General features: G+C 46.2%; 10 protein-coding genes, 2 long non-coding RNA genes, 2 other non-coding genes and 1 pseudogene across 54 annotated transcripts in view; 8 read left to right on the forward strand and 7 right to left on the reverse strand.

The window, feature by feature from the left end:
* Nucleotides 1–201: 201 nt before the first annotated feature.
* Nucleotides 202–94,688, forward strand: CUEDC1 (CUE domain containing 1). Of its 8 annotated transcripts, none has more exons than XM_021929079.2 (11): nucleotides 202–389; nucleotides 70,494–71,152; nucleotides 76,251–76,378; nucleotides 82,311–82,437; nucleotides 83,173–83,365; nucleotides 84,667–84,750; nucleotides 86,849–86,920; nucleotides 87,799–87,892; nucleotides 88,628–88,686; nucleotides 89,502–89,572; nucleotides 93,025–94,688. In XM_021929079.2, exons 2-10 carry the CDS (start codon nucleotides 70,811–70,813, stop codon nucleotides 89,567–89,569), a joined length of 1,167 nt encoding a protein of 388 aa, XP_021784771.1. In that variant the 5' UTR covers nucleotides 202–389; nucleotides 70,494–70,810; the 3' UTR covers nucleotides 89,570–89,572; nucleotides 93,025–94,688. The 8 variants fall into 8 exon arrangements, with proteins under 8 accessions (XP_021784771.1, XP_021784769.1, XP_021784770.1 ...); XM_021929077.2 differs by having other exon boundaries at nucleotides 334–389; nucleotides 88,628–88,705; nucleotides 92,952–94,688; XM_021929078.2 differs by having other exon boundaries at nucleotides 334–389; nucleotides 88,628–88,705.
* An 11,327-nt stretch (nucleotides 94,689–106,015) lies between these two features.
* On the forward strand, nucleotides 106,016–116,592 carry MRPS23 (mitochondrial ribosomal protein S23). The gene is made up of 5 exons (XM_003912796.3): nucleotides 106,016–106,145; nucleotides 106,682–106,852; nucleotides 115,120–115,197; nucleotides 115,330–115,456; nucleotides 116,145–116,592. The coding sequence occupies exons 1-5, from the start codon at nucleotides 106,102–106,104 to the stop codon at nucleotides 116,295–116,297; spliced, it is 573 nt and encodes a 190-aa protein (XP_003912845.1). The 5' UTR covers nucleotides 106,016–106,101; the 3' UTR covers nucleotides 116,298–116,592.
* An 87,689-nt stretch (nucleotides 116,593–204,281) lies between these two features.
* On the forward strand, nucleotides 204,282–204,957 carry CCDC182 (coiled-coil domain containing 182). Its single transcript, XM_031657528.1, has one exon. The coding sequence runs from the start codon at nucleotides 204,335–204,337 to the stop codon at nucleotides 204,794–204,796; it is 462 nt and encodes a 153-aa protein (XP_031513388.1). The 5' UTR covers nucleotides 204,282–204,334; the 3' UTR covers nucleotides 204,797–204,957.
* Nucleotides 204,958–208,080: 3,123 nt separating this feature from the next.
* On the reverse strand, nucleotides 208,081–211,106 carry LOC110741615. Its single transcript, XR_002518113.2, has 2 exons — nucleotides 209,304–211,106; nucleotides 208,081–208,418 (listed from the first exon to the last, which is right to left on the reverse strand). It is a non-coding gene; the product is annotated as an uncharacterized LOC110741615 (long non-coding RNA).
* Nucleotides 211,107–230,429: 19,323 nt separating this feature from the next.
* MSI2 (musashi RNA binding protein 2) lies at nucleotides 230,430–699,016 on the reverse strand. Of its 14 annotated transcripts, XR_002517858.2 has the most exons (16): nucleotides 698,735–698,889; nucleotides 698,400–698,440; nucleotides 697,996–698,077; nucleotides 697,187–697,271; nucleotides 693,340–693,381; nucleotides 553,971–554,063; nucleotides 426,649–426,697; nucleotides 358,840–358,922; nucleotides 337,673–337,787; nucleotides 326,444–326,518; nucleotides 301,878–301,901; nucleotides 300,387–300,449; nucleotides 296,803–296,852; nucleotides 277,432–277,586; nucleotides 275,461–275,533; nucleotides 267,814–272,940 (listed from the first exon to the last, which is right to left on the reverse strand). XR_002517858.2 is itself a non-coding variant. In XM_021928226.2 (15 exons), exons 1-14 carry the CDS (start codon nucleotides 698,794–698,796, stop codon nucleotides 275,492–275,494), a joined length of 1,011 nt encoding a protein of 336 aa, XP_021783918.1. In that variant the 5' UTR covers nucleotides 698,797–698,889; the 3' UTR covers nucleotides 267,814–272,940; nucleotides 275,461–275,491. The 14 variants fall into 14 exon arrangements, 11 of the variants coding, with proteins under 11 accessions (XP_031512911.1, XP_021783918.1, XP_021783915.1 ...); XR_002517859.2 differs by lacking the exon at nucleotides 301,878–301,901; XM_021928226.2 differs by lacking the exon at nucleotides 296,803–296,852.
* On the forward strand, nucleotides 266,900–266,964 carry LOC116271113. Its single transcript, XR_004179554.1, has one exon. It is a non-coding gene; the product is annotated as a U7 small nuclear RNA (small nuclear RNA).
* Nucleotides 699,017–699,351: 335 nt separating the features above from the next.
* On the forward strand, nucleotides 699,352–718,768 carry LOC103878787. Of its 2 annotated transcripts, none has more exons than XR_002517857.2 (3): nucleotides 699,352–699,737; nucleotides 700,499–700,677; nucleotides 716,817–718,768. It is a non-coding gene; the product is annotated as an uncharacterized LOC103878787 (long non-coding RNA). The 2 variants fall into 2 exon arrangements; XR_639122.4 differs by lacking the exon at nucleotides 716,817–718,768 and adding an exon at nucleotides 701,512–705,013.
* Nucleotides 718,769–832,662: 113,894 nt separating this feature from the next.
* Nucleotides 832,663–868,182, reverse strand: AKAP1 (A-kinase anchoring protein 1). Of its 5 annotated transcripts, none has more exons than XM_009190320.3 (12): nucleotides 867,328–867,741; nucleotides 866,866–867,030; nucleotides 846,823–848,575; nucleotides 843,855–843,988; nucleotides 842,096–842,222; nucleotides 841,401–841,528; nucleotides 839,394–839,571; nucleotides 837,772–837,922; nucleotides 837,107–837,174; nucleotides 835,579–835,652; nucleotides 834,994–835,056; nucleotides 832,663–833,783 (listed from the first exon to the last, which is right to left on the reverse strand). In XM_009190320.3, exons 3-12 carry the CDS (start codon nucleotides 848,549–848,551, stop codon nucleotides 833,709–833,711), a joined length of 2,727 nt encoding a protein of 908 aa, XP_009188584.1. In that variant the 5' UTR covers nucleotides 848,552–848,575; nucleotides 866,866–867,030; nucleotides 867,328–867,741; the 3' UTR covers nucleotides 832,663–833,708. The 5 variants fall into 5 exon arrangements, 4 of the variants coding, with proteins under 4 accessions (XP_009188584.1, XP_009188582.1, XP_009188583.1 ...); XM_009190318.4 differs by lacking the exons at nucleotides 866,866–867,030; nucleotides 867,328–867,741 and adding exons at nucleotides 857,344–857,516; nucleotides 858,149–858,665; XM_009190319.3 differs by lacking the exons at nucleotides 866,866–867,030; nucleotides 867,328–867,741 and adding an exon at nucleotides 867,987–868,182.
* Nucleotides 868,183–908,888: 40,706 nt separating this feature from the next.
* Nucleotides 908,889–910,380, reverse strand: LOC110741559 (annotated as a pseudogene). The gene has a single exon (XR_002517922.2). The product of XR_002517922.2 is annotated as an E3 ubiquitin-protein ligase RNF126-like (transcript).
* Nucleotides 910,381–953,726: 43,346 nt separating this feature from the next.
* SCPEP1 (serine carboxypeptidase 1) lies at nucleotides 953,727–984,059 on the reverse strand. 3 transcript variants are annotated; one of them, XM_003912789.5, is made up of 13 exons: nucleotides 983,928–984,059; nucleotides 980,307–980,455; nucleotides 975,075–975,164; nucleotides 973,025–973,180; nucleotides 972,585–972,659; nucleotides 969,425–969,497; nucleotides 965,570–965,607; nucleotides 964,953–965,081; nucleotides 963,540–963,633; nucleotides 962,112–962,225; nucleotides 959,382–959,519; nucleotides 958,191–958,354; nucleotides 953,727–954,337 (listed from the first exon to the last, which is right to left on the reverse strand). In XM_003912789.5, the coding sequence occupies exons 1-13, from the start codon at nucleotides 984,001–984,003 to the stop codon at nucleotides 954,275–954,277; spliced, it is 1,359 nt and encodes a 452-aa protein (XP_003912838.1). In that variant the 5' UTR covers nucleotides 984,004–984,059; the 3' UTR covers nucleotides 953,727–954,274. The 3 variants fall into 3 exon arrangements, with proteins under 3 accessions (XP_003912838.1, XP_021784768.1, XP_009188581.1); XM_021929076.2 differs by lacking the exon at nucleotides 962,112–962,225; XM_009190317.4 differs by lacking the exons at nucleotides 975,075–975,164; nucleotides 980,307–980,455; nucleotides 983,928–984,059 and adding an exon at nucleotides 973,550–974,038.
* A 24,216-nt stretch (nucleotides 984,060–1,008,275) lies between these two features.
* Nucleotides 1,008,276–1,030,475, forward strand: COIL (coilin). Its single transcript, XM_003912788.5, is given in 13 exon segments — nucleotides 1,008,276–1,008,566; nucleotides 1,017,497–1,017,552; nucleotides 1,017,555–1,017,581; nucleotides 1,017,584–1,017,828; nucleotides 1,017,830–1,018,016; nucleotides 1,018,019–1,018,129; nucleotides 1,018,132–1,018,601; nucleotides 1,018,723–1,018,809; nucleotides 1,019,057–1,019,104; nucleotides 1,022,295–1,022,364; nucleotides 1,026,421–1,026,509; nucleotides 1,029,535–1,029,578; nucleotides 1,029,580–1,030,475. Coding segments are annotated over 13 exon segments (1,707 nt in total). The 5' UTR covers nucleotides 1,008,276–1,008,321; the 3' UTR covers nucleotides 1,029,608–1,030,475.
* A 25,066-nt stretch (nucleotides 1,030,476–1,055,541) lies between these two features.
* TRIM25 (tripartite motif containing 25) lies at nucleotides 1,055,542–1,082,550 on the forward strand. The gene is made up of 9 exons (XM_003912787.5): nucleotides 1,055,542–1,056,218; nucleotides 1,061,045–1,061,140; nucleotides 1,065,568–1,065,801; nucleotides 1,068,513–1,068,672; nucleotides 1,070,901–1,070,966; nucleotides 1,074,274–1,074,300; nucleotides 1,074,621–1,074,704; nucleotides 1,074,784–1,074,882; nucleotides 1,078,230–1,082,550. The coding sequence occupies exons 1-9, from the start codon at nucleotides 1,055,622–1,055,624 to the stop codon at nucleotides 1,078,757–1,078,759; spliced, it is 1,893 nt and encodes a 630-aa protein (XP_003912836.1). The 5' UTR covers nucleotides 1,055,542–1,055,621; the 3' UTR covers nucleotides 1,078,760–1,082,550.
* Nucleotides 1,082,551–1,098,497: 15,947 nt separating this feature from the next.
* On the reverse strand, nucleotides 1,098,498–1,098,604 carry LOC116271194. The gene has a single exon (XR_004179617.1). It is a non-coding gene; the product is annotated as a U6 spliceosomal RNA (small nuclear RNA).
* Nucleotides 1,098,605–1,105,478: 6,874 nt separating this feature from the next.
* On the reverse strand, nucleotides 1,105,479–1,135,806 carry DGKE (diacylglycerol kinase epsilon). Of its 2 annotated transcripts, XM_021929071.2 has the most exons (12): nucleotides 1,135,649–1,135,806; nucleotides 1,134,666–1,135,147; nucleotides 1,125,650–1,125,809; nucleotides 1,124,012–1,124,131; nucleotides 1,121,721–1,121,864; nucleotides 1,120,947–1,121,104; nucleotides 1,120,565–1,120,616; nucleotides 1,113,292–1,113,405; nucleotides 1,111,290–1,111,361; nucleotides 1,108,249–1,108,376; nucleotides 1,107,914–1,108,025; nucleotides 1,105,479–1,107,553 (listed from the first exon to the last, which is right to left on the reverse strand). In XM_021929071.2, exons 2-12 carry the CDS (start codon nucleotides 1,135,127–1,135,129, stop codon nucleotides 1,107,374–1,107,376), a joined length of 1,704 nt encoding a protein of 567 aa, XP_021784763.2. In that variant the 5' UTR covers nucleotides 1,135,130–1,135,147; nucleotides 1,135,649–1,135,806; the 3' UTR covers nucleotides 1,105,479–1,107,373. The 2 variants fall into 2 exon arrangements, with proteins under 2 accessions (XP_021784763.2, XP_031513389.1); XM_031657529.1 differs by lacking the exon at nucleotides 1,121,721–1,121,864.
* Nucleotides 1,135,807–1,135,990: 184 nt separating this feature from the next.
* Nucleotides 1,135,991–1,153,433, forward strand: part of C17H17orf67 (chromosome 17 C17orf67 homolog) — a 236,672-nt gene continuing 219,229 nt past the window's right edge. For 5 of the 12 annotated variants that reach the window (XR_004179417.1, XR_002518106.2, XR_002518107.2 and 2 more), the window contains exon 1: nucleotides 1,152,495–1,153,433. This exon is cut by the window's right edge and continues 203 nt beyond it. The gene's annotated coding sequence lies outside the window, so the exon portion shown is untranslated. The other 7 variants (XR_002518110.2, XR_004179418.1, XR_004179419.1 and 4 more) reach the window with 7 other exon arrangements.

Here is a 1,153,433-nt window from a genome sequence, read left to right on the forward strand (position 1 = left end):
TCACCAGGTGCTCCCCTCTCCACCCCCCGCAACAGTGTAGGTTTCCGGACCCCCAGGTCCGCTTCCCTCCTCGCTGGAAAGGGGTCGGCCATCCGGAAAGGGCCCGGGGGCGCCGCAGCCTGGCCCCCACCCCGCCCGCAGCCCCGCTCCTCCCCGCGCGGCCCCACTTGTGGCCCTGCCGGCAGCCGCGCAGGGACAGCTGCATTTCTCGCCGCCCGCCGCTAGGAAGCCGGCCTCGCCTCGCTTTCTCCGCCTCCCCGCGCCCCAGCCGCGCCGCCGCCGCCTAGCCCGGCCCCGCCGCCGCCGCTGCGGATTGCAGCCCCTCCCCCGCCCGGCCCGCGGCCCGGCCCCTGCGGCCCGCGCGGAGCGGACGCGCGTGGCGCTGCCCGGTAAGACCCCCGCGCTCCCGCAGCTCCCGCCCGGCCCTGGGCGCGGTCCTCGCCGGCGCCCCGCGCGCAATCCCGGCCCCGGCCCGGCGGCCCCACCTTCTCCGGACCCGTTGCCCAGGCGCCGCCGGGAGGGCCGGGCCGTCGCGAGTTTGATTCCCGGGACTGTCGGCGCGGCTCCCCGGGAGCTCCGCGTGCGGCAGGTCCCCGCCCGCCCTTCCTTTCCGAGCCCCCACCTCATCCCGGGCCCCGGGCGCGGGGGGCGTGCGGGCATCTGGGGGGCCGGGAGCGGGGCGCGCGATTAGACTGGGGGGCGCGGGCCGGCGGCGCAGGGAAGGGAGACGAGGCCTCCCGGAGCCGGCGCCGCCCGAGTCCCCTCTCCCGCGGCTCCCTCTTTTGTGTGGGCGCCCCTCCCCGCAGTGCCCGGGCCTGGGGGCGCAGGCTGGGCGGCGACGGCAGGCGGGGGCGCCTGATGGGAGCTGAGCGCCTTTCAAGGGGAGTGGAGCTTCGCTTCCTGCCCCCGCCGATGTCACAGGTCGGCTCAGCCTTTTTTGGTCCCTCCGGGTCCCCTGGGAGCTGTATCTCCCGTCAGCTCGGCCAGAGAAAGTTGGGAATGCGCTGTCCCCGCCCCTGCTCCCCCGCCCCGCCGGCTCCTGTGCCCCGGGCTCTGAGCTCCAAGGGGCTGGTGTCGGCGTTTATTCATTCCGCCCTCTTCCTTTTGTCGGTCGCATGGTCGCCTTACACCCAGCACTGCCCTGCCCATTTCTTTTCCCCTTAAAAAAAGTTTTAGCTCCGAGAAACGTGCACTGAAATGAAATTCCTGAGAAGGAATGTGTTTTAAGGGGAGACAGGGTTTAGATTTTCCTTTTTTTGGTGGGGCAGAAGGTGAGGGGACTCCCTGGGAGTTTAGAAACAGGATGTCCTAGAGGCGATAGATGCAAGAAGACCATCCACCGTGCTCCCCACCTGATCAGCAGGCAGCGTCTTGTAGCCAGAGGAATGAACCTTCCCTGGGTGATCCCGGAGCACCTGAGCCACCTGGCCCAGGAGAAAGGACTCAGGGAGATGTTCTGGGCCTCTCACCCCTTTTCTTTATAGCCAGCTGTGCCTAAAGGAGGTGAGGGGCCCCAGGAATTCTCTCATGGAGGAAGTCATGTCACCATGCGGTTGGGCCCCTGCTGGATCAAGTGTGAAGCTGGGTCCTCTCTGTTGTTGGGGGTCAGTCCCACTGGTACCTCAATTTGAATGGAGGGTGCCATCTCTGGGATGGAGACGTGCTGCAGGGAGAAACCTGGCTCGGGCCTCCAGGAAGCTGGAGCTTGTGCAGGAGGGCTGGATGTGAAACCTCCCTGTCCACTTTCTGCATCTGGAAGGGTCAGGACAAAGGAAACAGGATACTGCTACCGACCTGGGCACATCCTTGAATAGAAGAGAGACCCTGGACAGCAAGGATGGCCCAGGGATGTTTATATGACTAGAGATGTATCCCCAGCTCCTGGGTCAGGCCAACTAGGGCCAGAGGTTGGAGTCATGGGCCCCTTTGAGAATCTGGTGAAAGCTCTAACTCCTCTCCCTCCAAAATGCACGTGTGTAGGGAAACACTTGTATTCAATACGAGACAGTTAATATACCCCCTTGGAACTAGGACCTCCATTGAGACCCCTGCCCTAGAGTTACTGGCCTGACTTCGGCTATCAGGAACAGTTGTCACCTTTTTGGCTGGTCAGTGAATAATCCCAAGGTTCAAAGAGCAGACTGCTTCTAAGGTCTTTTCTCATGACCTCCCTATGCAACTCTGGGCTTGTGGCCATGGAGACCTGGAGTGTCTGGATGGATCCCAGCTCCCTACAGCTAGCTAGAGGATGGGGGCAGATGAGGTAGCCCTTTTCCCAGGGCTCATTTTGCTGTCTGTGTGGTGGCAAGGCCCTGGGCGCTGGGCTAGGACCATTGAATTAGAGGTAAATGGATTTGGGTGGAGGTGGATATTCTGGTGTTTCAGCTGGGTGTGAGATCCAGGCCTTTAAGAGCTCCAGCTTGTTCTTGGGGAAATGGGGTTGAGGTGCTTTAGTAGAGAGTGTTAAGTGTGAAAGATGCCTCTTAAGGAGGTCTTGGGGCAGAATTGTCCAAGGCTATGATCTGAGTATTGTCGGTTCCTTAGATCCCTTCGGACTCTTGAAGGCAAGTGGGGCCAGAGGGCTGCTGTCACTATCCCCAGTGCAGCCCAGAGGAGGCCTGGCCTGCTTTTCCTTTCTTGGCTCACTAGGCCCTGGGCTGCTGCATAGGTATTTGTGGCATCTACGCTTGCTAGGGATCTGGAAGAGCTTTAGGAGGATCTGCCATTTGTGACTTCTCTACCTTGGGATTCAGAAGACTTCCTTAGGCTCAAGTTCCCCACAGAGACCTGTAGGGGATTTTTCTTTGTTTAAGTAGAGAGCACAGTGTTTGGCATATGGCACCACTCACACTGGTATTCTTCCTTTCGTGATTCCTACATTTGCTCTGGTAATAAGCAACAGAGGCAGGAGCATTCTAGAGCCTTGGGCACAGGAAGCTGGGTGTCTGACAGGGGTCACCTCTGACTATCCAAGGTGAGCTGGAGGAGGTGGTGCTTCCGTTTTACTAGCTCTTGCACTTACAGGAAGTAAGAGCTATAAAAGGCATAGGAGGCCCGGAAGTAAGAGCTATAAAAGGCATTGGAGGCCGGACGCAGTGGCTCACGCCTGTAATCCCACCACTTTGGGAGGCTGAGGCGGGTGGATCACGTGAGGTCAGGAGTTCCAGACCAGCCTGGCCAACATGATGAAACCCCGTCTCTACTAGAAATACAAAAATTTGCTGGGTGTGTTGGCGTGTGCCTGTAATCCCAGCTACGCAGGAGGCTGAGGCAGGAGAATCGCTTGAACCTGGGAGGCAGAGGTTGCAGTGAGCCGAAATTGTGCCATTGCACTCCAGCCTGGATGACAAGAGCAAAACTCCATCTCCTAAATAAATAAATAAATAAAACAAAACAAAATAAAATAAAATAAAATGAAGGGCATTGGAGACCCTAAAGGGTTGTGGTCCAGTGATCCTTGACTTGGGAATTGGAAGTCTCTTGGTGGCATGCAAAGATCCTTGTTGCAGTGTCTGAGGATTCACCTTCCCCAGTGGCCATGACTTCTCAGTCATGCTGTGGCCCTGGCCACCATGGGTTGGCGAGTTCAGGATGCTAGCTGTGTTGGCTCACTCAGTACTCCTCTGATCCCCTTGGCTTCCAGGCTCCCAGAACCTCTGATGTGTCAGAGCATTATCACAGACTCTTGATGATGCAACTAAATGTCTTATCTTTAAAGCAGGTCATAAATGATAAATGTGATAACAGTCCTTGTAAACATAAACTCCCTTCTTATAAATGTGACCATTTCATTTCCATTGTGGCAGCACCAAGGGTCTTTGAGGAATTCTTGGTAGGATAAAAATGTTTAGGCTGGGCATGGTGGCTCCTGCCTGTAATCCCAGCACTTTGGGAGGCTGAGGCAGGTGGATCACCCGAAGTCAGGAGTTCAAGACCAGCCTGGCCAACATGGTGAAACCTGTCTCTACTAAAAATACAAAAAATTAGCCAGGCATGGTGGTGCGTACCTGTAACCCCAGCTACTCGGGAGGCTGAGGCAGGAGAATCACTTGAGCTCGGGAGGCGGAGGTTGCAGTGAGCTGAGATTGTGCCATTGGACTCCAGCCTGAACAACAGAGTGAGACTCTGTCTCAAAAAATAAAAAATAAAAATAAATTTTAAAAGTTCCAACTCCATTGGCCTAACTTCCACCCCCAGGAAGCAACTGAGTTATTTTTGCACATTTTCATCATAGCTTAGTTGTTTAGAGTGTAAGATCTGAAGTTAGGCATCCCCAGGTAGAATCCCAGCTCTCCATCTTACTCTAAGACTTTGCAAGTGCCTGAGTTTCCTATATTTAGAAAGAGTTAAAAGAGATCTCACATGTATGCCAGACAAAGAGGAAGTGTTCATTACATTGAAGCTATTATTATTATTATCATTTCTGCACAGGGGTACACAAATTCTGAGGCTCATTATTAAGGAAATCTTTGGTAAAAACTGTAGGGGCTGAGGATGGTTTTTGGAAGAGTGGGAGGGGTTGGGGTAAGCGCTTGAATGATGAGCAGAGAGGGCCGCACACTGGAGGCGGGGGTGGGGAGACTGAAATGTCATGGGTGACAGCTAAGCATATTTGGGGGCAGAATGACTTAGCATCTGTAGCCCTGCTGTGGAACCAACTCTTCTCCCTTTTCTTTGGAAAATTTGCCCTAAAAGCTGGGGGCAGGGGTGAGGAGGCATAACCAGTGAGGAGGGTTGAATGGCATAAAGTTAATGCTAACATTGGTCCAGAGGAACAGGGCAGAGTTCCCTGGAGGAAGGGAACCTAGTGAGGGGATGGGGGCAGGCCCAATAGACAGTCAAGAGTGCAAGCTGGCAGGCGTGGTGAAACTCCATGCCTGTAATCTAGCACTTTGGGAGGCCGAGGTGGGTGGATCACCTGAGGTCAGGAGTTCCAGACCAGCCCACAGCCAGCATGATGAAACCCGTCTCTACCTAAAAATACAAAATTAGGCTGGCGTGGTGGCTCAAGCCTGTAATCCCAGCACTTTGGGGAGGGGCCGAGACAGAGCGGATCACGAGGTCAGGAGATCCCGAGAACCATCCTGGCTAACGGTGAAACCCGTCTCTACTAAAAATACAAAAACTAGCCTTGAGGCCCAGTGGCAGGCTGTAGTCCCAGCTACTCGGGAGGCTGGGGCAGGAGAATGGGCGGGGAACCAGGCCGGGGCTTGCAGTGAGCTGAATCTGGCCACTGCACTCCAGCCTGGAAACAGAAGCTGAGACTCCATCTCAAAAAAAAAAATTAGCTAGAGTGGTGGTGGGTGCCTGTAATCCCAGCTACCCAGGAGAGCTGAGGCAGGAGAATGCAGCTTGACCCCAGGAGGTGGAGCTTGCAGTGAGCCGAGATCAACCATTACACTCCAGCCTGGGCAGAGCAAGACTCCGTCTCAAAAAAGAAAAAAAAAGATGCACAGGCACAGTCGGCTCACATTTGTGATCCTAGCACTTTAGGAGGCCAAGGCAGGAGGATTACCCGAACTGAGGAGTTAGTTCAAGACCAGCCTGGGCAACACGGTGAAACCCCCATCTCTATTAAAGTACAAAAAATTATCCAGGTATGGCGGCAGGTGCCTGTAGTCCCAGCTACTTGGGAGGCTGAGGCAGGAGAATCACTTGAACCCAGGAGGTGGAGGTTGCAGTGAGCCACGATTGCACCATTGCACTCCAGCCTGGGTGACAGAGTGAGACTCCATCTCAAAAAAAAAAAAAAAAGGTGGAAGCTGTGGGGGCCAAGGGTTTCTGTGAAGGAATAGGCTTGGGAAATAACCATTGCGGCACTCACAGAGGGGTCGGACCCTTTCCAAATGCTTCACATGGATCAGCTCGTTCAATCCTCGCAGGACCTATGAGATATTATACCAATTTTTCAGGTGAAGAAATAGAGACATAAGAGACATCAAGAGTTTAAATAACTTGCCCAAGATCACATGGCTAGCAAGTGGCTGACCCAGGATTTGAATTCAGGAAGTCTGGCTGCAGGCCCACACCCTTAGAGAAACTGTCAGAGACAGCTGGGTGTGGTAGTTCATGCCTGTAATCCTAGCACTTTGAGAGACTGAGGCTGGTAGATCACTTGAGCTCAGGAGTTCTAAACCAGCCTGGGCAACATGGTGAAACCTCATCTCTACAAAAATTAGCTGGGTGTGGTGGCATGCATCTGTAGTCCCAGCTACTCAGGAGGCTGAGGTGGGAGGATCGCTTGAGCTTGGGAGGCCGAGGTTGCAGCGAGCTGAAATTGCACCACTGCACTCCAGCCTGGGTGTCAGAGCCAGACCCTGCCTCAAAAAAAAAAAAAAAAAAATGTCAGAGAGACCCCTACTGAGCTCATGGGGTGGTCGTGGTCGGGGAGGGTGGAGATAGGGGGTTGTGGGGTTTGTGTCCTGCTTGAAGGGCTGCTAGTGCAATGTCCAGCCATCACTGGAACATGCCTGGAGGGTTCAGCTTAACAGAGTCTGCTAAGAACCACAGGCCAAGTGCCAGATACTCTGCTGGGGCCCATCCTGGAGCACAAAGATCACCAAGCCGTGGGCCCTGCCTTCAAGATGCCTCCTGTCTAGTAAGAGAGACAAACATGTTAGCCTGGAATTTCAGTTGCTGTGGCAAGTGCTGCGATAAGACAAAGCACTGAGGAAGGGGGCACTTTGCCAGCCAGAGGAGGAGTTAGGGCAGGGAAGGCTTCCTGGAGGAGGGGCCGTTTGAGCTGAGTGAGGACAAGATAAAGTGGCTGCTGCCTCCTGGGCTTTTGATCTGGCATGGGAGCACATTGTTCTCCCCCTTGGTGAACTCTGAGTAGAGCTAAGTGGCCAGCGTGTGGGTTTCAGAGAAGGGTCAGGTTTTCTGGATTCCGTAGCACTATTGCCAGGGTGAGGCAGGAACTGGGCAGTGTGGTCAGCTTTCCTGATGCCTTTGTGGTTTTTAATAGCTGAGAAACACTGCCACCTCTTGTAATGCCTGCAGTGAACATGGTGAAGAAGACATAAAAGTCTCTTAAGAGTCGTTGCCCAGAACGCAGTGATTCAGTCTTGTCTCTCTGCGCTTAGAAACAGAACCAGAGGCAAATGAATTTAAACTACGGAGGGAGGATTCAAGTAAGGTATGAGGAAGACATTCCAGATAGGATGTGAGATGTAAGAAAAGTGACTCATAGGCAGAGAGGGGAATGGCCTCCCCGAAGGTCTTCAGAAATGGGAACAAGTTTCATTTGTCTTTGTGGTTTAAGAGGTTTCGTCTGGAGACAGGAAGATGAAGTAGAGGCCCCTAGAGGTCCATGTCAACTTGGTGATCGGAGGATAAAAGGAGCTGGAATTTTTGAGCTAGAAGATTACTTAAATCTGGCCTAACCTCTCCTTTGACTGTTGCAGTGATTGAAGAATGCCTGATAACACTGAGCAGCTCATCCATTAATAAGTGAGCCAAGGCACAAACAGAGTCTGCCCAACAGCTGGGACCCTTGCCTGCAGTGTTCCCGGTCAGCGTCAGCGGGGGTGCTCACTGGGAGGGACCTACAGCTCTACGGGATGGAGTCCAAGCCTTGTGAGGAGAGCTCAGGAAACCTGGAAGTAGTGGAGCATTTGTCTTGGTATTGGAATACAGAAAGCATCAGCCCCCATATACACCGTGTTTCTGAGAGTGGCACTCTCAGTTGGAGCTAGTGGGTTATCTCCTAGATGCACCTAGAAGAGTTTTAGACATATATATGGGGCCCTCAGTAAACTTTGTTGGATGAATGAGTAAATAACAGATAATCCAAGACTTAATCTCTCTTTGACCATACCATGCCCTTGTTGGACCAGTGCACTTAACCCTTCTTATTCTGTTTTACTTAAGCTGACATTAGGCTTTTTTCGTAATACTGCCCAGTCATAAAGAAAGGTGCCCACAAGTATGCTGGGGGCAAGGGTAAGAAGAGAAAACACAGGTTAGGATCCTTCTCAATATTTATACTTCTTTGAAGGATCATCAAGACCTGACATTATGTTCAGTCATAATGGCTTTTGCTTTTTTCTTTTTTATTGTTTCAAGCGCAAAAGTGTTTTTATTTTTTATTATTTATATATTTATGAGACAGGGTCTCGCTCTTTCACCCAGGCTGGGGTACAGTGTGGTGTGATCTCAGCTCACTGCAACCTCTGCCTCCCAGGTTCAAATGATTCTTGTGTCTCAGCCTCCTGAGTAGCTGGGATTACAGACATACACCGCCACACACAGCTAATTTTTTTGTTTTTAGTAAAGACGGGGTTTTAACATGTTGCCCTGGCTAGTCTCGAATTCCTGAGCTCAAGAGATCTGCCCGCCTTAGCCTCCCAAAGTACTGGGATACAGGTGTGAGCCACCGTGCCTGGCCCAAGCACAAAAGTAAAAGCCTTCATTTTTCAAATTTAGGAAAAACATATAGTATAACAGTCTCAGCCACATTAGAGCACGATGGTTACAGGGATCTCAGAAGAGAACAAAGCTTGCTCTTGGAAGATAATCTGATTAAGAGTGAACCAAATATGAACGGATGCTGGACAATGAGTTTAAAAATAATACCGGGTGGTGAACTTTAGCTCATGGGGGGAACTGAAATAGACTTGTGCAAATAAGAAGTAGCAGCAGCAAACATGATGGCAAGAACTTTTGCTTCCCCTTGAATCCCATGATTCCCTATTCATTAAGAAAGTATTTGGTGTTAGGAGGGCACTGCAAAGTGTTTTTTTTTTTTCTCCTGGTGACCAGCAAGCTGGATTTGGAGCTCTGTTAAGGGGAAGCCTGTCTGTGGTCATGTAGGGTGATCAGGCTCCTGAAATGATTTCACTTTGCTCTGGTCTGAGATTAGTTTCGGTTTCAGGCTGTACCCACAGCTGGGAGAGAGCTAGTGAGCTCCAGGGAGGGTCAACTGGGGGAGTTTCAGCGTTGGCTGTGTCAGCCGATGGCAAGGTACGTGAACAGGGAACTCCTGTGCCGAGCAGAGAGAGGAAGAAGATGCGTCTGAGATGGAATTTGGGAAGGCAGCACTTGTGTGTTCGTGTGTCCAGAGACCGGGCCGGTGATGATGAGGAGGAGGGAGTGTATGAAGTATCAGATGTGCAAAGGACAAAACCCCCACCCATATAGGACCACTGAGCCTCGGGCTAGGGAAGTCTTAAAACAGATTGCCTGGGCTGGGTGGATTTTCCCTGAGCCGGTGTACCCCTGAGAGGAAAGCAAGTGTAAGCATGCCACAGAGTCAACATACATCTTGTACTGGCATCCTTAAGATCAGCCTCTACGGTGCAGCATTTTCTTGCATATGAGTTTCCTCAAAAAAAAAAAAAAAAAAAAAGTCAAATTAAAGTTTGAGAACTGATAGTTGTGAACTTGCAGACCGTTGCATGTTGGTGGATTCTCTAAGAACTTCAAGTTGTCATTTTTCCTGAGACGGCTTGAGGCCAGTCTGGTTGGTTCACAGGGCATCATTACCCTAGAAAATCAGCAGTTTTCCTCCCCTGACTGGTTCTGGGTGAGGCATACACAGATGGTTCCTTCCCTCTTAGCAGTACTAGAGCATCATTACATTTTATTTCTCAAAGTTATAAATTCATTTGATTTTGAAAAGAGAGAATCACTGAATTTTACAGCCGGAAAGGATTCTGAAGACTGCTTGCTTGGTTGCCTTCTGGAGGAATCTGAGGTTCTGGGTCGTTAAGTGCTTTGAAAAGACCGATGGTATGTAATTAAGAATACTGAATCAGAATGCCTGTGCTTCATCCCAGCCTCTGCTAGTTGCTGCCGCGTTCTTGGGGCAAGTTACTCAATCTCTCTGAGTCTTAGTTTCCTGATCGACACAGTGGGAGTGATAATATTACCAAATGGTTTCTTGGTTGGTGGTTTTTTTGTTTTTTGTTTTTTTTTTTTAATTTTTGAGATGGAGTCTTGCTCTGTCGCCCACAGCTTCCACTCCCCGGGTTCAAGTAATTCTCCTGTCTCAGCCTCCTGAGTAGCTGGGATTACAGGCACCCACTACCATGCCAAGCTCAGCTAATTTTTGTATTTTTAGTAGAGACAGGGTTTCACCATGTTGGCCAGGCTGGTCTTGAACTCCTGACCTCAACTGATCTGCCCGCCTCAGCCTCCCAACGTGCTGGGATTATAGGTATGAGCCACCATGCATGGCCAAAATATTACATAATGGTTGTTAATTAGTACCAAATACTTGTTAAGCCCCTAGCACAGTGTTTTGCATATTGTAAGTCCTCATTAAATGTTAGCTGCTACTGTTATTGTTATTATTTTCATTTTGTGAAATCACACAGCTACTTAGCGGTAAAGCCAGGGCTACAATGTTAAATTCTTTTTATTCCAATTCTTTTCAGCATGGCCATAAGATTTCATCACAATCTTGAAATATGAGAAGACCTTTACGAAAATGTTTATGCAGATGTCTTCTAATGAATGTTCATAATAGAGCTAGAAGAAACGGGCTTAACCTATTTATTAGATGTAGTTAGACTTTGGGCATGAGGGCATATGTCTACCAAATAATTTGTTTCCACAAATATTATTCACTCGTGTTTAAAGGTTTCCTGAATGCCAGATTTGTTGCCTCTGCTGGAAGATTGGGGTGTTTTTAGATGTTTTCATTGAAGAGTTCTTCTCAAGTTGGAAACATCCATGTCAATGAGTTGTGGTGGCAAAGCGGGCTTTTGTGTGTAAGGGAAATATTTCTGTAGCCTGGCTGCTATTTATCAAGGGTGAAGACAGTGCAGATGTTTTGAAAAAATATATGGGCTTGGCAGAAGTCCATGTGTCTTAGGCCATGCCTACACAAATCCGTTCCCAAATGATCTGTCCTGACCTTTGGCAAATCGCTGACAGCCTCGGAGCCTCCCAAGGGAGCCGTTTTTGTCTGAAACATTGTTGAGGCCAGTGTGACCGCTGGCCTTGCATGGTCCTTGACACCTCTGACGGGGTGTCACCCTCTCCCTAAGGCAGCTTTGGTGTGTTTTCTTGGAATATGAAGACGAATGGAAATGAATTTTGTTTGGTGAATCCTGAAATACTTCCTGGAGATACTGTCGCTCTCTAGAGATTATGGAATTGAAATCTGGTTTTGATGCTGATCCGTGGGACTTCTCAAATTTCCATGCCTGAAGGAGACAGTGTGTTAAAGTGTGAAATGTGTGAGTGTGCAAATTGGAATTGACGACTGGAGTTCCAGTCTTAGCTCTGCTGTGTGTGGGCTGTGTCATTCTGAGCAGGTCACTTAGCTTCTTTATTTGTAGTTTTCTTGAGGCCAATCTATTATTATACTCCACAACAACACATGGCTATTGACTACATATGTTAAATAGAGCTGGTAAGAATAATCTCTGTGGCACAGGATTCTCGCAATAGTCTAATAATAGCTAATGGCCAGGCGCAGTGGCTCACGCCTGTAATCCCAGCACTTTGGGAGGCCAAGGCAGGTGGATTGCCTGAGGTCAGGAGTTTGAGACCAGCCTGGTCAACATGGTGAAACCCCGTCTCTACTAAAATTACAAAAATTAGCCGGGCGTGGTGGTGGGCGCCTGTGATCCCAGCTACTCGGGAGGCTGAAGCAGGAGAATCACTTGAACCCGGGAGGCAGAGGTGGCAATGAGATCATACCACTGCACTCCAGCCTGGGTGACAGAGTGAGAGTCTGTCTCAAAAAAAAAAAAAATAATAATAATAATAAATAAATAAATAATAGGCTGGGCATGGTAGCTCATGCCTGTAATCCCAGCACTTTCGGAGGCCAAGGCGGGCGGATCACCTGAGGTTGGAAATTCGAGACCAGCGTGACCAACATGGAGAAACCCCGTTTATACTAAAAATACAAAATTAACCAGGCATGGTGGTACATGCCTATAATCCCAGCTACTTGGGAGGCTGAGGCAGGAGAATCACTTGAATCTGGGAGGCGGAGATTGCAGTGAGCCGAGATTGCACCGTTGCACTCCAGCCTGTGCAACAAGAGCGAAACTCCGTCTCAAAAAAATAAATAATAATAATAGCTAACATTTATTGCATGCTTACTGCATGCCAGTAAGCTTTCTAAGCATCTTGGGAATATTAATATATGTAATCAATCCTAGATGAGAGGGTAGTATCATCACTTTATGCAGGAGGAGACCTAGGCACAGAGAGGTTAAGTTAACTTGCATAAGATCACACTGCTGGTTAGCTGAGGAGGCAGGATGTGAGCTCCAAAGCCAGGAGGCTGAGTCCATAGATGTATTTACAAAAGTGCTTTATAACTTTGTAGTGTTAGGATTCTTATTATTTGACTGTTACTGTTCTTATTTGACAATCCCAGGGAGGGATAAACTGAGCCTAGAGGTAGATTAAGTGTACAGATCACAGTGTTGGAAAGAATGAGGAATGGAGCATATGAGAGTTTTTTTTTGGAGTTTTGGGGAAACAGCTGTTTCTAAGTGTGGGGCAGAGCTGAGGAGATCTGGCAGAGACAGAGAAGGATCTTTTTTGGATGGTATTTTACTTTCTGCTTTGAGGGTTGCATGTATGTGGATTTAAGAGCCATGCGACTCTTGCCCCTCCTATCCTATTTTATTTGGGAACTTATCTTTAAATTCCAACTCACCTCTCCTCCCTGGCAGCCTTAGAAACTTAGAAAACTGCCATGGATGGTGAATTCTTGAGACATGAAAGGAAAGGTGAAGGGTGGGGTTCTTAGTGGAATTTCTTCCTTGTGGTAGCATTTCTATTAAGTGCATTTGGGGAATGGGCCATGGGGTGGCTTACGTTTGGCGGAGAGAGGTATGGGAACTCTGGTGACTTCCCTTTTTCTCATGAGCTGATTTAATAAGAGAATGAATCATCCTAATAGCTTTAATTCTGGAAAAGAAAGAAAGGAGAGGCAAATGAGTGAGATGGCATTTGACTGAAGCCAGAAGCTTTCCACGTCAGTCTCCTGGGGCGGGCACTAGGCTGACACCCAGGGCCCTGGCAGTTTGTGCCAGTGGTGAGTTCCCTCCAAGGGCTTTGGGAAGGGCACCCAACTTCTGGTCACTGCCACTGTCACCGTCAGCCCTCTCATACTTGTGAGGCTCTGGAACCTAAGGCCTTGAAGGGAAATGAATAGGGAGGCATGTCAAAAATAGACTACTGGTAAAATTCACATATAGTAGTGATCATTTTGAAGATGTTAACATAAAAATTCATCTCATAAACCTAGACAATTTGGCTGGGTGCGGTGGCTCACGCCAGTAATACCAGCACTTTGGGAGGCTGAGGCGGATGGATCACCTGAGGTCAGGAGTTCAAGACGAGCCTGGCCAATATGGTGAAAGCCCATCTCTAGTAAAAATACAAATATTAGCTGGGTGTGGTGGTGCATGCTTGTAGTCCCAGCTATTTGGGAGGCTGAGGCAGGAGAATCACCTGAACCCAGGAGGCGGAGGTTGCAGTGAGCTGAGAGCACACCATTGCACTCCAGCCTGGGTGACAGAGCAAGACTCTGTCTCAAAAACCAAATCAAACCAACCCCTCAAAAAAAAAAAAAAGCAAAAAATTAGATAATTCAAAAATAGTTTTTGACCTATGGGGATGTGAGTGGGTCATTCGCACCCCATGGAGGTGGCAGGTGTCTTCTCTGTGCTAATGGCTGACCTCCTGGAACATCTTAGGAAAAGTCCTGTTCTCTTTTAGGACTTCAGATGTGAGCACTCCCAGGCCAGCCAGCCCCACCTCCCAGCTGCCTGGTCCTTCTCTGAGTTTGCTGGGAGGCTGGGAGCACATCCTTTTCTAAGCCACTCTGTGGCCTTTCTGTGGATCACTGACCTTAATTTGGATTCTGAGCCGAGCCTGGGGTCCCCAGGGAAGTGTAAAGGCTGCCAACGAAGAAGGGGTTGCATGAGAACTCCTTCAGACCAGGCCTGCCCCCCAAACTCAATTTAGGAACATGAATAGGGTGGTCGTATTTTCGGACTCTGACTTCTCGGCACACATTTCCCAAAGGCTTGCTTTTTTAGACAATGTCCCTCTGTCCCCATTCACCTCGTTTTCCTTCCTGGCCCCAGCCATCAGCAGTGGCTACTGTTGATAGTTCCCATTTGTAAGAGGACTTGCTCCATGTCAAACATGCTACTTATGTAATTTAATTTAGTCCTTATGCTGACCCTAGGAGCCAGGGATTATTGTCTTTTTGGATGTGGGAACTGCGGCTGAGGGTTAAGTAACCTGACCAAGTAACACACCCACTCACTTGGTGGGGTGTTTATTTGGTTTTGGTTTTAACCTTTTACTGTGACAAATGTCAAAAATCTACAAAAGTAGAGAGGTTAGTATAGTAACTTCCCTTTGCTGTTATGGAGAAGCCCTGCCTCCAGTTCTTCTGTGGCATACAGCAGACACCTTTGGGTGAATTAGAAGAAGGTGCCCTTCCTCTAGGGCGCACAACTTGGTAAGCAGAGTGTAGGCTGGATTCCAGCTCCTTTTGCCCCTTTGGATGGGTGCGTTGTAGTGAACAGCTTGCATAGCTGTATATGGCAACCCTGTCTATCTAACTTCTTATCTAGCTTTTGGCGTAAAGAAAGGAGTCTAGGCCGGGCGCGGTGGCTCAAGCCTGTAATCCCAGCACTTTGGGAGGCCGAGACGGGCGGATCACGAGGTCAGGAGATCGAGACCATCCTGGTTAATACGGTGAAACCCCGTCTCTACTAAAAAGTACAAAAAACTAGCCGGGCGAGGTGGCGGGCGCCTGTAGTCCCAGCTACTTGGGAGGCTGAGGCAGGAGAATGGCGTGAACCCGGGAGGCGGAGCTTGCAGTGAGCTGAGATCTGGCCACTGCACTCCAGCCTGGGCGACAGAGCGAGACTCCATCTCAAAAAAAAAAAAAAAAAAAAAAAAAAAAGAAAGGAGTCTATACCCAGACACCAGTTCCTGACGGAGTAATGACTTCTCTGCTCAGTCCTCAGCTATGTGGGGTAGGGGGAGAAAAACTCAATCATGGGGGACTTTTCTAGTTAAAATGAAACAGGGACATGATTCCCAGAGGAGACATTTCTGCTGCAGAGGAGGGTGGGGAAGATGAGCGGTGTCGTTTGCTGCTTCTGTTTTCCATCAGCCACCTGCTCTCTTGACGACTCCTCCTTGATGCCCGCTCCCCTCTGTGTGTGCCCAGAGCAGGGGAAGCACTTGTAGAGTTGGTAGAGCCTTGGGTGTGAAAGCCTGGTGTGAACTCACTCTTGGCTGCCACCCTCCTGGAGTCACTACGACAAGCTGTCTTTGCCTCCTGGCAGCTTAGCTTCTATGGGGCTCAGGTTAGCCAGGGGCTGCGTGGGCGTTCTGCTTTGCACCTGTAGAACTGTTTCTTTTAGTCCCAAGTGGGGCTTATGAGTCACCAGATAGGGTGCTTCTTAAGGGTAGCTATTGTATTTTTTAAAAAACGACTGTGCCCTTGATTATACCCATGACAGCACCTGGCACTGGCGCTCCAGAAATATTTGTTAAACAGATGAATGTTAAACAAATGAATGCAGCATCCTGCTGAAGGACCCAGGCTGAAAAATTCCTGTGCTTCAGTCAGGAGAGGCTGGATTATGCTGCAGGAATAATCAAATCCTGACATCCCAGGGGCTTGACACCATCTAGGTTTATTTTTTGCTCATGGAAAGTCTTGTGGGTTGGGCAGTCCACCTCCATCTGTAGCCACATCATCTGGAATATAGGGCCTTCAGGGCTACTGCGGGAGGGGAGGAGAGAGATGGAGGAAACTGACACCTGTTACTTCCATTCACATTGCCCAGAGCTGGTCATGTGGGGCCGACCTCACTGCAAGGAAGGTTGGGAAATGCAGAGGAGAGAAGAGCTGTCTTTGCAGTTCTAAAGAAGAGGATTTTGAATTTCTTGTTTCCACCTTCAGTCCATTGGAGTGCCTCTGGCTGAATGGCTTACTGTGCCACCATTTTTTTTTTTTTCCTTTTTGTGGAGAACAGGGTCTCACTATGTTACCCAGGCAGGTCGCGAACTCCTGGGCTCAAGCTATCCTCCCGCCTCTGCCTCCCTGAGAGCTGGGATTACAGGTGTGACACCATTTTTTTTTTAAACACTGACAGAAAGGGAATACCTGCCACTCCCTTTAATCCAGGGAAGGAGGCATGGGATGGCACTGAAGGAGAGTCACATGGCAGGGTTTTTAACGGTTCCTTTATTACATGTTGACTATATGACGTTCATTAGTCACCTCTAGAGCCTCTTTCCTCATCTGTACAGGGAGGATAGTAATGCCAGCTTGTCTCTCAGTTCAGACTCTACTGAAGGCAAGTAACAGAAACCAGCTTGAGCTATTTGAAGCCATGGGGGAATTGAAGACTCAAAGGAGGAAGTGCCTGGTCTCCCAAGTGCCGGGGGTGTGTGTGGGGGTGGTGGGGGTGGCTGGCGCAGCTGTTCTCAGTGAGTCTGCATGGTGCACCTGCAGGACGCCGCTGCTGCTGTGGACATGCACCAGGTGGTGTGGCCCCTCAGCTCCCAAATACACCTGTCCGCTTTCCAGTAACCCTCAGAGACTGAATAGCGTCTGAACCTTGATGTGAAATCCTCAGGAGTCTGATGGGCTCGTGTGGATCAGCTGTCTACCACTGGGCCAGTCAGCTGGGACCAGGAGGGCATGATCACACAGCACCATGGGGTAGGAGCTTTCCCCTGTGAATGGGAGTGGCGGCGGTCCTCACAGGAGGGATATAAGCTGGTCAGACACCTCCAAAAGCTGTTCAAGGCAGGCGAAATGGTTCGCCTGTAATCTCAGCACTCTGTGGGGCCAAAGCGGGAGGATCACTTGAGGTCAGGAGTTCGAGACCAGCCTGGGCAACATAGTGAGACCCCATCTCTACACATAATTTGAAAAATTAGCTGGACAGGCATGGTGGTGTGTGCATGTAGTCCCAGCTACTTGGGAGGCTGAGGTGGGAGAATCACCTGAGCCCAGGAGTTCAAGGCTGTGGTGAGCTGGGATTGCTCCACTGCACTCCAGTCTTCACCCAGACTGAGATCTTGTCTCAAAAAAATAAAAAGCTAGACAGGGCATGGTGGCTCACGCCTGCAATTCTAGCACTTTGAGGGGCCAAGGCAGGCAGATCACTTGAGGTCAGGAGTTCAAGACCAGCCTAGACAACAAGGTGAAAGCCTGTCTCTACTAAAATACAAAAATTAGCCAGGCGTGGTGACACACTCCTGTAGTCCCAGCTGTTCTGGAGGCTGAGACAGGAGAATCGCTTGAACCCAGAAGGTGGAGGTTGCAGTGAGCCAAGGTCATGCCACTGCACTCCTGCTTGGGTGACAGAGCGAGACTCCCCCTTAAAAAAAAAAAAAAAAAAAAAAAGCCCAGGCACGGTGACTGATGTCTGTAATCCCAGCATTTTGGGAGGCTGAGGCGGGCAGATCACCTGAGGTCAGGAGTTCGAGACCAGCCTGACCAACATGGAGAAACCCCATCTCTACTAAAAATACAAAATTAGCTGGGCGTGGTGGTGCATGCCTATAATACCAGCTACTCAGGAGGCTGAGGCAGGAGAATTGTTTGAACCCCGGAGGCGGAGGTTGTGCTGAGCTGAGATCGTACCATTGCATTCCAGCCTGGGCAGCAAGAGCGAAACTCTGTCTTAAAATAAATAAATAATAATAAATAAAATTAAAAAACAAAATAAAAAGCTGTCGTCCGTGTTTAGCTGGTTCAAGGTTGCTGAGCTGGCTGGGTAATGTCTGTAAGAACACTGAGAACTGTCAGGTATTGCGTACATGTGCTCTGGTATGGTGGTGCCAGGTCTCTCATTAGGAATCATGGAGATTGCACCGCCCTGAAGGTGCATGGGAAGGATTATAACTCTGTGAGGGAGAATTTAAAAGTCTTGGTGGAGGCAGGTGAGCTGTTTGTTGGAAGGCCATGGAGCAGGGATGGGAGGGAGTGATCAGGGCCAGGGCCAGCACAGGGCATTGCTGGGGTTAAGCTAGGTTTATAGGGTGTTAGGCCATGACATCATAAACCAGAGAGTAAATGTGTATTTATCACCTGTGTAAGTACAGATGCTTCTACACTTGAAACTGTGTAATGGAGAAAGGATGTTAGTCCGGATATGGCACTTTGGTCCCTAGACCAAAGTCCATGTCCCCAGACTGTCTCAACTGGCTGTGTGCCTGTGAGCAAGTTACCTCATCTCTCTGGGCTTGAGGATCCTGTGTGTGCAGCCTGTGTCCATATAGCATGCGGGTTAAGGCCTGAAGACTGGGATTAGGCAGCTGGCTTTGAGTCTTATTCTTCACTCTCTGTGTGATCTAGGCAGATTATAACAAATTTTTTATTACAATTATTTTATTTTATTTTTTGGCTTCTCATGCTTATTTCCTACCGAGGCAGATTTTTAGATTTATTTTTTAGTTTTTCTTGAGACAGGGTCTCTCTCTGTCATCCCAGCTGGAGTGCAGTAGCACCACCGCAGCTCACTGCAGCCTGGATCCCCTGGGCTCAAGGGATTTTCCCACCTCAGCTTCCCTGAGTAGCTGGGACTACAGGCACTCACCACCATGCCTGGCTAATTTTAAAAATTATTTGTAGAGACAGGGTCTTGCTATGTTGCCCAGGCTGGTCTTGAACTCCTAGGCTCAAGGGATCCTACCAACCTCCTAAAGTGTTGAGATTACAGGAGTGAGCCACTGTGCCCAGCTTCTAGGCAGATTTCTTTTCTTTTCTGTGTTTTTGAGACAGGGTCTCACTTTGTCACCCAGGCTGGAGTGCAGTGGCACAATCTCGCTTACAGCAACCTAGACCTCCCAGGTTCAAGCATCCTTCTACCTCAGCCTCCTGAGTAGCTGGGGCTACAGGTGCATGCTGCCACACCTCACTAATTTTTGTATTTTTTGTAGAGATGGGATTTCACCATATTGCCCAGGCTGGTCTTGAACTCCTGGACTCAAGCGATCCTCCCACCTCGGCTTCCCAAAGTGTTGGGATGACAGGTGTGAGCTACTGCACCAGGTCTCTGGGCAGATTTCTAAACCTCCCTGAGTTTCAGTTTCCTCATTTGTGAAATGAGGATATTCATAGTACCTGCTTTGTGTGGTTATTGTGAGGATTACATGAAATGAATGTGCAATCAAATATTAACTAATATTATTAATAGAAGCTGAGGCCAGGCTGATTCCAGGGACCCATGGCAGGGTGCCCAGGCCCTTTAAGAGTATGAATGAGGCCCGGACGCAGTGGCTCACGCCTGTAATCACAGCACTTTGAGAGGCTGAGGTGGGCGGATCACAAGGTCAAAAGATGGAGACCATCCTGGCCAATGCGGTGAAACCCCGTCTCTACTAAAAATACAATACAAAAATTAGCTGGGCGTGGTGGCACGTGCCTACAGTCCCAGGTACTTGGGAGGCTGAGGCAGGAGAATCACTTGAACCCAGGAGGCGGAGGTTGCAGTGAGCCGAGATCACGCCACTGCACTCCAGCTTGGTGACAGAGTGAGACTCCGTCTCAAAAAAAAAAAAAAAACGAGTGTGAATAAACACGGAGGGCTGTGTGGCGGCAGGATGGGCTGGGGGTGCAGGAAGAAGCCCTGAGAAAGGATAGACAGGAAGCTGGAGTGGCAGTGGGCAGGAGAGTGGAGCTGCTGACAGAGGTGGGTCTGAGCCTCACCCAGGTTGTGGCTCAGGTCTTTCTATTAATCCAATTCTGCCAGCGCAGTAGTGCCATGCTCTGTGGAAACAGCCCTGGAGCCAGTACTGCCTCCTCTCCTCCCACTGCCCATCTGCGTACCAGCCACTGTCCCTGAGGCCTCAAGATATGTTGAACCATAGGGACGAGTCTGCAGAGTCCTAGAAGTTGGGTGCCTCCTTCTCTGCCATCCTGGGCCGGGGGCTTGAGAGGCACCTGGTTGTGAGGGCTGGGATTAAAGTGCTTCCATTGCGAAACTGTGGAGCCTGGAGAGTGAAAAAATAAATGAAGAAGCTCTGACCACAGAGCAATTTGAGGGCTGAATTATTTAGAGCCTCTGCTCCCTCTGGCTTCTCCTGGGGAAGGGCCAAAGGAGGAATGTGGAGCCGGGGAGGGCTGAGCTTCCCTGGCCAGGCTTGTGCTCTCTGGGGCCCTGGGAGTCCACACTGTCCCGCTGTGTCCTCAGCTGCCTCTGTCCTTGGGTCACAAGGCCCCTGTGGTTTCCCGCAGCCCACAGGGCCTGACAGGTTCAGGTTGAGGCTGAGAGGAGAGACCCCCGCTTTCCTCTTTGCCCCACCCCCGGTCTGGCCTCCCCTGATGCTGCTTGGCTCCAGGATATAGCGATAATGAATGACATAAATAAGTCATTCTCATTAGCAGCGGGTGGGTCACTGGCCCAGGAGACAGGACAGCAGCAGCGGAGGTGGATGTGGGCAGGGCTGGTCAAGTCCCCTGGTCTTTCTCTCAGGAGCCCCAGAGGGAGGCTTAATCCTCTTTCCATCTCTCCAGGATTATGTTTTCAGCTTGGGGGACTTGATGAAAATCCATGCTTCCAGCAGTCAAGGGGGCCTGGGAGAGGGGTGCCAGTAGGGTCCCCCAGGAAGGAGTTGGGGTGGGACGGCCAGGCGCTGAAGCTGCTCTAGGCAGGCCTGGCCCGCCAAGGTGGACCGTGGCCATGGCAACCCCTGGCTGCACCCGGGGTAAACACAGGCTTTCAAAGGGGGCCTTGTTTTGTTCCCTGTGGAAGCCTTTCAGTTCCAGCCTGCTGGGGCTTTTCAAACCTCGGGAGGAAAGGGAGGGCAGCGGGGATGGGGCGGGCCTGACTGTGAGGAAATGTCACTCCTGGACCCCCTTCACCCCGGCCCCAGGCGTATTTCCTGGAGGCCCCAGTTTCTAAAGCTCCTGCTTCTGGAAAATGAAAAGAAGAGTAAGCACCAGGAATGTGTCCAGTCTCTAGGCAACAGGGTGTGTGTGTGTGTGTGTGTGTGTGTGCACGCGCGCATGTGTGTGTGTGTGTCTAATGGAAGGGAGGGAAGCTTAAAAAAAAAATCTCTGTCACGCTGGTCACTCAGGATGGAAGGCTTCAGTGCTCTACACTGATTTCAGCAAGCTAGCCGGGGCCGCCTGAAGCAGATCTTTAAGGATTGCTCATCCTGTTGGCATGGAATATCAAATAAGTAAAATCTCAGAGAAAATGCTAAACCATTCATTAAATGTAAGGTAAACACATTGGCAATTTGCATTCTTGTGTATTAGCCAGTGAGTTTTAGTAAGAAAGCCGATCGCGGGTACTTGAATAGCCTTTGCTGTCTTGGGGAGCTTGGTCCCTGGATTCTATCCCCATCATTTTGTCTGTAAGCTTAACCCAAGTATAAAAATCGGGAATGGGCTGGGCGCAGTGGCTCATGACTATAATCCCAGGACTTCGGGAGGCTGAGGCAGGCAGATCACCTGAGCTCAGGAGTTTGAGACCAGCCTGGCCAACATGGCGAAACCCTGTCTCTACTAAAAATACAAAAATTAGCCAGGCATGGTGGGGCATGCCTGTAATCCCAGCTACTCGGGAGGCTGAGGCAGAAGAATTGTGTGAATCTGGGAGGCGGAGGCTGCAGTGAGCCGAGATCGTGCCACTGCATGCCAGCCTGGACAACAGAGTGAGATTCTGTCTCAAAAAAATAATCGGGAAGGATGGCATGTCTGCCCCCTAAGGTATTCTCTATGTATCTGTTAAAAAATGAGATGACAAATGCACTTCCACTTCTTAAAAAAGATAGGGGTTCATATCCATATCTTTCTTTCCTTTTTTTTTTTTTTTTTTAGAGAGACAGGGTCTTGCTATATTGCCCAGGCTGGAGTACAGTGTCACAATAATGACTCACTATAACCTGGAATTCGTGGGCTCAAGCAGTACGCCCGCCTCAGCCTCCCAAGTAGCTGATACTACAGGTGTGCACCACCATGCCCAGCTATTTTTATTTTTATTTATTTATTTATTTTTGAGACGGAGTCTCGCTCTGTTTCCCAGCCTGGAATGCAGTGGCGTGATCTCGGCTCACTGCAAGCTCCAACTCCTGGGTTCAAGCCATTCTCCTGCCTCAGCCTCCTGAGTAGCTGGGATTATAGGCACGTGCCACCACGCCCAGCTAATTTTTGTATTTTTAGTAGAGATGGAGTTTCACCATACTAGCCAGGCTGGTCTTGAACTCCTGACCTCATGATCTGCCTGCCTCAGCCTCCCAAAGTGTTGGGATTACAGGTGTGAGCCACCGCACCTGACCTTTATTTTTATATTGTAGAGAAGAGGTCTCGCTATGTTGCCCAGCCCAGGCTGGTCTCAAACTCCTGGGCTCAAGCAGTCCTCCAACCTTGGCTTTAAATATTCTTTCTTGACACTGCATTCCTCTTTGCCTTGTCTGAAGAGGTGGTGAGCAGGATGGGGAGAGGAGCAGGAGGCAGACATGACTACATTTGTTAACATTGGGTTGGCCTCTCTCAGCCAGGTCCCCAGATGCTCTTAGGGATTCTTGAAGGTGTGGGGATAAAGATCCCAGCCCGTAAGTCAGGCTCCAAATAGAGCTGTTCTGGGCCTGCGTTCATTTGTTCTCGAGTCACTGTCGGGCTGGGGAATGCAGCATCCGATCTGGTAGATGGGAGTTTACTGCTGAAGATCCCAGCCTCATGCTTTCCAGTCTGGCCAGGAGAGGTGGGGCTCAGGAAGTATGAGTATACCTAGCCCAGCATCCCGGCAGCTCAGCAAGATTTCCCCACAGCTGGAAGGCCAGATCAGGTGGCTGGGTCCTCCTGGATTCCCATCTCTTCTGTCCCTTCCTCCCTTTGCAAATTCTCCCTTGTCATATGCTGTTGAACTAGGAGAGATGAAAGTGGCTTCTTCATCTGAGGTTGGGGTGGAGGGGGGCTCATGAACTTGCCCAGCTTTTTTGATTGGTATAAAATAAGAGGCACTGCAGACAGCTTTGTGGAGGCAGGGAAAAACAAGATATGGTTCCTGCTTCTGGAGAGATTTGGTCTAATGGAGGGACCGACCAACACATTAGAACATCAAAGCTATATAAAGTTATAGATGTTGTTTACTTGTAGAATCTTAGACCGGCTAACAGGTCCAAAATGTCCAGAGCAGCTCTGTTCAGTGGTTCTCCACCTTGCTGCCTGTGAGGCTGTCTGATTCTGCTAGTGCTGGGTGGGGCCCAGGCATCGGTAAGTTTTATACGTTGCCCAGGTGTTTCTGTTGGGCAGCCAGGGTTGAGAACCATCTATCTAGTGCAGTGGTTCACAAGTGGGGATGATTTTGCCCCCAAGGAGACATTGTCAGTGTTACAACAGGGGGTGATGTTACTATTGGCATTTGTGGGTAGAGGCCAGGGATGCTGCTAAACATCTTGCAGTATACAGGACAGCCCCTTACTCTCTATTACTCTCTAGCCCCAAATGTCAGTTGTGCCTAAGGTTGAGAACCCTTGCTCTAGCGCCTGGACCAGACTTTGTTTTTTTTATTGTTTGTTTTTTGTTTTTTTTTTTTTAAATAACAGAGTTTCGCTCTTGTTGCCCAGGCCAGAGTGCAGTGGCACAATCTCAACTCACTGCAACCTCTGCCTCCTGGGTTCAAGCGATTCTCCTGGCTCAGCCTCCCAAGTAGCTGGGATTACAGGAGCTCACCACCATGCCCAGCTAATTTTTTTTTTTTTTTTTTTTTTTTGAGACGGAGTCTCGCTGTGTTGCCCAGGCTGGAGTGCAGTGGCGCAATCTCGGCTCACTGCAAGCTCCGCCTCCCGGGTTCACGCCATTCTCCCGCCTCAGCCTCCGAGTAGCTGGGACTACAGGCGCCCACCACCACGCCCGGCTAGTTTTTTGTATTTTTAGTAGAGACGGGGTTTCACCATGTTAGCCAGGATGGTCTCGATCTCCTGACCTCGTGATCCACCCGCCTCGGCCTCCCAAAGTGCTGGGATTACAGGCTTGAGCCACCGCGCCCGGCCTCGCCCAGCTAATTTTTGTATTTTTAGTAGAGATGGGGTTTCACCATGTTGGCCAGGCTGGTCTGGAATCCTGACCTCAAATGATCTGCCCACCTTGGCCTCCCAACAGACTTTTTTGTTTTTTTTCAGACAGAGTCTCGCTGTCGCCCAGGCTGGAGTGTAGTGCTGTGATCTCAGCTCACTGCAAGCTCCGCCTCCCGGGTTCACACCATTCTCCTGCCTCAGCCTCCTGAGTAGCTGGGACTACAGGTGCCCACCACCATGCCCAGCTAATTTTTTTTGTATTTTTAGTAGAGATGGGGTTTCACCGTGTTAGCCAGGATGGTCTCAATCTCCTGACCTCGTGATCCAGCCATCTCGGTCTCCTAAAGTGCTGGGGTTACAGGCGTGAGCCACTGTGCCTGGCCTTTTTTTTTTTTTTTTTTCCAGATACAGTGTCACTTTGTTGCCCAGGCTGGAGTGCTGTCGTGCGATCTTGGCTCACTGCAACCTCCACCTCCCGGGTTCAAGAGATTCTCGTGCCTCAGCCTCCCAAGTAGCTGGGATTACAGGCATGCACTACAACACCCAACTATTTGTGTGTGTGTGTGTGTGTGTGTGTTTAGTGGAGACAGGATTTCACCACGTTGGCCAGGCTGGTCTCGAACTCCTAACCTCAGGCAATGCACCTGCCTCGGCCTGCCAAAGTGCTGGGATTACAGGCATTAGTCACCGCTCCCAGCCTAGAGATATGTTTTAAGCAGAATTCTGAAAGAGGGAAGGACACAACTGGGTGAGAGGAGCAGGGTTGGGGGCATTGTGTAGGGAAGCAGCACATGGCAGGGTTTGGAGGTAGGAGAATACGATTTGATATTTGCAAAGGAGAAAGAGGCTCGTGGTTTCATGGGGGTCCTCTGCAATCCAGAGGAGGCTTTTCAGCTGGATCCTCCCTGGATTCGCGATTGTGTCTTGTTGAGACACCTTTGGTCAGGACATGAAGCCCCTCTGACTGTGTTCCTTTGTGTGTTACTAACCCTCAGGCCTTTCTTGGCCCTCTGTGAGTAAAGTGAAGGAGATCTGTCAGCCACCATCAACTTCAATACCCAGTCCCACCCTGGGGCAGGCTTTCCCTGAGTCTATGCATATGTGAGAGCTTCTGCCCAGCAACTCACTTCCCCCCGCCCCGCCCCCCCAACCCCTCCGCCACTGCCAGAACAGCAGTGCCCTTTGACTTAGTTAACGGCCTCATGACCCGTTTATTGCTTATTCCCCACTTCTTTAGAGGAGGGTAAGGAGAAGGCCCCAGCCTGTGCCTCTATGCCCGCTTCCTGACAGTGCCCGGCATGTGGCAGTGGCTTCATCAGTGTTTTTGAATGAATGAGCGACTGCCCTGAATGAATGGGAGATCTGGGGTTTTTCCTGTGAATTGCACCTCTCCCGCTTTTTTTGTTTCTTTTCTTTTTTAAACAGGATCTTGCTTAGTCACCCAGGCTGGAGTGTGAACACAGCTCACTGCAGCCTTGACTTCCCAGGCTCAGGTGATCCCACACTTCAGCCCCCAAGTAGCTGAGATTATAGGTGTGTGCCACCACCTCCAGCTAATTTTTGTATTTTTTGTAGAGACATGGTTTTGCCATGTTGCCCAGGCTGGTCTCAAATTCCTGAGCTCAAGTAATCTGCCTATCTCGGCTTCCTAAAGTGCTGGGATTACAGACATAAGCCACCGCACCCAGCCAGCCCCTTTAATAAGTCCTTCAGTCCTTGTACCAGAAATGGAACTAGGAGAGACTGAGGTTGGCACTAACGAAGGTTTTTAGTGTCAAGAATTTCCAGGGAGTAGAGCAGGTCATGGGAAGGTTACCTGCAGGAAGTGGGGACCGTTCCCCCTTTGGAGTTGGACTGTTGGTGGCTCTTTCTGGCTACAGGAGTGGTCACAGACGGGTCATTTCTGCCCTCCCGTGTTGACCACAGCACATCCCTTCCTCTGAGGCTTCCAGCTTTTAATTAGATTTCTCAGCTCTCACGATAGATGTGGATATCTTCTTCTTTTTAGGAAGTAGAAAGTGCTGTCCAAACACATGTGTGATTTTCCCAGGCCATCACTGTCTGAGACCCAGCTTCAGTCTGGCTTGAGCAGAACCAAAGAAGTGGGCACAGTTTTCTCAGAATGCTCCCTCCTCTTGGCTGTGGTTGTGGGTAGCGTTCCTCACAATGTTTGCAAAGGCTTCTGAGCTGCTTTTCTCTGCCTTCTGTTAAACCCCTGGGACTGAAAGGGCTTTGGTTTCTGACTCAGGATAAAAGGGCCCCTGGTCATCCCAGACGCAGCCTGGAGTTGGGGAAAGGTATTTGTGAGGACCACCTTCTGGCCTCCTCACAGCCGGTGCTAACTGGTGAGCCTTTGCTGGAGTCCGACTTGTTTGCCAGGTGAAGTTCGCAGCATCAGCCTCGTTGGCTCCGGTCTGCTTGTACAGTTGGAGACTTGCTACCCAAAGTCAGGTCCCCAGACCAGCAGCGCTGACATCACCTGGTTAGAAATGGAGAATTGCGGGCCCCACCTTGAACTTCCTGAATCTATCTACATTTTAAGAAGGTCCCCAGTGTTCGTGTGCACATGACAGTCTGAGAAGTGACCGGGCGCAGTGGCTTACGCCTGTAATCCCAGCACTTTGGGAGGCCAAGGCGGTGGATCACCTGAGGCCAGGAGTTCGATACCAGCCCCACAAACATGGTGAAACCCTGTCTCTACTAAATACAAAAAAAATTTGCTGGGCGTGGTGGCGCCTGCCTGTAATCCCAACTACTCGGGAGGCTGAGGCAGGAGAATCGCTTGAACCCAGGAGGTGGAGATTGCAGTGAGCTGAGATTGTGCCACTGCACTCCAGCCTGGGCAACAAGAGCAAAACTCCATCTCAATAAAGAAAGAAAGAGAAAGAGAGAGAAAGAAAGAGAAAGAAGAAAGAAAGAAAAGAGAAAAGAAAAGAAAAGAAAGGAAAGAAAGAAAGAGAAAGAAAGAAAGAGAGAGAGAAAGAAAGTAAGTCTGAGAAGTGCTGGGCTACAAGACTTTGGATGCTGCAGGGACAGCTGGGGACGTGCTGAACCTTGTTTGAGTGTCTTCTATGCCCCGTCTTTGCAGTGCTTTAAAACAGTGCTTCTCAAAGTATCTGAGGTGAAGGACAACGTGTTCTATTCCTTAGTTCAGGGACCGATGAGCATGACGAGTCTGAGCCAGTCTGAGAACATCCAGACTGGTCTATACCCTGTTCTAAGAGGGAAGTCCACAGATCACATGCTTGGATATTGTACTAATGTCAGATTGCTATAAACATTTTAAAATCCTTCCTTCCTTTCTTTTTCTGTACTATTTGGTAAGGACCCACAACTTAACAGTTTGCAGGTGGTCTGTGGACATACTCTTAGGGGCCCTGGTCTAGAGCCCTGTCTTTCGGGTCAGATAGATCAGGTTTGAATCCTGGCACTGTCGCTGACTTGCGGTGTGTTCTTGGGCAGCTGTTTAACCTCTCTGGGGCTTAATTTTGTCATCTCTGAACTGGAGATGATAATGCCCCTGCCTCATAGGACTGGAGTGAGGATTAAATGAGATAAATTTGGGTAAAGCTTATCATTAAGAGCCCAGCACACAGAATTTGGGCTTGATAATATTGGGTGTCAAATGTTGGCAGCAGCATCATTGTCATTGTTTGCTGTCTTGGAGCATCTGGAAATGAGGACAATGGCCTCAGTTAAGGAACACCCTTGTTTTTAGACAGACGGTGGCCTTTAAAACTGTAGCAAATTAGTATGGAATGGAAACTTTTTTCCCCGCCTGCTAATTTCTGATAGTTTGGGGCTGCCGTAATGAATTATTTTTCTCAGTGTGGATCCAAGTAAAACCCAGGATCAGAATTGGGACAATGTTGAAACTTGTTTTTAAGTGATGGAAAGAAGTCATAAACACAGTGTAGGAAATCTTTTAATCCCGCAGGACCTGACTGTTAACCCTTTCCCTCCCGCTCCCCACCCCGAGTACACATCCTGGATACTCTCTCCCAGTCAGGCTGGGTGGACTGCCAGTGCCAGGTGACTCTAATTCTCGAATGCCAGTCTATTCTCCATTTCTGGAGAAACTCAAGTTGCCCTCTTCGCTATTACTTGATAGCAAAGAGGTGGCCTGAAAAAGTAGAGGACTCAAATCGGAAGATCTGTGTTCTAGAATGGACTTCACAAGGCATCGGAGTGGAGTGTTGCTACCTTATTGGTCCTAGGTTCTTAAGCTTTTGTCTGGTCCCAGATTCCACGGATAATCTAAAGAGAACTTTGACACCCTCCCAAAAAGCATAGGCACACACAAACACATTAAATTGTGCATTCGATTTTGGGGATGAGGGGTTCCGTAGACCTCACAGAAACCTCACAGAGCCTTTGCTAAGAACCTTGTGCCAGGCTGTAAGCTTCACAAGGCGTGTTTCTACTGCCCAGTGACTATCTGAGTGCCCTGTGGCATAGAATAGGGGTTACATACACAGGCTTTGGAGTCAGGATGCCAGGGTTTGAATCCCTCCTTTGCTACTTGTGGGCTTGTTGACCTTGGGTACAGCTATTTATCCTCTCTAAGCCTCAGTTTCCCCATCTGTAAAGTGGAGGAAAGAATAGTACCTACCTCACAGGGTAGTTGTGAGGTGAGATGGGACAATATTTTTAAAGGCTTACATTGCATGAATTGTTTTGCCTACAGAATGTCCGTTGCCATCCGAAGGAGTCTCATGTTGGTAGCAAGAACTTGTACTGTCTTTGTTGCAGAGCAACAGGTTATTGGGCTGTAGGTTAATGTGAGGCTTTCTTTGGATGGGTGGGGTTGGGGGGCAGACCCCCAGACATACCTCTTGGAAATATGAGGGGTTGGGAGCTTTGGAGCAAGGCTCCTAGAAGCCTGCTAGACCCAGCTGCTCCTGTTCAGTAATTTCCATGTGCTGTTGTTGATTTTGGCTTTAGGCATGGAGAGCCCTGCCTTGGGAGCTTCCTTGAAACTGGATGCCCCAACCCAGAGGGTGTGGGCAGGAGGGAAGCCTCAGTGAACACTGGAGAAGCAGACTTTTTTTCTCTCTCTAATTAACGCTGGCATTTTTTTTTTTTTTTCCTCTCTGGGCTTTCTGCAGCAGCCCCAGCAATTACCAGGAGTGTTAACTGGGGTCAGGGCAGTGGCAGGGCTTTGGGAGACTCCCGGGGGCAGTGGGGAGGAGGAGGAAGTGCCTCTCAGGCACCCTGGAATGAGGGCTTCACCTCCTGCTGCCCAGGCCCGCCTGCCCCTGAATGCCCTTTTAACTGAGCTGCCCAGAAACCCGTTGGCACCATCCATAACAGCCCCACTCTGTGTCCCAGGCGTTCTGTGAGAATGGCAGGGAGTTAAAGGACTCTCAACATCGGCCCCCACCAAGCCCTTAATTACATTAACACACAAAGCAGCAGGGCCGGCCATCCCTGTGAACAATTGCCGGCCTGTTTCCCCCAGCTGCGCCTCCCTTTCATCTGGGCCTCTTTCCCAGAGATGCCGGGTTCCAACCTCCCTACTTTTCCTCCTGTTTCATTGGTTTTGTCTCTTCCTTTCCCTCTCTGAGTCATTCCTTTCCCGCTTTGGTCCAAGAGGCCTGGTGTGGCACCAGCCGCTGAGCCCCATTTCCTATGTTCCAGAAGCAGCCCCATAACTCTGTTTTACAGTGGGTACATGAGTGGTCTGAAAAGAAAAACAATGCAGTTATTTTTTTTTTTTGCCTCTAATTTGCATATTGTCCTGAAAGAGAAGCAAAATGCCTTCACTTTATAATGACTTCCCATGCATCTTAATCACACTTTCCATTTGTTTAGATTTTAACAGCTTTACATTTATTTTTTATTTTAAAATTTGTAAATAGAGACAGGGTCTTGCTATATTGTCCAGGTCGGTCTTGAACTCTTGGCCTCAAGTGATCCACTCACCTCAGCCTCCCAAATCGCTGGCATTACACAGGTGTGAGTCACTGCACCCGGCCAGAATTTGGTTGTTTTTAGAAGTCCCATCTCATACATTTCTCACCGATCTGTAAATGTTTTGATGTAGTGTCTAGGATGGGTATCACACCTATTTCAGGGGGTGAAGGGGCTTGAATGGGGACAAGATCTGGCTAGTCTGACTGCTAGGCCAGTGCTCTTTCCTCCTGCCCACCTTTTGGCTTGGTGTGGGCCTCTTTGGGTCCTCTCCAGTGTCTCAGCAAAATGCCAGCAACAGGAGGCCATGCAGAGGCACCTTTGGTGATGGTGAACTTGAGCTCCTTGCTATGAGTGGCAGGTGAGGGACCCCTGGAGAATGGGCGTTTTTCACCTCTGCACTTGACTGTGCCCCTCCCGCAACTTCAAGGGATGAATACTTCACTTTTTTCCGTTCCAGTGTTGGTGGGTCTCTAACATTTCCAGAGAAGGAAGTTCTCTAGTTATCCCCAAGTTCCAGGGTCTCCTGGCACAGGGCCCCTGACCCTAGGATGAGGACATCCCAGTAAGCTGGGCTTGGGGCCCCCCCACCCAGCTTGGGGAGCCATCGGGCCTGCAGTCCCAGCCAGACCACCCTTGCCACCTCTGGGCCAACCACAGGCGGCAGAGAACAGGCAGTCGAGGACAGGCAGCCCAGGACAGGTGGCCAGGTGAACGCTGAGCTTGAGAGCATCTTTGCTGGCAGTACCAGGCCTGGCTAAGGCAGGACGGCCCTGTAATTAGTGTTCTTTTAGAGACAGCTGCTGCAGCTCCTTCTCTTTTGACCCTCTTCCTCCTTCACATTTGCACATGGCTTGGGGACCTGCCATTCTCCCTCATTCGGGCAGGCATTCCCAGGAGGTTCCTGCGCCCCAGATGGTGAAGCTTATCTCTTTTATATCCTCATGCTTGGGAGTGGCAGCGCTGGCAGGGATCCTCATTGGCTGGGGGTCTCTAAGGGACACTGGACCCTGCAGTGGCAGCTGTCTTCTGTCTCTTTGCCTGGGGCAGAGCACCTGAGCAGGCTGTGTTTCACTGCAGCGTCTTTGCCAAACTCCTTTAGAGTACTCTAAGGGCTAACGGGCTTTTGGTTATGTTCCCTGGAGAATTTCTGCCCCTGGGGAAGGGTAACCCACTGGCTTGCTTGTTTAGGTGTGACCACAGCAGAGCCCTGAGGGCCTCCAGATTATAGTTGTGCCTGTCCCATCTCATTGCTGTGGGCTGCCTGGAGGGGTTTATGCCATCCCAGCAGCTCTTCATCCTGACTTCTCAGACACACGGATTTTAGTCGGAATGTGTTCCCCTTGCCCTCTGGGTAGTTTACGTGCTCGTTAAAGGAAAACTGGAAAATGTTTAATTTCCAGTAAAATCGATCATTCAGATAATTTCAGTACTACTGCTGAAAACATTTGGTTTTATTTCCCTCTGTGTTTTTTTTTTTTTTTAATGTGCACAGGTTTTAAAAACTAGTTGTGATCTTACTGATTTACATACCTTTGAATCTAGCTTTTTGGTGTAACACTACATAATGAGAATTTTTAATGGAACGGTGTGGTTTTAAGACACTCTTTTAAGTGGCTGTACAGTGTTTCATCCTGTGGCTGTACCATTGCTGACTATTGTCGACACCCCCTCCCCTCCAAACTCATCTTTATTTTAAGCCTCAGAACTTTATGGAGCGTGAAAGTCAGGAGCCATTTGTTTGGGTTCTCTTGGTGTAATATTAATCCAGAGTTGGGGCCTCTGCCAATGCCCCTGCTTGCCAAAGTGCTAGCAGGAGGGACCTGGCTGTGGTACAGGTCTGGGGCCTTGATGGGACAGCGGCTTCTAGCATGGCCTCTTTAGCCCTCGGCTCCATAGAAGTGGGATGCTCATTTGCGCGCCCTTTGACAGCTTCAGGAAGCTTCTTGTGGCTTATACAGGGGTGGGGTGATGGGACCCAGGCTCAGGTTGGCTCTCGGTCATTCATAGAGTCTCATTTCCAGCCCTGGGCCTGGGGCTGGGTGCCTTGTTTAGCCACGCAACACATGGGATAGACACCACTTCCAGTTCTATTGATTTACACACTTTCCCCTTTCTTCTCTGCCCCAAATGAAAGGGTAAAATGAGTCGCAGAGGTTTTTAAGAGTTTTGAGCAGCAACGTAAAGAAGCAGGAAGAGGCCAGGCACAGTGGCTCATGCCTATAATCCTAGCACTTTGGGAGGCCGAGGCGGGCGGATCATGAGGTCAAGAGATCAAGACCATCCTGGCCAACATGGTGAAACCTTGTCTCTACTAAAAATACAAAAGTTAGCTGGGCATGGTGGCGTCCGCCTGTAGTCCCAGCTACTCGGGAGACTGAGGCATAAAAATCACTTGAACCTGGGAGGCAGAGGTTGCAGTGAGCTGAGATCACGCCACTGCACTCCAGCCTGGCAACAGAGCGAGATGCTGTCTCAAAAAAAAAATTAAAAAAAAAAAGCAGCAGCAGCAGCAGGAAGAATTGGAGCACAGTGGTGTATGCCTGTAGTACCAGATACTTGGGAGGCTGAGGCAGGAGGATTGATTGAGCCCAGGAGCCCAGCCTGAGCAACACAGCAAGACCTCATCTCAAAAAAAAAAGTAGAAGTAGGAAGTATTGGACAGGCTTGAGTTTCATTTCTGGCTCTGTCCTGTGTAAGTTCCATTGTTACTTATCTGTCGAGCCTGTTTCCTCAGGTGTACAATGAAGATGATGGTGCCCGCCTTGCAAAGTTGATGTGATTGTCAGATGAAAATATTTATGTAGCATTGTCTGGCACATAGTAGGTGTCCAGTCAGTATTGTTTTGTTGATATTCAGGCTCACAAAATGCACCAACCTCAAAGCCAGAGGGGCCTGCCACCCAGCTCCCCACCAGCTCTTGTTTCACGGGAGCCCATCAACTGTGCCTTTACTTTGCCATCTCCTGGTGGGAAGCTTTCTTGGTTGGCTGATCAGAGGAGTCTGGTTGACCAGAGTGGCCATTGTTTCAGCTCCTTCTGGCTGGGACATCCAGCCAAGGCAGGCCATGCTCTCCTATACCCTGCTTATCTGAGTGAAAATGACCAGGGCCCTTGTCTTCTGACTCTCCCTTGGATGATCTTGAGACGGTAACTCTACGTGAATGCAGGGTGTGGCACCATGATTAATTTGCTAGTGCATCTTTGTGGCCACACTTGTCTGCAGCTCTTGGTAGAACCCAAAAAGCCAACAGGAAACCAAAGAGAGAGAGAGAGTCACCTGGGGTCAAGCTTTGGTTCTGAGTCTTCGTGCCCCAATCATATAGTTGACTGTCTGCTTCCAGGAGGTAGTGCAGTCTAGCCTGGCTGGACAGAGGTGGCCTTTGAGACTGTCCAGGGATGAAGATTCATACAGCCTTTCCAGGCATCTGCCCAAGATGTTGAGTCTTGGGTGCCATGGACCAGTGGCATTGGCATCACCTGGGAGCTAGTTGGAAATTGGTAAACAAAAAATAAAATTCACAGCCAGATGCCGAGGCTCATGCCTGTCATCCTAGCACCTCAGCAGAGGCCGAGGTGGATGGATTGCTTGAGCTCAGGAGTTTGAGACCAGCCTGGGCAACATGGCAAGACCCCGTCTCTACAAAAATTCAAAAAATGAGGTGGGAAAATCGCTTGAGTCAAGGCTGCAGTGAGCTATGTTCGTTCCACTGCACTCCAGCCTGGGCAACAGAGCAAGACCCTATTAAAAAAAAAAAAAAAAAAAAAGAGGGAGAGGGAGAGGGAGAAATTCCCTAGGTGATTCTAATGTGCAGCTGGATTGGAGAACTGATTTAGACCCCTGTCTTTGGGATGGATGGTCTGGAATGACAGTGATCATGATGGTAATAGTTGCTGTTTATTGAGCTCTTACTATGTACGAAGAGCTTTATCCTTATTTGTAATCTTCCTTTTAAACTGAAAAGTGGTAGCACTCTTCCTGTCTTGCATATGAGAAAACTGGAGGCTCAGAGAAGTGAATCAAGTCACCTAAGGCCACTGAAATAGTGAGTCTGGAATTGTCTGCCCTGAGGCTTCTTTTGCCATTACTTTACCGTAATGAAAGCTCATACTGGTTTAGACAGGTCTGGTTCTCCATGGAAAATCTGGCTGGGGATTCTCTTCTGGGTCAGTTTCAATGATACTTTCAGACTATGTGGTTTTAGGATTGTTCTGTTTGAGGAAAAGCACAGCAACTTTTAATCCTCGGATTCATGTCTCCTAGAATGAACAGAGGGGTGAGGTCAGTGACAGACAAGTTGCAAATGAATGATAGACAAGTCTTAAGGAAAGGAGGTTATTTCCAAAGGTCATAGAGGAAGCAAGGATAAAGAAGCCTGGACTTTGGGGCCAGCGAACCCCACCCAACTCTGTTTGTTTTAAGCCGGCTGTATGAGTTTGAGCAAGTCACTTTATCCCTCCATATTCAAACTCCACACCCTCCAGATGAGCGAGGGGTAGCATTTGCTGCTCTTTCTGCAGATCTGATTTCTTTTTGTGTTTTGAGACGGAGTCTCTCTATCCCCCAGGCTGTAGTGCAGTGGTGCGATCTCGCTCACTGCAACCTCCACCTCCTGGGTTCAAGTGATTTGCCTGCCTCAGCCTCCCGAATAGCTGGAACTACAGGCACATGCCACCACGCCTGGCTAATTTCTGTATCTTTAGTAGAGACTGGTTTCACCACGTTGGCCAGGCTGGTTTTGAACTCCTGACCTCAAGTGATATGCCCATCTTGGCCTCCTAAAGTGCTGGGATTACAGGTGTGAGCCACTGCGCCTGGCCAAGTCTGACTTCTAAGATAAAAAGTGGAAAACAGAGGCAGCGGTGAGAACTGAGCCGAACCACAGACCCCAAGTCTTTTGCTCTAAGAGCAACTGAGAGGCAGCACTGGAGACAGGTGCTGGTAGAAAGCCATGAAAGCAAAGGAGAGGGCAGCCAGTGTGCCCAGACAGGAAGCACACAGAACACTGGAACAGAAGCTCCCCAGACTCATGAGCCTGCAGAGAAACCGGGAGAGAAGCACAAAGCAAATGGGCCAGACATTGAGAAATAGCCCTTTCTTTTCATGTTTTGAACCATGTCCAAGCCTAACTTCTAAGTTCGAATAAGGATTTGAAAATCAGCCTGAGGCTCCCACGGAATCTAAATCCAGGTTACTCTGTATATCTTCCTTATAAAGTCATGGGATATCTGTATTTGGGGAATGGAATGAGTGAGGGTGAATGTTTCACTGCTTTCTTTTTTTCATCTCTTTTCTTTTCAAGAAAACACTTGGCCCTTGCATTGCCAAGCACCTTGCAGTTCACGAGGAACTTTTATGCCTTTCACTGCACTGTAGGTCCCTAAAAGGGGAAGGGGATTCCCCCCATTTTATAGCAGAGGAAACACAGGCCCATGAAGGAGAGCCTCACGATTGCACAGCAAATCAGGGGCAGAGCCTGGAGTGGAGTCTTCCAGCTCCAAGCACAGCACTCCTTTTGTTCCACCAGTACCTCCCTACTAACTCCCTACCTTGGCTTTCCACAGTCTGAGGCTGGATAGCTGACAATAACCTTGGATAGACGGAGCTCATAAAATACAGCTAATTCCCAGTGATCTGTACATGTGTTTTAAAACATGCTTTCCTTTTAAATTATATAACCTATTTACAACTATACCCTGTTTATTAAACATTTCAGCTGGGCATGGTGGCTCACGCCTGTAATCCCAACACTTTGGGAGGCTGAGGTGGGCAGATCACCTGAGGTCAGGAGTTCAAGAACGACCTGGCCAACATGGCAAAACCCTGTTCTCTACTAAACAAACATGCATAACTTTGCATGGTGGTGGTGGGCTTCTGTAATTCCAGCTACTAAGGGAGGCTGAGGCAGGAGAATCACTCAAACCTGGGAGGTGGAGTTTGCAATGAGCCGAGATCGCACCACTACACTCCAACCTGGGTGACAGAGCAAGACTCCATATCAAAAAAAAAAAAAAAAAGAGAAAAGAAAAGAAAATTTAGATAATAAAAAGCCGCCTTTGGCTCCTCCTAATCCCCCCATCGCATCCCATTTCTCAGAGGTAACCACTGATGACAGTTTGATGTGGATCCTCTTAGCCCTTTTTTAAAAATGCATTTTGCATGTGTTGCTGATGGATTATTATAATCCCTGACCATCTTGCTTGCTTTAATTGCCAGCTGTGTATGTGTGTGTGCATGGAGAAAGCAAACATTACAGTACCTTCAGCAAGATAAAACCAGGATGGTAAAATCAGCCAGACTAGAGATTTAGAGCAGTGATGATTCTCAAACTTGGATGTGCATATGAATCCCTCATAGATTTTGCTAAAATGCAGATACCGATTCAGCATGTTTGGAGTAGCTCCTGGGATCCTGCGTTGCTCATAAGGTACCAGTCTCTGTTGATGCTGCTGGTCTCAGGCTGCACTTTGAGTAGGGAGGGTTTTTAGAGCACAGTCACTGGAATCAAAAAGACCTACTGGGCCCTTAATTGCTGAGTGAGTTGAGCAAGTCTTTAAGCTTTCCATGCCTGTGGATCAGGAGTAAGAATGGTACCTTTCCTGCAGGGTTGTTGTGAAAACAAAATGAGCCAGGGCCTGTGAAGCACTTAGTCCAGTGCCTGGCATGTAGTGAGCGCTCGATAGATGTTAGTTATTAATATTGTCTAGAGACAAATACCAAGTTGTCCAAGCCAAACAGAAAACGCCTGCTGGTTGGCTATTACTGGGAGCTGTTTGTGCTGATGCCCTTTCTCTTGTTCATTTAATGTCCTCCTCGTCATCAGGATTTTGAATATACCTTGTATGGTATTATCTCCATGTACTTAGGGAGAAACTGAGGCTTAAGGAAGATGGGTGACTTAACCTTCTGAGCCACACAGCTAAGAAGTGGCAGAAATAAAGTTATACCCAGGTTTCAGGTCTAGTGCTTGTTGTATACACTGCAGCTACTTTCTCTTGAGAACTTACTATGTATATGGCTTAGTGGGTCTGTTGGTATGGGAGCTTAAGCCTTTGATCATGGCTCCAGGGAAGGAAAGCAACAGGCTTCAAACTTCTTTCACTCCTACACCTCAAAAGAATTTTGAACAACTGTGTATCCCCTCATATATTAAAAAATTGGCATATATTGGTGGGCACACGCCTTAATCCCAGCACTTTGGGAGGCCAGGGAGGGAAGATCACTTGAAATCACGAGTTCAAGACCAGCTTGGCCTACGTGGTGAAACCCTCTCTCTACTAAAAATACAAAAATTAGCTGGGCATGGTGGTACATGCCTATAATCCCAGCTACTTGGGAGGCTGAGGCAGGAGAATTGCTTGAACCCGGGAGGCGGAGGTTGCAGTGAGCCGAGATCACGCCATTTCACTCCAGCCTGGGTGACAAGAGCAGAACTCTGTTTCACAAAATAAAAATTAATTAAGAAAAAAAAATTGACATATATTTGCTGGATGCAGTGGCTCACGCCTGTAATCTCAGCAGTTTGGGAGGCCAGAGCAGGAGGATCATTTGGGGTCAGGAGTTCAAGACCAGCCTGGCCAACACGGAGAAACCCTATCTCTACTAAAATACAAAAATTAGCCAGGCGGGGTGGCGGACACCTGTAATCCTAGCTACTGGGGAGGCTGAGGCAGGAGAATCGTTTCATCCCGGGAGGTGGAGGCTGCAGTGAGCCGAGATCACACTACTGCACTCCAGCCTGGGTGACAGAGCGAGACTCCGTCTCAAAAAAATAAAAATAAAAATTTACATATAAAATGTTTTATCATAACTTTAAGTGGAATGTATTTCCAGGCCTATTGTATGCCATATACTTGCTTCAAATTTATTTTTGTCAAAGCCTTAGAACGGCAAACCCAGCCCAGGCATTTGTGGAAAACGTCCACCATAATTCCTAATTGCCCAGGCTGGATCTTGTGGTTAGACCAGCCAGCCAAATCATACTTTGTGTCGGAAAAACTCTGACTCCTCTTTTTAATTCAAATATTTATTAAACAGGTTAAACAGGTGTCCCTGTGTCAGCTTCCTAATTCTAATCCTAAAATAAACAGATGGGTAGGTAAGATAGATAAGGCCCCCTTCTCAACGTCTTAAGGAAGTTCTTTGTCCTGCTGGAACTCCTCCCATGAGGGCTGCATTCTTCCGTTGTCTCTTTGTTTGGTGGCTTCTATAACCCAGGGCAGGATACCAGGTTTGGGAAGAGTTTATGAGGGCCTTGGTGAAGAGAGAACTGGCAGACACAGAGGGTTCCCAGCTGATCAGTTTTAGGAAGAAGCACAGGAAGTGGAGCTTTTAGAAGTTGATTCGCTGGAAGGCATCCATGTCTGAATATCCCTGGGAAGTCCCCAGGTTCCCTGAGGGTTTTGCACATGTACTCTGGTGGGAAGACTGTTGAGTAGCGGCCTGGAGATGCTACCTAGGGTTTTGCTCTGTGGACATTACAGAGCTTGTGGATCTTTGTGACTGAGCCTGCTTCTCCTACCAGCTCGCTGGTAACACCTTGAATGCACACCCCGTGTTTCTTCTCAGCTCCTCTCCGTGAGACAGCAGGGGCTCACACTCTTAATGATGCCACCTTGTTGCAGGGGGTAAACTGAGATCCAGAACAGGAAAGTGACTACACAGAGAAGTCCACATACACCACCAAGAAAGCCAGCTGGCATTCCTAGAGGAGGCCTCACAAGGCAAAAAAAGCCTTGGGGTGGGTCAGGAGAACTGGTCTTCAGAGTTCAGCCTCTGCCTCAGTGCATGTCACCTGCCTTCTCTCAGCCTCACTGTCTCCACCTGTTAAATGAGGCTGATGTGGCAGGTGTTGAGCCTGCTGTTCACAGGCTCTGAAGTTGGGCAGACCTATTTTTGAATCCTAGCTTTGCCAGTTACTCGCTGTGTGACCTTGGGCGAGTTATTTACCTCTCTGTGCCTGTCTCCACATCAGTCAATGGTGAAAAGAAAGGCTTCTCTCTCATGGGAGGTTGAGAGGATCAATGAGACAAGTGTTAGCGTCAGGCCCACACGGCATGCTCAGTAAATGTTATTGTTATCCTTGGTTTTGTTCCCTGTAAGAATTATAGTCAGGAAGAGACTCAGTGGAGTGAAGGCCTGGTTGAGACTCTCCAACGGCAGGGCTGTGTTGGTGCGTGGCCTTGCCTCTTTGTCCCAGGATGACCACGTGTGCTAAGTGGCACTTAGTATGTGTCACCTGATGAACGGTGAGTGCCAGTCAAGAGGCCCTTATGACAGCCTCTGAGCCCCGGCCATCTGCTGGGCCTCCTGTTGGCATCTTCCTCCAGCCTTCACGGGGAGGCATCAAGCCACTGGCCTTCTCATCGCCCTGGGGGAGATTAGGCTGACCCCACATTTCCTCATAGCCCGGTGGCTTTGAGAGCGCCTGTGTGCCCTGGTGGCAACCTCAGGGACCTAGTGGGACACTTGTTGCCGCCCAGCCTTCTCTGCTGTTCATGTTCCCATGTCCTCCCTATTGGATGGGCCTCAGGCGCTCAGCCTGCTCACCTTTCTCTTCTAAAGCTGCCACGTCTCCATTTTCTTGTGGGCCTCTCCTAGGAGATGTTTTATGAACAGAGTCCAGTCCCTACCCCTCCATCCCCTCATCTCTTCTCACAAACTTTCCCCTGGAAGTTACTCCCTTGGCCCCCTCCTCCTCCTGTGCAGAGAAGTGAATACTGAAACAAAACAGACAGTGCACTCCAGGTGGGATTTTGCTGCTTGGAGGAATCCCTTAGTCAAGCAAGGAATCCTTTTGTAAAGTAAGTGCTCGCTGTGGATTTCCGTCCGGGACTTTTTGCTTGGACTGGTTCTCGAGAGTGGCGCCCAGGCGAGTTTGCGGCTGGGGGTGGGGGAGGCTGCTGGCGTCCTCTCTGTGGCCTGAAAGGGCTCCCAGTGTGGCTTCTAGATCCACTGATTACCTTTCATCCTTCCGCTGTCTTCCTGTCAGGGCTCTGGTCCGCCAGCATCGATCACACTGGCCTGGAAGGTGGTGACGGGTTTGTGTTTCTCCCTGTTTTGTTCCCTTGCTTCCCCGTTGCATCTCCATGGAAACAGGCGCAGCCTTTGTGTTGCCTTTGCTTTGGGCAAATCGATGCCAAGTGGGGACTTCTCTGGACTCTCCAACCCCTCCCCTCTTTGAGATCAAAGCCAGAGGAGGGGGCAGTGCAGGGCCTGACAGGAAGCCTTTTGGGGGCCTGGAGGGCCTGGGGTGGGAGACCCTGCTGCATGGCTCCTGTCCTGGCCTGCCCTCATGCCACAGGCATCACAAGGCCATCGGGATGGAGCAAGAGTGCTGTGATTTATAAACACTCTCAGCCCCCCTCGGCCTTCTGCGTTCTCAGAGGCAGCTGCTGGCCACCTGCGGCGGGTTGCTGGGTAGGAGTCGGAGAGCTGGCACCAGCTCGGATTCTTTGGTGGGACCTTGAGGGCGAGGCCTTTAACCTTTCCGGGCCTTGGTTTCTCCTGAGAGGGTGGAGAGGTTTTGAACTCGTGAGAAGATGAGGCTTCAGTAACATGACTCCTCTTTTACTTTAAGGAAAACCTACATCTGGGTAAACTCTGCAAAGTTTTTTTCATATGGTTGTTCTATGGTGAATAGTAAATTCTGTGTTTGATGCAAACTGGTGAGTTGCTTGGCAGAAAATGAAACCTTCAGCTTGGGAGCGTGTCTTTAGACAGCCTCCTGGGGCCCCTCCTCCCTGCCCAGCTTGTTCCGCCTTCCCAGGCTTATAACAACCTATTAGGGAGCCTTCTGTTCCAGGCCAGAGCTCAAGTGTTGGCCCAAACAGCCGGGGGCAGCGGCAGCCCTGCCTTGAGTCCCCAAGGTCCTACCAGCATTTTAGCTGTGGCATGTGGGCGAGGGTGCCCAGGCAGGACAGGGCTCCCTAAGGCCAGGCGCCAGTTTTCTGCCTGAGCTGTTGCTCAGTCCCTGCTGGTTTGATAAACTGCATCATCCAACACTCCTGTGCTAACTTTAACGTAGCCACAGTAACCTCATTGATGACACTGGTAAACTCCAAACCCTGCCCATTCATTAAAAGAAGACTTCATTTTAATATCTGAACTCTATGCCTGTCTCTTTGTTAAATTTAGCAAAGGATGTGTTTGACTTTGGATTTTGCATTGTCCACAAGCCTCACTTGAGATGGGAGCTAGAGCCCAGTCACCTGAGGGGACCCCTGAGCATGCCTGTGGTGGTAAATGTCAAATTGTCCAGTCTCCTGCCTGCAGAATGGGCATTTGATGTGGTTACATCTTTCAGGGATCTGTCCTAGGAAATGAACTTTCTAATACCTCTTTACAGTCAGGAAGTTTTTCTTGGAATCCAACCTAAATCCCATTTTATTTCGTTCTGTCTTTAAGAAAGATAGCAAATGAAGAGTAAGAATCCTTAATGCTTTACTTGAAGACCCTTAAATCTCTACTTGGCCTTGGCCAAACACCCCCAGGTTTTGAGGGTTGCCTCCTGACCTTCTCTCCTTCCAGCAGAACAATGCCTGAGTTTCCTGTTGGTAAAACAAGGAGAATAGTAGCTGCCTCGTTGGGTTGGTGTGAAAATTAAATCAAGACTGTGGGGACGCACCTTGCCAAGTGCCTGGCATATGGTTCATTTTCAATTACACTAGCTGACTCTGAATACATTTTATTTCCTGCCTACTTTAATGCCACTCACAGTTCCTGCTTTTCTTCACAGTCTCCCTTGAGTAATGCACCCAGGATTAGTGGGCCTCCTCCTGCCTGGCCTGATCCTGGATCCAGAGAGGCCAGGTGGGGCAGGTGCAGGCCACACCCCTCTGCTTCTCTCAAACCATCAGGCTAGGAGACTTGGAAGCCTTCTCTCTCCCCTGGGAGTCTGGACATGGGAAAGAAAAGCCCTTTCATGCTAAGGCCCCAGATAGCATTATCCTGTCCCTTTTCTAAATCGAGCTCCAGGAGCTCCCAGTTGGGACTGCTGACTCCCAGACCCTCCCAAATGGATGCAACAGGATCCCTGGTACCTCACTAAGAGAGACTTCCTGCAGAGATAAATTGCTCCTGTCCCTGTACACAGCAACCTGAACCTCTGCTTTATCCAAAGGGTGAAGTTATAGAGTCACTGTGACCTCTAAGGCACAGGGAGCAAGGACTTCAGAGGTAGCTCCTCCTGACCCCCCAAGGTATAACTCTTTTTCTCTTTGAAGCAGAGATACCCTGTGGACTATTTACCCCCTGTGTCTCAGGCTTCTCTCTCTGGCACACAGGACATGCTAATATAAGTATTTGCTATAATTTTCTGAAAAATGTGCCTAGGAGAACTGTTTGATTTAAAATCTCCTCCTCTCCCTTTCTTCTGATCAGCATAAATAGACATATTCCTTGCCTGCTCTATGCTGGGCACTGAGCAAGGTGTTGGGGACCGAGAACTGAATGAGATCCCAAAAATCCCGCCTTCCAGGTGGGCACCATCTGTTGGGGCCGCCAACGGGCACAGTGGCAATCATGAGAACATGTGACTCGTGCTGCCACATTGATGCTGGAGGAGAGAGAGGGTTCAACAGGCTAAAGCCACGTGGGAGTGAGCCAAGAAGAGCATGTGAGAGGACTTTCTGAAGGAGGAGATCTACAACCTGAATCCTTGAAATAGAGAGTTGCAGTTGGCCAGGGTGAGGCTTCTGGGACCAAGGAGTTAGAACCCAGGGCCAGGGAAATATGCTGGGGTGGGGTGCTGGCCAGTGGTGGCCAGAAGGAAGAGTGGCCCAGGACTCAGCCATGCATTGGATGAATCAGTAGGTCCCTGGAGGACTGGTCAGTTCAGATAAGGAGGATGATATTTCCTCTCTAGAAATCCCTGGATGGGAGGCAGAAAGGAGGGGTTCTTTAATGTTGACCTCTCCTCCCCAGAGTCCCTGGGCCCTGTCCCTGCTTTACAGCTCCTGCAGCCTCTGCTCCTCCCTGCACTCCTCTTTGACTTGCTTGGGGTCTTGGGGATGGCGTTTGGGTGCACCTCAGGAAATTCTGATTCAGTAGAACTGACAAAGACACCTGGGGCTTTTTCTTTGAAAAGCTCCCCAGAGGCTGGCACAGTGGTTCATGCCTGTAATCCTAGTACTTTGGGAGGCTGAGGCAGGAGTACTTGAACCCGGGAGATGAAGATCAGTCTGGGCAACACAGTGAGACCCAGTTTCTTTTATCTTTTTTTTTTTTTTTTTGAGATGGAGTCTTGTTCTTGTCGTCCAGGCTGGAGTGCAGTGGCGTGATCTCGGCTCACTGCAACCTCCACCTCCCGGGTTCAAGTGATTCTCCTGCCTCAGCCTCCCAAGTAGCTGGGATTACAGGCAGCTGCCACCACACCCAGCTAATTTTTTTTGTATTTTTAGTAGAGGTGGGGTTTCACCATGTTGGCCAGGCTGGTCTCGAACCCCTGACCTCAGGTAGTCTACCCACCTCGGCCTCCCAAAGTGCTGGGATTACAGGTGTGAGCCACCGTGCCTGGAGACACCCAGTTTCTACAAAAAAAATTGTTTAAAGTTAGCAGCTGGACCTGGTGGTGTGTGCCTGTAGTCCTAGCTACTCTGGAGGCTGAGGTGGGAGGATCGCTTTTGAGCCCAGGAGGTCAAGGCTACCATAAGCTATGACCACACCACTGCACTACATACAGCTTAGGTGACAGAGTGAGACCCTGTCTCTGAAAAAAGCAAGAAAGTAAAAGGCTCCCCGGAGATTCTGATGCACCCATCCAGTTGAGAATCAGTGCGCCAGGGAGGCCTTTATTCTTCTAAACGGTGTCTGTTGTCTTGTGTGTGTGTGTGTGTGTGTGTGTGTGTGTGTTTTGGCTTTACTACCTCTTTTTGAGTAGTAAATATTAGTACGTAGTGAAACTGAGGCACAAAGAAGTTAAAAGTTGTCCAAGATCACAGAGAAACCAACATCTACCTTCCAGAATCTATGATCTCTTCAGCCTGCTCCAAATGTCTTGCCTGGCAGAGGGCGTAAGTGTCCGGAACCCCAGATGTTTGAAGAAATGGAACAGGAGTCTGTTCCTCCGACATTTACCGCCTATTAATTAGGAAGTAGTGTCTTCTTGACTCCCTCCAGCGGGTCCCAGGCCCGCCTGCCCAAACATCTGTTCTCCTAACAATGTCTGCCCATAAATCCTGTCCCTGAGTCCAGGGTGGCTTAGCTGGGGAACAATGGAGCCTATGATGGCAGCCAAATCCTCACCATGGTTACATGAGGGTGTGACTGCAACTGTGTGTGCTTGTTGGCAGGCATCAGCACCTGCAACTGGGGCCAAGGTTGTGTGTGTGTAGCGGTCTCCAGGGCCAGGGGTGGGGGCGTTGGACTGCATTTGGGAGGGATCCTCACAGAGCACCTTCTGTAGGCTTCTGCTGCCACTCATGCTATTGTAATTCTTGGCCTCTGTGAAGAAAAGAGGTTTTTATTTTGCATATCCTGACATACAGTAGGTGCTCAGTAAGTGTTTTTTTGGACTGCCAGTGAATGAGCGAGTGAATAATTAGAAGTCTGTTTGTGAATATCACTGGGGTGCCTGAGAATGAGACAGATTCAGTTCACCTGGGACATGAGGAATGCCTCCTGGGTAATGAGGAGTCACTAAAGAAATGTCTGTCCCAGTCTGCCCTTAAGAGCTGATAGGGGCGGGCACGGTGGCTCATGTCTGTCATCCCAGCACTTTGGGAGGCCGCGGAGGGCGGATCACTTGAGGTCAGGAGATCAGTTGAATTAGGCCTGGCCAACATGGTGAAATCCCGTCTCTACTGAAAATACAAAAATTAGCCAGCTGTGGTGGTGCGCGCTTGTAATCCCAGCTACTCTGGACGTTGAGGCAGGAGAATTGCTTGAACCCGGGAGGCAGAGCTTGCAGTGAGCCGAGATCTACCACTGCACTCCAGCCTGGGCGACAGAGCAAGACCCTGTCTCAAAAAAAAAAAAAAAAGAAAGAAAGAAAGGAAGAAAAGAAAAAGAAAGAGAACTGATAGGATGAAGGAGAGCCAGCCACACAAGACAGCAGGTGTTGAAGTGCTACACTGCCCCTGATTATGGCCGCTAAGTGCTCTCCCCATTTACCAAACCACCCTTAAGAGGAACAGGTGTTCTGGGAGGGCAGAGAGAGATCAATATTGGCTGAAGTTCTCAGAGATTGCCTCATGGGACAGGGGAACTTGAGCGAGGTCTTGAAGGATGGACAGGGCTTGTTTAGGGAGAACAGGTGTGGTCCCTAGACCAGTGGCGTCAGCATCACCTAACAGCTTGTTAGATAGCAGATTCTTGGACCTCACCCCAGACCCAGGGAATCAGGAACTCTGGGGGTAGAGGCCAGCGATGTGTGTGTAACCAGCCCTCCAGGTGACAGTGATGCTCACTGAGCATGAGGACTGCTGACGCAGAGGGAGGGATGTGATTTTTTGTGGGTTTTTTTTGTTTTGTTTTGTTTTGTTTTTGAGACAGAGTCTCGCTGTCTCCCAGGCTGGAGTGCAGTGGTGCGATTTCAGCTCACTGCAAGCTCTGCCTCCCAGGTTCACACCATTCTCCTGCCTCAGCCTCCCAAGTAGCTGGGACTACAGGCACCCGCCACCATGCCCGGCTAATTTTTTGTATTTTTAGTAGAGACAGCGTTTCACCATGTCAGCCAGGGTGGTCTCGATCTCCTGACTTCGTGATCCGCCCACCTCGGCCTCCCAAAGTGTTGGGATTACAGACGTGAGCTACCGCGCCTGGCCTGGATGTAATCTTTACATAAGAGACCGAGAAGTTCGGAAGGGACCTGGCCTGCTCTTCCGTTGGTGGCGTAGAGAGAAAATGGGAGGGAGATGGCAAGAGGAGCTTGAAGGCATCAGGGAAGCAGGCTTGCGAGGCTGAGGGTCTCAGCTGGATTGGTGGTAGCCATGGTAACAGAGCAAAGCCACGGGGTACTGTGAAGGCCTGGTGATACACTGGATCTCATGCCATACTTTAAGGGCACTCTTCTTTGAAATGTTTTAAAGAGAACTTGTCACCTCATGATCACATTATGATATGCCAATTGTGGAAAAATAAAGGAAGAAAAAGGGGGTGCTCACAAAATTGCACCATCCAGGACAGTTATTGATATATTTGGCATATTTATTTTCTTTTTTCTTTTTTCTTTTTCCTTTCCTTTCTTTCCCTTTCCCTTTTCCTTTGCTTTCCTTTTTTTTTTGTTTGAGACGGAGTCTTGCTCTGTCTCCCAGGCTGGAGTGCAGTGGTGTGATTTCGGCTCACTGCAAGCTCTGCCTCCCAGGTTCACACCATTCTCCTGCCTCAGCCTCCCGAGTAGGTGGGACTACAGGTGCGCGCCACCATGCCCAGTTAGTTTTTTTGTATTTTTAGTACAGATAGGGATTCACCGTGTTAGCCAGGATGATCTCGATCTCCTGACCTCGTGATCTGCCCGCCTTGGCATCCCAAAGTGCTAGGATTACAGGCGTGAGTCACCGCACCCGGCCTGCTTTCCTTTTTATAAGAGACAGGCTCTCACCATGTTGCCCAGGGTGGTCTCAGACACCTGGGCTCCAGCGATCCTCCTGCCCTGGCCTCCTAAAGTGCTGGGATTACAGGTGTGAACCACTGTGCCCCACCCTAGGCATAGATCTTTTTGATCTTTTTCTCTATGCATTTTTTTCTGTAGTTGAAAACATAACATATATATGTTAATTTGCATTCTGTGCTCATTTGCTTCTTGTGTTCTTTGCTTAAACTACCCTAAGCATTTCCCTATGTGCTTTCAGGTGTATTTTTTATTTTTATTGTCACAGGAGCCCCATGGGTTGAGCAGAGGAGGTCACTGAAGTTTAGCAAGAAAAAAAAAAAAACAACACTTACTCCATGAACTCCAGTCTGTGGGGAAGGCTAACATTGAATGGCCTGTGTTCTTTAACACAGAAATTGTAAGGAAAAGAAAGGGATGGAGGGAGCTAGGCATGGTGGCATGTGCCTGAGATCCCAGCTACTCGAGAGGCTGAGGCAGGAGGATTGCCTGAGCCCAGGAGTTTGAGGCTGCAGTGAGCTATGGTCCTGCAACTGCACTCCAGCCTGGGCAACAGAAGAGAGAGACCTCATCTCTAAAACAAAACAAAACAAAACAAAACAAAACCAGAATCAAACACCCAGTCATTGTGTTGCTAGAACCTCTTTCGGTTATTTCCTTAGCCTGACCATTGGATTCTCTTTAATGTGCACTTACCTGCTCTCTACCCTCACACACATACATATCCCCGCCTCAGCTGCCCTTTTTCTCTAACTCCTTCCCATTGCTCTGGAGAAGCCCAAGAAAGCAGTTTTGCATTTGCACATCCAGGACAGGGAACAGGGGAGGAGCCTAGGGATGCTAAGACATTCTTCCCCTTGGTGAGGCAAACTGGGAGAGCCTTTCTGAGCCTGGTCCTCTGAGGCCGGGGGCCTGCTAGTGTGGACATCAGAATTTAGGCTCCCAGCTGGACCCCTGCTTCTCTCTGCCTGGGTGTCAAGTTTCACAGGAAACAGCCAGTGCTTTGATCTTGGATGAGGCTGAGGACTCAGTGATGAGAGGACACAGAGCTCACCCCAGCCGTGTCTGCCCAGGAGATATGGAGGGCTCCTCTGCCGGGGATTGACCATCCATAGTCCTTGGTCTACCCCAGAAAGTCATAATAAAGCCCTTCCAGTTACAGTGAATCAGGGCTTATGTTCTAAAATACGTCCTGTTCAATATCATGGCCATTAACCATAATGGCTGATGAACACTTGAAATGTGATGGGATGACCAAAGAACTGCATTTTACATTTTATTTAATTTCAGGCCAGGCACGGTGGCTCACGCCTGTAATCCCAGCACTTTGGGAGTCTGAGGCAGGCGGATTGAGGTCAGGAGTTTGAGACCAGCCTGGCCAACATGGTGAAAACCCATCTTGCCATAACAGAATGAGATTTATTCCAAAAAAAAAAAAATTAGTAAATATATTTTAATTAATTTTAATTAAAATTAAAATTTTTATTGTCACACATGACCAGCGGCTACCTTATTAGACAGTAAGTTCTAGAAGAAGTAGGTCTCTGAGACAGCCATAGTGGCTAAATTATGATCTTTCTTTTTTTTCTGAGACAGAGTCTCACTCTGTCACCCAGGCTGGAGTGAGGTGGCACCATCTCGGCTCACTGCAACTTCTGCCTCCTGGGTTCAAGGGATTCTCTTGCCTCAGCCTCCTGAGTAGCTGGGACTAGAGGTGCCCACCACCACGCCCAGTTGATTTTTTCTATTTCTAGTAGAGACGGGTTTCACCGTGTTAGCCAGGTTGGTCTTGATCTCCTGACCTTGTGATCCACCCGCCTCGGCCTCCCAAAGTGCTGGGATTACAGGTGGGAGCCACCAGGCCCAGTCACATTATGATCTTTCAAAACTGCCTGTCTTCTTTCTAATGCGTGTACACACACAAATGCATACATGTAGAGACAAATAATACCTGGCATGTTTCAGAGAGCCCCTGGATACAACATCCTTTTGTTTAAAAATCTACTCTTTAAATATCCTTATCTCAAGTGAGGCAGAGCTGCCGCTGACCACAAATGTGCTCCACGCAAGGCTTCTCTTAGTCCTTGTGTGATTGGAGATAAGTGGCTAAACCTCAGGAAACCATGCCCCTGGGAAACCTGTCTTGGCATCACAGTTCTCAGCATGCGGGGCCCTACTTGGGTGTGCCCAAGCTCCTCTGTGCTTCTCTCCTTCAAGAGGAACCTGATGGCCAGGAGTGGTGGCTCACACCTGTAATCTCAGTACTTTGGGAGGCCTAGGCAGGTGGATCACCTGAGGTCAGGAGTTCGAGACCAGCCTGGCCAACATGGCAAAATCTCGTCTCTACCAAATATGCAAAAATTTGCCAGGTGTGGTGGCGAGCACTTGTAGTCCCAGCTGCTCAGGAGGCTGAGGCAGAAGAATCACTTGAACCTGGGAGGTGGAGGTTGCAGTGAGCTGAGATCACGTCACTGCACTCCAGCCTGGGAAATAGAGCAAGATTTCATCTCAAAAAGAACCTGATGCCTGGTGGCTGGCCAGTGGGCACGCGTGTGTGAACAAGGTCCAGTCACAGTGGTGTTCAGCTCACCCTGGTAGTTTTCATCTTATTCCCTATTCTGGATCCTATGGCTTGGCCTCAAATCACAGGAATTTGGGCCTTCTGCAAGAATAGGGGGGTGGGGTGCACTGGCAACTTTTTTATTCTCATTTTAGATAGGTACCATATATATATATATATATTTTTATTTTTTATTTATTTATTTTTTTTGAGACAGAGTCTCACTCTGTTGCCCAGGCTGGAGTGCAGTGGCATGATCTCAGCTCACTGCAAGCTTCACCTCCAGGGTTCAAGCAATTTTCCTGCTTCAGCCTCCTGAGTAGCTGGGATTACAGGCGCCTGCCACCACGCCCAGCTAATTTTTGTATTTTTAGTAGAGACAGGGTTTAGCCATGTTGGCCATGCTGGTATCGAACTCCTGACCTCAAGTGATCTGCCTGCCTTGGCCTCCCAAAGTTCTGGGATTACAGGCATAAGCCACTGTGCCCGGCCCAGTATGTACTTTTGAACAAGATTTGTGGGGATACTGAAGACGTACAGAGGTATTTACCAGATGTAAATAGGGTCCTCTTATCCCTTACCCCCACTTTCCCACTACCCTGAACCTGGGAGCGTGCTCTTGTCTGTGGAGTGAATGATCCAGCCTGGCTGAGGGCCCTCTAGGACAGACTGTCTGCTGATGCTCTTTTCCCAGCCTCTCCTGCCCGCTTCCTCCAGCATCTCTCTTCCCTAGTCCCCTCTTGTCCAAGGTTCCCTGATGCATGCTTTGTTTTCCAGCACACTAACCTTTTAAAATAACTGTTTCCTAGCGTATCATAACCCAAGGATTTCAAATGTCTGGAAAGTATCCCTGCAGTGCCGTCTCCCCCAGCCTTGTGGCATGCGTGACTCTGCAGGCCATCTGAACAGCCCTCATCAACAGGGGTGTCATTGTCTTCCAGCCCACTCCATGCAGATGGGGACAGAGCCCCTCTGTGCAGGCCAGGATTTCCTGTGTGCTGGCTGCCCTCTCTCTAAGTAGCCCAAGTAGTGCCCTCTTCTGCCTGGTGATGGTGATTCATGATGTTGTCTTCTTCTTCTTTTTTTTTTTTTTTGAGAAGGAGTTTCATTCTTATTGCCCAGGCTGAAGTGCAACGGCACAATCTCGGCTCATTGCAACCTCCACCTCCTATGTTCAAGCGATTCTCCTGCCTCAGCCTCCTGAGTAGCTGGGATTACAGGCACCTGCCATCATGCCCGACTAATTTTTATATTTTTAGTAGAGATGAGGTTTCACTATGTTGGCCAGGCTGGTCTCGGAACTCCCTACCTCAGGTGATCCACCCGCCTTGGCCTCCCAAAGTTCTGGGATTACAGGCATGAGCCACTGCGCCCGGCCTGACTCATAGTGTCTTCTACAACCTGGTGCCTTATTTGTCTTTCTCTCTTGGTGGTAAAACATACTAAATGTAAAACTTACCATTGTCACCATTTTTAAGCGTATTATTCAGTGGCATTTAGTACATTCACATTATTGTGCCACCATCACCACTATCCATTTCCAGAACTTGTTTATCATCCCAAACAGAAACTCTATGCCCATTAAATAATAACTCCCCAATTCTCCCCCTTCCCTCAGTCCTTGGAAACCTCTATTCTACTTTCTGTCTCCATGAATTTACCTATTCTAGGTTCCTTATATAAGTGGAATTATACAATATTTGTACTTTTATGTCTGGCTTCTGTCACTTAGTATAATGTTTTCAAGGTTCATCCACATTGTAGCCTATGTCAGCATTTCATTCCTTTTTGTGGCTGAGTAATATTCCATTGTTCTAAGTATGTAAAGTACATTTTATTTATCCATTTATCTATTGATGGACAGTTGAGTTGTTTCCAGCTGTGGACTATTGTGAATAACGCCACTATGAACATTGGTGTACAATGACCTATTTGAGTCCTGTTTCCAATTCGTTGGGGTATATACCCATGAATGGAATCACTGGAGCATATGGTAATTCTGTGTTTAACTTTGAGGAACCACCAAACTGTGGTTTTTCACTGTGTTTCACTATCTTTTTCACAGTGGCTGTACCATTTCACATTACCACCAACAATGAACTTTATTTTGTTTAATATCTTATTTTAGACTGCAGAAATAATGCATATTTCTTGTAAGAACACCAAAGGTTGCAGAGGTACATGAAGCAAAGAGAAGTTGCCCCCATGCAACCCTTCCTCTTAGGTGCATATCCACCCAGACGTCTTCCTGTGTGTACCCAAGTATACACATGGACATCCAGACATTTGAACAAAAATGGTATAGTGTACACATGGCCTGGCCACTTGGTTTATTTCATGCGATCCTATTTGGCACTGGAAGGTGTCGGCTGCATGTGGTCATGCCCTGTGTTGTTTATTGCATATAGGGTATTGAGAGACAAGTGGGTGGTTCCCCATTTTAGCTCTGCATTTATGGCTTTGCACATTTGGGCCTACCTTTCACCAGATCACAGCCTGTTTGGGGAATGTGAGCTGAGCACGCACTGGGGAGGCCCTCCAGCCCAGAACCACCTTCCCCACCAGCCTCAGTCTTTCCCAAGTTGCTTGCCACCCCCAGTGCAGCTAAACTGAGCTGAGCTGTGAGCTTCCTTATGAAGGAGGGCCACCCACCTGGCCTCAGCATGCAGGCAGCACAGCCAGGCATCCCCTCCCCTCTGGGAATACTGGAGTGACTTAGAGCTGGGTGGAGAGTTGAGCAGCAGGCTGGAGTGTGTGTGTGTGTGTGTGTGTGTGTCAGACAGAGAGAAGCCGTCGCCATTAGCCTGCTGGTCTCTAGTGGTACCGGTGGCACTGTTCTTCGTGGTGACTTGTAGGGCCCTCGAGGCGTACAGCCCCCTCGCTCACTCAGGAAGGCCCAGTTAGGCCTGGCAAAAGGCCACCTGTAAAGCCAGGGACCAGCCGGGCTTTCTCCAGCACCTTTTTCTGCAGAGCCCCGGGCAGCTGTTGGGAGAGTACAAAGAGGCCTGGAAATTCCATACACTGCATAATCAGCCCCTGCATCTTGGCCGCTTGACTCTGTTTATTGCTTCCTGTCCCCAAAAGCCCTTTACAAAAAGAGCCGCTTTGGTGAGGGGGTGAGTTGGACCTGGTGGGTGGCCTGCCCCTGTGGTCCCAGCACGGCAGGCAGCTTCCCTAAACAAGCCACCTCTGCTGCAGCCACCCTGCAGAGCCGAGGAAGGGTGGGAATGAGGTCGCCCCCCACCGCCCCCCTGCCACAGTAGCGAGATCCACCGCCACGCCGGGCCCCTAGGGCCATTTACTTTGTAATTGCCAAAGGACAGGGTTCTTGTTTCTCCTAATTTCCTCGAAGGCCTCAAGGTTAAGCTCTCATGAAGTGCAGGAGGGGAGCAGAGTGAAATCTTAGCCTCTTGATGACCCCTGTGAAATGGGACAGGAAGCAAGGGCCCATTCCCCAGGAACGAAGGACAGGCCTGGGCCCCAGGGCTTATGAGGCTTGCTCAAAGCCTGTTTTTTTTGTTGTTTGCATTATGTTTTTAGAATCAGATTTTTCCTTGTTGACTGACTTTTTTCCTCTGGTGACCATATTCCCTTCCTTCCCTCCCACTTCCCCAGCCTTCATCCCTCTTCTCCAGAATTCAGCCTTTCCCACCACTCCTGGTGGCTGACGTGTGACTTTTTAAGGGAACAGCTGCAGCTCTGAAAAGTTGCCCGAGACACAGTGTTTCAGGGTTGCTAGGTGCCCGTGAGGACAGTTATGGGTGTTTTCCTCGCCTAGGAGATGCGGTGGGGTTGGGGGGCCAGGACACCTGCATGGTTGGAGGAGAGGTACCATCTTTTGGCAAGGGGGTGTAGGAAGGCAGCCTTCGTAGAGCTGGGGCTGCCCCCTGCCAGCTGGGGCGAGGGGGTGTCTTTCATCTCTCCCAGACACAGGGCTCCCACTGGGGTCTGGCTGCACAGAGTCCCATCCTTCCCTCTGTGGCCAGCCTTGTGTCTCCTTTACTTGGTCTCCTTGACTTGGAACACCTTTGACCACAAAACCCTGATTTTTATCCCTGTTGGAAATCCTCTCTGATTTCTGTTTTTGAAACAGGGTCTCTCTCTGTCACCCAGGCTGGAGTGCAGTGGAGCCATCATAGCTCACTGTAGCCTTGAACCCTGGGCTCAAGTACTCCTCCCATCTCACCTTCCTGAATAGCCGGAACTACAGGTGCGCACCACCATGCCTGGCTAATTTTTCCTTTTGTATAGAGAAAGGTGCTCAAGCTGGTCTCAAGCTCCTGGCCTCAAGTGGTCCTCTCACCTCAGCCTCCCAAAGCACTGGGATTATATAGGTTTTCATATACTGTGCCCAGTCTCTGATTTAAAAGACAGTGGAGATGAGTTGGCCTGTACTTTCTCTGTGGACCTGCTATATGGGGCCGTGGGTTGGCCTGCACTTTTCTGCAGGTGGCCTGTCTAAGCTGACTTCCACCTGGGACCTGTCTGTGTTTGAGCCTGTGCTTTGATTGTGCAATTCTGAGCCTGCCCCACCCTCCTAGCTCCTTCCTGAAAGTGAAATGCTACAGTCTTTGCTCAAGAACAAAGGCCTCAAGCTCAGCCCTGCATGTTAATAATTTTCAAGTGTGGTCACTTCCTCTTGCCTGGCCTGACTCACCCTGGCTGCTGCCCGTTGTGGCTGCCATGGAAATACAACTCGATGAGAGCCCAGACCAGGACAGGGAGGCCATGCTGTGGGTGGCAGTGGAGCCTGGCAAGGTGCCCTCCTGGCCTGGGACTGCTGTGGCAGAGGAAGCATGTGGTGGTGCCTCACCTGCCCAGCTCAGAGCTGAGGTGCCCCGTTGCTTTTTTACCTGCCTGCTGCCTGGCTGGCCCGCTGCACCTACACACTCAATGCAGCGGCTTCGCTCCTGCTCCTGGATGGCTGGAGGTGGGATCATTGCCAGGATGGCCTCACATGTGCCCAGGTCTCCTGGAAGACTCAGTTTCCCTCTTTGTCCCATGCAGAGGCGCAGAGGTTCATTATTGTAAGTGGGGTGACAGCGTGGTGAGGGGTTGAAGTGTGGGCTCTAGGGTGGAATCCTGACCTGGTTACTCCTGGCTGCGAGGCTTGGGGCAAGGTATTTAACTCCTCTGTACCTCAATCCCCTCCTCTGCAAAATAACAGTCCCTGCTTCATAGGATTGTTGTGAGGATGGCATGGCACCCAGGCCAGCTCTCTGCTATAGGGTTTGTACCCAGCCTGGAGCCTGGCTGAATGCAAAGGGTTTGGGGACTTTCCCGCAGCATCGTAAGCTGTTGAGTGCTGTTCACACATAAAGCACAATCATTGTGGATAGTCAGTGTGGTCAGAGTGAGAGGATGATCTCTCTTGGAATTCTCAAATGGCTAGGATCAGCAGATCCTGGCTACAGTTCACAGATGCTTCCCCTGTGGAAGCTGGGTTTTCATCCTTGCCTTTCCTGTTCATCCTTCCTTTTTAGTTATTTTGCACATGCACACAGGTTCACCATACACAAAGGTAGCATGAATCTCAATTCACCCCGTGTCCAGGCTGTGGGTCTGATAATCCCCACAACTCTACTGTTAGGGATTCACAGACCTTGAAGAATGAGGCAGTCATATGTTTGCCACCAGCAAGCAGTGTTCAAGCCCTACCTGAATGCATCATGGTCTTCTTTTTGAGACGGAGTCTTGCTCTGTTGCCCAGGCTGGAGTGCAGTGGTGTGATCTCAGCTCACTGCAGCCTGCGCCTCCCGGGTTCAAGCACTGAATGCATCATGTTTTTTTTTTTTTGTTTTTTTTTTTTTGAGGTAGAGTCTCGCTCTTGTCTCCCAGGCTGGAGTGCAATGGCGCAATCTCAGCTCACTGCAACCGCTGCCTCCCTGCAACCTCTGCCTCCCGGGTTCAAGCAATTCTCCTGCCTCAGCCTCCCGAGTAGCTGGGATTACAGGTGCCTGCCACCATGCGTGGTTAATTTTTGTATTTTTAGAGATGGGGTTTCACTGTGTTTCACTGTGTTGGCCAGGCTGATCTTGAACTCCTGACCTCAGGGGGTTAGCCCGCCTCTGCCTCCCAAAGTGCTGGGATTACAGGTGTGAGCCACCACGCCTGGCCAATGCATCATGTTTTAATGATGATCATCAAAGGAGCCAAGGGACTGAGAAATGTCTAGCTGCTTCTGGAAGATTCTAGCAACTGCTGGCTGCTTCTCATGCTGTTTTCTCACATCCCTTAAGTCTGATTAAACTTGTAACCCATTTGTAGGCTGGGGCCATTTCGGCTACATCCTCTATACAGCCCAGTCCCTCATGCCCATTCTGTGCTGGGAGAGGGGGAGCACACCATTCACACCTCCCAGGTGGCTGCTTCCCTGTGACAAACAGAGTAGGTGCAAGTTTGGGCTTGTGAGGTGATTTGGCAGTGCCTTTGTTTGATGACTGTTGACTAAGCCCAGGTGTGCACACTCAATGTTTACAGAGTCCTGGTTGGCTCACGGCTGGGGCTGGAATGAAGAAAATAAATATTCAGGGGAGGGGTAGGTGGCATGGATGATCCAGAAGTCATCTGTTTAGGGCCTAGAGCCAGAGGTAAGGTATTTTTGCAGGTTTCCTTAAGTCAACCAGACAGGAACTTTTTGTCATGAGTATCTACAGTGTGTGCTGGCTGCTATAGGGACCGAGCAGTCCGTGAAACTCAGTTTATATACCTGTGGACCAGCTGGGAACCTAGAGTGGACACAGAGGATGTTGGAGGTGAAAGGAGTCTTGGAGATTATTTAGTCCCACCCTCCCATTTTCCAGGTGGAAACCTGGAGGCCCAGGAGGTAAAATGATTTGTCCGAGGTCACTTGGCCAATTAGTGATGGGACCAAAACTGGCATCCAGGTCCTGAACTGCATCACCTTGCAAGAGAGTGGTCCTCACACTTTCCTGTGCATGGGAATGACCCAGGGAGCTTGTTAGAAAGCAAATCCCCAGGCCATGTCCTCAGAGATTCTGATTTAATAGTGGGTTAGAGAACATGGGGAGTCTGAGGAAGGTGGTCGCCACCACCCTCTGAGATACACTGCTATAGTGCAAAGAGCATTTGACTTCTTAGACTGATGGAAAAGCTCATTGCATTTCCTGAAGCCTCATCAGTAGCAGTGAGCGGAACAGGCAGAGATGCAAACAACTTGAGAGATGGGAGCATGAGGGATTAAACCCAGGCTTTAAAATGCATTGCAAGTAACTGGTATGTCAGGAGACTTCACATGTACATGCAATTTAAATGTGGCGCAGTCCTGGACAATCTCTAGGTCACACACGACTCGGTGTATCTATCTATAAAATGGTCATGATGATAGTGGAAGGTAATAACCTACATTGTCACGAGGATTAAACGATGTGATGCATGAGAAGCACTTTGCCTAGCACTCGCTAAATGGCAGCTTCTCTGATTATGCATAATTGCTGGGGGTGGATGAGGGCAGGTTTCTGTTTAATGCCTTTACATAATGGACTTCTGCTGAGGGTTTCATTTGAAGAAAGGGGTTCTGGTTCTGTAGCTAAAGAAAGTGTACAGACCCTTCCATCCCTGGGGGACTAGGATGCAGCAGGCTGTTTCTGCAGAGGACTCATCCCAGTTTGCACCTTTCTCTGGTCCTGACCTACTCCGCCAGCCCCCACCTATATATCCCTGGAAGATTTCAATGATCAGACCAAACAGGGACTGTTTCTCTCCGTTTTCTAGAAGTAGAGATTGAGGCCCTCGGGAGGCAAAGGAGGCTGGTTATGGGACCCCTAAGAGCTCTTGTTCCCTTCCCCTGATTGTTAGATTTGGGGCCGAGGCTACCAGCCCCAGCTGGCCTGAAGTCCTTCCCTGCGCTGCCTTCTAGGAGCTGGGCCTGCAGGGAACCAGGAAGCTGGTGTCTTGGCCAGGGTGTGCCACTTCCTGGTTCTGGCCAGTTTTGCTGCCAGTCAGGTCAGCCTGACCTTACCAATGCTGTGAAATCCATTCTGGGTGCAGATGGGGGAAGAGAGGGATCCCAAGGCCTCATCTGGCCCTGCTATCAGCTTAATGAAGGGGGTGGCTTGGAGGGTGGGCTGTGGGAGGGCTGAGGGTGCTGTCAGTGCACACTAGTGAGTGCGTATAGAAGAGTGACTGTAATTTTAGCTTCAGAGTTGGGCGAAGAGGGGAGTAGTACATTGAGTGCCTGGGCTGTGTGGGATGGTTCAAGAAAAATCCTAAAGCGGTGTCTGTGTCCTATGGCTGCGAGGGCCTGGGAGGAGCGTGTGGCACTGTGCAAGTGAATGGGGTTGAGTGAGCTGGTGTGTGTGGCAATGAGTGGGAGCCTGTGAGCACATGCAGGCATGTGAGCTGTGTGCTGGCATGTGTTGCTGTGTGTGCCCATACAAGGAGAGAGCACTGGCCAGGAGTCTCACGATCTGGGTTCGAATCCCAGTGCTGCAGCCACTGGGCTCTGTGACCTTTGGCAACATGCACCATCTGGAAGTGAGAACATGAGGTTTCTCCTGCCTCCCTAACTGTGGCAGCTCCAGAGTATATGTGTGGGCATGTGGGTGTGCGGATGGGCAGGAGAGGGGACCTAGGCAGCTGGCATCTGGGCGCTCCTGACTGTGCAAGGGGAGCTCTGCTGCTACACAGGCAGAGCAGGGGCCGAGGCCGGGCGGAGGGAGCAGTCTGTGGTTGGGGGGTGTAGTTGGCCCAGCAGTAAGTGGCTCTAAACTATCCCATCTGCTGTCTGGGCTGGGCCCTTCTCACTCTGGGTGGAATTTCTGATGGTGTCCCGGCTGCCTGAGGCGGGTGGCCTCCCAGCCGCAGCTGCTGCCTGCTCTTCTGAAGCTCAGCCCTGGGCCAGCCACCCCTCCCTCCCAGCTTCTGTTCCTCTGCCCTGGGCCTGCATTCCTCAGCTGCCAGAGAAGGCATTTCTGAGAGGGCCACTCTGCCTGTGCTCCTGCTGCCCAGGGCCCATGGAGCCCCTCCCCTGGGGGGCAGTCCCAAGCCACCTCCTTCCCCTGGGTAGGAGTGGGCAGCCTGCATTATTCCAATCACTTCTCCTACCCTTGGAAGCTTAGCTGGAGGGCAGGGTATTGGCTGCTGGCCCAGCTCCCTGATCTTCCTTTAGGGTCCCTGAGCTCTCCCAGCCTGAGGTCGTAGAGGTCCCTGAGTAGGGAGGCCTTTACACTGCACATTCGCTCCCTTCAGGGCTGGATTCAAGGTCATATTCCCAGGCCAGATGTCTGGGCCAGACTCGAGACTCAGCCCTTTGGAACTATATGGCCTTGGGGTGCTATGGCCCGTGCTCCTAGAGTCTTACCAATAGCTGCCCCTGACTGACAGCTTCCCTTGTGGGGTGCTGTGCATGCCACCACAGTGAATCCCCTGCAGGAGCTCCATCTGAGAAGGTATAGGTATCCCCATATTACAGATAAGGAAGTATGCTCAGAGCAATCCTGCTTGCCCAATAAGCTGCAGGATCAGGAGGTAAACAGAGGACTGCCCAACTCCTGACCACTCAGGCTAAAGCCCCACTCCTCACCACTCAGCTCCATGGCTTCCTACCCCAGACATAGCACCAGTAAACATCAACTTGTGGTTTCCCCTCCACCAGGAGTTTCCTGGCCAGACCCCCAGCCCTGCTGTGCCCCAACAGTCCCTCCACACCATGGTTCTACCTCTGAAACAGCTATGCTATGAGCCAGCACTTTGCCCACTCAACCCTCATTCCTTCCCTGCATCCCCAGCAGGAGGCAGGTGGGTTCCTGACCAAGGTTGGAGGGTGCCCCACGGGGGTGCGGTGACTGGAGAAAGCCTGCCTAAATGATTAGAGCAGGAAGGATTGGGTTGGGATTCTTAGGATTGAAAAGGTTTAAAGCCCTGGAGCCTCTGGGGTTTGCTTCCTTAAGATTTTTTCTACCATAATTCAGTTTTTTTTTTTTTTTTAGACCTAGTCTTGCACTGTCGCCCAGGCTGGAGTGCAGTGGTACAATCTCGGCTCATTGCAACCTCTGCCTCCTGGATTTGAGTGATTCTCCTGCTTCAGCCTCCCAAGTAGCTGGGATTACAGGCCCCTGCCACCACACCCAGCTAATTTTTTGTATTTTTAGTAGAGATGGGGTTTCACAACATTGGCCAGGCTGGTCTCGAACTCCTGACCTCGTGATCCACCTGCCTCAGCTTCTCAAAGTGCTGGGGTTACAGGTGTGTGAGCTACTGCACCTGGCCATAATTCAGGCTTTTAAAAATTTTGTTTTAATTAGAGAGTAAAGACATTCTAGAAAAACTTTTAATTAGAGACACTATAGGTTGGAAGTTAAGCAGATCGTGGACTCCGGGGCCAGACTGTTTGGATTCCAAATCTGGCTCTGCCACTGACTGTGTGACCTTGTGTAAGTTATTTAGTCTCTCTGAGCCTTAGTTTTCTTTTCTGTGGAGTGGATGCATTCATTGCTGTACTGTAGGGATTCGATGAGATAATGCATGCTAAGTGTATAGAAAATACATGCACCTAGCAAGTGCTCACAGATGTTTGCTGTAATTATTATTAAATAGTAACTTATGTCTGTTGTAGATAATAGAATATGCAAAAGACATGGCTGGGTGTGGTGGCTCACACCTGTAATCCCAGCACTTTGGGAGGCCTAGGCAGGTGGATCATCTGAGATCAGGAGTTCGAGACTAGCCTGGCCAACATGGTGAAACCCCATCTTTACTAAAAATACAAAAAATTAGTTTGGCATGGTGGCACGTGCCTGTAGTCTCAGTTACTCTGGAGGCTGAGGCAGGAGAATCACTTGAACCTAGGAGGCAGAGGTTGCAGTGAGCTGAGATCACGCCACTGCACTCCAGCCTGGATGACAGAGAGAGACTCCATATCAAAAAAAAAAAAAAAAGCAAAAGATATAAAAATCACTGGCAATGCTATTAATGTTCTCAGTAATCCAATAATGGATTATTTGCATATTTTATTTTTAAATTAATAAATGAGTATCAATCAAAATTTTAAAGGTATACAGGAATCTATAGTGGAAAAGTTTCCCTGATCTATCTCTTATGACCCAGTTCTCCCCAGGGGAAACATGTAAGTTTCTTGTGAATCCTTTCAGAGTTTATACACACACACACACACATACACACACATACACACCCCATAATGCACTATAGTAGAGTGACTATACTCATTGTTTTGTACCTCGCATTGTTCCCTTAGGTCTTGGGCTAAGGAGACATATTGAAATCCCTCATTTTTGTTTGTTATTGAATAGCATTATATATAGAGAGGAGGATGCTGATAATGTATCATATTTTCATCAGCCTGCTACTGGGTAGACTTGTAGAGTGTTTCCAGTCTTCTGCTGTTACACTTACAAGGAATATCCTTATGCACATACACAGTTGCAAACATATCATCTGTAGGTAAATTTCATAGAAGTGGAATTCCTGAATCAGTAGGGTAGGTGCAAAGTGTGCCTTAGTGTGGAGGGTAGGGGCAGGGGTTGGGAGTTCTGTTTGCAGGACCCTCCTCTGCCCATCCCGAGCGCTCCTTTCTAATCATGGGTTCCTTGGCCTGGATTACCTGGGCATGTTCAGGTGCTAAATTGGGCATTGATTGCTGCCTGTCCCGGGGGCCCAGAGGTGTGTCCTGCTGCTGTCCAGACCTCAGAACTCAGCCTGTTGGAGGGCTTCAGCCTGACTGCCTATAGCTGAAGCCCAGGGAGGAGCAGCTGACCCCTTTTCCCAAGAAGCTGGGCCTGGTCCAGTATGAGCTCATGCCTGGAGCCAGCCCAGCTTCCTTGGCCGTGCACCTGAGTTACTGGTGGCCTCCTTCCTCCAGCATGGGCCCTTTGACTTGGTAGCATGAACGCGCGTGTTCCTGCCAGCCCAGTGGGGTCCCCTAGAGCTGTGGCACCTGCGGGGGGGGCAGGGGGGACAGTAACCCCCCTCATCCACTGAGGTTTGATCTCCTCCCAGGCACCTGAGTCGAATATCTTGGCTGAGCTGGTGGCTTTTGTTTATGGAGAGAGGGACTGTTGTGGAGATAGTCCCCAGCCAGCCCAGGTTGTGGTGGAAAACAGTTGGTTGCTCAGGCAACTTGACAACTTCAGTAGGGTGGGAAAAAGTGTTTGTGAGGAAACTGCCACAGTGTTGTCTTCTCCCTTGCTTCCTGGACATAAGCACCATCCCTTATACCTCCAGCGGCACCCAGGCACCCCCAGCCTCTCCAGGGGCAGCCCTGCCCTTTAGAATTCAATTTAACTCCCAGTTATTGGGTTCTTGCTGTGTGCCCAGCTCTGTGCTTGGCTCTAGGGAGTATGGAATGGTGATCAAGCCCAGTGGATACAGAGTGTGAAATCTGGAATCGGACCTTCTGGGTTCAAATTTCAGCTTGGCCGCTTAGCTGTGTGACCTTGAACAAGTTACTCAACTCTTCTATGCCTCATTTTTCTACTATAAAGTGGAAACAGCAGTAGTAATATGCACCTCATAGAGCTGTAGAGAGGATGAAGAGAGTTAACATGCAATAAGGCACTTCGAGTCGTGGCTAGCATATAAGGAAGCAGGCAATAAGTGTTATCTATTCTCATTATGACTGTTATGACCATTATCTTGCTAAGATGAACCAAACAAATGACATGTTTCTTTGCTGAGGAGCCTCATCTTGGATCTTTTTCACTGGAAGGCAGTGTTGGCTTCTTGATGGTGCCTTTTGTGGCAGCCACACCTGATATTTGAGCCTCAGGAGCAGAGATGAATGATGATATCCTTAGGACTGAGGCTCTGGGACCAATTTGTCCATGAGGGACCTCATTCACCTCCTCTGGAACCTCTTGCCCTCGTCCCTGCCCCACATCTCCCATTGGCTACAGACATGGCCACAAGTGTTGAGGCAGGAGAGAGAAAAATTAGAAAAGAAAAGGTCTTTTTTTAATCTTTTTTTTTTTTTTTTTTTTTTTTTTGAGACAGAGTCTCACTCTATTGCCCAGGATGGAGTACAGTGGTGTGACCTTGGCTCACTGCAACCTCCGCCTCCTGGTTCAAGTGATTCTTGTGCCTCAGCCTCCCAAGTAGCTGGGGTTACAGGTACGCACCACCACACCAGGCTAATTTTTGTATTTTCAGTAGAGACGGGGTTTTACCATGTTGGCCAGGCTGGTCTCGAACTCCTGACCTCAGATGATCTGCCCACCTCGGCCTCTCAAAGTGCTGGAATGACAGGCATAAGCCACCAAGCCTGGCCTTTCTTCTGATTTTTAAAGGTTAAAAACAAATTTTAAAGGAATGCCCCACCCTTACAGATCTAAGTGATAGGGGTGGGGGTGGCCAAGGCGTCATGCCATGCCCAGCCTGCACAGCTCATGGGGTAGCCTTTGGAAGGCAGGGGCTGCCCCTAGCCTCACCCCTGCCGGCAGCCCTGCTGGGTGGGCATAGAAACCAGGTGTCCTGTTTCTCTGGGTGACAGTGGGGCTTCTTGCTGGCAAAGAGCTTGAGGAGTCCTTTCATCAAATCCTCATGGTTTTGTTTTGTTTTGTTTTTGAGACGGAGTCTTGCTCTGTCACCCAGGCTAGAGTGCAGTGGCATGATCTTGGCTCACTGCAACCTCCACCTCCTGGGTTCAAGCAGTTCTCTGCCTCAGCCTCCCAAGTAGCTGGAATCACAGGTGCCCAGCACCATGCCTGGCTAATTTTTGTATTTTTAGTAGAGATGGTGTTTCACCATTTTGGCCAGGCTGGTCTTGAACTCCTGATCTCCTGATTCACCTGCCTTGGCCTCCCAAAGTGCTGGGATTACAGGCATGAGCCACCACACTGCCAAATTCTCATGTTTTACAGATGTAGAAGAGATCAGTGGTCCAGAGAAGTACCCAAGGTCACACAGCAGCGCATGACAGCATTGTCTGTCTCCCCTGCCCTCCTCCTCCTCCCCTAAGGTCCAGCAGTCTCTTTTCTCCAATGGCTGTGCCCGAGGGTCCTCTTTGCCCTTCCTGGCTGCCTGGGGGCGGGCACAGGTGTGGCTGCCCAGCAGCTCTGGGGGCCTCGGGAATGAGGCTGGCTTTGTTGCAGCCCCAGCAGCTGTGGCCATTTGGGTCGAGTTTCCATTAAGCCTTTTCTGAGCCTTGGGCAGGAGCAGGAGGCTCAGCGTTTAAAGGTCACCCGGCTTTTGAAGCTGCAGCGACATTAATAGCTTGGGAAGAAAACAAGCCTGTGCAGGGGCAGGAGGACAAGGTGTCTCTGTCAGGGCTGCCTGTCTCTCTCACACACACACACACACACACACACACACACACACACACTGAGAGCCTCTATCTGTCTCTTGCTCTCCTCTCCCCTTCCTTTCACCCCCTTTTGGGGCCTCTTCAGCTCTGAAGCCAAGAAGCTCAGGCAGATTTCCCTGCACCCCACCCGCTCTGAGGTGACAATTGGCCGAGGATGCAGCTGCCCCAGCCCAGCAGCCTCTGCCATTACCCACTTGAGGTTTCCGCAGGACTCAACCATGGTTACACAAGCCTCCCAGGGTCATATGACCTCATTCTGGCCCCACTGGCTTTTGCAGCCTGGATTCCTAATGAGACAGTGAGCCTGGGCTGCGTCTCCCCATACGGGAAATGAGAGCGCTGGCAAGTGGGTTGTCTTTCATGCCAATTCTAATCACTTGGTCGTGGCTTGCGCAGAGGCCGTGTTGCAGAGGGTTCTGAGGTTGTGTGGGTTCTGTAGGACAGTAATACCTGGATGGATTAGTGATGTCTGCCAAGGACGAGGGCTAGAAGGTGGTGGCACATGTGCCACAGATCTCCCACCTAGGACTAAACGATTTGACAACTCTGCAGGTCTTGGGTACTAAGACCCCTGAGGCAATTGGGTGGTTCTTCTCCCTTTTAATCAGTCCAAGTGTGGGGGTGGGGCACATTCTTGGGTTCTGAGAGAAAAGCCACTCTGGCCCTTTCCCTGGGAGCTGCCCAGGCCTGAGCTCTGGGACACCACCTAGTGGCCTGGCTTGGCAGTGCCACTGGGCTGGGCCCAGATCTTAGGCAAGAAGCAAATCCCTCTGCAGGTAGGCATCACGACAATCACAGATGGACGCAGGGTCTGCTCCTTGGTGATTTTCAGAGGAGGGAGGCTGGGGTGTGCAGAGACAGAGCTGGTCTGAGGAGTCCTACCCTCCTTCCAGAAGAGTGACCTCTGGGTGGGGCACAGGAAGGTGCTGGCCGTTGGGACCTGTGGCTTCCTGTTCTAACTCCCACCTTTCAGGGTTGGGCCCTGATCCTCTTTGGGGGCAGAATGGAAGGTCAAGTCAGATCTAGGAGGGGGTTGACCTCCTGCCCCCGGTGCTGGCATTGGCTTGGAAAGGGGCAGCCTGCCATCAGCCTTGTGTCCATATCACTGGGCTGCCTTGGCCTCAGACCCCTTGTCTCTGAAGTGAGATAATAACACATTTCCTTATATATCTTATAGGTTTGTTGTGAGGAGTAAATGAGTGTGTGGGGGAGAGAGGGCTTTGGAAACTGAAAAGCCCCCCACCCACCATTGCTGTGAGCCAGAGGAGGAAGGGAAGGGAGGGAAATGCAGTTACTGCACTCCTCCATCTTTCCTTCCCTTCTTTACTCATTCACCTAATAAATACCTATTGACCATGCCAGGCACCGATTCGGGCACTGGGGATACCACAGTGAGTATGGCAAAGCCCCTGCCCTCATGGAGCTTACATTCTAATGGAGAAGATATCAGTGACAAATGTATAATATCCATGGTGGTCTGTTTCATGAACAGGACAGGTAAGCCTAAAGGGTTAGGAACACTGGGATGTTGGGGGGTGGACTTGCCTCTTTGGTCCCCACTCAAGGTGATGGTTGAGTAGGGACCAGAAGGAAGCGAGCTGTGTAGATATGTGGGAGCAGAACATAGCAGGTGGTGGAAAAAGTAAGTTCAGAGGCCCCTGGGTGGGAGTGTGCCTGGCTCATTGGTGGACTAGCAATGATCCAGGTAACTGCCAAGAGTGAGGCTCTCTCCGTATGTGTGCATGCATATTTGACAGCAAGGTCAAAAGGTGTCATGGGCAGGACCATGTGGGTTGGCCACAGTAAAACTCTGGGTATTCTGGGAACATGGGAACCACTGGGAGGTGTGGAGCAGAGGAAGGGCATGACCCCTGCGATGAGGGGTCTCTAGGCTGGCAAGTGGGAGGCAGGGAGCTAGGGAGGGCGTGGTAGCTGTGGAGGTGGTGAGGAGTGGCCAGATTCAGAAATCATTTGGAAGACGGGGAAGACAGGCTTTGCCATAGATTGGACACAGAGTGTAAGAGAATGAGAGCACTCCAAGATGGCTCCAAAGGTTTTGGCCGAAGCCAGGGAGAGTTGCCATTAACAGAGATGGAGAAGGCAGGGGAGGAACAGGTTGGGGTTGGAGGGAATCCCAGGTCGGATGGATCCATGTCGTTGGAGCTGCTGTTGGGTGTCCAAGTGGAGGCAGCAGGAAGGTTGTATGAGTGTGGGGTTGAGGGGAGTGCCCACAGGAGAGGCTAGAGCACATGAGAGCCAGTGTTCAGTATGCACATGGTATTCCAAGCTGTGGGGCTGGATGAGATTGCTCAGAGAGTGAGTCTACCCCGGGAAAAGGTCCCAGGCCTATGCCCGAAGCCACAGCAGCCTGTCTCATTGGGTGCTTATTATGCTCCAGGTACCCGTGTACGTTCTATTAATACTCCTTCCAAGGAGGTGCTATCCCTATGTCTACAAATGAGGGAGCTGAGGTTCAAAGAAATGAAACAATTTCCCCAAGTCACACAGCCTTACTAGGGTCAGAAAGTGCACCCAGGGCTCTGGCTCCCCGGCTCTCACAGCCCCCATGCAGACCGTCGCTGGCCTTGATGCACCAGGCAGGAGGCTGGCTGGGATGACCTTGGGCAAGGCCAGATGAACTGCACTGGGGCAGCTTGCCCACCTCCGTGGGCCAAGCCGGGAGTGACTCAGGCCTTGGCTGCGTGCTCATGCTAGGAGAGGAGGTTGGCTATTTGCCGCCCCTGCCAGGCCTGGATTCCTTTACAGGGGAGGTGGAGAACCACTCTGATTCTGGCTCCCTGGGACCTGGAGGAGGACAGGTGTGGGGTTTCTGCTTCCCAGGCCCCAGGTCATCCACAACCATGAGTTCAGGGGAGCCTCTGAGTCAGCTTCCGAGAGGTCTGATAAGCCCAGTGGGTTGTTTGCTTCCTTTTTCAGAAGCCAGTCAGGGGTTATCTCCCTTTGTTTCCCTACCAGTGCTCAGCAGCTGGGGTTCTGAGAGGTGGTATGGTTTCTCCAAGGTCACAGATCCAGCTCTGGAGCAGAGCCAAGAGACCTTGCTACCATGCTGTCTGGGTCATGTTTCCTCTGCCGAAGTGTCCTCTGGGCTATGCCCAGTCTCCTGAACCTGGGGCACACATGGCTGAATTTCTTATGCTCCTTGGCTCATAGCCCTGTGAGCCTTACTTGACATTTTTTGCCTCTTAGGAAGTGGGTTCCTAATTCTGGCTTCTCCACGTACTGGCTGTGTGACTTTGGGCAATTTACCTAACCTCTCTGAAATGGTTCCCACAGCTATGAAATGGAGGCAGCAACACCTGTCTCATGGAGTTGTAGTAAAGATTAAATGTGAAAGCACGTGGCAAAAGCTCATAAACCTGTCGCCTACTTGCCTCAATCCTTTCAGGTATTTTAAACTGCTTTTCATTTGAGCAGTGCTAGTTACAAAAGGCAGCCTGGCAGGGACAACTCTGACCCTGCTCCCAGGCACACCACAGCCAGGGCCTCAGACTCTGCCCTGAACTTAGCCAGGGGGAGAAAGGGAAAGTGCTCTGAGAATTGGGAATCTCTATAGTCCACCTGGTTCTATAGGCAGCCTGGGAGTCTCAGACCTTATAAAGTCTTGTGGAAATGGTGCTTCTGTAAATCAAAATGTTTCCCATTACTGTTTCTGAGCCACTCTCCTCATCTACAGAACCACCCTTTAATAGAAAAGTCTAGACTTTGCCTTTACTCACTGTGTGTCCTCAGGCAACTCCGTCCTAGACTTGGGTCTCAGGCTCTTCACCTGTAATGTGAAGCGGGGTGTGGGCCTGGGCTGGAGTTGTCAGTCCTTTACATTTTGTGGTCCCCACAAGGATGCTTTCAATGCTTTGCACCTGGGCCAAATGGAAGCTGCTGCATGAGCTGCTGTGTCTCCAGTTGCCCAGGCCAGCCCAGCCTACCCCGGGGCTGTGAGGATCGATATTTCCTTCCAGAGGCCTGAAAGAGTTCCAGGGATTGACATCCAGGTGCTGGGGAAAACTCCCCTAGAATTTCCCTACCCCATCCCCCTGCGGGGGCAGCTTGGCCAGTTTACCCACTGCTCCTGGCTCTCTACCAGCCTCCTGGGGCAGTGATAACTCGAATGCCACCTTCTAGGCAGTGTGCTGAGGATTATCTTATTTCATTCCCATTGAAACCCCCTAAGGGGTGCATCGAGATGAGGACATAGGGCCATGGAGAGGATGGGAGACTTGCCTGAGGCCCCACGGCTGGGGAATGTGGAGGGGGAACTGCAGCCCTGTCTGAACTGGTGCGCGCTTCCTATAAGTGGCTTCTGGAGCTTCTCAACACTCAGAGAGGCCCAGAACCCGAGGGAGCTGTCCAGAGGGCTGCTAATGGGGAAAATGTAGGTCTTGCCATCTTCCTTCTTCCTCCCCTGGGGGTGGCCCAGGTCATCTTTCTCTGAGGGATTGCCTTTGGCAGAGTGAGAGCCGGGTCCCTCCATCTCTCTTAGTAAATTACCGGAGGGGCAGGGAGATGATTGATGGCTTTACTCTAGAAGGCCTTAACACAAGTCACTGACCCCTGTGTGTGATGACACTAGGGCAGCAGACAGTAGCCCAAGGCATCAGCTTCTGGGGCCTCCTGGCCCTGAGGTCTGTGTTAGAGACTTGAGGGCAGGTCCCCAGAGCCCAGGACAAAGGCGGTTGTCAGGGTGGAGCCCTGCCTCGGAGGGCATTTTGGCTGAGGCGAAGCTGCATACTCTTCTGTAGGAGATGTGGGTGTGGGGGTGTTGGGGTGTCTAAAGCCAGCTATGGGAAACCATGTCATACTTGGCTACCTTCCTGTGTTCCTTCTCACAGAAAAACTCTCTTGGACTGATCTTTTGAGGTGTCTCCTTGTGAAATGGCTTTGGCCCCTCTGGGCTCTGACTTGCTCATGTGGGAAGAGATGGGATAGAGGGAGTTAGATAATAAATCATGCTTCACTCAGTCAACAGAATACTATTCAGACACTAAAAATGATGGCGTAGCCCTACATATTCTGACATGGGAAGATGGCCACAATATCTTATGTGGAAAACACTAGTTGCATAGAATTTATGGTTTGATTACATTAGTAAAATAAATTCATTTATGGTGGTATATGCAAAGAAAAAATAATGCCAGGCGCAGTGGCTCATGCCTGTAATCCCAGCACTTTGGGAGGCCGAGGCAGGTGGATCACTTGAGGCCAGGAGGTTGAGACCAGCGTGGCCAACATGGTGAAACCCCATCTCCATTAAAAATACAAAAATTAGCCCCAGGCGTGGTGGCACATGCCTGTAGTCCCAGCTACTCAGGAGGCTGAGGTGGGAGAATTGCTTGAACCTTGAAGGTGGAGGTTGCGGTGAGCCAAGATCACGCCACTGCACTCCGGCCTGGGCTGGAGCCAGACTCCATCTCAAAAAAAAAGAAAAAATGAAAAATTGAGATGTAGACACACCGGAGTGTGAGCAGGTTTTCTCAGGGTTTTGATGTGCTTACAAAAACATCTTGGCCAGGCGTTGAGGCTCATGCCTGTAATCCCAGCACTTTGGGAGACCAAGGTGGGCAGATCACCTCAGGTCAGGAGTTTGAGAACAGCCTGACCAACATGGCAAAACCCCATTTCTATTAAAAATACACACACACACACACACACACAAAAGGCTGGGTGTGGTGGCGTGCACTTGTAGTCCTAGCTACTTGAGAGTTTGAGACAGGAGAATTTCTTGAACCTGGGAGGCAGAGGTTGCAGTGAACCAAGATTGCACCACTGCAGTCCAGCCTGGGCGACAAAGGGAGACTAAAAAAAAAAAAAAAAAAAAAAAAAAAAAAAAAGGAACATTTCTATATCAGCTGTTAAGATTGTGACTCCAAGTCCTAGAAAAGTGAAAACAGGTTTGCACCTGTTTCATCAAACTCAAGAATATTATTTGATGGAATGGTCTCTTAAAATCTGCCACTTTTCTACAATTAATGAAATTACTGTAAGGCTTGGAGTAGGCATGAAAAAGTCAGAGGTGGTGTTTTTAGGCACACTCCCTTCTCAGTGGTCTGTGCTAACAGAAATGCAACCTTGGCGGTGGTTTACATGCGTAGGTTTGAGTGGGCCAGGCAGTTTTCTGTGGCAGATTTAGGTCCCTCATTGTGCTTGCTATTCAGTTCCACCCATACATGTTGTCAGGACACTGTGCTGACCCTGGAGGCTGAGGGACACACATTGGCTGGGGCAGGGGAACTGGGCGTGGTGGGGATAATAACAGAATTTATGATGTATATGGTTTCTCAAGACAACTTTGAGAAAAAACTTCTGGGATTTTAAAAAATATTTAGGGACACTGAGTGTTCCACAAGAACAAACGTGTCTGTGATATAAATAAAGCATGTCGGCCTGACATTGGGGTGAGGATAATGAATTCCAGGAGTTGACAATGGCCTTGCATCTCTCTCTCTGCATCTCTCTGTTGGGCTGGTGCTTCTCAGGGGAGCAGACTGAGTTATAGAGCCTGACATGAGTTTACCAAGAGTGGGAAATGGGCCTCCCCATCAGCCCGAGGCTCTGCAAGGATGGAGCTCTGTTTCCTCTCTCAGGCCAGAAGCTCCCGGTGACACTGGAGGGTCCCGTTTCTCATCACTGCTGTCCCTGGGGTTTGGTGGAGCTCTGCACAAGATGCCTGCCCTGGTGGTGGGACCACGACGTTGGGGCAGTGATGTGAGAAGATGAGAACAGGGACTAGAGATCAGAGAGGCAGGACATCTTTAAGAGCCCCTCCTGCCTCAGTCAGCTCTTCAGGGGTCCTTAGCAGTATGTGTAATGGTAGAGACCAGTGGCTTGGGGGCCATATGTCCCAGATTCAAATCCTGACTCCTCCACTAACTCAGCATCTATACCTCACTTTTTCCATCTGCAGCATGGGGATACTAGTACCTACCTTACAGTACTGTCATGAGTTGGCCCCCATAGAACGCTTAGGATGGTACCTGGGTCGGAGGAAGCTCTTGCTAACTGATAGCTGTCCTGTGCTAGTAAAGAACTGCAGGGATTTCATTATTGAAGCTGGGGAGAAAGCAGGAGGAAGAAGCAAGTCTCCCTTGAGCATGGTAGGGGTCGCGCCTCCCTGCCCTCATTTCTTAATAGCCCTTGGCCTGAGCTCATGTTTTGCTAGTCTCGGCCCTGACTCCATCTCCCTCGGTTTCAGGTGGGACCATCCGTGAAGCTGGTGCCAGGATGCCCCGGGGGTGTGGATGACCGGCCGCCCAGCCCCAGCACGGCCCGGTCCCGCATGCCACCGCCCCGCGAGGACCACTCTCCGAGGGCCGCCTGGGGCCCCGCGCACCCGTAGTCTCCTAACCCGGAGCCCTCGGCAGCCCATTCCTGCCTGGCCACCCGGGGCGGAGGAGGCGCTGGAGTGAGCTGCCCGAGGCCGCAGAGCAAGCAAGCGGCTGACCGCGGAAAGACCCCGGGGAAGGGGCTTTGCGGCCGGCTAGAAACATTTTCTCCAAGCGGCTCCGCAAAATGACCAGCTTGTTCCGCCGGAGCAGCAGTGGCAGCGGCGGGGGTGGCACAGCCGGGGCGCGCGGGGGCGGGGGAGCCGCGGCCTCCCCCCAGGAGCTCAACAACAGCCGGCCGGCCCGCCAGGTGCGCCGCCTGGAGTTCAACCAGGCCATGGATGACTTCAAGACCATGTTCCCCAACATGGATTACGACATCATCGAATGCGTGCTGCGCGCCAACAGCGGTGCTGTAGACGCCACCATCGACCAGCTGCTGCAGATGAACCTGGAGGGCGGTGGCGGCGGCGGCGGCGGCGGTGTCTATGAGGACAGCTCCGACTCGGAGGACAGCATCCCTCCGGAGGTAGGGGCGCGGCCCAGGTAATTCCAACCACCGTTGGAACCTCTAAGAAGACCTGGGTTACTCCGCTGTCTGGGTTCTAATTAGCAAGCAGCCTTACTTCCCCTAGGGAAAAGTACCATCCGTCGTCAGTGACCTTATTTTATGGGCAGAAATCATGCAGTCATTCAACAAACACTGAGCACCCACTCAGTGGTGTGTGAGACGTGGCACTAGACCCTGAGTCAGGAGGCATCACAATCAAGGTGCTTGTTACAAATGCAGGTGCCTGGGCCCCACCCCAACATACTGAACTCCACTTCCAGGCCTAGAGTTCGCTAGTGGCCAAGTTAGACCAGATTTCTGCCGTCCTGGAGCTCAGAGTCCAGTGTGGACTAGAAGCGGGAGTCCCGTACTGACGGCCAGAGTGGTAAGTGCTCGATGGAGACGTGGAAGCAGCAGAAAGGGGTGGCTTCCCAGAGGAAGCGATGGCTAAGCCCAAACCCTAAGCGGAGACCCAAAGGAAGAGTGAAGCCAGGGGAAGGGTGTGTAGGCAAAGGGAACAGCTTGTGCATAGGCTAGGAGGTGAAATAGTGTCTGACTGGCTAGGGAACTGGCAGCGGGACCATCTGTCAGGGTCCTAGAGTGAGAGGAGATCAGTGAGGTTGACAAAGCCCTGACGCTGAGAAAAAAGAGTGTGGCTGTATCCTGGGAGCATAGCCATGGAAAGGTAGTGAGGAATCAGACTTGCCAGTTAAATCCCTCTGACTGTGGCCTGATGGAAGCAGTAGTGAGCCATAGCCAAGCAGTCTCTCCAGAGAAGTGACTGGAGAGAGGGGACCTGCGTACTGCATCAGTACCCATCTGCTGGAGTTTGTGAGTCCCTCCCAGTCCCACCCGAGTTCAGTGGACATCTGGCCTCCTAGTATCAGCAGAGCCTGAGGTGCTTGGTGCAGAAGGGTGAGGCACACAGAGCCTGTTAATCAGAGGGGTGCTGTCCACAGGGCCATCTGGGACTTGCAGCCATGGACAAGACCAGGACCCAGCAGGTGGGATTTAACTCCACTCTTTATTGAGTCCCAACTCATGCCAGGCATCGTCCTAAGTGCTTTAGAGGTATCATCTCTACTTTTTTTGGGGGGGTGGCAGGAGACAGAGTCTTGCTCTGTCACCCAGGCTGGAGTGCAATGGTGCAATCTCAGCTCACTGCAACCTCCACCTCCCAGGTTCAAGCGATTCTCCTGCCTCAGCCTCCCGAGTAGCTGGGACTACAGGCATGTGCCACCACACTCGGCTAATTTTGTAGTTTTAGTAGAGACAGGGTTTCACCATGTTGGCCAGGCTGGTCTTGAACTCCTGACCTCAGGTGATCTGCCCGCCTCGGCCTCCCAACGTGTTGGAATTACAGGCATGAGCCGCTGCACCCGTCCCGATGTGTCATCTCTTCTAATCCTCACAAACTTTGTGCTGTGGCGTTATTATTACCCTCGTCCCTGTTCTCCATCAGTCATCCTGCAAGGCGAAGTCTCCTTGCTTTTCCTCCTTAGTGTGTGCTGCTGAGACTTCTCCTGGGGGTGGAGAAGCTCTGTTGGCAAAGACATCTGGCTTATCCCTGTGTCATCTGCAGCACCCAGGACAATCCAGGCACATAGCAAGCACTTGGGGAGTGTTTGTTGAATGAATAAATGCTGCTGCTGTCTTTGTACAGTTTTCTATTGTCTCTCTCCTTGGGAGACCACTCCTTCGATCTACTTGGAGTAGGTGGTGGAAGGAGTATTGGAAAATATGGATCCTCTTTGTAGAAAGAAGGAGAGAGAGAGTGAGAGTGTGCGTGTGTATGTGTGTTGTCTGCAGATACAATTGACCATTGAACAATGCAGCTGTTAGGGGCAATGAATCCCCCCATGCAGTCAAAAATTCACTTTTTAATATAACTTTTGATTTCCCCAGAAATTGACTACTAAGAGCCTATTGTTGACCTCAAGTCTTACTGTTAACAGAAACAGTTGATTAACATATATTTTGTATGTCATATGTATCATATACTGTATTCCTACAATAAAGTAAGCTAGAGAAAAGAAAATGTTAAGAAAATCATAAGCAAGACAAAATATATTTTCTATTCATTAAGTAGAAGTAGATCATCGTAAAGGGCTTCATCCTCATCGTCTCACATTGAGTGGGCTGAGGAGGAGTGAGAGGAGAGGAGGGGTTGGTCCTGCTGTCTCAGGGGTGGTGGAGGTGGAAGAAAATCTGCCTGTAAGTGCACCCATGCAGTTCAAACTCATGTTATTCGAGAGTCAACTGTGTACGCTTTAAGTGTGAACTGGAAAGAAAGCTCTCTGCAAGCTCTGACCCTTTCTGCAGTCTGATTTGCCCTGACAGTCTGGCAGGTAGGGTAGTATTTCCTCCTTTGTCCAAGGCCCCCACAGCCCTATAAACCTCTGCAAGGCTTCACCACCCCCTAAGTAGGCCCTTGCTGTATGTGCACTTCTGTTTTTCTAAGAATCTTGCTTTCCAAATTGAGCCCCCTCCCCTCCCTTGGCAGTCTCCCCAACCCCCCACCTTTGGAACTCTGCCTGGGCCCATAGGCAGGCAGCTCCTGAGCCAGCGGAAAGTGCTTCGGAAAATTTATGAGCCACAGCTGGAATGACAATAACTGCTGAATGGAAAAAAAAACCTTTCTGGGGGCTGATGGATGGTGGGCTGGCCCGAGGGGTATCCTTGCCATGGAGAAATATCTCCTGTCAGATAAATGGCCTACACCCTGCCCCCCTGGAGCACCTGGCAGGCATCCATCACCCACAATGAGTTAAGCCAGGAGGCTGAAAAGCCCAAAACTTCAGCACCTTTAGAGCCAGAAGAACAACCTCTTTGTGGCTGGTGGCAGTGGGAGGGAGAGGCCAGGGAGACCAGCAGCGCTGCTGGGGTTACTCTCCTTGGGCCTCAAGCCCTGCATTCTGGAGCTTGCCTGGCCGGCCATCTGCCTTCTCTGTGTTTCCCAAGTCCTCTCCAGGAGGCTCTGATGAACGTCTGTCTGGGCTTGCTGCCCTGGGAGGCTGCACGGAGGAGCTGTGTTGGGGGGCCTCCTGGTGTGGCTGGGGAGGCCTGATTGCCCTAAGTCTAGGGGGCTGACTGCTGCTGGCCACGGTCAGAGGAAACCCCAAGCAGCTTCCTTTAGGGGACAGTTTCTACTAAGCTCTCCTCCCCTCCTCAGCCACCTCACTCTGACCCACATCAGTGGGAACAGCCCAGGCCAGCCACCCAGACCCACCACTGCTAGCCTCAGGCCACAGCCCAGAGCCCTATCCCTCAGAGCAGAGGGGTCTGGGAAACAGGGTGTCGGGGCTGGGGGACAGCAGCAGTAAGTTCTCTGAATGAGCCACGTACTTGCGGGGCCACTGTCCTGTGCCAGGCACCAAAGATTCGCCAGGGAACAGGAGCAGCGCTTACAGTGTTCTCTTTTTTCCTTTCTTGTGGAAATTTAGGGTAAGCAGAGCAGTGGCCTGCCAAGTGCTACATTCTTCCTTTCCTGCAAAAGCATCTGTTTAAATACTTTCGGCCTCAAAGGAAAGAACGTTAGTGCATTCCAGGGCGCAAGGCCTCCTTGGGTTGAGCTAGCTGTGTATGCGCAGAGCACTGCAGAGAGCACGTGTGCATGTGTGTGCATGTGCGTGTGTGTGGGTATGTGTGTGTAGGTGTGCTCACACGCACAGGCTCACCTCCCTACCCACCAGGTGCCCCTGGCTGGTCTCAGAGCAGAGATGTACCAGTGCAGCCTGGCCCAGCCCAGGCTTATACAGGCAGCATGATTATGGTGACTTCTGCAAACTCACTTGAGGTCTGGGGGCTCTGGGGCACCTGAGAGTCAGAGCCTCTCTGAGCTCCTCCCATGTTCTTTGATCTTGGAGGAGATGGGAACAGAGTTGTGGGGAGTGAGCGGGAGGTGAAGGTGTAGGCCAGGTTGGGCTGTGTGGTGAAGGATCTCCCAGTCAGGGGCCGCCTCCTGTGGTGGATTACTTGAGGTCAGGAGTTCAAGACCAGCCTGGTCAACATGGTGAAACCCCGCCTCTACTGAAAATACAAAGATTAGCCAGGGGTGATGGTGCACGCCTGTAATTCCATCTACTTGGGAGGCTGAGGCAGGAGAACATATACTTTGATGTCTGTGGAGTGTGCCAGAACTGGAGGGTCAGAGGTAGCCATGTGTTTAGCTGCCCCAAACTCCTCTCTGGGCCTCTGGGGAAGAATCTAAGTTGGTCAGTGGAGCAGGACCCCAGACTTTGCCCAGTCCTTGGCCTCTCCCTGGCCCTCTTCTTGGCTCCTGGAGAAGACAAGAGCTTGGAAAGGAGAGCAGGCATCCCAGGCACTCCCCTTGCTACTCTCCGCCCTGAGAGTCCAACCTGAGTGTGCGGCCAGTGTGCCTGAGGGAGGGATCCTTGTGGTCCAAGTTGAAGACTCTGTTCTAAAAAGCATGTGGCTTTTGCCATGTCACTTAGCCTAGGCCTGAGTTTCCTTCTGTGTCAAATGGGGTAATGAGCCATATCCTACAGCACCAGGTTGTTCGAGGTTAAGGTGACATCAGAGACGTGGAGGTACTTTGAGAAAGGGTATGAATGATGTTATCATCAAAGAATAGCGTGGGTACAGGAGCACATGAGTCACACGCGTGCAGCTCAGTGGAGTTTCACAGCGTGAATAAAACACATTATCAGCACCAGCTCAAGAGCCATCATCCCCAGAACCTGGAGTGCCCCTGGTGTCCATTCCCGCCCTTACCCGCCCCACAGAGGGCACATCGCCCTGACCCTTACCACTGTGTGTTTGTTTCTGCCTGTGTTTGAACTGCACATGGAGGGAGAATGCTGCTGTGAACATTCTTTTGGGGACATATACTTTGATGTCTGTGGAGTGTGCCAGAACTAGAGGGTCAGAGGTAGCTATGTTTAGCTTTTTCAAAAAGGCAGTTTCCTAAAGTGGTGATTGTATCGATTTACACTCCCACTAGCAACACACAGAGTTCCTTTATTATACCTGCCCTCCCACACTTGATTTTGTCTAAATGGTATTTAAATTCAAGGAGGGATGATTAATATTTCTTTCTCTGTTGCCTCTGATTTAGATCTTGGAAAGGACTTTGGAACCCGATAGCTCGGATGAAGAGCCACCGCCTGTGTACTCCCCGCCAGCCTACCACATGCACATGTTTGACCGGCCCTACCCTCTGGCTCCCCCGACTCCGCCTCCCCGGTGAGAATCTGTCATGTCTCAGAGCACAGGGTGGTAGGGAAGAGGATCAGTGGCTGGGGCTGTGTACAAACAACAGGAAACTTGGCTGGACCCCTCAGTATATTCTCCAAGAACAGGCTTCTACTGCAGCAAGAGACATTTTAGCTAGATACCAAGGAGAACTTGCAAAAGGTAAGGATTGCAAGCGCAAACATTTCCTAAATTCCTACTGTAGGCTAGGCGGTGTGTCTCGTACCATATGGGACACAGAGTTAAGTAAAGCTCAGCCTCTGCTTTCTGGGAGCTTATAGTCAAGGGAGATGCCAGAGTAGGAATGACAAACAGGGAATGTGTACTGACACTTCCCCTCCCAAGCCCACAGCAAACATGACTGATTCATCACTGTGCTCTTTCCTGCTGAGTCAAGACAGAGCCTCAGATCCTCCTGAACACAGAACACAGCATTCCCAGCCAGTCATCAGTAATTGATGGAATGGCTAGCTGCCATCCTTGGGCTAGGGATGTTGTGGGGATTTTTAAGCAGTGAGAGCAAGTCTCTTTCATTAAGGTAGTTTGATAACTGGAGGCAGGGAGGTAGACTGCAAGGTCCCTGGAAACTTCTTCCAGGTTAGAGACTGTAATTTGGAAGCTTAAAATGAAGCTAGGCTGGGCACAGTGGCTTACGTCTGTAATCCCAGCACTTTGGGAAGCCAAGATAGGTGGATCACTTGAGGTCAGGAGTTCAAGACCAGCCTGGGCAACATGGTGAAACCCCATCTCTACTAAAAATGCAAAGATTAGCCGGGGGTGGTGGCGCACGCCTGTAATTCCATCTACTTGGGAGGCTGAGGCAGGAGAACCGCTTGAACCCGGGAGGCAGAGGTTGCAGTGAGCCAAGATGGCGCCACTGCACTCCAGCCTGGGCAGCAGGGTGAGACTCTGTCTCAATAAATAAATAAATAAATACATAAATAAATAAATAAGCAAGCTAGTTGCCAACAAGGTCCCACGGGTCTCTGGGGTGCTTGTTTTTCTGGGCTCCACGTTTGTGCTGGGGCTGCTGGAGCTGGGGTGTGGCCTCTTTGCCCTAGAGCTGCTGTTTCTTAGAATGGCTCAGGCCTGGAGTGGTGAGGGGGTGCGGAGATGATGGGACAGGGCGCCTGCCCCAGTTGGATCTTCCTTTCTCCCCAGAACAGCCCTAGAGCAGTGGTGAACTCTGTTATCACACAAGTATAGCTAGCATTGACTAAGCACCCTTCCAATGCCAGAAGCAGAGCAGGTTCTTTACCTACACCATTACATTTAATGCAGAGGTGGGCACTGTTGTCATCACCCCTATTTATGGATGAGGAAACTGAGCCTTGAGAGATTCCGTAACTTCCCCAAGACTAAGAGCTGGAGTTTGAATCCAGGTCATTCTGACTTAAAGCTAATCACTCTTCACTGCTGTGTCCTGTCACCTCCCGAATGAGAAAAATCTCTGTGATTGCAGCTTAGGGAGCTCATAGAGTCAGTCCTAGAAAGTTACTGAGGGAGGAGGGAGGGAAGTGTTTTGAGTCAGGGACAGGAACAGAGCTGGGATCTTTATCACGAATGGTACCAGGAGCTGGCAGGCTGTACTGGAGTGGGAGGTGGGGAGTGAGTGAGTGGGTCTGGGTGAGACATAGGCAGGACTTGCAGCCTGGGATGGATCACAGAGCCCTGGGCTAAATGATTTTCCTTTCTTTGACTTTTTGTTTTTTTGAGTCGGTGTCTCACTCTATCATCCAGGCTGGAGTGCATTGGCATGATCTCTGCTCACTGCAACCTCCGCCTCCCAGGTTCAAGTGATTCTCCTGCCTCAGCCTCCTGGGTAGCTGTGATTACAGATGTGTACCACCATGCCTGGCTAACTTTTGTATTTTTAGTAGAAGGGGTTTCACCATGTTGCCAGGCTGGTCTCGAACTCCTGATCTCAGGTGATTCGCCCACCTCGGTCTCCCAAAGTGCTGGGATTACAGATGTAAGCCATTGGACCTGCCCCGACCCCCACCTTTTTTTTTTTTTTTTTTTAAATATTCCAAGATACTTTTGCAAAAAGTTCAGTTTCTACTAGGCAGAGAGGTTCCACCTATTTTTCAGAAGGGAAAACTGAGGCCATAAGAGAAAGGAGTTTTTTTTCTTTAAATAGAAACAGGGTCTCACTATGTTGCCCATGGTGAATTTGAACTCCTGGCCTCTAGCGGTCCTCCCGCCTCAGCCTCCCGAATAGCTGGGACTACAGGGCATACCATCATGCTTGGCTGAAAATCCCAGTATAAATGTGGTATGGATATCCACGCCACATCCTCCCTCCCTACTCTGGCTGGGGGGCTGTTCAGCCTGCTGTGGGGGCGGGGGGGGCCAGGGTGGTGCAGTTCAGTGATGGGAGTCCCACTTGGGGGCAAGGTAACCTCAGCACTAGACCAAGGCTCAGGAGACCCTGTGGGCTTTCGACAAGTTACTGCTTTTGCTTGAGGTTCTGGAGCCTGACTCAGGAAATGAAGGCTTTGCTGGGTTGGGAGTGGATGCACTGAGGAGAACTTGACTAGTGGAGTCAGACAGAAGCAGTCTGTTTTCCCCACCCCTTCCTTCACCTGCCTAGCTTAGAATTCTCCAGGCACCTTTGCAATGTGGCCTTTGGCTCATTGCTTGACCTCTCTGAGCTTTGTTTGCCTCCCCTGAAATGGGAATAGTAATTTCCATGTTAGCACTGAGGAGGACTGAATGAGATGTGTGTGGAGCACTTAGCACAGTCCCAGTTATAGACCAGATCTATAATCAGTGGTTTACTGCTCCCTCCTGTGCCCCAGCTACACTGGCTGGCCTCTGAGTTTAGCTCTAACATTGAACATTGAGACCAGAGACGAGGCTTCCCCCAGAGGCCAGTGTTCAGTAGAGGCACGGGTCCCTTTGCCCCAGGATGGCTCTGCTAGACCTGGGCCTCTAGGCCATCTCCAGTGCCTTGTCCAGTCCCTCTATCCAAGACATTCATTTCCAGCATTGACTGAATTGCCTGCTGTGTATGCAGGTGCTGAGCCGTGTGTGTGATGAGGTGGTGAGGACAGCACTCCTGAACCATGTGTGTGAACCATGTGCTGAGCCATGTGTGTGATGTGGAGGTGAATACGGTGCTGCCTGTTTCCCCACACACTGCCAAGGAGATCAGGGTCTAGGGAAGCCCAAGACACAGGGGCAGGGAAGGCTGCCAGGAGAAACTGATATCCAGGCTGTGACCTGAAGGTCACATTGGCAGTAATGTGGAGAAGCAGAGGACAGGGAGGCGCTCAGGCAAAGAGGGAGCATGTGCAGAGGCCTGGAGGCAGGAAAGAGGGCCCATCTGGGGGCCTCCTGGAAGTATCTACCGGTGGGTAAGGCTGGAGAGGTAAGCAGATCAAGAGCCCTGTGGCCTTCCAGGGAGCTTCCATGTTCTCTTGCAGCCAGCCGGGGAGCCATTCAAGGGCCTTAACCTGGAGAGCGACACAATCAGGTTCATGTTTTAGGATTCTTCCTCTGGCTGCTGAGGGAGATCAAATTTGAGTGGGGGAATGGCCTGGCCCCCTTCTGCTACCTCCAGTCACTGGGGTGCCGAGAACCTGCAGATGGGGCAGAGTTTGGGAGCGTGGGCATTGGCCTGCTAGGGCAAGAGAGGCAGGGCCACCCCCGGGAGCATGCTTCAAATGTCACGATCCCTGGGTCCAGGTTTTGCCTGGATGATGTGTGTGTCCTGGGACATGGCTTGAACCACCACCTCTGGACTTCAATGTCCAGTTTTTACCAAAAATTTTACCTGGAAGGCCTGTCTCTGAAATCCCTTTCCATCAGGTCTGATGTTCCATAGGTAAACCTAGGGGTCCGATGGGGCTTGAAGTTGTAGTTTTGGGGTCCAGAGTCAGAGACTCTGGGCTGGGAAATCCTCCCACCTCTCTCCTTCCCCTCCCCCAGCCTGTCCTTCCCTCCATCTGTCTGAAAGAAAGACAGTCTCTGAAACCCAGGGGACCCATCCACACAGGCCGCCTGCTGTTTTTCCGTTAAAATTACAGCCTTGGAAGTTTTTTTTTTTTATTTGCGTCTCAGCTCATTTCTGACATTCCTTTCCGACCACAATGGAGTTGCCTGGGCTGCCTGTGCTCAGGGCCCCCTGGCTCACGCAGCTGTGGGCTGACCTCATCTCTACCAGTGCCAGGCAAGGGGCCGGGAGGGGGCTGGGCCTGGCCTTCCTTCAGGACCACAGGCCCAGCAGCAAGGAAACTTAGCTGAGAACAGGGGCCTCCTCCACCTTGTCCCCTTCTGCACTTGGAGTCCTCATGGCTAGAGGAATCCAGATGCACCTCTGAGGTTCTCCCTCCGCTGCTTTCCTGGGTGGCTCCGAGGTGTGGTTAAGTTGGGGGTGGGCACCCGTGTCCCAGATGAAGACCCTGAGACCCCAAGAACGGGTAATACCCCTGGCGAGGGTCCCTCCCTGCTGTAGCCTGGGGTGGTCTGCGAGTCCCTGAGAGATGGGGCTTCCTCTCTCCCCATCTCTGGCCTTTGGAGAAAAATGAAGCCTCCAACAGTGGCAGAAGGTGGCAGTGATGTAGAAAAAAATTGGCCTAGGAATGGGAGTCCTGGGTTGTGATGCAAGCTCCTCTCCAGACCATTCCCTCTCCCCTTGTGTCTGTGCAGCCAGAGGGTGGACGAGGCGTGCTGGGGTTCCCTTGGCTCCAGTCTGCAAGAGCTGAGCTCCCACCAGGCACTTAGCAGCTGGTTATCCCGTCTGCTGCCGCCCCCGCCCCTTCCCCTCGCCCCCGCCGCCGGCCACCCGCCCAAAATAGAAAAGGAAAGGAAGTTATTTCCATAGTCAGCTGCAGCCCGGAAAAGCTCCTCTCCAGTGAGGGGGCGGGCGGGATTCCTAGAGCTGGAGACCAAATCAAAGCCAGGCCCGAGAGAGCGAGAGCGGCCCCCACCGCCCGGCCCTCGGCTGCCTTCTCAGTGTGCCGTTTCCCTGACTCAGCGGAACACGTGTCCTGCGGTTGCCACGCTGCAGGCTGCCATGGAGCTGTGGGGAGCTCCTGGCTGGGCTCCGAGCTGCCCTCAGGCCCAGGGCGGTAGGGCGGGAGCCTGGGGGTCAGGGAGGGTGTGTGTGCCACCCCCTCTTCCTCTACTGCCTTGCCCAGCTGTTGGCTCTGCCATGGCACGGAGCTCCTGCCACACACACACCAGGCCTGGAAAGAGTGGTCCCGGAGCACCCTGAGAGCGAGATCCCTTCCACACTCACCTCTCCACACACTTTTCAGAACACTGCTCAGGACATGGCCTCCTGAGAGGCTCCCCAGCACCTGGGCAGGGAGGCAGCAGTTTCTAGCTAAGGAAACCGAATCCGAGAGGGGAACAGGGGCCCACCTAAGACTACCCCGCCGGCTGGTGGTTGAGCCAGAACTGGAGCTCGGATCTGCTTTACCCTCTGTACGGATCCTGGCGTCCCCATATGCCCCCTCTTCAGCAAACCAACATGCAGCAGGCTGTGCTGTTGGTGGCTTATGTGTCTGTTCCTTTGGACCATACCTGTCACTCAGCACCGTGAGCCTGGCACTGTGTAGGTGCTAGCATAGAAGCATGAAAGGATACAATCCCTGCTGTTTTTAGGGCACATTTGTAAACATCTATAGCTAAATCCACAGAGTTCCACATGTGCACCATGGACAGACAGCGCTGAAGGTCTAGAGACCTGGGCGGGCATGTGACTGGACAGCATGAATGGCTGGGGAGTTCGCTGAGGCCGGTGGAGACATCTCCAGTGATGACACAAAGTGACGGGCCTTTGTTCTGGGGGCAGTGGAGGCCATGGGAATCTCTGAGCAGGATCTGACCTGCCTGAGGACCTGGTGTGATGGGGCCAGGAGACCTGGGGTTGGGCTTAATGACTCCCTCTTCCCTGTCACCTCCCATCCCCTAGTATCGACGTGCTGGGCTCTGCAGCCCCTACAAGCCAGAGACGCTATCGGAACTGGAACCCACCACTACTGGGCAACCTCCCGGATGACTTTCTCCGCATCCTCCCCCAGCAGCTGGACAGCATACAGGTAACAGGGGCCGCCCCCGCCTTCCACTCCCACCTGCCTGTCCAGCATCTCTCTTTGCCCACACAATTTGTGCCAGCCAGTTTTACTTCCTGATGTTTAAACCCAGGCTGAGCTATTTCTGTTGCCCTGGGTTCGTAGGGAAGGAATGCTGAACTGAAAGCCTCACTTCCTGCCTGGGTCTGGAGGTTTCCTGTTCTATCCAGGGAAGGTGACAGCCTAAGGAGGCTGTCTGCTGCAGCAGTCACCTCGGGCTGGAGAGAGGTGGGCATGGGGTGGCCAATGGTGGAGGGCCAGAGCACCCACCTTCCTCCCTCGGGAAAGGGCCAGAGGCAGCTTCTCGATAGATGTTGGCATGCCCCAAGGTGCCCCACAGCGGGGCAGGTCCACCCTGAGGCTGCTGGTGCCAGGAGAGGGTTGAGTTTGGGAATCCACGTATAGGCTGTTCCACAGTTTGCAGATTTCTTTTCAGGACTGTTCAGGTTGTAGATGAAGGTATGAGGTGGTCCGTGGCGTGGAGGAAAAATAGTTTTTAGGCTACTGCTGTGTCCCCTGCAGTGAGGGCTCTGACCTGTCCGTTGGATTTTGGCTTGCCACTAGGTTCCATTAGGAGGTGTGAGCCTCAGGTGAGGGCTAGAGGATGTTGGACAGGGCGTGTGTGCAACCAGAGGGATGTGGATGTTTGTGCAACATGTATCCTTGTGTGTACACGTTCAACATGCTCGCCCCCCTCCTCAGGGTAATGCTGGGGGCCCCAAGCCTGGGAGTGGAGACGGAGGTCCGCCTGCCATGACTGGGCCAGGGCCCCGAGACCAGGAGAGCCGCTGGAAGCAGTACCTGGAAGATGAGAGGATCGCGCTTTTCCTACAGAACGAGGAGTTCATGAAGGAGCTGCAACGAAACCGCGACTTCCTCCTTGCCCTGGAGAGAGGTGAGCAGTGCCTGCAGCCACTTCTCCCTGGCTGAAGAAGGGAGGTGATGCTGGCTTTAGCCTTGGGGCTCAGGAAAGCACTGAGCTGGGGGCTGAGGGGCCAGGTGCTTTCTGTCCTACTGAGCCTTGACTCCCACCAAGTTATCCCATGGGAGCCTCAGAATTCTGCCTATGGGGACCTGGGTCACTAACCCACCCCTTTCTCCCTCGGGACTCAGAGGAAGAAGGGTGTGCACTCTTAGGCCTTCTTCCCTTTGCACACCTGCTCTGTGCCAGGAACTGGCCTTGGCACAGGGCAGCAGGGAGAAGAGCACTGCCCCTCCTCACAGAGCCCCAGCCCCAAGGCAGGCGTGATGTGTCTGGAGCTCCGGGAACAGAATGACTGGGTTCGTGAATGCCAGGGTTGGGGAGGCTCTTGAGTGGAAGACCTTAGAGCAGGGGCTCTGGAACTTTGCAGGTATTTGGGTTGTCTCTGGGTTGGAGACCCTGCTCCCCAGCCTGGCTACCTTTCCCCTGCAGGGTGGGAGTGCGTTTGGGATAGAGGAAATGAGAGGGCAGTGGAGCTCTGTCCCTGTGATGGCCACAGTGTGAGAGCTTGTGTGTGTAACTGATGGTGTGTTGGTGGGGGAGGAGCAAGTTGTGCAGGGAGAAGGCTGGGCTGAGGCCCAAGGTTAGCCCCAGCTCTGCAGCAAAGGTGCTGGAAGGCTCAAGGCCTTTCCGTTTATTTTTTATTTATTTATTTTTTTGAGACAGAATCTCCCTCTTGTCGCCCAGGTTGAAATGCAGTGGCTCAATCTCGGCTCACTGCAATCTCCGCCTCCCAGGTTCAAGTGTTTCTCCTGCCTCAGCCTTTCAAGTAGGTGGGATTATAGGCACACACCACTGCACCTGGCTGATTTTTGTACTTTTGGTAGAGATGGGGTTTCACCATGTTGGCCAGGCTGGTCTCAAACTCCTGACCTCAGGTGGTCTGCCCGCCTTAGCCTCCCAAAGTGCTGGAATTACAGGCGTGAGCCACCACCCCTGGCCACGCCTTTCCTTTTAAATGAGAGTTTGGACTCTACAATCTCTCCGAGTCTTTTAATTCTGACATTTGAGATGGCTGTCAGGCAGTAGTTTCTCTTACTGCTGGTTCTTTGAGAGCTGGTAGATGTTGTGTGCACTCATATTTTGGGTGCCCGTGTGTGCTCATGTGCGATTCTGGGGACTTAGCCTCTAGCAAACTACCGTATCCCAGCCCAGCCTGTCCCTGGGAGCCCAGGAGCTAACCTCCCTGACCTATGAATGTGGTCCTTTTCCAGATCGATTGAAATACGAATCCCAGAAATCTAAATCCAGCAGCGTGGCTGTCGGAAACGACTTTGGCTTTCCGTCTCCTGTCCCAGGTAACTTTGCCTTCTGGGGAAGAAAACCTAGAGGCATGGGGGGGCTCATACCCAACTTTGCTTTGCATATTTGGAGTTTGGGAGTAGGGTGAAAAAACAGATTGTAGGAGGGGGCGTGGGCCTCCTTAGCAGGCTGGTGGGGCCGCTTCTCCCCCGACCTCCATATCCACTCCATTTAGCTGCTCTGGGGTCTTTCCAATCCAGCCACTGCTGGGCTTCTGAGCCCCCATTTGTGATCAAATAACATAGGCTGGCTGAACTCTCAACCTATGCCTTGAGTATAGGCTAGTCAAGGACACATGGCCAGGTGCAGTGGCTCACACCTGTAATCCCAACACTTTGAGAGGCCGAGGCAGATGGATTGCTTGAGTCCAGGAGTTCAAGACCAGCTTGGGCAACAAAGTAAGTCCCCCTGTCTCTACCAAAAAAGTACCAAAATTAGCTGGGCATATTGGCATGTGCTTGTAGTCCCAGCTACTCAGGAGGCTGAGGTGGGAGGATCACTTGAGCCCAGGAAGTTGAGGCTGCAGTGAGCTGTGATTATGCCACTGCACTCCAGCTTGGGTGACAGAGTGAGACCCTATCTCCAAAAAAAAAAAAAAGAAAAGAAAAGAAAAGAAAAGGACTCCAAACTGCCTTATGGTGGGACTCAGAGACTGATAACTCTTGGTCTGTTTCCTGAGGAAGTTTATGGTCTTGTAAGGAGAAATGCCCAGAAAACAGGTAGAACAAACTAGCAAAGCTGAGGACTTATTGATTTTAGCAAATGCATGGAAGAAAAGGAGGGCAGGATTAATCTGGGGAGTTGACTCATTCATTCATGACGTAGCTGGAGAATATCTCCCATCTGTTGGGCCCTGCCCTAGGTGTTGGAGGAAGAGGAATTTCTAGCTTTGTGTACAAGGTGGTGGGAAGTAAGAATTGCTGGTAAAGAGGGCCAGGCTCTTCTGCTCAGAAGCTCTAATGGCTGAAGGAGGGTTGGATGGGGGTGAGAGGTAGCAGTGCTCCTGGGATGCACAGACTACTGGGTTGAGCCACAGCTGGGAATGACGACCTGGTGCCTGTGTGTGAACAGTGGCCCCTCGTCAGTCAGTGCCCCCTGCCCCATGCATACACAAGCCGCCCGCCTCGGAGAAAGGCTCTTGCCTGGAATAGACCTTGCATCATGCAGTAGAGTTGGGGGTGGAGGAGCAGAGGGATGGGGAGCTGAGCTGACCCCAGCTTGAAGGGAGAAAATCCTGTGGAACTGACTCATAAGCAGCAGGCTGGGCGCTTAGGCCTCAGCAGATGTGCAGCTGGGAGTTTTAAGCAGGAGCCTCTTGTCCTTGATCCTGAATTAACTAGAGATACCGGGGCTGCTGAGATGGATCAGAATGACTCAAAGGGGACTTAGCAGGCAAGGTGACTGGGGATTAACCAAGTGGCAGAACAGAGAGCAGGGGTTTCAGAAAGGCAGCAAAAGACCCAAGCGGATGCCGAGCGAGCCCAGGAGACCGCGTGGCCGGCAGGGTTCTGACTCCAGGACTAGTCCCATTCTATTCCTACTCATTGTCTAATAGCCAGAAACCCTGTGGCTGGGAGGGAGCAGTGGATGGGCTTACCCTGGCAGGAAGGACAAGGGACTTGCTACAGGTGAATGCCGGCTCTGAACCAGCACCTCATTTGACTGTCACATGAATGTCGGGGTGCAGGAGGCCCCTTGTGTGCTGGTGAATGTTTCACAGCCAACTCTGGGTGCAGCAGGAGCCTGATATGTAGTGCTTGGTGACCTCCATGGTGGAAATACTCCCAAGCTACCACGGTGATGTCATGAAACATGGAGTTGGTCAGAGCGTGAACAGCTGGGAGCAGACACAAGCCGGCTCTCCGCACACACAGTAGACCACTAAACCCTCCCCATTTTTACAGAGGAGGAAACAAAGTCCACAAGGGGAAAGAGGAGCTCCTGGAACTCCACATCCTCCTTGCTTTAAACTCCCTCCTGGTCAGGGAAGAATCCTGCTTGCTCTTTGCATTTGTCCTCAGATGGGTGGGTATGGCTGGGACAGCGGCCATGGCTGGCCACACTGGCCGGCCTTCAGCAGGTGTCTCCTTCCAGGAACTGGCGACGCCAACCCCGCTGTGTCTGAAGATGCCTTATTCAGGGACAAGCTGAAACACATGGGAAAATGTGAGTCCCGCTCAGGCCCCGCTTCTCTCCCCAGCTTTTCTGAGACAGGCCCTGTGGCCTCCCAGGAGTAAGGGAGCCCTCCAGAATGTGTAATGCAGCTGACTCTTGGTGAACCAGTGACATTTTCATCACAGGCTGGCTCCCTCAGCCTTCCTACCTCACTTCCCTCTACAGCTGAGTCTAGAAACAAATTAAGTTTTAAATCCTCTTGAGCCAGATGTCTACAGAAAAATAACGTGCCGCACATGCCCTCACCACAGTCCTCATGTTCACGTTCTCTGTGACTTGAGGAGGCTTGGCCGGAGCTGACTGCACAGAGAGGCCCTTGCTAAGCCTCTGTGGGGGTGGAGGACCTCTTTCCACAAAGTCCTAGCAGCCTTGAATGCCCCCTTCCCTCCCCCTCACCTCCCCGCCACATAGACCCACAGCCATGTGTGAATGAGGCTTCGATCCTCTCAGGCTCCATTTCAGGGAAAATCTCGGATTAGTCATGGAAATCCCAGAACCAACTTTGGAGGTGGCTAGGGGAGGGGCGGGAAGGCGGTGGCGGTGGGAAAGCGAGCCAAGATGCGTTGCAGTGTGTTGCAGCTGGGGAGGGAATACTCGGATCTTGAGCCGCCTGCAGTCCCTGGGCCTGGCTCAGGGTGTCCTGTGCTGCCCCTGCAGGCTGACCCAGGATGCAGTCTCTCACTCCTGGGGTGGTATCCTCAGGGATCTGTGATTCCTGTCACCTCTCCCTCCCCAGCTCTCACCCTTGCCTGCCCCCTGCTCCCACTCCAAGGGGTCTGGGTCCTCCCCTGGCCTTGCCCACACCTGGGAGGAGGCCATCTGGTGTGCTGGCTGCCAAGAGAATGACTCACAGGTCTCTCTGCCCCCAGCCACCCGGAGGAAGCTGTTTGAACTTGCCCGAGCCTTCTCAGAGAAGACCAAAATGAGGAAGTCAAAGAGGAAACACTTGTTGAAGCATCAGTCGTATCCTTTCCAGCCTGGCACTGGTGGGGGTGGTGGAAGCCAAGGGCTACGAAGCAAGACCCCTGCTGAATGAACTCCCTGCAGCTGTGCCCTCCCCTGGGAGTGGGACGAGGCTCTGTGGCCTTCCCTTCCTCCTCCCCTTCCCTCCATGAGCTTGGCCACCAGTCCACTGCCCATCTCTCGTTGCCAACCAGGGACCAGACCTAAGGACTAGGGTAGCAGCTCCTATCTCCCTTCTGTAGGCCCAGAAGTTGTCCTATAACTTTTTTTGGTCTGAGGTCATGTACTTCTTGGGAGAAAAAGTGGTTCTTCCGTCAAAATCAAACCTTCCCCTCATTTCTCTAGTTGAACTAGTGCACGAGTCCTCCTCACTCCAAGCATGTTGGCCCTGCCTTCCTCGAGTAGAAATACGGCTTTGCACATTTTTACCCGAACTCCTATTCACGCTTCTCAAACAGGGCCTAGGATAGCAGAGACTCAGCAGCCAGAGGGAAACAGGAAGGAAGCTTTTTCTCCATCCCCAGAGATGTAAGCGGGGTGAGAGTGTCAGGGCCTGGCCACACCACTGACCTCAGGAAAAGGAGCCCGGGGGACAGTACTAGGGGTGTGGGGGGTCAGGTGGCTGTGTCAGATACCTCCAGAGCCTTGAGGGGTGGGGCAGAGAGTGGGTGGGACTGGGGGGACTAGGGCAGTGTCCTCTCATCCCTGGGACGGTTTTCCTGAATGGTCTGGCAGGCTGGGGGCTGCAGCGTCCACAGCCAACCTCCTGGATGATGTGGAGGGCCATGCGTGTGGTGAGGCTGGAGGGGAGTCGTAAGCTCCAACTTCTCTATGATCGGTGATCTCCCAGCGGAGTTCCTGGGTGTTTCATGGGAGCACCCACCCTGTCCCTTGGAGGAGACACTGCGGGTTGGTGGGCAGGTGACCCAAAGAAATGGATCCCCCCGACTTGGTCGACATCGCCTCTCCCTTCCTGCAACCCCCGAAAGGGGACCCTCCCCTACTTCCATCTAGATGTGTGCCTGTAGCATGAAGTGCCAGGCACTGTTTCTGGGGAGTATTCTCTTGGCTGTGAAGTGGCAGACAGGCCTACCCCCTTGGGGGACCCTCGGCCTGTCTGAACCAAGAATCAAGCACCGGGCAGCTTCCGTCTGTGGGCCCAGAGGCTTCTCAACTTTCACCCAGTCCCTTCCAAAGGCCACGTGGGCCAGAAGACTGCCTCAGACCCTACTGGGCCCGCAGCGGATCCTTGATCCTCATGCCACATTCGAGGGTCGAGAGGCATCCAGAAACAAGGACCGGAAGGACCTTGGAGGTCATCTAGATAGTCCAGCTTTTCCATCCCTTTTATAGATGAGGAAATTGAGGCTCAGAGACGAGGGGAGAACTTGTCCAAGGTCTCAGAGCTCAGTGGTGGACCCTGGCCAGCACCTGAGTGTCCTGCTGCCTCTCTCCCTGGACCCATGCATCATCCACCTGGGGGGGATCTTCATGGGCCCCAAATGAAGGGGGCAGAGAGAGTCGGGTCAGCTGTCTTGGCCAGTCTGGGGCCGTGGCTGAGCGAGGTCCTGCGGGGTAGAGGATGAGGCAGCTTCCCTCTCCTTTTCAGACGAAGACTTCCGGGGAAGGCGTCAGGAGGCACCCAAGGTGGAGGAAGGCCTGCGAGAAGGACAGTAAAAGGTAAGGCCTGGAGCCATAGCTACCCAGGGACTGCCCAAGGCCAGGGCCCCCCACACTGTGCACCCCTTGTGTCCTCCCAGGTGTCCAGAGGCGCTGGGTTCAGGCAACTGGGTAGTACAGGCCCCACGTGTCTTCCCTCATAGTTGCGGCAGGGACACGGGAGTGGGAACTAGTCCATTGCATGTCTTTTTTGGTTATTTATTCATTTGACAAAAGATAAGCACACCTGCCTATAACAGATGCTGAGAACAGGAAAACAAAATCAGCTTTGACCTTGAAGAGTTTACAGTCCAGTTGAGAAGACAGTCCAGGACACACACAGCACACTGAGAGGACAATTTAAGAAAAACTGGCTGGGCACGGTGTCTCATGCCTGTAATCCCAGCACTTTGGGAGGCCGAGGTGGGTGGATCACCTGAAGTCAGGAGTTCGAGACCAGCCTGGCCAGTATGGTGAAACCCTGTCTTTGCTAAAAAATACAAAAGTTAGCCTGGCGTGGTGGCACGCACCTGTAATCCCAGCTACTTGGGAGGCTGAGGCAGGAGAATCACTTGAATCTGGGAGGCGGAGGTTGCAGTGAGCCCCGAGATCACGCCATTGCATGCCAGCCTGGGTGACAAGAGTGAAACTTCATCTCAAAACAACAACAACAAAAAAACAAAACAAAAGAAAAACTGAGGTGGTCTCAACCCGGCTATGCACACACAGAGCTCTTTCCAGCCCCCTGCTTGGGTTGGGTGGGCTGCGATCTGCCACACCAGGATGAGGAAACCCCTCCTGAGGCAGCGGTTTCTGGCTGAAGCCCCGGGCCTCCAAGCCACTTCTTCTCCTCTCTTCCTGTGCACCCTCTTGGGGAGAAAGAGAAAATGCCAAGGCCTCCTCCAGGACTTGGCCAGGACAGCTGTCCCTCTTCCAGCCCCCCTTTCCCATGGGAGAGGGGAAGCTGCCTGGCCTTCCCCAGCCACTGGTCTGGTCCCAGTGAGCAGCATCTACAAGGCTTTCTTGAGTTGATGGCGTGGCAGGCATGGCCCTGTGGCAGACCGTGGAGAAATACTCGCCTGCCTCAGGATAGTCACAATGGAGGGAAACCAGGAACAAGTAAATACAAGTGTCCTTTCCCCTCTGCCTGGGCAGCTGGCCCCCACACCTGTTCCACCTGACTCCCTACCACATCTACCAGGCACTGCAGCCCCTTCCATTCCCCTCAGGCTTTCCTCAAACACAGAGCTGCAGCCCACTTCCCACTGTCCTGGAATGCCCAGATAGAGCCTGCCAGGGAAACGCCTCCACTGTCACCCCACGCTGCTACTGTCTCCACATCCTTCTCCTTCCTGCTGGTCCCCAGGGAAAACAGGTCCTGTCCAAACCACACCTACATCAGAACCTTGCTCATCATTCATTCATTCATTCATTCATTCATTTATTTTGAGATGGAGTCTCCTTCTGTGGCCCTGGCTGGAGTGCAGTGGCGCAATCTTGGCTCACTGCAAGCTCCGCCTCCCGGGTTCACGCCATTCTCCTGCCTCAGCCTCCTGAGTAGCTGGGACTACAGGCGCCCACCACCATGCCCGGCTAATATTTTGTATTTTTTTAGTAGAGACGGGGTTTCACCATGTTAGCCAGGATGGTCTTGGTCTCCTGACCTCCTAATCTGCCCACCTCGGCCTCCCGAAGTGCTGGGATTACAGGAGTGAGCCACCATGCCCGGTTATTTATTTATTTATTTTGAGACAGAGTCTCACTCTGTTGCCCAGGCTGGAGTGCAGTGGCGCAGTCTCAGCTCATTGCAACCTCCGCCTCTAAGGTTCAAGCAATTCTCCTGCCTCAGCCTCCTGGATAGCTGGGATTATAGGCACCCACTATCGTGCCTGGCTAATTTGTTTTTGTATTTTTAGTAGAGAAGGATTTTCGCCATGTTGGCCAGGCTGGTTTCGAACATCTGACCCCAGGTGATCCGCCCACCTGGACCTTCCAAAGTGCTAGGATTACAGGTGTGAGCCACTGCACCCGGCCTCATCATTTATTTCTGTCCTAGGACTTCCAGCTTGTCCCTTTCCAGCTCGTTCGACAAGTTGACATCCTCTTCCTCCTCCCCTTAAATACCAGGGGTCTTTGAGTCTCCCTTGCTATCCTTCATCCTCTACAGGCTAACAGCCCCTCCCATCATCCAGATTGACTCAGAGGTTACCCAGCAGCTCAGGGCCTTAGCCTATTCTGCATTCTTCTGGTGCTCTTCCACACACACTCCCCTGATCTTTCCCGAAACTGCCTTCCCTTGGCTCCTGTGACCCCGCGAAGCCTGGTTCTCCTCCCTCTGACTGGCTCTCCTTGTTGCTCTGCCCTTGACCCTCTTTGAAGTCTTCTCACTGCCCACTCTGGCAGTGCCTCCGCCCTCTTTTATAGCACCAGCAACACTTCTGTGCATCTGGCTCCTACATCTGAATCTCCATCGCAGTTAGGCTTCCAGAGCTGCTTCGTGTCCCCAGCTGCACCCAACATTTTCTTTTCAGTCTTGGGTGGCAACTCAGTCTCTCCTGCTGACTGCCCCCTTTCATTCTCTTTTCTATTCCTTCTATAACCACCCTGATAGATGCTCATCACCTAGGTCACAGCCCTGTTCTCTTCACTGCCCCTAGCTACTCTGATTATCCCACCATCAAAATACCACTTTAGTTCCATTTCTCCTATGCTCTTTGAATAAATCTTTTTTTTCCCTATTTTTTTTGGGGGGGATGGAGTCTTGCTATGTTGCCCAGGCTGGAGTGTGGTGACGCAATCTCTGCTCCCTGCAACCTCCCCCTCCCAAGTTCAAGCCATTCTCCTGCCTCAGCCTCTTGAGTAGCTGGGATTACAGGCACCCGCCACCACACCCGGCTAATTTTTGTATTTTTAGTAGAGACGGGGTTTCACCATGCTGGTCAGGCTGGTCTGGAACCCCTGACCTCATGATCCGTCTGCCTTGGCCTCCCAAAGTGCTGAGATTACAGACGTGAGCCACCGTGCCCAGCCTGAATGAGTCTTCTGAGTAAAGTCTTAGGATCTCTTCAGCTTGGTGTCTGAGGCCTACCAGGTTCTGCCCCCAGTTTACTTTTTTCCACCTACAGATCTCTGTGGCCTAGCTCTCTTGAGCTATGACATATTAGAATGGGCCAGGTACCCTCCCACCTTGAAGCCCTCCCCTATAGCTGCTTCCCCCCAGGATTCCATTCCTCCGCTCCATCTCCTGCTGCCAGAGTCCCTGCAGCTCCGCAAGCTGGAATGGTTCTAGGAATTCGAATGGCGGGGATGACCCAGGCAGAGTTCTACAGTTGACCTCGAGTCCCTGGAGAAAGGGGAGGGCTTAGGTCTTTGGTAACTTCTCCCAAAACTGTCTCTCCAGGAACCAGTGACCAGGAAAGACCATTGGGCTCCTTTGAAAAAGACTCCTCCCATCCCCTTTTTCCCCCTGCCAGATGCCAGCAGCTCTTCCTTGCCAGAGATGATCTGAACCGGTGGGGGCAGCTGGAAAGCAACACTGGCCCCCAGCTGAAGGGCCCAGCTGCAGCCGGACAGATGGTGCTTGAGAACCGAGGCCCAGTGATCCTCCAGCCACAGTCCAGCCCAACCACTGCCACTTTCCATGGGACTTAGAACTTCCGAGTTGCTGCCTTGCAATTGGAGGAAGGACCTGGGGCCCCTAGAGGCAGCAGCCAATTACAGCTCCTTTTGTAGCCAGGCGTTCCTATGGTCAATGAGTGGAAATGCAGGAACCAACCTCCCTTGAAAAAAAAAAAAAATCCAGAAAGCAGATAAAAATTGGAATATGGAAAAGGGCAAGATGACCCCACCAGAGGCTCTTTGGCCAGGAGGTGGAGTCCCTGCCTCCCTCCGTTCCCTATCTGTCCTGTCACAGACTCTGCCTGACCCCCTGTCCCCTTCCTCAGCTCCCTCCAGGCACTTGGGTCCCTCCCTTCCAGGGCCTCCCATATCTCAGCCTTCCCCCAGGGCTGCTGGCCCAGCACACAAGCCCTGCACCTACCCTGGGTGGGAGGTCCCCGGCCAGTCCCCCAGGCACTCTGAGGTGCTATGGGCTGCTGCAGAGAGCATCTCGTGACTGCCCCATCTGGCCTCATCAGGCTGCTGCTGTTGGGGATGGGCTCACTCCCAGCAGCTCCCCATCATACAGCAGGGGTGGGGAGGGTGGCCACCCCAGGGTGGCAGGGTCTTTAATTTGGCAGCAGACAAAAGCCAGTTCTGGAGTCACACCACAGTCGGGGCTCACAGGGGCTCTGACTCCCCAGCTGGACTGGAAGCCCAGCTGTCCGAGGGTGGACAGCAGTGGGCCCTGGAGTGACCCCTTTGAGCAGGTGGCAGGGCTGAAGAGCAAGGTGGAAAGGCCGCCAGCCTGGGTGGGAGCGCCTAGGGCAGAAGGGCTTGCTGGGTGCCCCTGAGACGGGCTGGTGATCTGAGGAGGAGAACGCTGATTCTAGGAAGGCTTACACGGCACCCACCACTGTCACGGGGAGGGAGGCTGCCCAGCCCGTGGCCCCGCCCTGGACATGGGAGCGCGCAGACCTTCTGGAGAGCCGGGAAGCCTGGGCAGGCACGAGGCTTCGGCGCGGCTTCGGGAGGTTGGGAGTGGGATCCGATCCTTGGCGCGGCCCTGGTGGCCTCAGTGACCCCAAGATCACAAGGGCGTAGCGAAGGCGAGCCGGCGATTGCACCTCGTCCCACCCACCCTGCCCGGACTCCCGACGCCGAATTTCCCCTCTCTGGGGAGGGCCGGGACGCGCCGCCGCCGCCGAGCGTGACCAAGTTTGGAAACGCGCACGGGGCCGGGACGCTGGCTCGGGGGCCCTGCCGAGGAGCGGCCGCCCCCTCCACTGCTCCTCGCGCCAGGCCTGGGGTCCTGGAGGGAGGGGAAGGTCTCCGAGGAGTGCCTCGGGTCCCCAGCTCGAGTTCCCGACGGGTCTCTGAGCCTTCCCCGCGCCAGGACGGGCGCACTGCGGGGGAAGCCCCAGCCCCACGTCTGTGAGTGTTGCTTGTTATTTTTTTTCCTCCTATGTGTGGGTTTTTTCTTGGAGCTGTTTCATAGGAATTCCTGTAATAAAGAGTTGGTGTTCTCTTGGTGCTCTGATGTGGCCAGCGGCGTGGGCTGGATCCTCCTGATCCCTCCTCCCTCCCCGCCTGGGGCAGGGTTTGTCCCCTGGAGCCCCGCGTCGCATTCCTAGGGTACCCCTGCCTTGCCTCGCCCATTCACCCGCAGCGCTCTCCGACTGCACTCTCGAGGTGACACCTGCGGCACCGCTGCACCGCTGCACCGCATCCTTGCGGACTGGCCGGCTATGTCTAGCGCTGTCGCCTTCCTGTTTGGCCCAGGACAGTAAACCGCTTGCTGATAGGCAAGGGAAACACCCCTATGGGGAAAGCCAGTCTGTTGCGAAAGCTCCAGACGGCCACCTCCCTAAATAAACAGCTTCTGGATTAAAGGCAGACTGGAGGCTGCAGGGAAGTGCAGTTGCAGACTTCAAAGGGAACTCAGAGATTGCCCAGTTGATACATCTCTCCTTCCTCCTCCTCTCCAGCTCAGCTGGACTACCCCTCATCCTCCACCACAGGGACAGGGCCCTCGCTGCCAGAAGAGGAAGCTGGTGCCGTTTCCAGACAGGGCAGTTCTCAAGGTCAAAGTTTTTCCTTGTGTTGAGCCAACGGCCTTCTAGGGCTTCCAACCACACGTCTTCCTCCTGGGCTCTGGGTCACCGTTGCCAAGGCTGCCTCTCTTGCCCCTGATGCCATGTTTCAGCTCAGTGACCTCACCCTCTCTCTTCCCTGACAACTCATGTGCTTCCTGCACTCCCTGCGGGGGCCTCCCCACCCATCAGGGTCTGGCCCCACCCCCAGTCAGACCCAGGGGGCTTGTAAAGTGGCACACCTGGGACAGGGTGATGCTCCACATGAGCTGTCCTGAGCAAACCAGGATTATCCTCTAGCCCTGGTTCTCTGCATCATATTCATTGCCTGGGAAGCTGTTCCAAATGCCAATTCTCAGTCCCATCCGAGACCTACTGAGTCGGAAACTCTGGGGGTGCAGCCCAGCAACCTGTGATTCTGATGCACACCACAGTTTGGGAATCATGGTACCAGGCCAGTACCTAGCACTGGCTGTACAGAATTACTTGAGTAGCTTTAAAAAAAATCCAGGCCAAGACCAGGCTCAGTGGCCACACTTACAATCCCAGCACTTTGACAGGTTGAGGCAGCAGGATCGCTTGAGCCCAGGAATTCAAGACCAACCCGGGCAACAAAGTGAGACCCACCCCCGCAAATCCCCGCATCTCTACAAAAGAAAAAAATAGCTGGGTTGGCGGTACACACATGTAATCCCAGCTACATGGGAGGCTAAGGTGGGAGGATCGCTTGAGCCCAGGAGGTCGAGGCTGCAGTGAGCTGTGATCATGCCACTGTATTCCAGGCTGGGTGACAGAGCAAGACCCTGTCTCAATTAAAAAAAATAGATCCTGGCCAGCCCTTGTGGTTCATGCCTGTAATCGCAGCACCTTGGGAGGCCAAAGTGGGAGGATTGTTTGAGGTCAGGAATTTGACGTTACAGTGAGCTATAATTGAGCCACCGCACTCCAGCCTGGGTGACAGAGCAAGACCTCATCTCTATTAAAGAAAAAAAATCCTGATGTTCAGTACCCTAGACCAATTAAATCAACTATGGGTTTTTTTGTTTTTTGTTTTTTTAAAGCTCCCAAGGTAATTAAATTTGCCATCAAGTTTGAGGACCAGCCCACTTGGCAATCTGTTAGGTGTTTTTTATTAGCCCATTTGATCTTGCCCAGTAATGATCACTTTACAGATAGTATAATTACAGTTCAGAGACATTAAGTAACTTACCCAAGATCACAGAGCTAGAATGTCATGAGGCCAGAAAAGGAGGCCGAGGGCTGCCTGACTCCAAAACTTGTGTTGCCTCCTCTGCACCCCTGCTGCTGAAAGTGTGCTCTGTGGGCCAGCAGCACCACCATCCCCTGGGAGCTTGTTAGGAATGCATATTATCAGGCCCCATTCCAGATCTGAATCTGAAACGGGCGTGCATTTTAACAAGCCCTTCGGATCATTCTGATACATGCTTAAGTTTAAGAACCACAGCTCCACAATCTGACTACTCACAGCTTGGTCTATGGACCAGCAACATTCTTTATTACCTGGGAGCTTATTAGAAACAGAATCTCAGGCTCTGCCCCAGCCTTACTGGATCAGAATTTGCATTTTAACAAGCTCTTCAGGTGACTTCTATGCACATTAAAGCTAGAGAAACACTGCTCTAGAACACTGGTCCTCAAACTTGCTGTACATTAGAATCATTTCTGATGTGTGGGTCTCATTCCCAGAAATTCTGATTTAATTGGTTTGGGATTTAGCCTGAGAATCAGATTGTAAAATCCCAGGTGCTTCTAATATGCAGCAAGTTTGAGACCCTTACACCATTTTGCCTGTTAGTGTAGATGACACTGGAGATGACTATAATCAGAGAGAGAAAGAGAGGGAGAATGCTTACCAGGTCTACCAAGGAGTGCAGGAGATGAAGCCTCTGCCGGAGCCCCTGACTCCTGGTTAAAGATGGCTATGGGTCTGGGGATAGAGACAGGCTGGACCAGATGACTGCCTTAGCCACCTACCCTCACGCTGCTTGCTCATCTGCAAGTGCTGAGCTCCTGGTATCCACAAGGTGATACCTGCAGATTTATCCTCTGCAAAAATGCAGAGCCGGACTATCTGAAGTCTGCTCCAGCCAGGGCCCCTTCCCCATCTTGATGATGCTTTGATGTCCTCAGGGATCAACCCCAACTTGAAAAGCGATCATGGGTCTGGAAAATGCTGTGCCCACAAGAATTGGCCTGGTTATTACCAGGCTGGGGTCCCAACCCTCCCTCTGTTTTCTTGAAGCAACTGTTTGGAGATAGGGCCTGGGGGAAAAACAGGAGAATTTGCTCTGAAGAATGAAGGAGGCAGGCAAGGTATGGTATGATGAAGATGGTAGCTCTTTATCGAGGGTTTATTGTGTGCCAGACACTCTCCTAGGGTACTTTACATGCATTATTTCACCGAATCCTTCACAACAATTATATGAAATCAGTATTACTACTTGTGTTTCACACAGAGATGTTAAAGGCCTTGCTCAACATCTACCCTCAGTAAGAGGTGGTAGGACCTGCATATGAACCCAGGCAGCTGAGCTCCCGAGATGATACCTAAACACTAAGCATGGTGGGGTCAGGTTGGGATGCAGGGGGATGGGGTTAAGATGCAGCACCCCTGCACAGATGCAATCTGTGGAGCACAGAAAGGGCCCACTTGCTCAAAAACGTCACCACAGTGATCCATGATCCAACAGAGTGCCTGGAACGCCTCCATTAGCATTCTTTATCTAGTTTTAAAAACAATCTCTTAGCATTTCCATTAAATGGCAAATATGCTATTGAGAGAGAAGCACATGAACTCCTTATGCCCATTATCACAGCATAGATTAATTTGTTGGATTAATGGGCTGCACCGGCTGGAGGAAGAGTTGGAAATTTCTGGAGGTGGCCAGGTGGGAGAGGGCGGGCATGTGAAAGGGGCTGTGTGAATCGACTGCCACCTGGTGGTCATCTTGCAGAAGTGGCAGTCACTGGCCACTGAGACACCCAGAACGATTTTCCCAGAAGGAAGATGTGACCACCTGTTTGACCTTAGGCCAAAGAGACAGAGGGAAATGTACTCTGTTCACATGGTCATATGTTTTGTAAAATTTGCAAAACAAGGATATTTTCTTTTTCTTTTCTTCTTTTTTTTTTTTTTTTTTTTTTTTTGAGATGGAGTTTCGCTCTTATTGCCCAGGCTGGAGTGCAATGGCATGATCTCAGCTCACTGCAACCCCCGCCTTCCGGGTTCAAGCGATTCTCCTGTCTCAGCGTCCTGAGTAGCTGGGATTACAGGCCCCCTGCCACCACGCCCGGCTAAATTTTTGTATTTTTAGTAGAGACGGGATTTTGCCATATTGGCCAGGCTGGTCTCGAACTCCTGACCTCAGGTGATCCACTCACCTCAGCCTCCCAAAGTGCTGGGATTATAGGCTGTGAGCCACCGCGCCTGGCCAGATTTTTTCTTTTTTTTTTCTTTTTTTTTTTTTTGAGACAGAGTCTCGCTCTGTGGCCCAGGCTGGAGTGCAGTGGCCGGATCTCAGCTCACTGCAAGCTCCGCCTCCCGGGTTTACACCATTCTCCTGCCTCAGCCTCCTGAGTAGCTGGGACTACAGGCGCCTGCCACCTCGCCCGGCTAGTTTTTTGTATTTTTTAGTAGAGACGGGGTTTCACCGTGTTAGCCAGGATGGTCTCGATCTCCTGACCTCGTGATCCGCCCGTCTCGGCCTCCCAAAGTGCTGGGATTACAGGCTTGAGCCACCGCGCCTGGCCAGATTTTTTCTTAAGAGAGCCACTAAGATTAGATAAGCTTCAGGCCCCACAAAACCAGCATCTACCCTGAAGAGCTGAGGCTTGGAGTCAGGTGTCCTTTCCAGAGAGTAAAGGGTCACAATTCTTTATCAGGACAAGAGGATTATTCCAGGGACTCCAGTAGGAGGAATTGTGAAGCTCAGTACAAACAGCACGTGCTTCTTTGCTCTGACCTTGCCTTTCAAAATGTGGTCTGTGGATACAGCGACCAACTGTCCTAGTTTCCCTGGATGCAGAACTTTCAGTGCCAAAACTGGGAAAGTCGTGGGCATACTTGGGTGGGTTGGTTATCCCAACTGCAGATTTGCAGCATTGGCATCAACCTGGAAGGTTGCTAGAAATGCAGACCTAGACCTACTGAGTCACACTGCATTTTCCAAGATCTGCAGCAAATTCATGTGCATATTAAAGACTGAGTTGCTGTGACTTCCCCAGGAAGAGAAGGGCCCACATTGGCCCTGAAATGTATGCCTTCAAGGGGTTTGGTGGGCTGCAAAACCCCACAGAGTGATTCCAACTGGCTTTGAATTCCAACAATAAAAGGCCAGCTTCTTGCTCCAGGCCAAGCTGGCCCCTTTTCCCCTGGTCACAGTGACATAGGCCCCCCAGGGCGTAAAGTTCTTATTTCTCTTCCTGAATTGGATTCTTCCCGGAGGCAAGCCCAGGTTTGGTGAAGAAAAGAGTGGGTAGCTAAATGAAAATAGTTTGTAGGCCGGGGGCACGATGGCTTACACCTGTAAATCCTAGCACTTTGGGAGGTCGAGGTGGGTGGATCATCTGAGGTCAGGAATTCGAGACCAGCCTGGCCAACATGGTGAAACCTGGTCTCTACTAAAAATACAAAAATTAGCTGGGCGTGGTGGCGCACGCCTGTAATCCCAGCTACTCAAGAGGTTGAGGCAGGAGAATCACTTGAACCCAGGAGGTGGAGGTTGCAGTGAGCCGAGATTGTGCCGCTGCACTCCAGCTTGGGTGACAGAGCAAGATTCCATCTGAAAAAAAAAGGAAAGGAAGGAGGAAAGGAAAATAGCTTGTATGTTGTTAGGTGAGTTATTTTCTTTTCTTTTCTTTTTTTTTTTTTTTTTTGAGAGAGTCTCAGCTCTGTCACCCAGGCTGAAGTGCAGTGCCACAATCATAGCTCACTGCAGCCTTGACTTCTGGGGCTCAAGTGATCCTCCCACCTTAGCCTCCCGAGGAGCTGGGACCACAGGCTCCTACTACTACGCCTGGCTAATTTTTTGATTTTTAATAGAGACAAGGTCTCTCTGTATTGCTCAGGCTGCTCTCAAACTCCTGGACTCAATTGATCCTCCCACCTCGGCCTCCCAAAGTGCTGGATTACAGGCATGAGTCATGGCAGCCAGTCTCAGGTGAGATTTAATTCAAGAACATTGTTGCTCTTAAGCGTAGTCGGAAATTACCATCACTCACATTTATTGAGTAGTTACCATACACCGGGTACTGTTTTAAGCACTTAGCAGGTATGAACCCACTGGTGCCTCACTACAAATCCTCTGCTAGGTGCTATCATTATCCCCACTTTACAAATGAAGCTGAGGCCCAGGGGACTGTAAAAGAGAACTACCTGTCAGTGAGGCACACAGGACAGTCAGACCGGAAATGCTCACGATGTGCAGTGAATGGTGAGGTAGGGGATTATTTCCGTTCATCCACAGCTCTCTCCCTATCTGTGTATCTGGGGAAGGCCTCAAAGGAAAGCTGGGCTTGGGAGGGAGGGAGGGAGGGCTGGGTGTGGACAGGCAGTGAAAGGAAGGCGGAGATGACAGCATCCTCATTTGTCCTAATTTGGCTTTATTTATCCACGAGGTTCACTAGAAAACTCTAAGTAAGAGCTGTGGGCCAAGCACCAGGCCTGGTGTGGAGAGGCAGAGCTAAAAGTCCTAGTTCCTGCCCTCAAAAAGGCCCCTGTAGCCAGACTCAGACAGGTAAACAGACTTCCAACACATACAGAGCCCTCAAAGAGATAAGCATAGGGAGGGAGGGAGCAGGTCTGGGCACTCACGCGATCTTACTGAGTGTGTGCTGGGGGCCAAAAGCTTTCCCACCTGAACTTGACAGTTCCTTGAAGCCTAGGAATGGGGTCTGAAGGGGAACTCTCAGAATAGGGGCACAAGCCCCGCAGCCAGAAGCAAAGAGAAGGCACTCTGCCTCCTTTTTTTTTTTTTTTTTTTTTTTTTGAGATGGAGTCTTGCTCTGTCACCCCGACTGGAATGCAGGGGCGCGACTTCAGTTCACTGCAACCTCCACCTCCCAGGTTCAAGCAATTCTCTTGGCTCAGCCTCCCAAGTAGCTAGGATTGCAGGCACCCACCACCATGCCTGGCTAACTTTTTGTATTTGTAGTAGAGACGGGGTTTCATGATGTTGGCCAGGCTGGTCTCAAACTCCTGGCCTCAAGTGATCCTCCCACCTCGGCCTCCTAAAGTGCTGGGATTACAGACATGATCCTCCACAGCTGGCCTGATATAATTCTTAAACCGCGTATTGAATATACTGTATTGCTTTTCTCCCTTTAAAGCTAATTGCTCCCTGATTTTAGCTGTCTGCCATAGATGAGTAGCAGCATTCATGATTTCATCAATATGCTGGGAGTTTCACAAAGCTGTTCCACTATTGGGGATGATGCTCTTCCTCATTTTGTCTGACAAATTCCCACACACTATTTATTTATTTATTTTTGAGATGGAGTCTTGCTGTGTTACCCAGGGTGGAGTGCAGTGGTGCAATCTTAGCTCACTGCAACCTCTGCTTCCTGGGTTCAAGTGATTCTCCTGCCTCAGCCTGCCAATTAGCTGGGATTACAGGTGTGTGCCATGACACCCGCCTAATTTTATTTATTTATTTATTTATTTATTATTATTTTTATTTTTAGTAGAGATGGGGTTTCGCCATGTTGGCCACGCTGGTCTCAAACTCCTGACCTCAAGTGATCCACCCACCTCGGCCTCCCAAAGTACTGGGATTACAGGCATGTGCTACCATGCCTGACCTCCACGCACTATTTAAATAAGGGCATTGTCACAAAGATGCAGGCAGAGTGATGGGAAGCCACAAGGGATGGCCTAGACCCCATGGTTAATAACAGAGGGGCACAGCTTGCCAACTATGTCTAGGCTTGAAGGGGCAGGAGAGGGACAGTGGCTGGAACCTGGTGAGAGAGCTGTGATTTTGTGTTCTAGAACTTTATGTTCCAGGAGGGAGCCAGTTGGCAGTACCAACTGGAATCCAGCCAGAAGCAGAGGGCAAGGAGCTGGTGGATGCAGGCCACAGAAGCCAGCCTCCCGAGGCGCAGAGCAGGGTGAAGGACAGCAGAGAGTGGGTGTGGAACTGCTTGGGCAAATGGGAACTATTCAGCACTTACCGATCAATGTTAGGGGCTGAGTTGTGTCTCCCTGGAAATCGTACGTTGAGGTCCTAACTCTCAGTACCTCAGAATGTGACTATAATAGGAGGTAGTCTTTGAAGAGGTAATTAAGTTAAAAATGAAGTCAGTAGGGTGGGCCCTAATCCAATAAGACTGGTGTCCTCATAAGAAGAGATTAGGACAAAACCTTCCCACAAAGAAGAAAGACCATGTGAAGACGCAGGAGAAGAAAGCTGTCTCCAAGGCAAGGAGAAACTAGCCATGTGCACAATAAACTAAACTTGCAGACACCTTGATCTTGGACTTCTGGCCTCCAGAACAGGGAGAAAATTTGTGTTTAAGCCACCCACTCTGTGTGCAAGTGGTGTTAGGGCAGGCCTAGCAAGCTTCATACAATCAACAAGCTATTCAGCACATAACTTAATATGTATGTATTTGCCTCTGTCTTCCCTACTGGACAGTTGGATTCTCTAAGACTCAGAATAGTCAAGGAGGTGTTTACATGCTTCTGGAATGAATGGATCATCTAACAAGAAAGTAAAACAGTAAGGCAATCTATGAAATATTATCAAAATGCTGCAGTCCAGGTGGCAATGGGTGGATGACACAGCACAACAGCAATAGCGATGCCATTACAGTCACCAGGCGTGTCGCTGCTCACAGGCACTCACTATGTCCCAGGTGCTGTGAATAGTGCTTTACATGAATGATCTCTTTTACTTTTGCCACAAGCCACGAAGATAGTTGATACTGCCATCCATATTATTATTATTACTATTTTTGAGACAGGGTCTCAGTTCTGTTGACCAGGCTGGAGTGCAGTGGTGTGATCATGGCTCACTGCAAACTTGAACTCCTGGGCTCAAGCCATCCTCCCACCTCAGTCCCCTGAGTAGCTGGGACTACAGGCATACACCACCACACCTGGCTAATTTTGCCCAGGCTGGTTTTGAACTCCTGGTTTAAGCAATCCTCCCACATTGGCCTCCCAAAATGTTGGGATTACAAGCACGAGCCACTGAGCCCAGCTCCACATTTTAACTGTTGGAGAAACAGAGGCTTGAAAAGTTACGTAGCTTGCCCAGAGTGATGCAATTAGTGGGCACATCTACAATGAGACAGTGGGATTAATATGAGGCTGAGTGGTGTTGTAGTGGAAGGAACATGGCCTTTGTGAGAGTTTACAAGCACCACTTCCTTATCTGTAAAATTATCAGGACATTATGTATGGCAGCAGGTGGTTGAACGACTGAATGAGACACTTGAGGTTCCTTGGTACCTCCTGCAGCACGGTAGTGCATGGTGTAAGTGCCCCAGCCCCTCACAGCCTTGGGTGGCTGTGGTCCCTACTCTAGAAGACAGTCTCAGATGTCCATTCTGCCTGCCCCCTGCTGCCCAACAACTCCCTCCTGTATTATGAATGAATGCTTGTGGGTGTGTACTTCTCGTGCAGCCTCGGAAGGCTGTTATCCCAAAAGTACCTACAGTCTGCCCACCAATATTCTGCTCTCAGTCACAGAAGCAGGCTGGAAAGGCAAACTTCAAAGGCTTGGAAAAGGAAGGGACCACCCCAAGATTAGAGAGAACATTTCTGCCTTGCAGTTCTTCCCCTATTGAGGGTTTGTGTCTTTGTTCCCCCTCCTTGTTCTTAGAATAAACCCTTTAACTCTTTAGCTGCAGTGACTGCACTAACCTACAGTAGCAGTTCCTGGTGGGAGAAGAGAAGTGTGCCTGTAATCTGGGCTGGCAGATAGTGCTGGCTGGGACAGAATTAGAAAGTTGTTAGGAGGCCTGGGAAGACTATATTTAGCTGGGAGCATGTTTACTCTCCCCAGAGCATGGCCTTTTAGACCTCCTGAGGGCTGGGAGACTACAGCCTTTACACTTGGCCTGGGGCCAGAGCTGTGCTGTCTCTTCTCTGTTACAGAGGATCTGGAGGCAGCAGTGAAATCCACTACAGGTTAGCCCTGGGCCTCAAATCACTGGATTCCTGCTGTGTGTGTGTGTGTTGTGGGGAGGGGGGCGGGGGAGCGGCCTTCTGCTGGACTCTTGAGCCTACCAGCCCCCAGCTTTAGGCATAGCTTAGGCAGCAGTGTGAGGTCCTGGAAAGGGCCCTGTCTGCCCCGCCCCCACAGGCTGGCTCTATCAGTTGCTTATCAGACAAGTTTAACTTCCTGAGGCCTTGCTTTCTCATCTATAATGAGGATGTTAATAGCTACCTTATGGGAAGGTATGTAGATTCAGTAAGATAACACACACAAGTAGTAAGTACTCATCAAACAGTCCCTTCTTCCCCCTCACCAGCCTCTGAGTGGGAGGACTCTAGCATGACTTGACTAGGTTCCCAGGAGACATTGTGTGTGATTCAAAACATTCATTGGATTAAAAGTTCAAATATGAATACCATCTCTTTACAAGTCAAACTCTGAAGCACGTATAAAGGAAGAAAAAATTCTCCCTTCCCTGCCTGCAATTTCACTCCGAGATACCCCATGTTCACAGCCTTGGGTGTCCTTCTGCAGAATTTCTATCCTCAAACACAAACATATATAGAGGTGTTTCTTTTTCTTTTTTTTTTCCTAACACGTTGAGATTCCATTAAACATGTTTCTTTGCCACTTCGTCTTTCATTTAAACATGTCATGTACGTTAACCTAGGTAAATACATATGGATCTAGCTCATTCATTTTAATAGCTGCATAGGGTTTCAAAGAGTATGAACAATAACTTTCCAGCCATTTCTCATCTGATAGATTTTTTTTCCCACTACAAACAATGCTGCAACGATGATCCTTAAGCAAACATCCTCATGAATTGACGTTTTAATTTCTACGAGATTCTTTCCCCGAAATATGATTACTGGGTCAAAGGGTATACGCTACACACAGTTTATATTTTTTTACAGTTTAACACTGAGAGATGACTTTCTGCAGATTTTTTCGTTTCCTTCTCGGCGTTTGTTTGTTCCGGACACTTTCACTTTTCGAGTTCCAAGGAGGAGGTAGCCCGCGACGCCGGCCGCGGGAAACACGAGTTGCAGCCAGCATCCCAGTTAGCGTGGATGCAGGTGGCACTCCGGGGACGAGGGGCTTAGTGGGAGCACTACACAGCCAGAGGCGGAGGCCCGAAATCTAGCACGACGCTGGGCAAGTGACGGCCCCTCTCCGGCCTTCGTTTTCTTCTGCGTAGTCTGTGACTCTGAACAACATTAGGCTCAGCGTGGGCCTAGAGCTGGTGACCTCAAATCTCGGCCTTTGTTGGCTTCCCCAGGACCGTAGGCTGCGCCTCACCCCCACTCTGCCCCACTACGTCTCCTCCGCGTGGCTCCACCTTTTCAGAGGAGTTGGCTCAACAAGGCGACAGAGAGTAAAGCAACCACCATAATGAATCCCTCCCCCAGCTCGGTCATTTATTATTTCTGTCCGGCTTTGGCTCGCTCCCTCCCTTTTGGCTCTGCTATCGAGTGCTCCTGCCTGAAACTGGCAAGTAACCTCGGAGCGCGCCCGTTCGGCCTATCACTTGCTTTTGCCTGCGCCGCTCTCCCGCAGGGGCTGTGGTGAAAGCACAGTGATCCTCGGCTCGGCCAGCAACTTATGCGCCCTTTATCTGGAGCAGCCGCTTCCGGTTCCGGTAGCAGCTAGTCACGCTAGATCCCAGGCGCAGATCATGGCAGGCAGCCGGCTGGAAACCGTAGGGAGCGTCTTCTCGAGGTGTGTGCTCCGAGCCGCGGTGGGCTGAGGGTGCTTCCCCCAGGCTGGGGTTCTCAGCTGGTCACGCTCTTCCTTGGGGCGGACCTGAGCAGGGCGAGGCGTTCTGCAGGGTGCGGGGGCTGAGCTGGGTGAGACGCCCATGTTTTCTTCTGGCTTCGAATAGTTGTGCCTGAGGATGCCTCTCCTTGCGTTTATGTGTCATGTTAAAGATTATTGCAGCCGCCTCTCCCCGAGTGGAGGTCTCTGGGAAGAGGAAGGGAGGAAGAGCCCGATGGGCCTGACTAGACCGCTCTTGAATTTTTCCGTGACGGAACGTGGGTGGGACGCACAAAAGAAGATAGAGGGATTTAACCCCTGAGCGTTGTTAGTTTGGTTTGGGATGTGGACAGACCTTCCCTGTAGGTGGGGAGCAGTCCTCCCCCGATCTGTGTTGCAAACCGCGTAATACCTTTAATGTCCCAAGCTGTGCTAGACTGATTCAGGGGCTTTGGCAGGCTACTGCAAATGACCCGGTTTCGTTCTGTTCCCTCTCTAAGGACTCGGAACCTGATTCGGGCCGGGGTGCTGAAGGAGAAACCTCTGTGGTTGGACATATATAACGCCTTTCCCCCGCTGAGGGAGCCCGTCTTCCAAAGACCCCGATTGCGATATGGCAAAGCCAAAGCTTCCATCCAGGACATCTGGTACCACGAGGATCAGATTAGAGCGTGAGTGCTCAGCCCTATAGTGGACAGGAGGCAACAGAACTTAAGAAGGGGAGGTTTCGGTAGCAGTCTGGGAATTCAAATATGAAATTGAGTCAGGGGCTTGCCTGTGGAGAAGACTTATCTAGCCAAATTAGGGAGTCAGCACCCCTTCCCCATAGTGAAACTGAAGTTCTGAAAACTGGAATCTGGAGCCCAGCAACTGAAAGATCATTGCAATTATAGCTGCCTGTTTCTGGGCATCTGCTTTGGGCCAGGAACTGTACTAAGCTCTTTGCAAGCATTATCTCATTCTCTAAAGGCCTTACTCTAACTTACAAGGAAGTATTGTTTCCGTTTTATTCAAGGAGACTGCGAAGCTCCGGGAAATTAGCTAACTTCTATTAATTACTAAATACATAGGAGGGTGCCAGATCTGAGAATCACATCTCTGACTCCAAGCTTATGGTGATCATTATGCCTGCCTTCTCCAGGAGTAGAGATAGGAGGAACGTGGTCTATGGATCTAGTAGTCCGGATCTTTGAAGCCACTCAGATGAAAGGATGCTTAAAAGTCTAAGAGAGGCCGGGCGTGGTGGCTCACGCCTGTAATCCCAACACTTTGGGAGGCCAAGGCGGGCGGATCACCTGAGGTCAGGAGTTTGAGATGAATCAGACCAATATGGTGAAACCCCGTCTCTACTAAAAATACAAAAATTAGCCGGGCATGGTGGTGGGTGCCTGTAGTCCCAGCTACTCGGGAGGCTGAGACAGGAGAGTTGCTTGAACCTGGGAGGTGGAGGTTGCAGTGAGCCGAGATTGCACCACTGCACTCCAGCCTCGGCGACAGAGTGAGACAAATCACTAGGAATTTAAAGGAAAATCATGTGTTCTTTGCTTATTTTTTTTTAGCATCCCTTTTCTCTTTTTTTCTTAAGCTCAGTGGCAAGAGTATTTCCTCTTTTTTTCTAAAAGCAACACATGCTACTTGTAGAAAATTTAGATACACGAGGAAAGCATAAAGAAGAAATCACAGGCTGAATGTGGTAGCTTGTGCCTGTAATCCCAGTGCTCTGGGAGGCGTAGGCGAGGATAGCTTGTGCCCAGGAGTTTGAGACCAGCCTGGGCAACATAGCAGGACTTGTCTCTACCGAAAAAAAAAAAAAAAGGAGTTGTCTTAGTTTACACTCTGATTAGCAGTTTCTGAGAGTTCTTACTTTATCCTTGTCAGTATTGGTAATGATTATTTAAGATTTTTTTTTTTCTGAGCCCGGTATGGTGGCCCATGCCTGTAATCCTAGCACTTTGGGAGGCTGAGGCGGGCAGATTGCCTGAGTTCAGGAGTTCGAGACCACTTTGGGCAACATGGTGAAACCCTGTCTTGACTAAAATACCAAAAATTAGCCGGGCATGGTGGTGGGTGCCTGTAGTCCCAGCTACTCTGGAGGCTGAGGTGGGAGAATTGCTTGAACCTAGAAGGTGGAGGTTGCAGTGAGCTGAGATTGCACCACTGCACTCCAGCCTGGGCAACAGAGGGAGACCCTGTCTCTAAAAGAGACAGGATCCTGATCTAGGTAGTTTTTTTTTTTTTTTTTTTTTTTTTTTTGAATCGGAGTCTCACTCTGTCTCCCAGGCTGGCGTGCAGTGGCACGATCTTGGCTCACTGTAAGCTCTGCCTTCCGGGTTCACGCCATTCTCCTGCCTCAGCCTCCCGAGTAGCTGGGACTATAGGCGACTGCCACCACGCCTGGCTAATTTGTGTATTTTTAGTAGAGACGGTGTTTCACCGTGTTAGCCAGGATGGTCTTGATCTCCTGACCTCATGATCCGCCTGCCTTGGCCTCCCAAAGTGCTGGGATTATAGGCATGAGCCACTGCACCTGGCTGATCTAGGTAGTTTTAAAATAATAACCCCAGCACTTTGGGAAGCCTAGGCAGGCGGATCACGAGATCAGGAGTTCGAAACCAACCTGGCCAACATGATGAAACCCCGTCTCTACTAAAAATTAAAAAATTAGCTGGGTGTGGTGGCCCGGGCATGTAATCCCAGCTGCTTGGGAGGCTGAGGCAGGAGAATAGCTTGAACCTTGGTGGCGGAGGTTGCAGTGAGCTGAGATGACGCCACTGCACTCCAGCCTGGGCGACAGAGCAAGACTCTGTCTTGGGAAAAGAAAACCAGTAATTGTGTCTAGAGATTTTAATTTCTGTTTCTTTGACAAGTTTCTCTACTTTCATGATTATTGGCCATTTGAATTTATTTTTGAAATATCTGTCCTCTTTACCTATTTTAATAATTGTTATTATTGATCAGTAAGAATTCTTTATTGAATTGAAGATACTAAGTCTTTGACATACACTCCAGACATTTATTTATATGTTATTTATTATTAATAATGCTTGTTTAATTTATAGAAGCTGGTTATTTCATTCCACTAATTTTTTTGGTGCCTTCTATGTGTTAAGCATTGTGCTAAACATTGTGCTAGGCACTGAAGTATTTTATGTATTCAAATCTACCCACTTTTTCTTTTTGCTGGCTTCATTGCCTTTAGGCTTAGCGGGTTTGGGAAAGTCTTTTTCAGTAAACTCAACTCTCTTTTTCTGAGTTATCTTTCAAAGTGCAAATGAGGGATTGAAACTAGTAGAAATATTCATTCTTTAATCTTCTTTCCTCCTTCACTCTCCTTTTCCCAAAACTTAGTCACAGAAAATGTGCTTCTAATGGTTTCCTAGCAACATTCTTTGTTGTTGTTGTTGTTGTTTTTGAGATGGAGTCTCGCTCTATCACCCAGGCTGGAGTGCAGTGGTGTAATTTTGGCTCACTGCAACCTCCACCTCCCGGGTCCAAGCAGTTCTCCTGCCTCAGCCTCCTAAGTAGCTGGAATTACAAGTGCACGCCACCACGCCTGGTTAATTTTTGTATTTTTAGTAGAGATGGGGTTTTACCATGTTGGTCAGGCTGGTCTTGAACTCCTGACCTTGTGATCCGCCCACGTCGGCTTCCTAAAGTGTTGGGATTACAGGTATGAGCCACCCTGCCCGGCCTCCTAGCAACATTCTTAAAAATATCTTTAAAGTTCTCTATTTTTTTCATACTAAAAAAAAAAGAAAATAGATGTCACAACTCTTTTGGGACTACTTTTCTGCTGCCAGTCAGTTTTCATGTTTCCCCTCTCGCATGCCCTGAGAGCTTTGTTCATACTGCCCCTGTTGTGGCCTTAGCTTGTCTTTAATAGCTCTACATTACAAATGCCCTGTCTTTATTCAGTAACAAACATTCATTAAGCACTGTCATGGGCCAGGCATTGTCACATTCGTTCCTGTAACTTCAGTGCCTAGCCCAATGTGTGGCATGTAAGTTGCTTATTAATTGTCTCTTGAATGAAGAAGCTAATGGATTAATGAACAGATGAACTACGAGGCTGGTAGAGAGAAATGCAAGAAAATTCCTTGGAGAGGAATGGTGGAGGGCCGGAATTGGGACTGTTTGGAGAATGGCCATCAGAATTTTATTAGTTTTCTGAAACAATTTCAGCAACAGTAGGCTAGAAACCACTTCTATGGCCACATTTAGCATCCCTATACATTTATCTGAATCTAAATAAGTGGTAAATCTCTCACTAGGAGTTTAGTGACAAAGCCCCTCCCCTTGAATACTGATGTTAGTTAGCTTTTAGTACCTAGAATTTGTCTAGTTCCTTTTTCTCTTAAATATTTAGACCAATGAATGTGCCTAATTGACTTTGATAATACACATCCATTATTCTTACTGTTATTTCAGGATGCTAGAAAATGGAATTTATAAGGTCATTCTGTTCTGAATTGGAGCCCGGGCTTCCCCCTGGGACCCCTAACCCCAGCACTCTTTTAAAGTAGCAGAACAAGTATGTTCTTGCTCTACTTGGAAATTTTCGGCATAGGACATGAGATCTTTAAGGAGATTAAATGCTTTTTCAGCACCTTTCTTCTCAGACCCATTGCATGCACTTTGTGGTTCATTGATACATTAAAATCATTTGTGCTTTGCTCTCAGGTATAATCCTGGCACTTTAGGAGGCTGAGGCGGGTGGATCACTTCAGGTCAGGAGTTCAAAAGCAGCCTGGGCAACATGGTGAAACCCCATCTCTACTAAAAATGCAAAAATCAGCCAGACGTGGTGGCGTGCACGTGTAGTCCCAGCTAATCTGGAGGCTGAAGTGGGAGGATCGCTTTAACCCAGGAGGCGGAGGTTGCAGGGAGCCGAGTTTGCACCACTGCACTCCAGCCTGGGCGACAGAGCGAGACTCCGTCTCAAAAATAAAGAAATAAAAAAAAAATTAAAAAAAAATCATTTGTGCTTCTGCTGTAGATAACATTGGAACTGGGTGATAAATGATTGGAGAATGTGGAATAGTTTACTGGTCCCTCTTGTTAAATACTACCTTTTTTTTTTTTTTTTTTGTGACAGAGTGTTGCGCTCTCTCTCTCCCAGGCTGGAGTGCAGTGGCTCAATCTCAGCTCACTGCAACCTTCACCTCCCAGGTTCAAGTGATTCTCCTCCTCGGCCTCCCAAGTAGCTGGAATCACAAGCATGTGTCACCACGCCTGGCTAATTTTTTTTTTGTTTTTTTAGGGAGACGGGGTTTCACCATGTTGGCCAGGCTGGTCTTGAACTCCTGACCTCTAGTGATCCACCCACCTCGGCCTCCCAAAGTGCTGGGATTACAGGCATGAGCCACCATGCCCAGCCTGTTAAATATTATTTCTTTAAATTCTTTTTTTATTCTTAAATTTTTTACTATTATCAGAACATATAAAAATTATTTCTATTAATGCCAAAATATTATCTTGTATTTATATAATTTATTGAAGCTCTTTGTGGCCCTCTTTTTTTTTTTGGTGTTTTGATATTTAAAAAAGCTTATAGAGTGGTTGTACATGCCAGTAGTTCCAGCTACTTGGGAGGCTGAGGAAGGAGGACCATTGGAGTCTAGGAGTTCAAGGTTGTAGTACACTATGATTGTACCTGTGAATAGCCACTGCACTCAGAACAGCCTGGCAACATGGCAAGACCCCATCTCTTAAAAAAAAAAAAAAAAAAAAGAAGGCACTTACAACAAAATAAATAAAACAAAAAGATGTATTAAAACCTAAGTGTAAAAAGTGAGATCATAACAGTACTGGAAGAAAACATGGGAGAATTAAAAAATCATCTGAGTGATAAAGGTCTTTTTAAGCATGATATAAAACTCCGAAGCCATAAAAGAAAATATTGGCCAGGCACGGTGGCTCAAGCCTGTAATCCCAGCACTTTGGGAGGCCGAGACGGGCGGATCACAAGGTCAGGAGATCGAGACCATCCTGGCTAACACGGTGAAATCCTGTCTCTACTAAAAAATACAAAAAACTAGCCGGGCGAGGTGGCGGGCGCGGGCGCCTGTAGTCCCAGCTACTCGGGAGGCTGAGGCAGGAGAATGGTGTAAACCTGGGAGGCGGAGCTTGCAGTGAGCTGAGATCCAGCCACTGCACTCCAGCCTGGGCGACAGAGTGAGACTCCCTCTCAAAAAAAAAAAAAAAAGAAAATATTAAAATTTTCTGTATAAAAAAGTACCATAAGCAAAATCAAAAGACAGCCAACAAACTGGGAAAGATCTTTGCAATGGACTTTTGCAATATGACAAAGGACTAATTTTCTATGTATGTGGCTACAAAGTTTGCTTAGAAATCATTAAGAAAGAGACCACTGTCATAGTTTGGGCTGCTATAACAAATTACCCTAGACCAGGTGGCTTATAAACAAACGAAATTTCTTTCTCATAGTTCCAGATGCTGGGAAGTCTGAGATCAGGGTGCCAGTAGGGTCAGGTTCTGGGTAGGACTGTCTTCCTGATTCCTCACATTGAGAGGAGCAGAGAGTGGAAGCAAGCTCTCCTATCTCTTATCGGGGCACTCATCGCGTCATGAGGGCTGATTACCATGACCTGATTATCTCCGAAAGTCTCCATCTCTAAATATCATCACATTGGGGATTAGGATTTCAACATACTAATTTTGGTGGGACACATTTAGTCCATAGCAGCCATCAAATCAAAAAGTGGACAAAGAACTTGGACAGTTCACAGTAAAGGAAATTCAGTTTGCTCTTAAACTCGAAAAGATGTCCAGTCTCTTTCAAAAGAAAAGCAAATTAAAACTATAAAGAGTTCTGGTTTCTTACCTATCAGGTTGGCTAAGATCAAAAAGTTGGAGAACGTGTGTGCGTGTGTATGTGTGTATGTGTGTGTGTGTGTGTTTGTGTATTTTTTTTTTTTTTTTTTGAGACAGGATCTCACCCAGGGTGGGATGCAGTGGCACCTATCATGGCTCACTGCAGCCTTGACCTCCTGGTCTCAAGTGATCCTCCCACCTCAGCCTCCTGAGTAGCTGGGACTACAGGTGTATGCCACCATTCCTGGCTAATTTTTAATTTTTTTGTAGAGATGGGGTCCCACTATATTGCCCAGGCTGGTCTTGAACTCCTGGCCTAAAGTGATCCTCCTGCCTTGGCTTCCCAAAGTGCTGGAATTACAGGCATCAGTCACCACACCTGGTCTAAATATATATATATTTTTTCACTGGGATTACAGGTGTGAGCCACTGCACCTGGCTCGTGTGTGTGTGTATATATTTTTTTGTTTTGTTTTGTTTTGTTTCTTTTTCTTTTAGAGACAGGGTCTCAGGTCTCACCATATTGCCCAAGCTGGTGGTGAGCTTCTGGCCTCAAAAGATCCTCCTGCCTCAGCTTCCCAAGCAGGTGGGATTATATGTATGAGCCTCTATGCTCAGCTGGAGAATGTCATTTGGTCAGGGTGTGCGGAGATAGGCACTCATGTATTACCGACGTGAATGTAAATTGGTGCGGCCACTTTGGAAAGCATTTTGGCAATTTGGAAGGCTTAATTACAAAGGCACGTACCTTGATCCAGTAATACCACATTTGTGAATTTATGCCACAGACTTATTTACGTGGTGCGCTAAAATTATAAATAGAGATAATGATTGCAGGACGGTTTAGAGTAGCAAAGGACTGGAAACAATCTCCATGCACTGATAAGGCAAGATGTAGGGAGGAGAAATGGGGAGTGACTGCTCAGATACAGTGCCTCCTTTGGGGGTGATGACAGTGTTTTGGAACTAGATAGAGGTGTTAGTTGCACAGCTTTGTGAGTTTTCTACATGTCACTTAATTGCACACTGAAAAATGTTAAATTTGGGCTGGGGACAGTGGCTCATACCTGTAAGCCCAGGATTTTTGGAAGCCAAGGTGAGAGGATCTCTTGAGGCTAGCAGTTCAAGACCAGCCTGGGCAACATAGTGAGACTGTATCTCTACAAAAAAATTTAAAACTTAGCCAGGCATGGTGGTGCTGCGAACCTGTAGTTCCAGCTACTCAGGAGGCTGAGGCAGGAGGATTGCTTGAGCCCAGGAGTTTGAGGCTGCAGTGAGCTATGATCACAGCACTGCTACCTGCCTGGGTGACACAGTGAGACCCTGTCTCTTTGGGCGGGGGGGGGGGGGGTTAATTTTATGATGTGTGAATTTTATCTCAGTTTTTATTATTTATTTTTATTTTGTTATTATTTTTTGCGACAGAGTCTTGTTCTGTCGCCCAGGCTGGAGTGCAGTGGTGCGATCTCCACTTACTGCAACCTCCGCCTCCTGGATTCAAGCGATTCTCCCACCTAACCCTCCCAAGTAGCTGTGACTACAGGCATATGCCACCATGCCTGCTAATTTCTTTGTATTTTTAGTAGAGATGGGGTTTCACCATGTTGAACTCCTGGTCTCAAGTAATCTGCCTGCCTCAGCCTCCCAAACTGCTGGGATTATAGGCGTGAGCCACTGTGCATAGCCATACCTCAGTTTTTAAAAAGGCAAGATATAGAGCAAGGTTTACTATTCTTTGGGTTAAAAATGTGGCTGGGGACAGGGAATGATAGTGCATATGTGCTAGTATATTAGTGGAATATTTCTGGATGGATATACAAGAAATTGGTTAGTATTGCTTCCTGGGAAGGGAACTGGGGGGCTGGGGTGCAGAAATGGGAGGGAGTGTTACTTTTCACTGGCCACCCTTTTGTGCTATTTGATGTATTTACCATGTGCATGTGTGCCTTACTTATCTAAAAAAACAAAACTGTTCAGCTTAGGCTTTGTGGGTTGTACTGTACTTAACTCTTCAGGAACTAGCACTTATTCTTTATTTCTTTTATTCCATTCTCATTCACAGTCTATAATCAGAGATTTATATTATGTTGTTTGCATATTCTAGGAAGTTTTATTCAGTGTATGGGCCTGGTCAAAGAGCTTTTGATCTGTTCAATCCAAACTTCAAGTCTACCTGTCAACGGTAAGCCATTTTATAAGTCCTAGGCTATTCATATTATTTTTTAAGGATTTCGTTATCCATTTGATACTGTGTAACAGCGTGTCTTAACAACGCTTACAAACAGACCTAAAATGTGACTGCTTGGAATTACAGGTTTGTGGAGAAGTACACTGAGCTGCAGAAACTTGGAGAAACAGATGAAGAGAAGTTATTTGTGGAAACAGGGAAGGCTTTATTGGCAGAAGGTGTCATTTTAAGACGAGTTGGCGAAGCAAGGACTGTGAGTAGTTCATTGTTAAAATTGTTACTGGGTTTATAGTTGTCCCTCAGTATGCACAGGGGTTTGGTACTAGGGCCCCTGCGGATACCAAAATTCACGGATGCTCAAATTCCTTTTATAAAGTGCTGTAGGTTTTGCATATAACCTACATATATCCTCCCATATACTTTAATCATATCTAAATCACTTACATAACACAATGTAAATGCTATATAAGTAGTTATACTCTATTTTTAAAAATTTATATTTTTTATTGTTTTTTTTTATTTATTTACTGCTAAAATATTTTTGATCTGTGGTTTGTTGAATCTGCATATGTAGAACCTGCAGATGCAGAGGGTTGACCAGAGTTGCCAATCTGATGGAAGTTAAAGAGAGACTTAGTTTTCTTTCCCTAACCTTGGTTTATGTTCTTAAACTCCAGGTCAAATACTGTTACACTGAATATACTAGAATTTTGTGGTAATGAGTGCTACTTGAAACAAGTGAGTCGTCATTAGGGCTTTTGAAATTGTGGTTCTATAGACTTTTTAAAATCATGTTTACTATTTGTTATAGTAGAATTGGATCTGAGATATTAGTGCTAAATTTTTCACTCAGTGATAGAATATGCCTAGTTATATATCTTTAGCCAATTAATTGAGTGAAAATATAACACCTGTGTGATACTTACATCTGGTCTTTTAAGCAACATGAAGGTAGTCACGATTCCTGGAAATCCGAACACTTGAGTGTCAGACCACAGACTGCGGTGGAAGAGAACGAGACTCAGAAAGAAGTTCCACAGGACCAGCATTTGGAGGCACCTGCAGACCAGTTGAAAGGTCTCTCGCCTCCCTGAAGGACCTGTATACTGTGTATGCTGGCATTCACGCTACTCACTGGCTGAATGTTGAGCTATTTTTAAACAGTTGAACTGTGTAAATGTTTCCTGATCTCTAAGGTATTATGTTTGCCTTCTCTTAGTTATTTCTGGGTTGTCATAAAGCTCGGTATCATAGTTTGACAGAAGCAGTTATGCGAACTTTTATGTTAGGACATTACTAAATAAAGAATTCCCTAGCTGCTTATAAAGTAAATTTACTTTGAATTGTAAATAACATGAAGAAACCTTTATAAAGATTGTTCAAATGGGACTCAGTCTGACTAGGCTTGCTTTGATGTTTGTTAGTATGTGGACTGGCTACATTTGATTCCCTGGTACATATTTCTTCTGATCCATCAAACTTCTACATGTACACATGGTGTGATCCCTTGGCTAACTGGTTTTGTCTGCAGAGAATCTTTGTACTTCTTGCTATAGAATGATTATCTCTCCACTTGAGAGGCCAAGCTGACTTGCGCTTTGTGGTAAGAGTGAGGACCTGTCATTGCTAATGCACAAAGGCCAAAACTGTAACTTTAATGTCATGGATTGAGTGTGCTGGAGACAGTTAACATAGGTCTGCACAGACTAGGCTGTTCAGTAAATACTTGCTGAATGAATAAGTGAATGAATGGTTATATCCAGCTAAAGACTGGATTCATATGGTGTAGATAACAGGATTGCCAAGAAAGGAGGTAGCTAATTTAGGTGATGCTCTCCACCAGCATCCACCTGCCTCCCTGGGGCCAAGGTGCACCTACAAGTCTTTATCAACTGCCCTGCCTTCCTCATTTCCCTAGGTTTTACTAAATACATGAAATATCCCTCTGAGATTGCAGCCTTTGTATATGTGGTCAAGCCAGTGGTTTTCAGCTGTCAGTAGTAAGCTGCTTCAGAAATTCCCTATTTTAAAACTCATGTAGCTTTTCTATCCAGTGGTTCTTTGTGTGTGGTCTCGTCTCTCCTGGTACGCTGTGAGGCAGGTCCACATCTCACAGTCTGGACATGGTACACATCCATGCACGTGGGTGCTCAGTTATGCAGGTGAATGAATACATGAGGCAAAAGCAGCTCTCAGCCGTGCTGCTTCCCCCTCGACCTTTATCACTGTTTCACAATTGCTTGCATTTGGAGAATGCTTTGCTTTTTGGTAGGGAAGTAAATTTCATCCATTCAAAGACATTACACAACCATTGAGACCAAACATCGGGCCAGACCTTGGGAAGAGGACTTAAAAAGCAGATGAAAGACACAGTCTGTTCTCAGAGGAACAAAGAATTGAGGGGTCACTCATCTCTTTAAACCTTAGGTTTCTGGGTTTTTAAGGGCAGGGTTTTTTTTGCCACAATGATGAAGACTTAAAAAAATTTTTTTCCTTCATGTCTGGGTTGATGTCCCATTTTTGTTTGTTTTCCTCCTCTTGTAGATTTTTAATTTTTTTTTTTTTTTTTTTTTTAGCGATGGAGTATCACTCTGTTTCCCAGGCTGGAGTACAGTGGAGCCATCTTGGCTCACTGCAACCTCCGCCTCCTGGGTTCGAGCAGTTCTCCTGCCTCAGCCTCCCGAGTAGCTGGGATTACAGGTGTATGCCATGAAGCCTGGCTAATTTTTGTATGTTTAGTAGAGACAGGTTTTACCATGTTGCCCAGGCTGATCTCAAACTGCTGGCCTCAAGTGATCCACCCGTCTCAACCTCCCAAAATGCTGGGATTACAGGCGTGAGCCACCATGCCTGGCCTTACATTTTTAAAAAATTTTAGGAGATGGGGGTCTCACTGGGTCACCCAGGCTGGGTGCAGTGGCGCATATGCCGCTGCAGTCTTAAACTCCTGGGCCGAAGCCATCCTGGCCCACCTCCCGAATAGCTGGGACCACAGGCATGTGCCACCACGCCTGGCTCTTTAACCTTTTTTTTTTTTTTTTTTTTTGTAGAGATGGAATCTTGCTCTGTTGCCCAGGCTGGCCTGATCTCAAACTCCTGGCCTCAAGCGATCCTCCTGCCTCAGCCTCCCGAAGTGCTGGGATTACAGGCCTGAGCCACTGTACTGGGGCTGAAGACTTTTAAAGAAGTTATTTGTTGCATAATTCTTTAAAAAAATTATACATGCACATGGTTCAAAACTTAACAGTAAAAAGCTAGTCTACCACCCCTGTTCACCAGCCACCCTTTTTCCCTTCCCTGAGGCCACCACTGTTACCATTTCCTTGTGTGTTCTTCCAGAAATATTTTGGGCATGGATGGGACACTATGCATACTGTTCTGTACCTTGCTTTTCTAGTTAATATGTCTCAGAGATCCACTGTGATTTAATCAGTGCCCGACTGAAGAAAGTGTTCTTTGTTTTACTGTGTTGCAAATGGGCTGCTAGAGTTACGGGATGCTGGATCAAGGAGTAGATCATTTTGAGTTTGCAAATCTTCGTCCATAGAAATTGTGCTTAACTAGACTCTCATAGCAATGTATGAGAATGCATTTCCCTACACATTCTGATCTTGTTAAACCAGACTGGGACTCTGGACCAGAAGGGAAAGACCATCCCTGTATAGCAAATTTCTGGATGGGGAAAAAAGCTGCTGTCACTCATTGACTTCTTTAGGTTGAGTCTCAGTGATCAAAACATAGTGAAAGGTGTGAAGCTCACTCTGGAAACTCAGAACTATTCCCACAGTTTGGGCAAAAGCCATCATCAGATCCCCATCACGTTTTGGAGAGAATGGAAGCATGACTGCATTCTTGGCTTTAAAGAGCTTAAAATCAGGCCGGGCTCCGTGGCTCACGCCTGTAATCCCAGCACTTTGGGAGGCCAAGGCGGGCGGATCACCTGAGGTCAGGAGTTTGAGACCAGCCTGGCCAACATAGTGAAACCCCATCTTTACTAAAAATACAAAAAAATTAGCTGGGCGTGGTGGCGTGTGCCTATAATACCAGCTACCTAGGAGGCTGAGGCAGGAGAATTGCTGGAACCCAGGAGGCAGAAACTGCAGTTGAGCTGAAATCGTGCCACTGCACTCCAGCTTGGGCGACAGAGCAAGACCCTGTCTCAAAAACAACAACAACAACAACAAAAGCTTAAAATCGAGTTGGGACCACAGGAGTGACTTGTGAAACAGCAAGATGAACAGGAATCCTTTTAAACTCTGATATAAAAGTACAGTAGAGGTTCAGGGGCAAGGAATCAGTTCTGGATTTGTCTAGGAATACTGCATGAGACCCTGGAAAGGCAGTGGGATGGACATGTACATGCAGTTTCTTTGGCCAGGAACACCGTCCCTTCCACCATGGTCTGTGGGAATTGAACCTTCCGTGCCCTTTTCAAATGGTGTCTGTGCTCAGAAACTACATAATATCAAGTCCCTTACTGAACCCCCTACAGATTGTATTCATAAGGTGCTTCACTGCTGTTGGTCTACCTGGTCTACTGTTTGTACTCCTGCCTCATTTACTGTGGCCTTCATTCAAGTAGTAATGATTCTCTACCTATTAAGAGTATAGGGTGGGTGTGGTGGCTCATGCCTGTAATCCTAGCACTTTGGGAAGCCAAAATGGGCAGATCACCTGAGGTCAGGAGTTTGAGACCAGCCTGGGCAACATGATGAAACCCTGTCTCTACTAAAAATACAAAAATTAGCCAGGTGTGGTGGCAGGCACCTGTAATCCCAGCTACTTGGCAGGCTGAGGCAGGAGAATCGCTTGAACCCAGGAGGCGGAGATTACAGTGAGCTGAGATCATGCTACAGCACCCCAGCCTGGGCAACAGAGGAGACGCCTTCTCGGGGGGGGGGAAAGTAGTATAAAAGAGGGCAGATATTCCTTTTTTTTTTTTTTTTTTTTTGAGATGGAGTCTCGCTCTGTCACCCAGGTTGGAGAGCAGTGGTGCGATCTCACCTCACTGCAAGCTCTGCCTCCTGAGTTCACGCCATTCTCCTGCCTCGGCCTCCTGAGTAGCTGGGACTACAGGCGCCCACTACCACGCCCGGCCAATTTTTTGTATTTTTAGTAGAGACGGGGTTTCACCGTGTTAGCCAGATGGTCTCAATCTCCTGACCTCATGATCAGCTCGCCTCGGCCTCCCAAAGTGCTGGGATTACAGGTGTGAGCCAGCGCGCCCAGTCAGGAGGGCAGAAATTCTTATTCTTTTAACCCATTGAAACATTAAACAGCCTTTCAGGAGCAGACCTTCCTACGGGTTTGCTGAATCCAAGGCGCGAGGAAGGCATATATCCAGGTTACAGCGAAGTTTGCACCAGACAAGTAAAGAAGATTTGGGTTCTAGATCTAGATACTCCAGGCAGTTTTTACTGTGTGACCCTGTGCCTGTCACAGTATTTCAGCCTGTAAAATATGGACACTCTTTGCCTTTTTGGCTTCCAGTTAGTGCTGTGAGGATTAATTGAGATATTGAGTGCAAAGCTCATTTGTAATGTGTGGCAGGTGGTTTTATTGCTATTTTGAGCAGTGGTGGAAAAGCCCATTTGAACAGATAGGATGAGATAAGAGCACGGTGGCCTTGACAACTACCTGGAGGAGCCAGTTGGGTATGGGGAGGTTTGAGCAGGGAAAGAATGTAGTGAAAGCAGTGTCAGGTCAAAGAAAGGTTTGCCTAGGAGTGATATAAAGAATGGGATGGAGGAGTGGGCAGGGAAGGAGGAAAGAGGAGACATGTCAGAGGGACCAAAAAGGAGGCAGCAAGTCCAAGGTCACAAACCTGAGTGATTAGAAAACTTAGCAGCATCACTTAACACCCAGTTGGTGACGTGGAACTGGTGCTCTCCGGGGAGAGAGCTTCAATTCTCAACCAACTAAGTTGAAGGTGATGGTACCATGTAAGTGGCAGACAGAGATAAGGGATAGGTGTCTACAGGGGTAAGATTTGGAGCCAGGAGAATAAATGAGCTTTCCAAGGGTAGTGGAGAGAGACCCAGGATGTGGGGGGCTGGCAGGTAAATGCTTTAAGTGATAGGAGGAATGAGAAAGCTAGCAAGAGAAATTCACATCCCACATCTTCCATCACTTACATGTCCAGACTTGTTGAAGTGGTCCCGGATTCACCAAATTTTATAGAGCTCTGCCTTTGCTTTTATTGGGTAGGCCTGATTTTTGATGGTGTCCTTAAAAGGCTAGCCCGATTCTTCTTGTAGTTTTGTAGAACACTTTGTATCGAGAGTTCTCTGATAACGAAAGTGGTATTACAGAATAATCTGCCCCCGAAGGATTCCTGATTTTGTTAAAGTGATACCTTTCTCTGTAAATAAATGATGGTGTGCCACTTAAAAACCTTCAGCAGATTTCTTTTTTTAAGCAAAGCCACTCGAGTGAGACAGTAAGATTTTCTCTGAGGCTGGCACTGGTGCCTGCCTCTGCTCCGGGGAATCCAGACGTGGCACACCGGAGTTGGGCCTCATCCATCCTCAGTTTTCATCTGCGACCAAGCCTGACTCAGAATGGGCTGGCAGTTTTCCTGAGTACATGGGAGTCAGGGCAGAGAACACGATGTGGTGCTGATAGTCAACGCAAACTGGCACAGCCTCAGCCAGAAGACTGGAGCTCGGAGCAAGCAAAGGCGAGTGGAGGAGGGGATGGGGAAGGCCGAGGCTGTTTTCTTCCTGGTCTCTATGTTCCTGAGCTCAATTCCAGAACAGCCGAAAGGTGGGAGCCTGACTCGGGCTAAGTTAGTCATGCGTTCTGAGCCTTTGACCATGCTGGGTAAGATGAGGGATGGCTGAGCAGGTTCAGTGAGCAACTTGGTCGAGGTCACCTTGGCTGGCAGAGGAAGGGCACCTGCCCTCCTGTGGAAAAGACAGGAAATGGCTTTCATGTCACTCCTAGGGTAGCGCTCAATGTGGCAGGCGGGTCCCTGATTGGATGAGCCCAGCCCGGAAGCAGTTTCTGTGGTGATGCTGAACCAGACAAGTGGTTATTGCTGCAGCACGAAAAAGAAAAGGTTGCTAGGGGAAGGCAGAGGAGGCAGGAAGTTAAGTGTTACGTTCCCTACAAAATGTTGCCACTGCCAGCCACCACCACCACCACCACCACCCTCCATCCATGCAGATTACAGATGGGGTTTCTGGGGAATACTGGCTGACAACGAAAATGCATTTCAAGTATCATTTTACCCTCAACAAACGCTTTTCCTGGACTGCAACTGAAATAAATGTCAGTCACCTGACCTTCTAGCTGCTCAGTTCTTTTAATTAAAAGATAGTTCTAAGCAAGATCCAATAGTGGTCTATTTATTATTTATCAAGCGTTTTCCTTCCAGCAGTTAGTGAAAGGTCAGTGGCTTCAACTGAGCTTTGTTTTTGGTGAGCAGCTTGGATGAGAGATACACAATCAATCTCTCCTGTTTGCTCATGGGCAGGACACTGTTGAATAGTCATTGTGGCATTTAGGATCGCAGGCCTCTGAAACATGCAGAAAAGTGCATGTGCCCTTGCTGCTGAACATTTCTCCAAAAGTAAACATCAGGTTGTGATTATGGTTAATAATGAGATATTGATTGTTTGAAAATGTCACCGCCTGGGACCTGTTGGTTTCAGCACCACTAGATGGCGCTGCACTCTCATGCTGTTCAACTACAGTCATGTCATTTCCTTGCCTGGGGTACCTTGCCTTTCAAGGTTGACGAGTGTCCTTGTAAAATAATGTTCTGGCTGAAATGTAGGAAGCTGAGGTCCTGGGGTGCTATTGGGATGGGGTAGAGATGGAGGGGACAGGCCACGGGACAAATGACAAAGGCCTGCCGGGGACAGCAGCACTGTTTGTACCATAATAGGAGCTGGAGAAGAAGGAGCTTACTGCGCTGAGCCCCTGGAGACTCTGCCCAGAGCAGTGTTTCCTAACCTTCTCCAGTCAATGACACATCTGCGAATTGGCTGTGGAGGACAGCGGGAGAGAGAACAGTGCAGGCAGGGAGGCGGAGCAGCGGAAAAAACCCAGGCCTTGGAGAACAGACCTGGATTTGAAACCCTGATCTGTTGCTTTGTCTGGTGACATTAGGGGAGTTAGTAAACAGTCTGAACCTCAATTTCCTTATCTGTAAAACAAGGGTAATAACGTCTACCTCACTGAGTTGGCTGTGAGGACTGAATGAGAACGTGAACAAAGTTCTTGCCGAGTACTGTCTTTGCTGTCAATGCCTAGAAGGCTTTCAGCCACTGTCTTGGGCCGGGAGGGATTAACATGTGCTAGGTTAACACAGAGAAGAAACAAGAAGGGGTATTGTGTCCCCTTTCACCAGCCACTCGTCTAAACACAGCTTTCTGTGTCCCTCATCCCCAGTAGTTACTCTGTCCTTTATCTCCTTCCAAACTTCTAGCACCAAGTAAATGAATCAAATTTAAAAAACACCACCACCACCAACAAAGGAGGAAACTAGAGAACATCTTGGGAACTATCCACTTTTGGAACTTATCCCATGCTGGTAGGTTTCACTGGAAAATGTGCATTTATTTAGTAACTTCTTGGATTGTGTATGCGCGTGGGCAAGCGTGTGTGTGGAAACTAGCATTTTAAATGACACTCAATGACACTCGTTCTGTTTCTTCTTTCCTGCTTCCTTTTTTAAAAAATAGGGACAAAGTCTCGCTCTGTCACTCAGCCTGGGGTGCAGTGGTGCAATCATAGCTCACCTCAGCCTGAACCTCCTGGGCTCAAGCGGTCCTCCTGCCTCAGCCTCCCAAGTAGCTAGGGCTACAGATTCATGCCACTATGCCAAGCTAATTTTTAATTTTTATTTTTTTTGTAGAGATAGGGTCTCTATCCTATGTCGCTCAGGCTGGTCTCAAATTCCTGGCCTCAAGTGACTCTCCCACCTTGGCCTCCCAAAATGCTGGGATTACAGGCGTGAGCCACCATGCCCGGCCCTTTTCTGCCTCCTTGCTGCCCCGCTGCACTCCCCCCCACTGCCTTCCTTTCAAACACACTTTTCTTCTTTCTTCCTCCACCCTCTTTGCCCCAGATTATGGAGGAAAGCCAGAGGGTCACTACCTAGAGGCCTGGCCAGGGAAAATGGGTCCAACGTCAGAGATGATGTTTTGGGGATGTGGGGCTAGTCAGCAATTAGGGAGGAGTTTCTGAAACTCTTTCTGGAGCTTCTCCCTATGAAGGGCATGGGGAGGCAGTGGGTGCCAGGGCAGAAATGATGGGCAGGGTGGGGCTGAGGCCTGGAGGACCAGAAAGATCTATCCATGACCTTTCTGCCCTTCCTACTGTCTCATACTCTCCCACTCTATTTTGCTCTGGTGGTCTGCAGGTGTATGGTGAGCCCCTCTGCCTTGGATTACCTGGGTTGTGAGGCCAGAGGAGCACAGAGCTAAGGGTGCCACCCAGGTGGGTTACAGGGGAAGGGCTCTGACCTTTTTCCTCTCTCAGTCAAAAGGACTGGGTTCAAACCAGTCCTTTGTGGCCATGGCTTTGGAGAAATCACTTGACCATTTTGAGCCACATCCAGCCCCAGGAGAGGATCTGGAACCTAATAGATTTTTGGAAGTACATTTGTCAAGTGAACAAATGAATGATTTCTCTGTTTTTGACACGGGGAAAATAATATTAGCATCAAGTATGTTTTGGGGTGCAAAACCCAAACAAGATGCTGGCCGTGCAGAACTCTGTAAACTCTATGGCCTTCTACTGTTACACAAAATAACAATTCAGAAAAGAAGAACATGGCTGTGGGGCGGGTGGTGATGCTACTGGCCTTCAACCCAGAAGCAGTGTAGATTCCAAGATGAGGGCCTCCGGAGAGGGAGTGTGGCAGGATGAGGGACAACTAGTGGAAAAGTTCAGCTTTCTAGTCTCTGCCTCCTAGAAAATTCTGCAGGAAATGCAGGATTGTTCTGCAAAGCCTCTCCTCTCCCAGGTGCTCAGTGGAAACCCTAGGTGTGCTCAGGGTTATCTCTGGAACATTCAGTGCATACGAGGAGGTCCTGAGCTTTATCATCAGCCCCCACTGGCTCCCGCCCAGTGGGGTGAAATGGCCCTGCCCCTTCTCTGCAGCTCAGGTGACCTCCTCTGCCCTCCCGGAGCCCATTGCCTTCTCGGGTCTGGCTTCCCTCTGAGAACCAGGCTGGTACAGATGTCACTTGACTGGCTCCTCAAGGCTTCCAGCCCCCTTGAGTGTGACGTTAGGGACAAGAGGCTGGCTTTGCCACTACTGCCAGCAGCCACAGGCTGACTCCCATAGCATGGGCAGGGGCTCCATTTTCAGATGGGAAAAGGGAAGGCTCAGTGCCCGGGATCCAGGTCACCTTGGTGAGTGTGCCTGAGCCACATCTGGTTTCTCTGCCTATCCACTCTCCTAGGGCCCCCAAGGTTAGAACAAGAGGTAGTGGGCTTAATCCCAGAAAAATTCCAATTTAAATATAAGAGGTAAAGCCTGTCTTTGGCAACTTTGCCCCATCCCCAACTTTCCTACTTTTGTATGTGAGAGAAGGCAAAAGCGCCGTGGGAGATGGGCCAGATAAGGAGGAGGGTCTGGCAACCCAAGCTCCAGGCAGACAGAAGGCAGCAGAATGTCCCACAGTCCTGTAGCATTCTGACCAGGCCCCTTCTGGCTTATTGGGCAACCTAACCTCTGATACTTGGGACTGTTTATTTCTTCCCTTTTGATTATTGAAATGGGCCTAGACTGGCTTTTTTTTTTTTAATTTAAATTTAAATTTTAATTTTTTTAGACGGAGTTTCAATCTTGTCACCCAGGATGGAGTGCAGTGGTGCGATCTCCAGTCACTGCAACCTCTGCCTCCTGGGTTCAAGTGATTCTCCAGCCTCAGCCTCCCCAGTAGCTGGGATTACAGGCATCCACCACCACACCAGCTAATATTTGTATTTTTAGTAGAGACAGGGTTTCACCATGTTGGTCAGGCTGGTCTCGAACTCCCGACCTCAGTTGATCTGCCAGCCTCGGTCTCCTAAAGTGCTGGGGTTACAGGCGTGAGCCACTGCCCCCGGGCTTTTTTTTTTTTTTTTTTTTTTGAGATGGAGCCTTGCTCTGCAGCAGCCCAGGCTGGACTGCAGTGGCGTGATCTTGGCTCACTGCAACCTCCGCCTCCTGGGCTCATGTGATTCTCCTGCCTCAGCCTTCTGAGTAGCTGGGACTACAGGCATGTGCCATTACACCCAACTAATTTTTGTATTTTTAGTAGAGATGGGGGTTTCATTGTGTTGGCCAGGCTGGTCTCGAACTCCTGACCTCAAGTGATCCACCCTCCTTGGTCTCCCAAACTGCTGGGATTACAGGTGTAAGCTACTGTGCCCGGCCATAGACTGGCTTCTTAACCACTTTAAACACCTGTGAAGTCTAAGAAGGTCAAATTTAGGAAAATCTCATCTGCAGGACTGAGGTCCCCTGAGCCATTGGCCACTTGTAATTAATATTAATGAGCTCTAGATGACAGATGTTTATTGCTCGACTGACACATGCTTTGCCAACCCCCAAAGGAGTGCCTCTAAGATCTAAAGGACTTGAATATACCTCACTGTTATGTTGAAGAGAATAAAACTTTCAGGGTATAGTCAGGGTTTGTTTTTTATGTATGAGATCCCAGTGACCCATGGGCAATGTCTGCCTTAAGAAAAAAAGAACTGAGCGTACTCCGGTTGCTTATTGACATTTAAAAATAGCTCCTTTTGTCCAAAAATGAGGCAGACGTGAGACTGTAGACAGGACACTGGGTAAGGCTCCTGGAGACCCCAGCCTGGCCCCAGCTTATCCACTTGTTGGCTGTATGACTTTGGTAAGTCTTTCAAACCTTTTTAGCCATTGGTAAGATGAGGGGGTTGAGCTACAGGATCCCTGAAGTCCTGTTCTTTGGGTTCATAGGTCCAAGTGGAGCTCCAAGATGAATAGAATCAGCACCTTCCAAGATTTATTAAATACTTATTTAAAATCTTTTCAGACTGGGCATTGGTGACTCACACATGTAATCCCAACACTTTGGGATACCAAGGTAGGCAGATCACTTGAGGCCAGGCGTTCAGGACTAGCCTGGGTATCATAGTGAGACCCCATTTCTACAAAAAAATTTTTTAAAAATTAGCCAGGCATGTGGGGTAGTGTGTGCCTGTAGTTCCAGATACTCCAGAGGCTGAAGTGGGAGGATCCCCTGAGCCCAGGAGTTTGAGGTTTCAGTGAAACCTCGATCTGTGATCATGCCACTGCACCCCAGGCTAAGGGACAGAGCAAGACCCTGTCTCAAACCAAACCAAACCAAAACAAAACAAAACAAGCCCATTTTAAAAATTTGATTATGGAAGCATTCATAAAAGTAGAGAGAATTGGCTGGGTGTGGTGGCTTACACCTGTAATCCCAGCACTTTGGGAGGCCGAGGCAGGTGGACTGCCTGAGCTCAGGAGTTCGAGACCAGCCTGGGCAATATGGTGAAACCCCGTCTCTACTAAAATACAAAAAGTTAGCCAGGCATGGCAGCATGCACCTGTAATCCCACCTACTCGGGAGGCTGAGACCAGAGAATTGCTTGAACCTGGGAGGTGGAGGTTGCAGTGAGCTGAGATTGCACCTCTGCACTCCAGCCTGGGCGACAGAGCAAGACTCCATCTCAAAAAAAAAAAAAAAAAAAAAGAATCATATAAAGATCCTCCATATGTTTATCATGTAGACTAAGCCATTATTAATATTTTGCTATTTTTGCTCATCTATATTTTTTCTGAAGTGTTTTTTGTTATTTTTTGTTTGTTTTTTGAGTCAGGGTTTTGCTCTATCACTCAGGCGAGAGTACAAGTGGTGCAATCATGGCTCATTGCAGCCTCAACCTCCTGGGCTCAAGGGATCTGCCCGCCTTATTTTTTGATTTTTTGTAGAGACAGGATCTCACCAGGTTGTTCAGGCTGGTCTCGAACTCCTGGACTCAAGCAATCCCTCCAGTTTGGCTTCCCAAAGTGCTGGGATTACAGGCATGAGCGATAGCTTCCAGCTTTTCTAAGGTATTTTAAAGCAAGTTCCCGCAAAACCTCTCTCACCCAAGGCTTCAGCCTACTTCTCTGGAAAATAAGACCCTTTCTTGTATCAATACCATACCATTATCAAACCCAACAACATGGTATTGAACAGCCAGTTTTTGAAGATTTCCTCATACTCAGTCCATTTTCAAATTTCTCCACAATTTTCTGAACAGGCTCTCCACCCCTCCGACCCCAGGCCTGTTCTTGGGGCCAACTAGTTTTAACCATTTCTGTTTTTAGTGCGTCTGGTGGGTACCTTTACATTTCTAAATAATCAGCTTTTTTTTTTTTGTTTGAGACAGAGTTTCACTTTTGTTGCCCAGTCTGGAGTGCAATGGCACGATCCCAGCTCACTGGAACCTCCGCCTCCTGGGTTCAAGCGATTCTCCTGCCTCAGCCTCCCACATAGCTGGGATAATAGGCATGTGCCACCAAGCCTGGCTAATTTTGTATATTTAGTAGAGATGGGTTGGTCAGGCTGGTCTCGAACTCCCAACCTCAGGTGATCTGCCTGCCTTGGCCTCCCAAAGTGCTGGGATTACAGGTGTGAACCACCGCGCCTAGCTGGCTCCCTCCTTTGTAAGATGATGGTAAGAGCCAACGGTTTCAACAGACAGCTGGATGGACTCAGGGTCCAAGATTTCTGAGTGATCACGAGAAGAACTAAACAAAGGGTGAATGCTTTCAGATCCCAGGACTGTAGGATATCCTGATGACTTGTCTGCAGCTATGGGTCCCAGGCCCCTGAGCAGGAGTCTGAAGGAGGGTCCTTCCCAGAGTTAAGGCTGTGTCAGTCCCCAGGCTACCGTGGCCAAGTCGGCCCGCTTCCCTCTTTCTCACAAAGGTCTGTTCTCTCTGGAAATATCCCAGAAGCTGGCAATAAAGACAGTTTCCCTTATAGAGCAGCTTCTTCTTTTTAAAAATTTAATTATTTTTATTTTTTATTTTGGAAACAGGGTCTCGCTGTGTCACCCAGGCTTGAGTGCAGGGGCATGATCAAAGCTCACTGTAGCCTCAACTTCCCAGGCTCAAGTTATCCTCCTGCCTCAGCCTCCTGAATAGCTGGGACTACAGGTGTATGAGACCCTGTCTCATTTTTCAATTTTTTTTGTGTGTGTGTGTAGATAGGGTCTTTCTTTGTTGCCCAGCCTGGTCTTGAACTCCTGGGCTCAAGCGATCCTCCTGCCTTGACTTCCCAAAGTGCTGGGATTACAGGTCTGAGCCACCTCGCCCGGCTGAGCTGCTTCTTCTGAACGCTGCTTTGGCATTAAGCCATTACAATGCATCGAGGGATGCTAGGAAATGGTTGTATGAGGCAGACTTTTGTTTTTTTCTGTAGGAATGTTATTGCCCATTTTTTCCTCTATGAAGGCCCATGGGAGAAATATCTTTCACGTTTTAGCTTAAGAAAACCAAAAACTGTGTTGCTTTTGAACAACTGGGGTGGTTTGCTTCTGTGGTCTTGGCAAATTTGGTGTCTTAGTTTCCCTCTTAGCTTTGGCTGTGAGGAAATTCAGAGCTTAATTTACAGTTACATGCAGCTCTGGAATAGGAGATGGCACTGCTTTTGATTATTATGAAATACTTCAGGCATTCAAAAATTACAGAGACTATACAACAAATATCCACGTACCCATCACCCAGGTTAAGACATGAGCCTCTTGTATCCATTCCTGATCTCTTTCTTCTTATCCCTACTCTTGTGGTGGATGTTTTCCTGGACTTTTCCCACTTAAAAAATAGTATTTTTTTTCCTACAAACATATGCATCTATAACAAACATACAATATTGTTTTACACATTTTAAAATATTATAAAAGTGGCTTTATACTGCCTGTATCCCTCTGTAATTTGATCTTTTTACTCAAGAGTTTTCTTTTGAAACTCACCTGTTTTGCCACATGTAACTCTAGTTAATTCATTTTCACTGCTGTATAGTAATCTATTCTAAGACTAGTGTATGAATACGTAGGGTTTAAGAGTACGGCTCTGGGGCCAGGCTGCCTTGGTTCAAACCCCAGCCCCGTCACTTACTAGTTCTGTGACTTGGGCACATGACTTAACCTCCTCTTCTTGTGTCTGTTTCTTCATCTGTAAAATGGGGCTGTTGATACCACCTGTCTAACAGAGGTGAAAATAAATGATTCAATAGGTGAAAAGCATTTAAAGTATTCCCGGTATGTAGTGTAAGACTTGGTCTCATAAGCACTAATGGAACATTCTTTTAAGAAATGCCATAACCGGGTGCCTGTAGTCCCAGCTACTCGGGAGGCTGAGGCAGGAGAATGCCGTAAACCCGGGAGGCGGAGCTTGCAGTGAGCCGAGATCTGGCCACTGCACTCCAGCCTGGGTGACAGAGCAAGACTCCGTCTCAAAAAAAAAAAACAAAAAAAAACAAAAAAAGAAATGCCATATCACTAATGTCCTTCATAGAACAGAACAGGAAGGTATGTAGAAAAGCGCAGACATCAATGACACGGAGTCCGAAAGGGATTCATACATGTCAGACTGAACAGGAAGATGTTTTAAGACCACATTAATAAACTTAATTCACCTGTAGCTTCTATTTTTATATATGTAGTAGAAAGGAAAACACTATGTAAATAAATTAAAAAGAGTATGTAAATAAATTAAAAAGAGTTCATAATTAAAAAATAAACATTAGAAGTAATTTTTGGCTGAGCATGGTGTCTCACACCTGTAATCCCAGCACTTTGGGAGGCCAAGGCGGGGGGATCACCTGAGGTCAGGAGTTTGAGACCAGCCTGGCTAACATGGCGAAACCTCATCTCTACTAAAAATACAAAAATTAGGCCGGTATGGTGGCGCATGCCTGTAATCCCAGCTACGTGGGAGGCTGAGGCAGGAGAATCACGTGAACTCAGGAGGTGGAGGTTTTGGTGAGCCGAGATTGCGCCATTGCACTCCAGCCTGGGCAACAAGAGCGAAACTCTGTCTTAAAAAACAAACAAACAAACAAACAAACAAATAAATAAATAAAAACAATAACAACAACAAAACGATTAGCCTGGCTTGGTGGTAGACACCTGTAGCCTCAGCTACTTGGGAACATCCCTTGAACTGTAGTGAGTTATGATTGTGTCACCGCACTCCAGACTGGGCGACAGAGCTGAGACCCTGTCTCAAAAAAAAAATTGATTTTTTAAAAAGAGAGTTGGTTATTATTGTTATATATTTATTTTCGTCTTGGTGGAGGTTTAAGTTGTTTATTTATTTATTTATTTATTTTTTTTAATTTTTTTTTTTTTTTTTGAGACCAAGTCTCGCTCTGTCACCAGGCTGGAGTACAGCGGCGGGATATCGGCTCACTGCAACCTCTGACTCCTGGGTTCAAGCGATTCTCCTGCCTCAGCCTTCCAAGTAGCTGGGATTACAGACATATGCAAGCATGCCCAGCTAATTTTTGTATTTTTAGAAGAGATAGGGTTTTACCATGTTGGCCAGGATGGTCTTGATCTCCTGACCTCGTGATTTGGCTGCCTCAGCCTCCCAAAGTGCTGGGATTACAGGCGTGAGCCATCGCACCTGGCCCCATAAGCACCTTTTTATCTACTCTCCCCCTTTTTTCTTTTGAATGAAGCAGCATATAAATACATAAAAATTAGACAGCATCCCCCAGAATGAAGAACACAATCTCTAGGGGCAGCCTGCTACCCTAGGCCTGGACCTAAAGGCTTCCTGGCACTCAGCATTGTGAAGGTAGCTATTAGAAGAGGCTAACATTTGCTGCGTGTTTATTACATGATAAGTGCTCTACAAACATTACCTTATTTAATCTCACAGCAACTCCATGAAATAGGACTGTTATTCCAGGAATTTTGATTCAAACAAGGCAGAATGATGCCAGAGTCTATGCTTTTAACCATAGGTCTTCCTACAGGGCTGCCATGTGGGGTGACTCAGGCCGCACATTGCACAATTCCAGGGGGCACCATTTGTGCAGACTACAATGTGAATGGCACCCTCTGGGGGTGTGCGTCGCAGTGGTCCTGGCCTTCTACTGAGTAGGAGCTTAAAATGCTTAGAAATGACAGGCTTAGAAGAGTAAGCCCCACTACACACTGAGGGGCCTTTCTGCTCTGGATTTATGGTGCTTTCTGAAGGTCATGGTTCTTCATGTTTTAAAAGCCTATTGGCATGAGAGCCCTCCCACCTATATAAACATTTGTTTAGGAGGGGAGAGCCCAGCGCGGGTCCTGTGCTCTGACACCAGCTGTGTAAGGGCACAGACTCGGCCACTGGTCGTGGCTTTCTCCCTTGGCCACTGCAGACTTATTGAGCAATATATTATGAGTGTGCCTCACTCTGATGATGTGTTATGGATAAATCATTAAGGAGGCAGCTCACCGCGGTGATGTATTGGTGTAATAGATCATCAGAGTGAAGTCTTCTACCGACATACGGGCTGGCTCAAAGGGTGGTGTCATTCAGGGAAGAATTAGCCCAGCAGCAGATCTGGCTTAATTACAGGATAAAAGGTTTGTGAATGATAGGCTGAAGTCTGCAGCACCAGCATTTTGATTCTTGATGTAAAAATATAATTGGGCTTCCTGAGGGAATTTTTGATTATTTTCAAACAGCCTTCCGCTTTATCATAACAGCACAACTTGCCACGTGGCTGCAGGGGGACCTTTTATCCGGGGGGATCTCCAGGCCCTTTCCCCATCTGAATTATTGTCCTCCTTTCAATTTGTAGGTCACAGAATGAGTTAAGGGAGATAAAACTCAGGAGACCTGCCTTTCAGGCCTTCAGAATAATGTCTTTAGCAAATGGACCATTGGAATCCAGTGATTTATTCAAATCATCATTAACTAAGGCAGTGGTTTCCAACTACTGAACTAAGACTGCGAGCATCTGCAGGGGAGAGGGAATGGTCTGGTGAGTATATGTCTCAGGCCATCAGCACCTTAGGGATAATAATAATACATGTTTTCCCAACACTTAACAGGTGTTGTTGTGCTAAACATTGAGCTAAAGGCTTTGCATGTATCATTTAATTTCATTCAATCCACATGACAACATTGTGAGACAGGCATCATGATTTTTTTCTTTTTTTTTTTTTGAAACAGTCTCTCTCTGTTGCCCAGACTGGAGTGCGGTGGTGCAATTTCGGCTCACTGCAACCTCTGCCTCCCAGGTTCAAGCGATTCTCCTGCCTTAGCCTCCTGAGTAGCTGGGATTACAGGCGCCTGCCACCACACCCGGCTAATTTTTGTATTTTGTATTTTTAGTAGAGACAGAGTTTCACCATGTTGGCCAGGCTGGTCTCGAACTCCTGGCCTCAGGTGATCTGCCCACCTTGGCGTCTAAAGTCCTGGGATTACAGGTTGTGAGCCACCGTGCCTGGCCTATGATTTTTATTATTCCCATTTTCCAGATGAAAAAACCAGCCAAGAGCTGGCCTTATTGGCCAAGGTTGTACAACTGCTCAGTAACAGAGCCGGTGCACCTGAGGCTGTGGGTGATTCGTATGCACTTCCCTTCCCACCCCCAATGCCCCCCTTCCTTTGAAGACCCTAAAGCAGTGCTTCTGGAACTACAGGCCTCAGTAAGCAGAAAGATGTGTTTGTGAAAACTCAATTATTTTGTTTTAAAACACATACATCAACTTTAGGTCTTTCTTAACACCTATTAGTAGGGTCCCCAGTTTGGCCTGAGTTGGTTATTTCTTGAGAAGCCTATAGGGTGAGACTTCCTAGCAATGGTAGACTAAACTATGTGGACCAACTCTCCCACTGAAGACAAATAACAAAGCTACATAAACTATTTTTAGAAATCTTCAGTAGTATGAAATTGCTGACAAGATAGAAATGACTAGGTCAGGTAGGGCGCGGTGGCTCACGCCTGTAATCCCAGCACTTTGGGAGGCCGAGGCAGGCAGATCATGAGGTCAGGGGATCGAGACCATCCTGGCTAACACGGTGAAACCCCATCTCTACTAAAAATAATAAATAAATAAATAAATAAATAGATAGATAAATAAATAAAAATTAGCCGGGCGTGATGGCGGGCGCCTGTAGTCCCAGTTACTCCGGAGGCTGAGGCAGGAGAATGGCGTGAACCGGGGAGGCGGAGCTTGCAGTGAGCCGAGATCGCGCCACTGCACTCCAGCCTGAGTGACAGAAGGAGACTCCGTCTCAAAAAAAGAAAAAAAAAAAAAAAAAAAAAGGAAAGAAATGACTAGGGCAACAGGGAAGAGAGAGGGAAGAGAGAGAATAGGAACCAGAGAGGTGAAGGAGCACCAAAGCTGTTTTTGCCCGGCAGGTATTTGGTGGTCCTCTGTGGGGAACTTCCCAGGATGGGCTGCAGTCTGGCTGGAAATGGAAGCCAGGAGCCAGCCAAGGAGGGGCGGCCCTCCTACAGTACACTGGGACTTCCCAGGGTATATCCTGAGCGGGGAGGGTGGCTAGAAGTGGAGCAGCCCTCTTGAAGAATCATAACTCAGGTTCCAATTATTCAGATTGTCCAGGTCCAGGAAATCTCAGGCCTTGGATTTGGCTTAAGGTGGTCCCAGACTGATATGACCCCAACACGTTACAGAAGCAGATCATCTCTGGGTATACCTACACCCAGAGGCCTCATGTTATTCCTATACATGTTTAAAATACTAGAATATGGTCAAAGATAACCAGGTACACAAGGAAACCAGATAGAATAGAAGCAGATCTATAAAGATGTAAGCTATTGAGATTATCGAACTACAGACAATAGGTGACTTTTCTTGCTCATTATGTTTAAATAAATAAAAGATAAACTTGAAGATATCTTCAGAGAACAAAAAAAATTTTTAAATTTATTATGGGACAAATATGTCACTAACAATCTTGTTCTTACCTCCCACTCTACCTCCCCAAGGCAGAATAAAATTCTGGACAGAAAATGTATGTATGTATGTATGTATTTATTTTTATTTATTTTTGAGACGGAATCTCACTCTGTCGCTCAGACTGGAGTGCTGTGGCATGATCTTGGCTCACTGCAACCTCTGCCTCCTGGGTTCAAACGATTCTCCTACCTCAGCCTCCTGAGTAGCTGGAATTACAGGCGCCCACTACCACGCCCAGCTGATTTTTGTATTTTTAATAGAGACTGGGTTTTACCATGTTGGCCAGGCTTGTCTCGAACTCCTGACCTCAAGTGATCTACCTACCTCGGCCTCCCAAAGTGCTGAGATTACAGGCGTGAGCCTCCGTGCCCAGACTGAACAGCAAAATTTAATATGAAAATCTCACTTGGCTCAGTATTAGGCAAACTACAGAAGACATTGTCCTGTCCTCAGTATATATATTTTTAACAAAGAAGGTCAAACATAGAACTTCCTTTTGGCTTTTACTTGTGACTCTAAAAAATTAGAATTTGAAGCTGGGTGTGGTGTCTCATGCCTGTAATCCCAGCACTTTGGGAGGCCAAGGGGGGCGGATCACTTGAGGTCAGGGGTTTGAGACCAGTCTGGGCAACATGGTGAAAACCCGTTCCCAGCTACTTGGCAAGCTGAGGCAGGAGAATCACTTGAACCTGGGAGGTGGAGGTTGCAGTGAGCCCAGATCACTGCACTGCAGCCTGGGCGACAAAGTTAGACTCCATCTCAAAAAAATAAAAAAAAAATTAGAATTCGCATTTTATTATTAATATGGAAGTAAGAAATACCTTTCAATAAATTGACTAAAAAGTCTTGAGAAAATACAATGGACAATATACTATACTCCCACTCCCCAAAAAGCAGGGAGGAAATACAACCTGAAAATTTTAAATCATTGTAGAAAATATTCAATTTGATATATAAGTGTTGAAGTATGAAACGTCAGTGGATGTGATGTTATGATGTATAGATGACATGGCCAAAAATACTTAGGATATTGGAGTATAACGTCATAGTTTAAGAACACAGGCTCCACATCAGACACACCAGGTTGGGGTCCAGCTCTGACACATTTTTGAATCTTGGGCAAGTTATTTAACTTCTGAGAGCTTCAGTTTGGGTATCTGCAATATGGAGATAATAAGAGCATTGCCCCTGCTTCTCGGAGTTGTAAGGAGTCAAAAGAGATTCTGGATGTTAAGAATTCGGCATTCTGCCAACATGAAACTTGCCACTGTGACTTTAGTTTCTTGGAGAAGCATTCCTGCATCCAGATGAAAGTGGCATTTGCATTTTGCTTGCACTTCAAATCCAGGAAAGTTTTATGTAAAGAGAGTGATTGCCTATGTGTAACTAGTCACAAAAACTCTCTTACCATAAAAAGTTGATGAAATTTGGTTCCTGAGGACTGACTCAGGGCTGCTCAACTTGGACATTGACAGTGAGCCTTTTGACAAAGAAGGCACTTATTCTGGCTTCTAAAATCAAGGCCACCTCCTTGTGAAGGGTAGAAATCCAGGTGAGATAAGATTGATAATCCTGTATTACAGAATTTATTGAAGATGTCCAGATTAAAAATTGGGTTGTCTGTCAGTCTATCAGCCTGTTTTCTACATTTTTCTCTGTCATTTACAAAAACTATTCCTGTATAACACTGAATTCCCTGTGGACCTCATCAATGCTAATAGCCCTTCCTCTTTCATTCAGAAGGACAAGCTTAGTCATGTTTCCTAGCAGAGGTCCCTGGGTTTGTCCTTGCCTTGCTGAAGGCTTCGCTATTACTATTTAAAGTTTTTTCAGTTATTTGGTTTCAAGTGGGGAAGGAGGGCACATGAATGGACATGACCATTGAAGTGTGGTATAGGCGGGATTCTTTTTCTTTTGGGTAATTTCCTTGAATCTCAGTGAGAGGGTACAGGTTGGAAACAACCAATCTGAAGACCAGTTAAAGGCTCAACTGTTGATTGGCAGATCACTGTGTAACTGTTTGGGTCCCTTGAGTCAGGGGACTGAGTCAGTATCATTTGTGTTTCCCAGTATCTCAGCCTGAGTTTGGGAGATGCCTGAGGTTGGGTTCCCTGGAAACAGACTCTGAGATAGAGAGCTGCATGCAGAACATTAATTAGGAGTGTTCTTGGGAGATGTACATGTAGGGGGGCAAGGGAGGCAAGACGGGGCAGAGGGAGAAGCTGCCCCACAATGTGCTGCCCATGGAGACCTCAGTTAATTCTACAGGGAGCTCTGGAGCTGGGATGGCCCTCCAGAGTTGTCCTACTGTGGGAGAGCTGGGCCTTTGCATCCCCCATCAGCCAGTCATTGACTAAGGCTTTCCCCCAGGAGGGGATGTGCCTTGGGTCATGCATTTCCCAATGAGGGATGAACCTCTGAGCCATTAGCAGCCCCTATTCTCAGTAGCTAGGGGATGGGTGTGTGGGCCCTGAAAAGGGACCTGGGTGGGCAGTGTCTCTGACAGATGACCCTTCAATGAGTGGCTCTTTTCTTCCTTCCTTCCTGTCTGTCTTTCGGGAAGGTGGACACTAGAGAAAGGTGTCACCTGTCACTACTGCCAAAAAAGGCAAAATACCTTTCCTATCCCATCAGTTATTCGATGACTTTATTTTTCTGAGCCCCATGGTCATCTTTGTGTTATGGAATGAAGTCAAAGGAAGGAGTTTAAGCTAGAAAATTTTGAAATTTCCTTCTGTTATTATGGCATCGAAGATATTATCTAATCCTGATCCTACTGGCCAGCTTCCGTGGGTAGAACCAGCCTGGAAGCATCAGGTCTCACTGGTATGAGGGGGTGGATTACACAATGGCCAAAAAAGAGAAGACCAGCCATGCCATTCTGGGAGAGGAGGAGATGATTTGAAGGCTAGAGACACATAACTCATAGGCAAGTAGGAATTAGAATTAGAGCTTGTTATGGTCTGAATGTTTGTGTCTCACCAAAATTTATTTGTTGAAACCTAACCCCTGAGGTGATGGTATTAAGAGATAGGGCCTTTGGGAGGTGATTAGGTCATGAGGGCAGCATGAATGGCGTTAGTCCTTTATAAACGAGGTGGAGTGGCTGGGTGTGGTGGTTCATGTCTGTCATCCCAGCACTTTGGAAGGCTGAGGTGGGTGGTCAGGAGTTCAAGACCAGTCTGGCCAACATGGCGAAACCCTGTTTCTACTAAAAAATACAAAAATTAGCCAGGCATGGTGACGGGTGCCTGTAATCCCAGCTACTCGAAACGCTGAGGCAAAAGAATCACTTGAACCCGTGAGGCATAGGTTGCAGTGAGCTGAGATCATGCCATTGCACTCCAGCCTGAGTGACAAGAGTGAAACTCTGCCTCAAAAATAAAATAAAATAAAATCAAAATAAATAGAAGAGGTGGAGCCTGTTTGCCCCTTCTGCTGTGTAAGGATGTAGCAAGAGGTGCCATCTATGAAGAATGGGCCCCCACCAGGCACTGCATCTGCTGGTGCCTTAATCATGAACTTCCCAGCCTCCAGCACTGTGAGCAATAAATTTCTGTTGTTTACAAATTACTCAGTCTAAGGTATTTTGCTGTAGCAGCCCAAATGTACAAAGACAGAACCCAATGGGAAGAGAGAACAGGAGTTGAATACAGAGCAGGCTGAGTGAAGTAAGACATGAGTGTGGGGCTGGATCATTCCTAGACTGGCCCTGAGCACACTGAATTCTGGTCACGGCATCCAGAGTATGTGTGGGCATCCATGGATAGTTTTGTCTTTCAGGATCTTGGACCACCTTTCCCAACTTAATACATACAACTGAAACATTTCTAATCAGTTTTCTCATTGCAGTTTTTACTTTTAACTTAACAATTTGATAATAAAGTTTAACTGGAAGGATAAAATTAGCCAAAATAAAACTTTGAAATATAAGCATACAATATTATATATATAATACTAGCTATCAAATGTGTTATAAAGCAACAACCATGAAAACAGCATGGTACATGTATAGGAATAGGCAATTAGACCAGGGGAATATGTACAACAGGGAGTCTAGAAAAAAATATGTGTGTATATGATAATTAAATATATGACAAAAATAGCATTTCACATCAGTGAGAAAAGGATGGTTTATTACAGAAACAGTGTTAGGGGTAGGTTGTGAATTTCAGAGAAAATTTAAATTTGGTTCCTGTGCCCATTTTCTGGTTCCATACCTGAAATAAATCTGAAGTGGATTAAAGGTCTAAAAATAAAAATTAAAAAGATAAAAGTGCTAGAAAAAAATACAGGTCCTTTTTGAGCATGACACTAAAACCAGAAGACAGCAGGAAAAGAACAACAGTCCTAACTACATAAACAAACAAACAACAATAACAACTTCTGTATGGTGAAAAATGCCACAGACAAGTTAAAGAGTGGAAGAAAATATTTTAAACATACGTAACTGATAAAAGTGTAACATCCATAATATACAAAAATGTCCTACAAATCAGTGAGAAAAAGAAATATAATAGATAAATGAACACAGGTGACATCAGGGCAATTCACCAAAGAAGAAACACATGTGGCATAGAAAGCATGAAATGATACTCTAAATTAGCAACAAAATACAAAACAACACAACTAAAACCAAAAGAAGATGTAGTTTCCCTATCAAAATTAGCCAAAATTAAACAGATTGCTAGTACTCAGTGTTTGGAAGGATACAGATAAAAAGGCATCCATAGCTGACAAAACTACAACTTGCCATAACATTTTTGATGAAGAGTCTGGCAGTTGCAGTCAAATTTAAAATACATTTTCCCACTGAGCCAGAAATTATGCTTTTAGGAATGTATCATACGGAAACCTTCTTCAAGAAAGAAGAGATGTATGCTTAAAATATGTTTACTTAGCATTCTTTGTTATAGAAAAACACTGCAAATAATTCTTCAGGGTAACAGAGGTTGGATAAGTTGTAGAAAATCCGTACAATGGAAAACTATTAGAAAGAACAGCTGTGCAGACATGGAGCTATGTGCACAATAAGTTGTTAGTTTTTTTAAGAGTAAACTGATGAATAGCACATAAAGCAAAATTCCATTTTTTAAAAGTTAAAAAAGGTAAAACAGTAGTTAAAAATGTAAGCTACGATTGTAGTTTTTGTTTGTTTGTTTGTTGAGACAGAGTCTCTCTCTGTCGGCTAGGCTGGAATTCAGTGATGTAGTCAGGGCTCACTGCAGCCCTGAACTCCTGGGCTCAAGCAATCCTCCTACCTCAGCCTCCTCAGTAGCTGGGACTACAGGTGCTCACTACCATGCCGGGCTAACTCAAATTTTGTTTTTCTTTTGTAGAGACGGGGATCTTACTATGTTGACCAGGTCAATTTTGAATTCCTGACCTCAAGGGATCCTCCTGCCTTGACCTCCAAGTGTTGGGATAATAGGCATGAGCCACTGTACTTGGTGTATTGTAGTTTTTTTTTTTTTTTTTTGAGAAGGTCTCATTTTGTCACCCAGGCTGAAATGCAGTGGTGAGATCCCGGCTCACTGCAGCTTCCACTCCCAGGTTCAAGCAATTCTTCTGCCTCTGCCACCCCAGTAGCTGGGACTACGGGCATGAGCCAACACGGCCGGCTAATGTTTGTATTTTTTGTAGAGATGGGGTTTTGCCATGTTGCTCAGGCTGGTCTTGAACTCCTGACCTCAAGCAATCTGCCCTTCTCGGCCTCCCAAAGTGCAAGGATTATAGACGTGAGCCACCGCCTGCAGCATTTTAAAAACACATTAAAAGTAAAGAGTATAGTATATGAAACTCCATATCTCATCACCTGGTTGCAAATGTATATACGTGTGTGTGTGTGTGTGTGTGTGTGTGTGTGTATATATATTTTTTTGTTTGTTTGTTTTGAGACGGAGCCTCACTCTGTCACCCAGGCTGGAGTGTAGTGGTACGATCTTGGCTCACTGCAACCTCTGCCTCCCAGGTTCAAGCAATTCTCCTGCCTCAACCTCCCGAGTAGCTGGTATTACAGGCGTGTACCACCACGCTCAGCTAATTTTTGTACTATTTTTAGTAGAGACAGAGTTTCACCATGTTGGCCAGGCTGGTCTTGAACTGCTGACCTCAAATGATCCACACCTTAGGCCTCCTAAAGTGCAGGGATTACAGGCGTGAGCCACCGCGCCCGGCTGGTTGCAACAATTTTAAGCTCTTGGCTATTATTTTTCCATCCCATTCATTGCCTCCTTTACCCATGGATTAATGTGAAGCAAATCCCATATACCCTAACATTGTACCTGTAAATAACCTTGGGGCCATTTTCACATTTAAAGGATGGCTCAGGCAGAGAAGAAAGGCTCAGAGGATACACACCAATTTGATGTTAGTGATCATCATTGGGGAGTAGGATTGAGGAGTATGAGTTTTTATTTTAAACACTTTAGATTACTAAATATATAATTTATTTTTGCATTTCTTTGTTTTTTAAAAATTGAGATTTATAAGCACGAAAGTGAGAGGCTGGGTGAGGTGACTCACACCTGCAATCCCAGCACTTTGGGAGGCCAAGACAGGTGCATTGTTTGAACCTAGGAATTCGAGACCAGCCTGGGCAACATGGTGAAACCCTGTCTCTACAAAAAAATACAAAAGTTAACCAGGTGTGGTGGTGCGCATCCATAGTCCCAGCTACTTGGGAGCCTGAGGTGGGAGGATCACTTGAGTCCAGGAATTCGAGGCTGCAGTGAGCTACGATTGCACCACTGCACTGCAGCCCAGGTGACAGCAAGAGTCTGTCAAAAAAAGAAAAAAAGAAAAAAAAAAAAAAAAGAGAGACCTCAACAACTATCCTTCTTATCTATATAGAAACCCCTTTTAAACTTTAAAAACAGCAAACAGAATTATTCTTACTTGAGTTTTTCAAAAGCCACCTCAAATCTTTTATGGAATGGTTTGGGAATTCATCAGTAAATATATTAAAACTTGAATACACAATCAATACCTAGAATATCCCGTTTAGGTCAAGTTTTTGACAGTTGAGTTGCAGCCTTTATATGTGCATGTCCTGTATGTATATTATAATATTGGGAAGTGCTTATACATCAATCTGTACGTGTATGACCGTTTTGTAGAAATAGCTCAGTGGCTCACCTGCAAAGTTTCCAGAGGAAGAATTTGATTGGCCCACTTTGGGTCAGCTGTTCACCCCTGTCCCAATCAGCTGTGACCAGGGGCCAAGGAAGGCGGGGCATCTGCAGACTGAGCGGACTTCTCACTTCTTCTACTACTTCCTGTACATGCCTAGCACCAAGTAGCCCCTAAGCTCCTCTTTATCATCACGTGTGAGCCTGGGCTCCTCATTCGTTCAAGGACGTGCTCCACACATACAGTGTGGAGGCCTGGAGTTGCCACAGCACGGGCCCTGTCACTGCAGACCATGGGCGAGGGCCTCCTCCTTTGCCTCCATTTCCCTACTCTGCTCCTCCTTTGCCTCCATTCCCCGGCCCAGCAAGCACTGTTTTCACTACAGGGCTCCTCCGCGCTTCCCCTTGACCTTGGAGTTCAGCCCCCCGGGTGCTTCCTTACAGGCCTCGCCTTCCTGCTCAGGCCGATCTCCCCTCACCACAGGCCTCTCCACAAACCCACTCGGATATGAGCTAATGCCATTATCTTCCTGAAATTAAAATCAAGCCTCAACCTATAATGTTTCACAGAGAGGGAATTGGGGTTGTATATTCCTGCGCTGAGCGGTATTCTATTTCAGTCATAGCATTTAATTACGATTGGTATGTTAGTGCCCATCGGAGCATAACAAATTGTCATTATGTTATTCTGCTGAGTCTAATTTAATTGGCAAGTTGTCACAAAAGCAATTATCCATCATTTATTTTGTTGCCATAACCACATCTCGAAGAGCACCTGCTGTCTGCGAGGAGAAATGCGCCACAGTCTCTCAGCCCTGGATCCAGGCCACGTATCTGACACAAAGACATTGCTTCCCCCTTCTGATTTAAAAATATGTTCCTCATTTCCTGCTGCGGTTTCATGAATCCTCCTGGGGGAGCCTCAAAGTGCCAAAGGAAATTCATGGTCTGGGAAGTTGCCCGAGAGGTCTGCCCTGCCCTGTCAGGGGTGGGTGGGAGGCAGCGGGAGGACGCAGACCCCCGTGGAGGGCCCGGGACCCGACTGGGTCAGGCTTCGCTCCGTCAGCTGTTTCAGCTGCCACCTCAGTGATGGATTTATAAATATTTGTTGCTCTTTTCTCCCCGGGCACGCCGCGTGCTCGCTCCCTGGGAGGCGGGATTGTTCGGTCATTTCACAGAGAGAGAACCCGAGGCCCAGAAAACTGAAGGCCCCGGGTCGTGAGGGAAGCCTGGAGAGCGGCCAGGACCCCAGCGAAGACCTACGGAGTCCAAAGGCTTTTTCCATTCTTTGGATCAAACATGTGCAGGCAAAAGCTAGTTACTTTAGGCCTGCCAGAGTTCCAGACTGTGCCTCTGGGTGCAGGGGGGACCTTTCTCTGTCGTCCTAGGTCTAGATCTCATTGGCCCCATTTCCCATGGAAGCATCAGGCTGGGAGCTCATGATAGCACGTGGGACAGCGACTGCCCAATCTCCCTGGAGCCTCTGAGCCTAAATCTCTGGGAGGCCGTTTTATCCTGCTCCTACTTGGGTGCCTCTCCGTGCCTGGACCGTAACCCCCACACCCACACGCAAGCCAAGGCAAGCAACATTGTCATATGATTTTTTTTTTTTTCCCCTGAAGCAGGGAAGATAGTCAGTCCTAGGGGAAGATAAAGCCTGCAGGTCTGTCTCTGTTCTGGAGGCTGGAAGTGGGTGAAAAAATTATCGATGTTCTTGCTTCCATGATGGTTTTTTTTTAGTATAGTCACCAAAGAACTCGTTAAAAACAAAAACAAAACAACAACAAAAAAAACACACCACCAATAAAACAAACCAAAAACCTACCACTGCATTGCAAAGGGGAAAAAGGAACCAGACTTTTAAATAAACCAGTTTTTTCTTTTGGGTCAGTCAGGTACAATTTCCAGGCTTTCTATTTGAGGGCAGTGGAAGATGACCAGCTCCTTGAACAGGCAGATCATCTCTTGCAACTCCAAACAAACAAACAAACAAACAAAACCCTCTCATTGCAATTGCCGATAAAATAAACTAGGGATGTTCAGACTCCTCCCTCCCGGACCAGCATTATCTCTAAATAATATTCCTTGTGGCTACAGAGAAATCACTTTTTCTACCACAACACAATGTTTAGGATCTCTGCTTACTGCGGAGGGCCCCACTTGAGCCTGAAGTTATACAGTCGATATTGGAGCAGGAAAAAGTTGAATGTGCAAGGAGGGGACTGGGCATGTGTCCCCTGCTGGGCGCAGTTGTGGCAGAAGGTAGTGCTTTCCCACATCATGAGTGAGTGTGTAGATTCGTGCAAACTCTGTGGAAAGTAAGCTGGCTAAATGGGTGAAGAGCCATACAACATGTGCGTCATTTTTGACTCATTAATTTCATTTAGGATAAACAAATTTCTTTTTTTTTTTTTTTTTTTTGAGACGGAGTCTCGCGCTGTGTCACCCAGGCTGGAGTGCAGTGGCGCGATCTCGGCTCACTGCAAGCTCCGCCTCCCAGGTTCACGCCATTCTCCTGCCTCAGCCTCCGAGTAGCTGGGACTACAGGCGCCCGCCACCACGCCCGGCTAGTTTTTTTTTGTATTTTTAGTAGAGACGGGGTTTCACCATGTTAGCCCGGATGGTCTCGATCTCCTGACCTCGTGATCCACCCGCCTCGGCCTCCCAAAGTGCTGGGATTACAGGCTTGAGCCACCGCGCCCGGCCAGGATAAACAAATTTCATCAAAAACAGAAGAAAGATGCTTGCTCTAGTGTTATTTATTTATGTATTTATTTATTTATTTTTGAAATGGAATCTCACTGTGTTGCCCAGGCTGGAGTGCAGTGGTGTGATCTCAGCTCACTGCAACCTCCACCTCCCAGGTTCAAGTGATTCTCCTGCCTCAGCCTGCTGAGTAACTGGGATTACAGGCGCCCACCACTGTGCCCGGCTAATTTTTGTACTGTTAGTAGAGACGGGGTTCCCCCATGTTGGCCAGGCTGATCTCAAACTCCAGACCTCTAATGATCCACCGCCTTGGCCTCCCAAAGTGCTGGGATTACGGGTGTGAGTCACCGAGCCTGGCTGGCTCTAGTGTTATTTATAATAGCAAAATCAAAGTCTGTGCTAAAGAGCAAACTGACTTGGAGCACACGGCTACAAGCAATGGGTGTAGATGGAGTTCGGTTTTTGTTTTCTAGGAGAGATGTTGAAACAAGAAGAATTCTTTTTTAAAAAATAATTTCAACTTTTATTTTATATTAAGGGGATACATGTGCAGATTTGTTACCTGGGCATATTGTGTGATGTGGAGATTTGGGTATGATTGATTCCTGTCACTCAGGTAGTGGGCACTGAAGCCAATAGTTAGTTTTTCAGCCCTTGCCTCCCTCCCCTTCTCCCCATTCTAGTAGTCCCCAGTGTCTATTGTTATCATCTTTATGTCCATGAATACTCAAGGGTTAGCTCCCACTTATAAGTGAGGGCACATGGTATTTGGTTTTCTGTTCCTGCATTAATTGGTTTAGGATAATGGCCTCCAGCTGCATCCATGTTGTTGCAAAGAACATGATTTCATTCCTTTTTAGTGATTCATAGTATTTCTTGGTGTATATGTACACCATTTTCTTTGTCCAATCCACCATTGATGGACACCTAGGTTGATTCCATGCCTTTGCTACTGTAAATAATACTGTGATGAAAATAATTTATTTTTGAGGCAGGGTCTCTTCCCTCTGTCACTCAGGCTGAAACTCAGTGGCAAGATCATGGCTCACTGCAGCTGTCAACCTCGTGGGCTCAAGAGATCCTCCTGCCTCAGCCTCCCATGTAACTGGGACAACAGGCATGCACCACGATGTCTGACCAAATTTTTTATTTTTAATAGAGATAAAGTCTTGCTATGTTGCCCAAGCTGGTCTTGATACTCCTGGGCTCAAGCAATCCTCCTGTCTTGGCCTCCCAAAGTGCTGGGATTACAGGCATGAGCCACCGCGCCTGACCAAAAGGAATTCTTTATGTAATTTCATAAAGTAAGCATTTACTGAACACCTCAATTTATTGTAGCCAGGTTATGCATGTATGTAAATACAGATGAGACATATACACATATAGGTCCCTCCTATATTAGTTTCCCATTGCTGTTGTAACAAATTACCTTCCATTTAGTGCCTTAAACCAGTAGTCCCCAACCTTTTTGCCACCAGGGACTGGTTTTGTGGAAGATAGTTTTTCCATGGATGGGGGTGGGGTGGGGGGAGATGGTTTGTGGATGAAACTGTTCCACCTCAGATCATCAAGCATTCGATTCTAATAAAGCATGTGCAACCTAAATCCCTCGCATGCGCAGTTCACAATACAGTTCACTCTCCTATGAGAATCGAATGCCACCACTGATCTGACAGGAGGCAGAGCCCGGGCAGTAATGCTTGCTCACCTGCCGCTCACCTCTTGCTATGCGGCCCGGTTCCTAACAGGTCACTGACTGGTACTGGTCCACTGCCTGGGGACTGGGGCCTCCCTACCTTAACCAATAGCAATTGTCTTGTGGTTTTCTGGGTTGGAAGTCCGAAATGGGTCTCCTGGGCTAAAATCAAGATGTTGGCAGGGTCATGTTCCTTTCTGGAGGCTCTGGGGGGAGCCTATCTCCTTGCCTTTTCCAGCCTCTAGAGCCCCCAACATTCCTTGACTTCTTGCCTCCTTCATCCATTCTCTTTTTTGTGTTTTTGAGACAGAGTTTCACTGTTGCCAAGGCTGGAGTGCAATGGTGCAATCTCGGCTCACTGCAACCTCTGCCTCCCAGGTTCAAGCAATTCTCCTGCCTCAGCCTCCTATGTAGCTGGGTTTACAGGTGCACACCACCACGCCTAGCTAATTTTTGTACTTTTAGTAGAGATGGGGTTTCACCATGTTGCCCAGGCTTGTCTGGAACTCCTGATCTCAGGTAATCCGCCTGCCTCGGCCTCCCAAACTGCTGGGATTGCAGGTGTGAGCCATGGCGCCCAGCCTTCCTCCATTCTCAAAGCCAGCAATGTTGAGCCAAATCCTTCCCACTGTGTCACCCTGACCTTCTGTAAGCACATTTCCCTCTGACTCTCTGCTTCTGTTCCACTTTGAAGGATCCATGTGATTACATTGGGCTCACTCCAATCACCCAGATCATCTCCCTGTTTTAAAGTCAGTTGGTTAGTGACCTTAATTCCAGCTGCTAGCTTAATTCGTTTTTGCCATGTAAGGAAACATATTCACAGGTTCCAGGCATTAGGTTGTGGACATCTTTGTGTGGGGGTAGGGGGTGGGGGGGAGTGGCATTATTCTGCCAATCACACTCCAGACCGACCAGAAGCCCTCAATTGAGTGGGAGAAACACGTGAACACATCTTTGGCGTACATGGCAGAGCGCCATAATCAGCTCTTGGAATCTGGGAGGCAATATGCATATTTATACATAATTCAGAAATTCCTTGCCGGGAGGCTAGATGCTGTCCAACTCAGTTTTCCTCCTCTTCCCAGCACAAATTCTCAGTTCTGGTCACTTCAGTCCCTCCACTGTTTCTAGTACTTAAATATTATAGAATATTATGGAGGTACTGAAGAATTCTAGCTACGGAGGAGGCTGATGCGGGAGGATCACTTGAGTCCAGGAGTTTGAGATTTCAGTGAACCATGATAGTACCATTGCACTCCAGCCTGGATGATGGGGCGAGACCCTGTCTTTAAAAATAACACCCATACTTTTGCCCATTTCCCTCTTACCAGCTGCCTTCACCTCCTCTTACCCTCTGTCCAAATCCCACCCACCCTTAAGTCCCACATTCAGACTTTGCCCACATTCAAGATCCAAATCAAGTCCCACATTCTCCATGATCCTTTCCTGTGCCCCCCTCACATACAGCCAAGGCCTTCTGGAACACATGCATTCTCAATGACATAATAGTCTACTTCAATGTAATTGCTTTCACAGGCTGTTGTTTCAATGTCAGTGTGTTCTTATATCTCAGCTAGTTTTTGATCTGAGATCAGGGGTCATGTGCTATAGTCCATCTGTCACCTCCACAGCACCTGGCACAGTGCTGCTGAAGAACAATTTGCTAAATTTGTTCAAGTCCTTTTTTGAACACTCTCAGAGGGGCTAGACCCTGAGGGTGGCACTGTGCTCCAGGGGGTGTCCTGCTCTAAAGAAGCACTCAGTCTGAAAGGGAGACCGACAAGAAACTGGCGGGTCAGGGTGTGATGTGACAAGTGCTAGAATAGAATTACGCACAGAGGGGTCTTCAGGTCAGCTTGTGGGTGGATCAAAGGTAGCTTTTCAGAGGCAGTGATGTTTGAGCTGGGTTTTGAAGGATGAGTAGGAGTGAGCTGGATAAAGGGATGTGGGAGAAGGGTTCTATTTGCTTAAGAGGAGGTCCATTTAAAGCAGAACAAAGAGATTGACTGAATTCTGGAAAAGCTACTTACCTCTCTCTATCAGCTGTGAGTATTATAGGCCAAGCACGATGGATAAGCTCTAGAGATCTACTGTACAACATTGTAACTGTAGTGAACAATAAGGCATTGTATACTTAAAACCTTGCTCAGAGGGCAGATCTCATGTTAAGTGTTCTTACCATAATAAAATAATAAAATAATTGAACAGAAGAAAAGACAAAGAGTAGTATAGATGCCAAATCCTGTCCAACTTGGTTTTCCCAGCCTCCTGGAGCAAACTCTTCTCTGAATACTTCAGCCTCCTCTGTATTCTATGGTCGTGGCCTGCCTCTTCCCAGTCCCATATCTTTGCCTGTTAAATTAGAAAAAATGGTGAAAGTTGACATTCACAAGTGAAGCTGAGAGGGAAGGGACAAAAATCATCCAGTCACTCTGAGTCAAAAGATTAATGACAATACATATGACAGACAAGAAACAATATTCCTAATATGTAACCTGATAAGAAGAAAAGACAAAGCTTTTTAAAAAAATGGACAAAGAACATGAACAAACTTTTTCTTTTTCTTTTTTTTTTTTTTTTTTTTTTGAGATGGAGTCTTGCTCTGTCGCCTAGGCTGGAGTGCAATAGCACAATCTTGGCTCACTGCAACCTCTACCTCCCAGATTCAAACAATTTTTATGCCTCAGCCTCCCGAGTAGCTGGGATTACAGGCATGTGCCACCACACCTGGCTAATTTTTGTATTTTTAGTAGAGATAGAGTTTCACCATGTTGCCCAGGCTGGTCTTGAACTCCTGACCTCAGGTGATCCGCCCGCCTTGACCCCACAAAGTGCTGGGATTACGGGCGTGAGCTACTGTGCTTGGCCTATGAACAAACATTTTACAGATGAGAGAATACAAATAGCTGATAAGTACATGAAAAGACACTCAACTATATTTGTAGTAAGGGAAATGCAAGATAAAACAACAATTAATACCATTTTCACTCATCAGATTGGCAAAAACTAAAGATTGATAACATCCCATGTTGTCAAGGGTTTGAGTAAACAGGGACTCTGGTACATTGTTAATGGATATATGAATTGCTAAATCCTTTCGAGAAAGCAATCACAAAGTGACTGTTAGAATTAAAAATGAACACATCCTAGCTGTTGGCATACATCTGTAGTCCTAGCTACTTGGGAGGCTGAAGTGGGAGGATTTCTTCAGGCCAGGAGTCTGAGACCAGCCTGGACAACATAGAGCGACCTCGTCTCTACAAAAAAAAAATTTTAAATTAGTCAGGCTTGGTGGTGTGTGCTTATAGATCTAGCTACTTGGGAGGTTGGGGTGGGAGGAACACTTGAATTCAGGAGTTTGTGTTACAGTGAGCTCTGATCATGCCACTGCACTTCAGCCTGGGCAATGGAGTGAGACTCTCCTTGTCTAAAAAAAAAGAAAAAGAAAAAATCCTTTGGCGCAGAAATCTCAATTTGAGAATGTATTTTAAGGAGATATATACATATAATATTTATTGCAAGGTTGTTTCTAGTAGCAAAAACTGGATAGAATCTGAATTTCCATTAATAGGGGAATTTTAGGTAAATTATAGTACTTAAATATTATAGAATATTATAGAAATATTGAAGAGTGCATTAAACCCATACATGTTGACCTGGAGGAATCCCCATGCTACCATGATATAATGTTAAGTAGTGAAAGCAAAAAGCAATCAGCAAGGACAGTGTCATAGTGCGCGAGGCGGGAGGTAGAGACATATGGGGAATGGCTGTGTACTATTAAATGATCTCAAAGAAAGATATAGAAGACTGCATACTCTAGGACGTTAACAGTCATTACCTGAAGTGACAGAAATGGGAGCTAAGGAAGGGAAGACATTAACTTTAAAAGTCTGTGTTGGTCCAGGTGCAGTAGCTCAGTGCTTTGGGAAGGTAAGTCAGAAGGAGTCTGAACCCAGGAGTTCAAGGTTACAGTGAGCCATGATTGCACCACTGCACTCTAGCATGGGTGACAGCATGAGAGCCTTTTGCTAAAAAGTTAATTTGTAATGACAAATATTGGCCGGGTGCAGTGGCTCATGACTGTAATCCCAGCATTTTGGGAGGCTGAGGTGGGTGGATCACAAGGTCAGGAGTTTGAGACCAGCCTAGCCAACATGGTGAAACCTCGTCTCTACTAAAAATACAAAAAAAACCTAGCCAGGCATTGTGGTGGGCACCTGTAGTCCCAGCTACTCAGGAGGCTGAGGCAGGAGAATGGCGTGAACCCAAAAAAAAAAAAAAAAAAAAAAAAAAAAAAAGATAAATATTAATAACATGGAAAAAAAAGTACTGAAAAAAGAAATAATTGAGTGAGGTCTCAATGTTCAGGGGTGGGCAAGTTCCTGAGTTCAGGGCTATTTACCCCTCCCTGGCTTCTCTCCTATTCAACTATTCAAATAAGCTAATTCAACAAAAGTGAGGTAGTTTGCATTTTCTTGGTTAAATGGGTTTAGATGCTGGGGTAAAAACAGCCTCATTTACATATGTAGTTTGACCCTCTGTGGATATCAGTGAGCTCCAATAATGAATTAGAGCCAGTCAGTCCCAACTGCCTCCCTGAGGGTGACTTTCTTTTGGTGCAGGCATCTGTCTGAACTAGGATCAGGGCGAGTGTATTGTTAACGCCTCTACCCATGAGTAGCAGGGTGGGCCCAGAGTCAGTTGTGCTGCATCTGAAGATGGTCCAACACTTTCCCCCCAAAACACCTCGACATAAACTCATTAAACATCTGCCCACTGACTGAAGAGAATGCCATTTGTCTCTCTGTTCCCTGCTTCTCAGCCACCCTGGGGAAAATCCTTTCTTCTGAGCCTGAGCTACCCTGGAGGTCATAGTCCCACAGTCACCATGGCAACTCCCTTCAGGGTATGATGGAGGGAGCTGAGGAAAAGAGTCAGAAACTTACCAGGAGGCCCCAAGAGAAAGCCACTTTCACAGAGAAAAATTTCAAAGTCTCAATGATTGGGTTGGTATACGGGGCACTGCCTCGTATGGGATATATTATTTCTGGAAAGTTGCCCTATGTCATTCTTTGGGGTAAAATTTTGTAATGTTACTTTAAACATACACTAGAGTTCCCTATATTGGGAACCTTGTGAATTCTTTTGCAAAGTGAATAAAAACCCTCATTATTCTTTGAATGCAAGCATAGATATTCAGATGTCAACTGGTTTTGCAGTTCAGCACACCAGTGCTTTTGGATTTGGAAGGTGTTGGCTAGTAAGAGTGTGAGTGGGGCCTGGGAAGGAATCTACTCTGAGTGATGCTTTGGGTGTTATCTGGATGCTGTCTTAAAGTTAGTTACTACCAAAAGAAAAGCCTGGGCCGAGAAGTCCAGTGTAGGTGATTTATAAAGGAACTGCTCTCAGGAGAAATCTGTAGGATGGGAGAAACAGGATAGGGAAAGAAAAGAATCCAGGCAAAGGTCAGATATCAGGTCCCAGACTCAGCCTGATCCCATGGGGAGTTTTGGGGTGAATTACACCCCAGCATTTACCACCTTGAATCAAAGGAGCTTGGGCTTCATACTCTCGAATTAGTCAATTATTGCTTATAGGTTTCCCAGGATAAAGTGTAAAATTTTCAGAGGGAAGCAGCTTTGGTGCCCCTGGTCAGTCTTCTGAAAGTCATCAGTGCAAGCTGTTAGCAACAAAGAACACAGAGGTGGAGAGTGGGCATGTGGAGCTGGTGATAGGGATTTCAGGGGATCTGGGAGGGCTTCAACAGAGTCTACTATAGGTGCCAAATATGGTACATAAATGACTCTCCAAGAGCTCGACCTTAACAACAAAAAATCAGTGAAATTAATTAGCTTCCCACAACACAGTATTTAGAACCATGTTTTAGAAGAAAGATAATAGTATATGTAGGCAGATACAGAATTGGTTGAGTGAATATTTCTGAATAATATGGCAGGAATGGCTGTCGATTGGGTAGATAGCTCTAAAAGTATAACACAGGACTCCACCTAGGGCGTGTATTGTGAAATATTTATATCTACATCTTAGAGCAGATGGAGAGCTCTTGCCAAGTATATCTGTGGATTCTCCTAAACTGAGAGGAAAGCTAATGGAACAAATGACAAAAGAGTTGAAAGGAAGATTCCAATGAATGAATAACTGTAAGATTAACATTAAAGAAATAAATGTAAATGTAATATGAAGTTAATTTCATTATGATCATCCACGTAATGGAATATTATATAGCCACTCTATTAGTCTGTTCTCGCATTGCTATAAAGAAATACCTGAGACTGGGTAATTTATAGAGAAAAGAGGTTTAATTGACTCACAGCTCTGCAGGCTGTACAGAAGGCATGGCAGCATCTGCTTAGCTTCTGGGGAGGCCTCAATAAACTTACAATCATGGCAGAAGGTGAAAGGGGAGCTGACATTTCACATTGCTGGAGCAGGAGGAAAAGAGAGAGTGAGGAGGTACTACACACTTGTAAACAACCAGATCTCATGAGAAATCACTATCCCCATTCAGTCCTTCTAGGCCTCAAGGCCTGTGATGGGTGGGGCTTCCAGGAAGGCCTCTGAAATGCCTTCCAGTCCTTTTCCCTATTTTCTTGGCTGTTCATAGTTGGCTCCTTCTTTTCACTTATGCAAATTTCTGCAGCCTGTTTGAATTCCTCCGCTGAAAATGGGATTTTCTTTTGTACCACATGGTCAGGCTGCAGATTTTTCCAACTTTTGTGCTCTGCTTTTCTTTTTAAATATAAGTTCCAGTTTTAGATTATTTCTTTGCTCATGCACATGAGCACAGGCTGTTAGAAGCAGCCAGACCACCTCTTCCACATCTTGAACGCTTTGCTGGTTAGGTATCGTAAATCATCACTCTCAAGTTCAAAGTTTCACAGATTCCTAAAGCAGGGATGTAATGTAGCTAGGCTTTTTGCTGAAGTGTAGCAAAAGTGACCTTTACTCCAGTTCCCAGTAAGTTCCTCATTTCCATCTGAGACCTCCCTAGCCTGGACTTCATTTTCCATATCACTATCAGCATTTTGGTCAAAGCCACCCAATAAGTCTCTAAGAAGTTTCAAACTTTCCCTTATCTTCCTTCTTTTCTGCCCCTTACACTCTTCAAACCTCTGCCTGTTGCCCAGTTCCAAAACTGCTTCCACATTTTCAGATATTTTTATAGCAATGCCCCACTCCTCAGTACCAATTTTCCATATTAGTCCATTCTTCCACTGCTGTAAAGAAATACCTGAGACGAGGTAATATATAGAGAAAAGAGGTTTAATTGTCTCGTGGTTCTGCAGGCTGTACAGGAAACATAGTGGCTTCTGCTTCTGGGGAGGCCTCAGGAAGCTTCCAATCATGGCAGAAGGTAAAGGGAGAGGGAGGCACTTCACATTGCCAGAGCAGGAGGAAGAGAGAGAGAGAGAGAGAGAGAGAGAGAGAGAGAGAGAGAGAGAAGGTTCTACACAGTTCTAAACTAGCAGATCTCATCAGAACTCATTATTGTGATGACAACACCAAGGAGGATGGTGCTAAACCATTCATGAGAAACTGTCTCTGTGATCCAATCACCTCACACCAGGCCCCACCTCCAGCATTGGGGATTACATTTCAATATGAGATTTGGGCTGGGACACAGATCCAAACCATATCAGCTGCTAAAAATAATGTCGAAAAATAATAATGACATGGAAAAATATTCATAATTATTTGGTTATAAAAGGCCATCACAATGTGCATGGAAAACATTTTCAAAGACATATTCTAAAATGATGTGATTCTGCAGGTGGAATATAATTGATTTTTGCTCTCTCATTTTGCTCACCTCTATTTATATATTTTTAAAGATTATAAATCGTGAAAAAACCAAGTAGCAGTTGTTTTTGGTTGTTTTTTGTTTTGCTATATGGGGAAAATATAACTAAAATCAAAAGACATAATTCTAAATCTGAATGCATTCATTAACAGAGCTTCAAAATGCATGAAGCAAAATTTATAGAGCAATGATCAATAATTAATAGAAGGCCAGGCGCGGTGGCTCACGCCTGTAATCCCAGCACTTTGGGAGGCTGAGTCGGGCAGATCATGAGGTCAGGAGATCTAGACCATCCTGGCTAACACGGTGAAACCTCATCTCTACTAAAAATACAAAAAATTAGCCGGGCGTAGTGGCGGGCGCCTGTTGTCCCAGCTACTCAGGAGGCTGAGGCAGGAGAATGGCGTGAACCGGGGAGGCGGAGCTTGCAGTGAGCTGAGATTTCACCACTGCACTCCAGCCTGGGCAACAGAGCAAGACTCTGTCTCAATAATAATAATAATTAATAGAAAAACTAGACAGAAAATCAGTAAGGCTATAGAAAACTTGAACACCATCAACCAAACCAACCTAGTTGACATTTGTAGAACCTCTTCTCACGACCAACACCTCCTCTTACTCCTCTGCCTCAGCCTACTCAATGTGAAGATGATAAGGATGAAGACCTTTAGAATGATCTGCTTCCACTTAATGAATAGCAAATATATTTTCTTTTCTTTATTTTGTTTTTAACATTTTTTTTTCTCTAGCTTATGTCACAGTAAGACTACAGTATATAATACGTATAACACACAAAATATGTGTTAATCGATTGTTAATGTTAGCGTTAAGGCTTCTAGTCAAGAAGGCTATTAGTACTTAAGTTCTGACTGGGGGAGTCAAAAGTTATACACAGATTTTTTAACTGTGTGTGTGTATCAGTACTCCTAACCCTACATTGTTCAAGAGTGAATTGTATAGAACAACATTCCTCATGAACATCGATGTAAAAATTCTTAACAAAATATTATGAAATCAAACACAGAAGTATATAAAAAGGATAATGCATCATGACCTAGTGGATTTTATACCAGGAATTCATGATTGGTTTAATATTTGAAAACCAATGAGGCCAGGTGTGGTGGCTCACGCCTGTAATCCCGGCACTTTGGGAGGCTGAGGCAGGCAGATCACCTGAGGTCAGGAGTTCAAGACCAACCTGGCCAACAAGGTGAAACCCTGTCTCTGCTAAAATGAGAATTATACCAAAGGAAAATCTGCATTTACATAAAAGAATGAAGAACACCAGAAATAGTAGTAAATATGTGGAGAAATATAAAAGACTTCTTTTCTTTTCTTTTTTTTTTTTTGAGATAGAGTCTCCCTCTGTCACCCAGGCTGGAGTGCAGTGGCATGATCTCGGCTCACTGCAAGCTCCGCCTCCTAGGTTCACGCCATTCTCCTGCCTCAGCCTCCTGAGGAGCTGGGACTACAGGCGCCTGCCACCATGCCTGGCTAATTTTTTGTATTTTTTTTTTTAGTAGAGACGGGGTTTCACCGTGTTATCCAGGATGGTCTCGATCTCCTGATCTCGTGATCCACCTGCCTCAGCCTCCCAAAGTGCTAGGATTACAAGCGTGAGCCACCACGCCCAGCCAAAAGACTTATTTTCTTATTACTTAAGCCACCTTAAGAGGTAATTGATGGTTTAAAGCAAAAGTAACCTGGCATGGTGGATTTTCTAATCCATGTAGAAGTAAAACGTATGACAACTATAGCACAAAGGCCAGAAGAGGAGAAAGGAAAGTACAGTGTTGTAAGGTTCTTATACTGTACGTGAAGTGTTATAATATTTCTTGAAGGTATATGTGATAAGTTAATGTGCATTATAAATCCTAAAGCCATCACTAAAAGAACAAAACAAAGCAGTTTAGCTAATAAGTCAATAAAGGTGATAAAATAAAATCATAAAAAGAATACTCAATACAAAAGAAAGCAGTAAAAGAGGAAAAAGGAACAAAAACTAGATGGCAGAAACAGAAAACAAATAGTAAAATGGTACACTGAAATCCAACCACATTGGCTGGCCGTGGTGGCTCACACCTGTAATCCCAGAACTTTGGTAAACTGAGGTGGGTGGATCACCTAAGGTCAGGAGTCCGAGACCAGCCTGACCAACATGGTGAAGCCCTGTCTCTACTAAAAGTACAAAAAAAATTAACTGGGCATGGTGGTGCACGCCTGTAATTCCAGCTACTCGGGAGGCTGAGGCAGGAGAATCGCTTGAACCCGGGAGGTGGAGGCTGCAGTGAAAGACTTTCTCAGTGTATAGAATTTTATGGTTTGTTTCCCTCTAGTACCTTAAAGATGTCACTCCATTATCGTCTCATTTTTTTTTTTTATTTTTTAAATGAGACGCAGTCTCACTCTGTCTCCCAGGCTGGTGTGCAGGGGTGTGATTTTGGCCCACTGCAACCTCTGCCTCCCGAATTCAGGTGATTCTCGTGCCTCAGCCATCCAAGTAGCTGGGATTACATGCGTGCGCCATCATGCCTGGCTAATTTTTGTATTTTTAGTAGAGATGAGGTTCCGCCATGTTGGTGGAAAAATAAATTTTTATTTATTTATTTATTTACTGAGGCGGAGTCTTGCTTTGTCACCCAGGCTGGAGTGCAGTGGCGTGATTCCAGCTCACCACAGCCTCCACTTCCTGGGTTCAAGAGATTCTCCTGCCTCAGCCTCCCAAGTAGCTGGGATTACAGGTGCATGCCATCACGCCCAGCTAACTTTTTCTATTTAGTAGAAACAGGGGTTTTACCATGTTGGCCAGGCTGGTCTCGAACTCCTGACCACTAGGCTCAGCCTCCCAAAGTGCTGGGATTACAGGCATGAGCCACCATGCCCGACCGAGAATGCTTGTAAAAATACTTCATCTTTTAGATTTATATATAGTGAACTCTTTATGAATAAAATAATGTAATGTTTGACATTTACTCCCAAATAATTGGTGGGGAAGAAGGAAGTGGGTGGGAATGCCGATGAAACAAGATTGGCCATGAGTTGATAATTACTGAATCTGGGACAAGGGTATATGGGGTTTATTATACTCTTAAATTTTCCTTATAAAAGTGAAAAAATTGTTTAGCTCTTTGATTGGCTGAACAAAAGATAAATGGCCAGGAGTGAGATGGGTGTTCAGGATGGGGAAGGGTGTGGAAGAGAAGGAAGTTAGAGGTTTCAAAGATGCAGGACCCTCCAAGAAGTTGCCTGGAGGCTACCAAACCAGAGCTGTCTCTGACAAAATGAGGGGGCTTCTGACAGTGGTCCTTTTGTTTGTTTCCTTATGCATTTATCTACCAATCTCTTTCCGTTTCACAAAAAGAATAGTCACAATTAAAAGGTGAGTCTAACAGGCTCTCAAGCAGTATGCAAAAAAAAAAAAAAAAAAAAAACCAAAAAACCAAAAAACAACAAAAATAACGCCCACCCCCTACCTAGCTCCTAGCTCACTCACTCTGGAGCTCCCTGGAGACCTGCCAATTCTGCCTTTACAGGGGGTGTCAGCCCTTTGGGACAGAGGTGCAGGTGGTGCTGCTTGGGCTTCCTGCCTGGTATCCACCCAGGTATTCCCTGAAGTAGTTCTGTGTCTTTAGGATTCAGGATGCTGCACACAGGTCACTGTGATTAGTTGTTTCTCCTCTTTTCAGGGGTTGCTGGGGGTGGGTGGGGAGGACTTTTGCGTGGCCCTGGCTCATTCCACAGTTCACAGCACACGGGTTCTGGACTGTTTCGGCAGGCCTGAAGGAAATGGGTTCGCACACTCACACTCTTCTTCCTCCTCCATTTCTGGGGTCCTCTCATATCTGTGTCTGCAACACAAAAGACGGGTATTCCCGAAAGATCTGCCTGGGACTGCCCATAAAGAGATGCAGTATTTTAGGTAAATCAGGTCATCTGGTGCAAGGCTTTATCCTAACTTTCTTGGGGTGTTCCTGTGTAAACAGCAGTCTATAGTTGGCCGTATATACCATAATTGCTTCTGCCCCGACTCAACATCCCTCCTGTTTGGAGACAAAAGCTCAGAAAGCATGGGTATTTTCAGGGAGCAAAGATGTGTTAATACACTTCCAGTGGCAGAACCTGAGAGCTTGTTTGGAGGTTCTAGCAGGGGAGCGCAGCTACTCATATGTCCTGACCGAAGATTGGTCCTCCTCTATCGGGGATGGTCATCCTCTTCAGCCTCAGGAGGGTCGCACGTGGAGTGGTGAGGGAGGAAGGGAACACCCACCTAGCCAGCCAGATCCGCCGAATCAACCCTTATGATCAATGGAGTGACAGATGTTGCAGCCAGATCGCCCTCACACCCAGAACTTGCAAGCCAATAGACTTTTCAGTGGAATGAAAGAAATTCTGGAAAAATGACTTCCATGAAAAACTTTTCATTTTGAGGTTAGAACAAAAACTTTTGATGGATTTTCTAATTTGAAGAGACCCATACTTATTTTCCACTTTAAAAGTAAAACACCTCATCAAAGACCTCTTGAAAAATACAAAAGAAGGGGAAAAAAGAAAAAAAAATCTAGCCATAGTTCCGGATAAATCCATTTTTATCTATTTCATTCTGTTCGTTTTCTTTTGAAGTGCACTGTCTCCACCATCTCCAGCCAATGGTTGAAATTCTAGCACACAAATGTTAGTGTAACTGTTGTTTCCAGCCTTGTTACAAAATGTCTCCATGTTTTCATGTACTCTTCGTAAGAGACATGTTGCCAGATGGTTTCTCAAGGAGCTCCTCCTGATTTTTTTCACCCTTCCCCTGTAAATGGGCAGATGGGATGTTTCCATTTTTGCCCCATAGCAGATATATTTTTCTGTATTTGGAGTGATTTCCTTAGGATTGCATGCAGAAGTGAGAGTTCTGAGTCAAAGATAACAGATATTTTTATGACTCTTGACTCATTTGGCCAATTTGCTTTTCACAGATTTTGCATAAACTTACACTCCCACGAGAGTTCGGATTTGAGTCTTTAAATTTTGAACATTGTTCCATGTACCACACCTTCTGTAGTAAATATTTTCCTGCTCAGATACAAACTTTAAAGTTTCTGACACCAGAGACAGTATCCTCTCCTATGTAAAGCCTTCAGCTCTTTTTGAAAGATGCTGTAAAGCAGGCTTGTGGTGGAGGACATGCTTAGAGTCTGTCCTTGTTCTCCGATTTCTCACCTTAGACCATTGGTGTTTATTCCTGCCTTTTCCTCCTGGGAACAGTTCCCTAATCGGAATGTCCTGTAGCAATTCAGAAACCAATTCTCCCAGCTAGACCCTACCTGGTGCCTACTAGTCTGTGGTCATGTTGGCCACTCCCTGGTTCGGGGTCCTTCTAATGCTTCTCAAAGTCCTAGTGGAGGTGGAGGGATTAATGCTAAGGGGTTAAGAGCTCAAATTCTCTGGTCAAGGAATGCAACATTCTTAGCCCCTTTCGATATGCAATAAAGTTGTTGGCAGGTTTTGCCAATTTAAACTCCACCCAGGAGAAAAAGATACTCCCTGCTTCTTTTGATATTAGGAGAGAGAGAAAAAAGAGAGATTAACATATTTACAAGTAGCCAATCATTCCCCCCTCTTTTGGAAGTCAAGTATTAGAGGAAAACAGACAGACATCTGTGAGCATTTAGAGAGTGGAAAAAGAAACAAGCAGGTTTCAACTGGAGCCAGGCAGGTGGTTGGCAGCGCCCACCCAGGGCATGGAGTTTCTGTCCTGATTATATTGTTTCATTTGGCTATGGATGCAGCAGAAGCGGAGTGCTGGGGGTGCCGAGGGAGCCATCTCCATGTTTAATTCAGCTTACTTTGAGAGTAAGTTAAAGTTTTGCAGCAAAGAGTTCCTCCACAGCAGAAATTTGGGAATCTAAAAAATGCCATAAAAATAAAGCTTGGAAAGATGTGAGACTGTGTATAGACCTAGAGCAGAGGAGCCAAGAACACACGGATAGCTCCTTGAGGTGGGAAAGAAGCACAGTGGTTCAGGATGGACGGTTGGGAAGAAATGATGACCATAATGACAATGACCATAGCTAACATTTCTTGAGTGCTTATTATGTCTCAAGTACTATCCAAAACACTTTACACATATTAACTGTTTATTCCTCACTGCTAACTTACGTGGAAACGACTATTATTGCTTCCATTTATGGATGAGGAAACTGAGTCACAGAGAGGGTGTGTGATGAGACTGGTAGGTTGGAGCGGTGAGTATACTGGGGACAATTACACGGGCTGGATCCTGAAGATAAGGAAGAGAAAGGAAAAAGGGGTGGCAAACAGTCTTTCTGGGGATGTGGATGTCTAGTTATCTGCACCCAAAAGCTGGGAGTATCCCTGGACTTGCCCCTCTCCCTCTTCTCCGTTACTCCTGTAATTTCCCTGGTTTGGTCTATCCCCAGCACCGTCCCCACCACTCACAGCTGCTCTGCCAGTGTCTTGCCTGGGCTACTGCAGTGACTTCCCAACTGGTGAGCCACCTTCAGCCCCCAACCCTAATCCATCTTCTAGATTCTTTCCCCACCCAGTAATCTTCCTCTAGGATTCCTTGGCACCTTATGAATATCTCTATTTAGTATTTAGCACACTAGTGGTAACTGAATTTATATCAGTTTATCCAGTCCAAGTATTTGTTGAATGAAAGAATGAGGTCATATTCAAGGAGAGGAATTAACATTTGAAGGCTGAGGGGTAAACTTTGGACCCATAGAGAAGGGACTTTGCATTCCCAGGGCCCAAGAGCACCAAGAAGAAGTGAATCAGACCTTAGACTGAAAAAGGGTGAACTAGCATGGGAGGCTAGGGATAGAACCAAGTGGATCAGGGGGTTGCTGGAAGATGTCAGTGCTTTGCACCTATGCCCATAGATATTAATAATACAAGACATGATTCTGATAAGTTAAAAGTACCATGAATATCAGAAGCAGGATCTTCTGCATGGTGGCAGCTCAAGGTACTCCATAATAAACAGAAGTGGGAGCCAGTTGAAACAGCTTTTATTTATTTGGAGATGTCTCACTTACCCAAAGGCATCCCCATCTAGGCAAAATGAACACAGGAAAGTGATATTGCATGTGGCTGGGAAGTTGATAGACTCTGGGAGGGTGCAATTTGTGGAAAAGCGCGGATTTCTAAGCCACTCTCCTTCTGTCAATTTTTGAGTATATTCTTGGTCTTTCTTGCAGTGCACACAATTCTACAGTTGATCTTTAGGTGAAATAGTTGGGAGATTTAGATTTAGAAGCATTGACCCTCTTTCTCCCGAAGATGCTACAAGGTCAGGTGCATTTCTGCTTTTATTTAAGAGTGTGATTAGAAACAGCCAGGGCCATCCCGGACCCAGCTGGCATTTCCCTGAATGTTCATTATTTTGAATGTATCACTAGGACAATGAGTGATAGAAGTGATGACGTGATGTAACAGAGAGAAAATCTGGGGTGAATTATTTCACAAGTTTGTCTCTGCTCCTGTGATGGGAAAAAATGAAATCTGATTGTCCAGCTCAGAAGTGGAAGATATCATGTTATCTCACAACCTTTAAAGGTTTTACATAATATTTTTGAGACCGAGAAGGCTAAGGCATTATTGCTCATGTTCTAGTTATAGGCCTATCTAGTGGGCTATTGGTGAAAGACAAAGCACAGAGTCATGAATATGTCTCTGAAGTCAGTGCTGGGGCTGCCCTTGGATCTTTTGCCTCCTAACCAGGCAGTGGGGGATTGCCAGTATGGACTAACTCATTCCTGTAGTCACACTTTTTTTTTTTTTTTTTGATCAGAGTCTCACTTTGTTGCTCAGGCTGGAGTGCAATGGCACAATCTTGGCTCACTGCACTCTCCACCTCCCAGGTTCAAGCAATTATCCTGCCTCAGCCTCCCGAGTAGCTGGGATTACAGGCATGCACCATCACACCCGGCTAATGTTTATATTTTTAGTAGAGACTAGGTTTCACCGTGTTGCCCAGGTTGGTCTTGAACTTCTGACCTCAGGTGATCCAACCACCACGGCCTCCCAAAGTGCTGGGATTACAGGCATGAGCCACTGTGCCTGGCCAGTCAACACATATTTATTGAGCAGCTGCTATGTGCCAGGCACTGTACTAGGAACTGGGGATACAGCAGTGAATACAACAAAGTTCCTGTTCTCATGGAGCTTACAATCTAGTTGGGTGAGACAAAAAATAACTATTAAACTTATACTATGTCAAGTGATGATACATGCTATGAAGAAAAACTACACATAGTAAGGGGAAAGGGTGGGGTTTCTATCTTACAGAGAGTGGTCAGGGAAGGCCTTGCTACTGCAATGAGCACAGATTGAATGGAGTGAGGGAAGGAGCCTTGTGGTTGTCTGGGATCAGAGTGTTACAGGAAAAGAGAGTAGTAAGGACAAAGGCCTCGGGCGGAATCATGCTCGGCACACTCCACCAATGGCAAGGAGGCCAATGTGGCCAGAGTGACGTGAGCACGGAGAGGGTACGAGATGAGGTTGGAGAAGAAGCCCGGGGCAAGACCACATGTGGCCCTGGAGTCCGTGCAAGGACCCTGCATCCTCTTCTCTTAGTGAGAAGAGAAAGCTTTGGAGAGTTTAAACCAAGGAGTGACACAATTCGGCTGTTGTCATAAAAGATTCTTCTCTGCTGTTATGTGGAAATGTCCACAGAGGAACAGGGTGAAACCTGGGAGCCCAGCCAGGAGATGGCCATGGCTGGGACTGAGTGTAGCAGTGGAGATTTCAAGAAGTGGGCAGATTCTAGACACATCTTGAAGGTGAAACTGATTGGATTTGCTGATAGATTAGTGGAAGGTGTGAAAGAGAGACAAATAAAGATAAGCACTCTGTTTGACCTGAGCAACTGGAACTGTGAAGTTACCTACATTAGGATGGGAAAGATTTCTCAGGAGAAACCAGTGAAGAAAAAAAAAAACGATGGGAAAGACAGGGAGGAGAGAGGAATCAAGAGCTCTGTCTGGATATGTTAAGTTAGATGTCTATGTTAGATGTCTATGGGGCACCCAAGTGCAGATGGCGAAGGCGCTGCGGGATATGCACGTGTGGAGTTCACGAGAGGTGCTCAGCTAGAGATACGCATGTGGGCAGCGTCGGTGTGCAGCAGTTAAGGCATAAGGCTGAGAGGACGAACAGATACAGCAGAGGCTGGACACTGAGCCAGAGTGTCCTGACGTTTGGGGGTTGAGAAGAGGAGCTTAGAGTCAAAGGTGACAGAGAAGGACTGGCCAGAGAGGTAGGAGGAGAACCAGGGGTGAGTGGAAGGAAGAAGTGCTTCAAGGTGGAGGAAGGAGCTGCCCATCAACTACGTCAATATCACTGATGGGTGGAGGGAGGAGGCCTGAGAATGGGCCACGTAATGAGTGGTGTGGGGTCATGGTGTTTTTGACAAGGGCAGGGAAGGTGAAGTGGGCACAGACAGTTGATTAAGTGGGTTCAAGAGCTAACAGGACAGGAAGGGAGTCACTGAACATGTTTCAAGAAATTTGGCCCTCTCGGGGAGGAAAGAAATCTGGTGTAAGGGGCTAGCTGGAGGGAGATATGGTGCAAGGGAGTTTTTTTGTTTGTTTGCTTTCTTACATGGGAGATGTTTCAGCATGTTTGTAGTTAATAGACATCCAGTAAAAGGAGGGAAGATTTGAGAATGCAGGGCCAAACTGCCCTAAACATAACTTTCTTCCCTTTTCTTTATTGTACAGCTTAGAGCATTGATCAATGTGTTCTGTAATTGTTTGTGGTTGATGTTTCCGCGAATATCTCTGGCATTTATTTCCCCTTTAGGCAAAGTTGCTTCCCTCAAATATGCCCATGCGACCAGATCAGATCCATTTAATGATGAAAATGCTTTGAAAAAACAAATCTCCTGACTTTTGTCCACCAGACCCTTTCAGTTGTTCTCTTATCGCTTAGTTGTAGAGGTGTCAGCTGAATCAGTAATAATGTTACTATTACTGAAAGTTTAGGATGTGCTTTACATGAATTATCTCTGTAAAACATCAATGTGATGCGGGTACAACTGATGATCTCAATTTAATGATGAAGAAACGAAAGCTTCAGAGGTTAAACCATATGTCCATAGTGGGGCAGGCAGTGCATTGGTAAAGCCAGGTTCCCAACCAGCCCCCATTGACTTAAGCGAGACGCCCTAGAGAACTGCCCCCCAACAGGGGCTGCTGCAAGCCTTGGCCACTGCAGGCAGACGTCGGTACCGAGAGACTGCATCCTCTTCCCGCCTTGCTGGGAAAGCAGCTCCGCCCCCTCCCCATCCTGGCTGTGCGACACTACCCGGGCTCGGGCAGCAGGGGGCGCTCTGCTGTCACGAGAGGCGGACCCAACGCGCCGAGAGCCTGGCTCCTGGACTGCGACGACTCCCTCCTCCGCCACCCAAACCACCGGGCTCTCCCCTTACCCATTCTGCATCTGAGTTTGCTGCTGCTGCTGCTAGCAAAGCCATCTCTATGGAGATTTGTGAAAAACCTCTGCTCCGGTGAAAGGGTCCTGGGGTAGGGGCGGGGTAGTGGTGAGGGGTCCTGGCCCATGGTTTCAGGGTGTTGGTGTTAAAATAGTGGAGACCCGGTGGGGACAGCAGGCTAAGGCCCTCTGCTATGCCCTGGGTCTGGCTGGTAGTAGGTGTCTCGCTCAGCTCCTGGAACAGGTAGATCCGCTGCGGGGCAGGCACTCAAACATCGATTTGTTTCCTAAGTTCTTTCTGAGCAGGCTTCTTTCTAAGGTCCCAAGCACTAGAACCGCTGAATTACAAATTCCTAGTTGGGAAAATCAGATTCCCGTATCTGCAACAAAGAAGGGCAGCAGTGTCCTGTAGCTTTGAAATGCATGTCACATGAAGCAGGGCGAGGAGGGAAGCAGGTGGCGTTAGTCCTTCCCCACCCTCCTCTGCCCCTTCTCTGAGGACACCACTGGCCATTTGCTGCCCTGGTAGCGGGGGAGGCACAGCTGGCCAGGGAGGGCCCAAATCAAAAGGAAGCCATGTCGGCCGGGTGCGATGGCTCAGGTCTGTAATCCCAGCACTTCGGGAGGTCCAGGTGGGCGGATCACGAGGTCAGGATTTCGAGACCAGCCTGGCCAACGTGGTGAAACCCTGTCTCTACTAAAAATACAAAAAATAGCCAGGTGTGGTGGCGGGCGCCTGTAGTCCCAGCTACTTGGGAGGCTGAGGCAGGAGAATCGCTTGAGCCTGGGAGGTGGAGGTTGCAGTGAGCTGAGATCGCGCCATCGCACTCCAGCCTGGGTGACAGTGAGACTCTGTCTCAAAAAAAAAAAAAAAGGAAGCCATGTGGTGGGTGCCTGAGCCTGACGCTACCACAGCTGATGGCTGCATATGACAGCTCTGGTCCTGACCAGAGGGCCTCAGGTCGCAGGGGAAGGAGTGGGTGGGCACACAGCTGCTCCCACCAGGAGCATGGCACTCCTTAGCCCAAGCTGGTACCCACAAGCCCAGACCAGAAGCAGAGATGTGAGGGAGGAGGGGCCGGATGTTCCCTCTTTCCAAAAGATTCCAGAATTGGCTTGGCTGCGTGGCCCCTTGCCCCTGCTGGCAGCCCCCACACTTCCTGATTAAGTCTGGCTTCCCCAGGTGGCTGCTGCCCAGGACTCCCAGATGCAGCTGTGGGTGGCAGGAAGCAACCAGTGTCCTGGCATCACCCCAGACACAAACCTAGTCCCTGATTTGACAGCACCGCGCTGATGTGGTTAGAGCCACACACTGAGCGGCACAGAAAGTCCCCTCCTGCTGCGAGTTCTTTGCATTCTGCCTTTCCCCCTTGGAAGCTGCCAGTCTCAGAGCTGTCCTGATCTGTTTAGAACTACAGCTCTTCCACCCTGCGCCTGCCAACTGTAGCTGTACTTCGTGTGGACTAGATCTAAACAAACACAAAAATTCAATGTGCAACAAGTATCAATCACCTACTGAATGCCAAAAGTAAAGGAAGCACCTCACCCTCAAGGGACTTGTAATCTAGTTGAAGAGATGAGACCCAAATACACGGGGAGTTCAGTATCTGGGAACAGTGAACATATCAGTTTCGACTACAGAAGAAGAGATGTCACAGGTCCCTTTGTGATTAATTATCAAATGAGTGGTTCTGACAGTGAGTGCTCTCCTTGTCTAGGGGAGAGAGGGCGTGCTTCAGGCTTTCGTGGTCAGGAGCACTGCACTGGGGCAGGGGGCAGTGATGGTGCTGATGGGAGGGAGGCCTGGGTTTGAGTTGCTTCTTGAAGGCTAAATGCATCAGATCCTATTAATAGAACTCATGATTCTTTTTGCTTTGGAAAACATACAGACTAACCATCCTTTCTAGATTAGTGCCTGATTCCAGTTTACTGCCCTCCCATCATCAGGGTGCTCGGAAAATGTAATTCGATAAGTAAAAATGACCTTTGATGAGCACCTACAATGTGCCAATGATTGCACAGTGCACATTACAAATATTATTTCTGGTATTTTTCAGCAACACTTATTGGATGGCCATCCCCTACCCTCAACTACAAATGAAGCAAATGGGGCTCAGAGAATGTAGGTGTCTTTCCTGAGGTCACACATCCGAGTCAGGCATGGTGAAGCTAGAATTCAAGGCCTGTTCTTTCCTACCCCGAAGCCGTGGGGCTGAGATTTGCAGAAGGGTCTGTAGCTGTTTTCCAAGGGGTTTCCCATATAGATGCCAAATGTCCCGCCTTCAGGCAGACCTGGTCTCTTGGAGCCTTCCTAACATACTGTGTGGATGGAGGACCCAGCTTTGATATTATTTCTTGCCTTTTTTTTTTTTTTTTAGGATAAAGGAAGAGAAGCCCAAACAAATAGTGTTGCTGCAGATTTCAGAATTGAACTGAAGGTCTGAACCAGAGGAAACTTTTCAGAAGGCAGGGATCCCAGTGGTTCAAAAGTCCCTTGAGAGAAAATGGATGCCTCCCCCCTCCCCCCGTTCAGCCTTCTTTTTTGTAAGACAGAGTCTCACAAGACTGGAGTGCAGTGACACTATCTTGGCTCACTGCAACATCTGCCTTCTGGGTTTAAGTGATTCTCCTACCTCAGCATCCCGAGTAGCTGGAATTACAGGCACCCGCCACCACACCCAGCTAATTTTTGTATTTTTAGTATTTTTAGTAGAGGCAGAGTTTCACCATATTGGGAGGCTGGTCTCAAACTCCTGACCTCAAGTGATCCGCCCACCTCAGCCTCCCAAAGTGCTGGCATTACAGGCATAAGCCACTGTGCCTGGCCCCTGTTCATCCTTGACCCTCTCTCTCCCTCTCTGTTGATGAGCTAGACCACCCTGCTCCCGGAAGAAGCTGAAACCTCAGTCTGTGGAGTGGGGAGAGGCTGGCCCTTTAAGCCCCTACCCACCAGGCTCTCAGCAGTGGAGGATGGAGCAGGGTGAAGGAGTATGTGGTGAGGCTGTATCCACAGAGCACGCTTCTGGCCTGTCAGTTTGGTGGAATGGAGTGTAAATCTCTCCCTTCCCTCTATTTGCTTTCCTGACCCTATAGAAATGAGGTGATTAACACCCACCTTCTCTTTTCTATTTTCACAGAATCTCTGATCAACTTGGCACCTGTCTTAGTCTGTTTGGGCTGCTGTACCTTAGATTGGGTGGTTTATAAACAACAGAAATTTATTTCTCACAGTTCTGGAGGCTGGGAAGTTCAAGATCAAGGCCCTGGCAGATTTGGTGTCTCATGAAGGTCGGCTTCCTGGTTGAGCGATGGCCATGTTCTCACTGAGTCATCATGTGGAGGAAAGATGATGGAAGTCTCTGGGACCTCTTTCTAAGGGCACTAATCCCATTCATGAGAGCTCTACCCTCATGACCTCAGCAACTCCTAAAGGCCCCACCTCCTGATACCATCACACTGGAGGTTAGGATTTCAACATAGGAACATTCAGTTTATGACAGCACTCTTCGAAAACCCCTAGAATTCAAGATGACATGCAGGTTCCCCCTCATGAAAATAAAACCAAAATGTTCTAGAACAAAAAATGTATATGAGTATAAAAAAGAAAACCAAATCATACACTCCTCTGAAGATAACTATTGTGCTATTGTGACATTTGGGTATCCTCTGGTTGTAATATTTCTTTTTAATACAACTGTGATGAAACTACATATGATTTTGTATCCTATTTATTCACTTAGCATTTCCCCAAATTATTTATAAACTCTTTGTGAATATCATTTTAGTTACTGTATGTCATATGGAAGTATCATAATTTGTTTCTATTTTATTTCAGTTTTTGAGATAGAGTCTCACTGTCTTGTCTATGCTGGAGTGCAGTGGGACAAACTCGGCTCACTACAATCTCCACCTCCTGGGCTCAATCATCCTTCCATCTCAGCCTCCTGAGTAGCTGGGACTTACAGGCATGTGCTACCATGCCTGGCTGATTTTTTTTTTTTTTTTCGTAAAGATGGGGTTTTGCCATTTTGACCAGGCTGGTCTCAAACTCCTGGGCTTAAGCAATCCACCTACTTTGGCCTCCAAAAGTGCTGGGCTTATAGGCATGAGCCACTGCACATGGCCTCATAATTTATTTAACTTCTATATAACTAACCATCTAAGTGGTTCTAGCTTTTTGCTACTAGCAGTCATATCATTTTGATATATTTGTGCATAAAGATTTTTGACATTTTAGTTTATAACCTTAGGATGGATTCCCAGAAGTGAAATTAGGGGCCAGGAGTAGGAACATGTTTAAGGCTCTTGATACATTTTTCCAAATTGCTTTCCAAAAGGGTTAGATTAATTTATGCTTTATTAGGAATCTATAAGAGTGTTAAACATGTCACACTCTTTCCAACCATCAATATACTCTTTTAAAAATTAGTTTTTAACTACCTAAGTCTACTATCCTTATAAAACAAAGCATAACAGATCAGGCCAAGGTTGGCTTTGCCCATTCCTCATTCTGTTCCACTCCTCTTCTCTCTGTACATACCCACTGCTAGCTGTCGCTTTCAGTTCTTCCAGGCTCTTCACTTTACCTTTACATACGTCATCCAGTCTACTGTTTGATTATGTTCCCCTGTTGATGTTTTTAAACATGTGTTCTTTTTCTCCTCCTAGAACATAAATTGGCAGACTTTCTTTGTGAAGAGCCAGAGAGTAAGAATTTTGGCTTTGTGGGCCGTGTCTGCTGCAGTACAAAACTCTGCTGCTGTAGTGTAACAGCAGCCACAGACAATATATAAACAATTGAGTGTGACCATTTTCTACTAAAACTTTATCTGCAAAAATAGCTATCAGGCTAGATTTTGCCAGCAGGCTATAGTTTATGGATCCCTGTTCTAGATTGTAACTTCCTTGGGGCAAGGACCAAGTGGATTCCCCAAGCCCCTGGACCAGGGTTATGCACAGTTATCCTTGGCAATGACTACAGTAAGAGGGCTGGCATTTTTTTTTTCTTTTTTTTAAGGGACGGTGTCTCACTATGTTGCCCAGGCTGGTCTCAAATTCCTGGACTCAAGCAATCCTCCCGCCTCAGCTGGGATTACAGGTTTGAGCCATCACACCCGGCCTGGCATTTTCAATACGAACTTGGAGCTTGAGATGGATAAAAAGGACACGGAGACATCATTCTGCATCACCTCCTCTGTCCTCTCTTCTCCTTGTCCCTCTGGTGGGAAAAGGGAGAGGAAAAAAGAAGGAACATTCCAAAGTGACTTGAGTCCTTTAGGCCCTGGGAGTGGGAAATTAAAGAGATGCACTGTAACCTTTCTTCCCCACTCCCTTAGTTGAGCCCAAATGCAATTCTGCCTTTGGGCAAGGGTGTGTACCAGGCAGGGTAACAGTTGAGAGCATCAATAATGCCACTATAGGCAGAGGAATGACAAAAACTAGCATTTGTCAAGCACTTACCAGAGCACTGTAGCTTCCTATATAATCCATCGAATAATCAAACAACAATAGTATTGCTGACAATGAGGTCAGTACTGTGGTTACTCCGAGTATAAAGATGAGGACATAGAAAAACAGAGAGATTAAGTAACTCATCCAAACTCTCCCACCTAGTGATTAGTGGAGCAGAGGATGGCATCTTGTTCTAGTGCTTCTAACTCCTCCTCACCACTCTGATTGCCTCTGCGGCAAACACTCTCAGTTGCTTTCCTGATATCCATTATACTTTTCTTCCTTCGTGTCAGGACCTTGGACAACATGCCCAGGTGACAAACTAGTTTCCAGTCTCCTTTGCCATTAGATGTAGTCAATTAAGTGGTAGCTCTTTGGCTGCTTCTCTTTCCTCCTGCTTGGAATATAAGCATGATGACTGGAGCTCTAGCAGCCACTGTGAAGCCATGGTGTGGATGGAAGCCGCGTGCCAAGGATGGTGGAACAGAGGCAAAAAGGATCCTGGGAGCTCTCAGATCAGCTCTGGGCTGCCTTATTCTGGACTGGACTCTTTCTTTTTTTTCTATAACACAAGAGAGAAATAAATCTCTATCCTGTTTAGGCCACATCGATCAGATCTCTCTTACAGGAAGATAAATGTAATTCCTAAGTGTTAAAGCCTTGAAGAAGAAACCAGAGCTGCTCTTATAACACGCAAGAGATTTGTGAAGAGGAGTCCATCTGGCAGATTCAAACGCATATCTCATTCCCCATCCCTAAGTTCAGAGTCATCAAATGCAATGGGAAAAAAATGACTCAGATTTGTCCCAGGGAGTGAACAGAAGTGGAACCCAAAGGGAGGGGAGGAAGTGGGCTAAAAGGAGAAGAAAAAGCCCCAAGACAGGAGGAAAGGGTTTTTCTTACCAACTTTGAGAGGGGTGGCCACATGGAGCCAAGAGCTGAGGCTGAAGGCCTTGTGTCCTTTGAGGAGAGGGACCCCAAATTATCTGTGGCTTCTGAACAGATAAGACAATACAACGTGGACCTCAAACAAGTAATTGTTGTTTATGGTCTGGATCTATGTGGGTCGACCATCAGTCAGGCTGCGTGACAAGGACCTGCACTCTCCTTCCTTTCCACTGGCCAGTGCCCGAGTGGTGAAGTTACTCATCAAGAGGCTATGGTTTGGTGGGAGTGAAGACAGCTGGCAGCCCAATATCCACGCACTTTCCCAGGGAGTGAGCCGTATGCAAAGTCCATCCATCGCCAAAGCTGAGGGGGCTTAGGGTTATTCAGTAAGGCCTGCCACTCAGAGATTTGGTTTCAGATCCAGCAATCCTATTTAAAAATAACAGATTTTCACCTGCCATCCTCCCCACGTTCTGATCTCCAGGAGGGGGAACAATGTAGTCAAAGGAGAGATTCTCTGATTTGAGAGCCTCAGGATTCCAGGTAGCAAAGATGGAACTTTTCTCTCAAACTTAGGTTGTTGGGTTCTGCTGGGAGCTCTCTACTGATACTTGCAGTAATCTGCAAATGGCACATTGGTGTCACAGGTAGGAAGCCTGGGGGTCAGGGATTCACGGGTCAAGGTGATCTGTGGCCAGGTGAGGGGGTGTGGTGAGGAGTAAACCTATTCCGTGGGAGGACAAAGATACAGAGGAAGATCTCTTTCTGAACTGAAACAAAGAGGGGGAGAATCCTTACAAAAGCCTCTGGAAGAGGCTTGCACCATGCGGTTAACCTTGAAAGAAAGTCACTGACTGAGGTTTCACACTTCATCCTTGTCCTGACAAGTCCAGCGTTTCCAAGTTTTCCCTCAGATGACTCCCTATCAAGACAATCTGTAGATTTTTTTTTTCCAGTTGGCATATTGGCTAAAAAGATAATGTAGGTATTTTCAGTCAGCCCGGAGCAGGAGAGATAAGAGGGGAGAGAGCCAGGGAGAACTTGATTGAGTGACCAAGATAAATTTACTATACCACAGGAAATCGAAATGCAAAAATAAGGATTGGGAGCAACTGAAATATTTAAAAAGATAGAGAAGGGACTGGCAGTCTAAGGAACAGCCTTACCCCTTCATTGCCTGAGCTCCTGAATATTGCAAAAGAGAATAGGGTTGAAAAAGGACCAGAATAGAAACTAGCCATTAAGCGAGACAGAATGAAGAGTTTGGCTTACAAATGGGATTATAATTAAGAAAGGAGGAGAAATTAGAAGGGTTTGGGGTTTGTCTTCTTGGCCTCTGGTCTCACCTAGGTGATGCCTCAGACAGAATGCTTCTCTATATTGTGGTTTCTACTTCCAAGAAACCTTTCTCTTGCCCTCCCTCCCTGGGGTGAGAACTGCTGCCTTCTTGGTTGGGAGGCAGTGGGGGTGTTGGTAAGAAGACAGGCTTGGCTGCTGTAACCAAGAGACCCAATAGTAATTAAGTAGCTTATGTAGACAGTTTACATCTCTGTTGGGTAACGGTTTGAGGTGTGTTCCACAGAGTCCTTGAGGGGCTCAAGTTCCTTCCATCAGGCCTTGGTTTTGTCTATAGGTTGAGGCTTAGTTGCTGTGGTTCCAGCCACTGGGAAGGGAGAGAACGTAGAGAAGGCTCAGGCTTGGATGTGACACCCTTCATTTCCACTCACATTTCTTTGAGGACATCTTAGTTATATGGCTGCCACCTAACTGCAAGGGAAGCTGGGAGATGTAGTTTCACCATGTGCTCAGGAAGAAGGGAGAGCCATCTTGGGGGACAAGCAGTGTTCAAGGCCACAAAGAACTAGTGGAAGGAGGAACAGGAGAGGCTGAGGTGCTGATAGGTAGCAGACTGTGATGAGGGCTTGATAAATAAGAGAGCCACCCCATCAATCAGGGGCCTAGATGTCCTCCTGCTGGCGGGCACATCACAACCAACAAGCTGACCACATTCCACTCTCAGTGCAAGCGGTCTTTGGCAGCAGATGTGCTTCTCAGTGAAGGTGTGGTGATATCTCTCCACATCTCCTTGCAAATGATCAGCTCTCACCTCCACCATGGCACCAACCTGGGCTGCAGGAAGCTGAAAGGCATGTTGCCCCTTATCATGAATGGAAGCATCATCTTTGCAGAAGGTCTCCCTTCTTTATCCTTGCAAATTGAGAGTACAATCCAGGATGGAAGGAGACCACATTCAACCATCAGCATCTAGCGAGGGAATGAGGCCTCCTGAATTGAGCACTGGGCTCAGAAGGGGCCTGAAGGTCCACAAAGCACAGACCACGCTTTGCAATGAACAGCAAGGTGGGTGTCTCTTTCACAGGTGGAATGGGGTGGGGTGTTTCCATCCAGAGGGCCCCAATCAGCTCAAACCCAGCCGGCTCTTCTCAGATGGACTTGGGTTCCATGGGTGCCAATTATCAGGTACTGGCAACCTCTCCAGGGCCGGTAGCTTTGGATCAGTATTCACATCTTTTTCCCAGGGCCTCCACAATCAATAGGCAGACATCATCTGGGGCTGGCCACTGGGCAATCCAGATCTGATGTTTCAGCCCTTCCAAACATAACCTAATTCCCCTCTCTATTTTTAAGGATAAAAATCTATGCATAAAGCACCTGAATGATTCAAAGGGCATGGTGTAGCTTATCCATTTTCTTCCCCTCATATCTTCAGCTTGGCATTTCTTTAAAACAATGAAACTATTTTTTTTTTTAGACATGAAACATGGCCTCAGAGACCCCGACTTGAAGTCAGAAGATCTAGAATCTCTTGAGGTCTCTGTAAAGAGCTCACCCAGGCTGTGAACAATTCTCTCGCCGAGGTCACTCCCCTGTGTGACCTGAGAGCAGGTTGAGTGTTCATTTCTCAGGAATTTGCAAGAAAGAAAGTGTTTATGCTAGAAGAAGCCTTTCATATTCTAAAATTGCCAGCTATGCCAGTCTAAAATTGCCAGACTATGTTTTCTGAGGCAAGGTAGCTGGATCGCACTGTTGTTCAGGGTGGCTAATGTACTTCGGAGCTTGCTATTTAACTTGTTTTTGCTGAAGTCTGTAGTCTTATTTAGACACAAAACCTTGAAGAAACCTACTTCCCGATTCCCAGGCATATGCCTCATTTCCTTCCTCTCCTGGTCAACCCAGACTCTTATCAGGACGCTGTCTCATCAATCTTAAAACTTTGAAATGTAGAGTGCAAAGCTCTTTTCTTCTCTTTTAAAAATAGAGTTTATTTTTCATTCTCTCTGTAAGTCATGTCAGTTTAATATAAAGAATGGAAAATATAAAGTAACCAGGTAAATGAATGAGTTGGGCTGGCTTGGTGGGGTGCAGGCAGAAAGCAACTCTGCTTTTCCCTGGACTTGCCCTGCACACTGGCTCTGTGGATTCATTTTTCCTTTGTCTTGCTTTTTGGATACTCCCAGGTATTAGTTAAGAGTCTTGTTCCTTCAGGTAATAAGATGTCAAGTCCCAGTCTCCTATCAAACTTTCATGCAGTTTATAACTTCTCCCCTTGCTGAGCTTGGCCTGTGGGCACAGGCATGTATGTGGTCGCCACTTCTCTGTTGTCTCCCTTGCGCCCCCTCTCGGTAGTAGGCTTCTGCCGCCTGGGCCAGTGTGGGAGGAAGATGGGGGAGAGGCTTAGGGGGCCAGCAAAGTCTTGGTTGACTGGAACAGCTGTAACCTGGTATCCCGAGGGTGTGTTTCTCCTGTTTGTGCTCTTTAGGGTTCTTCGGAGACACCATCTCCCCGCTGGCTGAGGATTTTCCTGGACGGTGCTTCCTCTAGCTGTCTCCATACAATCGCTAATTTACAGCAGTCAGCTCCTCTGTTGTGGTCCCCTCACTTCTCCAGCAGGGAGCACTCGCTTCTAGGGGATCCATATCTGACCCATAGGCAGGCATTTTTCTCAGAGGAAGTCCATGTCTGGTCCATGGGAAGCGCACCTGTATCCTCGCACCACCAAACCTTACAAGTGCAGCACTTCCCACCCGTGCCCTGCCTCTTGGCTGCCCATCCATGCAGGCCATCCCAGCTGGCCCTCTGTCTTTGATTTTGGAGCATGACTCAGGTTGCATTCCTGCATCCTTCAAATTCTAGGGGCATAGAAAAAATTCTTTGAGTGGTTCTAAGTGACCCCGCCTTTGCATTTAACAACTAACTCTCTCTCTCTCTCTTTAAAGAAATCTTTACTCTCAATCTCTTCACCTTGACTCATGCATTCACAGTCTTCTCTTAAAACAGTCAATGATGTTTAAGTGCTGACTGAACTGCAGATCCTGCCATGCTGGCCCAGCATCCTGCTTCACTCTGCACCCATTATTTTCTACTTTCAGGCCTCAGAAATGCCGAGACAAGAATCCCATTTTAACATCTAGCACAGTAGTTGTAGTAGGTTTTTTATGGCTCCGGATTCATTTCAATCCAGGATTATGACCCTTTGCAATACAGCTTTGCAACACCTCCCATCCAGAGGAGAAGTCTGCTTGTCTACGCCTTGCAATTTGGTTGGCTTTGAGACCAGCTTTGTCCACATAGAAAGGGGCAGAAAGCAAAGCTAGGCAACTTCTGAGGCTAGGCCTTATGAGTCATTGCTGCTTCCACCTTTGCTCTCCTCTAGGAACATTGCCCTGAGACTGACATCCATGAAGAAGCCTGAGATGAAAGACCACATGGAGAGAAAGGCCCACCATCCCTCTGCACCAACTACCAATGGCATAAGGGAGGTCGACTTGGATCTCTGACCCCAGTTAACTCTCCAGCTGAGAGCAACTGCCTGAGTGAGCCCAGACAAAACCTGCTGAGGAACCTCCCTACTAGCAAAGGGAATCAGGAGAAATAATAAAGGGTTCTGTTGTTTTAAGTCACCAGCTCACAAACAGAGTATAAGAAATAATCAATGGATGCAGTTTTAAGTCTCTGGATGGTGGGATGGTTTGATATAACAATAGGTAACTGAAAGAGTAGAATATTAGAAAGAGAAAAAATAATTACCCATAATCCCATCACATCATCACATAAAGATGACGGTTTTTTTTTTTTTTTTGAGATGAAGTCTTACTCTGTTGCCCAGGCTGGAGTGCAGTGGCACAGTCTCGGCTCACTGTAATCTCCGCTTCCTGGGATCAAGTGATTCTCCTGCCTCAGCCTCTGGAGTAGCTGGGACTGAAGGCATGTGCCACCATGCCTGGCTAATTTTTTTTTATTATTATTTTTTATTTTTAGTAAAGATGGGTTTTCACTATGTTGGCCAGGCTGGTCTCGAACTGTTGACCTCAGGCGATCCAACTGCCTCAGCCTCCCAAAGTGCTGAGATTACAGGCGTGAACCATCACGCCTGGCCAAAGATGACTGTTCTTAACATCTGTAAGCTTTTCCTTTCACTCTTTTTTTTTTCTACACATATTTTTCAACATTTTATTCTGAAAATTTTCAAACACATAAAGTGAACATTCCATACCCACTACTTAGATTCTACAATTATCTTATTTTTAGTGCATTTCAAAGCAATGAACATCAGTACCCTTCACCTATAAGCACTTTAGCATTCTGAATATGATATTTTAAGTAGTTGTAATAATAAAATGCCTAATATATAATGTTATATCCTGCTTCATTCAATTATTTTGATATTATTAATACACTTGAATGTTAACAAACTTTTTGTGAAACTTATTTTTAATGACTGATAATGTAAAATGAAGCAAGTATACCATCATTTGTTTTTTTCAATTTCCGACTGTTGGATAGCTATGATTTTTCTACCTTTGTATCTGTTAATGTAAGCTATACTTCAAATACTCTCATTTCCAGGTACAGAAAAGAGGCCAGTGGGGTTACATGACTCATCTGATTTGCTCTGGGATAAAAGACAGTGTGTTAAATCTTGGTAAGTAAAATATTTTCTCTGGTGGGAGAACATGTGTTTTGGCATCAAAGAGAGCTAGTTCCATCACTTTTCGATTTTGTGACCTTGATCAAATTCCACAGCCTCTTTAATCTTACTTTTCCTCATCTATGAAATGGGAGTAGTAATTGTAGGTACCTCAGCTAAAGAATCAGAATGAGATAATTCACATAAAACTCCTAGGACAGTACCTGACACGTCTTCTTTATCACCCTTAATATCCATATCCACGAAGTTTTAGAAACAAAGGTATTTGCACATACCAGTGTATTGTAAGTGGAAGTAAAATTAAACAAAACTTAATTCACAAACAATGCAAAAGCCAAATGTAATCAAGAAAGTTCATGAACAGTACACTTTGATAGAACCCAAAACAATGCCTTCCTATTGATATCCAGACAACCAGGGCAGACATTTGACTGGCATGCAAGGGCACAGTTATTCTGGTTGTTTGCAACAGGTGTCCATTCTGGTTGGTCAGTGACTCTGCTTTTCTAGTTGTTACAGTTTTTGGGCCCCACCTACCAATAAAACCAAAAGCAGACAGAGAGCTAGCTCTTAGTCCTTGCTAACATTTATTTTGAAGAGGAAAATGATGCCAACGTTGAAGTTCTCCATAGGAGTTGCCTCCGACACTAGGGAGAAGACCTGAGCAAGGCTTATGGGTTGAGTCCCAGAGCCAATGTCAGATCACATCTAAGGAATCACCTCACTGGCCAAAGCTGGCAGTCTGTGTGCAAGAACGATCATCACAAAAGGGGTCGTAGGTAGGGAGACAAGGTGATTGGCAAGTCTGGGAACAGGCTAAGGAGATGGGGTCTCAGTCAACATGGGAGATTGTTTCTGTTGAGCCAAGGCTAGAGGTGGATCACATGGGCAGAAAAGCTCCTCTTAAGGGGCCAGGCTGGAAAGGACTGCTGCATGTTGCTTTCCTCAGGCCCACTGGACTCTAATGATAAATCTTGACAATCTCATCAAGGTCATGGTCTTCATTATAGTCATGATCATCATTATCATCATGAACAACAGCATCATAAAATGAGGGAGAACAATGAGGTTCTTTGAAGGACTAGGAGACCCTTGGGGGCAATCTTACCACCTGGATTACATTTGGCTATTTCCTTACCCTCTTCTTCTTTCTCCTAAGGAAAGAAACATTCTGGCCCCAATAGCTCTGCTGAGTTTTTTCCTTAGAGAGTGGTAGAAAGCCTCTTTCCAATTAGTCCACTAAGATGAGAATTATCTCCCACCACTTCTCCATCCCCTTTGTCCTATAAAAAAGGGAGAGAAGCAACACAAGAGCCATGAACTCAAGATGGGATCCATGTACAAGACTAACACACATTTTGCTCATTGTTAAAAAGGCAGAAATGCTTCCCATCTTTCATGGTCTTCTCAAATTTTTTGACTCACTTGATCAAGTCTGTTACGATTCCCAGAGCTTTGGGGCTTACGTAGCAAGAAACCCCAAACTTTCCAGAGATATTTACAGCTCTCAATTCAGAATTTTTATTTCTTTTCACCCAGATTATTCAGGGAACAGAGTGGGGGTGGGTTAGGAAAGAGAGAGATCAATGTAAGTGTTGAGGCTGATGGCTAATGGCCTTTAGATTGCAAAGATTGGGTAAACAGATTTAGCACACTGATTCAACATATTAATTGTTTGTTAACCTTTGCATAACCTTTAGGAAGCCTCTGAATGTGTGGATTTAAAACCCAAAGTACACTAGAGGTATTCCCACAGCACAACCCACTTTTACAAGGTGTTAAAACTCATTAATTTTCTGTTGAAGCAGGGCAGGAAAGGGGGGTTTGGGGGAACAAAGCACACTAAATAGAGAACTAATCAAGCAAATTAATGTATGCAGAAGGCTCTCTCCCAGGCTTGCAGAAATATCCATTTGTTACCTATATAAACTATAATTACATAAAATGCAAGTGATAGCGAGATAGAGTGTGATTTAAGGGTTGAGAGAGCAAACATAATAACAATAGTGTAATCCTAATAGCCATCATCCCTCTAATAATGTCGGCCCTTGGCTAACGCCCTCGCTTAGGGATCTCCGGGCATGTTAGCAACATTAATTAATCCTCTCGCTGTATGGCTGTGAGGGTTGCTCAGGGCATTACCCCCTCACACCTCGGGTAAGAGAGAGGGCATCAGAGCTGGGAAGCTGGGAAGAGGTTGTGGAATCCTATTCCCCACCCCACTCTCCTGCCCCTGTGCTGAAGCAAGCTCCAAGCTGAAAGCCAGCTCTAGACTGGAAGGTCATGGCCTTGGTTCTATGACGCTTGAACAAGAAGAATGGATAGCCCATGCTATCCATTTAGTAAATGAACCATTCAAACAAATACTCTTTTGGTAGGGAGAAACCCTTAGAGGCCATCTTGTCCACCTCAAGGTCTGAAACCTTCAAACTCCTTCCAAAGACCATTGTCTACCCTGTCCTTCAAGCCCTGGAGAAACAGATTGCTGATTCTTTGGGTCCCCTGGGCTTCTCCCTTGTGATGTCTGGGACTGATGTTCTCTCTTTCAATTAAGTCCCACGGACTGTAACCCCAACTGACTTGAGGCTGTAAGTTCTCCCCCGAAGGAAGAGAGTCATTTTAACACTTCACACTGTCTCACACCAGTCTCTCCAAAGCTATAGAATTAGCAATCATCAGATTCTTTTTACTGAAGATGGGCCTTTGGAGTCTCCCCTAAATGATCTAGCCCCAGAATATGAGTGATCTTGCTCTGTAAATTGTCTCTGCAATCTTCCCTAATCGGCCATTTATCTTCATGTCAATTCACTTTTTGGAATGAACTGAACAAGGGCTTGGGCCTCTTTTCCTGTGCAGACATCCTGAGCAGTCCCCGAAGTCCCTTTCCTGCAGAAGCGTTCCCTGTCAATCCCTTTCTTTCTTGCCCTGGGGCCCTGTTTCTTCCTTTCTTCTCCTCTGCCCACTACCTTCTCTAATCAGTTGCATAAAACCCAGCTCAACCACTCTAGCTGTGTGACTTTGAGAATTATTTCTCAGCCTCTTTCTGCCTCAGTTTCATCTCCTGCAAAACAAAATGTTTGGACAAGATGACTTCCCAGGTTGCTTCCAGCACACAGAGTAAGAGGTGAGATTCAATCTTGCATCCTGGCCCCACTGGGGATGGCTGTGGAAATGAGAACCCTGCCCTCCTCTGTACAGGGTGGTAGGAAGAGGTGGGGCTTCCGATCCCTTATACAGTCCTCAAAAGATGCAGCTGCTCTCTAGGCCTCCCGAACCTGGGGTGAGTCAGTCCAGCCCGGCATCCGACAAACCTCCCCACCCACAGCCCGTCTTTCCCCCTCTTTCCATCAAGTGGACCCTCTCCCCTCACACACCTGACCCTCATCACTCTGTGCTTTCTCTACAGTCTTGGCTTTTGAGCTGCTCAGCCCACACCTAGGTTTTCAGGAGGATGACTTGGACCAACGGAAGTGATGGGAAGACATCAGCTTCTTAAAGTTCTGCCTTACCTCTTGGTTAGAAGCACAAACAAACAGCAACAACGAAAGCCAAAACAAAAAACAGAGAGAGAGAGAGAGAGAGAGAGAGCAATAGAGAGAAATAGAGAGAAAGAGAGAGAGAGAGACGGAGAGAGAGACAGAGAGAGAGAGAAAAGAGAAAGTAAAAAGAATCTCATCTTTCAAACTTATCAGAAATGTCTTCAACCTAGGCATGGAACAAGCCCTAGAGTGGGAACCCTGAAGCCGGGTTGTAGCTGTGGGGCCCTGGCAAGGCACTAGGCCTCCCTTCTTTCTGTTTCTCAGTGAGATGACTGGAAGGACTACCTCCTGCTCCAGCAACAGATGAGATGTGCAGGAAACTGTACTGCCTGTGTGTAGCGGCACAAGTGCACATGGAGCCCTTTTCTGTGTGGAGTGCTGTTTCCCCCAACATTCCCAGCGACCCTGTGAGGTCGGCAATAGGGTTGGCACCATTCGCCTCTCCCCTTTGTAGCTGGGAAAACTGAAGCTCAGAGAGTAACTTTCCCTAAGTCACATGCTAGTAAGTGTCCTGGCAGAGATTTGTACCCAGGATCACTGATGCCCAATCTTGATGAGGTGGTTGTCTCCTAAATGTCATTACAGTTTGCGTTGCTGTCTCAAGCTTGCATTGTTCGCTTTGGGTTGGGGTAAAGAAAGATTCATGCCGTAGGTGGTGCCTAGAAACAGGAACAGCAGCAAGCACAGCAGTGTCCTTCTTGGCAAAGCTCCCTGGGCTCACAGAGCTGGGTCCTCTGGCTGAAGAAGAGTTTCCTTGCTAGAGTTTGGGGGCTGCCCCTGCCCAGTGAGCTGGCCAGGCCTTCTCTGGGGCTCACACAACCTCAACCATCATGGAATTGTTACTCCTGCCCCACCCCGCCTGAGTTTTTTCTGTCCTGGATGTGGCTGCAGCTCTTGGTTGACTCATTCTCATCAATTTCTAAAGCTCAGTTCTGTCCTATCCCACCCGGTGCCTAGCCTGGCCTCCTGCTGCTGGGTCTCTTTACAAATGTGCCTTGTACCTACCAAATCTTGAATTTCTTTCCTGTGCCTCCCAGTTTGCACCCACCCATCCCAGCCCCAACACACATGCACCCTGGCATTGCAACTAGACACCTGAAGGAAACTGACTTGGCTAGGAGCCTAGAACTGCAGCACTAGCTGTTAGCTAGCCAGTACTTGCAATGTGCCTGGTCCTTGTTGAGATGTGCTGGAAGAATGAAATACACAGCAGAGTTTCAAAGACTTAGTATAAAACACAAAGATGGAAAATCTGTCTCTCTCTCTCCCTCTCTCTCTCTCTCCGTCTCTTGATAGCATCTCACTTGGTTGCCCAGGCTCTAGTGCAGTGGGTGCCATCATAGCTCACTGTAACCTCAAACTCCTGGGCTCAATAGTGGCTGAGGCTGACGGAGCACACCACCACACTGGCTAATTTTATTTATTTATTTTTACATTTTTCTTTCTTTTTTTATTTTTATTTTTTCCACATCAACTAAAGCAAAAAAATTTTTTTTTAGAGACAGGATCTCACTATGTTGCCCAGGCTGATCTTGAACTCCCAGCCTCAAGCATGAGCCACCATTCCCAGCCTATATATATATATAAATATATATATATATAAATTATATATATATATATAAAAATATATATATATATATATATATATTTTTTTTTGAGACGGAGTCTCACTCTGTCGCCCAGGCTGGAGTGCAGTGGCCGGATCTCAGCTCACTGCGAGCTCCGCCTCCCAGGTTTACGCCATTCTCCTGCCTCAGCCTCCCGAGTAGCTGGGACTACAGGCGCCCGCCACCTTGCCCGGCTAGTTTTTTGTATTTTTTAGTAGAGACGGGGTTTCACCGTGCTAGCCAGGATGGTCTCAATCTCCTGACCTCGTGATCCACCCGTCTCGGCCTCCCAAAGTGCTGGGATTACAGGCGTGAACCACCGTACCCCGCTGAAGCACATTTGTTTTTAGCGTTGGAGTTTAGTTTATCTGTGTTTTTTTTTTTTTTTTGTGCTTTGGTGTCATACCCAAGAAATCATTGCCTAATCCAAGGTTATAAATGTTTACACTTCTGTTTTCTTTTTTTTTTTTTTTTTAGCCTCTCGCTCTGTCGCCCAGGCTGGAGTGCAGTGGCCGGATCTCAGCTCACTGCAAGCTCCGCCTCCCAGGTTCACGCCCTTCTCCTGCCTCAGCCTCCTGAGTAGCTGGGACTACAGGCGCCCGCCACCTTGCCCGGCTAGTTTTTTGTATTTTTTAGTAGAGACGGGGTTTCACCATGTTAGCCAGGATGGTCTCGATCTCCTGACCTCGTGATCCGCCCCTCTCGGCCTCCCAAAGTGCTGGGATTACAGGCTTGAGCCACAGTGCCCGGCCTGCCTATATGTTTAATATAGATTGTATGTTAAATAGTATTTTAGATATATTACATAAATATAATGTTACAATTTATTTTACCTGTCTCATTTTCTTTTCTGATATGGCTATGCCATGAGTTTGAAACACATATATGGCTCTTTTTGTATGTCTCTTGAACAGCACTGATCTAGAAACTCAAGATCAGATTCCACCTGGGCCATTCACTTGCTGGGTATCTCTAGAAGAACTCTCACCTTTTCTGGCTTCAGTTTCCTCAGAATAAAATAGACACCCAAACGGCTGCCATGCACATCTCTTCCAGTTCGCTCTGAGTGGCCCTTCTGAGAGGACATCCAGGGACACGCCTGGCTTTCTTAGGGGGTGAATCTCTTTTCTTTGTCTTTTTCTATTTTTTGCTCATTCCTTTAACATGTATTTAATAAGCTCAAACAATGTGAGTCAACCCCCTCTGCCTTCTCAGTTGATAGCTTTGGTGATCACTTTTCTAACCTAACAAACATTCTTTTGGGGACAGGAAGTCATTCTAAATGAGAGCAAATCCCCTTGATGGCCAAGGACCCTAGAAGCCACAACCAGGGAGACAGCTCTTGGAAAAAGATGCGTCCTGTGTTTTTGTCATTACCTAGGGGTGACGGGACCCCTCATTTGACACTGGTCTGCGGGCCCAGAATTCAAACTTCTGTCTCTGTTACCTGAATTCACAAGGCAGGGAAGTAACGAGAATCCACCCAGACCTGTTGGTCCAAGAGACAAAGAGGAAGTTACACTAGTCAGTGAGTTCCTTTATGTCCTCAGTTTACAGATCATCCCAGGACCTTGGATATTTTTGAGACTTTTGCTCATTGGGTAATTTGGGCTCCTCTGTTGCTCTCCCTCCTTCCTTTCCCACTCCTGAGAGACACTTAGAGGCACTCGGTCTATAATACATCAAATGGTGCTATTTACTGAGCACTGAGGGTATATCAGGCACTGAGCTTTTTTTTTTTTTTTTTTTTTTTTTTTTTGACAAGGAGTCCCCCGCGGCCGCCCCCCCTGGAGTGGCTCGTGGCCTCGGCTCCCCAGCTCACGGCCGCGCACCCCCCCCCGGGTTCACGCCATTCTCCGGCCTCAGCCTCCCAAGTAGCTGGGACTACAGGCGCTGCCACCTCGCCCGGCTATTTTTTGTATTTCTTAGTAGAGACGGGGTTTCACCGTGTTAGCCAGGATGGTCTCGATCTCCTGACCTCGTGATCCGCCCATCTCGGCCTCCCAAAGTGCTGGGATTACAGGCTTGAGCCACCGCGCCCGGCCGGCACTGAGCTTTTATGTGCATATCTCATCTAAATCTTTCAATAACCTTGTGGGGTAAATACTATTACTACTTCTGGCCTACAGTGGGGGAAACCAAAGCTCAGAGACACACAACATGGTTCTATTACAAACCATGCTGCCATGAAACACAAGCTCAGAGGACTTTGCCTGAAATCATAACCAAGAGAGAGATGAAGCCAGGACTCATGGCCTGATCAGACTTCAAGTTCATGCTTAAAACACTTTGATGTTTGTTGAATGTGTATTTTAATTTTTAAATTATGAATCTTGCAGATTCTCTGTCTGTCTGTCTGTCTGTCTGTCTCTCTTGTTGCCCAGACTGGAGTGAAGTGGTACGATCTCGGCTCACCGCAACCTCCGCCTCCCTCCTGGCTTCAAGAGATTCTCCTGCCTCAGCCTCCTGAGTAGCTGGGATTACAGGTACATGCCACCACACCTGACTAATTTTTATATTTTTAGTAGATATGAAGTTTTACCATGTTGGCCAGGCTGGTCTCGAACTCCTGACCTCAAGTGATCCACCTGCCTCAGCCTCTCAAAGTGCTGGGATTACAGGTGTGAGTCACTGCACCCAGCTGACATTTTCATTATAAAAATTTACAAGTAAAATGTTAAAGAGCTCCTTCACAAGCTTCTTCCTACCATCTCTTTTACCTAAACCCTCCAAAGGTAGCCACTGCCTGTGTATTTATGTATACAGATTTGCTGATGCACCCACATTTAGATATTGAGGTGGGATTTTTTTTTACATAGTGTTATCATATTGTATGCATTGTTTTTTGACTAGTTTTTTTTTTCTCTTAACAAGCTGTCTTAAAAGTCTTTCTACATCAGTAGGTGTAGTCACTTCATTGTGTTTTAGTAACTGCAGAGTATTCTATCTTATGTAAGTACCACCAGTTTCCCTAATGAGGAATAGCGAAGGTTGTTTCTCTCTCTTTATTATGAACCATGTTGCCACGAACACCCTTATGTCTACAACTTTGCATACATCTGTGCTACTGCTGTAGGGTGGATTCCTGAGATTGCAGGGTGAAAGGGTGTGTACATTTACATTTTTTTCTTTTTGAGACAGAGACTCTGTTTCTCAGGCTGGAGTGCAGTGGCGCGATCTCGGCTCACTGCATCTTCCATCTCCCAGGTTCAAGCCATGCTCCCACTTCAGCCTCCCAAGCAGCTGCGCCTAAAGGTGCACATCACCACGCCTGGCGAATTTTTGTATTTTTTGCAGAGGCGGGATTTCACTATGTTGCCCAGGCTGGCCTCGAACTCCTGGGCTCAAGCAATCCACCCACCTCAGCCTTTCAGAGTGCTGGGATTACAGGCAAGAGCCACTGTGCCTGGCCATTTACATTTTAATCACGATTGATACGTTATTTTTGGAAAAGCCTTTACTCCTTCTCCTCTACCATGATCTGAGAGTGCCTGTTTCCCCACATCCTCACCAGAACTATGCATCTTCTGGCTTTATCATTTTTGTCTAAGAGGCTCTTTGTAATATCCACTAACCCTCCTGCCCCATTTCCCTGCCTCAGAACCCCTAACCCATCATGCCTTAAGTTTCGTGCTATATAGCCATAGTGACCACACCATAGTCCCAGTGTGGAGTCATCCCCTGGGTGACAATTTGTCTCCTACGGTGACATCTGGAGACATCACTACCATCCGCTGTTTAATATTTATTGGGAACCTGCTGTGTGCTGGGCCTACACAGCAACCAGGACCTTTGGGAAGAAAACATGCAGTGATCTGAAAGGCAGAGATTGCTTAATAAAAAGCGACAGCCCCATCAGAGGCCACGGGGGACCACTGTTTCCCTGGGCTTCTGTGTGCTCCTGGTGAAGCAGGTCGGGGTGTGTTCCCCTCTGAGAAGCCACATTAATACGGCAGCTGGTCTCCTACAGGATGTCTGTGCAATTCGATGGAGCTCATCACTTTTCGGTATATGAGCAATTAAATTGTACCAGGAAGCCCTGTATCTTTATATCATCCCCTAATGACTTGGGGTGGGGAGAAAAGTGTGGACACAAACAGCCCACATCCTTGGGTAATTGGCAAAGTTATCACATTTCTTCCAAGGCCAAATGTCCAGTGTATTTCCAATTCCTCTACCCCTGCCAAGACCAGAAAACAACTGGCTTTGTCCCTGGCGTGCACCTCTGGAATTAAATGTCATTTGCAAAGCCCATAATTGCTCAACGAGACAGCCACTTCTTTTTGTCTTTCTCAGGCTCTGATACCTTTAACCCAGCCCACTCCCGCTCCCCGCTCTGCAGACTTTTGTTTCTCTGAGTCCCATCCCAGGGCCTGTCAGATTACATTTTTTATTGCATCGAGACAAAAAGCCATCTGGAGCTCCTGGTCTCCACTGTCAGTGGGCTGCCATTCCCAGGCTCTCTTGCCAGGCCCCTGATTAGGAGTCGAACCCCCCCAGCCCTCAGTCTTTATGTTTCACCCCTCGCTCTGCCTCTCCTCGGCTGTGCTGCCTTTGTCCCCCTGCTGCTCTCGCCCTATCACTGGGCTGCAGCGTACCTTGTCGTGGCAGAACAATGCAGGCTGTCAGCTCTTATTAAGTGTGTGGGGTGGGGAAAGTGCCACAATTTCAGGTGGCTGAAAGCTTACAAATTCTTCATTTGGTTCTACGAGCCCCGAGTTTCTCTCCTGGTTGCCAATAATACTTATTTTAGGCTGCAGCTATTCTTCTTTTCTTTTCTTCTTGCCCCTTAAACCTAAATAGCACTTCCAGTGAGAGCCTTTGTAAGGTCATCGAAGCCAAGGACACAGCCCTGGAAGTGGGTGGAAGACAAACTTGTCCCGCCTTAGCTCCAACAGCCCAGCAGGGAGCAGATCGGTGGATGCCGGTGTAGGGGGCTGGGGGTGGAGGGGTTGTGAGGATAAAGAGAGGCCACTGCCCCTCCCCTGCAGGCTGGGCAGGGTACTAGGAATTCTACTTGTGGTTTTGTATTTGTGTGCATGCGTGTGTGTGTGTGTGCGTGTGCATGTGTGTGCATGAGTGTGTGTCTGTATTGCAGGGTTAAACCCCAGGCCCAGGTAACCTCTGGAGTCCCAGTGTGCAGAGAAAGGACCCCTGGTGGAAAGTGTAGGCCCCTGCCTATCATGTGTCTTTTCCAAGCAGAAGGGGAGTTTTGCCCTAAGGTGGGATGAGGTGCAGGTGTGGCTGCTGGGATTCTCTTGTGGGAGCACTGAAGGAATCAATGTGTTTGGGGAAACTGTGTGACCAGCAGGTAAGGATGTGGGCGTCACTCGTACATAGCTCCCACTCTGCTCGGTGAGAGCCACGTGGCTTTTGGGCAACAGGTGTAACTTCTCAGTATTTTCAGTTATGACAGTAATCATATCTACCTCATAGGACTGATAGGAAGCTTGGATGCAATACAGGGTTTAAAGCTTCAAGCATCGGCCAGGTGCAGTGGCTCACGCCTATAATCCCAGCACTTTGGGAGGCCAAGCCGGGTGGATTACCTGAGGTCACGAGTTCAAGACTAGCCTTACCAATATGGCAAAACCTCGTCTGTACTAAAAATATAAAAATTAGCGGGCTGTGATGGTGCGTACCTGTAATCCCAGCTACTCAGGAGGCTGAGGCAGGAGAATTGCTTAAACCCGGGAAGCAGAGTTTGTGGTAAGCCCGGATTGTAGCACTGCATTCCAGCCTGAGCAACAGAGACTCCATCTCAAAAAAAAAAAAAAAAAGAAAAGAAAAGAAAAAAGAAAGCTTCAAGCCTCGTGCTTAGCTCAGAGTGAAAGCTCAATGAATGTTGGCTGTCATCGTTAGCTCTAGTTCAGGCTTCAGACTCCAGGCCCCCTACTCCCTCAGTTTTTATTTGGCAGTGGTGTCATTCACTTTGAACACCCAAGGTAGGTAGTCATCCACCCTTGGGGAACTTCCCGAGAGCTGAAGGATAGGCCAGAGGTCTCCTGCATGGGATGTGCCTTCTCAATATCCTCTCAGGGCCAGTACCTCACCCCACAATGGTGCTCAGGGAGATACCTCACAATTCTTCTCTCAGATTGCTTCAGGATGGTGAAAGGTTGCAGAAAGGCCAGTAAATCAAAAATAGTGTGCTTAAACTGAAACTCAGCCAGGACTCTGACTTCAGATGCCACATCATCTCCAAAGAGGGTGCAGACTCTTATTTAAATAACTCAACAATTGGTCTTTAGATCAGAAGCCTAAACAGAAGCATAAAGCATGATGTGTTCATTGTTCTCCCCTCTCATTTGACATCAACCTAAATTTGGCTTTGAGCTGATTCATCCCAGCAGTTAGCAAGGGGCTCCGTACAAGAGCCCCACGGTGAATGCCCGTCCACAGATGAACACTCGCCTCATCTTTCTAGAGGGGATGCGGCGGGCTGGGAGGGATGTCACATTTCCTGAGCACATACGTTTTTTCTTTGTGTTTAATTCTCACAAAGTCTATGAAGCAGGTTTATTACCCCATTTCCCACACAAATAAATGGAGACCCAGAGAGTTTAAGAAACTAGCCCAAGGCCTTAAAGCCAAGTAAGGAGTCAGGATCTATCCCCAAATCTATCTATCACCAAATCTAGGCTTTTCACACAGTGCCACCACCTCCAGCAGCCTTTAATTAATCTCCTAATAAAGGCAGACATGATACCTGTCAAGGTTTGTCAACAGTTAACATGTTCAAGTGTTCAATTTTCACAAATGATCAACTGGTTTGACCTTAATGCATCAAGCCAGTATGGAAAGACATACAGCATCTTTCTCAAAACATCGAAATTGCTTTGAGGCTCAGCCTTTCACTAATGATCACAAACTACCTTGGGGAACGATGATTTTTGAAAATGAAGCTGGTCATACATTTGCAGTGGACAAATACAGCCCTGAGTCATCTCACAAATCTTTCTTTAATGAGCACAGCAGTGGACGTTATGCAGTGTTGGCTATGCTGACATTGCTGGAATATTTGGGAGTCTGAAGGCTTGTATGGCTTTGCTTTTAAATATATTTGTAGTAGAAACTTTCCTTATTTCCAATGGGGTTATGGCAGGAAAACAAAATGGTTGGCATAGGGCTATGCAAATGGTTAAAAGTGAACTATCGCCTGTAATTCCAGCACTTTGGAAGGCTGAGGCGGGCAGATTGTCTGAGCTCAGGAGTTCGAGACCACCCTGGTCAACATGGTGAAACCCCGTCTCTACTAAAATACAAAAAATTAGCCAGGGGTGGTGGCGCACCTGTAGTCCAAGCTACTCGGGAGGCTGAGGCATGAGAATCGCTTGAGCTTGGGAGGCGGAGGTTGTGTGCAGTGAGCCGAGATCGTGCCACTGCACTCCATCTTGGGCTACAGAGTGAGACTCTGTTTCAAAAAAAAAAAAGTGAACTGTCTTTGTAGGAATGCAGAGATTTTCACATGTGCCTGCTACAGAAATTAAACTATTTTGTATCTTGGGACCACGGCTTTTCTTTTTTTTTCCTCTCCTGAATAATCAAACTAGGAATGGTTTCTGAGGTTCCTCCCAGACTCAGCTTCCTATAATGTTGTGTCTCAAAAACCAGGCACTTTTGAAGATGGTATAATACATGATTATATTATATAACAACAATAATTTATAGAACACTTGCCCTGGGACAGGCTCTGTTTTATGCTACTTTTATTTATTATTATTTTTTTAGAGATGGGATCTTGCTCTGTTGTCCAGGCTAGAGTACAATGGCACAATCACAACTTACTCGTTCTATGCTACTTTTAATCTTCAGAACAATCTTCTGAGGTAGATATTATTATCCCCATTTCTGAAATGAGAAAACTAAAGCCCAGAGAAGTTGAGTAACTTGTCTGAAGTCACATAGCTACTAAGTGGCAGAGAGTGGATTTGAAAAGGTAGTTTGGCTCCCCAGCTCCAGTGTTTGGCTATGGCCAAGTGGGTAACACACCTCTACAGAGCCGGCAGCCCACAGCATAACTGGAGGGCCACAGAGCAGCCCTTCCTGTCCGCCTGCCCCAGGCCGCTATAGCACCCACATAGAGAAGCACCCAGGGCTAGTTTTTTTTAGGTAGAAAAATTAAATGCTTATGATATCAAAGGTACAGCAATAATCACTCGGGTCTTGTCCAATTTAGTCTCTTCTCTGCTTTCACAGTGAAGGTGTGAAATCAAGGTTCTTCTCTTCATTCTTAGCCCTTTTGTTGCCCTCCAATGAGCTTATCTATTCATAATAATTGGTGGCATATGTGCTTCCATATTCAGATCTGGAGCAGAGAGCACTAGGCTGGGAGTCTAAATCAGGCTCTTGCACTGGCCCTGCCAGATGTGTGATCTTTGCAGTTACCAGCCTCTCTGGGCCTCCTGGTCCTTACTGGCACCAAGGCAGGTGGATTCCAACAGGCACCAATCCCAGGCCTGGGGCCGAACTGGACCTGCCTATGGGTTTTATTTAGTATGCCCAGTGATTTAAAAAAAATTTTTTTTGAATATGTTGCCAATGATTAAAATACAGAATTTTTTTTTTTTTTTTGAGACGGAGTCTCACTCTGTCGCCCAGGCTGGAGTGCAATGGCACAATTTCGTCTCACTGCAACCTCCGCCTTCCAGGTTCAAGCCACTCCCCTGCCTCAGCCTCCTGAGTAGCTGGGATTACAGGTGCCCGCCACCATGCCCGGGTAATCTTTTGCATTTTTAGTAGAGACGGGGTTTCACTGTGTTGGGCAGGCTGGTCTCAAACTCCTGAGCTCGTGATCCACCCTCCTCTGCCTCCCAAAGTGCTGGGATTACAGGTGTGAGCCACTGCGCCCGGCCTAAAATACAGAGTATTAACATAAAAACCTGAGTCTCCGGAATCTCATGGAACTGGAAAGATCTGGGGGATTGGAGCTCCCCTTCCCACAGTGTGGTGAGAGGGAACGGGGTCATTGCACCCCTGCAGGCAGGCTTGTGCGGAGCACTCTCTTGCTGGACTCCTCACTGCTCCCAGCGGGTTTCCCACAGCCCGCTTCCCTGGTTTACATTCCTTCCTGGGCCCTTGAGGCATCTCCATTTGTAGCCCCGGAGACCACGGTCTCCAAGGCCCTGGTCCCATCTAAGTTGACTTAGGCGTTTCATGTGCTCCCCGTGGTCTCTACACTTCAAAGGAATTAGAAGTGTCCCTTTCACTTACGACCCCCACAGGGCCTCTACTGGTGGGCTCGGTACCTGATGGGTGACTGTCTGAGTCTGTCACACAATCCGGAGACCCGGAGGGCTGAGGTCTTTGCGCTGCTCTGTCCTGGTGTTTTTTCGTTCCGTTCTGTTTTGTTGTTGCTGCAGCTGTTGACACTGGTTGGTAGAGAGTGAGGGGGAAGCTCGGAAGGTCGGTCTCTCATGCTTTTGCAGCCCCAGGTCTCCACCGCACTCCACTCTGGAAGAGGGATGGGCGCACAGGGAATGGACAGATCCCCGTTGTGTGGATCCCCAGAACCCGCTTTGGACACATTTCTGTCTGTTCCTTTGTACAAAGCCCCTGCTTTTCAGAGATTAATTGTTGTCAAATGCAACTTATTTTCCAATGCTTTCAGGCCCCATTTAAAACCTTCTGCTTTATTTTACCTTTTTTGATAGAGTCACCGAGGGTTTTTTTTTTTTTTTTTATGGATTTGCCAGTGATTGTCCAGTTTGACAAATTGGATTCTTAAAGCTGATCCTTTGAAGAAAAGGATGCAGTGTGACAAGACAAGAAACAGCTCATCCTCAAATCAGGAGGATATATTAAAAAAAATAAAAGCAACTCCAATCTCCAGCTTTCCTGTGACTCAAAGGGTGTCTCAGTTGTCACTGATAATCTAATCTTTCTATGATAGGTGAGGAGCAGGACAATGGCGACCCAGCCAGGCTGTGGGTACGATAGGCCTCTGATTAATAGGACTGTCCAATAAGCCCCCAGCCCCCAGGAAGAAGATTAATGACATTTGATGTGAACTCTGACCTCCCCTGGCAAGAGCAGAGGGAGAAAAGGGAGCCGCTCAGACAGAATGGTGCATGCTGCAGCCATTGATTGATTCCTGAAGGCTTTGTTACCCCGAGGTGGTGTATTTGGGGAGGGAGCCTGAGCATCTCGCTGCCTGCTCGTGGGCTTTGACCGGAACCCTAGCCTAGCAGGGTTTTGCAGTTGACACCTCTCCCAAAGACCAGCCTTTTATTTGCCCCCAGGAACACTGTGTCTGAAAAGTAACAACCTCCGGAGCCTTGGCCAACCTCTGCTGACCTGTCATCCTCAACCGGTGGGATCACTTTGACCCCTCCCCAATCCCAGTGCTAGGAATCAAATGAAGCAGGCTTTAAAAGCCAGACTTGGCTGGGCGCAGTGGCTCACGCCTGTAATCCCAGCATTTTGGGAGGCCAAGGTGGGCGGATCACCTGAGGTCAGGAGTTTGAGACCAGCCTGACCAACATGAAGAAACCCCGTCTCTACTAAAAATACAAAGTTAGCCAAGCATGGTGGCACATGCTTATAATCCCAGCTACTCCGGAGGCTGAGGCAAGAGAATCGCTTGAATCTGGGAGGCAGAGGTTGCTGTGAGCTGAGATCGCACCATTGCACTCTGGCCTGGGCAACAAGAGCGAAACTCTGTCTCAAAAAAAAAAACCAAAAAAACAAGAAAAAAAACCCAGGCTCACAAGCCCTCCTTGGGGCTTTTTACCTCATTCTCTGGGTCTAGGATCAGGGGAAGTAACTGACTTTATGGCAAAAAACTGTTTCTGTAGCAGGAAGCAGCTGAAACCAGAGGGAAAAGGGCATGAGGTGGGCATCTACCTGGCTACCAGAGGACATTCAGGGGGTGGGAGGAGAGAAGGAGACAGCCTGCTTGCCTCCCACAGCTTGGATGCAAAGCCGAAGTCAGGCTCGGCAGTGGTTGGGTCTTTTTGCCTTGCTCTGAGGCTGACTCTCCAAATTGCCTGCCCTTAACAGTATGGCCATCGCATAGCCTTAAATGTTGTTGTTTTTTTTTTTTTCCCATGTAATGCCCTTTTCTGACTTTACTGCTTATCTCAACTATTGTATGAGAGGGACCATTTGGCATCCAGGCCTTGATTATAACAATGACCACATGATGATGGCCAAGAAAAGTATGAATCATGAGTTAGATCGACCACTGGAGTGTGTAGGCCAGTGACCACCCAGGAGCTGGAAGTATGTCTGCCTGTGAGTGTGAGCAAGACCCGACCATCGGGGGGCCCTGCTCCTGGAAGCAGCCTTGCTTGTTGGTAGACTGTAAACAAGGGTGGCTGGAGGGAGCCCTCTGAAAGGTGCGCCCAAGACAAGACTCATGGCAGTGGAAGCCAGAGATCCACAGACCCCCTGACTAGAGAGGCAAGGCAGAACTTTGGTACAACCCTCACTTTCTGATAACACACTTCAAAACCATTGAAAGCTGAATTCACTTTTTCAGAACCTTAGCAGATGGACCGCCCTCTCAGCTACCCAGGGGCTCTGCAGGCCAGTGGGTCCTTGTTGGCAGTCTTGCCAGCTTGCACCACACAACAGAAGTGGGGCAAGTGTTTGAATATTTTATGGCATTTGGCTTTATTTGATACATTTGAGTGGGAGATGGGCAACATAAAGCTGCTATGATACGACTCATAAACCTCATTTCACCCGGACAAAGGTGAGCCTTGGCGGGCGTGCCTGGGCTGGTGACTCTTGACTTCAAAACATGATGCATATGGAGTCCCTGTGTCTGGCACATAGAAAATGCTTTAAGGGTGATAATTTATATTTTTTAAAAAATAAATGATTATTCACAATGTGATGCTCATTGGACGATCCTTTGACAGCGTGCTCAGTTGTAAAGAGGAAGATTCAGAAGCATATGTGAAATACCGAAAATTATTTTTGAAGAAATATTCCAAAGAAGAGGTGTAATTAGGGATTTTATCATTTCCTTTTTTTTTTTTTGAGATGGAGTTTTGTTCTTGTTGCCCAGGTAGGAGTGCAATGGTGCGATCTTGGCTCACTACAACCTCTGCCTCCTGAGTTCCAGCAATTTTCCTGCCTCGGCCTCCCTAGTAGCTGGAATTATAGGCATGAACCACCACACCTGGCTAATTTTTTGTATTTTCAGTAGAGGCAGGATTTCTCCATGTTGGTTAGTCTGGTCTCGAGCTTCTAACCTCAGGTGATCCACCCGCGTTGGCCTCCCAAAGTGTTGGGATTACAGGCGTGAGCAGCCACTGAGTCTGGCCTGTAACTTCCTTTTTTAATGAACTGAGAATGGATCCCCCTTGCAACATGGAGTCTGTTTTTCAGTTTTTGCCTTTAGACTACTACCGGGGTTTGGAGTAACTCATTATGTTGAAAAGTAGGGGACTGCCTGAAGTATAAAAGGCCAGCCAAGGCAAGGCTTCCCTAGGAAGGAAGAGAAGGAGCTGCCTGGGCCTCCCCTCTTCTCCTCCCAGGCTGGCTGCCATGTAATGCAATGTCTGATGAATTGGTGAAGGGTATAAACACTCACCCAGAATTACTGGGCCAGGGGCATTGCCATGCACTCTCCTTAACTGTTGGGTTGACCAAGTTTACCTCCTGCCCTGGCCAGGCCTGACTGCAGAGAACTGCCTCCCTCCCCTGTCACTACATGCTGTTAAATAACACGGGCCAGGAAATCTGGTCAAAGCATCCAACTAATGCAAGATTACCTGGGGAGGAAGGAGAAAAATCACAGAAGGTGAGAAGACATCCTGCTTTATTTCCCAAGCAATATAAAGAAGCAACTGAGACCTGGATTAAGATGAAAAGTTCTATCCAGAAGTTTCTCAGGTCTGATATTATTCAGAGTCTCAGGTATTGATTAGCTCAATGATTCTTAAACTTTGGCAATTATCAGAATCCTCTGGAGGGCTTGTTAAAATACAGACTGATGGGCTCTGGAAACTCCCAGAGTTTCTAATTCAGAAGGTCTAAGAGGGGCCTGAGAATGTGCATTTCCAGCAAGTTCCCAGGGGATGCTGATGCTGCATGTCTGAAGACCATATTTTGAGAATCAATGGATTAGCTAGATCGATGGAGGGCATCAGAATGATTTTGGGGATCTCATTAAAAATACTGATTTCTAGGCCCTTTGTATTAATCATGATGTATATGGCAGAAAATTGACAGAATATCAGACAACAGTTGTTTGATGAAGAAAGACATTTAATCACATATCAATTCTATTGGAGGTAGGTAATTTCAGGTTTGGTATAGAGTATCAATGATATTATTAAACAGTGGAGGTTCTTTTTATCTTTCTAGTTGTTTGTCCTTAGCCCAACTGAATTTTCATCCTTAGGTTTTCCTCATGATTGCAAAATGGCTGCCACAGTTCCAATCATCATGTTGTCACACAACTGCATCCAAGGCAGAAGAAAGAGCAGGCATCTCTCCTTCTCCCTCCCTCCCTCTCTGTCCCACTTCTAAACTTCAGTATCCTTTCCATAAGTTTTCTTTTTACAACTTATTGGCCAGAAGTGAATCACAGGCCTACCTTAAGTAAACCAATAGCAAAAGGGAATGGAAATACTGAATGCACCCAGGTTTACCACCTGGGTCTGGGTGAAGGCTCACCTTCCCTAAGCATGTTACTGCCTCATCAAAATTGAGATTCTATAATTCAAGGAAGAAAGGAATGCCACTGGGCAGGGATGAACAGTGTCTGCCCTAGCTAGGGTGACCAACCTGTCCAGTTTTCCTGGGACCGTCCCAGTTTTAAAATGGAAAGTCTCATATCTGGGAAAATATGTTAATTCTGGGTAAATCAAGACGGTTGATCAGCTAGGTGCAGTGGCTCACCCCTGTAATCCTAGCACTTTGAGAGGCCGAAGCATGAGGATTGTTTGAGCCCAGGAGCTCGAGACCAGCCTGGGTAATGTAGTGAGACCCTGTCTATTAAAAAAAAAAAAGATGGTTGATCACCCTAATTTCAGTCTCCCAAGGCCTTCTGAATTAGAAACTCTTGGGAGTGGGGCTGAGAACTTAAAAATGATATTTTAACACTCTCCCAAGGTGATTCTAATGCATGTCAAAGTTTGAGACTCAATGGGCTTTAGTTACCATGAAGCCAAAAGGGGGACTCAAGGTTGACGTATTTCCAGCAGACATCAGAGCAGGAGGAAATCCCAGATGAAGTGATGCAGGTACAGCTTGAGACTGGGGATTCTCACAGGCTCACATAGCTTGGAAGGACCTAGGCCTAGGATCCCAGCCTAGAAGGACCCAGAATATTTGAATTCCATCCCATCCTGCTCCCATCCTCACTGCCAGAAGGAAGGGACACTCTAATTTAGAACCCCTCCTCTGGGCCATCTTAACTCCCTGTAGCCAAGTCTGTCAGGCTCCTTATCACAGAGTCTTGTGATGCTGGACTTGCAGGTTATCTCCATGTGAGATGGCAAATCTCCTCAGTATAGGAGCCTCATTTGAGTGTCTTCTATCCTAAGCATTCAGCACTATGCCTGGCTTATCTTAGTCATTCAATAAATGTGTGTTGAATTCGTGAATGAGTGAATGAATGAATGAATGAACAAATAAGGAGGCTGAATTCTTGAATTTAAAGATAAATTCTGGCCTCTAGACCCCAGATCAACCCTTGGAACAGACAAGTGCCCAGAGCTTAGAATCTTCCCTGCTTTATCAACAAGCTGGCAAGACTCTGGGTGGGGCTGGGGTGGGCATGGGAGTCGGGGTCAAACTCTGTCTTAGGATACTAGATGACTGTGCACTGGCTCCCCAGCCTAGGCTTCTGTGGAAGCTGTGCATGTCCCCAGCGCATGGTGCTGGGTAACTTTCCGATGGTTTGAGCTCATTACTCATCATTAGGAGGCCTGGTGTCTGGAGTTTTCCAGGTGATCAAAGCTTCTCTGTCTGGAGCAGCCAGGCAGGCCCTGGTGTCTGTCACCAGTAATCTCCCAGCCTTGCCAGGCAGACAGTTAAGTAACCCAGGAAGGAGGGGATTTGGTTTTTAAGCTCACGTAATTCAGCCTGACACCCCCACATGCAGAGAGTGGCTCTGGCTCTGCCCTGTGGAAGTTGTCCCTGGTTGGAGGGGTGCAGGCTGATGGGAGCAGTAGCTTGTCTGTGTGCAGGTTTATTTTAGAGCCTGTGGGCATCTCTCCTCACCCTGCTGTGCTTTGGAGGGCTGGGAGTGGAGGGAGAATTGGTACCCATCGCCTCCTGCAGCAATGCCTCTTCTCCCCACTGAGACGGGCTTCCAAATAGCCCCCCGACCCCTTGCCCTACCAGAACCAGGAACTCCTAATGGGGCTCTTTGTCCCCGGTCTCTGGTTGGGCTCAGAGTCCAATTTGCCTCCCCAACTCCAAATCCCTCAGCACTACACACAATCTATGTCATTGGCCAGAAAATGTGCTGCAGGCCCAAAGTGCAGAGTCAGACTGCAGCATACTATACCTCTTCAGGTTCTGATGTTTCAATAACAATCACAAAGTCCTTCAATCATTGGGGGAAAAAAATTAAAGGATGCTTAAAACAATTTTTAAATATTGCATCTCGTGATTTTTAAAAGTTGGATTGAAAAAATTGGCCTAGACGTTTTCTTCTGATTTTGCGCAAACCGTGCAAAAAAGTTGCACACCCTTGCCCTCAACAATGCAGCCGCTGCCACTCTTCCTCTCAACATAGAAAGCAAAGTCTGAACAAAGAGTGAACTTGGGGAGTTGATTCGTCTGGAAAATGGAAATGGATTTGCTAAAGAGTTTGTGTAAATGTCCAGGTATCAGCGTCACAATGTGTCCTTTAGAAAATTGAGAGTGGGAATAGAACATTCCAACCCCTAAGACTGACAACTGGTGTGATGCCAAGTCCTTCCCAACATACTCTTAGGGTCACCGTGCTGGCCCGGGGACCTGGTGTGGCTTTCTTTCAAGCAAATGTTCTTGCCCTGGCTAAGTTCTGTGCTCAGTGGAGTGGCTGCTGGTGCATTTTAGACACCACCACTCCCCCAGACTGCTTCGGAGGGCCTTGCTGGCACAGCCCTAGCCCTCCCAGGCTGGAGAAGGGCCAGCTTCTGTCCAAGGCCTGCTCCTGTGTCTTCAGCTCCACTCCCACCAGGATGTTTTACATATTTTAATTAAAGTGCCGCCCTGGGCTGGCAGGGCCTCTGATGGATGGCTCTAATCCGAGTTGCAGAGTTGCAGAGTGTGAAACATGGCATCCAGCGATGCGCTCCTCCTGCTCTCGAGGAAGCTTTGGCTCCCACCTCTGGAGGCGGTCCGCTCGGTTCCAGGAGGAGCGGCGAACCGGCAGGCGGTGGCAGGTGGCAGGCACATTGGCTGGGCTCAGGGATGGGAGGAGAGCGAAGGTAGGACAGCGCCATGGATGGTTTCCGAGGACCAGCTGGCTAGTGGGCTGCGGATGAGTCCGATTCTTGCAGACACACAGCCCTGTGGACACTCCTTAGCAGTGTCAAATTATGACAAATGGCGTGGGTAAAAGTTGCTGGGTGGCAGCTGCCGCATCTCAGAGGGAAGCAGGTATTTTTAGCACCGCGCCTCGGGGCTCTGGTGCTGGGTTAATTAATCATAGAGAACAGCACCATGTTTTGTTCTTGACCCTGGTCCCCACCCCCCATCCCAGACTTGTCCCCATTCCCCTGACTGGAATACCAGCTGCAGAGGTGGAAACTGTGCACAGCTGGAGCAGCCCTGGATAGCCCTCATAACACTGGGGATACCACTCCTGCCTCCCCCAGCTAGGTTGCTGCACGGTCCAGCCCCTCCTGACCTCCTCTCACTGCTTCCCATTGCCACCAGCCACACAGGCCTCTTCTGGGCTCTTCGAGCCTCTTCCTGCCCCAGGCCTTTCCACTTGCACTTCCTTCCTGAATATTATCCTCAGGTCTCCTCCTCCTTCCTGTCTTGCCCCAAATGCTGCCCACTCCCTAACCCCGACAAAGGCACTCCCTGAGCCCACCCCCACCCGACAGGCTATCACCTTCCACTGCTTATTTCCTTCAGAGATTTGGCACCAACCCAAATCATCTTATTTGTTGATTGCTTACTTTACTGGTCTCCTTCCATCAAAATGCTGCCTGCTTGAGAGCAGGAGTTTTTTCTGTCTTGTTTGTTCTCTTGAATTTCAGTTGCGTGGCTCTGTCTACACAGGGTAGGTACTCAATGATTATCATTGAATGAGTGGATGGATGGTTGGATGGATGAATGAATGGACAGGTGGAAGCCTGGCTGGATGGATAGATGGATGGAAGGCGGGATGGATAGCTGGATAGATGGGTGAATGGATGGATGAATGAATGGACAGGTGGAAGGCTGGCTGGTTGAATAGATGGATAGATGGATGGAAGCCTGGCTGGATAGCTGGATAGATGGGTGGATGAATGGAATAATGGATGGATGGATGAATGAATGGAAGGATGAATGGAAGACATTTTATGGGGGCATCTGAGAAGACACTGATTGTATCGCAGTATCCTTGCCCAGGCCATAGGAGGCACCAGGTCAAGGGATTCTGGGAAAAGAGTGACTAAATAGGGCCAACAGCTGTCCTCTCTCTTTTAGAAATATCCAATCACATGTTCTTTGGGGTTTGGACAGATTGCTCTGAGTTCTGAGTTCCGTTTTTTTTGTTTGTTTGTTTGTTTTTTTAATGATTTTTTTTTTTTTTTCTTGGGGATGGGGAGAGATAGACCAGTGTTTTTTTTTGTTTTGTTTTGGTTTTTTTTTTGAGATGGAGTCTCACTCTCTCGTCCAGGCTGGAGCGCAGTGGCGCAATCTCGGCTCACTGCAAGCTCCACCTCCCGGGTTCATGCCATTCTCCTGCCTCAGCTGCCCGAGTAGCTGGGACTACAGGTGCGCCACCACGCCCGGCTAATTTTTTGTATTTTTAGTAGAGGCGGGGTTTCACCGTGTTAGCCAGCATGGTCTTGATCTCCTGACCTCGTGATCTGCCCACCTTCGCCGCTCAAAGTGCTGGGATTACAGGCGTGAGCCACCGCGCCTGGCCTAGATAAACCACTTTTAAGAGACTCCCAGAAGACTGCTTCCCACTCTGCCTGGAAGCTCCCATTAGTAGTTCATTTCAGAGGATTTTGCATGGTTCTTTCACCGAGTCTTTTTAGGTCTAATTACTCTTGGTGGAAGACACAGTTGGTTGCCCATCCTCTTCCTCTGCCTTTCTTGCTTGAGAACAGAACCCCAATTTGGTTCTGATATGGGAGGCTTGTGTTTCAGGGAGGCCTGACCCAGCCCCAGTCCCAGGAAGGGGCCTGTGATTGGCCTCAGCCAACTGTGGAAGCCCCACGCCTCTAGTCAGTGATGCAGTTAGAAGGGGCCCAGGAATGTGGCTCTAACTCATGGGATGTGAGGAGCTTCTAGCTTCTGAGCATTTTCCTCCCTTTAAAAAAGGTACATGAAGAAGGAGGGCCTCTATGTCATGTCCTTTTTCCCAGTCCCCAAAAGGACCAAGGCTTATTTCATTTGCAGAGACAGATGAAGGCATATGATGGGGTGGGGTCCTGGGGAAACCATCTGGCTCTCACTGGCAAGCCATGGGCAGGGTCCCACAGGAATGGTGCTCAGACCCAGTGATGCCCAACCTGGGGAACTATTAGAACATGCCCACTATTGAGTCCCATCCCCTTCAGGTTTAATCTGATTCTCAAGGGCGGGACTGGGATCTCTGCGGGGCTGAGGTGCCCCTCTTGTCCCCCCATCATCCTGAGACATGAGGAGGCTGTAACCACTGAAATAGGCCAGGGACAGAGAAACCCATCTGACAGTGGGTTCAAGGCCCGGAGACGTTAGAACTCCTTTTCCTTGAGAACTTTAAGCGAACAAAATGATTGGCTTCTTAGTTTCCTAGTTTATATGGAAGGAAATTTTGTGAGAAAGGCATAGTCCTTGACTATGAAATTTCTAGGAGAACGTTCAGGAGAATGTGTATATCAAGTTGCCCTGTTGAGGATGCTGCCCTGAAGGCTCGGGAGGCCACCAAGCCTGGGGTCTTCTCCTGACAGCACTCACTCACTTCTAGCTTCAGCTGTGCTCTTGTGGAAATACCGTCCTCCCCTCTGGTTCTGAGAAGCAAACTGCAATGTCATTTAAAAATAAACACCAGGCAAGTGGAGAAAATGCTATTCCACACGCCTTTTACTACTTTTCTTTCACAGATCTGGTTACGACTTCCACCATTCCCCGTGGGAGGCACAGAAAAAGAGGCAGAAAATAAAAGAGAGAGAGAGAAACAGAAAAGCACTCAGAGAATGATAGAGACTGCCCTTTTGCTGATTCAAAAAATATTTATTGAGAATCTATTATGTGCCCAACATGCACATACTCCCTTAATTAAATACACCACAAGATCACATGCTGTTTTTATCAGCTCCTCAATCCCCATCTAGCTCTCTTAGGTAGTGGAATCAAGAGGTTGCTGTTTTTGCTAAGACCAGTAGGTGTCATCATGTCAGCGGGAAAGCCAGGGGTGCCCGGGATTTGACAGCCACCTGTGAAAATAAGTTTTATTTCATCTAGTTCTCTGAGTGCCAGTATATGCAGGGCACCAGGCAGGATGCTTGAGGGTACACAGGGTAAGAAACTCATGATCCCTGGCCTCATGGAGTTTACTGTGCCATCAGGGACCTGGAAAGACAAAGTCCTAAGTCACAAAAAGAGGGAGAAGATTGTAAGTGCCTCAAGAGAGGTTTAACTGAAGGACTATGTGGATTCTTCAAACATCAGAGATGTCAGAACAGCCAAATCCTGCCTTCTCACATTATGGTGGAAGGAATAGGTTCCGAGAGGGAAGGTGATTGACCTAGGGTCACACAGCAATTCCAGTCTCCAGATCTCCTGACTCCTAGAAAAATGCTCTTTCCACCATTCTGTCTCAATAATCGAAGTTGCTTTTTTCATCTTGCCATTTAAAATTTCACCTTATTGCTTGATACTTTATTATGCTACAAAAGCCCCACAAAATCCCCCAGAAAATTTCACCTTAGTTTAGCCTTGAACCTCCCTGCAAAATGCCCTCTCTGATGCCTACTGCAAGGCTCCCTGGATAGGTTAATGTGCATCTCAGAGGAGGCAGCTGCCCTCATCACAGGCCCTGTGGTGCAAGAGTCAGCTTGCAGAGGCTCATGAGAGCTGATTTTGTGCATCTCTTCCCAGTGACATCATGTTGGTAGCTTGAAATTGGCCATGGTGGGAGTATTTATGCCATGGAAATTGGCAACAGCTATTAATAGATATCAGAGTTTTATTCACTTTTCCCCATAGAACTGCACACCACTAAATTAGTATTCCTACTTTATAGATAAGAAGATTGAGGCTCAGGGAGATGGGGTAATCTGCCAAAGATAGGTAGCTTATAAGTGGAGCTGGGACTCCAACCCAGGTGGTTTGATGCTAGAGTGCTTGGCAATAGTAGATTGAATAGGACTTAGGGCCACTTTGACATGGAAGGGTCTAGGTTGAGCCTAGGTTTCTTAGTCTATTGTGTGCTGCTATAGTAAAATATTGGAGGCTGGGTAATTTATAAAGAACAGAAATGTATTTCCTTACAGTTCTGGAGGCTAGGAAGTCTGAAATCAAAATGCTGGCATCTGGCAAGGGCCTTCTTGCTGTGTCATTCCACAGCAGAAGACACCACATGGTAGAAGGGCAAAGAGAGGGTGAGAGAGAGACATAAAGGGGCTGAACTTATCCACTTATAAGAAACCTGCTCCCAAGATAACAGCATTAATCCATTTATCTCTTAAAGGGTAGCCTAATCATCTCTTAAAGATCCTTCCTCGTAATCCTGTTACAATGGCAATTAAATTGCAACATGAGTTTGGGAGGGGACAAATTTTAGCATCACAGCACCAGTTGTCTTATGTGGGCTCTGGTGTGGGTGCTGTTCTGGGTTGCTGTCATTAATCTGACAGCAACACTGGAACAGGAACTGGTTTGGGTGAAGAGATCACCGATTCAGTTTTGGATGGTTTGAATTGGAGGCCCATTGTTGGGGAGACATTTAGATTTGGAGCCCAGGAGAAAGGTCTAAGCAAGAGACTGAGATGTGCAAGATGAAGGTTTGTTCCTGACTAAACCAAAACCAAATGTAGATTAGCTGAAGTATTTTCCTTTGTTCTAATTATCAGGTAAAAAGGACAAGAATTACCTTTCTACGTGTTTTTTCTCATATTTGTCAACATTCAGGTATGTTGGAGGACCATACACTCACTTGCTCCCTGATCCTAGTGTGTAGTGAGCACTTAGTATTTATTGGATAAATATGACTAACTCATTTTTACCCTGCATCTACTGAATCAGCCATTGCTGTGGACCACACATCAAAATCTAAGTACATTTCTCACAATTTCTAAGATTATCTGGAATTCTGGCATCATTATAGGAGTATGGATTTGGAATAAGAGATTACTTTTTTTAGCATTTTAGAGCTACAAGTGGGATTAGGTATCATTTCTTACAATGTCTTTGTTTTACTAGTAAGGTACTAAAGCCCAGAGACCAGTCCAAGACCATGCAGGTCCCTTGCCAGTGTGGGAGACTACCCAGTCCTGGCAGCCAGTGAGCCTGGCCTGGCTTGCCTTGCTCTGGCCAATGTACTTCCCTGCTCTGGGACTTGGTTTGTTCCTCAGGTTAAAGAAGAACCTGAGTTCTGGTTCTGGAAGGGTGATGAGTTAAGGATCCGTATCTCAGGAAGGCAACTTGGTCAGATAAACAGACAAAGCTCTAGGTAACCAAACAAGGAAGCTACAATATGCAAATGAATGGATTGTGGCTTTCTTTCTGGTTGGTTGAAGGGGCCCTGATGTCACAATTCTAGGGTTTCTCCACTCCGAATGATCGTGTCTCTAGCCAAAAATATTTATTGACCTGGCTGGTCTCTTGGCTTCCTCTCTTTGTCCAACGTAGAAGAGAGACAATGGAATCCCTCTACCAGGCTGGGTCCATTCTCATGACGGTGAATACTTTACAGGGGAAGAAAATGGTAGAGAGTGGCCTCCAGTCTGGAGACTTTTCCCTGTCCCAGTCATGGCCCTCCTGCCTCCCGCCACCTGCCGACTTGGAGATCCTGCAGCAGAAGGTGGCCGGGGTGCAACGGGAGCTGGAAGACTTTAAGAAAGAGACATTGAAGTCCATCCATTACCTTGAGGACTCCTTCTGCGAGATGAATGGTGCCCTGGTGCAGCAGGAGGAGCAGGCGGCTCGTGTGAGGCAGCGGCTAAGGGAGGAGGAGGACCGTGGCATCGTGCGCAACAAGGTTCTCACTTTCCTGCTGCCGCGGGAGAAACAGCTCCGGGAGCATTGCAAGCGGCTGGAGGACCTGCTGCTGGACAGGGGCCGCGACGCCCTGCGTGCCACTAAGAAGAGCCAGGCTGACTGAGCCTTGTGGGTAGAACTAGCCAAGCACCAAGTAGATGATTTTTTTTTTTTTTTAAATGGAAGGACAAACCCCAAGTCCCTACCCGCTTGCTTTCCTTTTCTCATTTCCATTGCTTCCCTTCTACCTAAATAACACCTTGCTGAGAGGCAAAAAGACTTCAATATGTTTTTTTGGTGAAATTCCATTTATCCAGCACTCTCAAGGAAGGAGGCACCCCACTACTAAGTCAGGCCCCTGTAACTTTCACTTGAACTGTTTTCCTGTTTGTAATGGTACTATTGCTCAATGTATACTTTTTTTTTTGTACAGTATATTCTTAAACTGATTGTGCTGAACAGATTCACCTTTTTTTTTTTTTTTTTTTGAATGATTCAAGGCTCTCATAATTTGAGACTTAATGTGTGGTCAACTGATACCATGTCATGTAACTCATGATCTCCCCAGAGGGTTCAGACTGCTTGCCCGTGCACTAACACTACCCCAGATTGCTCTGCTTTTAGTATTCTAACCCTTGCCTGTATGGTCTTTCTGTCTCCCTTCACTGTTAGACTGTCACATCTCACTTTTCTTTGCTGTGTCTTTCTACCTCTACTTCCTTTCCTGCAGACTGGCCAATCAGAATGACAGAGCTTATTAGGACTGTGTGGGTGGAACTCGCTGAGCTTTAGTGACCGATAATGCAACACCTCTGAGATGGGACTAGGAAGTGGGGAAACTGATTTCTGTGTTTGATCCGTGGAGCAGGAATTGTTGTCACAATGCCTGGCCATTTATCAGGCAATACAGACATACCATCCCACTTACTTCCATAGGCACTCATTGGAGGTGAATGTTGATTTTGCATGGTTCACACTGGGAGACTGGCCACAGGAAGGCAAGTCCAGTACCCAAGGTCTGCACCCCAGTAAGTGGCAGGGCCATGGTTTAAGTCCAGGTCAGCTGTGCTCATTTGCCTCCTGCTGCACCCCTCTCTGCTCCCCAGTTTTGGAACCACTTTAGGCTGTTCATGGACGTGTTCTGGAAGGCTGAGGCTATCACATGGGTGATTTGGGAGTTCATTAGCTGACACTATACCTTTTATTTCCAATTAGTCTTCTATTTCATCAATTCATATATCTTCTCTCTGGCGGCCCAAATGCTGTCATGCAGCAGGGATTCTCCTCTAAACAGCAGAAGTGAGGTGCCTGGAGACGAGAGCCAGTCCCTGAACAGAGTCAGGTCTATCTTTCCAGCTCTGAGCTTACAGCAGATTCCATATCATCTGATCTTCTGTGGCAGTCTCATCCTCCCTCTTTCTTCTGTCATAGAATCTCCCCAGCTAAGATTTGAACATCTGGAACTTCTAAGCTGCACTTCCCAAAAGGACCCTGTGACCCGTGGTTAATTGTAATACCCATCCAATAGCCATCTACCACGAAGGGTTGCATCCCTACTCTAACTTTAGGCAGTTTTTTTTTGTTGTTGTTGTTGTTTGTTTGTTTGTTTGAGATGGAGTCTCTCTCTGTCACCCAGCCTGGAGCGCTGGAGTGCAATGGCGTGATCTTGGCTCACTGCAAGCTTCACCTCCCAGGTTCAAGCAATTCTCCTGTCTCAACCTCCCGAGTAGCTGGGACTACAGGCACATGCCACCATGCCCAGCTAATTTTTGTATTTTTAGTAGAGTTGGAGTTTCACCATATTGGTCAGGCTGGTCTCAAACTCCTGACCTCAGGTGATCACCCACCTCGGGCTCCCAAAGTACTGGGATTACAGGAATGAGCCACTGCTCCCAGCTGCTGTTTTGTTTTGTTTTGTTTTTGTTTTTTGTTTTTTGTTTTTTTGAAGAGAGTCTTACTCTGTTGCCCAGGCTGGAGTGCAATGGTGTAATATCAGTTCACTGCAACCCGGCTTTCAAGTGATTCTCCTGCCTCAGCCTCCCGAGTAGCTGGGATTACAGGTGCGCACCACCACGACTGGCTAATTTTTGTATTTTTAGTAGCGATGGGGTTTCACTTTGTTGGCCAGGCTGGTCTCAAGCTCCTGACCTCAAGTGATCCTCCCACCTTGGCCTCCCAAAGTGCTAGCATTACAGGCATGAGCCACTGTGCCCAGCCTTTAGGCAGTTTCTTTGGAGGATTCAGCTAAGTATTAATAATGGTAATACTAACAATATGAATATTATCACTAATATAAGAGCTTAGTGTTATCAAGAATATAATATAGTCCAGCCACCATGGTTGGCCCTTTGAAGGTAAGTACTGCTGTGGTTTGAATGTCCCTTCCAAAACTCATGTTGAAGTTTTTTTTTTTTTGTTTTTTGTTTTTTGTTTTTTGAGAGGGACTCTCTCTCTGTCACCCAGGATGGAGTGCACTGGCACGTTCTTAGCTCACTGCAGCCTCTGCCTACCAGGTTCAAGCGATTCTCCTGCCTCAGCTTCCCAGTTAGCTGGGATTACAGGCGCCCACCACCACACTGGGCTAATTTTTGTATTTTTAGTAGAGACAGGGTTTTGCCATGTTGGCCAGGCTGGTCTCAACTCCTGACCTCAGGTGATCCACCCGCCTTGGCCTCCCAAAGTGGGATTGCAGGCATGAGCCACCGTGCCCGGCCTCTCATGTTGAAATTTAATTCCAAATGTAACAGTGTTGGGAGGTGGGGCCTTTATGTGGTAATAGATTAACGCTATTATCACAGGAGCTTGGTTAGTTATCTCAGGAATAGGCTCCTCATAAACGGATGAGTTTGGCTCCATCATATTTCCACTGACGTCGACATTTCTTTGGCCATATCTGGGTTGCTTGCCCACCCTAAACCAATTATGAAAAGAGGAGAGCAATTGCCACAACTCTGCTCCTGGGCCTGGACACTTCAGTTACCCAATATCCAAAGAAAATCAAGGTTCCATTAATGAGGCTGGTGGTAACCAACCCCAGCTGCCACATCCTCAGTCTTATTTTTTCTGTACCATGGATACTGAGGGCCAGGAAGAAGACAGCTCTGGGAGATGGCACTGGCTGGGCAGTGTTGTGCAGTGTGGGTGGCTGTTGCATGGCTGCAGGGAGCATGGAGTTAGGTCTGGGAATCGGGGAGATGGGCTGGGTCTAGGTGCAGGTGCACCTCAGTGCTGTGGGTACAGGCCCACTGTCTTCAGTTGCTTCACCTTCATCTGCCTGATACCCAGCCTTCACCCTTAAAGTCAGAGGCTTGAGATGACCCAAAAGGTGCCAGGGAAACTTTGCGACCCCTTGGTCGTTAAAACAGGCAGCCACTCTTAGAGATGCAATCAGTTAACACCACCACCCAGGGCAACCAACTTGTTCCAGTTTAATTGGGATTTTTCTAGTTTTAAAACAGAAAGTCCCTCAGGCCAAGATCTCTCAGTCCTGGGCAAGCAGGGATGGTTGGTCACCTGCACTAAACATAAACATACCGTGGGGTGATCCAGGCGAGGTTGTGGGTGGGGCAAATCACAGGAGCTCAAGGCAGGAAACAAGGATGGTAGAGGCCATACAAGCCAGGTCAGTGCATCTCTGCTGTCATTTTTAGCCAGAGGAGGCTGGCCTGTTCATTCTGCAGCTGGAAGAGCTTGTCTTTGTGTCCATTTCTCCTCCCCACTCTCAGATCCTTGCCTTCCACCTCAATCTGGCAAGAAAATTTGAGAGTGAGGCCTTTTCCGAGCAACTTTTGAGATCCTTCTGGGGACCCCTGAGATTCCTCATTAGGCCACAACTCACAGCTGCACCCTTAGTCCTGGAGGACAGAGGAAACCCATGGTGGATTAAAGAGCCAAGGAGAGGCTGGGTGTGGTGACTTATGCCTGTAATCCCAGTGTTTTGGAAGGCCAAGGCGAGAGGCTCACTGGAGGCCAGGAGTTTGAGGCCAGCCTGGGCAACATAGTGAGACCCTCACTCCACAAAAATAAAAGAAATTAGCTGGGTGTGGTGGTGCATGTCTGTAGTCCTAGCTACTTGGGAGGCTGAGGCAGGAGGATCACTTGAGTCCAGGAGTTCAAAGCTAGAGCGAGCTGTCATCATGCCACTGCACTCCAGCCTGACCAATAGAGGAAGACTTTGTCTCAAAAAAAAATACAAAATACAAAATAAATAAAGCCAAGAGGAGATAATTTTGCATTGTAGCTTTGGAAACTGGAGTGCCTCATTTCAACTCTTCTGCTCCCAACTGTGAACAATAAAGTTGAGCAGCCCAACTGCTCACTTTCCCTGAAATTCTAAGACAAATAGAAGACAAAAATAACAGATGGTTTTCTCCATGCCAATAGCCGTTGTTCTCAAAGGTTTTCTATAAGCTGCAAGGCTCTACTTGCTCCCCCTCCGCATCCACAGCAGTCAGAGCGCTGCTGAGATCCTAGACATATGGCTCCATCTTATGAAAACCACTGGTAGACAAGGGAGTCCTCCCTGGGACCCCAAGTCCTGTGTCCACTGCAAGCTGGGATGCTGGGGTGAGCAGCAAGGTGGCTGAGATGCAGGAAAGCAAACATGTGTGTGGCTAGGGCAGGGAACTCACCTAGTTGGCACAACTTCAGCCTTGTCTATTTAATTGATACGCCGTGCTGGGAAGAAGAAAGCACTCAGGGAGGAGCATGGCTAGGCAGAGTTGTGCAGTGTGGCTGGGAAGCAAGGGTTTGGATCTGGGCGTTGGCTCCATTCCATATGCAGAACTTTGCCTCTTGATCTGACCCAATCCTTTTAGTAATCCGCCCAGTGCTAAGAGCAGTGAGCCTTGGGCATGTTTTTTTGACACTCACCAGGTGTCAGTCTAGAGTGACTTTCACTGGATCCAGATGTATTGGGTGTGGCTCATGCAGCAGACATAGCAACTCTTCCAGAGTTAGAGGTGAGAAGGCAAAGAGGAACGCAGGGGTTTGTCCATCTCCTCTCCTATTCTCCTCCTTTTGGCTGCTTCAGAAGTGAATGTAGCTCACAATGAATGCCCAGCAAGGAGTAGCTGCTCAGGAAACATATGAATAGAATAGGAAGTGGTGGCATCATCTGTGCCTGTTTGTGTGAGTGGTGTTTATCAATATGACCTTTGAGAGCAGCTGACAGGAAATCTCTGGGCAAAGGCAGCATTTTGTGGCAGAGCACTGAGCCAGTGGTCAGAAGTTCCGCATTCAGATTCTAACTCCGCAGCTTCTTCGGTTTCTATTTAAGACATGATCCTTTATCTAACAAACATTATCTCTGTCATACCAAGACCTCTGTTTCCCCATTTGCAAATTGGGATTTGTGGGGCCAACTTCCCAGGCTTGTTTAAGAGGTAATTGAGATAAGGCATGTACAACAGTGCTAAAAGGAAATACATTAAATTATAAGAGATGGCAATCTTCTACTCCTAGTCATCTAAGAGAGCCAGCCCAATTTCTAGACTTTTTTGATGCAGAACTAAAGAGGGGAAGCTAAGGATCTTGCTTCAGAAAGGGCTGAGTTTATTCATGGGAAAGAAAAAATAGACATAACTAGAAGGAAACAAGGAGAAGGATAAAAGTAAGAAAGAAAACCTGGCAGGCTCAGATTTTCAGAGAGAAGTCTTTTCAGTGTGTAGTTGAGAATGAGTCCTGAGAATGAGGTTGGACAGCAGAGGTATAGGAGAGATGAGGGGAGGCCAATGGGTTAGGGGAAGGAAGGCATTAAGAAGTGATGTGTATAAGAGCCAGAATCATAAAATCTTAGAAGAAAGTATAGGAGCAAATCTTAGATATGACATAAAAGGAACAAGCAAGTAAAGAAAAAGTAGATAAATGGGACTTCATCAAGATTAAAAACTTTTGTTCTGCAAATGGTACCATTAAGAAAGTAAAAAAGGCAATCCACAGAATGGAAGAAGATATTTACAAATCATTTATCTGGCAAGAGACTTGTATCCTTAAAAAGGAGAAATAACTTTTACAACTTAATAAAAAGATAACTCAACTGAAAAGCTAGCAAAGGATCTGAATAGACATTTCTCCCAAGAAAATAGACAAATGATCAGCAGGCACACAAAAAGATATTCAGTAGCCTTAGACACTAGGGAAATGTAAGTCAAAACCACAATGTGATACATTTCCCCCCACTAATATGGCTACTGTCAAAAGACTAGACAATAACAAGTGTTGGCAATGATATAGAGAAATGGGAGCTCATTGCTGATGGGAATGGGAAGTAAAATGGTGCAGACATCTTGGAGAACAGTTGGGCAGTTTCTCAACATGTTAAACGCAGAGTTATCCTATGATCCAGCAATTCCACTCGTAGGTATATACCCAATACAAATAATAACACATCTCCACATAAAAACTTGTATGTGAATGTTCATGGCAGCATAATTCATAATAGCCTAAAAGTGAAAACAACTCAAATGTCCATCAACTGACGAATAGACAAAATGTGGTATGTTTATATAATGGAATATTATTTGGCAATAAAAAGAACAACGTAGTGGCCAGGTGCGGTAGTTCACGCCTGTAATCCCAGCACTTTGGGAGGCTGAGATGGGTGGATCACCTGAGGCTGGGAGTTTGAGACCAGCCTGAGCAATGTGGTGAAACCCCATCCCTACTAAAAACACAAAAAAATTAGCTGAGCATGGTGGTGCTCACCTGTAATCCCAACTGCTTGGGGGGCTAAGGCCCACGAATTACTTGAACTCTGCAGGTGGAGGCTGCAGTGAGCTGAGATGGCACCACTGCACTCCAGCCTGGATGGCAGAGCAAGATTCTGTTTCAGAAAACAAAAACAAAAACAAAACAAAAATGTTTATAAAATGAAGTGTAAATTCAAATATACAGTGAGAAAAATAAATGATACTATGATTTATCATTCAAATCCCATTTAATATTGAGAGATACAAATACAGACTGGGATTATTTTTAGTTGTTTTTAGTTTTTAGTTTACGGACATTCGGGAGCCACATGGGCTCCAAAAACTATCTAGGTTACACATGTAAAAAGTGCCTGAATTAGATACTAGGCCATAGAAGGCATGTCATAAATGGTAAATGGATCAAAACTGGAGATCAATGACCTTGATTGACCTTCACCATCTCCAGGAGGTCTCAGGAGCGTGGCAGGATGTACAAGGCATTCTTTTGTACCCAAATGTGTGCTTGACTCCCCTTCATCAGGGAGATAGGAGATAGAACTGCCACAGGGAGATCAAACCCCAAACCCCTCCAGGGCTGGAAGAGATGTCTGATGGAGCAAACTGCAGCATCATGACCAGGCGCTGGTGACAGCTGTCACGTGACCAGGAGGTGGTCAAAAGGTCTTAAGCTTTTCAGATGTGCCCTCCAAAAAGCTTCACTCTAAGAGTGAGATTTCTTTGTTGACCTCTTGACCATCTCAACCCTTTCTTTTTGGATTCCTTTCAACATCAGAAAAGAGTAGCGGATAGACAAACTGGCCTAGCTGAAGTACCAGCTCTGCTACTCGGTTTCTGCATGGCACAGGGCTGTTACTCTACCCTTCACGGTGCTGTCCGATAGGGCATTCTGCAATGATACAAATGTTCTGTCATTCTGCATGGTCAATTCAGTCGCCACCAGGCATGTGTGGCTACTGAACATTTGAAATGTAGCTAGTGGGATTTAGAAACTGAATTTTAAGTTTTATTTCATTTTATTGGCCATATGTGGTCAGTGGCTACAAACTTGGAGCCTCAATTTCCCCATATTCCTCATGGGGATAAAGACACTACCGGCCTCATAGGACACTTGGGTGAATTAACAGAGGGAATGCAGGTAGGGGAGGATAATTTGCTGAGATTTTAAATTATAATTCGGTTCCCTAACCCAAGAAGGAAGGCTATGTTCCTGGCCTCGGGGATTCTTATTTGCTAGGCCTCAAACAGATGTTGCCAGAGACCCAGAAGGGAACTTCGGCATTTGTGCTTGGAAGCCTGGATCATGGAGTGAAATTACGCTGGATCAACTCAGAGTGTAGGGTGATGGAAGCAGGTGATTCTGTGTGCAAGAGGCGGAGGAGGCCAGATCCAAAGGCAAGGCTGGATCAGGACCTCAAATCTTTCAATCCACTCTGTGTGCTGAGCTGGCTGTGTGGGACATAAGGGTCCTTCTCCCCAGGTTGGAGCAGGTCCAATCTCCTTCTGTGTCTCTCTCGCTTCTCTTTTGAGTCTAATAAGCGCAAACAGGAGACAGCCAACGCATTGTCAATCAGAAAGGCAATGAAGCCAAAGCTCATCAGGGCTGAGGTTTAGAACCAGGATCCCTGTTCCTGGGCCAGAATCAGGACTTGAGGGAGGAGTTGCAGAGTCTGAAGGTTGGAACTTGGTCATGAGAGCCCCAGAAACAGAGCTTGTTGGCAGCAAGCAGAAGAGGTTTCTGGGGTTTCCCATTGTGGGCCAACAGGCCTTGGGGTGGCAGATGGAGAGCCTAGCCTGGCCGGCACAGAGTGGGCACCTTGACTTTCAGAAAAGCAGCCTCCTGGGAAAGGTTTTCAGAGAGGTTCCACTAGTCTTGGGCGAGAGGGCTGCCTGTGTGAGAGCAGAAGGCAGGCCCTGTCCCTGAGACTCTGAGAGTGGAACGCCGCTGGTTCTGGTGCCCTTGGCTTGTCTGTCACTATCCTCAATGGTTACTGCTTTGGGAGGGGTGTGGCCCCATTTTTGAGTTTGACCGTTCTGGTGGAGTCAAACATGTCTCTACTAAATAAATTAGATCTCTCCAGGGCAGATCAATATTTAATGTGGGGCTTAAAAAGACCGACTCAGGAAATGAGTTTAAAAGTGGAGAATTTGCCTTAGGTAGCAATTTCTAAAATACAGTGGTATCAGGGGACAGGTTATTCAAACCCAAGCCTTGGATAATATAAAAACAGTTGAACGAGCCAAGTTCTTCTTCTGGTCCATCGGTGACTCTGAATCCCCTGGTTTTCCGTGTGCTACTCGCAGGGGATTAGTTCAAGTAAGACACCTTAGAGAACATCTACCCCAGGGATGGCAAAGGCCACGTGCACTGCCTGCAGCCCTCGCAGGCGGCAGACATCAGTCATCCATCCCAACACTCTTCCTTCTTGAGTCAGAGGGAGACTCATATTTTTTTCTAAACATCTCACTCCCAGGTAGCCACTATCTATATTGGTCAGAGTGGCACTTGAGGTGACATTTATTTCTCATATTCATCAAGTCCAAATTTCTCATTTAGCAGAGGAGACGTTCAAGGTTACATAGTGATTAGTGGCTGATACAGGACCAGTGCCCTGTCTTCTTGCTCCTAAAATAGACTTTCCCCCCAACAGGAAGGCATTAGAGGTTAGGGTTCCATCAGAGAGATTTTACTGACCCCTCTGTGGGCAACATAGGGCTTTCCCTGAGCGACATTTGTCTTTTTTTCTAGAGATAAAATTAGAGCATTTCAGAGCTAGAAAGCAGCTTAGAGATCTTCTCCTTCTACTCTCTCCATCACAGGGAAATGAAAACTCAGAGAGGCCCAAGTGATTTGCTTAGAAACACATAACGGGTGGTTCTTTCCTCTGCAGCAACAACATGCATTTCATTCCTGGAGTTCTCATTTCAAGGCCTTATGCAAATTCCACAGATTTTCGGACTTCCATTTTCTGGTTAGAATCTCAGTAATTAAGACTTGCAAAAGGTGCGTGTTTTAAGAAGTGCATAGCCATCTACCGTTGATATATTTTGATGTTTACAATACACTCCCGGATTTACTTTCTAATTATATTTTGTTTGGTTGGTACAAAAAATTGGTTTGTAGTCCCTAAACAAATAGTAGCTAGGAATCGAGATTTGTGCTGGGTCACAGAGGGAGGAGTTGATTTTGCACAGAAATCTTTTTAATGATTTGTGTGTGTGTGTGTGTGTGTATGTGTGTGTATGCATGTGTGAGCAGAAAATGACAGTTTCTAATACAGGGAAGACATTTTTTCTTTCTGGGGTGGAGGGGCAGGTAGGTGGCGTTTCAGTCCTGGGTTTCAGACCACTTATGTGGCCTCTATTTCCTCATCTATAAAATGGCGATAATGATACCTGTCCTCCCAACCTCAGAGGCAGGTTGTAAAGGTTGAATGGAATAACGTCTGCGAAGGAGTTTTAAAGAGTAAGGGATTATTGAGACTGGGCGTGGTGGCTCACGCCTGCAATCCCAACAGTTTGGAGGGCTGAGGCAGCGGATCACCTGAGATCAGGAGTTCGAGAGCAGCCTGACCAACATGGAGAAACCCTGTCTTTACTAAAAGTACAAAAATTAGCTGGGCGTGGTGGCACACATGTAATCCCAGCTAATCAGGAGGCTGAGGGAGGAGAATTGCTTGAATCCAAGAGGCGGAGGTTGCAGTGAGCCGAACTCGTGCCATTGCACTCCAGCCAGGGTGACAGAGAGAGACTCTGTCTCAAAAAAAAAAAAGAAAAGAAAAAAGAAAGAAAGAAAAGTAAGGGGTTATTGAGACAGGCAAAGGGGATGGAGCTAGTAGATTGTAGAGAGGGCAGTTCTCAGGAGTGGGGTAGTGGGGGGTGCAGGGGAAGTAGATGTCGCCTTGACAATGGGATGCTGGCAAGAATTTCCATGCCCTCATTACACGAGGTGCTCCTGTCAGATTTAAACCAAGCCCTGCTTTACTGCTTGAGATGCTGTGATATTTTAGGAATGGCAGCCCAAAGACATTCTGTGTTTTTAAAAGGTCTCTTTCCTGAATTTGCCACTGGGTATTATTTTTATGCCACTGTTCTGTTATCTGACTTCAAAATATACATCATATTTATATTGCCTCTGCTAAGCATATATTTTTATTTTATTGCTTACCATGTGGGTGACATTTGGTTATTGAATGTCTGGAGAATTGGACCCGGTTGTTGTTTTTTATTCTTCCTTTCGTAAGTGCTTGCTCTGATGTATTAATCTTTACAAAAGCAATGAGACAGGGACACATGAGCATTCGCACTCACACACACACTAATCACATTGCCATTTTATCTCACTTTGCGGGTGTGTGGCTACATTTATAAGAGCCGACAGATCTGAAATAGGTGGTCTGAACTGATTCAGGTGGGGAGCAATGAAGCCAGCCACCTCCTGGGGACTCAGTTAGGGAGGGAGAGAGAGAGAGCCTTTTGTCTTCTGTTTGTGAAGGACACACCAGGCGAGAACCAAGGAGGGAACCATTGTAAGTCTGAGCTGGAAGGGACCCTGGGGATATATTTATATGTGTATAAAAATATAGGCATATGTTTTATAGATATTTTATATCATCTATATCCACGTATCTATCTAGCATCTCACATAATTCCTGATCCTGGGCTCAATAAATGGTTATTGAATGAAGGAACAAAAGAATAGTTATATACACCCTTTATTGAAGTCGTACTCTGTGCAAGACACTTCACACGCACTCTCGAAGCCTCTCAGCATGTCCGCAAAGTAATCCATTTTGAAAATAAGGGAAACTGAGTTCCTCAAAATGTTATATGTAAAATTGTCATATGACCCAGCAATTCTACTCTTTTGGGGGGAATAGACCCAAAGGAATTGAAAACTGTTACTCAAACAAATATTTGTACATTAATGTTATCACAGCATCATTTGCAATAACCACAGCATGAAAACACCCCAAATATCCAGCAATAAATGAATAAATCAGCAAATTGTGCCATGTTCATACAAAGGAATATTATTATGCCATAAAAAGGAATGAAGTGCTCATATATGCTACAACATGGATAAAACTCAAAAATATTATGTTAAGTCAAAGAAGCCAGACACTGTTCACATATTCTATTTATATGAAATATCCAGAATAAGTAAATCGATAGAGACAGTGAACAGTTTTGTGGTTGTCAGGGGCTGGAGAGGACAGAGGGGGAGATGAGGAGTATCTGCTTAGTACTGTGAGGTTTTGTTTTATGGTAACTAAAATGTTGGAAACTTAGATAAAGGTAATGATTGCATAACATTGTGAATGTACCAAATATCACTGAATTGTGCACCTTAAAATGGTTAATTTGGTCGGGCACTGTGGCTCATGCCTGTAATCCCAGCACTTTGGGAGGCCGAGGTGGGTGGATCACCTGAGGTCAGTAGTTCGAGACCAGCCTGGCCAACATGGTGAAACCCTGTCTCTACTAAAAATACAAAAATTATCCGGGTGTGGTCGTGGGTGCCTGTAATCGCAGCTACTTGGGAGGTAAGGCATGAGAATTGCTTGAACCCAGGAGGTGGAGGCTGCAGTAAGCCAAGATGGCACCATTGCATTCCAGCCTAGGTGACAGACTGAGACTCTGTGTCAAAAAAAAAAAAAAAAAAAAAAGGTTAAGTTTATGTTATGTGAATTTCACCTCAATTAAAAGAAAATAAGGAAACTGAGCTTAAAGGGTGTGGTAGATTGATTACACTGACAACACTTATTACTTGCCTCCCTGTGATCCCGCCATTTGCCCTGTAACTTTACAGGCCTCTTCCATTCTGACTCCAGGTTCAGTCAAATGACTCTTTGGCCAATGGGATGGCAGAAAACTTAATGCAGGCATAGGCTTGAAAAAGCCCAGGTGTGTTTCCACTCACTCTCTTGGAAATAAACACCATTATGAGAACAAGCCTGGGCTCTCCTGGAGGATGAGAGACCATGTGGAGCAGAGCCAAGTTATCCTAGCCAAGGCCATCCTAGACCAGCCAGCCCCCAGCTGATCTGCCAGCTGACTGTAGATGCATGAGTGACCTCAGCCAAGATCAGTCAAGTCTGGCTCACATCAGCAGAACCACCCAGGCTACTCATAGACTCATGAGAAATAATAACCGATTGTTGTTTTAAGCCATTAAGTTTTAAAGTAGCTTGTTTTTCTTAATCACTAACTGACCTAGAGTGGTTGAATCACTTGTCTGAGGTCTCACATCTAGTAAGAAAAGGTAGAACAGGTTCCAAAGTCTGGTTCTAAAGGATTGTTCTATGCAGTTGTCACCTTCATTTCACAAGTGAGGAAAATGAGATTCAGAAAAATTGGGGATGAGTGTAGAAAGATGAAACAAGAACATCGTGTGTGTGTGTGTGTGTGTGTGTGTGTGTGTGTGTGTGCGAGTCCTCCTTCTCTGTCCTAGGTAATGAAGGAATGTCACTTGTAAACCCTCCCAGCCTTCCCCAAACCCTAACTCAATACTATAGAAAGGTATTAAAATGCTGGCACTGACTTCCAATTTGAGTTTCCAGTGGCATCTCTGCAGCTTTCCATCAGTTCTGGTCAAGGTTGCTGTCCTGCACTGCACTGCCATGGGTACTGCCTTGCTAATGGACAGGTAAGAAAGATAACTCGTCAATGTATTGTTCTTTTCTCCTAGAGCTTTGAGTATTAGCATGCCTCTTTAGCAGATTTTAATTCTGTGAAGCAGTGAGTTGCTAGGATAATGGTTGCCTTAAGCAGCTGTGGAAAGAGTCTCAGGGAGAACATGCAGCTCATATAGGCCACACAGTTTAGTGAACCAGGACCCAAGATTCTCAAATGTGGTGCTATTCCCTGACATTCCTTTTCTACAAAGAAGATCCTGAAATCGCCATCCTACCCCCAGCCCCTATAAAAAAAATGATTCCTTCTTGTGGGCAGAAAGGCCAAGTTATTCTACATCTTAAAGTGCTGGATGAGGTAGGAAGAGCAGAGGAGAATTTCATGAACTGGGAGCCAGGAGGAGCTTTTTCAGGGGGTTGAGGAGAGTTACACCCAAGCAGCTGCAAGGAAAGAAGGAAGTAGAATGAATGAGATTTTAATAAATGTTGTTGGAGTCCATGGATCTGAGTCTCCTTTAGTGGTGCTAAGACAGAGAGTAAGGAATGGCATTGCATTGTGCTTCTTGGTCATAATAATTCTCAATGAGCCACATGAGTCCAGATTTTAGCAGGGTTACATCAGGCATGGGGCTGAGCCCATTGTGAACTGGAGAAGATAAATAGGAATTCTATTTTCAATTCAATGTTTTATCTACAATGTTCTGCCCATCAACTGACCATCTGAGTTTGGGAAGAGACTTAAGAATATAGGCTTTCCCCATTCACTGCCTACGTATAGGCAGTGGGGTCTTGACCATTTATAGGACTCTGTCCTCTCCTTGTTGGCATTCCTGAAGCTGAGCTCCCAGGTTACAGGGCTCTCAGTAGCTGAGAAAATGAAGAAAGTCTAGTTTTACTTTGATGGGGAGTGCTGAGCCCAAGCTCTCCCTTCCTGGGATGGCTGCTGCATCACTTTCAGGATGGGACTCCTTGGGTCTTAGTCTGTGAATCTTACTGCATGAGTGAAGGTGCCTACAGAACCCAGGCTGAGCAGAGAAGCCAGAAGTGGGAATGAGAGGGGCTAAATCTCTTTCCTTCCTCGTGTCACAGATCACTCACCTCATATGTAACACCACACGCAAATGACCCCATACCTCACACCCTTTCACACACTGTGATCACACACATCATATCCCAGGCCACATGCATGACACATATCACATATATGCCACACGTGCTATAGAAACATACCACACACCACATAACAAATATACATCACATCATCTGCAAATCATACATACAGCAAAACCACACTTCAATGCACTACACAAAAATTACTCCCAGACATGTGCCCCTCATGAGACACACCCATCACACCATATACACATACATCACACCCATGCACACACTTTGTATGCCTGCCACCCCATGTCCCATACCCATACCCATACCCACACATCTCTCCTCTGCATGCCTCATAGCACACACATCTGCTGTGCCCCATGTCACACCCCCCTGCCAGGTTCCTTCTCACTCTAACCAGGGCAGAAACCTAAAAATGTCTTACTGATCATCTTCATGGCACAAGGCCCCATAGGCAAGGGGGAAACAGTGTGGATGGAGTGGCTGCATGCAAGCAATTGCATTCTTTGGGCATCAAATAGGCATCTGGGTACAACAGAGCATTTTTCAAGCTGGTGGAATTTTTTTGAAATTTATTTAAGTCAGATGATCCTTTTCTCCTCCCTAAAAAGTAAGACCATAGGTGCTACCTTGAGGGGCTCACCATATGGTGGGTGTGACTGACAAGTAAGCAGGTTATAACAAAACCTTTCCAGAGCCCTGGGGGCCCAGAGCTCACCTGCCTCGAGCGTGTACCTGGGGAGACCTTGTGGAGACACAGGGGACACAGAGTGCCCTGTGTCTGCTCTGGAACTTGCAGGCTAACTCAGTGACTGGCATGGAAAGGCTGAGAATGCTGGAAGATCAACCTGCCAAGGAAGTGCAAGTTCATGGAGGTTGAAGACATGGGAGGTCCAAGGTAGTGATGGAGAGGTGGTCTCCATGACAGTTAAGGGCTAGGCGTTGGTGCCATAGGCACCTAGGTGTGAGTTCTGCTCCTGCTGCTCAGTAGTGCCAGGGCCTTGGGCTTATATGATTTAATACTTAACCTCCCTGGAACTCAGTTTCTTTTTCTGAAATGAGGGACAATGATAGTACCTATAGTAAAGGGTTGTTCTGAGGACAAAATCCAAATGAGAACATTCATATGCCTGGTACAGATTAAGCGCTCCATGAATACTGGCTGGTATTATTCTTACGACTATTAGTATCGTTGTTTTCTTTGGAGTGTGGTTCCCCAGGTGATGGGAGGAGATGAGATCCAGGGCTTAGCAGAGGGGTCAGTCTTGGAGAAGAGGAGAAGGAACAGGTGGAAGGAGCGAGCCAGTGGGAGAGATAGAAGTTGTGAGATTAGAGGAAGAAGATGTAATAAGAAAGATGGAATCTGAGTTGGTTGGTATGGACTGGTGGTTCTCAGCCTGAGCTGCCTGATGGAGTCACCTAGGGAGCTTTTAAAAATGCCCATGCTTGGGACCCACCCTGAGAACCCATTTAACTGGTTTGGGGAGAGCCCAGGTGTCGCTATTGAGGAGAACAACCCTGATGATCACAGTGTGCAGCCAGGGTGGGAAGCGCCAGGAGCAGGTGAATGCCAGCCCTCAGGTGGTCATCTCCAACAAAACCCCGGTGGGCCTTCACCATGCTTTTGGGGGGTATAACTTTTGGCAGTGCCCTGGCCACGTATCTTTCCCCTGGATCTAAAGGGCCCCATGGAGCAGATGCTAGCTACAGGCTCTTCCCCTCCTTGGGAGTTCTGTGGCCTGAAGTGAGGAGGAGATTTTGTGGATGGACTGACTGAGGGGCCGTGGGTGGGAGACAGACGAGCTGCATAGACTTGGCCTATAGGGCCTGGGAGTGACATTGGATAGGGCTACATGACAGGTCCCTTGGGGTCCCTCTGGCAGCACATAGCCAGGAAAGGAACAGCACCCATGGAAGGGGAAGGGACCACAGAAGATGGGCCCAGTAGGGACCAGGCTCTGATCACCATGCTGCCCTTTGCCCTGGAAGCTCATCTGAGCTCTGCAGCCCTGGCTCCAGCTGCCTCCCCAGCCTCTCCTTCTGAGCTTGACAACACCACCCTCCTCTAATCCTCCAAGCACCACATGCTCTTTCCCAGCTCTGTGTCTAGGCCCAGTGCTGCTTTTGCCTTCTGCCTTAGGTCACACCACTCAGACCAGCTAACTCCTCCCTGTCCTCTCAGACTCAGCTCTTGCAGGAAGCCTCCTGCCCTGACCCTCCTTTCTGGCTAAATGCCCTGTATTTCCATAATACCTTTGCTTACCGGCATCTTGGCCTTTTAAACCCCATGTTGCAGTCACCTGTTTGCAGTCACCTGCATCATCAGACTATAAGCCCTTTGGAAGAAGTTTCTGAGTTACAGTCACATCCTACTATCCCCAGACCTGGTACACGGAAGACATTCAGCTGAATCTGGGAACAGGTGTGTAAGAGCTGGAAGATGGTTCTTGTTTCCCCAGAGTGCGTTCCCTTTATCCACCGTGTGTGTGCACAATCTTCCGGAGTGAGAGAGTGGCTTAGCTCCAGGAGAGGCTCTGCTGGACCTCAGGGACAGCTGGGGGCATCAAGTGTCTGAGGCTGCAGGGAGCTGTGAGGCCTCTGCTGGCCAGTCCCGGAGGAGGTGTCTTCTTGCCTTCTGCCCAAGATGGAGGAACACTCCTAGCTCTGTCTAGGCCTTTCCAACCCTGTGCCTCTTGGGACATCTTGGAAAGCAATGTGGCATCTCAATGAGTTTATTCTTCCAGTATGTGCTGAATATGGAAATCCGTCCCGGTGTGCTGTAGGTCAATAAGCCTGCTCTTCCATCTCAGTGTCCCCTGAGTCTCCTGGCACGGACTGCCCTCCTCCTGCCCTTCCCTCCTCCCTCCTTCCTTCCCTGCAGCACCTCTCAGCCCTGGAGCAGCAATGACCAGGGTGTAGACATGTGAGAACCTGAAACAGGGGCTTGCTGCAAGGTGGCCAAGAGGACAGACTGTCAGAGGCCTCGGTCTCCCTGCTGAAGGCCAAGGTTAATTCAGCTGCTCACCCTGGCGAGGGGTGCTGTTCTTTTCCTCACTGTCCTGATGGCCAAGGATAGTGGTTGATCCCATTCTCTCTTGCCACCTCATCTGGGAGTCAAGAGGTGGGTCAGGTCTTGGCTCTGCCAAGTGTCTTTGTGTGCCCTTGGGCAAGTCCCTCCTCGTCTGTTGAACAACAAGGTGGGTCCAATGGTCTGAGATATTGCGACTTTCCCAGGAACGGGGGATAAATGTAGCCCTGCTGCCTGTAGGTGGCTCAAACATCGTGGCTGCCTTGCTCAGGGTCTGAACTTTACCTCACAGTGAATCACATGGAAGCGGGGGGAGCTGAGTGGCACACTCTATTGCCACATTGGGACAATCTGGATGTGGGAACAGTGAACCCCTAAGACTACCCTCCTTCATCCTACCCTTCATTTCCTGGGGCTTGCTCCCTTGCCACTTGGTGTGGGAGGTTCTGCTTAGAAACAGACTAAGCTGCCCCTTTCTTTGCCTCTGACCCTGAAGGCAGAGCAGCCCCCTTCTGAAGCCTCTGGCGAGTGGCCTCAGAGCAGATGCTCCTCTGTGTCCCCGCCTCCTCCAAGGCCAAGAGGGCGCATCACTGCCCCAAACCCCAGGCTCGGGAGACCCTGCTTCCCTACCATGTTGACCCCGCCAGCTCCCCCCAGCATCTGTGGCACTCCTCAAGGCACTCTTGCTTTGGGACAAAGAGCCGGCACTTCCTTTGGTCCAGCCAAGCCGAGGGTGGCAGAGACAGGTGGCAGTCCTCCTCCTGCCTCAAACAAATGCAATCAAGCCATCAAGCTGCCTTTTTCTTTTCTAATCAATTCCCATGACAAATGGGTCTGTGAAGGAGGGCAGCCTGCCCCAGGCATTCTGTACTTCAATCAGGACAACAGAAGGAGCTGGATTCATAAAACTATAATGCACCGTTTGAGCGTATTTCCCAGGAACCGGACCTAGACATAAGGGGGCTGCCAGCACCCTCCCTCCCATGACGCGAGGCAGCTTAACCCTTCACCCGAGCACAGATGGAGTGCTCCACAGCCTCCTCATGGGACCAGGGGTGGGTCTGTGTGCTTGGCTGATCAGAGGGCATTTGCGGGGAGAGGGACCGAACCGTTAAGAGTGAGCAGCAGCACATGATCAGCGTGGGGACGTGTGGGCTTTGGAGTCGTGCAAACCTTCACCCCCGCAGCTGCATGACTTAACTTCTCTGGTCCTCAGTTTTTCTTGTCTGTAAAGTGAAGTTTGTAACACCTTTCCTTCTGGGAGGTGAGGAATAGCAAGACGAAGAACACAGACCTTGAGTCAATGCCAGCACAAAGAGGGCACTGAATGAATGAACTGAGTCCACTGGACTCAACACATCACACAAGCCTTTTCCACAGACACGCACCAAGAAGGCGTTCAGAAGCCACCACTGCATCGTAATCACACGTAGAAAACTGGACAAACTGGAAACCGAGTCTTCTTATATCCACCACAGAATTGAGGCCACCGGGCAAACCACTGCACCCCAAATTGTAAAGACAGACAGGTGGATACAGAGAATCACAACTTATTGGAGCAGAAACTTCTGTGGGAACCAGTTCCGGGGTAAAACATACCCTGTAGTTGACAAATTCCTAGAGGCTTTGCACGGGCAAACCTGAGAAAGAAGAGCCTCGGGGGAACCCAGTCACCAGGCCCCCACGGCCCACCTGGTCATCACAGTGAATAGCACAGAAAAATCTGGTGGTGGGGAGGGGAAAAGAAAACATTCTGAAATACTCAGAGCATTCTATTCTTACCAAGTCCTGCCCTCAGGAGCCTAGCCTGCTGGAGATTTTTTGTTCTTGTTGTTGTTGTTGAGATGGAGTTTTGCTTTTGTAGCCCAGGCTGGAGTGCAATGGCGTGATCTCAGCTCACTGCAACCTCTGCCTCCTCGATTCCAGTGATTCTTCTGCCTCAGCCTCCCAAGTAGCTGGGATTACAGACCTGTGCCACTACACACGGCTAATTTTGTGTTTTTAGTAGAGATGGGTTTTCTCCATGTTGGTCAGGCTGATCTCGAACTCCTGACCTCTGGTGATCTGCCCACAGCCTCCCAAAGTGGTGGGATTACAGGCGTGAGCCACTGTGCTCGGTGTGGTTTTTAAAAATATATATATATGTATATTTTGGACAAGGTCTCACTCTGTTGCCCATGCTGGAGTGCAGTGGTGCGATCGTAGCTTGCTGCAGCCTCTACCTGTTCCCAGACCAAACTGAGGATTGGGCTGCTATTTCTTGTGGCCCAATAACGAGATGTAGATGAACTGGGGAGGAAGAGAGTTTTTATTTCTGCAACTGATGACAGGGAGAAGGCCTGGAAGTTATTGCCAGAACAACTCCAAATTATAGAGTTTTCCAGAGCTGATACACCTTCTAAGCTATATGTCTATGCACAAGTGTGCATTCATCTAAACACATAAGTGATTAATTTCTTTTAATCTATAACCAAGGTCCGAGTCCTGAAGACCTTCCACTGGAGCCTCAGTAAATTTACTTCATCCAAATGGGTCCAGGTGTTGGGGTAATTACCCTTATCTTGTCTCCTGCTAAATCACTGAAGTTTGGGGAGTTCCTTCAGACCTCCAATAAACTTATTTGTGGAGCCCTGGGGAGTTTCTTCAGACCCACAATAAAACTTGTTTAATCCTAAATGGGTCCTGTTAAGAATTCCTTCGTTATTTTATCATGCTTTAAGGCCCAGGAAAGGCCTACACAAAACTCTTGATGGGCTTTTGTTACATTCCAGCCGTTGTATAAGGGCACCAGCTTTTCATATTTAACTTAACCAAATAAAAATGTGAATTTTTATACTTAACCACTCAGTCAGTACTGACACAGTTGTTATGGAGGCCCGCATTAGTGAGACCTGGCCTGCCACATCCCTGCAAGGTTTAAGTGATCCTCCCGCCTTAGCCTTCTGAGTAGCTGGTACCACAAGCACGCACCACCACACGTGGCTAATTTAAAAAAAAAATCTTTTGTAGAGGTTGGGTTTCACTATGTTGCCCAGGCTGGTCTCGAACTCCTGGGCTAAAGTAATCCTCCCACCTTGGCCTCTCAAAGTGCTGGGATCACAGAAGTGAGGCACTGTGCCCAGCCCCTGCTGGAATTTTATCAGAGCCTAACCTACCTAGAGGAAGAAAAACACCCAACTCAAGCCCCTGTCTTCTAGCCTTCCTGTTCCACCTAAGGGGCTGAAAAAATTGAGGAGTGTTGTGAAGCCCAGGGGCACAGGCCCAATAAAGGACTGAGACCTAATCATGGGGCCAAATGCCTCCCCTCCCATCACATTACTAAAGGCCTATATCCATGGAAGCCAAGGCTCACAGGGGTTCAGGGACCTGCTGAAAGCCCCACAACTAGCAAGATGGGAACCAGGATTTGGATCAGGTCCTCTCACTTCTAGACCACAAGCCCAACAAAGATGCTCTGCCCTTCCCCATTGGCACTGTACTTGATTTTTCTTGTCCTGGAGTGTCTTAAGGCTGAAATTCCTCTTTTCCCAAAGCAGGTGGAAACCTTGGTGATTTAGGTAATCCAAAGCAGCTTATTCCTGGGTGGCCCAGGGAGATTGCCAGCAGGGAGACTAGTGGTCTCTGGGCCCTGTTGCTTGCAAGGGGTCTGTGTGGCATGCCCCATGCTCCTCTGGGTCACACTGGCCCTAAGTTGCTGATGTCCTGTTTTAAGCCTAACCCTAGTCCATTCTAGATGTCCCACTCAAGACTCAGGGGCTGAGGGATGTGAAACTGCCCAGTGAGAGCACAGATCTCATGGTTGAGCTGCCGGGAGCCAGGCCTGAGCCACAGCTCCCCTCCCTGCTACCAGCACTGCAGCAGGCCAACCTGAGGACCAGATGCAAGGACACCCCCCCTCTACCCCTGACACTCACAGCCGACCCTGCCAGAGCTCAAGGACAGTCTGTCTCCGTCATGTGGGGGATGCCCTTTGTTGAATGCTTCCAGAAACAATCTGTGTCCCTTGGCAGAAGGGAATGGCTAGAACTCCAGGTTTGCCACCTCCTTATCTAGGTCCAAGTGTAAGGACAAGTATGGGCTTAGGAGCACAGGCTCTGTTGTTGGGCAACCTGGGTTTAAGGCCTGGTTCTAGCTGTGTGACCTTGAACAAACTCTCTAGTCTTGAATTTTGTCCATGAAAAGTGAGGATAATAATTACAAACCAATTCAATCCTGCCGAGAGGATTAAGTGAGATGGTTTACACAAAGCCTTAGCTCCTGGCAGCCAGAGAGGATCATAAACCGTTCCTATTATCATGGCTGGGGCCTGCCCTTCTGGGATGCTGAAGAATCAGAAAAGAACCTACAATGCTATGCTCACAGCAATGCAGTGCTCGCAGCTCTCCGTGCTCCACCAACTGTCTGCTGGGTGACCTTGCGTCAGTCACTTTGCCTGGCTGGGATAGGGTGAGGAATGGCGTCTGGCAGCAGCTGTCCCACCCCAGCAAGGAGTGACTCATTGGTGGGGCCTGGACTGGGAGGCAGGGACTGGGTGGGGGAGGCACTGCTCTGCCACAATTCAGGATATTATTGTTTGTGAGTTTGAAATTTCCTGACAGACAGAATGAGCCATCTGAAGCGAGAGTTTCATTTCCTTTGCCATCCCGCTCAGCCATCTCCCGGGGATGGTGCATGAGTGACAAGCTATAATTAAAGCCTCAGCGTAAGTCCTAGTCAGAGAAGGACGGTCTTGTAGTCAAGTGCACACAGCTGAGGACAGACCTTTCCGTCTGTGAGTCTTTAGGGATCCTCTCCCCGGTTGCTCTGTCTGTCTGCTGGAGCAGGCCGCCTCTCTGTCCTCGTGACCTTTACTAGCTTGGTGGGGGTTCCCCACACTCTCAGGCTTCAGCCTGCCTGCCCTTTCCCTGAGAAACCCTGTGGATCCATTCTGGGGCTCTGCAGAGATCTTTGTGCTGAGGTTCCAGGAAGCCACCTGCCTGTGGAAGAGGTGCTGGGGCAGAGGCCACCCGGGAGCTCAGGCCTGCTGTGGTGGGGATGGTGAGGCTGGGGTCTGGTGACAGGATTGCGTCTCTCTGGTTCCAGTCTGCCTGCAGCTCTGCAGCACGCATGTGGCAAGGCGGGAGCCACTAGACCGAGGACTCCTGCCTCCACTGTGACCTCTCTGGCTATTCCTTGGCAAGGAAGCAATATTCCTAGTTTACACCGAGGACAATGAGGCATAGTGAGGGGAGGTGGGAAGGTGTCCCTGACCACCCTGCCTTCTGCTAACCACAAGCACATGCCTTTCCTGCACACTGATTTCTTTGCTGCACGTATCAACGTGGTTCTGCTTTCCAGGCATCTGTGGGCTCCTTGTGAAACTACAGGTTTCCAAAGGGTGGAAACTGTCCTTTCCATGTCTTTAGAGTCCCTTCCTCAACAGGCATGTTGGTGGGGCATGAGCTCAGGACATGTGCTGGGAGGTCTCCAGTGGCTCTCCCAGGCCTCTCCCCACCCTCCCAACCTATTCTTAGACCCAGGGTGCAAACTGCATGACCCTTACTCTGCAAACTGCATCACCCTCACCCTGTTGCCCACTGGCTCCCCGTTAGGTTTGACTGATGGGGGACATGAGGGGAGACTTTGCAGGAGGAAAGCAGAGAGGGGTCAGGGCATTTGTTTGCTCAGCTTCCTCCTCAAGGGATGGTGACTGGCAGTAGCAGGGTCACCCCTCCTGTCAGGCAGCCCCACTTCTGTGAATTCTGCTCTCCCTGGACTGCTACAACATGCTCCCTTGAGGCCTAGGGGTGCCCACTGTTGCCAACCTCAGTGTATTAGTTTCCTAAGGCTGCAGTAAGAAAGCCCCACAGTCTGGGTGGCTTAAGGGAACAGAGATGTATTCTCTCGCAGTTCTGGAGGCTAGATCTAAGCCTTGGTTTCTTCACCTCTAAAGTGGACATAATATTCCTCTCTGTTCTACCTCCTTTGCTGTGTTGCTGAGGCCCCAAATGAATGCATGAGCCAGGTCGTGCTCCCTCCAACTCTGTAGAGGACACTTCCTTGCCTCTTCCCAGCTTCCGGTGGTTGCTGGTGTCCTTGGAGATCCTCACTGGCAGCTGTACCACTTCAGTCCCTGCCTCCATCTCACATGGCCTTCTCCCCTCGGGTGTCTGCCTCGGTGTCTCTTCTCTTTTCATAAGGACACCAATCATACTGCCCAAGGCCCACCCTACTCCAGTGTGACCTCATCTTCACCAATTACATCTGCATCAACCCCATTTCCAAATAAGGTTACATCTGAGATACTGGGGGTTAGGATTGCAACATGTCTTCTTTGGGGGACAGAATTCAACCCATAACCTTGAGGGTGCTTCTCCGTTCATTGTTGGTTCCCTTGGCCCTGTCCACGGCTCTTTAAAGAATGTCTTCATTGAACGCTTGAGTGTGCTGTTTGTTTGCTGCTCTGAAAGAGATCCCTGCTCTGACCTTCCTAGCTGTGTGAACTTGGACAAGGCACTTAACCTGAGCCTTGGTTTCCTCACCTCTAAAGTGGGAATAATATTCAAACTTGTTTTATTTCCTTCCCTGTGCTGCTGAAAGCTCTTTGTAAACCAGAAAGGCCCATAGCAATGGCTGAATCCTTACATTTCTTTGTGTGTTGCAAGGTGCCATTGGAGAACGGCTGTGTCTACGTTATTCTCTGGATCTGGATCTGAACTGAATCTAGTACCATGTGCCAATACATGCTGAATAAATGCTTTTTGATATTGCTGATGATGGTCTTGCATTCATTCTGGCTGGATATCGAGCTGCTTCCTGGAATACAATTCACCCAGGGCTAGTTTCTTGGGGTCCTTTTGGTTTGGCCTCCAGCTGAGTCCTGACATCACAGACTCCTTTATCACTGGTCTTCTTGAGATATTTTAAGATGACTGTGTCAGCTGGGGTCAACTTCCGCTCGGCTATCGCTCGTGCTGTCAGGAGGAAAGAGGTTTCAGCTGTCCAGCGGGAGCCCATCAGTCACTCCCGACAGCCCTTAATCAGACAAAGGAGCCCTCACCATGGCGTTTCAGAGAGGGAAAGACTGTATTATTGTTCATGCTCAACAAATAATTTTCAACAGGAGATTTAAGCCTGTGAATAAGATCCCTTGTATCTTCCAAGCATTTAGATCCCTAAGGTAGCGGACATCCTTCTTCTCAGGTTTGAGGTCTCCCACCTTTTTTTCTGGCATAACTCTTTCCTTTCCCAAAGATATTTTCATTCATTCATTCGTTCATTCATTCATTCATTCACAAACACTTGTTGGGCCACTTTGATATACCTGGCCTCTGCCAGTGCTAGGGACGCAGCACCCTGAGAAACCCATGCTCTTATAGAAGTGACAGGCTTATGAACAAATAATTCCAATGTCATATGAGAAGCACTTGAGCTAAGGTGGGTACATAGAGTGGGGGAGCCCAGAAGGAGTGACCAACTCTCTCCCAGGGAAAGCTGGGGGCAAAGGCTTCACAAGGAGGAGACTCTGCTGGGCTCTAAGGCCTTCAGCAGGCGGACGAGGCGAATGAGGGCATTCCAGGATGAGACACCAGCAAGTGCGAAGTGACAGAAGTGGGAAAGAACATTCGGGAATTTTGAGTGGTTTAGCGGGTGGAGAGTGGGAGAATTTGAGGCTGGCAGGATAGGGCTAGATCACAAAGCACTGAGAACTTGGGAGAGAATAAGCTCCACAAAGATAAGCATCTTGACTGCCTTGCTCACCACTGTCTGCCCTGCTCGCCACTGTCTGCCCTACACCTAGGACAGTGTCTGGACATGGTAGACATTCAATAAATATTCATTGAGTAAGTGAAGGAATCATGAGTGCCTGGCAAGGAGGCTGGTGCTGAATCAATCCCTCTGTCACCCACCTTGATTTCATTGTTTTCCAGCATAAACATTCTTCAAATTCCCATCAGCCTTTCAATAAAATTCATATTCTCTGCTGCTATTCAAGGCTTTACTTAATCTATAGTATCTCCCACCACCTTCTCCAACTGCATGTTCTGAGTCAGGAATTGGCAAATTACAGACAGTGGCCAAATCTGGCCCACCATTTGCTTCTGTAAATACAGTAGTCCCTCCTTATCCACAGTTTCAATTTTCGCGGTTCTAGTTACCTGTGGTACAGTACAGTAAGGTATTTTGAGAGAGAGAGAGACCACATTTAAGTAAGTTTTATGACAGTAGAGTGTGATAATTATTCTACTTTCTTATGAGTTGTTAACCACTTATTGTACCTAATTTATAAATTAAACTTTATCATAGGTATCTATGTATAGGAGAAAACATAGCATGCAGAGGGTTTGGTACCTTCCATGGCTTCAGCATCCACTGGAGGTCTTGGAACTTATCCCCTGTGGATAAAGGGGAACAGCTGTAATTTTTATTGGAATACAGCCAAGCCCGCTTTTAACAAACATATTGTCTATTGCTGCTTTTGTTCTATAAGGCAGAGCTGAGTAATTGCAACAGAGATCATATGGCCCACAAAGCGGAAAATATTTACTACCTGGCCCGTAATGGAAAAAGTTTCCCAACCCTTGTGCTAAGTCTTTGGACAGAGCACTTAACATAGTAGATGCTCAATCCATATAGTATTCAACATATAGTTGTTGAATGAACGCATAAACAAGTGTGTGAACGACAAGTTAAATGAGTGAATGGAGCCCAAGTCTCACCTGTACACATTCCCCTTGTTTTCTGGCTCACACCTTGCCCTACATGCTGTTATCATCTCTCAGGCCTGGGCAAAGCACTGCCTGGTGATCTTTCAACAAGACAGAGCAGAGGACAGGGCTGGACATCCTCCATCCCCACCCCCAGCCCACACACAGGGCCAAGCAAGGTAGACCCCAGCAAGCTTGGGCCCTGGGAACAGAGGTAGGTCTGAGACTGCAGAGCTAAAGCAACCCATGGGCCCAGCTGTATGTGGATATGTACGGGACTCCAAATGCGGCCTTGCCAGGGCTGGCAGAGGTGACTCGCCCAGCCTTGGGTATTAGTCAGGATACATACAGGTAGAGTCTGACAGAAAACCCAAGAAGAAGGGGTTTGAACAATCAGGAAAATGGATCGTCTCCCAAGGAGAAGCCCTGGGTGGCCTTGGTTAGTTCAGTGCCTCTCCACCCCATATCCTCCACATCTGGCTGGTCATCTAATGCCAGATTCCTCGAGGTGCCCAAATGGCTCCTGCAGTTCCAGATCCTACATGCTGACAACACTTAGAGGCGGAGGAGAGGCAGGGACAGATGCTTCTTGGGCTTATTTTTAAGAAAGTAGAAAACTTTACTGGAAACTCCACCACCATATTTATCTCCATGTCTCATTGACAAGAGGTAAATGATGACCCATTTTGAAAACCATTACTGGCGAGGAGAAAGGAATCATTGTGATGAACACAGATTAATCAAGATTTACTCCCCGAAGCAGGGGAAGGATAGAGTCTTAGCTCTGGAGACAGGAAAACGTGAGTTCCAATTCTGTCTCTACCACTTTGTAGCTTAACATGAATCACTGAATAGCTTGATGTGAATCATTTAATCAGCTAATGATATAATCGAGTCTCAGCTTCCCATCTGTAAAATGGGCTCAGTGATAATGTCTGGCCCATAGACATGGTGTGCAATAATTTAAAGCAAATAAGCCTGGCAACATAACAAGATGGCATCTCTACAAATAAGACATAAAAAAGTTAGCTGGAAGCCAGGTGCAGTGGCTCACACCTGCAAACTCAGCACTTTGGAAGGTTGAGGTTCAAAACCAGCCTGGGCAAACTGGGTAGAGTGCTGGGAGTTCAGTCCCAGCACTTTAGAAGGCTTGAGCCTAGGAATTCAGGACCAGCCTGGGCAACATAGAGGGACTGATCTCATTTCTACAAAAAATGAAAAAATTAGCCATGTGTGGTGGTGTGCACCTGTAGTCCTGGTTACTTGGGAGGCTAAGGTAGGTAGGTCTCTTGAACCCAGGAGGTTGAGGCTGCAGTGAGCTATGATTGCACCACTGCACTCCAGCCGGGGAGACAGAAAGATACTCTGTCTCAGATAAATAAAAAAGCATCTAGTACAGTTTCTGATACACTTAGCAAATATTCTTTTCTTTTCTTTCTCCCTTCCCTTGATCTGCACACTAACCATGCCCCACTGGCTCCTTCCTAGCTGTCTTTTCTGCTTTAAGCCTTCTTTTTCATGTCTGATGTTTATTAAAAAATTTTTTTTAAAACCTAAATGCAGGAATTTACATTTATCCCTTTTACATGTTTTCAGCCTATTATTTCAACCTGTCAAGATGCTTTTGAATCTTGATTCTGCCATCCTTTCTGTTAACAATCCCTCTGGCTTTGTGTCAACTGCAAATTTGATAAGCACATCTTCCCTTCGACTTCAGGCAAGTTGCTGAGAAAAGGGTTGAGGTGGACAAGGTCAAGGGCTGAGCCTTGGGGTATTGTTGGAGATGCCTGCTGAGCTGACATCGTGGCCCCACCTGCTTCCCCGGCACCTGAACCATTAGGTAGGCAACACTTCACCTTCTAATTCAGGGACCAAGCGGCTTTGACACTCGAATGGCCACACTGTGCCTTTTGCCAAAGGCACCCACTCATCCCTCCTCTCTTAGTTGTCCCTCCAGGATGGGAATCCAGTTGGGCACAGCTTAGCCTTGGTGAACTCATGCTGGCTTCTAGAGATTGTTGCTTTCCCTTCTGTAAGTCCTCATGCTTAGAAATTCACCAGAGATTGTTATCAAACTTGCCAGCCTGTTGTTACTGGGATTTAATGTTTTGTTTTCTTTTAAAAATCAGAGTATGGGCTGTCAATAATTCAGCATCTCTTCACTTGCTATCATCCCTCAAAGATGCCTGCCTGCCAGGCGTTCTGTACTTGCTTCTGAGCTTCTTGCCCTGGGACCTTGTGTCTGGAGAATTGAACTCAGAAGACCAGAGTTTCTTGGGCTTTACATGTGTTGAGTCCAATTCCCTTCTCTTCCCTCCCCTTCTTTCTTCCTTCCTGCCCTTTCTGCCTTTCTCTCTCTCTCCCTCCTTTCCTTTCTCTTTCTTTCTCTACTGAAATAAAACTTTTGAGATTTTTTTTCCCCCATGTAACACAATAAAGACATATTCTCTGTAGAAAATTTAGGAAATATCTACCTCTGAGACATTACCTGATTTACAATTTAGTGTACCCTCCACCTATTTTCTAGGTGTAGTCTGTGTTAGACTGTTGAGACATATGATAATACAATTTAAATATATCTTATAAAGATTTTCAAAATATTTTATACCACAGTTTTTCTCACACAAAGGTAATAAAATAAAAAGTAGTACATGCTCATAATAGAATGTGAACTGTCTAAGCAAATTTACATCCTGTTATTTAATAATTTATGTATGTTTGTATTTATTTGAGACGGAGTCTCGCTCTGTCACCTAGGCTGGAGTGTAGTGACACCATCTTGGCTCACTGTAACCTCCACCTCCCAGGTTCAAGTGATTCTCCTGCTTCAGCCTCTTGAGTAGCTGGGATTACAGGTGTACACCAACATGCCTGGCTAATTTTTTTTTTTTAATTTTTAGTAGAGCTGGGGGTTCACCATGTTGGCCAGGCTGGTCTTGAACTCCTGACCCTCAGGTGATCTGCCTACCTCATTCTCCCAAAGTTGCTGGGATTCCAGGCGTGAGCCATCATGCCTGGCCTATTTATTTATTTATTTATTTATTTATGTATTTTTTGAGACGGAGTCTTGCTCTGTCACCCAGGCTGGAGTGCAGTGGCACGATCTCGGCTCACTGCAAGCTCTGCCTCCTGGGTTCACGTCATTCTCCTGCCTCAGCCTCCCCAGCAGCTGGGACTACAGGTGCATGCCGCCACAGTTTTTTTGTATTTTTAGTAGAGATGGGGTTTCACCGTGTTAGCCAGGATGGTCTCAATCTCCTGACCTCGTGGTCCCCCTGCTTCGGCCTCCCAAAGTGCTGGGATCACAGGCGGGAGCCACCACGCTCCGCCTTTATTTATTTTTTACTTAACATGCCAGCATGCAGTTTCCAAGCTCTTACAGAGTCTGGAGGCGTTTTGATGGCTTTGTGAGAGTCCGTAGACTGGACGTTCCGCAGATTGTTTAAATTGTCTCTTGTTTGGGGCCCTCCTTTTGTTTCTGGTTTTTCATTAAACAACACTGTAATAATTTGTGCATGCCTTTTTTCTCTACTGAAGGTTCCTTCCTTTAGACAGAATTCCAGGAATGGATCAATTATCTCTTAACTGTGTTTGATTGACACTTTTGGGTTTGAAGACCCTCCTCCGTGACAGAGACATTTGGAGCTCAGTGAAGAGGTGAGGTGTTTCTGCTTCCTCCCTACCACCCCGTCCCATGCCACCATCCGCTCCAGCTGGCAGATTCTTCTTGCTCCCAAGACAGATCAGAAGCCCTTCGGGTTGCGAACAACATGGCTATTGTGTGTTTTTTCAATCTCTCCTGACTTGAGTCTGGGTTCACCCTCTTCTGATGATTTTTCTCTTCCACGAAGACTTGTTTAACTAGTTCTTGTGAAGGCAGACTCTATTCTTTTCCACTTCATTCCCAAAACTCTTTTGTCAAAGAAAATAAAGATCTCGCCAAGGGTTTCCAGAGAAAGCTTGGGAGATGAAAAATAATTGAAGGCCTCTCTAGCTCCTGTCCCCTTTCTTAATGATTTTATCACCACAGGGTAAGTTTAGGCCTTTCTGCCATTCCTTTGACACTGACACCTCTGATACCTTAGCTAGGGTCCAGCCACTGCCATCTTCATCAAGAAAAGGCTAAAATTATTTGCTCCTTAGCTTCTGGGTGGAATCAGAGGACTGTGAAGGGTGGTGGGGAGAACCCTCCTGGCTGAGCTGACCCAGACCACCTTGATGATGGTGAAGATGTGAACTTAGCTCATCTGTGTGGGCAGGTATGGAGCAAGAGTTTTGTCCATAGGCTGGGGCAACCTGTCCCCAGTGAACGGGGCTCCCCTGATGCTAAGCACCACGGGGATGATGTCTGTGCTATCCACCAAGTTTTATGTTCTTCCTGCCAGACTCTTCTTCCTCTAACAGCACCTACCATTGGGTTTGTCCTTCTAGCACCAGGCACCTCACAGGCCAGGTCTAGTTCTACCATACCACATAGTCTGTGTTGTGCTCCTATGAGCTGTGCCAGGCATAAAAAGAAAAGGCACCTCCAAGAAAAGGCGCCTCCTAGACTGTCACTTTTAAGGAGTAATGAGGGAATTGAATGGGAAGAAGGGGTTTGGGGGCCTTTGAGTAAATGATCTGGAAAACTAGGGAGCCATTCAGTTCCCAGAATATAGGTCAACTGTTGGTTGGCAAAGACGGGACTCACCACATGCCCCTGTCTAAGGCAGTTTGGCATGGTGGGAGAAGACTCCCAAGAGGGGGTTAGAATGCCCGGTTCCTGAGCTTAGTAGCTGTGTAATTTTAGGCAAGTCACTTATTCTCTCTGACCTTCAAAAAAAGAGAGAACTTGACCTAGATAGGTGGTTCTCAGTGTTTAGAGTTTCAAGACTCTGGTGATGACTTATTCTGTTTTTATTATTCATTGCTTGAGAAGAAATGTCTGTGACTTTGGGAATGCTGCAGGTGTAAGCTTTGCTGGAAGGCATCCCTCATGCTGGTATCCTAGAGGTGTCTGAAGCAAGGTTCAGGGTCTGCAAGAACTCCAGGAAGCCTCTCTTCTCCTGCTTCCCCTTGTATTCTCCTCCAAAGACTATAAGTAAAAGGGGACAAGGGACTGGGGGGATGGGAGATAGGGGATGAAGGGATAGGGGAGGATGGGGTAGGAAGATGAGAGGATGAAAGAATGGGGGATGAGGGGAAGGGAATAAGGAGCTGGAGGATGGGATTGGGGGATGAGGAGCATGGCTATGTAAGCGATAAGATGGTGTTGCCTGTCCTCTTTATCATCTTCCTTTTCTCATGTCCTTGCTTCATGGGATACGCTATTTTTGGTATAATCCTTCAAAGCAATGCTATGCAAGGTGGCCAGAAAGGTTGTTGTCTTGTAGCTGTTCCCCTTTAAGAAGAGAGGGTCCAGTAGCACCCATACCCACCACACCTACCCCAGATGGAAATCAGGAGAATATCTCCCCAGTCTCAAACTCCAGGAGAAAATCTCAAAGACCAGATGGAGCTGGTTTCCTAGGGGCAGGAAGAAAGGAGAAAGGAAAAGGCGAAGTAGAAGAAACTCTCAGGCCCCCACCCGAGGCTGCCTGTCACCCAGCCTGATGGCTCCTCCATATGCCAGGGCTCAGAAGACACTGCAGAGTCCCTGCTGAAGACTGTCCATGTGCTGACAGATCAGGCACCAACAAGGCTGCGGCAGCCAGGAAGCACACAGATAGCCCAGATAGGCCTCCAGACAGGGCAGAGGGGCAGCAATTCCTTGGAAAATGGAGAAGCAGGGAAGGCAAACAAGTCTTGGTGGGGTTGTAGTGTAAAGAAAAGACAGGTAGAGGGGCAGATAAAAGGGAAGTAGGGGACACAGACAGGGGTCCTTAGTAGAACCTGGGCAGAAAACTCCCGACCATGAGGACTGCCAACCCACGAGCAGGGGTGGATGGGCAGCCATGCCTCCTGCCTGGATTCTAACCTGGGCTCCTGGAGTCGCCCTCTGCTCAACTTCAGGCATATCCGTCCATTCTCTGAGCCTCAGTTTCCTCACCTGTGCAATGAGGAGGGGCAGAGATGAGGAGGTAGAGTCACCAGTCTGCAAAGCTCCCTTCAGCTCCATCTCAGGTTCTCCCATGCCTGGTGGCCCCCTCTCTGTGTGGCCCCTGGGGAGGCCCCCAGCCCCAGCAGGCTTGCAGCAGCCTAGGGACTAGCGCCCCATTTCCTAGATGTAACTACCCATTACATGGAGCCAATCTCTACCAAGCTGGGGCTCTGGCAGCTTTATTATAAGTTTATTACATGCTAATTCAAGCAAATAAATTTGCCCCAGCTGTGAAGCAGAGGAGATTAATAACCTCAAAGATTACTTTGCTGCTTTGATGAGTTTCTTGAGCAGAGTATATTTAGGAAGAGCAACTAGATTAGTCAAAACCCCCTTTAATTATTAGTGACACTGTGCAAACGACTCTATATGACTGGAATACCAACTACTTAACTCCCTGACCTTCATATTCAAATAAACACATTTTATTATAGCAACATGCCTTCTGAGTCCACACACCATGGCAACTGCCGGCCTGAGGACCTGGCAATGGGACAGCTGGCATGTGGACTCCATTAAGGGTTGGATGATGGCCTTGAAGGTGTATGTCCCGCTTTCCCCGTCTTCATCCCTGGACTGGCTCAGGGCCAGAGGATGCTCTGGATGTCCTGGAGCTAGAAGAATCAATTCTCAAATGAGGGGAAATGACTTGCCTAAAGTCATGCAGTGAATCAGCCATATGGCCTCTATGGCTCTGCCACCTGGATCTTCCACTCCAAAATCAGTTTTGCAGCAAAACGTTGGGTCTGCCTCCTGTAGAAACTATGAAGGTGATGAAGTTCAATTCCAGCTTCCTCTTAACACTCACCCCTACGCAGGTATAGGAAGCTTTTGTGTGGCTCCATTTTAGCACTCTTCCTCCATGAAGCCTTGAGCTGTTTGGAAATCCCACCTACTCAGGCTCAGAGAATGAAGCGTAGAGGAGTCGTTTCACCAGGCCTGCTGGTATCTCCTGCCAGGGAAGGAGTGTCCCGTATGTTAATCCACTGCTACACCAGAAACCCAGCAGAAGATTCTTACCCAGGTCCCATCTCTGAATTCGTTGTTTTTTTGTTTTTTATTTTTTTTTAAGAATCTTAAAATTAGTTTATTTATTTTGAGACTGGGTTATGAGACTGGCTAATTTTTGTATTTTTGATAGAGATGGGGTTTTGCCATGTTGTCCAGGCTAGTCTTGAACTCCTGGGCTCAAGCAATCCACCCACCTTGGCTTCCCAAAGTGCTGGAATTACAGGTGGGAGTCACCGTGCCTGGCTCCCTTCCCTGAATTCTAACAAGCCGATGAAGGAGGCACTACCACTGTATTTTCTAGGTGAAGAAACTAGGGCTCAGAGGATGTAAGCAATGTGCCCTGAAAAGCTCTTCCCTCATATGTCTACCTGGAAAATACCCCTGGTCTTTCCTGGTTCAAGTGTGACTTCCTTTGTGACGTTTGTCTGTGTGCTGTTCCCTCCACACTATCCCGGCATGGAGTCTATTCAGTGGTGCTGACTTACTTATGATTTACCTCCCTGATTCTATGGCCCCTTGAAAGCAAGAACTGGGTGGGTCTTTTTTATCTTCATCTCTTTAAATGCTGGCCGGAAGCCTGGTTTGTATAAGTGCTCAACCGCCATTGACAAAAACTTGAAATCGTTCTAGACAATCTTGACCATCTGGGTGTGCGATGCAAGGCCACCTGTCCCAAGTCTGACCCTGCTGATTGGCAATTTGGAAGAAAAAACAACAGCCCTAGTTCCCTGATACTACTCAACAAAAATTTTACATGTAAAAGGAAAATATGATATGAAAAGAACTGTAGAAAATAAAGTTGAACATGTATCTCAACTCAACTGGAAAATGCCTTTTTCAGTGTAGAAACCAAGGCAGAATTCATAAGAGATAGATTTGGCTATCAGTGGGATAGAAATGGAAGTTGTGTGTGCAACTTCTAGGTCCTGCCCTTCCAGAGAGTTGGACTTCCTGTCCCCTTTTCTCCTTGCTGGCTGGTGTGGGGCTGGGAGGGCAGAATCGGGCGCAGCTGTGTAGATTACAGGATGAACACCATGTGTTGAGAGTACTGGAGAAAGAAGATCCGTTTGGAGCCATCACATCAGCTCTAGAGGGCTTATACTTGAAATATTAAGTGAGAATTCTATCTTATTGCTATTTTTGGGTCTTTGTTACCGTACAAAGCCCGTATTTGAATTATATCATATCTTCATATTGATATGAAGAACTGAGAATTGGCTAGAGTGTTGATATTGCAGAACATTAAGATTCCGGTGCCTACAATACTCTGGGCATGTTTAGAAACTGTTCAAATTCTAATAGAGGGAATTTGAAGGTCTCTTTTAAGATATCTTGTTTTGTAGATGCCACTGGAACCATGCAAAAACAAATATCCTTACAGTTGTAAAATAAAATTATTTTTATAAAGTAATCCATAAATGTTTTTCTAAGAAGTCTAAATCATGAAAGCAAAATGAAAAAGAGAAACCTATGTATTAATTGGTACTATAGCGTAATTACACAGAAATAACTATTTCAAGTGATTTAAAGACAAAGTAATTTGATTATCATCCCAAGTTGATATAGCTTAATAAAAATATCTGTGAAAAATTCTAGAACTGTTTATCAATATATGCACATTGGTGATGACAGTGCTGGTATTGTTAATCTGAGACTACTGGATATATAGTGTGATCAAGGAAGTGAATAATTATGTTGCTTTCATTGGGAATTGTGACTTTCAGTGTGAAAGAAAGGATATACAGATGTAAGACTGATGAAGCTAAGGATAAGCTCTGTAATCCTGAATCTAAATTGGTAGTATCAATATGAATTCAAGAGATATGTCATTATTTTCTAGTTCTGCCCATGGTCTGATTATTTTTTATTCCATCAAAAAGACTACGGAACAATAGCCAACCCAGTAACAATGAACACCAGCTTATGGCCTCTAACTACTGTTACCGCCTAAATGGGGATTTGGGCTTTTTGGAGAAATGACAGTTTCCAGTTTGGGGGTACAACACATACAAGATGAGCCTAGAACATCTTGTTATATCAGAAGCCATCAAAGATTACTAGGGAGTAGCAAGTTGAAGAGGCTCCTACTGGCCAAAGATAAGACAATTTGATCATCAGTAAAAATAAATGCACTGGACTGAAACACATCAAATATGTTTCAATCCATGAATTCATAATATTTTTTAAGAGGCAAAAGAAAAATCACTCATTGATCATTCCTGGGAGATGTTAGGGAACCTATTCATAATTTTGAAAACTAGAAAATAAGGAGAAAGAATCAAGCACCTGCTTTTCCTACATGAACCACAAAGTAAATGAATGGTTGATGAGAAGGAGGATCTCTTCATATGAAGAATGAGAAATAGAGTAACATCATTTTACAACTCTTAATGAAATGATGGATAATTGGTTATCATGTACTATCTGGTGGAAGAACACGGCACTACCTATGAAGTTTTATTGCCAAGAAACTGAATCTGAATGTTATGAAACCTCTAGGTTTAACTATCAATTTCTTGTGAAGGAGAAGGAAAAACATTTAAGGACACTGTGGAGATGCAGTCCACAAAATCCCAGCTGTGAAAAGCCTAAAAAACTAAGAACCCCACCTTTTCGATGAGCAAAGTAGATGTCTATGTTGGGGTAGGCTGGGGAGGCAGTGGCATGGGTGGCATCAGTCCAGCCTAGGATGTCAGAGACTGAGAGAAGAATGGTGTCCCTATGGGGGGCAGGTGGCAGCAACCTAGGGTGGCTGTCAGAGCCCAGGGTAAAGAGAGGATTTACAAGCGTCTACATGGTGTGGCACAGGGGGTTAGAGTCCAAGGAATGTGAGGAGTGTGTCCACATGCGAGAAGCATCCTGGTGAGGGGATGCAGTGGAGCATAATGTGCTAGAGCTGGAGAGAGCTAAAGGGAGCATCTACTTGGGAGGGGTGGTGACAACTGTGGCCTTATGTGGAATTTTACAGTCAAAGCAGGGTAAGGAGAGTGTCCATGTGAGGGTCCCCAAAGGTGATGGGAGATGGGTTACACATTTAGGTTTATTCTATAAGCAAATATGTTGAGGATAATGGGAGCCAGGACTCTCACTGTCTGAGAAGGAGTTACAAATATGGAAAAAAGGAACATAGGAATGAATTCTGTGGTGTTGGATTGGAATTAGAGGTGTTAAGTTGAATTTATAATTTTCTATACATGTTTATATATACATGGATGTAAAGGTGGGTATAAATGTGTATAAATACGTATCTAGGTAGTGTATGTGTGAGAGGGAGAGAATGTTGTGCATGTGTGTATTTTTTAGCTCTGTCCATTGAGAGGGCCTAAGAGAAGTGATATCCCAATACCAATGAGCACATCTAGTACCCATATCTTCATTTCTAAAAGCCATTCTCCACTAAAAAGAAGCCAAAACCAGGCGCCTGTAGTCCCAGCTACTCGGGAGGCTGAGGCAGGAGAATGGCGTGAACTCGGGAGGCGGAGCTTGCAGTGAGCTGAGATTGCACCATTGCACTGCAGCCTGGGTGACAGAGCGAGACTCCATCTCCAAAAAAAAAAAAAAAAAAAAAAAGGCAAGCCAAAACTCCTTGGAGAAATGGATGACTTTGGACCCTGGGCAGACAAAGAATAAGAGGAGCTTAGAATATCTTGTGCCAGAAGAAAAGTACTCAAGAACTGATGAGGATGTGTTGAAGGGACACAGAAGCCACCTTGAGGGGCTCCCACTGGCTAAATCAGGGAATATTTAAATATAAAAATAAATAGTGAAAATAACCAATTATAATTCTTTAATAATTCCCAAATCCACACTAATATAAAAAATAAATTTCCCTTAGAATAAAATAACAACTAATAAGTGTAGAAGAAAAGATGCAACTAGAAAATCACCATTTAGCTACCATGATAGTGATAATTCAGCTAGGGAGTATTCATTGATGCTAAACTTGGTCAGTGAAAGTTTGATGAGGAGTGGATATTTGTATACATAGTCTCAAAGTATCTCCCCAAAATATATTTATTAACCACAAGGAAAAAAAGAGTAAATTTGTCCTGATACAGCCTAGCATATTTAAGTGATCAAAGTGAAAATCACTAGTAACAGGACAAATAGAAATTGTGTATCACCTAGTAAGACCAATGAGAAGAACACAGCCTCTCTTCTGTAATACTCCTGCTAAAAGGCACGGACTGATTCCGATCATGATGAAACATCAGAAAACCCAAGTTCAGGGACTGTGTTAGTCCATTTTCATACTGCTATGAAGAAATACCCAAGCCTGGGTAATTTATAAACCAAGGAGGTTTAATTGACTCACAGTTCAGCATGGCTGGGAGGCCTCAGGAAACTTACAATCATGGTGGTAGGGGAAACAAACACATCCTTCTTCAAATGGCAGCAGGAAGGAGAAGTGCCAACCAAAAGTGGAAAAGCCCCTCATAAAACCATGAGATCTCGTGAGAACTCACTCACTATCACAAGAACAGCATGAGGGTAACCACCCCCATGATTCAATTACCTCCCATCTAGTCCCTCTCCGACACATGGGGATTATGAGAACTACAATTGAAGATGAGACTTGGGTGGGGACACAGCCAAACCATATCAGGGACTTTGAAAAATAATATGCCTATAATCTTCCAAAGTGCTAAGTCATGAAAGTCAGTGAGGGTGATGAACTATTCCAGATTGAGGGTCACTAATGAGACATGACAATAAGATGTAATGCATGATCCTAGCTTGCATCTTTTGCTCTAAAGGACATCATTGAGACAACTGATGAAACTTGAATGGGTCCATGGATTATCCAGAAGGAATGAGTCAATGTTAATTTCCTAATTTCATGGTTGTATTATGATTATGTAGGAGAGTACACACAAGTATTATTTGCATGTTTGCGTGTACCTGGAGTTGCCAGTGGTGATGGGACATCATGCCAGCCATTCACTCTCAAATGGTTAAAGGAAAAAAGTCCTTTGTTACTATTCTTACAAAATTTGTTTGTAAATTTGAAATTATTTTAAAATAAAAAATATATTAGCATTAAAAAAGCAAGTTGTTCATAATGACCAAAAAGTAGAAACAGCCGAAAAGTACATCAACAGGTGAGTGGATAAATAAAATGTGGAATATTATTTGGCAATAAAAAGAATGAAGTACTGATCCATGCTACAAGATGAATGACCCTTGAAAACATTATATACAAGTAAAAGAAGCCAGTCACAAAAAAACACATATTGCATGATTTCATTTACATGAAATGTCCAGAACAGATATATCTACGGAGACCAGAAAATAGATGAGTGATTACCAGGGAATGGGGGAAGGGGGTAAATGGAGAATGAATGCTGATGGGTATGAGTTTCTTTTTGAGGAGATGAATATGTTCTAAACTTGATTGTGGTTATAATTACACAAGTCTGTGAATATACAAACAACATTGAATTGTATACTTTAAATTAAATGGGTGAATTATATGGTTATAGAAATTCAATCTCAGTAAATCCACTACCAAAAAAAAACTAGATACACATGATTCAGCAATATATATATTCCTGTGTAATCCTAATCTGTGAGATCTGGGGGGAAAATGAACCTTCTACCGAATTTAGTTAAATTCAGTATGTATTTGTTGAGCACCTTTTTTTTCCCACCATGTTCTGTGCTAGGAGCTTGAGATTCAGAACTAGGAAGCACATGGCATCTTTGCCCTCCAGGAGCTCAGGCAGTTCCACTGCTGTGGGATCGCTGCTGTCACAGAAGGAAGCACAGGGGCTGTGGGGGCCCAGGAGGAGACACTCCATCTGACTGCAGCATCCTGGTAAGCTTCCCCAGGGGATATGACTTAGAGCTGAGCCAAGAGAGTGAGGAGGTGTCTGCTGGGTGGAAGAGGCTATTGCAGGGAAAGGATATTGCAGGCAGAGAAAGCAGCATGAACCACAGGATAGACACCAGGCACTGCACGATGTATTTGGGAAATGGCAAGTGGTTAGGTTGGAGGGGTGGGGCAGGTGGGCAGGTGCCCCAGGATGGAGGCCATTGTGTGCCAAGGTAAAGGGAGGCCCTGATGGGCAGAATCCACCCTGTGGTCAGGAAAACAGCAACAGAAGGTCATTTTCAGCTTCCTGAATGCTAATAGTAGCAGGGAATTATGAGACAATTGACGGTGCCCATTGGAGCAGAGCAGAGGCCACAGTCCTGAGACTGTCTGTTCCTCTGTGGGTTAACTGGCCCTGCCCCTGGTGCCCTGCTGAGCTATCCAGGCCAAAGCCTCTTCTGTCACTATGGATCACCCCCCAGAATTTGGTCTCGCTAGCTCGGTTCCCTGGAGTCTGGCTGTCACTTGATTCCCCTGGAAGCCAGCTGCTGTGCTGTGGAGGAGGCGGGGAGCAGGGTTTCAGGGACGGATCTTCTTTGTGCAGAGCTCACATCCTGCTCCTGGCTCCAGATGGAAGTGTCAGCTCCCTCCCTAGCCAGAAGACGGGCTCTGAAGCTGTCAGGCCAAGCTGGCTCACCTCAGAGGCTCCTGGGAGGAGGGGAGGGGAAGAAGGGAGGCAAATATAGAGCCCCTCTGATTCTCTGCAGGAGCACAGCTCAAGGTGTCCCAGGTCAGGAGTGGGGTGGCGGGGAGGCTGCAGCAGGGCAGGAGGAGTTTGTATCTCAGGGTTGTTCGGCAGAAGATTTTGAAGAATATTTACCTTCTTATGCCTCTTCTTCCTCATGGCAAAGCCTGAGGGATTCTTAGAAAACCTACCCAGTCTCTGGTATAGTTGGCATTATAATTCTCATTTCACAGAAGCAGCAGCTGAGCTGGTACAGATAGGTAAAGGTCAATAACCTGGCTTTAGACCCCAAGGGCAGCTGATTCCAAAGCCCGCATAGTGCAGGATACAGGACAGAAGAGATTTGAAGATCCTCCCAACTGAGGAGAACCAAGAGAAAGGTCACAGGAATTCTGAAAGCCATCAGCAGACCCTGAAGGTGCCCAGAAATGCTTCATGGTGGGTAAGCTGGGGTTCTACCACCAAGAGTGGGCTAAAGAATGGCTAGATGGTGCATTCATTCATCCATTGCGTACATTTTTATTTAGGGCCTGCTATGTACCAGGAACTCTTCTCTGCTAGCCCGCAGCCTTGCAGGGTTCCAGGTGCCAGAGATACAAACTTGAATAAGCTACTGTGTGTACTTGCCTGGAGGCTGGGAGGGAAAGGGGCAGGTAACCCCAAACCACAGTCCTGTGTTAGAAACTGCAGAAGTAGATGCAAGCACTATATTCAATGGGCAAGTGAGGGTGAAGGCTCCCCAGGGGAGGCAGGCAGGGAGCTCAGGTAGGTACTCACTGCATTCTAGAATGTATCCCCATTCTGGGCTTGGTCACACTTGATTTTGTCAGCACCCTGAGAGTAGATCCTTCTCTGCTCACTTATTGAGCACAGAAAATGGAGGGGCAACTCCAGAGGGCCGGCTCGTTGACATCATCCAGATCTACCTGGCAGGCCAGATTATAACCAGAAGGCTGCTTGGCACGTTTTCAATCAGAACAAGGGGAGCTGGATGGAGTAAATGTTTAACTGCATCAACGAAGGTCGGCGGGTGCATCTGCCTCCCAATAGGGAAGGTCTGAGCACAGGACAAGAATACTAGAAATCCATCAGCCGAGCCCTGCTTCTGTCTCCACGTTGCACACGCCCAGCCGACTGGCCGTGACACCTGAAGTTCATTGTTTAAGACTCCTCTCCCCAGGAGATGAACGCTGGCCTGGAGCCTCTCCTTTGATCTTGCTTTCATGGCTAAATGACACTCCTCTCTGCCTACCTCCCATTTTATAGTTTGATTCCTCAAGAGAGATCTTGATCCTTCATTTGCAAGCACTTTTAGGAAAGCCTCACAGTAACTAACCCTCCTATCAACACACCCAATAACCAATTCATCAAACGACCCACTCCACCAAAGTTACCAAATTTGAACTCGCACATGCGCACACAAACCCCCCCAACATCCCCCCTCACACACACAACTTGTTTCTTTTAGCTATGGGCTCTACTGCAATTCTTTGCAAGAGAAAATTGTCCCACACCTTGTCTGTGACAGAACGGAGAATTGTTTTGCATGACATGATCTATAGCCCTTGGGGGAGGTTAGATTTTTCCAGCACTGTTCCCTCGGTGCCTTTTCACCACACATTCCTTCATCACACCTGATCTAACAGTGTGGTTTAGACACCCTTCTCCTGCTTCTGATGTCTCTACCACAGAAGAAATCTCAGAACTGGCTTTCATGGAAGTAGCTCTTTTAATTGGCAAGTTTGAGATACAACTCTGACAAGTGGTTGCAACCAACTCATCTGAGAAGTTGCTTTATCATCTCACGGGGTGGCAGAGCAGGCTCGGCAGGGCTGTGGGGACCTGGGGCTCCAGCATTCTGGAGCCTTCAGACTCCTCTCACCCATCATTCTCCCCAGTTTCTGCCTCCAGCCTCCCCATCCACCCCCTAATTTCCACCGCATGTGCCTTTAGTCCCACTACCACGCTGAGCTGTGTTCTGATCTGAAGCTGTCTTTCCTTAGCAGAGAGTCCCTATTTCTTCCCAGCAACCTCCATCTGTTGTGAGGAAGCCAAAAAAAAAAATAAATGAAAAGCACATGACTACAACTCCACAGAAATCTTTCAAGGCTATTAAAATTGTTTCATTCAACACAGATAGCTGAAAACTTTTTAAATGATCATAAAAAGCAAGATTCTAGTGAACTCGTTCCTTTTGGCAGATTGGACATTTGGATGACTGGTCATTTGGTATAGTGGCCTGCCGCCACATGAAGTTGACAGACAGACCCTGGATGGACATAGTGGGCAGGTGGGTGGGGAAGGCAGCCCAGAAAAGGGGCTGCTTGAGCTGAAGGAAGAGGAGCACCTGTATCTTGAGGCCACCTGGACTCAAGCTTTTTAACATATGGTGTGCCTCTCTGTTGTGTCCCCAAATGTAAGGTGGTTTGTTGTGAAGAAGAGTTCAGGTACCAAACTGTATCATACCCATTTTACACATACACTATCACGGACATCATATGTGCCATACCTATACACTATCACGTATATCACATATACGACACCTATGCATATCCACTATCATGCGTATTATTATTTTATTATTTTTTTTGAGATGGAGTTTTGCTCTTGTTGCCCAGGCTGGAGTGCAATGGTGTAATCTTGGCTCTCTGCAACCTCCGCCTCCAGGGTTCAAGTGATTTTCCTGCCTCAGCACCTCTGGTAGCTGGGATTACAGGCAGGCACCACCATGCCCAGCTAATTTTGTATTTTTTGTAGAGACGGGGTTTCTCCGTGTTGGTCAGGCTGGTCTTGAACTCCCAACCTCAGGTGATCCGCCTGCCTCAGCCTCCCAAAGTGCTGGGATTACAGGTGTGAGCCACCGTGCCCGGCCTATCATGTGTAATATATGCACTATACCTCTATGCTGTCATATGTATCATACACGTATACTACAAGCTATCCTATGTGTCATGTACTATATCTGTACATGATTATATGTATCATATGTATCATATCAGGAGCAGCACTGTCATTCACTTGTTTTCCCCTGTGCCTTCCTGGGAGACTCAGCTGTGGAGTTCCAGCTCACAGAGGTGACTGGGTCCCAAGGTCAGGTGGGTGATGCCAACCTGTCCTTCTCTTGTGGGTGCTTTGTGTGAGGCGTAATAAAGGGTGAGTATGGGGGTTTTAGGTGGCTTGAGGCAGGAAGGTCAGCCAGTCGCACAGATGGTGAGACCTGTGCTGTATCCGTGGCACGGTTTGTACTGGAGAAGCTGGAGTTCAAGATGCCAGGCTGGAGAGGTGGCAGGCAATGAGGCTGGAGTGCAGACAGGGCTGGATCAGAAGGATCTGGAAGCCTTCCTAGGGAGACTGGCAGTAGCCTGTGAGCCTATGTTTCTCAACTTTATCAGACCCACCACTCCCTTTATATAAAAACAGGATGAAATGCCCCCTTTTCTATCTTGAAAGAAAATCCACAAATAACATAACTTATGTATACATGTATTTTCAAAAAAACTGTATAATTCTTCTTAATATAAAGGGGAAATGTAAATTATTTAATAAAATAATATGGTTTTTTGTTTTGTTTTTTGAGTTAGGGTCTCATGCTGTTGCCCAGGCTGGAGTGCAGTGGCATGATCACGGCTCACTGCAATCTCTGCCTCCTGGGCTCAAGCGATCCTCCCACCTCAGCCTCCTGAGTAGCTGAGGTGGGACCACAGGTGTGCTCCACCATGCCCAGCTCATTTTTGTATTCTTTGTGGAGACAGGGTTTCACTGTGTTGCCCAGGCTGGTCTCAGACTCCTGGGCTCAAGCGTTCTACCTGCCTCGACTTCCCAAAGTGCTGGGATTATAAGCATGAGCCACTGCACCTGGCCTAATAAAAAATATGTATTTTAATATGTAAATATTTGGGAATGACCGTGCTAGAGGACATAATAAAGTAGTCAGACGCCTGCTCCTACATGTGCAGTCACAGTGCATGTGGCATTCTAAGTGCACACGGATACCAAGGGCCATTTGCTGTTGATGACTTGATTTTCTGAAATGGCAAATAACTGTTGGTGATATTCTGAACAAAATAGAGCATGCTTTTAATTTATGTGGTCGTTACACTCCTGCTAAAGTCGCTGTATACTGAAATTATGCAAAAAATATTTTGAGTTGATTGTCAAATAAAATTGGGCAAAAGGCCCAGGTGATTATAGATTGATTTTTCATCTCCATGGATATTGTGTGGGTCCCTTGAAGGGTACAAGGGACCCAGGACAAGTTGTCTCCATGTGGGATTGGCCCACACATTTTGGGCAGCCTCATCTCTGGCCCTGCCCCCTAAATGATGGCAGGGGTCTCCCATCATTGTGACCATCAACATGCCCCCAGAAACTTCCAAATGCCAGTGTTGAGAACCTCTTTGTGGGTATGGGGAGCTAATAAAGGGCTCGAGGGGCAATGTCATGGTTGAGCTGGTAGTGCAGAATGCCCACTCTGGCAGTGGTGGAGGGATGAGTGGGGCTGGGGAGGACATTAGTGGCTATTGTGTCACTTGAGAGTTCAGCAGAGGGAGGGCACAGGGGTAGGCCCCCAATCCGCAGCAGAGCCCTTCAAGAGTCCCCCACGATATCCATGTAGAGAAGAAACCAGTCTATAATCATCTGGGCCTTTTGCCTAATTTTATTTGACAGCCAATTCAAAGTGTTTTTTTGTGGTTGGGCATGGTAGCTCACGCCTATAATCCTGGCCGAGGCTGGAGGATCACTTGAGGCCAAGAGCTTGAGACCAGCCTGGGCAACATGTGAGACCCCGTCTCTAAAATAAACATTAAAAATATTTTTAAAAGTATTTTTGCATAATTTCAGTACACAGTGACTTTTTCAAGAGTGTAACTGCCACATAAATGCAGGGAAGAGCCTCTGGGTTTCTCAAATCCTCAGACAGATGGGCCCTGGATAAGTATGGGATGAGGGGCAGTCAAGGATGGGGTAGGGGTAGAATTTGGGCAGGGGCAAACAGAGATAGTCACTTTGGCTTGCAATGCCACAGAGCCAGGACCACTGGGTCCTTTGATAATGGAGCCTTTGGCCCTTTCTTTCTTTTTCATTTTCTTTTTTGAGATGGAGTCTCGCTCTGTCACCCAGGCTGCAGTGGAGTAGCACCATCCGGCTGACTGCAATCTCCACCTCCCAGGTTCAAGCGATTCTCCTGCCTTAGTCTCCCAAGTAGCTGGGATTACAGGCACCTGCCACCACTCCTGGCTAATTTTTGTATTTTTAGTAGAGATGGGGTTTCACCATGTTGGCCAGGCTGGTCTCAACCTCCTGACTTCAAGTGATCCTCCCGCCTTGGCCTCCCAAAGTGCTGGGATTATAGGCGTGAGCCACCGTGCCCACCTGCCTTTGATCCTTTCCCTAGGTCTCTGCCCTGGCTGACTCGGGACAACCCTACCCCCATCCCGCCTTCTATCCCTAGTTCCAATGCACAACCTCCTTCCCAGCCTTCTGCCTCCTGGGGAGGGGAAAGGGGATGTGCAGTGGCGGTAGGCTGGGCTATACAGCTGCCCCTGTAACTCATTTTTTATGTCTCAGTGCTGGAGGAGCTGCCCTGTGGTCCCGCTAATGTCCGAATGTTTGGGCATCTCCATTTCTTCTAGTTGGCTAGGTTGGCAGGGAGTGAGGGCAGAGGTGCTAGCCTCAGGTGGTTCTCAGGCAGACTTTCCAGGCTGGCCAGCACCATCTGCTTGATCTGGCTGCTGGGAACCACTTCTGGGGCATACCCAGAAGGGAGAGTCTCTGGCCTGAATGGTACTATTCTAACAGACAGCCCTTCTTGTTCCTGACTTACTGCCCCACTTCCACATGGTGGTGTATTCAAAGAGATTTCTACAGTCAAATATTATTGAAAGGTAATTTATGTATTTATTTTTATTTTTGAGATGGAGTCTTGCGCTGTTGCCCAGGCTGGAGTACAGTGGTGCAATCTTGGCTCACTACAACCTCCACTTCCCGGATACCAGTGATTCTTGTGCCTCAGCCTCCCGAGTAGCTGGAATTACGGGTACCCACCACCATGGCCTGGCTAATTTTTTGCATTTTTAATAGAGTCAGGGTTTCACCACATTGTCCAGGCTGGTCTTGAACTCCTGACCTCAGGTGATCCACCCACCTTGGCCTCCCAAACTGCTGGAATTAGAGGCATGAGCCACTGCGCCTGGCCCTTGAAAGGCAATTAAGTATTTCCCAAAGTGATTCAAAACATTTCAATTGGTGATTCTATCAAAATTTTCTCTCACCAGAGAGCTAGTGAGAGAGAAGGAGAGAGCAAGCATGTGTTTGTTTCTTCAGACTGCTAAACCAGAACACCACAGACCGGGGGGCTTAAACAACAGACATTTATTTCTCACAGTTCTGGAGGCTGGGAAATTCAAGATCAAGGCACCAGCGGGCTCAGTGTCTGCTGAGCACCCACTTCCTGGTTCACAGACAGCACTTTCTCACTGTATTCTCACACGGCAGAAAAGGGGCAAGGCAGCTTGTTGGAATTTCTTTTATAAGGGCATTCTTCCCATTCATGAGGGCTCCACTCTCATGACCTAATTACCTCCCAAAGTCCCCACCTTCAAATACCATCAAATTGGGGGTTTAGGCTTCAGCATATGAATTCGGGAGGGTATGCAAACATTCAGTCCACAGCAAAGCATATGGGCTTCTTAGATCTCATAACAACCTAATGGGGAAGATGCCATTATTCCCGCTTCATGTGCACGTACACATGTATATTTATAACTGTGGCAGCTGCCTCCTAACACTCTACTTCCTTGTTCTAAACCCAGCTCTGGTCTCTCCTGACCACCTTACATATCTGTTCATTTCTCTTTTACCTATTAAAGGGGATTCTGTCTTGGGCTTTTGGGCCTTTTCTGGGGAGGACAATTCTCCTCTTTACTCTTCACTTCAAATCTGCTCCACTGAGGCCCAAGTTAGCAAAGACCAAAATCTCCTTGGGAGGTGTGGGAGCAGGCTTTTTTTTTTTTTTTGAGACAGAGTTTCACTCTCGTTGCCCAGGCTGGAGTGCAGTGGGTATGATCTCGGCTCACTGCAACCTCCGCCTCTCAGGTTCAAGCAATTCTCCTGCTTCAGCCTCCCAAGCAGCTGGGATTACAGGCACCTGCCACCACGCCCAGCTATTTTTGTATTTTTAGTAGAGATGGAGTTTCACCACATTGGCCAGGCTGATCTTGAACTCCTGACCTCAGGTGATTTGCCTGCCTTGCCCTCCCAAAGTGCTGGGATTACAGACATGAGCCACCACACCTGGCCCAGGCTGACTTTTTGACAGGGTCATTCATTGCTTGTGGTGAGGTCAGCACTATCCCAATTAGACCTCCTATCACACCTGGCTTCCACTGACACACGTGGTCATACCTGCACTCTCACGGAAGCATCCACTTATGCTGTTTCCTACCATTTCCATCACTTAATTCTTTGATGAGCACTTTTATGGTTCTTCAATATCAAGTTCTGATATTCATAACCATGACTCTGATTAGTGTGAGACTTCAAAGCACCTATTGAATCATTAAAGAAAAATTAAATTATGTTCAGAATAGCTGAGCTAATTCAGATTCTCTGAAAATTGGCAATACAATACATTTCTACTTTACACAAGCTAGCATATTCAGATTAAATCCACGTAAAAGCACAGCTGAGCTATACCACTTTGAATAGGCTGTGAGTCCACAGGAGCCCATAAACACACAGGCACATCTGGGAATGAAGCAAAAAGCCAGAGTCCCATCCAGCCAAATGCTGTCACTACCCCGTAAATCTCCCAGAAATTCGAACAGCCGTTAACGTTTGCCGACATTGTGAGTGATGCTTTCATAATCACTCCCATTTATCTGGGCTTGGCCATGGACGGGGTCATTTGGTTAATGCAGGATTCCATCTTCATTGCTTTGTAACTAGTTTTTAATCAGTGATGATTGCTGAGCTGGGATGCTGTGGGCTGGCCCGCCTGCTCCTTCCTCAGAGACTGCCCACTGATGTGTCCTGGCAATTAACCAGAGACCTGCGGGAGGGGTGGCGAGGGTGGCGAGGGCAGCAGGACAGCCAGGCTGGCTGATGTGGCCATGTGCCCCGTCCCCTGTTCCATGTGGGGGGGGAGGGTGGCTCCTTGGCCCTTATCCACCTTTGGAGGGTTGGCAAAGGACATCAGCAGACACAGGGATGCCCTCACAGAGGCATCCATTTGGACTATTGCTTTTGACTTGCCCAACAATTTAATCTCCCGGGGGGTAGAGAAAATGACCAGTGGATCAGCCACTCTGAAATCAATTCTGACCATCAAAGAACTGACCGGCCAACTGGAAGTGATAAGAATCTTGAGGGAAAGGGTATAATATTATACCCTTTATAACACTGCACGGAGGCTTAGCACGTGGAAGTATCTCTTAGACTTGAGGGAGGCAGAGTGCAAGACATTCAGAAAATAATATATAGTTATTCCTTCACATGACAAGATTCTGAAAGGGAGGATGGCGTAAGAAGGTGAGAAAGGTCTTACCAATGCACTTCTGATTGGGCCACTCTCAAATGACCCTAGTGAGGAAGAGGCGGAGAGTGTCCCTCACGGTTCCAGTGATGGCTGAATGAGCTTACATACACATACACATACACACACACACACACACACACACACACACTCTCTCTCTCTCTCTCTCTCTCTCTCTCTCCCTCTCAATCTCTCTCTCTTCCTGCCTCTTCCTCATTAGGGTCATTTGAGAGTGGCCCAATCAGAAGTGCATTGGTAAGACCTTTCTCACCTTCACACACACACACACACACACACACACACACACACACACACAGTTCCTTGTATCTAGTTCTAGAATCTTTTACAAGAAACTGAAGAGAACAATTGCCTCTGAGGAGAGGAACTATGCTGCTGAGGGACGGAGAGAGAAGGGAACTTTACTCCTTGTATCTTTTGAATTTTGAAACACATGACTTGACTGTATTACCCATTCAACTGAATACATAAAAAGGCAATAAGGAGTATTGATAGGAGATGGAAAGAGGGCCACAAACTCAAGAGAGCATGTAAGAGGGCAGCCTAGACTCATAAGAATAAACCCAAGATGGCGGAAGGCCCAGCAAGCAGTCATGGAAGGTGCACCCTGCACTTCACACAAAAGGCTTTTGTAGGGATATTCAGAGCAAGACAGAGATCAAAGGAAAAACAGGCCTGCTACTGGGGTCATGTTATCAGATGACACTGGAGGTGTCTTGGGAGCTGAGGGAAGGCAGAAATGAAGAGAGGGAGGTTCAGCCTCACACAGCAGAGGCAGGGATGGGCTAGGGAGTCACTGAGGAAAGGTGCTCCCTATTGGAACACCCACAGCATGTGGGTAGGGAAAGCGAGCAAGGGAGGGAGGAGGGTCCTTGACAGTGGATGGGACATGTCTGCCTTCTTTGCTGCTGTACATTGTCCTTTTTTCACACCCAACCAGGAGCAGGCAGAGCTGTCCTGCTCAGAGGGTGGGTGGAGACAGCAAGTTCCTGGTCTGTCCTCAGCCTAAGAGGCTGGTCCAGTGTCTGTCGATTTGCTGAGTGAGGAAGAGAGCCCTGAAGAAGAGCAGGATGACAGGAATGTGGGAGGGCAGAATCCTGCTGAGCGGTTGTCTGTGGGAGAGTGTGGCAATGTGTGATAACAGTGAGCAAGTGTGACAGCCTGAGTGTGGGAGGCAGTGAGGGAGGGAGTGAAGGCGTGTGGGTGGGTGTGATTCAAAGTGGGCATGAGGGAGGGGTGCAGGTGCCTGAGTGATATGGTTTGGCTGTGTCCCTACCCAAATCTCATCTTGAATTTGTAGCTCTCATGATTCCCACGTGTTGTTGGAGGGACCCAGTGGGAGATAATTGAATCATGGGGGCGGTTTCCCCCGTACTTTTCTCATGGTAGTGAATAAGTCTCAGGAGATCTGATGTTTTTATAAGGGAAACCCCTTTTGCTTAGCTCTCATTCTCCCTTGTCAGCTACCATGTAAGATGTGCCTTTCACCTTCCACCATGATTGTGAGGCCTCCCCAGCTACGTGAAACTGTGAGTCCATTAAAACTTTTTCTTTGTAAGTTACCCAGTCTTGGGTATGTCTTTATCAGCAGCGTGAAAATGGACTAATACAGCGAGTGACTGAGTGATGGGTAGGACGACTTCAAGGGGGTGGGAGTGTGAGGGAAGCAGTGGGAATGTGGGAATGGCAGGGTAAATGTGAGAGCAAGAGTGTGAGAGAGTGAGTGTCTGTGAGTGAGTGGGAGAGAGCGTGGGCGAAGACTGAGCAGGAGTGCGTGAAGCTGTGAGAACGTGGGAGTGGGAGTGGCCATGGGTGTGAGTGAGAGGGCTGAGTGGGAGTAAAGTAAGTGTGCATAGGGCCAAGTGAGTGTGTAGAGTGTGTGAGGGGTGTGAGTCTCAGAGGGTGAGTGTGAGACTGTGAGGGCACAAGGGAGTGTGGGTGTGAGTGTGGGAGTGTACAAATGAGAGGATTTGACTGTGCATGTGTGAGGACTGTGTGTGTGCATGCGTGTGTGTGTGTGTCCTGCTGGCGAAGATGAAGACAGGCTGTTGATGGGGTGGGTCTGACCAGGCACTTCCCATCTCACTCTCACCACATCCCCTAAGGACCTTCCATGGTCTAAACCCGACAAACCCTCCCTGGCTGACAGTGAAGCTGCAGAGATAGCTCTGGTCCCATGGAATATTCTCCTAAGCTCATCATGCTGCGTATTAAATTGCTAATGTATATCAAATGAGCAGAGAAGGTATGCAGTGTAAAAGAGGAGAGTCTGGGGTGTGCCAACAGTTTGGGGAAGAAGGATGGGTAGGACTGGGTAAAGGAAGAAAGGACAGCTGATCACATCACCCCTTTACTCAAATCCATATTACCCCAGTGTCCACTGACCAAATGCTGAATTCTTTATTTATTTTTAAAATTGTTTGTTTTTTAGAGATAAGGTCTTGCTCTGTGGCCCAGGCTGCAGTGCAGTGGCGCCATTGTAGCTCACCGCAGCCTTGAACTCCTGGGCTCAAGTGATCCTCTTGCCTCAGCCTCCCAAGTAGCTGGAACTACAGGCACCTGCCTGCATGCCTGGTTAATTTTTAATTTTTTTGTAGAGATAGGGGTCTTGCTATGTTGCCCAGGCAGCCTGGAACTCCTCAAGCGATCCTCCTGCCTTGGCCTCCCAAAACATTGGAATTACTAGCATGAATCACTGAGGCCATCCCTAATTCTAAAACCTTTAATATGACTTTCAAGATTTTAGGTAATCCTGGGGAGTGAATGTGACTTTTACTATCTTACATAATAAGTACTCAATAAATGTTTGATTGCTCTGGTTCCATGGTCTGTCTTAGCTGGAGAGGGTTCCTCTCAGCTCCACACTCAGCCTTCCACACTCTGCCGTGACATTGCCACTTTGCCAGCTGGATCCATGCCAGGCTCTCCCAACATGGCAGGAGGACAGAGGAAGGACATCCTTCTTCTGTCTACTTACTGCTCCAGGCAGCATGCCTCAGCAGTGGGTCTTCACCTAGTAGCGATAATAGGTTCCAGTCTCCAGCTTTTTTAGGGGGTGTTAGGAACTGAATGTTCATGTCTCCCCAAATTCCTGTGTTGAAACCCTAACCCCCAGTGTGGCTGTATTTGGAGGTGAAGCCTCCAAGGAAGAAGCTAAGGTTAATGAGGTCGTAAGGGTGGGACCCTGATCCAATAAGATTAGTGTTCCTATAAGACACCAGAGAGCTCTCTCTCTCTCATCACACACACACACAGTGAGGAGAGGCCATGTGAGGAAACAGTGGAAAAGGTGCTCATCTACAAGCCAGGAAGACAGCCCTCACCAGAAGCCAGATCAGTCAGCGCCCTGATCTTGGACTTCCATTTTCTAGAACTATGAGAAAATAACTGTGTGTTGTTTAGGCCACCCAGGGTATGGTATTTTGTTATGGCAACCACAACAGACTAACATAGGGGGTATCCTTAGAATCACCCTGGTGATGCCCCTCAGAGGTTTTTAATCAAGTCCTTATGTTAATTTATCTCTGTTCACAGAGAGCTCTGCTTCTGGTTTTCTGATAAGACCCTGACTGATCCAGAAGCTATGGGAAAGACAGGAAGAGATGGTGCCTATACTAGTCAAGGGCAGGAACCTCCAGGCTGAGGAGCTGGACTCTGTACCTGTTTTCTTTGCCTCACTGCATCGGGCTGTGCCCTGAGCCTCATCTTCAGAAAATGGAGGGAAGCAAGTCCTGGGTGACTGCAGGATCCCTGTAGCACAGCTCCCCCAAGGTCTTAATGAAGTGCCATTACACCTCTCAGCTAATATAGTTCCCAGGAAAGGGGCGGGGCAGATAGATGGCAGAGAGGGAGACTGAGTCACACTCACTAGCTAGGCCACACAGTTAGTTAGAAATAGAAGCAGGCCTGGGACTCTTCCTCCCAATACGCCACCCCCTTCCACAAAGACCCACAGGCTCCCTGCCTCCTCCCTACTTCTAATTTGAAAGGTAATCCTTCCCACATTATTAACTTGCTGTGTGACCTTTCTCATGTTACTTTTCTCTGAGCCTTGATTATCTCATTGGTTAAGTGAAGCGGGTAAACTAGATGTTCTCAAGGGGTTTTTTCAGTTATGACATGCTGTGATTTGATGATTTTTCCTCAATGAAACCAAAGGGTTCAATTTATCTCCCCAAAGATTTTCTATGTTCTATGCTCAGCTTTTGATTTGACATAATTATAGCACTTACGTTTAGTGCAAATTCACATACTCATTGCATGAGTTATTAATTATTCTTAAACATTGGCATAGTACTCGCTGAACCTGAGGATGTATACATTGGTTAGGACCAGGGATGGGTTAAGCAACTAGATGTCTGGGACAGCAGTTAACCTATCAAGCCAGGAAGTTCATGGAACTTAAGTCTGGTTAAACCAAAAAGGGGCCAGGGATTCTAAGGCCATGTTGTGTACTGATGAGCTACTTTAGTCTGCCTACTCCTACAGAGTGTTGTACAGATCTTTGATAGGTTTAGCATGAACATACTTTCAATGTATGTCTTAATTTCATTTGCACTTAGCCTTCTAAAAAAAAAGGTATTTTGCCAAAAAGTGGCAAAACTGTTAATTACCCCCTTCCCCAAAGCCTGGAAAAACATGGAACTTACAATGGGTTTTGTCCTCCATGTAACAAAAGCCTTAGCTTTCAGGAGGAGGGAAGGAAACCATCTGGGACCAGACTAAGAGGAATCTCCTTCTGCTGGGAGAGGGGCAGATCATAACACCCAGGGACAGGACTAAGGCACAGGCACACAAGGAATACCTAAGGCTAAGAGTGAAGCAGAAACACTGAGAAAAACCCTCTGGCAACTCAGCCTCCACCTTAAGAATAAGAAAATGCTAGAGGAATTTAAAGCTGGTGGGGCACTGAAGATAAACCCAAACCTAGAGCAGCAAAACCCAAATCCAAGTCAACTTCTGACTAAATCGACTCAACCACCCATATCAAGAGGCAAACTTTGTCTACAAAGGACCAGTATACATCAAATATTTTAGGTGTTGTGGACCATGTGGGCCCTGTTGCAACTACTCAACTCTGCTGCTGAAGCATGAAAGCAGCCATAGACAATATGTAAATGAACGAACACAGTTATGTTCCAATAAATCTTTATTTATAGACACTGAAATTTGAGTTTTATATAATTGTCTTAAGTTGCATAATTACTATTCTTCTTTTGATATCCATTTGACATATTTAAAAATATAAAAACCATTCTTAACTCATAGGCCATACAAAAATAGGCCACAGGTCTGATTTGGCCCAAGGACCATAGTTTGCAGATCCCTTGCCCGGCAGAAAAAGAGGCATGCATATTTAATACAGCCTTTACTGTTCTAAAGATGTTTTGCTTTCAATCAAAAGTCATGAGACACCAAACACAAGACAAACAACCCACTGTCAAGAAACAAAGCAGTCAACAAACCCAGATTCAAATATGACCCAGATGTTGAAGCCATCACATAGGAAACTTAGAGTAACTATGCTTACTGTATTGAAGGCTAGAGTGGAAAAGATGAACAACATACATGAATAGACGTAGAATTTTAGCAGAGAGAGGGAAACTACAAGAAAGAGTCAAACAGAAATGCTAGGAGAAAAAAGTGACAGAGACAAATACTTTTTTTTTTTTTTTTGAGGCGGAGTCTTGCTCTGTCGCCCAGGCTGGAATGCGGTGGTAGCGATCTGACTCACCAAGCTCCGCCTCCCGGGTTCCACGCCATTCTCACCACCTCAGCCTCCCGAGCAGCTGGGACTACAGAGCCGCCACCTGCGCCCGGCTAGTTTTGTGTTTTTTAGTAAGGCAGGGGTTTCACCGCGTTAGCCAGGATGGTCTCGATCTCCTGACCTCGTGATCCGCCCGTCTCGGCCTCCCAAAGTGCTGGGATTACAGGCTTGAGCCACCGCGCCCGGCCGACAAATACTTTTAACTAGCTGATCCGTAAACTTGATACAATTTAAGAAGGAATCAGTGAACTTGAAAATAGGTGAATAGACTTTGGGAGGCAGAGGCAGGTGGGCCAGGAGTGTGAGACCAGCCTGGCCAACATGGTGAAATCCCATCTCTACTAAAAATACAAAATTTAGCCAGGCGTGGTGCACACGCTTGCAATCCCAGCTACTTGGCAGGCTGAGGTGGGATGATCTCTTGAACCCAGGAGGTGGAGGTTGCAGTGAGCCAAGATTACGCCACTGCACTCCGGCTTGGTCAACAGTGAGACTCTGTCTCAAAAAGAAAAGAAAAAAGAAAATAGGACAGTAGAAATTGAACAAATTAAATACAAGGAGAAAAAAAGAGTTAAAAAAAGAGTACCCAAGAGGTGTGGAAGAATACCAAATGGTCCAACATTGTGTAATTGAAATCCCAGAAAGAGAAGAGAAAGAGAATGGGACAGAGGAAATATTTGAAGAAATAATGGATGAGAATGTCTCCAAAATAACGAAAGACATGAAACCACAGAAAGAAGTTCAAAGAATCTCAAGCAGAATAAACTAAACAAAGAGACAAAACAAAGAGAAAAAAAAAAAAAAACCCATGCATACATCTAGACACATCATAATCAAACTGTTGAAAAGCAAAGATAGGATAAAGAGAGATAGAGGTAAAATTAAGAAAAAAATAACAGTAGATTTAGCATCAAAATTATGTGAGCCAGAAGACAATGGAGTGACATCTTTAAAGTACTGAAAGGAAACAAAACAAAACAAAACCTGTCAAGACAAAATCCTATCCCGAGCAAAAGTATCTTCCAAAAGTGAAAGAGAAACGAATAGTTTTTCAGACAAATAAAAACCAAAAATTCATTACCAGCAGATTTGCGTTACAAAAAGTGTTAAAGGAAGTTCTTCAGGTGGAAAAAATAAGATACCCAAAGAAAACTTGGATTTACACAAAGAAATGAAGATGACTGAAAATGATTAAAAGAAAGGTACGTATGAAAGGGTGTTCCCCTTATTTTCATTCCCTCTAAAACATAATTGATTGTCTAATATGAATTACTATTGGGCCGAAGGAAGAAATAATACTAATTCTATATAAACTTTTTTAAAAATAGAAGAGAAAGAACTATTTCCCAACTCATTTTATGTGGCCATCACTACTCTGATACCAAATAAATTAAAAGAAAATAACAGTACAAATTAACATACACACAAACATCCTTAAGAAAATATTACCAAATGGAATCTAGTAATATGTAAAAAGGATAATATATCATGACCCAGAGGGCTTATATTGGGAATGCAAGGCTGGTTCAACATTTAAAACTTAGTTAATATAATCATAATATCAGCAGATTAAAGTATAAAAACAGTATGACCATTTCAATATATGCAAATAACATTTGACAAAATTAAACATCCATTTATGCTGCATACACGCTCTCAGCATCCATACATGCTCTTAGTAAACTAGGAATAGGATGGAACTCCTTAACTCAATAAAAGATATTGACAAAAACTTACAGCTAACATCATACTTAATGATAAAAGACTGTCCACTTACCTCTAAGATAGGGAATGAGTCAGGGATATTTGCTGTTGACATTCTTGTTCAATATTGTACTAGAGCTCCTAGCCAGTGAATAAGGCAAGAAAAATAAATAAAAGACAGCTTAACAAAACACAGAAATGAAACTATTTTCAGACAGTATGATTATCTACATAGAAAGTCCCAGTGAATCTACAAAAAAGTTGCCAGAATTAATGAGGGAGTTTAACAAGGCTGAAGGTCAAAATATAAAGTTCAACTGTATTTCTATACATGAGCAATGAACAATTGGAATTTAAAAAAAATTAAGTACCCTTTAGACTTGCACAGAAAAACATGAATTATGTCCAGCAAATTATGTTCAAGGTCTACATGCTGAAAACTACAAAACATTGATGACATAAAGTTAAACAGAAAAATGTCCCTTGTGTATAGATTATAAAACTCCATCTTGCTAAAATGTCAATTATCTTAAATTTGATCCATAGATTTAACACAATTACAATTAAAACCCTAGCCACATTATCTTGTAAAAATCAACAAGCTCATTCCAAAATGTATATGGAAAACAAATGAACTACAGTAGCCAAAAACAACACTGACAAAGACCAAAGTTGGTGGGTTCACTCTACCTGATCGCAATACTTAGTATAAAGATACAACCAAGACAGTGTGGTATGGCAATATAGATAGATAGATAGGTATAGATAGATAGATAGATAGATAGATAGATAGATAGATAGATAGATAGATAAGAGAGAGAGAGAGAGAGAGAGAAATAGATTAGTGGTACAGAACAGAGAATTTAGAAAGACCCATGCAAAGAGTCAACTGGTTTTTGACAAAGGTACAACAAAACTCAATTTAATAGAAAAAGGATATTCTTTTCAACAAATGGTGCTAGAACAATTGGAGTTCAATATGTGGAATAAAAGAAAAACCATAACCCATACCTCCCACCATACATAAATGTTAACTCAAAATGGACCACAGACCTAAAAGAAAAATGCAAAACTATAAAACTTGTGGAAGAGAATATAGGATAAAATTGTTGTGTCTTGAGTTAGACAAAGATTTCTTAGATATGACACTAAAAGAACAATCCATTTTAAAAGATTGATAAATTGGATTTCATAAAAATTAAGAACTTTTGCTATTTGAAAAACATTAAGAGAATAAAGAGAAAAGCCAAAGACTAGGAAAAATCTTTGGAAGCACATATTTGATAAAGAACTTGTATTCAGAATATATACTCTTAAAACTTAATATGTAAACAAGCAGTCCAATCAAAAAAATGTAGAGAGACAGGGTCTTGCTCTGTCACCTAGGTGGGAGTGCAGTCGTACAATCTTGGCATACGGCAGACTTAGCCTCCTGGGTTCAAGTTATCCTCCCACCTCAGCCTCCTGAGTAGCTGGGACTACAGGCGCACACTGCAATGACCAGCTAATTTTTGTATTTTGTTTGTAGAGATAGGGTCTCATTATGTTTCTCAGGCTGATCTTGAACTCCTGGCCTCAAGTGATCCTCCTGCCTTGGCCTCCGAAAGTGCTGAGATTACAGGCATGAGCCACCATGCCCACCCTACCCAATTTTAAATTTGGGCAAAAGATTTGAGCAAATACTTCATCAAAGAAGATAACCAAATGTTGATAACATGCAAAAAGATGCCCAACATCATAACTCATTAGAGAAATACAAATTAAAATCACCATAAGATACTACTACGAATTCATTAGAATGACTAGAAAAACAAAAATCTAACAATATCAAGTGCTAACAAGAACACAAAGTAACCGGAACTCTGAAAAATGTCTAGTGGGAATGCAAAATATTGCAGTCACTTTGGAAAACAGGTTGGCTAAAGTTAAATATATGCTCGTCATATGACCCAATGTCTTCGTCCTATTTACCCAAGAGAAATGAAAAATTATATTCACCAAAAACCTGTCCATGAATGTTTATAGTGGCTTTATATATAATTGCCAAAAGCTGGAAACAAATTGGGTATATCTATATAATGGGAAACTAACTCAGCAATAAAAATAAGTACTTGACACACAAAACATTGATGAATCTGAAAACGCATGCTGAGCAAAAGAAACCAGACACAAAGAATCCATCCTGTTTGATTCAAGTTATATGAAACTCTAGAATAGGCAAAACTAAGCTATAGTGACTAAAAGTAGGTCAGTTATTGTCTGGGATCAGGGATGCCAGTAAGGAGCTCAAGAGAATTTTTGAAGTGATGGAAAGGTTCTCTATTTTGACTATGCAGGGAGTTAAACAGGTGTATAGTATACATTTGTCAAAACTCATGGCATTGTGCACTTAAAATGGATGCACTGCATTATATGTAATTTTATACCTCAATGTATCTGATTTAAAAAATGCATTATTGTCTTTGGAAGGTAGGAAGGATTGTGGCCGTGAACCTATTGTATTTAGTGCTTACATGAAACCAGGTTCTCCCAGAGGGATATCACTGCCCCTGCAGCTTCCTGACCACAGGACTCTTTTGGCATGCTCCTAGCTACCTTTCGCTCCTTCTATCAAAATCATTGCTTACCCTTTTCTTTTTTTACTCAGTTCATATTTTATTATTTAAAAAATGGAAATACTTTGTAAATGAAAAAGTGATACATATTTTTTCTTTTAAAATCTAGAGAGAGAGAACGTACTATTAACAAGCACATGTACCCTGGAACTTAAAGTATAATAAAAAAAAAAAAAGAGAAAACCCACATATCACTGCATACAATTGATTCTCTCTTCCCAGACGTTCTTGTATTCCCTTTTTTAGACAGCTAATTTTAAAGTTAATTTTATCTCAACTGAATATACAAATTCACACTTCTTTTGAAAAATTAAAAAGGACAGGAAAAGCCAGAATTCTCTTTGACCACTTACCTCTTCCCCATTTCACCAGTCAAGATGTAATTATTATTACTGGAATGTGGATCCCAGCTCTTTTAAAAATACTTTTGTTTTAAAATTTTATTTTCATATAGTCACACTTAAAAATTTTTTTAAATTTTATCTTATAGAATTTTCAGTGAAATCTTAAAACATGTATTTTTCGGCATGTCACCTCTTCCTATTCCCCTCTCCCACTTGTCTTATTTCTCAGCCCCACATCCCAGGAGCCCATGTAAACAACCTGGAGTGTACCCTTTTCTTTGTGCCCATGTCATCATACATGTGATGTATATACACATATGTATCTTCACATATATACATATGTAGGAGTTTTAATTTGTGTATGTGTACATTTATACATACACATACATATATATGTATTTTTCAAAGATATTTTACCTTATTCAACTGTGCTTCATAAATTTCTTCAAGCCACTTGTTAGACTCTGGGGTTACCTGTTCCAATGGCAGCCTAATTTTCTATGATATGATGTATATTGATACGTTAGTCCATAATTTTCCTAGTGATGGGGAATTCAACCATTATTATAATGCATATACCTCTCTTATAAAGTTTATCCTTAAATATTTTTTTCCTATTTCCATTACTAAGTGCTTATTACTGGAGAGGAGGAGGCCTAGTGGTTTTTGTATATTTATCTTACATCCAGCCATCCTGCCAAAGTTTTCATGAATTTTAGTAGCAATTTTTCTGTATTCATTTTCTTTTACTGCAGTCTTTTGAAATTTCTAGAAATAAAATCATCTTTGTCTTTTCCTCCCAATGTTTATGTCTTTTGTTACCTTATTTTTTAGAAGGTTTAAGGTAATAATAGTGACAGCAGCACCACTACAACAAGTTCCTTATTTTAACAGAAATAGGTTTTGTGTTTCACAATTTAGAATAATTAATGTTGGTTTGGCAAATATTAACAGTCTTTTGGTAAACAGTGTTTTCTGTTTCAACTTTCCATGGTGTTATTAGAAAAAGCTGCCATATTTTTCAAATACTTTATCAGCATGTATTATTATGGCCATATGGTTTTCCTCCTTTAGTTTGCTAGTAAAACAGATGTTGACAGATTTCCTGATGTTGAAGTGTCCTTGAATTCTTGAAAGAAGTCCTGCTTGGCCATATTAAATTACACTCTTGATATACTGTAGAATTCTACTAGCTAAAATCATATTTCAAAATTTTACATCTGAGCTCCTAAGTCTGTAGATACATTTTTTGTTTTATTACTGTATTGGGTTTTGACATCAAAGCCATGTGTTTTATAAAACGGGAGAGCTTTCTTTCCATACTTCTCTATCATCTGGAATAGTTTAAATGGTACTGGAATTATTAGTTAGATAAAACTAATTTGGATCCAGTCTATTTTTCAGTATATCTTTATTTATCATTTCAGTATCTTTTATGATAATAAGTTTATCCTGGTTTTCCACTTCTTACTAGTTTTTGTAATTTATATTTGCTAGGAAATTTTCTGATTCCCCTGAATTTTTTGGTTTGTTGCCAATATTCATGCTTTTCTCTGTTATCTCCTTTCATATTCTTCATATTGTATATTTTTGCTCATTTCTCCTTTATTCAGAGGAGTTTGTCTATTTTATTACTGTTTATAAACATACAGCTTTTGGACTTATGTTTTCTATTCTATCGCTTTCAACTTCTATTTATCAATTTATTTTTCTAGTATTTTTTTTTTGGTTGCTATTTGCTACCTTATTAAGGAGAATAAGTAATATATTCCTTCACCAAAAAAAAAAAAAATTCCATCTGAAGGCATTTCAAGTTTACATTTTTCCTCTGAGTACAGCTTTGGCTATATGCTATCAAGTTTGGGTATAATGTGTGTTTTCTGTTGCTTTTTGGCAGTTTGTAATCTTCTTTAACTTTTCTCTCTGATCCAACAGAATGTTTCTTAATTTTTACACAGTTACAATATTTATAGTCACATGTTAATTATTCGTTTCTAAAATTTTTTTTGGGTGGGGGTGCTGCTGGCCAAAATTTATTTGATTTTTATGTTCCATGAATATTAACCAAAAAAAATGTGCAACCTCTATTCAAAGAGCCATCAGATCAGGTTATATAGAGCCATCACATCAGGTTTACTAGTTGCATTATTCAATTCTTCTATGTCTTTGTTTTTTGTCTATTGATTATATCTAGTTCTAAGAGAGGTATATTAATTTCTCTAGTTGTATTTTTACTTTTTATCAAGTTCCCTGCATTTCTAGTGGCTTTTGATTTAAAGTATTCAGTTCCTCTGATAATTGGGACATAGAGTTTACTGCCACTATATCTTCTTAATAGATTGTGTCTTTTGTCATTACATAATATGCTGTGGAGTATTTTTAACCTTAAATTCCACTCTGATACTGACATTTCAATTCTCGCCCTTGTTTTTTGTATTTGCCTATTTTCTCTTTGTCACCCCTTTATTGTTAGCCATTTTCATCACTTTAAGTGTGTTTCTATACCTAGCACATAACTGGGTTTTGTTTTTTCTAAACACATCTATTTTGTAATGATAGAAAATTCAACCCATTCATATTTAGATAATGGTAGATTCAATTGATCTCATTCCTTCTATCCTACTTTGTGTATTATTTATTTTACATTGTTGTTTCTTCTTTTTCCTTCTAGTTTTTGCTGATTTGTTTTCTATTTTTTTTTTTTTTTCCTCCATGAAACATTAAAACAGGAAAGTTTGTTGTTCTCTAGCTTGGTATTGTCCTGCCTTTTTTTGGTGCATTTTGTTGACTCAGGTAGGCACTTAGGTTAGAAGCCTCACTCCCACCCTCCCAGGCACACTCAACACTGATGCTGATATTTGTCACCAGGCTTGAACCCGGGGCAGCAGGATGTATTGGAGATAGGGTTCCATTCTGCCACTCTGCAGTTGTACAACCATGGGCAAATTATCCACCTTATTTGACCGTTAGAATGTAGATAGTCATGTGGCACATGTGGGACTAACCAGGGCACATGTATGATCCACTTGGCATACAGTTGGTGCTCCTGTTCCCTGCTCTGTCTCTCCTTAGGCTCCTGGGCTGGGTTTGGGCCTCCCCCTTCTTTGAGCTGAGCAATCAGGATGAGGAAGATGGCCACAATGGCCGGCCTCATGTGTCTGGCTCACTTCTCTCAGAATTCCTAAAAGGGATTTCTCACGTCAGCTCCCATTGGTCTTTCATTTCTGTGGGGCAGCAGGGATTATACTCTTCTCTCCGGCCCTTAAACAGTGTAACGAGACACTGTGGAGGGCTGTCTGTGGACACACAGGAGGTGGGCCTGGAACCCAGTGCTCCTGCCTCCAGCTCCAGATAAAGGAATGCATCTTCTACTGTCTCCTCTAGGACCCCAGTGTAGCGGGAATACCTTAACATTGTTAGTGTTTCAGCCTTTTTAAAGAATCTTGTCTAGCTGGTTTTCTGGTTTTCACTGGAAAGCCCATTTTACAAAAAAGATAAATTTGTTATATGCAGGAGACAGGAAGTTGGAGGAGGGACCCAAGAAGGCCATGTCCTGGAGACTACAGCTTTTCTGGGGGCCTTGAGGAAGCAGCTAAGGGACACTGGCAGGCATTGTCCTTCATCCACGCTTCATCCCTTGCACACCTCTTGGCCTGGTGTTTCTCTCCAGGGCTTCGAAGCTGAGGAATCCACTGATTCAGAGCATGCTGTAGCTGTCATCATCAGGTCTTGGGACTTGCCCTCAATGTACTGGGTGTCAATTCTTTTGTATCCTCTCATTTGTTTGGTAGAGAGAGGGGTGGAAAGTATTGCAGATGATCTATCTCTACATCTTTAGTTTTGTGATTCTGCTGATTTCCAGTAGGCAAAACTTTAACCTCCTTGAGGGCAGAGGTCTGATACCTGTTCAGATCTCTACTCAAGGGTTGTGGAATGTGGTTTGGCGCCTTCTCCCACGTGCTGTTGATAACTGAGGACAGCACCCAGGAAAGCCCCTTAGCTCCTTCCACCATCTGGGTCCTCTGATCTGCAGGACCTTTGGGGTTTATTCCCTGTCCACCTATGGGTTCTGTGTGCCTTCTGCTGTTAATCTACGCCACTCTCCCATCTGCTCTTCCATCTTAGTGCTCTCTTGCCACTTCATAAAAATGGTGCCACAAGCTCCCTGGGGACAAGGCAGGGGCTTCTTCCCTGCTGGAGGCCCGTGGCCAACATTCACGCTGAGGGGTAAGGGTGGCAGGTGCTATTTGATGAGATCCTCTCCCGCTCAAGCAAAACAACAGGTCTCCCGGAGCCCAGCCCTCCTCTGCAAGTGAAAGAATACCAAACAATTCTGTTCAAAACAGTTTATTTTATTTTATTTTATTTTTTTGTCAGACAAACACATTGATTTCTGGACCACAGTAGAGGATGGAAACCTTTCACAAACTTATTTATTTGAAAATACAAATATAAAATTATACTTTCCACATCTGTGATGTGAGAGACTGCCATCCACATAGTAATTTTTTACAACAGGGCTTTAAGAAAGCCACACACAAAGACCTGAAAGATGCTTGAGATATATATATAGATAGATACATATATATGTATATATATAAAAAAAATACTCACTACCAAAGTTCTCATCAGTTTCATACTAAAGTATAAAAGTAAGGGTGAGGTCAGCCACAGTGCTAGGGAAAGTTTCATTTAGATACATTTATGTCCACATGAAACGCTTAGACTTGCATCCTATTACATATGGAATTCGGAGTTTACAATACACCATGAACGGCAGATTGGCTAGCCCACGCTACTTAAGAGGACACTCACAGATTCCACACGGGATGGTACATTATGTACAGAATACAGTAGTAGAGAACCTTCGAGGGAGGTTCTGGAACTTTTGTCTCTCAGCCTCCAGCCCCCTCCCCCATCATGCCCCTGCCTCCCGGAACTGAAATCCTGTCTGAGACAATACATTCTGATTATTTGATAGCCAGGTGTTTGGATTAAGGTTGCCCCCCCAGCCCCCGACAAGAGGGGTGGATTTTATTTATATGTTTTTGTGTTTTAGTTTACTTACTTTTTTTTGGTGGAAAAAAAAAAAAGAAAAAGAAAACAAACATATTACAGTATTAAAGTATTGCTTAACTTCCAGCGTCTCCTTGTGTAGTGTCTGTGCCCAGGACGGGGCTGAGCTGACGTCTGCTAGTTGTCTGCTTTGGGGTGAGGGTGGGGAAACCCGCCAGTGTCTTTCTTCAATGTGCTTGCCTGCAGTCAGTCCCTCTGCTCTACCCACTGTCTGCCTCCCTTGGAAGATAGCCTGGCTTGTGAAGCACATTCAAGAAAAAAAAAAAAAAAACTCCCTTCCCCCACCAGCCCCCCACTCTCCCTCTGTCCCTGCGTGCCACTTGCAACCGATAAAGAGAAGTATGAGTTAGTGTTTCTTTTGTAAACAATTTCATATGCAATATAATACAGAAAGCATGGCTGACCTTCAATAAAAAATGTAGTAAACGATATTGCTTTATTCTTGAATATGCTGCAGTGAGTGAATGGCAGAATGAAGCAGTGTGGAGGTGGTGGAGGAGGCTAAGTCCCTAGCCCTCGTTTGCACTAAAGATCAAAATAGGTTTTGTTTTTCTATTTGGAACCAAAAATAAAATTTTTTCCCCCAAAATCCCCAAATGAAAAAGAACAACAAGCAAAACCCACCCCCAAGAAATCAAAAACAAAACAAAACCAAGAACAAAAACTGAACACCTTTCAGGTCATTAGAACCAACAATTACCCAATGATTTTTATACTAGTCTAGCAAGATGTGTGTAACATTCACTGGCTGTGATTGCTGTGCAGTGAAACAGTAAATTGACAGCAATAGAGCCATGCTACCTTAAAGTCCAAGCTACAAGTTCAAATTAAGATGAAGGTTATGAAGGATAAAAACGCAAAGGCCTGTTGGGGCTTCGTTTGAATCAAGCTAATGGGCGACTGGGATAGAGCGCGAGGCTGTTTGGTTTTCCCAATGGATATGAGGAAGGCCACGAGCCAAGTCTGTGGAAGCTGCTAGAGAGCAGACCAAGGCTTGGTCATATCCGTCAGCCCCATGCCCAGCTAGAACCGGGAATGGGTCCGGGAGCTAATGCCACTCACTCGCCTCTGCTTGGGAGGAGAGGAGTTCGGGGGTCTCAGGCAGATGGATCTGGAAGCCAGAAAGTCACCCGGTGGCTGTTTGATAATTCCGGGGAAAAGCCATCAGCCAAGAGAGTTTCTCCCCCAGGGAAGGCGAAAGGTGGTTCCCATGTTCGCCATTGAGCTTAACTGAAACAAAGACAAGGCTGAACATCAGTGCTAAAAGAATTTACAAAAATCTTTCAAAATGGACTTCTAGATGGATGGGGGGACTAACGTGAACCTTAAACCTAGGTAGCCACATTAAAACATATCGGATTTCCACAAGATTTGTGCTATGGGCTACTGGGTCTCTTCAAAAGGTATATAAACATCTAAAACATATTCACACAGATTATCAATTTCTTCTGAGCATTCTTAAAAAAATATTTTTCTCTTAGTAAAATCATTTTAATATACCATGCCTCCCTCTTTTAAAAAATAAATTAAAAAAATCCAGTTTTGCATATCTAGCATTAGCATTTAAGGTAGTATGGCACCCCTTCACAGTGGGGGGGGGGGGGGAATCTACAAAACGCCGTAGAGTCCGCCGGCATTTTAACATGGTGAGACCTTGGGTTAGTTGAAACCACATCAGATCAGCTAAAATAAAATTAAACTTGAAATTGAAAAAAATAATTAAAGGAAAAAACTGCCCCAAAATTATTAGCTTTTTTTTTTTCATAAATAAGAGAAAGTTCTATCCTTACTGGTCCTAAATCTGAATAACTATGTCTAATTTTTTTAAACCTTAATTATGTTATACCTATCAATATGTACTAGAAGAAAGAGGAGAAAAAAAGTCGCTACACTAGTACCAGGACAGCACGCTTACAAGATAGCCATTTTATACATTATTAACATACAATGATCAACAAAGAGTCTTCTATGAGGTGATGGGGGATGCAGAGAAAAGGAAGGGAAGTACAGTACATCACCAACATGGACAAAATAGGAATTAAATTCCCTCGTCTAAACACTGAATTTCTGGGAATTTACTATTTTTTCTTTCTTTTTTTTTTTTTTTTTTTAAATAAAACTTCTGTTTTGTTGTTTTATGACTTGAACAAGTTTTGATATTTTAAAAGCGCTCAGCATTTAATCTGGTTGTTTGGGGGAAAAGAAAAGAAACAAAGAAAGGAAAAAAGCAATAAAAAAACCTCACCAAACAACCTAACATTTTATTAGAAAAACAAAGAACATGATTTTTTTTTTAATTAAAAAAAAATGTTGTTGCTGTTTCATTAGAATTGAAAAAGGCTTTTTTCTTTCTTTCTGAGTTAGCATTTTGGAGTCTTTAGTTTGAAGATGCTTTTGCCCTACCATGTCTGTGAATGTCTACATTAGTCTACTTTGTTAGTAAAATTTATAAAAATAGGAGTGCAGCAGCTCTTTATAATAAATGTCGCATTCAGTGTCTCATACTGGCTGTGCCTTAAGTACCAAATTTATAAACGTAACAATTTAAAAAATATTAATAAAACGTCAATATCACATTTTAAAAAAGAAAAAATATATATCCACACTACAATATGTTTTAATGCCATCTATTGAGTTGTACTTCTATAGTTGCTGTTGCCGACCTATTACCAATATTTAAAAAAAAGTTAAATTAAAAAATATCCTTCATCATAAGTATCTTTCCCCAACCGAGGACCATATATTATAACAGCCAAATGTTAAACATGTGCAAAGAGGAAACTGTCAGTTTTTCCCACCAGTCACAGTGCAGTGATGTTTATACTTTTTATTTTTAAAATTCTGTTTACATCTACAATAAATTAAAAAAAAAATTCTTCCATAGCCTCTCTGGTGATACTTGCAGCACTGAGGTATTAAAAAAAATATATAAACCAAAAGGTTGCTTTCCTAATTTGTAAATAGAAAGTGAATGGAGAAAGGTTGTATTAATGCAGGCTTATCCACTCCTGGCCCATGGGCCCCCAAATCTGGGAGCGGGGTGGGGAGCAGGGGGAGAAGAGAGGCAAAGTGTCCTAGGAACCTTTGGAGGTGCTGAAATGATTGGACAATAGAAAATGATCAAATATTTAAAAATTAAGACTGAAAAAGAATATCCCCCCCACCCCACCCCCACCCAAGCCAAACAGGTGTGCTTTGAAACTTTAAATATGTTAAATATTAAAATTGTAGCTTTGTTTTTAAAAAACGTCTTGGGAAAAGCAGTTTTTCATATTTTAAATAAAAATCTAACTAGACGGTAACATTTGAAGCTGTGCACAGACAAGAGGTTAATAGGCTGGTACAACACTAATACAGTTCTTAGGTCTATCACACAGACAAAGGAGCTAAACAGTGCTCTAACTTGTCCTGGGGTGGTCCTGGCAGCTGGGCAATCTTCATCTCAGTAACTGACTTGGCCAACGTTCCCTTCCCGCCTCCTTCCACAGAGCATCAAACTGCCTGGGACCGACTCCCTCACAAAAATATTTTTGATTCTCTCTTTCTTAATAGTTTCTATGTAGTTAATGGAATTGTATTTACAACATTTCTTTTTTAGAATTCACAATTTCAAAAAACCTTATAATATCACCTCTTTCAACAGAAAAAAAAGCACTTATAGAAAAGGAGGACACCCAAAACACTGTCGTCCTTACCTTATTGCCGAAAATAGATAGACTCAGATTAACAAAGAGACATCACAAAAAGAACTGCTAGAGAGTCTGTTAATTAGCTTACTACATCTCACTTCTTCTACAACGCAAAATAGAAAGCTCATGCCCACCTCCCGCCCCGTACTTCACAACTTTGCTTCAGTGTGTGCTCAAGTTCCACCTGAAAATTCATACAGTCTCAGAATTGGTACCAAAATAGGGAGAGTAATATTACCATCTCAGCATCCTTTAAAAGTGAGAACAGAACCAAAACAAGCAAAAAAAAAATTTTTAAGAAAAAATAACTCCTTAATATAACAATTATACTATGGTTAGCTTTGAACTAGATATTAAAGCTATGTGACTACTGGACTAAGTCAAAATCACTACCAAATGTGATTCAAAGAGATTTAAAAGGAGAATGGGAAGAGAGGAAGGGAGAGGGAAACCATCAAGAAAAACAAAACAAAACAAACTGAAATCATGGGTTATATACACATTTAAAAGCTGTTGTCTTATATTACAGCAGATTTGTGAGATGATGAGATGTAGTCAACCCTCGATCCGAAGTGAGCCATCTCTGGTTGGGATGGGGAGTGAGGCTGGTGGGGGTCCAGGTCTGAGGACATCACCTAAACAAAGGGCCACTCAGAAACTTCGCCCAGTCTTGCCTGGACATCCAGGTATGCTCTGCAGGGTGGGGAAGGCCAGGATGTCCAGAAGAAAACATAAAATGGAGGGGAGAGGGGAGGAGAAAGAAGTGTCAGACAAGTATGAGATTTCCTCCACTGTTTTAACTAGAGTTTCAAAGATGGACTTCATTGCACTACTGAACATGTATGAAAATCACCTGGCTAGAAGCCTACTGAGATCACAGCTTTGGAAATCTGACACCTAAACCACGCCTGATACTGGGGAGAGGACAAGGTTACAACTCTTCTTGCTGATTTGATACAGTACCATAGGGTTCTTGAGGTAATGGTGGGAAATGTGGTCACAGGGGTTGCAGCCAGATGGGCCAACTGCCCATTGACCGGAGATACCTTTTTTCTGTTTAAACTTGTTTCCAAAGCTAAATGTTAAAAACAAACAAACAAAAAAAACCCCGCAAACTTTTGCCTTTATTAGATACCCATCAATAACTTTTAAATGCAAACTTACGCTAAAAGATCATACCACATACCAAAAACTAAAGGTCATGACACTAAAAATATACAACAAATAACCAGCTTTGGTTACAGGAAACAAAAACAGGCCCAGGATTCACAGATGTGTTAATTGAGTCTCCCTGAATTGACTGCGGGTGGAGGGTGGGGGGTGGGGGGCGGGGAGCGGGGCCTGGGCTCCTCTTTTGTGGATGGCGCTAAATGTCAGAGGGTCACCTCTGTTGGGGACAATGTGTATGTCTGACCAGTCCTTCCTAACTGCTGCGGTGCAGCCATGTGGCTCTATGAGTTCACCTAATCCATTTTGGAAGGGGGTGAGTTGCTATCACACTCTTGGCTACTTCGTCCTTCTCTGGAAATTGAGTCCTAGACTTAGATGAGGGAGGATGGGCTGGTAGCAGCCTCCCCCATCCCATTCTATCCCGCCTCACCCCTATGGAAAGGCTTTAGTGGCCTTGGGGGTACATGGAGCTGTGGGCAGGAAGCCCTACACCACTCCTTCTCTTCCAAGGGAGGTAAGGAGGGAGCACAGGCAGCCCCAGTGCCTGGCCTTTCAAGGGTCTGCTGTGCCTGGTAGTTGTTTAACCCCCTCTTCATGTGACTTCACAAAGGGCTGGAGCCATCTTCAGTCTCCGGAGTTCTTGGTGATATCAGTTGTCTCTGCTCCCAGAGAAACCTTACTTCCTCTGGGCCCCCAAACCCAGCTTAATTAGTAGCGAGTAGCTTTCCTTCAAACTGTTAGTGGCCTCTGGCTCTGGCCAGCAATGGCTGGGTCAGTGGTCAAGGGGAAGTGGAGGCGAGGGGTGGGGGAATTCACACACATGGTTTATTTGGTTAACAGAGGCAGTTGCGTTAGTTGAGGTGATCCCTTAGCAGCAACATTAGAGAAATCCAAGAGATTTATGGAGCTCAACTCAACCCAGTTCTCCACCTGGTCTGACTCAGGAGCCAGGAGCAATCCCTCTCTAGGAGAGAGGCATCCAATGAAGTGTAAGCCTGAAGTGGCCAGTTCATCTCCAGCCTTGTTTCTCCTACATCCCAACTCCAAGAGTGAAAGGCTCTGGTGCCCCTGTGGGATTTTCCTAGTGGAATACATTCCCTGGCCTCAGCTGTCACTCTCTCTTTTCCAGAGACAGATCCATGTTCCAACCTCACAAACTTCATGTGCTAACACAGTACACACCTAGTGCTTTCACAAGGACAACCCCTCTCCCTTGCTGGTGTTCTTCCCAAGAAGGACAGATACTCACTTCCACAGGAGTGTGTGGCACGGGGCTTCCTCACTGCCCCAACCTCCCTCTCCTCTCTTCCATCCCCTCCATATCCCCATCAAAGTGATTGAAAAAATGTTTAATTAACTTGAGCTCAGTTTAAAAGGTTAGGAAACTGGCAGGGATCCAAATCCATGTTACACAGGTGATGTCGTTAATTTAATTTGCTTTTCGTGCAGTAATCTGGATAATTACTCAGTAGTTACTGGCAAAAATGTTTTCTTTTCACTAAAAGATGGAGTCTGACTGTTTGACTGCATGAACCCCATTGGCTGAGCCCCAGCAAGGCCTGGGGAGCTGAAGGGGCCCAGCAACTCACAGGGCCAGCTCAAAGGACCTCCAGGAGTGGGTGGCCCTGGCCCCCATCCCTGCTTCCAGGCCTAGCAGAAGCCCAATGCTTCCCTGCCTCTATCCCCCTGGGACGGGCGCAGCACGAGATCTCCTTCCAGTTTCCCACACTCTTGATTGTATTTCAAGACAGAGAAAGATGAAGGGTGGGGAAGATACAGAAAAAGAATCCAAAGAACCAAATTAAGAAAAAAAAGAGAGAGAGTCAAAAAGGTGGGGGTCATGATTAAAAGCTAGAGGAAGGGATGACAGATTAAAAGACTGGATTTGTTTTTGCCCCCACCCTCCTGAAAAGGGGTCCAGAAAGAGGAGAGAGAGAGATGTGGATGTGATGAGACAGGGGCACGCACGTACATGTATGACCCGTGGACATACATGTACGGACACACCAGCAGGGCGGAGACACATGGCAGAGACGGTAATACCTCAGAGTGAGATGGCAACGAAAGCACCTGCTCAATGGTATCCATTTGTAAAGGCCGTTGCAATCAAAGGTCCCTAAAATTGCACAATTGTTAAGGTCATCAGTGTGCTATACATGGGAACAGATTGTCACATTCTGGGAAAGGAAATTATCTCTAGGACTAGTTCTGTGGTTGCCAGCATGAATATGTAATTCTGAGACACCGTGCCATGAGGGGCCAGGATGACATCCTCCTTAGCTCCAAACCCCTAGTCCCCACTCCCTCCGCCCCTACCAAGCCTATCTGCTTACCCAGGGAAAAACCAAAAGCCAGATTCAGAGGCGTGGGTGGGTGGTGGGAAACGGGGGTTTGTGCCCCCAGTGATGGGCACGGCTGCCTTGAACCCCAGAGTGCAAAGATAAGTCTCTGTCCACAGTCCCAGCGGCTCTAGCTGGGGAGAAGAAATCCCGGTGCAGACAGACTGGGATGCTTTCTGGTTATTTCAGAAAAACATCACAGCCCACAGGTCAAAAGACCCCGGTTTTCAAGAACAAATTGAGCCTGTGTTTCTGGATGCTGAATATGGAAATGAGTTGTGTTCTAAGTAGTGATAGATGGTCCCCTAAACTGAGCAGCTCTTAGGTGAATAATAATATTCTGGATTTGGTACCACAGTTGATCCGAGGGGATTAGAATCATTAAACTACTGACTTAAGTGATACTGGCTTGGGAGCAGAACTGAACAAGGACCCACCCTGCACCAGTAAGGCTGGCAGGTGTGTGTGCATGTGTGCGTGTGCATGTGTGCGTCCGTGTGTGCGTGCATGCATGTGTGTGCGTGCATGGATGTGTGCGCGTGCGTGTGTGCATGTGCGTGTGTGCGTGCGTGTGCGCGTGTGTGTATGAGGGAGGAGCTCCCAATGCCAGGGGGCATGAATGAGGCCACCTGGGTGCCCTAGACTGTCTGCACGTGTTTTGTTCTCCGCAGCGTGGCCCCCAAGGCAGGGCTTGCCAGCTGTTGCTCAGAAGCAGAGTCTGACAGGAACGTGGCCTGGGACTGCAGACGCGCCCATCTTAGCTCAAAACCAAGCTGCCTCCAAAATGCTGAGGCTGGCTAGGGCAAAGGTTGGCCAATTTTCTGTTTCCAAAATGGAAGGGACAGCGAGCAAGTGGGCTCAGGCACATTCATGCTCACACACACCGGGAGGGAGAAGAACAATACAATCTGAAAACAGCATGCAAATCTGTTAAGCAAATCTCCATTGCCTGGATTAGTCAGATTATAGAACCACAGAGCATTACAAATATCAAATGCATCTGGCCTTCAAGGGGTGGGGGCTGCAGCTAAAGAATGCAAATGGGAACTTACTTGGAACCTGGAAACTGTAAGAAACATTAGCAAAGGAAACTGCCTGGGAGAGGGCTTGGACCCCCACACCACCTCCCAGGCTCCAGCACTGCTACTGGACTTTAGATCAGGGGCTCTGTTGACTAAGGCTCCTACTCTGGTGGGGAACTGGGACATTTCCCAGCTTTCAGGTCCCAGCCCACATGACAGTGTCCAGAAAGCGGGGATCAAGGAAGGTGGCCACTACTGAGGCCCTATTACGTGCCAGTGCGTGACATTATTTCGAATAATCCTCCCACACTCTTTGAGGAAAGTACAGAGATGCTGGTTTTGCAGTTGGGGAAATGAGGTTCAGGCGGGTCATCGAAGTGGCTCAAGGATGCACTGTGTGAAGGTGATGGAGTGGTGAGATCTGAACTGGACCTGCCCACGCTCCTTCCGCTCCATCACACAGCCACACGAGAGGCACTCAGGACACGTCTAAGACGACGGAGGCTTTAGCCCTCAGGAGCTGGTGTGATGTTGATGGGGACCCTCTGTCCTCTCCTCTGCCCCCGATTTTGGGCTTTCCTGGCACACCCACAGGCCACAAGGAGCTGGTCAGGAAGGAGGAGGCAGGAGGGCAAGGGAAGGCAGGTACTTACAGCTATGCCGTGGCCGAAGCCCGAGCCCGGCTGTGGGCTGGCCGCACTTATGTAATTCCCCACTCCGGAGTCCTGGCTGGCAGGGCCATAGAGATCGGCGACAGGTCCTGGGCTGTTGGCCCCCGGGAAGCCTCCGGGCCGCGCCGGGTTGGAGCCTGCCGGGGAAGCGGGCGCGCCAAAATTCGGTTGAGCACTGTAGCTATTCAGGACTGGTGTGCAGAGAATAGAGCTGGGTATGAGGCCAGAAGCCAGGCATGCACCGGTCATTACAAGCCAAACACTTGAGAAAAACAGCTGAGGCCCAACTTCTAACACTCAACCAAGGCCATGCGAAAACATCAGCAGGGACTCAAGAATACTCAGCCCAGGCTACTACTAAGAAGCTTGGAGCTCCAAAAATATAGAGAATAAAAAAACAATCATTCAACACACTACGGCAACCAACCGGAGGTGCTTCACTGCCCACCAAATTATCACAATAGAAATAGAGATATATATGGAAGAAAGAGAGAGAGAGAGAAAGAGTTTTTTTTTTTTCACATCTGAATTGATGCTCATGCAGTCTTCTAGATCTGGGCACGTTGAGACAGCATTCACATCCCATGCAAACTACAAAGGAACTAGTTTTAGACTACACATTGTGTTAATATTGATATTAAAACGTGACAGGAAACAAAGCAATTTGTGTCCAGGAAAAAAAAAATCTTTGCGGAGGGGATTTTTGATCTTTTCTTGTATGTGTGTTTCACTTTTTCTTTTTGGATCCATTAAATGACAAATTTGTTTTGTTTTGTTTTTTTTTAAAAAAGACAAAAAAGATTTCCATTCTCCATCCCACCCCCACCACTCCCCCCTCCCCACTGGCTACTCCCTCCCTTCCCACCCTTCCCACTCATAACCCTGAATGAAAGTCATCAATACTGAACGTGGTCGGAGGATGGGATATGTCATGGAGAGTTTGGGCATCTTGACATAACAGTAATGATGGCGGCAGAGAGTTTCCTTTTGGGGTGGAGAGAAGGGGATGGAGGGAGGGATGGGGGGGAATGGTAAACCTGGAGGCTGGGGCCAGAGCTGGGGTGGAAGCCAGTGGTTCTACAGGACACCCACACACTCACCTCCTGCAGGAGAAGGAAAGGGGGGATTTAAACTTTTTTTTCCTTTTGTTTAAAAAAAAAAAGACAAAGAAGTATGAATGCAGAACATACCGCCTGAACCAATTCATAGCTAAACCATAGCTGATCAAAATGCCTGCTTTCTCTTGGTTATCCTGCAATGTCAACTCCAGACTGAGAACAGCAAGCTCAGGATGTATACAGAGAGGGGACTTGACACGCACAAATCCAGAGAGTGGTGGGGCTGCAGATCGGGGGGCAGCGGAAGGTGACACTGCCTCGGCCCCCCACCAATCTCATCATTCTGACCCTAATGAGGGCCGCAGCCTGTCAACCAGTTAACTAGGTTAATTTTGTTCACCTTTATTTCCCCTTAGTAGTTTAAACTTTATTTTCTTTTCCAAAATGGAAAACAATATTTTTTTTTAATTGTAAAAGGAAGTTCTTATTGATTTTTAAGCCTCAAGGTGAGTCTGGGCTGGCCAACTTTGGTCTACGGCTAACCAGTATTAAAGAACCAGACATTCTGAGAGTCACATTTTTAGATCTTCGGCTCCAAAGGGCTGCTCCTGGCAACAATCACTTCTCCCTTCTGCCTCCCTTGGCCTCTCCCCCTCTTCCCTGTGACCAGTTGCCTTCAATGGCAGAGGCAAAGAACATCCATGCAGGTGGGGTCACTCCTGGCTTTGGCCCCTCCCTTGCCCAGAGACCTGTGGTTTGAGGCCCTCAGTTCTGGTGGGCCTGGAAGAGCCAGAAGTGGATTGATTTTCACCCACTTGTCACAGGGATGGGAAGAGATTGATGAGGCACCCAAGGCACACTGGCAGGAGACTGAGACAGAGACACAAAGATACACGAGAGACCAAATCAAGCTGGGCCTGTCTCCTGACTCAGCAGAGAAAACAGAACTGTAGCCGCCGGATGCCCTTGGGGTGGGAAGCCCGAAGGTGAGCCCCTTTGAAGCTGTAGCTGAAAAATGAATAAACTGGCCAATGGAAAGAGCAGGTTAAAGAGAAAAAGAAAAAAAATAAATTACAGAGGCTGAGAGCAAGTGAACGGCTGATCTGGGAATGCGCTCGCAGACAAAAGGATCAGAGATTTTTGAATACAGAAGATTCAACTTGCAGATAACACTTGGCCCTCTCACTCATGGAGGCAAATATCAAGCCGAGATATTCAAAAGGCGGTATTATCTTAGTCTAACACATTTTTTTCTTCTGAGCTCAGGAAAACAGAAGAAGCTTGGACAGTGGACTCCTGGTTTTATCCAGGCAGCTGAAATCCCTCCCTATACAAATGAATTAATTAGCCTGTTCCATTTTAGGCTAATAGGATGGGGTGGGCATGAGGAGGCGCAGTGGTTGATGGAAAGAAAGTTTTTTTGGCTTCTTTCTTGTCTGGCCGGATGTGAACCCCGGAAGGTGTTGGGCAGGCTCACCTAACTAGTGGGTGGGGAGAAGCAGGTTTAGATTTCCGTTTCTTCCAACAGAAGAGCCACTTAGAGACTAACCTAGCCAGCAGAAGCAGTCTCGGAGACAGGATGTAGCGTGCCCACAGAAGGGTGATGTCCAGAAATGCCCCCTTCTGCAGGCTTAGAAGACAGAAGGGCTGTTGGTGTTATGCCCATCCCTGGCAACCTCTCCCATTCCTGTGTGCGGGGAGGCCTGTGGCTTCTGAGTTGGCCTGAAGGGAATTTCACAATAAGCAGCTCATCTTAGGTCTATATCACCCCTCCTTGCTCAGTCATCCTCCATCAAATGACACTAAAATCACCGTGGAGAAGACACTGTATTAGAATGCAGCTTTCAAATCCCAAGTCCTGTTTTATTATGCACTTGCTCATCACAATGCCGGAGCCTCAGCTCAAAGGTCACCTTGCAGATGTCCCCCAGCCAGGGGTGAAAGACAGGGCTGCTGGGTCCCCACTAGAGGGCGCAGCCGGCAGGCAATGAGCGCCCAGTTCTGGGCTGGTCCCCTGTCTCCAGCTAGGCTTCTGGGCAGTGGAACCCGCACCCCTGAGGGCCGGGCACACGGAAGAGAGGAGCCTCTATTTTCCACAGTCAACACTTGTGTGTGTCTGTCTCTGTGAGCAGAAGACCCAGGCTCCAGAAAGCATGTTAAAGTCCCCGAACAAGCCATCTGGAAACTCATGCATCTTTGAGAAGACTCATAAAAAGCAACGGCTCTGGCTGCTTAGGAGAGAATGGGGACTGCCACTTGGCACATAAACTTGTCAGTAGCTGTTCCTGCTGTCTGACATGGGAAGACATTAGGGACAAAGTAATTTTCTTCTTTCGCGAAGTCAGCGTAACTCCACATACTGAACACTGGCTGGCTACACAGGAAAGGGGCTCATCTGAGAACGCTGTCTCCCTCTAAGAGGAGACGTAGAGAGTGGGGTTGCAAGGGGTGGGGGGGAAGGCATGAAGCCAAATCTCTGACCTGAGGGTGCTTTCTGTGGAAGTCATTCTCCAGTCGATTCTCAGTGATCTTTCTAAGTGAAGGGTGCCTTTTCCCCAGGCACGGAGACTTATTTTGGGGGGCCAGAATAGGTCCCATATACCAGGATCAGCTCGGGAAGAGAAGATGGGACGTGGCTCTTAGTGGACAAGGGCACCTTGTCTACTGCTCAGCTAGGGTGTGCGTGTGTGTCGGGGGGGAGGGGCAGGGAGTACACTTTGTTGAATAAATAAACAGTGCTGAGATTTATAAATTGGATATTATGACTCCTGTCCCAGAAGAGGACAATGTCTTGCAAACGTCTTGGCATTTTTGCAGCAGGAGCTATGAGCGTTAAGTGGCTTGGGATAAGCCCTGCTCTAGGATGGCAGTTTGGGGGCTCATTGTGGTGATCAGGTTCATTTCATTAGCAGCATCCATGGAAGCATTTTAATCCCAGGCAGGTTTCTCTTTGCCCTTCATCCTCACTCCCCAATATCCTCTGGGCTTTCCCAGTCAAGGTGGCACCCACAGAGAGGCAGCAATGATGTAGAGAAAGGGAGCACTGGACTCGGAGGCAGAAGACCTGACTGTGACCCCAGCTCTGTTCTTACAGTCAGGTGCCTTGGGCTAAGAAGCCACTCACAAACCCAAGTCCTCATCTGTAGCAAGTGAGTGATGCTTTCCTTATTCAATCTGACTCACGGGGCTGCTTCAGGAATGAAAAAGAGAAAGTGTTCTGTAACTTGTCAAGTTTAAAACAAATACACCCTATTTCTGAAATAGTTATGTATGCAGAGCCCAATAAGGCAGGTACCACCTGTGGATTCAGGAAAATCTGATATAGGAAAATGCAATTCACTATCCATATGAATCAGGAGGTGACTTACAAAAATCCCAATTTATCCATTTGGTGCATTTAATCATCTTGGGCCTGAAGAAAGAACTCCTGGGAATGGGGGTCAGAAAAGCGAGGACACCGAATCTCACCGAGGGTGGCAAGAGGAGATGCACTTGAATGAAAGTTGGTGGCATTTCACATGGGATAAAAGCAGAAACTTCCTGCCCATCAATAAAATACTCTGATGGCTGACCTGGGAAAGTCCGAGAATCTTATCCTGGAGATCCTAACAGAGACGGATGCTGCAGGCTTAAGACTCTCACCTGCAAGGGTTGGACCCAAAGCTACCGAGCATCTTTCCCTTAGGGTTCTAAAACGAGATGGGAGAGATGCCTGCTGTCTGGCCAGCATGTGACTCTGCCCAACTGTGGTGAGAAGGGACTGGCCTGAGAGTGGAATTAGGCATGGAGGGTAGGGAAGTGGCAGGAGTCAGAACAGCCTCATTGTAGGTCTAGAAAAGGTATGGAAGTCTAGTCCAATAATTCTTGCGTTGTCCCTAAGTGATGCCACTGGACCCGAGGCAAAAAGCTAGAGCCAGGACAATGAGGGGGGCACCTCTCAGAGGGCACCTCTGGCTCTAAGGCCTGAAAATTGGATTATTACTGATCCAGAGAAAGGAACTGTTTACAAAATATTTTCCAGATGAGCTCAGTTCATATATTTGGGACAAGCCAGGGGCCCACCAAGTTTCAGCCCTAGACCCAGCTCCTAGTTCGGTGGGTCTCACATTTCCGCAAAAGCCAGGGCCAGCCCTCAAGACAATTTCAGTCATCTGCTTTGTGAATTATCCGCTGCTGCCAGGTTTCATTTCAGGCCGAAGACCACAGTGGCCCCGGCACATTTCCGGGAGAAAGACCCTCCCCTGCCCAGCTCGTGCATGTGGCTCGGGTAAGGCAAATGCAATGGAGGGCCCACCCTTGCCAAGGCCAATTCAGAAGGGATTTGGGCTGACTGGTGTCACGGCCTCCATTCCCAACCCCCAGTCCTGACAGGATGGAGGACTGAGAACAGGAGAGGTCATAAGCCTGTGTAATAGTCTATGAGGGCAGAGGCTGTGTTAATTCATCACGCTGAATTTTTAGGAGTTTTTGTTTTAGAGAAATTTAAAGAAACTAAATAAAGTTATCACACTCTCCAACACTCACCTCTACCTTCACCTTGTCTATATCATGCTTGTATCTGCCTTAATTTAAAACTCCACAGTCATAGGACTCTATCTCCCTTATTAGCAAGAAATTCCTCCAGGCAGGTGGGGAACTCTCAGGATTCTCAGGGAGCCCTATGTTCCCGATCAGAGAGCATACTCTCCAAAGAGCAATAGCAACCTTCTGCCATTCCTTAGTGGACACTGGCTCCACAATGCCAGTTGACTGTCAACAGTGAGGGCCTGCATGAGTCTCTCTGAACAGCCAGCTACTCTTTATTGGAGGGCTCTGAATTTCGGCAACTGGGCAGCCAGAGGCCTTCCTGGGGAACAGAATTGGGGATCCCATTCTGCAGTTTCCTTCCTGTGTCCTCTGAAAACAGTGCCCACTGTAAATAATTGCAGATGGTCAAATGCGAAAGGTAAGCATGAAAAGACAAAATCTATTTCTGATAATGGAAGGAGAATACTCGGTTATGAATTGGCATGTCTCGAGCAGAGCAAGGTAGGATTACACTCCAGGAGTCTGCCCGGCCAGCTATGTCCCAGCAATCCTTGGCTCAAGCTTTCCTTCTAGAGCTTAGCCTGAAGGTAGGAGAGACTGGTAGAGAAGATCAGCAACGATGTCCAACCCGGGAAAATTGTATGACATGCTAAATTAAAAGCAAATCAGTTCAGGCACCCAGATGCAGGGACAGTCAATTTTATACACAATATAGTTTTTAAAGCTCTGCTGAAATTCAGGCTATTTCAGAAGGGAAATACTTTAAAACTGGGGGAGGATTAACAGAGCAATGTGATGGGATTTCTTTTTCACTGTCTGCATATACAAAGAGATATATGACTGAGAGGTACACACTCAGCCTGGTGTCAACATCATGCTAGTCTTGATGTATCTGGAGTCGCCTGGCTCCTCTTACATGCTGCACGGGACACATGGTGAGTGTCTGGGCACGCACTGGGCTGATAGGACAGCCAGCATCACACAGACATTCCAAATGTCAGTGACAATGGCGCCAGTCTTATGATAAGTTGTAGTTTCTGCTCATTCTCAAAACTTAACCTGATTCAGACCACTGAGGTTGGTGCTGATAATGTCTACTGGTTAATGTTGGCCTGTCTCAAGTAGCGAACTGATGGACATGAGCACTTAACACTTGTGAATTATTTTGTTGAAAGATCTTGGCTTCTGGTCAAGTCACACTCCCCTAAAACCCTCAGGAGATAGTATCATTATTAGCCCGTTCTAAAACTCTCCTATAACATGTGAGTGGTAAAGCTGGGGAAGCACACTACCATTCAGATCAGTGTAGGGAGAAAGTTCCAAACACCCAGAACCAACCCATCTGAGAAAGGCTTTCTGGCTAGGACCATGCATTTTCTGTTGAGATATAATCTCAACAGTGCAGTGGTGCACTCTTGACTCACTGCAACCTCTGCCTCCTGGGTTCAAGTGGTTTTCCTGCCTCAGCCTTCTGAGTAACTGGGATTACAGGTGTATGCCACCAAACCTGGCTAATTTTTGTATTTTTTGTAGAGACAGCGTTTCACCATGTTGGCCAGGCTGGTCTCGAACTCCTGACCTCAGGTGATCCACCTGCCTCAGCCTCCCAAAGTGCTAGGATTACAGGCGTGAGCCACCATGCCCGGCCCTCCTGATACGTTTTTATTATCAGCCCTGATTTGATTCTGTAAGTGTATCTCAAGCTCCAAAAGGGCCAGGCCGGGTGGGTTCTAGGCTGGTGGGTTGGGAAGGTGGGTGAGGGAGGATGGTTGTTAGTGGTTGACTGCTGTCTGCCCATGGTGCAAATTCTGGGGATGGAGCAGCCTTGAATGGGCTGTGGCCTTGTGGCCAGAGAAACTAGGCTTTTGTCATGAGGCCAAGGAAAGAACTTTCTGGAGTTGAGGTCAGTTCCCATTTCTCTCAACCCCTAAGGGCCCTGAGGGACTGAGTTTGTTTGCAGGTTTCCAGGAGGCAAGCACAGAGGGCCCTGGGAAGGGAAAGGCCATGAGGCAGTCACTGGGGCCCTGTGCGGTGACCAGATGTCACTCCTGCCTGGCATTGGCACAGGGCTTGTCCTGCTTGTGTGAACTATCTGCCAGGCTTCACCAGACCAGGCTTCAAGCCTCAAACGCAGGATGGTGTTCCCGATCCCTCTCCACCGTGAACGGATGTTTCAACAACACCTTACCCTGAGCCTCTAAAGCGCTTCAGAAGAGGAGGGAAAACCAACCCGGGAGACACATGTTACGGTTTGGCTGAAGCAGGCGGTGTCTTAACACTAACATCCTGCTGCCTCTTCCTTAAATTAATTGGCTTCAGACTCCAGGCCCACACAGGTTAGAATTTGCAAGGACTAACAGACAAGGAGGCTCCTCGGAACCTGCAGCACCCATGCCATGCTGCACTGAGCCACCCAGCAGCTGGGCACGTAGCTGTGGGGAGGCGAGATGCCACCATCACCACTCAGCAGAGAAAAGGCAGAGAGGTGGCCCCTGTTGGGTGATACCAGAGCCCTTGCTTCCTCATCCAGCCCTCCCAGGTCTGAGACTCCAAAGGAAATAGACAGGGAGTTTGCTGCCCGGAGACAACTCCCTATTCTCTCTTACAGTTTGGTGGCTCCAAGTTTCTACTAGTTCAGTCCTGAAAATGTCCCTTGCATTGCTTTGCTTTGATCCAGTGACTGCCTCTGTCCTTGAAGCACATTCATCTCTTTTTTCAAAAAAGAAGCCAGTTTGGCTTTTCCCCACATCTCCAGCCACCCTCTCATGTTGCTGCTCTGTGGTGTGCTTGGGCACCAATTTCCAACCTGAAAACCACCTTCCTGCCTGCCTCTGGCCAGGAGGCTCAGATCCTTCCTTGTGTCTTATAAGTAATTCCACTCACTGCAGGCCCAGTTTCTGCACGACAGACTACTGCTAACAGAAAACACTATGAAATCCAAGGCTAGGACCACAGACTTATGAGGCAGCCTAACGTGGTCCTCTCAATCATGATGAGAAGCTGTGTAAGAATTAGATGTCACTCTGCCCCGTTAGGCCTGATACTAGCAGGGACAAAACAGGGCCTGGAGGTGAAAACCAATGAGGCAAGAAGCACAAAGTTCTAGAAGCTGCGGCTTCTGCAGGTGTGAGGCTGGAAAGGGAACCCATACTTATGAGACCCTACCGTGTTGCTAGGCATGTTGGTAGGTGTTTCACACCATCTTTTTTCATGCTCCGAACATCTTGTAAGAGCAGCTTTGTAACCCCCATTACAGATAAGGAGACCAAGGGTTTGAGCAGCTAGGAAATGTGTCCAATGCCACACAGTGTCTCAGATAGGACCAAATCTGGCTCTAACTTGAAGGCACATGCTTTTTGAATTATGCTGCTCAGGTATCCCTTCTGGAATCATACTTTGACAAGGTTTCCTCTGTTTACTTGGATCTTTCTTTGCCCCAGAGAAATTGCAAATTCAAGGACACAGAACAGATTCTCCAACCTTGGAGTAGAAGCTCCTGAGGGATGGACCCTGTTGCCCTTTCCAAATTGGGAGCTCCCTGGCAGTGGAAACATCTCTTCCATCAGGGTGGGGGTTCCCTGAGGTCAGGATCTGACTGCCCCAAGAGATACAGGACTGCCTCTCTCCTGATGACTAGGTCACTCTCCCCTATGCCACAGACCAAAGAACAAGCAGACTTGCAGTACTGGTGGGGTCAGGCTGGAAGCAGAGAGGGCACTGCCAGAGCGAAAGTAAGCCCTGGTCAACCCTGGGCCCTCCGCTAGAACTCCCCTCCCCAACCCCAGGAAGGTGCCTGGACCCAGGGGGCCACCCAGAGAGCTGATCTCAATCCTAAAAGACCACTCCATTCTGCTGAGAGCCAAGGCCTTTGGGGAGCTCGCATGCCCTAGGGCTGAACGGTATTTATTGCCCAATCATATCTAATAGAAAACTCACTGCTGGGGTTCTAGCAGGCAGGGGGCAGGGTGGGGTGGGGAAAGTATCCCAGGGGCAGCCCCTTGAGGACCCACACAAAAGACTTTCCACTTGAGTAGCTCCTCTTTAATGATTATAAAGGCACAGGAGTCTAATCCATTTTTGATGTAAGCACTAATAGTTCTGTGTCCTTGAAGTTCAAAGCAAGCGCATACATGTCACTAATTAGCCAAGCACAGAGCCATTCAGCTCCCTCTCATGTTTCTAATTAGGTCTTTAATAACAAACAAACTCCGACCTTACCAAAAGGCCCCCATTGGTCAGTCAAGGAGGGTGGCTGCTTCTCTGTTTACGGTTGCTGCAGGCTGCTAGTTTTATTTGTACATGCCCTTAATCTCAGCCAGGACTGGCCTGTCCTCGAGAGAGACAGGAGGGTCCCTCTATGAGGACAAAAACCCCTTGGTCCACCCTGGAGGGTGGCCTTCCTGACCCTGCTGGGAAGACCAATGGAGGCAGGAGAGCTGTGGGCTCCACAGCAGCAGGCTAGAGATCCCAGCCCCACCTCCCCACCTCCCAGTTAGAGGAGGCTGGGGTACCAGTGACAGCCACAGAGATGTTATGGAGCTTTACATCCAGCAAGAACATGAGATACTTGGGCCCAGTGTTACACACTGCACCTGCCTGAGGCTCAGCCTGCTAGATTCTGGTTTGATGGGTCTGTGATGCAGCCTGGCCACTGCACAGTTTAAAAACTCCCCAGGTGATCCTAACAGAGAGTAACGTTCAAGAGCCACAGCATTGGCCTCAGTCTCTGGGTTGATTTGCTCATTGACAGCAGCTATTTACAGGTCCACTATTATTCATGAATACCATCCACACAGAATCAAACCCTAAGAGATTTAATCAACCACACCCAAGGATGGAAGTCTGAGGACAGATGTGTAAAATGATACACAGTTCTGGAACGGCTTCTGTCCCTCCCATTGCCTTCATACATTAAACAATTCATGGCTGACTGTTTTCAAATTCCCACCAAGTTTTCTATCACCTGGAACCTCTTGGCTTTCTCTCCACTCACTTCTCCTCAGATCTTTTTTCTTTTTTTTCCCCCCCCTTTTTTGAGAGGGAGTCTTGCTATCTCACCCAGGCTGGAGTACAGTGGCACAATCTTGGCTCACTGCAACCTAGGCCTCCCGGGTTCATGTAATTCTCCTGCCTGTCTCCCAGGTAGCTGAGACTACAGGCACACACCACCACACCTGGCTCATTTTCGTATTTTTAGGAGAGATGGGGTTTCACCATGTTGCCCAGGCTGGTCTCAAACTGCTGACCTCAAGTGATCAGCCGCCTGGGCCTCCCAAAGTGCTGGGATTACAGGTGTGAGTCACTGTGCCTGGCCTGTTTTCTCAGATCTTAAGGCACTGTCACTGTCACTGTTCCTATCTCCAAGGAAAAGGGATTTCGAGCTTTGGAAACAGCAGCAAAACAGAGCTGTAGAACTGAAATGGCCCCCAAGGACCCTTTATCTGAAATCCTCATTTCAGACAAAGGTGGAAGCAGGCCTGAAACCAAGTCTTCTGATTCCCTACTCTGCCTTCTATGCTGTTATGCTGCCTCTATTTTTTTTTAAGCTGTTAATCATCCTCACTGGAGTAATCAACAAGGCAACCTCTCCCCCTAGGAGGCAGAAGGGATAGAAAGCAAGCCTCTCAGCTGCTTTAACTTCGAAGGCCAGGGCATGCGGAGCCACGGGGACAACCCTGAACAGTGTAAACCTCCAGCAGATCATTTCCAAGCCTGAACCGAATGTGTCCTTTAAGCCAGACGGGAGGGGAGTCACTGGAGTCTTGGGGGCTACCTCCATTGAAGACTTAAAGACTATTTTACACACCTGGAGCTGATCAATCAAAGCCAGAAAACACAGAAGGACACAGCAAAACTGGACTAGGGGTCTTCTCTGACACTGGTCCATGGTGTCTGCTTTGCTGCTGTGCGTCTGTCTTTCCTCTGAAGGATGGTGACGCTGCCGCCACCTTTCCACCCGAGTCAGGGACTGACCCCGACTCCAGGGCATCCTGGATCCCACGTCTGTCATGCTGAGCCCCTCCTCTTCTCTCCAAGGTCAGAAGCCCACCCTCTCCAGGATACAGTCAGAAATAACTTTCCGAAAGAGAGGCAAGAGGGGCTGGGCTGCCTTTCCCGGCTATATAGCCTCTGCCACAGGCACCCAGGCATCAAATGTTTACCACAGACCTGGGCAGACCATTTTATTAATATTAATAAGTAACCAGGAACAAAGGGCCCCTTTATTTTTAGCTTTCTCTAATTGTGTAGTAATTACTCATCTACAAAACAAATGAGGCCCTGCTCGCGGTTGCCATGGTACCGGGGGCCCAGCCTCCCTGCAGGATGGTTGGCCAAGAAGCCCGCGGCTCCCGCCTTGGCCCCGCCCCTCCCCCCGCCACTGGCTCAGAGCAAAGCCCCAGCAACTGGGCAGCCAATCACCTCCCAGTCGTAAGGCCGGGCGGGGCTTCCCAGCGACCTTCCAGATGCGGTCCTCGCAGCCCACAGGAAAGAATGTTGACTCATCCCTACAGAGGACGTCTGTCTTCCCAGAGAAGCCCGCCCGTGCTCCATCGCCTAGTTTCTTCTGGGCATTGGCTAACTTCCCTCAGCCTTGTTTCAGCTAAAGGTTTCCTTCCAATAATTCTCTTCAGGCTGGCTTCCTCTTACCCGACCACGCCTCCTCGCGGCCTCCTTTGTCTGACATTGGTCTGAGTGCATTCAGGGACCAGAAACCTGATCAGAAATCTCAGCCAAAGCCAGGCAGTGTCTGCAACAGCAGGAGCAGGTGCAAAAAAATACTTATACTGCCTCCTGAGGCCACTCGTAAATGATTTGGGGTTATCTCCTCCCCCAAGGATAATGGAGAATTGAGTTAAGAGCAGCTGTGGTTTTTTTCTTGAGTGTCTGTTTTAAGGTTGTAGAGCCTGGCTCAGCCATCGCAGGGCTGGTGCGATGGAGCGTCCGCTGATAGTGGCTTATCCGAGGACAGAATGACGACAGGCTTAGGCTCAAATCCTGTCTCTGCCACTTCAGATAAGCTACTATCCTTTCCAAACTACAGTGTTTAAATCTTTAAAATGGGAATGAGAATGATTAGTGCTCACTTCATAGGGTTATGAGAATTAAATAGGGTAAGGCTGGTGGACTTGACACGATACTTGGCTCACTCATAATACATGTGAGCTAGCATTATTAACATCTATTATCATTATTGTATTAAAATTGGCTAGGATGTGTCTCTAGCATTCTATTGACCACTTACAAGATACCTTTCCCTTCAACCCTTTTAGCCTATACCATGGAGTGGCTGCCATCGTGGTGTTCTCATTCCCTGACAGATCTAATTTCAACAGCCCATCACAGCTGTTCAAAAGCATTATTTGTCTGCTTCCTGTTCTGTAGGATCCCAAGCTGGGAAGGGAGACCTGTTTTAAAAAATTAATATTAATAAGCAACCAGGAACAAAGGGCCCCTTTATTTTCTGTATTTTCTAATTGCATAGTAATTACTCATCCATATGAAGAATGAGGACTAGGTTGACTTTGCCGCCGGGAGGCCTGATGGTTTGCATTGTTGGGGAAAGCAGGTGCCACCCACGGATATATGCAAAATATCTTCCAAGGACCCATAATCCCACCTTTCATTCAGGAGAGCTCACCGATGAGGAAGAGGACTGAGGACATGGAGCAGAGGAGGAGGTGCCCCAGGTAGGGTGAATCCGGTATGGCTTCCTGGCACTTGGAGCCGAATTTTGACAGAGAGGGCAAAGACAAGGACAGAGGGAAGTGGAGTGGCAGAAAGAAAGGGGACAGTGGCCACCTCAAGGGCAAAGGAATGGGAAGCAATAGCCCCAAGCAGGGAATAAATAACAACTTGTTGGCAGAAGCAAAGGAAAACAGGGGAACAAAGGCAGAGATTTGCCATGGAATGCCCTCCTGTGTCTGCTTTCTCAATGCTTCTCATTCCACACCCCTTGCTCCAGGTCACAAGCCCAGCCCCAGACCCCAGGATTAGGGGTCAGACTGTTCTTTGTGGAGCTACAGCCAGGCTTATCTTCTTTAGATGGCTCTGTCCTTGCTGAGCTTCACTTCCACGAAGAATACGAACCTCCCTCTCCTATGACTATATCAACATGGCTTTCAAGATCTCCCAGAACCTTGACTATCTCTATCTCTTCAAGCCCATATTCCCTGCCTAGCAGACAGCTCCCACTCCAAATTCTCCAAGGCCTGTGTCATGTCTTGCCTCCTCCACCAAGCTTCCTGCCTGCTTGGTACTCTCTGACCATGTAGGAATCTATCCTTATTAAAGGCTAGCTCTCACATCGGTTGTATACTTTTGTCTTCTCCAGAAGCCTGAAAGTTGGCTGAAGGCAAGGACCATGCCATGGAATTATTCTGCATCCCACCCCAGCCCCTAGCGTGATCCAGAGTTAATCATCTTATGGATAAGAGCAAAAGGCCTACTGCTTCTTGAGCAGCTATATATTAACATCTATGGAGTGTTTAGAATGCACATGAATTATCTGTAACTCGTCCTCCCACCTCAGTCCTGCGTCTTGAATCCATCCTGGACAATGTTGTCAAAGCTTGTCAAACGTACAAATCTGATGTCAGTTCCTAGTTTCAGGCCTCCCATGGTCTCACGGGCCCTGCCCATGTAAATCCAGTCTTCTTAGCTTAGTACCAAGGGTTCCCTGCTCTGATTCTGCCGAGCTCTCTAGCTTTACCTACAGTTACTCCCCTGTTGCATTTTATTCTCCAGCCGGAATAAAGCATCTGTAGGGCCTCCACCTCACTCCACTGTCCTGGGGTCTGGTGGCTTTGCCCATGATGTTCCCTGGCCCCCTGGGGAGCTCCTATTTGTCCTTTAAAAGTGGAAACATTCACTCCCCTGTGAAACGTTCCCTGACTTCCCAGGCAAAGCTAACCACTTCCTCCTCTGTGCTACTTCTGTATGTTGGATAGGCTTCTGTTACCCGGCTTACAGCATCCTATTGTAATTACCCATTAGTTTCCACACTAGGTTGGGAGATCTTCAAGGGCATAGAGACTCTTAGTATTTATCCAGGAACTTCCAGGGCTGTAGTGGGCATCCACTGGTTGTCTCTCCAGCATCATTCTTCCATTTCCCCTCTTATCAGCACGCAGGTTTTCCTTTGGGAATCCATCCTTACCCCACTGTGTAAAGAGCCATTCCACTTAGAGGGTGATGGATCCCACCCTCAGTGACTGGTTTTGTAACCCAAGCCTTAGCCAAGCAGCACAAAGCTCTGGACTTTCCTAGAATTCTGGACCATCTGACTCCCCTCTTCTGGACAGGATGGTACGATGCCAGAAACTGTTGCAATCATTTTGCCACTATGAGGAAAACCAATATAAAGACAGTATTGAAATGAGAAGGAGGACAGAGCTAAGAGAATTGCAGAAAAAAGATCCCCGAACAATCCAGGCATGAACCCCACTCTTCTATGGAGCTTCCAGGATGTCAGCCAATAAATCCCCCATAATATTTAATTCCCTGTAACATTAACCTATAGTGTTTAATCAGTGTTGGCAGGTTTCTGATACAGTGAAAAGCACCCTTGAATCAGGCTTAGGACAGTACCTACCACACCTACCACATATAACAATAATTACTACTGTTACACACTTAATAGATATCTGCCACATTCAACTCCATGGCAGATGTCCCCTAGGTCCAGTTCTGAAATCTACATCTGAAAGATCAGACTATGAGGTTTTAGGCCAGAGCCTGAGTGCTTGGCCTATATAGAGCTGGAAGCTGAGGCTACTTGGGCTATCCCTACACGGTCTTTATTCCTGCTTGTGCCCGGTGTCCTGGGGGGCAGGTGTGTCCCTCATAAAAAACACGGCTTCTCCAGAGGGCTACTTAAGGGGGCCAAAGACCTGGGTTCAAGTCCAGGATTCTTCACCTTTGACCAAAGCCTGGCTCCCCAGGTAACCAGGTGTGTGATTTAAAATAAGTCACGTAGCCATTCTGTAGCCCAGCTTTCTCACAAAAACATGCTTGTAAACCAGGCCACAAACTTCTGCCTTCCTGACTGTCTCACAGGGTGGCTATGGTAATATACATCATGGTATATATCTGAACGTCAAAACTCTGCAGAGGCCAGGCACAGTGGCTCACACTTGTAATTCCAGTGCTTTGGGAGGTCAAGGTGGGAGGATCATTTCAGGCCAGGAGTTTTGAGATCAGCTTGAACAATATAGTGAGACCCTGTCTCTACCAAAACCAAAAACAAACAAACAAGCAAAAGACCAAAAAACAAACAAACAAAAAAACCAAAGCCGGGCACGGTAGTATGAACCTACAGTTCCAACTACTTGGGAGGCTGAGGAAAGAGGTTCACTTGAGCTCAGGAGTTCAAGACTGTACTTCACTCCAGCCTGGGAAACATGTGAGAGTCTGTCTCAAAACAACAACAAACCAACCAACCAACCATCCAAATAAAAAAACCTCAGCAAAACACAAGCAACCATGAATGATACACCTGGGCACATGCTCCCTGGATGATTCTCACCAACCCACAGGTTGACCAGCTTTAGGGGCTTCCTCGACCCTGCAGTACCCCCACCCAGCCCAGGGTGCAAGGAGCGGGTCTCTAGGCCCCTCTCTGTTGTGCTCTACATGCCCTTATGGAGCTACCAAGGACACCACCACACTTTCCACCCCTGCTCCAGACAGCTGGGCCTGAGGTACTGAGCTGACACAAGAGCAACGACCAACCAGCTCAGGGGGCAGGCAGAGATGTGTCAACCACTGAAAATAATTCCACTGATTTAAAAGACCATTAACATTCCCCCACTCCATTCACTTTAGGATTAACTTATACTTAGGTCTGGGCTTCAAGGCTAGTCACTAATTGCACTAGAGTTGATTTATCAAGTGCACAGTATTTCTATTACAAAATTATTGATTAGAGCTGATGTATTTTATCCTCAACAGGGTTGGTCTGAAAGCCCTTGGAAAATGAATGAAGCTGAGGTCAGCAGCGGGCAGCTCTGAGCATTATTATAAATTCACTGGGGTTACTGAAATCCAATGCTGGACTCTTTATGGTGAAAAGTCCTGGCTGTCCCAGAAATGTAACATTTTAATGACAAACTGGGAAACGAGGTGTCCATCCCCAGAACACACAGCAGTGGACTGAGAGATGTGTGTTCAGGTAAGATCCTTTGGTAAGTCTGGCTGGTTGTGGTGGTTGGCCCTAATGGGTCAGAGATTTGTTCTCCCTCTGGGCCACTACTGGCTCGATTCCATGGCCACAGATGTGGCTTTATCTTAGCACAAGGTTGTCCCCATGACCTTACCCACAGATGGACCATCTTGGGGTCACAGCCCCCAGAGGATGCTTGCTGCTAGCACAGGGAGGCTGGGTGAGAAAGCAGAGATGGCTGCACTGCATCCCCCACTTCGCCGCCCCCCTCCATGAATCTTGCTCATGGAAGCACAGGAAAGCCCTCTTCAGAAATGAAGGCACACATTGATCCATTTTCCTTTTTTAAATGAAGCTGACAGTGGTCATTCTCAGGCCAGAAACAGTGCATTGTGGGAAACACGGACTTTCAGAGGACAGGACTAGAGTCTCAGGCCACCGAAGGCTACAAGTGCCATCTGCCTTTATATTCCTTGGTGCTTGGCACAAAACAAATCCTTAATACATGTTGCAAGCAATACCTGGGAACCCTAAAGCTTATGGTGCAACTGACCCAAATAGCTCCAGGATCCCTCCAGCAAGTGGAAGAGTATATGTCGGATACTATCTTTCATGTCCCCCAGCCCCTAACATATATAAGGCAGAGGCTTGCAGCGGGAACACAGAAAACATCTTGAAGGGAGATTGGGATGGGCATGACTACTTCTTGAGATCTATTCTCCTCCCTAAAGCAATTTCTTTTCTGGTTCAAGTTAAACTATTTATTCCATCCCCTGACTTGCATTTTACTTTTGCTCATTTTACCAACTGGAACTGGAGCTCTTAGAATTTCCAGCCACAGGGCAGCAAAGCCATTTTCCTAGCAGAACCAGACCTGGGATTTAGGCCAGTGGGAGGGGATTTTCTGCTCTCCCTGCCTTCTGTCCCTACCCTCTTCTCTTACTCCCCAGCCTCAGGTCAATTTGCAGCTTCAGCAGCCCTGAAGCCTGACAGTTCCAGCCATCTCCCTGTGCACCTCCCCCACCCGCACCCCCATGCAGGCCAAGCTAGAAGAACAGCTCCTTCCAGATTTATCTTCCTGGGCCTTGGTGCCCTCATTCTGTTTGGGGGCAGACTGGCCTAACTCACATTCAATCCTTGTTCATTCCGATTCTGCCACCAATTTCCACAACTTGGTAGATTCTTTCCACAGCACTACCATTTTGCTTTATCTCTACGCATTCTCTCAGGGGACTTTATGGACTCTGACATTTTCCTGGGCTTCTGTCTCCCACAGTAGATAACCTGCACCCTGAAGGTTCAGATCCCACCTGTGTTCCATCAATGCTCTTGCAGCATTGGGCAGAGCCACCACACCCTGACTGAAAGAGCAGGTTCCAGGAGGCAGGCACTACTCACTCGGCATCAACATGTAAGGGGTGGGGACACCTCCAAAAGCTCTGAGAGACCTCTGGCACTCCCTTATGGCTTGTCACCACAAATGTAGGGAAGATAGTGTGTCCAAACTGGCTGCATGTGCTCCTGTTCTAAGGGCACAGGCTGCAGGACTGCTCCTTTCCCCTTTAGGGAGCCTTCCTGGGGAGTTGGAGGAAACTGGGGGTGGTTCCTCTTGGATGTTCCAAGCACACCTCCCTTCCTGTCTCCATGAAACTGTGCCAGTCACCTCCATGCTAAGAATGTCACCACTCTTACCCTACTTGAACTTCACCAACCTTAAAAACAAATGGCAGTGATTCACTAGGACCAAGTGCATTCCCTGTCTGCAGACCAAGGATCTCAAGATCTCAATCCCTTCCTTACCGTGTCTCATTTCCCCTCCACCCCCCAAGAAGTAATCCATAGAGACAGGGCTGCCACATAGACCCGTATCCCTGAAGGGCTGGTTGTGACCTGCCAAAGGACTCAAGGAGTAGAGGGGCTCGAAGGAGTCTTGCTGGTAGGCCTTAAGAAATGAAAAAAGATCTGCTCTGTTCAAGAATAGTATGAGAAAGACAAGAACAAGGAAGACCTTTAAGACTCCTTCCAATCCTGGTTCCATTTTTGCACTATAATTGGACAATATCAACAGAGATCTCAGTGGGGAAGGCTAGAGCTGAGGGTGGTGACCCAGTTCTGGACCGGGGGAGCGGGGAGTGTGAGGGGAGGTGGTGGTGGCTGATGGTGAGAACATGGATCCAAGCCCCTTGGAAACATTGAAAATATGGAGCCCCTTCTCTTCCTGGTCCCCGCACTATCCTTCAGACGGCCGTGCTGTGCCGAGCCGTCAAAGACCCTGTAATATCAACTCAACAATGCATGTACTACAACTACAGCTACGGCTACCAGTACATCTACTACAGTGCATGCATTTAGTTCAGTCCCACAGATACATACAATCTAAGAACAGGCAGGGGAGGTGTGAAATGTTTTACTGGACAACAGGTGTTTTGGAGTTGTAACTAATAAAAAAAAAATCAAAAACGAAAGTGTACAAAAAAAGACATTTCTTGAGAGTTGGATATGAGTTTGTTTCTTGAACTGTTTCATCTGAACAAGCAAAAACATGCAAACCAGCTGGTACTAACAGGAAGCTGGACACTGAGAGAGGATTAATAGGTGTGGACAAACCTTCCCGCTGAGCGTGCTCAGAAGAGTGTTTGAGAGGAGGTGTGCAGATCCTAGCGTAAGAGAGGCGGGAAAGTATGCCTCAGAGACACTCTCACCGCAGCCCCAACCAAGCAAGAGAAAAGACAACAGAAATATGACTGCTCACACTCACCACCACCATCAGGAGCTCATGTTACTAGATTGGAATAAAGCTGGCAAGTATAAAGTACAGTAAGGGGTCCTGGCTGGGGCTGGGTGGGTGGGGAGAGGTGGGACGGGGTGGTACCAGGGGCTCAGAAGCTCTAAGATTGATACACGGACCCACCCATAATGTCACCCCAAACTAAAATACCCTGAATATCCAAACCACTTCCCTCAACTGTCGGGGGAGGCTTCTGTCGAACTGAATTGAGGTTTGGGTGGGACAGGATGGGGCCACTGGAACTGAATGAATACGATCAAAATAAACAAACAAACTCTCGACTGAGCACAAGAAAAGATGACATTTCAAACTACCAGGTGAAGGGAAAAAGAAAAGTGACCACTGATAGTGAAGTTATCTAGGAGTCGGCAGGGACCTCACCTGGTGGGGTCGCCTGAGCCCTGCTCACCTCAGGTCCTGGGGGAATTAGGAACAGGGGGGCAGGCTGGCCCAGAGGAGTTGGCTGAGGTGGGCACAGACCTCAAGGCTCCAAACCCAGACCTCCTACCCTGACACCATAGCCCTGACGGTTCCAAGTTGCTACCCTGAGCAAAAACGAAGCTGCCTCCACCCCACGGCCCTCAGCAAGTGCTTCTCACCTCAGGAAGCTCCCCCTATAAGTCATAATAGAAGGAAAAAAAAAAAAAAAACCTCAAACATTGGAGCTAGACAAAAATCAAAGACAAAAAAAGGGCCCTCCATAGGATGATGTCTGATCCCTGAACAAAGCCTGAGAACCCCTGGGGAGCGGAGGCCACGTCTCCTACTGTTTGGAGTTGCCTGCTGGGTTTAGCATGGTACCAAGTTCAGGGTAGGTACTCAACAGACCCTCCCTGAATGTCTCCCTGTGTTTCCCTATAAGGGAATGCAGTTGAGCTCGTGCCGACCTGCAGTAGTTGAGGCTGCAGGAGCATCCGTTTCCCCTGGGGAGGAACTGGGGTGGGTAAGGCAGGGCTTCAGGAGCTAGGGAAGGTGAAACTAGGCCATCAACACCCAGTAAGCCCTCTGTGGCCCAGACTGATGCATACACCCAAGTGAGTCTGTGTGGTCCCTTGAAATTCAGAGCAAAGAGCTTTTGCCACTGAGAGGCCACTCACAGGTAAATAATTGGCCCTCCCATTAGGCTTGGCTTCCCGAGCATTTTCTAGAGGGTGTGAGGTAACAGTCCCCTTACTGGCAGAATGCGTTAAAAGAAAGAAAGGCAGAGTGCTTCCTTTCCCAAACCTGTAACCCTGTTTCAGGTCCAAAGTGGGGCTGAGGAACTAGGGTAACCTGGCTACAAACAGGCAGGTGTCTTCCTGCCTAGGCAGTGCTCTCACTATGGTGGATACAGTCTAGTCATTGCCCTTGGGCACATCCCAAGCCCCTGACACCCGTGCCCGGCAGCACTGTGGGGTTGCCCTGTAGCTTCTAGGCTGACCCTGCACCCTGTGGGGCGGGGCAGGCACCTCGGAGTTGAGGATTTACTCCTTGCGCTAACCCAGGCTGGTGTGGGCAGGTGGTCTGGGAGCACACTCCTGAATACAGTTCACTAACAGTGCAGCGATGAGCATGGCTGACCTAGAATGGGCTGGGAGAGACTTTGCTCCCGATGGAAATGGCTACAAATCAAACACCATTGATCCTGAAAAAAAAAAAATGTGTGGCTGGAGATGACCTTGGGGGTTAGGGGTTAGAGGGATGGGTGGGACTCCCGCCTGGCTCTGGGGGTCCATGAGAGGGTGGGGTGGCAGAAGGGGGCACAGACCGTGGGAGACGACTACGGCTCTCAGATTCATAAAGAACCCCATGCTGCCCTTTAAACTTGCCATGAAGTCAACGAGAACGGGGTGGGGTGGGGAGAGAGGCAGGGTTAATTTCGGGTTAAAGTTTAGTTTCATAATCCAAGTTATAAAAAGAAAGAAACTGAACGGAGAAAACAACAACCAACAACACTCAAAAATCTCAAGAGTTTTCTTTTATCTTTTCCCCAACCCCAGGCACAGGTAGGGCCAAGGCTTGTTTATAATGATACCAAAAAGCACTCAAGTTAAAAAACTAAATGGCACAGGGAGACACGAGGCAGCTGTGCACCCCGCCCCCAGGGCCCAGGGCTGGGGGGACTGAGGGACACTGGCCAGAGGGCAGGTGGGGCCTTTGGACACTGGCTGTGGTGAGCAGAAGCTCAGGCAGGGGGCCCCACTCTCTGGACCTGCCTGCCAGTCTGCCCACTTGCCAGCTCTCTGGCAAACTGCCCCTCGGCAACCCCTGAGAACTCCCTAGCCCCCTCCAAACAAAACCCCAGTGGATGATTCGGGGGAGTGGGTCCTTTGTAGCTTGAGGCAGTGCCAGTTTGCATGGAACGGATTTTTACTGAAGTTTTCTAATGGGCCTCACTGTGCCAACTTTTCATCACCCAGGGTGTGGTTTCTTGGCATTTGCCCTCTGGGCTTTTAATGCTCTATTTCCTGGTACCTTCACCAGCCCCCCACCCTGCCCAGCCCCACCCTCCTCAGAGCCCTGTGACATCAAACTAGGCGCTTCCTGGGTGCTCCAGAGCCCTGTCCGTGGGGCGTAGGGGGCAAGAGCTGCAAACCATGACCACTCAGTTCAGGGAGCAGGGGTACGGAGGGAGCCCAGTGCACAGCGGAAGCCCTGCTCGCCTGGAAAGGCAGAAAGCATTTTGGGGAGAGGGACAAAAGGGACCCCGGACATCCTGGACATGTCCCAGCTCTGGCCTGACCCCATGGTAATGCTGGGATAGTGTTCCCATGTCACTTGAGGGGTTCCAGGCATCTAAAAGGTGGGCTTTGGAGACCGAAGGACTGGAGCAACCTCACGGGACAGAAGGCCCAATTCCCTTGGCAGCTGGAGCTGAGGAGTCTGGCTAAGAAGAGTCTGGGAGGCACAGCGGCTCCGGAAACAGCAGCTTCATTTACTGAGGCTCAGTGCTGGCCCTATGGCTGCTTTCAGGGGCTCTGGGGGTTTAGCCAGCATCCAGCAAGCCCACCTGCCAGTGCAGCAGGGACCCAGGGGACAGCCTAGCATTTCTCTGGCTGGCTCAGGGACCCAAGGAAGGGAGCCTATTGAATTAGCAAAAGCCAAGGAGGGAAATGACCACAGGTACCTGAAGCTAGTTGTCAGGTGACGGGACGGTCAAAGTCAAAAAGAAACTCAGGTTTTTTTTTTTTCTAACAGAGAATAATAATCTGCCTTTGGTTTGCAGTCCCATGACTGTGACTGACCCCACTACAAGCGCCCTGGGTGGCCAGGCCTTGCCCGCGCCCCCCTGCCCACCCCCTCCCCGGGGCTGTGGTGAGAGTGGTGTTGGACAGATGCAGCCACACAGATCCGACAGGGCCTTGACCTCCCCCTGCACACTGGGGGCATGCCTGGGAGTCGCCTGTCCCATACACCTTCCTACCTGATCCTCTTGCTGCCGCCACCGCCGCTGCTGCCACTGGTCCGTAAGCCGCTGCTGGGAAGCCTGGCCAGGAGAGAGAGGAGCCTGTGTCACGGAGGAATCCTTGAAAGGGCCAGGCACAGACCTAGGTCATGGGCCACACAACCCCCGCCCTCCACACAAAGACAGGAGTGGGAAGGGATTTTCACAGGGCATCTTTTGAGAGGGACACAGAGTAGTGGCTGTCAGGCTTCTAGAAGGCACAACATCTTTAGGTGCATTTGATTCTCACCCATTTGTCACCCCAGAAGCTGGTTCTAGAAGGCCTACAACAATAATTCAAGAATTGTAGGAGGAATTTTTTTCTTGAGAAGCGGGGTTGAGCTCCCTGTTGACCCTGCATTGACACACGGTGGCTCCCCTGGCGTTGTCTTCAGTAGCACTGAGCATGGCTGGGCTGGCCCACCGCTCCTTGCAGAGATCGTGGCAGAGTGGTCAGCCCCGTGCCACAGGCAGGAGGCACTTGGGACGGCCTCTTGACAGAGCAGGCACCTTGGCCAGGAGCTGGCTTAATTCCAGCTGTTCTCTGAAGGCTCTGCAGGTTAGCGTGGCCTTTTTAACTCCAGACTTTTGTCAAAACATCAAGTCAGCAGCATCACAATCCCAGGCCCAAGGGTGAAGCATTTGGGGGTCCCAGGTGATTGCATACACATGGAGCCAGACGGGAAAGGGAGCGCGGGGCTGCAGGGGTCTATGTGGAGTGAGCCCTGTGGCTTTATTTGATCTCTCAGTGTTTCAACCTCCTGAGGCAATTGTGGGAATTTAGATGTGGCTCTTTGGTCTGAGCCCCATGGACCAGATGAAACTGGCACTAGAGGGTTTCCTAGGGGTCCCTGGAGTTCTTCTTGATCAAGGCTTTATGCTATCTAAAAATGTACCAGGCAGCAAGGCTGTCCCAGCAATGGGAACAATAGTCAGAAGGGCCAAGGTAACTTCTTGTAGCTGCAGATTCCAGATGAAGTATGCCAAGTCCCCGCCTCCCGGGCTTCTCTCAGCCACCAGCACGTGCACACACAGCCTCGCGCTGGGACACACACAGATACACTCCCATACATATAAAGACAAACATCCTCTGCCATCCAGGCAGATGCTTGGAGGCCTGACCCCAAGACCCATTTCCAATGACTGTGGTTTTAAATGATGTGCCAGAAGCCAGCCGCAAACTGAATCAACAGCCCCCAGCAGGGCTGCTCAACTTTAGCCACTGAGCCTTTTAAACAAGGAATTTCTACAGGACGAGAGGAAGACATGCACCGTCAAGGGCAGGGAGCAGAGGAGGGAAGAAAGCAGAGACAAAGCTCCCCCAAACAGAGCGAACTAGAAGCCCACTAAACTCTAAGACTATTGTCCTAGCTACACGGTACTACTGAAGGGAAAGAAGTTCAAAGGGGAACATGCTACTCTAAAAAGGTCAGGCTAAGCTACTTAAAATGTCAATGAAAAGAGACATACTTGCATTTAAATATGGTAATAGGGCTGTTGAAGGGGGAAAAAGAAAGATCCAGGTGAAATAAATGTACGGTTGTCCCTGGCTGCAGGTCTCCAAGCGCCCATGGAGACCATGCATGGTGACTGGAGGCCCTCCCTTCCCCAGAAGGCAGCAATGAACCCAGAGGGAGACCAAGGAAGGGACCCCCAACCAAGTCCTCTCCCCATTTCTTCCAGGCAGGATCTAGATTTCTGAAGATGAGGGTCCTGGCAGAAATTGCTGAAGAAAAATAAGGAAGAAGTCAAGTTATTTCTCTCTGTCCCAACCCCCAGGACACCGAGGCTTCTGCTGCTGTAAGAGCAAGGCCCAGGGGACGCTGGAGGGAGAAGATGCAGGCGAGTCATTCCTTTGCACTCCTTACCGTGCACTTAAAACAGCAGGTTTCCTCTGAAGCACGGAAAGACTTGGGGGAGGGGGAAGGAGGAACGAAGTGGGGAGGGGAGTGTAGTCAATAAAAAGACTTGTTAAAAAAAGGTCCATTTTCTGGAATTGAGTGCATTTTGGACAAAAAGTCTGAAAGAGGAAGAAAAAAAATACTTATCCAAGAAAGGAAATCCATTATCCTTAATCTCAGATAAAGGCTCCTGCTGGAGGTGGAGCATCAGACGTTGCTGAGGGCTGGAATTTTATCTCCACCCTGGAGACGGAGGGTGTGAGAAGAGGGGCTGAAGAAGCAGGGCTGCCTGGTCTGTCCCTCACACAGCACGGGCAGCAGCTCCATAGTCACCACCCCCACTGCCTCTGTGCCCTCCATCTGAAACACCAGGGCCATGCCGACACCTGGCCTAGCCCCTTGGGAGCCTCTTGGTGGGGAGGGGACGGAGCTTGCACCAGCATCCTGTACAGCGGTCCTCCTGGCCCCCTTCACCTGCTCCTCATCATCCCCTTCCTGTTCTATTAGGCCGTCCAGCCTCACCAGTCAACCCTCACCTGCCAAATATGTTTTCCATATGACCTGGCAGACAGGCCCCTGATACTGAGTTCCCACGGTCAGGTCTCTTCTTGGTGGCTGGGCTTGTGGGAGATGGGCAAGCACAGATACAAGGGGTGTGTGTGTTGGGTGTGTATGTGTTAAGTGTATGTGTGTCAGGTGTGTGTGTAATGTGTGTTTGTTGGCGCATGCGCAATTGGCACGTGGATCGGCACGTCGAGCGCACGTACGCACTGATCGCAACGTCAAGGGCGGCTCGCACAGGCAATACCGTCATGTACGGACGTGCGCAATCGATACCATCCGCCATGTCATGCGGTCATGCCATCACGTGTCATACATCCGTACGTACGCCGATATTACTGCACGCTCAGGTCAGGTCTGTCGATTACTTACGTACTGCGCAACACGTGCTGGGCGTACGCGGATCGCGTCGATACGCGTCATGCGCGGTTCCGCCTGAGCGCACGCATCGCGCACCACCGCGTCAAGTGCAATGCGGACGCGCGTCACATACGTACGTAACCGGCGCGCGCGGTCGGTGCGGCCTCGATGTACGCATTAGCGCGCGTTCGTGGCGCCTGAACGCACAGGCAACACGCGGCTCAATGATGATCGCGGCCGATGTACGCGTGCGTAATTGGCGGCACAGGCCTGATGCGAATGCACTGCGTACCACCGCGTCATATTACCGCGGATCGGTCGATGTAATGTGAGAACAGGCGGCAGGTTTGATGCAATGCACCGGCACGCACACGCGTCTGGGCGTGCGGATCGCAAGGTCGATAGTACATCATATCGATAATGCACTGCGCAACATGCTCAGATAAAGATCAAGGCAACGAGCGCAGGCGCGACCAGGCGTCAGATGCAATGTAACCTGCGTGACAACGCTGTCATGCAATGGACGCGCGTTCGATGGGCACGCACGCACCAGGTCATACCGATACGCACCAGGCAACACGTACTGGCGCATGCGGACGCATTGATGTACCGGTACGCACTGGCGGCACCAGGCAATCGATAATCCTGACTGCGGGCAATACCGCATCATGCACGCAGATCGGGTACAGCTCGAATCATCACGTGCGCCACGTAACAGGCATACCGCGTCGGCGCATGCGGACGGCAATACGCACGCACGCACGCGTCATGGCATTTCAGGTCTTATCCAGGCTACACGACCAGCACCACGCGTCATGCAATGGAATGTGTATGAGTGGCTGCAAATATTATTGGTGTGTGTTGTGTTGAGTGCATGCATGGCCATGCAGGTGGCCAGGTTGAGTGTATGTGGATGTGTGTTAAGTGTATGTATGTATTGTGTATATGTTGCATGTTGAGTGTGTGTATTGTGTACATGTGTTGGGTGCATGTAGATGTGTGTGTTGAGTACACGTGTGTTGTGCATGTGTTGGGTGGACTAGGGCCACCCCAGCTGGGGCTGCTGGAGAACAAAGAAGCATCCTGGTGGCCTGAGTCTAAGGCTGTGGTGACAGAGGGCATAGGCAGTCTCCAGGACAGGCCCTTCGTAGGACACAGGAGGCACCTGAGGACCGGGCGGTCCCTGGTGGATACGACCCTCTGGGGCTGGACCTGGGAGGGCTGGGAAGTACAGGGGAGAGAAGCCTGGCAGAGTGGCCTCGTGGCCCTGTCTTCGGCATTTCTCCTCAGGCTCTGAGGAGGCAGGGGTCACCTGGGACAGGCTACTTCCTTGGGAAACCAGGGGCTGGGTTATCAAGTAGGGGACTGTCTCAGCAGAGGGTGCTGGTGGGAAGACTACAGCGAACCAGGCAGGTGTCCTGGCAGGGCTCAAGGCTTCTTCACAGGGCCTCGGGCCAAGCAAAGACGTGGCAGAGCTCCTTGTTCCACAGGTGCCCACAGCTGCCCAGCACCCCACTGCTCAGAGTGGGAAATGATCACCCCTCCACTGCTGGAAATGTAGCGAAGGGGGGCGTCCCTCCTCAACATAGCTTCCCTGGCCAATGTGTGAAGGGGCCACCAGACTCCTCCTCCTGAGGCAGGGCAGCACAGCAAACAGCAGAGCACACAGACTTGGAGCCTGTCTGGGTTCGATGTCTGGCTCAGTCACTTACTAGCTGTGTGACTTTGGGCAAGATGCTTATGCTCTCTTTGCCTTGATGTCCCCAACTGTAAAGGAGATGACCATTTTAGTGCAGGATTAATATATGCAAAGTGCTTAGATGAATGCCTGGCAGTGAGTAAGCCTAATTGGTGAGAGCGTGGTGGCTCATGCCTGTAATCCCAGCACTTTGGGAGGCCAAGGTGGGCGGATAACTTGAGGTCAGGAGTTCGAGACCAGCCTGGCCAACATGGTAAAACCCTGTCACTACAAAAAATAAAATAAAATAAAATACAAAAATTAGTCAGACGTGGTGGCACATGCTTATAAATCCCAGCTTCTTGGGAGGCTGAGGCATGAATCGCTTGAACCTGGGAGGTGGAGGTTGCAGTGAGCCGAGATCGCGCCACTGCACTCCAGCCTGGGTGACAGAGCAAGACTCTCTCTCTCTCAAACAAACAAACAAACACTCTTTGGCCAGGTGCAGTGGCTCACGCCTGTAATCCTAGCACTTTGGGAGCCCGAGGTGGGCAGATCACCCAAGGCTGGGAGTTCAAGACCAGCCTGGCCAACATAGTGAAACCCCATCTCTACTAAAAATACAAAAATTAGCCGGGCATGGTGGCACATGTCTGTAATTCCAGCTATTTGGGAGGCAGAGGCACGAGAATCGCTTGAACCTGGCAGAGGTTACAGTGAGCCAAGACTGCACCACTGCACTCCAGCCTGGGCAACAGAGCAAGACTCCATCTCAAAGAGAAAAAAAAATAGGTGACAGCCGCCATTGTGATGAGGCCTACCAGGTCTCTGTCCAGCCATCAGCCCTGTCTTCAAGACAGGACTCTTCTCCAGGCAGGGGTGTTCCACTGTCTCCATGGTAGGAGCCATGGTCAGCTGGTAGTAAGCACACAGGGGGTCTGAATTTCTTTCTTTTTGCTTTACTTTTTTTTTTTTTTTTGAGACAGTCTCACTCTGTTGTTCAGGCTGGAGTGCAGTGGTGCAATCTTGGCTTGCTGCAACCTCCGCCTCCAGGGTTCAAGTAATTCTCATGTCTCAGCCTCCCAAGTAGCTGGGATGACAGGTGTGTGCCACCACTCCTGGCTATTTTTTTTTCTTCGTATTTTTAGTAGAGTCGAGGTTTCACCATGTTGGCCAGGTTGGTCTTGAACTCCTGACCTCAGGTGATCTGCTCACCTTGGCCTCCCAAAGTGCTAGGATTACAGGTATGAGCCACCATGCCTGGCCTGAATTTCTTATCGATAACAGTGGTCTGGTATCCTTCATAACGTCCCAACTTCATAGCATCATTTTAGTGGAGCTAACATAGCTCAAAATTAGAATACACATTCTGTTTAGCTCTAACAATGACAAGTGGGTCAAGGGGTCAGGCATGACCCTGGTGGCTTAATACCTACCATATGTTAGTAAATCCAGCAGAAAAGAGAAAATCATTTTGCTGATCAAATCTCAGAGGGCCTGAGAGCTATAGGTTGGCCACTTGGAACTTAGGTACTAGGAATGTATTATGCTCTTCCTGTCTGGGAACCTTATATTCAAGAAGAGGATGCCTGGGTAAAAAAGAAATTGCACTAATGGTGGAATTCCAGGCATGAACAAGCGCCACAGCTCGTAGAACTGTCATGTTTAATGGGAGTCAGACTCGAAGACCCATTCTTGCTAGAATGGAGTTCCTCTGCCCTTCAAGTGGGATAACAGAAGAATCACCTGGCTTGGCCTCAAAGCCCAGTTTTCAGCCCTGGCTGTCCCTGCTTTTCTGTGCAGTTGGACGTGACACTTCACTTCTTTGGGACCTGTGTAACTTTTCTCTGTTGCAAGGAGGTTGCAACAGATGACCTCTAGATGACCTCTAAAGTCCCTTCATCTCAGACCCTGCTTGAGCCTGTCTGTGGGGAGGAGGATGATAAACCCAAGTCCTCTGAGGTTGGTACTAACACAGCTCTGGGGTTGGTGACTCATCTAAGTGAAAGATGCCACCCACCGGCTGACAGTGGGGAGACACTTCGCTGGGCTTTTGGGAGTTGTGAAGATCTAGTGTAAGTGAGAAGTCAACGGTGCTTTTGGGTTTTGGGGGTTTTGTGACGATTATATGATACCACACTCACTTTTTATTGCTTCTCTGGCATTTACCAGCTTCTTCCTTACCTAAGCACAGTTATTTTTGTGTGCATATCTTATTTCTCTTGCCGGGTGACAAACTCTTCTAGGGCAGGGACTCAATCACATGTCCCACTTAGGACCTAAGCCCAGAGTCTTCCCCACAGAAGGCTGTCAATGAGCATCAGTTGATGATGGTCAGGATGCTCTGATGCAGTGGATGAGGGTATGGGCTGGGAGTCACTGCTCTGGGTACACTGCAGCTGAAAGGCAGCACTGCCTACAAGCAGCAGCCTCCCTAGCCCCACGATCCTCCACCCCAGTGGGGGCACATTCAATGCCCCTGGAGGGGTCCAGAAGCATGATTCATCCAGCAGATGGGACACAACTATGGCAAATTGGAGCGCCCTGCTCTGTATGGGTGCTGATTCTCAACCTTGGTTGCTCACTGGACCCACCTGGGAAGCTTTAACAAATGCTGAGTTTTGGGTTCCACCCCTGCGATTCTGCAGAGCAGCCTTGGCACCTGGACCTTTAAAAGCTTCCCAGGGCCAGGTGTGGTGTCTCATGCCTTAAGAGACTGAGATGGGAGGACTACCTGAGGTCAGGAGTTCAAGACTAGCCTGGCTAACCTGGTGAAACCCTGTCTCTACTAAAAATAAAAACAAGCTAGCCAGGCGTGGTAGCGGGTGCCTGCAATCCCAGCTGCTGAGGAGACTGAGGCAATCACTTGAACCCAGAAGGCGGAGGTTGCAGTGAGCCAACGTTGTGCCACTGGACTCCAGACTGGGTGACAGAGCCAGATTCTGTCTCAAAACAAACAAACAAACCAACAAAAAACTTCCCAGATGACACCAGTGTACAGCCCAAGGTTGTAAAAAAGTAAAATTGTGGCACACATCTTCAGTCTGCCAGCCCCTCCACTTTGCAGAAGCAAAGGCGCTCCTGAGAATACAGGGGTGGTGCTAACTCTTGTGGCCGGTCCCCTGTGAGAGCCAATGCGATGTCTCCACTCAGTGCAGTGGTCTCCGTCCAGCCTGGAGGAGCTTTAACCTTGGCCCCAACCCCGCCCACAGAATCGGGTGGGACCTGGGTCTCTGCTCTTTTAAAGGCCTTCCAGATGATTCTGATGCACAGTGTAGGCAGAGAACCCTTGATTTAGCGAAAGCTTTGGGGTCTTTGTTTTTAGTTACCACTGAAAGGGAACTGCCCTCTGTCCCATGGGCTGGGGAGTATTACGTCATGAACCCTTTTCTTTGCCTCCCATTGCCTTCTTGGTCTGAGAAGACACTGGTCTGGGAGTGGACTGCCTGGGGAATGGTTCTGGTCCAGTTGCTACTTATTTCTGTGATCTTGGATGAGTCAGTGGCCCCTCTGTGCCTCTCTCCAAGGAGGAGACGAGAGAATTCTGGCTCCAACAGGTGTGATTAAGGGGAATCTTTATAAAAGACTCTCTCGTAATATGCATCACCGGCCCTGAATGGTCCATTACGAAACAATTTTTCCTATGTTGTGCTTGCTTAAAGCACTCTCCACCCCCTTCCCCAGCACGCCCGCATCTCCCCAGCAGCAATTTCTATAGATGGTTCAAACATTCTTGGCTAAACCCAATGTTGCTTCACCGAATCCAAACACGAAAAAATAAGCAACCAAAAGAAGAAACTGTCACCCAGAATGTAGGAAACATGTCCTACGAGAGTTTGGAAACACCGCCATCTGTCATCCTGGCTGGCCCAGGATGCTCCCACCTCCCAGGCAGACCAGCCTGATGCGACAGGGCTGGTTCTTTCCAAGGAAATCCATAGCCCTGACTTCCGCGCAGAGAAAGACAGTGGCTGGAGGCTGCAAAGGGGCGAGAGTGGAAAAAAGGTGGATGGCACATGTCTGGAATGGGAGGACCAAGGGACTCAGATCAGAACAGAGGGTATAAAGAGGAGGAACAATTGATAACCAAAGGGACACATTTACATGATCAGATTGTCATATTTTGGTTTGAAAGAAGATGTATTTCCATTTGGAAAAAAAAAACCAAAAACTTACCCTGGCGTCCTTGGCATTTAAAATAGGAATCTGTTTTAAACACATATTTTTGGGAGAAAGTCTGACATTCCCAAGGGTACCAACCCATCACTCCTGCGGGGACCCCCGGACAGAGGAGAAGGTTGGGGCTGCTGGTTGGGGAAGGGGGTGCTGGGGAGTGAGTGTATGGCCTGGAAATGCCTCGCCCTCAGCTATAGCTGGGAAAATGACAGGCATGTGGAACCTGTCATCTGTCCCTCTGGAGAGGGGCCAAATGTGAAGGCCAGGCCTGTCTGCTGGGAAGGGTGAGAGGTTGGCAGCTCAGGTTGGTCCTGTTGCCTAAAGGAGAGAGGTCCCGCAGTCAAGAGCCCTAAGGGTGTTAGTTCCTAAAACACAGGGATGGCACAAAACTGCCCCAGATAATTTTTAATGCAACTGCTGTTTAGCTTAATTTTTAAAAAGATATGTATGTAACTCTTCACACTGATAGGACTAAAAGGAAGGTGCACTGCAATGTCAAACCTTCGTGAGGTTTCAGAAAGTGTTTCTGTCTGGGCACTTCTGATCGGATGAATGGGTTTGTGGAAGCATAAAATAGAAGTTAGGCAGCACCCGTGGGAAGCAACAAAGAAATCCTCAGAAAAGGCAAGAGCGGAACCGGGGGCCCAGCCAGGAGCGGAAGGTGTATGTCTGTCCACAGGTTCCCTGCGACTGGGAAGCACTCAGGAAGCGGAGTGGAGCACCTGTCCCACCCCCCGGACCCAGCAGAGGACCAGGAGTAGGGAGAGACCTTTCCCTGGCTGCCCACAGTGGGGCCTTTTGCCACGTTGGATCTTGTTTTTGGCAAACAGATTCTGCAGCTTGAGAATGGGCTTTGGTCTCAACCTCAACCTGTCTCCAGCACAACGTGGAGTCGTGGGCTGTGGAGGGAGAGCTCATGCCTGTCCCCAGTCTCTCTGAGAGGGGGCATTTTCATCCCACCCCTAGGGGGTGCTCCAGGCTCACAGCCGAATTCCACAGCAATTCCTCCTGCCTCCCCTCTTCCAGTAGGGTACCTTTCCCACCTGGGCTGCACATAGAAATCCCCTGCGGAGCCTGAAAAATACAACCTGGGCCCTACCTCCAGAGATTCTGATATAATCTGTCTGGGGTGCAACCAGGGCAACAGAAACTGCCAAAGCGCTCCCAGGAATTCCAGCTTGCAGCTGGAGCTGAGAACACTGCAGTAGGTAGTTTGTGTCCTGCGACTCTCTCGGGAGGCAGGAAGCAGAAAGCTCTATCTAGGGACTTTGGCCCAGTATCCTTCTCCCTGGGCCCGTTCTACCCCTGAATCACTAAATCCCTCCCCAAAGAGGGCTGGGGCCTAGCATTCAGTACCTGCACTCACCCAGAACTTCCGCAGTGAGCCGCAGCAGAACTGATAACTCAAGACCCATTCTCAGCCCTGTGCCCTCTCAGTAAATACTGAATGCCTACTACAGGCCAAGCTCGGTTATAAGCACTGGAATCATAGCAGTGAACAACACACACACAGTCTCTGCCCTCATGGAGCTTAGAGTTGCTAGCAGTGGACAGCAAAGGGGCTCTATTTATGGGACTGGGGTCCCAGGACAGGCTGCACACAGATCAACTGCCCAAGGAGAGACAACTGGCTAATGGTAAGCTGGGCCTGGGCTAAAGGAGGCCGTGGCTCACTCTTCCAGGAAGAAGGTGGGGGACCTGTGCCTTGGACCCCTCTAGCTTGGAACCAGGCATTGGCTGTGTCTGCTCTAGGGTCTTCTAGCTGAGCTCAAGGACCTAGGTGTGGCTACACCAAAGGCCACTTGAAGACAGAGGGAGCACTTGGAAGACTCAGTCCTCAGGGACGAGAGTATAGGAGTGGCCATTCCAATGAATCCTTTTCTCCAAGATCAACTGGCAAGAAAGAAAGAAAATGGAGGTATTCCCATAGCTATGATCTTGACCTACCCCCAAAGGTCTCACCACTTTGATTCAATTCAGTTAAAAAAAACTACTGAGTTGGTCCCTGGATACATGACCAAGACACAGGTAATTCTTTCCAGTTACTACCCACTGAGATGAGGGCAGGGGACAGATCCCTGACTTCAGAGGCCCTGGAGAGTTCCAGCCTCAGGCATCATTGGCCTGACCATCCAGGGCCTTGGGGATGATGTGGGTTTCGCTGCAATGCTGGCCAGATGGCTAGCATCAGGAATGGCTGACACATTACAAGGGCTCTGACGCCAGCTCCTGGCCCTACAAGGACACTTGGTTCAGTATCATTCTCTGGCCAGCAGGACTTCAAGGGAGAGAATGTCCACATGGAGTTCATTCCAAAGCCAGGGACCCTTGCTACCCTGTGCCAGCAGCCTGTGGTTCCTCGATAGGCCAGAGACACCCACTTCCCCACAGAACAAACATCTATCTGCCTGTCTTTCTGAGACCCAGACCGAGACCTTCAAGGTGAAGGGATTCCAGCTTCTAAAGAGGCATCAACAAACTATCTGGAGAGTTCTTCTTTCCCATCACACCTTCCTCTTCCCTAACTTCTCATAACAATGGCAATTTCTACTTTTCAGCCACTCTCTCATCTACCACCAATGGCTGTCAGGACAAACTGCGAATGTTCTGACCATTGATCCTTCCAGAGTTCCCTGTTCTGATGCTTTTTACACTTCTCCCTGTACCCGAAACTTCAGACACCCAATTGCCAGAGAGAGTCACAGTTTTGCTTCCTTCCAACAGGGTGTCTTGCTGAGACCCTGAAATCTCTCTTTGGGTTCCTTCTCCATGCCTGCTTTCTCCCCAGCTTCGTGCCACACGCGCTTTTTCAATGAATCCGCCATAGCAGGATCCTAGACCCCCGTCCAATGGCCCTCACCTCTGCCGACCAGGACAGCAAACGCTCAAGTCTCGAGCACTCTGACTTTTGCAGGGAAAGGTCTGAGGCCAGCCCCACAGTTCTCTTAGTGGTACCTGCTTAGGGATTCTACAGGCTTTCTCCTGACCCCCAGGACCAGCTTTGAAGGTGCTCGGATTCAGGTAAGGCCAGGAGCACCTCTTCCCATCCCTCTGTGTCTATCCTGCCTCCTCCACCCATCCATCTCTCCATCCTTCCTTTAGGCGTTTAGCATATAGTCACCAAGCACTATGCCACAGGCCCTGCCCTGGATGCAGTTTCCTACTTTGGTCCCATCACTAGCTCCGTGAGTAGATGAACATCTGTGATCTTAAATTCCCTCCCCTAGATGTTCCACCACTTTTGTCTCCTGAGTGACGATGTTTCAGATGTTGAAGGGCAGACACCGCCATGCTGGGTACCAATCCTTTTACTGGTAGACTGTGGAGCAGTCAGGGAGTCTTAGGGGAAAGCCCAGCATGGTGGGGAGGCACTTTGGCTCAGGGCAGAAGCCATTTACCAGCTAGTGTAGAAATATCTACAAACGTCAACAGCCAGTAGTTTATACCACTACCCTCCAGCCCTTGTTGAAAAGGTGGATGGGAGGACAGTCTTCTCTATTCCTTACTTTCCTCACCTGTAAAATGGAAGGGCTCGGCTTTGATGATGAGAAAATAGTCATTACACTAATGATAACGCAACAGCAGCCACCATCTGAGCACTTTTCATCGCCATGGAGCATCCCTGCATCACCTCAGTCAGTCCTTGCTACAACACTACAAGGAAGACATTACTATTCCCATGTAATAGATGAAGAATTGTAGGTCCAGAGAGGTTAAAGAAAACAGTACACAATGGTGGTTAAATCCCATTTCCCACACTGACTAGTTGTCGGACCGAAGATCAGTTACTTAACTTCCCTCTCTGCCTCCTTTTCCTCCTCTGTAAACCCAGTTACCGATACCTCCTCCTAGGGCTGCAGTGAACATCAGTGATTCGGTGAGATGATGGCGTTGGGCGCTCAGGACAGTTAGCTGCTGCTCGGTAAGTGGAATAATAACATTTATTTCTATTTTTATTATTATTGCCCAAGGTAATAACTGTAGCGGAGCTGAGAAATCCCTTTGGTGCCTTCCTATTCTAAAACCCTATTAATTTACATGGCATTTCGCATCCAAAGGGCTTTAATAGATAGCATTGATAATTCGCTTGTGAGTGATGGGGTATGTCTTATCTGAAGTGCAGGCTTGACTCTGCTGGGTTAATCTGACAGCAGGGGGTGAGGGCTTGCGGGGGCCAGGGAGGAGCAGCTGGTGTGGCCATCGCCCCGTGAGGTGGTCACCACAGGCATGAATGTGGAGCCCAGAGCCCCAGTGCTTGCGCTGGTCAGCTGGACTGATGGTTCCCAGTGCCCTCCTGCCCTGATGTGCTGCTCTCGAAACAGGGTCTTGCCCAGCTCCCTCCACCTCCTCTGGACCAGAGGAGCCTTCCTGGGTCCTTCCACCAGAGTGGAATCCTGTTTGCTGCTCTGTCCCCAACGAGCAGGCGGGGGTCCACGTCTCATTTACCACTGTGTCCCCCGCATCCAGGGCAGGGCCTGTGACACAGTGCTTGGTGACTATATGCTAAACACCTAAAGGAAGACTGGAGAGATGGATGGGTGGAGGAGGCAGGATAGACACAGAGGGATGGGGAGAGGTGCTCCTGGCCTTACCTGAATCCCAGCACCTTCAAAGCTGGTCCTGGGGGTCAGGAGAATCCCTAAGCAGGTACCACTAAGAGAACTGTGGGGCTGGCCTCAGACCTTTCCCTGCAAAACCAGGCATGCCCTGGGGGCAGCCAAGCACCTGCTCAGACTCGGGTGGGGCAGCAGGGCCTCAGTGGGAGGAATAGGAGGCTACACTTGCCTCTTCCTTTCCCACCTCAAAGGCAGCCAGCCCTGGCCAGCTGGCATCCAGAGCCCAGCGGGGCTGCACAGTCATATGCACAAAGGCTCCAGTAGGGGAACAGCCTCCTATGGCAAAGGTGGGGTCAGCATTCCAGGCTCACAAAGTGTATGTCCGGGATTCCCTGGGTCTGGGAAGAGTGGCACTGGCTTCCCAATGCCAAAACCTGTGGTCCGGCTGTTTCAGCCCAAGTACTAGGACAGCCTCTCCCCCGATGGGAAATCCATGGAGGCAGGAATGCGAGGGAGGGAAGACACACCGTGTTTGGGCCTCCTGCTGGTCCTCGAGGTGGAACACCCTCTCCTCCTCATCTGCCTAGCGAACTTCTATGTGTGCTCCAAAACTCGGCTTGGATGTTGCCCGCTATGGTCTGAATGCTCATGTCCCTGCCAAAATTTATATGTTGACATCCTCACCCTCAAGGTGATGATATTAGGAGGTGGGGCCTTTGGAAGGTGATTAGGTCATGAGGGTGGAGTTCTCATGATTGGGATTAGCGCCCTTATAAAAGAGACCCCAGAGACCATGTAAGGACAGAGCAAGAAAATGGCAGTCTACGAACCAGGAAGTGGCCCTCACCAGATGTCCAATCTGCTGGTACCTTGATCTTAGACTTCTCAGCCTCCAGAACTGTGAGAAATAAAATTTTTATATATATATATATTTTTTTTGAGACAGGGTCTCATTCTGTCACCCAGGCTGGAATGCAGTGGCACAATCACAGCTTACTATAACCCTGAACTCTCGCCTCAGCCTCCCAAGTAGCTGGGATTACAGGTGTGTGCCCCCATGCCTGGCTAATTTTTAAAATATTTTGCTGAGACAGAGTCTCACTATGTTGCCCAGGCTGGTCTCAAACTCCTGGCCTCAAGCAAACCTCCTGCCTTGGCCTCACAATGTGTTGGGATCATAGGAGTGAACCATTGTGCCTGGCCAATTTATGTTGTTTATAAGCAACTCAGTCTATGGTGCTCTACTACAGTCACCAGAATGGACTAAGTTCTTGTCCCTTCCTGAAGGCTGTTCAGCAGCAGAGTCAATGGCTCCCTCTGCATCCTGTGCAGCTGCTCCAATCACTCAGGAACACATCTGGCCGCATGTGGGATGCTCCTCCAGGCTCTGAATTCCCTGCACCCTTGCTTAGCATACTTGTGCCCCAGGAGGCCCTGTCTCAGGTCGGGTGCTGATGACCGTCTCCAGCTCTCTGCAGACAATGTGCCTTTGCCCCAACTGAAGAGACAGAGAGCAGAGGCAGTGACCCAGTTGGCTGGGGTCTCTCAGGGGCAGGGGATCCAAGCTGACCAGGGCTCTGCAAAAAAGTCTCTGTGCAGGATTCCTTTCAGCCTGGAGAGGAGCGGGTGATGGACACACCTTTGCCTTCTGCTTTGTTCTTGGCTGTCAGAAGGCACCAGCTGCCCAGACCTCAGGCCTGGCACTGCCCTTTGCCTAGAATTTCACATGCTGAGTAATTTATAGTTTTTTGTTGTTGCTTTGTTTTCTAAGTTGCAGCCTTTCACTTGCTTTTTGCTGATGGAAATGAAAACTGAAGGGCTTGAAGAAAGGTGATTAAGTTCCTGCTAGCAGACTTAATGGGGACTTTGTAAGGCTGGTGGTACAGGGACCTAAGCAGGTGGGGGGTGGGGGAAAATGAGATCTGGTGGGCACGAGGCCTCAGTCCACAGAGGACGAGGTGTGGGGTCACCTGCAGCCTCCCTCACTGCAACTGCTGCCATCCTGTCTAGCTGGTGGGGCCCTCTGCTCCTTGGGCCAGGCTGCCTTCCTTGGTCATGACACTAACCTTTTCTAAAGCACTAGATCATTCCCAGTCCCATGAACCCTCTCAACAATATGTAAGGAAGGATCAATAGCCCCATTTGACAGATGGGGAAACTGAGGTCTAGAGATGGCCTTATTTTCCTGGCAAGCTAAGGGCAAGAACTCAGTCTCCTGACTTCCCGCCTGAGGACACGGGGCTCTGGGCTGTGCCATGGGGAGCTGAGCGCTCACTTAGTCACAATTCCCTTTATTTATGCAGAGGAGCTTCAAGAGGCACAGAAAGCTGATCGAAAGTGAAACCCACAATTCTCGTCAATTCAGATTGCTCCAATTCATTTCTGCAAACGTTTATTAAGTGCCTATTAGGCACTGTGCTCTGCTTTCATCTGGGAATAGAGTCAACTCCTGATTTTCCACGCCGAGGGAAGAACATGGCAACATATTCACAGCCCTGACGAGCTTCGTGCCGCGGCCGGTCTGGGTTTGGGGTGTGCCACTGAATTTTACTTCTCCGTCTTCTTTTAAAGCAGCAGACATGCTTTCCTGACTAAGCTTGCCTTTAATATTCAAATGAGAGGATAAGCCCCAAGTATACACAGGGCCAGGTGGTGCAGGAGTGGGCTGGCCACGAGGGAGCTGGCTTGTGATTTGAAATCTGGCTGTGGATCTAATCTGGGAAGGGGTAATCCCTAGAGACATGGCTCGAGGGCTGAAGGGATGTTCAGATTAGAGGGCTGGTGATGAGACAGATGTGTGGGGGCCGCTGTGTCAGGAGGGCTTTCCTTGACAGGGAGCATTTCTGTTTACAGTGCTGCAACATCTAGCTGGGGTCCCTGGATGCACAAGTCCGTGCTTATGGCAGCCTACCTGGGAAACCGACTAGCCTGTCTTGATATTTCAAGATCTGTTTCCCTACTAGCAAGAAACCAGCCATTGCTCACTGGTTGGGCTCCATTCTGGAAGCCAACCAGAAGCATGCACCAGGCAGAGCCTGAGGGTCTGTCAGGGGTACCAGTGAGGGCATTTCTGGGGCAGGAGATGAGGAAAGAGCCCCTTAAAAACTGAAGCAGCAGGAAACAGGGAGTTTCAACTTACAGGAAAATGAGGGGCCATCCAGGCAAGCCTGGAATCGCCTCCCCAGATAAGACTGCAGAGCCTGGGGAGGGGGCTCTGTGCTCTCACTGAACTAGGCCAGAAAGAGCAGGACACAGAAGACACCAAGGAAGGAAGCAGCTCCCTGAGCGCACCCAGGGGTCTTGCCTCTCCTGAGTGGGGACTGACCACAGAGGTCTCTGCCACTTGGGTGGGCTAGAGGAGCGGGTGGATGAAAGGGCTCTGAAGTTGCCTCCCCTCGTGGCCCAGGTTACCATTCCCAGCCGGGGTCGAGCATGGCAGCTGCAGCATTTTTGAATGTTTTGCAAAATGTCAATGACCGGACAGATCTGGCAGGTGGGTGACAGCAGGTTCAGGATGCAGCCCCTTGCCTATGGCCAAGGCTTCTCTCTTGGTCACCTTGCTTATGCCAGCTCCTCCACCTCCTGAGAACTTGGGTTCCCTTCACTCTGATTTCCACATCCAAGCTCTATCCCTCAGGCTAAGACAGACCACTAAGCCTCTGCCTTTGCTCAAAGACCCAACGACTTCACTGAAGCTTACCTTGCAAGCTGCCCTACAGACAATGGACTACAGCGGCTTCCCCCCAGAGGAACAGGATATCCCTGAGCTAGCATATCTCTGTCCTCAGACACCAACCCTCCCCACTCCCCCGCGTATCTTTTAGAGTGATTGAAAATCACCTGGCACCAAAGAACCATCAATGGACAGGAATACAGAAGGCAAGCTATATGACAGACAGGCCGTGAGTTCTTCCTGGTGCAGCAACTGGCCGCATCGCTAATCACAGCTGTCCTTTCTGCTGAGCTAGGACTTGGCCTCACTATCATTCTGAAGCCAGTGCTCCAGGAAGCCAGTACTCATCAGTCAGCATCAGCACCTGAGAGCAAACCTGTTTTCCGTTGCTGAAGAGGTAGGAGCACAAACTGGCACTTTGAGAACCAGAGTTCAAGTTCAGCAGCCTGGGGAAGGGTCTCCCTGCCTGGGGACCTGCGCTGCCCCTGCAGTTTGCACACAGTATCCCGGGAGGGAGGCTTGAGCACCAAGCCATGAGATGTTAGCTTGGCCTCCTGGCCACGCCGAGTGCTCTGTGGCTGAGGCGACTGTTGGTTGTCAAAATATTGGCCCAGAGGCCTTTTGGCAGTTAGGGCCATATTAACTCTGCTCTCCCCAGTAGAACTGCAGGGCTCAAAGAACCCCGAGCTAGCCCCAGGCAGGGAGCTAGGGATGGAGCCAAGAGAGGATGAGGCGGAGAGGAGGTGGGGTGCGGAGAGGAGAGGAGGTGGGGTGCAGAAAGAAGGGACAATCCTCCAGACTCACCCTCATGGCCCCTCACTTCTCCAAACTCCTCTGACTCACTATGGAAGTTCGACCACATCACTTCTGTATGTGAAATCATCTCTAAGCATTTCATATTCTTTGGGGATCAAATTTAACTTCCTAAACTTGACTCAGCAGGCCCACCATGGCTCCAGCCTTGTAGCTCTCCTCCCACCCAAGATGCTTCTGCAAGCTCCCTGTGCACTGAACTACTCACAATCCTTGGGACCTGCAATGCTTCCTCTCTCAGGTGTGTAGCAGAAATTGCTAAGTGTCTACTAGTAGCCGTTCCACTCTTCTTTCTTAGTACCAAAATCCTTTATTTTTAGCTGAGCACATGGCTACCTGGAAAAAAAAGACACTTCTGAGGTTTCCAGGCAGCTGAAACTGGTCATGTGACCAAGTTCTGACCAATGGGATCTAAGCAAAATGTCCTGCATGACTTCTAAGAAGCATTACTAAAGGGAAGAGATGTATTCCTCTGGGATGCATATGTGATGGCTGGAGTTTGAGCAGCCTTCTTAAGAGTATGAGGTGGAGTCTTATGCTGAAGAGAATAGAATGAGATTAGAGAAGAAACCCAGACCATGAGTATTATGGAGTCACATCCAGGCTTCTTTTACATGAGAGACAAATGAATTCTGATTTTGTTTAGTCCATTATTATTTTGTGTTTTATTACTTTTGTGTTTCTCTTCTTTCTTAAAACTATCTGATTCAATGTCTAAGCATGTCATTTCTCCGTTTCCTCCATTTCTTCCTTTCCTTCTTTACCTGGTTAATTCTATTTGGCTTTTTGAGACCCAGTTCTGGTGTCACCTTCTCTAGAAGGCACTCTGGGCAAGCAGAGTGCCTTGCACCCTTACAGCATAGAGAGCTTCTCTCTCTCTCTCTCTCTTTTTTTGAGACAGAGTCTCACTGTCACCCAGGCTGGAGTGCAGTAGCGCAATCTCGGCTAACTGCAATCTCTGCCTCCCAGGCTCAAGCGATTCTCCTGCCTCAGCCTCCCAAGTAGCTAGGACTACAGGTGCCCGCCACCACACCTGGCTATTTTTTGTAGTTTTAGTAGAGATGGGGTTTCACCTTGTTAGCTAGGCTGGCCTTGAACTCCTGACCTCAGGCAATCCACCCGCCTCGACCTCCCCAAAGTGTTGGGATTATAGGTATGAGCCACTATGCCTAGCCAGACCTTCCTTCTCTCTAGCGAAGTGCCCGTCTTATGATGTTCAATTGGTCTTATCACTGCTTCTCTCGCCCTTGGCTAGCCCAAGAGCATCTGAAGGAGTCAAGCTTATTCATGTCCAGATGCCTGGTACCTATTTCAGTACCTGGTGATCAGCAAAATGGGGAAGGAGGGAAGAGAAAGGATGGGGCGTGAGGGTGGGCAGGAAGTCCTAGCAAGTCTCTAGCTTCACGTAGGAATCCTGTATCATTCCTTTCACTGATGACAGATCCATCATGGGGGATAAAAATGGGAAAACCACTGTGGAGAGCTGACTTAGTAAGAACATCAACGCCCACTATTTCTAAAACTTCCAATTTTATAGCACTTCCCAACTTACAAGGCACATTCATGCACATGTTATCCCTTAATTGTAACAACTCAACTAACTAGGCACTTTCATTATCTCCAGGGCTTGGAGGGGTACCTGACTTGCTCAAGGCCACATGGCTACTAAGTGGCCAAGTGGGACCTGGACACCAGGTCCTCCGGCTTCATAGCTAAGAACATTCCCACTGTACACTGGTGCCTCTTCCACCTGCAGTGCTCTGGGGAGTCAGGAAAGCAGGCCACGTGCACCACCACACGCGGGCCCGTGTGCGCGAGGGCAAGGGTGCGCACACACCTAGTGCACAGACAGATGTGAGGGGCTCCAGATGCGTGTGGCATTTTCACTCGAGAGGGGAGCCATGGCAGAGGAAGGAGCATCGGGGCGATACCGTGCAGCTGGTGCATGCAGATGCTCTGCCGCTCTGCTCAAGGGCAGACCACCTCAAGCAAGTACAGGGGACGCCAGGAAGCGGGGAGGGCTGGGAACAGGCGGCAGCCAGGGGGAGTCTGCATGCTTTTAGAAACTGCACTAGGGCTGTCATCGGTGCTGGTTATTCCGTGCATTCACCTCCCCCGGAGCGAGAACAGGACACTGTCAGGCTAAGAGACGGCAGCACACAGCATGTCCGTGGTAAACAATTTATTTTTCTACCTCGGTTGCTTACAGGGGGAAAAAATAAAACGTCATCAGGGAGAAGCACAGATGAACTATATACAGAGATGAAGAAAATTCACAATGGCTAAAACGTTTGTGAGGCAAGCATACTAGGACAAGTTCACCAAAGCGAAGCAATTCATAGCAAAACAAAATATGGGAGGGGAGGGGGAAAGCCATACAGATTTGTTCTTTGAAAAAAAATAATACTCATGAAAAGCCTGTGGGAAAATAAAAGGAAACTAACCAATTATTACATCAAGCATCTTTAATGAGATGAGCCACACTGCACATGTAGGGTCTCGAGGACAATGACATTCAAAGGTATGGATTCACTCACATCAAATGCATCAAATGGAAGCGTGCGCGCAGGTCACTTCTCACAAACTACCAGCACAAACAACACGGTGACTCTTGAGGGTCCAACTGAGCGGTATGTCATTAATCCAAGAGAGTGGGTGTATTTCAGTCAGGGAAATGGTGGGAGTCAGGCATGGGAAAAGATCCTTCCAAGGGTGATGGGCAGGAGTGCCAGCCTTGAGATGGGGCCTGATCAGGATGGGCCCCCTGTGTTTCACCCCCTCCCACCCCAATGGTGCCAGCAGGCAAGGCCAGGCCAGCATGGGCAGGGAGGCAAGCTGGGGAAGGCGGGGCCCACTGTGGATCGGTGCCCACCGTGCCTGCCATGTGGTAGCACCTGGGTGACTCCACTGTCCCTTCTCGAAGACAGACAGGCTTGTGATTATGGCAACAGCCACTGCCCCAAAAGACAAAGATAGTCAGATAGTGTTTCTATAGCTCCTCTTCCAGATTAGGTTTTTCACATTCTTAAGAGAATAGTCTGTCTCTGTGTGTTCACCTTTATCACTGTCCATCGTAAGACACAGGCGCTCCAAGTCACGTATTTGCAACCCCTCTGGACCACTAGCACTTCAAAGCTCACCCCATGAAATGTCCCCAGTAAGCCTGTTTGGTCATGACTTAAAAAAATTTGATGTCTTCTTCCTAGCTTCCCCTGAGGAGGCTCTACGACGTTTGTGAGAAGTTTCCCTCTGGCCCCGTTACATTCTGGGGAAGTGGGGTTGGTCACAATGCACACGAGAAGCAAAGTGGGAGGGGACTGGAGAATATTTTCTCTTTTTAATTGAGTGAAGAAATGAGGACACGAGTCTTTTCCAAGAATTAAAAATGAGAAAAAGAACATTCATTCGAACAGGCAGTTAGGACAGACTTTCAGTGAGCACTGACGGGAGCGGGGGCGGCCCAGGCCAGGACTGTGTCCTCTCTAGAAATGGTCGCAAACCCCACTTTGCTATGCCTCTCTTAAGAGCTAGTTGATAAAAATTATGTCTTGTGAAATCGGCAAATAGTCTGCAAAGTGAAATAAGAACAGAAATTAACAGATTAAACTGAAATGAGAAGTTCAGAGCAGGGAAAAGAGAGGAAGCAGGGGAGATCCCTGATCACAACCCATAATAATTCAAGACGGGATCCTGAGCCGAATTCCGGGCTGGGGTGGACACCCGGATGTGGGAAGCAGGAGCTGTTCCCAGAGTGGCTGGTCACCATCCAGCCTTTCTAGAAAAGAACTACTCCCCACTCTAAAAACTATCCAGTGTCTAGCCTTCTCTAGGAACATTACATTTATTCTCACAGAATTCTGAAGATGGGCACAGCCAGGTGCCACTTGCCACCAGCTGTGTGGCCCAGGAAGGTCCCTGCAGCCCCATGTCACATGGCCAGAATGAGGCTCTACTAAGAGTGCTATCTGCACCCCCAGCCAGATGAGATGATGTTCATAGAAAGGGTAAATCCAGGTGGAAAGGAGGACCGTTTATAAAGGGGATCAGACTGCATCTTCCTGAAAGGGGACCCAGGCTACCTGGTTTATGAGTGAGAACAGCCAGGATGAAGAGTCTCGGAGCTCTCTAGGACCTGGGCGTGCTTTCATTTCTCCCAGTTAGCTGTCCTGCATGGCCCTGCTAGGGGCACTCAGAAAGGGGCTGGGAGAGGTTTGGGATCCACGCACAGCATGAGGGGGGCCGGAGGTGGGAAGTGGGTCAAGTGGGCATACAGTGAGGACACTGAAAAGAAAGACCACAAAGAAAACATCAGGACAGTTGGGAGGTGACATGACTGCTGTGCGATGTCACGACGTCACAGGATCCCCAGGGTGTGGCAGGGGTCCGCAGAATCTACCTGATGGGGATGAGGAGAGGGCAGAGGGCTGGGCTGCCCCATTTCTGGGTCTCCGTTCTGTACCCCAGCCGCCTTGGCCAGATCCACCAGAAACCTTCCTTGTTGGCATGAGGTGACAGATGGAAGTCAGGGCATCCCAGAGCTTCTCTGTAGCCCTGGCCCTGAGGCTGTGACTCCAGCAGGCATCAAGTTTGGTTCTAGAGGGGCTCAGCTACTCCTTGCACTCTTGACTGGAACAACACATGGACCTACCTAGGCTTTGTGTCTGGAAACACTTGGCTACTTGGGAGGCATCTGGGATAAGCACAGACACAACAGTCCATAAGAAGCATCTCCTTTGGGAGGGGGTCAGGAGGGGAATAGACTCCGACCCCAGCTTGGCTCCTCAGATGAGTGGGGTGGGCAGTCCCAGCCACGGGGCCACCCTTCCCAGTTCAGGGCCACTCCACTCTTACCCTTTCTGAGAGCAGGCAGCCTTACTCTTGTGGCCACTGGTGGCCCCTTTCTGGCCATTAGTTAAAAGAACCAAGAGGCTTCCATAATGAGTGGGAAGGTGGGAAGGATGGAAAAACAAAAGTTTGATGGTTAAGAGAGAACAGGGCAGCTAACTCCCAAAGGTCAGGAAGCTGCTGTCTGTACACTGTAATGCCTGATTTCTGTCCCATTCAAACCTAGCTGATTGTATTAAGCTGCAGGGGCTGTGGCCATGACAGATGGGTCCTGAGCATAAACACTCCAACCCCACTCTATCCTCCTTCCCCCAGCTCAAACCTCCCAATTCCCAAAGCCTTGGCTTTGGTGAAGGGCTGGCACCCAGGGGACCCTATCTCACTCTGCCCAGCCTCAATTTGGTCACTGCTGCATCCGTCTGCCTGGGGCAGGCCCAGGGATGCAGGCCATGGAGGCAGAGTTGTACTCTGAGCCAACTCATGGGGGCCCTGGGGCAGGCCCTCTGATGAGACAGGTGCCTTAGCATGGGATCCACATTGATGCCCTCCCCCAATTATTCCATGTTAAGATCCCTCAATTCTAACCTCCTGGGACTAGCATCACACTCGGGGCAATGGTAGCCTGATTAAGGAGGGGAGCAGGTTGTGCAGGCTGAGTGCACAGATCAGTGCTGCACTTGGAGGCCCGAGATGTGTGAGCCTTTGTGCCTGTCATCCCCTGGAGGGGAAGCCAGGGGAGGAAGTGAGAGGAAAAGCTCCCCTTGAACCTGCCACCAGCTTCTGGGCTGAGCAGGACAGGCAGAGAATGAAGCACAGGGGTGCTGGCCCCACGGGTCTCTCTGGGGAGGAGTGGTGTGCATGTTTAAGTGCGTGGACCATGCATCCCCCAATAACAGCCCTCTTCCTTTAAGCACTGGAACAGTACCGGCCCATAAGAAATTTCCGCAGTGACCGTTCTACATTCTGTGCTGGCAATAGCCACTTGCCATACAGGGCTACTGAGTCACTGAAATGCGGCCAGTGTTTCTAAAGGAACTGAAATTTTCCTTTTACTTCTTCTTCTTCTATTATTATTTTTGAGACAGAGTCTCACTCTGTCACCTAGGTTGGAGGATAGTGGTACAATCTTGGCTCACTGCAACCTCTGCCTCCTGGGTTCAAGTGATTCTCTTGCCTCAGCCTCCTGAGTAGCTGGGATTATAGACGCCTGGCACCACGCCTGGCTCGTTTTTATATTTTTAGTAGAGATGAGGTTTCGCCATGTTGGCCAGGTGGGTCTCGAACTCCTGACCTCAAGTGATCCTCCTACCTCGGCCTCCCAAAGTGCTGGGATTACAAGTGTTGCCAACTTTAATTTAAACCTAAGTTTTAGTAGCTACTTGTGGCTAGTATTATTGTACCAGACAAATGGACGCTAGGGAGATAGCGGAAGGTGGCGGTTAAGGCCCAGACTGCCTGGTCCAAATGCAGGTCCTGCCCCTTGCATACTGTGACCCCTTCAGAAGGAGTTTCTACCTCTGTGCCTGTGCCTGGTGGGGGTATCTGCCTGGAAACGGGAAAGTTAATGACAGTGACTGGTTGAGTGCTGGCCTCTCTTGTGGTGGTCCTTCTTGCCTGTGCCCTTCCTTCCTTCAGGTCTGGGAACCTGTGGCCATCCTGAAGCAGCCTGCTGCTGTGGGGCATCTTTGGGGATGGCTTCCTCAGTGCAGGCCGAGGAGCCTTGCTGAGGCCCCTCCTAGATGGGGGAACCGCCCCAGCCCCAGGGGACACTGGTCGGGGAGCCCCCTGCACTCAAACTCCTCTATCTTGAACTTCTGCTTCTGTGGCTGCCTTCCCTGCACCCTCTGACCCACACAATCAGAGCGGGGCACAGACCCCAAAGACCATTCCTCACAGACCCCCTTTTCCAAAAGAGAGAAGTAAGGCCCGAGAAGCTGAGTGACCTGCCCACGGCCACTTGGCCAGGTGGTGTCGGAGCCAGGACAAGAGCTTGGGGCTTCCACTGCTGGTTGAGGGATCTGTCTGCCATAAAGCACGGCTCTAGGTGCCCCCAAATGCCTCCTGACCTGCCCGCCTGCACCTTTCCCGCCCCAATGCTTGCTCTGAGGCAAAGACCAGGCCAAGTCCTCACCCTGCCCTCCTGTCATCAGTGTCAGGGCGCCATCTTCCAGCGACACATCTTCACTCCCTTTGCTTCCTAATTAATCTCAGACCCTGACACTCCCAGACCTCCAGGTCTAGGCATGGCTACAAGGCAGGGGGGAAACTCCGTCTGCAGCTCAGCTCCCCATGGAGCCTCCTCCCTCAGCAGAGAACCCACAGGGGACAAGACTGTCCCTAACACCTCCTCTGGAATCTGTCCTTTGCACATGGACACCCCCAAACACCCCAATATATTCTTTTTTTTTTTTTGAGACAGAGTCTCGCTCTGTCACCCAGGCTGGAGTGCAATGGCGTGATCTCTGCTCACTGCAAGCTCCATCTTCCAGGTTCATGCCATTCTCCTGCCTTAGCCTCCCAAGTAGCTGGGATTACAGGCGCCTGCCATCATGCCCAGCCAATTTATTTTTTGTATATTTAGTAGAGATGGGATTTTAACATGTTAGCCAGGATGGTCTCCATTTCCTGACCTCGTGATCCACCCGCCTCAGCCTCCCAAAGTGCTGGGATTCCAGGCATGAGCCACCGTGCCCAGCCACACTCCAATATATTCTTATCTGTGCTCCAGATTTGAGAAAGGCTGGGGAAAAGCACACCCTGTAAAACATGGCTTCCTTCATTGTCCCTCCCCCATCCCTACAAGACCATGTGTCTCCTCACTGCTTCTTCCAGGTGAGCTCCCAGGCCTGCCAGCTACCTGGAGCTGGAGCTGGAGCAGCGGGTATCACCACGGGCTCTGCCTCAAGTCTTGATACCCACGCAGAGGGAAAGGAGAATCTAAACAGCCCACCCAGATGGATGGCAGCCCAACCCCCAGCAGCTCAACATCAACACAGCCCAGAAGGGCGCCGAAGCCACAGCAGTCAGGACCGAGCGGGAGGAGGAGAAGTGGAGGAAAGGAAGGAAGGGCGGGGAGACGTCAAACACTGGGCAGGCGAGGGAGGCCGGCAAGGGTGGTAGAGGGTGAAAGAAAGCCCCGGGCCTAGAGTTCAGTCCCCAGTGAGAAAAAACCTGGAAGAGGCTTCAGAAAAAGGAGGTGAGCACAGACAGAGGCCTCTTGCTTTAGTTCTCCTGCTTTCCCTTTAAAAGCTGCCATCCTCAAATACCCAGCACCAGTGAGTTATACTTGAGTTAATCAGAAACTCTGAGCTGCACCCTGGCCTTGAACTTCAATGGGTTTGAAATTTATCACGTATAGGTCATTTTCAAGTGGATGCATGTATGAAATGCATTCTTTTAGGGGTCCTCTCACCTCCCCCCAAATGCAGCCCACCTCTTGTGCTTCCAAAGCCCTGGGAGCCCAAGCCACTCACCTGGGAACTGATAGCCATAGCTAGGAGCAAATCCGGGGTAGCCGCGGCCATAGGTCGCCACGAAGTTGGGGTATCCTTGAACACAAAGAGAAAGATCAGAGTCCTGTTAGTACAGCCGCCTCAGGTCTGGGGTAAAATCTCACGGAGGGTGGCAATGAGGAACAGCCTGAGTTATTTTCCTTCACAGAATAATTTGTCTCCCATGAGGGTTTTTTTTTTATCAAGGGCCTGGGTCACCTCTCTCCCATGGCCGGAGGCGCTGCTGTCAGCTGTTGCTAATTAACCCGTATTTGGGCAGCCAGACCTTGCAAAGCCCATCTACTTTCCTGAACCTTCAGAGTAAATGCCATGCATCAGCACCAAACACAAGGCCTGCGCCTGGCTCTGACATTTGGAGAGCTTACCCTGCATGTACTTTACCTTAAAGCTATTGACAGTAGGAGATTAAAGTCCTTGTGATGCCTCCTCCCAAGGCAGTGGACAACAGAGCCAGCACCAGACAGAACATGGGAACTCAGGAGTCACAGTTTAGCAGCCAAACTCAGGGCTCACCCTGGGCCTCTGGAAAACGCTGGGCCTGATGAGCCACGGCCCACATTGCAGTTTTGACACTCCACGGAGGTGCCAGGATCTTTGGAGAACGGTGAGGGGCTGGGTGTGTTAAGATGCAAACCACAAAGTGTAGCTCAAACTCAGGAGCCCCGTGCGGTGTGACTGGATGGGCATTTCACAGCAAGCGTATTATTTCTAGACCCCTGTCTCAGCAGACAAGCTAGGGGGTGAGTGGTTCACTGAAAGACGCTTGCAGAAACTGCCACTGGGCTGGCCATTGGGCACACAAGAAACTCAGCTGGCAAGTCCAGGAGCCGGTGTGACCATCTCAGATCTGTCACTAACCCCCAGTGATGTGAGGTGTCATTTAGCTCATTGTGGCCGCTCAGGCCACTTCGTTCTTCACGTCCCTGCCTGATTCAGGCTAAATGAAGGCCACATGGGCCAGGCTCACTCTACCTCCCTCCACTCAGTATATGTGTAACCTCAGTGCATTTATGCTCTTAAGATGCCACCACGGCCACCCAACCACTGAGAACAAGACTTTCGCTTTGACCTTGGAGGTGAATGTCTGTGGTCGTTTTTTGGCTGCCCAGCCCCTGAGCCTCTCCCTGTGTGTGAGTCTTGGAGAGAGGCCCACCCCCCATCACAGAAGCTGAGAGGGCCTCCCTCCCGCTCTTCCTGGGGTTGGAGGCTGAGAGGCAGGCCCGTGAACCTGGGCTCGACAGATGGAAGCCCTCCTTGGGATCTGCCTCTGGAGCTGGTAGGGCAGAGGAGGAGGGACTGGCTTTGAATTTATTCTGGTGTCAGCAGCAGAATCTGGCATCCAGTGTTGGCAACAGTGGCCCCCTGACCAGGTCATTCCTGAGTTGTCCCGTTGACTAGGGCTGGGGCTCTGACCACCCACCTCCCCCGGTTCCTGCCTGTTTTGAGTCCTGTTCTCCAGCCATCTGTCAATTCTCCAGCACTGCCCAAGCTCCTTCTAATAATCTCCTTGCTGCTTACAGCAGCCAGGGTTGTTTCTGTTGCTTGTGATCAAAACACTGGCAAACAATGACTTTGATGGCTAGACTTATGGCAGCCTCCACGCTCTCCGGCAATTGAGGGCAGCAGTGACACTTTCCACGGCTGTCTCTGCCCTTCTACACACCCCCTTTAAAAACATCCCTACAAACAGCTCTGGGGTCTTACCTGCTCAGTGGCTTCTCACACATCACACTGACCACTTTGTGACCCTGCAAGTGAGGGCTAACGGAAAAGGATCACTTACTAAATTCCACTTTGCCTGCACTCGGCAACAGGAGTCACAGTCTGCTTGTCATCCTGCTGCCTACTCAGAACTTTTGTGCCTCGGAGATGGGCTCCACCGTCCCTCACTTCCTGGTGGATGTTGGTGTTGTAGCCTCTGCCCTAGGATCTGTGGATCTGCCACCAGACCTAGAGCAGAAACTCGCGGGTCTGAAGTCAGGAGACCTGGGTTCTAGTCCTGCGTCTGGCCCACAACCATGCCCTTGGGGGTTGTTATGATTTGATGTTTGTGTTTGCCCCCAATTTCTTTGTTGAAATCTTAACCCCCAAGGTTAAGGCCTTAGGAGGTGGGGCCTTTGGGGTGTGATGAGGCCATGAGGTGGAGCCCTCATGAATGTGCCCTTAACAAAGATGCCACAGAGAGACCCTCACCCCTTCCAACACGTGAGGACATGGTTAGAAGGGGCCATATATGAGGAAGCGGGCCCTCACCATACATGGAATCAGCCAGCGCCTTGATCGTTACTTCCCAGCCTCCAGAACTGTGAGAAATAAACGTTTGCTGTTCATAAGCCACCCAGTCTATGGTAATCTGTGACAGCAACACGACTTAACATAGGAGTCTTCCTTTTTCTCTTGGAGCTTAAGTCTTGTTACCTGTAGAAAGTCTTGCAACAGTGATGTGCCCAAATTCTCAAGTGAGATCAGCTGTGGCTCCTTTCTCTTGCTTCCCCCAGAACCTTCCCAAATTTGCAGTCACAGCTCACTCACTGGCCAATGGAACTGTCTCTGCCTCCACAGGCTCTTGCTCCCTGCTCCTCCCCATGCGCTTATTTCCCAGCGCTTGGTGACTCACTGGCAGAAGCCTGCCCAAGCGAGGCAGAAGGACCCAGCAGCTCTGCACTGGCTGCTAGCTAACGAGCAGGGGCCCAGTGGGATGCTGAGCTCAGGAACCCGATGGGGAAAGAAGGAAGGAAGAACGGCAAAGGCCAGGGCTCAGATGCCTTAAATGGACACATGCATACTGGCGCCTTCCTTCGTATTTATTTCGTGGCTGGGCAGCTCAGTTCTCCTCCAAATTAATCACCTGCTAGCAAATCAGATCTCATACTAGATTTCTTATACCATGATTTCAACAATATTGATAAACGGATTATATGCAAACAGCCAAGTCATGGCTGCCTAGGGGCTTTTCTGATGAAAAATGGCTCCTTTGCTTCTAACTTCAGAGCTGGGGGTCTTAAATATTTTAGTGTTAATCTGACAGCAAAAGCATAAGCCCATGTGTCACCTTCCCTCAGGAAGGTGGGAAGTGGCAGAACAGCCAGTTTCTCCCTGCACTTAAGTGACCAATACAATGCTATGACACCTGCTTTCTTCCCGGCTTTCCCACAAGGCTCCAACAAGAAAGAAGAAAAGCATGGTCAGGTTCACCCCAACTTTGGGTCTCACCCCACTCTTCCTGGACACATCAATACTACAGTCTTCCAAACCACAAAGATGAGAATTCGGCATCTGCCAGAGTGGGGGATCTTATCTCCACCCCCCATCACCGAACATCCTCTAGGTCAGGCAGATGAAATCATAAATTTATAATACGACATTACTTCAATTTTCCTCTTCATTTACTGCTGTGCAGCCCAGCTCTGCTCGAATGGTTCACAGCCCCAGCCACACGGGGGAAATTGGCTGGCTGCATATCAATAGCACATTACAGCAGACCCGTGCAGACGCTCCATCAAGCCACATTACAGCGGGATGACCCAGCCACCACTTCCATTAGCAGCCAGGCCCCTCCCGCACTGGCCACTGCACAATTTATTTGCTCCAATACTCTGGACGCCTGATCAATCCCACAGTAATTATCTCTTGTCACTAAAGTCAAAAAAAAAATCAAGGCTTCTGCCGGGGTGACCACCTCTCTCGCATATCGGCTTTCCATTGTAGAAGCAAAATACAGAAATCAACAATAGAATTTGGATTTGCCAGTGAGCTCATTTTGAGTCCCCATTTTGGGGATGCTGACAAAGTTCTCAAAACTGTGGTTCTGGTTCTAGATCTTTGCTGCAACCCTAGAGATGTTTCCCTTCTAGACAGGTCCATGACTCATCCTCTCCTGGGCTCTGTTACTCAGCTACTCAGAGTCATGGAAAACGGCTCCCACCAGGCCCCAGACTTGAAAGAGACAAGAGACAGGGCTGTTTATCCAGGGAACTGCCAGAGTGTGACAGATCTGCTGCGATGTTTAGAGCACTGCCTGGGGCACCACATCGGCTCCATGAGGTCTGCAAACAGACTAAACACCAAGTGCCAAGAGTCCTTCCTAGGCAAGGATGTGAAGGCTAAAGTCTACAAAGATGCTTTGCCCCCAGAATCACTCTGAGTTGCAGGGGCTCCTCCAGACCTGCGCTGTCCAATTTAAATTTAATTAAAATTATCTAAAATGAAAGCTTCAACTCCTCAGTTGCAAAAGCCGCAACTCAAGGGCTCAGCAGCTACCGTGCACAGGCGGGCAGTGATATTGGCCAGTGCAGACAGGACCCTCCCTCCCTTGCAGGAAGTTCTATTGGGCTGCACGGCTCTACAGGGACAATGAAGAGCTGAATTCTGAGTTTCCTCTGTCCCTCAGGAAGCGGCTAAACAAAGGAACACTTCCTTGAGAATAACCTCAACAGATATTTTTGGGAAAGCCAGATCCCAGTCGAAATTGAGTCTAGATGTGTGGTTTTAAGTTGCAGCCAATCTCCAATCTTTTGATCTGTTAGTGAACGCCAGCAGATCACAGCTTCCTAGTCCCTGTTCTCAATGATACTTTATTCATTTTTTGCCCGCATTTCAGAGGGGCTTAATGTCAGGGAACACTGAGTCAGGACTTCACGGGGGGCTTCTCAGTACGACTGCACCTAAGAATGCTTTTGGCTAATGTGCTTTAGCTGATCATCAGCATCTCTCTGTTTCTGAGCTGACAGGGTGAAGCTTTTCTTTAAGGGCTCAGCAATGTGCTATTTCTCTAACACTCGTATCAGCATGTTAAATAAACAGCATGTGCCCGATGAGGCCAAGAAAGTTAAAGGCAGTGGGATTATGTGGCTGAGGGCAGAGAAGGCTCAGAGAAATCAAATATATCAACAATCATCATGTGTTTGCTTTTATTAAGTTCACCTTCATTAAGAAAAATGAAAGAGATTCTATCACATTGAGCTGGGTAACTGTGGGCACCTCTTGGTGCTGCAAGACTGTGCCACAAAGTCAGAGGGGCTGCAAAAGACCTTTTCTGTTTGTTTGTTTGTTTGTTTGTTTTTGAGATGGAATCTTGCACTGTCACCCAGGCTGGAGTGCAGTGGCATGATCTTGGCTCACTGCAAACTCTGCCTCCGGGTTCAAGCGATTCTTCTGCCTCAGCCTCCCGAGTAGCTGGGACTACAGGTGTGCGCCACCACGCCCGGCTAATTTTTGTACTTTTAGTAGAGATGAGGTTTCACTATGTTGGCCAGGCTGGTCTCGAACTCCTGAACTCAGGTGCCTTGGCCTCCTGGGATTATAGGCATGAGCCACTGCGCCAGCCTGCAAAGGACCTTTTCTAAGAATCTTAGGTGACTCTGCTTTTGTCCGGCTCAAAGGTGGGAGACCTGGCCTAAGGATAACGCCTCCTCTTCTCTTCTACATTCCTTTTAAGGAATTCCCATCAGGTTGATTATTCTGTGATTCTGTCAAATGCTGTAAAAGCTAAAACCAAAACAGATGTAGGTTTTCCCCAAGGATGTCTGTAGCCATATCAACAGAGACCAAGATAGAATAACTGTGCAACTATATGCTTATCAGTCTCCCTCTGATGAGACCACCCAGAGTATGGAGAAAATCTTAAAGGATATTTAAAAATTAGTTCCACAGAGTCCAAGTCATTTACAGACCACTGTGCTGGTTGTCTCAGACTCCTCACTAGAATGTCAGCTCCCTGAAATCAGAGACTTAGTTTTCTGCTGCATTTTTAGCATCTAGAACGGTGCCTGGCACTTAGTAGGTACTCATTTAATAAATATTTGTTGAATGAATGAATTTTAATGTTTTAATGGTTTATAATCTCGTTTCTAAAAAATCCCTAGAAGTGCCATTTAATTTTTCCACTCTTTCAATGATAAAGGTTTAAATCATGGAAACCTCATCTAATTGCATTGGTTAGTTAACTTTAAGAAAATGAAAATGTTTTTCTGCATGAGTCAAGTTCATCAGCCAAACTGCTGTTGGTGAGGACGGGTAGTGCTTCCAGGATGAATGCGCAGGCATAGTGTACAGTGGAGATGGTGACCCATGTGAGTGATGGGGTCACGTCAGGCCACCCTACCAAAAGATTCGACTCTGCCTGGTGCCACACTACCACTTTTGAGGGAAGAGGCAAGAAGAAAGAGAAACAGTCTTTGATCACAGAGTCAAGGGCTTCCATCACAGCACGGCAAATGGCAGTCTCCTCACTCAGAGAGTTCATAGACCCAGAGTGCCAAGCTGCACCAATGGGCAAAACAGAGGGCAGCCCAGGGAGTTCCCAGTGGGTGCATTACAGAGGGCTCAGGAGGAGGCTCTGTGCTGGCTGGGGAGGCCTGTATCTCCTCAGATACAGCTTGACACTGTATCTGATTCATCCCTTCTGCCTGGACCTCTGGCTGAGCTGGTTCCTGGCTGGGGGACATATTTTGGGACCTTTTAGGAGGCCCTGCTCAGTGCATATGGATGGCCTCACCACAGTCACTGGGAAATTCAGGAGGGCCCAGGGCTGATGAGACCTGGAATCCAGCACATAGATCTTTGTCAGAAGGTGGTTACTCAAGAATAATCCAAACTCCTTGGGCTGGGAGTCCACAAGGAGAAAGAGGCTGCAGTTGCCACAGCACAGGTCACATCCGTGGGTCTAGCTAGGTTCTCAGCCATGGGTGGTAAGTAAGTCCAAGTGGTAGGGCTTCCTAGTGCCTTGTTAATAACAACTCCCAGCTTGAGTACATACTACGATACCTTGTTGATTTGAAGACACACATCTTCTCCACACTTCAACTTCTGTGAAAGTGGGATCTATCTTGCAGCCAATGTGATAAGAAAGCATTATGTAGTTTAATTAATAGCATATTTTTTCTTTCTGAAGAGTAAATGAACATATATCTTACTAGCTATAACATCTCAGATTAGACTACAGTATTTACCAGGCAAGATACAGTTTCATTTATCCTCCAACAACCCCATGAAGTAAGATTATTACCCCATGGGTAGGATAAATGAAGAACAGAGAAGCTAAGCCACTTGCTCCAAATCACACAGCGGATAGAGTGAAGAGTCCAGGTCTGCTGATTCCAAAGTTCCAAGCTCTTGCCTCTGGACCACATGGCCTCCCTTGGTGGAGCCCTGCTCTGGCTACGGCTGACCCCATCCATTTCATCCAAAGGGTTCTCTGCTTCGTTAGAAGAGGACTAGTGCCTCTGTGACCTGGGGTTGGGCTGGATAGGGTCTGGGGTTAGGCACAACCACAGCTACAGCAGGCAAAAGGCAAAGGCCTTCAGCAGCAGGGTGGGGCTGGGAAGATTGTAACTCAAAAACAATAGGCTCTGAACTGCAACAGTATCTTCACCTAACAGCTCCTTCTTTACTGTGGCTTGGGGAAGTCATAACTTGAACTGTGAGTAGATGAGGGAAGAGCTGGGCAGATGAGCAAGCTCCTGGCAGCCATCACATATCCGTCCCCCAGCGAGCAGGCGCCGTTCAGATGCTGTCCAGACAAGCACAGGGACCAGTGCTGTCTCCTACCACCCCAGTAGGTGCGCTCAGGAAGGGGCCACTCGGGTCTGCCCACAAGCTACAGGCAAAGCCAACCCTGGAGCCCCTTGGCCTGTCTCTCCCCCTCTTCCCACACACACATGGCCAGGCCGGTTGGCTCTCAAGCTCCCACAGTAGGGTCCTCGTGTTCCAAGGCTGTTTCTTCCAAATGGAAGGCCCCTGGCTTACTCACCCTTCTCATTTCTGCTGAAATGCCACTTCCCTGATTCCTAAGACTGGCTTCCACTCCTCATGACGTGCTTTTCAATCACCCCCAGACTCTATGATGATCATTAGGCATCTGTGCAATGCACTGTTACACATTGGGCTCTCTGTATAGACCACAAGCTCGCTGAGGGCAGGAACCACATCTGCTTGTGAAGCACCATGTCCCAAGGCTAGCTCAGGGCTGGTCATGCAGTAGGTGCTCTTGACCCACGCCTCCTGCCCTGCTTCCTCACCTGGGTTCCCATGATGAAACATTAGGTGCCCTTCTGTGCCGGGATCCAAGCTTGGGTGATTATGGAGATGTGGGCCTGAGCCTTTGCTTGAAGTCTGGGAGGCTGAGCACTCTTTGTTCTTTGTCAACTGACAGGAGCTGAGCTGGCTCTGCTTCACACCTCTGCTTCTCCCAGATGAAAACCAGTTCCCTCTTCCCAGCATCTAACCAAGTTAGACTCAGAAAGGTGGGAAATTTCCTGAAGATTTGGATCCTAAAGGTCTTCCATTTTATGCCGTAGGGCCTTTATGCTCATTTTAAATTCAAGACTCTAAAACCTAGTAGGTGGTAATAGGCTCAACTCTTTCTTATTTAATTTTTATTTTGCTTTTTTTTTTTTTTAAAGAGATGGGGTCGCCGGGCGCAGTGGCTCAAGCCTGTAATCCCAGCACTTTGGGAGGCCGAGGTGGGTGGATCACAAGGTCAAGAGATCGAGAACATCCTGGCCAAAATGGTGAAACCCCGTCTCTGGCTAAAAATACAAAAATTAACTGGGTGTGGTGGCGCGCACCTGTAATCCCAGCTACTCAGGAGGCTGAGGCAGGAGAATTGCTTGAACCTGGGAGGTGGAGGTTGCAGTGAGCTGAGATCGTGCCATGGCACTCCAGCCTGGAGACAGAGCGAGAGACTCCATCTCAAAAGAAAAAAGAGAGAGAGAGAGAGAGAGAGAGAGAGAGAGACAGGGTCTCACCATGTTGCTCAGGTTGGTCTCGAACTCCTGGGCTCAGGCAATCCTCGGCTTCCCAAAGTGGTAGAATTATGGGCATGGGCCACCGTGCCTGGCCCCCAACTCTTTCTTATTTTATATTTTTTCAGAAACAGATCTTTCTATGCTCTGTGCTGTCCCGGCTGTGGTGCAGTAGGTTCTCACAGGCACGATCCCACTCTGATCAGCACAGAGTTTTGAGATGCTTCATTTCCAACCTGGTTCTGTTCACTCCTCCTTAGACAACCTGATGTTCCTCCACTACCAGGAGGTCACCATCCTGATGCTAAATTTAGTGGGGACACCGAATCTGCACAGCCCAGAGTTCCTGGGCTCAAGCTTTCCTCCTGCATCAGCCTCCTGAGTAGCTGGGGCCACATGTGCACGCCACCACACCCCACTAATGCTTATTATTATTATTATTATTATTTTGAGATGGAATCTCACTCTGTCACCTAGGCTGGAGTGCAGTGGCGCAATCTTGGCTCACTGCAACCTCTGCCTCCTGGGTTCAAGCGATTCTCCTGCTTTAGCCTCCCGAGTAGCTGGGATTACAGGCACGTGCTGCAGTGCCCAGCTGATTTTTGTATTTTTAGTAGAGACGGGGTTTCACCATGTTGCCCGCGCTGGTCTTGAATTCCTGACCTCAGGTGATCCACCTGCCTCGGCCTCCCAAAGTGCTGGGATTACAGGCGTGAGCCACCGTGCCCAGTCTAATGTTTATTATTTTTTGTAGAGGGTGTCTCACTATGTTTCCCAGGCTGGCTCATAAACTCCTGGCCTCAAGCGATCCTCGTGCTTCAGCCTCCCGATTGCAGGCGAGCACCACTGTACTCAGCTCAACTCTCCTTCTTTCAGGTTTGATTTCACCATTTAAAAATACCAGCTTGGAGTTTCTTTTGATATAAAACAAAGACCTAATAAGAATTATTTTTTTAAAGGAGGAGCTAAGTAATTATCTTGTAGTCAACCAGGAAATAATTATCACTGATTTTTAAAAACACACTCTTAAATATAGATATATTTAGTTTAGACTTTTTACCTTTTTCTATCAACTGGTGCATTCCCATGTACCATACTGTTTTAGTTACTGTAGCTTTGTGTTACGCTCTCACTGTTGGTCTTTTCTCATTCCTCTTTTTAAAAACATTTTCTCATCTATTCTCACTTGTTTCTTCTTCCAGAGGTAAGTTTTAGAAACATCTGGCCAATTTTAAAAAATTACAATAGGATTTATCTTTGAAACTCTGTTAAGCCTAAAAAATTCATTTGAGGAGAATTAACGTCATGGCCATTTTTAATATTCTCCTGGCATCTTTTTCTGTTTCATAAAGTTCTTCAAAACAGTTTTACTTGCCCTTGTTATTTCCTCAGACAAGTAGATACAATTCTTTGTCAGACCACAAAAAGTTTTATAAATTTAAAATTAAGCCAGAAGTGATTTAAACGGCAGCAAATCTGAAAATGTAGAAAGGGCTTATCAAACAATATAGAAGTGGGACTCTTAGCCAAACCAAATGAAAACCCATTAACACTAGACAGCTCATGTGCCTGAATGGAATTTTACCATTAACTACCATTTATCCCATTTAATTAGTATTTTCCTGACACACAATAACTTGCACTAAAATACCGTTCTCTCGCCTTTAAATTTCTAATTATTGTTGCGATCTACACCATTACGCATCTCCACTGCTTTCTCCATCTTTCATGCCATTTAAGCGGTAAGATTTTCAATTATCTACGCAGGACGGACAGAGATACCTTTAAGGAAAGGGGCATAATATGCAACTCAATTTCTCTAAAAGCCAGGAGAAATCATTTTTAGTCAGAACAAACACACTTTGTCTTTCATCATTTTTTTTTTTTTTTGGCAAATAAAGAGTAAAACAGGCTATTTAAAACATCCATTTAAATGCAAATTTTGATATCCCAAGAGAAAAATGTTAATCATTTAAATAGACAGGATTATCGCCCACCCTTACCACTTCCCTCCTCTCCCAAGTTTTAGAAAATGTAGCCTCAGCCCACACAAGTTAAGTCAGCCAGGAGTCCTTACATCTTAAGAACTCCCACTCAGATGAGAGGGCTGAGGCAGACAGAGGGGGACTTTTCCTTCTTTTGAGGAAGGAGATGGAAAAGAGAGAAAATAGTCTAACATATCCTATAAGCCAGGCATGGGGCAAAATTATAAATACAAACACACACACACACCCCCACACACACGCACGCACGCACACATACCTACACACACACTCAATCATCACAACTGTCTTGGAGTGGGGAATTATCATCCTCATCTATACACAAGGAAACTGAGGCTCAGAAAGGTGAAGCAGTTTGCCCCACTGGTAGGTGACCCAATTGGGAGTAGAGGCCTCCATAGCCCTCCCAGTCCACGGTGACCTGCGGTCCTGTCTAGACTCACCCAGCATCCCCATGCCCAGCATGAACGCGTCCATGGTGTAAGGCAGTCCCCGGGCCCGGCCTCTTGTCCCAGGTGGGAACATGACTTCTTTCGGCTGAGCTTTCTTACATTCTACCTGTTAAACAGAAAGGCGAACAAATGAGATGCAAATGAATTCCACGTAAATGTCAAATGCAGAACTGATCTGGTTACGAGCTAAGTTATTTTTAGCCTTGCTCCTTACCCACTGTAAAAACAGCCGTGCCGAGTAAATGGCCTGCAAAATAAATACTTAAGAAAACACGCCACTTGTGCAAATCCTACTTCGGAAAAACCTACAAGGATGAAATTGGGTTCTGGAGGGGTGGCGAGGACGTAAGCCGAAGATACACACACAGATTGAAGCTCAGGTTGACGCTCGTGCAGAAAGCATGACAGATAAGGAGGCAGACAACGGCTGTTGGATGTGTCTGTGAATAATAACAACAATAGCAATAATAATAACCCCTCAGGATTTTCAGCCTTTACACGTTTACAAATGTCCCTGACATTCCCTCAGGCCAGTGATTCTTCATGCCAGGCCATCTGATTCAAACTCTTATTAAATAGACAGACCACTTAGCCTTAGCCCCAGTTCGCAGATGAGAAAACAGAGCATCAGAAGTTTTGTGTTGGCCGGGTATGGGGGATCATGTCTGTAATCCCAGCACTTTGGGAGGTGGAGGCAGGTGAATCAGCTTGAGCCCAGGAGTTTGAGATCAGCCTGGGCAACATGGTGAAACCCCATCTGTACTAAAAAAAGTATAAAAAACTAGGCAGGTGTGGTAGCACACACCTGTAGTCCCAGCTACCTAGGAGGCTGAGGTAGGGGGATCACCTGGGTCTGGGAGGACAAGGATGCAGTGAGCCATGATCATGCCACTGCACTCCAGCCTGGGTGACACGGCGAGACCCTGTCTTAAAAATAAAAATTATTGTGTAACATGCTGAAAGCCCTCCCCAACAGGTTCAGGCCTACAAACCAGATCTTTAGAATTTCTAGGTCAGCAATGCCACATTTCCACAAAACCTACACCACTACCACACTCCTGAGGGAAGTAATAAGATTAAATACTGATTCTGTTCATCTGGATTACTAGTTTCTCATTTGCAGCTACATTTTCAAGTGGTTGCTAATCTCCCCTTTCTGTTTCTCTTCCGACTCTAAAATTTCTTCATGCTAATCTGCTTGTATACCCAGAGGTCACTTATTTAATAACCTTAACTATGCCAAATACAAACCTCAGGGAGTAAGTAAAACTGGCCCTTGGAAGTTCCTTCACTGTTTTATCAGAGCACCTTAGGCCTGTGCTTATGAGCACTTATTTGCTTTTTGTTTACAGAGAAATTTAAGAAGCATTGTTAGCCAGTAATCAATCCCACTGCTGATGAAGATGGGATGTTGCAGGGTAAAGCACGGATGCTTTTAACAGCCAAAAGGAACAGCATGACAGCCTGATAGTGATGGAGAAAAGACAAGAATCAGGTATCTTATTTAAAGAGCAGTCTGGGCCATATGGTATAGGAGCAAAAGCTCTACATAGTTCAACAGCTGCTGAGGTATCACTGTAACACAGAAAATTACTATTGTTCACAGTGTGCCTGAGATATCAAGAAAAAGTTAAACTGTGTGCAATATACGTTGTTTAAATAGACACCTCTAGGCCGGACAAAGTGGCTCACACTTGTAATCCCAGCACTTAGGGAGGCTAAGGCAGGCAGACTGCTTGAGCCCAAGAGTTTGAGACCAGCCTGGCCATCATGGCAAACCCTGTCTCTACTAAAAATACAAAAAAATTAGCCAGGCGTGGTGGCACGCTCCTGTAATCCCAGCTACTTGGGAGACTAAGGCAGAAGAATTGCTTGAACCCGTGAGGTGGAGGTTGTAGTGAGCCGAGATTGCACCACTGCACTCTAGCCTGGGCGACAGAGCGAGACTCTGTCTCAAAAACATAAATAAATAAAATAAAAATAAAAAGGGACCTCTATGGGTTATCTGTTTTAGAGATAGTCTCATCTCAAATACTTCAATCAAAAAATATTTTAGTGCTCAACGTTAGGGGGATGCTATAATTACCTAAGATATAAGTCCCCTTTCTTCAAAGACACCCGATAACAGGTATTACTCTTGCTCTTTCAAGAATAACCACAAATGCCTTAAAAAATGGACAAAATGGTTCAACATTCATGACTAATATGCTTAATACAAAGAGTTCTACAGATTAAAAGAGATGAGCATCCCAAAAGAGCCATGGGTAAAAGACATGAGTAGACAATTCACAGACGGCTAATAAAGAACACATTCCCCAAGATAAAGTATATTTTTTGCCCACAGATTGACAGTGATGAAAGCATTGTTTGATATAAGGGTTTCTGAGGGTATGGTGCGGTGGGGTGGAAATTGGCACGTATTTTTCTGGAGGGCAACCTGACACTATATCAAAAGCCATAAATTTATACATACACCTAGTAATCTTACCTCTAGGAATTTGCCCTACAGGAATTAGATTATTATTATTTTTTTTAATAAAAGGAAATAACTGAAATACAGAAGAACAGGGAATTAGCTGAGTCTGGTTTATCCACACTGATTGAATGCTATGAAGCTATGAAAAAGTGTGTTGATAATAATTATGCACTGGTTCTGGGAAACCCCTCAGTCCCAGGCAAACCAGGATGACAGGTCACTCTAACTGCAGGAGGGAAAAAAGCAAATGTCACTGACTTTTTGAAAAATAAACAAGTGCATATATCATATAGGGAAAAATACTGAAAAGACATACTAAAATTGTCTTAGAGTTACTTTGTTTTTAAATTTTAATCGGGCATTTTGCTATTTATTTTCCAAGCTTTCTGCTAAGCAACAGGGAGCAGGTTTTTGTAAGATAATGCAACAGACTGTCACTGATAGGGCTATTAGAATGTTGTCATTGCAGGTAGGGGGGAAAAGGTGATTGAAAACAACAAACTCATCCAAATTGGCTCTCCTAAGCCCAGGGTTGAAAACTGACTTCGGGACGCCAGAGGAGCAGGCTGAGAAATCTCATTTGCATGAACCTGCCCCAAGCCTGGGGAGATGGGTGTGTCTTGCACAGGCAGACAGATAATTACCCAAAGCCAATACCAGCAAGGGGAATAATATCGCTAACCAGCTCAGTTCCTAATAGCCCTATCGGTGACAATCTACTGCATTGTCTTATGAAAACCTGCTGCCTGTTCCTAGGCAACCTGATCAACGGAAATCTCAGGTTTATACAATTTTCATTTAGGGAACATAAAGGTTAACTGACTGTAATGGGAGTGTTTTAAACAAACCCACCTACTCTTCCTCTCACTGAACAGGGCTGATAGCTCGGTTTAATTCTGCTCTGTCTTTGCTGCTGGTGGTTTGGGCAGCAATGACTGTTTGAGTGTCAACCACCCGCTGGGTCAACGGTGAGTGTTCCCCAAGGCCAGGGGCCATGGCACACGCACTCTCGGGGGGACCCCGCCTGTCCTGGGCATCTGAACGACAGGGGAAGGCAGCAGGTAACAGTTACCAGCAGGGAACCTGGCCTGCCTGCCCTGAAGGCCTCTTGAAAGACTTCTCAGGACCAGGAAGCCTGTCCAGTCCCCTCCACCCCCGAGACTCAGCCACTTAATTCAATGACGTGGATGCAGAGGAACTCAACACGCCAGGCAAGTGCTAGGCTTTGGGGACCCAAAGATAAATAAAGAAAGCCTCTACCTCTCTGAGAGCTCTCACTGTGTTGAAAAAGAAGAGGCTCTGACTGCCTTGTTCTCCTAAGATGAATGCAAGTACTCACACATCAACCTGCCCCTCGCTGCTTCTGCACTTGTCAGCCTCCCGAGCCTCTTGAGTTAGCACACATCGGGTCACCTTCCCCTGCTGTCCTCCCCCAGGCCCTGCATAAGCCAGAGAGCTTGGCATGAACAACCCGGGTTACGGTCAGAACCCAAACAGGATAAAAAGCAGGCTATCTTTTCGGTTCTAGTCATGTACTTAGGCTATCTGACCACACACTCTGTTCCAGGTATCTACTGCTGAGCAACAAACTGCCCCCAAACTTAATGGCTTTGAGCAACAATTTAACCATCCTTCCTCAGGGTTCTGTGGGGTGACCGGCTCAGCTGGGCTCTTGCTGGTGGTCTCATGGCACTGTGGTCAGGTGGTGACTGGGGCTGAAGCCAGAGGAGGCCTCAATGAGGCCGGAGGCCCAAGATGGCTCCTCGCTCCCATGGTAGGCAGCCACGCTGGTTCGGCTGGCCTGCTGACGAGACGTCCACCATGGCTCCTCCACGGCGCCTGGTCTTGCCACAATATGGCGGCTGAGTCCCAAGAGGAAGTGTCCCAAGCACAAGCATTCCAAGAGACTCAAGCAGAAGCTGCAAGATTTCTTCTAACCTAGCCTTGGGACTCACAGTGCTTCCTCCAACACATTCTACTGGTGACACTGGGCCAGCCTAGAGTCCGTGTGGGAGGGGGCTCTAGGGATAATCTTTGGAAACCAACAACCACATGAGGTCAGTGAAGGGCAGTGAGCTGACAAGGCAGCAGGAGGCACTCCCCACACTCTGGCTCTTGGCTGGCTGGGTCCTTGGAGCAGTGGGCACGTAGGGCTGCTCTCACCACAGGGCAGAGGGCAGGGCACGGGGCTCCCTTCCCACTGCAGCCCCACAGAGGCCTGCCTGGCTCCCCATGGTCCTCTAAAACAAAACAAAGGTGGTGCTCACGGGGACCAGGCCTCTTGCTGCAGGTGTTTTGGCCTCACCTCCTAAGACTTCCCCTTGGGGAAGGGCCACCTCCCAGTCTCAGTCCTTGAGACTCCTGCACCAACAGCTTCTCACAGTGGCTGCTGCTGCTATTGTTTCAAATAGCAACTGACCAGAGCAGTCTATTCAAGGGGCAAGAAATGCAGTGAGATGTTCCATCTGACTGAGCACTTGTAAGAAGCCTCAGAGGCCACTGATGACCGAAACACCAGGTCTCTGTTTTCAAGGTGCACAGCTGGCAATGCCACAAAACACTCCCAATACCAGGGATGTGCCAACACCCCCCACCCCAACAAAATTGATGGGAGTGGTTTTGAAATTTTCTTTTCCCAATATGCTGCTTTGTTCGACAAACTGGCCTTGGAAGACAGGGTGTGGCTTCCTCATAGTCCCCATGGTAATGGGTTCAGAATAATGACCTAGTCCCTGGACGCCTAGGGCAGCAGCATATTCCTTTAGAGAACAAAACCAAGGCCTGATGGGAGCATGGCCACTGTGGTCACTAACACTCTTATCCTTGCTGCCCACTGGGTTGGGTGCCTCCTCCCATCAGCATCCACAGCACCTCAGTAAGGAGGTTTGCAGTTTCCAACTCCTTACTCAGGAATCATTTCAAATTTACAGAAAAGTTGCAAGGATGGTATCCTTTACCAGAAATCACCTACTGCTAACATTTTGTTACTTTTGCCTTATCATTTGCACACACTCCTGAGCCCTCTATATCTATATGTAGAATTTTTTTTTTTTTTTTTTTTTTTTAGATGGAGTCTCGCTGTGTCACTCAGGTTGGAGTGCAGTGGCGCGACCTCGGCTCACTGCAACCTCCGCCTCCTGGGTTCAAGCGATTCTCCTGCCTCAGCCTCTCGAGTAGCTGGAACTACAGGTGCGTGCCATCACACCCTGCTAATTTTTGTATTTTTAGTATAGATGGGGTTTCACCATACTGGCCAGGCTGGTCTTGAACTCCTGACCTTGTGATCTGCCTGCCTCGGCCTCCCAAAGTGCTGGGATTACAGGCGTGAGCCACCGCACCCGGCCGGGATTTTTTTTTTTTTTTTTCCATTTGAGTGTAAGTTGGTTTGCATTTCCTAAACATGAGGGCATTTTCTTACATAATCATAGCACAGTTATCAGTCTCAGTATGTTTAACATTAATAAAATACTTTACCTTCCATATGCTTGTTTTGTCAGTGGACCCGATAATGTCCTTTATAGCTATATATCCATCCCACAGAGCAGGAAACTGAGGCTCAGACTCAGACATCTAACCTGTGGTCCAGACCCAGTACCTGTGTGCAGGGCTGGGACGTTAATCCCGATCTGCCTATAGCCCCAGCCCAAGCCAGGAGAGTGGGTGCTGTGGCCCTGTGTTACACCGTCTCCCTAGTGGGGAATGCTTAGCACTGGCTTTCAGAGGAGGTGCTGGAGCTTCTGCAAGAACGCCTTCCCTGCAGCTACTATGAGTGGCCACTCCTCCCCAATGGATCCGAAGTCCTTGCAAAGGTAAGCTCACTGCCCTGGCGTCTTTGGGGATGGTGGCTGGCAGTCTGAGAAGTACGCCAAGCTTTGGGAAGTAAGGGGCTTTTGTTTTTCCCTGGTCTCTGTACAAAAGAACCCAGTCAGCACGCAGCCTCAGGGCCCAGAGGGAAATCCAAGCCCTGGACCTGTGGCCTTGATGTACCATCCAGGACAAGGAAAGCCTGTTTGGCCTGAAGAGGCCAGTGTCTGCAGTTTCATTTCTCACTCCAAACAGGTCGTGTCTGAGACTGTTTAGTCCTCCGGGGGAGAGGCCTATTTCAATGGATAAAATTCCCCAGTGCTCAGGTATCAACCTTGACCGTCTGACTGTCTGGCTAACAGAAAGGGGAGGGGAACAGAGGGAAGAAAGGGCTCAGGAGGAGAGAATGTCCTGCAGTTTCTAGGGTGGGTACCTGTCCTCCCATGGCGTTTCCTAATAGATGTAAGAGATCTGACCTGGTCTTGCCCCCGATCTGCTTGACCTCTTCCCCAGCTAGGTTCTGGTGGGTTCAAGGCCAACATTGTTTCTCTGAAGCCCCAAGCTGACCCTCTCCTCTGGCCATTAGGCCCTGAGCCCTGCTCAGGGAGATGGTGAAGAGGAGGGGAGATGCTACTCAAGTGTTAAGTGTCTTGCCTAGAGCCTGACAGCTACACACATCTTGCTACTGAGGCAGGAGGGGGTGAGCCTGGCCTCCAGACACTACACGTCACACACACCTCCCCACACAGCCCTCCTTTGCCATCCAGTGGCCACAGCCTTTCTTCCTGGTCGCTGCTCTCTTGCCCCCTCTGCCAATCACAAGTCTTTTCTGGAGACCCCACAAAAAGCAGGACATTTTGTAAGGCTCTTGCAGGTTTATAATCAAGATTCGGGGAGACCCAACCTCAAGGAACTTGCAAAGCAAGGAAGATAAACACAAAGCAAGCCCTTGATCGGGGTTCAACTCTCCTACTGTGTACCTGCACGGCACCTCGCCCTGAGTCAGCCTCATAGCAGAACGAACAGGGTCCATGGCCAAAAGACGATGAGGGGTCCTTTGTCCAACAATGACTAGGATTTTGCAAGACGGCAACAAAGAGCAGAGCATTAGACCAGTGTGGGCGCCTTCTGAGGGCAGGGCCAAGCCGTGGCTCAGGTCTCATACCCAGGAAGCTGGTGCTGCTGAGAGAGCTCTTGAATGAGTTGGAGAAAGAGGCTATGATGTAACAAGGAGAGGGGGTGGAACCCACCTAGGGGAGGTGGAGTGGCCCAGGGAGGGAAACGCAGGAACCTTGGCTCCCCTTCCATGTGCAGCTCCCACTTGAGATGGGCGTGTCACCATCACTCCCTGTATGACCTTCAGAGAGCCAGGTCACCTCTACTGAGTTTTAACATCTGGTCCAGGGTTTCAGTTCCATCCAGTAGCTTTCTTGCCCAGGGCCAGAGGCAAGATGGATTCCTGACTAGTGTGAGTATGTGGCCGGGTGAGGGCAAGGCCTTAAGAAGCCATTAAGGGGCTGGGGAGTTGGTGAGGCAGCAACTGCATCCCTGGAAATCCTGACAGCTGTGCTGGGAAGCCCTGGTCCTTCAATCTGGCAGGGGAAGGGCCCCTAACCACTCTGCAGTCCTTTTCCCTCACTGGTACGAGCCCTTCTGCCCTCTGCACACTCAGGTGGTCATATAGTTTGGATATTTGTCTCCACCCAAATCTCATGTTGAAATGTACTCCCCAGTGTTGGAAGTGGGGCCTGGTGGGAAGTGTCTGGATCATGAGGGTGGATCCCTTGTGAATGGCTTGGGCCACCTGCTTGGTGATGAGTGAGCTCTTACTTGGAGTTGCTTAAAAATGTGTGGCACTGGCCGGGCACGGTGGCTCAAGCCTGTAATCCCAGCACTTTGGGAGGCCGAGACGGGCGGATCACGAGGTCAGGAGATCGAGACCATCTTGGCTAACACGGTGAAACCCCGTCTCTACTAAAAAAAACCCAAAAAAACTAGCCGGGCGAGGTGGCGGGCACCTGTAGTCCCAGCTACTTGGGAGGCTGAGGCAGGAGAATGCCGTGAACCCGGGAGGCGGAGCTTGCAGTCAGCAGAGATCCAGCCGCTGCACTCCAGCCTGGGCGACAGAGCAAGACTCCGTCTCAAAAAAAAAAAAAGTGTGGCACCTCCCTGCACTCTCTCTCTTGCTTGTACCTGCTTTCGCCATGCGATGTGCCTGCTCCTACTTTGCCTCCCCCCATGAGTCAAAGCTCCCTGAGGCCCCCGCAGAAGCCCAGCGATGCTGGCACCATGCCTGTACAACCTGCCGAACTGTAAGCCAACTAAACTTCTTTCTCAAATAAATTCCCCAGTCTCAGGTATTTCTTTATAGCAACGCAAGAACGGCCTAACACAGAGAGGCTTCCCGGCTGGTCACTGTGGATACTGGAAAGTGAGCGGAAGAGACCCTCCCTTCTCCCTTCCCCAGACATCATCATCAGGCACTGTCCTTGTGGACAGGGACCAGTGTGTGGTCAAGCACCAGGAGACCTACTTGTACATGGTAACTTTTCTTGTTCTACTGCAAAAAGGTCCTCAGGGATGTGGGACCCGCCCATGCAGTCTACAGAGGAAAGGGTTACTATGCAAACGGAAATGGAGCTGCCAGCTTCGGCACGGGAAGGCAGGCAGCAGGAACGTCTACTTTCCAGGACACATGCATGTTATAAATGGCCCAGACCTGTTTGCAAAAGGCATTGAGAGACCTATTAGATTTATAATCTTGACTCAGTAGGGTTACTCTGGGGAGGAAGGCATGCACTGTTTATTGAGTGCTATCCATAACTAGGCACAGCCACAACATCCTCATGTGTGTGTGTAATTTTCATATATTACATAACATATATACATAATGGATATAAAGTACAGTGCCTGGCACACAGAAGTCCTCAAAGAAAGTCCACGGTTGTCAATTCCCTCACTGCATGGAGCCTCGTTTCCTCTGTGCGATGGCCTTATCTGCCTCATAGTCACAGCAGAAAAGGACACAGAGGTTCCGAGGAATGACTCGCCCAAGGTCACAAAGCATAGCCAGAATTCAATCGTAGACCCCCAGCTTCAAAACCTCTGCTCCGTCCTCTAGGTCTCTGGCTGCCAGCCCCACCCCACCCCACCGCACACAGCCTTTCCCCACACCCTCCACCCAACCCTCAAGGCCTATCTGGGTCTAGTTCACAAAGCCTTTCCCGATGCTAGCTTCCACAACTGATCTCCTCACCACTTCCAGAACTAATTTCATCCACCATTTCCTCTGCTCAGTGTTTTAATTACAATCAGTGATGGCAAAGTGAAATAGGTCATAAACCAAAACTAAACATTAAGCATCTACTATTTACCGAGCAGGGGCTGGGTGTGGACACAGAAATGAATGCGGCTGAGATGTGGCTCTTCCCTCAGAGGTCCTCAGAATCTAGGCAATGGGTAGAGAGGAGCTGGTCCCCAGTATCACCTGAGATGCACTCCAATAACTGCAGTCCCTGCCCTGCCCAGATCTGAGAGAGGGTGCCTAGTCTGTTTTTTTTTTTTTTTTTTTTCTGCTTTTTTTTTTTTTTATTTTTTTTTATTTTTTATTTTTTTGAATTTATTTATTATTATTGTACTGTAAGTTGTAGGGTACATGTGTATAGCGATGCAGGTTTGTTACATATGTATACTTGTGCCTTGTTGGTGTGCTGCACCATAAGCACAAATCATTTACATCAAATTATAACTCCCAATGCAATCCCTCCCCTCCCCACACTACATGATAGGCCCGATTGTGTGATGTTCCCCTTCCGAATTCCAAGTCATCTCATTGTTCAGTTCCCACTACATAGTGAGAACATGCGGTGTTTGGTTTCTGTTGTGTTGGTTTGCTAAGGTGTTGGTTTCCAGCTGCATCCATGTCCCTACAAAGGGCTGGCTGTCCTTTTTGTAAACATGAGTATTCCATGAATTGTACATTTCTTAATCAATCTAGCCACTGAGGACATTTGGGTTGATTCCAAGTCTTTGCTATTGTGAATAGTGCTGCAATAAACATCGTGTGCATGTCTTTTATAGCAGCATAATTTATAATCCTTTGGGGCCTCCCCAGTAATGGGATGGGTAACAGACAAACAGAGAGCCAAATCATGAATGAACTTCCATTCACAATTGCTGAAGAATCTGACCACCTAGGAATCCAACTACAAAGGGATGTACAAAGGGACCTCTTCAAGGAGAACTACAAACCACTGCTCAGTGTGAAGATAAGAGAGGACACAAAAACAAATGGAAAAGAACTATGCACCATATACATGGATAGGAAGAATCAATGTCATTGAAAATGGCCATACTGCCCAAGGGTAATTTATAGATTCAGTATACATCAAGCTACCAATGAGTTTCTTCACAGAATTGGAAAAAAACTGCTTTAAAGTTCATATAGGAACCAAAAAGAGCCATATCTCAAGACAATCTAGTCAAAGAGGCTGGAGGCATCCGCTACCTGACTTCAAACTATACTACAAGGCTACAGTAGCAAAAACAGCATGGTACTGGTACCAAAACAGAGATATAGACCAATGGAACAGAACAGAAGTCCTCAGAAATAATACCACACATCTACAGCCATCTGATCTTTGACAAACCTGAGAGAAATGAGAAATGGGGAAAAGGATTCCTATTTAATAAATAGTGCTGAGAGGAAAATTGGCTAGCCATAAGTAGAAAGCGACTGGATCCCTTTCCTTACTCCTTATCTGAAAAATTAATTCAAGATGGATTAGAGACTTAAATGTTAGACCTAATACCATATAAAAATCTAGAGGAAAACCTAGGTAGTACCATTCAGGACTTAGGCAAAGACTTCATGTCTAAAACACCAAAGCAATGGCCTTAAAAGCCAAAATTGACAATGGGATCTCATTAAACTAAAGAGCTTCTGCACAACCAAAAGAAACTACCATCAGAGTGAACAGGCAACCTACAGAATGGGAGAAAATTTTTAAATCACTCATTCTGACAAAGGGAATATCCAGAACCTACAAGAACTCAAACAAATTTGAAAAAAACCAACAACCCCATCAAAAGTGGGCAAAGGATGAATAGACATTTCTCAAAAGAAACTTCATACAGCCAACAAACACATGAAAAATGCTCATCATCACTGGCCATCAGAGAAATGCAAATCAAAACCACAATGAGATACCATCTCACACCAGTTAGAATGGCGATCATTCAAAAGTCAGGAAACAACAGGTGCTGGAGAGGATGTGGAGAAATAGGAACACTTTTACACTGTTGGTGGGATTGTAAACTAGTTCAACCATTATGGAAAACAGTATGGCGATTCCTCAAGGATCTAGAACTAGATGTACCATATGGCCTAGTCTGTTATACAGCAGTCTAGCCTAGGGCTAGGGCTAGGGCTCCTGGCTTTAAATCTCTGTTCCACTTGCTGGCTCTCTGAGCTGAGACCAGCTGACTAACTTCTTCGCACCCCCATGTTCTCATCTCTAAAACAGTGACAGCTGTGCCTACCCCATAGGGCTCTCAGAGCTAATCCTATAAAGTGCTTGCACTGGATAAAGTTGGTTGAGTCACACCTTGCCCTCTCCACATGGAGCCTAGGTGAGTGCCTTTGAAGGTGATGAAGTCAGTTCACATCTGTGTTCACTGAAATCCCATACTGGGGAGTGAAGAGGAAGAAAGAGAGCAGCAGCCTCCCCAGCACAGCAGATTCTTAGCACACAGTCATTGCCCTTCTCCCTAACCCTCCCCGCACCTGTCAGCCAGGTAGGTCCCATCTCCCTGCTTTCATCAGCAGGATGTGTAGAGAGAGCTTCCCAGGCTGCACTATTTGGGGAAAAAGCTGATGGTGGCAGCAGCAGCTGTCCTCCTTTTCATTTCTGGGAACCTGCAAGGGCATTTCAAAGTGGAAAGAAACCTCAACCTCCAGCAGGTGCTCAGGTTCCGCCACAAGGCTGGAGGAGTGCTTACCCCAGTGCACGGTGGGCTGGGCCAGAGGCCCTGCACGGGGCCTAACTTCATTTATTTAAGAAAGGGAGAAAATAAAAGGTATGGCTTGAGCCTTCTTTTCTCAGCAGAGCAGCTGAAAGAAGAGGGCAAAGGAAGAACCAGGGACAGAACTCCCAGGCCCTGGGGAAACTAGAGTGAAACTAGAAGAGAAATTGGCAAGAGTCCAGGCAAGAGACACGCTACTCTGGGCTTGGTCTCTGCAGCTGCATACGGGCGCAGACTGTTCACGCCCTGCCTTCTGCGCGGGGAAAAGGCAGAAGAGAAGGGGGAGCAGCCCCTCCTAGTGGTCTCCATGCTCCCCTCTCATGACCCTGCGCCCTGGGGGTGAAGTAGGGGGACGCTGGTGGCAGCACGTTCAGAAAAGCCCAGAGGCACTGGGTGCTGAGACACTGAGGAGACAGACCCCTGCCCTTTCTGGCCCAGCCCACACTGACATCACTAGAGGACAGATGGAGGGCAAGCGAACCACTCAGGCAACTGGGAGGCCACTCCCTGCAGGCCAAATTACTTCTGCCTAAAGAGCAACAAACATTTACCACCGAACCACCCGGCCTCCCCCAACACACTAATCACTCTGCTCTCGTTAACACAGCCTGTACACAAACAGCATGTGCACGCGCTCGCCTGTGTGATGCGTGGGGGGCAGGATCTCTCCCTCTCCCACGTAAACACCAGATTCATTTATTAAATGCCTCTCTGGCATTTCCTTTTTTGCCTTCATCCTGCTTGTTTAATATTGCATTTGACATTCTCATTTTATAAATGGCAACAGAAGCAGAATGGATGGCTAAAATTAGCTTACGAGTGAGAATGATGCTACAAATAGGATCGTGAATACAGAAACCTAGTTAATTCCACCCACATTACCCGCCCCCCTCCCCACACACAAATACACCCACCACTTTGGAGCTGTCTTCAGGGCTGAGGAGGAGCAGCTGGAGGGAGTGGGGGTGAGCCCAATCACTGGGCACCCTGCCAGGTGGCAGGGCCCAGAAGCCGACCCTAGCCTGGGGCTGGCCTCCATGGATGGGCTGGTCACAGCACCGCAGCCCTGAGTCCAAGAGGACACTTAAGGACTCTCCTCCCTTCTTATCCTTCTGCCCTTTCTTCCCTAGAATCCCCGGTTCCAAGTCAATCCTCCAGGTATGCCCTGGGCTGAAGGGTAGCAGGCCTGAGATCTCACTAGGCTTTGCTCTTAGAAGTGGATTTTTTTTGGAACCTTCCTAAAGAATGAGTCAGGTGAAGAGTAGGACTCAGCTTTTCCGGAGCCTAGACAATCACATCCCTGGGCTCCTCCTGCTTTGGGAGGTGCACCACCTCCTCTCCTAGGACCGTCCCCAGAGGCACTGAGAGTGCCTACCTCATACTCTCCATCCCTGCCCCGTAGACTTGGGACCCAGTCCTGCCCAGGTCCTGCACACTTGCATTTTACTGACTTACAATCTGCTGAGGACCTCCTTACCTGCTAACTCCATATTTCCTTGGTAAAATAATTCTAAGAATGATGACGACGATGACAGTGGTGATATCACTCTGATAGAGCGTGCTATGGCCTGGCTCTGTTCCAAACCCTTATAAGTCTTAAGTGACAGCGCTCTCTGAGGTAGGCACTACCACAACCTGTTTTACAGAAAGGGGAACCACAGAGCCAAAACACGTAAGTAACTTGTTCAAGGCCACAAAGCTGGGAAGTGGAAGGGGGTTCAGCACTGAGGACTTGAGGCACCCTCTACCAGGAAGGCCTCCCTGGTTGACAGCACCCTGTTCTGACCATTGTGTAACTCCCCACCCAGGGGCTCCCCCAAAGAATGAAGGCACTGACACTTTCCATAGGCTGCTATACCCAAACTCTGTGCCTGTTTGGGGCACCCCCTTTCTACTCCAACCCTAAAAATGTGTGCTTAATAGTGAAACTGGCTGACCATTTGGCTAAATGCCTTTCATTGGACCCCTGTAGACAAGGAGCACCCTGAGTGGACCTGCTCTGAGCTAGATTAGTTTAGTCCAGGAGTCAACAAACTGTGGCCAGCAGGCCAAACCCAGCTGCCATGCGTTTTTGTAAATAAGCTTTATGTGAACACAGCCATGCCCCTTCATTTACATATTGCCTATGTGTGTGCTACAATGGCAGGGCTGAATAGATGTGACAGAGACTCTCTGGCCCTTTATAGAAAATTTGCTGGCCCCTGGCTTAGGCCCAATGGGGGAAACTTGAAGTTATCAAGGGCTGATGCCTTCAAGGCTACCCAATTACATACCCTACAACAGAACAGGCTGAGACCTCCAGGTATCAAATCAGGGCTTTACATAAGCTGCAAAAGGCAGCCATCCTCAACCTTCTGATTTCCCCGAGGAGCAAACTGGTGCAGACAGGTAGGGCACTCGCCTGTGGTCACAGAAACACCAGCCGTGGACCTGGGATTCAGGCTCAGGTTCCAAAGCTCTCTTGGTGCCTCTAAGTGACCCAGCAGGTCCCGACTTGGGGACAAGGGCAAGTGCACCTCACTCAGGAGAATCGAGCCCTTTACCCTAACAGATGCATGCCTCATGTGTCTTCTGCAAGCAATGTTCCAAGGCCTGCACCCAAAGGGAAAGGGCATGGTGAGGGGCGGGAGCAGTCCCTGGCACTGAGAGCTTCCTCCGGGAGATCTTCGGAAATCTGGTCTCTGTTTGACCACAGAGGGAGTATGGAGTGGTGCCAAGAGCACCAGACTGGCCTGGGGGCCCAGGTGCCAGGCCCAGCTTGGCCCTATTTGGCCTGGCTCCATGCTCCCTTCATTCCTAAGTCCCTTCCTTCTGATGATGGCTGGTCTATTTATTACCCACAACTCCCACATTATCTGTCATTAGCAGTGGCCCTTGCCTGGTGCTTCTCAGACTTTAATGTGCACACCAATCACTGGGGATTTGTCAGCATGCAGATTCTGACTCTGTAGGTCTAGGGTGGGACCTGGGACTCTGCATTCCTAACCAGCTCCTAGGGACTGCCGAGGCTGCTGGTACATGGACCACACTTTGACTACCAGCATCCAGACCTCTCATTCCAAGACAAGGGACAACCAAAGTAGCTGTATCCATGAATTACTTAGCAAATTTCTATAAATCCTATCACCTTAAAGGAGTGAGAAAAAGGACTATTTAAAGCAGGGGTGTAGCCAGGTGCAGTGGCTGACACCTGTAATCCCAGCACTTTGGGAGGCAGAGGCAAGGGGATCACTTGAGGCCAGGAGTTCTAGACCACCTGGCCAACATGGCGAAACCCTATCTCTACTAAAAACACACAAAAAATTAGCTGGGCGTGGTGGCGCATGCCTATAATCCCAGGTACTCAGGAGGCTGAGGCATGAGAATCACTCAAACCTGGGAGGCAGAGGTTGCAGTAAGCCAAGATCGTGTCACTGCACTCTAGCCTGGGTGACAGAACGAGACCCTGTCTCCAAAAAAAAAAAAAAAAAAAAACCCGCAGGGGTGTCCAATCTTTTGGCTTCCTTGGGCCACATTGTGGAAGAATTGTCTTCAGTCACACATGAAATACACTAACACTAAAGATCGCTGATGAGCTTTTAAAAAAAAAAAAATCTGCAAAAAAATCGTAATGTTCTAAGAAAGTTTATGAATTTGCATTGGGCTACATTCAAAGCCATCCTGGGCCACATATGGCCCGTGGGTCATGGGTTGGACAAAGTTGATGGAAAGTAATCCTGTAGTAGTATTTGTATGAAGCAAATAAAAACTCTTCTTGATATTCACCCATCATATAAATCCATATTTTTCAAATACTAGGTTTGCCTAAATGGGTAGCAAGGTATAATGAGAAGAACAGAGGGTTCGGAGCCAGAATGATACAGGTTCAAATCCCAGCTCTGCCCCTTAGAACTGTCCCACCACAGGAGATCCACTGCTACTGAGCTCTAGTGAACCTCTCTGTAAAATGAGATGAGGACCCCAGCTCAGGATGTTGTGAAGACAAAAGGAGAGAGTGCGCACGTAAAGCATGGTCCCAGTGCCTATAAGCACCGATTCCTTCCTGTTGAATCAGGTGTGAGGAAATGCTCTACTCAAGATGCCCTCGTCCCAAGCATCTTTCAGGCTGTACCCACGCTCTCACCCAACGAGGGTGGTGATGGCTCCCCAACATCATTTCAAGTTCTAGGCTGTACTAGGCCTCTGCGGATGCTGGAGGTGGCTCTTGTCAATTCTCACCTCCCTTCCTGCTGCTGCCCGGCTCGTCAGGAGGCCGCTTGAAGGCTGGGCTCTGGCGACTCATCAAGCAAGTGTTGCTGCTGCTCAGGGGCTGCTTCAATCAGGGGGGCGCTACGGGAGGCATCATTAGCTGCACCCGCACTGGGGCACACAGAGTAGCCAGGGAGGAGCCCCTCTCTAGCGGGTCACGAGGCGGCTCTGTGCATGCATTTGTGTGTGTTTATTGATAAAGAGCCACATTTGCATTTCACTCTGGCTTGGAGAGCTTGTGGGTTTGGCCCTGAGCTTGGATGGCAGTCAACTCCTGGCCCATGCTTGTCACTTATCTGTGCTTGTGGCAGTGGAGGAAGAGGCATGGAGATCTGGGACCTGTAAAACCCAAGCGTGGTTCTTCTCCCTAGCTGGGAATCTGGCTTGTCTCCTCCGCTCTTCTACTAGGATAACGTGGAACCGCATAGGCCACAACAGAGCTGACTGGGCCCAGCCAGAGAGCCTTGAAAGTCCCTTTTGGCCTGAAAAGGGCACACAGCCTGATAGGTACAAACATGAGCTCTGGAGTATAGCTTTCTGGGCTTGAATTCTGGGGCTGCCATTTGCTGACCATGTGACCTTGGGCAAACTGCTTAACTTCTCTCTGCCTCGCCTTGCCAATCTGTAAATGCGTATAATGATTGAAGAGTAAGTGAAAATCAAATGAAATAAGATGCATGATGCATAAAGTGTTTAGCAGAGTATGTAGTTTGTACCACGCAATGTCAGCTACTTGTGGGATCTTTATGTGCGAAAGGGTGTCATGTGGGGTCTTTCTGGGCATCCTCCTGCCGCCGCCTCTGGAGATGACCTCCTTAAGGCAGGGCCTACATGGGGAATGAAGGGAAGGGTTCCTGTGATCCCCACTTCCCAAAGACTGTTATCCTGGTCCCCTGCAGAGTAGAACGACTCATTCCCACTCCTGGCCCTTCTGCATGGTAGAGAAGGACCTCCATTTAAAAAAATGCCCAGGAAGCGACTCCCCAACCCAATTAGATGGGAGATGGCTTTAGGAACTATAAAGTGCCTCACAGACATGTGGTCCTTCAGTGAATCCTTTATTTAGTCCACAATTATTTATACAGGGTCTCCTAAGTGCCAGGCACAGAGACTGAATCAGAAGACCTGGACTCCAGTCCTATGTCTGTGACTAATCTGCACTAAGACCTTTCCTATCTGTGAATATCAAAAACTCATGGCTCCAGTATGTACCGGGGGGGCAGCTATCTGCCACTTTCTGCCAAATGCCCAGAAAGATCGCGAGGGTTTGAGGAGATGGGTCTGTGGTTTCACAGCACAGTCCTGTTTATGAAACACTCCTATACACGTTCTAACAATCATCTGTGTTCCTGCTTGGCAGTCTTCGAGTTTTCAGTTTTTCCGGATATCTCATTTGAATTCTGTCCATAGACCAGTTTAAACTCATTTCCCTTTCTTTGGGCCTCAGAAGTAGAAACCAGTATCACAAAAACCAAAACAATTCAGGATTCAGGCTTCTCTTCCAACACCCTTTAAATTCCATCCTTCTTCAGAGGAGGGGAACTGGCTGGAGAAATACCTCTCAATGACAGCACATGAATGATGGCAAGGATGATGGCAAGAGCTAACACGGATCAAGCTTGCACCCTGTGCAGACACTGTGCTAAGCCCTTTGCTCATGGTATGTCACCCAGTCTCTAACAACCCAGTGAGGCAATATCATTACCAGCCCTGTCTTACTGGAGCTCAGCAAGGCCCAGAGTTCTCCTCCAAAGTCCTCTCCCAGGGCCTCTAAACTCCCCACCTTGGAGCTCACAACTGTTGGGCTGTGCTGGGAACCCAGCCCAACACCTCCAAAGCCTGTGATCCTAATCACTCTGCCCCCACTTCTTCCTCTTGTCTACTTCCATCTTTACTCATTCTCCTGAAGAACAAGTACTAGCCCCAGATTCAAAGGCAAACACAAACCCTTGCACTAAAAACCCGGTTACGTGCACCTGACATAGTCAACCTCCACCTGGGTGGGAGAGAAGGCGATAAACATGAAATGGGAAAATGGCTGCAAACTTCTTTGGCTTCAAGCCAGCCCCCATGGGTTCTTTTTCTGGGGCAGAAGCTCTACTTCCTGATTGCTGCCCGGGTCATCTGGGGATTCACCCTCCCACCCCCAAGCTCCAACAACTGTCTATACAGTTCCTTTGGCACCAGTAAGCTCAAGACCTATGCTCCTTCACTCTCTGGGTAGCCTGGGACCTATCCCCTGAGGCTCAGTTTCCCAAGATAAAACCTTTCCCCATCTGTGTCTCAGGTTCATTTCAAAGCCTGTCAACAGTGAAGGGCTACACATACGCATTCAAGGTGACACACGGAGCAACGTCTTTCTGGTCTACATCTGGCCTCTCCTGATGAACCCTTAAGCCTTGGCAGGACAGGAACGGCATCTGCTGCCTCTTCTATTCCCCACTGCCCACTGCCCAGCAGCCTTAGTGGAGCCTGCCAATGGCGCGCTCTGGCTAGGATAAACAAGGTATCCGGGACTGGATGCAAGTTTCATTTAAGTCCTCTGTCTCTCTCATTTTAAAAACAGCTAATACTGGTTAGGCGCAGTGGCTTATGCCTGTAATCCCAGCACTTTGGGAGGCCGAGGCAGGTGGATCACTTGATGTCAGGAGTTTGAGGTCAGCCTGGCCAACACAGTGAAACCCCGTCTACCAGAAATACAAAAATTAGCTGGGTATGGTGGTGCACACCTGTAATCCCAGCTACTTGGGAGGCTGAGGCAGGAGAATTGCTTGAGCCCAGGAGGCAGAGGTTAAAGTGAGCCGAGATCACACCACTGCACTCCAGCCAGGACAACAGAGCAAGACTCTGTCTCAATTAAAAAAATAAAAAGAAAAATACCAAGTGGTAGCCTACCAAGATAAAAGTACCAACTGTAAACTTGCGCTGACAGTTGGGGAGCAGAGAAAGCCTATGAGGGGACCTGTGTTATTCCTACACACTTATCTCCCTCCTACCATTTTAATGTCTGAGCTGATGCCTCCAACATACAGTATGCAAAAAAAGAGTATTTTCATTTCAGATGCATATGATGGCAAGGAACAATATGAACAATATTATTTTAGTGCCCTGGGAAAAAATTAGCAAGTCAAATATTGAATCAGGCCTGTAGCACCACATGCTAAGCAGATTGCTTTGATCTTATCCACACTAAAAGCTCTATTATTGAATTTAAAGTTGGTGAACACATATCAGACCAATATACAATGCATGTCTGAATGCATGTTTCAGAAGCAAGAAATGTTTTGACAAAAGGAAGAAAATATTAAAGTTACAGCGGCAATTGAAACACAAATTTGCCCTCCCTCTTCTCTGGAGGCTGGAGGCTCTCATAGCCAACCAAAATGTTTTTGCTCCGAAGGACCTGCTGATGGTTCCAGAAACACCTGCTGAGCTTCTGTTTTTCTGGAGCCAACAAAGAAGGGAATTTTCACCCCCCACTCAATCTGAAGAAAGGAGTTTGAGACTTTGAGTGCGCAAATGCTATGCATGATATGGCACCCTCTGGTGGCCACTGATCTGGGAGGCCTACATGACTTCCCAAACTTCCAGTAATCCAACCTTCCTTTCTTTTGAGGCTGCTGTGGCAGAAAAAAGAACTTTAAAGAGCCAAAGAGAGGGAATGAAGCAGCTGATCAAGAGGGCAGAAATTAATTGATGGCAAGGGAGGGAATGTTAATTTTCTAGCAGGACCCAAAGAGAAAAACAGTTTGGTGCAGTAAACTTCCTATCTAGGATATACCCCTCAAAAGTTGCACAGCAAAAGAATATCCTAAGCCAGGTGTCAGCAAGTTACGACTCATAGGTCAAATCCAGCCCCTCTGCCTGTTTTTGTAAAGTCCAAGAATTAAGAATGGTTTTTAACTTTTTATTTTATTTTTATTTTTTTGAGACAGGGTTTCGCTTTGTTGCCCAGGTTGGAGTGCAGTGGTGTGATCATGGCTCGCTGCAGCCTCAACCTCCCAGGGTCAGGTGATCCTCCCACGTCAGCCTCCCGAGTAGGTGGGGCTACAGGCACACTGCGGCCCACTAATTTTTTTTTTTTTTTTTTTAAGAGATGAGGTCTGGCTATGTTTCCCAGGCTGGTCTTGAACTCCTGGCCTCAAGTGATTTTCCTGCCTTGGCCTTCTAAAGTGCAGAAACTATAGGTGTGAGCCACCATGCTTGGCCTGGTTTTTACATTTTAAGTGGTTAAAAAATTAATATTTTGTGACCTGTGAAAAGTATATAAAGTTCAAATTTTGGTGTCCATAAACAAAGCTTTATTGAAACACAGCCCCACTCCTTCATGTATGCATTGCCTATGGACTCTACTCAGCAGAACCGGGTAGTTGCAGTCAGCTGTATGGCCTGCAAAGATGAAAATATTCATGACTTGGCCCTTTATAGAGTTTGTCCACCTCAGTATGAAACAACTGCTACTGTTCACAGGACCAGACCCCGAGCATCTAGCCCCTCCCCACCCCTGCCCAGCCCAGCCCGATGATGGGCTGGAGCAGTCTGCAAGAAGGGGTGTGTACGTAGAGGAAGGGGGCGTTCCATTTCAGCACAACCCCTACACACTTACCATTTTATTATTGATTTCATGGAAATGAATCTCACAGACTTTCTCCACAACATCTTCATTCTCAAAAGTGACAAAGCCAAACCCTAAAGGAAAAGAGAGAGAAGAAAAAACAAAGAGAGGTGGGGTGAGTTCAGTTCTGGCAGGCCCACGTTTTTCTCTGACATCCTGAGGTCTTGACAGCCTCCCGGTCTAGGGGTAGGTGGGCGGATCCTTGGGAGGGCCTTGAGGTTGGAGGCAATGATTTCTAATTTGTACGGAGCACCCTTCCGACAGCGAGGAAAAGTTAATGATTTCACCCACAAGCTGCGGGCACTGTGTGGTTTACATTTGCCCCGAAGCAAACAAGAAATTTACTTGTCTGTTATTTACAAGGGTCAGAGCCCCGCGGCTCTGTGCACCGCAGCAGGCGGGTGGGCTAACGAGAGCCTCGTGGATCACTGCGGGGCCACGCTTGCCCTTTCCGCGAGCAGCCCTGGCCAGCCCTCAGGTCGGCCTCCAGACGGAGGCGGTTATTTGTCCTTTTCTTCCTGAATTACTTCCTCTAATACCTCATCAGGACATCCTGAGGCCTGGAAGAAACTATTAAAAGTTTCAGGCCTCTGTTCCGCACAGGCATCCTTTTTCTACTGCTGCTTCAAAAGCGCCGTGGATTTGGGGCAGTTTAAGACTGTTTGATGCCTGCTGTCAGCCCGTCAGCTATCCACTGTATTTACTCGGCTGGAGACTGGCTTTGCTAGACAAGCTGCACTGAAGAATTTTGGCAGGCGACTGCTGCTCAGTATCCTCAGTTCCTCTCCCTACCCTCCTGCCCCTTTCTTTCTTCTCCTCCTGCCTCCGACAGCATTTCCAGCATGTGGCCCCATCTGTGACCCCACTCAGTAAGTGCTGCTTTACCACGTGGCCCCACGCAGGGTTGCACCCTCCTTGGATGGGATGCAGCTGCCACGTGGTAGCACTAACATGGCGAGGGAGCATAGGCAGTGGGGGCAGACACACCGATGGGGAGACTGAGACCTGGCTTCCAGTTCTCACTGTGCATCTACTTTAGGTTTAGTCTGGGGAAGCCCCTTCCCCTCTCTGAGCCTCAACTTTTGCATCTGCAAATGAAGGTGGTAGAACTGGACCCTGGGTTTCACACCTCCTGTCACAACCCAAATCAGGATTCGCAAGGCTGTCTGCTGCCATCTGAATGTCTGTGGCCACCCCCCACTGCCCCCCACATCCCCCACCCAGATTCATGTTGAAATCCAAACTCCCAATGTGATGGTATTAAGAGTTTGGGCCTTTGGGAGGTGATGAGATTGTGAGGATGGGGCCCTCATAAATGGAATTAGTGCCCTTACAGAAAGACACTAGAAAGTTTGTTTTTTCTCTCTACCATGCGAGGATGCAATAGGAAGGCAGCTGTCTGTACACAGGAAGGGGGCCCCTCCCAGAACTGACCGGGCTGGCACTCTGCTCTTAGACGGCCAGCTTCCAGAACTGTGAGAAATACACTGTTTTTCATAGACCTTGGTACTTCCTTATAGCCGCCCCAACTAAGACACTCTTCTCCCGAAAGGTACGAACCTGGCTGAACACTAAGCTAGACACAACAAGCAGGAAGACAAAAACTGAATGGCTGTTCTATCACAATTATATTATGATAATTGTGTTTCCAGTCAATGAGTAAAATACAGATGCTTCCTTTTCAAGCTCTCTGTCTATTTTGGGTCTCTGCAACACAGGACGGAGAGGGAATTTCTCGGGTCCCTTCTGACTTTCCTGCATCCAACTCTAACACCACCTTCTTCTAAGGAACACCAGGAAACGGGGAGCTGATAGGTGGAGCTCCTTTGGCATAGCTCCTGCAGGGACTAGCAGATTCTTCGGTACAAAAATAAAAAAGGCTACTCTCTGCTCTCAAACCATTTCCAGTAAAACAGAAGGCTAGGACCACGAAACACAGCAATCGCGATCTTTATTATGCCATTTGCTACCACCACACACCAAATAGTGGGCCAATGCTCCCAGCATACACAGTCCACTGTTGTATGTATACACAGTCCCAGCATACATAAGGCAGCATCAGACATACCATGAAGTGGACATGAGTGTCTGCTGGAGAGGCTCAAAGATGGCAAGTTTCTCCCAGTGTCACCCAGTAAAAGCTAGGTTCTCAGTCACCTCAGAGGCCTGAAGCAGACATCCGACATGATACGTTGTTTGAAATGCCGTCCAACAAAAAAACCTTTGACCAGCCCTGCCCGCTAAACCAGGTCCTTTGAGAGAAAGCTACTGGGAACACTATCCTATACCCTCTCTTTGGGCATCTCCTTCTCCTTGGCCTTTGGTCCCACTGATCATTGCAGAGCTGGAGAAGAGCCGCAGCAACACCGTCCCCACGCCACTTCTCTTTGGGCTTTGGCGTATTTGTTCCCCAAGTGCTGCTTTAAGTGCTTTCAGTTTCCTGCGGGCGTTCAGCTCACCCTACCGGGGTACGTGTCAGGAATTCTGGGTTGGGAGGAGCCTTAAAAACATCAGGTTAAAACTCCCACCCAGTCAAGGACCCCTGGAGCACTCAGCCAGGGACTTAATCTTTTTGGTTAATCCCCTTCACCCACCCCCACCCTCCTAGGGCCCAGATCCCAACCGGCCCCAGGAGAATGGATTAAGAGCCAGCGCCCTCCTGAAATTCCACAGGGAGGGAGGGGCGGCACTGCAGAGGCCGCGGAATTTGGCCAGCGTGACTTCAAGCCAGAGCACCCTGCAGGAGGGTGACGCTGGGGTCTTGTTCTCTGAGGGTCCTCAGGACGGAACAGGGTCCCTAACACACACTAAGCGCTGAGTGAGTGACTGAATGAGCCTTTTCTGCTCCTCCAGGTTCTGAGCATCTTGCTGATCCACTTGAGTCACTGCTTTGCCTCAAGACTGATTCCGCTCTTCGTTCTGCATTTACCAGCTGCCACCTGTGCTAGGCATTGTGAAGGACGCCGAGATCAACAAGGCAATGGCCCTCTGCTTGCACAATTCACAAACAGGCACGAGTCAGAGGATCTCACGCAGGGAGAGCCTCTCCCTCCCATTCCTCACTTCCAGCCTGCAGGGCACTCTGGGTCTCATCTGTCTTTGAAGGTCACCCGTCTGCTCCAGCCCCCACGTCCAGGCACCTTGCAAATAAAACAAGCCAGCATAGGCCAGTTTTCAAGGAACCTCACTGCTAATTAGGACAAGTGTAGCAGGTTGAACAGTGGCCCTCCAAACATACATCCATGTCCTAATCCCTGGAATTTATGAATGTGACCTTATTTGGAAAAAGAGCTTTTGCAAATGTAATTTAATTAAGAATCTTGAGAAGAGATTATCCTGGATTTAGGGTGGACCCTAAATCCAATGACAGGTGTCCTTAAAAGACAAACAGGGGATATTTGAGACACAGAGAAAGAGAAGAAGGCCATGTGAAGACAGAGGTAGGCTGAGAATGGAGTGGTACCGCCACAAACCAGGAACACCTGGAGCCTTGAGAAGCTGGTCTTCCAGAAGGCAAGGAACGACTGTCTCCCAGAACCTTTGGAGGGAGTGCAGCGCTGGCTTCCAGAACTGTGAGACAAGAAGTTTCTGTTGTTTTAAGCCACCAGGTTTGTGGTAATTTGTTATGGCAGCCACACAAAACGAATACAGCAAAGTTCTAGGTTTCAGCCACCCCCATATCCCACACAGGGGGGCCGCACACGACCTCCTCCTGCCAGGCCTGCTTACTTGGCCAATCATGCTGCTCTGGACTGAAGGCAGGAGAGAGTGGTTGAATGAGAAAAACCCGTTCTGGCTATGGGGAAAGAGCATGAAGTCAGTGCCACCAGTGAAGGGCACCGCTCCACGAGCCAGAGGACAGCCTGGTTTAAGGCCACCTTGCAGCTAAGCAAACACACTTGATCCTAGAATACAGGCCAGAGTAAGTCAAGTCACCATGGCAGGCCATGGCTGAGTTCCCTGCCATGGGAGCTGCTTTCCTGCTGCAAACCAACTCCTTCCTGGGCCACTGCACAAATCACCTCCATACCATTCCGGACTCTCTGATGCCCCAGTTTCCCACTCTGAGATGGGAAGAAGGGCGACTGAGCTAGGAGACAGGAATTAAAATGCAGACTGTTGCACCGGGAAGGGTCGGGGCAAGACTCGGGGCATCATTTCAAATTCTGACTCTGATATTCTCCCTGCTGGTCCTTTTCCTAACCCCACAGGACTCAAAATTCAAGTATCACAAAAATGATTTTCCTGATTAGAGGAGATAGCCTGGATTTCAAGCCTGTGTACCCTGAATGCATAACAATTCAGCGATGCCAAGACTCATTTGCCGTATTTTAAAGACCTATATCATTTCAACATCTCTGTCTGTTTGGCCCGAGCACAGAAAACAAACTTGATTATGTCTAAAATATTTATTTATTCCATTTGGGGAAAGCAAAGAAGCAACAGAACACTTAATTATCAATAAGTGTTATTCCTTAACATATAATCATTTTTATTTTACAGATGCATTAGCATTTACAACAAATTAGTAACTTAGTGGTGAATAACCCCCAAAATGAATTAAAATGAGCAGTGGAGGACAAAAACAATGGGGTCAGAAATTTGGGATAGAGTGATGGGTGGGAAAAATCCTTTTGAAATAAGTATTTTACTGTGGTAAAAATATACCTAACATAAAATTTACCATCTTAGCCTTTTTTTTTTTTTTTTTTTGAGACAGAGTCTTGCTCTGTCACCCAGGTTGTAGTGCAGCGGTGCGATCTCAGCTCACTGAAACCTCCACCTCCCGGGCTTGTGCGATTCTCCTGCCTCAGCCTCCCAAGTAGCTGGGACTACAGGTGCACGCCACCACACCCAGCTAATTTCGTATTTATAGTAGAGACGGTATTTCACCATGTTGGCTAGGCTGGTCTCGAGCTCCTGACCTCAGGTGATTGCCTGCCTCAGCCTCCCAAAGCGCTGGGATTATAGGCGTGAGCCAATGTGCTCGGCCATTGTAGCCATTTTTAATCACACAATTCAGTGGCATTAAGTACACTTAAAATGCTGTGCAGTCATCACCAGTATCCACCTCCTGACCTTTTCTGTACCCATTAAATAACTTCCCATTTCCCCCTCCCCCAGCCTTAGTCACCTCTATTTTACCTTTTTTTTTTTTTTTGAGACAGGGTCTCAGTCCTCTGTCACTTAGGCTAGAGTGAAGTAGAACAATCTTGGCTTATTGCAGTCTCAATCTCCCAAGCTTAAGCAATCCTCTTATCTCAGGCTGTCAGGTAGCTGAGACTACAGGTGTGTGCCACCATGCCTGGCTAACATTTTGCAATTTTTTTTGTAGAGATGGGGTTTCACCATGTTACCCAGGCTGGTCTCGAAACTCCTGGGCTCAAGTGATCCTCCTGCCTCAGCCTCCCAAAGTGTTGGGATTACAGGCATGAGCTACCACACTGGCCTATATTTTACCTGTTATGACTATGAATTTTCCCATACAAGTGGCATCATATACTATATGTCCTGTACTGTTGTGCCTGGCTTGTTTTGACATAGGTTTTCAAGGCATCATAGTCTTTTGAACAGTCTACTGGCTGTACAGGGGATTGGGGAGAGCTGGAGGACAGGGAGTCGTGATTATTTCCTTCTCATTGTCCTAAAAGAGGGTCCCACAGAGAGTCAGAAATGGAGCCTCATGAAGGCCCATCAAACTGAGGTGTAGCAATCGGGTAAAAGATACACACAACTATCTTCACTCAGCAAGGGGCCAGATAAGCTGTGTGCCCCCAGAGAGTCCCTTTGCCTCTCTGGACCTCTAAAAGAAGCAGGCAGAAGCAGGGGTCCTGCTCCAGCCCCTGGCAGGATGAGGGCTCTAGTCCACAGTGAGTCTGTGAGGGCTGGCACTGCATCGGGGCCCTCTGGGTTACCCCTGTGAACATCCACTGCTCCCTTGGTCGTAAGAACCAGAGAACTCCTCCCCGGGTATTTAAACTCACTCAAGCCCCCACCAAGAATGGCGAGGAGATCCAGGGACTGACAACCAGGGGAGGTGGGGGAAACAAAGGGCCAGAACTTGGGGGACAAGAGACTAGTTCACCAAATTGGCATCAGCAAAGTGGCACCTGCCCCCCCTCTCCTAAAGCCCCCACCTTAACACTGCACCCTACACTTCCAAGGGGCTCCAGAAGTCAGCAAAGCTGGGACAAAGAAGGTGATGGGAAGGTTAACCTTAAACACCAGTGGTTTAAAAATGGGTATTAATAGGGTAGCAGTTGACAGGGAGCATTTAAAAATGAAATTCTAGCATTCTCTTGAATGAAGCTATTATTAGAAACTAACAAGTGCGTGCTATTTAAGAGATAAGCATTTAACAGTCAAACCTTTTCCTCCTCTTTTATCCAAATGAACAAAACTAAATATTCATCTGAATAATACAAGGCTACAAAAAAAAAAAACAAAAAAAAAAACACATACACAGAAGAAGAAGATCGAAATCTGAAAACGAGATACCTCAAAATTAAAATGACCTGCTCCAAATGCAGTCACCGAGGAACATCGACAGTTAACTTACAAGAGAATTTTTTTTTAGGTCAGAGAGAGAAAGATGGGAACAGCCTCCTCCTAGCCTCAAAAATAATTTTCTTCTCTTATCATATAGGTCAATGAACACCAATAGGCAATCATGTAGTATCTAACGCATCTTCAGTGAAAATCAATGCAAGTCATGAGTTAACACACTTGGTTAATGGAGAAAAAAAATGAGGGAAGAAAAAACCCTAGATTGTCAAATTTATTCTGAGTATCCCATGAGAAATTAAAGGTATGTGTACTTAAGAATATTTATAACTCATGCAACTTCCCTCTCTTGCTAATAACCCAGTATTTGGGGAAAGCAATATTCATGGTTTGCTTCCAGCACACACGAATCCCTTGGGTTTGGGTGTGGGGAGCACTTTCTGGTTTGAAAATCCTTTTCATCCATCATCCTACCTGGTCCTCAAGGCAACTCTGCGAGAGGCAGGGCAGGCTCTGCTACTGTCATTGTGCTCAGTTGCGCTGCACAGTTCAGTGACTCATCCATCGTGACATGGCCACTAAACCATGTTTAGCAGGAGCTGAACCCAGGAGTGGTACCCCAAGTTACTGTCATACTCCCCGCTACTTTTCTGGAGCAGACTGTCAGGGTCTTCTTTGGATCAGTAAGTGTTCAGGGCTGGATTTGGTGGCCATATGGCTCAGAGACTGTGAGAGGGGCCGACCTGGCAAGGAGGCATGGTGGTCTGCTTGCATCGTCACAAGTCAAGTCCCAGTTGGCTGTGTGTCCATTGGCAACCCCACGCCTCAGGCTGTCCCCAGCCCCAACGTGGAACATTTCTAGGTCACCTCCACGACCTGTGACAGGTTTGGCAAGTCAGCTGTCCTGCAACCCTAAACTTGGAAGGTCTGAGGCCCCACCTGGAAGCACGGAAGAGATAAGTAGTGTGCACAGATGCACGGCAGGCATGGGTAGGTGGCATCACATGGCTTGGCTTTGCTTGAAGAAAAATATAACTCAGAAAATCAATATGTTCCAAGGAAAAAAACAAGCTACCTTTTCAAAAGCAGCAGCATGTTTCTGATTACTGGCTGCCATGTTGGGAAATCACTGCACGACAGCTTGGTTTCAGTGAGAGCCAGTTGGGGTTGCCATTAGAGGTTCCTGGGCATTTTCAGACACTAGGTATTGGGAAAGGGTGGGTGACGATCAGGCTGTGTGTGCTTTCACACCCAGGTGCCAATGTGGACTCTATAAGGTGGGAAGGGCTAGGATTCCTTCCATTACAACTCACATCTGTTTCCCAAAGGTGGTTATTGAGGATCAGTCCACATTCTAATAATAACGTTAAAAAGAGAAAGCTCATCTGCCCTTACCGAGCAGCCACTCTGTAACTCAATCTTCATCCCCAGCCCCACCCTGGGGAGCATGAATAGAAATGATCGTTCCCACTTTACAGATGAAGAACTGAGGCCCCGGCGGGACCCTGTGTTCTCTCCCCTGCAGCCCACCTTCTTCATATGAAGGCAGACTGTTCCATACTCATCAACTCCTACCTTGTCCAACAACTGCATCCCTGAACCCTGTCCCTGCCATGTTTCCCTGTAAGAACATCTATGAAATAGGCAAAAGCCCTCGGTCCTCACAACCCAGCAGACGGAGGGCAAGGAGAGAGTGGGGAAAGATGCGGTCATCCACTCCAGCTCTCTGTTGGCTTCCCCTGCACCCTGAAGTATCTGATTTCTTAAACGTAAGAGCAGGGAAGGAGGCACTGGGGATTTTCAGAGATACACAGCAAAGAAGACCTTCACACAGAAAAACAGCTAGACCATCTCCTAAGCCAGTCTAACTAGGATGAGCACAGCAGAGTGACTTCTCTGAACCTTTCCAGACCCCCAACCGCAAATGTACCTGAAGTAGGACCGGGATGCCAGACTCGATGCTAGAGGTCTCTTTGCAGCAAACTGGCTCTCAAATGAGTCAGCTGCCCTGGAGGGATGGACAGAGAAGTGCTCACTTCCCTAGCCTTATTAAGAAGAAAGAAAAGGGGCAGGTAGGCTGACCTGAGCTGCACACAGCACCCAGCCTCGGGGATGGTTAAGAACAAAGACTTCAGGTCAGGAGGCCATCAGAGGCAGATACTTGAGACTGCCCTCCTGGTGGCCAGTAAACAAGCCCATGATGGATTCGAGGGGTCTGCGGGCATGCCCTCTTAGCACAGCCCTCCCTCCTCCCCCATATCCTTCTTCCTCCCTCACCCCAGAATAAGCAGCCTCCCTTTGGGGTCCCTTCTGAACTGGCCCTCCTTCATGTCCCCATCCCCTCCAGGGTGGCATCGCAGCCCCTCCACTGTGGCATCCTTCATGCACCTGCTTCCTCGTTTACACCAGTAGTTTGGCAGCTGGTTGCTGTAAACTATAATAAAATGCCTTTCCAAAAAATGAAGGAATGTGACCAGACACGCCAGACATCATGATATTAAAGCCGTGTCAATTAATTTCTCCCCCTGCTTGATAAACGAGCCCCATTCCATCTCTTAATAATGAGGAGAGAAACAAGAAAAGTTGACACTTAGTTTAATTTATTTTCTCAACTTGCCTGGTCATATTTCTTTCTGCCTTGCAGAGCTGGCTGGGGCTGCGGGGAATTACAAGTGGCTCGAGCACAGGCAAGGCAGAGATCGGCGTGAGTCGACACGGGTCTCCTTTATTCCCCAACACGCTTAATCAGGAGGGGGAAAGTGACTTAGTGAGCCAGCTCACACCTGCGCCTCTGCAGCCACCTTTGGGGCTGGGAGGAGTTGGGTGGGGGGCGGGGAGTGATCTCAGGTGTGTGAGGAATCAGATAACAGAAATGGCACTATCAGATTTCCAATCTAGTTCCATGGAACTGCACAAGACTGCATTCCCTAAATTAATATTAAGCTACATTGGCGGCTTTTGCCAGAGGGGAGCCAATTTCTCAACTGGAAAGGTGCTTTTCTTTCTTTTCAGCTCAGGGATGTGCTGGCCAACCCTTGACCTTGAAATGTGAGGAGAACCCTTCTAAAAGTCAGATGCCAACCATGAACCACCAAGTGTTTCATTAGGCTTTAGTTACAAAGAGTTTTTTCAGTTGGCCACCATAGCCTGGCGACCATTTATTTATGGACACTCCTAGACAATATATCAAGGTGGGGGTGAAGGCCAAGTGTGCTCCTAGACCAATGTTTCTGGGTGTGGTCCTGCAGCAGAATCTCTCATGGGGGAAGGGCTTGTCAAAAATGCAGATCCCTGGGCTCTGCCGGCTCCTAACATGGTCTCAGTGGGTGTCGCCCAGGAACCGCGTTTTTACCCAGGTCTCTGGCAATTCTGATGCTGATGCAAGCCTGACTCTGCCCTATGCTTCCCAATTCAGGACAAGCTAAGTGGAGACCATATGGTAAAAGAGAATCCAGAACTCTCTACAGGAAAGAGAATTTTGAGGACCTCTTACATGAAGTGGGAAACTTTTTTTTTTTTTTTTAAGAGATGGGATTTTGCCATGTTACCAGGCTGCTTTGGAACTCCTGGCCTCAAGTGATCTTCCCATTTTGGCCTCCCCGAGGGCTGGGATCACAGGCATGAGCCACCGTGCCCCTCAATAACGCTGTCGTTAAGAAGCCTCTGAAATCCAAGGCAGACCAGGGAAAGACAAAGCTGTTTTCTCCCAGGTTCAGGAACCTGTTCACACTAAAGTGTAAATGACAGATCCTGCTTCCACTCCCAGAGGTATGGGCAGGTTGCCCGAATCAAATCCTTATGCGAAAGCAATTAAGTTCCACTTTAGAATTTCAAACAGGCATCAGGCACTAGGAGATTTTTTTTTAACTGATGGGTGCACCTCCCTGAGCTTGTGAAATTAGACAAATGTTAACAGAGCTGCATTTTATAAGGACAGACGGGGTGGGGGTATCCTAAAAAGAACCACCCAGGAGGGAAGAAAGGGAGGTTAGAAGGGAAAAGAGAGAGAGAGAGAGAGAGAGAGACCTCTAACCATCCTCAAACCATTTTTCTAAGAGAGAAATCTCTCATGAATACTGATAGTGTGATTTGAAAGTGCCTGCGGCTGCAGGGAAAGGGTGTCTCATCCCAGACTCTTGTTAACTGAGTGGGAAAAAGCACCTGTGATCCAGGCCAGACAACCCCAACCTCATTTAATTCCGAGTGCGCTCTATAGCAGTGATTCTGTGAATGACACTTGTCAGGGCAGCAGATTAGTTCACAAACCTATTTTTTGTGCGTGGTGTTCCATCTTGGTCGGGAAAATAGTCAGTTCTTGGCGAGAGAGAAACATATTACTGCTGTTAAGTGCCAATATAAACTCTGGGACGCAGTGGTAAATTCACCAAATTAAATCGCTAGACAACTGGCTCAGATCAGGACCCCGGCAGAAGGTGCCAGGACTGCAGCTCGCGCCCAGCGGGGCAGAGGAGGCTGAGGTCGTGCGCGCAGCTGGAGCAAGGGCACGAGGACGTGCCGCCTCCACGTCTGCTCTGGAAACCACAGAGCCTGAGGCGGCTTTGGCGAGCTCCAACTGCAGGAGTGTGGCCTTCAAGGATTCTCAACTCAGGGCTTTCTGAGCTCAGGGGAGATGGGGTACCAGCTGGAAGTTCTTCCCTCTAGAGGTGGGTATTTGGGTTGGTATCCCCAGCCACTCCACCAAAGAGTGGGTTTCAAATCTGTTGCCTTCTCTCACATTCATCCTCCAGCCTCATCCATGCAGCGAGCAACACACACACTAAGAGGGAGTTTCAATCTACTTAATGTCCCCACTGAGGTGGGGGGAAAAGGGCTTAGACTTTGGAGCTGGGTAGATCTGGGCTCAAATTCTGGCTCTAGCACAACCGGCTGCATGACTCTGAGCAGGTTATTCAACCACTCTGACCCTCAGTATCCTCCTCTGTGAGACAAATGATCCACCTCACCAGCCAGGATTGCTTAAAAACACCTGCACCTCTGAGACGATAACTAGCCCCTCCTATCAGTCACACCAGCCTTGTTATTTCTCTTCTAGCCCAATCTCTATCTCCACACATGCTTACTTTTGTCTCTGTATAGCCTCACTTGTTAAAATCCACTTGACATGTCTGTAAGGTAGATGTTCATGGTGCTTTACCAACTGTCATGATGGGATAAGATTCAGGACAGGAAGAGGTAAAATGAGTCATACAGTGAATTCCTAGGTCACCTTGTTACTTTTAGAAGACCCTAAGAGGGCTGGGTGTGGTGGTGGCTCATGCCTGTAATCCGAGCACTTTGGGAGGCCAAGGCAGGTGGATCACTTGAGGTCAGGAATTCAAGACCAGTCTGGTCAACATGGTGAAACCCCGTCTCTCCTAAAAATACAAAAATTAGCCAGGAGTGGTGGCACACACCTGTAATCCCAGCTACTCAGGAGGCTGAGTAGAATCACTTAAACCTGGGAGGCAGAGGTTACAGTGAGCCGAGATCACGCCACTGCATTCTAGCCTGCGCGACAGAGCGAGACTCCAACCCAAAAAAAAGACCCTAAGGTGCATTCATTTAGGTTAAAAAAAAATCATCCATTAATCTTTGAGTGTCACCCTGTGCTGGCTGCAGAGGGTGTGGGCATGCTGGTCCCCGCCCTGTTGCATTCAGCTTCCCCAGCAGTCTTCTCAAGATGCCCACTCGCCTTTCTCCAACAAGTTCTCAGGGAATGGTTACCAACCGCAGATAAGGTTCCAAAGCTCCATCAAGAAACCACTACTTAGAAGCAGGTTTTCAGCGCTGCCACAAATTATATGACTTTTATTATGAGGTATGGTTTCAGAACAGTCCCACTGACAGAGCCCTGGCTGGGTGCCCACTGTTCCCTCCGCACCCCCCACAGAGGGGTCATTCCTGCCAGCATCTCCAATGACCCCACCCGGCTGCGCTGCCAGCAAACCTGCCTGGAGTCTGTGGGCAGGCAGATGACCATCGGGTGCCTCTGACGAGTGGTTCACACGAGACACACATACTTATGCACTATGGGGTGGGGTCTGGCCTATTTTATTATATTCTTCCAGCTGTTAAGGAACTGTTCTTAACATCTGGAAGCCAGATTTCTCTGAGAAGCTGTGACCAGCAGCCCAGGCAGCGGGACTGGCATGGCGGCTCTGCCAGGAGGGAGCAGAGACTGCTCCCTGACTCTTCGGCAAAGGCCTGGGATGGCGAGAGGGAGGAAGGAGGTGAGGAGGCTACCGGAGACAGGGGGCGGCACAGTCTGGAGCTCATTATTTAGGGTGTTCTACCCATCAGCACATCCACACCACCAGAGAGCTGGTTGGAAATGCAGTCTCAGGCCCCATCCTGGACCCACTGAACCTGAATCTGCATTTTAACAGGTGGTTTTATGCAAATTAAAATGTAAGATGCATCAGTCTAGAACACTGCTTCTCAATAGTGAGTCTTCCATCAGAGCCACTCAGGGAACAATTTTAAAATGCTGATGTCCAGGTCCCATCCTCAGAACTGCGTTAGGTCTGGGGTAGCACCCCAGCGTCTGCATGTTTTAAAATCTCCCAAGTGATTCAGTTAGGGTTAAGAAACTTTGGGAGGTTGGGTTTGGTGGCTCATGTCTGTGATCCCAGCACTTTGGGAGACCAAGGCGGGCAGACTGCTGTAGCTCAGAAGCTTGAGACCAGTCTGGGGAGCAGAGTGAAACCACATCTCTACAAAAAATAAAATAAAATAAATTAGCCTGACGTGGCGGCACGTGCCTGTGGTCTCAGCTACTTGGGAAGCTGAGGGAGAGGACTGCTTGAGCTCAGGAGGTCAAGGCTGCAGTAAGCCAAGATCATGCCACTGTGGCCTGGACAAAAGAGTGAGACCCTGTCTCAAAAAAAAAAAAAAAAAAATTGGGAGAAGGAAAAAAGTACAATGCCTAATTTTTGTCACCTAGAAGTAATTCCAGCTTCACTAACATTTAACATATGACTGAATAATCCCAGTGCCTTCACATGTCCTTACGTCAGCAAGACACTTGTCCTTATTTTATAAGTCACTTATGGAAAAGAGGAAATGCTTCCATGAGGGTGAGGCTAGAGTGGCTCCTCGTTTACTCACCCGAGCACAGTTGGTACCTTGTGCTGTTTACAGGTAACCAGTAAATGGAGGTATAGATTATGCGATGTGGCTCAGCACTTTGTGAGGCTGAGGCGGGCGGATCACGAGGTCAGAGATCGAGACCACCCTGGCTAACATGGTGAAACCCCGTATCTTCTAAAAATACAAAAAATTAGCCAGGTGTGGTGGCGGGCACTGTAATCCCAGCACTTTGGGAGGCTGAGGCGGGTGGATCACGAGGTCAGAGATTGAGACCATCCCGGCTAATATGGTGAAACCCTGTCTCTTCTAAAAATACAAAAAATTAGCCAGGCATGGTGGTGGGCGCCTGTAGTCCCAGCTACTTGGGAGGCTGAGGCAGGAGAATGGTGTGAACCTGGGAGGCGGAGCTTGCAGTGAGCAGAGATTGTGCCTCTGTACTCCAGCCTGGGTGACAGAGCAAGACCCAGTCTCAAAAAAAGGAAAAAAAAAAAAAAGGAAAACCAACTCTTACAAAGTAGGTAACTGCAAAGAAAACACGGATTGGAGATAATACTAATGATACAAGCATATGCCACCAAAAAGAAAATGGTCAGCCAACCCTTTCCATACCCTTAGGCAAGACACCTAACCAGCCACATCTAACCCCCAAAACATGTCTTGACCAGATGGAACAAGTTGCAGCCAAGTGAGTGAGGAAGAACCTGATTTTCAACAGAAACTGGTACGGTAGAGAAAGTGCTTTGAAAACAAATGTTTGGAAAATATTTCTATTGTTTTGTATTTTTGTTGCTAAAAATGATGTAACTAGGTCATCTACAAAAGCTCTCATATCTGCAGACTTTTAAAATCCAGAAACAGAACTGTAAAGACTCATTTGGAAAAAAAAAAAAAAAATGAACATTTCAGTGGATTTTGAACCCATTTGTTAAAAATATAAAAATGCAACACTTGATTAGTTTGCATGAAAAACTGATTGACATCAGGGAAGATGGAAATTTACAAGCTGAATTTCAACAAAATCCTTTGCATAATTGGAGGATGGGATTGAAAAATTAGTATCATGATTTAGCCAGCACAGTGAATCGTGCTTCCTCCGCTGGGATCTGTTTATCTTGTGAGGTATATTTTTCAGTTTTGCCAGGCATTAAAACCAAGTATCAAAATAAACTAAACTTAGAATCCGACCTTTAGAGTTGGATCATGAAGTGTTAAATCAAGAATTCTTTTTTAAAACCAGCATATTCAACGATATTGCTCTCTAAAGTAATAAAAATATTACTTTAATTATTAATAAATAAAATCCTTAATGTATCCTATTAGATTCCTATTTGTATAGGTTTTATAATATACATGAATATTAACATAGCGGTACATGCATATAAATTAAAAATTAGGTAAGATATATTGGGGGGCTGCATGCTCATTTTTTTTCTGCACAATTAAAAAATTTTGGAGACTCTCTAGGAGAAGGTGAGATGGTACTTCATGGTCTCTGGTTCTGAAGTTGCCCCTTATTCACAGAGATTGCTAGAAGTCTGGAGGTAGGGTGGGAACAGGGACCTTCAGTGACTGCCAGTGGGTGTGGACCCCTCCCCACACCCACGATGAGATCTTTGCCTGAGAAATTCACAGGAGTCAAGAACCAGTCAATTTCAGGATCTCCTGGGTCCTCCTGGCTGAGCAGCACACAGTGCTGAGAGGCACTGGGGAGGTTCACCCTTCAAACTGAGACTCTTGCCTCCTGCATGTTAACGGCAGCCATACCTGAACTCGTCTCAATAAATTTTTCATAGCATCGTATCTTCATTAAAATTTTATTCTATTAGCATTCTGAATCCAAACCACTAAGTACATAATTGCTAAAACATGTGTTAAGCGACGACTTACGAAATGCTGGTTTTATCATATTGTTAATTAACAGAAAGTAGGATTAATACATTCACAGATCATTAGGAGCATTTGGTTCAATTTCACCAGCTCTTCAGCAGGGTGGGGGGCAGTTGTCAGTGGGCAGCCCTGGGGATCTGGAGCAAGAACACAAGTGTTCTTCGGGGTTCACCCTCAGCCCCTCTGCATGTTCTAAGACTGTGTCTGGGAGAAGCCCAGGAGACAGCGACTCAAGGTCTATTTTTGCTAAAGAAAATTGTTCTCAGATGTCACTCAGTGTAGCCTACTCAAAAGAACCTACATAGAAAGGTTTGGGTGAGGAAGAGGAGAAAACAACACATTCTTTTAAGACAGACCAGTGAGATTCCATGGACTGGGAGGATTTGAATCTCGGATCTGAGGACATGGTAGAAATCCTGGTTGTTTACTAGCTGTGTGATGTGGGGCAAGCCATCAACCTCCCTGATCCTGTGTCCCCACCTGTAAAGTAGGAATAAAGATGCTGACTTCGGCTGGGTGCAGTGGCTCACACCTGTAATCCTAGCACTTTGGGAAGCAGAGGCTGGGGGATCACCTGAGGCCAGGAGTTCAAGACCAGCCTTGCCAAGATGGTGAAACCCCGTCTCTACTAAAAATACAAAAATTAGCCGAGTTGATGGCGTGTGCCTGTAATCCCAGCTACTCGGGAGGCTGAGGCAGGAGAATCACTTGAACCTGGAAGGTGGAGGTTGCAGTGAGCAGAGATCAGAGATCGTGCCAGTATGCTCCAGCCTGGGTGACAAAGTGAGACTCTATCTCAAAAAAAAAAAAAAAAAAAAAGGTGCTGACCTCATGGGGCTGGCATGGGGATTAAATGAGATAATGCTAGTTCTGGTTATGCCTGCACAAGTCTGTAGTTTTTATATAAAGATTTTGTACCCAATATTGCTTGGAATGAATGGGCTACCAGTTGAGACTTGAAAATACTTTAGCTATTAATAAATGTTGACTGTGTTGATAAGAGCTTTAGCGGGGTCAACCCTGAGGTACCAAAGCCGAGCGATTTGGAAGTGTATTGGAACTCACCTTATTGTTCATCTCCAGTGCAAACTGGTCACAAGATTCCTAGGCCAAAGGGGTTCATTGAAACCTTTTCCCAGCCTGTCCCGGGAATTACAGAGGTATCCAGGCATGAAATGGACTAAATGTCTTCTCTTTTCCCAGCCGTCCAAATTGCTTTAGCCTGGCCTGATGGTGGCACTCCCAATTTTTTACGCTTAATAATGAAGCCGTCCGCCTGGCAGGGCAGCTAGCAAGACCAGCACTGGAAGCCAGGACTGGAAGAGCCACAGAAGGCTGGGGTGGAAGGAAGGGGCCAGGCCTAAGTGGAGGATGTGGGAGGCAGGCCTCACCTGGGGTTTCCCATAAGCTGGGGGCCAAGGCAAGCCCTGAAGTCAAATGCCAGGGATCAAGGTAAAGCCAGGGTCAGAAATACAAAAGCAGTCAGTCAGGAAATGCAAACAGATGCTGCCTCAGCCTTCATCCATAAACTTCTGACGGGGGCAGGAGCCCTTCCCCGAGGAAGATGAGTTCTGAACCAAGGCAAACTGTTAGGATGTGATGATAAATGGGTTCACCTTGCTAGAGCTGGATACAAAAATCAGTGCTAAGGGAAAACCCCAGGAATTTGAAGGCAGATCAGCCCCTGCCAGGCCCAAGTGGGAATAGAGAGGAGAGAGTTGGTCACCTGTTTCTATTTTTTAAAATTTTTTCTAGAACATTCTTTCAAGGCCCCAGGTACCTGGTAAAGGTTTCCAGTTTCCTGTGGTGAGGCCTTTTGAATATGTGGGTCATTATTTGTGGACTATGAATGGAAAGAGCCTCTGGATTTGTAGAAAAGGTTGTAAGTGGAAGGAACCTGGGCTTTGGGTTCAGACACGGGTTATAATCTCCGTTCCACAACTGATTGGCTGTGTCTCAGCTTTCTCATCCTTCAAATAGGGACAGCAGCATTATAGGGTTATAGAGGGTTTAAGGAGAGAGTACACGGAAGCCTGGCACAGTTCCTAGCCCCCATCAGATGCTGACGCACTCATGCCTCTCTAGAGGACCATTCTCCTTACTTATATTGACTTGCTGTGATGACTTAATAATTTGGCCCTGTAGGATGAGGGTTCCAGAAGACAGCTGCCTCCGAGGGGCAGCTGCTTAGGGTCCTTGCATTTATAGCAACAGCTTCCCATTGACCAAATGGGAACAAAGAGGGCTGGAGATGAGCTGAGGGGTGACTGTCTAGGGAAGAGGGGTCCTCAGATGTCCTGATGACTGGCACAAGGCCGCCCTTGACCGGAGGCAGATGCGTCCACTACCCAGAGCAAGCCACAGGGCACACCTCGAGGCCAGGCAAGGAGGCAAGGCCTGGGTCTCCAACGGGAGCCACCGCCTCTCCCACCACCCAGCATGGGGGCCAGACCATCCCTGCATCCTCCAGAGAAGGCAACTGAGCGACAGCAGAGCTTTCCCTAACTTGAAAATCACCGTGCACAGATGTTACGGTGTTATGTTATGGCCATTCTGCCACTTGGCTGCAGAGACCAGTAACTTCAATTTATTTGTATCTGGGGCCTTAAGGAACCTCAGCTGTCATCCTTTCCTTAGTTTATTACCAAATTTCTAAAATATTACATCCTTTATTATATCCAAATTCACTTTATTGCACTTGACAATACAGATAATCACATACCATATGCTCTAATGTTTTGAAACCAATGCATGTTGACAGCGGTTTTTATTCATGATGCATAATTCCATCCCAGCTCACAATGAGGCATCTGAGCACCCAGCCTGGTGTTAAGACTCTTGCCTAATAACAGATTAACAATACAGCAAGTTTCCGAGACACACTCCCTCCCATGCCGTTTTCTATTTACAATGGGAAAAATGTACCTGGGCTGAAAAGATGGGCTTATCAAAGAGGAGGGGTGGCGGGCGGGGACAACAACCCCACATCACCACACACCCACCAGTCCCAGAGGGTTTATAATGATTTGTTATTGTTCCACGCTGATGAAACTTGATATTGAAAAGAGGAACTGGTCTTGCGCCAACTAGCAAGGCAACTGATCACACCAACCCACACTGCTGGCCCCTGAGAACTGAAAGCACAAACTGCCCCAAAGCTCTCATTAGGAGTCTCTCTTGTTTTTACTCTTGTTTTGCTATAAGCAAATATTTGTCACTCCTCTACCTTGGTGAGACCATCCTTCTCCCGTCCCCTTCCCCTCATCCCCTGGGCATCCTTCTGTTCCCAATTAGCCCCAAGCTTCCTGGTGAAATGAACACAGCTGGGGATGCATCCTTCCCCCAGCGTCCTGGCACCTCTCAAGCAGAAAGGCCAGGCCAGTAGGAACTGTCTTTGCAGCTCCTTCGGCGGCAGAGCCCCTTGTTCTGTGGGGTGGCTGAAGAGAAAGGGTGGATAATTTAAAGATGATCCCCCAGCTTTGCTGTAGTGCCCGGAACAAACAATGCCATTTCACACGTCCCCTAACTAAGCGCTTTCATTTGCTTCAGAGAAGCACTCAAACAACTGTAAACCCATTAGATCATGTCAAACGTGGTGGGAAAGAGCTTGGGCTGTCACCAGCAGAGAATCAACTCAGATTTATAGATTCTTAAAGCTTTAATATATAGATATTCGTCTTCCCCCTGCAGATAGACAAGGGGACCAGGGTAGGGGCGGAGGAGGCAAGAACAGCCCCCAGCTCAGTGGCAGACAGATTGGAGTTTCCCAATCATTCTCCCGGATAATGGGATTTCTCAACAAGGGGAGGAGGGGGGAGGAAGAAAAGCCAGGCCTTCACTTTGCTGAACACTTGGCTGTTTTTCCAAAGCTTTGCTTGGGGGTGGTGTGGGGGAGGAAAGAGATGTTATTATCAACAATGCCTCTGGAGTACCCGGTGACCTGCTGTGAACAAAAGCAAGTGGCGACCAAAGAAGGGCTGGAGTCCGAGGATGCAGAAACACTTACTCAGCCACCTACAAAGGAGGCCAAATGAATTAAGAGGCATCTTACTCCAAGTAATTGCTGTGCTTCTGAACAGCTTAAGTTATAACCTTTTTTCATAAATAAAAACCTACTTTCCCTTTGGGCTTACATCATGACTCCAAGAAAAGCTTTCTCTTTATTTCTTAATCATCTTCAGCAAGTAGGGGGCTCTTCCTACTGCCTCAAAGGGTTTGGAATTTTCTTTTTAATTTTTTTTTTCATTTTATCCTTTTCTCTTGCTTGTCTATCATCTATTGAGTATGGCAATAAGTAACTGGTAATTAAACCAGTATCTACTAGAGGCCAGGGCTTAAAGATATAATTTTATAAAGAATCCTCCTGAAATATTACCAATTGGTCTCTATGGGTCTGGAAATGAGACGGTTTAGACCAGACTGGACTTTCGTAATGCAGGACCCACCAGTGGTTTGCAAAGCGGTCCCTGGCCCCAACTTGCTGCTTCATCAATTCTAGTCTCTGTTTGAGTATTTCTGGGGAAAGGGGTATCACCCTTCAGTACTTGATAAAGACAGCTTGTTCGAGCCGGGCATCTTGAGGTATTGCTAAATTCTTCTGCCCAAGGATCAGCCTTTCTCTTGGTAACTTCACACATGGCCACCCATGGTTGGGGAAGCAGCCTGGCCCCCCTTCCCAGGGGTAATCCTTCAAGATCTAGCGTGGCCACCTCATTTCTCCTTTTTCAAGTCTCCTTGATTCCTCTGGAATTTCTCCCATAATACTGTCCTGGTCCCCATCAGACCTCTGATGTGGTCTATCTTGTCAATGCCCCTCTTAAAATAAATGCCTGGAATGGAATATTCCACATGGGGTCTGAGCAGCACAAAATACCAGATACTGGACTGGACTTCCCTTTATGGTGGTGTTCTTAGCAGCTCCATCACCTGTTGCCTCAAAGAAAACTTACAGTCAACTAAAAAACCCCAGGCATCCTATAAACCATGTCAAAATCTCAGCCTGCCCAACCTTCGTTTTTTCTTTTTTCTTTTTCTTTTTTTTTTTTTCTGAGACAGAGTCTCACTCTTGTCACCCAGGCTAGAGTATAGCGGTGAATATCGGCTCACTGTAACCTCCACCTCTAAAGTTCAAGCGATTCTTGTGCCTCAGACTTCTAAGTAGCTGGGATTACAGGTATGCACCACCATGCCCAACTAATTTTTGTATTTTTAGTAGAGACAGGGTTTTACCATATTGGCCAGCATGGTCTCGAACTCCTGACTTCAGGTGATCCACCTGCCTTGGCCTCCCAAAGTGCCGGGATTACAAGTGTGGGCCACTGCGCCCGGCCAATATGGATTATAGTCTTCTGATTATAAAAGTAACATTTATTTTAGAGTCCTAGGAAATACAGAAAACATTTATTCCTACAATAAACATTCATTAGATACCTACTATATGAAAGAAACTCAGCTGGGCCTTTAGGATACAGTGGAGAGTAGGACCCAGCCCCTGCCTTCAAGGCTGTGAGAAGCACACAACCCACATTCCCCATGGCTAGAAGGCATGCAAGGAATGGAGTTGTTGAGGGTGAGCTCCAGGACTGCTGCTGGTTTTGTTCACCACCATATCCTCAGCCCCTGATGGGTGCCCAGCACAGAGCCAGCATTCAGCAAATAATTAGTACAGGAATCAATGGCTTTAAAGGATGGCCTTCCCACAGTGTCTGTCTTACAAATGATTCCTAAGGACTAAATCAGTTCTGACCAGAGGCAGTCAGTTCCAGACCAAGTTGTAAGTAAGAAAAATATGCCAGGGCTTCTTCTTCAATCCACCAGAGGCACCTTTTCCAATTTCCACCCAGAGCCTGGGCCAGGGGAAGTGGAATCTGCTTAGCTGAAGGTTTTAGGTGCAGAGGAGTAAGTGGACAGTGAGAAGAGAGAGCAGAAAGGAAGTCAATCCTGGGATCACCAGGCCTGGCCAAACAAAGCCATATTCCTTGTCTGGAAAAGCTCATTTGCAAAGGCTTTGGTGAAAGTTCACATTTCTCCAGGCAGCAGCAGCCTGGGAGAGCCATGCAGCGACTGAAAGGTTAAACTGGAGATACGCAGCACTCCACTCCCATTGAACCGCCACCGAGAGCAGTGTCAAATTTGGTTTTGCCACTTCCACCGACAAGATAGGACGTTTGAGCATCCAGGGCAAATGGTGCCACAGAAACTATAAGCCAGGCAAAGCCCTGGATCCCCCAATCACTTTCTCTCCAGGATTAAGCCTCAGTGTCCATGGGCTGCTGTGGGCGGGATGGGACCAGCCAGGACAGGGATCTACTCCAGCTGGGGGGTGGTGGGGGGTATCTAAAAAAGAGAATGCGGCCAGGCACGGTGGCTCACGCCTGTAATCCCAGCACTTTGGGAGGCCGAGGCGGGCAGATCACGAGGTCAGGAGATTGAGACCATCCTGGCTAACACGGTGAAACCCCATCTCTACTAAAAACACAAAAAATTAGTCGGGCATGGTGGCGGGTGCCTGTAGTCCCAGCTACTCAGAAGGCTGAGGCAGGAGAATGGCATGAACCTGGGAGGTGGAGGTGGCAGTGAGCTGAGATCGTGCCACTGCACTCCAGCCTGGGCGACAGAGCGAGACTCCGTCTCAAAAAAAAAAAAGAAAAAAAAAGAGAGAGAACGCAGAATTTGTGTCTTTGAAGGCTGGCAGAGCCATCTGCCCTGCTCATCTCTTAAGACTGATGAACCAGAAGCTCCACGGTACTTGGTAGAAGATAGACGTCAAAAGCTAGGACAGAACCCACACTCAGAGAGAGACCCTTACCCTACAAAGGGTCATCTACTGCTGCGCCTGAAGGCTGTGCCCCATATGACACATCCAGCCTGGCACACATGCCAGCCTGACACATCCAGGCTGGAAGCCTTCTAGGAGAGACTGGGGGTGGCCACCAGAGGCTGAACCATGGGAAGACAGGACCTAGAATCGCATTCTTGACCTGGGCTCTGTGGACTGGCCCATGGGCTGGCTTCTCTGCCCTGCCCCGCCCATGCACCATCCTTTTGAAGGAAGACATCCCCATCCAATGGCCTGTGCTACAGACTCATGAGGGCCTTGCACTCTGGTTCTTAGCTCCTGGTTTTCTGCCAACCAGAGGTATAATGGACCCTCTTATTTGATTTCATTGGCTTGTAAAGGGACATAACCAAATAGTGACAAGAAAGAAGCTGGCAGTGGTGGAGGCCTCAGCAGAGGCTGGAGAAAAGCCAGGAGTTAAGTAATGCCTTGGCCATTAGCTCTCCCCAGAGGAGCAACGGCATTGCTGGGGCTGGGATGGAGGATATGAGGGGTGAGGCTGGGGAGACACAGATGTGCAGGGGCTGGAGTTCCTTTCCCAACCTGGGACTGACAAATCCTAGCCCACGGAAGGAAGGGCAGAGCTACCTCCTGAGTTGTTCTCCTCTAGGATGAGCCATATTCCTTTCCCCGCCTGGCTTTTCCTTGTTATTAGGTTGTCATCATTATCGTCACAACCACCACCATTTACTTGTCTTAGAAGTTCTACTCAACCCCTTCATATACATGATATCTAATCCTTCCAGCCTGTGCTCAAGGCAAGTAACGTTATCCCAGTTAGACAAATGAGGAATCAGATGCTCAGCAAAGTCACTGTCTGTGCCCTCCTTCCATTAGAGAGTCGCTGAGCTGGGATGTAAGCCCGGGTCTGTCTGTCCCTGAAGCCTGTCACTCTCCATTGGCCCCTGGAAGGGCAACCAAAATAAATGGAAGGCTTAGTGTTAACACAACCCTGGATAAGCTGCCATAGAATAGAGGCCAAATGGCTGGCTGGTTATCCTTGCTGATAAGTGCGGTGGCCCAGGAACTCAGAGGGTCTGGAGTGATGGGGGTTGACCCCCAGCCTCACGCTATGGGCTCTATCACCCTGAGCAACTCAGGTGACCTCCACAGGCTCAGCTTCCTCATTGAGAGCAGAGATTTCAGCCTGGGTAGTTCACTGCTGAATTCCCTGTGCCGAGAACTTGCTCTCAATACAAATTTGTCAAATGAATGAATGAACCTGAAAAATGGAAATCCCAGTAACGGCCTCCCTATCCGGCTTATTAATGAGGTAATATAGGAGGGCACTTGCATGGAGCATGACACATCCTAAGGGATCAATAAGCAGAAGTTGCTGGTCATTAATACTATTATTACATATTATTATAATGCTATTATTGCTTTTCAAGGTCATTATAGGGATCAATGCATTTGGGAAATATAAATGTAAGGCAGTATCTTTACAATAACTAGTAACCAATGCTGACAAATAAGGGCAGACACTGACAGGTGGTCCCCATGAATACAGTACCGCCCAGCACAGAGGACATGTGCATCTGGACTCTACGAGGGGGCGCTCCTGCTCCATCCTAGGTCACTGTGCCCATGTGGGATCCTCAGAGTTGTCGGCCACGTCCACACTTGCACGTCCACGTCCAGTGGGAATGCATCCTGTTACCTCTGCGTTGGTCACCTCATGCCCACAAGTTACAGCCATCTCAGCCTGATCTCCGCTCGGTTTAGTTAAAAATAGAGTTTACAACAGAAACCTGAATCCAGGCTCCTCTAAATCAGGGCAGCGGGGGAGCAGGTGCTACCCAAATGTGGCGCCATGCTGACGAATGGAGGTCGGCCGAGCTCGGCTCTCTGACCTGAGCTGGTGGGTGGCAGCCTCCATAGCAGAGATGCCAGCTCTGGCGAAAGGAGGGCTCTTTACACTGAAGGCAACACATTCCCTCCAACGTGCTAGCCTCCTTTGATGCAATCAATATTGGTTTAGCACCTGCTTATGTGCCAGGGGGTACCTGAGGCTGCAGCCATGCCTCAAGGTAACAAAATGGACAGAGACAAGCAGACACAGAATATCTCGAATTCAGGACAGATTGCCTTAAGGAGAAAGGTAAACAGATTGGACTTTTAAAAGCAAATCGTCAGAAGCTAGAGTTCCGAGACCATGTCCCACAAAAATTACTGGCCACCAGCCTTGGGCTCTGAGGCTCTGCAAATTCCTCTAATCCCAGAGGCTTCTATGGCAAGTCCTCACTCTTTTCCAGGTTGCTGCTGCCAAATACCATCTTGCTTAGCGAACCCAACATTTCTGGAACAGGGTGAAGCTCAAAATAATTCTCACAGTTAGACTCACTGGGACCTAAATAGCTTTGCTGATTAAACCTCTGAATCCTTATCCAAACCTGCAACATTCCTCCTTGGTGATGCCAAATCCTTCATGCTTCCCAGCAAGCTCTGGCTTGAGGATCTGATTCTGCTGCACACACCTGTCAGGGTCACCTGTCCTGACTTGGCTACGATCCACCGATTTACTCTTTGGAACGGCTGCTCAGCTTTCTAGCTCCCCCACCACACCTACTGAAGCGCAGATGAACAATTAGTTGGCCTAATGATGAAGTACCCTTCCTTAGGGGTCTGGAGAACTAGGGTAGGCGTAGGTGGGATTGAGAGGACATGAGGGAAGTGGGCATTTGCAGAGAGGGAGGGTTTGGGACCCTCTCCTGGTGTGGGCGGGGGAGGTAGAGGCATGCAGTCAGCTGTAGAAAGTATTGGCTTTCCCATTTGGTGTAAGCTGCTCACCTGCCCAGCTGGGAACAGAGAGGAAAAAACTGAGGAGTGTCTGGATGTGCTCTCAAGGTGACATTATTATCATTATTATTACTTTCCCACTGTCTTTCCAAACCCATTCCTGCAGGTTATTTCACTTTATCCTTACTATCATTCAATGAAGCATCTCAAAAGGGATTATTACTCCATTTTAACCCAAAAGGAAACTGGAGCATAGACCGGGTGACCCTTGTTGTTGGCCACACCATGAATCCAAGAGGAGAATATTCAGAGAGGACAAGAACCAGAGGAGAATATTCAGAATTCAGAGGTACGTGAGGTAAAGGCAAGGTAAAACACCACCAGGTCTCCCAGAAACCCATCTCCTGGGAGAAGGCAGGCTCCTTGGGGCCTGGTGGGGGCTGCCACATTCCCTCAGAGCATCTCCCCTTCCTGCATCCTCTCCTCTTATGGCTCTGAGGTGGCGAGGTCAGGCCCCTCAGCCTGAATTGCGGAGAGAGAAGACTGAACAAGTGACAAAAGCAAGTTGTGGACTGATTCTCCCCTTCCCAGGGCGGCCTGCCCCTCCTTTCAACAGTGACAGGCAGTAAAAGGTTAGTGGCATGCTTCCTGACTCTGGTTCCTTGGAGCTAAATGATCAAATGATGTCAGGACTGGGCAAAAGCTCGATTCCTAGTTAGAGCCGCCACAGCTCCGGAGATGAAACTCGGCACAGCGTCTTTCTGCTCAGAGGATCTTCACTGGACCCCATACATCAACAAGGCGGCCCATTATGGCTGAGTGCATGCTCCCGCCCTGGTCTTCACCCTGGCCCCACCTGTGACTCAGGCTTTGCTCAGATCTGCAGGGGGAGGAGCCTCAGAGGCTGTCACTGCTGCCCTGACTGCCTTCTTCCCATGCTGGTCTTTCTCCCACATGTCCTGGGAGGAAAGCCAACCCAGCCAAGACTCACACACCTGCCTGCCAGACCAGCCTGCCAGGAGCCCCCGTATTAGAGAAGGTCCAGCACGCTTCTGCATACCGTGCATCCCAAGCTGCCGGACTCTGGTGACCCTATGAACTCAGGTCACAGCCATATGAGCAATGGCAGTGGGCGCCACGCTGGGCCTCCCCCTTTGTCTCATATAGGTTGTTTTTGGTTGTTGGCTTTTCTGATAAACAATCTGAATAGGCGCAATGGCCTCATCACCAAGAGCATGAAAATAAATCCCCAAATTAACAGAATCCCAAGGACTGGGGACAAGAAGGCAGGGAAGAGGGTTGCAGAGAAGACACTCGACTTGGGTCTCCAGCACTGTCCATTTTTTACCTGCTGGAAGAGGCCCCCGTTCTCATCATAACTCCTATGCTCCGTGCAAAACCTTGGATAACTCACAAATAATTAAGGCACAGACTTCAACCCACCCCATAACTCCTCTACCAGAGAAAATCACTGGTGAAAGTGTGGAGAATTTCTTTCCTTCCATGAACAGTGCTTTACTGCAATCACTCTCAACCCAGCCTGTGCATCATAATTGCCAGGGGGGATTTAAAAGACAGGGATGTCCAGGCCCCACCCTCAGAGCCTCTGATTTACTTGTTCTGGGGTGGGGCCTGGGAGTTGGTCTTCTCTAAGATCCCCCCAGGTGATTCTAATTCTAATATGATTCACAGTGTATATAAATTTTATAGCTTTTTTTTGTGCAATATTATGTCATCGGCATTTCCACGTCATTTAAAAACTCTCTGTAAACATCACTTTAATGGATGTGTAATCATCTATCATATGAGCGTCCCATAATTTCCTTTCAGTTTGCTTTGTAAGTGTTCTCCTGAGTGTGTGTCAGCCGTGGCTCATGTCTACACTGTCAACCTCCCTGCAACTCCCAAGGCAGATCTCACACCCTTCCCCGCTGACGGCAGATGTACTCAGGCCCAGGGAGTGGCCTCCTGTATGCCATCTTAGGATCCCGCACTGCACCCTAAAATTCTTGAGAAACTGGTCATTTCAGCCAGGAAGATAATTTTGGTTCCACATACCTAGAGCAAAAGCTTGTGTGGTTAGGTGAGTTCCATGTTAATTCATTCAGGGTCCAGTTTTCCCTGTGAGATCCTCATGGAATTCCACAAGGCTCACTGGTTTAGGGTAGTCACCACCTTAAAAAGTATTTTTAATCTTTTCACTTTGGACCAGAAATTAGGTCAGGAGCTGATTCTTCATCTTCCTCTTGCTTCTTCCTTTTAACATCTTGAAAAATCTGCATCTCTCCAGAAATAGGTGCCTTATTAGCCCAGGCTTGCAAGGTGCCCTGTTTTGGAGCCTCAGGCTCAGTCCCGGAAGTTTAAACTCTGAGGTGAACTCCTGCAAATGGAGGGCTCATTTCAGAAGATTCTCATGACTCTCCTCATGACCACAATGTCCAGCTTTCAGAGCTCCATCAGCAAGACAGCTGCCCGCAAAACTCTAGGCTGGGGCAGAGATGCCTCTTCTACCATCCTCTTTCCAGATGTTCTAGGAAGGAGCAAACACCTGGCAGCAAACTGGAGCCCATTTCCAATTTGAAGCTACCAGTTTCCATCAGGGAAGTATCAGGCAAGGCCCCTCCATTTCCCATTCTGGGAACATCTGGCGAGTAGATGATTAGAAGCACATGCTGGCAGCTACTAACATGCTTCCCAGCTAAATCTAAGCTTAGTCCCAGGGGCCCTATCTCCCCTCCTCTCTCTAATCCACCGTCCCACCCCATTCACCTCCCCACCCTAGCCTTGCCGAGCTTTACTGCAAAAGGGATGTTGCACCTGACCCAAGGTCTCCCAGGCACACAGCCAAAAGAATTTTTAAGAGGCTGCAACAGGAAACAATCTCCCGAAGTCCAAGATAGGTCAGGACGTTTCTCCCTCTGTCCCTGCTTCTCCCCGGTACCAGCCAGGCCCAGGTGTGCTCACTTCTACCTGCCAACCTTTCCTCTCTCGCCAATAAACACCATCACAGCGCTCCAGCCCCCCAGAGGCCCACCTTGGTGTAAAGCTTGTCATTTCCACTCAGCAGGCATTATGATAACCAGGCCACAGGTACTCCCCACTTGGTTGAGAGTCTATGGCAATTTTAACATGAAGGAATGTGCTGAAAAGCACCCTCTAGGAGCTTAATAACACTCATTTGCAGTAAACTGGCTTAGTGTGAAGGCCTCTATCAGGAAAAAGAATCAACAGGGAAGAAGGGGATTAGAGGTGGAGGCTAGGTGTTAAATGTTAGGACTTGAGACATTAATCACCAAGAAAGTTCTAGAATAAGAGTGATCTCACCACCTCCTGCTGTGAGGCCCTTTGGGGGTTGACCACCTTCTGTAGGCTTCATATCCTAAGGCGCCAGAGGCAAGAGAGTCTTTGTTCTTGATTGGGGCAAGATCTGGGGACTGGGACAGGATTATGCCACTGGATTATGCCATGGCCAGTATTTTCCCTAGGCTTCTCACGATCCCAATCTTGAGTCACTGTCTTATATTTTGTGCCCACCTTATAGATTATCCCAACTCACACCGAAATGTCCAAAGCAGTGGAAATATGGTTAAATATAATTTGGCGAAAAACTAAAGCATCTTTCATTTTCTATGTGGCATCCTTGTGTGGACCGAGAGGCATTCTCCCAGCAACAGGAAGGTTCATGGTCTCACTTCCCCGCTCGGACAGCAGTAACTTCACGCCATTCTCCTGCACCTAGCTCCCCCAGCTTTTATTTCAGTTTGTTTCCCAGTTGCAGAAATGCTGAAAGAACATAGATCTTGGAGTCAGATCAACTCAGGTCCCAATCTCAGAGCCACCACTTATGGGATGTCATCAAATTCTGTTGTGCCTTAATATGTCCATCTATCAAATGGAGACAGTAATACTCCTCTAGCAAAGGTTATTGTAAGGATTCAGTAAAGGTATTTATTGTAAGCTGGGTGCACTGCAAGGTGCTTAAGACTTCTGCCTCCTCCCTTCCCCTTTCCATAATCTGTCATAACTGTAGACAGAGAAGCCTGCTAGGCCAAGCAAATGAAGAAGGATAAATACATTCCACCCTTCCATGGGGACAGGTAATCAGATCATCTCTGAGGCAGTGGCCCCATCCACCAGGAAGACCCCGACTTCCCAATGCCTGGGCAAGCACTGAGAGGAGGCCGGCCACTCTGCCGTCTTTGGGGCACAGGCTGGTTGCGAGAGGCACGCACACCCCTCTCCAGAGAGAGACTGGCAGTCGCCGGTTAACTGCCGGTTAAGGCAGCTGCACTTTACAGTAACCCAGCATGGACAATATTATGAATGACACTCGCAAGCTGCCAGCCCAGGGACTCATTACAGTCAAGGTACAACATGGCGGCCTGCCAAGCCCCCGGCTTTCACACTCGCTATGCCAGAACATCCACACACAATTTAATTGCATTATAATTTCAAAAGTGCTTTTCAAACTGGAAAAAGGCATTCACTGATTAACCAGCGAAGAGCAAAATTGTTTATGAAATTGAATACAAAAAGCTACAGAAATGTAATTGGGTCGTTCTAGCACCTAATTTTCAGGCCATTTTCCCCACTTATTTAATCACGAGATACAAAAGGAGCGACTGAATTGACTTCATACTAATTAGATTACTCCCTGCGATACTCTGGGCCTATATTCCAACTGGTTGATAGCAATGTTTTAAATGGAAACAAAAATGGTGCAGCAGCTTGTCTGCGGGACAGAATGGATTGTCTGGAATAGACCCTTCCATCCGTTAATAAGAATGAGCATTTGTCCCCCAAACCTCCCAAGCTCCCTGCTACATGGAAGCATCCTTGGAGAAACATCACCCTCCAGGGCATGGATAGGAAGACTCATCGGGTCCTTCTCCTACACTCCCTGGAAGAATGGGTTTGAACATGCCCCTTCTATTAAATCCTGCCACCTCCCCAGCGGGCACGGCTGCTTCACAGGCAGGCAGAGAAAGCCACGCAGCGACTCTCCTAATTGGCTGTACGAGGCCCTTGGTGCGCCTCTGAACACTTTTCCTTTCATTGTTTCATAAATTGACTGGTGGCCCCAACCAGATTGGTGGCAGTCTCTCGGGCAAGCCCAGCTCTGTTGAGTTCTTTTCTCAGTTCTGCCTTGAGCTTCCAGAGACGAGCCAAATCCTCAATCTCTCAGTTACTGAGTGAATAAAACCACGTTCATCCCAGAAAGCAACGCTGCGCTGTATTCTGTGCCTTGAAATGATACCTCACTCTGCACCTGCCCTCTGCCAACACAAATCTAGTAAGCTATGGTGACTTCTGCACAGGTAAACACAGGAACACCAACATGTGACTCAGGGGGCCAGGGCTTCCTTACACTCATCTGGAGACCTTCTTTTGATACGTGGTACAGTCCTCTCATGGCTTTTTTAGCTCATTTTAAATTTTATTAGGAGAAACATAATTGATTATATAATCAAATGTAAAATGTACATTATCAAGATATCGCAGCACTTCACAGACCATTTAATCAAGATATCTGGAGCTGTGCCAAAAGGAATTAACTTACATTAAGCCTCAAGTATTTATTACTCTGCCGTATTTGTTTCCACGTTTAAGATGGGTCTTGCTCCCTAAGATCGGGAGCACATCCTTCAAGGACTGTGCCGTACACAAGCTCTGGGTCTGAAGGTCCTCCGTGCCACTTCTCGATTTCTCCAAATGAGGAGAAAACCCAAAAGGCTGCTCTACCTCGAACTCTATCTGCAGATGTGACATCTTCACACAGCCCCCGATTTCTCTTGTCTGTGAGGATGTCTTTGGGGGTCTGCCCAAGTGCCCCAGCAATACACAGCCGGCCCAAAGAAGAAAAGGGGTTTTCGCTTCTATTTGCTCATCGTAAATCGCTACTCTCCCTGGGAAAGTAAACAGATGTTATTTAGGAGGCAACAGGGGTGTCTCATGTCTACAGCCAATTGTCACCAAACCCAGGGAGCCCGAGAAAGAGGAGAATAGCAAGAAGGGGGCATCTGCCTGAAATGCCTTTCCTTCCTCTGCTTTCAAAGCCTAGGCGGATACAGCTTCAACTGCTCCACAGAGCTGCTCCAACGAATGCATTCACTCAGTTACCGTCTGCTGAGCCCGGCTGATGTGCCAGGTATGGTGCTAGTCGAGGGGGTATAAGATAAAACATGTCTTCGTCTTCAGAGAGTACCCTGTCATTAGCAGGAGAGGGACAGGCAAACAATCCCAGCACCAAACTGGTAAGGCTGTGATGGAGCAGGACAAAAGGAAGGAGGACTGTCTGCAAGAATGTAGGAAGGCTTCCAGGCAGGTGCCATCCACCTATTCTACATGGAAGATGAGGCTTCCAGGCACCAAAGGGGCAGGGACAGACATTCCAGGTGGAGACAAGGGCAGGTGCAAAGTCAGGGAAGCCTCCGGGAGCACTGAATGCACTGAGAAATTACAGGCAGGATCAGGTGACTCAAGATCAGGGAATGGTACAGCGCGAGGCTGGGAAGGCCGGCTGGAACCGAATTCAGATGCTGTGCTTATCCTACAGAAAAATGGGACATCCATCATGATCCCTTCCTTCTCGAGAAGCATCAGTGCTATCCAGGCACAGTGCCAGGCACTGTGGATTGTACAAAAAAATCCTTAGAAGCAGAGCAGGGTGGCACAGCCGAATACCAGGCACCCTGGCTCTCAAGTCAGACCACCTTTGATGCATATTCTGTGCCTTCAGCAAGTAACCATGTCTCTGAGTCTCAGTTTCCTCATCTATCAAAGAGGAACTCTGTGAGGATTAAATAAGGCAACATATGTAAGGTACTCAGGACAGCATCTAGCACTGTTAGGTGCCCCATAAACGGCTGTTGTTAATGAAGGTGGTGAAACAGATAAACATACAGAATGGTAACCAACAACCCAAGGCATCACGACTGCGCCAAGAGGTACCGTCCAATGGATAATAGGCCGTATGTAAGCGCCAGTGAGTAGACAAAAGAGTGCAGCAGGGGTTCATAACTGCATTACTCAGTACCTACTATGTGCTCGCACCATTTATTGAATGAATGAGCAAAGGAAATACCATACAATTTAGCATTAACCACATACTTGATGAGACTCCCAATTCCGAAGGTCACTTTATACATCTGCGCACCATGCTGGACACAGGCTGCAAGCTCCATAAATGCCCTAAATAGTCTCCTATTAGGGCTGGACCTCCCCCCCACAGCAGCACGGTCTCCAGAACCCTGCCCAGGACTCAGACTGCAATACAGACTTTGAGTAGCCACGAGATGGGTAGAATGGCCTCATCATCATCATCCCCCCAACCTCGTGTGCTTACTGGTGGTTTCCAGGCCACCTCACATGGACCCACGGAGGCCCAGAAACATCAGAGCTTCCCCCAAAGCAGAGGAAGGACCCAAATACATTCAGAAATGTCCCCAGTTAAAAGAAAACCCTCTAAGGGCACAAGGCAGAGGATGCAAGCCACGGCCAGACCACTGACAACTGGCTCCTCGGAGTCACGCGATGCCTGGTTACAAGGCGACCTTCTGGGCTGTCCTGGGCCAGTGCTCATAAATATGTTAGCTCCTGGGCAATTCTTAATTACTGCTGCACTCAAACCCAGCCATCTGTGCCCTGTTCCAGCAAGAAATCCACAAACACACGGCACGCCCTTCACACAGGCAGAGAGGATGGGAAGCCAGGGACACGGGGGCCTTTGTGTCTTGAGCACAACAGTATCGGCTGCACAGAGAGAAACACGTGCAGGGGGCCGGCCATAAAGGACGTCCTATTCATCAGGCTGCACTTGGGAAACATGACACGCCTCAGAGGAGGCGCCCAGGCCCATTCTGGCTCAGGTGGGCTGTTCAGCAGAGCATGTAACAGGCCAAACAATGGGATCTTCCAGAACCCCTTCACCATAGCATCTTTAGGGAGGGCGGCAGGCCTGGGGACTCAGAGGTGAGGGACGAAAGGAAAATGCAAACTCTCCATTTTAGAGGCAGGGTCCATCTGTACAGAGGTCTCTGTGTGTGTATGTGTGTGTGTGTGAGAGAGAGACAGCCAGCCACTAAAATGGGGCCATTATGGGTATGTTAAATGCTGGAAGGCGAGAGTCCACGTTAGGAAGGACTGGAGATTACTGACATGGATTGTGCTTTATCCAACGTCATTCACTATTTTGGGGATAGAACGGAAATGGGCCTTTGGGTTCTGAAGCTGGGTCCAGAGCCCACTTCCCAGCGTGGTGCTAGCTTGCCTGGGATCTTGGGCAGTGGCCTACCTGCTCTCAAGTTTTTCCATCTGTACAAGGGTCCCTATCTCACAATCTTACAGGGCTGTGGGAAAGCCTGAGTGAGTATAAATGGTGCCCAAGTGTAGGGCTGGAGAGAAATAGAACTTTCCATAGGAACCAACAGGAGAAATAACTAAATCACTAAAGAGAGCAAGCCTCTAAGGTGTGCAGCCATGGGTATGAAAAATAGTCCACATGGATGGGGTAGGTGATGAGAAATGACTTAACGGGTATGATGTATGTTGTTTAGGTGATGGATATCCACAAAACCCTGTTAGACCACTATGCAGTCTATGCATGTAGCAAAACTGTACATAGACCCCACAAATCTGTGCATTTTTTTTTTTTTTTTTTTTTTTGAGACGGAGTTTTGCTGTGTCACCCAGGCTGGAGTGCAGTGGCATAATCTCTGCTCACTGCATCCTCCACCTCCTGGATTCAAGTGATTCTCCTGTTTCAGCCTCCTAAGTAGCTGGGATTACAGGCACACGCCACCACACCTGGCTAATTTTTGTATTTTTAGTAGGGACGGGGTTTCGTCATGTTGGTCAGGCTGGTCTCGAACTCCTGACCTCAGGTGATCCGCCTACCTCAGCCTTCCAAAGTGTTGGGATTATAGGCGTGAGCCATTGCACCTGGCCTGTACACACTTTTTAAAAAGGAAAAAAAAAAGTCCATGTGCAATTCATACACGAAGACTTATCTCTCCATTAGTACAGTCCCTGAGGATCTGATTTGTTAGCCACCAGTTTGCCTGTCAGTGTTTGCAGTGACTACATTACGGTGGTGAAATAAAAACAGAAGTATTTTTTTTCCCAACATAGTATTTTTAAAAGATGGCTCTCCTCCACCCTCCAGAAAGCTGGCCAACAGCATGTGCAGCAGTGGGTGCGTTCTGCTGGAGAGCTGGGACCCACTGTCGCCTGCTGAAAGCACAGATCTGAGGAGGGCTGTGTTATGCAGTTCTGAACTTCCAGTTACCTAGGAGAGCGAGATCCCTGGTTTCAGGCCACAGGCAACACGACTGCCCAGGGTAGGAGTTGCTTGGGACCGCAGGCAATGCCTTTGCTAAGAGAAGAATGCTTCCTCTGTGTATGAAAGCACCATGAGAAGAGGCCTGGATAGTATGGCCTTAGAGATGTCTCTAGACACATCAGCTTCTTGGCCAGGATCCATTTCTGAACATCTTGGGAAGCCACAGCACTTGGCTTACCAATCACTGTTAACGGGATGTGCGGATGGGTGAAGGGCTATAACGATGGATGAATGGGCAGATGGATGGGGATGGATGGATGAATGGGCAGATGGAGGGATAAATGGAAAACAACAGCTGCTATTTATTGGACACTCCTATATATCAGGCTCTTTATATATGTTCTCTCATTTAATCTATAGCAATCACATCTGAAGAAGTGTTCTGATCCCTGTTTTACAGATGAGGAAACTCAGAGAGGGTCAGAGAGGTTAAGTAGCTTACCCACATACTAAGTAGAAAGAACCAGAATTTGAATCCAGGCCTGTTGGGCTCCAAAGCTGCAAATTCGAATAATGTCTGAACCAATCCTCTCTGGGTGTCATTTCCCTCATCTTTAAAATGGAGCCACTGCCATCTGTCATTGCTTAGGTAGGCACCTTCCAAGGTCTCTAAAGTTCCTCATTAAACATGCAGCTGATCCCCTCTGGATAAAGGGGTGCTGCTTCAAGAGGGGCAGCAGAGACTGCTCTCGGGCACATGCTACTGCTTTTTGGAGCACCTGGCTGCGGGTTTCCTACCTGTCGTCCTCACAGCTCCCCTGCCTGTGGACTTCTGGCCCATGTTTCCTCACTAGCACAGCCACCTACCCCAAAAGGGGCCCAGAAGATCAAAGCAGCAACTGGGCAAACAGTTCTTATTGCTTCCTGTTTGCAGTCTGGATGAAAGGTCAGGTGGGGGTGGAGGTGGGAGACAGTCTCTGACCCGCTAGTTCAAGCACAATTCACACAGGATTTCTCAGAATAAATTGCACAGAAATGGATATGCTGGGGTTGGAAAACAGCAAGACGGGGGAGCAAGAGCGGGGATTTTTGTGATATCTGGGGCCTGTCTGGGGCTAACAGGCCTCAGGGACTGAGATGTGGGTGATGCAACTGCAAATACAGTGTGTTCCAGGCAGATGGACAAAAATATCAAATGCTCCCACCCTCCACCTAGGCAGAGCTCTGTCCAAAGCTCCCAGACCCACCCACACCATCTCCCCATCTCAGGGCTGTGGTTTCATCACTTCGCTTGGTTTCTTCTGGGTCGTGAGGTCTCTTCATCATTGCTCAAGAACAGACAGTGCAAGAACAAGAGGTTTCCATACTTGACTCCCTAAATGTGCACGTCAGCCTGTGCAGAGGGCACCGACCTCATCGCCATTTGCTTCATCAGCTAGGTGGGCTCCGGAACGTCACCATTCCCCCAAAGCAGGGAGTAGCTCCTTCGGAGTTGGGAGGATGGTGGGCTTTCCACCCTTCCATCTCTGCTCCTGCCCCAGTCCCACTGGGGCGAAACTGGCTTGCCTCCTTTCCTGAGATGCTCACAGAACAGAAACCCACAATGCATTACTTGGCAAATATTAAATAACCAAAACCAACCTGCAAGGCATGCTTGTGCTGGTGGCAACCACCAGCTTTACTGAGCTCTGAGGAACCATACAGGCATTGCCCTAATGACTCCTCTCTATACCGGCAGTAATCGTTAATAATAGCAGCATTATTATACTGCTCAGAAACAGCAACATCAGTAATAAATAATAGCAGGCACGTGTTACTGTTACCCCATCTTGCAGATAACGAGTCAGAGGCTCTGAGGATTATGTAACTGGCCTAAGGTTGCTCAGCTGGTAGGTGGTTAAAATCTGGGATTTCTAAAAGGCAGGCTGATATCTGAGTCCTTGTTTCCCAGCCACTCTTCTAAAACATGGTGATCTGGAGGTAGTGGGAGGAAGTAGCACAGAGAAGAGTTTTGAAAATGTCCGTGAAGCAGACCTTGTAATTCCCTGTGGAATTGGGTGGACGTGTCCCCACCAACCCCCTCCAGGGCTCCTTGGGGGGGCACAGGTTACTGCAAGTCCCCCATCCCAGGAGTTTTGGTCAAGGGGCTTAGCGCCCCCAAACTCTCCCCCTCCACCACCCAAGAAAATATTTTAAAAGAACAAAACCTCCCCTCAGAGACTGTGAGAAAAGTCAGCTAGCAGGGCAAGTTATGAAGTTGTCATTACGCAATGAACCGCTTCCGTGGACCATAATAGGTTTTTACATTTGCTACTGTACTACGAGAGATACCAAACAGCAATTTTAAACAGTCTCCTCCATTGCCCCATCTCCAGCCTTCCAGAATCACATGTGTTTCTACTTTAAAACCTGTTAACATGGTATAATATGTTTGGAGCACAAATCCAGACGGCCACGGGCCTCAGAAAACCCGCAGCATCCTGCTGAAGAACTGATCTTACAACTCCACCAACCAATAGCAGTGAAGGAGTTACCTGCACAGGTGGCCCGGCCCAGGTCTGAGCTGCCTGCTCCTGCTTCATGAAGCCCTACCTCTGCAGGGCCGTGGGGCAGCCTGTGGAGGCATCCACCACTTGGCTATTGTGGCCAGACTCTCTCCAGACGTCCAGTGGCCTTGGCCCTTCAGCAGACACTGGCTGTCTCTGAGCAGAAGCTGGAGAAATGCACTGGATTTGGCTGCCTGGGGAGCAGGTGCAGGAACAAAGCCAGGGTGCAGGGGCAGGCATCCCTTGGGTGGCAGGCTGTCATCGGCAGAGCTGGTCCCACACAGTCCCCTCACTTTCCCTCACCCCAGTGCCTGCCTGGTCGGTGGCTCTCAGGGGCGTTGCATGTTCACCACTAGGATTCTATAGGGCTAGGGACAGGGCTGAGACAAGCACTCGATGCAGGAGACAAAGTCACTCTGTCGCCCATGTGTCATCTTCCGCCAAGACCCACACCGTCTAGCGAACCCCAGCTAGGGAAGCTGGTGTTGCCAGTGGGGCTGCAGCTGGTCTGGAAAGGAGTCCAGGGAAACCACACTGTCCTCAAGCAGGGAGCGGATGAGACAGGAGAGGAGAGAGGGGGGGAACTGATAAAAAGGACATCGGGGCTTGTCCTCTTTTTACTCCCATCCTTCTCATTTCCTTAGCATTAACTTTCCAAATGCTGTCCTCTTGTTTCAGCCCAAAGTCTCCCTCTCAGGTGGGGAGACGGGGTTCCATCTCACTTTGTGCTTCTGTTGATGTCTGGGTCTATTTTGGGTGTAGGTAATGCTGCTTTTGTGGTTCTGATTTGGAGAAGGTATGAATTAAAATGATGTCAAAGAACTTCTGATTTCTTTTCTTTTTTTTTTTTTAGATGGAGTCTCACTCTTGTAATCCAGGCCGGAGTACAGTGGTGCCATCTTGGCTCACTGCAACCTCCACCTCCTGGGTTCAAGTGATTCTCCCGCCTCAGCCACCCGAGTAGTCTGGTTACAGGCTCCCGCTACCACACCTGGCTAATTTTTTTGTATTTTTAGTAGAGACAGGGTTCCACCATGTTGGCCAGGCTGGTCTCGAACTCCTGACCTCAGGTGATCTGCCTGTCTTGGCCTCCCAAAGTGCTGGAATTACAGGCGTGAGCCATCGCGCCCAGCCGAACCTCTGAGTTCTTGATACATGGGAGGCAAACAGATGAACTGGGAGGTTCTGTGATTCAGGAACTCCACGAAGAGACAGCGGGATCCAGCAGGGCTGTCTTTTGCTCTTGGCAGGGCTGGTGCTTTATAACTGGCAGAAGGGCTGGTCTGGGCTTAAGAGAGGTCGGAGGACTGGGGCAAGTGACTTAGAGTCATGGCTTTCTGTTGTTGTGCCACCAGGGGGGATGTGTCTCCAAAAACACACAGTGAGTGGCAGTTCAGCCAGCCAGGGTCTCATCCGCACCTCCAGGCAACAGGCTGGGTCTCATCAGGCCTCAAACTCTAGGGGAGGTACAAACCCTCCTGACCCCACTCACTCACTCCAGGATGCGGGGCCTCAACAGCAGAGGCCGAAAGGGGAACTGACCCTCTTTGTTATTTGTTGGAAAGACACTATTTATAGCTCCAGATCGTTAACTGCCTTTTTAAAAAGACTGTTCTCGGGGCCATTTTTAGAGCATCCGTCTTCCCTCGGATGGCTGCTTGGTGACTAGAAATGGCAGTGCTGAATAGGTGCAATTACAGAGGCGCCTAATACGCCGAGACCATAACTGCGTGGAATTTCTCTTTGTAATCTAAGCATGTCCTTTTCCCCCAGAGCCTTTATTTAAATATTTTGTCAGCTCCCCACGCCAGCAGCAGGCAAGCTCCGTCTTGAGCACTCTCAGAAGATGGGAGGGGGCTGTTATGAGAGATGCCACTCCTGACCCCTCATTCTTCTTGACAAAATAAATCATGAAAGCCAAGAAGAAGGGTGTGTGAGGGCAGAGTCAGCTGCAGCCCCGGAGGTCCTCAGCACCCAAGGAGATGGCGTTTCTTTCTGGAATGCTGACAATTCGCTGACTTAGCTGCCTTGGTTATTGACCTGAACATCTAGAAGAAATATTCAGCACCCAAGAAAACAGTTCTGCTCTTTTAACCCATTAACTCAGACCCAAACTGGGACTGCTTCTCATCAATGGCATTTCAGAAATTAGGGACTGTGCACTCCCAAGAGACGCTCAATGAAACCTCTGCTCCCCATTCCCACCGGGAAGCGAATGTACACCTGCCAGACTTCCACGTAGAAAGGCTTGCCTTGGTATGGGCAGACGGGGGAACACCCCAGCCCAGGGCTGTGGGGGACCAGCCAACAGCCCAGAGAACCTGTCCCTGGCCACACACCCTTCAAGGCAGGGTTCTCCCTGGGTAATCCACACCTTCCACAGTCCACAGCAAACAGAAAGTAACTGAGAAGTGAGCTGGGTGGTGATGGCATTACCAAATTAATTCCAAACTCGTTATTCATGAGAGTCAGGAAGGAGCGGGAAAGGGCGGTTGGCCCCGTGGGCAGACCCTGAAGACTCCATCATGATGTCTTGGGAAAAGCCTCCAGGTCCTGAGTGACTCCTGTGCTTTTTTTTTTGTGGAACATTCCTGGACTCATCTTGTGTAAAAAGAGGTAGCAAGATGCTTCCCTGGCTGTCCCATGTAAGTCAGCCCACCTGGCTGCGTATGATTGAGGAATTCTCATGCAGGCGGCCTGCCCCTCATCGTAACATTTCTTAAGAAGGTGATATTTCCATGTACCATCTGCCATGCCTTTGGCTTACCCCTCAGCCCGTTCACTCCTCAGGCAGGGATGAGGAACGCTATTATCGGGCATTTTGATGATCCCAACAGTGGGCTCCATACTCCATCCCCTGAACCATCTTGGACAAGTCCCTTCTCCATTTTAGGCCTCAGTCAATCCATCTGTGAAACAGGGAGATCCCACACCCGGGGTTTCCACTGAGAAGGCAGCCATGACAGCATACATCACCAAACACTGAATAAGGCCAGACGTTATATGTATATTAATTTGGGAGGGTAAACATAGATGCTAATTCAATTTCTCCTTTCTTTTATTAGTACTGTTGGGAGGATCTCAAGCTGTCACTGAGTGGGTAAAAGTACTTTGTAGATGGTTTGACCTCAAAGATATTAGCTAAAGAAACAAAAAGCTCTGAACATCAAGTGTGAACCTCGTCATAGTGCCACATGCCTCTGCAAAGCCTCTCTCCCAGTAGCGAGGGCCTCATAAAGTCACTTAATGGCAAAGGCCCAACCAGCCAATCAGTCCACTTGGAAAACAATCCTATGAGCTTGCCTCGGGAACCCACATGGGCTCTGAGTCCTGTGACAGGAGGCTGTGATGTCACTGGACGCCCTGACCTCCCTCCCACCCCAAAGACTGATGGCAGCACAGACGCGTTCTGCCTCACAGACTCCCATCCCTCGTGTGCCCGCCTCAAGGAAGAAGTATTCTTACATTTCTAACTGATGTCTCAGGGAAATAATTAGATGTCACTACTCTAACATTACATTACAACTTCCCTGCAGATCCTGGAGGAAGGGGAAATGAGTTACAACAAGCAAACCAAGCTAAATACAGTTGGTAATTGAAAAAGTGGCCAAGGAAATCAGGAGGGGAGAAGCAAGCAAGCCAGACCTAAACGGATTATCAATCATTTCCTTTTAGGGCAAGCTTCACTGCAACTTAATCAATTGCCATTGCTTCCCAAATTCAATAAGAAAACTGATACTGTGGGGAAGAAGGAGAAAAAAACATTAAATGTTCACCATTACATTCTTGATAGACACTGGACAATGTCCCCCACTCAATTCCAATCCAGTTCTAAGCTTATCGCATAAAAGAAATGTACAAGCAACAAAACTCAGATAATGTGTCACCATTACCACTAACAGTGTAAAGTGCCTGAGGCATGGTCTCCAGGCATCATTGGGACATGGGGTTTAATAGTCACAACAAGTGGTGGTTCTGAGGCTGGGCAGCCTGTCCTGGCTGTAGGGAGAGGAGGATGCCAGGTGGGGCTCCAGGAAGGTAGCTGTGTGACCTTTGGACCTCCAAGGTCTCAAGTCACTTGGCCTCGAGGGGCTGCAGCATCTGTTGCCATAGCAACCTGGTGAGGATAAACGCCATCACTCTTCTGGTTAATAAGCATATATCAAGTACCTATTATGTCCCAGGTACTGGGGACACCAAGAGGAACACAATATGGTCTCCTGCAGTTAAGATCCTCATAGTAACTGGGGGAGTCAGTGTAGGGAAATAATGATGGAGGCATGCTCAGGGGGTTCAGGAGGGAGGAAGGGGCACCCATCTGGGGACCCTCAGGAGTTTGTCAAAGGAAAGGTGGGTAGGGGTTAATATGTGCAAAAGTTGACAGGGAACCTGGTTGGTTAAGGAGCTGCTGGGGTCCCAGCTGCACTGAGCGGGGAATCCTGGCTGACAGGGAATGGAGAGGTAGGCTCCATCACGTCCAACCTGGAGGTCACACTGAGGTGCCTGAGCAGGCAGCCACCAAACTTGGCATGACCAGAATCACATTTCAGAAAGATCCCTCTAAATGGATCAGAGAGGCACAGGCCTGGAGGCAGGAGTCCCCGGAGAGCTGCTGCTCTGCCAGGGACAGATGGGACAGGTCCCTGAAGCAGAGCATGGCGGTAGGTGCAGAGGACAGGGTGACCCAGAGCTGGCAGGGCAGAGGCTGGCCAGATGTGTGGGAGATGGGGCCCAGGCTGAAGCCTCAGGTATGGCTTGAGCAACCGGGCACCATTACCCAGGAAGGGACACGGGTCAGTGGGGCGGCCTGGGATTTAGCCTAGCAGCCCCGCCTACTCACACTGCCCTACTTCTCACCCACAGGAAGCAGAAATCTTTCCAAGGAGCTCAGCCTAGTGCCCAAACACAAGGGAGGAAAGGAGTAGGAGAGCAGAGTCCCAGGCTCCCTCAGAAGTCTCAACAGGTTTGAGCAAAAGATCCCAGCAGGGGCTGCAGGCACTGCTCATGCCTCAAGAACGAAAATTCGAGCAGCAGGAAGGGAGGGTTGTGAGTAAGTCTGTAAAGATATGGCCCACGGGTCAAAGCCCAGGCTTTATAGCCACACCTGTTCAGATCCTAGCTCTGTCACTGGCTGTGTGCCCATGGACAGGTTCCTTAACCCTTCTGTTTCTTCATCAGAAAAAATGGGCCTAATAACAGCTGGGTCAGCCTGAAGGTGAAATGAGATAAAGCAAAGGAAGTGCTCAGCCCAGTACACAGGCTTAGGGAGTGCTTAGCTACCGTCTTATCAACCTTGTTAAAAACAGTATCATCATCCCGGATAGAAGGCAGGTGTAGAACATTCCCTCATATCTTTCAACACCAAGGAGGCAGGAAATAGAGCTTTTTAACGCTTCCCAAACAAGCGCGGGTGCACGCATTGACTACTTGCTGAGGAGGAGACGGGGGAAGGTGTCTCAGGACGCAACACCCCAGCCTCACTGGAGCAACGGGCGGCAGATGCTGGCGGCTCTTAGCTGTTCCTTCTACTTGATGGAGGGTGACTTTGCAAGTAACAAGGCTCTCTAGTAATGCTCCATAAAACTATGAATTCACTTTGAGAGCACCAAGTCTAATTACCTTGCCAAGACTCTCTGCATTTTTAAGAACCATTCCCCCTCCCCCGCCCCAAACTCTTGATCCTAAGGACTCTTGTTAGCAATACTTGGTGTCGTTCTTGTTTCGCCTGTTGCCGTGGCAACAAAGCAGTGTTTACCAGCCTTTCCAAGCTGGTACATCTTTATTAGCACCCGGATCCCATGAGGAGCAGGAAGCAGTGCAGAGGTTTAAAGAGCATTAATCCCCTTAAGCTTTGCAAACCTCTCTAGTTAGGGAGCCCATAAAGGGGCAGGGAGGGAGAGGAGAATTGAGGTCTCTGCCATTTTCAGGGCCCTCCTAGAATCGTTAAGCCTACATGAAGGACCAGACTGAAAAAACTTATCTCTCTGGAGCTTCGCTTTAAATTTCTTCTCCTCTTGAAAGAGACAAACTTGTGGGCTGCTTTTGCTTCACAAGAGAAGTCGGCTACCCATCCATCACAGAAGGGCTGCCGGCTCTTTCCTCACCGCCTCTCTGACCACACTGCTCTCTCGCGATAAACACAGGACTTTCAAAAACAACCGGTTATCTCTTGGCCAGGAGGAGCGATGGCCACAAAGGCACACGAGCTGGGCTGCCCGTGCACCCTCCTCTCTGCCCCTCTGAGATGAGAATCGAAGGATGATTCTGAGCCGAGATAGATTTCCAGTCTATTTCAAAAGAAAAAAACCGACCTCAGAAAGCTGCTCAAGAAAGCAACCCCATCTCCTTAGCCTCAGCCTGTCTTGGAAGATTTTTCAAAGTCAACACCAGGGCAGAAGTGGGAAAGGAGGGAGACGAACGGGATTCTTAACATCATTTAAAAGCAGTTCAATGTCCCAATCCCCCTCCCACCAAATAAACGTGTCTTTCATCTTTCATCCCAGCCTAGAAAATCAAAACCTGGCTAGGGGTCCAGGAAGACCTGTGGCTGAATTTTGAAAAACTGCATGAGTGAAAGATGATACTAACATTCATTCTGCCTTCTCAAACAGCTTTCAGTTTGGGGTGATTTTGCACTGGTCGAGCCTTGGCATCCATCATGGTCCCTAGTCTAGGGCTCTGTGCCCATGAGCCTAGTCCAATTAGGACTACTCAACTGAAGCACTGAGCCCTTAAGAGTCTGGCCTTGGGGGGCTCATGCTCTTAGCTGCGGGGATGGACAACCAAAGGCTGCATTTCCAACACTGCGGTTTCTGATCTCACTTTTGAATAGGCCAGGCAGGCCAGGCGCGGTGGCTCAAGCCTGTAATCCCAGCACTTTGGGAGGCCGAGATGGGCGGATCACGAGATCAGGAGATCGAGACCATCCTGGCTAACACGGTGAAACCCCGTCTCTACTAAAAAATACAAAAAACTAGCCGGGCGAGGTGGCTGGCGCCTGTAGTCCCAGCTACTCGGGAGGCTGAGGCAGGAGAATGGCGTGAACCCGGGAGGCGGAGCTTGCAGTGAGCTGAGATCCGGCCACTGCACTCCCGCCTGGGTGACAGAGCGAGACTCCGTCTTAAACAAAACAAAACAATGAATAGGCCAGGCATCTCTCATTATTCCCAGTGGTGCCAACATTCCCAAAACAACAACAAAAAATTCTGAAGTCACTGGAACCCTTTTTCTTCTTTTGGTGGGGTAAAGAGTTCATTCAAAGACCAGTATCAGCCTCTCAGAAGTCTCCCAGCCCACGCCACGTCAGCCCTACAAAGCTTGGTTCTTCCACTCTGTGAATTCTAGGGGCAGTGATTTCTGGGTGGTTTATGTTTATGTCCCCACTTATTTTCTAAAAATACTGAGGTGTCTTATAAAGCTTAAGTACATATAAAACTGGACATTAAGAACATGAATCAAAGCTGTAAAAGACGACCAGTCGCAGAAAGAAGAGCCCAATGGTCCCCCACGCTGGGGCTCAGAGAGGGTTGGGTGAAGCTCAGAAGCCAGAGAATCACCTTCCAGTTGTGGAAAAACTTCAAACGTAAGTTTGAACCAGAGGAAACTTGCCAGACTGTCTCTAACCAAGCAAGCCGTTGCTGGGCAATAGGGATTAAAAAAGACACTCAGGAATCAAGAAAGCCCATGAGCCAAGACCTCCGACGGCGGCAGGGCGGGGACGGCGACACCTAGCGTCTGACCCTGCTACTTCAGGCCTAGGCTAGAGCGTGCCAGGAGGTGGAAGACCCAGGGGCTGGATGCAGCAGGGCAGTGGGTGGGGGGCTGGGTTGGGGAGTGCTGGCTGGTCTCCATGCTCGGAGACAAGAAGCAGGCAGAAAGCCAAGCTCAGTTCCCAGGACTCTCTCAGGAAGGGAGTCAGGAATTACAGACCAGTGAACATCACTCTGAACTTTAATTAGACCGAGGCAACTCCCCCTGGGTTATGTGGGTTACCCTGTCCCGTTAGCAGTAAAAACCCCTCGACCAGATGGCCTGAGGGTCTAGTGAGGAAGTGGTGGGACAGCGCCCAGGTGTGTGGTCAGTCCTGGGGCAGTAGCAGGAGAGACCTGCTGAAGGTCACATGAGCTGGGTCCTTGAGCCCCAGGACAAGGGGCTCTAGGTCCAGGGCATTCTCTGTTCCAGAAAACCGCTCTGTACAGCAAGTGGAGTAGGAGGCAACCCTTTGGAGCTGAGGGATCCAGGGAAGCTGGGCTATTGGTCTGGAGCGAGTGGTCCAGCCAGGGGGAGACAGGTTGGGTGGGCACAGGCAGGGCATGGCGTCTTCCTAAGCTGCTTTTCCTACAGGAGCGGTCAGCATATAAAATCACCTCTAGTCAATCCTTACCCCAAGCAAAGGACACCACTGTTTCCAGCTTTCATGCCCGTGATCTTTTTAAATCCCTTCCTTCCCACCTTTAGAACCCAGTGAGAAGCCTCATAAGCAAATGGCCAACTGGGATACATCTTGTTATTAACCTCAACACCTGCATCTGAAAGCTAAGACTTCAGCAGCAGGTGGGGGAAGGGCGGTGGGGCATGGCAGGGCAGGAAGAGGGGGGTGTGAGAACACCAGTGTGTGTACATGCATGACCCCATGGGTGCACCTGGGGCTCGGCAGATGTCATGCAGCAACTGGCACATGTCAGGCACCTGATTCTACTTTTGCCTGAACGGCAATTTCCAATCCAATAGCGACCTCATCCCAGACGGCGGTCTGTGTGCCTTCTCCACCTACCTGAACCTACCTCTCCACCTACAGACCTCTGCCCTCCCTCCCAGCAGCAATCCCTGAGGCTCACACCAAGCCAGGAGTCTGTGGCCAAGCTGATTCTCCAGCCCAGGTGAGTCCAGTGAGGACCTACCCGCACAGGAAGAATTCAGGATGGAGTCGGGGCAGGTTCAGCCCCTGATCTGGAAACCTTATTTAGTCCGAGACATAATATTGCTCCTTTTGTCCCCTATCCATTTACCTCCCGGCACTGAAATAAGGGGACTTTGATTCCCTCCCAGTTCATGGCTTCATTCAGGAAGCTCCACAGAAGTAGGCCATTATGCGAGTTCTAAGCCACTTTGAATAAACCAACACAATTCCTTTCAAAAAAGCACCGGGGGAAGGTCATTCATGTGAATAATAACCATTCTTTCTCTTTAATCATTAAAATAAATAAATTCAAATTGCATCTTCAAAGAGCACCCCATCCCCCCATCAATTCCTACTCTTGAGTTTAATAGAAAAATGGCTCCTGAAAAATTCTCCTGTGAACTGAGGCTGGGGCGGAAGACGCCAGCACAGTGCTCTCATTCAGAACACTCTCGAAAGCGGACTGAATCAGGCCCTAGACGGAGGGTTACATGTGTGCCTATGTGTGTTGGTCTTGGATGTGTAAACTGTCTAACCCTGCTCTGAGTTTCCCTAGGAAAAGGAAAAATGTCCTGAACCTCGACTCTTCCCCAGGCTGAAAATCTCCAACATTTTCCAGCCCGGCTTCAAAGCTGACAGAAAAAGACAAGGGGAAACGGGTATTAAGAAAACGGAGAGCTCATTTGGATTTTTGCTTCACTTTTGATTCTGTCCCAAAAATTACTTTCGGAAAAGAAAAGGTAAAAAGAGGCAAAACAAAAACAAAAGGAAAAGAGACATCGTGTTCCCTCCCTGTGACCCCCCAAATCCCAACCTTGCTATTTTAAACAATGAAAAGCACAGTGTGTGAGGAACAGCTTGCATACAGCTGAAGCTGGCATTATTTACTCCAGGCTTCCTATACTAACTCAACTTTTACTTCTTAAGCACTTTTGTTAACAAAGGAGAAGAACAAGGCCCAAACGGGGGTGCCTGTCAAGGAGATCTGTGCTTGCAGCGATCCTGAAGGTCGCCTGGGATGCTGTCCTCCCCAGGCTAGCTGCAATAACGCCTTGCCAACCACTGCTTCCTGCTGTCAGCCGGAGCCACCAAACCCAAGCTCTAAGAACAGTTCTGCAAGCCCCCACTCCCGTGCACTGATAGCACTTAAAAGGAGCGTTTGTCTTCGGCAGCTATTCTCAATCCTATTGAGATTTCTAATTGGCTTAGAAAAGACCGCATTCACTGACAACTGAGGAGGGGATGGGGTGGTGGGAGGAGGCAGGCAGGCTGGCTTCCCCCAGTTCAGGAGAGACCACAGCCCGTGAAGATGCTGCTCCTGCTCCAGCATCAACCCTCCTCCAAATGCTTGGATGCCAGTCCAGGGTCTCAACTGACCTCCCTGCAGCCAGAGGTTGCTCCAAAAAGGGCCCATCTCCAAGCCTCTCTTGAACTCCTTTCTCTACTCAGCAAGGCCTTGGGCATCAAGCTAAGATCTCTGCCAACTGCTGATGCCTTGCCCCTGAGTACAAACACAGGAGCCCACGTAGGGGTCAAGGAGCTATCGTCAAACAGGATTCCTGGGTTTATATCCCAATCTCCACCTCCTACTGCTTGTGTGACCTTGGTCAAGTTACTTAACCTCTCTGAGTATCAATCACCCATTAGGTAAATGGAGTGGCTAGATTGTAAACATTAAATGTGAGGATGGATGAAAAAGCCTCAGCAGTGCCTACAATGACTATGCTCATCATTCATCCATTCACTCAAAACATTAGATTCACCCAGGTTCTAATTTTCAAAGCTGAATGGTATTATAGCTGAGGATAGGGTGAAGGTGAGGTAGAAAGGACAGCAAAGAGCTCTCACAACAACAGGGTCACGGTAGTGAGCAACTACCAGAAACGGAGGGAAAACAGCATCCCTCCTCCACTCAACCACAACTTTAGTTGCCGGACAGCAGCCCATTTGTTGCAACTAAACCCATTTGTTGCCAAAAAAAAAAAAAAAAAAAAAAAAAGGCAGTGGGGAGGTGGGCTTGTTTTCCCAAAGCATAAACTCCTCTAGGGCAGGCACCAAGCCCACATAACTGACCAAGTCTTAGATGGCGCCATGCACAATTAGATGCTTAATATATACTCATTAACAACTCTGTCGGCCGGGGCCCTGGTGGCTCACACCTGTAATCCTAGCACTTTGGGAGGCCCAGGTGGGAGAATTACTTAAGCCCAGGTGTTCAAGACCAGCCTGGGCAACATAGTGAGACTGAGCCTTTTAAAAAACAAACAAACAAATACATAAAACAATTCTGTCTTTGGAAAAGTCAAAAGTTTGGTGTCTATGTGTGCAGGCAATGTCCAGGGCTTGAGAGAATAACTACTGTAAAGTCCAAAGAGCTTTTCAGTGGGGAAGGGGTAAAGAAACAGTGAGAAGTAAGGGGTGAAGAGGCAAACACACACAAAAATTGCCGAGTGTCAAAACGCCGCTCATTAAAAGCACTTCTTCCCTGGGGTTATCCGGGCTGACTCCGAGTGGCCATCTGACCCAGGAAACTCCAGGACTTTGCTTCATGAAGTGGAGTTTGAGAGCAAACCCTCTCCCTCTGCACGCCCCCCCCACCCGCTCCCAGCCCCCACAACAAACTTATCCAGCCCTAGTGTTTACAGCTCACTACACCACAAATCTTTATTTCCTGTCACCCACTGGCCCGAGCTGTCCCTACTCCCTGTTTCTCCCAGACAAGTTAATAAGACGGAAGGCTCCCTAGAGGCCCGGAGCCGGGGAACATTATCACTTGGAAGCAAGGCAGAAATCCTGACACATCGGAAATGACTTCAAGCCTATTAATTACCCTTTCTTCTTTGGCAGATCTTTTGAAAGAAAGCTTGACAAATTGAAAGGAAGGCTATCACTGCCTCTCCGCCCCAATTAAGCCCCCACTCCCATCCCAACAACACAAATCTGACTTCTGTTTTTTTTTTTTTTTAAACCAATTAATATGTCAGAGCTGCACCCACCCCAGGAAGGCCCACCTATAATCTGCATGGACAGGGATACAAAGGGTAAGCCCCTCTGTTACAGGTTGAGCCCTTGAAATCTGAGAGACCCAGGGGGCTGTAAGAAGAAGGGAGTGGTCAGGGCTTTGGACCCCAGAGTTGGTCTTCCTAGGACATTCACAGTGAGCCCAAACCCCTCTACACACACTGGGAGGAGGATGCCACGATGGGTACTAAAGAGCGTCCACATCTATGGGATCTCTCTTCCCTGTTGGGGTGGATGCAATGATGCTTTGATTCTTGGATGCAACATCATTCACAAAACCACAACAGAAAAGCACAGGGGACCCTGAATGCTAGAAAAACTGGAGTGTTTAGGGACCAAACAACCACCCTTTCTCCAAGTTGCATTGTCTACCACACTGACAATAAAATCTACTCAGGGTTCCCCTGAAACAACCCTTTCCTTAGAGAGGTTTATGCAAAAACAATTGGGTAGGTTATGTTAATTCTCCAGAGACATGTTTGTGTGTGTGTGTGTACTTTTTGTCTATGCAACTACTAAACATCACCAAAACCAAATGGATCCCAATGGGAATTTCAAACAGAACAACTGATTTTCTTCTTAAAATGTGTTCCTTCCACCAAAGCAGCCCCCATACTATTGAATAGCACTACCATCCCTCAAGAGCTCAACCCAAGAACCTAGAGTTCACTCTAATTTTTCTCTCTCCCCTCACCTCATAACCCATTTCCAATCCATCAGAATCTACCATATCTTATCTCCAAATATATATTTTAAATCCCACTGCCTCTCCCCACCTCCACTGTACAACCCTTACCCAAGACGCCATCAGCTCTCCCCTGAACTTCTGCAACAAACTTCGACCGGCCACCCTACTTTCAAACATGCATTCCTGTCCTTCCTTAATTCAGGAGCCAGTGGGATCTTTCTAGAGCATCAGTCATATGCCTCTGCCCTTCTGACCTTCTTCTGAGCGTTCCTATTTGCCTTGCCTGGCTCACAAATCATTCACCATGCAGCCCTTGTCTACCTCTCTCAGTCATCTCTACCACTGTCTCTCTTGGAGACCCCAGGCCTCCACCTGTCCCACCAACACATCAGTTCCTTCCCATGCCAGGTCCTGGGCACTTGCTGTTGTTTGCTCCTTGGAATGCCTTTCTCACAGTTCTCTGCCTCCCAATTCCAATGCCTACTCCTCAGGGAGGCCACTCCCAGCTACCCACCTAAACAGAGTAGGCCCAGGCCCCCTCGCCAACAGCTCCCTATTTTCTCTTCTTCTTAGCCCTCAGCAGTACCTGAAATCGTGTGATGTATGTTCCTTCTTCCCGCAGAACATGAGCTCGGGAGGGCTGGGATTTGGCCTGCCTTGTTTCCTGCAGTACTGCCAGAACTAGCATTGCGCCTGGAACATGGAAGGGCCCAGGACACAGTGGCTGTGGGGTGAGAGCATGAAGCCCCAGAGGCTCAAGCACAGATGTACCTCTCCTGAGGAAGGGGGGGTTCACTCTGCCCCACAGCGGGAGGCTGCAGCCTGGCCACCCTGGGAAACCCAAAGGGAACACATGGACGGATCAGCACCCACTCCCAGAAATGCCAACCACTTCAAGCTGGCATCCACCCACAGCCTGACCAGCCCTGGCAACCCAGGAGAGGCCGTTATCACCATGCCATGCAGCCTTCCAAGGGCATTCTTAGATTTGAATCTCCATGCCTAGGTTTGATAAAGGCAAGGCCACCCACCAGAGCCCTATTTTTCTGGTGTAGTTTTTACCCTATCTCATTTTAAACTCAAACAAAATCTTTACGCCATTACCCAGGAAATCATCATTAAATCATTTGTTCGTTTTTTATTAGCGTCACAGTAATTAAAGAGAATCATATTTCAGAAATCTTCAGCTGCACTTATCAAAACCCACCCTCCAACCAATCAATTAGTATTACAATAACCGCCGTCCCTTGTTGCCGCTGCTATTAGCATTTTGATTGAATGTCTGTTGAAAAGTGACTGGTGACAGAAGATTGTGTTCAGAAAGTAATGTTTCTTTATTCGTTACCACCGAACCTTGTCTGGTTGTCTCCAGTCTCGGCTCAAAAGAGACAAGACAGTTTCCAAAAGCAGTCATTTTGGTGGTGGATTATATTTTCATGAGGTGCGTGATAAATTGGGCATAATTGCCCCGGCATCGCCAGTTACACACAGCGGCCTCCCGCTGACTGTGGCCTTCGCACCCAGCAGCTGCCCCTCGGCTGTCGAGCCCTGACGGGATGATAAGTGTCCCTTCTGCTGCCTCCCCCTCCCCCACCCCCATAATCTAGGACAATAAATACCAGGTCTTCACAAATGGCACTTCAGGCGACTCAGATGTAATAACGCCTGTGCCAGATAAGCCGGTGGCCGCTGTTATTCCCACGAAAGATCATCATCATTATGCACCCCCTTCTCTGCCAGGCACTCGGGAAACCTGTTATTCTAACATTCAGACTTATGTTCTCCAGTCGTCATAATAATAATAAAAGCACCAGTCAGTGCAGAGATGGGTTAACAAGCTCCATTATGGGGAGAGAATGGCTGTCTTCTCCAAGTCATAGGAATTAAAGACAAGAGTTCATTAAGTCACAATACTAGAATTTCAACAACCTGCTACTTCAGACAGCTCTCTTTACTGATCCCCCCTCCACCCATCAGTGATGCCCTTTGTGGATAAAGGGAGATCTCTAGACAAACAAACACACGGAAGTTTCCATCTTTGGTCAGTCGACTGCCACAGCTGCTGCAACTAAAGGGGGTTCTGCTAGATGTGTCTGGAACAGAACAAGGTGGGATACAGGGGTGGGGATGTCTGGAGTTGAGAAGGGCATGTGCTCCTAGCTATAAATATGGTAGCCGGTTCACTGCTATCCATCTGTCTGGTCCATCCATCCATCCAGTTCCAATCCATAGCAAAGGACATGTGGGAGTTTCATCTTCAGTGCAGATAACCTTTGCCCAAAGAATCTTTGTCTGTTCAATTCACTCACCGCCCACCCCACGGTCCACTAGGCAATAGTGAAGAGGCACTTACGAGGTTGCATTACGAGGTTGCATTAACGCTCTACTTTAAAAAAAAAAGGGGGGGGGGGTTCCAGAATTCAGAGGGGGGAAAAATGTGCTAAACAGTTCCTTTGAAAATCTTTCCTTTCTCTAAACTCAGTCTCCTTCTCTGCCCCAACCTCCCCCACCAAACGTGCTTGTTTCTCCACTGGCTGCCAGCCAAGATTTTATAATAGTGTCAGGTAGCAATTTCATTTTTAAAATGCTCTTATCAAGGATTTAAGGTGAAAGATAAGAACAGCACAGTAAATCATCATAAAGGAGTGTAGTATGAGGCATAGTATTTTACAAATCAAAACAGTTAACAAAATGAAAAGGCAAGGACAGGAAAACAAAGTGAGTTTAAGCATCCTTTGAAAGGGGGAGGGTAGAGGCCAAATTAAATAGAAAGATCATCCTTCAGATTTCCAAGCTCCCTTTGGTAATGGTCTCGGCATATTTGCTAAGAATTGCATGAACAGTCCAATTTCCATTTTAAAATAGGATGTTTTTAGAAGGCATATATATTGTCAAACCATTACACACACTTAACTGGGGGTTTTCACCGAAGTCATCTGACCTGCAAGCATGTGTTGCTAATATCACTGCTTTATTATTTATCAAATCAATCTCTTCATGGAATGACTAATAACACAACCCCAGCTGCTCTCCTCTTCCCACCCCAGCTGCTACTGCCCTGGCAGCAGCAAGATTCGCTGGGCTACCTGCAGCGCCCTACCCCCTGCATTTTGCTAAAGAACCTTATAAAGGAAAGAAAAAAGGGGATGAACCCAGGAGGTGCCATTTCTGATTCAAACCACTTTGTTTCTGGAAGCCACTTATCCTACCCAGGAAAAGTGAACAACGCTGCTAATGACCAGGCCAGGGTACTAGGCCTTATCAGGGGATTTTAATTAGTCCCATACTAAAGAGGCCATAAACCTAAAATAAAGCAAAATAAAACAGGGGCAGGTGTTTACTTTCCTATTTTGATTCTTTATAGTGTTTTTGATTCCAGTTTATTTTTTGAAATCAACCGAGGGCCGGCTGGGCGCAGTGGCTCACGCCTGTAATCCCAGCACTTTGGGAGGCCGAGGTGGGTGAATCACGAGGTCAGGAGATGAGACCATCCTGGCTAACACGGTGAAACCCTATCTCTACTAAAAATACAAAAAATTAGCCTGGCGTGGTGGCGGCCGCCTGTAGTCCCAGCTACTCGGGAGGCTGAGGCAGGAGAATGGTGTGAACCCGGGAGGCAGAGCTTGCAGTGAGCCGAGATCATGCCACTGCACTCCAGCCTGGGCGACAGAGCGAGACTCTGGCTCAAAAAAAAAAAAAAAGAAACCAACCGAGGGCCACGTCCAATTCAAATGTGCCTTGCACCCTCCTACCTACACACAAACACACTCACAGGCACACACACTCTGCAAGCAATGCTCACACGCACATACACACAACACACACAGAGCTGGGATGCGACCCCAAAGTGACAACATAGCTTTTCACTCCTGAAAATAGTCATTAAGATGCTGTTTATTCTAACTTTTTATATATGCTCACCAGTCTCTCTGGGGCCTACCTGCAAATTCGCAATAAATAAAAACATGTAATTAGATGATTTCCTCTTTGCCAAGGAATGATTCAATTGTCCATTAAAAGCTAGAGTTCTAAAAATTACATAAAGGGAAATTATTAGGTATTGTTGATACACATATCTCTGCTGTAAAACATATGGGCAAAATACAAAGCTTCTTTTGTAAATCTTACCCATTTTTTAAAAAGTAAGACAGCGTGGGGGAGGGAGCAAATTAAACCATAATTTTCAAACTATGTTTCCTCATTGTCACTCAGAAAAATTGCCAGGTGTTTCCAGAGTAGTTTATACATAAATATACTAGCTGAATCAGGAAAACTCTTTCCAGAGCAAATGAATCAACTTAATTAAAAGAAGACTTAAGATGCCAAAACTAGCGATTTTGGAAGTGGGGAAGAAATTTAGAACTCGATCTGTAAGCGCACACCTCTCTCTATCTGGCCTCTGGGGGAGAAGTGCGTAGACACTTTAAACACTGCCGCAGACCCCTGGCTAAAGCATGCCCTCCCTCCAGCCCTCCAGGGCAGCGACCAGGCAGCATGGGTCCCAAGAGGACTGATGCTTTAGATTCAAACCAATACTTTCAGTCCTTCTTCTAAATCAGCTGTTAAGAACAGCTATGACAACACTAAAGGCACTTTTCCCCCCTCTTAAGCCAGCAAGAAAAAACTCTCATTAGTTTGCTGGGTTCTTTCCTTGGGTGCCGGAAAAACAGTGTTCCCAAATCATCTCTTTAGGTCTCCGAGGCCCTCTTCAGAAGACAGGTGTAGCTCCTACCTGCCCCTCCAGACAGGGCTTCCGCATCTCTGTTTTGTGAGAGCAAAGGAAGTTGAGATGGGAAGTGTGAGTAGGAACCATTTTCAGTTTTCAGGCAAATGAAGACAGAGACCAAGGTGAGTGCCCACCTTCTTGTCACAGATTAATGGTATTTGCTGGGCAAAGGGGACATAGGAGGAGAGTGGAAGACACAGATAAGAATCAAATAATCAAGCAAATAACAATCATTAAGAACTCAGAAGTGCCACAAAGGAAAATTACAAGTCATGGGCACAGGCAACGGATGGAGCTGGCCTAGTCACCCACGAAGGGCCCCACATGAAGGAGGCATCCCCCCTCCCAGGGCTTAACACCAGGACACGTGCCAGACTGCCCAGACACAGATCAGGCTCAAAGACCTGGTCCAAGTCAGCAGCACTGCCTTTTTAAAGGGTTTTAAAGCTGGAAGGCTCCTTGAAGGTCATGTGACCCAGGGGTGCCCAGCCCTGACTACACATTAGCATCAGCTGGAAAAATATTAAAAATAACCAACGCCCGGGCTCCATCTTTGAGTCTCACTTAATTGGTCTGGGGTGGGACTGAGGCATCAGGACATCTTAAAAACTCCCCAGGGGATTTTAATGTACAGCCAGGGTGGAAACCATCAATCTAATTCCAACATCTAACGTGACATCAATCAGTCATCATACAGAGTGTCCAATGCTAGACTGTGGGATAAATGATCTCAGCCAGACTTTCCTAACCAACCCTGTCTCTACATGAGAAAATCAAAGTTGACCACAGAGTTAAGCAGCTCTTTGGTTGTCAGTGAAATCTACATTCCAACTAGAAGAACATAAGGGAAGAGATGAACTTTGGGGAAGGTCCCGTCTCTGCTTTATTGTGCAACGGTGTTGAAACACATTTATGACCTTCTACTAAGGAGATATTTCCGACAGGCTCCTTGGGTCACCACCATTCCCACTCAGTGAACACCAAGCAGTGGGGTGGCAAGTGGGAGGGAGCCCAGGGCTGGTGAGAGAGACACAAAACACGGCCCACTGTTGCTCCTGTGTCTATTCTGGGTCCCGAATAGATGATGTCACCTCCAGCGGCAGTGGAAAGCAGAGTCATGAATCATCCATGAGCCAGCCCAGCCCTCCAAGATAATAAATCGGATGTCAGCATTGCGTACGCACATTGCAGATTTGGTGCAGAGGCGCCGGCACTGCCTAGGGTGCTAGAACATAGGCACCAATGCTGGACACGTTCAAGGGGAAGAAGGCGCTTTCAATTATTTCCTGATACCAAGATGGGTGGCAAGTTGAGGGAAAAATTTCAAATGCGTAGGGAGTGCTCAAAGGTGTACAACTTTGATCACTTTAAAATCATGGCAGCGATTTTTATACACTACTGGGTTTGCCAACCATACCAGAGGATTAAGAGAAGCACATCCACATGAGTGCTATAATGATCAATTACTGCTGTGCCCACCGGCATCCTTACAACTGGAGACCCGTAGGTGTTGCCATTTTGACCTCCAACTGCATTAATTTAGCTTAAAAATTCACTCCAGGATTGAATTTGGCAAATGATCCTGCCTGAAAGGGCTTCTGGGACAACATAAAGAAATTAAGAAGTCTGTTTGGCAGCTTTTGAAGTTCAGTGTTGTCTTGCTGTTTTTTTTTTTTTTTCAGGATAGAAAGGGAGTCAGGTATATAGGGATGCCAGGGTGCATGTTGTCATACACATGAGCTCTCCTGATTTCCTTCTTTTTCTTCCTTCCTTTCTTTTTCTGGATTATTTCCCTGAATTGCCAAGTTGAACGAGCCAGCTAGAAACACCGTTCTAATGAGTATAGTTTGTTATACTCTGGAGCTGGGAATTCTGACAACTCATAACTGTACTGGTTATTCCTTGGCTTATAAAGAAATGACTGAGCCCTGGAGGCCACTAAATTAAAATTTAAACTTCAGACTTCTTCAAGTGTCTCTCTCTGTCTACCAAAATATATCTTTAACATCCTAAGGTCAATTTCAAGGTCTTTGGTAAATTAGACACGGGCAAGGTGTGAACCAAGTCAGGCTTTGGGGGCTGTGTTCTCAGTTGCAATGAAAGGTCTTTTCCCTAACTTGTCTTGCACATCATTTTGCTGAGGGGGGGTCGTGACTAGGAAGGCACAGAGCGAGAAGGATAAGTCTGACCACCAGGACTGCAGGCCAGTAGTGAGCAAGGGGATATACTGGGCAGGAAGCTCTGCTTTGCCCTATTATTTTCCTAGGGCTGCTGTAACAAGCTACCACAAATGGGAGTGCTTAAAACAACAGAAACTTATTCTCAGTTTTGAAAGCGAGAAATCTGAAATTCAGGTGTTGGCAAGGCCACGTCCTCTTGAAAGCTCAGGGGAAAATCTGTTTCAGGCTCTTCTCTTAGCTTCTGGTATGGTCAGCAATCCTTGGCTTGCAGCCACACTGCCCCTGTCCCTGCCTCTGAGGTCATGTGGCCATCTCCCTGTGTCTCTCTCTTCACATGTTCCTTCTTATAAGGACTGTGGTCAGATCAGTTCACTCCACTAAGACCTCCTCTTAACCCGATTACACCTCCAAAGACCCTCTTTCTAAATAAGGTCATATTCTGAGGTACTTCAACTTATCTTTTTGGGGTTAGGACTTCTTTTGGGGTATCTTTTAGGGATAAGGACTTCAATTTATGTTTTTGGAGGACAAAATTCAGCCCGTAACACCCTTCAAGGTGGAAAACTTGACAGCACCTGCCAGCAGCCATCTAGGATGTTAACACTCTCTCCAATCAGCAAGCCTGAGCCTTCATTCCCAAAGTAATGACAGTCACAGTATTCTTAGTAGTAAAATAACAGTAATTAATATGATAATGATGAAGTTAACATTTACAGATAGCCTTCCAAGCATCAGATGTTTCACACAGATAAACTATCTCACTTAAACTTCCCAAGTCCATGGGTTAATAACATTAACACCATTTAATAGATGAGAAAACTGAGGTTCAGAGAGATTTAGTAACTTGTCCAGGGTCACACAGCAATTGATTAGTGGTTGCTCTGGAAAGTGAGTCCTGCAGTTTGAATCTAGACCTAAGCTCTTATCCCTTTGCCACACGGCCCAGACACTTCACAAGCATCATTAACCAGGTGTTGCCTTGACTCCTAAGCTATAAACAATGGGAATGCAGAGGAAGATTCTGCATTTGTCACGCTGTGTAAGGTCCCTACATGTTTACTAGTCATAACTTGGGGTAGAAAAAATGCTTTTAACTTTTTAAAAACTTGAATTATGAAGCGCTTTGAACTCCTGGGATGGAGGACCTCCCTGTTCTGGCCCTCCTCCCCTCTGGTCTTGGATGAACTGGTGCAAACCAGGCTCCTTTTCAGACCAGGGTCAGTCTGGCTATTCTAATAATAGCACGTTGTCTGGGAAGAGCAGAAACTACTAAGAAAATCCTCATCTATCCATCAGATCATCTGTTTATGGAAACAAAAAGACAGAGGAGACTCAGAGGTGAAGGATGCTGAGCTGCATTGAATCACATCTTGCTGGTTTGGAACTCCTGGGTGTCCCTGGCGGGACAGAAAACTCAGATGAGGCAGCACCCACACCTCGCTCAACAAATATTAACCCCACAGTTACAACCAACTTTAAAAACATTTTATGTGCATGCCAGGAAGAAGGCAAACAATAGTTATTGTGGTAGGGTGCTAGGATGGAGTAATTTTTTTTTTTTTTTTGAGTGTCCCACTCTGTCACCCAGGCTAGAGTGCAGTGGCATGATCTCAGCTCACTGCAACCTCTGCCTCTGGATTCAAGCGATTCTCCTGCCTCAGCCTCCCGAGTAGCTGGGATCACAGGCACGTGCCATCATGCCTGGCTAATTTTTGTATTTTCAGTAGAGATGGGGTTTCACCATGTTGGCCAGGCTCGTCTTGAACTCCTGGCCTCAAGTGATCCACCCGCCTTGGCCTCCCAAAGTGCTGGGATTACAGGTGTGAGCCACTGCGCCCGGCTGGTAAATTTTTTTCTTTCAAAAAGTCTCTTTCATGTTGTTCTATTACTGTATTGACAGTTTAAATTGGAATAAATTTTAAAAGCTCACACTAAAGAAGTAAATGAATAGGTAATAAGTACATAAGGTACAAAAATTCAAAATGTAAATGAGTATATAATAGAAAGATTCCCTCCAAGTCTCTATCTCAGGTCACTTAATTCTCTTCCCCATAAAAAAGGAGCAAACACTTTTTCATGTATGTACATCTGCATATGATACGCACAAGTGCATAAAACATATTTGAGTGTTTACTCTGGCCAGAGACTGTTCCAAACCCTTTATTCTCATTAAATTGCGTAAGCCTCAGGCTAACCCAATGTCCTATTTTATAGATAAGGAATCTGAGTCACAGAGAGGATAAGTAAGTTGCCCAAGATCACACAGCTATTACGTCACAGAGTTTAGATCTGTCTTGCTTCAGAGCGTGTGATCTTAACCAATATGAACTTCTAACTCCTTGTTACCAATTTTGCAGGTATCCTTTCAAAGATATTCCATGCACATGCGAGCATATGTGTGTGTGCAAAGCAGAGGAAAAAACAACCACAAAAGGGTTTTATTTTTCAAGACTGGGATCCCCAAAACTCAAACACAGATTTTAGTTTGCCTAAAGAAGTTAAGCAGGTGATTTCACTTAAGGGGGAAGGGGAAGAACCCAGGCTGCCCCGCACTCTCCACGTGCGGTGGGCACTATGCAAGTGGAATCATTTAACTCCTACAGAGCGGGTATGTTACCTTAGCAAGGGAGCAAAACATCTGTAACTTGCCTGATATCACGCCCAAGGGAAAGCTGGGATCTGAAACCGAGTATGACCAACTCTAAAACTCAAGCTCTTTGCAGCATACCACGCTGATATACAGATACAGACGGGATAGCGTGTACCCTCTGATCCACAAACTGAAAACAGAAGCTCAAGTCCGGAGGTACATAATAACCGGGACCCCTCTAGGAATCTTAAGTCCCAACGGGGAGGCAGCCCTCTCCAGCCCACCCAGGGCTTGCAACGACCCCTGGCCCAGCCCTCTCCAGCCACTGGCAGTGCCGTGATGCTAAGAAAGGGGGTGCTTTTAATCAAGCTGCCATGTTAAAGACTCCCTTCTCTTCAGACCTCCACACTCTGCCCTCACCGAGATCTTAAACCATGTTGTGAGAGTCAAAGCCTGGGCCTCTATGGGAACAGGACCAAACAAAAGATTCATTGTCCCTCTCTACAAAAAAACCACTTCTGGGTCAATGAAGTTGCTGACCCTGAGCCCACTCCCTTACTGCTTCCGTGGGCCATAGCAGGGGGAGGCAGGAAGACCTATTAGGTCACCACCCTTTTGGTGCCAGGGCTTTTATTCCAAAGGAAAGAAGTTTAAGATTTATATTTTGGCCAAAAAAGCACAGCTCATCCCGGTACCAAATTCCCACTGGCTTTGCAAGTTCCCTCTTGCCCCGGGCACCCTGTCCCCCAGCCCTGTTGCTAGGAAGTTGAGGGCTTTGTATTACTCCGTGTCTCCAAAGAAAAGCAGGTGAACAGAAACCAAGCTACTGTGTTGATTAATATCTCAAGAGACAGCGCCGGAATGGGCGCTTCCGGAATTGAGTTAGCTCAGGGAAAAAAAAAAAAAAAAAATTAAAGCACACTCCTTGCTTTCCTGTCAGAAATAAAATTAAGGTCTCGGATCGATGTTGCCAGATTCTACAGGAATCTTTAATGGCCTCCTCTACATGTTTTCAAATTCACATTCCCCTTCAACCCTACCCTTTTAATTGGTTATTTGCGAGGTCATGTTTGCACCAATTTCTCAGGAAGGCTAATGGTGTTTATTTAACGAGAAAATAAAATGTGCAGACAGCTCCAGGGCTGGTCTCTGAAAGATGGCAAAGGGTGGGCTGACTATCCCACCCCCTTCCTTTGCCCTCCGTTGCTGCAAGGTTACAGGGCCTGGGGATACAGCCCTGCAAGGGAGTGAAGAGGCGGGTGTGCCCCTCACGGTGGGCACGCAGCATCCCCACCCCCTCACACAGTCCCAGCTTTAGAATGAGCCCAGCTGGAGGCACAGAACCTTGGGTTCGGAGAATCTGGCAGAGAGGCAATGGCTGTCCTCTTATTGTCACTGTCGGACTGGGCGATTCTTCCTTGTTCTAACTCAAGTGTGCCCAACTTCGAGGCTACACAGAACTCTTTTCCAGCAGAATCTCTTTAAGTACCCAAAGCCAGCAATGCATGACCACATCACAGCTCTCTGCTCCCCTCAAGGCCTCTTTACCCAAGCTGGACCAGAGGAGACTCAATCATATTGAGTTTCTACCCCATTCTCACCATTCTCTCCTAGACTCCTGTTGGTCAATGTCTTTCTTAAACAGTTGCCCCCCTACCCCACCCTCCGCCACCCGACAATGGTCCACTCTGGAAAGAGAACTGGATTTCATCTAACCCCATCACACTACGGACTAAACTGAAAGCTCTGGGCGGCCAGGAACCCTGCCTGTTGGTGGTGGTCTATGACAGACTGTCCGCTTTCTTGTCAAGTGGCTTCTAATCCTGGTGCAGAAATAGGATCAATACCAATACTGACCAACCATTGGTTTACAGGCTTCCCATAAACCCCTTAACACATCTCAGACTTGGGGGAGGGTTTGATGGGTCCTTAGCACCATCAGCAATTAGTAAAAAGATAACAGCAGATTTGAGAGGTGGGGAAAATACTACTGGTAAAATTCCAGTAGGGAAGACAAGCAGCAAATCCTGCTCCAGATTCCAACCGAGGGCAGCGTGGGAGCCAATCTTTTGCAGGCTGCCCTCCTGTCACATCAGCGAAAGTGTCATCACCAGCTGTGATTCTACACATCCTTATCATACTTTCGACTCCCTCCAACAACCCTTCTCTTAGACTGTGCGCTTTCCGGCCAGAGGGTCTGATCGTTTTTGTCAAACACACTTCTTTCTCCATCCTACAAAGGCACATCTACAGCTTATACAGTCCCAACATTCTTCCCTAGGTAAATAAAGTCAGAATGTTAGACTCTCATTAGGAAGGACATGCATACATTATGTCTGACATGCCACACCTACAAGTGAAGCAATGCTTTAAATTATTTTAAAATGTAACCTATACCTTTGTGAAACTCTTTTTCTATGCCCCCCCCTTTTTTTTTTGAGAAATAGACACCAATAAACAAATAATTACAGTGCAATTCTTAAGCATCTTTATATATCGTACATAAAAGAGTCAATCTGGACTTCAGAGGTCATTTCAAAAGTGAGTGTCTGGCAGGTATTCAAGACATTAAGGGCTGTTTTTCCTCCTTAGGAAAGCATTATCTTCTATCACAGCTTAAGTTACATCTTACTGGCACCATTTAAATAAATAAACTGATTACGCAAATTACAAAGACCTTAAACTTCGGCCAACTGCTTTTTGGGACAGAGACTGAGCAAGCGCCTGGAAGAACCCAAGCTCTCAGGCCACCTGCCTGGATGCTCCTCCCTCTGGCTGGTTCCCCTACCACTGCGCCTTTCCAGCCCAGGAACTGGGATAAACCGCAGCCACTCTGGGAAAGGACCCTCTCAGTCCAAGAGGCCTGACACTGATGGTGCTCGCTGGGGCGCACAAAACCATCCCACCGGCTTCCAGGGGGTCTCAGGGCTGTTACTCCTCTCCAAAGACATTAGCATTGCATTTAATAAGCAACTGCTAACTGCTGGGAGAAGAGTCATCCATCACACGAAGCTTTATTTCTCTCCCAGTGTCTCCTGTTCCTTTGCCTCTGGCAATGTCCCAGGGCAAGCAGGCCTGCTGGGTAATGAAGGCCACAGGGATGTCCTCTGCCAGAAACCACTCTCTCACCAGGCTATGGGATTAGCTTCAGAGACTCCTCACCTGCTTTCAACTAGGCCTCAACCATTCCGATCTTCCCTGGAGGAACCCAGCTGTGCAGGGCTCAGGAACCCAGGGTCCTGAAATTGGAGGGAAGGACAGCTAAGGTTCCTCTACAGTGACCCTCACAATGGGGAACGCTCCCTTCCCCCATAAGGAAGTGAGTGTGAGATTATTTCAGCAAGCAACATGCCCGCATTCCACTTTCTCCATCAGGGCTGAGGTTGTGGGGACACTGGAGAGACAGCTGGCCACTGCACCCTTCCCCCCTCCCTCCTGCTGGCTGTCTACGGCCTCCTGCCAACAACAGAACAAACTGGAAGGACAGCACCTTGTTGCCTCTGCCCTCCCTGTCCCTCCCCTCCAGCCCCACCTTGGGATCAATACTTAATGCCTTGAGTCCAAGATCTTATCTGACTTTTACAAGGATAAAGCAACAAACTTCCCCCTCCTAATGATTAAATCCATTGACGATCAGCCCAGTGTTTTCCAGACCACCTCTAACAACTTTCAGAGAGCAAATGAAGTGACTGAGAAAACTGGAAAGCCACCATTCTCCTCTCCCCCAGGCACAGATCATTGTATGGAAGGCCAGGAAATGAAGTGAGGGCCAGGAAATGAAGTGAGGGACAGGGCCAAGGGAGGCATCCAGGTTTTTGTTTTATTTTTCATGAGACAGAGTTTCACTCTTGTTGCCCAGGCTGGAGGGCAATGGCGCAATCTTGGCTCGCTGCAACCTCCGCCTCCTGGATTCAAGTGATTCTCCGGCCTCAGCCTCCTGGGTAGCTGGGATTTCAGGAGGCATCCACTACCACACCTGGCTAATTTTTGTATTTTTAGTAGAGACGGGGTTTCACCATGTTGGCCAGGCTGGTCTCGAATTCCTGACCTCAGGTGATCCACCCGCCTCGGCCTCCCAAAGTGCTGGGATTACAGGTGTGAGCCACTGCACCGGCTGGCATCCAGGTTTTAACTATAGCTCTGCTCCTTATCTGGCTGCAGGAATCTGCTGTGCAATATTTCAAACTTACGTGCCTTAGTTTCTCCAAGTGGAAATGGAGGAGCATGGTCATCCAGCAAGAAGGCTGGTGTGGAGAAGGACACAAAATGGGGAAATACTAAACCCTTAAAATGACCAACTCCTCTGCTTTAACCAGTTGCCTTGCTCAATGCTGCAGAGTGTAAGAGCCTGAGCTCCGAGTCAGACAGGCTGGGTTTATGTCCAAGCTCTGCTTTGACCAGTGTGTGACTCTGGGCAGCTCGGTTCACCTATGGCTGTTTGTCATCAAGATTCAATGGTAGGTGCCAGCACTGTGCTAAGCACTTGGTGTGTAAGTGCTCAGAAAGTGTTGGCTGTTTCTATCAAGATTGCTAACATGGCCTGCTTAGAAAGCAACAGAACTCCCCACACCATCACAGTGGGTGCTGCGTCAGGATGCTTAGATCCCCTTCAGGAATGAAGGACCTCTTTCCCAGCTGCTGGGAGTGCTGCTGGAAGGCAGTCCCCAGCTGGAAGTCCCCTCCAGGATTTCCCCAGGGAAAGCCCAGGTCACATCAGCCTCACAGGGTGAGCTGTACCCGATGACAGGCCAGTGTGCAGGCATCAAAGATGCCACTCCCACCCCCAGCTGGCGACCCCTGAAGGACCACCCCATTGCAGAAGGGCATCTCAAGTCAGCTTCTGCCTCTGCCCTCTCCTGATCAAGAGCACTTCTGGATAAGCCTCCCACTTGCTAATCCCTTCCTAGAGTTGCTTCCCAGGGAACCCAAGCTGCAACAACTGCTCGCTCCCTCCCTACTCACACAAATAGCAAAGGAATTCATCTTGAACATTCTCACAGTTAAAAAGCTAAAGGCCAGAAACATACTTCAGGTCCTGGGGCTCATCAATCCCAGGTCTCTTATTTTTTAGAGGAAGAACCTGAGATGCTCAGAGAGTTAGGGAATGTGCCCCAGGAAAAATGTCATGGGAGCAGCAGAAGCTGGAGGAAGCCCTGCCTGTAAGGAGAAAGGTGAGAGCCCCCACATCTCCAGGGTTCCACCCACTGGGAGTCACAGACTGAACGCGGGACCCTCTTCCTGCCTGCACGGTGGAAGACATACATTGCAGGAGGCTCATTCTCTCCTAGGTCCCGGGTTCTCTCCCATGGCGCTAGTGAGGCCCAGGCTGGTGCTCCTGTGGATGGGAGATACAAGCTGCCGCCGTGCAGATGGAACTGAGGGCATCCCTGCCCCAACAGAGACCAACAGGGAGCAGGGACAGGAGGTGACCAGTGGGAGCAAAGAGTGCAAATTCTGCTCTGACCTGTGGCTCCTAACAGCAAGTGGAGACTGAATGGGGCCTGGGAGCCTGGCCCACCTGACGCTCATCAGATGTTAAGCCCAGTTCCCTGTGGTTATCCCTGAGCAGCAAATGTCACACAGCTCATGTCACACAGCTCCAAGGACACACAGGTAGCTGTCAAAATTCCTGGGGTGAGGATGAGTTGAGGCCCCAGGCCGCCCCACAGGGCTGGGCTAGGAGTCTGAGGACAAGTGCCAAGCATGTGCTGTGACAACAACTCTGGGTTGATTGTCTGGGTCTCTTTAAGAAGAGAGCAGGAGGCGGCACCAGCCAGGGAGATGTCCTCAACTTCTGCCACTACAGCACTTTCCTCTTGATAAGATCATGGACAGCAGGAACCGAGGAGGTGAAGGTAAGGTTGGGGCAAGGTGGCTGCATGAGGATTTTATTTCCTTGTGCTTATCACCTGATTCCAAATGCACACTCCATCAGGCCACAGATGTGCGGCTGGCTCACTCCACATACATGATCTGTGCCTCTGCTGTGATATGTTCTTCTTTTTAAAAAACAATTTTTTTTTCACTGCGTTAAATGTTCTAAATGCAGTGAAGTATTACACCAGCTTTAGCACCCAGTTCAAAGAGAAATGCCTCCTCAGGTATCTTGAGGGGGTGGGACATGGGTATGGGCCGGTGCTCCCAACCACACAGAAACAGCAACGCGGAGTGGGAGGGCGCTGGATGAGAGGGAGGGCAGTGGGATGGCGGCTCTCTCCTGCTGAGGTTTCCTGGCATGTATCCCCCCTCCACAGGCTGCAGCCCCTCAGGCCAGCTTCTCAATCATCTTTGAATAGGAGGCCCTGCCTTTCCTCTAGTTCTGGGCACCACACATTTTAGAGTTGGTCCTGCCCCCACTGCAGGCATCTTCAGCTCTGGCAGGTCCGAGGGTGCTCACAGAGGTCCTGGCTTGGTTGGGGGCAGGAGTGTGCATGCACCAAGGCCCTGCCCATGCTCCTTCCTGCCAGTGCCCACCAGGACTCCTGGAGAGCCAACCATGACGTCCCAAAGCCACTCTGAGCAGCGGGCCCTCCAACAGACCGTCCTCCACCTCACAACGGCAACACACTCTTCCCGTGCCCATCCCAGACGAACCGCCACCCCATCATCTCTGCGGCCCAGCACCTTCTTTTCTCCCTTTTGGAAAAAGGGAAGAGGCTTCACCCACAGCAACAGGGATCTGGTTAAAAATAGAGAACTTTTCCTGGCACATCCTCTGGGCCTCCACCCAGAAGTCCAAAGTCCTGCGTTTCAAACCCACCTCTACCATGACCAGTCCTCTCCCTGCCCAGCTCTGAGAGTTAATGAGACGATACCAGTGTGAGCCCCCATCACAGGGCTTGACACACAGCAGATCAAAAAATACTTTCATTGATTTGCAAACTAAAAGGACAACAGTAGCACCTGGGGGCAACTCTGGAATCTCCCAGGATTATGAATTCTAACACTGAACACCAGGTGCCAAATTCAAATGGGCATCACCCACCAGAAAATAAACAGCCAGCAGTGCTCCTTTTAACAAACGCAATACTATCTGGACACAGCAGAGAAAGCAGAATTTGAAATCAACAGTCCTGAGACCCTGCTCAGCTCTGGGTCTCTCAGTTGCCTCCTCTGAGCCTTGGTTATTTTGCCAACCAGATGGAGGTGATGATAATGCTAATAATAAGAGGTAAGATTTATGCACAACTGACTAGATGCTTGGCATTACACTCTCCAAGCAATCCTGTGAGGAGTTTCTATGATTACCCCCATCCTACAGATGAATAAACTGAGGCATAAAGAAGTTAAGTGATTTTTCCCAATGTCACAACAACCCTCCAGGGGCTGCTGCGAAGGTCACATTAGGAGATGCATCTGCAAGTCGGGCTTGGAAACCATAAAGCTAGATCGACAGAAAGTGGATGACGATGGAGGATAACCCTGAATTACCCACCACAGGCACCAACTCCATCTCACTCTCTGGGCCCTCACTCCCCAGCAATGCAGTGGACAAAGCCGATCATTCCACACCTGCAAGCCCCTCCTTTCTCTCCCTGCTTCTCCACTGCTCCCCACCCTCCACCCCCTGCCATCTCTTCCCTCCATAAATACCACTTGACACCACTGTTATGCACCCAACGCTCAACTCTCCCATTCTGAGGATGCTGTAGAGGGACGCATTCGAAGCCAGATTACCAGGCGCACTCAGGATATCCCCCTCCTTCTCCCAGCCCCTCCAGCAACGATTCCCACTCCACTCGTTCTTGCCTTTCACTCACTCTGCCTTCTCCAAACAGGAAAGACATACAGTCAGCGCTGGGTAACTGCTTCTAATCACAGGTGACAGCAGGAATGTAAACAACACAGGAAACATCTAAATGCAATCCAAGTGGCAAGGAAACGCTGCTCACTCGCAGGCTCCCTCCCTCAAGGGCACCAGCACACCACTTCCTGCCACCCCCTTAGGAAGCTCTGCTCATTAACACCCTGTTAATAGGAACCCCAGAAACCTGAGCTTCCGGAGAACAGAACGCTAAGTCATCACCTCCTTTGACTCTGCTACCTCCAGGGAGGACTTTTCTAGATGCCTCCAACTTTTCTGTTTAAAGCAATAAATTTAATGTGTTCTTTTTGGAGAAGGAAGAGACTAAGGGCAGGGCCGGAGACCCTTTTGAGAATTTGTCCAAACCCAGGGATCTTCACCCAAGAAAAGTATAAACATACAACATTTTGCACGTCATTTCAGAGGTTCATAGACTCCAGGTCAAGATCCGTTTTTTGTAAAGTGGACAGGACAGAAGCAGCACAGGGAAAAATACAATTAAGTGCAGATGCCCTCTACACATTCCAGAGGCCCCACGGGGCATTCCCAAGGCTGTAATCACTACGTACCCAACGAACCTACAAAGTTTTATTTTGATTTTTTGGCTCTTTAGATTGACAGTCTGCTCCTAAAGAACCTCCTTCAATGCAAATTGATAACTCAATTGAGTCACTGCTGTGAATAATTTCCCCTTGGATTGCTTAGTGCCAAGGTTAGCCAGGGACCAAGAAAGGCGGGATTAGAGAGGTATATCTGAATGTGTGTGCTGGGGATGGCTGCATAACCAAACAGGAGTTCCCAAGCCAGAAGGAAATGGTTTTCCAACTATCCAGTTCTGGAACTCTTCGTGCTACTGGAACCCTCTGTGAATAAAGATCTTCAAAGGATGGTCACCTCTACCTGCTTGACTCCGGACTCTCACTGGATCTTTTGTCAGTGGGACTGGGGATGACAGAGAGAGAGGCCAGGAGAGGGTGAACTCAACCCTCTTACACTGGGGTAATCTTACCTCTGTGCCTGTTAGTAGTTTTATCAAACATCAGCATTGCATCTTCCACCTGCAAAACAAATATAGAATAAAGGTTGCTTTAGGAATTTTAAGAAAGTACACAAAACATTATATGCATGGGGGAGGGGTGAGGGGGTAGTTTCCATTATAGAAGTAATAGTTGCTTATCAAAAAATATCTGAAAATGCAAAAAAGTAGAAAGAAAAAAAAATTGGTGGCCTTTCCACCCCACACAATTACAGTTAATATCTTATATAGTTCCCTTCAGGGTCCGCTTTTTATTTTTGGAGACAGGGTCTCACTCTGTCACCCAGGCTAGAGTGCAGTGGCACCATCATGGCTCACTGTAGCCTCGACCACCTGAGCTCAAGTGATCCTCCTGCCTCAGCCTCCTGAGCAGCTGGAACTACAACATGCCCAGCTATTTTTATTTTTATTATTTTTATTGTAATTATTTATTTTTAGAGACAGGGTCCCACTGTGTTGCTCAGGCTGGTCTTGAACTCCTGGGCTCAAGTGATCCTCCTGCCACAGCCTCTCAAAGTGCTGAGATTAGAGGTGTGAGCCACTGCTCTGGGCCTAGAGTTGTTTTTTTCTTTTTTAAGAAAGAAAAAACTACACCTATTTCAATATAGTTTAAATCATACAGTATATGGAATTTTTCCTTTTGTTAACCCGTGACATTACAACATGGCAAACAATTCCCAGGTCAGTATATCATGTATACTATCTTGACCGATGCATATTTCCCAGTGTAAGAAGCCATAGCTTTCTTAATTATTGCCCTTCTAATGGATATACGAATTGTTTTTAGTGATACACAATGAAGCTTGAACATCCTGACTGTTATGGGCTCAACTATCTCCCAAAATTCATAGTTGAAGTTCTAACCCGTATGACCTCAAAATGTGACTGTATTTGGAGAGAGGTTCTTCAAAGAAGTAATTAATTTAAAATGAGATCATTAGGGTGGGCCCTGATCCAATATGACTGATGTCCTTATCAGAAGAGATTAGGACACAAACACAAACAGGGAAGACCATGTGCTGACGCAGGGAGAAGACGGGCCATCTGCGAGCCAAGGAGAGAGGCCTCAGAAGAAAGCAACCCCGCCACACCTTGATCTTGAACTTCTAGCCTCCAGAACTGTGAGAAAACACGTTTCTGTTGTTTTAGCCCTCCAATCTGCGTTACTTTATTATGGCAGTACTAGCAAACAAATATATTGATGCTAGGACCTTTTTAAAAACATCAAAGAGAAGAACATAATAAAATACCAAAGGCATCCTCTGTCTCTCTTGCTAATCCCTTCCAGACCCCTCCCACGCATCCTGTAACCCCTTCTGGATATTTCTGGCAATAAGATTTCAGGGTCCACACTCAACTCCCACATAGAGCTCAAGGAACTCACACTGAATGAACCAGATTCCGCTCTGGAATGCACTCCTTTTATGAGTATTTATGACCCACTCCTTTATCCCACAGAGTACACATCTTTAGCACAGGCGTTTGTCCTCACCCTTCAGCTGCTCACCGGGGGAGGGCACCTGGTCTGACCAGCGTGCAGCCTACTCTCTTCATTCACTCTGTGCTCAAGGTTGACGGTAAAAACACAACCCAACCCGTGTGGCTGTGGGTGGGTAAAACTGTTAACGGGGGGCCCTGTCCTCAGAGCAATTTCACTGTGTGCCTGTGGCTGAGAAGGACCGAGCACCGTTGATGTGCACTCAAAGGCTCACAAATGAGCTTGGGGGCCGGCGCTAATCCCTTTGAGAAAAGCAGTCGTGGGCTATTCATGCCTCACTCCTCCCAGACTACAATCTCCAATGGAGGGGAAGACACTGGGCAAAGCAATAAACCGAGGTTTAAAATGGTGCCTGCAGACAAATCAAATGTATTTTTCTAGATGCGATCAAATATAATAGGGGGATGAGCAAAGTCAAGGTAAGAATGGAAGATGGGGGTAGGCAAGCCGGTCATAAACCTCAAAGGGAATGGCCTGGCTTAAAAATCTCTTCTCAAGTCAGGGCCCCCTTTTGTTGCTAGGCAACCAAGCCTGAACAAACAGGCTCCCGGGGCCTTCCCCTTCTGCTCCCCATTTCTGAAGTCAGTTACTGGGAGGCAAATGGCCTGGCATGGTGGCTCCTCCAGCAGGGAGCTGCCCTCTCTCTCCCAGGCACCAGGATGGTGGGAGTGGGCAATGCTAGTTTGGAGATCCCTTAAAACAGGTGTTCCTTCACCACCCTGTCCCCATGCCCATCCAAGGCAGGACAAACTCCTTTTGGGCGGGCTTCAAGAGCCCCCCACAGGTACCTGCTGGGGCCACATACACAACAGCCGTTCCGCCTCCCATGCACCACACACGCAAAATCACCATAAGATCAACTGGTGTGTTTGTACACAGAGCAGTCACACTCGAGCATATGGTATCTCAGACTCAGACCCTGGGACTCGATAGGAATGCGAACGCCTGGGGTGTGGGTGGGTGGGGGGTGAGGCCTGCCGGGTATCACGCAGGTAAATGTGACATCTGTTTTGCACCCATCTCCATATTTTCCAAGACGTTTGCCAAATCCTTATTTTGAACTGAAAATGCCTAACAGTAAGGAAAACAGCCACCCTTCTGTGCTGGCCACGTTTTGGTACTGGGACTCGGAGTCCCTTAGGAAATAAATGTTTGGGATTTTTTTTTTTTTTTTTAATGTATTTTCAAAACCTCCTTTCAACAGTGCATAATTGGCTCCCCTTTTCCTTCCTAAGTTTGGACGTTTTCTAATACTGCCCTCTCAACATTCGCTCCACCCTGGTGAGCGTGGGGGAGGATCTGTATATGTTTTTAGGGCAACCATTGTCGTAAAGAATAGAGCTCTTTCCTCTGTAGTCCCGCTGTACAATGGGGCTCGCAAAGACCTCCTGAATAGATAAAGTGTCAGGGCGAACGAAAAATTCTATTAACACGTTACAAAATACAACGTCTAAGAAGGAGCTAGAGAGGAAAGAGAAAGGGAAAAAAAATCAATATGGATAAGTCCCAGTGCTTGGGGGTAGAAAACTTTTCAGCAATTGCAAAACACTTATTAATTCAGAGAAGCCATCAATGCGATGGAAATCTGGCAGAACAGCAAGAGCTGAAACTAGAAGAATTTGAATATACAAAGACTGAATAGAATGAAAAACACAGCCTCACATACGAGACTGTTTCTCACGGTTCTATGTGAATCAAACAGAAGCGGCTTGTGTGAGTCAAGGGAAAATAAGGGGCACAGTTAAGGTAACTGGTATTCAACCCAGAGCCAGCAAGCTGATAACTCTCGTGGTCTCGGTCTTTGTCTCTGTCTCCCTCTCTCTCTCTGTCTCTCTCTGTCTCTCTCTCTCTCTGTCTCTCTCTCTCTCACACACACACACACACACACACACACACACAACCCAGGTAGATTAGGGGGCTGTGAAGACTCATCAACATGAACACACAGGCCAGGCCTCATTCAAGATGCTAGGAGAGCCCAAAAGCTTAGGGGAAGCTGGGAATAGGAGTTTTTCTTTTTTCTTTCTTTTTCTTTTTCTTTCTTTCTTTCTTTTTTGGAGACAGAGTCTCGTTCTGTCACCCAGGCTGGAGTGCAATGGCGTGATTTTGGCTCACTGCAACCCCTGCCTCCCGGGTTCAAGCGATTTCTCCTGCCTCAGCCTCCTAAGTAGCTGGGATTACAGGCACGTGCCACCATGCCCAGCTAATTTTTGTATTTTTAGTAGAGAGGAGGTTTCACCATGTTGGTCAGGCTGGTCTTGAACTCCTGACCTTGTGATCCGCCCACTCTGGCCTCCCAAAGTGCTGGGATTACAGGCGTGAGCCACCGTGCCCGGCCAGGAACAGGAGTTTCTCTAACCCCTTATGAAACACCCCCTCTAGGGACACCACCCTCATCCTTATGATTAACACTGGTACTTACTTCACATTGACAATGTGCTCACCTGCCTTACAAAGTTCTTTGTACCTAAAATGGGCACCTGCAGGCCTAGTGGCTCCCCCGAGGGAGAGAGAAGGACAAGAGGTATCTGATCCTCAGCATGATTTGTCCCATGTCCTGGCAGAACCCCGGTCTGTTTTGGGAAAAGGAGCTTATTCCAACCTTGAGATGTGCCTTGTAATAACTTGGGGCAGGTTTGAGATAATGGCCCTGGCATCTTTAGTGGTGTATCTTTGTGAATGAAAAAACAAAATAGGCTGTATATGGTGGATCATGTCTAGTAATCCCAGCACTTTAGGAGGCTGAGGTGGGAAAACTGCTTGAGGCCAGGAGTTTGAGACCAGCCTGGGCAATATAGCAAGACCTCATCTCTACAAAAAAATACTAAAAACTTAGCCAGGCATTGTGGCGCACACCAGTGGTCCCAGCTACTCAGATGGCTAAGGTGGTAAGATCGCTTGAGCCTGGGAGATTGAGGCTGTAGTGAACCATGACTGAACTCTAGCCCGAGCTAGAGTGAGACCCTGTCTCAAAAAACAACTCCCCACCCCGGCCCTTGCCAAAAAAATAGAAAGCAAAGTAACATTTAGGTGAGCTGGTGGGGAATGGGATGCCTCTGTCTTTGTCCTGACACCAGAAGGTACTGAACACACTTCTGACTACTGCACGGTTCAGACTATGCTGTAATATCCTCAGAAGTGTGTGAAAGTCAACAAAGGGGACCTAATCTGTTAGTTTCTATGGCTGCTGGAGTTGGGGCAGGGATTCTCAAACATCATCCACATCAGAATCATCATCAGAGGGACTGTTAAGCCACGGATCTCCCGGGGTCTCACAGCCAGAGTGACTGATTCAGTAGTATTTGCATTTCTAACAAGTTCCCAGGTGATGCTGATGCAGCTGCTGGCCCAGAGACCCCTCTTTCCATGAGCTACTCTAAGGGTAAGAAGCAAGAGCAAAGGTTAAAGACACCAGGCAGAGGTTGCTTCTTCCTCTTTAACATACACTCAGTGGTCAATACATGAAACAAAATTTCCCATCTAGGAGCAATGGATCCACTTCAGTGTGGAAAGTTCTCCCTCTCTTTGTTCCCCTTCTCTCAGACGTTTATATTCTAAAATCCTAAAAATGATGATGGTTAGATCCCACGATGGAAAAGATGATAAGAAGAGGGACAACCAAATTGCCCTGCACCCAGTGCAAGAAAAGTCCAGATTCTACTAGGATGACACAAACTTTCCTTCTAACAGATAAACTCTTATTCACAGATAAACTCATGTCGAGATCTACCTAACAGATAAACTCATGTCTAGATCACGCAGCCAATCCAATCTTGAATAGAAAACTTAGCAGATGGTAACTTTATTTACTTTTATGCAACATACGTGTATGAGGCATTCACTATTGGCAAACCATCAGCCAAAGTACAAATAAAAGACAACTCACACAGGTCTATGGTGGACTGACGATATGAATGATCTCACACCCTTTCCTCAGTGAGTTTGCTGTCCTTCTCCCAAAGAGGTGGAGTTTACTTCCATCCCTTGAATCTGGGCTTAATTTGTTAGGGCTAATAAAATGCAGTGGGGGGAAGAGTATGCCTGTTTTGGGCCTAGCCTTAAGAGGATTTGCAAGTTCCTGCTTGTTCTCTCTTGCACCTCTGCCATCACCATGACAAGGGCATGCCCAGGCTAGCCTGATGAAGAATGGGTGGCACAAGGAGCAGGGCCAACTCCCCTGTGCTGAGGCCAGCCTAGATAGGTGGACAGCCAGTCACCCTCAAAGCATGCAAGTGAGACCAGCCAAGATCAGCAGAACCACTCCAAGTGTACTCCAAACACGTGAGATAAACAGTTACTGTCTGCCCCTGAAGTTCTGTGGTTAGTTACACAGCATTCTTGTGGCCATAGCTAACTCATACATGGTCCTTATTCTAAAAAATGCCCCCAAAACAACAAAGAAAGCTTACAATCAGAAGACAGACAGTCTAAAATAATACCAGAAAGTAAGCAAAGCAAAGCAAAGGGGCAGAAGAAGGGAAAGTGCTAAATGTGGCAGAGAATTAAACTATCAGGTTCCACATTCCACATGGAGCACGCTCTTCATGGAACATTCCACAAGGAACACAGGTATTAAGGTGTGGAAGGACCTCTTCTAAATCTCACCCCATCAGCAAGGTTGGAGACAGAGATCCTAGAAGCGCCAAGAGAAATTGGCAACTTGTTCCTCACTAAATGAGCACCACGAAAATCAGCAATAATTACCACTCAAGTCAGTGGGTGATGCCTCTCTAATCCTAATTCATTTAATGAATGAGTGAACTCTCTTTCTAATGAGTCAAAAGATTTATTGTGAGCCAGGCATTCTTGCTGGGTGATTTTAGAAGTAGCCAGATGGTGTTGACCACATCCAGGGGTTAGACTTGAGACAGCCCAGCTCACGTGTTGGCTGAATAGGGAACCTTTAAAGACACAATGCAGGCTGGGCGTGGTGGCTCACACCTGTAATCCCAACACTTTGGGAGGCCGAGGCAGGCAGGTCACTTGAGGTCAGGAGTTCGAGACCAGCCTGGCCAACATAGTGAAACTCCATCTCTACTAAAAGTACAAAAAATTAGCTGGGCATGGTGATGTGCGCCTATAATCCCAGCTACTCAGGAGGCTGAGGCAGGAGAATTGCTTGAACCTGGGAGGTGGAAGTTGCAGTGAACTGGGATCACGCCATTGCATTCCAGCCTAAATGACAGAGTGAGACTCCATCTCAAAAAAAACAAAGACACAATGCAATGATGCACAGAGGGAGGTCAAAAATGCTATTGTCCAGTTAGCTGGCTAACGGGTGGGACCCTACAGTATGTCCCCTGGACCACTGCCTCTTCTGCCGAAGGTTTTACAGTTTTGGCTCCCCAAGTATATAGTAGGTGAGTGAAGCTGAACTGATTTGAGGACACAAAAAACTTGTTCCCAGGAGACAGCTAAAGAGAAAAGTGTTGCTCGTATGTAACTCAGCAGGTGCTGGGAGACAGCTGGGTGTGGTGGGGAGTGCCCGCACCAAGCATGTAGGGAGTCCAGGTTCTAATCCCAGCCCCACCAGGATCTCACTGAGGACCAGTCACCTCCTTCCTCTATCCTCAGTTTTTCTTCTGTGAAAGGAGGAAATTCTATGAGACGGCTCCTAAGATCCATGCATAAAGACTCTGCCTGGAATGCGAACATGGACTCCAAAGGCAGCTGGGACGATGCTCTGGAAGCACCGACTTGGCCACTGGGCTTCTGCAAACTCCCTGTGCTGTGAGGCTACTCCAGAGCTTTGCTGTGGCCGATGCACGCCCTGAGAAATGTCCTACTCCTCTGGGGATATAAATACACACACCCACACGCCACACATATCAAGAACAAAGCAGGAAACGGCACTTCAAATGATTCTTAAATTATCTGGTCAAATGCAAGAAGAAACCCAGCTCTCCAAACTCCCCCAGAACAAATGCCCTTGAATTTCTCTTCCTGCTCCCACTCAAACGCTCCAAGTGTTAGTCTAAATAAACACCCTCAAATGCAATACCATCATACTATAGTGTGTCAGGCTTAACAGGCCTTATTTATGCTCTGTAAACTCAAGGAGCTAAAGCTACAAGAGTGAGACTCGGCTGAGGTGGCAGGACTGCCCAGGCCACAGGTGCCTGGGGCCGGTGATGGAGACAGTCGCTGCCTGGGTCCAGGATTACGCAGAACATGGGAAGGCACTGTCTCCACCTCTCTCCCTGCCAGCTTGGGCAAAACCCAAATCGGTTCCTTCCATAAAGCTCAGGAATAACGTGTAGTTTATTGAAATAGGACTTTTCCGTATGCTCTGGCCTTGCAAAGGGTGGGGTTGGTCTATCTTTAATCGTTCTCCAAAGAGGAAGGATGGAGAAGAAGGAGCAGACTGGAAAATCCCATTGGTTTATACTGAAATCAACATCAGTGGTTTTCAGCCATGACTGCTCACCAAGGCCACACCCCAACCTATTAAATCAGTACTCTGGAGCCGGCAGCCCAAAAGAGGATTTTTAAAAGCTCCCCAGTGATCCAGGGTGCAGCCAAGGCTGAGACCCACCGTTCTAAATGGCTAAACAGAGCTGAGTTGAGCCTTAACACGGCATATGTGTGTGTAGACAGGCTCTGAGTAAATGAGTATTAATGGGTCTTCTGCTGCCTAAAGATGAGACGTTCATCCCCTGCCAGAGGTCAGGAGCAGGCACTCCTTGCCTCATCCTACCTTCTTAGGACCCTCCTTAAGCTTAACTCAGTCTTAGTACAAGAAAGCCAAAGTTCTATACTAGAAGTAGCTCGGAAGGGCAAAAACTGAACAGAGGGCTTTAAAAAAACCTAACAAAACCATTTTTTTTTCCCATCACCACCAATATTTTCACAGGTATGATTATTATTTTGGTGCTCACAATAACCCCATGAGAAAGGGAGTATTACAAATTCTCTAAGACTCAGTTTTCCTAGTGGTTTGTCCTAGAGCTGGCGGGGCCGGGCCTGGGGCTCAGATGCTGGGCTTTTGAGTCTAAGCCTCAGCCTGCCAGCTGCTGCCTTCCTGCCCATCTCAGGTTCTTGGCCTCCCCTTTCTCAGCCAGCCTTTCTGTCCCTGTGTGTTTACCCCTGGAAGACTGCAGTGATGGAGGCACGCTTGGAGTTTCTATCCCAGCTGCTGCTGCCAGGCACGTATTCCCTTCATTCCAAATGTCAAAAAATGCTAGTTTGCATCCATCTGAAAGCCTGTTTATTTTAATTTGAACCCAGGCCTTTACTAACAAGAGAAAAAGTCCACAAAATTTCTTCTCAACTAGGGCTGGGTGCAGTGGCTCATGCCTGTAATTCCAGCACTTTGGGAGGCCGAGGTGGGCAGATCACTTGAGGTCACGAGTTCGAGACCAGCCTGGCTAACATGGTGAAACTCCATCTCTACTAAAAATACAAAAAAAAAAAAAAAAAAAAATTAGTTGGGTGTCATGGTGCATGACTGCAATCCCAGCTACTCTGGAGGCAGAGGCAGGAGAATTGCTTGAATCCAGGAGGCGGAGGTTGCAGTGAGCTGAGCTCATGGTACTGTACTCCAGCCTGGGCAACAGAGCAAGACTGTCTCAAAAATAAAATATCTCCTAAACTGTTCTTAATTGTGGCAAAAAAATATATAAAATAAAATTTATCGTTTTGACCATTTTTGGGGTCTACAGTTCAGTGGCATTGGGAACATTTCTTGAACTCTTCACAGAAGCCTCCCACACCTTACAATGGCCAGAATATTCTGTCCCCATTAGGAAGACCTTTATCAGCCCTTAATTTTTTCCTACACTTACTTCTTTGATTCTTGTGGGATCATTCTATTTTCCCATTTAGCTTACAAGAAAAAACCCACAATGTTTATCAGATAGCAGTTATGAATTCAACAAAGGGACACCTGCCCATGGGAACTGAAAGATGCGGGGTCTTCAGACAATTCAATCCAGGAGATGTAGACATTTTATCTACCTAAGGCAAAGCCTCCCGCTCAGAGATTTTGATTCCACAAGTCTGTATCAGACTCTAAGTTACAAAATGTCTATCCTCCTGAAATAATGATTGTTATAATAACTACCATTTACTGGAGCGTAATAGGCAATTTGCAAACCTCATTTAATTACTGTAACAGCTTTGAGGTAGATCTTATCATACCCATTTCATGCACCCATTTTTTTTCTCTTTTTAAAATTTAAAAATTTTTATCTTTCTTTGTAGGGATGGGGTCTTGATTTGTTTGCCCAGGCTGGTCTCAAACTCCTGGGCTCCAGCGATCCTCCCGACTCAGCCTCCTGAGTAGCTTGGGATTACAGGCATGTGCCAGCACACGTGGCATCATACACCCATTTTATAGGTGAGGAAATTGTGGTTCACTGACAGTAAGTGACGTGCCTAGGATCACACAGGTGGTAAATGGTGGAGCCAGTAGTTAAAATCAGATGTGTCCCTAAGTCTTCTGTTCTCCCTTACCTGTGTTCTGTTTTTTGAATCCCTAAGAGCTTTACACAGTACCTCTGTCTGCTGGATGAACAACAAACACTGCTTTAAAATCCTACCAAAAAGTGAAGAGAGGTGATTAGGTAACCTCAAGGAAATGGAGGTATATTGCCCCAGTAGGCTCAGGAGAGGAGGAATGATTGGAAAGGTAAAGGAAAATATTGGGGTCTCTTCCTTTTAGATAAGTGAATTCCAAAAGCTTGAGATCACTGGGCTCCTCCACAGTTGTGGAGCAAGCCTCCAGCAGAGCTGGAACTGCCAGAGGGCTCTGGAACGCAGTCCAGGCTCAGCCATGCGCGTCCCCCCGTGCAGTGATGCTAAGGATACTCAGTGTGTCTTGCTTCCTGGAGTTGTTAGGAAGGCTCATGTGGTAGCCAGTGAGTGCCTACCACACAGAAAATGCTCATCATAACAGACACTGGCCCAATTCACTGCCCCATCCTGGCAATCCCCTCGCCCCCATGCACACACCCGTAATGCTCCACGCAGTTAAGTCGGGAGCCACACCCAATGCTTTGAGTTTTCTTATTGTGAATGGACTATGCCAAGGGAAGGCCATTAACAGAACCAGTGTGCCCTTGGGGGAGCAGTCCCAGGAGGCCCTATCTCAACACTAAGCCAGGGAAGGCAGAGTCTCCTGGTGAGAGGTAGGACTGGTTGGCAGCTTCATTCTGGCTGAGCTTGCAAAGCTGTGGGCCCGAGCACTACCCTGGAGGGTGGGGCAGCAGGCTTTCACTGGGGATATCTGAGATGGGGTGTAGAGAGGAGTCGATGAGGGAAGGGGAGAGAGACACCGAGAGACAGAGCTGTTTGAGGAACAGCAGTTGGATCCGGCAGGCTTGACAGCTGTCACATGGAAATGGCATCTGGCCTAACGGCCTCTTGTGTGAGGCTCCTTCAAGTGGCGGCTGCTGTGCTCTGGAAATCCAGGCCCGTGTTCAGCACTGGTTGTGAGTGCGTGCGTGCATGCATGCTAGTGTGCTGGGGGAGGGGATCGGCAGGCAGGCTGCTGAACTGCTGGACGCTCCCTTCTCCCCCTCTCCAACCTCTCCCCATCAGGCCTCACCTACCGTGAAAAAGGCCCAAGCCTGCCAGCTCCAGAGGAGAGAGGCAAATCATTAGGGGAGCACTGATGTGCCGGAACACTCTCTCACATTCCCATTAAACAAATACTAAACTGCTAATTGCCAAAATGGATCTCCACGACTCTGACCGAACAGGGGAAGGGTTTATAATTACCAAGTGTGAAAATGCACAGCCTGTAAATAACCACCTCATCTGTCCTAATACGGGCTGATATTGATGGGCATGAAATAAACATCAGGACAAATGGAAAAATCATCCACATCTCCTGTGGCCAATGCAATCTCGGATGGTGACAAGCGTAGCTGCAGCCATACGCCTGGGGAGGGGAGGGAAAGAGGAGAAAGGAGTTTTGTAGGCTTGGAGAATCTCGGTTCCAATCCCAATTTTAATCCCATGGGCCATCTGCACCTTCTTTCTGTCTGAAAAACAGGGAGGGTAAATAACAAGGCTTGATAATGGGATGAAGGGCTTGGCTACATGTCATAAAGGCCGGGGCCCCCAGGGCAGGGACTTCTGAGTACATCAGCTTCCAGGACAGGCTTCAGACATCTTCCACCCTGCTCTCTTTAAGGCTGGCTGATGAAAAAAGAAGAACGAGGGAGAGGGAGAGCTCTACCAAGGTGACACATTTATTCATTAAACTAATATTTATTAAAGCTCTTTTGTCTGACCAACATGCAGAGTTGGTTGCAGAGCACAGATGAAACAATGTGTGTTTAGAATGACCTTTGGGCTCTCTGACACCCCTGTGCCATGGTGCCTCCCCATCCCCCACCATCTCTTTCTGCCACTCTGATGGGAGGTGGACTCTGGTCTGTTGGGTCCCAGAGCCCATCACTTTTCTTGGCCACAACAGGGGAGGGGCAGGGGGATAAGCCAGAGGTCACGGGGTAGCTGCAGATTTCCCAAGCCCGAGGCCCTTTTCTCTCCACCAGCCCTTTGAAGGCACAAGCCTTTGATTCCGATGAACTCAGCCAGATCTTGGAGTGAATACTGGTAACTGAGGGAGAGAGGAAGTTCCATTTGCCTCAGAATCACAGACTCAGGAGTTAGAAGTGACCCAAAGGTCACCTTTCCACTTCCCACCCAGTACAGGAATCCCTTCTCCAAGGCTCCTTTGAACCCTTCGTGGAGCTTCAAAAGCTTAGAGCATCTCTGCCCCGCCCTCTCGGACGAGCTGCTCAGGCCTGAATTCAGCAGCAGTAGCACTTAGATGCCTGAAATAGCAGCCTCCTCTGATCCCCAGCGATTCTGGCACAAGGCAGAATTCTGCGAACTGTATAGCATCAGGCACCCAAATCAGCGCACTCAGCACCACTCAGCCCCAGAGTTTCTTCATGGGGCTTTGATGACATCCAAGTAAGTCCCTCCTTCCCCTATGGGCTGCCTGACAGCCAGTCTCCCCAATCCCCTTGTCCCTAAAGTCATCCCTAGAGTCCCACAGGTTTCTCAGTCCTAGTCCTGACCCAAAGACCCTGTTGAAAATTAGTTAAATGAAGGAAGGTCTGAACTACATACAGACTGTTTTTAGAGGAATTCTAATTTGTTACTTTTGAATTCCCAAACTGTCTTCAAATAATGGCTAAGAAAATGCTGCTGAGAACAAAGTTCAAGTGCAGCAACAGGCTGAGAGATGCAGTCACTTGGCAAAGTTATCTCTTGTTCAGAGAGGATCATAACTCTTCAAGGCAGAGAGGATAAAAAGGATATGAGTCCAGTCCACTCATTTTCTAGAGAAGCAAACTGGCTATAAGCAATTAAGTGGGTACGGTCGAAGCCATAATGACAGAATAAAAGAAACGTGGCATGCCATCACACGTCCTGGGTTCAAATCCCACTCCACCACTTCCACTTACGCATGATCTTGGGCATGGCTTTCCAAGGCAGCTCAGCTTCCTTGTGTGTAAAAGGAACACATGATCACTGTTAACCTTCACCCCAGCCTTGGGAAGTAGAAACTATTGATACAACACGCAGGAAAGCATTTGGCCTGTGGCAAATGACTACCCTATGTATTACCAGAATGAATCCCAGCCCCGGCACACACAGATGCTCAAGAAATATCTGTTGGATGAGGACTGCATAATGGGATAACAGACTTTGTATTGATGAGTACAAAGTCGTGAAATCATTACGGATGAGTGAGTGTGCCTGGCTTGATGTACTGTGGTGCAATGAATCGTATGCAAAGAAATCATCTTTTAGAAACAGGGGGAATGGACAAACAAACCATTCCAGTACGTTCCTACAAGGGAATACAGCTGGTACACAGCTGGTGCACAACTGACCAGAGGGGTCATACCAAGTGAAAAAGTCAGTATCAAGGCTCTATTACATACTATACGACAAAATTATTGTGATGAGGAACAGATCAGTGGTTGCCGGGAGTCAGGAGTGGGGCCAGGGTGTGACTATTAAGGAGAAACACAAGGAGTTTCTTTGTGGTGACGGAAGACTTCTATTATATATCCTGACTGTAGTGATGGTTACTCAAATCTCCGGGTAGTAAAAATTTAAATAATTACACACAAATACACATGAAAACTGATAGGGTACCAACACTGGTTTCCTGGCTTTAATAAAGTACTGTGGTTATGGAAGATACTATCATTGTGGGAAGCTGGGTGAAGGTTTCACAAGAGCTCTTTGTCCTATTTTTACAACTTCTTGCGAGTCCTACACTATTTTAAAATAAAAATGTATAATAATAATAAAAAGAAACCACAAGGGGGCTCATTATTTCAAGAAACCCCATGGCAGATCTGTTTGTAATACAAACAATTATGCCCTCATTTCAGTTGATTTGGATAAAGTAGGTGTAAATAAGGTAGGCATACAGTAGAAAGATCTATCCCTTATCTGTTTCTTGTATTTGGCACTGGCATACACAACTCTGAAATCTTATTTTGTCACATGAATACGTGAATTGGTGGTCCACACTCCCCCATCACTTCCCTCTCCCTAGTCCTCAGGAAATTTCATATACGGCTCTGCATTCCCTACCTAATGGCCACTAGAGGGATTAATACAAAAATAAGCATCCAATAAGTACGTACTGTTGAGTTTCAGGAAGATTTTGGAGGATAAAGAAAAAAACTCAGATAAGACCAGGTGCAGTGGCTCACGCCTGTAACCCCAGCACTTTGGGAGGCCAAGGCGGATGGATCACCTGAGGTCAGGAGTTCAAGACCAGCCTGACCAACTGGCAAAACCCCATCTCCACTAAAAGATACAAAAATTAGCCGGGTGTGGTGAGGGGTGCCTGTAATCCCAGTTACTCGGGAGGTTGAAGCAGGAGAATTGCTTAAACCCGGGAGGCGGAGGTTGCAGTGAGCCAAGATCGCACCATTGCACTCCAATCTGGGCAACAGAGGGACACTCTGTCTCAAAACAAAACAAACAAAACAAACTCAGATAAAAAAGAGCATCAAATCCAGTGGTTTCTAATCTTTCTATTTTAAGCCATCAGGCCTGTCTTTCATTTAATTTTTGAAACACAGATCTTAAATGTTTTGAGATATTTCATATACCAAACAAACTACACTTACTTTTGAAGTATGGGAAATCATTTATCAATATTCATCCTGATCATCACCAGGGCTTTTTGGCAGCATGAAGTGACTGGGACAGGGTGCGTTGGGGTGCTCTGTGTAAAGCAAGCACACCTGACATTTTAGTTGGCCCACATGTGGTTTGGGGTGGGGTACCCGTGGTGCCTGACAGATTTTTTGAGGTAAGGAAGTCAACCTGAGGACTCGGCGTTCCTTCTGTTGACCCTGAGAGGTTGGAAATTTCTGGTCTACTCCTTACACCCAAATCACGACTCAGATCTTTGCAAATGAGTATTGACAGAATAACCAACCCTCCTACTTAATCCCTGAGCCACACAACACCCTAAGGGGGAAAAAAAGAAGGGAGAGGGAAAAACCCACATCTTCCCTTAAAAAAAAAAAAAAAAAGTATCAATTCAAGCTGCTTCAAGACCCAACAAGCATGTTTTTCTTTCATTTATTTCTACATCAACACTCTGAAGGATAAAGATCTTTCTCATTTCAAGAGCTGTCAATTTGCTTTAGTGCCATGTTTTCATCTGTTTGAGGTAAAGAGGAATTACAAAGCAGGCAAATGAAATAATGCACTGCAATCTAACATATTTTGGCAATTCAAATTGGGACCGGGAAAAAGGAAATTAAACAAGAATGACAGGCCCACAGCACACCTGTGCTGTATCCCACTGGTCCACCCCTGCCTTCCCTCCACTTGCTAACTTTATAACTTGATGAAGTCTTCAGTGCTTTGCTGAACACTGTACTATTTGCTGCACCCTAATTCTTCAAATCATTTCTACATTTTGCACAACTCATACAATATTTTGCTTTCTGAAGCAGAAAAAAATGTTTCAGCTGCTGGAAAATTGTCAGGCGCTATTACTCTCAAGACCCCCTTGAAACAGCACAGGGTCCACCGTCCTGTTCCCGGCAGATTTACTACACTTCCCTATATAAATTAACAAAGACAAATGCTTGTTGAAATCAGACTGTGTGAGGCATCCTTATCCTCTCCAGCCTAAGGGTTCCATTACAATGGAACTTAAAAATAAATAAAAGGAAATCTTAATCTCCTCTTAGGGTCCTCCTCTGCCAATAATGACGCCCCATGAAGATTTTTGCCTAATTCATTTACATTTCTTTTTTTGTTGTTTTTAATTAAACTGCTTCTCAACTACCCAGCTCTATAATTTTTCCTACTTTAGCTCCAGAACTAGAGATTTTGTAAGAATAGGAATTTCCAAGGTCAAGATGTCTCTGTAGATCTCGGGAACTGTGTGGTACTCAAGAAACTGCCCTTCATCACCGCAGGAGAAGCACAGGGAGCCGGTCAGAGGGTTTGAGAGCCCGGGGGAGTGGGGAGTGAGGCTCCCTGAGGGACTGCAGTAAAGTCCCCAGGGACTCCTCAGGGAGTAAAGGGACTCCACCCCGACTCCTATCAATTTAAAATCAAATGATGACAAATGTGGTCATGGGCATACAGTCCTGTCTTTTGCAGAATCCCATCTGCTTGGTGACACTGTCGAATTCTAGATTTCTAAAAAGCATTGCAGTTCTTCTGCCAATGACCCACGTGTCCACAAACAGTGCTTGCTAGGGCATCTAGGCCCAGGTCCCAGCTGACCAGTACAGACTAGTGGGAGAGGCCAGAAACTCTAGAGCTAGACTCCCTGGGCTTGGATTCTGGCTCTAGTATTTATTAGCTGTGTGATATTAGGCAGATTACTCAACCTTTCTGTGCCTCTGTTACTTCACTTCAAGTTGGTACCTATCTCATAGTGCTGTTATGAGCATTAAGAAAAGCTAATTCAGTCTAGCTCGGTGGCTCATGCCTGTAATCCCAGCACTTTGGGAGGCTGAGGCGGGTGGATCACCTGAGGTCAGGAGTTTGAGACCATCCTGGCCAACATGGTGAAACCCTGTCTCTACTAAAAATACAAAACTTAGCCAGGAGTGGTGGCGAGCACCTATAATTGCAGCTACTCAGGAGGCTAGGCAGGAGAATCACTTGAACCCGGGAAGTGGAGGTTGCAGTAAGCCAAGATCACGCCACTGCACTCCAGCCTGGGTGACAGAGTGAGACTCTGTCTCAGAAGAAGAAGAAAAAAAAAGAAGCTAATTCATGTACAATATCCTGGCACATATGAAGAACTAAACAGCTGCCATCCATTATTATTACATCCTCAGCGAGCTGGTCAGAAGATCTAGTATTGTTCATGCCTGAGGCCCTCCCTCTTTCTACAGTTAGGATGCTGATGCTAAGGGAAATTAAAATTAGTGGCGATGCTGGCTTTACCTGAGCGAGCAGTGCCAAGGATGAGACACAATGGCCACATTCTCTAACATCTATCTGTCCAGCCCATGTTGCCCATATGGGAGGCGGCCGTGTCCCGCCAGGAGGCTGCAGAAGCGTGGAAAACCAGGCAACAAAAAGAGACAGACAGGCTTGTGCTGGCATGAGATGGTTTCTGTGATTTACAACCAAGTCTTAACTGAGACTCTGTGGCCTCTAAGTTCTGTTCAACGAGGAAATTAACTCACTGAGGCCAACCTCTATTCCAGTAAGGACCCCCTGTGCCATCCTGCATAGAAAAGAGATTCAGCCCTTACCTGAGAAGGCTGTTCTGGTCAAACGGCAACAGGTGACAGCAGCCTCAGAGCTATCACCCTAAGCCCAGTTAATGCCCTAACAACTGGGCTGAATGAGCTCCTTCTGTTCAGCAAATGGGCAGCCCTTAACTTAAAAAGAAGTTTGTCAGAGGCAGTGGTGCTACCTTTAAAATCCATTCATTCATCTGACCAAAAAAATAAATAAATAAATAAATAAATTCATATTTACCATATTAGGCCCAAAGACTTTTTAAATGAGGAAGACTTGATTCCTGTCCTTTGAGGTTCATGCGGGCAGAGGTGCCATCAGTGCAGGACACATAAGTGCTCTAAGCTGTGCAGGCCCATGCAGCGCACATACAGGCACTCTGTCAAGGCCCAGTTTTCAGTCATTCATTCATGCACTCAAAGGCTCTGAAAATGACACTAACTTAACTGGGGGAGACGGTTCATCACAAAAATGGCAGGAGGTGGTTTCTAGGCAAAGGGGCACCAGGGACCTGGTCATGGGGCAGCAGGTATGCATGTGTGGGGTGGAATGTAAGCCACGGGAGCAGGGTAGGGAAATCGCAGAAAGCAGAGCTGTCTGTGCGGGCCTGGCCTGTGTGAGCTACGGAACGGCTGGGTCTGCACCCTGAAGGTAAGGTTCTGGCTTTTGAGAAAAAAACTGGAGGGGACAAAATGATGTCAGAGAGACCACACTCAGTCTTTACTGAAACCAATACTCCACTGCCAAATAGACCGGGAGGACATCTAACAGTGCCAACTGAGGCCAAGGGCTCAGGGGCTTAATCCTCTGCTGTCCACAGTTACACAGCAGGCCAGAGGCAGAGCTGGGGTTAGTACACTGCCCCAACCCCAGGAAACAGCCTCCCCAGGGCAACACCCCACTCCAGGAGCAAATGAGAGGTGTTCTGAGCCAGCAGGACTTGAGCCCGGATGGCCTGGAACACCGAGGAGCCCCAGTCTCAGGCATGCAGGCAGGAAAGATGACTCTTCCAGCTTAATGAACCTTCTCTCCGTCTCTGGGTAAGTGTGGGGTGGGTGGCGGTAAGGGGAGGGAGAGGCTACTCAATACATTTGAGCGGGTGGATCACCACTCCACCTTTTATTCCATTCACTTCACATTTGGAGTTTATTAACGCGCCTTCCTTTGTTCCACTCTGACGTCTGCATGACCACGGTAAGTTCCTGCCAGAGCATCGGCTCCCTGAGGGCAGCGCCCGTGTCTTCTCCATCCTTCAGGCTGCACCTGGGACCCCGCTCTGGGGACTCAGTGTGCCATGCTGGCTGACCCCCTCTGGTGTTAGAACAGGAATCTGGAAAAGCACAAATGGCTCTGTTCCAGCCTGGATGTGGTGGTGACCTCCTCCAAAGGGTCAGGGCTGATCGATACTCCTGGAGTTTCTGATCACCAAACAAAGCTGGGATTCCAGGGACAGAAGCATCTGCTTGGTGGATGCATGGCAGGTACAGCTCCCTCCCACCTCCAGAGAGTGGGATGCAGAGAGGCAGAGGCAGGACAAGAGCCAGCCCTGGTGATTTAAATGCCTGTTCCCAACCCCAGTTTACGTGTCACAGACGAAAGCCAGAGAAACACAAAAATGTGCCATAAGCCTATTTTTTAAGAGGTGTTTCCAGACGAGTGTCCTGCCTTGGCCAGCTCCAGTAGACTTTAGAACTTACATGGCTTTTAAAACCAAGAGGAGGCCGGGTACGATGGCTCACGCCTGTAATCCCAGCACTTTGGGAGGCCGAGGTGGGTGGATCACCTGAGGTCAGGAGTTTGAGACCAACCTGGCCAACATGGTGAAATATCATCACCACTAAAAATACAAAAATTATCCAGGCATGGTGGCAGGTGCGGGTAATCCCAGCTACTCAGGAGGCTGAGGCAGGAGAGTCACTTGAACCCGGGAGGCGGAGGTTGTAGTGAGCCAAGATCACACCATTGCACTCTAGCCTGGGCGACAAAGAGTGAAACTCTGTCTCAAAAACAAAACAAAACAAAAAAAGCAAGCAACCAAGATGCCCCCAGACTAGTGAGGCGGACTCAGTATTCTTCCATTTGCGGGCGGCATAACGCACACAAATTCTCCCTGGATAAATTCTCCCTCACTCTCCCCCTCACTCCTTTCCACTTGAGAGAAAAATATTTAAGAGAAACGCTCTCTAGACGGCTGAAATTTCCCCCTCACTAGCTCAATTTAGTTATTTATCAGAACACTTCGGCGCAGTTATTTTCAGACTTCCACATGAAATAGTAATACTTAGCACTTCCAATTCATCTCCCAAGCAGTTTTGAAATGTCAGCTCATTAATCCTCAACACCCTTGAGAGGCAGCACTTTGCCCCATCTCTCAGACTGGGAAGACGGAGGCAGGGCTGCCCGAGGATCCCTGTGGGTTTCTGCAATGACTCGAGGCTGATCTGACTCAGGGATCCTCTCACTTGGACCACAGAAAGCATTTTTCACTGAAGATGACACGGTACTTTAGGACTTGAGGACTCTATTCTAATGAATGGATCCTGGAACAGCCTCGTGGCCTCTGACCACGGGTACATGAACATGTGCAAGAACACGTTCCTTCAGCACTTTGTCCAGCCAGGTGCAAGCCTCTCAGCACAGCCCACTGTCTGCCATCAGCAGATGCCCTACATCTCCCAGGTCCTATCTCCCCTTGGCCAGGCCTGCCGGGCTCACGCACGTATCTGTGAGCTGCACTCTGCGCAGATCTGGGAGCTGCACTCTGTTTCCCATGTCTTGCCAATCCCACACATCTGATGGCATCTGAACCAAAACATCACTTTCTGGGGGCAAACTACAGGCTTTGGAGGAGGCGTTCCAAAGAGGGGCTTATGTCCCGTGGTGTGGCTTTTCTTTGCTCTCTGAAAGAAACACTTCCAGACTTCTTCCCAGCCAGCATCAAACCTTTTAAGCTATTTGGAGCACCCCGAACTTCAGCCTTCAAATGCATTTTGTATTTATCACTTTAAAATGAGATTTAAGGTTCCTGTCATTTGAGTCTTCACTTTATTAGTGAAGAAAATGGGTTAATTTTCCTGTGGGCAGGACAGGGAAAGAAAGGGCTGTCAGTGTAGATGCCTCAAATTCTGTGCCCGGTGGGGACTGGAGGTCTGGGAAGTCTGTGCTGGATGGCGGCAGCAGAGGTAGGAGTAGTACGGTTGCAGTGTGTGGCATCGAGGTGGGGGTCTCAGATCAATGCAGAATGGCCTGTCCAGAGCTGCCAGAGAATAGCTGGCCACAGGCAAGGGAATGGGTGACGAAGCACTCAGGATGGCTTTCCCCTGTCCTGGCCCCGAGCTCCCAGACACAGCTGCCGCTGACCAGCAGGAGTTTTAAAAGGGTAATGCCTACTTCTGCTGTGCTCTGAAGTAAGTCTTCACTAAACACTAACTCATAAACAACCCTGGCCCTTTATCTAGCATCAGCTGGCTTGGTCCCACATCTAATGCACAGCAAGGATTAAAAAGAAAATGCAGCAAGCCGGGCATGGCGGCTCACACCTATCATCCCAGGACTTTGGGAGGCTGAGGTGGGAGGACTGCTTGAGGCCAGGAGATCAAGACCAGTCTGGGCAATACAGCAAAACCCATCTCTACAAATTTAAAAGAAGAAATAAATACACCCTCTGTTTTGTTGTTGGATAGACGAATACACCAGAGTGGACTTGATAGGGTCATCATCCCCTTCAAAGAAGTCACCATGGAAGGCCCTGTCTTTATTCACTGAGACTTGAAATATTTCCTTGAAACTGTGGTGGGGGTGGGGGGGGGGGGGGGGGGGTGGGGAATTCCCTTCTAGTCAGTTCCCAACTCATGCAAAACAACTAGTCATTATTTTATAGTCCTACTGCCTTTTGGTCCAAAAACAGCATAATCAATCTTGGCCACAAGTCATTTGGAACCAAGACTGGCAATGGTTTCCAAAAATCACATCCACTTTCAAAGGCCAAAGATTTATCACCAGTGAGGATATTCAGAAGAAAATGCTAGAGTCTGAATATGAGTTCACAGTGAACACTTTGAAACTGCGCAGAGCAAAGGCAGGATCTTTGGAAGAAGTACACAGACTCCCACTTTGAAGAAGACACACTGCATCTGTAGGAAAAAGCCCGGTTCTCAATGCTTCTTAGTCATTGGCGGGGTTGGGGAGGGAGACACACACACACACAGACACACACACACACACACACACGGAGACAAAAACCAACGGGGAGGATTGACACCCTCCCCCTTACACACACACACACACACACACACACACACACACACACACACAGAAACAGAGATCGATTGAGAAAAACAAATTCTTCATTTAAAAAATCTTGGAGGTAAAATAAAATGGAGGGAAATAAGAAAGGATTTTTTATAGCTTCATACCAAATACATTATGGATTCAATGCTAGGAAAACATTCACCATGTCAATGTACAACAAAATTAGCATCTTTAAGATATGTTTACCAAGCAGCAGGGAGGTTTGTGAGTCTGGGCTGGGCTTGCACTGGCTTGAAAATCGCCCTACAGATCCTCCGTGACCCCAACATACACGCCATTTCCAGGCAATTCTTAACTGTCAGAAATCTGTCTTCATGAGATTTAAGTCCTTCCCCTCCCAAGGTGCCCTGTCTAACCCTCGCTGTCCCCAAAATCTGTACATGGAGGAAGACACAGGAAGGTTTGCCCTTCAACAGGCACAAAAAGCAAGCTCCAGATTTGCTCAACTCGAATCAAACGGGCTAAACACATCCAGATGTTCGAATGGTTCTGGAAGACGAGGCAGAGCCCCTGCACTCCCATGGCCTCCTCCGACAGAAGCCTTCTCCCCACTCCCTCGGAAGGCCAGGGAAGACCTGCCAAGGCAAAATGGCTGTTCTCAGGGACAGAGAGATGACTGCGAACGTTCCCAGGGAACATGGCATCAGGAGCACACCAGAAAGAGCAGACCCACAGCCAGAGAAAGAAGCGATGTTTATCCACTTGTGAGACATCTGGAAAATGAAAGAGGCTACAAGCCATCTTTATCACATCTCTGTGCATACAAATACACCACGGAAAATTACAGATCCCTCTCATCTACCAAATGAGCCATAATAACCTCACAGGTTTTCCCCGAGTCCTTCAGACGCCCCGCCTTACACTGTTTATCATGAGGGAGACAAGTGGAGAACCTTGGAAATGTAAAGGAAGATGAGCCCATGCCTTTCAAAGAGAAAGGGCCGGAGCAGGGAAACTCCGATCATGGCTAATTGGCCCGTCAGGGTCCCGTCCTGGACAGACCTAGGTAAGGACGTCTCTAAAGAAAACGTCGCACCTCCGCTTGCCACGGAGATTTCTAAGGTTTGCCCACTGTCCTTTTGTAAGTGCCTGCTGGGCAAGTGTGGAGATAAGACGAGCATTACATTATGATGCTTCCTCATGCATGAAAGTCTATTTTAAAGAGAGTCTGGAGGGGGCCATCAGGAAAGAAGAGCCTGAGCAGTGGAGGTAGAAGGAAGGCTGCTTTATTTAGAGAAGTCTCAGCTACAGAATAAAACTGTGCTTTACCTGCAAAGGAAAACTCATTAAAGTTTCTCTTTGGTTCCAGAGAAAGAAATCTACAGCCACAGAATTTCAGAGAAACTGATTTTATTGCCCATACGCTTTTCACTTTGTCCTCCGACTCCACCCCGACTTACATACTAACTTGAATATATATGTAACCCCCCGCACCCCAAACCAAGATGCCACTCGGTCATACCAAATAACCATTGGCATGGCTTTAACCTGAAATTTCATTCTCTCTAGGTTTTTACTCCCCTGGCAAAAGAGTGAATAGCCTACCAAGTTGTACACATTTCTGCTTAAGCAACTCTGGCGAGGCATTCTTTTTAAAAGCAAGGAATACTTGAATATGTTAGGCATGGGAGTTTTCCTTGTTAATTTGTTCAGTAAGTCTGGAAGGCCCCACCCCTTTTTATTAAATAGGAAAACACGTCAAGGAAAATGTTAAGAATATACCAAAACTCCCAACCTTCCCTTATGTCCATTCTTGCTCTGGGGGTTTCTAGGCCCCAGGTTCTCTATCCCCCTCTCTGTAACTCTCTCTGGCTCCCTTTTCTTCTCCCACCCCATAAATCTCGAGGGCGTCATTCACCCTACCTGATCCATGGCCCCCACCCTCTCCATCTGAGCTCTCTCCCGTATGCAAGAAGGTGACAAGAAAAGTCACGGCCTCTCTGTGCTCTGCTGCCAGGCCTGTCCCCAGAGCACCAGCCTCGCTTCTCTGCTGTTGGTTTCCCATGATGTGGATATTCTGGGACCTCCAACCCCAGTACATCTTAACAATGACATACACACCTTCCCCTAGACTCCATTTCCACCAGTGACCCCAACCTCCCGCAGCTGCAAGCTTTACACTCTTGCTCGGTCCTCCCTCTTCCAAGCTACCCCATCCCATTCTATCATTTCTTCCTTTGATGGGACCCCCATTCTCCCCTTTCCTTACTTTCTCTTTTTTTAGATGGAGTTTCACTCTTGTTGCTCAGGCTGGAGTGCAATGGCGTGATCTTGGCTCACTGCAACCTCCACCTCCTGGATTCAAGCAATTCTCTTGCCTCAGACTCCCTAATAGTTGGGATTACAGGCGCCCGCCACCTGCCTGGCTAATTTTTTGTATTTTTAGTAGAGTCAGGGTTTCACCATGTTGGCCAGGCTGGTCTCGAATTCCTGACCTCAGCTGATCCACCTGCCTTGGCCTCCCAAAGTTCAGGGATTACAGGCGTGAACCATCATGCCTGGCCACTTTTTCTACAACTCTGTTTGCTTCAGAACCTTAAGTTGTGACCTAACACAAGATGGCCTCCTTCCTGGCATCACTGACTGTGACCTGGTTACTTTTCCTGATGGATCACTGCAAACCTTTCATGTCTCCAACTGCCCACAGGGAAACATGCAAGTACTCATGGTTCGAGGCAAGTTACCCTGCCTTCCAACATCACATCTAGGTCCCCTCGGACGCACACCCCCAGTTGAGTCCACCGGTCAGTCATTCCACTGAATTCTCTCCAGCCCCTTTACTTAGGAAGAACATGCCTTTGCCCGTGTTCCACAGAAGGGAAAACTGCAGGAAAGGCATGAGGAGATTCCCGGGGGGCTGTGTTGAGAGGTCATAATGGGAAGGTACACAGCCTCAAGAGCTAGCAACAAGGAGGCTGGATGGGAGACCACGGGAAGGGAGGGTGTCCTGCAGGAAGAGGCAGAACCGAGAGGGCAATGCCCTGGCACCGGCCACCTTCACGGCATCATGAAGGAGGAGGATCCATGGAGGAGAAACCAAAGTCTGGGGAATTCGAGAGGTCAGAGCCATGGTCAGGGAGAAAGTTTCTGTCAAAAACCTCTCTCCTGGCCGGGTGCGGTGGCTCACGCCTGTAATCCCAGCACTCTGGGAGGCTGAGGGGGTGGATCATGAGGTCAGGAGTTCAAGACCAGCCTGACCAACATGGTGAAACCCCGTCTCTAGTAAAAATACAAAAATTAGCTGGGCATGGTGGCGCACGCCTGTAGTCCCAGCTACTCGGGAGGTTGAGGCAGAAGAATCGCTTGAACCTGGGAGGCGGAGGTTGTCGTGAGCCGAGATTGCGCCACTGTACTCCAGCCTGGACAACAGTGAGACTGTCTCAACAACAACAACTAAAAAGTTGGTGCGGTGGCTCACGCTTGTAATCCCAGCACTCTGGGAGGCCGAGGTGGGTGGATCACCTGAGGTCGGGAGTTCGAGATCAGCCTGACTAACATGGAGAAACTCTGTCTCTACTAAAAGAAAAAATTAAAATTAAAATTAAAAAAATACAAAATTAGCCAGTTGTGATGGTGCATGTCTGTAATCCCGGCTACTCGGGAGGCTGAGGCAGGAGAATCGCTTGAAACCAGGAGACAGGTTGCAGTGAGCCAAGATTGTGCCATTGCACTCCAGCCTGGGCAAGAAGAGCAAAACTCTGTCTCAAAACAAAAAACAAAACAAAAAACAAGTCTCTTCCTAAATCATAAGCGCCTGTGAATACGAACCGCATCTTATGCCTTCTCTGCCCCTCACCCCAGACCCAAGACTCAGTGACTACGTTTTGACTGATTGACGGACGAACGGCAGCTCTGGGGACTGAGCAATTGCTCTGGGACTTTAAAGACCTGGAGTCTTTTGCTGATGTGTGCAGTGGCCTTGGGCTAGCTGACAAATGTGCTGTTTCTGTTATAAGGGAGGGCTTGCAAAACCTCTTATTTTTTAATACATGTATTATATATACATGGCAGAAACTGCCTATGAGCAAAGAGAAGAAAATACAAATCACCCACTGTTAACATTTCAGTGTTTATTTTTCAGACCTTTTCCTAGCAAAATGTATATGTGTGTGTAATGATACTTTTAATTAAAAAAAAGTACATGCAGAAGATATAGTAAAGAACACTTACTAAAGTAATTTGCCAACTCCTTGTGCCCTGATTTATTGAGACTTCATCCTTAAGTATGTATCACTATTGCATAGCTGAATATAACAAAACTCCCCATCAGCTCTCTTTCATTCCTTGGACTCACATCAGTCTCTAAGTCACCCCTGAACTGTGATTTATATGATAGCTTGGGAAAAGCCAATTGGGGACAATCAATGGAACAGACGGAGATAGGCCTGGAGAATGTGCATGAATTAAAAGGAAAACTCCATTGTAATAGGAACAAGATTCTAATCACTACACCTAATTACAAAAAGGAGTAAATCACTGAAAAAAAAATTAAGTGTCTCATACAGAACAAACAAAGCAATTAGTCATAAACAGAAGCTCAGGGCTTGGTAAGCAAGCCAGAGCCCAGACCCAATCTACCAGCTGTGCATCTGCTCCCAAGACCACTTTGGGGTCATGGAGGGTGGGCTGTAAGGTGAGAGTAGGGCTTGGGTATGTAACGGTGCTGGGGAAGGGAGGGTGGCCGGCTCCCAATACATGCGCCTCTACACGCACACACGCACACAGCCTCATCAGGACCTCTGATCACAGTAGTGACCCAGCATTAGAGGCTAGAAGGCTTAAGTCTACAGCCCAGACCTTCCTGCATGGCAGAATGATAAGTGGTGATTTAATATATCTCAGAGTCACCTTCTTCATTCCCTGTCTGTATCCCTCAAACAACAACAATAATAATAGCAGCTAATTCTTATACTAAATTACTGTAGATCTGACACTATGCCGGGCATTTCACAAAGCTATCTAGTTCAATTCACACATTAGACCTTCAAAGGAGGCACTATTATCATCATCTCCATGTACCAATGAGGAAACTGAAATCCAGAGGGCTGAGCAATTTGGCTAAATTCATCCTGCTTATGAGGAGAAGAACCTGGATTTAAACCCAACAGTGGACCCCAGAGCCCGTGCTCTTAAACTCTGCACCACGTCACCTGTAAGATGAGAAAAGTTAAACCCATCTTTTAATGTGGTAAAGAACCAGGTGTCAAGTGTGAAATGCCAGGTGCAAGTGGACTATTTCATAAATGTTGACATGATTCTTAGCCCTTTTCCTATTGGTTGCCCCAACTCATTCTCTCTCCCCTGGGGTCTCCTTCCTAAAAGACCCTTGGAGAGCCCCATATTGCTGGTGGGCCCTTCTGAACCTTGTACTGTGTACCTGCCTATACCCCAGGAGTGGAGGATGAGGGGAATCTCCTGCTCTTGAAACCCAGGACCCTCCTAGAAACTGGCTATGCAACCCGGAGGTGAGCTCTGAGGGCTTGAACTTAGCAACTGTCTCTATTATAAGTTTCAAAAATTGCAATAGACCTGTAATAAATCGTTGTCCTGCAGGGCTACACAGTGACTGGAGTTATCTTAAATATATCATCTGACACAGAAAATCTAAATCTTCCTGAAAAACCCAAGACACGTAATGACTGTGTCTATAAGGGCAGGCTCTCCTGAAGGGTCTGTGAATAAAATCTCCAGGAGCGGGGGCTATTCTAGGTCTGTCTCATTGCCAGTGGCTGAACTTGGTTTCACCCTGACAGTAGTGAGGGGAGATGAATCAGCACACGTTGTTCATTTGGTCATTCTAAAGAACTTCCCTGAGCATGCCAGAATCTGTTTTAGGCACTGAGAGAGATGACTTGGAAAAATCAATCTAACAATATTCTGTGCACAGACCTACAGAGCTGGGGTGGGGGCAGCCTGGAGGCAGGACCACCCTTGAGGGCTAAGCTGCCTTCTTAAGAGCTAACAGGGCCTGGCCCAGGGCTGTGGGATGAAGAGTGAGTCAGGTCCTTATTGATGAAGCCTCTTCCCCTCAGTCTAAAGCAGATGATAAAACAGGAGCTTCTGGCTGAGCGTGTGAGGCAGTAAACACACAAAAGCATTTGTTTTGACACGTCTGGCAGAGGGGCTCAGCTCAACACAGCAAACTCTCTTGCAGATGTCCTTAGTCAAGCCGTTCCTCTAGACTAAGGCCCTGCAGTGCTCAGCTTGGACCCTACCAGGGCAGTTGAGGGCTCGGGCCCCAGGGCCACAGAGACTCAGCTTCACACCTTACACTCAGGAACCACACAGCGATCTTGGGCAAGTGGTAGAACAAGTTACCCTCTGAACCCCAGTTAACAGAATGTTCTTTATGGGGGAATGAAATGAGGTGAAATGAGATGGTGTGACAGAGCATTTACACACATGGAAACACACAGGAAATACAGGCTGTTGATGCTGCTATTATTATTATTAATCATATTGGCGATTTTTTTTTCTGTTTTTTGAGACAGGGTCTCACTTTGTCACCCAGGCTGTACTGCAGTGGCACAGTCATAACTCACTGCAGCCTTGACCTCCTGGACTCAAATGATCCTCCCACCTCAGCCTCCCAAGTAGCTGGGACTACAGGCACACGCCACCATGCCCCAAATGTTTTTGGTAGAGACAGGGTGGCCTCAAACTCCTGAGCTCAAACAATTGGCCTGGCTCAGCCTCCCAAAACGCTGTGATAACAGGTGTGAGCCACCGCACCTGGCTAGTCTTCTAATTTAAAGGCCACAGTTGGACTTGTCCTTCATTGAGTGCCCTCGTCTTCAGAAGAGACAGGACAGTGCTCTGGGTAAAGCCTGGTCAACACACACAACCTACAGACCCGGGTGGCCCTTCCTCTCCTGACAGTGGTTGTAAAAAATCAGCTGCTCGACCAAGCGGGCAACTGTCCACCGTCTTCCTCCAGAGCTCGCTCCTCCTCTTACCAGTCCACTCCACCTGGCTCTTGCCTCCCTGCACCCAAGAGTCTATATGAAAGAGAGAGAGAGAGAGAGAAAAACACAACTCATTTCATACAGCGCCAAAGAGAGCCACCAAGTCCCACCTGCCCCCAAATGTCACCTGGACAAGCTAATTGGTGCTGCCTTCTTTCCCCTTTTCTCACATCCCTCAGGATATGAGTTCTAATATCCACTTAGGATCTGAGTGACCGCAGGCGAATTACTTCGCCTCTCTGGCTTTGAGTTTCCAGTTTGTAAAATGGGGATAATAAGACCGCCTACCCCTCCTGAGCGTGTCTGAGAGTGACCACATGCGGCAGACTGCATTCTCCTAAGATATTTCCATAATATCTCCCCGATGCCACATGCTATCTATGATAGGAGCTCAATACGCCTCCAATCCAGAGGTGAGCTCTATGTCCCCTCCCCTTCATTCTAGTTGAGAATTTGAGACTCACTTGTGTTGTTTGACCTTTGAGGTTAGGTAAAAAGAAAAAAAAAGTGAACACGCTTCTGCCTTGTCTGTGGAAACATTGGTGCTCCAGCCCTAAGCTGCTGTATAAGGAGTCTGACTGCCTGAGGCAGCCATGATGTAAAGAAGCTCAAACCAGCTCATGCAGAAACACCATGGGGAGAAGTCCTGAGATCCCTTGGAGAGAGATGCTTGGTCAGCCCCTGTTGTGCTAGTTACAGCCACTAGAACTGCAACCTCATGTCTGACTGCAACCTCATGAGATGCTCCCAGCCTGAACCACTCAGCTGAGTCCCGCCCAAATTCCTGCTCCATAGAAACCACGAGAAATAACATAATGATTGCCGTTGTTGTAAGCCAACAAGTTTTTGGGTGATTTGTTATGCATCAATAGATAACTGGAACACCACATATATAAAAACATGCTGTAAACTGATGGGTAAATATTAAGAACTCCAAATGCTATCGTAACTTTTATGATTATTTCCTTTTCAAGTCTGCCCTTGATTTTGTCTTTAGAAAAGTATGTGTGTTGTGGGTGGGGTGAGAAGAATGCATACAGAATTGCCCTTAGCTGCCTTTCTTTTATTTTTTTAAGACAGAGTCTCACTCTGTTGCCCAGGTTGGAGTGCAGTGGCACAATCTCAGCTTACTGCAACCGCCACCTCCTGGGTTCAAGCAATTCTCCTGCCTCAGCCTCCCGAGTTGCTGGGATCACAGGCATGCACCACCATACCTGGCTAATTTTTGTATTTTTAGTATAGAGGGGGTTGTGCCTTGTTGGCCAGGCTGATCTCGAACTCCTGACCTCAGGTGATCCACCCACCTTGGCCTCCCAAAGTGCTGGGATTACAGGCATTAGCCACTGTGTCTGGCTTTGCCCTTAGCTTGAGGGAAAAAAGCCAATTGTCACCAAATGGATGGTGTCAATATGTAAAATGACTTCTCAATTCACTTGGTGGCATCTTTTAGAAATAAAGGTTCCATGAACTAATTAAAAAGTGAATTGCAACTAGGGGATTTCCCCCAACAAAGCCAAGCTAATTCTACCCAACGATCCTCAAAACACGCTGGGTACTGCAGAGAAACTGAGTTCCCTGCACAGCACCGGAAGAAGCCACTTCAGCTGCCCACGGGGAAAGAAGCGATGTGTTCCAAGCATAAGAATGTGGACATGAAGCCTGGCCTTCCATCCCACCTTTTGGTACTGGGATTGGGGAGACGATCTCCACCGACCACAAAATGCGCGTGCCTGGGGTAGCCAGGTGCCTCATAGTTCAAAACAACAACTTTCGCGTTCTCATCTCTGTAGTTCCTGGGAGCAAACTGAGATGGTAAAGCCGTCAGCAGCCTAGGTCCTCATCATCTTGACAGATACTTAGCTATTCATTTAAAAACAAGCAAGAGAACAAGCGTCAGCTGTATTTTGTAATTACTCCTGGATAGGACTGGGAATGCTTTGGCATAATTGGGGTATTGAGATTTTTTTCCCCCGTTTGAAGGCCTTGTTGCAGCAAGAAAAATACCACGTTTATTCTAATTAAAACCAACTCTTCTTTTAAATCATCACAGCAATAAGAAGGCAATTGGTGATGGATATTTACTTTTTAAGGGTAGCTGGGGTAACAGCTACTAGGCCCAGATCTGCTGTGTTGAACGTATGTCCTTCAGCACGGAATTCTCTCACTTGCAGGCTCAGTTCTCTCATTTATTAAATGGGAGATATGAAGAAAATCCCACATGTTCCCTTTGGCTCTCATTTAATTTGAGGTCATTCCTCCCACTTTCTGTTACCCCAGCCCAGTAGGGTATAATGTACCAAGGACCAGCTCTCTTGGTATGAAGAGTATTTGGGGACATGTGGTGTTCAAACGAATCCCTAGGCCTCCATGGGAACACCAGGGCTGGAGCCGTTGTCAGCTTGTCCGGACAGTGCAGTGGCCCCCAACTACCTGCGTGTGCATCCGTCACACCTGGTGACTTGTTAAATGCCCAGCCCAAGCTGCTTGCCCCTTCAGCAAGCGTGTTTCAGTCATTCTGGGGTGGGGCCCAGGAATCTTCATTTTGGATAAGGGTCCAAAGTCATCTCTGATGAAGTATTTAGAAGACCATACTTTAAAAAAAGTACAGGTCTAGCTGAAAAGCATGGCCTTCAGACGTAGAAATACGTAGTTGTCTTTTTGATTTTCCAGCCACATAAACCTGACAAAGACCCGACGTTCCTGAATCTCTCTGTTCCCAAACAAGTGCAGCTCCCTAGCAGTGCTGGAGAGTGGGAGGAGACCACACCCAGCACCTTCCCGGTTCACTTCCTGCCACACACAGCTGCCTGCCAAAGACCTGTTCCCTTTCCTCGCTTTACACTCAGAGTAGCTCTTCAAAAAGCACCAGCGCAATGACCTCTCAGAAAACAAGTTTGGCAGAAAAAGCCACATTTAAAAGGGTCCAATAGGCTGGGTGCGGTGGCTCATGCCTGTAATCCGAGCACTTTGGGAGGCCGAGGCAGGTGGATCACCTGAGGTCAGGGGTTGAGACTAGCCTGGCCAACGTGGTGAAACCCTGACTCTACTAAAAATACAAAAATTAGCTGGGCATGGTGGCAGGCACCTTTAATCCCAGCTACTCGGGAGGCGAAGCAGGAGAATCGCTTGAACTCGGGAGGCAGAGGTTGCAGTGAGCTGAGATTGCACCATTGCACTCCAGACTGGGCAACAAGAGTGAAACTCCATCTCAAAAAAAAAAAAGTTAAAGGGTCCAATAGAAACACTTTGGCCATTTAAAATGGCCATACCTCTCTTGGTTAACAGTAAGGCGAGGAGGACAGCTGAATTTAGCCACCAACAAAACAAGTTGTGATTGTACACCTGGCAGGTGGATAATGAAAAATGATAATAAAAATAGTAAGAAGAGGATGATGGTCCCTATAAATCTAACAGCATTTCTAAAAGCCTTTGGATGCCCTGCCCTGTTCAGGTGCTGAACTGTCTTGTTTCCATCCTTCACCCTTGGACTTGACTGGGAGTAGGGAGGAGAATGAGCGCGCTGGAGCCAGGGATGGGGAAGGGCTGCGTGCAGCACTCCCGCCTCCTACGCGATCTGTCCTCCCGGAGCACAGGGGGATGTGGTTTACCTGAGTGCACCTATTTGCAACCAGACACCTGGCTTTGACCAAATGTGACCAAATGGCTGACAGAGCACATTAGCTTGCCTCCTCCGCTTGTCAAAACAATTAGGCTCTGAAAGGTGGTGGTGGCCTCACCGGGCTGAGAAAATGCCATCAGTGTATGAGACCGTTCATCAGCCTCCTGGAAGGTTCGACGGGGCCAAGAGGGCAAATGACCTAAATGGGGAGAGGGGGACTAGGCTGGAGGTAGGACAGGGGAGTCATTAAAACATTAAAAAACCTGAAAGTACCACGTAGCCACAGATGACCAAAGAGATCCATTCCCATGGCTCCACAGGGCACACGGCCAGCGTGGTGCTAAGCGTAAGGGGTGGGAGTCCTGGCATCCACCGGGTGATTGACAGGCTGGCCCTCCCGCACTTCTGCTCTGCTCTGGTAACTACCCGTATTATGCCGAAATGACACAAGCGACAATAATTAAGCCCCAGATCTCTGTGGATCATTCGCAGTGATAATTCCACCTTTGTAATTCAGCTTCAGATAAACCCCTTTTGTTCTGCCTTATAACACAGATTCTAGTATCATTCAAGTATATTAACTGTAGCCTATTACTGTCACAAAAAATGCTCCCTGAGCCATAGCAAAAGACTCCCTAGACAAAACTTTATGTCATGTTAATCCAAGCTTTAATAACTATGAGGATATATAACTGTATTCTAATTGTGCTCTGCGTTCCCGCATACAAAAACAGAAGATATCAAAAATGACAGCAGCCGATCTCTTCAAATAAAAAAGCATTAATTCCTCACTCAGGGTGCTGGGATGCTGGGGTGAAGAGATGTATGTTTATCTGAAGAGAGAAGACATATGGGACTTTTGAGGACAGAGAAGGTTTAGGGGCTAGGGTGGGACCACCAGGAATCAATGCCACAAGGGTTGAAGGCTGCGGAAGAGGCTGGAAGGCAGACATGGAGACTTGGACACGGAGACTGACTTATCAAGAGAGCCAGGTCAGAGATGTTCAGGGGATAGAGAGAAGCCAAGTAAAGCTTTCTTTTTTGTTTTTTGTTTTGTTTTGTTTTGTTTTGTTTTTTGAGACAGAGTCTCCCTCTGTCACCCAGGCTGGAGTGCAGTGGTGCAATCTCGGCTCACTACAACCCCCACCTGCTGGGTTCAAGTGATTCTCCTGCCTCAGCCTCCTGAGAAGCTGGGATTACAGGCGTGCGCCACCACGCCCAGGTAATTTTTGTATTTTTAGTAGAAACAGGGTTTTGCCATGTTGGTCAGGCTGGTCTTGAACTCCTGACCTCAGGTTATCCGCCTGCCCCAGCCTCCCAAAATGCTGGGATTATGGGCGTGAACCACCATGCCTGGCCCATGTGAAGCTTTCTAAGGCAGCTGTGAGGATCCCTCAGTTCTTGACCCGGTTTGGACATTAACTCGGTGGGTAACCTTGGCCAAGTCATTCCCACTTGCTGGGCCTCCCTTTCTTTCTGAGGAGACAGCGTCAGGTCAGACATCTTGTAGGGCTCACTCCCTCACCTCCTCCAAGCCCTTTCCCTGCGGCCCAGCCTGGCCAGCTGATGTAAAATTACAACCCACTCCAGGTACTTCCTAATCTCCTTTACACTGTGTTTCACTGTTGTTTTATTTAAGTGGCTCCTACTATTTTCTAATTGTGCTATGTAATTTTCTTTTTTGGTATATTTGCTGTTTATCCTATGTCTCTCCACTTGAGTTGAGTTCTGTCATGACCGGGATTTGTTTCTGTTCTGTTCACTGATTTATCCCTGGTGCCCGGCATGGTACCTGGCACACAGCATGTGTTCAGCGTTTGCTGAATGACCACGTGGCATGGCCATGGACCACGTGTGTGGTCCGGGACAAGTTTCTTCAACTCACCGAGCCTCAGTTCCTCAACTGAGGAAAAAAGAGGCAGATACCTACTTCCTAGCATTGCTGAGAGGATTAAATTAAAGAGCAGATGCAAAAGCAACTGGAATGGTGCCCAGCACAACAGAGGTGCTCAAAGCAGGTTATTTTATGGACGAAAACAACGTTCCCTATAAGGCTAAAGATGCAATTTTCACTGCTAAGACCAAACGCAGGTCCTTATGTAGTTATTGGTCTTATTACCACCACAATATACCCCTCTGCTAGAAACTCCACCTCCTCTACTTCTCCAGCCCCCAAACCCACTCCAGGTCCATAGTCTGTCTCCTGGCACCAAAAAAGAATCAAAACACTAGGCTCTTGTGGGACACTTCTGCATCATGGAGGCTGCTGGGCATGGGAGTCCAGAAGCCCACAGTGAACTTGGATAAATCACAAACCTCCTGGCCTTAATGTTACCTTCTCTTTAAAAATCAGGATACTATATTTTAATGTGTCTCCCGTACCGCAGAGGGTGGGAATGAAATACAACAAAATGAATTGTCCAACAAGAGGAATTAGGACTCTGTTGTTTAACCTCTCTGAGCCTTGTTTCCTTATCTGTGAAAAGGGGTATCGTCATAACCCTCACTGCCTTATCGCACCCAGTGGTTGTGAAGACAAAAGAGCCATTGGAGCTTCTGCTATGTAGAGAGTGACCAGAGGCAGAACCCCGAGGGGCCAAGAGCACTTCGTCTGTAGCAGGTAGACTTGTCCTGCAGTGCCAGCTCCCAGGCTCATGCAAACCACTTAACTTCCGCACAGGGCCAGTTTTTTCATCTGTATAATGGGAATTAAAACTTTACTTGCTCTGCCTACCTCAGTGTTGGGTGATGCTGGGACAGATACTTCACAGCCTGTCAATCATTTTCACGCCCACATGAAAATGGCCCCAAGAGGAGGAAGAGCAGGGCGTACCTCCTACTGCGGTTTGGGCCGCTGAAGAAGGTTTTAGTAATAATGACCACAGGCAGATGAGATGATCCGATCTCTAACACTCCTTCTTGTGACTAGGAGACAAGATCAACCCGCAGCTCAAGACGGTTTCCCGCCTCCCCTGCGATCTGGAATGCCTTCATCTAGTTGGAGGGGCTCAGAGGGCAACTGAATAGAATTTCCTTAAAACATTATGACCCACAGGCAATGCAACGGTGCCCGTGTGGGCTGGATCTCCACCGGGCAAGGACTATCCCATGGCAAGTGTTCACTGACTGGGACCAGAATGGCCAGCCTCTTTATTGATATTTTCACCACACTTAAAAACCAAAGAATAAAAGGATGGGGAGGTGGCAGGTGAGGACAGCAATTTCATTAATCACTTCCTCTTTTGCTGAAGATCAACTATGCAACCAGATTTTATCATGAGACAGATCAGAAATCCCTAGTGTAACAGCAATCGCTCCTTTTACCTTTCTTCAGACAATGCAAAGGACATAAAAGGCCCTGAAGCTCCCATTCCCAAAACTGCTGAAAAGCAACCACAGGTAGAATATGAAGCAAAGATGGTTGCTCCTCAGGTCTCCAAGGTGCCTACCTGACCTTTAGAGCCCGCTGGCCAGAACTCAGAATTCTAGTGGCACAGTTGAGCAGTGTCTGGAAAGTCACCTTGGATTTTCTCCTTTTACCTAGGAGCCTGAGGTTTCTCAGTACCCACAGAGTTTACAGTGGCCTTCATTTCCCTACCCCATCCTACGCTGGCTCACTCTGTTTTAATGAATTCTCATCTCCCCAAAGTGGAAAACCGATGGAAACTGGAGGAAGAACAAAGATATTCCACAAAAGACTGAGAACCCAGGCTGGATGTGGTGACTCACGCCTATAATCCCAACACTTTGGGAGGCAAAGTCAGGTGGATCACCTGAGGTCAGGAGTTTGAGACCAGCCTGGCCAACATGGTGAAACACCGTCTCTACTAAAAATACAAAAATCAATTGGGTGTGGTGGCGGGTGCCTGTAATCCCAGCTACTCGGGAGGCTGAGGCAGAAGAATCGCTTGAACCCGGGAGGCGGCGGTTGAGATCGTGCCATTGCACTCCAGCCTGGGCAACAAGAGCAAAACTCCATCTCAAAAACCAACAACAACAAAAACTGAGAATCCAAATGGAGGTCCCTCACTCCTCCCCAGACTGGCACACCGCACATCAGACACATGGGAAAGAGGCCCCATGTAATCAGCGGCTGCTGAAATTTCTGCAATAGCTATCAAAAACTATGTTTTTCCCTTGCCCATCCAGCATCAGCTGCCAAAGACTTCGATATCTATTTGAGAACCCTCAGTATTGATCAGGTCAAATGCTACAAGGTTTTTATCTCCTGATTTCTTGACCTTAAAGTGACCCAGAGGACTTACCAATATAGTAATGTCACAGTGAAAATAATTGTGGGGAAGAAAGATACTGAGTAATTTACGTTGTCCTGATTTTTACTTGTCCATCACCTTCAGTACTCATGTAGAATGTCTCACAAATCCTTCCCCCGTTTTTCATGGGGATTACTGAGACCCCGACAACAGAATGATGCCTCGCTTTACTAGAGGAATACTGTTGAGAATTACAAATGAAAGACTTAAGCAATTCAGTACATTATAAGTCAGACACTATCTTTTTCATCTTTGTTAATATGTGAACTCCAGGCAGCAAATCTGTTTTGTTTTTTTTTTAAACAAAAAAAGGTAGAAAAGCTTTAATCACAAACGATTTAGGTGGTATCAGGAGCAAATTACAACACTAATACAGAACTCAGAGAAAGAAAATAAGTTTTAAAAGTACAAAATGATGACTTGCAGAGTAATGTTCATCTTCCTTCTGGCCAGACTTGTGGATTCATCATCCAGGGAGGAAAACTGAGGCAAAGCTGCCAGGCTAGAAAGGTTGAATGAAGAGCAGGAAGGAGGCAAACTGTGGCTTCATATGCCTGTCATTAGAGCAGTCATGAAGGCTTTGAAAAAATCATCATCATCATCATTATAGCGTTGGCCATCCTCCTGCAGGAAGGCGCAATGATTCCTGAATTGGAAGTGAGGATTGGCAGGAACTGGAAGTGAGGATTGGCAGCCATTGGTCTCTGCCCCAACTCTCCACATTTTCTCTGATGGACTCGGGCCCAAGTTCACCCCCATCTGACCCCAGGCCCTCCCAAAGAGGACCCCCAAAGGTCAAGACCCCCTGGCTGCAGGAACTCTGCATCCGGAGATGTAACATGTCTATATTCTATTTATCCGAGGTCTATTATCAGCCACAAATGCTGAACTCCAGGCTGGCTGCCTCTGCCCCAAGTGTCCTCCTGGGCTGCTTTCCAGGACCTCAGCTAGTCTGAAAAGTATTCTAGCTGCCAGGGTCAATGTTCTACTGAATTGCAGCTATGTAGGATCTGGGTATTCCAAGAGTTAACACCCCAGAATCTCAGAGTTCCTTCGCTCATTCACTCCATGACCTGTCTACTTCAACGCCTCTGCCGGGCTCTGCGCCTGACTGCACTCTCAGAGAGGCCTCTAGCCAGGTCTTGTAATAGAAAACAGACATAGGAAGAAGCAGGTAACTCCCCACCACGGGAGAATCCGAATCAACTGACCAATGCGAGCGCTTGGCAGAAACACTCCTGAGGTCTCAAGGATAAGCCCTTTTATCCCAGTGCCAGGACAGCTGCAAGCTGTGAGGCAATGGCCCACGAGGGGCAGTGTGACACCTCCCATCCGTCCTGCCCACCCCGGAACCCTGGCCAGGTGCTTGGCAGAAACTGCCAGCATGCCCCTTGGCTCCAAGGAGTCTGAGCCATTCTAAGTGGCAGGTTCCAAGTACTAAGCTGCTGCCCCTGGCTAAAAAAGAAAAAAACAGAGAGGAAGAAAGAGAGGTAGAGGAAGCGGAGAATGCAAAATTTCCCCCCAGAAGGCATGTCAGCTACTCAGAAAATCTGGAAGATTGGAGCTGGGAAATGAGGAGCAGGCCAAAATGTTTAACCCAAGTTCTTTTATGATGTGCCCCCACAGAAACAAAACATCAGGGCATCTCACGAAGATCATGGTCGCTTCTGGGCCTATGATATCTTGAAACATGAGCCACGGTATTTTATTCCAAATATTTCTCCTTTGGCAAGGATAGTCCCTTTACTTCGGGAGCTAGGACACACAAGTGAACCCAACCCAACTGCTGTCCCATCCATGCTTTACATGACCTCTTGTAAAGGCATGCACAAGCCCTTCCTGGACAACAGAGGGCCGCTTTCAAAGCAGAGGTCTACCTTCAGTGGGACTAATCATTTAAGTAGCCCCCAAACTCTGATTAGAGGATGTCTGCAGAACTCTTGCCAGAGAAGATTTGAGAAACTGAAACATGGTACCTGCCAAGGACAAGCCTTTTGGCACTGTAGCCACCTCAAGACACTTGGCAAATTCCATCAGGTGTCAACAATAGATCTAAACACATTAGACTTAAGAGAACAAAGGAGAGGTCTCTATGGGGCCTAAAAGGAAGCCTGTTGCTAAATAAGCAAGAGAAAGGAGAATTAGCATCTACTGGGTGGCAGGCATCATACATCCACGATTTCACCTGCATCTCTAGTGCAACCCTTCCAGATAGGCTTGATGATCCCCATTTTATAGATGAGGGAATTCAGGATCAGGGAGACTAAAGAGCTTGCCCTGGGAGAGAGCCACGGTCTGTGATCTTTTGTCCACTGCCTGCTACCATTAGGTACATTCTTAGTTTTGAGTCTCCTATGAGAATTTAAAGCAAACATAAGTCGTTCATAGAGCCCAACATCTGTACTTTTCTTTTTTTTTTTTTTTTTTTTGAGACGGAGTCTGGCTCTGTCGCCCGGGCTGGAGTGCAGTGGCCGGATCTCAGCTCACTGCAAGCTCCGCCTCCCGGGTTTACGCCATTCTCCTGCCTCAGCCTCCCGAGTAGCTGGGACTACAGGCGCCCGCCACCTTGCCCGGCTAGTTTTTTGTATTTTTTAGTAGAGACGGGGTTTCACCGTGTTAGCCAGGATGGTCTCGATCTTCTGACCTCGTGATCCGCCCGTCTCGGCCTCCCAAAGTGCTAGGATTACAGGCTTGAGCCACCGCGCCCGGCCACATCTGTACTTTTCAACCACCCTCTCTTCACCCTCCTGCTCACCCTAATTCCTCTTCCTTCAAATAACAAAAACATTAGTTTGCAGTGTCCACAGAGTTACAACACCTAGAGATACTTGGACTTAGAAATAACCCACTTTGTTGCTTTTCTTCTTTCTCCCCAAGTCCTGTTTCTTAGCAAAGTCTTTATCATCTGCGGAGTGGAAGGGTCACAGGGCAGAGGTAAAAGCCTTCAGGGTCCTCACTCCAGCTGGGTTATGACCTCCCCTTCTCCAAGAACCCGAAGGTAAACACGCATTAGAAGGGCGGCAGGTGGTGGGGGTGGCCAGAATGCATAGCACATGATAGCTGGGTCGCCAGTGTCTGGGTCACCAGTGTCCGGCACTGTGCCTGGCACACAGTGGGCTAATATGGATGCTGCTACTGATAAATAATTGAGAAGGAACTGCATGTGCCAGGGAGGAGTTAAGATGGAGATGCTTCTGAGGACAGAAGAAGAGGAGCCAGTGCTGGTTGAGTCCTCCCAGGCATGCAACCCACAGAGGTTCTGGGAAAGCTGCTGGGCTGTACCAGCTGGCCCCACCGGGCTCTGTCCATTGAGGGACTGGCTGTGCCAGGAACCTCCTGGCCACTCTGGAATTCCAAAGCTCATGGTCAGAACCCCAGGGCCATTTGGCTGCTTCTTCCTTGCTTTCAGACCTGCTCTTCTCTTCAGTGTCTCCCTCTCTTCCTCTCTTGCCACAAGCAGCTGGGAGCACCTGCTCCTGGACCCCCAAAGTCTCCAGCCCTCACTCCCCTTCCATCCCTCCCCGGCAGCTACATGCCTCTTTAGGGGCATGTTCTCCCTTGAGAAGTTCCATCAGACCCCACGACCAACACCACATCCCTGCATCTTTCATAAACTCATGGAACTGGGAAGCAGGAGAGACTCTTGGAGATTTCATCTGACTCCCTTCTTTGGCAGATGAGGGCTACCTGGGTCCCAGAAACCATGTGGCTTGCGGAAGTCTACTCAGCCAGTTGGCAACAGAGCTGCGACCAGAACCAAAGGCTCTTAATGACCCTTAATGACTCTGATGACACATAAATTAGCATGAGGGGGCTGCATCTCTGGGCATGGGCTGAGAGTGAAGGCCTTGGGACACTGCCTGGCTCCTGGCAGTGTGTTTCCTCTCCAACCGAGAGGCACTCATGGGAAGGGTACTTTGGAGCTCTCTGCCCGCACATCTGATCTTCCCTCTTACCGCGTCTACACACCACCAGCTCTAATATGCTGTCATTTTGCAGGATCTGAACACATTTTTTTTTATATGGAGTTTCGCTCTTGTCGCCCAAGCTGGAGTGCAATGGCGCAATCTTGGCTCACTGCAACCTCTGCCTCCTCGGTTCAAGCGATTCTCCTGCCTCAGCCTCCCAAGCAGCTGAGATTACAGGTGCACGCCACCACGTCCAGCTAATTTTTTGTATTTTTTGTAGAAACGGGGTTTCACCATATTAGCCAGGCTGGTCTCGAACTCCTGACCGCAGGTGATACGCCCACCTTGGCCTCCCAAAGTGCTGGGACTACAGGTGTGAGCCACTGCACCTGGCCAGGATCTGAACACATTTTTAAGCTGCGTTTCTGGCTCTGAAAAGTGAGAGGTCCTCACCACTGTACCCCCCAAACTAAGGGGAAGAACAAGTCTCCTAGTTCATAAACACTTGGCCCAAAAGGTAGGTGGGGTTAAATATGTCTATGTATTTAAATACGTAATATAGTAGGAAAAAAAGACCTGCCCAAGGATAGGAAATTTCAACCATTGCTGATTATCTTTCATTATTCAAGCAAGCTTCCGCAGATGCTGAAAGGAGGCGGATATTTAGGAGGTATGGAAATATCATTTCCTCCTGGGACGAGGAGAAGGGAGCTGGTGTCGTTATATACCAACGAGCTTCCCCCTGGTTGTTTTCTCCAGTAATCTTAGTACCGCCCTCTGGAGGAATGAGGCCAACTCTGGGACCAGCATGATCGTCGGGACAAATGAAGGTGGCTTGGGCTGCTGCCCTGGGTTCCAAATGGGTTTTCCTCCCTCCAGCTCTCTCCTTCTAATCCCTCCCACACACATTTCCTGGGGTCCTATCATGAGCCTGGCACAGAGCTAGGCACTGGGAGGAGTTCACCTTCTAGTGACATGATGGACAGGCAGGCAAAAAGTAACCATAAAGCACCGGGCTGTGTGCACAGAGCGGGCACCAAGCACTATGAGAATAGAGGGAGGGAGGCGCAACCCAACAGACTGGGTCAGGGAGGGAGGGAGCTGGCATGTGCGCAGATGTCTGTTGGCCGAGGGATGGCTATGGGAGTTCACAAAGGGAGAGTTTCAAGCAGAAGACACAGTCCTTTTAAAGAGCCGAGAGAGAGGAAGAGCATCCAGTCTGGTGTGGTTAAAGCCAAGTGCGTGAGAAGGCAGAGGCATGGAGAGCGCACCTGCACCTGGGAGGGCCTCATCAGCCTCACCAAGGAGCTCAGGCTTTCCTGGGGAGACGACAGGGCTGCTGCCAGGTATTGAGCAGGGGAACAACATGGCCAGCGCAGCTTAAAACCATCCCTCTGGCAGCATGGAAAGGGTAGACCAGAGGAGGCCAAGACTGAAGGTTAAGAGAAGAGTTTTGTCACTTGAGGGATGAGTGATGAGGGAACGGGGGCCACATACAACTAGGGAGAGAGGCAAGCGGTATTTTTAGGGTGAAATAGAAAGATTGATAACTGGAAATATGGGGACAGAAAAAAGAGAGGCATGGAGATGACAACTCCCAGGTACCACTAGGATGGAGCACACAGGAACAGGATCTGACCAGGCCACTCACCTGTGTGGAACACATGGCTGGCTCTCAACAGCGCAGGCAGAATTCCCAGCCTGGCATCAAAGCTGCTATTATCTTTGCGGTCTCATGAGCTGGCCCCACAGAGCACAGTACTGGTCTTCTCTCTCAATGAGCCTCCTCCCTCACCCCGTGATCTGAAGTCCCCTGCACTTCCCACTTCTGTACTTCACTTGCTCAGGCCATATTGCCTGCCTCTGCCTGCTGAAATGCCTAGTCTTCAAGTGAAGCTCAAATGGCAGCTCTTCCCCTCCCTACTTGGCTGGGTTTTTTCTCTTTCTCTTTTACAATCCCAAAGCACTTTGCATGCACCCAGTACTTACTTGCCTTGTATTATGGTATCTGTCACTCTCTCACCCACAAGACTCTGTGATCCCTGCCAGCAAGGACATGGACAGCTTGGTTCATCTTTGCAGCCCTCGAGGAGCTTTGGACAAACTAAGTTCTCGGTAAGTCTGACAATACACTAAAATATCCGAAAAGACACTAAAAAGTCTAGGAAGTGGAGATAAAAGAGCTCTTGCAAACTGATTCTCCTTCCCACACTCAGGATGGACCACCACTTATATCCTCCCAGCTCGGAATTAACAACAGACTTCAGAATTTATTGTCTAAAAGGCAACCTATCCGGAAGAAAAACAAAAAGCCTGATCACCGATGAATAAGCTTTCCAAACACACATACAAGGAAGATGAGTTTGACAAAGTGGGTAATACAAATCCCATATATTATTTGCATAAAACATAAGGAAATCACTTGCAAGTTCTCTGCAAGAGAGAGGTTATATAAACACCATTTCTTTCATGATTCCAATGACCCAAACTATTTTCGGAGCCCCAGTTTAGCAGTAAGAAAGCCTTGTTTTTGCTGGGTTAGGTTTTTGTTTTGTTTTGCCCTTCCCTATAGAAAGGAGACTCAGCTCATTTGGATTAACTCAAGTGAAAAAAAAGCAATATCTCTGCTCTAATTCCACAAGGCTAGGAGAGAGCCCCTTGTAAATTCATTTCTGGTTCTCAGACAAACGCTTGTGAACCTGTTGATTAGAGGGAGGGTATTGTCTGCATTTGCTAGGGGTAAAAATAACCCTGTGATGTTCCTCCTTCACCAACCAGGCAGCCAAAACACCGCTTCTACTCACATGGGTGTTCAAAGTCAGAGAGCAATTTGCATGAGTGGAGAAAACTCATTTCAGAAGCTGTTATTCTGACACTGCATCCTTGGGAGGTGACTGAGGGAATGAGCCTGGTTGGAGAAACAGACCCCCTCCCTGCAACACCCCAAAGGCTTTCCCTGGAGAGGCAGAGGAGCTGCGTCTGTTGTGTTGGTGTGGTGTGGGCAGTCTTGGCCTGCAAGAGTGGAGTGGCCTCAGAACACAGGTGCAGATTTGTTCCTGTCCTTCACCTAGTAATGCCCTCCCCTCCATGGCCAGAGCAGGGGGTCACTGGCTCATCCTCAGCCTGAACTCCTGCTTCCTTTATCCCTTTGACTCTCACAGTCTTTATGGCAACTTTTCTCGAAGCACATTCCAAGGAATACTGGTCCCACGGAACCACACTCCTGTGGTCAAATTAACCTCATCTGAGGAACTCAGCATGCAGATGGAGATTCAGGAAGCTCATCACTTCATATCAAAGGCTTTGTGAAGGTCTGCAGGAAGGGAGCCTGTTGAATGCACGTTTCCCCAACTGTCTGAATCACGGGCCCTTCCTTCCCGAGCAGCTCCATATCTCGCAAGGAAGATGCATTAGGGAGATCAGTATTCCTTCTCTTCCATGCTTAGCTCCCATCTGCACAATCTTTTGTTTCTATCTGTGCAAATGAATCTGTTTTTTCTAGATACACAGGCAAATGAGAAACATTAAATGACAGACCAACACAGACCCAAGAAAGCTTCAAATGTTAACCAGGCGATCTTTAGAAATAAAAGGATTTAAAACTCTCAATGTAGTAGACATGAAAGTAACCCAACAGAGATAACTGAGGGCAACGTCCCTGTCCCTCGCTGTGAAACGTGTGCTGAAAGCAACAGTGTGGCCTGTGGCTTCACACCTAGACCACCCTTCCTAAGACTAGACTAGTCCAGGTCAACCTGTGTGAGGCTGGACAGGAAGACTGTTCTTAAATGGGAAACAAAATCCACTCTGGGAACACACGTTTGAACTGGAAACACTCAGCTATGCAGTGAGCTGGCACTAAGGGACGGGCCTTGCGCGAGGCACCCTGGGAAATTCAGACACAGAGAAGACATGAATCTGCTCAAACGCTCAGCCTCCAGGGGGCAGAGGGACTTGCCTGTGCAGGAGTGGCACAGATAAAACCCAGAGGAGTTTATAGAAAGGTGAGACCATGTTTCCCCGGGAGAGAAGCAGGGAAGGCTGCATGGAGCAAGTGGCATTGGAATTGGGTCTTCGAGCACAGGTAAGAGTTCTGATGGGGTGGAAATGGTGGCATTGCTGACATGAGAGTGATAAGAACAACCATGGGTGGTCTGAGAGAGGATGGAAGAAGCCAGGGCCATGAGTAGCCCAGTAGGGCTGGAGAAGCTGGAACTATCTAGGGAAAGGACACAGGGCATGCTTCACAGAGGGTCCAAGCACTCAGCAATAAAGACACGTGCTTTCTGAGAACTCTCAGCTTTCTTCGGAGGCCACGGGGAAGCAGAGGAATGACATGAACACAGTTGTTTTTAAGGCACACTTCTCTAGTCGCAGTTTACTGGATAAACTGGGTAGAGGAGAAGTGTACAAAGAAGGCTGTGGTAACTACCAAGCCAGTCTAATGAAAAACAGATTTAGAATCTGAAATAATCAGAAGAAAGGAAGCTATTGAGGCTGATAGTACTGAGTTCTGAGGGGGAAGAAATATTTGAGGAATCTACAGAACATTCCAGGTGAAATGTCCAGGAAATCACTGGTCTTCCAAGCTTGGCATTTCCCCAGAAGGAGCCAAGGGTGGAGGTACAGACATGGACCGACTCACCTAAAGGTGATGCTAGGGGTGGAGGTGGAGGGAGAAGATGCAGGGCATGAAGCCCTAAGGGCATCCGCCTGAGGAGCAGGGAAGGAGAAGCAACTGCTAACGGAGGCCAACAACAGTCGCAGCGAGGAAGGAGAGCCAGAGAGAACAGCCTGTCAGCCAACAGCCTAAGGCGGGGTTAAACAAGGGCTCTGCAGCCAAACTACCCAGGTTCAGATTCCATCCCTGCCACCCAGTATGAGAGACCTTGGGAAAGTACCTCCATTTCTCCATTTGTAAAACCAGCTCTCAGTTTCAAACCCACCCTTTTATACTTATTCTCCACTAGACCTGGGACCCTGCAAACCACATACATTTTTGATTTGCCCCTAACTCCCTGGTAAGCTCTGCCAACAGCGTGTGCTAGGGGGAGACCCTAAGGCTGGAGGAGGAAGAGGATCTTGCTCCCTCCCATCTGCTGCCTGGGGGCTTCCTATCAGCTTGTGGTTCCTGTGAGCATCACCCCAGCAATGCTTCTTCATCCCGGCAGTAAAGGTGCCTTCCCGTACCAGCAGCTGAATCCAGCCTGTAGTTTCTCCCAACACTTGTAACCAGCAACACAGCACCCAGCCCCTCAGAGACACAAGCAGCAAGGGCCCAGATCCCTCCTCAAAGGCCTTGGGTTCCTCCTCCAAACATCTAAGTTTTAGTCTTTCCCTCATCAGCCCTAGGTAGGGTAAGGGTGGTGGCTTCCTGTAGTTGCTACCTCCATAGTACCTGACAGCAGTGGTTCTCAAAGCGTGGCCCCCCCAAAACAGCTGCATCAGCATCACTCAAAAATGTATTCGAAATGTGAATTTGGGGGGCGCCAGTCATTTGTGTTTGAACAAGCCCCACAGGTGATTCGGATGCACCCTAATATTGAAGAACCAATTCCTTCATTTTCTTTTTATTCTTTCAGTTAGTTAATTTTACATCCCCATGAACACTTTCTTAGTTTAACACTGCGTACAAACAACTAGCATATTTTCTTTCTTTCTTTTTTTTTTAAAGCAAGTTTATTTAAAAAGTAAAGGAATAAAGAATGGCAACTCTATAAGCAGAACAGCTCAACTAGCATGGTTTCTATACTCTAACTAGACTCCAATCAATGCAAGAGGGGTAATAGCACCTACCTCCTAATACAACACTAATACTTATTATCATTACTATATTAGGCTACAGAAGCCAAAAGCAGAAATTAAGAAATGTTATGGCCAGTAGAATCAAATATACAAGGATATTGGATTAGGTTATTGTTATTGGCCTTTCAGAGCAAAGTTTTAAAATCGGATTTGAGAAAAATCTCCCAGCATGCACACACAGCCGGACTCTCAGAAAATGCTTCCTTTTTAGTCAGTTCCTACATGGATGCCATGCGAAACCACTCCATCTATCAAGCTGTCGGAATGAACTGCTAAATTCTTAATAGTCTCACTCACACAAAATGTCCCCACAGTCCAGCGCATCTGGGGGGTCTAGCCTTGACTTGCTAAATGCAGGCACATTCAGATAGCCTTCAGAGGTCCCCATAACAGCACTGCTGTCTACAAACAGGGAATCTATACATGTGAGAGGCACAGAGTCTCTGGAAGTTAAAGAATGAAGGGACCACCCCAAACTCCTCATACTTCAGATGAAGACGCTGAGACCCAAGAGATGAAGGAACTTGTCCAAGGTCACACTGTCACCGAAGTCACAGCCAACACTAGCATCAAGCTTCCTAACTCCTCTGGCATCCAAACTCCCTTCCACACCATGTACATGAATGACAGACTTGGCCATGGCAATATATTTTGTAAGTACAATAATTTAACAAGCAGCAAGAAATCAAATTGTACATGGGTAGAGAAGGACTACAAAAGTAAGTCTGGGAAGAGCTTAGGAAGGTGCACGGCTGTCGGCAGGCAGTTTTCTTTGCCCATCAAAATAATAAATGAAGTCAGGCATTTACTGTAGCGTGAACGCCAAAGCAACTGTGAGCCGACGGTGTTTCCAACAATCTCGGGAGACAGGCAAGCCACTCCAAGACAATGCATTCTTAATGCCTTCTTAAACAGATTCTGACTCAAACCCTGAGACGGTTGGGTCTCTTCCAAGAAGTGTTAGCCACTGTGAGATATCTCTTTCAGTTCTTTCCAGCAGATCTCCTTGGAATTTGCCAGATAAACAGGCAATTTATCATGTGGCCGAAGGTTGTACGTAATGCATTATCTGCCTTCCACCAGGATTTGTGCATCTGTGTAAGGCCCCTGGTTGGGCCAGTGGACCCACTCGCCTCCATCTTGAGGTGCCATAGCAACATGAAATCAACAAGGAGTGAACTGTTAAATGAATAATTTACTGATTTCATAAGAAGCTGTCTTGCAATTTATAGTTCTATTATCTTTCCTACCCGTGTCTTAACTCCTTTGTATAAAAGCTGCAATCAAGCTGAATAACATTTGAGAATCTAATAAGCATATACCACCCTGTACTCAAGCCGATAGCTATGGATTGATTCTGACAGCAGTTATGTTCCTTTGAGGCCGAGTCTTACCACTGTTGCCTTTTCCTTGCCCCTTCTGCAAAGGGGTAAAAGTTAGGGAGCAAATGACCTCCAATAAGCTTCACATTTTCAAATGAAACATTTTTCTTCTTTGGGATATTTGGAGCCAGTCAAGGAGGAGTTGAGTGGCATTCAGAAGTATTATGTGGAAGAAATATCATCGACTACAATCTACCAATTGTCACTTTAAAAATTCCCAAAGAGACCTAGTTACTAGCAAAGGAGAAGGGGGGAGAAAAAGCAAAGTATAGTTTCAATGACAATTGTGGTATTTTAAAGGCTCTTTCAATATCATCAGTGATACCATTTTAGTGGCAGAAGCACATCTTGTCACTCAGCCTCAATTTAAAGGATATTTATGGAGAAGACAATACAATGAAAGCAGACGTATTTGCTGACTTATTTATTTGGGTGGAATAGGTTACAGATTATTTTGGTTCCATGCTTTTCAGCAGAATGGATATATCCTTTTGAAAGACATTACTTGCCGGCTGCTACTCTTCAGTCTCTTCAAGGAAATCAAGCTAAGAAGCAGCAACTACTAACAACAGGGAAATGCAGGTTTTAATACTTTGTCACTGAAAACCCAGATTTCCTTGCACCTAGAATGGTTAACAGCCTGGGGACATTACTAAAGGCATTTGTAATTACCATGAACCCAGAGGAAATGGGTCTTTCTCCAGTGCCTTGTGTATACCATCCTGTACTATGAGTCACTGAAATCCTACCTCTCCAGTCTTCACATCCTAATGGTCACTGGCAATACCAACCCACTCCTTTCACTGTATGCCACTAAGGAAGAAGTTCTCTGACTGTATTCCTCATATTTGGGGCCAAGGCTAAAGTCACCTTCTTGTCAATGCTCACCTAATATCAAGGAACCATGGTGCTGTGACTGGGGTATGGGCTGGCATGAAAACTAACTCATGCCAAGTTACCTAGGCAAACATCATGGCTTCAACGCTAGCACAGCTTGCCCCAAAAGGTAGAAGGTGGCAATTCTGAGAACACAGGATTTTTGTGCTAAATCTCTTTCCCTCGTCTATTTATAGTGCCTCGTCTCTGCGGCTGAGGTCTGAAACCCAGCCAAGCTCAGGCAGAGGTAGGCCTGTTAAGTCCTGCTCACATGATCCAATCTCGAAATTCTGAATGTATTACTCAAGGGCTTAGGGTAAGGCAGATACTCTGATGAAGGTGACAAGAAATCTCTTCTCCAGCTTCAAAACTCTCCTGCTGCTGGTTGGAGCCTGAACTTCAGTTAATGTCAACACAAATCCTGTTTATTGGCCTAAGAAATATTAAGAAAGTTATAGCTTTTGGGGGGTTTTGTTTTTGTTTTTAAGGGTTACATTGATATCTAACATGCCAACATTAATTCTTCATATTTTAACTTTGCTAGGCTGATATTTAAAAACAGCTTTTTCTCCTGACAAAAGAGCCTTCGTGGCCGGGCGTGGTGGCTCACGTGTGTAACCCCAGCACTTTGGGAGGCCGAGGAGGGCGGATAACTTGGGGTCAGGAATTCGAGAGCAGCCTGGCCAATGTGGTGAAACTCCATCTCTACAAAAATGTTAATACAAAAATTAAAACGAGCATGGTGGTGGGCACCTGCAATCCTAGCTACTCAGGAGGCTGAGGCAGGAGAATCGTTTGAACCCGGGGAGGCAGAGTGAGCTGAGACTGCGCAACTGCACTCCAGCTTGGGTGACAGAGCAAGACTCAGACTCAAAAAAAAAAAAAAAAAAAAAAAAAAAAAAAAATGGACCTTCGTGAGTTGGTAATGTGAAGTAGAAGGATAACGCATTTCAGTTATTCTGACCTGGGTTTGAATGCTGGCAGAACGTTGGATATATTACTCAATCTCCACAAGCTGCAGTCTCCCCATGTGTAAAAATTAAATTCCCACTTCTCATACCTATCAATGAGGATCAGATGGATCACGTGGGAAAGTGCCTGTCTAGCCCACGGTAGGTCTCGGGATGGCAGCTCAGATGTGGCCATGAGAACCTTGCTGTCCAGCTGACAGCCCACCATGAAGAACAAACAAAAATACAAAGTTCAGTGGCTCCAATTAGTGCAGATGTGACTGAGTCTGTCACCGCTGCTTCGCTTGACTTGAGAGCCAGAATTTCTAATCCTGATTCTATTGATGTGTCCTTCCTGCTCTTCATTGAAAGAAATGGTGAATTTCTCATAATTCAATATAATTATCGTTTACGATTAAACCTTAAATATAAAAATGGAGTATCTGGGCTGTTTTACCCAGAGCAGGGTTGGGAAAACAACCCATTCTGAGAACGATACAATCGGGAACACTGAGTCCGGAGAAGACAGTGAAGACCCAAAGGCCAGGGCTTATTGTCCAGGAATATGATGACATATGGAGGAACCTATGCTCCAGGTCAAGCTAACCTTTCCCATCTCCAAATCCTCCATGCCCCAATATACAAGGCAAAAGGGGCTGCCTCTCCCTCAACCCCAACACTCAAAGCCCCATTCCCCAAAAACGGCTTGAAACGGTGGAGCTGGTCTCAGAGTGTCCTTCATCCCGATTGCTGTCAGTCCTCCCAACCCCCCCGCAGCTCAAGGCTCTCCATCATTTGTAAGGCTCTATTGGCCAGAAGGTGCCACCCTGCCAAAGCGCTCCCACCCCTTCCTTCTAGTCCTGTTCCTTATCTGTTATCCCCCTGGGGCACACACAGTCTTCCACTTGTTTGGCCGGCAGCCCTTTGCCAGAATTAAGCTCCATGAAAGCTGGAGTTCTGTTTTCCACCCCAACGCACGGGAAGACATTAGCACACAGCACACACTCACTGACTATTTAAATGAATGAATGAATGAACAAATGCAGTAGCAAAGCGACAAAGTAGCGACTCTCTCAAAGGTTAAACAGTTCAGTCTTGCTTGTTTCCTAGAGAGAAGAAATCAGTATTTCAGCAATGGTGGGGGAACAAAAGCAATGAATGAATGGCTTGGCCTCTTGCCCATGGCCAAAACCAAGGCTGCTTTGCGCTAAAATCTAGAACAGGATCCCTGAATTCCTTCCGACTCTGAGAACCACTGTGTGCTTCTCCCAGGGCAGTCTGAGACCTCACAGTGGCCTTCATCATATCTCTGGCTCAACATGAGAATTCAGAAACCCAGTGACATCAGTGCTGGCCTTGGATGTAACAGGGAGACGTCAGTGGTAATCTGTCTATCCCATTTGGTTTTGTCGGGGAGATAGTAGTACAATGCGTGCTTCAGGGGCCTGTGAACTTTCCTTTCTTGAGAAAAGAAACTAAAATATCTGGCAGTGCATCCTAAACGCTTCAAGTTCTGTAATTTGAAACAAAGCACAAGAATTAAGTAACAAATAAAGGCTTCTCTAGTGCTTCTGCACTGGAAAAGTATCTTTAAAGATGTACATCAGAGCCAGCAGGGCACCCGGGATTCTTGAATCTGGGGCCCACTAGGCGCCATCCATTCTGACTTGCAGATTCTGCCAAATGGCTTCTTCTCATCAGCAGAGGCCAAGCTCCGCCAGAGCTAAAGAGGGGGCCCCTGGATGAACTGTCTACTGGCTTTTGGCCTGCAGCCAGTGGGCCCGCCATCAATGTGCCCAGTGTGGCATACCGTCTGCTGAGAGACTACAGAGCACATGAGGAGATGACCCGAGAGCTTCTCTGGGTGGGCGAGTCTTCGCAGGAGCAGGCCGGGCAGAGGCTCCGTGCTCTCTACATGCTTAATCTACCCTCTGAGCTGCAGCCAGCATCCTAGCAGCGGGGGAGAAGAGAGAATAGCTGTGGCTCTCTCCCCACTCCTGGAGGTGCAGAAGGGGCTGGTTACGTGGACTAAACCAAGGCTTTGATAGTCTCTTGCTTCAAATGCCTTCCACTCATGACTGCCACTTGTTCCTGACCTTTCTGCCAGGAATCACCCAGGAGGGACAGGGAGGTCAAATCCCCAACATCTAAGAAGAGAAAGCTTTCTCCCAGAGCCCTCGAGCCTTCAGAAGCGGTTCCTTTTGCCAACCTCTCCACCCCCAGCACCCAGCATCCAGCCTTCTCTTGGGGCCCTCCCTGGCTTAGTCTAGTCCCCATGGGTGCATTTTGCATCAATGTATAAGCAAAAGTCACTTTCAGAGCACTCAGTAGGCTTTGTACAAATGTGTACAGTCTTTGCAGGGCTAGGGGGTGAGGGCCCATTCTAATTTTCCCCTGCTGACATCAACATCACTTTGCTTGCGGGAGGTGGGGAAGGAGGAGAATTCTAGGAGATGGGTTTTGGTTAACTACAACTCTGTTGTTTGATCAAGACCATTTCCGGAGCAGCGCAGGGTGTCAAAAGGAAACCCATTTGTGATCAGCAGTGTCAAGGGTTTCGAGCTGCCAGGCTCATTGGCAGTCAGCTTTTGGTGAAACTGCCAGATGCTGAATCCATTAACAGGCAGTTGTGCCAGCTTGTCAAGAGATTCCTTCTGTGGGGCCCACCTGCTGTGTTTACCTCTCCAGAGTTCAGATAAACAGCTCCCTGGTTCCTCACCCTCCAACACACACACGCACGCACGCACACACACACACACACACACACGCATACACAACACAAGTGAATGGTCTAGAATTCATCTTCTGACCCTACCTTGCCTTTCCACAGTTAAGGCCAGGCTCAGTGTGGTGGAATTTTTCTGTCCCCACTGTGAGAAAGTCCCTGTCTCAAAGACTTGCTAAGTGTGAGACAGCTGGTCACATGGGGGTGAGGGCTTGGAAAAAGAAGAACCTTGTTTTGCAAGCTTTAAATGGGGAAGAGAGTGAGAACAGACAGGTCTAGATGGGTTGGGGCATGGGGATTGGGAGGAGAACCAGATATTTCCTTAGTTGGCTCCGGAAAACCCATGACATTCCCATGTGATCCTCAACAAATGATGGAGCCTCTGTGAATCTCAATGTTCTCACCTGTCAAATGAAAACACTGTCATCTTCTAAGAGCTGTTGTAAGGGTTAAATGAGGTAATATATCCAAAGTGCTTAGTTTGGTGCCCAACCCTCAGCCACGCTGAGGTCCTAAGGGATGGCAAAGCTGTAAGACGGAAGGAACCTGGATCCTTCAATCAACCGGTATCCTCGAATCACTGCACGGAAGAAAAGGCAACCAGGAACCTCTGTACTGAACTGTTAAGTGGGCAAGAAACAGACTTCTGTTGTGTTAAGCACTGAAATTTTGGGGTTCAGTTATACCAGCAGCTAGCACTACCCAACTAATACAGGTAGCAAGAACAGCTTGTTTGGGATTTGCACCCCAGTAGGCCACTCTAGACAAAACAGTTGGATAGTTGAAGGCTCCCACCTATGTGAGGGACCCATTCTGCTCACCCCCAACCTCCACCCAGGCTCAGGGGAAGGTGCCTGGAGGTTCCTAATGGGTTGCAGTGCAGTGTGGATGCAGAGGAGGGGAGGGAAGCCTCAGCTTTCCTTGACTTCTGCTCAGAGACCCTCAGGAAATATACAAGGCTATTAACTAGAGGGAGCCGCTGATGTAAATCAGCTTGGATAGCCCTATATGTTGTGAGTGGCAGGCACTAACCGTTTGCATGACAAACCTCCTACAAGATGCCGGCTAAACTGCCCTTTTGTGCCAATTAAAGATTCTCCAGAACACAAAGATTACACACCATTCTGCAGCGCTGACAACAATAAAACAATTTTAAAGGCTATTCAGATCTTCAGTTCACAGCTGACATTGTCGGGAGGGGGAGATTGTCTGTGGCTTTGTTCTTTGTTGTTGTTGTTGAGTCTAAAGACTTAACCAAGGATTTCTAGGGGAGGATGGGAGATTGGCAGACAGGAGTTTCAAATGCTTCTTGGAGTTTTTAAAGGAGAAAAGGAACAACTGATGTTCTTTTCGTGTATGTATGTGTGTGTGTGTGTGTGTGTACACAAGCATGCATCCACACATACACACACAGATAACATTCTTTTCTCACTAGCTCCTATCTGGGGCTCCTCAGAAGGGACTCCCAAGGAATCCTAGTCTCCCCAGGGTTCTGAAACCCTGAGCTATGGGGTTATGGGTGGCACTAGCAGATATTTTTGGTACCAATTAATTGAAACTATAAGAGCAAAGGCCTGGAAGCCTTTCTTCATATATTTGTTTTAAAGGCAAATTTTCAAAAGCAATAAGAGATTTGAAAAAAAAAAGTCTTCAGGTTTTCAGAAATGCGAAATGCATGCAGGCCCTCAGACGAAGCAAGGGGGAGGTTTATTTTTGGTGACAGTACAGTACACTACCTATCAGGTCCTGATAAGGAATGACCAGAAGTCCCACAGATACCACTTGGGCTTTATTCTTTCCTCTCTTGTGTGCACACATGTGTCCTTGGGGCACACATGGACACTCACCCACGTTCCCATCTGCCATCCAAGAACCAAAAGTGAGCATCTGTTACTCAGCAAGACTGTGAGTGTCCCACTCAACTGGGACCTCTGTGAGAACAGGGAGCCCACCTTAGTAGTTTTGGTAAATCCTTCAGCTCCTGAGCACAGCAATAAGCTCCTGCCTGGGGTTTCACTCTTAGTCCCCACACCTTACAGTGCCTTGCACACCACAGATGCTCAATACACAGTTACTGCGTATTTGTTGAATATGTGTTGGCAACACTGGATCAAGCACCTCAGATGTCCACTGATCACCTTAGTATTCAAAAGTAGACAGAGGCCAGGCACGGCGGCTCATGCCTGTAATCCCAGCACTTTGGGAGGCTGAGGCGGGCAGATCACTTGAGGTCAGGCATATGGAGATCAGCCTGATCAACATGGTGAAACCCCATCTCTACTAAAAATACAAGAAAATTAGCCAGGTGTGGTGGTGCACGCCTGTAATCCCAGCTACTCGGGATGCTGGGGCAGGAGAATTGCTTGAACTCAGGAGGCGGAGGTTGCAGTGAGCTGAGATCGCGCCACCGCACTTCAGCCTGGGAGAGAGAGCGAGACTGTCTCCAAAAAAAAAAAAAAAAACTACACAAAGTCATATTCCCACATAGAGTAACAGCATGGGGCAGGCACTGGGCAGAAGAAAGGACTTAGGTTTCAGCTAGTGATTCTCAACCAGGGGCAATTTTGCTTCCCAGGGGACCTTGGCAATGTCTGAAGACATTTTTGATTGCCATGACTGGGGGTGGGGCACTGCTACTGGCATGTAATGGGTAAAGGCCAGAGATGCTGTGAAACTTCCTACAATGCACAGGACGGTGTCCACGACAAAGAATCATCTGGCCCCCAAGGTCAGTAGTGCTGAGGTGGAGGAGCCCTGGCTGGGAGCCTGGTCTGCCTGAGTTGAACAGCTCTGCCACTTACGAGCTCTGTCATTTTGTGGGGGATGTTCAACTTCACAGGGACTCAGCTTCCAGATGGGTACAATGGAAATTGTTATAACTACCTTGCAGAAGGATGAAATGAGATGCTGAATAAATGAGCACGTCTAGACCCAACTGCTGTGAATACCAGTGCACATCTAGAGGCCCCAGGAAACGGTACTGGTGGCCCATTTCTAAGGGGAGAGAGGGAGGAAAAAGCCTTGGATGCTGCAGGTCAGCAAACACCCCCAACTTCGCGTGAGAGTTCCTATATCCCCTCATCTGCCTCCGTCCTGAACTCTGTCCCCTGAAGCAAATTCATTCAAGAAACATCTTCCCCATAAAGAAGAGGAGGGAGAAGGAAAAACAAAACCAAAAAAACAGCAAAATCATAATAAGTCTGGGTCAGCTCCCATCAGCTGGTTGTGATCAAAACCACATTCATATTCAGTCTGCTGGGGCTAAGCGGAAGGCTGCAGACCATCTCAGGAATGTGAGTTCCCAGCCACTGGCCACCTTCCCCTGCAAACTTTACAATGAGCGACTTGCAGAGGGCCAGGGAGCAGGCATTCTCCCCTCACCATCACTGGGCACCTGTCCAGACAAGGTGGGTAGTAGCTGGATTCCAGGGGCACCCAGAACACCCTCTGTTCTCAAAGGGCCCCTTCCTCCTGCACTTCAGTGGTGAGAGGAAGGTTCCAGAAGAGAGGCTAGTACATAGCTTCTGCCCATACCCTCCCCACAGAAACAATTAAGGAGCTCAGGCTGTGGCTGCCAAGTTCCTCTGTCCAATTTGGTAGATATTTTAATAGAGGAGGAGAATTCCCAGAGGCCCCCCAACGGAAATGCCCCGTGTCAGGGAATGTTTGTTTTCATTTCCTTTTGCCGTCAATGAATTCTACTCATGGCAAAGGCTCCGGGCTGGATCAGATCCACACAGAAGCTAACCAGAAGCATTTGTGCCTTGAAATAAATCTTCCTTTGGGGAATGAGTTATATATACATCCGTGTGGAGGGACCTATGTGCACATACTCACACACGCATATATATTATGCATTACAGACAAAATACACAGGCAAATCCCCAAGCAGGCAGCCCTGAGCTTCTGGGAGGGAAGGCGATCCGCCCATTAGCTTCAAAGGACATTTAAAGAAAAGTGGAAGGCCGGGCGCCGTGGCTCACGCCTGTAATCCCACTTTGGGAGGCCGAGGCGGGCGAATTGCCTGAGGTCAGAAGTTCAAGACCAGCCTGGCCAACATGGTGAAACCCTGTCTCTACTAAAAATACAAAAATTAGCTGGACGTGGTGGCATGCGCCTGTAATCCCAGCTACTCGGGAGGCTGAGGCAAGAGAATCACTTGAACTCGGGAGGCAGAGGTTGCAGTGAGCCGAGATGGCACCACTGCACTCCAGCCTGGGCGACAAGAGCGAGACTCCGTCTAAGAAAAAAAAAAAAGAAAAGAAAAGTGGCTTGATGGGAAAATTCAATGATGGATAGTGTGCCCTGTGAGTAGGGAAAAGGTTCAGGAAAGCAGAACTTGCTGCAGGGTAGAAGGCAGTTCCGTGTGACGGGACAAACAACAGCCACCACCACATAGTGTTTACGACGTACCAGGATCCACGCTGAGTGTTTCACACCCATGGCCTCCTGTCAACCTCACAACAACTCAATAACAACAGTTATTATTATTACCACTAGTACCATTCCCATATTACATACGAGCAAAATAAAGCTCAGAAACATTACGGGGCTTGCTAGAGGTCATGAGGCCAGTTGGCAGCAGAGCTAGGATTCAAGCCCAGATGGGGCTGGCCCCAAAGGAAGTCTCCAGTCTCTAGGACACTGGCCCCCTCCCTTCCCATCACCTTCAATTAGGGGTCAGAAGGCATTGCCCCTCCCCGCCTACTATGGCTAGGCTTTTTGTCTTCTGGAACCCCTCAATCTCTACTCCTTCACTAACGGGATCTGACCTGCAGGGCTCTTGCCTAGAACTGCCCTTAGGGAAAGCAGGCAGGGCCGCAGCCCCCAAGCTCGTCCTGCCCCCGCCACAAGGAGGTGGGTCCCTGGACTGAGCATAGGTGCGCCTGCCAGGCAGTCCATGAACCATCTCTCACTCAAAGTGTTCATGAGTTTATATTAGAAGACTTCTTTTGTGAGATGATAATCCCCTCCTAATTTGTCTTGCATAGGCATCCATCATTTCGGCTCTCAACCTTGCTTAAAGCAAGGTCCACTCACAGGCAGGAACTGGAAGCTACTCCAACACCCTGCTGAGTCTCTCACCCACGCCCCCTGTGTCAGCCAGGGCACGCCCACCCACAGCAAGAGAAGCTGCATCTCAGCTCTGCGGTCCTTAGCCCCTCTGCTCCTCCTCAAAATCTAGAGGACAAGCTCCTCAGGCAGGAAGCCTCTGAGTGAGAAAGGGGCCAGGCATTTTGTAGCTGAAGACATTTCCCCTCTCTTCTCCTCCTCTCCCCTCCTCTCCCCTCCTCTCCCCTTCCCTCTCGTCTCCTCTCCTCCAGATGCTGATGGTTTCCAGAAAGCTGGTGCTCTGGGGCAGGAGTGGACCTTGAAGTCTACTGCGGAGTCAAGGGCTGAGAGGGTACTTGTCTGGAGGAGGAAAACAAAAATGTTCAACAGCAGGGCCCCAGGCTGGGGGCGGCACGGGGGTGGGGCGGGGGCTTACAGCTGCACGGTCTCCTGCAGCTGCATGCCTTCAGCTACTCTGGGGCTCAACTTCTTCATCTGGAGAAAACAAGAGTAATACCAGCCTGGCCTACCTCACGGGATTAGGGAGCAGCTCAAATGTACTCTTTAAGGCATTTATGACCAACAGGTCACCTGTGAGTACCATGCTTGTACACAGAAAGTGCTCCATAAAGTTCAAGACCAGCCTGGCCAACCCTGCCTCTACTAAAAATACAAAAACTAGCCGGGCACGGTGGCAGGTGCCTGTAATCCCAGCTACTCAGGAGGCTGAGGCAGGAGAATCGCTTGAACCTGGGGGGCGGAGGTTGCAGTGAGCTGAGATTGTACCAGTGCAATCCAGCTTGGGCGACAGACCAAGACTCCAGCTCAAAAAAAAAAAAAATGTGCTCCATAAATGCCACAGGTTGATGGCTGAGTCTGTTAGCAGAGCCAGCTTGATTCGAGAAGCCTTGGACAGAGCTAAAGGTCAATACAGAAGGCACAAACTCAAGCGCCTCAGAGGCCAAGCAGGGGGCATAAACAAGAGAATAAGGGATAGGGTGTGAGGTGAGCAGCCACCACCCCCAGGGTTACGTGCCACATGGGGTCCCCAACCTCTGCTCTAAGCAAGGTCTTCAGATGGGCCAGAAGCAAGCTTGGGCAGAGCTAAGAGAGCAGAAGCATCATAAAGAGAATGCCAATAGCCATCCCTCCTAGGGTGGTCACTCCAGACCAGGCACTGCTCGCTTTACTGGCAAGTCACTTAACCTCCATAAGCGCCCTATGACGTAGCTACTGTTATTAACCTCATTTTGCAGATAAGGGAACTGAGGCACAGAGAGTTTAAGTGACTCACCCAAGTGACAGTGGTGGGGCTGGGATTCGAACTCAGGCAGTCTCGCTTCAGGGTCCGCCTTCACTTTACTGCTTTACCACCCTCTACCAGCAGGAGCTGCTGGCTGCCAGGAGCACTGCTGTCTCCATCCCTGCTGTGGACAGCAAGGCTGATGCTGCCCCAGTGCACACAGTCAACTATTCTTTTACCCTACTCTGCCAGCTAGGTCTGGGGGAAGCTTTTGGGGGACTCATCTATTCATTTTATATTCAGTGTGGGCCAGGCAAGGTGGCTCATGCCTGTAATCTCAGCACTTTGGGAGGCCGAGGAGGGCAGATCACCTGAGGTCAGGAGTTCGAGACAAGCTTGGCCAACATGATGAAACCCCATCTCTACTAAAAATACAAAAATTATCCAGGCATGGTGGTGCACACCTGTAGTCCCAGCTACTTGGGAAGCTGAGGCAGGAGAATCACTTGAACCTAGGAGGTGGAGGTTGCAGTGAGCTGAGATCACACCATCGTACTCCAGCCTGGGTGACAGAGCAAGACTCCATCTCAAAAAAATAAAAATTTCAATGTGAAGGTACTATATGTCAGTCAAAGCTGTGGCAAGGCATAGGGAGTACTAAGTTGGTGAGGATAGAGAGGCTGCCCTCAAGGAGCTTATACTTTACTGGAGAAGATAGATCAGGGGTTATAATACAGAGGAGTGTGTGCTAGAAGAGGGGAACCGCAGGGCAGCACCTGACAGGCCTGTAGCCAGCCTGAGGGCAGGGAAGGGCTTCCTGGGGGAGGCAGCACCTGAGCTGGGTCCTGGAGGATGAAAAGGCATTAAGCCAGAGAAATGGGAAGAATATTCTGGGCAAAGAGCTTGATGCAACATGGCATCATCAGGGGTTCACAAGAGGGTTAGTGCTGGAAAAGCAAAGAAGTCCAGGTGGGTACCACAGGACAAGGGCCCAAGGGCCATACAGCTGTCTGGATTTTATCCCAGGGCTACAAGCAGTGGAATGCAAAATCAGATGTGCACTTCAGAAGCTCCAAAAGCAGAACCATCTGGAAGAGGGGAGACTCTGGAGATGAGGACACTGGAGATGTGCCCTCTCCCACTAGTTGAAAGAAACTTTCAGCTCCTGCCCTTCTCACCTTAATCCTAGTCTCCCACCAACCCTTCTCTCTCCCCAAGTCTCCCTGCTCTGGATAGAGGAGGTTCACAAGCCAGGGCCTGAAGATTAACAGAGCTTTGAAGCCAGAGGTGACCCCTGGGTAAGAACCCAAATCCCCTGTAAGCCTTAACCCTTTCCTCACCTCCTACCACAGTCACGCGCTCCCCATCAACTAAAACCTGCTTGGGAGACCATCGACTCGGCACCCTCATCATCTGTGTCTAAGTGTAATGGAAAAAATTGACTGTTTGCTTGGTGCAATAGGGCATGACACTGTTTACACAGAAATAATAGCCCAACTGTGATGGGTTCTAAATCTCCATTACAGTGAAAGATTTGAAGGACTAAAGCAGTTAGAAAAATAATTGGTTTTCTTGTTTAGTTTAAAAATCCTTTATGCTTACAGACCGTGGACTTCACACCTCCCTTCTTAAGGGCTTTAAAATAGAAAAGAACAGGAGCTAAGAGATGAGGTAGAAGTCGAGGACTTCTGTTTTTCTGGAAGGCTCCTCTGAGCCGACAAGGCCAGGGCTATTCTGGATTTCAGAGCACAAAGAGGCTCTTAGAGCCAGCCATGGTCTCCTGAGGCTTTTACCAACTTGAAAGCAGCCTTTCTCCAGGGCAGAAACGAAGGTGAGAGCTGGTCTCGGGCAGCCCGTGTTGGAGTTTATGCCCAGGGGAACATGCATACTGACAGCTGGAGGAGACTCAGGGCCTCTGCTTTCAAGGGAGGAGAAACTGTCAGAGGGTCAGTTGCAAGAACAAAAGGAGAAGGGAAAAGATTCTGTCTCAAGGAGAGAGAGGTGAGCTAATGATTCCTCTCAGGCCCCTTACAGCATCTCCCCAGCGCTCGCCGTCCTCAGCTGCTCTTTACAATGGGGCACACAGGATGCCCGGATGAGGCCCAAGAGACCCGCGTTCTGGGCAGCCACTCTACCACACCGACTGCGTCCCCCGGCATTGATGACAGCTCAAGACCTCAGCAAGACGTGTGCTGTGTGCCCGAACGTCATCTCAGAAGCCAGGATTCTTCCTATCTCTTCCTCAAGAGATGTCAGTCCCACTACCTTCAGTAGCAACAACAATAAACTCCACATGTATTGCATTCGGGTGTAATGTTCCAGCCACTGCTTGTTTCTTTTTATTTTTTCTCAGAGTCTCACTCTGTCACCCAGGCCGGAGTGCAGTGGCATGATCTCGGCTCACTGCAACCTCCGCCTCCCGGGTTCACGCCATTCTCCTGCCTCAGCCTCCCGAGTAGCTGGGACTACAGGCGCCTGCCACCACGCCTGGATAATTTTTTTTTTTTTTTTTTGTATTTTTGGTAGAGACGGGGTTTCACTGTGTTAGCCAGGATGGTCTCGATCTCCTGACCTCATGATCCGTCCGCCTCGGCCTCCCAAAGTGCTGGGATTACAGGCTTGAGCCACCGCGCCCGGCCGCCACGGCTTGTTTCTAAGGACTCTGTGTGCATTGTCTCACTGCATTCTCACAACACCCTTAGGTAGAGACTCTTTCCTCCATTTTATGGATGCGGAAACTAAGGCCTTAAGAGGTTACATAAGAGACAGTAAATGGTGGCACCAGGGGTTCAAATGCAGCCCCATCTGCCTCTAGAGCCTGAGCTCTTATCCACCACGCTCGACGTTGCCGGGTTTGAGGCAACGACTTTAGTTGACAGACCACACTGCCAAGGAGGTGACCTTTGTTGGCTGGACCCAGAGAGGACACACCTGGCTCTTTGACAGGGAACTACCAGATCCCTAAAAATGGTCCAGGGAGTGTCAATGTGCAGGTCCCTCAGAGAGAGAGGGGGAATGCCAGAAGGGGTGCGGGGTGGGCCGTATAAGTGCAACACTATGCTTTTAAAAGGAAAGGGTGCTATGAGAATGGCCTTCCTGGAGGGTCAGTCAATAGAGGCATTTGTAAGTGTTCACGGAAGACGGTCGGGATACCCTGGGGCCAGTGTCCTAGGGGTCCTGGATCACCCTCTCCACCTTCTAGGGGCAGGCCCAGGGAATGCCCTCTGGTTGGGTACAGCACGAGGGAACGAATACGAATACTAAAGGGGAAACCAGGTGCCTGCCATCCCTCTTTCCTTCCTTCCATCTACCCATCTGTCCATCCATCCACCCATCTAGCCATCTTTCATCAGTTCTTCCTTCCTTTCATCCATCCATCTACCCATCCATCCTTCATCTGCCCTTCTACCTGTCCATCCATGCATCCATCTATCATCTGTCCATCTATCCATCCATCTGCCATTCCTTTCATTCGTCTAACTTCATATCCAGCCTTCATCTATCTTTCTATCCGTGCATCTGTCCTTCCTCTTTTCCCTTTATTCATCCATTCATGCTTCTTCCTTTTTTCCATCCATCCAATGCTTTTCAAGAATGCACCATATCCCAGGTACAATCATCTCCACATGGCCAGTCAGATTCCTGGCCTCAGGACTGCTGGGGGCGGAAATACATACCCACCTGACAGTTCTTCCAGGAGGGGCAATGCCTGTCTTCAGGGACAGAGACTTGGTCAATAAGAGGTATGTTTATTTTTTCCCAATCCGTGCACCCTCATCTTAGTCTAAGCTTCTGGCTACCCAGAGACCTTCTCAAGGTGAGTAGGGAGGGATGATTAAGTTTCTCTAAGAAGAAACACAGTGACTCCACATACAAGACATCACTCCCTTCTGCTCACAAGATAAGGATCCCTTTGAAAAGAGTTAATAGGATGAAAAATCACAGCAGCCAAGATTCCCTCCACTCTCTCATTAAACTAAAGAGCAGGGGGCACAGAATTCAGATGAATGAAACAGACCTTAAGTTGGTCTGACTTAAGACCAGTATCTGAAATATGATTTTCATTTGAAAGTTGGACCTAAATGTTGCCGACAGCAACCTTAAAAAAAATCAATAAAGAAAAGAGGGGATGAGAGTATAGTGAGAAAAATGCAGACACTTACGAGTTCAAGACCCTGTGGGACACTCCTGAATATTTTAAATATCTTGGGGAAAAAAAAATGAAAATAGTTTCTCTCAACTTAAACCAGAGAAGGGAGTCTCTTTCTAGTCTGCAAATCCTTTGAGGCAATTCTTTAAATTATTTACCAGCTTTTTGATTATATTTTATGGTGGGGTGGGTGGCAGGGGGAGGAAGAGAGGAAAAAAGAGCTGGGCAAGAAGTAAGTGGGAGAAACCCGCTGCTGACATTTTCAATATCTGTCTGGAATATTTTAAAAGCCCGTGTCTGTTTGAAATTGCACAGTCTTGGGCAACAATGGACTGCCGCCTCCCGTACAGCTTTAGGTCATATTTGCATACAAAAGACCAGCTGCTGAGCAGCTATTATGCCAGGGAGCCACAGCGGGCCTGGGAGAGGCCAGGTTACCAGCAAGTGTAAAGAACCCACAGAGACCCCATTAATTTTTCAGGAATTCTCAGGCCCTGGCCTTTGAAAGGCCAGTGGGGGAGAAATTCCAGTCAGAAGCCTCCCCACAGTCACTGCCACTAAATGTTGGGTCCAAATCGAGAAATGAAGCGTGACAGGGCCTCTCCCCTAATTACGGGGGATTCTGGTTCCTGAAGGCTGCGGTGAAAACACCCTTCACAGAGCGTGGTGTGCACCAAGCCGGGGAGAGGCCGCCTCGTGTGCACCCGAGTCTCCCTCTGAGGTCCAATTTCAGGAAATTTATTCCAGTTGTAAGCCATTAGGTGCCAATTTTTCAAATCAACCTTATGATTCCAAAGCCATGAAAGCATTTACCGCCTAATAGACTTTGGAAACCCTTCTACGGGGCTCAGAGCTGAGCTAACGTTCTCTAAAAGCATGGCAATAAAGCTTCATGTTCTTCAGCGTTCTTGGGCCTGTAAAAAACTGATGTGCTGCTAAGTAGAGTTTGGGTTTCTGGGCTGTTCCAATTCCGCCAAGGTGGGTGGAGAGAAGGGTGGAATTCAGGAGAGCATGGCCACTCAGGCTAAGAGCACAGAACATTACCAGCCACAGAGACCAGGCCTCTGAAAAGGGAAGGCCAATACCCACCCTCCTATGGGCTTTTGGTAAGGCCCAAATTAAGGACATAGAACTATTAGCATAATGCCTGGCATGCAACGGGCTCCTTTCTCCCCTTTCTCATCCTCCACTCCACTCCAGAACCACCAAGATCAACAGTTTGACACCAAGGGCACTTATTTCATGGCGAAAAAACAAACAAACAAACAAAAAACCACAAAGCAGCTTCTGCAAAATCCCAGGCAGGGATCTACCTCATTTTCCCTGATTAGGGAAAGGGCCCCAGGAAGACCTTTGCCTTTGAAAGAGGTGTCTGCAATGTGATGTCAGCTGACTCTCATCTCAACAAAATGCCTCCTCTGTGTTTTTTTTTTTTTTCTTTAAGTAGAGATGGGGTTTTGCCATGTTGTCCAGGCTGATCTCGAACTCCTAGACTCAAGTGATCCACCTGCCTTGACTTCCCAAAGTACTGGGATTATAGGCCTGAGCCAGCACCCGGCCTGTGCTGTAATTTAGGTTTTCAGAACCAGTCATCTAATCATGTTAAATAGAAACATGACAGTAATGAAAAGGATAATAATATCACATGCTTAAACTATTCTTGATGGTTCCATCAAAAAAAATTTTTTTTTCTGCCTTTGAGAAACATTTATGTGGCCCAAAACGAGGGCATTTCCCAGGGCAGGTATAAGATGAGTGCTGTTAGCAGGAAGCAAGGAAGCCGCACCACTTAATAGGGAGGCTAGTGCAGGCTTTCACGACAGTATCTCATGCCAGGTGGGCGCCGCTCACAGGGCTCTGTCATATCTGACGATGGAAAGGGACAGTTTTCAACTCAGAACCAAGGACTTTTTGGCAAGATCAGACGTCTTCTGGCCAAGCTGAAGCCAGAGGCTCTGCAGGCCGTATGCTGGACCAATCTCAGAGAAAAGAGGAAGGGACAGGAACAGAGTGGCCTACCAGGAACTCCCAGGCCTCCAAAGAGTGTCCCACCGGGCAGTAGCGTGGGAGGATGCCCTGCCTCTCCCCATTTCCTCCTTCCAGCTGAAGAGGCTGGCCCACACCCACACCCCATAAATGAGGCAGCAGTCTTCTTGCTTGTAGCCATCCTCAGAGAAATGGATCTAACCATGTTCTCCCCTATCTGACCTCCTACTTGAGATCTGTCCAACCCCTTCCAGAAAGGTGGCCTGTTCCTCTAGTCCACTTCTGCTTCTAAGACACCTCTGCTTTTCCTTTTTGTTTTTTGAAATGGGGTCTTGCTCTGTTGTCCAGGCTGGAGTGCAGTGGCGCGATCATGGCTCACTGCAGCCTTGACCTCCCAGGCTCAAGTGATCCTCCTGCCTCAGCCTCCTCAGTAGCCAAGATTATAGGCACATGCCACCACGCCTGACTAATTTTTGTTTTTTTTTTTCTGTAGAGAGAGGGTTTTGCCATGTTGCTCAGGCTGGTCCCAAACTCCTGGGCTCAAGTGATCCATCTGCCTCAGCCTCCCAAAGTGCTGGAATTACAAGCGTAAGCCACCACCCTGGCCAACTCTTTTTCTACCCTTTCCTTCCTTCCTTCCTCAACTCCCCACCTCATCTCCCAAAATATCAACCAAGGAGACAGAACCATTGTGAGTCCAGAAAATATTCTTGAAAACACACACACACACACACACACTCATTAAACTGAACCAAACTAAATGTGAAAGTAGACAAGGTAGAGACACTTTAGGGGTGACAGAATTCAGGAAAACTCTCCAGTCTGAAGTGTTCCAGTCTAAGGATCCAGAAAGTGTCGAACAAATGACAAAGAAGAGGGTGATGCTGGTTGGATAATATAGAGAATGAATGCACAGAACTGGTGTTGGAGGGCAGGTCTAAACTAGTTAGAGAGGGGGAGCGCTCTGGACTGGGCACAGCAGGTGTGCTGTCCAGGGCCAGGGGCAGGGCAGGGGGCTGGGGCAGTGGGTTCACACTGCTGAATGGATGAAGCTGAGGTTGTGACTGGATGGGACAGGGAAGGTAAGAGCACACCCTGGAGATTCTGACTGAGGCACCCCCATGTGAAGGCAGTGCTCATGAGGAGGCAGAGGCAGCCCAGCGCTGTTGGGGAGGAGATCCAGCCAGCTGGGAGGGCGGGGCAAAGCCTTAGAGGGTGGGTGACTAGGGTCTGGACAGGAGGTAGTCTCAGTGGGGCCATGGGGAGGGAGGCTGTAGAGACAGAAACGGTGACTGGCTTGACAGGGGGTGGCTTTCTCAAAACTCTGAGAAGTCTCTAGATTTTACTCATGCTGGAAATTCCCCAAGATCAAATTTTTTTCAAGTCATTTCAAAACTATTGGTCCTAGTCAGACAAGGTCCTACTCACCCTGCCCACCACCCCCGCTCCTACATACACAATGCTGGAGGGTCCAGCCCCATGCTTTCCCTCTCCATGCAGGCTTGACACTCCAGACGGAAAACACGCCACCCTTGGCGAACTGAGCAGGCCAGGGTCCCAGCAGAAGGGAGAAGGCACAGGGACCCAGGTATCTGTCTATATCCCTCCCAGAGCCCAGGCCTGGGGTCCTCTAAGCTGTAAGCACAGAAAGGGGCACTCGTTGCTATGAAAACTGCTGCTCCTTAATCCTGAGACCTGTGGTGGAAGGGTTCCCATGGCCTCCACTGACATCCAAGCGGGAGTCTCCCGGCTATCACTAGCCTCTGTTATGGACACAGGTGCCCAAGGAAGAGGGCAACACTAGGAGAATGTCTGAGCACTTGTGTGTATGACAAAGAGTGTAATAGGAAGGTGCCGGCACAGCAGCCCTTGCAGTTCACAAGGAAGGAAGGAACTCTGGCTACCCAGAGGCCTCTGCAACATTACAGACTTAATGGCCCATAATGCTTTGGGGGCCAACATTCCCCTCTTGATGAATTTCAACTCAGCTGTCTCTGCACATCGCCTAAATAGATTGTCTTTGAGGAGGAAATGCTTTAAGTGATAAGGCTTATTCAGGAGAATGTACTGCTCTATGCTGGAATATTTTGATCAATAGAAGGAAATTCTCCAAGTATGCAGACTCACATAGATACTCTTTTTCTTGTCCACATTCACATACCCCTGCTGGGAACTGCAGCCTACACAGGGGAGTTCGTCAATGTTCCAGAAGAAAAGTTTTGTCAGAGAAGGGCAGGGGAATCTAGAAGCTGCCAGGTGAGATGTCAGGGCTCACGTGGTCACAACACCCACCTATGGAGAGGCAAAGAAAGGAGTCCTGGCAGGGTCTGGCAGCCAGGGGGACATCCGTCCATCTCTGATGGATGGATGGGACCTACAGAGTAAGGTGAACCATGACGGGCCAGGCAGGGGAGGTGGCACCAGAGAGACACAGAACAAGAGAAAGTCGGAGAGAACCCTAATCCAGTACGACTGGTGTTCTTACAAAAAGGGGACATTTAGACCCAGGCATGCGCACATGGAGAAGGTCATGTAAAGATGAAGGTAGAGATTGGAGTGATGCGTCTATAAGCCAAGTAATGCCAAAGACTGCCCGCAAGCCACCAGAGGCAAGGGGAGAGGCCTGGGACAGACTGTCCCTCAGAGCCCTCAGCAGGAACCAACCCTGCCCGCACCTTTATCTTGGACTTCTGGCCTCCCAAACTGTGGGACGACGCACTTCTGTAGCTGAGGCACCCAGTTTGTGGTACTTTGTTATGGCAGCCCTAGGAAACTAATACAGAAAGAGAGAAGGACAAGAGGAAGGAAACGGGGTCATGGAAAAGGAAGCATAAGAGAGAAAGTTTGTATAGAGCTGCCATGTCCTTCTTAAAACCCAAGGGTTCTAGCTCACGTCCGTAATCCCAGTACTTTGGGAGGCCGAGGCAAGCAGATCGCTTGAGGTCAGGAGTTCGAGACCAGTCTGGCCAACATGGTTAAACCCTGCCCTCTATTAAAAATACAAAAATGAGCCAGTGTGGTGGCTCACGCTTGTAATCCCAGCTACTTGGAAGGATGAGGCAGGAGAATCGCTTGAACCTGGGAGGCGGAGGTTGCTGTCAGCTGAGATCGCTCCACTGCACACCAGCCTGGGTGACAGGGCAAGGGACTTTGTTTAAAAAAAAAAAAAAATTCCAAGAGTTGGGGCTCTGCTCCACTGTTCCCGGCAGCAGCCCAGGCCCCAGAAGGAGAAAGTTCCTGCTTCCCTGCACATTCCCTCTGTTTTCCTTCATTCCAAACCCTCTGCTGAGGCTACCTCTTAGGAGGATTAATTTTTAATAAATCAGCACTCTGTTTTTCCGTACTTATTAAAATTTAAGACAATGAGTCATTGAACCTGCAAGACTTGGGTTGACTAATTACCACTGAACAGCTGCCTGGGATGACCGTGTGGCCCTCGGGGAGCAGGCCAAATGCTGTCTGTGTGTGGAGCCCAGAGAAGAGTGGGTGACAACACTGCACAGTGTGATCTGTGCAGTCCACTCTGCGGCTAGGTCAAGGGCAGGGAGCAGCCGGCAGGCCCCATGGGCACATGCTCGAGTGTCATGAAGTATGTTACCAATGCCCACTCTTCCGAGGAAACGAGGCACTGAGACAAGGGGAAACTGTGGCCCTTGCCACAGGCCCATAGGACAATCAAATTTAACTTTCCACCAAAGCACCCACAAAGACGGGTGCAGCCTCTGCAAGGAGGGATTCTGAGCATTGACCATGGTGAGTGAGCGCGGTATGGAAGACACACAGCTCCCGCCTCACGTCTCTCCTTTGCCCGGGACAAATGCACCACCCACAGCCTGCCACCCTCCCCAGAACACACTCTGCCATTTCACTCAACCATGCTTTCTGCCTAGAAAACTCCTCTCCTTTCTTAGCTCAATGGTGACCTCCTCTTGAAGCCTATAGAAGCCACAGCTCCCCTGCCTATGGATAAAGTACAAGTTTCCTAGCACCACTGAGACCTGCCCCGCCCATACCCACCCCACTGCCATGGTTCTTCACCTCCCTTTGTTCCTTCTGGCATTGCAAACTGCTGTAGTTCTCCAAACACACAGGCTGGGTGCCTCATGTCCCACTGGTACTCTTCCCAGCTGAACCCATCCAGCATTTCACGATTCCTCTGCCTCCTACCTGCTTTCATCTTGACACACATCAAATCTTTTTTTCTTCTCTTTCTCTCTTTTTCCTTTCCTTTCCTTTTCCTCTTTCCCTCCCTACCTTCCTCCCTTCTTTCCTTCCCAAGACAGGGTTTGGCTCTGTCACCTGGGCTGGAGTGCAGTAATGCAAGCACAGCTCACTGCAGCCTCATCCTCCCAGGCTCAAGTGATCCTCCTGCCTCAGCTTCCCAAGTAGCTGAGACTACAGGTATGTGTCACCATGCCCAACTGATTTCTTAATTTTTTTTGTTTGTTTTTTTTTAGACAGAGTCTCACTCTGTTGCCCAAGATGGAGTGCAGTGGCGTGATCTTGGCTCACTGCAACCTCCACCTCCTGGATTCAGGCAGTTCTCCTGCATCAGCATCCCAAGTAGCTGAGATTACAGGCACCTGCCATCGCACCCAGCTAATTTTTATATTTTTAGTAGAGACAGTGCTCCACCATGTTGGTCAGGCTGGTCTCTAACTCCTGACCTCAGGTGATCTGCCCACCTCAGCCTCCCAAAGTGCTGAGATTACAGGCATGAGCCACGGTGCCCAGTTAATTTTTTAATTTTTTGTAGAGATGAAGTCTTGCTGTGTTGCCCAGGCTGGTCTTGAATTCCTGGGTTCAAACAATCCTCCTGCCTCACCCTCCTAAAGTGCTAGGATTGGAGGCGTGAGTCACCACACTCAGCCAAGCCATACTTTCATTATTCGTTCTGCATGACTCTACCTTATCATGAGGCCATGAGTAAAGGCTGTGCCTCCTATCTCCAGGACCTACCACTGGTCAGATCCAACTGGTGCCTGAATAAACAAAAACATGACAGTGGTGACTAAAAGCTGCTCTAATCAAACATCAGGGTTCCCCTCTAACAAGTTATCCCTTTCCTGGGAACCTTGGGACACTTATGGACCTGGAGCCAGAGGTCAAAGGTTCAGGGCCTCCTACCATTCTGATGTCAGAAGAGAAAAAGCCATAGCAGATGATTCAAATCTCTCCCTTCCTGTCTCCAGGCTGCGTGATGCCTTTTTCTAGAAAGTTCGACTGAGGACAATGCCCCCGTGCGGCATCCCATGTTCTGCCTCACCTTCTCTCACCTCGTTCCTTTCCCACTCCTGCCCCCAAAATAAAGCAGGGAGCACTTCAGAAGAAAGTTGACGGGGACCCAAGTTTAACACGAAGGCAGTCATTACCATGTCATGAGGATGCGTGTGAGAAACACTTAGCCCAAGTTGCAAAACACCACAAATGGTTTACCTTTTGTGCCACATAAACACCCTAAACTCAAGTTTTACTCAACACTCATTAAATGGGAAGAAAAACATTAAAGAGCATTGGCCTGCCTCTGCTAAGCTCCCATCCATCCAGCTCTTACAAAGAGACAGGCATTCTTCCGAGCGACGCAGCAAAACAACTACTGCTGAGGCTGAGCTGAAGTTATTTGGTGGCAATTAAAAGGAGCTGCCATAGTTACCCAAAGCAAACAACCCAACGCTCTCCCCAGGTGCCCGGCAACCACAGAGCAGGGACAGGCAAGGGAATTCTCAAATTATCCTCCCACGGCCTGCACAGGGCACCGTCCCACACCAAGCCTGGTTCAAGACACCGTATCAGTAGCAATTAAGAGGCCAATTATTTTCTGGAGTTTATATGCTAACTGATCTGAGTTATGGGCTGAGCAGCTGGGCTTCTTGCTGATAACCCAGAGGTATGGAACATAGAGAGCATTAGAGCTGGAGAGGGGCTCTCCATCCATGTAGCCAGCAGCTCCCAGTCAGAGACGTTGTGCTCCTGAAGAAGATATCAGCAATGAGGCTGTCAGCTTCCAAAAGCCAACCAGAAATTGCACAGTGACCCAGAGTTCTTTCCTTCTGACTAAAGCATGGTAACACTGGTTGACTTAAATCTCTGATGGCCATTGAGAAATTAAAATATATACACACACACACATATATATTAAAAACATGTGGCCGGGCGCAGTGGCTCACACCTGTAATCCCAGTACTTTGGGAGGCCAAGGTGAGCGGATCACGAGGTCAGGAGACCGAGACCATCCTGGCTAACATGGTGAAACTCTGTCTCTACTAAAAATACAAAAAATTAGCCAGGCATGGTGGCGGGCACCTGCAGTCCCAGCTACTTAGGAGGCTGAGGCAGGAGAATGGCATGAACCCAAAGGCGGAGCTTGCAGTGAGCCGAGATCGTGCCACCGCACTTCAGCCTAGGCGACAGCGAGACTCCGTTCAAAAAAAAAAAAAATGTATATATAGTTTATTAAGATATGTATGTATATATATGCAATATGGTATCTGATATCTATTTTTATATATGTATATGCCCAGTTGATAAAAATATCTCTCTCTGACTTCATTTTATCAAGTCAGAATTCATCTGACTTCTTAGTTTTATTTTATTTTATTTCTTATTTTAAAGACGAAGTCTCACTTTGTCTCCTAGGCTGGAGTGCAGGAATGCAATCAAAACTCACTGCATTCTTGAACTCCTGGACTCAAGTGATCCTCCCGCCTCAGCCTCTTGAGTAGCTAAGACTACCGGCATACGGTACCATGCCTAGTTAATTTATTTTATTTTATTTGTAGAGACAGGTTTTTGCTATGTTGCCCAGGCTGGTCTCAAACTCCTGGACTCAAGTGATCCTCCCACTTCAGCCTCCCCAGCTGCTGGGATTATAGTCATGAGTGATTGTGCCTGGCCTAACTTCTCAATATTTATTAATTGGTTTCTAAGTCAGAAACATATTTTTCAAGACATACGGTCTTCTAGGAGAAAAATAATTTTAAAATAATTTAAAGACTAAAGATAATTTAGTCTCCTTAAAATAAGTTCATTGGCCAAATAAGGAATCATTACCTACCTTAACCAGTTCTTAGAAAATCAGACCACTTATTAGCAGAGTAAATGCTCTGAGAAGTCCTGCATTTAGGGAATGTTAAATTTAGGAGTTGCTACATGTAAGGCCACCGAGCCCTTGTGTCTCCCAACACCTCTCAATGCCCTGGGGAAACATGGCTCTAGGGGAAAATGTCCCGTCCTCCATCTAGAGTCCAATTCTCTCCAGAGAAATGGTGAATTTGTTGAAACTTTCTAAAATCTCTTCCCCCTTTAGGGGTTCAGGTTTCCTAGTTGTGAAGTGATAAGAGTTATTAGAGTATTCTCTAACATCTCCACCCCTTCTTTTAAAGTTATTTTCATCCTAGAGACCCTATGTCCTGAAAGAACACGTTCCCCTCTTGAAAACCAATTAATCAATAAACAGTCTGACCACACATTAAAACTCTAGGCCTTGGAACAGGATGCTGCCAAACTTCTCCTTCCTTTCTCCTCCCAAAAGCCAACAACTTTCCAAATGAAGTGCCAATGAAACCACAGGACCCGGGTGCACGGAGATTGGGTGGGAAAATATGCCTTGCTCCCAACTCAAAGAGTCTTGGCCCATTCAGATAAGTTCTCCTGCCAAGGATACTTAAATGGTTGAGAATGACCTAGAACGCAATCATCTGCCTAAAATAAACTCCAAGATGATGCAGTCCTGGAAACTACATCAACATCTGCAATGAAGATTTACGGACCCAAAGGCAGCAGGCCTTGGAATTTAGCCCCAGTTGTGCCCTGAGCACAACCCTTGGTAGAGCCCTTGACAAAGTCTGCACAGCCATCTCCAACACAGTGCAAGTCAATTGCGGTGTTCCTTTTCTTTTCTTTTTTTTTTTTTTTGGAGACAGAGTCTCACTCTGTCGCCCAGGCTGGAGTGCAGTGGTGCGATCTCAGCTCACTGCAACCTCTGCCTCCCAGGTTCAAGCAATTCTCTGCCTCAGCCTCCTGAGTAGCTGGGATTACAGGCGCCTGCCACCACGCCCCACTAATTTTTGTATTTTTCGCAGAGAAGGGGTTTCACCATCTTGACCAGGCTGGTCTTGAACTCCTGACCTCGTGATCCACTCGCCTTGGCCTCCCAAAGTGCTGGGACTACAGGCGTGAGCCACCATGCCCAGCCAAAGCTGTGGTGTTCTTCGCTCCCTCATAGAGATGTTAGGCTAAGAGGAGGTACAGACATACAAGTGCCCTGGACTCGTCCCTTCTTGTCTGTCTTCCCCTCTGCACCCTGAGTTCCCTGCCAACTGCAGGAACTGCTCTTCAACATCTTTGCATCCACAGAGGTAAGTTCAGAAAGATCGTTTCTTGCTCCTGTTAAACCATAGTGGTTGTTCAATGTTCTTGTTCTGCTGCCCGGAGGTCCCTCACCTCAGTAGCATCTCCTTTAGGTGAGAGTTCCAAGCGGGCTGTCTCTGTGGGGCATCTGGTCCATCTTCACACGCAGTGATAAGGCCCATAATAGAAAGCTTCCTGGTGATGTTTCTACCACACTTCTTTCCCAGTTCATCTCCAGAGCTTTGTCCAAAGAGTTTGTGCCTAACACCCACACACGGACACCAGCTGGGATGGGAACGTGTGTGTGCCTGCGCCTGTGTGCATGCCGCAGAGGAGCAAAGCCAACGTTTTCCCAAGGTGACGCAGCAAATCAGCATGAGCAGGTTCCGCTGGGCACTCCACGCGGCCCTGCTTCTCTGAGCATGTAGACAGGAGGTCAACAACTCAAAACTGCAGTCCCCAGCTCTCCCCCACTGTCCCTCTGCTGCCCTCGCTCTCCTGCTGTCTCGGCCCCTGCTCCCCACATCTCTCAAGAACATCTCTGTTTGTTTTGGACTCGCTATACACAAAAACTTCTCCACTCAGGGGGCACGAGGAGAGAGAACTGCGCTTGTTTAAAGACGATCTCTTTTTAACGGCTGCAATCTTTAATTCATAACGGTCCTAGGAACCAGCGGTGGACAAGGGCTGAGAGCTGGCCCCCCTTTTTCAGGGTTTTAAAACACAAGCGGCTGCACAGGAAGTTGGTTTTCACAAAGGCAAAAGAGAGAAAAACATACTAATTCACAAGCAATGGCTTCAAGCCCCCCATTTCAAGTCTTGTGATAGCTGCCAAGTGGTCCGACTGTGACCACAGCTCCCTATGTGTGAGTTGGGGGGGCAGGGGCTTCGCTGCATTATTCAGAGGCTGACCACAAAACCATCTTTTGTGCAAAGTTACCACAGAGAGAGACCGTTTCATATACAAGCTGCAATAGACAGCTGGCTGTACTCTAAAAGAAAGGGAAGCTCTAAGACAAGCCCCAGAGCCACATGAAGAGGCGTGAGGAGGGAACTCGAAGTCTCTGAGCATCTCCCACGCACCTGAATGAGAGCTAGGCGCGCTGTAAGAACTTCCTAAGGTGGGTGGGAAAATCAGGCTCTCAGACGTTACTGAACAGCCTCAAGGTCATGGCAGGAATAAGGTTTCAGTCAGGTCTTCCACGCCTGCGACAGCAGCAGCAGCAGACAGGGCTGGCATGCAGAGGTGAGTCGAAGCCCCAGATGGAGCGATGCTAGTGGCACCCCTCTTCCCTAGCCAGAGGGGCTGCACTGTTACCTCTATTGGCTTTAATCTAGTGAAGACCTCAAGCACCACATGGCCTACTTGCCTATGAAGAACTCTAGTCCACGGCAAAGGTCCAAAGCCACAGACCCAGGTCAAAGGAGATCTCGAAAACACATGCTGTGGCTCACGCCTATAATTCCAGCACTTTGGGAGGCCAAGGCCGGCAGATCACCAGGTCAGGAGATTGAGACCATGCTGGCCAACATGGTGAAACCCCATCTCTACTAAAAACATAAAAATTTGCCAGGCGTGGTTGCGGGCGCCTGTAATCCCAGCTACTCAGGAGGCTGAGGCAGGAGAATCGCTTGAACCAAGGAGTCAGAGGTTGCAGTGAGCCGAGATCGTGCCACTGTACTCCAGCCTGGACGACAGAGCAAGACTCTGTCTCAAAAAAAAAAAAAAGAAAAAGAAAGAGAGAGAGAGACAGAAAAAAAAAGAAAGAAGGGAAGGGAAGGGAAGGGGAGGGGAGGGGAGGGGAGGGGAAAGAAAGAAAACACATGCCTTCAGCAGCTACAGGGAAGATGAGGAGGGCTGGAACCACTCACGACTGCCCTTGAGAATAGTAAATGGAAGCACACGGCCATTGGACACCAGCACCATTGTGGCGACACCGGATGGTGGGCCTCTCACTATCCACAGTTCCTGGTGTAGTTTTGGGGGCTGCCAAAGGCACATATTAATTAATCATCACTCTGCCCCGAGCTCCATCATTTCAATAACATACTGAGCCAACGTGCTCAAGATCTGCACAGAGCTCCTGGAGCAAGCCAGTCCTCTCCACTCAGCCCTTGGGTGGCTGTTTATTTCACTGAGCCTTCTGCCCTGTGAATGAGGGCTCTCAGCCAGGTATCAGCCTTGGCTGCTAATGGGTGGGTAATAGCACAAAGGGTCACGCAGCCCTCTCTTCCCATCCAACCAGTGGTTTTTGATGAGAAAGATAAAGGCATGAGCTCTGGGATCAGGCAGTTTGGAACCTGGCTCTGCCAATTCCCAGCTTTTTGATCTCAAACAAATTACTGTAGCCCGATCCCTCATGTGTAGAGTGGGAATGATAACAGTACCCATCCCGAGGATGGTGTTGAGAATTAACCCATTTATGCCACAGGTTGCAAATTTTTTGTGTGAAAAATCAGACCTTGGTGATGACCTTGAGCAGTGGGATATAAATAACTCCCACAAGCTTAGCGTTCTGATAATGGAACACTAGGCAGAGATGGGTTAAAGGAGGTAAGAGAAAAGCATGCCCGGCACAGGGTATATGCTGTACACAGGCAAATGCTTGCGTCTGCTTGAGCGGCTATTCTGATGTTGGCATTAAACTTCTTGCTTTGTCCCTCTACTACGCCAAAATGAGACACAAAACCAAGTGTCCCATGACACTGTTGACTTCTCACCACATAGGAAGTTCTAGGGATATGGCTCAACCCTGAATCATCAGTTTATAAGGCCTGTGGTGCTCATCACCTGGGCAGCAAAAGAAGGGAGAGCAAGCCTCAGTCACTGTCACAAGATGCTCCGAAAATCAAGACGGCAGCATTGCAGGGAAGTGACCACAAGCAAAAGCAAGAAGCCCCTCAGGCCAGGCTTGGTGGCTCACGCCTGTAGTCCTAGCACTTCGGGAGGCTGAGGTGGGCAGACTGCTTGAGGTCAGGAGTTCAAGACCAGCCTGACCAACCTAATGAAACCCCATCTCCACTAAAAATACAAAAATTAGCCAGGTGTGGTGGCACACACCCATAATCTCAGCTAATCGGGAGGCTGAGGCAGAATTGCTTGAACCCGGGAGGTGGAGGTTGCAGTGAGCCAAGATTGTACCACTGTACTCATCTGGGCGACAAAGCAAGACACCGTCTTAAAAAAAAAAAAAAGTCCCTCAACCAGAAACAAGCCCTCAGCCAGCACTGGCCTGGCAGGTCTGTTCCCTATCTGCCATGCAGAATCCTTCCCCAATCTGAGCTTAGAACCCGCATCCAAATCCCAGCTCCCCACCTCTCAGCTGTGACACTGCAGGTAGAACCTCAACCTCTCTGGGTCCTCACCTGTAAGACAAGGGTGATGACAGAACCAATGAGCTGGTAAGAGGAACACGTAAGATGAAGTACAAAACACACTTTGCTCAGCTCCTGGCCTGTTCTAGGTATTAAAGTATTTATTATAATAATAACTGCAAAAATGAGAGAATTCAGGCCTTCTCTCTTCAAATTTGAACCATCTTAGGGAGCAATCTTTTCAAGTACAAGGTCTTCCCTCCCACTTTTATTTGTAAATCCAGAAAACACAGTCCACATTTAATGATCCTAATGTACAGAGTGGAAGCAAGCAGATGGATTGCTAAGACTGCTGCAACAATTTGGCTGCCCCTCACAAGTCCAGGACCCGCTAACAGGCCTCTGGCCTGGCATGGGACGCACCAACCAGCAGGCAAAAGGCCTGACTTCTAGTCCTGGCTCTGCCACTGGCATGCTTGCAGACAAGGTGGCCTGGGGAAGTTGCTTCCCCTCTGTGAGGATGGACAGGGGTTCCATCCTTCTGGCTGATTGCAGTCAACTGCTCCCCCTCTGGAGGAGGCTCCCTGCTGTCCTGGTGGAGAAGAGAAGAGGGCTGCAAGATGCATTGCCCGGAGAGTCACAGGAAAGAAGGCCAGAACCCGCCTCCCAGACACCAGCTGGCTGAACCTCCATTTCCTGTCTAGGGAAGCCGGCCAAACAGGTTAACCATTGCCATGTCTTCTCACTGGAGCCTGAGGGATGAGGGCGTGGTCACAGGTGCCCACCTTGGGAAAGCTGGATTTGAGGACATGGGAGAGCTACTCCTCACTAAAGAAAGAGAAGAGGACATCCCCCTTGAGAATGGTCAGCAAAGCTTGGAGGGGTCAGGGCTTCTTGCCTGCACAACTTCCTCATGCCCTGATCCTCCTCTTCCCCAAGGCTTCATTATGGAACTGGCTAGCCAGCTGATGAGGTGACAGACTGCCCTGTCCCTTCCCTCTTTCTGAAAGGACCAAACTGCCTCTACTGGACAGCAGTTGTGAAGAGTTTTAAAGACTAGAGCTTCACAAGGATGTGAGGAGGAAGGCTGGTCAGGGCAGCTCTGCTGGTCTCGCTGCTATCCCTGAATCGCAGTGTGGCTTTCTCAAAATCTGCAGCTCCAACTTCCCACCTTAAATCTCAGACAGCAGCAAAGCACCGGAGCAATTTTCTCAGCTGGCCTCAGAGCAGAAGTAGAAGCAGGTGAGAATGAGATTAAGGACCCATTTTCTATGAAGATCCAGCAACAGCCACGAGACTTCTGCTCTCAGAAAAAGGATGGAGAGTCTCACTGTCCAGAGATGCCACACCCAGGCTGGCACCTGAAGCTGCAGAAATGTCACAGGACAGCTGGGAGCCCACGATGGGCTGATCTCAGCATGTTGCTTCCGAAACAACCGGTTCTTTGAAGGTGCCTTCCTTCAACATCGTCACTTACATCTGCTGACTTATTTAGCGAAGGATCTCTATTGTGCATTTCAGGATAAAGGAGGGGGTGGCTTCTCCGAGAAATCCTCCTTAAATGTGCACCCACGTGCATGCACACACCCACATCCTCACACATTCACATGCTCAAAACCCCGCAATGGGCACAGACGTCTCACAGAGAGTTCACCCTACATTCCTAGTTCAGAGAGGTGTCGGGGTACAGCTAAAGGCACAGGAAGCTCAAGTCGGTCACAGTATCTGGTACTCAATCAACCCCCAACCCGTAGCTCCTCTGGATGCTTACCTGTACCCTCCAACTCTCCATCTTCTCAATCTTAACCCAGATTATGAGCAATCGAGGAAGCTTCACAAAGCCCAAGGAGAACGAAGAGAAGAAGGTGCAAACGCCACCACTACCCGCTGGACCATCCAACCCCACATTAAAAAAAACTTGTCCATCAACTGTTCTCTCCCCTCTTCCTCCAGCTAAGTCTCAGGAAAGGATAGAGGAAAAGGTGAAAAGTTTTGGGAGGGTGGACAGTCTGAGAAAACAATACAATATTATTTTCTCTGAGTATACAGAAGAGTATAAACGTACAGAGTATATAAATGCACAGAAAAAGCTCTGTTATAAATATGCAAATAAGACCAAGGGTGGTGGCAGGGGCAGGCGCAGAATTGTACAAAGGGACTTTACTCACTTTTTTTTTTTTTTTTTCCTGAGATGCAGTCTTGCTCTGTCACCCAGGATGAAGTGCAGTGGTGTGATCTTGGCTCACTGCAGCCTCTACCTCCTGGGTTCAAGTGAATTCTCCTGCCTCAGCCTCCAGAGTAACTGGGATAACAGGCATGCGCCACCATTCTTGGCTAATTTTCATATTTTTATGGGGTTTCGCCATGTTAGCCAGGCTGGTCTCAAACTCCTGGCCTCAAGTGATCTGCCCGCCGTGGCCTCCCAAAGTGCTGGGCAGGCATAAGCCACAACACCCAGCCAACTTTCGCCTTTTCTATGAGGTTTAAATTTTTTTCTAAGGAAAGTGACTTCTTATATCACTTTATGTAATTTAACAAACGTTTTTTTCTCTTTCTTTCTCTCTCTCTCTCTCTCTCTCTCTCTCTCTCTCTCTCCCTCCCTCTCTCTTTCTTTCTTTCTGCTGGGGAATACCATACCCAGTTGCTAAAGGAAATAAATATTTTTTCTCCCTCTCATTTTTCATTTTAAAGAAAGGAAAGAAAACCCTATTCCCCTCCAATGTTGAATTTGCTGAAGGTCAAATTCTAGTGCCTATAAACTTTGATGATGTCCTATAATTTACTATTTTTTACAGGTGCTACAGCTTTTTTTTTTTTTTTTTTTTTTTGAGACAGAGTCTCACTCTGTCGCCAGGTTAGAGTGCAATAGTACTATCTTACTTCAACCTCCGACTTCCTGGTTCAAGTGATTCTCCTGCCTCAGCCTCCCTAGTAGCTGGGATTACAGTCACGTGCCACCACGCCCAGCTAATTTTTGTACGTTTAGTAGAGACGGGGTTTCACCATGTTGGCCAGAATGGTCTTGATCTCCTGACTTCGTGATCTGCCCACCTGGGCCTCCCAAAGTGCTGGTGCTCACAGGCATGAGCCACCATGCCTGGCCAGTGCTACAGCTTTTAATAGCAAAAGTAATTTTTCATTGTTCATTTACAGCATGGAAAGGGAAAAATATCTGTTGGGTCTGACATGTCTACGCTAAAACACTTTATTTTCCTTTCTAGTCAATAAGTGAACTAAAATTTACTTCTTGAAAATAGATGCATATGTCTATAATGGACACATAACCTACGTGTCTACGATCAAGCCTTGGGGAAAAGCAATAAAATAAAGATAAATACCCAGAGAGTGGCCAATACCATCTGCTAACAGAGCCTGACTTTATTAAATATATCTACATTTGAGAAACCACTGGTCCACAAGGTCAAAGATTTCTTGGGTCACCAACCAATAAAAAGAAACAAATTCTAGCAATCCCAGTCCTCCACACATGTGAAGAAAATTCCAGAGTGTGGAAGATCTGTCACTTTGGGGCTATGAACCATGACAGGGGTGGAGAAGGAGTGGGGATAGAGATGAGACCAGGAGGAAGCTAGGCAGCTCCATCCTTCTAAAGAGGGGCCTCACCCAAGCCTCAAGCAGGCTGAGTGAGTGCATCCTAGCGCTGACACAGGACATAATGTTGGCATTCCTGTAAAACAATGGCGGTGGAGGGAGGATGCAAGGGTAAGTGGGTAGGTACTGGCACGTCATGAAAAGTGCACTGGCCTTGGAGTTTGATATGTGGGTGCCAACCCTAGCTTGGCTTTCAGCCAACAACACGATAATGATGCCCTTCACGATAACGAAGAATATTAAACATTTGAGCATTTACGACATATCTGCCAGGCATCATGCTAGGCCCTCGGCATGCATGACCTTGTGTGATCCTCGCTGCAATCCTCCACTTGTTCCTAACGATTATCCCCATTTTGCAGAGGAGGAAGCTGAGGCTCAGGCTGGTTACATAGAGAGGCAAAGGTCCAAGCTAGTAAGTAGCTGGTGACATCATGACAGTGCCACCTTAACCTCTCTAGGCTTTCCTTGCTGCCCCTCACCTGGTTTCGAGGCTCCTAGAGCCAACACAAACAATAAAAGTCCAATAACCCAGTTGTTACCCAACATGCTCCTGCTCCTGGAGGGGAGGCCCAGGAACCAGCATACCTGGATCCCAAGGAAGGTAGAGCAGAACAGCCAGACCTGGGAGTCCTCCCCTGACATTCACACATCTCCCTGGCTTCACCAAACAGGGAACCAGCATGGAATGTGTGTTACTAACAGTCTGGACCCCGCTGCTGTGTGGCTCTGATGGGGGTGAGGGCAGTGAGAAGAGAAACCTGTTCCATACACCCATGGGCAGGCTCCCTGCCAAAACCCGCCACACACCGTCTTCCTGTTCATTTTGCCTCATGGATGATTTTTAAAGCTTTTTAATTGTCCTTAATAAATTACCTACATGTGCATGATTGTTACAATAGTTTCATTAATTTTTCTCCAAGCATCTAAGCTGTTTATCACAGAAGTGTTAATGGAAAAGAAAAACATGTCAGGCAGGCACTTTCTCACACACTCTGGGCTTGGGCAAATTAAGGCTTATGGGATTGCTTTCCCACACCACAAACAATTAGGGACGTCTTTATTTCATCCGGGCAAATCGTCTTTCAGCAAGGCTAGAAGGAGGATGCCCACCAGAGAGCCCTGCAACTGCCCACTGTGGAAGCAGCACACAGATGCCTGCCTGCCTCCCGTTCAGTAACTTGTAAATGTATTTCCACTCCTTTGGCTCAAACCTAAACTGATAGTCCTCAGCGCTCACAACTTGCTCCAAACCAACTAGGAGAGACACGTCAGTGATATTTCAGATGAAGGGCTTCTTGGTATCTGAGGCTTCCACAGATACCAAGAATTATCCTGGTCTCATCTCTATCCCCACTCCTTCTCCACCCCTGTCATGGTTGACAGACCCAAAGACAGAAGTAAATTGTCAGTGTCCGTGGGGGCTGGGGAAAGATAAGAGGAAGACAGTGATGACCAAATGTGTCATTCCAGAAGTCAAGCAGGTGGTTCCAGAGTGACAATGGCACAGAATGCAGGCACTGGGTCATGCAGTCCTCAGGGGACAGATCGTCTGGACTTCCAGTTGTCGGAGAGGGGAAAGGGGCTTCTGGGAGATTGGGTATAAAACCTGAGACCCACCCCCCCGCCACCCGCCGATGCCACTACACATATTTATCATCCAATCCTGGGCTTGACTGCACAGCTGTGTCAGCTGGGCTGTACTCATGTGACAGGAGGATCAGGACTCAGATAAAACATGGAACAGGTCCTCCACAACTGGTCCCTGCTATCCGGGGGCCGCCCTTCCAGAGAAGGGTGATTTAAAATTTAAAACTTAAGCTGGGCACAGTGGCTTGCTCCTGTAAACCCAGTTACTCGGGAGGCTGAGGCAGGAGGATTTCTTGAGACCAGGAGTTCAAGACCAGCCCAGGCAACATAGGGAGATACTATATCTACAAAAAATAAATAAATGACAAAACAAAACAAAAAAAACTAGCAGAGCATGGCAGCACACAGCACACACCTATAGCCCTAGCTACTTGGGAGGCTGAGGTGGGAGGATCACTTGAGCCCAGGAGTTGAGGCTGTAGTGAGCTATGATCGCGCCACTGCATTTCAGCCTGGGTGATACAGTGAGACCCTATCTCTAAATAAGTAAATAAATACTTTGAACAATTTTCTAAACTTGTACTGTGTCAGTTGAGATGCTTCAGCTTTGTTGTCAAGGGTGACGGTCAATCTCTTTGCAGCACATGGATTTTTGGAGCCAACTTTTACATAGCAACCTTGCATCAAAGCATATGTGAGTGCAGCTATACAATAAAGTCCAAAGCTTCAAGGTGTGCCCCAACCTGACCCCAGCTCTTCTTCCCAAAAGGTTAATTTCTTGCCACACCAGATGATTTGGTGTTCCTCTAACACACTGTGCCTTTTGTCCGTGTGGGTTCCTTCTGTTGCAAAGTTCTTCCCATTTTCATCTGTTCTATCCAACTCCCACTCATCCTTCGGAGCCCCTGCTTTTTATTCCCAGATGGAGCCATTCAGTCAATGATGTTCCTACAGCATGTGAGTGCATCTCTTTGACAGCTTAGTGGCACTGTAAGAACATTCCTAGAGTTGAACGGATGCTTGACCTTTTCTCCAACTGGTGTCCCTCAAGGTATCGACGGTCGAGCACTTCTGCTGGTGCCTAAACAGGGAAAGGCCCTATTCTACATGCCTGGCATCTTCAACATTGAGACCAAGTGGCGGAGAGCCCCAAAGGGGGCCATCTGTGCAGGGACAGAACATCCCACTGTTTTCCCTGCAGTAGGTCCTTCACTTTGAGCTTCTTAGGGTGCTGCGAATTCTTCCTTCTGATCGTCCCCTGGCAGAGCCCCATGATCTGGTCCTGCCACGTCACCAACCTCATCTCCCCTCACTTGCTCACTGTCGCCAGCTCCCCTCCTTCTTTCTGTTCCCTGAAGTCACAAAACTCCTTCTTGCCTTGGAGACTGCATGGGCTGTGCATTCTCCCTGTCCATGGACTGTCACGTGCCACAGAGATGCCTCTCTGAAGGCTATGCCTAAATCAACACCCTCACACACACTCCCACCCCACTCCCCAGTCCCTCTGCAGCCTAACACTTTCTTCCCTTTCCTCTGCACCAACTGGTATCAGTAAGGAGTGTGTTCACGTATTTGTCTTCTCATTTCCAGTCTGACTCCCCATTAGATTACAAACTTCATGAGAGCAAAGAGCTTGCCGTCTTACTCACTTCTGTATCCCCAATACCCAAAACAGTGCCTGGCAGAGATGGGGCACTCCTAAACATTTGTCTCATGAGTCAATGAAACTCATACCGTCATAGAACAAGGTTTGCTCTCCTAAGCCCCTAGAATAGCATTCATATTCTGAAAAATGGCCTGGTCCTGCTGAAGGAAGCCCAGGAAGCACGCAGATTGGGGCACACTTCGGAATTCGGGGAGACACCTCCAGGGAGCACTGGTAAGAACTCGGTATGAATTCACAAAAACTAGTTGCATGTTAATATATGCTGCCTCCTCCTTAAACAGCTTATAAACACTATAATTTTCTTCACTAAAACACTGTCTAATAGAACCAACTCCCCTAATTACAGATGTTTGTATGCATTATAATCTTTATACAATTAAACCTACTAAAAAGAATAAATGATTAAATGCACCCCCCCACCGCCCTGTCACTAACCCATCCCTCCCCAACCACCAAAAAAACAAACGACACAACAAAAAACCCCAAAGGTGCTGAGGATACCACGTTGAGCTATAGATAGACAAAAGTCCCAGGAAATTGAAATTCAGGCTGACACAGAACTTTGTCACTACAGGAGGTAAAGTCAACTTTCAACTTCAAACCCCAGCATCTGACAGCTCAGCATCTGACTTCAATGTCACATAAAAGGCTTGTGTGTATTGTACAAAATGTCTCATTTCAGGAGCGAACATCTTCCTTCACACACTTCATCTCCAGACACAAACACGCGGCTTGGTGACCGAAGGAAGCTTTTCTGGGATCATCTCCTAAAAATTTCACAAACGCATTCCTGGCTCGGGGGTATTTACCAGGAAGTCTGCGGCGACTCCTCTGGAGCCAGGCAGGTTTAACTGATAAGTCCCTCTTTGGGACACTGGCAGTGCATCCTGGGGAAAACATCCATCATGGAATTTCTATGAAAAACGCCCGGATATCAGCTACTCTTCCTATGCTAACGTTCCATTTTTTAAAAATTCAGCATTGTGAGGAGGAAAGGGGAACTATGCCCCGTGAATGCCAGGAGCTGAGACAGGTCCTCCTGTTTGCATCCTGAAAGGGTCCTCAGCACAAAGCCATGTTATCTAAACCCCTGAAAAGCCAGTGGTTGAAAAGGAAGAGCAGGCAGACAGGCTTAATTACAGTCACAGAGCGGACACCCCCCCACCCCCTGCCAACCACGGGCTTTCCTCTGGATGTGCCCTGAAAGGTCCCTTTTCCTACCTGGGCCACTGGGCCCTGGCAACCAGAATAATCATTTCTGCCCTTCCAGGGACAAAGCTCCCCAGCAACAAAACAGGATGGCCTAGTGGAAAGATCTGTGTCACCTCATGGGCCCACAGTGAAGGGCTCTGGGCATCTTCTCAGTGCTGTGTTTTTTTGGTTTTTTTTGGTTTTGGTTTTTTTTTTTTTTGAGACGGAGTCTTGCTCTCTCGCCCAGGCTGGAGTGTAGTGGCACACTCTCAGCTCACTGCAACCTCTGCCTCCCGGGTTCAAGCAATTCTCCTGCCTCAGCTTCCCAAGTAGCTGGGATTACAGGTGCCCGCCACCACACCCAGCTAATTTTTGTATTCTTAGTACAGAAGGGGGTTTCACTATGTTGTTCAGGCTGCTCTTTAACTCCTGACCTCGTGATCCACCTGCCTCGGCCTCCCAAAGTGCTGGGATTACAGGCGTGAGCTACTGTGCCTGGCCCGTGCTGTGTTCTTGCCTGTAAACTAGAGCAGATGACAGAATCTGCCTCCTAAGGCTGCTGATGGTGCACTGTAGATGCTGTGTGAGCAGCGGCTGTGATGATCAGACACAGGATGCCTTGCCATGTGCAGGAATTCTGCAGGGTCACTCAGGCCTTGGTAATCTTGGCCCTAAAAGGCCTCTCGAGTCCTTTCTAAAAAAGGGTTTGAGGCGAGGGGAATGGGGCAGAAGTCAGCAAGCACTTAGCTTCTCCCGTTTCTTGTCTTCTTCCCCGGCTCTTCCCCATCCACCCTAAACCAGAGATGATCAGATGTCAGCTGCAATTCCTGAGAACCCGTTAGGGCATCTGACACAGACACCACTGGACTCATGGGGAGAGAGGCATCCGCCCAGTTTTTGGTAAGGAAGAAAGCAAAGTGGCATCTGCTGAGGTTTACTGTCCCAGGCACGTTGCCCTGGGTGCTCACCCTGTCCTCACAAGCCTCTAAGGTAGGGACAATGATGATCCCTTTGCCTCTGGAGGAACTGCGGTACAGAGAGGTGAAAAGCTTTGCCCAAGGACACAGCTAGTGAGTGACACAGTCCAGGCTGACCCCCTGACAAGCCTGCCGCACACGAGCAGAGTAGCCACATTCAGGGAGCACGGAGGAGATGGGATTTTACGTGTCGGCTCAGCCCCTAACTTGTTCTTCGACCTGAGAGACCCCTCCTAGGTACCGAGTGCTCCCCTCTGCAGAATGGAGTTGGCCCTTCCAACTGTGTTCTACGGATCTGTGAGTCACCAAGTTCTAGGGCTTTCCCATTCAAGTAGCCTCTCTCAGCCCCTTTTCCAGGCCTTTCTTCAGTGGTTGGGGTACAGATTGGGCAGCCGAGGAGAGGCAGTTCCTGCTGGTGCCACGTGTGGCCGGCACAGCTGCCAGGAAGTCCTATTAGTCAGCACCAACAGCTGCTGCCACAAACACGCGGTGCAAACGGAGGAGACGCGCCCAAGACTCTGCTAAACCTTGGGGGTGGTTGGAGAATGAGAAGAGCCAAGGAAAAGCAGGAGTCCAGACCTTCCAGAGGGCTCGACACATGGCCCCTCCTCTTACCCAAGACCGAAGCCACAAAGTCACCTGAAGCCAAAAGGCCCCACTCAGCCCCAGCCAGCCGGCTTGGCTGGATTTTGCTGTCCTAAGTGGACCCTAAGCTGTAGACAGGCACAGACGTAGGCCAGGCAGACAGGCTGCAAGAGGTAGCTGTCCCCAGAGCCCCGAAGCCCCCAGCCGTCAGCTTCCCTGTTCCCTCAGAGCAGGGAAGGTGCTGGCAGGTGGGAAGTAACCCCTAACTCCTTCAAGGTGGGTTTGTAAGTATAGGGTCTCCCCCATTAGCGCTTTTCTTCACCCCTTCAAACTTTAATAAGGGTGATTTCTGTAAGCATTCTCAGGCTCTCCTGTTTCAAGGAGCATTAAATTTCCAGCACTGTCTGCCAGAGATATCCCAGGCCCCCAGCGAGCCGGCAGGAGATGCCATTCTACACACCTGTCAGGAAGAAAGGAAGAGTAAGATGGCCCCAGGCCAGCGCCGCCTTCCTCGCTCCCACCACTCTGCTCTCTGGGCATTCCAGGGTCTTGTCAGCATCCCCTCTTGATTTTCATCCAGTCTCATCTTGGGCAACAGAACCTGGGGTTGTGGGGTTTTTCCCAGAAGAAGAAACACGTGAGGAGAGGCTAGTGGAGAACAAAACACCCATTTCTTCCGGGAGAAGGGGAGGGGAGATGGCTAACTGCTGGTCAGGCTGCACAAAACCCTACAGAATCCAACAAACCTCGTGCTGTTTAAGAAAACTAAACGCCCAAACAAAAACCTCTCCAAGTTCCGAATCTTACAGCAACTCCCCTTTATGAAAGTGAGGTTGTTTATGCTTGAAAACCAAGAAAGCAAATGTTTCTAGAAGGTTTATAAAAATCAGCTCTGTTGGCCGGGTGCAGTGGCTCACGCCTGTAATCCCAGCACTTCGGGAGGCTGAGGCAGGTAGATCACGAGGTCAAGAGATCGAGACCATCCTGGCCAACATAGTGAAACCCTGTCTCAACTAAAAATACAAAAATTAGTTGGGCGTGGTGGCAGGCGCCTGTAGTCCCAGCTACTTGGGAGGCTGAGGCAGGAGAATCGCTTGAACCCGGGAGGTGGAGGACCCAGTGAGCAGAGATCGCGCCACTGCACTCCAGCCTGGAGACAGAGCAAGACTCTGTCTCAAAAAAAAAAAAAAAAAAAATTAGCTGTGTTGATGTACAGGACCATGAACCCACGCAGAGGCCAGTTTAAATGTAGAGCTAGCAAGGGAGGTCTCCAGGGTGAAGGGAGGAATGTCTCCCTGGGATCCTTTCACCCTTCTGTCCTCCCCATGAAGCTACAATTATGAAATAAATAGTGAAATAATAATAAAAGAGACCCCTGCAGGTATCACCTTTGCCCAAAACAGACAACTATAAAAACAATGACTACTATTGCTACATACACACCTACTGTGTGCCAGGCAACATGCTCAAGTACTTCCCATATGGCAATTAATCTACATAATGTCCCTTATGAGGCTGAAATTACATGCATAAGCTTAAACAACAAAAAGGAAGGAAGGAAGAACAGAATCAGGCTGAGAGAAGAGGGAAAAGAAAGTGACCCTGATGAGAGATGGCCCCTGCGCTGGACTTTACAGAGGGACTTTGTCGTATAGGGTCCTCTCTTCCTAAAACAAAGTCTCCAAGAAGTTCAGAGATTTACAACATTACTGAGTCCTGAAGCTGAGATTCAAAACCCAGTTCCAGCTGAGTGCAGAGGTCTGTCTATATGCCAATGATACTTTCATACTTCTTGAAAAAAAGTCTACCTCCCAGCAGTGAAAACCAGCCAGCCCAGCTGGTTGCAGAGTGGTGAGGTGACAGAGCAGGCAGTGTGTAGGGCATGGGGACACCTCCCAAAGGATTTAGGAGAGGCAAGGGGCAGGGGGTGACCAGAGTTCATATAAGCTACTCAAGAGCCTCAGGGCGGCAATTTAGCACCAAATGCATGAAAAAGAGTCAGCCCTGGGCCTTGGAGGGAGTGGAACCCCTCCCTCTCCTTGGTCAGCCATCTTGTCCTCATGAGTCACCAGGCCCAGGCAAGGGTGTGGGTGGTTCTGCAAACCCGTCCCCGTCAATGGAAACAGAATACAAAGACTTCATCCTCACATTAGTGGGTTACCAGCGTCACTGACTCCTACAACGCGCTGCCTGAAAACATCCGTCTCCAGCACGACCAGCTCCCTGCAACCCCGGGAGAGCGGCAGGGGGCAGTGTTGACAGGAGCAAGCTGGCCAGAGCCACAGCTCCCACCTGGGATGGCCCCTGACCCGAGGCCTCCTCTGAGCCCCCGGGAACCCCTCTGGCCTTGTTTCCTCAGGAGTAAAAAGAGATTGTCCAGGTCTCAGAAACCTGTGTTTCTGCGGCTTAAAATACAAGAAACACCAACATCCCAGGCATAAATAAGGGTAGCTGTGGCCTCTTGGGGGACCAGAGGACCGAGGTAAAGCCCGCTTCCCCACCTCCTCAGTCCTTACCCTGCACGCCAGGAAATCACGTCCACACCCATGCACAGGGGCACATAAATGAACAAACCCACGCTCAGACCCAGTACACAGAGTGTGTGAGCCTGCACAGACTGCCATTCATTCAAGTCCCATGGCAGCCTGCCAAATTATAAATAGCCCAGCTCGTTTTTCAGATGACCAGCGATTCAGCAAAGTCCTCTGGCCTTCAGCAGTATATGAGCCTCCTCTTAACCTCTTTCAGCTAGATGCTCAGCAAGGAATCCAGTCTGACCCAGCCACGCTAGCTAACCTTAGGAGTGCACAGACACACAGACACACACACACACACACACACACACACACACACACACACACACACGGATAACAAACCCCAGGTAAGACTGTCTGACAAACAGCGTCTGACTGATGCTAAGCCCACAGATACGGGGTCCAAAGGGGTATGCAAGTCACAAGAATGACAAACACAAAGCTATTTCAAAGGGAATGAGGGGCACGCTTCCCGTCCCCCAGCAAGCTCTCAGCAGTCGGACCCAGCTGGCCACCCAGTTCACTTCTCAGACCTCTATTAGAGCATGGGGCACCCATCGCTACCTCTTCAGCTCGCAATTCAGAATGAGCCCTGGCTCCCCACCCTTTCAAGCACAGTTCAAACTGCCTTGCGTGGCTTCTAGGTCAAAACACCACAAGTGACCGGTGGTTTGAAATAAACACCTAACTCTGGGAGACCAAACAGTGAAGATAGATCACTTACCCTTACCCTAAGCTATAATCAAAGAGATAACCACTGGTATTGAATCTTAGCTAGAACAGATCCCCCCTCTTATCCCACCCCAAGTATCACAGACACAAGTTTACAATGAGGTTCTAATTACCTCCAATTTCTCTTCATTGTTTCAATTTCCCCCTCTGGCCCTCACACACTATCCCAAGACTTCAGTCCATCGCTAAGAAGGTAAGAATCCTGGAAATGTATTCACTTATCAGATTCTTAGGAAATAGTCCAAAGTCTGAGCTTTCTCCTATGCTGTGAGCTCCTTCTCTACAAATTAGCTGGACATGGTGGCGCATGCCTGTAATCCCAGCTACTCGGGAGGCTGAGGCAGGAGAATCACATGAAACCGGGAGGCAGAGGTTGCAGTGAGCCGAGATCGCGCCACTGCACTCCAGCCTGAGCGACAGAGTGAGAGGCTCCATCAAAAAAAAAAAAAAAAAAAAAAGACAAAGCACATCTCCCCAGTGCCTGGCACAGGACCTGCAATGCCACCCTCCATCTGATGAATGAAAGTCACCTCAAGGGAGGTTCCTGTGGGATGTTGATGAAGGCTTGGGTTAACCCAACTCTCTCCCTGCAAATATCTAATCTCTACCATCAGCCAAGGAAGTGCTTTCTGCAGAGTCCTCCTTGTCCTCTAAATCAAGTGAGGCCATAGTTTGACAAGGACATGCCACAACCAGGTTCAGTGCAAATCCTCATCCAGACCTACAAATACCTCTCAGCCTCCAACCTGTAAATCCCATGAATCACAGAGGCTTGATCGGAGCAAACAAAAACTGCTAGAAGCCAACGCTTCCCCAGCATCAACCAGAGGGAAGGAGAACTGTGCCTTAATCATGCCTCGGGAAACAGACACCTAATGAAAGTGGTCCCCTGCTGCAACAAGTCCCGAGCAACTCAACTCAACAGACACACAACAAAATTCCTAGGCTGGGCAGGGTGGCTTATGCCTGTGTGGATCACCCAAGGTCAGGAGTTCAAGACCAGCCTGGCCAACATGGTGAAACCCCATTTCCACTAAAAATACAAAACAAATGGCCGGGCGTGGTGGCAGGTGCCTGTAATCCTAACTACTTGGGAGACTGAGGCAGGACAATCGCTTGAACCCGGGAGGCGGGGGTTGCAGTGAGCAACCTGCGCCATTGCACTCCAGCCTGGGCAACAAGAATGAAACAAACTCGGTCTCAAAAACAAAAACAATAAAAAAATTCCTATGGGAGAGCTGCAGCCCTCAGGCCCCAGGCTCCGGTCAGACTGGGATTGCCATGGGTCTGCTCTGCTCCTCCGACTAAACCCCTCATCTTGACCCACTTCCATTTTTCCCCTCCTAAAATACTATATTTTTTTGAAAAATTCCTTACAAGGAGTGTTTTATTTTCTTAACTGAACTGTGGCTTTCAAAACAGGCCTGACCTTCCTGCTCACCACCCCTCCTTGTCACGGAGCAACAGAAATTAAATTGATTTTCCCTATCAGCGCTCTGCATCTCAGTGATCATGCCCAGCCTCCAGAAAGTCTGCTTTCTGCTCCATCTCACGACACGAACAGAAGCCCTGTTGCTAAATCTAACCCCACTGGCTCAGGAAGGAGGGGATAGAGGAAGAAGGGGTAACCGAAGGGCACAGGTAACAATTTATGGCCCCCTTGTCACTGTGGTCTTATCTCTGCGGCCAGTCCCTTCTGAGAAATGGTACCCGTTACTAAACTCCCTCTGGGGGAAAGCTATTCCCCGGGGCCTGACTGTTGGCGACAGGTGGCCCAGCCAGGGAGAGGAAAGCTTGCTGTGGGGACCCCATCCTGCCTTCCCCACAAACTACTCCTCTGGGCACGTCCCCAGTCAGGCACCCCAGCTCAGGCTAAACCACCTGCCCCACCCCACCTCTACTGGTGCACTGTCTCTGAGGAGCACGGAGGTGGAGGCTGCTGCAAAGACAGGAAGGCCAAACACGCTCAGAGGGGGCCCTCCATAACCACCCAACCCAAATAAGGTCCCGTTCTCTCTCGTAGGACACACTGTGCTTTCTTTTCACAGCACCTGTGGCACTTAGTAATTACACGGGTGCATGTGCATGTCTTTCTGCGTGCATCTCTAATGTTGGTCTGTCACACCACATTAGGTCCCATGAAGATGAGACCATTGTCGCCTTCTTCTCTATAGTATTAAGCACTTAATATTTATTGACTAAGTAAGTAGAAAAAAGATGCACTTTATTACAGGTTATTAGAAGCAGGATACTAACTTATTTGGGGTTAGACCTCTTTGGGAATTGTTTGGTCCACACAGAATGCAGGGCATAGAATACATGAACTTGTAGGGTTCTCTGTTTACCTTTTCTCATCCCTCTCCTTATTTTTGTCTTGTTAACGAGCCACCAAAAATGCATCCCTGTCCCATAAGGAAGAAAAGAGGGCCAAGGACAAACGTGTGAAGAAAAGTTCATTGCAGTGAACATTGGAATTCTACCTGGCAACCCACGGAAAACATTCTTTCCCTCCTCTCCCCGGTCCCTCCAGGCATGGCCCCATAATTCAACCCCCAATCATTCTATTGCCAACCATCATCCCCAGGAATGACAGTCCCACTGTGTCAAGTCCCTCCTGCAATTGGAATTCGAGTTCTGACCTGACCCAAGTTCATTATTGGCATCAAAGAACTCTGGCTCTTTGAGTCATCTTTCCAATGATCTGGAAGCAAAAGCCAAGAGACTTCATTTCTTTATTTCTACTTCATTCTGTTCCAAAGGGATTGGAGGTGTCTTACAAAAATAGGTACAACGCAACAAAAATAGATGAATAAATGAGTTAGGATGGGGAATAAAATAAATCCAAAAGTAAGGTTACTGCCCAGAAATATGCATCACGATTGATAAAGGCAATCCCAAGAAATGAGACGCCAAAATGTTCTTTCTGAAATTCCCTCCTCGTCAGGAAGATGGAAAATATTTCTGCTGATATTCAACAGACACTTGACCTACCATCCAAGCCTCGGCTCAACCTTGGGGATTCATCAACAATGCACACACCAGGCTCCGGGCTGTTAAGTGTCTCTGATGTCCTTGAATCCAATGTCAAGTGCTTCTCAGCTGGGGAGAGGTGAGTTGCTGGAGTCAACCCAGGAGAAGGGACAGGAAGGGTGGGAGCAATGTTTTCTCTAAAACCCGAGTACTGTCAGTACTCATCTCTGCTTGCAAAATAACCCTGTCTGACCTTGGGCAGAACCAGATGCTCTCCTCAGTCCCTCCAATTCTAAAACTTTTATGATATTATGATTAACCGCTGTCATATTCAGGGGAGTGGTTTCACTGGAATGCCCAAAGCAAGCGGCATCTTTCAATTCCACTCAACTCTCCAATTCTGCCTGCTCTCACCCCCCTGCCTTCTCGGTGGGCATGGGCTGCCCAGACCCAGGGGCTCCTCTGCCTCAGGTTCTTGAACCTCTCAACTTCCATTTCCCATGCCTTCTAACACTCATCTTAGCAGAGCAAGGCCCACGCCGGATCTCTCTCCCCACATCCACCCAGCCGAGCATCAGTTTTCTTTAGTCCACACTTTTTGGAGAACCCAGTAGCCAGAACACAAGTACAACTGGTTTTTCCACACATTTGTGAACACACATTCCTCCTTCCGTAATCTGTTCCCAGTTCCAGTCTATCTTCAATAGAAGATATTTACTGGGTGCATATTCTGTGCCACAAACTCTACTAAGCCCCTTTTGTGAATTTTCTCATTTAACCCTCACTGCCCCCCATGTGAGGTAGTTACTTTATTATTCTTCCCATCTTACAGAGCAGCATATTGAGAGACTCAGTGAGGTCAAGTCACTTGCCCAAGGCCATGCCTGGATTCAACCCCAGGTTCATCTCATTCCCAAGCTCTGAACCACTACACCGTATAGTGACACCCGCTTCCACAGGCCATTTGGAAGCTTCCTGATTTTAACTGCTTCATCACTCAGTTATGGATTTTTCAGGCATGCATTCATTCCAAGAGCTCACCCTCCACCTCCAGCATGGAAGTTGTGGGTTTCGTGGTCCAGCAGACCTGAGCTCTGACCTTTATTCAAGGCCCCACAACCTCTCAGAGCTTCCGTTTCCCACGTGTATAGTAGAGCGAATCCCCCAAGCCTCCTATAGCCGTAAGAGTGTGGCAGTTCCTGGATGGGTAAAACTTTTTCTAGGAGGGATGGACTTACCCCCTACCCCTCCAACAATTTCACATAAAACATGAATCCATCACTCAGTCCCATTGGAAGGGCAATGAATCCATCCCCAAGAACTGAGGTGCATTCCAAAGGAGACTTACGTGAGACGGCACAGCCCTGAGGCCCTCCCTGGCTGGGGAGGTCTCTTTAATGTGCAGAAACGATTTTCTAATTAAGTGGTGAGCATGCTGTATTGACTTTAAGTGCACGAGTAGCTCAGGGGAGGAAGACAGTGGATTAGAGGTGTACGGCAGAAGAACTGAGCTGGGCACTAAAGCCAGATCACCTTTGGTGCTCCTAGCTCCCCACTATCCGGTCTCTACAGAACAATCAGAGAGACCTTTAAAAACACTGATCTTGTCACCTGTCTGCTTAAAACCTTCCAAAGGCTTTCCATGGCACTTGGAACACAATTCAGACTTCTTACCCTGGTTCACAAGGCTCTGCGTGGCCCATCTGCCTCTTCCCCCACACACCAGGTGCCATCACACCTGTCTTCTGTCTGAGTCTTGAACTACCAAATTCTGTCCCGTCACAGGGCCTTTGCACTGCCTGCTCCCTCTGTGGGAATGACTGTCTCCTATATCTGCACACAGCTGGCCTCTTCCTTCATTCAGGGCTTAGCTTCAAAACCAGCTTCTGAGAGAGCTTGCCTTACCACCCCTATCAAAAGCAGCCCCAAGTTGCAACTCAAGGGAAGATCAACAAAAAATAATAACAATAAAATAATAAAAAAGAAAGAAGCCCCAAGCAGTCTCTCCTACATTAGTGGAAATTTTCTTCATAGTAAAGAGAACTCTCTGCTATGTTTGTTATTTGCTTGCCATCTGAGTGTTTTCCCCTCAACCCTCCACTGAAATGTATGTTTCATGAAAGTGAGAGTCTTGTCCATCTTATATCCCCCAGTGCCTAACATAGCACCTGACATGTTGAAGACACTCAGTCAAAACTGGCTGGCCTTATGTTTACTGCAGCACTGTTCACAATAACCACGACATGGAAACAACTTAAGTGCCCATCAATGGGTAAATGGATAAAAAAAAATTGGCGCATACACACACACACACACACACACACACACACACACACACACACACACACTACTCAGCCTTAAAAAGTGAAATTATATCCTTTGAAACAACATGGATGAACCTAGAGGACATTATGCTAAGTGAAATAAGGCAGGTACAGAAAGACAAATATTATATGATCTCACTTATATGTGGACTCTTTAAAAGTCTAACTCATAGAAACAGAGAGTATTAGTAGAATGGGGGTTACCAGAGGATGGGGGTGCATGGGGAAGGAGGGAGATGTTGGTCAAAGCGTTTGCTGGTCAAAGGGAGATGCCGGACAACGTTTCAGTTAGACAGGAGGAGTAAGTTCCAGTGATCTATAGAACAGCATGGTGGCTATAGTTAATCGTCAGGTAATGTATATTTCAAAATCATTAAAATGTGCCTGGAATGGCGGCTCATGCCTATAATCCTAGCACTTTGGGAGGCCCAGGTGGACGGATTGCCTGAGCTCAGGAGTTCAAGCTCATGCCACTGCACTCCAGCCCGGGCAACAGAGCAAGACTCCGTCTCCAAAAAAAATAAATCGTTAAAATGTTCTTACTACAAAGAAATGGTAAGTATGTGAAATGATGGATGTATTAATTCACCGGCTTTAATCACTCCACAATGTATACATGTATCGAAACAAACATCACATTGTACCCCATAAATATAAACCATTACTATTCATCAATTAAAAATAACATTTAAAAAAATTTAAACATCACATTGTACTTCCCCACCAAAAATTAAATTTAAATTTAAAATATTCGTGTCATACAAAAAACACTGGTTAGGAACGGAGAAGGAGGGGACCACAGGAACACGCAACAGTACAACCACAACCCGCACAAGCGATGCTTGAGGAAGGGGCGCATCTCCGGGGCTGATCCACTCCGAAGACAGTGGGCAATCACCAATTAACAAAGCGAGGGTCCGCGTTAGGAAGTCTGGGAGGCCAGGCAGGGGTGGCAGCTGTGTACAGTGAGAACAACCCTGCACTCAGAATTTGTGGCTTCAAAATACGGCTTCCCTATTGTCTTGGTTTCCTAGGGCTGCTGTAACAAAGTCCTGCAACCAGGTGGCTTAAACACCAGGAATTTACGTCTCACAGTTCTAGAGGCTGGAAGTCTGAAATCAAGGTGTCATACGGCTGGTTCCTTCTGAAGCTCTGGGGAGAGTCTATCCATGCCCCGCTCTTGCCTTCTAGGGGCTCCCAGCAATCCTCGGTGTCCCATGGCTTGTGGATACATCACTCTGATCCCTGTCTCCATGTTCATGGGGTCTTCTCCCCATGTGTGTCCTGGATTCGACTTCAGATCTTCTTATAAGGATGCCAGTAACTGCATTAGCACCCTCCTCCCAACAGCATGACCTCGTGTTACCTAATTATATCTGCAAAGACCCTGTTTACAAATAAGGTCACATTCTGAGGTTCCAGGTGAACGTGAATTCGGGAGAGAACGCCATTCAACCCAGTACACCCAACAATTCGGCATGTCATCTTAGAGAAGCCACCTGCAATGTCTGAGCCTCCCTTTCCTAGTTGTTCTATCACAGGTCTCAAATCCTTTCCCTAAAGGGAGGTGGCAGCACCGATCATGGTGCCTGTCACTCTGGAAGGGCCCATGGACATGAACTGAGTTGAGAGGACTGTAGATTCACTGTGGCGGGAAGTAGGGAGCCACTGCAAGCTGGGAACGGAGGATCGTCCACTGAAAACAGGATTTCAGGAAGACACATCTGGTAGCAAAGGGCAACACAGGTTGGGGCAGGAGGGACTGTGACAAGGAATCACATCAGGAAGCAGAAGGGGTTCAGTCTCGCTTGCGATGGGGACAGCAGACAGAAGAGAGAAGGAGTGAACACAGGAACCGCTTAGCAGATAAGCATCAGTCTCAACGAGTGAGTCAGGAAGAGCCGTCAGAAATGCCATTCTTCTCCCACACAGGGACTCAGGGCAGGAGAACAGACTGGAGTCAGTGAGGTCAGTGTGAGGAGGGTGAAGGTGAGAGGAGCCTGGAACATTCAAATGGAAATGCCCAGCAGAAAGGGAGTGGGGGAGTCAGGCAGGGAGAGGGCTGGGCTGCCAGCGGAAACCAGGAGGAAGAGGGAGAGCGGCCAAGGCCATGAGCATAAACATCTCTGAGGAAGAAGCCAAAGGGCCAGCGAGCATCTCATCCCAAGGACAGACTGCCTGATTCCAGAGAGGGCAGCCCTTCAAATGCCCGCATGTGACTGTGTCCACCTAAAAACCCAACCCCAATGTTGGGAACCACTAGAGAAACACACACTACAGAAACCGGAGAATGGCTATGAGCCCAGGAATACAGCCTCCTCCGTAAGGAGGCAGTGGGGCAAGGCATGGAAAGAGGGACGCCAGCTCCAGTCTCTTCTGGGCCACCGACCCTGAGCAAGTCTCCTGGCTCCTCGGGGCCTCGCATACCCTCTATGTCACAGACGAGGAAACTAAGATCCCTTCCGAAGCCGAAATTCCATGCTTCTCATCCACCAGAGCCACATTAAGTGCCTGGTAATTCAATAATTCAATTAAGAAAGCTCAATGTTTTTCAAGCTTAATATTTAATGGAAGGGTTACGAAGTGCGACACAACTCGGCGTGATTAATAGTTACAATTAAAGACCGAACGTGTTGAGGGGAGAGAGGCACAGATTAGTGGGAACACATTTATGCTGCAAAGGGACAGAGCGAGTTGTACCTACAGACTGGGAAGCCTTCTCTTCATATTCCACACCACCGCCAAGTGCCCGGCGGAGTCTGTGCTGCAAGAGGCTGTTCTGTCTACAGAACCAACGGACTGACTTGCCCAAGTGCAGGTGGACGTGACTAGGGGCAGAGAGTGAAGTGGGGTCCCTCCCAGCCTCCCCAACAAATCAGAGCTTGTTTGCTGCAAAGCTGGAACAAGGCCCACCCTGGTGGGGCCTATCTTCTTGCCACCACAATCAAGTCTTCCAGAAGGCAAACAGGTAAGAGGAAGAATGCAATCTGCCAGACAGGAAGATGCAGTGGCTGAGCTTGGACAAACAGCTCCAGGGGTGGCAGGGACTTGTTTTGACATCTGTCTTCTCATGTCAGAGAGATCCTCATTCCAAGACCACAGGTGCCTCTGGCCTCCAGTAACCCACATGCAGGTTATATAGAAGACATTCCGTACTGACCATGCTACAACACAGCTGGCCTTGGGACCCTACACGGTGGCCATTCTGAACCACGGGGCCCTGATTTCTGTGCTCAGGAGGAGCCTGGTTCTGAGCATCAGGGAAGAAGAGAGGGCCGATGCCTGGAGTGCAGCCTGCCTGGGCTCCCACCTGTGAGTCTGTGCCAGTTATGGAAAAACTGGGCCTGGGGGGATCGATTCTTCAAGACAAGGAGGGTCACAATGAATGGGCAGGAGATACCATCTGACACGGAATGGGTTTCAGCAACTGAGGGCATTTCACCCAATTGTGGAATAAAACACCTGGTCCTCAACTAAAAGCTTTACAGCTAAAGAGATAGCAAATGGAGTCTGTTTGTTTCTAATTCTTGGAGGAGTCTTCTCCATGCTCCTAAAAGCATAACCAGTGCCAAATTCAGGAGGAAGAGGTGGGTAGGACAGCCAATGCACATTCTATAAACAGTGAAAATTCCTTCATCTTCATGGCTAGAGGACCCCCTATGCTCTGATTCCTCCACCCAACCACCACCACAGCCTTGCCTCCTCCTACCACCTCTGCCAACTTGGGCTGCCATCCTTGGGTTAGAGGGCAAGCTAAGTCTAGAAACTCAGGGCCGCCAGCACATGGGCCAGGGAAAAGTGGGTGCTCAGAGATCTTCAGCCTTGAAAAGAAGACAGACAGACAGAATCTGTTAAGTGCAGCCCTGGAGCCTCTTATATGGGAAAATTGAGAGGTAAAGAGCAAGAACAAGAAAAATAAATCCAATGAAAATAAGGCCATTACTTTAGAGACATGCGTATTAACGAGGACTTTTGAGGGAATGAAGGAACAGCTGGGCTGCAGCACCAGCACTTCCTGAGCCCCCATGTGCCAGACCGGGAGTGGGGCAGAGGGTACAAAGAAGAAACTGCCATTCCTGCCCTCAAGGAACTTGCCCCAGGGGCAGTGTGGACACTCATTACCAACACCAGACAACCACACGAGAAGAGAAAGAAGGTGGACTTAGATTTGGCTGAAAAAAAAAATGTTTTTACTAATTAATTACAGTCACTGATGTGAACTGTTTGCCATTCGTGCCTAATTACTGTGCAGCAAAACGATGGTGTTTACCATCAAAAGAGCATCACTTCACTTTAAGGTGAGTTTTCTTTGGGGCTCCAGAATTTCCAATGAATGGGCACTGTGTAGTAGCATTCACGGTCATATGCTGACAACCTCAAGACATTGGAGGGAGTCCCATCCTTATAAATAATAAGGCACATATGATTCAAATAAATGTTGGATTGAGCATTCACTGTGTGTGAGGTCCTCTGCTAAGGACTTCCATGCATCTGTCTCCCTTAAGACTCCCAATCCTATAAAATACTTTCTACTTTATCACCATTTTACAGATGAACTTGCCCAAGGTCACACACTTGGGAAATGGTGGGGGCAAGAATGGCAGCCAGGCCTGCCTGCCCCCAGTGTCCACGTTCATCACCAGTGTGACCACTGCAGAGCGAATGCGCTGGAGGACACACAGCAAAATGCTGGTTTTCCAGGATGAAACCAGAAATTCTCCCTTTTGCTTAGCTATTTTAATTGTTTTTTTTTTTAATTATCTAATCGATGTGAAAGACCTGAGGGTTTGTCATTTCTATGGTTTGTTTGTTACAGACTAGAGCTCCACTAGCTATGACTCCCCGCAACCAGGAAGCCTAATCAGGGGTGGGGAGGTGGGAGTCCAGGCACGCAGGGCAGGAAAAGCCCTTGCTGGTCATCCAGGCCAACAACCTTCAACGTGCTGCAAACGTCCTTGCTATCTGGTCCCTAACAGATGGTCCTCACTTCATCGCAGCCTCCCTGGATGCTGGATGAGTAGATGGAAGCTCCAAAAACATCCAGGCAGGAAGGACAGCGGCAGCAGGAGTCACAGGCAGCAGGAGTCACCGGATGGTCATGACAAACATCGCCCTTTGCCCAGTGTCTGGCAGCACACGATCAGCCTCTCCTTTTCTCACTGGGAGAGCAAAACTACTGAAGATAATCTTTTAGACACATACAAAAACCCAAAGTTTCCAAAACTGGGGCCAACCTTTTCTCCCCCAGGCACCTTAGAGCAATGGTGCTATTTGGTGGCTGTGTGGGATCAGCATGAAATGCAGGGGTAAGTCATCATAGCCCAGGTGCCATCTAGAAAGCCCTACCCACATGAAGGGAGATCTATAGGGGGTTAGACTGAGGACACGCAGACCAGGAAGGACCACTCACTCTCCATGTTATGAAGAGCCAGATATGTTGGGAAAGGTCTTGAGGGCACTAAGGATAAGGACTATGTCAAATGCACTATATTTAAGCGTCGGGGATCTTTTCCTCCAGACACTCTGGAGTCCCAATGCCTAGCCCTGTACCTGGCCCATAGAATGCATCACAAATGTATACTGATCATAAATATATGGTGGGTGGTAAATATATTATTACTAGGAGAGCAGAGGGCACCCAAATCACAGAGTAAAAAGAACTGAAAGAACTGGGCGTGTTTACCTTGGAAAACAGACAATACGGTGAGGGCGGGAGGCAAGGGAGTAATTGTGCTTACACAATTCAGCTTCATGGTAAAGTAGACAAAACATGATATTTGACATTAGAAGACCTTGGTTTGAGACACAGCTTTTTGCTACTCAGCTAACTTTGTGTGCCTCTAGAAGGATTACCTTCATTCTAAATATGAAAACATGTAATGAATGTTTCACAATTGTAGCTGTATATTAGGACATTTTTTAAAAAGATGCTCAGCCAGAAACAGTGGTGCACAACTATAAGCCTGGGTTCTTAGGAGACTGAGGTGGGGGGATCACTTGGGCCCAGGTATTTGAGGCTGCAGTGAGCCATGATCAGGCCACTACACTCCAGCCTGAGTCCAGCTTGGGCGACAGAGCAAGTCCACATCTCTTTTAAAAAATAAAATAAAATAAAATAAAGGCCAGGTGGGGTGGCTCATGCCTGTAATCCCAACACTTAGGGAGGCTGAGGTGGGAGAATCACTTGGGCCCAGAGATGGGGGCTTCAGTGAGCCATGATCATGCCACTGCACACCAGTCTGGGTGACAGAGTGAGACCCTGTCTCATAAAAACAAACAAAGATGTTCAGATTTTACCACAGTCCTACCATCTAATCTCCAAAGATGGTTCCATGAATTTATATTTCTAAAAAGCTCTTTAGATCATCCTAATATATAGCCAAATTTGAGAACCACTAACATGTACATCAAAGCACTGATATAATATGTATCTTTTATATGTTCTATATAGCTAATCCGTATAATATTTAGTAATATCTATGTCAATATATATTAAAGAATTATTCAAAATATGTGGGAAAGGGAAGGAGTTGTCCCACTGCAGAGCTCACAAAGCCAAAATAAGGAACTATGTGCTCTTTAAGCAGGGAAGCAGATTTTTACCCCTGAAATGTTCTTAAACCATTGAAAGCCGATCAAATATGAAAGATTAAAAGAGATTCCTAACAAATCAAATTTGTCAGAAATATTGCAGATGAGATTCCCATATGGATTGGATGGAGAGGTTGGATTAAATAATTTGTAATTCAACATATTAATAATTAATGACATGGCAACATTTATTAACCCCCATATGTAAAGTGTGTCTGGCACAACGTATGTGCCCTCATTTCAGCCTTAGAACCAAATAATGAGGAAGGTGGTTTTATACATTTCATTCATCAACGGGAGAGAAGTAGGGTCCTACTCATACCCTCAACTGCAACCAGGCTGGTTTCCCCACATCCTGTGAGGTCCCTGTACACATTCCTGCCTTTACTTTTTTTTTTTTTCCTCTCTTTTTTTTTGAGACAGAGTCTTGCTCTGTCATCCAGACTGGAGCGCCAGTGGTGCGATCTCCGCTCACTGCAACCTCCGCCTCCCAGGTTCATGTAATTCTCCTGCCTCAGCCTCCCAAGTAGCTGGGATTATAGGCATGTATCACCACACCCAGCTAATTTTTGTATTTTTATTAGAGACAGGGTTTCACCATGTTGGTCAGGTTGGTCTTGAACTCCAGACCTCAGGTGACCCACCCACCTTGGCCTCCCAAAGTGCTGGGATTACAGGTGTGAGCCACTGCGCCACGCCTGGCCTCTCTGCCTTTACTCACGCCAGTCCCAACTAGGAGAAACCCCAAGCTTCTCTCAATCAGAAACTTTCAAAGCAATTCAACAGTACCTTTTGTGGGGGGACCGCCAGCTTCGGCCTAGTGAAGAAGTGATTTTAAAATTCAGAAGCCCTGGGTCCAATGGACACCCACATCTCCCATTTCCCCAAGAGATGGAAAGAGTTTGCCTCCATTTAATCTCTTCCTCAAACACTTCTCTGTCAGGCCATGCTTCATGAAAACCTTCACTCTAAAGCTGAACAGTGCAGACCTCTATTGAAATAAAGGTTCTGTGAACTCCAAGCCTTTCTCTGGAGAAGGTTTTTACCAAATGCAGATGTAAAAGGTAACAATAGGAGAGGAAAAAGGCCTGTGTCCCAGGCCCGTGCACTTCCAAGGCTGTATGGACACCCATTCATCACCTGCACGAGGATGTGGACACTGTCACGGCACAATTACCTCAGCACCTGGTACATCAAAAGCACTCAACAACCACTTACTACTGAATGAAAAAAATAAATTAAAATGTATAAAAGATCAAAACTATGTCTACAATGGGGGAAAAGTTGACTCTCAGAGAGCTCCTAATGCTAAAAGTTTATAATTGGAGAAAAATCCCAAAATGGGTACTGGGTGACTACTGAGTGTAGGGCACTGCCCCACATGCCATGAGGATGCACACAAGAGCAGCAGGAGGGAAAAGATAAACAAGTAACAAGCTGAACATTATCTTAAAAGAGCAATACAAAATTTAAATAACAATGGTAATGCTTTCATAAGGCAAGATGTAATTGTCAAATGTATTAGATGAAGGAAAAAAGTCACTATTTGTCTTCAGCTATATCCTTTCTAGGACAAAACCGGTATGCAGCTAGGAACAATAATCAAAAACCCATTAAAGATCACGACTAAACACATCCACTTGAAAACATTTTATTTGCCACCATTTTTGTTTCAAGATGACAATCTGAAACAGAAACACAACCCCCAGTCTATCCTGAAACTCTCCTGCATGTATCTCACTCAGTCAAAACCATTCAAGACTTCACGGATTATCAGAGAACAGAGAGGCAGTGTAACAAGCATTTAAAAGTCAAGGTATAACAGATTCCTCACTCTTCAATATTAAAAAAAAAATGTTTCATATGACAAATTTCAGAGGAATGTAAATTTTAGAAAGACTCGGGCACAAAAATCCTACGACCAAAAGCTCAAGCTCACTATTATGCTGCCTTAACTGGTAGAAATGTAAATTAGTACAACCTCCCTGTGGGGCAGTTTGGCAATAAATAGCAAATTGTAAAACGTATTATTATCTCCTTATTGTAAATTCCTAGAAGTGGAATTGCTAGGTCAAAAGTATTGCAGGAGCAGGAGAGAAATGCATGCACAAGGGCGGTCCTGCCAGAACTGGCTATAATACCAAACAATGATCATAATGATACTGCAAACAACCTAAATGATCCTAACTAAGGGTTTGCGTAAGTCAATCATAGTGCATCGATATCACAGAAACAATGAAGGCGACAAATATGACCATGTAGGATACAATCACATGGAAAAATGCCTCTGACATACTGTTGAACAGAAAAAGCCGTCTGGCAAACACCACATATGATCCCATTTATATAAAAGTGTACACAACCATATGTTTATATATGTGCAGACAGACCTCTGGAAGGCTGCACCAAAATGTTACTGTGAGTTATCTCATAGTGATGAGATGAAAGGATTTGTTAGTTCTCTGTTTACTTATGTATTTAATTTTTTCTAGTATGCCTTTTCATTTTTAAACAAAATCATAATGCTGTTAAAACTAAACTTCCTTCATTTACAGATCACTCAATTCTGTGCAAAATGTGGGACTTTCTTCACCACTGATCCCAGCAGCTGAGTCCCAACTGTAGTTGTGGAATATTCCAGAATACCTCCATGCAACTCGCCTACAACCCTGGCCCTCCCTTCTTCAGGATACCGGGCAGGATTAAATGTGAGAGTAGTGCACTCCGCCACCCTGGCAAGAAAGGCTTGTATAGCCCATGATTTCCAGGCCATTCCAAGTGCTTCCTGAGTCCTGCCCCACAGCCTGCAGAGCTGGATGACTAACCCTGCCCCAGGAAGGAAATGAGGCCTCGCTGAGGATCAGAAGTTGGACCTCATAAAATTGCAAAGCAGATCACGTGTCCAACTCCCAAGCACAGCCTCCAATAAATCCCAGGAGGGTCTGCTGGGCCAAGCTCCTCCCTCTTGGTTCTAAGCCACCTCATCTGCAAGCAAAGGGACGACACTGGCTGCCCTGGAGTCATCAGACCCCTGCCCTGGAGTCATCAGGTGCAGAGGCCACAGACACCCCAAGAAGGCAGACAGAGGCCCAGCAACCCCCATGGGAAGCACTTCCATCCACCTGGCAGGTCCATGCAGCCTCTGGAAAATAATATGGAAGCCATCCTTGAAGCATCAAGAGACGTCCAGAGCCAGCAGCTGTGACACTAGATAGTCATGTGTAATGGCTCCCAAGCCTCACACCACACAGACTCCAGGAAGCCAGGCAACAGCTCTGTCTTCCAACTTCTGGAGCTATGAGAAAACTTTCAAAAGATCTCCAGAAGAAGAAGAAAGGGACTGAAATAGGGAGCCTGCAAGTCAGAATTCCCACTCTGAGCCAGGCACAGGCTCTTCTGTGCCTCTGTAAGCCCCAAGGCAGACAGAACGCTCATCTCCCATTTAGGAAACAAATACTCAGAGAAGCTAAGAGACTGGCTCAAGGGAACAGAGCTACTAGGCAGAAGAACTTCAAATGTATGTCTGATTTTTTGCTCCTCATCCCACAAGGCTACCTTGGAGTATGAGAAAGACTGCATTTTTCTCTTCTTGACTCATTTAGTCCGTTGTTCTTTCATCTGAAGAGCTTAACAGAAGACAGCTCCTACACACGGCTCTCTTTCCAGGTAATAACAAGCTCTGAGAACACCCAGAGAGTTCAGGGTTCACGCTGCCCCAAAGGATCTCCGAGAAGAACCAGCCGTCCACACAACCAGCTGGAACATCACAGTGATTGCCCCTGCAGGAGATGTATATAATAAAAATTGAATGCTGCAGCATGAACTTCATACATACTTGTCCTCTTGGTTTATTCATCAGAAATAATTATCTGTGCTTGCTTTCACAAGAGCACATATTTTATAGGGTACATTAAAATTTAATGGATTTTTAATAATATTGTAACTACTGCAAGAGAAAAACTGGAAAAAGCTGAGCCACATCTCTTTGTGGCATTTTGGTGGTTTGGCTCCAGCTTCGCAAAGAAAGAACTCATTTGGTGAGGAGGGGCAGGCAGGTGAGAGTGAAGAGCCCACGCAAAACGCTGGGTGGGTATGAAAAATGTTATATTTGACTACTGGCATGAGAGATCTGTGCTGAGGGAGGGAAGTCAAGAAGGAAAGATGCCAAATCAACAGGCATACTTTACCAAATGGTAAATTACACTGTACTTAACCTGACTTTAGGCAACTTGGGATCTAGTTCAGAACAGAAGGAGGACAGCGATGGTGATCCATGCGACACTTCAATTGTGGAAAGGCAAGAGTAGGTGCTGGCCAACGGAATAGAATGCAACTACAGGGCTGGAAGAGATCTGAAATCTCATCCAATGTCTACAAAGCCGAAATTTATAGAAAAGATAGCCAAGGCCCAGAGAAGTAAGATGAGGCCCAAGATCACAAAGGAAATTAGCAGGTCTTTATACTTCTGTTGGGCTTCTTCTATTACTGTGTGTGGCCCAGGTGAAAAGCATATACTTAAATCTAACCTGAATGGCAAAGATAATGTTTTCATGTCTTTAATAAACTGCCAGGTTGCAAGCTGCACATTTTTAGCCATTTCTGGGAATCATTAACTTTCATAAGCCATCCCATGGTTTTTATTTTGATATGCATCACAAAAGATCACTCTATTTTAACTTTTTGGGAAAAGTTTTTTCTCTCCCTACGGGACTCGAACCCACATATCTGAAGGACTCATTAAACAACAGAGTCCTATCTAGAGGCCAAGATGAGGTGGCTCCTTTGGTTCCTCACAGAAGGCTACTATACACGCACCCAGTACAGTCATCTGGGGCCTCCTGAAGTGTCACCAGCCCAGAGACCAGTGTCTATTTCTGGACAAAGAAAGAAACCCATGGTGCCCTGCCACCAATGATGCATCCACAGCCAGGCTGACTCACCCATTCGTAAGTGCACTGCCAAAAATAACACCTTGCCAAAATTACGTTGCCTAATCTTGGACAAAGTAATATCCAAATTAAAATGAAAAAAAAAAAAAAGGGCTTAAATGTCAAGTGATGATGGTGATTTATGTTGTACTGATTTATATAATGCGCCACATCTCAGATGGGCAGATTTTTCCATGACATCAAAGCAGGCCATGAGCAGGGTTAGCGGTGACAATGATGGCTGGAGAATGAGCATGGGTCTGGAGTTTGCTAGCCCTGGATTGAGCGCTCTCTCTGTCCCTTGGCAGCTTTGTGTCACTGGGCATGTACCTTCCTGTCCTGGACCCTCATTTTTCTCACCTGTGACAAGGGACACAAGAATACCTACCTCACAGGGAGACTGTAAGAATTACCCATTTATTTTATTTTATTTATTTATTTTTTGAGACTGAGTCTTGCTCTGTCGCCTAGGCTGGAGTGCAGTGGTGCGATCTTGGCTCACTGCAACGTCCGCTGCCCGGGTTCAAGCAATTCTTCTGCCTCAGCCTCCCAAGTAGCTGAGACTACAGGCGCCTGCCACCACGCCCAGGTACTTTTTGTACTTTTAGTAGAGATGGGGTCTCACCATATTGGCCAGGCTAGTCTCGAACTCGCTGGTGATCCGCCCACCCCAGTCTCCCAAAGTGTTGGGATTACGGGCGTGAGTCACCGTGCCCGGCCACATTTATCTGTTAATAAAAGCAGCTCGCGTAGTACCTAGCACACAGTGGAGATGCAATTAATGAGAGTTATTATTAAAAATATCTGGTATTTACTATCACTAAATATGATTTTAATGGATTGACGGTTCCTTTCAATTTTCACATGTAGAACTATAATTGTAAAGCTGTGTAACATTTGATAGTATTAAATATTAAACCACTGTGTAATATTAAAGCCCAAAATGTCAAACACTACAGCATAAACTACCTGACTGGCCTCCAAATGCCCTTTCCCCAAGGTGTGATTTCTATTTGTTTTGCTTTGTTGTTATTTTTGTGGTTTTGAGATGAAGCCTCACTCTGCTGCCCAGGCTGGAGTGCAGTGGTGCGATCATAACTCACTGCAGCCTCGAACTCCTGGGCTCAAGTGACCCTCCTGCTTTTGCCTCCCAAGTAGCTAGGACTACAGGCACATTTTTTGTACAGATGGGTTCTCACTATGTTACCCACACTGGTCTCAAACTTCTGGCCTCAAGCGATCCTCCCCACCTCAGCCTTCCAAAGTGCTGGGATTACAGGCCTGAGCCACTGCACCAGGACTATTTATTTTGTCTCAGTAAAAGTATACTGTGCCTGAGGAGGAGGAGGAGGAGGAGGAAGAGGAGAATGAATGGAGAGGAGGAAGAGAGGCAGAGAGGAAGTCCACCAGTAGTCTAGAAGGTTCTACATTCCAGGCTTTGTCTCTTACTGTTGCCGCCTTCAGGAGAAACCTCTCCTTCCGATCTTCCGTCCTGTGTACGCATCAGGCCTCCCACACGCCCCATGTTCACGCCCGACATACACACACAAGCTGTAACTATCTGCAGCTGGAGCTACTCCGTCAAAGTAATCACACGACCTCTCAGTGTCAACATGCGCTTCCACAGAGGGTGAGGGGACTGCCACGGGGCCATTAAGTGTGGACATTAAAAACGCTGATGGAGCTACAACACATTAACCTGTGGAGGAAGCCAGGCTATCAGCTGCAGCTCCACCGACATCATAAAAAGTAAAGAGGCCTCAGTAAGGGAACCAATATTACAGCCATTGATATAAATTATACCTCAGAACAGGGGAGAAGGGGGTGGGGTATAAAAATGGAACAAGTTCAAACTTCTTTTATTGTAATAGTCTCCAGTCGAGCATAATCACCAAAGCTATAGTGCAATACGATTGCCAAAACTAGACAAACATCTGTGAGATGGATTCATCTCAGAGGGGAGGCCAACAGCTTGTTATCATTAAAGCGGCGATGCTCGCTCTGCGCCTGAACTGCAGGCCGCCTTGTTACTGCGTTTGCGGAGGCAATTGTACCAGATGTTGGCAACTATCTTCAGATAGATGACAGGCACCTGCTGTTGAGGAAATGAAGCTCCTCACTGGCCTCTCTGATTTGGGGGTGGGGAGGATGGAGCAAGAAAAAGTGACCCTTCCAGATATCCCATGGGACCGGCACTAACCCAAGAGGGTGGGCGGAGCTTGCCAGATGGGCAGGCCAGCTCAGCTCCTGGTGCCAAAGACCCAAGAAGCGCCCATGGGGTGCTGGTGGAAAGATGGAGAAGTTTGGGAGGAATCTAATTCAGGCTGGGGAAGTAAGGAGCTCTGCGCCGACTCCCTCGGCAGGTTGCTGTTGGTAACGGTCTCGGAGACTCTTCAAGAGATCCTAAATTTGAAACATGGCTATGGACATTAATCATCATTAAAAGCCAAACAGGCAATTTTCAAACCATGTCATGCTGACTCAGATGGAGACAAAGGCTCCAAAAGCGGAGGAGAGCAAGGACAAGAGAGATAAATACCACCCATGCCACCATGGACAAATAGAAATCATGAGAGCCCATAATTCATTTTTCAGAGCGCCCCGAACGTCAGCCGCTAGTTATTTGACAGAAATGATTCATTCCAATGTTGGCAGGGCTGACCCACGTCTACCTTGCTGGGGGGTGGGCCTATGAGAAAGATGCTGATAAAATGCAACCACCTGCGTCCTGGACGCCGGAGGTGCAGCCTGACTCCTTTTCAGCAGAGGGCGGACAACAGAGCTACCCCAGGACCAAGCAGATGGGTTCAGTCCCGGAGCACTGGTGATCTCCTGACAAGGTCGTCAGATCATCTTGGCCTTCCATTATTTCTGGACAAGTAGTGATTCTCCTTCCTCTCAGATTATCAAATTCGAACCAGGATACCCCAAACTTGATTCATTCTTACTACGATTACTGACACAGTCTGACACCAACACCGACAACTGTCCTCAAAGAGAGGCAGCAGTGGGGACTCAGGGGCAGAAGCAGGCCCAGCCAGGGCCCACGGTGTCCTGACCAAAGACACCAAGGTCAGAATGTTATTCTTGAGTCACAGTTTTCTCATCTGTAAAAGGGTCTGCAAAGTCCCTACTAAGTCTACACAGCTAACAGCCCTAAACTGTTCTCATCACAACCAAAGAAATCAGATGGCTTGGTGCAGCTAGTAGAGAAATGTAATATAGCTGGCTGGCGCACTGGCTCACGCCTGTAATCCCTGCACTTTGGGAGGCCAATCCGGGTGGATCACCTGAGGTCAGAAGTTCGAGATCAGCCTGGCCAACATGTTGAAACCCCCTTCTCTACTAAAAATACAAAAAAAAAAAAAAAATTACCCAGGCGTGCTGACGAGCACCTGTAGTCCCAGCTACTTGGGAGGCTGAGGCAGGAGAATCGCTTGAACCTGGGAGGCGGAGGTTGCAGTGAGCCAAGACTGAGCCACTGCACTCCAGCCTGGGTGACAGAGCAAGACTTCATCTCAAAAAAAAAAAAGAAAAATGTAATAGTTGCGTTAAAGCCCAAGTTTTCTACCTCTACTGGAAGACCAATTTGGAGTCACTCTAATATTTAGCCACAAAACAAAATGAAACATGCCTTTTTAGCCTGTAATTAAGGTTGTTTCATGTCCTTAACCAGTAAGAACTTCTCTGCTCTATTAAAAAAAAAAAAAAAAAAAAAAAAAAAAAAAAAAAAACTCCATACTTCAAAGTTCCTAGGACAGAAATGACGAATTTTCAGAGAAACACTTACTAGAGAATACAGAAATCAAGGCATCAATTTAATTTCACACTCTACCTGCCTTGGACTAATTTGTGTAAATTACATTTCATACTAAGAACCTCAGCCCACGTGACCACAATGGAGAAACAAGCAGCTTGCATCAAATTGAGTTTTTCAGGTATAAATATATAGCTCTTTTTAGTGTGTGAATGTTTAGCTGAATTTTCAATAAAGGTTTTATATAAAAATTTCCAAGTGTTAATTTCCACCATTTTCATTGACATGTCAATGTCACTGGATTTTTACAGACCTAAAGGGTACGGATTAATCCATGTGGATCCATTTCTTCCTCTTTTAGAAAAATGATTACAAACAAATTCTCAGCTCATAGATGTGAGTGAGCAGAGTCAAGGACCCATTGCATGAAGCTGCGTAAAAGTTCCCACTCTGGCCTTCCATTTTCAGGAATGTGGCCAAACAAGTGTTCCATGACGAGCAAGCCTTCACACACATGTTTGTGGCTATGATCCTCTAGCTTGTGGCTACCACGGCCACACAGAGCACCTGTCCTTGAGCAACAGCACCCCACAGCCCAAGAAAAAAGCAAGACCCCAAAATGATCACTCCTTGCCTATTCACTGTAACAGACCTTATGTGACTGGCAGGGGCTTATGCCTGCTCTTAACTCTCCCTTAGTCCTTATTATTTGTAGCTATTTATTCTAAAACATTTTTCCAAATGTCTTGGAGGGATGGCATCAGACAACACAATGAACCTTTCTGACGCGTGTCTACATTAAAAGGATGACTATTTCAAGTGAGCATAGCCATGCCCCTAAAGTTTATTACCGATCCTGAAAATATCTTCAGTTCTATGAAATCGCTGCTTTCTTTGAGACGTCAAGTTGAGGACTGGGACTATCTATAGCAAGGGATAGCAACTTACGGCCCACAGGCCTGCTGCCTGTTTTTGTAAATAAAAGTGGAATTGGAACATAGCCACGCTCATTCATTTACATATTGTCTATGGCTGCTTTTGTGCTACAACAGCAGAACTGAGTAGCAGGGACAGAAACCGTATGGCCCACAGAGTCTAAAATATTTGGTATCTGACCCTTTACAGACAAAGTTTGTCAACCCCTGCTCTCTATGAACCTGGAGCTACAAATGAGAGGAGGAATAATAACAAGGACTCTGTAATTCCTAGACACTGGGAGGATGCAACAATCGTGAAAATAAATGGTATTTCTTTTTATTGCCTCTTTACAAAAAGGCATCTAGAATCAATACATTTGATTTGGGACACCTGATACAGACTTTCAACCGGTGGTTAAGTTATGGGTTTAGCAGAAAACCACTGACTTCAGTTGTCATTCTGTCCTAGGTGCACCTGATCCATCATCTCTGTCCATTTCCTTGGGTCGCCAAACCCCTTCATGAGCAGATCCCGGGTTAATCACATCCAGGAAGCAATAATGAGACTGAATTATAACTGAGACACCCTGACTAATGTTCCCTGAGGTTCTTTAACATAGAAAAGATCACATCTACTGTTCCACTCATGGGTCAAACAAGCAGACCTGCCTTGTGGCTTCTTGGGGGTTGAGGGGTAAGATCTCAGGGAGGAGACTGAACATGGCAAGAAAGGGAGCATCTGTAAAGCCCCGGGGAGCACCCTCAGCAGTCAGCATCTCTGGGCAAGGTGACTGCAGGCATCCAGATGTAAACTGCCTCCCTCCTTGCTCTGCAGCTGATGACAAAGTCAATCTCACCATTTTCAAGCCCTCTCCATTTGGTTCTTTCCAAAATGGGCAGGGGCAGGACTGTGATATCCAGCAGTGTGTGGGGCAAGTCATACTCTGGGCTTCCTCCTCTCCTCCACCTACCATGGCAACAGTGGTCCTTTATGGAGCCCAGAATAAATGTCTGTCAAGCACCTTTCCAGGTCAATGCTCAGGCTGGCGTTGAAGCACATGAAGACATGACCTGCCTTCAAGGGCAACCACAGGGAACAGGCGAGTCAGCTGAGGGAAAGGATGGGAGGCCTGGGAGAGGAGCTCCACAGCAGCAACCACCGTCCCCACCTCGCAGTGATGCTGGCAGGCTCTCCATTTGCTACACCACACTGCAATTCTGCTTACCACTATCTCTGCTCCTTGAACACATGCCCCACATGGATGGGTACCCCACTTCACCCATCTCTGTGGCCCCAGCATGGTGCTTAATACCTAGATTGGGTTCCTGAATGCAAGGATGGTTGGACAAGCACAACCACCTTAGGGCCTTTCAACAGCAGCTCATAGAGACCTTCTTCCTCCCCCTCCAGCTGTTCCCATGATCACCAGCATTCTTAGAGCTCCTGAATGTATTGTTCAGCCCCCACACCACCCCAGGAACTCCCCCAACTAACCTGAAGGTCTCCCTGAGTGTAGGCTGTGAGGCAGATCCGCCACACTCAGGTGTCTAAGAGAAACCAGCATAAGCACCCACAAAAGGACAACAACAAAGTGAGACGCTCTTTGAGGGAGTGGTGCACCGTAAAATATGGGCAGACACACCGTTGTCAAGAAGGGATGTTACAGACAGTACTAGAAAAATCCCAGTCCATGAGAAGGCAGCAATTTCTATCAGAATAGGCCTTTTGCAATAACTTGCAAGTGAATTACTGCGGCTGCTTCCTATGGGAGGGAAAATTATTTCAGGCGGCTTCCAGCCCCATGTGCCTCCTTTAATTCAAGTCATATGCAAGACATATTTATTGAGGGTGGAAGTCTCCCCATAGGTGTGTTTTAAGATCAGGCCACACTGGAGCACTCCAGTTAGCTTTTTAAAGCTGCCTTAAAAGAACATTTTTAATGCACCGTCTCCTTTGCTTTGAACTGATTTCTCATTGCAAACAAACAACCCCCTACAAATATCTGCTTTCCTCTGCTTCTCCTCTGGTCTCGGCTGCCAGGCAAGCACTGAGTGCTTGGGGACGCCACCATTAAGATGGTGGTTTTCAATAGAAACTTGGCATTTATCATAGTGAGAGTATTATCTTCTCAACAGAAGCTGACAATTTGTCCTATTCCTCCCTTGAGAGAATCCAGTGAGATCACATTTGCTTCCCCTGCATGCTGTTTCTCCTACTACAACATTTCTTTGCCTGGAAAGAAAATATTGTGACTCCTTGCCATATTCACTTCATTAGCATAAGAGGAAAAAAAGCCAAATCCTCCACTTAGCCTCCCCCAACACTAACTCCAGCTGGGTTAAATCTAGGAGGAGCTCAGAATGAAGACTTCCATGGTTCCGGATTTGTCAGAGGGATAGTTGTGGAGGGATGGGGGCAGAGACTGGGAGCAACTAGGAAACTGGCCCCAAAACCGTCCATTTGGCATACAGAGAGGGTTCTGTGCAGATTAACGGAGGGAGTTTATCAGAGGGAGTGAACCTGGTGGAAGTCAGCAATTTGGGGGTTCAGAAACACGGGATGTTGAGGGGAATGGGGGAGCAGAAAGGGAATGCAGGCAGGGGAGACTATCATTAAATACCCCTGTGCCAGACCCTAGGCAAATGTGAATCTTTTCATTCTTACAGCCCCATTGTAAATGAAATTGTATGCCCACTTAACAGATGAGAAACTAGGCTTGGGAGACAGTAGAATCAATAGCCCAGGTCACAATGCTAATAGCAAATGATCTGGATTCAAACTCAGGTCTGCCCAATTCCAAAGTTGAGAATTGTTCAACTTCACCCCATATAATCCCCCCATAACCCCACATAACTCCCAAGAGTCTGGCAGTAAATGCCAACAGCATCTTCGGTTCATTCAAGAGTCAAAAATGTACCCACAAACACATTCTCCGTGTCCACAGCCAGATTTCTCAACATCAGGGAGGACTGTGCTGTGCCTTAATGATGTTGGACCCATTTTCATTCCCCAGCCTGGCTGATCACAAGACGGCAAGCCTGGGACAGACACTGCCCAATGCCCGTCCAAGTACCCTCGTCCCTGGTGCCCAGAGGATCCATAACACCTATAAGCCTAGATGAGTCAATGCTCTCACCAGCTTTTCAAAGTTACTGACCTCCCCTGGTACCTCCCAATCAGCAGGTCTACTGCTTTTCTTAGACCAAAGACAAAAAGAAGAGAAGGAGAGAAGATGAAACAGAGATGCATATCCCAATTTTTACCCTCCTGACATCCTTCCCTCCTCTGTGTCTACCCTCTATGCCAAAACCTGCCTGAGAATCTACCGACTCTGAAAAGGGCACTACTGACCAGCTCACCCTGCCCAGATATTCCCTTAGTTCTATTAAGCTTTTGCTGTGGGTTGGAAATAGCTAAGGGATCCTGGGATGCAGGGAAATAATGGGTTTCACATAAGGAAATACTCCAAATAATGGAATATACTCTCTTAATGCCCCATTTTAAAAAGAAAAGATCCTTGCTGAGCATGGTGGCTCCTGCCTGTAATCCTAGCATTTTGGGAGGCCAAGGTGGGCAGATCCTCGCCTCCTTTTAAAGCCAGGAGTTTGAGACCGGCCTGGCCAACGTGGCAAAACATCATCTCTACTAAAAATACAAAAAATTAGCCAAGCATGGTGGCAGGTGCCTGTAATCCCAGCTACTTGGGAGGATGAGGCAGGAGAGTTGCTTGAACCTGGGAGGCAGAGGCTGCAGTGAGCCAAGACTGCGCCACTGCACTCCAGCTTGGGCAACAAGAGTGAAACTCTGTCTCAAAAAAAAAAAAAAAAAATCCTAATTTTACCCCTTGAAACTCCTTCTCCAATGACTGGAACTTCCCTGCCCTCCGATACAGAGGATCCATTCATTCCACCACTGTTTACTGAGCACCAACTACTGCTCAGGCCATAGGCCAGTCCTGGTGCTACAGGGTGAGTAAACAGACCCAGCCCCACTTGGTGGAATTTACAGTCAGGTCAAGGCAAAGAGGCTACACATATCTGACTTCTTGATAAGCCAAGATTCCCTCTTCCGTATTCCCATTATGGATTCTCTCAGCTCCTGGTTTCTTTCCTTGATGACACAATCTGTAATTATTTTTATTATTTCCTTGCTTGCTTTTGGCTGGTTCTCCGCCACCCACACCCCATGCTTGTTAAGCTACAAGTAAGCAAGGATCTTGTCTGTTCCACTCACCAAGGTGCTCCCGGCTCCTAGCTCAGTGCCTGGTATTCAAGGTAATCAAGGTCTGCTGAATGAATCAATGAACAAATGAATGATGCGTGAGGCTGTAGATGTAACGCCTTCTGGGCCTAATGAGGAAGGATGACTGTTTTCCTGCACTAAACAGGCCTACAATGCAGAGCTTTTCAAGATCGAAACCTCTTTGTTTTTATAGGTTTTCTCCCTCTTGCTTTACACTGAGTTTATTAACATCTTTCCGCCCCTTAATATTTGCTATAAATTTAAAAGAAGCCAGAAAACCAAGCTTATTAGAATCATATGTAAAGGAAAAGGAAAGAAAAACTTAAATGAGGATCTGAAAAGCTCTCCCAGGAGGCAAAATAAATGCAATAAACAGATTAGTGGATCAATATATATAAATATATTTTAACAAACATCAGCCAAATGATACTGGGACAATTTCCAGGCAGTATCCATTATCAAAAAAAGTTTAATTATTCGAGAAAGAAATGTAAAGAGTTCATCAGAGGATCCACCCAGAAGAACTCTCTTTGGGCCCACATCGGTTCAACTCTTTTATCAAAGCCAGGGCAACCGGCAAGTCAGTTCCACAAACTGGAAGCAGCGGGGTAGCTGGATGGAACTCGAGGTACATCCCATCAAAAATTACACAAAACTGAATCGTCGTCTTTATGCTGAGAAGATGCAGGAAAGGCTTTTCAGTTTGCATCATCGCCAGGGTGGGTAGAAGAAGTGAGCGGTAAGCTCCCCCACAGAACAGATGGAAAAGATGACGAGAGAGAGAGTATGTGTGTGTGTATAAAGGCTGTTGCACTAGCAAGCCTACGGCTAGACAGGACTAGAGTGGAAACTCCAGAGTCTCAGAGGACCTGAGTCTTCAACCTCTAAAATAACAACACCAGCTCATGTTTCTAAGGTTAAGTGCTCACTTTGTTTCTTAGCAGGATGCTAACAACTATATGTGTATTAGCTCGTTTAATCCTCATGACAACCCTGTGGGTTAAGGACCATCATTATCCCCATTTTACAGATAAAGAAAGTGAGGTGGGAAGAAGTTAAATGACCTGCCTAAGGTTACCAAACTAGTAAACAGATAAGCTGGGTCTGATACCAGACAGACTGAGTGTAAACAACCCACGCTCTTATTAGCAGGCAATATGCTCAGCCAGAGGGGTATGAAAACCATACAGCCTGAGGGCCAAAACCGGCAGCCTCCTGATTTTTGTAAATAAAGTTTTACTGGAATATAGCCACGACCATTCATTTTCATATTGTCTTTGGCTGTCATTGTGATAGCATGGCAGAACTGAATGGTTCTAGGAGACCATCTGGGCCACAAAACTAAAAATAGTTATTATCTGGCCTTTTGCAGAAAAAGTTTGCCAGCCCCTATGCTAAGCAGTAAACAAAGAGATTCTCAACTTTCCACCCATGTACTCCTCCTAAAGGCCAAGTACATTAAGGGACAGCCCAGAATGAACAGGAACTAATGCAGCCCGAAGCTATCCTGAAGTGTCTGGAAGTATCACAGTGTTTCAAAAAAGAATTATGCAAATATTGCATTCTGTACCATAATATTTGTTCTAATATAAAATCTTTGAAACAAACTGGCCAGGCGCAGTGGCTCACGCCTGTAATCCCAGCACTTTGGGAGGCTGAGGTGAGCAGATCACGTGAGGCCAGGAGTTTGAGACCAGCCTGGCTAACATGGCAAAACCCCGTCTCTACTAAAAATACAAAAATTATTCAGGCATGGTGGTGCACGCCTGTATTCCCAGCTACATGGGAGGCTGAGGCAGGAGAATTGCTTGAACCTGGGAAGCGGAGGTTGCAGCGAGCCGAGGTCGCGCCACTGTACTCTAGCCTGGGTGACAGAGAAAGACTCCAATAAAAAAAAGAAAAACAACCAACCAACCAACCATAAAGTCAGAGTGACCTGCCTCAAAGATGTACTAGTAATTCTTCCCCCCGCTGTCCCACCACCAGACGGAGTCTTGCTCTGTCGCCCAGGCTGGTGTGCAGTGGTGCAATCTTGGCCCACTGCAACCTCCGCCTCCCAGGTTCAAGCAATTCTCCTGCCTCAGCCTTCTGAGTAACTGGGATTACAGGCGCCCGCCAACACGCCCTGCTAATTTTTGTATTTTTAGTTAGAGACAGGGTTTCACCATGTTGGCCAGGCTGGTCTCGAACTCCTAACCTCACGATCCACCCACCTCAGCCTCCCAAAGTGCTGGGATTACAGCTGTGAGCCATCGTGCCCTGCCATACCATAGTAATTCTACAGCACTACAAACAACTGGTCAGGGCCACCCCAAAGGAGATCACCTCAGGATAAACAGCTTAACAACAAACCCAGAATACTCACCCAGAAAGTCTAGATTTGAACCCTGGGCCCCACTGCTGTCTGACTGAGGGGTCTTACATGTAATTTATGCTCTCCTAGTCTTCCTTACCTAACTTTAAAAAAGGATAATTATCCTACCTCACAGGGCTGTTGGGACAATTACAAGGTCAAAGATATATGAACAGTTCAGGCAAACAGGAGTCCCTAAATCTGAATACAAATGCCAACTAAGCTGGAATGGAAAGCACTGATATCAATACGTCCTCCCTTTTTGCTAAGAAAACAAGTCTGTTGATAAAAGAAATGGGGTGCTCTTATTAAAGAATAAAAATCAGCCAAGTGCGGTGGTTCACGCCTGTGAGGCTGAGGCAGGAGGATCACTTGAGTCCAGGAGTTTGAGACCAGCCTCGGCAACATGGTGAAACCCTGTCTCTACTAAAAATACAAAAAAATTAGCCAGGCATGGTGGTGCGTGCCTGTAGTCCTAGCTACTTGGGAGGCTGAGGTTGGGGAATCACCTGAGCCCCAGAGGCTGAGGTTACAGTGAGCCGAAATCGCGCTGCTGCACTCCAGGCTGGGCAACCATAGTAGACCCTGTCTCTAAATAAATAAGTAAAATTAAAAAAACAAAACAAAACAAAACAAAACACTGTTTCCCTATCAGAGAATCTGCAAGCTCCCCTGCAAACTACTCCAGCATTTCATCTCCCTGTTGCTTTCCATACCCTTGTCATTCCATAAGAAAGCTGAGAATAAGATCAGGAAGCCCATCTCTGATCATTCCATACGCTCACTTACTGTTGCTTAAGTGAAAAACACCTAAAATTGTTTTTTCAATACTAACACTCCATAAGCAAATCTGAAAATATGTACCTCTGCTGCCAATTATAAAAGACGGTTAGCGACCTCGACAACCCAAAATCTCTAATTTACAACTAATCTACTTTCACATAACAGACTAATCTACTTTCTATAACAGACCACCTAAAAACGACTTCCTGTAAACAAACCACTCTGTTGGGGTTTCTTTCTTTTTTTTTTTTCTATTTAATTAAATCCTTATTTTGCTCTTTTACTACAAGAAGCTCACTTTTCACTACATTGGGGCAGAATTTTTTTTTTCAAGAGACACAGAAATAATCCCCAAATAGAAGCCCAGAGGGGTGCACCAACAGACAGACTGTGGGTCTGTCTGACCTGCCTTCAGCGGCCACTTGCTCATCTAACACTGGCCGGCCTGTGCTCACACAAGGCCCGATGCTGGCTGTTGTCCCAGTAGCTGGATTAAATCAAGAAGGCCGAATGTAAACAGGTATGAAGTTAGTGTTCTGGAGCACACAGGAAGTAGTATTTAAATCTCCTTGGAGGTGGGCAAGGAAGGTGTTGACCCTTTCAGAGTGTCAGGCCTAGTGTCTTCACTTCTCCAAACTCGGCTTGAAGGTGACCACCACTTCATTCTAGTTTGCAAGGCCCAAGTTCCTGGAAACCCCCTTAGTCACAGGCAAACCCAGGCAACCAGTCACCCTACCTGCATCCTGCCCAGGTCTTCTCTCTACAAGGAGGAATCATCATAATACTGAGTTGGCTTGTGCTCTGGCTCCCATCCTCCCCGTTCTTTTTCCTTTCTTTTTTTTTTTTTTTGAGACAGAGTCTCACACTGTCACCCGGGCTGGAGTGCAGTGGCACGATCTTGGCTCACTGCAATGTCTGCCTCCTCGGTTTGAGAGATTCTTTTGCCTCAGCTCTTCTGCCTCAGCCTCCGGAGTAGCTGGGATGACAGGCGCCCACTACCATGCTCAGCTAATTTTTTGTATTTTTAGTAGAGACGGGGTTTCAGCCTGTTGGCCAGGCTGGTCTCAAACTCCTGACCTCGTGATTTGCCCGCCTCAGCCTCCCAAAGTGCTAGGATTACAGGCATGAGCCACCGCGCCCGTCCCTGACTCTCTTTCATCTGTCTCCCACTCACTACTTGCACCAAGTAATCATCAACCTTTCATGGTAACAGCCCCTCCATCAGATTCTTCCTTCCTGGAAACATCAATGGTCACACAAACGTCCCACAAAGAAGAAAGGCCCATCACCTAGGCTGCAGAAGGTATGTGGCCTTGCAGCAAATCAAATCCCACTTTGCCAGTAACTCAACTTAGGAAGACAACACAAAGTGGAGGAAGAAATGGAAGCAGCATACACAAATTCAATCTATTCCATCTCCTATTTATTTTATGCAAAGTTTTCCTGGTCCTCCTTAATGCCAGCTTTTCCTCCGCCATTTAATCTCTGCTTCCATTTCATTCTTAGAGGCCTGTGATTATTCTAATTCAGCATTTGGATGACTTCATTTCCGCTCAAGTACACCCAGGTCAACTTGGATAGAAAAGAAAGAGGAGGAGAAGAAAAATAATCAGCTAAAAGCTATTAAATATCATCCGTGTGCCTCATGATTGGTTTTAAAGGCAGTGGTGAGGTTAGCAACAGTCAGAAACTCAACCCTTCCGCCTCTTCCTGCATATTAACATTTTTTTCTGGGGCTCTCACTAATATGGCTTCGAATGTAAATAAAGTGCAGATTGGCAGCCCACTTTTAGCTAATTCACAAATACCAAGTCTGAATATACGGAGCTGTAAAAATTTAGAGGGTGGTAACTCGACAAATCCGGCCGGTCTACGGAGAGACTATTTCTAAGAGGACAAAAGAAGAAAATAAAGAAGGAAAATGGAAGAAAAAGAAAAGCATACAGGACCTGTGTAAGGGGGTATCCTACTGATGGTGGGGGGCGGGCGGGAATCTCCATATCAATGTTCACTCCACCGAACAACAGAGTTCGATTTCAATGCCAAGTCTAAATGAACTGCGCTTTCTCTTCCATAAGAACCACCCCTTGCACCCACTGGCACAAGCTTGAACCATGATTTCTGGTACACTTTCAGTTCCCACTGAACTACATCTAGGGAGAAAAAGGCTTTATTTTCTCATGCTAACAACTCCATTGTAAGTGACGTCTTCAGAGGGCCCAGGAGGACTCTGGGAAGGTGAGCTGGTGGAAGGACTTCATACCCGCCCCCGCCCCTACCCACCCAGGGCTCATTAACTCCTTTGTGCCCAAGGGCTCCCCGACCGCTGACTCTCCTCTCCTTGCCCCAGCAGAAAAAGTAAATACAGCTAAATCATACCAGGAAATGCGGTCAAACAGCAAAGCTGAAGTCTGAGCCTTGTTCTTCTATTGAGCCTTGTTCCTCTACCTACTATGCAAATGCATGTGGCATTTGATTAGCATAATCTCAAAGTTTTCCCAGCTTGCTACCCAGAAGGCATCCTATTTTTCTATTTGTATATATTAAAACACTGTTAACAGAGCAATAATAATGTCTGATGCCTTTGCCTAACAACAGCTGGCTATATTTTATATACTAAGAGGGAAATGGGAAGTTTTCCTAGAAACCCACTATCTATTTCAGGATCTCCTTTTTGAAGCAAAAATACGAAAATTTAAGAGAAGTGACGTTAGGGTGCTCAATCTTTAGAACTCGATAACCTCCACTGGCTTCAGCCGAAATCAGTCTACGGAGGAAAAGTTTACCAGGAAAACACAAAGCTGTTTAGCAGAAGGGTTTACCTGCAAACCCCCGGGATCATATTACTCATGGGTAAGGCTTGTTTGCCTCTGCCACCTGGCCTAGAAGGTGGAGGAGGCAGATGAAGCAGGATTCTCCTGTCTACTCACTGTGCTGTTTCCCACTGAGCAGCCTGGCCAGGGGTCAAGGGGCAAATAAAGTCCCCTCCCCTTATGACACACTTCTAGAGGGAGAAGCTGACACAAACCAGGCAGAAAATTAATAAAACATGGGGACAGTGTTGGCTTTGTTCTGGGCCATTAGAGGAAGAACATTTAAACACAAAAGTAGCCTTCAGCCCGGGAAGAGAGAGCACATGGTCCTTCCTGGTCCAGCCTACAACTGTCGTTGAAGAAGGTCTGAAGAGCAACACCCAGGCTCCAGAGGACAGGGTGAGGCCCGGGAGGCGGACCCCTCCCCGGGCAACCCACCTGCACAAACCACTTCAGAGGACGAAGCCTCACGGGAGCTCAGATGTCCACAAAGGACACATAAGACTTTTGTTTTCCAGGCCTCCTCTGAGAGAACCACACGGCACAGAGCTCTGTTTATCTACGACACACATTTAAAGCAAGAAAACACTACCTGAGGATCACAGTCCACTCTCAGGCATATTTATCTTCTCACAGATCTCATGCCTTTTAAACTTCAAAGGACTTTATGAGATTTTTATTCCAGGCATGACTCTCCTCACACATACCAGGTATGACTCTCCTCACACATACAGTATCAAAAGGGGCATCTGCGTGGGGGCCATGAATGCAGCTTCGCACCTGCACAGAAAAACCTGGAGCTGGGAGGTCACAGGCACTCAGCACTTCTCGGTCCGCACTCTCCGACGATCGCCCACACTGGCCGGATAAACGGGAAGGTCTCATTACATTAAAACACCAATTCACTCCTGTTTTCTTTTTTCTTCCCCCAAAAAGCTTTCACGCACCACTCTCCAGAGCTCAAGTTAACTTTTATGGGCCCCCACACGGCCCCAATCCGACGCAAAGGGCTCCAAGGATCCTTTAACCTGGTGTCCACAGGGATCTCCCACTTTGACAAGACCTCAAGAGCTGTTAACTTTCTACGCTGGTTCCTGGAAGGCCTTTTCCTCCCGGCCACCACAGTGAGGGGCTGGCACAGGAAGGGGTTAAAGCCCTCATGTCAAACCACAAACTCGGGCACTGGCCCAGAAGGGACATGGGAACCAGAGCAGCCCGTGATAAAGGCCGGATTGTAGCAGCCCACTGAATTGGAAATGACTTGTAGGCCTAATGAAACAGAACTTTGGCAGTAACACAGAATGAAAGGAATGGCACAATAAAAGGCAGGAACAAAGGGTGCAGAGTCGTTTCAGCTTAGCAAAATAAGCTCACTTTGTTGTTGGGGAAAGCCAAAGCCGATTAGGATAAACCAATGACTAAGCATAAGTCTTCCAAACTAATTACACAGTTCACCATGTGAAGTATAATTGGAAGCCTCCAAATGCGGGCTGCTTTGCTTTCACAGGAGTTCTAGAAAGTGAGAATTACCTAGCGAGCTCGGCACTGAGCTGCTCTATCATTGCCGGGAACAGCTGAAAGGTGCGGAACCGCTCCATCCGGGACGAAGCCGAGAATTCATTAAGTTTAAAGGCCTCTTTTTGATCTCCGAAATCCTATAAGTGAGAATTTAAGAAACCGGTACTTGAAGGAGGGGCCTGAAGGGGAGAAGGAGGAAGCCCGTGTATGTGGAGTGTCTTTGATCCAGTGCATTTTAATTACCAGGCTGGGCTCTTCCGGGTGGCTCTGCCGGGAGAACAGTGCAGAACAGGCCGCCTCGTCGTCAGGGTCTGCACGGGCATATCTGGAGCATCATTTACCTGCCATTTTTTGGAATGGCCTATATACATCATTCCTGTGTGTATGAAATCAGGAACAAGATAACGTCCACTAAGAAACCCAGGGCAGTAAAACAAATTACTGTATATCGCCGTTTTTGACAAATGAACAAAACCGGCTCCTTCTGAGAAAGAGGCTGCTTGGTGGTAAAGTGGGAGGTGGGGCTTATAAACAGTAAAAAGGAGTGAGGGGTAGGTTGTACACAAACAAGTGACTATCCAGGCTTTCCTCAGCATGGGCTGTGTGATCTTGGAGAACTTCCTCACCTTTCTCAACATCAGCCTCATCACCTACATAATAGATTTGCCAACCATCTCACTTGACATCCTTGAGAAGCACATTGTAAAATGCATTAGAAAGCTTAGCACCAGTAACTCCCATTCAGAAACAGCACACAGTAAAAGGATCTTCATAGTAAAACCTGGACCTCAAAAATTCCGAGTTTCATTAATTACATCTAGCCGGTGAAATACGGAGATGGAAATACTATAACAGTTTTTCTGGCTCTTACTCATAGGATGAAGTTCCAGTTTATAAATAGTGGCTTTTTCCAAATAAAGAATCCCTTCACAGTCCCTGCGTCATGAAGTCCCAAAATAAACTCTAACATGGTTTAGACTGCTGATTATATACCATGCTTATTACTACTGACAATGAATTATTTTGGTTATAGCCTATAGATACCTTAGATTATAATCTATCCATCCTATTAATGTTTGAATACTTTACTACATTACTGACTTTTCAAGCTTAAAACTAACCTTAGGAATCATTCAGTCCAGGGGTCAGCAAACTATGGTCCACAGACCAAATCTGGTTCATCACCTGTTTTTGTAAATAAAGTTTTATTGGCACACAGCTACATGCATCTGTTTACCTGCTGGCGATGGCTGCTTTCATCCTACAAGAGCAAAAGTGAGTAGCTGCAACAAGGACTACATAGATTGCAAAGCTGCAAATATTTACTATCTGGCCCTTTTTATGTTTTCCAACCCCTTTCCTGAGAAGAGAAACTGAGGCCAGCAAAGGAACAACCTGTCAAGCTGTCCCAGGGAAGTCAGTCCACTGTCAGGCCCAGCATGAAGCCCTGGAGTATCTGCTGCCTTACCCTTCTCCAAGGACAGACAACACCGGAACATCTACCCAGGGGTGGGAGTGGCCATCCTCACCCCTGGGTAGCTCATGGTGACGTGTGGATTCTGCCAACGTGTTAGCTGTTAACCTCAGTTGGCAGAGTCCTTACGCCAGTGGCCAAGCTTCGTGACCTCATCTTAAATATAAACAAGTAACGATGTCTCTAACCTGGGGGAAGGGGGGTGAATTTTCTGGGAGGAAGGTGGAAGAAAAACACAAAAGAGTTTACAAGCCTCCAATTTAAGTTATTTAAAGCTCCCGGTGTGTCATTCTGTACCCACTCCACTTACAGTAATGACATATTTAAACTCCCTTAGCTCAGCCCCTTGATAACAGTCTTACCCATCTTGATTGCCACCTGAAATAAACAGTTGGAGCAGCTGCCACCTCGGGCACGGTGGGATGGGGAGAGGAGAGAGGAATGACGGCAAGGAGACCTAAAAAGAGAGTGGTACACCTTGCATGGAGGCTGTGAAAGGAAAGTTCTAGACTTGGAGGAAAAGGAAGTAGGATGTAAATTCTGGCTCTTACACTGTCTTACCTGGGTGACCTCTGCTGACACTCAGCCTCCCTGGCCCTGACTGTCTACCTTCACCAAATGGACTGGATGATACCAGTATCTGTTGCACAGGTAAAAAGAGGTGATGAATGTCCAGGTCCCCAGCACTCCGGGGCACACTGAAGGGCACAATATCTTCCTGTCCTTTGCCTCCTGCCCACCCTCAGTCCATCTTGGGGACTGATCAGCAGTGGGAACAGGGCGGAGAGTTCAGATGCTGTTATCAGACAAGCCTGGAGGGGGAGTCCACACCCAGCTCTACCTCCTGGAGGGCTGTGACCCTGAGTCCAAGAGACAATCCCACCAAGACCCCACTTAACAGTCTGCAACATGGGGAATACCACTATCAGCCCCCCAGAGAAAAATTAAATGAGATAATGTGAATAAATGGCCTGGCCTAGTATCCCACACTTTGCACTCACTATAAATAATAAAATTACATCTCATTAAATTGCAGTTGGTTAAAGATAGTCCGAAACAATTTCACACAGTTATAAATGTGTGTCCACAGGGGTGTGCACATGTGTGTGAATATACTTCAAGCAAGTGTGTGTGTGTGCGCGCGCGTGCACGCGCACACATTCATTCTGTTTCCTGCAACGAGAATATAAAGTACCAAAGGGGAGATGCAGTCTGTCAATTTACTTGTTACCTCCTTTCACAACCACTGGATTTACTCACTGTACTGCTCCCAAGGCCCAGCAGCAGAGTCTCCCTGACTTTGATCATTCTGGATTCAAATACGTTACGCCAGAATCCTGAGAGGTGGTGAGTCCTGCCCAAGGGGACACATACAGTAACACCAGCCACCAGCCAAATGAGAAATAAGCTATTCTGAAGACAGACACAAATAATGCACAGAGCCTATGTATGAGAAAAAAAGCTACTAAAATATGAGCATTGAAGAGCATTATGACTTTGACACATTCAAAAGCCTCCTTAGTCTTTTAATAAAACACTTGATAAGTCTGCACATCCCGCCACAGTCCACAAACATTACTGCAAAATTAACTGGGCAGCTTCAGACCCGGCGAGTGCCATGCCAGGGAAGATGGTTTGTGACTGCTTCTCAGACAAAAGGACAACTGTTCTAAGGGCAGCAATGGTGGCCACTGTGGGCATGGCCAAAGCTTGCAGTATATCTTACTGCAGGCATACTGGGTCACAATGACAAGTGTTAATGAAAAACAACAGAGACAGAAACAGAAATAGAGAAAGGAAGAAAGAGAGAGAGAGAAAGAAACCAAGGGTTGGGGACGTGCAGAGATGTGCTATGTGTTGGCAAGTAGAAGCCTGTTTGGAATACTCTAAAAGCCCATCTGGGCAGCACCGACTTTCCTGACACAAATAGGCCCATGAGATTCCAAGGCAGGTTATGGCTCGAAAAAGAAATCCCACTTCAAGTTTGCAAACACTACCCCTGGACTTGTTTTAAAAGCAGAAAGATACCAAACAGGGCTCATCCTCCAGAGCTTTCCATTATGCAAGCCGGACCTGTCTCGTTTAATTATTTCCAATCCCTCTCCCTAGGCAGGGTGGGGCTGGGTGATGGACAAATCCCCCTTACTGCTTTAAATCAGTCTGGAAGAGAGAAGTGCTGTAACGTACACAGTCATCAACACACTTGGCTATTCTTTAGACCCAGCCAGAAGGAATCCATCCCCAGCGGACAATACCAGAAAGGGCCATGGGGGAGGCCTTTTCAAAACCAACCTGGAAGGGCAGCTCAGAGTCACTCAGAATGCAAGGCTGGGCTGGAGGAAGCTGGCTTTCTCTTTGTTGCACGATCTCTTATCCAGGCAGAAATTAATACCAGAGACAAGAACATCTCCATGTTGAGGCTGAATAAAGGTCATGGCCCTCATCCCAGAGAGTAGTTCACAAAGGTCACACCTGGGGACAGGGTCATAGCTGCCCATCACCCTGGGCAAACCAACAGCACAGAACCTTCAGCCTGGCCAGTGGGCGGCTGTGCCTTTGTACCCACGGCAAACACGACAGCCATAGTGGGAGGAACAAGTGACGGAGCTTAGCAAGGGCACCATGTCTTCTCAGGACGCCTCAGCAGCTCTCTCCCACGTCAGCCCTGCAGCAGGGAAGACCCAGACCTGTGCAGGAGGGGACTGTTCCAGACCTGGGCTCCCACGCAATGTCCACAATTACTCAAAGATGCAGGACGCAGCCTCCTTGAACCTGCCGTTTCCACAGGAGCCAGAGGAGGGTGGTATACACAAAAGCCAACAAGGGTCAGCCCTACTAAGGCAACAGGGCCGTCTAAGGAATGTGTCATCCTCAGCAAGAACCCACTCTCAAGGCACCATCTCCCTTCACCCACTAGAAAGAGGCCAAATTAAACACATCACCCATGGTGACATGTCCTATCTGTCCTGTCTGACTCTCTCTATCATACACACACCTTCTCACACTCCGTTTCCTGGCTGCTGGGGGCTCTTGGGTTGGTCCCAGTCTGTTCCAGAAGCAGAACCCAGGGGATAATTTTACTGCTGTCTCCGCAGACATTCAAGTCAGAGAATGCTGACAGGTACAGGCCTCGCATCTTTTCCAAGTCTCCTTGGGCATTTGACAGGGGAGGGTTCAGCTGCAAAGTGCCCCAGGGAGTCTCAGCTCTCAATGCATTTTCCAAACAGGCACAGAAGGGAGAAGCCCAGCACCAACCTGCCGGCCTCTAGCAGCTTCTGTGGGAGCTCCTGCCCTGCAAGTCACAGCCCCACATCCCTCCCCAGCCATTGTTACCACCAGCTCCCAGCCCAGGCCCCACGTGGCAGCAAACACCAACAAAACTGCTCTAAAAGGCCACTCTGTCTGCTCCTGCCAGCACGTGGGACATCACACCAAATGCAAGCCAGACCCTTCCACCTCAGCTTCTGCTGAATTTCACTTAAATCATGATGGCCAGGTTCAAGGACAAGGTTCTTGAGGACACAGCTGTAGCAGGGGCGGGGGCCACGGCAGCCTCTTCTTAGGACTGATGAGACTACTTCTGGCATCTGCCATCCAACCCCATCCAGCGCTTACCTTGCCAAACTGCTCGAAATATTGCTTTACATCTTCCACTACTGTGTTCGCAGATAACCCGCCTACAAATATTTTCTTTGTTCTTGTGACCATCTGCAAGAAATGACAAGAGAAAGGCATGGGTTAACCAGGTTATCTAAAGCAGTGCTCAAGAGGCTGCTGAAAGAAACCGCTTTCCACATTTCTCTAGGAAGGCAATTTTAGATATATTCAAGCTGCACGACGCGGGCGTTTAGATGTCTAAGGATGCTAGAGACAGTCACTCTGCATATCTCAGGCATTCAGATGGCAACCTAAAAGTTTGAGTTTCATACAGACACAGAGACTTCAGAACCTCATTGGCCACAACACACAACTTCATTCTGATGGACTAGCAAAAAGAGAAAAATCACATGTCAAGCTATTTTAAAGCTAAGAGACGTGAATAAAACAGACCTAAATGCATAAAAACTGCTGCCCAGAAACTATCCACAAAACCTGTCAATAAGAAATGCACATGATTCAAAACTACGCGCAGACTGTCTACGCTGAGCTGTTTGAGTTAGGTGCTGGTATACGTCTGCAACCAACACAGACGCTGACCTCGCAGCCTGAGGACCACCCTGCAAGCTCTGTCCAGGATTCCTCCTCTTGATTTCCTGTGATTCACCCTGATTCACCCTGCACCCAGTCAAGCCCAGCTAATCCCCAGATCCCTACACCTTTGTTCCTGCAGGTCCTTCTCCTTGGAGTGCCTCTCCACTCCTAAACCTAACTGTGGCAAATTGTAACCTTCCTCCAGGATCCAGCACATTTCTCCAAAACTCAAAATAGTTATTTATCATTCCAGCCAGGAGCTAGTCCACCCTTTTCTGAAACCTCCTAACAGTGCCTCTATATCCCTGTCTTAGCACTCACTGCTCTCCACCTTGTGTGAAGTTACTTCCTCCTCCAGACAATAAGCTCTTGACTCCTCTACAAATCCTCCACCAGGCCAGGCACAGCATCAGGCACATAGAAGCCAACACTGAGTGTTGTGTGGATGCACGTGTGAAAAAAATGTGGCCACATTTCCGAATACCACCAGCTTCAAAGCCAAAGGAGTAGGAAGCTCAATGACATGAACTGCTCAGAGTGGGAACCAAAATCTTACATATAGGAGCCAAAAATCAAGAAAATAAATTTCTTTCTTTCTAAAGATTGAGTTTAGGCTATGTGCCATTTTATTTTTACTGTCACAATAAAAAAAAAAAAAAAAGGAGGATGACATTAACTGTTCAGAGTGGGAAGACAAAATCTTACATGCAGGAACCCAAATCAAGAAAATAAATTTCGTTCTAAAGACTGAGTGTAGGCTATGTGCCATTTTAGTTTTATGGTCACAATACAAAATTGTAGAATTTGATGGGTGAGGGTCTGACCAGTTTGTTGGCATATAATCAACACACAATGTCATCTGTGTCTACTGCAACTCGATGTGATGTAGGATGCTGAAGCACAGGAGCCATGGCTGCCTGGGTCAGTCATCACGGAGGCTCCTGGCACATCCGCTGAGTGAATGAGTGAACCAACCCACCTAAACAGGAGCCTGAGGTGAGTGATACCAGGGGGCACAGTGGTTACTGGCAGACTGTGCTGTAGGGTATTGGAAATTCAGCTCCTGGGTCTAACTCTGGGTGTGACCCTGGGCAGGACTCGCTTCCTCCTAGGTATGAGTTTTCTGCAGCATGAGATGCTGGGCCAGGGCTCCAAGGTCCCACCTAATGCCCAATTCCAATGAATCCATGAGCATCATAGCCATGATGTAGAGAGGCTGGCAGACTTCAGGGAGCTCTTGCTTTAGCTTAGTAGCTCCCACAGAAGACACAGGCCACCACAGCCTGCTGGTTGACTCCAAACTTAAATATCCTTGTCATGGACCTTCCATAGAGGACGTTGTTCTAACAACTCAGTATACCACCTACTCCCTACTTCCTCCTACCTATTAGAATGAAGCAGTGGCTTGCTCATGTTTTTAAAGCTGGGATTGACTGTTTTTTCACCTCTTTTCAGATGAATGAGGGATTAGATGAGATAGTGCATGTGAAAAACTCTATGAAGATCCTACCACTGTGCACAGCACTGAGCTCCAAGTACCTCTCATGACCTGATAGGCCTCTTATGCTCACTCATTATTGTCCATCTCCCTTCTCACCCATTCCTTAAGTCTCCCTGGTAAATCAAGGTCACTTCAATGGCAAAATTCCATCAAGCCCTTTCCAGATATAAATCTCTCCCTACACTCATGAATCACCAAATTTTACTAAGCTAACTTTCCTAATGTATTCATTCAACAGATACATTAAGTGCGAGGTGCTGGAGCTTACATTCTAATAGCATGTGGAATGTAATCCACTATAAAACGAAGATATAATGATTAGCCTACCATACAAGGTTCCTGTTAGGAGTAAATTAAGTAACATACGCCCAAGTGTCTAGCAGGGCACTGTGTAGTCACTAAATAAATGGCCACTGTAACTGAATCCAAAGTCAGTTACTAGATTCATCTGTCAAGCTCAGAACTAAACACGCAGCGAAAAGACACATTACACAAAAATGTGCCTTTGAAAGGGCATCTCTTACTGCCCTAATGTCTTCCACTATAATTTCAAAAACACTTTCCTGCATCTCTACGTGCTTTTAGATGGGCAAAGATTCCCAACAGTTTAATTGTAGATTTTTCATTTCTTTTTTTCCCTTACCCCAGCCAAGTAATTAAATATCTGTAAAGAAACACTCATGTGATCTACCAACATGTACTAGAGTTCTCAACTTGAAGAAACTCTAGAGAGCCATACTATAACCTGAACCCCACGGTCTCATTTATACACTGTTGAGAGTCGGGCGGGTATACAGCAGTCCTGTCTATATTCCAAACGTTCATGTGAACCCAGAGAATTCAACAAACAACATGTCTTCATTCCAAATAACAGAAGTCAACAGATTGTTCATTCCCCAGTAACAGGTGAAATGAAAATATCTCTTCGTACACCCTCCACCATTGCCTTATAGCCATAAACCTGCCTAGGCAGAGCCCTAAACACGGAGGCAGCCATCCAGCTATAAATCTACACAGTCCCCAAAAAGCCTTTAAAATACTTTTTTTAAAAAAAGAAGGATGAGAAATTCCAGGTCCCAGACAATGCACCAAAATGTCCAAGTAACTAAAACATCCCCCTCCTCAGCAAACACTGAAAGAAACTGTTTTAATCAAAACCTTCCAAACGTGAAAAGGCCAGTGGAAACATGGGCAACCCTTGGTTAGCTGCTCACCAGTGTCTCGGCTTTAGGAGAAGGGAGCACAGCTGCAGGGGCGACAGGGCTGTGCGCAGTGACCTCTCCCGCCAGGGGCATGCTGGGGGAAATGGAAGTGATTTACTTTGAGAATCCTGCCAGCATGACTGCCAAATGCACTGTGGCCTGCTCCACAATTTGCATTCTGGTGAGGGACATGGGAGGCAGAGGACCCCAGAGTCACACATTCTTCTCTCGGTTTCCTTGCCATCTCCATGGCTACTGAGGAGGGCAGGAAGGGGATGAGGCTGGGATGTTGTGTCCTGACTCTCTGTGGGACTAAATGGAGGTCCTCGAATTCCCATCAATACTATGCAAGGTTTCTATGGACACATGAGGGTGCACGCACATGTATATGCACATGCATGGGTGTGTGTTTGGATCAACTCCAGTCCCACTCCTTGAGTCTTGGCCTCTATTTGCCTAAGGAATCATTCAGTATCCCCGTAACTTTAACCCTGGATACAGTGAGCTGGACAAGGTTCCTAGGACCCCGGGCTCTATATTCCTTTTGGGTTATTAAAAAAAAAAAAAAATCCTCTTTACCCACTGAAGACAGAGCCACCTGTTTTCCTCCTATGATCAGCCCTTCAGGTAGCTGTTTCCTAGCCTGCAGCCTTAACACCAGTAGAGTACCCATACAGGGTACAAGGAAGCAGCCACTGCATCCCAAAATGCTCAGATGGCTCCACTCAGCTCCACAGTGAACCGAGATGGAGAGCCACCCATCTGTTTCAGGGAGCTCAGTCCAAAATCCATTAGACAACTGATCTTAAATTTCCTTTGCTTAGAGTTTCTAGTGGAGAGGTTGCAGATAACATTTGGGTATGTGAGTGCTTCCCACCATTAGAGACACCAGATACCTACCTGACAGCCTTGCACCATGTGGGGACAGCCCCCTCTCCCAGCAGGTACCCCTCCTTTTATGGTTTAAGGTGTCACTCTGGGAAGCAGGAGGTGTGCACGTGTGCGTGTGCGCGCTCTTGCCCGTGTGCACAAAGGGCAGTGGGGAGTGTTCAGGCTCTCACAAATCATTGCTGGAAAGTTCCGCATCTAGACCTGTAATTTAACTAAACACCGCTGCTCTCCACATACCCCTTGGCTCCATAAAGAAAACCCCAGCACCCATTCCAGTTCGGAAAATTGCTGTTTACACGTAAGAACTGGCCAAAGCCAGTACTAACCAGAGCTGCAAACAGCACTCCACCTTCCTGCCTCTAAACAGAGAGCTGGCTTTTTAAGTTTAAAAAATTCCCTTTAAAAAAAATGTGTTTCCATCAGAAATGGTCACTAGGAACGGGGCCACTGTTTGTATTTTTATAAAATAGGATAAAGCAAATGGGGTGCGTGTGTGTGTATGTGTGTGTGTGTGTTGTGTGTGCTGTGTGTGTTTTGTGTGTGTGTTGAAGGCAGAGTGGGGTAAGGGGAGGTTAGAAAAGAGAAACTACTTTTAAAAATGAGATTAAAGGGAAAACTTAATTCCAACAGCACTGGCCTAAAGATATTCGTTATCACACAAGGAAAACAAAAACAAAACAAACACCAAAAAAACACAAATATTTCTTAATCCGAACAAATACATGAAAAGGCAGGAAATGGCTCTGGAGAGCCTTAAATGAGTATGAGAGAGGCCCACAGAAATTAAATCAGCTCTGGCTATTATCATGTTCCTTAAAAGAGTTCAAACTTCCCATGATGAAAAAATGTAAGCCATCTTCACTCCCCAAGAACACAAGCTTGTCTACAGATGATGCCTCATCTGTGGGAACCCCAAGGTGGAGAAAGCCCAGGAAAGGTGTTAAAATGCTAGCAGTGGGTAGGATGGTGCAAACCTTCTAGTTCATCCTCCCCACTGTGCAGATGGAAAAGTCAAGTCCCAGTGAGATGACTCGTGTGCTAGTTAAAGGCAAGGCAGCTAGTTAGGAGGACAGCTTTCCCAGGCTCAGACAAGCGCTCTGTCTGTTACCCCATCCTGTCCAGTGACATTGAAGAACGAAAGTGCTCACAACATTCAGAATCCAGGATGAAATCCTATGTATCTGCCAATATGGCAGTCTTCTCCCATCAGTCTGCATTTGAGAATTAAGTCCAATCTTTGCATGGCAGACCCTCAAGCAGGGCTGCCTGAGATCACAGAACTCCTAAACTCCAAGGCTCCATTCCCCAAGGTGTTTCATTTAAGGGACCTGCCCTCTAAAATCCCTACTTCTCCCCATATTTTTCCCATCCTGCCTCACCCTCACAACTGCCAATACTACCATTCTTGCCACCACCAACTCCACCACCATCATCCTCGGGGCCACCCTCCTGCCACCTTCATCACTACCATAACTACTATCACCATCACATCTGAATCCAGTGGCAAACTTACTTAGCTTGCAAAATCAGAACACAGTTCAGGTACTGGGGCATCTTCTCCAAGTGTTTCAAGGATCACATGTGGAAAAGAGACTGGGGTGGATCAAATAGAGTCCCTCCAAAATTCATGTCCATCCAGAATTTCAGAAAGTGACCTTATGTGGAAACAGGGTCTTTACAGATGTAATTAGTTAAGAATTTTGAGACCAAGTCATCCTGGACATAGGGTAAGCCCTAAATCCAATAACGGGTGTCCTTCCAAGAAGAGGACAAACAGACACAGAAAGAAGGTGGCCATGTACAGATGAAGGCAGAGCCTCGAGTGACGGGTCTGCAAACCAAGAATTGCTGGCCACCAGTGGAAGCCAGGAGAGAGGTATGGGACGGTTTTTCCCACAGAGCCCCCACAGGAAACCAGTCCTTCTGACACCTTGATTTCAGACTTCTGGACTCCTGAACTATAATAGACTATATTTCTATTTCTTCTTCCTTTTTTTTTTTTTTTTCTTTTTGAGACGGACTCTTCCTCTGTCGCCCAGGCCCAGGCTGGAGTGCAGTAGCACGATCTCAGCTCACTGCAAGCTCTGCCTCCCGGGTTCATGCCATTCTCCTGCCTCAGCCTCCCAAGGAGCTGGGACTACAGGCGTCCGCCACCACGCCCGCCTAATTTTTTGTATTTTTAGTAGAGACGGGGTTTCAGCATGTTAGCCAGGATGGTCTTGATCTCCTGACCTCGTGATCCTCCCACCTCGACCTCCCAAAGTGCTGGGATTACAGGCATAAGCCACTCCACCTGGCCTACTTCTAGTTCTTAAACCAGTCAGTGTGTGGTAATTTGTTACAGCTGTCCCACAAAACTAATATCAGAGATCTATCTGGGATAAGCCCAAGGACACCAGTGCCTTGACCTCACCTTTTTTTGGTGACAGCAGAGCCAGAGTCCACATGCAAACTCTATCAATTATGGAGGAGGAAGGCATCACACCCACCCAAACAAGGCAAGTCACCGGCAGAGGCCACAGGGAGTACATCTCTGCCTTAAATGGTCAAATGACACCTGTCTTGAGGTGAGGAATGGGAAGGACAAGGCCACCTGTAAGGAGAAGCAACCCAAAAGTGACACGAGGATTCAAGTTCCTCTGATAAAACACATGATGAAAGTAAGGCCAGGGTTTATACAAGGGCAGGCTCCTGCCTAATAAAATCTGAGCTATTGAGATATGCTTTTCCCCTATGGAAAAGCCCTTTTCCTGGTGTCTGCTTCCATGCCTAGAATTCTCTGCCCTCACTATGGATCATCTGTGGGCCAGGCCTGAGCAATGCCTTTCCCATGAGGTGCCTGACTTAGTCCTTATGTCAATCTTGCGACAGGTCCCAGCCACTCTTCCACAGATAAGGAAACCAAGGCTCAGAAATGTTAAGCATCCAAAATCAAACAGCACTATGGAGTGACAAATGGAGAATCAAAATCTTGCCCTTCCTATCCACTGCTCTAACACCTTCATTTGCTACTGTATCATCTTCTTTCTTTCCATAAGAAAAACACAGTTGGAAAAAGGGGAGGATTGAGGGCACCATGAGGAGCAGGTATGTCTTCACCTTTTCTAATTTTGCAGCAAAGATGCAAAAATGACAAGCCAGATCTTCCTGGTGAAAATTTAAAATGGTACAGCTACTTTGAGAACAATCTGGCAGCTCCACAAATGATTAAACATAGCGTTACCAGGCTGGGCATGGTGGCTCCCACCTGTAATCCCAGCACTTTGGGAGGCCAAGGCAGGTGGATCACCTGAGGTCAGGAGTTTGAGAACAGCCTGGCCAACATGGCAAAACCCCATCTCTACTAAAACTACAAACGTTAGCTGGGCATGGTGGTGCATGTCTGTAATCCCAGCTACTCAGGAGGCTGAGGCAGGAGAATCACTTGAACCCGGGAGGCGGAGGTTACAGCGAGCCAAGATCGCACCATTGCACTCCAGCCTGGGTGACAAGAGTGAAACTACATCTCAAAAATAAAAAATAAATAAATAAATGAATGTAGCATTACCATATGATCCAGCAATTCTGCTCCTTAGTATATGCCCAAGATAAATTAAAACCTATGTCCACCCAAAAACTTTTATACAAGTGTTCATGGCAGCAATAGCCAAAAAATGGAACAACCCAAATATCCATCAACAGACAAATGGATAAACAAAATGTGGTACATCCATAAATAGAATATTATTCAACTGTAAAAAGGAATGAGGTACTGAGACATGCTGCAGCATGGATGAACCTCGAAAGCGTTATGCCAAGTGAAAGCAGCAAGACACAGAACACCACATATCACAGGCTGGGTATCCCTTATCTGAAATGCTTGGAACCAGAAGTGTTCCAGATTTCAAATGTTTTTGGATTTTGGAATATTTGCATTATACTCAATAGTTCAGCATCTCTAATTCAAAAATCCAAAATCTGAAATGCTCCAATGAGCATTTCCCTTGAGCACCATGACAGCACTCAAAACGTTTCAGATTTTTAAGCATTCTGGATTTTGGATTTTCAGATTAAGGATCTTCAACCTGTATTTGATTCCATCCTTATGAAAGTCCATAATAGGGAAATCTGTAGAGACAGGTAAATTAGTGGTTGCACAGAGCTGGGGGACAGGAAGGGAGTGATGGCTAAAGGGTATGTGGTTTCTTTTTGAGGTAATAAAAACGCTCTAAAATTGACTGTGGTGATGGGTGCATATATCTGTAAATATACTAAAATCTATTGAATTGCACCATTTTAAATGAATGAATTATATAGTATTTGAATTAAATCTAAATAAAGCTGTCAAAAAAATGACAGGCCAGAGAGATCCCTAAGCCAAGAGTCTGAATGCAAAAATGACTTAAAATAAACCCACGTGTCCAAGAAAGTGTGCCTGCCCACCATTCCCACCGCTTCATCCCTCATCTAATTCCACAGGCCTCAGGTCACCCACAGTTGACCACTGGAAAAAGGTATAACAATATTTGACGTTGCTGATTGCTAAAATTAATTTAACTTCAGAGGAAACTAATTACAAATATAACCCCAAATGTTTCTCCAAGCTCTCCCTCCCTGTATATAGCTATTAGCCAGAGAGCACCAGGGTTCAAGCTACAATTTGGCATTCCCTCTAAATAGCCTTAAAATTGGAAGGAAAAAAATAGCCCTTGTCTATATGGAGCTGGAATATAATTTCCACACAATTATACAACATAGGGCACAACATTACCTCTGATTAAAACAACAGAAACTCACCTACAGGAGAATGTGATCTTGTAATGAAATGATCAGGATGCTTCAGCTGGGGGCTGAGGTTCCCCACCCTCATCTCAGAGCTCTCTACCTGGCTCCCTCCCAGGCTAATTTAAAAAATACTACTTCCTCTTATCCTAGGGAAAAAGCCACAGCCACAGGGGTGACCTGTCCACAGATTAGTATCAGAGAGTAATATCCTAAACAGTAGCACTGAGCCCTGTTGGGGACTGGGGGAGGTAACAGACAAAGGTAGAGAGATGAGGGCTGCCTTGGAAAGCACAGGAAATTAAGGATCATGATCCCTGCATCAACCACTGTGGAGCGAGGTGGCTGGCGAGCTGTCATTGGGATCCCAGGCATCCAGGCTGCTCTGCGTCCCCAGGCGGTTTCTCCATCACTCCATCCCTCTGGGAACCCGTGCCCCCAGTGCTCACCACAGGGCGATTCAGACCCACTCTAGGGAAGACCCCAAAGACTTTCTCAAGTGTTCGAATGATTACCAATACACTGATGCAATTAAAACCCATAATCTTTTACAACAGTGGTATTAAGCAAAATTAAGAAACCTTCACTGTCGTTGAATCTGCGAGGAAGTCGTGCATTTCTGCATAACAAAAGAGGCCCCTCTAAAGCCCCAGCATGGGAAAGGCAGTCAAAGCAGATTCTTAATAAACCTCAGAAAGAGGGGGGAAAGAAAGAGCCAGACGGGATGGCGGGGCTGGTATGAACTCAGTCTTTTCCATCTGTGCCTGTCACTCCAGCAGCGGGAGCCCGAGTCGCCCACCCAGGGTGGAATTCTTCTGAAGATGCATAGATGACTCACGGTGAGGGGCAGGGCCCTAGAAATGATGGCATGACGGTCTCAGGGCCCCATGACTAAAGCACAGGCCCAAGGTCATTCTGCCTACAGAAATGATACAAATACAACAATAATAGGAAGTTTGCATTTTCAAGCACATCTATGTATACTGAGACATGCTAAATAACTGACCCTGGTTTCTCAGATGAGGTTGGGTCAAGTCTCTTAACAGTTCTGAGCCTCACTTTCTCCGTTCTGTAAAACAGGCCTAGGACCCTGGCTGAAATAACACAAGCTGAAACAACAAATGTGAAATTGTAACCCTGAGAACACCATCCACACAAGGGTTCTGTCTCCTCCAGCGCAAACCTTTCTCCCAGCTTCTCCTCCTGGCTGGAATCTCCTCAGTGCCTATTTCCAGGCTGAGAAATGCCTGAGGCTCTTCACACCGGCTGTGCTCAGGGTAAAAGAAGCCATACCACGTCCAGGCTGCAGGATTTAGTAACACACAACCTTGGTGATAAGCTCAGAGCTCCCAAATTGCTCTTTTCCCAAAACATTTCTGTTTATCTCGATAGCAACTACCAGGGAAAATGGTTTCTACACAAAAGTTGAGCATCTCAAAGTTCCCTGTAAACAGAAGTAAACAGCCACCCGCTGACCTATCATCTTGGGGAACCTCTGAGTCCTTCACCATGACATTTGGGAAATATCACAGACAGGCTGAGAAACCATGTTAGTAGGAAGGGCCAAGACTACAGACCCTCGGATACACGACAACTTAAGGAAAACCAAGCTTCAGAGGGAAGCCAGACCAAGAGAGGATTTCCAGAGCCCATCCCTCCAGTAAACTGGGAGTCACCTGCCAGTACAAGGCCTGTTCTCATCAGCAACAATCTGACCTGCTCTTCTTAGGAGAGAATGTATAAAAACTTTGCTGGTAGGCAGGTTCTAAAGCCACGTTAACCCCATCCCCCAAACCCTCCAGTTGATTTCATGAAAAGAACAAATGGCGGCCTCAACCCTTAGCCTTGATTACCTTCATTACCATATTTCAGATGTACATGGCAATCAGTTTCTGATGAGCAAGTTTTACCTAATCCACACACTGCCACTCCTGTAGTGCAGAGGTTTTCAATTCTGGCTGCACATTCGCATGGCCTTGGTGCAGGGGTGGGGGTTGTTAAAACTTACTGATACCTGGGCCCCACCCTCAGGGATCTCATTAGTTCAAGGCGAGGCCTGGGCATCAGTATTTTTAAACACTCCGCAGAACATTCTAATATGCAGCCAGAGCTCTGTAAGAAGCTGCTTCTGCCATCTAACGGGAAAAATGGCAAGGATGGAGGCCTCAACAAAAGCCAAGTTTTTTGAGACAGGGTCTCGCTCTGTCGCCCAGGCCAGAGGCCAGTGGCATGATTATAGCTCGCTGCAGCCTTAACTCCTGAGCTCCAGTAATCCTCCCATCTCAGCCTCCTGAGCAGAAGAGACTACAAGCACACACCACCACATCTGGCTTTTTTTTTTTTTTTTCGTAAAGACAGGGTCTGGCTATGTTACCCAGGCTGGTCTCCAGCTCCTGGCTTCAAGTGATCCTCCTGCCTCAGCCTCCCAAAGGGCTGGGATTACAGGATTAAACCACCATGCCCGGCCTTCAGATTCTTTTTCATTAAAACCCTCCCTGAGCACGAGGGGTGAAGAGCCACAGAAGAGGAGAAGGAGCTGGGATTTGAACGAGAAACTGCTGGGCTTGAGTCCTAGCTGGGTAATTTTAGGCAAACTATGCGTCAAGTAGGGGCAATACCTATATGTCACAGAGCTGCTGTAAGCATCAAATTATTTTACTGCACCTGGCACACAGTAGGTGTTGAAAAAAGGTTTCCCGAGTCCTGAGAAAGACCAAGAGGGTAAGAAAAGAAACGGCAGCGGAGTGTCTCCAGTGGCAAGCCATGTTCATTAATCCACTCTCTCATCAAACCTGTTGTGAGGACCCACTATGTGCCAAGCACTGCATGAGACCTCATCTCTGCTCCAAAGATGCTTACATTCAAGTAAGAGCCTGTGTTATTTCTAGCACGGTAGAGCTGTAAGAGCACAGGGCTGGGCATGACCTGCAGCTTAAAGGTTAGCAGGGGAGAGCCAGGAAGAAAAGGGAGAAGGGCCTATGGAGCCTGTCTGGCAGAAGGACTGTTAGTGGTCCCAAAAGACTGCAGCACAAGACATTGTGGGATGCAAGGAGGATAGGCCAGGCCCAACGGGAAGGCTGAATCTCTGTGGGGTTTAAACAGGAGAGTGACTTTTCAATCCAGCTATTGAAAAGAAGAGCAGGGGGGCCGGGCGCAGTGGCTCACGCCTGTAATCCCAGCACTTTGGGAGGCTGAGGTGGGTGGATCATAAGGTCAAGAGTTTGAGACCAGCCTGGCCAATATGGTGAAACCCTGTCTCTACTAAAAATACAAAAATCAGCTGGGTGTGGTAGCGCATGCCTATGGTCCCAGCTACTTGGGAGGCTGAGGCAGAAGAATTGCTTGAATCTGGGAGGCGGAGGTTGCAGTGAGCTGAGATCACGCCACTGCACTCCAGCCTGGGTGACAGAGTGAGACTCCGTATCAAAAAAAAAAAAGAAGAAGAAGAAGAGCAGGGGCCAGGCACGGTAGCTCACACCTGTAATCTCAGCACTCTGGGAGACTGAGGCAGGTGGATCACTTGAGATCAGGAGTTTGAGACCAGCCTCGCCAACACGGTGAAACCCCATCTCTACTAAAAATACAAAAATTAGCCAGGCATGGTGGTACACATCTGTAATCCCAGCTACTCGGGAGGCTGAGGCATGAGAATCGCTTGAACCCAGGAGGCAGAGGTTGCAGTGAGCCAAGCTGGTGCCATTGCACTCCAGCTTGGGTGACAAAGCGAGACATCTCCAAAAAAGAAAAAAGAAGAGCAGGGCCACCGGGTGAGGAGGCTGGGTGATCTTAACACTTAGATGTTGACAAGGAAGTGGAGAAAAAGGCATGAACCAGGAGCAAGACACCTGGACAGCAGTCCTAAGCAACCCACATGCGGGCTGGGATTAGCTCCCCCACCAGCAGGTCCCTTCTTGCCCAGCTATTCTACTGTTCCAGAAACACCCCAGGAGCAGGAAAGCAAGTGGGGGCAGGTGGGGAAGCGATAAGCACATTGCACCCTGGGCACAGTGGTCTTTGGAAACACACTCAGCCATCTGTTAAGTCATAAATTATACCTATCAAGAAAAAAAGTCAAATTCCCCCCAGCACAGATATGCTGATCTGGCCCCTTCCATCCTCCACAAGTAACTTCCTTTGAGGGAAAAGGGGGAAACCCAAAGAAGGGCTTGTAGTAAAAGAGAGAGGCCAAAATCATCATGAGCAAGTCTCTCTGCCTTTTATTGAATATCTCACCCTCTAAAGATGGAAGATGATTTTTCTAAACCCAGGAGGGCCATAGAGGCTGAAAAGAGCACCAGATTTGAAGATTTTGGAATGGGAAGGCCAGGTTCCAATCCCAGTGCCCTGAGCAGGCTGAAAGATAGAGTGGAAAGAGGACAAACTCAGGCAACCCGATCCTGTCATGCATTTTACTAGGTGATCACTACAAGTGACTAAGCTTCTCTAAACTTGTCGCTTCTTCTACAAAATGGGAGTAAAAGAGATAACACACGAAACATGCTTATTTGGAATGAACTGGAATGACAGGTACACAATTAAGTCCCTCTTCCCCCTCCCCACCACCTTCCCTTCCCCACTAGTGACTTCACCTCTGTCTGTTCATCTGTGAATGGGGATCAAACCTTCCCTGCCTGCTTTACAGGCTAAACAACAGAAGGAAAAGCACTTGGAAAAGTCATGACACACACTCTGTAAATTAAATACTAATTATTATGAATTCTACTACCCTTGATTTCTCAGACACCACCCTGAATCAATCCATCTCCAGCCCATCAACTTCCAATGGTTAGAGATGCTCCAGCAAAAATGATATGCTATCTCAGCACAAGGCAGTGTCTCTATCTGCCTTAACCTAGGTAGCTCCTGTAAAGAGTAACAGACTGTTGCACATTAGGAAGATCACTCTCTATGAGATAAAGCTGGCCATGCCTCGGAGGTAATATTTCTCTGCTGCACCGATATCCTAATCCATCCGTGCTCTCCACATGCCAGGAACATATTTCTATAAATCCTCACATAAAAGAAAACTTATTTTCCAGAGGGATAAACAGAAGAGAAAAGGAAACAACAGTCGCAGCAAAAATATCACCAATCAAACAGAACTCAGTCCGCCAGGAACTTTACTAAATGTGTAGTGTTACAGATGTTTCATAGCCATGATGTCTGTTCTATTTAAAACGCTTGCACTAGGCCAACCAAACAATGAAAAAGAAAAAAGGAAAAGATATATTCCCCAATGCACCCAACCCAGCTAACTGGTCTGGGCTGGCTGTTTATTGAGGCAAAGAGGCAACTGGGGACCTGTAGCTGTCAGCCAGAACATGGAGGGCTCATTTTGTAGTTCACCCTGGGGGGCTGTCAAATCAGACACATGGCCCAGCAAATGCCATGTGGCTGTCTCTGAAGGGCACTTCTGCCTGGAAGCCCAGGGTCTTCTAAGGGGAAATTGCCCTGCACCTGGCAAGCACTTAACAAAATCTGGTTCCCTTCCCTCTAGGAAGAAAAATCTGTACTGTTAAACCTCATTTGTCCAACAACACTTAATCATTCCCTCCACAAACATTTGTTGAGTGTCTGCCACATACAAGGTACTGGGCTAGGGACTCATAGTCAAATCAGCTGCCATCAGGATGCCCCTCAGAAAGTGTGCTTCATAAGGGAGGGCTGTGGTCAATGCACCCTCCAGAATGGAAGCTTCAGAAGGGAGGGCCATGGTCAATGTCCCCTCTAGCATGGAAGCTTCAGAAGGGAGGGCCGTGGTCAATGTCCCCTCCAGAACAGTAGTTTCAGAAGGGAGGGCTGTGGTCAATGTCCCCTCCAGCATGAAAGCTTCAGAAGGGAGGGCTGTGGTCAATATCCCCTCCAGCATGGAAGCTTCAGAAGGGAGGACCATGGTCAATGCACCCTCCAGAATGGAAGCTTCAGAAGAGTCGTGGTCAATACACCCTCTAGAATGGAAGTTAAGGACTTGCATCTGTTTGGTGCACCCCTGTATTCCTAGTGCCTAAAAGAATGCCTAGCACATGGTACGCATTCAATAAATATGGGTTGGACAAATGCAGGATGAATGTTCCCTGCTCTGAATTACTCTGTGGCTATTCTAGGTTCCTGGACACCCTACTTGTTTTCTCTCTTTCCCCTCAGGTAATCCCAAACACTCCTTGCTGCTAAGCTGGGCACAAGCACTAAGAAGATAAAAGCCTGTGTTCCTACAAAGAACAGCTGGCCAAAGTTCTGTTCAGCAGCCACTGAGGACTCAAGCAGAAAGTGCCACAATCAGAAGATGATGTTAGAAGATGAAGTTAGAACATCAGAAGATGAAGTTAGATGAAGTCAGACAAACCCTTCCAGGCTACTTGGACACGTACAGCTGGTGATTCGGTAGGGGCATCTTTATATATAAAAAAAGACCATTGGTGAGTCTTAACAAGAAATCAGTCAAAGGGGCAAGTAAAATAGGGAAGGGCCAGAAACCACCGGCATTCATAGATTCTAAGACAATTTCCATTGCCTGTACTACCTACCCCTGATTGATTCCAATCGACATCAACCATTAATGAGCACCTAACAGGCAGTGGGATCCCAAACTGCATGATTTCGTTCTGTGCCTTGAAGATCTCCCAGAGGCTTAATACACACCATGGCATGGGTGTGCAAAAGAGACAGGCATAATAAAATGGTTACCCGAAGCTGCTAAATTTGAGGAACACAACACAGCAACAATAACTGTAACACAGAAGTCAGGCCAGTCAGGGAAATATGATGAACTCTGTCAGCAGAGTCAGGGCAGGTTTGAAAGAGGAGATGCTTGGCTAGGGTTTGAAATGATGAGCAGCAGGAGTTTTTTGTTTGTTTGTTTTTTGTTTTTTGAGACAGAGTTCTGCTCTTGTTGCCCAGGGTGGGGTGCAATGACACTATCTCAGCTCACTGCAACCTCCAACTCCTGGGTTCAAGTGATTGTCCTGCCTCAGCCTCCCGAGTAGCTGGGATTACAGGCGTGTGCCACCAGGCCTGACTGATTTTTTGTGTTTTTAGTAGAGATGGGATTTCACCATGTTGGCCAGGCTGGTCTCAAATGAGCAGGAGCTTTTCAGGAAGACAAGAGAGAAGGGCAGACAGAATCACAGCAGCATAGAATATCATTGCTTGTTTCAGGCACTAAACTTTTGGATTGCTAAACATCAAGTGAAAATGAGGGTCTGAGGGGAGATGAGGATGGAGACACGAAAAAGGGTTATATCACAAGGAGTCTTGCAGACCACAACAAAGAAGATTGGACTTCATCCTGTAGACAAAGGGTAACCATTTTAAGCTGGGGAATAACATAACCAGCTTTGGGTTTTAGATAGGTTATTCTGTAGAGGATGGATCTGAGAGGTTGAAAATAGAGCCTATAAGGACAGTTAGGAGCTTATCATAATAGTTCAAGATGAAGGGACCCCGAACTAAAGCAAGAATCATTTGCATAACAAAAAGGGAAAAGATTTAAAAGAGTGTAGGAGACAAAATTATCAGGATTGGGTAAATGGCCAAAGGCAGAAAGGAGGGAGAGGGAGGGGTCTTGAGTTTACTGGGTGGCTGATGGTGGTGTCACCAATTGAGATAGGCGATGCAGACGCAGCAGGCTTGCAGAGGAAAGATAAATGTGTTCACTTGGAGTATGTTAAATTTTCAGTGTCTATAGGACAATCTGTGTATCTGCTCTGGAACTCAAGAGAAAGATCAGACTAAATTCACCAATGTCTAGTGGCCACTGAAATCATGGGAGTGGATGCGATGATGGCGTAGAGTAAAAGCAAGGACAAGAACAGTTTCAGGAGTAAGCCAGCATCTTTTGGAAACCCAAAGCACCACCCCACTGAACTACGAGAAGAGCAAGAAAAACCGCTTTGCCAATTGTGGCACATCGTTCCTTGGTCTCTGTCCCTCCCCTTGAGTCTGAGGGAGCTTCTGACTACTTCAACCAATAGAGGACAGCAGAAGGGATGAACATGAATTTCAATGCTGAGTCATAAAAAGATGCTGCAGCTTCCAGCTTGTTCACTGAACACTTACACTCAGAACCCTGAGCCACCAAGCAAGAAGTCGCACTCCTCTGAAGCCGCCATATTGTAAGGAAGCCCAACCACATAGACAGACCACATGTAGGAGCTCCATTCTTTGAATCATCCCAGTTCAGGAGCCAAACATATGAGTGAACAAGCCTTCAGATAATTCCAGCCCCTTGCTATCATGTCTCCCCTTGATTTCAAGTCTTCCCACCTGAGGTCCTACACAGGGTGAAAAAGAAACCAGCTGTCCCTGCTATGTCCCATCCAAATTTCTGACCTGAGACTCCAAGAGCATAATCAAATGGTTACCTGAAGCTGCTAAATTTGAAGGTAATTTGTTCCACAGCAACAATAACTATAACACAGAAGTTAGACCGTTTCAAACAGAAAGGAAGGGTCAAAGGTTTTCAATATCACAAAGATGTTTAGTAGGATGAAGAGTCAGTTTTCAGTTTCACTGGATCCAGATCTCAGCCACACACTTTCCATGATGGATCTGGGTGCTTGCTGGGCCAGCAGTCTACCTGCAGCTATCAGCAAACTCTGAACTGCCATGTGAGCAACTATCCCAGACAGGCCCACGGGTGCACCAAGCCGTGGACTGACTTGGCAGTTCCTGGTTAGTTGTAAGTATTCATTGGGGGTAAACCTCACTGCTGATGGCAGCTGGCATTGAAAGATTTATCCATAAATATGATAACCACCTCCAAAGCACACCACCATATGCTTGTCATGTTCAACTCTGCCTTTAGAAAGGTAGGAGTCTAAAATGTCAGTTTTTTCTGGGTAGAAATGATTTCTATTTTATTATTTTATTTTTTTAGATGGACTCTTGCTCTGTTGCCCAAGTTGGAGTGCAGTGACGCAATCTTGGCTCACTGCAACCTCCGCCTCCTGGGTTCAAGCGATTCTCCTACCTCAGCCTCCCAAGTAGCTGGGATGACAGGCACGCACTGCCACGCCTCGCTGATTCTTTTTTATATTTTTAGTAGAGACAGGGTTTCACCACATTGGCCAGGCTGGTCTCGAACTCCTGACCTCAGGTGATCCGCCCACCTCGGCCTCCGAAAATGCTGGGATTAGAGGCATGAGCCACTGCACCCAGCCTAGAAATGGTTTTTATATCTATTAACATTGTAAATGTCAGTAGTTCCAAACAGCCACCTTGAAGCAAGCTGATGGGCTATGTATTTTTAAGAGGCCTTTCTTGCCCTTGCCAAAGGCCCTCTTCCTTTTCCTAGGCAAAATCTGAATTCTTAAAACTTAGGACACATCTAAAACTATGATAATGTTGTATAGTTGTTCTCCAAGTGGCATCTATGGCTCAGGACAACTCATTTCCTGTCCAGCCATTAAGTCTCTGGGTCTCTGTCCTTGCTGGGAAATGAAGCATTCCTCTCTCTGGCCACAGATCCTGTTTTATAAACCTGCTTGGTCCTCCACCCTGTTCCTGCTGTTCACAGGCCCTTTCTTCCCCAAACCTTCTCTGTGTCCCAAAGTGAATCCAGGGCAAATGAACATGTTCAAACACAGGGACTGAGCCACCTGGGACATAGCAGAGTACTCAGTCTACACAAAGAGACGCCTAGAAATAGAATAAGATCCAATGGTAAAATTACCCAAAGAAGAGACCTGATCTTACTAGACTTTTGCTTTCTCAAAATCTCATCGTAAGGAACGTGGCTTAGTTTTAACTGTCCTTTAATAAAAACAATTTCTGAGCAGCTACTTGGAATGAATCCCTATGGGAAGAACAGAAGTAATAACTGGGACCACTGGCCTCATGGTGGAGGGGGTAGTGTTTTCATCAGGGAGGCAGGATATCTGCACAGACATCAAAAACTGCCAGCAGGCTTTTCTAGCCCTTTGTTACCAGATTCCCAACTAACATTGAAGCTTCATCTTCCTGTTCTGTCTACCCTCTATGCTCCAGCCACATGTCTCTGACCATCGCTCACACTTCCACACCCCAGACCTTCATTCAAACGGTTCCCCCACCCAGGAATATCCTCCCACCTGTCTTTACCTCCTATCATGATTCTCAGACCCTCAAGTCTTGGTCCAAATGTCTGTGCTCAAATGTCATCGTCTCTACTAGGCTTTCCTTGACTACCCTATTGAAAACTTCAATTCCACCCACACCTCAGCACTCCCTAGACCTTCTCCCGGCCTCTCATCTTCTAGCACATTCTATAATTTGCTTGTTTTATTTCTCATCTGTCCCCCTCCTACCAGAAAGGAAGCTTTCTGGTCAGGAATTTTGTCTGTTTTGTCCACAGATGTATTCCCAGTACCTGGGCCATTCAGTGGCATGCAATAAATATTTGCTGGATGAATGAATGACCATCCTAAAGCATCTCCCCAACACCCCTCAGTCACATACACTATTCTTTTCTCTACACCTGCACAGGATGTAAACTATTCCTGAATAGTGGCATTTCATTTCATTCTGCTTCCTATTATCACTAAGTATTTACCCATTAGGTTTAAGTTCCTTGAAGGCAGAGACCATGTCTTTTCATCTTTGCATCCCCCCAAAGCACTGGTGGTGCTCAGGTATATAGTCTATTGAATTTAACTTAAAAATCAAATTGCGTGGAAAATAGGCAAAGAATGCACAAGCTCACATGACTCTATACCTAAGTGATTTCTCAAGTCTTTTCTTGTGAGCAGAGCACAGTGCCAGGGCCTCTGAAAATACAAAGATAAGCAAGATGCACACGGAATAGCACCAGCCACACAAGGCTACTGAAGTTAAATTGTAAATTAATTAAAATGAAGTGCCATTAGCAATTCAGTTCATGGTCACCCTAGCCACATTTCAAGTCCTCCATGCCCACTTGCATTAGGATGAGCATTTCCTCTATCACAGAAAGTTCTATAGGACAGCAGTGACACTGACAGTCTTGCCCTCAATATGTAACTTGCTACTGGGGCATACAGGACAGGAATAAGAAGGACTGGGGGAACAATAAGGTAACAGATCCTAAAACAACCAGCAGAGGCCATAGGGCTGGGAGGAGGAAGGGTCACTGCCTTGGGGAGGGAAGAAAGCAGAAGAGGCTTCAAGGAAGGGGAGATATTTGAGATGGCCCATTTAAAAATGGGTGGGTTTGGCCAGGCACGGAGGCTCATGCCTGTAATCCCAGCACTCTGTGAAGCCGAGACAGGCAGATCACTTGAATCCAGGAGTTCAAGACCAGCCTGGGCAACATGGTGAAACCCCATCTCTAAAAAAAATTCAAAAATCAGCCAGGTGTGGTGGTACACCTGTAGTCCCAGCTACTTGGGAGGCTGAGGTGGGAGGATCGTTTGAGTTCAGGAGGTTGAGGCTGCAGTGAGCCATGATAATGCCACTGCCCTCCAGCCTGGGCAACAGAGTGAGACCCAATCTCAAAATAAAAATTGAAAAGTAAATGGGTGGGGTTTTCCAGGCAAAAGAAAGGGAGGTCAGGTCAAGGAAGAGCCACTGGTGTGGGAGCTGGGGGGTATGTGTAAGATGGGGGTCGGGGGGAGCCAGAATTCCAGGCCAGGACTGCTGTGGACCCCCTGAGAAACTAGATGGGGGAGCACAGACGACCACCAGAGAGAAAGCCAGAAGGATAACTCGATGCCGAGATCTCCATGGGTAACAGGGACATCAGCATACACAGAAGCGAGAGAAGGGACCACCTGGTGGTGTCAGGTATAGGACGAGCCAACTACTTTGGCCTTGGTGCTGGAGGAGTAACAGATGTCCAAATTCAAAGCACCCAGGTGCTCACAAAAACAGAATGCCCCTGCCCTCCTAGACTGTTAGTATCTAGAAGGCAAACCCACATCCACCTGGTTGGTTGGGGGTGGGGTCTGAAGGACTAACCCTTTAGGCCAGCACATTTCACCAAGGAATGTCTCAAGACCTCACTTTGAATAAATTCCAGTGGGCGCTTATAGGCCCCCCAGCTTGTCCCCGCTTCACTCTTCCTGTTAGGAAGCCAGAATGATGGGGGCCTTCCAAGTTTCTAACTTGCTGACAAGCACCGCTCCTAATCAAAATGAAAGTCTGGGCAGCTCTGCCTCAGAAGCCGCCGCTTAGAAACCCAGGGGCACACGCTCTGTTCAAGTTCAGCAGGCCTGCCTTCCACAGTCCCGCCCAGGCCGCCCGCTGAGGGTTAAAGACTTGATTTATGCACACTCTGGGGGCTCAGCATGGACCGATTCCAGACGTGGAACGGGGCCTTAACCAGGTGCTTAAGATGCAGGGCACAACGTGGTTAATGCTATTGTAGGTGGCTCCACAAAGACGAGGGTGCGTTTCAGCGAACAGCTAATAATAAGAGCGGGAAGAGGGGAGAGGTGGAGAAAGTCATCCTGGCATTGGCTGGGGTTCATCCTCCTCCCACCCCCTAGCACGGGCACCTCTGTGACAACTTGCTTCTATCTCCAATTAGCCTATTTTCAGCAGCCGATACCCAATATGCTAGGCTTTCTATTCAAGAGCCTTTATCTAACATGCACATACTTGGCAGAAAAGAAAAAGGAAAAGAAAAAAAAAAAAAGAAAGAAAGAAAAGAAAGGATTTCTAAAGTGACCAGACCAAAAAACAAAGAGAAGTTGGGAGGGGTGGGGAGTCACCATATTCGAGAACAAAGAAAACTCTGGAAACCCCTGGAAGAGCTCTGCCTGCCTCTTCCTATTAAACAATCAAGAGCTGACCGGGTGCTGAACGCGTAGCCACTGAGGAGGGTTAAGAGGGCGAGGGGCCACTCCAGGGGCCCCATTTCTCTCCCCACAGCGTCCAGCAGGCCTCTTATCGCCAGCCTGCAGGACAGTGGGGGCCTCTGCCTGTTTCAAGAGGGGACTGTGGTGAGAGGTAAAAGGGAGGAGAAGCCAATCCGAGAAGTAACTTCCTGATGGCCGACAGCTGACATTCTTAACTGAACACAGGATATGCCAAGAAAGTATCAGGCCTGGCTTTTCTCTCCCTGATAGATGACAAAGCAAAAAAAAAAGAAGAAGAAGAAAACGAAAAAACAACCGCGGCCACACACATCTCATAAATCACGACTTTTATTGAAGGCTTCGCCACATAATAGCAACAGTCAAATTGAATAAAGACACCCTTCCATAAAGTACCAGTGAGAGACCACATCTCCCCCAGCCCAGGGTGGGTGGGAGGGAAAACTCAACCCTGACTCAGAGAAGGGTTTGGGGAAAGCAGATCGAGTAGTAGAGACAGGTGGTGCTTTTTTTTTTTTTTTTTTTTGTAGGTTTTTCTCAAAACACGGAGATTTGGCAGCCAAGAGAAGTGGGGTGAGCTGAGAGCAGGGCCACACGAAATCAAAACAAATGCATGAGGGAGGATGTCAGGGTTTTGTTCCTGAAGGGTCCGGGGGTGGGTGAGTTTGATGAGGGGATGGACAGTGAAACAACAACTTCCAATGGGTCTGCAAAACACAGCAAAAGAGCAAAAAGGAATGGACCCAGATAGGCGACTGAACCCCATCAGAGGACTGCAGACCCCAGGCGCAGGCTGACGGCTCACATATGACATAAACTCAGCCACCTAGCACAGGTAGCATTTTGGGCCCATGTCGCTGTGAGAAGAATGCAGCTTCCACTCATTTACTGTCCCAGTCATTCCACATCTGGTGCAGAGTCACAGAGGGATATTCAGTTTGGGGCAAGGCCTTCCTCATGGGTGGCTGATTCACGCTGGAACCTTCGTGGACCACACTCAAAGCCTGGTATGCCAACACCCCTAAACGTGGGCAAACTAAGAAATTAAGAAAAGAAACAAGAAATGGGCTAGGCATGGTGGCTCATTCCTGTAATCCTAGCACTTTAGGAGGCTGAGGCAGGTGGATCACTTGAGGCCAGGAGTTCGAGACCAGCCTGGCTAATATGGAGAAACCCTGTCTCTACTAAAAATACAAAAATTGGCTGGGCACAGTGGCTAACATCTGTAATCCCAGCACTTTGGGAGGCCAAGGCAGGGAGATCACAAGATCAGAAGTTTGAGACCAGCCTGGCCTCTACTAAAAATACAAAATTTAGCCAGGCATGGAGGTACATGCCTATAATCCCAGCTGCTCAGGAGGCTGAGGCAGGAGAATTGCTTGAATCCGGGAGGCGGAGGCTACAGTGAGCCAAGATTGCATGTGCCATTGCACTCCAGCCTGGGACGTGACAGAGCAAAACTCCGTCTCGAAAAAAAAAAAAAAGAATGCCCATAATGCCTTCACTTCTGAAGAGGGATGGAGTGAGCAGATGAGAGGTTCTATCTAGTTCTATCCTCCTTCTTGTCTACTACTCACCAAAACAAATTAGCTTTTTTTTTTTTTTTTTTTTTTTTTTTAGTAATGAAGAGCAAGGGTGAACAAATGAATGCATGTCTTTCCAAATTCTGCCATTTGCAGAATCCTGGGAAATATATTTATAGTCAAATATATTTGAAGTCCTTGTCATAAAGATGATGACTTCCATAGGGCAGGTCACTGCCAAGGTGAAGGGGCATGAAGCTCTGAGCACAGGAGGCCTCCCTTCCAAAAACACTTGCTGGACTGAACTGTGGAGAATCCCTGCTCACCCGGGCACGGCCCCAGATTCCCTGTCCTTTCTCCAACACAGAATTCCAACTGTGGAGCCAGCCACAATGACACAACATATGAGGTGATGTCACAGGGCAGAAGGTTATCTAAGGAAAGAAGGGGATGCCCTGATTAAAGTCGGAGTTAAAGATTAGCAGACTCGTACCTGAGGGAAGTCAGGCTTGGCTCATTCCTTCCTTCTGAACTGACGACCCCAAGTACCTTAAAAAAGGCACTTGAGGGTCGGGTATGGTGGCTCATGCCTGTGGTCCCAGCACTTTGGGAGGCCGAGGTGGGTGGATCATGAGGTCAGGAGATCGAGACCATCCTGGCTAACACGGTGAAACTCCATCTCTACTAAAAATACAAAAAATTAGCTGGGTGTGGTGACAGGCACCTGTAGTCCCAGCTACTTGGGAGGCAGAGGCAGGAGAATGGCGTGAACCCAGGAGGCGGAGCTTGCAGTGAGCCAAGATCGCGCTACTGCACTCCAGCCTGGGTGACAGAGCGAGACTCCATCTCAGGGGAAAAAAAAAGGTACTTGTGGGTCAACGTGAACATGGTCAACCAAGAATGACCATGTTCTTCTCCTTTCCTGGGTCGGGGGTGGGAGGAACCCAGGGGAAGGTGGGACCTTATTGACATGCAGGTCTTGGCAGCAAACGTTGCCCAAAGGCAAAGGGCAGAAATTTTCGATTCCAGAAAGCAACTGAGATGCCACATTTTCCCAAAAGAGGAAGATGCTATTTCTGAAAGGCTAAGGTTGAGCCAATCAGCTGCTCATAAGCAGAAAGCTCTTCAAAGGGGTGAGGAAGACAATGGTGGGCCTCAGAATTTTATTTCTGCTGTCTAACTTTAGGAGAACGGAAAAATCACAACCGAAAACCCAGATCTCCAGTCAATCTAGCAGAAGTTTCTCCAACTCCAGAACACGGGGTCAGGAGAAGTTTCCTGCCGTGCTTGGCCCATTTGACTGTGTGCCTTTCAGGGACTCCCTGCCTAGGAGAGAAGGGATTTGAGCAACGAAAACCAAGTCCAAGTGGACACCAGCTTGCACTGAAGGAGAGGGCAATAAATTGGATCCAGACCTGGATGGGGTTCCCAGACCCGCTGCCTGCTGGCTACTTGGCCCTGAGAAAGATTTCATCCCTTTGAGCCTTAGTTTCCTCATCTATGAAATGGGACAATATTTCCAAAGGATTGTATTCCTTTTCTCTAGGGATCAAATCAGATTCTATGTGAACGTGCTTTGTCAACCTGAAAGGGCACTGGAGGTATCAGTCTTGATGACCTGCCAAGCAACTCACCCATCGCTTGTTCAAACATGTGATTTTCCTATCTCAGACATCCTGTAACAGGGCCTGAGGGGAAACTGGAGAGAAGGAACTCTAATCTCACGTTGGCGTCAATAGCCGATCACCTAAAGCAAGAAATCTTCTCTCAGGAAGATAAGGGAACCCACATATCATCTAATTAAAGCAAGCAGCTGCACACAAGTTCAAAGGCGGGACAGGCTGACTCAGCCTGCTGTTCCTGGGCGGTCAGAGTGAGCATCAGCTAATGCGGCCTGGGGTGCCTTGGCTACAGGAACAGGCATCTAGCTGTAAGGGCCAGATGCATGAAAGGAGAAGGATGGGGGCGAGGGAGTCTCGTCATCCTTCATCTCTAAATTTATCTCCTATTCACACTCAACACCACTCCCCATTCCCCGAAGCAGTTCTATGTCAGAGTCTTCCAAATATGTTCACTCAGAGTGGCCTCTGTGCCTCCATTCTTGCTGGGCAGGTCTTAAATCCACTGCCTGAAGTCGTTATTGAATTCTTAAGTAGGAGAATGTGATAATGTTACATCGTCATCTTCTCCTCCTCCTCCTCCTCAACTATTCCAAGAAACTCTGGCTGGCTTCACAGCCCCACTCCCCAACCCGTGAGCCCATGGCTTCCATGCTACCTGGCATACAATCCTCTGTATTCCATCACCATTTCTACTTGCTCAGAAATTGTTTCCGGGCAAGGCTTCACCCACCTGAATAGGAAAGTAAATGCCTCTGAAGGTAGAACTGCATCTTTGCCTCTTGAGTTTCCTCTCCTCGGCTCCTGGCTCTACACCACAAAGCAGAATGTTTTACAAACAGCCACATGGGAAGTGCGGCTGACCTACTTGACTAGCTAGAGGCCTGGGAAGCTGCTGACCACCGCTTGTCAGAGGCTTAAATTTGCTGATCACTACACTTTGTGCCATCTCTGCTCCATTTCTGACCCTCTAGTGCTCTCTTCCTTCTTCTCCCATAAGTCTGATTTTCAATTTAGTCATGCTGGATGTTTGTGGATAAGCCTCACCATTTAGTAAAGATGCTACATTAACCCAGGCAAATCTAAACTCAGAGCTGTGTGAACACTAGGCACTCAGCTGCCACACCAACAAGCTGGCAATGACCAGGAAGAGCAAATAATGATGTTCGATCTGTATGGGGAATGTTCAGGGGTGTCCTGAAGTCTCACGAGAGAGCTGAAGAGATGGAAACCAAGATGATTATTCCCATAGCAGGCAAGACTAGTGCTCTGGCTGCCATCTTGCCTAAAGCACATCCCAAATGTCAATTGTACATGGAATAAATGCTAAGTGGTTTCCTGGCTAGATCAAAGATAAGTATTTATTTATTTATTTATTTATTTATTTATTTATTTATTTATTTATTTTTGAGATGAAGTCTCACTGTACCGCCCAGGCTGGAGTGCAGTGGCATAATCTCAGCTCACTGCAACCTCCGCCTCCTGGGTTCAAGCAATTCGCCTGCCTCAGCCTCCCAAACAGCTGGGATTACAGGTGCTCACCCCCATGCCCGGCTAATTTTTTGTATCATTAGTAGAGACAGAATTTCAGTATGTTGGCCAGGCTGGTCTCGAACTCCTGACCTCAGGTGATCCACCTGCCTCAGCCTCCCAAAGTGCTGGGATTACAGGCGTCAGCCACTGTTCCTGCCAAGCATCTTTTTAAATTTTGGATTTTGAGGGAAATTGTAGGTTCCTCAATAGTATGAGGTAAATAAAACCAGGAAAAGGACAGGAAAAAAAATATTGAAGAAGTTAAAGTTTTAGGGACAAATTTCAGGATACAAGTTCAAGGGCTAGATAGGGAAACTTCAATACTCAAGTTGGAACTGGATTTGAATTGAATTTCAGTCACATTAAGTATAAACTACCACATACGACTTATGCCTAGGGTTGCAAAAATGCAACATGACTTCAAATGATATATCCTAAAAAAACACAATGTAGTGCTGCCACCCTGTTGACACTATGTTTCTGCATATAGCTTCTGCCTTTGTCTGTCTTAAATTCTGGACAACTCTCTAGTTGTCTGGCTGCTTTTTTGTTTTTGTTTGTGCTTCTCTGCCAGTCTACCTTACATGGCCATAACACAGAACTCAAGTCTATTTCTTATCATTTGATCTGTTTACTGAGTAGACATGGTAAATTGGTACCCATCATCCAGTCCAACCTCTTCCCCATAAACCTTTCTGTTATGCAGGATCTGGAAAATTAAGGATTAATATTCTAGGTTCCCTTGCAGCTAGGTATGAAAAGTAGTATATTCTGCACTTTAACTATGTCCCCTGGCAACATGGCCAGGGTGGTGTTTAGTTATTCTGCAGCAATATCCTGTGTCTCTACTTACTAGTCATGGAGAACCTATTTTGCTAGAGATCACAGCAGGACAGTGGCAGCCATGGAGGCCTTCAGATGGGGACAGTGTGGCTGTGGTTCTGAACCTGGCAGCTGTAGCTTCATCCTCCCAATTTGGTGGAGACTTCTAGATGACAGAAGAGACAGCAGCTATTTGAAGACCCAGATCTGCTGCATGGCTCTGAGGGCTGTTCCCAAAAGCACAACCTAGAGGTTTCTGTATATCTCCTGATGATTTCTGGAAGCATTTTAATGCCCTCAAAACAAATTCCTTTCTGCTTAAACCAGATGGGAGTGGATTCAGCTCTCCGCAACTGAAACTAGACTAACACATGGCCTTTGTTCATGTTTTTAAAAATAGATCAATATCTTCATTTAAAAAGAAAAAAGGACACAAACTAGAACCTGAAATATTTTCTTCCTAACTGGCTGATTGACCTGGGGTGAGGCAATTACTAATGTTTGTTGGGCCTCAGTTTTCTTCTCTGTAAAACGAGAGGGTGAAATTTTATCTCCCAGGATTTTAACACACCTAATATTTGGTGATTTTTTTTTTTTTTAGACAGAGTTTCGTGTCACCCAGGCTGGAGTGCAGTGACACAATCTCAGCTCACTGCAACCTCCATCTCCTGGGTTCAAGCGTGTGTCAGCCTCCCAAGTGACTGGGACTACAGACACACACCACCATGCCCAGCTAATTTTTGTATTTTTTGGTAGAGATAGATATGTCTCTACCACTATGTTGGCCAGGCTGGTCTTGAACTCCTGACCTAAGGTGATCCGCTCACCTTGGTTTCGCAAAGTGCTGGGATTACAGGCGTGAGCCACTGCACCCGGCCATATTTGGTAATTTTAAATCCAGATGCCCTTTACTTTCATAATTCTGAATTTATTTTTACAATCAATTAATCAATACAATTGATGCCTCTCAGTAGGGGGGAAAAAAAAAAACAACTGTCCTCATTCTCACTGGGGTGGTGGATTTCAAATCACATTCAGAAACACCAGATTGCCAGGTGAGAAAAGTTCGTTTTCAACTGGAGCTGGACGTCTCCTTTGAAGAAACAGGTTCGCAGTGGTAGAAGTGCGTGAATAGGGGCAATGAACAGTACACCCTTTTACAGTTTCTTCTAGAAAGGGGAACACTACTGTTGGTTTCTGTATCATTTATATTTTTTACAGCAGAAAGTATTCATTGGTAATATTGTATAATAAAAGAAACAGAAAATAGGCACAGCTTATTTTCAAATTTCTGTTCATCTGTAACTTTTTTCCTCCAAAAAAAGAAAATATATCAGTATGTTAACCATGAATATTTCTGTGTGGTGGGATCTCAGGTTTCATTTTATTTTTCCTACTTTTTGACATTTTCCAAATTTGCCACATTTGTAAACCCAAGCAGTAAAAAGACAGCAGGAATCTTCCTCATTCTCTCCCCTCTTCCCACATCTGTGGTGGTGGTTTCTTGGAACAGTTAAACTGAAAGTTCTGATTCAGAGGAAAACTATTTCCATCTTCAAACTTGGATAAATGTTAACCAAATAAGATACACAGGTGGGTAGGTCAGTGTGTTGAAGATAAGTAGGTAAGTAAACAAATAAACCCGAAAGAGAGAGCTTTGCCAAACTACACTGAAGAGGGCTATTTAAAATAAGAAATTTAGTCCAAGTTGATCCAAGAAACCCCAATCTTTTCATAATTAAGCCTTCCCCTTCAGCACAAATAAAAATATTTACCATAAACACATCATTTTTACAAAAACAGTAATTTTTAAAAAATTAAGTTAATCTCTCAAACTTTTGGTGAGGTTAGAAAATAGTACCATTCTCCTTATGGGGGGGGTGCCAATGTAAGATAAAAAAAAATTTTTAAGAGATTATATATAAGTATACATATTATAAATTTTTTGATATTGTAAAGGAGATTATATCTCATATATATACTCTTTTATATATTTTTAAATATGTATTTATATGTAAAATCTCCTTCAAAATATCCATAGCCTTTAACCCCAAAATTCCACTTCTAGGTATACATACTAAGGAAGTGATCAGAGGTGTTGCTAAGGGGTTATGTACAAGGATATTCCACAATGTTACTTAAAATAATAATAATAAATCATTAACCAGCTAACTATTCAATAACAGGCTTTGGTCAAATACAGTATAATCATAAGTCACAACACCACATAGACAATAAAAACCACGCCATAAAAACAGTGAATGAGGAAAATATGATAAATTTATAAAGGCAGGTTAGCCAATGATTTGTGTGTGTACCTGTGTCTCTATATAATTTTTTGCCTTTTTTTTTTTGCCATGAAAAAGGATAGAAAAAAATGTACCGAAATGTTCATAGCAGTTATCTCTGAATGGTAAATAGTGGGGTTGAGGGGATTTTTACTTAGTTCTTGCAGTTTTCCAAAATTTTCCCAAGTGTTTGTGATTGGAGGAGCATGGCAGAAGCAGTAATCAATGTTCTAAATAAACAAACTGCCCAAGTCTCTCCTTTCTGTAAATGTCCAAGTTGGAGTTAAAACCCCTTTTATCACAGACCAATCTCGTAATTTTACCCCATCAACTGGCTGAATGGAATAAATATTACATCCGTGCCATGTTTTGTGGCTGGAGTGGTGTTTTATGCTGTTTTTTAATTAATTAATTTGAGTCACGAGCATCTGAGATGTGTCTATTTTACGGGGCTGAAATTTACATTTATCTCCTTTTTAAAAGCCCATTTAGCAAATTAACAAGAAAACAGCAACACTCAGGAAAGATACTGAGCCTACTGCATGCGTCATATATAAAATAGCGACTATATAATTGACCTTACAGGATTCTCCTGCGGATCAAATCACATTGTCTTGTAAGGAACTCTGGAAAAAATAAAATGCTATATAAGTCACAGTGAAATATTAACATTATCATTTAAAGTCCAGCTGTTTGGTGACTTCAACACAGGGTTTCTTCATTCTAATGAGGCCATTCATGTCTGAGCACCAGGGATCTGTGCATCCTGACACTCAGTGCAAAGCTGCATGTGGCTGTGTTGTAGTGCAACTCACTGGGTAAAGGGTCTGTAACTTTTCCAGCATGATCCCTGGGCCCAGTCAGGTTAGAAACACAGCTCACAGAGGTTAAATCCATCACCTGGTGCTGAGGAATGTTATCTAGTCATCAAAGCAGATGTAGCAGGATCTCAACATAAAACCTCACAGAAACATCTTGTGGTCAACTGGCCATAACTGAGTATCCTAGGATTCTCATTCCAGTCTTAGGACTAACTCCTGATAACACCCCCGGACCTGGTCTCCGGACAGAAAAGAACATGAGAGAGTAACAGAGGCCGCAGATGGAACAGCAGCCTCGGGTCAAACACTGGAAGGCAAAAGGCCTTTGCAAAGGACCCTTTCTTGCTACCGGAACTCTGTGATATTGCAAAACAGAATGGCATTTCTTCTAGTTGGAAAGATACATGTAATCCTACTCTTTGCTGATTCACACTGTCCTTTTCCACAATCTAGCTGCATTTGTGAGGTTCTGCCTAAATGTTTAAGATACTTTGATTAAAAACGCAACAGCAGCAACAATCACAAGACCTTAGGCACCAAGGCAGGCCTGGGCAGGAAAGAACACACAGATTCCCCTTCACTAACCTCAGCTTTCACGGCTACCCAAACCAATGGCTTGAAATTAACTCACTCAGTTAATCATTCAAACTCATGGGCTAGGCAAGTTTGAATGTTTCAATGTTGGTTTACAATTAACCCAGCTGACAGTGTTTTAAGGTGTTTGATTTTTAATTAGTCTATTGATTTGCCAGTCTGGTTAACAATCCTTTATTCCTGTGCCCTTTATTCTGTCTTCTATTCTTGTTAAGAAATGAAGACCGGAGGTTACTCTGGCTCTTTGCTCCTGGAAACCACTCCAAACTATGGCCCCCTTCCTTTCCCAGGGACACAGGATATGGAGTTAAGAACAGAAGGCATGAGGCCTGAACACCAGGATTCTTTGTGACCTTGGGCAAATTAAGGTAACCTCTCTGTGCCCCTGTTTCTTCATCTGTAAAATGGGATGACAGCTTTTACTCAGGAACAGCATGACCATTAAATGAGATGACTCACAAAAACCCTCAGATCAGCGCCTGGCACACATGTGGGCCCTGGGCCCGGGGCCCCTCTTTTCCCTTCCTTAGTGGTTCAGAAGCTTTATGAATTCTTAATCTGAACATGTCAGTATCTTCCTTTGCAAAACCAAGAGCAGCTGAGAAAGTGTGTGCCCCATGAAATACTTTCTAGGAACAAAACCAGAATGAATTATTCATCAACAGGAGGGTCCCTTTCCCTGGCAGATTTAGGCATTCCTATTAAATAAGGTCTGCCCAACCTGCTTTATTTCTAGGAGGACAAATAGGCTCAGAGACTCAAGACCTTTCCCAATGTCATGTTGTTTAGAATCCAAGGTCCCCCGAACTACAACTGGCTGCTCCTCTCGTTATGCTGTGTTCTCACCCCTTTCCCCACTGTAGGTTGATCGATGGTGTAAAGAAGGAATGGCATGTGTCCAGTGACACCTGCTGCCGTTCTGACATAGCTGACAGGGTGGCATCACCCTGGCTTGCTGCAGGACAACTGTGATGTCACTCTCAACAAAAGAACCAAAAATGGTACAAAGAGCACCCTGTCATTCCCACCACCAGAGGTAAACAGTGCTACCAACCATCAGTGGAGCAAAGCACACTGGGAACTAGCTTCACCAGTAATCCACAAACCTCACCAAATGACTCTGAGACGCAGCCTATTTTGGAAATTCCCGGTAGAAAAAAATTCCATGGTGCGGCCAGGATGACCCTATTTCTGCCCCCGCCGCCCACAGACAGGGGAGGAAAAGCTGACACACTGATATTTTATGCATGTTCTTCCTTCCTTCTAGAAAACTTTTTCCTTCCTTGTCTCTCTGGTAAACTTCTATTCATCCTTCAAAACCCAGGTAAGAAAGCCACTTGTCTTGAAAGCCTTCCCTGACAATCTCTCCAGCTCACTCACAACACTCACAAGCACCTGTTATCTACCCCTAGCGCTCTGCCTAACTTAGTACCTAGCATATAACTTCAACTTGCCACTCATCTGCCTATATTCTAATTCTGCAGTTCTGAAAATTTTTGGTGTCATGACACCTTTACCCTCTTAAAAAGTGAGGACCACCAAAGAGATTTATGTGTGTTATATCTGTCAACATATTAGAAATTAAGATTGAGGCTTTGGTTTGTTTTTTTTTTTTTTTTTTTGGAGTCACAGTCTCACTGTGTCACCCAGGCTGGAGTACAGTGGTGAGATCTCTGCTCACTACAACCTCTGCCTCCTGGGTTCAAAGGTTCTCCTCCCTCAGTCTCTGGAGTAGCTGGGATTACAGGCACCCACCACCATGACCAGCTAATTTTTGTATTTTTAGTAGAGATGGGGTTTTGCCATTTTGGCCAGGCTGCTCTCAAACTCCTGACCTCAAGCAATCCGCCCGCCTCAGCCTCCCAAAGTGCTGGGATTACAGGCATGAGCCACTGCGCCTGGCCAAAATTGAGACATTTTTAAACACAGAAATACACATATTCCATTAGCCATCAGAACTATGATGTTAACAGAGGTCATGTAGCCTATGAAAAATTCCACTGTATATTCATAAAAGGATGAGAATGAAAAACACAAAGTCTTAAAATTATTATTCAAGAAACTTCATCACAGACTCTTTGAAAGGTTATCAGGAATGCCCAGGGGTCCCAAACCCCAATTTGGGTACCACTGTTCTAGTTCATTCATTTAGCTGCTTGAGGACAGGGTCTTTATCTTATATATGTCTGTGAACTGCTTTTGATAACCACCTAAGACCCAGACACCCTACAAAACCACCTGTGGCTCCCCATCACTGGAGGAGAACTTGCAGCCCCCTCCGTCTCCTACCCAGGCCTCCAGGATACCACACAGCCGTAAGAGGGATGACCTGGTGGAGGCATGGTACCACTACACACGGGTCTACACAATGGCAGCTCCAACCCTCTCTGCTGGAGTGAAGCATCCCTGCAGATAAGCTTCAACTCGGGGGATGAGCACTCATGACATTTATTTATAAAATGCTTCTCCCCGGAGCATTAAGCGTACCTTGCAGGTAGGGATTTAAGATGCTCTAATTTTCTTTCCACATCCCCCTTAACAAGCCTCCAGGGAGGGGCCCAGGAGCTCCTGCTCGGTCTGCTGTTCCTAAGCTACAGGAAAAGCCTGAGGCAGCTTTGAGGAAAGGGACTGTTCCGGCCCAATGGGGCAGGCCATGGAAGCAAAGGCCTCTCCAAGGCCCAAGACTCTTCCTGAGTCCTCAGCCAAGACAACAATATCACAAGGACCAACTGTATATTAACTGCTCACAACATATACCTCATTCAGTTCAGCTGAGATCCCTTCAGAAGGGAAGCGATGGGAGACACTCCAGACCTCCCCCATCCACTGAGTTAATATTCCACTTGTATCTTCTGATACAACTTAAAATTTGAAGAAAAAAAAAATTTAATCACAATTCAGAAAAACACACCCACGCATCTTGTTCACCAAGCGTGAAGCCATTCCCCTCAGCGTAGCTTCGTCTGTGCTCTCCAACAGATAGTGGAGGAGAAGGAAATGTCATTTTCAGACCAAAATGCTGCCTCATTCTTCCCCTTCAGGGCCCCTACCTGGGTGTGTGTTTGCAAGTCTAATTTAGATATCACTATTTGAATACACTTTCGAGCTTGGAAAACAAGCCAATAGTTCAGAGGAGCCAAGGCAAACTCAATCTGACAGCCACAGCCCTGACGGCTGCCAAGTCTGATTGACTAGTTGGATATATTTAGATAGGAGAGAGGAGGGGGATCAAACACTGTTGTGCCTCTGAACTCAAGAATACTGTGTTGGTAACGACAGACTAGCAAATAAACAGCCAACAGCCATTCAGCCACATCATCTGGTATCCCAGGCACAGGATCCTCGCCTCCGTAAATTACGTGCAATTTCAAAAGCCACCCACGCTATCGCAAAAATAAATAAATTAATTAAATAAAAGGCAATTAGAAAGGGTTCTGCGGCGGCATTCCCCACAGTTACTCGTTAGAAATAAACAAACAAATAAGTAAATATGATCTGTCCCTTGGCTGTCCCCACCTCCTTGCTCCTCCCCTTTGCTTTCCTGTTCCAGGACAACCCGTAGGCAGCAAAGACAAGGCCAAGGGTGCCCAGTGAGGTCCTGCGCCCTGGCTGCTGCTTTTGCAAAGGTTCTGTTGTAAAGTTGGCCCTCTCCACCTCTAACTACTATATGTGTAAAAATAAAAAGTTAGGGGTTGTCTCTCATTTCTTCTTTCCTTCACAGGGTGGAAATTTAAGAGCAGCATGAGGTCACAGTTATGAATTACCGAATGTGACTCCAAGTCTCCAAGTCATTCAAACATGTGATCCCTTCAGGGGAGGGAAGAGGCGTGAGAAGGGCCCAGGCTGGGGGAGACAGATACTCTCCAGCACAGAAACCCACCCAACCAGTGGTCTCCGACCTGGGGCCAGCAGATTTACCTTCAGTCCACCTCAACTTCCCCAACTGAAAAGTTGGGATAATAATAGCGAATGCTGGGCATGGTGGCTCATGCTTGCAATCCCAGCACTTTGGGAGGCCTAAACGGGTGGGACTGCTTGAGCTCAGGAGCTCAAGACTAGCCTGGGCAACATGGCAAGACCCTGTCTCTACTAAAAATACAAGAAAATAGCCTGGCTTGGTACACACCAGTGGTCTCAGCTATTTGGGAGGTTGAGGTGGGAGGATCCCTTGATCCCAGGGAGGCAGAGGTTGCAGTGAGTCGATATCACACCCACTGCATCCAGCCTGGGTGACAGAGTGAGACTCTGTCTCAAAAAAAATAGTCAACATTGGGAAGATTCATTTACTGAGACTCTACTGTGTGCCACAATCTGTAGAAGACATGGAGATATATCTAGGAATAAAATTAAGGGTTAGACAAGATGGGCTGTATAAGGCTCTGAACAGCACCAGGAATACTGTCCAGTAAGTGCACAACACGTGGAAGCTCAACTCCCAGGACAACATCCTCTGTTTGCTCATTGCCAGCCTTTCTCACACTATCTCCTCCCCCACACGGCCTTCTATTGGGTCTTCTGGTACACTAAGCCGTAAGCTCACTAACCCCTCTACCAAGAAGGCTCCTCCCATCCCTCCTAATGCTAAGTCATTTCTCAGAGAAACCCTCCTAATGTCTCCCAGTAGACACTTCCAGGTCACCCTCTACCCTGTCTCCAGAACACGCATCCCAAGCTGTACTGATACAGCTACTCATAGGATCAGTGCAGTATCTGTTCCCCACACTTTCCTGTGAGCTCCACGCAGGCAGGAATAGCGTCTTCCTTCACCACTGAATTTCCCCTTAGCATTTAGAAAAGCTAAGGTACCTAATGCATACTCGTTGGTGGAACAAACAAATGAATGAAATAACCATTTAAAGTAGGTAGCCCAGATGTGCTCAACGGCCTCTCCTCCGGCTTTAGAAACATCAATGTTTCACAGAACTAGTCCCAAAGCAAGGCATATAAAAAACCACTGTGCCTCAGTTTTGTCATCTGCAAAATGAAGTTCTGGTAAACACTCAAGATCTTCAGGTTTTCTTTCAAATGAAATCTCAACACAGGATACATCTCTGCACATGACTGGATGTTTGGAGATAGCAAATATTTTCTTACGAAATAAAAGTAAGTTAGCTGGGTATCTACTATTAACAGACAGGAAGCAAGGTCTGAAAAACAGAGGTTTTTGTTCAGTGTGGTTTTTATTTTTTTAAAGAATAAATAAATTGAGACTTTTGTTTTGGGCAAAATTCCTGTGCCATGGAGGAAGAAAGCCAGCAATGCTAAAAAGAAAAAAGACAAAAAAAAAAAAAAACGAATAAATAAATAACCCAGCCATCTCTGAGCAACACATCCGGGTTAGCAGAGCAGAAAAGGACACACAGGCCCAAAGAAGTCCTATTGTTTCTGTTTTTAGGACAAGACTCAATCCCAAAAGGGAGCTTGGGATCACAGGAAAAGGAGCCGGAGGTCTTTTCCACCAAACATTCAGTGCCCAACCCTAGGCTTCCAGAATGTCATCTAGGGCAGTTGCGTTGCTTTCTTCTTGCAGCGATGCCCGAGCTGGAGAGGGGAAAGGGGGCGTCCTGGAGGTGACGGTTATTGTACGGGTGGGAAACGGGCTTAAACACAAGCCCATTAGAGAAGCAGAGCCTTAATTTATCAATTAGACACCATCTGTGGATTGTGTTCCTTGAAATAATTGTTGAATTTGACAATGCATTGCAGCTTTACAAAGTTTCTGCCATCCTTGATGCCGTTTAATTAAATTTCTGCACTTAACTTTGATTGCACTGAAAGCACTGATGCCTTCCACAGATTGAGTTCCTCGGCCACCTGCTGTGTTGGAGCCAAGCACATTTCCAGAGCAGGGGGAAAAATATGTATTTTATTTTATTCGAAGCCTTGTCTTTTCTCAGCCTTCACCCACAGGGAATGAAAACTTCTGCTGCACAGGAGGGACCGTGTCTCCAAACCCAGCCAGCCGAGCCTTCCAGCCCCTCGCCATCTACATGAGGTCTTTCTGTTCTTGTACTGTGTCTCCCAGAGAGGGCTAACAAAACAGAATCCCAGACGGTTACCAAACGCAGAGGAGTGGCTTAAAATAGAACACAACAATTATCACATAAAGCAACCAAGAACACAGGTTTCAGGTGGAAGCTGCTTCTAGGCCTGAAATCCCCACCTAGAAGGAAAATGCGGGCCAGCACGGGGATGGAGCCCTATCACCGGGAAGTGGCCTGGGACCTGAGGACCACATTAGCTGGCTAATATTGACAGACCAGCCTGGGCAGTACTATATTTTCGAAGGACATCTAGAGGGCAGTTCTCACCTGTCTGGCTTATGAGAGACATTAACCCCACCCACATAAGACTTCCCATCAGCCTTCATTTATCGTGTTTTTTGTTGATGTTGCTGCTGTTGTTGTTTGAGACAGAATCTCACTCTGCTGCCCGGGCTGGAGTGCAGTGGTGCCAATTAGGCTCACTACAACCTCTGTCTCCCAGGCTCAAACAATTTTCATCCTCAGCCTCCTGAGTAGCTGGGATCACAGGTGTGCGCCACCACACCCAGCTAATTCCTGTACTTTTTAGTAGAGACAAGGTTTCTCCATGTTGGCCACGCTGACTCCTGACCTCAAGTGATCTGCCCACCTCAGCCTCCCAAAGGGCTGGGATTACAGACGTGAGCCACCATGCCCAGCCCATCATGTTTTTACAGTGGTAAAATAGCCATAACATAAAATCGCCACTCACAGAGCTCTTTATTTTTTGTCATAGAGCTCCCCACCCCCTTGTGACCTCACTAATAAATAAAGGTGCTGAGTGATGTCATGAGGGGTGGGGAGCTGTATGGATGTGACTGCTCTAGGAACCTCATATAGGAGGACCCATAATCTCCTTTTGTAACAGGCTGATTTCACTTAGCACGTCTTCAAGGTCCATCATGCTGTAGCATCTATCAGAACTGCCTGCCTTTTTAAGGCTGATACTATTTAATTATATGTCTATCGCATTTTGTTTATCCATTCATGTGTCAATGGACATTTGGGTTGTTTCCACCTTTTGGCTGTTGTGAGTAATGCTGCAATGTATGTGGGTATACACATGTCTGTTCAAGTCCCTGCCTTCAAATCTCTCACGTATATAACCAGAAGTAGAACTGCTGACCGTACAGTAAATCTATGTTTAATTTTTTAAGGAACTGCCACAGTGCTTTGCACAGTGGCTACACCATTTCACATTCCCATCAGCAACACATAAGGGTTCCAAGAGCCTTCATTTTTAAATGGAAACTTTATCATCATAATTCATGCACTTGGGTTGAACATCGCATCTCCTGACTCTTTTTTCATACAAATATTCTATGAGTGGCATTATATGAAGACAAGCACTTTAGCATGGATTTTTTTTTTCAAGTAGAAAATATCAGAGGGGTGGCATGTAAAGAAAGAAAAGAATGGGGGGATGGCACAGCTCACAGGCATAAAGAATAAATCTGGCACTTTTTTTCCCCCCAGAACCACATGGCTCTTCCAACTCAAAGCCTCAAGTTCAAAAGATTTATGGACTAAAACTTCAGAACTATAAAATAAAATTGTTAGAAAATGCTGTTGCAACAGTCAATGGATCATTACAACAGCCACTTAGCAAGCCATAAACTCACTGGGCAAACAGAATTGGGTCAGATAATTAATTTCCACAATGGGAGGGTAACCAGAGACAAGTTACTTCACCATCTCTCCCTTTTCTGATCATCTGGTGAGCTTCCATTGCAGGACAGCCACAGGACCCTCCGTTTAGGGAAAGAAGACTGCAGTTCCCTCAAATATAAGCAAAGACAAGATTTCCCATATCCAACACTATTACTGAACAAAATGGAAGTGCAAATAGAAATATACGCTTAATTTAAATGTCTGAGCCCAGCTCTGTTTCTACAAACTGCAATTTGGTGTTCCACATTCATTCTCTGGCCATTGAAAGCCAACCTCGTTTTGTTTACTGGGTTCCATGCAGTTCCACGAGCCATTCACACACTTCTCAGTTCCAGAAGGAAACGTCAAGATCACAGGCCAACAAGGTAGACCTCTTCCTAATAGCCAATTATCCCAATCCCAGAGATAAATTCTGGCTTTTCCAGGAGATCTCAGTTTTATATATTTTCTAGATTTTGACCAAGATAATTTGTAGAAATGTGTAAGAAAATGGAATTCCATTGTTCTATCTTTGTAAGCCTGACCATACACATATATAAAATGATCCAGGACAGGGCTCTTATGTTAGGGCATGTGCTCCAATTTTGGGTTCGGAAAGTACAGTCGATCCTTGAACAACACAAGTGTAAACAATGTGGGTCCACTTATATGTGGATTTTCTTCCACCTCTGCATGCCTGAGACATCAAAACCATCCCTCTTCTTCCTCATCAGCCTACTCAATGTGAAGAAAACAAGTTCAAAGTCCTTTATGATGATCCACTTCCACTTAAAGAATAGTACATATATTTTCTCTTCTTTATGATTTTCCTCTTTTTTTTTTGAGATAGGGTCTTGCTCTGTCACCCAGGCTAGAGTGCAGTGGCATGATCTTGACTCAATGTAACCTCTGCATCCTGGGTTCAAGTCATCCTCCCACCTCAGTCTCCTGAGTAGCTGGGACTACAGGCATGAGCCACCATGCCCAGCTAATTTTTAAATTATTATTATTATTTTTAGAGACAGGGTTTTACCATGTTATCCAGGCTGGTCTCGAACTTCTGAGCTCAGACCATCTGCCTGCCTTGGCCTCCCAAAGTACTGGGTTTACAAGCATGAGCGACTGCGTGCAGTCATGATTTTCTTAATAACATTTTCTTTTCTCTAGCTTACTTTTCATAAAAATGCAGTACATAATACATATATAAAGCATGTGTTAATCAACTGTTGATGTTATCAGTAGGCGCTAGCTGATGATAGGCTAAGTAGTTACATTTTGGGGTAGTCAAAAGTTATACTCAGATTTTCAACTGCGCAGGGGGGCCCTAACCCTTGAGTTGTTCAAGGGTCAACTATGTATTAACTGTGCACAACATACACCCCTTTCAGTTCAGCTAGGATCCCTTCAGAAAGGAAGCAGATGGGAGATACTCCTGACCTCCCCATATTCTGAGTTAATATTCCACTTGTTACAATCCATAGCAAATTTTATGGACAAGTTATAACCGTTAGAATTAAGCAGTTCACATAGAAATCTGCATCTTCACCTTAACCGTGTGGCACCTACGCATCCCATAATTAGCCTCTGCTGAATGAATATTAAGTTGTACAGAGGTACAAAGGGTCAATTATATCACCAAATGAAGAAAAGAGAAGACACTTGTCTTGGCCTCTGGTTCTGTCTTAAATTAACTTTTAATATTGAACAAAATGTTATATTCACTCTTCCCATATTCTAAAAATTTCTCTTCTGTGGAAGCAATAAGATATTTTTAAAATTTAATAGAACTCAGAAACTGTAGCAGAATCACTCCATGGGCATAAAGCCTAGTTCTAACATTTTCTCTTCATGGGTTCACACGAACATTCAGAAACAGTGCCCACCTCAGTGCTACCAGATTAAACGAGTTGAGATGCTGTGGTCCTCACGGGCCAGGAGAGCATCTGGGGACAAGAGACAAGTCAGCTGTACGGCTAAAAGTAGAACTTGGAGCCCGTGGACAGCCCCAACGAAGCCAAAACCCTACTCAGCAGGGGAGAGCCCCTAAACCAACGGCTGAGTAGCCTCTCCTAGAGATCAGAGGCTCGGAGAAGTTAGGAAAAGGCAAAACTGTTCAAGAGGAAAAGTTTCACCTATTATACCCTTGGGCCTCAAGCCCTTTGTGAAGTGAGGCAGGGTATAAAATCCACCAATATACAAATTAAACACACAAACACGAGCATGTGGCAGCAGCCCAGCTCCTTCCTTAAATCCTAAAACTGCAGTTTAAGGAAGACCCAGGCTTGCTCCAAGTGGCTGCAGACATCTGACTTCTGAAGCCCCCATCATAACAAAACATGGGTGCAACCCCCAGTGCCTCCTCGCCTGCTCTGGGCAGCCACTCCCTCACCACGCATGAAGGCACAGAGCTTTCTGGAAGACAGGGTCTACGGCACTTCTCTGGTGCCAAACCCTGGGATACCTGAGGATTTCCTAAGAGATGAGATGGAGGGCCAGGCTCCCTGAGTTGCCTATGAAGAGTTTCCCAGAGTACCCCACGTCACAAATAAAGATGCTAAGTGACATCACGAGGAGTGGGGAGCTCAGTATAGTGGGTGACAGGCTAAGGCAGCAAATAGGAGAATACTCATAAAGAAATTTAAAACTATATTCATTGCAAAAGAAAGCAGAGTAAGCTGACCCCCATAAAGGAAATGGTAGCGGGGTACTGGGGTTCAGCCAGGGCCTCAACAATTGGGATTTCCCAAAGGGAAGCAGAAATGCCTGCTGTAGCTGCCAGGACCCTACAGCTTGGGGTGTCATCACTTGACCTCAGCCACTGGATGGCAGATGCAATTCCCCTACCCATGACTGGGCACAAACTTTGCCATCAAGCACTAATAATGCCACTACCAGCTTTTATTGAGGACTCACTCACACAGCCTTGGCAGGGAGGCAGTACTGGGACATCCATTTTATGGATGAAGAAACTGAGGCTCAGGTAGGTAAGTCTGCCCCCCAGATTTACAGAAATTGGTAACTGGACTTGGAGCCTTTGTCTTTCTGACTTTAAGACCCATGCTCTTAAGCATCAATCACCCTATTCTATCTCCCTTGTAGCCGAATTCAATAATAAGATTTAAATGCCCACATTGAGTTGGAACAAAGATACGCCACTATGAGACCCAGACAGCTTGATGGGCTGGCTCTCAGCAGAGATGTGCCCCACTCCTCCACCCCAGGCAGTGGGACCTAAGGGATTTGGGGAATCGGAGCATGTGGATAAGATGCAGGGTCATTCCTCCAGGAATGGCTGGAGAAAGGAAGAGGCAGCTGCCACTGGGATGGCAGGACCACCTGTTCACCTGCTCTGCTGAACAGTTCCCATTCTCCCACCCAGGTTCTGACCAACAATGGCATCAAGAGACTTTTGTGGGTGAACAGAGTTGCCCTCTATAAAACCAATCGCAAAGTATGAGGAACATTCCTCAAAGTATCAGGAACACCCCTCTATAAAACCAATCTCAAAGTATGAGGAACACCCCTCAAAAGATGATACGTTGCTAGGGCCTCAAAAGGGCCCTCAAAAGGGCCCTAGCAACGTATCATCTTCGATTTCACTTACAATCTTCTTGACCATATTTACATTTCAACATGTACAACACTTTAGGTACAGATTCTTCTATAAAACTGTTAGAAGTGCAATGAAAATCAGCACTTCTTTTATTTGTCCTAAAATTATTTTCCTCAAACCATGTACTTACGGTTTTCATGGAATTTGTGTGACCTTCCGTCTTTTAACCTCACTGGGCCATGTCATTTGCACAATGAAAGCTTTGATCTAACAAATCTCCAAAGCCCCCTCCAAACGCTAATGATTAGGATCCCACATCCCATATTCACCTTTCCAATATATCACTTTCATACTCAACCCTCTCCAATCTCACTTTTCCAAAAGATCCTGGTACTAGTGATGACTTTCTAGGACGACCATTAGTCCATAAAATGCCTTTGCGTGAATCAGAAAAAGATGCTTCCTTCCTTCAAATGGACACAGCCTGGCCTCAGAGCCTTGAGTCATTCCAGGTGTTACCTGGCAAGTCCTTAACCTTAAACATCATTGCAATCTTCAGAAGAGTCAACTTCAGCCCATGACTGCAACCACCCAGGAGAAAAAATGCCTGAAGGAGTCATTCTGGTTTTACAGGTACAAATGCTGTCCATAAACACACACACACACACACACACACACACACAACCCACAAAGATCTTTCTCTTCTTCCCTCTGCCCTCAATTTTTCACTGATGCTTTTCTTTAGGGGTAAATAGTTGCCAAGGTCTATAACTGCAAGCTTTGCAACTCCCCGTGGGAGCCAAGCCTGCCAAGTGTGGTACTTCAAATAGCAGCCCCCAAAGCTGTGGGGTTCACTGAGTATCATTCAAGACAGAAGCAGGAAAGCATGTGGGTGACCACAAGACCTCAGAAAGGAGATGGGGCTGTACAGAGATCCTGGCTGGATGATCAAGTCACTAAGGTCAAAGGTAAGGGCACACAAAGACTCAGTCAAGAGAAACAACAGAGCACCTTCAGCTCATCAAAAAAAAAAAAAAAAAGATTAATGTATTAATCGGAACAGTAAGCATTTCTCCCTTGAGTATTTTCTCTTCCTATTTACTGATCAAATCTTTGTGAATGAAAGCACAATCCTCTTACTGGATCAAGAAAGACACATACACAAAAGCCCCTCAACTGAAAAATCAAGTCAGGCAGGTCATGATTTCACCTTTATGTGAACAGGATGCAGCCACAAAGGCCTGGATAGGGAGCCAGTGGCGCAGCTCCCACCGGCGTCATCGTTAATAAGTAAGCAGCAGCGGCCTGTGCAAAGCTCTCCTCGCCCTGGCAAGCACACTGACCAGGGCTGAGCAGGCATGACCCAGCAGTGCCAAGAAAGCACAAGGTCTGGGGCAGAGCAGGAGGGAGGGGAGGTGTCTGTGTGCTGCCGAAGGAAGCTCGAGTGGCTGGATCCAGCTCTGAAGGCCAGAAGCTCTAAGCAGCCCCTTCTACACCACACCACCCACTTCCTAATGTTGTTTTTTCCCAACGGCGGTAGACCCTGACTCTGGGTGGCCTCGGGGGTCCTGGAGCGTAAGATCTTGCAGAAGCTGTCACTCGGGAGACCAGAAGTTCAGAAGTAGGAGTTGCAGCCACCTGGGTCTGCGGTTCTTGGCTGCCCCGAGAGGCAGTTCCTCTGCCTGGGGAGAAAGCAGGGTCTTTGTGGCAGTGAACAAGGCTGTCCTCAAGGAGAAACGGGGCCACAGCTGCTTTGTTTTCTCAGGAAGGCCTGAATCATTAGGGAGAGAGCAAGCTCTCGAGCACACAAGAGGAGAACAAATCAGCCCCGAGAACCGGGGAAGGGTCTACTGAATGGGCCCTGGGCAGCTGGCCGGGGAGGTGCAATGCTAACTGGTCCAAAATAACCACGCCAATTTGCACACGAATAAGCAAACACAAAACCCCAAAGCGAGGACATTCAAAACCGAAAGCAGCTGCTAATCACCTGTTTTAATTTTTTTTTTTCTTAAATTAGCTGCAACTAAGAATTTTCAAACTCTCAAGTACAATACACAGCTTAACATTTTCATACACCTGTAAAACCAGTAAGTTAAATCCCATTACAAAAGACTCCAACTTATAAAGGAGCAGTTCAAATACAGTTCTTATCAAATATAAACAATAGAAAATGATTTAGGCCTAAAACATCAGTCACTGGAAATTAACATTTGAAAAAAATTTTTTTACATAGAAACCATCTGTGTATTGAGATGGTGCACTCTGCTACACCACAGGCCTAATTAGGAAACTAGGAACCAAGGCATTTCAGAGCAATACATTAAGTTTTGTGTGTTTTCTTCTTTGGGGGAGGGGGGATCTTGCTGAAATCTTATCAATACAGTGTTGTCCTTTCTTCTCTGTAAATCTATAATGATGTCTATGTCGAATTGCTAAGAGTGCTTTTGGCTGACAGACAAAACACAACTTGTCTTAATCCGGGGTGGTTCTCCCTGCTGACGTCCCCACCCAAGGATAATCTGCTTAAGAGTCCAACCAGGGCATCAAAGTTATCAAGAAGATAAAAATGAAGAAACATGCCCGCCAAAAAAGAAGTTATGCAAAGAGGGGAGATCTGGTATGTGTGGGTAGAAAGGTCCAGAATTAAATAGAACACCTTTCTTTCCCCGTCACTCTCTTTCCTAAGCAAAAGATTAAAAAAGACTGGCCGAGCGTGGTGGCTCAAGCCTGTAATCCCAGCACTTTGGGAGGCCGAGGCAGGCAGATCGCCTGAGATCAGAAGTTCGAGACCAGCGTGGCCAACATGACGAAAACCCATCTCCACTAAAAATAGAAAAAAATTAGCTGGGCATGGGGGCGGGCGCCTGTAATCTCAGCTACTTGGGAGGTTGAGGCAGGGAGAATTGCTTGAACCCAAGAGGCAGAGGTTGCAGGGAGCTGAAATTGTGCCATTGCACTCCAGGCTGGGCAACAGAGTCAGACTCTGTGTCAAAAAAAAAAAGAGACCAATTAATGGCTGTCATCTAAATGCCACTTTACATCTTCCAAAGTACTTGGTGGATATCTTAGTTGATGCACCCAGCAACTCAGTGACATAAAAATAAGGAAACTAAGTCCCAGAAAGGTTAAGTGACACATCCAGGGTCACAGAGCAAGTTATTAAAAGGCGAGTCAGAGTCTGGAACCCGCCAGGCCCTGCCTGCCCCATGGCCTCTCAAAAATAGCATTGCCAGAACAAGGAAGGGGTCTGGCCCAGCCCTCAGAGCAAAAGAATCATGTGGTCACGATCAATGGTAACCACGAAAATCAGCATGTGATTGTAATTCTTCAGGAGCCTGTGTTTTGAGGGTAAAGACACCGGTTCCACTTGAGGTTTGGCATGCATCCCTAACAGAAAGGCCTGAGGCAGAAAAGGAAGAGAAAAATAAGGAAGACCAAAGAGGACAGACCAAAGCTGGACATACACTGTTCTGTCTGTTCAGCACCCCTGTCTTCAGGGAACCTACCCACTTCCAAGGGACTATCCATCACAGACTGGTCTAACGGCTGAACCTGTGACCTGAGCAAGGTCAATCAGGGAACTTCCCTGACAGTGATATGCAGATGCTGAAAGAAAGCAGTACTGTTTCCATGGGAGCTGCCAAGCTCCTGTGTGCATCCAGGATCCTGACGGCTACTTCTCCAACTCATGGAAAACATTTATGTGTAAAAGGAGTGAATGAGGCCAACCCACAGAGAAAAGGAGAGAGGAGAGATGAGGGACAGAGAGAGCCATGGTGACATCATTGGAGCCCTGCAACCAGCTGTGACAAAACTAGGAAAACTCCTGGACTTTACAGTTATGTGGGCCAAGGTAGTCTTCTTTCTCCTTGGGCTCCTTTGAGTTGGGTCATTTGAAACCAAAAGGATCCTGACTTATGACACAGAAGACAAACTTAAAAATATGCTGGTCACAGACTCCACATTTGTCAGACTATCTTTATTTTCAACACTCGGTTTTGTGGCCCCATAAAACCACTTCCACTCTTGCCTTCTAGAGTCTATACTCTGCCCAGCAGCTAGAGAGATCTTCTCCAACAGTTAATCATACTGCCTCATTCTCGGGCTGTTCGAATCCTTCCAATAATATCCCATCGCAAGCTCCTTTGTATTAATACAAGCTCCCAGGCTCCTTGTATCTGGCCCCTGCCTCCCTCCTCAAACTCCTCTCCCACTCGCCTTCCTCATCGCACCCTCTCTGCTCTCACCTGCACTTACTGGAGGTTCACAATCATCAGGCTTGCTCCTGTCTCAAGACGTTGCCTCTGCTGCTGCCTCACCTAAAGTTCTGGCGACCATTCCCTCCCTTAGTTCGGATCTCTATGCAAATATCACCTCCCAGAGAGACATCCCTGAAACACCCCTCCCCCACCTAGAATCAAATTTTATATTTACTTATCATCTCTCTTAGAAAGTAAGCTCTCCCAGGGCACTGACCTTGACCATCCTGCTCACTTCTGTATCTCTACCGCCTGGCCTCTCTACCACTATTTATTAAATACACAAAATTCCAGTGCTGTGGCATTCAAATACCTTCCCAGCCATTCAAAGAGCAACATGGGGTCCGGGGCCGTACCACGTCCTTACGCTTTCCACACCAAAACTAACATCACCAGAGTTATGCTATTGACCAGGGGTTGGCAAACTATGGCATGCAATCCACATCAGGTCTGCCATCTGTTTTTCTCTTACCTGTGAACATCTATAACTGACTTGATAATAGAAAACAATAACTTTGAACTCCAATTCAGTAAAATGTTATGCTCCCGCAAAACAATATCCATTCTTCTCATTGCAAATGTGTATTTTAAAAAACTGTACTCAATAATTGTCATTATATTTTGAATTTCATCAGTAAAAATCCTCCGTAAATTTGTTTTCTCTCTTGTTATGTTAAATACCTACACAAAATCCTCAATATTGCATCCTGACCCCCGAAAGCCTAAAATATTTACTATCTGGACCCTTTACACACATAAAAAAAAAAAGAGTTTGCTGATCCCCATGACAGACTTACTGCTCATGCGTGGGGGAAAAGGAGACTTAATAGGTCAGTCCAACTCCTGCACCATCCAGGACCAAAATTTTCAATTACTCTTAATGTTCTGAGACCCAAAGAAAAAATAATAATCAGACTAAATCTTCAATCTACTGGAAGTTCTTAAATTCAATGACCCTCCAGAGGAAATAGACACTTTGACTCAGCAAATGCTCCTATAGGAGAAATGGCATCACTGGTACCACCTACATCTCCATCAACTACTCCCTAAATAACAAAGGAAATAAGAGTCTATGATTTCCCTTAGAATATCTTAGGTAAATGTCTTAGGAGCTCCTCCACTATCTGTTCCTAAATGAACCATGTCTGCCTTTAGCCGTGTGTCCTCCCTGGCACACAAGTCCTTAGTACAACACCAAGAAAACCCAAGGAGTCACATCGAATCAATCAAGCCTCCATCCAATGTGGAAGTCAAAGCCACGGCTGCTCTACGCCTAACCACAGCTGGTCCAAGGAAGACTTAAACAGGAGCAATGGACCCAAGTGAAAACCCACTCCCATTTGGTCAGTACAACTCCAATAATGGTCTGAGGATACACAGGAGGCCAGGCTCTACTTGAGTTGCTAGAATACTAAAGGAATGAAAAGTGTCCTTCTCCGGAGGAGAGCACATTTTCGCGAGCTATCTGGGGAAAGATGGGCCAGTGAACTGTTGATATTCAGATCATCATTAAATGACTCAACTTTCCAGAAATAAAAGGCGTCACAGTGGGAAATTCTCCATCTTGACTTTTTTAAAGCTGCAGAGCGAAGAACCAATTAATTTTTAAACATTTCTTTAAAATTACAAGAGTCACCCTCACCCAGTCCAGTCATTACTAATTTCCTGCTCTCCACACCCTGATCCTTAACACCGCCGCCCTGTGAAATTGCTAGTGCCCAGCAGGGCTGAAACAGCAGAGGAGGAGGCTAGGAGGAGCCCTTCTGGCCAAGGCAAACTCAAAGCCAGAGGCATTCCATCCAAGTTAAATCCGCATGGACCAAGAAGAGACCAAGAAGCTTGAACACAAGAAACTGGCTCCTTCAAGACCGCAAACCATGTATAGGCACAGCCTTTTAAAGTGACAATTATTCAGGAATTGGCTGACATTTATTCCCCTGACCCTACCCTTTATCTTTCTTCCAGGGTCCCTCAATACCTCCTCCTAAAATCACAGACCTTTGTGAGCAAGGAAGAGCAAGAAGAAACACAGAGCGGCTCAGTGTGTGAGTCCGAACAAACCTGTTCCCATTTAGGAAACAGGGTTCCACCCTCTTTCACCTGGGAGCTCCTCTTCATCTGCTTCCCTTCTGTTTTCCACCAAGGTCTTAGAGTCCTATTTCCTCCCCTACTTCCTTTCTAAAATAAAAGGAACAAACATAGAGTCCTCTATTCAGACATCTAAGTTCCAGAAATCAAAAGAATAAATAGGAAGGGCGGCCACAGATTTCTCTACTTGGGAAAAATACCAAAATGGTCCTAGGTCCCAAAACAGAGATGGTAACCCAAGACTTCACACTGGTGAACCTCAGAGTAGACCATTAAAGAAGAAACCATCCAGGTTCACGACTTAACATCCAGATTCATTTACGTGACATATACTTGTTGAGTGCCTACTACGTGCAGACACTGTGCTGGAACTCAACAGCAAACCAAAGAGATAGGAAAGGCCGACTTTCCTGGGACTTATATCCAGTACCTCCAGTACCTTATGAATATGAAAAGGAACCAAAGAATGAGAAGCTGACCTGCCTCATACCTTCCTCTCAGTGTTTCTTCACACAATGTATGTTCTCATTCATTCACTGTCTCACTCATCTATCCAACCATTCATTCCATCAAGTATACACTGAACACAAACTTTGTGTGTGTGTGGTTTTTTGGGGTTTTTTTGTTGGTGTTTGTTTGTTTTGTGTGTGCACGTGTGACACAGTCTCATTCTGTTGTCAAGGCTGGAGTGCAGTGGCGTGATCTCGACTCATTGCAACCTCTGCCTCCTGGGTTCAAGCGCTTCTCCTTCCTCAGCCTCCCGACTAGCTGGGATTACAGGCATATGCCACCACGCCCAGCTAATTTTTATAGTTTTAGTAGAGATGAGGTTTCACCATGTTGGCCAGGCTGGTTTCAAACTCCTGACCTCAGAAGATCCACCCACCTAGGCTTCCCAAAGTGTGGGATTATAGGCGTGAGCCACTGTACCCAGCCATACACACAAACTTTGAATCAGGCATTGACCTAGGTAGGTGGGGGCTCCAGAATTTATATAAAAGAGGGGCTTGGGAGCAGCACCCTTCTAAGTGGGAAGGGGCAGGGGGCTGAGGATTTGTTTCAAAAATACAAGCACTCAGTTTTGGTTTAGATGGTGTATTTATTTGTGGTGACTGGGAGGTGTTGATGAGGACTGGGGAAGGGAACTAAGCCCTAGTCCCAGCACCCCACTATGATGGGCCCTGGGAAATACTGGAATGACATGGCTAGTGCCCTTACTGAGCCTACACTCCCACAGGAGAATGTGGGTGTGCTAGTTATTCTCTGCTTGACCCTCCAGAACCATCATCTGCTCTTTTCCTCCCTGCTTGTGCCTTGCAAGACTGACCTCTCTAGAATGGTCTCCTGGTCTCCAGTTGGGCTTGGCCAATGGAAGACACTATCAAGAGAAGGCGGGAAGAGAGAAGTTGAGGCAGTGATGCCCCTGCTTGCTGGCCTCACTCTTCCTTGGCCACAGGTCCAGTTGGGAACCCCAACAACAGCTGAATTCCAGTACCTGCTTCCTCCTCTTGCCCCTCAGGCCTAGGCGTGGTCAGCCTGCTTAGCATTGCTGATAACCCTGAGGAGCTTCATCCTTCCTTGCTGAACCTTTAACCTTGTCTACACCTCTGTAAATAATCCCCTCGTTCAATCTTTTCAAGTACCCCCTCCCATGAGGCATCTGTTTCCTACAGAGACCCTAGCTGATACAATGACAGTAGGTGAACAAAAAGTCTTAAAACGTGCCATGGTATTGACAGAGAGGAGCGCAGCCTAGCAGGCACAGGAGGAAGAGGGAGAGGGGATCAGGAGGTGCTCAGAGACCAGGAGATACTGATGCCAAATTGATAAGATGGAGGTGAGCACTTTCCGGACCAGGGATCTCCTGTGCAAAGGCAGGGAAGCATGAACAGCCAGTGTGATCAGGGCACTGCCAGTGGCTCAGTGTGGTGGGGTGTGAGAGGGAGAAATGACCGTGCTGGGGAGGAGGGAGGAACACACAACAGCCGCCCTCCAGGCCGTGCAACAGCACTTGGACTTTATCTTGAGGCAATGGGCAGTCTTTAAAGGCCAATCACATGGAGAGGCCGTCCAGCACTCCAAGTGTTTCCAGACACATCCCTTCCTTGGACAAACCGAAAATTGGCATTCGTGTAGGATAAATACACATAATCCCTAAAATGGCTATTGCAGAGCACCGTGTCTGGACTCTAAGGCAAAAAAATAAAAGCTATCAGCCCATGAAATATGGTCCATAGTAACATCCTTCTATGAACACACACACACACACACACACACACACCCCTACCTCTGGCACTATTAACAATAGCCTTTGGAGCATTAACAATCTCAGGTGAAAACACACCAGTCATTAACAACAGATTTTGAGAAGACTACAACCTACATAACTATCACTGGAACACGTAAGTTACTTAATATAAAGTGGTTCCATATGGTTCATTTATAATTCACATAGCGCCAGGCAGCAAGAACCCATCAGATGACATCTACTGGAGTCACCAGATACGCTTTAATCTTTCCAAAAGGGCAGCAAAGGAGGATGTATTTGAGAAATTTTTCAGGTACTACTAGGTTCTAGAATATTCTTAGAGTAAAAAATTATTTCTCGGCTTCCCAACCCTCACCTCTCCTTTGAGTTTTTCAGTATATATGTTCCCGAAATTGGCTTTAAAAAGCTTCAAGGAGAAAAAAATTTGAAGTTTATCTGCTTACTAAGCTCACCATGACCAATGTTAACTCTTTTTCTCTTTGTGTGGTTCCTGGTTGTGAGCAGACAGGCTGGACCTAAGCACACATGTGCAGTGCACCAACTTGACTCCTGTCATAAAACTGATAAAAGGTGATCTGTTCATCTCCTTAAGTACTCATAGCACTATTACTCATGGCCTGGTACTTAGACACAAATGTACACAATTCTAAAGCAGATCATTTCAAGTATTTCATTTTTCCTCATCTTTCTTCTTCCCCCAGTACATATAACTGACATACACATATGTTGAGAGCTTTCCTGTATTTCTTTAATCACTGTCAGGATCACTCATAAATGTTAATTAAGAAGAAGATTTAAATGTTACTCCTCAACTGTGCCAAATGGAGAAACTTTGAGTTTAGCACACGCTTCTCATGAGTGTTCATTCTCCATGAGTGTTCATGCTCCCCTGTGCCCCCTCTAGTGAGCTCGGGGGTGGAAACACACACGCGCGCGCGCACACACACACACAAACACACAGACACACACTGAAAATCCCCGGGCTGCTGGGTCAAGAGTCGGGTAGCAGTGACCACCAAAAGGGAGAAGGCGGTGAGCAGAGGAGAATCCCAGTAATAGGAGAAGGAAGGGGTCCGAGACGAGAGCCTGGAGTCCTCATCCCAGGCTTCCAACCCCGAGGCAGAAGAAGAGTAGTCAGCCAGGAACCATGAAGGAGGGCAGCCCAAGAAATCTTGTTTCAGGAACTTTAAGAAGGCTTCTCTGTGCTCCTAAATATCTCCTTAGTCTACTGGCCAGGACTTGAAGCCTTTGAACCAGAGATAAAATTTTTCAGTCCACAATTTGAGATAAAAGGCTTGGGTAGCACCTGGGAGAGTTAACAGGAACGAGTGTAAATAATATCAGATCTTTCCTAATTCAGAGAGTAACAGAAAGCTAATAAGTCAGAACACCCTGAGAGCAGATGTGAGTTGGGAAGGAGAGGGACACCAACCTAAGAATGTCACCATTCCCCCTATAGGTCATTGGGTTAGTCCATTTTTGCATTGCTATAAAGTACCTGAGGCTGGGTAATTTATAAAGAAAGGAAGATTTTTGGCTCACGGTTCTGCAGGCTGTACAAGCATGGTGCCCGCATCTGCTCAGCTTCCAGCGAAGGCTTCGGGAAGCTTCTCATCATGACGGAGGGGGAAGGGGAGCCAATGTCTCACATGGCAAGAAAGGGGGCAAGAAAGAGAGGGAAGAGGTGCCAGGCTTTTTAAGCAACCAGCTCTCATGAGAACTCATAAAGTGGGAACTCACTCATGACTAAGGGGATGACGCTAAGTCATTCCAGAGGGATCCGCCCCCTTGATCCAACACCTCCCACTAGGCCCTACCTCCAACATTGCAAATCACATTTCAACGTGAGATCTGGAGAAGATACATACCCGAACCACATCAGTCATCTTCCCTGGGTAGAGAAGTGAGCTGAACACTGGAACTCCTGAAACTGAGCAGTGGCCTCTTGTCCCAAAGGACAACCCAGGCATCCATCACTCCCTGCCTGCGTCCTATGACTCCCAACCCAACCCCTAATCTAACCACCCTCATAATCCTCGGACAACCATAGGCATGTCCAAGTGAGATGTATCACAAGCAATTCGTACCACTAGGAAGGTGCCAAAGCACGCAAAGAACTTAGCATTTAAGAGAGCAGAGCAGATTCTAGAGTCTTCCTACAGTCACGTCACCTTCTCTCCCCTTCTACTGCAATGTGTGCATCCATGAGCAGAGGAGAAAGACTGGATGTGCAGCGCAGCACAAGGGCACTGTGCACACAACTGTGCAAATGACCTGTGAGCTCCCAGAGGCAGAGACCAAATGCACTCATCTTGCTCACCGCTCGATTGCCATAGTCAGCCCAGGGCCTGGTAAAGGGCACAGCCTCTGCGTGTTGGTTCAGTGAACAGAAGAAAGAAGAAACGGTCAGATTATGTGGAAACCCGACGTCCTGAAGAAGACTGAAGGATTCCTGAGATGACTTGAGAAGGAATTGCTAACATCATCGACTCCCCCCAGTACCACGGAAGCAGGTATTGTGGAGAACCTAGAGACAAACCTACTCTATCAAGAGAGAAACCAGGACAAAATTTCCACTTCTTTGCTTCCAGGGGGTAGAAACCCCAGGGAGTGACCTCGCTGAACATCATATGGACAATCGTGAAGACAGAACAACTCTGATACAAGTGCCATGGGTTTCAATATACACGATGCTGAGAGAGAAACACAAGACAGAAGCGCGTACATCTGTACTCCGATAATGCCTACATGAAGGGGTTTAACACACGGGGACAGGGCTAGAAAGCAATGAGAACCACAGGCAGGATGATGCGTAGATGTGTTTCTTTTCTTCACTTAAAATTTGAAAAGTGGTGCTATAATGCCACGCTCATTATTTTAAAATAACGGCTAAGACCATTTTAAAAGAGCTATTTTGGAATACAGGTCTCATAAGTCAAACCTTGATAAGATGGTACACTGTGGGGTGCTCTAATAATTCCCACTTCTTTCTACAATGCTAGTCTGAAACACACTGCATCCTTATTATCTATGGCAACCTAAGGGCCAGGGCTTTCAGAACTCATTTTCAGGAACAATGGTGAGGAGGGGTATTAACTAATAGCTGCTTAATTAAAAAGTCACTAAAGTAGAGAGCTGGGAAATTTTCTATTTGGAACTCCATGAGAAGACATAAGCATAACTGGTATGTGTTTGATCTGCCTAAGATGAAGCCCTGAATCTTTAAGGCATTATCTTAAAGATAACCAGAGTAAATTTAAACTGTGCACACACACAAACATAGGAACGTTTAGCCCTACTCTGTTCCATTACATACTCTGTTTAGGTTTTGTAAAAATAGGACACTTTGGCTGGGCACAGTGGCTCACACTTGTAATCCCAGCACTTTGGGTAGCTGGGACAGGCGGATTGCTTGAGCTCAGGAGTTTGAGAGCAGCCTGGACAACATGGCAAAACCCCATCGCTACAAAAAATAGAAAAATTAGCCAAGCGTGGTGGCATGTGCCTGTAGTTCCACCTACACAAGAGGCTGAGGTGGAAGGATCGCTAGAGCCCAGGAGGTTGAGGCGACAATGAGCCATGATTGTGCCACTGCATTCCACCTGGGTGACAGAGCAAGACCCTGTCCAAAAAAAAATACACTTTGCAAAATGTTTTGTTAATGATTTAAACAACAAAAAAGAAAGATTATTTATTGTTCTCCAAAGTATTTAACTCACCCAGCTTGAACTACAGTTATTCACATTTTTATTTTATTTCCCCATAAGACTCAGCTCTTTCTCAAACCCCTGGAAGGCCCTGCCTCAGTTTACTGCACATTATCAGATCAAAGGGGTAGATCAATGAATTCAAAGGGTTTACATCTTCATTAAGAAAAAAATCAAACCCCCCAAAATGTGTTATTTACACATCTCAAGTCCTGTTAAAAATAAGGACGAGAAAGGGTTACTTCGCTGTTAAACTTTTTAAATTTCAAAAGCTGCAATTTCTATGCAATTCTCAAGAAATACAAGTGAGCAAGTGGTTTCTCATTATAGTAATGATGTAAAGTTTTCTTACAAATGTTCTTAAGGTCATAAATCAACAAAAAGAAAACTATTACGTAATTAATAATACATGTAGCATGAGGATATAGAGAAAATCACAGAAGTGATAAATAACAACATTTGCAGGATAGGGACCTAACATTTTTCATCTCTCACCTTTCACCTTCCTCTTTCTCCTCCTCCAACTGCTACCTACCTATTGATACATTTCAAAAAATAAGATGTGACTGTCACAGGCAAGAGGAGCCTACGGAGACAGGACTATTAAATGTAAATGGTGTCCTGGAACAAAGGACAGTAAGGAAAAACTAGGGGAAGTGGAAAAAAGTCAGGCTTTAGTTAATTTTTTTTTTTTTTTTTTTTTTTTTTTTTTTTGAGACGGAGTCCCACTCTGTCGCCCAGGCTGGAGTGCGGTGGTGTGATCTCGGCTCACTGCAACCTCCACCACCTGGGTTGAAGCGATTGTCCTGCCTTAGCCTCCTGAGTAGCTGGGATTACAAGCATGCACCGCAATGCCCGGGTAATTTTTGTATTTGTAGTAGAGGCGGGGTTTCACCATGTTGGCCAGAATGGTCTCAAACTCCTGACCTCAGGTGACCCACCCGCCTCAGCCTCCCAATACAGGCGAGAGCCACCACATCTGGCTGGGCTTTAGTTAATTTTTTAAAATAATAAGATGCTTTAAACAGTATATGCTACATTTTTATATAAGAAGGGGAAATAAGAAAATATACAAATATCTGTTTATCTTTACAAAAAGAAACACAAGACAAACCAGACAAGAGTGAAGTTGGTCACCTCTCAGGGGCTGGGAAACAGGGAAGGAGAGATCTAGATATGGTAGTAGGGCTTCTCTCAGCAGACTTTTAAACACACATTAATGTCCCACATATTAAATAAAATTAAATTAACAAGGATGGGAAGGAAAGAGGAAGAAAATCCTAAAACTGACAGCAAACCATAATCACAGTGCAGGTGGGAGGGAGGGAAGAGGGAATCCAAATGACTGAGGAACACACAGTTGAACTATGTACCCTCGGTCTTTAGCTGGGAGGGGGGCAGTGGGCAGATGCAAGAGAAATGCAAACAAGCCTTGAATCCTTTTTAGTAGGCCTTTTGTTTTCTTTTTTTTTTTTTTTTTTGAGACAGAATCTCACCCTGTCGCCCGGAGTGCAGTGGCACAATCTTGGCTCACTGTAAGCTCTGCCTCCCGGGTTCAAGTGATTCGCCTGCCTCAGCCTCCTGAGTAGCTGGGATTACAGGTGCGTGCCACCACACCCGGCTAATTTTTGAATTTTTAGTAGGGACGGGGTTTCATCATGTTGGTCAGGCTGGTCTCAAACTCCTGACCTCGTGATCCGCCCACCTCGGGTACACCAGTCTTTTGTAGTGGAATGGGCTCTGGTCCTATTTTAGTTGTAGTAAGGATTAAGCAAACTAGTAACCGTGCTGCTGTTGACAGCCAGGATTCTGGAAGGGCTGTACAGATAGGGAACCGGGCAGCAAGAAAGAACCCTGTGCAGATGAGCTGCCACTGGAGGTGTGGTGTGAACTCATGATTTCCAAAATATGTATGTATATGACGTATGGGCATGCCCACATATCTGTGTGTATATGTGTGCACTCATGTTTCCTAGATCTCTCCACCGAAACGGCCTAGAAGCGAAGACATTCCAGTATGAGCAAAGATGCTTTAGTAACCCTCATATCTTGGTCTCTAAATCCAATCCCCACTACAAGAAACCAGCTCCTTGGAGAAGTGAGTAAATCCAGGTCCGGAGCAGAGGAGACAAGATGAGCTTGGAACACCTCGTTATGCCAGAAAGTAAAGAAGTGCTTTAAAAAAAAAAAAAAAACTCCAGGGCAGGATCATGTCGTAGGGAATCAAAATGAAGGGCCTCCCACTGGCCAAGTTTGGGCCAAGTTGGGCACCAAAATTGTTATGTACAGTAATGATTATAAGCCACTGAAATACTAGGACTCCATGAATCCATATCTATAAGAAATATATTTTAAAATTAGTGGGTAAGAAGGAGGGGCTCTTGCTTATCACAGACGCCAAGGACCAAATGGTAAACAAAGAGGGGATGTAGCAGTTGGAAAATTACTTTGTAACCATTATTGTAAGGACTAGATCAGGCGAGAATCATCAGTGAATGCTAGCTTTCAGAGGAAACTTCCATGAGAAGTATCTTAAAAGTCTCCTCACAGACTGCTTCTTTGTTGCAGGAGAAAACATAATAACTATACAGTGGAGAAATCTAACAACACCTTGACCAGGTGATCAAAGAGAGGCAGATGGACATCAAGTGCTCCAGATGCAATACCCTGAGAAGGACACAAAAAACACTTACGTCGTGTTCTGGCCAGGAAAGCATAACTTGAATCTAGTCATGAGGAAATACTAGACAAGAATGTTCTATTGGGAAAAGGTGGGGGAGGATTTTATTCTTTATAAATGGCAACCTCATAAAAGGCAAATAAAAGCTATGGAAATATTCCAGGTTAAAGCAGACGAAAGAGTCATCAAAAAAACCTAAATGTTATACCTGATCCTCCATTATATCCTGTACTTGAGGGAAAAAGAATTCTATAAAGGACAGACTGGGGCAATTGACAGAACTGAAATACAGATGGTAGATTACATAAAAGTACTGTATCAATGCTAAATTTCTGAGGTTCATGACTGGACTGAAGTTGGTAAGGGAATATCCCCATTAGGAACACTGATGTATTTAGGAGTGGAGGGTCACGATACGTACAATTATTCCCTAATGACTCAAGGAAAAAACCCCATTAGTGAAAAAGAGAGCAACTGATTGAGCAAAGAGGGTAAAATGCTGATAAAGGATATATGTGAGTGGAGCACACACGGATGTTCTTTGAACTTATCCTTAAAAACGTTCCTATAAGTTTCAAATTACCTCCAAATAAAAAAAAAGCGAAAGGGCGAGAAGGAAAGACAGTGACTTGGTAGATAAAACTGGGGACTGCACCTCCTGGCTTAGAACTCTGCTCATCTCAGTTCAAGTCCTCCTTCTAAGCTTAGCTCCATTTCCTCATCTGCAAAGTCAGTCAAGAGGGCTTAACCCTTCCCTACCTCACAGGTTGTGTAGAAAGATAAAGTAACAAACAAACGTACAGACAGTATTTCTTGTCCCGTATTTCTTTTTTTTAAATCTGGTATCAGATTTTCCAAGATAATATTGAACTTTTGCAAAGTTGGGTTACCTCAGAAAAGGAATAAAGATCACAGAACTCTTTAACTGGTATTATTAAATAAATATTTGCTTATACACAATCCCCAGAGTAATCAATGACCATTTCAAAATGTGTGTGTATGTAAGTAAGAATTATAATGGCAAAAGACGGAGTAATAGTAATACACTAAAATTTAAAACAGCTGTTATTTAGAGTGATGTGATTATAACTCATTTTCCCCTTCTATCATACAAAGTTCATGTAGTAGTATTTTAGTTTCTAATTTTTTAAGATAGTTTTGTGGTCACTGAAACATTACTGAAAGTCTTCAAAAATTCACTTAATTTTCACAAAAAGACATGACACCATCAGATGCCAATTAACTCCAGAAGAAAGAGACTGTAACTACGAGTTGACAAAGTGATTTCTGCATATAAAATGAAGAATGGACAGTCTGGAAGTTTTCAACTAATACCCTCTCAATTTTCTAGTCCAGATTTAGACCTTCCTCTGACCAAGAGGAAAAGTCATTCTTCAACTTCATGTCTTTGCTAAAATAGACTAGAAGTCAAATCATGAGCTACAAACTTTTCTACTAAACTTTGTCCTCCAGTGCTCCCAGGCTTTCTTCACCCAGGCACAGATCAACATGAAGATTTGGAGAAAGACCAAAATCTCAGGGGTGGCCTCTCAGAGCATTCAACTAGGAAGGTAAACAGCGTTCCAACCCTGCCTCTCACTACCCATCCTCCTGCTGACGGAGGGACAGGACGTCCATGTACCAAAGAGGTGTTTTGCCAACATCCCTCAGATCCGCATCAAATATAATTTTCAAACCAATTAGCTCAAAAAGCATCACAACCAAAGCAGTATCTCCCACATTCTCATTACGGGGCCATCCTATTCAATTCCTAATGAGAGGAGAGACAAAGGCAGTAGATGCAATAGGGTCTACTTCAAAAATTCTTTTTCTTTTAGAAAACAGATTCTCTTTTGTTCTGGTTAAACACCAATTACTCGGCTCTAACATGCAAATCAGCCGAAAATAGGGCAATATGTAGCTCACTCTGGTTCCACGGCAAGTTAGAAGGAAGAAAAGAGAAAGAGACCAGGGAGGAAGAAAGAGAGGAAGAAAAGAAAGGGGAAAGAAAAAGAGGGAGAGGAGAGAGAAAAGATGAGCACTAAAGGCAAATCCCTGGAGGTCTTCAATTCCAAGTACTGTGTGCTGACATAAAGCTCTTTTCAAATGGCTTTTTTGTATTATCTGTGGCGGTGCCCACAAGCGGTGATTTTGCCATTATCCAAAAAAATAAAGCAAGAAAAGAAAAAACACACTCAGGCGTACAATATAAGTAGAAAAGCAAAAGTAGCCAACAAAGCTATTTACCTAGTGCTACCACTTGCTACAAACACTCTCCCAAAAAGTAATGTTCTCAGCATAATGTACCAGGGAGTGAAAGAGAAGGGCTCACCTTGGCAGAGGGGCTGACAGACTGACAACAGGAACCTGGTCGTACACAGGACATCCTGGCCTGAGATGGTACAGGGTCCCCAGCCAGGTGGCGGTGTGAGGACCAACCCAGGATGTACCCAACACCACTTCTCACTCAGGCATCGTTTGGTTTTTCCCCACTTTAGTTACGCTTAACTCACTTCAATCTTCTAAATACGTGATTACCTTTCTTTTAAATGCAGGCGGGTAGGTAGAAGGGCACACCCCAGTTCTTCTCAGACCTCCTTCTGCACACACCCCACTGCGAGCTGGATAAGATGCAGATTATTTCCAACACGTTCCTAGGTGATGCTGGGGCCAAACTGAACCGCCGGCATCCTTCCCAGCTCTGTCCTGACTTGACCTCCTTCCCTGACCCACCCCAGCCCCGGTTCTGACTGGGGAGCTCCTCTCTACTCTCATATCATCCATGTTCTAAAAGAAGAGGGCTAGGGAAAGGTGCAGCAGCTCTCTCACACCAGCCCTGGGGCAGCACCTGAATTTCTCCACATGGACCCACACTTGAGCACACCCCAGGACAGAATGGATACTGGGGGAGCAATGCAGATCCCAGGTCGGAGGCGAACGTGTATTCCTGCTGAGGCTCCCTCCAGGTGCAATTGCCAGGGCTTCAAGCCAAGGAGGAGCAGCCAAGATGGAAACAGTGACCACGGACTGGGCTTCCCTGCTGCTGGGCTCAGATGCGCTGGTAAGAATGTCTGGCACGCTGAAAATCAGCAGAGAGTGTACCTGCTCGGTCCCCATGGCCCAATCCCATGTCTATCCCAGAGTAGAAGGTCAAGTACCCAATCTCCACCCCAATCAAGACTCAAGTGTCTACCTGACAACACTTCTCAGTGTCACACTACCCTCCCATCCCCCAGAACCACAGGCCATTGCTGGGGAGACTTCTGCAGTAAAATGAGTAAAATGACTCAGCCACAATGATGGGAATCCTCTACATTTTCCCTTCCTGGTCCTGCCCGCTTTACAATCAAGGTTGTCAGGCAGGACATCAATGTCCCTCTATTTATCATGCCCCACCCTTTGTTCCAGGGCAACAAAAGAAAGGAACTAACACTTATTAGTGCCAGGGCTTGATCCATTACTTTTCCTCTCATTTTAGCCTCCAAAGAGCCGTGCAGTGTTGACACTGCACCTCCATTCTGCAGATGGGGAAGTGGAGGCTCTGGGAAATGAACCTTTGGCTGTATTGGAAAAGTTATAGCACAAGGGTTAAGGCAGTGCAGTGTAGTGGCTGGGAGGAGGTGCGTCTGGAGGCCAACTCCATGGGTTTGCACAATGGCCCATCACTTACTAGCTCCATGAATCTGACCCTCTTTGAAGCCTAAGGTAAGAATAATATCTTTCTCAGAAGGCTACTGTGAGGACTAAATGAGACATCATGGAGTTAAGGTAAGCCAGCCTAGGGCAAATGGTCAAGAAATGTTAGTCGTTATCACTCAAGGTCAACAAGCTAGGAAGGGCTGGAACCCACACTTGAGCCCAGGTGGGCTGAGTTCCAATACTTGGGCAGGCTCACAACTTTATAGCAGTCGATTCCATTCCCGGTCACTGACAAACTTCTGGAGGACCACCACACTGGAGGCCAGGGACCTTGGGAAATCCATCTCAGCTGGGAAAACGGCTTTCCAGGAGGCCATGGCCCAGAATACACCCTGAGCACAGACCATGGGAAGCTGGAAAAGTTTCTGGGAGTCAGGAGACCCAAAGGTCCTCAACCAGTGATGGAGACTCATAGGTGGAGACACAGAAGCAGGCCTAGGGATGACCAAGCATGGGAAGGCAACAGTTCCACCCTTGCACACGTGCATGAGCACCTTTCCTTGAAGGGAAAAGAGCAAAAAATGGACGTACTGGCATCATGGTGGGGGGGAAAAGCGAAAGGCTGAAAAGTTAGAAACACCAGGAGCAGGCGCAAACCAGACTCAACCCCCTGTGCAAAGACCGTCATCCATGACAGCAGGGCAAGTCCACGCCACAGGAAGGGGCCCGAGGGAGGGAGGAGCAGCCCACACTAACGCTGCCGGTTCTTCAACCGGAAGAGAAAGCATCACACACGTGGAGGCAGGGGCTGAAGGCTGGTCAGTGCAGACCAAACAGAAGAAAATGGAAATGACTTTGACTTTCTTAAGTGTGCATGCAAGAATGAAACACTTGGAAACCGAGTTGGCTTTTAAGACAATCCTGAATCAGTCTGTGAGACAATGATCTAAATATGCCGACCCCCTGGAGGCTGCCCAAACGCGAAGCCACCACTCAGCCTCCGCTCAGTGAAACCCGCTGGTGCCTCGCCCAGGAGCTCCTGTGTGATGGACAGTTCCAAGGAATACCCTATAATCTGCATTTATGCCATTTGTCTCTTTGATACAAAAAATACAGATATTTGCATCATTTATTTTAACGTGCGTGATTTTCTTTTGAAAGCCACAAAGAGAAAGAAAAGTCTGATCCCCTCTCCCCCAGCACTTCTTTAGACACCTGAAAACTTAAGCCAGGCACCCCTGACAAGCCAAATTGATCTGGAAAGCCTCTTCAGAGGCCAGTTGCATTAAAAGAACAAATAAAGGACTCTCCTTGCAAAGGAGACAAGGAAGACAAAGGGGAACTCAGGGGTGGGGCCCTTCCCCATCTCGGCAGCTCCTATAGGTGAAGGCAGGGAGGCAGGGCAGTCCCTGCGTGAACGGCTCATGCCACATTATCTGCTTTGTGGTAGAACTCAAACCACAGCCTTGAATAAAAAGCCGTAGCAGGGGCCAAAATGAGGAAGAGAGGTTTTCAGCATCAACAAGATGGAGAGGCTGACAGGCAGGCACAGCTTCCCAGGTCAGTGAATTAACACCAGCCCCGCTCCTCCAGGCAGAGGCCCAGCTGTGAGTTATGCGGCCTTCAGGGTCCCCAAGCAACTGGGACGCAACAAGTCTGCGTGGGGCATGTCAAGCTCCTTATTCTTTATTTATGGTCTCACGGACAGAGATTACAGAGATTATGGTCTCAGGCAGAGATTGCAGTGAGCCTAGATTGCGCCATTGCACCCCAGCCTTGGGCAACAGAGCAAGACTGTCTCAAAACATAAAATCAAATAGGCCAGGTGCAGTGGCTCACGCCTGTAATCCCAGCACTTTGGGGGGCCGAGGTGGGTGGGTCACTTGAGGTCAGGAGTTCAGGACCAGCCTGGCCAACATGGTGAAATCCCATCTCTACTAAAATTACAGAAAATTAGCTGGGCGTGGTGGCGCACGCCTGTAATCCCAGCTACTCGGGAGGCTGAGGCAGGAGAATTTCCTAAACCCAGGAGGTGGAGGTTGTAGTGAGCCGAGATCATGCCACTGCATTCCAGCCTGGGCGACAGAGCGAGACTCTGTCTCAAAAATAAATAAAAAACAAAATAAAACCCATACAAATCTTGTCCTTGGCAGTAAGGTGTATTTAAAAGGTATCTATATTTTACATTGAGATGAGAGAATGTTACACACCAATTAAAAATCATGTTTTTACAACCATCTAGTAACACGTGAAAATTATTACTAAGTACTAGTAAATGCAAAAGCACATACACATGCATGCACCACAGCGTGGTTCTAACTCTGGGTTATTTTCCAATTCTGTTTTTAAATATATATGCACACAAAAATGATAATACACCAAAACATTCATTTATTTGCACTTTTCTATATGTTTTGAATCTTCTGTAAGGAGCACGCATTCATTTTCTAATTAAAAAAATCAATACGAACAACCTTTCCTTCTGAAAAGAAAGCAGCCACTGTTTTGGATTGGCAAAAGCCCAATTCATGATGTGAAGTAGGAGCCCCCAGCCCGAGTCACCGTCCAGCTAAGGACTCGGCAGTGGTGCCAACAGCAGCGCTTGTTGCCAAGGTGGTAAACACGACAGGGACAGCCGCCAGGGATTCTCACTGCCCCGGGCCCCAGGCTAGCCGGCGACACGGAGACAACAGCCTTCCCAGAGGAGCCCAGCCTCTGAGACACCCAGCCGAGAGAGGCTAGAGGCTGAGAAAGTGGAGAGAAAATGAGTCTCAGAGACAATCAGATGGTTTCAAAGCTGTGAGTATTCGCGTGGACCACACCAATGCCATCAGACAGTGGACGTAAAATGTAATGATCCCAAAGGGGTTCCTGGGGTCAATCCTAGATTGCAGCATTTGAGAAACATGGGCTACTCTGTGAGGCAGTGGAAAAGAAAACAAGGGTTTTCTTGTCAGGCTGATTAGGGACAGGGCCCTAGTCTAATACTGGCTTCCGTAAGTTGGGGAGAAGCTAACCAACTTCCTTGAGCTTCAGTTTCCTCATCTGGAAACCTGGGTTAAAATCCCAAGCCTAGAGGAGAATTTTAAGAGCTGAAAGAAATGGTGGTGGTCAAGCTCTGGAGGCGACAGTTACAACGCCATGCAGACACAGGTAGCCTCTGGAGGGTGCCACGTGGAGAGGGGCCGAGACCTCCAGCAAACAACCCTGCAAGGGATGCTGGAAGGAGATGCTCCTGCTTGGCCAAGCCTTCGGATGACTACAGCCCAGAACAGCTGCTTAACTTCAACCACATGAGAGACCCTGAGCGGAACCATCCAGCTAATAAGCCCACTCCAGATTCCTGACCCTCCAACACTGTGAGGTGATAAACGTTTGCTATTTTAAGTTGCTAAATTCTGGGGTAATTTGTTACACGGCAGTAGATAAATAACACATGTTTTAGTTCCTGGCATGCAAGAGCTCAATATATAATGCCTACAATATTTCTTTAATTCCTGTATGTTATAACAACCATAAGATGCAACATCAATTAATAACACCTTTTTCAAGAATGAAATGCCATCATATTAAATGTGTACATTATTTACATGCATGCAGATTTTACAAACATTATGAACAAGAAATATGTCTCAGAATGAAGGAAAGGCAGGTTACCTGCATATATCTCCTGACTGAGTAGTGCAGGTTTGGTTTAAAGACTATTTGTAACACAGGTGATTTAACTACTATTCCAGTCCTGTATTACCCCGAAGAAAGAAGCAGTAAAGTAGGATGGAGTAATTCCTCCGACTCTTTCCCAAAGAAAATGAGTAAGAGAAGAAGAAAACTGGGACTTTCACTTCCAAAGCTATTCCTCACAGTCTTCTCCCATCACAGGAAAAGGCTTTTATTTGCTCAGGCCAGAAGCCTTGGCCTTACTCTTAATTGTCCTTTCCCAGAACTTCCTACATCACAATCTTCAGCAGATCCCATAGCTCAACCTTCAAGACACAGCTGGAATCTAAACACTTCTCACCACCATCCTCACCACCACTCTGGCCCTTGGATAAGTGCAGCGGCTCCCACCTGCCCTCTTCACCATCACCCGTGCCCTCTGCTGTCTCTATGTCATGCAGAAACTGGTGTGCCTCTTACATAGAAGTCCTCTGTTGTCAAACTCTGCTCTGAAGTCCTCTTTGCTCAGAACCCCACTGGGGCCTCCCCTTGCATATAGAATAAATACCCAAGTCCTTAAGGGAGTCTTACAGGATCTGGTCTTCCTGCCTGTCCAGCCTCGGCTCCTTTCGCTAGCCTCGAATAGTCTACCTGGACCTCCCTGCTAGTCCTCACACATGCAAGCTTCTGCCTCTAGGCCTTTGCCATCACTGTGCTCCCAACCTGGAGCACTGTGCCTGGAGAGCACTCACAAGGGCCTTGTCTGACAACCCTACCTAAAATAACACTCCCCCTTTCACCCCATTTCAGTCTCCATGCTTTTACTGTTTTATTCAGTCACAGCACTTATCGCTAATTGACTACTATACACACATCTCAGCACTTTGTTAAGTTCACTGCTCCGTCCCCAGTGCCTACAACAGCGCCTGGCACACAGTAGGCTCATTCTGTATGTCAGGAGTCGGCATCCTTTGCTATAAATGGCCAGGTAATCAACACTCGGCTTTGCATCCCTTATAACCTCTGTCACAACTACTTTGACTCTGGTGTTGTAACAAAAAAATCTGCCATGGGCCAGACATAAACAAATGTGTGTAGCCGGGTTCCAATAAAACTTTACTTGTGAAAATGGGCGGTAGGCCAGATTTGGCCTGCCTGTTTAAGAGCTGGCTGGTATAAAGGCAGGTGGGGGTCAGCTCACTTCTGTCACAGTCTTGAGGAATGCAAGGCAGGTATGGTCTAAGATTCTAGCACACCCCACAGCTGCTAGAAGAACATCCGCCAGTTACTGTATTATCCACTTCAGAGGAAAAGCTAACAATTCATATTTGGTGGCTTCTCAAAGAAATGGCAGACAGGGGTGGTGGGGGCTGGGGTTTGGGACACCAACCAAAGCAAAATATGTCCAGAGAGAAATACCCCTGGCACTGATGGATTCCTGGTCGATGCAAAAAAACAGTCATGAAAATAAATATATGCATTTCTGGCAAGGCAGCCAGCTAGTAGACAAAGATTATGCTTATTTTAAATTAACTACCATGAACAAATGATAACTACAGGGCACTGTTTAAAAAAAAAAAAAAAAAAGTCACTTGCTCAAGTCTTTCCGCTTTAATTGACGCTAAATTCATAGTTCAGTGTCTCCTACCAGCCTTAGCCTGTCTCTCTTCCCAAACCCTTTTCCTCCATCATCTCAGTCCACTGGAGGAAGGTTTTATTTTATTTTTTTTTTTTTTTGAGACGGAGTCTCGCGTTGTCGCCCAGGCTGGAGTGCAATGGCACGATCCTGGCTCACTGCAACCTCTGCCTCGTGGGTTCAAGTGATTCTCCTGCCTCGACCTCCTGAGTACCTGGGATCACAGGCGCCCACCACCATGCCCGGCTAATTTTTGTATTTTTAGTAGAGACAGGGTGTTACCATGTTGGCCAGGCTGGTCTCAAACTCCTGACCTCAGGCAATCCTCCCACCTCGGCCTCCCAAAGGGCTGGGATTACAGGCGTGAGCCACCACACCCGGCCAGAGGAAGCATTTTAATGAGATCTTGGGGAGTGTTGCTTTCAAAGGCGTTCCCCAGCTGCCCTGCCAGTCCTCAGCCAACCCCTAACGCCAAGCCCCTTTGTGCATCCACCTTCAGCAGCACCTCAGACAGCTCTCCAAGGGAAGCTGTGAGGCTTGCCATTTTTAATCGCCAACTACCCAGATGGCAGAGGACCCTGATGGGCTGTTTCATTTCATCCAACCCTCAGATTTTATCAGCATTTTGCCAGCATCAAAGAGTACGGAAAAGACAGGAATTAAAAACCTTTCCATTCGAGGGGACTGTTTCTAAACCTACTCTCACTTTGGTTATCTTATTTCAAACTCCAAAGAAATGCACAAGGCAGCAAAGCAGAGGCTTCAATCTCCACTCATCCCTGTGTTCAGCAAATGTCTACTGAGTGTCCCCTGGTTGGGGATTGGGGAAGCACAGGAGGAGATAGAAACCCTGCTTTCCTGGAGACAACAATGGAGTGGAACAGATCACCAAGGTACTGTAGGGAAACTAAGGCATGGAGAAGCAAAGTCATCTTCCAAGATGACAAACTGGGGTAAAGCCCTCATCGCCAAACCACACAGATGGATTGGGCCAGGCATGCCACAATGTAGATTGAGACAGGAGAAAGTACTTCATCTTTTTCTTGATCTTCAAAAATAAAGTATGCAGATCCTAGAGGGCAAATATTTTTGTGTTTTTCCTTTCTTATTTAAAAAAAAAAAAAAAAAAAAAACTTTAAAAACGTACAAACCAGAACAGGCACAGTGGCTCATGCCTATAAATCCCAGCACTTTGGGAGGCGGAGGCGAGCAGATCACCTGAGGTCAAGAGTTTGAGACCAGGCTGGCCAACATGGCAAAACCCTGTCTCTACTAAAAATACAAAAAAAAAAATTAGCTAGGTGTGGTGGCACACACCTGTAATCCCAGCTACTCGGGAGGCTGACACAGGAGAATCGCTTGAACCCAGGAGGCAGAGGTTGCAGTGAGCAGAGATCATGCCACTGCACTCCAGCCTAAGTGATGGAGTGAGACTCTGTCTCAAAAAAAAAAAAAAAAGGTACAAATCACAGCAGGGAAAAATTGGCTTGGTATAATCTGTAAAAAAGTCAGAGCTGGGAGAATGGGAGACAAGAGGAAGAGCTCAAATGCTACTGGGAACTTTCCGGGGCGGAAAAAATAATTCCAAAAAGTAGTCATTTGCTAGTAATAGATAAAGCCTACAGGCTGTTTATATGTTCTAGACACGTTTCCTAGAGTCTTTGGTATTAACTAACCCATCTAATTCTCATAGCAACCCTGTGAGGAGGGAGGGGATATCATCTCCATTTACAGATGTGGAAACTGAGGAACAAAGAGGTTTAATAACGTTTCCAGGTCACACAGTCACTAAAGTGAGACAGCCACGATTTGAGCCTTGGCAGTCTGACTCCTGCATCCGTACTTTTTTTTTTTTTTTGAGATGGAGTCTTGCTCTGTCACCCAGGCTGGAGTGCAGTGGTGTGATCTCGGCTCACTGCAACCTCCACCTCCCAGGTTCAGGTGATTCTCCTGCCTCAGCCTCCCGAGTAGCTGGGACTACAGGCATGTGCCATCACGCCCAGCTAATTTTTGTACTTTTTAGTAGAGATGAGGTTTCACCATGTTGGCTAGAATGGTCTTGATCTCTTGACCTTGCGATCCACCCGCCTCAGCCTCCCAAAGTGCTGGGATTACAGGCATGAGCCACCACACCCGGCCTGCATCCATACTCTTAAGCACCATGCTAATCAGTCTTGCTCTCTTTCTCTCTCTCAAGAGAAGCAAGTTCTAACATTCTAAAGCTTTGCTAACAGCATGAAATCCTTGCTCTTTCTCTTTCATTGTGTGTTTGTTTTTAAAGTATTCTTAACCCAGTTCTTTGCAAAAAGGCTCTGAGGTGACTAACAACAAGAAGCATAAAACCAACAGTAAAATTACAATTACAGAAAATCATATCCATGGAAAAGGAGTATTATAAATACAAGAATAACTGGACAAACAGATTATGACTCTCACACCGGGCTCTAAGCTTCCTGGCAGCCCAAATAAAAATGGCAACATAGGCCGAGCGCTGTGGCTCATGCCTGTAACCCCAGCCCTTTGGGAGGCTGAGGCGGGTGGATCACTTGAGGTCAGGAGTTCGAGACCAGCCTGGCCAACATGGAGAAACCCCATCTCTACTAAAAATACAAAAATTAGCGTGGTGGCAAACGCCTGTAATCCCAACTACTCGGGGCGCTAAGGCAGAATTGCCTGAACCCGGGAGATAAAGGTTGCAGTGAGCCGAGATCATGCCACTGCACTCCAGCCTGGGTGACAGAGTGAGACTCCAACTCAAGAAAAAAAAAAAAAAAAAAGCAACATGATCAATTACAAACTTTTCTTCATCAAAAGGAGAAAAGTTCATCAGTGCCTGGGAGAGGATCAAATTTTCTATTGTTAAATTTCCATACCATTTTCTCATTTAGTGTAAGAAGAGACTACAATGAGGTGGCGAATGATGTCCTCACGGATACTTTTAAGTACGATTTTAAAGATCAAGGTTGTAACATTAAAAACAATTCGAGAGTGGCAACTCTATAAAGAGCTAGGGTCATATTGTGTGTACCTTTCAGTTTTACTGGTGTAAAGTTACAAAACAGAGAGGATTATTGTAAAAATAAAAATTCTCTGTAAATAGGCAGATCCTTGGGGTGGCCGATAGACCTTCACTGTTCTAAGACAGACCCTGGAAATGTGGAACACTGACAAAGGTGAATACAAAGGAGGGTTACATGCCAAGCACCTCCAGTCACATGAAATGCAGCTTCAGGAATCCGCCGGGGCTTCCATGCACCTCTATACTGCATAGATGTGTCTTAGTCTTCAAAGCTTTCAGGTCTCGCTCAGAAGGGGCAGAAGGAAAACGGCAGCTCTTCAGATGATCAGCCCTCACATGGCTCACCCATGGTCCTCACCAGGGCGACAGTGCAACTCATCTCACATATTCCCTTTCTTGACATCTCTGCTCCCCTCCACTTAGTTTCCAGAGAAGCTACTGAAAACCCAGGCTCCCACTCCCACCCTGTCCCTTCCCCAGCTCAGAGGCCTCAAAAAAGAGGTCTGCATTGGGTTCCAAGTTCATCGAGGAACCACGTGGAAACACAGAGGACTGGACAGTGTGGCCTGGGCCAGTTCTTCCAGAAGTTTCATTATTTAATTTAAACTGTTTTGAGACATAAAAGAACATGGCCGGGTGTGGTGGCTCACGCTTGTAATTCCAGCACTTTGGGAGGCTGAGGCGGGTGGATCACCTGAGGTCAGGAGTTCGAGACCAGCCTGGCCAACATGGTGAAACCCCATCTCTACTAAAAATACAAAAATTAGCTGGACATGGTGGTGCATGCCTGTAATCCCAGCTACTAGGGAGGCTGAGGCAGGAGAATTGCTTGAACTGCGACCCGGGAAGCGGAGGTTGCAGTGAACCAAGATGACGCCACTGCACTCCAGCGTGGGTGACAGAGCGAGACTCTGCCTCAAAAAAAAAAAAAAGAATAAAAGTTCTTTGAGCAAAGCCAAGAATATAATCTAATCCCCCATTTTACCCAGAACAGAAACTGAAGTCTTATTCAAGGTCACATGCACTAGAAACTTGAACCCCAGGGTGCCACCCCAGCTGCGGTGCTCATTCTACCACTGCACGATGCTTCCTTGAAACAGACAGAATGAAACCCAAGTGTTTTTTTTTTGAAACCATCCACCCACTTCAACACTCTATTAGGATAATGGCCAAGGGCCTATGAATGCAGAACACCTGAGAGACAAAAGTCTTTGTAGGATCTGAATCATGCAGGTACCCTTTACAAGTTAGGAATTAATTAAAGCAGGCCGGACACAGTGGCTCACACCTATAATCCCAGCACTTTGGGAGGCCGAGGCAGACAGATTACCTGAGGTCAGGAGTTCAAGACCAGCCTGGACAACATGGAGAAACCACATCTCTACTAAAAATACAAAAATTAGCCGGGCGTGGTGGCATGCACCTGTAGTCCCAGCTAGTAGGGAGGCTGAGGCAGGAGAATCGCTTGAGCCCAGGAGGCAGAGGTTGCAGTGAGCAGAGATCACACCACTGCACTCCAGCCTGGGCAACAGAGTGAGAATTTGTGTCTCAAAAAAAAAAAAGAGAAAAGTTAGAGGCTTTTGGAGGTAAAAACGGAGGAGAAGGACAATCAAGAGAGATAGGCACAGTGTACTGAACATCCACTAAACCCAGGACCGCAGTAAAAACAGCAGCAGCGCCAAACGCTCAGGCACATGGCTTTCCTTCGGACTAGATGCCCTCTTGTCCAGTTTGCTGACTGAAAGAAGTTGGAAACTCTACCATCCGCCCTCGCAAGTCATTATTCAACAACAAACAGGAGCTATATTTAGAACTTTTTCCATGAAGGCACCATAGGCAAAGGCCACCAACCCCTGAGACACAGAAAGGTTAAATAAGGCTATCTGACCAAAAAAAAAAAAAAAAAAAAAAAAAACTTTAATAGGCAAGTTCCATTTCAGATTCATCTGTTCAACATAGCTTCTAATTTTATAAATGGACCTTAAAATTAACAGGAGGACAGGCGTTTTTCCCAGGAGCCTCTGTGTCCGTTCTGCAAAATTACGTAACTCGGAAAACGAGGGTTCTGATTTGATTACGCTTTAAACAGCCTGCTGGCTGAGACGAATTCATTGTGCACATCAGCTCCTCGCAAGGGACTCAAACACCGGGGAAGGAGGGAGAGAAGAAGGACAAATCCTTTTTCACTAACTCATGTAAATAAGTCTTTGAGAAAACCTCTATATACCCTCAGTGACACACACCCCCTAACCCTCCCCCCCCCCCCCCCCACACACACACACACACACTTACATCCTAGTAAAACCCCACTATGAGTTTCTGGCCCACCCAGATGGGTAAGAAATTACACATTTCTGAGCTTGGGTTTACCATGTTGTTTGCCCTTAATGGAAGTTTATACATGCCTCCCACACAGGGGTATTGTTAGAAAGAATCAAATAATTTACTGTTGAACACTGCAACTTTAAAGGACAGAATATGCTCTTGGGAATGCAAAATATTACCGTTTACCTTTTTTTAAAAAAAAAATTATTTACTTGTCTTTTACAACCAAGCCAAAAGAAATACAGTGTTTTCCAAACGTAATTGAAGGTGCTGAAAACCTCCTCTAATAATCCTATTTCTACAAAATGTAGAGCTGTTTTGCAGGGAGAAATTCAAATAAACCTCTGGAATGCATTCTTGCAAGGTGAAGCAACACACAATCCCAGCATCTTCTGTCATCACTGGGTACTACTGCCCAAATACCATCTCAGCACACACCAACTAGGGTCTCCACTCCCTTCGTCCAGGCTGGAGTGCAATCTCGGCTCACTGTAACCTCCGCCTCCCAGGTATAAGCGATTCTCCTGCCTCAGCCTCCCAAGAGATCTACTTTCTTCATCATTCACAAATGTTAAAATGAATTTACATTCCTATCAGGGGGCCCCAAAACCGAATGACTGAGGAATCAGCAAGACAACTAAAATTCAGCCACATAAACCACCAAAACATATTCAAAGTCCCCCTCTGCCAAACCCAACCCAAACCAAGCACACAAACTTTAACCCACCTATTCCATAGAGAGGAATGTCTCCTCAGGCAGTAATCAAATGAGTGGGTTAAAAAAAAAAAAAAAAAAAGGGCTATTCAAGGATGTTCATTGTCTGTTTATACAGGCAAAGCTGAGCCACCCAGCTGTCCAACCACAGAGGATTAGTTAAATTATGTTATATCTATACAATGGAGCATTCTGCTGCCGTTGAAAATGTTGCTGTTGATGTGTGTACACTGGCGAAAACTGCACTGGGAGCAACTTACAAAACAACATGTTTTCTGTAGTGGGGTCTAATTCTATAATGTGATCTAAATGTATAATGTGATCTAATTTTTTAAAAGGAGAAATATATACAAAGTTATGTCTGCATTTATATCAGAAAGCCTACAAGGAAAGAAAGAATGTACCAGATGGGGGACAAGATGGATGGATAGATGGATGGATGAAGGATGGATGGATGGATGGATGAAGGATGAATGAATGGATGGATACATGGGTGGGTGGATAGATGGATGGATAAATGGATGCATGAATGGATGGCTGCATGAAGGATGGGTGGACAGATGGATAAATGGATGCATGGATGGATGGCTGCATGAAGGATGAATAGATGGATGGATGGATGGGTAGATACATGGATGGATGGATGGATGGATGGACAGAAGGACAAAGAGACAGATGGACAGGAGCCAAAACTGGCATATTTTGGGATATTTTTCCATAAAGAAGTAGTTACCTTTGAGTCTGGTTATTTTGCTATTAGAACATGAACCTTGCTGAGATAAACAGATAGTTAAAGAAATTAATAAAAGAGAGAAATGTGTGTCCCCTCCCACTCCCCACAACAGTAGCGCCTTTGCATACTAAATTCTAGGGGGTGAAGCCAAAAACATCTGAGCCATTCCTGGGAAATGCAACTCACCTGTCCAGACAGAGGGGGGAAGAAGTATCAAACTCAGACCAGATTTACGGGCCTGCCTGACAATGGGCTCCCACATACACAAGCAGTCAAGGGCAAATGTCTCATCCTGAACAGAAAGACGAGCCTGAACTACAAGTCCCGCCTGAACTACAAAAGTCCCTCATATCCCAGCTTTACTCACAAACTAGGGCCCCCCTAGCATAACACCATCAACCAATGACCTTGGAGGCATCTCACAGTGGCTTGGTTTTTGCGACAAGATTGTAAAAGCAGTCATCACACTAACTGGTGAAAGAGACACAATCAATTCTGTTTTGTCTACCTGAAGCTCAGAGAGTAGGAGCAAAGGATTGGGGCCCCCACACACCACATTACCCCTTGATGCCACAAAGAAGGGATGTGTTGAATAGAACACTTTTTGTGTTCTAAAAGTTTGTCTGACACCAATTCACAAATCACATGGTCAGCTGGAAGAAGCTAGCCAACCAAGGGTACAGTTTCCACAATTCTGGGCCGAAGACCACAAGACTCAGCACTCATTCCAGGTACCTTGCTGAAGCAAGAGAAAAGGCACCCACTGTATCGGATCTGAGTCCCTGCAATGTACACTGGCTGTGTGACCTCAGATGGGTCATGTTAACTCTCTGGGCCTCAGATTTGTCACTTTTTCTTTTTCTCATTTTTTAGAGATGGGGTGTCCCTCTGTCACCCAGGCTGGAGTGCAGTGGCACAATCATAGGTTGCCGTAACCTCAAACTCCTAGGTTCAAGTGATCCTCCTGCCACGGCTTCCCAAGTTGCTTGGATTACCCACGTGAGCCACCGTGCCCAGCCCCGTGGATTGTCATCTTTTTAGATGTTGGACAAGATGATCATGAAGACAGCTATTACTTCTAGTGGATGGTCTGTTTCTATAAGTACCGAGCTCCATTTGGCACTCAGTAAAACACTCAATAACCACTGGAAGTGTTTCCCTTCTTAACTCTCATGTCCAGTCATTTTATCACCCTATCAAAAACACTCTCAGATGAGCAGTTCTATTTCAACTGTGACAGCCAGAAGGCACAGACACTGCAGTGGGACAAGGTACAGTCCTTCCAATCGCTACCAGTCTGTGGTTAAAAATCAGGCTTCCTGAATTCAAATCTCCTGCTCTACTTCCAAGCCACGTGACCCCAGGCAAGCTACTTCAGCAGCCGCTGCCTTGGTTTTCCCATCTATCAAACAGGGGTAAGACGAGTAACTTCTCATAGGGCTAGTGTGAAGATCAAATGAGCGGAAAGAAGCATTTAGAACACAGCTTGACACACAGTAAGAGCTTCATAAATGTTAGCTACTATTATCCATTCACTAAGACAGTCTCACTGGGTATTTACTCTCACAGTGCCAGTTAATCATGAGGCCTCTAAGGAAACACAAAGATATTGACTAGGACCATAGTCCAAGGCCCTACAGTTTAGTAGGAGGAGGCCAACTTGAACCAAGAAATACAGACCTATGATCTCTTATCCCAAGCCCTGGGGCCAAATAGGTTTGGATGTAGGTGTTTCTGCTTGCGGACAGGTAGTAAGTCATGTATCACATATCCTACAGCACCCACCTCCTCTCCCCCAGGACTTGGAACAGCACCTGTGGTCAAACCCGCTGGGATTTCTTAAGCAAAACCCACAAATAGCCACAATAAGTGGGATCAAGAAATACTACCAAGTGTCTCAAGACAGTTCAGATTTTGTAGCCAAATGAGTTACAAAAAAAAAAAAAAATTTGGCTTTCAAAATCTGGGGGATATGAGAATTGTAGCTAAGGGTCTGTAACCTGCACCATACAGCAACAAGGCTACAAAAGCAGCAGCAGCTAACAACCTAACGGGGGTGACGGGAAACGCTCTGCCAAAAAGGCACAGTTTAAGCTGCAGCTTGAAGGAGAAAAGGGAGCCTCACTGAACTAGGCAGGTAGGCACTCCCGGCAGAGGGACCGGCAGATGCAAAGGCAGGAGGTAGCAATCAGTGAAGAATGTTCAGGAAACACAACACGTCATGGAGTGCAGTCTAAGATGCACATGGAGTGCAGGAGTAGCAAGAGGAGAGGCTGGAAAACGAGGCCAGGTTAGATCCTGAACGGTGCAGAAGCCATGCTGAAGCGTCACACTTGGTGCAGCAGGCATTGGTACGGAAGCCCTTTAAGAATTTGATCAGATCCACATTTTCCTAAAATCCCCCTGGGTAGGTGCCTGGTAAATGGACAGAGAGAGGAACAGAGGAAGGAGGTGGTCAGTTGGAGATGGGTCAAATGGTCAGGGAAGAGATGATGACAACACCAACTCAGTCAGCAAAGGGGGCAAAAAAGAGGAACAGCCACTGCACACCCGGTGGTGCACAGGCTCGGCCTCGTAACAGGGCCGAGGGGGCAATCGGTGCAAGAAGACAGCTCATACCTACTCGCCCTGTGTTCAGGACTCAAACAGGCTCCTTTTTTAGACTCCACTTTCTTTTTTTGTTTTTAATAATTTTTGTATTTCAATAGCTTTTGGGGTATACGTGGTTTTCAGTTACATGGATGAATTGCATAGTGAAGTCTGAGATTTCAGTGCACCTGTTAGTTGAGTAGCATACACTGCATCCAATACGTAGTTTTTTATCCTTCACCCTCTCCCACTTTCCTTCCTTTTGAGCATCTAATGTCCATTAAACCACTCTGTATGTCTTTGCATACCCATAGCTTAGCTCCCACTTATAAGTGAGAACATGTGATACTTGGTTTTCCATTACCTGAGTTACTTCACTTAGAATAATGGCCTCCAGCTCTATCTAAGTTGCTGCAAAAGACATTATTGTGTTCTTTTTTATGGCTGGGTAGTATTCCACAGTGTATATATACCACATTTTCTTTATCCACTCATCAGTTGATGGGCACTTAGGCTGGCTCCATATCTTTGCCACTGGGAACACTGCTGTGATAAACATAGGTAGATACTACTTTCTGATGTACCAAATGACAAGTGATGATTTTGGCAGCACTGGGCTCTGAGCTGTGGCAACTCAACCCTCCTCTTCTGCATGCCTGCCTTGCTCTCCTCCAGCTCACAAGCAGGCTGGCAAAGTACAGCAGTCAGGTGCATGTGGCCTGGTCCCTGCCCCAGTGGCTCAAAGAAGCAAAGCTGGTTAAGAGCAATCAGTGGGTCGGCGAGGTGGGGTTTTCCCATCTATCAAACCGGGGTAAGACGAGTCACTTCTCATAGGGTTAGTATGAAGATCAGCTGTGCGTTAGTACGAAGATCAAATGTCACATGCCCTTTTGAGCTACAGGTCAAGAGGGGAGGCTGGAAGAAAGTGCAGGAGGAGGGAAAGTTCCAGGATGGAATGGACTTGGCCTCTGCTGGCTCAGGAGGAGGATCTGTAGCCGCTCGTCTCTGAAATGGTCACTGTTCCTTTATTAAAGACAAACCAAACTAAAACAAAACACCTTCCGAGCCAGGCAGAAGAAGAGAGGTGTCAGCTGGTGAGATAGATGTAACTATCCATGGGCCAACATGCACAGCCACTTGGAAGACAGCAGAGGCAGCTTTTCCCCATCTTACCTGCTGGTTCCTTCAGGAACTGGAAAGCCAAGGGCTATAAGGGAAATGTCACTGAATGCCCCATCAGAGGTCAGAGGTGTCTGTGACTGACCGGGGAGTATATGACCAGGGGAGCCAGCGGGTCAGATGAGGAAAAGTTGCCTCCTGTCTGCGCAGCCACCTCATGCGGTACCCCTCCTTGGGTCAGGCACTCCTGCATCCCTGGCAGGACCAGGGTGTGGGCTCCAGAGGGCTGCCTCGGCCCATGTTGTGCTGCTCAGAGACTCTACCGGCTACCCCTCCTCCTAGGCCTCAGACTCCACCCACAAAAAGACGAAAAAAAATTGTTTTAATTTCTTGTACAGACATGGCCTTGCTATGTTATCCAGGCTGGTCTTAAACTCCTGGCCTCAAGCGACCCTCCAATCTCTGTTTCCATGGTGTTGGGATTACAGGCATGAGCCACCACACCTGGCCTTATTTTTGTGTGTGTGATCCTTTAGGACAGGGACAACCTAGTCCTCCTTTTACTGTCACCTAACATACAGCTGCATAACCTGGGAAATCTAGCCATCACCAAAAGAAAACCATCTCAGAACCTGTGGGAAGAATGCTCCTCATACAGCAGGAACAAATGAGGGTGATGGGGAAATAATGAGTTCACGCAAGAAATTAAGACCTCGATGTCCGTTCACATCAGTGGGTGTCTATGCCACACACAGCTACCCCGTGATCCACCTAAAATGCCTCTCTTGACACCCACAGCGGCAGGCACCCACAAAGAGGGGATGACATCCGGTCATCCCCTCCTTCTCTACCCATCCTGGCAACTAAGACAAGTCTCCCCTGGTGAGGCCACAGGACACTAACCTGGGCAACTGCCCCTCCATGGAGCTTGGCAGCACAGCACAGGCCGATGCAGCCCCTCTGGAGCCCAATCCTGACCCTGCCAGGGACGTGGGCACACCTGTCCCAGGGAGGCGGCACTAAACAAGGAGGCTGCAGGGACAGGAGAGCAAAGGCTTCCACTGGAATGGGGAACCTGGATCTTTGGGAGGGCCCAAGTGCTCAGTGGACCCCCACATTTCCCTAGAGATTCCCTGAGCTCAGTGAAACTTGGGAGCAGGGAAAACCCAAGGTGCTTCTCAGGCATGGATGTCCAGAAGTCCATGGGAAAACGGACTCTCTCAGTCAAAACTCTGAAAAAAAAATCAGTCTCACATTTTTTCTTCTCCACTTTCCTGCAGGATTTAGGACCCGCGTCTTTGTAGACTCAATCTGTGTGGAACAGATGAGGAAACAGACCTACACTTGATTCAAAGGGGTAATGCCTGGGGGTGGGGTGTGGTGGGGTGGGGGTGGGGTGGCGTTGGGGGAGGGGGGCGGGAATCTTGGGGTCAGCTGCTCCTTTTCTTTCTAGCTTTTGATCTTTCTTTCTGGCTTCTGACCTTTGCAAACTTTCACAAAAGTCATGAGATTGAGAGAATGAACCCCGGTACCCATCACTCGGGATCACCCATGACCAACACGGCCCCTCTCCCCGCACCAATATGCTCCCCGCCCCACATACACTAGATTATTCTCAGCAGCTGCTTCTTTCTCAACTGGTTTCTCACCAACACAACACGTAACTCCCGAGTGGGCTTTGCTCCCTGCCCTGCAGCCCTCATTTTCACCTGGGAACTCCCCAGGTGTCAAACGAATCCAAAGACCTGCAGTTGCCACAGCTGGGCTTTCTGGCTTGAAAACAGCACAGGAGAAAGGAAAGGAAGCACAGGTCGGTGACCAGGGGCTCTGAGAAGCTGTCTGCTGTCAACAAGAGCCTTTCGGGAGAAGAGAGAAAACCCAATACTTGTCCCTTAGTAGTCAAGACCTTGTGGGTGGCACGTCACTCCGACAGACAAGTACAAATCTAATGGCCGGGGATGCAGCTCCCGGTTTGAGTGAGTGGCATGTGGTCTGTTGTTTATGTTCGATTAAGGGTTGATTTATGCTTCCTTGGGGAGTTTTTATTTCTATGCTGTTATTTCACCCCTAAAATTTACAATGACTGAATTCTTCTGCCCTGTTTGAGTCAGCCCTCTCACTCCCCTCCCTAGTCCGCAAATGGCCAGAAATAGTTTCCATTGTCATTGACTTAAATTTCCATTTTGATTATGGAAATAAATATTTTTACTGCCCTTTCCTGAAACAGGAATAAATTTTTCCATTCAAGTTCTCCTAATCAGACTCTGAGGACCAAACCCTGACCACAAAGTGCAGAGGACACCCAAACAGACAAGACAAGTTACGTCTGCCTCCTGTGCTCAGGACCAGTGAACTTGGCCACAGCTCTCTGCTTCGTGGCTACCACATACTGGGTCCATTCCCTGATTCAGCTCCCATATTCTCCTGAGCTCTGGTGTCAGTATTGTGGGGACAGCTGTGAACATGACACACCCTGCCCCTACCCTCATGGAGCTTAAAAATTTAAACCCAAGGGCTGGGCGCGGTGGCTCACACCTGTAATCCCAGCACTGTGGGAGGCCGAGGCGGGTGGATCACCTGAGATCAGGAGTTTGAGACTAGCTTGGCCAACATGGCAAAACCTCGTCTCTACTGAAAACACAAAAATTAGCCAGGCATGGTGGCAGGCACCTGTAATCCCAGCTACTCAGGAGGCTGGGGCACGGGAATCACTTGAATCCGAGAGGCAGAGGTTGCGGTGAGCCAAGATCACGCCACGGCACTCCAGCCTGAGTGACAGAATGAGACTCAGTCTCAAAAAAAAAAAAAAAAAAAAAATTAAATCCAAAGCCAAGCTGCCCAGCCGAACACAAAAGGATTTCTTTGGGGGCTGTTTCCCAAGACAAAAAAATAAGAACATCCAACAGCAGGGTCCTTCCTAATTTGACCAAATCTCCCTTTCCAGCTCACCCTTGTCCCCAGGCACCTCTTTAGCCCAAATTCAATGGCTCCTCAGGTGAGCAGGCACAAGCTAGAAGACAAATCGGCTACAGGGAGCTCTTCTGGCCTAGTCCAAGAGAAAGTCCAGCATGGATTCTGGTGCAACAGAGCTCCCTTGTCCTCCTGTTTCCAGAGAAGCTGAGGCATTTCCATAACTATTATTTGGGATGGAAGGCTAGAGTGCTGGGATATCACAGGAGGTTGGCGTGGGAGGGGGGCTTTCTTTGATCACTTTTTTCTCCTTCTCTAATTCTGATCTAATGTTCTGAGTCACCTTGCCATGTAAAGCAAATGGCGGCTCTCAAAGCATTTATAATTACCGTCCCTATCTGCTTGGTGGTGCACAGTAATAACTGAGAGATTGGGCCTGGAAGCCACGGGCGGGAGACTCAACAAGAACACAGCAGTCTCAGAAGCTGGAATAAGAGACTCCTTGGTCACTTTTCCCAGCCTGTCTGGCTGAGCCATGTTTGGAGGGTTTAGGGGTACTCAGAGTCCATGGGAAGCAGCTAGACCATCCCAGGCCCCCAAATCCATCCTCCCAGCGCCAGTTACAGCCCAGAGTAAGAGAGCCAGTGGTATATCCTTAAATCCTTCTCACCTAGCTCCAGGTGGGCGGTACAGAATCTGGAGGGCTGCATGAAAGGTAGGAGGGAACAAGGAGGGGTAAAGAGGCCCAGATGGCGGGAAGGCAGCATGGCAGGGAGCAGGCTGCAGGAGGCCAAGACGTCCATTCTCATCTCTAGGAAATGACCACATATATGACTGAGACAGCTGTCAGAGCCCTTTGTACCCATGTCTCTTCCTTCTCCCTTCCTGGTCCCCCCTCTGCAGGACCCCTTTGCTTGGTCGCAAAGACAGCAAGAGTCCGCTTGGTATTTCTTTCTATATGTACCTCAGGATGGGGCTGGGGCATCCCTCAACCAACCTGCCTATTTCAACAAGAAAGCAGCAAGAGGAAAGCTTAGGACTCCGAATTCTGGAAGAATTATTCATCCCCTTTGGGCATCACTCAGCGCTTTGATGAGACTCTAAGGGCAGAAACCTCTGACCCTTCCCAACTGTCTTAAAATATTACCTCCAAGCACTCTGCAAGCTAGCGAGGAACATCTGACAGTGCCTCCCCTTCGCGGCTTCTCCCTTGAGGATTCTCCAAAACAGCCCCAGCATACCTAACAATCCTCCCTATTATCTTCCTGCAAACTGGCTTGCACCTGAAAGAAGTGAGACATCACCTCTGCCCTGGATTCAAGTCCCCGCATTCATGCCTACATAAAAATAACTCTCCTCCCTCCCCAAGAGAGGCAAAAAGCAGATCATCCCTGTCCCTGTCATAGAGCCAGTCCTCATAGAGATCATCTCCACCCAAAGATGCCTTTCCAGCCCTCTCCAGACAGACACTCCAAGCGAGTATTGAACAAGAAGGCGACTGCAAGTGCTCACAATCGCCCTCGAATCTCAGAGAGTAATTGTGTTTCTTTCGATCGGAACACAGTTCAGCAGCGAGTATCCAGAAGACTCAAGGCGGCAGCCTGGTGACCACTCAAAGGAAGAAAGCTCTGCCATTCCAGAGAAGCTGAGAGTGAGACGATGCAAAGGGAAGGGCCAGGTGGGAGGGGTGGGGGACTCACAGCGTCACTCATTTGAGGCTGGCACTGAGGAACAATAAAGGATCTGAGAGCTCCAGCCGCCCCTCTCGCTCCACTTTACCACCGACCAGCAAAAAAACCCCTCGTTGGCCGGGCACAGTAGCTCATGCCTGTAACCCCAGCACTTTGGGAAGCTGTGGTGGGCAGATTGCTTGAGCCTAGGAGTTCGAGACCAGCCTGGACGACATGGGAAGACCCTATCCCTACAAAAAAAAAATACAAAAATTAGCCAGGCGTGGTGGCACATGCCTGTGGTCCCAGCTACTCAGGAGGCTGAGGTGAGAAGATCACTCAAGCCCCAGAAGTTGAGGCTACAGCGAGCCATGATCGTTTCTCTGTGCTCCTCTTGGACAACAGAGTTAGACCGTGTCAGAAATAAACCTCTACTCAAGAGGGTTTTGTTTTGTTCAGGATTAAATTGAGAAAATGTGTTCAAAGCCCAATACCAGCCATAAAGCAGCTCTCGATCAAAAGTCTCTACTGGCCGGGTGCGGTGGCTCAAGCCTGTAATCCCAGCACTTTGGGAGGCCAAGGCGGGCGGATCACGAGGTCAGGAGATCGAGACCATCCTGGCTAACACGCTGAAACCCCGTCTCTACTAAAAATACAAAAAATTAGCCGGGCGTGGTGGTGGGCGCCTCTAGTCCCAGCTACTCGGGAGGCTGAGGCAGGAGAATGGCGTGAACCCGGGAGGCAGAGCTTGCAGTGAGCCGAGATCGCGCCACTGCACTCCAGCCTCGGCGACAGAGCGAGACTCCGTCTCAAAAAAAAATTAAAAAAAAAAAGTCTCTACCATATTTGATTGAATCTAATTCACCATTCTGACATGATGCCATCCATTTGTAAGATGCACTGGATTTTCAAGTGCAAATGTGAACAAAAATGCATTCTGAATTGAGAAAATATGGTGTTTCCTGTGGGAATCTGGACATTCGTGTTCCCGTCCTGGCCATGCCACTGAACCACATGTGTGATCTTGAGAAGGTCACCTCGCTTCTCTGAGTCTCAGCTTCCTTGGCATGAAGAGATGGAAATGATAACCAATTCAGCCCTAGAAAATGCTAACAAGTATCCCCAATCACCAGTGACAGCACAGGCTTTGCCCCTGTCACACTATTTCTGAATACCTTCTTCACAACCATCTAAGCAATTGTCTCAGCCCGCCCAGAGTCAGAAGGCTCTGCTCTGCATAATCACCGACCACTCCCCATCGCCAGCTCAGAAGAGAGCAAGACTATGGCCACAGCTCCCCCCACACATTTTCCAGTGGGCACAAAAGCGGTCTTTTCAGGGCCCACACACCTAAAGGCAGGGGGCCTGGGCTGGCCCTGGAGCCACAGGCACCAATATTAAGTTGAGTGGAGAAGGATGTTTCCCTAGCCTGCTTCTCTGCTTCTCTCCCTCAACAGCTCCATAACCTACATTAGGAAATTTACATGTAACAAATCAGCCACGGAATCCTAAGGAGCACAGATGTTCCTGCAGAGAGGCATCTTCTTTGCACTTAACAGGAGAAACAAGAAAATTAAAAAGGGGAAACTTGCCACACAGACACTCCCAAGGCCTGGATTGAGGAACGTGTTATACGTGCTTCTATGTCAGCTACCTTTTCTCCCCAGGACCCGCTACCCCAACCCCCCACAACAGGTACCTTTTCAGACCCAGGTTTCATACAGAAGGTCCCAGCACCCTCTGCCTTCAAGCTTCTTATGAGCAGCACCAACGCCCCAACCCTGACACAGCCCACCATTTCTCTGGCCCATTCCCAGTCCTCTGTGATATCGTGGCCACACACTCTAAACAGGTGAAGAAAATGAAAACTGGAGCACTCCCCCAAAGCCAGAGCCCAGGGGTAACCTCAGAAGTAAGCGGAGAGTCTTCAGAGTGACATTCAGGACACGGTCCCATGAGGGAGGCACAGACAACCAGTGAAGAATCCAGAATAGAACACTCAGAGCAGAGCGCTGCCCATCAACAGCGAAAAACCTCACCCGGCCTCCCACCTCACCTCTACGGTCCTCCTCTTCCAGGACATGCTCACCCCTGCCCACCTTCCCAACTTCCCACCTTCCCAACTTCCCACCTTCCTACCATCTCACCTTCTACCTTCCATTTTATTTTATTTTTGAGACAGAGTCTCCTTTTGTCACCCAGGCTGGAGTACAGTGGTGCAATCTCAGCTCACTGCAACCTCCGCTTCCTGGGTTCAAGTGATTCTCCTGCCTCAGCCTCCCAAGTAGCTGGCATCACAAGTGTGTGCTACCACGCCCAGCTAATTTTTGTATTTTTAGTAGAGATGGTGTTTCACCATGTTGGCCAGGCTGGTCTTGAAATCCTGGCCTCAAATGATCCTCCCTCCCCGGCCTCCAAAAGTGCTGGGATTACAGGCGTGAGTCACTGCGCCTGGCCCACTTTCTGCTTTCAACTATTCCCTGGAGCACCCTTCCCAAGAGGTACATTCTGAGGCTGGGGCACCACTACCCCAAATGCACATTATCCTGGGCTCTGTGTTTGCCGGCTGTATGACCTCAGGAAATAAGTCCCTATCTCAGTGTCCTGACTTATTTCTCTGCCTTATATATTCATTTCTGTCCTATGTATTCCATGTGTCAAAACTATAACACGGAGTCCCAGCTACATGGGGGTCTGAGGCAGGAGGATCACTTGAGCCCAGGAGGTGTAGGCTACAGTGAGCCAAGATCATGCTACTGCATTCCAGCCTGGGAGACAAAGTGAGACCCTGTCTCAAAAAAAAAAAAAAAAGCAAAACTATAACATGGGATAGAGTATAATGGGTGGTTATTACTAAATTATGCTAATAATGCTAATGCTAATTGAGATTGTTGAGATTCTTTAGGCATTAAGGCCTCCTTGTGCATATATTCTGCCTTTCTGATGGGGCTATAATTTTCCCAAGGACAGAAGTTATGTCTCCTTTTTTCAAAATGCCTGAAATAAGATTCTCCAAGCATCATCATCATCTCAGTTGGTGGTATAGGCTGAAGAGATGGCAATAGACAGCAAGTATGCTGCCACCCCCATGCACTGGCCATGGCAGGCGTGGCTAATCGAGTGCACATGCCCACCCACTCATCAGTACTCCAGCAGTCAAGCTTCTTTCAACCTATCAGAGATGGCAAAGAGGTGAAAGGCCCCCTAGTCCAGGTGGCATGCATAGTCTCTGACATGCACAGATCCTAACTATTGACAGGGCCTCTGAAAACACAGCCCACCTCCACAAATGGCTTTTGAGCACTCCTGTGGGCAATGGAGACAAAGAGCCTGATTCTATCTCCCTAGGTGCCCCCTGCCTTTTTTTTTTCCTGCCTCAAAGTCTTTTGAGAAGATCATCAGGATGTAAATTATTCAATTATAATTCCTGGTGTCCCATCACCAACAGAGTCTATAATTTCTGACACAGGAGAAGGGGAACGAAGGACAGCATTTCTGATGAATCCAGAAAACCAGACCTCAAGCCTTCACTCAGTTCCCATAGTCACCTCTCAAATATATCCATGCAATTAGATTAACCTCCCTCCAGTCCTCATGTGCATCCAAAGACCATGGGGAAGGGGGCAAGTACACATGGGAAAGGAAAGAAAAGTACAGGATTTTCCAAACTCAAAAGTAGGAATGGACTGGGAGCGGCAGCTCACGCCTACAATCCCAGCACTTTGGGAGGACAAGGCAGGAAGATCACTTGAGGCCAGGAGTCTGAGACCAGCCTGGACAACATAGTAAGACCCTGTCTACACAGAAATATTAAAAAATTACCCAGGTGTGGGGGCATGCACCTGTGGTCCCAGCTACTTCGGAGGCTGAGGCAGGAGGATTGCTTCAGCCCGAGAGGTCAAGGGTACACTGAGCCATGATCATACCACTATACTCCAGCCTGGATGACAGAGACTACAGATGACCTTGCCTCCAAAAAAAAAAAAAAAAAAAAAAACAGTAGCAATAACCCTAGGCCTCAGATTCCTGGGCTTGTAAAGTGAGGGACTGGCTAAGATAGCTCCTAAGGTCCCTCTCAGCCCTAAAAATCTCAGAGATTGTAAATGTATTACTTAGCAGTGTCTACTACTTTGTACCCTCCAAATAGACTTCCCTTCTCCTTCATGCTATGGCCCTGGGCTAACAGTACAGGAGGGCACTTGGTTGTATTTCAAGAGACATATAACAAGACCAGGTATACTCACATGATGCCCTTTCTCTGAAGAACACCTCTGTTCTCTCGGTGGGACCTCAGATATTCCATAATAATGATGATGATGACAAACGTGATTTCAAAGCCCTCTCCTGTTTACTGTGTAACGGTCTCTCAATACCCCGCGTGAGTCTATATTCACGCAGCCCGTGTACACCCTCCGCCACAGCAAAGACCTAATTTAGACAGAGGCAAATTAGCTCTGTGGGGTGAAATGCATTAACCAAGTCTCCCAAACAGCACAAATCTAATTAACTGAAAATCAAAATTGCAAAGCTGCCGAAAAAGATTTCCACGGAAGAAGTCTCCCAAGGATTGAAGGAAAGTTGTGGGCCATGTGACCTGCCTAATCCAAGTCTCGCCGCTAAACTGGGATAAACGCTGTTTGGGTGTTCAGGTTTGTTTGCTTTTTCACTGATGTTTGTTTTCTCTAGATCACCTTTATCACCAGTGGGCTTTAGAGAGCTTATCTGGTGCATGCAACAGCCACAAAAAGCATCCTTCCTGAGGAGTGGGCCCAGCCTTCAAGAACCTTTGGTGCTATGGGAAATACAAATGTACCATTTCCAGAAAACCTGGCTGGGAACTCCTCTCTTCCTCCCGCATATCTGCCCTGCCTCCCCAAACACAGTCTCCCCTCCACCAATCCCCAAGCCCCCAAGAAATGCTGCCAGCAATGGAGTCAAATGCCCCACATCCGTGGTCCTTGAGTCGATAGAGACACACTCAAATCAGAGCCCCTCACCCCCAATGACAGGCAGGTTAGCTGGGCCTGGGTTTGTCCTTTACTCCCCTGACCTACCCCAGGCAAAGGACACAAGGACAAGCCATTGGTATCCGGCAGGGCTGTCTTTGATCCCAAAGACCATGAGCTCCTGCTCTTGGTCAAGAGAGGGCAGAAAACAGCTTCTATACTTTCCACCCCACACCGCACCCCTGCTTTAAACTCTTCCTGGCTCCCTACTGCCCAAACAGCAGTTCTGAATCCTGGCTGCACAGAAAAATCACCTGGTGAGCTTTTAAAAGCTCCTAAAGCCCAATCCACACCCCCAACCAAGTACATCAGAGTTTCAGAGACATCAGCATCCCTCCCCTTGATGATTCTAACCTGCAGCCAAGCCTGAGAACCACAGCTCTGGACTCATGTTTCTCAAACTTCACCATGCACATGATCTACCTGGGGCATCTTCTAAAAACGCAGGCACAGCTGGGCGCAGGAGCTCACACCTGTAATCCCAGCACTTTCAGAGGCCGAGGCGGGCAGATCACAAAGTCAGGAGTTCGAGACCATCCTGGCCAACATAGTGGAACCCTGTCTCTACTAAAATACAAAAATTAGCTGGGTGTGGTGGCGTGTGCCTGTAATCCCAGCTACTCGGGAGGCTGAGGCAGAAGAATCACTGGAACCAGGGAGTGGGAGGTTGCAGTGAGCCCAGATTGCGCCACTGCACTCCAGCCTGGCAACAGAGCAAGGTTCCATCTCAAAAAAAAAAAAAAAATGCAGTTGCCTGACTGAGCAGGTGGTCACATATGATCTCACCCTATATTTTCCCTTTTCCATCTCTTGCCACTGCCCACTCATACACCCCACAGTACATGCAGCTCCCCAATACATGATACTCTACTTTGCCCGGAGGCTGTACCCCTACCTTTCCTTTTGGTGGGAAACCCCTTCCCACAATTACTCCATCTCCTTGAAAAACTCCTACCATCTATTATGGGCCAAACTGTGTCCCCTGCAAAAAATTATGTCGAAGTCCTAAGCCCTGGTACTTCAAAATGTGACTATATTTAGAGATACAGTCTTGACAGAGGTAATTAAATTAAAATAGGATCATTAGGGTGGGCCCTAATCCAATAGGACCAGCGTCCTTGAGGAAATCTGGACATGTGCACAATTTGTACATGTGCACACATACAAAGGGATGGCATATGAGGCACTGGGAGAAAACAGCCATCTAGAAGCCACAGAGGGAGACCTGCAATGATCCTTCCCTCTCAGCCCTCAGAACGAGCCAACCCTATCAAAACCTCCATCTTGAATTTCCCAGCCTCCAGAACCGTGAAGCAAACAAATTCTGCTGTAGAAGCTGCCTAGTCCCTGGTACTTTGTTACAGTGGCCCTAGCAAACAAATACATCATTTTGCAAGACCCAATCCTAGGTACAACCTCCTCTGGGACGCTGCCTGGACCCACCCCAGCAGGCCCACCTCTTTGGTCATCCTTGGAGCCTCCAGGGAACCTCCAGGTTCCCTGACCTGCTTATCTGACAACCAACTGCTTGTGGGCTCAAGGTAGAGCCCTGTCTCACCTGTGTCTCTGTGCCTAGCACCTTACATGGCGCACACAGAAGGCACTGATAAACATGAACCGGACTGAACTGAAAGCGGACCTCACCTTGCAAGCAGTAACTTCTCAGCAAGTTCCCCTGCCTGCGCCAGGGCCCACTGAGCCTCCCCTACTCTTGTTTCCCATTAGGCAGCCAAGAATAATCATTGTTTTGAGCTGGGTTTTGTTTTTCTGGTGTGTGTGAGTTTTCTTTAAGCCACCATATTGAAATGCAAACTGCCAGGTGTTAGAAATGCTGCCCCCAGCCCTCAGAGGCAGCTGGTTTCTACAGACTAGCATTTATCATATTTGCAGTAAATACACAAAAGGTCTTCAATTCAAAACCAGGAAGAGAAAGTAATTCTTTTGTCAAAAGGCAGCGGTGACTAAACGCTGGGCAGGGAGTGAAAGCAGATTTGGACCGTTGCTTTACCATCTTCCGGGTGTGGACGTGTTTTATGCTAGAAAAGGAGACTAAACAGAGTCAGACCAACACATTCTGAATGCATACTACAGGGACAGGCATTTGCACAAACACACTGGGTTTAAACTTCGCTGCAGTCCTAAGGCGAGCAGAGAAAGTCTATATGAGACATCAGAAAACGAATGCCGGCTGGGTGCAGTGGCTCACGCCTGTAATCCCAGCAACTTTGGGAGGCTGAGGCGGGTGGATCACGAGGTCAAGAGATCGAGACCAGCCTGGCCAACATGGTAAAACCATGTTTCGTCTCTACTAAAAATACAAAAATTAGCCAGGCATGGTGGCACACGCCTATAGTCCCAGCTACTTGGGAGGCTGAGGCAGAAGAATCGCTTGAACACAGGAGGCTGAGGTTGCAGTGAGCCGTGATAGCACCACTGCACTCCAGCCTGGGGACAGAGCAAGACTCTGTCTCAAAAAAAAAAAAAAAAAAATCCAATGTCAACCTTTGCAAAGGGGAAATCTTAACCCCACTTGGAACTATAATGGTGCCCTGGACATCTATGTTCTAAGGAAGAAAGATCCAAAACAGACCCATTAATTCATACACATACAAAATCCTGAAATCCTTCACATGCAAAGAGCAGACAGGAGGGAGTCAAGTTAAAAGTTATGGTGGTTTCCAAGCCTATAAAAAAAAAAAACAGCCCAGGCATCTTCATAGAATTTTCTTTTCCTTTTCACACAGGATCTGAAATATGAAAGGGTCACTTTCTCTTCGGGGTCAATGTATACTCCGGAAGACTGCAGGGTTTGCTCTTTTGAAGGTTACGAGGCTGGTCAGCCTTGAAACTGCAGCAGGGCGTTTTCTCTCTCATCAGGCCCCTCCCCAGGGGAGGTATCCCAACCTGGGCCCCAGGGAGCCTGCAGCCTTGAAGCCAGAGGTCAGCAGCCACCCGGAGCCTCTCAAACACCACCACACCAGGTTTCCTCCACTTGGCAGTTGTGAAAAAGAAAAATTGGGAAGGAAGTATAGAAGGTAGACAGGAATTGCTACACAACCCAACACAGTCTTAAGATTTAAGGCCTTTCCTTCCTGCAAAGTTGCCTTCAGGCATCAAGAAACTATACAATAATGTAGTTCTCTCAAAAAGAAACTATACAATAATGTAGTTCTCTCAACATCACACTCTCCATAACTCTCTGACAGCAAGGCCAAGGGCCTCTCCCTGCATGCCCAATACTGTAGCAGCACAGCTGCTGAGACTGCGCTCTGTCTCCGACCTGAACACAACAATCACCCTTCCAGGCTTGAGTGCTATGACTTGTCTCCTGAGAAAGCAGGTTATCAAAAGGCAATACCTGGTTGGATGCCGTAGCTCACACCTGTAATTCCAGCGCTTTGGGAGTCCAAGGTGAGAAGATCACTTGATCCCAGGAGTTCCAGACTAGCCTGGGCAAAATAATGAGAACCACCCCCCATCCCCACAATCTCTACAAAACCAACAAAATTCGTCAGGTATGGTCACGTTAGTCCCAGCTACTTGGGAGGCTAAGGTGGGAGTATCTCCTGAGGCCCTGAGTTTGAGACCAGCCTGGGCAATACAACAAGACCCCATCTCTACAAAAAAATTGTTCAAACTACCGGGCATAGTAGCCCATGCCTGTAGTCTCAGCTTCTTCGGCAGCTAAGGTGGGAAGGATCACTTAAGCCCAAGAATAGGAGGCTGCAATGAGCAATGTGCATACACTGTACTCCAGCCTGGGCAACAGCACCAGGGCCTGTTTAAAACCATATACATATAGCCAATACTATGGCTTTCATTCTGTCCTTTCAGCCTTCCCACTTCCCCTGAGCCAAAGGGGTTACAGCACCAACTCCCAGCATATAGGGTTTCTTTTGGGCACCTCTCCAGGAGCTTCCTTGAACAGTGAGAAGTCTTTTACCGCATGGAGAACTGCTGTGGTTTCTCTCTTTTATCTTTCATCCTTTGCAAAATGAGATTTCAAAATCCAGGGAACCCTGCTTCTGGCAAAGAAGCACCTCCATCCTTGAACTGTCCAAAAAAGACCCAGCACCCCTTTGTCATCTGCTGAGAAGTCACCACAGACCCTATGTGTCACACACACCCACGACTGGTCTCAACAGCTAAAGGTCTCCTGCAGTTTCACTGAGTGCCAAAAACTCCCAGGCACAAACCACCAGTGGGATGGACCTGAAAGCCCAACTTTCTACAAACAACACTAATAATAGTAGTAAGAGCCACCACCTATTAAGCATTTACCGTGTCCTGGGCACTACAGGAATTTGACACATGTTGCAGAGAAAGCCATCAGATCCTCAAAACAACGCTGTCAAATGAGGATAACCATTCCATTTAAAAAACGGTGTTCTTCCTTTTAAATTGACAAGAACACTGAGGTCAAGAAAGAACAGGCAATATGCCAAGGGTCCCCAGATAGTAAGGGGCAGAAAAGGATTCGAAGGTGGGTCTGTCTGATGCCAAGGCTCTCTGCGGTGCTGCCACACCATCTGTGAAGGCTCTCGGGCCTCTCTGGGACCAACCTCTATCTGCACAGCACCATGTGGGAGAAAGAGTCCAGTGAGGCACTCATTAATATCCCCGTGGACTGGTAGGTAAACTGAGGCCCAAAGAAGAACCAAAGTGCCTCTAAACCTTCGCGAGGAAAAGACAAGTTCCTTCCTGTGCTGCAAGTACAAAATGACACAGTCGGCCAAGCACAGTGGCTGATGCCCAGAACTTTGGGAGGCCGAGGCGGGTGGATCACTTGAAGTCTGGAGTTCAAGACCAGCCTGGCCAACATGGTGAAACCCCATCTCTATTAAAAATACAAAAATTAGGCTAGGCATAGTGGTGCACGCCTGTAGTCCCAGCTACTCGGCAGGCTGAGGCAGGAGAATCACTTGAACCCGAGAGGCAGAGGTTGCAGTGAGCCGAGTTTGCGCCCTTACACTCCAGCCTGGGCGACAAAGCGAGACTTCGACTCGAAAAAAAAAAAAATGACACATTCTTCAGGGGTCCAGCTTCTCCACTGAGCTCTGCTCTCAGGCCCACTGTCATTCCCAGGTGCCCTGTGCACCGATGCCTTCGGGAAGACAGGCAATGTGCTAGCTGCCCCAAGGTCCACCCCAGCAGCAGCTCCTCAGGAGGCAGCACAGTGATTTCCAGTCCAGGAGGCAGAAGCAGAATGCAGGTCCAGGCAGGCCTGCGGGGCCAGAAAGAGGGAGAATATGGTACCAGGAAGGGCCTGACTTGCCCTCTCCCACCTGGACTTCCAGGCCAGCCAGGTCTGAACCGACACACAAATGCTAAGTTCATTTGACTCATCAAAGCTCAAACCCTTCATACTCCCCAGCCCCTGCACCCCCGTCATCACCATCTGCCAGGAGAGAAGCTGAGGCCCAGCAGACAGAGACCAACACTGCCAGCTTCTTGTGGCAGGCCCAGGCTGCTTCTGAATCTATTGATTACTAATAGCACTCCACTCGGGCCTCGAGAACCCTTCTGCCACCGAGTCGTGCCTCCCTCTCTCCTCCCCTCTGGCTGTGTCATCCATTGAGACTCCCCAAGTAGGGCCCTCTCTGCCTCCTCTTCCCCAGCGGCTCCTTCCCGAGCACGATCTCAGGAAACTGACACGTGACCATCTGGCGCCAACACCTGCTTTGCTGAGAAGGAATTCCCCTCAAGGACGATCAAGTCACAAAGACTAAATCCTTGCTCATTTGTGCAAACATTTCCTAATATTTATTGCATGCACCTTTCTTTCACCATTATACACCTACACAATATGTTTAACACATACAAATTCCCCCCACATATATTCATGTTTTATTACACGCGTTTCCCCATGGTAGGGATAGATAACAAGTGGCCAACAGAGGATTAAAGCCACTTACTCTGCAAGCCCGTCCTGGAAGCTGACTGGTGGTAGAGGGGGAATATGAGCTGTCAGAAAGCCCAAAGCAATTTCAGAATAAAGCTGGCACCAGGGGCATGATCCAAGTCTAAGAGAAGCTTGCTCTGAACAGTTTCCAGTTCATGGGTAAGACAGAAATGCTTACAAGTTCCTTAGCCCCAAACTGGAGGCAAAAATCCCCTATGATGATGATTAAGCCCAGTAGAATAGATGATCTATAGAACTGCTTATGTTCAAAGATTCTTCTACAGTGCATTTTCACTTATTAAAGGGTATTAACATTTCTTTCCAAAGGGTTTCTCCAGTCCACAGAAAACGTGGGTTGATACTACAAAGAAGACTCAGTTGTAGCCTGTAGGATCACACGGGCTAATAGCTGAGGAGGTGATATCCTCTCAAGCTGATGAAAATACAGGCCGCCCTCAACCCAGGAAGCCTGCCAGGTGACAGCTCTGTGGCCTGGCACAAGTAAGTGAACTCAGTTTCCTCGATGGTACCACGGACAAACGAAATAGCCCAACTGTACCCTAGCCTGTGGCATCACTGAAATTTCTGCCTCCGATGATGAACAATAAAACTCACCAGGAAAAACAGCTCCTCCTCAAGGACAACGTGGAAGTGGAAACTAGGAGGATTGGACTTTCTCAGGAGCCAGTCTCAGACAAGACTCCCAGGGATGGAGTGGCAGTGCCACAGGAAGAGAGAGCAGGCTGGGTCCCTGGGACCACACCAAGGAGGCAAAGGGGAGCCTGCTAAGGAACCGAGGGCTCACCTGTGGTAGGGAAGTATACGCCTATCCATATCAAGCAAAAGCTGATGGTAATGAAATGATAAGGTCAGGGGAATAGCAGGGTCAAACATCACATGCCAAAGAGGAAATCCCAACCATTAAGTAGGCACACAATAAAATATTCTGCTTATTGAATATTGGGTAAGCCACTTAAGTTCTACGTTTTCGTTTCTCAGCATTAACATAGGGGCAATTAAAACTGCTTCATGGGATTTAAATACACATTATACACTTAACAAAAACATACACATGAGAAAGCTTGGTACTTAGAAGAGAACTAGCATTTATGATCCCCTATGATGTGCTAGGAATGTTCTATCCATTATCTCCTTTAATCCTCAAAACAACCTTGGAAAACGGTGCCGGTGGTGGTATCAGGAGTAGGTAACATTGTTTGATTTACCTCGCATGACTTACTACATGCCAGACACATTGTCTCATTTAATCCTTACAACCAATTGGGAGGCAGATATTATTCTTCCTCTGTGACAAATGAGGAACTTGTGATCCAACAGGTAATCAAATGGTGGGGCCAGGACTCCAACTCAGGTCTGTCTGACCACAAAGGGTCAAAAATCCACCGCCTCTCAGTGAATACAGATGCCTTCATTCATTCTTCATGCATTGACTGGACATCGTCTGTGTGTCAGGCTCTATGGAAGGCACTTGGAATGGAGCAGAGAACAAGACACTGTTCCAATTCTCCTAGAGGTTATGGTCCAAGGCAGAGAAAAAAAACATAAACAAGCTACTGCTATGATAGGGAATGTATTAGTCAGGGCTCTCCAGAGACGTCGAATCAACAGGAAAGAGGGAAAGAGGGACAGACATTTATCTTAAGAAACTGGCTTGTGATTGTGGAGGGTTGGCAAGCCTGAAAATTCTAGGGCAGGCCAGGCGCAGTGGCTCATGCTTGTAATCCCAAGGAGGCCAAGGCCAGTGAATGGGAGGCCAAGGCAAGTAGATCACCTGAGGTCAGGAGTTCGAGACCAGACTGGCCAATGTGGTGCAACCCTGTCTCTACTAAAAAGTACAAAATGAGCCGGGTGTGGTGGTGTGCGCCTATAATCCCGGCTACTTAGGAGACTGAGGCAAGAGAATCCCTTGAACCCGGGAAGCAGAGGTTGCAGAAAGCTGAGATCGCGCCCCTGCACTCCACCCTGGGCGACAGAGAGAGACTCCATGTCAAAAAAAAAAAAAAAAAAAAAAATCCTAGGGCAGGCCAACAGGCTGGAAATTCAGGGAGGGTTTCCATGTTGCAGTCCAGAGGCAGAATGGCTTCTTCCTGAGAAAACCTCCGTCTTTGTTCTTAAGGCCTTCAACAGATTGGGCAGGTCCTGCCCACATCATGGCGAGTAATCTGCTTTACTTAAAGTCAACTGATTAGCAATGTTAATCACATCCACAAATACTTTCACAGCAATACGTAGACTAAGGTTTCACCAAACAATTGGGCAACATAGGCCTAGCCAAGTGGACATATAACATTAATCACAAGGGGTTGTATAGAGTGTTAGGAAACAGAGGAAAAACTCCTAAGGATTTAGGAAATGTTGGACGGCCCAAGGAATAAGCAGGCATTGGAAGTTCAAAATGTTCCTCAAAAAACTGCGCAAATATATCAAAGACCAAGTCCTCATGTAAACATACTGGGGGCCTCCTAGTTAAAGGAGCTCCAGTGAATCTTTCTGAAAACCAAATAATTACTTTGCTTTTGAATATGATATGGGTAGCCTCACACCACATTTTCATGAGGGCAGACACATTGTATATACTAAGGACTATTAAAATTGGCAGCAGGTTGCAGTGAGCCCAGATCATGCCATTGCACTCCAGCCTGGGTGACAAGAGCGAAACTCCACCTCAAAAATAAATAAATAAATAAATAGATAGATAGATAGATAAATAGATAAAATAAAATAAAATTGGCAGCAGAGCATGTGAACAGTGATGACCTGTATACACATCCAACTGTCACCAGGTACACCCCCAGTTCCTGGGAACAGGAGGGGTAACAGAATCTCTTTCCTGCCCCTCCATTTAGGACAAATAACAGTGTCACACCGTTGAATCTTCCAGCCTCATCCTCAATTTGAGCAAGTTGCAGAACCTTGATGGGAACTCCAGAATCTACACTGGGGAGAAGAAGGACAATGTCGGGGGGAGGTGTCTACAAAGGACGCCAACATAAAGAGGAGGACAGGACTTCGTTTTGTTACTTAATCACTGGAAGGTCATCTGTTTGGTGAAATTGCAGATGAGTCTAACTTTTTAACAAGCAGATCTCAGTGGGAAGCTCTTTCTCTCTCTCTCATTAGTAGGAAGGAAGGGTTCTTCTCTATAGGCGGCAGTGAACTCCAAGCCCCAGAAGGCCTGCAGGTGGTAAGGCACAAGAAGAAGGAAACACAAGAGGCAGCCAAAGAAGCTCTTCCTCATCAGCCAGAGGAGCCAGTGGGACCTGATCCAGCATCCCCAGAGGCTCCTGGTTGCTTCCCCAACCCCCGGAGCAAGCAAAGGCCCGGCTTCTCTCTACTCTGTATGGGCGAGCAGACGGAAGCCCCACCAGGTCCGGGATCCTTGTCAGGTTTATTCACTGACATGTCCTGGGGCACATAACAGACATTCAATAAATATGTGTTGAATGAATCAGTATATCCAGACCTTAATACAGTTAGACCTTAATAAGTATGGGAATTGCACCCTCTTTAAATATAGATCGAGCAGATGGTTGGAAATGCTTTTCTAGTAAGAAGTGATGTTTACATAGAGCTTTTCACACTACCTTGTGGATCACGCTACCTATTCTTATGAAGTGGAAGAAAAGGATGAAGGGAAAGCCAAACCAATGGTAGAGAAGGAACAGAATAAGCAACCCTAGCCTCCAGGGACTCATAGCTGACCTGAATCAAGTGGGTTTTATTCTGTGTGTCAGGCTCCTCACCTGTAAAATGGGACTACACCCTCCAGGGTTGTTGTGAGAGCTCAATTTAACACACTTTACCTTCCTTCACCCTGCCTGAACCACCCGATACCAAACGTGCGGAACTGGCTGCCTAAAACCTCCTCAGCAGTAACGCACAGTGATCAGCGTGTGTTTTGACTACATTGCCCAAGTTTCTGGCCCCAGCTGCTAGAGGCCTTGCTGGCGCGCAGCAGATTCTTTTTCCCAGAAGATTAACTTATTAACTCTTCTTGAAAGCTGTTTGTTTGCAAGAATGCACAACTGGGTCCAGGTGAGTGTGTGTTACTAAGGAAAAAGGGCCCCGGAGAACAATGCTGCTCTTACCCTATCCTCAACATCGGAGGCTCCAGAGATGCCTGGCTTTCCCCAAGACCCCAGCTGAATGGTTCACCCATGCCAGTCAGTAAGGTTCCTCCTCTGGGCAATGAGAAGGTGCTGCCAGACAGATGCTCGGGCCCTTCAGCAGCTCACACTGTGGGATTCTGTACCCCTAAATGTCCTCGTTCTGAATCCCAACTGAGGGGGCCTTTCCCAAAGGCTAGGGCCACCTATCACTCTTTCCAAGCATCTGGTCTACCTCCTAATAACACTCCCCTGCCTGTAATCGCCTCTTCAGCGTCTGGCCTTCCATTTAGACTATAAGCTCTCTGAGGGTGAAGACCTGGCTTGTCTTATTTTTACTGCATCCCCGTAACCCACAAAACACCTGGCACTCAGTAGATGCTGGATACATATTTGCTGCACCGAATTAGGACCCCAAGGATGGGCTGTGGGGAGTCTTCCTTATGAAAAACTCTTCTTGTGGTTCTAAGGGGATTTTTCGTAGGAGAGGGTCCACAGGTTTCACCCTATGCTAAAAGAGGACCTACCCAAAAACAGCTTAAGATTACTGACAAATAGTGAATCTCAGGCAGGAATCCTGGGTGAACTCTTAATAGCTTCTCCTGGCTGGGTGTAGTGGCTCACACCTGTAATCCCAGCACTTTGGGAGGCCGAGGCGGGAGGATCACCTGAGGTCAGGAGTTCGAGACCAGCCTGGCCCAACATAGTGAAACCCTGTCTCTACTCAAAATACAAAAATTAGCTGGGCATGCTGGTGGGTGCCTATAATCCCAGCTACTCAGGAGGCTGAGGCAGGAAAATCGCTTGAACCCAGGAGGTGGAGGTTGCAGTGAGCCGAGCTCACACGACTGCACTCCAGCCTGGGAGACAGAGTGAGACTCCGTCTCAAAAGGAAAAATAAAAAATAAAAAATTACTCGTTATCCTGATAGTCAATGGGTTTCTTTTTTTTGGGGGGGGCAGGGACAGAGTCTCACTTTGTCACCCAGGCTGGAAAGCAGTGGCGCAATCTCGGCTCACTGCAACCTCCGCCTCCTGGGTTCGATTCTCCTGCCTCAACCTCCCAAGTAACTGGGACTACAGGCACGTGCCACCACACCCAGCTAATTTTTTGTATTTTTAGTAAAGATGGGATTTTACTATGTTGGCCAGGATAGGCTCAATCTCCTGACCTCATGATCCACCCGCCTCAGTCTCCCGACGTGCTGGGATTACAGGCGTAAACCACCGTGCACAGCCGTCAATGTGCTCTTAATATGGCTCCCAGCTATTTTTCTGGGCCTTCCCCTTTGGATAAAGCTCTCCCTCCCTGCTCCTTCCTTCCAAGACTCTCTTCCCTCCCAGCTCTAGTAATTCAGGTCCTCCCATGCTTGAGGGACCCTCTCAGGACCACCTCTTCTGAGAAGTCCTCCTGAAAGACCCCAAGAAAAGCCTGTACTGTTATCTACTTCCTTTGACAATTAACCACATGACACCTTGTATGACGGCCCATTACTCTACTGAATTATTATTTACAACCTGGGTATTTACTGTCTAGCATCCCATAACAGTTTGTAAGTTTCTTGGAGGCAGGGACTAGTGTCTTCTTCCTCAAAGGGCCCACCATATTAGGAACTCAATAAATAAATGTGTTGACAGGTATTCCGAGTGATGTAACAAAATAACAGACTGCTGAGGCCAGGCTTATTTGAGTAGATTTTTTCCCGTACAATAATAATAATACAAGAATTTTTAAAAACACCCACTATCCCACCACACAAATGAAATCAACTATTATTTTTCCCTGTTCCCTCCTGGACCTTGTCCAGAAGCACAGGTAATATTTATATAGTTGTATTCACAACAGAAACACAATGTTAGCCTCTGATATTTTTCCCCCTTCACACTGCATTTCTAAACATGCTTTCTCACTTGGGAATGAAAGCCTGTGTTTGGTCCTGCGATTCTTCTTGTGGGGTTACTAGAACAACCGACCCAGCATATGTCGAGCTGTGCAATTCCATTCTTTCTTAACAGAACTTTTTTTTTCCCTTCCATAGGCAGCTTCTCTCCCCCAAGTGTTAAAGCAGATTTTCCAGAACATCAAAGGTCTATTTTCACATGAAAGCACTCAGCTGAACATGTAGTAAAACAGACTGCCCCCACCAAAGCTACAGCCACAGCAGAGCCCTCCCTGGCCAATGGGTCCCTCATTGAGATTTGGGGACTTCCCTATGAACACCCGACAGGGACTCCTGTGCTCCAGCAGTCCTGCCCAACCCCGCTCTGGCCTCTGATCACCAGCTGGAGTCTGGTGGTCCCTTTTCCCTCATCCCTCCCAACGAAAAGTGTCTTGCTGTTTCTCCCTCTCTCCTCCTCACTCGGCCAGTTTCTACCTTGGGGTTTCTACCTTGGGTGTTGATGTTTGCCTGGGGCTGTCCCCCAACTCCTCCCCAAAGCCACTCCCTTGCCCAGGATCTGCTGCCACCAAACACCCAGTAATCCTGCCGGAAGTCCCATTTATTTGCCTATTTACATGAAAAGTAACAAAATGCTCCCCTCAAAAGAGGATGTGGCCCACTTGCTGTCATTCAGGGGTTTCAACAGAACCAGGCATCAGCTGGGTTCTCAAAGTGTAATACACAGAATCCAAGAAAAGTGCCGCAAGCTAATAGACACTCCCAAAATTCTCACAACAAGTGAAAAGATTTGTCTGATTCCATCCCTAGACAAGAAAACAGCACTGGGGAGAACATGTCCTACCAAAGCAGCCATTTGTGTCACTTAATAAATGTGTTTAAGTGTGCCTGGATTCCTTTCCCTAAAAAATTAGCAAGAACAAAAATACACTTGGGAAGAAGGAATAGGTCTTAGTGTTCAATAGAATAGTCAAGTGACTACAGTTAATACTAATTTATTGTACATTTCAAAATAGCTAGGCCGGGCACACCTGTGGCACGCACCTGTTATCCCAGCTACTCGGAAGGCTAAAGTGGGAGGCCCTACTGAGTCCAGGAATTCGAGTCCAGCCCAGGCAACAAAGCAAGACCCCATCTCAAAAACAAATAAATAAAGGTATTTCAAAATAGCTAGAAGAACTGAAATGTCCTCAACACAAAGAAAAATGTTTGAGGTGACAGATGTCTCGATGACCCTGATTTGATCATTACAGACTGTACACATATATCAAAATATCGTATGTACCCCAAAAGTATGTAAAACTATCATGCATCAATCAGCAGTCCATCAATAATAAGCATGAAGTTCAACCTCATTAGTGATTAGGGAAATGCTAGTTAAAACCACAACGAGATTCCACAAGATTGGCAAAAATGTTTTAAGTCTGATAATACCAACTGTCTATGAAGATGCAGAGCAATGGAAACTACAATATATCACAAAAGGTGCAAGTGCAGAAAGAAGGGGATCTTTGCAACGCACCTTCTAGTCAACCTGAAGTTGTAGATACCCTGCGACTCAACAATTCCACTCCTAGATACATATTCTGGTAAACTCATGTATAAACACCAGAAGATATATACAAGAATATTCACAGTGAAAAAAAAAAAAAGAATACTCGCTGCAGCACTGTGTGAGCTAGCCAAAAATTAAACTCAGCAACTCAAATGTCCCTTAAAAGGAGAAAAGACAAGGGATGGCCCATTCATTCAATGAACATGCTACAGCAATGAAAACAAATGAGCTGCAGTTGCCTGCATCAACATGAATGAATGCCACAAACATCACACGAATGGAAAAAAGTATTCTAATACAAGGGTGAAAAGCAGGCAAACCCAAACGTGGTAAGAAGGCAGGCAGGTAAAACTGGGAAGAAACACCCAGGGGTATCAAAGGTATTGGTAATATTCTCCTTCTAAGCCAGATGGTGACTATGTGAGTACTCCTATTTACACAGAGATCTCACGTGTTTCTGTATGTATGCAATACTTTATATGTGAGGAAGGAAAACTCAGCAAAACTCAGGTTATACTCCTCTCCTCTCAGCACCATCACTGTCCTTCTGGGACCTCGCATCCTCTCTAAAGAAATCTACTTGTTAAGGGCTCTCAGTACTTATTACCACCTTTTTCCCTTGAGTCAAGTCAAACTTCTATCAAGGAGACACAAAATCAAAGGGAAATGAATCCATCCATACCACAAAGCAAGATTTATTCTAGAAAAATCTCTGTATCCACACCACATCACTAATTGGGGTTGTAACAACACCGATAAGGCTTCCAGGATGTTTCATTACGTAAGGAAGGTCTCCGTGACTGAGAACGCCTCACAGCCTCGCCTCTCCCAGAGAAGAAACAGGAGCTTACAGAGACTTCCTAGAACCCAACAAGTGAGAGATACGCTCTGTCCCCTGCCTCACTGATATGGTTTGGCTGTGTCCCCACCCAAATCTCATCTTGAATGGTAGCTCTCATAATTCCCACATGTTGTGGGAGGGACCCAGTGGAAAATAATTGAATCGCAGGGGCAGTTTCCCCCGTACTGTTCTTGTGGTAGTGAATAAGTCTCACGAGATCTGATGGTTTTATAAGGGGAAACCCCTTTTGCTTGACTTGCATTCTCTCTTGTCTGCCACCATGTAAGACGTGCCTTTCGCCTTCCACCATGATTGTGAGGCTCCCCCAGCCACGTGGAACTGAGTCCATTAAACCTCTTTTTCTTTATAACTCACCCAGTCTCACGTATGTCTTTATCAGCAGCGTGAAAATGGAGTAATACACCCACAAATACATCATCTTAAAGGTGGCACTCAGCATTTCCTTTGACAATGAGGCATTCCCAGTGGAAAGTACAAAATGGTATGTTTAATAGGATCTCACATTTGTAAATCATGTTTGTAGTATACACAGAAAAAATATAGAGAAATATACTTTAATTCATTAATGGTGGTAGCAAGGAGGCAGTCCTAGGGAAACCTTTACTTTTGATGCTATAAATTCTCTAATATTTATTTATTAAACACATGCGTCATTTATGTAATTGGGAACATTTTTAAAATGGATTTTAAAAGAAAGCAAGCAAGATGAAAATTCTGACCCTCAGGAAGCTTCCAATCTGGCTGCTAAGGTAAAAGTTAAGACACCTGAATGAGAGTGAACAAGACAGCATTAAAAAAATCCCACTGCCTGGTCCTTAGAGAAGAATGACAGCACGTCACCAAAGGTCATCTGCCCATCTCAGGCAAGGAGTGCCAATGGAGTTAGGAGAGATCAGCTGGATACCGGTTTCAGAAGGGTATATGGGTAGGAAAGCTGTGCGTGGGGCCATGGTGCTGTGTGGAGAAGGGCAGGGATGAACAGAGGGAAGGAAGCGACAAGCCAGGAACCAGAGTCTCCCTGCATCCCCGCAGGCCTTAGTTTCCCAGTCCCCAAGGTAGCAATGAAATAATCTGCCCTCCCTAGAGGTACACCACTATGAATTCCCATAAACCAAAGGCAGGCACACTCATTTCATTGTGCCTTGCTTTACTGTGCTGTGCTAATATTGTGTTCTTTACTAATTGTAGAGTTGAGTAAGTCTATCAGCATCATTTTTCCAACCACGTGTGCTAACTTCATGTTTCTGTGTCACATTTCCAAGTATTTCAAACTTTTTCATCATTATTATTATATCTGTAATGGTGATCTATGATCTCTGACGTAACTGTTTTGGGGTGCCACAAACTGTACCCATATAAGATGGCAAACTTAATCAATAAATGTTGTGTGTGTTCTGACTGCTCCACTGACCGGCTCTTCCCCCTCACCTCTTCACCTCCCCTCAGGCCTGTAGACACAATATTGAAATTAGCCCAATTAATAACCCTACAATGGCCTCTATGTGTTCAAGTGAAAGGAGGAGTTACATGTCTCTCACTTTAAATCAAAAGCTGGGAAGGCTTAAGCTTAGTGAGGAAGGCATTTCAAAAGCCGAGACGGGCTAAAAGCCAGGCCTCTTACACCATACAGCCAAGATGTTAATGCAAAGGAAAAGTTCTTGAAGGAAATTAAAAGTGCTACTCCAGTGAACACATGAACGATAAAAAACCAAGACAGCCTTATTGCGGATATGGAGAAAGTTTTAGTCACCTGGGTAGAAGATCAAACCAACCACAACATTCCCTTAAGCCAAAGCCTAACCCAGAGCAAGACCCGAGCTCTCTTCAATTCTATGAAGGCTGAGAGGTGCAGAAGAAAAACTGGAAGCAGCAGAAGTTGGTTCATGAGATTTAAGGAAAGAAGTCATTTGTTTGACATAAAGGTGCAAAGTAATACAGCAAGTGCTGATGTAGAAGCTACACAGCAAGTTATCCAGAAGATCTAGCCGAGATCACTGATGACGGTGGCTACATTCAACAACAAATATTCTCATGTACACAAAAGTCTTTTGTTGGAAGAAAATGGCATCTAGGACTTTGATAGCTAGAGAGGAGAAGCCAATGGCTGGCTTCAAAGCTTTAAAGGACATGCTGACTGTCTTGTCAGGGGCTAATGCAGCTGATGACTTTAAGTTGAAGTCCATCCTCATTTACCACTCTGAAATTCCTAGGGTCCTTAAGAATTATGCTAAATCTACTCTGCCTGTGCTCTACAAATTTGAACAATGAAGCCTGGATGATAGCACATCGATAGCACATCCCTTTTTTCTTTTTCTTTTTCTTTTTTTTTTTGAGACAGAGTCTTGCTCTGTCACCCAGGCTAGAATGCAGTGGTGCATCTCAGCTCACTGCAGCCTCCACCTCCCAGGCTCAGGCAATTCTCCTGCCTCAGCTTCCCGAGTAGCTGGGATTACAGGTATGTGCCACCATACCAGTGGGGTTTCACCATGTTGGCCAGGCTGGTCTCAAACTCCCACCTTGGCCTCCCAAAGTGCTGGGATTACAGGCGCAAGCCACCACCCCAGGCAGATAGCACATCTCTTTATAGCATGGTTTACTGAATATTTTAAGCCCACTGTTGAGACCTACTGCTGAGAAAAAAATATTCCTTTCAAACATTACAGCTCGCTGACAACATACCTGGTCACCCAACAGCTCTGACGTAGATACACAAGATTAATGTTTTCATGCCTTCTAACCATCATCCATTCTGCAACAATGGATCAGCAGTAATTTCAATTAATTTAAGAAACACATTTTTTAAGGCTATACCTGTCATGGATAGTGAGTGATTCCTCTGATAAATCTGGACATACTAAATGGAAGCCCTTCTGGAAAGGATTCACCACTCTAGATGCCATTAAAAAAATTGTGACTTATGGAGAAAGTAAAAAAAAAAAAAAATCAGCATTAACAGAAGTTTATAAGAAGTTGATTCCAATCCTCATGCATGATTTTGAGGGGTTCAAGATTTCAATGCAGGAAATAACTGCAGATGTGGTGGAAAGAGCAAGGGAACTAGAAGTAAAGCCTAAGATGTGACTGAATTGTGGCAATCTCATGATAAAACTTGAATGATGAAGAGTTGCTTCTTATGGATGAGCAAAGAAAGTCATTTCTTGAGACAGAATGTACTCCTGGTGAAGATGGGCATGTTGTTGGGAAGATAACAAAGGATTAAGAATATTACCTAAAATTAGGTGAAAAAGCAGCTGCAGGGTTTGAGAGGACTGACTTCAATCTTGAAAGAAGTTCTACCGTGGGTAAAATGCTATCAAACAGCATCGCATGCTACAGAGTAATATTTTGTGAAAGGAAGAGTCAATTGATGTAGCAAACTTCATCGTTGTCTTATTTTAAAGAAATTGCCACAACCACCCCAACCTTCTGCAACCACCACACTCATCAGTCAGCAGCCATCAAAATCGAGGCAAGACCCTCCACCAGCAAAAAGATTATGACTTGCAAAAGGCTCAGATTTTTGTCAGCATTTTGTTTTAGCAAATCTATTTTTTAATTGAGGTATGCACATTGTTTTTTAGGCATAATGTATTGCACACTTAATATTGACTACAGTATAGTGTAAACATAATATTTATATGCACTAAGACACAAAAAATCATCTAACTAGCTTTATTGCAATATTCACTTTATTGCAATGGTCTGGAACTGAACCTGCAATATCTCCAAGGTGTGCCTGTATAATCTCAACCAAGCCAAAAACAATATTACAAATATACTTTAAAAAAAAAAAAAAAAAAACTGGGCCTGGTGTGGTGGCTCATGCCTGTAATCCCAGCACTCTGGGAGGCCACGGCAGGTGGATCACGAAGTCAGGAGTTCAAGACCAGTCTGGTCAAGATGATGAAACGCCATCTCTACTAAAAATACAAAAATTATCCAGGCGTGGTGGCACGTGCCTGTAGTCCCAGCTGAGGCAGAAGAATGGCGTGAACTCAGGAGGTGGAGCTTACAGTGAGCTGAGATTGCGCCTGGGCGACAGAGTGAGACTCCGTCTCAAAAAACAACAACAAAAAAAAACCCTTAATATTTCAAAATAATTTTTGAATGACAGAAGAAATGCAAAAATAGCTTAGAGTCCCCCATACCCTTCATTCAGCTTTCCCTAATGTTCATCTCTTACATAACCATGATGCATTGATCAAACTAAGAAATTAACACTGATTCAATATTCAATACTATTAACTAAACTACACGTTTTATTTGGATTTCATCAATTTTTTTACTGATGTCTTTTTTCTGTTCCAGGATCCAATCCAGGATATATATTGCATTTTAATATCATTTGTTTTTAAATATGCAAACATTTTATGATTATTTATTCTTCCTTGGTAAGTACTGGTACTACGGGCAAAGACTTAATCCTTCTCCCTATCATCAAAGAAAGCAATATTTGACATGATCTTCTGGCCTCCCAAGGGAACAGAATTTGATCTACAGTGAGATAAAAACCCAGACAATGACCAAGCCTCTTAACCCTCCATAAGCAGCCACCACCCTGGCCTCTCTCCACAGCAACTAACTGGTATTTAAAAGTAATTTATGTTAATTGCAATCGGCCATATATGAACACTACAAAGCCAGCCAGCTTCAAACAAAAAGGCTCAAGAGAGGAGCCTAACAAAAAATTAATTTTGTAAAAGACCTATTTCTATTTCAACTTGTTTTTAAATGTATGTTCTGAGTCACACACCATTAACTATCTCAATTTATTAATAATCTCAGGGCAACCAACTATCTCAGATCATGCAACGATGAAATCTTGCATAAAAAAAGAAAATGAAATATCTACATGCAAACATTAAGCAGGTAGTCAGCTGTGATGACCAGAGAGGATTATTATTTTTTAAACCAGCACATGTAGTAAGGCAAAAAAAAAAAAAGGAAGGCTGCATGAACTGGTAACTCAAACTTTGTAAAGAAAATTCTTCTCCTCTGAGCATGAGATTCTTTTAGAAAGACCGGTTCAAAGAAAAGTTCTATGGAATTCCTTCCTCCTCTCCCCCAAGCAAAGATTTGTGATGGGAGCAGAAAGCACCATATTCTCAAAGACCCTTCTTTTCGCTGAGGAAATGACGGTGCTGTTTTGGCATTTTAAAGCAAGAACAAATACTTTAGCTATAAAATCCACTTTGTAGATTGAATCAGCAAGACAGCTGTTTATACAGAAACCCTTTCCTTTCTCCCTCCAAGCCCCTCAGTGATTCATATCAGCAATAAAACATTGGCTAGAACAAAGAAAAACGGAGTTTAAAGAAGAGAGATACACGGCACACCCACCACCTTAATGCCTATTAGTATTAAGTCTATTCCTTAACAGATAGAGCCTATTTCAACTTAGCCTATTTCCATGAATAATATTTCTCAACCTACCCCACTTGTATAAAAAATTATAATAATAACAATCCCCCCAAAACTGACCAACTTTTTGCTGCAGAGTCAGAAACTGGGTTCTTATTTGTGTAAAACGCTCAGTGGGTGTGACACAACCCATCTTTGATATGCTCTGGGCTTTGAAGCATGCTCTCTTTTTAGCCACGGGGAGCCTGATGACTCACCAGCACCCTTCTAGCTCCCCTCCTTGCCAACTGTCAGCCGTCTCCCCAAGCAAGCAGGGCAGCAGGGCCACCAGATGCTGGGCAGGAGGCGTATTAATTCTCCTGCATGATAGAGGCTTGGGGAAAGAAGTGGGGAGCGCCGCGCAGAAAGACACATGACCATCCATCGTCGGAAGCCAAACGCCAGGACCCAGTTTGCCCTGGAGGGTGGGCACATTCTCCCCATTCCAGTTATTTCCTGTTCACTCTTCAAAGCCCTAGCCAAATGCCACTTCCTCTACGAAGCCTTCCCTGGCTCTCCCTAGAAACGACTCCCTGCTTGGTGGTCCTGTAACACCTTTAGCATCCTTCGCCTGCTGATCACCTGCCTCCCCAAACAGACGCACACTCAAAGGCAAACGAGGCCCTTTCCTCATCTCCGTAACCCTAGCCCCCTGGCCTGCACCCAACCCAGAGCAGGGGATCAACAAATGTTTGCTCAATGAATGAACCCAACTCAACTACCCTAGAAACCACATTACTAAATGCTAATTACCTCTCGCTGCATGAATAATGGATGAGGAAATGAACTAACAAATGTCTCCTTGTTAGCCAAGTCGCCAAGTCCTTTGGGAGCACAAAGACAGGATCGACTGACTTGTGGCTGTTGTAGGATGGCTCAGAGACAAGACAACTCGTCTTGAAGGGGTGAGAGGCAGGAAAGGAGGAGAACCACATCGGTCCAGCAGCTGGCAGTACCCTGAGATGTTACCAATCAAGTTCTAGACAACTAAGACTCACTTCTTCACCTTCCCCAGCTTCAGTTAGCCCCTTGGAGTTGATCCTTCCATGGTATACTTGGAAACATTAGCAGGAGGGCAAAGAGTTGCCTAAGAACAAGCTCAACTCCTTCTTCTCCCATGAAACTCACCCCCATCAGTGCCACGCCAGCTTTTGCCACATCTCGTTCATCTGCCACGGCCCCCTGAGATATGCCTGTCCCTGCACCTGCCAGCACTTAAAAATGAAAGCCAGATGCTCAAACAGCACCCAGATGAAGTGCTATACCGGAGCAAACAACAAGGCAAGATTTATGATAAAGGAGGCACCGGATCTCTTCCCACTCACTGGAATAAGAAGGTCAAACAAATATCCATTTTGTGGCTGGTCAGAGCCAGATCCTCCCGTGTCCAAGATTCATTCTGTCAGAAATAAACAAGTCGGTCTCTGGAACACAGGGACATCTGCAGGGTCCCCTCCAGCTCCTCTCCTCTAAATCCCACACTACCCTGGAGAGACAGCACCACAGAGACGCGCACACATACTCGGTGGTGACAAAGGAACTTTTTTCAGTTTCCCTGAACAAGCCTCAGAAAAAGTAAACATGTATTGCCTGTCTACAACATCTAACATCCCATATTCCTTAAAAAAAAAAAAAAATACAGGCTGGGCATAGTGGCTCATGCCTGTAATTCCAGCATTTTGGGAGGTTGAGGCGGGCAGATCACCTGAGGTCAGGAGTTCGAGACCAGCCTGACCAACATGGAGGAATCCCATCTCTACTATAAATACAAAATTAGCTGGGTGTGGTGGTGCATGCCTGTAATCCCAGCTACTCGGGAAGCTGAGGCAGAAGAATCGCTTGAACCCGGGAGGCGGAGGTTGTGGTGAGCCGAGATTGTGCCATTGCACTCCAGCCTGGGCAAAAAGAGTGAAACTCCATCTCAAAATTAAAAAAAATAAAAAATAAAATAAAATTTTTAAAAAAGCACTGATTATATATTCAGAGGATGTGCTATATATCCAGGAAAAAATTATGATCAGATACTTGAGCCTTTTCTAATTCTGCAAATAATCAAGTAATGGCAAGGTACAGCCAAGCGCTGTTGCAGTGTGGGGAGGACGCGGAGGTGGTAGGAAGTTCTCCACATCAGGATCGCAGTGCCCAGGAGTTCAGGGCATGCCTCAACCTGACAGCCCCATGGGTGCAGGAGCTTCCCCGCCCCCCATGCTGGAATGCAAGCTGCACATACCTCTTGGTGGTTTCATACTCCAAGCCGGAAGCAGGACAAGTCATGTGAAGGCTGTTCCAACAGTAGGGGCCCTGAGTCTCTCCCCAGCCTCCCCTGTGGCCCCAGGCTCTGGAGTAAACACCATTCTCAGTTCACCCAGGAGTGGCTCTGAAAACCATGGGTACTGGGTAATGCTGACCAAGTCGATTGACTTTTTTTTTTTTTTTTTAACCTTAATGAGCCAATGCAGTAAATTCTTCAAAAGTTCTCAGATTTACAACAGATGACCTCTATGGAAGAAAGAAACCACTATCTTATTTATTGGTTCAGAAGGTCAGCTTACTACTTACACGGGTCTTTTTCTGAAACCTTTGATACCGGGAGGAACTCTGTCTCCTTGACATATCTTACTGCAGAAGTCAGGGTTTTCATCTAGCAGGTTTCCTTAAAGTGGGGCATACCTGTAAGAGGGAGGTTGTCGGAGGGTCGCTGTACATTTGTACCTCCTTCAGCAACCAAAGTCTTAGGCCCCTAAAGCAACTCACAGAAAGGCTGTCGAACTCTTCTATCTGTCCTGGCCCCAGATAGGCTCCTTTCCCTCCTAATACTTTGTGAAATGACTCCAAGGGCACCTTGGAGCCGCCTCTCCAGGTGAGACCAAAGTTCCCAGGCCTCAGCATCCTCTGGGGACTGGTCTCAGTCACAGATGTCCAGGCACCCTAGCAACTGGAGATCCACAGGTGAGGGATCCCCCACCAACCTCCATTTCTAACAAGCACCCCCGAGGGGTTCTGATGGAAGTACTGGCTGCTCACAAATCTCCCCTTCCTCCAGGTACTCCACCACCACCGCAACCCCACTGGAATCACCAGGTCTAAGGCACATGGGAGAGTTTGCCTCTCACCCCTCCTCCTTTCACACTCACTCTGCCCCTGCTCTGGTCCAGGCCCTGTTCTGTTTGCTACCTGGTCTCCCCCAGTCCATGACCTACAACACTGCCAAGAGTTTCTCCCTAAAATATAAATGTGATTCTGCCCTGGCTCCTAAGCCGCCAGGATTTCAGACTGCCTTCAGGCAAAGTCTTTATCTCTTGAGCGGAATGCAAAACTTTTCCTGCTCTTGCCCCTAAACCACCTGTCCAGCCTCCCCTTCCATCCTCTAGACCCCTTCCCCCAGGCAGCTGTCTGAGGGTCTCCCTAGCCCCCAATCCACCGGACCTTCTCGGTGAATGCGTCCCCTCCTCTACGATCCTGCATTTTCACGCAGATCTTGCCCTCCTGAGGAGGGGGACTGTCTAGCTTTTGTTTCCATCCCTGACTCCCCATCTCCAGCACAGCACTCTGCCCATGGTAAAGGCTCAATCAGTGAGTTCACTCCGTGAACAAATCCTCTCCTGCCCGGGCTGGTTAGTTAGAATGACCCGGGGAGAATGAGGGTGGGGTCTTCACACAAGATCAGGTACATTGAGGGTGGTATGGCCATAGACAGTGGGGTCTTCAGTTCCAGCTCCCCCATCCTTCACTAAAAAAAAAACCTATTCAATAGCCAGCCACTTAAACTTCTGGTCACAAGCAGGACAAGGCCAGGGTATATATTGACAGCTCAACACAATCCAGTCCTACTGTAGAGAAAACAATTCAAGTGCGGAACCTGCTGACAACAGGTCAGGTGTGTCATCTCCACACATAAGAAAAAGCAGCAGAGTCGATCCATCTTTCAGCATCCCCTAATGGTACTAAGCAGCATGTTTAGCTGTTATTTCAATAAGCCTTATTAAGACCCAATTTTCTTGGGTCTTCTTTCAGATTCTGCAACATTAAAAGCCTCGCTGCTTAATTACATTAGGAGCACCTGTATATATTATGTGCAATAAATCAACTTTAATTTACCACCACACAAGGCTATTCATCTTCTCTGGGTTATTTATTGCTCGGTATTATTGGTAGTGAATTGTATCCTCTCTGCTGTAAGGAAGAACAGTTGGGGTAAGAAAAGCCAAAGCTGTATTTCAGAACGCTCCGGGATGCTGATCACACATGTACACAGCGAAAAGGAAAGAAAAAGAAACATATAAGCGAATCTTGGCAATCTGCTCCTTGCTATTTTCCTAAAACACTCCCCAAACATTTTGATGTTTTCTTTTGCACGCATGCACACACATACCAGTTACCCACTGAAACGACACAACCTGCAAAACAGGCCACAGCTCTCGCCGGCAGAATTGAGTATGGGATGCTGGCTGAGCTGAAAAACGGGAACACTCCATGAGCCAGAGGAGACAATTCTTCCCTCATCTGCTACTGCCCCCAGTCCTAACGATGGGGTGCAGCCAGGACCTGACACCCAGGGGCATCTCGCAGAGGTTTACACCCAGGACACTGATGCGGGGCCCAAATCAGGCCCCCCCAGCGTGGGCAGAACTGTTTCCCAGATAATCCAAGGTGGAAGACACTTCTGCTTGTGATGACACGGGGGCTCTTCATTCTTTAAGAGTCTGACCAACACTGCCATTGAAGGAATCACCAGGTTATATGCGGGCTCCCTGCAATATCACCACCTGAGATATTAAACACTGAGTCCTGGGCCCCATGACTGAGACTCCGATTTCAACAAGCCCAGGAATGGATCCACCTGATTTTTCTGCATAGTAAAGTCTAAGAAGCACTTTCCTAAAGCCTCTGGAGCCAGGCTAACCATCCATTATAGAATAATATAACCGGGCCAGGGACAGTAGTTCACACTTTTAATCCCAACATTTGGAGCGGCCAAGGCAGGAGGATCACTTGGGGCTAGGAGTTGGAGACCCCCGCCTGGGCAACATAGCAAGACTCCATCTCTACAAAAAATTTTACCAATTAGATGGGCATGGTGGTGTGTGCCTGCAGTGCCACTACTTGGGAGGCTGAGGTGGGAGGACTGCTTGAGCCCAGGAGTTGGAGGGTACAGTGAGTTATGATCACACCACTGCACTCCAGCCTGGGTGACAGGGGGAGACTCTGCCTCTAAAAAGAAAAACTAAAATAAATTAAAAAGTGTAGTATCACCAATGATAATATAATTAAGAATGACTTCCTTATCCCTGGCCAGGCTCTAGGCTCAGCCCTTTTCTTGTACAAATTCCTCAAGATGATCCCAGAGTAGGTACTATTACTCTCATCCCCATGTTACAGATGAGAAAACTGAGGCACAGAGAGATTAAATAACTAGCCCACAGTCCCATCTCTGTAACTGGCTAGGCAGTCTGGTCCCTGCATCCATGCTGTCAATCACGGGCTATACCGCCTCTCCAAGGCCAGACTCCCGACACCCACACCCTCTCCAGCTGGACAACCACCTTCTTTGGTTCTAAGCAAAAGAGAAGCAAAAGTCACCAAGACGTCAGAGGCTCCACTTCTACTCCATAAAGCTATCTGGTTCTCCTAAGTCCACCATCTAAAACTACTTCGTGGCAACTTGCCGGCAACACACAGTTCTGTCTCTGAGCTTCCCACCGATCCGATTCAGCAAGCTTCTCACAAAAGCAGGGCGCACCGGGCTGCCGGGCAGCACTCCTGCAGCAGAGGGGAGCCAAATCCCTGGGAGCCGAACGAGCATCACTGAGTGTTTCACGGCCTCCTCCTTCTCACCAAGGGAGCTGTGATGGATTTTATGGCACACAACTGACTTTTTTACAAGCACAGCAGCAACCTCCAACTTTCATCTGATAATTTACCTTTAATCAGGGCCTAGAAAAATCCCTGGCCAACCAATCCCACCAGACGGCTCCTTCCAGGCTCATCTTACAGACGACAGAGAGAAATAAAAGGGAAAAGAGAGGATGGCAGAGTCCTGGCAAGCAAAACATTTTTTTTCTTTTTTTTTAAATGAATTCATTTCAAATAAAAGTCCATTCAGTGCATGCAGAAAAGCCAGTTCCTCTGAATGACAAATTTGTGTGTGCCAGGGATGAGAGAGCAGATCAAACTCATGAGCTTGCAACCAAACTCCTAGAGGCCCAAACGCAGGACTGCCAAGAACCCAGGAGTGCAGAGTCATTCTGCTAAAAGAAGTTCCCACTCTGAAAAGCTCCATAGAGACGCTGGCCTGGGTGGAAACGTCCCTTCTCCCTGCCCTTTCACATAACCAAAAGGGAAGACCAGCAGGGGCCGTGGAAATCAAACCGAGGGCATGTGGCTAGCCACCTGTGGGAGGCTGCGGCCTGGACCAGGTAATCTCTCCAGGCACTTTCCTGCTCTTGAGTTTCATGACTATTTCGTTGTCCAGGTTCCAATCCATGCAGAACAGAACCTCAGAACACATACAAATATTCTCCCTTCTTATAGAGAAGGGACCTAGAGTGCTAGACCAATGATTCTCATCTCAGGGTGACTGTGTCCCCAGGAGACATATGGTAACTGCTAGCTGTCACAACCAGGGAGGGATTGCTACTGGCATCTAGTGGGTAGAGGCCAGGGATGCTGCTAAACATCCTACCACAGATACAGTGCACTCCAATGCACCCCCTCTTCCCCAAACTCCACCCCTGCAACAAAGAATAATCTGGCCCAAAATGTCAGCAGTGCCAAGGTTGTGAACCCCTGGCCTAGAGCACTGAAGGTAATCAAACGCTCACACTCGCAGCCTTCCCACGGCCTCCGTTCCCTCTATCACCACCCACTCCCAGCACCTCTCTAAATCAAGCAGGAATTAGAAACCAAACCGCACCATCTATCATCTAGACACTGGGATCCACCCTCAGCTGAGAGCCAAGGGTCTGTGCTGATTACAGCCAACCTCCCTCAGTCGCCGGTGCACGCTGCTCTCAGGCAGAGGCCAGAGAAAAGGAAGCCGACCCAGGAGAAGCGGGGACTCTGTGAGGCTAACTCTCAGTTCAGCAAACACCAGGGAGGTTAGGGGGAAGATTCTGCAGAGAAAGTCAGGAGGGTACAACTAACCTTTCAGGCCTAGAAGGCTAAACAGCACACTGGGGCCTCTCAGTCCAAAGCAGCAAAATCAATGGTGTAGGGTTTGGTAACTGCACTACCTCCTCCCTGTCCCAGCGACAACAGCTGGGTCCGGGCTGGCTGCATGATCAACACTGACTAAGCACCTAATAGATGCCAGGAATTGTGCTACGTGCTCTACAGAAAGTTCTATCTGTTCTCAGAGCTGCCACACAAGTTTTATTATCCTCATTTTATAGGTGACACACATGAGGCTCAGAGAGGTTATGTCACTTGGCCAGGTCACATAGCCAGGATTCAATCCCAGAACTGTCTCCAAAGAACAAGCCTATCTACCACACCACATTACCTCTCTTCTCCCAAACATCCCACCCCAGACAGAGGGATGGAGGAATAAAGGAGGAGGAGGCCGAGAATCCTCCTGGAGCTCCTCCTGCTCCTCCTGGTGCCGCCCCGGCCTGCTCTCCCACACTCTCCACTACTGCTGTCTCCAGGGGATCATCTGACCACACCTGTTTCATCCATAGGGTCTCTCCGGGAAGATGGCCCAGTGCGTTCCTTGCACTCCTTATGCACAATGGCATTGCCAGCACAGGAATTCTGATTTCATTCATAACTGGCCGAAACAGACATCCTGCTCCCCTCTAGGCGGGGGCTGCAATGGAATCCATTTGACTGCCAGGTTGGCCAGGTGTGCAGTTGCGAAGGTTTCAACCAGGCAGGGAAAGGGCTTTCCAATGCCCCACGTAGGAGCCGAAAGGCAGAGAAGCACCACAGGCCTCTTTCCTGAGCTAAAGTCCCAACACCCAAAGCAAACCAGAGGACCAAACACCTAACACAAACCAACAACCACAGGAAAGCAGCAGCGGCCAACCAAGCCCAGGAGAGTCAACATTCAAGACTCCGGGACTGAGCAACAAGTTAGGATGGTAAGACGCGGCAGTCCTGCGTCCGCAGATGGCCCCTAACACACACTATTCTGTCCCCCACTGCACCCCTTCCTCGAGGCTGGCCGAGAGGGACCCATGGAAGGGGTGCTGGGCCCAGCAAATCATACGGCACCCAAACTCAGGCCCAGCGGGGCTTCCAAGACACACAGGACAGCCTCGCCAGGCTGCGTGTTCACTGAGGCAAGCAGTTTCACACTTCCTTTCCTTGGGCCTGCACTAATTTCCCACACTAACATTGCAAGGAGGCATTCTTGGGCTCATGGGGCCCTCAGAAAGGGTCCTATTAGAAAGGTTCAGCAAATTAAAAAAAAAAAAAAAAAAAGCTTTTGAGACCACTTATTTGTGGGGTACTATAGAGATGATGAATACGGAGCAAAAGGGGTTGCTTTTTTTCTTTCTTTTTAAATTTCCAATGAAGAAATGTGGCTTCAAAACTCTCTGCGGTGCGAGCCAGTTGCCTCCAGGCCAGCCTCTCTCTAGGCCTTGCTTTGTTTCTGGCCATCACACGCTGACCTGCAGGACCCACACTTGGCAAACAGCTTAAACCTACCTCGGCATTTTAATGAGCCAGACTGCCGTCTCCTCCCACGCTGCCCGCTCTCTCCTGAAAGAACACACCTTTCCTAATTCCGTTTGTTCACCAGAAAAATAAATAAATAATAATAAGGGGGGTAGGGGGGTGTAGGTTTACCGGAAGGTCATTTTGCCTTAGGAAAGGAACAAATTAAGTGGAGGCTCACAGTGAGCCGGGAAATACATTCTCCATCAGACAAGCGACCTTGGGGCCTTCGGTTTTAGGCGGGAAAGGTCACTGGTAAGGCAGCCCCTTGTTTACGGAGCCCGGATACCAATGACATGGTCACCTCCGAGAAGCACAATTACCAACAGGGGCACGCCAAACTCTTTTATTGGTTACCTCTTAAACACTCCAGAAATCTGTCCAATTCCTTGCAGAATAGCAGAAAACAAAAGTGCTCTCAGCAGGAGGGGGAAGCCAGGACTCCATGATGAGCAATTAGTGAATCAATGACTCTCAGAGACACTGATTTCGACCAGCAGTTCTTATTAGCGACCGTCGAGGAAAATGCAGGGACACACAGCTTCCAGGAGAGACTAAAGCTTTCAAAACATTTTAAAAAATATCACCACAAACCACCTTCAGAGCTTCCCCCTAAAACACTTAAAATGTGTGCTCAGTCTGAGGAAAAAAAAAAAAAGACTATTTGTTAAGTTGCTTCCTTAATGTCAAAAAAACAAGTGAAACTACAACCACTAGTTCTGTCGCCCCACGTGAAAATTATTCTCTCAAAATCCCAGAAATGAGATAAGGAATTAGGTATTAGGCAAAAGAAAGGAAAGAAAGAAAAAATAAAGAAGAAAGAAGGGAGGGAGGGAAAGAGAGAAAGAGTCTGGCTAGCTAATATGAACAGCATGAACTTTTTCTTACCCTCGTCAGATTGTAGGAATATAAAACAGATTGGTCTCCACTCCCACTCCATCCACGTTGAATAGAAAGATACTGATTCACGTGATAAGACGTATTCTTTAGTATTTTTTTAATATAACCCCTCATCATCCAAACACCTGTTCATAAAATCAGAACTACACAACAGAAAGTGAGTGGTAGGAGGCTTCGCTAACTGACGGGCAAGGAGAAAAGAAAACATTTCTAAAAATACAATGATGCTTGCTAGGAAAACAGAGTTCCATATACACAGAAATTCTCAGGAAGACCTACTTGGGGAGATGTTCCTGTAACTGTTTTTAAATGTTCGGTTCCGTCTCACAGAATTCAAAACACCTACTAAGAACACAGAAGCTTCCCAGGCATGGCTGTGGGGGCCAGAACCTTCCACAAACTTTATTTGAAGGCTGCTAATAACACGCAGCTGGGCATACTTTCCCCACACCCCGATCGCTCCTGAAAAGTGTCCCCTCCCACCACCACCTTCCTTTCTTTCTGATTTTGTGAATACCAGCGAACGCTGAGACAACGCGGTTCAACGTGAAAATGGAAAACCGCAAGTTGGCCTCCTCGGCAGCAGCCAGCCCCCAGCCCCCAGCCAAGGGCCCTCTGCGAACTTCCCCTTTATTTGTTCCTTGGTTTGGTTTCTGCTGGGTTGCTAATCTATTTGCTCTAAGCTATTGGAAGAAGTCGGCAAAAGAAAACAAAAAGGCTTTCTTCCTAGCAGAGGAAAAACGGGTAACCTTGAACCCAAAGAACCCTCCTCCCCTGCAACTCTGGCTACTCGGAAAGTTTGTTGCTCTCTAACCTTGAAAACAGTACGTGCCCCAGGGTCCCCTCGGCACTGGGCTCTAACAAGGATGTTGATGGATCCTTATCTAAGAGGAGGGATGCAAACAATTTTTTTTAACGTGAAAAGAAGAAACTTCTAAGAAACCGACACCAATCTATACACAGAAAAACCTCCCCTTTCCTCCTACAAGTCTTCCAGAAAGGGGAGGGGTTGAAGAAAGAGAAAATCCAAACACTGATCACTGCTAAGCTCCATAAATTGTTACCAAGGTTGTCTTCCCAAGGCACAAAAAGGTCATTTTAACTCTAGTTGAGGAGGGCACAGGGTAAACCCCTGGCCAACCTGAACTTCTCCCATCTCCAGCAGATGAGGCTGACGTTGATCCAGAGGTGACCTGTGCCAACAAGCCCTCCCCCAGTGGGGGCAGATGACGCCATGAAGCCCCATGTTTCTCATCTCCATGGTGACAAAAAAAAAGTCAACCCTACACTAAGAGACACAAGAATCCCATCAACTTAGAAACTTTCTTCTTCTCAGTAACAGTCTCCTACAATATTTTAATGAAATAATTTTTTAAAAATTGGGGTCAGAGTGTTTTACGTGGGATTACAGTCAAACCACATCTTCCCATCTCTTCGTACTTATTCACTTAAAAATATACACATGCTGCAGATTTCCAAGTGGGCTGTGACTGCACAGCTGTAGGGAATGAGCTTGTCAAGAAAAAAACACACAGGCGCACCTCTAAAACACATCCATAAAGCACACAGGTTTATTTTTTGTTTGGAGTGAGAGACATATCAGTTCGAGTTCTGGACCAGCAGCTGCACTACAAACGTTTCCGGGTGGCGGGTGCTGGGTGGGTGGCGGCGGCAGGGGGAACACAGGACTGAGCCTCAAGGACAGCTGAAATGAGGGGCCACTTTCGAAACCCTGCAGCCAGGCGTCACCAGGACAACCACGACCGGGTGGAGGGCCCAGCACAGCCAATTCACCTGACTCTTTCATTAAAGAAGGGAAAAAAATTCCACAGGGATGAAAAGAAACCAATACTTGGGCAATGCTCAACTCAGCAGGCCCCTTTTGAGAATTAAAAAGGAAAATAAATCTGGAGCCGTGTCGATCCAGAAAATCAGAGCAATGGGCTTCTCTCCCCTGTTGAGAGGAGGCCACTTGATTAGCCTGAGGTTGACTATTTGTGTTGGTACTAGATCCCCTTAAAGATTGTTTATAAATACAGAGCATCAATATTTCCTAACCCAAGGGTCTCTGGGATAGAAACATGGACCTGCTGGGCACAACATGAGTGCTTCCCATGTGGCCCCACCCACCTGCCACCCTCTGCTCCAAGCCTGGGACACACATTCCCCTGGACTCGGGAGGCCCCACCTGAACCATGCTTCCCGGAGTGTGCAGGCATGTGTGGTCTCCTGCCTCCTTTAACCTTCACCGGGCTGTTCATCCCAGACTAAGCACCAACTTGGCTGACTCTGGAGCCAAATTTTCTCCTCCCATGCTTTCTTACGGTCTAAATGGAGTTTTTTGTTTGTTTGTTTGTTTGTTTTGTTTTGTTTTTCTTGTGTGTTATCATTTCAGGATTGTTTCTAGCTTGGGGGATTTGGAAGAGGCTATTTCTTTCCTCATCCTCTCTCTTCCTTTCTTTCCTTTACATCTAAACACATGTTCACATGCTCTTTAAGTGGCTTCAGGTTCAGGTTTGGCATCCATCTCAAACACATCTATAATGGACCAGGAGCCCAAAATCTGTTTCCGATTATAACAGACAAATCAAGCCCCCCTGAAGTTGGAGGCGGGGAATGGGGAGAAAAAGTTATGGACTCTTTAATGGGTCAGCAATACAAAGGGACTTCTGGGTTCGGCCCACAAAGGAAGCACTTCAGCCCCAGGGGCTGACATTCCTGACTGACCCTGCGCGGCCTCTGCTTATAAACTTCCCAGCACTCACTCGGGAGACTTTACAGGCCGGATTCCACTCTTAGCGAAATGGCATTTTCTAGAAGTCCCGGTGAGTTTGAAAGGGAAAAGAAAGGGAGTGGAGAGGAGGCACAGAAGCCCCCTCCTCTTCCAAAAACAGCAAGCCCCCACACAGAGAACACAGCTGCAGGAAGATTAAAAACATTTTATTATTTAAAGAGGTACAGAGGGTTACTGGACATGGGCAATTTAAAATTAAATACAACTCTCGTCACAGCCGTTTGCAGTTAAAGGTGAACATGGTTGTTTTAAAAGCAAAATCGCCCTGCCAGAGGACGGCCGTTCAGCAAGGGGCCCAGATGCCGCCTCAACTATTAAAGTCGTAAGCTGGCCATTCAACTGCCCTGGCGGCAAGTCTCTTCTAGAGACTGAGTTCCCTGGGAAAAAAAAAAAAAAAAGTCTGCCCCCCACCCACCCACCCCCCGCCCAAGCATAAAGTAAACGCTTTAGAGAAAGTGAATAATATCTTGTCACAGAGGTAAAAGACTCAATTACAAAACCTTCAAAAAGATTCTCAAGGAACATCTACCTACAGTGACAGAGACTTACACAAAACCAGAAGACAAGCTAAAATATTTCTCCCCTATTCACCTCTACCTACTCCTACCCCTAACAAAACAGAAGAAGAGGGAGAGGAAGCAGGGAAATGGGGGAGAGGCTGCCATAAAAAAAATGATCTCAAGACCTGGACACTTATCTGACATAAAGCAACATCCTCCAATCCTGAAAGACGAGCCTGCCACACACACACTTCTTTATCATCTCAGCAAGAAATATGGCTCAGGAGGCCAGCACTAATTTTAGTATCAGATTTATTATACAGCAGGGGGCAGGAATTCTTCAGGCCTGTGCCTTGTCTCCCGGTGCAGGACTAAACTGCCTTCAGGATGGCTCCTTGGAGGAGCAGCAAGGCTAACAAATAGAAACTTCTGGATTCCTGATATTCAGGAATCCTTGGAAAATACACAACTGACCCTCCAAGCTGCTTCCCAGTCCTTTCAAAGCCTCTGTGGGTGCTTCTAAGAGCTCCCCACTCTGAATAAAAGACCGCAACACACATCTCACTTCTTGTTTGAAATGAACCCGTCACCCCAAGCAAAGACGGGAAACCCCAAGGTCATAAAGCAAGGGTACACCAACATAGTCTGAAACCAAATCCAGTAGTGACAACTCCTAGTCTCTAAGCTTTGATCTGAAGGGAGATAAAGCTAGGGAAGTCAAAGCAGGGACAAATTTAAAATGTTGACATCCTCAGCCGGCCACTCCAACCTCGCTGCACGTAAAGCCCTAAATGGATGGAAGACACATTTTCAGATTGTTTGATCTCACTCAGGCTTCCCCACCTCCAGTTTCTGGACATCCTTTTGTCTGCTTTTGGCCCTGATTTTTCTCCAAGTTATCCCACGGAGCAGGACTGTCACTGGTAGCCTCGGCAGTTGTCAGTCAAGCTGATTGCTTTACTCCAGAAGGCCCTTTTTACACAAAAGGCCTCACTGAGGCAGAACGGGCTCACCTTTGATTTGTTCACCTCTCACATGTAAAGGCAGCTCGTACACCTCTCCCGAGCACGGATGCACTCGTGGAAAACTGAAACGCAGTATATTGGGAAACAAGGCTTTTTAAAGCATTCTCTGGAAGGCAAGATCCTAGCTTGGGTTCGGCTCGAAGAAAGAGCTAAATGGAGCGAGCTGGAACGGAATTAGCCTCTGAGAACCTAGGGACAGAGGGAGAGTGGCAATACCAATTTGCTGGAAGGGACTTGGAAAGTAAACGAAGAGGAACGTTTGGATTGCAAAGATAGAAACAATTCACTTTGCATCATTTTCAGTCTTTGGAGTTCAGTAGGGAAGTATTATTATCAATCCACCAGAAAAAAAGGGGAAGAGTGGCCCACATGAGCTCAGAATTGGCTGTTGATGGCGCTGCAGGTAGTAGAGCTGCGAGAACTGACACTATATCCCTCACGTGATGCTCTCTTTAGAAGATCAGGCTCTCCCTGGCTAAGTACAGCCTTCAGCCCTCTAGACAGGAACCTGCTGGACCACAGGGGAGCGGGCCTTGCCATATTCCCGTAGGTTGAGCACACACAGACTAGCAAACATCAAACACCAATAAGCCCTCACACACCTGGCATGACATTACCAACATCACTTCCGGGTGGATAGCAATTATGCCACAATTTCACGTCCCTGACTCGCCAGGCCACACATGACAAGACTGCAAGAGCACCTCCTCCCTGGGCCCCTGGCCTGGGCAGAGCTCACGGGAGAGCCCCTGGATTGCAGAGTGCTCTTTCCTCAACACCATGTGACCTGGCCACCTCTACCCTAAAACTCATTAAGGGCTCCCCACGGCCAAAAGTAGTGGTCCCCGAAGTAGAGTTTGGAAGAAAAAGATTAAAATTTTTATGTGTGCTTAGCTTTTTTTCTCATCCTATTTTATTTTTAATTACTTGCCTTATTAGGAGCATGCTATTTTAGTACAGAAGTATATGTATGTCATTTATAAATAAATATGTATACAATGCAAGCTCAAAAACAAGTTTACCAATAGGGATCTGTCATTAAGAGTATGTCGATCACCAGCCAAGGGGTTACACTCAACCCCCTGAGCCAGGCACACCTGCCCTGCCTGTCTCCTGCATGGGCCAACACTCTCAATCGCAAGGAGGTGGGGGTTGGGGGCTCTGCCCACATCAATGAGAAGTCAAATTTGCCTGTCACTTTTAGCACTTCCTACTCCTCAGCTAACCAAACCACCAAGCTGCTGCTCCGATTCTCAGATGCATCTCAAATCCATCTGCTGGTCTCCATCACTACCTCCAAGAACTCAGCTAAGCAGCCATCCTTCCTCAAGTGGATCACTGCAACAACTTTGATCACTGCAACAACTTACTTACTTACTTACTTACTTACTGATACATACTTACTGATCACTGCAACAACTTACTTACCCATAGCCCCCGGGGGTACCCACAAGCCACTTTTCGTGTAGACTGTCAGAGAGATATTTTCAAAATGCAAACCTGACCATTTCCCATCCCATCCCTTAAACTCTTAAATGGATGGGTTCCCCACCCCTCCTAGGATAAGAATTTTTATCCCCGCCAACACAAGTGTGGCCTCGCCTCTCCCCCGTCCTCCTCACTCTCTGCATTCCAGCCACCCTCTCTTCCCTCAGCACATGAAATGCACCCTGGTAATTCCCTCCCTACGTCAAGCTCAGCCTCAATGTTACTTCTCCAGGAAGCCTTCCCAAAACCCAAAGGACACCTGGTTTTTCTGTTATGATCCTTTTAACATCCAATGCATGGATGTATAGCATTTATGGTAATGGTATTTCAATCATGAATCAGGCCAGGCATTGTGGCTCATGCCTGTAGTTCCAATACTTTGGGAGGCCAAGGCAAGAGGATCACTTGAGCTCAGGGGAGTTCAATCAGCCTGAGCAACAAAGTGAGAGACCTACCTCTACAAAAAATTTTAAAAACTAGCCAGGCACAGTGATGTGTGCCTGCAGTCCTAGCTACTTGGGAGGCTGAGGCAGGAGCACTGCTTGAGCCCAGGAATTCAAGGCTGCAATGAGCTTTGATTGTGCCACTGCACTCCAGCCTGGGAGACAGAGCAAGATCTTGTCTCAAAAAAAAAAAAAAGAAAAAGAAAAGTAGTGAATCATGCAATAAGTTGTTTAATGAACATGTCCCTGCCAGTCACAAACTCCACAAGGGCAGAGACTGAGTTGCTATTCCCCAGCTTTGAGCCTGGTTCAGGACTGGAGCTCCAGACGTTCGTTGCATAATGAGCAAATCAATCTTCGCTCTGCCCTCCTCTGCACATGATACCCCAGCCCATAAGGAACAATGTGCTACACCCCCGAAAAGCCAAGCTGTCTAATGCTCCCACAGTTCCCTCAACTTGGAGGATCTCCTCTCTCTCAAGGTTCAGCTCATGAGGCCTCCTCCATGAAGCCTGCCCTGCTTGCTTTGTTCTCTGTGCCCCTCCTGTTCACGGCCATAGTCCCCTCTAGCTCACATCCTGGTTTATACACCCGCCTCCCTGCTAGCCTGCGAGCAGTCAGAGGATAGGTTAGTATCTGATTCTGTCTCCTCCGGGTCTAAGAGCAAGCCGAGCAACCTCATGTTTGTCCATACGCGGCCTGTGTTGTGCTCACTGGTGTAGATTTCCCTTTCCACCTTCCCTTCCAGAGACTAACAATAATAGTTCACAACAAGTGCTACGGCTTTTCCCACCTAGAACACCTGTATCAGGTCCGCCCTGAAAAGAAAGCTGAGATACAGCCAACAGACACCAGCTCTCCGCGCAAGCACTGGCGTCCACAGCTCGACGTCTGCAGGGGCCAACGGGCGTGGACCTGCCCCCAGTTCACAGTTCCTGCTGCATACACAAGGCATGAGAAACAGGTGCTGGTGCCGACTTAAAACCATCTCATCAGGAAGGAGAGCATCATGATAAACAGCTAATGCATGTAGGGCTTAATACCTCGGTGATGGGTTGATAGGTGCAGCAAACTGCCATGGCACATATTTACCTTGTAACAAACGTGCACATCCTGCATATGTATCCCGGAACTTAAAATGAAAAAAAAAAAAAACCATCTCACCAAGCTCACCAAGGGGTGGGGGGCAGTGGGAGGATGGAAGTCTTAGTGGGAATGGAAGCAATAAAAAGACGGAACTCTGTCTGCCAGACACATGTAGGAACACTCTAAAACAGCAAATGGCCTTTGATCAGCTCTGCCTCAGTCGAGCAAAGCTTTCAAATTCAGATAGTACCAGGCGTGGGTTCCAAAACCTAATGTGGGTCTCCGTGTCCCTTGGGGATTGGTCCTTCTCTTGTCCCTCCTCCTCTTCTCCCGCAGTGAAGTGGTTAAGATGTCAAGCAATGAGAAACCCCAATCCCCATCTCCTCGAAGCTGGGTGGTGCAGGGCACTTCATCACCTGAGTTCCAAACCATGCATTTTGGGCAGGCCTTGCCTCTTTTGCTGCAATTCTCCCTCTATGGGAAACTGTTCAAATCAGAATGTCAATCTGTGGAGTTCAAATGTTTTCTTTCCTTGTCTCTCTTTTTAAGAGACAGGGTCTTGCTCTGTTGCCCAGGCTGGAGTACAGTGGCGTGATCATAGCTCACTGCAGCCTCAACCTCCTGGGCTCGAGAGATCCTCCCACTTCAACCTCGTAAGTAGCTGGGACTACAGGCATGTACCACCTCACCTGGCTAATTTTCGTATTTTTTGTAGAAAGGGGCCTCACTGTGTTGCCCAGGCTGGTCTCCAACTCCTGGCCTCAATCAGTCCTCCCACCTCCACCTCCCAGAGTGCAGGCATGAGCCACTGCACCCAGCCTCAAATGTTTTCTCAATGTGGTCCCTTCTAGTCTGCGTCTTGGCTCAACTCCCAGAAACCTTTGGTCAAATCACTATGGAGCTGTTAACAGTAAAAGTAGCCCCCAGGAATAAGGTGCTAGCCACCTCCCAGGCACTGTACTTTATGAACACTGTCTCCTGTAAACATTACAACAATCCTGTCAGGTAGATGCTCGTATTGTATTATCCCATTTTACATATCAGGAAATTAAGGACTAACAAAGTTGAGTGAACTCCCCAAGGTCAAGCAGCTAGGAAACTATTAGGCCAGAAAGTAACCCTACGACTGTCTGCCTCCTAAGCCTCTTCTCTTAAGCCCTAATCAGCACTGCTTCCCACCACATGCCTTCATTCTTCCCATCTACAGATGGGGAAATTGAAACCCGGAGCTGCAAGGCAAAGTGCCTGAGGTCATGTTCAGCACATCAGCATTGGGCTAAGAGACCAAGAGACAGAAGTCAAGTCTCTCCCGCTAGGACTGGAACGTTCACACCCATAGTCTGCCGTACTCCCTCATGACCCAAACCACCCTGTCAAAAAGAAAACCAGCCCTGGCGTGGTCGCTCATGCCTGTAATCCCAGCACTTTGGGAGGCTGAGGCAGGTGGATCACTTGAGGTCAGAAGTTCGAGACCAGCCTGGCCAAAGGTGGCGAAACTCCGCCTCTATTAAAAATACAAAAAAAAAAAAAAAATTAGCTGGGCATGGTGGCGGGTGCCTGTAATCCCAGCTATTTGGGAGGCTGAGGCAAGAGAATCACTTGAACCCGGGAGGCGGAGGTTGCAGTGAGCCCAGATCGCACTACTGCACTCCAGCCTGGGCGACAGAGCAGAATTTCATCTCAAAAAGAAAAGAAAAGAAAAGAAAACCAACCCAACCCCCCAGTCCATGGAAGAAAGGTCCCTAATACGATATAACCCAAGGAGAGCAGGTCCCTTCCTCTCCAGGTCTCCTTTCCCCTGACTGTGCAGTGGGGCTCACTCACTCTCTCTGGTCTCATCCTTTCTGCCACTGTCCCCCAGGAGACCGAGTCAGCTCTGGGAAAACTTGGGAGCCAGGAAACCTTGAACCTCAGCACAAAAATGAGGCGCCTCTGTTACCTGGCACTCACCAGGGACTTGCCTCAGAGAAATTCCAGTGTCACCCAATTTGGAAACCAAGGAAATGAGTCATGGCCCTTTTAGGAAGCTAGAGATGACCTTCACTTACAAAAAAGGAAACTGAGGCAACAGCAGAGGCAGCACACTGGGAAAGGTAGTAGCTCAGAACTCACACCCACCCAGTCTCTCTGGTCTTGTTCCTCCCTCAAGTTCTAGGAGAATGCTTTGCACTTCTTTAGTAATTGGCCCTTCCTCTATCTTTCCCTGCATATTTCTTCCTTTGGCTTTTAAACCCAGAAACTTTCACCAAAAGCAGGCGCATGTAAAAAGGAGTCACATTCGTGACAACAGTTGAAGCTACCTCATCAAGCAACTGAGGTCTAAACTGGCTCCTAATTAATATTAACCCTCCAAATCAGAGTCATGCTCAGAAAACCTTGGATGAAGAGACGCCAGGCGGGAGGGGAGTCTCCAATTTTCTTTTTACTTCATCTGGAAAATTAAGAGCACTGCTGATTTGAACAAGAAATCATCAAGGAAAGCAATCACAACTCCGCACGGCCCATAACTCGATGGACTTGGATGTGTAACCTGCCACTTTCATGTGCCGAAATTAAAATGATTGTGGCAAGAATAGCAATGATGACATGGGTTTGTCCCTCCTCCTTCAGCCTTAGAAAACGTAAAAACCCCTACAGAATCTTCTGAAGGAGGTCAGGTAAAAGATCTTTCTTTGTCAAAATAAACCAGTAGAAAACTGGTCCAAGACTGTGCTATACAGCCCTTCCCAAAAAGATGCTCCCCCAAGACTCTTTCTCTCCAAGGATAACGAACTTGAGGGAGGGGAGGGAGACAGTGAGCACAGAGAACTGAAGGAGGGAGGGGCTCCTGGAGACCCTCCACTCCAAACTCAACACTTACTTGCTGTTTCTGCATTAATTACAATAAACTGCTTCATAGCCTAGTGATCACTTAATGGAGCAGCAAATATGGCTTTTTCCCTATAATTAGTCAATGTAATCTACTGCTATTTCCCTCCTCCTGGCCACCCCTTCTCTCCTTCCCTTTCCACCCTCTACACACCAACGTTCACACGCACCCCATCCCCTGCCCAGGATCCACTTATAATCATGATCTTGTTCCCCGTTCCCAGCAATACTTGGTAAACTCCACCCAGTGGACATGAAGCGAAGGGGACCCACACACAGGGGATGCCCCAAGGCATGTGGGGGCTTTCCCAGCCCCGACAATAGGTCTGAGTGTCAGCATCTCCCAGGCCAATGACTGGGAACTGTGTTCATTTCCTGAGCGCTACCAATCTTCTTCCCACTCACAGGACAGCACTCATGGGTTTGTAGATCAAAACCTACTATTCCGTATCCCCAAGCAAAAGGTTCTATGAAAAAGTAACCCTTGCCCCCAATCCCAAGGTTCTCCCTCACTCCCTCCCAGCTTGGGCTCTTTCATGTTTCTGAAGTTACTCCCTCTCTTAGACCATCCAGCCCTGTGCTCCCAGTTCCCACCAAGTGTCAAAGGAACAAAGGCATCTTCAAAGGCTGGGGACACCATCTGAGGTTCCTAACTGAAATGATTTCCCTGCCCTTGAAAATGCAGGTTTTGTGAAATGAAGCTGCTAAAACAGCCCTTTGGCGTGTGGATTAAGGATAACAACACCCTCTTTTATGGCCTGCTTTTCTCAACTCAGACCTCTAAGGACTTATCAACTAACTTCAGATACTCTCATCACCAGCAAGAACAGAACACTTTGTATCTTTCCCATGTTCGAGATGGCTTTAAAATTTTTCTTTTGCTGGTTATAGAGAAAAGAATTCCCATTTTCTCAGTACCACCATACGCCAGGTGCCTTATTTACACCGGCTCATTTAATCCCCACAACTCTATTATTCCCCTTTATTTAAGTGCAGAATTGAAGCCCAGAAAGGCTGGGACACCTTCGTAAAGCCACAGAGTTAGTGGCAGTTATCAAGTTTCAAACTAGGTCCCTCTGAGTCCAAAGCCTGTGCTGCCAACAAACCACACACTTTGTTACGGCACATGAATTTGTCTGAATCCAAATTACACTGCAATTCTACCTGAGTCATATATATTCATATGCTTAAACACACAACCACGTGTGTGTGTCTTCTTTTGTATTTCTCAAACACTACTTAAGGAAAAATATGTAAGGCAGAAGACAGCAGTACTTAGAGTTCAACTACTACATAAGGCTGGCACGGAGCACTTACCCAATCCTGCTACAGCATTTGATCCTTTCTAACAACCCTACAACTCACACACCCATACACTTCCTTTGTTGCAAACACCATTCTAAGCCCTTTATTATGTTAAGTCCCATAATCCTTATGACAACCCCATGAAGGTGATACCATCATCATCTCCATTGTACAGATGACAAAACAGAGGCACAGAATATTTAGATAGCTTGCTCAAGGTCACACAGCTGCAGTGGCAGAGCAAGGATTCAAAGTCTGGTTCCAGATTCCATGCTCTTAAATGCTCAGCTAGAACACCTGGAGAGAAAGTAATAAAAATAACGACGGTAAAAATAACATTTTACTTCAATGTGTAAATGTTACACAAAGGGTGATGGGGGTGGGTGGGATCCAGCCTCTATTTGCAGCTTTGTTTTCCCGTATTCTGAGGCCCCAGCCTATGTGGCATCAAATCATTCACAAGCTAGTTTCATGATTTCTCTATTGCGAACAAACTCTTCTATTGAATCTCTCCTGTCAATATCAGAGATAAGGCCCCGAAGGCCCCAGGAGCAGGTCTCTGGAAAGCTTTTTAGAGCCCCACACAGGGGTAGACGTTTGAGAATGCTTGAGTTCAAACTCTCAGAGCACTTCCCCCGCGACACTTGGGAGTTTTGTCTGGATAGCCCTGAAAAAAAAAACAGTCATTTCCCATGAACACAATCAGTCCTTCTCTTGAGATGCCCAGGGGGTCTGATCATCCCCCCTCCACCATCTCTTTACCTTGAAGAAGGACCCAGGTGACTGTTTCCACGGCACCTTCTACTCTAATCCACTGGGGTCATGCTGCAGAGGGGCCGCTTGGAGGGCTCATGCCGTGAATGCACAGGCTTTGAGCAAACAGGATGATGTGGCGATAAAGGCAATCACAACATGCTAAGGCGACGGCCTGCCAAACGCACGCTGCCCAGGCAGGACTTGTGCTCAAAAGAACTTTAATTGAATTCTTTCAGCAAGTGCAGCAGGAAAATTCATAATGAGGTCCCCCCCACTCACACCCCCACTATGTCAGTCTGTTCTGCAGTTGTGTGAATCCAGTGGAAAAAAAAAATTTCATTTTTAACAAGAATATGGGACGTGTGTGGACATTAACCTGAACATCGTGTACTGCAGGGAAAAACAATGATCAAATCCAAGGATTTTTATTTTCAAAGCAATTTAAGTAAGGCATTCTGCCATAATCAGCTTTACTACCCCTATTAGTACAGGAAAACAAGTTCTGAACCTGGCTCCCTAGTGAAAAATGCAAAATTTGTATAATTAAAATTATACTTGTGAAATTCAAACACACTTTAATTTCCTAAGGGCCCCCTAATCAAGTCAGAAGTTCTTACTAAAACCAATTATCTGCTTTGGAAAACAGAAGAGGAAACATATACATGTAGCAATCTCGTGGAGATTCACAGGCCAGTTCTCTCCTAGGTGCGAGCATCCTAATTGGATCCTTTTTCCCCAGGTAGAAGACAGGGTGAATCCACTAGTTAGTTTTTATTAAGTAGTATATCTGAAAGTGGAAACATTTTTTGCTTGTTTGTTTGCCTCTAGCTACAAAAAGGACACATTTGAGAGATATCCCAGAGGGAACTGAGTTGAAAGGGATTTAAAAAATAGAGTGTATCAGTAAATACACACTGTGTTTCCACCCACTCCACTATACCCCAGGCCCCATCTGGTTATTTTTCTTAAGATGTCGCAGCAGTTTTTCAAAACCCTTGACCAGTACTATTTAGAATGGTCACTCTAATGCCATGGCGAGGAATGGGATGAAAATACTAGCTTCCTCTCCGAAACCCGTTCACAACTGAATCAGGTACTCTCAAACTCCTATCCAGGAAATCAGCAAGACCCACGTTTTTCACCTTCTTCTACCCGCAATGTTGCAGCTTTTCTTGAGTAACTGGAAATTCTTGCACAAGAGCAACATGGAAATACGGATTACTTTCCAAGACACTAAAATATTTAAGAAGCAGTTGTTGCCATGTTTCATCTATGCCACCAATATGAAGTGTTATCGATCTAGGGCCTTTGGAGGGGCGGGATCTATACACCAACAGGTTTTCTTTTCCCCTCTCCCTGGAATTCATTTCAGAAATGAGAATATTGACTTTTCACACTCTTGGTTTGGTGTTCCAACAGTGCCCAGCTCTGTGATGCTGGCCTGACACGCCGCCCAGTTGGGCTCCAGCAGGTATCCAGAAAGTAAAAACAAAATGCCTCTAAGTTGAAAACTTTACTTTTCAGCAGGTGGGAATAAAGGACAAAACTCAACATTCAGGGCCTCCTTAGGGTGGAGAACAGCACAGTAAACCAAACACAGTAACACAGTTAACACCAAATTTTGGTGTTAAAAATTCCATCTGAAGACTTAGGAGACACAACTTGTGCATGCACACACACACACAGGCACCCACGCAAGCATGCAGAGGGAACACTCAGCTGAGAGCAAGTCATGGGAACTGCTACTTGGCTGGTTCCTCGCCTCCCTCCCACCAGAGCGGTCACCTCATTAATGTCACTCAGCATCACATTTTGCTACACTAGGTCTTTCTGCACTCTGTTCCCCTAGGCGGCCCAAAAGCCCGCTTCCATTGTAAACTTCTGTGCTTTAGGAAACTATCAAAAGCTTTGATGGCAGAAAAGAAAAAACTTTTATAGGGCCTCCCTCCTCACTCTTTCCCCTCCTCCAGTTTCTTTTCTTTGGTGCTTTATTCAACATCACTACACACACAAATCATGCTCTGAAAGTCGTTTACAATATGTCAGCTTAAAAAAAAAAAAAATTGCAGTGGCCCGTCTATTTTGCAATTGCCCAAAGAGAATAATTCATTTCGGTGGAGGGTAGGGATGAAGCCCTGAATACATTCCTACACCGTTTTCTGCCCTTCAAAACAATAAAAATGTAAAAACCCAGACGAAGGAAGGCCCAAGGTGGCAGGAACGAGAATCTCTTGACCCCCAAGGAATTTATTCTCCTAGATCTTCTGAAGCACTCTCTCCCCAGAATGCATCATCAAGACCATTTTATTAGATTTTTCTAAACCCTTGAAATTGTCACATAATTGAAACAGAAACAGCAATTTAGAGCTCTTGAATGGATTTCTTAAAAAGAAGACTCTGTGCTTGCCCAACACCCCCGCTCCTTGGCTGCTCATACCCCTAACCTAAATTTAAGGTCCTTGCACACAAAACCCTATTTATCTTATAAATCCTCCCCTGCCATAAAAGTTACACATTCTCCTAATGCCTTAGATTTCAGGACGTTTGAGAGAAACTCATCCCAGACAACAGGCTAAAAAAAGAATCCATTAGCATTAACTTGCCTGTCACAGCCAGTGACAAATAAATGAATGTGATGCTTTCAGATCAGTCATTGGTAGAGCTACCCCCGGGCAGATAAAGACCAGTACAGGGAGAGTGAAGACTCATGGGGAGACCTCTCACACAGCAGTGTCTCAGCTGTTCCCTAGCTGCTCTCCGGGACTTTACTCTCAGAGGCAGCAAAAACACAGGCATCAGATACGGAAAAGGAAATGAATTCCTAATGCCCATCAAGCATCCCCAAGATAAAGGCTGTATGCTATCTCGCCTCAAGAACCAGGACCCCACGAGCAGGCCAAGCCACTGACACAGAATTTTCCCACTGACACAGAATTTTCCAATCTCAGTGTACTGTTCTATCCCTCACCCTAGAAAGGAGCAACAGTGCCCTTCAACCCACAAGCTGCTCAGTTATAAGGTCCTCTGATGATGGAGGCAAGGCTGTCTTTCGGGGACAGTAACAGATGATGAATGCTTATACTACATCCGCAAAGTGCAGCTATCACCCTAGGCCATGCATATGCATTAGCTCAGTTCATCTTACCCTTAGCAATTCTACAATGGAGGGACGGTTGCGATCCCATTTAACAGGTGAAAGTGGAGGTGCAAAACCACTAAGTGACTTGTGTAAAATGCCATCGCTGGTAAGTGGCACTTACCTATGCTAAACAGGCTCTCAGAAAACAGGTAACAAAAATTAACCTGAAGCTTTCCAGCTAGAATATCACAAATTCTATTCCTCAGCCTGAGCATTTTACAGCCATCAGGCAAAGTGGCAACCTCAACTCTGCCCACTCATGTTGGATGCAGCAAGGCTTAGCAGAGAGGAGAACAAAGCCTTGGGATTCAGAGAGACTTTGGTCCAAAGGCCAACCCTGACCCTCGCTAGTTCTGTGGTTCTAGAAAGCTGTTTGCCCTCTCAGGCCCCAGTTTACCTACCTGTCAAACGGAGATAATACCAACTATTTCAAAGGATTGTTGTAAGGATTAAAGAAGATTAAGTATATAGTCTCAGTACTATGCCTATAATATATAAACTCACAATAAATGACAGTCATTATTCTGAATTAGGATTTTTCTTTTTAACTATTCAAAATCTCACAGCTAAGATAAAGCAGGATAGCAGCCAGGCATCCACCCTAAGGCTAACATTCCAGATTGTTGGAAGCCTGGTGCTTTATCTTCAAAAGAGAGGAGAATTGAGGATATCTTATTCTACTCTGGACCCAGGGGGACATCTGTCCCAGCTGTACCGACCAAGTGAGGTTGCTGCTGCAACGCACCACAGGGTGCTCAGCCCCAAGACCACACCTGAGCACCTCATACCACACGGAAAGCAGAGATCATGATTTCAAAAATGCATATTCTTCACCAACCAGCCGCTCAGCCAAAGGCGACCCCAAGCAGATACCATCTATGAAGTCACAGGTCAGACTGCTCTGAGCCACAGGACACACACACTGGTGTTATACAGGCAATCTGTGATGTTCACATGGAGAAATGGTATCTCACTGTCTACACATGGTGAGGTCATGGTCACAGCTTAAACAAGGACAAAGTACAGAACTTTGGAATTGTATCTATATCATGGTCCCTTGTTAATGAGGAAAAGAGAGGATAGAAGGTAGAAACAAGAGAATGAGAGAGCTCTTTGTAAGCGGCCACACACCCCCAAAGGTAGAGATGGCATCTGCCAAGAGCGTTACTCCTGAAGAAGAAGACTCTGACCAGAGAGAACATAGTCTGAATTAAACTTAAGCCACAAGCCCAGGGTAGAAGTTCTCCAGGCAACTGCATCAGCCATGGTCCTATCAGTGACCCCAGCTTCTATACGGGTCCGAATGAGCTCAGAACATCCCATGGAGCACCCCCATACACCCGCAGAGACACACAACAGGTTCCCCAGCACCTGTCCATTTGCTTTGTCGGGTCCTTGAGGCCTTCTACAAACTGGCTCCAACCTACTTTGCAAGCCTCATGCCAGATCACTCTGCAGTACACACCCTTTGCCACACCGCTGCATACCCTGGTCTTCCCAGTTCCTAGCATGTGTTCCTGCCATTATTCCTTCCTACCTGATCTTCAAGATCTGGGGCAAAGACCACCTCTTCCTAGAAGCTTAGATCCCCCTTCCTCAAAATGCTGTTCCTATCTATTCTATTGGGCTTATCCCATCCTTTCCAGTATCACAGGTCACCCCCGCCTCCCAACCTGGAGCTAATGTCCTTAAAGATGAGAACTGTGTTTCTTCTGTCATTTTTCATTCCCTTTACCTAAATGGAAGTCCATGATGTACAAAAGCACAAAGTAAGGGCTAAGGACGGGGTATTTTGTTTGTTTGTTTGTTTGTTTGAGACGGAGTCTCGTTCTGTCACCCAAGCTGGAGTACAGTGCCGCGATCTTGGCTCACTGCAACCTCCGCCTCCCAGATTCAAGCAATTCTCTGCCTTAGCCTCCCGAGTTGCTGGGATTACGGGTGCCTGCCACCATGCCTGGCTAATTTTTGTATTTTTAGTAGAGACGGGGTTTCACCATCTTGGCCAGGCTGGTCTTGAACTCCTGACCTCATGATCCACCCATCTCAGCCTCCCAAAGTGTTGGGATTACAGGCGTGAGCCACTGCACCTGGCTGGGGTTTTTTCTTTTTTTTTTTTTCAGTAGTAGTAGTAGTAGTAAAATATGCTTGTGTCCAATGGAGGAAATAAGGCATGAACCTAAATACCGTAAAACTCAGAACAAAGTGCGTAACACAGTCCCTGATGCTGAGCAGAAACTTGGTAAATAATTTCTGAACTACTGAAAGTGGCAACTGATTGTACTAAATAAATGGCCCACCCCACTCCCGCCATCACTCTTTCCTGGCTTTGGTCATCACACCTGACAGCACATTATGTACTTATCTGTTTGCTCACTGCCTATTTGCCCCACTAGAGCAAAAGTTTGGTGAAGGCAGGAACTTTGTCGTATTCTCCACACTATCCCCAGAACTTTGCACAGTATCTGGCATACAGTCGGTGCTTGTTTGGTGAATAAATGAATGAGTGAATGAGTGAATGCCTAGCACAACATGCAACAGATGTATGTGCTCCATAAGTTTTTGCTGATTTATTATTGTTGGAAGGGGCTTAACCAAAGAAAAGGTAAGTGCTGTGGAAATCCAAAGAAATACGACTGTTTCCACAAAGGGGCAGGGACAGCTTCACGGAAAAGATAATGATGAAGTTGGGCTTTCAAAGAGGGGTCTGCTGTGTACAGAGAAGGGAAGGGCAGTGCAGAGAGGGAAATCTGCAAAAGGACAGGTTTCTCAGAGAAGGGTGAGCATTCAGTTTCAAGGCAGCAAAAACTAGAAGAATTGAGAGAGAAGGTGGAAAAGACCCCAGTACAGATTTTGAAGGACCTTAAGTACCAAGCTAAGACGTTGAGACTGTGTTCCGTGCGCATCAGGAAGCACTGAGTATATCCTGAATCCCTCCAAAAGTGGGTGCACGCACAGAGTTGGCAATTAATAAGGATTAACCCAGCTCTTGTTAAATGAACACATTAGATCAAACGGGAAGACAGAGATGATGAACTACATCTCCCCTGTGTCTTCTCAGGGCTTTCGGCCGAAGATTGTTCGGGTTTAAAAATACAAAATAGGACACGAAGAATGGACGCCGCCCCAAGGGGCACCCGAGATGGTCAGCTGGTTCCTCCGAGACTGCCTTCTCCTCCCTTCCCAGGCAGCAGAGGAGGCTCACCTGTCTGCCAAAAATCATCTGACACAGAACACAGAAGCTTCGTAGTCTTAGGAGACTGACCTTAACAATGAAATGAAAGCATGTGAGGAACAGCAAAATCCAGGGAAAGGACATTTGTAGGACAAGGTGCCCCTCCTCCTTGGGCTGACACCTGCTACTGACTTGGAACACAGGAAGGAGCAGTGCTCACCGACAAGAAAGAAGCTAAGCCACTAATCCTCCCAGGTCCTCGCTGTTGTGGAAAAGGGCTGCAGACACACCACCACATCCTCGCTGGGAACGAGAAAACTCACTGGCAGGCCGGTTCACGGTGGCTGCCGAGATGACAGCTGCAGAACATCCAAGATGGCAAGATGCTAGAATGACCCGACCCACAGCAGCAAGGGAAGGCCAGATGCCGAAAACTCACCCTTCGCCCTTGAGAAGCTGCCAAGAAACCACTCCCCCAGAACAGGAGGTGTGCGTGTACACGTTTGGGCTGCCATTGCACCCATCTGGATGCGTGCTTAGCAGAGAACCTTCCAGGGCCCTGAAGCCACGTCACAGGAGAAGAGGGGAACAGGAAAACCCAGCTGCTAGCTCAGCCCTGCTACAATTTAACTGTGGACCTGAAGCAACCAACGTAACTTTACTGGGTAGCAGCTGCCTCCACAGGGAAAAAGGCAGGCTGGATTCAGTTCATTCATTTAGTTACTAAACAGTTCCCTGCCCTCAGAGAGCTTACATTCCAATTAAGATTTTCCTTCAGTCATTTCACCATTGTACCTTTTTTTATTCTATTAAAATAATTCTCCGGCCGGACGCAGTGGCTCACGCCTGTAATCCCAGCACTTTGGGAGGCAGAGGCGGGTGGATTACCTGAGGTCAGGAGTTCAAGACCAGCCTGGTCAACATCATGAAACCCCATTTTTACAAAAATACAAAAATTAGCCAAGCATGATGGCAGGTGCCTATAATCCCAGCTACTTGGGAGGCTGAGGCAGGAGAATTGCTTGAACCCAGGAGGTGGAGGGTGCAGTGAGCCAAGATCTCACCACTGCACTCCAGCCTGGGTGACCAAGTGAGACTCTGTCTTAAAAATAATAATAATAAAAATAAGAATCCTATAATAATAAGATCAACAGGCATTTGCGGGGTGCTATTTTATGTCAGACTCCCAGTGAAGAATTTTGCATTTATCCTCCAAACAACAGCATGTGATGAGTACTATAATTCTCCCTCTTTTACAGAGGAGGAAACTGAGCCTTGGGGAGGCTTAAGTGACTCGCCCCTGGCCACCCTGCTGTGACTGAAGGCAACTAGAAATAGGTTAAAGAAGTGAGATCTCCCTGCATCAACAGATGAGGTTCTGTTCTCTAAAAGTTAAGGAAGGAAATGGCAATTGGGAAAAGGTGGGAATGTTTTCTTATACACAAGGATAATTAAGACAGATGGTGAGTACACCCAGACCTCGCTCTTGCCGAAAGACGCTAAGGAGTCTCTTGGTTCCTCCACACACAAGAAAAGAACCCACGAGCTCAAGCAAAACTCTTCCAGACAGCCAACACTCCAGTCCAAAGGGAGCAAAGAAAGAACAGGGAATGATGGATCCTCATCATCCTCATGTCTCCGAAGGCTTCAAATTAAGTCATCTTTTTAGAGGAGCACGACCATTTTAATTTTTAAAAAGATAAGGGGGGGAACTCTTACATATTTTACAAAATGAAATAATCATCCAGAGAAATAGGAAGATAGAGAATGAACCAGTCTTCTTGCCCTGATCAAAATATACTTCACTAATTAACAGCCTCTAGTCTCCAAGAGTCTCCCCACCCTACTTCACTTGAGATGTGAACATTTACACCGCAAAGGGGGACACATAAACTGCAGGATTCAAAACCTTCCTTTGGTGACTCATTAAAACTATGGTCTAAACAGATTTTTATTTATATGATACATTACAGAATATTATGACAGTACTAAGATGAAATCTGTTCTTCACTGCCATGGATTTTCTTTCATTTTAAGTTACCGTTTCTTTCCACCAGTCTTGTTTTAACACCTCCACGGAATATTTCTCTGGCGAGCGTTAGCAAGGAGGGACAGCCAGAAAGCAGAGAAACTCATTTTAACTGAAACACACACTGACATATCATTTACAAGCTCCTCGCCCAGCCCACGAGGAGGGGCAGGGTTCCCTCTGCCACTGTGACCGGAACACAAAAACACAGAAGTTTTATTGAAGGGAGATAAACGATAAATAAATCAGGCTCAACTTAAAGTTCTACGCTCCTGCCAGCCGGGTTTTGGCCCCCAACACTAACTCCAGTCTGAAATCCCAGAGACCAGGCTCAAATTCTATTGGAAAATAAATGTAGACAGGGAAGACACCTTCTCCCCACCCTGTCCCAATTCTCAACCACCATACAACCTTGGCATTTACTCTGTTGCCTCACTGGGGTTGAGTAACTCCAGAACCATCTGAAAAGATGGCCTGAGGGGTCGGATGGAAAGATATAAGACAGTGTCACACACTGGTATAACATGATGGGACAAGGCAAATCACCTAGGCCCAGGAACGCAAAACTTCAAAGTCCTGGGCCTCTGGCAATGGTTCCCTCAGCACAGCCTGCTGACCTCTTGGAGCCCATCTCCTGTCACATAATAGAGGGGCCATCCCCTGAGGTACCCCCATAGCATGGCACATTGGTGAAGGGCCCAGTTCTACAGCCAGATTGCCTGGGTATGGCTCCTGGACATCCATCCATGCCTCAGTTTCCTCATTTATAAAATGAGCTCATACTGGTACTCTCCTCATAGGGCTGCGTGAGGATTTAATGGGTTAATAAAGTCTCTGCAATAGTGCCTGGCATATAAATTCAATTAGTATCATTATGATTACTCAACCTCTCACAGGATTGATGTGAGAACTTAATAAAAACAGCAGTAAAAAGTAGCAGGTTGGCCAGGCACGGTGGCTCCCGCCTATAATCCCAGCACTCTGGGAGGCAGAGGTGGGAGGATAGCTTGGCCCAGGAGTTCAAGACTAGCCTGGGCAACACAGTGAGATCCCATCTCAAAATAAATAAATACATACATACATACATACATACATACATACATACATAAAATAGCAGGTTAACGCTTCTATGGCATTACCATGCAACACATCTTTTTTTTTTTTCAGTCCCTTTACCTTTATTAATTTATGTAATCTGCAGAAAAACTCTATGAGATGGAAAAACGAAGGTTCAAGGAAGTTAAACGATCGTTCAAATTCACACAGCTAAAGAGTGGCACCATCAGCATCTGAACCCGGGCTTTCCCGCTTGCAAACAACAACCAGAACAGTGATGAGAAAACCGACAAGAAAAATAATGACAATGACAAAGACCTTTGTCGCAGACCATGCTCTTTTACTCTACACAAAAACCTTCTGGGAGAGCTACTGTCATCACTCCTATTTTACAGATGAGCACACTGAGACTGAGAGAAGGTCAGGGACAACAGCCGAATGCCCCAGGAGATGGAATGGAGATGGAGATAATGAACAGCGAAGTCCTCTGTAAAGTGAAGTATGTCATACACAGTAAGGTGTTATTATTAAATCCCTAGAATTCATGGAAAGATGTTCTCCCCCAACTGGTTTCGTGTCAATTCACCTACAAACATTCCAGATGTGGAGCTGAGGGCTGGGAAAGGAATGCACACTTTGACAAGTTTGAGAAATACTCTGTCTCGTTTTCAAGTTGAATGCATCACTGCAGAGTGTATTAAAGTGAAATATTGCTTTTCTCGTTTAAAAACAAAGTTAAGGAAGGGGGACAACAAGGGGGAGAGAAAAACAGGTCAAACCCATGGTTTTACCAAGTAAGGGATTTTTCCAGCTTCCCTCTTGGGTAATCTGATCCAAGCTCTGAGTGATCAAATGACTAACCTGGAAATTTGAAGATTCACACTTATGGAAGAAACAGCAATTCTTCCAAACCCAGGAAATACTGCTAACTCTGGGAAGCTCTCTGAAATGTGAAGGATCACAGACAGTTTGGGAAGTAACTAAAACAATAAGGACAATTCCAAAGTTTGTGCTAAGTACAGAAATAACCTAATCTCTTTGGCTCATTAACTCCTATCATTTGCTTAAGCATTAGAAAAAAAATGCCTTAAGAAAACATTTCATTGCATTTACTTAAAAAGTTGTGTTTCCATCTTTAAAAAAGGGAGAAGAAAGAGAACAAGGAGGGAGAGAGGGAAGGAAGGAGGGAAGAAAGGAAGGAATCAATCAATCAAGTGGTAGGCTCCAGACCTGAAAGTACCATCACAATCACCAACTTTTCCTATATTAATGTGCAAAACCATTCCTCTCTTTACACAATTAAAAGGTTCCACTTCTGGGAGACTATGCGTAAAGAAATAAACTGAATTTGCTAAAGTCACAACCCCTTCCAACTTACAATCTGAAGTTTCAACTTTTCCCCTTTCCCTAAAAGAATGACAAATCCAGAAGATACATAAAAACATTTCTTCCAGTGCTACATAGGGAAGAAAAAAAGTAACTAAAAAGTGTAAACGTAACATGTAAGCCATAAGCCCTTCCAATTTAATCTTAGGCTTCATGCAGCTGTGTTCTCATAGCCACACCTGGCAAGCTCAGAGAAAACTATGTTAACGACACACTTCTAAAAAAGTGAAGCCCTATCTCGATTCTTTAAGCAAGTCTTGTAGTGCCACTCCTACAAGGTTACAACATTTTTAGGACTTCTCCACCCAGGCACCAGCACTTGCACAAATAAGAAGCACTGTTGGTTTCAAGTATGCCCTGACTTATCCAACCAACCTACAAACCAAGATATCCACTGTTTCCTCTCTCAGATTTAAGGCTTTATGGGCCTAAGAAGTTGTTTTATCCAAGAAAGGATCAGCTGTTTAGTTAAACTCTATTCCTCTCCATAAACTCCGAGTTGTGAAGCCTCAAAGAGTGCCCTCCAAAAGAGTCACAAGGAAATGTTTGACTTTTCCTGATATGATCTTGGAAATGCTTAAAAAGTAAACAGAATACTTGCAAAAAATACTGCAGTGGATGGAACCACGTCCTCCCACTAAGCATCAGACTTGTCCCTGCCCCCAGGTGGATGTTCCGAAGCCACCTTGGGATGGCTAACTTAGAGACGCATGGTTATCTCCACAGGACTACTTGCCCAGCCTGTCCTGATACCCCGAAGGAACAGTGAATACCAGGCTTCAACAGTTCATTGCCAATGCTGTTTGAAACTTGAAATTCTTGGCAAACATCTCTGAGTGCTAAAATCCTACTGTTGATTCTCCTACTTACCTTCGGTTGCGCTCGACGAGGAAATGCAACTTTGGGGTCAATCTGGGAAAAAAAAATAGAAAAGCAGGAGTCAATAAAGTACTTTAAGAAAAGGAAAAAATATATGATTAATCACCTAATTATTCATCACTCATTTCTCAGGCTTATAATTCAGCTTTTAGTAACTTCTCAGGCATCTCAAAAGTTTCCTAAACTTTGATCTCAACTTAACCATCCCTCCAATAGATCACATAACTAACATAGCTAGCTAGCCTTTCTGAAATGACCCACCATGCATTTCAGTGTGTGATGCTCTTAATAAACTAGATCTCATGTATTCTTATTTAGGCAAGGGCTTCTTCTTCCAGACACTGAATATTAAATGGTATCTGCATCTAATTTGCTATGCGTGGCTGGGAGAAAAGATGGGAGCATCATTATCATTGGGAAAAAAATCATAACCTGAAAATGAAATGTAAGTATTCTCTAGCAGTAGGTAATTGGATGGTATTTCTTGTCCCTGATGATAACTAAACAACACAGGAGGGGAAGGAGATTCCAAAATTTTTTTAAATCAACAACATCCAAAAACTCCCCATAGACATCCAACACAATGCTCTGCTTGAGTTAATTAATTCATTTTAGCAAAAGTAAAGTTACCCAGGATTAATCAAAAAGATCATCTGTTCTATAGTTATACCTCCAAAGATAAAAAATAATATTTTTTTAAGTAAAGAAAGTGAAGCATGTGAGCTAAAGCCACCTGGATTTTAAAAACAACAGGGAGTAAAAATCTATAAGCAACCTAAACCCAAATTAGAAAAGAAATCTCATCATAGGGAGAGCACAAAAAAAAAAAAGTTACTGAATAAAAGAAGTAGTCAGAATCTAGTGCAACAAGTAGGGGATTCCCCTACCCCAACCTCAATCCAAATGGAAAAACAGCCTCCAGTCCAAATCAGACACTTGCAAAACGCATGATGCTCAATCAGGGCCTAGCTGTTCTGAACTCAGAACAGTTCTCCCAGAAGCATGTGAATCTAACAGGCTGATGTGAGGGAGGAAAAAAGTGACTGCACAGATAAAAAAAGGAGGTAAGAAATGTGAAAATATTGCCGTTGTCGGTTTTCATTCAATTTCCAAATGGCACAAATCTTTGGGTAAAAATTTAACACAGATAGGATAAACACTGATACCGGTTATTTATTTCTAGGCTTTGGCTTTCATTTTAAAACGTTTTCCTTTTAAAAAGTAAATCTGAGCTTTGTTTTCACTTCTGCCATGGGGGCAGGGGGAAAGAGTAATGCTTTGGAGGAAAGTAGGGAGGTGGGGGTGAGGAGTGGGAAGCACCGAGGATAGTTCATTTGTTCCCTGACTTACATCCCCTAGGGTCCCAGCCAGAAAGACATACAAGAATTTCCTGCTGTTATTACAGTGGCTTAACGACCTAATAAAAGTCTGCATTGAAAGTCTGCATTGCGTTCCCTACCTTTAAACATCACCTGAGAAATGAGAGATTACTTTTCAAAAACTAAAATAGACAAAAATCTCTGATCTAGAAAACTACCCTTTCATAAGGATTAACATTACTGCATCTACAGGTGTGTCCAGCACTGACTAGCGCTTGTCTACAAGAGAAATACAACAGGTGTGGATTTTCCATTCTGTTGACCGAACGTAAGACAGAGGTGTCTTTTTATAAATACTCCCCAGAAAGTGTTTTTTTAGTTGACCGGCACACAATTGCAATCAGAAATCACCTTGTTTATGAGGTAACAGGTGTGGGGTATGTTGAGGGAGGTGCCAGGAGCTGGAAGACGTAAGGTGCAATGAAGAAAGTGAAGTACTAAAAAAAAATTAAATCGCAAAACTAAACAGCCAATTCAGAACTCCTGGATGGTGTGTGGCGGTATCAGAGCATTGTATCATGATCGAAGTTCCTCAGTGTGCAAAGTTTACACGCTGAGATCTCTGAAGGAGAGGAAGGGTCAAGTTAGGCATGGCAAATCCCAACCTTTTGCACATCCCTGTCAACTATTTTGTAAAAAACAAACAAAAAAGAAAACTACCAAAAATGAAAACATTAGTTAGTTAGGTACAGCTCTACTTACTGTAGCTACAAGTCCTCTAGGAAAAGACTAGGGTACTATTTTGGATGTGAATGGCCGTTACCTAAACAAAGCTTTTAAGGTAACAGTAAACAAGATCCTCGTTTCCATGTCAATAAACCAACCGCTTCTGCCTCCTGCACTGAACGTTGAAACAAAGTCAAAAGCTAGGTTACACTAAATAATAGTGACCAAAACAAGTCTATAAACAATCAGAGAGGGAAACTGCAGGCTTTGCACCTGATACAGAGGAATATGACCCGCCAGCCACCACAGAAACCAAATACTGTTTCTCCCACCCAGGTAGCAAGAGGGGGTGGATGATAAATTCCCAAATTTGCCTTGAAAAGATTTTCCTCTTTAATTTCACTAGCTTTTTGAAATGGCTAACCAAGAAATCAAGGAGAGAAAAATTCTTCAGACATCCGTTATCGTCCTATAAATGATTTCTGAAATTAAATTATCTAAAAGTACAAAAGGCTGGGCTGCATGCAAGCTATGACAAGTCCAGGACAATTAATAAAGCAACTAAGAGTGTAGGTGGGTTTCTTTCTTAGGAGAAGGCACGCACACCTGATCTCTTTGATCAGAGAAAGAGGGTGAATTTGCAAAATCAATTCAAGTGCACCGAAGGTTGCCAGGTTTCTTTATTTTCTTTCCTTCTCTTGCATTCAATGTTAAAGCCAAAAGGGACTTGAAAAGATCACCTCGGTCCACTTATTTTACAGAAGAGGAAATTGAGACCCAGAGGTAGGGAATGACTTGCTCACTTTCGTAAGAGGCGGATGGAAGTAGAGCCCCATCGCTGGCCTTGTCCCACTACCCCATCACAGAGGAGTGAAGTTCCATGCAACCCAGCACTACAGCCCAGTGTCATCTTAAGGCCTCCGTTTGGGGCAGATATATATTAATAAAAACCGTGGGGAAACTCTGGTAGGCATAAAGGGAAGGGAGGAGAGGCAGGAAGCCCATACAGGGGCTAAATAAAACACTGCACACTCCCCCTCCCGTTAAATGTATTGTTATATGCAGACACTCTTCCCTTCCCCTTCTGACCTCTGCCTGGAGACTTTTCCCCCTTCTACTCTGGATTTTTTAAACTTGTCATGTATAAAAGTACCCACACTCAAATGAAAGGATCTGAGAAAGAAAAGGAAGGAAAAAAAAATCACTTTGAAACCCCCAGGCCTTATCAGCCTTAGATCTCACGCCATCTGGAGTCACCCCAGTGGATGCCCAGCTCAGCTCTGCCGGCCTCCCCTTCCCTTCCCAAACCACATTCCAAATCCCAAGTGCCCCAGGAGGAACCTGTTGCCTGGACCTGTATTTAGCGCCCTCTCCCTTCCTTCCCACTGCTGTCCCCCTTGGCCACAAAGCAGGCTGTGCCTTCTCAAAGCTGATCCCCAGAGCCACAGTTGGGAACGCGTGCTGTGCTTGGCTGACAAAGAAAAGTTGCATTTGCTCTCTGGTGGAGTTTCTCTGCACAGTCCCCAGGCCGGGCAGGCAGACTCTGCCGGAGCCGAACCCTCTCCTCCCCAGGCCTAACCTTGGCAGCATCTGAAGCTGCAATGGGACAGGCTCTAAAAAGAAAACCCCAAAGTCAGCCACGGCAGCAAACTTTTGAATCAACTCGCTAGCTCAGTTTAAACTACCCAGCTCTAGTACAGAAGCAAAAGAAGGCGCTGTCCCTTTAAATGAGGCTGTCAATGCCCAGACCGTTCCTGAAAAGGGGCGAACAACAACAACAAAAAGCAACCTACCGTCTTGGAATCTAACTCATGGTGGGGCTGACCTAATACTTTATCTACACTTGCTGGGTCTGCGAACGTGACGAAACCGAAGCCTCTGAAAGGAGACAAAGAGGGAGAAAAACAAACAAGAAAATGTGACACCATTGAAAGCAACAAGGAGTGAGACCTAAGGCTGAATGAGGAGCAAAAGTTGCCCTCCACGCACCCCCACTCCCACTCCCCTCCTCCAATTCCCCACCTGCCCACAGCCCTCCACCTCGCCAGAAAAAACATCAAGGTTAATGGGGGAAGTGGAACGGGGGCAGGGAGGGTGGAGGTAACTTGGAAAATGCTGGTGCCTCCACTCTTTGGCCACCTCAGTTTCCTCTCCTCCTCCCCTTCCCTTTCTTAACGCTTTGTTTTATTCCGAAGAAAGCCCGGCACTTAGAAGAGATTCACCACCATCTTTCTAAGAGGGATCTTAAGAGTTTGGGGAGCTGGGAGTGTGGGGGAAACATACATTAAGACCAAAAAAAAAAAAAAAAAAAACTATGCGAAAGTAAATGAAGCTGAATGTCATTTTAAACAGAGAAAAAGAAGCGACGGGAAAATGACTTAAAGCAGAGAGATGGGTATCTCTGTATCCAGAGTTCAGCTCCAATTAACAATAACCTCTGGGGTTACTGGGGGGCGGTGGGGGTGGTTTAGAGCGCCGTTCGAGATCAGCCACGCGCCTCAGCCCCATTCTAATCCGCTTAGCTACTTCCGAAGACACCTCCAAAAATAAAACTTCAACTTTGTTCTAAAATAAAGACAAAATCCAGAAGGGAATGGTTTACCTGGAGCGTTTCGTAGTGGGATCTCTCATGACCATACATTCTCTAATTTCTCCAAATTTGCTAAAATAGTCTCTAAGGCTATCTGTAGAGAGAGAAAGAGAGAGATGGGGGGGGGAGAGAAGGTGTGGAAAAAAAAAGCAATGCAAATTTTCATCAAGGACAAAATCCAAAAGTAGTTTTCTGTTGTTATTCTGTTTTGTTTTTGCATTTTTTGCACACGCGGGGGAAATTCGGCAACAGAGGTCGCACAGAGGGCTCAGAAAGGATTTGCTATTTAAAAAAATAACCTTGCACAGGAGAAGTGGGGAGCCAATGGCGGGGGGGGGCTCCTACACCGGGATAACAAAGAGCAATAAAGAAGCCAAGAAGGGGGGGACCCAGGCGTCCCCCCCTCCCTCCCTTACCTGGTGAGGTCTGCCAGCTCAGTCCACCGATAAACATTTTACTAGAGGGAGAAAACATAACAGAAGTGAGCACCGATGTCAGATCGGCCATTTTGACGTGTAACTTACAAAAGCTAAAAGGAAAGCAGGGGGGAGCGAGCGAGCGAGAGCCGGGAGGTGGGGTGGGGGAGAAGGTGACGGCGAAATGCAATCTAAAGGTGTGTAACTTCCACGGGGGGGGCGCGCGGGGGGGGGGGGGGGGGCGCGGGAGATGCCCGGCTCCGCGCACCGCCGTCCCCGCCGCTGCAAGGAGAGCGAGCCCGAGGCGGCGCGGTGGGCAGCGCCTGGAAACTTACCCGGGGTCGTGCTGGGAGTCGTTGGCGCTGCCCGAGGTGCCTTGGCTCCCATTTGCCTCCATATCTGAGCCCCCCCGCCCCCCCACCCCCAAAAAACCGAGCCCCACAGCGATCGGAGCGGAGCGGCGGCCGGCTCCGAGCCCCGAGATCTCCGCTCCCTCCTCCCCCTCCTCCCCCCCCCCGCCCGGGCTCCTCCGAATCTCTCTGCGAGCGGCGGAGCCGGGGCAGCGGCGAGAGCCGTCACACGTGGGCTCGGCTTAGCTCAGCCCCGCTGCCTCGCACACCCCCCGTCCCCGCCCCCCCGGCCCATCACCACCTCTCCCCCTCCTCCTCCCCACCCCCATCTCCTCCTCCTCCTCCCCCTCCTCCCCGGCGCACGTGGGGCGGAGTTCTAGAACGTCGTGTAACCAATGCCGGTGACGTCACGCACCCCCGTGCGGCCCCCGCCTGCCCGCGCGCGCACACTCGGCCCCCCACGGCCGGACCCACACGGGTGGCGCGCGAACCCCGCGGGCCGAGGGGACCCCGCCTCCGGGCCGGCAGGGAGCAGGGCGAGAGGGAGCGCACCCCGACTTCCCTGGATCACATGGGCTGCGGGGGGCGGGTGGATCGGGGGAGGGGAGGCGCGGGGAGCTTGCTGCGGCTCCTCACCCGGACCGGGGAGAAGACGCCCCCCACCCTCTCTAGTTCGCCCTCTCCATTCAAGTTTGCCGGCCCCTGCCGCCGAGATCCGGAGATGGCACCAGCCGCCCGCCCTGCGCTGTGCCCTGTTTCCAGCCACGGCTCAGAAATTTAGGTCAAGGACGTCGGGAGCAAACCCACACCCCGGCGCTTCTCTGGCGGTCCCCGAGACCCCCCAGGATCGGGGGGCTTCAGCATAGCGGAGACCCTCCTGCACAAACACCAGCCACAAGTTTTATTTTCCTTTTGCGCTGGAAGTTCTCTCTGGCTCTCGCTCCACACCGGCACGTCTTGCGCGGTTCCCCGCCCTTCCCCAGTAGAGGTACCAATCCGTGCCCGGGAAAGGTTATTTTGGAACTTTGAGAAACTGACGCGATTCCAGTGGCGAGAAAGTGCCGAAAAAAAGGGTTTCCGCGTTAATCATACAGTGTTTTAAAAATATAATAAGATAGGTTATAGGAGTCAAGGTCACATGATTGAGGTTCAAAGCAAATGTTTGTATATAACGAGAAGTGCTTTTGGAGTGCCTCTGGGATGGCTGGGAAGGGTGGTTATTTCAGGAAACCCCTGTTTAATCCGTTCGTTATATATTTTATTTCTCAAATTACCCAGCCTTTATATGCCAGGATAATAAAGTGCATGAGACTGAAATAGCCCAAGACCCCTCACGACCTGCAGAGGTAGCTGGTGGCAGAAGGCTTCAGAATCACTCCCACCTTAGGAGCAGCAGTATTGTACAGCACGGGTTCTGGCATACAGTGGGTGCTTAATAAATGCTGGTTTCATACCTTCATGCACTGAAAACTCCAAAAAGACGGTGTCTGTAGCCTTCCAAAGGCATCGCACGTTTCTCCGGCAGATTCTAGGCTGGCCAAATTCGGGCTGGTTTCAATTTATGGGGCATTGGAAACAATACGGATACAATTATCCATATTGTTTTAAATCTGTATTGTTTTAAATTATTGCAGTAAACTGAGTTAATATGGCGTGAGGGGCAACATAAAGTTGTGGTTCATCAAATACTGAGATTAATGTTAAGTATGAATTGATACCCAATTAACACTTTTCCATTAATTTTCATAGGATTAGGAGACAAAGGAAGACACTCAACACCAAAACTGTACCAAATCTACTGTGGGTTTTGGAAAAATGGAATATTTGGAAAATCTCAACACCAGCCATATCCTTGAGTGACCAGACCCTCAATCTCCCCGTTCCCTGAATTGCAGTAATTCCTCCTTGACAGGATTGATGGGGTGAAGGTGAGAGGCTGAAGTGAACCAATGTTGTAAAAGTTCCTTTTTCACTGTAAACCTGATTCGTGTTTATTATCAATCACTACTCAATATAATCATATTGAGAAGGTGCTCTAAGGCTTTAAACCACAAACCCGAACATTTCCTGTCACTCCAAGCTCCTTCCCAAATCATCTGGGGTCTCATGTGTTGAACGGCCAGTTGTTATGATGATTGTTTATTATGATTGATTATTCTCAACAGTATGCAGACAGCAGAGCTCATTGTATTGTGTTGGGATTTTTACAGTAGAACCACAGGCCATCCTAGGTAGAAAGGACTTTCCTAGTCTAATACCCTCATTATACATCAGGGTCTCAGAGGTGCCAAACTCACCAGGCTACACCCCACCCCCACCCTCTGATCATCAGTCCAATGCGGTGTGGCCTCTGCTGCCTGCATGTTTATTCCGTCCCTCACAAGGCGAGAGTTGGGGGCCCTTCTTCTGTGGTATAGACTTCCACAAGCTGACACTTACAGAACTGATTTAAAATCCAGAGAGGGTCTAGAGCTGCAGTTACAAAGTCGGTGGCTTAGAAAGAACTGGATTTTAAGTCTCCATTACTACATTGTTTTTACTCATTTATTTTTAATTTATATATGGTAACCTTTACTCTTTTTGGTCTGTAATTCTATGAGTGTTGACTTATGCATAGAGTCATGTAACCACCACCATAATCAAGATGCAGAACAGTTTCATTGTCCAAAAAAATTCCCTCTTGGCTGCCCCTATGCACTACATTATTTGTAATAGCTTATTATTATTATTATTATTATTATTTTATGCATTTTTTTCTCCAGTTCACTCAATGTAGCCCCTGCCTCAGGAGAATACAAGCAGCATAATATCAGTCCTCAACCCTCTGAAAGTCTCAACAGCCCAAGACAATGTTGGACACTTCCTTCTTCAAACTCAATCTTCCAGGATGGGTTTAAACACATGTTGATGCCACTCAAATTGAAATTTCCAGCCTCACCCTTCCTGAAGAGCTCCAGGCTCTGGTCAGTTTTGTATTCAACATCTCCACTTAGCCTTTCTGAAGCAAGCCCAAGTTCAAATCCATCTTTCTTGCTACTGCATCCCAGATCTCCCACCCGAGGCCCTGCAACAGCTCACAAAACAGTCTTCCCACATCCACCCTTACTCCACTTATGTGCCTGGAAATCTTTCCCAGACCTCTCTGACAGGGTCCAATGCCCTTAGATATGCAGTTACCTTACCAGAACGTCCTCTGTGTACCTTACCCTGTATGATCATTTGCTTTATTGCCCATCTCCTCTAAGCCAGAAGCTCCTGTCCCTTTCTGCTCTCCATGTACCAGCACAGTGCCTGCTGGCGCACGGTTAATGCTCAATAAATAATGATTGACTGAATGAGTGAGTGGATGAATGAATGAATGATGGTCAACATTTAATTTCATTCTAGGATTCTTTTTGTATTCATGTTCATAAGCCAAATTGGTTGCAGTTTTCCCTTTTCATACTGCTTTTGTCTGGTTATACTGGTCTCATAAAATGAACTGGTAAATGTTCCTTCTTTTTTCATTTACTGGAACAGTGTGTATAAGATTGGAGTTATGTGTTCCTTGAATGTTTGGTAGAACTTGCGGGTAAATTGTCTGGGTCTGGGATAGACATTTCGTGGGTTGATTTTTAACTACTGATTCCATTTCTTGAACGCTTGTAGATCTCTTCAGGTTTTCTGTTTTCTTCTTGAATCTATTTTTATACACTATATTTTTCAAAGAAATTATCCATACCATCTAGGTTTTCAAATATGTTGACAAAATGCTGTTCATAGTTATCTCTTAATGTATTTTAATCTCTGCTGTATCTATCCATAATGTTTATTTTTTTCATTCCAAATATCATTTTATATGTATTTTTTCTTATCTGGATCAGCTGTGCCAGAGATTTTGTTGTTTTTTACTAGTGTTTTCTTTCTACTTTCTATTAGTGTTTTCAGAGAACCAGACTTTAGTTTAAATATTGTTTCTTTTTCTGTTCCAGTAAGTTTTGTCCGTATACATTATTAGACATTATATTCTTATATATGGCACAATAGAAAAGATATACTATTATATAGTAGAATATAATATATAATGTAATATTAATATATATCACATAGTATTCCCTTCTGCTTCTGCTCTTTTTGGATTTATTCTGTTGCTCTTTTTTTTCTTTTTGAATTGGTGCCTTGGGTAATTAATTTTTAGCCATCTGTTTTCTGATTTTAACATTTAAGACTACAGATTTCACTTTAAGTACCACTCAAGCTATACTCCACAAGATATACAGACTTTTTATTATCATTGAGGTAAAAAAAAAAAGTTTAGATTTTGGCTGGACACAATGACTCACGCCTGTAATCCCAGCACTTTGGGAGGCTAAGGTGGGAGGATCCCTTGAGCCCAGGAGTTTGAGACCAGCCTGGGCAACATAGTGAGGCCCCATCTCTGCAAAAGAAAACTTTTCTAGAAACTAGCCAGGTGTGCTAACATGCACCTATAGGCCCAGCTACTCAGGAGGCTGAGGTGGGAGGATCACTTGAGCCTGGGAAGTTGAGACTGTAGTGAGCCATGATCACGTCACTACTCCAGCCTGGGTGACAGAGCGAGATCCTGTTTAAAAAAAAAAAAATTAGATTTCAGATACGATGTCTTCTTTGACCAGTGAATTAATATAGGTGTATTTTAGGGATATTTGAGGTTATTCTTTAGTTACTAACATCTAAATTAACTGAATTAAGGTCAAAGAACAGGATCTATATGAAGCAGATTCTTTGTTATTTATTGAAACTTGCTTTGGTGCAGTCAATTTTTATATTTCATGTAGTTTGGAAAAGAATGTATATGCCTTAATTTTTAAGTATAGCATTTTATATGGGTCTATTAGATCAGACTTATTAATTATATTATCTAGATTTCCTGTAGCCTTACTAATATTTTGTCTGCTTGACCTATTGCTTTTTATAGAAGTACATTAAAATTTCTATATGACTAGATTTGCCAGTTTCTCCTGTAATTCTCTCAAATTTTGCTGTATTTTAAAAGTACGTTGTCAGGTACATCAGAAAGAACTGTTGAAATTTCCCACCATAACTATGCATTTTCTACTTCTCATACTTTTTGCTTTGTGTATTTTAAGGCCTTGTTATGAGGTGCACACAAGCTTAGATTTGCTATTTTCCTAGTGAATTATTCCTTTAATATTGGCACAGAAGATACTTATCCCTAATGCCTTTTGCTTTAAAGTCTATTTTGTCTGTAATAAATGTAACTACTCTTTTGATTAGCCCTTGACTAATAGATCTTTCGCTTTCCCTCTTACCTTTTACTTTCAACCTTTCCATGTCCCAAATTTTTTGTTTGGTCTCCTGTAAATAGCATATAGCTAGCTCTGGTTCATTATTTATTGTGCCAATTAGTAAGTTTGGTCCATTTACATTAATTGTGATTGCTGATATTTTTAAATATCACGAAATATCACAATTTAGGGGCACAAAAATATATTAATCACAATCTCTAGTATAGCACACTAGCATCATTGTGTATACTCCTGGTCCTATTTTATTTTATCTACTGATATCATGAATACCTATAAACCTGCTATTCAACCAGAGAACTAAAACAGAAACAATGACTTATGCAACATCTCCTTATATGCTCCTCCCTATTTTGTTCCTCTAAAGTAACCATCAATCGGAATCTTGTATTTGTTATGATTTTGCTTTTTAAAAAGTTTTATGCATATCAATGGCTAATATTCTGTTTTGTTTTACTTTTTGTTTTGAAACTTTATGAAAAATTTCTGAGGCTTGATAATTTACTCAATATGAAATTATTGAGAATCAATTAGATCCTCTAGCCAGGTCCCTGGGGGGCAGGGGGAACTCAGTTAGATTTTTGTAACTGGTTGTAGTTCATTCTTTCTCCCAGTTGTATAATATTCCATTATGTGACTGTGCCACAGTTTAGTTTCTCCATTCTCTCACAAACAAGACTTTGGGTTGTTTTCAGGATTTTTTTTTTTTTTTTTTTTGCTATTATAAACAGTGTTATTATGAACATTCTTACCTTCTGATGCACATAGATCAGAAATTTCTCTTTGGAGTAATGGCTGGGTTGTAACATATGTGAATGTAAAATTTTACAAGGTAATACTAAGCTGCTTTCCAAAGTGGTGTTCCAATTTGTACTCCTACTAGCAATGTATAAGAGATCCTATTGGCCAGGCATGGTGGCTCACACCTGTAATCCCAGCACTTTGGGAGGCCAAGGCCTTTTTTTTTTTTTTTTTTTTGAGATGGAGTCTCGCTCCATCAGCCATGCTGGAGTGCAGTGATACAATCAGCTCACTACAACTGCTGCCTCTTGGATTCAAGCGATCCTCCTGCCTCAGCCTCCGAGTAGCTGGTATTACAGGCACCCACCACCACAGCTAATTTTTGTATTTTTAGTAGAGACGGGGTTTCACCATGTTGGCCAGCTGGTCTTGAACTCCTGACCTCAATTGATCTGCCTGCCTTGGCCTCCCAAAGTTCTGGGATTACGGGCGTGAGCCACTGCATCTGGCCGGAAGTTGTAAATTCTATTTCTACTCTTTCAGTGATTACAATTTTAACCTGTACATGTGATCTAAAGTAAATCAAGTGCCCTAGAACTATTCAATAAGCTAAGAATGATTCAACTTCAGTTACATCCTCTCATTATGTTTTATTGTTGCTTGTTATTTTAGATCCACCTAGTTTTTATACCCCTAATTTTAACCTCTATTATAATTTTATATACAGTCAATTCATCGCTTAGATTTGCCCATATTTACCAATTTCCTTCTCGATATAGACCCTTTCCCTTGAAACATAACCTTTAGTTTTTTTTCAGGGGATTGTGTGAGTGATATGCTCTCTCCACTAACACAAACATATCATATTTCACTCTCACTCTCGAATGATGATTTCTCTGGGTGTAATACTCAAGATTGGCAGTTATTTTACCCCAGCACTTTTTAAAAATATCTTCCTATTCTTAATGTCTTCCTAATTTCTGAAACATTTGCTATGAGTCTAATTGTCATTCCTTTGTAGGTAATGTGTCTTTTCTCTTTGGTTTTAAGACTTTTTCCTTGTCTTTGGCTTCCTGCATTTTTACTCTGCCATATTCAAGTATGAATTTCTTGTTCTTTATCTGATTCAATACTCATTGTATATGCATAATTTTGGGATTCTGTCAATGAAATATCCCTCTCCTTGTCTTTTGGTACTTATATGAAATGTATAATGCATCTTCTCCTTCTATCCAGCATACTCTGAATCTGTCAGACCTTTCTTCACTTTGTCTTTGCTGCTTCCTGGGCAGTTTTCTCAGATCCATCTGCTGTTCTTTCTTCAACTCTGTCTAATCTGCTGTTTAACTCATCACTGAGCTTTTCATTTTGGTTACTACATTTGTCATTTCTAGAAATCCTGTTTAGTTATATTTTTAAATCTACCTTTTTTAGAGTGTTATGTTACTTTCTCATGGTGTCAAAGGTTCCTTTGTGTCTTTAATAATTTTAAACTTACTTAGTTTATAGTCTGCCTGATAGTTTTGTTACCTGAGGTTCTTGGGACCTTTGTGTCTGCTACATCTTGCTTGTGGAGGATTATATCTACATACATTGTATAGTTTGGCATTGGGTCTGTATTTCTGTATTCATTCTCAGCTTTGGGGTTCCTGGACCATACCACATTATAATCCCAAATTCTCAGTAAAGCCCTTTTTTCCCCACCCTCAACCCATGCCAAGACAGGCACATTTTCTTGTCTCCTTGTGACATTGGGGAGATTATTTTTCCACTGATTATTTCTCTAGTGATTCGGGAGGTTCTAGCTTTATGGGGTTCCAACTTTATGGGGATTCTGAGTTCCATTTTCCCACTTTTAATGGACCTTAAGCATAATCTCCTTCCATTTTGATGCTCAAACCTCAGGCTCACAACACCAGCAAACCTGCCTGAGACCAGCTCAACCTCAGCTTACTTGCATACCATGCTATAATCTCCCTCTTCTTCCTGACTCGGAGAGCCTTTGCTTACTGTCCCAAGAGCTCATTTAAATGGGTGTTTATTACATCCTGACCAGTATTTATAGGTGGTTTATGATGGGAGGATTTTCAAGTTACTTAGTCTGCCATATTGCCAGAAATTGAACTTAGTTCCATTTAATTTTTAATATATTTCATTTCAAAATTGTAATATCTTCCACTGTAAATGCATTTTTTTTTCTTAGAGCACTGTGGCATGTAAATGTTGGGTTTTTTTTGGAATAATCCCTTACAGATGAATTAGCATTAGAATTATCTCAAATGTGGCAAACATAGGTCAGTTTGGCTGTATGTTGTAATCACCTGGAGAACTTTAAAAAATACCGATTCTTGGTTTTACCCATGAGATTGTGATTTAATTGGCCTGAGGGACGGGCTGGGCAGTTTTTTAAAGCTCCCCAAGTGATTCTAATGTGCCAACAAGGCTAAACATGATTAGTTTTAAATGTCCTGATGAAAACAAGCCAACAACTCATGATGGTACCTGAGTTCCACCCCAGAATGACTTGTTTTGCTAGGGAGGGCCCTAGGCATCATAATTTTTTAAAATTCTGCTTATGATTGTAGCGAAGATGGAGAACCAACAATGTACATGAGCATACCCAGTCTGATGGGGAGAGTTAAAATTATGTTGGCCGGGCATGGTGGCTTACGCCTGTAATCCCAACACTTTGGGAGGCTGAGGTAAGCAGATCACATGAGGTCAGGAGCTCGAGATCAACCTGGCCAACATGGTAAAGCCCCGTCTCTACTAAAATACAAAAAAAGAAATTAGCCAGTCATGGTGGCAGAAGCCTGTAATCCCAGCTACTTAGGAGGCTGAAGCAGGAGAATCACTTGAACTCAGGAGGCGGAGGTTGCCAAAATCATGCCACTGCACTCCAGCCTGGGTGACAAAGAGAGACTCCGTCTCAAAAATAAATAAAATGATGTTAAAAGTGGAAGCATGAGAAATCATGTAGCCCAGCTGTTCCTACTGTCTGCAAAACAGGCCACCAGAGTCTCCAAGTGCTTTTAAGTGGTACAGATTCCTGGACATTGTGAATTTAACACAAGATCAGTGAGCCTTTAATTCCCCAGAGGACCTTAAAGGCCACCAACTTTGGAAACCATTCGGCTAGCCCATCTTATTTTACAAAGGAGGAAACCATCCCTCAGAAAAGTGTCTTTGTTCTCCGGGTCCCAGAGCTGATTAAGAGGAAAGCTGACTCTTAATCAAAGGCTGACCCTTCCAGTCTAGTGTCCATTTCATCCATTTCTAAACAGAAAGTGTCCTGCCGTGTTTAGAAGGTCTTGGACCTTTTAAAGAGGCAGATTTGGAATTCGTGTGCAGTTATTTCAAGAATGTGGGTTTTCTGTTTTGCTTTACAATAAATTAAAAAAGCCTGCCGCCTTCCAGGTGGGGTCTTACCAGGAGTTTGTTGACCTTTAGCAGGTAAACCACCGTCATTTTCAACTGTCTTTATGTAAATAGAGGATCATGGTGCCTTTAAAATACGTTCACAAATTATTTAAGACTCCTCCAAGAGATGGAGTCGAATTGCCCTCCCCTCAAGTGTGGGCTGTACTTAGTAACCGGCTTCTAAGGAACAGAATGTGAAGGAAGTGATGGTGGGTGAATTTTAACGCTAGATCATACAAAGATATTGTAGCTTCCATCTTGCTTTGTCTCATGGATCATTGGCTCTGGGGGAAGCCAGCTGCCATGTCATGAGGATGCTCAGGCAGCCCTATGGAGAGGCCAGTGTAGAAAAGAATTGAGGTTTACTGTCAATATCTCAAACTAACTTGCTGGGATTGTGAATTAGACACCTTACGAGTGGATCTGCCAGCCCTCATCCAGTCTTCAAATGATTGTTAATCTGGCCAATGCCTTGACTACAACTTAATGAGAGCCTTTGAACTAGAATCTCCCAGCTAAGCCATTCCTGATTGATGTTGCAATAATAAATATTTGTTGTTTGAAGCTGCTAAGTTTGGGGATAATTTGTTACACAGCATAGATAACTAACACAGAGATACTTCAAAATGCACCAAAATAGAGCTGCTTAGTTTATAGGTTTGCAACAGGATTCATATGCTAACATTTATAGAACGCTTTCGATTCCAACCAAATGAACTGCATATTAGATACAAAGTAGCGATCACATATTATTAATGTTATCAGATGGTAACACATTTCATGTTCAATTAACTGAAATGCTTTTTCTGCAGCAAGGCTTTGCTCATCTTCTTATCCCCACTGTATACTTATAAAAGGTCACTGTCAAAATATAAAAGTATATATATGATTTAAATGTCTTGACTCAGTTACTAACAACCATGAGCATGTTTTTCAAATAGGAAAAGCAAGATTCATTTCAACTTGGTCTTTTTCACATGAGGCTCTTTGTTTACTTTTTGGTATTGCATTTCACCACCATGCTGGACGCCTCTCTTATTAAAGAGGCTGTTCACTTATCTCTCTCCCACGGTCTCATAAGCCTCACTTTTAAAAACAGTGTGGCAGACTTTGCACCGAAAAAGCAAGTCATGTTTTTACTAGAAAATATTTAGGGAAATGAGTGTTTTTTTTTTTTTCATGAAAATTTCACCAAGTATAAATTATAGGTCTAAAACTAATGGTCCTTTATATCGATTTAAATAAATAGCCTCCTTCCTCAAAAATCATGACTTCTGAGCATGTTCTTAAATTCAACGCTAGTTTATTTTCTTCCAAAAATATGAAATAATCATGTGCATAGAGATCCTAAGTTGGTCTTTCTTCTGGATCTGTATAATACGGGAAAGCCGAGATGGTATCTTTATTTATTTTTTTGAGACAGAGTCTCACTCTGTCTCCCAGCTGGAGTGCAATAGTGCGATCTCGGCTCACTGCAACCTCTGCCTCCTGGGTTCAAGCAATTTTCCTGCCTCAGCCTCTCAAGTAACTGAGATTACAGGCACCTGCCACCATGCCCGGCTAATTTTTGTATTTTTAGTAAAGACAGGGTTTCGTCATGTTGGCCAGGCTGGTCTTGAACTCCTGACCTCAGGTGATCCACCTGCCTCAGCCTTCTAAAGTGCTGAGATTACAGCAATGAGCCATCATGCCTGGCCCCAAGACGGTATCTTTCTAACAGAGTCATAACTGGAGGTATAAAATATCTGGAAAAATAAACCCAAAAAAACATAGAGGATGTGAGGCTGACAGAAAGTGAAATTATATTTTTCTTTTTTGTTGTTGTTTTTGAGACAGGGTCTCCCTCTGTCGCCCAGGCTGCATTGCAGTGGCTCAATCTCAGCTCACTGCAACCTCCACATCCCAGGTTCAAGCAATTTTCCTGCCTCAGCCTCCTGAGTAGCCGGGATTACAGGCATCTGCCACCACAGCCCACCTAATTTTTTGTATTTTTAGTTGAGATAGGGTTTCGTCATATTGGTCGGGCGGGTCTCAAACTCCTGACCTCAGGTAAACCACCTGCCTCGGCCTCCCAAAGTGCTGGAGTTACAGGTGTGAGGCACCTCATCGGCAGAAATTCTATGTTTCAAACAGCCTTTAATGATCTAACAAACAAGTATCTTTATGTATAATTTATTTACGCCTAACATTGTTTGATGTATTATATTTAGAGACATAAAGATCTATTTTATTTAAATGATAGAGAAATTTGTTTTCTTTCATTTTTTTCCCCAAATCGGAGAGGAAAATGCAAAAAGCTCCCAAATGGAGGGAAAGACAAACCTAAAGCATGTTTAGTCAATTTTATTTTTCCATTTTCCCTTTCCATTTTCACGTTGGGCATAGCTGAAATCTAGTATTATGGTTGAAGACTTTTACTCCCTTTCATCCACTCCTTTTTCCTTGTCTCCAACTCAAAATTATCACACCCAAGCAGGGCATAGGGTGCCTGTTAGTCTAGTTGAATAAGAAAGAGCTAGATTCCTAATTAAGAAATATCATTTATTGAATGACCACAACAGAGGACCCTTCTAGGTGTGGTGGGGGCAGGGATCAGAAAGCTGTAATCTTCAGGAGTTGCAAGAGGTGGGCAGTTGCTTGGGGTTGGGAGTGAGGCTGGCTGTAGCCTCTCCATGTGGCAGCTTCCTGCAGGGGACACCCTAGGCCAGTCTGATGAACCCCATCTCCAGTCATGGGCGGTATCTTGTGATGTCAGCGTGGGTATGGTAGGCACAAGAGACAAGCCTCGGAATTAAACAGGAAGTCACCATTCTCATTAAAAATATCCCAGGGCTGCGCTTCCATGTCCCCTAAAGCTGTTTCACCACTGTTTGTCATGCTGTCATCATTATTCTTAAACATGTAGGTAAATATTTTATTAAACATCTTCACTGCTTGGCAGTTAGGGAGCCCTCTGCCTCCTAGACTTGTCTGCCTCCCAGTGCTGCCTGGAGGGGTGGGAGTACAGTGTCCCACTGGAATGCTCCACGGAGTTCGGAGTTGGGAGTCACAGCACAAGAGCACCATTCTGTCAATCCCTTTCCACCTGGAAACCATTTTCTCCTTTGGCCTCTCGAGGTTAATTTTTTTAATCTTCTTTTTAAACCAGTCACCAACTTCGCCTTGATGAAAGGTGTGGAGGCCCCCAGAAGAAAATGATTACACCTTTCAACTCCACCTGGAAACAGTTGACAGAGGGCCACCGTCACCTTCCCTGTCTCCTTTCCACCACCCTTGCAGTTTGCCCCATCTCCACCGTGACCTGCCTTGCCAAACCGAAATCTAAGTATCGCAGCTGCAGATACGCAGGGTCCATGCACCAGGCTTCACACACTCTACAAGTTATGTCTGTGAATTTCCAACATTTCCATCGTCACTTCCACGCCTTGCCTCGGAGTCCCATCTGCTCGCGAATTTGCCAGCAGCAAACACATAGACCCACAAACCACACATGAGCTTGGGCAACATTGGACCTGCTTTTTAATAATTCTTTGCTTTTGGCCATTTACACAGCATAGGAGGCGGTCAAAGCAGCAATCAGTAGCAGAGCTGTAATGTCATCCCATCATATGTTTGGGTTACAAGGAGGCCAACCCGACAAGATCTGTTTTGGGGTGAGAAATGCCAACTTTGGAGGACTATGGGTATGAGCGCCCTCGTCTGGCGAACAGAGGAAACGCCTTCTTGCGCCCCACATTTCAGTTCCCTCTACTGGCCGAGCAAAGAGAAGCTGTGTCTCATGTCACAGCCCCACATGCCAGAGTTCAGGGCCGGGCTATCAGATTCTGAAACCAGAGCCCTCCAGATTCAGAAGTGCCCTGGAGTTGACACTGAGACCCACCACAGTAGCCCACGTTGCAATTTCTACAATCACCCATCAGCTAATTCCAAGTGGCTGAAAAAACTAATTGAAGGGAAGGAAGGAGAGGGAAAAAGGGCTGTCATCTATGAAGGGAGAATTCAAATAGTTCAAAATCAAATCTATTTAGCCAAAGGTGGTATTGATGCATAGAGAGGCAGAGGGAAAAAAGAAAAGTATTAGATGTGAAGACAATAGGGGATAGACTGTACAGTCAATTTCTGAGCAAGATATTCATGCTAAAAATACTACTACTATTTGGAAAGGGCATGAGAAATCAAAATGTGGCCATGTCCATGGGTGGGAGGGAAAAGAGGCTGTGCATACAAACACCCAGCATTAGAACAAGACCAAGAAAGGACCCTAATCCAAGAGGAGTAGGGATGAACCTAAGAATAATTTGAAGTGAGCCAGAAAATTAATTTTGCCATCATCCTCTTACTTTTGTGGGTTTGATGATGCTGGTGGCCCCCAGTGGCTGGCCACACCTCTGGGTTCTGAACAGGACCCCCAAGACCCCATCACCCACTCAGCAAAATGCCACATGAGAAAGGAGGGCATGATGTGGTGTTGTCCCTTCTAGTCTAAGTCACAAATAATCATGAGCATTCAAAAACATTCATTGCCCAAGTGGCTGCTGGGGAGGCCTGGCCTGACAGAAGGCATTGCATGAGAAAGACCCGGGGGGTTAGCTGATCACCGGCTTGATGTGAACCTACAGTGCGAGGAGGCTGTTGAGAACCCTAATGCAATCTGAGGCTCTATTAATAGCACAGCAGAGTGTGGAAGGAGGGAAGCAATACTCCCAGCGCGTGCTGGCAGGTCAGGCCACATGCAGTTTTATGCTCAGTCCTGCGGGCTGTATTTTAAGAGAGGCACTGGAAAATTCAAGCCTGCTCAGAAGAGCATGAAAGGATTGGATGTCGGTATTTAGACAGCATCTCTATTAGCTTTACAGTCCTTTTGCAATTGGCAATACCAGAATGATTATTACACGGAGTCTCCATAGCCACTCGCAGGAATCATGTTTCTAATGTTTACTTAACCTCCTTGAGCACTGGGGTCCTCTCTCTATATAATAGGGGTAATAATTTCTGCCCAATCTGCCAACTCCAAGCATAATTTGAGAATGGATCAGTTGGGTCCGTGTGTACGGAGCATTCACTGAGTGCCCAGCTCTGTGCCAGGTACTGGAGGCACAGAGACGAACACAGTGAGGGATCTGTTTTTGAGGAGCTTGAAGTCTAGTTGGACAGACAGGTCCATAAGCAGATACTTTGCATGTAATGTGACAGAGGATGATACATGCATTGATTTGAAATGAGATACAATTAATTTCTCATAGAGAAAGAGTGACAAGACAGAAAAGCAGAGTCCTTGTGGAGCATGGACTTTCAAGTGCAGAAACAGGAAAAGAAATCATTGGAGGTCAGGGTAGAGAGGCCATCAGGGAGAAAAGATTAGAACCAGAAAAGTTCAGAGCCACAGAAGACAACTGAAGTGTCACAACAGTGTCAGATGCCATTATGAAGTCAAGGAGGAGGAAGACTAAAACCTTTCTAAACCACTCACCGGATATGGAGATGAGGAGTTCATCCTTAGTGGTCAAGAAAGATCTTTCAGGAAAATGATGAAGGAAGAGATAGACTTCATTTAGGAAGTGTGTGAAAGATACATTTATTGAGCACCTACTACATACCTAGCATGGTGTTACTCACTGTGGACATTCAAAGAGCAAAAGGTTTTGTTCCAGCCTACCACAATATTGGTGCGTTGAGACTAACACCTGTATGTCCATTGAGGAATAGTGGAAGATTATTATACGAACGGTTCGACTAGGTGAGGCAGACAGCATGGTGGTTTAAATGACTGGTTGGCCTGGCCCAGGATGATGTTGCAGGTAGTCACATATGCATACATACCAGAAGAAAAGAGAATTGGTATTAGTGCATTCCAAATATGACCAACCTTCTTCCCCTTTCCCTTGATTCTTGGAGAGTTTCCATTCCCAGAAGCATTCAAAAACATGTCTTGTCTTAACATCCTTCGTGTTTGCTCCCATTTTGTTATTTGCCAGTGAAATTAATATTACTCTTTACCCTGCTCACATTCTAGATCCAACATGCGTTTTTTTTTCATCAGTGGGTTTGTGTTTGGTTGATTAGTTATTCATGTATAATGTAAGATGACAAGAGCTGTAACACAGAGAAATGATTGTGGAGAATGCAGGCATACAAGCTCTGGGGTTGGCTTCTTTTTTTTTTTTTTTAATTTTTTTATTTTTTTTGGTGGGGGTGTGGATGGGTAGGCAGGTTAGTAAAAGCATTTGGATTACTTGCAGATGGTTGAAACTCTCCCCTTACCAAACTGGTGACTCAAGCAAAATAGGCAGAATGAAAAGAAATGGCATTTGCCTGCTCATCCCGTCTCCTTCATCTGCATCCTGGGCCCCTCATCAGCTTCTGGATCTGTCCCATATAATCTCCCAACTCATTCAACATCTGGACTTGAGATCCCACCTCCCGGCTGCTCCCAGAAGTCTTGATCACTTCCAGTGGATGTTTTGTATGTTGGCTTCTTTCATAGGTGATTTTTCACAAAGGGGGTCCACCTTATAGACTAGCTCTTCCTCTGCCTTGACTTCTGGAACCTCCCCAAAATGTCTGTTTCCCTCACAGTAGCCAAAGAGGTCTTTATGAGATGCAGGTCAGATCCCTCCAACAGCTTCCCACTGCATCAAACCCCCTTGCTGTCACCTAAAAGACCTTCCATAGTATGTTCTAGGTCTGCTTTTCCAAACTCACATTACACCACCATCCTCTATCATCTCTTTCATTTATATTTTTATTTTTATTTATCTATTTATTTATTTATTTATTTATTTATTTATTTATTTTGAGGCAGGTTCTCACTCTGTCATCCAGGCTGGAGTGCAGTAGCATGATCACGGCACACCACAGCCTTGACCTCCTGGGCTCAGGTGATCCTCCCACCTCAGCCTCCTGAGTAGCTGGGACTACAGGTGCATGCCACCAAACCTGGCTAATTTTGGTGGTTTCGCCATGTTGCTCGGGCTGGTCCCAAACTCTTAGGCTCAAGCAATCCACCTGCCTCGGCCTCCCAAAGTGCTAGGATTACAGGTGTGAGCCACCACGCCTAGCCCTCTATCATTTCTTAAACAAAACAAGCTGTTTCCTTCTTCAAGCCCTTTGCATATGCTCTTTGTCCCTTTTGCCTGGGATGTGCTTTCTCCACTCACTATGTGGGGTATCTGCTTATTCTTCTTTTAAAAAAGTTGTTTGCTAACTTAAAAAAATTTTTTAGTTTATTTATATAAATTTTTGAGTTACGTGTGTAATTTTGTTACATGCATAGATCACATGGTGGCAAAGTCAGGGTTTTTAGGGTATTTATCACTCAAATACATTGTACCACTTAAGTAGTCTCTCATCATTCACTTCCCCCATCCTCTCACCCTTTTTTCTTTTTTCTTTTTTTAAGACCGAGTTTTGCTCTTGTTGCCCAGGCTGGAGTGCAGTGGCGCGATCTTGGCTCACTCCAACCTCCACCTCCCGGGTTCAAGCAATTCTCCTGCTTCAGCCTCCTGAGTAGCTGGGATTATAGGTGCACATCACCATGCCTGGCTAATTTTTGTATTTTTAGTAGAGACGGGGTTTCACCATGTTGGCCAGGCTGGTCTCAAACTCCTGACTTCAGGTGACCCACCCACCTTGGCCTCCCAAAGTGCTGGGAGTACAGGCGTGAGCCACTGCGCCCGGCCCCCTCACTCTTTCAAGTCTCCATTGTCTGTTATTCCACATCCTACATCCATGTGTACACATGATTTAGCTCCCACTTATAAGTGAAAACATGCAATGTTTGTCTTTCTGTCTCCAGCTTGTTTCACCTGGGATAATGTCTTCCAGCAATTCCATCCATGTTGCTGCTGTTCGATTTTTTAATGACCTGGAGTAGTACTTCTTATTGCCTGCCACCCTTTCTTTTTTGGGAAGGTGAGTCACCCGTCATACTTGGCTTTCGGAGTGCAGTGGCCGGATCTCAGCTCCGCCAAGCCTCCGCCTCCCAAGTTCAGCCATTCTCTTGCCTCAAAGCCTCCCGGTATCTGGGACTGAGTTGCCCATACACCACACCGTGTTGCTTTGTATTTTTAGTGGAACAGGGTTTCACCGTGTTAAGTCAGGATGGTCTCGATCTCCTGACCTGGTGATCCCTGCAGTAAAGGCCTCCCAAAGTGCTGGGATTACAAGCGTGAGCCACCGCGCCCAGCCACCACATTTTCTTTATCCAATTTTCTGTTGATGGACACTTAGGTTGATTCCATATCTTTGCTATTGTAGATAGTGCTATGATAAACATACAAGTGCAGGTATCTTTTTGATATACCAATTTATTTTCCTTTGGGTATATACTGTTAAAGGTTACCAGTAGTGGGATTGCTGGATCAAATGGTAGTTCTATTTTTAGTTCTTTGAGAAATCTCCATACTGTTTTCTATAGAGGCTGTACTAAGTTACATTCCCACCAACAATGTATGAGTTCCCTTTTCTCCGTATCTTTATCCTCCTTCAACTCTTAGTTCAAATACCACCTCCTCACAAGGCTTTCTCCAATCTCTCCAAAGTTGCCTCCCTACCCATTGTTTTATTTATTTCCTGCATAGGACCCAACACCATGTGAAGTTATTTTGTTTATTTCTTTCTAGAGAATTGTCTGGAAACTCCATGGAACAAGGCCTCATCTGTTTCACCCTTTACCGCACCTCCAGCACCTAGAACAATGCCAACACGTGGTAGGAGATCAACAAGTATTCGTTGAATGAATAAACTTTACATTTCTATAATTCTCTTCCAAAAAACAGTTTATTTTTAAAAAGCTCAACATTCAAATACCAACTAAGTAAAGAGACCTATTAAAGATGCAATTATTTAAATTACAAGGTGGACTCATTGATGTAGGAAAGTTTCCCTCTCTCTTTAACAACTGTCCGTAAAGTCTAGGGAGAAGAGAAGTTTAATACCAAAATCTAAAATATTTTCCACCTATTCCCAAATCATTTTCTGTCATATTATTCTATTTTTTCTTCTTCCTAGCACTTCTCATTCTGAAATTATTGTGCTAATTTCTGTTTCCTTGCTAATTGCCTGCTTCTCGCCCCCTATCCAAGAGAGAAGAGACTTTGCCTGTCATCTTATTTGCGGCACAAGCCTAGCACAAAGCAAGTGCCCAGAAAACATTTGTTGAAGAAGTGAATTTTAAACGCCTAGAAATAAAGAGAAAAAAACAATTAAGATGAACATGAAATGCAACGAAACACACAAATGTGCACATGTTCACAAAAAATCAGGCCGCAGAGACCTTTTTGGCAAGAGAGCTGCAACTGAAGGGTGAAGAGCTGACCACACAGTGAGCCAGGCATGAATTAGATCCCGTTTGTAACCCACTCCCCACCTGCCGTCAGAACTCATCACAGAGTTGGACTGGGAAGTGGCGTCTCTGGCACAGGGAACCAGGAAAACACAGGCGACCTTGCAGGTAACCAGGATCAGAATATAAAGCTGGACCTTCAGGGAAGCAGGCTGTGCCTGGATGTCTCAGGTCACCAGCAGGATGGTGTTAGTTACAATTCCCTGAGGTCCACCATGAGCTACCAGGATGGTGGGAGTGGCAGCAAGATTGTCCTGTGCCTAGGAGGGCTTTGCTTGCTTTACTTGCTCCTAAGCCTGCAGAGGGAGATGATCTTGATTTAACCCAATTCAAACCAGCACCCATTATATGGAAAACAGTGTGCTAGGTGCAGAGGGTGGTGGAGAAGTGAGAGGTGTGCCACCTGTGCCCAGGCTGAGGATAGCCACAGACAGATCAGGAAAGAGCAAAGGTGTCTCTGAAACAGGATGGAGGGGCAAAGTGGCAGGGGAAAGGGGGCCAGAAGCCTGAAGTTATGACAAGAGAGGCACAAAGACTCCCCAGAGGGACCAGTGCTGGAGGTGGCTGGCAAGGAGGGCCTTCCGGGGCAGGCAAGCCAGGGCATGTTTCGGAGCCTGGAGAGCCCTATTAGGCTGGAGGCAGGTACAGTGTGCAGGTAGGTGCAAGGAGAGCAATTTATTACCAGAAGTTCCGGTAAAGTCCCTCCGGACCAATGAAGCCGGCTAGCAAAGGAAAGTGGTTTTCCAAGTAAATGCCTGGAGAGCAGCTGCACAGCTTTGCCAGGAAGGGGAAGGCAGGCAAGGGCAGGCAGAACCACAGGCAGCACCGCAGTGATGGACGATACGTCCAGAAAGGTATCTGGGGCATGTCAGGATTGAACAAGATAATGAATGACCATTGGGAGGCATGAGGGGAAACTGGGGAAGAGAGAGAGTAATTATAAAAGTAATAGAAGAATGTTTTGCTTGGTCCTGGACAAACTGACTCTGAAATTAATCTGGAGTACACCAGTGTTCACAGCAGCATTATTCACAATAGCCAAATGGTGGAAACAACACAAGATCCAAGTGTCCATCAACAGATGAACTGATAAAACAAATATATATAGGTGGTACATATATAAATGGCATATTATTGAGCCATAAAAAGGAATAAAGGAGTGATACATGCATGCTATGATGTGGATAGGCCTTGAAGACACTATGCTAAGTGAAATAAGCCAGATACCAGAAGATAAATATTATACGATTCCACTTATATGAGCTATACCCAGAGTAGTCAAATTCCTACAGACAGAACGGTGTCTGCCAGGGACTTGGGGAAGGGGAGAATGGGAGTTAGTGTTTAATGGGTATAGAATTTCAGTTTGGAATGATAAAGTTCTGCACTAGATCTTAGCCAAAAGGCTGAGAAGTGATGATTTTTAAAAAGTTCTGGAAATAGATTTATTTATTTTATTTTATTTTTTGAGATGGAGTCTTGCTCTGTCGCCCAGGCTGGAGTGCAATGGTGCGATCTCAGCTCACTGCAACCTCTGCCTCCCAGGTTCAAGTGATTCTCCTGCTTCAGCCTCCCAGGTAGCTGGGATTACAGGCACCCACCACCACACTCAGCTAATTTTTGTATTTTTAGTAGAGACGGGGTTTCACCAAGTTGGTCAGGCTAGTCTCGAACTCCTGACCTCAAGTGATCCATCTGCCTTGGCCTCCCAAAGTGCTGGGATTACAGGCATGAACCACTATGCCCTGCCTGAAAATAGATTTAAATGCCCTGGAATTGCATAGCGGTGATGGTAATGCAACAGTGTGAATGTAGTTAATATCACCAAATTGTACACTTTAACATGGTTAAAATGGTAAATTTTATGGAATGTATATTTTGACACAATAAAAACAATGTGGAAAAATAAACAAGCCAAGACTATCCAGGATATTTCTGGAAAAGGGAAGTAATGAAGAGATAAAACTCTACCAGATACTAGCACAGATTCTAAAACCTCAGGAATTAAGAGTATGGCACTGGCGCTTCATGACACGGACAAAACAATGAAACAGAAAGAAAGTCTAGCAATAGGCCCAAATCCTTCAAGACTTTCACGTGTGGGAAAGGTGGCATCTGGAGACAGTGGGGAAATGGTGCTGGGAATAACAGGAGCCATCAAGGAAAAACAAGGCTGCAGTCATAGTTAACTGCAGGAAGAATTCCAAATGGAGAAAAGATTTAAATATATGACACAACCCATCCAAGTACTAGAAGGAACCAGGGAAGAGTTCTTTTTTAATCTCAGAGGTGAGCACATACCAGCTGTGACTGTGGGTCAGTACATTCATCTCTCTGTGCCTATCTCATGGGGTCGCTGTGAGTGCTGGAGGAATGAATGCCCTACATGCAAACGCTTAGAACAATCCCTGGAATGCAAGTGGCAATGGTCACTTACTATTCCTTTGTGATGCCCACACCAAGACCGTTATCATCATCATCATCATCATCAAAAAAAATGAGGACAGTTTATAAACTTGTATCAAATGAGGATGAAAATATATTACTAAGTGAAAAAACATCAGATGCAGAGCATGGTATATAATAGGCTAATTTTGGTTGAAAAAAGGGGGGCAGTAGAAAAAATGCACATATATATCTCTACATATATTTATAAGTGTATAGATACACACACACACACACACACATATCTTTGGTGAGACTGCTGCATTACACAACTCCAGGGGGCACAATTTCATTGTATTCCATGTCAGTGGCATTCCAGGAGCTCAATATAAACCATGTCTCTTGGAGTTGTGCGACACAGTGGTGGCCTTGCTAACTTGGCTGCATGTGGGTAACATACCTCTGGAAGAATACAAAGGTGCAAAAGCATTGGTTGCCTGTGGGAAAGGGACAGTGGTGGCTTAGTACATAGGTGGGAAGGAGACTTTTCACAAATCAGCCTTTGTGTCCTTTCAATTTGGGACTATGTAAATGCGTTATAGAAAATTTCTCCTCCCAGAAAATAAATCAAAGAAGTTGTAAAAATAAATACATATATATAAGAGTAATACATACAAGTAACAGAACACGTTAGAAAATTTGGGAAATACAGAAAAGTATGACCGAAAGAATTATGAGTAAGCATGATTTTTTTTTCCTGGTCTCTGGTTGTGTCTGTATGTATGTGTGTACTGAATGCTTTGAAAGGCGGCATCATGTTCATAGGGCAGGAGTGGGCAAATTATAGCCCCAGGCTAAATCTGGCCCATCACCTGTTTTTGTAAATAAAGTTTTATTGGAAGTCAGCCACACACATTCAGCTATGCATTATCTATGGTTGTTCTCCTGCTACAATAGGATCATTGAGTAGTTGTAATAGAGACCATATGGTCCTCAAAGCCAAAAAATATTTACTATCTGGCCCCTTACCAAGAGGGCCTGCCAACTCCTGGTATAGGGAAAAAGCACGGGTTTTGGAATGGGCTGAGTCTGGGTTCAAGTCTTGGCTCGATTGTTGACCAGCTGATGGGGTCAGGGGAAATTATTTACAATGTGGATTAAACACTGATATGGTTTGGCTCTGTGTCCCTACCCAAACCTCATGTTGAATTGTAATCCCCAGTGTTGGAGGAGGGACCTAGTGGGAGGTGATTGGATCATGGGGACGGAATCTCCCCCTTGCTGTTTGCGTTATAGTAAGTGAGTTCTCACAAAATCTGATTGTTTGAAAGTGTGTAGAACGTCCCCCTCCACTCTCCCTTCTGCTCCAGCCATGTAAGATGTGCCTCCTTCCTCTTCACCTTCCGCCATGATTGTAAGTTTCCTGAGGCCTCCCCTGCCATGCATCCTGTACAGCCTGTGGAACTATGAGCCAATTACACCCCTTTTCTTTATAAGTTACCCAATCTCAAGTAGTTTTATATAGCAGTGCGAGAACAGTCTAATACCAACATCATCCCCAGGACCTGGCCCTTGATGAGTGTTTCATAACTTGCACGTATTCATTTTTAAAGCAATGTTAAGACTATATTATATACTACTGTATATACAAAAAATATATATATATACTGTATATACAACATTTTATATAAGAACCAAAATTTTATATATATAAATTTTGATGCTTACTTTTCTTTTACCTAACATTATATCATAGTATTTTTCTATATCACTAAAATTATTTATAAACATTATTTTCTTCTTTTTCTCTTTTGCTTTGTACTTTTTATTATGGAAATTTTTAACCATAGATAGAAAAGTAGAAAAAGTAGGGTAATGAACACCTCCATACCCATCTCCTAGATAACAGCTGTTAACATTTGATGTATTGACTTCATCTACTTTGTTGCTGAAGTATTTTTAAGTAAATTGCAGACATCATGACATTTCAGTTCTAAACGCATCCATATACATCCCAAAAAGGGATGTTTTCCTACATAACTTCAAATTTCCTTTCTTCTTCTTCTTCTTTTTTTTTTTTCTGAGATGGAGTCTCGCTCTGTCATCCCGGCTGGAATGCAGTGGCTCGACCTTGGCTCACTGCAAACTCCATCTCCCAGGTTCAAGCGATTCTTGTGTCTCAGCCTCCCAAGTAGCTGGGACTACAAGCACGTGCCACCACGCATGCTAATTTTTGTATTTTTAATAGAGACAGGGTTTTGCCATGTTGTCCAGGCTGGTCTTGAACTGACCTCAAGTGATCTGCCCACTTCAGCTTCCCAAGGTGCTGGGATTACAGGCGTGAGCCACCACACCTAGCCCACAATAATTTCTTAATATCATCTAATACTTGCTCCATATAGAAATTTTCACTTGTTTTCCACAATTTCTTTTATAGATGGTTTATTCAAACCAAGATCCAATCAAGAACCATGCTTTGCAATGGGCTGTGTCTCTGATGTCCCTTTGAGGTTGCAACAGTATCTTGTTCCAGCCCCTACCCAACCTCTCCCACTCCTCACTTTCTTTGTGTATAACCTTGACTTGTTAATGAAACCAGGCTAAATAAATAGTATGCTAAATAGCTGAATGTAGCAAAACTGTGCACTTGTTTTCTTATTTCTGGATATTTCTGTGGATTCTAATGCTTCCCTAGCATAAACAATGTGGCAAAGAACATCCTTAAGTCTTAGTTTTTCATAAAAGTACAAAATTATTTGCCATCTAGTATGTCACTGTGCTAACCTGCCTGCTTCCCCATCCTCTCTTTGATGTATATCTGGTGACCTGTGATATCAACTTGGATGCTTGTCTTACAGTCATTCTGTTCTCAGGAATTTGATTATGTCACAGTCTAGCCTGGGTGCTCCAGGCAAACTGGTCTGCCTTTGCTTAAGCAAAATGAGTTATGCCCAGTTCCCTCCTCCTCAGCCCACCCTGCCTCTCCTCACCCTGTCCAATTTCCCCCCATCCCAAAGCCTCTAGCCAATGTACTTCTTCCATGTACTCCTCCTTTCTAGGTCTCTTCAGCAGAAGAGCTGCTTCAGAAAAATTATCAAAGCCTCCTGCTTTTGTGCTACTCTGGTGACAATGATGCTGCTGGCTTGTACTTGGCCTCTGGTCTTCTAGCAAATCTTCTCTCCTCTCCTGGAGGGTGGGGACTGTGATTTACATATTTCTACCTTCTACACAGCACCCAGCACTGTCACTGCTCACAGCTGCACCGTGCATACTCATTGACAGAATAAATGGACATTTTGCGAGACATCAGTGGTGGGATACAGGGTGTCAGCCACCTTGTAATCAAGCCTAATTAAAGATCTCAGAGCCCTTGGACAAGTTATTTTGCCTTTCTAAGCCTAAGTCTCCTCTCCTATCAAAAAATAAATAAAAGTATCTACCCAACAGAGTTTTTAGAAGAATGAAAGGAAACATATATGTCTGTGTTCTTAACCCTATTAGATCCTATCAGACCTAATTTTTTTTTTAGATGGAGTCTTGCTCTGTCGTCCAGGCTGGACTGCAGTGGCATCATCTCAGCTCACTGCAACATCTATCTCCCAGGCTCAAGTGAGCCTCCCACCTCAGCCTCCCACCTCAGCCTCCCAAGTAGATGGGATTACACGTGCCTGCCACGACACCTGGCTAATTTTTGTATTTTTAGTAGAAACAAGGTTTCACCATGTTGGCCAGGCTGGTCTCAAACTCCTGACCTCAAGTGATCCACTCGCCTTGGCCTCCCAAAGTGGTAGGATTACAGGCATGAGCCACGGCACCCAGCCAGACCTAATTTCTAAACAAATACTTTGTAAATGCCTCTTTCACTATCCTGAAATTAAATTCAGAGACAATATACCTACAAACATAATTCCTCCAAAAATGATGTCCAAGGTATAGTATGAAGGGTAGATAGATACATACAAATTTGTGTTTCAACCCGTAACTGCCTTGGCATGATTCCATTAGAAGACACACTGAAGGAATGAAATGATAAAACTAGTTATAATGAACATATTATCTTGGATTTAGAACTTAAGGAAATCAAGGAGCAGAGGTACAGGTGTTCACCACAATGACCCTGTTAGGATAAATGAAAACAAACCAGGCTTTTTTGCATATGATAAGAAACAAGAGATATATAATCTTAATTGAAGTAAGAATAACATGCCAAGACAAATTAAAAATTATCAAAGTGGAAAAATTGAGGAAGAAGAAGATCTCACAAACAAACTGGTCTTTATGAAGAAGAGAAGCATGACCAGGTGCAGTGGCTCACACTTGTAATCCCAGCACTTTGGGGAGCTGAGGTAGGAGAATCACTTGAGCCCAGGAGTTCAAGACCAGTCTGGGCAACATAGCAAGACCCCCATCTCTACTCTCTCTATATATATGTGTGTATATATTTTAATTAGCTGGTCCTGGTGGCACATGCCTATGGTCCTAGCTACTTGGAGGCTGAGGTGAGAGGATCTCATGAGTCGAGGAGTTTGAGGCTGCAGTGAGCTGTGATCTGCACTCTGTCTTGGTGACACAGAGACACCCTGTCTCCACAAAATAAAACTATATAGTTCATTATAACTAGTGTAGTGGCTTATGCCTGTAATCCCAGCACTTTGGGAGGCCGAGGCAGGCAGCTCACCTGAGGTCAGGAGTTCAAGACCAGCCTGACCAACATGGAGAAACCCCATGTCTACTAAAAATATAAAAAATTAGCCAGGTGTGGTGGCGCATGCCTGTAATCCTAGCTACTTGGGAGGCTGAGGTAGGAGAATTGCTTGAACCAAGGACGCAGAGGTTGCAGTGAGTCGAGATCGCTCCATTGCACTCCAGCCTGGGCAACAAGAGTGAAACTCCATCTCAAAATAAATAAACAAACATAAAATAAAATTTAAAAAGAAGAATTAAACTAAGCCCCTATGCTATGACACAGGACAAGGTATAATATTCAGTCTCTGAATGACTGAGGGATACTGAAAAGTCATATGAGACTTGGCACAATTATTCTTTGGGCAGGACTGCCCTAGGCACTCTAGGAGTCTAGCGTCTTTGGCTCCCCACTAAATGCTGGTAATGGCTCCCATCCATAATGACAATCTAAACAACTCCTTCAAATTTTCAAAACTCCCCTGAAGGGCAGTCCCACCCCCCTTGAGAACCACAGATACATGTGAAAGCAATTTGAAAAGTTAAAAGAGCTTTGCAAACATGCAGTATGATTAATCTGTTAACATTACAGTGGATTTTCAGTGGACACAGTATATTGGTATAATTTAAGTGAAGACTGTTGAATTATAAAACATGAGTCTTTTTTTTGAGACAGAGTCTCTCTTTGTTCCCAGGGCTAGAGTGCAGTGGCACGATCTTGGCTCACTGCAAGCTCCGCCTACAGGGTTCACGCCATCCTCCTGCCTCAGCCTCCCGAGTAGCTGGGACTACAGGTGCCCGCCACCACGCCTGGCTAATTTTTTGTATTTTTAGTAGATACGGGGTTTCACCGTGTTAGCCAGGATGGTCTCGATCTCCTGACCCCGTGATCTGCCTGCCTCGGCCTCCCAAAGTGCTGGGATTACAGGCCTGAGCCACCGCACCTGGCTTTTTTTTTTTTTTTTTTTCATAAAACTGATTTCCATTTCTGGAAACATGGGAAGTGAATCAATATACTTATTGAAAATAACTAAAAATTCTGGATTAAAAATAATTTAAGAGCATGAGTGAATAAGCAGAAAAATGAACAATTCTTAGTCCAGGGATTTAGTGGAGTAGTTGAGGGATGTGGGTATAGCACTGTGTTCCAAAGGCATTTGCTAAGCCTGCTGACTTTGAGCTTTGGTATTCATGGCCTCACAAGACTGTGAAAAAGGAGACAAAGCCCACCATCTGACCAAGATGAGGAGTTTAATAAGTGATCTTCCACCATAAAGCTGGGATGCTTCCAAAGGCTATCCCCTTGGTGTAAAGGGAAATTTAAAAACATTTCCTACATTCAGGCCGGGCACGGTGGCTCACACCTGTAATCCCAGCACTTCAGGAGGCCAAGGCGGGTGGATCAGCTGAGGTCAGGAGTTCGAGACCAGCCTGGCCAACATGGTGAAACCCCGTCTCTACTAAAAATACAAAAATTAGCTGGGTGTGGTGGCGGGTGCCTGTAATCCCAGCTACTTGGGAAGCTGAAGCACAAGAATTGCTTGAACCTTGGAGGTGGAGGTTGCAATGAGCCGAGATCGCACCACTGCACTCCAGCCTGGACAACAAGAGCAAAACTCGGTCTCAAAAAAAGAAAAAAAAAAAAAAAAAGAAAGAAAGGGTGAGAGGATAGGGGGAAGTGAATGATGAGAGACTACTTAATTGGTACAACGTATTTGAGTGATGAATACCCTAAGAACCCTGACTTTGCCGCTATGTGATCTATGCATGTAACAAAATTACACATGTAACTCAAAACTTAGCTGGGCATGGTGGTGTGCACCTGTAATCCCAGCTACTCAGGAGGCTGAAGCAGGAGAATCGCTTGAACCTGGGAGGCGGAGGTTGCAGTGAGCCGAGATCGTGCCATGGCACTCCAGCCTGGGCAACAAGAGCAAAACTCTGTCTCAAACAAACAAACAAACAAAAAAGAAACATTTCCCACGTTCTCCTGAAGACTGCAGTGGAGATCTGCCTCACACTTGCACTGAAGAGAGTAAGACGTGTGTATGTGTATGTGTGTGTCGTGTAGACACATGTGCCAAGAATCATCACTAAACATTCAAACCACAAGCTGTCCATGACACAGTTTATAGCAAAAAACCCACACTCTGGGTGGTCTGGGTAGACTAAGTGGAGAATGTAACTGGAGTGATCCCAGACATAGTAATGCCTCCAGAACCTGGCAGAAGCAAAAGTGAATCCTTTATAGAGGAAGCCAAATTTATCCCAGACTTCAAAGTATTCCCACACATAAAATGTCAAGGAAAACGATCAGTTTAAAGTTAAATGACAGAGAGAGAGAGAGAGAGAGAAAGTAACTACACAATAAAATAGGGCATTTAAGAACTAAGTACAAGAAGCAGCAGGTAGCTAGAACAATCCTGCAAAGACTTCAGATCTTGAAATAATAAGACAAATACTTTTAAATAACCATGTTTGATACACTCAATAAAAATAAAACTCATGCCTGAAAATGTATGCAAGAAAAAGAAACTAAGAAAATGATTAAGTGATTTTGAAAAAGAATCTAAAGAACTTCTAGAAAAAAAGAACTCGGGACAGATTTACAAGAATCATAACATCGGAAAATATAAATATCTAACTATTTAGCTAGCTAGCACTTATCTCTATCATAGTGAAGTTGCAGAACACCAAAGACAAAGAGAATATCTTAATAACAGTGAAAGAGAAAAGACAGATTATTTTTAAAAGAGTTGGAGACAATTTACTACTCATTAGCAGCAACTGAAATCAAAAGACAATGTATGATATCTTCAATGTGCTGAGAGAAGATGATTGTTCATTTTCAACTCTATATTCACAATTAAGGAGGAAAAGTCATTTTCAAGCAAACAAAAACTGAGACACGTTGGTACTAACAAACCTTCAACTTTGGCAGAAGAAAAATTAGTTCAGATGGAAGATGTAGAGAACAAGAGGAAGTAAAACACAAAAAAGTGAAAAAATAGGTGAAATATTGAACATTTAAAGCAATAGTAATAGACTTGTGGGGTTTTGAAAGAAAAGGTGACAGAATTAAATGCACAACAGTAACAGCATATATATCAGGAAGGCATAAGTGGAAGTTGTAAGATTTCCTATTTTTCCGAAAAAGAGTAGAATTGCTAAGTAACTTTGATTTTGCTAAGTTATTTGCTGCTATTTCTGGAGATTCCATTTACAGAATAGAAACAGTTCCCAAATCGGTGGAGGGAAAAAGTAGAAATGGAAAAAACAACAAATCATCTAAAAGAGGGCAAGCAAGTAGAGAAAGAATGGAACTTGTGGGAAAATAGTAGTAAAACAAAAGGTATAATAGCTATAGACCCACGAATATGAAAAACAATGACAAATATAAATGAATTAGATGTTTCATCTAAAATACAAAACTTCTCAGAAGAATTTTTTAAAAATCAAATTATATGCTATTCATAGGAAACATAAACAAGAGTATATGGAGAGTCTAAAAGCAAAAGGGTGGAAAAAGACTACTAAGAAAATGTGTACTGGGATTAGCTGTGTTAATGAGCAAAGCAGACTTAAAGCAAAAAGCATTACTAGAGACAGATGTCACTTCAAGACGTTAAACAATTCAGTTCAATGCAAAGACTTTTAAATTTACATACTCAATAACTTTCAAAATGTATTAGGCAAAAATTCTGCATGGGGGATAAGGTCTGAAATTATATACATATATATTTATATATATACTTATATATACACACACACACACATATATATATCAAAAATTGGTAATTACCAAGAGATTACCAAGAGAAATAAACAAATCAGGAACCATGGTGGGGCATTTTTAACACACCTCTTCCAGTAACTGGTAGAACAAACAGAACAAACAGGAAAAAACATCAGTAAGGATACAGAAGATTTGAACAACACATGCAGTACAACTGACCAAAGGGACATTATATCAATTCAGGAAACAGGTGCCAAGATGAGATTAGACATGCTAGAGGTGTCTTGGGGAAACTGCCCGTGAAGGATAAAGGAAAGGAAGCAGGAGCAGGCAGAGAGAGCCTTCTGCCCACAATACCAATCTGAAAGGAGCGGGAAAAGGAAGAACGCTTGAGTAGGTAGAGTCTCAGACTACAGCACAATTCTATAAACCGCATGGCCAGGCTGATGAGATGCCTTTGAACCAAAGTTGCCCATTTAAAAAGTCTCAAATCCCACAGGAATGGGCCTGCACTAGTAACCATGACAAGCTCAGCTCCACAAGCTGGAAGCAGCTCAGAGGAAGAGTGGTCTCAGCACAAATGCATTGTTGGATCCAAAGGAATAGTGGTTAGGGCTGCCAGTCAACTGTGCACCCCATAGCAGGAGAGCTGAGTTGCAACACGTTCATGACCACTCTACGCATATTTAGCAGAAGAGCTGAGTGGTGCGCTTTCGTTGCCATCACAGACGTATTTAGAACACCATACCCAACAACTGCAGAAACATGCTTTTCAAGCACACATGGAATATTTACAAAAGTTGCCGATATACCAGGTCATAAGGCAAATCTCATTATATTTTTTAAGTATTGAAATCATACAGAATACATTGTCTGACAACAATGAAGTTAAGGGAGAAATCAGTAACAGATAGTTAATAGAAAATCCACATATACTTATAAATCAAGAAACCCATGTTTAAATAACCAGGGGCTCAAAGAAGAAAACAGCAGAAATTAGAATATATTGAGTATGGAACTGTAATGAAAATACATAGCAAAACTCTTGGGATAGATTAAACAATTCTGAGGAAAATTTATGGCCCAAAAGGCTATGTTTTTTAAAAAAAAAAAAAAAAAAAGAAAGAAAGAAAGAAAGGAAAGAAAAGAAGCCTTGGTGCCGTGGCTCACAGCTGTAGTCCCAGCACTTTGGGAGGCTGAGGCAGGCGGATCACCTGAGGTCAGGAGTTCAAGACCAGTCTGACCAACATGGAGAAACCCCGTCTCTACTAAAAATATGAAACTAGCTGGGCATGGTCGTGCCTGCCTGGAATCCCAGCTACTCGGGAGGCTGAGGCAGGAGAATCACTTGAACCTGGGGCGGAGGTTGCGGTGAGCTGAGATCACGCCACGGCACTCCTGCTGCCTGGGCAACAAGAGCAAAACTCTGTCTCAAAAAAAAAAAGAGAAAGAAAAAGAAAAGAAAAAAATTAAATACTAATGAACTAAACATCCATTTTATGAAGTTAGAAACACATCAGAAAAATGAGCTCAAGAAAGGTAGGAAAAGAAATAAAGAGAAGCATAGAAATTAATGAAATGGAAAATAAACACAATGGAGAAGATTAGCAAAGCCAAACGTTCCTCTGAAAAGACTAATAAAAATGACAAACCTCTGGTAAGACTGACCAAGAAATAAAGAAAGCATAAATAAACAATATCAAGAATGAAATACTGATATAAATATAAAGGCTTCAGATATTGAAACAAAATAACAAAAGGACATTGTTGAACATTTTTGTGTCACTAAATTTGAAATCTTCTAACAGACCCCCTCTCAGAAAAATCTAACTGACTAAAAGAGAAACCCCAAACGATCCTATAATCATGAAAGAAATTGAATGTGTAAATTAAAACCTTCCCACATATTAAACTCCAGGCCCTGCTGGCAACACCAGCAAGTTCCAGACACTCAAATAATAAATAATTCTAATTGTATACAAGCGATTTCAAAGCATGTAAAAAAAAAAAAAGCCCTCATTCCCTCAACTCATTTTATTAACTTAGCGTTAACTTGCCATTAACGTGCCAAATCTGACAGTACAAAAAAGAAAAATTTCGGCCAGGCACAGTGGCTCATGCTACAGGCAGTTTGGAAAGTTGAGGTGGGTAGATTGCTAGAGCCCAGGAGTTTGAGACCAGCTTGGGCAACGGGGTGAAATCCCCGCTCTACAAATAAATACAAAAATGAGCCAGGCATGGTGGTGCATGCCTATAGTCTCAGCTACTTGGGAGGCTGAAGCAGGAGGATCACTTGAGCCCAAGAGCTGCGGAAGTTGCAGTGAGCCAAGATCGCACCACTGCACCCCAGCCTGGGCAACAAAGTGAGACCCTGTCTCAAAAAACAAGAAAAGGAAAATTTCAGGTAAACCTCACCCATGAACATGGATTCAAAAACCATAAACAGAATATTGGCAATCTTATTCAGTAATGTATGAAAAAGATAATGTATCCTGTAGTATTCCTCCCTTATCTGTGGTTTCACTTTCCATGGTTTTAGTGACCTTCCTGCAGTAAACTGTGGTCCAAAAATATGAAATGGAAATAAACTGTTTATTTCCAGCAATAAACAATTCATGGTTTTTTTGTTTTTTGTTTTTTTTTTTGAGATGGAGTCTCGCTCTGTCGCCCAGGCTGGAGTGCAGTGGCCGGATCTCAGCTCACTGCAAGCTCCGCCTCCCGGGTTCACACCATTCTCCTGCCTCAGCCTCCCGAGTAGCTGGGACTACAGGCGCCCGCCACTTCGCCCGGCTAGTTTTTTGTATTTTTTAGTAGAGACGAGGTTTCACCGTGTGAGCCAGGATGGTCTTGATCTCTTGATCTCCTGATCTCGTGATCCGCCCGTCTCGGCCTCCCAAAGTGCTGGGATTATAGGCTTGAGCCACTGCGCCCGGCCAACAATTCATTTTTTTTGTTTGTTTTGAGACGGAGTCTCGCTCTGTTGCGTAAGCTGGAGTGCAATGGCGTGATCTCGGCTCACTGCAACCTCTGCCTCCAGGGTTCAAGCGATTCTCCTGCCTCAGCCTCCCCGGTAGCTGGGATTACAGGCACGTGCCACCATGCCTGGTTATTTTTTATATTTTTAGTAGAGACAAGGTTTCACCATGTTGACCAGCCTGGTCTCTAACTCCTGACCTCAGGTGGTCCTCCTGCCTCAGCCTTCCAAAGTACTGGGATTACAGGCGTGAGCCACTATGCCCAGCCAACAATTCATGTTTTAAATTGCATGTTGTTCTGAATAGCATGATGAAATCTTGCACCACCCTACTCCGTCACTTCATCTCATTATGTAGGCATCGTCTCATCTCACTTATTACAAGAAGGGTGAGTACAATACAATAAGATATTTACATAACTTTTATTCTAGTATATTGTTATAATTGTCCTATTTTATTAGTTATTGTTGTTAATCTGTCACTGTGCCTGATTTATAAATTAAACTTTCTCATGGGTATGCAGTCATAGGAAAATACATAGTATACATAGGGTTTGATACTATCTGCAGTTTCAGATATCCATTGGGGTGGGGTCTTGCAACATATTCCCCACAGATAAGTGGGGACTATTGTAAATCATGAGAAAGCAAGATTAGTTTAACATTTAAAATCAATGAGAAATTTCCACTTTCACATAATAAAGGAGGAAAATCATATGATCATTATCTACAAATGCAGAAAAGCATTTGATAAAACTCAACATCCATTCTTGGTTTAAGAAAAGAAAACTTTGAATAGAAGGAAACTTCCTTTATATGATAAAAGTTATCTGCAAAAAGCACTATACTAGAGGTCCTAACCAATGCAATGAGGTAAGAAAAAGAAATGAATGATATAAAAGTTGTAAAGGAAGAAACTACCAATATTTGCAGACAACACAGTTGATACACAGAAAATCCAAAGGAATATGCACACACTATTAGAATTAATAAGTAAATGTACAAAGTTTCTAGACACAATATAAATATGACTAAAACCAATTAAATTTTATAATCTGGCTGTAAGCATGTTGAAATAAAATTTTTTAAATATCATTTACAATAGCATCAGAAGGCATAACAATTCTAGGAACAAATCTTCACTAGATGTGCAAAGGTTCTACACAGAAATTGTAAAACATTATCAATAAATATTAAAGAAAATTAAATATATAAAATTACATTGTGCTCATCTTACCATTTGTCTTCTATTTGTTCCATCTCTTCTTTGTTCTTTTGATCCTCTTTTCCTGTCTTCTTTTTGCATTGCTTGAGTATTTTTTATGATTCCATTTTAATCTCCACTATTGTCTTACCCAGAGCTATTTGTGTGTTTACTTTTAGTGGCTGCTCTGAAGTTCCTACATTTTTAATGTAATACAGTCTGTATTTACTTCACATTTAGCATATGAACCTTACAACAGTATACTTTCATATCTCTTTTCCCATCTGTGCTATTTTTGTCAGACCTGTACATATGCTATAAATCCCACAATACTTTTTGTTTTTGCTTTAAGCTATTGGTTATCTTTTCAAGAGATTTAAAAGTGAGGAAAAAATCTGTTATATTTTCCTATACCTTTACCACTTGTGACACTTTTTATTCCTTTGTATAGATTCTAATTTTCTTATTTATTTATTTTTAAAATAAAGATGGGGTCTCACTATATTGCCCAGGCTGGTCTCAAACTCCTGGGCTCAAGCAATCCTCCTGCCTTGGCCTTCCAAAGTGCTGGGATTACAAGTGTGAACCACTGCACCTGACTGATACTAATTTTCATCTAGTATCATTTTCTTCTGCCTTAAGAACCTCTTTTAATATTTCTTATAGTGCAGGTTTGCTTGTGATGAATTCTGTTAGCTTTGTTATCTCCAGAGAAAGTCTTTATTTGTTCTCTATTTTTGAAATACATTTTTGCTGGCTATAGAATTTAGGGTTAACAGTTTTGTTTTGTTTTGTTTTGTTTCTATCAGTAATTTAAAGATGTTGTTCTATTTACTTTTGGCACGCATACTTTTAGAAGAGAAGACTTCTGTCATTCTTATCTTTGTTCCTCTGCACGTAAAGCATCTTCTCTCACTCCACCAGCTGCTTTTAAGATTTTTCTCTTTATCACTGCTTTCCATAATTACGGTACGGTATGCCATAATTTGGTTGTTTATTCAGTTTGGAGTTTGTTGAGCTTATTAAATCCATAGATTTATAGTTTTCCTCAAACTAGGAAAGAAATTCATTAATCATTTATTCAGATATTTTTCCCATCTGTCTTCTCCTTCAGGAACTCCAATTGCATGTACATTAGACTTCTTGATATTGTTCCATAGGTCTCTAATAACTTGTTTAAATTTTTCCACGTTTTTCTCTGCACGTTTCATTTGGAATACTTTCCATTGCTGTGTTTTCAAGTTTATAGACCTTTTTTGCTGCAGTGTCTAATCTGTTACAAATTCCATTCAATATATTTTTAAATTAATAAATTTTATTTTGTAGAAAAGTTCACAAACCTAAAGGATCACACCAAAACTGAGGGGAAAGTACAGAGAGTTCCCATGTTCTCCTGTCTTCACACATGAACAACCCCCTCCCCCTACTATCAGCATCCCATGCCATAGAGGTGCATTTGTGCTTATGTCAATAAACCTATATCGACACATCATTATCACCCAAAGTCCACAGATTACATTAAAGTTTACTCTTAGCATTGCACATTCTATGGGTTTTGACAAATGTATGATGACATGCATCCACCATTGTAGTACAGGTTAAATATTCCTTATCCAAAATGCTTGGGAACAGAAGTGTTTTGGATTTCATATTTTTCTCTGATTTTGGAATATTTGCATTACAGATGTACCAGTTGAGCATCCCAACATGATGTTTAAAAGTTTTGGATTTGGGAGCATTTCAGATTTTATATTTTTGGACTTGAATGCTCAACCTATATCATATAGAATAGTTTCACTGCCCTAAAAATCCTCTGTGCTCTGCCTGTTCATCCCTCCCTCCCTCTCTCCTCCAACTGGCAACCACTGATCTTTTTATCGTGTTTATAATTTTGCCTTTTCCAGAATGACACATAGATGAAATCAGTAGTATGTATACTTCTCAGATGGGCTTCTTTTACTTAGCAATATGCATTTAACTTCTTCTATGTGTTTTCATACCTTAATAGTTTATTTCTTTTTGTTGCTAAATAATATTCCATTGTTGGTCAGCCATGGTGGCTCATGCCTGTAATCCCAGCACTTGGGGAGGCCGAGGTGGGCAGATTGCTTGAGCCAAGGAGTTTGAGGTCAGCTTGGACAACATAGTGAAACTCCATCTCTACAAAAATTTTTAAAAATTAGCTGGGCATTGTGGCACATAACTGTAGTCCCAGCTACTCGAGAGGCTGAGGTGAGAGGATCACCTGAGGCCAGGAGGTTGAGGCTGCAGTGAGCTGTGATTGGGCCACCGCACTCCCGCCTGGGCAACAGAATGAGACCCTGTCTCAAATAATAATAATAATATTCCATTGTCTAAATGTGCCACAGTTTGTTTATGTATATTTATGTATCCATCTACTGAAGGACATCTTAGTTGCTTCCAAATTTTGGCAATTATGAATAAAGCTGCTATAAACATCCACGTACAGGCTTCTGTATGAAAATAAGTTTTCAGCTCATTTGAGTAAACACCGAGGAGTATGATTGCTGGATCACATGGTAAGAGTTTATTTGGTTTTGAAAAAAACTGTCAAACCATCATGTAAAGTGACTGTATCATTTTGCATTCCTACTGACAATGAATGAGAGTTCCTATTGATCTATATCCTCTTCAGTCAGCATTTGGTGTTGTCAGCTTTTGGATGTGAGCCATTCTAATGGGTGTGTAGTAGTACCTCACTGTTGTTGCAACTTTCAATTCCCTAATGACATATGATGTTAAACTTCTTTTCATATGCCTACTTGCCATCTCTATATATTTTTCAGTGAAATGTCTGTTATGGTCTTTGGCCCATTTTTAAATTGGGGTCGTTCATTTTCTTTTTCGTTTTAGAGACGTGGTCTCACTGTGTCACTCAGGCAGGAGTGTAGTGGCATGATCATAGCTCACTGTGTCTCGAACTCCTGGCTCAAGTGATCCTCCCATCTCAGCTTTCCAAGTACCTGAGACTACAGGGATGTGCCACCACACCTAATTTTTTAAAAAAAATTTTGTAGAGACAGGGTCTTACCATATTGTCCAAGCTGGTCTCAAACTCCTGAGCTCAAGCAGTATTCCTGCTGTGACCTCCCAAAGTGCTGGGATCACAGGCATGAGCCACTGTGCCAGGCTTCTTATTCTCTTGACATTGTCTTTGGGAGAGCAGAAGTTTTTCATTTTAATTATATCCAGCTTATCAATTATGCCTTTTACGAATTGCGCCATTTGTGTTGTACCTAAAAAATCATTGACATACCCAAGGTCATCTATGTTTTCTCCTATGCTATATTCTAGGAATTTTACAGTTTTGCATTTTACATTTAGGTCTATGATCCATTTTGAGTTAACTTTTATGGAGAATATAAAGTCAATCCAGATTCATTTTTTGCACGTAGATGTCCAGTTGTTCCAGCACCATTTGCAGAAAAGACAATCCTTGTTCCATTGCATTGCCTTTGCTACTTTAACAAAGATAAGTTGACTGTGTCTATTTCTGGGGTGTCTATTCTGTTCCATTGACCCACTTGTTTAGTTTTTCACCAATACCACACTGTCTTGATCACTGTAGCTCCATGGTAAGTAAACAATACAGTACATAGTAAATCTTGAAGTTGGGTAGTGTTAGTCTTCCAACTGTTTTTTCAATATTGAGTTGACTGTTCTAGATCCTTTGCCTCTCTCTATAAACTTGAGAATCGATTGGTTTATATCCACAAATAACATGCTGGAATTTTCATTGGGATTGCATTGAATCTATAGATCAAGTTGGGAAGAATTAACATCTTGATAATAGTGAAGTTTCCTTTTCATAAACATGGAAAATACCAACTTTAGTGACACTAGTGTTAATAAGTTCTGATAACCCACTACCATCGGACCAGCCTAGAGTTTTGTAGTTTTAATAATGTTACACATATTTTGTTGAATTTATACCCAAGTTCAGTTGCCCCTCAGTATCTATGGAGGATTTGGTCCAGAACCCCCAGAGATACCAATGTCCAAGGATGCCCAAGCCCCTTATATAATAGCGTATAGTATTTGTACAACCTACACAATATCCTCCACTGTATATTTGTGTAAACCTACACATATCCTCCACTATACTTTAAATTACCTCTAGATTACTTATAATACCTAATACAATGTAAATACTAAGTGAATAGTTGTTATACTATATTGTTTAGAAAATAGTAGCAAGAAAAAAGTTTGTACATGTTCACTACAGACACAACCATCCATTTTTTTTTTTCAAGTATTTTCGACCCACAGTTGGTTGAATCCATGGGCACAGAATCCAGGAATATGGATGTTCTCTGGCAAACAAAAATTGAGGAAATCTGTTGGCAGTAGACTTGCCTTAAAGAAATGTTAGGCCGGGCGCGGTGGCTCAAGCCTGTAATCCCAGCACTTTGGGAGGCCGAGATGGGTGGATCACGAGGTCAGGAGATCGAGACCATCCTGGCTAACACGGTGAAACCCCATCTCTACTAAAAAATACAAAAAACTAGCCGGGCGAGGTGGCGGGCACCCGTAGTCCCAGCTACTCGGGAGGCTGAGGCAGGAGAATGGCGTAAACTCGGGAGGCGGGGCTTGCAGTGAGCTGAGATCCGGCCACTGCACTCCAGCCTGGGCGACAGAGCGAGACTCCGTCTCAAAAAAAAAAAAAAAAAAAAAAGAAATGTTAAAAGAGGTTCTTACAGAAAAGAAAAATGATGTAGGTCAGACACTTGAATCTACATAAGTGAAGAGTATCAAAGAAGGAATAAATGAGGAGAACAATGAAAAGTTTTATTTTTCCTATTATCAATTGATCTAACAGATAATAGTTTGTTCAAAATAATAATAGCCACAATGTATTGCTTTGTATATATACACTTACGTATAAGTGAAATGAACGACAGCAAGGACACAAAGGATTATAGGGAGGAATTAGGAATATTTTCCTGTTATAAGATATATATATACTACTCATGAAGCAGTATAATGGTAATAAAAGAGATTTGAGGCCAGGCACAGTGGCTTGCCTGTAATCCCAGCACTTTGGGAGGCCAAGATGGTCAGATCACTTCAGGTCAGGAGTTCAAGACCAGCCTGGCCAACATGCTGAAACCCCATCTCTATTAAAAATACAAAAATTTGTGGTCATGCATGCCTGTAGTACCAACTACTCAGGAGGCTGAGGCAGGAGAATCACTTGAACCTGGGAGGTGGAGGTTGCAGTGAGCCGAGATCACGCCACTGCACCTCAACCTGGATGACAGAGGGAGACTCTGTCTGTAAATAAATAAATAAATTGGCTTAGTTGTGAATATATATGCAAACTCTAGAGCAACTACTGAAGAAAAGTTAAAAAAAAAAAAAAAGTAAAATTAGAATCATGTAAGATGCTCAGTACCACAAAAGGCAGGGAAGGTGTGGAAGACAAAAATTCCCATTATGTCTGTTATTCCTTTTTTTAGTGGTCCCACAGCTCATCACGGATATGCCGTTGTGGTTTTGTTTTGTCTTTTTTTCTCTTTTTTCACTTTTGGAAGTTTCTATTGTCATATCCTCAAGCTCAGAGAATCATCCTTTAGCCATGTCTTTAGCCGTAATGAGTCCATCAAAACCGTCCTTCATTTCTGTTACAGTGTTTTTGATCTCTAGCACCTTTTCTTGATTCTGTCTTAGACTGTTCATCTCTCTGCTTACATTATCCATTTGTTCTTTAATATTGTCTATTTTTCCATTAAAGCCCTCAGCATGTTCATCATCATTTTAAAAAATTACTTGTGTGATAATTTCAATGTTCCTGCCATATCTGATCCTGGTTCTGATGCTTGTGTAGTCTCTTCAAATGATGGGGATTTTTGTTTGTTTGTTTGTTTGTCTTTTAGTATGCCTTGTATTTTTTTTTTTTTTTTTTTGAGGCAGTTTTCACTCTGTCACCCAGGCTGGAGTGCAGTGGCACAATCTTGGCTCACTGCAACCTCTGACTCCTAGGTTCAAGCGATCTTTTCACCTCAGCCTCCCAAGTAGCTGGGACTACAGGTGCACACCACCACACCAAGCTAATTTTTGTATTTTTAATAGAGACAGGGTTTCACCATGTTGGCCAGGCTGGCCTCGAACTCCTCATATCAAGTGATCCACCCACCTCGGCCTCCCAAAGTGCTGGCATTACAGGCATGAACCACTGTGCCCAGTATAGTGTGCCTCCTAATTTTCTTTTGGAAGGTGGACATGATGTACTGGGTAAAAGGAACTGCACTAAATAGACCTTTAGTAATATAGAGGTGAGCCAAGCATGATGGCTCACATCTTTTAATCTCAGTGCTTTGGGAGGCTGAGGTGGGAGGATTGCTTGAGGCCAGGAGTTGGAGACTCGGCTGGACAACATAGCAAAACTCTGTTTCTACAAAAAAAAAAAAATTAAAATTAGCCATGCATGGTGGCATGCACCTGTAGTCCTGCTACTTGGGAGACTGAGGCAGGAGGATTCTTTGAGCCCAGGAGTTCAAGATTACAGTGAGCTATGATTACATCACTGTACTTCAGCCTGGGTGACAGAGCAAGACCCTATCTAAAATAAAAAAAATAAAATATTTTAAAAGTAATATAGAAGTAAGGTATGGCAGAGGGAGGGGAAGACTTCTATAATGTTACAGTTAGGTCTTTGTCTTTTGGTGAGCCTTTGCCCCTGGACTGTGAATTTCAACATTGTTTCTCAGATGTCTCCAACTCCCACTCCTCATGTAAGACAGGATGGCTAGATGTGGCTGGAACTGGGTATTTCCCTTCTGCCATGTGGAAGGCTAAAGGGAACTGGAGTTGGATATTTTCCTTTCTCTGGGTAGGTTCGGCTCTGATACACCCCAGCAGGTTAGGATCTGGTAAAATAGTTACTTCTGAGGGTAGTCCTTGTTAGGAAAAACAGAACGTTCTGTAGTTCTGGATCTGAAAGGAACCACACACACACACACACACAACGCTCTGGCACATTTTAAAATGGGTCCTTTCTCCTCCTTCTGCCAGAAGCTTGAGGCAGTTTTTGTCCGACATTGACTTTGAGGTCCGGGTAGTGCTCCTGCAAGTAAAACTACAAAAGCATGAGGGTTCCTCTATTACCGGGCCCCCTGCAGTTTTTAACTTTCAGACCTGTCCATACTGACCCTCCAGGAATTTGTCAATTACAATTTAGTTTTTCCTACCCTAGTGCTTTCTGCTCTGGTAGGTTGTGATTCCCTGTATCTGTTTGTCTGTCTCTAATTTTGGGGATAGCAGTTTGCCTTAGGACCTCATTTATTTGACAGATTTAGAAGACTTGATTTTTCAATTTATAAAGCTTTTACTTGCTGTCTAGGATGGAATGCTGACTTCTAAGCTCCTTGCATGCCAGACCAGCCATTCAATATCTTTTTCATTTCAGGCATTTTAATCTATATTTTTTAAAGTTCCATTTGGTTGCTTTAAATTTATTTTTATTTATTTGTACTTTTTTAGAGATAGGGTCTTGCTCTGTCACCCAAGCTGTAGTTTTTTGTTGTTTTTCTTTTATGCCTTCCATTCTCTCCCCATTATGCTCATGTTCTCCTCCACGTTTTTTAATGTCTGGAACAAATTTCTACAGTAGTCCTCCCTCATCCACAGTTTCACTTTCCATGGCTTCAGTTACCCGTGATCACTTGCAGTCTGAAAATATTAAATGGAAAATCCCAGAAATAAACAATTCATAAGTTTTAAGGTACATGCTGTTCTGAGTAGTGTGATAAAATCTCACGCCACCCTGCTCTGTCCCGGCCAGGACATGAATCATTGCTTTGTCCAGTGTATCCATGCCATCTAGACTACCCACCCTGCTAGTCACTTAGTAGCCTGCTCGGTTATCAGATCGACTGTCAGGTATAGGTACGGCAGTTCTTGTGTTCAAGGAACTTTTATTTTACTTTGTAATGGCCCCAAAGTGCAAGAGTAGTGCTGCTAGCAATTCAAATATGCCAAAGAGAAGCATAAAGTGCTTCCTTTGAGGGAAAAACGTGAAAGTTCTTGACTTAATAAGGAAAGAAAAAAATTTTATGCTGAGGTTGCTAAGACCTATGGTAAGAATGAATCTTCTATCTGTGAAATTGTGAAGAAGGAAAAAGAGATTCATGCTAGTTTTGCTGTTGCACCTCAAACTACAAAAGTTAAGGCCACAGTGCCTGGTAAATGCTTAGTTAAGATGAAAAAGGAATTAAATTTGTGGGTGGAAGACATGAACAGAAACGTGTCCTGATTGATGGCAACATGTTGCAGCAGAAAGCATTGCGTTCATACAAAGACTTCAGCAAGGGATCCCCTGAAATGAGTGACACCAAGTCATTTACTGCAAATGAGGGATGGTTACATAGATCCAGGAATAGTTTTGGACTGAAAAATAAAAATACTACGAGAGAGGCTGCATCTGCCGATGAAGAAGTTGCTGCCACATTTCTGGCAAAGTTGAAGAAGTTAATTAAGGAGAAAGGATACCCTCCAAAGCAAGTCTTTAATTGCAATGAAACCTGGCTTTTCTGGGAGAAGATGGGCAATAGAACCTACATTCATAAAAGTGCAAAGGAAGCACAGGGCATAAAACATGGAAGGACAGATTAGCTCTGTTGCCATGTGACAATACTGCAGGGCATATGATATAGCCAGGTGTAGTATACACAGCAAAGAACACACACGCTCTCAAAAATAAAATAAAAAATTGTCTGCCTTTGCTCGGTACTATCTGTGGTTTCAGGCATCCACTGGGAGTCTTGGAACTTATCCCCTATGGATAAGGGGGTCTAGGTATAATCACTGTTTAATGTCCTCGTCTGCTAATTCAATCATTTGTTATTTACACATCTGTTTCTATTGGTTAATTTTTCAATGATTTGTGAAGACCCCTCTGCAAATCTCTGGTTGGTAGTTACTCTGGTGTCACCTCATTATTCTTTAGGATGTAGTTACACGTTTTATTCATTCATCTGTATGTCTGACATATTTCAAAATAATTAAATAAAATTAACCTAAATTCTCTATACTGTTTCTTTATAGTCAGGGATAACATGATGATTTCAAGGTTTTGAGTGTCCTTATTCATCCACTCCACAGCCATTCGTTGCATATTTCCTATGTGTTGGGCATTATACTAGACACCAGAAACACAGAGATTTCTTTAATATATTAGATTAATGTATTATATATCAGGGAGCTTTCATAATAAACATAATAGCTAATATTATTATTATTGTAACATATGACATTTAACTGAGTGTTTACTGTTTGCATTAAGCACTTTACATCGATCACCTCTTTCAATCTTATGAACTACTATTTCCCTAATTTTAAAAACGAGGAAATTGGCCAAGCCTGGTGGCTCACACCCATAATCCCAGCACTTTGAGAGGCCGAGACAGGCAGATAAGTTAAGCTCAAAAGTTCGAGACGAGCCTGGACAATGTAGTGAGACCATGTCTCTACAAAAAAACCAAAAAATTAGCCCAGTGCGGTAGCACACGTCCGTAATCCCAACTACTCAGGAGACTGAGGTGGGAGGATCACCTGAACCCAGGAGGTTGATGCTGCAGTGAGCTGTGATTGCGCCACTGCACTCCAGCCCTGGCAACAGAGTAAGACCCTGTCTCAAAAAATAAAAATAAAGGAAATTGAGCACAGCAACATTTAGTAACTTGCCCAAGCCCAAAGAGCTCAGAAAAGCAGTGCCAAGATTTGCTCTTAACAGTTGTGGTTTTCTGCCCAGCATCCACTCCCTTCCTTTTGGATGACAACACCTGGATTTTCCTTCAGGGAACCACCCTTCTCGCATTTGGTCCCCGCAGTTCAGTTGAAACTGACTACCCAGGCCTGGTCAGAGGACTCAGAGGTTGACCCAGACCTTGCCACTCAAGCTCCTGAATGCACTGATGTGACCTGTAAGAGACCAATAGGATTTAAGTCTGGAGGTTTGCTTTTTTTCGTTGTTTTTGTTTTTTTGTTGTTGTTCTTTTTTGTTACTTTTGGGGGAAATGAGCTGTCTTCGCAGTCAAACTGGAACTGTTGGCTATAGAGATAAAGTAATCCTGGAGATTTGGGAGGGTCATCTGTTGTAGAGAATGACGCCAACCAGAAGCAGAATGAGGAAAGTTGGAGACTGAGTCCTGATGCCATGATTTGAACCCTTGGATCTAGCCATACCTGAAGCTTTCTCACTGTCTGGTCTTTTCAGTTACATAAGCCTCAACATGGCTTCTCACACTTGCAAAAAGGAGTCCTAGCTAACACAGGGATACAGGTCCCTAACCCGGTAATTATTGTACCAGTTGAGTGATGAGGGCTGAAGTAAATGTGGAGGGACTGAGCACAGTGGCTCACATCTGTAATTCCAGCACTTTGGGAGGCCAAGGTAGGAGGATCACTTAAGCCCAGGAATTCAAGACCAGCCTGGGCAACATAGCAAGACCCCATCTCTACCAAAAAAAAAAAAAAAAAATCAACCAGGCATGGTGGTGCACAACTGTTGCTCCAGTTACTCAGGAGGCTGAGGCAGGAGGATCACTTGAGCCCAGGAGTTTGAGGCTGCAATGGGCTAGGATAGGACCACTGTACTCCAGCCTACATGACAGAGCAAGATCTCATTTCTAAAAATAATAATAATAAATTAAATTAAATTAAAATAATAAAATAAAGTAGATGTAGGTATTTAGGGTGCACTTAAATGCACTCAGCATATGTGTAAAGTGAGATGTTCTCCACTTTCTTCCCTTTCTCATCCTAGGTCTGAAGCCAAATCTCAGGGAAGATATATTTACACTGAGAGAGAGAGAGAGTCATGGATTACCTTCATGCCGACACTGACCAAGCCAGTCATCCTTCACTGGGGGGGTTGGATGGCTGTACCAAGTGTCATGAAAGATGATCACAAAAGACCTGATCTCAGGGACAACAATAACAACAGCAAGAATTATTTAGGTTCTGGAATACATTTCATCTGAGGTTTACGAAGCCTTTGACAGCAAAATTAAATCTGACATCACTCCCCAGGTTAACAAAGCACTGTTGCAGACTTTGTAGTGGAGTGAGCTCAGACACTTGAGGGCCCTCTCTCTCTGAGGGTTGGAGTCACCTGCTTCGGCTGGGCTCATGGTGCCCCAGTCACCTCCAAGAGCCAATTGTCATCAGAGGGTAATGCAGCTCTTGGAGCAAAAGGAATAACATACACAGGACCTCAACCAATCCATGTGCTCAATCAAACCTGTCCTTGGGTTTAACTCCTTGGCCACGGGACGATCTCATCCTTACCCCTCCCCAACCAGGTTCAGAGAGAACTTTACCACCTCACTGTCTTGTGAAGGTCAGATTTCAGAATCAGCAGGTAAGTTAATTAGACCACTAACACCCTTTGAAAGGAATGTAACAGCTGACATTAAGATCATCACAAAAGGTCATATATTTTTCTCTCCATTGGAGAGGACAATTCCCACATTCAGGCAGCAGAGGCATGAGAGCATTAGCATTCACGACCAACTCCAGAACTATGTAAATAACCACACTGTTTAGCACCCTGGCCCATAGGCGGTTCACCCTCTTCCACGATTAAAGGTGACCATCACACTTAGTGTTTGTACTGCTAAGCACGGTGAGGTCATATTTCCCCTCCAGAGACGGAGACAAAAAGGGAAAAAAAAAAAAAAGGAAAAAACCACTTTTTCTCCTTGATAAATTTGAAGCTATAATAAATCAGAATTTAGATCTTTGGTTAATAATTCATGTTTATCTAAAGGAAAAAAATAATGACTTTCATTATATTTCATCTTCCTTTTAGTGAGTTTTGGAAACTGATTCCCTGGACTGGAGCTTCCAGAAATCCATAGAAGTTTTGCCTGATGGCTTACCCTTGAGGGTGCCTTCTGGGACCTCCACTCTCCCTGCCTGGCTCTCTTTGGCTACCCCAGGATTATGGGGGGTGAGGGCAGTGCAGGAAGAGTCTGGGCTGGCAATGGTACTGGCTGTGTCAGATGCCTAGAGCTGACTCTTCTCTCAGGGCTAGCATGGGATCCTGGAAGTTCCCCTCCTGGGCCCTACGACTGCATCCTTTGACCCAGGAAGGAGGTCTCCTAGGCTAACTGCTATGATCTCCCTCCCCCTTAACAGTATGCCCTCCACCTTTTTCTGCTGAAGTCTCCTTGTTCCATGCAAGAAGTTCAGTGGGCAGGGTTCTTTTAAAGCAACCCCACCCTTCCTGAGTTATTTGAAAGAGCATACTTTTGACCTTTGTAGTGGTGCAGTGATGGCTCAAACACAGTGATTTCTTCTGCCACAGAGGGCTGCAGCCACCCTCTCCTCCACTAAAGACTTTTCCTTCTCTTCCAAGCCTGAGCTAAGGTTCCAACCCCTCTGTTCTCCCCATCACATAGGGCACATATTGAACTCGCTTAGTGGGTGATCTATTCAGTTCTTTTCTCATTAGGCTTGAGGTAAGGAAAAAACATGCCCTCCTTTCCCCAAAAGGAGAATGGGACTCACATTACACTGCAATTCTCTCCAAATAAATCTATAATAATGCCCAATGTTTGGCCTTTTCATTGTCGACCCTCCAACACCCACCCCTTTTTTCTTTTACACTCAACTATGCTTATTTTAATTGATGCACATTTCACATACAGTAAAATTCACCTTATTAGTATAGAGTTCTATGAGCTTTGACAAATTAAATACAGTAATATAACCACCCCCGCCATCAAGATACAAAATAGTTTCATCCTTGTTTGGTATTTCCTTGCCTCTCTTTATAATCAACTGCTTCCCTCACCCCAGGCCCTGTCAGCCACTGTCCTCTTATTTGCCCCTAAAGTTAGCCTTTTCCAGAATATCATATAAATGGATTCATTCAACATGCGGCCTTTGAGATTGAGTTCTTTCACTTAACGTAACGCTTTTGCAATTCATCCATGTTGTGAGGATTAGTCATTTGTTCATTTTTATTGCTGAGGTGTACTGCCTTGTATGAATGTACCACAATTTACTTATCCATTCATTAATTGATGGGATTTCAGGTTGTTTCTGGTTTTTGGCAATTATGAATAAAGCCACTATAAACAATCATTTTATAGGTTTTTGTGTGAACACAAGTTTTCATTTCACTTGGGTAAATACCTAGGAATGGGATATTAGAATTGCTGAATAATGGCCAGGTCCAGTGACTCACACCTGTAATCCCAGCACTTTGGGAGGCTGAGGATGGCAGATCACTTGAGTCCAGGAGTTTGACATCAGCCTGGCCAGCATGGTGAAACCCCGTCTCTACTAAAAATGCAAAATTTAGCCAGGCATGGTGGCACATGCCTATAGGCCCAGCTACTTGGGAGGCTTGAGAATCGCTTGAACCCGGGAGGTGGAGGTTGCAGTGAGTCAAGCTCATGCCACTGCACTCCAGCCTGGATGACAGAGTGAGGCTCTGTCTCAAAAAAAAAAAAAAAGGATTGTTGGATAATGTTATAAGAAACTGCCAAACTGTTTTCCACGACAGCTGTAGCTATACCATTTTGCATCCACCAGCACTATGTGAAAGTTCCAGCTGTCCCACATCTTTGTCAGCACTTAGTATTGCCAATTTTTTATTTTAGCCAATCTAATAAATGTAGAGCAGTATCTTATAGTTTTAATGTGCATTTCCTTAATAACTAATGACACTGAGCATCTCTTTATCTATTTATTTGCCATCTATATATTACTTTTGATGAAGCACCAGTTAAAATCTTTGCCTATTTTTAAATTATGTTTTTAATTAAATTTTTAGAGTTTTTTACATAGTACGGATCAGATAAGTGTGCCGCAAATATCTTCTCCCAGTCTGTAGTTTGTCTTTTCATTCTCCTAACAGTGCCTTTTGAAGAGCAGAAGTTTTCAACTTTGATGTACTCTAATATAGCATTTTTTTCTTTTAGGAATCATGCTTTTAGTTTTGTAACTACAGAATCTTTGCCTAACCCAAGATCACAATGATTTTCTCTGACATTTTCTTCTAGAGCTTTTATAGTATTGGACTTCACATTAAAGTTTATAACCCATTTTGAGTTAATTTTTTTACATGGTGCAACGAATAGAACAAGGTTCACTTTTGCCTATAGATGTCTAATTGTTTTAGCACCATTTGTTGTAAAACTATCCTTTCTCCGTTGGCTTGTCTGTATCTTTGTCAAAAATCAATTGATTATGTATGTATGGGTCTGTTTCTGGACTTCTATTTGATTTCTTTGATCTGTGTATTTTCTTTTGACAATATCATACTGCCTTGGTTACTCTAGCTCTAGAGTAAGCCTTGAAATCAGATAGTGTGAGTCCTCAAATTTTGACCTTTTTCAAAAGTATTCCTTTGCCTTTCCATATAAATTTTAGAATCAACTTGTCTATTCTACAAAAAAAAAAAATCCTGCTGAATTGGAATTGCAATGAATCAACAGATCAGTCTGAGAAGAATTGCCATCTTGACAATTCTGAGTCTTCCAGTCCAACCAACTACTTACTTAGCTTTTCTTTTTTATTTCATCAGTGTTTTATAGCTTTTAACATCTAGATCTTATACATATTGTTTTAGGTTTATAACTAAATATTTCATGTCTTTGGATGCTATTGTTAAAAAATACTTTAAAAAATTAATTCCCTGTTGTTAATTGTTAGTGTATAAAAATACAATTGATTTTTGGTTTTTGACCTGGTATGTTGTAATCTTACTAATCTCATTTATTGGCCCTTGTAGTTTCTTTGCAGATTCTCTGAGATTTTCTGTGTAGAAAATTATGTCATCTTTGAATAGAAATAGTTGTATTTCTTCTTTTACAATGCGTATGCCTTTTACTTCTTTTTTCTTGCCTTATTGCACTGGCTGCAACCTTCAATAAAATGTTAGGAATAGTGAAGCAAACATCCTCATCTTATTTCTGATTTTAGGAATTAGGGTTTCTATGGAGCTTTCTCACTAAGCTTGTAGTGAAAGAAAAACATGTCTTAGCTCTCTCCAAAGGAAAGAATAAAACTCCTATCTCTCTGACAACTCTTTCCAAGAAATCTAATTTCAACTTCTGGACTTTATGATTTCAGCCTGGGTCATACCTTTGAGGTGGACAGAGCTAGGGGTCAGAGAACTGGTTCCAGGATGGCTCCGTAGTCTTGCAAATGTGTTCTAGTATCTTATTTTTTGCAAAAGGGGAAAGTTTGCCATTTATTTATTTTTTCTCAGTATTTTGGGTCCTCAGCCAAAACCAAGGCATCCATCTACAGATGGTATTATTGCTTTTATTTTACAAATGAGGGATGTTAAGCTCGGAGATTTAAATAACTTGCCCAAGGTCATATAGTTACAAAGTGACATAATTCAAACTGAGCTTGGTCAGGACCAGAGAAGATGTTATTTCCACTAGGCCATATCAGTACAGCTAGAAAAATTCAGACAGCATTTATCATGCACCCAACTCACATGTAAAACCAAAATGGCTAAGGTATCTCTAAACTTCATTTAGTCATTCTAGAAGACCACACTATGGCTAATGAAAGAAACAGTGTTGCATTTGTCCTTCAAATGGCCATGGAATGATAATCATCCTAAATCCTGAAGCAGGTGCTGAGGTCAGAAGCTGAGAGTCTCTAATTATCAACACTGATCCCCTCAGGCTTTCCTTGAACAACCCAGACAGGAAATCAGGACAGACAATATGGAGTCTATTTTGGTCGAGAAATTTGACCATATGTCTCTAGATCAAGGAATCCATGACAATTTGCTTCTGTGGCCACTTCAACAAACTCAGGCCCCAGCTGGAGATCACTTCTTACAGATCAGAGTAAGGCAGGCCCTGAGCAAAAGCTTAGGGTTGAAACTGATCCCAGTGAAATCACAAACTGAAAGAAATATCTTCCCTGTCATTCATAATCCCCTAGCAAGCAAACAAAGCTTTTGTAAGTTTTCAAAAAAATGAATTTTCCTGGGAACTAAAAGGTTTAAATTAAAAAGAGGGGTCTCAGCAATTTCACTTCTGGGCATATACCCCAAAGAATTGAAAACAGGTATTTAGGCAAAAACTTGTACATGAAGGTTCACAGTAGCACATACTATGCACAATAGTCAAAAGGTAGGAACAATCTGAATGTTCATCAGCTGAAGAACAGATAAATGAAATATGGTATATCCATACAATGGAATATTATTCAGTCATAAAAAGGAATGCAGTAACTAATCTGTGCTATGACATGGATGAATCTTGCAAACATTATGCTAAGTGAAAGAATCCAGACACAAAAGGCCACAATTCTAATTATATGAAATATTCAGGGTAGGCAAATCTATAGAGACAGAAAACAGATGGATGATTGTCAGGAGGTGCGGGAGAGGGGAATGGGGAGTGACTGCTTCGGAAGTATGGAGTTTCCTTTCAGGGTGATGAAAATATTCTGGAACAAGATAGTGGTGATAGTTGTACAACTCTGTGAATGTACCAAATGTCACTGAATTATACACTGAAAAGTGGTTAAATGGTAAATTTTATGTCGTGTGCTTTACTGTAATAATTTAAAAAGAGAGGTCTTTGTTTAAGAGCAGCTGTCATGTTGCTATCATATTATGGTTGTCTATCCAGGTCACTTCCTGAAACACCTCTCCTGACTAGCTCAGTTTTTTGTCATATGCCACTTAGATTTTAACAGTAGCCTCCTAACTGGTCCCCTGTCCCCAGTTTTACTTATCTTCTCTCCATCTTCCATGAATTCTCTATAGGGTCAAAATGAGCATTACATTCCCTTATTTAAAATCTTTCAATGGTCCCTGAGTTCCTACTGCAGAAAGATCACATTCCCTTGCACAGCATTGAAAGGCACTCCCTGGCCAGGCGCGGTGGCTCACGCCTGTAATCCCAGCACTTTGGGAGGCCAAGGCAGGCAGATCACGAGGTCAGGAGATCAAGACCATCCTGGCTAACACGGTGAAACCCCATCTCCACTAAAAATGCAAAAAAATTAGCCAGGCGTGGTGCTGGGTGCCTGTAGTCCCAGCTACTCAAGAGGCTGAGGCAGGAGGATGGCGTGAACCCGGGAGGTGGAGCTTGCAGTGAGCCAAGATGGCGCCACTGCACTCCAGCCTGGGTGAAGAGCGAGACTCCGTCTCAAAAAAAAAAAAAGAAAGGCACTTCCTGATTTGACAACTGATTGCTCCTCTCCCTATGCAGGCCTCATGGTGAGTGTGCCCTGAGACAGCAGGGTCCACGATGCTCTCGAGGACTGTTCTGTCCCAAGCACATAGAGTGGCTGCTGGTGCATAGCAGGCGCTCAGTAAATATTTGTGAATGCAGTAATCAGGCTTCAGCTAAGCTATCTAGCTCCAGCTCTTGCTACTTCCCCCAAATACCCTGTATTCCAGCCAAACCAAATTCTCCCATAAGTTAGGCCAGTCCACCCATCTGAGCTTTCATTGAATTGCTCTCTCCATTTGGAATGTTTTCTGACCATCTATAAATCTGAGCAAAGGGGTTCATCCTTTAAGACAGCTCAAGCAATTTCTCTTTTGAGACTGTCAGTCACTCATTTCTTGGTGTTCCCATAGCACTTTGAACAGCCCTTTGTGGCAGTTTTAGCATATCTTGTCCTAGAATCATTTGTCTACATCCCTCTCTTACCGGACGATGTGGACTGAGTAGCTCATCTTAACTCCTCCTGCATCCCCTCTTGTGATGAACATATTATAGGTGATACTGGGGGAATAAACAACACGAAAAGTAACTAAATGATTCTTCTTGAAAGATCAACCTTGGGGCCGGACGCAGTGGCTCACGCCTGTAATCCCAGAACTTTGGGAGGCTAAGGTGGGCAGACCGCTTGAGGTCAGCAGTTTGAGACCAGCCTAGCCAACATGGCGAAACCCTGTCTCTACCAAAAATACAAAAATTAGCCAGGTGTGGTGGTGGGCAGCTGTAATCCCAGCTACTCGGGAGGCTGAGGCAGGAGAATCACTTGAACCCAGGAGGCAAAGGTTGCAGCAAGCCGAGATTGCCCCAGCACACTCCAGCCTGGGCGACAAAGTGACATTCTGTCTCTTAAAAAAAAAAAAAAAAAAAAAAAAAAAGATCAACCTTAGGATTTTTTTTTCCCACAGAAAATAATCTGAATTAAACTGGAAATTGAGGACAGCCATCACTGAATTTCTTAGTCATTCTATGTCTTGGCTGTGGTAAACGGCAGGAAGAGAAGGAGACAGAAATGGAAGCAAGTGGAAAGGGCAGGAAACTGTAGCAGCATAATGGATGTCACCCTTTCACAGGGCACCTCTCTTTCTGAAGGATCCCACCAGGAACTCACTGAATGGATCAGAAAGTGAATGGCAACCATTACTCTGCTTCCAGGAAGAGAGGAGTGGCCACGTACTCTGGGTGCTACATTTGGTACAAGTATAACCTCCCACCGAGCCTGAGTAATTGAGAACCAACCGTGAAAATGAAATTCCAGTTTTCCTTTACAGCATTTTCCCTTTATTGCTTCGTCCCCTCTTGCCCACTGACGTCAGGAGTGTATTCCATTCTGCCTCTTTCTAATCCTGTTTGTCTCTCCAGCTTGGGCAGAATGTGCTGTGCCGTCTGTGCCCTTTTCAGCAACCTGTGCTCTGTGTGCTTGTCTTGTGCTTTGTTGCTCCTCATGTCTGCTGCCCGGTCCTTTTGGTTAACGTCATCCTCCCTTCCCGGGCATACAAGAGAGCGGCCGCTCGGAAAGGCGTGGTTGCAGAGTAGGACTCAAGGAGAGTGCCTCTCTGGCGCTTTCTCAGACTGCAAGGCACTTTGAACCCTGCATTTCAAAGATAAGCGGAGAAGGAGAAATTTAGGAAGAGGTAGGGGCCCAAGAGCACAAGGGAAAAGAATTGATATGGTTTTGTGTATCTGCTAAGTGATCTCACTTAATTCTCTCTTTCCGATGAGATCGTATTATTAGTTGACTGATGAGGAACCTGAGATGAAATAACTTCCCCAAGACCACTCGGCTGGTCAGTGTCAGAGTCAAGATCCAAACCCGGAAATGTCCACTCCTGCATCGGGGCCCTCGCCTCCCCCACCCACCTCTGGCTGTGGGAGTAGGCTGCCCAGTAGGCTTTGGGGAAGGAGAGGCAGGAGACACCTTGAATGTAGATCTGATTGAGGCTGGCATCTAAGGCCACGGGGGTCCGATCTGGCCATGAGATTTCCTGATGCTCTTCACACCAGGCTATTGCCCATCAGGTCCGGATGTTTTAGAGCTGGGGATGCAGGGAAGACACAAGAAGCCTCCAAAAGAAAGGGGTTGGTGAGGAGTTGGGCAAAGGCTAGGCCCTAAATAGGAAATGGAGGTGGACTAGGACCAGGCTCCCATTCCTGGAAATGGAGGTAAAAATAAAGCCATCAATCAAACGGGACGCTCCAGTGCAGGTTAGGGAAAGGCCTCAGTCTGCGGCTCAGGCACGCAGAAGACAACACCTCCAGTGGATGGGACTGCTGATACCCATCTTGCTCTACCAGGATGAAGCTTGATGCCATTGGATACAAGACTCTGTTTTTTTCAGTTTCCTACTAATTTTTTGGTGCCTCTAGTTGCATACACACACCTCACCTACAGTAACTCAGCGCCGGCCAGTTGTGGTGCAAGTGCTTGCTTGTGCAAAGCTGCAGATGAAATTCCTATATTCATTCATTCATTCTTTCTTTCTTTCTTTCATTCATTCATTCGTGTGTTCATATAGCCAACATTTGAGGGGCTACTATGGGCTAGGTGCTGTGGAAAAACCACATGAATAAAACACAATCCCTGCCAGCGCAGAGGTCACAGGTACCCAGGGAGCAGATGTGCATGTGAATATTTATGGCAGGAGTCATCAGTGACAGAGGTGTGCCGAGGTACCCAGAAAGGTATGTGTTCCTCTTGGGCTTGGAGGTAGGAGAAAGCACCCCAGTGGAGAGGGCACTCAGAATGTCAAATCCCTATCTCTCATGGCTCATCAAAATGCCCTCTCTTGCCTGTGCTGGTGACAAGGCAGGGCTGCGTTCAGCCTACAGAGCTGTGGGATAACCTTGATGGTGCATAAGGGTTAAAACACTGAGGGGCGGAGGTAAGAAATTATTTTCACGATAAGGCAGATCCTTGGGCTCTGACATAATGCCTCTGTGAGGTATGGGCCTCTCCTGGACAACAGCAAAAAGGTATAAAATACAGCGAGGCTGCTCCTCTGAAGTAACAAATCCCTTCCCTTGTGTAAGCTGCTGGGACTGCCAACTTCAGGCCGGCCTCTGTGAGGTCCAGGCTTCTCTGTGAGGCCCAGGCCTCCCCTGTAAGTACAGGCCTCCTCTGTGAGGTACTGACGCCCCCATGTGAGGTACAGACCAGCATGAGGGAGCTGCGTTCTTTCATGCCATTATATATGCTTGATTTCATCATTCTCCTTTGCACTGCTTATGCACAGGTTAGGAAGTAAAACCAGATGAAAGCTAGCAACAGAGGCAGGGTGATTATTCTCTTTAAGCTTTGAACTTGGACCAGCCATGTTTCCAGTCTAGTGTAGATGACAACGTCAATCCTCTGGCCAGATAGCTTTTTTTTTTTTTTTTTTTTTTGAGATGGAGTCTTGCTCTGTCGCCAGGCTGGAGTGCAATGGCACAATCTCGGCTCACTGCAAGCTCGCCTGCTGGATTCAAGCGATTCTCCTGCCTCAGCCTCCTGAGTAGCTGGGACTACAGGCACACGCCACCATGCCCAGCTAATTTTTGTATTTTCAGTAGAGATGGGATTTCACTATGTTGGCCAGGATGGTCTCGATCTCTTGACCTCACGATCTGCCCGCCTTGGCCTCCCAAAGTGCTGGGATTACAGGTGTGAGCTACCGCGCCTGACCCCAGATCCTTTAGGACATTTCTAAAGTGACTCAGATGGGGTCAGACTGAAGCTACCTTCTACAGGGACTGGCCTGAGACTCACCCTTGCTTGGCCTCCTTGCCTGTCCTGCCCTGACTATTCCCTCACTCTCCCACTTGTCTCCCTTGAAAGCACTTCTTTAGAAAAAATTACTTGTACATAAATCCTCATGTTAGGGTCTGTTTCCAGGGAGCCTGACCTAAACACTTACCTTCAAGAACACAAGAGAGAAGGCTGCAGCTGCACTTCATGCCAGCCAGGGCCACATTATGACTTTCCTGCAGGCCTGCCAGATTTAGCAAATAAAAAATACAAGATGCCCAGTTAATTTGAATTTCAGATAAACAACAATTGTTTTCTTAGCACAAATATGCCCCATGCAATATTTGCAAAATATTTATACAAAGATATTCACTGTTGATCTGAAATGCAAATGTAACTGGGCCTTCCGTATTTTATGTGGCAATCTTTAGAAAGGATTTCAAGTCCTTTTGCTTTTGTGGGCCCCTTCTTCTATTTAAAAAAAAAAAAAGTTATATTTACAACTACATTGGTATAAAGATGAATATAGGCTGGGCATGGTGGCTCATGCCTGTAATGTCAGCACTTTGGGAGGCCAACGTGAGAGGATTGTTTGAAGCCAGGAGTTCAAGACCAGCCTAAGCAAGGTCCTGAACTAGTGAGATTCTGTCTCTCTCTCTCTTTTTTTTTTTCTTTTGAGATGGAATCCCACTCTGTCACCCAGGCTGGAGTACAGTGGCACAATCTCAGCTCACCGTAACCTCCGCCTCCTGGGTTCAACCCATTCTCCTGCCTCAGCCTCCTGAATAGCTGGGATTACAGGCTTGTACCACCATGCCCGGCTAATTTTTTGTGTTTTTAGTAAAGATAGGGTTTCGTCACGTTGGCCAGGCTGGTCTTGAATTCTTGACCTCAATTGATCTGCCCGCCTCGGCCTCCCAAAGTGCTGAGATTCCAGGCATGAGCCACCGCATCCAGTCACAAGATCCTGTCTCTACAAAACATTTTAAAAATTATCCAGATATAGTGATGCATGCCTGTGGTCCCAGCTACTCAGGAGGCTGCAGCAAGAGGATCATTTGAGCCCAGGAATCCAAGGCTGCAATGAGTTATGATCATGCCATTGCCCTCCAGCCTGGGTGATAGAGCAAGACTCTGTCTCTAAAAAAATTTTTTTTAATTACAAAAAGAATATAGGCCAGGTGTGATGGCTCACACCTATAATCCCAGCATTTTGGGAGGCTAAGGCAGGCGGATCTCCTGAGGTAACGAGTTCGAGACCAGCCTGGCCAACATGGTGAAACCCCGTCTTTACTAAAAATACAAAAATTAGCTGGCCGTGGTGGGCGCCTATAATCTCAGCTACTCGGGAGGCTGAGGCAGGAGAATCACTTGAACCTGGGTGGCAGAGGTTGTAGTGCGCTGAGACTGGGCCACTGCACTCCAGCCTGGGTGACAGAGTGAGACTCAGACTCAAAAAAAAAAAAAAAAAGAGAATATAACCCAGCCTGGATTCATTATTATATGCTCATTATTACTATTATTGTACTCATTTTTCTTCTACTTTAAAGGAAATTAAAGTCAAAACATGCTTGAGGGCCTAAAAGCATCATGGACCCCAACTACTACACCTACTGTGCCTAATAGATAAGTCAGCCCTGGTGCCAGCTTCTAAGGAGCCTTGAATGCCGTGATTAGACATGATGGACTTTCTTCATCAACCATTGTTCAAACAAGAGCTCCATGACCGAACAGTACTTCAGAAAGCTAGCCCTAGTTGAGAGTATGGAGAAGAGGCCAAAGAATGAAATATTTGATGAGGGAGAAGATGATCACCATGACTGAGATGGGACACTCAGGGCCTTAACAAGGGCAGCTGGCAAGCTCATATATTTGAGGGTTTACACCCTAAAATGCTCACCAGGTCTCCATTGTACAAAGGCGTGTCCTGGGACACAGGCAGGATGGCGGTATGATCTTGCCTAAGTGGATCTGAGCCATTGCTGTGCTCACCCCCTCCTCACGAGGGCAGCTAGAATGCCATCTTGCAGAAAACCAAGATGTGGGCCTCCAACGTGAAACACAGAGAGATGCTCTGAGCCAGGGACCAAGGCCCACCGTCTGCTTCTGTACGTAGCTTTACTGAACATAGTCATGCCTATTCAAATCCATATTGTTTACGGCCACTTTTGTGCAGAGTTGAGCAGTTTCAACAGAGACCAAATGTCCTACACAGCCTAAGATATTTACTATCTGGCCCTTTACGGAAAAAGTTTGCCAATTGCTCCTCCAGGCTATGGGGGATTCACAAGCTGGGATTTTGTCAGAAATGGATGTTTCTGAGTATGTAAAATTTAAAACAAAGCCCTGCCGCTCCGTCATCACTGGCTGCGTATAATACAGTATGCGTATCTCCTTCCCCGTGCCCACCAGTGGAAACAAAAACTCTACACATTATCTCCAAGCAGATGGAAAACGGCTTCTCTCTTTGGGTTATAGGGGAAACGCAGCAGAAAAACTTGTCCAGATGGTGGGTATGAATTCAAATGGAGAACCCACCCTTCAAAGACCAGGGTGTGTTCCCGGTGGGAGCCACACAGGCTTAGTGAGAAGGAGAGGAGAGAGATTTGGAAAGAAGTGTGGCAATGCTATTCAGAAATGCCTACTGCCCTTTTGCAATCATTTAAATAATCTGTGGTGCTCGATGGGTGCTTTGCCTGACCTAGTTAAGAATCGGATTGCTATTTTAACTGAGAAAAATGGTACTTTCAATCGGTTTAGAAAGAAGAAAAGAATAAACATTATCAAGACCATCTCTTAGAAGATTAGGACAAAAAAATCCAGGAGACGCTTCAAAGCTGTTTTTGTTTTTCTTGGCTTTGAAATACATAGACAGTCCTGATAATTTTATCTTCCTCGAAATATAGCAAATAAAGTCTATTTACTACTCCCGGGCAATTCCATACATAAATTAAAATAAAACACACACATACACACAACACAAAGCACTTTAAACGAATCCTCCTGCGGGTCTCAAATCCATCATTTCTCTTCCTGTGGTGAGGGTTTTATGCCACAGATCAATGCAATTTGAAAGTTTTGGAGGTGATTTTGTTTTTCATACCTTGCTATTTGATGAGTTTTTAGATGCCCATCTAAAGAACAGTTTACATGCTGTCTCTCACGGATCTCGGGGAGGCCTCAGATGAGCTGACATGTTGAAAGATGGTTAGCAGAGATAGAAATATATTTTATCTAGTTTCTCGAAGTCAGCTTTTAAAGTTAGTTCAAACACACTACTTAGTGAAGTCATGAAAAATCTTTTTTAACCCTGAGAATGATATTTCCATTTCTCATCACCATATTTAGTAGGAGAGTTGCTTTAAGAAACATCATCTTTCCCATTAAAAAAAGGCTTTCTAGGCACAAACGGTGCCACAAAAAACATGTGGAAAGATGGGCTGATTCCCTTTGACTGTATTTCTGAATGTGTTGGTTTTAAAATGGGATAAGATATCCCAATATCCCTAATTAGAACTTTTTTTAGCTGGCCACATAGGAAGGTGTTTCTGTGTCCATAAAAATAATCTTGTCTTGGTAGAATATGCATTTTAAAATAATTTCATATGTGATTCATTATTTTTCTTCTTTCAACAAATCATCTATTAAGCACACTGTATGGGCCAGATACTATGCTAAACCTAGGAATATAGAGATTGAAGATATTGTTCTTGCCATTAAGTTGCTTATAGTCTAACAGGGAAGATGGACACAGAAAAAAAAATTACAATGTAAAGCAGCGAGTGTGCCCACAGACCCTCTCCCTGAAGTCTCCTCTTGTTACTGATGGCATGCATCAACAAGATTGATTGGTTGACTGGGTAACTGATGGCTCCCCAAGCCTCATTCCTAAAAAAGACATTATCAATATGGCTAATCAAATGGTAAAGCAAAAGAGCAAATGGACAGATTAGGTAGAAGTTAGTTAAATCTCCTACATTCTGCCAGAGAGGATAAATTTCTATCTCGACTCTTCCATGAAGAGCAGATACAGTATACTGATAGAGCTACAATAGCTTCCTTTTCCAGGCCACAGATATTAGATAGTTTGCCTTTACCCTCCCACCACCACCCGATATATAAAATAAACACAGAAAGACATTATTGCTACCTAACAATGGGTAGGGGGTGGGAGTGGTGGTGAGGAAGGAATAAGACAGATGCTAACAGGGCTGAAGTCCCCCAAAGCTGTGCAAGTGAAGTCCCCACAGATGCAGTTCAGATGTGACTGGGTTCTGTGAACCCGAACTACATAGTTAGAAAGCTTTTGGCTGCAAGTAACTGAATATCCAATATCCAATTAAGTGGTTTTTATAAAAAGTGTTTATTTTCATTACATACCAATAAATCCAGAGGCATTGATTCCAACCAAGGGGTGTTCAAAATACTTAACAACCAATCTGGTCCAGACATCGACAAATAAGAACCAATGCCTCACCAGTCAGAACAAAGCCTAGCCTTAAACAACCATGGCTGCTGGATCATACTTCTGGTTACACTCCATCCCTGGTTCCAGGGTAGCTAGCAACACAATGTCAGGGCTTGGGTCCGTTTCTGAGAGATTCTCTTAGCCCTTCCTTTGTGGTGACAAGATGGCTGCGACATCTCCAAACATCACTTTTCTTCATCTAAAATAAAGTCTGAAAGCAGGAAGGTTGGATGAAGACTTCTCTTAGCTCACCTCTCTTTTTTTATCAAGGAGAAATCTTTCCCAAAAGCCCCTGGAAGACTCCCTCTTTGTACTATTGGCCAGAATAACGTCACATGTCCACCCTGAGACCAATCATTACCCCAGGAAAAAGGGAGTACAGTGGTTACCTTGGACCAGTTACAGTTCATTCTCTGGGGCAATGGAGGGTCCTAACTTGCCAAAACGCATTGCTACCTGTACTGAAACCAAATTAGGATTCTGTTAGCCTGGAAGAAAGCAAAGTGTGTGGTGGCAGTAAGGAAGAGCTATTGGGTAAGTAACCAGCAGTATTTGCCACATTAACTTTTCAGTAAGAAACTTTTAGGCTAGAGTGCAGTGGTATGATAACTTACCGCAACCTCGACCTCCCAGGTTCAATCTACCCTCCTGCCTCAGACCCCCAAGTAGCTGGAAGTACAGGTGCACACCACCACACCTGGCTAATTTTTGTATTTTTTGTAGAGATGGAGTTTCACCATGTTGCCCAGGCTAGTCTCGAACTCCTGAGCTCAAGCGATCCACCTGCCTCAGCCTCCTAAAATGCTAGGATTACAGGCACAAGCCACCGTGCCCAGCCTAAGAAGCAACTTTTCATTTTTTTATTGTATCACCATGGGGTGGGGTGGGATGATCAGGGAATCAGGCCACCTCACAAATGCTGCTTCTTTTCTCCCAGAGATGGCAGCATCATGGGTCTGTGTAGGTGACTCTACAGATATTCAAGGACATGATTCAAGACCAACTCATACAGCCAAGTTGAATGCTTGAGAGCCTTGCTCTCAATAACTGGATGGGGCACCATGGTTCACTACTGTCCTTAGTAGGTCACATTTGTGCCCTAGATTTACAAAATTTGATTTATAGCCTTTAAACTGCAAAGCTTGGCTTACTCCTTCTACCTCCTCCATGTGCGTAGTACCTTAGGAAGTCAGCAGGAATCAATGAAACTATACAGTAGAAATACTGTAATCAGTTGTTTCCAAAGAAGAATGTTTGATTGGCTTAAACCTTGTTTCAAAAAGAAATATCTGTTTAAAAAAAAAAATAGCCCCAAGCCCTTATTTTGTGGTTCCCTTTACTGCAAAATGCAGGAAACACTCACAAGAGTACTGAGAGAAGAAATCCTAGGTAATATTTTGAAATGGGAAACCCTTTGGCCCTACAGTTGCTGGCTTAGGAACACAGGCCCATTGAGGTTAGGGCTATGTGTCTGATACCTCTATGGTACACTCGTTTCATACAGAGATGGCCTCAGTTCCATGTCACACATTGTACCCCTGGCCCGGGTCAGCCATCTCAAAAATACAGCCAACCCATTTGTGTAGGCTCTCTACAAATATGGCTCCAGTGCTTCAAACCTGCCTTTACCCACACCATTGATGATGTGATTTTGCAGCTCCTCCCATCAAGAGATGGAGTTTATTTCCCCTGTCCTTGAATTCATGCTGACCTTATGGATTGCTTTGGCTGATGGAATGGAGGTAAAAGTGACACTGAGCCAGTTCTGAGGCCAGGTTTCACACTTCTACTCATTCTGTGGGAACCCTGCCACCACCAAGGGAACAAGCCTGGGCTAGCCCACTGGATACAGAGAGATTCATGACTCAGTCACTGCCATTGCTGCAGCCAAAAGTCAACCAATCACCAAACATATGAGTGAAGCCATCCAAGACCAGCCAGTACCCAGCTAACCTGCCAGCTGGCAAGAGAGGAATGAGCCAGCCACGTCATAAACAGCCTAGTCTAGCCCAGACCAGAAGAAACCACAGTTGTTCCATAGATGACCTGTTAGGAATAAGAATTGTTTGCTTTAATAAGCCATGAAGTTTGGGGGTGTGTTGTTACACAGTAATAACTAACTGATACATCCTTAGTTATAGAGGTGACTCGGACCCCTACTCAATCCATTCTCGCTTTGAGAGAAAGTGCCTTCAATACCAGGGAGCCGAGTACAACATCTTCATTTCAGGACAGCATGTGGTAACGAGTCATCCTAAAAGTCCTGCAGATGATCTTGGGATTTCTTATGCCTTTGTGAAGTCCGCAAGTTCTTTGGAAATCCATGCTTCCAACCTGAATCACTTCTTACCTTTTTTTTTTTTTTTTGAGACAGGGTCTCACTCTGCCACCCAAGCTGGAGTGCAGTGGTGCAATCTCGGCTCACTGCAACCTCCAACTCCTGGGTTCAAGCGATTCTCATGCCTCAGCCTCCCGAGTAGCTGGGATCACTAGCATGCACCACCATGCCCAGCAATTTTTTTGTATTTTAGTAGAGACAGGGTTTCACCATGTTGGCCAGGCTTGTCTCAAACTCCTGACCTCAAGCGACCCACCCACCTCGGCCTCCCAAAGTACTGGGATTATAGGTGTGAGCCACCGGGCCCCACCTGGATCAACTTCTCACTGCCAGTGAACACCATTCTATTAAATCTGTTCATGGGTGCCTTGTTAGGATCAAAGGTTGAACATGAAGTGATAAATCCTTGAGTTCAGGGTCGTGTGCTGTCCAGGTGGCAACAACCTCACTCCTCTAGAACTCTGTGATCTATCTTGTTGTCAAGACTCTGGATAGGCTGGACACGGTAGCTCATGCCTGTAATCCCAGCACTTTGGGAGGCCGAGGTGGGCAGATTGTTTGAGCTCAGGAGTTTGAGACCAGCCTGGACAACATGGCAAAACCCTGTCTCTACAAAAAAATACAAAAATTAGCCACGTGTAGTGGTGCACACCTGTAGTCCCAGCTACTTGGGAGGCGGAAGTGGGAGGGTGGCTTGAGCCCAGGAAGCAGAGGTTGCAGTAAACCAAGATCATGCCAATGCACTCCAGCCTCGGCAACAGAGAAAGACCCTGTCTCAAAAAAAAAAAAAAAAAGACTCTAGATACCTCTTAGCATCAGACTTTTCAAGCCATCTGAGAAAATTTGCTCCAAATCCAAACTAAGATATGATACCCCACCAGCTTATGGCATCCATCTTTCTCATGGGCATGGTGGTAATACTCCCTTGTCCACAGTTCAGACAGCAAACCAAAGGCTCCAATATACTCAGCACCTCTAGGGCTTCCACAGCCCATCCTCGGCACACTCTTATTTTACCAATTCCATGCACCAAGTATTTCTCTCTGTTCTTTGAGCCAGGTCTTTTCCCAGGTTGAGGGATGGTGGTCCCTAACTTGTACAGCTCAGAACAGGCATAAGGCTTAGGAAGAGGCTTGATCCGAAAGCGACACAAGGCCTCCTTCAAAGTCAACTTCTGAGAGGGGCAGGAGGTGATCAGTCAGCTTTTTGAGAGGTGGAGTGCTTTGGTCCAAATCCATTTTTTTCATCATTAAATATTACATAAATTATAGCCTGGAGATCCAAAACCCCACTTGCATAAAAGCTCAGGTAGGAAAAATGTCAAGATAAAAATGGAAAGTTGAGTCTGTGGAATTGCCAATGATTTTCACTGCCCTCCCAACCCCCACCATCAACTGGTATGTGTACCATTTTCTTGTTCATGTCCAGATTGGTTCAATCTAATTCCAAGAGTTCTTTCTTTTCTCTTCTTCTTCCCAACTCCTCTTTTTCCCCATAAAGCCTTGTTTAAAAATCTGTAAGAGGCCCTGAATACTTTGGTTTATGCTGGTGTGAGGTTTTTGAATGATTTTTTTTTTTTCTCCTCGTGAAAGGGGCCCTTGAATAGTCTTGCTCCCTCCCAGGGAGACGGCCGGGGACTGCCTGAGTTTCCTGAGAAAGGTGACCATTCTGCCAAACTCAGAGCAGAGTGTGAAGCAGAGGCATCGAATCCCAGACTCCCAGATAATGGGGACGCTGTTCTGCTAAGTACACACCCCTGAGATTTGAATCCCGCCAGAAACCTAGAATTACCGTACAAAAGTGAAACTGAGGATAACCTCCCCCAATTCAGGAAACTGATTATTCAGGCCTCGGGTTCAGAAGGTATGGAATACTTACACTGAACATTCATTTTTAGGTCCAGTTTGGTGGTGGGAGTTGGACATTGACAGTTATGTTTTTCTTCCCTTATTTTATTATTATTTTGAGGCAGGGTCTCTGTTACCCTGGTGGGAGTACAGTGGCAAGATCACAGCTATTTGTAGCCTTGACCTCCTGGGTTCAAGTGATCCTCCCACCTCATTTTTTGTAGAGACATTTTTGTCTCACTATGTTGCCCAGGCTGGTCTCAAACTCCTAGGTTAAAGCAATCCTGCCTAAGCCTCCCAAAGTGTTGGGATTACAAGCATGAGCCATGGTACCCGGCCATTATCATTATTTTTTAAGAGACAGGGGTCTCACTCACTTTAGTCACCCAGTCTGGAGTGCAGTGGTGCAATCTCTGCTCACTGAAGCTTTGAACTTCCGGGCTCAAGCTATTCTTCCAACTCAGCCTCCCAAGAAGCTGGGAATACAGGCACATACCACCATGTCTGGCTCCTTTATATTTTTATTTTTTTTAAAGCATGAGAAGCTTGGGGGCTAGAAGATCCTTATTAAGTCAATCAGACTCCAAGGATAACAGTCAGCAACCTGCCACCATGTGCCATTCTAGCTAAAAATGGAATTGAATGAGAAAACCCCAAGTAGAAACCACAGTCCTTCATGCATTTCTGTTGTGATGCCAGTGAGGCTGCTACCATTTCCCCTGTGGCAGCTTTTTGCAGTAAGATGAGCAAGAGATTGAGTCTTTGGAGTTTGAAATCTGGCTCTGCTCCCTTTACTGGCTGTGCTGTTCTGGGAAGGTGACCTAATCTCCCTATGTCCCCATCACTGCCTCAGAAAATAGGGTTAATTATAAGTCCAGAGTGGTGATTAAATATTAGATGACATGATGCATTGTTAAATAAAATACATTTTAGGCAGCAACGCCAGAAGCTAGAATTATGTTTGACTATTGTATCAGTGTGAATAGACCGGGTAATCTGTGTTAACAAATGATTCCAAAAATCTCAGGGGTTTCAAGATTTAGTTCTTGCTCACTTAACTGATCCGTTGTGGTGGGGGGTACTGCTTTGCTCCAAGTGCTGTTTACTTTGGGACCTGGGCTGTCAGAGTGTCTCTGACCTGGGGCATTACTGGGCCCAGGGCATAGAAAAAGAGAAAATGGCGGAATAACACAGTGATTCTCAAAGCTTCTGCTTAGAAGTGGCACAGGTCACCTCTGCTAAATTTTCATTGGCCCAAACCAGTCATATGTGAGTCTGTCCTCAATAAAGCAGGTACAGAATCCTCCCACCCAGGAAGAGACAGGCAATGTCTTCAACAATAGAATCTATCCTTGCTGCATGTAATAGAAAAGCCCAAATACCAAAGGCAAATATGCAAGCTGCTCTTCTCTCTTGCAGAATAAGCCCAAATAGGCAATCTTGGGTTCATAGGAAAGCTCCCAGTCACCAGGGACCCACACCTGTCCTTTTCTGTCATTCTTTGTTGGCATGTTACTTTCAAATAATAGTGGAGAATTGTGCGTTCTTTAGTGAATGGGAGAAAAGTGAGTCTTCGTTAAATGGACAGGGCAGTGGTATTCCTTAGCTGAGCAGGTGAGAAGCAGAATGAATAGGAATTTGATCCAGCTGGTCAAAGGAAGGGAACTGAACAGAAGAAACAATGGAAAAATAATAAACACGAAATGGAAGCAATAAAAGCACATTTATGGACTTATGACACCAAAAGGGTCCCAAGTGAAGAGGATGTGGAGTAGAGCTGCCGTGCTCATAAGGGACACGGAACATGAGTGAGATCACACTTTTCCTGTCCGAGCCAGCAAGATGAGGGCCTTGCTTCATCTTCCTATGTCCTGAGGTCTCTAGTGGATTCATTGGTTGTTTTGCCAGTCTTTCTCAAGTATTGTTCACAGACAGGGATGTGAGTGATACGCTCTGAGTTTTTGTGCATCTGCACACTCCCGTTGTTTTCTGTTTCCTGAGTCTTCTTGAGTGTGCTTATTAGTTTTTGGCTAATGTGGATGCTTGTGTCTTTTTCATTTGGCACAAACTCTGTTTGTTCTTTTTTCTTTTTTTTTTTTTTTTGAGACTATGTCACCCAGGCTGAAGTGCAGTGTGGCACTATCTCGGCTCACTGTAGCCTCCGCCTCCCGGGTTCGAGTGATTCTCCCGCCTCATCCTCCTGAGTAGCTGGGACTACGGGTACATGCCACCATGCCTGGCTAATTTTTGTACTTTTTGGTAGAGATAGGATCTCACTGTGTTAGCCAGGCTGGTCTTGAATTCCTCGCCTCAGTGATTCACCTGCCTCCGCCTCACCAAAGTGCCGGGATTACAGGTGTGAGCCACTGCGCCTGGCCAAATTCCGTTGTTTCTGAGCCATCTTTCCATGAGGACCCAAGGACCCAGCCCAGCCATCCAGCTCCTGTCTAGCCACTTGACTTTCATGTGCAGACAGCAGCCCAGGAATCCTCGGGTTTCTGAGGGCCAAACTCACTCCAGAGCTGGGGGCTGCTCCTCCCCTTGGGCTCTCTGAGGTTGATCTCTCGCCTCTCACCCTGTCCACAGAGAACAAAGTCTTCATCCATTCCTCCAAAGCCTCACCTACATCTGATTCTCTATCTCCCAAAAAAATTCTGGGTCAGGAAGGCAGCTAGACTGGAGTTGGACACAGCAGGATGACAGTCTTGCCCAGCTGACATCTCCTCAAAAGACTTTTTTTTTTTTTTAGACAGGGTCTTACTCTGTTACCCAGGCTGGAGTACAGTGGCATGATCACTGCTCAGTACAGCCTCGAACACTTGGGCTCAAGCTATCCTCCCATCTCATCCTCCTGAGTAGCTGGGACTGTGGGCATGCACCACTAAGCCAAGCTAATTTTTAAATATTTTGTAGAGATGAGGTCTCCCTTCAGACCAGAATGAAGAGTCAGTAAAAAATTAATTAATGCCGGACGTGGTGGCTCACGCCTGTAATCCCAGCACTTTGGGAGGCTGAGGCGGGTGGATCACAAGGTCAGGAGATCGAGACCATCCTGGCTAACATGGCGAAACCCCGTTTCTACTACAAAAAATTAGCTGGGTGTAGTGGCGGGCACCTGTAGTCCCAGCTACTCAGGAAGCTGAGGCAGGAGAATGGTGTGAACCTGGGAGGCGGAGCTTGCAGTGAGCCGAGATCGCGCCACTGCACTCCAGCCTGGGTGACAGAGTGAGATTCCGTCTCAAAAAAATAATAATTAATTAATTAATTAAAATAAGAGATGAGGGTCTCCTTATGTTGCCCAGGCTGGTCTTAAACTCCTGGGCTCAATTGATCCTCCTGCCTCAGTGTCCCCAAATGCTGGGATTACAGGCATGAGCCACATCCCCTTGGCAAAAGACATTTTTGAACACGCATATGTGTTTTGTCCCTTTCAGTTGCCAGTAGAAGGACTGAATGCTCTGTGAATCCTATAAGAGAAGAGTCAGTAGCTGTTCTCACTTCTTGAGGCATCTTGCTGAGAAATACAATTGCCACCCCAATGTCCAGCCGGCCAGGTCCCCAGCCCAGCCACAGCCTGTGTGTGGGTGTTCCTTTCTCTATGGAAATTGTGCTGAGTAAAGGCAAACCCACAGGCCACCAGGATGGTGCCAGCTTTGTCTGCAGGGGAGGCCCACTCTGGGCGGGACTTTGTGTGGCTTTCGGCCTCTCGTGGTAACTACTGAAGGAGTCCAGTGTCCCTGGTCACTGGGGCAGAGACTGGAAATGCCTTTTTAAATGGCCTCATATGGCTGTCCTTGTTAGACGAGGCTCTGCACAGGCCTGATTGCACACACACGGTCAACATGACAGGGGAATCTTCCACTTTTATTAGTCCCCAAACATAGGGCTACATTTTATTTTTGCAGAATCATGCAGGCAGCCCTATCTTGTGGTATTGATGTTTTACTGCCATGCTCAATAAAGTAGATAAATTGAAAGTATCCAACAGATGCAATACCATTCCAGCTGCGTGTGACTGGTGGGCCACACTTTAAATTCCAGCACTCAAAGTCAAGGTGAAATGCACCCTAGAAGCCCAGCACTAACTCAATTAAACACCATAATTGGCCAGGCACAGTGGCTCACACCTGTAATCCCAGCACTTTGGGAGGCCAAGGCAGGTGGATCACTGAGGCCAGGAGTTTGAGACCAGCCTGGGCAACATGGCGAGACCCCATCTCTACAAAAATTAGCTGGGCGTGGTGGTGCGGGCCTGTAGTCCCAGCCATTTGGGAGGCTGAGGCATGAGAATCACTTGAACCAGGAAGCGGAGGGTGCAGTGAGCTGAGATTGTACCACTGTATTCCAGCCTAGGTAACAGAGCAAGACTTTGTCTCAAAAACAAAAAAACAGCAACAACAACAAAACAAAAAAAAACCCATAATTATATAAGTATAGATTCAGATCCCAAAACATTCCCCTTCCCACTGCATAGTATCATTAGGGCACATTTCTGCTAAGACCAATCCTCAGGTGATAGCTTTAATCCTAATCCCAATCTGTCTGTACCTGTAGCTGCCGCAAGGCAGAAGGGCTTCACGTGCTTCTTGCTGATCCTTCTTTCACATAAAGAGTTGATTGTGCCTGGGTTCCCTGCTTCTCTGTCTCCTGGTCAGAAAGCAGCCCAGGAGTCCCTTGCTCTGGTCATTTTCCAAGAAATTAGGCTGGAACTCCCCTAAGCAAGAAAGGGAAACTCTGTAGGAGGACCCACGCACGGAGCACAGGACCTGCTACAAATGTGGCTGGGGCCAGGTTAAATGCGTGGGTTGTGTATTTGTTTCCTATGCTGTGTAACAAATCACTACAAACTTACTGGGTTAAAACAACACACTTTTATCATCACAGTTTCTGTGGGTCAGGAGTCTGAGAACGGCTTAGCTGGGTCCTCTGCTCAGCATCTCACAAGGCTGCAATCAAGGTGTTGGCCAAGCCACCTTCTCATCTAGAGGCTCAACTAAGAAATAATTTGCCCCCAACTCCTGCAGGTTATTGGCAGAATCCATTTCCTCGTGTTGGTGTGTGTGGGAGCCCCAGCTTCTTATTGGCTGTGGCTGGAGGTGGCCCTTGTGTCCTAGAGGCCACCCACAATCTTTCCCATGTGGCCCTCGCAAGACAGTTCACGACAGGGGTACTTGCTTCTTTATGGCCATTGGGAGACTCTCTTGCTCCAGTTGGCTAAGCCAGAGTTTTAAATAAGGTAACATAATCATGAGAGTGATGTTCATCACCTTTGCATCATTCTATTGATGAGAAGTCAGTCAGAGGTTGTGGCCATGCTCAAGGGAATAGGATTATACAAGGACATGGTCATTGGAGGTCATCTTAGGGTGGTCCACCACTGCCCAGGAGATACTGCCTGTGTTTGTGTCTTGTCTTCTTCACTTATAAGTAGTTAGGTTCGGTGATCTCAGGCAAGTTGCTTAGCCTCTCAGCCCCAGGTTCCTTATTTGTAAAACAGGAGTAAACCCTATAGGATTCTTGGTAAGATCAGATAAAGTATTCCATCTCAAATGTTCAGCAGAGTGCCTGGCATATAGTAAATACTCAGAGACAATATGTTGGCGATTAATATTAATATTATTGGCACTGTGAGACACCCAGGCCTGTCTTGGATATTAAGAAGCAGAAGAGTAACTCAGGCTACAGCTACCTCCACCGCTGGTTACAAAACACTCTTTGAAGGCCAGATCACATTGTTGACTGCTCCAGAAATCTCAAGGGAGATCAGCTTCAGTCTGAGCTGGGACCTGGGGCATTGTGGGAGGCAGGCAGAGCCAGCCTCCCAGTCCCTGGAAACCTGTGAGGTGATGTGTGTGCTCAGAAGATGCAAGGGTCCTTCAGCAAAGACATTCTGCTCATCTGCCATGAGACTTGAGGCAGCTGATCTCAAGGCATCAGTAGTCTTGGTCTGGGTGTGAGAGGCCAAGGTGAGCATCTGCCCCAGATTGGCTGTGATTGGTGGCTCACCTGCAGGAAGCTCTCCTATAGTCTAATCATCCCTGCACCTGAAACCCTTTCCACCCAAAATAGCCAGAGCCCTTCTTTACCACTAGAATCCCATAAATCCCACAAGAATTTTTTTTAAACAGCAAGTAAAATACACACTCAACCCCAACATTACCATAACAACCAAAACAGACATACCAGAATACACAAGCCAAAGATAACAAGAGTTATAATAATTCATACCAATAACAACAATAACCCACAGTGGATTTTTTAAGTTTAGTGATAAATCTTTGCTCTGGACGTTGGCTTATGCAGAAATGTACTCTCCTGGCTGAGCCCCTTCCTGAATAATATGTCATGGGAGCTCTGTTGTTCTGCTCATGCCTTGATGTGGTACCTCATTTGTGCAACACTGTTCTGAAGGATGCTTGGAGACCTAACTCAGTATTAACCTCTCAACCTCATGGTGTTCCTGTGCCAGGAACACATACTGGACACTCAGGACATCCTAATTATTTCTTTTGGAAATTTTGGAAACGAGATTTTTATTTCTCAGGGAGGCAAAATATATTTTTCTAGTTATTTTCATTTTTTTTAAGAACAGCTGCAATGCCTCTGGAACTTGAGGGGGTAGGTGTTTTGAGACTCATGGGCTTGGGGAAAAAAACACACATATACACAAACCATCTTGCTTTATTTCCAAGAAGGAAATGATCCTTCGATAATATCCAACAGAACTGGGAGGGTGATAGTCATCAGTTCTTTGGAAATCCATAGGCAGCTCTACTGAGAGAAGGGGCAAGGATCTACGGTCTACTTAGCTTTCCATTTGGGGAAATTTCCTCTAGAGGATTTTCTTTAGATCGTGAAAGCCCCATGTCTATGAGGCATGAAGCTATATGCCAAGTGAACCAGGACACACAGTTGATGACTGAAGCTTGGGTTTCTGACTAGAGAACCAGAGCTCTCCCCTTCCTTTATTCTCTCATTCAACACGTGCAATGGGCACTTCTCATGTTCCAGGCTGTGTGCCAGCCTTTGGAAACAGGACCACGAGGCTGTGATGGAAATAAACACAGCCTCTGTCCTACTAGTTCACCATCATAGGAGACAGGCAATTCCCAATATGGTGTGACAAGAGGTAAACTTGGGATCACACAGAGCACTGGGCAAGTGCAGAGGAGGGAAGGACACCCCACCCAGCTTGAAAGAGGGACAGGAAGGAGATAAGTCTGAGACAGGATTCCTGGCAGAGGGAGTGAACACACTGTGAAAAGTCTCTTCCACACGAGAAAGCAAGGTGTTCCAGGAACTGGAGAAAGTTCTGAGTAGTGGGAGAATAGAGATGGGGGGCAGCGAGGGAATCCAGGGGAGGGATAGGCAGGACTCTCCTCACAGCCCCTCCTGGAAAAGTGACCTACACTGCAACCTCTGGAAAAGCCACGAGAAAAACAAGGCCATCTGGCAACTGTGAACAGCCTTGAGTTGAGGGTTAAGGCTAAAGTTAAACTTTAAAGCAGAAAATTCCCGTATTTTTCATCAAGTTTTTTTTTTTAATCTTCATTTTCTTTATTTTTTGTTTTTGTTTTGAGATAGGGTCTCTATCTGCCCAGCTCTGTCACCCCAGCTGGAGTACACTATCACAGCTCACTCCAGCCTCAACCTCCTGGGCTCAAGCCATCCTCCTACCTCAGCCTCCTGAGTAGCTGGGACCACAGGCACATGCCACCATGCCCAATTTCTTAATTAAAATATTTTCTAATATACACTTGTTTTAACAAATTCAAACAATACAAAGCTACAGTAGTTTTTGTAAGTGCCCCATTCCTCTCCATTGCTATTCTCTGGTGATATTCCCTGTTAACAATTGACTTTCTTTAAAGACATCTTTTCTATGTATATAACCAGCCTGGGTAACGAGACCCCCATCTCTTTTTTTTTTTTTTTTTTTTTTTAAGATGGAGTCTCACTCTGTTGCCCAGGCTGGAGTGCAGTGGCACGATCTTAGCTCACTGCAACCTCCGCCTCCCAGGTTCAAGTGATTCTCCTGCCTCCCAAGTAGCTGGGATTACAGGCACATGCCACCACGCCTGGCTAATTTTTCTATTTTTAATAGTTTTAATAGAGACAGAGTTTCACCATGTTGGCCAGGCTGTTGTCAAACTTGTAACCTCAGGTGATTCTCCCGCCTCCACCTCACAAAGTGCTGGGATTACAGGCATGAGCCACCATGCCCGGCCGACCCCATCTCTTAAAATAAAAAAACAAAACAAAAAAGAAGGAATGAAGTACGAACACATGCTACAATGTGGATGAACCTCAAAAACATTATGCTTAGGGAAAGAAGCCAGACACAAAAGGCCACATATTGTAGAACTCCATTTACATGAATTGTCAAGAACAGGAGAATCCATAGAAATCGAAGATTGGTGGTTGCTCAGGGCTGCTTGATTTATACAGGTCTCATTTGGGAGTGATGAAATGTTTTAGAAGTAGATAGAAGTGATGATGGTTACACACAATGTTATGAATGTATTGAACACCACTGAATTGTTCACTTTAAAATGGTTAATTTTGGCCGGGTGCAGTGGCTCACACGCCTGTAATCCCAGCACTTCAGGAGGCCAAGGCGGGCGGATCACGAGGTCAGGAGATCGAGACCACCTTGGCTAACACGGTGAAACCTCCCTTACCTTATTTGTCTCCCGTCTCTATCAAAAATACAAAAAATTAGCTGGGCGTGGTGGTGGGTGCCTGTAATGCCAGCTACTTGGGAGGCTGAGGCAGGAGAATCGCTTGAACCCGGGAGGCGGAGGTTGCAGTGAGCCGAGATCGCGCCACTGCACTCCAGCCTGGGCGACAGAGTGAGACTCCTTCTCAAATAAATAAAATAAAATAAAATAAAATAAGTTAAGTTTATGTTATGTGAATGTTACCTCACTAAAAATAAATAAATAAAAATATATTCTGGATTTTCCATTTTCAGCCATGACTCAGTATCTGGCTTCAACCTCAACTGTAAATAACCATAATCATGAACAAAAGATAGGAAGCAACTGATTTCAGGCATTAGGCGAGTGCTGAGCTGTGTCTTTGAACCAGCGGCAACCCTATATTCGCCCTGGCTTTCTGCCTGCGAGGGTGGTTTCCAAGCTGTAGTGGAGGCAGTGGAGCCCAACCATGGTGCAGTGTTGCACTGGGCAGAAAAAACAAGGACCTGGTGGAGGAGACAGATCAGAATTCAGGGCTCTAAGATGGCTGGAACTTGTGGGCTATGGAGCAGAGGGAACTGCAGAAAAGGAACCCCAGAAATCTGTGAAGCAGTTCCCTTCAAGCGCCGGGACAAATCCTGAGTTGCCTGTGCCCAGGGTGGTAATTCACAAGGTCTGGTAGAGAACAGTTGCCGAAGGGCTGACAATTGAACAGAGATTTCAGGGATTGAAATCCCCGGGCACTGTGGCTCATGCCTGGAATCCCAGCACTTGGGAGGCCGAGGTGGGTGGATCACTTGAGGCCAGGAGTTCAAGACCAGCCTGGCCAACATGGTGAAACCCCATCTCTACTAAAAATATAAAAATTACCCAGGTGTGGTAGCGGGCACCTGTAATGCCAGTGACTTGGGAGGCTGAGGCAAGATAATTGTTGGAACCCGGGCAGCAGAGGTTGCAGTGAGCCAAGATTACACCACTGCACCCCTGCCTGGACAACAGAGCAAGACTCTGTCTCAGAAAAGTAAAAAAAGAATACTGGCAAGACTTTGGAATTCTGACCCAGCCAGAGCCAAGACACAGAGGGCCTTCAGTAGAGACCCCCCCAGAAAGTCCTCATTGTAGAAATAAGGACCATGTCCTAGGAGCAGGTGCTTGGCCTAGGAATAAGGGTGAAAGTGAAATAGATCCACATTAACAAAAACTAAACCCAAACCTTAACAAAAGCGAGGTGACTCATCAAAAATTTAGCTACATGCCCCCCGCCAAAAAAATTCAACACTCTTTAGAAAAACATTTTTAAAATCCAGAGTCTCTGTGATACATCAGTCACAATACCAAGAATGTAATGAAAAATTACTAACCATTTTTCTATTTCTATGTTCTTAGCCTTTGTTTTGTGATATGATTAAGTTACTTAGAGACAGTTTGATTCTTTCAGGTTTTGTTTTTAAGCTTTGTCAGGTGAGACCAAAGCAGCATTTTGGGCTAATTTTGTACCATTATTCGAGGCAAAACTCTTCTGAGGACATTAACTGGGGACTCTCCCTGAATCATGAGGCTTTCTATTCTGGCAGAAACAGGAATTATTCCCAGTCCTGTGTAAGTCTGGGGGATCGTTCTCTACGATGCTCTTCGGTAGTTCTTTCTTCAGTTCTGCATGGTTTTCTCACCTGCATGCATTGACAAGTATTTAGCTGAAGACTCGAGAGTTCTCCGAATGTCTTCAGAACTCTCTTTCCCCCTCTTCCTCCAGTTCCCTTCCCCCCCTCCCCCCCTCCATGCCGCCTCCCTCCGACCACCCCCCTACCCTGGTCTCCCACCCTATCCAAGCTCTATTCTCTCTAATACTCTGTCCTACAAACTGTTAACTACCTTGGCCTCCCCAGACTCCCAGCTCCATATCCTCAATTCAGGGAAACTGCTGGCTTCCATGTGGGTTTTCCCTCCCTATTCTGAGACCTGGAATCTGTCTCTAGGCAAAGAGCTGGGGCAATTGTATGAGGCAATTGTAGGAGGCTCATCTTATTTGTCTCCCTAACCTCAATTATCATTAGCTATTGTTGCCTGATGTTCTACTGTATTTATTTATTTATTATTTTTCTTTTTTTTTAGTCACTTCAGGCAGAAGGGCAAATCTGGTTCCAGTTACTCCATCTTGACTATAACTTACAACTATAAATTCAATTACTTAGAGGAAACGAAAACATTTTTTGAAAAAGAAAACTTTCAAAACTGATCCAAGAAGGAATAAAAAATATGAATCATCCTATATTTGTTAAAAATTGAATTTATCAGCTGTGCATGGTGGCTCACGCCTGTAATCCCAGCACTTTGGGAGGCCGAGGCAGGCAGATCACCTGAGTCAGGAGTTCGAGACCAGCCTAGCCAACATGGAGAAACCCCATCTCTACTAAAAATACACAAATTAGCCGAATGTGGTGGCGCATGCTTGTAATCTCAGCTACTCAGGAGGCTGAGGCAGGAGAATCACTTGAACCTGGGAGGCAGAGGTTGCAGTGAGCCGAGGTTGCACCACTGCACTCCAGCCTGAGTGAAAAATGTGAAACTCCATCTCAAAAAAAAAAAAAAAAAAAAAAATTGAATTCATCCTTTAAAACCTTTTCACAAAGAAAACTACAGGTCCATATGCCTTCACTGGTGAATCCTGTTAAAATTTTTGAAAATAAATAATACTAATGTTATACAAATGTTTTCAGAGAACCGAGAAAGACAAAATAATACCCAACTCAGCAGAAACCTGATATCAAATTCTCACAAGGCCATTATAAGGAAAAGAAAATTTTAAACCAAAATCATTTATGAACATAAACAAAAATTCTAAACAAAGGCCAGCCACAGTGGCTCCTGCCTATAATTCCAGTACTTTAGGAGGCCAAGGCAAGAGGGTTGCTTGAGTTCAGGAATTTGAGACCAACCTGGGGAACATACTGAGACTTTGTCTCTACTAAAAATTAAAAAAAAAAAAAAATTAGCCAGGCATAGTGGTGCACATTTGTAGTCCCAGCTACTTGGGACGCTGAGGTGGGAGGATTGCTTGAGCCTGGGAAATGAAGGCTGCAGTGAACTATGATCACACCATTGCACCATTGCACTTCAGCCTGGGTGACAGCAAGACCCTGTCTGAAACAAATTAAAAATCTAAACAAAATATTAACAAATTAAATCTATCAATACATTTAAAAATGCATATGGCTAACTGTGGTTTATCCCAGGAATACAAGGCAGGGTTAATACTTAAAAATCAATCAATGTGGCTGGGCACAGTGGCTCATGCCTGTAATCCCAGCACTTTGGGAGGCCAAGGTGGGTGGGTCGCTTGAACCCAGGAGTTTGAGACCAGACTGGGCAACGTAGTGAAACCCCATCTCTACAAAAAATACAAAAATTAGCTGGGCATGGTGGTGCACACCTGTAGTCCCAGCTACTCGAAGCACTGAGGCAGGAGGATCACTTGCTGATCCTCCTGAGGCTGAGGCTGCAGTGAGCCATCATTACACCATTGCACTCCAGCTGGGGCAAAAGAGTGAGACTCTCTTAAAAAAAAAAAAAAAAATCAATCACTGTAATTCACAATTACAAAGGATAACAACCATATGATCATCTCAATAGATGCACAAGATATATATAACAAAATTCAGAGTAATTCATGATTTTTTTTAAAAGAAAACTCTCCACAAACAAGGGCTAACATGAAATTTTCTCAGCCTAATAAAGGGCATTTATGAAAACCAACAGCTAACATCACAGTGGTGAAAGACTGAACATTTTCCCTTAATATTGGGAAAAAAGCAAAGATATACATTCTCACTACATCTGTTCAACATCCTTCTGGAGGTCCTAGCCAGTGCAATGAGAAAAAGGCACTATAGAGATAGATAGATAGAGATATAGATTGAAAATGAAGAATGAAACTGTCTTTATTTCCAGATACCATAATTTAATACATAGAAATCCAAAGGAATCTATGAAACCACTACTAGAACTAAAAAGAGAATTTGCAAGATACAAAGTCAATGTATAAAAATCAATTGTATTTCTATATAGTAACAATGAAGACTTTAAAAATAACATTTAAAAATAACATTTACATTTGGGAGGCTGAGGCAGGAGGATCCTTTGAGCCCAGGAGTTCAAGACCAGCTTGGACAACATAGTGAGACCTGTCTCTACGAAAGTAAAACTAAAATAACTTCTACAAAAATATCAAAAACATCAAACACATAGGGAAATTTGTAATGCAATATGTCCAAAATATATACCTTGAAAACTATAAAACATTGCCGACAGGAATTTTAAAAGATCTAAATAAGTGTAAAGATATACCATGTTCATTGACTGGAAGACTCAATATTATTAAGATATCAATTCTTCCACAAATTGATCTAAATATTCAATGCAATCCTAACTAAAGTCTTAGCAGGGTTTTGGGGTTTGTTTTTGGTTTTTCTTTTTCTTTTTTTGATAGACATTGACATCCAAGATTCCAAAATTTACATGGAAATGCAAATGACATAGAATAGTCAAAATATTTTGAAAAACAACAAACTCGGAAGCCTTACATGAACTGCTTTCAAGATTTACTATGGTATTCACATGAGGATAGACATAAAGATCAGTGGGAACAGAATAGAGTCTAGAAGTAGACAAATGCACATAGCGTTTCAATTGAATTTGGACAAAGATCCAAAGCTAATTTAATGAGGAAGAGACAGTCTTTTCAACATATGGTGCTGTAACAACTGTATATCCAGATGCAAAATAATAAACTTCTACCCATACCTTACAGCATACATAAAAATCAACTCAAAAGGATTAGAGGCCTAATATGAAAGCTAAAACTATAAAGCCTCTAGATAAACAGGCAAATATAACCTTGGAGTAAGCAAAGATTTCCTTCCTTCCTCCCTTTTCTTCTTTCAGACAAAGTCTCACTCTGTCACCCAGGCTGGAGCACAGTGGTGTGATCTCAGCTCACTGCAGCCTATGCCTCCTGGGTTCGAGCAACTCCCCTGCCTCAGCCTCCAAAGTAGCTAGGATTATAGGCATGTGCCACCATGCCTGGCTAATTTTTGTATTTTTAGTAGAGACAGGATTTCACCATATTGGTCAGGCTGGTCTCGAACTCCTGGCCGTAAGTGATCCATCTGCCTCGGCCTCCCAAAGTGCTGGGATTACAGGCATAAGCCACCATACCTGGCAATAAAGATTTCTTAAGACACAAAAGTATTAAATATAAAAGAAAAATAAATAAGTTGTACTTTATCAAAATTAAAAACTTATTTTTCAGAATGCATGATTTTAAAAAAATGAAAAGACAAATCAAAGACTAGATGAAAATATATGCAATATATATGCCTGACAAATGATTCATATCCAGAATACAGTCATCTCTCAATATCTGTGGGGACTTGGTTCTAGGAACCCCTGTGGATACCAAAACCCATGGATGCTCCAGTCTCTTATATAAAACAGTGTAGTATTTGCATATATCCTATGCACATCCTCTTGTATACATTAACTCATCTCTAGATTACTTATAATACCTAATACAATGTAAATACTATGCAAACAGTTGTTATACTGTATTTTTAAAAATTATATTATTTGTATTGTTGTATTGTTATTTTTTAAAAACTTTTTCATCTGTGATTAGTTGAATCTGTGACTACAGAACCCAGAGTATGGAGGGCTGTTTATCAAAAATTTTACAAACTAAAAAGAAAAAAAAATAATAACGATGCAGTAAAAAAACTAAATAAATAAAGGGCAAAAGACTTTTAAAAGCATTTTGAGGCCAGGCTCAGTGACTCACGCCTGTAATCCCAGCACTTTGGGAGGCCAAGGCGGGTGGATCACAAAGTCAGGAGTTCGAGACCAGCCTAACTAACATGGAGAAACCCCGTCTCTACTAAAAATACAAAAGTAGCCAGACGTGGTGGCACATGCCTGTAATCCCAGCTACTCAGGAGGCTGAGGCAGGAGAATCACTTGAACCCGGGAGGCGGAGGTTGCGGTTAGCCGAGATCTCGCCACTGCACTCTAGCCTGGGCAACAAGAGCAAAATTCCGTCCCAAAAAAAAAAAAAATTTTTTTTAAAGAAGATATTTGAATATCCAATAATCATACGAAAAGGCGTTCCATATCATTTGTCATCAAATATAAATTAAAACCACAAAATAGACCATTAAACACGCTAAATGGCTAAAATTTAAAAGATTGAAAATACACAATGTAGGCAAGAATATGGATCCATTGGAACTTTCATATATTCTGGTAGAAGTATGAAATAGTACTACCACTTTGAAAACTGCTTGGCAGTTTTTAATGAAGTTAAACATTCATCATGCAACACAGCAATCCTTTTGTCGTTGTTTTTGTTTTTTTATGAGACAGGGTCTCACCTTGTTGCCCAAGCTGGTCTCGAGCTTGTGAGCTCAAATGATCCACCTGCCTCAGCCTCCCAAAGTGCTGGGATTACAGGCAAGGGCCACTGCGCCCGGCCTGACACAGCAATTCAATTCCTAGGTGTATGCCCAAGAGAAATGATATATATATACACACACACACACATATATACACACATATATATATGTACACACACGTATATATACATATATGCACAAAAGACTTGTACAAGAACTGTCACAGTTTTATACATAATGGCCAAAAACTGAAACATCCTAAACATCCATCCACCGTGAATAAACAAACCATGGTATACAAATGAGTAATGGCATACTACTCTGCAACTGCCTTAGTCTGCTCGGGCTACCATAGCAAAACACCACAGTTCTGAACGCTAGGAAGTCCAAACTAAGGTGTCCACAAAGTGATTGTGGTGGGGGCGGGAACATCTTAATTAAGCAATTTAATCTTAATTACTTCCTTGGAGGCCCCATCTCCAAATACAGCCACACTGAGGAATTAGGGCTTCAATATATGAATTTGGGGGGGAGGTAAAAATGTCCAAAAAAGCAACAAAAAGGAAACTACTGATCCTTGTAACATAACTGAATGTAAAAAGACCTATAATTCAAAAAATATGAAGAACAAAGAAATCATCTACGATGTTAGAAATCAAAACAGTGGTTGCCTCTGTGTGGGTGGGGAGAAACTGACCAAAAGGAGGCATAAGGGAAATTTTCAGTGATGGAAATGTTTTTTTATCTTGATCAGGGTGGTATTGACACAGGGGAATACATTTGTAAAAATGCATACAGACTCATCCTTAGAATATGTAAATTATGGCTCAATAAAGTACATATCTCTATATCAGCTCATATGGAGTTACCTCTGAGTAAATTTACCTTTTTAGCAGCTGTATAATCTTCTGTTGTATGAATGTACCATAATTTCTCAAACTGTTTCCCCATTGATGGACATTTAGATTTCTCCCAAGTTTTTGCTATTACCAGCAATGCCATAGTCAGCATCCTTGAAGGATAGATCTAAGTTGGATTGTTACAGCTGTTTCTCTGTAAAGATGAAGAGTCTGAAGCCCAGATGTAAGAAGAGACTTCCCAAGGCCTACAGTAATTACCCATTGTGAGATATGGTGGTAGAACCTGGAACTGAAAAGGCTTGTGTCATTACATAGAAATATGGATGAGGGGAGATACTGGGTTTCCAAGCAGAATAACAGGAATCATTTAGAATGATTCCACTTCCTATTTTGTCTAACTGCTACATCCTGTGAGTATTAATGCCTTTGGCTGCCTTAATTTAACATTATGCTAAGTTAATTCCTGGGATCCTATAGTACCCTGGACTTATTAACAACTATGTTCCCAGAAATGTGTTAACATTTTATATGCATTATCTCATTTGACCATTGCAACTTCATTAGGTATACCTGTTATTAATTTCATGCCCATTTTATAGATGGAAAAACAGAGGCTTAGAGCATTTAAGTAACTTTCCTAAGGTTGCATAGCTAATAAAGAGGTATAGACAGGTTTCAATCCAGGTCCCCAATACAAAAGCCTTACTCTTTTTAAGAGTCAGGGTTTCACTCTGTTGCCCATACTGGAGTGCAGTGGCACGATCTTGGCTCACTGCAGCCTCAGCCTCCCGGGCTCAAGTGATCCTCTTGCCTCAGCCTCCCAAGCAGCTGGGACTACAGGTGCACACTGCCACACCCGGCTAGAAAAGGCCTGACTATTAACCATTATGTTAAACTTCCTTTCAAGAATAATGCTTCCCAAGGCTGTTGTGAGGGTTTCAAAAATTGGTTGCAATGTTGATCACTGGTCTCTCTACCCCTTGAATATTGTTACTACTTCTTTATCTTTCTAAAATCTGGCACATAGTGGAGGTTAAAGGGTTTAGCCCTGTGCCTGACATATAGTGTGCATTCAGTGAGTGCTAATTATTATTACTATTATTGGAACTACCAAACATTTTTTGAGTAAGTAAACATTTGCATGAATAACTAATTACCTAAATTATTCCTTTAGCAAATAAACAATGAACATAGGGACAACAGGCGACAGTCCTCCTCTCCTGCCAAACATCTCATTTGGAGGCAGCTGAACCATGAAGGAATTGCCAGCCCTTCTCTGTGCACATGTCTGCTCCCCTGTGGGACACAGAAACAGGAAGGCATCCAATTCAGTGTTGGGGTTCCAGCCCACACTCCGTGCAGGCACGGTGATGGGCAGATTCTCCACACATGTGTGCGTGCAGAAAAGAACGAGTTGGTGTGGTGGTGGTGATGGGGGGGGGGGGTGTGTGTGTGTGTGTGTACTGCCTCTTATTCCTTCACAATGAAACCTGACTGCGAATGGCACAGGGTTGCAGAGAGGCTTTGGGTAACATCAGAGCATGTACAAAGGATGAACACAGGCTTAAGGGTAAGTCACGCACGCAGGGTTCCAGAACATCAAAAAGGCCCTTGAACCTCTGTTGTATCCTGTTACTCTGCCGCCTCATCTTCACTGGAGGAAGATCCTGTGGCCTGGAGGTAGAAGGCATATGTTGGGGAAGTGTTTCCTCAGTCCCATGGGCCAGAAGAGTGCTGCTTCCCTTGACCTACATGGCCTTGAGTGCCCGTCAGCATTCAACGCCTCTGTCCACTTATTAGCTGCCCCTGTTGTCCACGCAAGTTGAGCCCTGAGCCCTTGTCTGAGCCTAATTCTTCATTTGCCTGCCTGGCTCCTGCCTCCCCCTGCCTAGTGCATGGATGGGTTTGTCTCCTTGGTAAGAAGACCCCCGGCACTCTCAATCTAGCTGCCCTGCTCAGAGAAGACCCTATCACAGGTTTGGGATTTGGCTCTTTCAGCCCCACTGCCTGACTGGCTGACATTACCCACTTCTTGGCAGGGTGGGGAACAGGGGACAGCATGCCCACAAGCCTGTTGACCTAAGGCAGCACCTGCAACCACTCGCTAAGATGGCATTTTTCCCCAGAGCTGGTCCTGCCTTGCCTAGCATAGTTACCACAATCCTCCTTTTATGCCTCTAAAAGCCCTTACTCTCATTTTGTAGTTAAGTTTTCAGAGCCTTGCTCATTTAAGGCAATTTTGGTTTCTCTTTTATGGTAATTCTTAAACCATTAAGTGAAACTTGTTTGAAATGTCTGTCACTCTGTTATTACAGAAACAATATAACAAGAAATGCATTTTCATGTAGAAAAGATAAATTGTTCTCACACTTAAATATTTGAATTTGAAAATATCAAGACAAAGAGATGGAAAAAAATGAGCCAATAGATAAGGGGCATAGAGGATCAAATTGGGATCCCACTAATAGGAGTTTCTGAAAAAAGAGGACAGGAAAAACAGAAGAGGAAATTATTAAATAATATAGGAAAATTTCTCAGAGGTGAAGGACACAAGAGCTGAGATTCAGCGACGTCAGGACAACGAATGAAACAAGACTCACACCTAGAAACTACATTGTGAAATAAGAGGTCACCAAGGATAAAAAGAGCACCATAAAACTTCCATGGAAGGTCAGATTCCTTATGAAGCAATAATAACAATGAATCCGGGTTTCTTTTTAAAAAAAAATTTTTTTTTTTTTTTTTGGAGCCTGGAGTGCAGTGGCATGATCTCAGCTCACTACAACCTCCACCTCCCAGGTTCAAGCAATTCTCCTGCCTCAGCCTCCTGAGTAGCTGGGATTACAGGCGTGCACCACCATGCCTGGCTAATTTTTGTATTTTTAGCAGAGACGGGGTTTCGCCAGGCTGGTCTCGAACTCCTGACCTCATGTAATCCACTTGCCTCACCCTCCCAAAGTGCTGAGATTATAGGCATGAGCCACCGTGGCCAGCCCAAATATTTTTTCTTTTTTGCTGGCAAGTATGAAAAGCAAGAATCAGGATTTTTCAATAGGAAAATCAATGTGAAGGGGAATAGATCAGTGCCTTCAAAGTTTTAAGGGAATTTGATTTGCGACTGAGAATTCAATGCCCAGCCCCATTATCAGTCAAGTATAAACACAGAATAAGTAAATTTCTAATCATAAACGATTCAGAAGTTTTACCTACCACACACTTCTGTGTAGGATGTCATTTAGTGGGTATGCTCTGGCAAAATAAAGAAAAATCTAGATGGCAACCTAGGTGGTGTCAGGAGATACTAGTAGATGAACAAGAGGCAGTCTAAGCCTATTTCTGAAAGTGACAATTGTAGCCAAAATAGTGATATAGCTGTGTTGGGAGAATGAGAGGAAGGGAGATGGAGGAGGGGTGTAAGTGAGCTAAGTCGTTTTCCAATGCAGCAGGAAGTCAATGAGTATTCATTTAAAAGGTGAAATTAAAAACCGACCGGGCGCAGTGGCTCACACCTGTAATCCCAGCACTTTGGGGGACCGAGGTGGGCGGATCACCTGAGGTCAGGGGTTCAAGACCAGCCTAGGCAACATGGTGAAACCCCATCTCTACTAAAAATACAAAAATTAGCTGGGTGTGGTAGTGTGCACCTGTAGTCTCAGCTACTTGGGAGGCTGAGGCAGGAGAATCGCTTGAACCCGGGAGGGGGAGGTTGCAGTGAGCCAAGATCGTGAGACTGCACTCCAGCCTGGCAACAGAGCAAGACTCTGTCTCAAATAAAAAAGTAAAAAATAAAAAAACAGCAGTACTTACTTAGGGACATGCAGAAAACATTCAGAGAAAAACATCTAAAAAGGTGGGAAGTGATTGCTCTGGGGATTGAAGAACAGGGGACTCTGTTGTTTGACTTAAAAAAGCATCTTAAATGAAAGCACAGTTATATCCTATATGTTCTCTACTTGAAGGGATGTAAGCATGTTAATAAATTGGAGATTTCTCAAATACAGCTAGGGATCGGAATGAGAAGGAAACTGGCTTCAGTTGCAGTTACTGCACTGATGTGGAGCCCACCTTCCCTCTGCAGTTAAATGGGAGCAGTGACACCCATATTTGTTTGGTGGGATCCAGGGGGTCGGGTTATTCTACATCTACTATTTCATTCTATCCTCTTCCCAACCCTACAAGTTGGGAATGTGAGGGCGGGGACTAGGTCTCCTCATTTTACATACAGGATCCAGGCTTAGGAGAGTGAGTAACTTGTCAGAATGTGAAATGGCCTACTTCCGCAGCCATGGTGCTAGGATAGGTGCTTGGTGCACCTCGTGTTGAGATCTGCCAGTCCTGAAATCAGCAGGGCAAGGGCGGGTGGTACTGAGAACAGGACAGACAGGGAAGGCTAGGCAGGGCTCTGCAGGGGCAACTCTTATTGCGGTTTCATTCCCAAGAGCACACAAAGCCAAACTTCAAATACAGGCTGTCCCTATATGACCCCCTTGCCACATCTATTTTTTTAAATCAAATTATTGTCAAAACAACATAACAATGACTTTAAAGGAATGTGTTTAAATCACCCATAATCCTCCCCATGCCTGTGCACAATTAGATTTATGATCCTTTTTCTGGTCTTTGTCTGCATTATACATAATTCTACACTGTTCTGATCCTCGTGTACATATAATTTTGTAAGCATTCTACCTCTAATAAATGGTGTTTCTTGTTTCTACATAGTCTGCATAATTACTTGTTTTAATGGCTACATATTATGCAGGATCATTTTTAATTAACTACAATACCCTAGGTTAACTGTTCATTATAATGCCAATGATATCTTTATTCTTTAACCTTCATTTTGCTTTTATATAGGGCTGTTCCATTTACAGAAGGTATTCTTATCCAGCTCATAACTTCCGAGCATATAATGGAGGCTGGTATAATTATCTCCACTTTGCAAATGGGAAAACTGAAGTCCGGCATGATCGAGCATCTTGCCCAACATCAGACAGACAGCAAGGATGGGACACAGCAGAAACCTTCCTCCAGGACTTTCTCTGCAAGGCCAGTGTTTCTGACATTGGTCATCTCTTGGCACACTCTCCCTGAGCCACACATCTTCCCAAGAAATAATTATTACCACCCCCATTTTTACAGGTGAGGAAGCTGAGGCCCAGAGAGGCAAGGTAACTTGCCTGAGGTCACATAGCAGAACCAGAAGTCAAATCCAGGCAAGCTGACTCCAAAGCCAGATCTCGTCCCAACAATCTACATGGCCTCCCCAGACCCCTCCCTCTCAGAGTGCCTCTCTTGTTTTTCCGCATTCTCATTGCTTCCACCACCTGCTCTCAGTCTTGGCAGGTGGCAGCCCTCAGGTCAGTGCCGGGCTGTCTACATTCGTTTTAGAGGAACCCAGAGGCTCAACCCAGAGCCAGCTGCAGGGGAGGCATGCTTCTTGGGCAGAGTCCATGGGTGAGTTGGGTTTTTTTTTCTTTTGTTTTCTTTCATTTGGTTAATTGATACTTGTGGTAAAAGTACATAAGATTTACCATTTTAACCTTTTTTTTTTTTTTTTTTTTGAGATGGAATCTTCCTCTGTCACCCAGGCTTGAGTGCAGTGGCACGATCTTGGTTCACTGCAACCTCCACCCTCCTGGGTTCAAGTGGTTCTCCTGTCTCAGCCTCCCGAGTAGCTGGGATTACAAGCATGCACCACCAAGCCTGGTTTTTTTTTGTTTTTGTTTTTGTTTTTTTTTAGTAAAGATGGAGTCTAACCATGTTGGCCCAACTGGTTTTGTATTGTTTTGTTTTTGTTTTTGAGACAGAGTCTTGCTCTGTCGCCCAGGCTGGAGTGCAGTGGTGTGATCTCAGCTCACTGCAACCTCTGCCTCCAGGGTTCAAGTGATTCTCCTGCCTCAGCCTCCCGGGTAGCTGCGATTATAAGCACCTGCCACCACACCCAGCTAATTTTTTGTATTTTTAGTAGATACAGGGTTTTGCTATGTTGCCCAGGCTGGTCTCGACCTCCTGAGCTCAGGTGATCCACCAGCCTTGGCCTCCCAAAGTGTTGGGATTACAGGCCTGAACCACTGCCAGTACATTCACATTGACATATGACTATTGCCACCCTCCAGCTCTAGAACTTTTTCTACCTCCTGAAACTGAAATTCTATAACATTAAACAGTTCTCCATTCTCCCTTCCCTTCCCACCAGCCCCTGACAACCACCATTCTATTTTGTCTCTAGGAGTTTGATAACTCTAAGTACTTGATATAAGTAGAATCATACAATATTTCTCCTGTGTGTCTGGCTTATTTCACTTAGTATGAAGTCCTCAAGGTTTATCTATGTTGCAGCATGTGTCAGAATTTTTTTTTTGAGACAGAGTCTCACTCTGTTGCCCAGGCTGGCATGCAGTGGTATAATGTCGGCTCACTGCAGCCTCTGCCTTACCCTCCGGGTTCAAGTGATCCTCCCATCTCAGCCTCCCGAGTAGTTGGGACCACAGATGCACATCACCATGCCTGACTATGTTTTTGTATTTTTGGTAGAGACAGGGTCTATGTTGCCCAGGCTGGTCTCAAGCTCTTGAGCTCAAGTGATCTGCCTGCCTCAGTCTCTGAAAGTGCTGGGATTACAGGCCACCATGCTAGGCTCATTGTTTTTTTAAGTGGAATAATATTCCATGGTATGTTTATACTACATTTTGCTTATCTTTTCATCCATTAATGGTCATTTGAGTTGTTTTCCCTTTTTAGCTGTTATGAATAATGCTACTATGAACATTGGTATGCAGATATCTTCTATGTTTGAGTCTCTGCTTTCAATTTTTGGGGGTATGATATGGTTTGGCTCTGTATCCCCACCCAAATCTCACATAGAATTGTGATCCCAAGTGTTGGAGGTGGGACCTGGTGAGAGGTGATTGGATCATGGGGGTGGTTTCTAATGGTTTAGCACCATCCCCTAGTGCTGTCTCCTGATAGAGTTCTCATGAGATGTAGCACTTCCCCCTTTGCTCTCTCTCTCCTGCTGCCATGTGAAGATGTGCTGGCTTCCCCTTCACCTTCTGCCATGATTGTAAGTTTCCTGAGGTCTCCCCAGCCATGCTTCCTGTACAGCCTGTTGAACGATAAGCCAATTAAACCTTTTTTTTTCTTTATAACTTACCCAGTCTCAAGTAGTTCTTTATAGCAGTGTGAGAATGGACTAATACAGGGTATATATCCAGAAGTAGATGAGTTTTTAAAAACAAATCAAAACTCTCCTACTGTGTTACCAGCTTTGCAGGAGGTAGGGAGTGGGAAGAGAACACTGTAAGAGTGGATGGTGGGAGACATTATTTGCAAATCATATCTGATAAGAGACTTGTATCCAGAATATAGAAGGAAAAAAAAAACTCTCACAACTCAATAATAAAAAGACAAATAACCCAATTAAAAAACGGGCAAAGGATCTGAATAGACATTTCTCCAAGGATGATATGCAAATGGCTAATAAGCATATGAAAAGATGCTGTGTGTCATTAGTCATCAGGGAAATGCAAAACAAAACCACAGTGAGATACCACTTCACACCCACTAGGATGGCTAGAATAAAAAAGTTGGACAAGGATGTAGAGGAATCAGAATCTTCATGTACTGCTGGTGGTAATGTGAAATGATACACTCGCTTTAAAAAAGTCTGGCAGTTCATCTCATGGTTTTGTTTTTTTGTTTTTTGCTTTGAGACAGAGTCTCACTCTGTCGCCCAGGCTGGAGTGCAGTGGCGCGACCTCAGCTCACTGCAAGCTCTGCCACCTCCCAGGTTCACGCCATTCTCCTGCCTCAGCCTCACAAGTAACTGGGACTACAGGCGCCCGCCACCACGCCCGGCTACTTTTTTTGTATTTTTAATAGAGACGGGGTTTCATCGTGTTAGCCAGGATGGTCTCAATCTCCTGACCTCATGATCCGCCCGCCTCAGCCTCCCGAAGTGTTGGGATTACAGGCATGAGCCACTGCGCCCAGCCCATCTCATGGTTAAATATAGAGTTACCATATGACCCAGCAATTGCTCTCCTAGGTATATGCCCAAAAGAACTGAAAACAATATTTGTTTGAAAACAGGCTCAGTTTGTTCATAACACTGTTCACAATAGCCAAAAGGTAGAAACAACCTAAACACCCGACTATAAGTAGATAAACAAAATGTTATATCCATGGAATATTATTCAACCAAGAGAAGAAATAAAGTATAGCAGCTGTGTTGATAACTGCCCAAACTTGGAAGCAACCAAGATGTCCTTCAGTAGGTGAAGGGAGAAATAAACTGTGGTATATCCAGACAATGAAATATTGTTGACATGCTACTAAGTGAAAGAAGCTAATCTGAAAAGGCTACATGCTGCATTATTCTAACTACATGACATTCCAGAAAAAGCAAAACTATGGAGACAGTAAAAATATCAATAGTTACTTCGGGGGAGGGACGAATAGCAAAACAGAGAGGATTTTAAGGGCAGTGAAACTATTCTGTATAATACGGTAATGGTGAATACCTGCCAATGCCATTATGCACTTGTCATCATCTACAGAATGTCCACCAACAGTGAATCCTAATGTAAACTATGGACTTTAAGTGATAATAGCGTGTCCATAGAGTTTCACCAGTTCTAACAAATGTACCACTCTGGTGCCAGTGTTGACAGTGGGGTAGGCTATGCATGTGTGGGGTTGAGGAAATTCTCTGTACTTTCTGCTCATTTTTGCTGTGAACCTAAAACCATTCTACAAACTAAGTCTAAAAAAAATGGAATGAAGTGTTGAGACATGCTACAACATAGATAAATCCTGAAACCATCATGCCACGTGAAAAAAGCCAGTCACAAAAGGCCACATATTATATGATTCGATTTATATGAAATGTCCAGAATAGGGAAATTGATAGAGACAGACACTAGACTGGTGGCTGCCAGGGGCAGGAGGGTGTGGAATGAATGAGAGGGGAAGTGACAGCTAAAAGGTATGGATTTCTTTTTGAGGCAATGAAAATGTTCTAAAATTGACTGTGGTGAGAGTTGTGTATATTTGTGAATATATTAATTCTAAAAATCACTGAATCATACTCTTTAAATGGGTGAATTATATGGTATGTAAATTATATCTCAATGAAGCTGTTTTAAAAAAAGTGGTGGGGTGGAGGTGGGCATAGTGGTTCATGCCTATAATCCCAGCACTTTGGGAGACTGAGGCAGGAGGGCTGTTTGAGCCCAGGAGTTTGAGACTAGCCTGGGCAACACAGCAAGACCCCATCTCTACAAAAAATACAAAAGTTAGCCGGGCAGGGTAGTGCAAGCCTGTAGTCCCAGCTACTCGGGAGGCTGAGACAGGAGGATCATCTGAGCCTGGGAGATCAAGGCTGCGGTAAGCTGTGACTGCACCACTGCACTCCAACCTGGGCAGAGACCCTGTCTTTAAAAAAAAAAAAATCAGTCAGGATTGCAGCCTCCCAGAAGTCCCTGCTAATTAGCTTCACCTGTGGCTAAGGGGCTGCCCGCCCCCCTCTCCCCCACCACCCTACCACCTTTGACCACTTTGACTCTCTACTGAGGGGTGGGGGTGAGGTTTCTGCTGTGAGGGCTCATCAGTATAAACACAGCTCAGCTTAGCTGCTTAACAGGTGTTCTCATCTCAGACGGGCACCTAGACAAGCCACCCCCTTTCTGTCATAACATTATGACAGAGACCATTACGGATGAGACACCGCTGACCTACTGCCATTGAATCAGCAAAATGGGTGGCCTGAGAGAAAGGCAGACAGCTCTCATGCAGCGAATGATCGGGAAGACTTTCCCCTCCTTTCCCAGCCAGGAGAAGGCAGCCAACCTTACAGTCCTCCCTCAGCCTTGAGGCAAGTGCAGGCCCAGGCTGGCTCCTGAGGCCCTCGAGCCTGTAACTTGACCTTTAGAGTTCAGAAAGAAAAGTTATAAAAGTTTAGGCTGGAAGAGTCCTTGGATGTCATCCAGAGAGTGGCTTCTAGACTTTTAGGTTTCACATCCCATATCATTCTAAAATATCCAGGGACACTGACAAGGAACATTATTGAATCATTAAATGTCATCATTGGATTTTTGTAAAAGAATAATTGAAAAGATAGAATGTCAGAATAAAAGAAAACCATTTAAATGGAGCAATTCAACATTATGAAAAACTCATTACCTTTCTCCTTTCCCTTCCCGCTCCTCCTCTTTCCCCAGTAGTGAAAACTTGCCAAATACAAGTGAAAACTTTATCCCTGAAACGGGATGGCTTATGGACCCAGGCTTTAGGTGTCACTCTCCATTCGGCACTGGGATCTCCTGGAAACCAGCTTCTAAATCAGCAGGATTTTAGTACCAGCCAGACTAAGTTCAAATCCTGCTTCTGCAATTTACTGGCTATAGATTTTTGCAAGTTACTTATCTTCTCTGAATCTCAAGTCCCTTATCTATAGAATAATTATTATCTCAAAAATTTGTGTGTGAGAATTACCACAAAAGAAAAATATGAGTCCTCAGCACATAGTAGGCACTAATCGTCATTTCTATGCCCTCTGGTAGTGAAAGACCGTCTCTGAGATAAGTCATTTCATTTTCCTGACATTTTAGTTGATAAAAAGTTCTTCCCAAGGTATAGCTAAACCTGTGTCCCTATATATCTGCTCATGAATCTCAGACATCTACTTTAGGGTTATACGGAACAAATCTCATCTTTCTGTCATGTGACACATTTTACTTTCCTTTCTTAGGTTCCTTTTTTTCTTCCATTCTCCAGACTAACATATGCCTTCTCTGTCAATCATTTCTTAGAGAAGTCGTCATTGTTCTGCTTGTATTAGTCAGCTATTGGAAGAATAATGCTATGTAACAAGTCTCTTCAAAAATTCAATGGAAAAAAACCCAGAAACTCAGTGGAAAAAAAGAAAGAGCTCAATGGTATACTGCCTTAACCCGGGCTTGGTGGAGCTTGACTCTGGGCTTCAGATTGGGTCCAGGTCTGTTCCAGATGTCTGTCTTCCCGAGATTCCCCAGAGCATGTTCTTTTAATGGGAAAAGGCAGGAGCACACGGGGATATTCCCAGCTGCATAAGCACATTTCTAGCCCTTGCCACCTTCACATACTATTGGTTAAAGCAAAGTTACAAGGTCAAGCCGCCATGGTAGAAGAGTGGATGTAGCTTGTAAGGGAGTGAAAAATTGATTGACCCTTTTCTATTGGACACACTCTTGCAAAGTCTCATGGGTTAGTGGGGAGTAGGAGGCTTTGGAGAAAGGAGGAAGGCCTTGCAATGGTCTGGCCCCTACTTACCATTCTGCTTCCTACTCACTCATTAGCTGTAATGAGTTTCTTTTTTGTTGTTGTTGGAAACACAGTCTCACTCTGACAACCAGGCTAGAGTGCAGTGGTGTAATCCTGGCTCACCGCAACCTCCGCCTCCCAGGTTCAAGCAATTCTTGTGCCTCAGCCTCCCAAGTAGCTGGGACTACAGGCATGTGCCACCACGCCCAGCTAATTTTCGTATTTTTAGTAGAAACAGGGTTTTACCATGTTGGCCAGGTTGGCCTCAAACTCCTGAGCTCAGGTGATCTGCCCACCTCAGCCTCCCACAGTGCTGGGATTACAGGCATGAGCCACCAGCCCAGCAGGTTTGTTCCATTTTTTTTTTTCCCAAAGGTCTAATCTCTTTGCTGCCTCAGGGCCTTTGCATGTGCTGTTCCTTTGTGCTTTAGAATGTGCTTTGAATGGAAAATTCTTCCCCTAGCCATTTTCCCTACCTCAAAATGGGCTCCTTCTCATGTTTAAAACAGGACTTAACTGCCACATCCTCAAGAAGACGTCTTTATGACCATGGAATCCAAGTAAGTCTCTTAGTGTTCTCTAGCAATGGGATCCTTTACTTTCCTACTGACTTTTTACCTTATTTGTAATTATTGATTTCTCTTTCTCCATTAGACTCCAAGCTTCGCGAAGGCAAAGATGGTATCTGGTTTGTTCATTGTAGCATCCTGAGTGCTCAGCACAGACCCCAGTAGATGCTTATACATAGTTTTTGTTGTTGTTGTTGTTGTTGTTGTTTGTTTTTATGAGATGGAGTCTTGTTCTGCTGCCAAGGCTGGAGTGCAATGATGTGATCTCGGCTCACTGCAATCTCCGCCTCCTAGGTTCAAACGATTCTCCCGCCTCAACCTCCCAAATAGTTGGGATTACAGGCACACACCACCACGCCTGGCTAATTTTTGTATTTTTAGTAGAGACAGGGTTTCACCATGTTGGCCAGGCTGGTCTCGAACTCCTGACCTCAGCTGATCCACCTGCCTTGGCCTCCCAAAGTGCTGGGATTATAGGCATGAGCCACTGTTCCCGGCCAATACATAGTTATTGAGTGAAGGAATACAGAATTAAATGCAAAGAATAGATGAATGGACGAATTCCATCAGGTCTCATTCTCTTTCCCTTTGTTCAGTGATAAAATGCGAAAGAGCAAAGGTAACATAAAGCTGCTCTCTTCACAAAGCTACTGCTCTCTCTCCTTCATACAGGACCAGTTACCAGCTGGTCCTAATGACAGGAGCATGGCTTGGAGAAGGCTCTTCATCTTTCCCAGGGTGCATGACCTTTGCCACCACTGCTTGACTATTTTTTAAATAAGGATTTGCTTCCATGACTTATTTTGCATAGAGTTACACACAGAGGAATTCACGCTCTCTGACCACACGCCCACTGTCTAGGTAGATGACCAGATGTGCGCCAGGTGGTTTGGGATCAAAAATACATCACCAATAATTCACCAGGGAGATAATTGACAAGGGTTGGTGTAGGGGAACTACAAATAAATGAAGGTCAGTGACACAAACCTCTGCTGGAGAGGCTGGGATGTTCAGCAGTTGATGGCAGTATCACTGTATCACCTGCCAATAATGCCCATTCCAATCCCCTCTTCAAAATCCTCTCCTCCCTCACAGTCCTTCAGCCAGACTTTGCCCTTCATCACCCCCACAAGCCACTGAAGTTTTGGTCTTTTGTGTCTGTGTCCTTTTGAAAACACCCAGACCTATTTAATGACATCCTCTGTAGCCTATAAGTCCAGAAAAATTAGCACAGTTTGAGTCCCGACTCTCTCTCTGCCCCTTACCAACTGGATGGCACAGGCAGGTGACTTAACGTCTTCAAACCTCGTGTCCCACCTCTGATGAATGAGCATAGTCAAACATATTTACTGAGCAATGATCAGGATTCACTGAGACAAGATAACATTAAATGCTTCCTAAACTATAAAGGACAATTGAAATATTCGTGGTATGATTTCTCTTCTTCAGTCAAGTAGGGCTGTGCTATGGAGCACAAAGGGTTAAAGATTCTGGAAGTGAAAAACTCTCTACAACAAAACAGAAGAGAAAATAATGCCCACTTCCGGATGCACTTGAAGGACAGATTGCTTAGGATGGGATTGCAATTGGGTCTCCAAGTGGGAGAAATGATTGCTGCCCTCATCAATATTACTGCCGGCTAAATCTACATGGGACGCGATCAGGTAATTGAGGTCCCAAATTTAGTTTTTATCCAGATGCCAAGATTAATAAGAATGGCTTCTTGGAATTAACTCTTTGTAGCTTTCTAATGCATAATGCACTTAGGAGTTGACAATAACATTTTAGGCCTGAACATTTGGAAGGTAAAGATCTATTGTCTGATTTAGCTAGTCCAAATGTTAAAATGGTCAAGGTCACAGGATTTCTGTATAGTTGTCAGCTCTGATTTGACTCCAGGAAAGGCTCACCTGTATGAACCCCTGGACAGCCATTTCCAAGAGGTTGTGACAAGCCAGGTACACTGAGATACAGGACAGTGATGACTAGGGGCAATTCACCTTAGATGCTATAGAACCACCACCACCACCACCACCAATTAACCACACATACACAACTAAAACATTCACAAATACTCTGTTGTTAGGCAGTGGCATTTATGTCATTAATGCAATCAATATTTACTGAATTTTTAAATCATGTACCTTGCCCAATGCATGTCTTCCATCTGGCTATTCCTGAGTTGCATGTTTTATTACAAACTGGAAATAGTGTTTTCCTGAGTTCTGAAAGTCATTCTATTCAATTATTGAACCTGGGGAGAAGTGATTGGAACTCCCAAAATTGTAGTCGGCTGGGCAGAAATGTGAGCAGCCTGGGCACTCCATTTGTGGCTGGTGTCTGAAGTGGGAGCAGTGTTATGGGACTGAGCCTTTAACCTCTCAGGTCTGGGCTAACTTTGGACAGTTCATGTCAGAACTGAATTGGATTATTGGCCATGCAGTTGGCGTCAAAGAACTTGAGAAGTGGTATTGGAAAAGATACCATGTATTTGGTGTCAAGAAGAAAAAAAATCTCATATATTAATAAAGAAATAATATGACCACGTCAGTAGACACAGAATAAATACTTTAAAAAATTCAATACCCTTTTGTGATGAAAACATTCTACAAGTAGAAGGAAACCATCAACCTTGATAAGGGCATCTATGAAAGTGCCTCCACCATCATACTTAATGGCAAAAGACTGAAGGCTTTCCCCTTAAAGATCAGGAAGTAGACAAGCACTTCCACTTTTGCCATTTTTATTTGGCATTGTACTAGAGGTTCTGGCCAGGGCAATTAAATGGGGGTCGGGGGAGGCAGGGGTGTGACACAACTACATTGGACACAACTATATTACAAAGCTATAGTAATCTAACCAGTGTGATACTAGCATAAGGATAAATGGTAAAAATAGAATTGAGAGTTCAGAAATAAATCCACACATCCATTGTCAACTGATTTTTGACAAACGTGCCAAGACCATGTAATGGTGAAAGAATAGTCTTTCCAATAAATGTTGCCAAGACAACTAGAGATCCACATGCAAAAAAATAAAGTTGGGTCCCCACCTCATACCACAAACAAACATTAATTCAAAATGGATCAAATACCTAAATGTAAGAAACCAGTTCTTAGAATGAAACATAGGTGAAAATTTTTGTGACCTTGTATTAGGCAAAATTTTCTTAGATCCCCAAAAGCACAAACAACAAAATAAAACATAAATTGGATTTCATCAAAATTGAAAACTTTTGTGCCTCAAAGAACACTGTCAAGAAATTGAAAAGACAGTCTATGGAATGGGAGAAAATATTTACAAACCATAGATATGAGTCCAGAATATACAAAGAATCCACAATATATAAAGACCTCTTACAAGTCAACAACAAAAAGATAAACAGGCCAGACACAGTGGCTGACACCTGTAATCCCAGTGCTCTAGAGGCTGAGGCTTAAGGATCACTTGAAACCAGGAGTTGGAGACAAACCTGGGCAACAAAGCAAGACCCTGTCTCTACAAAAAATTTAGAAATTAGCTGGGCATGGTGGCGTATACCTCTAGTCCCAGCTACTTGGGAGGACAAGGTGGGAAAATCACTTCAGCCCAGGAGTTTGAGGTTTCAGTGAGCTATGATTGTACCACTGCACTACAGCCTGGGTGACAAAGCAAGATCCTATCTCTAAAAAGGAAAACAAAACAAAATAAACAACCCAATGAAAAATTAACAAAGAACTTGAATAGACATTTCTCCGAAGAGCATATACAAATGGCCAACAAGCATATGAAAAGATGCTCAGCATCACTAGCCAGGGAAATGAAAATTAAAACTACAATGAGATATCACTTCACACCCACAAGGATGGCTATAATAAAAAGACAAACAATGACAAGTGTTGGTGAGAATGTGGAGAAATTGCAACCCTAATAAATTGCTGGTAGGAATGTATAATGGTTCAGCCACTGTAAAAAACGTGTGGCAGTTCCTCGAAAAGTTAAATGTAGAATTACCACGTGACCCAGCAATTCACCTCCTAGCTGTATACCTGAAAAGAACTGAAACAAGTGTTCAGACAAAAATTTGTACACAGATGTTCATAGGTGCACTACTCAAAATAGCCAAAAGGTGGTAACAGCCCCTATGCCCGTCAACTGATGAATGGATAAACAAAATTTAGTATATCCATACAATGGAACATTATTCAGCCATAAAAAGCAATGATGCATTGATATATGCTACAACATGGATGAACCTTGAAAACATTCTAAGTGAAAGAAGCCAGAAAGAAAAGGCCACATATTGCATGATTCTATTTACATGAAATGTCCATGGGCAAATCCAGAGAGATAGAAAGTAGATTATTGTTTGCCAGGAGCTAGGGGTAAGAGAATGAGGAGCGGGTATGGGGTTTCTTTTGGGGATAATATGTTCAGAAATTAGATCATGGTGATGGTTACATGGCATTATGCTAAAAAAAAAAAAATAACTGAACTCAATACTCAAAAGTTTTTAAAAGTATTTTTGTGTTGTAGGTCTTTGTTCTTTTTTTTTTTTTTTGAGACAGAGTCTCACCCAGGCTGGAGTGCAGTGGTGTGATCTTGGCTCACTGCAAGCTCTGCCTCCCGGGTTCACGCCATTCTACTGCCTCAACCTCCCAAGTAGCTGGGACTACAGGCGCCTGCCACCACACTCAGCTATTTTTTTTTTAGTAGAGACGGGTTTCACCATGTTAGCCAGGATGGTCTTGATCTCCTGACCTCGTGATCTGCCCACCTTGGCCTTCCAAAGTGCTGGGATTACAGGCGTGAGCCACCGCACCCGGCTTTTTCTTTTTTTGAGATGGAGTCTTGCTGTGTTACCCAGGCCAGAGTGTGTGGCACAATCTCGGCTCACTGCAGCCTCTGTCCCCCGGGTTCAAGTGATTCTCCTGCCCCAGGCTCCTGAGTAGCTGGGATTACAGGCAAACACCACAACACCTGGCTAATTTCTGTATTTTTAGTAGAGACAGTTTCGCCATGTTGGCCAGGCTGGTCTCAAACTCCTGACCTCAGGTGACCCACCTCTTGGCCTCCCAAAGTGCTGGGATTAAAGGCATGAGCAACAATACCTGGACCATTTCTTCTTCTTTAATTTAAGAGAAATAAAAAATAAATGGCAGGTCAAGATTCGTTTGCTTGTAGAATCAGTGTTCCCAACAATAAAAGGAATCAAACTCTCGACTCCCTGCCATAAGATTCCTGCTAAACCCCTGATTCTGTTTTGTAATTTTGTTGTTGTTGCAGTTGGAAGACGTCATATTTAACGATGTCATGACTTTTGTATTAGTCCATTCTCACGCTGCTATGGAGTACCCAAGCCTGCATAATTTATAAGGGAAAGAGGTGTAACTGACAGCTCTGCATGACTGGGAAGGCCTCAGGAAACTTACAATCACAACGGAAGGCACCTCTTCACACGGTGGCAGGAGAATGAGTGCCAGCAGAGGAAATGCCAGACACATAAAACCATCAGATCTCAGGAGACTCAATATCTTGAGAACAGCATGAGGGAAAAGCATCCCCACGATTCAATTACCTCTACCTGTTCCTGCCTTTGACAGGTGGGGATTATAGGGATTACAATTCAAGGTGAGATTTGGGTGGGGACACAAAGCCAAACCATATCAACTTTGATCGCCCATGGCTGTCTCTTTCCTGCTTCATGGGGGCAGGGGCAGAGTCCAGATCCTAAAGTCTATCACAGTGCCAAGGAAATACTGAAAGTGGTGAGACGTCAACATTTAAAGAAGTTATGGAGACAGACAGTTAACAATTGACCTAGGGAGGAAGTAAGACAACCTTTATTCCTGTCCACACCTAATGGTCCCTGTTTGAGTAACAATATGAGTAGGGGGAAAAAAAAAAAAGAAAAAAAAACTCCCCCAAGCACATGGAACACAGAAAAATAATCTGGATTCCCTCTTTTAAGGCATCAGGACTGAAAAAGAAAACCTCCCTGATCAGGTGCAATGAATGCCAAGGTTACCGAAGGGAAATCACGTTGATTTTTGAAATGTGAAGACTCATCCACTCAGAACACCGGGAGCTCTTAAAAGCAGAAGGAGCTATTTCCATGAAGGAATCAGGCAGCCTTTCACGGGTTCTGATGATAGAGCTTGGAATGCTGATTTCAGAGCAAGTAGGAAAAAAAACAAAAGCCAAAACTATACTTCACCACCTGACATATCACCCTTTTCCTCAGGCGTGGCTAAGCCCCGCTCTCAGATTCTCAGACAGTTAACTCATCTTTTTCCTTCACCACTGCAAAAATAAATCTTGGGGCATGGGCTACAGTTTTAGCCATATCGGAATCTCACAATTACTCAGTCTCCTTGGGGTTCAGCCTGTGACCTTTTGGTTCTATACCTGGGTTCAGTCCCACAGCTGCCTGCGGTTCTTCAAGCATTCATATCCCTGGGTGTTTGCAAAGCAGCATCATTCCTGTTGGCTAACTCCTATTCCTCTGCCAAGACTCAGCTGAGAATTCCTCCCTGGAGAGAAGTCCTTCCTGACCACCGCTTCTCCGTTAACTGCATTCTAGAGGCCATTCCATCATAGTCCACCTCTGTTTCCTACCTTTTCCTCACACACGACCATGAACGCCCTGAAGGCAAAGGATCTCTGAGTGGACTGCCTTTATTTAAATCAATAAACCCTCTAGGGCATGTTTCTTCTCTGTAAAATAAGGGGATTGGGCAAGATCATTGATATGATCTAAATAAAGCCCACAGAATATTTATCTTATTTAAGCAAGCTTTCTTTCTTTCTTTCTTTTAAGAGACAAGGTCCTGGCTGGGCGTGATGGCTCATGCCTGTAATCCCAGCACTTTGGGAGGCCGAGGTGAACAGATCACTTGAGACCAGGAGATTTTGAGACCAGCCTGGCAAACATGGTGAAACCCCGTCTCTACTAAAAATACAAAAAAATTAGCCAGGCATGGTAGTGGGCACCTGTAGTCCCAGCTACTTGGGAGGCTGAGGCAGGAGAATCGCTTGAACACAGGAGGCAGAGGTTGCAGTGAGCCAAGATCACACCACTGCACTCCAGCCTGAGCGACAGAGTGAGACTCCATCTCAAAAAAAAAAAAAGAGCACGAGAAGATCTTGCTCTGTCGCCCAGGCTGGAGTGCAGAGGTGCTATCATAGCTCACTGCACCCTTTAACTCCTGGGCTCAAGAGATCCTCCCACCTCAGCCTCCTGAGTAGCTGGGACTACGGTCATATGTCATCATGCCTGGTCATTTTGTTGTTTCGTTTTGTTTTTGTTTTTTGGGACAGAGTCTCACTCTGTCTCCCAGGCTGGAGTGCAGTGGCGTGATCTTGGCTCACTGTAACCTCTGCCTCCCGGGTTCAAGCGATTCTCCTGCCTCAGCCTCCTGAGTAGCTGGGACTACAGGTGCATGCCACCACACCCGGTTGATTTTTGTATTTTTAGTAAAAATGGGGTTTATGCCCAGCTAATTTTTTGTATTTTTAGCAGAGATGGGGTTTCACCGTGTTAGCCAGGATGGTCATGATCTCCTGACCTCATGATCCACCTACCTTGGCCTACCAAAGTGCTGGGATTACAGATGTAAGCCACCGTGCCTAGCTGCCTTGCTTTTTTATATGTAATTTTTTGTGGAGATGTGGTTTTGCTATATTGCTCAGGTTGGTCTCAAACTCTTGGCCTCAGTCTTCCCATGTCAGCCTCCCAAAATGCTGGGATTACAAGCATGAGCCACCGCGCCCAGCCTAAATGAGTTGTTTGTTTTGAGACGGAGTTTCACTTCTGTCACCCAGACTGGAGTGCAGTGGCGCCATCTCAGCTCACTGCAAGCTCCGCCTCCCAGGTTTAAGTGATTCTCCTGTCTCAGCCTCCCGACTAGCTGGGATTACTGGCACCCGCGACCACGCCCAGGTAATTTTTGTATTTTTAGTAGAGACAGGGGTTTTGCCATATTGGCCAGGCTGGTCTCAAACTCCTGACCTTAGGCGATCTGCCCACCTCGGCCTCCCAAAGTGCTGGGTAAGCCACCACACCCAGCCTAAGCACCTTTTTAAATTGGGAAAGTTTATATTAAAATCTTGAATTCTAGGCTGGGCTCTGTGGTTCATGCCTGTAATCCCAGTGCTCTGGAAAGCCGAGGTAAGTGGATTGCTTTGAACTCAGGAGTTTGAAACCAGCCTGGTCAACAGGGCGAAACCCCATCTCTACAAAAATTAGCCAGGCATTGGTAGCTCACACCTGTAGTCCTAGCTACTAAGGAGGATGGGGCAAGATAATTGTTTGAGCCCGGGAAGCAGAGGTTGCAGTGAGCCAAGATCGCGCCACTGCATGCCAGCCTGGGTGACAGAGTGAGGTCCTGTCTCAAAACAAAACAAAAAGTCTTGAATTCTGTCTTATCTTGAAAACTCAGAGAAGTTTGATGGAATGGGGCCCACATTCATGGATGGAACAGCTGGCTGCTCCTTTTGAAAGGGGCACAGCCAGGCATGGTGACTCATGCCTGTAATCCCAGCACTTTGGGAGGCCGAGATGGGCGGATCATCTGAGGTTGGGAGTTAGAGACCAGCCTGACCAACATGAATAAACCCCATCTCTACTAAAAAAAAAAAAAAAAAAAAAAAAAAGAAAATAAAAATATAGGCTGGGTGCGGTGGCTCACGCCTGTAATCCCAGCACTTTGGGAGGCTGAGGCAGGCAGATCATGAGGTCAGGAGTTCAAGATCAGCCTGGCCAATATGGTGAAACCACGTCTCTACTCAAAATACAAAAATTAGTGGGGCGTGGTGGCACACACCTGTAGTCCCAGCAACTCAGGAGGCTGAGGCAGAAGAATTGCTTGAACCCCGGAGGTGGAGGTTGCAGTGAGCCAAGATTGCACCACTGCACTCTAGCCTGGGCAACCAAGCGAGACTCTATCTCAAAAAACAACAACAAACTAGCTGGACGTGGTGGCGCATTCCTGTAATCCCAGCTACTCAGGAGGCTGAGGCAGGAGAATTGCTTGAACCCGGGAGGCACAGGTTGCAGTGAGCTGAGATTGCACCCCTGCACTGTAGTCCAGCCTGGGCAACAAGAGCGAAACACCATCGAAAGAGAGAGAGAGAGAGAGAGAGAGAGAGAGAGAAAGAAAGGAGGGAGGGAAAGAAGGGAAAGAGAGAAAGAGAAAGAGAAAGAAAGAAAAGAAAAGAAAAGGAAAAGAAAAAAGAAAAAAAGAGGCACATGCTGGTCCTTCACTCATTTAGACTTCCGTACCCATTGGACTTGAGCTCCCTGGTTAGATGCCTTCTTCAGCTCCGAGTCTGGAGGCCTACCACCCCATGATTCCAACTTCTCTTCTTCCTCTTCCAGCCAGACAACATCCTCACCGTTTTTGTATTAATAGCCAATGAACTAAGATATTCACCTTTTCTTGTTTGTTTGGACTTTTTTGGTTTGGGGGGGGGGGTTTGTTTGTTTTTACTTTCCTTGCGCTTTAAGGCAATAGCCACAGCCTCCATGCCTAGTTCCTAAACAATTAATCACAAGATAAGATTTAATCATCCTTAGAAAGAATTAATGCCTGCCTTCTAAATGCATTATTGCTTTTAGGTTATACAAAACACCCTCCTCTTTCTCAGCACTAAACTGGGAACAGCAAACTCCAATTTCAACAGCGTATTTCAATGGTAATCCAATGGCGTGTGGACTTTTAAAAAGTATACATTAAATGCTTGAGCAAATCCTGCCTATATATAACCATTTAAGCAATTTCAAATACATTTCCGTTGCATAATTATGCAAGGACTGTGGTCGTAAAACATGCTTTTGCAAACTTAAGTGAAATCACCACAGATGATTATTTGCAAGAAAAATGCCCAGTTGCAAGGTAGACCTGTCATCAGCTTCTCAACGGACTTCCATCTTGTCATTTCCCACCAAACAGTTGGCCTCAATCAGTCCACACTCAGGTTGTTGAAAAAGCCACAGAGAACAAGATCCAGCCCAGAGAGGAAATTCAGTTAGCATCTAACCGGGGCTGAACAGATTGGTTCGTAATGCTGTGGATTTTGAGCTTGAAAGCAGAAGTCATTATGTTTCTGTATTTTAGGGAAAAGGGACCATTATTTGCCTTCAGGAACCTGCTACTCCTTCTATACTCCCTATTGACAGCGTTTAGAGGAGTGATCCTAATTCCTGGCTGCACATTAGAAAACAATGCCAATGTCTGGACACCACTGTGGACCAATTCAATCAGATTTTCAGAGAGGGGAGCTGGCATCAGAATTTTTAAGTGCTCAGGTGATTGCAATGTACAGCCAGGGTTGAGAACCACCAGTTTGCTAAAATGCATTGGTTCCCAAAGTGTGGCCCCTGAATCAACAGCATCAGCATCACCTGGGAACTTGCTAGTAAAGCAAATTCTTGTTCCTCACCCAAGACCCACTGAATCAGACCCCCGGAAATAGGACCCAGTAATCTGTAGTTTAACAAGCACTCCAGGTGATTCTGATACATGCGTTAATGTGAAAGTCACTGAATCAGACCCCTCAGAAATAGGGCCTAGTAATCCGTAGTTTAACAAGCACTCCAGGTGATTCCAATACATGCATTAATGTGAGAGTCACTGAATCAGACCCCCGGAAACAGGGCCCAGTAATCTGTATTTTAACAAGCACTCCAGGTGATTCTGATACATACGTTAATGTGAGTCACTGAATCAGTACCCCCCGGAAACAGCGGCCCATGATGAGGATCTGTACTGTTAGTGGAACAAGCACTCCAGAGTGATTCCAATACATGCATTAATGTGAGAATCAGGCTGAATCAGACCCCTCAGAAATGAGGGCCCAGTATATGGACGTGATTTAGACAAGGACTCCAGGTGATTCCAATACATGCGTTAATGTGAGTCACTGAATCAGACCCCCCGGAAATAGGGCCCAGTAATCTGTATTTTAACAAGGACTCCAGGTGATTCTGATACATGCATTAATGTGAGAATCACTGAATCAGACCCCTCAGAAATAGGGCCCAGTAATACAGATGATTTCCCAGCTGAGACTCAGCTTTCACATCTGTAAAATGGGCCGAGACTAGGAACACAATGAGAAAGAAAGAGACAAACAGAGGAGGAGGGGGACCTCCCTGGGGCATGACACTACAAAGTCACCAGAGGCAGGGCCTCTTCCGAGGCAGAAGGTGAGCCCCTGCTAGTCAACAGTGCCAATATTTTTTTCCCTTGGGATTTCACGCTGCATGACAAGTGTGGCCCTGAAAGTTTGAGGCAAGCCTTTAGATGGCAGACTTGCTGTCCCTGTGGTAGAGTCCTGAAGCTTCCTGCGTCATTTGCTGGAGCTCAAGAAACACTTGACACTTAATGAAAATGTCCCTGATCTATCCTCAGGGTTACCACCCAGAAAATGAGAATGCCACATCAAGGGCCTTGGCTAGGAGCCTCTGTTCCCCAATGAAGCCCGATCGGTGTATTCATTAAGCAGCGCTTTCAGATAACTCAAGCTGGAGGGGAAACTGGAGAATGCTTGGGTCCTCTGTCTTCTCCTTGAAAGGCATGATTGCCCATCTTGAGAAACAACTCCTCATTTGTCCTGCTCCTCTGCGGGTGGCTATACCCAAATGGTCCCTCCAGGCAACAGTCACATGGCTTGAATATGCAAGAAAAGCATATTAGAATCAGAGGCTTGGTGACACATGAAACATGGCCTCATCATTGCCACACTTCGTCCCTGCCATTGGCCCCTCACTCTCCCTCATGCTCCTCATACTCCTGCCCTCAGGCCTCTCTGCCAGCCGCCGCCTCTGCCTGGTTCATGTGTCCCCCAGAGGGGGCAACCTCCTCATGTCCTTCACAGCTTTGCTCAGAGGGAAGCCTTCACTGAGCCCCTCCTTCACCATCCTGTTTAAACTGCAGACTCCCCATCTCCCTCCCTCATTGCTCTGCACTTTGTATTACCTTTTAGCTCAGTTTCTCAAACTTGAGTTGCATTAGAATCACCTGGAAGGATTGTTAAAACACCGACTGTTGGGCCCACCTGCCGAGTGTCTGATTCTAACAAGTTTTTGGGCTGCAGATCCAGGGTCCTCATTTTAAGAGCCAAAGCACTCGCATAACACACACCTTGTTAGAGTGCAAGCCCCATGAGCGTAGGGACTTTATTTTGCTCACCGAAGAATCCCACGAGCCTAGGAGAATATCAGCCTTAGAGCAGATGCTCAATACCTATACTTTTATTTTCATAGAATAGAGACAGGGTCTTGCTTTGTCCAGGCCGGTCTTAAACTCCTGGCCTCAAGCAATCCTCCCGCCTTGGCCTCCTAAAATGCTGGGATTACTGGTGTGAGTCCCTGTACCCGGCCTCAGTATATACACTTTGTTGAATGAAATGCACCATAATGGTGAATTTGGTCTTGAACACAGGGCTGTCTGACTCCCAAGTGCAAAATCCACCATTTCCCAGCTATGGCCTTGGGCAGGTTACGTAACTTTTTGGAGCCTCAGCTTCCTCATTTATAAAGTGGGTATAATCATGACCTGCTACCAAATTTGTGGAGTCTAGTGCAAGATGGAAATGCAGTGCGTAGTAGTTCATTCTCACACTGCTATAACAATATACCTGAGACTGGGGGATTTATAAAGGAAAGAGGCTTAATTGACTCACAGTTCTGCATGGCTGAGGAGGCCTCAGGGAACTTGCAGTCATGGCAGAAGGTGAAGGGAGAAGCAAGCACCTTATTCACAAGGCAGCAGGAGAGAGAGTGCGGGAAGGAGGAAATGCCACACTTTAAAACCATCAGATCTCGTGAGCACTCACTCATTATCGTGAGAACAGCATGAGGGAAACCACCCCCATGATCCAATCACCTCCCACCAGGCCCCTCCCTCGACACGTGGGGATTACAATTCAACATGCGATTTGGGTGAGGACACAGAGCCAAACCACGTCACAGTGACAACAGGGCATTAAACAGCACAGGTGTCCTTCTGAGCACAGGACTCCCTATGAGCACACTGGTTGCAAGCCAGCAATGCGGGGCAGGGGGCAGGGGGCAGGGCTGGGATTTACAATACGTAGTATCTATTTCAAGGGACTGCCGTGAAGAGCAAACAGGATAAGGCATGTGGAAGCACCTCACACAGTTCCTAGCACATTGAAAAAATATGAACTCCCCTCCATTCATCTAACCTTCATCTTTTGCACTTCTGTCACCTCTCAGAACAATACATTTTCATACCTCCAGAAGCTCTAGTGCCTGCCTTTTTTTTTTTCTTTCTTTTTTTTCTTTTGAAATGGAGTCTTGCTCAGTCGCCCAGGCTGGAGTGCAGTGGTACAATCTTGGCTCACTGCAACCTCCACCTCCCGGGTTCAAACGATTCTCCTTCCTCAGCCTCCCGAAGAGCTGGGACTACAAGTGCACACCATCATGCCCAGCTAATTTTTGTATTTTTAGTAGAGACAGGGTTTCACCATGTTGGCCAGGCTGGTCTCTAACTACTGCACTCGAGTGATCTGCCTGCCTCGGCCTCCCAAAGTGCTGGGATTAAAGGCATGAGCCACTGCACCCAGCCTTCTGGTGCCTGCCTTTAAGGGTGGCCCTGCTGAGAACTCACAGAAAAGCCCTCTGCTACTGTTGACTTGGCTTTATCAGCTGTTCCTGGGCAGAAGCAAGAACATCTCTCGCCAAGAACTCTTTTTTAAAAATTTTTTTAGTAGAGACAGGGTCTTGCTACATTGCCCAGGCTGGTCTTGAATTCTGGGCTCCAGTGATCCTCCTGCCTCAGCCTCCTAAAGTGCTGAGAATACAGGTGTGAGCCACTGTGCCTAGCTCGAAGAATTCTTTGTGGCCACAAAGTCTGGTTGTTCTAGAGAGGAGCAGGCTGGGCAGTGGGAGTTGGGGGAGCTCCTTCCCACACGAGGTAGCTAGTCAGCTAGAGTGGGGGGTGGGGGGGGGGGAACAGCTCCTACACGCCACGCACACTAGGAGTGACGGCCAACCATCAGGTGAGGTCAGGCAGTTGTTAACTGTTTCTCTAAAATAATAATTGGTTGCAGCCGGCGCCAGGGAAAGGCAGTCTCCTAACAGACAGAAAACACCTGAAACTGATCAGCAGCTTCCCAATAAGATCTTCAGAGTAGGGAGAAGTAACGCAAGATCCCGGAAGTATGCCAACGTATAAAACCCCCAAGTCAAGAGGTCAAGCTGTGCCCTTGGTCTCTCAAGTCGCCCCCCTGGCCCTCTTCCAAGCGTACTTTCCTTCCTTTCCTTACTGCTCTAAAGCTTTTTTTTTTCCCCCCGCTGGAGACAGAGTCTCACACTTTGGCCCAGGCTGGAGTGCAGTGGGGCCATCTTGGCTCACTGCAAGCTCCACCTCCAGGGTTTACACCATTCTCCTGCCTCAACCTCCTGAGTAGCTGGGACTACTGGCACCTGATACCATGCCCAGCTAATTTTTTTGTATTTTTAGTGGAGACAGGGTTTCACCATGTTAGCCAGTATGGTCTCGATCTCCTGACCTAGTGATCCGCCCGTCTCGGCCTCCCAAAGTGCTAGGATTACAGGCGCGAGCCAGTGCGCTCAGCCTGCTCTAAAGCTTTTTAATAAGCTTTAACTCCTGCTCTAAAACTTGCCTCAGTCTCTCCTTTCTTATGCCCTTCAGTCGAATTCTTTCTTCTGAGGAGGCAAAAACTGAGATTGCTGCAGACACGTATGGATAACTACCACTGGTAACAGCCCCCCTGCCCAGGAGTGGTACGGCCGGCACCAGGACTGCTCTCCTTAGATGACTGAGTGATCACGGTGACCAGCCATAGAATGAGCATGTCCCATCCAGAGCTCATGATTGCTCCTCTCACCCATCTGAGGGGACAAACAGAACAATTATTTTTGGAACTGCAGGGCATCCCTTTCTATGACTTTACTAGCTGTGTTAGCTTGCTTCACAGACTCTGAAATAAACAGACCTGGCATAAATGAGTGGCCCCTCCACAGGTGTTGGGGTGGGAAGTAGGGAAAGGAGAGGAGCCTGCCCCTCTTGCGTGAACATGAATCCTGTGGGCTGTGGACACCTACCTGGCTACAAAGCAAAGAGCAAGAGTCAGGGACCCTGACCACTTCGGGGTCTCTGCAAACCAAGATAGGACACTGAGCCTCTTGCAATGTACACATGCTAGCACCACAGTGGGAGGGAGGCAGCGGGGAGTGGCTCCATGCAAGTCCCAACTATAAAATCCACACAGAAGATATGGTCACATTTCCCAACAGCCTCTCCCTATGTCTCCTTTTAGATCTTTTTTTAAAAAGTCAGCTCCCCTGGTAAGTTATGTAATTTAACGTGTAAAACATCCATTTGTGCTTAGCCTTTCAGACGAGCAACACCTATGCCGGAAGTTGTGTTCATTCTCATACACCTGTGATACATGTACACAGGTCACACATCATGAGAGTGAATAACTTCTGATGACAGAGGCTCCACTTGTCGGGTACCACAAGGCTTCCTCCCTGTGCCAGGCAGGGTCTGGTTCGAGTCCTAGGATGGCACTTCCTGGCTATGTGGTCCTGTGCGAGCGACTTATCTTTCTGCTCTGCCTTTTTCTCTTTTGTCCACGGAGGAGTCATGAAGATTAGAGATAATGAATATTAGTGAGGTGCCTGACACATGGGAAGGTCTAATAATAGCGAATTTACAAGGTTGTTGGAATGGTTGCACAAAGCAGCAAATATGCCTGGCCCATGGGAGCTGCCCAAAAAGTGAAGGCAGTTGAGGATCCTGGGTTAGATATCCACACGGCTTTCCCAAGATTCCATGGGACTATCTGTCACATGGGACCACTTCCTTCCCCGCTAGTTTTTCCCCTTTGGCCCTTTCTTTGTTGGTTTAGTTTTCCCTTCCATGATCTCATTGACAGAGTTAGTCAGATTGGAGGCATCATAGCCCCAAAGCGCCTGCCCCAGCGGCTGGAGAGTAATGTGGAGGAGATGGGGTACAGAGGCTCCTGAGAGAAAGCAGCACCTCTGTGGAATTTTCCTATCATATGTGGTCCCGGTGGGACACCAGGGGGCTGCCCAGAATCCTATTCAAACTTGGACATCTCTGCAAAATGCTGTATTCACAGAGGAACACCAAACAGATCAAAAGAAGAGGACATTCATCCTACCGTTTTAAATGTATATTCTCTCTCATGCATTGCTATGTGAGTGGTAACTGGTACAACCACTTCAGAAAACTGAACATATGCATACCCTAGCCAAGAGAAATGAGTGCATATATCCACCAAAAAAAGAGCATCCAAGAACGTTGATAGCATTTTCCTCCTAATAGCCCCAAACTGGATGCAACCCAAATGCCCATTTCAGCAAGAGAAGGGGGAATATATTGCAGCATATTCACATAATGGAATTCTACTCAACAATAAAAAGAATAAACCACTGCCATATGCAAAAACATGGGGGATTTCACAGACATTATGTTCAGAGAAAGACACCAAGCACAAAAGAATATACACTGTATTATTCCATATATAGGAAATCTAAGAACAAGTAAAACCAACCAATGGGTGATAGAACTCATAATGGCACTGACCTCTTCGGGGATACTGACTTTGAAGGGGAGTGAGAGAACCTTTTAGGTGCTGTAAACATCCTGATGTGGGTAGTGGTTATAGGGGTATATACATATATAAAAAGCAAGTGGAACATCTAAGATCAGTGCACTTTCCCCATACTTTGTGCATTACACCTCAATGAAAACTAAAAAATAATTATATTCTGCAGGGAAAAACTCTCTCCAGCCACATTTTTCCTCGGCTCTCACACCACAGCAATCAACACAGAATTTTTGTGACCAAAGGTGTGTGTGTTTCTTCCCCCACACACCAAGCAGTGGACACCAGGGGGGTGTCCTCCAATTCAGTTCAGACACTACGATAGTGTCAGCTCCCACAGGCTGAGAGCTTAGTCCCCAGGACTGTCCCCCAGCACATACCAGTGCAAGTCCAGGCCTCTGAAACCTCTGGTTGACTTCACAATTGCTTGCACAACCCTTTTTGGGTCAATTAATTTGCTGGAAGAGCTCACAGAACTCAGGGAAACACTCATATTTACCAGTTTATTATGAGAGAGATTGCAGCCGGGCACAGTGGCTCATGCCTGTAATTCCAGCACTTTGGGAGGCGAAGGTGGGCAGATCGCTTGAGGCCAGGAGTTCAAGACTAGCCTGGCCAACACGGTGAAACCTCGTCTCTACAAAAAATACAAAAATTAGCCAGGCGTGACGGCGCATGCCTGTAATCCCGGCTACTCAAGAGGCTGAGGTGGGAGGATGGCTTGAGCCCAGGAGGCAGAGGTTGCAGTGAGCCAAGATTGCACAACTGAACTCCAGCCTGGGCACAGAGCAAGATTTTATCTCCAAAGGAAAAAAAAAAAAATAGGCTATTGCAAAGGATACAGATGAAGAGATGTATAGGGTATAGGAGAAAAGGCACGGAGCTTCCATCCCCTCCCTGGGGTACCATGCTTCACATGTTCAGCTACCCGGGAGCTCCCCCAACCCAGTCCTCTTGGGTATTTATGGAAGTTTCAAGGCATTTTCCCCCCAGGGTATAGGGTGGGACCCTCTCTGAAGACAACCTTAAGACCCACAATCAGAAAGGTAGGGGAAGTTGAGGCCAGATGCGGTGGTTCACGCCAGTGATCCCAACATTTTGGGAGGCTGAGGCGGGCAGATTACCTGAGGTCAAGAGTTCAAGACTAGCCTGGCCAACATGGTGAAACTCTGTCTCTACTAAAAATACAAAAATTAGCTGGGCATGGTGGTGGGCACCTGTAATTCCAGCTACTCAGGAGGCTGAGGCAGGAGAATCACTTGTACCCTGGAGGTGGAGGTTGGAGTGAGCTGAGATTGCGCCACTACACTCCAGCCTCGGCGACAAAGCGAGACTCCATCTCAATAAAAAAAGAAAATGAGAGTCCTATCTTGAGACAGGTGAATGGAGGGCAGGAGAGAGATTCTGTTTCCTGAAGCCTGCCCCTGAGGCCTAATACACCCAACATTATAACCAAAGGTTGTAACAGGGGCTATGGGAGATATGAAGCAGAAGCCGTGGACAACAGCCCATCTATATCATAACACCACATATTCCATTACCGGGTTCTACTGTGTGTGGGAACTGGGAATGAATACATACAGTAACTGTCTTGGGAAAAGCACATTTATATTGCATTTTATTTGTTTTTATAATAATGGCCTTAATTTTAAACACGCACACATTTGAAGCACACCACAATTTTTGCAATCCATTTTGACATTTCTCCATTGCTTAATAAACCAAAGCTTAGAGAAAGGACAATGTTCTGGTCCTCTCTGAACCTCCAGGAGGCCCCATCATGAACATAGCCACAGGATGGGCAGAGACAGGGAGGCGTCCAGAGGGCTATGTTCTCCCCACTCCCAAGACACAGCCTGGAGGTGGGGTGGGGCTTGGCCAAGTGTCAGCCCTTGGGGGCACTAATGAGGCGGAAGGTGGGCTGGGGCACCCAGTCCCAGCTTGAGCCCCCTCTGCCTGCTGCTCAGAAGGAACCTGCAGCAACCCAACTTTCTAAAGCCCAGCCTATGCCGGTCTTTTTCATAGCTGTCAGGGTGGTATAAAGCGCATTGCCTGGGCCAAGGTGCTTTTATCCCCCTGGAAAAGAGGCCTGGAAGCTGGAAGACAGCCAGGGAACTGCCCAAAGGGGTAGTCAGGGCCAGCTTCCTGGGCATCTGTCCTGTGCAATCACACAGGGCCTCATACTGAGAAGGGCCCCACAGTTGGTTAATACTCTGCCGTCACAGTCTTAACACGCTTTTTTCTTTTCTTCTTTTTTTTTTTTTTTGTTTGAGACGGACTTTTGCCCCTTGTTACCCAGGCTAGAATGCAACGGCGCGATCTCAGCTCACAGCAGCCTCCACCTCCCAGGTCAAGCCATTCTTCTGCCTCAGCCTCCTGAATAGCTGGGATTATAGGCACGTGCCACCACACCTGGCTAAGTTTTGTATTTTTAGTAGAGATGGGGTTTTGCCATGTTGGTCAGGCTGGTCTTGAACTCTTGACCTCAGGTGATCCACCTGCCTTGACCTCTCAAAGTGCTAGGATTACAGGCGGGAGCCACCATGCCCGGCCTACATTATTTTTATTTTTAATTTTTTAGTTTTTTATATTTAAAAGATAGAGACGGAGGTCTCATTATGTTACCCAGGCTGGTCTTGAACTCCTGGGCTCAAGTGATCCTCCCACCTCAGCATCCCAAAGTGCTGAGATTACAGGCTTAAGGCACTGCACCCAGCAATCTTAAAATCTTAATCTTTGTTGAACAAGAGGCCCTGCAGTTTCATTCCCCTCCTGTTCCCCACAAACGTAACGGTCATTCCTGGAGTAGCAGACTGTGGCAATAATAGTCTGCTGTCAGAGTGGTATAAAGCGCATTGTCTGGGCCAAGGTGCTTTTATCCCCCTGGAAAAGAGGCCTGGAAGCTGGAAGACAGCCAGGGAACTGCCCAAAGGGGTAGTCAGGGCCAGCTTCTTGGGCATCTGTCCTGTGCAGTCACACAGGGCCTCATACTGAGAAGGGCCCCACAGTTGGTTAATACTCTGCCGTCACAGTCTTAACGCGCTTTTTTTTTTTTTTTTTTTTGAGATGGAGTTTCACTCTTGTTAGGAACATGGATAATAATCTATGTCTGGAGTTCGGGTTCTATTCCCAGCTCTGCCCCTTGCTGCCGGGGCATCTTGGTCAAGCCATTTAAGCTCCATGCCTCAGTGCCCTATCTGTAATATGGAGGTAACAGCTATACCCGTTCAGAAGATGTTAAGAGAATCAAATCAGCCTTCAGCTCCCAGCCTGGCACATTACAAAGTACTCAATGAAGCTCGGTGATTAGCGCTAAGATGATTGAGGGCGGATTATAGAGGCAGCACTCTTGCCTGGACCTGCCTCAGAAATGCCTTTTCTAAAGGCAGGAGCAAAAGAAAGAAGCTTGGGATTAACTCTTCCAAAATAGCAAATGTTCTCTTTTCAGCATTAGGGCTAACACCAGTGGCATTATTACACCCCAGGAAAAATGTGTCCTCATCAAGTCACAAAAGCCTGGTTTCAACCCACAGAGGGAACAACAACAACAAAAACGTCTGAAATGCTGAAAAAGCCAAGAGCATCGGGTACACGTTATCCAGCCCATCTTTGATTTGGGAGTTCACTGAAGCATGGCTGATGCATGGTTACCTTGGGTCCTATATGTCTCTTCTGTAAATAGGCTTTTGTTACAAGAAAAAAAAAATGGACTGACTTGGAAAAACAGAAGGAAACACAAGGAACAGCGAGACTTTTTCCCTTCCCACAAAACAGACAGGTCTGAGAACTCCCGGGATCCTGGCTCTTCACAGATTAATTAACCTCCTGCAGCCTCAGTTTCTGCCCTCTTAAAGGGGGAGTACGCAGGAGTGATGAGGAACACAGATCTGGAGACAGACTACCGGGGGCATCTTAATCCCACTTACCAGTTGTCCGGCCTGGGACACGCACTAGACTTCTGTGCTTCTGCTTCTACCTCCTGTAGAAGCTACAGTACCTACATCCTGGGGTTGCTGGGAGGGTGAAGCAGGATAATATACATAAAGTGTAAGGAATGGTGCCCGGCCCAGAGTAAGTCCTCAATAAATGTTAGCTGCAGATCATGAACCTAAATCACCCAGCTGCAGTTGTGCCGAATAATGGGAGAAGTAGTTGTGGCAGTCGTTATTATTGTTATTTAAACTGCCCCAGGACCTGTGATCTTGTGACTTCGGATTCCTTCTTCATATGCCTCCAAAATGTAGGAGACCCTTAAGGAGACTGGTGATTGATCAAGCCCTAGGGATAAGCTAAACTCAAATGAGATCTTCCCTACCTTCCCCATCCTGAGGATCATGACCATAGGCCTCAGAGTCATTTTAATGTCAGAGCAGAAAAGAACCAGCTGGGCGCAGTGACTCACGCCTATAATTCCAACACTTCAGGAGGACGAGGCAGGCAGATCGCTTGAGCCCAGGAGTTCAAGACTAGCCTGGGTAACATGGCAAAGCCCTGTCTCTACTGAAAAAAAAAAAAATGCAAAAATTAGACAGGCATGGCGGCACATGTCTGTAGTCCTAGTTACTCAGGAGGCTTAGGTGGGAGGGTCACCTGAACCCAGGAGGTCGAGGCTGCAGTGAGCCACTGCACTGCAGCCTGGGAGACAAAAGTGTGACCCAATCTCCAAAAAAAAAAAAAAAAAAAAGAACCTTGTAGGTCAGCAAGTCCACATTCCTTATTTATAGATGAGTGAAGAACTAAGGCTCAGAGAAGGTAAGTGACCTGCTCAAGGTCACACAGAACAAGAGCTGAGCTAGGAAGACAGCTCAGAGTTCATGGCTTTGCACATCCATTCCCTTCCTGTTCCCACCTACCGCTCATTCTGTCGGAGTCCCTGGCCCCTCACAAGGTCCCCTGACCTCTCTGTCTCCGGGGTGAGCATCTGTCAAGTTATGGACTCATCGAATTCTTGGCTACATCCTACTAGAGACCCATTTTTCTTACTGAATCAGGCCACCATTAGGTCCTGAAAGCCCCATAAGTCTTCTATGCATGAGCAGATCCTTTAATCTATTATTCCCGAGTCCTATTTATATATATTTATCCATATGGCTATATAAATAGGGCTTTGAGATGTATACGTGGCAGGTTATTGCTGTAACATAGCTGTTCTCCCCAAGAGGAAAACAAAAATGATGTATGACAGAAGCTCTTTTCCATGCAGAAAGCTCCTGTCTGATTTATTAAGAGTTAGGTTGCAGCCACATGCTCTGAAGTAGTGAATCTATTGCAGTTATCTAAGAGCAGGACACTCAGTTCCAGACGCCAAAACAGCAAGTCTAGGGTGTGGCAAGAGCTCAAAGAATCTTACAGCAGTCACTCGCTAGGTACTTGCCATGTCCCAGAGTATTATCTAGGATTCCTTTGGTTGCAAGTTGAAGCAAAAAATGGAAGCTTGTTATAAGGATATTGGGTGTCTCCAGGAACTCAAGGAGAGGCAGGGGGCTGGGTCTCAAAATGGCTGCAACTCCCTCTCTCCTGTGCGTCTCTGCCTTTCTCTGGGCCTTGGCTCCATTCTTCTCTCTCACTCCAGATTAACATTCTCCATATGGAAGAAAACATGGCAGCCAGCAGCTCCCAAGTTTTGCCTCTTACAGTTTCCACGAACTCACTTTGTACTTTCTCTGGTCCCAAGTACATGGAATGGAACCCCAGTTCCCCGTGTGGCTCAAGGGTCAGGAGCAGGGTCACGAACCCAAAGCAGCTGCTGCAGGAAGCACTCAATGAACTGGATGTGGAAAGGAGCAGTTCCCAGACGATGTGGGAGAATTTTGTGTGTCACCAGACAAAGCAACCCGAATGCTTTTTCTCTATACTCGCTGTGTGGACTTGGAAAAGGCACTTAGCCTCTCTGGGCTTCAGCCTCCTTCAGTGTAAAATTGGGATAATGGTGTGCTCCGTAGAGGCAGTAGTTTTTATTGTTTTGTTCACTGATATATCCCCAGTGCCTAATCAATGCCTGAAACATGTTTACATTCAATAAATATCTATTGAATAAATAAATGAATGAGCTGGGCACAGTGGCTCATGCCTGTAATCCCAGCATCTGCTTGTTGAGAAGCCGAAACAGGAGCATCTCTTGAGGTCAGACGTTCAAGACTGGCCTGGGCAACATAGCGAGACTCTATCTCTACAAAAAATTTAAAAATTAGCCAGGTATAATGGCGCATGCCTGTGGTCCCAGCTACTCCAAAAGCTAAAGTGGGAGGACTGCTTGAACCTGGAGGTTGCAGTGGTGGTGTCCATGTTTGTGCCACTGAACTGCAGCCTGGGTGACAGAGACAGACCCTGTCTCAATAAATAAATAAAATACATAAATGATTGATAACTCTCTTATAAGATTGTTGGGAGGATTAACTGAAATAATAAAAAGAGCTAACAGTTAAAGAACACTTAGGTGCCAGGAGCTGTTCTAAGCATACAACATTAATGTATAAAAGACACTTCTAACAGTGCCTTGTGCATGCGTGCCCAGGTAAGAGAAAACTAGGGTTCAGGAAGCAAGCAACTAGGCCGAGGTCATTAGCTAGCAAGTGGCAGAAGCAGGATTCAAATCCAGGGCTTTCTGAAACCACTATGCTCCCTTCCCCCTTCACTGACATTCTCTAGTCCAGTATTTTCCAACTCTGGGTTGTGACTGTGGGGTGGGGAGACGTGGGGGGTGTGAATAAACATGGGGTATGGAGTATGCATCCATATGTATAAAAAGCATTGTGGATAAACTGAATAAATATACTGATCACAGATACATGCACAGTCATTTCAAAATGTCTTACATGTTATAGTGTTTAATGAAGTACAAATTAATAATGTAAATTATTACTGAATTCAAGTCACCTAGGATCATGTATTTTCTCAATCAGCAAATACTACAAGTACGTCTGCTATTATGGAGGAGGTTTATGAAATTGTAATTTTGAAAAAAAAAAAAAAAAACACTCAAAGGGCCGGGTGCAGTGGCTCACACCTATAATCCCAGCGCTTTGGGAGGCTGAGGCAAGTGGATTACCTGAGGTCAGGAGTACAAGACCAGCCTGGGTTTCACATGGTGAAACCCAGTCTCTATTGAAAAATACAAAAATTAGCTGGGTGTGGTGGCACATGCCTGTAATCCCAGCTACTTGGGAGGCTGAGGCAGGAGAATCCTTGCCAGACCCAGGCAGGAGTTGCAGTGAGCCAAGATTGCACCATTGCACTCCAGCCGGGACAACAAGAGCAAAACTCCATCTCAAAACAAAAACAAAAACAAACAAACAAACAAAAACACTCAAATTATGAACATCTGAGCTACGCCTACCTTCTCATGTCACAGATAAGGACAGTCAAAGTCCCTCAAGGTCATGAAGTGAGCGAGAGCAGACTCACGGCGAGAACCCAGGTCCTGCGACCATCGAGGTTTCTAGAGTAGAAAGGGAAAGTTCCTCCTTCCATTCTGACACTGCCAACCAGCAGTGAGGATGTGGAGCTACAGGGAGCCACGCTCTGCTTTGGAGTGGGGATGAAATTCTCACCAGCTCTTGGACAACAATTTGGCATTTTACAGTGAAGTTGAGGGTATGTCCATCCGAAGACCCAGCAACGGCACTTTTTAAATTATACCCTAGACATGTAAACAAGGAGACCTGTTCAAGATCGTTCACTGTTCTGTTGGAGCTGCCTTTTAAAGAAAAAAAAAAAAGACCGGGCACGGTTGCTCATGCCAGGAATCCCAGCACTTTGGGAGGCCGAGGTGGGCAGATGACCCGAGATCAGGAGTTCGAGACCAGCCTGACCAACATGGAGAAACCCTGTCTCTATTAAAAATACAAAATCAGCCAGGTGTGGTGGCACATGCCTGTAATCCCATCTACTCGGGAGGCTGAGGCAGGAGAATGGATTGAACACAGGAGGCAGGGGAGGCAGAGGTCGCGGTGAGCCAAGATCGTGCCATTGCACTGGCTACAGGCAACAAGAGCAGCTCCATCTCAAAAAAAAAAAAAAAGAAAGAAAGAAAGAAAGAAAAAAAAGATTGTTCACTGGAGCTTTAAAAAATGGTGCTAAGTCATATACACCATGGAATACTATGCAGCCATTAAAAAGGATGAGTTCATGTCCTTTGCAGAGACATAGATGAAGCTGGAAACCATCGTCCTCAGCAAACTATCACAGGACAGAAAACCAAACGCGTGTTCTCACTCATAGGTGGGAATTAAACAATGAGATCCCCACTTGGACACAGGTGGGGGAACTTCACACACTGGGGCCTGTACCGGTGATGGGGGCTGGGGAGGGATAAGCGTTAGAAAATACCTAAAGTAAATGATGAGTTGATGGTTGCAGCAAACCAACATGGCACATGTATATCTATGTATCAAACCTGCATGTTGTGCACATGTGCTCTAGAACTTAAAGTATAATTTTTTTAAAAAAAAGCATTAGCTTATGGAAGGAAAAAAAATGGTGCTAACTAAATGACCCTCAAGAGAACAGATAGAATGAAGCATGCAATGGCTTTCTATCCAAGCATTTAGGAAAAATAGCCAGTTATATCCACCCATAGGAATGAATCTCATGGTGGAAATATAACAATCCGGGCTTATCCTCTACTTGTGAACACTCAGTCCTTTATCCTCTCCAGGCCCCAGTTTTCTTTCTTTCTTTCCTTTTTTTTTTTTTTTTTTTTTTTTTTGAGACAGTCTTGCTCTGTTGTGCAGGCTGGAGTGCAATGTGTTTGTCATAACCACTACAACTCTGCCTCCCAATTCAACAATTCTCTTGCCTCAACCTCCATGAGGTCACATCTTTGCGCCCTACATGTCTATTATTTTTCTTTTTTTAGTAGAGATGAGTTTTACCACATATTAGTCCAGGCTAGCCTCTTCCTGACCTCAGCAATCCACCCTCGGCCTCCCAAAAGCTCTTCGAGCCACCCTTTTAGCCTCAGGTCCCAGTTTTCTTATCTGTAAAATGGGAACTGAGGATGAGACCAGTGGTTTTCAGACTGTGTTTGCCAAGTCCTAGCAATGCTTCACAGGGGATGCAAACATTTAATCTAAACATCATCTTTCAAAAATATTTAAAACTATTTTAAAACTAGAGGCAACAACGTGCATATTCCAATGTGCTTTGTTCAAAATGAAAACCCCTTGCAGACCAGCGCTGCACTCATGTGGACTATCTGCTTCCCCCATTCTCTAGAGAACCCGGAAGGAGCCTCTCTCGCCTTCTCGGTTTAGTTGGAGCATATCCTATGACCACAAGGCGAGCAGCTGTCAAAATCTGTTGCCATTTCGACTGCTTAGCTGAGAGAGTCAAGATTTTTTCAATATTGTATCACCAAAGCAAAACATCGCAATAATTTACATGTTGTGGAAGATGCTAATTGTCATCCATAACCGTAATTTCAAATTTGTATTTTTTGTTTGTTAAATCTATTTACTAATGCAATAAGAAATATATATATATATATATCTCACCGCCTGCACTGGTGAGAGAGGTACCACATCCTAACCACTAAACCTCCAGGGATGCAATACACATTTTATTCTCTTAAATAGGATATCTAGTCAATGACTCCTCTCTGAAAATACAAAAAATTAGCCGGAATTGGTGACACACACCTGTAATCCCAGCTACTCAGGAGGCTGAGGCCAAGAGGCCAGCAGACCCGGGAGGCGGAGGTTGCAGTGAGCCAAGATTATACCATTGCACTCCAGCCTGGGTGACAGAGTGGGACTCTGTCTCTAAATAAAAAAATAAATAAATAAAATAAAAAATAAACTTTCTTTTTGGGAATAATTTTATATACACAGAAAACTTGTAAAGATAGCACCAACAGTTCCTAAATACCCCTCCCCCATTTTCACTTTTTCCTAATATTACCAACGTCCATTACCATTTATCAAAACTAAGAAACCAACAGGGGTATGCCACTTTTAAGTGAACTCTAGATTTTATTCAGATTTCACTTGTTTTTCCATTGATGTCCTTTTTCTGTTCCAGGATCCAATCCAATATATCACATTGCATGTAGTCAACTTTGTATTTTCATCAATCTTGATGTCCTTATTTAATAAGTAATACTATAAATGAGTGCATGTAGTTTCATACTAACAAAACATCAATTTTATATGTTTTGTATAATGAAATTCCAGGAAGATTTCTTTGAGGAAAAAAAGAGGGGATCCACTGTATTTTTTTTTTAAGTTTGCAAACAACTAGAGGCGCTGTTCCTTAAGGCCTGGGAAGACTGACAGCCGCGTGATTCAGTGTCAGCACAGGGTCATGTTCCATCAGGACTTACTAAGTGAGCTAAATGTGCTCAGCTCTCAGTATGGAAATTACACATCCTGTTCAGATTGAAATTGCTCTTGGCTATTCATCCTGGAGGAATGGCGACGCTCTTTTCCAATAGGATGAACGTGAAACAAATGTCCATTTACCCACTCATTCTTTTGACAAGTATTGAAGCACCTACTATGTGCCAGGCCCTCTAGGGGTTGGGAATTGTAATGAAGAAAGCAGACTACTTGCTGCCCTCAGAGAGCTTACAGTCCAATGGTGGAGACAATGATAAACAAGAGAGAAGTAAACTGTGCCACGCAATGGTGACTCCTGCCAAAGAGAAAAGTCACCCAGGGAAAGGGAAAATTAAAGGGGGGTGGGGTGAAATTTTACTTCATGTATTTTAATTTTAGAGTCAGCCTCACCCAGGCTGGAGTGCCGTAGTAGGATCATAGCTCACTGCAGCCTCGATCTCCAGGACTCAAGTGATCCTCCCACCATGCCCAGCTAATTTTTTTTTTTTTTTTTTGAGAGACAGGGGTCTTGCTATGTTGTCCAGGCTGGTCTTGAAGTCCTGGGCTGCGCTCAAGTGATCCACTCACCTCAGCCTCCCAAAGCACTGGGATTATAAGCGCGACCTACCACACCTGGCTGAAATTTCAGGTATAAGGTGGCCACAGCAGGCTTCCTTGAGAAGGTGAGTTTTGAGTAAAGGCCTGAAGGAAGTGAAGGAGCACTCACCTGAGGGAAAAGCATTCTGGGCAGAGGGAAGCGCACATGTAAAGGTGCTGGGGCAGGAGTACACCTATGAGCTTGAGGAACAGTAAAGGGCCAGTGTGGACGAAGAGGATTGAAGGATAGGGAGAGACTAGTCAGGAGGTGGGGATGGAAACATGCGGGACTGCAGTGAGAAGAGCCTCCTTGAAACAGCTGGGAGGCTTGTGCCGCAGCAGCAGAGGCTGAGCCTCGGCAGTGCTCGCTTCCACGGGAGTGTGGCCATGTGTGCATGTGTGTACCCCTGGGGAGGCCCAGAATGTGCCCTGACCGAGTGGAGAGGCACGGCTGTGTCTGCTTGGAGCAAGCTGGGAGAGCAGGGCTTGCCTGGGCTCCTGACCAGCTCCCTGAGGCACGGCGTAAGCCTGCCTCCTATGCCCACGCTGTCCTGCGAGGGGCCAATGGGGCGGAGCAGTGAGGAGCCTGGCCCAGGGCAGGAGTCTGAGCAGCTTGCCTGTGCTGGCAGCAAGTCCTGAACTTACTGGCCCAGGGAGAAATTAACCCTGCAGCTCTTGGGGGCACTCCAGAAATGAGGAGAAACTCAGGAAAGAGAGGAACTTCTTACAATTCATGATATGGGATGTGGGAGGCATTTTCATTTAAATGTTAAACCCAAGTGTCCTTCAGCAGGTGGCTGGATTACCAAAGTGTGGTACAACCATTCAGTGGAACGCAGCAATAAAAAGGATACGCAAAGCAAATGAGTAAGTCTCAAAGAGTGATGCCGGGTGAAAGAAGGCAAGCAGAATCATACTGCCTGATTCCATTTATTTAAAATTCCAGAAAATGCAAACGAATCTCCAGTGATGTAAAGCAGATTATTGGTTGTCTGGGGATGGGAGGGAGGCGCAGGAAGGACTACCTAGAAAAAAGTAAACTTGGGAGGTGATGGATACATTCATTATCTTGATTGTGGTGATGAGTTCACGGATGTGTACATAGGTCAAAACGTATAAAGTTGTATGGCCAGGTGCGGTGTCTCACGCCTGTAATTCCAGCACTTCGGGAGGCCAAGGCAGGTGGATAACTTGAGGTCAGGAGTTCAAGACCAGCCGAGACAACATGGTGAAACCCCATCTCTACTAAAAATACAAAAAATTAGCCGGGTGTGGTGGCGGGCACCTATAATCCCAGCTATTTGGGAGGCTGAGACAGCAGAATTGCTTGAACCCAGGAGGCGGAGGTCACAGTGAGCCGAGATTGCGCCACTGCACTCCAGCCTGGGTGACACAGCGAGACCCTGTCTCGGGAAAAAAAAAAAAAAAAAAACTTTTAAAGTTGCATACTTTAAATATGTACAACTTATTTTATTCTAATTATACATCAATAGTTAAAAAATATAAATGGCCTGTACACTTCAAATACAAGTTAGAGGTGGTCAGAATGGGGAAGGTAAAAGATGTGACTTTATTTTGTGTTCCAAGATATTATTTATATTACATATATTAAAAACATGATTATGTATTCTACATTTTATGTGTAATTATATATGTAATTACATACTACAATGTATATTTATATGTGTATTTATATTAAATATATTTGATTTTCTCATTTACATCTATTTCATATGATTTCATAGATTTATAAATGTCTTATGTTGTATGTCACATACAATTGCTTGTATGCATTTTTAGATTATTAAAATACTGGTGGGGGGGGTGTTTATATAGAGAATCCCAGATGTCAGCTGGGGTCTCCTGGCCCCATAAGGTGGGTAGCATTGATTTGACCCCCCGTTTCTATTTCCACAGTCCAAAACTATCTCCAAAATGTCTCCAAATTCCAGAGAGCCGAGTTTCTAGACTTCCAGCCTCCCCTAAATCCTGCCCAGCCCTGGGTCTCCTGGCTGTGGCTTTATCCCCATCCTGGTTAAGCATTCATAAATGAGACATCTCTTCCTTTCTCTCCTCCTTTCCTGGCCCGACCCCACCTCACCCCCAGCCCCACCTCCCAAGCACCTCAAATACAACGCTGCTACCTGAAACCGAATCAGCACCACAGGGCAAACACCTTAAAAGGGGGCGTGGTTCTCCTTAGGCTGCCCTGGCCCCCTGGCCGGGACTTCCTCAGCCTTCTCTCCCTCCCCATCTCCCCTTCCAGTCCCCTCTCTCCTCTTTGTTCCTCCCTGTGGGATCACGTTCTTCTCTGCCCCAAATTCTTCCCTTTTCAGAGCAGGGCAATTCTGCTGGCCCAGAACCTCCTCCCAAACTCTCAGATGCTCGGCAGAACAGAAGGCCCACAGAGAGAGAGCTGCGGCTGCCAAGAGCTATTTTTCTCTGCCTCCCGCATCTGTAGGTTTGTGACTCTACGCTCCTTCATAGCCACGTGCATCTGCACACACGCTTACACTGGGAGGAAATACCCCAAGATGCTAACCCGAAAAGCAGAGTCTGGGAATTGGCAGGCTACCCCTCTTGGGTTCCCTCCTCCCCTCTCTACGCCCACGTTCCAGGGCCCTCAGGACTCCTGCCTCACCCCCTCACTCTCTGAAGTGTCTTTCCTTCCTGTCTTAAACTGTTGCTCTGCCGTCCCACTCTGCCTCAAAGGGCTGTCTTTCCTGAGCGAGTAGCAAGCCAGCCAGTACAAAGGCTGAATAAACAGTCAGTGGAAATTAACTTGAACGTTCAGGGAGAAGAACAAAGACTTTCGATGTGAGCTGGGGAAGGAATCATAATTGCCAGAGAGAGAGGGGCGGCCCAGGCGCCCGGTTGCAAGAGACACAAGAAGCAGTGTTGTTGACAGTGGCGGAGACAGACAGGCGCGATGCTGATTTGATAAGTGGAAGGGCGAGAATTGTAATGTAATGATGTTGATGGAGAGGGGAACGAGGACTCAGAGGGGAGAGGCAGGTGACGGGTCCCTAAGGCAGCCAGCTGAGGTGGCTGTGCCTGAACGGGGATCCTAGCTTCACACCCTGAGACCGGGGCCTGGGCAGCAGGTGTTCTGATGGCAGTTGTACCCTGGGGCCATAATTACAGCCAAGGAGCATCCCATGGCAGTTCCAGGGAAAAGTGGAGGGAGGACTGGCAATTGGGTCTCCAGCGTGGGGGAAATGATGGATCCCTATGGACCTAGAGAGATGGGGCAGCCCCGACTCTGGAAGAACCCATAGAAGCAGACAAAGCTGGCCTGCTTGAGATTTCTACAGAGAAGCATTCAGCAGATCTCGTTGTCTTCAGGCCGCAGCTAAGGGACATAAATAAGAAAATACAGATCGAGTGCAACCTGGATGCCAGCGGCTTCATGTGTAAGTCCTACAATCACCTTTTGAGGCGGCACTATTATTGACCCTAGTTTACAGAGGAGCAAACTGAGGTCCAGAGAAGTGGAGTAACTTTCCCAAGATCACACAGCTCTTAACTGGCATAGCCAACCCAGAACTGTCCAGGCAGGTACATTTGCCTTTGCAGGTTGGGAGGTTTCAGCCTTAGTGACACATCGATGTGGTCAGAGATCTAAGGTTCAAGGGTCTAAGGCCTGGCAGGATCCGGCTTTTTCTTCGTATCACTCACAAGTATCCTGACAGGCCTAGTCTGCACCCACCAGAGGCTAAGATGGCACCACCTGTCCAAAACCTTCCACCAGTCACGAGGTGCAGAGGAGGCTCCCTGCCACTGGCATGAGCTGCTCACTGGGTATTCCGCACTCACGTTCTCATCTAACCTCATCAGGTCTCACCTGACCCCAAAGTGGGGTGCTTAGAAGGAACATAAGGAAGGCCCCTCCAAAGAGGCCTGAGATGCTGGAACGCACAAGACAAGGACACAGTCATGGAATCCCCTTTGGGCATCTCATCCTCTGTTAAATGCGCCTCCATCTATAGTATTTGCTTGGGGGCAAATGGATTCAATTGATCATTCATTCAACAAAATATTTTTGAGAGTGGATGATGTTCCGGGTCCTATTTTATATGCTGGGGTTACATAATAAAAGACTAGGCCCTGCTTTGGAGGGGCCCACGGTACCAGCAGCTGAATCACAGCAGGCCATGGGAACCGAGGGGCCGCCATCCCACAGCTGGTGGGAGGCCAGGGTGAGGGTTCAGAAATACTTCCTGGAGGAGGGAGCCTCAGAGTAGAGAGTGTGTTAGGGGAAAGGCAAGGGGTAGAGGTGGAAAGAGAACACAGACTTTCTGCAGATTAGAAGACTGGAGGTGGGGGTTGGTGAGCCAGGAAGCTCTGATGGCCTTGGGGTTCTGGGAGCCTTTCTGGATGGTATTGGAAGTCTCTGTTGGGGGCGCTAAGAATGGCTGGTGCCTCTGATCCAGCTGGGAATGGGGATAAAATAAAGATTCCAGGCCAGGCGCGGTGGCTCACACCGGTAATCCCAGCACTTTGTGAGGCCAAAGTGGGTGGATCACTTGAGGTTAGTAGTTCAAGACCACCCTGGCTAACATGGTGAAACCCCATCTCTACTAAAAATACAAAAATTAGCTGGGCATGGTGGCACACACCCGTAATCCAAGCTACTCGGGAGGCTGAGGCAGGAGAATCGCTTGAACCCGGGAGGCGGAGGTTGCAGTGAGCTGAGATTGCACCACTGCACTCCAGCCTGGGCAACAGAGCGAGATTCCATCAAAAAAAAAAAAAAAAGAAAGAAGAAGAAAGAGAGAAAGAGAGAAAGGGAGGGAGGGAGAATGGGAAGAAGGGAAGGGGAAGGGAAGGGGAAGGGAAGCGGAAAGGAAGGGGAAGGGAGGGGAAGGGAAGGGAAGGGAAAGGAGGAAAGGAAGGAAAGGAAAAAAGAAAGAAAAGAAACAAAGATTCCAGAGTGTTTCTCTCCCTGCAGGAAACGGAGGAGACTCCCCAGGACCCTTGCTGGGTATCCTGGGGCTGGTCTGCCAGGATGTAAACATGGGAACCAGCATCTTCTGGAGGGAGGCCATACCAGGCCACCTCCATACCTCCCAGGAATTGACAGGAAGGACGCTCAGGGTCTCCATTGCTCTCTGAGTCATACCATGTTCTATATGTTCGTGGCCTGAGGACATGCTATAAATATTCATGGCTGGAAAAACAAGGTGAGAGTACAGTCGTCTCCAGAAGAAACCACGGAGGGCAACCGGCTTTCATCAGGCAACTTCGCTTCCCGCCTTTAAATGCTAGGTCAAAGCCAGAGGAAGAACTAAACCTTCTAAAACCCAGTTTCCTTAATTTGCTTAACAAAAGACATCTCCATGCTCTATGGCCTCTTAATTTCCGTAGATGTTAAAGGGCAGAGAATTAAAGAATCAATGGACAATTAAGGAGGCACTGGCAGGTTCTGGCCAAGAGCATATTATTTATTTATTCAGACAGCCACGCTCATTTTTAAAGCGCTAACTTTCCATTTTGTTTCTGACATCAAAAATAAATCAAAGTGAACTGTACACGTCATAGCTGAAAAAAATTATTTGCATGATACATTGCCCCTTTGAAGCCTCAGTAGCCATCTGCAAAAGAAATGTTTGTGTCAAAACAACAACAAAACGATACGCATTCATTCCGGCACCAGCATTTTCTTAGGATACAGACAGGATTGAAAAAAGCAGAAATAAGGTTTTAATTCACTAGTGATTTTTCCACGCAGTCTCAAGCTTCTTTTTGATTTCTGAGCATCCATTTTCCTGGGTCATCTAGAGAGGGTTGCAAGATTTTAGTCCATTAACACAGTGGTAGTTTGGTGAAATCTCAACAGGCAGAGACAAGCAGCCAGAGTGGGGACACAGGTTGGCTGAGGGCTCCCTGCAGCACTCAGCCAGCCCCTATGTTTCTGCTTCTGGTCCAAGACCTTGCCCCTAAATTGCGGGTCCCCTAGTAGCCCCCCCTTTTCCCTCTATCCAGCTGACAGCATTGGATATGTCTTACCTAAAAAGGAAAATACAAAATTGCCATGTGATATCTTGCTCTTTAAAGGTTCCCTGATTGGGACAAGCGCTGTGGAATTGTTCCTTCACTGTGACCTTCACTCAGTAGCCCTTCCCCCGCCCCCCCCCCCCCCCCCCCCCCCCCCCCCCCCCCCCCCCCCCCCCCCCAGCCCGCCCACCCTCACCCCGTCCAGCACGCCCACCCTCACCCCCTCCAGCCCGCCCACCCTCACACCGTCCAGCCCGCCCACCCTCACCCCAGACAGCCCACCCTCTATTTCACCGCTTCCTGCTCACTTCTTCCCAAGTTACCCAGAGGTTGATTCTAGGAACGTGATTTTCAAACTTAAGTGTGCATCAGGACAGTGTGTTAAAACAGAGTTTTGGATTCAGGAGGTCTGGGGGAGGGCCCGAGAATGTGCATTTCTATTAAGTTCTAATAATAAGATCGCGTATTGGGGTAGGGGGCGGTGTGCGGAAGGCGGGGAGGACACTTCCGGTAACTTGTGCTGTGGCGCCATCTAGTGGTCTATGATATAGTGGCAGCAATCTGTGTTGTGTGTATTGAGTAACCTTGAAAACTAGCCCTCTCCACGCGCCTTCACCTTTATCATCTCTACTTTTTTAAGAGTTTTACTGAAGTTAAATGATCACTTTTCATACTCTGAACAACCACTGGAGAATGGGATCTTTACAGACTGTGTCCTACCCAAAGTCCCACAGCGGCAGAACTGAGACTGGAAGACGGCTATTTTAAGGCTAGAAATTTTAAACTGTGCAAATAGACTTTGGTATTTGTCCTCGGGATATTTCCAGCCTAAGGCAAGATATTGGAAGACAGCGACACAGCCACCCAGATTACACAATAATTAAACCCTAACTTAACCAAAAACAGTCCCGAACACTTCCTAGCAGCCAAGTCAACGCAGGAAACAAGGATTCCATCTACTCACAACCTAAAGCAAGGGAGCATGCCTGTTTATGAGTAAAATCAAATGGTCCCAAGTTATAGGAGCAGTGGGCATGAGTTTAGCCTGGGAGGCTTACTGAAAATGCAGATTCCAGGTCCCAGCACTTTGCATTTTTAACAAGCACTCCAGGTAAACTGAGGCTAATGGCCTGAGCGCCCTCATTTGAGAAACACTGTCTGAAATGGTGTGGCCTCCTATCAGGATGTTCCTCCACCCTGTGATGTCCAACAGGAACTAAGAGGCACACATGTGATCTTAGCATGTCCACTAGCCACCCTTTAAAAAAGCAAGTGTAACCGGTGAAACCCCATCTCTACTAAAAATACAAAAAAAAAAAAAAAATTAGCCGGTGTGGTGGTGGGCACTTGTAGTCCTAGCTACTCGGGAGGCTGAGGCAGAAGAATGGCGTGAACCCGGGAGGCAGAGCTTGCAGTGAGCCGAGATCGCGCCACTGCACTCCAGCCTGGGGCGACAGAGCAAGGCTCTGTCTCAGAAAAACAAAAAAAACAAGTATAACTATGTTTTATTTAACCCACTATGTCCAAACTAATATTTCAATGTGTAATGATTCTTTTTCTTATAAAGTGTATATTTTATGTTTATAACACAGCTACTGCACTCCAGCCTGGGCAACAGAGAGAAACCCTGTCTCAAAAAAAAAAAACAAAAAAATTCCCAAACACAAATAATTACTGGAGCTAAACATGTTCCTGCTCTGTGGTGTGTACCCCTTACAGGTATGTGCCCGAGAGAAATGAATGTATGCATCCACTAAAAATACAAGAATGAAGGATAGGAGCTTTAAGCATTACAGCCTAAAACCAGAAATCTCAATGAACATCAAAGAATGGGTAAATAAATTGTAGTATATTCATACAGTGGCATGCACACGAGAGCTGAGGCACGTGCCATCTCAGGCAAAACGGTGAGTGCAAACACTAAGATGCAAGAGTGCAGACTGCACCATCCCATTAACACAAAATTCCAGAGTAGGAAAATTAATCTTACGGCGATAAAATTACAGTTCCCTAAGGGACAAGGTATTGATTAAACGAGGGCATGAGGTCAACTCCTGGGATCCTAGAAATGTTCCTTTAACCTCTGGTGATGGTTACCCAGAGGCACACGTATGTGAAAATGCATCATGTTCTACAGTCAAGATGTGTGCAGTTGGTGTGCTTTGGTGTACAAGTTACACTCCAAAGGTAATAATTTTTCTTTTTTTTTTTTTTTTTTTTTTTTTATGAGACGGAGTCTCACTCTGTCGCCCAGGCTGGAGTGCAGTGGCCGGATCTCAGCTCACTGAAAGCTCCGCCTCCCGGGTTCACGCCATTCTCCGGCCTCAGCCTCCCGAGTAGCTGGTACTACAGGCGCCCGCCACCTCGCCCGGCTAGTTTTTTGTATTTCTTAATAGAGACGGGGTTTCACCGTGTTAGCCAGGATGGTCTCGATCTCCTGACCTCGTGATCCGCCTGTCTCGGCCTCCCAAAGTGCTGGGATTACAGGCTTGAGCCACCGCGCCCGGCCCAAAGGTAATAATTTTTCTAAATCTCTCTCAGTGCCCACCAATTAAATCCGTGTCTCTGAAAACGGGTCTCTGACATCAAGTCACTTAAAGGTTTTTTGTTTGTTTGTTTGTCTTTTTAGCCATAACTTAAGAATGTCCTGCAAAGGCATCAGTAGTTTTCAAAATGATTCCAAAATGCAGCCAGGGTTGAACATCCATGCCCTGGGCTCATGAAGTGTTCAAACTTTGATGAATGTATGAATAGCCTGGGAGTCACAAAAATGAGGATGATTCAGGAGGGTGGAGCCTGAGATTCTGCTCCCCGGAGCTGCCGGCGCTGCAGGTTCGTGGACCATACTTTGCTGTCTAAAGAGGGTCTTCCCAGTCTATCCTGGGAAGACTGCCCACCCTCTGGGTGTGGAGGGTCCTGTGCCTGATCACCAGGAACAAGGCAGGTACCATGAAGGAAGTCTACAAGGCACAGAGCTGCCCACTATCATCATAAGGAACCTGAGATTCTGCAATTTTCAAAATCTAAAGAACTCACGGTTGGCCTGGTGCTGTGGCTCACGCCTATAATCCCGGCACTTTGGGAGGCAGAGGTGGTGGATTGCTTTAGCTCAGGGGTTTGAGACCAGCCTGGGTAACGTAGTGAGACCCCCCCCCCCATCTCTACTAAAAATATAAGAATTAGCTGGGTGTGGTGGTGCACACTTGTAATCCCAGCTACTCACAAGGCTGAGGCAGGAGAATCGCTTGAACCCGGGAGGTGGAGATTGCAGTGAGCCGGGATGGTGCCACTGCACTCCAGCCTGGGCGACAGAGCGAGGCTCTGTCTCACAGAAAAACAGAGCAAAAAAAACTCATGGTTGGAAAAGAGGCAAATAAATATCAAAGCTGCATTTAAGTTTGATTAAATGGAGGGTGGGGGTAGGAATTGCACATGAGTGTTTCCAGCAGGGGCCAGCAAACTTTCTGTGAAAGACTAGATATTTTTGGCTTTGCAGGGCATCCAGTCTATTGTAGGTACTCACCTCTGTGGTTACTCACCTCTGTGGTTGTAGCACAAACACAGCCACAGGCAATATGTAAACAAATGGTCATGCCTGTTCCAATAAAACTTTATTGACAAACCCAGGCCTAGTGTGTGACTCTTGTTTATGTTATGCTGTCATCTGTGTGTGCTCGGTGTGTCGGGATTAAACCTCTGGTAGGAAACACAAGACACTAGATATAGTGTCCTCCAGAGAGAAAATGCGGGTGTCTGGGGGAAACAGGAAGATTTCCTTTTTTCTGGTTATCCTTAAGTATCTTTGGAATCATGTATTACGTGTTTATTACCTATTAAAAGATGAAAAAGACAGGACTTCTGTAAGTGATGTTTTCGCAGACAGCTTCCTATGATGTCATGCTCTCACTTTATTTTTATTTTTTAGAGACAAGGTCTCACTTTATTGTCCAGGCTGGAGTGTGGTGGTATGATCATGGCTCAACTATAGCCTCCACCTCTTGCCTCAGCCTCCCGAGTAGCTGGGACTACAGGCATGCACCACCAAACCTGGCTAATTTTTGTATTTTTAGTAGAGATGGGGTTTCACTATGTTGCCCAGGCTCTCCTGGGCTCAAGTGATCCTTCCACCCCAGCCTCCCAAAGTGCTGGGATTATAGGTGTGAGCCATCACACCCAGCCCCTGCTCTTTTACCATCTCCTTTTCCAGGTGTCCATGAGCCAGACCTACAGGACCAGCCCCAATCTCAGCAGGAAGTACCTCCCATCATGGCAATGACCCTGGCTGTTCAGCTTCTCCCTCACCTGCCACGCCACTCTGTTCAGCCTCCTCTTCCTTCAAAGCCTGGAGGAGGCCAGCTCTGGAGAGGAGCCCTCCCACCTGTCACCTCATTCATCCTTCTTGTCAACACATCCATTTGGTGCTTGGACCATCATAAAGAGAAGCAGAGGCATCACATGCAAGCAAAGACAGAGTCTGGAGTGCAGAAGACCCGGGTTCAAGTCTGGCTCTGCTGATTTGAAGCCTCAGTTTCCTTCCTACCTCATCAGCAATTGCCAGGATCCCATTAGAAAGTGGGAGAAGGCACCCACTCAGGAAAGCACCATCTGCATCGAGATCATCAAACTCCCCTCCCAAAACAGAGAAGCTCCCTAAAGGCTCAATGCAAGTTTCATCTTTGAAGCACCCAGCAGATGCAGGCGCTCAATGGAGAGAAAGAAATCAGTGGGAGCAGTTGGGGCTCCTGCCTGTCACCAAGCCAGGGAGGCTGGGGAAAGACAAGAAATCCATCCCAGCTCCAGGTAGGAGGTATCCGCCTTCCTTGCCCAGAGCATCAGGGCTTCTCAAATACCGTCTGTCCCCACCAGATGTCAGTTGGGCCTGTTTCTAGCAAGAAACAGCCAAGATCTCTCTTAGATGATTTGCTTTGTAAAAATACAAGTCAGCCTCATTAAGAGGAATCTTCAGGAAGGCTCTTATTCACGGATCAGTCAAAAGTCAAACCTGGCAAGCATGTCAGCACTCACCTAATTCACCCCCACTGTTTACAGATGGGGTGATGAGAAGAGAGGGCGAGGAGCTTGTGAGCTTGTCCCCAGTCAGGCATAAGAACATGGTACCCTGGCAGCTTCTACGGCCAGAGTACTGAGCCCTTGGAGGAAAGGTCTGGGCCCTTAGAATGGCAGGCCATGGGGAACACACAAGCCCCAAACCTCAGAGGCTCATGTGAGATGTTTCACAAACCACACACCCATGAGGGCCGGCTGCAGGCCTGTTCCATGTCATCTTCACACCGGGACCCAGGCGGGTGGATGGGTGTCCACCTGGCATGTGGCCGATGCTGATGCAGAGGGAGAAGAAAAGTGAACCACATTCTGGCTCAAGGCATCTGCCTAGGTGACTCATGCCACCTTTACCCCTCTTCCACTGACCAGGATGAGTCCATGCCTGAGTCCAACAAAACTAGGATGTACCCTCCTACTGTGAGGAAGACAGAATTTTTGGCAAGGAGACATCCAGTCTACCAGAGATGCCCAGCTAAACTACAAAAAGATAAATGTGTTGATGTACAAGATCTCATATATGCTCTGATAACAACAAAAATTTCAGGACTGGGTGCAGTGGCTTGTGTCTGTAATACCAGCACTTTGCGGGGCTGAGGTGGTGGAGATCGCTTGGGGCCAGGAGATCGAGACCAGCCTGGGTAACATGGCAGACCCCATCTCTACAAAAAAAATGAAAAATCAAATGAGTTGGGTGTGGTGGCATGCGCCTGTGCTCCCGGCTACTCAGGAGGCTGAGGAGGGAGGATTGCTTGAGCCAGGGAGTGCGAGGCTGCAATAAGCTGACTGCACCATTGCACTCCAGTTTGGACAGCAGGTTGAGACCCTGTATTTAAAAAAAAAAAAAAAAAAGCCACAGGGAAGGAGAGGGCAAGAAAGGAAAACAATAAATTCAAATATTTTACACACCCAACTTCCTAGATTATTAAAACTTTATACCAACTCAATAGTGTGCATTATTTTCAAATACCAATAGAATATTTAGTATGGTCCCCTTCCCTGCAAAATGATTCTAAAGTTCATCTGGAAAACTAAATGTGCAAAAGAACATACAACTTTTTGAATAAGGAAGAACATAAATAAGGCTGTCAGAATCAGTGTGATGCTGATCAATGCAATAGTCTAGGCCTACACTGTCCCAACGTGGTAGCCACAAGCCACATGTGGCTATCAAGCCCTTGAAATGTGGCCAGCCTGAACAGAGGTATGCTGAAGTATAAAATGCACACTGGACTGAGTGGGAAAAACACCATAAAACAACTCATTAATACGTTTCATATCCATTACATGCTGAAATGATATGACTTAAAATATTATGAAAATTAATTTCATCTGTTTCTTTGCACTTTTTAATTGTGGCTCCTAGAAAGTTCTAAATTACAGATGTGGCTCATATATTTCTATTGGACATTGCTGGTCTAGGAACAGACCCAGATTTTCCATCCATATCTTTATGATATTTCCCAATGGAAACTTAGAGGTTTGTTTTTGTTTTTTGTTTTTTGTTTTTTTTTGGAGACAGTCTGGCTCTGTCACCCAGGCTAGAGTCCAGTGGTATGATCTCAGCTCACTGCAACCTCCGCCTTCTAGGTTCAAGCGATTCTCCTGTCTCAGCTTCCCAAGTAGCTGGGATGACAGGTGTGTGCCACCATGCCTAATTTTTCTCGTACTTTTAATAGAGATGGGGTTTTTGCTACGTTGGCCTGGCTGGTTTCGAACTCCTGGCCTCAAGTAATCCACTCGCCTCAGCCTCCCAAAACACTGGGATTACAGGCGCGATCCACCGCGCCTAACCAGTTTTCCTTGCTTTACATTACCACAGTTTCCAAATGTCCACTCTTCGGCCCTAGCTGCTGTGAGTGTCTCTCAGCTTGTGTTACTTAGATTTAAATTTTCCATAAAAGCAAAATCATTGATGTCTCCTGTCATGGTACCTTTCCCACTCTAAGTTCCAAAGCTTTCCCATGGACTGATCATTTAATCACTGTGGTATTTATTTGGGGATGTGGACTGGGGCAAGATGAATCCATGCTGCTTTAGGGGTGGTGGTGAAGAGCACCTGGCCTGGGGCAGCAGCCTAGTGTTTAGTTTCAGCTCTGCTCTAACCACAAACTACTTTCCAAAGTCACCATATTCTATCGCTTGGGTCTGCTCATCTACGGAGTCCCTGTCTCCCTGGGTTGTGTCAAGGACTCAAGTGTTACCTGTAAAAGAGACAGCACCTGATATACAGTAAGCACTCCCTAACTCTAGCTACAACTCTCATTTTATCTTAGAACTGACATTAGTTATCGTCTGACAGATGCTGATGTCTACAAGTGGCCTACCTGAAGTTATACAAGGTATAGCAGTAACCCTAGAACCCATCCTCCACGGTGATGCCCCAGAGACCAGAGGGGCGGTACTGACACCAACACCTGCAGTGAGAACAGGGTGGAAGCTCCAGCCTCCTGCGTCCAGCATGCCACCTCTCTCCCCTACAGCCTGGGCAGATTACCAAATCTCTCACCAGCACTGGCTTCTCCTGTGAGTTTCCAATTCACACCAACACACCCCCTGGATGCCCCACAGGTAATTCAAAGAGGGTGTCTCAAATGCATTTGCCCAGGCAGCTGACTTGCGGAGGGATGGAGTGAGGACCTCCATAAATCTGCTCCTCCTTGAGAACAATGAGATTTCTGGCAAAATGGTTAAAAGTCAAGGTTTTCAGAACTCTGGAAATTAATCAAAGGCCCGTAACAATCTGAGAAGCATTTATTCGAGGAGTACAAGTCCTTCCCCAGCCTCCAACCTGCTCTTCCTCTGGCATTCCAAACTGAGTTTAATGGAGGCACCCTTGCAGGGTAGGACTCTAAGGCCTGGGAGTCCCGAGTAGCAGCCCATCCCGCTCATGAAAGCGCAGGGGGCTTTATCGGAGGATCCTGACTTCATCACATCTTGTCTGCCCCAGGCTCCATCCCAGAAGAATCCTTTTCTCGTGTCTACACTTCCACCTCACCCATCCTTTTCCCTGCACCAGAATCACGTTTTAATGTTTGAAACCCCTCAATGGTTCCCTGGAGACAAAAGCTCAATCTGCACACCAGGCTCTGTGCGCATTCCCTAAGTTAGTCGGAAGGCTTCCATAGACCTTTTCATGCTCCAGCAATGCTGGATTATAGAGGAAAAGCTTAGACCTGGGTGTATGGTGACTTGGCCAAAGTCACACCCAATTCCTGCCAGGACTTAAAGCCAACAGTGGCTAAGAACTGCAGGGGAGCTCCCTGAGACCAAGCCCTGTAGAAGCAGAGGGCATTTCCATGATTAAATTGCCTTATGAGGTTATCTCATCTTACAGATGAGGGAAACCAAGGCTGTTAACCACACAGGTGAGAACCTGGATGGAGGGGAAGATAGGCACCTGACAATGGCCACAGCTCAGTCTCATGGGGCTGCAGTCTTCCGCCAGGAGACAGGAAGGAGAACAAGCCAGCTGGGTTGGAACTGGGAGGAACTCCCAGGAGTGGTTGTGCGGTGGGGAGAATACCTCCAATCTGAATGGCCCTCAGGCTACATTAGCGCTCTAAAGACTAGAGCTCAAGCTCAACAGCCCTGCAGCCAGAGGCCTCAAACGTGGGGGGCGGGGCGGGGCACTGGGGTAGGCCTGGGCAGCAGTGGCCAGAGCCTTCTTTAAGAGCAGGGGCTATTATATTGAGGCAGTATCTCTTCCCATACATAATGATGTATTTCTTACATCATTCTCATCACTATAGTAGATTAAATAACTTCATGAATCTATTAAGAATGACAACCAAAGAAGGCACAACCTGTTTTAGAAGCCAGTGATTTAAACTGAGTCTGGCTAGTTAATATGCAGTGAAGGAAGTCAGAGGACACTTGGCTGCCACCTGGTGGAACAAGAGAGAGGAAAAGGCGATAGAAATTTCTGGCCAAACTCTTCAAAAAACCACGGGTCTCCTGTAGAGGTGGTTGTGCGGGGCCTGTGATCCAGCTCGCCACACTCACCGCCCCCCTCTTCACTCTCCACCCCCCCCAGTTCTTCACCACTGGAAAAAAATGGACTCAAAGCTATAGTTCATACAATTGAAGATTTATGTAAGTTTAAGTGACTTAAGTTACTTATTTTTAAACTGCACAATGCTGAAGCCAGTCTAAAAAAGAATCAAACACACCACTGCAAGTTAATTCAATGAGTTACTTTTTTTTTTTTTTTTTTAACAGATTTGTACAGCAAAAAGTTCCCAGATCACAGTCTCTACCATACAGTCAACCGTCCAGTGTGCAGGAAGCCACAGGGGCCCTGGCCGGAGGGGCCAAGGGTGGCAGCTGCACTGCAGAGTTGACTTCTACTTACAGGTGATATGTGGCTGGAAAAATCTTGAGTTCCCTTTGTTCTCCAGTGTATCTTGTACAAAATATTACATTTGTTTAAACACATATTTACAGAGTTTGCACAAATAGAAAATGGGTACAAATTACAACCAGGCTTCGAAGGATACCAGTTCCCCTCCCCACTGACCAAGGTCAGGAGTGATGACCACTTCATATTTACAGCTGCAATTTAAAAAGTCTGTATTTAGAGACCTAGATGAAGTTTATAAAAACTGGTTAAATATCATCAATTCATTTATGTAAGCTGTACAAGTAGTGGATACCAATTAGTCAGTTCATGTCTTGCTCCCTGAAGAAAGATTTGAAGTAAAAGAAACCCTCTCAAGCAAGCAACACACATCCCTGGCCTGTCTGCCAGTTTGTTTGGATATTGCCGGGGAAGGGGGAAGGAGATAGAAGGAAGAAGGGAATGGAACAGGGGAAGAGGACAATCTGGTTGAGACTGTTTCTATTCTTTTCTTTTTTTTTTTTTTTGAACAGCTGAGAACCAGGATAAGCCAGCTGGCTTGTTAAACACTATCCTTTAGCTTTGAGAAGAGAACCCACGGTTTCATCCTTTTTTCTCAGAGACGAAACGTCTTCTCAATAGGACCACAGTATGGAGGAAGAAAGGACTTTCTGGAGAGGGCAATGTTTGTTATTCTGATGTTAATCTTTGACTTGAGTGCCAAGCCCGGTTTCAACAGTGCAAAAAAAGACTCTTAGGAAGCAGCATGGGGAACTGGGGGTCAAAGGCTTGCGTAGTAGCTGTCTACCCACTGGGCAAGGCCTCGCTCCACCAGGGACCGGTTTATCAACACCACCTAGAAAAGAAAGTTCCCTTAAAGCTTTGTCCATGGCACCTTGGGGCCATCTCCCAAGCCAACATGAGCTCTCCCCTCCCCAGTTGCCACTGCAGGCAAGAGATGTACAAGACTAACAGTGTAGCCTGGAGTCTTGGTGGCTCGTGCCTGTAATCCCAGCATTTTGGGAGGCTGAGGCAGGTGGATCACCTGATGTCAGGAGTCCAAGACCAGCCTGGCCAACATGGTGAAACCCCGTCTCTACTAAAGATACAAAAATCAGCCAGGCGTGGTGGCACATGCCTGTAATGCCAGTTACTGAGGCTGAGGCAGAATCACTTGAACCCCGGAGGCGGAGGTTACAATGAGCCGAGATCACGCCACTGCATTCCAGCCTGGACAACAAGAGTGAGACTCTGTCTCCAAAAAGAAAATAAAACGAGTAACAGGGTGGGGGACATGGCTTGTGCTCTAGCCAACAGGAACATTTATTTAAGTGTTCTGTTGGCTGCTGTGGCATGAAGATAGGTGTTTTTTTTTGTTGTTGTTGTTGTTGTTTTGAGACAGAGTCTTGCTCTGTCACCCAGGCTGGAATACAGTGGCACAATCTTGGTTCATTGCAACCTCTGTCTCCCAGGTTCAAATGATTCTCCTGCCTCAGCCTCCCAAGCAGCTGGGATCACAGGTGTGCATCACCACACCCAGCAGATTTTTGTATTTTTAGTAGAGATGGGGGTCTTGCCATGTTGGCCAGGCTGGTCTCAAACTCCTGACCTCAAGTGATCTGCCCGTCTCGGCCTCCCAAAGTGCTGGGACTACAGGGGTGAGCCACTGTACCTGGCCAGGATAGGCTTTTTAATATGCTGAAGAAATCTAAGCTTTCATACCATAAGATAGAAGACAGAAAAACCCAACCTACGGAAGGTCCCAGAAGGTCTCACACAGGGTTTCTCCACCTTGGCACTACTGACATTTTGGGTTAGATAATTCTTTGCTGTGGGGGTGCTGTCCTGAATACTATGGGATGTTTTGTGGCATCCCTGGCCTCTACTCACTAGAGGACACTGGCACCACCACCCCCAATCAGGATATCCAAAGTGTCCCCTGGGAGGTGCTTGTCTATAGTTATATCCTCTGATTAACTCAAGAGGAAACAAATCCCAGGACCAGCTCTTAATCAATCCATTACTTCGGGTCAGCAACACAGAAGGAAAAGAAGGGCAGAACTTACTTCATCTCCAACCACACTCCACAGCTGAATCAGAGGAAGACCAGTTGGACTGTAACTTGTCACCTGAAGAAGTGGGGAGGGGGGAGTATGATATGGTTAGGTTTTGTGTCCTCACTCAAATATCATCTTGAATTGTAATCTCCATAATCCCCATGTTTCGAGGGAAAGACCTGGTGGGAGGTGATTGGATTATGAGGCAGTGTGCCCATGCTGTTCTCGTGATAGTGAGTTCTCACGAGATCAGATGGTTTTATAAGTATCTGACAGTTCCTCCTTCACATATTGTCTCTTGCCTGTCCATCATGTAAGACGTGCCTCTTCCCTTTCTGCCATGATTGTAAGTTTCCTGAGGTCTCCCCAAGCCCGCAGAACTGTGAGTCAATTAAACCTCTTTCCTTTATAGATTATTCAGCCCCGGGTATTTCTTTATGCAATGTGAGAACAGACTAACATCAAGTATTAGCTACTTCATGCACCTTTCCTTAAATACTACTGGTCAATCCAGGGCCAAGCTACGGGAAAGAAGGCATTGAAAGGTCAGTTCCCCCAGCCAGCCTGCCTCCCCTACCCCCACCAACCACACACCTGAGCAAGCAGTGCTGTATTCCCTGTCATCTCGCTCATGGCGGCATCTGCTTCAGGTGAAAACTGGTCATCGTCTTCAGGAGGAAAAGGAAAAGCAGCATTTAAGGCTGTCACTGAGGCAAGGCACCCTTGTCATATACATAAGTTTCAGGTGCATTCCAAGTAGAATGCTTCAGATGCTGTGGGACTGCAGTGGGGAAATCCACCCGGGTCAGGGACAGAGCCTAGGCCTCCATACAACTCCCAGTGGATAAACTCAGGGCTGCTGTGGCATGTTGCCCACTGGAGCACAGACAACAGACGGAAACTCTTGCCTTCACCACCAACATCACCACCAATACCAGCAGCAGCAGCAGCAGCAGCACCACCACCACCACCAACTCGGGTGCTGGCAATGCAGAGCATATAGTATGTGTTCTTCCACCAAATTAGTAACACGCAGTGCTATCCCCACTTCACAGGAGAGAACACTGAGGCAAAGGTGGATTCCCGAAGGTCAACCAGTTCCCAAGTGGAGAAGGTGGGAATCAAACCCAGGCAGTTGGCCACACAGCCCAACAAGGGCAGCCACTCAGAGGGGCAAGGCGCTGCGGCAGCATTCAGCTTTGCTGGATTACAAAAGTCAACACAGAACAACACACCCAAGGCAAGCAGTGGTAAGGATGGGAGAGACAGGGGTTTACCAAGGAAGATCTAGGAAAATCTTACAAAGGAGAAAGAGTTTCAGCTGGGTCTGGACAGATCGCTTAGAAGGACAGAAGCAGAGAGGAAGGAGGGGCAACAGCAATTAAAGAAGCAAAACAAAGATCTTGCCCTAGTGCTCCCTCTGAGCCGACTCTAGCTAGACTGTAGTATTTCTAACGCATTTAATTGCTTGAGACAAGCAAGAAGAAGATCAGAAGGGGCAAACCTGGGGAGGGAATGGGATGGGATGAACTATCACCTACAAATATAAAATTCCTAGCCATAAACAGCTGCCATTTCATCACCCTCTACACACCAGACCTTAGGTTTATGTAATTCTCGCAGCCAGCATCAAAGACAGGTACCATTCCCATGTTCTGGGGTGAAAGTTGAGGCTAAGTAATTTGCCCAAGATTTTGCCAGTCCTCTTCCCTCTGACAATGCTTTCACAGTCTAAGACACCAGATAGGGTGTCCCCACTGTGTCCTGTGGAGCTATGGCCTGGCTGAGCAGTACAGCACACCCTCTACCACCGGGGCTAAGACTTTGGGTCTGGACTATAATCTGGAAAGTGCCTTTGTTGGAAGCCCTTCAGTGCCTGAGGTCTGAGTACAGTCTAGAGCAGTGAATCTCAAAGGATCAGCAGCACTGGTCTCACCTGGGAACTTGATAGCAATGTAAGCTCCTGGGCCTAAGCCCAGACCTATTCAATCAGAAGCTCTTGAGTGGCAGCAACCTACGTTAGCATAAGTCCTCCCGGTGAGAATGGAGGCTCTGAGAGAGAAAGACCTACTCTCGACAACTGTCCCCAACAATCCCCCAAGCCAGAGGCCCCAGCTGTTACCTGACAGGGGCATCACGCTGTCCAGAAGGACTTCTGCTCCCTGAAATGGCAGGGTGACAAAGTCAGACCTGGGAAGGCAAGAAAGGAACAAGTTTAACATGGACATGAAGGCTGACTCCACTCCAAGCCAGTATTCATCTTTGTACAGTGACGCCCACAACCTGGGATGCAGCGAAGCAGAGGGTTCGTACTTTGCAGCAGGCCACGGCTCACGGCACACCCAAACACAGAGAGCCGGCCCTGCTGCAAGCCTGACCTCAGAGGGACTTCCTACAGCAAATTCCTAAAAAGGAGCCCGCTTCACTTTTTTCCTTTTTTGTTGTTGTTGTAGAGATGAGGTCTTGCTATACTGCCCAGGCTGGGCCTGAACTCCTGCGCTCAAGTGACCCTCTCAAAGCGCTGGGATTTGCAGCAGGCCACCACGCCTGGCCCAGCTTCCCTTCTGAAGGATGATGCTGAGGATTCTTCCACAAGACAGGCCTTCTAGCTCAGTTTAGCTGAGCGAGTAATGGAGTTTGTTTCTATCAGACTCTGCTAAAACACAGTAAGCAGCAGGAGAGAAGAATTAACCCTCACCCAAGCCCTGGCACAACTGAGCCAGCCATGCAGAGATCACACATCCCAGACAAGCAGGGCGTAGGCCTGTCTGAGGCATCTCCGCTCACCTGATTTGCCGAAGCACGTCTACTTTCACCCTCTTATATCCACCGTAGTCCACGTATCGAATCTCCACTTCGTTGGTCTCCTCGTAGGAGGCAACCACTTGGGCTCGCCACCACGCCCCGTCCGCACCAGGGGCGGCACAGATGACCGTTACTGCAGGGCAGGGAGCGGAGTGTGTGGAACGCCTGGCCCAGGGCAGGGAACCAAGGGCCACCTGGCCACTACCCACCTCCCTGCGTTATTTCTCAGAGACCTGCACCTCCGCAGCGCAGGGGACAGGAACAGCAACCGGCCCCAAGCAAAGCCTCCCCCAAGCCCAAGACCAGCTGAGGGAAGAACCTGGATGTGAGAAGTTCAGCCTAGCAAGTGTGCCGCCCCCAAGGCCATCTAGACTGAAAAGCATTCAGTCTAGATCCATTACTCCAAAACTTACTGGGACCCAAGAGGGACACAAATGAATAGGAATAAACCAAGTAAACATAGCACTCAGGAATGGGGGCCAGGGCCAGCCTTACATTTAAGAGGAAGCCGCTGAAGAAATCAAGTGCAGCAGATCTCGGCATCCTCGTACCTAGGGTGTGCTCCAGCCCACAACTCAGATGGAGAGCTTGACCAGAAGGGGCCTCCTGGGCCTAAACCCCCTTCTTCTAACCTTTGCCTCTGGAAGGTGCTGAGAGCACCTGGGCAGTCGCCCAGGATCAAGGGGTCACTAACCCACTGTGGGTCAGAAGCAGATGAGACCACGAGGTAAAGGTTCCCAGCAGCACCCCAACAGCTGCCCCAGGCTGGCCAGGATGAGGACGTGTGACATGAGGCTGACTGTGCTGGGTCCTGACCCTTAGAGAGAACCCCTGGCAGTTACCCCTCGGACTCCAGTTCAGTCTTTACTGCTGGGTTAAGGCAACTTTAGAGAAGCTGATGAAAACTAAATCCTTATCCTTCCAAAAAGGAAAAAAATAACACACAAAAAGCTACCGATCACTTCAAAAGTTTTCTACTGCACTGAGGGACCCCGCCAGCCCCTGGTGAGGAATGGGTGATGTTCTGACATTTGATCCTCTCTGATAAGGACAACAAAGATAATAATGACAAAGGCTGGGCTCAGACCCCAGATCCTGCTCACTTGGGCAAGTCACTTGAGGCTCAGTTTTCTCATCTGTTAAACACAGATGACCCAACACACTGCACAGGCTTGTTGGACTTACGAATTTTTTCATGGTAACCAGTATATGCATCAAGTGCTTTATATGTAACACATACAGTATTCAACACTAATTTCTGGAACAAGTAGGTATCACCCCCTTTAACAGATAATAAATAGGTGGCAGATACTGTGACACTGGCTTTGAGGGAAAAAAAAGAAAAAATTTAAAAAAAATTAGTGGCAGAGCTGGGATCTGAATCCCTGTGTCAAAACTCTACTCCAACACCCATCACTCTGCCAGCCAGTGGAAACCCCAGCTCTGCCTTGCCAGGAAACCCACCCCAGCTCCATAACAATGGCAAGAATTGAAGAATGCTGCTTCCATGAAGGATCCCAGAACAGCCTCCTCCTGATCAGGATCCAGGGCAGAACAGGCCACCCCAGGGGTCCCCCTTCCCGAACCCTCAGGGCGCTGCTTACTTTCCACCGGGGTGGGCAAGGTGGGGATTCCAGGCTGAGAGTAGCAGAGGTACATCTGCTGGTCGAGGCTGCGCAGCGCGTGGAAGGTAGGGTGTGTGTGCTGCTGCACGAACAGGTGCCCGGCGTTGACCTGGTTGACCACAATGACCTCCACGGTGATGCCATCAGGCAGCATGAGCTGTATAGAGGGGAAGGGGCAGCGGTCACTGAAACAATCCCTCTCATCTCATCTTTGAATAAGTCCCAAGGCCCAAGGGCAAGTCTCTGGGCTGGCACACCTTTGAAAAGGGCAACTCAAGACAACATGGCACCCAGAAGGCAGAGGCTGAAGGACTACCTTAACAATAGAAAATGTGCAACACCCCTGTGGCTGTTGTCCTGCAATACCACGAGCAGCCATTAGGGACAGTCTCACCTCAGGGCCAGGCAGGGAGGGTCCCACAGATACGGGGCAACCAAGAAGCAACTGCAGAGGTAGTGCTGGGCCTTGCACAGGCCTGGGCAGGGTCCACCTACCAGCGGTGCCCTCCCTCCCACTTCCACTGATGAATCTGTAAGACCCAGGGAGGGCAAACACAGGAATGAGGTGGCCACTGAGAACAGGACTCCTGAAAATAAGCAGTAGGCAGGCCCTCAGGCCCTTTAGCCAACTCCTGTGGACTGGCAGCTGACCCCAGGAGCCTATGATCTGACAGCATCTACGCTGCCTTCCCAAGAGCAAGCAGTGGCCTCAGGTCAGGTCCGTGGTCAAGGTCTAGCAGAGTCTGCTTCCTATTTGCTCTCCCTCCTGCTGCTTACCCTCCTGAGGTCAGGAGTTCAAGACAAGCCTGGCAAATGTGGTGAAATCCCATCTCTACTAAAAATACAAAAATTAGCCGGGCATGGTGGAGCACACCTATAATCCCAGCTACTCAGGAGGCTGGGGCAGGAGAATCGGTTGAACCTGGTGGGCAGAGGTTGCAGTGAGTCAAGATCATGCCACTGTACTCCAGACTGGGCAACAAAGTAAGACTCTGTCTCAAAAAAAAGAAAAGAAAAAAAGAGAGTGAGTCTAGGACCAAGCCTCCTGGGAAAAAACTCTTGATTCAGGAATAAAGCATAAAGTGGTATTCAGCCCACTCTCAAATATCCATAGGAAAAAGACATCCCGATCCTTTCCCTCCAGTCCAAGGGCCTTTGCAAAGGGGAAGACACAAAACTGAAATGCCTATCATCCTTTAAAAAAACACACAAACAGGAAAAAAAAAAAAAAAAAAAAAAAAACACCCAGGAGGGCAATTTCCTTGGAGCAGCACAGTCAAGCCCATCTGTGTAAAATGTAGTCTTTGGTCCACAGAACTCTGCAATTCTACTCCCAGTGAGATGAGGCCCTACTAGGGTCAGAGCCATACTGCAGGACATGGCGACGGCCCTGAGAGACCCTGCAGTCAGCTGCACACAGGAGCCCCGGAGCCCTCTTCCCTCTGCCAAAAGCAACCTCCAAAGAGTCACTGGGCTTCCAGGCCTGGTGGGAAGTATTCACTCTTTGTAATTTAGGCACCTCCTGGGGAGGGGGAAGGGGAAGGAGATCCTTCACTAGGGCCACTGCTAAGGCCTGACTCAACCAGAAGAAAGAACAAGCGCCATCCAAACCCATGATACTAGTCCCACTCAGGTCTCAGGTGTTGAATGGCGACCCTGGACACACCCAGTCTCCTGGTTGAACTCCATCCTTTCTAAGCAAATGCCTAGAAAACTTAAAAGGTGCCCAGGCAGCAGAGCCAAGGAAAGTGGTCCTCCCACGTGGGGACCAAGAGGCCTCTGGTTTCCTGCCAGGACTATCACCACCTAACCCCTGTCCCCAGAACACAATCCCATAGCAGAACCGACCAGTGGAGGCCAGAGGGGAGAGGGCACAGGCACTCACGTGCACTTGGCCTTCTTAGCCTGAGGTCTGGGGAGTTTCTTGTTTGGGGTAGGTTTTGGGGAAAGAGGCAAGAAGTCCGGATCACCCAGTAGCACGCTCACCCAGGACGTCATTGGCAGAGAAGGCAGCGCCAGTGAAGGCAATGGGGGAGCGTAGATATTGGTGAGGTTCAGCTCCTTGAACTTCTTCCCAATCAAGTTCAGCGCTTTGTCTACATGATGCTGAGAGCCTAAATAGAGGATGGGTGCAGGACACACAATCACTGTAAGAGGAAAGTCACACACACACTCACAAAAACACAGCCACATACCCTACTCCACTGGACTTTGCATAGAGTTCAAGTGCATCTCTGAAGTACCAAAACACTTAAGCTCTGCTTTAGGAAGAAAGGCATCGAAGCCTTTCAAATGATACCTCTGCCATTATGATCCACGCTTTCAATGCAACAGGAAGAGGTAGGCAGCTGGGAAAACACCAAAGGGGAATTGTACACAGGGCACTTCTGCTTTGAGAGGAGGCTTTATGGGGTGGTGGGCACTGTGAACCCAGGACCCAGGCCCCGCCCAACCAAGCACCCACCCTTCTCCTGGCCAAAGATCAGAGTAGGGAGGGACCTAAGTTTCCCGCAGGCACCTGAAATGGGGGAAAGGCTGCAGGGAAGACACCCAAGGCTCCCTTCCCTGGGATGAGAAGTAGGGTTTCCTATTCCAAAAAGATAGCAATTGAAACTCAGATGCTAGTCACTTCTATTTAATATTTCAGGTAAGAGGCAATACAAGCAGCAGATGCTACTGACCTTCTATGTGGCAGATCTGGACGCTCTGGGTGTAAGGCAGGGTTGAAATGTAGATCTTGGCACCAGATGTTTGTTTCAGAAAACTCACATACCGCCCCTGCTTGCCAATTAGCCGACCGACTAAGTGCTTCCAGAAAGAGAAAAAGAGTTGAGAGGATTAACGGGAAACCAATTCCCTGGACACCCAAAGACCTACTTCTGTTTTACACAAGATCACGCTCAAACATATTAGCTGTTACCATGTCAGCATTTATTTTCCAGGACTGTTCTAAGCACTTACATTTACTCATAGTACCTATGAAACACATAACTTTATCACCATTCTGTAGACGGGGAAACAAGCCCAGAGAGGCTAAGGAACTACCTTAAGGTCACACAGCTGCTAACCAGGAAGTTGAACCAGGCAGTCTGGCTCCAGGACCAAGCAGTTCCCATTTCATCCCCAAAATGTGGCCCAGACCCAGAAAGCTGCAAAGGGAGCAGCATCTTCTCCTCTAAAACCCATGCTAAGAAGTTTTGCCAGCACACAATTTCTCGTGCCCCTCTCCCTCTGGTCTACTCAGATCCAAAGATAAAGGGGCTCGATTTGAAAATGAAGGTCTAAGAACCCTGGGCTCCCACTGCCAAGTGACAGCAGGTTGGAGCCTGCAGAGCAGAAGGCACGCAGAAGTCCCCAGTGCGCCAGAGTTCAAGGCGGACAGAAGGAGCCAAACTTAACCCTTACGTAAGACGGGCTCCCACACAACCCCCAACGATCCCCTCCCAGAGGAGCTACTGGGGACACGGTCCCTCCTCAGGCACAGCCTTTCTCGTCACGCCCTTTGTAACCACTGAAGGAAAAGCAGGCAGGATGGGTAAGGACCCTCCAAGGAGGAAACCACCAAGAGAGCTGGCAACCCAGGGTCAAAACAGCCACTCTGACCCAGAGTTCAGACCAAGTCAAATCTCCACCCGAGCACAGAGCCCAGGGCTCTGGGAGAATGCGGTCTGACAAATTATTTCCGAGCCCCAGAGACAAACATCAAGATCAAGCTAGTATGTTGTAAGTTCTAACAGCAAGAAGCTCGAAAGCACTTAAGCACTCAGGAATGGGGGACTGATGAAGTAAACTGACATTCACACAATGAATAATGCAGTTACAATCACATTTTCAAAGAATAACACACAAAAATTAAATTGTTAAATATTTAAAGTATTAATTAAAGTGACATAATCTCAGTTTTGTTTAAAAACCATAGGGTGCCAGATGAGAAGGAAATAAAAGTCTTTCACAGTCACTCTCAAGGGTAGGATTAGAGCTGATTTTTATTTTCTGCATATATTTCTATACTTTTCAAGTTCTCTAAAATATGGATTTATGCTTTGCTCAATTATAAAATACACTTTACATTGGAGCACTTGAGCAGAGCTCAGTGAAGGGATTCTGGCTGGCCCCCACGGCCTCAGTGTTTTTTTTCCAAATAGATCTCAGCCCCAGAATATGCAAGAACCACCCCCAAGGGAGAGACACACAGGCCTGCAAGTTTGAGAAGTACAAGAATAAGATGCTCCTGGAAGCAGCCAGAGGAATTCCATGTTGCAGGAAGCTCTCTGAGCCTTGGCAAAGTGTAGTGTGTCCTCTCCCCGCAGCCTTTGGCTGACCCAGGGCTCCTTCTGGTTTACTGCCCTTCTCCCAGCTCCCTCCCCCAGGTCTAACGGCCCTGGCCCCAGGGAGCTTTGCGGGTTACCATGGAACCAGCCTGGGGGACTCCACCCCTACCTTTGGCACCTCGATCTCCCAGATGATGAGGTCGACCTTCTTAGGGTTGGAGCCTGCCTGGGCATTTTGGAAGCTCTCAGTCTTCTTGAGACTGCAACAGCTATCCACGGAATCCATGCTGTTCCTGTCAGAACCTGCAGGGGAGGAAGCAGCAGGCGCGCACACACACAGACCCCAGCTCAGAGCAGCCAGTAACCCAGAACTTCCCAAACTCACATTCCCGGGAGGCCCTGCCCCACACCCGCTCCTCAAGCTTGGCAGGTGACTGTCAACTTACAGTCTAGAAGGCTCAGAACAACCCCAATGAAAGGAGGACTGGGGGTGTCGATACACCTAATTTTAGCCTGCCACTTACAGTCCCACTTGCTTAATTGGGAGCCGCACCCAGCCACAGCTGCTGGAGCAGAGACACAAGTGGTGAACTGGGAAGGGACAGACTGCGCCCAGGGAAGAGGAGCCCACAGGGCAGGGGAGGAGACATGCTTGAGGTCCACATGGTCCTGAGAGCCAGACCGATGGACTGCAAACACCTTGACACCCTTCCAACTATCCTACCCTCTCAGTCCAAGGGTCGGTCTCCTGTCCCCAGGGCCCAGTTCCAGAGTCACAGGTACAGGCCTTCAGCCAAGCAGAGCTAGACAAAGTCCTCATTGGCCTGCCTGAGGGCCCCATTCTTATACCTAGCGGGGACCTGCTCGTTCCTCTGCCATATGTGGACAAAAAAAGGAGAGTCTCCTTTCCCTTTGCTTAGGCCTGATTCGTGCAACTCTGAACACTCTTCTGGCTCAAATACTCCCTTGGTCAAAAGACGGAGCCAAAGCTCATGGCCAAGAAAACCCAATGGGAAAAGGACTCTGCTCCCGACCTGGGCTGTTTCACTCTCGCTCAAGAGTGTGCCAAAGGGACTGTCACAAAAAAGAGGGTCCAGATCAGCTCAAGAGAAGTGGCCCTGGCTTAAATATGGATGACTCAATCACCAGAAAGAGATCACTCCTGAGAGTCTACCAACTAGGTTACCTTCCACATGGTTTCTCCAAACCCTGGGCATAATCCTTTGCCAAGTAACCCATACACTGGATGCAGAGAACTAAGGCCCAAGAGATCCTGCTCCCAGCTAAGGAAGAATCACCTTCAAAGTGACATCCCCCCTTAACCTAGGCGCTTGGAACAGGATTCATGCAGGGAAAAGTACCCCTTCTAGGGGAAGACTGCTTGGCTAGGGAAGCATAACAGGCTGACAGGGGTTGGGGAAGGGGGCGGGGAGCTCTGCTCACTCACAGCCCCCAGCCTCTGCCCCACAGAATGGGACTGGCTAACACCTGCCATCCCGATGGCGCCCAGCAGTGGCTCAGAACCACACCAGGACTCTAGCAGGCTGCACTCCAAGGCCAGCTGCCAGCTCCCTCAGTAGGGTGGTCCCTGGACCCCTCTCAGCTTCAACTTTCTCACACACAAAGCAGAACTGACATGAGGGTGCATGCGAGGCACTACCCTGGTGCTTGGCACCCACTGCATGCTCGTGGACAGTATTACCTCATTTCCACCCGCCATCTCTAAACCTCCCTGCCCATCACCATGGCTTAGGTTCGAGCCTAAACTCAACAGGTCTGAGTAGCTACTACTATCCATCTAGAGTAGGCAGACAAGGCTGTGGGGCTTGTTAATTCAGCTGAGGGGCAGTAAGCAAAGGGAAACTCCTTTATTCTTAAAAAATAAATAAAACAAAAAACACCCATTTTAAGATGCAGTATTTTAAGAAACATTTAAACATCCAGAGATTAGGATGCATCATATAGTAGCTGGCCTTCTATAATCATGACTGGCAGCACTTTTGTCTTTCCAAGGTACATAAAAACAGTAGTGTCGCAACAGCATCTTGGAGGTGACAAAACGTAGTGTGTGGTACAAACGAGATGCTGCCGAAAGTAGTAAAATTCCCGATAAAGATTCCCAACCTTCCTGGAGCTGAAATGGGAGGGAATGGCTCCAGGACAAACGTCAGAGAGGCACTGGGATATTCGTGGCCTCTCTCCATAAGATAAATGCAAACACCCCAGGGCGGCTGCAGAAGCAGGGTCAGGAGCTGCTGACCTGTAAGTTAGCGGTCTGAACTGTCTACGCTGGGGTCAGCACTCGAAAAACCCAGGACACCTCGTTATCAAAGTGCCCCGCTTTCCCGGGGTGGAGCTGCAACTGCACAGAAAGAAAATGGCTGAGGCTCTCTGCAAAGGTGACAGCGACAACTCAGGAAGCTCGAGCCTCCCACAAGTATTTAAAGCTGTGGCCATTCTTTGGGCACTTACCCTGTAAGAGCTTCTGGAGAAGGAAAGCAGGTGAAGACATGGGAACAAGCACATGATTAAAAGGAAATAAATCATTCAAAACACTCACACCCATACTTGGCACTCAAGGGAGGTAAAGCTAAGGAGGCCTCTCCATTAAAACACACACACACACACACACACACACACACACACACACAGAGGTTAGTGTTTAAAAAAGAAAAAAAATGGGCTGGGCATGGTGGCTCACACCTATAATCCTAGCCCTCTGGGAGGCCGAGGGCGGAAGGATCACTTCAGCCCAGGAGTGCGAGACCAGCCTGGGCAACACAGGAAGACTCCATCTGCACCCAAATGATAATTTTTTTAAAAAAAGAAAAAAAGGCACACTAATGTTAATCAGTGAGCCCAACTTGGAGCTGGTTCCTTGGGAAGGGCTCACTGGGGAAGGTCACCGGCTGAGGAACCAAGTGACAGCTCCCAAGGCTTGGGGTTTCAGGGCAATCTAACTGCTCAGTTACCCACCAGCTTTATGCCGTGTCCAGCTCTCTGCAGGTTGGGACAAAGAGCTGAAGAACATCATGACTTTGCTGCACAAGTAGCAGAAGGGAGAGGCAGACTGGCGGCCTTTCTCCAAGAAATACTGGGAGCGCCCCATCCTCTAAATGAACCCGAGACCCTCCTACCTCCTGAATGATCTGCTTCCACATCCATGGTCCATCCATCCTCAGCCCCCAAGTCTGACAACTCCCCCTTCAGCACCCCATTGCTGAAGGGCACAGTACTTTCTGGCAGTGGCGGGGTGATGGCCTTGTCCCTGGGGCTTGAGCTGGTCTCTGTGCAAGAGTCTTCAAGCCCTGAAGTGCTGAGAGAATCCGAGCAGTGTCCTGGGGAAGCCACCAAAGGGACACTTTGGCTGCTGTCTGACATGCAAGTGACACATGTGGCATCTTCCACCAGGATGCCCGCCTGGTCCGGCGACTCTTCACCAGGAGTGGTCGGTGGCAGGCAGGGGGTCAAGGAGATGTGGTGTGCAGAGATCTTTGGTTTACTGTCCTTGATGGGGCTGGACAGAGGGCTGTTCAGGCAGCTCACGTAGGTCTTTGGTGGTGCTGAGCCCTCTGCAGGTAGGCCTGGCGAGGGGAGGGCAGCATCCGACGGGGCAGCAGCTGCCTCTGCTGTGGCAGGTTCCCCAGTGTCGGAGCCCAAGACAGTTTGCTGGTGAACTGGGACACAGCTCTCTTCCTCCTGCCCTTGGAGCTGACTGGCCTGATACACACAACCTGTAACCTTGCCCACCGCGGTGGCCAGCACCTGTTCGGTTGCTTCCGAGATCACTTGGGAGATTATCTGGAAGGCAGCCTGCTCAATCTCCTCATTTCTATCCAAGCCCTCCCCATTTCTATCCAAGCCCTCCTCATTTCTATCCAGGCCCTCCTCATTTCTATCCAAGCTCTCCTCATTTCTATCCAAGTTCTCCTCATTTCTATCCAAGCTCTCCTCAATGCCCAGTTCTCCCTCGACATCTCTGTCCTGGGCTTTGGCATCTGTGATTGGGGGTGCTGGTGCCGCATCGTCCTTTGGCAGCTCTGTGTGAGCCGACTTGATGAACCTACTTGGCAACTTCTCTGCTACATACTCTTCCTCCTGCACCGGCCCCACCTGGGATGAGCTGCTCTTCCCCTTCTCTTCTTCCCCTTCTAAAGAGGCTAGGTTGGGGGCCTTGCTGTTCTCCAATTCCAAGACATGCTCCTGAGACAACAGATCTTCTTCAAGCACCTTTTCCCCCAACACAGCATCACCGGTCCCTTCGGCCCCACCTGTCTCTCTTGCCCTCTCCCCAGAGCCATGCTTCTCTGGGGGCGCTGCAGGGTAGCCTGGCTGGCCCCTCCCTGGCACCCTACTGAACGGGGACTCTTGCTTACACACCTCAGCTGATTTGTGGGGGAATAGTACACCCTTTGGAGATGAAAGGGGGCACTCTAGAGGAATCGATTTGGTTTCACCACCTGTCAGGGCTAGCTCCAGCTTTGCACTGTTGTCTCTGCGTGTTCCTGGTCGCAATCTCATGTCTATGGTGTTAGGAAGACTGCCCGAGGACTCTGATCTTCGGCGAGGTGGGTGTGTCCGGAGCAATGCTGGTGGCTCTGCAGGCAGCTTGCTCACGGTGGACAGTTCCTTTTCTGGTGGCTCTGTGACGCTGGGGGGCATGGACACCACTTCGGGACAGACGTCTTCCATGGGAAGAGGTTCTTTGATGGCAGAGTCAGCCCTCAGCTGCACAGCACCAGCCTCCACCTGCTCATCATGGCTGCTGACGTGGCCTTTTTTACGAGAGAAAAACCACCACCAGCCGAGAAGTGCCAGCATCCCAGGCAATGCCAAGGGGAAGAGCGAACGGAACTGGATTGCCATCCTGCAGGCTTGAAGTAATTACACCTGGGGAGAGCAGGAGAGTGGGGAGGAAGAATGTCACAGAGCCAGGTAGGAGGATACTGGCAACTGCACATGCAAGACAGTCAACAGGGTTGGGCCGAAGCCATCTCCCCCACCTTCCCTGCCCTCCAAGAGGAGCACACTCTCAGCTTGTACCAGTCCACCCTCTGTGTGATCCACTGGGGGTCAGAGGCCAGGAAGAGGCATCTTCCCCTCCATGCTCCCCAACTCACACACCCTCTTGAAACAAACCAAGCATTCTGTTCTTTAACCCAAATTCCTCCCTCCATCACTTCATGATGCCAAAGTCTCCCTATGTTCCCCAAAGGGGCTGGCTCTGCTCAGTGTGGCTCAGCTCTCTAAACTCACAGAACATTTTTATCTATCAAGTGGCATCGGAGCATTTCAAACCCCCATGGAATCCACATGTACATGGGTTCCTCACATCTCCCCACAAAATGAGTCAATGAAATGGCACTTCATTACTCAGCAATTAGAGATGCTGAGAATGAAGGAGGAATAAAATTTCAAATGGCTAAGGAGATGCTCCAGGGTGAGGGACCAACACAGCAAACTGCAGCATGAAGGGCCAGGTCAGACTTGGAGGACTCAAGTACAGGCGGTCCCTGATCTTCCAAGGCTCAACTTAGAATTTTTCAACTTTACAATGGTGTGAAAGCAATACCCATTCAATGGAAACTATACTTCCAATTTTGGATTCTGATCTTTTCCTGGACTAGCGATATGTGATGCGCTACTCTCTCATGATGCTAGCTCCCAGTCATCCACTCTACCACAAGGGTGAACATCGGGCATCCAGAGTGGACCGTGCTACTAGGTGATTTTGCCCAACTGTAGACTACTGTGAGTGTTCTCAGCTCGTGTAAAGTAGGCTAGGCTAAACTACGGTGTTCAGTAGGTTAGGTGCATTAGATGTGTTTATTTTTGATTTATGCTATTTTCAGCTTATAATGGGTCTATCAGGATGTAACTCCATTGTAAGCTGAGGAGCATCTGTACCCTCGTGGGGTCAGTGAGGGTGTCCCAGCGCCCCACTGCGTAGTCTGGACTTTATCCTGTAGACAACAGAGAACCAGCATAGGTCTGCAAGGCACACACACCAAATTGTTTCTAGAAGACAATTCTGGGAACAGGATGAAAAGTGCATCGAGGCTGGGCGTGGTGGCTCATGCCTGTAATCCCAGCACTTTGGGAGGCAGAGCTGGGCAGATCATCTGAGGTCAGGAGTTCGAGACTAGCCTGGGCAACACGGTGAAACCCTGTCTCTACTAAAAATACAAAAATTAGCTGGGCATGGTGGCAGGCACCTGTAATCCCAGCTACTCAGGAGGCTGAGGCAGAAGAATCACTTGAACCCGGAGGCAGAGGTTGCAGTGAGCCAAGATCAAGACTCCATCTCAAAAAAGAAAAGTGAAGAGATGGAGCAGAAGGAACCTAGAAACCTAAGTCAGTTAGGTCTAAGCAAGGAGAAACGGTAAGGGCCTAGAAGGCAACAGCAGACATGGAAAGAGGATAGAAAACTCAATTTTTCCTCATCTGTAAATTGGGGACACATCTCTTAATGGATGGTTGGTATAAGGATTAGCTGAGATATAGAAAGTTCTTTGCAAAGCAGGGTTAACACTCATTAAAGGTATATGACGGGCTTATTCTAGAACACTTATATTCTATGCTTCCTGTGCCAGCAAACTTTAAATCTCTCTGCCAAAGTAATGTCTTTTTAAAACCAAAAAGCCTTGAACTGACAAGCTGAATTACACCTTATTTGGGTTTGTTTTTAGAGATAACAAATGTACATGTTTTAACAACTCATACTGGTTTAACTGACTTATATTAATGTTTTCTGGCAGAACCAGAACATCAGTACTTTTAAAAGTTCCCTGAGAGGTTCTAATTTCCAGCCAAGGCTGGGAACCACTACTCTAGGACTCCGCCTCTGAAAGTGGATCCATGTACCGGAAGTCCTGAATATCGCCTGGGGCCTTGCTAGAAATGCAGTACCTCAGTCTCACCTCAGACCTGCTTGTTAACAAGACCCCTAGGGGATTCCGAAGGACCTTACAATTTGTGAAGGAATGCTAAGAGGTGTGTTCTGCCCCTACAGTGATGAAGTAGCAGTGGTAGTGAGAAGGTCACCTCCATTTGAAAGTCCCCATATCTTTAAAGGTAAACTTTCTTGCTGATACTTGAAGCAGCAGCAATGATAGCATTTGAAGCAAAATGAAGGGTTAGGCAGTGGCCAGGGCTAAGACTTTACATCAATTCCTCAGAGAGAAAACTTAGTGCTACCATTTTACTTCACATTCAAACACACAACCTTGCTAGATTGTTTTCCTTTTATCTCACTGTCGTCCAGGCTGGAGTGCAGTGGTGTGATCTCGGCTCATTCCAACCTCAGCCTCTGGGTTCAAGCAATTCTCCTGCCTCAGCCTCCAGAGTAGCTGGGTCTACAGGCGCCCACCATCACGACTGGCTAATTTTTGTATTTTTGGTAGAGACGGGGTTTCGCCATGTTGGCTAGGCTGGAACTCCAGACCTCAGGTGATCTGCCAGCCGGCCTCCCAACGTGCTGGGATGACAGGCCATGGCGCCTAGCCAAATGTATTACTATCTTAAAGGTTAAAATAGCTCAAGGAGGCTGGGTGCAGTGGCTCACGCATATAATTCTAGCATTTTTGGAAGCTGAGGCAGGTGGATCACAAGGTCAGGAGATCGAGACCATCCTGGCTCACATGTTGTAACTGTGTTTCACTAAAAATAAAAATAAAATAAATTTTAAAATGAGCCAGGCATTGTGGTGGGTGCCTGTAGTCCCAGCTACTCAGGAGGCTGAGGCAGGAGAATCGCTTGAATCCGGGAGGCGAAGGTTGCAGTAAGCTGAGATCGTGCCACTGCACTCCAGTCTGGGCGACAGAGCGAGACTCCGTCTCAAAAAAAAAAAAAAAAAAAAAAATAGCTCAAGGCATACAGCCAAGGGATGGGTACCTAAATTCTCTTCCACATTAAATCTGGAACCCATTATTCTAGAACTGGGGGGAAGAGGCGTTATATGAGCCAAGAAAAGGGGAGGTCTGTACTACCTTTCTGGAGAGCCTTATAATAGCTCTTAAAAGCTCATAACCACATCCTACAACTCAGAAATCCCACACTTGGCATCTTTAAATTAAAAACACAAAAACAAAACCACAACAAAGAAAAATCCACAAAGCCAAGTGCCTGTGATCCCAGCTACTTGAGAGGCAGAGACAGGAGGATCGCCGAAGTCCAAGAGTTAGAGACCAGCCTGGGCAACATAGTAAGACTAGTCCCTTAAAAATGTTTTTTTTTTTTCAAAATGTTTTTAACCCACATACCTCTGCATAGGCAGAGGTCTATACAAGAATGCCTGCTGAGGCATCATTTGAAACAAAATTGGGATTAACATTTCAGGGGAATCACTGCTAGGTAGATTATGGAATCCATGGACATACCAATGTTACAGAAAGAAGCTGATCTCATGTGCCAACATGGAAAAAATCACCTGGATATATAAAACAAAAACGTACAGACCACCATGTGTATGGAATGTCTATGTTCACATAATCCCATGGAAAAACTGGGAAGGACACACAACAAGTCATTCAGTTGTAGGAGAGGGGAAGTTTCTGTACACTGATCTCGTATCCTGAAACTTGCTGAACTCACTAATTCTAACCATTTAGTAGATTTCCTTGGGATTTCTTATACACAGATAAAGATAGTCTTACTTCCTCCTTTTGGGAGGAGAGATTTTAAATTTCTTTCATGACGGTTCTCCAACTTGGCTTCACATTAGCATCACCTGGCAAGCTTTTAAAAGCCCAAGGCCAAGGCAGCACCAGCCCTATTAAATCAGAATCTTAGAGTGAGACCCCAGCAGCAGGGTTTTGTTGTTTTTTTTTTTTTTTAAACCAAGGTGATTACAATGTGCAGTCAAGTTTGAGAATCACTGTTCTGAGGCCCGGTGTGGTGGCTCACACCCATAATCCCAGCACTTTGGGAGGCTAGGGTTGGGGGTGATGGAGGGGGCGGCAAACTGCTTGAGGCCAGGAGTTTGAGACCAGCCTGGACAACATGTGAAACCCTGTCTCTAAAAAAAAGGAAAAAAAAAATATTAGCCAGGTGGTATAGTTCTAGCTGCTCCAGAGGCTGAGGCAGGAGGGTTACTTGAGCCCAGGAGGCGGAGTTTGAAATGAGCTGAGATCGCACCACTGCTCTTGCAACAGAGTGAGACCCCATCCTGGGGGGAGAAAAAGAGAATCACTATTCTCTAACAACCTGCACACACCCAAAAAGGTGGTAATGATGGGAGATTTGCCTTGTATTTGCTTTGTGTTCAACTGTCTTTCAAATAAAGGAGTAAAGACAGGGAAGTCCCCCTAAACCTATTCTGGTTTGGGAGCTGCCCAATAATTTTATTTTATTTTATTTTATGTTTTGAGACAGAGTTCTGCTCTCGTTGCCCAGGCTGGAGTGCAATGGCGTGGTCTTGGCTCACCGCAACCTCCACCTCCCGGGTTCAAGTGATTCTCCTGCCTCAGCCTCCTGAGTAGCTGAGATTACAGGCATGCGCCACCATGCCCAGCTAATTTTGTATTTTTAGTAGAGACAGGGTTTCTCCATGTTGGCCTGGCTGGAAAAAATAATTTTAAAAAAAGACTAAGGACAGTTTGAGACAGGAAAGTGGCTATGGGGAAAGTGTCTATAGGGGAGTGTGCCCATGGCCTGCTGTCAGGAGATCAAATACTACCCCACAGCGCACATGCCAGGAGGAAGAGGAGCTGAGTCTAAACCCAGGTTTTCAACTGGTCAGTTTGTTTGTTTACTTACTTATTTAAGACAGAGTCTCGCTCTGTCGCCCAAGCTGGAGTGCAGTGGGCACGATCTTGGTTTACAGCAACCTCTGCCTTCTGGGTTCAAGTGATTCTCCTACCTCAGCCTCCCAAGCAGCTGGGATTACAGGCACATGCCACCATGCCTGGCTAATGTTTGTTTTTTGTTTGTTTGTTTGTTTTTTTAGCAGAGATGGAGTTTCACACCATGTTGGCCAGGCTGGTCTCCAACTCCTGACGTCAAGCGATCTACCCACCTCAGCCTCAAAAACTGTTGGGATTATAGGCGTGAGCCACTGCGCCTGGCCAGGTCAGTAAATTTAGATTGTGATTCCTTACTAACTAGGCAATCCCATTTCACCCAGATTTATAGCTGTGACTCCCATAGCAATTATCCGATCTTAGGAAGAAGATTAAATGGGATGGGGTAGAGAGGAAGAAAAACAATCCTAACAACTACCCCACTGGGGGACAGTTTTCCTTATTTTACATAACAATGGCCCAAGGCCACAGACTGTAATTGGCTATCTGCTCAAAACACTAGCCACCTCTCATGATGGCTGGGAGAAGCCCCACCCCTTTAGAACTAAAAGTTGATCCCAAGGGGTCCTGCCTGTCTCCAGCAGTTAGTTGCTGCTCCCACACCACACCACCACACCCAGCCTCCCAAGATCCCACAAGGGGACTATACTACAGTGAGGTAGAGAACCAAGACTCAAAGCACGCACCCCCGCCCTGGCTTTGGTCCTGTACCCTAGGCCACCCATAACCAGTCCCCAGCGCTTTCTGTCACTAGGCTCCCTGCACTTCACCTGCCCTGTTCTCGGTCCTCAAACAGAATGCACAGAACCACCACTGTGGGCCACAACGCCCACCCCTGCCTGCTGCTCTGTAGCTTACCGTGACATCACCACTAGCCCTCCCAGGCCAGCTTGTTCCCCAGAGACTAAGGCTCTAAACCCTCAGACCACCACCTCTAGAGTCACCCCTACAGTCACTGGAGCTACTGAAGAATTACTGCCCAGGAAACAAGGTTTCTACATTTCCAAGCCAGGGAAGGCCTCCTAGAAGGCGCTGAATACTGCTACCCTGAAGCCATGTCACCCAACCCACAGAATCCAGCACGTCCCACCTAAATTCCCAGTGCCCATTACTCCTCAGCCTTCATCCCACACTCTGGACTAAAGCCAGAGACCCAAGGCTGAGCAATCAGGAACCAGGTGTCACTGCTTCTATGCAGTGAGTGGCTCAAGATAAAGCCCTTATCTATACCACTGCTTCCAGGAACAGGAACTGCCTGGCTTGAAGCATTCCACCAGCACTTGACAACAGAGATTACAAGATCCCCAAAGAGCAGAGTGGAAGATGTGTTTTCTTCCTTGCTACCAGGGAATTGTGCTTAGAGATATGAACCATCCTCCAACAAGAACAGAGCCAAGAGCCCCTGGGATCAGCAGGCCTTGGCAGGGTCTCACTAAGGGCACCCATTGCCAGGAGACACCTCACAGATGCCCCTCCACCAGCCCCCATTCCCACTAGTCAAGAAATCAGCTAGGCCAGGCGCAGTGGCTCACACCTGTAATTCTGGCACTTTGGGATGCCGAGGCAGGCAGATCATGAGATCAGGAGATCGAGACCATCCTGGCTAATACGGTGAAACCCCGTCTTTACTAAAAATACAAAAAAAATTAGCCAGGCGTGGTGGTGGGCACCTGTAGTCCCAGCTACTTGGAAAGCTGAGGCAGGAGAATGGTGTGAACCCGGGAGACGGAGCTTGCAGTGAGCCAAGATTGCGCCACTGCACTCCAGCCTGGGTGACAGAGCGAGACTCCGTCTCAAAAAAAAAAAAAAAAAAAAAAAAATACATACATACATACATATATATATATATCAGCTAGCCCCTCACTCCCTCACCCCTGAGGCAATTATCACCACAGTCAAACAGACTTCTTCGGAATTGGTAAGATGCCATTTTGCCATTTACCTGGTTAGACAGGCCTGTAAGAGGTGGTATAAAATGCATCAGCCTTTCCTTAATGCCCAGGTAGTGCCACCTTCTAATACATACACATACTCCTTCGGCCTTACAAGGCTCTTCTGACATCTTCCTTCCTGCACTGGGCCAGACTCTTCGGAGTTGCTCTCTTTGCCCTGAGGTGTTTGTTTTTGTAAACCTAAACTTCTCAACCTTTAAGCGATATCACAGTAGTCCCCAAAGCCTTCATACTCACAAGCTAATCAAAGGCTGGCTCCTCCCCAAGGCCCAGGACTAAGGGCAGACCTGTCTGCAGTCAGAGAAAAGCCTCCCAGAAGGATGCTGCAGAGCCCTGCCCTAGGGTTGGTGGGGAGGACACTCTGTCATTTTGAATCTGTTGGAATTAAATAGCTGCCTGCTTATTTTTAGCAGGTCCATTTGCCTGGGAATAGACGCACGCTGGCTAGTTGCCAAGTGGTCACACAGAGCTGAAGTCAGGCATGTGCTACAGCCAGAGGCCTCAGCATTCATCTGCTCACTCCAGGTTCCAAAGGATCTCTTCTTTCTCCAGGGAGGTACCTGCAGCTTCCCAGAACAGCCCTCAGAAAAGTAATGGCCCCACTCTCAACTCAGCTGACAAACCTGGTAACTGCAGACTAGAGCCTTCTGCTAAACAAGAAAACAAATCCCTGGCAATGGTACATAGAGTGTTGGTCCCAGTGACTAAGCCAATTTGGCTGCAGTTACTGCAAAAAGAGCCACATGTAACTGATGGGAAAGTCCACCATAAAAACAACAGCTTAGGAGCCAAGGGCCCAACAAGCCCAATTTGGGCTTGGGCCTGGTCAGTGAAGCCACATCCACTTTGCGTTCTGAATGAGCATTTACACTGGAATTTGAACATTTCTTCTGTTATTCCAGTGTTCACACTGACAAAGGCTGTCCCCACGTGTTCTACCAATAGGAAGGAGCCTGCCCAAGACACTCCACCTCCCGAGTGCCCAGCTCATTAAGTTCCTGCTGAGGGACTCTTCCCCTTGAAGGGTGTCTTCCAAGGGCAGAGAATCAGAACCTAAAGCCCAGCACTTCAGCCACTGCATTCAGAGAATGACAGCAGGCTGTGGCCAGGCAGAGGCATACTCCCTTCCATGGGAGTTTGGTGGAGGAAAATCACAAACTCGGAGTTCTCTGTAAGATTCCAAGAGGGCCTCTTGGCTTGTATCAGATGCATTTACCTATTTCCTCGTCAGGTCACAGTCATTCACCTTGCTCATACATTCAAACATGTTTAAGTTGCTACAAGCAGCAGATTCTGATCACCAGAAGCGCACGATTCTGAAGGAAGAATCAGTCTCTCTCACTCACTCACACACGCACACAGCCCTGTGCCATAAGCAGCCGTGCTGAGAAGTGGGCAAAGGGAGCCCAGGAAGGCTTTCTCAAAGATGGCCAGGATTTCCTTAGGCTGCAATGGGTGGGTGGGGAGGGGGACAGGACACAAATTGAGGTTCTAATATCTTTGGGCATGGGAGGGAACAGCGAGTCCCAGAGTAAAACAGGAACAAATCCTAGGAGCTGAAGTGCTGGTCGGACGAGACAAAAAGAGTTTGACGTTTGCCACAGGAGCCATAGTTGCGGCAGTTGCAATGTGGTAAAGCAGAGTAGGTCACAAGAGGTAAAGGTCTGGGTGACCCTCAAGAGTGACTGCTATCCAATACTGGCAGTCACTTAGTCATGGGAGGTTACTGAGCACTTGAAATGTGACCAGTGTGACTAGGGCACTGAATTCTACTTCAGGTTAATTTAACTTGAACTCTCCACCTGCAGCTGACCCTACCTACTGGACAATGCAGCTCTAGAGCGTGTTCCCGGAAGACCCCAATGAACAGGAGGGCTGCATAAATGCTGCAGCGGCCAACACCTACCTTGCTGGGTAGTGCTCGGTTCTGCCACCAAGGGTGGGGGCGATGGTAGGCCTGGGCTGTGCACCCTCAGCAGCATGGCTGGGCCAGGAATCAGAGTGCTGGAGCCATGGCTCAGGTGTTGGTCCCAGCCCAGCCTCAGTGCTCACAGGACTGTTACCTTCATCCTCAGGGGCCTGTGTAAGTCACAGTAAGCTATGACTTCATGTGGGTACCCTAGAGATCCCAAAGGAGCTCACAGTGGGGCTGTGAGGTCCTGTCCAGGACTGTCCCCCACCCTCCATTGTGACGGCCCACAGAGCAGCCAGGGGAGCCAGTACAGCCAGACCAGCACGCTCTGGGGGTGCTTTTGCCCTTCCATGTAGAGCAGCTGTCAGGAACTCGGGACACTTTCCCAGTCCAGTTCACAGAAGGAAGTCCAGAAGGCCAGAGGCTTAACCCAGTAGTGTCTGAGTACCTGCTTGGCAAAGCCTTCTACGGCCAAAATGGAAACCCTGAATCCACTACCAGGAGTTCTAGGTAAGACAAGCCAAAAGTCAGAAAGACCATCTCTGGACATGGCCTCAAATTAAGAGCTCCTCCAGTCCAACTAAAAGTTAAAGGAACTCCTGCTCTGGAAAACAGTATACAAGGGTGAACTGCCCAGCCTCCTTCCTGCTCTGCTGGCCAAATCCATGGCAGGTCCCAGTCACATGCCTCTTTTCGTGAAGGAAAAATCATCAGCACCTCCTACAAAGGTCTTCCCAATCACTTCATTTGGGGGGTAGGGGTGTGGATTTTAAAACTTTGAAGACTACGTCACACTCACCTGGCCCCTCACCTCTGGCCTTGACAACCATCTTGCTTTACAAGTGAATTCCGACAGGATTCTAAAGATGGTCACAATGCAGGTGCCAGGAATGCCTTCCTGGGTACATGGAGTTCCCGCCCACGACCACAGAAGACATTACAGAGGACTGCCCAAAAGGTATGAAATGGCAACCTGACAACAACCTTACTTAAAAGCCAGTAAAGACATCAGAAAAGATGTTGGTGTGCAGCAAAAAACCCTTCACAGCGCCTCACATGGGCAAAACCAAAGAGGTAAGACCCTGATCTTCCTAATGGCAGACTGTGAACTACGACCGCCCCAGAAATCACATAAAAGCATAGAAGGTAATTTCTATTCAACAAATAATTACTGGCACTCACAGGGAAAAGCATGGTGGGACACAAACTAATTAGGCAAGGCACTGCCCTCAAGGCACTTTCAGTCTGGGCAGGGAGTAGTGGAGACGAGGACGGAAGGAAAAAAAAAAAGCCCAAACAGGCCACCATGGTAGCTCATGCCTGTAATCCCCAACACTTTGGCATCACTGCACACCAGCCTGGGGGACAGAATGAGACCTGTCAAAAAAAAGGGGGGGGACCCATTTTCACCATTACCTGGTACCCAAATCCAGATCCCCACATTTACAACTTCTCTAAAAAGTAAAGCCAGACCTTCTGCTGGCCTGGCCTGGCGGAAGGGCTCCACGGGCCTAGTTGTCTGCTGATTTCAGCCACACAACTGAAGGCCCAATCCATGCCTTCAAACATGCCTGTCCCTGCATGGATCGGCTGGCTTCTTGTGGGCCACAAACCATGACACCTTCTCAGCAAGCTACTGAACGATGGGCTCCCCCAAGACAAGGAAATCAACCAAGAAAGGAGGGGCACTGGATCCACAAATGAGACAAGAGAAGGGGAAAGGGAATTCCAAGGGTGAAGGGGAAGCAGAGCCAGGGAAGAGGGATGCGCCCAGGAGCAATGTGGAACTGCTGCGAGCACCTGGTGTGTGGAGCCACGGTGAGAGCCACTTTCCGCCAATGACAGGAGTTCCACAGCAACGGTGGAGGCTGGTGGGGCGGGGCATTGGGGGGTTAGGGAACTGGTGAGAGACAGAAAATTAAGCAAAAGAAACTAAGGAAATTAACTAGGAGAGGAGAAGTGGGGGAAAAGAAGAAATATGGGGAACTAAAAACCTTGCAGCCATAAACAAGGTTCATATTATAATAATGTGTATTCTGAATAGCAACTTGACCAAAACTTGGGCTATCTCTACACTGGGATGATGAGGGAAGAAAAAAGCATAGGAACAAGCTAAGTCCTAGCTCCCACAGCAGAAAAACAAATCAGATAATAATCCTTAAAAAGAAAGAAACGAATACTACTGACAAAGGTGGGGACAAGCTGGAAGAATTGAAAGCAATGGGGGTGGGGAGCGGTGGGCAAAAGACTGTCCTTTCAAGCCTTGTACACAGTCAAAAGCCAAATCTTTCTACAAGTAATGTTTTGATAGAAAATACATTATTAAGCTACATACAAGTAGCAACGCATGCTCTATTACCACGCAGCTTTATGTTTCTTATTAATCATCCTAAATTTGCATTAATGTCAACTCATCTATGCACAAACTTGTAACGCCTTACTTTCCTATTATAATAATTGATGCCAATTGTGTGCTTCAGAGACCCCCAACTGCCCAGCTGACATAATATCAAAAAGAGAGTATGCTTATTGATAGTAAGACCCTTCTGGAAGCAAGGCACTGAAGGCTAGCCAGCATCAGATGGCTGGACCTCTCAGGGCTAGTCATTTAACAAAGAGTTTAACACGTACTGTGAGCCAAGTTCACTGGGCACACAAGGGAAAGAGAGCCTTCAGGAAGCAAAGGCGGAAGGAAGGGTAGAGAGTCAAATTATAGGTAAGATACTGCAAAGGTTCAGCGACTTAAATATAAAGACCTGCAGCCTCTCTCCACAGATTGAGAGAACTGAGCCCTAAGGCTGCCCTTGCATGTGATGAATTACCTATATCCCTGTGCGTGTAGCAGGGCACCAGCTAGGAGAGTTGAGGAACGGGTCACCCAGTCCTTTTCTGTGTGCTGTGGTTGAAACAAGAAAGGCTGGATGGAGCGCTTGGAAGGGGAAGCTGCAGACAGAATGGGGCGGGAATGCCTCTTGGAAGAGGTGGCATCAGAACTGGAACACTTGAGAGCTGTGCCAAGATCTGCGGGGAGGCAGGAGGAGTGGGGGGAGAAAGTTCCAGGCAGGAAGAACATGTGCCCAAGTCCTAAGGCAGGAACAGGCTTGGCTGACTCAAGAGGCAGCAAGAGGGGAGGTGAAGATGAGGTCAGAGCATGGCTCTCAGGGAAAGGGCTCTCCAACATCACTGAGCGGAAGGCCAGTCGGACTCGCAAGAACCCCAAGGGATATGGTCCACCAAACTTTCTCCAGGGGGGAAAATGATGTGCCTGAAGAGTCAAGCAGCTTTAGTTCTTAATTAATAAGCAGAAGCTGCTTCCAGACTTGTTTTCTGAAACAGGATGCCTCTGTGGCTGGTAGCATGACAGGTACACTGTGTAAGTAAACAAGGGCTTGCTTTTACCTTCATGTTGTCAGCGAATACACTTGCCAGGAAGCCCTGCGGCCATACCATACATTAGCCTTAGAAAGCCACCACTAAGGGTAAGGGGCAGTAAGCCCCCCTTACTCTCAGGCTCCCTCAAAGGAACCTGTTCCAATAAGGCAGTCCAGCCCCAGCAGGCAGACACACACAGCCTACGTAAGCCCTTGCCACTTCTTTGAATCGGACTTTGCAAAAAACAACCTTGCTCTCCAGCCAACATAAACCATAGGCAACAGAGGGCCTTATATGGCTTGAAGCTTTCTTAATCAGAAACAGATAGATGGGCTGGAGTGAGCAGCTCCAAGTTAGAGGGAAGGAGGAACACAAAAGGAGAGAAGACAGGGTGGCCTGGGGAACCAGTAAGCTTGCTGGTCAAACTGCTTGTTCACCCCTCTTCAGCTTCTGTGGCATCCCAGTAAAGAATTCTCATTGGGGGTCTATGGCTGTGCCTCCTTTCATGTTTGCATTTTGGTTTAAGCCAGAGGACACAAGGAACCAGACTGTCCACCAATCCAAACTATTAGAGACTTTTTAGTGTCCATTTAGTGGCCGGCCCTTAGATTGGGCAACTTCACACAAAAATGAAGTTATGGGGCCAGGCACAGCGGCTCACACCTGTAATCTCAGCACTTTGGGAAACCAACATGGAATGATCACTTTGAGCCCAGGAGTCTTGAGATCGGTCTGGGCAAGGTGGTGAGACCCCATCTCTACCAAAAAAAAAAAAAATTTTAATCAGCCAGGCATCATGATGTGCACCTATAGTCCCAGCTACTTGGGAGGCTGAGGCAGGAGGATCCCTTGAACCCAGGAATTCAAGGCAGCAGTGAGCTATGATCATGCCCCTATACTCTAGCCTGGGTGACAAAGCAAGACCTCGTCTCTAAATAAATGAATGAATAAATAAATAAATAAATAAATACATAAATAAAAGTTTGTAATGGGGTTATGTGGTTTCCTGAGAAATTCGCTGCTGGGGCAACAAGGGGTCCTCACTCCCCAGGCAGCAGTCCTGACACCAAGCTCCCCAGCTCCCCGGGCTGCCTCAGTCACATGCCTGCCTGCACCAGGAGGCAGGCTGGGTCCCTGCCACAGATCCAGAATAGAAAAGGCAGCCCTGGAGACCTCTTAAGCAGCCACCCCCTCCACACACCCCTTGGCAGCTTCTAGGGTGGCTTTATTCTCCTCTCTCTCCTGACGAGGCGGTGGCGGCAGAGACAGCAGCAGCTTTGGCACCAGGATCTGTCCCATACACTGCAGCCACATGCACTTGGCCCTCCTAAAAGATGCCACCTGCTAAAAATAGCACTAGCACATGCTTGGCCAGGTGAGCCACACCAAAGCCAAAGGACAAAGCAGGGAGGTTATTTGCAGCACGGCCTTTTCTCCCAGAGACAGCTAAAGGCAAAGCCGAGTATGGGTCTCCCTCCAAGACAGTTCAGGCAAGTGAGATTCACTCCTGCTCCTTTTTCTTGGGAGGGGCAGAAAGGAGGGGCAAGAAAGAGTATACAGAAGACTGAACTGTCCTTCAGATCTGTTGTCGACCCAGCCTCACAAAGACACACCCAGGCCCAGGCCAGAGAAGGGCTGGGGGCTGGGGCTGTGCTTGAACAGATCTTACTGTCTCCTCTAATCAGGAGGCCAGCTACTGCCAGGTGACAGCTTTTTGGAGGGCCAGGGGATGGTCTCGTGACCTCCAAGTGAGGTCTGACAGGTGTCTGGGAAATTAGTGACTTCAGGATTGTCTTTTACAACCAGCTCAGTCTTCAGAGCAGTTTCCCTGAGCCCTCAGGCACAGCTTTTTTTATTCATAGTCATTACTTGTGCATTTCAAAAGCACCTGATGGTTGCATAATTCTGATGATAAAATATGGCTTTGGAAAGACAAGAGAGTTAAGAGCAGGATCCTGTACTTCAGTTTCCCATAAAATGAAGATGTCCTGTAATATGGAGTAAGAATATCTCCCTCACAGAGTTGTTACGAGGCTGAAAACACTTAATAGTCAGACTCCATATGTGGGATAAATGATTTTAATCTTTTTAAAACCCAGTTTAGTTTCCTGAATGAGGATGTGGTGATAAAGGGGCAGTAAATAAGCAACAGCCTATGAGCATGGGGGACAGGGGGGCAGAGGAGGAGGTGGGGAGCACATCCCAACCGAGGCCCAAGGCCAGTCCAGCCCTCGCTGTGTCCTGGGACCAGCTTACCCTACTGGATCCTGTTTCTTCACCCACAAGCTAGATCACTGTACTAACCTCAGAGGGCTGAGAGAGAATAAAAATGACATAGTTAGAAAAAAAAAAAAAGCCACTAATATGCCAGTAGGCGCTTGTTAATACTTGTCTTTTATGCTGCCTGGCTCCAAGAAAAGAGATCTCACATTATATATACTGAAGGTCAATCTAGCAGGGTTCAAACAAAGCACACCCAGGACTAGAAGAGGGGGCATCTGGAAACAAAGAACCCCCCACCCCTGCCACAACAGAACACGTTAAGATCCGCACTGTGGCTCCACTCTCCCTCAATGCCTTCTGTGAAGAATGGCCCCTAACATTTAGGTGGACTGGAAAGAGCAGAATGAAAACACAACCTGGTTTAAGGGCCACACTGAGATCTGTAGGAAGTCATCAGGTGGCTGAAGGACCAAGTAACAATATGTTGACATCTGACATTTGGAGACCAAGGACAAACCAGCAAGGATCTTTATGATAATAAACCGGCTCTCAAACCAAAAGGGCTTTCTAAGGGCTTAGCGTCTGGCCCTTTGCTTCATGCTCCTATCCCCAGGTCCTTTCTGAAGGTCCTCACTCCACCTGTTTCATAACTGATTGTCCACTCCCAACTGGCGGACTAGAACTCACCTATAGTATGCCATGAAGACAACCAGTAGATAATTTGTCACCAAAGCTGTTGGGTTTATGGACTCTGGAAGACTAAGCTCAAACATGTTATGCTTTAGAGATTTACAAGTTGAGACAATTAAGCTTTTAGAGTTGGAGGAAAAAAACTTTCTTGGCCAGTACTGTCCAACAAAACTTTCTTCAAATTATGGAAAATGTTCTTGACCTGTACTGACCAGGACGGCAGCCACTAGCTACATGAACCACTGAGAATCTGAAATGTGGCTAATGTCACTGAGAAACTTTTTTTTTTAATACTTTGAAAATCTAATTAGTCACACAGCTAGTAGCTACCCTATAGACAAGGCGGCTCTAAGCTCCCCCCAGCCAGGACAAATGTAGGCAAATAGAGCTATCTTTAAAAATAAAAATATTTAGAACAGTAGCACACCTTAGAGCTAAGAACTTGAGATGAACAGTAAGTTGTGGGGTTTTTTTCCCCCTTAAGTCTTTGACATGTACTACCCATTGAGCTGTGCTTCCCAGCCCAAACGCATCTCTCCAGTCACCCCTGGGCATGTTTGGTCTAACTCCAAGGCTCCCAGGACCATAATCCGAATACTGATAATTCTGACCAACCCTCTTTTAGCCACTGAATAAACCAAGACCTGGAAGGCCAACCAGCCTGCCTAGAATCACAGCCAGGTTTCAGCTCTGAGAGCTGTACCAAGTCCCAGGCTCTTGTCAGCTAAGCCCAGCAGTGAAACAAGCCTCATCAGCCCTCAGTTATACATACTTTTACTTCCAGGACTCAGCTCAGGGCCCTTCTTTGCTCCCAAGTGCAACTGGGCCTTAGTGACACATGGCTCAGTGAATGCAGCCAGCCACCATTACAGAATAGGGAACACAATGTTTACCACTGACTGCTGCAAACTATCAAATCAAGCCGAAAAAAAAAAAACAACCAGATGGAGAAGACCCGGACAGAATGTGGACAAGGCTGCACCATTTAGTAAAATGAAAACGTTAAGGCAAAGGACACCTTGAAATCTATTTATTGCTGGAAAGCTAGTTCTCAGAATGCTGAATGATAACACACACAATGTCAACAATCTACTTAGAAAGCAGCAGAAAGACTAGGAGAAAAGCCCAGGGATTTAAGAATATTCCTTGGTTCTTCTCACAAAAGCCATCCAGAGGACCTAGTTTTAAGTCCACACCCCTACTTCCTAGTTCCTGTACCCCTCAATTTGAATTTGTGTGACAGCCACTGAAACAATCCAGAATGACCTCCAGTTTCACCCTCACTGTATCAGGTGTGAGGATTAAAGGATTAGGGAGCCATTTGCTCGTAACTCACCTAGCACAGTAACTATCAAGAAAGATGCATCCTCTCAAATTTAGTTCCCAGGTCCCCCACTACCTGTTTCTCCAGCCAGACTCTGTCCTACTCCAAACACGCTCACTGATGAGGATTTCCACAGCCCAAGCTTAAAATTAGGTACCAAGGTCAGCAGGTTCCTTCAGTGGGATGCCACATATGATGGAAACAATGTTAAATGATGATAAAAGTGAAAACTGCCTGAGGTATTACACCAGGAATGAACATGGAAGAAACAGAATTTGCCCTAAGAAGCAAAACTGAGGACTAAAATACACCCCCCACCATAAAGATGAGCAACTCTCAAATAGTATGAGATGATTTCAATGGGACAAGATGCCCACAGGATCCACTACCTCCCCATAGTGGAAGAAAATGCCTGAGAATGACAAGCTGAATGTATTAACTCATACCTGAAACAACTGATTTCCCCACAATAGGAAAACAGACCAAGCTACAGAGAGGCCCAGTCATTCTAGACTCACAGGTAAGATTTAGGAAACAGGGACCTAGGGGAACTCTACGGTCAGCTCTCTGGGTACATTGGCTACAAGCTGCCTGATCTTCAAAGCCCTGAAACGCACACACCATCAAGTCATGTTGCAGGCTGGGACCAGGAGGCTAGCCAGCAAAGCTTAGGGAAACCAATTTGTTTTTCCTCCCAAACAAGCTTCTGGGTCAGAGGCTAAGGAGAGGGGTGCTTTTAATAGAATTCAAGTCACTCAAGTAATTCAAGAGAAACAAAGTCAGTCTCAGGGCTTGTTTAGGGAGGAGAGGGGAAGAGCAATGCTTAAGCACCTATCACAGTCCCCAGTATCACAAATATGATCTCCATTTGTCTTTAGGACAGGAAAAGGGAATACTGTAGAGGCTAACACCAGCCTTCCCCTAAAATATGGCTGCAACCCAGCCTATGTCCAAAGCTCAAGAATAATTTGGGTTACCAGGTAGCAAGATAAATTGCTTTTAAATATTGATGTTCAGCAACCTTACACTGGAAACATACCGACTTCAGCACCTCAGCAGGCCACTTACAACAGACACCTCCACTGTCACCCTGCAGTGGCCAAGTGAGAATGCATTTCCTAGAAACAGCTGGGAGATGGGAGATATTCCTACAAGGAACCCCATCTAGACGCAAATCCATTAGAACTATCTCACTCACTGGCTATGACCAGCGAGTTCTGAGGCATCATCTAACAACATGCATGAAGACAGAGCCTATTTAATTCAGTAATAGACTCGAGCTTTAGTGATTTGCATACCTGTAGGATGCAGGGGACCTCCTCTAACCTAGGGCCATATTTCAAAGAGAATACACCCAGGAATGATTATGCAGAACCTACAAAACTAGTTAGAGGTTAAAGAAGAAAGGTTCAACATAAGTCAAAAGGCTCCCAAAACAAAACTTCACTTGCTTCCAGTGCTCAGGGTCTTAAATAATCAGCAGGTGAACCACTTGAATGCCAAGAACAGAGGAATCATATAAATGATCAAGTCAGGCAGCCCTCTTCATTTCAAAGATGTTCTGTACCTTTAAGAGCAAAGTGGATGGGTGGTGCTGAGAGTCCAAGCTTTGCTTTCTAAATAAAGAGTTAAAAAAAAAAAAAAAAAGGTACTAATTTGGGAAGGACTTAGCAGTTACATGAGCATGTAAGGTTACTAGTTGCCAGAATTAATAGCTTTTTGTGAACGGTGTTCCTTGATCAGTAACTAACAGATACTGTTGCACCAGGTCCAGCAGCCTAGATTTCACTGGAGACAAATTTAAACACTAAGTAACGCGCACTACAGTACGGGAAAGATACGCAGGTTAACCTCACTAATTGCCCTGCGCATACACCCTAGCCAGCTTGAGAGGCCTCGACAAGCACCTGGAGCGAAGTCCACCGGGTTTGTGTTAACCGCGGCAGGAAGGTGCCGTCACCCAGGACATCCCCCGGGAGAGGAAGATCCCGAAACGCCCAGGACTCCCATGCCGTTCCGAGTAGCCACAGCAGGGCCCACCACGATCAGCACCTTTCTTCTCCTATCCCTCCCTGGAAGGGAAAGAAGAAGACCTTCAGCTAGGGCACAGAAGAGTTGAACGCCAGAAAGCCCGCGTTCGAGGCGTCCAGCCACTGTCTCTCCTAGCACATCGTAACCCCGAAACCAGCACGGTCCTTCCAGATCGCGGACCCGGGGCGCTGGGCCGCAGGCGGCTCCGGACACGTGACCCTCGGCGTCCCCGGGCCTGAGGTCGGCAGACACCCCAGGCTGGACGGCCTCCGTCCCTCCGGACACGCCTGCGGGGGCTACGAATGCAAATCCCCCCGAGACGCCCCTGAGCCTCCAACCTCCAGACCCCAACTCGATTCGAACGGTCCCTCAGCCCGAAACACGGTTGGATCACAACCGGCGGATGTCCCGGCCCATATTCCCGGTTCCCCTGGCTCGCCGCACGGAACTCCCAGGGGCGAGCCGAGGGTGAGAAGTTGGGTGAGGCTCCATAAGTGAAGGGGTAGCTCCGGCTCAGACTGTGTACACACGACCTTTGAAAAGTAAACGCCCGCGGGGCTGGGCGACCTTGGGTGGGACGCGCTCGGGTCAGCCTGGCAGGCGGGTGTGCGCGCTCCGGTAAAGTTGAGGCGCAGAGAGGCGACCCGGGCGCCGCGCCCTCGCCCCCCGCCCCCGAGGACTGTGACGCGCGTGGGGAGGACGGCGCGGCCGCAGAGCGCCGCCCAGAACCGCGCACACGCGATCTGTCAGGAGCCCGCCGGCAGACAACCGGCGGGGGAGGAGGAGAGGGAGCGCAGGCGAGGGAAGGAAAGATGGGCCTGACAGCGCGCGGCGGCCAAGAGCCCCCAGGACACCTCTGCGTCCGGAGCGTCCCACCCCCGGGGTACCTGGAGCGCGCGTCGCATCCTGCACCTGCACCTCAGGCTCCCCATCGCCCTGACCCCGACGCCTTCGGGGCTCCGGCAGGGGGTCTCCGGCGCAGCCGCCCCCGACCTACCAGCTCCTCGGCGACCGTCGGGGTGCGGGGTGCGGAGTCCGCACGCCGCCGCCGGCCCCCGGCTGTGCCCCGCGGCCCGGCCCGCAACGCCGCTCTTCCGCAGCTCCCCCACGTGCTCGTCCAGGCCGGTGGAACACAGAGACATTAAATACTGGAGACTCGCGGCGACGTGCCCGCAGCGCGACGCAGGTCCCGCCCCTCGCCCTCGTGCCCCCGCGCTCCCGAGCCCGCCCCGCTCACCTGCGCGTGCGCGCCGCCGGCAGCTCGCGGCAGTGCCTCGCCGCGCCTCTGCCAGCTGCGCCAGAGGGGGCGCGGTCTAAAGCGCTGGGCTAACATCCAGCCGCCGCCCCGAGCCGGGGTCTTGCTCGAGCTCTCGCGAGAGGAGCCGTCATCTCGTCGGTGCCCGGCGGAGGGGCCGGGCGGGACGGTACAGAACTCGGAGGACCGTTGATGCCCTGCCCCGCCAGCCCAGCACCGGTTCTGCCGCCTTAGCTCGAAGGGTCAGCCAGGCCATCTCCTGCCTCGGGACGGAAAGCGCCCTGGAAAAGGCAGAGGGGCCGGTGAGGAGCAGGGCTTCACTCGCTTCAGGGCTTTGAGCTTCCCTGTGACCGTCATTTCCTTGTAACGTATAATTGAGTTGGCCATTAACAATTGCTCAGTTAGCTGCGTAATGGTGAAACCTAGTACCCCTCAAATGCAACTTTGTTGCCCGTTCTTACAACTTGATGTCATCGAAATGAAACACTTTTCTCTGAATTGGTTTGGGTTGTGGAATGATTCTTGCAGAGATAGTCACGGTGAGTCACTATCTCCGCCAGGAACTTGGGAAAATAAATTCCCCCAAAATAAATGGAGAGGGTAGGGTTTTGACTGGTCAGCCCTGCTCTTATCCTTAAAACAAAGTGACTTTAAATGAGCATTTCTTTGGCCAAAATATAGAAAATAGATAATGCTAAGAACTAACAATTACTTGGGAATATGCTTAATCTTCACTAGTGATCAAATGCAAATTTAAATGACAGATGCCATTTACTATAATGAGATTTAAGTCAAATTCATATATATCTGAATGCCAATTGCATGGTGTGGTAGATGTCAGGAAAGAAACAAATAGGAAACTGACATAGGAAAGAAAGAAAAAGAGCCCTGTTTTAGGTCCTGTGGTCAGAAAAGGCCTAAAGTGAAATTTAAACTGAGACCTATTGGATGAGAAGGAACCAGCCTTGCAAATTGTATATGGGCATAAGGGTTGGAGGAGTATTCCTAGCAGATGCATAACACAGGAAAAGTAGGAAGCAACTTCTGGTAAACTGGAAGACCAGTGTGGATGGTATGTATTGACGGAGGGAGTGTCAGGAAAGGAGATAAAGAGGATCGTTTCTTGTCTTTGTTTTTTGGGGGAATAGGGGCCTGGGCTGCCTTAGTAAATACTTAGTATTTGCCACAGTAAATAGTGAAGCTTGGATTTTATTCTACTCTGCTTAGTCCCAAAGCCAGTCATGACTCTACCTCAGGGCCTCCCTCCACATGGAATATTCTGCAAAGCTCACTCTCTCACCTCTTTCAAGTCCTTTGCTCAAAGGTCAGCTACTCAGACTCAGTGAAGTCTCCCCTGGACTCTCTGTTTTATTTTATTTTATTTTTTATTTTTTGAGAAGGAGTCTCTGTCACCCAGGCTGTAGTGCAGTGGCACCATCTCAGCTTACTGCAACCTCCACCTCCCGGGTTCAAGCAATTCTCCTCCTTCAGCCGCCAGAGTAGTCCCACTACAGGCACGTGCCACCATGCTCAGCTAAATTTTTTTGTATTTTTAGTAGAGATGGAGTTTCACCATGCTGGTCAGGCTGGTCTCATACTCCTAACCTTAGGTGATCTGTCCGCCTTGGCCTCCCAAAGTGCTGGGATTACAGACGTGAGCCACCGCGCCCGGCCTGGACTCTCTATTTTAAATTGTAACCACACACACACACACGCAAACACACATAAATTTCCCATCCCTCACCCCTTCTTTCCTTCATAACCCTTACCCCTGTCTAGACTTCATTATTTCATGAGGGCAGAGATTTTTGAGGGCTTGGTAAATAGAAGGTGTTCAGTAAAAATGTGTTTCCTGAATGAATAGGAAGCTGTTAAGTAGAGAGTGACATAATATAATTTCTGTTTTTAAAAGCAAGCTGTAGCTGCTGTGGGAAGAACAGATTAGAGGGAGACCAGTGTGGAATCAGGGAGAGTAGTTAAAGAGGATGCTGGACGTGTTTCGGGTAAGAAATGATGCTAGTTTGAGCTAAGGATTATGCTCTGGGGATGAAGACACTGCTTTGGACTTAAGATATATTTTGAAAGAGCAGCAGACGTACTCATGTTAGTGGTGGTAAAGAAAAAGGAACAACAAATGATGATTTTTCTGGCTTGAGTTACAATGTGAACTGGGGTGCAACTTCCTGAGAAGGAGAAAACGTGGGGCAGAGAATTGTTGGTGTCATTTTTGACCCATTGTTTTTGTGACATCGAAGTGCAAGTGGTAATTAGGTTGGATATGCAAGTCTGGAGCTCAGAGGAGTGGTCTGGATGGGAAATACAAATATGGTTTGAAAATCACGTTTAAAAAGATATTTTAAACAAAGACAATGTTAGGCTGGGCACGGTGGCTCACACCTGTAATCCCAGCACTTTGGGAGGCTGAGGCCAATGGATCACGAGGTCAGGAGTTCAAGACTAGCTTGGGCAACATGGTGAAACCCAGTCTCTACAAAAAATACAAAAATTAGCTGGGCGTGGTGCACACCTGTAATCCAAGCTACTCGGGTGGCTGAGGCAGGAGAATCATTTGAACCTCCGGGATCAGAGGTTGCAGTGAGCTGAGATCGCACCACTGCACTCCAGCCTGGGCGACAGAGCAAGATTCCATCTCAGGGGAAGAAAAGAAAAGAAAATGCTTAGCAGTAGTGCAGGTAGGAATAGAAAGAAACTGAGAAAATTATGTCCCTGGAAGCATTGGTAGGAAAGAAAAACAGGGAGATGGAAGGAGTAAAAGAGGGAGATGGGGCTATGAATATGGTTATGAGAAGGAAAGACAAAGACCGGGGTGAATGAGAGAAATATGTCAGTCATACCCAATGCAAGGGGACATGGGCACAGCCTGCCAGAAAAAAGGAATGAGGGAAGAAAGGAATGAGCATGTTAACTGGAATACTAGAGAAAGTGCAAGATACAAGTCAAAGGGGGACAGGTGAGAAAATAGGATTGACTACAACCACCATTAGACCTCAACCCAGTATGTGTGGTTGAGGAAGTATCCACAAGGTCTGAGCAGTTCCAAGGTCACTGAGGTGGGCCTAATAGAAGATCTGTAGCTAGAGGAATGAGAAGAGAGGTGAGGCTGGAAGGTGATCCTAAGAACTTGGCCATGAGGAAAATAAGATAACATTGTTAGGCTTCAGCTTTGTCAGCTCAAAAATGGGCAAGGTCTGCTTAAGGCAGGAATTTTAACCTAGGATGCATGGGAATTTAACCTGGGACATCAAGGATGTCCACAACACCCTGAAATCATTTGCATGGTCTTATAAATATGGCATTTTTCTGTTCAGATTAGTTATGGATCATTTCTATCAGACTCTAATCCTGACCTTAGCAACAACAACAAAAAATTAGAATCTGGTGAATAGAGCAAAACATTTCATCCAAAAAGGAACATGTCAGCCAGAATAAGAAGGTAAAAAATAGAAGGATTCAAAGGAGACCAAAAAATAAAAATAGAAGAAGTAGTAAGTGTCTGTGAAAGGAAGAAGGTATCCAGTCTCATTTAATCAAGAAGCTGGGCTCTCTGAGAAGTCAAACTGGTCAGATCTGAACCCAGTGCTATTAATTAATCATTTAAATTGTATGACCCAATCCTCTCACTGTGACTCTGTACCCACCCAGCAGCCTTCTGATCATTCTCACTAAGGAGAGAAGCCGTGATCGGACCGATGAAAGGCACTGGTCCACCAATACATTTTTATCATTATAAATTACATAACCTACCCTCTCTCATTTTTTGTATCTTGTACATCATGTGAATATTTTTAGTATGAGTCAGCTTTCAGTTCTGGGACTTGAACATGGTGAAGTTTCTGAATCTGTTTTAAAGCTTAGTGAGGGCTTGACACAGGACCATGGGAAAATCCATCAAGGTAAATGTCATGTTGTGAGTCTCTTTTAAAAAAGTAGCTAATTCTCATGCATCTAATCCCAGCACTTTGAGAGGCCACGGCAGAAGGATCGCTTGAGCCCAGGAGTTCAAGACCAGCCTGGACAAAATGGCAAAACCCCATCTCTACAAAAATTTTAAAATTTAGCTAAACAGGCTGGTAATTGCCTTTAGTCCTCGCTACTTGCAGAGCTGAGGCAGGAGGATTGCTTGAGTCCAGGAGGTTGAGGCTGTAATAAGCTATCATCACACCACTGCACTGTAGCCCAGGCAACAAAGTGAGACTCTGTCTCAAAAAAAGAAAAAACAAAAACAAAAAACAGTTAGCTAGTTTTGAGCTGGGCGCAGTGGCTCATACCTATAATCCCAGAGCTTTGAGAGGCAAGGCAGGAAGATCCCTTGAGGCTAGGAGTTCAAGAGCAGCATGGGCAATGTAGCAAGACCATATCTCTACAGAAAATTTTAGAAATTAGCTCAATATATGGCCAGGTGCAGTGGTTCACACCTATAATCCCAACACTTTGGGAGGCTGAGGGAGGAGGAGTGCTTGAGCCTAGGAGTTCAATACCAGCTTAGGCAACATAATAAGACCCTGTCTCTACAAAAAATAAAAAACCTTAACTGGGCATGGTGACACTCGCCTGTAGCCCCAGCTACTCAGGAGGCTGAGGTGGGAGGATCTGCTTGACTCCAGGAGGTTGAGGCTGCAGTGAACAGTGATTGTGCCACTGCATAGCAGCCTGGGCAACCCAGTGAGACCCTGTCTCAAAAAAAAAAAAAAAATTAGCTGGATATGGTGGTGCATTCCTGTAGTCCTAACTACTCCAGAGACTGAGGGGGAGGGATGGCTTGAGCCTAAGAGTTCAAGGTTGCAGTGAGCTACGATCATACCACTGCACTCCAGCCTGGGCATATCAAGACTCTGTCTCAAAAAAAAAAAAAAAAAAAAAATTAGTCCGTTGGTTTTCTTCTCTTGGCAGTCCCTCCAATTTCAGGGGCACATGTTTGAGAAATGCCCTACTTTTCTATTGGAAGCATCTACATAAAGAACTTTTTTAGTGCTAATAAAGATGAACTGCCTCCTTTATATGTATACACTGAAGGAGCCCTCCCACACTCCACCCCACTCCCAGTTCTCTTAAAATGGAGACGCATTTGGTTATGCCCCAGGACCATGTGTGTCTGCAGGGAAGAATAAATAACCCACTCCTAGAAAAGTCAATGGAAAGAGCTGGGGAATAACAATACTAATGGCACTTAAGTAACTAAGGTTTAATGAGCACTTAATGCCCAGCACCATGCAGAGTCCTTTATCCTAATACTCCATCAACCTCAAATACTAGATACTCTTGTTATCTGTATTTATTTCTGTATCACAGCAATCTGTATCACTGTATTTCTGTTTCACAGACCTTAGTCACACAACAGCAATGGCAAGATTTTCACCCAAGCAATCTGACTTGGAACCCATGGATTAACCAACTCACTATACTGCCACTGGAGGCAAATCCAGAGACCAAGGGAGCAGTTTATACAGAAACAGGTCTGTTATGGGTGGAATTATGTCCCTTCAAAAAGAATGTTGAAACCCTAACCCTCAGTACCTCCGAATGTGACCTTATGTGGGAACAGGGCTATTGCAAATGTCGTTAGTTAAGCTGAAGTCATCTGGGATAGGTTAGACCCCTACTCCAATGTGACTGGCACCTTTATAAGAAGACAACCAGGCCGGGCGCAGTGGCTCACGCCTGTAATCCCAGCACTTTGGTAGGCCAAGGCGGGTGGATCACAGGGTCGGGAGATCGAGACCATCCTGGCTAACACGGTAAAACTCTGTCTCTACTAAAAATACAAAAAATTAGCACAGCATGGTGGCATGTGCCTGTGATCCTAACTACTTGGGAGGCTGAGGTGGGAGGATCACTTGAGCCTGAAAGGTTGAGGCTGCAGTGAGCTGTGATGGTGCCATCACACTCCAGCCTGGGCGAATGATGTTTTGGTCTGGCACGGTGGCTCAAGCCTGTAATCCCAGCACTCTGGGAGGCTGAGGCGGGCGGATCACGAGGTCAGGAGATCAAGACCATCCCGGCTAACATGGTGAAACCCCGTCTCTACTAAAAATACAAAAAAATTAGCCGGGCGTGGTGGCGGGCACCTGTAGTTCCAGCTAGTTGGGAGGCTGTGGCAGGAGAATGACGTGAACCTGGGAGGCAGAGCTTGCAGTGAGCCGAGATCGTGCCACTGCACTCCAGCCTGGGCGACAGAGTGAGACTCCGTCTCAAAAAAACAGAAGACAACCATGTGAAGGCAGGGAGACACAGAGACGGCACCATGTGAAGACAGAGAATTGAATTAATGTATCTATAAGCCAAAGAATGCCAGATTGCCAGCAAACCACCAGAAGTAAGGAAGAGGCAAGGAAGGATTCCCCTACAGGTTTCAGAGAGGGAGCATGGCCCTGCTGACAACTTGATTTGGACTTCTTCCCACTAGAACTGTGATACAATAAATTTCTGCTGTCTTAAGCCACTCAGTTTGCAGTATTTTGTTACAGAGGCCCTAGGAAATTAACACAGTGCCCTTCTTTCTTGAACCATGGACAGCAGTTGGTAAAAGGGAATGTGATGTCATTCAGAATGTGATAAAAGAGGGCTGTCCCCTGCCTCCCCTCTGAACCTCAGGTGCCCTGGCTTCCCGGGGCAGGAGCCCCATCCAAGGGGCTGTGATGAAGGGGCCAGGCATCATTACCACCACATACTACTTGGAAATTTTTTAGCTAGCTATTTAAGATCCTGATTCTGGTTCTGTTTAATGGGTGGCTGTCAGGAATATGGTTGGCCATATTTCCCAGCTTCCCAGAGCCCTCTCCATTCTTCCCAGCTTCTTCCAATTGCAATTTAGTTTAGAAATGGAGCCTAAGAAACTCTGCAGACTCTTTCAGGTAGGGTGAAGTTCTGTCCACAGCCAATTTAGGTCCTTTAACTACAGCAAGGTTCATGCATATAGAGAAGCAACTAAATCATCAAACAGTGTTACTTACCTCATTTGATTCCATGGGAGATATCTTCTGGTCCAACTATTGAGATCCTCCTGGAGGCCACCCAACCATGCTGGATGCCTGTGTATGGGCATTTGAATTGCTTGAATCTGTAGGGAAACTGCAGTGAACCCTTTCTGGGTGAGGTTTGTAATCTCATGTACCATATTTATTTCGTTAGTTTTCATACCCTTAGGCACACAGGTGCAGCTGAGATGGTCTGAAACAGCAAGACCCAGAAGTCTCACAGAACTGCAGGGAGATAGGAGTTTCCCTGGGGATGAGACATTTGGCCAAGGTGACCTACTGCCAGGAGTGATGGGGCAGAGTACATAGCAATATGAGAGCTTGGACACTGCACCCAAATTTTCCATTGCCACCAACCTCCACACACCCCCTGCTATTCCTCTGGAACCATTTTCTGGCTTTACCTATTCTAAAACCTAGCAAATTTCTTAGTAATCTGTCTCCCATTTGATCAGGCACACCAGTTTCCCACAGATGAATGCATTCTACCCGGGACTGCCATAAGCCTATTCAGTGGCATTATGCAAATTAGGCAACAGGTGTTCCACTCCCTAGACAGGCACAGTCCTGTGCGAAGCTTCATAGTAAGTGGAGTGCAGAAGCCCAGCCTGGATTTCAGTCCCTACTTGCCCTTGGGTTGGATGCCCATGTGGAGGGCTTGACCTGCATGACCCTCTGAGACACTTTTGTAGTTGGGGATGAGTCCTAACAGAGCTAGGGCTATCTACCATGACACAACCAACCAGACCTCTTAGGGTTTTGTGCACACACTGCAATGGCTTCATTCATTTAATTGCTGCAGAAGCCTAAAGTATTGCCTTGCCCAGCACAGATACTTTAAAAACACTTGTTTGGTGACAACCCTAGAACTGATATCAAGATTTTTGCTTACGGTTGGGTGCGGTATCTCATGCCTATAATCCCATGCCTATAATCTCATGCCTATAATCAGGGAGGCTGAAGTGGGAGGATTGCTTGAATTCAGGAGTTCGAGACCAGTGTGGGCAACATAGTGAAACCTCATCTCTACTAAAAATAAAAATAAAATGAATTACTTGGGCATGATGACATGCACCTGTAGTCCCAGCTACTTGGGAGGTAGAAGCGGGAAAATCACTTGAGGCTGGGAGATCAAAGCTGCAGTGAGCTGTGATCGCACGACTGCATTCCAGCCAGGGCAACAGAGTGAGACCCTGTCTAAAAAAAAAAAGACAATTGCATAGTGTTTAAGAAACTGGGCTCTGGGAATATTAATCAGTACAACCACTTTGCACAACAATTTGGGAAAACTCTAGTAGACTTAAAAATGTGTGTAAACTGCAATCCAGCAACTGGACTCCTACATAGAAACTGTTACTGATCTGCTTAGGGAGACATGTATACAAATGTCCATTGAGACATTGTTTGTAATAGCAACAAAAAAAATTTCTTTTTGGAAACACTGTCCATCAACAGGTGAATGACAATAAATTATGGTGTAGTCCTACAGTGAAATATTACATAGCATCAAAAAGCTACATATATTAACATGGATGAATCTCAAAAATGTATTTATTGACTGAGAAAAAGTCATTTTGGGCACGGAAGGGTGTAAACAATATGATTCCTTCTATGTAGTTTTTTAAAACCCACAAAACATTGCCTGTGAATGCATGCATATGTTGAAAAAACAAAAACAGGCCTGAGTTGCCTGTCATGAGTGTCACCAGATTCAGGTTGATAGTTATCTTGGGATCAAGGATAAAGGAAGAAGAGAAGGATATAGATCAGTTGAAGTTCACTGTGTACCCTCCCAATGGCAAGTACACAAGGAACTTAACCTGAATCTGTAATATTTTATTTATTTAAAAGCATTGTAAAGATGAAGCAAATATAAAAGGTTAAGGCTTTGTGGAAGCAGAATTACATTGGTGTGTGTTGTATTCATCTCTATAGTTATTTGTGTGATTGAAATGTTTTATAAGAAAATACTTTCTCTTTGCAAAATGGGGTTTGAATCTGTGCTGGCCGCTAGCAGTGTGACCTCAAGCAAGCTACCTAGCCTTTTAGTTTCCTCATCTGTGAAATGAAGATAATCATAGGACCTATTTCTTGGGATCATTGTGAAGATTAAATGAAATAATCTATGTAAAATACTTTGCACAATGCTGAGCACAAAAAATAAGAGCTATTATTCCATTTCAAGTGCTTTCATCAATTAATCAAGAGCAAGTCAAAGCTCATTCAACAAATATGTATTAAGCAACTCTTTTGTGCCAGGCCTTGTGTAGAAGGCTGTGGTTACCAAGGTAATTTACACCTAATCTGGTAGGGAAGGGAGACATGTACATAAGTTAAGGCTGAGTGCAGCAGAATCAGTGTCATGATAGAGGTTAAGTGCTAGGTGGCATGAGAGGTGGTAAATGTCAGTGAGTTTTATTCTGCTTGTGTTAGGGTTAGGGAGGACTGGACATATTGCTGATACCCTTTCTGCATCTGGTTTTCACCAAAATAAACCCTATTGCTTCAGTTATTTTTGTTGCATAACAGAGTACCTCAATATTTAACAGCATTTAAAACAACAGCTGATTCTTAGCTCATCAGGGATGGTTTGTTTGAGTTCCAATGTTGCCAACTGGGTGACTTAACTGAGGATAGAGGATCCAAGATGGTGACAATCATGTCTAGAGCCTCAGCAGTGATGGCTGAAAAAGCTGGGCTGGCCACACATTTCTTTTTTCTGTGGTCTCTCTAGAAAGACTGGTCCTCTTTACCTAGTGGCTTGGGGCTCCAAAAAGGTGAACCCTGAAACTGTCAGACCTAAGTCTGGGTGTGATGTAGTGATGCTGCATTCTATTGGTCAAAAATAGTCACAGGCCAGCCCAAACTTAAGGGGAGGGTCAATAGACCACCTCTTGATGGGAGAAGCAGCAGGACATTGTGGACATCTGTAACCTATTGCATCTATTGTGTCATATTCCATTTTACAGCCAATTTATGAATTAAGAGGCACCTAGCTGGTGAGATTTTGGGACTGCTTTAGGAATCAATGGTGTGAAATTTATTAGGTTGGTGCAGAAGTAATTGCGGGTTTTGCCATTGAAAGTAAACTATAAGGCCGGGCATGGTGGCTCACGCCTGTAATCCCAGCACTTTGGAATGCCAAGGTGGGTGGATCACTTGAGGTCAGGAGTTCGAGACCAGCCTGGCAACATGGTGAAACCCCGTCTCTACTAAAAATACAAAAATTAGCTGGACATGGTGGCACACACCTGTAATCCCAGCTACCAGGGAGGCTGGGACAGGAGAATCGCTTGAGCCTGGGAGGCAGAGGTTGCAGTGAGCTAAGGTCGTGCCACTGCACTCCAGCCTGGGTGACAGAGCAAGACTTTGTCTCAAAAAAAAAAAAAGTAAAGTGTAATGGCAAAACTCACAATCACTTTTGCACCAACCTGGTAGCATAGCAGCAGTTGTAAAACACAGGGTTCATTCTGATTCAAGCAGCAAAGAAAGAAAAAAGAAAACAAAAAAAAATTTTTTTAAGTTTTTAAAAAAGATGAAATAATAAAATTTTAAAGCCCAACAATACAGGGTTCAAATCCACATTACAATACTAACTCACTGTATAACCCTTGGGCAAGGCATTAAACCTCTCTTCCCACCCTCGTCTCATCTGTGAACTGAGGAGCAGCAAGATCTAACTTCCTAAGGTTATTTGAGAATTATTGAATATGTATTAGAATTATAGAATTATATAATAGAAAAAATGCAAGGAAAGTGCTGACCCATAGAGGATGAGATGGTCGAGCAGTGCCATAGTACTATGCTTATTAATAGGCTTCTTGCCTTTCTTCTTAGGTAAGGTAATATGACATATTTGGAGTCATTTATTGATTTGTCATGGGAAAACCCAACAGACTTCTAGTATTGTCTGCTCCTCCCTGAAAACCTCAGCAGTTATGTCATGGAGTTGGGGCATGGCTTTATGAATTTGTTCGACCTTTTGGGAAGCAATTTAGTAATCATTAACAAGAGACATAAAAAACGTTCATCTCGGCCGGGCGCGGTGGCTCAAGCCTGTAATCCCAGCACTTTGGGAGGCCGAGACGGGCGGATCACGAGGTCAAGAGATGGAGACGATCCTGGCTAACACGGTGAAACCCCGTCTCTACTAAAAAATACAAAAAACTAGCCGGGTGAGGTGGCAGGCGCCTGTGGTCCCAGCTGCTCGGGAGGCTGAGGCAGGAGAATGGCGTGAACCCGGGAGGCGGAGCTTGCAGTGAGCTGAGATCCGCACACTGCGCTCCAGCCTGGGCGACAGAGCGAGACTCCGTTTCAAAAAAAAAAAGTTCGTATCCTGTGACCCAATAACCAGACGTCCAGAAAATTATCCCAAGGGAATTGGTTCAAAACAAAAGCAAAGTCCATACATGTCAAGCTCCTTAGGGCAACTAAAAATAGAGAAGCAGCTTAAATGTCTGATAGTAAAGGAATGGTTAGCTAAGTTATGATACAAATAAATACATGTTGGAATATCATGCAGTTGCTAAAAATGACAATTATTATTACTGTATGGTAGCAGGGAAATTTAAAAAAATAAAATGGTAAGTGACAAATTCAGAATTCCAAAATTTCTCTATATGAACGACGATCAGAGCCAGACATGGAAAAAACATCATTTGTTTGTGTTTGGAAGGTTGTTCTGTTCTGTTTTGTTTTGTTTGTTTTGTTTTGTTTTGAGACAGGGTCTGACTCTGTCACCCAGGCTGAAGTGCAGTAGTGCATTCATGGCTCACTGCAGCCTCAACCTCCTGGGTTCAAGTGATTCTCCCACCTCAGCCTCCTGAGGAGCTGGGACTACAGGCATGAGCTATCACACCGGGCTACTTTTTTTTGGTCAAGACAAAGTCTCCCTATGTTGCCCAGGCAAGTCTTGAACTCCTAGGCTCAAGCTATCCTCTTGCCTTGGCTGCCCAAAGTGCTGGGATTACAGGCATGAGCTGTCACTTCTGGCCGGAACTGATTTTTTTCTTTAAAAATATTCTTTATTGTTATTTTAAATCGAAGTCAGGAAAAAAATATAGGCAAGACCACTTTGAAAGATGATTTATTTAAAAGGAAAGGCCACATAATAAACGCCAGAGAATGAAGTCCAGAGCATTTAAAAATACAAGTGCTTAGGCTTCTCGGTGGAGATTATAATTCAGAGGGTCCCAGTTGGGGAAAAACCTGTATTTTTTCAGAGCTCCTCAAGTAAGTTTGATGTGAGACCCACTAAGGTAGACACTCATTATTATTCTTTCAGATAATGTAATAAGCACCCTGATCAGAAATAGCAATTCAAGGAAAACTTACATCATCACAGCTTTTTTTCCCCAATAAAATATGTTCCTACTTGTGGAGCTTTTATATTTCCATTTATTTAGTTGTACTCTGTCAAAGTTTTAGCCTTTGTACATAATGCAGAACACAGAAAGAACAGCTTTTGATAAACACTTGTGGTTCTGTATAATGTAAGGAAAAGCACACAGCGTGAGAGCTGGTGGCCTAGGGTTGAGCAGGAAGGGAAACAGAAACAGAAAATGTGATCTCAACATCGGTTAAGAGATACTGATGGGAATTCCAAGGATAACCTCCCACTGAGACCAGCTGTGACGCTTTGCTGAGGAACAGACATACTGGGTAGCCTCATGAGATGTAATGTGCATGTTTTTCTTTCTTTCAGATGCCGGCATTAACCCACAGGGAGTTATTGTTACAGACTGAAGAACAGAAAAAGAAAAAGCCAGATAGAGCCTTATTCCACCCAGCTTAGCTTCCATAGAACATTGTGAATGAGAGAGCAGATTCTGGAGAAAATCCTGGAGTTACCCAGTTTTCATGACTCGTTTCGTTAGAGCATCATTTCCCAAACTGTGTTCTTTATAAAAAGCAGTTCTTCAGAAGGCTGGAAAGTATTGTTTGGAAGGGGGTTCCATGATGAAGTCAGTTTGGAATGCAGGGTTTACCCAGTTTTGAGAAGTTTCTTTGCAGGACTTCTCAGGGCCTTTGTGAATCTCCAAGAAAAGAAGGTAGTATGAAAGATGAAAACTTTCTCCTGGCTGATGGAACACACATTGCAAAGCACTTCTATAGACCAATATGATTTCCAGTAAGAGCTAAATAAATTTTGTCAGTTGTTAAGGCATAAAACATTAATATAGGATATTACAGTCCTAGGCTTGCATTACTTAATTTGGATTTTTCACCTAAGAAAAATTAACTTTAATGTGAAAAATTAGGAGACAATATAGAGAAAATTTAAGAGCCTCTCCAGATAAATTCTTAGAACTAATGACAAAGTTCTCTAAAGTTTCTGGATATAAGATGCCTGGGATGCTGGAGGGGGAAATACTTTCTTATTTATTAATAGCAAGCAATTAGAATAATATTTTAAATACCATTTATAATAGTACCAAAATCTATAAAGTATCTAGGAATAAGTCTAATAAAATATGGCCAAAACATTCATGGAGAAAACTTACAGCCTTTATTTAAAGACATAAAATAATTCTTAAACAAATGGAGACATTATTAAATATGTTTATGGATGGAGAGACTCAATGTAGTAAAGATGTAATCTTCTCCATCTTTCACTTCCTTTGCTTCCTAATTAAGACTTATATCGCTTTTGGCTGGGCACAGTGGCTCACACCTGTAATCCCAGCTCTTTGGGAGGCCAAGGCTGACAGATCGCATGAGGCCAGGAGTTCGAGACCAGCCTGGCCAATAAGGTGAAACCTTATCTCTACTAAAAAAAAATAATAATAATAGCTGGATGTGGTGGTGTGTGCCTGTAATCCCAGCTACTTGGGAGGCTGAGGCAGGAGAATCACTTGAACCTGGGCAGCAGAGGTTGCTGTGAACCAAGATTGTGCCTCTGCATTCCAGCCCGGGCAACAGAGCAAGACTCCATCTAAAAAAAAAAAAAAGACTTATATTTCTCTTCTCACCCTTCTTTCACTGTCAGAATGTCTCCTGCCCATCTTAGCAAGCCTCTAGTGAGACACATTTTGGAGCTCCATCTAAAGATCCTCAGTAGTAACCTGATGGTCGTAAGGTTTCCAGTGAAGTACAAAAAGCTCTCAAGCCGGGTGCGGTGGCTCACGCCTGTAATACCAGCACTTTGGGAGTCCAGGGCGGGTAGATCACAAGGTCAGGAGATCTAGACCATCCTGGCTAACATGGTGAAACCCCGTTTCTACTAAAAATGCAAAAAATTAGCCGGGCTTGGTGGCGGGTGCCTGTAGTCCCAGCTACTCGAGAGGCTGAGGCAGGAGAATGGCGTGAACCCGGGAGGTGGAGCTTGTAGTGAGCCGAGATTGTACCACTGCACTCCAGCCTGGGGGACAGAGCATGACTCCATCTCAAAAAAAAAGCAAAAAAACAAAAAACTCAATGCATTTTAGTGTAATATCAGATTCTTTTTTTATTTTTTTTGAGACAGAGTTTTGCCCTTGTTGCCTAGATGAGTGCAACAATCTCAGATCACTGCAACCTCCGCCTCCCGGGTTCAAGTGATTCTCCTGCCTCAGCCTCCCGAGTAGCTGCAAATACAGGCATGCGCCACCACACCTGGCTAATTTTTGTATTATTAGTAGAGACAGGGCTTCACCATGTTGGCCAGGCTGGTCTCGAACTCCTGACCTCAGATGATCCACCCACCTCGGCCTCCCAAAGTGCTGGGATTGCAGGTGTGAGCCACCATGCCCGGCCTGTAATATCAGTTTCTATGAAGGGCCTATGTAACTTATTTGTGTCCTCCAACTACTAGATATGTCTTTAGATGTGTTAGCTAGAAAGGGCTTTTGTTATGCTCAAAATTGCCCAGTTTAATTTTACTAAATGTAGTGTAGTAGATGTAACTGGAGGTAGTTTCCTGGCTTACAATTCTCCCAGCAGCCACATTCATGCTACACTTTTTTCTAATGATAGGCTCAATTCCAAATCATGGAGGTGGGCAAGTGACCCAGGTGGATCAATGATAATGCCTCATTCCTCTAGCCTGTGATTAGTCCACGTGGTGGACGCATGACCCAAGCTGGGCTGATCAGCCTTTCCCCATGGAGGGAAGAATAAAGCTAACAGGAAAAGAGCGGCAGAGATAAGAGACTGACGGTTTTTAAATTCCTGGCTCTAGTCACTCCAGCACTTTCGTGGTTTGAGAACATCAGCCAATAAAGGCCCCCTTTTTTGCTTAAATTAGTTCAGCGTGGCTTTCTGTTTCTTGGAACCAAATAATCCTCAGAGTAAGTAAGCACCCGCCTGGATTTTTCAGTCTACGTAGTATATAGTCAGAGGTTATCCAGGGAAGCAGAACTACTACTTATGGGATAGGAAATGTATTCTAGGATGAGATCTTACACATTTGTAAGGGGAGCCAAGAAAATGAAGATCAAGGAGAAAAGTTGGGGATCACAGAAGAGATTACTATTTGGTCAATCTGAGAAGCTAAGCATATCTAGCCCCAAAATAGGATGGCAAAACAAGCTCATGGGAGGTTAGTGGGAAGCCGTCCCTCTGCATAGCTACTGCCTTTGTGCATCACTGTCAAGTATCTGGTGGTGAGTCAAGAGTCACCATTGGGCTGGGCGCAATGGCTCACACCTGTAATCCCAGCACTTTGGGAGGCCAAGGCAGTTGGATCACGTGAGGCCAGGAGTTTGAGAGCAGCCTGGTCAACATGATGAAATCAAGTCTCCACTAAAAATCCAAAAATTAGCTGGCAGTGGTGGCACGTGCCTGTAGTCCCAGCTACTCGGGAGGCTGAGGCACAATAATTGCTTGAACCTGGGAGGCGGAGGTTTCAGTGAGCCAAGGTCACACCATTGCACTCCAGTCTCGGGGACAGAGCCAGACTCTGTCTCAAAAAAAAAGCCACCATTGTTCCATAGCATCAGCAGTTGGTAAGAAGAGGTAGATTGGGAGCAGAAGACAGCAAGAAGGCAGAGAAGGCCCTCCAGGCCTTCCCGGACTAAGTCCCTCGCAGTGCTCCACCCATCCAGCCAGGGGCAATGTTGCTGCTTACCTGCTGACATGCTTTCCCAACAACAGCTCCCACAAGCTTGATTTCTGATTACAGCCAACCCATAACATGCTTGAGCAACACTTTTCCAAGCCTTTTTGAATCTCTGTTGTTTATGCAGATGCCCCTTGTTCTCCAGAATCAAAGGCTCGCTGCTTCTTGTAGATACCCTCACATCGCATGTTAACCTCCTTCTCAACTTCACTAAAGTTTAAGTCTCCTTTGATGACCCTTTTTGGGGTCATATTCAAACAGCTTCCTCAATGTCTTTTTTTTGTATAGGGTATAAGTGGGGGCCGGGGCAGTGGCTCACTCAAGTAATCCAGCACTTTGGGAGGCAGGAGTTAGAGGCTGTAGTGATCACATCATTGCATTCCAGAGACTGAGAGGGAGAGGCAGAGACAAGTGGACCTGGTCAACCCCTTCTAGCCCAGCACAGCTGAGTTTCACATTCAGTTATATTTCATTTTCTGGCTGAATTTCTCTTGAGTTTAATACCAGTAAGAAGCAGCTGACTTTTTTCCGAAGAAAAAACCATTGTGGTCATTTTTATTTTTTTAATTACCAAAGGAAAATTTCAGCATACCCAACCATGATCAGAGAACCACAAAGTTATATCGAGATGGAATGCCAGACATTCACTCAAGTCATTCTTAGGTCCTCAGGGGTTTAAGATACTTGTCCTGGCAAAATGGCAAATGACTACATCTCATGGATCTCTGGGATCACCCCAAAGTATTTTGAATGGTGACTGTGGTATCCAAGAAGGCCAAGGGTGTTAATTAAATACCTGATCTGTTGCTACCCTCTGCCCACCTCTTGTTATACCAGATGACTCTGAGGCCTCCCATTTTACTATAAAACTTTATTCGCTCATGCCTGTAATCTCAGCACTTTGGGAGGCCGAGACGGGCGGATCACGAGGTCAGGAGATCGAGACCATCCTGGCTAACACGGTGAAACCCCGTCTCTACTAAAAAATACAAAAAACTAGCCGGGCGAGGTAGTGGGCGCCTGTAGTCCCAGCTACTCGAGAAGCTGAGGCAGGAGAATGGCGTAAACCCGGGAGGCGGAGCTTGCAGTGAGCTGAGATCCGGCCACTGCACTCCAGCCTGGGCGACAGAGCCAGACTCCGTCTCAAAAAAAAAAAAAAGAAAACAAAAACCAAAAAACAAAAAAAAACTTTATTATCAGCTTCCTTGCACCCCAAGTTCCGAGTTCTGCCTGCCATACTGGATGGCCTCCTGGCACCTGCACTCATGGGCTTCCCTCCCAGGGCATGCCCCACCCCAGTGGGTGTGTCACATGCCAGGCGTCCACCCCTCCCAGTGCATCTTGTTTCCCCAATACTCTGGACCCAGTTGGCTAGAAGGGCTGTCATTGCCAATAGCACATTAAGCACTGAAGGTACTGACTCGTGGAAATTGTTTTAAATACCTCTGCTTGCTCTCCAGGGAAACAAATCAAGACAAAATAAAGGCATCTTTGAGATATGTTTGGATCATTAAGTCATCTCATATGAGCCATGCTAAGGTCTAACAAGTCCAGCAAGATTATAATTGACCACATGATAGCCATCAAATTAGGCTTGAGTTCAAGTGTATGATCCAATGGTATTTTTTGTGCTCTACAGTTCATTGGACTCCCTGTGTAATCACCGTGTAGAGCACCTCAAAGCCCATTTTATAGAAGTTGGAGTGGCACATCTTTATTGTTTTAGGTGATTACAGATTTTATCATCTTTTAGGATGTATGTTTGACTTAGTTCTGAGTCCTTGGTCAGGAGTACATGGTCCCATTTTACTAGTTTTCCTATGGTAAAATGCAACGTACCTATTTTTTTTCATTCCATGAATATTTTAATGTTTAAATGATCCAGTCTACACTAAGCACATCATAGAAAGTTCAGCCTCTGACTTGGCACTGAGGTTATGGGCATGTGTGGCACAGAGTACTGGTGAGGGCTTGGGCCTGAAACTTCGTGAAATAAATATGATCTTTGGGCCAGGCACAGTGCTTCACACCCGTAATCCCAGCACTTTGGGAGGCCAAAGCCGGCAGATCACTTGAGACCAGGAATTTGAGACCAGCCTGGCCAACATGGTGAAACTCTTATCTCTACTAAAAATACGAAAGTTAGCTTGGTGTGGTGGCACAAACCTGTAATCCCAGCCACTCGAGAGGCTGAGACAGGAGAATAGCTTGAACCTGGGAAGTGGAGGTTGCAGTGAGCAAAGATCACACCATTGCACTCCAGCCTGGGTGAAAGAGCTAGACTCCGTCTCAAAATATGTATGTGTGTGTGCGTGTGTGTGTGTGTGTGTGTCTGTGTGCATATAAAATCTTTGGAGGAAAAGTTCTATTCTAGGACTTGTAACTGTGACAAGTTTACTAAATGGCAATAAATAAATAAATAAATAGAACAGGGAGTAGAATAGGGAGACTGCTGGTTGGTTGGGATGGGTCTTGGCCAGGTTTTCTCTCTTCTTAGTTCATTTTCGGTTCTTTATAACAGAACACCTGAAACTGGGTAATTTATAAATAAAAGAAATGTGCCGGGCACAGTGGCTCACGCCTGTAATCCCAGCACTTCGGGAGGCCAAGGTGGGCAGATCACGAGGTCAGCAGTTCGAGACCAGCCTGGCCAACATGGTGAAACCCCGTCTCTACTAAAAATACGAAAATTATCTGGACGTGGTGGTGGGTGCCTGTAGTCCCAGCTACTCAGGAGGCTGAGGCAGGAAAATCACTTGAACCCAGGAGGTGGAGGTTGCAGTGAGCCCAGACCATACCATTGCACTCCAGCCTAGGCGACAGAGCAAGACTCCGTTGCAAAAAAAAAAAACGAAGAAGAAGAAGAAATGTATTTCTTATAATTTTAGAAGCTGAGAAATCCCAGGTCAAGGGTTTGCATCTGCTGAGGGTCTTCTTGCTGGTGGGGTCTCTCTGGAGGCAACTCAGGGCATCATAGGGCAAGGGGCTGAGTGTGCTAGCAAGTCTCTTTCCCTTCTTATAAAGCCATCAGTCTAACTCCCATGATAGCTCATTCATCCATGAACCCATTAACCCTTTAATCCACGAATGGGCTAATCCATTCATGAAAGTTCTGCCCTCATTACCCAATCACCTCTTAAATTGCCCCCTCTCAACACTGCCACATTAGGAACTAGATTTCAACATGAGTTTTGGAGGAGACAAATATTCAAACCATAGGTGCCCCTGAGACTCAACGCCTTCAGGTTCCCCTGGTTTTCCTCCTATGGAATTTCAGCTCATTCTTTACTCTTACTCTGGACAAAATGCCATCATTCCTTTGTCCCTAGCCCTATTTTGGCTACAGGCCTGAGCACTCTTCCTCTGTAACCATAGCCCCTCCTATTACACATCTATCGTAGGCCAAATCATGGCTCCCCAAATATCTTAATCCTCAGAACCGGTGAATATGCTGCCTTACACCATAAAGATGTCATTGAGGTAAGGATCTTGAGATGTGGGGCGATTATCCTGGATTATCTGTGTGGGCCCACTGTAAACACAAAGGTCCTTATAGTAGGGTCAGAGTCAGAGGAGGAGATGTGAATATGGAAGCAGAAGTCCAAGCAGTGCAGAGCCATGAGCCAAGGAATATGGGCAGCCTCTGAAAGCTGAAAAAGGCAAGGAACAGAGTCTCCAGGAGAAAGATAGCCTGACCACCATCTTGATTTTAGCCCTGTGAGACACATTTTCGATTTCTATCTCCAAAGCTGTAAGAGAATAAATGTGTGCCATTTTATGGCACTAAGTTCAGGGTGATTCATTCCAGCAGCAATAGGGAACTATTACAGCGTCCCAGCTAGCGCTGATGGGAAGACAGAGGTAGAGGCAGAGCCGTGCTGCCCAGTATGGTAGCTGCTTGCCACATGTAGCTATTGAGTGGTTGAAATGGGGTTAATAAGAATTGAAATGTGCTATAAGTATAAAATACACACCAGGCCTGGCGTGGTGGCTCATGTCTGTAATCCCAACACTTTGGGAGGCCGAAGCAGGTGGATCGTTTGAAGTCAGGAGTTTGAGACTAGCCTGGGCAACGTGCTGAAACCCCATCTCTACTAAAATACAAAAATTAGCTGAGAGTGGTGGCGGGTGCCTGTAATCCCAGCTACTCAAGAGGTTGAAGCAGGAGAATCACTTGAACCGGGGAGGCAGAGGTTGCAGGGAGCCAGGATCACACCACTACACTCCAGCCTGGGTGACAGAGCAAGACTCCATCTCAAACAAAACAAAACAAAACAAAACAAGATTTTAAGGACTTAGTTAACATGTTAGATACAAGGGGTTTAATAAAATATTAAAATTACTGTCATCTGTTTGTTTTTACTTATTTAAATGTGGCCACTGGAAAATTCAGAAGCATACATGTAACTTTCATTATATTTCTATTGATCACGGCTGCTCTAAATGAATCTCACTACTGCAGTTTCTTTTTTCTTTCTTTTTTTTTTTTTTTTTTTTTGCTTTTTTGAGACAGTCTCACTCTGTCGCCCAGGCTGGAGTGCATTAGCACGATCCCGGCTCCCTGCAACCTCTCCCTCCTGGGTTCAAGTGATCCTCCCACCTCAGCCTCCTGAGTAGTTGGACTACAGGCACACGCCACCACATCCGGCTAATTTTTGTAATTTTTGTAGAGATAAGACTTTTCATGTTGCCCATGACAAAACTGGACTCAAGGCATCCACCCACCTTGGCCTCCCAAAGTGCTGGGATTACAGGTGTGAGCCACCACGCCCCACCACACCCCACCTCACTGTTGCAGTTGCAGAAGCCACTCTAAAACCCTACTGGATTGGCCCAGACCTTCTGCTCCCAGCTCATATGCCTTTGGTTCCTGTCGAGTATTCCAGGACACTATCAGAAGAGAACCCTGCCCTGAACTACCCTGAACCTGTCTGGTTTGGGCTCTGATATCCTGCCTTAAGTTTTTCTTTTTTTTTTTTTTTTTTTTTTTTTTTTGAGACGGAGTCTCGCTCTGTCACCCAGGCTGGAGTGCAGTGGCCGGATCTCAGCTCACTGCAAGCTCCGCCTCCCGGGTTTACGCCATTCTCCTGCCTCAGCCTCCCGAGTAGCTGGGACTACAGGTGCCCGCCACCTCGCCCGGCTAGTTTTTTGTATTTTTTTTAGTAGAGACGGGGTTTCACCGTGTTAGCCAGGATGGTCTCGATCTCCTGACCTCGTGATCCGCCCGTCTCGGCCTCCCAAAGTGCTGGGATTACAGGCTTGAGCCACCACACCCGGCCTGCCTTAAGTTTTTCAAACTTCACTTTTGTGAGCTGGGAACATCTTCAAGAAAAAGAACATAAAATCAGGCAAGCACCAAAACCTTGAAGCAATCTGTACAAATGAGGGCCTCATGGTAAATCTGCCTCTGCGCTGTCTCCCAAATCTCACCTAGCGTGGCTCCTTTCCCTGTTCTAGTCTGCCGAAGATTCCACTCTCCATAGATCTTTGACTAGTTCCTAAGACTACATCCAAAGTGACCACTGCCCTTAACCCAGGCAAGCAGGGAACTTGAGCTTTGGAGGACCGCATATGTAACAAACACAACCCATTTGTATATTAAGGAATGTATAGGTGTCTGCAACTTGATATTTGCCCCTTAGTGCCGGCATGGTACAACCCATATACCCCACCCATCTGTTATCATGACTTACACCGTTTCAGTACCCAAGAAATTCCTTCCTTACACTCTAGCCCTATGTCCTTGAAACAAAAAAAAGGAAATTAATCAGAATGCCATGGAGATTTGTAAGTTGTGCTGCTGCTAACATAGAGCTAGACACTGCTTGAGATCTCAGGGAGGAGGAGACATTAATAAAAAAAAAAAAAGACTAATGAACTTGTCAAATCTTCTCAGCACAAATGCAATAGATTCTTGCATAACAAGGTACCATTTGTCAGTGATGCATGATTCTGGTATTTGCAACAGTTGCAAGTGACAGCTGAATATTTTGTAACATTAAATCTTGTTATTCTTATATTTGTATATACTCAGGAATAGAGACAACATTCATGAAACAATATGAATTGGCAACTACATGGACAAATACAATGACAACCAGATTGACACTGAATGCTAGAGTTATGAATTTTTATAAAAACATTAGTATTTCCAGAAATTTAAATACAAATTCAGCTTTATTTAAATATTTTTAAATAAAATAATTTTAAAATTGTTTACTTTAAATAAGTATAATTTAATAAGCATAAATAATTTAAATCGGTATAAGTCAAGATCACATTGAGATTGAAAATACAGAAATGGGCTGGGCACGGTGGCTCACACCTGTAATCCCAGGACTTTGGGAGGCCGAGGCAGGTAGATCACTTGAGGTCAGGAGTTCAAGACCAGCCTGGACAACATGGTGAAACCCCGTCTCTACTAATAATACAAAAAAAATTAGCCGGGCGTGGTGGCACACGCCCGTAGTCCCAGCTACTCGGGAGGCTGAGGCAGGAAATGTGCTTGAACCCAGGAGGTGGAGGTTGCAGTGAGCCGAGATTTCACCACTGCACTCCAGCCTCGGCAACAGAGTGAAACTGTGTCAAAAAAAAAAAAAAAAAGAAGGAAGGAAAGAAAGAAAGAGAGAAAGAGAGAAAGAGAGAGAGAGGGAGGGAGGGAAGGAGGGAAGAAGGAAGGGAGGGAGGGAGGAAGGAAGGAAGGGAGGGAGAGAAAAAGAAAAAGAAAATACAGAAGTGGAACTTAGAGAACAAAAAGCCTGAAAGAAGATAAAATAGAAAGCAGCCTGCTTAAATTTCTAAAAACTGAAAACAATGAAAGTGAATCAACGTCTGCTGAGCATGACTCACATAAAATTTGCAGACAGGACTTTTACGAATTCCTTATTTAATAAAGATTTAATTACTAATCGTATGATAATGAACAAAAAAAAAATCTTCAAACCTATACTTTGAAAAGATCAGATGAAATCCGTACAACTTCACATTCTTCCCTAAATGAAGACTGAATTATTGATCAAAACAAGAACAAGAAAAGAATTATTTGTAACAAATTTATAACTCAAAAACCCAAATGCAACTCCAGCATGTCCGTTAGTATGTGAAGAAAATTGCATTTATAAAAGCTGCAATTGAATGTGAAAATCAAAAACCTCTGGGGCTTTATTATGCTTTTTGGATGGTGATCCTAAAAAATGGTGATCACATCCTTCTAATAGCATGAAGATGTTTCTAGCAAAATGCAATTCAATTCAAATTAATGAGCCAGGTGTGGTGGCTCACGCCTATAATCCCAGCACTTTGGGAGGCCAAGGTGGGTGGGTAACCTGAGGTCAAGAGTTCAGGACCAGCCTGGCCAACATGGTGAAACCCCGTCTCTACTAAAAATACAAAAACATAGCTGGATGTGGTGGCAGGTGCCTGTTGTCCCAGCTACTCAGTAGGCTGAGGTAGGAGAATCACTTGAACCCAAGAGGCAGAGGTTGCAGTGAGCCAAGATTGCACCACCGCACTCCAGCCTAGGCAAGAGAAAAAAAAAAAAAAAGAAACATCCACAGATTAATCATTACAACTTCCCACTGCATGAACATGGCAGATAACTGAGTATTTAATTTTATACCAAAATTATTTTAGATGGAGAAAGAAATTGCAGAAATTGGTGTTACATTTTTTAATATATATTTTTTATATCCTAAGTACAAAGTCTTTTGTTATTACTGTGACAGAGTTTTACAACAACTTCTGGGCTACAGAGGAATACCCTCTCTCCATAAATAAATAAAGGCAATTTTACAAAAAAAAGCATTTAAAAAATCAAGCATAGGCTGGGCGCGGTGGCTCACGCCTGTAATCCCAGCACTTTGGGAGGCCGAGGCAGGCAGATCACTTGAGGTCAGGAGTTCCAGACCAGCCTGTACAACATGGTGAAACCCCGTCTCTACTAAAAATACAGCTAGCTGGCCGTGGTGGCAGATGCCTGTAGTCCCAGCTACTTGGGAGGCTGAGGCAGGAGAATCGCTTGAACCTGGGAGGCGGAGGTTGCAGTGAGCCAAGATCACACCACTGCTCTCCAGCGTGGGCGACAGAGTGAGACTCTGTCACAAAAGAAAAAAAAAAAATCAAACATAATAATATTTGTGTCAATGATGGCTCAATGTTTCTAGAAAACAGTGGACATTTTCTAGGTTTTATGGAAATTATGTGATGCAAAAATGTTTATCATGTAATGCAGGTTTTAAAAAATGCATTAAATGACCAGGCACAATGACTCATGCCTGTAATCTTAGCGCTTGGGTAGGCTAAGGTGGGAGGATCATTTGAGCCCAGGAGTTCCAGACTAACCTGGGCAATATAGTGAGACTCTATCTCTGCAAAAATAAAAATAAAAATAATTACATTATTTAAAATACACTAAATGATCGCCGTGTAGAATGGAGAACTCAAAATGAGGTTACTACTTTAATTGGTTTTAAAGTGAGAGAAGAGATCATAGACAACATATTTAGAAATAACTTTTACTCAGTTTAAATAGATTATATTATGGACAAAAATCATGGAAAACATGTATCACGTAGTATGAATATTGATGAACTACCAGAAAGGAGAAAAAACAAAGAAATGGAAATCAATTCATATTTCATTGGTTGTACATCTGCAGTAATCATTACATTTAGCTATCTTTGCTATTTCCCCTACTTTCAGTCATGTAAAAAACACAGTTCTATGAATTTTTAAAATTTCATTTCATTAAAGTATTTGTTTTGTCATTATAAAGCTATATTTGTTAAAGTAGGGAGTTAGATCACATTTTATTTATTTAATTTATTTTTAGTTAATTATTATTATTATTATTATTTTTTGAGATGGAGTCTCACTCTGTCACCCAGGCTGCAGTGAAGTGGTGCGATCTCAGCTCACTGCAACCTCCGCCTCCCGGGTTCAAGTGATTCTCCCACCTCAGCCTCCCGAGTAGCTGGGATTGCAGGCACATGCCACCATGACTGGCTAAATTTTGTATTTTTAGCAGAGATGGCGTTTTACCGTGTTGGCCAGGCTGATCGCAAACTCCTGACCTCAGGTGATCCACCCACCTGGGGCTCCCAAAGTGCTGGGATTATAGGCGCGAGTGACTTCATCTGGCCCTGACTACATTTTATGTAATAATTTGTTAGTTTGATTTTGAGCGTTTAATTTTTTAGACATTGATACCTGCGTCTCTATTTGTGTTCTTTCCCCGGGTCTGACAACTGTTAGGAGTTAGGCCCAGCTGCCACCTAGAGCTGACTTTCTTGGATATCGAGACTCAGTTCGACAGGCCCCTTATATAAGCTTTGTATCCTTTATGAACCCAACCTGCAGCCACACTTGTTTGCCAAGTCCCAGTCACACCAATTCCCACCTTGTTCCTCAACCTACCCAGTCAGCTGTTGAGGCATCCACGGATCTCAGGATCAAGTGCACATGTCTAACTACTATCAAAGTGCCAAGAGTGTAAAACATACAAAACTCAGTACACGTGAGGAGCAGCCTCAAGGACAGACTCAGAATACTAAGAACACTTTGCCGGATTGTGAAATGACCTCTATTTCTTTCTCCCTCCCTCTGGAGTCCCAAATAACCAGTGTTTGAGAATTCTGAATACCAGTCCTGTGGGGAATGAAGAGATATTTAGGTTTATGCTAATCTTATCACTCAAAGCCTGATTACCTAAAGGCCATTGATAGGTGGCTGTGTAGAGCTGGGGATATCATGTATTAAGTATTCAAATGATTGATATGCTGTATGAATTAGACTCTCATCCCTGCCCAGGTGCTTAAACCCTGAACTGCTTTTCTCTCTTATCAGCCACCTTGTACTGTGGGCTGCAAGTTCATTCCAGTTGTTAGAGATGTACATCTGCTGGTACAAAAAATAAAAACTCAGTTGAGGAGAGTGGTCACACCTGTAATCCCAGCACTTTAGGAGGCCGAGGCGGGAGGATTGCTTGAGCCCAGGAATTCGAGACCAGCCTGGGCAACATAACAAGACTCTGTCTCTACACATAATTAAAAATTAACCAGGCATGGTGGTGCATGCCTGTAGTCCCAGCTACTAGGGAGGCTGAGTGAGGCAGGAGGATCATCTGAGCCCAGATAGAGGCTGCAGTGAGCCAGAGTTGCACCACTGCACTCCAGCCTGGGCAACGGAGTGAAACCCTGTCAAAAAAAGAAAAAAAAAAAAACAAATTACTGATAGTTTAGATTCCTTCATGTTTTATATCACTGCTCATTTCATTATTTCAGATTCTTAAAAGAAGCTGTAAGTCAGATGTGGTGGCTCACCCCTGTAATCCCAGCACTTTGGGAGGTGGGAGAATTGCTTGGACCCAGGAGTTTGAGATTAGCCTGGGTAACATAGTGAGACCTCATCTCTACAAAATAAATAAAATAAAATAAAATAAAAATTAGTTGGGCATGGTAGCGTACACCTGTAGTCCCAGCTACTTGGGAGGCTGGGGTAGGAGGATCATTTGAGCCCATAAAGTTGAGGCTGCAGTGTGCCATAATCATGCCACTGACCTCTAGCCTGGGTGACCAAGTGAGATCCGTCAAGAAATAAAAGAAAAAGCAAAGCAAAGCAAAGCAAAGAGAAGAGAGGAAAGGAGAGGAAAGGAAGGGAGGAAGGGAGGGAGGTGGCAAGTTGTGTCCACATCTAGGGATAGATCCAAAGAAGCCTAGAGTCTGTGTTGTAGGATTTTCCTGAGAGCAGCACTATTCATCCAGGATCAGGAAAGTGAAAAACCCAACAACCAGACAAAAAGCAAAAACCCATCAAACAAAAAACACAGTAGGATGACTGGACCCTTCCAAGAGAGGCCGGTACTTTTTCCATCTCAGGGCATCTGGTCAGTGTAGCTTTGCTAAGTTTTCTGGAAAAATCGCTTACCGTTACTCTTTCTTTTATAGTGACATGTTCTCTTATTATCACATAAACAGTGGCTATGTACAAACTATATAACTGCAGACGAATGAGCAAAGTAAAATATAGTAAGAAAAAAAAAAATCACCCATAATTCTACCCATACTAATCACTGTTAAAGGTTGGTGTATAACCTGCCAGTCCTGTGTATATGTGTTTTACTAAAAATGAGATCATACTGTAACGCCTTTTTCAGAAAACAATGAACATGTATCATATAGCACACATATTGATGAACTACCAGCAGGGAGAAAAAACAAAGAAACTGAAATCAGTTAATATTTCATTGGTTGTACATCTGCAGTAATCATTACATTCAGCTATCTTTGCTATTTCCTCTACTTTCAGTCATGTAAAAACCACAGTTCTATGAATTTTTAAAATTTCATTGTCATTAAAGTGTTTTGTTGTTATAAAGCTATATTTGTTAAAGGAGGGAGTTAGACCACATTTTATTTATTTATTTAATTTATTTTTAATTAATTATTATTATTATTATTTTGAGATGGAGTCTCACTCTGTCACCCAGGCTGCAGTGCAGTGGTGCGATCTCGGCTCACTGCAACCTCTGCCTCCCGGGTTCAAGTGATTCTCCCACCTCAGCCTCCTGAGTAGCTGGGATTGCAGGCACATGCTACCATGACTGGCTACTTTTTGTATTTTTAGTAAAGACGATGTTTCACTAAATTGGCCAGGCTGGTCTCAAACTCCTGACCTCATGTGATCCACCCTTTCATAGTTGATGGGAAATTAATGTGAAGCTGCTGAAGGCCATTTTTGTTATGCCTTGGGGAGACATCCACTGAGAATAAAGCCCAGACAAAGGACAGATGGATGATTGATGACATATTTGAGTACCTGGATCCAACTGTGTCTGAAGCCAATAACCCCTAGACTTAGACGAGCCAGTAAATAAATTCCCTTTTCTGCTTAGGCCAGTTCTAATTTAGTTTTTGCCATTTGCAACTGAAAGAGACCTACAGTATTCACCGGGCTCATCACAAATATTTAAAAATATTTAAATATTCCATGATTTTTGTCCATAATATAATCTATTTAAACTGAGTAAGAGTTACTTCTAAATATGTTGTCTATGATCTCTTCTCTCACTTTAAAACCAATTAAAGTAGTAACCTCATTTTGAGTTCTCCATTCTACATGGCGATCATTTAGTGTATTTTAAATAATGTAATTATTTTTATTTTTATTTTTGCAGAGATGGAGTGTCACTATATTGCCCAGGTTAGTCTGGAACTCCTGGGCTCAAATGATCCTCCCACCTTAGCCTACCCAAGCGCTAAGATTACAGGCATGAGTCATTGTGCCTGGTCATTTAATGCATTTTTTAAAACCTGCATTACATGATAAACATTTCTGCATCACATAATTTCCATAAAACCTAGAAAATGTCCACTGTTTTCTAGAAACATTGAGCCGTCATTGACACAAATATCATTATGCTTGATTTTTTTTTTTCCATCACAAATATTCTCTTTCCTTTTTCAAACATGCAGTAGGCATGTAAGCTCTCTTTGAAGTGAGGTATGGTCTTGAGACTTGCTTTGACCAAGGACATGAGAGCCGGTATGTGAGGAGTCAGTGCATGCATGACCTGCCACTTACCCCTCTCCATCCCTTTTTCCCTTTTTTTTTTTTTTTTTTTTGAGACGGAATTTCGCTCTTGTTGCCCAGGCTGAAGTGAAGTGGCGCAATCTTGGCTCACTGCAACCTCCGCCTCCTGAGTTCAATCGATTCTCCTGCCTCAGCCTCCCGAGTCGCTGAGATTACAGGCATGCACCACCACACCCAGCTAATTTTGTATTTTTAATAGCGACAGGGTTTCTCCATGTTGGTCAGGCTGGTCTCGAACATTACCTATCTGGTATGAAAAGACAAAAAACAGCAGGCCCCAAACAAGGCTGAAGTTCCATGTCGTCAAACTAAACCAAAGTTGTTTACTTGTAAGATCAGATCTTCAAGAAATCAGGAGAGAGATGATAACCAAATCCCATTAAGCCAGTGAGATTTCACTTACATTTTTACAAGGAAAGTAATCTTGAAATGATCAGTCCAGCATTTGTTCATTGTTCCTGCTTTCCTCTGTCTCTTTCTGCCTATGAAACTTACCCATTCTGTCTAGCTCATTGAAGCTCCTTTCTGTTTTGTAGATTGGATGCTGCGTGGTTCAGGAATTGCTAATAAAAGCTAATCAGATTTTGGAAACACAATTTGTTGACCTTTTGTTCTTTGATGACCACTGCACCTCCAATTTATGTTCTTTTTCCTTCTTCATCAATAGACCTGTCTGTACTTCTCATTAAGCTGTAATGGCTGAAAGCCATTATAGCCATTTGAGAAGCACTTTCTTTTTCTAATCTTTTTGCCTTGCTCCTCACTAGCATAGTGTTTAAGAGGACAGACTCTAGAGTCCAGCAAGCCAGACTCAAATCACAGCTCTATCACATACTAGTTTTGTGACCTGAGCCAGTTGGTTAATTTCTCTGAGCCTCCATTTTCTTGTCTCCAGAATGAGGACACAAATAGTACCTGCTTTTGACGATTGTTGTGAAGATTGAATGAGATATTTCACATAAACACTTAGCCCAATGCCTGGTACAGAGTAAGTGCTGAATAAATATTAGCTATCATTTATTAGTGCCTTATTAGTGCTTTATTGTTCTAAGCTTCAGCTTACCCTGTGATTCTGGCATTTCTGGCCCACCAGTGTAAGTTACAGTCAAGGAGTCTGTATCACAAAATAGAACTACTATATAATCCAGCATTCTCACTTCTGGGTATACAGTCATCCCTTGGTATCAGTAGGGATTGGCTCTGGGACCTCCCATTGATACCAAAATCCACAGATGCTCAAGTCCCTGATATAAAATGTTGTAGTATTTTAGCTGGGCTTGGTAGCATGCACCTGTAGTCCCAGCTACTTGGGAGGCTCAGGTGTGAGGATCGCCTGAGCCCAGGAGATCAAGGCTGCAGTGAGCCAGGACGGTGTCACTCTACTCCAGCTTGGGTAATGGAGTGAGACGCTGTCTCAAAAAAAAAAAAAAAAAAGTTGTAGTATTTGCATATGACCTGTGCACATTCTCCTATAAACTTTAAATCATCTCTAGATTACTCATAATACTCAATACAATGTAAATGCTATGTAAATCATTTTTGTCACTCAGGCTAGAGTGCAGTGGCACAACACAGCTCACTGCAGCTTCCATCTCCTAGGCTCAGTGCATCTTCCTGCCTCATCCTCCTGAGTAACTGAGACTACAGGTGTGCACCACTGTGCCAGACCACAGTTTCTACTCTTTTTTTTTGAGATGAAGTCTCACTCTGTCACCCAGGCTATGGTCCACCCGGGCTGGAATACAGTGGCGTGATCTTGGCTCACTGCAACCTCTGCCTCCCAGGTTCAAGCAATATTTCTGCCTCAGCCTCCCAAATAGCTGGGACTACAGGCACATGCCACCATGCCTGGCTAAATTTTTGTTTTGTTTTGTTTTTTGTTTTTTGTTTTTTGTTTTAGTAGAGATGGGATTTCGACATGTTAGCCAGGCTGGTCTCAAACTCCTGACCTCAAGTGAGCCTCCTGCCTCAGTTTCCCAAAGTGCTGAGATTACAGGCATGAGCCACCGTGTCTGGGTAATTTTTCTACTTTTTGTAGAAACAGGGTGTCCCAATGTTGCGCAGGTTGGTTTTGAACTCCTGGGCTCAAGTGATCCTCCCATCTTGGCCTCCCAAAGTGCTGGGATTACAGGCATAAACCACCACTCATGGCCTAAATAGTTGTAATACACTGTTTATTTGTTTGTTTTGAGATGGAGTTTCACTCTTGTTGCCCAGGCTGGAGTGCAATGGCATGATCTCAGCTCACCGCAATCTCCATCTCCTGGGTTCAAGCGATTCTCCCGCCTCATCCTCCCGAGTAGCTGGGATTACAGGCATGCACCACCACGCCTGGCTAATTTTGCATTTTTAGTAGAGACAGGGTTTCTCCATGTTGGTCAAGCTGGTCTCGAACTCCTAACCTCAGGTGATCCACCCGCCTCAGCCTCCCAAAGTGCTGGGATTATAGGCGTGAGCCACTGTGCCTGGCCCCAAAGTCCTGGGATTACAGGCATAAGCCACTGCTCATGGCCTAAATAGTTGTTATACTCTATTGTTTAAAAAACAACAATCAAAAGAAGTCTGTACATGTTCAGTAGAGATGCAATATTTTAAAATATGTTTGATCCTCGGTTGGTTGAATCCATGGATTTGGAAACTACAGATATGGAGGGTCAACTGTATATCCAAAGTAAATGAAATCAGTATCTAAAAGAGATATCTGCACCCCCGTGTTCATTGCAGCTTTATTCACAATAGCTAAGATGTGGAAACACTCCATGTTCATCAGCAGATGAATGGATAAAGAAAATGTGGTATATATACATATATAATGGAACATTCTTCGGCCCTTAAAAAGGACATTCTGCCATTTGGGACATGGATGAGCCAGGAAGATATTATGCTAAGTGAAATAAGCCAGGCGCAGAAAAACAATTACTCTATGATTCCACTTGTATGTGGAATCTAAAAAAGCTGAACTTGGCTGGGCATGGTGGCTCACACCTGCAATGCCAGCACTTCGGGAGGTCAAGATGGATTGCTTGAGCTCAGAAGTTTGAGACCAGCCTGGGCAACATGGCAAAACCCCGTTTTTATAAAAAATACAAAAATTAGCCAGGTGTGGTGGCACGCACCTATAGTCCCAGCTACTTGGGGGGATTGAGGTCAGAGGACTGCTTGAGCTTGGGAGTTCGAGGCTGCAGTGAGCTGTGGTACCACCAGTGCACTGCGGCCTGGGTGACAGAGCAAGACATTGTCTCAATAAATAGATAAATAAAATAAATAAAAATTTAAAAATTAAAAAGTTGAACTCATAGAAGCAGAGTAGAATGGTGGTTACCAGAGGCTGGGGTGTGAAGGAAGTGAACAGATGTTGATGAAAGGGTACAAACTTTCATTTATAAGATGAACAAGTTCTAGGGATCTAATTTACAACGTAGTGTACCTTACTGTATCATTTACTTGAAATCTGATAAGGGAACAGAATTTAAATGACCTCACCCCACCACACACACACAGTGGTAACTATGGATGATGACAGGTATGTTAATTAATTTGATTGTGATGATCATTATATAATGTATATGTATATCAAATCATGTTGTACATATTGAATATATATAATTTTTATTTGTAAATTAAATTTTGTAATTAAAAATATTGACTACTGCAAGCTCAAGAGACTAAAAGGAAAAATGAAATGGATTCTGTGTCTCAGACGTCTCCCGGTTCTTCATTTACCTGTAGCTTTGCGCACACTTCTTGCCTCTCCCTGCAACGGACCCATAGCTGGTCCACAGCCACTTGGGAGCACCCTCGAGTTAGGGCTAATCTGTTCTTCCTCCTAACAGGTGCTTCAGATCCCAGCCAGCAAGGATCATTTTCAGAAACTTTCACTTTCGTATCTAGCCAGAGCTGGGAACTGGGCATGTCCTTCCAAACACTTGGCAGGAAGCTGGTTCCCAACCGTTAAGAAGCAATAAAACCAAGGCCACTCCTGCAGAAGAAGGCTTCTAACAGCACAGGATTCAAGCTGTGTAGAAGTAACTCCCAGCCCAGCAGTGTTTGCAAGTGTGGCTGGATCAGTATTTCAGAGTTCCCCTTCACTCTCATCAAATTCCCTCATGACCTCCCCGCACACCTCACCTTTTGAGACTGAGTCACCCGCCTACAGAACCAGAAAACAAAGAAGGTGAATTCAGGACAGTTACATGCAAAAATGCTGTTGGGCTGAGCCAAGACAAAGATTGGAGGACACATTTGCAGAGGAGTATGATTATTGTGTTTTTTTGTGTGTTTATTTGTTTGTTTTTGTGTGAGACAGAGTCTCCCTCTGTTATCCAGGCTAGAGTGCAGTGGCGCAATCTCAGCTCACTGCAGCCTCCACCTCCCTGGTTCAAGCGACTCTCCTGCTTCAGCCTCCCAAGTAGCTGGGATTACAGGCATGCGCCACCATGCCTGGGTAATTTTTGTGTTTTAAGTAGAGACAGGGCTTTGCCATGTTGGCCAGGCTGATCTCAAACTCCTGACCTCAAGTGATCCACCCGCCTTGGCCTCCCAAAGTGCTGGAATTCCAGGCGTGAGCTACAGCGCCCCACCCTGATTGTGTATTTTTGGCTGTCCTTTAAAGTTTTTAGGATTTCCATTTTTTTCCATTAATCTGTAATGAGAACTTGGAGTCATTTGGAGAAAATCTGAATGTAGAATCCTTCTAGATGGAAACAGTTTTCTTCCAGTCATTCATAGTCATTTCAACCAAATCCTATTTCAATGATTTTTTTAGCAATTCTCCCTTTTTGAGAAATTCCAAGACATCTAATACGGATCTTTCTTCTTTTCTCCTTATCTTTAAAAAAATTTGGCCAGGCGCGGTGGCTCACGCCTGTAATCCCAGCACTTTGGGAGGCTGAGGCGGGCAGATCACAAGGTCAGGAGATCGAGACCGCAGTGAAACCCCGTCTCTACTAAAAATACAAAAAATTAGCCGGGCGCGGTGGTGGGCGCCTGTAGTCCCAGCTACTCAGGAGGCTGAGGCAGGAGAATGGCGTGAACCCGGGAGGCGGAGCTTGCAGTGAGCCGAGATCGCGCCACTGCACTCCAGCCTGGGCAACAGCGCGAGACTCCGTCTCAAAAAAAAAAAAAAAAAAAAAAAATTTAACAGACATTGTCTTTTAGAGCAATTTTAGGTTTATAGAAACACTAAGCAGAAAGTACAGAGTTTCTACATATCTCCTCTTCCCAGGCACAGTTGCCTCTACTATTAACATCATACAACTACAAATTAGTTACTACAAATTAGTGTGCTACATTTGTTACAATTGACGGATCAATATTGACACATTACTATTAACTCAGGTTCGTAGTTTATATTAAGGTTCATTCTTTGTGTTGTACAGTTCTATGAGTTTTGACAAATGCATAATGTCATGTACAGTATCAGAATAGTTTCACTGCCCTAAAAGTTCCCTGTGCTCCACCTATTCATCCCTCCTTCCCTTCTAATCCCTGGCAACCACTGATCTTTCTACTGTCTCTATAGTTTTATCTTTTCTAGATTATTGTCAGGGTGCGTGGCTCATGCCTATAATCCCAGCACTTTGGGAGGCCGAGGCGGGTGGATCACGTGAGGTCAGGAGTTCGAGACCAGCCTAGCCAACATTGGAGAAACCGTCTCTACTAAAAATACAAAAATTAGCCGGGAATGGTGGCACACGCCTGTAGTCCCAGCTACTCAGGAGGCCAAGAGATGATCAGGAGGCCGAGGCATGAGAATCCCTCGAACCCAGGAGACAGAGGTTACAGTGAGCCAAGATCACACCACTGCACTCCAACCTGGGCCATGAAACCAGACTCTGTCTCAAAAAAAAAAAAAAAAAAAAAAAAGAATATGTATAGTTGTAGAGTCGCACAATATATATAATTTTCAGATTGGCATCTTACATTTAGAAATATGAATTTAAGGTTCCTCCATGTCTTTTTTATCTTGTTTTTCGATTTTTGAGATGGGGCTCTCACTGTTTTTCCCAGGCTGGTTACAAACCTCCATGTTTTTTCCTGGCTTGATGCCCCATATACCCCCTTCCCCTTTTTTTTTTATTGCGGTAAAATACATACAACATAAAATGTACAACTGTAACTTTTTTTTTTTTTTTATAGAGTCTTGTTCTGTCACCCAGACTGGAGTACAATGGCATGATCTCGGCTCACTGCAACCTCTGTCTCCCGGGTTCAAACGATTCTCATGCTTTAGCCTCCAGAGTAGCTAGGATTACAGACACACACCACCACACCCAGTTAAGTTTTGTATTTTTATTAGAGACATTGGCCATGTTGGCCAGGCTGGTCTCAAACTCCTAACCTCAGGTGATCTACCTGCCTCGGCCTCCCAAAAAGCTGGGATTACAGGCATGAGCCACCATGCCCAGCCCACTGTAACCATTTTTCAGTGTACAGTTTAGTGATATTAAATACATTCATAATGTTCTGGTACCATCACCAGTATTCAGCTCTAGAACCCTTTTCATCTTGTAAAACAGAAACTCTATATCCATTAAGTAATAAAATTTTCCTTCCTCTTTGTTTTTTAGAGATGTGGTCTCATTTTGTCCCCCAGGCTAGAGCACGGTGGCACAATCATAGCTCACTGCAGCCTCAAACTCCTGGGCTCAAGGGATCCTTCCACCTTAGCCTTCCAAGTAGCTGGGATTACAGGTGTGAGCCGCTGCACCTGGCTTGCTTTTCTGACAGGTTCTTGAAGGGAATCCATAGAGGTATCCAGGAGTGAACTTTCCTTCACCCTTTTGTATAAAGCTTCTCTTTGCTTTGTGAAGATCTGAGTGGCTATTGTTACAATGTGAATCAGGTTTCACTCTTAGGGAGTGGGTTCAGGAATAGAAAAAAACACCAACTTGCTCAGACACGTGTATCAAATGGCAAGATGATCTCACCAAGCACTGTCCTCCTCAGAATTTATTTTGGGTGCAACACACATTAAGGACATAGTGGTAAACCAGGCTTGGAAGCCATCTGTGTGAGAGATTTGCCAGAGGCATGAAGACATCGTATCCCCAGTGTCTCTGAAAAGGAGAGCTCTTTGCCTTCCATCACAGGCATAGGCAAGTACCCTGCAAATCGCTTCCCACTCAACACAATAGTTCTTGTTGCTATTTTGTTTGTGAGCTACGTCATACATGCAGAGGAGTAAAGAAAACATATGTGTTGTTCAATTGTCAGTATAAATTGAACACCCATATAACCACCACCAGGTCTAGAATAGTATTCAGCCCCCTCCCAGCATCCCTTGTGTGTCCCCCTATTCCATCCCCTTCCCTCCGCTAGAGGTGGCCACTATCCTAACTTGTGGAAACCATTTTCTTTTCTTTCCTCTTTTGTGTTACAACTAAGTGTGCCCCATAAACAAGCATCAGTTTATGAATGTCGTATAAATGGAATTAGACCGGTTGCGGAGGTTTACTTCTGTAATCTCAGCACTTTGGGAGGCCAAGGCAGGTGGATCACCTGAGGTCCAGAGTTCGAGACCAGCCTGGCCAATGTGGTAAAACCCTGTCTCTACTAAAAATACAAAAAACGTAGCTGGGTGTGGTGGCAGGCGCCTGTAATCTCAACTACTCGGGAGGCTGAGGCAGGAGAATCTCTTGAACACTGGAGGTTGCAGTGAGCCAAGATCACACCACTGCATGCCAGCCTGGGCGACAGAGGAAGCCCCTGTCTCAAAAAAAAAGAAAGAAAGAAAAAAGAAAAAGGAATGATATCGTATGTATTCTTTGTGACTTGTTTCTTCGTCACTATTGTTCTCAGACAAGGTGTGAAGAGGCCTTTTGGGTGCCTCCTGATGTTTTCTAGGATGGTGGATTCAGGAGTATGCTGTCTTCACAAACATTTCTGGCCTCAAAGTCACACTGAGCAGCTTGGGCCTCCTAGCTCAGCCACTTACTAACGGTGCGACCTTTCTTGTCCTCCTTTGTAAAATCAGAACAAATTATTCCTGTAGACATGAGCACCTCAAGAGCAAGAGTGTTCCTCATTTGCCATTCTGTTCTCAAGAACTCACAGTGCCTGGTGCCTAATGAATCCTGAGTGAACACAGGAGACGTGGTGAGATCATGTATGTAAGGGCCTAATGCCACCCCTGATTTATAGCAACTGCTCAGTACATGAGATCCAATCTTATTATTGCCACAGTGTTATTTATTTGAATACGGGAGGCAGCCTCTCAGATGGCCGCCAAGGAGTCCCACCTCCTGGTATTCTTGTATTTGTACATCCCTTGACTGTACACTGGATATATTCACTTACTCCTAAGAAATAGAATGCAGCAGAAGGGATGGAATGTCACTTCCAAAATTATAAAAGACCATGGCTTTTATTTTGAGTCCTCTTTCTCACTGAGGTCTCTTGGACTGCTCACCCTGGAGGAAGCCAGCTGCCATGTCAAGAGGCAGCCCTGTGGGGAGGCTCATGTGATGAGGTGACCGAGTCCTGTAGATAAACACAAATTGTGAGCTTGGGAGTGGATTCTCCATCCAGTTGAGCCTTTGGATGGGGCTGTGGTCCAGGCTGACAGCTTAACTGCCACCTTATGAAAGACCTTCAGCCAGAGGCACCCAGCTAAGCCATGCCTATGCCTGGATTCCCGACCCACAGAAACCGTGAGATAACAAATCTTTGTTGTTTTCCATGACTACATTTTATGGCAATTAGTTACACAGCGATAGATAACTAATGCAGTGCCTTCTCTTGGGTGAAAGTGTGCTGACAATGTTTAGAGCCTGTGGCAGACAAGGAGATGCACTGTTCAGATCCCCATTTAACGGTGGACTCACTGCCCAGCTGCAAGGAGTTCAGTTCACTGACAGCCTTCAAGTCCACCTCAGCTTTCCAGCCAGATCATGCTCTTCTTGGGACATTCTCCCTGGCCAATGACTGGGCAAGGGTTAGAACAATGGCCTAGCCATCTCTGCTCAATGCTAGACCCCTCGAATAGGTAGTTTTTGCTTCAGAGCTTCCTGTTTGGCTGGTAGAGACTTTGACAGGTCTCCTTCCATGGGTGTTGCTCCCCAATAAATCTTTCTGTTCCATCCTCATCATAGCTTCTGCTTCCAGAGAATCCATTCTGTCATGAAACATCTACCACACAGAAACTCAAGCTTTCAGCCAGGTGCAGAGGTTCTCACCTGTAATCCCAACACTTTGGGAGGCCAAGGCAGGAGGATCGCTTGAGCTCAGGAGTTCAAGACCGGCCTGCGCAACATAGCAAGACCCTGTCTCTGTGACACACACACACACACACACACACACACACACACAAATTAGCCAGGCATGGTGGTGCATGTCTATAGTCCTAACTATTGGGAGACTGAGGCAGGAGAATCACCTGAGCCTGGGAGGTCTAGGCTGCAGTGAGCCATTATTGTACCTCTACTCCAACCTGGGCAACAGAGTGAGAGCCTGTCTCTAACAATCAAACAATCAAATAAAGCCTCAAGCTTTGTAGCCAACCCAGACCTGAGTCCAAATACAGACTCTGCCCCTTGCTAGCTCTGTGACCCTGGGCAAGTTACTAAACTTTTCTGAGCCTTGATTTTCTCACACATAAAATGGATGACAAATAATGTAGGAGCTGAAATGGGATACTTATAGTGTAAAACAGAGTTCCCAGCTTCTAATAATAGTTAAAGGATAATTTTTTTCTTTTTTTTTTTTTTCATTGCACTACTTTGTCACCCAGGCTGTAGTGCAATGGCGAGATCTCGACTCACTGCAACCGCTCTGCCTCCTGGGGTCAAGTGATGCTCGTGTCTCAGCCTCCCGAGTAGCTGAGATTATAGGTATGTGACACCATGCCGGACTAATTTTTGTATCTTTAGTAGAGATGGGGTCTCACCAGGTTGGCCAGGCTGGTCTCAAACTCCTGACCTTAAATGATCCACCCGCCTCAGCCTCCCAAAGTGCTGGGACTATAGGTGTGAGCCACCGTGCCCAGCCAGGAGAACTATTATCTATCCACAGACTACACACCAACTAGTCGCTTTACATTTTGCATAAAATGTTACTGGCAATTGATTCAATACATTGCCTATTATATCTATAGTAGACCTTTGACATTTGTGAGGATTATACCCTTTACCTTTGTGAAAATACCACTGTAGCACATATTGTCACATATAAAAGGAAATAAAGTACAACTCAAAAGTACACATTACTTGTGTATGTGTGTGTGTGTGTATGTGTGGGTGTGGGTGTGTGTGTCGAGACAGGGTCTCACTCTGTCACTCAGCACCCAGGCTAGAGTACAGTGACATGATCACAGCTCACTGTGGCCTCGAACTCCTGGGCTCAGATAATTCTTCTACCTCAGCCTCCCAAGTAGCTGGAACCACAGGCGCACATCACCACACCTGGCTAATGTTTATTTCATTTTTATTTTCGTAGAGACAGGGCCTTGTTAGGTTGCCCAGGCTGATCTCGAATTCTTGGGCTCAAGTGATCCTCTTGCCTTAGTGCTAAGTACTGGCATTTAACAGGCGTGAGCCCCTGTGCCTGGCCTTCATTACTCTTTTAGGTCCTTAACAGTTCTATAAGTAAGGCACTAAAGCTGTATAAAGCTATTAAAAATAAGTATGGCTTCAGTAATGCCAAAGCAATTTGGAGGATTGTTTCTCTTGTTGGCACTGAACCTTATCACATCAGAGGGCTGAGCCATTCCTGAATGCCACCCTTTTAATAAACCCAGACATCTGAAATGTAACAGGTCAAAACCTGTTTCTCCTACAGTCTGTGTCACCTTGATAGATAATTCCAAGCCAGAAAACAGGAAGCCATCAGTGATAGCTCCCTCTTATCCCTTACCTCCAATCCAACATCATGTCTTATTTATCTATTTGTTTTCCTTCAAAATAGCCTAAATCCCCTCACCCCGTTCCATCCTCACTGGTACCACCCCAGCTTCTTCTCTTTCAAGAGCCTCCTCACTTGCTCTCCTCTAGTTTATTATCCATGCCACAGCCAGATAGCTCTTTTTAAAACGCAAACAATGATGAATTTCCACAATTCCCCATGCATTTGGAATAAAGGCTATACTCTTTATCAAGACATCTGAGGCTCTGCGCAAGCTACCCCCAGCCGCTTTCCACAATCTGACCTGCACTCCCCAAACATTCCCTTCCAGAAGTCAATTTCTCGCTTGTCTTAGATCCATCCAACCCGTAGGCATTCCCTATGTCTGGAACTCTCTTCTACACACTCTGGCTGCAGGCTCCTTTTTCTCCTTCAGGTCTAAGCCTAAACATCACCTCCGCAGGGAAGCCTTTATTAAGCATCCTCTGAAATAGGTTCTATCACATATAGCTTCCTCCTATTATTCACAGCCACAGCACCCACATCATTTCTTTCTTTGCATGCATCCCAGTTGGTCAGGACACACTTACTGGTTTATTGGAGGTTTCTCTCCATTTGTTGCATTTTCTTTGAGTGCAGAGGCCTTATTCCTTGTGTTCATCCAGAGCCAATCCCAGTGCTGACCACAATACAGACTTCATAAATACAGTAAATCCAGTAGTTCCCCCTTACCCCTGGGGGACATGTTCCAAGACCCCCAGTGGATGCCTAAAATCACAGTACCAAATCTTTTTTTCTCTCTCTCTCTTTGTAAGTAGTGTATTTTAAATAGCTTTCAAGATACACATATTTTTTCTTTAAAAAATGTCTGTTGGTGGCCGGGTACGGTGGCTCACACCCGTAATCCCAACACTTTGGGAGGCCGAGGAGGACGGATCGCGAGATCAGGAGTTTGAGACCAGCCTGGACAACATGGTGAAACCCCGTCTCTACTAAAGATAGAAAAAAATAGCCGGGTATGGTGGCGGGCGCCTGTAATCCCAGCTACTCAGGAGGCTGAGGCAGAAGAATCGCTTGAACCCAGGAGGCGGAGGTTGCAGTGAGCCGAGATTGTGCCACTGCGCTCCAGTCTGGGCGACAAAGCTAGACTTAGTCTCAAAAAAAAAAAAAAAAAAAAAAAAAAAAAAAAATGTCTGTTGGAGCAGTTTTGTTCTTGAATTTTGCTGATCATTCTCATGGTCCCGAGCCCCCGAACTCCGGGTCGTGGAGGTAGCCGAGGGGGAGGCTGGCGGCCTACGCGGCCTGTCCTGGCGGCGCTCACAGCGCTGGTGGAGCAGCTGTGCCCCGTCTTGTCACAGATCATGCATGGCCGTCATGTGAGCTAAAACTTCCATTTATTTCAAAGCAGTAATAATTTAAAATTATAAAAATCTTTCCACCGCTGAACGTTTAGAGGGTGAGGTTAGACAGAGGACAGGGAGGATGAGGACGTCCCAGAAGGGACGATGTGGCCCACGCCTTCCCGAGCCAGGGAGCCGGTGGGCCGGGCCAGGATCCTGCCCTGGAACAGGCAGGGGCCTGTAGCGCTGACCAGTCAAGAGTGGCGCCGCTGGGGCACCCAGTCTGTGGGTGCCGTGTGGCGCTGGCTGAGGCCCCGCGGTCTCCCCGCAGCCTCAGGCGCAGCGGGCACGGGTGGGTCCCGGCCGACGCGCGCTCAGGAGTTACTTGTGGCGTTCTCGTTGCAGGGCGAGCTGGAGGAGGAGGAGGACAACGAGGAGGAGAAGTTCATCCCAGTCAGGCCCGAGGGGGTGGGTTCGTGGCCGTGTTGTGTCCCGGGAGGCTTTTTCGGCAGGCGGGGCAGCTGTCGTACTGCTCCAGCCGGTGCACAATGCAGCCATCGTGGAACAGGTGGTTGCAGGGCAGCTGCTCGCCCAGCGCGTCGTCGTCCTTGCACACGGGGCACTCGACCCGGGAGCCTACGTGCTGCTCGGTGACAGGGTCGGTGGGGAGGGTCTGGATTTTCTCTTCATCTGCCGGTGGGGGGCCCGTGTTTTCAAGGCGAGGAGCTGTGCGACGGCGTCCAGGCCGTTGGCCCCTCAGGCGTATTCCATAGGGTTTGAGTGCAGGACTCCCCAAGGACCCAGGCTGGGGATGGTGGCGGACGTGATGATGCCGTTGACGAGCTGCTGGATGATCCCTTCTAGCGTGGGGAGGCCTTTGTGCCGGGCAGTGGCCCGCAGCGTGGGGAGGCGGAGACGGGGATGCCGGGCTCGGTACGGGGCCAGGACTCTCTCCCACGGTCTCTCAGAGTCCTTGCTGGCCCAGCAGGGCACGTGGGGATCTCGAAGCTGTCGTCAAAGATGACAAAGATGCCGAAAGCAAACTGTTCGTAGCCCTGCGGCAGCGTGGACAGGTGCGGGTCCACGTTCTCCAACGGCGGTCGGCTCTGGTCCGTGGGGACGGTGGCAGGACTAGAATCGTTTTCTGTGCTCCTGGTCTCTTCAGGAAGCTCCTCGATAAAATCAGACGTGCATCTTGGGCAGATATAATCCGACAGGCGCGGGACGATGTCCAAGGAGCAGCAGAGGCAGAAGAACCGTCCAAGCTGCGGCGACGCCTCGGCTTGCTGCTCCCTCGCTGATCGACGCCCAAACCTTTTACATACTATGTTTTTTCCTACCTATATATTTATGATCAAGTTTAATTTACAAAATAGGCGCTTACAAAGTAAGCGATTAACAACAATAACGAATAATAAATAGAACAATTGAGTCAAATAAGGGTTACTTGAACACAAGCACTGCAATACCATGGATTGGTCTGATAACCAACAGCTACTAAGAGACTAATGAGCAAGTAGCATCCACAGTTCAGATACACTAAACAGACGGAGGATTCACATGCCGGGAGGGGTGAAGCAAGATGGTGTGAGATTTCATCACCTCACTCAGAATGGCAAGCAATTGAAAACATGAATTATTTCTGGAATTTTCAATTTAATATTTTTGGACTACAGTTGACTGCAGGTAACTGAAACCGTGCATAAGGGGGTACTACTGAATCTGTATTTTGAATTTTCTAGCTAAGAATATCACTTTTTTTTACTTTTTTGAGATGGAGTCTTACACTGTCACCCAGGCTGGAGTGCAATGCCACGATCTTGGCTCACTGCAACCTCCACCTCCCGGGTTCAAATGATTCTCCTGCCTCAGCCTCCCAAGTAGCCCGGATGACAGGAACCCGCCACCACACCCAGGTAATTTTTGTATTTTTAGTAGAGACAGGGTTACATTATGTTGGCCAGGCTGTTCTTGAACTCCTGACCTCAGGTGATCCGTCCGCCTTGGCCTCCCAAAGTGCTGGGATCACAGGTGTAAGCCACCGTCACCAGCCAGAATATCACTTTTTTACAATTTTTTTTTTTCCTTAACTTTGAGACAGGGTTTCTCTTTGTCGCCCAGGTTGGAGTGCAGTGGTGCCATCACAGGTCACTGCAACCTCTGCCTCCTAGGCTCAAGCAATCATCCCGCCTCAGCCTCCCTAATAGCTGGGACGACAGGTGGCCGCAACCATGCCTGGCTAATTTTGTGTTTTTTGTAGTGAAGCGTTTCACCATGCTGCCTAGGCTTGTCTTGAACTCCTGGGCTCAAGTGATTCACTTGCCTCAGCCTTTCAAAGTGCCAGGATTACAGTCATGAGCCACATGGCCAAGAATATCACTTTTACCTTTAACAGATATTTTTCTTTTTCTTCTTCTTCTTCTTTTTTTTTTTTTTTTTTTTTTTTTGAGACAGGGTCTCACTCTGTTGCCTGGGCTGGAGTGCAGTGGCATGAACAAGGCTCACTGTAGCCTCAATCTCTTGGGCTCAAGTGATTCTACCACTTCAGCCTCCTAAATAGCTGGGACCACAGGCATGCATCACCCTACCTGGCTACCTTTTAAAATTTTGTGTAGAGACCAGGTCTCACTATGCTGCCCAGGCTAGTCTTGAATTCCTGACTCAAATGATCCTCCCGTCTTGGCCTCCCAAATTGCTGAGATTACAGGCATGAGCCATCGCCCCTGGCCAACAGTTATTTTTCTTTACTGCAAGAGCATTACGTTGTCATGGTAGAAAAGATTAGACTCCATAGATTAAATAAAAACATAAAATCATGTTACCCCACATTTAGAGATAGCCACTATTAGCCTTCAGATATATTCCTCCAGAGCCTTTTTCATGAATCTCAATGCAGGGATATACATGCTCCCAAGTCCTTCAACTTTCTGTGGTCGCCTGTTCTTTGACAGCCAGATAAAATATCTTGGTCTCATGCCACGTGCTAAGGGACATCAAGCCTTCTCCTGGTAATTTTCCAATCCCTGATTCAGCCAGATTCCACCTCCATTTCCTAAAGTTGCTGTCTGCTCTCTTCTCTGCTTTGTCCCTGCACCCTCTACTCCATCTATCTCCTCCTTTTGTCCCAAAGGTCACCAAGCACTCAGTGGATAACAGATTCTTCTTTACTGGAGTTCGGGATCAAGAAGGTGACCCCTAACCAAGCACAAAGTAGGAGATGACATAAGGTTCAGCGCTGACCATTGCTGTCAGCAATGGAGATTTCTTATGGACTTCTGTGTCCAAGGTCTTGCCCTGCTGCCATCTTGGTCTTCTCCCTTCCACCTCTAACCAGGTCCTTCTCCACTTTGCTACACATGTCAGGACCCTGAAAATAGAGTCTTTCTGACCTATCAGAAAGAAAGATCAGATTCCTGGCACTTCTGTTGTGCAGAACAGCTTAGCTCATCTATACATCTATACTTTTCTCTCCTAATAGAGCTTGTCCAGGTACCTGTTCTTTCATAGTAGGGGGAGGGGTGATAGTGGGATGGGGATGGAGACAAAAAAAGACAGAGATATCAAGAGAGTTTCCAAAACTAAGAAACAAGGTGTCATAGGGCCCTACGACCACCCTCTGTTTCAAATACTCATTTGAATGACTCACAGAACTCAAACAAATGGCTAGACTCATAGTTTAGTTCATTGCATTGAAAGAATACAGATTTACATCCTGATCTAGTTTGAAGGAAAAAGAAAGAAGGAAGGAAGGAAGGAAGGAAGGAAGGAAGGAAGAAAGGGAGGGAGGGAAAGAATACAGATTAGCAGCCTGGGCAACATGGTGAAATCCCATCTCTACCAAAAATAAAAACAAAATAAAATAAAACAAAATAAAATAAAATAATTAGCTGGGTGTGGTGATGGGCGCCTGTATTCTCAGCTACTGGGGAGGCTGAGGTGGGAGGATCACCTGAGCCTGAGAGGCAGAGGTTGCAATGAGCCAAGATCACACCAGTGCACTCCAACCTGGCGGACGGAGAGAGACCCTGTCTCAAAAAAAAAGAAAAAAAAGAAAGAAGAAAGAGAAAGAAAAGAAAAAGAAAGAAAAGACAAGACAAGACAGGAAGGAGGGGTCGGGCGCAGTGGCTCACGCCTGTAATCCCAGCACTTTGGGAAGCTGAGGCTGGCGGATCATGAGGTCAGGAGATCAAGACCACCCTGGCTAACACGGTGAAACCCCGTCTCTACTAAAAATACAAAAAATTAGCCGGGCGTGGTGGCGGGTGCCTGTAGTCCCAGCTACTCGGGAGGCTAAGGCGGGAGAATGGTGTGAACCCGGGAGGCAGAGCTTGCAGTGAGCCGAGATCGTGCCACTGCACTCCAGCCTGGGTGACAGAGCGAGACTCCGCCCCCCCCCAAAAAACAAACAAACAAAAAAGAAAGGAGGGAGAGAGGGAGGGAGGAAGGACCCTTATTTACCTAACTGATCCCATATTATTAGACATTAACTTGTTTTCCTTTTTTACTGTAATGGATAACACTTTAACAACATCCCTGTAATTATGATGGTGGTGCTATGTCCAGTGCTGTTATGACTCAAAGAGAAATTCCCACATGATTACACCCTGGTTCACCTTATGAGGAGGGAGAGCTCCCCTCAGGCTAAGTCCTAACACATCCTGTCTAGGGGACCTTACAAGTGTTGTGGCCCCAGGATAGTTACAAGGGGGCTGTTTACAGACAATGGGACAATGAGAAGCTGGCTGCCTTGACTCCCTACCCCAACCTCCAAATGGAAGGTGCCTCTCTCTAGAGTCCATCTTGAGGGCTCCGGATTCCTCCTCATTTTCCTCTTCCTCTGTTGTCCCTCCCCTCCCCTATCCCACACCAAGCCCAGGTGCATCTCATCTTGGAGTTGTGAGGGAGAAGGCGCCAGACCCTTCCTGTGTCTCAGTCCAGCAACTGCTTTTACAGAGCTGTAAGGAGGGAGGAAAGCAAACCAAACCTTAGGGTACAGTGAATGAACAAGAGAAGGAGAGGAATACATCAAAAATACTCATTGTGAGTTGGGCACGGTGGCTCATGCCTGTAATCCCAACACTTTGGGAGGCCAAAGCAGATGGATTGCTTGAGCCCAGGAGGTCAAGACCAGCTTAGGCAACAAAAATTAGCCAGGCATGGTGGTGTGCACCTATAGTCCCAGCTACTTGGGAGGCTGAGGTGGGAGGATCACCTGAGCCCAGGAGGTTGATGCAGGACTAAGCCATGATCTAGCTACCAAACTCCAGCCTGAGTGACAGAGAAAATATGCATTGTGACATTTGGAGCTACAACTCTGCCACAAAACAAAAGCAGCATCTGCATCCTTCATTCAATATTTCCTCAAGATAGGTTACTATATATTAGGCATTTATATGGTTTGGCTGTGACCCCACCCAAATCTCATCTTGAATTGTAGCTCCCGTAATTCGTAAGTGTTGGGGAAAAAGGCCGGTAGGACATAATTGAATCGTGGGGGCGGTCCCCCCATACTGTTCTCGTGGTAGTGAATAAGTCTCACAACATCTGATGTTTTTATAAGGGGTTTCCCCTTTCGCTTGGGTCTTAATTATCCCTTTCCTGAGGCCATGTGGAACATGGCTTTCTCCTTCCACCATGATCATGGGGTCTCCCCAACCACGTGGCACTGTGAGTTCATCGAACCTCTTTTTCTTTGTAATATCCCCAGTCTTGAGTATGTCTTTGTCGGCAGTGTGAAAACAGACTAATACAGGCATTGACTGTTACAAGTGCTTTCCAAATATTAACTTAATTTCCCTAGTATCCTATGAGTTTAGGAACTGTTATTATCCCCACATTACAGATGAAGAAATTGAGGCATGAGGACATTGAGTAATTTGCTCAAGGTCATGCAGGTGTAATTGGCAGAGATGAGATTCCAACCTAGGCTGTCCGCCTCTCTGTTTGCTATGTGGCCTCTCCTTAGGAGTGAAATTGAAAAGAATCATGCATTTCAAGGGTTTCAAAACAGGTGCCCTCCTGAAGGTTGTTATCTATTTTAAACTTCTGTGTAAACAGAACTGTATTCATTCAATAGTTATTTGTTGAGTGCTTACTACATGCCAGATGCCGGGGCCACATCGACGAACCAGACATAAACCTGCTATCAAGGAGTTTCTAGAAAACAGGATAAATGCCATACTTGGCTGGCTGTGCTGTGGTATAGACAACAGCAGGGTGCCCTGGAGCAGTCAGAACCATACTTAGTTTAGTTTTAGGGTTAGAAAAGACTTCTGGGCCCAAGTGCAGTGGCTCATGCCTGTAATTTCAGCATTTTGGAAGGCTGAGGCGGGAGGACTGCTTGAGTCCAGAAGTTCAAGACTAGCCTGGGCAGCACAGTGAGATCCCGTCTCTACAAAATTTTAAAATTAGCCAAGTATGGTGGTGCACACCTGTGGTTCCAGCTACTTGGGAGGCTGAGGTGAGAGGATTGCTTGAGCCTCGGAGGTCAAGGCTGCAATGAGCCATGATTGCGTCACTGCACTCCAGCCTGGGCGACAGAGACCCTATCTCAAAAAAAGAAAAAAGACTTCCTGCAGGGCAAGATTTATGAACTAAGAGCTGGACTGATGAGGAAGAGTTAGCCAGGAGAGTGGGGACTTTGGAAATGTAACCAATGGTGCTACATGATAGCTTTTGAGGGTCCTAGGCATTTCACTTTCATGGCCCCTCCCTCCCTTAAACAAACATATTAAAATACATATTTTATGGCTGTGTTGGTACAAACACATAAATTACTATTATATATTAAAACACCTTCTGCGATTTAAAAGTTCATTGTTTTTCTTTCTAATTTTAAAGAAATTAAAACATGTTCATAGATCCCTAAAAATACTGTGGTCCCCAAGTGCTGTGCCTTCAGAAGTCAGCAGAAATGGAGCCTGGAGGTGGCAGGTGCAGGTGAGAAAGACCTTTGTCAGCCAAGGAAAGGGTTTAGATGTGATCCTGAACGTTCTAGGAGCTACATATGGGTTTTAAGGAGGGCAATGCGAACGGGTTCATTTCAGAAAGATCCTATAGCTTCAGTGTGGAGCATGGCTGGGAGGGGAGGCTGGAGGTGAAGTCATGAGCTCTGAGAGTGTCAGAGGGATCCAGGGGAGATCTGAGGGCACACACAACCAAGGAAGGAACCCAGGGAAGGGGACAGACAAACTTAGAGACTAACGGGGTAAAATTAATGGGACTTGGCAATTGGTCGAATGCAGGGGTGAGGAGAGGATGCATCCAAGGAGATTCCCAGGTGTGTGACTTGGGCCCCTGAGTAGAGTCATTTGTTACACTGCAGATGAAAAGGAACAGATTGGAGGGCATGGTAGGAAAAAATAGTTAAGCTTTTATTTTTTTAGCAGTATTGAGTTTGTGATGCCTTTGAGACATCCATAGGGAGAGATTTTTCAGAGGCAATGGGTCAAATGGTTCTTAAAAAAATTGCAGTGATTTAAAAAGTATCAAGCCACTATCCACTGTTGATAGAACATATACTCTATATTTTCAAGACATTTTAGAGTTCTTAAGGTAATGTCACATGTGTTTTCATTTTGTGCTTATACTATCATGGTTAAGAGCATGAACTCTAGGCCAGGCATGGCTCACCCCTGTAATCCCAGCACTTTGGGAAGACAGGGTGGGCAGATGGCTTGAACCCGGAGTTTGAGACAAGCCTGGGCAACATAATGAAACTTTACCTCTACAAAAAAAAAGCCAGGTGGCATGGGCTTATAGTCCCATCTACGCAGGAGGTTACGGTGGGAGGATCCCTTGAGTCCAGGAGGTTGAGGCTGCAGTAAGCATGATTGTGTCATTGCACACTCCACCCTAAGTGACAGAGTGAGACCCTATCAATAAAAAGAAAGGGAAGGAAGGAAGGAAGGAAGGAAGGAAGGAAGGAAGGAAGGAAGGAAGGAAGGAAGGAAGGAAAGAGAAAGAAAGAAAAAGAAAGAAAGAAAGAAAGAAAGAAAGAAAGAAAGAAAGAAAAGAAAAGAAAAGAAGAAGAAGAAAAGGAAAGAATGAAGGAAGGAAGGAAGGAAGGAAAAGAGAGAGAGCATGGGCTCTAGCCACAGACTGCGTGGTTCAAATCTCATGAGTGCCACTTTGTAACTGTGTCATGTTGGGAAAGTTATTTAAACCTTCTTTGCTTCAAGTTTTCCATCTGTAAAATGGGTAGAATAACAGTCCCAGCTCAGAGGTATATGATTAAGTGAACAAACAGCTATAAAACACTTAGAGCAGGTGCCTGGCATTTAGCAAGCACTCAATAAGGACAACTGTTCCTATTCCCACCGCAGCAGCAGCGCCTATTATATTCCCCACTTCCCTAGACCTTTCTGTGGTAGTGGAGTTCGCAGGAATCCTCATCTGCACTATCTTTCATTGCATCTCCTCCTGGCCACTGTTGCTTATATCTGCCACATTGATGAGAAAGGAGTGTGAAGGTGATCAGGGTTTTCCGGAGGGTCTATGATGGGGCTTGGCATCTTGGGAGAAGTCAACATTACAAATGGTGGCATTCAATGGCAAAAGCCTTTATGAAGGTCTCCGAAGGAGGGAGGAGTTGCTAAAATGGAGACCTGTTTAAAGCTGGAGGAAAGGGGGAAACATATGGTTCATGGTAAATGAGCTTGACTTCGTTTAGTCCATGTTAGCTAATAAAAGCTTCCCGGAAGTTCACAAAGCAACTCCTGTTGCTGACCTGACACTGCAGCTGCAGTCAGGGTTCAGCCAACCTGCATAGCAACACGCTGAGGTGAGGCCAACTGGCTTCCCAGATAACACAGAAGGAACAAATCCCAGAGTTTGTTTAATTCCGGCCAAACTTAACCAAATGTAGAAAAAAAAATGGATGTTCCTAGGAGGTCTGAGAGCTGTTGAGAATATGTGTATAGTAAAGCAGACTAGGGCAGGGGAGTCAGCGGATCATCTTGTGATTAAATCAGATGGACAGGACTTTGCCAGGCGCTTTTCGTATTAGTTCACCCTCCCAACAATCCCACTAGCAAAGTGTTATTCACCTCTTTAACAGAAAAGTTAAATAATTTTCCTGCAGTGATCCAGCCAGGAAGGGGTAGAGCTGGGATTGGAGCTGGTCTATTTGACTCTAGGACCTAAACTCTTTCTGTGGATCAAAAAGATGGATAGGCTGGGTGCAGTGGCTCACCCCTGTAATCCCAACACTGGGAGGCAGAGGTGGGAAAATTGCTTGAGCCCAGGATTTCGAGACCAGCCTGGGCAACATGGTGAGACTCAGTCTCCAAACAAAATAAATAAAATAAATAAAAAATTAGCCAGGCGTGGTGGGATGTGCCTGTGTTCTCAGCTACTTGGGAAGTTGAGAGGGGAGGATCACTTGAGTCCAGGAAGTTGAAACTGCAGTGAGCTGTGTTTGCAACACTACGCTTCAGCCTGTGCAACAGCAAAACCCTACCTTGAAAGAAAAATTAAAAAGATGGATAGCAGTGCTGAGCTTTGGGGCCGTTCATGGCACTGTTCTGTGTTGTCGTTAGCAAATAATAACAACAATGAACATTTATTGCCCTGTGCTAAGACTCTTATGTATATCATTTCATTTGCTTCCCCTAGTAACCCTATAGAGAGGGTACTACTATTGCCTTGCTTTTGCAGATAAGATTAAGGTACGGGGAATCTGCATAATGTGTCCAAGGTCACGCACCTAGTAAATGGCAGAGCTAGGACTCAAGCCCAGGGAGTCTCCAAAACCCATGCATTCATGCCGCATGCTGTTCTCCTACCAGAAACAGGAACCAGCAGCTCTTGGCACTAACCCTAACCCCAACAGTTCTAAAGTCCTGTTCAAGGGCAGGAGGAGGGACTTGCAGGTCCACCTAATTCCTGCATGAGCTTTGGAACCAGGCAGCGCTAAATTCACACCGAGCCTGGCAACTCATGGTGAGGACTGCTTCTCAACTTGGCCTCCAGCCTCCTCTTCTCCACCCAGATCCAGCTGTGGCTGCCTGCTCCTTTCTGCCATTTTCCAGGATTGTTATGTGAACACACAGGGAAACAAAAGTGCTACAACCCCGTCTGTGTCCAGCCCCGTCCTCTCTTGCTTTCCGCCCAACATCAACAGATCACAGCGCCCACTCAGTTTCCCCAGAAGGAGGTTGCTCACCTATACTCACAATAGTGAATGATGTGAAATTTACTGAAAGTTTCAAGGCAGAGCTGGGGAAGGGGATCTACTGAAAACAATTTCATTTTTATTCTTCCATACTTCTTTTTAGCCTACCACCCATTTCTTGTCACCCCACCACCACCACCACCACCTGGCTTTTCTCCCCACACATTCCCTGCCATGGTAGGGGTGGTGACCCAGAGGGGCTTCTCTCTTCTCCATGTCTTGCTCTTCTCTGCGGTTTTTCTTGGACCCCTGCTCCAGTTAACCACCATCTTTTCTTATCCAGCACACCTTTGGGTGCCTCCCTCCAGCCCAGGTGGTTTGTTAAAGTGTTTCTTCTGAGTAAGTGCCATTCTTTCCCTGCAAGGGGCTTCCTTGGCCAGTAACCATTTGTTAATGCTCTTTAGTAAAAGGACAATGATGAAAATGGCCATTATAGCCAGAGCTGTAGTGCTTATCTTGGGAAGGGAAGCGCGACAGACTTTGCCTGCAATGGCCTTTCCCCCACTTCCCTCCATTTCCAAAGGTCACTGGTTTCAAAGGTCTTGGCAAGTCTGCCCTGAGCTCCTCTTTTCCCATCTGTGGGTTTCTAGCTCCTCCTAACAGCAAGAGGGATTTGTCTCTGAAGGTTGCCAAAGGGAGTGGCAAGAACCTCTCAGAGAGCAATTACGCTGAAGAGCCCTCCCTGGAGAACAGGCTCTTTCTCTTCCAAATTGGAAAATCCTCACATTGCGCCAATTAGTCCAGAGGGCACTTGGAACTTCACCAGCCGAAACACTCACAACTCTTAAAGGGAAAATGAACAAGGAACAAAGGCAACCTTCAAGGGGCCGTGGCAGGAGCCAGGTGGCTTTTAGAGAAAAAGCACAAGGTAAGAACGAGCTGTGACCCTGGTGGAACACGGCGTTAAATCCATCTCAGAAACAATCGTCACTGATTAAAGTTAAATTCGGGGCTTCTTTCCCTGAGAAAGTGTAGATTTCATTGCCAAATGCTACAGCCAACCCCAGTACCCTGGAGGTGAAATGTCTATTTTGAAAAAGATGTAACATCAGAAACATCCTGCTGCCCATAAGTGAAGGGATCATATGACCCACTGAAGGTTAACTATTTATTATAGTAACAGAATGGCCCCAGCCTGGACAACATAGAGAGACCCTGTCTCTATCAAAAATTTAAAAATTGACTGGGTGTGGTAGTGCTCACCTGTGATCTCAGCTACTTGGGAGGCTGGAGGATCACTTGAGTCCAGGAGGTCGAGGCTGCAATGAGCTGTGATTGTGCCACTGCACTCTAGCCTGAGTGACAAGAACAAGACTGTACCTTAAAAGAATGACTACATGCGGGCACTGCTGTGACTCACGTCTGTAATCTATACTTTAAGGAGGCTAGAGGCCGAGTAGTTAGCGAGCTCAGGAGTTTGAGACCAGCCTGAACAACATGAGTGAAACCATTTCTACAAAAATACAAAAATTAATGAGGCATGGTGAGCATGCCTGTATTCCCAGCTACTAAGAGGGCTTCAAGGTGGGAGGATCCCGCCAGAGCTCAGGAGGCAAGAGGTTGAGTGAGCGAGATTAGCCTACTGTACTCCACCCTGGGTGACAGAGTGAGACCCTGTCTCAAAAAAAAAAAAAAAAGAATGGCAAACATGGTTACATGTTCCTTTTTAATCGTATTGGCTTTGGGATGCAGTGTAAGATTTATTTTGAAATATATTTGCTGCCTTTCTTACACTTTGCCAAACACAACATCCAACTTTGTTTGCTGTCCCCAGGTGAACAGCAGCTGATTGTCTGGACGAGTCTGAAGGTATGCAGGCTGGCAGAAGGAAGCTGGCTTGGATGAACATCTTGCCATATGGAGTCACAAATTGAATGGCCCCTTTTCAGCTTGGTTGAGAGCAAGCTCCTGAAGCTTCAATCTGGGGTCAGTTTGGGGAAAAGAAGAAATCTTACAGAAACTGTCCAGGACGCATCACATGTAGGTTGGAAGAGGGACATTGACAGGGGCAATCTAGTCTAGGGCGAGCTCTGTATGCCAGAGGACATCAGACCAAGGTATATCATTGATGATACTATTTAATTCCAGAGGCAGTCAGTCGGATGCAGCTCTTGCTTTTGAGTCTAGCCTTAATGTTCTCAGCTGACAAATTTCTTTTTTTCTTTTGAGGCAGGGTCTCACTGTCACCCAGGGTGGAGTGCAGTGGTGCCATCACAGCTCAGGCGGTCCTCCCACCTCAGCCTCCCAAGTAGTTAGGACTACAGGCATGCACCGCCGTACTTGGTTAATTTTTGTATTTTTTGTAGAGACAGGGTTTCACCGTGTTGCCCAGGCTTGTCTATAACTCCTTGGCTCAAGCAATCCTCCCACTTTGGCTTCCCAAAGTGCTGGGATTATAGGCATGAGCCACCGTGCCCAGCTTGGCTGACAAATTCTAATGGCAGAAAAAATGAAATACCAAGTTTGTTTGTAAATATCACAGCAAAATATTGCACTTATTTCACTGCCCCCTGAAGTGACTACATTTTTGTTTTGTTTTGTTTTGTTTTGTCACAGGGGTCTCACTCTGTCACCCAGGTTGCAGTGCAGTGGCATGATCATAGCTCACTGCAGCCTCAGCTTCCTGGGCTCAAGTGATTCTCCCACCCCACACTTTTTTTTTTTTTTTTTTTTTTGAGATGGAGTCTCACTCTGTAGCCCAGGCTGGAGTGCAGTGGCCGGATCTCAGCTCACTGCAAGCTCCGCCTCCCGGGTTCACGCCATTCTCCGGCCTCAGTCTCCCGAGTAGCTGGGACTACAGGCGCCCGCCACCTCGCCCGGCTAGTTTTTTTTTTTTGTATTTCTTAGTAGAGACGGGGTTTCACCGTGTTAGCCAGGATGGTCTCGATCTCCTGACCTCGTGATCCACCCGTCTCGGCCTCCCAAAGTGCTGGGATTACAGGCTTGAGCCACCGCGCCCGGCCTTCCACCCCACATTCTTAAGTAACTGGAACTACAGGCATGCACCACCATGCCCAGCTATTTTTTTTATTTTTATTTTTATTTGTAGAGATAGGATCTCGCTATATTGCCCAGGCTGGTCTAGAACTCCTGGGCTCAAATGATCCTCCCACTTCGGCCTCCCAAAGTGCTGAGGTTACATGTCTGAGTCATTGCACCCAGTCAGTGACCACTTTTGAGAAACAAAAAAACAAATTCCCAATCCTAACGTATCATGGATCTGAGCCCCAAAGCATGTGCATCTTCACCAGATTTGATTTACCTTAACTAAGTACATTCTTTAAAATAAATAAATAGAGAGAGGGTCTCCCTATGTTGCCCAGGCTGGTCTTGAACTCCTGAGCTCAAGCGATCCTCCATGTTGGCCTCCCAAAGGGCTGGGATTACAGGTGTGAGCCACTGCATCTGGCTGTAACCAAGTACATTCTAACACAACTTCTTTTAATTTAGGGTTTTGGGGTTTTTTTTTTCTTTACTTTTTTACATTGGTGTATTAATTTTTAAATATTTTCTCAGCAGTTGCTTTTTCCTAATTCAGATGAAAACAGGGCCTGGCTTGGGCTTTAGCAAATTAAAACAGGTTATGCTTCTACGAGCAGAGTTAAATGTGTTCCCAGAGAGTGGCCAGTGCCACTTTATTTTTGGTTACAGTTCTCTCAAGAGTACCTTTTAATAGCTCTTGAAGTAGGGGCAGTAATCCTTGGAAACAAGACAAACCGGTTTTCTCCCCTCTACCCCACAACTCCCTTTTGCCTTTACCTGAAGCAACTAAATTAGAAGCTGAATATCATGAATCCTATAGTTTTACTTGAAATTTCCTGCTGCTGACACTGATGTTTTCTTTTTTGTTAGAATCAGGAACACTTAAAAAGTCAAACCTCCTCATGACCTGATCTCAAAGTACATTTGAATTTTTCTTTTTTCTTTTTTTTTTTTTTTTTGAGATGGAGTTTTGCTCTTGTTGGCCAGGCTGGAGTGCAATGGTGCAGTCTTGGCTCACTGCAGCCTCTGCCTCCCAGGTTCAAGTGATTCTCCTGCCTCACCCTCTTCCTGAGTAGCTGGGATTACAGGCACCTGCCGGCACACCCAGCTAATTTTTGTATTTTTGGTAGAGATGGGGGTTTCACCATGTTGGCCAGGCTGGTCTTGAACTCCTGACCTCTGGTGATCCGCCCACCTCAGCCTCCCAAAGTGCTGGGATTACAGGCATGAGCCACCGCGCCCAGCCTGTAATGTTTTTTTCCCATGGCAATATTTCTCAGCGACTCTGGGCTTATGAAGAAGAGTATAACAATGCCTTTCCCAGTTTTAAAACCACATTGTATTTAGTCACAATTAGGCAAGGCTGTGAGTGATAGAAAACCCAAACCCACGGTAGCTTAAGACAGAAATTTATTTCTCTCCCATGTAAAGCAAGAAAAGGAGTACAAAGGTGGAATGGTGGCTCCAGTCTTCAAAATCCTCAGGGACCTCGGCTCATTCTAGCATATCTTCCTACCATGATCCCAAATGGTTGCATTCACATTCCAGCCAGCAAAATAAAAGATGGGGAAAGGGAACAAAAGGCACACCAAAGGGGACAGTTTCCAGCTGCTGCCAGAAGAACACTTCTGTTTATATCCTGGTGGCCAGAACTTAGTCACGTGGCCACACTTAACTGCTGGGAAATGTAGTATTTTTTTTTTTCTGGATGGCTGTGTGCCCAGTTAAAAATTCTGCCTCTATGCCATACACCCTAGGGCCTATGGTCTTAAAATTTACCAATTTCTATCAATTTTACCTTGAGAATTTGAAACACCTCTTGAGATTACTAAATAACAATATAAGGTGGTATAAAATCAGTATCAGAAATACCCCCACCCTTTATAATATTCATACAACATTTTACCAGAATTTTGCTTTGGGAGTCTCTAGGAATTGAATAACTCTAAAACCAGAAAAAGCTTTAAGCAAAAACAATGTTCATCACAGTTATTTAAAATCAGAAAAACTGAAATGACACTTTGAGAGGCCCAGCTGGGCAATTGCTAGAGTCCAGGAGTTTGAGACCAGCCCAGGCAACATGGTGAAACCCTGCCTCTACAAAAAAAATTTTTAAAATAATCCAGGCATGGTGGTGCACACTTGTCATCCCAGCTACTCGGGAAGCTGAGGTGGGAAGATCACATGAGCCAGGGATGTCGAGGTTGCAGTGAGTCAAGATGTCACCACTGCACTCCAGCTGGGTGACAGAATGAGACCCTGTCTGGAAAAAAAAAAAAGAAAAGAAAAAGTGAAATTTGAATAAATGTCAAAATATGGAGGACTGGTCAGATGAAGTGTAGAACATTATTTATTGGAATATTATGTATCTGTTAAAAATGATGTTTACAAGGCCAGACACAGTGGCTCAGGCCTGTAATCTCAGCCCTTCAGGAGGCCAAGGCAGGAGGGCCACTTGATGCCAGGAGTTCAAGACCAGTCTGGGAAACAAAATGAGACTTTGTCTCTACAAAAAAATTGAAAAATTAGCAGGCTGTGGCGGTGGCACCTGTAGTCCCAGCTACGCGGGAGGCTGAGACAGAAGGATCACTTGAGCCCAGGAGTTCAAGGCTGCTGTGAGCTATGACCATATCACTGCACTCTGCTCTCCAACTTGGGCAACAGAGCAAGACCTTATCTTTTTTAAAAAAAATTATATTGCAAAGAACCCACAGTGATATAGATAAATTCTTACAATGCCCCATTAAATAAAAATATGGGGATATGAATTAAGCCAAATGACTTTTTTGGATAATGAGACTTTTAATAACTATTTTTCCTACATTTCTTTATTTTCTAAATTTTGTTACTATTACACTTATTATTTTATTAGAAATAAAAAATGCTGCTGGGTGCAGTGGCTCATTCCTGTAATCCCAGCACTTTGGGAGGCCAAGACGGGTGGATCACCTGGGGTCAGGAGTTGGAGACCAGCCTGGCCAACATGGTGAAACCCTGTCTCTACTAAAACTACAAAATGAGCCGGGTGTGGTGGCACATGCCTGAAATCCCAGCTACTCGGGAGGCTGAGGCAGGAGAATCGCTTGAACCCAGGAGGCGGAGGTTGCAGTGAACCAAGATGGCACCATGGCACTCCAGCCTGGGCTACAAGAGTGAAACTCTGTCTCAAAAAAATAAATAAGCAAATAAATAAATAATATCCTATCCCCTAGTCTCTCTGGGTACCTACACTTTACAAATCTTTAGGTACCTACACTCTACCCATCTCTAGATACCTATACTCTACCCGGCTCATAGGGCTCAGTTTAATCTGACCTCCTGTCCAAAAGCTTTTCTGGCCATTCCCTCTCTTCTGCATTATTGCTGACACCACTTGTAATGGGAAGTCGTTTCTTAATTTTTTTTTTTTTTTTTTTTTTTTAGAAGAGCCTCAATTGGTTGTCCAGGCTAAAGTACAGTGACATGATCATGGCTCACTACCTTGACCTCCCCGGCTCAAGCGATTCTCCCACCTTAGTCTCCTTGAGTAGCTGGGACTATAGGTGCACACCACCATGCCTGGCTAATTTTTAAACTTGTTTGTAGAAACGGGGGTCTCCCTATGGGGCCCAGGCTGGTCTTGAACTCCTAGACTCAAGCAATCCTCCTGCCTCAGCCTTCCAAAGTGTTGGGATTACAGATGTAAGCCACTGCACCTGGCAAAAGTCCTTTTTTTTTTTTTTGTCTTGCCAGCATAGGGGGAGTCCTCTGATGAGAAGCTATTTGGGCCTCAAGGAGGTTAGACCTTTCTTCTCTCTCCTCCTTGGTAGATACAGAGTAGTCCTGTAGGCCCACTAATCAGATGCTCCAGCCCAGGACTTTGGACTTTGAATTGGTGGAAATAACTCTGTAGTCTACGTGGGCTTTGGATATTTGAGGATATTAAGATATTTTTAACTTGGGGGGTGGTAGGGGAGTGATAATGGTATTATGGTTGTTTTTAAATTTTATTTTAAAAATGTAGGTGTTCAAGCCCAGCAGAAATGTCCTATCTCCCCATCTATTGGAATCTAATTGCCTATGGGATAGTACTAAAGAAGTGGGGCTAGGGGCCGGGGCGGTGGCTCACGACTGTAATCCCAGCACTTTGGGAGGCTGAGGCAGGCAGATCACCTGGTCAGGAGTTCGAGACCAGCCTGGCCAACACGGAGAAACCCCGTCTCAACTAAAAATACAAAAAATTAGCCAGGCGTGGTGGAGCATGCCTGTAATCCCAGCTACTCAGGAAGCTGAGGCAGTAGAATCGCTTGAACCCGGAAGGCAGAGGTTGCAGTGAGCCGAGATCATGTCATTGCACTCCAGCCTGGGCAACAAGAGTGAAACTCCATCTCAAAAAAGAAAAAGAAAAAGAAATGGGACTGGCACAAGTGCCTCTTGCCTGTAATCTCAGCACTTTGGGCAGCCGAGGTGGGAGAATTGCTTGAAGCCAGAAACTCGAGACCAGCCTAGTCAAAATAGTGAGACCCTGTCTCTACAAAAAATAAAAATAAAAAAAATAAAATAAAAAAAAAAAAAAAGAAGAAGAAGTAGGGCCTTTAGGAGTGATTCGTTCATGGGGGTGGAACCCTCATGAAAGGGCTCTCACCAGACACCAAACCTGCTGGCTTCTTGGTTTTGCATTTTCCAGGCTCCAGAACTGTGAGGAATAAATTTCCATTGTTTATAAATGCCCTAGTCTAAGGTAATTTTGTTATAACAACGGGAAGGGACTAAGACAGTATGTAGCTTCAATGACACCAGACACAAGGCATTTAGAAAAAAAGGGTTTTTCTTCTTCACAACGAAAGGAAGCACTTAGTACTTCACTTGTGACACCAGATATGTGTGTGTAGTGGGGGTTCCTATGCCAAGCAATTCTCCAATTCTCTGGAGACACCAGCTGGGTATCCTACAATTCAATTCAATTCTGACATGATCTATCTGAAGTTAGTACCGACCCCACAGTTGGTTGCCAGTCAAAAGTCCAGGTTGTCACCTGGTTTTTCTGACAGGCTATGAGTCAGAGGGTCCCATGATCCCTTTCTTGAGTTTAATCATTTGCTAGAACAGCTCACGGAACTCAGGAAATGTTTGTTAATCCATTCTCACATTGCTATAAAGAAATACCTGATTGGGAGGCTGAGGTGGGCGGATCACGAGGTCAGGAGATTCAGACCATCCTGGCTAACACGGTGAAACCCCATCTCTACTAAAAATACAAAAAATTAGCCGGGCGCGGTGGCAGGCACCTGTAGTCCAAGCTACTCTGAAGGCTGAGGCAGGAGAATGGCGTGAACCCGGGAGGCGGAGCTTGCAGTGAGCCGAGATTGCGCCACTGCACTCCAGCCTGGGCAACAGAGCGAGACTCCTTCTCAAAAAAAAAAAAGAAAGAAGTACCTGAGACTGGGTAATTTGTAAAGAAAAGAGGTTTAATTGGCTCGTGATTCTGCATGTTGTACGGGAAGCATGGTGCTGGCATCTGCTCAGCTTCTTGGGAGGCCTCAGGAAACTTACAGTCATGGTGAAGGTGAAGGGGGAGCAGGCACCTCACATGGCCAGAGCAGGAGCAAGAGAGAGACTGAGGTGCTGAGAGGCGTTTGAACCAGAGCGACTCCATCTCGAATAGGGACTGGATGAAATAAGACTGAGACTTTCTGGGCTGCATTCCCAGGAAGTTAAGTCATTCTTAGTCAGAGGATGAGATAGGAGGTCAGCATGAGACACAGGTCATAAAGACCTTGCTGATAAAACAGGTTGCAGTAAAGAAGCTGACCAAAATCCACCAAAACCAAGATGGCAACAAGAGTGACCTGTGGTTGTCCTCACTGCTACAGTCCCAGCAGCATCATGACAGTTTACAAATGCCATGGCAATGTCAGGAAGTTACCCTATATGATCTAAAAGGGGGAGAAACCCTCAGTTTTGGGAATTATCCATACCTTTCCCGGAAAACTCATGAATAATCTACTCCCTTGTTTAGCTAAAAATGGGCAACCAGCAGCCCTCAGGGCTGCTCTGCCTATGGGGCAGCCATTCCTTTATTCCTTAACTTTCTTAATAAACTTGCTTTCACTTTACGCTGTGGACTCCCCCCAGATTCTTTCTTGCGTGAAATCCAAGAACCCTCTCTTGGGGTCTGGATCTGGACCACTTTCTGGTAACATCTTTCTGGCAACCACAAAGGGACTATACTGAAGAGACCCCTGACCCACAGGAAACAGACTGCAGCACCATTTGGCTGACTTTGGGTAAATGATGGAGTACCCGAGGATGGATGGGATTGGGTTAGAGGCCCAACTTAGGGGAGTTTGAGTCTCTCCTAAGACAGAGAGGGTTAAAGGCCCCTCTCAAGAAAAGGCAAGGATGCTTGACTGGACCTGGGTTGGAGGCCCAACTTAGGAAGGTTAGAGTTCTTCCTAAGATGTAGGTGGTAAAGTCCCCCTCAGCTAAGTACAGGTTTGGCACTATGGGATGTTAACTGCTCTTCTATTTGGATTAATCTGCCTTGCACTCTGCTGACAGCTGTGGGTGACAGGATTAGGCATGCACAGGACCATGGGACATGGAGAACTATTTTTTTTCCCCAAAAGGGGAAACTTGAGAGCTGATGGGACTGCTGGAGAAGTTCCCTTCATGACTAACAAGCAGCCGCCTGAACTTTTGGGTTAGTGTTGCTGCAATGGGTAGGTCTTTCTCTGGCCTCCCTTATTGCCTCACCTTCCCCACCCTGCTGCCACCAACGCTTTTCTCGCTTTCTCTCCTTTTCCTATCTTTTCTGTTACTCAGGGTGATCATCTTGCCCAGAGACCACATATGGAAACTCCTGGTCGGAGGTTAAATTAAAGATGACAGGGCCCAACCCGGGGCAAGTTTGAGCTTTGCCAGTTCAATGTTGGGTGCTAAGCAGAGGGGCTAATATCTATGTTTTGTCACACATATTTTACTCTGGCCGTAATGGAAAATGTTAATTCGGGTCCCCTGTGTAGCCGATTGGATGGCAACTTACAATATTGAGAGGCTTTTGCCTGTGGTTCCATGATTTTCCTTTGTGTTGCTGCTTGGCCCCCAGGGCTTTGATGCAGCAAGCAAGGTCGCTAAGACTGCTCAGGGGACTGCTCAGGGAAAGAAAATCCAGAAACCTGATGATGCAGAAGTTAAGAAGAAATTACTTAGGCAGATAGTGAGGATACAGAAGTCCTCAGCAAGGTTTTCCTTTTAATGAAAAGCAGTCCCAAATCATTTTCCTTTCTAACAAGGAGCAGTCTACAAAATCAAGCTGCAGACGTGGATACCGGCAGTCATGCCAATCACGTTTAAAATGGCGGCTCCATCTTCCCTTCTCTGCCAGCCATGTGTAGGTTAAGGAGCAGGCAAGATGGCACCGACCAAGGGGAAAGTTCATTTGCATAATAAGATTAGGGTGGGGCAGCCAGCCGTCCCAGTGCACTATATAACCATCATACCTGATGGAACCAATCTGTGAGTCCTGTGTAAATCAGACATCACCTCCTCAAGCCTGATTATAATATCTGGCGCATCCACCACCAGCCAGTCTCTCACTAGAGAGAGAGCAGTTTTCCTTTCTCTTTTTCTCCTCTTTCTTTTGCCTATTAAACCTTTGCTCCTAAACTCCTTGTGTGTGTCCATGTCCTAAATTTTCTTGGCACGAGATGGTGAGCCCCAGGTATTTACCATAGACAACATCACCACTTCACTGACATGTCGGCAAAAGGGTAAGGATTTCTTACCAACCTTCTGGCCTCTCTGTGGGTGTGTGTGCAAACTGGTTGAATAAATGCTAAAAATCAGTTTTTTGTGTTTTTTTTTGACACGGTGTTTCACTCTTGTTGCCCAGGCTGGAGTGCAATGACACGATCTCGGCTCACCGCAACCTCTGCCTCCGGGTTCAAGCAATTCTCCTGCCTCAGCCTCCTGTGTAGTTGGAATTACAGGCATGCGCCACCATGCCCAGCTAATTTTGTTATTTTTAGTAGGGATGGGGTTTCTCCATATTGGTCAGGCTGGTCTCGAACTCCCAGCCTCAGGTGATCCACCCATCTCGGCCTCCCAAAGTGCTGGGATTACAAGTATGAGCCACCGTGCCCAGCCCAAAAATCACTGTTTACTGCCTTCACAGTTTTAATTAATGAGAAAAAGGATTCATGAGGCTAGTCTTAAGCTGTAGCAAATCTGGTATGCTTTGTGTGTTTTTATGTATTGTTCTGTCAGAAAGAGGGGCACCTTAGCATGGAACACAGGCCTAGGACCCCATAAGCCCACTGTTCAAGATGACTCAGCAGATTGTTCAGTTATGTCCTTGGGAGCTTGACCTTGTAACCACATGACAGTACTTTCTCTTAGTTTCTGCCATCCAGGGAACAAGAATTTTGAGCCTCATGTTATAGTTAGCCCTAGAAATTATCTTGAGCAGTTAAAAGCTTTTGCAGGCTCAAAATTGGCTGCTCTGAGCCCGTCTGGGAAGTGCAATAGAAACCACCCAATCCTGTAGCTCAGCAGCTAAGGCTTTGCTGTTTTACAATGGCAGTCTGGGTTCTATTCCCGGCTTAAGGAATGAGTCCTTTCTGGTTTGATATCTGCATAACTTTCACCATTTGTTAATTCTCTTCCCCTCCATGAACAGTCTTGAATTTTCCTTTCTCTAAGCACCCAGGAGGTTACCTTTGGTAAAGTGCAAAAACCAGAAATATTGGTTGTTTTACCTGGCTAGAGTCTGGTAATAAAAGATTTATAACAGCCTTTTATTTTACTTTTAATTTTATTTTTTAATTTTTTGAGATGGTGTTTCGCTCTTGTTGCCCAGGCTGGAGTGCAATGGTATGATCTCGGCTCACTGCAACTTCCGCCTACTGGGTTCAAGCAGTTCTCCTGCCTCAGCCTCCTGAGTAGCTGAGATTACAGGCATGCGCCACCACACCCGGCTGGTTTTGTATTTTCAGTAGAGATGGGGTTTCTCCATGTTGGCCAGGCTGGTCTCAAACTCCCGACCTCAGGTGATCTTCCTGCCTTGGCTTTCTGAAGTGCTGGGATTACAGGCATGAGCCACCACACCCGGCCAAAACAACCTTTTTTAATTTGTATTTTTTATTTATTTATTTTTTTAAGACACAGTCTTGCTCTGTCACCCAGGCTGGAGTGCAATGGCACAATCTTGGCTCACTGCAACCTCTGCCTCTCAGGTTCAAGCGATTCTCCTGCCTCAGCCTCTTGAGTAGCTGGGATTACAGGCGCCCGCCAACACACCTGGCTAATTTTTGTATTTTTAGTAGAGACAGGGTTTCACCATGTTGGCTAGGCTGGTCTTGAACTCATGATCTCAGGTGATCTGCTTGCCTCAGCCTCCCAAAGTGCTGAGATTACAGGCATAAGTCACCACACCTGGCCCAAAAACAACCTTTTTTTTAAGAAGAGAACTATGGTTAAAAGTCAGCTTAATTAAAAGTGGATATTCAAGCTCTAACAGCCTGGGATTCTTTAGGAAAAATAGGAGGCACCACAGACCCCATTTTGGGAAAAATGTCTGTTGTCTTCATGGAACCCCAGGAAATAAAAGTGGATAGATTCCTCTCAAAATCTAAGGCTTTATCCTGTTTTGCATTGCCTTATCTGATGTTTTTAACTTTTTGGGGTATCAGAAATTACTTTGCATTGTGAGAGAGCTTTGATGTATAACAACTAGGTAGGAATATACTTTTGGGGATAGCTAATGGCAGTTTTGGGGGAATACGTGTCTGTTTGCATGTTTGGATTAGAGAAGCATGCTCTTGGCTACCTAGAAGGTATGGAAATGACCCCACTCCCACTGAGAGAGAAGACTCCCATGGGAGATGGACTGATTCTCTCTTTTGGGGATCCAGGATTTGGTATAAATATGGGACCCTTAATTTTTGGGAATCTGTTTTGCTTTCAGCTGTGCCTGCTTATTAGGCTGTAGAAACTGCATGCTTTCCTGGCTGTGTACCTCCAAGGGCTCCACCCTGAAGCCAGTAATCCAATTAAGAAACTGGCAAATGAAAAATCTTTCAACTACTGCATCATCTTCTTTGTGTTTATATGTGTTATGTGTATAATGTTTCTATATGAAAGAGCTTTGATTAATTGGCTTAAAATAGTAAGTGCTTAAATCAAATATTTTGTCAGAAAAATGAAAACTGTAATGCCTTTTGGTTCACATGACTTTAGTAAGTATTGGGAAACACAGTTTTAAAAATTATTGGTAAAACCAAAATGTTTTCAAAATTTAGGCATTTGGTCTAAATTATGCAGGTTAGATATTAGGTTTGCTAAATGCATTAAGGTCATAAACTGCTTCTTTGACTTTCAAAAATTGTTCAATTTGCCTACTTTGGAGCATTAAGTTCTAGATAAAACCTGGGGACATGTGGAGCTAGCCATACCCCCTGGCTATGCTGAAAAAAGTCAGACCTTATTTGTACTTCTCTCTGGGTCCTAGGCTCCACACACACTTGGTACATAATTAAAATCACTTATTGGCCGGGCACGGTGGCTCACACCTATAATCCCAGAACTTTGGGAGGCTGAGGTGGGTGGATCACTTGAGGTCAGGAGTTTGAGACCAGCCTGGCCAACATAGTGAAACCCTGTCTCTACTTTAAAAAAAAAAAAAAAAAATTAGCTAGGCATGGTGGTGGCTCAGGACTCAGGTGACTCAGGAGGCTGAGGCAGGAGATTCACTTGAACCTGGGAGGTGGAGGCTGCAGTGAGCTCAGATTGTGCCACAGCACTCCAGCCTGGGCAACAGAGCGAGACTCTGACTCGGAAAATAAATAAATAAATAGATCACTTATTAACCAGGTTTTTCACCAAAAGTAAAAGTTTTTAAAAGTTAACATTGCAACATGTGACTGAGACTACTGAAGAAACAATTTTGCATGTAAGGTGTATAAGGAAAGTAAAATGTACTTTTGGTAAAAGATTATAAGGCATGAGAATGTGGATTTTTCTGCCTAGATTAAAGCGTTAAAGGATTGTATTAAGTTAGGATAAATCTAAAGGTTTGGACAAGTTAACGAAGGTTTGTGAAAAATTATTCTTGTAAAAGAAATTTTATGTGTGAAAATATTGGCTAAAGTTAAAGGGTATTATTCAGTTTTTCCATAAATTGAACATTAAAATAAAATCACAATGAGGTTTTCTCTCAGAGGATTGATCTGCTCTTTAACAAAAATCGTAAAGGTTATAAAAAAGATCTATGAGAATCTTACCTTATGGTCAGACATTAAAATTGGATAGATTTGTCTATAAGGTTTTTTAAGAAGAGGGTTTGACATCAATAATGCACTAATGCCGGCCGGGCGCGGTGGCTCAAGCCTGTAATCCCAGCACTTTGGGAGGCCGAGGCGGGTGGATCACAAGGTCAGGAGATCGAGACTATCCTGGCTAACATGGTGAAACCCCGTCTCTACTAAAAATACAAAAAAAACTAGCCGGGCGCGGTAGTGGGCGCCTGTAGTCCCAGCTACTTGGGAGGCTGAGGCGGGAGAATGGAGTGAACCCGGGGGGCGGAGCTTGCAGTGAGCCGAGATCGCGCCACTGCACTCCAGCCTGGGAGACACAGTGAGACTCTGTCTCAAAAAAAAAAAAAAAAAAGAAATTTTATGTGTGAAAATATTGGCTAAAGTTAAAGGGTATTATTCAGTTTTTCCATAAATTGAACATTAAAATAAAATCACAATGAGGTTTTCTCTCAGAGGATTGATCTGCTCTTTAACAAAAATCGTAAAGGTTATAAAAAAGATCTATGAGAATCTTACCTTATGGTCAGACATTAAAATTGGATAGATTTGTCTATAATGCACTAATGCCATGGTAAAGTGTGGCTTATTTGGTATAAAACCATCCAGGAAACAATGTCAACTATGAAATGGTGTTTGGCTTTCTTTGGGCTGTGTATGTATAATATGTTATTGGTATGTGTTCAAAAACTATGCAATTCTAATATAACAGTGCATGTTATTAATAGTTATAATTGTTATGTAAAATTGTTTATGCCACAGAAGTAACCAAATTTCCTAGTCAGTTGTGGCTTTAACAGAGTCTGTCCTAAGATGTTTCGTCATCCACAAACAATTGTGGTCTTGTTTTGATCCTCTTTAAAAGGTGGTTTGTAATCAGCTATAAGGCCCTAGCAGGTGTTCTCGAATGCAAGTTTCTGATATCTTTGGAGATTGTGACATTAGAATAGAGGAAAAAAACTTACAGTGTTCATGGAGAACTGAAATGTTCATGAATATCAAGTAGAACAGAAGTTAACTGCATGGACTGAACTAATAGAAGAATGAACTAACCTCCTTTGACTTTTTGCTTAAAATGTTGCTGATCCTTTGTTTTGTTTTTCAGAGTTAAGGAGAATTTTCTTTGTAGCTGTTTATAGCTTTTAACAATTGAGTAAAGAATACCTGTGAACAAAATTTGAAGCATATTTGTTTCTCTCTACCTGATTTATCCAGAATTTAGAAACTATTTGTTGAGTATTCTTAATTTGTGGCACTATAGTTATCTGCATAAGTGCAGTAAGAATTTGTTTTCTTTTATAACAGGACACAATTGGAGATACTGGTTATTTTACCAAGGCTTTGACTGGAATGGTATACTTTTCTTTAAGTAATCAAAATTGACTTACAAAACCAATAAAGCCCCTTGGGAAAACTGGCCTCATACCTTGCCTACATAGTCCCTGTACAGGGTTCCCGACCTGTGGTAAGTAAAGAATGTCACTTTCTTACAGGTCCAGGGGCCCCAAGTTGTCTTGGGACCTCAAGAGGAGAGGAATTCACCCAACTCATAGGTATTTGAGGGTATAAATGCATGGCTGGGCTTGACTTTTTAAAAAGTCTTATCTGAGATTCCTGATAGAACAGAGTCCATTAAAGACCATTTTAGTTCAGACTCCATGGCTCACACCTGTAATTCCACGCTTTGGGAGGCCAAGGCAGGTGGATCACCTGAGGTCAGGAATTTGTGACCAGCCTGGCCAACATGGTGAAACTCTGCCTCTATTAAAAATACAAAAATTAGCCAGGTGTGGTGGCAGGTGCCTATAATCCCAGCTACTCAGGAGGCTGAGGCAGGAGATTCATTTGAACCTTAGAAGCAGAGGTTGCAGTGAGCCAAGATCATGCCACTGCACTCCAGCCTGGGCAATGGAGAGAGACCCTGTCTCAAAAAAAAAAAAAAAAAAAAAAAAAGCCAGTTTTAAAGCCTATGTGAACAATAATTATTCTTGCTGCTCTTTATGGAAATAATCAGGCCAAGTATAATAAAGCAAATTGGTCTTGCTATGATTTATTTTTAATAAAAATGGGAGACTAGAGAGAGAAAAATTCCATTTCAAAAACTTGTTCTTAGATTCTAGTCTCATCAGTTATTTTTTAGTTTTTTCCTGTGATTTAGACTAACCCTGCTTATTTCTGTGAACCAATCAGTGATCTCTGGCTGCAGTTCAGAAGAAACAAGAGGGATGGGTAATGTAAAAATCTGGATGAATGTTCTAATTCTGGTCACATATTGGAATCAGCTAATGTCCCCATACCAGCTTGGTTTCAACAGTTGCCCAGTTCATGGAAAGTCTTCTTATTTAGTTTACTTGGGATAATTTTACTTATTTTGCTTTGCTGTTGTGGAACATATTGTGGTTGTACTCTTTGTGCAGAGATGCAGGATATGCTTACGTAATGTTTTCTTAAATTGAACACTTATTAATTTTCCAGATATCACTTTTTCTCAGAGTTATGAATGGTCCTCTCCTTGCCTATGCCTTCTGACTGAGCTCCTCTCTACCCTGGATGCAAAAGACACTAATAGTCAGCCATATCATTGCCTCTATTCAGCCTTAAGAATTTACAGAGGATACATCTTTATCCCTCACAACCCTTAGGATTAAGTGTTCTCTTATAAAAGGAAGAGGAGAAACATGTCAGAGGCATTTGAACCAGAGCGACTCTATCTTGAATAGGGGCTGGGTAAAATAAGGCTGAGACCTACTGGGCTGCATTCCCATGACTTAAGGCATTCTAAGTCACAGGATGAGATAGGAGGTCAGCATGAGATACAGGGCACAAAGATCTTGCTGATAAAACAGGTTGCAGTAAAGAAGCTGGCCCAAACCTGCCAAAATTAAGATGGTGATGAGAGTGACCTTTGGTTGTCCTCACTGCTACACTCCAACCAGCGCCATGACAGTTTACAAATGCTATGACAATGTCAGGAAGTTACACTGTATGGTCTGAAAAGGGGAGAAACCCTATGTTCTGGGAGTTGCCCACACCTTTTCAGAAATCTCGGGAATAAACCACCCCCTTGTTAGCATATAATCAAGAAATAACCATTAAAAATGGCAACCAGTAGCCCTTGGGGCTGCTCTGTGCCCCCAATTTTTTCTCTTTTTTTTTTTTTTTTTTTTGGAGACAGAGTGAGTGCCATGTCATCTCATTCCAACCTCCACCTCCCAGGGCTTAAGCAATCCTCCCACCTCAGCATCCCAAGTAGCTGGGATTATAGGCATGTGCCACCATGCCTGGCTAAATTTTTTAATTATTATTTTGGTAGAGATGGGGTTTTGCCATGTTGGCCAGGCTGGCGTCAAACTCCTAGGCTCAAGCAATCTGGCCACCACAGCCTCCCAAAGTGCTGGGATTATAGGCATGAGCCACTGCACCTGGCCTCATCCCAAATTATTTCTTGCAGGAGATTGAAGAGCCCTCTCTTGGGGTATAGATGGGGACCCCTTTCCAGTAACAGTGGCACCCAGTTTTTTTTTTTTTTTTTGAGACGGAGTCTCGCGCTGTGTCACCCAGGCTGGAGTGCAGTGGCGCGATCTCGGCTCACTGCAAGCTCCGCCTCCCAGGTTCAGGCCATTCTCCTGCCTCAGCCTCCGAGTAGCTGGGACTACAGGCGCCCGCCACCATGCCCGGCTAGTTTTTTTTTTTTTGTATTTTTAGTAGAGACGGGGTTTCACCGTGTTAGCCAGGATGGTCTCGATCTCCTGACCTCGTGATCCACCCGCCTCGGCCTCCCAAAGTGCTGGGATTATAGGCTTGAGCCACCGTGCCCGGCCTGGCACCCAGTTTTAAACAGCCAAATCTTATGAAAAGTCACTCATTATGGTGAGGACAGCAACAAGGGGTTCGTGCTAAACCATGTATGAGAAATCAGCCCCCATGATCCCATCACCTCCCACCAGACCCCATCTCTAATACCAGAGATTACAATTCAACATGAGATTTGGGCAGGAACACATATCCAAACTATATCACTCTTCATTTGCTAGATTACCAGATTGTTATAAAAGGATACGGCTCAGAAACACCCAAATGAAAGAGATGTATGGGGCAAGGTATGTGAGAAGGGGTGTGGGGCTTCCATGCCCTCTCCAGGCATACTACTCTCTCAGCACCTCCACATCCTCACCAGTCTGGATGTGGCCCTTTGGGGTGTTTATGGAGGCTTCATTATGTAGACATGACTGATTAAATCATTGGCCATTGAGATTAACCTAATCTCCAGCTTCATCTCCCCTCCCCTAGAGATGGGGGTGGGGTGTGGGGCTAAAAGTTGTGACCCTCTAATCACTTGGTTGGCTTCTCTGGCAATCAGTCTCCCACCCAGAGGGGGTTTCCAAAAGTCACCTAATTAGCATAACCTTTAGTGTGGTTGAAAGGGGCTTGTTAGGAAAAACAAGATGCTTTTTTCACTCTTACCACTTAGAAAATTCCCAGGGTTGTAGGAGCTCTGTATCAGAAATGGGGTTGAAGTTCAAGTATACATTTCTTATTACAAATCACAGTATCACACAAGGTGATCCGGAATAAATTCTAATAAGGGCATTGCTGACTTTCCCCTGCTTGCTTTGTCAATAGCTTCAGGATTTGCATTGTGCTATGATTTGAATGTAGCCCCAAAAAGCATGTGTTAGCAATGTAATCCCCCAGTGCAACAGTGTTGGGAGGTGGGGCCTAATAAGAGGCAACTAGGCTGTGAGGAATCTGCCCTCATGAATGGATTAATGCAGGAGGGGGCTCCACATAACAGGATGAGTTCAGTCACTTTATTGCATTCTGTGTCTCTCAATGTCTCTTCTTCTGTCACAGGCTGACACAGCAAGAAAACCCTCACCCGATGCTCATCCCTTAGTCTTGGACTTCTCAGCCCCCAGAACCATGAACCAATAAATTTCTCTTGATTATAAATAAATATTATAAATAGAAAGTCTCAGGTATTCTGTTATAGCAGGACAAACTAGGTGCTATTAAAACAACATGACTAAGAGAAGTTATTTTTCCTGCTTTAGTAAAACTATTTGTCAAGACTCTAAAGAGGCCAGACACAGTGCCTCATGCCTGTAATGACAGCACTTTGGGAGGTGAGGTGGTTGGATCACTTGAGGTCAGGAGTTCGAGACCAGCCTGGCCAACATGGTGAAACCCTGTCTCTACTAAAAATACAAAATTAGCCGACTGTGTTGGCATGCACCTGTAATCCCCATTGCTTGGGAGGCTGAGGCAGGAGAATCCTTGAACCTGGAAGGCAGAGGTTGCAGTGAGCCAAGATTGCACCACTGCGCTCCAGCCTGGATGACAGAGAAAGATTCCGTCTAAAAAAAAAAAAAAAAGATAATGGAAAAAAAAATGTAACCCAAGATTTTCAAGTAGACCAACACTAATGTCTAATAGACATAACTCTTTAGATGATACAAGGAATATGCTGCATCTGGCAAGAGTTCATCTAATGTCTCAGAGTGATGCAAGAGACAGGTGAACCATAATTTATTAAGACAAGCTCATCAATGTCTGGGGTGGATTGCATGGTGAAAGGGATATCTCATATCACTTAAGTCCCAAAGGAAACTAGATGGAAACCATTAACAGGAAATGCTTTTCTTAATTTCTTAGTCAAGCTCCAGGTTCTCAGTGTGATACTCCCAATGTAGTTCAGTTCCACAAATATTTACCCAGTGCTATGTGGCAGGCACTGGACAAGGTGCTAGAGATGTAAAGCTGAGTAAGACACATTCTGCTCTTGGAACCAAACTGCCTAAGGCCAGTTCCTGGAATTCTTTAAGTGAAAGGCATGGCTCAAACATTATGGCATCAGTGAAGTACTAGTATAGGTTTTGTGATCAGTGAGGATGCATGAAATAATGCTCTAGTAGGGGTGAGCTGAAGCCCAGCCCCATTACTACTCTGTCTCATTCCCCACTGAGAGATTTCACTCTCCTTATTCTTAAGGAGAAAGGTCCAAAGATCTCATCTTCTGAAGCTACTTCCTGCTGAAGTTACTTCCTACCTAACCTTGCAGGGCATGGAGATCTCTCCCTGACTGCTCTAAAAACCTGTAGAGACTAGGCACTGTTGAAACCTGGAAGACATAAATTTTAACCATCCATACTCCTATTGAATATAACAAACAATTATTTTAAAAAATTAAATAGGCCGGGCGCGGTGGCTCAAGCCTGTAATCCCAGCACTTTGGGAGGCCGAGACGGGCGGATCACGAGGTCAGGAGATCGAGACCATCCTGGCTAACATGGTGAAACCCCGTCTCTACTAAAAATTACAAAAAACTAGCCGGGCGAGGTGGCGGGCGCCTGTAGTCCCAGCTACTCGGGAGGCTGAGGCAGGAGAATGGTGGGAACCCGGGAGGCAGAGCTTGCAGTGAGCTGAGATCTGGCCACTGCACCCCAGCCTGGGCGACAGAGCGAGACTCCGTCTCAAAAAAAAAAAAAAAATTAAATAATACCCAGTGATAATAACATGCTTAAGCTCAGTTTGATAATTCTTGTAAGAGATCAGCTGCCATTAATTTAAGTGAATGGGCCAGAGAACCAGTCTCCTGTTGCCTGAAATATAAAGCAAACAGATTTTTAATAAGAGGCACTTCCCAAAAATGGAAGAAACAGGAGAAAAACAAACGTAAATAGTGGGCATAATTCATCCAGATGTTAGACTCAAAGTATCTTAGTTACAGAGGAGGAGGGCAGTGACAATCTGACATGTTCTTATCACGTGTATCACAAGGAATAAGCTTCAGCTTGTAGGGCCTTCGGAAAAAGTAGCAATTCTATTGCGTTTGTAAACCAAAAAGTATCTGAGACAGGTCTCAATCAATTTAGAAGTTGATTTTGCCAAGGTTAAGGATATACCCGGAAGAGAGGTCTGTGCCTTTCTCCAAAGATGATTTTGAGGGCTTCGATATGTAAAGGAGAAAAATGGACTGGAAGGGAAGAGGGAGGGTATGGTCACATTACTGAATCACATGTTGCAAGAGAAAAGGAGCAGGTAGGGGAATAGTCAATTAGGTATTTGTCTTGCACTCAGTAAGACAGAACTTTGCATAAGATAAGGTGAACATAGAGGAGCGACCTGTGGAGATACTTAAACTTTTATCTGTAGCTCTCTGCTTTGGAACAAAAGGAAAGGCAGTTTCTTGCATGACTCAGTTTTCAGCTTAACTTTGTCCTTTTGGTATAGTAAATTGGGGTCCCAAGTTTTTATTTTCTTTTCACAAGTTTAAGTTAGAAAAATGGAAGAAAAATTTCCAAACATTAGTTGGGAGACTTGTAGCCCTGAAAATATTTAAGATCCCGTCCATGTTGTAAAAATCATATTAAAAAAACTCAAAAATAACAGACAAGACTAGAACCTAATAGCAGGTATATTATAATATTTTTTCTCTAGTCTTTCATTTTTAATCAAAGACAAGTCATGGTAGGACCAATGTGTTTGCAAAATAAGTTTTAGTCATATTATACTTGGCCTGATTATTTGCATAAAGTGCAGCAAGAATAATAATTTGTCATATAGGTTTTTTTTTTAATTGACTTTGCTAAAACTTTGTTCCATAGGAATCTCAGATTAGATTGTTTAAAGCCTGGAGCCCAGCCATGGATTTATCTGTGCCTGCAAATTCCTGTATGAATTGGGTGAATTCTCCTTTGGTGGTCCCAAGATAACCTGGAGCCCCCTCACTCAGTTCCAACCGGGGCACTGCCTAGTGGAGCTGTGAGAAGAGAACCACCCTCCTCCAGACCCTAGAATGGTAGATCCACCAAGAGCTTGCACCATGTGCCTGGAAAAGCCCCAGGCACTCAACGCCTGCCCGTGAAAGCAGCTGTGGAGGCTGGACCCAGCAGAGCCACAGGAGCGAAGCTGCCCAAGGCCTTAGGAGCCCACCGCTTGCATCAGCATGACCTGGATGTGAGCCATGGAGTCAAAGGAGACTATTTCCCACCTAGATATTACACACCAATGCTAAAAATGGTTTTCATAATGCAAGGCAATTTTTGATGCCCCCAAGAGTCAAGATGATCCAGGTAATGCAATGCAAAATGAGCAAAATGAGCAGATTTTGAGAGGGATCTGTCCAGTTATAATTTTGGGGGTTATGTTAGGGAAATAGGAGCATAGCAGAGCCAGGGTGATGCCATTTTGAGTTCAGTTCATCTCAAGACTAACAAGGCGCATTCCATGCTTGTCACAACCCACAGTCATGAGATGTTTACAGTTCAGGAAACAGCTTGAAGATACCTGCAAAAGACACGTTCTTACAATGATGGAAAGTCCAATATTCACAACAATACATGCTTTTAAGATTGCTATGCTTTGGCTGGGTGCAGTGGCTCACGCCTGTAATCTCAGCACTTTGGGAGGCCAAGGCAGGTGGATCTCTTGAGATCAGGAGTTCGAAACCAGCCTAGCTCACATGGTGAAACCCCATCTCTACCAAAAAATGCAAAAATTATGCGGGCATTGTAAGGTCGGCCGAGAGAAAGGACAAGAGAGAGAGACCCAAGTTCAGGCAAGTAAGTTTATTGAACCTGCTGGCTGCTCCATTACAGAAAGAGGAGGCAGCCCTGAGTTTACAAAATGAGGGGTTTATTTTGAGGAGAGAGACCCCGGGGTCGTTTGTTGGTTAACTCTGCCACATATCACCTTGTGACGTTTATGGTACCAGAGGGTGTAGGTAAAGTTTGTTTATGCTTCCCACGACCTCCCCCTGTGGGGTCCGGATGGTTTGTAATTGGGATTTGCTTTATAGCAGTAAGTCCTGATAGGTAAAGTCTGCTGGGTTCACTACAGTGCCTCGATAAGGGCTTAGAAATATAAAGAGGCTTGGGGCAGCATGGAGAGGAGTTGCATAATGGGGAGGGGCGGGCAGCACGAAGAAGCTTTTTGGGGCAGTTTGTCTCTAACAGGCATCGTGGCAGGATTGGAGCGGGAGCCAACAGCAGGAAGAAGCCTGGCAGAGGGGCAGGCACTTTTGAGCCTAAAAGGGCAGGGAGGCCTTCCTGAGCCCCCAGGAGTGGGGACTTGTGGTGCCTCTTCTGAATGGGCCCATGGACCAATCGGCATACACTTCCTCCCCTCTGAGATCCATAGGGCTCAGTCAGAGCAGGGCAGAGGATGGAGAGATGATGGGATGACCAGCTGCAGAGAGGAGCTACCCTCTCTGCTGAGAGCACAGACTTCAGGATGACCAGTTGCAGAGCGGAGCTTCCCTCTTGAAGGCCTCCTCTGTGCTGAGAGCTGAACACCCGAAGAGATGACCTGTCTACAGAGGAGCTACCCACTGCAGGTCTCCTCTGAGCTGTTGTAACACTCAGTAAAGCTCCTCTTCATCTTGTTCACCTTCCACTTGTCTCTGTACCTCATTCTTCCTGGACTCAGGACAAGAACTCAGTCAAAGGGGCCACCAGTCACAGAGGTTTCCAGCCAGAAAAGTGACACCCGAAGATCCCATAACACTATCTCAGAATCACAGGCCAAAGCCTCTCAAATTTCTTAATTTTATAGTTAGTTAACAGTTTGTGTTCTGAACTTTCCTCAGTGTTTAGAAAACCAATACGGACCATCACACCCAGGCCTCCCTGGTGCCTTCCTAAAAGCTATCTGGGTGTTTCTGGCACCCTGTCTCCGGCTGTCTCCCCAAACCAGCAGGACTACACATTCGGACAGACTCCGAAAGAGAGAGAGAAAGATTTTCTTGGGACTTGAACCCAAATCAACTTAGGCCAGGGGGTGGGTGTAACTCATCCCACTGCCCGCTGGGTTGACCAGACTCGGATGGTCAACCCTTTTAATTCGTCCTGTGTGGATGTTTATTCAAGTGACCCAGACCAGTAAATCAGGAAAATCATGTCAACTCATTCCTTATGGATGTCTAATAAGGCGACCCAAACCAGTATGAAGAGGAGGGGCAAAGCACCCCAAGTGACAGAAAAACTAGAAAAGGGATAGGAAACAGGCCGGCGCGGTGGCTCAAGCCTGTAATCCCAGCACTTTGGGAGGCCGAGACGGGTGGATCACGAGGTCAGGAGATCGAGACCATCTTGGCTAACACGGTGAAACCCCGTCTCTACTAAAAAATACAAAAAAACTAGCTGGGCGAGGTGGCGGGCGCCTGTAGTCCCAGCTACTCGGGAGGCTGAGGCAGGAGAATGGCATAAACCCGGGAGGCGGAGCTTGCAGTGAGCTGAGATCTGGCCACTGCACTCCAGCCTGGGCGACAGAGCGAGACTCCGTCTCAAAAAAAAAAAAAAAAAAGAAAAAAAGAAAAGAAAAGGGATAGGAGAGAAAAACAGAGAAAAGGGAGAAAAGTGTTGCCTTGTGGGGTGGGCGAGGAGTTCCAAGCGGGTGGAGACTGATCTATTGTGGTGACATTGAATCAAAAGTTCAGGCAGCTGCTGTCAGCCACTAAGGGATACTGTCCAGCAGTCCCATCAGCCCTCAAGTCTCCCCACTAGCGGGAGAAAAATCTCCCCATGTCCCCTGATCCCAGATGAGCTCTCAAAGAACATGTTACCAACCATGGGTTCTTGGGTTCTCAAAGCAATAGAAATTGACCTGAGCCTGAAAACGGTTTCCCAGACAAGGCCTCCTTGGAGCTTATGTCCTGAGGTAAGGGAGGCATAGAGAGCCAGTAGGGCTTTTGTTGTTGTTGTTGTTGTTGTTATGCAAAGCATGAGGATTGACAGTAGGGTAGGATATGCAGGCGGGGCTGAGCAAAGCCCGTGAGGGGTGGGGTGTGCAAGGCAGCATATCTAGTCTGGATGACTATCTTGAGTAATGGGCCACTTGGTGGTCTGGCCTGCAGCAACAAGGCTGCAAATCAGTTGTCCATTGTCCAGCATCCCTTTCCTAGGTGGGACACTCCACAACCTTCATTATCTCCTAAGACGCATGCTGGGATTCTCTTTTTTTTTTTCTTTTTGAGACAGAGTCTTGCACTGTCGCCCAGGCTGGAGTGCAGTGGCAAGATCTCGGCTCACTGCAAGCTCTGCCTCCTGGTTCACGCCATTCTTCTGCCTTTGCCTCCCGAGTAGCTGGGACTACAGGCGCCCGCCACCATACCCAGCTAATTTTCTGTACTTTTAGTAGAGACCAGGTTTCACCGTGTTAGCCAGCATGGTCTCCATCTCCTGACCTCGTGATCCACCTGCCTTGGCCTCCCAAAGTGCTGGGATTACAGGCGTGAGCCACTGCGCCCGGCCCCATGCTGGAATTCTTTACGTGAAAGACGAGTGAGGTAGTGGTGTGGGTTTTGGGATCAGTGGGGATGCATGAAAGAATGCTCTAGAGCAGGTGAGCTGAAGTCAAGCCCCATTTCTACTCTGTCTCAAGAAGACTGAGGATTACAAAGTACAGGTAGAGTGCTTAGAGAGTGAGCAAAAGGGGGTTCTACCTTAGTCTGGGGGATCAGGGAGCGCTTCTTGAGAGATTTATATGTATTCTGAGAGCTGAAGAGAAATCAGAAAGTAGCTAGGTGGAAGGGGCAGGTTTCCAGAAAGCTGGGCACATGGAACATTCAGTGTTGAGGGTTGAGGACCTGGGAGAGAAAAGGTTTCTTCCCCTTTTCTTGCTTCTAAAGAAGAGGCAAAAGTGATGTCACTTCTGAGATTTCATTATAAAAGATCGTGACCTTTATCTTGCACATTTGCCCATGCTCTCTCTCTCTGGCTCTCTCACTCTTTCTCTCTCTGTGTCTGTCTGATGAAGCCAGCTGCCATATTGTGAACTGCCCATGGAAGGGTCCACATGACAAGTAATTAAGGGAGTCCTTCAGCCCAACAGCCTATGAGGAACTGAATCATGCCAATTACCTCATGGCTGAACTTGGAAGCACATTCTACCCTAGTTGGGCCTTGAGATGACTGCAACCCTGGTCGACCCTTGATTGCAGCCTTGTGGAGATCGTAAAGTAGAGGACCCAGCTAAGCCACAGCCGGACTCCTGACATACAGAAACTGTCAGATAATAAATGTTGCTTTAAGTCACCAAGTTTCTGCGTAGTTATTTTATTTATTTTAACTTTAAAAAAATTAATAGGGACAGGGCCTCGCTACGTTAACCAGGCTTGTTTTGAACTCCTGGCTTCAAGCAACCCTACCACCTTGGTTTCCCAACATGCTAGAATTACAGGCATAAGCCAGCAGGCCTGGCTTTCTGTGTAATTTTTTACACAGTAATAGATAACCAATATATTTATCAAATAAGGAGTCCCTGGATTTGTCACGGACTTTACATCTTACCAAAGTTTTGGGTTCATCTTGAAGCTGGGAACACACAAATTCTGAGCACTCATGTCATTAGGAAGGAAACACTCCCTAAGTCTTAAGGGACACAGGAAATAAGTTCCCAATAATTATTATCCAAGAGCTGGGCATTCACCACCCTTAGGCCACTGAAGAGCTGTGAGGACCATATAGCTCCACCACATCCAGGCTTCCTGAATAAGAATTAAGTGGACAATCTGAAAAATAACCAGATGATCAATTAGATGATTCTATAACTGCCCTCATTCAAACATACATACACATAAAAAAGCAAACACATAAACATGGGGAAAAAAACACCTGCAACTAAAATGGAGGAAAATAACACAAAGTACAAAAGATAAATGAGGGACAGTCCTTGGAAGCTTTGCACGAGGAAACTACAGATACTTTTCTCCCTCTCAAGGAAATTAAAGCAAACCAGGAGCCTATGAAATAAGAAATGTAAATGAGATGAAAAGATAAGGTGAAACAGCAGCTGGCATAAGTAGGGAAAATAAGTTAGAGAGAAAGATAATTATAGAAGTTAAGAATCTTTTAGAAACTCAAAGTCTGGCTGGGTGCAGGGGCTCACACCTGTAATCCCAGCCTCCACAGACAGATCATGAGGTCAAGAGATCAAGACCATCTTGGCCAACATGGTGAAACCCCATCTCTACTAAAAATACAAAAATCAGCCAGGCGTGGTGGCGGGTGCCTGTAGCCTAGTTACTCAGGAGTCTGAGGCAGGAGAATTTCTTGAACCCGGGAGGCGGAGGTTGTAATGAGCTGGGATCGTGCCACTGCACTCCAGCCTTGGTGACAGAGGGAGACTCCATCTCAAAAAAATAAAAAGAAATTCAAAGTCTAGAGTGACATTACCGAAAATGAAGTAATGATGTTGATGGGAGTCTGGAGAAAAAGTATCTAGAATGAAAGCTAAAGGACAACAAAGTGGGAAAAAGATCTTAAAACAATATTCAAATAAATACTGGAAAGCATTGCTGAACTGAAGATCAGAGCCTGGGGATCCAAAAGCTCACGACACATCAGGCAAAATTAATTAAAAACTAAACATCAATGTAACCATCAGAAGTTCCTGATTTACACAATTTAACAAAAAGATTTACAGCATCCACTTATTAAACTGGTTGGCCAGGTGTGGTGGCTCACATCAGTAATCGCCACACTTTGGGAGGCCAAGGAGGGCGGATAGCTTGAGTCCAGGAGTTCGAGATCAGCCTGGGTAACATGATAAAACCCAGTCTCTACAAAAAATACAAAAAAATTCGCTGGGCTTGGCAGCAGGCCCCTGCAGTCTCAGCTACTTGAGAGGCTGAGGTGGGAGAATCACCCGAGACCGGGAGGTTGGGGTGGCAGTGAGCCAGTATCATGCCACTGCACTCCGGCCTGGGCAACCAGAGTGAGACCCTGTCTCAAAATAAATAATAAAAAAATAAACAAAATAAACTCATTATTTACAAAGGTGAAAAGAGGCGAACTGGTTTCAAATTTCTCAGCAACATTAGATGGTAACACTAAGAATGATGTGACTGAGAATTCTGTATCTGATCAATTGATGCTCACAAGTATAGGCAACAGAAAGACATCAAATATGCAGATTCCAATTGTGGAGAATTTTGAAGCCATTAAAATAATAAAGTTTTATATCAATCAGGATTCAATCAGCAGCTGAGCACAGTGGTTCCTGCCTGTAATCCTAGTACTGTGGGAGGCTGAGGTGGAAGGATTGCTTGAGGCCAGGAGTTTGAGACTAGCCGGGCCAACATAGCCAGACCCTGTCTCTACAAAAATAAAACTTAAAAAAGAATTAGCTGGTGGCCGGGTGCAGTGGCTTACACCTGTAATCCCAACACTTTGGGAGGCTGAGACAGGTGGATCACAGGCCGGGAGTTGGAGACCAGCCTGGCCAATATGGCGAAACCCCATCTCTACTAAAAATATGAAAATTAGCTGGGCATCACAGCACGTGTCTGTAATCCCAGCTACTTGGGAGGCCGAGGCAGGAGAATCACTTGAATCTAGGAGGCAGAGGTAGCAGTGAACCGAGATCATGCCAGTGCACTCCAGCCTGGGTGAGAGAGTGAGACTCTGTCTCTAAATAAATAAATAAATAGAAGAATTAGCTGGGAGTGGTAGCATGCACCTGTAGTCCCAACTACTTGGGAGGCTGAGGCGGGAGGATGGCTTGAGCCCAGGAGTTCGAGGTGGCTGTAATCGCACCACTACACTAAAGTCAGATAATCCATGGAACTGGAGTGACAAAGAAAGACTGTATCTCAAAAATAAAAAAGGATTCAATTAGAGAAGCAGAACAATGTGTGTGTGTTTGCATGTGCACAGCTGTGTGTATTGGGGAAGGTGTACCAGGGATTTGACTTATGCAGTGTGGAGCTGGTTAAGAAGTCTTCATAAGGCTTTTGTCTCCAACTCTGATGCTGGAGATTGAAGTATACAGGGCAAGCAGTCAGGAAGGAGCAAGGAATGTAAAGTGCAGAAGGACAAGAACAATGTGAATCCCACAAGCAAGAGATGGAGTCCATGGTACAGAAACTCATGTCAGTTGTTAGGTCCCTCTCCACAGTGCTAAGCAGACTCACCTGGCCCAGGAAGCGGACATGCTCTAGGAGGATCCGAGGGAAGCGGGAGCAGCTGAGCTCAGCTGAGCTGAGCCAGCAGAAAAACGACAACATGCGTGAGTGAAAAATGGTTGCTGCTTCCCTTCACCCTCCACATTTTCCCAAGAATTTCTCTTGCAGGCCACCCTAAACAGAAACATACAAGGAAGGTAATTCTGAAAAACTTAGCCTAGGCGAGTTGAAACATTACAAAAACACTACAGTCCACCCCTTGTCAAGCTGGCACCCATAACACTGCCTTAAACCACACTTAATCTCCAAATGAAGTCAATAACAAAGTCAGACTCTGCTTACCATGACACAACTGTCCCTCCTACACTCAGAAATACACATCTTTTTCCCCAGAAGAGCATCAAGAGTCCATTTTTTGTCTTTGGATGATGTTCATTCTTTTACTAGCTGTTTCACATTCCTTCCTTGACATCTTGTAATATAAATATTTATATGTAAAGTTAGGTACAAGCATTTTGGGAGGCCAAGGCGGGAGAATTGCTTGAAGCCGGGCGTTGAAGACCAGCCTGGGTAACACAGCAATATCTTGTCTCAAAAAAAAAAAAAAAAAAAAAAAATCCAGGCACAACGATGTGCACCTGTGGTCACAGCTACCTGGGAGGATCATTTGAGCCCAGGAGATTGAGGCTGCAGTGAGCCATGATTGCACCACTGCACTGCAGCCTTGGTGACAGAGCAAGACCCTGTCTTAAAAAAGAAAAATAAAAAAGGTTAAATACTATTAGCACATCAGAGATGAAAAAGGAATGAGAGATAAAACCAAAAATATTTGGTTCACCAGATGTGGTGATGGCTTACACTTGTAATCCCAGCATTTTGGGAGGCAGAAGCGGGCCGATCACTTGAGCCCAGGAGTTTCAGACTAGCCTGGGCAACGTGGTAAAACTTCATCTCTACAAAAAATACAGAAATTAGCTGGGCATGGTGGTGCATGCCTGCAGTCCCAGCTACTGGGGGTGCTGAGATGGAAGGATCACTTGAGCCCTGGAAGGTGGGGGGGTCAAGGCTGCAGTGAGCTGTGATTGTGCCACTGTACTTCAGCCTCGGTGACAGAGCATAACCCTGTCTCAAAAAAAAGAGGTTTTTTGTTAATATTTATTAAAATAGATTCACATCAACAGAAGAAATAAATATTCATAATTATTACAGTCCTTGTTCCTACAGTGGGTCACAAGGTCAGAGTACTTATGACTGCCCTCATCTATGATTTATGCCATGTATCTTTTGGCCTCGGCAAGCACTTCAGTTGGCCATGGCTTTTTGCCTGATGGAATGACTTAAATCTTCTTTTGTGAAGGGTCTGGGCCATTAGCGGTCTTAATGGGGTTGTTGTAGCTCTCCATTGACCTTAATCAGAGAATATGGCAGTACTAGGGGGTGCCCCAAAGGATCTCCTGCATTCTCCCTTCTTCCGTCCATTGTGTAGGAGTAACCCCATTTCCTCTTGATAGTCAGGATCAATCACTGCAGACAGCACTTTGCCTGTTGATGCAGTGCCCAAAGAGGCCAGATGGTGGCTTCAAGCTCCAGTTCCATGGATTATCTGCTGTGTCTCCTAGAGAAAACATTTCTCCCGTTGTAACTAAGACGTCTGGACCAGCAAAACCTCAAGTTGCAGGGATGGGAAGCAAAAATGTTACCACTGGATCACTAGTGTTAACAGTGAGAGGAGTCGCTTTCACTTTTATCCCTTGATTACTGGACTCATGAATCTTGGGTATGGGAGAAACAAGGCTGTTGATTTAGAGCATATACCACATACTGGAGGGCAGTGCCCCAGCCCTGCAATCTATCCCCACCTAGCTGGCACTGTAGCTGAATTTTCAGCCATTCAACCGTCTGTCAAGGCAGTTGCTTCAAGAGGATGGGAAACATGGTAAGACCAGTCAATTCCACATGTATAAATTCACTGCTGCCTTTCATTTGCTGTGAATACCATGGTCATGGATAAAGCACTCCGTAGGTCCACAGATGCTAGTTTTGGCAGAAGCATTGTGGGAAAGGAAGGCACATCTATGTCCAGAGCAAGTGTTAATTCCATTGAAAACACAGTGCTGTCTGCCTCACAATAAAAGTGGTCCAATGTAATCAGCCTAACACCAGGTAGCTGGCTGATCTCTTCAGCAGTGATGCCGTATTAGGGGCTCAGTGTTGTTTCTTCTGCTGGCAGATGGGGCACTCAGCAGTGGCTGTGACCAGGTCACCCTTAGTGAGTGGAAGTCCATGTTGCCAACCCCATGCCTAGCCTCCATCCCCACCACCATGGCCACTTTGTTCATGAGTCTACAGGAGGGGCTGAAGGAGGCTAATAGCCACAGAATGGGTCAACTACCCACCTGATTATTAAAATCTTCCCTTGCCCTAGTTGAGTATTCAGTGGAAAACAATGATCTTCATACTTGGCCATTCAGAGATCTAGTCTCGTAACTCTTCCTCAGAGCTTCCTGTCATCAATTTTCTAATCAAGTTTTTTTCTTTTTGAGACAAGGTCTCACCCAGTCACTCAGGCTGGAGTATAAATGTGGTTCGCTATAGCCTCAACCAACCTCCTGGGCTCAAGTGGTTCTCCTACCTCAGCCTCCTACGTAGCTGAAACTACAGGGGTGCACCAACATGCTGAGTTAATGTTTTTATTTTCTGTAGATACAGGGTCTTACCATCTTGCTCAAGCTGGTCTTGAACTCCTGGACTCAAGGGATTCTCAAGGGATTTTCCCACCTCAGCCTCCCAAAGTGCTGGTATTATAGGCATGAACCACTGTGCTCAGCCTTCTAATCAAGTTTCTTCCAAGTCCCTGAATACCCAGCTAAACCAGCAGACTTGTTCTTCTGTTTATTTCCCCTTCCAGGGACAATGAAGAGCTGAGTGCACTGTTCCAAGATCTGTACACTGGGAGGATTTCCCTCCACACCATCTTTCAGGGCTGTCCTGGAGTGCGGCCATGGTGCTATAGCTATGCACGTTCAGGTGATGCATGCATTCTGTGGAGCACTGTCTGTAAATCAAGCCTGAGAGTTGCCTTCCCTTGTCAACTGATCACAGGGATTCCCTAGGAAGGTAGGGGTGTGGGTTGAGGGAGAATGTTATACAGCAGGAATAAGAGCCCCGGGCAAGTCTAGCAATTTACTATAGGGTCTTAGGGCAAGACACGATTAACCTGCCCAGACAGCCATGGGAGGGCTGCTTCTAATGGCCAAAAAGGTTTGAGGTCCCCTAGCTTCATTGAAATCTGCCCAGGTGACTCATCTCAATGTTCAGAATTACATTTCTTCCCAACCAATGCACTAACCTTTAACAGAAGAGACTCTGTGAGGTTGGGAATTCAAATTGTTTTAGAATTCACTGCTTTGTTGGATGGTTCACCAAGACTCACAAGGCTCAGTAGCAGGTTATACTAATAGCTAACTTTTTGGAACAAAAGATGCACATCACAAGCAGCAGGTAAAAAGGATACACATTGGTGATATCCAGGGGTATCCAGCACAGGCTTCTAAAGTTCTTCCTGGCCGGGCGCGGTGGCTCACGCCTGTAATCCCAGCACTTTGGGAGGCCGAGGCGGGCGGATCACAAGGTCAGGAGATCGAGACCACGGTGAAACCCCGTCTCTACTAAAAATACAAAAAATTAGCCGGGCGCAGTTGTGGGTGCCTGTAGTCCCAGCTACTCGGGAGGCTGAGGCAGGAGAATGGCGTGAACCCGGGAGGCGGAGCTTGCAGTGAGCCGAGATCGCGCCACTGCACTCCAGCCTGGGCGACAGAGCGAGACTCCGTCTCAAAAAAAAAAAAAAAAAAAAGTTCTTCCTTTCCACGGGCACACTGGAGTTCTTGCTAACCGTGAACCACAGGGACATGTGTAGTCTCTGCCCCAGGAGACTGTTTTTAGTCTCAGGGTCTGAAGGGGCTGGTCACGTGGACATAACCTGCTGTTAACTCTTTCCTCACAGTCTGCAGCAATAAGCTTTGGGTTTGCATTTTTTATTTTTCTAATTTTATTTATTTATTTATTTACTTTTGAGACGGAGTCTTGCTCTGTCGCCCAGGCTGGAGTGCAGTGGCGCGATCTTGGCTCATTGCAAGCACTGCCTCCCAAGTTCACGCCATTCTCCTGCCTCAGTCTCCCAAGTAGCTGGGACTACCGGTGCGCGCCACCACACCCGGCTCATTTTTTTTTTTTTTTTTTTTTGTATTTTTAGTAGAGACGGGGTTTCACTGTGTTAGCCAGGATGGTCTTGATCTCCCGACTTTGTGATCTGCCCGCCTCGGCCTCCCAAAGTGCTGGGATTACAGACATGAGCCCCGGCTATTATTTTAAATTTCAGCCCTTGGCCAGGCTTGGTGACTCAAGCCTGTAATCCCAGCACTTTGGGACCCCAAGGCAGGTGGATTGCTAGAGCCTGGGAGTTCAAGACCAGCCTGGGTAACATAGTGAGACCCCAACTCTACAAAAAAATTTTAAAAATTAGCTGGGCGCGGTAGTGCACGCCTATGATACTAGCTACTCAGGAGGCTGGGGCAGGAGGATCACCTGAGCCATGATTGTGCCACTGCACTCTAGCCTGGGTCACAGAGTGAGACCCTATCTCAAATGAATAAATAAATACATACATACATAAATAAAACATCAGCCCTGCAACTACAAGAGGTGGTATTTCTTTCAGACAGTTCTAGAAGCTATTAGATCCCCGACGCACATTTTTTTTTTTTTTTTTTTTTTGAGATGGGGGTCTCTCTGTCACCCAGGCTGCAGTGAGTGGCTTGATCATGGTTCACTGCAACCTTAACCTCCCTGGCTCAAGTGATCCTCCTGCCTCAGCCTCCCGAGTAGTTGGGACTACAGGTGTGTGCCACCATGCTCAGCTAATGTTTTTACTTTTTTTGTAGAAATGGGGTCTCCCTACGTTGCCCAGGCTGTTCTTGAACTCCTGGGCTCAAGTGATCTTCCTGCCTCGACCTCCCAAAGTGCTGGGTTTATAGGTGTGAGCCATGGCGTCAAACCTTCTTATGAAGATCTTGAGCTATGAATAAAAAGTTAAAAGTCCTGAGCTAATTATTTTGATTTTAAGAAATGTGGCAATCCTTGGACTAAATAATTACACTTTTATGAATTTATTCTAAGAAAATAAGGAGGTACAAAAAATCTAACTATCAAGGTGAATCAACAGAGCACTGTGTATAATAGCAACAAACTAGAAATTATTATACTTGTCGGAAGCAATTGGGAATTTTGTAAATAAACTAGCGTATAACCATAAAGTAGAATGCTCCACAGCCATTAAAAATGTTATAGAAGAACATTTATTGACATGAAAAGGTGTTTTGGATATACTGATATGTCAAACAAATAGTGAAACAACATACAGTAATGATTCATTTTGGTAAAAAATATATATGTATATATAGCAAAAAAAAAAAAAAAATCTGCAAGGACATATGCTAAATTGGTAACCCTGGGAAGGGGGTATACAGGTGTTGATTTATTTTTTGTGTACCTGTATTTCCCAGTTTTTCTATAAATCACATCATTTGCTTCTGTCATAAGAAAAAGTAATAATCTATTATCATCCTTCATTTTGATTAAAACAAATCCATTTTTAAAAAAAATCTTAGGTTTTTTAAGCAGCAGAAATAATTTCCAAATTGCCTCCAGAGACAATGATTTTTATCCTCGGCAGCAGCTGGTCAGAACCTTCTTGATCACTCAGTTAGATACAGAGAAGAATGGCGCTTCCTAAAGCTTCAGCTTCCTACAGCTTCGGTGGCCTCAGCTCAGCTCTGTGCCCCAAGGCCAAACAAACCAGCTCATCTCCAGCCCCATTCACCCTATTCTTGCTGAGTCACCAGTCTCATCATCTTCAGAGCCATGTCCCCTTGGTCAGAAGGAACCTAGAAAAAAACAACATCTGAGTTAGTGCTCCTGGTGCTATTCCTAGGACTGGGGTCAGAGGCAACATCCTGAAACCTTGCTCCCAAAAGGGAGCCAGCTCTGTGACAGCAACCTGTGCAGATACCTGGGCACATCCCTGAGAGAGGGTCCTTCCTGAAAATGACTCCTGCACTGGATGAAAGCTCTTCTGGGCCCTGACTGGGCTGGGTGGCAGGGACCTGGAGAAGTCAGCGTTTAAGGCAAGAACCTTCTACTCCATATGGGGCTGATCTGTTGATTTCTTGGTAAGGGTCATGCTCATGATACTGAGACCTAGCCTGTTCAAGGAAGAAGGAAGATTCCAAACATTTTAAAGGAGTCTGTCTAGAAGGGATCCCGGATTGAGAACAGACAAATGGCTGAGAAGGAAGCTCACAGGAGAGAGCCACAAATAATAAAAACAAACAGGGCCCTTTGGATGGGATCCGATTTTCACATTGTTATTCAACTTTCTTTTGTTTTCCCCCAGATTTTTAGAATAAGTCCTTTAAAATTTCCTTCCCACACAGCATCAAAAGGGGGAGGGGCAGAGGCCTCAGTTTCTCCCCTACACAGAGGGGGTTGGAGTATATGGTCTCCCTGTTCTGCAATTCCCTGGCCCCATGATTCTCTATGGCACACCCATCCTTGACTCTTCTGCCAAGAGTCCCCAGGAAGCACAGGCACGGTAGCGCATCCTAAAATGTCATTTAATTAATGAAAGGGGAAGTGGTTTGGGGACGACTTAACAACAGTCTCCAAGGGCTATTTTAAGCCTGTCCCCAGCTGATCCGTTGTTCTATATGTGTCAAACCAAGAGGAAATGGACCTGAACTCTAGTACATGAGAGTGTGGTTGGCTTGTTCCATGCCCTCCTACCAGCCTCGGCAGGGACTTCTCTCTAGTGCAGGTTGAGCATCCCTCATTGGAAAATCCAAAATGCTCCACAATTCCAGCCTTTTTGAGTGCCACCATGAGGCCACAAGTGGAATATTTCACACCTGCCCCATGGGGGGTTACATTCAAAATGCAGGCGCACAACACACACTTTATTTCTGCATCCCCAAGGGGGTTACAGTACAGTAACCTTTTAATCAAAACACAGCATTGTAGGTAGAGACTGAAAGCTGCTGTTGCTTGCTGTTGCTGTTGTCTAGCAGCTGACACAGGTATTCTGGTGATGCTACTGTGCTGCTCAGTTACTCTGAACACACAATTTTTCCACTGTATTAATGGTATGTTGTATTGCTTACTGTGAAGTACTTATGCGTGACTATGTGCAAGAAAAAGATTGCTTATTGGCAGCATATACATTTGGAGTCAGAAATGATATGATGCCCAACAGCCACAGATTGGTTGAAGAGCCATGGGTGGCTGAAATAGCCACCCTTTGCTCTCTAATAACTCAATGCACACAAACGTTGCTTCATGCACAAAAATATTTAAAACATTGTACAAAAGTACCTCCAGTCTATGTGTACAGGTGTATATGAAACATAAATGAATTCCATTGCCTAGACTTGGGTCTGATCCCCAAGATATCTCATTATGGATATGCAAATATTCCAAAATCCAAAAAAATTAAAAATCTGAAACATTGCTGTTTCCAAACATCTCAGATAAGGGGTACTCAATCTGTAACACTGCTTTGCTCTAAGACTTCTTAATTTTTTTTTAAGTCAATATTGAAGGTACTCAGATCCTGAGAGCCATAAATAATGCCCTCTCCCTCTGTGCCCTGCTGCCTTGTTTGTTCTCCCTTTAGATTAAGTCTATTTCTTTATTTGTTTATTTATTTACTTTTGAGACAGAGTCTCGCTCTGTCACCCAAGCTGGAGTGCAATGGCACGATCTTGCCTCACTGCAACCTCCGCCTCCCAGGTTCAAGCGATTCTCCTGCCTCAGCCTCCTGAGTAGCTGGGATTACAGGTGCCCACCATCATGCCCAGCTAATTCTTGTATTTTTAGTAAAGATAAGGTTTCTCCATGTTAGCCAGGCTGGTCTCGAACTCCTGACCTCAGGTGATCCATCTGTCTTCACCTCCCAAAATGCTGGGATTACAGGTGTGAGCCACCACACCCAGCCTAGATTAAGTGTCTTTTAAGAGTGGGCTGCCTTCTCTGGCTTCTTAAAGGAAGCTGCTGTCTCTTCTCTTCACTACTCATTCATTTTCTCCAGTCTTTACATGCTGGCTTCTGAGTTTGCCACCTCACCAAAATATCTCACCAACGCAGGTGCCAAGGATATCGGTGTAAGCACATCATCACTCACGTTCCAACCCTTCCCCTGAGTTCTCACTTGGCACTACAGACCCCTCCCTGCTTTGGGGATGCCACGCATCCCTGGTCTCCCTTCTCACTTATCTGGCTGTTCCTTTCTCAGTCTCATTTGTAGGCTCTTCTTCTGCCTTCTGTTCCATAGGCAATTCAAACTTAGTTTGTGCAAACTGCCTCCATCCCAAACCACGATGCTGGAGCAGAAACCTGCAAGCCACCCTTCAGTATTTTTCCACCCCAAATGATTACCAAGTCCTGCCAATTTTCCCTTCTTTACACTTTACCAAATCCATCCACTTTCCTCCTTTCTGGATTTACCTGACAGCCTCATTGACTGGTCCTTGGCCCCAGGCTTGCCCCATGCCCTCTACTGCTAGAATGGTATTGCCTGGACAAATCTCTTAATTTCACTCCCTTACTTAAAACCCCTGCTTGGTGCTCTGTCTGAACTCCTTAGTGTGGTATGAAAACTTCCCCTCTGCAGTCACCTCCCTCCAGTGTCCATTCCAAGGCCTCGCCGTCTGAGGCTCCTCTGGACCTTGTATTCACTGTTCTCCATGCTCCCCACCTCCTCCTCTTTCCTTAAATCACTCCTACGCATCACGTGGGGCACAATCTTCCAGATCTGCAAGCCTGGGCAGGGCACCCTTCCCTGGGCCAAGCCCCCTCTTAGCATTGCTCACCCCATGCTGTTGACAGTCTCCTTGCCTGTCTGTCTCTAGACCACAAGCTCCTTGAGGACAGGGACTGGGCACCACTCACCCTTGTGCTCACAGTGCCTAGTGCTAATAGCGGAATTTTGTTAGGAAACTCAAAACACTCCCAAGCCCTAAGTATTTCTTTCTTTTTCTTTTTCTTTCTTTTTTTTTGAGACAGGGTCTCGCTCTGTCAGGCTGGAGTGGAGTGGCACGATCTTGGCTCACTATAGCTTCTAATTTTCAGGCTCAATCAATCCTCCCATCTCACTCAGCCTCCTGAGCAGCTGAGACCATGGGCATGCGCCACCGCGCCCGGCTAATTTTTGTTCTTTTTTGAGACAGAGGCTCACTCTGTTGCCCAGGCTGGAGTGCAGTGGTGCTATCTTGGCTCACCGCAACCTCTGCCTCCTGGGTTCAAGCAATTCTCGTGCTTCAGCCTCCCAAGTAGCTGGGATTACAGGTGTGTGCTACCACACCTGGTAAATTTTTGTAGAGACAGGGTTTCGCCATGTTGCCAAGGCTGGTCTTGAACTCCTGAGCTCAAGCGATCCACCCGTCTCAGCCTCCCAAAGTGCTGGGACTACAGGCATGAGCCTCTGTGCTTGGTCTAATTTTCATTTTTTTTGTAGAGACAAGGTTTCTCCATGTGGCCCAGGCTGGTCTCAAACTCCTGGGCTCCAGCAATCCACCCGCCTTGGTCTCCCAAAGTGCTGAGATTACAGGCGTGAGCCACCACACCTGGCCCTCCGGCCCTCGTACTTTTTACAAGACCCGCCTGGGCAGCGGACAGAGACATAGAACTGCCTGTGGCTTCCCTCTCAGGATGATTTTTAAGTCTGGAACAAAAGCTGTCTCTTACCATGTGACCAGCTTTCAGAATCCAGTAGAAAGCCAGGTTCTTGTGGGACTTAACAAAAGCAGACGTTTCCAAAGATTTAGGGTCACTGTGCAGGGCCTTCCACTTCAGCTGACTGAATTTAGGCAGTTCTGGCCACTTCAGTTTCCGCAGCCAGGCCTCCTGACCTGGTGAGAAGGACAAAGAGAAAGGCCTGGCATTAACAGCTAGGTAGAGTAGGAAAAAAGTCGAGGTCCTAAAAGTTGGTGCTTCCCAAACTGCAGTATGCATGAAACTCACTCAGGATCTTGTTAAAATGCAAATTCTGATTCAGAAGATCAGGGTAGGGCCTGAGCATCTGCATTTCTGACTCCCAGTGAAACCTAGGCTGCTGGGAGAAACCTAACAGCTGCAAAGCCTGACTGCTTTTGCCTCTGTATCTCTCACTGCCATCTGCTCTTTAGGAAGGGAACTGGGGACCTCTGGAGGCAGACAGGCCTGTGAGGAGGACTGCGAGATGTCAGGAATGAGATAGTGATAAGGATCACCTGGGCTGTTCATGGAGCAATGCAGCAGCTTTCCAAATTGTCCTTGGTGTCCCTTGCTTACCAGTCACAAAAATATTCAACCCTTCTGGTTTGACGAGGCGCATCACATCCGTCAGACCTTGTGCCTCAATTAGCCTGCCAGGTCAGGGAACCTGTCTCTGAGCCTCCACCAGGCCCTATTTAATTTGGAAGTGAGCAAATTAAATAGGTGGTAGGTGATAGGGCAGCAGTCGGGATTCCACAAAGACCATTTCCCCTGGGTCTTCAGGGTTACGGTCATTAGGGTTTAGTTTTAATTCACTCTGCAGTGGTCAACATCGACTGTGATGTCGCACAAAAATGAGGCTCTCCCTTAATTAAATAGTGTACTTGCCCAATAACCAGGAAAATGTCTAAGTTTTGTGGTAGAGACAGGTGCTGTTCTTTTCTTTAATCATACCTAAGGGCCCCCAAACCCGGATAGGCCCAGGCTTCTGAGGGGTCACAGCCACATGCAGCTCCCCACTCTTTGAATAATCAAGGTCAGGGGTAGATGAATGTAATGGGAAATGGCCTTCCTCCTGGCATGTCAACATCATCCACCCCAAGACTGACATGTCCAAGGCCAGTTCCCTTCCAGTTGAACCCATAAAACTGCCTCTATGTGCCCCTCAGAATCAATTCCTACCCATGGTATCTACGATGAGATCAAGCTGTCCATTATACACGGTCACGTTGATCCCTGCCTTCAGCAACTTGTCCACAATGTTAATGACTGGCTTCATGAAGTCCTCCTCCATGTTCACAAAGACGTTGGTAGCCTGGCCTGCACATGGGGAAGGAGAAAGAGGGAGTAGCTTGGAATCTGCCAAAACAGGAGATACCTTTCAGCCCAGAGCATCTTGGGCTCCAGCACCAAACAACGACTGAATGCACAGATGCTTCACAAACAGGGATGAACCAACCCAGAAATTTGTGCCGACTGGTCAGGTGTAAGGCACACATAAATAGCTCATGTGGTCCATTCTCTTGAGAGCTTGAGATGATAGCAGGCGCCATCTTTAATGAGGAATTGACACCTGGAATAGGCTACTGTCCAAGGAAACAGGGAGGGAGAGACCCAGGAAATACTCATTAGGCTGGTACACTCAGGGAATAAACTGTGCTTTGGGCCAATGTCAGTTTTCCTGTTTTTTTGAGTAACACCAGGGCCAAGTTTCAAGTCCTGAACAAGCAGGCCTACCTTATAATAAACCAGATCAAACCTAAACCAATTCAGAGCTGGCCCTCAGGAAAGCCAAATGAATAACAAGCCCCAGGCAAAACAGGAGCTAGTGAGCATGGCACTCTCGCTGGCTCCTGCCCAGCAGCATTATCAAAACACTGAATGACAGCAATAACAGTGGCAGCCACCATTATTCGCTACACACTGCCAAGGAGGCATTTGACAAGCAACATACCATTTTCTTCTTCATTGTCCTAGGAGATAAGAAGTCTTTTTTTTTTTTAATTTAATTTTTATTTATTTATTTATTTATTTATTTATTTATTTATTTATTTGAGACAGAGTCTCACCTTGTCACCCAGGCTGGAGTGCAGGGGCACAATCTCAGCTCACTGCAGCCTCTACCTCCCAGGTTTAAGCGATCCTCCCACCTCAGCCTCCCAAGTAGCTGAGACTACAGGTGCACACCACCACACCCAACTCTTTTTTTGTTTTTCAGATAGAGTTTTCAGAGATTACAGGCGTCTGCCACCTCACCCGGCTACTTTTGTATTTTTAGTAGAACTGGGGTTTCTCCATGTTGGTCAGGCTGGTTTCGAACTCCCAACCTCAGGTGATCCACCCACCCGACTTCCCAGAATGCTGGGATTACAGGCGTGAGCCACCACACCCAGTCACACCCAGCTCTTTTTATTTGAGCTAATTTTTCTTCATTTCTAAAATTCTCTCAGCAGTCAGGAGTAATGAAAAAACCAGGATAGAATGAGCCCTCTGGTGACTGCAGGTTGGGAGAGGAGGACCCATGTCCCCTGAGAAAGCTCCCAGCAGCCGCAAATCGTACGCTCCCAGCAGCAGCCACAGGACCACTGACCCCATATCCTTGGGGTATCTTGAACACACATGAAACAAAACCCTCTTTAGCTCGGAGTGTTTCCCCTTCAGAAACCTGAGATCTCTGCTTGCTCAAGGCCACCCTACGGGAATAAAGTAGGAACTTATCCAAGATTTCTACCTGGCCCTGGTCTCTAAGGATTTCATTATTTCCTCACCACAGCCTTGAGCCCAGAATGCAGTAATGCCCGGCCACATCTAGCGTCAGGATGCCTGGGGAGGTCAGCAAGAGAGAGCTGGTCAAAATCTGCCCAAGCACTTGGGTCGTCTGACATCCTGCAAGGACCTTTGGCATGAAATCTCATCTGCAACGAAATCTCATCCAACTGTGGCCCTGGATGTAGCTTTTTTATCTTAATTTTTTATTATGAAAAATTTCAAATGGACACAAAAGAGTAGTGCACAACACTCTGATGTACCCATACCGGGCTTCAATAATTATTAACTCACAACCAATTACGCATTATTTCCCTCCCCACTCAGCTCCCTGCCAACCCCTTATTTTGAACCAATTTTGACACATCTTTTTTTTTCCCTTTTTTAAGAAACAGGGTTTCTCTCTGTTGCCCAGGCTGGAGTGCACTGGCACAATCATAGCTCACTGTAGCCTCAAACTCCTGGGTTCAAGCAAGTAGTTAGGAGTATATGCCACATGCCACCATGCCTAGCTAATTTTTCTTTTTTCTTTTTTTTGAGACAGAGCCTCGCTCTGTTGCCCAGGCTGGAGTGCAGTGGTGTGATCTCGGCTCACTGCAAGCTCTGTCTCCTGGGTTCACGCCATTCTCCTGCCTCAGCCTCCCAAGTAGCTGAGACGACAGGCGCCCGCCACCACGCCTGGCTAATTTTTTGTATTTTTAGTAGAGACGGGGTTTCCCCGTGTTAGCCAGGATGGTCTCGATTTCCTGACCTCATGATCCGCCCCCCTCAGCCTCCCAAAGTGCTGGGATTACAGGCGTGAGCCACCGCGCCTGGCCCATGCCCAGCTAATTTTTCTATTTTCTTGTAGAGATGGGGGTTTTACTGTGTTACTCAACTGTGGCCTCAAGCAATCCTCTCAACTCAGTCTTCCATAGTGGTGAGATTATAGGCATGAGCCACTGCATCCAGCCCTCACAGCCCTGACAAGTCATTTACTGTCTCTGTATCTATTTGCTCACCTACAAAGCGTGGATAGTAATATGGTTTACCTGTAACCTATCATCACCAACAACAAAACCCATCCTACAAATTCAGGTCTCTGAATTTGCACCTCTTTTCTCCCCATAACTCTGCAAATGGCACTTAATTAGGTTGCATAAGTACCTCCCCAGGATTGATCCTCAGGAATAATTTTGAGCTTCTTTCTGATGGGGCCATTCATGAGCTGGCTTAAGGCGTCTTGTTGTAGGTGTCTCACGTGGCGCTGACAAAGACGAACTAAAACCAAACTGGTAGACGGTGAGTCAAAGGACTGGAAGTAAGGCCAAGAGGACATTGTTTTTTTTTTTTTGAGACGGAGTCTCGCTCTGTCGCCCAGGCTGGAGTGCAGTGGCTTGATCTCAGCTCACTGCAAGCTCCGCCTCCCAGGTTCAAGCGATTCTCCCGCCTCAGCCTCCCGAGTAGCTGGGACTATAGGCACACGCCACCATGCCCAGCTAATTTTTTGTATTTTTAGTAGAGACAGGGTTTTGCCATGTTGGCCAGGATGGTCTCGATCTCCTGACCTCGTGATCCGCCCGCCCGCCTCAGCCTCCCAAAGTGCTGGGATTACAGGTGTGAGCCACTGCACCTGGCCATGAGGACATCTTTACCAAGCCACTGGGGATGCTGCACAGCGAGAGGGAGAGTTTCAGATTCAGCTGGAAAAGGGAAAGCGTCACCTTGATTCACCCCCAGCGGGAGGAAGAAAGTCAGAAACACATTGAAAGTGGAGAGGCTTTAGTATTAGGTTGGTGCAAAAGTAACTGCAGTTTTTGCCATTAAAAGTAATGGCAAAATTTCTAAATTTCAATGGCACTCCAGCCTGGGCAACAGAGTGAAACCCTATCTCTTAAAAAAAAAAAAAAAAAAAGGGAAAAAATAGATTTGTCAAAATTGGTTCAAAATAAGGGGTTGGTAGGGAGCTGGGTGGGAAGGGAAATAATGCTTCATTGGTTGTGAGTTAATAGTTTTTGTCAAAAACCATGGTTACTTTTGCACCAACCCAATAGTATTAATTGTACACTCTATAGACCTGGGGGCCATTGGGATTTTCCAGAATGACCAAAGAGAATCACCAAGAAGTGGAACCTAGGGTATCCTTTATACGCTTCTTGGTTGGCTGAAAGACGACTAAATTCAGCCTTGAAATGATGTTGTAATTTGGTGTATGGAAGCTGGTTTCTAAACTTTAAAAACATCATGTTATGTGACAGAAGCCAGTGCAAAAGACTATTGTGTGATTGTATTTATATAAAATGTTCAGAAGAGGCAAATCTAAAGAGACAGAAGGCAGATGAGTGGTGGCCTGGGGCTGGGAGTGGGAATGAGAACTGTCTGCAAGCAGACACGTGGGATCTCTTTGGCGTGACGGAAATGCTCCAAAACTGGATTGTAGCAATGACTGCACAACTCTGGGAATATACTGAAAACCACTTACAATGAGTTAATTTTACGGCATGCAAATTATACACTAATAAAGTTTTTTTTATAAACAGGTTTCTTTTTGCATGGAGGCTGAGGCAGGGACTAATAACTTCAAGGTTCACTCACCTAGGTGGCTCTGTGTGAATTCTAGATTCGACTCCATTGTTGACGTGGGAGTGCTTTTAGTTAAGATGTTATAGAAGTTCACCCCGTCTGTGTTCTGAAATATAAAGTTTATTTGGCTGTTTGTTTCATTTTCCTATCATCAAAGCTGCCACACAGAAAGGCACATGGCTCTTTATCTTATCCAAGGACAGCTTTAATTTTGTAAATTTGTTTGGATCAGAAAGAAATACAGCTTTGGCTGGGCCCAGTGGCTCACACCTGTAATCCCAGCACTTCGGGAGGCTGAGGTGGGTGAATCACTTGAGCCCAGGAGTTCGAGACCAGCCTGGTCAACACGGTGAAACCCCTCTCTACTGAAAACACAAAAATCAGCCGGGCGTGGTGGTGCTCAGCTGTAGTCCCAACTACTCTGCAGGATGAGGCATGAGAATCATTAGAACCCAGGAGGCAGAGGTTGCAGTGAGCCGAGATCGGGCCACTGCACTACAGTGTAGATTAGATGACAGAACTAGACTTGGTCTCAAAAAAAAAAAAAAAAAAAAGAAGGAAAGAAAGAGGCCGGGCAGAGTGGCTCTCGCCTGTAATCCCAGCACTTTGGGAGGCTGAGGTGGGTGGATCACCTGAGGTCAGGAGTTCAAGACGAGCCTGGGCAACATGGTGAAACTCTGTCTCTAAAAATACAAAAATTAGCTGGGTGCAGTGGCGCATACCTGTTATCTCAGCAACTCGGGAGGCTGAGGCAGGAGAATCGCTTGAGCCCAGGAGGCAGAGGTTACAGTGAGGCGAGACTGTGCCACTGCACTCCAGCCTGGGTGACAGAGCAAGACTGTCTCAAAAAAAAAAAAAAAAAAAAAAGGAAAAAATAAAAAATAAAAGAAAGAAAGAAATGCAGCTCTGAAGTTTCAGAAACCAGCTGTGTCAGCCTACTCTCCCTGGAGTGGTAAGCATCTCATATAAGCAGTGATCAGGCCCCACAGGGAAAAAAACCAAGGGCCTAGGTGTTAATTTATAAGGAGAACAGAGCTGCAGAGGGGCCTACACTCCCAATCCTTAGCCAGCGCATTCTTTCCTTCTGGTTCTCTGGAGTCAGAATGTTGCTTGGCAAGGGTCCTAATAAGGGAATCTGTTGTCTCCACACACTTACCTCTGCAAGACAGTCTATTTTTTTTTTTAATAGAATCCATACATTTAGTCAAGGACAAGCAAGTCTTGCAAGCCTGGGTGGCTTTCTGACTCTATAAGGAGCCACTACATCACTGCTCAGACCCAAGAGATGTATTATCTAGCATGCAATCATTTGCAGATACGTGGGGAGGCTCAGGATAGACCCCAAGTTTGACAATACCAACAACGTACCCTATACCCACCAGAAAAAGCCAAGCAGGCTGGCCTCTGAGTTTGTCCCCTTTTTACCTGTTCAATGATCTTTTCTGCTTTCCCCCACAGCTCTGTGGCCTCTCTGTAGAGCCCTTTATTTACAGCACTCAGGACTTGCTCTGCAACCTCGGACACCTCTGCCAGACCTTTGTCTTCGAGAAGAGACTGGAATGCAAACCAAGAGCAAAAAGACCCACTTTACTTGGGAACATCAATCTGGTGCTGCTGCAGTTAGGAAGGGGTAGGAGAAAGAGGGGAAGGAAGGAGAACAGAAGCTCACATATCAAAGTGTATTGTTACAAGCCACATGTTTATTGGAGGAAATACGGCAAATTGTCAACTGCACCTAAGAAGGTATTCACAGTGATCTTTTAACGTTTCTGCATATTTGAAAATGTTTGTAATAAAAATTTAGGGAATTGGAAAAATGTGTTTCTTATATCTGGAAAAAAGTGATGTGTGCTGATTTTCTTTCAATTTGTCCCTGAGGCAAGCTCTTGCTTTGGGTCTCCAACTCTATATGGATGAGTAGTCCCTAAAGAGCCGTGTCATCCACATAGGCAAACTCATCCAGCATCTCTTTTCCTGGGGTCACAGCTGGAAGAGATCGGCTGGGTTGTTTACCCGCAGGGCGCAGATGTGTATCTACTTACCATGCTGTACAGGTAAGGTCCCCAGGAGAGCACCGAATCTAAAGGAAACCACATATGTACAAATCAAGTATGTCACACCTCTGTCTTTCCAAAGACAAACCTAACTGTCTTCTCTCCAAAGAAGAAAGAGACAGAAGCAAGAAACCCGGTAGCTTTGGATTGGAAGGCCCCTTAAATCACCTGTACCTATGCAGGAGGCGGGCTGATGACACAGTGGCTGGAAGGTGGGATGAGGGTGTGAGGGCCTGTCTGTTGACTCTTTAGACTAATGGCACATTAATTTGGCCTGATACTGGCCCAGCAAGTGAGCCACTGCCGGTGACAGCATCCCCGCAGGCAGGCTGTAGGTATGCAGGTGGAGGCTCTTATCTGTGGACCTCTAGGCCTTTTGATAGCTTAAAATATTTCTCCACCCTCACATTTCTGTTCTGCATCTTATTTGCTCCTCCAGTTTGGAGATATTAGGTTCTGCCAAGGAGCTAAATAAGGAAGATGACTAATGAGTTTGCAACAGCGCAAGTGGCTATATTGCCAATTGGCTCATTCCCATCCCACAAACACATTGAGAATTTACTAAGGGTCTGGAGGCAGCAAAAGCTTAAGATATAACTGTGAGTAACATAATGCCTGTCCTTAAAGAGAACAGTAGTTGACCTTGGTTTAGACAAGCTCACAACTATATTAAATACTATATCACTAGGTAAGGCAAGTGCTATTGAAAGACACGCCAACAAAGAATCAAGGACCTCAACGTACAAAGCACATTTGAGTATGTCTCTCCTTAGCTTAAAAGTATTCAATGGCTCCTTAAGGCAAAGTGTCTCAAAGTAGGTTTCAAGTAGTCTTAGTTCTGCAGGAACTAAGTCCATGTTGCCCAGTCCGGTCCCGAACTTTTGGGTTCAAGCAATCCGCCCGCTTTGGTCTCCCAAAAGTGCTGGGATTACAGGTGTGAACCACCACGCCTGGCCTGGACTGGTATTCTTTTAGAGTACACTGTGAGAAATGCAGGCACACCAGGACTTCCGTGGCCTAGCTGTTAATCACCTCCTGGGCTTAACCTTCAAACTTGTGCCTTAGTTTCTTGAAACAGGGTTGGTTGCAGTTCTCCAATGCATCCCACTTCCTGTTTGATCTGGGCCAGAGATTGGTAACCTTTCTGTAAAAGGGCAGATAGTAAATAATTTTGGCCCTGTAGGCCAGCCTATCTCGGTTGCAACTACTCAACTGTGTTCTTACAGTCTCCAAACAGCCACAGACAGTAAATGAACTTTTACCGGCCAGGTGAGGTGGCTCACGCCTGTGATCCCAGGACTTTGGGAGGCCGAGGCGGGCAGATCACCTGAGGTCAGGAGTTGGAGACCAGCCTGGCCAACATGGTGAAACCCCATCTCTACTAAAAATACCGAAAACATTAGCCAGGCATAGTGGCAGGAACCTGTAATCCCAGCTACTCAGGAGTCTGAGACAGGAGAATCGCTTAAACCTGGGAGGCGGAGGTTGCAGTGAGCTGAGATCGCACCATTGCACTCCAGCCTGGGCAACAAGAGCAAAACTCAGTCTCAAAACAAACAAACAAAAACAAACAAACAAGAAAAAACTTATTTACCAGAGCAGGCAGCAGGGCAGACTTGACTCATGGGCCCTTGTTTACCAACCTTTGAAGTAGGCCTGCGTTGTTCAATAGAACTTTCTGCAGTAATGGAAGTGTTCCATATCTGTGCAGTCCAAAATGCTAGCCAATAGCCACATGTGTCTATGGAGCACTTGGGTGTGGAGAGTGCCACTGAAAAACTGAAATTGTATTTAAAAATTATAATCAAATTTATATAGTCACATGTGACAAGTGGTTACCATACTGACATGGTCACACGGGCTTAGTGACAGTGCAGATCAAGACCTTCTTGAAGACCAGGAGCATATCCATGTGCCTTTGCCTAGCACCTAGAACAGTATCTACTACTTAGAAAGCAATTAACAATTGTTCATGGAAATTAACAATACTTCTCCCTCAAAAACCAATGTTTCTAGTATAGAGGGGCAATACTTAAAGTGGATCTGGAAGGATGGATTACAATCCAGACAAACAGACTCATAAGGTAAAGTGGGTCACGGCAAGGAGGAAAAGGTAGATTCCAAACAGGAGGAAAAACACTTGCAAAGCCAGGAAGCAAAGCTACTGATCTTGGAGAGACAGTGTAGCAAGGTGGTTAGGTTGCTTGGATTCCAGTACCTGCTGCCTGGATTTGAATCCCAGTTTTACCATTTAGCTGGGTGACTCCAAGAAAGTTGCTTAACCTCTCTTGAGTCTCAGTTTCATCATTCACAAAATTAGGATAACAATAGCATCCATCCCATGGAATTGTTGCAAGGATTACATGAAGTTACCACATGCAAAGTACTTAGTGCTATTGTGAAACTGAGAAGACCCCATGAGGAAGTGAGAGGGCCAGCATCATAATTTTGAGTCATAAACAACTCTTATCTGTGTTCCCAATGAGGATGCTCAGTTATGAAATAGCACACCTCTGGGTTGCCAAGACCTGATGGAGACTTTGTCTTGTCATCAACTTGAACAAAAGAGCAGCATCTGACAAGAAACTCTCATGCTTCTGACCTAGGCTTTTGCAGTTTTATGATGTCCTATGAGATCCACCCAGGAAGGAAAAACAGATAAACAAATAGCAGCCCTCGTCTTCATGCTGACTCAGTTTTATGCTACTTCAGTCCTACCCCGCAGATGGCAAACATGAGGGCAAGAAATAACCGTTCCAAGTTGTAATGGTTATTGGGAACATGGCTCTGTAACAAGCGAATCCCTACCTTTTAGGGGGAAATATTACCTTTTATAAATGATTATTTTTAAAAAACTGAGCCATAATCACAAATCACAAGTGTACCTTCGAAAGAGTTTTGATGAATGCATATGCCCGTGTAACCACCCCCTGCGATCAAGATATAGTTCCTTCATGTCCCTTTCATGCTTATTTCCCGCCCTTGCCCCTAGGCAGCCTCTCTTCTGATTTCTAACTCCGTAGTTTGGTTTTGCCTGGGGAAAATCACGTTTTGTTAGGTTAGAACAATGGTTCTCAATCAGGGATGGTTTTGTTCCCCAGGGAGACATTTCTGGTTGTCACACTGAGGTGGTGCTACTAGCATCTCTTGAGTAGAGGCCAAGGATGCTGCAGGTAGTATCCTACAATGCACAGGACAGCCTCCCACAAAAAGAACTATATGACCCACAATGTCAATAGTGCTGAGAAATCCTGTGTTAGAGTGAATGCCACCAGGATGATTGTTTCAGATGTCTGGAACCACACCCTGGGTGTCTGCAACATAAACAACTCTTATTTATGCTCACAACACGGATGCTCAATTACGAAACTGCACACCTCTGAGTTGTAAGACCAGACGATAACCTTGTCTTGCCATCAATATGCATAACAGATGGAAATTTCACGCCAAACGCTTATGTCAGCATCAGGGAAGTAGAGGGGGCGGATGACAAAACAGATTTGCCTTTGTACTGAGCCGCACAGACCCGGATTTGAATCCTGGCTAGGCCACTCATCCTATGTTGCAGAGAGCGTATTTCATGACCTCTCTGAGTCTTTAGAATGCCTCCAAAGGTAAAATTTGATCCTTTTGTTGTGATAATTAAATTAAGAAAACTCAGTTCAGCCCTTAGTGGTCCATGGTAGGTGCTCTGTCTCTATATTTCTTGGATGCAGCAAACACTTTTTCTAAGGGCCCAGAACGTTCTGCTGCTTAGCCCTTTGATTTGGACAACACAGCCCAAAGTCCCAGGAAAGCATGGGCAAAGAGGAGTGAAGAAATGCCTGAAAATGCCAGACTTACCAACAGGGGAGATCCAGGAATCGCCCAAGGCAACCCCGGCAAAGTTGCACTTGATGGTCCCTTGATGAACGGCCTGAAAGAGGAAACAAGAAATGCCCTCAGGCCAGGTGCAGTGGCTCACGCAGTAATCCCAACAGTTTGGGAAGCTGAGGCAGGAGGATCGCTTGAGCCTAGGAGTTCAAGACCAACCTAGGCAATGTAGTGAGATCCCATCTCTACAAAAAGTTAAAAAATTAGTGGGGCATGGTGGTATGTGCCTAATAGTCCCAGATACTCAGGATGCTGAGGTCAGAGGATCACTTGACCCCAGGGGGTCGAGGCTAGCCTGGGCAACATGGCAAAACCCCCATCTCTACAAAAAGTACAAAAATTAGCCAGGCACGGTGGTGCTTGCGTTTAATCCCAGTTACTCAGAAGGCTGAGGCAGGAGGCTCGCTTGAGCCCAGGAGGCAGAGGCTGTAGTGAGCCATGATCATGCCACTGTACTCCAGCCTCCAGCCTGGCTAATAGAGCAAGATCTTGTCTCAAAAAAAAAAAAAAAAAGGTCTGAATATTTGAGATGAAAATTTACAGAAATAGAAAGTTGAGAACTACTGATTGAAGAAAGCAGGCTGAAACCAGTATGTATAATATGATCTCATTCAGCTAAACAATTCTATATAAATGTGCACAAGAATATTTAGAAAGCTATATACCCAGGTGCTAACTATAGTGATCTCCATCAAGTGGGCAAGTGAAGTTTTCATTTTTAATTTATGCTTGCTGTAGTTTCTAATATTCTATACAGTACATATGCTGCTTCTATAAGTTTTTTTTAATTAGTAAATCTTAAAAAAATCCCTTATTTAAGCTCACTGATATTCAGACATAGGAGATAGAAGAAAATGTGAAAGTCTTTTACTTTTCCTCATTGGTGCCCTCACACTCACCAACTGACTGCAGTTAAGTGTGTCATGTATCCTTTTACCTTTTTGTTTGCCATCACAGCGTGCAAATCTACCTCCACATATGGAAGTGTTTTTGACTTACAAACAAGTTTATCTCACATTGTTCCACAATTCAATACCCAAAGGACAACTTTCCATACTCAGTACATATAGCTCTCTGTATTCTTTCTTTTTCCTTTCTTGTAGAGGCAGGGGTCTCACTCTGTTGTCCAGGCTGGTCTCTAACTCCTGATCTCAAGCAATCCTCCCACCTCAGCCTCCCAAAGTGCTGAGATCCATCCTTTTTTTTTTTTTTTTTTTTGAGAAAGAGTCTCGCTCTGTCACCCAGACTAGAGTGCAGTGGTGCAATCTCAGCTCAGCTCATTTGCAACCTCTGCCCCCTGGGTTCAGGCAGTTCTCCTGCCTCAGCCTCCCTAGTAGCTGGGATTACAGGCATGCATTACCACGCCCAGGTAATTTTTGTATTTTTAGTAGAGACTGGGTTTCATCATGTTGGCTTGGCTGGTCTCCAACTCCTGACCTCGAGCAATCCACCCACCTTGGCCTCCCAAAGTGCTGGGATTACAGGCATGAGCAGGATTACAGGCATGAGCAGGATTACAGGCATGAGCCACCGCGCCCACCTGGATCCATTCTTTACACTGGCTGCAAAGCATTTCATCTTGGAAAGATGTACCTACTTTATTTAAGCAATCCTTTACTGACAGCCAACCAGCTGTTTTCAGTTTATGAACATTATAAACAATGGCATAATAAACATTCACTGACATACACATATGTATAAGTATTCCCATAGGATAAAATTATTGGGTCAAATGACACATACATTTTTTTTTTTTTTTTTTGAGACGGAGTCTCGCTCTGCCGCCCAGGCTGGAGTGCAGTGGCCGGATCTCAGCTCACTGCAAGCTCCGCCTCCCGGGTTTACGCCATTCTCCTCCCTCAGCCTCCCGAGTAGCTGGGACTGCAGGCACCCGCCATCTCGCCCGGCTAGTTTTTTGTATTTTTTTAGTAGAGACGGGGTTTCACCGGGTTAGCTAGGATGGTCTCGATCTCCTGACCTCGTGATCCGCCTGTCTCGGCCTCCCAAAGTGCTGGGATTACAGGCTTGAGCCACCGCGCCCGGCCGACACATACATTTAAAAAACTGACAGACATTGTCAAATTGTCCTTTGAAGTTTAAATTAATTTGTATTCCCATCAAAAGCGCACAAGAACACTTATTTCCCTGACTTCTTACCAAAACTGGGTGTTATCAGTCTTTTAAATATTTACAAATCTCATGGACTTGGCTTACTAATAAAAGTTGAAGATTTTTCATATGTCTAAAGGCTGTTATATTTCTTTTATAAATTGCTTGTCCACATTTGTCTTTGCCCAATTTTTCTACTAGGACATTGTTGTTTTTTTTGTGTTTTTTTTTTTTCCCTGAGACATGGTCTTGTTCTATCACCCAGGCTGGAGCGCAGTAGCATGATCACAGCTCACTGCAGCTTCAAATTCTTGAACTCAAGCGATCCTCCCACCTCATCCTCCCAAGTAGCTGCGATTACAGCCAGGAGCCACTGTGCCCGGTTGATTTTTTTTTTTTTTTTTTAATAGAAACAGGATCTCGCTACGTTGCCCAGGCTGGTCTGGAACTGCTGGTCACAAGCGGTTCTCCTGCCTGGTCTTCCCAAAGTGCTGGGATCATAGGCATGGGCCACTGCATTCTGTCCCAATTTTTATTTTTAAGTTTAGATTTTAATCTATCCAGAATTAATATTTTATACAAGGCAAGAATACAAGTTTTCTATTTTCCAAAGTGATAGACATTTGTCTCCATAACATTTATTGACATTCTATCCATGCCTCAATGATTTGAAGTGTTATCTTATATTTATATATGATCATATACATATAATACAAATATATGATATACATACATATATATGTGCGTGTTTCTGGATTCTGTACCCTGTTGCAATTAATCTATTTGTCTGTTGCTATGTCAGTACCACATTCTTTTACTCACTCAAGCTTTATATCTTGTTCCAGATCTAGTAGGGCAATCTTCACTCTTCTTTTAAAAACTTTTCATGATTATTACTACAGATTTAATCTTACTCTGCATGTACATGGCCCTATTCAAAGTGTATTTAATATCACGTGTGTATATAAAAGTAACATGATTTTCTGTCCAAAACCATAACAACAAAGTTATTTTCCATTACCTTATAAAGCTCTAGACCAATGCCAGCTGCCATTTTTCCTCCATAGGACTCTGAGAAAATGTAGAATGGAACTGTCTAGTAAGAAAAGGAATTTACACAGAATTAACAACCTTGATTGCTTTTTGAGTCACGCAAATTAATTTCAAATTTCTATTGCATATAATGGCCAGAAAAAACAAATCTGCTTTGTGTTCCTCCCCCATCACTCCGATCTGATTATTACATCTGACTAGAATGCCCATTCCAGGGTCATTCTTTCAAGTTAAATATCAACTTTAAAGATGACAGAAACAAAAATTCACAACCCAATCTTGGAAATAAAAAGGTTTTCTCAGAAATCAGCTAGGCATTAAACTCTGGAGGCAGTTCAGGTTTATGCTGATGGATATAGAGTTGCTATTGCCAACCCTTTCCTTAGCTGTTCCTGAGTCTTTGCTTACCTGGAATTCTTTGTGGCGATCGAAGAAGGTCTTCAGGAGAACCATCATGTCTGAAGCCACCGTAGCTAGGTCCTTGGCATAGGCACCACTACCATTCACGTAACTGAACCCAGTGCCCACAGGATTATCCACAAATAGGAGACTGGCAGCCTGGAGCTATGTGCCACAGAGGAAAATGAAATGTTGCAATCAGTTGTTTGGTCACCAATTATCTTTGGATCATTTTCTACTAGCTCAGCAAAACCCACATAGTGAGGATAACAGTGTGGTGATGATATCCCTGTTGCCAAAAGAGATTTTTAAAAATAAGGGACAGGAGCATAGGAAAAAAACAAAACAAAACAAAAAATCAAAACAAAGAAAGCCCCCCCCCAACTCCCCCCCAAAAAAAGGGAGAGGCAAGACGGAAAGATTAACACACACAGGAATCAAATAATCTGGGCTGTTGCTTTTCACACAATACAATGTACTAAACGTAACAAACTAGTGCAGAAAGAGGCATGCAGAGACAGTCTATGCACTAACTCGAAGAAGCCAGAGGACACTCAAAGTCTGGACACACATCAGTTTTCTTGGAAATGCATCCAATTTCCACATTGGCCTGGCTTCTCTGTACACTGCAAGAACAGAGTTTATTCTAATACCTTTTCCAAAGAGGTTGAGAGTTATAAAATTTACATATAAAAGATCCTGAATAATGACACAGTCCAGTCATGTCCCTTGCTGATGAGGAAATTAAAGCCCAGAAAGAGCCCAGAATGTGTCTAAGGTCACAAAATTGGACAGGCAGTGGCAGCACCAGGACTGGGACCACGGTCCTCACTCATATGGTCCTTTTAGTTCCAGAAGGCTTGGAGACAAGTTGGGATGGGGGGTGAAGGTAGGGGATGACTCTACAACCACTCCTGGAAGTGAGATTTCTGTTGGAACCAAGTACAGGAAAGGCCCAGGCCAGGAGGACAGCATGTACAAAGACCGTGAGGCAACAGTAGGAAACCCTTAAGAAAGACAAGAAAGTGGCTGGGCGCGGTGGCTCACGCCTGTAATCCCAGCACTTTGGGAGGCCGAGGTGGGCAGATCACGAGGTCAAGAGTTCGAGACCAGCTGACCAACATGGTGAAACCCCATCTCTACTAAAAATACAAAAATTAACTGGGTGTGGTGGCACACGCCTGTAGTCCCAGCTACTTGGGAGGCTGAGGCAGCAGAATCGCTTGAACCCGGGAAGCAGAGGTTGCAGTGAGCCGAGATTGCGCCACTGCACTCCAGCCTTGGCGACAGAGAGAGACTCCATCTCAGAAAAAAAAGAAAGAAAGACCAGAAAGCTTAGCTCCCAATGTGAGAGGGAGGCTGGAGGAGGAGCACTGAGGAAAGTGAAGAACATTCATAGCAATAGGTGCAGCCGGGAGAGCCGGAGCACAGAGAGAGGAATAGCCACAAGCCCTGAGTGGGGCCCACGCTGTGTAGCAGCCCTAGGGTGGGTGCGCAGTTCTGATCATGGGCAGCCTGGGCGTCAGGGCTAAGCAGGTGGACAGTGGGAGTGACCCAAGGCTGTAAAGGGAGAAGGATACGGGAGTTGACCACAGAGGGGTGAGGGAAGGAAGAGATGCTAAGAATGAGGGGGAGGTGCGAGCAGGAGAGCAAGAGAGACATCGAAAGAGGAAGTCAAGATACAAGTAGGAGGAGAGGAGAGAGAAAAGGACTGGGGGCTGTGGCTGGAGGGTGCAACCCTGGTGTCTGAGACTGCAGAGATGGCCAGCATGGGTAACGCAGGGTCCCAGGTGTCTGCTGTAGTAAGTTTTTGAAGGCAGCTGGAGAGAGGGGTTGTCTTGGAGAAAGCGAGGCAGACTGGGGCAAGATAAGTTGTCCTGAGAAATGGGAGAAGCTGGGCCAGAGAGGAGGCCTGCGGACAAGTGCCCATGGCCTCAGTATTCACAGGACGAGGAAAGGGATGGCGAGGGATTGCTACATCTGTGGCCCCTCCAAAAGTTGGGCAGGGCCTCTGAGAGGCCACGGGGCAAGGTTTAGCTCAGGACCGTCCTCACTGTACCCAGGTGGTTTTCCGGGGTTTGAGATTGCTGTCAAGGGGCCCAATTTCCTCAAAGTTTCCAAATCCAGTGCTGGAACCGCCTGGACCGCCCTGTGGAAGAGAGAAGAAACAAACAAAAATTTTAGTCAAACTTAGTCTTTACGATGAATGACCACATTTGCTATAGACGGTTTATGAGTTAGTGATGGCTGGGTCAATTTGCATAAAAGACACAATTTCTCTGATGAACCAGGGACTTTCACATGAGCAAAGCTCCCCTAGTAACTGCTGAGGCTTTTCTCTTTGAAAGGAGCAGAGCTGAGCTAAGAGGTCTTCAGTGGAATGTTCTTGACTCCTGATTTTTTCTTTTCTTTTCTTTTCTTTTAAGACAGGGTCTAACTTTGTTACCCAGGCTGGAGTGCAGTGGTGCAATCTCAGTTCACTGCAGCTTCTACCTCTGGGGTTCAAGTGATCCTCCCGCCTCAGCCCCCTCAAGTTGTTGGAACTGTAGGCGCACGCCAGCACACCCAGCCCGACTAATTTTTGTGTTTTTTGTACAGGTGAGGTTTCACCATGTTACCCAGGCTGGTCTCGAACTCCTGGGCTCAAGCAATCCTCCCACCTCAGCCTCCCTAAGTGCTGGGATTACAGGTGTCAGCCATCATGCCTAGCTGCCTCCTGATTTTCTGAGCTGGAGCCGTGGCCTGCAGCAGGCCTTGCTGACCTGAACGAGCTCTACCAGGACTAGACACTGGGCCTTCTGACTCTTCCTCCATCATCCCCTCCCCAGGAGATGGGAGACTCTTCAGAATCCCTGTGGATTAATAAAGGACCCAGACTTAGGAGCAGTTTGATCAAGCAGATTCTCTGGATATAATGCAGCAGATTCTAAAGCTCCAGGGCAGGGAGAGTTTGATACTGTGAGCGTCCATGGGAGTGGGAAAGGCAGGATTCTGAACCGCAGCTCGTTGCTGGGGGCAGTTCTAAGGGCTCTGACGGCTTCAGAGAGGAAAAAAACTAAGAGGCAAATAGGACAGGTTGGGTGGGCTTTCTTTTTTTTCTTTTGAGATGGAGTCTCGTTCAGTCGCCCAGGCTGGAGTACAGTGGCGCGATCTCGGCTCACTGCAAGCTCTGCCTCCCAGGTTCACGCCATTCTCCTGCCTCAGCCTCCCGAGTAGCTGGGACTACAGACGCCCGCCACCATGCCCAGCTAATTTTTTGTATTTTTAGTAGAGATGGGGTTTCACCATGTTAGCCAGGATGGTCTTATCTCCTGACCTCATGATCCGCCCGCCTCAGCCTCCCAAAGTGCTGGGATTACAGGCGTGAGCCACCACGCCCAGCCTGGGTGGGCTTTCTAATTGAGACAAGAGGAGGCCCTTTGGGAGGTGGTCAGGGGAAAAGATGGTCAGTGCTTTTTCTGGACAAATCCAGGGGCCAACTGAGGTGGGGAGTCTATGAGGAGGGCCCTGTCAGCTAAGGCAAGGGAAAGGGCTGAGGACCTAGAATAAAAGGAAGTGGCTTCTCTGTGCACTAGCACAATGAATAGGAAAGGGAGATACAAAAAGACAAAACGGGGGCCAGGCGCGGTGGCTCATGCCTGTAATCCCAGCGCTTTGGGAAGCCAAGGCAGGCAGATCACTTGAAGTCAGGAGTTCGAGAGGAGTTCGAGTCCTGCCTGGTCAACACACGAAACCTTGTCTCTACTAAAAATAGAAAATTAGCCAGGTGTGGTGGCAGGCGCCTGTAGTCCCAGCTACTCGGGGGGCTGAGGCACGAGAATCACTTGAGTCCAATAAGTGGAGGCTGCAGTGAGCCGAGATTGCACCACTGCACTCCAGCCTGGGTGACACAGCGAGACCTTGTCTCAAAAAAGAAAAAAAAAAAAAAAGATGAAAGGGAATAGCTTGGGCAAAACAGAAGCCAGGGCAGTTTGTGTAGTAGGGAAATCTAAAAAAAAAAAAAAAAAAAAAAAGACAAGAGAGTCAGGGCTAAAGGGCAACTAGCAACAGCAAGAGGGCCCCAAAGGGAAAGACTTTACAATATTAATGTTTTGAACCTGAACCAACCTAACTCTGATAAAATTGGAAGGCTATAAATCCCCCGATCATATGCCCTTTGTATCTTAAGATTTTCTAACACAGCAGTAAAAAGTTCACAAAGCAGATAACGATGTTAACCGCAGTCCTATTCAAAATAACAACAGAAGTAAGGGTGCAACTCCAATGTCCCCCAGTAGGGGAACAGGTTAGGCACCCACAGCACATCTACAGCATGGAATGCTACACTGCCACTTAGAACCATGAACTATGAAAAACGATGTGGCAACACTGAAAAATATTCACAATGCAATATGCAATAAATTAAAGCCAGAGATCTACCCTCCAATGAAAGCTGGGTTCCTTTTTCCTCATGGACTTAATTAGGATGAGGTAGGATCAAAGCAAAAGAGGAAAAGCTGGAAATCCTAAGGGTTGGGTCTTTGTGGGAGAAATCTCAGTTCTCCTCTGCTTCTGGTAAGCCATAGAGACAGCAGATGACCTCTCCCTCTCCTCATCCCCCTCTCCTCAAAAGGCAATGAGATGTTGGCTGGAGGAAGCCTCTGTTCTACATGAATATATCCTGTTGTAAAACCCATTTTTTGTCCAGAACTTTGGGATAGGGTGCCAGCATGGTCCAGGGCCATCCAGAAACTCTGAGACACAGTCAATGTGTCAGTGGACCAAGTGAAATGCTTCAAAGACTTGAAAGTATCCCTAACATAGTTTGCTAACCCACTCAGAAGACATGACTTCGATTCTCAAAGATTCCCCCCAGAGAAGTCAGCACACATGTCCTCAGCAGGCTGCTAAAATAGATCTTCTTTTCATCTAAATTAGTTATTTCTTCTGTAAGCATAATCTTTTTTCTTCTCTCTTGGGCCTCTGGGTAAGTGGAGAAGAGCAATTTATTCTCTTCGGTTGATAAACTTCAAATAGCATCTCAGCTTGTCGGCTGCAGTGGCTCACGCCTGTAATCCCAGCACTTTGGGAGGCCGAGGTGGGCAGATTACCTGAGGTCAGGAGTTCGAGACAAGCCTGGCCAACATGGTGAAACCCCGTCTCTACTAAAACTATAAAAAAAAAAATTAGCCGGGTGTGGTAGCACACGCCTGTAATCCCAGCTACTTGGAAGGCTGAGGCAGGAGAACTGCTTGAGCCCAGGAGGTGGAGGTTGCAGTGAGCAGAGATCCTGACACTGCACTCCAGCCTGACTGACAGAGGGAGACTCTGTCTCAAAAAAAAAAAAAAAAACTTCTCAGCTCAAAGGTCAACTAAATGTTGCAAACCCAATGGCCTCCAGAAGCCCGGCAGAGGCTGTGGAGCAGAGCAAATCAGAGGGTGGCAGAGGGGCACCTTCCTCCAGCAGCTCCCACCTTCCAGGAAAAGGGGCCACCTACACGCAGCTTTGGGGACAGTGAGTTCAGGCCCTAAATTACTGTATCTCGTGATTTTTGGAAAGAGGAAGCAAATGTCCTCATTTTAAAATGTTAACTAATTTAACAATCCCACTCTGCCATCAACCAAAAGGATAGCTTACAACTTCTGAAATTCGGCGTTTGTTTCAAACTGTTTTCCTAACAGCTCAGAAAGTATCCCTGGGACAAAGGAGAAGCCCCAGCCTCAGCACTTCTGCTGTTGTCTGCTTTGTCTCCCCTTTGTAAGCTTTCATTTGGGGGTTAAAAAAAAAAAAAAAAGTTCTGCTGATGAACAAAAAGTTTGAAAAACCACCAAAATCCCCCAGATTAGACAGCCAAAGCCCAGAGAAGGAAGTGTCTTGCCATGGCTCTAAGTGGCAGGTAGGCACTGAAAACCCAGGGTCTGATGGCAGGCCTGAGCTTGTCCACGGCCTGGCTCTCCCTGCCAACTGTGCCGCACCTTTGTCTCCAGCCACCGGAGGTGAACAGGGCTCCCTGGGCTGACGCACAAGGGTTCTTCTTCTGCAGCATTATCATATCTGCACCTGGGGCTGAGCCTCAGCTCTGTCCCTCAGAGGTGGCACAAGTGATAATTCCAAAAGAGAAAGGCCCCTCCCTGAAAACTGCTCATTTTCACTCTATCTCACCAGAAAGTCTGCATTGACCATCCTGGCAGGCAAAACCCAGGCGGTGGGAGGCTGCTTATAAATACCAGCATTGTTGGAAGACGTCCCAGTAGCATCCTATGGAGGTGAGCACCAGGGCCCCTATTTACTGATGAGGGGCCCAGAGCTCCAGCTGGGCCATGCCCACATTTTCCAGAGGCAAGACCATGTTCCTTAATTCCTCCCTGGTGAGGGGTCTTCCAGGTGGGGGTGGGCCATCTCTGGACGCATTTCAAAAATGCCAGAGGCGAGCCTCTGCCTGTCCCTAAAAATCTTTCAACCAGCTCCCTGCCTTCCATCCTACAATCAGAGCTCAAGGTTAAAATGCAAACACACTGAGGGAAAGGGGGAGGGTGCAACAGTCACATGAAGGTGCAGAAGGCTGGTAGCAGTCCCTTCGAAAGATCAGCTTTTCTTGGGGTAAGAAGTTAGGGTCCAGGAAAGGATTGTGGGGAGAGGAAGGCAGGGTCAGGCTACCTCAGGTCTTTGCTTTGGAACCTTCCATAAAACTTACTTACTTTTTTTTTTTTTTCTGTTTTTGAGATAGGGTCTTGCTCTGTCACCCAGGCTGGAGCACAGTGGCACGATCTCAGCTCACTGCTACCTCCACCTCTCGGGTCCAAGCAATTCTCATGCCTCAACCACCTGAGTAGCTGGGATTATAGGTATGTGCTACCATGCCTGGATAATTTTGGTATTAAATATTTTTAGTAAAGACAGGGTTTCACTATGTTAGCCAGCTTGGTCTCGAACTCCTGGCCTCATATGATCCACCTGCCTCAGCCTCCCAAAGTGCTAGGATTACAGGCATGAGCCACTGTGCCCGGCCTCAAAACACTTTCTTCCACTATGTTATCAAATGTATCATCAGGAGTTTTCAGTGAGCCTTCCTGCAATCGTCTGGAAATATAAAGAGACTCTGACAAAAGGCTAGAACCCCCTCGCCCTCTGATTTAGCCTCCTTGGCTATACCATTGCCTCAGCCTGCCTCAGAAGCACGCCGAACTCCCAGGCCACACTGCTGGACCAAACCGGCCCTTCACTGCTGAGACATGAGCCTGAAAAGCATGCAAAGAGCCACATAGGGAAGACTTGGCCTGGACCTCAGGCCAGGTTGGGAAACTACTTTACCTGAAGCCACATGACCAGGGGCAGTTCTGAGAAGTTCTTGCAGGAGTTGGTGGCATAATAGAGCCACCAGAACATGTAGGCATCCTTGCGGACGGTCACGTAACCCCATACTTCCTTGCCCTCCTCTGTGGGCCAGTCAATGACAGCTCCTGAAACAGAAGCTCAATTTCACCTTCCAGAAAAGTGCCTAATGTACAGGTAAATTCCAAGCCTGGCAGAAACAGCCATGCTAGGCTAGAGATGATTTGTTTTATAGTTTGGTAATTTATCCACCCCAATACATTGCAGGAATAATGAAAAAAATCTCAGCTATGAAAAAAGAAACCAAACTTAACAGTGGCAGAGGAGGCCAGGGGCTTTCAGTTTTTCCTCTACACCTTTCTGTAATGTTTGGATTTTTAACCATAAATATGAAACACTTTTTTTTCTTTTGTTTTTTGTTGACACAGAGTCTTGCTCTTGTTGCCCAGGCTGGAATGCAATGGCGCGATCTCGGCTCACCGCAACCTCTGCCTTCCGGGTTCGAGCGATTCTCCTGCCTCAGCCTTCCGAGTAGCTGGGATTACAGGTATGGGCCACCACGCCTGGCTAATTTTGTATTTTTAGTAGGAACGGGGTTTCTCCATGTTGGTCAGGCTGGTCTCGCACTCCTGACCTCAGGTGATCTGCCCGCCTAGGCCTCCCAAAGTGCTGGGATTACAGGAAATACTTTTATAATTCTGTAAAAACAAGAGAGATTTATATTTTGAATAAAAAAGTAAAAATCTCAGAATGCAATATACTGGTTTTTATATCGTATTTAATACATGAATAAGACGCCAGGCTAGGTGGCTCACTCCTGTAATCCCAACACTTTGGAAGGCCAAGACAGGCTGATAGCTTGCGCACAGGAGTTCGAAACCAGTCTAAGCAACATAGCAACACCCCATCTCTACAAAAACTACAAAAATTAGCTGGGCGTCGTGGCACACGCCTGTGGTCCCAGCTACTCAGGAGACAGAGGTAGGAGAATCGCTTGAGCCCAGTAGGTTGAGGCTGCAGTGAGCTGTGATCATACCAGTGCACCCCCCAGCCTAGGCGACAGAGGGAGACCCTATCTCAAAAAAACAAAAAACCAACCAACCAAGCAAACAAAAAACACGAGTAAAGCAGCATCACAAATTAGTGGAGCTGAGAATATTTAATATACAGTAATGGAGCAACAATTACCTTTTTTGGAGAAAAAAAGAGAAATTTAGGTCCTCTCAATACTATAAACAAAATAAGTTCCATGTGGATCAAGTACTTCAATTTTAAAATTTAAACACTAGACCGGGCGCGGTGGCTCAAGCCTGTAATCCCAGCACTTTGGGAGGCCGAGACGGGCGGATCACGAGGTCAGGAGATCGAGACCATCCTGGCTAACGCGGTGAAACCCCGTCTCTACTAAAAATACAAAAAACTAGCCGGGCGAGGTGGTGGGCGCCTGTAGTCCCAGCTACTCGGGAGGCTGAGGCAGGAGAATGGCATAAACCCGGGAGGCGGAGCTTGCAGTGAGCTGAGATCTGGCCACTGTACTCCAGCCTGGGTGACAGAGCAAGACTCCGTCTCAAAAAAAAAAAAAAAAAAAAATTTAAACATTAAAAATAATACAAAAATATAGTTAAATATATTTCTGATGTCTGGATGAGGAAAGAATCTAAGCAAACCCCGGAGACTGTACAAAAGAAATATCGATGGAAGTGAGAACAGAAACTTGTTATATTTCTACACAACACAATTTCTGTACATCAAAAATAAAAAGGCAAACAGCAAAGAGTTACAACAAATACGAAAAAGGGCAATTTTCCTAACTCATGTAGATGATCTTTTTAAACTGAACGACATATCTCTGTGTGTATTTAAATATATGGATCCTATAATCCGCCTACTCCAATTTTCCTTACTTTTCTAGCATCCACAAAATACGTATTAGAAAAAAGTAGGCTGAAAACATTTTCTTTGTCACTTTTTGCTAACGTAACAATTTCTAAGTTTTAGTATCTTTTTTTTTTTTGTTTCTCAAAAACCGCTCTGGGAAAAAAAAAGTAGGGAGGCTGATGTTAAAAGATGATGGGAGGGATTCCCTCGGTGGCTGGCGTTTTCTGCCTTCTACTTCCTCCCTTCTCAAATTTCAAGGCCCATTGGTAAGTAAAAGAGCACTGGTCCCAACAGCCAAGAGACAGGAGTAGAGAGGAAGACAATGAGACCACGTCTTGTAAATTTGAAAGAGCCAGGGTTGGCCGGGCGCGGTGGCTCAAGCCTGTAATCCCAGCACTTTGGGAGGCCGAGACGGGCGGATCACGAGGTCAGGAGATCAAGACCATCCTGGCTAACACGGTGAAACGCCGTCTCTACTAAAACATACAAAAAACTAGCCGGGCGAGGTGGCGGGTGCCTGTAGTCCCAGCTATGTGGGAGGCTGAGGCAGGAGAATGGCATGAACCTGGGAGGCGGAGCTTGCAGTGAGCTGAGATCCGGCCACTGCACTCTAGCCTGGGTGACAAAGCGAGACTCCGTCTCAAAAAAAAAAAAGAAACAGCCAGGGTGGTGGCCTGTGTCTGTAGTCCCGGCTACTTGGGATGCTGAGGTAGAAAGATCACTTGAGTCAGGCAGTTCCAGACCAGCCTGGGCAACATAGTGAGACTCAAAACAAAACAAGAATGGAGATTAAGAAAACCAGAAAGTGTCCTGAGGAGCGAAACAGATGGTTAAACATTACAGACTTAGCTATAAGGTTCTATATACAAGTAACGCACGATTATATTGTCCTTGACAATAATAGATAAGGCTGGGGTCCCTTGAGAATGACAGATAAGGCACAGGTCCCTTTTGACCTAATCCCAGGCACTTCTCCGTTGCCTGGCAGTGACTACTGGTAAAACTGGCAGAACAACTAATTTTACAAAATCTCCCAGACACTCTGGCCAAAGGGCCAGATGATCCCCATTTTACAAAAGGGAAAACAAAACTGTTTAACAACGTGCCTAAGGTCACAAGGCAAGCTTGTGGCCAGTTCCAGTTCTCAGCTCTTGCTTCAGACTAGGAGAGGTTTTGCTGAATGAAGAGTGAAAATCAATTTGCAAGTCATTCTATTTTATTAAACACAAATCTGTTTTTTGCCAAAAAAGATCGCTGTGGGGGAAGATGTTATCTTGTTTGTTTTGATCAAGAGAAGAAAGGGCCTTATCTCAATGAAATGTCCCATTCGTGGTAGGATTTAAGGATATTTTTGACCGCAGATTTCAGCTCAAAATAAAAAGATCTTACATCCTCATTTAGCCGCCAATCGCGGCCTTTGAATCAGGGAAACCTCATTGACCAGCAGTTTCCCCAAATTATACATTTCTGCACACAGCTTCTATCTAGGCGTAGGAGGGAACGGAAGCACTCAGACCACCCAGAGCCAGAAAACGATAGAAAAAGCACTTTGAATTTGTTAAGAAAAAAAAAAAAGAGAGCGAGATTTAAACGCAATATAATTACACAAGGTAAGAACCGAGGAAAAGAGATGCGTTTTCAAAAGCACAACCCCACTAACAAACTCTCATGCCTGGGGAAAAAAGAAGCACGGCAGCTGGTTCGCCTCTTGCTTGAACCTACCTGCGCTCAGGCCCAGCAGCAGCGGCAGCAGCAGCAACCACCCTGGGACTGGAGAGCGCCGCAGTGCCAGCTCCATGACGAGTACCCCAGGGCAGCATCAGCAACAGGCTGGACGCGGCGCCCCATCACGTGACGGAGGCGGACGGGGCGGGGCCGGGCCGGGTGGGTCGGGGGCGGGGCCTGGGCGGACGCGGCAGCTTCCTGAGACCCGCACGCCCTCTGCCCCGCAAGCCCACCAGGACACCTGCAAATGCGCAGGGGCCGTTCTGTCCACCTGGCCAGGTTCTCTGTCATTTTAGGGAAAGTATTTCGGAAAGGAGACATTTGATGCAGATGTTGGATTTAGGTTGTGTGACCGGATCGAAATACTAAAGGCAATAACCACCGCCCTTTCTACCCCTCCCATCTCTTCCTTCCCTCAGCAAAAGGACTGATGTTTTCCAACACTGCTGCATCTGCGAAAAGTCACATTAAGCCAGTTGGTCGTTGCAAACAGCGGGGTTTCATTTTCAGATATGTATTTTTAAAATTATTTTTCTTTTAAAATTATGTTACAAACGTTTTGGAAATATGAACAAAAAAGTTAGACATAACTATTGTCAGCATTTGTTTTCCCATAGTCTTTTACATCCTTTTTAAAACACTAATAAAGATTTTTATTTCGGTTTTTTCTTTTTTGATAATTTGTCATTAGCATTACTTTGTGTTGTTACATTATCTTCACAACAGTCATTTTAAAGAGAGAATCGAGGGTCTGGGGACGGGAAAGGAAGAAAAAGTGGATGACAGATATGTTTTCCTCTGTGTGTGTGTGTGTGTGTGTGTGTGTGTGTGTGTGTCTGCCTGTCTGCCTGTCTGTCTGAAGGTCATTTTTATGTTAGAGGGTACTGAATAACTCACCTCACAGAGCTAGGAGACAAGCTACAGCAGGGGCTGTAGGAGAGGCTACTTCTAAATACTGTTTCAAAAGTACATGTAACAAAGCAAAAAACAAAAATGTGGCCACTTCTCTTTTCCTGCTCCTTTCTCCCTCCCCTCGCCCTTGCCCTGCCATAAATAGAAGTGCTTTTTACTCTGCAGCCATTGTCTGGACAGAGCCCTGACCCCGCCCTGCCGGTGAGGTGCCCCTGCGCTGAAAGCTGCGGCAGAGAAAAATATGAGGCAGGGTTCTGTCATGCTTTAAGCATGGGATGGTCCCGAATGCATAAAATCCATAATGGCTGGGCAACATATTGAGACCCCCTCTCGACAAAAAATAACAAAAATTAGCTGATGTGGTGACACGTGCCTGCTATCCGAGCTACTCAGAAGGCTGAGGTGGGAGGATCACTTGAGCTTAAGAGTTCCAGGCTGCAGTGAGCCGTGTTCCATGCCATTTGGAAGATACATAAAAGTTACATGCTTAGTTAAAAATAAATAACTATGTAGCAAACACTATCCTAAGCTTTTCCTGTTTGAAGCTTCCAAGTTGGTCTGTATCACAGGGCTTGAAATACACTTACCCCCTCACTGCAGTTAGAATTTTAGGGTTTCAATTTTTTGCCACAAAAATAACACTACAGCCAAGGCGCGGTGGCTCACACCTGTAATCCCAGCACTTTGAGAGGCTGAAGCGGGCAGATTACTTGAGGTCGGGAGTTTGAGACCAGCCTGGGCAACATAACGAAACCCCGTTTCCACAAAAATACAAAAATTAGCTGGGCCTGGTGGCACTTGCCTGTGGTTTCAGCTACTCAGGAGGCTGAGGCATGAGAATTGCTTGAACCCAGGAGGTGGAGGTTGCAGTGAGCCGAGATGGTGCCACTGCACTCCAGCCTGGGTGACAGAGTAAGACCCCATCTCACGCATGCACAAAAAAATTGTGCATCTTATAATATGCTAATATGACTTCAAAAGGAAAAAATATAAATAAAATGTCACCTCTAGTTAATAATATTCATATTGAAGTGTTTAGGGGGAGGCCTACCAATGTATACAATTTTCTCTGAAATGTATCCAGATGCTGGCCCAGTGACCCATGCCTGTAATCCCAGCTCTTTGGAAGACCAAGGTGGGATGATTGATTGAGCCTAGAAGTTTGAGCCCAGCCTGGACAAAATAGCGAGACCATGTCTCTTAAAAAAAAAAAAAAAAAGGTATCCAGAATATAAGATGGATTGATGGATAGGATAGAAAGAAGGTTGCCTACATGGATAAATACATGATAAAGCAAGTATTACAGTGACATTTTCTTTTTTCATTACAGTTTATAATCACAGGAACAAAACAAACAAAAACCACATGTAGAAACCAGATTAAAGCTTGTCATCCTTACAGGTAGTGGCGAAATTCCAATCTTCAGGATTGGAGTGGTCTTTGTTTAAGAAAAATACCTCCTTGGTTCATTGAAGTTGGAGTTGGGAACTGATAGCATAGGAGATGCAGCAAAGGCAACAAAAGATAATTGCCAAACTGTGCGGCCCAGGAGAAATGTTGTTTTGCTCCTAGGAGAGGAAAGAAGAGAGAAAGATGAAAAGAAGTGAAGGCTATATATAGAGAAAGATTAGCCAAACAGAGCTGAGGCTGGAAGAAGAGTCAGTGGAAATTTCTCTGATGAGGAGTGCTATGTAACCCCCTAGTGGGTTCTTTTTGCCTGCTGCCCAGATAGAATCAGCCAATTTATGAAGGCAGGAGAATTGCAATGGGGAAACAGTTTAATTCATGCAGAACTGGCTGAAAGGGAGACTGGAGTTTTATAATTACTCAAATCAGTCTCTGAGGATTTGGGGGCTAGGATTTTTCAAAGATAGTTTAGGGGTAGGGGCAGGCGTGGCTAGGCAATGGGGGCTTGCTGCTGATTGGCTGGGTTGGAGATGAACTCACAGGGAGTTGAAGCTGTCTTCTTGTGTTGATTTGCTTCCAGGTAGGGCTGCAGGAGCAGTTGGTAGGTCCAGGTGGAGCCAGGTGTCAGACATGCAAAAAAACCTGAAAAGATATCTCAAAAGGCCAACCTTAGGTTCTACAATAGTGATGGTGTCTGCAGGAGTCATTGGAGAAGTTGCATATTTTATGACCTCAGGAATAATGGCTGACAATCCTTAGCAGAATTCAGCCTCCTCTATTTTCTTAGCCTGGTGGTCATTTAGCGTAAAGTTTGGGGAAGGGCTATTATCATCTAACCTATAACCTAAATGCCTCCCAAAATTAGCTTGGCCCAGAAGTCCAGGAATAATCAAAGGCAGCTTGAAAGCTAAAGGCTAGATGAGAGTTGGTGAGATCAGATCTCTCCCACTGACATAACGTTCTCACTGATACAATTTATGCAAAGGCTGTCAGCTACAGAACATTTTTTAAAAGTTATGCTTGTGGTTCAATTTGAAATGTATTGCATTTCTACAATGTAAACCTGTCCTCTTGGGGCAGCTAAGAACTATAATAGGACTTGGCTGGGTGCAGTGGCTCACGCCTGTAATCCCAGCACTTTGGGAGGCCAATGAGGGTGGATTGCCTCAGCTCAGGAGTTCCAGACTAGCCTGGGCAACATGGTGAAACCCCATCTCTACTAAAATACAAAAAATTAGCCGGTTGTGGTGGCGTGTGCCTGTATTCCCAGCTGTTCGGGAGGCTGAGGCAGGAGAATTGCTTAAACTGGGGAGGTGGATGTTGCAGTGAGCCGAGATCATGCCACTGCACTCCAGCCTGGGCGACAGAGTGAGACTCCACCTCAAAAAAAAAAAAAAAAAAAAAATTTATGTATATATATAAAATAGGGCTACAAGGGAGGCAATAGGACTGGAAGAAAGATACTGGGTACTGAACCTCAAAACTGTTTTTAAAATTGTATGTTTATTCTGAGAGGGGTTTGGGAGGCTGATGGAAATTGGTTGGGAGCTCCTAAAGGCCCATCCATCGAATTCTTGGTGCAGATGCTTGTGGTAAACCTTGGCGTTACGTGACTATCTTCTCACGTGTCTTCACATCATCTTCCCTCTGAGCGTGTCAGTTTCTGTGCACTTGTGTCAGGCAACCTAACCAATCTTGAATAAAGGCCAGAAAAAGCCAAATCTGCTGGGTTATATTCCCAGGGGGTTGGGCACTCTTGGTTACAAGATGTTTATGGTTAAGGGAACTAGTTAATAATGCTAACTAACAGCACTTTCCCAAAACAAACCCCCTTCTCGCCTGGAGACTACACTGCCTTTGCAGGACTAACAAATTAGCCCCAAGGTTAGAAATTATGATTTAGGAGTAATGCAGCTGGAGGCTGCAAGATTCTGAGCCTTCCCAAATAGATCCTGGGGATAACATCACTATAGTTAAACCTAAGATCAGTGCTTGAGATATTCTGCAGACCCTGCGCTGGATGGATCAGCTGGCATCACCTAGATCGATAAATTAGCTCATCTGTTCTGGTGGCCCCCACCCAGGAACTGACTCAGCACAGGAGGATAGCTTAGATTCCCTATGATTTCATCTTCGACCTGACCAATCAGCACTCCCAACTCACTGGCACTCCACCCACCAAATCATCCTTAAAATCTCTGGTCCTTGAATGCACAGGGAGACTGATTTGATTAATAATAAAACTCCTGTCTCCTGCCCAGCCAGCTCTGCATGAATTACTCTTTCTGTATTGTAATTCCCCTGTCTTGATAAATCGGTTCTGGTCTAGGCAGTGGGCGAGATGAACCCGTTGGGCAGTTACAGCAGGTGCCACCATGTTCGGCCCCAAAATTCTTTTTTTTTTTGAGAGGGAGTCTCGCGCTGTCGCCCAGGCTGGAGTGCTGTGGCCGGATCTCAGCTCACTGCAAGCTCCGCCTCCTGGGTTTGCGCCATTCTCCTGCCTCAGCCTCCGGAGTAGCTGGGACTACAGGCGCCCGCCACCTCACCCGGATAGTTTTTTGTATTTTTTAGTAGAGACGGAGTTTCACCGTGTTAGCCGGGATGGTCTCGATCTCCTGACCTCGTGATCCACCCGTCTCGGCCTCCCAAAGTGCTGGGATTACAGGCTTGAGCCACCGCGCCCGGCCACAAAATTCTTTTCTTTTAATTTCCATCCATAAAACTCTACTTGATGTAGGTGTAAACATTCTTAATAAAATATTAGTAAATAGAATTCAGCACTGCATAAAAAGAATTAATTTACCATAACTAAATAGAATTTATTGTAAGGAAACATAGTTCAATATTTGAAAAACAATCAAAATGATCAACCACATTAAAAGGAAAAAGAAGAAAAATCATATAAATCAATGCAGAAAAAATACTTGACAAAATTTAACATCACAAGTTTAACACACAGTTTTTAAATTTCTTATTTAAAAAATTCCGAAAATGGGAATTGAGGGGACCTTCCCCAACTTGATAAAGAGCATTTACAGGCAAACCACAGTGGCTCACGCCAGTAATCCTAGCGTTCCCGGATGAAACTGACGGTTGGGCTGCTATATCTTGTGCCCCAATAATGAGATGCAGATGAATTGGGGAGAAAGAGAGTTTTTATTTCTGTAACCAGTTACAGGGGTAAGGCCTGGAAGTTATTGCCAGACCAACTCCAAATTACAACATTTTCCAGAGCTTATATACCTTCTAAGCTATATGTCTATGTGTAAGTGTGCATTCATCTGAAGACATAAGTGATTAACTACTTTTAATCTATAATTAAGGTCTGAGTCCTGAAGACTTTCCTCTGGAGCCTCAGTAAATTTACTTAATCTAAATGGGCCTAGGTGCTGGGGTAATTACCCTTATCTTGTCTCCTGCTAAATCACGGAGGTTTAGGGAGTTCCTTCAGACCTCCAGTAAATTTGTTCGCGGAGGCCTGGAGAGCTTCTTCAGACTCAACGATAAAACTTGTTTAATCCTAAACGAATCCTGTTAAGAATTCCTTCAAGGCCGGGCGCGGTGGCTCAAGCCTGTAATCCCAGCACTTTGGGAGGCCGAGACGGGCGGATCACGAGGTCAGGAGATCGAGACCATCCTGGCTAACACGGTGAAACTCCGTCTCTACTAAAAAATACAAAAAACTAGCCGGGCGAGGTGGCGGGCGCCTGTAGTCCCAGCTACTCGGGAGGCTGAGGCAGGAGAATGGCGGGAACCCGGGAGGCGGAGCTTGCAGTGAGCTGAGATCCGGCCACAGCACTCCAGCCTGGGCGACAGAGCAAGACTCAGTCTAAAAAAAAAAAAAAAGAATTCCTTCAGTATTTTGTCATGTTTTAAGGCCCAGGAAAGGCCTACACAAAACTCTTGGTGGGCTTTTGTTATATCCCAGCCTTTGTATAAGGGCCACTGGCTTTTAATATTTAACTTAACCACTCAGTCAGTACTAAAATAGTTGTTATGGAGGCCTGCTTTAGTGAGATCTGCCTGCCACAATCCCCACTGTCAATTTGCACGTGATTTCTATCATGCTTGTATGTTTATTTATCACAAAAATTGTAGGGAGAGGGGGCATCATAACCTTTCTGGCTACTTCCTGCTGAGAGAGGGCTGTCGTTATGGGGCACCGAATGCAGCGCTGGAGTGGAAGAGGTCGATTTGTTCTTGGTAGCACTCTCTGTTTCGGGGCTTAGAGGCAGCGCCTGTTGAAACATTATAGTATGCAACAGCAACACATGTGAATAGGTTGCAACAGCATAATAGTATGTAATAGCAACATATAAATAGGTTGCTGCTGTTTTCTTCTGAAATTTAAGTTATTTAGTCTTCAGTTCACAGGGCTTTAAGAAAGCATCGTTTAAGTTTCAGTGATTTCCAATTGAAAGAATGGGGATAAAGGAAATGAAAGAGGAAAACATTGAAAACATTATTTTGGAGACCTGTAGCCAGAAAAATTAGAATTTAATCCAAACTGTAGAAAGTAATAAAAATGGAAAAACATCAAGCAAGATTAGAATTTAACAACAAGTGTACTATAGTTTTTGAAACATAACTTTTCTCTCTCCAGTTTCCCATTTTTACTAAAGACAAATCATGATAGGACCAATTTGCTTTATTACACTTGGCCAGATTATTTGTCTGTCTGTTTGTTTGAGACAGAGCCTCACTCTGTCACCACGCTGTAGTGCAGTGGCATGATCTTGGCTCACTGCAACTTCTACCTCTCGGGTTCAAGCAATTCTCGTGCCTCAGTCTCCTGAGTAGCTGGGATTACAGGCACGCACCACCACACCCAGCTAATTTTTGTATTTTTGGTATAGATGGAGTTTCACCATGTTGGGAAGGATGGTCTTGATCTCCTGACCTCGTGATCTGCCCGCCTTGGCCTCCCAAAGGGCTAGGATTACTGGTGTGAGCCACCGCACCCGGCCAGCCAGATTATTTGTATAAACTGCAGCAAGAATAATTATTTTTCACATAGACATTTTAAACTGGCTTTGATGGAACTTTGTTCCACAGCAGGAATCTCAGATAAGACTTTAAAGCCAAGCCCAGTCATGGATTTGTACCATCAAATACCTACGTGTTGGGTGAATTTCTCTCCTCTTGAGGTTCCAAGACAACTTGGAGTTCCTGGCCTGTCAGAAAGTGACATTCTTTACTTACCACAGATCAGAAACCCTGTACAAGGACTGTGTACACAAAATATGAGGCCAGTTTTCCCAGGGCTTTATTGGCTTCATAAGTCAAGTTTGAGTTCTTAAAGGAAAGTACGCCATTCCAGTCAAAGCCTTGGTAAAATGACCAGTTTATCCAATTGTGTCCTGTTACAAAAGAAAACAGATTCTTATTGCACTTATCCAAATAACTATATTGCCATAGATTAAGAATAGTTACAAATAGTTTTCAAATTTTGGAGAAAAACAGGTAGAGAGAAACAAATATGCTCCAAATTGTGTTCATGGGAGTATACTAAATTGTCAAAAGCTGTCAATAGCTCAAAAGAAAAGTTTCCTTGACTCTGAAAAACAAAACAAAGAATTAGCAATATTTTAAGCAAAAAGTCAAAAGATCACTTCAGTCTCCTATTAGTTCAGTTAATGCAGTTAATTCCTGTCTTGCTTGATATTAATGAGCATTTTAGCTCTCCAAGAGTCCTGAGGCCTGGCACGGTGGCTCACACCTGTAATCCCAGCACTTTGGGAGGCCGAGGTGAGCAGATTGCCTGAGGTCAGGAGTTTGAGACCAGCCTGGCTACCATGGCGAAACTCCATCTCAACTAAAAATACAAAAAATAGCTGGGTGTGGTGGTGCACGCCTGTAGTCACAGCTACTTGGGAGGCCAATGCAGGAGAATTGCTTGAACCTGGGAGGTGGAGGTTGCAGTGAGATGAGATCACACCACTGCACTCCAGGCTGGGTGACAGAGCAAGACTCTGTCTCAAAAAAAAAAAAAAAAAAAAAAAGTCCTGAACATTTTTCCTCAGTTCTGATGTCACAATCTCCAAAGTTATCAGAAACCTGCATTCAAGAGCACCTGTTAGAGCTTTATAGCTGATTATAAAACCACCTTCTAAAGAGGACCAAAACAAGAGAACAATTGTTTATGGATGACAAAAAGTTTTAGGGTGGCCATAGTTAAAGATACAATTGACGAGGAAATCTGTTACCTCTGTGGTACACAATAACTTAACAATTGTAATTATTATCGATAATGTATGCTAAGATATATTAGAATTATAGGAGTCTCCCATAACTTTGGAACACATACTGATAACATATTTATACAAACATAGCCCAAAGAAAGCCAAACACCATTTCATATTTGACAATTCTTCCTGTATAATTTTTATACCAAATAAGCCAATTACATCTTTACATTAGTGTACTATTAATGTTAAACCCAATTCTTAGTAAAACCTTATAGACATATTTACCCAATTTTAATGTTTGACCATAAAGTAATATTTTTATAGACCTTCTATAACCCTTTACTAAAAATAGAAAAAATTAGCAGGGCATGGTGGTGAGCGCCTGTAGTCCCAGCTACTCAGGAGGCTGAGGCAGGAGAATGGCATGAACCCTGGAGGCGGAGCTTGCGGTGAGCCAAGATTGTGCCATTGCACTCCAGTCTAGTCAACAGAGTGAGACTCCATCTCAAAAACAAAAACAAAAACAAAAAATCCTTTACGATTTTTGTTAAAGAGCAGGTTAGTGCTCTAAGAGAAACCCATTGTGCTTTTATTTTAATGCTCAATTGACAAAAACACTGGATGATACCTCTTTAACTTTAGCCAATATGTTTACACAAAGAGTTTCCTTTATAATCAACCTTCCACAACTTGCTTAAACCTTCGTCTTTATTTTGTTCAACTTAAAACAATTCTTTAACCTTTAAATTTAGGCAAAAATCCACATTCTCATGCTTCCTTATAATCTTTTTACCAAAGGTATATTTCACTTTCCTTACACATTTTACATGTAAACTGTTTCTTCAATAGTCTCAAATACATGTTACACTCTTAACTCTTGGCAACCTTTACTTTTGTGGAAACCTTGCTAAGTTTGGGATTTTAATTATGCACTAAGTGTGGAGCCTAGAACCTAGACAGAAGTGCAGGGAAGTCTGACTTATTCCAGCATCTAACTCCATGTGTCCTAGGCCTTACCTAGCTGTAAAGCAGGCAAGTTTTACAGCTAAGAGTCAGAGAGGCAATTTTTTTTCTTTTTTTCTTTTTTTTTTTTGAGACCGAGTCTCGCTCTGTCGCCCAAGCTGGAGTGCAGTGGCGCAATCTCGGCTCACTGCAAGCTCCATCTCCCGAGTTCAGGCCATTCTCCTCCTCAGCCTCCCGAGTAGCTGGGACTACAGGCGCCTGCCACCACGCCTGGCTAATTTTTTTCGTATTTTTAGTAGAGATGGGGTTTCACCGTGTTAGCCAGGATGGTCTCGATCTCCTGACCTCGTGATCCGCCCACCTCAGCCTCCCAAAGGGCTGGGATTACAGGCGTGAGTCACCGCGCCGGCCGGCAATTTTTTAAATAAAGCATTTAGGAGGCCTAATTACCTTTAAATTGTACAACCTTTCTTGTGTAAATTCCCTTTCATAAATACTTTCATGACTTAACACAGGCAATCTCTGACATGACTCAACTTTCTGACTTGTCCTAAGCAGCCCTTTCTTTAAACAACCAGTTATTTTACTTTACGGCAAGAATTTACCATACAAGATCCTTTCTTATATAAATTATCTTTCCTTTAATACCTTATTTTATATATAACCTTTAAATAAGCTTTGAATTAGACAAAAATTAGTTACTTTTTATAAAGGACATAATTTTTAGAATGTTTTTCTACAATATATTTTTATTGGAAAATACCCAAATAATAAAATGTCTATTGTTTAATTTAACTTTAGATTCTAAATTATGACAAGTTTGTTTATGAGTATTTATCCCATTACATTTATCTCATTATTTATTTTAATCATTTACCTAGATTATTTATGAAAACTGTGATAGTCTTCATTTAAAGTTACGAAACTGCCATTGCAAAATTATAACTGAGGCAGTGAAAATGATCTGACCTAACTGACTCCATCTTGCTTCTAACCTCCAAGCTATTCTTGGTCATTAACTTAGTTTATAGTTTAGTTTTGAAACAAAGATGATAACAGTCCTTTCACAAAACAAACTTTCTTCATGTCTGTGGACTAGGCTGCCTAACACAAGATTAGAAGTTTGGGTATTTAACTAAATAATTCGAGATGTAGCTATCTTTATTAAACCAATATTAATGTTTCATTTATTAAAAATTATACAAGCAAAGATCATTCTGTATTGGGCTGAGTCATAGTTTTGTAGCCTCTATGCCAAATTTTGACACTTTCTAGTATTTAACAGAGATAAGTATGAAATTGCTTGATGAATAAATGCAAACAAAAATGTACACTGGTAACTACTAAGACATTTCTAATATTACTTTACCAATAATTTTTAAAGCTAGCTTATTTATTAAAGATGGTACTTAAGTCACATAAACTTGAAAAAGCATTTGACTAGCCTTTCCTTTGTTCTGTTAAAACATTTAAGTGCTTTTATTTTTCTTTGAGCCAATTAATTAGAACTCCTTTATATATTTTCAGTAGTGAAACATAGTACACACAAGAGACAAATACCTAGATGTATTAGGCGTGCCAACAGAAGCACATTTTACAGATTCATAAAACCTCGTTTTTCCTATCTTTTAATAGGATCATTGAGCTCTGGGCAGAGCCCACATCGAATCTTGGGTTTTCAAAAAGGGAGACTTATGATGAGGCTAGACCATATGACCAGCTTTTACCATGCACTTAAAAAATATTTTTTCAAACAAAGACATTTCTTTTTTTTAATTATTATTTTTTTATTATACTTTAAGTTCTAGAGTACATGTGCACAACGTGCAAGTTTGTTACATATGTATACTTGTGCCATGTTGGTGTGGTGCACCCATCAACTTGTCAGCACCCATCAACTCATCATTTACATCAGGTATAACTCCCAATGCCATCCCTCCCTCCTCCCCCTCCCCCTTCCCCATAACAGGCCCCAGTGTGTGATGTTCCCCTTCCAGAGTCCAAGTGATGTCATTGTTCAATTCCCACCTATGAGTGAGAACATGCGGTGTTTGGTTTTCTGTTCTTGAGATAGTTTGCTGAGAATGATGGTTTCCAGCTGTATCCGTGTCCCTACAAAGGACACAAACTCATCCTTTTTTATGGCTGCATAGTATTCCATGGTGTATATGTGCCACATTTTCTTAATCCAGTCTGTCACTGATGGACATTTGAGTTGATTCCAAGTCTTTGCTATTGTGAATAGTGCTGCAATAAACATACATGTGCATGTGTCTTTATAGCAGCATGATTTATAATCCTTTGGGTATATACCCAGTAATGGGATGGCTGGGTCATATGGTATTTCTAGTTCTAGATCCTTGAGGAATCGTCATACTGTTTTCCACAATGGTTGAACCAGTTTACAATCCCACCAACAGTGTAAAACTCTGTAAAACTCCACATCCTCTCCAGCACCTGTTGAAACAAAGACATTTCTAAGTGTCTAAATTATACTCTTTCTTAAAAACCCTAGAGTAGCTTCTGTTGCAATAGCTATTAATGAAGAAAACAGAATTCAGTCAACTGAGAAGAAAAACTTTTGCTAAAAAAGACAAAGTCCTAGGAGAGAAATAAACAAAAATAAAAACAAAAACATGAAGGCCTATTATTTTTATTTATTTATTTTTTAAGACAAAGTCTCACACTGTCACCTGGGCTGGAGTGTAGTCGCGCAATCTTGGCTCACTGCAACTTCTGCCTCCTGGGTTCAAGCGATTCTCCTGACTCAGCCTCCTGAGTAGCTGGGATTACAGGTGCCCGCCACCACGCCCAGCTAATTTTTGTATTTTTAGTAGAGATGGGATTTCACCATGTTGGCCAGGCTGGTCTGAACTCCTGACCCCGTGATTTGCCCGCCTTGGCCTCCCAAAGTGCTGGGATTACAGATGTGAGCCGCCATGCCTAGCCCATGAAGGCCTTTTAAATATAATATGCAGATATACATATACACATCTTGAATGCTAGCTTTTAATTAAGCTGACTTTTAATCATTGAGCTCGTAAAAAAAAAATTTCCTTCCCAGAGGCCTCTGGTGATGCAGGAATGGACCCAATCCTCCCATTTTCATGTTTACATGATATCAAAGGGAATAAGACAGATACACAAATAAGTGGAGACAAATTTTGGGCAACACAAGGGGGAGTGCACTCAGGAAACAGGCTCAAAACCAATTCAAAACCCGGTCAACCAAAATTCAAAGTGGGTATGTGCATGAGCCCTATTGCTTCCCTTGGTAGTACCAGACAAATGGCTTAAAAGTCCAGATAGGAAAACAATAGGCTCGCGATTAACTCACCCTCTGAGTGCATCCAATCCTGATCTCCATTCTTCCCCAGTAGTGAAAGGGACGTGCAATTTTGCCCATGAAACAGCCTTCAAGAGGGTTCCTGGGAAATCTCACTGGAAGCTGCTGGGATCCTTCTGAAGATTGTCTCGTTGCAAGCTGCTAGCCGCTGAACACAGCACCATCCCTGTCTCTACTGCCTGACTTGCCAAATTTTGTTCCCAGACCAGAGTGAGGGTCAGGCTGCTATTTTTCATGGCCCAATAACGAGATCCAGATGAACTGGGGAGAAAGAGAGTTTTTATTTCTGCAACCGATTACAGGGAGAAGGCCTGGAAATTATCACCAGACCAATTCCAAATTTCAAAGTTTTCCAGAGCTTATATACCTTCTAAGCTATATGTCTACATGTTAAGTGTGCATTCATCTAAAGACAAAAGTGATTAACTACTTTTAATCTATAATTAAGGTCTGAGTCCTGAGGACCTGTAGGAACCGAGCTGTCGATTCCCTCCTGGGCAGGGGTCGCCGCGAAGGAACACCCGACACGGGAGTCATAGCAGAGAGTTATTTATTACTAGCGCGCTAGGGTCCCAAGCTCTAAGTTGGCCCTGGGACCCCGACTGCCTGTTACAGGCTGTTTATATAGGCAAACACAAGTTCAAACACAGCTTATGGCGCGAAATTCAAACAAAGCTTAAGGCGCAAAATGATTGGGTCTAGCTATAGCCTGAGCAAGGGGTCTTGTTTTAATTGGTTAGAGCAGGACCTTATGAGGTTCTTTCCTGGAGTTGTTGATTCCGGGAACTTCGAGGCAGGGTGGGACCCCTGGAATTGGCAGGGTGGGACCTCATGAGGTTGTTTCCCGGAATTGGCAGGGTGGGGCCCTATCAGGGTGGGACCCTATCGAGGCAGGGTGGGACCCTATCTAGGCAGGGTGGGACCCTATCTAGGGCCACCTGGTGCTAACTTTTTAGGTTTTATGAGGCCTAGTTTCAGACCTTCCTCTGGAGCCTCAGTAAATTTGCTTAATCTAAATGGGTCTAGGTGCTGGGGTGATTACCCTTTTCTTTTCTCCTGCTAAATCATGGAGGTTTGGGGAGTTCCTTCAGAACTCCAGTAAACTTGCTCGTGGAGGCCTGGAGAGATTCTTCAGACCCCCGATAAAACTTGTTTAATCCTAAATGGGTCCTGTTAAGCATTCCTTCATTATTTTGTCATGCTTTAAGGCCCAGGAAAGGCCTACACAAAACTCTCGGTGGGTTTTTGTTATATCCCAGCCTTTGTGTACGGGCGCTGGCTTTTAATACTTAACCACTCAATCAGTACTGAAACAGTTGTTAGGGAGGCCCGCATTAGTGAGACGTGGCCTGCCACACTAGTACTTTAGGAGGCTGAGGCAGGAAGATGGCTTGAGCCCAAGAGTTTGAGACCAGTCTGGGCAACATAGTGAAACCCCAACCCTAACAACAAACAAACAAACAAACAAACAAAAAAGAATTTGCGAAAACCTACAGCTAATATTATACTTAATGGTGAAAGACCGAATGCTTTCCCTCTAAGCTTGGGAATAAGGCAAGAAATGTCTACTGTGAAAGGAAAATACTTTGGGCCCCCAAAATCACTAAGCTAAAAGGAAAATTCAAGTTGGGAACTGCTCAGGGCAAATCTGCCTCCCATTCTATTCAAAGTCACCCCTCTGCTCACGAGATAGATGCATATTCGGATTGCCTCCTTTGGAAAGGCTTATCAGAAACTCAAAAGAATGCAACCATTTGTCTTTCACCTACCTGTGACCTGGAAGCCCCCTCCCTGCTTCAAGTTTTCCCCACCCTTCTGTACAGAACCAATGTACTTCTTACATATATTAATTAATGCCTCACATCTCCTTAAATGCGTAAAATGAAGGTGTGCCCCAACCACCTTGGACTCACGTCATCAGGACTGCCTGAGGCTGTGTCACAGGCACCCATCATTAACCTTGGCAAAATAAACTTTCCAGATTAACTGAGATCTGTCTCGAAATTTCCAGGGTTCACATTTTCATAACCACGGAAAAATTCTGAGTGGAGCTGCCCTGACCTTTGACAAATCTCCTATCAGTGCTTGATACCAGCATGAGCTACCTTTATGGCTCAAACCAATAGGACAATTTGCTGAGGTCTAAGAGCACCCCCTCCAGAGAATCCCTAATCTCCCAAAATTTGGTTGAGATCTAAAGTATATTTTGCTGTACAACTACTCTTTTTTTTTTTTTTTTTTTTTTTGTAGTTTTACTTGCTTCCAACACAAGGAAGGCAAGTTTTTTCCTGCTTCCATGACAATGGAAGGCAGGTAACTCCTTTATGGAGTTTGAGCTGTCTTGCAACAGGGAAGGTGAGGTTTTTTTCCTGCTTCTAGAATGGTAGAGAGCAGTCTTTAGCCTGAGACCCATCCCTAGGTAAGTAACTGAATTGGGGTTTGTTTTGGCTAAAGTTAAGATTAACAACCAGCTGGTCTTAGTTTCTCCTTACCATTAGAGCGCTCAGTGATCATATTGTTGGGTTTTTTTTGTTGTCATTGTTGTTGTTTGTTCCAGTCTTTCCCCCACAGGATTTGACCAACTCCACCTGACTTGGTCCAATCCAAGTGAGAATTCCAAATTGTGGGTAACAAAGCCTCTCTAATTTGGCTAAAATTCCTCGCAGCTGCAAAAAAAAAAAAAAAAAGGGAGGGGGGGAGGAACAGAAAAAAAACAAACATGTGTTTGGTTTCTGTGCTTGCTTTCTGTCTTAAAAAAATTGTCCTGGCCGGGTACGGTGGCTCAAGCCTGTAATCCCAGCACTTTGGGAGGCTGAGACAGGCGGATCACGAGGTCACAAGATCAAGACCATCCTGGCTAACACGGTGAAACCCCGTCTCTACTAAAAAATATACAAAAAACTAGCTGGGTGAGGTGGCGGGTGCCTGTAGTCCCAGCTACTTGGGACGCTGAGGCAGGAGAATGGCGTGAACCCAGGAGGCGGAGCTTGCAGTGAGCTGAGATCCGGCCACTGCACTCCAGCCTGGGTGACAGAGCGAGACTCCGTCTCAAAAAAAATTGTCCTATTGTGGGCCGGGCGTGGTGGCTCATGCCTGTAATTCCAGCACTTTGGGAGGCAAGGTGGGCAGATCATGAGGTCAACAGTTCGAGACCAGCCTGGCCAACATGGTGAAACCCCATCTCTACTAAAAATACAAAATTAGCCAGGTGTGGTGGCAAGTGCCTGTAATTGCAGCTACTCTGGAGTCTGAGGTAGGAGAATTGCTTGAACCTGGGAGGCGGTTGCAGTGAGCTGAGATCATGCCACTGCGCTCCAGCCTGGGTGACAGAGTGAGACTAGGTCTCAAAAAAAAAAAAAAAAAAAGTTATAAGAAAAAGAAGGTTTTTGTTTTTGTTTTGTTTTGGTAAGAAAGCTTAAAGAGAAATAACTTTATATAAGAAAGAATCTTGCATGGTAAATTCAGTCCTAAAATAAAATGACTGGTTGTTGAAAAAGGATGAATGTTCAGGGCAAACCAGAAAGTCTAAGCATGTCATGAACGGTTGGTGTAAGAAACAATAAGAAGATATATATATATATATATATATATATATATCCTTTTATATGATCAAGTTGTCATATTATTATTAAGTTTTGGTTTGCTTAGAAAAAAGTTGAGATAAAAAATTTTTAATTAAGGTTATTACATCCATTTATCTCCCTGTATGTGCTTTTAAAGATCTTGTGACATTGAGTTACAGGGCTTTGACTCCTTGGTCTAAAAAAGGACACCAAGTCCTGCTAAATCTTAAACACTGACAGCAATTAATGCCTCATGTTCAGGCCCAGTAGAAGATGCCAATCAAAATAAATTGCATTCCTGAGACAAAGGGCCAGAAATTAAAGCTATTTAACTCTTTTTTTTTTTTTTTTTTTTTTTTGAGACGGAGTCTTGCTCTGTCACCCAGGCTGGAGTGCAGTGGCCGGATCTCAGCTCACTGCAAGCTCCTCCTCTCGGGTTCACGCCATTCTCCTGCCTCAGCCTCCCGAGTAGCTGGGACTACAGGCACCCGCCACTTCGCCTGGCTAGTATTTTGTATTTTTTAGTAGAGACGGGGTTTCACCGTGTTAGCCAGGATGGTCTCGATCTCCTGACCTCGTGATCCGCCCGTCTCGGCCTCCCAAAGTGCTGGGATTACAGGCTTGAGCCACCGCGCCCGGCCAGCTATTTAACTCTTTCAAGTACCAGTGACAATAGTGAAAGAGGTGAGATTGCATGTGAGATTGCAAGGGCCTATTTTGAGAGATAAAATAAGTTCAGTTTCTCTATAAGTTATCATTAATATCAAAGACACACTGATGCAAACAAATGTATATGCCCCTGTGTCAGATTAACAAGGTTTTCTTGAAGCATTAACAGAATCCTCAATGAAGGTTATAAAGGTTATAAAGGCTTATGGAAGTTATATCTTATGGTCAAGATAATAATTTTATAATTGTTTATAAAATTTTGAAAAACAAATTTAATTGGCTTCATGCTGTCTTTATTAGGGCTTACTGTTTGGAAAACTAAGTCTCCTCTCTCAAACAATGAAGGTTTTTGTCTTGTTAAAAAAAAAATCCTTGAGTTATCAGTTTGGTTAAATTAATGACTTATTTTACAATGACCTGGAATCCTATTTTGTGATATCAAGTGTTTTAAACCTTTGATATTTGACAAACTTTCCAAAATCAAATTATAAATTATATCTGTTTCTGACCTAATTAATGTTCCATTCCATAAGTCTAAAATGATATATTTTGGTTTATTTGGTATAAAAATTATACGGGAAGCATTGTCAAATAAGAAATGGTGTTTGGTTTTCTTTGCATTATATTTGTATAAATATGTTATTGGTATGCATTCCAAAATTATGGGAAGCTCCTATAATTCTGATATAACTTAGTGTACATTATCAGTCAGGTGACTGATAATGTCAGTCCACATTATTAGCCCACACTTTGCCTAAAGTTATCTTTTCAACTTTTACTTTAAACATTGCTAATCCTTTGTATTGTTTTTCTGAGTCTTAAAATTTTTCTTTTGAGTTATTAATAGCTTTTAACAATTTAGGGCCAGGCACAGTGGCTCATTCCTGCAATTTCTGCACTTTGCGAGGTCAAGGTGGGTGGTTCACAAGGTCAGGAGTTCAAGACCAGCCTGGCCAACATGGTGAAACCCCATCTGTACTAAAAATACAAAAATTAGTTGGCATGGTGGCGTGTGCCTGTAATCCCAGCTACTCAGGAAGCTGAGACAGGAGAATTGCTTGAACCCAGGAGGTGGAGGTTGCGGTGACCTGAGTTCATGCCACTGCACTGCTGCTGGACCACAGAGCAAGACTCTGTCTCGGGGTGGGGGGGGGGAAAGGCTTATCCGAGAGTCCTTCTGTGGATCAAAGTTCCATCAAAGCCAATTTAAAAGCCTATGTAAAAAATAATTATTCTTGCCACACTGTTTATAAATAATTAGGCCAAGTATAATAAAGCAAACCAGTCCTACCATAATTTGTCTTCAGTAAAATTACGAAACTGGGGAGAGAAAAATTATGTTTCAAAACTATAGTGCACCTGTTGTTAGATTCTAGTCTTATGTAGTGTTTTTCAATGTTTATTATTTTCTACAGTTTGGACCGAATTCTAATTTTTCTTGTTCAGAAGTCATCAAAATAATGTTCTAAAATATTTTCCTTCTTTTTTTCCCTTTTTTCCTAATTTGGAGTCACTGAAAACTAAGCTATGCTTTCTTAAAGCCCTGCGAACTGAAGATAGACAACTTAAACTTCAGAATAACAGCAACCTATTTACATACATAAGCCACTTTCATATCTGCCTACTGATGTATGAGCTTCAAAGTAATGTGGTCTATATCAATTTTTCCAGGATTGTTCTTTTGTTTGCTGTTGTTTTTCTCCCTTCCTCCCCCTATTTTTCTCTTCACAGGACATGAGATTTCACAACCTGCTAAAGATGAGCTTTCAGGACCCACTCGTCTAGGAATAAACTGTCCTAGCCATGAGAGATCAGACCAAACCTGAGACCAGAGACTCATTTTCTTCTAAAATGCTCTCTCCAAAAGAATTTTAAAAAGAAAAGGTGGGGGTATGTAAAAGGAAAATATTTGGGCCCCCAAAATCACTAAGCTAAAGAGAAAATTCAAGTTGGGAACTACTCAGGACAAATCTGCCTCCCACTCTATTCAAAGTCATGCCTCTGTTCACTGAGATCAATGCATATTCTAATTGTCTCCTTTGGAAAGGCTTATCAGAAACTCAAAAGAATCCAACCATTTGTCTCTCACCTACCTGTGACCTGGAAGCCCCCTCCCTGCTTAGTTGTCCCCACCTTTCTGGACAAAACCAATGTACTTCTTATATATATTAATTAATGTCTCATGACTCCCTAAATGTAAAAAATCCAAGGTGTGAAGCCAGGCGCAGTAGCTCACGCCTGTAGTCCCAGCACTTTGGAAGGCTGGTGGGGTGGTGGGTGGATCACAAGGTCAGGAGTTCAAGACCAGCCTTGCCAAGATGGTGAAACCCTGTCTCTACTAAAAATACAAAAATTAGCTGGGCATGGTGGCAGGCACTGTAATCCCAGCTACTTGGGGAGGCTGAGGCAGAGAACTGTTTGAACCCGGGAAACAGAGTTTGCAGTGAGCCAAGATCACGGCACTGCACTCCAGCCTGGGCAACAGAACAAGACTCTGTCTCAAAAATAATAATAATAATAATAATCCAAGCTCTACCCTGACCACTATGGGCACACGTCATCAGGACTTCCTGAGGCTGTGTCATGGGCTTGCGTCCTTAACTTTGGCAAAATAAACTTTCTAAATTAACTGAGACCTGTCTCAATTTTGGGGGTTCACACTACTTTTATCATTCATATTCAACATAGTACTAGCACTTGTAGTCAGTGCAATAAGGAAAGAATAAAGAAAAGGCATACAGGAAGGAATGGAAAGGAAGAAATAAAACTGTCCCTATTTGCATATGATATTATATAAATAAAAAATCCTGACGAATCTACACACATACACACAAGCAAATATGTACAAATAAATGTAACAACACACATATGGGGTTTGTATGCTTAAAATCACACAACGCTGATGAAAGAAATCAGAGATCTGAATAAACGGAGAGACATAATGTGTCAACTCATACCAAATTAATATACAGGTGTAACACAATTTCCACCAATATCTCAGCAAGATTTTTTGGAGATATACACAAACAAGATTATTTTAAAATTTATAAGAAAAGGAAAAGGAAGTAGAATAGCTAAAGCAATTAGGGCAAAGCATAAATAGAGTGAAGCTGGGCGCAGTGGCTCACACCTATAATCCCAGCACTTTGGGAGGCTGAGGCAGGTGGATCACCTGAGGTCAGGAGTTCGAGACCAGCCTGACCAACATTATGAAACCCCATTTCTACTAAAGATACAAAAACTTAGCTGGGCGTGGTGGCACGTGCCTATAATCCCAGCTACTCAGGAGGCTGAGGCAGAAGAATCGCTTGAACCAGGGAGGCTGAGGTTGCAGTGAGCTGAGATCGCACTTTTGCACTGCAGTCTGGGCAACAGGGTGAGTCTCCATCTCAAAAAATAAAATAAACATATAAATAAACAAAGCGAGTGAAAGTTATCTACCTGATTTCAAGGCTTACAAAAATAACTATGGTAATCAAGACTGGCCAGGTGTGCTGTTTCACACCTGTAATTCCAGCACTTTGGGAGGCCCAAGTGCAAAGATCATTCAAGGCCAGGAGTTTGAGATCAGTCTGGAAGACATAGCCAGACACTGTCTCTTTTTTAAAAAAATCACAAATTAATGGGCATAGTAGTCCTAGCTACTTGAAAAGCTGAAGTGGGAGGGTCACTTGAGCCCAGGAGTCTGAGGCTACAGTGAGCTGTGATCACACCACTGCACTGCAGTGTGGGCGTGATCTGTCTCTAAAAGAAAAAAGAGCCAGGTGTGGTGGCTCAAGCCCATAATCCTAGCAGTTTGGGAGGCCAGGTGGGTGGATCACTCAGGGTCAGGAGTTCCAGACCAGCCTGGCTAACATGGTGAAACTCTGTATCTACTAAAAATGCAAAAATTAACCTGGTGTGGTGGTGCACACCTATAGTCCCAGCTACTCGGGAGGCTGAAGCAGGAGAACTGCTTGAACCTGGGAGGCGGAGGTTGCAGTGAGCCAAGATCACACCACTACACTCCAGCCTGGGCGACAGAGTGAGACTCTGTCTCAATATAAAAAGAAAAAAAGAAAGGAAAAGAAAAAAGACTGTGTGGTGTTGGTGGAGGGATAGACATATAGATCAATGAAACAGAACACAGAATCCAGAAATAGATGTACACAAATATGCCCAACTGATTTCTGACAAAGATTCAAAAGATTCAAAAATGGAGGACATATAGTGTTATTAACAAACGGTGCTGGAGCAATTGGACATTAAGAGGCAAGCAAACAAACAAAAATGAACCTTGATATAACTCTTATACAAAAATTAACTCAGGCTATGGCTCACACAGCTGAGAGGATTGCTTGAGCCCAGAAAGTAGGGGCTGCAGTGAGCTATGATCTTGTCACTGCACTCCAGCCGGGACAACAGAGCAAAAAACAAACAAACAGGCTGGGCACAGAGGCTTCCGCCTGTAATCCCAGCTCTTTGGGAGGCCGAGGTGGGCAGATCACCTGAGGTCAGGAGTTCAAGACCAATCTGGCCAACATGGTAAAACAGTATCTCTACTAAAAATGCAAAAATTAGCTAGGCGTGGTGGCAGGTGCCTGTAGTCCCCAGCTACTCGGGAGGCTGAGGCACGAGAATCGCTTGAACCCGGAAGGCAGAGGTAGCAATGAAGAAGAAATTGATCGACTGGACTTTTGGCCTGTGATAGGCCCTATTAAGAGAACGAAAGGAAAAAGAAAAAAGCTCCAGAGTGGAAGAAAATATCCGCAATCCACATATCTGACAAATTACTGTTACTGGTGGAGGGTGTCCAGGTTCTTGGCATCTTGAACAGAGAAGTGGACAAAACGCACAAAGCAAGGAAAGAATGAAGCAACAAAAGCAGAGATTTATTGAAAACGATAGTATGCTCCACAGGGTGGGAGTGGGCCCGAGCATAGGGGCTCAAGGGCCCTGTTACAGAATTTTGGGTGGCTTAAATACCCTCCAGAAGTTTCCATTGGTTTCTTGGTGTATGTCCTATGTAAATGGAGAGGATGAGGTAAAGTTACAAAGTCATTTACTCCTCGTATGTCCTTTGTAAATGGAGAGGATATTTCCTGTCACAGCTGAAGTGTGAATCGGCCTTGTGTTCCCTGCCTCCAGACCCTATTTTTCTGCCTCAGTACTACTATTTAGGATATATAAAGAACTCTCAAAATTTAACAATCCAATTAAAGCAGGTGTAAAAGACTTGAAGAGAATTTCACTGAAGAAAGCACATAAACACAGGAAAAAATGTTCAACATTATTAGCCATTAGGAAAATACAAATTAAAACCACAAGAAGCTGCGCATGGTGGCTCATGCCTGTAATCCCAACATTTTGGGAGGTTGAGGTGGGAGGATAGCTTGAGCCCAAGAGTTTGAGACCAGCCTGGGCAACGTGGCAAAACTCTGTCTCTACAAAGATTACAAAAATTAGCAGGGCATGGCAGTGCATGCCTGTAGTCCCAGCAACTCAGGAGGATGAAGTGGGAGGTTCATTTGAGCTTCAGAGGTGAAGGCTGCAGTAAGCCTTGTGATCACGCCACTGCACTTCAGCATTCGAGACAGAATGAGACCTAGCCTCAAAACAAACAAAGAAAGAAATAAAATCACAAGATACCACAACACATTAACCAGAATGACTAAAAAATACTGACAATGCCAAATGGTAGTCAGGATGTGAAGAAACTGGGATTACAGGGGTGAGCCGCCGCGCCCGGCTGGAAATGCCCAGAAGTTATCCTGTATGGTCTCAAAGGGGAGGAACCCACAGTTCTGAGGGAAATCCCTGCCCATTTCATCGGGATACAGAAAACTCATGAATAATCCATCCCTTGTTTAGCATACAATCAAGAAGTAACTGTAAGTATACTTGACTGAGTATACTTATAGTATGGGCTTGCTGCTCTGTCTATGGAGTAGCCATTCTTCTATTCCTTTAATTCTCTAATAAACTTGCTTTTGGTCAGAGGTGGTGGCTCACGCCTGTAACCCCACCACTTTGGGAGGCCAAGGCAGGCAGATTGCTTGAATTCAGGAATTCAAGGCCAGCCTGGCCACCATGGAAAAACCCCATCTCTACAAAAATTACAAAAATTAACTGGGCATGGTGGCTGACGCCTGTGGTTCCAGCTACTAGGGAGGCTGAGGTAGGAAGTCACTTGAACCCGGGAGGCAGAGATTGCACCACTGCACTCCAGCCTGGGTGACAGAATGAGACTCTAAAAAAAAAATCCAAAAAACCCTACTTTCCATTAAGAAATTTTGTTTCATCTACTGACTCCCTGATATCTACAACTTAACTAGTCTAGTGAACTTGGGGAAGTTACTTTTTTTTTTTTAAAAAAGACAGAATCTTGCTCTGTTGCCCAGGGTGGAGTGCAGTGGCACGATCTTGACTCACTGCAACCTCCACCTCTTGGGTTCAAGCGATTCTACTGCCTCAGTCTCCCGAGTAGCTGGAATTATAGGCACATGCCACCAAATCCCGCTAATTTTTATATTTTCAGTAGACTTGGGGTTTCACCATTTTGGCCAGGGTGGTCTCAACTCCTGGTCTCAAGTGATCAGCCCACCTTGGCCTCTCAAAGTGCTGGGATTACAGTCGTCAGCCACTGCTCCTGGCCTCTAGTTACTTCTTAAACTCTCTGAACCTTGTTTTTTTTTAAATCCTCTAAATGAGGATAATAGTTCATAATTCCTAACTTTTGTCATGAAAATTAAAGAGTTAATATATATTATGTGGAGAAATGTAAATTCTAGTTCAAAAAATATAAGAAATAATGTAAATTCTGATTTACTTATCTGGTGGGAAATGCAAGGACATTTTTCTTTGGTGGTGGGTTTTAAAAGGCTAAGGTATTTATATTCCACTGGATACATTTGGAAGAATGATTACCAGTTTTATTTCAAAATTTCAACATTGAGAACACACTAGGACTTACATCTTTTTCAACTCATGATGAAAAATTTTGTCAGCAAAATGTGTTGTTACGATTGTTTTATAAAAATCTTTTACGTCGATGAGCAAATATCTTAGAAGACCACTGCTGAGGAGAAATGTTATTTATCCAGAGACTTGCCTTAATTAGGAGACCCTACATAGCGCCCAGTAGAAATGTAATAAAGGCATTTCACTTATTCCGTTTCTCAGCCCTGCTGTGAACAAAATTGAAAAAAATCAACCACGCTCCGAGTTCACGCCTAGACGCAGCCTGTAGTAGCCATGTTCCACCACTAGGTGGCACACGCCAAAGGCTCCGGGGGGCGGGCCGCCCAAGCACGCCTCTCGGTAGCCCCGTGGTATCTCTCGGCTTCCGTTGAGCACCGAGCAAGATGGCAGCTTCCGAGACGGTTAGGCTACGGCTTCAATTTGATTACCCGCCGCCAGCTACCCCGCACTGTACGGCCTTCTGGCTTCTGGTCGACTTGAACAGATGCCGAGTCGTCACAGATCTCATTAGTCTCATCCGCCAGCGCTTCGGCTTCAGTTCTGGGGCCCTCCTAGGCCTCTACCTGGAGGGGGGGCTCTTGCCCCCCGCCGAGAGCGCGCGCCTGGTGAGAGACAACGACTGCCTCAGGTGCGCGGCGCAGGGAGCGGGACGGCCGGGTGGGCGGCGGGAGGGGGACGCGCCTGCGCACGCCCGGGCTTGAGGCCGCTAGACCTGGTTGTGGAGGGGATGGGGAATGGGGAAGGGGACGAGGGTGAGGGGGTGGGGCTGTAAAAATGCACGTTCGCTAACCCGGGAGATACTGATTGGTGTAGTCAACTTTGGGGCTCAGGAATCTGCATTTTATTATTTATTTATTCATTTGAGGCAGAGTCCTGTTTTGTCGCCCAGGCTGGAGTACAGTGGCGCGATCTCGGTTTACTGCAACCGCCGCCTCCCGGGTTCAAGCAATTTTCCTGCCTCAGCCTCCCGAGTAGCTGGGACTACAGGCGTCCGCCGCCACACCCGGCTAATTTTTGTATTTTTAGTAGGGATGGAGTTTCACCACAGTGGTCTAGGTGGTCTCGAGCGCCTGACCTCAGGTGATCCGCCAGCCTCGGCCTCTCAAAGTGCTGGGATTACAGGCGTGAGCCACCCCACCCTGCCCCTATTATTTTTATTTTTGAGACTGAGTATCGTTCTGTTACCCAGGCTGAAGTGCAGTGGTGCGATCTCAGCTCATTGCAACCTCCACCTCCTGGATTCAGTCGATCCTCCCACCTCAGCCTCCTGAGTAGCTGGGATTATAGGCGTTCACCACCATGCCCGGCTAATTTTGTTGTTGTTGTTGTATTTTTAGTAGAGACAGGTTTCACCATGTTGGCCAGGCTGGTCTTGAACTCCTGACCTTAAGTGATCCTCCCGGCTTTCCAAAGTGCTGGAATTAACAGGCGTGAGCCTCTGCGCCTGGCCGGAATCTGCATTGTAACCAGCAACCTCCCCGGGATGCTTCTATGACAGGAGAATCAAACTTGGAAAAACCCTGATGCCTAAGGGCAGGGCCAGGGTTTCTTTCAGCCTTGATTTAGCACATCCACGCTTAGCTAGGCACTGTGGGACTCTGTTCCGTGTCCATGGTGCAAATGTGCGGGAGACCCGGCCTTACCCTTGGCGGCCTTCACGGTCAGGTGCAGGAGACCCAAGCTGAGAAAGGGGAATCGTCGTGTTTTCTTCGTAACATGCTGTTGTCCAGCCTTAGTTCTCTTGTGCCCCGTGTCCCCTGAGACTTCTGGTGGCGTATCATTTTGTGTCTCACCCAGACATTTTGAGGTTTTCTCAAATAAGTGTCTTGAGTCCTTTTGGGCTGTAAATTGGGAACCACAAAATAATCTTAAATGTGCTTTTGGAAGTTAAAAAAATGATAATGAGGTGAGTATCCAGGAGCAATTGTAGTATGAATTGCTGAAATGTGGTTGAGTTGCCACAGTCAGATGATGGTATCACCAGTTTGGATTCCTGTCTTGGACCGATTTATTCAGGCTTTTTTTTTTTTTCTTTTTTAAACAAAGAGACTGGGTTTCCCATGCCCAGGCTGGAGTGCAGTGGTGCGGTCATAGCTTGCTGTAGCCTCGACCTCCTGGGCACAGGCAATCCTCCCACCTCAGCCTCCCAAGTAGTTGGGACTTCAGGCCAGGCAACCACGCCTGGCTAGTTTTTGTATTTGTCGTAGAGACAGGGTTTTGCCATGTTACCCAGGCTGATCTCGAATCCCTGGGCTCAAGCTGTCCTCTCTTCTCAGCCTCCCAAAGCACTGGGATTATAGGCGTGAGCCACTGTGCCAGCCTTCCTTCCCCCCACCCCCTTTAAGCTTCAGCTACAGTGAATTAATTCCAGAGTCGTGAACCAGGCTATTTTCTCTTGCTGCCCTTTGTTGTTGAATATTCCTTACCCTCGAGCATATCAGATTCTGTAAGATTTCTTCAGAACATGAAGGAATTTAATTTGGAACAATAACTGCATCTTCAAATCAGGATGTTATGATTTATTGCATAATGTTCAACTGTTTCAAATGACAATTTGAAATAATCTGAATTTCAAAGAGTTTTCCCCCCCTTTTTACTGACTGTGAAATAGGTCTCTATTCTCTCTGCAATTGAAGGATTATTTAAATATTACAATTCTAAGGATTGTGTCCCATCCTATTAAGATTACTTTCTGAACTGTCCCTTGCCTAATGAGTTAATAACTTGTGCTAGCTAACTAGAATTATACTTTAATGAATCATCTGGGCATTACATTCTTCATAATGAAGTTAACAATGACAAAAACCATGAAAGTTGTCATAAATAATAATTACAACACGATGACAGGCAAATCCTTCCTTTAAATACTTCAAATGCACAGCTGCATGTGGCAAAAAAATACCTCTGTGGTGGCTTCCGTGGCAAATGGGCAGACTATAGAAAAAGATGAATCTGGAAAATTCATCTTTATTTTTGTTGTTTTATGCCCGCAATCATTGTTTTTCCCTAACAGATTCACTTTTCTTCAGAGCTACAGAAGAAAACATAGTCTCTGTTCTCAAAGTACCCAATATCGTTGGACTGGGACCCCAATAATGAGTTTCATGCTTTTGTATATTACCTTCTGTGATACAGGCAATTAGACTGAATAGTTAGACCAAGTTATACTGGTAAGTGCAGAAGCTGGTTGAGAAAAGGGAGATCAGCATGGAACAAAATGGTCAGGGAATTGAGCAGTACCTTGAAGAATGGGTGGGAAATGTTGAATGATCAAAGCACAGCTGTAGAGACAAAAGCTGGCTGGACTTGTTAAAAAGATGAATCTGACCAGCCAAAGCATTCTGTTGGGATCGTTGGCAGTACTGAGAAGTCTAACGAGGAAAAGTGGAACCAGCTTGTGGGAATCCTGAGAAACAGCGTTTGAGGCTTTAGATGTACCACACACTTGTATTCCACTGCTGTTTCCTCATAGCCCATTCTCTTAAACCCCAGGAATCTGGCTTCATCTGCCCCCACGTTTCTGACAGTGGGTTCCTAAAGGTGGCCTCTAACTCTCCTGGGAGAAGGAGGAGGTGCTTCTATTGGCTTGGAGCCCCCTGCGTTAGTTTGCTGAGGCTGCTATTACAAAATACCACAGACTGGGTGGCTTAAAAAATGGAAATTTATTTCTTACTCTTTTGGAGACTAGAAGTCCAAGATCAGGGTGTTGGCAGATTTGGTTTTTTATTTTTGTTTTGTTTTATTTATTTATTTATTTATTTATCTATCTATCTATCTTGAGATGGAATCTCACTCTGTTGCCCAGGCTGGAGTGCAGTGGCACAATCTTGGCTCACTGCAACCTCCGCCTCCTGGGTTCAAGTGATTCTCCTGCCTCAGCCTCCCAAGTAGCTGGGCTTACGGGCACCTGCCATCGTGCCAGGCTAATTTTTTTGTATTTTTAGTAGAGATGGGGTTTCACCGTGTTGGCTAGGCTGGTCTTGAACTTGTGACCTCAAGTGATTTGCCCTCCTCAGCTTCCCAAAGTGCTGGGATTACAGGGGTGAGCGACTATGTCTGTCGGTTTTTAATTTTTTAAATTATTATTATTTTTTAATCGTGCAGCCCTCAGAATTACAGTAGATTCAGAGAGATTCCCTTATTTTTTGAGACAGGGTCTCACTCCATTGCCCAGGCTGGAGTGCAGTGGCACAACCTTGGCTCATACAGCCTGGAACTCCTGAGCTCAAGGGCTCTTCCTGCCTCAGCCTTCTGAGTAGCTGCAACTACCAGTACAGTTTTTAAATTTTAGTAGAGAGGGCTCACTAAGTTGCCCAGGCTGGTCTCAAACTCCTGGGCTCAACCAGTCCTCCCACCTCAGCCTCCCAAAGTGGACTATAGACCTGAACCGCGCACCCGGCCTGAGAACTCCCTTTTGAAGAGTCAATTCTGTAAGGAAACAAAGTGCATTCTGTCCTCTCTGGCCCTTTTAACTCTGGCAGTTAATACTTAATTAAGGCTGGGCACCATGGCTCATGCCTATAATACAGCACTTTGGGAGGCCAAGGCAGGCAGATTGTCTGAGCTCAGGAGTTTGAGTCCAGCCTGGGCAACATGGTGAAACCCCATCTCTACAGAAAAATACAACAAAATTAGCCAGGCATGGTGGCACATGCCTGTAGTCCCAGCTGCTTGGGGGGCTGAGGTGGGAGGATCTTTTAAGCCTGGGAAGTAAAGGCTTCAGTGGGCTGACGTGGTGCCACTGCACTGCAGCCTGGGCGATAGAGTGAGACCTTATCTCAAAAAAACCAAAACAAAAACACACTGATTAAATATTAGAGATGGGCCAGGCATGTTGGCTTATGCCTGTGATACCAGCACTTTGGGAGACTGAGGTGGGAGGATCACTTGAGTCCAGGAGTTTGAGACCGGCCTGGGCAACATAGGGAGACCCTTGTTCTACCCACCCCGCCCCCCTCAAAAAAAACAAAACAAAAATAAAGCCGGGCTCAGTGATGGATGCCTGTAGTCCTAGCTACTTGGGAGGCTGGGGTGGGAGGATCATTTGAGCCTTGGAAGTTGAGGCTGCAGTGAGCCATGATTGTGTCACTGCACTCCAGACTTGGCAGCAGTGCAAGACCCCATCTCAAACAAAACAAAATATTAGAGATGAGTTCTCATTTCACATTGCTGTAGTTAGTGGCTCCTTGGATAATCCAAGGTAAAAAGTTTCCTACTTCTCTTATAATATACTTTTTCCCACACCTCGCTCTCCAGAAGTATCCTTGGTTAAGTTTGGGGTATGGGGCATATCTTGCCAGATTTCTATACATGTGCAACCATATGTACTTATACTTTTAAAATACAAATATCATAACATACTGTTCTGCACCTTGCTTTTTCACCTATCATGGGCTATCTCAGTATATAAAGTATGTAAGGTACATCATTCTTTTCTATTTGCTACATAGTGCTTTTGTGAATATTCTTGTGTATTTTTGTGTACTGGGAAAATGATTCAGTTGGATTTATTCTTAGAAGAGACACTCATTGGTCTAAGAGAAGGTACATATAAAAACTGGTAAGTACAGTCAAATTAGCTTCCAGAAAAGTTGTACAGACTTGTACAACTTTTAAAAATTCACCAACTTACCCATCATAGGACTAACAACATTCATTGTGTTAATAAAAATTAGAGCTAACATTTGGATATCACTTGTTCTGAGTCAGGCATGCTGTCTCTATAATAATTCACTGAGTACTATAATTATTGTCATTATCCCCATTTTTATAGATGAGAAAGGCTGAGGTAATGATTTTTTAAAAAGTTACAGTGGCAGAAATAGCGTTTGAACCCAGGCATTCACTTTGGCCTAGGCAGGCAATGCGTAGGGGGTATCAGGTTTGACAGATGGGCATGTCAGTTTTTCTGCATAACAGAATCCTAGAAGCAAAATTGTGGATTTTAAGGGTGGATTTACGTTTTGATAATACCACCCAGTTTGCTGTGCAGAGAGTTAGAATGAAAAGTGGGGATGGCTGGGCACGGTGGCTCACGCCTGTATTGCTAACACTTTGGGAGGCCGAGGCGGGTGAATCAACTGAGGTCAGGAGTTCGAGACCAGCCTGATAAACGTGGCAAAACCCCATCTCTACTAAAAATACAAAAAGTTAGCAGGGTGTGGTGGCAGGCGCCTGTAATCCCAGCTACTTGGGAGGCTGAGGCAGGAGAATTGCTTGAATGCAAGGGGAGGAGGTTGCAGTGAGCCCATATTGTGCTGCTGCACTCCAGCCTGAGCGACAAAGTGAAATTCCATCTCGAAAAAAGAAAAGTGAGGATCTGTTTTTTTTTTTTTTTTTTTTTTGAGACAGAGTCTTGCTCTGTCGCCCAGGCTGGAGTGCAGTGGTGCAATCTTGGCTCACTGCAAGCTCCGCCTCCCGGGTTCACGCCATTCTCCTGGCTCAGCCTCCCGTGTAGCTGGGACTACAGGTGCCCGCCACCGCACCCGGCTAATTTTTTGTATTTTTAGTATAGACGGGGTTTCACCGTGTTAGCCAGGATGGTCTCGATCTCCTGACCTCGTGATCCTCCCATCTCGGCCTCCCAAAGTGCTGGGATTACAGGCGTGAGCCACCGCGCCCGACCGCGTGAGGATCTGTTTTTAAAGTTTCTTGGAATCAACTCTCTTTCGTCACTAGTGACCTAGGTAATTCACTTCTACTTGTGAAAGGACAACTGCATGCACTTCTGTTTGTAAAAGGATAGCTCTATTCTTTGTGATCCAGGTAAAGAAATAGAGAATATTGCCAGGGAAGGTGCACCTGACAGGAATGGTAACTAAGCAGACCCAGGAGAACCATTTCTTTTTCCCTGGATGGTATTTTGCCTCTCAATCTTAATATTTTCTTTCTTTCTTTTTTTTTTTTCTTCCCAGATGAGAGCTCACTGTGTTGCCCAGGCTAGTTTTGAACTCTTGGGTTCAAGTGATCTTCCCTCTGCCTCCTGAGTAGCTGGGATTACAGGCATGTGCCATGACACCTGATTATAATCTTAATATTTTAAAAACTGAAGTCATTCTCTTGGGGAACAGTAGGAAGTGGGGCTGCAGCAATCACAGGTCATACCTTCAAGCCAAATAGCTGGAGAGGCATGGTCTTTTTTTTTTTTTTAAGATGAAGTCTTTCTCTGTCACCAGGCTGGAGTGCAATGGTACTATCTTGACTCGCTGCAACCTCTGCCTCCCGGGTTCACGCCATTCTCCTGCCTCAGCCTCCCGAGTAGCTGGGACTACAGGTGCCCTCCACCACGCCCGGCTAATTTTTTGTATTTTTAGTAGAGACGGGGTTTCACTGTGTTAGCCAGGATGGTCTCGAACTCCTGACCTCGTGATCCGCCTGCCTCAGCCTCCCAAAGTGCTGGGATTACAGGCGTGAGCCACCGCGCCCAGCCTAATGCTTGTATTTTGTAGAGGCAGGGTTTCCCTATGTGGCCCAGGCTGGTCTTAAACTCCTGGGCTCAAGCAACCCTCCCACCTTAGCCTCCCAAAGTTTTGGGATTTCAGGCATGAACCACCGTGCCTGGCCAGTAGGCATTTTTGAGTACTTACTATTTGCTTAACATCGAGGACACTCTCAAGACTTCCATCATTATCAGACTGCACATTCTAGGATTAACTGTTGTCAGTTGATAGAGGAATGAAGTTGCTTTCCTATAGTGGCATTTTGGATGAAGTAGGGTTATTCAGAGAAACATAACCAGTAAGAAACACACACACACACACACAAATACTCACTCACAGACATGGGATTTATTGTAAGGAATTGGCTTATAGGATTGTGGAGGCTGAGAAGTCCTAAGTTTAGTTGGTAAGCTATAGATCAAGGAAAGCCAGTGGTATATTTCTAGTTCAAGTTCGAGTCTGAAGGCAGGAGAAGACCGATGTCCCAGCTTGAAGAGTCAGGCAGAGAAGCAAATTCTCCCTTACTCAGTCTTTTTGTTCTATTCAGGCCTTCAGCAGGTTGGATGAGCCCTACCCACATTGGAGACAGCAATGTACTTTACTCAGTCTAGCAATTTAAATGTTAATCTCATCCAGAAACAACCTTACACATACTCCCAGCATAATTTTTTTTTCCCACTGAGGCAATATATTTGTAAATATGTATTACGTCCTTATAAAAAGAATCTCAGGATTTTTCCTCCTGTGTGTTTTTGTCTTGCTTCTTCATGGTCTATGATGCCAGCCAAGGTTGTCAGTACAGTGAAACCAAACTGGTGGGATGGGAGCAGATTATTCTGCCATTTTTCTAGATCTTTGAGTTGCACATCAAATCTGGGGCTGATTACTCCACACTTGTTTAGCCTGCCTATGAGGTTCACAACAATTTTCCCAACTCTGTGATCACCAGTGATTTCAGACTTGCCAGTGTAACCATGCTTCATCATTATAGTTGGAAACTGGATGATGGGGCTGGGCGCGATGGCTCATGCCTGTAATCTCAGCACTTTGGGAGGCCAAGGCAGGTGGATCACTTGGGCACTTGAGGCCAGGAGTTCAAGATCAGCCCGGCCAACATGGCAAAACTCCATCTCTACTAAAAATACAAAAATTAGCGAGACATAGTGGTGAGCACCTGTAATCCCAGCTATTTGGGAGGCTGAGGCATGAGAATCTCTTGAACCTGGGAGGGAGAGGTTGTAGTGAACTGAGAAATGCACCAGTGCACTTTGGCCTGGGTGACAGAGTTGGGACTCTGTCTCAAAAAAAAAAAAAAAATTAAAAAAACTAAAATAAAAAGAAGCTGGACAATTACTTTGGAGCGCGGGCTAATAAGAACCTGGCATTTACCTTGCTTTTCAGCTTTGTTGATGCTCTTAAGAGCATCAGCCAGGACATTCATGTGCACCACTGTGGTGGTGTGGAAAGAGCCAGTGTCGTTTTAACCAGATATCTGGACACCCAATAGCCCAGACAAATTGATACATAAAATTAAGCTTCACGGAGTGTCATGGAATTGTACAGATGGCTGTCAATACCCTAGAGAACATAAATTGTTTAGTATTCACCTAAATTAAAACAAGAGTAAAATATTGTTAAAGAAAGCAGCCCACATTCTGAAACAAAATGGATAATCAGCATTATCACCTTTTAGGGTAGGTGACATGCATATCTTAGAAAGATTGTGAGTTTGAAGTTAGACAAACTGAAGTTTGAATTGCCTTTCTGCTACTTATCAGCTCTAGATTTGGGGCAAGTAACTTGTCTGAGCTGTAATTTTGCGATCTGTAAAATTAAAAATACCTACTTCGTGTTGATGTTTAGATTAGAGAAAAACATATAAAAAATGTTTGGGATGCAGTAGCTATTCAATAAATAAAACTAGTCATTTGAAAGTTGACTGTGAGTAATGCTGTATGGGCCATTTTGCCAGAAAGAGTCTTTTGTCTTTAATTGATATGACATTTTTTCATTGACTGATGGTAGTTACATTTTGTAGAGTCATCTCAGTATATAACTATGTCCTGGAGATGTGTTTACAAATTGCTCACTCTAGTTTTCTCTCTTGTTCTGTTGACAGAGTTAAATTAGAAGAGAGAGGAGTTGCTGAGAATTCTGTAGTCATCAGTAATGGGACAGTAATTTATCTCTTAGAAAAGCAAAGAAGGGGCATTTCAGTTAGAGGAGGATGAAGAAACTGAACCAGATTACAAATATTCAAAGAAGCACTGGAAGAGGCAAGAGAACAATAACAATAATGAGAAGGTCTTGGATCTGGAACCAAAAGCTGTCACAGATCAGACTGTCAGCAAAAAAAACAAGAGAAAAAATAAAGCAACCTGTGTCACAGTGGGTGATGATAATGAAGAGACCAAAAGAAAATCACCAAAGAAAAAGGAGAAATGTGAATATAAAAAAAAAGGCCAAGAATCCCAAGTCTCCTAAAATACAGGCAGTAAAAGACTGGGCCAATCAGAGATGTAGTTCTCCAAAAAGTTCTGCTAGAAACAGCCTTGTTAAAGCCAAAAGGAAAGGTATTGTAAGCGTTTGCTCAAAAGAGAGTCCCAGTTCCTCCTCAGAGTCTGAGTCTTGTGATGAATCTATAGTGATGGGCCCAGCAAAGTCACTTTGGAAGCCAGAAATTCCTCGGAGAAATTACCAACTGAGTTATCAAAGGAAGAACCCTCTACCAAAAATACAACTGCAGACAAACTGGTATAAAACCTGGCTTTTGCCTTACCCCTAGCAAGGGCAAGACCTCTGGAACAACATCTTCTAGTTCAGACTCTAGTTCAGAGTCAGATGACCAATGCTTGATGTCATCGAGCACCCCGGAGTGTGCTGCGGGTTTCTTAAAGACAGCAGGCCTTTTTGCAGGAAGAGGTTGTCCAGGCCCAGGGCTGTCATTACAGACTGCAGGTGCTTCTGGATGGAGGCGTTCTGGCCCAAATAGTGGTGGACAGGCTCCTGGTCCTTCTCCCAGTGTGTCTCTCCCAGCTAGTTTAGGAAGAGGATGGGGTAGAGGAGAGAACCTTTTTTCTTGGAAGGGAGCCAGGGGACGGGGCATGCGGGGGAGAGGTCGAGGACGAGGGCATCCTGTTTCCTGTGTTGTAAATAGAAGCACTGACAACCAGAGGCAACAGCAATTAAATGACGTGGTAACAAATTCATCTACTATTATCCAGGTAAGTATTATTTTTTGTAAGTTACCTCCTCCCTTTCCCCTTAGAATGTGTGTGGACTTCATGTCATGGGTTCACATTTTCTCACCAGTAATGATGTCACATGACTAACACTGTTTTTCAGAATCCAGTAGAGACACAGAAGAAGGACTATAGTCTGTTACCACTGTTAGCAGCTGCCCCTCAAGTTGGAGAAAAGATTGCATTTAAGGTATATTTCAAAACAACGGTCACAGCAAAAAAGGTTCATTCCCCTTCCAAATAAACTTACTTAACAAATCAGGTTTAAAGTGTTTGTAAAAGCCCTTCCCACTGGAACCGCAGTGTTGTCGTGGGTTCCTGGTAGGGCTCCCAGACTGGTGGGGGTGGACACCCCAGCATGGCATGATGGAGGAGCTGTGGGAATGTGAGAGGATAAGAGGGCTTATGTATTTGTGGGGTTTTTTCTTCTTTTTTAGCTTTTGGAACTAACATCCAGTTACTCTCCTGATGTCTCTGACTACAAGGTAAGGATGTTTATTTAAAAGTAAGTTGTCAGTATATTAATAAAACTAAAGTCATATTTCATACTACTTGTATGGATAATACAGATTTGTTTTTTTACTAAATAAAAATGCCAGAAAGTAGAAAATGAAAACATTATTGAAATGTCAACTTTTTAATAGTATCACTGTGAAGTCTCCCAGTGTTATTTGCCTTATATTTGGGAAGAATAGAGTAGGAGAATGATCTTAATTTTTACTTTTTAAAAAAAATATTAATTTTTTATTTTTAAATAAAGACGGGATCTCTCTATGTTGCCCAGGTTGGTCTCAAACTCCTGGGCTCAAGCAGTCCCCCCATCTTGGCTTCCCAAAGTGTTGGGATTACAGGTGTGAGCCACCATGCCCAGCCAGTTTAATTTTTTTAGTTACTGTTTTCTAATTAGTTTAGACACACCAACTTATTTGGGTATTCATTCCCTCATGATTCTAAACTTTGAAAGAAAATAATAAACAGTTCTCAGCAAGAAGATTTGATTATTTTCATCATGGGAATCTATTTTACATATTTGTGAATTACTTCTGGTTATTATGATCTAGTATGATTTCTTTTGCATTATCAGTTAACCACAGGTAATTCATAAATATTATCCATGGAATTTACTTACTTAATATCTGTATGAGTCTTTATATTGGCATGTGAGGTTTTTCATAGTTCAATAAAAGCTTAACTCAGTGGGATCACAGAATTACATATTTCTTTTTCACCCACAAAAATTTGTTGAAAATCTTGTTAAGGTGCATCCTTTCTTTTTTTGATGTACGATATGGAATGTAAGACTATTTTTTAAGGTAATAATTGGTAATGTTAATATAGTAACATAGATAAAACACAAGGGAATTTGATTTAATCTGGATTGATGCCTTGGAAGACTTTTAAAATCTTTATAAAAACCTTTCCTCAAGGCTGGGCGTGTTGGCTCACGCCTGTAATCCCAGCACTTTGGGAGGCTGGGCGGGCAGATCACAAGGTCAGGAGATCGAGACCATCCTGGCTAACAGTGACACCCTGTCTGTACTAAAAATACACACACAAAAAAAAGTTAGTGGGGCATGGTGGCGGGCGCCTGTAGTCCCAGCTACTCGGGAGGCTGAGAGCAGGAGAATGGCATGACCCCAGGAGGCAGAGCTTGCAGTGAGCCGAGATCACGCCACTGCACTCCAGCCTGGATGACAGAGCGAGACTCTGTCTCCAAAAAAAAAAAAAGGAAAAAAAAACCTTTCCTCGAAAGCAGGCTGGAAGAATCAGTTAATGAAGGGATCTGGTGGGTTAGTTCTAGGTCATTGGTGTTTTGTTTTTATCTTCTTAGGCACTTACTATCTCCTGTGGATGAGGTGATCATGTAATTTATCACCTAAATCAGGATACTTGTGAGTGAAGGGGAGTGCTATTAATAGTTATGCTGGAAAGATGAACAGACCTGTCTTGAACAAACCAGGGTGTTTTGTCACCCTGCCATAGATAACTAATTTAATTGTGTGATATATGAGGAAATGGAAATGAATATTGTATTGATACGTCCCACAACCTCTGTGAATTGTAATTCTAGATGATACTGATTTTTAAAAATTGCATATTAATGGCCAGGTGCAGTGGCTTGCGCCTGTAATCCCAGCACTTTGGGAGGCCAAAGTAGGCGAATCACTTGAGGTCAGGAGTTCGAGACCAGCCTGGCTAACATGGCAAGACCCCATCTCTACTAAAAATACAAAAATTAGCCTGGTGTGGTGGCATGCACCTGTAGCCCCAGCTACTCAGGAGACTGAGGCACAAGAATCACTTGAACCCAGTAGGTGGAGGTTGCAGTGAGCTGAGATCATTGCACTGTACTCCAGCCTGGGTGATAAAACGAGACTCTTTAAAAAAATTGCATATTAAATTGCTGTTAGTCATCATAGTTATTAACGTTGGAAGGTGATTTGCCTACTTTAGCTGACAAAATTTTTTGAAGATTTTTGAAATTGCTTTCACAATCATTTTAAGAATGAAAATTGGTCCTACTGGCCGGGCGCGGTGGCTCAAGCCTGTAATCCCAGCACTTAGGGAGGCCGAGATGGGCGGATCACGAGGTCAGGAGATCGAGACCATCCTGGCTAACACGGTGAAACCCCGTCTGTACTAAAAATACAAAAAACTAGCCGGGCGAGGTGGCGGGCGTCAGGTCCCAGCTACTGGCGCAGGCTGAGGCAGGAGAGAATGGTGTGAACCCGAGGCGGAGCTTGCAGTGAGCTGAGATCTGGCCACTGCACTCCAGCCTGGGCGACAGAGCGAGACTCCGTCTCCAAAAAAAAAAAAAGAAAGAAAATTGGTCCTACTTTTTTGCTTTGACCTCAAACGCAGTTATCCAGCTTGATCATCTGCTTTTTTCATTAACCTTGTCTCCAAAAATTAAATTAGTTAAATTCTGTACTCAAAAATATAGTCTCCCAAGCTCCTGATTCCCTGTTGAGTCTGGTTCTAAAAAACACTGTTGACTGTGCTCAGAAATTCTAGATAGAGTCAGGAGGAACGGGTTGCTTGGCCTCTCAGTATATACCCCCAGAGGCTACCATGTGTCTCCCCATCGCCCACATGCATGGGCAGTGCATCCTCTTGATGCATTAGAAAATCAGCTCCCACACCTGAAGACCTGGGAGAGGGGGAATTGGGATCTTACCAGTGATAAAGTACCTTCTAGTTTCTCCTGAGGGGTTGTGATCACTGTTTTAGAAGGGTTCTAAAAGCATCAGGAACCGAGGTAGCACCATTAGGATGTATCTAGTCTCTCCTGATGAATGCTGTGATGGTCAGTGGTCACTTGAATATATCCACCTGGTGTGATTTTTCCTCCTTTTCCCGTATTCACTCACTTTTGGTTCCCTGGTGTAATCTTACTTTCATTGAGTTATTTAAGGTAGTGTCTGCCATTTATGATTTAAATGTGTCTATTTTGCCTCTAAAGATGTTTCTATATATTCACATAAAGGGTTTATTAGTCTACTTGTTTTTATTTTCTTTATATGTGAATTTATTTTAAAATTTTTCAACTGAGATAAAATTCACATAACATAAAATTCAACATTTTAACCATTTTAAAGTCTACAATTCAGTGGTTTTTAGTATATTCACAGTGTTTTACATATTGATTTTGACTTGGACTTTTATCTTTGAAAGGAAGGAAGAATATTAAGCCACAATCCAGAGACCCAGCAAGTAGATATAGAAATTCTTTCATCCTTACCTGGTGAGTCTTTTAGAAAAGAATTTGAAAATTTAGGCTCTTTCTATCTACAGTGGTTTATGAATAGCTTTTATACGCAGGAGATGTTCTCTTCCTTGGCCTCTATATAACTGGCGCTCCCCACTTCTTTCAGCACACTGTAACCCTGGGGATTCATAAGAGATGTTGGATATATTCCAAAACTGTTGGGCTAGTTCTTATTACTGTAATTATAATTTCATAAAAGTTTGTATGAACTGATGAAAATTGATTATAAAAATAATTATTCCTAGGAAGCCTAAGTTGAATGCTGACTCAATAAATGCTATGAAATTATGGATGGGTGGGTCAGCTATAAAAGATTGGGAGGAATTTTGTAAAAACTGAGGAAGATTCTGCACTTAGATTGTCTTGCAAATTTTTGCAATCTTGCATTATTTTAAAAAAGCCCAGGCTGGGCATGGTGGCTCACGCCTGTAATACCTGCACTTTGGGAAGCCGAAAGTGATGGATCACTTGAGGTCAAGAGTTTGAGACCATCCTGGCCAACGTGGTGAAACCCTGTCTCTATTAAAAATACAAAAATTAGCCAGGCGTCATGGCACGTGCCTGTAATCCCACCTACTGGAAAGGCTGAGGCAGGAGAATGGCTTGAATCCCGGAGGTGGAGGTTGCAGTGAGCTGAGATCGCACCACTGCACTCCAGCCTGGGTGACAGAGCAAGACTCAGTCTCAAAAAAATAAAAATAAAAAAAAACACCAAAACTGTAAATTGTGGAAATTGCAGACAATACAATGGTATGGTTTATAAAAGAAAGAGCTCTATTCAGTGAACTCATAAAACCTACTCAGCTCTATTTCAAAAGATTGTCAAATGAATATACTTTTGTATATTAAGTCAAAACAAAATGTCTAAACTGTGTGTATACATACACTTTCACATATCATTTTAAATAGTTACTGGCTTTATCTCTGATTAACCCACCTGTTACTGGAACTGAATGCCTGGAATAAGAGCGCTTTTATAATATGTAGCTTAACTTGGAGTGTACTATAGGGGGTCCCTGGCCAGAGGACAGGGGAGATGCCTTTTCCTTTAGCAGATCCTAAAGCAATTAATTGTTTTGTGTGTGTGTGTGTGTGTGTTTTGTTTTGTTTTGTTTTGTTTTTTGACAGAGTCTCACTCTGTCGCCCAGGGTGGAGTGCGGTGGTGCAATCTTTGTTCACTGCAGCCTCTGCCTCCCAGATCCAAGCAATTCTCGTGCCTCAGCCTGCAAAGTAGTTGGGACTACAGGCACACACCACCATGTCCAGCTAATTTTCATATTTTTAGTAGAGATGGATTTTGACATTTTGGCCAGGCTGGTCTTGAATTCTTGGCCTCAAACAATCCACTCGCCTTGGCCTCCTAAAGTGCTGGGACTATAGATGTGAGCCACCATGCCCAGCCTGTTTTCTGTTTGTTTGTTTGTTTGTTTGTTTATTTTAGAGACGGAGTCTTGCTCTGTCACCCAGGCTGGAGTGCAGTGGCGCGATCTCGGCTCACTGCAAGCTTCACCTCCCAGATTCACACCATCCTCCTGCTTCAGCCTCCCGAGTAGCTGGGACTACAGGCGCCTGCTGCCACACCTGGTTAATTTTTTTGTAGTTTTAGTAGAGACAGGGTTTCACCGTGTTAGCCAGGATGGTCTCGATCTCCTGACCTCGTGATCCACCCACCTTGGCCTCCCAAAGTGCTGGGATTAGAGGCGTGAACCACCACACCCGCCTTCTGTTTATTTTTAAATAAGGGATTGAATAAAAGATTCAGTTGACAGAAATCAGTCAAAAGAGTTTTTCAACAAAGTTCCTTTATGATATTAAGTAAATGTTTATATATAACTTATACTAGTTTCCTAGCCGCCTTCTGATGAGGTTTCATTTATAGAAATCCCCTTTCTTAAGAATGGTGGACAGAAAAGTTTGTCCGCTGTCAAATTCTGCACATACAGCCTGATCAGTGCTTGCCAAGTGATTAATAGTGATAATGTCCACTTAAAGTTTTTCTTCTTTAGGGCATCAAGAAATGGCTTTGGAGGCCAAGGTGGGAGGATCACTTGAGCCCAGGAGTTCAAGACCAGCCTGGGCAGCATAGTGAGACTCTGTCTCTAAAAAAAAAAAAAAAACATAGCTGAGTGTGATGGTGCATGCTTGTAGTTCTCACTACTTGAGAGGCTGAGGTCGGAGGATCACTTGAGCCCAGGAAGTCGTGGCTGCAGTGAGTCATGATTGCGTCACTGCACTCTAGCCTGAGTGATTGAGCAAGACCCTGTCTCAAAAGCAAAAAAGAAAGAAAGAAATGGATTTATCTGTTCTCTAATAGCAATGTCAGTTGTCCTTGATGTGGTGGTTCTGATATACATAAATTTCAGTTACCATGGTTTAGTTAAGTAATACCAGTCCCGCAGCAACATTGCGTATGTTAACTGAGTAAGTGCATAAAGTACTGCCAGTAGCTCTTTAGTCCACATATAACTATATAACGTAAATAACAGATACGCGTCACGATCCATGACCCATCAAGTCAGTGCTTTCAGAGTCTCAGTGACTGGTCACTGTGCATCTGTTATTCACTTCACATACAGAGCAGAGCATGCAGTTGTGGTGCCTCCTTGTCTCTCATTGATAAAACTGCATGACATTTTACAAAACTTATAATCGAAGTAAGGAATAGGCCTACAAAGATAAAGGCACAGCAAAGAAACAAAAGTGGTGATGCTGAAAGTACCATCCAAACTGAGTTTAAGGAGAGTCTGTAGAAGAAAGAGCTCACTGTGGGAATGTTGACACTGCCAGTGAGGTGAACTTGTTGACTTGAATAAGGAAAGTGGTCGTGGCAAAAAGGATGAAAATGTCCCCAAAGTGACACCAGCAAAAACAAAGATTTTACAAAGTAAAAAACAAATTCTTTGAGCTATTTCATGACATTAGAAGTTCAGAGGATAAAATGTAGACAGCAGTTTCAAACTTAGAAAAGAGTACAACAGTTGTACAAAGCACAGAGAAGGTGCTTGGGCTGTATCATAAGTTACAGGGCAAGAGCACAAGCACTGTTCAAACTTCCCTTGATAAGTTTCTTACAGAGAAATAAAACGCCTAGAAAGAGAGAGAGAAAGTTAGCTCTCAGTGTTCCTAATGTAATTACAGTGTACTCATAAGTTCAGTGTTTTTACTTTACTCATTTTTAGTTTCCCTATGTAGTAAAGGTTTTTAATGTTTTGGCAAAATTTTTTAAAACTCCTAAGACAGTAATAATTTTTCCTATTGATTATTAAGATTGTTTTGTGTGGTTTCAGCTTGTACAATCATTTTTCCAATCCCATTCTACCATAGAAAGCAAGGACTGAGGCCGGGTATGGTGGCTCATGCCTGTAATCCCAACGCTTTGGGAGACCGAGATGGGCAGATCACTTGAGGCCAGGAGTTTGAGACCAACCTGGCCAACATGGTGAAACCCTGTCTCAACTAAAAATACGAAAATTAGCTGGGCATAGTGGTGCATGCCATGCCTGTAATCCCAGCTACTCAGGAGGCTGAGGCACAAGAATCACTTGAACCCAGGAGGTAGAGGTTGTAGTGAGCTGAGATTGCACCACTACATTACAGCCTGGGCGATAAAGCAAGGCTCTGTCTTAAAAAAAAAAAAAGGGACTGCCTGTGTTATCAAGTAGTAGGAAGCATATGTGATTTCTAAGGACAGAGCAGCATTTCATATTACCTTCCCTTGTTGAAACACATAAATTAATTAATTTTGGGGATTATGTTGTGGTGCCATATTCAATTCTGGTAGTACTAATGACAGTTCATCAAGCTTATGAAGGAAAGGTTTTCTTTGATAAATGGCTGAGAAGTCCCCCTGGTCCAGGCTTTTTCTCAGGATCCCCCTGTATTGAGCACCCCGTGCTTTCCTGTACATACCCAGCCTTCACATTAATTGACAGTTTGTGGCTGGTATCTTAATGATAGAAATTCCCTGTAGAGGAACATTTTTAACTATTGAGAAATAACTTACCCTCTTTCCTCCCTATCTTCTTGTTTCAGCCTTGAGAGAACCTGGGAAATTTGATTTGGTTTATCACAATGAAAATGGAACCGAGGTAGTGGAGTACGCTGTGACACAGGAGAGCAAGGTAGGTGTGCTTCTCTTCTCGCACTGCTTGGCCATACGTTCTCTCTTGACCGATTACCTGTGGTTTGGAAGGTGACATTGCACTACAGGCTCTGGAGGGAATCTATGGTATGGCAATACCAGTGCTAAGTGCCAAATCAGGGCTCCATCTTGGCCCTCATAGAGCCTGTGTGACAAGATGCACAAATAACAAACTTTAAGAATGTACAGTTGTTTAAAATTATAGCTATATAAGGATTCCAGCAGGAAAGGGTAGCGTATTTAGAAACTTTATTGGCATATACATTCAGAGAAGCGCATATAATTACATGGCTGGAATAATTTTCACATGCACATACCCATGTAACCAGACCCAGATCAGGAAATAGAACATAACACCCACTCCCAGAACCCTCTATTATGTCCCCTTGCAGTCACTACTGTCCCCCAAGTGTTACCACAGTTCCAACTTTTATTTTTTTGAGAGTGTCACTGTGTGGCTCAGGCTGAAGTGAAGTGGCATGATCTTGGCTCACTGCAACCTCCGCCTCCCAGGTTCAAGTGGTTCTCGTGCCTCAGCCTCTGGAGTGCCTGGAATTACAGGCACTTGCCACCTCGCCCAACTAATTTTCGTATTTTTGGTAGAGACTGGGTTTTACCATGTTGGCCAGGCTGGTCTCGAACTGCTGACCTCAAGTGATCTGCCCACTTAGACCTCCCAAAGTGTTGGGATTACAGGCGTGAGCCACCGTGCCTGGCCTGAGAGTTCCAACTTACAATAGCACAACAGTTTGAAGAGTGACATAAAATGATGATCCCGTCCTCTGACTTTAAATCCTTAAATTGCCATTTTAGGAAGTATATGGTTTATACCTTTTTAAGCAGCCAGACCTACCAGAGTTGCTGGCGGTGGCTAGCTCATTAGGTTATGGTGGCATTAAATAGAAGTTAGATTTAAGAAAATGCTCTCTTTTAAGGTGTTTATACTTGAAATGTTATAGATACTATTCTATAAATTTCAATATTGCAAACATTTTTTCTGAAGTGTGAACTTGTAGAAACCTTAGCCAGACTGTATGTTTTACCTTGTCTTTAAGGTAGATGACACTTTTAGGGATTTATTCCAGAAACATGTTTTTAGTGTTTGTGGTAGGATCAGCAGATTTGGCCTGGTCTCCTGTACTTCTTTATTTTTTATATATATATATATATATATATATATGTTTTTTTTTTTTTTTGGTTGAAATTGGAAACTGCATTGGAAAATTAAACCTTGGAGGCTTTTCTCTCTATGCCCTAAACAGAGGCCTGAGGTAGAATAGAAAGCCTGTAATTAGGCCAGGAACCCTGGTTCATGCCTGTAATCACAGCACTTTGGGAGGCTGAGGCGGGCTGATCCCTTGAGTCCAGGAGTTCAAGACCAACCTGGGCAACATGGCAAGACCCCGTCTCTACAAAAAATACAAAAATTAACCGGGAGTGGTAACACATGCCTGTAGTCCCAGCCACCTTTGGGGGTGGTGGGGGCAAGGCAGGAGGATCACTTGAGCCCAGGAGGTTGAAGCTGTAGTGAGTCCTGAATGCCACTGCATTCCATCCTGGACTGTAGAGGTGAGACCCTGTCTCAAAAGCAAAAAGCCTGTAATTACCGTTTTTGACACTAGATGGCCCTCATTATTCATTCATAGGACCAAGCCTTAGCGTTTGCTTTCTCTTGGTGGGCTGTGAAATAGTTCGTATTTTTTTGTTTTGTTTTTCTTTTTTTTTCTTTTTTTATTGTTGTTATACTTTAAGTTCTGGGATACATATGCAGAACATGCAGGTTTGTTACATAGGTATACATGTGCCATGGTGGTTTGCTGCACCCATCAACCCGTCATCTACATTAGGTATTTCTTCTAATGCCATCCCTCCCCATGTCCCCACCCCCCAACAGGCCCCAGTATGTGATGTTCCCCTCCCTGTGTTCGTGTGTTCTCATTGTTTAACTCCCACTTATGACTGAGAACATGTGGTGTTTGGTTTTCTGTTCCTGTTTGCTGAGAATGTCCCTGCAAAGGATGTGACTCATCCTTTTTTATGTCTGCATAGTATTCCATGGTGTATATGTGCCATATTTTCTTTAGTCCATCATTGATGGACATTTGGGTTGGTTCCAAGTCTTTGCTACACACGTATGTTTATAATAGTTCCTGTTTTTAGGTAAGTTAGGATAAGAACTACAGAGCAGTGCGAAAGGGCATCAGCATCCTAGTGATACCCATCTGGACCGCATCTAGTTCCCAGAAGGTCTCCAAGCCACCTGTCCACAGGGCAAATCAAATGGAGGGGTTGGGGGAGCTACTCCCTCCCGCAACCCCTCATCCCCTGTTCTTAATCAAAGAAAGATGAAATATATTTAATGTAAAATTTAGCTTCATTCTAAGTAAATGAGTTATTTATTTATTTATTTTCCCAGCACAGAGTTTCACTCTGTCACCCAGGCTGGAGTGCAGGGGCGCGATCTCCGCTCACTGCAACCTCTGCCTCCTGGGTTCAAGCAATTCTCCTGCCTCAGCCTCCCGAGTAGCTGGGACTACAGGCATGCGTCACCACGCCTGGCTAATTTTTGTATTTTTGCAGAGACATATATTGGCCAGGTTGGTCTTGAACTCCTGACTTGAGATGATCCACCTGCCTTGGCCTTCCAAAGTGCTAGGATTATAGGCAAGAGCCACCATGCCTGGCCTCTTTTTTTTTTTTTTTAATTAAAAAAAAATAGAGATGGAGTCTCACTAGGTTTCCCAAGCTGATCTTGAACTCCTGGGCTCAAGCGTTTCTCCCCCTCAGCCTTCCAAAGTGCTGGGATTATAGGCGTGAGCCACAGCGCCAGCCCTAAAGAGTTACTATACCCTAATTGAACTCAATTTATTGGAACCCAAATTATTCCCATTCTTCAATCATTCTACACTGATGGAAAATTTACTTGGCTAAAAATTTTAACTTACTAAAACCTGTATGACCTCAAAATAAAGTGCCTAAACTGGGGATTTTGTCTTTTTCCTCAGATCACTGTATTTTGGAGAGAGTTGATTGACCCAAGACTGATTATTGAATACATCAAGTACAGAACCTGCCTGAGTATGACCTCTCCACCTTAGAGTTTATGAATGTCTTGTTAGTGAAAGTGACTCTAACCTGAACCTTTTTTTTTTTTTTTAAAGAGGATTTGGAAGTTGTATGGATTTTTATCTTCACTTTACTGCATAGGAAACAATCTACCTCATCATTTAAAATGACATGGGTGTTGGTTTTGTAGATCTTTGGTTTTTTGTCAGGTTTAATTTCAGCTAACAAAATGTAAAACATGACATTCCTTGCAGACATTGTATACCAGTATGGTTTCTTCTCTTCTTTAAATATTTTTGGCCATCAAGTAGCAGTCGTCGGTAGGAGTTTATAATACCAAGAATGTGCTGCGTATCTTGTCTCAATAAGTTTTAAGTAACACTTAAAAATATTAAAGCATGTTACTTGATCTAATTTTTTAGCATTTGAGTTGTTCCATTAAATGGAGCATCTCGTAAATTTCAAGTATTTTATACTTGCAATTGTTAAGAGTTAAAAGGTAGTTGGATGTGTCACAGACAATGAGTTAAGGAATCCTTTCATGTTTTTCCCAACTTTAAAATTAAGGATTCTCAGGGCCCTGTGTAGAGCAGTGAAAATAAGATGTATGTGTGTGTGTGTATGCCTGGAGGAGAATTGGTGTTCCACTTGGGTGAGAGGATTGGCTGTGAGCTTCAGACCAGGAAATGTGTCATCTTGCCAGGCGCCTGGCTGAGTGTGCTGGAGTGAGGATCTTAAACAGAAACTTCCTTTTCTGTTATTATTCACTACAAAGCTAAAATGGCCAAATATATACTGTGAAAATATGTTTCATTTAACAAAAAGATCAGATCCCTCCTTCAGCTGTACACATTTTTAAATAAAATCATATTGAACTAAACACCTCTACCGAGTCATCATGTTGAGTATTGCAAATTGTTGTCTTATTTTACAATAATGTGAGAGATTACAATTTTCTGTAACAAGAAGGTTTGCTTTGACTGATGAGTCTGATGTTGCAGAGTTTGGTCCAGTGGAGTTTGTCTGATCTGGGAGCCACTGCACCAGTGGAGATGCTGGCCAGTTTTACTTTGTATGTCATGAATGTGTTTCGAAATGTGCATTTATTGATTTGTAATGAGAAGTATTACTCCCGAAAGGATGAGAGTAATGTGAATGGTGGGATCTTGGCACTGGGGTTCTCTGTAGCACACTTGCCTTCCAGGGTTGGAAAACAAATTAAGATAGATAGTAAACATTGACCAAAGGAAAACGTTGACCTCAGGGTGTGTTTTCATCAGATTATAATCAGTTTATGAGTCACCTTTTTCCTTTGTTGTGTTTGTCAGACTATGAATAGAGTCCCCTAGAAGGATTATGAAGTCAATTTAGGGGGCCATGACCAGCATTTTGAAAAATAAAATACAATAGAATAGAAAAACAAAAAGTGTGTCACATCCAGCAATGCTTTTTTTTTTTTTTTTTTGGAGACCAAGTCTCACTCTTTTGCCCAGGCTGCAGTGCGGTGGCATGATCTATTTCGGCTCACTGCAACCTCCGCCTTCCAGGTTCAAGCGATTCTCCTGCCTCAGCCTCTCCAGTAGCAGGGATTGCAGGCATCCGCCACCATGCCTGGCTGATTTTTGTGTTTTTAGTAGAGACAGGGTTTTACCATGTTGGCCAGGCTGATCTCAAACTCCTGACCTCAGGTGATCCACTCACCTCAGCCTCCCAAAGTGCTGGGATTATAGGTGTGAGCCACCACGCCCAGCCTAAACCTGCTTTATGAAACTTTTGTTTCATGACATAGAGCCATGTCTGTACTGGATCACCCTGTAAAGTGTAAATGTATTTCTTATTGCTTGAAGTCAGGGATACAATTGTCATGTACTCAAACTTGGAAACTCTAAACAATGTCATTTACCCAGGAGTGAGAGAGAAAAGGGGAGGTGAAAATGAAGATGCTGAGCAAGAAGTGCTTGCCAAGGACTCAATCTCTGCCTCATTGTTTCTGGACTAGTGGTCCAGAGCACTCTCCTAGATGAGGAAAAGAGGAAGCACTCAAACACCAGCTCTTTTTATTATAGGATGATTATTTGCCAAAGACCAACTAACCGAGGGAGAGCGTAATGTAACTTCAGAGCAGTGTTCTCTTTCCCCAGGATGTTTTGGGCTGTCGCTCAAGTGCCTGTGTCCTGGCCTCAAGTGTAAGTAGCAGTCAGGCCCCTGCCTCACATTTCCCACTGTGCTGCCATTATCTTTGGGAGCATGAACCTCTGACTTACTACGTTTCTGACCCCATGACTCAGTTTTGTTCATCTTCAGATTGTCTATGCAATGTTAAGTTCTAAGCTGCTTTAACTCTGCATAAAAAGACTCACGCTGACTTCATCAGCCCAGTGTCCCATTGGGTGATTTTTCCCTTTTTTTTTTTTTTGAGACGGAGTCTTGCTCTGTTGCCCAGGCTGACGTGCAATGGCTCAGTCTCGCTCACTGCAACCTCTGCCTCCTGGGTTCCAGCGATTCTCCTGCCTCAGCCTCCCGAGTAGCTGGGACTACAGGTGCACACAACCCCGCCTGGCTAAGTTTTGTATTTTTAGTGGAGACAGGGTTTCACCGTGTTGGCCAGGCTGGTCTCAAACTCCTGACCTCAGGTGATCCACCTACCTTGGCCTCTCAAAGTGCTGAGATTATAGGCATGGGCCACCACGCTCGGCCACCATTTTTCTGTTTTCTTGAAGTGCTTAAGCTCTCCAACTCCAACCATATCACTGATACAGTTGGTCTCTTCTTTGCTGTCCTCCTGTTGGGCACTGCGGTGATAACTTAATTACCTGTTAACTTTTCTTTTTAGCTACTTCCAAACCTGGATTTGTTGGGTCTTTCTGCTCCTTCAACTGTTCTGAAGGGATGACATCACAAAAACTCTTTTTCACAGACAAAAGAACTAGCCCACTCAACACATGGATACTATTTGGTTCTAATTTTCAACTTCTTTCTATTTAAAAGCAGCTGTTGCAAACTTTTTCCGTAAGCCTTCATCCCCTAGTGTCAGCTTGACAACCTTTTGCAGTTCACAAACCAAGACAGGCAGGAACATGTGCCTCTCCTTTGTGCCCTTGCCTTCATTGTAATGAATGCACTGATTTGTTTTTCTCCCCACTTGACTGTTCACAGCTCTTGTTTGCAAGACCTGCTATATCAGTGTAGGTCTAATCAGGAGGGAGAAACCACATAGTAATCCAAACAGGAAAAGTTTAATATAAAGAATTCCTGATTCTCACTGGGATCAGAGTGATCAGGAACTGGCTAGTAAGAAGTAAAGAGAACTCTAAAAACACAGAATAGCAGATACAAGGAGCAGCTACTACCCTGGGGCTGAGATAGACACACCCAAGGAAGAGCCCCTAGACTCCACCCTCAGGCTGTGAGCAGGCTCCTTTGGGAAGGCATGGCTCTACCTCACTGAAGGACATGAGGAGTCACCATGATACTGCACCAGCAGAACTTGCTGGAAACCTGTCATCTTCCAAATGTTGACACATTTAATTAAGTGATATTTTAAAATTGCATTTGTTAATATTGCTAAATATGTGATCTTATCAAGAAAGTCTTAAGTATCAGGAAGTTGTCAGCTCACGATGGCAGATACAAGTTTTCCAAAATTCTAATTTTTGCTTGAAAGCTCAGTTTTTCATTGGCAACAAATACTGTTCGTTCTTGAATTAAGTGGCTCACTTTATTGTCAAGAAAATGTGGGCCAGGTGCAGTGGCTCATGCCTGTAATCCCAGCACTTTGGGAGGCCAAGGCAGGCGGATCACCTGAGATGAGGAGTTCAAGACCAGCCTGGCCAACATAGCAAACCCCATCTCTACTAAAAAATGCAAAAATTAGCTGGGCGTGATGGCACGTGCCTGTGATCCCACCTACTCAGGAGGCTGAGGCAGGGAGAACTGCCTGAACCCAGGAGGTGGAGGTTGCAGTAAGTGGAGATCGTGTCACTGCACTCCAGCCTGGGCGACAGAGCGAGACTCCATCTCAAAAAAGAAAATGTATACCAGTCCCCAAGTCTGAATGACCACAAGTTTTCTGTCAGTGATTATTTCAAGTAAAAATAGTGCTTTCATGGAAAATGTGGGCTAGTTCAGCTTACAATTCAAATAATTGCGTAAGTGCTTTTCCTTGAGACAACCATTGTATTATGGAATGCAGAAGTGCTTTATGTATTAAGAAGCTGTGTCTCTAAGGGTCAAGACTTAATAATGTTAATAATTGTTATTCTATCAAGGATATTAAGCACAGCTGGCTTTGCCCCTTACTATGAGTGCGTGGCCCAGTGATGCCACTGGCTGGCAGATTTGTGCTGAAGTGCAGCGGTTCATTCCATATTGGTTTTGCACCATCAGAGCAAACATCAATGCTGTGAAAAGACAACATAATCATAGTAGCTTTGACCTTGCAGATTCCTAAAAGGGTCTTGAGGGGAGGAGTCCATAGACCACACTTGGAGAACCACTGACATCGTGGAAAGAAAGCAGGTTTTAAGTCAGATGTGGGTCCACATCTGAGCCAGGTGACCTAGGGTTAGTGTCTTCATTTGCCGCATGGGCCTAACCCATGCTCAGACTTAACAGTGAAAAGTTAAAATCATGCTAGACTAGACCCTGGCACACAGCGGATGTGCATAAAGTATTGATCTACTCTTAAGCCTCTAATCAGACTCAAAAGACGGTGATTGATAAAGTTCAACTCATTAATAATTCAGAAAAAAAGTAATGACTGAGTTATTAGCATGGCGTATTCTTATGGTGGATTCATTTCACTTTGCAAAAGTTATATTTATTTTGAGACAGAGTCTCGCTCTGTTGCCCAGGCTGGAGTGCAGTGGCACAGTCTCAGCTCACTGTAACCTCCACTTCCCAGGCTCAAGCGTTTTTGATGCCTCAGCCTCCTGAGCAGCTGGGACTATAGGTGTGCGCCATTACACCTGGCTATTTCTTTGTCTTTTTGGTAGAGACTGGGTTTCATGACGTTGGCCAGGCTGTTCTGGAACTCCTGGCCTCAAGTAATCTGCTCACCTCGGCCTCCCAAAGTGCTTAGATTACAGACGTGAGCCACCACGCCCAGCCTGCAAAAGTTACATTAATTTAATCAAAAGGGTATTTGCATCCTGCCTCAAATGGTTGTTCACTCTAAAGGTTCACTGCCTAAACATAAGAGTGCAATCAACACCCAGCTCGTGAAACAACAAGGTGTACCTATGAGAATGTGATAGCCGTGAGAATATATCTCCCATGTTCCTTTTTTTTTTTAATTAAATGACTTAAGGATCCACTGCTGGGATCTCCCGTGTTCTGATGGACTTAATGAGGAAATAATGCAGTGGTCTAAATAGTGAGTCTCAGCTGGAATTTAGGCACCCAATCTTGTGGCCATTGGGAGGTCTTATAATGTTAAAACCAGAAGCCACCTTCCAAAGAAAGAAGCCCACCCTCCACTTTACTTCTGAAACAACAGACTCAAGAGGAGATGACATCACAGAGACGGTGAATGGTTAGAGTGTGGCTGCCACAGTGATGACCCAGCTGCAACTTCTGCTTTGGTCTTAGTCACTTCACCTCAGGCAAGTTCTAACCCCTCTGAGCCTCAATTTCCTCATCACAGTACCCACCAACAGTAGCATGGTGAGGACAGAATGAGATTATGCATGCAAAGCAGTTAACGCAGGACCTTGTACATTGTTAAGTGCGCATGAGATGTTATTCTTTATGTTTCTGTTTTGTGACTTGCCTAAGGTCCTGCTCCAGATTTTCAGCAGAACTTGAATCCCATCCTTCTAAATTTATTTTCATCTGTTACAAACAACGTGTGCCACATTTCATATTATAGCTGCCATATTTAAACTCTAATTACATCTTTGGGTAGGAGGAAATCAGTCACCTAATTCTCATCAGAGATACTTTTATCTTGTAGGGCTTGGGAGATTTCTGCTGACTACATTCATCCATTATCTCCTGACCGTTGTGTCTTCTGATGTTGAAGTGACATAGCTTTCTTCCCACGGCTCTAGCCACTTAAAACAAATGATCCCACTTTCAAAGAGGTTATATTAAGACAATAGCGGCTGGGCACAGTGGCTCATGCCTGTAACCCTAGCACTTTGGGAGGTCAAGGTGGGCAGATCACTGAGGTCAGGAGTATGAGGCCAGCCTGGTCAATATGGCGAAACTCTGTCTCTATGTACTAAAAATGCAAAAATTAGCCAGGCATGGTGGCGGGTGCCTGTAATCCCAGCTACTCGGGAGGCTGAGGCAGGAGAATCGCTTGAACCCAGGAGGCGGAGGTTGCAATGAGCTGAGATGGCACCATCATACTCCACCCTGGGCAACAGAGTGAGACTCTGTCACAAAAACAAAACAAAAAAACCCAACCCAGTTTTGTGGGGTTATTAAATTGCACAGGAGAGAGCAGTCATTCACAGATGGATTAGTGATAGATTACAGGAAAATAAGCACAGTGAAACGACAGAAGAATGCAGTTGGGATATAATGGGAAGGGTGTTTGCCTCCTGTCTTCTGCAGATGCTTCCCTCAATCATTTTATTAATCTTGCAGTAACACAAACCCACATGATAAGTGACCAGATTTAGAGACACCGTTTACAGGGTTTTGGCAGAGTTTCATCATATAAAATGTGGCAATTAGATCGCGCCACTGCACTCCAGCCTGGTGACAGAGCGAAACTTGGTCTTAAAAAAAAAAAAAAAAGGCAATTAAGGTAATGTCTGGGCAGGGTGCAGTGGCTCATGCCTGTAATTCCAACACTGGGAGACTGAGATGGGAGGATTGCTGGAGGACAGGTATTCCAGACCAGCCTGGGTACATAGTGAGATCGCATCTCTACAGAAAAATAAAAACAAATCAGCTGGGCTTGGTGATGTGTGTGCCTGTAATTTCAGCTACTCAGGAGGCTGCAGTGGGAGAATCACGTGAGCCCAGGAGTTCAAGGCTGCAGTGAGCTATGATTGCACCACCGCACTCCAGCCTAGACAACAGAGCAAAGACTGTCTCAAAAAAACAAAAAAAAAAAAAGAAAAATGATATTTGTAGGGTACATTGGGGTAAGCAGAGCTGTAGAGCTCAAAGTCTTGGAATGCAGGTAATGTGAGCCATTTGAGCATACCAGTGCTTTGCAACATAGCAGTTAGTTTAGGGGCAAGGAATTAGTAGTTTAGGACCAGAATGCCCTGATCAGCACTGACTATCCATACCATCATGTTGGCCTGGCCACCATCAGCATAGGAGAAGCCATCACTGCCACTGTGGCCCCAGATGGAGAGCCACAGCTGGAGACAAGAAAATTATTACAAGGAAGCGTTGGAGAAGAGAAATGACAGTAGCTATGTGCCAACTATTTTTCCAAGCACTTTACATGTATTAATTCATTTACCTAACTTATGAGATAGGTACTGTTATTTTCTCCCTTTCATGGAAGAGGAAACTGAGGCACAGAGGTTGAGCTCCTTGCCTATGAATACAGCAAATGAAAGAGCCTGATTCAAACATAGGTTGTCTTCTCCAGAACTTGTACTCAACCACTATGTCCCATAAAGAAACAGGTGCAGAATTAAGTGAAAACGTAAATTGTAGCACATTATATACTTACGGAGTTTATTTCTCATTTGAATTTTAAAAGGAAGCTCCTTGGGTGTGGTGGTATGCCTGTAGTCCTAGCTACTTGGGAGGCTGAGGTGGGAGAATCACTTGAGCCTGGGAGGTTGAGGCTGCAGTGAGCTGTCACCGTGTCACTGCACTTCAGCCTGAGTGACAGAGCGAGACTTGGTCCAAAAAAAAAAAAAAGGCTCCTGATATAGGATATGGATAAAAATGTTCTGGAAGGGCATGCATGAAACGTAATGATGGTCACTGACTGCTCTGCAGAGGGACTGATGGGTAAGGAGCTTCTGACTTTTTTTTTTTTTGAGACAGAGTCTCTGTCATCCGGGCTGGAGTGCAATGGCATGATCTTGGCTCACTGCAACCTCTGCCTCCCAAGTTCAAGCAATTCTCCTGCCTCAGCATCCGAGTAGCTAAGATTACAGTCGTGTGCCATCACGCCTGACTAATTTTTGTATTTCTAGTAGAAATGGGGTTTCACCACGTTGGCCAGGCTGGTCATGAACTCCTGACCTCAAGTGATCCACACGCCTCAGCCTCCCAAAGTGCTGGAATTATAGGCAAGAGCCGCTGCACCTGGCCATACAACTTCACAAAAACACAGCTTAGTTTTTATTGACTCCAAATTAGGAAAAATTGTGAAAAAGGAAAAATAATGGAAACATTATTTTGAAGAGTTGTAGCTAAGAAAAATTAGAATTCAGTGCAAACTGTAAAAAATAATAAAAATTGAAAAACATTAGGCAAGATTAGAATCTAGCAACATGTGTACTATAGTTTTTGAAACAATTTTTCTCTCTCCAGTTTCCCATTTTTACTAAAGACAAATCATTATGGACTGATTTGCATTACTATACTTGGCCTAATTATTTGTATACAGTGCAGCAAGTATAATTTTTTTTTTTTTTACATAGGCTTTTAAATTGGCTTTGATGGAACCTTATTCCATAGAAGGAATCTCAGATAAGACTTTTTAAAAGCCAAACCTGGCCATGGATTTGTACCATCAAATACCTATGAGTTGGGTGAATTCCTGTCCTCTTATGGTTCCAAGATAAACTTGGTGCTCCTGGGCCTGTCAGAAAGTGACATTGTTTACTTATCACAGGTCAGAAACCCTGTACAGGAACTGTAGACAAAGGTATGAGGCCAGTTTTTCCAAGGGATTCCTACTGGCTCCATAAGTCAAGTTTGATTCCTTAAAGGAAAGCACACCATTCTAGTCAAAGCCTTAGTAAAATAACTAGTTTCTCCAATTGTGTCCTATTACAAATTAAAACAGATTCTTATTACACTTATGCAAATAACTGTATTGTCATAAATTAAGAATACTCAAAAATAGTCTCCAAATTCTGTAGAAATCAGGTAGAGAGAAACAAATAGACTCCAAATTTTGTTCATAGGCGCATACTCAATTGTTAAAAGCTGTAAATAGCTTAAAAGAAAAGTTTTCTTCACTCTGAAAAACAAAACAAAGGATCAGCAACACTTTAAGCAAAAAGTTAAAAAGACTACTTCAGACTTCTATTAGTTTAGTCTATGAAGTGAATTCCTGTTCTGCTTAATATTCATGAACATTAAGCTCTCCATGAGTCCTGAAAGTTTTTCCTTAAATCTGATGTCACAACCTCCAAAGTTATCAGAAACCTGCATTCAAGAGCACCTGTTAAGAGTTTTATAGCTGATTATAAAACCACCTTCTTTTTTTTTTTTTTTTTTTTTTTTGAGACGGAGTCTCGCTCTGTCACCCAGGCTGGAGTGCAGTGGCGGGATCTCGGCTCACTGCAAGCTCCACCTCCCGGGTTCACGCCATTCTCCCGCCTCAGCCTCCGAGTAGCTGGGACTACAGGCGCCCGCCACCACGCCCGGCTAGTTTTTTGTATTTTTAGTAGAGACGGGGTTTCACCATGTTAGCCAGGATGGTCTCGATCTCCTGACCTCGTGATCCACCCGCCTCGGCCTCCCAAAGTGCTGGGATTACAGGCTTGAGCCACCGCGCCCGGCCAAAACCACCTTCTAAAAAGGACCAAAACAAGATAAAAATTGTCTGTTGATGACAAAAAGTTTTAGGGCAGCCATAGTCAAAGGACACAATTGACAAGGAAATTTGTCACTTCTGTGGCACATAATACTTTAACATAACAATTATAATTATTACTTATAACACACATTAAGTCATATCAGTATTATAGGAGTTTCCCATAATTTTGGAACACATATGAATAACATATTTATACAAATACAGCCCAAAGAAAACGAAACACCATTTCATATTTGACAATGCTTCCTGTATAATTTTTATACCAAATAAGCCAAATATGTCATTTTTGGACTTTAGGGAACCTATTAATATCTTAAAGAATTACTAGGTCAGAAAAAGATGTAATTTATAATTTAATTTTGGAAAGTTTGTCAAATATCAAAAGTTTATAACGCTTGATATTACAAAATAGGATCCCAGGTCATTGTAAAATAAGTCATTCATTTAACCAAAGTAAGAATTCAAAGATTTTATTAAAAAGGCAAAAACCTTCGTTCTTTGATACAGGAGACTTAATTTTTCAAACAATAAGCCCTAATAAAGATAGCATGAAGACAATTAAATTTTTTTCCAAAATTTTATAAACAATCTATAAAATTTTTATCTTGACCATATTGCATGAAGACAATTAAATTTTTTTCCAAAATTTTATAAACAATCTATAAAATTTTTGTCTTGACGATAAGATATAACTTCCATAAACCTTTATAACCTTTAATAAGGAGTTGGTTAATGCTTCAAGAAAACCTTGTTAATCTGACACAGGGGCCCATATGCTGGTCTTGCATCAGTGTGCCTTTGACATTAATGATTAATTTATAGAGAAACTGAACTTATTTTATCTCTCAAAATCAGCCCTTACAATCTCACATGCCCACCTCTTCTGCAACAGTCCCTGGGCCTTGAGGAGTTGAATAGCTTTAATTTTTGGCCCTGTGTCTCAGGAATGCAGTTTGTTTTGATTAGCATTTTCTATCAGGCCTGAAGATGAGGCTTTAATTGCTGCCAGTATTTAAGATTTAGCAAGACTTGGTGTTCTTTTTGGACCCAGGAGTCAAAGCCCTGTAACTCAATGTCACAAGTACTTTAAAGTGCATACAGGGAGAGCCGGGCGTGGTGGCTCACGCCTGTAATCCCAGCACTTTGGGAGGCCGAGGCGGGCGGATCACAAGGTCAGGAGATCGAGACCATGGTGAAACCCCGTCTCTACTAAAAATAGAAAAAATTAGCCGGGCGCAGTGGCGGGCGCCTGTAGTCCCAGCTACTCGGGAGGCTGAGGCAGGAGAATGGCGTGAACCCGGGAGGCGGAGCTTGCAGTGAGCCGAGATTGCGCCACTGCACTCCAGCCTGGGCGACAGAGCAAGACTCCGTCTCAAAAAAAAAAAAAAATAAAAATAAAGTGCATACAGGGAGATACACAAATGTAATAACCTTAATTTAAACAAATTTTAATTTCAGTTTTTTCCCTAAGCAAATGAAAACTTAATAATAATATGACAACTTGATGGTATAAACTTTTTTTTGCTTCTATAAATCCTCTTATTGTGATTTACACAGACCATTCATGACATGCTTGAACTTTCTGGTTTGTCCTGAATATCCCTTTCTTAAACAACCCATTATTTTATTTTAGGATTAAATTTACCATACAAGATTCTCATAAGAAATTATTTCTCTTTAAGCTTTTTTTATTACTAAAAATCCCTCTTTATTTTTATAACTTTCCTTACATCTCTCTTATTTCCTTGTTCTTTTTACCTTCTTTTATACATGACCTTTAAATAAGCTTCAAATCAGATAAAAATTGTTCACCTTTTTTAAAAGGACTCTTTTTTTTTTGGAGATCGGAAGTTTAGCTCTTGTTGCCCAGGATGGAGTGCAATGGCATGATCCCTGCTCACTGCAACCACTGCCTCCTGGTTTCAAGTGATTCTACTGCCTCAGCCTCCTAAGTAGCTGGGATTACTGGCACCTGCTGCCATGCCTGGCTAATTGTTGTATTTTTAGTAGAGACGGGGTTTTGCCATCTTTGCCAGGCTGGTCTTGAACTCCTGACCTCACATGATCCACCTGCCTCAGCCTCCCAAAGTGTTGGGATTACAGGTGTGAGCCACTGCACCCAGCCAGAATACATTTTTTTAAATAGAAAGAATGTTTTCCTACAATATATTTTAATTGGAAAATACCCAAATAACGATATACCTATTATTTAATATAAGTTTAGATTTTAAATTATGACAAGTTTGTCTATAAGTATCTATCCCATTACATTTATCTATTTTATTTTAATTATTTACCTAGATTATTTATGAAAACTGCAATAGTCATCATTTAAAGTTGTGAAACTTGCCATTGCAAAATTCTGAGGCAGTGAAAAATATATGACCTAATGGACTCCATCTTGCTTCTAACCTCCAAGCTGTCCTTGTTCATTCCTGAACTCTGGGAGGAACTTAGTTTATAGTTTCACTCTGAAACGAAGATGATAACAATCCTTTCTGAAAACACACCTTACTGCCTGTGGACTAGACCGCTTAAAGCCACAAGATAGAAGTTATGGTAATCTTATTAAATTCAAGATGCAGCTATTTTTATTAAATCAATGTCAGTGTTTTATTTATTAAAGATGACATGAGCAAAGGTCATTATGTTTTGGGCTGACTTTATAGTTTTGTAACCCCTATGTCAAATTTTGACATGTTATAGTATTTGGCAGGGATTAGTATGAAATTGCTTGGTCAATAAATGTAAACAAAAAGATATATGCTGGCAATTATTAAGACATTTCTAATATTAATTTACCAATAATTTTATTTATTTATTTATTTTTTGAGACAGAGTCTTGCTCTGTTGCCCAGGATGGAGTGCAGTGGTGTGATCTGGGCTCACTGCAAGCTCTGCCTCCTAGGTTCACACCATTCTTCTGCCTCAGCCTCCCGAGTAGCTGGGACTACAGGTGCCCGCCACCATGCCTGGCTAATTTTTTTTATTTTTGGTAGAGATGGGGTTTCACTGTGTTAGCCAGGATGGTCTCAATCTCCTGACCTGGTGATCTGCCTGCCTTGGCCTCTCAAAGTGCTGGGGTTACAGGCGTGAGCCACCACACCTGGCCATTACCAATAATTTTAAAGCTAGCTTATTTATTAAAGATTTTACTTGGCTAGGCATGATGGCTCACGCCTGTAATCCTAGCACTTTGGGAGGCCGAGGCGGGTGGATCACAAGGTCAGGAGATCGAGACCATCCTGGCTAATACGGTGAAACCCCATCTCTACTAAAAATACAAAAAATTAGCCAGGCGTGGCAGCGTGCGCCTGTAGTCCCAGCTAATGGGGAGGCTGAGGCTGGAGGATGGCATGAACCCAGGAGGCGGAGCCTGCAGTGAGCCAAGATCACACCACTGCACTCCAGCCTGGGTGACAGAGCAAGACTCTGTCTCAAAAAAAAAAAAAATTTTACTTAAGGTATGTAAACTTGGAAAAGCATTTGACTAGTTTTTTTTCCTGATAAAGTATTTGATTCAAACACTTTTATTTTCTTAAGACAGCCCTAGGCAGTTGTCAGTTAAATAGCCTTAAATTTGTGTATTAAAGGAAACAACTCAGTTGAAAATCAAATAGCAAAATTTACATCATAAGGTGTGGAGAGAAAAAGTCTGGTGTGCTAGAGAAAGATTAAAGATGGATGCCAGATCAAACACAAAATTATAAAAATGTATCATAGGATTGTACATGGAGACCAATTTTATTTCGATAGGTATTGTCAGGCCTCTGAGCCCAGGCCAAGCCATTGCATCCCCTGTGACTTGCACATATATGCCCAGATGGCCTGAAGTAACTAAAGAATCACAAAAGAAGTGAAAATGCCCTGCCCCGCCTTAACCGATGACATTCCACCACAAAAGAAGTGAAAATGACTGGTCCTTGCCTTAAGCAATGACATTACCTTGTGAAAGTCCTTTTCCTGACTGATCCTGACTCAAAAAACTCCCGCACTGAGCACCTTGTGACCCCCACTCATGCCCGCCAGAGAACAACCCCCCTTTGACTGTAATTTTCCTTTACCTACCCAAATCCTATAAAACGGCCCCACCCTTATCTCCCTTCACTGACTCTCTTTTCGGACTCAGCCCGCCTGCACCCGGGTGATTAAAAAGCTTTATTGCTCACACAAAGCTTGTTTGGTGGTCTCTTCACACGGATGCGCATGACAGGTATTACCTGTCTTTTACCTGGATCTCTGGGCAGAGCCCACACTGAATCCTGGGTCTCCAAACAGGGAGAATTATTATGAGGGTAAACCACGTGATGTTTTTACAGGACACTTAAAAAAAAATTTTTTTAACAAAGACATTTTTTAAATGTCTATACCCCATGCTTCTTTAAAAACCCAAGAGTATCCTCTGTTGCAATAACTATTTAGTCAATAAATTAGGTAACACCATACAAAAGCAAGCAGTTTAAGGGCTTAGACAAATTTGTCTGTTTACACTCTTGGGATTCCATAAGGAAATACAGGTTTCTCCCCTAAAGGGACTCTGGTGCCTTCTCTGTTTGCTTTAAGGAACCCCGGGCTATTACAAGCTATTTTAGGTCCCCCATACAGCAGAGGGTGCAAGAGAAAGGAGAGATAGCAGAAGTAAACAAAGAATTCAGTCAACTGAGAAGAAAAACTTTTGTTCAAAAAAGAGACAAGGTCCTAGTAAGGGAGGAGACCACCCCTCACATCGTCTTATGCCCGAGTTTTGCCGCTAAAGAAAGAAGTAAAAACTAAAAGGCAGAAATGAAATCCACAGGCAGACAGCCCGGTGCCGCACCCTGGGCCTGCTAGTTAAAGATCGACCCCTGACCTAATTGGTTCTGTTATCTATAGATTACAGACATTGTATAGAAATGCACCGTGAAAATCCCTATCTTGTTTTGTTCCAATCTAATTACCGGTGGATGCAGCCCCCAGTCACGTACCCCCTGCTCGCTCAATCAATCACGACCCTCTTACATGCACCCACTTAGAGTTGTGAGCCCTTAAAGGGGACAGGAATTGCTCACTCGGGGAGCTCGGCTCTTGAGACAGAAGTCTTGCCGATGGCCCCGGCCGAATAAACCCCTTCCTTCTGTAACTCAGTGTCTGAGGACTTTTGTCTGTGGCTCGTCCTGCTACACTAGGAGAAAAACAAATAAAAAATATGAAGGCCTTTTAAACACAAACACACATATGCACAGATACACACACACATCTTGGATGTTAGCTTTTAATTAAGGTGCCTTTTAACTATTGAGCTCCTTTTAAAAAATATTTTTAAATCTCATTACCACATTTCAGCGAGGACAATTGCTGCTATTTCGAAGTACAGCCATTGCTCTTTCAGTTCAGCCTGGTTAGCAAAAAGGTGGCCTTGTTATGTAAATAAAGGCCCTTAGTAGTCAAAATTTTTCCTCTTTTTTTTTTTTTTTTTCCTTCTGCGGGCTGTTTTCCTCCCCTCAGCACACCAGCTGGTTGTTAATCTCAAATTTAGCCAAGAGAAACCCCAATTCAGTTACTTACCTAGGGATGGGTCTCAGGCTGAAGACTGCTCTCTACCATCCTAGAGGCAGGAAAAAAAATAACCTCTTCTTCCCTGTTGTAAGTGAGCTGAGACTCCATAAAGGAGTTACCTGCTTTCCATCATCATGGAAGCAGGAAAAACTTGCCTTCCTTGTGTTGGAAGCAAGTAAAACTCCAAAATAAAAAAAGGAGTTGCACAGCAAAATAAACTTTATATCTCAATCAAATATTGGGAAATCAGATTCTCTGGAGGGGGTGCTTCCAGGCCTCAGCAAATTGTCCTATTGGTTTGAGCCATAAAGATAGCTCAAGCTGGTGCCAAGCACCAATAGGAGATTTGTCAAAGGTCAGGGGCACCTCCACATAGAATCCCTCTGTGGTTAACAAAATGTGAACTTCGAAAATCTGAGACAGGTCTCAGTTAATTTAGAAAGTTTTGGTGACAAAAAAAAAAGTAATTAGAGACAGGGTAGTGCTGGATTAACCAAATGGTGGATATGATCTAAGTTTAGGGCATCAGTAGAAAGGGGAATAAAAGCCATGAAAAACACAAAGTTTTGAGGCCAGGCGTGGTGGCTCACGCCTGTAATTCCAGCACTTTGGGAGGCCGAGGCGGGTGGATCACGAGGTCAGGAGATCGAGACCATCCTGGCTAACACGGTGAAACCCCATCTCTACTAAAAATGCAAAAAAATTAGCCGGGCGTGGCAGCGGGCGCCTGTAGTCCCAGCTACTTGGGAGGCTGAGGCAGGAGAATGATGTGAACCCGGGAGGCCGAGCTTGCAGTGAGCCGAGATCGTGCCACTGCACTCCAGCCTGGGCGACTGAGCGAGACTCCGTCTCAAAAAAAAAAAAAAAAAAAAAACACAAAGTTTTGAAAGACTGATGTTGGCTGGGCGTGGTAGCTCATGCCTGTAAGCCCAGCACTTGGAGAGGCTGAGGTGGGAGGATCCCTTGAGGTCAGAAGTTTGAGACAAGACTAGGCAACATGGCAAAACCCTGTCTCTACAAAAAATACAAAAATTAGCTGGATATGGTGGTGTACACCTCCAAATACTCAGGAGGCTGAGGTGGGAGGATGGCTTGAGCCCTGGAGGTGGAGGTTGTAGTGAGCCAAGATCACGACACTACACTCCAGCCTAGGTGTCAAAGCAAGATTCTTTCTCCAAAAAAGAAAAAGAAAAGAAAAGAAAGTTTACTGTTTAAAACAAATATAATAATATGATATTGTGGGGTTACTATATAGGCAGATGTTAAATACAACCACAGTAAATGGACAAGAATAGCAAAAGAGAGGGGAAGTGAAATTTTAATGTAATAAGGTTCTTATATTTATATGAAATAGTACAATATGATTTATTGATTTATTTATTAGAAATAAGGTCTTGCTATATTTCCCAGGCTGGTCTTGAATTTCTGGCCCCAAGCAATCCTCCCAACCTCGGTCTCATTGTACAATGTTAACTGTAAATAGACTGTGCTAAATTAGAGATGCATATTATCGTCCTTAGCACAACCACCATGAAAATAGTAACACAAGGAAATTTGGGAAAGTAAAACAATACGTGGAAATTAAACAACATACTCCTAAGTAGCCAATGGATTAAATAAGAAATCACAAGGGAAATTAGAAAATAGTTTGAGATCACTGAAAATGAAAATATTCCATACCAAAACTCTTTAAATGCAGGCAAAAACATGCTTAGAAGGAAACTTATCACTCTACATACCTATATTAAAAACAAAGAGGAAAGAAAAAAAGAAGGATCTCAACCTCAAATCACCAATTTTGTTGATAAAATCCAATACCTTTTCATGACTAAAACATTCTACAAAATTAGGAAAAAATACTTTCTCAACTTAATAAAGGGCATGCAGAAAAGAACAAACTAAACTCAGAGAAACAAAAGGAAGGAAATCATAAAGATTATAGTGGAAAGAAAGGAAATAGATAATAGAAAAACAATAAAGAAAATAGTGTCGAAATTTGGTTGTTTGAAAAGATTGACAAAATTGCTGGGCGCGGTGGCTCAAGCCTGTAATCCCAGCACTTTGGGAGGCCGAGACGGGCGGATCACGAGGTCAGGAGATCGAGACCATCCTGGCTAACACAGTGAAACCCCGTCTCTACTAAAAATACAAAAACTTAGCCGGGCGAGGTGGCAGGCGCCTATAGTCCCAGCTACTCAGGAGGCTGAGGCAGGAGAATGGCGTGAACCCGGGAGGCGGAGCTTGCAGTGAGCTGAGATCTGGCCACTGCACTCCAGCCTGGGTGACAGAGCGAGACTCCGTCTCAAAAAAAAAAAAAAAAAAAAAAAAAAAGACAATTGACAGAACTTTAGCTAGATAGAACGAGAATAAAAAAGAAGACTCAGATTACTAAAATCAGAAATAAAAGTTGGGGCCGGGTGCCATGGCTCATGCCTGTAATCCCAGCACTTTGGGAGGCCAAGGCGGGTGGATCACGAGGTCAGGAGTTCGAGATGAGCCTGGCCAAGATGGTGAAACCCCGTCTCTACTAAAAATACAAAAATTAGCTGGATATGGTGGCGCACACCTGTAGTCCCAGCTACTTGGGAGGCTGAGGCAGGAGAATCTTGAACCCAGGAAGCGGAGGTTGCGGTGAGCCGAGATCGTGCCATTGCACTCCAGCCTGGGTGACAAGAGTGGAACTCCGTCTAAAAAAAAAAAGAAAGAAAGAAAAGTCATGATATTACTACTGACCTTTCAGAAAGAAAAAATATTATAAAGGAATACTGTGAATAATTGCATACCAACAAATTAGATAACCTAGATTAAATGGACACATTCCTGGAAACTCAAATTACCAAAACCAACTTAAGAAGAAATAGAAAACTCGAATAGGCCTATAACAGGTAAAGAGATTGAATTAGTAATCAAAACTCTTCCCTGAAAGAAAAGCCCAAGAGTGGATAGCTTCACTGGTGAATTATGCAGACATTTGAAGAGAATTAACATCAATCCATCACAAACTCTTCCAAGAAATAAAAGGATAGAGAACATTTCCCAATTCATTCCTTGAGGCCAATATTAGCCAAAGATATGACAAGAAAAAATTACAGAATCATATCCCTTATGAATATAGACACAAAAATTCTCTACAAAATACTAGCAAACCAAATTCAGCCATGTATAAAAAGCATTTTTTCCCCATAATATACACCATTATACACTATGACCAAGTGGGATTTACCTCAGGAGCGTGAAGTTTTTTCAACATATGAAAATCAGTACGATTACACCATATTAATAAAAGAGTAAAAACTGATAATTATCTAAATAGAGTCAGAAGAAGCATTTGACAAAATCCAACACACTTTAATGATAAATATACTCTGCAATTTAGGAGCAGAAAATTTCTTCAACCTAATAAAGGGCATCAAAAATAACCCATAGCTAACATCATACTCAGTGGTGAAAGACTAAAAAATTTTTCCCTAAGGTGAAGAATAAGACAAGGATGTTTGCTACTGCCATTTATGTTCAGCATTGTACTAGAGATTCTAGCCAGAACAATTGACCAAGAAGGAAATAAAAATAAAAATGACAAGTTACAAATAAATTAAAAAATAAAATATTGGGAAGGAAGAAGTAAAACTATTTCTACTTACAGATGATATAATCTTGTATATAGAAAATCCTAATGAATTAACACATAAAAACTATTACAGGTAATAAACTAGTCCAGCAAAGTTGCAGGATACAAGCTCAATATACAAAAATCAATTCTATTTCTATACAATATCTGTGAACAATCTGAAAATGAATTAAGAAAACAATTCTGGCCAGGCGCGGTGGCTCACGCCTGTAATCCCAGCACTTTGGAAGGCCGAGGCAGGCGTATTATCTGAGGTCGGGAGTTCGAGACCAACATGACCAACATGGAAAAACCCCATCTCTACTAAAAAAAAAAATACAAAATTAGCTGGATGTGGTGGCACATGCCTGTAATCCCAGCTACTCAGCAAGGCTGAGGCAGGAGAATCACTTGAACCCAGGAGGCGGAGGTTGTGGTGAGCTGAGATCGTGTCATTGCACTCCAGCCTGGGTAACAAGAGTGAAACTCCATCTCAAACAAACAAACAAACAAACAAATGAAAAAAAAAGAAAAGAAAAGAAAGCAATTATATTTACAACAGAATCAAAAAGAATATAATACTTAGGAATAAATTTAACAAACTAAGTTCAAGAATTGTACACCACAAATTAAAAAAACTTGTTGAAAGAAATGAAAGAACTAAATAAATGGGAAGACATCGCATGTACATAATTCTGAAGACTTAATATTGTTAAAATGGCAATACTCCTCAAATTGATCTGCATATTCAACACAATTCCCATTAAAATCTGAGCTGGAATTTTAGCAGATATTGAAGAGCTGATGTTAAAATTCAAGAGACCCAGAATAGCTAGAACAATCTTGAGAGAGAAGAGCAAAATTGAAAGACTCACGTTTCCTGATTTCAAAATTTATCACAAAGATATAGTAATCAAGACTGTGGTGCTGGCATAAGGAGAGACATAGATAGAATAGAATTGACAGTCCAGAAATAAGCCCATGCATTTAGGGAGAATTGGTTTCAGCCAGGTTGCCAAGATATTTCGACTGGGGAAAGTATAGCCTTTTCAACAAATGGTGTTGGTATAACTAGATGTAAAAGAATGAAATTGGACCCCTACCCCATGCCATATATAAAAATTAATTCAAAATGGATCAAAGACCTAAATGGAAGAGCTAAACTATAAATCTCACAGAAGAGGCCAGGTGTGGTGGCTCATGCCTGTAATCCCAACACTTTGGGAGGCTGAGGCAGGAGGATTGCTTGAGCCAGGAGTTTGAGACAGCCAGGGCAACATAGTGAGACCCTGTCGCTATAAAAAACTAAAACATTAGATGGATGTGGTGGCAAGTACTTGTGGTCCCAGCTACCTGGGAGGTTCAGCCCAGGAGGTTGAGGCTGTAGTGAGCTGTGATCACACTACTGCACTCCAGCCTGGGCAACAGAGCAAGACCTTGTCTCAAGAAAAAAAAAAAAAAAAGAAAAAGAAAAAAAGAAAAGGCACAGGATTCCAACTGACATTTTTTCCAAAGAAGATATACAAATGCCCAACATACACATGAAAGGTTGCTCAACATCATTAGTCATTGGGAAATGCTAATCATAACCACAATGATATAACACTTCACACCCACTAGGAGGACTGTACTAAAAAAGATGGACAATAACACATGTTTCTGAGGATGTTGCAAAACTGGAACCCTCATATACTGCTAGTGAGATTATAAAATGGTACACTGGCATTGGAAAACAGTTGGCAGTTCCTGGAAATGTTACACACCAATTACCACATGACACAGCATTTCCACTTAGGTATATATCTCCATGAGAACAGAAAACACATGTTCATACAAAACCAGAAATGTTCATAGCAGTATTATTTATAATAGTCAAAAAGTGCAAACAACCCAAATGTCCATCAACAGATGGGCGGATAAACAAAATACGTGATATATCTATGATTGTAGCTGTAAAAGAGCCAGGTATTAGGTAGCCATAAAAGGGACAAATTACTGATACATGTTACAATATGGATGAACATTGAAACGTGCTCAGTGAAAGAAGCCAGGTATAAAAGAACATAATGTTTGATTCCATTTATGTGAAATGTCCAGAATAGGCAAACCCATATAGACAGAAAGTAGATTAGTCATTGCCAGGGGCTGGGATACAGAGGTGAATGGGGAGTAACTACTAAATTGGTGTAGAATTTCTTTTGGAATAATGCAAATGTTCTGGAATTAGATAGTGGTGATGGTTGTACAACCTTTTGAACATACTAAAGCACAACAAATTGTACACTTAAAATATGAATTTTATCATATATGAATTATATCTCAATACAAAATATAACATAAAATACAAAATAATGGAAAAGGTCTGTCAGTAATGAGCCAGGTTAAAAAATAATAATAAAAGAATAATAATAATATGGCAATATTACAATCCTTTGGCAATAAATTCATTAAAGAAAATGAACAAATTCCTTGAAAAATACAACTTACCAAAAACTGACACAAGAAGAAATATTCATTTAAAGTCACTCAGCCAGGAAGGTTAAAAATAAAAATAAACAAAAGAAGAAACAAAAATTCAGAATATTCCTATAACAGTTAAAAAAACTGAATTAGTAATTTAAAATCTTCTTATGAAGAAAATTCCAGGCCAAGATAGTTTTTTTGTTGTTGTTGTTGGTTTTTTTTTTTTTTTTTTTTTAGGACACATGACTATGACTCAGCGTCAGGAGGTCCTGATGTGCCCTGGGATAGCTTTAAAAGAAGAGAAAGTTAAGGAAATTTCCTAGAAGGCAGAGCGAAAAAACAAAGACCAGTTCAAGAGGTTCAGAATCCATGAATTATATCAAACATTTAGGAAATAATGCCAATTTTACACAAGCTGTTTCAGAAAATAAAGAAGCAAAGAACAGTTCTCAATTCATTTTGATGAAGACAGCATGACCTTGATAGCAAATCCTGACAAAGATATTACAAGAAAATTTTAGACTACCATCCCTCATGCTCACAGATTTAAACACCCTTAACAAAATACCAATAAATCAAATCCAGCAATTTGTAAAATAATAATGCATCATGACCAAGGGGGTTTATTTCAGGAATGCATGGTTGGTTTGATGTTTCATTTGTATAATTCACCATATTGGCCAAATCAAGAAAGAAAAAAACTATGATCAGTGTTGTTTAGAAAAGTATTGATAAATTAATGAGAGTACCTCAACAACAAAATGATCATAGTTATTATGGAAAAGATAGAAACTTTGTTAGAACTCTTTACACTTATTTTATGGTTAAGAATATATTTTTGTTTGTTTGCTTGTTTTAAAATTTCATCATGTGGGGGCATGGACACCATAGTCTTTTCCATATCTCAGGAATGACGATCCTATGACTTTGTCTCTAGCCGTTTGTGTGATCATAGGTGATTTAGACTTCTCTGGTCATCTTTCAAGTGAGAAAAAGAACAGATGTCCTTCATAAAGGGTTGAGGACTGGAGCACTTGGTGTTACAACCACACTCACAATCTTACCTTAAATTCTGTGAATTGCCATTGGTAGAAATAATTGGCAGATTATATTTGCAGACAAATAAAGTTTATTACCCCACCTAATTTTCCCAGCCTACAGATGCAGAGTAAGAATCTAATTAAGATAGCCAGCCATCTGCTGGATTAGGCCATATAGCTCCCTTTTAACTAGCTGGGTTATATTTGACTTGGCAACATTGTTCTACGTGGTTACTGATGATAAACACACCCTCCAGCCCTGCGGACAGACCCTGGACCACCAAATCCCATTTAAGGATTAACATTCATGATGCCCCAATCCTGCCTACATTACATAATTTACTTGTGTTTAAACAAAACAAAACAAAAAACACAAAAGAAGCAAGGCCAGGCACGGTGGGCTCAAGCCTGTAATCCCAGCACTTTGGGAGGCCAAGGTGGGTGGGTCCTGAGGTCAGGAGTTCCAGATCAGCCTGGCCAACATGATGAAACCCCATCTCTACTAAAAATATAAAAATTAGCTGGGCATGGTGGTGCGTACCTGTAATCCCAGCTACTTGGGATGCTGAGGCAGGAGAATCACTTGAACCCAGGAGGTGGAGGTTGCAGTGAGCCGAGATGGCACCACTGCACTCCAGCCTGGGCAAGATAGAGCGAGACTCCATCTCAAAATAAAATAAAATAAAATAAAATAAAATCGCTGTGATTTACATGTTTTTCCTTCTCTCTCTCTCTCTCTCTCTCTCTCTCTCTTTCTGTTTTTTGGTGGAGTCTGACTCTGTTGCTCAGGCTGGAGTGCAGTGCCATGATCTCTGCTCACTAGAACCTCCGCCTCCTGGGTTCAAGTGATTCTCCTGCTTTCCTGCCTCAGCCTCCCAAGTAGCTGGGATTACAGGCGCCCGCTGCCATGCCTGGCTAAGTTTTGTATTTTTAGTAGAGATGGAGTTTTTACCATGTTGACCAGGCTGATCTCGAACTCCTGACCTCAAGTGATGCACCTGCCTCATCCTCCCAAAGTGCTGGAATTACAAATGTAAGCCACTGTGGCTGACTCATGCGTTTCATTTTTATTCCACAACGTCCCATGAAGAAGGTATTATTGGGATTCTTACTGTCCAGATGAGGAATCCATACCCCTAGCAGGACCTGACTTCTCCCCATATTCCTCTTTACTGCTTTATGTTGTTGTCTTCTTCCTGTTTTGGAAGGCAGACCCATGTTTGACTCACATCTTACTCATTTAGCACTCAGTCAGTTGCATGCCTATTGCACAGTAGGTCTTAGTAAATATCTACTGCTTGGAATTTGATAAAGTATGGCCCTCCTATTCATCCTCATTGGTCTAACAAGCCCTTCTAAACCAATCAGCCTGGAAAGTGAATTCCACATTCTGGCATGAATCACCAGGCCACCTTGCCCATGATAAATAGGTCAGAGGGGATTTCACAGTGTTTCCTGGAAACTGCTCCACTCCTCCCTTGTGAGGCAGCATTTTATGGTAGGAAACTCTTGGCTTCAGAAAGCAGATGGGTTATGTGCCAATGTCCACTCTTAGACAAGTTATTTAGTTTCTCTAAGCCTCAGTTTCCTCATCTGTGACATTTTTTTTTTGATGAAATGAGATACTATGCACAGTTTTCATTTCCGATCCCCTCATTCTTCTGTATTCCTCCTCTCTGTGCAAACAAGACGTGGGACAGGCGCATGGTGGCTCACGCCTGTAATTTTGGCACTTCGGGAGGCTGAGGTGAGAGGGTTGCTTGAGGTCAGAAGTTCAAAATGAGCCCAGGCAACATAGAGAGACCTTGTCTCTACAAAAAAAAAAAAGTTTTAAAAATTAGCTGTGTGTGGTGGCACGTGCCTGTATTCCCAGCTACTTGGGAGGCTGAAGTGGGAGGATTGCTTGATCCCAGGAGGTCGAGGCTGTAATGAGCTATGATAGTGCCACACCCTAGCCAACAGAGCAAAACCTTGTCTAAAAGAAAGAAAGAAAAAAAGAAGAAAGAAAGAAAGTAAGAAAGAAAGAAGGGAAAAAGAATAAAAAGGTAAATGGTAAAAGGTTTTAGGGGAAAAGGGGCCTGCAGAACAAGAATTAGGGGAATCAGGAGTGAGTGACAATGTGGAGGTCAGCGGTTCTGAGCTACAATCCCCGTCCTGTTTTGTATAAATTGAGACTCTCATTCCTAAAATGGACTGGCTGTCTTACAGGGTTTATAAGGATAATAAGAGATAACCATGTGACTTATCTAGCACACAGTGGGTACCCCATAAAGAGTAGCTATTACAAGGTAAACTAAGACATTTATCTTTTCCTCGTTTTGCTACCCACTCTGTCCCCAAAGCAAACTCCAACTAATTCCTTCCAAAACACCATCTTTCTCTTTGCCACCAGCACCCCCGGCCTTTTTTTTTTTTGAGACGAGACTCGCTCTGTTGCCCAGGCTGGAGCCCAGTGGCGCCATCTCCACTCACTGCAAGCTGCATCCCCCGGGTTCATTGCATTCTCCTGCTTCAGCCTCCCCGATAGCTGGGACTACAGGCGCCCGCCACCACGCCCGGCTAATTTTTTTTGTATTTTTAGTAGGGACAGGGTTTCACAGTTTTCGCCAGCATGGTCTCGATCTCTTGACCTCGTGATCCACCCGCCTCGGCCTCCCAAAGTGCTGGGATTACAGGCGTCAGCCACCGGGCCCGGCCAATTCCCACCTCTTTTGAACACTTCTACTCTCCAGTCCACCCATACGTCCTGCACTCAAGCCAGAGGAGGGAAAACAGAGCAAAAGAAAGTATTAAAGGAAGTAACTTTAAATCAGTAACTTTGAGAAAAATATTTAAGTTCCAATATTTTGTGTGTGTGTGTGTGTGTGTGTGTGTGTGTGTGAGAGAGAGAGAGAGAGAGAGAGACAGAGAGAAGGAGAGAGAAAGCCTTTGTTAAACTGGGTAACTCCAAATCCCAGGAAAGTAGAAATGGGAATTTTTATAAAAGCATAATATATCAGTAGAATGGAAATAAATCACCAGGTTTAAATCTGAGTGTGTGACTATGGGCTCCAGTCTTCAGGGACTGTATGTTCGCATGTCCCAATCTGGGACGAGGAAAGAGGAAGGATTAAAAACAGAAGAAGAAAAAAGCATTGTGGTTTAACAGTTCCTACAGGTTTCCTTTTTTTTTTTTTTTTTTTTTGCTTTTTTTAAAGCTTGCCCCATAGTTATGGGAACACCTCTGGTCTCAGATGAGTGCTGGGAAGGAGGGGGCTTGCTCCGGGCGCAAGTTTGTGCGGAAGCGCGACTGGACCTGGGCTCTGAATCTGGGGGTCCGGGGTTCTGCACCCAGTCGTCAGCTTCCTCATCCGCAGAGTGGCCCCCAGAAGCCTCCGGGTGGTCGCGAGGATGCTCTAAACCCCGGGAGCTAAGGCCGAGCCCGGCGTCCCGCGCCCAGCCCGCGGGAGCTCTCGAAGCTCGCAGCGCGGCCGACCTTCGCCACTTCGTGGGCGACTGGCACTTCGGTGCCCGCAGGCTCCCGAGGGTACCTCGCGAGGCCCGCCCAGTCCTCGCCGCCCGCCCCTCCGCGCCCCACGTGACTTCCTGACGGCTGCAGGGACTGCCCTTCCCGGGCTAGGTTTCGTTTCCTCGGCAGCCTCGGAGCGCGGTTGCAGTAGTCGCGTCCCGACCCCTGGGAGCACCATGGCACAGCTGTGCCCCCTGGCCGAGGAGCTGTCGTGCTCCATCTGCCTGGAGCCCTTCAAGGAGCCGGTCACCACTCCGTGCGGCCACAACTTCTGCGGCTCGTGCCTGAACGAGACGTGGGCCGTCCAGGGCGCCCCATACTTGTGCCCCCAGTGCCGCGCCGTTTACCAGGCGCGACCGCAGCTGCACAAGAACACTGTGCTGTGCAACGTGGTGGAGCAGTTCCTGCAGGCCGAGCTGGCCCGGGAGCCACCCGCCGACGGCTGGACGCCGCCCGCCCGCGCCTCTGCACCCAGCCCGGGTGCCCAGGTGGCTTGCGACCACTGCCTGAAGGAGGCCGCCGTGAAGACATGCTTGGTGTGCATGGCCTCCTTCTGTCAGGAGCACCTGCAGCCGCACTTCGACAGCCCCGCCTTCCAGGACCATCCGCTGCAGTCTCCCGTTCGCGACCTGTTGCGCCGCAAATGTTCCCAGCACAACCGGCTGCGAGAGTTTTTCTGCCCCGAGCACGGCGAGTGCATCTGCCACATCTGCCTGGTGGAGCATAAGGCCTGCTCTCCCGCGTCCCTGAGCCAGGCCAGCGCCAACCTGGAGGTAAAGAATGGCCCGGGAGGGCGCAGAGGGCAGCCTGGGCCTGCTGGGTGGTGCAGAGGGGCCACCGGGGGCCTCTCTGCCACCCTCTGGACGCCCTGGGGGAGATGGGCCTGAATTCGAGGCCGAGGCATCTCCAATGTCAGAGTAGAAAGGGGCTGGGAGATTTTATAGTCCTCTGCCATCATCCATGAAGACAGGTTAGGTTGCTTGCCATAAGCCTGTCTTTGTCTGATGGTGTTTATTTTTATTTTTTTGAGACAGGGTCTCGTCCCTCTCACCCAAGCTGGAGTGCAGTGGCAGAATCCGAGCTCACTGCAGCCTTGACTTCCTGGACTTAAGGGATCCTCCTACCTCAGCCTCAAGAGTAGCTGGGACCACAGACTCGCTAATTTTTTTACTTTTTTGTAGAGATGAGGTTTCGCCATGTTGCCCAGGCTGGTCTCAAATTCCTGAGCTCAAGCGATCTGCCCACCTCTACCTCCTAAAGCGCTAGGATTAAAGTCGTGAGCCACTGCACCCCACCATCTGATGGTGTTTAGTAGAGGGTTTTGAATGTCAACTATGAATCTTGGAGGTAACCTCTGTTCCCTCACCAAGTCCTGGTGGCACCCAGGAGGTGGATATGATTTAGTTTCATTTTACTGTTGAGGATACTGAGGTTCAGAGAAATGAACTTAGCCTGACCTAATGCAGTAAATGGCCACGCAGGCATTGCGACCCAGGTTGGTTCGATTTCATAGTTTGCATTTCTCCCCATGGACCAGCCTGGTATCCAGGTCCGTAGAGTCTGGAGCACCAAACAGTCCAGGAAGCTTGAGGTCATGTAAGCAAAAGCCTTTGGTGGGCCGGAGAGTTCGTGTGATCAGGAAGGGTTGTTATTAGAGGCCTAAGAGGTGGGGTGGGCAGCCTCCCAGTAACCACTGGATCAGAACCACAGGGAGAGCCAACACTCTTGCACCATAGTGTCCTCTGTCCTGGCCATGTGACTTTGAGCACAGGGTTTGGCCCCTGGACCTGGGTCCTCACCAGTATAGTGAGGCTGTGGGACTAGGTGGATTCCTAAGGGCCTTTCAGGTCTGCAATGTTTTTAGGTTGTCTGGGGATCATACCTTTCCCTTGTGGACTCAAAGCAGAGGCTGAAATCAAACCACCTTTTGTTACATCAGCCTAAGATCCAAAGCATGGCCTGATTTCATTTCATTCTCACAGCACCTTCAGGGAGAACAAGACCCGTCTTCGTGTTGTCAAAGGAGACAGTAGCCTGAGCAAGGTCAGAGTTGGGGGTCTGCATCCAGCTTTGTGTAGCATATAAGCTTGGCTTTTTTTTTTTTTCCTTTTAGAGACAGGGTCTTGCTATGTTGCCTAGGCTGTTCTTGAACTTCCGGCCTCAAGGGATCCTCCCATCTCAGCCTCCTGAGTAGCTGGGACTACAGGTGTGCCACCATGCCTGGCTATAAACTTGGCTTTTTTTTTCCTTCTTTTAGAGACAGGATCTTACTCTGTCACCCAGGCTGGAGTACAGTGGGGTGATCATAGCTCACTGTAATCTCAAACTCCTGGGCTCAGGTGATCCTCTTGCCTCAGCCTCCTGAGTAGGTAGTACTACAAATGTGAGCCACCACACCTGGCTAAGTTATAAAAAATTCTTGTGTAAAGACAGGATCTCACTATGTTGCCTCGGCTGGTCTTGAACTCCTGGCCTCAATGCTCCTCCCATCTTAGCCTCCTGAGTAGCTGGGACTACAGGTGTGCTACCACCCGGCCTGGCTGTAAAATCAGATTTTTTTTTTTTTTGAGACGGAGTCTTGCTCTGTTGCCAGGCTGGAGTGCAGTGGTGCGGTCTCAGCTCACTGCAACCTCCGCCTCCTGGGTTCAAGCGATTCTCCTGCCTCAACCTCCTGAGTAGCTGGGACTACAGGTGTGTGCCACCATGCCCAGCTAATTTTTGTATTTTTAGTGCAGACTGGGTTTCATCATATTGGCCAGGCTGGTCTCAAAGTCCTGACCTTGTGATCCACCCGCCTTGGCCTCCCAAAGTGCTGGGATTATAAGTGTGAGCCACCACGCCCAGCCCATATATATACATTTTTTAATCTTTTCTTTTAGAGACAGGTTTTCACTCTGTCACCCAGGCTGGAGTACAGTGGCATGATCATAGGTCACTATAACCTTAAACCCTGGACTCAGGTGATCCTCCTGCCTCAGCCTCCTGAGTAGCTAGGACTACAAGCGTGTGCCACCACACCCAGCTAATATTTTAAAACATTTTTTGTAGAGACAGGATCTCACTATGTTGTCCAGGCCGGTCTTGAACTCCCAACCCCAAGGGATCCTCCCACCCCCACCTCAGCCTCCCAAAATGCTGGGATTACAGGCGTGAGCCAGGAGCCTGGCCTAAACTCTGCTGTTTATTCCTAACAACAGGCCTTCCTCTGCCAACGCCTGCCCTGCTGTCCTGACTTGCTGAGTCCTATAACAGGTCTGCTTTTTGAGCCCTGCTACTGCTGCCCATCACTGTTGGCAGAGCCAGTCTCAGCTGGGCAATGCCCTTGGCCTTGGGGGTTGGGTTGTCTTAGCCACTGGTATGGGCGGACTTGAGACTCTGGTGCCTCCCATGTGGAAGACCCAAGTCTCCAGTCTGTGAAGGGATCCTCAGAATTTCAAAAAGCCCTTTACCTTTGATTAGGGGATTATTGCTGCTACCAATGTTTTCGGGTCACTTTCCTTTGGTCTGGAGTCATGTGGGCACCATTCATGATGAGGGTACTGCTGCATGTGTTTGATTAATGGTGCATCAAATCTTTCAAAATACAGGGCTCAGGGTGTAGTGCTATGAGCAGCTCTTGAAAGTGAAGCAGTTGGCAGCCTTGGGGTGTTATGAGGTCTCTTCCTGCTCGGAGGCCAGCAAGGCCGGATGTATGTAGGCCTGGTCTTTGGCCCACACCTTATCTTGGCCACTGTTAGAGGCCAGGTCGAAGGGCGGTGTCACAGAGGTCAAGTTTGAAACATCATGAGCAGCTTGGGCTTTTCGGATTGAGTTAGTGTGGCCTTGGTCCCTGCCTCCAGCCCCTACAGGTGACTGTCATTGGGTTGTTCAAATCCAGATTCAAGATCAGGTTCCGCCCAGAATATCTTGGGTGGAGTTGAAGAGTCTGGAAAGTGGAAGACAGGGCTAGAGTATGTTGAGTCTGCTAGTTTCGGGAAGGAAATGGTTTTTTTCTGGAAATCTCCAGCATGCTCAGTTTGGACATGTGTCTATGATTTTAATATCAGGATCTTAGCTGTGCCAGTTACTAGTAGTGTAGCTGGGGCAAGTCACGTAATTGTTCCATGCCTCAGTGTCTTTGTCTGTAAAGGCTGGGTAATTCCTACCTCATAGTGTTGTTCTTAGCTTTAAGTAAGTTAATACAGGTAAAGCACTAGAACCATTTCTGGCATACAGTAAGTGCATAATAAATACTAGCTGCTCTTGTTATAGCGGTGGTGATTTGCCTTCCCATTTCTGTGCCCCATTATTTCATCTGAGCAAGGAGGTAGGAGACTCAGATATTGATTATGAAAATTAATAGAAATCAGATGAGGATATTAGCTTCCGTCATACACAGTTTGCCTTTGTTTCTGGAGGTGGCGAGGATTGAGCAGATTTGTGGCTGGGCTTCAGCCCCTGTGAGCTGCTTCATCTTTTTTTTTTTTTTTTTTTTTTTTTTGAGATAGGGTCTCACTTAGTCACCTAGGCTGGAGTGCAGTGATGCCATCTCGACTCAATGCAGCCTTAACCTTCCGGATTCAAGCGATCCTCCTGCCTCAGCCCCCTAAGTAGCTGGGACTACAGGTGTGCACCACCATGCCTGGCTAATTTTTGTATTTTTAGTACAGACAGGGTTTTGCCATGTTGCCCAAGCTGGTCTCGAACTCCTGAGTGCAAATGATCCACCTGCCTGGGCCTCCTAAAGTGCTAGGATTACAGGCGTGAGCCACTGCGCCTGGCTGGCTGATTCATCTTCCCAGCCCTTGGTGGTCCCACTTTACAGTGAGCCTTGGACTCTGGTTTCTGTCTCCCTGCCCTGTGAGGCTGACAAAGGCTCCCAGCTTTGTTCTGGGATTGGCAGATGCCTCTGGAGTGAACATCCTTGATATCAGGCTTATCTCTCTGGGCCCCCTTCCCCCTTCTCCTGGACCTTGACTTCTTAATCCTCTGCTTGATTGGCTCTCCAGCGTCTTTTAGCAGATCTCCCCCCTGCCCCGTTATTTGGACCGCTTTCCTGGTTGTTTACAGTGGGAGGACTGGTCTGAGTGGCCCCACCTGCCATTACCGAAGCAGCTGTCCCAGCTCGTTCTATTCCTGTGTGAGCTTGGCCACCTTGCTGTCTTCCTTGCCTGAGTTTCATTGGCTGTAAAATGGGTAATTAGAGAAGAAACTCATAATAATATAAGCTGACATGTAGTATGTTTTTCCTAAGATCCAGGCATTGGGCTGAGTACTTACATTGTTTCAATTAATCCTCCCAATATCCCTGTGAGCTGGGGACAGTTGTAGCTATTTTGTGTCCAAGAAAACTGAGGTGAAGGACACAGCTGCACAGCTGGGAATTGGGACTGGAACCCTGGTCTGTACTGTCCTCTGAGAAGGATGAAGGGAGGTAGTAAGTATTAGAATACTTCAAAAAGCTCCAAGCAGGCAAGACTTGGGTGACAGAACTTGGGGTGGCAAGACTTGGGTGGAGTGGAAGAGGAAAGAATCTATCCTGTGGGATAGATCCAGGGATGGCTTCTGGTGGGGCTGGGCTGAAGAGGTGCATTCTCACCCTCATTTGTTTTCCCTGCAGGCCACCCTAAGGCACAAACTAACTGTCATGTACAGTCAGATCAACGGGGCATCGAGAGCGCTGGATGATGTGAGGAACAGGCAGCAGGATGTGCGGGTGAGTGGCAGGGCTCTCCAAGGCCAGCCCTGCCCTGTGGCTTCCCTCGCCTTCCAGGCAGGACAGGCGTGGCTCTCACCATGACAAGGCTGGTGTTGGGTGCACTCATGGTGTCAGAATGAAACATCAACCTTGCAAAGCATGCAGACCGCTGTGTGTCCGAGAGAGATCCTTTGCAAACCCGAACCGAAAATTACCTGTAAGCCCAACTGTGGGGGAAGTCATTATAAATTAGGGTTAAAAAGTAGTAATTCAAAAAAATGATTATGATATAAAGTGGGAGAAAAAGAGGAAGCAAAAGTATATACCTCCTAGGGTTGCATTTACAAAAAGGAAGTATATTAGTTTTGTAGGGCTACTGTAACAAATTGCCACCAACTTGGTGGCTTACAACAACAGAAATGTGTTCTGGCAGAGCTCTGGAGGCCAGAAGTCCAAAATCAAGATGTTGGCATGGCCACACTCCCGAAGTCTCTAGAGGAGAACCCTTCCTTGCTTCTTACAGCTTCTGGTGGCTCAGGCATTCCTTGGCTTTTGACTGCATCACTCCAATCTCTGCCTCTGTCTTCACATATCTGCCTCTTCTTCCCTTAGTGTCTTCCATCTCCAATAAGGACCCTTGTCACTGGATTTAGGGAGCACCTGGGTAATCTAGGATGATCGAATCTCAAGATCTTTAATTGCATCTGCAAAGACCTCTTTCCTCAGTAAGATTACATTCGCAGGTTCTGGTATATGGACATGTCTTTTGGGGGCCCAGCATTCAACCCATTACAGAGAGCATGGAAAGAAACTGAAAGGGAATATTATAGAAGGATCATAGTGGAAGTGTTGGAGTGGTAAATTAGGAATTGTTTTGTTCCCCGTTTTTCAGATTTTCAATACGTTTAAATTGCTTTTAAATGAAAAGATCAGATTTTTACCCCTTTTCAGAGCTGCAGCACCCAGTTTTATGGCAGCAGTTATGGTTTAATTAGATGAGATCTAGGTTAGAATACCAGCTCTGTCACATACTAGCTTATGTCGCTTTGGTCATGTGGACAGATCTTCGAGCCTTCGTTTCCCAGTTTGCACAATGGAATCACAACTTTCTGAAGATGATTGTGAGACAAATGAAAGAATGCACGTGAAAGTACCTGTATTTGTTAGAGGGCAGGCTATACTGCTGTAACAAAGATACACCAAAATTCAGAGGCTTAAATATGATCGAAGTTTATTTTGCCAACTGACAGTCCAAACCCACACATGAGTAACCCGGACTAAGGGTTCATGTGATCATTCAGGGATTAAGGGTTCTCCCTTCTTATTACCCTACTATTCTACAAGGTATTGTCCCAACCTCTTTGACTGGAGCTGAGTTACCATTACATCTTTGTTCTAGCCTGTGAGAAAAGGGACAAAGAGGAAGTGGAGGACAATCAATTTTCCTTTACACAAGTGATACAGTGTTGCACATATCATTCCTGGGCGTGGGTCATTGGAAGGAGTTTTGTCACGTCACCTAGCCTAGCTGCAGGGGAGGCTGGGAAATGTAGTCTGAGTAGCCACATGCCCAGATGAAACTCCAGGGATGTTCTCTTACCAAAAGGAAAAAAGGGAAAATGAACACTGGGGGACACTTGTAGTCACATTAGAAGTCGCACAGTAAAAGATTGGCAGAGAAGGCTGGGCACGATGGCTCACGCCTGTAATCTCAGCACTTTGGGAGGCCAAGGCGGGTGGATCATCTGAGGTCAGGAGTTCAAGACCAGCCTGGCCAACATGGCTGTAAACCCTACCCTACTAAAAATACAAAAAACACACAGTGGTGTAGCATACCTATAGTTCCAGCTACTCGCAGAGAATAGCAGCAGAATCACTTGAACCTGGAGCAGAGGGGTTGCAGTGAGCCGAGGGTCAGTGTCAGCTGCAGACCTCCTGCAGCTCCAGACAAGAGAGAGTGAAAACTCCATCCCCCCAAAAGCCAGGGCTGCTGTGGGTCTGCACTTCAGAACTCTGTAGCACTTGGGAGGCCGAGGCGGATCACGCAGGTCAGGGAGATCGAGATCACAGTGAAACCCCTGGCCTCTACTAAAAATACAAAAAATTAGCCAGGCGCGGTGGTGGGCGCCTGTAGTCCCAGCCACTCGGGAGGCTGAGCCAGGAGAATGGCGTGAACCCGGGAGGTGGAGCTTGCAGTGAGCCGAGATCGCGCCACTGCACTCCAGCCTGGGCGACAGAACTAGACTCTGTCTCAAAAAAAAAAAAAAAAAAAAATTGAGGAAGAAATACTTGAATTCCTCTCTTCCAGTCTACTGACTGGGTATTTGCAAAGAAGAGAAGTTTATTTGGCTCAAAGTTCTAGAGGCTGAGAGGTCCAAGAGCGTGCTTCCGGCATCTGGTGAGGATCATCCATGGCGGAAGGATGGAAGGCAGGAGAGCGGGACGGGAAAAAGGAGGTCAAACCCTGTGATAAGGACATGAATCCATTCACGAGGGCAAAGCCCTCACGATCTAATCACCTCAATGGCAATTCAGTCTCAGCATGAGCTTTGCAGGAGACATTCAAACCATAGCAGCTATTGAGGCTACCCAAGATGTGAAACAAAATTGCAGCTGCTAAAGCAGTGCTGTCCCGCAGAAATACCGTAGGAGTGCAGATGTAATTTTAAGTTAATTTGAATAGTACATGAGATTTATTTTATTTTATTTATTTATCTTTTTTAGAGATAGGTCCCACTCTGTCACCCAGGCTGGAGTGCAGTGGAGCAATCATAGCTCACTGCAGCTTTGAACTCCTGGGCTCAAGTAATCCACCTGACTCAACCTCTACCCCCCTTAACTCCCCACTATCTAGGAGTACAGTCCATCTAATTTTTTTTTTTTATTTTTGTAGAGAAAGGGTCTCTCTGTGTTGCCCAGGCTGATCTTGAACTCCTGGCCTCAAGCGATCCTCCTGCCTCGGTCTCCCAAGGTGCTGGAATTATGAGCATGAATCACTGCACCTGACTGAGATTAATTTTAATATTACAGTTTATTTAATTTGGTATATCTTAAGTATTATTCTTTCATCATATCATCAATTTAAAAGTTTTTTTTTTTTTTTTTTGAGACGGAGTCTCGCTCTGTCGCCCAGGCTGGAGTGCAGTGGCCGGATCTCAGCTCACTGCAAGCTCCGCCTCCCAGGTTTACGCCATTCTCCTGCCTCGGCCTCCCGAGTGCTGGGACTACAGGCGCCCGCCACCTCGCCCGGCTAGTTTTTTGTATTTTTTAGTAGAGACGGGGTTTCACCGTGCTAGCCAGGATGGAATTTAAAAGTTTTAAGGTATTTTACATTCCTTTTTTTGGTATGAAACCCTTGAAAGCCAGTATGTATTTTACACTCATGGCAAGTCTCAGTTTGGACTAGCCACATTTCACGTGTTCAGTAGCCACATGTAGCAAGTGGCTATGTTATTGGAAAGTACAGTTCTAGAGCATGATATTCTCTAGAACTTTTCCAGAGCTGCATCCTGACTTTTTATTTTGTTTTGTTTTTTGTTTCGTTTTATTTTGTTTTATTTTATTTTTATTTTATTGAGAGAGTCTCACTCTGTCTCCCAGGCTGGAGTGCAATGGCACGATCTTGGCTCACTGCAACCTCTGCTTCCTGGGTTCAAGCGATTCTCCTCCCTTAGCCTCCCAAGTAGCTGGGACTACAGGCACATGCCACCACAACCAGCTCATTTTTGTATTTTTAGTAGAGACGGGGTTTCACCATGTTGGCCAGAATGGTCTTGATCTCTTGCTGACTTTTATTTTTAAAAATTGCCCATGAACCACCTTTAGCTTAAGAAATAAAATATCATCGACGCAGCCCCTCCCATCTGTTTCTCCCTTATTCTACCCCCTTTACTCTCTTCCAGAAGTAACCACTCTCCTGAATTTATTTATTCATTCTCACGTGTTTCTTTGTGCATATAACCATTCTGTTTGTTTCTAAGCTGTATTGAAAGAGCATCATATGGTGGATCTTCTTCTGCAAGTTGTTTTTCTCTCATGGAGATTCATCCAGGCATAGCTCCAGTTTATTAATTTTCATAACTCTTTAATATTCCATCCTATGAATACCTCCCAGTCTTCGCATCAAATCTTCTGATGGATGTTCAGGTTGATTCCAGGTTTTTGCTACTTCAGACAGTGCTGCCTGTGAACATTCTTATGTGTGTCTCAGGGGCAGGTGGCTGCGATTTTTTGTAGCATAGATTCCTAGGACTGGAGTTGCTGAGTCAAAGCATATGAGCACCTCCACATTTATTAGATATTGCCAAGTTGCTCTCCAAAGTGGTTTGTTCTCCCACAAAATACAGGTAAGAGTTCCTGGAACCCCACATCTCACCAATGCTTGAGGCTGCAGCCTTAGCATTTTTTCCCCTTTGATGAGTGTCCTCTTGCCTTGGCCCTCTCAGATGACTGCAAACAGAAAGGTGGAGCAGCTACGACAAGAATACACGGAAATGAAGGCTCTCTTGGACGCCTCAGAGGCCACTTCAACAAGGAAGATAAAGGAAGAGGAGAAGAGGGTCAACACCAAGTTTGACACCATTTATCAGATTCTCCTCAAGAAGAAGAGTGAGATCCAGACCCTGAAGGAGGAGATTGAACAGGGCCTGACCGAGGGGGATGAGTTCGAGTTTCTGGAGGTGGGTGGCCACGAGGCATTGTTGAATGGTTTTTGTTTTTTTGTTTTTTTGGTTTTTTTTTGGCCTGAGATCATGCTGTTGATAATAAGGCCCTCAAGGAGCTGGGGACTGGAAGTGGTCACTGGAAGCATCCCTGAGACACATGCTGTATTAGTTTTCTGAGCTGGGCAACAACTTACCACAAATGTAGGGGGCTTCAAAAAATGTTTATTTATTCTCTCAGAGTTTCTCTGGCTCAGGAATCTGGACATGGCTTTATGGGTGGCCTGCATAGGGTCTCACCAGGCTACAGTCTGCGAGGGAAGGCCAGGCTGTTTCCTTTGGAGCTCAGGGTTGTCTTCCAAGCTCATGTGGTTGTTGGCAGAATTTAGTTCCTTATGGTTGTAGGACTGAGGCCCCCGCCCTCCAATTTCCTGCTGGTTGTCTCTCAGATTGATAGCTGACTTCTTCAAGGCCAGCATGAGAATTTCTCCTCTAGAAAGGTGCAATCCCTCTTTTAAGGGCTTTTACCTGATTAAGTCAGGTCCACCCCAGATGATTGCCCTTTTGATGAACTCAAAATCAATTGATTTGAGATGCTAATTACACCTGCAATATTCCACCCCCTTTGCCATATCACATAACCTAATCACAGGAGTGATATCCTATTTCATTCACCGTCCTGCCCATACTCAAGGGGAGGGCATTGTATAGGGTATGTACATCAGTTGGGGTCAGGGGCTTGAGGGCCGTCTTAGAATGTTGCCTACCACACATACTCCACCTCTTCCTCCTATCCTTCCTCCAGCAGCCCCTGGAAGTGTGTGTTAGTAGTCCCTTTTGCATTGCTATAAAGGAGTACCTAAGACTGAGTTATTTATTTATTTTATTTATTTATTTTGAGATGGAGTTTTGCTCTTGTCGCTCAGGCTGGAGTGCAGTGGCGTGATCTCGGCTCACCGAAACCTGTGCCCCCAGGTTCAAGTGATTCTCCTGCCTCAGCCTCCCGAGTAGCTGGGATGACAGGTGCACACCACCACGCCCAGCTAATTTTGTATTTTTAGTAGAGACGGGGTTTCACCATGTTGGCCAGGCTGGTCTCGAACTCCTGACCTCAGGTGATCCACCCGCCTCGGCTTCCCAAAGTGCTGAGATTACAGGTGTGAGCCACTGCGCCCAACCAGACTGAGTAATTTATAAAGAAAGGAGGTTTATTTGGCTCACAGTTCTACAGGTTGTACAAGCATGGCATCAGCATCTGTCTAGCTTTTAGTGAGGCCTTTGGTGAGGAAGGAAGCGTTTACTCATGGCAGAAGGTGAAGCTGGGAGCAGCCATGTCACAGGGTTAGAGAGGGAGCAAGAGACAGAGGAGGAGGTGCCAGCTTCCATTAAACAACTAGTTTGTGCAAGAACTCACCTGTTACCATGGGGAGGGGACCAAGCCATGCATGAGGGATCCACCCCCATGACCCGAACACCTCCCACCCTGCCCCATCTCCAACATTGGGAATCACATTCCAATGTGAGATTTGGAGGGGACAAACATCCAGACTGTATCAAAGTATCTTTCTAAAGCATGGGCCCCCTGCTATTTCTGGCCTCATGTCCCTTAGCACGGCCTGCAGGGTCCTGGGTGACTGGGCCCTGCCTGTGCCAGCAGCCTCATCTCTTATCACCCACCCCTGGGTCATGCCCTGTGCACTCACTGTTCCCCAGACACAGTGGGTGTGGGCGGGATGCTATGCCGGGCATTCTTGCCTAGTGAGTCGTATCCTTCCGGGGTCTTGGATCCCATTGTCCTGCCATATCGGTGTTCCCAAGCATGCCCCACTGCTTCTACAGTAGCATTGGGTGATGTTGTTTCAGATGTGCATTTTTTCATGGCTGTTTTGACTGTAAGCCCATCTCTTATTACCCCCATTCATCCTCCTGCAAATCTGACCAGCACATAGCAGAGTGCTTGGCATATAGTGGTGTGCCCCATTGGTTGGGTGACCTGCAGCTCTACCTGAAAGGCCTAGATTCCTTGTTCAGATCGGAGTGGGGAGACAGTGCAGAAGTGAATGGGAACCTTCTCTCTGTGCACTGAGGCCTGATGCGTGCCTAGTCTGGAGGGCGTTAAGTTTTATCCCAAGTGCTCATTCCTGTCTGTTGGAGTAGCTGCCCTGAGCGCTCGAAGGTTCTGAGTGCACATCTAGGCCTCTTGATACTGTACAACCCTATTTTTCTCAAAGTTTGGGACTTCCAGGAAGACCCTCCTTTCCCATAAGATATTCCCTGGCTGGAATCCACATCCCTTGAGATGTTCCTGTCTGTTACCAGAATGTGTGATTAGAGCTGTTCCCCTAGGATTGGAGCGGTCCTGAGTTTCCTGTGCTTTTCCACCCTCAGCTAGAAAAGTGGAAAGAACATCGTCCTGGGGGATCAGAAGACCTCAGTCCCAGCTGTGTCTGTTCCCTTAGCTGGTGGAGTTCCTGGCAGGCTACCGGCCATGTCTAGACCTCAGTTTCCCCATCTGTAAGATCAGTGACCTCTGGGGACCCTTCCAGCTCCAGATTACTGTGTCTTCAAGTGTTATTTAAACTCCTGGTGACCTCTGGCCTGTAATTTGAGAAGGCTGATTGAACTTAGCACTCATGGGCCTAGGGGAGAGCTTCCTGCGGTTGGTGAAGACTGAGCCCAGGTCCCAGTTTCACCAGAGCTGCCTGCACTAACCCCCTGGCATGTTTCAGAAAGCATCAAAACTGCGAGGAATCTCAACAAAGCCAGTCTACATCCCCGAGGTGGAACTGAACCGCAAGCTGATAAAAGGCATCTACCATAGCACCTTAGACCTCAAAAACGAGCTGAAGCAGTGCATCAGGCAGCTCCAGGAGCCCACCCCCAGCTCAGGTGACCTTAGCAGCCCCCTGTGCTGCCCCCTGTGGAGCCCTGTAACCCGATGGGTCCCCTCAATGTTTTGGGATGGGAGACTGGGGCATGATCCCGAGCACTGGGGCCTGAGTTTCAGGGCTCCTGAAACGTCCGCCCTCCGTCTGGAGGCTGGTGGGGTGTCTGCTTCATCCTGACATTTTAGGATCTTTCCTAAAGCATTTTTGGGGACTTCATGTTCATGCTTGGACTTGCTGAACAGATAGGCTCTTTTGACCTGTGATCTTGAGGCCAACTTGGATGGGTTTTGAATGGGCTAGGGCTTGTTACTGTGTTTGGTGGGGGAATGGCTCGTTTGGGGGAGAAATCTAGAATTCCTCTGACACCCCCTTTTCATCACCCCATATCCAATCCATTGCCAAATTTCACTTCTTTCAATCTCCTGACTCAGTCTGCTGATCCTAGTGCTGCTTGCCTGTTCTCCATTGCCATCACCTGTCGCCCCATGACTGTGGCAGCTTCCTAAACCCTCTGCATCTGCTGCGGCAGCCAGAGAGATATTTTCATGATGCAGAGCTCATGTCCTGGGACCTATCCTGCTTTGCCCTCTCACTAGGCTTCCCATTACTCCCTGATGCAGACCAAACCCTTGACCCTGGTCTAGAAGCCAGCTCAGGCCCTGTTGGTCTCTCTTCAGCCCCAAGGTGCCCCCCCACCCTCCTCTGGTGCATCTCTCTGCATTCAGTTCCTCAAATATGCAAAACTTCCTGCCACAGTGCCTTTGTGTTTGCTCTTCCCCACTCTCCAGAAGGCTTGAACTCTACCGTCTTCACTCATTAACTCCTCTCACCCTTCAAAGATCTCCAAAACGTTACATTTATATCCAGCCTCCCCTGCCACTGCTCCCACTCCTCAGACTGGGCCCAGGGTCCTTATCATCCTCCTGGGGCTCTTGCATGGGCAGTATCGCACTCTTCCTCGGGATCCCCATGTATCTCCCTCATTAGGTTGTGATCTCTATGAGGTCAGGGGCTGTGGCTTATTTATTTATTTATTTAGAGACAAGATCTTGCTCTGTCGCCCAGGCTGGAATGCAATGGCGTGATTATAGTTTACTGTAACCTCAGACTCCTGGGCTTAAGCGATCCTCCTGCCTCAGCCTCCCGACAAGCTAGGACTATAGATACACAACATCTTGCCTGGCTAATTAAAAAAAAAAATTTTTTTTTTTTTTTTGAGACAGAGTCTCACTCTATCACCCAGGCTGGAGTGCAATGGCCCAAATCTTGGCTCACTGCAACCTCTGCCACCTAGGTTCAAGCATTTCTCCTGCCTCAGCCTCCTGAGTAGCTGAGATTACAGGCATGTGCCACCACACCCGACTAATTTTTATATTTTTAATAGAGACATGGTTTCACTATTTTGGTCAGGCTGGTCTCGAACTCTCGACCTCAACTAATCTGCCTGCCTCAGCCTCCCAAAGTGCTGGGATTATAGGCGTGAGCCACTGGGCCCAGTCTAAAAAAATTTTTTTTTGTAGAGCCAGGGTCGCGCTCAGTTGTCCAGACTGATCTTGAGCTCCTGGCTTCAAGTGATCCTCCTGCCTTGGCCTCCCAAAGCACTGGGATTACAGGCTTGAGCCACTGTGCCTGGCCTGTCTGATTTTTCTTCAACGCTATTTCCCTAGTGCCTAGCACAGAGCCTGGCCCATAGTAAATCTCTGTTGTGTAGCCCAGGATTGGGCTTGAATCTCAGCTTGGCCTGCCGAGTGTCCTTGCAGAAGGGCTTCTGAAATCGGTGGTGGTGCAGCCCCATTGTGGAAGTGCTGCGTGGGGGCAAAGCTATAGGTCGCTGGTATGTGGGAGGAAGGGAGAGAAAGAACGGTGGGAAAGGAACAAGTGTTGACCCAGCCTCCGCTGCACGACCTTGATCTCATTCAGGAGTCACATCAACCATGAGCAAGGTGAAGTCATCCCCATTGTGTGCTCGAAGAAACCAAAGCCCAGAGAAGTCCAGAGGCCACCGAGCTGGGTGCTGGTGGAAAAAAGACTTGACCCTCGCTACATTTTAAGTCAGAGAAAAGAGGGAACACACCAAACTGGTTCTTAGATCACCTTGTTTGTAGCTCTTGTAACGGATGGGATGGGGAAGGTTGGAGGAAGGGGCTGTCTGTGTAAACCCTCTGCAAAGCTGGCTTCTAAGGTCAGTGAGAGGAGCCACACACACTGGGCCCTTCTTCTGTGACACAGGTGACCCTGGAGAGCATGACCCAGCGTCCACACAGAAATCCACACGCCCTGCGAAGAAGGTCTCCAGTAAGTAGCCCCACCCCTGTCTCCATGGCAACAGCATGGGCTGTGGCCTCCCCAGGCTCTGGCCAAGTCACTTCCAGCCCATCCCGAGTCACTGTGGAGTCTGGACCTCAGTGGGAGAGAAGTTGGCGGCAGTCCCCACTGCAGGGGGTTGCAAGGCTGTGGCAGAAGCTCCCCTGTCCATCAGCATTGCATTTTGGGGCTGCCTGGAACGGCAAGATGCCTGAAGCTGGCTTGTTTTGAGAAATATTTACTATACCCAAGTCCCTGGGCAGAGCCTTGGGTGAGGAGACTGATGGTGGTCCGGGAAGGGCGGAGGCTAAACCTCCTCGGCATCTCAGCAGCGTTCAGTCTCTGGGTTGTAATGGGCTTCTGCTATTACCATGTTTCTCAACCTTTTTTTTTTTTTTTTTGGTTTCTCACTATTGCCCTCCTTCTGCTTCATCCCCTGAACCATTTGAGAAAAATTTTTTTCCTAATTACAAGCCATGAAATTTTAATACCTCCCATCTACTGCATAACTGTTTATGTTCTGTGCTTTTACACATAAAAAGAGTAATCATTTTTTACTCCCCCTCCCCTAAGGATCCATTTTGGCCTCCTAGGGGTACTATCCCCCTCATTGGGCAGGCACCTGCCATTGACATGGGGGTTGGGGAGAAGAGTGATCCTGTTCTGCAAATGTGGACAACAGTGATATCGAGACCACAGGATGATTGTGAGTGATGAGGGGACACTGACTATGAGAGCTCTTTATGAGCCGTATGCCACTGAGATGTCAATATACCACTGACATGTCCATATACCGCTGACATGCCCATATACCGCTGAAATGTCCATATACCGCTGAGATGTCCATATACCGCTGAAATGTCCATGTATCACTGAAATGTCCATATACCGCTGACATGTCCATATACCGCTGACATGTCCATATACAGCTGAAATGTCCATATACTGCTGAGATATCCATATACCGCTGAAATGTCCATATACCGCTGAGATATCCATATACCGCTGACATGTCCATATACTGCTGAAATGTCCATATATCGCTGACATGCCCATATACTGCTGACATGCCCATATAGTGCTGACATGTTCATATACCACTGACATGTCCATATACCACTGAAATGTTAGCTGTCATTGCTTCCCTGAAAAGTCGGTGTGAACCCAGGAGGGCTGGCTGTACACTGCTGGTGTTGGGGGGGATGAGAGAGCCAGGGCTTGCTCTTTTTTGTTGTTGTTGCTTGTGCTTAGTGTTTAGGTCTCCTGTAGCAGGCAGAGTGTGGTATCGGTCCCTGAATGGAACAGAGTCAGGGCTGGGATGCCTGGTGCAGATGGAGGAGAGAGCCCTTAGCTGGGCCGGAAAACTTCAAAGGGTGCTTTATGTGAAAAGGGAAGTGAAAGAGCAAGTGGAAAATACTGTTGGCCTGTGTTCTTCCTCAGTCACCTTCCTCTGAAAGCTCGTCCCTTGGTATGAATGAGCTGGGGATGCTGGCCAGCAGGCAGGTGTGTTCCCCGGTGAGGTGAGGTCCTCCTGTCACAGCAGAATGACACCCTGGAGAATAAAGTTCGGGAATGAATCGAGGCTCCTGTAGGCTGAAATGGGGAACTAGGGGAGGAGGGATGGACTAGTCCTAGTGCAGAAAGATGTCTAAGGGTAGGTGATGAGGGAGGTGCCTGTGCCCTAGACTGATATCACAGCCTGGGCCTCCCAGGATGCTGGTCCACAGGGAGTAGGTGGGAAAGTGGCAGAAGGTGAGGAAATGGGGCAGAGAGTGAGCGACGGCGAGTGATGTGACTTTGAAGTAGGAGAAGCGGTAGCGGGAGCGTTGTGGTGTGACAGAGTTCTGCTGGGGAGGTAGAGGGTAATAGGAGAGAGCGGGGCTTATCTGTGATGTCAGGTGTCCTGCAGGTGGGCAGAGATATGATTTCAAAAACACCCTTTTTTGTTCCAGTGTTGTGGAAGGTGGCAAAGAAGGAACCTGGAATCTTCTAGCCCACTTGAGTGGACTTTGGACTTACCTGGAGGGCTTGTACGCCACAGATTGCTGGTCTCACCCCCAACCTTTATGATTCAGTGGCTCTGGCTTGGGGCCCAAGAATTTGCATTTACTATTTTTTAAGAGACAGAGTCTCACTTTTTTGCCTAGGCTGGAGTGCAATGGTGCGAACAGAACTCATTGCAGCCTCAAACTCCTGGGCTCAAGTGATCCTCCTGCCTTAGCCTCTTGAGTAGTTAGGACTATAGGCATGTGCTACCAAACCAGGCTAATTAAAACAATTTTTTTTTTTTTTTGTAGAGATGGGATATTGATATGTTGTCCAGGTTGATCTTGAACTCCTGGCCTCAAGCAGTCCTCCCGCCTCAGCCTCCCAAATTGCTGGGATTGTGGGAGTAAGCTACAGTGCCTGACCAATAATTTGCATTTTTTAGGGGTTCTCCGGTGATGCCACTGCAGCTGGCTTGGGCACCAGACTTTGAGAACGACTATTTTAGCTAAACTCAGTTCCTGTTGGTAGACACTCCAGATATTTTTAAAAGATTTGGCAAGCTTTTTTCTTTTTCTTTTTCTTTTTTTTTTGAGACAGGGTCTCATTTTTTTGCCCAGGCTGGAGTACAGTGGCAAGAACACAGCTCACTGCAGCCTCATCCTCCTGGGCTCAAGCAGTTCTCCTGCCTCAGCTCCCAAGTAGCTGGGACTACAGGTGCGTGCCACTAGGCCCGGCTAGTTTTTTTTTTTTTTTTTTTTTTGTAGAAATGGGGTTTCCCCATGTTGCCCATGCTAGTTTCTAATGCTTGAGCTCAAGTGATCACTGCACCTCGGCCTCCCAAAGTGCTGGGATTCCAGGCGTGAGCCACCGTGCACCCAGCCCTTGGCAAGCTTTTTTTTTTTTTTTTTGCTGATTACCTATTCGGTTTTTATTTGTGTTTTTTCCTTTATGGAAATGTGATTTACCTGCAGTAAATCTCTTTTTTCCCTGCAGTAAATCTTAAATGTGCAGTTAGATCTATTTTGACAAATGCATACCATGTGTTACCATTATCCAAATCAAGATAAAGGATTTCCCTTGCTCCAGAAAATTCCTTCATGCTCCTTATTAGTCGGTCCCTGCCCCCACGACCACTCATGCTGGTTTCTATCACTATAGATTCATTTTGCCTGCTGACTCCTTCTATTTTTCAAGTTAAAACATCCTTTTATTTGTCTGGATCAAATTAATGCACACGAATGTTACTATTTTGAAAATGTCATTGTGTTGCACCTTAAAAGATTTTAATTCTGAAAACTTTCTTTTGCAGAAGAGGAAAAGAAATCCAAGAAACCTCGTAAGTTATACATTTCTGCAACTGTTTATTTCTTGAGACTGCCCAAGCACAGAACTAAATGCTGGTAGAGAGAGTCGACCTCGCTCATCAGGGTTCCGTGGTGGGTTCTATATGAGTCCATTCTGTAATGGCAGCAGGCCTGAGGCTGGAGGGGAGGACAGCATAAATGAGATGAATAAGGTGACTTTAGCCTGGTCTGGTGTCCCCTGTGTTGCCCTGCTGTTCAGGCGTGTGTTTGTAGAAGCGGGTCTTAATCAGTGTGGAAGGGAGTAGAGGCCATCCCGTTGCTCTGTATTATGTTTCTCTTTCCTTACCCCCAGCCTCTGTCCCTGCCTCATCCAGCAAGCTTCCCACATTTGGAGCCCCGGAACAGTTAGTGGATTTAAAACAACCTGGCTCGGAGGGTGAGTTATCACAGGCAAGGAGCTTTGGGGTGTCCACTCGGAGTTTGTTCTGCAAATCGCTCTCTGTTTCCTCTCCCAGCTGCAGCCAAAGCCACCAGCTTGCATCCGAACTCAGCAGCTCTCAAGGCCAAGGTGCTGGAGACCTTCCTGGCCAAGTCCAGACCCGAGCTCCTGGAGTGTGAGTAGCTTCGGGGCTGGTGCGCGGTTCCACTGGTTCTGTCTCTTCTGTGCCGCTCTGTGCAGCTCTCTGAGGCCGCTGGCTGGCTGTATCAGCCGCTCCCCTTCACTTGTCCTCTACTTTGTTGCTCCCTTATTTTCTCCCAGTCATCAGTGCCTTTCTTTACTTTTCCTAACCAGCTCAGGTTTCACAATCGGTCCTTTGACTCTCCCTCTTGCCGTCTAGTCTGGCCCAACTGAGCTCACCTTTCTCTGTGGGTTGGCGCCTGCATGTCCCCTGCAGAGAAGGCAGGGCGATTGTGGTCACCGGCCTTCACTGGGCGTCCCATTGCCGGCACACCTGCCCTGCATCTCCTGTCTCCTCCCCACTACTCTCCAGAGCCACCATTCCCAAGACTTCCCACTGGCCATAGCTCCAGCCTTCTCCCTGTCCCTCCCACCTTCTTCACGGAAAAGACAGACACTGTAAAAGGGGCTCCCCCTGCTCTGTTACTGTCATCACATCTGCTTCTACCATGCCCCCTTTCTCACCTCCTGGCCCCTTTCCCAAGGCTAGTCCCTGGCCCTGGGCTCTGGAGTCTGCTCCCCATGCGCTCTCTGGAATCTTCTGCTCTTTCTTAGGCCTTCCCATTCCCATCTCTTCACCCTCAGCATCTCTACCTAGGCTTGCCTATCTGTAGCATGTTTACATCTCTCCAAATCACAAAAACCCAGCAAAACTGTCTCAGCTGCAGCTCTGTTTTCTGCCTCCCTTTCACCAGAATGCTTGTTAAAAATACAAATTACTAGCTGGGTGCGGTGGCTCATGCCTGTAATCCTAGCACTTTGGGAGCCCGAGGTGAGTGGATCACCTGAGGTCAGGAGTTCAAAACCAGTCTGGCCAACATGGCAAAAACCCATCTCTACTAAAAATACGAAAAATTAGCCAGGCGTGGTGGCACATGCCTATAATCCCAGCTACTTGGGAGGCTGAGGCACGAGAATCACTTGAACCTGGGAGGTAGAAGTTGCAGTGAGCTGAGATTGTGCCACTGCACTCCAGTCTGGGCAACAGAGTGAGACTCTGTCTTAAAAAACAAACAAACACAAACAGAAAACCCCAAAAAACAAATTCCTGGGCCCTGTTCCAGTCCTACAAGATGAGACTCAGGCAAGCACAGAAAGCTGTATGATTAGCTCATTTCCTCCATGATCCTTTTGAGGACAGTTGGGGAAAAGCAGCTCTGCAGATTGTCTACATTGGTGGCTCTCAGCTGTAGCCACGTGTTGGAAGCCTGGGGAGCTTTTAAAATCCCTGATGCCAGGCTGTCCCCCAGACTGGTTCATTCAGAATCTCGGTGTTTGGCTGCCCAGGGTTGCAGTGTGGGGCCGAGGTGGGAGCCTGAAGTCTAATCCTTGTGCCACTGCAGTCTGACCTGTGTCCTGCCCTTGACCCAGGCAGCTCTGAGGTCATCAGTGTCCTCTGTGTCACAAAATCCAAGGGATGCCTTTCAGCTTTTATTTAGCTTCACCTGTCAGTGGCATTCCTCCTCCTTCTGACACTCTCTCCTCTTGCCCCTTGAGCCACTATACCCCCGGGGTTTCCACCCACCCCTCCTTTGCAAGCTCATCCAACCTGGAAGTGGGTGGAGTTCCGTTGTCAAGGCCAGGCCTAGGGCCCTCCCACTTTCCGTCTTCTTGTTTCCTCTGCACCCATGTGCAACTCTCCAGGCAGCACCTGCCAGTGGTACCCACTTCCATGTGGTGGCCAAAACCAATCACTGAAAAATATAGCCCTTCCTTTATCATAAGCAGCTGCAGCAGGCTTGGTGGGGATCTGTGGGTCCCTTGCTTTCTCAGGCTGGCCTTCTTGTAGCCCTCCGCTGTCCCTGCCCCCCATGAGAGGCCCAGACCAGCCCTGGGCGCAGCTAACTCTTGCCCAAGCTGCTAGCAGCGGTGCTGAACCACATGTTTCAGGAGCTGCTGTGCACTCTGTGGCAGAGCCGCATAAGCCGGGAAAGTAAAGTTCTATCAACTTAGGGCCTTTTCCACCCCCAGCTTATTCATTTTGCCTGGAGGGAAACTCAGGCTTCAGTGAAAAGTGTCATGTCCCGAGCCACCTAGCAAGTGAGTAGGGACAAAAGAGACTAGGCTGAAAGCCCAAGTCTCTTGGTTCCCAAGTTCCCAAGCTAGGTTTGTCCCTGTCTGCCTTGCTGCCCCATAAGCTATCTCCCATGGGTCCAGGATCGCTTGAGAGGGCGCAGGCAGAGGAGATTGAGTATGGGGACAACACTAAGGGGAGCTTAATCCTCAGATGTCCTGGAACTGCTTGTAAATGGCAGAAAGAGTAGGGAGGGCATTCTCGTGTCACACCAAGAATATAGTCAGGCCATGTCTGTGCTTACAGACCTCGCTTGGCTCCCTGCTGCCCACCAGTTAAAGTCTAGACTCCTGAGCCCTTCCCTTTCCAGCCCCATCATGTTTCTCTTCTCCTGATGCATCTGTGTTCCCAGCCACCCAGCTTCCCCAGTCCCGGCACATGCCAACCCTCTTGGCACTCCGTGGCTTCACCCTCACTGTTCCTTCTGTCTGGAACAGCTTTTCTCTCTCTGTTCTTCTCTGTCTAGTTCTCATCATCTGTTACTTGGCTCCAATGCCAGCCTGCCAGTGAAATGTTCCCCAACTGTAGCATCAGTTGCCTTGTCTCTGTGTCCCTACAGTGTGTGCCTACCCTTTTGGCAGAGTGTGAGTCTCATCATGTTGTTACTGATGGACTTGCCTTGCTTGTTGGAGTGTGAACTCCATGAGGCCAGGCACCTCGTCTCTCTGGTTCACGGTTGTGTATCTTGTGCCAGAATCTGGTGTCAGTCAGGTGCCTGGTAAATGGTTTTGGATGGATGAATGGACAGACATATGGATGACTGATAGATGATAGATGGCTGGCTGGCTGGACAGAATAGATGGATGAATGGATGGATAGATGAGCTGATGAATAATGGTAGGTAGATGGATGGATAGATAAATGGACAGATAGATAGATGGGTGGATAGATTAATGAATGAATGAATGGATAAATGGAAAGGCAGAAGGATGGATAGATAAGTGGATAGATGGATGAATGGAAGAATGGATAGATAGGTAGGTAGATGGGTATATGGATAGATGGATGGATGGATACATGGATGGATTGATAGATACATGGATAGATGGATGAATAGACAGACAGATGAGTGGATGGATGGACCAGTGGGTAGATGGGTGCATGGATGGATAAAACTAGTGAATAAATAGTACCACTTTGGGAAAGGTCTAAAAGTGAGAGCACTTTGGGCCCCTTGTAATTAATTCCTTGGGATGATGTTTTCTCAGATTACGTTAAAGTCATCCTGGACTACAACACCGCCCACAACAAAGTGGCTCTGTCAGAATCCTATACAGTAGCTTCTGTGGCTGAGATGCCTCAGAACTACCGGCCGCATCCCCAGAGGTTCACATACTGCTCTCAGGTGCTGGGCCTGCACTGCTACAAGAAGGGGATCCACTACTGGGAGGTGGAGCTGCAGAAGAACAACTTCTGTGGGGTAGGCATCTGCTACGGCAGCATGAACCGGCAGGGCCCAGAGAGCAGGCTCGGCCGCAACAGCGCCTCCTGGTGCGTGGAGTGGTTCAACACCAAGATCTCTGCCTGGCACAATAACGTGGAGAAAACCCTGCCCTCCACCAAGGCCACGCGGGTGGGCGTGCTTCTCAACTGTGACCATGGCTTTGTCATCTTCTTCGCTGTTGCCGACAGGGTCCACCTGATGTATAAGTTCAAGGTGGACTTTACCGAGGCTTTGTACCCGGCTTTCTGGGTGTTTTCTGCTGGTGCCACACTCTCCATCTGCTCCCCCAAGTAGGCAGGCTGTAGACACTTGGGCTGACTGCCTGCAGAGGTCCCAAGACCCTAGTGAAAATGCAGCAGGCAGAACTCTCCTTAGACAATTCCCCAAGAGGTACCAAGGATTGGGAGCATGGGAGGGGAGCTGGTGGGAGGGTGGGATATGGGATTTAGCCAGGAAAGGGGTGAGGGTGATTGTGTTGTAGGTGAGGAGGCATTTCCACCCCTCGGTGCCTATCAGGGCAGAGTGACCTGCTCCCCATTGTTCTGGAAATCTCCAGGCTGCTGGGCAGCTGGGCAGAGCTCTGGGGAGTGAAGTCATGAGTTCCCGATTCCTCTTAGAGAAAATCCATAGCTACTGTAGGTTCTGTCTTGGGTCACTTGGATCTGAAGGCTGCCCCTTTGCTCTCTGGGGTAGCCTTCAGATCTTGGTATTTTGATTACTCGCTACAGATGTTTTTAAAATTCCAAAGCCATTGAGTTTCCATATTATATAACCTCCATTACCCGCATGTTGGGGCTCAATCTCCTGGTTATTATCTGTGCTTGAGGAAACATCCACAGCAGTCTCTCCCCAGAACAGAGTTTCCTAAAGAAGCATGCCCTCTTCCTCCACTGGAACATAGTGCATTCCCTTCCTACCCTGCTCACCCATCGCCCCCCCATTGATGGTTTTCAAACAGGAAACTTTTCAGCTAAGGCTTCAGACCGTGATTGGAATGAGCCTGTGTTGGATTTGTGATTCAAGATCACGGTGACCCTGATCCAGTTTGGGTGGAAATCCTTCCCAAGTATCATGAGAAGCATCTTGGCAGAGATGCTTTGGTGGCAGCCATGAGCTTTGCTGGAGGCCTTGCTTCCCATATCCTTGGCTGAGGGGCAAGGAACTCTGCCAGGCGAGGGGGACGCTGCCCTGGGTCAACAGAAGCCTGGTGGGTTTGCTCGTGTTAGAGTGTCCTGCCTTCTTACTGACAACTCTCCTCAGCGATAGCCTCTCTCCCCTGGATTGTGAGATACGGAGTGACAGTGCAGGTACCACTGAGGCTAGCACAGTCAAGCAGCCAGCTAAGCTGGATCCCTGAAGCCTGCTATCACGCAGACAAGCTGTGCAGCTGCCTCGGGACCACACTAGGCCACTTGCTGGGGCGTCAGCCTATCACCAAAAGGGTCTTTTAGCAAACCTCATGGGGAACAGGAACATTCCTGTTCATCCCTGGCCACAGGCTGCAGACCCAGCAATGGTCCTCGCGTGAGTCAGAGCCTGGGGCTGGCCCTAGCCCCTTCTACTGCCTTCCTCGTTTGAGCCAATTCTATAAGCTCACATTGATCAGGGAGGGAAAGAGCTAAAGAGGGTCACACAAGTGGCTATTTTCCCTGCAGTGTTTCTGTGCGGTGAAAATAACCCAGTCCACTAAGGGGCGGGAGTGAATGGATTGCTGGATTTTCCCCAAGCTCCTTATAGCCTGATGTCATCAGGATGTGAATGTGAGGAATTTACTCTCTGAAAATGAAATGAGTCCAACTCTGGGCTTTGCTTAGAGGAGAGCTCCTGTCAGGCTTTTTATAATATGAAAAGAGGTCACCATTGGGGAAGTAGAGACCCCAGACCTTTTCATATGGATATCCGAGAATATAATGTATCTCAGGCCTTGTGCTGGAACTCTAGGGCACTCTAGGCAGGCTCAGAACCCTTGATATTCCTTACAGGTACACACCTGACATGCAGGTACATACCTGATCGGTGTCATCTCCTAACAAGGATTTTCAGTTCCTCGAGAGCAATAATCTTTGTAGGAAAGACATCCCTGCAATAGGTGATATGTGGTCCTTAGAAGTTTTCTTCCTTTACTGCTTGGAAGAAAAGTTCTTTGGTGATTCTTCTCTGCTTTTGAAGATGATCAAAAGCATCTTCATTGATTTTCTGAAATGAAAGCCTTGTCTGAAACCAATTAATACTTGGGAAACAGCTGGGCTTGGAGGAGTAGAATGCCAGAGATAAATCCATGGCTCCTGCTCTGGCTTTCTTCTGCAGAAATAAGGGCAACAGTAAGGCCCCTTCCCTGGCAAATGTGCAGCTTGGGACAGGGAAGCATGAGACCCTCTGTTTAAAACAGAGTCAAGTAGGTAACCAAAGCCAAGCTCTGTGCAAGGTGCTTTGGAGTTGTAAATTGAGGAATGCATCCTTGCTGTCTTGAACCATTCTGTTTGCAATGGTAAGACCTTACATAACCTAGCCTTGCAGGGCCGCCACACACCCCTGGAGTCCTAGAGTTGGAGGAACCTTTGTATCCATCTGACTTCTCATTTTGCAGAATATGATGAGAAAGTAGAGGATCACTCTGTTCACCACTCTTGCTGTTCCATTAGGGAGGAGATGCCTGATAGCATGTGTGAGGGAGACACTCTGGTACACCGGGAAGTATCAGAAATTCCCAGAAACACACACATAAAATACTATCCTAGACCCAGGTACTGGGGACTGTCTCAGTCAGTGTGGCATGACAAATAAAAGGTTAGGATCAAGTCTTTGTATTTCAAGATGTGGTAGCTGATTATTCCTGTTTTAAGTACTCTGAAATCGATCTGCGATCAATAATACTAATATGTTATCTTTTACCATATTCTGCCTCTTACTATTGATTTTAATTAGTTAGGAGTATTTGAACTGTTATTTCTTGAGCTTAATATTTTTTTAGAGTTAATTCTTTAAGGAGATAATCACGGCTGTAGACAAGGCCAGGGCTGGCTGATGTGCCTTAGAAGCTTTGAATGCAATAAAGCGGTGTTTGGCATTCTCTCCTGCATTGTAGTGCAGGTAGAAAATGCTATTTGTTCGTCATACTGTTGTCAACAGATGAGCCACCCACTACAGACGGCTACTACGCAGGGACCTGCCCAGGCCTCACCCAGGGGCTCCCAAATGTCGAGATTTCTGCAGACCTATAGCCAGCACACTTAGTCCTGCCCCAGTAGAGCTCCTCTTCGGGAAGCTTTTGATAAAGAATTCTCAGACCGATAGGATGTCTGTCTGGGCTTTGCTGTGGGACAATCCTAACTGCGGGGGCTAGGGGAAAGCGGGGCAGTATTGATCAAAGAGTAAGCCACACACGGATAATCAGTTGCTAGGGATGGAGGTTTGAGGGTTCATTATATTATTCATTTTACTGTTGTATATGTTTGAAAATGTCTATAAATAAAAAGCTTTAAAAAAAAAAAAAAAGAAACAAAAATAGTTCAGGGCAGCAATGGGTCCTCCCTGTTCAGTGGATTTTATCCTTGTTTCAGTTGGGGTAGGAGTTCCAGGAGGTGCAGATTGGAGGTTGTCTAAAGAATTGGACTGGCCTTTGTCCCTGCTTCCTGGGAGGGAGACTTTCAGTCCTTGACATTTCCAGGGTAATAGGAGTGTCTTTGTTATTTGTGAGGCCATGGGATCACACCTGAGCTTATGCTAAAAGGTGGGATGACTCAGAGCTGGGGCTGGTCACCAGAAAGACTGACCATGTGATTAGAGGGTTGAGGCTTTGAGTCAGCCTGCCCTATGCGGTGGGGGACTGGAGGCTGAGTTTAATCATCTGGCCAGTGCTTTAATCGATACATCATGAAACCCCAATAAAAACTCTGGACACTAAAGCTCAGCACAGCTTCCTGGTTGGTGAAGCCGTGGCTGTGCCGGCAGGGCAGTGTGCCCTAATTCCACGAAGAGGGGGCATGGGAGCGCTGTGCTCGAGACCCTTCCAGACCTTTCCCTATGTCTTATTTGGCTTGTGGAGCTGATTTGTATCCTTTATAATAAAACTAATCATAAGTATAGTCGTGAGTTCTGTGATTTTTAGTGAATCATTGAACCTGAGGAAGGTCATGGTACCCTCCTGGGATTGTAGCCAGTTGGTCACAAGTGCTGGTGGCCTGGGATCCCCACATGGGGCTGGTGTCTGAAGTGAGGGCAGCCTGTTGGGGACTATGTCCCTTCACCCATGGCATGTGATCTAACTCTGCTGGTCGTTGTTAGAATTGTGGTGCGGTACACCAGGTGGTGTCAGAACAGAGGCGGTGGGATCTGCACACCTTGAGTAAGCCCTTCTCGACCAGCTTGTTGGAACAAAACACAGTGCTCTTCACGGGAGCCTCCCAAGTTTCTTCTCACCTGTGTGAAGTCTCCTTGGTTTACTGTCCTGGGTTTTTTTCTCTCTCATCCCCAACCTCTCCTGTAGTTTTTTCTTCCTCACTGTCACTGTAACCATAAAAATACTCAGTATGTCAGTGACAGACTTGTCCTTCTATTCAGAGATGACTCTTCAACCGTCCGGGGACACTTTTTTCCAATAAAAAGTTCAGGATGGTAATTTGTGACTCCTTACTAAAGGCAAGCTGGGAGTGCGTGTGTGCGTGTGTGTGTGTGTGTGTGCGTGCATGCGTGTATGGTTTTTAAGTCATTTGTGGTCTGCTGGAGTGACCCATGGGCTAAGTTTGGACTTGTTCATAGGTTTTACATCTGTTTTCTCATCAGTTCCCAGGCGGTCTTGAAATGCCATAGCATCATGAATAACCAATGGATCTCCAACAGTTATTGACCTTGGAGTCGCAGTCTACTTGTATTTTATTGTAGATCAATTCCAATACATAAAATACAGGAAGACTCTAAAAAAGCAAATCAAAGAGTGAAGGGGAAATGATACATTTAAAAAGCCTATTTTAAAGGGGACAAGTTGGAATAAATGCACACACAAAATAGGGTCCTTTTGCTGATGCCTCTGCTGCCTTATCAAGCTGTATGTCCTTTAGTCCAGGCACATCTCCTTTCTGAGTCTTGACTTTGCCTGCATTAATGGTTCCATGAGGATCAGATGAAATTTTTGAGGTAAAAATAGGTTGACATTTAAAATATGGTATATGTGATTATTCTACCTTCTCTACATACCCATAAACACACCTGCATTTTGAGGGAAGTCCAGTTTGGGGCTGCCTTGGGAACTAGGACGCAGTATTATAGCCAAAGGGCCTTTTCTCTCAACCAAGGCATGTTGGCATTGCCACCACTCCCTTCTTGGGGTCACATTCCCCACAGAGTTCCTGCACCCAAAGGCTTTTGATATTAGGTGAGCCCCACCTACTGCCTTCCCTTGTGTATTTGAACTTTGTTCTTCTCCTTTCTGCCTCACTATATCCCCTTTCTCCCTGTCAGCTCCCTGAGCTTGTTCTGTGAACCACAGATAAGCCATTTGCATGCCCAGGCTGTGCTGAGCCCTGTTTGCTGTCCTTGGCACCCCGTCCCTGATCTGGGATGGCAAAGCAGGCAGGTGTTCTCAAACGGCTTCTAGGGATCCAGCCACAGATGCCTCTCCCTGTCTCCCACCCCAAGACTCGCTTCTGTTCTATCTGCCCACTGGAGCTTCACTGATTTGTTTGTTTATTTTCTGAGACTCTAGCTCTATCACCCAGGTTTGAGTGTAGTGGCCTGATCTTGGCTCACTGCAACCTCCGCCTCCCAGGCCCACATGATTCTCCTGCCTCAGCCTCCTGAGTAGCTGAGATTACAGGCATGTACCACCACGCCCAGCTATTTTTTCTATTTTTAGTACAGATGGGGTTTCACCATGTTGGCCAGACTAGTCTTGAACTCCTGGCCTTGAGTGATCTGCCCCTTGGCCTCCCAAAGTGCTGAGATTACCGGTGTGAGCCACCGTGCCCAACCTTCTTCATTGATTTGTTTATTGCCTAGCCATGAATTCAGCATGTGGAAGAAATGTTAATACTTTGAGGTAAACAGACAGACTAGGCCACCTAGAGAGCTGGTTGAGTTTCCCATCAAGGGAGGTATAAAGATAAGTTGGACACGTGGTGGGATACCCAGATCCCTTGTCCTTTTCTCTTAATCACTTCCTTATTTTTCTAAGAATGATACATGGATAATATGGGTAGGCTTTGTGTCCCCACCCAGATCTCATCTTGAATTGTAATCTCATAATCCCTGCTTGTCCAGGGAGAGAGCAGGTGGAGGTAACTAAATCATGGGAGTGGTTCCCCCATGCTGTTCTCGTGATAGTGAGTGAGCTTTCACAAGATCTGATGGTTTTATAAAGGGCTCTTCCCCCCTGGCTCAGCACTTCTCCTTCCTGCTGCCTTGTGAAGAAGATGCCTTGCTTTCCCTTTGACTTCTGGCATAATTGTAAGTTTCCTGAGGCCTCTCCAGCCATGCTGAACTGTGCGTCAATTAAACCTCTTTCCTTTATAAATTACCCAGTCTGGGGCAGTTCTTTATAGCAGTGTGAAAATGGACTAATACAATGGTTATTATGAAGGAGTAAAGCAGGACAGAAAATTACAAATAAATCATCTCAAATGCTACCATCTGGAAAGAAATCTGTCTCTCAGTGGATAAATAGATAGATGCATGCATAGATGATGTTGTAAACATGATAGAGAGATGGCAGATAGGTAGAATGACAGATGGTCAGTGGTTTTTAATCCTTCTGGAATCACAGACCTCTTTGGGAATCAAACTATAGCTTGACCTCAGAACTCCCTCAGCAGAACAACACATGCATACACATACACAGAACGCAACTTTGCACACAGTTTTAGGAGATTCATGAAAAGCTGCTGCCACAGAATGATTGATCTTTGTGTAGTCCCATGAAAAGATATATTTAATTTCATCATGGAAACAACAACTTAGCAAACATGAAAACAGTGTTATAGGCATGTAATATATTCACAACGAGGAGCAGCTGCCACATTGCCTGCCCCAAACACACACACCACACCCACACCCACAATCGAACGAGTGAACCAAACAAAACCAGCTGCTCTGACCTTTTCCATGAATGTATATTTGCTACTTGTTCATTCGTTCTGTCATCTGCTGGCACTTGCTCTCTAGAAACATGAAAGGTCATGAGCTCATGCCAGAACCCGCCATCTCCCTGCATTCAGACAGCTCCTACCCACTAGATGCTGGCCTGTCTGATGATGATGAGCCTCCCAATGCCAGCCTGCCCCCCGACCCGCCACTTCTCACTGTGCCCCAGAGGCACAGTGCCTGTGACCAGTGGCTGCAGGCTGCCTTCCACATCAGCCTCTGAAGAACTGGCGGGGCGGGGCGTGGGCGGGCATGCACCCATGCAAAAGTCTCAGAGACTCCCCCTTCCGTAAGCCCTTAGACTGCCGTGCTGGTGCCTCCCCCCATACTGTGTCACCTCACGGGAGGGCCAGGCACTACTTGTATCTCTCAGACGCAAAACTGCCAGCCTCTTTCTCCTGTCTTGGGTTGGCTGGCACTGGGGCGGGCACCTAGGGTATAGTCTCTGCCCATGGCACTGGGCCTCCATTTCTTCCACATGTGTGCACCTCCAGCTTGGCCAACCCTCAGCCTGGCTGTGGGGCCCAAAGCATCTTCCCCTCCCCTTGGCGTCTCTGGGATTGGGATGAGTGCCTGGCTCCCATCTCCTTCTCCCCTGGTTGCTATTGGCAGCTGCTGGCTCAGGGGCATCCCACTTCCAGGCTCTGGGTTCCACTCTCGGGGAAGGGCTCCGGGACCCATCCCTACAGCCACCCACAGCCAGGAGGGCCAAGGCCCTAGGCTGGATATTCAAATTTAGAGTCTGGCCTCCAGGGTGCATAGATAAATACTCTCTCAGAGTCAAAAAAAAAAAAAAAAAAAAAAAGAAAAAGAAATGTAAAAGGTAAAAAAAAATGGATAGAAGAATGTTTCCAACTTGAGAGCATTCTATTGGCTATTTTAAATTATGTTCCTGTGAAGTGGAGACAGATCACCATTATAATGTTGGGACAAAGCAGTGTGGTATGTGAGGAAAAGCCCAGCTTCACCATTTCTGTGGCCTTGGCAAGTTACTGTATTTCTCTGTTTCCTCACCAGCAGAATGAGTGTAATGGCATCTTAGTGTTATGACACAACTAAACGAGACACAGTAAGCAGTTGACACAGTAAATGCTCCATGCTAGTGGTGGTTGTTATAATAATCATAGTCTAGGCAGCTTAAAGACAGTAATAAATAGGAAGTGCTGCATTAATGCTAACCCCCTTAAAAAGCACTGTTGGTCAGTGTTCTGTGGGCACACAATGTGAGAACTATTGGGCTTTTTAGCAAGTTAACGTAGGATGGGAAATAGTGCTGTGGCCAGCTTTGAAAAAATAAAATCTGCCCAACTCCCTCCGTCTTTTCATTCTCCTTGAACACTTTTTTTTTTGAGTCAGAGTCTCGCTCTTGTCACTCAGGCTGGAGTGCAATGGCACATTCTCGGCTCACTGCAACCTCTGCCTCCCAGGTTCAAGCGATTCTTCTGCCTCAGCCTCCCGCGTAGCTGGGACTACAGGCACGCACCACCACACCCAGCTAATTTTTGTATTTTTATTAGAGACGGGGTTTCACCATGTTGGCCAGGATGGTCTTGATCTCCTGACCTCGGGATCTGCCTGCCTTGGCCTCCCAAAGTGCCAGGATTACAGGTGTGAGCCACTGAGCCCAGCCTGATTCTCCTTGAACACTTAATATACTGGTTTCAGATTGGCCAGCACCTATGTTAATTTCCAATTGTTCTGTGAATGTACTATTATTGTCCTACTCTTGAGGATAGGGGAATGTTCATATGAAAAAAAAACCACTCAGTTTATAATTTTACATCACCCTTGTCTATATAAAAAATTCACAGGCAAAGATAGTATTTGACCTCTAATACCAATATCCATGTATTCATTCATAATATTGGATTATTAATCACCGTTTGATGTTACTGGTACCACCAGATGCACAACCCTTGAAATGGCACGCAGAGCTGGTGTCACCTGTATAAAGCACAGAAACTAAGTTCTTAAAGTGCTCAACTAAATCAATGCTTCTTTAACAGAAATGACTTCCTTTTTAAAAAAAGCTCAGAAACATCATTCCCACTTTATAAAGTACTCACTGATTATCCCTTTATTTGTAAAAGGCTGAAAGCAATTTGTGCTGTGTTTCCTTTTTGGATAATTTTAAAAATAGAAATTGAAATTTACTAATGATTTAGGAAGTACCAGCTATCATTAGTTGCCAGCAAAGCTAGGCCCTGGTTCCAACTACTTGGAGGCTGAGGTGGGAGGACTGCTTTGAGACCAGAAGTTTGAGTCCAGCCCAGGGCAGCATTGTGAGACCCAATCTCCATATGCCAGCAATGTAATCTTTTTGTTTGTTTGTTTGTTTGTTTGAGACAGAGTCTTACTCTGTCGCCCAGGCTGAAGTGCAGTGGCACGATCTCGGTTCACAGCAACCTCTGCTTCCTGGGTTCAAGTGATTCTCCTGCCTCAGCCTCCCGAGTAACTGGGACTATAGGCGCCTGCCACCACACCCAGCTAATTTTTGTATTTTTTTCGGTAGAGACATGGTTTCACCATGTTGGCCAGGCTGTCTTTAACTCTTGGCCTCAAGTGATCCACCCACCTCAGCCTCCCAAAGTGCTGAGATTACAGGCATGAGCCATGGTGCTCAGCCCAGCAACGTAATCTTAACAAATTATACAAGGTGTAAACTTAAAAAGCTTCTGCATTTGTGTACTGGATGCAGTTGCTGCATGACTTCGTACTATTCCGTGAGCAGCACTTTGTTCTATGACCAGGAGCACTACCTGTTAGGTGGGGCAGTTTTTGTTTCGCTTTTTCTTGCCTATTCCTCATGGCTCATAATGAGACACTACCCCTTTATGTCCAACTGTTTAATATGCCTCAATCAGATTTCTTTAAAACATATTCTAACAACGGCACACATTGATTTTTCATTTGGCCCCTGTCTGGAGGGCAGTCAGTAACCAGTAACTGGGTTCAGCAGGGCACTGCTGTCCACTTTTAGGAATCAGTAGTCTCTATCAGGGAAAAGGAGAGAATACTAGAAGCCATCACTCCTGGCCTTATGGCAAGGCGGAGACTAAAAGAAGGTTAAAACAAGGCTGGGCGTGGGAGCTCATGCCTGTAATCTCAACACTTTGGAAGGCCGAGGTGGGTGGATCACCTGAGGTCACGAGTTCAAGACCAACCTGGCCAATATTGCAAAACCCCGTCTCTACTAAAAATACAGAAATTAGCCAGTCATGGTGGTGGGCGCCTGTTATCCCAGGTACTTGGGAGGCTGGGGCAGGAGAATCACTTGAACTAGGGGCAGAGGTTGCAGTGAGCTGAGACTGCACCACTTCACTCCAGCCTGGGCTAAAGAATGAAATTCTGGGCCGGGCGCGGTGGCTCAAGCCTGTAATCCCAGCACTTTGGGAGGCCGAGACGGGAGGATCACGAGGTCAGGAGATCAAGACCATCCTGGCTAACAAGGTGAAACCCCATCTCAACTAAAAAATACAAAAAATAACTAGCCGGGCGAGGTGGCGGGCGCCTGTAGTCCCAGCTACTCGGGAGGCTGAGGCAGGAGAATGGCGTGAACCCGGGAGGCGGAGCTTGCAGTGAGCTGAGATCCGGCCACTGCATCCCAGCCTGATGAAATTCTGTCTCAAAACAAAAAAAAAAAAAGAAAAAAAAGATTAAAATATAGATGCTGGAATTCTATTCCATAGTTGTCATAAATATATATATATTTTTTCTTTTTTTTTTCTTTTTTCTTTTTTGAGATGGAGTCTCGCTCTTTCACCCAGACTGGAGTGCAGTGGCACGATCTCAGCTCACTGCAACCTCCGCCTCCCAGGTTCAAGCAATTCTCCTGCCTCAGCCTCCTGAATAGCTGGGATTACAGGCACACGCCACCACACCTGGCTAATTTTTGTATTTTTAGTAGAGACGGGGTTTCACCATGTTGGTCAGGCTGGTCTCGAACTCCTAACCTGTGATCTGCCCACCTTGACCTCCCAAAGTGCTGGGATTACAGGCGTGAGCCACCGTGCCTGGCCTTTTTTCTTTTTTTTTTTTTTTTTGAGACTGAGTCTGGCTCTGTCGCCCAGGCTGGAGTGCAGTGGCCGGATCTCAGCTCACTGCAAGCTCCGCCTCCCGGGTTCACGGCATTCTCCTGCCTCAGCCTCCTGAGTAGCTGGGACCACAGGCGCCCGCCACTTCGCCCAGCTAGTTTTTTGTATTTTTTAGTAGAGACGGGGTTTCACCGTGTTAGCCAGGATGGTCTCGATCTCCTGACCTGGTGATCCGCCCGTCTCGGCCTCCCAAAGTGCTGGGATTACAGGCTTGAGCCACCGCGCCCGGCCGCCTGGCCTTTTTTCTATCTTTACTCTCTCCCTTTCCATCAGATAGTTCCCTCTCCCATGCTGCAAATTATGACCCTGTATTCCTTAACAAGGCAATGATATTCAATGAAAACCCTGCCAACTTGCAGAATCCGGTGTGGTCGGACAGTGACCTCCCTGGTCAAGGGTCATCTGCTGCTGCTATATTTAGGACGGCTGCTCCTCCAGGTAATTTTTGGTTTCCCCTACAACTCAAGTATGCCTCTGTGGTTCCCTGCCTGGAACTCCAGCCATGATCCCCTCTGTCAATACTACTGTTGCTAAACTGACATCAGTGAAGGGGTGACTGATTTATTCAGTAAATACTTCTTGAGTGCCTACTGGGTGCCAGGCGTTGTACCTAGGCTGGGGAGACAGCAGTGAGAAAAGAAACCCAAATTCCTGTCTCCGTGGCGCCTACATTCTAGGAGAGGAAATAGACAACATATTATTCTAGGGAAAAGGGCCATAAAGAAAACAAAGCCAGTTACATGATAGATACATGTGTGTGCTGGTCTAGCTAAGGCGTTCAGGAAAGACCTGTCTGATGGGATGGCATTTGCTCAGTGTCCAGAATGAAGTGGGGAGAGGGTTAGGCCACGCAAAGCTCTGGGAGAGAGAGAAGGCCCTGGGGCAGTAGCGTGCCTGGTATTTGAAGAACCTCGTTTGTGGTTTTGGGTTTTAAGCGTGGGGTGATGTAAGGAAGGGCACAGTTCCCTTCATCCTACTCTCGCACTTCCCACTAGAAAGTGAGCTCCATGAGTGCAGGAGTTTCATCTCTTTTGTTCATTGCTGTTTCCTAAATACTCAGAACAATGCCTGGGACACAGGAGACACACAAAAGATGTTGGTCTAATGTGTCAATGCGCATCGTGAACACAAGACCAGCGTGCATAACACATGTGGGGTCAGCCAGAGGAATTTATAACAGGGGAGAAAAAGTAAAATTTAAAACCTGATGCTAGGCTGGGCATGGTGGCTCTGCCTGGAATCCCAGCACTTTGGGAGGCTGAAGTGGGCGGATCACATGAGGCCAGGAGTTCAAGACCAGCCTGGCCAAATGGTGAAACCCTGTCTCTACTAAAAACGCAAAAATTAGCCAGGCATGGAGTGGGCGCTTGTAATCCTACCTACTCGGGAGTCCGAGACATGAGAATTGCTTGAACCCAGGAGGCAGAGGTTGCAGTGAGCTGAGATTGTACCACTGCACTCCAGCCTAGGTGACAGAGCGAGACTCTGTCTCCAAAACACACACACACACACACACACACACACACACGCTAAATATAACCGTTCCCAGAGTCCTAAAGAAAAAATAGGCCAGCCATGGTGGCTCATGCCTGTAATCTGAGCAATTTGGAAGGCTGAGGTGGGCGGATCACTTGAGCTCAACAGTTTGAGACCAGCCTGGGCAACATGGCGAGACCCTGTGTCTACAAAAACTACAAATATCAGCCCGTGTGGTGGTGTGCATCTGTAGTCCCATGCCACCACGGTAGTGGGAGAATTGCTTGAGCCTGGGAGGTCGAGGCTGCAGTGAGCTGAAATCGCACTACTGCACTCCAGCCTGGGCGACAGAGGGAGACCTTGAGTTTCAACAACAACGACAAAAATTTAGTCCAGTACCAGGAGGTTGAGTCTGCAGTGAGCTGCATTCCAGCTCACTCTCATTCTCTCTCTCCATATATATATATAAAATAACTAAAAAAAAAGATTCTCAAGCTCCACTCCCAGAGTTTCCAATTCAACAGGTTTAAGGTGGAGCTTGAAAATTCACATTTCTAGCAAGTTCTCAGGTATTGTTGAGGCTGCTGGTCTGGAAACTGCACTTTGAGAATCACTGGCCTAGAAAGACACCTTAAAAGACATCAACTGGTGCCGGGCTCATGCCTGTAATCCCAGCATTTGGGGAGGCTGAGGAGAGTGGATCACTTGAGGTCAGGAGTTCAAGACCACCTTGACCAATATAGTGAAACCTGGTCTTTACTGAAAATACAAAACTTAGCCAGGAGTGTTGGCATGCACCTGTAATCCAGGCTACTTGGGAGGCTGAGGCAGGAGAATCACTTAAACCCAGGAGGTGGAGGTTGCAGTGAGCCGAGATGAGTGCTGCTGGCACTCCAGCCTGTGACAGCCGGTGACTCTGTCTCAAAAAAAAAAAAAAAAAAAAAAAAAAAAAGACATCAACTGGTACCTAAAGGTGAGACTTTGTGAATCAATTTGGTTCCCCTTGAGGTCTCCCTGCAAGGGAGGAAGGGAAAGAGTCCTCTCTGTGGCATTGTACATGATGGAACTAGTATTCCTTGCATATTATTCTCATTCCCTTTGCTTGCATTAAACTTCGCTTCCCTTTTCCTTTACTGATTGTCATTTCATCCTCTGTCCAGCCTCCCCTAAAGGTGAGTGTTCCTCAAGGTCCAGGAACTCCGCTATTTTCACCTTAGCATTTTGCCCTTCAAGAATCCACCCACTTTCTTTTTCTTCCTCCTCTTCTTCCTCCTCCTCCTCTCTTTCTTTTTTTTTTTTTGAGACTTGAGTCTCAGCTCTGTCGCCCCAGGTTGGAGTGCAGTGGCCGGATCTCAGCTCCACTGCGGCTCCCGCCTCCCTGGTTCAGGCCATTCTCCTGCCTCTCAGTTTCTTCCCGAGTAGCTGGGACTACAGGCGCCCGCCACTGTGCCTCCAGCTGTTTGTATTTTAGAAGAGACGGGTTTCACTGTGTTAGCCAGGATGGTCTCTGATCTCCTGATCTTTCTGATCTCACTGGCCCGGCCTCCCAAAGTGCTGGGATTACAGGCTTGAGCCAATCATACCGCCCCCTCTTCCTCCTCCCTCTCTTCTTTTCCTCCTCCTCCTCCTCCTCCTTCTTCTTCTTCATCATGTAATAGCTGACATTTATTTCAACTTCCTATGTTCCTGGTAATGTACAGGACTTTACATAAATGTATCAGTTAGGATGCTGCTTTTGGTAGCAATGAGCAGAAAACCCAACTGAAAAAAATAAGGGCTGGGTGTGGTGGAGTGTTCCTGCAGCCCCAGTTACTTGGGAGGCTGAGGTGGGAGGATCACTTGAGCCGAGGACTTCAAGGCTGAAGTGAGCTATGATCGCTGCACTCCAACCTGGGTGATAGAGTAAAATCCTGTCTATAAATAAATAAATAAATAAACAAAAATTTCATCTCACATACCCAGTAGTCCCAGCCAGGGCAGCTGCAGGGTTGGTTGACTCAACATTGTCATTAAGGGCTCCTTCCTTCTTTCTACACCACCTTTCTTGGCCTGTTGGCTTTGTCCTCAGCGTTGAGTCCCTCGTGGTCAGAAGATGGCTGCAATGCTGCAGGCATTGCACCCAGTTATGACATTGTCTCTGTCTTTTTAAGAGCCAGGAAGCCTTCCTGGAGGCACCCTGCAGATCTCCCCCTCACATCTCATTGGCTAGAGTTAACTTGCACGTCCACCTCCTATTGCAAAGAGAATGGGATTCGCACGTTGGTTACCCTTGAGTTGGGGCGGGTCACCTTCTCCGAGTACTTGGCTGTCATTTGGACCGAGCTGGCAGTCTGCTGCAGGGAAAGAGAAGGGAAGCCGATGCTGGGTGATCAGTCAACAGCTGTGCTCTGGTTATCTATCCACTGCTGTGTAACAGCCAAGACAAAGTTGATGAAAACAACAGCCCCGGTCAATTCCATGTGAATGTCTGAATGTAACTTTACAGTCTATGTATTTAAAACCATGTTTATTTCTTGTTCCTCAAAACCAGCTCTCCTGTGTGGGGGAACAGCTCCACCACCGCATCATGGTGTGAAGGGGTGGCCTGCCCCTCCACACCTGTGGGCGTTTCTCCTTAGGTGGAACGAGAGACTTGAGAAAAGAAATGAGACACAGAGACAAAGTATACAGAAATAAAAAGTGGGCCCAGGGGACCGGCGCTCAGCATACAGAGGACCCGCGCGGCGCCGGCACCGGTCTCTGAGTTCCCTCAGTATTTATTGATCATTATCTTTACCAGCTCGGAAAAGGGAAGTGGCAGGATAATAGGATCATAGTAGGGAGAAGGTCAGCAGTAAGACATATGAATAAAGATCTTGTGACATGAATAAGTTTAAGGAAAAATGCTGTGCCTTGATATACATACACAAACATCTCCATAAACCTTTTTAGTGCATAAAGAGCAGCATTGCCGCTAGCAAGTCCCACCTTCAGCCCTAAGGCGGTTTTCTCCCATCTCAGTAAATAGAACATACAATCGGTTTCATTAATCGCAGATGTTCCATTGCCCAGGGACGGCAGGAGACAGATGCTTTTCTCTATCTCAACTGCCAAGAGGCCTCTTCCTTCTTATACTAGTCCTCCTCAGCACAGACTCCCTTCACGGGTGTCAGGCTGGGGACGATCAGTCTTTCCCCTTCCTAATGCAGGCCATATTTCAGATCAAGTCACATGGGGAGAAACCTTTGACAATACTGAAGCCTAGGCAGAGGTCCCTCATGCACCTTGGCAGCAAATTGTCCCCGGGTACTTGAGATTAAAAAGAATGGGTGATGACTTTAACAAGCATGCTGGCCTTCAGGCACTTGTTTAACAAAGCACACTCCTGCACAGCCCCCAAACTGCTGGGAACCTTGAGGACTACAGCACAGGTCTCTTGCAAGGACAGGGTTGGGGGTAGGGTCACAGATTAACAGCATCTCAAACACAGAGCAAATGGAGCTCCCTTATGCTCCCTTTCTTTCTATATAGACACAGTAACGGTCTGATCTCTCTTTCTTTTCCCCACAGTGGTGACCTTGCATGTATCCACTCAGGCAGAGTCTTGGCAGAACGCCTCATGGTCTTCCTGGATGTGGGAGGCTGGGAGGCCTGTGTACAGAGCCGCTGTGAGGCGATCTTCTGTTTGCCTCCTTCTCTCTCCTGGGAAGCTGTCATGAGACAGTTTCTCATATCTTGGGGGTTCTGGTGACACGGAGGCTTTCTGTCCTGGCTTCCTCAGAATAGAGCCTCTAGGATAAGCACCTCAGCAACGGGGGATCCCACAACTCACACTGCAGCCATCTGGGTCTTTGTTATGGTGTCACACATTTCGTGGCATGTGGGACAAACATCACAGAAGCTGGCACATTTATTCTTTGTGCTGTCTACGTAAGTAATAAACTCTCTAAATCTTTTTTTTTTTTTTGAGATGGAGTCTCGGCTTCTGTTGGCTCAGGGGCTGGAGGGCAGTGGCTGATCTCGCTCACTGTAAGCCTGCCTCCCGGGTTCCTAAGCATTCCTCCTGCCTCAGCCTCCGAGGCTGGGACTACAGGCTCTCGCCACCTCGGCCCCGGCTAGTTTTTTTCTATTTTTTTAGGTGAGACGGGTTTCACTGTTAGCCAGGATGGTCTCTAATCTCCTGACCTCCTGGATCCGCCTGCCTCGGGCCTCCCAAAGTGCTGGGATTACAGGCTTGAGCCACCGCGCCCGGCCACAAACTCTCTAAATCTTAAAGTAGCTTCTTATAACTTGACTGGTTGACTCAGAACTTGGCTTTGGCCTTGGCACCCTGCACCTCCACACTTCTATCATCAACAGAGTGTACACAATAAATATTTACTGAACACATTCGTTCTTCCAAGGCTGAAAATCTTGAGAGACCCCTTACCCCTTTCCTCTAGGTATCCCACATCTTGGCCTGTCAATTCTTCCTCCATGAACGTTCTCATTTCTGCCTCTACTTCTATCGAATAACTTTCCTGTTTCTAATCCTTCCCCCTCATCTTCCACACTGCTCCCAGAATAATCGTAAAATGCCATTTTTGTATGTGGCATCCTAAAGTTCATAGTTCACAGATTTATGGCATGCTTTAGGTTCTTTTTTTTTTTTTTTCTTTTTGAGATGGAGTTTTGCTCTTGTCACCCAGGCTGGAGTGCAATGGTGTGATCTCAGCTCACTGCAACATCCGCCTCCTGGGTTCAAGGGATTCTCCTGCCTCAGCCTCCTGAGTAGCTGGGATTGCAGGCGCCTGCCACCATATCCGGCTAATTTTTGTGTTTTCAGTAGAGACAGAGTTTTGTCATGTTGGCCAGGCTAGTCTCAAACTCCTGATCTCAGGTGATCAGCCTGCTTCAGCCTCCCAAAGTGCTGGGATTACAGGCGTGAACAACCGCGCCTGGCCACGCATCCAGTCTTTTCGTCTTGCCAGCTTGCCAACATGTTGTTCCCAGAACATGTCAGAATGGCCTCTCCTTAGAGGCACAGCCTAAGTGCCACTTTTTTTCTCCCGGAAACTTTTCTCCACCACTAGCTTTTCTGAACCTGGGTACTACTGACTTCTCTGTGGGTTTGTGGATGAATCAGAATAGAAAATGGCTGGAGATAGAAGATAACCAGACAGAACAAGCTCATTGCCAGTTTATACTAAATACGTCTGAGATACCTCCGCTAGGACTGGTGTCCTTGGTTCAGAGGTTCTTAACTGGAGTCTTGGGAGGCCCTTGAAGTTGGCTGCAAAATTCTGCTGTATGCGCCAAACTGCTAGGGTCAGAGGGAGGGAGGAAGTGTCTGTAACTATAGCCAACTTCTTATAGAGATAGGCTTAATGATACAATAAAGGCTAGGAACCCCTGACTTAGGAAAAAGAAGGCATAACTTAGTGGGGGAAAAAATAAAGGAACAACAAACTCCACTAAATTTTGGAGTCACAAGACTAGATCAGTATCCTAGCTCTGTACAGCACTGGCCTGTCACTAGCCTTTCTGAATTGCAATGTGCTCATCTAGAAAAATTATATCTACTCTGCCTACTCAATTGGGTTTCTATGGGGAATACTTTACATAAAATTGTTTTATCAATGATCATATGCCCTGCTAACATGTATGTTACTTGACTCCAGACCATACGGCTCTGTTTATATGTTCCCATTTACACAATGTCTTACTTATTTAGAAATAATAGGTCCTTACTTGTCTTATCTCCCCCTCCCTCCAGTTTTCTGAGGGTTTCATTGGTCCAGAGTCCATTGCTATTACCCGAATCAGGTCAAGATTTAGTATCAGATTGAAGGTCATGGCTCTTTTCACCAGTCTAATGATGGGAGGCCCACCCTGACCACCTTATTTAATCCTGATTACCTCCCAAAGGCCCTACCTCTAATCAACTTGTGAATTTGGGGATTAAGTTTCAAATACATAAAATTTAAGGGAATACATGCAAACCATAGCATTAACCAATTCACTTTATAATGGAGTTCACTTTGCACCCTTCTCTCAATAATACTGGATTATTCATCTTTTTTTTTTTGAGATGGAGTTTTGCTCTCGTTGCCCAGGCTGGAGTGCAATGGCATGATCTCGGCTCACTGAAACCCCTGCCTCCCGAATTCAAGCGATTCTCCTGCCTCAGCCTCCCAAGTAGCTGGGACTACAGGCACCCCTACACCCAGCTAATTTTTTTTGTATTTTTAGTAGACGGGCTTTCACCATGTTGGCCAGGCTCGTCTTGAACTCCTGACCTCAGGTGATCCGCTTGCCTTGGCCTCCCAAAGCGCTGAGATTACAGGCATGAGGCACCGCGCCTGGCTGGATTGTTCATCTTGTATGACAAATATATAAAGGTTTTTCCACCTAAATGTTTGGGCTATGTCCTACCTAAAATGACCAGATGACTGAATGTTCGTCAGATTCTTGAACCTCAGGTCACTTGTACATAAAGTGAACCCTCAGAAATGAGCCTCCTGAGTGATCTCCAGACCCAATCATACAAAGGGGTTACAGATTTCATTCTTTTGTAAGAGCTCTTTTTCCTCAGCTGGGAGCCTCTGATTTGAGAAAATTGCTTATTAGTATTTCAGCAACTCTTGAAAAAAGTTTTAGTGATACCTATGAATTTTCTTCAAGCAGTACAATATGAGATGAGTAATTTCACCTCAGTAGTACTCCAAAGTAGGAGTTGTTGACACTTTAGCTGCTCGGCAGGGAGGAGCTTGTGCTCGAATTGGTGAGAAGTGGTGTTTTTTTGTTAACAAAACATTAAGTGTTTTGTTATATTTGATATTGTCCAAAATGTAAAAGTTCCTAAAGAACACAAGGTTTTCATCTCATTAGCACTGCCTCTCTTGATTTATTCAGTTGGTTAAATCTTGGCTCCTGGGAATCTTTACTCGGGGTTATTTTTCAGTCCTTTGCTATTATAGTTATTGTGTTTACCCGTACACAGTGGGTACCCATACACAATGGCTTACACAACACAGTGCATTGTATTCTCTCAATAATTTTACAAATTTATTATTATTTTTTTAGCGACAGTGTCGTGCTCTTTGACCCAGGCAGGAGTGCAGTGGTGCAGTCCTAGCTCACTGTAGCCTGGAACTCCTGGACTAAAGTGATCCTCCCACCTCGGTCTCCTGAGTAGCTTGGACTACAGGTGTGCATCACTACATTCAGCTAATTTTTTTTTGTTTTTTTTCCAATTTAGAAAGTTTATTTTGCCAAGATTAAGGACGTGCACGGGCACGAGACACAGCCTCAGGAGGTCCTGATGACATGTACTCAAGGTGATCAGGGTTTACTTTGCTTTTATACATAAGAATATGGAACATTTCATGAATTTTCATGTCATCCTTATTGAGGGGCCATGCTAATCTTCTCTGTATTGTTCCAATTTTAGTATATGTGCTTCTGTAGTGAGCACTGCCCAGCTAATTTGTATTTTTTTGAGATGAGGTCTCAGTCTGTCACCCAGGATGGAGTGCTGTGGCACAATCTCGGCTCACTGCAACCTCTGCCTCTCAGGCTTAAGCCATCCTCCTACATCAGCCTCCTGAGTAGCTGGGACCAGAGGTGTGTGCCACCATGCCTGGCTAATTTTTTGTATTTTTGGTAGAGACGGGTTTCATTATATTGCTTAGGCTGGTCTTGAACTCCTGAGCTCTAGCAATCCACCCGCCTTGGCCTCCCACAATTCTGGGATTACAGGTGTGAGCCTCCATGCCCAGCCCTGCCCAGCTAATTAAAACAAAGTTTTTATTTTTATTTTTGTAGACATGGGGTCTTGTTATGTTGTCTAGCTGGTCTTGAACTCCTACTCTGGCCTCCAAAGTTCTGAGGTTACAGGTGTTATCCACAGAGCCTGGTCCTTTCAAGGATTTTTTTTTTCTTTTTCTTTTTTTTTTTTTTTTTGAGATGGAGTCTTGCTGTGTTGCCCGGGCTGGAGTGCAGTGGCCGGATCTCAGCTCACTGCAAGCTCCGCCTCCTGGGTTTACGCCATTCTCCTGCCTCAGCCTCCTGAGTAGCTGGGACTACAGGCGCCCGCCACCTCGCCCGGCTAGTTTTTTGTATTTTTATTAGAGACGAGGTTTCACCGTGTTAGCCAGGATGGTCTCGATCTCCTGACCTGGTGATCCGCCCGTCTCGGCCTCCCAAAGTGCTGGGATTACAGGCTTGAGCCACCGCGCCCGGCCCTTTCAAGGATTTTTAAATGCTTTCCAGCAGTCACTCATATGTCAAAAGATTGCCATAAGGATCAGACAACTGGAGGAAACCAGCATGAACTATGTCATTCCCGAGGGTGACTCTGAGCCCTAGGGCAGCTATTGATAAACATCTGACTCTTTTTCCTAGACTATGTCAATAGTGGTAACTGAGAGTAATGCCATGCCATTTGGTCACGCTCTCAGCTTGCTGACAGGGTGACTAAAAGTGGGGAACTGTCAAAGCAAAATTAAAATGGAAACTAGGTTTGAGATGCTCCTGAGCAAACAAAACAACTAGGCCTTAAAAATAGCCCTAACCTACTTAAACTGTAAACATAAATGAAACTTAACTTGGGTCATTTTTGATAAATGCTTATGTTAGAAACAAAACTTAACCTCAGCCAATCATAAGCAGCCAACTAACATGATCATGAGACTGGGGACTTTCCAAGTAAGCAAGCCAAAAAAGGCAACCAATCAAATCATTTCTTAATTTTGCTTCTGTATTTACGCTATGAATACTTGCTTCTGATATTGTGTCACTGAAACACTAAATCCTCATTGGGTTTGGGGTTTCCCAAGTGACGAACTGCTTCTTAAGTACATTCTAAAATGTTATGTGCCTTTTTTTCCCCTTTTACAATAGTCCATGTGTAATACTTTTAGCTTGAGATCTCCAATCCCCTTGCATGAGTAATTTTTTGGTGTGTGAAGTTTCCTCATACAGGGAATCCCTCAGACAACCGCATAAGCCCTAGTCCTAGTGCTCAGAATGACGACAGGTCTGCCAATATTTAACGCTTTTAAAATACTGTTGGTGGTGGTTATGTTGATGATGAAAGGCAGTGGGGAGGATGGCCTGGGTTCAATCTCTAGCTCCGAGCTATCAATGTATAACCTGGAGCCAATAATGTCTATCTCACAGAAACACAGATTATAAAATAAAAAGTAAAAGCATGTGACACCTAAGTGTACAATAAATGTGTGAAGCTGTTTAAGAAGTCTAAACATGGAATCATTACATGTAAGACAGCCTGCCTTGTGAATGTCAGCAGCTATCACAGCCACATTCACATGCATGTAAATTATCAAGGGGCATTATGCTTGGCACTGTCTAAAAGAAGGCAGGCAAGTGATCAAGTGATTTTTATTATAAAAATTTTATAAAAATGGATTTCCAGGTGAAGATGACAGAATAAAGCAGGACTACAGAATCTTCTTCCTCTAATGTCTAATAAAATTAATAAAAGATTTTACATACCACAAAATGTTTTTCAGATCGCTACGGATAAATCACAATGCTTTATGAAAATCCAGATGGAAGGAAACACACAGTTCTGCCATGCATATTAAGATGCATTCATGGGCCGGGCGCGGTGGCTCACGCCTGTAATCCCAGCACTTTGGGAGGCCGAGGCGGGTGGATCACAAGGTCAGGAGATCGAGACCACGGTGAAACCCCGTCTCTACTAAAAAAAAAATACAAAAAATTAGCCGGGTGTGGTGGCGGGCGCCTGTAGTCCCAGCTACTCGGGAGACTGAGGCAGGAAAATGGCGTGAACCCGGGAGGCGGAGCTTGCAGTGAGCCGATATCGCGCCACTGCACTCCAGCCTGGGCAACAAAGCGAGACTCCGTCTCAAAAAAAAAAAAAAGAAAAAGATGCATTCACTCTCCCACCCTAAAAATAATCATAGAACCTTACGGTAGACAGTAGTCAATTAGTTGCCATCCAATACTTAAAAATTAGATTTCATATACTCTAAATTGCTATCTTTTCTAGAAAAATAAATTCTGTTCACACTAGGCCTGCTTCCCAGGAATCATGTGCTCCAGTTTACCGAAGTCTCTACAACTGTTACCTTCATTGCTTGCCCAGCTCCTGTAAGCACTTGCAATCCCTAGGTGGGCATTACTTCCCATTCTTATACAGAAAGAAAATTTGAGGCTCAGGAAGAACAAGTAACTGCCCAGTGTTAAATTACAGCAGTGGAGCTGGGTTTCCATTCAGACATTTCAAATAAATGATGTATTTTTCCATATTCTACCAACTGAAAATAAGTTGAATTCACCCATTTAATCCCACTTACTGCTCTGCTCTGCCAGGAGCCAGTTTATATGCGTGAGAATGAATGTTGCTCCTAACACGTGTATTATTCTGTGCTCTTAGGCTACAAAAGCAATGCAATGTGAATTTTTTAGTCTTTCCATCTAAAAGTATGTGATTCAGAACTTGCCACATAGTTTGTTTGTCCTGCTGTAGACCAAGAACCATTTTTTGGGACACTAAGTCAAAGCTGCTTATTGTATCTCATGGTTGTGTCAAAAAACAACACAGTATCATACTTAAGTGCTACACTTTTAATTTTATTAAAAAACAAGCAGGTATCTTCAACATATCCAATGCTTTAATTCACATTTCTACCTGCAGGCACTGACCACAAAAATACAGACCCAACAAAACAAAAGCAATTAACACAGGGTAATTAAGTGGTTAGGTACATAGGACTGTGGTGGGCAGGGGAAAGTGCAAGAGGCCAGCTGGCTGCGCAAGTGGAGTCATCACACGTGTCCTCAACATTGTGGGTTTAGGGATCCAGTGCAATCAGTTCACTTCTAAGAGGACGGGTTGAGAACTCGAGCTAGGCTGCTCTAAACTTGTACAAACAGGATTACAAATGAGAGTGCCAATTTATCTGTAGGGTTCATTTAAGCAGTTCAAATCTGAACTGCTGACAGAGCCCTGAACCGGATTGAGAACAAACGTTTTTATGAGCCATCTTGGATCATCCAACTCCACAACGTGCCTGCCTTACTCTAGGGTTTTTCTCAGCCAAATCTACTCATCTGATCAGGATGCCCCCTTGCCTGGACAATGTCAGAGGAATAAAGAAAACAACTGAGCTTTCCGGCTCTTCCTTTTCAACATTCCACGTTAGTCACCAAAAAGTAACACATAATGGAAATTCCCTCGATTACAGGTTATTTCCTGTTTAGTGCATTCTGTGTTGATGTCGTCCTTTAATAGTGAGGTAGCTGAGGGCATCCTTAGAGAGACTGAAGTGTTCTTGGTCTGACATCTGATACCAGTAACACAATTATTATTATTTTTTTTTATTGAGACGGAGTCTTGCTCTGTTGCCCAGGCTGGAGTGCAGTGGCATGATCTCGGTTCACTGCAAGCTCCGCTGCCTGGGTTCCAGCGATTCTCGTGCCTCAGCCTCCTGTTTAGCTGGGACTAAAGGCATGTGCCACTGTGCCTGGCTAATTTTTTTTTTGTATTTTTAGTACAGATGGGGTTTCACCATATTGGCCAGGCTGGTCTCGAACTCCTGACCTCAGGTGATACACCTGCCTTGGCCTCCCCAAGTGCTGGGATTATAGGGGTAAGCCACTGCGCCCAGCCTCAGCAACACATTTCTATTTATAGTTTCTAGGTGATATATTTTCTGCAGACATTCTTGCAGATGGTTAAGCTCAATCATTTAAGTTTTATAAACGTCTGTATTAGAGGATGGCATTTTAAAATTCTTTCCCCAGAACGCTGGAATATACCTTTTTGGGCTAGGCTATGCAAGCCTCATGCACTGGTTACACAGGGCCATATGGGTAAATATATATGTATTGATGTGTATTTACATATCTAAAATTAAATACAGACTATATATTTAAATTAGAAACACGAGGAACGAAGGCTAAGTTCACTGCTTTACTATTCAATAAAATAGCTTTAAAAACTGTAAAATAGCCAAGTGGCCACATTCTAAGCAGCAACAGAGACCTCCAAAATATTCTGTCCACCAAAAACACATGAAGTTTCTGAATATGTAAAAATTAGTAGAAAATCAATTAGGTGACAAAGTCATTATAGTAGTGGCTTTCAAATCCTTTATAAAAAATAGTAGAATCATTTTAAATGTGGAAGTATTTTATCTATTGAGATCTGAAGCAGCACTCAGTATACACAAGTGTGGCTGCATTGATCGAAGTGAGAAGGCAGGAGCCTCCATGGCTTGCTGTCCCTTGGAGGCGCACTATAACTAACTCCTGAAGCAACTCCTTGTCCCCCGACACTGCATGGGTCACAGTCCAAAAACTGACTCCACGTATGAATCATACCAATTTTCATGTAACAGAGTTCAGACAAATATATCAATCTGGGTACGATACAAACAAGTTTTTCATAGAGTTCTTTTAGAAAAGTGACTTTGAGGGAAGAGGATAGTGAAGTAGAAGAAAAACAATTTTAAGAACATACAATTAATTCAATTTTTCGGCATGGTATCCCACCTAGCAAAAGCCCTAGGTGAATACAAGAGGTTCAGACCAGAAGCTTTCAAATTTCAGTATGCTTAAGAATCGCCTGAGGTGCTTGGTAATAAAAACAGATTTCTATGTTGCGTCTCCAGAGACATGGAATCATTAAGTTAAGGGTTGGGCTCAGGAATCCATATTTTCAACAGCCTGCCCAGGCATTCCGATGCTGCAGATAGCCTGCAGAGCATACTCTGAGGAACAGGAGAAAGGCTTCAAGGGAAAAATTAAAAAAGACAGGGGGACACTGTTTAAAAGCAAAACCCAAACCCCACCTTTTCTATCTTGTTGCTGAGAATGAATTCAGATTGGGATAAACAACCTTTTCTTTCTTTTTAAAATATCTAGATATTTTAAATAAATCTACTTATATTCCACTGTCCTCAACTGGGTGGAAATATTAAAAAAATTATCAATATAAAACATTGGTTCTTGCTTCAATATTATCATTTTGAAGGAAAACCACACAAAACCATTACCCATTCTAATGACCTTTTTGGCCAAACAAATTATGTATTTGGGTCCACATTAATCTTTAAGTTAGTATAACCTTTAAAGTTTTCAAGTTAGTGCAAATTTAAAATTCAATAAATATATTAAATACAATTTTACTTTATATTACAAATGCAAATTATTTTTCTTTTGACATGCTGGTAGTATTCATTTTTACAACGCAAATTGACTTTACAATTTCTGAGTCACAGTAGACTATAACTCTAAGCAAATGTATTTCACAAAGCAAACACTATGTTTTTGAAACACTCTAAAAAAATAAAAATAAATAATTTTGACTATAAAATTTGTATAAACATTAGCTACATTAGGAGTTCACAGCTAATTGTTGCAGAAAACCTAAAACACACTTAAGTCATGTAACCTTACTAGTAGAAAACTTGTATTTTAAAACACAAGTCAGTTTGATCTCTATTAAACATGACAAAACACTGAAAATTATCATCATCTGCCTACAGGATCTATAAGAGCTGCCAGGTATTCAGTATTTAAGCCACTACATTTATAGGATAAGGAATGTATTGGGATAGTAAAAAGATGAGAGAAATCTGGAAACAGACATGGAGATATGATTTACTTCATGTATTTCTTCCTGAGAATGTTGAAGTTATTTTTTTAAATATCAAGACAATTTAAAATGTAACAGGAAAATCTTATGGCAATTTTTTTGGTAGTGTAGAATCCCTGGTAATATAAACAATCACTACCCTAATATGTAACTTGCAAACATGAAGTCTTATAAATTGTACTTATTTAAACAAGACACATGCCTATACATTTATTTGAAATGCTGGGTAAATGTGCCCGAAAAAGTAAGTGAATTTTGCAAAAACAAGATGATACGTTTTGATATGGTATTCTGAAATAGCTTCCCTAAATGAAGTCTAAATGAGTGAATAAGCCAGCCGAAAAACTTCATGACAGATCAGTAGTGACGCAAAAACCTTACTAGATTACAATAACCAAAAAAATCAACTTGTTTAGATAAATGAGGGCATTTTACATAAGCTGTTCTAAATATAATGTAATATTATGATTGGTATTAAAATTCCAATTTTTAATTGTAGTTTTCACAATTAAAAAACTATATTAGTTATTGTGATTATTTTAATTCCGACATCCTAAATTGATGTACTTTGCTTCTACTATAATTAGCACTATGAATTTTATAACAGGTAAACTATAACCTACAGCAAAGTGAATTTAACAGTGTATTTTTAAAATGTGATATCTTTAACAATTTTGATCACGAATGAAAGGATATAAACCTCATAATACTCAGAACATGATTGGCCCATTAAAAAAACAAAACTCTGCCATCCTCACTGCCATGGTTACCTACCATGAAAGATGTATAAATAAACTGAAAAAAGATCTGCTCATAAAGTTTCTCAAGACTAGAATTTAAGATCACCCGAGGAGATCTGGAAGAGGTTAATTTAGCAAAATAAAATATTTCATAAAATGTACTGACTACTGTATACATTACTAAGTTGCTCTTCGAAAACATGGTCTGGGCCTGAGGTGAGGCAAACTTAGGTTTATGGCAATTCACCGATGACAGATTCATAATAGACCCTCAAAGACTGCTAATGGTATTTTGGGGGAAACATTCTGATCTTTCAGAGATTAATGTCATGAAAGAGCACAATGCCTACAAACGGGCCATTTGTCAGAAAAACACCAGGCTAGATGCCCACTGGGTCAGCCTACCTGTGGGTAATGAAGGGATGGGCTGGTCAACAGCAGAGAACAAGCACCCTCTAATGGGAACCATGAAACTGGCCCTTCAGTAAGTTTGTGGCAATTGAGGGGCAAATAAAACAATGAAACAAAGCTTTCAGTTATCCAAAAGTAGTTCCCTAGTGCTTTTCATGCCCTCCTTCTTTTTTCAATACAATGAGGAATATTTGTGAAGAATAAGAATGTCTAGATATCTGTCAGGAGAATTAAATTAGAATTTTAATTACTTAATAGACTAAATTTCTATCTGATTGTGACTAGCAGAATTTATGTGATCAATTTAACTTATTAAATAAAGCTACAGAACGTAAACACTAAACACAGGTATCATACCACAAGGTAAATAATAAATAATTTAAAAATATATATATCTCATTTTAAAATAAATATGATATAAACATTCTAGCAAAGATTTCTGTCCACTTACCTCCCTAAGGGGAAATTCTGTTAAAAGACTACTGTATTTCAAAATGCAACTAGACCACTAAAGTTTTAAAACTTATCAGTCAGCCTTGAGCTTTTCCTAAGCAATTAATCTCATCATTAAGTTTCCTTTAAGCACAATTTTTGAAGTGTTGACACTGTCTTTTAATAAAAAGAGAGGGTGATAAACTGTTCAGCTCAGAACCTATAACTTACAATCCAAAGTGCTCTGAATCTTATTTCTTACCAATTCACTTATCTGCTTCTCTTTTGGCTACACTGGTGTCATAAAAAAGATCCTGAATTTCAGCTCAAATGGTTACCTACAGAATTAAACAACATTTACGTGTCTGAATAAGTTCTTAAATAAAAATTATAATACAAATTTGAAGTATGATCTTTTTTTACTATTCTCCTTTTGAGGGTTCCTAGAAATCAATACATATACTTGGTTTGGGTTGCAGAAAATTTTAAGAGGCATGCTGCAGGAGGATGCCCACGATTAACCATGGTGGTTTGACAGTAATCATTTCCTTTCAAAAAAGCAGGTTAATTTTTAAAATGCTATGGTGTCACCATATTAAAAATGAAGATGGAAATGATCTTTCCACCCACACCTTGTTGGAGATATAATGTGTCCATCCATTGTGCGTCCATCATATGCATGGTTCAAAAATAAGAAATGAGACAGCACATACTTCAGAGCGAGTCCCACTCTCAAAACAGTCATAACAAATTTTCACTCTCATGTAAGTTTTTTTGACTTTTCGTAAGTTAATACTACTCATTTGAAGTATTTTGCTGAAAAAAGAACAAATGTTTGTAAATAACTGAAGGCTGGCTGGTTTGGGGATGCTATTTACAAAAATGTATACCCATAATACTACTAGTGAAATTAAGACTGAATAGCTGATAGAGAATTTCTATTAATACTTTTGGATGAACATACATCTACTTGCGTGAGGATTCTATGCAAAGTTTTCACTCCCTCATCCATCTATTCAGTCTCCTTTATATCTTCTTGATCCGAAGTACTAGAGATGTCATCATCTGTTTGTTCTCCAGAGAAATATAACATCATTGCATGTGTCTTGTGAGTTATGGTGACAGTGCAGGGCCCTTGGGCCCAAGGCTCCCCATCCACCTGCATTGGCATCATGGAGCACTTCAAAATCAGCTGATATTAGGGAACAAATAACGTTTAAAAGTCAGTCCCCCAAAATTTAGAAAGGTCTTCCTTAATAACACCATCCACAATCCCTTAACCCTTATGCATTTCATTTTTAGAAAATATTAATCTGAATATGTTTTTATTCATTGATTAAGGAATTCTTTTTTCAAGTGAATGTTTTATCTCATGGAGCTTGAGCCATGTTTCTGTTTCTTCCTCATCCCACTCTAGCCCCTGGTGTACAGTGACCAGCTGCATGAGCCATAAACCACTGTTTAAAGAAAGGTATAGCATGTATACTTTACGTATCAACAGCTTAGAAATGGATTGGGACAAATTAGCCTGTTACAGCCATATTTCACCTACCCTCACTGTATGTGCCTGTCCTATTCGAAAAGGATTCGCCAGTTTTACTTGAATCTGAGCACAGTGGAAAGACCCATATACTCCAACGACTTCCAGTAGACCATCGTCATGCCTAAAATTGGAAAAAGAAAATACGGATTATATGATGCAATAAAACAAAATCAGTTATGCTAGAGCAATTACTTTTTAACACAGTTGGACCATCAACTTTAAAAATACTGTAACTAATGAGATATACAAAAAAGAAAATTTAAGGAAAAATGTTAAAGTCTATAAACAAGAGATTGCTTTAAATAAAATAGTGACATAAAAAAACAGACCACAAATGTACATACCTGGCTAGAGGGTAAGTCTCGTCTCCCATCCCTTCCCATAGTCTGCAGCCACCGCCCCAGTAACCAATGTTCAGAACTATAATACCTTCCAAGCTGGGCAGTGCTACTCGCTCACCATCCAGTTCTAGCTTTAAAGAAATACAAACAGATAGTGACTACAGGGTACATGATTTCCATACACATCCATTTAGAATTCACATCTATTTTCATAAATGTGCTTATATGTGAGAGACGCACATGTAGAAGATGCTCCCTACCTCTCACTCAGGGCCTCTCATCTGGCCTTTTCTATCTCTTCAGTGGAACTGCTTGCAACATCATCAATAATGTCCTTTTTGTTGAGCCCTGCGATTTTTTCAGGCCTTATCTAAATTGCTGTTTCAGTAGTACCTGACACTTGCTGACCCTCTTCCTCTTTTCCTAAAGTCTTCTTTCTCTTTGCTTCCTGGGAACCACAGACTCTACTTCCCTGGATGTTCCTTTTCAGGAAAGTACACTGGGCCAGATCTATCTATCCACTGCCTCCAAAACATGTCCATGAACTGGCACCAAAAACTCCTATGTAAAAAATTGAACAAGCAACTTTTCTGCAATCTGTTCCCTGTTCCCCAATGTACTTACCAGGAAAGAGTAACAATCTTCCCCTCCTCCTTCTCTTAGCTAACTCTTACTTACTCTTTCCTAGTAAGTAGGTTAACTCACCCCCAACCCAGCTGTTTAAGCCAGAAACCTGCCAGTTATCTTTGATTTCTTTGACTTTTTACCCTCCACATCCCCTTAATCACTAAAAACAGTTGATGCTATTTCTATGTCTTTCTCTCTCTCCACCATTTCTTCCCTAAAAGTTCCTATCTGGCCTATCTGCCTCTAGCGTTACTTTCTTATGTATCCCTCACAGAGCAATTGGATCGACATTTTAAAAATGCAAATATGTCATCCTCTAATTACAGCCCTTCAATGGCTTCACTTCAACCCTGCAATGCCCATGATGAAATCCAAGCTCCAATACCAGGCAAATATGACACTCTGTAATTTGACTTCTGTCCATCTCTCTAGCCTCAGCTCTTGTCACTTTCCTTCCTGAAAGCTATGCTCCAGCCTGAACTCACTCAAACATGCCATGTGCGCCTCTGGGTCTTTTGCACATGCTGTTTTTAGCCTACAGCAATCTTACCCTCCTCCTCCTCTTAGCTAACTCTTACTTATTTTCAGATTCCATCTTGTCACTTCTTCCAGAAAGACTGCCACTTTCCCTAGTCTCTGTAGCTCCTAGGTTACGTATTGCAGTTATTTATTCCTGTAAGACCACATGCTTTTCTTACATAACTTCTCATACTGCATTGCAATGTGTGAAATATCTTTTTGGTTTTTTCTTGGAGACAGGGTCTCAATCTGTCACCCAGGCTGGAGTGCAGCGGTACAATCAAGGCTTACTGTAGCCTCTGCCTGCTGGGTTCAAGTGATCCTTCTGCCTCAGCCTCCTGATCAGCTAGGACCACAGGTACATGCCACTATGCTCAGCTATTTTTATTTTTTGTAAAAGTGGAGTATCACTATGTTGCCCAGGCTAGTCTCCTTGCCTCAAGCAATCCTCCCACCTTGGCCTCTCAAAGTGCTGGGATTACAGGCATGAGCCACTGTGCCCAGACTGGTTTAAATACCTTTCTTCACCCTAGACTGTAAATGTAGAGCAAGGGATTTATCACTGTACCTCCAGTATCGAGGACAATGACTATTTTGTAGGTATGTAAATACAGTTTATTTTATTTCTGTATAATTAAAAGTATTTGTATTTTTATATAAATAAAATGTCAGACAATAAAATAAAGGTCTTTATTTTATGTGCTTGCATGCTTTACTCTACCAATACTATCAAAGCCAAGAAAAATAAAATATGATAAAGTAACATATAACACTCTTTTTTTTTTTTTTGAGACGGAGTCTCGCTCTGTCACCCAGGCTGGAGTGCAGTGGCGCGATATCGGCTCACTGCAAGCTCCGCCTCCCGGGTTCACACCATTCTCCTGCCTCAGCCTCCAGAGTAGCTGGGACTACAGGCGCCTACCACCATGCCCGGCTAATTTTTTTTTTGTATTTTTAGTAGAGACGGGGTTTCACCATGTTAGCCAAGACAGTCTCGATCTCCTGACCTTGTGATCCGCCTGCCTCGGCCTCCCAAAGTGCTGGGATTACACGTGCGAGCCACCGCGCCCGGCCGTAACACTCTTTTTAACAGAAAATGTTGTTCTTGCTTCTACGCCATGGCTGCCTAGAGACTCTGAGCTAAACATTATGCCTAACGGCAACATGTTTCCTTGACTAATGTATAATCAGCCTCCTTACTCCCTGCTCATATGTCTCCTTTCCCAAGCTGTTTATGATCTCTTTATTTTATCAGTTCTAGGTTGCTCTGAATTAACGTCTTTGTTGTTGCTATTAACCATTACAGATTCTTTTTGGAATCAAGCAAGGAATATATATAAGACTGCCATATCATAACGTCAGAGATGCTTTCGCAATAAGCAATCATTAATATTCTATTTTTACTATTTACACATTTTTATTTTGGTATGTAAGAGAGATACCCCACAAAAGTAATCTGAATTAAACTTTCTATTTAAACTTCTTCTGTGTCTTTATGTTGAGTCAGGCACTGTATTAGATAACTGTAAATTATTTATCATGTATGAATGGAGGCCATTTATCCTAATAAACAGATTCTGGATTTACATAAATCTGGGTTCACATCTTGATTACATGTGTATTTAGGCATTAAATGAGAGAATTTGGGCAAATTACTTCATTCAAAATAGTTTTCTGTATAATGTAAATATATAATACATGCCTTATAGAATTGTGGAGAGAATTTAGAGGGACAATGTGTGTAAAGCATGTAGCAAAGTGCCTGGCACACAAATAAATACTCTATGTATGCTGGCAAAATATATTAACAGAAAGTTAGTTTAGCATTTCTTTTTAAAACGTCTTCATAATCCAGAGACCACCTAAAACTTTAAAAATAAAAAGAGTTAATAGCTTACCTCAACTTTTTTATTCAAATCTTTACATTCTTGCACTAAACAATCTTTGGTTCCATAAAATAAGTAAACCGCCTATGAAAAATGGACAGAAAACATAATATTAAAACAGTCTAACCCTGTAAACATTAAGAAAAAATACACTGTATCAAAGCTCCCTTCAAGAATGTTGAAGCGCATTTTCCTTATGGTAGACTAGATGCTGATGAAAAGAAGGGCAACCAAAAGGGATACTTTTGATGTGCACCCTCTGGCCCTATCCAACACCTCCATTCTAGTAATTTCAAAGGGTAAAATTGGAATCCACTAGGAGCAGCAATGGAAATCTATAATTAAAACACAATGTAAAAATGCCTTTAATATATCACAGATACTTTTGGCATCATTTGTTATTTCACATTTTATTCTCTTAAGCTATTAATAGTTTAAAAGTTCTAGGTGAACTGTGGTTACTCATCCTTCTTTTATGGAAGATGACAATACAGGACATTTCATTTAAGTGTAATTAGCCTCTTTCTCAGGGGAAATGTGGGATAGAAGTGGTTTTTTCTTTTTTTTTGAGATGGAGTCTTGTTCTGTCACCAGGCTGGAGTGCAGTTGTGCGATCTCGGTCCACTGCAACCTCTGCCTCCCGAGTTCAAGCGATTCTCCTGCCTCAAGTCTCCCAAGGAGCTGGGACTACAGGCGTGCGCCACCACATCTGGCTAATTTTTGTATTTTTAGTAGAGAAGGGGTTTTACCATGTTGGCCAGGATGGTCTTGATCTCCTGACCTCGTGATCTGCCCACCTTGGCCTCTCAAAGTGCTGGGATTACAGGCATGAGCCACCACACCCAACCTACAAGTGATTTGTTTCTAAATGGTGTTTTCTCCCAATTTATCAAAAAAGTTGTATTTTATAAAGAAAAATATTCAAGTTAGAAAATTCCACTTTTTCCTAGTACCTCAGATTACTTAAGAAGAGTAATGCATATTAATCTAACAAACATTTTCTAATCACTTTCGAATACAGAAAGATTGATGTAAGGACTGAGATGATGAGTTAATTATCAATTGTATAAATAGTAATACATATTACCTTAGTAACTACATTAATAAAAGGGAACTATTTCAAAACTTGAAATATTTGTAAAACAGAACCAGGAATACAATTGCTTTGCATTTATTTTTGATATCCTGTTGGTCAACCACCAAACGTTATTTAAAAAATTCCTAAGCAAAACTACATCAAAGGAATCAACTGTACTAGAAACCAGATATGACCTTAGTTCAAAGCTGTGGCAAACAAGCTTCTCTTTTCTTTATCTCATCTGCCTTCTGGAGGTTTTTCAAACCAATGAAATCTACTGTTCCATTAATGACCTCACCAAAAATTTAGTCTGCCTAAAATTTCCTTCCAATTTTAGCTGCCGTTTAAGATAAACTATCATATATTCCATTTAGTTGCCATCTAAGCAAAATATGCTATAAAACACCCCAAATTTGAATTTAAAAAAATTGTTAGAATTATGTTATACTTTGATAAAGTTGTTTTGTTTTGTTCTTTGAGATGGAGCTTCATTCTGTTGCCCCGGCTGGAGTGCAGTGGTATGATCTAAGTTCACTGCAACCTTTGCCTCCTGGTTTCAAGAGATTCTCCTACCTCAGCCTCCCAAGTGGCTGGGATTACAGACACCTGCCACCACGCCCGGCTAAATTTGTATTTTTAGTAGAGACAGGGTTTCACCACGTTGGCCAGGCAGGTCTTGAACTCCTGACCTCAAGTGATCCACCTGCCTCCGCCTCCCAAAGTGCTAAGATTACAGGCATGAGCCACTGTGCCTGGCCTGCTAAAGTACATTTAAAGATCTAATTTTAAAAAAAGATCTAATTTGACGATCCTACACAAAACAGAGCAGGTAAAAAGTTAATTAAATCTGAATCTAAAAGTGCTAAATATAATTGAACTATTGATTTTTACTGTACCTTCAGTGATAAGCAGGAAATGTTATTTTATCCAACACACCTTATTAAGAATTCTGCTAGAAAACAGAGATGGTGCCTTCTCACGATGAGCATGAAAATTGAGAGCCATGAGAGCATCAGGTCCAACAGAAAAATAGTTGTTCATTGTGAATTCCTGTGAGAAAGGGTAAGAATAAGCAACAGACTATGATTCCACCTAAGCCTGAGTCATAATTAAATGTCAATCTTAGTCTTTGTGTTCTTTTGTAAAGGGAGATGCTTTCTGCATTTACTTTTCACATGGCCATTTTATACTGTCTGGTGACGTTACCAGAAATAAAGCTTCCATTTAAGGCTGATAACTACAGATGTGAATCTCATCTTCCATTTCTGTTTTATATGCTACACCTCAGACCTTACCATCTAGAATGGCTCTACTTGATGCTTCCAGGCTTTTCATGCCTGTGTTTCCATTACATTTGCTCTTTACATTTATCACAGCCTCCAAACTCTCAGCTTCTGTTAGTCCCAACCCAGGCTACTGGTCTCACGTTAATTTATCTTACTTCCCAATGCGGCCTGGATTCCAAGGTCAACCATTTCAACGACTGTACTCAACACTATCCTTCGTTCCAACACTCTCTTGACCTCTTCTCAATTTAGCTTTGTTTTTTTTTGAGACAGAGTCTCAGACTGTCGCCGGGCTGGAATGCAGTGGCACGACCTCAGCTCTCTGCAACCTCTGCCTTCCGGGTTCAAGCGATTCTCCTGCCTCAGCCTCCCGAGTAGCTGGAATTACAGGTGCCCGCCACCATGCCTGGCTACTTTTTTTGTATTTTTAGTAGAGATGGGGTTTCACCATGTTGGCCAGGCTGGTCTCGAGCTCCTGACCTCATGATTCGCCCACCTCAGCCTCCCATAGTGCTGGGATTACAGGCGTGAGCCACTGCGCCTGGCCAGCCTTACTTGTTAATCTTCTCTAAATCAAACTGTTTTCTCTGCTCTATTTCCAGGTTGCTGGACATTGCTGGTAAGAATCTCATAATTATGATCCTGTTACAAAGTTATTTCTAAGGATGGCTGGACACAATCGCTAATAGGACACAGTACCCCTTTCGATGACCCCTTTCTTGTATTCCCTAGTGGTTTATTTCAAAATTTACAACTCTCTTCAAGTCCCTGGTAACTTGCTCCCTTGCCTTTGTTATGTTCAGATGATCTTGATTCTTGCCTCACTGAAAAAAATGAGATCCTTAGGTATGAAAGGTATGAATTCTCCTGCTCTCTTTCTGCCATCTAAACATTCTGACTTTACTCAAGTGTACCTTTCTCCTCCAAATCAAAGATGCTCTTCCTCCTTTTGATGGTTAAGTCTAAATTTGGTCATTTGTTCTTTTTATCCTTTTCCCATTCATCTCTTATGGAACTAAATGTCTGTCCCTTCACTGCGAAAATACAATTTTCAATCCTAGTTGTTCTTTTAAACAAAACCCATAAACATCTTATTTTAAATAAAATACGTCAATGTACATTAATGTGCCTTATTTTTTAACTGAATTTTTTTTTCTAGTTGTGTAGGCATCCTTTATTCAGAAACTAAGAGTGGGGTAATATAAGCTTCATGAGGGCAAGGCCTTCATCACTGAAACTCCAGCACCTAGGACAGTGCCTGGCACCAGACGGGCACAAAATACTTGCCTGAATGTATAGATAAATGAAGTTCCTTCTTGTATTTGATTGTTTGGATGTTCTTCTATAGAGGTAAGCAGACACTACTTGATTGTAGTGTATTTATTTTTGACAGCAAATGGCTGAAGAACATGTCTTTTTATTTGAATCATCTAACTGGTGTAAAACTTTGTCCATCTTTCTTTGGAGGAATGCTCTCTGATAAATATTTCTAAATACTCAGCTCCACTTTATTACTGAATAGTAATACATCCTGGTATGAATGAGAAATACATCTTTTTTTTTTTTTTTGCATATCCATCACCTCAAATATTTATCATTTATTTGTGGTGAGAACATTTAAAATCCTCTCTTTTAGGCTCACACTTATAATCCCAGCACTCGGGAGGCTGGGGTGGGTGGACTGCTTGAGCTCAGGAGTTTGAGACCAGTCTGGGCAACACAGACAAATCTTGTCTCTATTGAAAATAATAAAAATAAAATTGGCCGGATGTGGTGGCATGTGCCTGTAGTCCCAGTTACTAATGAGGCTAAGATGGGAAGATCACTTGAGCCCAAGAAGTCTAGGCTGCAGTGAGCTGTGATCATGCCACTGCACTCCAACTTGGTCAATGGAGTGAGACCGTCTCAAAAAACCCCAAAAAACAAAAAACCTCTCTTTTAGCAATTTGAAAATATACATTATCTATAGTCACCAAGCTGTGCAACAGCAGAACTTATTCTTCCTATCTAACTAAAACTTTTTACCTGTTAACCAATGTCTCCCCTTTCTCCATCTACTCTCCTACCCTCTACAGCCTCTGGTAACCATCACTCTACTCTCAACTTTGAGTTTTGATTTTTTAGATTCCACATATAAGTGACATCATACAATATCTGTCTTTCTGGGCCTGGTTTATTTATTTAACATAATGTCCCCTAGGTTCAGCTATGTTGCTGAGAATGACAGATTTTCCTTTTCTTTTTTTTAAAAGTCTGAATAGTTTTCCATTGTGTATATATGGCATATTTAAAAAAACCATTCATTCACTGATGGGCACTTAGGTTATTTCTGCATCTTGGCTATTGTACATAACGCTGCAATGAACATGGCAGCATGGACATCTGTTTGATATACTGATTTCAATTCCTTTGGGTATGTATCTATAAATGGAATTGCTGGAACAAATGGTAATTCTAGTTTCAGTTTTTTGAGAAACCTCCATATTGTTTCCCAAAATGGTTGTATTAATTTGCAATACCAATAGTGTATAAGGATTCTGTCTTCTCCACATCCTTGCCAACGCTTGTTATTACTGACCAATGAGATAGGATGGGAAAGCCCAAAATAAATACACATATCAATGGCCAATTGATTTCTGACAAAGGTGCCGAGAACATACAATAGGGAAAGGAGAGTCTCATCAATAAATGGTACTGGGAAAGCTGGATATCCACATGCAGAACAATGAAAATCAACCCTTATCTTACCCATTATAAAGAATCAACTCAAAATGGATTAAAGACTTAAATGTACAACCTGAAACTATAAAAGTACTAAAAGAAAATGTAAGAAAAAAGCTTCATGACATTGGCCTGGGCAGTTATTTGGTTTGATGTGACCTCAAAGGCACAGGCAATAAAAGTAAACATAGACAAAAGGGATTGCATCACACTAAAAAGATTCTACAGCAAAGGAAAACAAGAGTGAAGAGGCAACCCACAGCTTGGGAGAAAATATCTGTAAATCATACACTCAATTAGGAACTAATCTCCAAAATGTAGAAGGAACTCAAGCTACTCAGTAACAACCAATAATCTTATTAAAAAATGGGCAAAAGGACTTGAAGAGACATTTCTCAAAAGACATAAAAATGGCCAACAGATACAGGTTCAGCATCCCTAATACGAACATCTGAAATCTGAAATGTCCCCAAATCTGAAACTTTTTGAACACTGACATGACACTCAGAGGAAACGCTCATGGGAGCATTTTGGATTTCAGCTTTTCAGATTAGAAATGCTCAACGGGTATATATTCTGCACATATTCCAAAATCCAAAAAAATCAGAAATCTGAAATACTTCTGGTCACAACCCTTTTTTGGATAAGGGATATTCAACCTGCATATGGAAAAATGCTGAACATTTCTAATCATCAGAGAATTGCAAATGGAAACCACAATGAGCTATCACCTCGTACCTATTAGATTGGCTTCTATCAAAAAGAGAAACACATCTCTAATGTTGGTATTTCAGGCACTATGATAACTGACAAATACTTCTGAGCACAGGAACCATTTTAAAGGATCTCTAATACTTTCTCTTTTTTTTATGTTTAATTTTTTTTAAATAAATCAAAGCAATCCACTTTAATAAGCTATATAGTTCTACAAGGCTTCAAAGGAAACACTGCAATTTTCTGTCTACTCCTCATTTGTAATTCCTGTTCCCACAACTCTTTCCATAGTTTTTTCTTCTGGTATTTATCTCTATATTTCTAAGTAACATAATCAGATTATTTCTTGATTTTTTTTTTTTTTTTGAGATGGAGTCTTGCTCTGTTGCCCAGGCTGCAGTAGAGTGGCGCGATCTTGGCTCGCTGCACCCTCTGCCTCCCAGGTTCAAGCAATTCTCCTGCCTCAGCCTCCCAAGTAGCTGGGACTACAGGCACCCACGACCACACCTGGCTAATTTTTGTATTTTTAGTAAAGACGGGGTTTCCCCATGTTGGCCAGACTGGTCTCAAACTCCTGACCTCATGATCTGCCCGCCTCAGTCTCCCAGAGTGCTGGGATTACAGGCATGAGTCACCGCACCTGATTTTTAAATTTTAAATATTACTTATTCATTTTCTCTTTTTTTAGAGATGGGGGTCTCATCTGCACTCTGTCACCCAGGCGGGAGTGCAGTGGCGTGATGATAGCTCACTGCAGCCTTGAACTCTTGGACTCAAGCAATCTTCTGGCTTCAGCCTCCTGAGTTGCTGGGACTACAGGCGTGTGCCCCCATGTCCAGTTCCTTTGCTTTTTGTTGTATTTTCTGAGTGGTGTCTTCAATTGTACTTTCCAGTCTGATACTGAATTTTAGTTTGTCAGAGCCTTTTTTGAGATGTGTGTTTCTGAATGTTTCTTTTATAGAACCCTGTTCTATAAATATTTTCATTTTTTTCTGAGAACATTAGTCCCACTCCCTGACTTCCTTCAGCTTCCTGGACTGTGTTTCCTATAATTCTTTCTTCTTATTTGGGGCTCTCTCATGATAGAGGCTTTCCTTAAATGCCTGCTTGTGCCTCCAATCCTTGGCTGTATATGTTCATGTTTTAAGAGTAAGGCAAAAAAGGCAAACTGTGAACTTTGCATCCAAAAGCAGGTCTTGCTATGGTATAAGCTTCATTATAGGACCACAGTGCAAAAATCTGGTCCTTTTGCTAGGGGACACCCAAATATTGGTACCTGTTAATTTTTTCCTTGGGCAAGTTAGCTTCCCAGAGAGAAATACTCTCTGCCACTATTCTTGAAGTTGAGTGGATGAAAAGGGCCAGTGATCTCACTTTGCACTAAATCTGTTTTCAGTATGGCATTAGCTGGCTAGAGACTCTCTAAACTTTCCAGAGTAAACCTCCAATCTACTACCTGAGTTGAGGAGGGTAGTAAATGACCACGTGAAGCTGGGGAAAGGCGACAAACAGCTTCTTTGGCTCACTCCTTCTATTTTCAGACCTACTCTATACTACTGCTCTCTGAGTGATGTAGTGACCTGAATTCCTAAGCCTTTGCTTGGTTCTGCTCAATAAACTGGTTTCTTTCTTGGTTTTCTGCGGTGTAGGCACTTTTGAGCTTTTTTCAATTATGTGAACCTTCCTAGTTTTGGCTTCCGAAGACTGCTGTGATCTCTTTCTCCTTAAGGTTTTGTGCCTTCTCAAAGATCTATACAAGATCTGTATCCCTATTTTAGAGGGATTTTAGTGGCAAGGAGAGAGAGAAGCAAAGAAACATGCATGAGTTCCCCAAATGCTCTTCTTTAAAGTCTGCTTTAATTTGGCTGTTTATCACCCACCTACTGTAATCCTCTTTCTCTGTTTTCTCCTTATTTACCTACTACACTCTTTAGTTTCCCTTAGTGGCCTCTCTTAATCTGTGTCACCTAAATGTACCTATTTTCAAGATGTAGTTTGTGGCTGGACACAGTGGCTCATGCCTGATCCCAATACTTCAGAAGGCTGAGGAGGGAGGACTGTTTGAGCCTAGGAGTTCGAGATCAGCCTGGACAATATAGGGAGACCCTCTCTCTACAAAACAGAAACAAAAATAAAAACTATCTGGGCATGGTGGCACATGCTGGTGGTCCCAGCTACTTGGGAGGCTGAGGTGGGAGGATTGCTTGGTCCCAGAGGTCGAGGCTGCAGTGAGCTGTCATCACAATACCGCACTCCAGCTTGAGTGACAGACCAAGACTTTGTCTCCAAAATAAAAGAAAGAAAAAAAAAAGATGTAGTTCTTGACCCTCTTTTCCCTTCTCACTCCCCATATTCTCAGCATTTAAACAATTATCAGAAATAAAGTTTCAGTTCAAAGGCTGATAACTATGGGCATGAATCCCACAACTTGGGCTACTCCCCCGTTCCCACCCCAGTTTATTTTACCTTCTAACCCAGTCTAGATTCCTCAATCTGCATCTCTAGCTCTGTCTTTATTCCTGAGCAATAAGCCTAAACTTCCAACTTCTTGTTCAACACTTCAAAGACTTTTAGATTGATATGCTCAATTCTATCTCATTTTCTTCCTACCCAAACCTGAAACTTGGTATTTTTGGTATTTTTCTTAGTCATTTCCATATATCCAGTTATAAAAACTAGAAATCTAGTAGTAATATGTATTTTCTCTCTTCCCTTTATACTAATCAGTTGTTAAGTACTGATTAATTCTACCTCTAAAATGTCTTTGCATTGTCCTCATCCTGATTCTGCCTAGTACAGGCTTCTAAGCTATTTTCACATTATCTCCAGAGTATCTTTTAAAAATACAGATCTGCGGCCGGGCGCGGTGGCTCACGCCTGTAATCCCAGCACTTTGGGAGGCCGAGACGGGCGGATCACGAGGTCAGGAGATCGAGACCATCCTGGCTAACACGGTGAAACCCCGTCTCTACTAAAAAATACAAAAAAACTAGCCGGGCGAGGTGGCGGGCGCCTGTAGTCCCAGCTACTCCGGAGGCTGAGGCAGGAGAATGGCGTGAACCCGGGAGGCGGAGCTTGCAGTGAGCTGAGATCCGGCCACTGCACTCCAGCCTGGGTGACAGAGCAAGACTCCATCTCAAAAAAATAAATAAATAAATAAATAAATAAAAATACAGATCTGCTCTCTCTGTATTATTTGCTACTTGCTAACCATGCTTTGCACTCTCTGCCTGGAAAGTCCTTCGCTTTTTTAAGGACCAATTCCCATATCACTTCCTCTGAATCTTCTCAGCCACATCAGCTAGGCAGAACAGTGCACTCCCGTAACACATTTACAGTCCAGCTTGTGAGGTAAGCATATAAGTTTCTGTTCTACTCCATGGCCAGCTCCCTTGAGATAAGCACCAGGTCTCTGTATCCCATCACAGAGTGCCGTATCTTGTGCAATGAAGCTGAAACTACTTGCAACTGAGGCACTAACAACATACCTTGGGTTTTCTTAAGTTGTAGTATCCTTTATTTGTTACTTGAACTTTCCATCTAAAAAACAGAAGTTAAAAAAAACACTTTTTACAATAAACCCTGTACTCTGGATGTTTGGATAAATGAAGGTTTTCTATTAAAATACCATCTAAAAAAGTAACCACATGTATATAAGCATGCAAATTTAGGGATAAGTACTCAGTGTAACTTATTACTTTGGCTCTTACATAATAAAACAAAACACCAGTATCTATGTATAAGTACAACGAGTATCGTCTTTCACATTTAAATTACATGGCACATTTCACCTACACAAGTCTTCATTTGTAAACCAAACAATGATGGCTAAATCTCAAGAAATCTACTTTTTGGGGAAATGTAACTTACCGATCTAGTTTAATTCCATCTGCTTCCATTACATTTCGCAAAACCTGTGCAACTGGAATTTCTCCAGCATAACCTGTACCCCAACCCAATGTATTGGATAGATCGTTGCCTGTTCCCAGAGGCAAGACTGCAACTTGTGGAATGTACTTTTCTTGTCCCTAGAATACGGAAGATATGTTTTAGATTTTTCTCTGCAGACTATTTGCTGGGTAATAATACTTTACAAAATTTATTAAGACCAAAACAGTAAGAATACAAATGTAACAACTGTATGTTGTTTTGCTAAAGCTTGTGCTAATTGCTTAATCAAAACATCTCATTTTTAACTATTTGGAGCTGGCAATGTCTAATATTTATCTGCATAATAAAAAATATAAAGTAAAAATATTCCATATTAGGTTGGGCATGGTGGCTCACCCCTGTAATCTCAGCACTTTGGGAGGCCAAGGTGGGAGGATTGCTTGAGCCCAGGAGTTTGACAGCAGCCCAGACAACATGGTGAAACCCTGTCTCTACAAAAAACACAAAAAGTAGCCAGGCATGGTAGCACACACTTATAGTCCCAGCAACTTTGTAGGCTGAGGTGGGAGGATGGCTTGAACCTGAGAGACGGAGGTTGCAGTTAGCTGTGTTTGCGCCACTGCACTCCAGCCTGGGTGACGGTGCGAGACTGTATCTCAAAAAAACAAACAAACAAACAAAAAACCCATATATATATATGCATAGTATATTTATCTTAGAAGTCCTTCTGCAGTAGTTCTTAAAGACTAATACCTTAATTTTCATGTCATCAACTGCATCCAGGACCCACCCTACAGTCCCATCCCCTCCACAAACAAGTACTCGAGCTGAATAATATGGAAGAAGAGTACAGAGTTGTAGGGCTTTGATAGGAGGAGTTTTAGTTACATCAAAAACCTAGAAACAAAAGAAAAAGGAAAATTATTTTTATCCAACATTTTCCTTCATCTGTAAGGATGATTTCTCTCTAGATGAGTAGAGATATAGTTAAATAACATTACTGGCTACTATGTACTGAACAATATGCCAGGCACTGTGCCAGACTCTTTATATTCATTGTAGCTCACCCCCACACTGACTCTACAAAGCAAGAGTTAGCCTCATTCTATTGGGCTGCAAACTGAGGTGCAGGAAGGTTAAATTCCTTGCCTGTGACTCTCCAGGTAATTAAGTGCTGAAATACAAGGGTAGGCGTGGTAACTCACGCCCATAATCCCAGCCCTTTGGAAGGGCAAGGCAGCTGGATCACTTGACGTCAGGAGTTCAAGACCAGCCTGGCCAACATGGCGAAATCCTGTCTCTATTAAAATACAAAAATTAGCCAGTGTGGTGCTGTGTGCTTGTGATCCTAGCTACTTGGGAGGCTGAGGTAGGAAAATCACTTGAACCTGGGAGGCAGAGGTTGTAGTGAGCCAAGATCATGCCCCTGCACTCCAGCTTGGGCGACAGAGCAAGACTCTGTCTCAAAAAAAAAAAAAAAAAAAAAAAAACAAAGTTATAGTTTATCTATTACACCACATTGCCTCCTTCCTGTTCACATAAACCACAATGTGCTAAGTTCACCTTTAACTAGTATTTCATATCTTATACTGGCTTAAAAAAAAAATCACCAGTGCAAGTTAGTACAAATTTCTAGAAAGCAATTTTGCAATACATAGAAAATGACATAAAAATGCAAGTAACTTTGATAATCCATAACTCTGTCAATGACCCTAGAAAAATATTTCGAAAGACAAAAATGCCTAAAAATATGTATAAAAATATTCACTGTGGCATTATTTATAACACAATCATAGAGACACTGTTACCCTTCAACAGTAGGAGAGTGGATAAATAATGCTATTTCCATTCAATTATTTTAGTCATTAAATATGTAATTATGAGGACAACGTTGAAACAAGGAAAAATATTTATACCATTAAAGTTAAAAAATTCAGAATGCAAATTTGTATCTAGATTATTGTTACAGTACTGTTAACATGTAAAGTAAATGCATAGATAATTAATGGAAAAAAACAAGAACAAAGAAAACTGATGTATTCGTATGGAGAAATTGCAAATGATTTTCTCTGTATTTTTTTAAATTTTCTTAAGCTGTATAATATTGAAAGTGTAAAAAATACAAATTGGAAGGACAAAATCATTGCATTTCTAATTGTTACACAATAGGTTATTTAATTTTCCTTTTTTAAATTTTTTTTGTTTTTTGGTTACTTTTTCAAAGTAAAAGTCGCTAGTTGTACATTCAATTTTAATGATCCCTTTATTTTTAAAACTGAGGTATAATTTACATATAAGATTCACCCATTTGAAGTGAACAAGCCAATAATTTTTATTAAGTTCACTGAATTGCACAACCACCACCATCATGCAGTTTAGAACATTTTTGTTGCTTTAATAAGATCCCTCAATGTCCAATCGCAGTCACTCTCCATTTCCAGCCCTAGCCTCAGGCAACCAATAATCTATTCTCTACCTCTACAGACTTACCTTTTCTAGACAAGTCAGATAAATGGAGTCATACAATATAAGGTCCCTTGTATCTGCCTTCTCTATGTTTTTGAGGTTCATTTATTGTAATATGTACGTATCAGTAGTTTGTTCCTTTTTGTCATTTCATGGTATTCCATTGTATGGCCTCACTACATTTTGTTTATCAGCTCATCAGCTCATGAACAGCTGGGCTGTTCATGGTTTTTGGCTATCATGAATAATGCTGCTGTGAACATTTTCATGCAAATCTTTGTGAGAAATATGTTTTCACTTAACTTGGGTAGATTCCTAGTAGAGGAATTGCTAGAAGATATAATAAATTTATGTTTAACTTTTTAAGAAACAGTCAAGATGTCTTCTAAAGAGGTTGTACCATTTTATATTCCCACCACAAGAGTTCCTGTTTCTCCACATATTTAAATGGCTGATCTTTTCATAATTATTATTCTTTTCTATGATCAGGTGGTTAGTGACTTAAAGCATTAATAACCATTCCACTTTAGGGAAAATTAAAACATTAATAAAGAAAGGAAGTTTTTTTCTTTAGTTACCTGGACTGGATTCAACAAGATCCTAAATTCTCCCAACAGTCCTTCTCCCATATTAGTTCCACTACGAGAGTTGGCCAGGATTATTAATGGCGTCCATTGCTTTCCAAGCTTAGAGGCTAGCTAAAAGAAATTGCCATGAGTGAAAAGGGTTTAGAATCTCAAAGATGAAAAACACATTTTCCATGCCTTGAGAACAATGGTGCTATAATCTGCTGAAATAAAAACAACTATACCAGTTCTCTCAATTCAATATAAAAATCAAAGAATTCTAAGAATGGAAGGGAACCTCAGAAATTAACTAATTTAAGCTCCCTTTCAATGTTTAATTCTCTTCTACATTATTCTAGATAAGTCATCCAGCATATGCTCAGACACTCACATAAGGAACTCACTAATAATGCAGCCCATTACTCTGCTACATCAAATTATTAGAAAGTTTGGACTTTAACTGAGCTGAAAATCTGTCCTTCTATAACTTTCAACCATTCACAGAATAGACACTGATTTTTTTCTCTGATCTTTTACCTTGATTTTCCTTTACTGGATGTATTCTAGCGTATTTTGCAAGGTTTTATTTCTTTTTTTAAAATGGGGCACTCAGATTAAAAAATCTGGACTTCCAATAGCTCAAAGTCAAATGAAATTAATACTTTTCACAATATAACCATTTCTTCTTCCCCTCTCCTTGTAGATGTAACCATTAATGAAGTTATTCTGTGGTTTGACTTAAGAGATTCTCCTCTCTTGTGATCTCAGGTTGAACTCAGATAAATAAGAGATTGTACATTTAAAAAATGTGTCAAAACAATATTGTTTGAAAAATTTAAAATGTCCCTTTCCTTGCAGAAATATTGATAAAGGTGACATGTAAGACATAAAATCTTAATTTGAAAAAGGTACGATTTTAAAATAAAATAGTTTAATTATTTTGGTATATCCAATTAGAAAATAAATCTATAAATTTTTATAATGTTTCCTTAAGAGCTACATAAAGACTGATTCAGTAAGCTACATCAATTTCATACACATATCTACATACTATAAACTGTTGTCAACAGGTTTAATGTTCACCATTACTTGTGGGAGCATTTAATGTGCAATGTAAACTTATCTCTAGGGACCCTGTATAAAGTTCAAAATAGAAAAATATTTTTAGAACAAGGTGTGAGGAAAATCTATTTTCTTTTCACTGACAATAATCATGAATCCCAAAACTGACTGTTCATCAGAATCTTCTGAGGACCTTAAAAAAAAAAAGATGAATTCCTGGACTTACCCTATACCTACTAAATCAAATATGGTAATGAAAGTACTACTCAGAAATCTGTATTTTTAAAAAGCTCCCTAAGTCATTCAGATGCAGGCAGTGATTTAGAAACCATCAATATAACATTTCCAACTTCCTTTTAGACATGAAAGAACTCAAGAGCCAAAATTTTTGACCCATCTCTAGGAACTAGGTAGGGTTTTATGGCTTACCATAATGGCATTTTATTTCCCTCCTTAGTCTTGATCTGTTATTTAAATTTATTTTATTCCTGGTACCAATTCTTCTTACATACTGTCTTAACCATCTCAAACAATGACTTAAGCAGCTTTTAAAAAATCAATCATACAAGAGAAATAAACTCTAATTACCACTTCATAATCTGTTTTTTTGTCTTTACGCATCTGATTAATGGAGGTTAAATAACTTGGTGGAATGATTAGGTTTTTGAATTCTCCAAAATCACACTTCTCATTCTTTAAACTATTTTTCATGCACTCATCATGTACTGTTTTCTGGCACCAAATGCACCTGAGGGAAGGAAGAAACAAGCGTTAACTAATTTTAAACCATAATCTCAATGATAACCCACAAAACCATCATTTTTGTTAAAAAATAAAACAGTAATTTTATCACTCTTACTTACCATAACATTTGGCAAATAAAAGAGATCTATCTGCACAGTGAAATGGAGCAATAAGGTTTGAACATATTTGGCAGTTTAACCTAATAGCATTTTTTTTTTTTTTTTGAGAAAGGGTCTCACTCTGTTGCCCAGCCTGGAGTGCAGTGGTGTGATCTCAGCTCACTGCAACCTCCGTCTCCCAGGCTCAAGTGATTCTTCTGTCTCAGTCTCCCAAGTAGCTGGGATTACAGATGTGTGCCACTACCGCCCGGGTAATTTTTGTATTCTTAGTAGAGATGGGGTTTCACTATGTTGACCAGGCTGGTCTCGAATTCCAGACCTCAAATGATTCACCCACCTCGACCTCCCAAAGTGCTGGGATTGCTGGCGTGAGCCACTGTGCCTGGCCTAACAGCATTTCTTAAAATGCGGCTTGGGGGCCCCAAGATCCATTCAGGGCATCTGTGAGGTTAAAGTTTTAGTAATAACACTAAAGAGTTATTTCACCTTCATCCTCTCAAAACTGTACAGTGGAGTTTTCCAGAAGCTTTATGACATGTGCTATGACAACAGAAGCAAATATGATAATCTAGCTGAATTATAAGTGAAAGAAACATATAAAAATTTAAAACAATGTAACTCTCCTCACTAAATTTTCATAAAAATAATTTGTTACTATTATTTTAAAAATATTAAAAAAATTTATCAGTTTTAATTTATGACATGATAAATATCAATGGATGTGATCCACATAAACAAAAGCTGATCTAAAATGATAGTTTTATATATATTTGTGCTTTGGCTGAAATGCAGGTTCATGAGGCCTGAAGCCCTTGCTGTTTAAATGCCCCACTGACATGGACCCTTGAAGAGTTCCTCAGGGACCAACTTGAAAATCTCCTAACCTGTAAATATAAGTACAACAGTGCGTTTCTTTTTGTCAGTCAATACGAAAATAATTCATATGCTTGCTTTTGAAATAGACATAAGAACATGTGTATTCAGATTTGCAACTATGTTTGGACCCAATTGGTAAAACAAGCAGAGAACAGAGCTGGTAAAGGTCCTGGGTTTCTATTATTAATTTGCTAAGTATTTAATCCACTCACAGGTAAGGCAGATCTGACTGAAGTGATAAAGAAGGCCACCAGAAAATAATGGTTATAATTAAATGAATACAAAAAAAAAAAAAGAGGATAAACATTCTTTCACCCAGAGGTCCACTGTTGACCTTCTATTTTAAGCTGTTTTTTCCTTTTGGATATTCAGATTTGTCAAGTACTTAGCGCTGTTTTCTGGAGTCCTATTTACTGCTAAAAGAAAGAGTTCTCTGTATAATCTGTTACAGAGAAAATGAAAATAATTTCCATTATCACATTTGTTAATTTTAAACTCAACTTAAGAAACTATAGTAGACTGGTTATGTGGCTGAAGCATAATATCTCTATTTATTGGTCTACCATAACTTAAAAATAGTATATCACCATCAAAAGCAATCAGAAAGGATAACCACTGAATTATTTCATAATGGTTTCCTCTGGGAAGAAAAGTAGGATTGAGGCATGGGAAAAATATTAACTTTTTCGCCTACATTTTTGTTTGTATGTATTGCTTGAGATCCTAAAAACCAGAATATATACATGAACTACTTATATAAATTTTAAAAATTATTTAAAATATTAGCTTATAAAAACTTAGAAATACAAAAAGGCATAAAATAAAAATCATCCAGAGAGAGTCACTCTTAACTTTTTGACTTATGTATTCTCAGTTTTATAGTGTATACGTTTGTTTTTCAGGTTAGAAGTATGATGTATATATATCTGGATAATGCATTTCTATACTGTATCATAAAACTTTTTTGTATAGCATTCTTTTTTTTAAAATATGGTTTGTAAAAAATGTATATTATTACATCATGTGAATATAATATAATTTATTTGACCCCGTCTCAAAAAACAAGAAAAATAAACAAAAATTAGCTTGGCGTGGTAACGTGTGCCTGTAGTCCCAGCTACTAGGGAGGCTGAGGTAGGAGGATCACTTGAACCTGGGAAAGGGAGGTTGCAGTGAGCTGAGACTGTGCTACTGCACTCCAGCCTGGGCATCAGAGTGAGATTCCATCTCAAAAAACAAAACAAAACAAAAAAACCCTCACCCCCTTTCTGTTTTTTAAAAAAAGATATTTAGTTTATTTTTGAAAATATAAATAACATGGGTAAATGAATGAGATTATCTCCTTGCAATCTTGGAAGTTACTGAATCAAAGGGCATGCACTTTCCTAAGGTTCTGGATGTTCGTCCAATATGCTTGTTACGACTGCATGAAAGTGCCCATCACATGTAACACTTACTAATACTGCTCATTAGTACTTAATTTTTCTTTGATAATTTGATAGAAAAAGGTATCCTATTGTTTTAATCTGGAAGTCTTTTGATTACTAGGTAAAACTGAGTTTTTCAGTCCCCTTTTGTGAATTCATTCATGTTCTATATTCATTTTTCACTAGGTTTTAATAATTGCATATAGTTTTATTTATCTAGAATATCAACCTCTTTTCTGGCATATTTATTGCAAACATGCTTCAGTTTTCTTTAAAATTTTCTTTTTAATCTACTTAAGTTTTTAAAATATATATATACACACATATATATTTCCATTTGTAGTTGGCTTAAATGGTGTTTCACTTAAAAACAATTTTTTTTTTTTTTGAGATGGAGTCTCGCTCTGTCGCCCAGGCCTGGAGTGCAGTGGTGCGATCTCGGCTCACTGCAACTTCCACCTACCGGGTTCAAGTGATTCTCCTGCCTCAGCCTCCCTGCCTCAGCCTCCCGAGCAGCTGGGACTACAGGTGTGTGCCACCATGCCCGGCTAATTTTTGTATTTTTAGTAGAGATGGGGTTTTACCATATCGGTCAGGCTGGTCTCAAAAACTCCTGACCTCATCAGTCTGCCTCGGCTTCCCAGAGTGCTGGGATTACAGGTGTGAGCCACTGAGTCCCGTGAAAAATTTTTTTTCAAGAGACACTGTCTCACTATGTTGCTCACAATGGCCTGAACTCCTGGGCTCAAGTGATCCTGCCTCAGTCTCCTGAGTAGCTAGGCTACAGGCACCTGGTTAAATGCTGTTATGCTTTAAAGTCCTTTACCATTTCCTAGATATTCACCGATAGTTATTTTTTACTCCCACACTTCAGTTTTCATAGTTACACCTTTAATTCAGTGCTTCTTAACCTTCTGGGGTTATAGATTCCATTCAGAATCTCATGAAAGTGTCAGGCTTTTCCAGAACTTTATGAACCACCATGTTAATAACCCCTGTATTGGCTGGACACAGTGGCTCACGCCTGTAATCCCAGGATTTGGGAGGCCGAGGCGGGTGGATCACTTAAGGTCAGAAGTTTTAGAACAGCCTGAGTAATGTGGTGAAACCCTGTCTCTACTGAAAATATTAAAAAAATTAGCCAGGCATGGTGGTGCACACCTGTAATCCCAGCTACTTGGGAGGCTGAGGTAGGTGAATCACTTGAGCCAGGGAGGTAGAGGTAGCCGTGAGTCGAGATCGTGTCACTGCACTCCAACCTGAGCAACAGAGTGAGACTGTCTCAAAAAAACAAAAACAAAAACAAAAAACAAACCACTGCATTAATCTACCCGTAATTAATCTGGTATATTATGAAGGGTTAACCTTCTCCCCTCCCCCAAAGAGCACTTGTCCTAACACGATTCATAAAACCATCTTTTCTATCCCCAATAATTTGTGACAGAACATTTATCATTTACTAAATTCTCATAAATTTCAGAAATAATAATAATTATTATTTTTTGAGACGGAGTTTCATTCTTGTTGCCCAGGCTGGAGTGCAATGCTGTGATCTCGGCTCACGGCAACCTCCGCCTCCTGGGTTCAAGAGATTCTCCTGCCTCAGCCTCCCGAGTAGCTGGGATTACAGGCATGTGCCACCACACTTGGCTAATTTTGTATTTTTAGTAGAGATGGGGTTTCTCCATATTGGTCAGGCTGGTCTTGAACTCTGCCCGCCTTGGCCTCCCAAAGTGCTGGGATTACGGGCATGAGCCACTTCGCCCAGCCCAGAAAAGATTATTTTAACCAATATAATAGCTATCATAAGCCTTTGCTCCATAAATGTATAGCTAAAATGCTTAATAGGGCCAGGCATGGTGGCTTATGCCTGTAATCCCAGCACTTTGGGAGGCCAAGATGGGAGGATTGCTTGAGCCCAGGAATTTGAGACCAGCCTGGGCAACAGGGTGATACTCCCATCTTTACAAAAAAGAAAAAAAAATTGTCAGGCATGGTGTTGCATGTCTGTAGTCCCAGGTACTTGGAAGGCTGAGGTGGGAGGATTGCTTGAACCTGGGAGGCTGAGGCTGCAGTGAGCCATAATCATGCCACTGTCTTCCAGCCTGGGCAATATACAACAAGACCCTGTCTCAAAAAACAAAATAAAATAAAACACTTACTACTCAGTATTACATTCTTCTTTAGAAATACCATATTCAAACCTGAAGCCTATTATCTTTACATATGTTGTAATTAGTATTTAACAACCTAGATTTCAAACTCACTGGGAAGATAAGACATTACTAACATGTGTTGATAATTCAGCTTTAGCATCATGTCACTGGGTAACAGCTTATGATCTTTTTTCTTTTTCTTCTGAAAAATTTCAAAGTTTCAGAGAAGTCAAAAGGATAGCAAAATGAATACCCTAAGCCCATCCTTCACGCTGATTCTTAATGAACATTTTCTTCCACAATATTCTTTTTCCATATAAGCTCATATTTTGCTGAATCATTTGAAAGTAAACTGCAGACAGTATGAGATCTCACCCTTCAATATTTCAGCAAATATATTCTAGAAGAATAGTTTACTTTTTAAAATATTTTACTTAAAAATATTTTTTACAGGTATGCCTACCACCTACATTCTACCATTAACATCTTTCTGTAATTGCTTTGTCACATTTCTATCCATCCATTAATCCATCTTATTTTTAGTACATTTCCAAGTAACCTGAAGACATCAGAATACTTCCCAAATACATCAGCAAATAGGCTTATCACTACTTACAATTCATGATTTGTTTTTTCCTTTTGATGTAAAATTTACAATGAAATGTACGTATCTACCTCCTGAGTTTTGATAAATGAACATATGTAACTAAAACCCTTATCAAGATACAGAACATTACTCTAGAAAGTTCCTTCATATGAAAATACAGAATGGCTCATGAATTTATATGCCGTTCTTGTGCAAGAGTATGACTGCTTTATTGGGGGAAAAAAAAGGTTTCACAAGGCTTATTTTCTCTAAAAAAATTACCTGTTCACAATACCTCTCTTCTTTAGTGTGCTGAAGGAGGCAGCTGAATTATACATAAAGTTGAGATGGTCATTTATGAGATTCACTAGAACAGGGTTCTGCAAACTGCAAATATGTCTGCCATCTGATTTTGTGAATGAAGTTTTACTGGAACACAGGTAAGCTCATTCATTCATGTATTGTCCATGGCTGGTTTTGCACTGCAACTATGGCAGAGTTAAGTAATTATGACAGACAAAATGGTTTGGAAAGCTGAAAATTATTTTGGCTCTTTACAGTAAGTTTGCCCACCTCTGCTCAAGAAGATGATTTGGTATCTTTCACTGTTTCAGATAAATAATGAAATGAATAAACATACGCCAATAGAATATAGAAACAAAATTTATGATCAAAGCTGAGACTAATTACATTGAGGCCAATGTAATTGCCTTCTGAGAGTCGGCAGCTTTGTTTTACTAATCACAGTAATTGTGTGTGGGGCGTGGGGTGGGTGTAATGAATAAAAAGTCCTATAAATTAAAAAGCAATTTATTTTTCTCTTAATGAGATAGAACACTACAAGAAACAAAGGTTCATTTAATAAATATATTGAATATGTAGAAATATAACCTAATTCCCTATTTTAGTCAGAGGAGAGACAAGAAAAAGAAAAAGAAGAATAGCGAAATAAGATACCAGGTGCAGAAATACATTGTAGTGGTTGGAGGTAGAAACAGGAACACACAAAAAGAAAAAATCTACAAAGTAGACTCTAGCACAGTGTCTAGTACAAAAATAGATGCTCAGTAAGTATAATGACTGAATGAGTATAAATTAAAGGGCCTTTCTCACTTATTCTGCAGGCTTTAAACTCAGTCATCATCTCTCATTAGTGTCCTTTGAAACGCTAACTTGTCTGCAGAGTTCACTCACTTCCCTAAGAATGAGATGCAGACAGGGAAGGAGCCCTCCTCAGGGCTTAAAATTCAGCAAAGGACTGTCTGGTCTGTGTTTAAAGGTTCTAAGTAGCTATTTATTTTGTTTCTCATTCCAAAGTATCTCATTCCTACAGAAGGTCACAGGAGACTGTAATGCTATATAAAATTACTGGCCAACATAAATCAGTTCAGAACATTGTAGAATATGTACAACTTTAGGACACTGTGGTCTCTTCTCCTGGGAATAATAAATATCTCCTAAATTACACAGAGACAATTTCTATTATGGGGTAAGGGGTACTCTGTAAAAATGCACTAATGAGGAAAAGAAAATTTATTATCACAAAGACTCAGTGTGCTCAACGGGAGGACACAAAATTAAGACACAGAGGTGCATGTTTTTAAAGATATGTAAATATAGCAGTGGTTCTCCATCTTTAGGACCTGTAGGGCCTGTTAAAACCAAGACTGCTGATGTCCAGCCCAAGTTTCTGATTTAGTAGCTCTGGGGTTGAGCTAGGATTACCAGGAAAAAAAAAAAAAAAAAAAAAAAGACAATGCCTAGTTAAATTTGAATTTCAGAGAAACAACAAATACTTTTTATGCTCCAAATACTGAAATATTTTATTTTTATTTGCTAAACCTAGCAACCCTAGAATTGGCATTTCTAACAGATTTTGAAGAGATGCTGATGCTGCTGGTCTAGGGACCTTACTTTGAGAACCACTGAGATATAGGATATTATGTTATCGCCAAAAAGGAAAAATTGGGGGAGGAGGGAAGGTGAGTAGATCAGGCAAGAGTTCCTGAAGGACAAGGACAGGGGATGGGTCTTTAAGGGTGCCTAGAAGCTAGCCAGAAGTTAAGAGAGGAAAGCTTTGAGCAAAGGGGCAGAAATGTCAGAAAATGCCTGACATTTAAGGAAATTACAAGAAGCTTGGTGTTGCTGGTGCATAAAGTTTAATGAAGGTGGTGTTAGATAAAACTGGAAAGACAGAGGCCAGAGAGTACTAGGACCTTATGTACCCTGTGAATAAGCACTTAGGGGTTTACACTGTAAAACAATCAGCTTACATGATGGGGAGCAATTTAAAGGGTTTTAGGCAGAGCAGGGACTTGATCAGATTTGCATTTTTAGAAAGATCATTTGGGTGGAGGATCAGAAGCACTATGATTATGTGTTCAAGAGTATTTGAAATACCGTTATTTATGGAAACCATTTTTAATATAATTCTGCACAGACACAGACTGCTGGAGGCTATACCAGAGAAGGGAAGGAAATAGAACAATACTCAATTCATTATGAAATTTATTTAAGGTCCCTGCTAACTTGGCTCTCACTGATGCCAGAAGGACAGCATTTAATTTTTAAAAACACCAAATAAAAATGCATGGTTACAAAACTTTGTAGTTGGCTAGAATATATTATTTTGAAAATTTATTCTTAAGCCTCTTTGATAATCTGTAAAATTATTTAAAATAAGACTTAAAAACAGGTACTGACATTATAAAAGCGTTCATGCTAATCAAATAATTTCCGCAAAAAAAAATTAAAAAAATTAAAAAGTAGCTTCCTATTTACTGCTTATTTCATTTCTTAAGCATGTTTATGGGCCCTTCTACTTGTCCGAAATAAAACTCATTACAATGATGATGCCAGACTTAAGGCTCAAAGGAGGCTAGGTGCTAGTCCGGAGCTGGAAATCCTGGAGGCCAGTCCTATTTTACCAGAGTGGACCTAACGGGCTTCAATTTTCTCAACTGTGAACTGAGTTAGAAGAGATCATTTGCAAAGCAGCATTCTCATTTACTAATTTCCAACATCAGCAAAGGACATCTTCACCTATTTTCAGACAATATTTAAGGACAAAAATGTGTTGTCTAGTGTGTATATAAAATACATTAAAATATTCTTGGCTTAATCAAGGTCACTTATCTAAGATTCAACATGTCCTGAAAGACCAAGCGTCAAAAGGAATATTCCTTTCAGTGTTCTTTTTGAGTATATTTCGCTATGATACCAACAACTATATTAGCAAGATATAAAAGTGCTGCCTTGGAATGACACTTGTTTTCACTGCATGTTCACAGTACAAAACCTGTGACCCACCAGTTTTGCGGCTGAAGGGAAAAGTTAATTTGTCCATATTTCATTTTTCCTTATTTAAAATAAGGAAATAATCGATAGGAACAAACGCTAAAATCTACAGTGGCCATGAAGCAAGCACCACTTAGAAACCTCTGTATTAACGTTAGGAGCCAAGTTTTATTACCCAAAAGGGCAGGCTGGCTGAGGAGTGGAGGCTGGACGCATCATCTCAGCAAATGACTACTGCAAAGCTGTCACGCTTGCACAAACTCAGGGATGTTTATTAGCTTGCTTCCTCAAAACGAGTTAAGGTCATCAGCAGAGATTAAAGCAGGCCTCTACACCACTCTATGAAATCCTGACTCCCAGGGCGCATTCTGGGACAGTGAGTGTCCACGAAGACCATACCTGTAATCGCAAAGCTTGGGTTGACAGCCACACTGCTGCTTGCAAACCATACAGTAACTGCACAGGGGCACGTTGCCCCTGATCCAGTGGTGGGGCATGGCGTCCAGGACCTTGGTGTCATTCTTGAGCATAATCTCCTTGCACTGGAAGCGCCTGTCGGCCTTCTTGAGGCAGCCCTCGTCCACCCGGAGGCCGCAGCAGTCGCAGAAAGCGCCCTGCAGAATGTGCTGCGCGCACACGCAGCAGTAGGTGGGCTGGCTGAACAGGTCCGTGTCGCGCCACCCGTGCTTGCTCTTGCGGAAGATGTCTCTGCGGTGCAGCAGCCGGCGCGACCGCTGGAGGCTACACCAGAAGGTGATGAACACCGGCAGCAAGACCGAGCACAGCGTCCACAAGATCAGGTGCCCGTCCGCAAACAGGCCCTCGGAGGGCGAGCCCGGCGCCGGCCGCCTCTCCGCTTCCATCTTCTCCAAGGACGACACCTAACAAGGAAAGAAACAGGCGGTGCATCCCGGGCTCGCCATCCCTTCCCTGCTCCCCTCCTGCCTTTCTGGGGCCAACCCAGGCGCCCTCAGTCCAGGTGGCTCCGCTCTCCCAAGGGCGGCACTGCGCCTCGTACCCCGGTCGCCTGGGACCTGCCGCGCCGAGAAGGCGACGTCCAGCCGTCACGCTCTAGTCCCCACTCCCCAACCCGCCCCACGTCGGGAGCGCGTCCAGGAGCCGAAGGCTGCCGCTGCTGCTGCTGCTGCCGCCGCCGCCGCCTCACATCCCCGCCGGTCTGACCCACGGAAGGGCGCAACACACAGGGGCAAGCTGCCCTCCACCGAAAGGCCGGGCGCCCGTAACCGTCGACCCAGGCCTCGCACTCCCCTCCGGGGCGCAGTCTCCTCCCGGGCCCCACCCGCCCCCACGCGCGGCCCGGCGCCCTCGCCCGTCTCGGGAGGCTTCCGGAGACCTGCGCCGCGCCGGTTCTCGAGCCCTACCTCGCGCGAACGGAGGCGCGGCTCCTGGCCAGGCCTTGGCCGCCCTCGCGCCGGAGGAGTGCGAAGCTGGGCCGCGGGCGGCGATGAAGCCGGGGCGGGGGAGAAACGCTTGAGGCTCCAGCCGCACGCACGCCGACCCGGCGCGCGGGGCCGCGAGCTGGAGGCGGGGCCTGCGGCTGCGAGCCCCTGGTTGGGCGGAGCCAAGGCTGACGGGCGGGGCGGAGGTGTGAGGTGGGAGGGGAGACGGACCTGCCTGAGGGGGCGGGGCCGTGGAGGAGGCTGGAGATGGATAGAAAGGGCAGGGCACTGCGGCTGGGGGCAGGGCCTAGGGGAAGGGGGCGGAGTAACTGGGGCGTTTGAGATGATGGAGGGTTGAACGCCAAAAATTCATAATCATAGAAAATTCCGGAGCGCCGCGGCGGGGAGGGCCGCGCTCGGCGCCGACACGAGTGCCGCTGGCCTGAGCCGAACCTCTAGCCTATACTGCCGCCGCCGCGGAAGCGTACGCCGACTGGGAAGCGAGGCGGCCTTAGGCGGAATGAGGCGGAATGAGGCGGAATAAGGCCTGCGCGGCGCCGCCGCCCGCTCTCGCCGCGGCCGGCTGAGGTAGGTGCGGCGGTCGCAGTCGCGCAGACCCGAGCGGTCCTCCGCTGAGGACCGGCGGGCGGGCGTGGAGGCCTAGGGCGAGCGGGGTAGCCGCCTGCTCGTCGCCGCTGACCCGGAGCCCGGCCGCGGTTTCCGCTCCCTCCGGTGGCGGGCGGGCCTCCCATCCACCACCCCGCCGCCCGCGCCCGCCAGCGTCCGAGGCCGGGGAGAAAGGGGAGCAGCGGGAGCCGGAGACCACCGGAGATGGGAGCACGCCTCGTGCTGCTGTAGTCTAGCCGCAGGTTCCGGAGGAATGCCCGCTCCCGGCTGGAGTGCTACCGGCCCCACACGGACCTGAGCCGCGACCACGCGGGCTGCAGCCTGCAACACATCAGGGACCCGGAGAACGCGGACGCGAAAGCGCCGCCGCTCAGCACTCCCGAAGAAACACGGAGTCCGCAGAGGCACAGGCGCCGCCCCAGCGCGCACAGCTCCACTCAGCGGCTTCCTTCCTACAACACACGTAGGAATGGGAGCCGAGGACTTGATGCTTGAGGACTTCCTCTAGCATAAAAGATGGAAAGAAAACACACACAGAAGCAAGGGACCAAAGGGACAGAAAAGAAGCAGCGATCATAGGAAAACTGCGAATAAATACCTGATAATATCTTCCAAAGGATTAGAGAAGACATAACATTCATTAAGAATGCACATATAGATGTATATATATATACGTGTATGTATGTATATGTGTGTATATATATGCATATGTGTGTGCGTATATGTGTATTAACTGTAGAAGATAAAGGTAGACACTAGTAAAAGTGGTAAGGAGATTTACAATGTACTATTGTAATAGGGAAGAAGGTACCTCGTGAACAGGACTGAACTTTGTGCAGAAGTGACGGTGTTTCAGAGGAGGAGAGAAGGGAGTATGAAGGGGATGAGCAGGAACTCAGTAGTCAGGAAAGTGAAACTTGTGAAGGGTGGGTCAATGTAGTTACGGTTAGGCGACAGTGCCTGTTAGAGGACTGTTACGGGAGTCAGGGTCCTATCCTCCCACGGGAACTGGGAGATAGGCCCTTTGCTTCCTGGTGATTGCATGTTGGAGGAATGGCTTTCAGGTTCTTGAGAAGGACACTCCTGATGTGTAGCAGACATTACATCCCAGAGAGAGGAAGGATTCACAATTATTTAGTTTTTTGTTGTTGTTGTTAACTCTTTAAGAAAGGGACATCAGGGGCTGCTTGTAAGGTGTTGCCAATAGCGAACAGTGAGTTCTTTTGGCAGCTTTCCAAGGCAGACACTTTAGGGGGTCTGGGGTCATCCTATGGATGCAGCTTTGAGTAGTTAAAAATTGTGTGTTTAGGCCGCGTGCGGTGGCTCACGCTTGTAATCCCAACACTTTGGGAGGCCAAAGCAGGTGGATCACGAGGTCAGGAATTCAAGATCAGCCTGGCTAAGATGGTGAAACCCCGTCTCTACCAAAAATAGAAAAAATTAGCTGGGCGTGGTGGTGGGCGCCTGTAATTCCATCTACTCGGGAGGCTGAGGCAGAGAATTGGTTAACCCGGGAGGCGGAGGTTGCAGTGAGGCGAGATCACACCACTGTACTCCAGCCTGGGCGACAGAGCGAAACTCCCATCTCAAAAAAAAAAAAAAAAAGAAAAAGAAACAAACTATGTGTTTAAGCCTTTTAATATGGGCGAAGGATGAACCATACCCTTTTTTGCTGAAGTCTGTAGATTTCATAGGCCGAGGTGGAGGCCTAGTTGAAAAGGGGGCTTAGGGAAGCCTGGCTAGAGCTTGGTCAAGGAGGGGATCTTCATCAGTCTGTATGTATATACACGGCATGTGGACATGCATAGACACGTGTATAGTGGAGGCTGTGTTACGAGGATTCTGCACAACTCAAGTCCCCTAATGGGAACAGTCTTGGGGAGGTCACTCTTGAGGCTTTTTGTGGTATTGTGGCTACTGGGAGACCTGAGGAGGGTTCTGGCCACTAGCAGACTCATTTCATTCACCCCTTGGAATCTGCTCAGGCCTTGGACTTCTGTATAATAGTAACTTCACCCCCCAATGATCCTCCATGTTCCTTGCTGATGCTGTGATTGCTCCTACAAGTTCTCCACCTATGTCCATCTGAGCACTTGGTATTTCTACTCTAGTGTAAGAAGGTCCTGGTCCCAAGTCTCCTCCCAAACATTTATTCCAGTTGATCATCCAGATGCCCCTCCTTTGCCATCCCTCTTTGTTCCAGCAAAGAACACCACCCCTCAGGGAGATACAGTGGACTCCTTGTCCTCATCCTGACTCCCCTTTTCTCTGGTACTCACAGGCCTCAGTGAGTCTCTCGGTCTCTGGCTGCAGCACAGGTCCTGGACTTGAGCGCATCTCTCCATCCCCACCTCCACTACTCCCCTGGTCCAACTGTCGCCATTCTCACCCTCGAGTCACTGTCACAGCCTCCCAGCTTGTATCCCTGCTTTACCATGATCCCTGCAGGCTGCCTCTGAACTCTTACATTGAAATGAAACTCTTACTGTGGGGAGAACCCCTCCATTCTCAGACCCCTGGTACCCTTCACTCACTTCCCACTCTGGCCATCGTTCACTGAGTTCAGGCCACTCTGGCCTCTGCATGGTCCTCACGCCCACCAGACTCGTGCCCCCTTCAGGGCTATTGTCAGTTCCACCCCCTTTTCCTACAGAGTTCTCCATGTCTTCATTCTTCAGGTGCTGCCTCCCGACAGAGGCCTTGCTGACCACCCCTGCCAAGATTGCCCCACTCTCCCACGTGTCACTCCCCTCCCTGCCCTCTTGATTTTTCTCCATAAAACTGGCACTTCCTTACATGCTGTGTTGTGTGTTTAATTATATTGTTTAATTATATCTGCCTTCCTTAAACGAGAGCAACATGAAGACAGGGACTTTCTAATCTTCATTGCTATTTCCAACCAAAGCACTTGTTTTTTTGTTTGTTTGTTTTTTGAGATGGAGTCTTGCTTTGTCTACCAGGCTGGAGTGCAGTGGCACCATCTAGGCTCACTGAAACCTCTGCTGCCCGGGTTGAAGTGATTCTCTTGCCTCAGCCTCTCAAGTAGCTGGGATTACAGGTGCCTGCCACCATACCCAGCTAATTTTTGTATTTTTAGTAGAGACAGGGTTTCACCATGTTTGCCATGCTGCTCTTGAACTGCTGACCTCAGGTGATCCACCTACTTCAGCTTCCCAAAGTGCTGGGATTAGAGGTGTGAGCCACTGCACGTGGCCAAACCAAAGCACGTCTGCTGCTGCTGTCCCTGTCATTGATCTATGTGACTTCCCCTCCACCACAGTTATTCAAAATGTCTCTTGCTGCTTCCCTTCCACCAGGATAACACCCATCTGTGCTCACTGCCTAATGAGGGGACATCAATGGTGTCTAAGTATACTAACTGTGGGAACCTTGGTTTAATTTTGTGAGAGAGAAGTCCCTTACAGCCTCCTCAGTTTTCCAGTGAGAAATGTTTTTGGTGATTTTGAGAGGAGATGGGGAAAAGTGATGTGGGGTTCCCCAATGTTGTCCCAGGGGATTTCTTAGAAATTTCTCCCTACATCACTCTTGTAGTGAAATAAAACCATTTCCATGCAATTTATCAATTTTGTTTTTTGAAAAATACCCGCTATTTGAATCTAAATATTATAGAAATTTCTCTTTAAACATTCCCTTTTACTTTATCCCAAAATAAATTTCCCTTTGCTTAAAATCTTTCTTTTTTTATTTTTCGAGACAGAGTCTCACTCTGTTGCCCAGGCTGGAGTGCAGTGGTGCTATCTCAGCTCAGTGCAAGCTCCGCCTCCCAGGTTCATGCCATTCTGCTGCCTCAGCCTCCTGAGTAGCTGGAACTACAGGCGCCCACCACCCACGCCCGGCTAATTTTTTTTTTAATTTTTAGTAGAGACGGGGTTTCGCTGTGTTAGCCAGGATGGTCCTGATTTCCTGACGTTATGATCTGCCCGCCTGGGCTTCCCAAGGTGCTGGGATTGCAGGTGTGAGCCACCATGCCTGGCCAAATATTTCAACAAATACATACACCAAAAAATGATGCTTTAACTTACGAGTTAAAACTGTTGGGACTATAACTCTAGAAAAAATATTGCAGTTGAGTGCTGAAAGTCTTTATTGATAAATGAAATCTATTTTCAAAGTATAATACAATAATTTTGTAGAGGATAAAATAGAAATTGTTCTCGTAGTAGATTAATACATAAATAATATTTACAGAGCATTGTCTTGAGAAATGCAGTTTGATGATGTTTCAGTTTGAGCAAAAGATGAGGCTCTCATTATGGCATTTCTTTTGCTGCTAATGAGAGAGAATCCAGACTTTGCTGATGTGCTCCAGGATCTCCTGTATTGTTTAGATTTGGAGGAATTGACCATGAAGGAGCTGACTGCGGCGTTAGGAGGGGAAGGTGGAAACTTCAATGCAGGAAGGGACTCCCCTGGATCCACTGGCCTCAGGGACCCTTGGATGGAGTTAATGTGGGAGAACCTAGCCTGGCAGCTCTGGAGGCCTGAGTGGAAGGGAGAGAACAGTGCTGCCCTAAGACCCAGGCCCTCCTGGGGAAGGGAGCAGCAGGGCTTGGCTCTTGGCTGCCTGGCTGGTGTGGAAAAGCTCCTAGTGACAGGGTGACTCCCATGGCCTCTTCCAGGGACTCCAGCATTGATAACATCTCTGCCAGCCCTTCTTGTTGCTTGGAGAGTCTGGATCGCTCTTCTTTTTTCTCCTCTTCTTCTTTAAACCTCTGTTCTTTCAGTTCTTGAACCAGGGATGTGATTTTTAAAATTTTTTATGTATTTTATTTTATTTTATTTTTTGAGATGGAGTCTTGCTCTTGTCGCCCAGGCTGGAGTGTAATGGTGCGATCTCAGCTCACTGCAACCACCACCTCCCAGGTTCAAGCAATTCTCCTGCTTCAGCCTGCTGAGTAGCTGGGATTACAGGCACCTGCCACCGTGCCTGGCTGATTTTTTGTATTTTTAGTAGAGATGGGTTTCACCATGCTGGCCAGTCTGGTCTCGAACTCCTGACTCAGGTGATCTGTCCACCTCGGCCTCCCAAACTGTTGAGATCACAGGCATGAGCAGCTCTGCCCTGCTAGGATGTGCATTTCTGTATCAGCATTGCGTTGGTGCTGTTCACCTTGTAAGCATCTACAAAACTGGGGATGTTTAAATACTTTTTTGTACCCGACATCCTCTAAATATCCCTCAATCTCTGCAGTGTTTTTTGTCTTCTTTTCTTTTTTTTTTTTGCATCACCGTGCTTGCCCGTGAGTTGGCGTTTCTCCTCAATGTGTGAATCCAGTGTTTCTGCAAGCTGCTTTTCATACTGCTTTTCATATGTTACATGGAGTCGATTCCTAACAGGTTGACTAAGGAAATGAAAGCCACAAAAGTTAGGATAGTAGTTCCCTCTGATGGGGGAGAAGGTGTACCAAACAACTGGGCACACCAGAGCTCCCAATCTTCAATATGTTAACATGGGTGGTGGGTACACAGGTGTTTGTTTTATTGTTATTTTAAAAACTGTGTGTATATGTTTTACAAACTCTTCTGTATGTGTGACAGATTTCAAAATATAAACATTAAAAAGTTTGAATAAAGAATTACCTAGGGATCTTGTTAAGAAGGCAGATTCCTAGCTCCATTTCATATTCTGATTCCAGAGACCTGGTCAGTACCACAGAATCCACTTTTTTTTTTTTTTTTGAGACGGAGTTTTGCTCTTGTGGCCCAGGCTGGAGTGCAGTGGTGTGATCTCGGCTCACCACAACCTCCACCTCCCGGATTCAAGTGATTCTCCTACCTCAGCCTCCCGAGTAGATGGGATTACATGCATGCGCTACCATGTCCAGCTAATTTTGTATTTTTAGCAGAGATGGGGTTTCTCCATAGTGGTCAGGCTGGTCTAGAACTCCTGACCTCAGGTGATCCGCCCACCTTGGCCTCCCAAAGTGCAGGGATTACATGCGTTAGCCGTCGTGCCTGGCTTTTCTTATTTATTTTTTGAGACGGAGTCTTGCTCCGTTCCCAGGCTGGAGTGCAGGTACACCCAGCTAATTTTTGTATTTTTAGTAGAGATGGGGTTTCACCATATTGGCCGGGGTGATCTAGAACTCCTGACCTTGCGATCTTCCCACCTTGGCCTCCCAAAGTGCTGGGATTACAGGCATGAGCCACCGCGCCCGGCCCAGCATCTACATTTTTAAATGATGCTAATGCAGGTGGTTTGAAAACCAGTCTGAGGTGTGTCATATACTCCATGCCCACGTTACATGGAGTCCATTCCTAGCACATTGACTAAGTCTAAATAAAACTAAGACCCATCACAGCCTGTGAGGTGTGGATACAGCAGTGTCTTCCCATGGAGGCTGTAGAAAGTGACTTGAGGACTTGGGTCATGGGGTGGCAGCCCCACCATCTGTCTCCTCATCCAGCTTCCCAGGGTTCAGTCCAGAGTACAGCTCCACAGAGGATTGCAGCCCCTCCATGACACTGCAGTCCCGCACGCCAATGATGGGACTGAGATCACTGTGTTTTAACTTGGTCAACCAAGTCAGCTTCAACTGAAATTAAACCATTAAAGAGAGACTTTGTCTTATTCTGCTACTTCTCTGAGAACCTTGCCCTGGAAATCGTGTTAAAATGCAGATTCTGATTTCCTTTCTCAGGGAAGAGGCCTGATAACCTGCATTTCTAAGAAGCTCCAAGGTGTTGCTGCTAGTTCCAGGACCACACTTTTGAATTTGGAGGCTGAGGTATTTAAGAGTCTGTATTGTGAAAATGGAGGGGCAGTGTAATGAAGTGGGAGGAGTGTTAGATGGGATTGTGAGGCCTGGGAACAGAACGGGGACCTCAGACATCTGTGTCCCCTTATGCTTGTCACTTCACTTCCTTGGACTCAGGTTAGATGAGATCTCTAAAATACAACTTCTTTGGTAGCCTGCACAGCTTGTGAAAGTGTCGTTGTCTTCTATGAATCCTAGCTGATGCAGAACCCTTAAATTAGTTTAGATTTGAAGATATAACAAAATAATATACTTTAAAAAAGGGACAGACTGGGCATGGTGGCTCACACCTGTAATCCCAGTACTTTGGGAGACTGAGGCAGGTGGATCCCTTGAGGCCAGGAGTTCGAGACCAGCCTGGCCAACAGGGTGAAACCCCATCTCCACTAAAAATAAAAAATTAGGTGGGCGTGGTAGTGCATGCCTGTAATCCTAGCTACTCAGGAACCTGAGGCAGGAGAATCGCATAAGTCCAGGAGGTGGAGGTTGCAGTGAGCCGAGATTGTTCTGCTGCACTCCAGTCTGGGTGACAGAGTGAGACTCCGTCATACACACACACACACACACACACACACACTGACAGGTTTTCCCCCATCCCCATTATAGAGTATTTGAAAAAGTAAAAAGGAAGAAAAGAATCACCATCTCTCACTCCAAAGTCACCCTATGTTTGAACATTTTGGTCTATTCCATTATTTTCTGTGGAAACTGATTTACTTTTTTGTATGCGTACTTTTGATGATGTAGTAGATATAGTTTCTGTGTGGCTCTTATTTAGCATTACAAAGTAACTTTTATATGTTATTAAAAAGTCTTATTTAATGGCTACATTATACTCCATTCTATGAATATAGCTTACAGTGTGTATAGCCTTACTTTTGTTGTAGCTATTTCTAATATTTTGCTATTATAAATAATTCCTCTGTTTAGGGTTATTTCCTTAGATTCTCACATTTAGTTAAAGAATTTGAAAAGTTCAAGGCTTATGGGAAAGCTTTTAAGAATAATAGTCTCTCTTTGCTAAGTAAGCTTTTATCTGGAAAATTTACCTGTGTAGGGACAGATTAATGGAAATTACCACACCTGAGGAGATACACTCTTAATTCACTAAAAGCAATAATAATAATATTTGTGGCCAACCTGTGTTGATAAGTTAGTAGGTCTGAGGCACTGTGCTAAGTTTATCATCCTTATTTTACAGATGAAGAAAACCTGCTTGATATCATACAGTCAGGAGTCAACTGAGTTGCGGCTTTGAGCATAGGTTTATCTGATGCCAAAGTTTGTGATGCTCTTCAACTATTTAGGGTACCTCAGAGTGTGGATTTTGAATCACCTGTATCAGCATCATTTAAAAATATGGATTCTGTGGTGCTGACTAGGTCTCTGAAGTCAGAATATGAAGTGGAGCTAGGAATCTACCTGCTTAACAAGTTCCCTAGGTAATTCTTTATTCAAATGTTTTTTGTTTATATTTTGAAATGTGCCACACATGCAGAAGAGTTTATAAAACACATATACACAGTTTCAAAAGTAATAGTAAAATCCACTACCCAGGTTAACATATTGAAGATTCGAGAGCTCTTGTGTGCTCACTTGTTTGATACACCTTCTCCCCCATCAGAGGGAACTACTCTTGTAACTTTTGTGGCCTTCATTTCTTTGCTTTTCTTTATAGATCCCTAAGGGTATCCCTGAATGATACAGTGTTGTTTGAAAGACTGAAAAGCCCAAACCTGGCACTTTTGGGAAATAGCAGTAAATCATTGATATGTGAAGGTTCCCAGCAGGAGGTAAGCTGAGCGGTGTCTTTGGGACAGAGTATGGATTCAGCTTCCTTGAAAAGATTCCACCTGGGGAAGTCAGTGGGCAAGGTCTTGGAAAGATTGTTAATCACAGTGAGGGCATCTGAGCAGGGCTGTGGTTTGAACAGCTGGCAAAAATATGGCTGAAAAGGAAGGAGGCTTGTTTTTATCTTTGCAGCTCAGCTCACTAGGACTTCCCTCGAGTTCTCAGAAGAAGATTAACAAAGAATGCCTCTCAGGGAGACATGAGTATCTTCAGCTAATCCATGCAATGGGGCATGGGAATGGGGACATGGGAGAACAGGGAGCCCATCAGCTCCTGATTCTTGTCTTAATCCATTTTCTGTTGCTATAGCAGAATACCTGAGATTTGGAAATTTAGAAAGAAAAGTGGTTCATCTGGCTTATAGCTGTGGAGGCTGGGAAGTCTAAGGGCGTGGTAGCAGCCTCTGGTGAGGGCTTTTGCTCTGTGTCATAACATGAACAAAAAGCCGAAGGGCAAGCCAGTGTGTGCAAAAGAGACCACAAGAGTGAGCCAAGCTCAATTTTATAACAACCCGCTTTCAGGAGAACTAACTCACTCCTGTAAGAACTAATTCACTCTCAAGAGAACAAACTCACTCCGCAAATAACAGCCTTATCCATTCAGAAGGTTAGTGCTCCCATGACCTAGTCACCTCTTAAAGGCCCCAGCTCCCAATACCATCAGTGGCAATAAAATTTCGACATGAGTTTTGGCAGGGACACTCAGATCATAGCAGTCATTAAGATAAAGTACAAATAAGCTTCCGTATCAGGCTCAACAGGCAGCCTGTCGTTAGACTGCCTTCTTTCACTGAGTAATATGCATTTAAGTTTCCTCCATGTCTTTTCATGGCCTGATAGCTCATTTTTTTTTTTTTAGTGCTGAATAATATTCCATTGTCTGGATGTGCCACAGTTTATTTATCCATTCACCTCCAGAAGAACATCTTGGTTGCTTCCAAGTTTTGCCAACTATGAATAAAACTGTTACAAACATCTGTGTGCAGGTTTTTGTGTGGACATGAGTTTTCATCTCATTTGGGTAAATGTCCTGTCTTTTAAAAATGTGTTTTTCTCTCTTGTGTTTTTAAAACTTTCCTCCTTTTTGCTCTATTTTTCTAAAATATTTCCTTAGCTTTTTTCTTGACTCTACTGAGTTTTAAATTTCTGCTATTATGGTTTTTCATTTCTAAGAAGTATTTTGGTTAATTTGTTTTCTGAACATTTCTTTTTTACAGCATCTTGTTCACGTTCCACACAAGCAAAACTTTGGTCTCTTAGAGAATATTATGTTATTTATTCATTTTCTCCAATTGCATGGTGTCTGATTGCCCCAAGTTGGTCTTTCTTTTATCTTTTTTTGTCTTTACCTTTCATGTCAGAGGCTTTCTAGATGTCTCTTGAACCTCAGGTGATTCTAATGCACCTAATGGTCTGAGAAGCACTGCTAGAGTCTCCTAACCTCTCTGAAGCTTAATCATCCTAACGGAGATCCCACCAAGAAAAATGACACAATTCAGTATTTTTCCCCAGAACTAGAGCTTTTCTCTTCCAGTTAGAGGCCTAGCACTTTCCCTGAATGAAATGTCTTATGACAGTAGCCTTAGAAGTGGTTTTATAAATTATTTTGTGCATGGTTCACTCGCCTAGTATGTTTTTTCGTACCCATCTTACGTTCTTCTGCCTGTGCCAATGCTCCTTTGTCCCTGTTTAGGTTGGAGAGAGGCCTGACACTGGCCATCGGGAACATGATGCTGACCTTGGCTGTCCTCACCTGCTGGGCAGACATAGTTGAGGCCAACATCCTGGACTCAGAGTAGAAATTATAGTCCACTTGTGGAGGCATGCAGCAGGCCGGAAAGGCCCTGTCCAAGACCAAAACATCTTACCATTGTATTGCTGCTGCACACAGGAAGGGGTGTATGCCTGTACAAGTGCTGAGAATATGTAAAGGGAAGCCAGGGCCTGTGGTGTTGGCACAGGGGGCAAGTCAACTCACATTAGAAATGAACCATATTTTCTTTTCTAATAAATATATATTTTTATTTCAACAATATATAAAGTTGTGTATCTTAATATGTGTAATTAATCTATCTTTAGTCATTCAAAACATTTTTACAAAATAGGGTGCATATGCAGAGATTTGGCATAGAGAAGGATGAGAAAGAAAAACAATGATTTCCAAGTAGTAGACTTTTACTATGTGTCATGAACTTTACACATATCTCTTTTAAATATTAACTTTATGAGGTGAATTTTATTATAATTCTTTTTTTAATATAAGTGAGAAAATAGTGATTTGGAAAGTTAAGAAATTTCTCCAATGTCACCCAACTCCAAGGTAACACAGGTAATAAGTTTGAGAATCAGCATTCAAGGCCAGGTCTGTTGATGACTCTGCTGCCCACAGTCATAACCATTATACCACACTGCCTACACAATAGACTCTCAGTCACTTTTGAATGAATGTTCTGGCAGGACCCTATTATTAACTTAGATGCAATAGCACCCAGATTTGGACACACCAACATTCCCACTAGAATCCCCTGTATCAGTTAGCTATTGTCAGAGTAATGCTATGTAACAAACCACTCCTATTCTCAGTGGCTTAAAATAACCATCATTTATTCTCGGGGATCTGCGGGTGATGTGGCTCTGCTTCAGGCTGTGGTAGCTGGAAGTCAGCTGAACTAGGCTGGGCTGGGTTGAATGGGTATCTTTTAAGCTACAGATCTTCATAAACTTGGCTCCTTTCTTAGTTACTTTGCATGTAAGCTAATTCTGAGACTCAGCTTGAAGGGGCGGTAGCCAACCAGGAAGGTCTTTTTGTAGCAATGGCAGACATGCCAGAGGGCACACTTAACTGCACAAACCATTTCACACCCTTGTTAGTGTCATGTCTGCCACCATCCCACTGCCCAAAACGTCATTTGGTTGAGTCCAAAGTCAAGGCACGGGCTGCAAAGTCATGTGTCAGACAGCATAAATTTGGGGTGCTGGTGAAGAATGGATGCTAATAATTCAACCTTCCACAGCTGCCCAAACCTAGCATATGCCTGCACAGTGTGTCTATAAATAAATGTTTCCAGGGAAGCAAAGTGACGAGGTCTAACATATTTTCTATGTCTATTTCATGAAGGTCATCATTGCTGCTGCATAGAGAATGAATTGAAGGAACAGGGAGGGAAGCTGAGATGCCAGTTGGGAGCCTGGTGCTAGGTGAGAGATAACAGTGGCCTAGATGTGGGTGGTGACAATAGAGATGGCAGGATCTAGACCTATAAACACCGCACACAGCTTATGGAGTTACTATCATTGCTTTAAAGTTACTATCACTACTTTAAAAATACTGTAGTCTAGTCTACCAACTAGACTATAAATTCCATATTTTTACAATGTACATACAATTCTTTACAATGTATATGTGAGGTAGACAGTAAAAAAGACGAAAGCAACTATGGAAAGGACTGTTAGAATTTATGTAATTGACCCTGGGCCTAAAGGTTGTGGACACATTGTAACTCTCTTGATGGGGACAGATTTGGCATTTTTCTATACTTAAAAAAATGTTCCTTTGGGAGGCCAAGGTGGTAGGATTACTTGAGCCCAGGAGTGCAAGACCAGCCTGGGCAACATAGGAAGACCCTGTTTCTACAAAAATCAATCAGTCAATCAATCAATCAAAATAATTAGCTGGGCGTCGTAGTGCACACCTGTAGTTCCAGCTATTTGAGAAACTGAGGCAGGAAGATCTTTGGAACCCAGAAGGGTGAGGCTGCAGTGAGCTGTGCTTGTGCCACTGCCCTCTAGCCTGGGCGACAGAGTAAGATCCTCTCTCAAAAAACAAAAACAAAACAAAGTTCTCTTGTCTCTAAAGTTTCTTTAGTTCAGTGTGATGACATGTAGAACTCTAGAATGTTGGGTTTGTCATTTGTCAATGACCCTTAAATATCCACGTAATGGGACAGTTCCTTGCAAAAAAAAAAGGAAACTCACCCAAACAAAAAGTTGTGTTTGCATGTTGTGAATATGGGTGGTAGCATTCTTCCTTTACAGGCTTTTAAATGTTGTCAAGTAGGTAACACAGCAGGTCCTCAAATAGCATTGTTTCCTTCAACGTTGTTTCATTACAATGTTGATGAGAAAAAAAATTAATTCCAGCCCCGGGCCTGACTGTGTGGAGTTTGATAAGTGGGTAAATATTAATAACTGTCTTACTCGTTTTTATTAATCTTTCTTAAATACATGTATAGCCTTCAATGTTTGATATTAGAAATGTTTTTGGTCCTTATTTAGAAGTTTGGTGATGTTTTGTGACCAGAAGTATGCCATAGGAACTCACCTCTTGTGCATATCAATTAGCTTATGGTAAAATTGGTTTATTCTGGACCATTTGGCTTAAAGTCGCAGTTTCCAAGAATTTATCAGCAATGATGTTGTGAGGATTTACGGTACCGCTTTCCTAGGCCACAACATCTGATGAATGCCTTCAAGTAGTACATTAATTAAAATAAAAATAGGGAAATAGTTTTAGGTGCAGCAGCACCCTCTCTCTCCACCTCCAGTGATTCTCTGGAGCTGCTGGCAACTTGTTGAATAATTAACCTTGGTGGCCTTGAGCTCTTTCCCCGATCTTAGTTGTCCCTGGTTCCACTCTCTGCTCTGCCACCTTGTGGATTTATTGGGAATTGCGTCTTCTCCTGGGAGCCTTGCCGACTCACCTAGTAATCCCGCTGGGCTTTTCCTGAGCGGGGGATGGGGTTTAGAAGAGAAATCTCATCGCTGTAGTGACACTCAACAATAAGACACTTTGCTCTTTCGATCTTTCTATATTCTTCCCCCTCTCGCTTCTTTTGGGACAATATCCAGAGGCCAAGCTGAAGGGCATTTGATGGCCTTGCCAGTATCACACCTGAACGGCCCTCCCCACCTGAGACTTTGCGGCAGCCTCCCAGGGTGTGATACAGGCCCCGACTCTCCAGTCTCACCACCTCAGTCCACCAGAGGTTTCCTTATGCTTTAAAAATTATAAAAATAATACAAGCTTGCTTACAGCTTACCAGTGAAGGAGACAGATTTTTAAAAAGTAAACAAATAAATGCAATATGTATACATTATGGTGAATGCTGTGAGATGGAGAGTAGTGGTGGTGGTGGGAGCAGAGAACTTTTTATTGAGAAGGCTGGTAAGGGCAGGCTTTCCTGAGTAGGAGAAATTTCAAATTGAAACCTGAAGGATGAGATGGATCCAGTTATTAAAAGAGAGAAAAAACACATGCAAAGCTCCTGAGGTGGGAGTGGGCTTGTTAAGCTGAAAGTGAGTGAGTGTGGCCAGATGGCAGTGAGCAGGAGGGGAGTGGTTGGAGTAAGGTTGGAAAGGGCATTAGGCACAAATAACACAGGGTCCTGTCGTGCTTGGTAGGGATTTTAATTTTATTCTGACTTTCGTGGGAAGATGAGGAAAGATTCTTATGCAGGGAAGCGACAAGGTCTGACTGATACTTTCTATTTCATCCTTGCTGCTGCCTGGGGAACGGATTGAAGTGAACCGGGAGGGAAACTAGAATCCCATTTGGGAGCCTGATGCCAGAAGCTGGGTGAGGGAAACAGTGGCCTAGACTTCGGTGGTGGCAATAGAGACGGAAGGATCTAGACGCATGTTGTCTAATATGGTAGCACTAGCCACATGTGGCTACCGAGCACTTGAAATGTGTAAGTGTAAAATCTACACCAGATCTTGGAGGTTTAGTGCAAAAAAAAAGGATATGAAATCTCTCATTGATAACTTGTTTATATTGATTATGTGTTTAAAATAATAATATTTTGGATATTTCATCATGTTATAATATGAAAATATTTAACCTTTTTACTTAAAAAAAGTGGCTACTGAAAAAATTTAAATTGCATATGTTGTTTGCATCTGTGGCTCTCTATGTTTTTATTGGACAGTGCTGATATAGATAAAAGTTGCAAAATTTAAAAAAGTACTTTTTTTTTTTGAGACAAGGTCTTGTTCTGTTGTCCAGACTTGAGTATAGTGGCATAATCATAGCTCACTGCAAGCTTGAACTTCTGGGCTCGAGTGATCCTCTGGCCTTGGAATCCCAAAGTGTTAAGATTATAGGTGTGAGCCACTATGCCTGGCCAAAAAAATACTTTTATTGTAAATTTACATTGGATACCTTAGAAATTTATAGCTAAGTATAGATTTTTTTTTCTGGTCCACAGAAGATATTTATTTGATATAATAAAACAAAATAGTGTTCTATCCAACCACAAAGAGTAAAAGGAGTGAAAAATTTGAATATACACATACAAAACTCAAGCTGTTTAACGTGACAATTTTTTTTTTTAAATAATGCTCCTAGCTGTGTGTGTTGGCTCATGTCTGTAATTCAAGCATTTTTGGAGGCCAAGGTAGGAGAATCGCTCGAGCTCAAGAGTTTGAGACCAGCCTGGGCAACATGGCAAAACTCATCCCTATGAACATATACACAAATTAGCTGGGCATGGTGGCACATGCCTATAGTCCCAGCTACTAGTGAGGCTGAGGTAGGAAGATCTCTTGAGCCTGGGAGGTTGAGGCTGTGCTGAGCTAAGTTCGTGCACTCCAGCCTAGGTGACAGAGGGAGACCCTGTTTCAAAAAAAAAAAAAAAAAAAGCTTCTAAAATTCCTTAGTTATTGAAAATTATGTGAAAACAGAAGGATGTTAATAGCAGCAGAGTGCATGAAATCAAATATCAAATTTTGAGCAAATGGGTCAGGTGCAGTTCTTTCTTGCCTGTAATTCCAGCACTTTGGGAGACTGACGCAGGAGGATCACTTGAGCCTGTGAGTTTGAGACCGGCCTGGCTAACATAGTGAGCCCCCATCTCTGCAAAAAAGAAAAAACATCAGCTGGGCATAGAGATGCACACTTGTAGTCCCAGCTCCTCAGGAGGCTGAGATGTGAGATCGTGAGCTCAGGAGGTTGAGGCTGTAGTGGGCTGTGAATGGAGCATCGCACTTCTGCCTGGGCAATAGAATGAGACCCTCTCTCAAAAAAAATAAAAAATTTTTTTTTTTTTTTTTAGCAAATGAACATGTGAGACAAGTTTGCTAACATTGCATTTTTTTTTTTTTGTTTACAATCTGCTCAAAATATCTTTATGCCAACTGTGTGGGCAGCACATTCAGGTTTAATATCAGTTACACATTAGCATAAATTTGGAGAAATACACATAGGGTATTGTTTTCTTTTGAGCTGGCAAAGTGACCACAGAAACATCAGATCATCTCTCTGAATACCGAATTTTATCCAAATAAATGTCACATGCCTTCCAGACATATTTTAATCACGTATTTAATTTCTTAGGCTGAGAGCAGTGTCTCATGCCTATAATTCCAGCACTTTGGGAGGCTGAGGCAGGAGGATCACTTGAGCCTAGGAGTTTGAAAACATCCTGGTCAACATAGTGAGACCCTGTCTCTACAAAATAAAAAAATAAAAAGTTAGTTGAGTGTCGTAGTGTGTGCCTGTAGTCCCACCTACTCGGGAGGCTGAGGTGGGAGGATCGCTTGAGTCTGGGAGTTAGAGGCTGCAGTGAACCTCTGCACTCCAGCCTGGAGTGAGACCCAAAGTGAGACCCCTATCCCAAAACCAAACCAAACCAAACCAAAGCAAATCAAAACAAGAAACTTTCTTCATGTGATATTTATAGATGATTTGAATTTGAAATGACTTCAGCTTCTTAAACTTTTGTTGTCTTTTTAAAAATACCCTTGAATCTGGCTGGTTCCAGTCTTATGACAGCATGTTGCGTGAGGCCCTGTAAAACATGAGGAGTTGTCCCTGAGGTTATAGGGCTTCTTAGGAAGAACACATGTTCTAGGTTTGAAGACAGAAGACTTAGGCTCTATCTTGGCATCCATAATGTGTGAACTTGAACTTGATTTAACATCTCTGAATCTCACTTTTCTCATTTGTAAAATGGAAATGGATGATGAACAGTACTAGCTGCCACGAAGGTCATAGCTTTCCCCTCATCCCTTATCACACCCCACAAGGTAGGTGCTCTTATCTCCTTTTGACAGGGTAGGAAACTGAAGTTCAGAAAGGGTAAGTCACTTACCTAAGGTTACATTGCTAGAAAAAATTGAAGCTAGGATTTGAACTCTGTTTTCCTGTCTCCAAAGTCAGCTGAAAATTGTTTTCCCCCACTCATCATGCCCCTTGCTAATTTCCTGCCTACCTCTGAGATTATTGGGAAGATCAAATTAGACTGGTGAATGGGCTTTGGAAAAATGTCATAAAAGATACAAATGTATAATAGATCATGAATTCTCAATGAAACAGGAGTATAAACGGAAACTCCAGAGAAACACTCACAAACGTCTGTCTGGTGCTTATCTGTCTGTTTAAATGAAGTGAATATCACATGTTGCTTTTTCAATTTCAAACTCTGAAAGTCATATTACAGAGTAACAATTTCCTTCCTCAGGATAAAAATTTACAGGAATTCAGAGGAAAATATTTCAGTGGTCATTACTAAA

Source organism: Papio anubis, chromosome 17, assembly GCF_008728515.1.
Source record: "Papio anubis isolate 15944 chromosome 17, Panubis1.0, whole genome shotgun sequence".
Taxonomy (NCBI): Eukaryota; Metazoa; Chordata; class Mammalia; order Primates; family Cercopithecidae; genus Papio; species Papio anubis.

Excerpts from the sequence above, each read along its gene's own strand:
- CUEDC1 (XM_021929077.2), top strand. The coding sequence starts at position 70,811 with ATGACCAGCTTGTTCCGCCGGAGCAGCAGTGGCAGCGGCGGGGGTGGC. Across the intron at positions 86,921-87,798 it reads GCTGAAACACATGGGAAAAT|CCACCCGGAGGAAGCTGTTT; the intron begins GTGAGTCCCGCT and ends CTCTGCCCCCAG. Across the intron at positions 89,573-92,951 it reads TGCGAGAAGGACAGTAAAAG|GAACCAGTGACCAGGAAAGA; the intron begins GTAAGGCCTGGA and ends CTGTCTCTCCAG.
- MRPS23 (XM_003912796.3), top strand. The coding sequence starts at position 106,102 with ATGGCAGGCAGCCGGCTGGAAACCGTAGGGAGCGTCTTCTCGAG. Across the intron at positions 115,198-115,329 it reads TTCAAGTCTACCTGTCAACG|GTTTGTGGAGAAGTACACTG; the intron begins GTAAGCCATTTT and ends TTGGAATTACAG. Across the intron at positions 115,457-116,144 it reads GAGTTGGCGAAGCAAGGACT|CAACATGAAGGTAGTCACGA; the intron begins GTGAGTAGTTCA and ends TGGTCTTTTAAG.
- CCDC182 (XM_031657528.1), top strand. The coding sequence starts at position 204,335 with ATGGAATCCCTCTACCAGGCTGGGTCCATTCTCATGACGGTGAATACT.
- MSI2 (XM_021928224.2), bottom strand. The coding sequence starts at position 698,796 with ATGGAGGCAAATGGGAGCCAAGGCACCTCGGGCAGCGCCAACGACTCC. Across the intron at positions 426,698-553,970 it reads ATTTCGAGCAGTTTGGCAAG|GTGGAAGATGCAATGCTGAT; the intron begins GTAAGCGCTGGA and ends TTTGTTTTGCAG. Across the intron at positions 358,923-426,648 it reads AACTACTAACAGGCACAGAG|GGTTTGGCTTTGTCACTTTT; the intron begins GTAAGATTACCC and ends CTTTTCCTTTAG.
- AKAP1 (XM_009190319.3), bottom strand. The coding sequence starts at position 848,551 with ATGGCAATCCAGTTCCGTTCGCTCTTCCCCTTGGCATTGCCTGGGATG. Across the intron at positions 835,653-837,106 it reads CAGCGTGATGCCCCTGTCAG|ACGATGACCAGTTTTCACCT; the intron begins GTAACAGCTGGG and ends TTCCTCCTGAAG. Across the intron at positions 835,057-835,578 it reads ATACAGCACTGCTTGCTCAG|GTGACAAGTTACAGTCCAAC; the intron begins GTGTGTGGTTGG and ends CCACTTCTTCAG.
- SCPEP1 (XM_003912789.5), bottom strand. The coding sequence starts at position 984,003 with ATGGAGCTGGCACTGCGGCGCTCTCCAGTCCCAGGGTGGTTGCTGCTG. Across the intron at positions 973,181-975,074 it reads AACCCCGGAAAACCACCTGG|CTCCAGGCTGCCAGTCTCCT; the intron begins GTACAGTGAGGA and ends TGTGGCACATAG. Across the intron at positions 958,355-959,381 it reads TCTCATCGTAGATACCATGG|GTCAGGAGGCCTGGCTGCGG; the intron begins GTAGGAATTGAT and ends CCTTCTCACCAG.
- TRIM25 (XM_003912787.5), top strand. The coding sequence starts at position 1,055,622 with ATGGCACAGCTGTGCCCCCTGGCCGAGGAGCTGTCGTGCTCCATCTGC. Across the intron at positions 1,056,219-1,061,044 it reads AGGCCAGCGCCAACCTGGAG|GCCACCCTAAGGCACAAACT; the intron begins GTAAAGAATGGC and ends TTTTCCCTGCAG. Across the intron at positions 1,074,705-1,074,783 it reads AAAACAACCTGGCTCGGAGG|CTGCAGCCAAAGCCACCAGC; the intron begins GTGAGTTATCAC and ends TTCCTCTCCCAG.
- DGKE (XM_021929071.2), bottom strand. The coding sequence starts at position 1,135,129 with ATGGAAGCGGAGAGGCGGCCGGCGCCGGGCTCGCCCTCCGAGGGCCTG. Across the intron at positions 1,121,105-1,121,720 it reads TTGATGACATGAAAATTAAG|GGACAAGAAAAGTACATTCC; the intron begins GTATTAGTCTTT and ends TCCGTATTCTAG. Across the intron at positions 1,113,406-1,120,564 it reads ACAACTTAAGAAAACCCAAG|GAATTCACAATGAACAACTA; the intron begins GTATGTTGTTAG and ends CCTTTCTCACAG.